Raw genomic sequence first — 1,153,433 nt, 5'->3', positions numbered from 1 at the left:
TTCCGGTGGAATATCAATAGAAAATTCTGGAAGAAACTTCAGAGAAATCCATGGTGACATCTCAATTAAGGTAAAATTCCACGATAAATCCTAGGAGGAATCCATAAACATTCTTCAGAGGAAAAATCAGTGAATGAATACCAGTATAAATGCTAGCGGGGATTTTCGGCTTCCAGTCTCTATGTAATCATAAACGGATATCCGTTTATGATTACATAGAGACTGGAAGCTGAAAATCCCCGCTAGCATAATACCAATCACAGTCGATCCCCTTATACCTGTAGAAATTCTTGATGCAATCCCAACAAGAATTCCTGGAGCATTTTTTTGTTAAAACTCCTCAGGAAAAATCTGAAGAAGAAATTTCTGAAGATATCCCAGGAGAACTAAAGGAGTCCCAGACAAAATTCTAGGAGAAATACCCAGCAATATCAAAAGGAATTCATCGGTTCTGGGTCATTTGGCCGAACATCATTGAGCCGAAAGGGTCGATTGGCCGAATGCCGTTTGGCCGAAAAATGAATTATGAACTTAAGTGGCCATGCCAATGTCCGCCGCCTCAATATAACTCTAAAGAACAGCCATTGATTTAAATAAGGAAAAATATTGGCAGTTTAAACGCCATATAATTCCTGAATATCAAAACTATAAAGAATTGCCTATGCTTAAAACAAGGAAATACTTCTGATGATCATATTGGCAGTTGGAGTGTCAAAAACATCCTCTGAATTATTTTGATCATGATTTGGCCAAATGGCATTCGGCCAATCGACCTTTTCGGCCAAATGGCGTTCGGCCAAACGACATTCGGCCAAATGGCCGGACACCGAGTTCATCAAACTTGGAAGCTTTCGACTACTCTGAGTTTGTACCGGTAATCCATCATCCCGAGCAGAGAAGAATTGCAAATTGATAACAAAAGAATCACATAAACTGTTTTTATATCATAATTTTTTATGGTTAACTTATTAAAATTTATTTTTTTAATAACATGTTTTGTTGGGCAATCTTATTTTGTTATGTTCAATTTATTGGGAGATATCCACAAGATAAAATTTAAATAATATATTTTATTGTAGAACATGTTTAGTTATTATCACAGACAAACAGACGTAACACTTCGAACATTTTCCGATTCAAATTATAGTCACGGAAACACATTCGCCCAATGCTAAAAGGACTGAGTTTGGCCGACTATCAACTAGGTGGCGGTAGTGGGCAAACGTCAAACTCGAACAAAAACGATGCGAGCGCTACGGGTGATCAGTTGGCCAACTATCAAATTTTCAAATTGACCGTTAAATCGGTGTACGATGGGAATTATCAGAGTGTTACGTCTGTTTGTCTGTGTTATTATTCTACTTTGCCTAACTTTCCTCCGTACATCACAAGATGGGCACTTTTGAGGAAAAAAATTTTTCTAAAAAAAACTTTTTCATTTTATTTTTTTTGCGACAATCCATTAAAACTTTTTTTAATGACAATCCATTAAAACTTAATGGGTTCAACTACTTTTTTAATATCTTAACGTGCTTGACATTGAAAACGTGCTTGATATTGGAAAGGGCTCAAGACAAATTTGCTTTTAGGGTTTTATATCAATGAAAACGCTTGTGTATCAATACAACCCTAAAAGCAAATTTGTCTTGAGCCCTTTCCAATATCAAGCACGTTTTCAATGTCAAGCACGTTAAGATACTAAAAAAGTAGTTGAGCCCATTAAGTTTTAATGGATTGTCGCAAAAAAAAATAAAATGAAAAAGTTTTTCTTAGAAAAAATTTTTTTCCTTAAAAGTGCCCATCTTGTGATGTATGGAGGAAAGTTAGGCAACTATCTTGTCTTTCTTGGGAAAAAAAAATCAAAACATAAAAAAGTGGGCTTTTTCTGTAAATTGACTTTTAATTTTGAAAAGATATTTTTTAGCGTGTAAAACATTTTTTTTCATATTTTTTAAATATGTTTTCTTGAAAGCTTGGACAATTCCCTAAAAGTCCCCCATACATCACTTTTTTGTACAACTTGTCATATTCGAGTTATATTTTTTGTGAAAAAAAAACGGCTAATGCGCAACACGCTAAAAAAACTAACATGAAAAAGTTTTTGTTAGAAAAACTTTTTTTCCTATCTTATGTATGGATGTATGGAGGAAAGTTAGGCAACTATATTGTCTTTCTTGGGAAAAAAAATTCAAAACATAAAAAAGTGGGCTTTTTCTGTAAATTGACTTTTAATTTTGAAAAGATATTTTTTAGCGTGTAAAACATTTTTTTATATTTTTTAAATATGTTTTCTTGAAAGCTTGGATAATTCCCCAAAAGTCCCCCATACATCACTTTTTTGTACAACTTATCATATTCGAGTTATATTTTTTGTGAAAAAAACGGCTAATGCGCAACACGCTAAAAAAACTAACATGAAAAAGTTTTTGTTAGAAAAACATTTTTTCCTTAAAAGTGCCCATCTTGTGATGTATGGAGGAAAGTTAGGCAACAATATTGACTTTCTTGGAAAAAAAATTTCAAAACATAAAAAAGTGGGCATTTTCTGTAAATTGACTTTTAATTTTAAAAATATATTTTTTGCGTGTAAAAATGTATTTAGAATTTTTTAAAAATTTTTTCATGAAAGCTTGGACAATTCTCTATAAGTCCCCCATACAACACTTTTCTATAAGTCTTGGCATTTTTGAGTTACATCGGTTTTAAAAAATTCTTCGAAAAAAAGTTAGGCCCTCTTCAAATGTTACTCTTGAAAATTTTCGAAAATTTAAGTATGCAAAGTTGCTTATAAAAACCTAGTCTTTATGCCCACCAAGTTTCATTCGATTCTGAGAGGGTGTTGCCAACTGCTGGTCGAGTTGGCGCGAAATTCGTCAAGCCGTTTTCGTTCATCTGCCGTTAGGCGCTGAACTTTCAAATCGTTCAATTCCTCCTCCTGGCCTACCTGAGCGTTAAAATCTCCTATGATGATCTTGACGTCGTGGCTTGGGCAGCGGTTGTGCTCGTGTGTGGCCGCAGCTCTGGTAGATGGTATGTTTACCTCAAAACGTTTGCACCATGGATCCTGTCCAACACATCTCCTGCAGCGCTACGACGCCGAACCCGCGGTCCTTCAGTAGATCGCCGCGATTTTTCTCAACGACGACAACGATAAATGCATCGCATTACCCTACTACACCAACGCGAACTACTACTCACAAACAAAATCTAATCGACCCGCGACATCGACAAAAACTGTGCATGTAGCGACCAGCGCCGCGACATACCGGCGACAAATACAAAAACCACTACACTGTCACTTGTCGTCAGCGATGACGTCGTCAGCGCAGCGATTGAGCGACAAAAAATCGTGTCGCTGCTTGCTGGAAAAGAGTCGCGTCTGTTTGGAGGTCGTTCCTACTAAATACGAACTCCAGAGTTAGTTGTGATCAAAGTTGTACCATTTACAAAACGCTAACAAGACCTGTCACAGTGGTCCTCTGTGCACACGAGATATGAACCATGCTCGAGTAGGATCTGCAACACTCGAAATTTTTCCTACGAGGTGTTCTGTTTCTTACTTGGAATTTGATCTACGTTATACTTATGATACTATTAATAATTAAGAAAAAATAGGATGACGTTTACATGTGAAACATGTAACAGATGTCGGGCGTCAAAAATATCCCAAAAATGCATATATCAAAACTGGTGTTTCACAACACCTATGGTTGATAAATCATGTAAATAAGCCCCGATTGCATTTGTTGACATATAATCATCGTTAATTGAGAAACCAACTAGAATGCATAAATTAGGCTTTACATGGAGCAGGCAGGCTGCAGAATCCGTACCGTGCCGGCAAACTCGTGAAAGGCAAACGTATGGGTGGAACCGTTTGCAAAGTGCGATAAATAAACACATCTACGGATGAGCTGCGCCGAGATTTTAACCAGAAGCAATTCTCGCCCAGAAAGGACTTTCCTATGCTGCTGCAGTGAGGAGAGACCGGGGAGAAAGCCGGAAAGGACGGTATATTGCCCTCGGATTTTGATTTCAGTTAATGCACCAGAGCTTGGCTGCACGTTGTCTATGATACAGATGATACACTACTAGGTGGACAAAGGTGGATGATTCCGCCGCAGCTCGAATCAATAGTGGCTCGTTAGTAGATCGTGCCATTTGCCAGAACGGTAGGGTGACTTAAATAAAAGTTGAATGGAATTTATCTTCGAACAGTGCCTGATGACTGTTCTTGCTTCAGAAGGATTCGACGTTTGGCGTTCTCAATAAATAATGTCTTTGGATCAGATGATCGGGCGCAGTTTGTATTACGGTGTCAATGCGTATTAGATAGATAAACTTAGATCGATAACTGCTATAACAAGAAACATTTATGCAATAAATATTAACCACCTGTGAATTGACAATAGTACATAATTCTCACCAAAAACATGCAGATAAAATGATGTCAAGTCTTGTAATTTTAAATCATGGAAACGAATGAATCTATGTAATTTGTCACGTTTTTTTTTTTTTGAGAGATTTTACCGCTCTGCGGCATTTGTCTCTGATTTATCATGTTTCGCTACTTGTTTATGCGATGTTAGAAAGCATGCAGATAAATATTATATCATAGAGTCATATTCTCTAAACCGTACCCATATTTGAGTTTTAAAAATGCAGTTCACTATTCATATTTAAAGCCTATTTATGGAACACCCTACCAGGTGTGCATATATCAGAACCTTATCTCATGTATGATGAATGTGTCTGGGCATTAGAGGAAGTCCTGGGCCAGTCGTTGCATTTACTTGATGACGCCTCGGATGTATTGAGCGTGTAAATGCGTGTTCCTAATCAAGCCGTTGTTGTGTACGGCCCCTATGTTTATTTGCAAAGGATTGCAACTATCAATCCTCATTCTGCAGTTTGCAGTTCAGCTTTTAGCCGAGAGCAGATGAGAACCATCGCTAGTGCTTTCAAGGCTGCTTGAAACATTTATGAGCTCTAGTGGCTAGTTACGGGTGTGCATCCGTTGTTGGTTTCTGAGTGTGCTTTCTCAAATATAACCCCAATTCCTTATCACTGATTGAACCGCATATCGTCCTTCAGACGGAAGCAGGCACATGTGGTCTAATCTATTCAAGTAGTTATGCAAATATTTATAACCTGCTGTAACTCATCACAAATGTGTGTTGCTTTGATTTAGTATGGATTATGTTAGGTAAACAAATTTACTTCACATAGGTGGAACCCATCTAAGAGCAAATATATAACAAAATATACTCACAAAAAGTTAGTGAGCATTAGTCATTAAAATTATCGTCAGCATCAGACATTAAAAATCAGATTTTTTGGTGATGACATGGTACAAATACAAATGGATACTTAAACGAAAAAGAGTTACTCTATGAATATTACACCAAGTTTTGCATGTACAGTGAGAAAGCACGATAAACCCCGTTAAATAATTTAGTAATTTGAGAACACAACGTGTTCGATTAACGATGGCATGCCATTTTATTATAGAAAGAAGAGTTTGGGAAGTCGAATTGAAGTCGAATGGATCGTATGGATTGCAAAAGTCGCATGGATGTTTTACGCACTTATCCCAGATTGGTGAGGTACATTTCGGCTTAAGTGGACTATCATTAGAGAATACTACTGATTTCAGTAAAATCAGTAAGATTCCGCGATGATTAATCCCGATCAGTACAATTTCATAGCAGTTCGGGTTTTAGAAGTTCATGAAAAATGCTGTGTTTAATAGTATCTGTAATATACATTTATTAGTCATATGACATGTAATATGTCTGGTTTGCATCAGAATTACAGGATGCAATATCTTTGACCATAAAAACGTGACGAAAAGTATTATAAGTTTTCATGTTTCACGTCACTACGACTCTACTGGAACGACTACCCATGTGACAAGTTGACACTCCCGTACAACCAGCTGTTATGAAAAATAAATCACAGTCATACGCTGTGCAAAGTCCCGAGAAGTGAACATTCATCATACCTCCACAATAAATTTTATCAAATACTTCCCAGTGCATAACAAGAGCATCCATCCATCCGGCACGATAGTAAATAGGTTTCCGGTTGTGCGGCCAAGGGAGCAGTCAGTAGTGGATGGGAGGTGAAAAACCAAAGCAAGCGGATTGTGGGTGGCGCGGTGCTGATCGTCGCCCAGCTCTTTAGCTGCTGCTAGATTGTGCTCCGCGTGCCTGCAGGACAAAATCCATACATCGAATCATGTGTCAGCGCAAGATGAGATTGCAACATTAAAATTTCAGAAAAAAATGAAAAATGTAGCAAACACTCATGGAAACTTTTTGATGGGGCTTTGAGAAAAAAAAAGCTTTAGTTGCACGGTGTGGAAGAATTTTGTGATATAAGCTTCAAATTAAAACAGATATAAAGTTGAGTACCACTACCTAAATAAATAATCGAGATAAAACAATCACTCATTTGGAATCAACAATGGCTTTTTTATTATATTCTTTGTTAGTACCTCATTCAATTACTCGTCAAATTACTTCACCACGTTCAGATTGTTAACTTTCTATTTGATGCGATGCAATAGAAGGCTGCGCAACGATTTTAACGCAAATGAATAAACAGTACTATACCCGAAAGGCAAAAGGCTTCTGAAGCCCTATCTAGAGTCTTGGTTTAAACCATAAAATTTGGTCCAAGAGCATTTACTCATTATTTGATGTTTTTACTATCCGTGGTTGAAAATATACCATTTTTTAAACCCCTAGCTAATAACTCATACTTTGAGTGATTTTTTTTTTCACCGTTTACGTCAGATAGGAACATTTTTAAATGCCCTGTATGAAAAATGACGAATTCGATCACGTCAAGGTTCACACACTCTTCATACCTTTTCGTTTCTCTTCTGATCTGGCTATCCTGTATCGCTCTCTATTGAGCCGAGTACGGTCACTAACATTCACTTTCTGGTGGCGTTCTGTTCGTTCGTCACTTTTTGACTCTTGTACTTGTACTTGTCAAACTCGGTAGGTACATTGCCGCTCCTACCATCACTATTTTTGGCACCATGCGATTTGGAACCCACTTTCTGAACAGTTTACCCAAATTTGCGCCTGCTTTTCGGGTGAGTAGTAGCTCGTGTATTGTTAGTGCTTACTTCGGAAATTACACATTTCAAGCGATATTTATTTAATTTAATGCTCGTTTGTCTTTGTTTATCAGTATGTACGACATTTTACGTAGTAAGCAGCGAAGCAGTGCCGATGTTCAAATCTCCTTTTTGTCGCAAATTAAGAAATAGCATAGCATATCATAACATAGCATAGCATAGCATAGCCGACCGTACACATCCTCAGGTGGGAAACGATAAATGCGCAACAAAAGCTGCCTGGAACTTGACAAACCTTTCATTAAACGTTCTCTTTGCTCGACACCTGGACAGGTCCTTACAATCATAGGGGATGAGGAGGAAATGTTGATTAGATATCTACTCAGAATATGTCAAAGAACTTAGGCCATTTCATAGATATCTGGAGTTGAAAATTGGATGGGAAGTAATGAAATGCTTCCCTTGGCGAAAAAGCATATGTTTAGAATATGGCTGATTTATATGTATGTATGTTCAAATGAAATCATATTGATTGCCTGGTTTTATACTGGAAGGATCTCACCCATTTATACTGAAATAATTGCAGTCAATTGATGCGGTGTCGGATCAGTTGCTTGATGATTTTCACTTCGCTTCACACACTTAAACATTCTTTATACTTTCATTCACGATTCAAATAAACAAAAAAACTCAAGTTTTCAAACTCCTGGGTCAATAACAAGGGGAAAAACGCCTTTACACTCACGAAATCACTATCTGGGAGGCATAGTACCAGCCGGACAATTAGCAAAATCCAATGTGGGATCGATAAAATTGGACTCGCGAATTAAGAAATAAAAACAAAAAAACATGGGACGCCTTGTAGAATCGAATGCTGGGATGCTGATTCTTACTCTTTGTCATGCCCCTTGTTGGAAATTGAAGCCTGTGTAATTTCCTTCAGTGTAAAGTCTGGTGAGTTCCGATTTCTCCTTCATGCATTGCTGCATGATCAGATGTAGCTAGTGATTATAATTACCGGTTTCGACCGTTGGGGGAGTCGCGTCTTGAGAAACCTAGTTATGAGACTATGATGTAAGTTTTCATGAATAATCCTAATGAACCAGTGAAATAAATTGAAATTCATTGCAGTCTCGAAGCTGCTGTAATCGTAAGCTGCTATCGAGAGGTTTCTTCGTTTTCGAGAAAGTTGCGCACCTTAACACCTCTGCAGCAACGAACATCAACGATTCGCTTTGCCAGCTTCCTGGGTTGTCCTCACAATTCCCTTTATCCTCGGAAGGCATGCAGGGTAAACCACAATGCTCGCGTTCAACTGATCTGCAAGCATCAAGAATTGAAACTGCGAGCAACGCAAACTTGCTGAAGGCTCAGGCCTTATCAGCTAGTACCAGCAGCAGTTGCTTTACAGTGGGGCCTCTACGTGCCCCGGCTCTTACTGGGGACCCATTTTCAACTACGGGCTCGGATCCAATCCAGTAGATTGACCATGTACACGAACAAAACGTGTTCCGCCGTTTCCTCTAAACGCGCACAAACCGGACAATCAGGAGAACCAGCAAGACCGAAACGAAGTAGATATTGTCGGAATCAACCATGGCCGGTCAGTACAGTGGACTGCAACTTCCCCATGGCGCCTGTTAACCCAGCTATCTTCCCTCGTGCTATCTTAACCTGTGCATCCAGCTTCCTTTAGTGGAACTGTCCTACGTGCGGTGCTATTTGACCATGGAAGCAAAAAAATAATAATATCAAGAATGCCCACTCCGCTGATGCTCAGGGAACACTACCGCAGCGCTGTCTGCGGATGAAATTTCAATCTTCATGCGTTAGTGTGTGTTTATACGGAAACCAAAACATACGCACACCACCTTCTCTTATGACAAATCACGCACTCTGTTATAGAAAGCTTCCACCTTGATACGCTTAGAGAGCGTCACTTGTCTTGTCGCTTGACGTTTACATAGAAAAAGACAAGGGATGGTATTCTTTCTACAAACATTTATTCTTTGATGGAAGCCAACCAGACAGTCCTGCGTATGCCTCTTATTTCGCGCAGCTCAGACCACTCTATGTCCTTCCCGATAAAGATACCGATATGCAGCATGTCAGTGATCATGCACAGTGCATCGTGTGACACGGTACGGGACGCGCTTGCAACCCTTAGACACATTAGCCTATAAGAATTTCTAAGCTTACCACGGTAGCTGTCGCTACTTAGCGCCGTCCCCTAAGCCGGGCTGTCATACCTCAGTATGGAGGAGGCGACCTAGCCAGAAGCTTGCGCTTACTAGCGTACACCGCAGAGCTATTGGATATCCTCCAGGACGATGCCACTATAGCTGTGGAGGCTCTCTTGCAGGTATAGTTAACGTGTCTACCGAACGTAAGCTTAAAATCTCAACAGGTTATGGAAAGCTCTTCCGACCCACATCTGTGTCGTAAACTAGTACTGGCTTTTTGCTTGCTCTTATCTCGGTCTTCAGTGCGGCTTTTGCAGCATCGAACATCGCCCGCCGTTTCTTTTCGCTCTTCCTCAGATCATGCTTGTTGCATGCGCCGCCTAGCGGCGCAGGTTCACAATCACTTGAGTCCACCAGTGAGCCGGTAGTCTCTCATTTCTAGGGTGGACTCGCCTAGGCATGGTCGCATCGCACGCACGCGAGAGCACCGCTACCAGCTCGTCGCCGTCTAAACCAAGTGGGTGTCACTTACGGTGAAGCGCCTCCCTAAACACTCCTCCATTGAAGTATGATGTCTTCCATCTGCGAGGGCTTGGCCTTGTCCTAGCAGTTTCTTCCTGTACCCTCTGCCTGCTGTTGTTGTAGTCGATACTGTAGTGTACCACCAGGTGATCGCTGTGAATGTAGCTAACATCTACTCTCCAATTCGAAGTACTTGTTAGGTCAGGAAAAGCCACGTCAATAATCAACTTTCCACCGTTCCGACTAAAGGTACTCTTGGTACCGACATTAGCTAGTTCGACATCTAGTATGGCCAGTGTCTCTAGCAGGATTTGACCCCGCTATTACAACCAGCCTTCGCCCTGTTAGTCGACCACGAAGTCCTCATAGGTAGTAGATACCAGCTCCTGGACGGGGTAATTACCTGTCGTCCTTATCGTCGCCATTTTTCTGGACCCATCTACAACCCAATTGCCGTTACCGGCGGGTAGTCGGTATGGGTCCGCTATGATGGCGATATCCGTCCTCCATTCAGAAACCGCTTGACAAAGCAGTTGCTGAACTGCGTCACAGTGGTTCAGGTTCAGCTGCGTTACCTGCACCGTGATTTGTTCACTGCGGCTGAACCATACCTACATGTGTCCCTGCCGGCCCCATCCGTAGTCAAACGTCTGCGGTGGCCACCTGAACGTCGCACTGTTGCCGCATTGACGTGACGAGCTCTTCTACTTCGGTGACCTCTTCTAGGGTTTTCTCCTTCAGAGTCGCCTCTTGTGTGGAGCCCTTACATCTACCGTTTCGCCAAGGGCTTCTTCCGCCAATGTTTTGTAGGCGGCGCCCTTGCGTTTCTTATCGCGCTTCAGCTCCAGGATCATCTCGCCCGTACGAGTTTGGCGTCCCTGTACTCCACGACCTGCGGTTTTTTCTTCCTCTCTCGACTTTGGCCAAGGGGGGTTCCTTCCCTTGGTTCACCCTACTCGGTGGTTGCTGAGTGCCTAACAACGTTCACAACCCCCTGTTCTCTTCCATCCGGAACGGGTCAGCCATTTCAGGCACACCCTTCCCAGCTTTCTGGGTCTGACTTGCCGACATTACTGCCGGCCTTGCTGCTGACCTTCGGGGCTAGTATCTTCCTAGCCTTGCGGGTACCACCAGATAGCTCCTCAACTGACGGCTGCCACAACCGCTTCTGCGAGTGCCTTTGTCATCGCTTGATCCGTAGAAGCATGCGGTATAAACTTATGAGGACCAGAGCTATGTTGGACGCTCTCCTCATCGACTCACCGTTTTGCAGCCGCGATTGTTGGCGTATAGAAACCAATTAGGCTGTAGTTGAAGAATTCGCCCCTGATTCTCAACGCACAACAGGTTTGGTGGCTTATTGGCTCCCATCGAATAATATAACTGATAACCGATCTGTATGAAGCCACCTCTACGTTCTGCATTATTGCCGCTGCTTCAGGAAATGTGGTACTTCAATCAATCGTTGGCGATGGGATATCCACCGCTTGGAATTCGCGTTCTAGCGTTTACTTTCTATGATCACTTCCACAGTTATTAACTGAGAGCTTTAACTGCCAATGACCAACTTGCATGTGCATATCGTTTGTCAGGTACGAAGATACTCTATCTCCAAGGAAGTCAAGCGATTTTTTTTTTACGAAAAGTTCCTGGACCGACCGGGTTTCGAAACCGTCACCTTTAGCATGGTCATGCTGGATACCCACGTCTTCGTAGCTATGGCCTTCATATGTAATTTATCGTTCATTTCAAAAAAAAAAAATCGAATTGCTTTAAAATATTCTATGCATTTCTTTCAGTGTTACTATAGTAGCTTTGACGTGACGAGAAAACTCTTGAAGGGCGCACCATGCTAATGATAAATTCAAGAAAAATTACGACGCTCTCACTTCGATCTAGACGCGACAAACATAGATGCCTCTGTGCAGTGCACTGTATGGTTTGGTTGACAAACTGTCCTTCAAGCGGTTGCATCCAACAACGTGGTTTTGACATGCCTGACGCAGATTGCACCAAATGTGCATGCAATCGGTCTACTCTAGAAGCTATATTTTTACAACAAGAGCAATGGTTGTACAGTGCAATTCTCAGTCGGTGCATGCATGCAAAACACGTTCAAAAAACGCCAAATGTCTACGGTAGTGGTTCCCAAGAAAACAAACGCAGTTAAATTTGAGCTTGACGAGCGCTCAATATTCTATACGTCTGTTGGAAATAATAATTACCAACAGAATGAGAAGTCGATGTAGTAAAAAGAAATAAATATTAACCCGGGAGTGGTCGCGTCGTGTACTGAGTACACGCACCATGAAAAATGCCGTTGCAGGTAGTCGAAGACGCGACTGCTCGAGGGTTAATCATGTACTTACCAATTCAGTAACAAATTTTGAAAACGACGTATAATCAATGGTGTAGCATTGATTATACGTCGTTTTCAAAATTTGTTACTGAATTCACTTATTTTGATATTCTTCATTCAAATTTTGTTTCTCAAAAAAAAAAAAAAAATCTACGCTTCAACTAGATTTTTCGTATGCAAATGAGGGAGTAATTGCCAGGCTTCCTCTCCTCTTCTTCTTGGCGTGACGTCCTCACTGGGACAAAGCCTGCTTCTCAGCTTAGTGTTCTATGAGCACTTCCACAGTTATTAACTGAGAGCTTCCTCTGCCAATGACCATTTTGCATGTGTATATCGTGTGGCAGGCACGAAGATACTTTATGTCCAAGGAAGTCAAGGAAATTTCCTTTACGAAAAGATCCTGGACCGACCGGGAATCGAACCCGTCACCCTCAGCATGGTCATGTTGAATACCCGTGCGTTTACCGCCTCGGCTATATGGGCCTATAATTGCCAGGCTTATCGTTATTGAAGACCCTGACTTGGAAACGTCTGTTGGCTGGACAAAATCTGTCGATGACGAGGGTATGGCTTTTCGTTGAATGGCGCCGTAAGTGCACGCCGCATAAATCTCTCTCATTCAAGCGTACTCACGCCAGCTTTTGCTGTCAAAATGCTGTTGGGGAGGCTATTTTTCAAAGTGTGTACCGCAACTAACGTCGTAACAATACCGTCTGACGCAAACTTTGCACAAGCGAGCATCTTCAAGCTCATTTGAATTGTATCTCTTTCACGGAAGGCGACACTTTTTGGGGGCAGGCGAATCTAAATAAGAATGATTAAGGGGAGATTTTAATCACTTCAGTTGAGTTGAGATTGATTGATTACCCGATTTATCTCGTTTAGAAAGGTCAACCAAAGTTTTCTGGGACGATCGTACCACGTTTTGTTGAAAATAGTTACAAACCCACATGCCATGTATGGCAATACCGTGGCAGTAAAATATGGAACGAATATTGGTGAAACCGGTCGATGAAGGCCAACCGAAAACGGACACTTTATCACGAAAATGGTCCTCTCATGCTGTGCCATAACTCAAGTTGAACAATCTCGAAAATTGAAGCCAACTGTTTCAATTGAATCCGATTTATGTTTAATGTGTGTGTGTATGCGTGGCTATCCATTTTATGTCCCTTTTCAAGGGTCGATTCTCCAACTGAGTGCGGTTCTTTTTCCGCATCCCGAGAGACACTGATGTCGACTTTACATCATTTTGATAACGAGCTGCCTATCAACGACCCCTTTCTTGCTGCGGGTAATCCTGCCATCGTTTATATTTTTGTTTGCCTTTTCCCTATCACGTCAATAGGAAAAATGTCCCGCGGATCGTAAAATATGCGTACGCCTTTTATTCAGTTCGACTGAATTATCGAGGAACATAAATTCCTCTCAATGCGATGAGTTGCTCGCTTTTGGGGTTTTAAGATGAAATGTAAATATCTCGCGCAAGTGTGAAAAAACAGGAAAGTTATTTTTGTTTTATTTGTATTTCATTATAAAAAGGTATGTAATGCACCTTGCCGTCCAGTATTGATTTTTATATGTGTGATTTTCTTGGCTTCCCAGTAGAGCAGAGCGATTTCCACATTTTTTTTTAATTTTGGATTTTTGCTTTGTGTTTGAATGGTACATAATAATTGTTCATTTAATACTTTTATACCTCGATCCATACGACAAACATTACAATAGCACATATAAAAAAAAGCATGAATACAAATCTTGGGTAGAGTTGCAAAGTTGAATACATATATCCATGACTGTGCTCATTTCGCTACTATTTACACCTGGTCAAGACATTGCAAGCATTTTTATGAAATCCAGTCGTCAACTTAGAGAGATTCCACAACTGAAGCAGCTTCCAACAGATGAGAGGATGTTGAAAATATATATACCGTCAAGTCACCAGTCACCGTGGATCTAAGAGGATTGGGGGCGAATAAGGGCTATCATTTGACACCAGGGCATTTTTTTTTTACCGTACGGGATTGGGCCGAAGGGTCCCAGATTTTCATGAAACTTTTTCCACATGCAGGGCTCATGGATATATGAACAAAAAAAAAAAATGAGAAAAATTCAAAATCGCCTATTTTCCTGGAAAACTCAGGTGCAAATTCTTTGTTTTCATAACTCAAGAACGAAGCAATATAGAAACAAAGTTTTGGGAGAAAATGAAAGCAAATTTTCTTAGAAATCCAAAAACAAATATGAACTGGAAAAATGTTTCCACAAAATTTTCCACAGTTGAGAAAATTTGTAAAGAAAATCCGGAAAAGCAATGCCCGAACTCGTAAAAAATATCAAAAAATATTTTTTTTTGAGAAGGTTATTCCATAAACTTTAATAGCTGAAATTTTTGAAATGCAATTTTTTTCGTTTTTGAGTTATGGCCAATTTTGTTGAAAAATGTCCAAATGTGTCATATGTGCCTTTTCTTTGAAAAATCAAAACTCAAGTACAAAGCATCGTAGAAAAAAAGTTTTTTTTGAAAATAAAAGCAAATTTTCTCAGGAATCAAAAAAAAAAAAATATGAAAATAAAAGTTTTCCAAAAATTTTCCACCTTTGAGGAAATTTATAAAGAAAAGTCGGAAAAACTATGCCCGAATTCGCGGGAAACTTAAAAAAAAAAAAATTTTTTTTTGAGAAGCTAGTTTTATAAGAAATTTTTGGAATGCATTTGCTTTTCGTTCTTGAGTTATGGCCAATTATGTATGTGAAAAATGACCATATAATATATAAACTTCTTCAACTTCATATTTTTTCTAATCCTGAGAAAATTTGCCTTGTGTAGTGTCAGGGAAAAAAAAAGGAATTTCCACCTGAGTTTTCCGGGAAAATTGGCTCTGAATTTTTCTCAATTTTTTTTTGTTGATATATTCATGAGCCCAGCCTGTGGAAAAAAAATCATGAAAATCTTAGACCCTTCAGCCTAATTTGTACGATAATAAAAATAAAATGCCCACCAATCTTATAAACATTGTTAATGCCGCTGTTAATTACCTTCATTCTAGGTTAAAATGAAAGTAATATCCACAAAAGTAGAAAATTTTTCACAAAATTTGGTGATATAAATAGTACAATTAGTAGAAAGTAGAAAGGTCGCCTGATTCCGTGGTAGTAGGGATCCATTCACCGTGTATCAGAAATTTGATTCAATTTTATTTACAAATGATCAAAACAACCCAGCCAATTAAATTTTCTTCGTTTATATTCATTTAAAGTAATACCTTGCAAGATTTAATTGAATGAATGTTCAAATTTTCAAATGTTTCTACTTTTATGGTGAATGGAGACTATTGATTTTTTGGGTATCTATTTACCGTTTTGTTCTAATTAAAAAACGCTTAAGAAGAAAATTCACTATGAATACCATTAAATCATATTATGATTTACCGTAAAAAAATATTTTTACAAAGCTAATGATTTTTGATAGCTAAACTCACTTATGTAGAGCTTTGTGAAAAAATCGTTATTTTGCTACAAAGAATCAATCTTATATATTTAACAAAGCTTCTTTCATCATGATCAGTGAATCAAAATTCAACCATCGCGCAACAATAACGACAATGTCGCAACCTGAATTTGTTGCGACATTCTACCCAATGCGACATAGGTTTGTCCCAACTTGAATAGAATAGGACAAAGATCGTGCACCACGAGTTTAGAGACTATGTTTTAGGTAACTTCGAGTCGATAAACACTGCAACGCTGCTGAAGATGTATCATCATAAAGTTTCTATTTTGGGTTAGTAATAATTGATTATTCACGAGTTGAAAAGTACGCGACAAATTCACCTTCCGTTTTGTCTGCAACAAAAAATTTCGAGATCATGTCATTATCTGTTACCAGTTGGGATAAAGAGTAATCGCCGCGTCTTCTTTGTTGCTTGTTTTGTGCCTCTTTTGTCTGACAATTCTCTTCACTGATCATGATCATGCTCTTAAAAATAAATGAGCAAGGATACTACAGACAAACCGACCTGTGTTTAAGTTGTTTTTAGCGAGAAGATGTAATGTAGGCCAGGTTTCAATGTACTCGGTGTCGTATTTTAGTTTTTGTTAGGGTATCGCGCCACTTGGGCGGTGGCTTCTATATTCGTCTGTTTTCCACTATAACTCAGTCAATTTTGAACCAATTGACTTGAAATGTTATACACGGGTAGATACTATACCTATCTCACCACATTCCAAAAGTTGTGTCAATGGTTCAAATTTGACTGAGTTATAGTGGAAAACAGACGAATATAGAAGCCACCGCACAAGTGGCACGATTCCCTACTTTATTGTATTTTACTGGGGAGGTTGGCTCCGAATCCAACCAAGGACTTCTCCCTAATCTTCCACGAAACAGTTCGGGGTTTATGCGTACAGCCAAACAGTAATGAGAACAGGCGTAAAGGTGATCTAGGCTATTGGCTAGGTTTCCATTACTCAGTTTGGCAGTCTGGAGTCCAAGGGAGGGTCTTCTTAATGCAACAACGTAGCAAGACACGCAAGACAGGTGGATGGTATCCTTACGGAGTGGCACATAAGCCATCTGCTTACTTTACCGGAAAGCATGGAACCCGACAAAACGCGTAACGATATCAACAGAAGCGGAAAAACCAGACCCTGCGCTTTCGAGAGAAAAATACGCCGTCTGGAAGAAGCGGAGTACGAGGAAGTTCTACCGGTGCACTGATGTGCATGAAACACGGAAGTTCTACCGGAAGCTCAGCATATCCCGCAAAGGCAGCATGTCACGAGCCTAAATCTATCCATCAATAATCATTCGATTTTTTTATGTTTCCCTCAATCGATCATAAATTGGTGCAAGCGACTTAAAAAAAAATCGGATGAAAATTGACGAAATGCCAGTATTTTGAAAATGAAGGTTATTCTGCTCAAGGCTTACAAGAATGTTCTCCGGTCTTCTAAACAATCTGTCTGGGAAAACTTGAACAGATGTTTCCAGATTGAGCCGTACAAAATATCTTCGGATAGACCAGTCTAGCTTCCTCCAAATCTCTAGGGGAAAATAGTGATTTTTGAATATTTCATACATCTTCTTCTTCGTCTTCTAGAAGTAACGCGTAACGTTTCTTTTTGAAAGAAGCCAGCTTATCAGCTTAGTGCTCCATGAGCACTTCCGCATTTATTAACTCTGCCAATGGTGGATAGAGAACCATAGGCCAACAACCTATTGAACCTAAAAACCGCAACAGAAACTGAAAATTAAAGATTACGAACTGATTCAACGGCAGCGACTTTTAGCACGAAACAACGGACAAGAATTGGAACTTGGAATGTATTAACCCTAGCCCAGCAGGATAAACTGGCACAATTAACCAATGAGGCATACCGTATGAAGCTTGAGTTTGTCGGGCTGCGTGAAGTCCGTTGGCCAAGCACAGATTGGAGTCGGGTCAAATTCTGCTATACTTTGGCCATCGAGTGAACACGTTCCTCGCCACCGCGGAGTTGGTTTCCTGCTCAGCGCTCACGCCCACGCTGCGCTCATGAAGTGAGAACCTATTAATGAGAGGACTATCAGCATGTCATTGGACGCCATGGTCTCGGAAAAATGAGCGAGAACGGTGAGCTGTTTGCTGAGTTTTGTGGCAACAATGACATGGTGATTAGGGGATCGCTCTTTCCTCATCGACCAGTGCACGAAGTGACATGGGTTTCCCGCGATGTCGTCACGGAAAACCAAATCGACCACATCTGCATCAGCCGACAATGGAGACGAAGCCTTCTTGATGTGCGAAACAAACGTAGGACCGACATTGCGCTCGACCATCATCTCCTAATCGGCGAGATCCGGCTGCGCATTGCTAGGATCCATCGACAGGAGGGGAAAATCGGACGTTGGTTTAACACACGCCGACTGGAAGATGCTGCGGTGAAAAAGTTCTTCGTCGAGGAGCTAGAGAACCGTGCTGCGGACATTCCGGAAGGTGGAAGCGTGGAAGAGCAATGGTGCGCCATCAAGATCGCCTTCATCGCCACCGGCGAGAATAATTAGGGTGATATACGCACCCGGAGAAAGCAGTGGATTACAGATAATATCTAGAGGAAAATAGAGGAGCGAAGGAACGCCAAAGTTGAGCCGCAGTTGAGCAAGCGAAAACACGAGGAGCCAAAGCCGTAGCCCGTCAGCGTTATTCGGATCTCGAGAAGGAAGTGAAACGCTCATGTAGACGGGACAAAAGAGCGTGGGTGGACTCCCTAGCCGACAAAGGCGAGAAAGCCACAATTGGCAAACCCGACTGACCAGCAGCCCTTGAAAACCTTTTTTAAGTGTTGGCCATCAACACCTCATCATGATTCGCCAAGGTTTTGACACATTACCCGTGTCAACACCTAAGCTCCATAAGTGCAGGAGACAGGAACAGCCATCCGTAGCATGAAATCGTACAGAGCCCCAGAAGTCGATCGCATATCGCATAAAGCTGACCCCGTAGTATCCGCACAACTGCTGAATCAATTATTCCGTTACATATAGGAAACCGCGACATTTCCGGCCGGCTGGATGCAAGGCGTCTTAGTAAAGGTACCTAAAAAGAGTGACCTGACCGTATGCGATAATTGACGGGGTATCATGTTGCTGTGCATCGTTCTCAAAGTCCTCTTCAAAGTGATCCTCAACCGGATACAGGAGATGATTGGCGCGACTCTCCGGCAGCAGCAAGTAGGATTGCGTGCCGGACGATCCTGTGTGGACCATATTGTCACGCTCCGTATCATCCTGGAGCAAATCAATGAATTACAAGAATCTCTCTAACTGGTGTTCATTAATTCCGGAAAAGCTTTCGACCGTCTTAACCACGAAAACATTTGGAAAGCCCTAAGGCGCAAGGGTGTCCATGCGAAAATTATCGGCCTTATTCAAGCACAGTACAGGGCATTTTCGTGCAGAGTACTGCACAACGGTGTCTTATTCGATCCCATTTAAATCGTTGCTAGAATGAGGAAAGGATGTATCTTATACCAAGATCGACATAAGTGCAAGCATCAAAAAGGCGAGGGCTCTACGAGTTCAAAAAATGTATGGAAAACAACCAGATTAGTCGACGCACCAAAATCCGTATTTTCAACTCGAACGTTAAATCTGTGTAGCTGTACGTCAGTGAAACTTGGTGTGTATCATTGGAGAACACTCAGCTGCAGGTCTTCATCCTTCTTCTTCTTCTTCTTCTTCTTCTTCTTCTTCTTCTTCTTCTTCTTCTTCTTCTTCTTCTTCTTCTTCTTCTTTGTGGCTCTACGTCGCCACTGGGACTTGGCATGCCTTGCTTCAAATTAGTGTTCTTTTGAGCACTTCCACAGTTATTAATTGAAGGGCTGTCTTAGCCTGCCATGGCATGAATTTGTATACACTAAAACCTCCATTTAGGTAATAAGTCGGGACTGCCTAAATAGAATTTTTACCTAAATGGATTCATTACCTAAATGGATTCAGTTTATTACCTAAATGGATTACAAGGTTGCAAAGAAGTTCAACAAGGGAGAGTTAGTAGGAGATTTAAAGGAGATCATGCGGAGTTTCAGATGGCTTTCAATGAGTTTTAGGAGGGGGTGGATTTCAGGAGGGGAGGGGCTTCAGGGGCGTTTTCGGGGGTTTTGGGGGGTCTTAGATCAGAATTCTCATTCAAATGACTAGCTGGGCACGAAACACGAAAAACCTTGCGAAAAAACCTGCAAAATTCCGCCAGACTGAAAAAATATTGAATGTCGGGTCAAAGTCGGGTCAATTTTTATCGTATGTTGGGCCATCGGTTGGGAACATCGAACAACTGTTGAGTCTATATTGGGTTTGGTGGCCAAAATAAAAACAGGTGAATGATAGGTTGATGTCGGGTTTGACGTCATCAATGCTGGAGCTGATATCAATGGAATGATGGAAGGATGGTTGATTATCTCAATTTCAGCTGGAAATGACGCTGGATACTGGCACTTTTCAACACTACATGGGGGGGGGGTGTTTAAGGGGGCAACATTGCACCCCTTCCCCCTATACCCACCCCCTACCATCACTCACTACTTCTTTCCCGTAAACCAGTCTTATACATAATCTTAAGTACTCCAACTGATTTGAACACAATCAAATTCCATTTAGGTAACGTTACCTAAATGGAGGGACCTAAATAGATTTTACCTAAATGGATCCTACCTAAATGGAGATTTGAGTGTATTGTAAGGCAAGTACAATGCCCAGGGAGTCAAGAAAATTTTCCCGACCTACGGGAATCAAACTCGCCGTCTCCAGATTGGCGATCCAAAGCCTTAACCACTAGGCTAACTGGAGACCCCCAGTTAGGTCTTCATCCTGCGGTATATGATTCGTACATGGTGGCCTGACGTTATCAAAAGCCGTTAGCGACAGAAATTCAGGAGCGGGGGTGGATCGGCCACACTCTACACAGGGGCGGAAACGAAATTTGCAAGCAAGCGTTAGAGTGGAACCCTGCAGGACATTTCAGCAGAGGTGGATCCTGAGGCTCATGGAGGCGAATCCTCAACAACGAAATAAAGCAAATCGACAGAATTTAACCTGGCCACAGGTCAACGGCTTGTAATCGCTCAAGATGGAGATCTTTCAACTCGGTCCTCTGCTCCACCGTGGGTGCTCAGGACTGAAAGTATGTTATTCTGCCACCCAAGTAACACAAGATGTTATATAATAGTTTAAACTTCACTATTAATACAAAGCGAGGTGTATTTTTCTTGAATTATTTACTTCATTTTCATTACTTATATAATCAAAACAGCGCAAAAAATGGCGGCTTATAAAACATCTTGTATGTAATATAAGATGTACCGCAAAACACTTATAGTACTCAAAATTTTGATCAAGGAACACGGCATCCAACTCAAATAAATATATCAAGGTATTTATTAGTAATATAACTTGCAAATAACATTTACAAAACAATCACATTTATTTGTATTATACAAACATTTTGTGAGCTATATAACTTGCAAAAAACATTTGCTCAACATATCATTTGCACATGTTCGAACTAAGTTATTTGGTAGTTATATAACTGATAGATAGCATTTATATTTCACAAATGGGATACCCTAACTACCATAGTAAAAAAAATATATGACAAAACAAAAACAAACAAAAGTTTACATTATAAATACATTTGGCATTTCTAGCCACATAAATATGGAACTTGGTTATTGTACAAAAATGGATAACCACCCAAGTTAAGAATTTGGGTAACCAATTAGGAAATGGACTATTCTCACTAGTGGTAGCACTGATTTACATGCGCTTCAAAATTTATGGTGAAACATATGATTTTGCTCGGCCTTATTTTAAGCGCTGCTGCGTTTCCTCGTAAATCAGAGCAAAAGTCAATCAAATTGTTCTGTTTTGCCTGCTTACTGAGTTCACACGATGAAACAATATGGCCGGTTTTCTATATGAAGCTAACAGTAACGTTAAAAAAATGCGAACAATTATCCAAGTATCAAAATACCAACTATTTTTCAGCTTGAAATGTATGAATCTTCGTGACACACATGAGATTGGAATGTTCTTAAATGACAAACTAGTTTTCCGCAGAGTCAATCATAAATCGAGAGAAACAAAAATAATAATTTTTATTTGTGTATGTATATTTTTGCCAGGTACTGTAAACTGGATATTTTTTTAAACAAAACGAAACGTCAGAAGGCAGCAATCCACACGACGATATTTTTTGGTAGAACTGGTTTGTACACTTATAAAACATTCAGATAACTGGCTGTCAACAAACATTCGACATAAGTTGTATTTATGTTTTTTATAATATAATTTAAACGTTGAAATAACTAACCAACAATTTAGTTATAGCAGAGTTGAACCTGTCAAATTTCAAAGGTAAACAATGCCAAACATAATCGAACATTTTTCTCCGCACTGGGTTCGCAGTCTCGTTTGAGTTTGTTTTTACTAACTAGACAGTTGTTTTTAGACATTGCATTAATTTGGCAAAATATCAGATTCTTCGCTGTTCGGTTCGGGATAATGCATGTGTCGGTATGTGTCGAGAGGAGGAGTTCCAATGAGAGCTTGATGACGTCCAGGATAGTTTGTGAGCAGAAATTATTCGGCCGCACAAGTAATTCTGGAACAATTGGCTTTAGATCAACTCTTTCTATTTAAATTTTCAATCTGACGAGTTGCAGCAACAAATCCATTACCAAGTTTACTGGACTGATCTTTTCTCTGGCCACCGACTTCTGCAACCTGCACAAAGGTAACATCAAGCAGGATTTCATCTCGACATCTTTATCAGTGATCTTTACAGCTTCGCAATCTGAGTAGAATTTATCCACTTCATTTGGGAATATTCTGCAAAATGTGTTATTGTATGTTGTGCTTAATTAAAAGTGATTCAATTTAATTTGTGATTTTAAACTTTTATTGATTCAAAAATATAATTTTGAAAGATGTTTTCTGTGTTACTTGGGCAATTACCATTTTGCATGCATACTTACTCTATTCCCAAAAATGTGACGTTCGCCAGCTTGTTCTTGCGATTCGGCTGACGGATCGACCGGTGCTACGCCATCCGGATGGTTTACCGCGTATCAAAAAGTGTTAGTTCTGCTAGGTTCTGTGTGAATTTAATTAACGAGAAAGTGATTTATTGATTTCGGGTAGAAGTCAAATTTAGTGCAAATTTAGTTTCGCGGCCGCTACGCCATCCGGAAGTTTTCGTGTCTTGTGTATGATTGGGTTGCTAGCAGTTCGGTTAGCTTTCGTTGTGCGGATTTTCTTCGTGATTCCACCAGTGAAACGGCCGACGCAATTCCACACCGTGAAAAGATGTACTAGTGTTCATTCGAAAAAATATGGATTGGGTATTCCTCGGAAGATTTGAATTTCAAAAAGTGAATATGTTATCTAAAGTGGATGAAAATGCACGCATTCGGAATGTGGTCTAGCGATGACCGATTGTTCGCGTGACAGGGGTAAAACGGGTGGAAATCAAAATGAGTGGTGTTTACCTGGGTGGATGTTTTCATAGTGATGCAGTGCTGCCTTGGATGGCCTTTGGTGTATATTTTGTGCTACATGAAAAACTAAACACATGGGTTTGATTTTGCCGACTGAAGTGGAGATACGCCATCCGGTGAAAAGTTTACTGGAAAATTTTCCAAAGAAGAGTTTGCGATTGTGTTTATCCGACGGTTTCGCCAGAGTATGACAGACTACGAGTAACTTGGTGAGATCTTTCCTATCAAAATGCTTAATTTTATTTATGTATACGTGTGAAAATTGCTACACTAAATACGCGCCAGAACCAAAAATATAATTTTTTGATTCAGGAAGTGTTAATGCATTTCAGATATCCATTTGATATCTGGATGCATTAATGCGGGGCTTACTGTTGCAGAAGACGACCTCAGGATGCACGTGCGAGTCAAGGCATACCTCGAAATGGGTCGTTAGATGTACAGTAGAGCTATCACCTTCCATCTCCAGGACTAAAAATGTTTACGTCTATGCATAAAAGTAAATGGCCAAAACAGACGCAGACATTTTTCTTTCATAAAAGCACTGCCGGTCAGTGGGCGATGGATTGTACATACATACATACATACATACTCTATTCCCAAAGATGTCAAGGAAATTTCTCTCATTGGCAGTTGCTGGACCAACGAGGAATCAAACCCGTCAACTCCAGTATGGTCTGGTGATGCTAAATACACACTCCTTTATAGCTGCGGCTATATGGGTCCTTATTATTATCATAATTATACATTGTTGACAACTTGTAGAACAATGACAAATCAAGTGCGTAAATAATTTCCATTGTTATTCGATATAAAACATTTAGTCGAACATCATCACTCCATGATGCAGTATACTATTCTACAATCGTCGTAATCAATCATGCAGTCTGACAAACACCTGAGGGCTTGAAAAGTGCATTTGACTGTAGAAACTTCCGCACTCTCTTCCGTGGACCCGTTACGTCGTCTACCTGCCACAGTATACATCACGAGCCGCAATGTTGAGTGTTAACATTAAACCATAGACAAACAGACATATCACATGGAACAAATAGCGATGCAAAACATCGTCATGTAAACATTGTCCGCAATGCTAACCATTTTAACCGCTATGTATGTGGCGTTCATTGGCGTATCTAGGATTTTTTCCTAGGGGGTGCCTGGGGGGTGAAAGTTTCAGTGGCTTTCAGGTTGTTTTGCTTTTTTTTTGTAAAAAGAAATTCCGATCCACCCTCAATTTCTCAGTACAATGATATACTGCGTCGCGGGAAAATTAGCCCGAAAATCTAAACGCGCTATATTAAATAAAAGAACAGTTTTTTTTAATCCGAACCATTGTACTGACTTAACACTCTTTTTTTTGGAAATATCTTCGGCAAGTCATTCCACCTTTTTTTGGATTTTCTTCCATTATCTATGTTATTGGTATTTCTTCACCAATTCCTTCGAAAGCGCCTTCGTAAGTTCTTTTATAAATCGCTTCTACAATTTAAATAAAAATTCTTTAGACAATTTCTTCTAGATTTCTTCAGTAATTTTGTAAGAAATTCCTGCAGCAGATGATTTCGGAACACCTTCGGCATTTTCGATGTTACTTGCATAGAACATTTACTTGGGAATTTTATTCGCATATCCTTTGGAAATCTTGGAAACTTCTATTATTACTTTAGGAACTTCTTCCTTTGGAAATTGATTCGGCAATTTTCTTAGAGATTTCTTTCGGGAATTTCGTTAAAAAAAATCTCCGGCTGTTCTTTAAAAATCACTGCAATCACTTTTAGAATTCTTTATTGGAAATTTTTATATTTTCATCAGGAATTCCTCTGGTAGTTTTTACATGAATTCTTTTGGCAACTACTTTGAAAACTCTATGGTATTTTTAATAGGTTTTTTTTTCTGGAAATTTCTTTGGTAATTTGTCAGAAAATATTTCGTGAATTTCATAGGATTTCCTTTAGGCAAGTCCAGTTGAGAATTTCTGAATTTACAGTTCAGCAGTTTTCGGAAGCAATAAATTTAAATACATTTAAATCATAAAGAATTACAAAAGTAATCACGATAAAATTGCCTGAGAAATTTGCAAAATAACTGAAATGAAATTGATACAATAATTACGGAGGAATAGCCATTGAAATAAAGAAAAAAAAAATTCAAAGCAATTGTTGATTGCATTCCCAAGAAACGTAACTAGCTGAATATCAGTTTCTTAAACTAAAGTTTGCTTAAGAAAACCACTCTTAAACAAATTATAGTTTAAGAAATTGAGATTCAGCTAGTGACGTTTCTTGGGAATGCAATCAACAATTTCTTTGCATTCTCTCCTATAAAGCCAAAATGTTTGTTGGGTTCCAATGTAGAAATTTTTCCCGTATATCCCTCCCAAGCAACACACATGTTATATAAAAGTTACGACAGCGCAAGTTTTGGTTGTATTGAAGTTTATTTTACGTAATTTCAACACAATGTTAGAATTACGTCAAATAAACTTCTATACAACCAAAACTTGCGCTGTCGAAACTTTATAATAACATGTGTGTTGCTTGGGCTATAGGATTTCACTAGAGATTTCTCTAGTAATACCTACTAGAATTTCTCCGGAAATTCCAACTATTCCCGAAATTCGTTTAGGGATTTCTATTGGGATTCCTACAGCTAGAAATCCCTGGAAGAATCAAAGGCATTTCTGGAAGTATCCTAGGAAAACTGGCTAGAAGAATCTCGGCAAGAATTCCAGAAGAAATCTCTAGAGGGATTTCTGCAGGTATCACAGTAAGAATTTCTGGAGGAGACCTTGGAGGCATTCCTGAAACATTAGAAGCAGCAGGAATCGCTTATGGAATCCTAGGAGGAGTTCCTGGAGAAGTCAATCAAGAAATATTTAGAGAAATCCTAGCATGTTTTTGAAGGAATTTCTGGAGAAATTCTTAGAAGAATCCGTAGAAGAATTCTGAGAGGTATTGCGGTAAGAATGACTGGAGGAGTCCTAGGAGGAATTGCTGGAAGAACCACAGCAGGAACAGCTTGAGAAATCCAGCTGAAATTCCTGGATGAAGGCCAAGAGGAGTTCCTGTAGGAATCCCATGGGAAATTTATGAGAGAATCCATGGACAAAATATCTTGGATAAAAAATCCTGGAGGAATCTCCGGAGAGTTTCTGAAGAAATCACAGGAGATATTCTTAGAAGGATTCTGGGATGTATCTCTGTAGGAACCTCAGCTGAATTCCTAGAAGGAATTGCTGGAGAAAACTGTACCCGAATTTCAAGAGAAACCCCATCAGGTATGCCGGAAGGAATCCAAAGAAGAAATCCTTGGAATACCTAGAGAAGGCCCTGCAAGAACCGGTGGAGGCATTCTGGAAGAATCTATAGAGAAAGACCGGAAAGAATCGCAGGAGGACTTTCTGAAAGAATCTCAGGAAGAATTCCAGCTATAATGCTAGCATAAATTCGTATAGGAATTACTAGGAAGAATTTCTAAAGGAATTGATGGCAGAATCACAGGAGGAGTTGTTTGAGGTATTCTTGGAGGAAGGCCAAAAAGAGTTTCTGCAGGAATCCCATGAGCATTTTCTGGAGAAATCTTTTGATAAAATCCCTGGAGGAATTCCTGGATGAGTCGATGGAGAAATCCCTGGTGGAGCAGCCAAAGAATCATAGAAAGAATTTCCAAAGAAATCCTAGTAGAATTTGATGGATCAATCTCTACAGAAATTTCTAGCATGTACAATAGCGTGGGACACAAAAAGACATTTTTCTCCTGTATACTTTTTGAGTTCCATTTTGGCCCCATATCAACTGTGCGAAATTTCAGCTCGATCGGAGAAACTATATTTTAGCGCCAGCCGTTTTAAGTTTTCATACGATTTACTATGGGGAAAATCACTCTTTCAAAGAAAAATGCCACAGGTTGTCCCTTAACCCCTAAAAATATATCGATGAATGATTTCTGTTGGAAATTTTACGAAAAACACACCCTCTGAAGACCGCAAAGCGATCTAAGGCATGTGGAAAAAGTTATTGACTGAAATCCGAATGACATGCCAACGCAGTTTAACATGTAAGGAAAAACAATAAATAATAAAATCTCGTCATTTTATCGATCGGGTAGGGCTTAATAACTTTTTCAACGAATGTCGCATCGCTTTGCGGTCTTCGGAGGTCTGATTCCTCGTGAAGTTATCTACAGAGATCATTCAACGACTTATTTTTAGGGATCAATGGGTGACCTCAAGCGATTTTTCTTTGAACGAGTAAATTTTCCCCATAGTAAATCGTATGAAAAAATAAGAATGGCGGGCGCTAAAATATAGTTTCTTCGATCGATTTGAAATTTTGCACAGTTGATATGGGATCAAAATGAAACTCAAAAAGTATACAAGAATTGAAGTTTTTCCATTTTTTTATATTTTCCCCATATAAACTGTGTACCAGGCTAATGTACAACCCCATCAGGACTGCCTGGAGTATCACAAGGGAAAATTATTGAAGAAATATCGGGATCAATCCATAAAGGAAGCCTAGATAAATCAATGTATGAATAGATACAAGTATTTCTGGAGGAATCTATGGAGAAGTTTGTTGATTGTTCTTACTAATATCCAAAACGCCAAAACGTACAATAGTTGTATAAGTAATTGCCGGTGTGCTTAAGTTTTGTTCAAATGTGCCAATAATAAGTATTGGAATTATTTTGTGAAGTTTTAAATTTTAGGTGACTGTTAAGGAAACAATCTAGGGGATGCCAAGTTTGTTCTAGGGGGTGCCAGGCACCCCTGGAACCCCGCCTAGCTACGCCAATGGTGGCGTTAGTGAACAAACGTCAAACAGGAGCAAAAACAATGCCAGCAGCGCCGTAAACGAGTAATTTGCGATCAACATAATATTTGAACTAACCGTTAAAAAGCGGATGAATGGGAAGTGAGAAGAGTAAGACATCTGATTGTCTGTGATTAAACTAAGAGGTGATGTGAATAGAATATTTATTATATATTGTTCATATCGTCATGAGTATAATGCTGTGCAACTGACCTAATATACATACATAGTCCTCAAGTGCAGAATGCATTTTTCTAATTACTCGACTGCGATGAACTCCGATAACTGGATTTGGATGCGAGGTTAGCGATGTAAATTAACAATTCAAACTTTCTCTAGTGTTAAACAGGTTATGGAATGTCGATTATAAATTGCAATCGAAAGATCGGTCAAATTTTGATTTGTCAATCTAACATATATATTTTTTTATAGCAAGCAAGGACATTTTTGTTATTGGGTTATTGATCATTTCTAACACTACGCGTTATCATGCACTGCTTCTAATAAGACGATTATTCAGAAAAATATTCAAACAAATATATAAATATTCAAACAATTAAGTTTACTACTACGGCCGAATCATTCCATTCGTATAATTGTCTATTGCTGCTGCTGAAAATCCAGCCAGCATTTATATTTCATCGATTGCCAGCAATACTCATCCGGTGCAAATCGTTCCCGCACCGACTGTGAGAAGCCTTTGCCCACCAACCCATCTGTATCTGCCGGCTGGTTGGCCACGGGATTGAACCAGAATAAAAATTATTACTTTTTCCGCGATGATTGCTTTTCCTTCTTCGGCATTTTACCTTCCGCCGGTGCGGTGGTGTGCGGTAGCTGGCTGGTCGGTATGACTGGTTGCCTGGTTCAATCTATCTGTTGAGGAAGCAGAAAATCCTCCAAAATCCCGTTCAACAGTAAAACCCCGCCCGCGATTGCGATTTATTGTAGCTAATAATCCGCCGGAAAGCAGTTCAATAAATACTCACGATCCTATAAATAATCGAAATTCCTTGGAATTGTGAATTTTATTTATGGATGACAATAGCCGATAGACAATCGATTCGCTTGTGCTGCGCGGTTAACTTGTTTTGTGGGTGAATTTGAATATTCGAATACTGTTGCTAGTTCCGTTCATAAAGATAGTTGTTAGAAAAAAAAAATAAGAGCAATAATAAAAATATGAAACGAACCATGAATGTCAACTTGTAATACTGACAGACAACTTACATCCGAAAAGCTTAATTTTCCTGACTACCCTTGCGTTTTCTTGTATAACCGGTTCAGACACGTGCCAAGTGCATATCAGAACTTTTTTTTTTTTTATTAAATAACACATCTTCATTTCCGCCAGGAATGCAATGAAAGGTATTGCAATTATTAACAGTACTGATATGATGATCAAAAGAACGGATGACACATCTCAAACCATTCCAATCGTTTTCAATAAACCGTCATCATCATGCTTATATATTAGACCCTTGTGTCAACCTTCCGATTTTACGATTGTCACTTTTAATAAAGTGTACCCTTTTTATCTTGTTAATCAAATGCGGGTCAGTGCCATAGTGATGATTCCTGGACTTGATAAGAGTCCTGCTCTCTTTCCATCCTGAATATAAGGATAAACATGTTCCAAGAAAAGAGAAGCATCAGCACGTGATACCTGATGAATTGTAAGCTATGCAACATTGTAAGTAAGGTAACTTTTCCGTATCGATGCGGATTGAAACGATATACAGAGTTTTTACCAATGTGTATGAAGGAACGAAGGAATATATGAAAAACTTTTGGTATAGTGGATACGAAGAGCCATTTTATATTTTTAATGAAACAGCAACTTATAATGTTATCTTCGATATTTGTTCAACATTTATGTACCTACTTATTAATTTAAATACTTTGTGGAGTCCATACTCAACATAGAGATTTAAAAATATCCATATAAAAATAATATTTTATGAGTCGTTAAGTTCTTAAGCGATCTACCGTTTAAGGTTTTCTTGGGGATGGTTTTGATGTCATCAGTTGAAATGAAAAGGCAAACAAATGAAATGGTCATTCAACTTCCCATTGGATTGTATTCACATAGTTTTCTTATCCTTACATGTATTCGACACCCCGGATAACCAGTAATCGTATAAGTTGTTGCATAATATGATGAAGTGGAGTCAATATGCGTACATTTTACATGCGCCTAAATGAAAGCATGCATGCATATGGCCTCCACTTTATCATCTTATGCAGCATCTTATACGATTACTGGTTTTCTGGGACTTCAACATTTACAGATTCAAAGTAAAAAAAAACATATATTTCGCAATTTCACGGAATTTATTTCATCAACAGGACTAGATTAGACTAGGACGAGGACTAGGATCAGCACTAGAATAAGGACAAGGACAAGTACAAGGTCAAGGAAAATGATTATGACTAGGAGCACTACGACAACTACTGGAAAAGCAAGGGATAGGACTAGGAGAACAAGGACTAGGAAGACTAGGACCAGGGCCAGGGACTACACTAGACCTAGACTAGGAACTAGACTAGACCAGGATTAGCATTATGTCTTGAACTAGGACTATGACTAGAACTACATAGGAACTGTTGCTGCTCCTGTTGTGCACCTTCGCTTCGCTGTAGGACTAGGTCTACGACTTGACTAGACCAAGACACGATGATAGTACTATGAACACACAATTGGCTTTAAATGTATTTTTTTAGAAATGTTTTAAAAAAATGAGAAATCTTGGAATGGTATTGCCATTTTCTTGAAACAACATTCAAATCATAAGTATTCTACATAGCTTCCAGTCACTCACATAAGGACCCAAACATCAGAGTGAATTCATACAATGATTACGAAGGTTCAATTAGGAAAATGACGTGATTATCCGATGCTTCCCAAGCGTGACTTTGCGCCCTTTTATTGTTCGGAAATTGATTTGAATAGAAAATATACAACATAGACGAAAACTTGCTGATTGGATCCGGCAGAAGAATAGAAAAGCTGAAATTCAATGCCGTTTAAATGGCAACACACAATTAAGCTTCAGCTTGGAATCACCGATGTGAACGTTTCTCGTTTCCCCAAAGCAATGCACTTCCTGAGTGCACTTTTGGGATTCTTTCCACTCGCCGATGAGTGACACAGGAGCCAAGAGAAAAGACCATCCGAGACTGCAGCGGAAGTGAAGAAATTAAGAAACATAATAAATTTAATTAAACTATGCTATGCAGTCTCATTTTGTTGGGATGTTTCGTTTGGTCGGTTTCTGCCGAAGGATACCGTCGCATCTACTACTACTACTACTACTACTACTCCAAGTATACTGTTTCCAAAACAGCTAGGAAGAATGAATCCAGTCTCCATCGGACGGTGCTACCTTGGGACATAATTGAGTAAAGGAAATCTGTGCTGCAGTACGGGAGCAAGAAGAAACCTTATATTGAATCCATTGTGGACAACAGGGTACTGCTTGAAACCTTTGAATCGTATTTCAACAATACGTAAGAATTTCGTATTGCATAAAGAATGTTTTTTTTTTCGTTTGGATAGATTTTGAATAGCATTTAGAAAACAAAACCTACAATTAAAACACATATTTGCCAATTTCCCAGAAAAATGAGGATATGAAAACTATTTTTCACATCATAATTGAATTGATTACACCATGTACTAGTGTGCCGTAATGGCCTACTTTTTCATGCGTAAAAGTGTTGCATTATGTTGAACATTTCGCAACAGAAAGTGTTGCATAGTGATGTAATAATTTAGTAACACTTTTTAGTACTTAAAAATGAGAGTTAATTGCTCAAGTATGACGTATGGGGTGTCTCCATCGATTCTGATTACTACCAGCTCAGCACACCCGGACCCACCGAAACACAGTCACTCAACAATCCAATTGCGCCAACGGACTCCAGCGAACTGAGACACTCAGCTTCAGCATATTTGATTGACGTATATAAAAGTTATGATCATTTGCATGAAAAAATATGTTGACCAAAAAATTGCTGTACGGACAATTGTTTGATACACTGTAAGAACAACCCACAACGACTTCGTGCCACGAGCCAAAATATAAAGGGATACAAGGACGGAAGCCTCTTGACAAGTGGACGTGAAGTGATCAAAAGGTGAAAGCAGAAATTTATTTATCACCTGAATAGCGTGAAGAATGTAGGCACGGGAGACCACGACAACAGATGAAACAAATACGCCAGTACAGCAGAGAACGGAAATGATGAACTCCCACGCTGAGGGATGTTAAGGTGGGCCCAGAAAAGGTGGCCGCGTGGCTGCACCGGTTGATATTCAGGATCTGGGAAATAAAACAGCTACCGGAGTAGTAGAAGGGGTAATTTGTCCCATTCACAAGAAAGTCGATCATTTGGAATGTAAGAACTTCAAAAAAAAAAAATAGACAATTACACCGTCTTCGACCTTGCGGCCTCTACAGACTGAACATTACTAACATTTGACAACGGACAACACATATAACACCCAGTGGCCCAGGGGAGAATTTTCCGTTTGATCACGAAAAGTTTTCCCCGACTGGAGCAGGAATCGAACCCACACCCCGAGGCTTACGAGACACCTAAACGACTGACGCCGCTAACCGCTCGGCCACGAAGCCCTCAGAGCGATCATCATTTTGAATGTCTGCTATACCAGATCTTCTTCTGTCGTCTGTCTACCTACAGAAACGAATAAGTTCGTAGGAAGTTATCAAGCCGGCTTCATACACGGTCGGCTGACAACGGACCAGATCTTTACTGTATGACAAGTCCTCTAGAAATGCCGTGAATACCAGGTCCTAACCCATCACCTATTGATCGAGTTCATAGCGGCATACGACAGTATCCATCACCCAGAGCTATGGAAAATCAATACATTCCTGAGAAGCACTGATCAAATCAACGGCAGCCGCAAACCGAGTTTTGTGGCGATATAATCAACAATTTATGTATTATCTTAAATGTGATGATGAGCAAATAAATGTTTGTTTCTTGATTATTGCAGTCGTATTCACAATGCAAATTTCTACACACTACGAAAACACGTGTAAAATTGTGTCATTTTACGCCGACATATTACAGCGAGCAAAATGACACGAAATTAGGTGCGAACTTATTTTTACAAGAGGAGCAGATGCCGGTAATTTTACAATAAGATGACCACGTATCGACATAACCTCAAAAAATTTCCAGTCAATTTTATCACCCCAGTTACTTTCGGTAAATAATTGATAATGAAAAACGAAAGATATAGTTTTTTAGCTATTTATTCATTAGTTTTTCCTCATAGCTATCAGAACGCTTCCAGATCACACTAACTTTCAGTCTTCAACATTCAAACAAATACCATCCATCGAGAAGTTCTTCTTTTCGGCACCGGTTCGTTGAATCGTGAAACAGTTTTCTGCTGCTGACGCTTGCTCCGCCGGGTCCAACAAACGCTGCCATTTGTTTTTCACACAAAATAAACTACATTAACACTGATAATAGATCAAATTTGTTTAATATTTCCAAAAAAAGTTGGTTTATTTCGCGTACACGACTGGATCTGAAAGTTGACGTTTCAAACTGAGCCGTTAGTAAACAAAGAGTGATTGTGTCATCGATCGTGTAAATTTACAACGCGATGAACTAAATTATAAGCCATGAGGTTTAATATCGTTGGCGTTTGCTATGAAGTTTACCAAATAAGTCCAGCATGACATAATATTAGTTTGATACTTTTCCTTTATATGATTACATCATCTAAGTCACAAAAATGAGTTCGTTTTACGATTGTGTCTTGCTTAATTGTGTCAGTTTGTTCAATTACGTTCATGGTAAATTTAAGATTTTCTTAGTGTGTACAGTTAGGGACTTCAGCTCTGCTTCATGGTTTCAACTTCTATTTCAAAATCAAAATCCTACCGTGGCGTTTGGGCAAAGGGGTGGATGTTTCAAAAAATTAATGAACTTCTTGACTTAAATTTCAGCACCACCCTGTGAGCTATTAGTGCAATACAATGGAAGATATTGTGTCGACAATGATTTGAGCTGAAAGGGCACCACTATGCTGCCTCCGGTAGCAAGACGGAACGATAAAATGAGCTGAGTTGATTTGCTTCTAGCAGCAAATTTTCTCCTTTGAGCAAAGGCTTGGACCTTTTGGGAGCGCTGTCAGTTGATGTATGTAACCATGTATCAAACTATTCAAATAATCCTTCCGGGTGAAATTAACAACGTTATCAGATTTAACTCGAAAGATCTGCAAATGGTTGGCGTTTTGGCCTGTTGGTCGCTAAAATATAGAGATTTAATACCGTTTCAATGATTACACACATAAAGAAAAAAAAAAATCGTTTCGAATCAGAATAATTTATGCGGAACAACCAATATCAGTTTATAACTTTACTAAACGACAAAGCGGGCCCCTCGGCTTGGGGTTCTATGAACACATCCACGATTATCAACTGAGAGCTTTCTGTGTCAATGACCAATTTACATGTGTATATCATGTTACTGCCGCTGGCTGCACTGCCTGAACTCCATATTTGAACTATATTTGTCGTGCAATTGCTGTCAATTGTGAATACGGTGAGGGTCTTGACAAAAATTTATTAAAGAATCGAATTAGTTTTTAATATTTACAGATTAAATGCTTTATTATTTTTATCCCCCCTCGACCAGCAAAAGAGTGTAAGGACTAAAAATGAAATAATTATTTGTTACGGCCTTACTTGAGCTTTATAACGAAGCAAATTAGATGGTGAAATGAATAGTAAATGTTAAGCTCTTTATACAACAATTATACATATTTTTACAATAGTTTGTTCATGGGCAATGGGTTCCTTCTCACGTGTAAACTTTCATCGAAGGAGTAAGTTGTAACAGGATGCATGTTGTCTTTCAGGTATGCGGCTCCACAGTCAGTGACTTTGCCATAGCTTTAGTGCATCTACACACTCCGACTTAGGCGTACCACGTTAACTATAGCTGTTGCTGTACATTTTTGCAATATGGGGGAAGCATTATCTCCAGTATGGCGTTTGAATGTTTGTACGACTGTATGCGATGAAAATAAAGTTTTAATTGCAACTCCCCCAGGTAGTTTTAATTAAATTGATCATTACGAAACTGGCTTGCACATACGAAGATAAGTTGCTTAAGTACATTTGCATGAGGTTGAATACATCGTTAGGCCGATCGCTTTCGATGAATTGTTACATTTTTTATGGTGAGATGCCCAGATACGTGTTTTCTAAACGAAAATTAGGCCAATTCATCTTGCTTTACTCCTACTATCAGTGAAATAACCTGTTTTTTTCTGTATGTTCATCCACCTGCTCTACGATGTGTATAAGCCAAAACACGCGTCCCAACTGCATTGTTCACATCGTTCAAGGAAAAGTTTTTGTGTAACATATGTGTACGGAAGTTTGTTCTGACTCGCGATTAGCTTGGTTTTGCTCAGTGAGTTGTTTGACAAGCTAAATGCAATGGTCAATACAAGGGTGGAAAAAAACGCTTGAGCGTTCGATATTTGGCTATTTTCACTACGTTTGAAAAGTTTTCTTTATCACTGCTTTCAATCTCATTCGCCTAAACTTTAGCCTTTCAAGATGTACAGGGGATAGACAAAATGATCGGGACAGGCAAAATTGTCACTTTTCAAAAAATGTCCAATTAGCTGTAACTTTTCGAAAAGTGCGTCAAATATTCTCAAATTTTGACTGTAAGTTAATCAACTAGTTGTGTATCAGTGGACAGAATTTGGAAATGGTCGGGAATTTTTGCACGAAGTTATAATCATTTTAGAAAAAGGTAGAATTATCCGATAGCCAACTTTGAGCTGTTATTTCTCCGGATTCAATGAACCGAATGCAATGAAATTTTGTTCATTTATGACTTATATAATTAGCTCTGAAAAACGTTTGACTGAACTTGAAATTATTAACAAGAGAAAAAGTTATAGCGATTTCATTGATTTTATGATTTTTAAGTGAATTGATCTATTTTTAATATGCATCCCATTACTTTTTCAATAAATTGCCGCCTATGTTGTTATTTTCTTTCAAAACATATCTGTATTCAAGACAATCAGAGGGAATTTAAATGAACTATTATGAGCATCTTTAATTTTAAAACGATGTTGAAATTTTGGATAAATTAGTGTTTTATTAGAAAAATAATCTAATCGTTATAACTTTCTTCCGTATTAAGAATTGTAAGTTATGCCAAAAGTTTTTCAAAGCTCATTATATAAGTCATAAATGGTCAAAACTTCATTGCATTCGGTTCATTGAATCCGGAGATATAACAGCTCAAAGTTGGCTATCGTATAATTATACCTTTTTTAGAATCTTTATAACTTCGTGCAGAATAGTTCGATCTTTTCCAAATTTTGTCCACTGATACACAAATAGTTGATCTACTTACAGTCAAAATTTGAGAATATTTGATGCACTTTTCGAAAAGTTACAGCTATTTGAATTTTTTTTGAGATGGGAAAATTTTGCCTGTCCCGATCATTTTGTCTATCCCCTGTACGTTTGGAAGAAATATAGAGTCTTGAGTTGTTCCTCGAGTACAGTTCCATATAGAAATGAAGGATACTAATCTGAAAATCCTCAACCGACCAAGGTAAAGGCTATCACTAACTATGCTGTTAAAATTTCAGCTCAATTTGTCATAGTAGAATACACCTAAGTTGTTATTTTTGTATTGAGATAGGTTTTACTGATGATTTTATTACCATAGCTGTATGGCTCATTTATTTACTGCGTGTACCGTATTTACGCAGATGGCTGTTAGTTATCTTATTTTATGTCCAAATAACTCAATATAATACAAATTATCCCTTACAGTAGCTAGGGATTGATAAATGCACTTTCATCACGCAATGGTTCCAGTTTACAATTACCACTATTTTAAACCCGTTTCCCATGATCCCGCGCTAGAAAGTGCAAATCAATAAAAGTCCATTCCGTTTAGCAGCTAATAAATTGTGTTATACGAGGTAGTGAACGATGCGCTTCCTGTGGCAAGTACAAGTATAGAGGGAGTTTTTTTTTCTCTGCCTCTTCCGTTCGCGCTCCTTTCTGCATGCCATTTTTATTTATTGCACTTTTTTATCGGAATGTGTTTGAGATTGCAGTTCGTCACCTCTCTCCCCTAGGGAGAAGCACATTTTGCATACTAATTCCATCGCCACTTGGTCCGAATTCCGGTAATGTTCCGTCTCCGTGCCGTGTTTTTTTTTTCTATGTGGGTTATAGATGACGAAGAAGGAAACTTTTCCTACTCAGCTGACAAGGCTTTTATCGGAACATTGTTAGTAAAGGGAGGGACTAGACGACGATGAAAACACTGTGGAACCGCATCTACCGTCGTGGCTAGGAAAAATTGCGACGAGAACTTTAAAGTAAGTAAATGATATGCAATTTGTGTAAACTATTTCGTTCAACTTAATGTGTTGATTGTTGAGCCTTTTTGTCGTGACAGCCATTGTCAATACTCATCGAACTTTATTCATTGCGAGTGCTAAAACATATGCTCAATTATGCATAATAAACACCATTGAAAACTCATGTTTTGTTACATTCGTTTACAGCTCTTCCTATATTTTGTAGTTTTATTAGGTGTACAGATCTTACTATCGATGGATAATTTTCAAATTAGCATATTTCAAAAGTCTAAATGAAACAATGGGTCTGCAACCGATCGCGTATAGCAAAGCATAGAAGTTATATAGCGTATAGCGAAGCGTTGAAGTCATTCTATCGCGGACCATTTGCTGTAGATTTTGTGGAACTAAAAATGAAGGAACTGAGGCGCCCCCGGGGCAAAACGCCTTCAGGCGATTTCATCACATTGAAGATGGTTTCGTGAGATACAAGCAAACTAGATTGTAAATTGAGCAGCTTAAGCCCGAGAATAGCTAATATACTCGAAAAAAAAAGCGTGTAAAACTACGATTTTCCACATTTGGAAATATTCCCTAATTTACAACGCACAGAAATTAAGACATTGTGTGCTGGTTTGTGGAATCAGTACATTAAACACTACCACGCGCCTCCTACTCCTTTATTTGCTGCTGGGAAGAGTTCGATGGAGCCTCTTGGTATTTCAGCGGGACATGCCAGCGGGCGTTTTGCCTCACTCAAAAAGGCATTTTTCCTTATACAGTTTTCCGGAACCCCTACTTTTCTCATTTTTTTAAAATTAATTTACACTATCATCCGCAGAGGGCTAATCGATCCTTACTTTTGTAAAACTGACCATATCCACCAGCAAGTGGACAAGTTCACATAATTCAAAGTATATGAAACATGGGGTAGTACTCACTCCCGCCCGGGACAAAACGCCTTCACGCTATTTCTTTATATACACTACCCGTCATAAGTACGGACTCACAAAAAGTATTGCAACAATATTGCATCACCCTGACTCACCTCGATATCTCTAAAACCAGATCAGCTACGAAAATGCCGCCTTCAGAAAAGTTGTTGCTTTTGGGCTCCTGAATAACTTTGTAAGTCCTCAGGTTTTGGAGATACCGAGGTGAGTCAAGGTGATGCAATATTGTTGCAATACTTTTTGTGAGTCCGTACTTATGACGGGTAGTGTAAATCAAGCTTCCTTCAGATTCAAGCAGACCAGACATAAAATTGAGCCGGTTGAGCCCGAGAATGACTAACATAGTCAAAATAAAAGATGATTTTCCACAGTTCGAAATGTTGTCTAATTTGAATCGCACGGAATTTAAACGATTGAGCGTTGATTATGTAAAATTAATCCATTTACTACCCAAGCAACACACTTGGACATTAATAAGTTCCTGTAATTTGTATGCAACTATACTGCCCATAACTGCATATTTGTAACATTTGCATATTTTGCTGGTATTGAGTTAATATCGGGGATCATCATCAAATCACAAGTGCTTTCGATCACCTGAATAAAAAAATCAAGTTTGTTCTAGGATTTATGAAAAAAATACCAAGTCATTTTGTCTCATTGAGCAATGTGACCGCATAACAGTCACACTGGGAAAATAGATTGGCTTTAAAGCGTGACATCAATCATACTTAGGTTCGATTTATTTTTTGACAATTCCCCCAGCATACAGGAACTACTGTAGAAAATTTGATGGCTATACGACTGATGACAAATTTATGAGAAATTTTTAAAATTTCGATTCATTCCTATACTATTCAAAGTTGCAACTTTGGGTTCCATTTTCTCCAATGCCTACTTTTGTCGAATGTTACTGTTATGCGGTTATGGGCAGTATATTGAATGTTATGCCATTTGAACCAATCGTCTTATTAGCGACTAAATTGCAACCAAAAAAGCGCAAGAGGTGGAGCCAATATAAAACATCCATTCGTGATATAAACAGTTTTAATACGCAATCGAATTATAACCAAGATACAACTTATAGTAGACTTAAAAAAGGGTACCGGTTCGACAACTAGTCAGCTAGTCACCACATTCGTCACTGCCAGTTATTATGCATCAACAGTTTCGTTCATGTGATCAATAATTGTGTGCACAAATATACCCGAAATAAGGCTGACCTAGAACGTCAATTTGTGTGCCGTTCCAGATTTATTGGTAAGTTACGCATTTTAGCTCCGTATTCTCAACGCGCCTCAGTGTACCTATCATTTTGCGAATGAAGATTTAGGCATTTGTGGTAAAAAATAACTCGCCATATTGCTTTGGCGGAGTGCATTTCAGCAGCTTATTTAATGCACTCATAAAATGCTAAAAATTCATTTTAGAATTTCGAAGGATACCATTTGCTGAATCATGTCTATGGGAATCCGTATTGACAAAGTACTGCACGTGGTACACGGAACCGGAATTCTTTTAACGGAATCCAATAGTTAGGTTTATAAGTCAACATTTGAGTAAAACGATTAAACTCACACATGGTAAATTGCCTTTACCTCCAACTAAAATATACTCAAGAGTAGGTAACTTCAACCCAAGACCCCCTTCATCCAACTCAAATTTTGGTAAATCTACATTTACCCAAAATTGGCTTATTGGCCTCAAGGACCCCCGTTGGATAGACGCATCTCTGTTTATTTACGAAAACATCTGTGGGGGAGAAAGGAAAAACAACCTAATTTTGGGTAACTAATCAATTTGATATACTTGTTTTATGGTAAAATTGACCCAAAATAAAGTAGTTTGAATTTTCCGTGTAGGACATAAAAAACCAAAAACTTGGACGTGTGCTTCCCATTTACGTCGACAAGAGGCTGTCCATTTATTACGTAACGAAAATTTCACGTTTTTTGTAAAAAATGTAAACCCATTGTAAAACTTTTCGTGGGAAACTCCTAATACCGTGGTCACCAAAGTGTGGCCCGCGGGCCGCACGTGATTACCAGTTTTCTGTGTTGCCGTAGAATTCCTTGCAATGTTTCTTATGGAAGTTGTTCAGCTCCCGAAATCATCAAGAACAAAGTGTTGAATGATTCGAAAATCGACCCAGATGTTGAAATACGAACAGTTGAAAAAATGGGCCTGAGGATCACTGTCCTAATATTTTGTACGTTAAGTAAGATTTCTCAAAACCCCATATATTCAAATCTTCCCAGTGGTAGGTACTGCAAAAATGAGGCATAATTTTTTTATTGGGTCAATATTAGACTTCCAATCAGATTTTTTTTTTCTATTTATCGCTTTAATTTTATAAAATTTGGAATATGTCGATAAATTTATGAAGAAAATGTTACATTTTATTTGTACATGATTTCGTTATTTTTATAACATTTTAGTTTTTTATAGTGCATTTTATATTTTTCGTGATCACAAAAACATTTTGCCGCACATTTTGGAACTTCTATCTCTCCTGTCAAAATGGTTCGTTATGTTCTAAATAAGTTCCAGGTGGAGCATGTTTATAACAATCAGGATCAATGTTTTGGTTTGTAAACGGTTGTAAGTAAGATTCGTTGAAACATTCAGATTATACTTCAGTTACAAATTGGTTTCGCAAGTTTCGACTAATGATGACGTTTGTTTTCATTTTGCTATTTGTTATAAAACTGTTACACCTCAGTTTGGCATTAACAACAGGATTTTAACAGGTTTTAATTTTGTTTGTTTCATGAAAACTCAGTTGCAACATGTTTGCAACGATGATCGTTTCCATTTTAGTTGCAGGTGCTACTTGGGTACCATCCACCTCGTGCACCTTCCATTGCAGCCGTAAATAGCTGGATGAAGCCCTATGGTATTTCATTTGAATTCAAAGCGGGAAATGTCAGAGGTCATTTTGCCCCATCTCAAGGTGCGTTTTGTCCCAAATAGTTTTTTGGCACCTAAAACGAAACAGTCTTTTGAAGTCAAAGTAGTAAAGTATCTTTCAAAACCGCAAGATTCCCATACCCATCTTCTTTATCTTGGTTATATGACCAGATTTGCTAAAGGGGTGCATTATATTACCCCAGCTTTCCTTGAAGTTAATAGTAAACGAACATAAGGGACGAAGGAATTTATGAGACATAGTCAATTTTTTAGAAAATTTTAAATTACCAAATTTTCTTAGGTAGTGTTATCCCTCTCAAGAAAAGAGATATAGTATCCGACCTAGTCAATATTGGAAGTTTGTAACGTATAGTGTTTAAACGTGATGTTTGTGTATGTAGGCAGGTTAAAGTGATCGTACCAATTTGATGGTATTTGTTCCGGGCAGGTTCGCCCAGTGGCGGGGCTCCATACAAATGCTGGACAAAACCTAAAACTTTTTTCAAAAGCGTTTTAATTTACGTGTCTAGATAATTTAGGTATGCTGAATCTATTTTTGGGATAAAAACTTACACAACTTGCATTATTTTTTGTGTAAAAGTAAGTTTAAAGTATTAAAATGTATGAAACCTTATTTCTAATTAAAATAATAAATATTTAGCTTATATGTATTCAATAACTCGGCATCAAGTTTTTATGTTTTGGAACATAGTTTTAGTGCTCTATGTTCTGCAATAAGGTCACCATTTCAGTGACTGTCTGAGTAAATCATTGTTGACATAAAAATCGCCAAATTGCCGAAAAGATCCTTTAGCAAATGAAACCTTGAATGATTAGAGAATAAAATGATATTATACAAGGTACATCCGCTTATGAATTAACAAGAAATAATCCGTTATTTCATTAACTTAATACAAAAGATAAACTACAGATTTTATAGCTATTCACTTAAATACATCCGATAAAAATGCAGTTCATCAAATTAATCTTTTAATGCCTGCTCTGTTGTATTTGCTCAAAAATGCATTTGTTGAACACAGCATCATCGTGATGCTGCCTCAAAAGATCGAATGCGCGACATTCAACACGTAAAATCCCCTCCCCTATCCATTCTACCTAAGTGATAACGCAACATATAAATATACCACAATAGCTTTTACATTCTGGTCGTGAATTTCAAGATTTTTGTACAGTCATTGCACAATTATGGGTCACTCAGTCACAATCATTAGTCAGTCAGCTCACCATGTAATTCAAATGTGATTGACCCATAATTGTGGGTGACCCATGATTGTGCTATGACTGTACGTCCAAAACTAAAATTAATAAATTTTCGACTTCTTCCGCAACCATGCGTCTCCATTGCATCTTTTATTCAGGCTGTATCTTTTACAAGGCGGACCTGGTGTGGTGGTTAGAACACTTGACTACCACGCCGAGGGCCTGGGATCGAATTCCACTCCCGACAAACTCACAGAATGTGGGTTCTTCTTTCGGAAGGGAAGTAAAGCGTGGGTCCCGAGATGAAGTAGTCTAGGGCTAAAAATCTCGTTAATATAGATAAAAAAGGCGCTTACAGCCTTGTAAATTTACCTTCTAGCTAGACCATTGATCAATTGTGGATTGTGGAAGAAAAGTAGTCCAGTTTAGGTTCAGTTTCGTTTCGGTTAGCTGTTGAGATTCGCTTCTTTTCTGTTATAGAACCCGATGACCAGGACTCTCACAGGCATACCCGAGGTAGTGGTATAGTATCGTTTCTTTCAGTTTCGCAGTCGAACCGCGAACCACTAACGTAGTCATTTCTCGCACTGCAGTGGGCTGTCTGTGATTTGCTGCTTCAACCTTTGATCTACTCACGTCCGTCCGTCAAAATGCTTACGTTATTATCTCTGCATGTTTGGCCTTGCAACACGAAGCCTTTGCAGGATGCGTTGAGCTACTGATGGAATTTCTGTAGGGTGCGGGCACCGGCTTTGGCAAGTCTAACGGATATCATTTTTATAAAAATAGCCAATAATCCTATGAAAACTAACAATATGTCTCAAATAAAAGTTTGCAATTTATATTTTGTAGAAAAAATTCGGAAATCAAGCAAATACCGTAAACCGGGGTCAAATTGATCAGCGGGGTGAAATTGATCATTCGGGTACTACATTGTAATTCCATACTAGGAACTCTTAAGCGTCGTAATGATCTTAAACTTTTTACGTCATTTGATTCGTAGATGTCTAGAGATGAGTGTAGACTTTTAATTTTTTAGAAAAGTTAGTTTTGCCTTATTTTTTCAAGGTATTTGCAATGTATTTCTCATTTAGCTTAAATCTTTGCTGCTAAACAACCAATTGCTAATAGTACTTCCCGTGAATTCTCTGTTTTAACATTTTTGTGGAGTCTTGGTTGGGATGTTAAGCAGCTAATCAGAACATGAAATTGTTATAAAAAGTTTATTTTATGAAGAAATAGTCATTTATTGTAATAGAAATAACTTATTTCAAATGAAATTGCCTATCTTTAGGCGTTTAAGGGGAAATTTCGAAATTTAATTTTACATTTAAAGTATTAAATTCACTAGTTGTAAGATTTTAGACGCGTTATTCGGTTTAACAAGAGCAAAATTAAGCGGTGAAGGAAATTTTCCTTTCCAACCGATGCTTAATTGTATACTGATCAATTTCGCCCCAAAGTGGCATTTCCAATATTTTGATATTTGAAGTTATTTAACTTAAAGTTTAAATTTGTTGAACAAAATTCTGCCACATGGTTCCATGGAGATCCACTGGGTACAGGTTTTACAGAAATTCTTTTGGCAATATTTGAACAGGCACTGATTTTATCCGCAAAAGTTGTTTCAAAGTGATCAATTTGACCCCGGATTACGGTACTTGATTTTTGCATTGAAAGTGGCACTGACCAAAATAGAAGCATTGCCGCAGTTTTCGCCATATTCTCAACTTTGGTTTCTATTATGGCCAATCACGTGTATTTCTTATAAAAGTGGCCAAATTAGAAGCACCCTGGCTAAAATCGATATACATACATACGTACATACATACATACATACATACATACATACATACATACATACATACATACATACATACATACATACATACATACATACATACATACATACATACATACATACAATTTCTGGTATCACTGCTCCGTAGTGTGATTCACTTGTTGTCATTGTGCTCCGTTTATCTGGTGATTTCATTCGTAAACATCATCCCTAAATTGCTGTTTGCTGCGTAATTCCGCCCGTTACCGTCCAAGCTATCCATCACACAAGTCTTGCACCACCCAGGCAGGTAGGATCAGTGAATTTTAGTAAAAATTCCGAGTAGGCTCGAGAGTGGTCAGAGCTTCCCGCTTACCGCCACTGCCCACAAAGACTCCCACCTCGCCACTCTCCTCCTGCGCTGCTCATGCAACTGTGTTGCGTGTCGATACGTAAACAAAACATTGCCCGCCCAGCCTGATCAGAATTGCCGTTTAATTGCCGTTTTTATATTATGCTTTTGGTCGAAATACGAAGTGACCGAACGCGCGAAAATTGATTTTTAACCTACTTAGAAATGTCGCAACTTAATTTGGATTAGTGCATATTGTTGCTCTTAATTAGCTTAATGATGCGCAACAGAAAAAATATATTCAAATTTACTTCGCAGCTGCTACTTCGCATGTGCTTCTAGCGACGACTTCGATTTGGTGGTGCGACGATAATATCACCCTTCGCTTCTGTGTAACCAGCTGTGTTCAAATCGGAACAATACACATTACCTGCTGCTGCCCATCTTCTCATTGACAAATCCGAAAAACCCTACAGTGAGCTTCGGACGTAGCCAGCGAGCCTCGTCAACATTCGTTTCCCAAATCATTGCCATCCGCCATCAACATCATCCACACGGGTAAATCGACTCTATATCAGCCTGCATCAACGTCATTGTGTGAGTAGTCCACAGTTTCGATCTTTCTCTGTAATCGCCGTTGCGTCAGTGTGCGGCTGTACACACATCGATATTTCGCCTTCTGTCATCTCTGCCGTGCTGCCAGTTTTCCTGGATTTTCGTCGATTTTTCTACGCTAAGAGTATCCCTACCGGTGTTGTAAATTTTGGGCGACATGGATATCTGCAACAGCTGTGCAATTCACATGTCTGCGCCAGAAGTCGTTTGTGGCGGCTTTTGCAAAGCAAGTTTTCACTACAAATGTGCTCCGGTAGCGGAAGCTTTCTACAGAGAGGTGTACAGAGATTCCGCCACTTACTGGATGTGCAAAGAATGCCGGGAGATCATGGCCAACCCTCGTTTCAAAAACACCGTAAAGTCGATGAATGCTGCGACCAAAGAAATTAACGATGTCTATGCCAAGCTGGTTGACGATCTGAAGTCGGACATTAAGGGGAGTCTAATCACCGAGCTGAGACAAGAGATCCAAGGCGGTTTCAATAAACTGTCTCCCGCGGCGCTATCTCTTGCTCCAAATCGGTTTCAATTCAACCGACCAGCTTTGAAGAGAACTCGTGAGCGTGATGAAGTGACTGCTGCGTTGTCCGAACGTCCTCCAAAAATCCTCCGAGGAACCAACCCCTCCACTACCGCAACTATGGGAGCGGCCGACATCCCGGCGAACAAGTTTTGGCTTTACTTGACCAAAATTTCTCCCGAGGTGACCGAAGAAGATATCCACAATCTTGCAAGGAGCAACTTACAGTGCGAAGATGTTGTTGCCAAAGCGCTAGTGCCTAGAGGGCGCCCACCATCAACGTTGACGTTTGTTTCATTCAAACTGGGAATCCCTCAGGATCTGAAGTCCAAAGCCATGGATCCGTCCACATGGCCACCGCAGATTCAATTCAGGGAGTTCATTGAAACCAGCTCCAGCGTTCAACATTTTTGGAAGCCACATCAGAGGACCGATCTTGGTCCAACGAGCGTACCCGAACTCAATCCCGCTTTAGCACCAACGGTGAGTTTGAACCACGTAACACACACGTAACAAGTACAGCTGTTGAACAATTTCCGCCCTCATCACCGAGAACAATTTCATCACATCCTCATGCACTTAGGCGCTGTCCATAAACTACGTAGACTTTTTTTCGGCCATCTCAGACCCCCCCTCCCCCCTCGTAGACTATTGTTCATACAAAATTTTCGAAATTTGTATGGAGCGTAGACTTTAGCCAGACCCCCCCGTCCCCCTCTAAGAGTCTACGTAGTTTATGGACAGGCCCTTACTCCGCCTAGCCGGCGCTCTCCGCTAACGGTTTACTACCAAAACGTCCGTGGGTTGAGAACAAAGACGAATGATTTGCTCCTTTCTCTGCTGGCCTGTGACTTCGATGTTGTTGTTCTTACAGAAACATGGCTTCACGCCAATATTGCTTCTTCCGAAATATCTTGCAACTACACAATTTACCGTTGCGACCGCAATTCCTCTACCAGCCGTTTACTGCGAGGTGGTGGTGTGCTGATTGCAGTCAAATCGGAGCTAAACTGCGCAGCTGTTAATCTTGTTGATTGCGACGACCTGGAACAAATTGCCGTTCGCATCTCTCTGCCAAATGTCACCGTATTTGTCTGCTGCATCTACCTTCGCCCTAACAGCTGCCCCGAGAAATATATGAAGCATGTTGACTCCGTTAACCAGATTCAAAGTCAAGCGAATCCCCGTGACATCGTTGTCTGCGTTGGAGACTATAACTTGACTAATTTAGTCTGGACTTTTGATGAGGAGTGCTCGTCATATCTGCCGATTAACGCATCAACGGAACAGGAGCTTGCTCTGGTTGATTCCATGTTGTCATCTGGTTACTATCAAGTGAACGACCTTCTAAACGTGAACGGTAGACTTCTTGACTTGATATTCGTTAATGACCCATGTATCACGAGTCTCTTCGAGTCTCCATATAGCTTATTGAAAGTCGACGCCCACCATAAGCCGTTTATCTTAACCGTTGACGCCCGTTCCCGCGAAGATGAATCTCGAGGAGGTTCCTCAACGATCATTGACTATGACTTCAACCACTGTGACTATCAAGTCATCAACTTAAGAATCGCCACCGTTGACTGGAATCAGGTTCTCGAAGAAGCGACTATCGACGATGCAGTAACCGCCTTTTACAGCAATCTTCGTGACATCATCCAAGCTACCGTTCCTGTCAAGCGTCATCGAATTTCCAAGCAGTTCAGTCAACCTTGGTGGACACCACAACTTCGCAACCTTCGGAATCGCCTGCGTAAGATAAGAAAAAGATTCTTCCGCAATCGGAATCATCTGAACTTAATGAAGCTAAAGCACGCTGAAGAGGAGTACAGTCGGTTACAGCATGATCGTTTCCGTGAGTACATCGATAGCCTGCAAGAAAGTTTCGTACAAAATCCTTCTTCCTTCTGGGCGTACATCAATAAGCGCAAGAGTTCAGCTCGTATTCCGGTTGATGTTACCTACTGCTCTCGTAGTTCCTGCTCACCTGTTACGACGGCGAATCTGTTTGCTGAATTCTTCCGCTCTGTTCACGACGATATTCCGCCTCCGTTGTCTAATGAGTACCTGAACAGCCTCCCGTCGTACAACATCCGGCTTCCGCAGGTAACATTCAACAACAATGAAATTCTCAACGCTCTTAGTGCCGTGGATGCGTCAAAAGGTCCCGGTCCTGACATGATCCCCCCTGTATTTATCAAACAATGTGCTCAATCGTTGGCATTACCGATTACTTCGATCTTTAATCGTTCATTGGCTGAAGGAGTATTCCCGGATGCTTGGAAGCTAGCCTCTATTATTCCAATCCATAAAGCTGGAAATATGCACAGCGTGGAGAATTATCGCCCGATATCGATACTAAACTGTCTTGCAAAAGTTTTCGAAAGCTTGCTATACGACGTACTGTACCCAGCTGTGCAGTCTACGATATCCGATTACCAGCACGGTTTTGTAAGAAAGCGATCAACAACAACGAACCTCATGGCGTATACTTACACCATAATTAACGAGCTGGAGAAGCGAAATCAAGTCGATGCCATTTATGTCGATTTCTCCAAAGCATTCGACAAAGTGCCTCATGATTTAGCCATCGAAAAGCTGAACCGCCTTGGACTGCCGTCATGGATTATTCGTTGGCTGAAGTCCTATCTTTCGTCTCGCAAAGCTTTTGTCAAAGTGCATGATGGAAGGTCAAACGTTTTTGACATTCCTTCTGGAGTTCCACAAGGCAGTCATCTTGGCCCGCTTATTTTCATTTTATTTATAAACGATCTGTGTGCTAAAATCAACTCTAACAAATTGCTCTATGCTGACGACCTGAAGATTTTTCGCGTTATTAAGTCATTTGTTGACTGTTGTGCATTGCAAGCTGACATCGAATATGTGTCATGTTGGTGTGACTTGAATGGAATGAAGATGAATGTTTCCAAATGTAACACGATCACGTTCACTCGCCGCCAGTCTCCTACTATGTTTGATTATGTCCTTGTCAATACGCCACTAAATCGGGTTACATCGATCAAAGACCTTGGTGTGATTCTAGACAACAAGCTTCGATTCACGGATCATATCGCGGTGACAACAGCCAAGGCCTACGCGATGCTTGGCTTCCTGCGCCGCAATACAGCTAACTTCGATAATGTTCATGCATTGAAATCTTTGTACTGTGCCTTAGTGCGTAGCGTACTTGAGTACGGCATTCAAGTCTGGGCACCGCACCATAACGTTCATATCAACCGGATTGAGAAACGCTTCATACGATATGCACTTCGGAATCTTCCATGGAACGACCCGGTTCAACTGCCTCCATATGAGCAACGATGTGCCCTGATAAAACTTCAACCATTAGCAAGTCGTCGTGTTATGCTGCAAAGACTCTTCGTGTTTGACATCATTCAAAGCAATATCGACTGCAGCAGCCTTCTTGAGCATGTGAGACTCCACGCACCTGTTCGCCAAGTCCGAAATCGCCAGCTGCTGTGGATTCCTGGCCACCGCACCGACTATGGACTGTTTAATCCATTAGATTTCTGTTGTAGGCTATTCAATGATGTGTGTGACGTTTTTGATTTTAATGTTAGTAAATTAGTTTTTAAGAATAGGATTAAGAATTTTTAATCAGTCTGTGTGGCACTTGTGTCAAAGATTTAGTATCAATAAATAAATAAATAAATACATACATACATACATACATACATACATACATACATACATACATACATACATACATACATACATACAGACATACACACATACATTTATTCAACATCATTAAGTCAAGACATAATCAACAATAGTACGCCACAATACTCGGTTTGTGACTGCCGCTCTCCATCCTCTGTCGCGCCCAATGCTCGCTAAGTCACGCTCCACCTGGTCCGCCCATCGTGCTCTCTGCGCTCCACGCCTTCTTGTGCCAACCGGATCAGTTGCAAACACCAGCTTTGCAGGGTTGTTGTCCAGCATTCTTGCAACATGCCCTGCCCACCGTATCCTTCCGGCTTTGGCCACCTTCTGCATGCTTGGTTCCCTTAAAGTGCAGCGAGCTCGTGGTTCATCCTTCTCCGCCACACACCGTTCTCCTGCACATCGCCGAACATCGTCCTTAGCACACGTCGCTCAAAAATTCCGAGTGCTTGCAGGTTCTCCTCGAGCATGGTCCATGTCTCGAGCCCTTGCTCGTGCCCGTAGAGGACCACCGGTCTTATTAGCGTTTTGTACGTGGTGCATTTGGTGCGTGGGTGAATCTTTTTCGACCGCAGTTTCTTCTGCAGCCCGTAGTAGGGGTGGTGGGGGTAAAGTGGACAACCTAAGCATTTTGGTCGTTTCCCGCGGAAATGCGGCAAAATCCATCTGCTTTTCCGAGTAACATATGGAAGGTAATGATATACACTAGAAATCTCGTAAGGGATTACATTTAAAAAAATATTGTTTTCTTATTTTCTTCACCAAATCGTGCATCAAAATAGCGTGAAAAAAAATTGGTGGGGGTAAAATGAACAATCGATGGGGTAAAATGAACAAGTCGTTAAAAGTTATATAACAGCATATTGTTTCTATGTTTTTAAATACAAACTATCAAATTTCATACGATTTTTGTTGTTTTCAAAGTTTTAATACAAACTTTAAAACACGCTTAAATAATTATTGTAAAAATAGAGTAAAAAACCAGCACTATTTTGGATGGAAATTATATTTTGTTGATATAAAATATTTTTTTATAACTTTTTACTTCAACTATCTCACGATAGGTATGACGGCTGATGATTCTGAGGTTTGCAAAAAAAAAAATGAAATTTTGGTGAAATTTGAAGCGATTGTCCATTTTACCCCCACGGTCTGATTTTGTTAAAATTATTTCCAAAAACTTTTTTTTTACAAAACTTAAATTTTTTTCTGTCACATATATTCTTCTACGGGACTTTATTGGTTTAGGGTTAAAAACTTGTAATAATTTGAAAATAACTTACGACAAACCCTTAGCAATTATAAGCAGATTTTACATCATTTCACGTGATTTTTCAAGTTTTTGTCATCTTGAAGAGGTTTGTTTGATTTTAATGTTCAAGATCAGCAAAAGTATAATGATTCATCCTTAGGCATAAGCTCTAATCGTTGAAACATTTTGAAAATCAATAAAAACCATGAAACTGTACCTTGTCCATTTTACCCCACCTGTCCACTTCAACCCCCCCCCCCCCCCCCTAGGCCCGACTTCCGCTAATGATGCGCCTCCGAATTTCACGGCTCACGTTGTTGTCAGCCATCAGTAAGGATCCGAGGTAGACGAATTCCTTCACCACCTCGAAAGTATCCCCGTCTATCGTAACATTACTACCCAGACGGATCCGGTCTTATTCGGTTCTGCCTACCAGCATGTACTTTGTTTTTGAGGCATCCACCACAAGTCCGACCTTTGCTGCTTCGCGTTTCAGGTGGGTGTACAGCTCTGCTACCGTTGCAAATGTTTTGGCGATAATGTCCATGTCGTCCGCAAAGCACACAAATAGTCCGGATTTTGTGAAAATCGTTCCCCGGCTGTTGAGCCCGGCTCGTCACACATTCCAGAGCGATATTGAAGATTAGGCATGAGAGTCCATCACCTAGTCACAGGCTCCGGCGAGATTCGAATGAACTGGATAGTTCACCTGAAACCCTTACGCAGTTTTACACACCGTCCATCGTTGCTTTAATCAGTCTAGTCAGCTTCCCAGGAAAGCCGTTTTCGTCCATGATTCTCCATAGCTCTGCGCGGTCAATACTGTCGTATGCCGCTTTGAAGTCGATGAACAGGTGATGCGTTGGGACCTGGTATTCACGGCATTTCTGGAGGATTTGCCGTACGGTGAAGATCTGGTCCGTTGTCGACCGGCCGTCGATGAAGCCGGCTTGATAACTTCCCACGAACTCATTTGGTTTAGGTGACAGACGATGGAAGATGATCTGGGATAGCACTTTGTAGGTAAGATTCAAAATAATGATCGCCCTGAAGTTCTCACATTCCAAATGGTCGCTTTTCTTGTGAATGGGGCAGATTACTCCTTCCTTCCACCTTGCCTTCAACTCCACCGTTTCGGTCTCCCAGATCCTGACTATCAGCCGATGCAGGCAGGTCAACTTTTCTGGGCCCATCTTGATGAGTTCAACTGCGATACCATCCTTACAAGCTGCTTTGTTGGTTTTGAGCTGGTGAATGTCATCCTTAACTCCGTTGCCGTGGGCTCGCGTGCCTACGTTCTCCACGCCGTTCAGGCGCTGATCAAAGTGCAGTCAATGCTCACCTAAATGTTTTAAGGACAAACGTCTTGAAATCCCGGTTCAACAGTGCATCAAAACTTCAGACGCACAAATTTCAAGAAGCAAGCTTCAAACAACAATGAATTTTATTATTCTGTTCTTGCTCACTTATAATAAGCTTAAAATAAGAAGCTCAGGTGCGCTGGTTTTGTTTACGAAGAGATTTGTGCCCTCAAAATCGAGAGTAGGTGCCAAAGTCGGCCATTGTGGCGGCCATATTGGGATTCTAACAAGTCTGTCCTTAATGTTTTGAAAAGCTTAGACTCTCTGCTTTCCAATGATGTGTTAAGATTTAAAATCGGTGATTGCAAACACGGCGAAAATTACAATTAATTGATAAATTTCAAAATGGCTTCCAAATCCAAAATAGCTGTAAAAAAAATTTCAACTTCAAATGAAAAGTTTATGCTTTTCCTTCATAAATATGCGAAGTTTTGTAAATGTTACAGCATGTGCATCACTTCAACGATTCAAGGTGGTTTTCATCCTTTTTTATAATTGTCTAGCGAATAAGCAAGAAAATATCAAAATCCCAGACTTTTTGTAAATGGCGGCCTGATTTTATTGAGTATTATCCATATAATATGCATTATATCCTAATCATGTGTATAACTGCGATGAACGGCTCAGTTCATGATACTGTAGTGTAAGCACCATTATTATTCCTTTCAAAAGCTTGCAAAATGAATTAAAAATATTTATAAAGACCTGAGTTCATCCGATCTTTTGTGCTTTGTGTATCTTCGAAAATTCATTCCCACAGTTATGCTTTTCCTTTTCCTCTCTCTTGGCCTGAACTCGGTGCTGTGAATGGTGTGAACAAGTAAATTAACGCATAAGCAAAAGCTTGCACTGCGGTATGTATGCCTGCCCGCTTTCTATGCGCAAATTCTTTCGTTCATTCACTTATTTCGATAGTATGGCAGATCAAAGCAAGTGATGATAACCGTGCTTATGCATTAGGGCCTGTGTAGCTGCAGGCTTAGAATAGCACTACGGATCAACTGTTCCGGGGGTATAATTTCACCAAACAGGTAACCCCAATTCAAGGTGTCAGGCGACCCGTGCTGAGGGACGAATGGTTGAAAAGGATTAAAAGATGATCGATCTTTAACGAAGCCCGTAGCTTGGGTAAATTACCTTTTTGGGTTCCATAACGATGAAGATCTACCAAACCGAACCTTAGTCCTAACTGCTACTTAACTGGAACAGCACATTTTAGTAATTAAAGGATAAACTTTGGACCTTATTACATTTCATGGCTTGGTAAAAGTGATAGGTCTCGGTATGGTTGTGGCCGAGATAGATCTTGAACCAAGGAAAAATGGCTTAGTATTCCTAATCTTTAATTCCGTGTTCACTGGTTTGAGGCAGTAAGGAATAGGGTTCCGAGTTCAACCCAATAATGGTATAACTAAAAGCTTACAGTGCCATCTAGCGGCAACTATCTTAAACTTGTCTTTTCTGCATACATTTGGTCGTTTTTTATACAAACTTCAACCTCTTTGAGCATCCCTTAGACTTCATAAAATTGAACTATTACTGGAGGTTATGGGTGACAAAAGTAACAAGTTCAGAAGGAATCACCCGAGCATTTCAAATTTGGATTTTTTCATATGAAGTTGAAGCCTGCTAATGAGTACGGATTCTAAGGGGACAATTATTTAGTCTTAAACCTTCATCTTGCAATAAGCATGCGGAACTTACAAATTAGTTGTGTTCATTGATCTCACGGTGTGTTTATAGAGCAACTTTAAAACAAAAAAATATGTAAGTCTGACATTTTGCCTAATGATATTTTGGGCTATTCCCTTCAATTTGCTGGGTCAGTGGAAAACATCCATCGGGGGGTCTAGAACAATTTTTGCCTTTCTCGTACGCTAAGTGTACTGGAAAGGCTATATGTTCACTCCAAAAATGACTTTTTGATAGAAGGCCCGGAGGGTCGAGTCACATATACCAATCAACTCAGCTCGACGAATTGAGGTTATGTCTGTGTGTATTTTTTTTTCCTTCTAAACCATAGGGGGATAAATCTGCTCATCAGACACCCTAACAGGAAGGTTAGGGTAGTGTGGGGATGAGGCCGTCTTCTACAATGCCGGTAGAAGCCAGGACTACTCTCTCCTCGACCCACTAAAACACATTCCTATGGTCGCCAAACCCTACGTCTCTCCGGAACCACCAAGAAGGTATTGCTTCAGAGAGGGGCTAGTGCATATCGCACCCTCAAGGTTAGCTGCCGTAGCCTAGCAGCAACGAACATCGATGACTCGCACTGGAGAGTCCATCACGATAGCATGCTGGCGCTTAGCCAGTTTCCCGAGTGGTCCTCGCCACTCCCTTTGTCCTCGGAAGGCGGGCAGGGTCAACCCCGCCCGTGCCCTACTGCTGAGCGGACATCAAGAACTGATGCCCACATGCAACCCGATCTGACCTGCTGAAGGCAAGGGTATCACTACCCTTCAGGCCTTATCAGCTGCATCCGTAGGTTGCAGACAGCAGGGTCTCACCTACCCCGACCCTTGCCGGGGACCCCTTTCCAACCGCGGGCTCAGATCCAACCCAGTAGACTGACGCCACGACAGCACCGCTACCGGGACTTCCTCTCCGCGGCCACTTAATCGCTGTAAGGGTCGATCTCGACCGCAGGGCACCGGTATGACCTACGAAGCCGACTTCGAACCCCTGGACCACCTCTTGTACTGCATCTGGACTAGCCATTCTCCGAGTCCACGCGCCACCTCCTTTGTAGCTCCCAGACGATATGGGTGATAGCCGTTGAAACGGCATTCCAGCTAATCTCATCCCTACACATTCTCTGGACCAAGTTGTCCGGAGTTGTGTCCTCCCCGCATGTGGCAAGCATGCGGTCACGCATTGTGCGAAAACGCGGGCACACGAACAAAACGTGTTCCGCCGTTTCCTCTAAACCATTGCACACTGGGCATTCGGGAGAATCCGCATGCCCGAAACGGTGTAGATACTGTCGGAAGCAACCATGACCTGTAAGGACCTGTGTCAGGTGGAATGAAACTTCCCCATGGCGCCTATTAATCCAACTATCTACCCTCGGTATCAACCTATGGGTCCACCTTCCTTTGGTGGAACTGTCCCACGCGCGCTGCCATTTGACCATAGAGGCCATCCTGACAGTCTTGCGTATGCCTCTTGTGCCGCGCATTTCGAAGCACTCCATATCCTCACTGATAAGAATGCTGATGGGCACCATACCAGTAATGACACAGAGAGCGTCGTGTGACACGGTACGGTACGCGCTTGCAACCCTCAGACACATAAGCCTGTAAGTACTTTCCAGCTTCCGTCGGTAGCATTCAGTACTTAGCGCGGTACCCCACGCCGGGCCGCCATACCTAAGTATGGACGTAGCAACACTAGCCAGAAGCTTGCGCTTACTGGCGTACACCGCTGAGCTATTGGACATCATCCGGGACAGTGCCGCAATAGCTGTGGAGGCTCTTTTACAGGCATAATCGACGTGGCTACCGAAGGTAAGCTTATCGTCGATCATCACGCCCAAGTGCTTGACAGAGCGCTTCGACAGGATAGTGCACTCTCCTACACTGATCTCCGTCTGCTGCGCCGACTGCATGTTGTTAACAACCGTCACCTCTGTCTTGTGGTGAGCCAGCTCCAGTTTTCTGGACCGCATCCACGCCTCCACAACCTTGATCGAGTGGTCGGTAGTCAACTTCACCTCCTCGATCGTTTCACCGTAGACTTCGAGCGTAATATCGTCGGCAAATCCGACAATCACCACTCCCACTGGGTACTCTAACCTCAACACCTCGTCGTACATGACATTCCATAACACCGGACCCAGGATGGAACCTTGCGGGACTCCTGAGGTTATGTGAAAGCACTTCCGACCCACCTCCGTGTCGTATACTAGTACGCGATTCTGGAAGTAGCTTCCGAAAATCTTGTACAAGTACTCCGGTATCCCCAGACGCAAGAGCGCATCAGAAATAGCAGCCCAACTGGCGCTATTAAATGCATTCCTTACATCCAGAGTCACTACCCCGCAAAAGCGAATTCCCCTCCTCTTAGGCTCGAGTGCTTTCTCGGCGGTTTTTGTAACCGACAAGATAGCGTCTACGGTGGACCTCCCCTTCCGGAAGCCATACTGGTTGCTCGAGAGACCATTTACGCCCTCAGTGAACTTCAACATTCTATTGAGGATGATCTTTTCGAGCACCTTCCCCGCCGTGTCAATCAAGCATATTGGTCTATATGCCGACGGGTCTCCGGGTGGTTTCCCCGCCTTTGGCAATAGTACCAGGCTCTGCCTCTTCCAAGCTTCTGGGAAAACTCCCTCGTCCAGGCATTTCTGCATAGCAGACCTGAACATCTCGGGAGCTTCTGCAATAGCTACTTTTAAGGCCAGGTTCGGAACTCCGTCCGGACCTGGGGCCTTACCTACGCTAAGGGACTTAGCTATCCCCGCAAGTTCCACATCGGTGACCATTTCCTCATCGCCAGCCCCAGTCCCCGGCTGTCCTACGAAAGGAGGCCAAGGACTAGGATCATGACGCGGAAAAAGTCCTCCAATGATCCCCTCCAACATCTCTGGAGATTGCTCTGTAGGAGCCATCACACCTCTCGTCTTGGCCATAACGATCCTGTAGGCATCACCCCACGGGTTCGTATTGGCACTCTGACAGAGACCCTCAAAGCAGGCCTTTTTGCTTGCTCTTATCTCGGTCTTGAGCGCGGCTTTTGCAGCGGCGAACACCACCCGCCGTTCGTTTCGCTCTTCCTCTGATCGTGCTCGCTGCATCCGCCGCCTAGCCCGTAGGCAGGCGCGGCGCAGGTCCGCAATCGCGTCGGTCCACCAGTAAGCCGGTGGCCTCCCATTTCTAGGGTGGACTCTCCTAGGCATGGTCGCATCACACGCACGTGAGAGCACCGCTACCAGCTCGTCGCCGTCTAAACCGAGTAAGTTTCGCTCACGGCGGAGCGCTTCCCTAAATACCTCTTCGTCGAAGTATGATGTCTTCCACCTACGAGGGCTTGGCCTTGGCCTAGCCGCCTCTTCTTCTATCCGCTGTCTGCTGTTGTTGTAGTCGATACTGTAGCGAACCGCCAGGTGGTCGCTGTGAGTGTAGCCATCATCTACTCTCCAGTTCGAACTACTTGTTAGGCCAGGACTACAAAAGGTCACGTCAATAATTGACTCCGCTCCATTTCGACTATAGGTACTCTTGGTACCGACGTTAGCCAAGTCGACATCTAAGATGGCCAGTGTTTCTAGCAGGATCTGACCCCGCTAGTTCGTGAAACGGCTTCCCCATTCCACAGCCCAGGCATTAAAGTCACCCGCTATTACCACCGGCCTTCGCCCTGTTAGCACGGTCGTTAAGCGGTCCAGCATTTGCGTGAACCGCTCGATCGGCCACCGCGGAGGCGCATAACAGCTACAGAAGAAGACCCCGTTTACTTTGGCGACCACGAAGCCCTCATAGGTAGTAGACACCAACTCCTGCACGGGGTATTTACCCGTCGTCCATATCGCCGCCATTTTCCTGGTCCCATCCGAGGCCCAGTTGCCGTTGCCGGCGGGTACTCGGTATGGGTCCGAAATGATGGCGATATCCGTCTCCCACTCAGAAACCGCCTGACAAAGCAGTTGCTGAGCCGCATCACAGTGGTTCAGGTTCAGCTGCGTTACCTGCACTGTGATTTGTTGCTCACTGCGGCTTTCTTAAAGGCCGGGCACCCTGGACCACCCATCGCATGTCTGTTTTTCGAGGTTTTCCCGGTACAGATCATGCAGATGGGCGGACTCGTGCAGCTTTGGGCCTTATGACCTTCAGCGCCGCATCGCCTACACAGTTTGCGCCTGTCGGGGCCTTTGCAGTCCCACGACTTGTGTCCTGGTTCCAGACACCTGAAGCAAACCTCAGGTGGCTCGTGGAATGTCAGGTGACAAACACACCAGCCCACCTTAATACTCCCTACTTTAACGGACTTTTTAACATCCGCCACAGGTAGCTGAACCAGAGCTATCTGTGTCCCTGCTGGCCCCTTCCGCAGCCTGACGGCTGTGGCGGCCACCTGAACATCGCACTGTTGCCGCAGTGCCGTGACGAGCTCTTCCGCTTCGGTGATCTCGTCTAGGTCTTTGACCTTCAGAGTCGCCTCATGCGTAAGAGCCTCACCTCCACTCCATCTCTAAGGACCTCTTCTGCCAGCCTCTTGTAGGCGGCGCCCTTGTGATCCTTCTGGCGCTTAAGCTCCAGGATCATTTCGCCCGTACGAGTACGTCTGATACTGCGTACGTCGGCTCCAAGACCCTCGAGCTTGGCGTCGCACCTCATCGCCTTCAAGACGTCCGAGTATTTCGACTGTTCGGTCTTGATGACGATAGCGTCACCTTTTTCGCGCCTGGCACCTGCCTTCCTACGCCTTGGCTTGGCGACCTGCACTTCTACCTGCGGATTCCCCTTCTTCTTCCTCTTCCGCTCTACCTTTGTCCAAGGAGGGTCCTCTCCTTGGATCGCCCTGCTCTGCGGCTGCTGAGGGCCCACCATTGGTCGCAACCCCTTGTTCCCATCATTCCGGGACGGGCTGGCCTTTTCAGGCCCACCCTTCCCAGCTTTCCGGGAACCCTGGCTGGGGTCCGACTTTCCAGCGTTACCACCGGCTTTCGGGGTTATTATACGCCTGGCCTTGCGGGCGCCGCCAGACAGCTCCTCACCTGACGGCTGCCTCGCCCGCTTCTGCGAATGCTTGTCGCTTTTGTCGCGAGCATTCGCTTCCACTCTCTTCGGACTACCCGCGAAGGAGAAGGCCTCCGTTTGTGTAAACTTAGACGCTTTCTCCTTTGCGGGTTCCGCCGCTGCTGCAGCCAGCAACGCAACCGCGTGCTCCTGCTTGGCATTATCGACAGACGCCCTAAGCCGAAGCAAGGCCGTTTTCAGGTCCTTGCTTATATTCGACTTAGTTGTCGCAAAGTCGATAATTTTGCCGAGCTGCTGCTCAGCTACCTCAAATGCGGGCCGTCCTTTTTCTGCAACTTGGCTGATGGCCCTCAGCAACCATGCTCCGTCCATGACCTCCGCCGGCTGGCTTGCCGTGGAGTGGACAGGAGCTCCCACGCTTGAGCTGCGTAAGCAGCTTCCAGCACCTGACTCCTCGCTTCTCCTTGTCGGAGACCTCATCAACCCGCTTCTTGCGAAGGGGTTGATCGCACCGCTACTTCCACCTAAGTTATTTGATTTAGAATTCTTGCTCATTGTTCCCACGAGTTGCACGAGAAATAATGTCCACCACGCCAGAGCTCTGCATTAACGCGGTAAGGGACAGCATACTGTGGGGGGTGCCCAGGTACCCCACAGGCTCCGTTAAAGATCGAGCATCTTTTTCAACCCCTCGATCACTCATTCCTCGGCACGGGTCGCTTGACACCTTGAATTGGGGTTAGTAGTCCTATTCTTAGCCGGCAACTACGCGGCTGACTCGCAAGCGGGGGGGTGCGTCAGGCCCCAGGACATCCGTCCCTGCTGCCCTGCTGTCTGTGTGTATGTATGTGTGTGTATGTATGTGTGTATGTGTGTATGTGTGTATGTGTGTATGTGTGTGTACAAAAAACTCACATCACTTTTTGGCAGTAAACCTCAACCGATTTTAATGACCGACGGTTCATTCGACGCGGAATCTGGTCCCATTGTTTTCTATTGAAAATGGTTCGGATCGGTCCAGCCGTTCCGGAGTTATGGACCTTTAAGGTGTTCCGGACCGGTACCCCAGGAAGGGGGCAGATATGAAAATGCTACAGCCCTATGCATGCGACACATAAAACCGCGGTATTTTTCGTAACCTGATGAACAGGATGCAGGAAAATACTCGCAGACCATATCTGAACCGGTAGTATTCCAGAACCGGTTCCGGGTGCCCCGCCGGAAGATGCCAAATAAAAAAGTGAACCAAATCCATGCATGCGACACATCAAATAGCGGCTTTTTCGATAACCTGATTAACGGTATGCAGGAAAATAGTCTCAGACTATATCTGAACCAGTAGTATTCCAGAACCGGTTCCGGGTGTCCCGCCGGAAGTGGCCAAATATTAAAGTGGAGCAAACCTATGCACGTGACACATCAAATCGCGGCTTTCTCGATAACCTGATAAACGGTTAGCAAGAAAATAGGCTCATACCAGATTAGAAACTACAGGTAGTGTTCCGGAACCGGTTTCGAGTGTCGCGCCGGAATTGGCCAAATACAAAAGTGAACCAAACCATGCATGCGACACACCAAACTGCGGCTTTTCAGATAACCTGATGAACGGTAAGCAGGAAAAGAGTATTAGACCATATATGCACCGGTAGTGTTCCGGAACCGATTCCGAGTATCCCGCCGGAAGTGGCCAATTACATAAGTGAACCAAAGTAATGCATGCAACACATCAAATTGCGGCTTTTTTGAAAACCCGATGAACGATTAGCAAGAAAATAGAACCAGACTACATTAGAAACTACCGGTAGTGTTCCGGAATCGGTTCCAGTTGTTTCGCCGGAAGTGGTCAAATGTAAAAGAGAACCAAACCCATGCATATGACACATCAAATCGCAGCTTTTTAGGTAATCTGATGAACGGTTAACAAAAAAAAACTCAGACCACATTAGGGAAAACCAGTAGTGTTGCAGAACCGATTCCGGGTGTCCCGCCGGAAGTGGACGAATGTGGAAGGAAACCAAACACATGCGTGCGGCTCATTAAATACCGGCTTTTTCGATAACCTGAAGAACGATCAGCAAGAAAATAGTCTCAGATCACATTAAAGACTACCGGTAGTGTTCCAGAACCGGTTCCGGGTGTCCTGCTGGAATTGGTAAAATGTAAAAATGATCCAAACCCCTGCATGTGACACATCATTTCGTGGCTTTCTAGGAAATCGGGTGAACAGTTAGAGGAAACTAGTTTCATGCCATATTTGGGACAATTGGTACTGTCCTGGTTCAAGATGTCCCTCCGTAAGTGGTAAAATGTAAAATTGAACCAAACCCATGCATTCGGTGCATTAAATCACGGCCTTTTCGATTACCTGATGAACGGTTAGTAAGAAAATTGGCACAGACTCCATAAGTTACTACCGGTAGTGTTTGTGGTTCCGGGTGTCCCGCCGGAAGTGGCCATATACAAAAGTTAACCAAACTAATGCATGCCACACGTCAAATCGCGGCTTTTAGGATAGCCTGATTACCGGTTAGTAAGAAAATAGGCTCAATCCATATTAGAGACTACCAGCAGTATTACAGAACCAACTTTGGGTGCTTTGCCGGAACTACGAAAGTGAGCAAAATCATAGCAAGCGATAGATATGTGTAGTTGTTCTCTTCATCATGACAAAACTAAAGTGGTCTCAGAACTCGTCAAATCACACCATTTCAGATTTCTACTCATCCTTACAGTCAACGTTGTATGGGAAAATTAAAATTTAATCGCAACAACCTTGAACATTTTTTTTCTATCCCCTTTTGCGTCTAAAGTTACTACACAAAATTCTGATGTAACTGGTTGCGCCCTCGCGCTCTGTAATGTGGTTGAAATTTTATTGGGATTTAATTTGGGAAATTTCACTTGCTTGCATTTTTTTTTGTTCAATTCTACATGGATCTTGTAATCAGCGATAATTAACTATAGCCTGAAGTGTACAAAAAAACTTTGTCGACGACCCCAAAGTGATCTGTGGTTGTGAAAAAGGTTGTAATCATCGTCTTCATCATCGTCTTCATATTGATTGGCCTCCAATGACAGTGAAGATGGTCAAGCAGTCAACTGAGAGCTCTGATGTTTATAAGCTCTGCCTATACGTTGAACATAACGTCGAAATATGCATCATCAATAAGTTTTTCTATTCGATAATGGCTTTGATAAAATTCTTGCTTTTCTCAATAAAGTATTCTCAGGATTCAGGAACACTTCGGCTTACGTCGACATCATGAGTACATATTCGACGAGAAAGGCGCTATCACCACTAGGTGGATTAATCAGGTTTTTTTTTAAGGTTTTTCATGCAAAAACTGTTAAAAGCGCAAATTGCAAATTATTGCATCTCCTACAAATAGTAACAACTTTTTTGTCTTTGAAGATAGAACCATGAAATTTTCAGGCGTTTCGAAGCAGTATGCGTAAATTACTGTGTGAAAATTTCAATGAAATATGTCGGATGGTTTTCAAATAATAGCAAAACTATCAAACGCATTCCAAAATACTAAGTTTAGCAGCCAATGTCCAACAAAACATCTATATTTTTTTAATATAATAATACATGAAAAATATTTAATTCTAAGCACCTTGAGTCATTATGATGGCGGTACTGTGAAAACTTGTTTTTCAAATGATGAACAGTTACATAGTCAAATACATAAAAAGAAAACACACACACTGCCATTATGTAGCATTTCACTCAAGTATTAATTATTTATTTCAAGAACGTGTTTTTGCGTATACATGTTCACTAGTATTATTATTATTGATTTTTTTTATTATGGGGAAATTCAGCCCGAGGCTGGTTCATCCCCGTTTATAAAGTAGGGGGTGGAGTGGTGGGAAGGGGGAGAGGGGGGTTTAGTTACATTGTATCTTAACAGAGTTTACGTTGCGGTGTTGGTCGCTAGGCTGTCAAATGGTGTGCAAGTACAAGTATGCCTTTATTACGAATCCTATAATAAACACAATTATCATGATTGCTGAGCATGTCGGCCAAAACAAATATTTGAATGTTATTTGGTAAGCCAAGAAAAGCACTCGAGGATTTTCAACATAAAACTTTATCTTTCGAAAAAAATAACAAACAGTTTTTATTGTAATCCAAATTATTGCGCCACGCTCCCCTAAAGCCTTTCGCTTGCAATTTGATACTTTGAAACGGGGTTCCAACCGTTTCAAAGACATCCCTATATTATTATTTAAACGTTCGCCTACGAATTAGGCAACACGACTTACAGTGCTCGAATCAATAAGTTTTTTGGTGGGTGTTAGAGTTGGGCGGATTTTGATAGAGTCAGTAAGATGGATTAATGATAGATCAAGAAAACGGAATTAAAAAGGAATTGAACAAGAACGAAGGTTTCGGGAAACTGATGGAGCATCGACTCGATCTTTCCCGTTCAGACCGCCGAAGAGATAAGATCAAAAAAGTGATAATTAAACAGTGAAATTTGGAGCTAATTAAAATTGAAGAAAAGTATAGATACCTAAAATCAAACTGTAGTGAATAAATAATTAACTAATCTATTTTTCAAAGCTTTTACAGTGTTTTCAAAAATCAATCTCTATATACAAAAATCGTGAGTCAAGTTAGTCTGGAAATTGTGAAAAGTAAGCATGTGATTATAAGCTCATACAAAAAGTGTTTCTAATGAAAATTTCTAATTAGGCCAGTAAACGTGAGTCGAGTGTAGCAAAAGCTACTGAAAATTATTGAAGCTATAAGCAAAACAAGAAAACGCGAGGTAATTTTTGAGATCTGTGGAGATTGTGTGATGGGGTGCTAACCTGTTCTTTCTATAGTCACCAGCAGTGACCGCGTGGATTGTTGGGCCTCCTGTTGGTGGGAAAAGTGGTGGCTTTACGAAGAGCGTGGAGTGGAATCATCAAGTGAATCCCGTTGTTGCACCGTGAACCAACTATTGGTGCTAGTGATCGGACTTTTGGGCAATCCCCCGGGGATATCCTTCGTCTCGTGGCCTCGTGCTGCAAAGGATATTTCTGGAGAGCGTGGACATCGATAGAGACCTTCGGCCTCGCGAGCATCCCCCACCGTCAACACGTGGATGCAGAAGTCGCGAGTGGTCTGTCTGGGGAAAGACTACCACCGCCAGAGAGATTAGCCCCGACTCACGTCCCGGGTTATCATCAGTAGCGAAACAGTCACGATCACGCACCACCCTCCACCCGCCCATCATCGTTGGATCAACCAAGAGTAAAGTGTTGTGGTTTCGATCCGGCGAGAGCGCCCAGAAACAACGAAGACGACGTCGAAATCTCACCATCATCACCACGTGCGTGGCGTCGGCTCTAACCGATCCCCTGAGCGATAGGGTCAACGAATGCCCAACATTCTCGGTAGCTGAAGCTAATTCGAGTTCATCCGAGTAGTGATCAGCGGGACAGGCGGCTAAAGAAGCCTCCGTCGCTTCCCGCGCGTCGCTTGTGAGCGCCCGGCCGATTACGCGAACCTCCCGAGTGGATCGATGAATACATCACCGTCGAGACCGGCACCGATCATCCAGGTAACCCACATCGCGAAGCTGTAAGTACCCAAACCTGCTATGAGCACTCCATGATCTCACACTGACACGAACATACAGTAGGGTACCTACGCTTGTCTTAGTAGGGCAAATGCAAGGGCAAATGGGAATAGGTATTGAATTAGGTCGACTCACGAAGAAACATTAGAAAAATGGGCCAGTGACGTCACAAGTAGGTTTTTTTTTTTAAATTGATTAGCATGCTAACCGCTAATGAAATAAAGCCCAAGGAATGATTTTAGTAGATGCGACAAAGGCTTTGAAATATTGCTTGTTTGAAAAACTAAATACACTATGTAAGCATGCACTTTCTAATTTTTTTATTGGTTTCAAATAAACTGGGAACATTTTAATTTTCAAATGAAACGAGAATTTTAGAGTTTTAACGATTGAAAATTGGGAATCGAAATACCTGCTTTTGGGAGAGCTCTTTGGGAATGGTTGGGAAATCAGTAGGTGGGTTCTGCTGAAGGGCTAGAACATGTACTAGCTGGGCAAATCTATCGGAAATTCTGACAGACAACTTTTGTGGTCTGGCGCGTAAGTCGGAATTTTTCAAACTTGTTTTTTCAAATGATGAACAGATACATAGTCAAATACATGAGAGGAAAACACACACTGCCATTATGTAGTTTTTCACTAAAGTATGAATTATTTGTTTCAAGAACGTGGTTTTGTGTATACAAGTTCATTTTTTCCATTTTTTTTCAATGATTAAGGTCTTGTCTAAGTTGTAAGCAAGGATGTTTTCGATCATCTGGCAATCATTTAACTCATTTGTCTATAACTCAGTTCAGAAGCTTAATATTAAAATGTGATGTTTGACAAACTAGTAGATTATTGTTTTTCCTACAATTATCACCAAGGACGCCATATTCTAACTCTCATATTTACTGCGTAAAAGTGTTAGTACCACCTATTCATACTAAACGATCGGATTTTTCGATCGTTTAGTATGAGTAGGTGATACTAGCGCTCTCACGCCGTATATATGAGAGTTAGGATATGGCACCCTTGGTGATAATTGTAGGAAAAACACTTTTCTACAAGTTTACCGAACACCTTATTTCAATATAATGCTTCTGAACTGAGCTGTGGATAAATGAGTCAATTGATTGCCCGGTGATCGAAAACATCCTTGCTTACAACTTAGACAAGACCTTAATCATTGAAAAAAAATGGAAAAAATGAACTTGTATACACAAAACCACGTTCTTGAAACAAATAATTCATACTTTAGTGAAAAACTACATAATGGCAGTGTGTGTTTTCCTCTCATGTATTTGACTATGTATCTGTTCATCATTTGAAAAAACAAGTTTCCACAGTACCGCCAAGGTGCTCAAGGTACTTAGAATTAAATATTTTCCATACATTATTATATAAAAAATATAGATATTTTGTTGGACTTTTGCTACTGAGCTTAGTATTTTAGAATGCGTTTGATAGTTTTGCTATTATTTGAAAACCATTCAACATATTTCAATGAAATTTTCACACAGCCATCCACTTCGAAACGCCTGAAAGTTTTATGGTTCTATCTTCAACGACAAAAAAGTTGTGACTATTTGTAGGAGATGTAATAATTTACAATATAACAATATGCATGAAACACCTTCAAAAAAAATTGTTCTTAACCCCCCGATGGATGTTTTTCACCGACCCAGCAAATTGAAGAGAATTTCCCAAAATATCATTGGGAAAAATTTCAAACTTACTTATTTTTTTATTATAAAGTTGTTCTACACAACACACCGTGATCTACCCTGCGTGTACTTTGTAATCAGTACATACAGCATTAGGAAATAAGCATCAACCGTGCACGACGAACTTAATCGGTCGAGTGTGCTGTGCTAATTGCCAACTTTGTGAGCTGTATTGTCCTGAAAAATCAAGATCAGAACACACCTGAACCCCCGAAACTTTATCATTTTCCATCACATTATCCTTAAAAGACAGCGGTATAACTCACAACTCGTACTTCTCTGGCAGCAAACGTTTCGCAAAGTTTTGTCTTTCATGCCAAGTCCTCTCTGATGTTTCTGAGAACCACCAGCACCAAAAGCATTTGCCGAATAGAAGCGCTCTGGGTGCATTGGAATGGAAATCTAAAAATATTCATTATTGCAGAGTGCAGAAGTTATAACGAATTTCGTAAAGTTTAATGAGGTGTGTGCGAAGGTTTTTTCTTGTGGGTACTAGGTGCTGGTATCATCCTGCGCGTCCGGGGTCTATTGTCGTTTCCATTTGTGGGTTCGGTTGACTCTATTGTGCGATTGTTGGAAAGGATGTGAAAATTTCCCTGCTATTCAGTGTGAAGCATCGTCGACGTCGTCGTCTTGCTCGTTATCTCGATCGAAATAATGCCTTTCTTCCTGCAAATACATTTGTGGAAAATGTGAAATCGAATAATGTATGTGCATGCGTGTGCAGGCAGGAGTAAAAGTTTCCATCAGGGTGCGGATGCGGCTTTGAAGGGAGAGCAGGTTAAAGATTCCGCAAAACGGGAAGAAATCCGTGCATAGTTTATCGCTTCGTCGGCGACGACGAGCGTCTTTGGGTGAGTTATAAGATTTGTAACCCGACAAGGGCATTCCATGCTAAATGGTAAAATGATGAGCAATTCATCCTCAAAAAAAAGGCACAAGTTTGATTATTCATAATGTTCTTCCTCGATCTCCTAGGTTTCACTTTTCGAATATCTCCGAATATGTTGTGTCGGCGTCACGCTACAGAACTCCATTGAACCGTGGTTTAATTCGTGCGAGACCCCTAAAATTTACAAGAAGTTTAGAAAAATAAATCGTTCGAGCACATGCTTGCATAATGCTGTTGGATAGGCATGAGAGCATTTTCAGCCAAAAACACGGAGAAATTGCCTTCTCTATCTCGATATTTTTGAATTAGAATTTGATTTTTGCATGTACTGGATTTTGTGATTCATTTACTTTTGCATAACCCATTTTCCCCACCTTACATTTGCAAAAAGTCTATGAAAAAAAATCCTTATAACTTATAACTTATAACTTATAACTTATAACTTATAACTTATAACTTATAACTTATAACTTATAACTTATAACTTATAACTTATAACTTATAACTTATAACTTATAACTTATAACTTATAACTTATAACTTATAACTTATAACTTATAACTTATAACTTATAACTTATAACTTATAACTTATAACTTATAACTTATAACTTATAACTTATAACTTATAACTTATAACTTATAACTTATAACTTATAACTTATAACTTATAACTTATAACTTATAACTTATAACTTATAACTTATAACTTATAACTTATAACTTATAACTTATAACTTATAACTTATAACTTATAACTTATAACTTATAACTTATAACTTATAACTTATAACTTATAACTTATAACTTATAACTTATAACTTATAACTTATAACTTATAACTTATAACTTATAACTTATAACTTATAACTTATAACTTATAACTTATAACTTATAACTTATAACTTATAACTTATAACTTATAACTTATAACTTATAACTTATAACTTATAACTTATAACTTATAACTTATAACTTATAACTTATAACTTATAACTTATAACTTATAACTTATAACTTATAACTTATAACTTATAACTTATAACTTATAACTTATAACTTATAACTTATAACTTATAACTTATAACTTATAACTTATAACTTATAACTTATAACTTATAACTTATAACTTATAACTTATAACTTATAACTTATAACTTATAACTTATAACTTATAACTTATAACTTATAACTTATAACTTATAACTTATAACTTATAACTTATAACTTATAACTTATAACTTATAACTCATAACTTATAACTTATAATATAAAGTTACAGCGAATTATAGAGATATTAATGGGATGATGTAAAATGGAGGTGAAAATTAAGTTTCTTTTACACGCCCTTTGCAAAAGTGTTAAGTGAAGAATATTGTGAAGAACATTTTCATCATCCTTAAGAAGTTATCCTCCTGATACCTTCTTTCATCCCCTTTGATCACTCAGAGAACTCTCTTATCTGCCGTATTTCCCACTGAAACCCCTGTTGGCCTGTAAGGTACCGCAGCAAGACACGACAGCACGAACAGAGTGTGATTGCTAAAGCACAGAATGGCATGGATAGGAACGATATGCGGAGGTTTTATGCAACAGTCAATGGCGCCCTGCACAAGACTGTTGCAGTGGCCATCATGTGCAATGATCGGAAAGTTATCTTGCTGGCAGACAAAACTATGGTGACAGCTGGATGGAAACAGCACTTCCAAGATTTGTTGAATGATAGCAATGAAGGAGCGCCCTTACTAGCACTTGATCGACCCACTTAGCTCGCTGCGCACCACATTTTCTTGTACCGGTCTGATGGCTCTCGAGAACTATTTTAATCGGGTTGCTATCCGGCATCCTGATGACGTGATGCACGCACCGTGTCCTCCCTTTTTTGCGGTGTGAACGATGGTGGGTTCTCTCAGCAGCTGATGCAGCTCGTGGTTTGTTCGCCTTCTCCAAGTTCCGTCTTCCATCTGTACTCTGCCGTCGATGGTACGCAACACCTTCCGTTCGAAAACTCCAAGGGTGCATTATTCCTCTGCACGTAGAGTCCATGTTTCTGGTCCATTGTAGCGCGGTCACCCATGAATCCAGCCTGATATTTCCCTACGAACATAAAATTTGAGGGAGCACCTTGTATGCTGCGGTCGGTAGTCCATTCTTCCGGTAATAAATCTTCCTCGCAAATCATGGTAATGACCCAGTGTAATGCTCTCACCAGTGTTTCTCCACCGTATTTTAGATATTCGCTTGGTAGTTGATCTACTCCAGCAGCTTTGTTGTTTTTCAATCGGTCAATCTTCTTGTCTATCTCTTCGATGTCATGGGCCGGAAGTCTTTCGTCCAGTGCTCGTATTCTTAGATCTTTTAACACGCCACCTTCGGTGCTTGCAACGTCGCCATTAAGGCAAAACTGGAAGCAATTTCTCATATTTTTTTTTGGTTTTTGATTTTTTATTAAATAACGAAGCAATATTTTCAAAATCAGTTTTCGTACACATGTAGAGTATGGATCAAGGTATCTTCTGATTTTTTTGTGGTGGAATTTTATTTCCATTTTTGCAGAAACCATTTTTTTTTGTGAAATTTTGTTCAAAAATGGTTTCTGCAAAAACGAAAAATATTTTCCACCACAAAAAAATCAGAAGATACCTTGATCCATACTCTACATGTGTACAAAAACCGATTTTGAAAATATTGCTTCATTATTTAATAAAACCCCAGATTAATTCACCTAGTGGTGATTGTGCCTTTCTCGTCGAATATGAACTCAAGATTTTTCCGTCGCCTTAAGCCAAAATGTTCCTGAATCCTGAGAATTCTCTAGAAAAGAATAAATCTAATTTTCTTCTTTTGTCACAGTGCTCGTTGACTCGTCAATAGGGGGGGTTTGGAGTTGATAAATTATATATGTATTTGATGAAAAAAATCTCAAAACAAAAACAATTAAGCAAAACCGCTTAACTCATCGGATTTGATAAGATTTTTTCTGGAAGACTATAATTCATCCCTAAATTAAAAAAATATTGGTTTATTTAATTGTGCCCTTCCTCAAAATGTTTAATTCTAACCAAAATTTCCAAAGCAGGACCCCTCTTGACCCAAGAGAAAATCGAAATTTGTATCAACCTTATTCATAAAAGCAAGAGTTTTATCAAAGCCATAATCGAATTTGGAAACTTATTGATGGCTCATATTCCGACGCTATGTTAAACGTATAGGCAGAGCTGAAAAATATCAAACCACTTAGTTGACTGCTTGACCACCTTCACAAGCACTGGATGCCGATCATTATCAAGATATTTCGGCGAACGTTTTTCTGCACACTTTAGCCTACATGGAGAAAAATATTAAGTGATGTCAATCATATTACGGTCCCGAGCAAGCATATTTGTGCACTGACTTTTATATAATCCTCTTCTGAGATTGTATCACGCATAATACAATAGGTCGAAGAATAATGGAAGGTTGAATTAACCAGAATTGAAGATTTGATTAGAGCAAGAAATATGATTCATACAACCATATTATGCTTACATCAACAATATTTATGGTTGATGGTTTGACAGCTCACTTATTCTCATGGTGATTCAAGCATGTTTATGCTTAACTTGACCCTCAACTTGAGGGTTGAACTAACTATATCGGATGGTCGGTTTAAGCATTATCTTTTATATAATACTAGCTGGCCCGGCAATCTTTGTCTTGCCGTCTTGTGGAGGTTTGACAACTGCTGTGCTCAAAATAGCAACGCACTCTAGATTGGTTTCATTTTAGATCCTGTTGATTTTCTTCCCAGTTCATGAAAAACCAGTAATATATCAATTTTCTTACTTTTCTTGATGATTTTCGTAACTTTTTATACATATAAACACATCCACCATGAATACGAATCGAGCCATGCAAGAGTCATGTTCATCGGTTTATCCATTCGTGAGTTTTGTTGCCTCAAAGGAACTTCAAACCAAGCTTCAAACTCATTTATATATATATAGATAGATTACTGATATTGGAGCTTTATTGACCTGTAACACTCATCAAAGTGCGAAGCAATTCGTAAACCATTGCATGCCTTTGCTAGACGTGGTGGAGACAGGAGAAATTCTATTTCTTCGCTCAATTTGCAGGCATAAAAAATCATTCCCGTTAGCTGAAACCGAACTTAATTAAAATCATGATTTAAATATGCTTGTAGAAGTAAAACTTTAGTTTTATACATACCCAAAGATTTCACAACAATTCGGCAGAATTGAAGTCGTTTCTTAAAAATTCCGCCGCCATGATGATCAAATTTATCAAATTCTTTGTGACTGAGTAGACAGCAGCCAAGCGGGTTCAAGTAATGACATATATTGTTGGTTTAAGCATTGAATGGTTGATCTTCAATGACGTTGATCCAAATGAAATATATGCCTGGTGCAAACATCAAATCATTGTGGAACAACCATATGAAGCTATTACACCAAGAATCTCGTTGAAGCTTGGTAGAACTATGGGAAAGTAATATCGACCAGACAACATTTCTGTCCGTGTATATTTTATTATCATTGGTTATAACACAGAGAACAGACATCCAAGTCAAGTTCCGGAACTGTGTAAGGAATTTAACGACCATTTGAAATCGGCAACACAAGTGGCAATAGCGTGGCGCTGCAATCGGTTAATTTCCCATACTAATTTAATTCACCACTTGAAATGTTTCAATTCACCACTGACTGTGGCAATATGGTGTTCGGTGGCGTTAGTATTGTCATCGTGTATTGGTTTGCAACCTTACTCAAGTAAAGATTCAAATCCTTACACAACTTTCCGAATGAAATTTGTTCTACTGATCGGGATTGATCACCGTGGAATAATTTATGTGGGTTAGCTCTTTTCGGTGACATAAGAAAAGTAGCATAATTCGCGTTAGGAATCTAAAATGGTGTGCGTTAGGAATCTAAAATGGTGTAATTTGACATGATCGCTAAAATTTTTATCAAGATTTTGTTCTTTTACGTATATTAAAAGCTTGCATCGATTTTGTTCACCTTCGTAATTTCAGCGATGCATCAAACCCTGATTCTGCAACACTGCTGGTAAACTGGTGTGGTCAGAGACTATTTTCATGCTGCCCGTTTATCTGGCTATCCAACATTTTTGATGATTTGATGTTTCGCATGCATGGGTTTGGTTCAATTTTTTAATTGGTCACTTCCGGTGGGACACCTTGAACCGGTTCCGGAGCACAACCGGTTCAAATACGGTATGAAACTATTTTCCTGCTTACCGTTCATCTGGTTATCGAAAAAGCCGCTCTTTGATTAGTCACATGCCTGGGTTTGGATCATTTTTTTAATTGGCCACTTCCGGCGGGACACCCGAAACCGGTTCCGGAACACAAACCGTTCAGATACGGTCTGAAACTATTTTGCTGTTTACCGTTCATCTAGTTATTGAAAAAGCCGCTCTTCGATGTGTCACATGCCTGGTTTTGGATCAATTTTTTAATTGGCCACTTCCGGCGGGACACCCGGAACCGGTTCCGGAACACTACTGGTTCAGATATAGTCTGCGACTATTTTCCTACTTCTCGTTCATCAGATAATCGAAAATGCCGTGGTTTGATGGGTCGCATGCATGGGTTTGTTACATTTTCATATCTGGTCCCTTCCTGGAGTACCGGTCCGGAACACCTAAATGGCCAGATTTCCGGAACGGCTGGACCGATCTGAACCATTTTCAATAGAAAACAATGGGACAATGTACCCCGTCGAATGAGCCATCGGTCGTTGAAATCGCTTCATTTTTACTATCAAAAAATTAGGTGACCTTTTTGTACACATACACACACACATACACACATACATACACACATACACACACACATACATACACACAGACATCATCCCAACTCGTCGAGCTGAGTCAATTGGTATATAACACTAGACCCCTCCGAGGGTTCTATAAAATTTTCGTTTTTGGAGTGAACATATAGCCTTTCGGTACACCTTGGTGTACGAGAAAGGCAAAAATCAAAAACCTAAAAATGCTTCCAGTTTCGCCTTAAGGTGCTCATCGCAGTGGCTATGTGAGCGCTGCTTAATACTTCAATAAAATAAAAATTTCGCGTATCAGCAGCCATGATGAATCATTGATCGTGAATCACACGCACACTATAATCAGAACTTGACTTGTGATATATCACAACCAGGCATCAAATTTTTCCCTCACTCACGCGAGTAACGATCTATCGCACAGCGATATTATCCGGATAAAGCAGCCTGTGATGTTTTCCTTGCACCCATAGACGATTGAAAAGGCTCTCACTCCGGTCCCTTGGCGTGATAAAAGTATGCTCCCTCCAACTAGCGCTCACTCACAAATCGTTTGTTCTCGCAGGAGAAAATGGTTGCTAAGTCTGCATCAACCCATGTTTTCACCCGGTTGACGTCTAAGCAGTTCCATGTTATCTAGATAGTCATGAAAACAAAAACATTTAATGTAAACACGGCAGTACTAAACGTCAAAATAATTGATCTCGTGCATCGGTGGAGACGTTATGTGACTTGGAGACGGAGTGAAAATTTTGTTGCTCTGTTGTTTATCCGTGAGTTGTGCATGGAGAGAAAGAGAATTATCGCGAGCGCTGGAGGGAGAGACTTTTATTTTTCATCCCATGCAGTGAAAAATCATGATCGCGGAGGTGGATAAATCCGAAGAATCCAATCACGTGAGTGAGAAATTTGATGCCTGATCACAACTAATGACAAAACTTTCGATTTTCTTCAATTGACATGGAATATCTCCACTACGACCGGCTGCGTAAGAACGGAAGTTGAGACAGTGAGAATAAGGGAGGTGAATTGCATTGTAAATTGGAAAATTTATATATTCTGTTCAATGAATTCCATTATAACGTTTGCCATTGTGGTGGATCGCTGCTAAGGTTGGATGTGAGCCTTCTCACAGCCGCCGACGGTATCTTAGCACAACTGGAAAATTCAAATCCATGGTTCAACTTAGCGTGCGAAACTTGGAAATTATGATAATGCGATGTTCTGCTCACTCGGGTACATTCTGCGGTAACGATGACATTTGTAATGGAAAATCTGCAAATTAGATTATGGGAAGGCAATCACGCAAATTCGTTCACTGCATTGCATTTGGTGCGAAATGTACTGAATCCGGTAGCGGTTTCTAATTGCGCAAGCATCTTGGATTAATAGTAACGCATCAGGACATCGCCTGGGAACAACTACGGTTGTGTTGAATCTGGAGGGAAATACTAGACCATGCTGCATGGTTCTCAAGGCTCAATGCTGTAACTATTCATAAGTACACGGTGGTTTAGCTCTGACCCGCTTGTTATCTTAAGTTGTTGTTAAAGACAGACGTAAAGTCCTTCCCCAAGCTCCAAAAGCTGTCAACATTAAGAACTCGATCGATGAGTTTTTAATTGGTCTCGTCTACAGCACGGTAGGTTGGACACGTCAAGCCAAGGGCTTCTCGTGCTGTCATAACTAATTAGCGGTGTCTTTGCAAGAAAATAAGCTCCTTTTCGCAAGAAACTTGGCACTGCCGGGATATCTATTCCACGCCAACCGCAAGCACTTGTCTATTTATGCACCGTTGAGCTAATTAATATAGATTATGACTTCTGCTGCAAGTTGAATTGATTTTTGCTGAACCGTGTCTGTCTTCTAGTTTAAAGAGCACACTCCAATCAAATTAAGTTGTTTGAACTGCGAAAAACTTTTTAGATTTTCTCGGTCATTGGGATGATTGAAAATTAGGACTGGCTAAAGTTTTCTCTCAGTTAGATGCAGAAATAAGTTAAGATAATTGGATGGCTATGCTAAGGATGCTTGGATTCGATATCTTATTTTAAAAAATCTTGATTTCTTTAGACATATGGTACTTATATTCGTGAGCTCGATTGGTTAATCTTTCGCGAAGCTAGAACCGTTTTCGTAAAACACTATTTTTTATACAACTAATTTTTGAGCAGTAATATCTCGGAGACCAGTGAACCGAATTGAATGAAATTTTGAGAGATTATCAACAATATATTAATGTTTGAAAATTCTACAAAACATAGGTACTTTTTAAACGTTGGAAAATGTTATGATGATTTGACATTTTCACCCATATAGAGGAAAATGAGTCAAATTTACAATATCGCGCAAAAAATACAAAATGTTTTTTTCCTTTAATCTAAATGGGCTCTTATATATCTTATTATAGATATCTAAAGAGCAGAAGAAGAAGCCTCACAATATATAAATTCGTGCAATGGTAGGCAAAGAAAGCCCTTTAATTAATAACTGTGGAAGTGCTCAAAGAACACTAAGTTGAAGCAAGGCAGGCCAAGTCCCAGTTATTTGGGATGCGCCCTTCGTTTTGGTCATGACTACTCTATGGATCACCCTAAGGGGTTGTGATGGCTGCCTGGCAGAGATTTTCAAAGCACGCCCGCTTACGCGCCTTAATTTCTTTGTTCACTGCCAGTTAAGCCGCCCTGCATGTCTCCTTCGCTCCATTCTACCTTCATCGGTGCGAGCTCTTTGCATCCTCCTTCCTTCTCTTAGGAGTTCTGCAATTTCTGGAAACCACCAGTATATCGGTTTGCGTCCATTTCTGGGTTGGGATTGGCATTGCGGCGTCACATGCACGGCCTGGGGTTCCGACTACATAACCGCTGGATGGATCGTCAGTGGCCCTCCATAAGAAATTGCTCCACAAATGCCGGCTTATCGAAGCGCGAGGTCAGGCATCCCTGATGACGGTCGACGTCTGTGGGCGTCTTCCTCCGTGTATCGCCGTACGGTCAGTCTACGTACATCCTCCAGTCTGAGCTAGGGTTTAGACCCGGACTCTAGAAGGTCACATCAATGATGGACTCTGCATCGTTCCTACGTCCACGTTCAATCTAGCCATAACTCCGATAAGAACACAACTTCTCGAATTAGTCGAGCGGCTACCCCACTTAATCGCCCATGCGTTGATGTCTATCTACTAGTATGATGTCAGCAAGACAGAATAAATCCATTATTAGAAACTGTCACCGGTAACAAGGGCTTTGTACCATGAATCCTTATCACCAAAACACATTTCCCCAGCTTGACAAATCAGATGACGTTAGGATTCGGTTTATTTGGTAGATTTTTAACCATAGCGCAACATGAAAAGGTGATCCACCCACGCTACGGGCTCCGTGAAAGATCAAGCATCTTTTAAAACCCCCTCAACTATTTATCCAACAGATTGAATCTGACATCTTGGATTGGAGTTCCCTGTTTGGTAGACTGTTACCCGCGTAACAGGGGGCACCGGTCAATGCTACATTGTCTAAACATTGTTTGGTAGGTCGTAAACAGTAAAAACTGTTTAAAAAAATACAATTACACCGTTTTCGGCTGTGCGCCGCACAGACTGAACATTACTAACACTAGAGAACGGACAGCACATAAAACACCCAGCGACTCAGTGGAGAATTATCCGTTTGCCGAAAAGTTTTCCCCGACTGGAGCGCGAATCGAACCCACACTTCGAGGCTTACGAGCCACCTGCTCGACTGGCGCAGCTAACAGCATGGCCACGCAGCCCACAAATCTAGAAAAATTGAATTTTTCAAGGGGAAATGAGGCAAAATGGACACTTACACGCAATTCCTTGATTTTATTATCAATCGAAAATGGTGGGCCTCAAAAATCAATTGGCATGAATTAGGTGCCGTGTTGGGTTGGTTCATTCCCGCTGTGTCTTGTCTGGTTACAATCATTGCCACGAAATACCGAAATCTGTTTAGTTGATCTGAACTATTGGGATATACATCAGAAATAATTCAACTATGCAACCCAACATTTGAGCTCGATAGAGTCTTGAATTCAAAAACACAAGGAAACCCCACTCAAGAAGGTGCATTCTGATGCCAGTTATGTATATTTTGAACTTTGATTGTTCCCTTCATGTTGTACATTTGACAACGGAAAGTTTTTTCGCTTGACGAACAATCTTTGCTAGCTACGATTCTCTGAGCTCAAGCATTCATCCTTGGTTTGTCTCGTTAGCATGTAAATTCAATTTCTATGGCGCCTTGAAGAGATCATCTATTGTTGTTTCTTGCTTGGGTAAATTGAGTTAGTTTGGTGAATTTCTTTTCGTTTATATTTTATTTTAAAAGTTGAACCAAACAGATGCTGTGCGCCGGGCATTCTACTATGAATGGGGAATCAAAACTTTTCACCGATTAAAGGGGACTGGTTTTCATTTTTTCAATAACAAACTGTATTACCCAATGAGAAATCAATCATAAAGCATTTGTCACACAAAACAATTATCATTGGCACAACATTAATATGTGAAATATATCCCAGACAAGTAATCTTCGTTGCGACTGAACAGACACCGTTGGCGTTAGTTCTATTTTCTGTAGCACGTTGGACCTCCACCTAAGAAAGAAAATGGAAAATCCCAAGTGCACCGATCTTTTCCCTTCGCACCAATCAGTTCCACTGCCAGAGCGATAGCTTTGGAAGTTTTTGTTCCTTCGTAAGCACCTCCGTAGACTGAAAAGTGCGAGCTGAAATTGTTATCGCTGCGATTTATTTATATCTTATCGTTGGGAATAAATTTATATTTTCATGTTTATTTCCACTCGTTTTATTTTTATTGCACAGCGTGGTTCATTGAATAGTGAGAAAGCTTCGGTAGTGTGTCTTTCCGTTGGTTTAATATGCATAAAAAGTAAAATAAGATAGCACATAAAAAACGGAAACAGCTGTTGTGACAAGGTAAGAAAATTGGATTTTCCACGGTACACTAAAACCGTGAATGGATGGCTGGCTGTAATGTCGTCAATACATCAATCGTTGATATTGGTCTTTATTGGCGACTTTTTTATTGATGCCGGCAGTTCAAAGTTAATGTGATGAAATTATTTTGCGACGTTTACGAGGTTTTCCTTTTCAAGATCATTAAATGCACATGTGCAAACATGTTCCAGGAGAAATATTATTTCGATAAACTCTTCTTCATAATTGCTTTGACTTTTATCTATAACTACAAAAGGAGCGATTCACGAATGTAGCGTAATACAAATTTTAACTGAAGATTTATTCTTTACTTTGCGGACAGTGAAAATCCAAATTGATATCTATTTTGCAACGAGAAACCACAATCCAACTACTCAGAGTTCGTTTCGAGATGGAAATCCTGTTGAATGGGACGGACGGATTTGATCAGATAAAAATCTCATTTAATCTTATCTGCTAGCCTCTCTGATCATTTCAATCAAACTACTATTCCAATAGGGACCTGCATCTTGGCACATGTGAGCATGAGTAGCAGCTTTGTGCATGCTTCTGTTTTCAACTGTATGCAAATAGAAACACCCATCCACATGTAGCCTGGCAATGGGGAACTGGTTTCGTTTTTAAAATTAATGAAAGAAAATGATAGATAAGCTGGAAGCCACAAAAAGCTGCACTTTGCGTATCGTTTCGATTATCCTTCTGCCACCCAACCACGTGCATTCGACAGCAGAGGAATAAAAACAAGTGCTTCCGTTTGAGCCAGGGCGTTAGTTCGCCATGCGTAGCCTGAATGGAAATCTTTTTCAATCTCTGTTCCCTGGAAATGGGTACTACTGGAGTAAAATTTCGAGTCGTATTCATTAAGTCCGTTTGATTTCAGTGATTGTAGTTTAAAGATAAAACGTCCTTTATGTGTGTTTTTAAGTGGCGTATTTCTTTACAGTGAATCATCACACAAAGCGTAGTGCCTTTTAGAGGAAAAGCCAAAAGACGGAAAAAGATTGGCTATTTATGTGCAGTTTTCGTGTATTCAATTTAATTATATTATAACGTTGCTGAATAAATTTCCAGTTGGATTTTTTTTTTTTTTTGGAAAACAGGGAGCAGCTGAAATAATCATTCGTTGTGACAAGTTGGAAAAGGAAAAGCTTGACCTCTTGATCCTTTCGGGTAACCGTCGATTACATGAAACGCGGTTGACGATGTGACTGGAAGATTTTTAGACGTTTTAGGTGAGAAAGAGGATTCATAACGGACAAAATGTGATCGAAATATTATAGCTTCGCTTTGTTAACCCGCTTGACTCCAACTGATAAACATAAATTCAAAAACTCGCCAAAAGCCCATTTCTCAACAGATTTTTACCAAATTTTGAACACTTGCACAACACTGTAGTTTTGAATATACTAGATCAACATTTTCTGGGACTTCTGGACAGAGTAAGGTCGGTGAGTCACTGGGTCAACTCGAACAAAACAAAAGTCTGTTCGCACCCTTCGGATGCATTAAAAACGATTTTGAAGTATGTTTGCAGCAAACTCAACTAAAATATATTAATCATGTTACAAATACAAATATACAAAAAGGGTAAATCGTTAATTATTGCAAACTCGCTTTCAAGGTATGCAAGAATTGACGATTTTTTTTACTTATTCGTTTATTTGGAAGGTTGAGGAGCCCGCATGGGCATAACTGAGCCGAAATCATTTGTTGTTTTTTACAATATTTTTTACATTTTACAATATTTACTGCCTTAATGCTATGCTAGTTTGGGAAGCCGAAGTACTCGCGGCTGTTTCGAGGTTAGGGATAAAAAAATGGGAAGGAGAGATTTAGGGGTCTTAAACTAAATTATTTGCTAAAAACATTGATGGGACAAAATGTCCTTATCCGAAATGGAACAAAAAAGATAGGGCTGTATCGGTAGACAACGACAAGAAGAAGACAAACGGTAAAGGGGGGGGGGGGGGCGACAGACAGGGGCGAACAGCAAAACCAAACGGCGGACAACGTGAACAAGGAACGTACATCAAACTCTGACATCAAAACGTTTCAAAAACTGATATATGAGATTCATGTATTCCAAATCAAGGTCTGCCAACACTTCTCTAACGGGTTTCTGTTGTTTTCCTCGGACCCGGAGAATTTCATGCAGCTCAGATCTGACCTCACGATACTCATTGCATCCCCACACGACATGATCGATATCCTGGTAAGCCACGCCACAGACACAGAGATTGCTTTCTGAGAGCCCAACACGGAAGGTATGTGCGTTCAACAAATAGTGGTTGGACATCAACCGACACATTACACGAATGAAATCGCGGCTCATATCCAACCCTTTGAACCATGGCTTCTTCGACACCTGTGCAATGATGGAGTGCAACCATCTACCCATCTCTCCATCTCTCCATTTGTGTTGCCAGCTGATCAAGGTCTCCTGACGGGCCTATGCAAAAAATTCGTCGAAGGCGATTTGACGCTCGTAAATATCGCCTTCGCTAGCGCCCACCTTAGCCAGCGAGTCCGCCTTCTCATTGCCCGGAATCGAGCAATGTGAAGGGACCCAAGCTATGGTGATGGTGTGTGAGCGTATGGTCAAAGCACTCAATACTTGGCGGAATTGACGATTTACCCTTAATAATTTTCATATAAGCATCAAACACTCAAGTACAATCATATTAAACTTACGATAAGCTATAGCCATCAATCACCGGTTCAACCGTCTTCACGAAAGAATAATGCACAAGGAATCTACAAATACCACCAAACTCCAAGAACCTCTCTACCTTGCGTTCATTGATTACGAAAAAGCTTTCGACCATCTCAATCATGAAAACACGTGGGGAGCTCTTAGGCGCAAGGGTCTCTCTCTCTTCTTGGCGTAACGTCCTCACTGGGACAAAGCCTGCTTCTCAGCTTAGTGTTCTATGAGCACTTCCACAGTTATTAACTGAGAGCTTCCTCTGCCAATGACCATTTTGCATGTGTATATCGTGTGGCAGGCACGAAGATACTCTATGCCCAAGGAAGTCAAGGAAATTTCCTTTAAGAAAAGATCCTGGACCGACCGGGAATCGAACCCGTCACCCTCAGCATGGTCTTGCTGAATACCCGTGCGTTTACCGCCTCGGTTATATGGGCCAAGGGTGTCCCTGAGAAAATCATCGGCCTCATTGAAGCACAGTACAGCGCAATTTCGTGTAAAGTACAGCACAACGGTGTTTTTTTTTATTCTTCAACCACTTAACCAAATTTACAGCTCTTTTGTCCATTAGGGCACTGCGTGAGCGATTCCAATTGGCGACTGCACTTGCACTTTGTACAGCGCCTAAATGTATTCTATTCTAATTCCACAAATTCTAATTCGAACTGGTAGCCTTTGCGCTGCTGTCACTTTTCTACCCTGTCCATGGTAGAATGATGAGCACGATGTTGCTGTATGGCTTTTGTTCCATTTCAAGTCCGATTGGGGGTCCATTACGAGTTGCCGTTAGCCGATATCCAAGTTTCCGGGTCCTTTAGGGCATATGCTTAGAAGAGGGTCAGGTGTCAGCCGCTCTCGGGGGGGAAGAGCAATTGACGAATTGCAAGTGCCAAGGCTGGGATCGAACCCATGACCATCCACTTATGAAGTGAACATGTAGCCACCACGCTATGGCCCCAGGCTTAACAACGGTGTCTTGTCCGATCCTATTAATCGCTACTGTTCCTCTTCGAAATCGACGAGATCCTGATCTATCCTGATAGGTGCGATTGATCGTGAACAAAACTCGTGGGTTGCTGTGGCATGGAGCACCTAAATGACTTCGAACTGGCTGATGACGTTGCTCTCTTAGCTCTACGGCGCTCTGATATGCAGAGTGAGCTCGATGATCTCTCTGATCGCTCTTCGGCAGCAGTTCTCATCATCAACGTCAACAAGACCAAATCGTTGGATGCAAATACGGTCAACTCTTCCAGCTTCACGGTAGTTGGGCAAGCAGTGCAGAATGTTGAAAGCTTCCAATATCTTGGTAACCAAGTGGCGACCAGTGGTGCCACCAAGATCGCCAGTTTAAGGTGAAACATCAAGAAATCAAGAATTATTAAGATTGGTGTTCTTGAAATCGTAAGTAGGTGTCCAAGTCGGCCATTGTGGCAGTCATATTTGTATCCTCTGATGTTTCTCCTTAAGAAATGCATAAAGAAAAAAACAATCAGATTAATCAGATACGAATTTTCAACTCGAACGTGACACGCCAATTTTGCTCTTTAAGGTCCATGCATCACATAAAATGTGCGGCATGTAAAGAGGGTCGATTTGAGAACGGTCAACACAGCCGCTGTGTCGGTGTGATTTAACGTGGAGCTCCATCGTCGATGTCATCAAAAACCGATAGCGACAGAAATTAGGACTGAAAGTAGGTAAATAAGTAGTAATCTACAAATTCACAATATACGGCTACATTACAAAACTATCTTTTATATTTTGTATGAACTTACTATAATCATACTTACTACAAAAAACAACAATCAAAAGCCTTAAATATATATAAATTTAACGCGATGGAAAAGCAACCATCTTCCAGGCAATATCACAATGAACAATCAAAAGCAGTATTCTCGATAGATCCGATCTTTTTACTTGCGCACACACAACAACCAGGCTTGGAAAGCGTCAATGTAAACACGAGTCGTCACGTGATTTTTACAGAAGTTGCTGTTCATTAACGATGCGTTGATATTACCGCCAGGAGTAAGGCTCTTCTATGCGGATGATGCTAAGCTGTACATCGTCGTTACGTGCATCAACGACTGCATTGAGCTTCAATTGATTTTATCCCGATTTGAGAAATGGTGCACGGATAACAGACTCACCCTCAGTGTAGAAACATGCCAGGTTATCACATTCAGTCGGAAGCAGAAGCCAATAACGTTTGATTATTCGCTTGCAGGTATATCTCTTGACCGAGTACAGCAAGTTCGTGACTTAGGTGTTATCCTCGATCATGGTCTAACGTTCCGTTCTCATACCGACGAGATTATCTCTAGAGCGAACCGACAACTCGGATTTATAATGAAGATTGCCAACGAATTCGAAGATCCTCACTGCTTGAAATCACTCTACTGCTCATTAGTGCGCTCAGTTTTCCGTGGTTGTTTGGTGTCCCTTCCAGAACACCTGGACAGCGCGCATTGAAAATGTACAAAAGAAGTTCGTGCGTTTTGCCCTGCGGAATCTACCTTGGCGCGAGGATCAACGTTGGACTCCCTATGTCGACCGCTGCCAGCTTCTTGGGATTGAAACTTTAGAAACGAGACGTCATACCGCACAGGCTATGTATATTGCAAAGATCCTGAAGGGTATCATCGATTCATCGGCACTCCTATCACAGATTAATTTGTACGCTCCTGCAAGATCGCTTCGAAGACGGGACATTTTGCGGCTGGATCGGCGAAACAGTCGATACGAACAACACGATTCTATACGGTTCATGTCGTCTACTTTCAGCGAAGTTGCTTATCTGTTTGATTTCAATGTTTCCTTGGCTTCCATGCAGCAACGCTTCACAATGCACTTTCGAAACCTAAACCAAGTAAACTATCAGCTTTACGTTACATGTTTAGTTTTAATTTTGAAGATTTTTGTTTTTCCTCTTTTGTTTTGTAATTTGGTTTTATCTATGTGTTTTTTTTACTTCATTAAGACATAGTCAGATGAAGATTGGTATTAAATAAATAAATAAATAGAAGTGCCTCTCTCAATGTCATTGAATCAGGAGACGACGACCAAGAGAGTCTAACAATATTCGTTCATTTTTCGGTCATGATGAAGCGTGACATGGTTGTAAACAAGGCAATTACTAGCACATCGATGGATTTTGTTATTGTTTGAATCCTTTAAATCATTAATATATCTCCTCTCTAACTATTAAATACAGCGACAAGCCTAAATGTGATTGGACCAGGTGAAAATTTTAATTTAAAACAATACCCAAGTAACATTTTCAATTCCTTTTAGATTTGATTATTTTTATGGAAGCTTTATCACAGCATGACCAATTCATGGAACATTTGTAGTTGTTTTTATCAAGAGAGAACAATCTTCGTTCGTTTGCGGTTTTCAAGTTGTCTTCAAGTTAATTTTGAAATTCGCGCATAAAACAACTGAATTTACAAGAGCATTAAATCTTATAATAAGTTTTAAGGCGTATTTGAAGTTATTTTCAACACATGACATCAACATATTTTATAGAAAGTTTATTCAAGTGCATTTCATCTGACTAATCCTCCTTTAAAAACTTCTTGAAGCCTTCTATTCTTGAGGTAGAGCCATTACTCTGGAACAAGAGCAATGCGAAATAATAATAAGACAACGAATTAAAATGAAAAAAGCAAAATATCGCTATCATAAGGGCCTGTCGAAAAATTGCAGCACTGGTTGCTAACCCTTTCGCAACCGGGTGTGTTAACAGCTGCTTATGGTAACATTCACCGGCCCGTCAACCTTGTGGTTGCTTCACGTCACATACGGATTACTTCTCAAATGGTTCATATCGCTTCATATGACCAGTGAGCATTGCTGTTGACTTCCCTTTCGAAAATCTTCTAATACATTCCCTTAAATCTAGTCTTCGGCTCTGTAGTATGAATACTTTTATACCACAATGGTCCACTGCACGAATTTATTCTGGCCTGCTTACTCTCACACGAAATTTGACGTTTGAGAGGTGCCGACACCGCTCAAACGTCAAATTTCGTGTGAGAGTAAGCAGGCCAGAATAAATTCGTGCAATGGACCATGTTATTTGTGCAACATTGTAATTTATTAAAAGCCACTGCTTGCTTTGATTGAGTCGCATGAATTATCATTCGTTGCGAACGCAAGCATATGCAAATGCAAGTAAGCATAATTTGATCATCCTAAGTCGACAACCGACCAACAGCGTTCTCCATGGGTCTCGATTCAATCAGATAATAAACAATACAACATTCGTATTTTAACCACAGAACCAGTGGCAGTCATTCTTTCTATCACATGGCGACCGCGACAGGACTCGAACCTGCAATCTTCAGTCATTTTTTCATATCACAGCTCTTTAGATTTGCAACCATTGGTTCAAGTATCTCTTTTAAAGTCTCCTGCTGGAACAGCTACTAGCCCTACACAATCTGAAACCTCTGACCTCTGACATTAAGGTGGCCCACACTTATGAGCATGAGCATGATTGACCGCCCGCGGTTGCTTCTCTGTTATTGCAATGACAACTGCATTTACACAAAGAACCAACAATGATGCTTGGGATTAGCTTTCTCTTCATTGTGTAAATATTGGAATCCCAATACTTTTCAATAAGCAATACCAGCGCTGGCCGCGTCCGAATGCAGGTCAATTGAGGATAGGGAAGGAAGTGCTGACGTGATTCTCGCTTAGGCCAATAACCGAGGAATTCTCTGCGTTACTACGAGAAATCACTAGGAGTTTGGACAGGGTAAATGGAGATGTGTTAAGGAATTCGTCGTAGTAAACGAATGTAATGTTTTGATTTTTTGATGTTAAACACCGACGCACCCGTAGTTTGCGTTTCCGCCCGAGACAATGCTGAACGCGATCGATTCACAAGTATTTACAAAATTACACGTGATAAATAAATCAGAAAGACCTTACCGTATGGTTCGCCATCCATCTTTTACCATTTATTCATTTGGACTAAAATATTACAAATGTCGACACCGAAGATGACGAACCATTCAAACTTTTGTGTACATGCAAAAAATGAAAGAAACATATTTATCATCAATTAAATGTGCATTTGGAACTAGCGCCGACACATGACGGGACGAACTTTTCAATATTTGTTAGATAAATACACAAAAACCAGAGCAGAATTTTATACATCCTTTAGCATTAATTATTGTGATAAAATGGAACGAGCTCACCAATGAACATCCTTCGAAGTCTCCAGTGCGTATGTGCTGCAGCATCATCCACTAACTGGCCACGAAATCACACTGAACCGCTACAACACACGGGTACGACGATGTGCACATTCAAATTGTCGACGACGACGCGGCCGATCCGAATGAAAAAAGCGGCACTTCCAGTTTGCCTCCAAAAACACACTCAACCGCCCCGTACGAAGATGAGCACACACACAGAACGACGACGCGATGCAACGACCAATCAAGACGGACTGAAATGTCATCCGCTGCTGGCATCACACGACCGACTCGCACGAAAACTAGTTTTTTTTTTCTTTAAATGCACGCACACAGGACGACGACGCGATGCAACGACAAATCAAGACGGACTTCTAATGTGGCCCACACTTATATGAAAAAAAAAACAAAAATTTCAAAAAATGCCAAGTCTTACCTCCTAAATCAGTTGTTTTGGACTCCCAGATGCTACGTTCAAATTTTTAGCAAAATCAATTAAGCCTAAGGGGGCGCTCAAAATGCTTGAAGTTTGTATGGGAAAACAAATGTATGCAGAAATTTTAGGGTATCGAACTTTGCCGCTAGGTGGCGCTGTGTGCGTTAAATAATCGAACCCATTGGTATTATTGTAGGTGACTACATTCCAAACAACTTTGTCGAAGACCGCAAAGTGATCCAACGTCTGTGAAAAAAGTTATACCCTAGGTAAAGTGAGGATAAACTTAATTGTTGTTTTTCCAATACATGCAAAGGAATAATATCAATAATGAAATCTCAACACTATGCATCCTTCTGCCGTGACTTCAACGCAAATTTCATCACCCCAATCGATTACACATGCTGTTTCAGAGCTAAAAAGGCAATTACACCGTCTTCAACCTTGCGGCTTCTACAGACTGAACATTCCACTAAGAATTTGCATCCTTCGACAGATACGTATTTCGACCTCAACTGTAAGGTCGTCTTCAGTGTCTTGTACTTGGCTCGACTTGACTTGTCATCGAGTCAAGTCGAGCCAAGTATAAGACACTGAAGACGATCTTACAGTTGAGGTCGAAATACGTATCTGACAAAGAATGCAAATTCATAGTGGAATTCAGTTGCGTAGCCAGAAACTGTCTCTGGGAGGGGTTTTCAACGGTCAATGATTCCTTTTTTTGATTTGACACTAACATTTTGTAAAATGTAATGAGCAATTGAATTCGTAGTTTGTAAATAGCGGCGCAGCCGAAAATTTTTTTTCGTCGCAAAGCGCTTTATACTGTTAACCCTAAACACCCCCCCCCCCCCCCCGAGGCTACGCCAGTGGTAAAATTTGAAAGGAACAGTGATTAACACGATTTTCTTTTTATTTGCAGGTATTCCTTTAACAAGCCCAGGTTAATTATCATTACCTTGATTTATCTACTAGTAGAAATTTTATTTGTCTGTTTTCAAGACTTATGTGTTATCATTATATTCCCAATAGTCATTCTATCGTATCAATATTGTAGATTCAAATTGATGTACAGGGGATGGCCAAAATGTTTGGGATAGGCAACTTTTTTTTTCTCTCACAAAAACGTTCAACATGCTAACTTTTCATAGAGTGCATCAAAAAATCTCAAATTTTGACTGTTTTTCAACCTATTATATGTGCATCATTGGTACAAATTTGATTAATATTTCGCAAAGTTAGAACCGTTCGGGTAAAACAATATTTTTCAGACAACTCATTTTTGAGCTGTCATATCTCGGAAACCAGTGAACCGAATTGAATGAAATTTTGAACGTACACTAACAAATGCTTCACAAACTATTAAAACATAGGCACTTTTTAAACGTTGAAAAAACTTATCATAAATTGATACTTTTTGGATTTTTCTTGAAAAAATGTAATTTTTCTACATCAATGTCAATAAGTTTTAGTGTTGATATTTAAAGATTTTTCACTTCTGTTCTCGAATTATCTCTAATCAGATATATTAGAGCCTCTTTAAATTGAAGGAAGAACACATTTAATAATGTTTGTGCTGTATTGTAAATTTGACTTATTTTCCTCTATATGGGTAAATATTTCAACCCGGTATAACTTTATACGTCGTGAGAAAATATTACATTTTATAACGTCGTATTAAGTATCAATATATTGTTGATAATCGTTAAAAAATTCATTCAATTCGCTTCACTGGTTTTCGAGATATGACAGTTCAATAATTAGTTGTCTAAAAAATAGTGTTTCACCCGAACGGTTCTAACTTTGCGAAAAATTGATCAATCGAGCCCAAATTTGTACCAATGATGCACATATAATAGGTTGACAAACAGTCAAAATTTGAGATTTTTTGATGCATTCTATGAAAAGTTACAGTATGTTGAATTTTTTTGTGGGAGAAAAAAAAGTTGCCTATCCCAAACATTTTGGCCATCCCTTGTATTTGTGGTACATATATCATATCAAGATATTGATCATATAATTTTTCATTGTATTCATTATACATTACCCAAAAAAAACCTTATCGATAGATTTAAAAATTTAGGATTTCCTTTACCTGTATCTGTTCTATTGGAATTGCTTATGCTGTTTGATACTCTTAAAATTTTATTTTTTCTAGTTTTCAAGAAACTGCGTCCGATTCCTGTCCTTGATGTTCAAAATTCATTCGTCGTAGACAGATTGCCTTGGTTCATCCCTTGGCAAATCCGCATCAAGATCACAGCTCCATTAAGGATTCTTCTCCGGAGGAGCCTTTAGTTTTAAGTTATTTTATAAGATTTTTCGAAAAGATAAAGAGGTTTTATGTCTTTTTGAGAAAGATTTCGTAGATGAATAAATCACTCAAAGGGGCTTTTCCCTCTTTTAAAATTTTTAGTTAAAAATAAATAACTGTTCGGATTTGTACCAAATTTTTGCAGCAGCTCTTTTTGTGGCAGCTCAAACTAAAATATATATTTAGTATTAATGATTGTTGTATAAATGATCAAATTTCTACTCACAAGAATTGGTCTTGCTTCCTTCTACAACCGTAACCGATTCTGTTTCCGCGCCTTCTGTCACTTTTCTACCACTTTTCCCGTTTCCGTTCTATAATCCATGAGTTATTATGTTTCTTATACAATTCTTATGCAATTTTTACTTACAGGTTTACTAATTCTTTCTTTTCTTTACAGGTTACCGTCACGGACCAGAATGGCATTCACCGAAACGAGCTAGTGTACTGCAAAGGAAGTTCATATGTTAATAAACGCTTAATTTCTTCACCTGACTTTCGTTTTGTTACATTCTGTTCGAAATTGGATTTTCACAATTCGCACTCCACTCTAACTTCAATAATTAAACAATTTTAGCTTAATAACTTAATTCGTCTTCAACTTCACACTTCTAGAATATTTCTGCAATCACTTCGCAATGGCCGTTTGTCCCACTTTTATTTACTTCTAACTTCTACTTATTTTGTTTTTATTTTGATTCTCCTACCCTATTGCTATCCCTTTAACAGCATTCTCCCTATCGCACATCTTCAATAAACGATACAAAGCGGCAATAACAATGAGGTACGCCCAGTACCGTTCCGTCGTTGTAGTGGATACTACACTGAGCGGTGTTAACATACCCCAGCCCGTAGCATCTCGTAATTCCTCGGAAAGCCGGGATCTACCCTCAAACCTCCAACACTGCTAGATTAACTACTGCACGCCGGTACAGTCCTTGAGCCGTACGCACCATCGCTTGTCGTACTCGTTCATCAGGTCCTGGCAACACTTCTTCTACAATACCTCTAATCCAATTCTTTCGATTCTTGCCGTCCACAAGAAATACCAGGTCGTTCACTTGTATCGGCTTCTTCTCCTCGAACCACTTAGTCCTCCTGTTGACCAGCGGCAGATACTCCTTCGACCATCTTTCCCACATTTCGTTCGCTAGCCATTGGGATCGCTTGTAGGTGTCGCGTAGCGCTCCCGCCATATCCACAGTCTCATCTACCAACATGTCTGCTCTTGTGATTGACCCCCTTCAACAGCATTCTCCCTATCGCACATCTTCAATAAACGATACAAAGCGGCAATAACATTGAGGTATGCCCAGTACCACCGTGCGTTCCGTCGTTGTAGTGGATACTACACTGAGCGGTGTTAACAATAACAATTACAATATTAACAATCTACCCGATTTGCGTAATGTTACAATTTACAAGAACTTAAGCACAATTATACATGCTATGTCAAATATAAGTCTGTGTGTATATACAAAATTAAACCTGAAAGAGTTTGAGTCCGTTAAAAACAGTGAATTTGCAAAAAGAAAAACCATATTCTTCGGTACATATTAATTTCTCCAGATGGAATAAAATCATAGCGTTCCCATGCTGGTTTGCTGGATATACATTGGGATTGAGCAAAAGTTCCGCAATTAGTGAAATTTTATTTGTAATCGATCCCGCTGCTCACGAATGGAATCGCTTTCTTGTGGGAAGGGATTTACTACGATCGGAAGGAAATAAAGCTTCATTTATGGCTGAATTATTCGCCAATCAATTTAAGCTGATTATAATGAGTTAGCTCCCTGGATGTCTAAGAGAAATGCATGGGGAAGGAAACATTGTGACCATAAGAACGATTATTGTGGCATTTATTATTCGCATGCTGGGTGGAAAGGGTGCGCTGTCGTTGATGTAAGTAAGCGGCAAATCGATCGGCGACGGCAGAAAGGAGAGAAAACTTTTTAATTCCCAATTATCGTTGAGGATTGTGTTGCTCAACTTCTTTTCTTATTGAAGAAGTTTTTTCCCTAGGCTATCCAATTCAAATAATGGCGTGCTATGGTGAAGTATTGCGTAACGGTCAACGATGCTTCTAATATCGTTGACACTTTAGACGACGTGGAATAACGAGAAGAAAGCAAGTGGTAAGGGTCACTTTGCTGAACAAATTTCCTCTGCCATTGTGCTCGTCATCCATTCAAACGAGATCGGAATTTACTTTTGTCAGATGTACAACGATAGACGCAGCAGAAGGAGAAAAGGATTTGGAACTTGTGATTCTCGTTCAGATGATAACTGCATTTGATAACAATGCCGCATGCCAACAAGCAGTTGATCCGTTTACTGTAAACAGGAAGACGATGGTAGGAGTATGAATTGGGTAACTTGAGAATTGACTGGCATGCAACCAAGAATAACTTCTATGAGGTTATTTAAATCTGCCATTTCTTTCATAATCTTACTCTATCTTAGAACTCATCGTGAATTGTGGATTTTTTTTTTGTAGTTTCGTCTAGATATTCCGAAATTTTGGTGTATACTGATATTGCTGATGTTCAGGTGCATATCAGCATTAGTAGGAAAATGTACAATCCCCATTTCCTTTTCAGATTAAATGATAGCAAACTTTCTGCATATGCCCAAATGCATAGACATCAAACACTTTATAACATCGCAGTCACCCGCCACCTACTAACATATTCTAATTGGTTTCCTATTTCCCTGCGATCAATTTGTCCCACATTGACTATTACACACCGTGTTAATTTCTGACGTTCACTTGGAGCGTCACTTTGGAAGTCACGCTTCCAATGTCATAAATCGTGCCAGAAACCAATGGCGCGATGAGAACGCATACATGTGTACTAATTAGCGTTTAATTAACAGATGTCGTTTTGTGTTTTAATTAGATTCCAAAAAATCTAATATTCCGATCCCATATTGGTTTTCATCCATTCGCACTCTCCACATAGGCATTGTCACCATTCGCTGTCTCGTTGCGCCGTCAGGGAGCGCGTTTTTTATTGGTAAGTAGGCACGGGGTCTGGCAGGGGTTTCCATTGGAGTGTGTGGCTTTCTGGGGTATGCATTCACTTTCTCTCGGCTTTCATAACAATTCATTTTTTTTCTGAGTGCCCATAGTTATAAAATTTAAATTATTTCGTAAAAAAATACTAGGGGGATTCACTAAACAGCGTAAACTGATTAAACTGATTAAACGTCGCGATCACCAAGGCAATCTTTGATTATTTCATTCGCAAAATCGTGAAACATTTCAAATAAGCAGAAAATCATGGCTTACGCAGCAATTTAATCTGTTTCGTGAGTACCCCTACTCTCAATTTTTTTTTCTGGAGTTTTTCAATGCGTGAGAAGTCTTATTTCGTGGTTTTGAATACATACTAAAATTAATTCGATTAATTTTTTTCGACATTTGATTTGAAGATTTTCGATGCAAACTTAATAAATAGGGGGATTCACTTAACAGCGTAAACTGATTAAACGTCGCGATCACCAAGGCAATCTTTGATCATTTCATTCGCAAAATCATGAAACATTTCAAATAAGCAGAAAATCATGGCTTACGCAGCAATTTAATCCATTTAGTGAGTACCCCTAATCTTTCACTTCATATACATCGGAACTGACAACTCGATTTACATACATAACTTGAAAGTAAACAATATTTTGAGATCGCAAGACAATGTTTCCATATGTTATCAGTGCATTCAAAGCAATCGTAGTTGAACTTTGCATATCAATTTGAGAACCCCTAGATCAGTGGTAGTTTGGAAAGTATGCTGCATCATACTGCTACCGACTGCCGTCGCCGCCGAGCCGACGACGAGACAGCTGTTGTGAACATGGAACCGCCAGATGGAAGGAAGCGCACAGATGAAACCCATATCCATCCGTGCACCCACACCCTGCGGTGATAAAATAGTTCTAGTTATCTCGGCAAGCGACAGTTGACAAGAGGAGAGGGCGCATGACATGCACACTTTTGGGGAGGAATTTTTAAACCGGGAATGTTGCTGCGCAACTTTACGACTGTCAGTTTTGTAGTTGGGAAATGACTGTCGATCAAAAAAACATTACAGGGAACACATTTACAGATGATTTATCCTTTTCCAATCTACTGTTTTCTGTAGTCTGTTAGTGTTTCAACTTTCTAATTAGCAGAGATGATGCGCCGGGCCGGATCACTCCAAATTTTAGCCCAACCCTTTGCTAAACCTATTAGTGTATGGCAGTACTTTTGCATTCGCAGTAAGCAAGGGATTTTGCATGGAAAATCATCCTTCTACATTTATAAGAAACGTAGAGCGCTATCGACTGAAAACTCTATATAACCAGGGAAGTTTTTCGGCTTCGCAGTCATCAAATGAAAAATAGACATCTATTCAGTTTGAGGGGTGTTTATTCAATGTCATTGGTTTACAAAATATCTCTTGTCTACCCTAAATCATTGTCTACTATGATTGCACTACTTTATTACTACATTTCGGCCATCCTGATCAACCGATGTCCTCATCGGTATTTTCGCAATTTAAATTTTGATCTATTAAGTTATTGGAAGATAACCACAGTTTCATATTACCAGGCGAACACACTGAGTGAAAGGGAATGCTTGATGCTTGAAAACCTTCAATATCAGATACTACATAACGATCATTTGGTAAAACTTTTTGGATAACATACGGACCCTTGAATTTCTCTGACAATTTTGATGCCGAAATTAATTTAATAACTACAAAATCTCCTTCTTTATAATCAGTTACACTTTTACGCTTCTTATCAGTTGTCGATTTATTGTAGTTTTGGGTTTTCTGTATCATTTCCTTGGCTTTGTTACGCTCGGATGGCAAATCAATTCGCTTATTATTCAGTTGGTAATTATTTAAAAATACTTCCATATTATGATCTACTACATTCAAATTTCGTTGCATTGTTCCAAACAATAACACGCTCGGATAATTTTTAATGGTTCTATTATATGTATTATTGAATATGTATTCCAATTTGTTCAATAACTGATTCCATTTTAAACCAGTATCGTTAATTAACTTTGAAAGCATTGGAGTTAATGTTCTATTCACACGTTCTGCTTGTCCATTTGCTTCTGGAGTGTATGCTGCAGTTTTTACATGTTCAATATAATTGTTTTTCATATAATTTTCAAATTTAACTGAAAAACAAGACCCTCTATCAGAAATAATTCTTAGTGGTTTACTGTAACAACTCATATAATTCGACAGATGCCTTACAACTTCATCTGTATTTGTAGTCTTCGTTGGGTAAAACTTTACAAACTTTGTAAAAGCATCTATCACTACTAAAATGTGCTTAAAACCTCCACGAGAAGGTAGTTGTATCGGACCATAGTGGTCTATATGAATTGTGTTAAAAGGTTCATTTCCTTTATCTATATTTTTCAGAAATCCTTCTCTTTTTCCTTCCTTTGGACTGTAAAAGATGCAACTTAAGCAATTCAATACATATTTTTTGACAATTTTCTTAATGTTCGAGAACCAATAATGCTTTTTGATTTCTACAATAGTTTTATCTATGCCAATATGTCCATTATTATCATGACAAATCCTAATTATATTGTCGATCATTAATTTTGGTATGACCAATAATAATTTATCATCACATTTCCTAAAAAGAATTCCATTTCTTAACTCAAAATTCGGAAACGTGTAGTTTTCAAGATGTTCCTTTATATTTTTCAACTTATCATCTTGCTCTTGAGCCAATATCACATTTCTTTCAATATCTTCCGTATTTAACAAATTAATATCTTTTATTTCAACATCAAGTGGTGCCACATTTGTACTGGACATATTTTGTCTACTCAAAGCATCAACATGCCTCATTCTAGCTTCATCCCTATATTCCAAAGTGTAGTCGTAGTTTTCTAAAAATAAAGACCATCTGCTAATTTTAGGGTTGATTTCTTTCTTAACCAAGGTTTGTGCTAGAGCATTACAATCTGTAAAAATTTTGAAATTCATTCCTGACAAATACACATGAAAACGTTTAATTGCATATACAACAGCAAGCATTTCTAGTTCAAAACTATGTAATTTTGACTCAAACCTGTCTGTATTTTTGCTAAAGTAACTGACTGGATGGAATTTATTGTCTGCTTGTTTTTGCAACAATATTGCTCCAAATCCATACGAACTTGCATCACAATGAAGCTGAGTTTCGGCATTTGGATTGTAAATACGCAGAACTGGTGCTGACATTAACTTTTCTTTTAGTGTTTGGAAAGCGTCATGTTGTTCATTACCAAAATGAAATACTGAGTCTTTTTTCAATAAAGTATACAACGGTCTTGCAATAGTAGCAAAATTTTTTATGAATTTTCGAAAATAACTTGTTAATCCTATGAATCTTTGAACTTTTTTGACATTTTTTGGAATAGGAAAATTCGAAATTGCCTCAATGTGAGATTTATTCGGACGCCTACCATATTCATTAATTGTGTATCCTAAATAATCGATTTCATCAAACAAAAATTTACATTTCTCCAAATTCAACTCCAAAAAATTATCGTTTAAAATTTTGAAAACAGATTGCAAAATTTCCAAATGTTCCTCAAAAGTATCTGAAAATATAATAATATCATCTATATAGACACAAATCTTACCTTCATCGATCAATTTTTTGAAAATTTTGTTTATGAATCTTTGAAAAACTGCAGGAGCATTACAAAGTCCGAATGGAACACGTAAATATTCGTATTGTCCGGATGGGGTAACAAAAGATGTAAATTTAGTGCATTCAGGAGCAATTTTTAGAGCAAGGAGCAACCCAGATTTTAGATCCAAAACTGAAAATATTTTTTTGTTTCTTAGTTTGTCCAAAATATCCTCAATCAAAGGCAAAGGATAATTGTCCCTATGAGTATCTTTATTTAATTTTCGATAATCCACGCACATTCTTATATTACCATCTTTCTTTGGAATTAGAACGATAGGACTGGCAAACGGAGAATCGCTTTCCTTAATTATATTATCTTGCAAAAGTTCTTTAATTTTCTCATCTACTTTAGATTTTTCGGCAAATGATAACCTTCTTGGCTTAAAGTGAAACTGATTACCAGATTTTAAATTGATTTTCATTTCAAATTTTGTTTCAGGTTCTAAAGGTTTGTCAGAATACAAGTAGCACCGTCTTAAAATATCCAAAAATTTTACAAATTGATCATTACTTACTTTTCCAACGTTCTTCAAAATTGTAGATTCATCAAAAATAGAATGAATAGGTTTCATTTCATCAAGATATTCAGCATTCAATTTCTCAATCACAGGTGTTCTGGAAATATAAATGTGGCTTCTCTCAATAACCGTTCGAACTCCAAGCTTCATTATAATATCCCGACCGATAATGGCATCATACGACGACATGGTTGCATCAGGGACGACCAAAAAATTAACCTTGAAAAGAACATTTTGAACATAAACGTTAGTAGTGAAATTACCTAAAATTGTCAATCGTGTTCCTCCAATACCCTTATAAATTTTTCTATTATCGTGTTTACCAATTGTTTCAGGTTTGAGGTTGAGAGGTATTAGAGAAACAGTACTGCCTGTATCAAACAAAGCTTTCAAAGGTTGCTTAACATAATCAATTTCCAAATCTACTAGTCCGTCAATTTCTACGTCCAACTCAGTCATATTGTCTTGTTTAGTATTCATTGCTCCAATACGGTTCGCTCCAGGGTTCGCTCGTGTACGGTTGATTTCTCCGGGAATATTGTTGGTCATCTCGTTGGCATCTTGCAGCAATATGTCCTGATTGATGGCAATTATGGCAAACTTTCGAAACTGGCACGACGTTTTGTTGAAGCTGGATCAACGCAAAGGCTTTCTTCAAATCCGTGACTCTTGAAAAACGCTTTATCCTGGCTTGATTTCTTAATTGTAGATCCGGAATTCCTTCAATAATATACTCAATTAGCTCAGACTCCGGGAGAAGAAGTAGCGTTGCAAGTAGTTGTTTTTCAAGGCAATACTGATTAAAAGGTTCTCCAAAGTTCCATTTCCTTGACTCCAATTTCTTGTATAATTCCATCGGACTCGTTTTCACCAAAAATACTTCTTTCATGCTTCTGAAAAACTCCTGGAAATCCATTGCCAGCAAATTGGGATGTGACATGGACCAGATTTGTGCGTTTCCGGTGAGGCGTTTCAAAACGACAAACTTCATTATTTCATCCTTGATCTTGAAACAATTTTTCATTTGTTGCGCTACATCTTCGAAATATTCAAAACTTTCATTACTGGCACCCGAATAACTAGGCAGGAGCAATAGCAGTTCATCCAATTTGATCGACCGAAATTCTTCACTAAAAGTTTGTATTCTATCATGGTAGAGTTCTCCTGGACAATTGTTGTCTTCCCGATAAACGTTTCCTGTACTTGAAGATCTTCCCAATGACGTTTGTGCTCCAGAAAAATTTTGTTCTTCGGTAGGGTTCTGATGACTCGGAAAAGGAAAGCCAGTTCCGAAATTTCCCGAATCATGCTTATCCGAAGACCTCTGGTTGCTCGAACTCATCTTTGGGTGTATTGATATCCCACTTCTGAATTGAAGAATAGACATCTATTCAGTTTGAGGGGTGTTTATTCAATGTCATTGGTTTACAAAATATCTCTTGTCTACCCTAAGTCATTGTCTACTATGATTGCACTACTTTATTACTACATCAAATGAAATCAAACGACTAAATATCGTTCTTCATCCGACGTTTCGGTGTTTATTATACCTTCTTTAGTCGTTTGATTGCGTTTGATGACTGCGAAGCCGAAAAACTTCCCTGTTTATAAGAAACTTCTTTTTCGGCAGTCAATGCACGGTGGCCCACGAACCAGATTTACGAGGAAAGATGCATTCAACGCCTTCAAATGAGTTTTTAGGCAAATATGGTCTTCTACAAAGTTGTCCCTAATAATAAGGCCCTCTTTAAAATGTGCATGAAATTTAGGGTGGTCCATATTTTCAAAGAAATTGGTAACCAAACTTTTTTATTTTCAAGAATAACTGTATACATTCTTCGGGAAAGTTGTAGATCTATCAATTTTGAGCAAGTTTGCTGAATACACTTTTTATGTAGCTTTGAAATTGGCCGATCTAGAGGTATTTTTCAGAATAAGCTTAGGGTGGTTCAAGAAAATCCGGTTTTCTGGCATTAACTTTTTCAGTTTTGATTTTTCATCAATGTCGCCCAATAAACCCTTGTAGAGCATTTGAAGACGCGCCGTTTCGTGCGCTGAGATGGTCGTTATCTCTTTTGGTTCAAAAGTTACCAACGTTTTTTTTTAAATCATAGTTTTCTTAAAATGTGTTTATGATGGGTTGGGGCAAACATAAAAAATATATTTTGCCCGCATTCAAAAGAAGAAATGCTGTTATAAAACATATCAAAAAATTAGAGGGCTGTTATTTTTGTAACTCAAGTGAAAAATACTTGAAAAGCGCCTATTTTTCTAGAAAATCATCAATATCTTTTGAACGGAATGACGTAGCAACATTCTCAGCGCACGAAAATGCGCGTTTTTGGAAGCTCTAAAGGTGGTTTTTAGGCGACTTTGACGAGAAATTTGAAACAAAAAAGATAAAGCAATAAAACGATTTGTTCTAGCGTCACCCTATGAAAACTATGGGAAAATGCTCCAAATTTGGTCAAAACAGTTTAAACGCTTTATCTGTTTTGTTTCAAGTTTCTCATCAAAGTTGTCTAAGAACCATTTTTAGAGCTTTAAAAAACGCAATGAATGTTGCTACGCCATTCCGTTCATAAGATATTGATGATTTTCTAGAAAAAATAGGCACTTTTCAAGTATTTTTCACTTGAGTTACAAAAATAACACCCCTCTATTTTTTTGATATGTTTTATAACAACATTTCTTTTTTTGAATGCGGGCAAAAGATATATTTTATGTTTGCCCCAACCCGTCATAGCACCTTTTTAAAAAACTATGGTTTTTTTAGAAAAATGCCTGTAACTTTTGAACCAAAAGATATAGCGACCATCTCAGCGCACGAAACGACGCGTCTTTAAATGCTCTACAAGTGTTTCTTGGGCGACTTTGAGCGCCAGAAAACCGGTTTTTCTTGAACCACCCTAAGTTTATTCAGAAAAATACCTCTAGATTGGTCAATTTTGAAGCTACATAAAAAAAGTCTTCAGCAAAGTTGCTCAAAATGGATGGATCTACAACTATCCCGAAGAATGTGTATAGTTATTCTTGCAAATAAAAAAGTTTGGTTACCAATTTCTTTGAAAATATGGACCACCCTAATTTTTATGTATATTTAAAAGAGGGCATTATTTTTAGAAACAACTTTGTAGAAGACCATATTAATCTAGAAAATCATTTGAAAACGCTGAATGCATCTTCCCTCGTAAATCGGGTTCGTGGACTTTAATCTTTAAAAATCACGTGAAAAATCGGAAATAATGTAAAATCTGCTTATAATTGCTAAGGTTTTCTCGTAAGTTTTTTTTTTTTCAAATTATTACAAGTTTTAAACCCTAAACCAATAAAGTCCACGTAGAAGAATATATTTAACCGGAAAAAAAATTAGGTTTTGTAAAAAAAAAGTTTCGGATATAATTTTAACAAAATCAGACCGTGGGGGTAAAATGGACAATTGGTTCAAATTTCACCAAAATTTCATATTTTTTTTGCAAACTTCAGAATCATCAGCCGTCATACCTATCGTGAGATAGTTAAAATAAAAAGTTATAAAAATATTTTATATCAACAAAATATAATTTTCATCCAAAACAATGCTTGTTTTTTACACTATTTTTACAATAATTATTTAAGTGTGTTTTAAAGTTTGTATTAAAAGTTTGAAAACAAGGTATCGTATGAAATTTGATAGTTTGTATTTAAAAACATAGAAACAATATGCTGTTATATAACTTTTAACGACTTGTTCATTTTACCCCATCGATTGTCCATTTTATCCCCACCAATTTTTTTCACGTTATTTTGATGCACGATTTGGTGAAGAAAATAATCAAAGAAAACCATATTTTTTAAATGCAACCCCTTACAAGATTTCTAGAGTATATCATTACCTTCCATGTTACTCGGAAAAGCAGATGGATTTTGCCACATTTCCGCGGGAAACGACCAAAATGCTTAGGTTATCCACTTTACCCCCACCACCCCTATAAACTAACTTGGAGTTTAGAACCAAAGATTTATATACGCTTAAATAGTCATATCACGGGAAACCCATATCAGTGCACAAAGTGACATAGGTTTCCCGTGATGGCATCATGGAAAATCAATTTGACCATATCTGCATCAGCCGGACGTAGCCTTCTTCATGTGCGGAACAAACGAAGTACCGAAATTGCGTCTGACCTTCATCTCCTTATCGGAGAGATCCGGCATCGCATTGAGATAATTGGGCACCGGTTCAACACACGCCGAACCTGCTGCGGATATTCCGGAAGGTGGAAGCGTAGAAGATCAATGGAGCGCCATCAAGAACGCCTTCATCGCCATGGCGAGAATAATTTGGGTGAGCTACGCACTCAGAGAAAGCAGTGGATCACACATGACACCTGGAGGAAGATGGAGGAGCGAAGGAGCCATAGCCATAGCCCGTCAGTGCTATTCGACTCTCGAGAAGGAAGTGAAGTGCTCATGTAGGCATGACAAAAGAGCGTGGGCGGACTCTCTAGCCGACGAAGGCGAGAAAGCCGCAAATACCAGCGACATTCGTGTCATCTACGATGTCTTACGCCGCCTTAGTGGGACTAAGATGAATGGTATCGTAGCCCGTAAAAGACACATCTGGACAGCTATTGACCCGGCTGAGTAGCTGTAACGCTGGCTCGAGCAGTTTGGAAACCTCTTTCAAGTGTCGGCCACGCCACTAACACCTCAACACATTACCCGCATTACCCGTGTCAAGACCGAAGCTCCATCAGTGCAGGAGATAGAAAAAGCCATCTGCAGCATGAAATCGAACAGGGCTCCGAGGCTCGTTAGCATATCAGCCGAGATGCTCAAAGCTGACCCCGTAGTATCCACACAACTACTGCATCAACGGCGGCAGCAAGCAGGATTCCTTGCCGGACGATCTTGTGTGGACCACATTGTTACACTCCGTATCGTCTTGGAGCAAATTAATGAATTCCAACACGCAAAACAAGAAAGGCTACCAAAAATTGAGATATGCCTTTTCTACCAATTAATGTATTGAAAACATACAGAAAATGTGTTAAATCATAATCTATTCGTTGTATTAAGATGCGCTACACGGTTCCACAGGTTCCATACCACTACACACAAACACCGCTATTCAAACCCGAGAAGTTGAACCGGGTTGTTTCTAAAAATAACTTTCGCTTCGCTGCTGAGCTTCGCGTCCGATTGTCTACTAGGAATTTTCCACTAGTAAACAGCACACCGCTGGATGCGGCTTGGTATGCGGGCTTTTCAGTGCACAATGGGTTTAGAGTCGTATTTACGAAGACAAAAATGTTTCTGCCAAGTTCTGTCATTTTTTTTTGTATTATTGTGACATGAGTACGGTCACTCGAGTGTGCCTTATCCAAAAATCTGCTTATTAATTATTCTCAAAATGTTCTAGGGTATTGGTTCCCTTCGTAAGCATGTGGCTCCCATATTCATCCTACGAAAAACAAAGGATTGATTTTTTGTTAGAAGTGAGCACCCATGAAAACTAAAAGAACGGAATCAATCGGTGCCGTAATCGCTTGTTTTCGAATAGGATGAATATGGGAGCGTAAGATTACTGATGGCACACATACCCTACAAAGTTGTAGCAAATTTGCCTAGCGGTGGAATTTTGAATCATAAGTCTTATTATCGGTTAGCCCTTGATCAGCCAAACAACTTAGCCGAAGACACCAACTCTCTAAGTAATCAGGATCATAAGATAGATGAGATTGAAATTTCGTTAGTATCACATCTATTTGTCTGTGATTTATGTGATATCTTAGACAAGCAGATGCAACACTGACAAAATTTCCATCCCATATATCTCAGGATCCTGATTACTTAGAGAGTTGGTTTTTTCGGCAAAGTTGTTCAGCTGGTCAAGGGCTTCCAGAATATGGGCCGTATGATTCGTGGTTTCACTGCTAGGCGGCGCTAGAGAGCGTACAAATTTTACATTTCACATATCTCAGCATTGATTCTGATTTTTTAGAAAGATGGTGTCTTTGGCAAAATTGTTTGGTTGATCAAGGGCTTTCAGAATAATTATCGTTTGGTTCGAGTTTCTGCAGCTAGGCGGCGCTAGTTGCATTTTTTTGCAAATTTACCTGATATATATGAAAAACTAAATTTGTTAGCTAACTAGCGGTGGAATTTGGAAACATAAGTCTTAGTATCGGTTAGTCCTTGACCAGCCATACAACTTTGCCGAAGACACCAACTCTCTAAGTAATCAGGATCATGAGATATATGAGATTGAAATTTCGTTAGTGTCACATCTATTGGTCTGTGATTTATGTGATATCTTAGACAAGCAGATGAAAAGGGCAAAAGGATCAACAATTAAATAGTTATTTATGTAACGAGTTGCAAAAAGTTGTTTTTTTCAGCACGAGTCGTACATTTATCCAACGAGGTTTGCCGAGTTGGATAAATACGAAGAGTGCTGAAAAAATCGAGTTTTGCAACGAGTTCCATACAAAATTTTATGCAATGATTTTTTCATAATGCAACCCATTTGAGTTGCATAATGTTCATAATGCAACTCAAATGAGTTGCATTATGAACATTATACAACTATTTTTCATTATGCAACGCCCTTCAGTTGCATAATGAACCAGTTCGGAAAAATCGGCCATTATAATACCAAAATGAGTTATATAAAATAGAAATTACGATACTGAATTGCATAATAGTTATTTATGTAACGAGTTGCAAAAAGTTGATTTTTTCTGCACGAGTCGTACATTTATCCAACGAGGCTTGCCGAGTTGGATAAATACGAAGAGTGCTGAAAAAATCGAATTTTGCAACGAGTTCCATACAAAATTTTATGCAATGATTTTTTTTTTCATAATGCAACCCATTTGAGTTGCATAATGTTCATAATGCAACTCAAATGAGTTGCATTATGAACATTATACAACTATTTTTCATTATGCAACTCATTTCAGTAGCATAATGAACCAGTTCGGAAAAGTTGGCCATTATGATATCAAAATGAGTTATATTAAATATAAATTATGATACTAAATTGCATAAAAGAAATTTTCTAAAACACAATATGTGTCTAAAAACTTAAACAGTTTTGTCTTCGTAAATACGGCTCTGGGTCCACTGTGCAGTGTGGTGGCAGTATCACTTCCATCAGCAAGCCACGTTTGTGTTGTTAATGATGGCTTTCAGCCTCTCGTCAACCCATGTGCAGTTGTAGCCGTTCTGGTTAGAGCGCAGGGTACTGTATAACATCATTGTAGTGTCCCGGTTCGATTCCCAGTGCCGTCCGTATATCTTTTCAAACATGTTTTGGTAATTGATGCCGCTGCTGCTGCCATGACCAGTCTAAAAATAGAACAAATAAAGAAAAACCAATGCGACAGAGCACATGTGCAGAGCACGTGTGTGTGGCACACATGCGAAATTTTCCTTTTCTGGATTCTAGGAAGCCAATACAATTTTTGGTATACTGCCACCTACCAATTTTTGTATTTGCAAAGCCTTAATACAATATTTGTATATGTTTCAAACCGCATGGTCCACTGCACGAATATATTCTGGCCTGCTCACTCTCACGGAAAATTTGACGTTTGAGAGGTGCCGGCACCGCTCAAACGTCAAATTTTCGGTGAGAGTAAGCAGGCCAGAATATATTCGGTCAGTGGACCATTGTATTAGAATCTGCCAATCTCCGGTTGCGTGAAGAATCTCTCTATCTGGTGTTCTTTGATTACGAAAAAACTTTCGACTGTTCCAATTGTGAAAACGTGTGCGGGCCCTCAGGCGCAAGTGTGTACCTGAGAAAATCATCGGCCTCATTGAAGCACAGAATAGGGCATTTTCATGCAGAGTACTGCACAACGGTGTCTTGTCCGTTCCCATCCGCGTCGTTGCTGGAGTGAGGCAATAGTGTATACTATCACCGTAACTTTTCCTCATCGTAATCAACAAGATCCTGGTAGGTGCAATTGATCATGAACCAAATCGTGGGTTGCTATGACGGCCCATTACCATGGAGCACCTTAATGACGTCGAACTGGCTGATGACGTTGCAACGGCGCTCTGATATGCAGAGTGGGCTCAATGATCTTGTTGATCGCTCCACGGCGGCAGACCTCACAATCCCCGTAAACAAGTCCAAAGCGTTGGATGTAAACACGGTCAATCCTTCACGGTAGCTGGGCAAGCAGTGGAGAATGCTAAAACCTTCCAATAAAGGCGAGGGCTGCCTTTGCGAGTTCAACAAATTTATGGAAAAACAATTAGAAAAGTCAACGCACCAAAATCCGAATTTTCTGGAACCTGGGGTCTATCAGTGGAGAACACTCAACGGCCGCAGGTCGTCATTAATAGAAGCCTGCGGTATATAATTCGTGCATAGTGGCCTCACAATTGGATCCCCAACGTAGAGCGACAGAAATTCGGGAGCGAAAGAGGAGATTGGTCGTGCACAATCTACGCAGGGGCACGAACGAAATCTGTTCACAAGCATTACATTGGAAACCAGCAAGGCACATCGCAGCAGAGGCAGACCCAGAGGCTCATGGCGGCGCATTGTTGAGGATGCGCAAATAAAGCAAATCGACAGAATTTTGATCTGACCACAGGTCAAGGCTAGCAAACGCCAAGGATGGAGATCTTTCAATTCGGCCCTCTGCACCACCATGGGTGCCCAGGACTAAAAGTAAGTTTCAATTGAGTTTCTGAGTGGATTTCAAAGGGAATTCAAGGTGATTTAAATGGTTAAAGAGGCTACTGAGCGCCCCAGGAATGCCCTGAAATCCTATAAAATCCGCTGAAACTCCGTTAAACATTCTTGAAACGCCCTCTTAAAACCTCCTGGAAACCTTCGGAGACCTCTTAGAATTTCCTGAAACTTCATAAACCCTCTGGGACGACCCTTGAATTCCCTGAAATCTTTTGAAACTCTCTGAAGCCCCTAATTATTGGATCATCCTTAACCCTAGCCGTGCATTGGGTTCATTATGACCCAAACAGGCATGCTGATCATGCACTACGGTAGCGTGTTGAGCGTCAGCTAGTGCACGAATAAGGTTAACACCCGCTTTGAAACCCTCTGGAATATCCTTCGAATGCTCCTGTAATCCTGAAAAAAAAATTGAAAACACCCGAAACCCCAAGAACCTGACCACCCTGGAACGCTGGAACGCTCTGAAAATCCGTGAAACCACCTAAAATCTCTCTGAAAACCCTTGAATTTCTCTGGATTGTCCATTACACCTCGTGAGACCCGCTGGAACGCCCCTGAAAACCCCGACATCTCATAGAACACTCCAGGAACGTCCTCTAGAACCACATGTAAAATCCTGAAGTCGCTGAAACGCCTCTGAATTCTTTAATTTTTCCTCCGTTCTTTATATAAGTTCTCCAACCACTCTCCAACCAGTAGTCACTTTAACGCAGTTGCGATTACTTAATAATTGAAATCTGTATGCTAAACTGGTCCAAAATCCAAATTTTGGTAATAATTGTGGTGCACGGAAACCTATTCAAAAATAAATTAATGTTCGTATGGGAGAAGTTTTTTGAATCACCACTCGTCGGATTTTGTACTGGGCGGAACTGTCAAGCAGTTGCCCTGCTGTTTAAAAGTAAATCTATCTAAATAAATAAAAATGGAATGGTGTTTTTTTTATTACATTTATTAACAAGTAACTTGTAGGGTATCGCGCCACTTGGGCGGTGGCTTCTATATTCGTCTGTTTTCCACTATAACTCAGTCAATTTTTAACCAATTGACTTGAAATGTTGTACACGGGTAAATACTATACCTATCTCACTGCATTCCAAAAAATGTGTCAATTGGTCCAAAATTGGCTGAGTTATAGTGGAAAACAGACGAATATAGAAGCCACCGCCCAAGTGGCGCGATTCCCTATGTCACGAATAGGCTCGCAAAATTTCGTTTATAGATTAAAAATCAATATTGTTTTGCTAAATTTAGAAACTTAATTCAGCATTTCGATTTTAATTTGCAACGAATGAGTAGAATTTCGAGGCGTTTCAAGCCGTTCCAGGGCATTTTGGGGGATTTTAGAGGGGTTCTCAGAGATTTAGGGACTTTACAGCTTAGGCTTTCATGAAGGTGGTATCAGTGGGTTCCAGGGGCGTTTCAGCGGCGTTCCAGGGGGTTACATAAGGGCTTCAAGAAATTTCAGACTGAGTACCGTTGTGGATACGAAGACCCTTAAGGGTCCCTTAAGTATTTACCTAAGAGAGTTCTTGGAAATCATATTCTTTGAATTCACCACATGTTAGTATAAGCTACCTGAACTTTAATCTCAAAGCTTATAGGGACAACTAACTGCGTTTGTAAATCCAATAACCTATACTGAAGCGAGTTTTCGGAGACCCTTGACCATTCAGGACGCGCGCCGGTTAGATACGAAAACTGCACCGCACTCGCGCTGTATACGACGAGCGAGGTTTTCCGGTGGTGTTATACTTTTTACTAGGGAGGGTTGTACTTAGCTCTTAGCATTCCTAACAAAAAGTACAAAAAAAAAAAGAATTGACTCAATCCTCTTTCTTGAGTAGCATGACAATAAGAGCGTCATGCTTAAAATGGGTACCAATGCCCTAACTCCGCGCTTCCCAAACTCTGTTTTCGCGACGCACCAGCTTCTTGTAGGCTCGCTTAACCCTTTGGAGCCGGAGGGATCATATATGACCCCGGTGATGAAACCGACCCTAACAAACATGTTCGAGGCCAGCGAGGTTGCGGCAGCAGTGGCGAAACAGTCCGGCTCCAAAGGGTTAAACGAGTAGGAAAAGCGAGCCTGCCACACGTTGGGGCGCTGCGAAAACCGACATTGGGAAGCGCTGCCCTAACTAGTAAAAATACAACTATTATTTGGTTTAACCTTACTGCACCATCAACTTTATTTCCATCAATTTATCTTTCCTCGAGATGAGCTGATCGACCCACCGTTGCGAAAATATTAGTCCAGTACCGGACTTGTAGACACTTTGGAGATCTTGGTTTGCTGACAGTGGATAAACTAACCCATGATGCCGCAGCCAGGAACCAATCTCGAGGGAGTACTGGATCTGTAGGTTTTCCGATACAATTCCCGTAAACCAGAATATGTAGTGAAATTGTGACGATTGTGCTGGCCGCTTCAACTGTTGACCAGGGTCGGTATCTAGTTCCAAATCAACGAACTGAAATTTTGAGGACATCAGAAGGACAGGAACGATGTTTTGGAACTCACTTTGGCCAAATCCACTATGGAAAAGTTGTAATTAGTTGGAATTCCTTTTTGAAATTTGTAAAACTTACCGTAGCTTGTCAATTAAATAGTAAGCAATATTGCAGTGATTTTTCCGCTGGATGTTGAGCTTAGGGTTGACTAAAATAGTGCGAACTTGTCCAGGATGGAGCCATTCCAAAATCAAACCGCAATGTTCAACTTTCAAATGTGACGAGTAAAAAGCAGCGCTGACAAAATCTCCACACGCGGAAATGGGACACTGAAAAGGAGTTCGGTCGACTTTGAGCTCCTTGGCTGAGCTCACGGCAGAGGATGTGCCAGTGTTTGATTCCTTTTGGCGTTTAGCATCCTCAATGCAAGATTGATGGATTGTTTTGCTAGCTGGAGTAAAAGAAAAATCACCGCAAAGGTCCTTCCTTTGGAGTACGTGCTCCTGTTGGTATGGCCTAAAGTAATTGGCAATCTGATTACGGAAAGTCGTGTCAAGGCAATCAAAACCTTCCGTTGGATACCTATCCAACTGTTTGTTGGAATTTGTAGTAATGTGTTTTTCGGGGCATTCAGCGATAATTTTGAATGGGAGCACGCAATTCTTTCCATTAATTGTTTTGGTAACCAACAAACTAGTGCTCCTCCCCGCCTTTTCCTCCATGACGTCAATTTGGTTGGATTCTTTATTATCAAGTAATTGGCTCGATGTGTAAAGATCACAGTTCACTTTTCTCTCTTCAACGTTGGTAGATTGATGAATTGTAGTCGCACATTGTGCGTGATGAGCAAATTCTAGTAAAAAATAAATTATAATCAGCCTATATTTACATTCATTTTGAGTGCATTTCAGCAACTTACTCCCATACCATCCATCATCCATTTCCGAGAGTACTAAACTGGTTTGTGAGCATTGCCGCTCGGGCCCATCGCGGCTTGTACTTGAATCCATCGAACGGCCTTCTGAAGTCAGATTCTTCAAAACTATCGCTAACAATTTGGTCTTTCAAACAGTAGGTAGCAGAGGTCAATTGTGGCAAATTTTGACTGTTGACGAAATAATTCGTGGTCTTTGGAACACCTAACGATCGTTGATGACAGTTTTCTGACAAGTCGTGATCATCCAGCGTCGCGGCTAAGTTGATGAGTTGGATCCAATTTGGGTCACCACTAGGTTGTATCAAACAAAAAACCCAGATTTATCCACCTAGTGGTGATATTTAGTGCCTTTCTCGTCGAATATGTACTCATGATCTTTCCGTCGACGCAATCAATCTTGCATTAGGGTCAGTGATCAGCCCTAAATCTGGTTACTCTCACACGAAATTTGACGATGTGCCTACTCTAGAGTACTGGTGGAGTATAGACAAAGCATCTACGATGCAGCCAAGAGCATTGCCAGATTATGGAATGACGTCGAATTCGAATGTGGGCGGTAACGCTAGCGCGTAGGACCAGATAGAACGTGGAACGATACATATTATTAAAATTGGAAACAGCAGGCCCACCGCATAGGGATATACAATGGGGGAAGTGCGTGGAGAAGCGGCAGAGTGCGAGGATATGAAATTGTTATCCCGTTCCCAAGAAACATGAAAGTTCTACCAAAACCTCAACGCATCCCCCAAAAGTTAATGTCTAAATATGCAGGAATAAGGATGGAACCTTTTGTCTGACGAATGTGGGAAGAAAGCAGCCAAGGAAACAATTGCAATATAGGACGAGAATAAACCAACTACCACATTGAGCGAAGTTAAGGATGCCATAAACCGCCTCAAGCATTAAGACAAAAAAGCTGTCAAAGTTGAACTCATCCTGGCAGTCACTGTCCGCTATCTTCTACGTTGTTTTGTATCACCTGATTTCTTCCATCCACAATCTTTGCAGAATTGCCATTCGGAATTCTTGCAACATGCCCTTCTCACCGTATCCTTCCAACTTTCTGAATGTTGGGTTCTCCGTTGAGCTCGTGGCTCATTCATCGCCGCCACATACCATGCTCTTGCACGCCGCCAGAGGTCATCAATAAGCACCAGTTGCTATCATTAACGCCAGAACAAATCAGTTCGCATCGTACTCTTGTGCTGTGCGGACGTAAGCTCTCTCTGCTGCAGGAAGTTTTACTACCTAAAGCAATTCAACAGTACTTATCAGTACTACCTACAATAGCACTTTTCAGCGCTAAATTTATGCCTACTGATTCCTTTTCGATCCTTGCCTGGACCCGTGCCTTCGATTATTCGTTGGACCCGTTTACGGAAGTAAAATTCCGTGAAACGGTGATAATCCTACTTGGACACAGATTAGGGAAAAAACCTCCTGGAAGGTCGCTACTAATTAAACCATGGTTGCATCATCGAACAAAAGGAAGGGTGAATCCTTGAATTCACCGCTTCCTTCCAAAAAAGTCGGTTTCAAAACTGTCGCTAAACGCGGCAAAGTTAGAAGGAAAAGAGAACTTTCAGCTTCTCCGCTTCCTTCTACTAAAACAATTGTTTCGGATGAAAATTTCGTTGAAATGAGTAATCCTTATGAAACGCTGAACCATTTTTCGGAACAGCAAATTGAGGATGCCTCTAGCCCAGGTACTTCAATTTCTGATAAAAAAAAACTACGGGTGCCGCCAATCGTGGTCAGCGTCTGTGAATTTGCTGGTTTTAGGCAGGAGATCTTGAACTCCATAAGGGGAATTAAGGTTTCCTTCCAAATTGCCAGGAAAGGAGACTGCCGCGTATTGCCGGAAACCTTGAAGATCGGGATCTTCTTCTCAAGTAGCTTACTGAGAAGAAGCATAATTTTTTCACATACGACGACAGGTGTGCACGCTTGTTCAAAGTCGTATTAAAAGGTCTCTATAGTGATGACAAATCACCTGATGAGATCAAAACTGAACTAAACTTATTACTTGGATTCACTCCAGTCCAAGTAATAAAAATGAAAAAGAGAACCCGCTCTGAGAATCCTCGGCAGGGTATCTCCCAAGAATTTTATTTAGTTCACTTCAACAAAAGTGATCTAAATAACTTGAAATATTTGGAAAAGGCGATGAAAATGTTTCTTGTTCAAGTGACATGGGAACATTTTCGTAAGCCTGGGGGGAATTTCCAGAACCCAACTCGGTGCCAAGGTTGGGGGCACGGATCGAAACATTGCGACATGGATGCTAAATGCATGATTTGTGGAGGTTCTTCTCACGCCAAGGACGACTGTCCGGTAAGGGAAGATACCAGAAAGTTTAAATGTACGAATTGCGGTGGCAACCATAAGTCAAACTTTTGGGATTGCCCTATCCGCAAAAAAAGTTGTTGAATCACGTGCCCGGCAGATGAATGGGAACGCTAGTCGTACCCGAAACTCTGCAGGTAGAATTTCTAACAACACAAATTCTCCCATCAACGATCATAATCCTCTAATAAGCTCGAATCTGAATCAGGACTATCCAGATTCACATTAAGACTGCAGATCAGGCGTAGAAGTAGCAGCTGAAGCTACTTTTGCTCTTGCCCATGGTGCGGTTGCGGTACGACGACGACGACGGGAGTTTGCAAATTTCTGACACCTACCCTATCATAGCCTACCTGATCAAACAAAAGCACCACGCTGACGCGCATGAATGCTGCCACGTGGTTCGTATTGATACATGTACGTGTAGCAAGATTATACCAAGGATTATACTGGATGGGTATTTTTTTGCAATTACAAAAAACTTTGTATGCAACTCGTTGCAAAACTCGATTTTTTCAGCACTCGTCGTATTTATCCAACTCAGCAAGCCTCGTTGGATAAATGTACGACTCGTGCTGAAAAAATCATCATTTTGCAACTTGTAGCATAAATAACTATTTTGTAATTACGTTGCAAAAAGTTTCACTTTTCAATTGCCTTAAGTGTGCAAAAAAGGCCTACTTTTCACTACTGATGCAAGTGTGCCGAAAAGTACTACTTTTCGGCACTCTTAAGAGTGCTGAAAAGTAGCACTTTTCGGCACCTTTGCCTGCTCACACTTTTAACAAACTTCCGTGTCTTTCGTAGATTCAGCTACTTGCCTACACATCAATGGACCAGCTGGAAACCCAATTTAGTCGATTTTTATTCCTAACCGAACTGCAAATCGGGTGAAAAGGAAGCTGCTGAAGCTACTTTTCCGACTTTTGCCAAACCTCACACACTATTGTTTGACAATGGGGTCTCGTTCACAGGCTACACCATACCATAGCCTACCTGATCGAAAAAAAACTGCACTGTCGAGGGATGGTCGCACGTGGTTCCTCCTGATGCATGTTTGTGTACCGAGAAAGGATCATACTGAATGTGTATTTTTCGTAATTACAAAAAAAGTTGTATGCAACTCGTTGCAAAACTCGATTACGACTCGTGCTGAAAAAATCATCATTTTGCAACTTGTTGCATAAATAACTATTATGCAATTTAAGGGTAAATTGGAAAATTACCATCTAAATTAACGACCTATGCAAAATGTTTCGTTTTAAAAATTCAAATTTGATAGTTTTAAGCGATTAATGTTAGGTACGATATTTCCCATACAAGTAACACTCCAAAAGTTGCATGCAAGTTTGTTTACTTATCAACATAAAATGCTTAAATCTATCAAATTTTATTAAGTAAACCGATTAAAAAAACAAAATCGCATATTTTGCCCTATAAATTGAGGTATAGCTCAAATTGTGACGTGCTGGAGCAAATCTGAGCTCGGATTTGGATTCAGCGGTCCAAAATCTGTCAGAGACACATCAGTTTGCTCTTGGGAAAAAACATGTTTCGCTGTGTTATGCCTGCTTCAGCTTAGCGTTCTATGAAACCTTCCATAGTAATTAACTGAAAGATTCCTCTGCCAATGTCCATTTTGCTTGTGTACGTCGTGTGGCAGGGCCAAGGAAGTCAAGGCCATTTTCTGAATACCGGTGCGCTTACCGCATCATCTGTATTGACCCTGCGCTCCATGAAATCTTATTTCCTTAAAAGACAAATAAAAACATCGACTATCGCATCGATAGAAGACTACCTTACTCAATTTAATTCAGTTTGGTCACATCAGCGCCATCAATTATCGATTATTGCGCCTTACCATGAAAAATAATCCCATCATCGAATCAAATAAATCATACGTTGCAGAGCAGACACCAAAGCATGCTCACACTCTATGATTCCATATATCTTCCTGGAATAGTCACCAAATTAATAGCTTTTTGACTGGCGGCGCTTTCTTCGAGCTTTTTTTTTATTGGCTTTTTCTCCTCGCATGCCAGCGCACGCTCGTTATTCCAAGATAATGTGGTCAGTTGGCCCTTCGTCGTCGGTTCGGAAGAAGAAGAACAGAGAAGTTAACTCAAAATTTACTACCAAATGAATCGTGCAACATTGTCCGGATGACTTGACAGGGGAAATACTAGGGGAGTCGGCTCCTCTCAATGCGGGTCAAGTGTCGAAAGATATAAAATCACAACCCTGCAGGGTGTGGAGCAGTAAATTTTGCTGCGTGCTGTCATTTGTTCACACTTTGTCAGCCGGCAAACGGCAGGCTCAGAATTTTAATGTGTCAACGGTATTGTTTTTCAGTTTCGATACATATATTTAAATTTCTTGTTCGATATTTCGAAACGATTTTCATCGTCTATATATTCTTCTTTTTTTTGCTCTTAAGCGCAACGCCGAGCTGGATCAGAGCCTGTTCTTTAGCTTAATGCACTTCCACAGTGATTGACAGCGGACTTAGGATTTTTTTTTATAGGCGGTGCGAAACGGAACCATATGCGTAAAATTTTATACTGTGTGGTTCGATACCATACGTTTACCATTGTTTCGTGAGATCGATACGAAATCAAGATTCACTCGGTAATTTGCGAACCGAAAATTTCGTCAATGTTTTGCGGAATTTTTAGATAAAGTTCTTTTTTCAAATAAGTGCTATGATTTTGTTTTATTGAACCATGCACATGATTGTTGTTGATCATCGTCGGTCCGGCCGTCGTAGTGGTGGGTGACGGAGTGAAGCTAGGTGGTGAGAATTTCGATGTTGTGGACGAATTCGTTTACCTTTATACTCTGGTGACGTGCGATAATGATGTTAGCCGCGCGGTGAGAAGACGGGTTGCGGCTGCGAATCGGACCGTTTTCGATCTGCTAAACTGGCTGAAGTCCCATAGGCTGCGAACGAAGACAGAACTACAATACATTAATTCTTCCGGTCGCTATATACGGCCATGAATCGTGGACGTTGGAAAGAAGTGGATCGGAGAGCCTTTGGAGTCTTCGAACGTACAGTGTTGCGAACAATACTTGAAGGTAAACTGGAGGACGGCATCTGGAAGCGTCGCAAGAACTACGAATTGTATGGTGTCAGGCCGAAGCTCATTCGGTCGAAGATCATTAGGCCGAATGGTCATAAGTCCGAATGGTCACTAGGCCGGATGGTCATTGGGTCTTATTTTTGCCGTTACATCCCCACTACACTGGGACAAACTGGGACTAAACCTGCTTCTCAGCTAAGTGTTCTATAAGCACTTCCACCGTTACTAACTGAGAGCTTTCACTGCCAAAAAACCATGTTGCATTGGGGTCTCCAGTTAGTCTAGTGGTTAAGGGTATGGATCGCCAATACGGAGACGGCGGGTTCGATTCCCGTTCCGGTCGGGAAAATTTTCTCGATTCCCTGGGCATAGTGCATCATTGTACTTGCCATACAATATATAAACACATGCAAAGGCAGGCAAAGAAAGCTCTTCAATTAATAACTGTGGAAGTGCTCAAAGAACACTTAACTGAAGCGAGGCAGATCAAGTCCCAGTGAGGACGTAGAGTCATGAAAAAGAAGAAGAAGAATAAGAATTTTATTTATATAGATAGATATCGCATACCCTTCTAAATAATTCTGGGCATACCAGAAATTGAATCCGTGGCAATCATGAAAATCTTGCTGAAAACTCGAGCGTTTTACAATTAGCTCTATGAGAAGCGCTACTGGAGCTGCGATGTTCTGCAGGGTTCCAGTCTAATGCTCATTTGCAGATTTTAATTCAACAAGTGCATCATTCCAAGCATCATTCAGTTCTAGCAACTGCTTAATTTTGCACTTCAAACTGTGATATCCTAATGCGAAAAATCATGGTTGAATTCCACATTGAAATTCAAATGAAATCAATGCATTACTACCATATATTTTGCATTTCACCTGTTCCGATTCAAGTGGACATGTACCACAACCTCTGATTAATTATACCTATTAGGCAAACGTATTGATCTGAAAGCATTCGGCGAAGTTAATCAGCCTATCAGGACGAGCCGAACTTACTGATATGGTTGCAGGCGACCCGTGCAGCGCTATGTTCAACCAGATGGCTAACACGTGGCACCGCTTAATATAAACATAACCACACAGCATTGTCTTGGCACGATGCATAGTCTAATGTGGCCACGAAACCACATGCACTCGGTTCGAATCGGCACCATGGGCACCTCAGCAAGAAAACCAGCACAGATCATGCATGATATGCAAACGCAGCTCCGAGCCCGACCCATCATGGGTTAAATGCTCCCAGTGGTTTAGACTTGCCTCAGTGGCTGTGAAGCCAAAACCGCAGTTTCCAAATATCATGTTGTGTGTCCCGTCGCTCAGCTATGCACCGAAAGCATCCAAATTGATGTTGTAAAAGATGAAATTAACATTTTCACCTCTTCAATATATAGATCAGAGGACCTTCTTTCACTGGCAGAGCGAGTGGCTTCTGCGTCCACGTACCGATCTGTCGGAAAATGTTGACGAAGACGATGACGGCGGCAGCGGTGGTGGTCAGGCCAAACAAATTAATGCGTTTTTAGAAGTCAATTCATTTTCCCTACGCACTGCTGCTAACTTTGTCTTCCAGTCTGTGAAACAAACGACATATGGTTCGAGTCCCTCGTACAACATACCTCCAGCTAGATGCTGGTGCATAGTTGTTTTCATGCCGTGCGTGATTTAATTTATTCAGTGTATAGTGGAGATCTCGTTAATAAAAACGAGAGCACTGTTGGAGCTAGGAGAGAGCTGAAATGTGTTTGCGGGCGGTTTTTGGTTATGCGGTTCTACTCATAACTTATCGTCATATGGTACTCTCATTAGCTCTCGTAAAATGCAAGAAAACAGCTACGATGAAGACGAACAAAATTTGTTTATTTGCATTGTGGGGTTATGGTCGTCGGTGTTTTCGCAGCAAGAATACTGAGTTTTACTAACCTGTTTTCATAGAAAATAAATGAGTCTCTGTTGGGCAAGTTTAATGGATAGACTAGTTTAATGGATGACTTTGGTTTAAAAATCAATTTAATGCAACTTGGGTGGTCGTTGGTCGGGAATGAAATGTACGCATAATTTCATTTCTGTTAGATTGTTTACGCGAATTGCCTAATTCTTACAAAAATTTGAAAAACGTTTAGGCAATTCAGTGATTTTGGATGTAACGTATATGATTGATGCATTAATATGGATGTGAATACCAGTCGTCCTTACGCAAAGCACTAATCTGGACCTATCAATACCCAGAGTGCTTGTAGCAGATGGATTATCACGCAACCTAAGGTTGCAAGATCACTAAAGGTCATCATCGAGGTTGGCGTCACCGCTGTCATTTAGCAGGATAACGTGGTACTAACAAACTAACCACCGCGAAAAATAGTCAAGCATCACCCTGGACAGGACGGTTTCACCCACGTGGTGACCCTCATTAAGGTATACCGGGGCAAGAAACGCGAAGTTTTGAAATAGATTTCTATAAAATTTGGAAATTTATTCTTCGTTAAAAAATTGTTTGAATCAAAAACTATGTGTTATGACAATCAAATTGTTTATCATTATTAAAAATTATCATGTAACCCGCTGTTTCATCTGTTTATTTATTTATTTATTCAGTTTCGTCAAACAACGTAGACTAGTACATATACATACAGTTTTGTTTTATTTCTTAAAGCTATAGTACATATTGTTAATAATATAAAAATGAGTTTGAATTGTCTTTGAGGCAACAAAACTCAGAAACGGCTGAACCGATTAGGATGGCTCTTGCACGGTTCGATTCGTATTCGTGGTGGCTGTGTTTATATGTACAAAAAGTCGCGAAAATCAACTAGAAAAGTAAGAAATTTTACAAAATGCTGATATTTCATGACCTGGGTAGAAAATCAACACGATCGAAATGAAACCAATCTAGAGTGCCATGCTGCAATGGCCTTAACAATTGTCAAACCACCATAAGATTGGCAAGACGAAGTTTGCCGGGTCAGCTAGTTGTTAATAAAATACATATAAGAAAATATATAAATAGTGTATGCTGGTGGATGTGTGTAAAATTTGTGCTTTTTAAATATTTTAAGTACTACTACTGATGTTATTTCTTATAGTGTTAAAATATTTCTTTAAATTATGCCGCGACATAGTTAAGTCAATAGTTTCACAGTGTTGATTATAAATGTTCATGATTTGATTCAAAGGTTCATTTTTAGCATAGTTTGTGCGACTATGGGTAGTTTTAAACAAGCGTCGATTTCGCAATTGTCGTGAGGGTATGTAAAAGTTTAATTTTGATAAGATTTCAGTTGAATCAATTCGCTGCGAAACGATGTCGTTAACAAATAAAACCATTGCAGTTTCACGACGCTGTTTCAGTGTTTGAATATTGATAAGCCTACAGCGCGCTTCATAAGATGGAAGAGGAAATGTAGTCCAACCTAATTTTCGAAGAGCATATAATAGAAATTGCTTTTGTACTGATTCTATTCGATCGATATGCTTACTTTGAAATGGGGACCAGACAATGTTACAATATTCCAGAATTGACCTAACATAGGCAACATATAATGTTTTTATTGTGTGGGGGTCGTCAAAATTAAAGCTAAAGCGTTTTATGAAGCCAAGCATGTTATTTGCCCTATGTAACTATAATGGTATTGTAGTGGTCATTGAAATGAAGTTTAGAATCTAAGATTACTCCTAAATCCCTAACTCTACTACATTTTTCCACATACTGATCTCCTAAGGAAATTGATATGATTGGTGTGTTTCGTTTTCTGCTGAATGATATTAAATTACACTTTTTGATGTTTAATTGTAGTAGGTTTTTCGAACAATGTGTGGAATATGCGAATTTCATTCTGAAATATGTTGATGTCTTCTTGATTCCTTATTTCCATATATAGTTTCATATCGTCGGCATAAATAAGCACTTTTGTTTTCTTCAGGATGAAGGAAATGTCGTTAATGTAAAGAATAAATAAAAGAGGGCCCAGATGGGAACCTTGAGGCACTCCTGAAGTGACTTGAATGGGATGTGATGTTTTTCCTTTGACTTTTATTATTTGTTGGCGGTTTGTAAGGTACGATTCAAGCCATTTAAGAAGTCGGGGTTCTATACCCATTTTTTGCAATTTGAAGAGTAGCATTGGAATATCAATGCGGTCGAATGCCTTGCTAAAGTCAGTGTAAAGAGCTTCTACGTGATTGCCATTATCCATTCCAGTCAATGAAAAGTTAATGAATTCCAATAAATTTGTAGCGGTTGTGCGCCCTTTATAGAATCCATGTTGCATGTGCGTTATTCTATTCTTAATTTGAGCAAATATATTTATATTGATTATTGCTTCGAATAATTTAGGAATGCACGTGATAATGGCAATTCCACGATAATTACGTATGTCAGATTTTTTGCCAGATTTGAAAATAGGTACCAAAAAAGAGCTTTTCCATGATTTGGGGAAGATACCTGTTTCGAGAGATTTTTTAAATAGCCAAAATAGTGGCGTGGTGAGCTCCATAGCTAGATTCTTCAAAAATACTGGAGGAAGACCGTCGGGTCCAGCACCTTTAGAAGCATCTAAATTTTTAAGTGCGTTCAAGATTTCGTGTACCGTCACTTCATTGTGAGTTATATCCCCAGGAAATTCAGGGATATATTCAAAAAAATCTCGGTCACGGTCATCATCTGAAAAGGTGGTGTAAATTTCTTGGAAAAATGATGCAAATAGGTTGCATATTCCGTCTGGATTGTTGCCTACGTGTTTATCAAGATTCAAAGAAGATGGAAAATTGTCAGATTTAAGATTAGTTTTTACGTAATTGAAGAAATTCTTAGGGCAAGACTTTATTTCATTTTCAGTTCTGGCATTGTACTCTTCAAATGCGGTGTCAATGGCAAAATTTAGTTGATTAGCAATGTCTAAATATTTTTCCAAATTTTCATCGCAATTATTTTTTTTGTAAATTTTGTGCGCTTTCTGTTTGCGATTTTTCAAATTTTTTATTTGTTTATTATACCAGACGGGATATTTAAAATTGACATTACGTCTTTTTTTCTTTTTAGGGACTTCGTCATGAATAATTTTGAAAATAATGTTGTTAAAAAGATTTACAGCATTTTCGACATTTCCTTCATTCCGTAGTGTTGATTGCCAGTTTATATTGTCTAGTCTACGCTTTATATTGACATAGTTAGCTTTTTGATATTCAAAGACTTCTTCGTACTTCGAAAAAGTCGTTGGGATTTTGGTGTCCATGAATAAATATTGATAATTCGATTGCTGTGTGAAAAGCTTCATTTTTCCACAAGGGATTCAATGATTCGCTCACGCAAAATCTTCGTAAATATTAGTGAACAAGAAATCCAAACAACAATTTTGTTGGTTTTTGACATGATTTATTTGATTGAGGCCTAAGTTAGCAGTTTTGTCAAAAATAAACTGCAGTGTTTCATTGTCTCCAACGACTGGGAGTAAGATACATTCATTTTCAGAGTCCTGAATGAAGTCTGCTTGGCGTTGGTTATTGTCACCATAGATGTGAACTTTAACCTCGGGAGGAAATTGCGATAAAATTTGTTCAGCTGATTGAAAAAAAAATATCGTAAGTAGTTTTATGAGCGTGATCTGGGGGAAAGTATACGGAGGCAAACACGTGAGTTTCGCCAGAAATGCAAGATTTCACCCAAACATGCTCAAAGTCTTTGCATTTAGGTGCTGAAATAATTTCTGAATTGAAATTATTCGAAATTGCTATTAATACTCCTCCACCAGACTTCTTTTGGGACTCCAGAAAATTTCTGTCTTCTCTGAAAACGTTAAATGCACTTCCAAAAACTTCTTCACTTCGTACGCTTTCATCCCAGCTAGTTTCAGTTGCTAGAATAGCCGAAAAGGAAGAGCTTAAAATGTTTTTATAAATTTCCTTCATTTTGGCTGGGCAATAGATCAGAATTTCAGTCGCATTCTGTTGTGAAGACGGAGAAGTATTTGGAAGATTAGTCATACTTACAATACTATTCTGCTTAGAAATATTTTCGTCGTCAATTGCAGCTACTTCATCGAAGTCTGTCAGCGGCGTTGAAAATTTATTGGTTGAGAAAATTTATGAGCCGCGTCCCTTGCGTTTTGAAGACGTTGAATGCGTTCACTAGAAAGGAACGCTCGATGAGACTAAAGGTCTGCCATGGCGTCGTCCCGTGGGATGCCGAGCTCTTCGTGAACGCTCAGGAAAACCTCGCGCAGGTGAAAAATGTCCGCTGGTAAGCCTTCGGCAGCTAGCATTACAGCTGCACTGGTTTTGGTGATTCCGCGAATACATACTGAAGGTGGTTGGTCGTGTAAATATGATAGATATGTGCGCACAAGATCCATAATTTTGGGATCCCGGAGTCGTGCTTTCAAGAAGCGCTGGTCACCGGCTGCAGATTGTTCAGTAAGTCGAACTGTTGGCGGACGCATTGGGTCCAATTGTTGCTGTTGTTGTTGTTGTTGTTGTTGTTGTTGTTGTTGTTGTGGTGGTGGCGTCGCAGCTCGAGCTTGTTGCCATTGCTGTTGCTGTTCGTGCAGTGATGATGATGCACTTTGGTGTATTTCTGTTGACGCGGTGTCGGTAGGCTGCCTAAGCGTTTCGGCTCGGTATGGATTAATGGTTTCTCCCTTCTTAAAATCGATGAATTTGGGAACGGAGAGGGCTGCGATGGGGTGGTCTGTGTTGGAAGGTGGCTTAGAAAATTGAACCTTGGCATTGGCTAGAAGCTGTTTGTCAGATCCAATACGTTTGCTGTTGCATTCATTGTGAAGTGTTCTGCGTCGCTTACGCCTTCGTCTCGCCTTTTCTTCATTTTTTTCCTGGTGGCGGCGAGAGCGCATTTTAGCGTCGTACTCTGACCAATCGCGTTTCCATATTCGTTTGCTGCCAAGCATACGCCCAGTGCCGGATTTAGAGGGGGGCCAGGGGGGCCAGGGCCCCGGGCCCCCACATTTCAGGGGCCCCCACAAAATTTCAATTAATTAAAAAAATGTGAAGCAAGAAAAAAGTATTGCTATAAACTTCTCTTGATTTGATTTTTGTCAATATAACTTTAAATTACTGCCTACTGGCAAGATGTATGTGTTATGTTGTGATTCTTTTGAGAAAGACTACAACTATTTGTCCAGCTATTAATGAAATTTGAATTTTACCTTAAAAACATATTACTATTATATTTTTTGTGCAATTGCTTATGAAAAATTACCGAAAAACCTGAAGGAAATCTTCGATTGAATTCTAAAGGAGCTCCAGAACAGCAGAGTCAAAAAGTTCGTGTTAAATTTTAAGTATTTGAAAATATGTTTAAGAATTTTGTATAGTGTTCTTAGAAGAAATAAAGGATTTTCTTTATTTTTTAGAAATTTAGAGGTGTTTTTGGAGCTCTCGATTTTGATTTTACTTAGACAGCTAACGACTCACTCAAATCGAAGAACACCTAAGGCGTTGCAACATTTTTCAAAGGATTTTTTTTTTTTTTGAGTAAAGAGATTTGCTTGCTGAAATATGGATGAATTCATGGCGAACTGACAAAATCCACAGATTTCCAGAGAAAATATCAGAATAAATTTGTGTAGAAATTGGCTAAAATTTATCCAGGTTTTCCGCTAATTATTATCAAGAAATTTAACAGGGAATTCCAAAGGGGAATTCTATTAGAAATCAGGTCAGAAAATCCATCAGGAACTTATCATGGATTCCTTCTAAAATTTCATCAGCATTTTCTATTAAAAATTCCTCTTTGGTTACATAGTTTTGCCAAAACTATCCCTAGCAGTCACGTTAGAACAAGTTATTGTTAAGTGTTCTTTCTTCATGATGATCGACCTGCAACTTCTCCAGAGATTGCAGCAGTGATCCACTAGAAATTCTCCTTGGATTTCGCAAAAACAACAAAACCGATTGTGCTACAAATTTTGCAAGAAATATCTTGAACATTTTAGCTTCTTACAGTTTCTCTATGGAATCTTGCTTGAATTTTTACTAAACCGGGAATCTAATGGCGCGAATACATTTGTGAAAAGCAATTTTTACTTCATATAAATTTCTACGCTAGAATGTCAAATCTGTTATGAATAAATTTAGTGGATATCATCATCATTCCTAGCTCTGTCTTTTGTTCTAGATTTAAATTTCTCCCCAAGACATTACCCGGGTAGACGAGAATATCTAAATCATATCTTAAATCGAACATGTTTTGCTGTCATACACACCAAAATTTTTGAAATGCTTCCAGCACGCCAAAAATCAGCAAAAGAAATTGCTGAATTTCAGCAACATTTTTGCTGAAATTCAGCACAACTTTGCTGATCAACTGTCAAAATTGCTGGATGGATCAGCAAGTTGAAAAATAATTGCTGATACTCAGTAATTTGTATTGCTGAATGTAATCAGCACGCCAAAAATCAGCAAAGTTTGCTGATTACCAGCAAAAATATTTTGCAGTGTAGCTCGATGTGATTTTGATGTGATATTCAAAAATCTACTGAATATCGCACGAATAGCTCAAAGTGATATGATACCAGTTTTTGTTCTTGTCGAAATAGCTGAAAATTTCTACATGAGAACAAGTTTAGCTCTTCTGCACGAAATGGAACACATACACCCATAGAGAAGGCTCAATGTTAGTGAAATGTCATGTGCCCCTATCTGAGCTGTGGAAACGAAGAACCGCATGCTCTTATTCCCATGTTATTTAGAACAGCGAGCCGCAGTTAAGTGGTAAGCATCGCCGCCTGTGAATCCTAAGGTCGTAGGTTCGATGCTGCATGCTGACATTTTTTTATTTTTTTTTCTAAAAAAATGACAAATCTTGTCTGTTATTGTTTTGATCTTGTTATATCTAAAAGTAGTTCACCATATAAGATTTTGCTATTATTTATGTTCTTTTACCTCTTATATCAATCAAACCAATATCAGTTTTTGCTTTTCAGTAATTCAATCAATAACAACTGAATGAGCTATTCACAGATTTTTCCACCTACTCGGGTAATATTTTCCTTCATGACCATATTTGAAAAAAGGATTTTTTTAAAATTGTTCCATGTTAAATGGACAAAAAAATATGCTCTAAATAAAGGGCCCCCACAACACTGTGGCCCCGGGCCCCCACATTTGTAAATCCGGCTCTGCATACGCCAGCTGGGAACTGGTTCGCAGTTAAGCAGTTCAGTTTCTAAGTTGTTCATAGCAATCGGATCTGAGCTGCATGGTTTTGGCGCAGACAGTGCCTTCGCCATTTCTTCCATTTGCACCTTTACGGTGAATGCTAGAGTGGAATTCGCATCCACTAGGTCGTCCCTTAACTCATTAATTAGTTTAGGCAGCGAACAGTCAATTGATTCTGCTATTGATGCTACTGCTGTTGTTGCGGTTGTTGCTGTTGTTGTTATTATTGTTTCTACTGCTGCTGTTGCTGCCAGTTTAGCGGCCTTTTCTATCGCCATACTGCTGTCTGCGGATGATGTGTCGAAGAGCGCACCCATTGTAGTTTTTAAGTCGGTGGCACACTTTTTGTTGCTGCTGCTGACGCTGGAAATATTTTGTTTTATTTCCTTGAACATAGTTTCAATTTGCTCGAGTATATTGTCATGCGTGGAGCTGAGACTTTTGAAGTTGGCCTGCAGTTGATGATTAGCAGCCAATGTGTGTCCTATACTTTCTGTCATGCCCCGGAGGGAGACAGAAAGATGTTTTAAGTCAAGTTCCGTGAGGAACTGCTCCTGGCAGTCATGACATAGAGGCAGCATAAATGTGCTAAGTACCTCTTCATGGTTCCGTTGGAAACCAATGCAAGCAGCATGATATGCCCGCTTGCAGGTACCGTGGCAACGCCACAGAAAGCGATTGTCATTTTGCGTACAATTCACAATTCCACACTTCATGGCACACGCGGTGGGTTAAATAAAAAAAGTCACACGGCGGCGACGTCGATGGGTAAGACAATTCGCGTGAGGCGAAAAGTAGAGAGGAAAAAAAAACACTAACACAGGTTCGCGCGCGAACGGACCCGGGGTCAAAAAATTAAATAATAAGAGTTATGTTTTAAAAATATTTACAAGCGCGCTGTTACGCACGTCCGAACTCAAAGGTGGTTCGGCTAAGAATCTTGCTCCACCCGTTTTAACTTGCCCCGGTGTACCTTATTCAAGTGTTGTTCACTATCTTCGCCATGGACGCACAGATTTTTTGATTAAACTAAGTTCCTAATTCTATTCTTAAACTCTAATTTAGACATAGGTATGTATTAAAATCGAAGTCTGCACTAACTACATTAAAAGCTTTCAAACACCCATAAAAAGAACTATTTTGACCATAGTTGGTTCTATGAAGCAGGATTGCAAAAAGCATTGAGCTACGGCATCGACGTGGTGGAACATTTAAGGGAATTTCACCAAGAGGAGAGTAGGACAATCGATGTTACCATTGAGGAGATCAAAGACGAACAATCGCTGAAGTTTAACTCTTCTCGCCGCCAAGGATTGATGAGTTGGCAACGGTATGGATAACGAGGAAGGTTGGTTGGATCCGACCATGGAAGGTGCCGCAATGCAAACCGCAAGAATCTACCTTGTAGACCAGGGGCGCTCAACGTACGGCCCGTGGGCCGGATGCGGCCCGCGACGACATTTTGTGTGGCCCGCGACACGTATGAAGAAAATAATAGAATTTGTCCCAAGGAATAACATTTTTATTTTTTTTCCTTTTACCAGTGAAAAAATATTTCAACAAGAACTTTTGAATTAAATTAAAAAAAAAACAATTATAATTCTACGATTATTCAGAAATTTGATTTTTATCGTAAAATTTCAGCAGATGTCGTAAAATACCAGAGCGGTACAACATAGAAACATTTCTAGGATTTATTATGCAGCAAAATCGAAAAAAACATAGTTTTTCCAATCGGTAATATGTAAATAAATAAATTGTTAGGTGAACCAGCGTCTGGCTGAAAGCCTCTTTAATAAAGAAAAAAAAATAAATTGTCTTAGTCCTAGGGAGGATGCTTACGAAACATCTTATTTTACAAATCAGATAATCAGAGAATCAAAGAATCAAAAAATAAAAAAAACGAAAAAAATATTGTAAAAAATCAAAAAGTTTGAGAATTAGAGAATCAGGTACAAAGAATCAGAGAATCAGAGATACAGAGAATCAGATAATCAGAGACTCAGAAAATCAAAGAATCAGATAATCAGAGAATCAGAGAATCAAAGAATCAAAGAATTAGAGAATCAGATAATCAGAGTATCAGAGTATCAGAGAATCAGAGAATCAGAGAATCTGAAAATCAAAAGAATAAAAATCATTGTTAAAAATAAAAAAGTCAGAAGATCAGAGAATCAGATAATCAGTGTTGAAACAAAAGTTTCATTCTCATTTTTAGAATTCTATTTTTTTCGGGCCATCATTGCTAGCCATCATCTTGACTAGCACATTTCAGAAAAATGAAATGAGTTTATTATCGTCGAATTTTAATTTTTGGCCCGTGGACTGATATGGAGTGTCACATGTGGCCCGCTGCCGTAAAAGGTTGGGCAGGCCTGTTGTAGACGCTCAATCCTTAACGTTCGCATTAAATTGAACGGTGTCCAAACAGGAGCAGCATATTCCAAAATGCTCCGAACTAGTGCGCAGAGCAGTGTTTTCAGTGCGTAGACGTCAGTGAAATCCGAAGCATACCGGTGAATAAAACCAAACGCTGTCCACGCTTTGCTAATAACTGTAGAAATGTGCTCGTTGAACTGAACTTTTGAGTCGATTAACACTCCAAGGTCGCTAATAGACTGTCCAAGTAACCAAAAGTTCAGATAAAAGGGTACTTTATAAGCTAATCAGCTTGTTCGAGGTTGCTCATTAGCCTTCTAAGCAGCTTCATTTTTAAGTAATTTTGGAACTTGAAAGTTCACATAAGCACGCTGGATAGCCTTCTAAGCAGCTTCTGACAGAACTTTGACAAAATTCATGCAGAAACAACCATGTGTTTTTCAGAATCACAACCCTGTTGGTGGTTTGTTGTGATTCACGTGTAGATTTGAACTGGATCCTCCTGCGTGATAACCTGCCGACTTACCGCTGCGCTGCTGAAGACACTTGACAAAGTCAAGCTAACTTCACTACTGTACAAATGTGCAAAACTAGCTGCCGACAGAAAATCGATTCAAGTCAGACTTTACCTGCTGTCCACTCAATCACAACTGTAGTACTGTGGTAGAGCATAGGATTCTCACGCAGCTACTACTGGTTCGAATCCGATGGGCGGCAATTTTTTTTTTGCTTAAGCCTAGTATTCATCGATTTGATACATTCATATTTGTCTTTTATTCATTGAAACACAATGCTACTGAACTGAACTTCTATGAACTTGAAAGTTCCGACAGAGTTCCGCGTAGTATCTTAAGCAGCTTTAAAGTTCCACGAACTTCAGATAAAGCTCCGAATGGAACTTTTTGGCTGCTTAAGAGGCTAACAATGAGCCTTGCCGGAACTTGTGACCGAAGTTCCAGCAAGGCTCATCGCTAGCCTCTTAAGCAGCCAGAAAGTTCCATTTGGAACTTTATCTGAACTTCGCGGAACTTGAAAGTGCATTTTGTCATGGGAAGCGGAACTTTTGGTTACTTGGGTGTACACGCGCTACCGGAGTCGATCCGATGAAGTACTGATTAATGACCGAAGTGTTGCGGAGAATGAAAGATATAACCTTACATTTGCTTTCATTCATCCCGACATCATCCCGATGACGCGGTACAATTTTAAATCGTTAGCGGTAGATAGCTTACAGCATGCAAGCATCTGCTACAGGTCGTTCACAAAAATGATGAATAGCAAGGGACCTAACACGCTGCCTTGAGGTACTCCAGAGGGGATGCCGAAGTTGCAGGACCGCGCCGAGTTAACTGAAACGCATGCTGAACGGTCCGAGAGATACGAATACAGCCATTTTGTCACCCAGTGTGGAAATCCATGGTGGTTGATCTTTTCTACGATTGTAAAATGAGGCACTGAGTCGAAAGCCTTCGCAAAATCAATGTAGATTGAGTCGACCTGGCGATGTGATTCTCCCTCGCGTGATAGTTCAGTGACGTAACACATCAAGTTTGTTGTGGTCGAGCGATTCCGCACGAATCCATGCTGGCATTCGGATTTGACCGGCAAGGCGGCAGTGTATAGTGCATTGTGGACCAGTTTCTCAACAACTTAGCTCAAGCAGCATAACAGTGTGACACCGCAATAATTTTTAGATTTGTGAATTGGCACTATATCACCACTATTCCACGTGTTTAACGGATCGCTTCGAAGTGATAGCAAGCACCTACACGGATCACCGCTGCTGCTCCAACTTCCGGTTCTTAACAACCACCACCTCAGTTTTGTGGTGAGCCAATTCCAGTTTCCTGGAGCTCATCCACTCCTCCACAACTGCGATCGAGTGGGCGCAATCCTTTTGGTGCAATCAATTCCACTATGTCAATGGGTTGACCGTAGACCTCCAGCGTAGTGTCGTCAGCGAAGCAAACCATTGCCACTCTCTCTGGGAACTTCAACACTGCAGCTAAATTGGAACCTTACGGAACTCCTAAATTTACATGAAAGCACTTCCAACGCACCTCTGTGTCGTAAACTAGTAGCAGATTCTAGAAGTACACACTAAAACCTGAGATTCCACCTCGGTAATATTTTTTGCTGAGTGGAAACTGTAAAAATAAATTTATTCTGAGGAATCAGTAAAGTTTTCTGCAATTATCCGACTTCAGTAATTAGTTTTACTGATTTCCGTGCATGATGAAATATTTTACAAATATCAGTTATAAAAAATACTGATTAACTCTGCACATTGCATTTCTCGGTACTTCTTGTGAAATTAGCACGGAGCTCAGTAATTGAAGTTACCGTACAATCAGTAAAAAAGTGCTGAATACTCTTCAAAACAGGACATGTGTGACGCCATTTGTTTTTTATCAGAGTGGGTTGGTCGGAGCTGATGTGTGATACAGAATGTTGTCCAGAAAACACTTTTTTGTTCCGCGAGGTTCATGAAATTGTACAGAAATGATTGGTAAGTTTGCATTATCATCAAAATAAATTGAAATACTTACAGCAAATTATTCATTTTCCTTCTTCAGGATTAGCTGATGGTATCAGGTAGGTATCAGAAGGCCGGCTCCAGAGACACGTTATCCTCCATTTGGGACATTTGTGCCATCGCCATACATATAAGCCTATTTCATCATTTACCTGAGGGAATGGGACAAGGGATGGAATGGGATTAGGAAAGGGAAAGGTGATGAAATAGGAAGGGGTGCCCTAGAAGAGGGAATGAACGCATAAGCGCAACGAGAGCTCATAGCCCATACCACAACGGGTTTAATCAGTGCCCTGAAAAGGACATTGTAAAACGCATAAGCGTAAAGAGAGCCTATAGCTCATTGGAGGTAGCTTGTGACGTCATGCCACTTTCAATATTACATTGAAAGGCACGTCATCGAAAGCATCCTCAATATTCAAGAAATCACCCAAGCAAACACTACGTTTGAGCGAGTACTATCTTGGAAACGTATACAACTTTGTGTAAAAGAGTCACTGTGGACATCCCAAATTGGGAAGCATGTGAGTTCACATGAAAAGGCATGTCAGCCAGACGAACATCACAGATGTGATAATCGACAATGCGTCTCAAGCATTTCAAAAAAAACGAGGTAACCAGATGAATCTGGAACTCATTCCTTCTTTATACAACGCAGGCAACCTTTCGGGATAAAACTATAAAGTAATTTCACGCCATGAAAATACCGAATAGCAACCTACAAGAGTTCAAAACGTGTTTAAAATACTCAAATCCCTTTGGAGAAAAATAGGACAAACCCCCATTTGCAGCTGGAGATTTGAAGTAAGCAGAGCTTTTTAGGGCCCACCAAGTCGATTATATAGCTATAATTCTCAAGCAAAAGCCTGATCGTAACTATACAAAAGAATGGTTTATCCGAAAATATTTTGAACTTGAACAGATCAGAGTTCCATTCAGGAATACCTCTTACGGTCCGCACAGACCGCAGAGGACAAGCTTCTTTCAAAGCAATAGTTATGGTATACCACAATGGAGGGCGTTGTAGGTACAAAACCACAATGAAACTCTCTTGGAGTAGCAATGGAAGCAAGTTATCCATAAAATGTGGTCGCAACCAATTAGTACAGGTTCCCTAGCTTGTTGAGCATGAGAAGGATCGCCTGAATACGCAAATTTTGCCAAAGAACACTCAAAAGTTCAAAGAAAGTTAAATGGAGACTCCTCATCTGACACATGCCAATCAGTCAACTCATGAGTTGGGTTAGGTGCAATTCTATGTTAAGTTATCCATGAACTGTACTACTTAAGTAATCCATCCAACTGAAGCCTCTCAAATAAATGTTTGAGCTACTTCAGAAGATGTTAGCATCTTAGCAGTACTGCCAAATACCAGCGAATAGATGCTGAATACAAGAGCTTGCTTGAAGGCACCATAAGGAAATGTTGAAACATACTGTTAACGTTATTCTAAGATATAGCATGCTCGACGCACGACACTTCATTTATAATGAAACAAGCAAACTGGGTTCACAAGGTAACCTATACAGAAGTTACCCTACGAAAATGAACTTTTCGAAGTAGAGCCACTTGGGCTACGCACGCTTCTTACGCTGAATATTGATCTGAGGTTTCCTAGCCACTACAAACTAGACAGGATTACACTCTTCACAATCACAGCACAAAAAGGAATCATCAACGACAAACCAAATCGGTGTCAATTGAAAAACGCCAATGGCGAAAACGCATTAAGCGAAACCATAATGGTAGAAATGTAAGCTAATTTACAACATTTGAATAATCCCGCCCTTATTTAGCCTCAAATTTGAGACTTAAGAAGGGCAACTGATTATCTCGGAGAAACGCAAGGTCCGGTTAGTGCAGTAAGGGCGTAATACTGTGGAGGACACCCTAATTCTCCGTTTGTGGTTAGGTTTTTATTAGACCCCCCCCCTCCTAACTATTCATTCCTTGGCACGGTAAGCATAAAGCCGCATAACACCATGAATTAGGGATCACCTGTTAAGTGGACTTTTACCATTGGATCAGGCAGTCCGTACTCCGTAGTGCTATTCTTAGCCAGTTGAGCCAACCGCTACCGACATTACACAGCTATCTAGGCCAAAGATGGAAATCTAGTGATTATGATAAGATTTTGAATGTGTCGCGATGTTAAGGCATCGCGCGATCATAGCAACAACGATGGAATTTTGTCGTCAAGCATTCATAACAAACCATGCTCCGCGAATAATGAATCGCTCGGCATGTGCGGTCACGATGCGATCGTTATCATGAAGTCGAAATGATAAATTTCGATTTTCGGTCACTTTTTGTGCATTCTTATTGCTGAAGCTTCATGATATGCATAAGAATGTATTATTCTTAATGATGAATTCGGGTTCCGGGAGCATAAGTGGCATAAATCGGGATGAATAAAATTTATCTCGACTTGTAACATGATCCGATAACGGGTCATCACGCGATAAAGCGTGCATCAGATGCTTTGATTGTCTTTGTGATACGAGCACGGTGTGAGGCGTCGGCATCATGCTACTGCAAGAACAAGGCTATCTTGGATTATTCGTATCCTGTATCATTTATCGTTAGAATCGATTTTCTTCCATCCTTGATCTAGGCTGATCGGGAAAAGAATTTAACATTGATGGTTAACTTCCAAACGAGCCCGAACAGCCTTCAAAACCTTACGGAACTCCTAAATTTACATGAAAGCCCAAGTAACAATCAGCATGCCTTGAAGGTTTATTCATGTTCATCGTTCCGACTAGAGGTACTTTTGGTGCCGACATTAGGCATCTAGCACGGTCTCTAGCAGGAACTGACCCCGCTGGTTCGTAAAATGGCTGCCCCATTCATCGGCTCATGAGGCCCTCGTAAGTAGTAGACAACATCTATTGGACGGGGTATTTACTCGTCGTCCATTTTCCGGACTCACTAATTTTCCGGACCCAGCCGTTACACAATTGCCGTTACCGGTGGGTACTCGGTATGGGTTCGCTATGATGGCGATATCCGTCCCCCACTCAGAAACCGCTCGACAAAGCAGTAGCTTGGCTGCGTCACAGTGGATCAGGTTAATCTGCGTCACCTGTACTGTGATTTGTCAGCAGTTACTCTTCTGGGCCTCCCATTGTGTGTTTGCTGTTCGCGGGTTTCCCGGAACAAATCAAACATTGGGGTGGACTCGTGCAGTAGTGTGTCTTGTGGCCTTCATCCAGGTACCCCATAGGCTCCTTTAATGATCGAACATTAGTAATCCTATTCTAAGCCGGCAACTACACGGCTGACTCGCACAAGCGGAGGGTACGTCTGCTGTATCTGCTGTAACCCGACAGCCTTACGAGTTTCCCGAATGAAAGTTAAATGGCTTAAGCGTCACTCCTTACGGAGACCATTTACCGTTCTTAAGGTTGCCCGACCTAGCGAGACCCTTTTAGGCGAGGGTTAAAGTTTTCCCAAAATGATTGGGCGGGACACGAGTTGGCTGTTCAACGGAACAAGGTGCTTTACGACTGGGAAGTCGTGAAAAACTCGAAATTAATGTGCGACAAGGTGATATTCGCCAAGGACAAAAATGGGTTTTGCGATGGTTATCATCTTTGGAAGACTTTACTCCAAAATATTCAAATCGACCACAAAAGAAAGGAAAATATCCTTGGTTGGTTAACAGGACCAACCTCCCCAGAAAAGTTGCTGAAAAAGAATAAAAAACGACCGAAAGTGCGAAAATATGTGCCTCTAAATCTACCGCTTCAGACTTCTCCCAGTATCGTGTACAAAAACACTTGCGTTGCTGTGCAATTCAAACCCGTTTAGTGCAACCAATTCAACAACGCAGCTATATTAAACTTCTACTCTATCGACATCGAATTTAGATACTTATTCTAGGGTTATTCTTCATTACGCCAACAAAGCTAGCCATGAAACTGTTTGACACTTCTCAGGTCATTTTGGCAGGCCACACACATGCACAAAAAAGACGAATCATTTATTCTACTTTATCGATCTTGTTGCCGTACTTTTCATGCTCATTAGGGTGGCCCACACTTATATGAAAAACAAAAATTTCGAAAAATACCAAGTCTTACCTCCTAAATCAGTTGTTTTGGACTCCCAGAAGCTACGTTCAAAATTTGAGCAAAATCGGTTGAGCCTAAGGGGGCGCTCAAAACGCTTGAAGTTTGTATGGGAAAACTTGGCCAAATATAGGCAGAAATTTTAGGTTTTCGAATTTTGCCGCTAGGTGGCGCTGTAAGCGTTCAATAAACAAACCCTTTGGTATTATTGTAGGTGACTATATGCCAGAGAGCTTTGTCGAAGACCGCGAAGTGATCCGACGGCTGTGAAAAAAGTTATACACTGCATTTGGTGGGAATCTCCTACTCGATTTCGCTGGTGTGGCCGTTGTGAAACGGCTTGTCAAACGGCGCCTCCCACAAGGATCTGTGGTCTTTTTGACGGGGTACAGCCGTCGTACCGACGATCATCACCACCGGTGGTGCAGTGGGCACGCTGGTCGTCGCCGGATCGAATCCGAACAAAAAACTTTTTGAAAGCTGGTGTCCACTTTCACGTAGTGGGCGATGACCGGCTCAAAGCAGGAACCGTTGCTACTGCCCTGCCTAGGGCACGGGAATAACGTGCGCTGCCCTCTCCGCCGGGTACACGTCATATCAGGAAGGCGGGACGAAGACGGTTGTTCTCAAAACGAGGAGTAATGGTGTGCCGGGCTTCCGCAACTTGCCAAAAATCGCTTTATCCGCACCAAGAAACCGTCAAAACCGCACTAAGAACAATCTTTCCTAGCTAAACTATCAACTTATCCAATTCACCACGGCGCGAATTACTGCTCGGAGCGTTCTCGATTCTTCCGCGGACCTGAACGAAGTCATCGAGCAAAGTCTCAAGGTCCTCAGATAAAGCGCGAGTTCTAGAAATATTCGTCTCCGGATATAACGTGGAATTCACGAAATCAATTTCGCGAGGAACTAAACGTCGCCTTCACGCCCATCAAAATCCTGAATTGTCGGGAGAAAGCATCCCCTTTCTAATTTGGTGCCAGAGATCTCTCAGGAACTCATTTAGTTTGTGGTCTGCGGTGTGTGGCAAGGGAACTCAGTGAGTTCCCCGCTACTCAGTACTGTGACAGCTGCCTCGTGTATATCGTGTGGCTTACGCGAAGATACCCTATGCCCAAGGAAGTCATGAAAATTTCCATTTTGAAAAGCTCCTGTACCGTCCGGGAATCGAACCCATCTGCTTCAGCATGGTAATGCTAAATACCCAGGCATATACAGCTGTGAACAAATGGGGTACTGATCCGGAGCAATAAAAATTCCAAAACTCCAGAACAAGCAACGTGTGCTAAGGGCGATTTTCGATGGTGTGTGGCGGAGATGGATGGATTTGGATAAAAAGGCCGTGTATGTTGCGAGAATTCCGGAAAACCATCCTTGTAAAGTTGGTTGGCGTCACCGATCTGGTTCGCACAAGAATGCATGTAGCCCGGAGTGCACGATGGGCAGGCCATGTGGAGCGTTGGAGAGCACCTGCAAAAAAAATGCAACATTTTTTTAAAAAGGATGCTATTTTGAATAAAATATCAAAAGACAAAATCAAAACCAGTTGTCAGTAACGTTATATGGTGTTTTGAATTGTTCGACTTGGAATGCATAAGTGATGAAGTAAGTTTAAATAACTATTTTCTATGTTCACAAAGCCTTCTAAATTATTATCAATCGAACAAATTGGGTCCATGAACAGCATCAGCCTATAGAACGAAAGAGCATCCGAAATTGTGTATCACAAACCACGTGTCTTGTTTACAGGATTTTCTATAAATAAACAACAATGAGTTATGAGTTTCTCCACTTTTCTCGTACTAGGGCCATCGTGCCATGTTTGTGAAGGAGTATTTTGATTAATTTATGAGGAATAAATGCATCATAGAGGGCAACCTAGAAGGGTAAACAACGGAGAAATATTTTCAGAGGCCGAACCGAGAGATGAAGACACTAGACGAAATACAAATCCCGATCGATGGTTGTCAGCCGGAGGAGGCAAACATCAAATATAATAAATCATTCAGGCAAATGATTGCAGCCGGTGAGACTGATGCCTAGCTGACCAGAAATCCGGATAGGAAGGGTCTTCATCGGATTAAATTATTCAAGTAAATAAATAATATGCCACAGAAACATAAGATCGGATATAGGTTACCAAACAAGGAGAAAATCTGTTTGATTCGAAGCATATCTCATCGCCCGTCCACGTCTGAAGATGCGGTGTGCGGTCGCGTGGGATAACGCGGCTTGTTCACCCACAATCGGACACGCGGACACGCATCAGCGTATCAGACAGGCGATGACTGACTTGTATCTGGCAGATGCGTTTCAAATATATCGGGCAAAATGTATACCACCGCAAGCGTAGCGTTTCCAGTTGATTGAGAACCACACATCGTGGGAGGCTGCATCGGTGCATTTAATCCAACAAATTTGCGTTTGATGAACACCGCATCAGAAAACACGCGTATATTACAGAGCGGTTAAAGATATGACGCTTACAGTATATTATCGAATTTCTAGAAATTTGTAATCGGCTAACAAACCATTCAAAACAACAGTTGATTCTTCACTTTGTGAGCTTTGGAAGAGAATGCGGCACATTTCGTGGGTTACCAATTTGTAGGCGTTATGTTTGATGTATTGATTGTACTGTAATGTTTGTACATGTACAAATGTTGCAAATGGAAGGTAACGCGCCTCTGGAGACGGCCTTCTGATACCATATTACGTCTAGCGTACAATAATGAGCATAGATTTCAAGAGGTATACTGATGGCATCGTATTTATGGAAGGCTTCGCAATAACCGTCTATCTTTTATCGAGTTTTCTTGAGAGTTCATTAATCAAAGCATCACCCAGCCCTAAAATGTGAATGATGAAACTAGAAAACAAGCATATCCCATTATGTTGACTTTTTTTCGTCACCAGGCCAATTAAGTTAATTCATTACTTTGTGGTTAAGATTTACGACCGGTTCATCAATAGCACCCATAACAATACAAATTAGTTTAAAGTCGGACACTTTACCCGGACCGCCACCGTTGCACCATGGGCTTGGCGTTGAACATTGGTCAAGCATTCAAAAGTGGTTTGTATCTAAAGTAGCACATAACCATTATCCATTCCCTTTCGATTGGTGGAATGATGCGTGTCATCGTATCGCTGCTATTAAGGGGCGCGTAAATGGCCAGGGCACCGAGTAAGATGATCTCTTTGCCTTCCCTTTCATCAACGTAGCGGCACTCCACCAATTCTCCTCAATCGACGCACGTTATCTTCGATCCTGGTGTTGCGCTGGTTGGTAGGTACTACTTGCCGGCCGGGTAACTGAGCACCACGGTAATAAATATACACAGTGCTTCTGAAAATAGCACTTTGGGCTGGTGCAGGACGCCCGGCTTAGTGGTAAGCGATTGGTGCAATTGAAGACGGTTCCGTAAACGTGCCAATTCCTCCATTAGGGCATTCCATCTAAATGGGTATTATTTTCGATTTGAAATCGATACCTAAAGACATGAGTACAGAATTGTATAATGTTACATGGCACCAACGCAGAAAGCCGTATTTAAGAAAAAAGGCTCTGAAATATAACTAAGTTCGAGCAAATTCAATTATATTGGAATGCCCTTAATTGCACTTCTAATATTGATATGAGAGTCCTTAGCGGGTCATTGTTCATATACCTTTTTTTGTCAGGCATGACACACAGTCTAGAATTCAACTTCAGAGTACCACGACAGGCTTTAAGCGTCACGAACCCCCTTTTTTGTTGCTTCCATAAATTTTAAACGACTTGACACTAGAACCGTGTAGTACCTACTTTGACGCTAACATCGACTTTGAGTACAACCTGATGATTCGACTGCACACAAAGCTCTCCATCATGTACAGTACCGGCGGAGCCTCATTCTGACCTACAGTTAGTGAAGCAACCGGCAGCGTTTCCGGATGAGAGAAACTTCGATGTGGCTCTTCTAGAGGATTACTGGATTGGGCAGCAGGGGCGGTAGTTCAGAGGCCTGACGACCACCCCCCCCCCCTCTCTGCGAGTCAGCCATGCAGTTGCCGGCAGAATCCCAAGCGGCACACATGTCACAAACAAGTGTCGACAGCGCAGGTTTTTGATTGCGCAGGATTCATGTAATTCTAACCCAAAGGTAAAATAACTCCTGTACAACCAAAAACCTGCGCTGTCGACACTCTTTTGTGACATGTGTGCTGCTTGGGATAGAGTTACTAATTCCAATTTAACCTTTCAGGCGACCCGTGCCGAGGAATGAGTGAACGAAGTGGTGAAAAAGATGCTTGGTCGTTAACGGAGCCTGTGAAATACCTAGCCACCATGATGAGGGCCTAGCCATGGCTGATGAGGGCTATAAATAAAAATCGATATGGGCTTTGCGATGAAGGTGGCTGAGCAACAGCTTGCTTGTATCATTGACTTTGCGTCATTGAAGTCTAACATAAGCAAGGACCTTAAGCAGGCCCTGATGCGACTTTGAAAGATTTTCTGAAAGCCATCGCTAAAAAGGTAAGAAAAATGCATTTGGTTACTCAAATTGATAGATCCCCCGTTAGTTTAAGCCACATCAATTTTTGCAGACCCCTCGATTTTGGTCAAATGGTGGCTCACTTAAACCGTTATAACTCGAAAGTTTCTCCAAATACCACCTCAAAACGAATTGTTGTTGAAAAGAGGAAAGATAGAGCTACTATTTACAATAATGAAAAGCTGGGTCGGCCATATTGGTTAGAGCTGCATCCGACTAAGGAATGAAGTGACCAATCCACTCATGATGGCAAAGATCTCTAGAGAGGATTTAACGTGCCCGATATCTCGAATCTCTATCAGTGGTGATGAAATCGAGGTGGTTGATATTTTCTTTGGACTTCGCAGAACTCCACTATCAAACAAGGCTCACCGTCCAACGAAGTTAACCATTTAAAAATGCTGATTAGACCGTTAGTCCTGTTTGGGCATGAAGCATGTACTATACGTGCAGAACGGAAGGTGTCGCGTACCATTTACGACATAGTACAGTGGAAGGTGGACCGTGGAGAAGGCGAATGAATCACGAGGTGCATCATCTGTTAAGAGAATCAACCAGTGTGTGGATTTTTATCGCGAACCACTGAATGGTCCATGCTCAGCAAGTGATACATTCGCGAATGTAACATTTCATGAACCAACATGCTCGGGAACGCTCCCCGAAATGCTGTTCATTCTCTTGCCCGGTTCGATACGAGAGCGCAATCAAGAGAGAAGATGCTCGAGGACGCTAATAAGACGCTAATGAAAGAATGTAACACGTTCATTTCATTTATTTAGTTCACATCAAATTCATGATAATACTGAATCAACAATTTGCCGCCATAATACTCGATTTGCAGCTGCAGCTCTCCATCCTCGGTCACGCCCAACACTCGCCAGATCACGCTCCACCTGGTCCGCCCATCGTGCTCTCTGCGCTCCACGCCTTCTTGTACCAACCGGATGGTTAGCAAACACCAACTTTGCAGGGTTGTTGTCCGGCATTCTTGCAACATGCCCTGCCCACCGTATCCTTCAAGCTTTGGCCACTTTCTGGATACTGTGTTCGCCGTAAAGTGCAGCGAGCTCGTGGTTCATCCTTCTCCGCCACACACCGTTCTCCTGCACACCGCCGAAGATCGTTCTTAGCACCCGTCGCTCGAAAACTCCGAGTGCTTGCAGGTCCTCCTCGAGCATCGTCCATGTCTCGTGTCCGTAGAGAACCACCGGTCTTATTAACGTCTTGTACATGGTACATGTGGTGCGGGGGTGAATCTTTTTTGACCGCAGTTTCTTCTGGAGCCCATAGCAGGCACGACTTCCACTGATGATGCGCCTTCGTATTTCACGGCTCACGTTATTGTCAGCCGTTAGCAAGGAACCGAGGTAGACGAATTCTTCTACCACCTCGAAAGTATCCCCGTCTATCGTAACATTGATGCCAAGGCTTGTCCTGTCTCGCTCAGTCCCACCTACCAGCATGTACTTTGTCTTAGCCGCATTCACCACCAGTCCGACCTTTGCTGCTTCACGTTTCAGGCGGGTGTACTGTTCTGCCACCGTTCCAAATGTTCTGGCTATAATATCCATGTCATCCGCAAAACAGACAAATTGGCTGGATTTCGTGAAGATCGTACCTCGGCTGTTGAGCCCGGCTCGTCGCATAACACCTTCCAGGGCGATGTTGAATAGTAGGCAGGAAAGTCCATCACCTTGTCGTAGTCCCCGTCGAGATTCAAATGAACTGGATAGCTCACCCGAAATCCTTACGCTGTTCTGCACACCATCCATCGTTGCTCTTATCAGTTTAGTCAGCTTCCCGGGAAAGCTGTTCTCGTCCATAATTTTCCATAGCTCTGTGCGGTCGATACTGTCGTATGCCGCTTTGAAGTCGATGAACAGGTGATGCGTTGGGACCTGGTATTCACGGCATTTCTGGAGGATTTGCCGTACGGTGAAGATCTGGTCCGTTGTCGACCGGCCGTCGATGAAACCGGCTTGGTAACTTCCCACGAACTCATTTACTTTAGGTGAAAGACGACGGAAGATGATCTGGGATAGCACTTTGTAGGCGGCATTCAAAACGGTGATCGCTCGAAAGTTCTCACACATTAACTTGTCGCCTTTCTTGTGGATGGGACAGATTATTCCTTCCTTCCACTCCTCCGGTAGCTGTTCGGTTTCCCAGATCTTGACTTCTAACTGGTGCAGACAGGTGGCCAACTTTTCCGGGCCCATCTTGATGAGTTCTGCTGCGATACCGTCCTTACCAGCCGCTTTGTTGTTTTTGAGCTGGTGGATGGCATCCTTAACTTCCCTCAGCGTGGGAGTTGGTTCGTTCCCGTCCTCTGCTGCACCAACATAGTCATTTCCTCCGCTGCCTTGGTCCGCCGTGCCTACATTCTCTTCGCCATTCAGGTGCTCGTCGAAGTGCTGCTTCCACCTTTCGATTACCTCACGTTTGTCCGTCAGGAGGCTCTCTTCCTTATCCCTGCATATTTCGGCTTGCGGCACGTAGCCTTTGCGGGATGCGTTGAGCTTCTGGTAGAACTTGCGTGTTTCCTGTGAACGGCACAGCAGTTCCATTTCCTCGCACTCCGCTTCTTCCAGGCGGCGCTTTTTCTCCCGGAAGAGACGGGTCTGCTGCTTTCGCTTCTGTCTGTATCGCTCCACATTCTGTCGGGTTCCATGCTGCAGCATTATCGCCCGCGCTGCATCCTTCTCCTCCAGAACCGCTCTGCACTCCTCGTCGAACCAATCGTTTCGTCGACTCCGTTCTACGTACCCGATAGTGCTCTCGGCTGCGTTGTTGATGGCTGCTTTCACTGTACTCCAGCAGTCCTCTAGAGGGGCCACGTCGAGCACACCCTCGTCCGGCAACGCTGCCTCGAGATTCTGCGCGTATGCGGTGGCGACATCCGGTTGCTTCAGTCGCTCTAGATCGTACCGGGGCGGCCGCCGGTAATGTACGTTGTTTATAACGGAGAGTTTTGGGCGCAGTTTAACCATCACCAGGTAGTGATCGGAGTCGATATTAGCGCCACGATAGGTCCTGACGTCGATAATGTCGGAGAAGTGCCGTCCATCAATCAGAACGTGGTCGATTTGCGATTCCGTTTGTTGTGGTGATCTCCAGGTGTAACGATACGGGAGGCTGTGCTGGAAGAAGGTGCTACGAATGGCCATGTTCTTGGAGGCGGCGAAATCGATGAGGCGTAGGCCATTTTCGTTCGTCAGCTGGTGGGCGCTGAACTTTCCAATCGTCGGTCTGAATTCCTCCTCCTGGCCTACCTGAGCGTTTAGATCCCCTATGATGATCTTGACGTCGTGGTTTGGGCAGCGGTCGTACTCGCGTTCGAGCTGCGCGTAAAATGCGTCTTTGTCATCATCAGTGCTTCCGGAGTGAGGGCTGTGCACGTTTATTATGCTAATGTTGAAGAATCGGCCCTTGATCCTCAACCTGCACATTCTTTCGTCGATCGGCCACCAACCGATCACGCGCCTCTGCATGTCGCCCATCACTATAAAAGCTGTTCCCAGCTCACGTGTGTTGCCGCAACTCTGGTAGATGGTATGATTACCTCTAAACGTTCGCACCATAGATCCTGTCCAACACACCTCCTGCAGCGCTACGATTCCGAACCCGCGGTCCTTCAGTATATCGGCGAGTATGCGGGTGCTCCCGATGAAGTTGAGAGATCTGCAGTTCCACGTACCGAGCTTCCAATCGCAAGTCCCTTTTCGTCGCTGTGGTCGTCGCCATTGGTATCGGTTCGCATTCTTCTCTTGTTGATTTTCCGGTGCTAGTCTTTTTTACGGCTGGCTCGCAGGGCCTGACACCAACCCACTAACCCAGAGAGCTGGGCTTACCTTCCCGGAAGCTACGGGTTCTGCATTGGCATTTCCTCCAACTACAGTGCTAAATAGCTAGGCTCGAGCGCCAGTCTTCGCCGGGGGTGGTGTTTTTAATGGGCGCCCAGGAGATAATATTTTACCTGAGCTTCCACCCCCAATGTAACACGTTATAAAGATGAAAAAAAAAAAAAAAAAAAAAAAAAAAAAAAGAAAAAAAAAAAAAAAAAAAACTAATGAAAGCGATGCATTCGGTAAGAATATTTTATTGCCATAATTATTTTTTTATTGTGACTACACAACCTGCAACGTCATGAATACAGTTAAATTAAATAGTATTTTACGTTTTTAAAGCGAAAACGCATTAAATACTTATGAAAATAACGATTATTCACAGTTGCCCCAAGCCAACGATGAGCGATCATCGGTAAGTGTTACACTTAGCGATGCCCGCTCATCGCCGCAGCTTGTTTATATCGGAGTATCCTCTTTGTGTTCCTTCGTGAACCATGCGACTCGACGAGAGAACATACACCGCTTGGTAATTGAAACAGAACCAACAGAAGGGAAGAAAAACTGCCGAGTGGTTCACTGATCACTTTTTCGTCCAAACACTGGAATCAACCATCGTCCACACCGCGAAAACCCGCAGACCACGGTGGGTGGGACACGTCACCAGGATTGCGGATAACAACCCGATGATGGTACTCGAGAGTAATCCAACCGGTGCAAGACAACGTGCTGCGCAGCAATTGATAGGGGTCGATCAAGTGCAGAACGAGCTGTGGTCCCTTCGCAAAGTCTGGAGATTAACAACCATGGACCGAGTCGAATGAAGACGACTTCTACGTGCAGCGGAGGACACTCAGGCCTTAGTCTTACACTGATAAGTAAGGAAAATACCTCTATGTTGAACCAACAAGCAAATTCGTCAATTCAATAATCAAAAATATGATGCAAGACAAATGATAGCCTGGCTCATAGCTAAAATGAGCTAAAACATTATATGTAATTGTGTTTCTAGTGAGGCTGGAAATTGAAAATGAAACCAGGCACGCATACCAGGAACCTACATATTATCGAACTTGCATGAACCTAAAATCTTTTTCCATAGGGTTTCAGCTTATGATCTTACCTTTCAGAAAAGCCTTTGTTCAAAATATTCTATCGGTAAAAATTGAAATAAATCAAGTTTGAAGATTTTCTATCAAATGAGGTATATTCAGAGCAATTTTGTTGATCATTCCGAACTGCAAACAACAAGGCATCGTGCGTGACCTGTCACATACCCGATAGTCTCTTCTTAGTTTTATAAGCATTATATTCACTTGTCATTTCTCCGGCATCTGTGTATATGATCAGCCCAAGGGGGTCTGCCGTGGTTAATTAGCTCATTTTTTTATTTTGTGGGCTTCGTGGTCATGCGGTTAGTGGAGTTAGGTGTATATGTAGTCATGGGGTAATACTCTGAAGAAACTTTTCGTGAAACGAAAAATTCCTAACTAGCTTCTGTTATATGGTGGTATTCAGTCTGTTCAGCGTCTGGCTGAAGACGGTGTAAAATGCCAAAAAAAGAGTTTAGGTTCATGCCAGTTTAATAATACTTAGGTTCCTGGTATGCGTTTCTTTACGTTTCAAGAAACATTTGTCATCTTCAAAGGAAAAATCTTTGTTCGTTCTGTGTCTGTTAAACTAATTAAATGATTTGTTGAAAGAGTTTGTTGACTGCTTAGCCGAAAAATTCAACATTCAGTGCATCCAAAGAGTCGAACTACCAGTTATACGATACGTTTATCAAAGCCTCCTCCAGAATCCCAATGTTAAGTACCGTAAACCGCGGTCAAATTGATCTTCGGGTCGAAATTGATCAGACGTTTTTCGGATAGAAAAAGCATATTTTAAATAATTTTCTTTCAAGCATTGTGTTGTTGAAATCTGATACTTATTGCTATTTGTGAGGAAAATATTCAAAAAATGTTTTATCTACTCGAAAAAGGACTGATCAATTTCAACCCGGAGATCAATTTGACCCCGGTTTACGGTACTTGGCGATCTACAATTTCGGATTTCGGCTTAGGCAGTCTTTGGTTTTTAGCGTTGATTGTTTCTTATCTTCGCCGAAGTTTCGGTCCTCGGATCGGACCTTCTTCAGGGCTCGATAATAATCAACTGGTCAATTTAGAAAGGCTTTTTAATAAAAATGGCCACAGCATGTTGAAACCCCATATTGGGAATTCATATTGTGTGTGACACCTTGATTCTATTTCGCACCATGATCATATATTACACCATCATTGTAGTGACCTAACCCCCCTCCACCCCCCTCCTAGGCAAGATCCCTGCACACGCTAGTGCAAGAACTTCCTCCGCCAAAAATGTGTAGATGAAGCACTTTCGCTCGGCGTCCTTCACTAGTACGAGTACGTCTGATGCAGCCCGCGCCAGCTCTCAGATACATGAGCTTAGCATATCGCCTGCAAGATCTTCAAGTACTCAGTAGCAAAAAAAAACCGAGCCGAATTTTCCCCCCAAAATCCGACAAGTTCAATCTTTTGTAACTTTGGCAATTATCAATTTTTTTGACTGAAAATTGCACCACTTCATCATCAGTTTATATTGACAATCTATGGTCAAAATTTCAAATTAATAGAAATTTTATATTTTGAATTGTGATAAGTTATGTGAAAAAAAATAACTTTTGAAGAAATCCGTATTTTGATGAAAAATTCAAATTTCGACCACATCATTTCCTTTATTTTCTGACGTTGCAGTAAAATTTTTTGAAGTTTTTGAAAATCATATGTTCAAAAATGACTTTTTGAACGATCGATTGATCCTCATCAATTTCATCCAAGTAAAAGGACGATAAAGATGACTTCACAAGTTGACGTCCAAAATTAAAGTTTACATTGTTAAATAGCGTGCCTCGTCTTCTGGCATACTGTGTGCCTCACCACACACACACACACACACACACATTGCTGCCCTCGTTTATGCTTCTTAGTTGTTTTCCTCCCAATTGTTAGCAGGACGATGGCATAACTTAAGCTAACCACGTAAATAAAGTCTGATGGAAAGCTGCAATATTGCGGTAGGGGTAAAGAAGATGGCTGGTGTGGAAATCGCACCGGCGAATGTTCATGTTACTTAAGATATTAAACAAATATGGCAATTCACACCGTCTTCAGCCAGACGCTGAACAGACTGAATATTACTATCATCATATAACCGACAACACACAGAAGCAAGTTAGGAATTTTTCGTTTCACGAAAAGTTTTTTCCGAGTCTCAAAAAAAAAAATGAGTTTGAAGTCCCTTTGAGGCAACAAAACTTACAAACGGGTGAACCAATCAGAACGACTCTTGCAGGGTTTGATTCGTATTCATGGTGGCTGTGTTTATATGCATAAAAAGTTGCGAAAATTATTTAAAAAAGTATGAAAAATGAGAAAATATTGACTTTTATGAGCCGGGAAGAATTTCAGCCTGATTGAAATGAAATCATTCTAGAGTGCGTTGCTGCGATGACCTTAGCAGTTGCCAAACCACCGTAAATTGGCAAGACAAAGTTTGCCGGGACAGCTAGTACAGTATATTATACACCTAAACGTTTACCACCACTAACCGCATGACCACGAAGCCCACAAAATAGAAAAAAAAATGAACTAATTAACCACGGCAGACCCCCTTGGGCTGATCATATAACACAGATGCCGGAGAAATGACAAGTGAACATAATGTTTATAAAACTAAGAAGAGACCATCGTGTATGTGACAGGTTACGCACGATGCCTTGTTGTTTGCAGTTCGGAATGATCAACAAAATTATGCTCTGAATATACCTCATTTGATAGAAAATCTTCAAACTTGATTTATTTCATTTTTTACCGATAGAATATTTTGAACAAAGGCTTTTCTGAAAGGTAAGACCATAAGCTGGAACCCTATGGAAAAAGATTTTAGGTTCATGCAAGTTCGATAATATGTAGGTTCCTGGTATGCGTGCCAGGGTCTATCTCTACATAAGGTTTCCGCATGAATCCATCTGTGTTATGGTGCCATATATGATTTCTGCGGGGTAGAAAGCGAGTGTCAATAAAGCTAATGAATTTATAAACAAAACAGCACATAAATAGTTTAGTTGAAAACAGATCCCCCCGCAATGGATGGTTTCGTATCTGAAAGCGTAACCAGAAGGGAAGTTACTTCTGCAGAGGCGTTTGTTTCAAAGTTCGACACCGATGTGCAGTGGCCCTTAAAGGGTATGATTATTCGTTTTCTTTATGGATGTACATAGCTGCATTGAGATCATTTTATCGTTATTCAGTTCAAGTCGTGGCCGGTTTACCAAACGCTTATGCGGATTATTTTTTTTATCATCCGCTAGGAAATGACAAGGTGTAAGTTTATCAGGAGAGAAAATCTTCGGAAATTTTAGTATCAAGTAATCAAAAACCACGTAGAAAACATAAACAGTAACAATTAAATAAGTTTTTATATTCTGCAACGTCTGAACCACTGCTTACTTGTTGGCAGCTGATTCGAGGAAGGGTCACTCGGGACTCAGCTGCCGCAGGTTTCAAGCAGTGGGCAGCATGAAAAATGAAGCTGGAAATTATTCCCTATTAAATTTCATGCTCGTAGAGTGCGATGTATTTTCATTTATTCGTGCCGTATATATCAACACATTAGACTTGCGCTTCGCGATGCGATACAAATATCCGAGAGTAACTATCAACCTTGAGTCGAGATAATAGCCCACGGATTCGGACGCGAGCAGACCAACTTTTTTGGTATGCTATTTGGCATATAAATTATGATCAAAGTTTTTGGAGTGCCAACGAATAATACAAATATTTTCCAAATTCCCTCCTGTGTGCTGGGTCACAATTCAAAAGCAGAGCATTTTCGCGCTCATAGCTCAACCGATCACATGGGACGTGGGAGAAATATCACTCCTCTCATCTGTTTGATGCACTTCGATGTATGGTCAGATGCATTTGCACAATGCAATTTTTATTTTAACCGAGAATAACGCGCTGATTGCGAGGCGCCTGAAGTGCAATAAATTAATATAAAATTCCTCTTAATCAATTTATTGCCAGCAACTATTTCATCGATTTCACGATTTGTGTTCTCAATTTAGTCTACATTGATAGTTTACGATGACCTTCTGTTGGTATGTTCGATTTTTGTGATATTTTAAGCTTTCAGACTCACAATATAAACACATAGTATTCTTAAAAGAAATATTGGTAACCGTTAGTCACGTAAACATCCATCTTGCACCTCTGAAAAAGAACATGCAAACTTTTCAATCAACTTTATTGCATAAAGAACCATTCCACCGTGACATGCCCCACATTTCTCAATCGATACTCGATGCACATTTCCCCCCACAAACGCAGCCTGTAGCGATGGATGCTGCTCAATCAGTAATTCATAATTATGGCCGATCCTCAATTATCTGTCTTTTGCCATGTTCGCAACTTTCAAGTGGATTGAATACCCCCTAACCAGGCGATGTCGCAGTTATTTTTCCGTTTTGTTCATTTAATGCCCACAGCATTTTACACTTGGGCCACCACCACCACCACCGGGCTTTAATGTCGTTAACGCGCAATTTGTAGTGATTAATTAGCATTAGTGAGACAGGATGACATGACTGACGATCTTGTTAGGTGTTGGAAGAAATTGCCATCTACGCTTTGCGTGCATGTAATTATGTAAAAATGCGCATCATGAGATGACACTGGTTCCATGCGGAAGGCTCATTCTTCAGAATAAAGATGTGCAATGTGGCTTAGGTAACTTTACACGTCAGAATATCTTCACTAATGCTATGTGACAAGCCATATCTAAGCTGCTTCAATTTCTTACTGAAGCGCTTTATATTTGAGAGCAGTCCAGCTGGGATCATCCACCTCGAAACGCTAATGATTTCCTAGCAGATCCAATCACTGTTCATGTTAATCATACAACAATATTCCCAGACATGCCTGAGATGGAATCACGTCCCCAAGTACATGCCAGATTCTCCCCTTTCCGAACCAGGAGCGACAAATGGCACCTCGTGTAGGAAACAAAACGCGCGTAGTAAATCGATTTTAAACTTCAATAAAGATGTTAATGCATTCCTCCAGCCGAAAATGTTGTTCGATGAAAACTAAAACCAACACCGTTCCTCCGTCGACTTGTATTTGATTTGAGTAAGCCGAACGGTTTATCCGTTGAAACATAAAATTTTGTTCAGATACAGCTTTGACTTGGAGAAATGCGATACTTGAAATATTTTTTGTATTTCAGATTTACTGGTAAAATACATACAAGTACGTACAAACACTTAATTTGGTATAATCATTTCAACTTTTTGACAAATCTTATTGTTATATATTACAATAAACATGTGCATGATTATAGCTCATGGTATAATAGGGATGTTTAACGAACCGAATATGTGAAGCATAATCGAAAGAGCATATTTTTTGACATGATTTTATTGTGTTTTAATATATTTGTTTTGACAGTCAGATTTGGATTTTGAAATAATATGGATATCCCTAATGATCCCAATTTTTAGCTGCTACTCCGTGATTAATCAGAACGATTGAAAATGCACAAGGAGCCAACAAACGGAACATGACCACTTCTATGTAATATTTGTGAAACGTTTTGTCTTTTGTATCCGACTTTGCAGTTAGAAAACTGAAAACACAGATAAATAGGTGACATACTCCAACCGAAAATTGCAGAAATTATAAACAATGATCTTATACCGACTTTTCGAACCCTCTAAGGAGAATATCCTCTTCGATTGAGTGTAGTAAGTTATGACCTTTCAATTCCGCCCTATTTTGCTTTTCCTTGGATAGATACGCGTATTTCGACTACCACTTGTACTCAGTGACAATTATCCACTTAGTGGATAAGGTTATAACTGATTACCCTTATTCGTACAAACAATTACTCTGAGCATGAGCATAGATGACCGCACAATTCGTAGTTGTTACTCCGTGATTGACCAGAGCAATCGAAATTACACAAGGAACCAATTAATAGGGCTTAGGACTACACAGATCGAAAAAAGAGTGTAAAATTCTGTGACATATAATGCACATAATTGGAGCGTGGGATATCACAGAAGTTTACATGACATTTCATGTAAAATTCATGAAACATCATGTAAACTTCCATTATATGTCATGTAATTCAGCAAGACTCTGAGTTTTTACATGACATATAACGTAAATTTACATGATATATCATGTAAACCATCATAACACTAAGTTTACATTACTAAAATTAAGTTTACATGACGTGTAAATGCCATTATTTTTATCTGTGTAGCTCACTATTCTCAATGTGCACAGTTCAAGAACTCACAAGTAATGTCAATAACGGAGCTGGCCACGTCCTTACGGTCATCGAGGAGGGAAGGGAATGTTAGTAAGACAACCGTTGTTATATAGACCGGGAATCCCACTGTCTCCACGATTGTCTTGGGAAGGAATTTTTGTTAGCAGGGTAGGGTACATTGTCAGGTCTAGGAGTCACCTATGGTTGATGATGGACAATGGTTGACAATGGATCAATAAACGCTAACTTTCGCGCACAACCGACCACTTTTCTATATGAAAACATGTCTAATAAAAGAAATCCTGTCGCGCGTCTCCACCCCATAAAGGAGCAGAAGCTTTAAGCCCATTCCACACAGGAATGAACTGAACGCGACAAAAGACAAACCAATGATCCAAACCAAACCTATGCATTCACAACAAGAAACAACACAAAACTAAGCACCGCGCATCTATTGTTTTCGTTTTCGCGCGAGACAATGACGAACGCGATCGATTATGCTGCAATATTTGCTCACCCCATTTGGAGCGATGCATGCATGAATCAAAACAAAACTCTATTCGTGCAAACAATGACTTTGAAGTTCAAACTAAAGCATTCCTTAGGCAGCATGCATTCATTACGTAATGCTAGGATCACGAATCATTTTTTGGTGGACCAAGTGAAGTCGCTATAGCGTTTCGTAGCACTTACTGCAATGGGTTGTAGTCGAGCCCAGAAAGCGATTCCCCATGTATCAAAGCAGGCCACATCCACATCCGTGTAGCTGCCGCTGGCTTAGAATAACACTACGGACCACCTGTCCCGGGGGTAAAAGTCCACTGAACAGGTAACCCCAATCCAAGGTGTTAGGGAACCGGTGCTGATGGGAATAGTTGAGAGGGTTTAAAACATGCTCGATCTTTAATGGAGCCCGTAGCGTGGGAAGACTATATATTTGGGTTGCGTTGCGGCGAAAGATCTACCAAACCGAACCCTAATCCTAACTGCATCCAACTATGGAACAGCCTATTGTAGTAAGGCCGGCACAAATATAATTTTCTTCTTTTGTCACTATGCTCATTGACTCGTCAAGGGAGGGGGGGATGAAAATTAATATATGTATTTGATGAAAAAATACCCAAACAATTAGGCAAAATCGTAAAACTCATCGGATTTGTTATGAAATTTTCTGAAATGTAATGTAAAAAATAAAAAAAATGACTCTAATTTCACCGTAAAATTTAAAAACTTCTTGAAAATTTATTTGTGCCCCCTCAAAATATTCAATTCCGACCAAAATTTTCCGAGGGGGAGGTGACATAAGAGAAAATCGAAATTTGCGTCAGCCTAATTAAAGGAAAAACTTTAATCCTTATTACATTTCATATTGTGGATTTACCGGCTACTTGTATTCTACCGGTCGCTTCAGTATGGCCTCCAAAGTAGCCGTTTTATAAAAAGAGTAACTTTAAAATGAGATTAAACATTTTTATTGAATGCGCTATTCCTCGTTGCCACTAGCAACTCAATGACATTCATTTTTTGACAATGTTGTTGACAATATTAAGTTGATTTTAATATGAAAACGGCTACTTATGTAACCGGGGGAATACAAGTAGCCGGTAAATCCACAATACCTTGGTAAAAGAGATAGGTATCGGTTTGGTTCTGGCCGAGATGGATCTTGAACCAAGGAAAAAATGGATTGAATCCTACTATTTTATTCGGTATTCACTGGTTTGAAGCAGTAGGGACTAGGGTTCCGATGCATGGTTAATATCGGTATCAATTCTTGACTTTTTCGTTAAGGGATCCGATTTTGACTGAAAAGTAGCATGTTAAAAGTGGAACCTATCAATTTAAATCCCTCCTTGCGATTAAGTTAAAAATGACTACTGCAACAAAACCGAATATTTTATATTAACTACTCAATGGTGATAAAGTAATACGACATGCACTAAACAAAGGACACGGGGTATACCACAATAGATCAAATATTGGTCGCAGTGGTTATGTCCCGAACAGAGAAACAGAGAGAAGCCACATCCAATGCCGACTCAGAGCATGAAACCGGTTCCAAGAGCCTACGACGTCGACCCGTCGGAAGCCAATGACCAAAAGTCTGTGGACACGCCACAAGGAACTGCTACACGCCCGCGCGTTATGGCAAGTACCCAAGAAACCACCCGATCGAATTCAAAACGATGGACAACGGTGCCGAACCAAAGTGCGCAGCTCGTGCTATTTTCCGGTAGTGGCCGAAGTTGGATCCCCGGAGGAACTACCACTGACTGTGTCGATTGCTACCGCTTCCAGTCAGTTGTATGTTGATGACAGCGTCAACAACGAGGCAGTTCTCAATACCTATGAGGGCATCGACTAGCACTTCCCAAGGACCTGACTGCACTAAAGGGATTCAGGTGGCCAAAAATCGAAAATCGACTTTATTCAATTTGATATTTAGGTTCGGTAGTTGAAAGTAGACCACTTGGACCAGTAAACCCTAGAGTATTAGTTGGCTAACCCCTATACTTATCGAGATATTGTCAGCAGCAAGCTTGCTATTTGGTGAAAACATTCGCGAAATAATGCGATTCGCTTTCGACAACGAATACCTACGTTTTCACCCTTCCTCGCTTTATCAAACCAACCTCCCGTACGAATAGCACACGAATCGACATCGACATCGCATTGTTGGCTGTTCCGTTTCGCCGTTGAGCTGTTGCGTTCCAGCCAAGCCTGTCTTTTCATCTCTTTCGATGCTTTTCGATCAGCTTATCACGATGCATCGTAGGCTGGAAACGTTATTGCGTCCTGCTACCGAGAATTCGGCGAAAAGGCCTCTTTGCTACCGTAACACAGATAAATAGGAGACAAAATCCAACCGAGAATTGCAAAAATTACAAACAATGGCTATGAAGTTCGAACTAAAGCATTCCTTATGCAAAATTCATTTATTACGTGACGAGGACTAAGATCACGAATTATTTTTTGGCGGACCAAGTGAGGTCGCTACAGCGGCCTTTAGCACTCGCTGCAATGGGTTGTAGTCGAGCCCAGAAATCGCCCCATGCATGATCAAAGCAAGCCACATCCAGTGTCGCCTCTGAGTATACTACCGGCTCCAAGAGTCAACCAATGGCTGAAAGCCTTTTGACACGGCACAAGGAACTGCTACACGCCCCCGGGTTGTGGCAAGTACGCAGGAAACAATCCGACCGGATGCACCATGATAGACAACGGCGCTGAACCAAAGTGCGCAAATTGCACCGATTATCATCCGAGGCTACCCGAGGGTAGAATTTATCGGAATCCGGAAGAAGACCTCAACGAAGAACCAGCGTGGATGTGAACGTTGCCTCCTCCACCCGCAACAACCAAATCGCCAATCGGTTCAACAGGCGGCACGTGCCGATCTAACAGCGTAGGCGTTGCCCAACAACTTCTATGAGCAGTTGAAGATCTCAGCCTTGATCTCAGCTGACGAATTGGCGACTTCAAGGCATTTCAGGTGTCAATCTTCTGCTTCTTCTTCTTTCTCTTTGCTCACTTGCAGATTGGCACAGTGAGCGGGGATGGATGGCACTAGGATGGCACTGCAGAAAAGCTATATTGTCAGGTTGTTTTTGTTTATAGTCACGTTGAATTTTGTAAAGTCTCAATCAACAATTTCGATCCGCATGGAAGCCCCGCCGGTATACCGCAGGGGAGCATACTGGCTCCACTTCTAGTCTAGTATGGCCTTCTAGTTTGGGAGAGCTGCGCCAAAATCCACCACATTGAATTCCAACGAATGCAAAACAAGTTGCTTCGAATGATAATCAATACCCTTCCGAGGACAAGAACATCTGAGGTCCACCGTCTGGCTGAAATTCAAACACTTGACGAGAGATTTGGAAAGTCTACGACGGAACGCCGATGACGACGGCTCTCGTCATTTAAATAGTTGCTCGAAAAACTTCAACGAAGCTGTTGCGTGGCAGCACGGACTTCAACGTAGAGGAAATTAGTGATCTGAATTGCTTGGTTGATAGAGATGGTACCATGAATCTCCTGCGTTTGGTTTGGTTGCACCCACTGACTGTGCGAATTCTTCGCTAGTGAACATCAATGGAGTTGGTTGGACACTAGCTGGAACGCCTCGGAAATTGCTTCTTGCTACAGTGAAAGACGGATATTTGGAAGATCACTAAGGTTCAGCTGGTTCAGTAACAACGGGGCTCTGGATAAGGAATTACCTGTCTCAAACTCCAAAATATCACTGCTAACGGATGTCAGCGGACGAGAGTTCAAGATTGCTTCTACCTGCACGATTGTAGTTTAAATTACGTCGTGGGATTAAGCATTACACCAGTCAGTGTGACCAGCATAACTCGATAATTCGATTTCGTCTTCTTCAGTACTATCTACAATTGACTGTGCATTGCAATTAATTGACTGCTCCAATGTCAACAAAATTAAGAACATCTGTAGCACATTAACTGGACTGGTTTTCATCGACCTGCGAAGTTGCGGGTGATTTTTGTAACGAGCGAAAGTGCTGAAGAAACAAGAACAGCAGCAAGTCGGTCTCATGAATCAGTCTTCGTTCAGAGCATTCATAAGAAAGTGCACAAAATCCAAGTAGAAGTCCGTCTGGAGATCCAGGAAGAAGCCTTGAAAAAGTTCTACAGCGTTCGGTGGATAATCAAGCTGTTTCTCGACGATGAAGACAGTAGTGAAGTGTAGATGGCCAAAAACACCCAAGCAGAACGTGAAAATCTAAAACAAGGCTTCGAGAATTCGCTACAGAACACCCAGGACAACAGGCCGCATTGATTTAGCTGCGTCCAAAGAAGGAAGAACTAACAACATCCACAATGTTGTGGAAGAGGCGTTAGTGTACCGGTTTAAAACTACCGAGCTTCGATGGGAGGATCCAAGATTGGACTAGCTTTCGATATACCTTTCGTAGCCTTATCCACAATAATCAGCAACTGGCTGATATCCATAAAATCTCCTAGCTGCAAGAGATGGCCTGGAAGCTTGCCTGGAAGTTGCTGAAGAAGAAATACGAAAAAACAACTCATCGTACGGGCTCATCTAGATGAGATTTTTGCTGTAGAACCGCTTCGTAGAGAAAACTGCGAAGCGTTGAATCACCTCTGAAGTTTGACAAGAACCTGCTGAACCTCTCTGTGGAGTTCCAGATTGTGCTCTTCGGATGAAACTAAAAACTAGGGAAATGTCCACGCTAGAATCTTATTGGAATGCTACGGATACATCCAAGCAAGCGAAAAGGTTCATAAAACCCAGTGCAGATAAAGCCAGGTCCATATTGAATCTGAACAAAAGAGATCTCAGGGTAATTACTGGTCTGATGACTGGCCACTGCCCGAGTAAATATCATTTAAGTTAGATTGGAAAAATCCAATCCTCCGTGTGTCGTTTCTGCCCAACGGAAAACGAAACTGCCGAGCATTTACTCTGCAACTGAGGAAGGAGTGCTGTGTCATCACAGATTGGCGGTACATATATGGTAAATAGTTTCTAGAGCCCTTGGAAATTTGGAGAAGTAATCCCAACAGGGTAATAAACTTTATAATATGAGTTGTGCCTAGATGGGATCATGTGTTACATCAACCATTGTCCATCACTGCTCAATTGTGACAGGATATTTGACTAGCACCAAATTAAAAATGGGTCATACCACAATATTCCTAAATAATTGACGCAGTGGTTAAGGCTCTACAGATGAGGGATGAAAACTTCAATAAAGAACTTAATCAATATTAGAGAATTTCACACCTCCTTGCCCATTCTTGCATGCTTTTGTTTTGTATTTTTACATTAATTGTCATACTTTTATTTCCCTCACATCTCCTTTTATGATAAACGTCATTGTCAATTGAACCCCTTAAAATGTAAGATCGGTTTTTGAAACATTCATGTTTTTATTTGACTAATTATTCTTTTATGGTTGATGATCGGGTAACAGTTATTTATGTAACGAGTTGCAAAAAGTTGAATTTTGTTTTCAACACGACTCGTATGAAGTCGTGAATACGAAGAGCGCTAAAAAATCTTGTTTTACAACAAATTCCATAAATACAACATTTTATGCAATGATTTTTTTCACTATACAACTCATTTGAGTTGCACAATTTTCATAATACAGCTCAAACGAGTTGCATTATGAGCATTATGCAACTATTTTTCATTATGCAACTCATTTCCTTTGCATAATGAACCAGTTCGGAAAAAATAGTGATTATGATACCAAAATGAGTTTTATAAATTAGAAATTATGATACTGAATTGCATAAAAGCTATTGAAGTACAGAAATTGATGCACGATTTCTATTTTTGCCCCACTGCAAAGACAGTAAGCCCATTTGCATCTCGCTGGTATATGTTGGTACATGTTTATTCCGATCCAAGCCGTTACTCCCGGATTGAAGATCACACTGCGGTGGAGGTTCACGTCAAAACCTTCGGCTCATCATTTGTCTATTTCGTTTGATGTGTTGTTGTTGATGCTTCCCTGCGTTTCATTCTTATTCGTTTGCCCTGAAGGAAAATGACTTTTTCTCCCTTGGCTTGGTGACCTTTGTACAACTCTTTTCCATTGTGTCTGGGTTATGTCTGAGCAAGATTTTGGGATTACTACGGTTCAAACGACGACCGAAGCAACAATGTTTGGCCCTGAAGGAAACGAGAAGGGGACCCGAAAGATAAACAAAAAGACGGAGAGAAATATATAAACATAAATATCGAAAAGTAAATCGACTACCAATCTACCCGATACCTTCTTGTACCTACAGCAGCAACCAGCAGCAGCAGCAGCATGGTACATCGCTGCAGAGCGCTGAGACTGAAACGACAACAGCATCATCGCTATTGAAAAGGGACCGGATCGTGTCATCGGGTCTCTGACGATATGTTGTGTGGGATGGATTTGGGACGTTTTAAACGCTAAAAGGTACACTACATGAAACGGTGATTAAACAACGGATGGCGTCATGTTCAAGTAAGATATATGTAAATCATTTGAACAGCAGTTTATCACATTTATGGGTTCTAGTAGCAAGCTGGCTAACGGAAAGGTAAACTAGGAATATCGATATCAATGTGAAATTAGGGCACATCTGATTCATAACGTGTTCGAAAAAGGGTGTAAAGTAACAAAAAATGCATAGAAATTTGATGAAATACTTGTATACAGTGCAGCGTTTGAAATTAGCTTGAAGCAACTCACAAGCAATCGATTTAATTTTTGTTACTTTGATTGTCACAAATATTCTTCGATGATGACGAAATTCAATAAAAAAAAAACTCATCAAGCAATTCATCAGTCACGTTGCTCATCGTTTTTCGTTCATCTGCTTTGATATGTTATTGTATGACCATTAGGGTCGTTAATCTCTCTAATTCATTAACACTTCTTTGAAGAAGCTGTAAACCAATTTGTTACGAATGCCCATACTGCCAAAGATACTGATCTCATCCTACCGACCCGACGCGACGGCAGGGAACGATCTCGAGTGACGAGAGTTAATTTTCGTCGCTTTTTTTTTAAACATATGAAAAGCAGGAACCCCAAGATAGCCCAAGTCACAGAAGGGGAGCAGCGTCAAGCTGGTGTTTATATGATTGTTTAGCGTCACTCAACACCAGCCAACAGCAATCTAGGGAACCACGAAGAGTATCTATCTGAGAAAGATGCAACTGGTTAATATTCGTCAAAGTAGAAACCAGTGCCTGCGTATCATGTCAGCATTTCGTGGACCTGAATCTGAACCAGACATTGGTCATCCTTCAATTGAGTTCGGCATTGTCTAGACAGATGACTGACACAGGAAGTGGTGCTGTTTTATGGAATATCCTGTTTGTCACGTATTCAAAATATTAGTGCTTATTAACTTGGACCGGGAACCGACTTCCGAAATGAACGTATAATTGTTTCGCGACTACATTTTCGGATTTATTGAGACGGGTTATGAAAACGCGACCGAAAGCTTCAACTTTAATGTTTGTTCAAATAAAAATGTATACAAAGGCTTATGTGCACCACGAAGGGTCGACGTTTCCTCAACATCCTCAAGACGGGTCTCAATCAGGAAGAGGATGAAACTTGTTAACTTTGTTGATCCATGTGAACTGCTATGATAAGGTTCAGCAACCAAATTGACGCCGGCTAGTACCATCCTGGAATTGGTGCAGGGCTGTGATGTTGGATTTGACTGGAACAACGAAGAAACGAACGAGTGCAATGGCTTGGAATTCGTAAGAGTCCTGCTGTTCCGTTTTGATTCTTGAACTGCCCTGATTTCACAACCAAAAGAAGAACATCTGCTCCAAAAATGTGTCAATTATTGCTCCTGGCTTGTTGAACTGCGTGTCGGCCAACTTCAGCTCCTGCAGGTAACCCAAGCAACCAAAAGTTCGGATTCCACTTGAAGAACGAACTCAGAAGTTCAAGTTCGGTTCAATTCCAGGTTTCGTTGAACTTAATTCTCCAAAAAGTTACTCTTGTATTGTTTATGAACTTGGAAGTACATGTACAAACTTTTGACTTCTCTTCAAAACGACATTAAAGTCGAAAAAAGGTTCAAAAATAACTTATGTTGAACTTTAAAACAGAGTTCAATCAAATATTAACCGAACTCATGTTGAACTTTTGCGTGCCTTTAAAATTCAAATATAGTTCATTTGAACATATTCCAACAACTTGAAATCATCCGTTCCGAACTTGTTTCGAACTTTTTTTAAACTTTACTACTGAAAGTTCGGATAAATATTAACCGTACCAAAAGTGAACTTCACTTGAACTTCGGCGACAGCGGGGCCGGGGAGAAGTTCTCATTCAATTAAATCACTCGGAAATTGAGCCCAGCAGCCACAGCTTGTGTTAATTTCACAAGTACACTTTGTTCCACTATAATATTTGAACGTACTTACTTGTAATCCACGCAAAGGATCCGTATTGTGTGGCTCAAAGGCTGCCCCCGCAGCGGAAAACTGTTCCCCCCAGGATGTCGCCGGGGGTTTTTCGGCTGCGCACAAAAATTTTCCAGCTTTGCTGGATGTTTTCACACCCGCCTCACTTGTCACTACAGCGCACCGGTAATCGACGCAATCGTACTGAAAACCAAGCTGAAAACTTATAATCTTTTCTTGAAGTCGATACACTGGCCTTAATTTATTGCTTTGCACTGCGAACCACAACAAACTGATAATGTCAAACTGCGTAAGTTCACAAGAAGTTCCACGTGAACTTCTTTCGAACTTTCGACTTCAAAAACTATCCCAAGTTCAGGGAAAGTTCACACGCGAACCTGATTGAGCTCTACTATATGATATCAGCACATTGAGTAAAATCCCACAGTGCATAACAACACATACATGGAGTAGTGGTTAGGCATCGACTTTCAACGAGGAGATCCCGAGTTCAAATCTCAGTAAGTAAAAAACATAAAACCTTATTTCAAGGTATTAGTCAATTTGGATTCCACATGAACTAATGGTTCTTAATAATAAATTACTTTTGAGTACTAAACATTTTTTTTTTCATTTTTTCGAAGTTTATTTTTAAGCTGAATAGCATTCCTTTCAGCGACACAAGTGTACTTTTTGTGAACTGAAGTTCGGTTAATTACTTAAAAAGTGAGCTGAATAGAATGCTATTCATATACCTTCGAATAGCTGATTAAGCCCAAACATGCTATTTTATCCGAACTTTTGGTTGCTTGGGAACATAGGGCATGCTGAACAGCTGGCACAGCAAGATTGCCGTTAGTTTTTCCTAAAACGTATTCTTTAGCGATAGATAAGCTTGATTTTTCTCGCATTTCTTGCGTGATGGCAAAACTAGAATGACCTTGACGGCTGTGCGGCTGACGACCTCTGCGTTAACGCCAGTGTAGCGTTGCAACAACGGCTCAACCCAATGCGTTTTACCCACGGTTCCGTAATTAGCGACGATTTTTTTTGGCTGCGTCGTAAAACTGGGTTGACTGAACTCCAGTAACCTTCAAGAGAGGCTCAACGAACTCGGCCTCGTTCTATCATACATCATCAAATACGGAGATTTATGGAAGCAGTTCTCAAATGACAATGTTGCATTTCCCAAGTAACACAACTAGTTATAATACTGTTTATAATTCACTTTTAATACATAACCTACTGTATTTTCCTTGAATTATATACTTAATTTTGGACACTTGTATAATCAAAACAGCGCAAAAAATGGCGGCTTATAAAACATCTTTCAAGTTGTATAACATGTTCTCTAATACTCTTATGGTACTATTTTTTTCAATTTATTCAAATGTTTAAGACTAATGCAGTTATTTATCTATTCAAAAACAGTTCAAAATACTCTTTTATACTTATGCATTCATGTGGTTGGAAATCAGCATTTTTCAACCGACATAGCTTGCAGAAATCCTTTATGTAACATGTAATCGGCAGAAATTGAAATCAAGCTATATGAAAGAAATATAACTTGGAGAAAACAATAATATAACAAGTTTAAAGGAACATATCCCAACTGTCATGGCAAATGAGAGTAAACACGAATTTAATAAAAACATAATTATATATTCAAAGAGCTACTTCAATTCAAATATGTTGAACTAAATGATGTTTTCGATAATTGAAAATTTTTCTACCTTGAATGACAAATTAAGAAATGGTCATGCTCAGTAACGGAACAACTGTTTCACCTGCGGTTCAAGATTTATGGTGAAACTATTGATTTTAATTTTCTATAACAAACGCGCTTCAGAGATGAGTTGAAAAATGAAGTGCAAGTAAGCCAAATTCCGCAAATTAGTTTGGACATTTTTGAATCCACACAAAAAAACAATATGGCAAACATTTTATGAAGCTTACAGCGCTGTTGAAAAGTTTCATGAACAACTTAAAAATAATTCGTTATTGACTATACATGACTCAAAAGGAATTCGATTTTATTTTAAACTGAAAAGCATCAAAAAGCTTTTTCAAGAATAAACTAAATTATCTTAGCAAAAACATTTTTCTCCATAATACTTATTATCTAATACATTTATTCATATTTTGAGTCGGTACTGTACTCTGAACCGCTTTGCAAACAATTCCGCAAGAAAAAATACCAAAACAATTATAATACGTATTGGAAACATATTTTCAACATATTCACAAAAAGGTTATAATTCTGTTTTGTGATGAACATTCAAACGTCAATATAACTAAATTAGAGCTTGTGCGTTAGCGAAAAAGAACTATCAAAACGTCAAAACTTGTTGTGATTCGTCTCATCTTCACCGAAAGCAGTAAAGTTTGAGCAAAAAATGTATTTATTTAGTATATTATGCATGATAAAAGTGCAAAAAAGTGTCTTCCGAGTGAAAATTGTAAGTTGCTTGACATCAGATAAGGTAAGCTGCCATCAACTGAAGAGGATGCAAGTTAACTTCGAGTAACGAGCGAACTTTGTTTTCCCTTGTATGTGTCGTGATGAACATTCTGCCTCATAATATCGGCTTGAAAACCTGGAAAATCTAGTTTCATTTAGATCTTAATGATTTCCCATTATGTGTTTTTCTAGAACTAGACGTCGTTTTTTACATAATGCAGACCCAGACACGTTGAAAACTGAAATTAAATTTCGCGAAGTGGAATGGTGTTACGTAGTAAACAGTGATTGTTTTTGTTTTTGGATAGATTGGATGTGTTCATAGTTTTAATTATGCTGTATAACTGTGCGATCAAAGTATTGCGGGCATGATGGAATCGCAGATATTTTTTTGGATGCTTGTCGTCGACTAACTTTATAAAGACTTGGTTATAACACTAGATGTTTTCCAGTTCGTTTATAATACAGTTATATGACATCTCTTTGGATTATTATTTTTCAAGATGTTTTCTGTGTTACTTGGGTTGTGTAACGTGTGGCAGGCACGGAAATATTCTATGCCCAAGGATGTGAAGGAAATTTTCATTACCAATAATTCCTGAATCGATGCAACTTATGATAATTCTTTGACATATGTATAAAATGTATGTATAACATGTGCATCAATGTTCAGTATGTCTACTTAGCATGACCAGATGCATTCAAAGCTCCAATCAAATCTGCAGCTGCACATCGTCAAGTAATCATTTACATTCTCTTTTCCGGCTGTTTTTGAGTCGCAGGAAAAATGCTAATTAGATCCACAGGAATTTCAAGCTCCCGTCTCGATACCGGCCATACCTAATCCATTTTTCATTCAGAACAGCTAAAACTTTGCATTACTGATCCGAACAGCCATAAATCTGCTGGAATCTTCATCAAGCCCTGGCCTCATCATTATCCATGTGGTTGCGCCTTTTCCATTTTTTTTTCAACTTTCTCGACATACCTACCCACGCCCTTTCGTGCGAGCATCATCCTTCAATGCGATCCGTCTTCGGAAGTGTGCTTAGAGGTTTGGCCTCATTTAGCGAGAATTATAATTAGGCGATGATTTATGCTCGGATAAGATCGTACTATTAATCAATCGAATTAGCTGCGGTTTCAGGAAAATCCCTTACCATTATTACGGTTTGTTTGCTTTTCACATTTTGCAGCTGTCAAATGGCCCAGTCGGTAGGCGAAACGATGTGGTACATAATCTCCATTGCACCGTGGAGGCATCCAATCTCGTGGTAATCGTAATAAAAGTGCAGCGTATTTGCATAGACGAAGGAAATTATAGTGACGCTCGCCATTTATTGAGGATTAAATCATGAATCGACAAATTCATTGCTGATATAAATTTGAAGCCAAGATGTATTATAACATCAACTGTTCTTATGTGTTTGCACACTATCACTTTCTAGCTCAGAGCTGCCATATCCAACTGTTTTCGTTATAACGTGGAATCCATTTAAAAACGAAATGATGTATTGTTAAATGTATCTACGTGCACAAGGGAGGAGTTGAACCCATAGTCGATGTGCCTGATACTAGGCGCCCCTCTGCCGTTTAACAAACTTAGGGAAACCCCTCCCTTGTCGTCTGTTCTGTGCCCGGGCCTGAGCTACATTAACTCAAATAACAATTTTATCGCTGGTTGGCGTTGTTATTTGTTTTAAGTTTTATTACAGAAACAGCCAAAACCTGTAGTTCCATGATAGTTATTGTTTGTTTTTTTTTGTTTATTATAGAGGAGTTTAACCGTTTATCTTTTATTTTTTTCACTTATTAGCACAACATTACAATAAGGATAACACATCATCAACAATAGTTCACCACAATACGTGGTTTGTGGCTGCCACTCTTTGTCCTTGGTCACGCCCACCAGATCGCGTTTCATCTCGTCCACACATTGTACTCTCTACTCTCCACGCCCAATGAGAGTATATTACAGGTGAGGAAGAAGAAGAGATGGCTATGTATTAGTAAGGAAAGAAAAATGTAAACACAAATAGAGACGTCACTATTTGACACGCATTCTTATGGGAGCTCGCTGTGCCTGTAGTAGTGACATGTTTTGCACCAGACACGGATCTCACGCACACGAAGTATCTTCTTCCCCACCTGTAATATACTCTCATTGCTCCACGCCTCCTTTTGTCAACAGGATCAGTAGTAAGCACCAACTTTACAGAATTATTGTCCTTCTTGATGCAAGTTCGCAGCAGAGCACAACGAGCTCGCGGTTTAACCTTCACCGCCTCGCACCGTTCTCTTGCACACCGCCGAAGATCGTCTTTAGCCCGCATCGCTCGAAAATTCTGAGTGCTTGCAGGTTCAGCTCGAGCGTAGTCCATATCTCGTGTGCGTGTAGGGCCACCATTATGCTAAGGTGCTTTCCATAAACTACGTGGACTAATTTTTGGTCATCTCAGATCCTCTCCCTCATAGAGTTTTGACCATATTTCACGCGGATTAACAGCCTATCCTAGTTTCGACGTTATGCCAAAAAAGATGAAGAAGACAAGGACAAAGCCAAATTTTCGGGTAAAGGGAGGGGGCGCCGAACAGCCTTAGCAGATTTATACCTACTACTTTTTATAACTAAACGTAACACGATTAAATTAAAAATAATTAGGGGATTCACTAAACAGCGTAGTGACTTAAATACCTAACAAGGAATAAAAAAACAGCGTAAAGTGATAAAACTGATAAAACTTCACCAAGGCAATCAAAAATAATTGGAAATTCCGAACTCGTTTTAGGACTAACCCAGAATAAGTGTAGAACTCAGAATTTTCTTAATGATTTCTTCTAAAATTTTCTCCAGAACAAAATTGAAAACCCTCTTATTTTTTAGTTAAATAATGTAGGAACGTCTTCCATAACTAATTGGAGTTCTTTTAGTAATTAGTCATCCATTATTTCTATGCTTATTAGCAATCTTGGAATATCCTGGGCCTCTATTCTCCATAGAATAATCCTTTAGTCCTTGCCGGAATTTCCCAAAAGAAAGTTTTATATACTCCTATACTGCAAATACTCGTATCCCAGAACGTAATCTTATAGAAATTTGAATTGACGTATTCCTGGAAGGATCATTCGAAGAATTTTTGAAGGAATTCTCGAGAAAGCCTTGAAACTATCACTGGTGAAAACCCTCGAGGTGCCCCTGTAAGAATTTCTGAAAGGAATTCCTGGAGAAATTCTTGAAGAATTTCCTAAAGGTATTGCCGAAGAACTCTCAAACGATGGAATTCTTGGAAAAATCCTGGAATCCACCTGAAATAAGTCCTGGACGAGCATCTGTAATGTATTAAAAAAGAAATGCCTGGAGAAATTCAAGAAGGAATTCGTGGTGCATTTTCTAGAAAAACTTCAGGAGGAAACCCCAAGTGAACTCCTGAAGGATTTCGTCGTGAAATGTCTGAAATCGCTTTTAGCAAATAAGTACTTACATGTTCAAAGTAAGTCACATCGACTGTGAAAGAATCACAGAACAACATTCTTAAGAAACTCCTTTACAGGAGCTGCAGGGGGTGTACTTGAAGGAATTCAAGGACGGATTCCTGAATAAGTCTGTGGATGAACTCCATAAAGATTTCTCGGAGATAATCATGGAAATAATTGTGAAATAATTCATGGATGACTTCTTGGGGAATTTTGTGGCTCCTGTATCCCTCTTAAATTATCTTAAATAATTCCAAAACAAATAACTGGAGGAATTCCTCTCGGAATCCTTCAAGTAATTCAAACAATCTTCTGGTAATCCTGGAAAAAAATCTTGGGTTAATTCCTGGAAAAGATGATAGACGGATTTCTGAAATTCCTGCCCGAACCTCTGAATAAATTTTTGAATAGATCCCGAGAGTAACTTGTGAAGGCATTACTACAGGAATTCCTGGAGCAATCCCTAAAAGAACTCACGGATTTATCCCTGGAGGAATTCCTGGAGAAAAATATCCTAAGAAATCTCTTGAGGAACTCCTGGACGAGTTTGTGGACAAATTTCTAGAAAAATCTTTGTGGAAATTTATGGAAGAATTCCTGGAGGAATCCCTAGATATATGCTTGAAGAAATTCGTGGTGGAATTCCTGGAGAAATCCCTGAAGCTATTTCTGAAGGAACCTCTGCAGGAAATCCTGGAGGAACCTCTGGACAAATTTCTGGCGGAGTCCCTGGATAAATTGTTGGAGGAATTTCTGAAAGTATGTCTGAAGGAATTCCAGGAGAAATCGATAGAGGAATTTTTAGAGGAATCCCTGAAAGAATTTCTGAAAAAATAGCTGGAGAATTTACTTGAGGCACCCCTGCAGGAATTCCGGGACGAATGCTTGGAGCATTCCCTGGATGAATTTCAGATGGAATCTCTAGAGGAATTCTGGGAGGGACCTGTAGAAAAATTCCCGAAGAAATCTCTAGATGTATTTCTAGAGCAATCCCTGGAAGAATTCCTGGATGAATCCGTGGAGGAGTTTCTTAAGGAATTCTGGAGGAATTCTTGCAGAAATACCTGGAAGAAACAATGAAAAAATCCCTGGAGGAATTCCATGGGAAATTCCTGGCGGACTCCCTGGAAGAATTCCTGGAGCAAACTGTGGTACAAAACCTGAAGGAATCCCTGGATGATTTCCTGGAGAATTCCCTAGAGGAATTCTGGGAGAAATTCCGTGGCGATATCCCTGGAAGAGTTCTTGGAGGAATCCTTAGAGAACATCCTGGAAAAAAATCTTGGCAAAATCCCTGGAGGATTCCCTGGAGCAATTTCTGGAGGAACCTTAAGAGGAATGCCTGGAGGAACTTTTGGAGAAATTCCTGGTGGAATACTTGGAGCAATTTCGTCGAGCTATCCATAGAAGAATTCCTGGAAGAATCCCTAAATAAACCCGTGGAGGTATCTCTTGAGGAATTCAAGGAGGAGTCCCAGGAGAAATTTCAGATGAATTTCCTACAGAAATTCCTAGAGGAAGTTCCAGAGGAATTCCAGGAGAGATTTCTTGTGGAATCATTTGAGAAATTCCTAGAGGAATCTCTGGAAGAATCCTTAGAGGAATCTCTGAAGCAGTTCCTAGTAACTACCAGGAGGAATTTCTGGAAGAATCTATGGAGGAATCCCTGAAGGAATCCCTGGAGGAGAACTTCCTGGAGGTATTGCCGGAGGAATCCCTGGAAAATTCCTGGTTAAATTCCTGAAGAAATTCCTGAAATAATTTCTGAAGAAATTGCTGGAGAAATATCTGAAGAAATACCTGGGGTGATTGCTGAAAGAATTCTTGGTGGAATTCCTGGTGGAGTCCCAGGAGATGCAATGCTGGAATAATGTCAGGAGAATGCCAGGAGGAGATCCTGGAGACATGCCTGTAGGAATTCCTAGAGAAATGCCTTGAGACATCTCTAAAGAACACCCCTGGAGGGAATCCTGGAGGATTTCCATGAAGAATCACTGGAACACTTTCAGGAGGAATCCCTGGAGGAATTTCTGGATGAATTCCGGGGGAGTCCAGGGAGGAATTCCTTGAGGTATCTTCAGAGGAACAACTCCAGGGAAATCTTGGAAGAATCCTGGAGCAATCCCTTGAGCAATTTCCGGAGGGATCCCAGGAAGAATTCTTGAAGAAATCCTAGGAGCAACTTCTAAGAGAATTCCAGGAAGAGTTTCTGAAGGAGGTACCCAAGTAGCACTTGTAACTTACGGAATATTTTAGAAAAATAATAAAGATTACATAGCGGTTTCACTTCAGACTACTCGTAACTGTTCTATATTTGCAGTTTACATCTTGGTTGCTCAGACATCGTAATGCAACCTTAATTTTGCAGAAGCTGCATTATTTTTTTCCCCACTTTTTACTGGCTCAGACCTTTTGATCCATAAAGCCAAGGGTTGCGAAATTTAACACACTTTTTAGAAGCTACATTAATATCACATAATAGCTTTCGGTTGGAAAAATCAAGTTAATTGGTTCAACATTGGCGAGTAATAGCAAAAAAAAAACAATCCGTGCAAAAAAAAGAACTATTTTTTACGTTAATCCAGTCACACCCCGTAGTAAATACTATACCTCACTATAAAAAAATGTTCAAACGTTACATAACGGTTATCAGCGTGAAGTTACACATTGGCCTTGTTATAAAACATTTGCCTTAAATTACTAATAATTTAAATCATCACAAAGAACAAGTTTGGTAGAATAATAACAGCCAATAACATTGTGTACGACACACCACATCAAGATATTTTTGTTGTTATTGACGAAAACTACCACAACAACTCAATGGACTGCATCGCCGATGAAGGCTGCTCGCTCATTTACCGATACAATCTAGCTAATATTTTTCCTGCGAAAGTACTCATTTTGTAGCACTTTGGCAGCCACTCTTTCTCCCCACTTATGACACTCCAGTCCAGATCAATCTTGCAAACTGGGGAAGTTCGACTTTCGAGGTCCATTGACGACGACGACGAGTTGCTGTTGTTCACACTTGTGGCAATAAATTTTATAATGCATAAAGATTAAGCAAAACTGATAGCGGCACGTTGCAACTGATGCGACGGGTCCAAAGCGACAGGCCGATGTCCGATGGCGCTAAAATGCTGGCGGTAATTACAGAGTTCGCTAAATAAGGAAAATTCCAGTTTGGTTGCAATTTACTGACGGGTAACAGCCATGCCGTCACTTTGGCCCAGAGTTTCCTCTACTTACTGTACGTTAAAGTGCGATAACAGCCCCTCGTTGGCGGCTAAGTGGCCTGTTGGGGCTAGGTGATAAATGTGGGCTGAGATTAATTATGTCTTGCGCAAGGAAATAAGAAATATTGCAAACACATGAAAGGGTTACCCTGTTTAATGAGACGCAGTCATTATGTCTTGTGTTATTAGCCTAAATATGTGACAGACTACGGCGTTCCAATACTGGTTAGGGCAGGATTTATCATGATTTTATGAAGATTGGAAATTTGTTCAAACGGAATTAAGAAATACACATGATCGTTTAATTTTCCGCTGTATCCGTTCTCGAATGAAACTTATTCAAGTAATTAACCAGCTTTTTGGTACCCTAAATGATTTTAATAGCTTCCAATTTAACAACTATTTATTCAATTCTTCAGGTTGTTTTAAAAATATTGTAGGATTAATAATTGCCAAGCAGTTGAAGCTTGATGATTACAGAGGGACTATTATTAATCTAATTCAGCATACTACTACTGTTGTTGTCCTTCGTAGACGGCTGGTTTTCGTGAGGACCAATCATAAAAGATCATATATTGCAGATGCATTGCAAATGCAGATAATTCTAGACAAGTTCCGAGAGTATAACATGCATACAAACCATCTGTTTACTTGAAAACGTATTTAAGAGATCTAGTGTTTAGAAAATATTTAGCACTATCATCACACGTTCACACACAAGTTTGTATGATTTGCGGACGATATTGATTTTATCGACATCAAACAAAGTCCTTTAAAGGAAGTTTTTGCTCTTCTGGGGAAGGGGAAAGCGAGGTTATGCTTGACGATAAACTGGACAAAGACAGTAACATTTAAGCATTTGGGAACTAATTATTTGATGTCTACTCTTGCATCAGCGCATATAAAGCAAAGCGACTGCAGTAGACTGAGTAGAGTAAAAGTTCGAGTGGGGCAAGAGTTTCTTTTGAAGTTTTTGAGCTCAATTCAAATTATTTCTTTCGGGTGTCAAAGTTGTTCGAAGCCTTTTTGAAAAAGAGTCTTTCACTCCAAAAATTATGAAAATTGATCAATATTTGGAAAAGTTATGACAAAATGTTGGTTTTTGATCAAAAAATTGTAACATGCGATGGTCCTTCCAACGCATGAATTGGAATTGTAATGAAATCGAATTCGGTCTTTTATTTTGGGGCATAACTTGGTATGTTTTGAAGATGCTTTAGCATGTATAACTTTTTGCAAAAAAGATTTGGAAATCATATTTCACACATAGTGGGGCAAAAGTTCGAGTCATGTGGCAACTTTAAGTAAAAACCTAAAATTTTGCAAAATGTACATATTTCCTCTAAAAATGATGAAATTAGTGAGAAAATTCGATCAAAGGTGAAAAAAATGTTGTTTCATCTGAATTTGGCTGAAAACTACTCATTTTTGGAGTAGTAAACTTAATCCAGATTTGGGTAAAATCTAGATCGAACTTTAAAGTGTATTCCAGTTCCAACATCAAATATCAATTGATTTCAGGTATTTCTACTACTGCTAAAGTGTTCAAATATTGTGCTACGGTTAGCATAATTCCACAAACACTAGATGGGTCATTCCACGCCAAGTGACCGACCGCTTGCAACCGACCATCACGGATTTGAACCAAATTTGGCTGAAACATTTGTTTAGATGGAAAAAGAAAAAATCCAAATTTTGGTGCCGATCGGATCACCCCTCGGCCCGTGGCAGCACCCCTCGTTTTGGCCGATATGAAAATTATCCTCTCTTTCCTTTATTTTTATCATTGAAACGATTGCCCCTACACATTTTCGACCTTCGGCTTTTTTAAAGGAAATCGTTCAGGGAATCCAGAAAAAATATTATTTTTTTGATACAGTGTTGCCAAATATCATATTTTTCAATTTTAAATCTAAAAATCGATTTTTCTCAAAATACGTATATTTTGATTTTAAAAATTTTGATTCCATCGTGTTTATCAGACGTTTTTCTATCGAAAAAGCTTAACTCCCCAAGGTAATTTGCGTCGTTCCTGAGATATAGCGTTTTTAAGAAAAAATATACATTTTTTTCATATAAAGTATCATATAAAATCAGGTGCAGTTTATAAATTTCGTAAAAAAAACATTGTTCGATGCCATATAATCACGTTTTGTGATGATTTAAACAATATCGAGTATAAAAAGGATTAAAAAAATTGTGACAGTGTTGCCGGTTTACCTTTTTGCCTTTCTCGTACACCAAGGTGTACCGAAAGGCTATATGTTCACTCCAAAAATGAAATCTTGATAGAGCCCCCGGAGGGGCAAGTTTCATATACCAATCGACTCAGCTCGACGAGTTGAGATGATGTCTGTGTGTGTGTATGTGTGTGTGTATGTATGTGTGTGTGTATGTGTACAAAAAAAGGTCACCTCACTTTTAGATAGCAAATATCAACCGATTTTAACGACCAATGGCTCATTCGACGCGGAATCTGGTCCCATTGTTTCCTATTGAAAATGGTTCGGATCGGTCCAGCCGTTCTGGAGTTATGGCCATTTAGGTGTTCCGGATCGGTACCCCTGGAAGGGGCCAGACATGAAAATGCACCAAACCCATGCATGCGACCCATCACACCACGGCATTTACGATTATCTGATGAACGGTAGGCAGGAAAATACTCTCAGCCTATATCTGAACCGGTAGTGTTCCGGAACCGGTTCTGGGTGTCCCGCCGGAAGTGGCCAAATATCAAATTTAACATAACTCATGCATGCGACACATCAAACAGCGGGTTTTTTGATAATCTGATGAACAGTTAGCTCAGCCTATATCTGAACCGGTAGTGTTCCGGAACCGGTTCCGGATGTCCCACCGGAAGTGGCCTAATATAAAAGAGTACCAAACCCAAGCGACATATAAAACAGCGGCATTTTCGATAACCTGATGAACGGTTAGCAGGAAAACAATATCAGACTATATCTGAACCAGTAGTGTTCCGGAACCGGTTCCGGATGTTCCGACGGAAGTGGCCAAATATAAAAGTGAACCAAACCCATGCATGCGACACATTAAACAGCGGCATTTTCGATAATCTTCTGAGCGGTAAGCAGCTAAACAGTAACAGACCACATCTGAACCGGTAGTGTTCCAGAACCGGTTCCGGATGTCCCACCGGAAGTGACCAAATATAAAAGTGAACCAAACCCATGCATGCGACACATCAAACAGCGGCATTTTCGATAACCTGGTGAACGGTAAGCAGGAAAACAGTATCAGACCATATCTGAACCGGTAGTTTTCCGGAACCGGTTCCGGGGGTCCTGACGGATGTGGCCAAATATAAAAGAGTACCAAACCCATGCATGCGATACAACAAATAACGAATTTTCTGATAACCTGATGACTGGTTATCAAAGAAATAGGTTAGGATCACATTATGGACAGTCGGTAGTGCCGTAACCAGTTTCGGGTGTTCCTCCGAAAGCGGCTAAATATAAAATTGAACTGAACCTATGTATGCGACACAGCAAACCTAGGATTTTTTGTTAACCAAACAAACAGGCTCCGACCGGTGAAAAAATGTTTTACGCATATGGTCAAATCTCAACCGTTACGTAGTAATTGAACTTTACATGTTTTTGACTTTGCTTGACTCAAACTGGCTATAACTTGGAAATGGTCAAACTTATCCCATTTGAAAGATTATTAAATTTGCTACCAAAAAGATCTTGGAATCTATTGGTTTAGTTAGATAACTAAAGCAAAAAAGCTCAAAAGCAGTGTTTTGCCTTTCTCGTATATATATGTATGTATGAATGTGCGCAAAAAAAGATCACTCACTTTTAAGGCACTTCCCATTGGCCGATTTTTCGGATTCACAGCGCAACATTTTTTTGTCTCAAGAGCAAACTTATGTGTCTCTGACAGATTTTGGGCTGCTGAATCCGAATTCGAGCTCAGATTTGCTCCAACACGTCACAATTTTGCACTATACCTCAATTTATAGGACAACATATGCGATTTTGGGCTTTTTTGACTGCAATCCAATAAGCTTGGAAAATTTTTCTTAAACAAACAAAAGGTAAAGTGGTCAATTAACATCAAAATCAACGACTAATGCAAAATATTTCGTTTACTTAATCAAATTTGATAGATTTAAGCATTTTATGTCAGTATGTAAACTTTCATGCAACTTTTGGAGGGTGACTTGTATGGGAAATATCTTACCTAACATAAATCGCTTAAAACTATAAAATTTGACTAGGTAAAATAAAATATTTTGCATGGGTCGTTAATTTAGATGCTAATTGACCAATTTATCCTTTGATTGGTTAAAAAAAATATTTTCACGCTTATTGGCTTGCAGTCAAAAAAGCCCAAAATCGCATATTTTGCCCTATAAATTGAGGTATAGCTCAAAATTGTGACGTGCTGGAGCAAATCTGAGCCCGGATTCGGAATCAGCGGCCCAAAATCTGTCAGAGACACATAAGTTTGCTCTTGAGACAAACCAAAAGTTAATTTTTGTTACGCTGTATTATAGCTTGAATCGAACCGGAATGGTTTGCTATAAAAAATGGTCCAAATCGGCCAAGGCGTTCCGGAGTTATGGCCATTTCAGTGATCCGGACCAGCACCGGTAGAACTGGCCGTGTATAAAACTGAACTAGCCCCATCAAACTGCGGCGATTTTTGTAACCTTTAGCATGGTTGACAATTTTTGTGCGGAAATCAACACTGGAGACCAGAAGCTCCACGATGTCGGCTGATTAATAGAGATTTAGGCTCTTGAAGCACGCTATATGGTAATATTTGATATGGGGAATATGTCTGGAATCCTAAAATGGCGACTAGAATATCCAAGATGGTGGTCTGAAATCCAAAATGGTGGCTTCAAATTCAAGATGGCGTCTGTTTAATGAAGTTTTAGGCTCTAAAACCAAGCAATATTGGTATATTTGGTATGGAGAAGACTTCCAGATTCCAAAATGGCGATGAGAATATCCAAGATTGCGATCTAAAATTTAAGATGGTGGCCCGAATTCAATATCGCGGCTGTTTAATGGAGTTTTAGGGCCTGAAACAATGCATTATTGGTACATTTGGTATGGGGAAGTTGTCTGGATTCCAAAAATGGCAACTGAAATATCCAAGATAGTGGTCCAAAATCCAAGATGGCGGCTTTAAATTGAAGATGGCGGCTGTTTAATGAAGTATATTTTTCGTAGGAAAGATGCCTGGACGCCAAAAATGGCGACCAGAACATCCAAGATGGCAAACTTAAATCCTAAATGGCGGCTTCAAATTCAAGATAGTCTTTTTCTTAAGAGTTTGAGGCTCAAACATTAAAAGCCAGATAAACGATATGATTTCTGATATCATGAAATGGATTTCTGTTAATTGTATGAAAGTGCGATGTACATCAACATTTCGCTTGAGTTTTATTGAAATGGGGTTTCGAAGGTACGAGAAAGGCGCCATCACCGCTAGGTAGATTAATTCGGGTTTTTATTATACTATGAAACCTAACCTTCAAGTGTTTGACAATGTACAGGTTATTCTGAAAAATCGCATCATGTGTGTTGCAAGATGTGTGAGCAAGATAAAAACAATACACATCTTCTATAACGACCCTGTTGTTGACCTTTTCTTCACAGACAAACAGACGTAACACCTAGAAAAATTTTCGCGAAAATCCATCGCCTAGTTCACACTAGGTGAAACGTCTAACGCTTAGAAAAATGATGTGCGCACCTCTAGTTGTGAATGCTACAACTATAAAGGTTTAAAAGGATCGTTAAACTGTGGTCGTTGGTTTTTTTTCCAATGTTATGTCTGTTTGTCTGTGTTTTCTTGTTTATGGTCCTATCTGACAAAATGACCCGATAATTGACAGTTATTGTTAGTTTGATAGTTAGCAATAAAAAATTGGTTGATCGCGCAACGGGCTTTATGGACCCTTGACGTTGTGATTTAATTGAAATAAAACACGATCGTTCACACCGCCATCCTGCCATGGCGGAGGCACAAGATGTACTGTAATCTTCTTTATTATCTATTTATATATACTACAACTAATGCATGCGTCATTATACAGGGGAGTGTAGATGAACATGTGAATGTAGTTTTGACCGAACATTGGTTTATTGGAAGAGATGAGGATAAATTGTTAAAATATAAAATGTATCATTTCAACGATGTTGTAGATGGAAGTGTTGCCACACATGTCATTTTTATTGTAAACATCTAATTTACACGAAAGCTTTCGTAAATAGATAACACCAAATAAAAACAAATGATTTCTGTTTTTTATACATAACGAGCACATTTGGCAACACTGCATGAGTATGAGCATAGATGGCAACACAATTCATAATTGCTACTCCATGATTAATCGCAGCGAACGATTGTCGCTTTAGTTTGTGTGTTTGCTTATCAGCGACGACAGCAGCCACTTCGATCACTCACCAGCATTCTTCACCATTCGCCATTCATTCATTCGTTTGCGATCAAAACTGCGACGAACGGCAACGAATATCCATGTCAAGCAACTTGCGCATGGCTTTCCACTGGTGATGGGGTTGCGTGCTTGACCATGACAATCCGTTTGCTGCATCTTTCTTCGATTCAGCAAAGAGGAGTGAATATGAATGGAGTGAGGCGAATATACCGATCCTTAATATGATACTATACATTGTCGATCTGGGAGTCACCTATAATTGATCGAACAATCGATTTGATTTATCGGAATTAACCTTCGCGTACAACCGATCTTTTTTCCATGCAAGAAAAGCATGAGAAAAGTAGGCTCTAGGGAGCAAACGCCACTAATCCATTTCACTCAGAAATTTTTGTTCATTCTTCGCCACGAAGAACAAACAAAAACTCATACCATATGCAATTACATCAATAGACAACACAATACTCAACACTGTTCTTCACTTCTCTGCCCGGGACAATAAAGAACATGATCTATTATTCTGCAATCCAGTAAGAGTAAACGCAATACTAAGCATCCCCGCACCTGCTGTTTGCGTTTCCGCTAAATACTAGCATACTTGGCAACACTGCCTTAACAATCAATCAAAAGATATTTTTACAGGGATTTTTATAAGGAGTTGGACCTTTGAATATAAAATAAAAATACTGAAGTCTGAGCTACCAGTTGCGCGACGATGCGTAGTATCTAATGTTATCTAATTCCAAAGGATATAATACTTCATATTTGGAATATGATACCATATTTTCAAATTCAGCTTCTGAAATTAGCTGTGGGTCATTGAATGTAGTTATATCGAAATGACATTTTCAGCACTGTTGCTTATAAATACACTCATCAAATGTTTTCCTGAATATATTTTACGTCGATGTTGCCAAATGTACTAAACCTAAATAAAAAAAATACTTTTGGCTTGTAAATTAGATTTCATACTAATGTTCTAGTAAAATTAAGATTTCTACAATAAATATTACACATTTGGCAGCACTTCTGTTCAGATAATGTTAAAATATATGAAATTTCTTTAGAATTGATGATCTCAATAGATACATTTTTTTAGTTCAACAAGTTATGCTAGTCCATTACGATAGACTCATAATTGATGAACTGGCAACACTGTAACATTTTTTCAATCCTTTTTATACTTGATGTTGTTCAAATCAACACAAAACGAACATCGAACATTTTTTTTTTGCGAAATTTATAAAGTGCACCTGATTTTATATGATATGTACTTTATATGAAAAAAATGAATATTTTTTCTTAAAAACGCTATATCTCAGGAACGACGCAAATTACTTTGGGGAGTTAAGCTTTTTCGATAGAAAAACGTCTGATAAACACGATGGAATCAAAATTTTTAAAATCAAAATATACGTATTTTGAGAAAAATCGATTTTTAGTTTTAATACATATTGAAAAATATGATACCTGGCAACACTGTATCAAAAAAAATATATTTTTTCTGGATTCCCTGAACGATTTCCTTTAAAAAAGCCGAAGGTCAAAAATGTGTAGGTGCAATCGTTTCAATGATAAAAATTAATGAAAGAGAGGATAATTTTTATATCGGCCAAAACACGGGCCGAGGGGTGATTCGATCGGCACCAAAATTTTGATTTTTTCTTTTTCCATCTAAACAAATGTTTCAACCAAATTTGGTTCAAATCCGTGATGGTCGGTTGCAAGTTTTCACATTTTCTCGGTCACTTCATATGGAATGACCCAGATTCGAACTTTTGCCCCAGTGGTGGGGTAAGAGTTCGAATAAGACGCACACATACAAAATGTGTTACTCAAAATTAAAAAGACATTTGGCGTAACTTTGTTCAGCAAAATTTTACCTCATGGATGGTAGAATAACCATACGGTATTCATTTATTTTTATCTGCTGTTATTTTTTTAAAACAATTGTATTTTCAACTAGGTTCGAACTTTTGCCCCACCTTACTCTACATAGTTAGATGGAGCCCCATGGTGTTCCAATAATAGCTTTAGGAGAAAACTTGAGATTTTGCCCCATCCCAAAGAGCGTTTGGTTTTGCCGCATTTTTTCAGCACGCAGAAAGTAACACTACATACATTTATTTGCTCAACATCACATTTAAGGACAAGGTATTTGGAGTACATTGCTAAAAATTTCTAGAGCACCGTTTTTTAGAACCGTTGAACGGATTTGGATGAAAATGCATCACGCTACTTGTTCAGTGGTTGTCAACAGCGTGATGCATTTTAATCCAAATCCGTTCAACGGCTCTTAAAAACGGTGCTCTAGAAATTTTTAGCAATGTACTCCAAATACCTTGTCCTTAAGACAAGACCAACAATAGTACGCCACAATACTCGGTTTGTGGCTGCCGCTCTCCATCCTCGGTCGCGCCTAATGCTCGCTAGGTTACGCTCCACCTTGTCCGACCATCGTGCTCTCTGCGCTTCCCGTCGTTTTGTGCCAACCGGATCGAACACCAGCTTTGCCGGGTTGTTGCCCAGCATTCTTGCATCATGCCCTGCCCACCGTATCCTTCCGTATCCTTCAATGCCAACACCGTTCTCCTGTACGACGCCGAAGATCGTCCTTAGCACGCGTCGCTCGAAAATTGCCTGTAGGCCCTCTTCAAGCATGGTCCATGTTCGTGTCCGTAGAGGACCATCGCTCTTATTAGCGTTTTGTACATGGTGCATTTGGTGTGTGGGTGAATATTTTTAGACCGCGGCTTCTTCTGGAGCCCGTAGTAGGCCCGACTTCCGCTGATGTTGCACGACTCGCGTTGTTGTCAGTCGTTAGTAAGGATCCAGAGATAGGAGGTAGACCATAGACGAATTCCTCCACCACATCGAAGGTCCGGTCGTGTTCGGTTCCGCCTACCAGCATGTACTTTGTTTTTGAAGCATTTACCACCAGTCCTATCTTTGCTGCATCGCGTTTCAGGCGGGTGTACAGTTCTGCCACCGTTCCAAATGTTCTGGCGATGTCATCCGCAAAGCACACATATTGACCGGATTTTGTGAAAATCGTTCCCCGGCAGTTGAGCCCGGCTCGTCCATCACACCTTTCAGAGCTATGTTGAAAAGTACGCATGAGAGTCCATCACCTTGTCGCAGTCCCCGGTGAAATTCAAATGAACTGGATAGTTTACCCGAAACCCCTACGCAGTTTTACACTGTAGATCGTCGATTTAATCAGTCTAGTCAGCTTTTCTGGAAAGACCAAGGAAAGTCGTTTTTATCCAAGGTAACATTCTTTTAAATAACTTACACTACCCGTCATAAGTACGGACTCAGAAAAAGTATTGCAACAATATTGCATCACCCTGATTCACCTCGATATTTCTAAAACCAGAATACCTACAAAAATGCCACCTTCAGAAAAGTTGTTGCTCTTGGGCTTCTGAGTAACTTTGCTGAAGACAGAATCTTTGTAAGTCTTCAGGTTTTAAAGATATCGAGGTGAGACAGGGTGATGCAATATTGTTGCAATACTTTTTGTGAGTCCGTACTTTTGACGGGTAGTGTATGTATTTGACTCGACAAATTTGGTATCAAACCAGTAAAATGTTAACGTTTCTAAGTCAGATAAGTATTTTCTTTTAAATAATAGATACGTATACCACCCATAAAATCTGTCTGATTTAAGCTATATAAACACGTTTGACTAGAAATTGCGTTGTGGCCACTTTTCCCCTAAGAGCTAATGTTTAATACTCCGCCAAGAATTATAATTATTTATCTGCAGTACAAATACAGTTCTTATTGCAGCGTTGTCAATAACAAGGAAAGAAAGTCGTGCATCTTCTAATGAAACGGATGGTATCTTTCAAGCACATTTTTATTCACCAGTATACAGTTTCCAAACAGCGTCTTTCACGTTGTCTTTTATCGCCCCTTTGTTATGACATGACCAAGTTTGTATATAAATTACTGGGTGTAAAATACGAGTCACTTGTATAAACTTCACTCCCCAAACCATGGCGCGAACCGTTGTCCAGTAATGTACCGTTGACAGATGATGCATTATGCCCTCATTATCTTGTCGATCACCACTTGATCTTTATCGATCGGAATTCTTCGCGCATTCTTAGTGGCATTGAAAAAAAAAAACAAAAGCAGTATGAATCGACAAAGTGCACATCCGAAGCGCGAAAACCATTGAAGCCGATGGGTAATGATGAGTACTGTTAATGCTCATCATTTTCGCACCCCTCCAGGGCGGATGCGGCGACGGCACGACGACGGCCAATGACTGTTTAATGAACGGGACTCCTCGGTCCTCATAGGGCATAGCGTTGAAAGAAGACCAAGAAGCGATGCACTTTTCATCGGAGCCGCTTAATACATCATCCATCGCCCATCGACTTGGGTTCCTTCGTTGAGCCAGCAGTGCAGGGTGCCGCGTGATGGCGATGATCGACAAGAAACTGCTGGGAGGAACCTTTACCAAGCTCCCTGCTTGCGCCCGGTGAAATTATAGCGTCAATAGGTCACACGTCGTTTTGCCAAGACGTGTGAAAATGAAGCATGAGATGGATGTCTGACATTTGCATCTTTACCGTTTCGAGACTCGTCTACTTAATGACAAATTATGTAGGATAATTTAATTACCTATAAATCATCTATTATTTATAGGAATATTATGACAATTTGTAAAGTATATTAAGCTACCATTTATATGGAAAGGCTTTGAAATTTTGTATGTTAATATGTTCATGCAAAAAATGCACAACTTGGCATGGAATACACTGTAGTTCAATGCAGAGATTTTCAGTTCCTCCGAGTTCCAAACTGTTATCAGACTTGATTACCCGCTGTTTGAGCCGGACAATTGCGCCGTTTGTTTTTTTTTTCGTTTTGCAGCTTTTCTCTGTAAAGAAAGTTCACTGGTGTTCATCTTGGGGTTCGTCCAGCGATTCCGTCTGGAAATTCCTTCTAATACTTTCTTCTAATAATTCCCAAAGAAATTTAATCTGAGGGTTCCATCCTGGAATCCAATCTGTCGATTACTGCAGAAAGACCACCGTGGATTCCTTCAGGAATATTTGCTAAGCCATAGGTTCCCAAACTTTCAGGTGCACGACCCCCTTTGGCCATCAGACGTACTTTTCGCGACCCACCATAGAAATTCTCTCATTTGTTTTCTGTTACAATAAAATGTTCGACTGTCCCTCGCGACCCCCTGGATGAAGGCCGGCGACCCCCCTGGGGGGTCGCGACCCACAGTTTGGGAAACCATGTGCTAAGCAGTCTTTCAAGAAGATTCTTCTAAGGAATTTCACCTTCGATGCTTTCTGTTGAGTCCTCCAGATTCCTCTACGGATTTTATCCAGAAAATCTTTCAGAAGCTCGTTTAGGGATTTCTAAAAGAGTTAAGTGTGTGATTAAGGAAAACGATCTAAGGATTTCTCTAACCCCCTTCCGAAGCATTTCTTACAAGGAATCCTAGAAGATTTCCACAAGGATTTCCTGAAGCATTTCTAGACCAAAACTCTAGCAAAATTACTGGAAAGAAGTTCTGAAGGATTCCCACAAGAAACACCTAGATGATTTTCAAAGGGAACTTCTGAAAGATTCTCAGAAATAATCCCTGGAAGATGTCCACAAGAAACTTGCAGAAGATACTTCTGGAGTATTTTCAGAGGTAACTTCAGAAAGATTTACCGAAGAAACTTCTAGAGGATTCCCAAACAAGGCTCCTGGAGAATTCACAATATCTTTGAGTATTCCCATTGTTACGCGCCAAGCGATGCTGCCGAAATAAAATATAACGAGAACTTTTATAGCCGACTGGATACTGTCATGGACAAGATTCCGAATGGTGATATCAAGATCCGCATGGACGACTTCAACGCGAAGGTTGGTTCCGACAACTTGGACTATGAGCACGTCGTGGAACGCCATGGTCTCGTAGAAATGAGCGAGAATGGAGAACCATTTGCATAGTTTTGTGGCAACAATGACATGGTGATTGAGGGATCACTCTTTTCCCATCGATCAGTGCACAAAGTGACATGGGTTTCCTGTGATGGCGTCATCTGCATCAGTAGGAAATGGAGACGGAGCCTTCTTGATGTGCAGAACAAACGCAGCGCCGACATTGCGTCCGACCATCGTCTTCTAATCGGCGAGATCAGACTGCGCATTGCTAGGAGTCATCGACAAGAGGAGAAAATCGAGCGCCAGTGCGTCGACTGGAAGACGCTGCGGTGTAAAGGTCCTTCGTCGCGGAGCTAGAGAACTGTGCTGCGGATATTCCGGAAGGAAGAAGCATGGAAGAACGATGAAGCGCCATCAAGAACGCCTTCATCGCCACGACGAGAATAATTAGGGTAAGCTACGCGCCAGGAAAAAGCAGTGGATCACAGATGACACCTGGAAGAAGATAGAGCGAGCAGAAACACGAGGAGCCAAAGCCGTAGCCCGTTAGTGCTGTTCGGCTTTCGGGAAGGATTTGAAACGCTCATGTAAATGGGACAAAAAAGCATGAGCGGACTCCCTAACAGACGAAGGCGAGGAAGCCGCAAACACCGGTGGCATTTGTTTTCTCTGCGATGTTTCACGTCGCCTTAGTAGGGATTAAGATGAATGCTACGATGCCCGTGAAAGTCACATCTGGACAGCAATAGCCGACTTGGCTGGCCAGCTGAAACTCTGATTCAAGCACTTTGGAAACATTTTTCAAGTGTAGATCACGCCATCAACACCTCAGCATGATGCACCAAGGGTTCAACGCATTACCCGTATCAACACCGAAGCTTTATGCAGGAGATGAAAACAGCCATCCGTAGCGTGAAATCAAACAGAGCCCCGGGAGCCAATCGCATATCAGCTGAGATGGGCAAAGCTCCATAGTATCCACACAACTGCTGTATAAATTATTCTGCAACATATGAGAAACCAAGACATTTCCGGCCGACTGGATGCAAGGGGTCTTAATAAAGGTACCCAAAAAGTGTGACCTAATTGTATTGGATAATTGTAGTGGTATTATGTTACTGTGTAAAAAAAACATCATTGACCGCCCGCAGTTGCTACTCCAGTATCGCGCGATCAGCTTTACTCACAAAAATAATCAATGAAGTAGCTGCTTGGGCTAGCAGGTATCTTCAATGTGTGGGCGTTGGTGGTCTTCTATTTTTAGGCGACAATGGCGGCTGCTGGGTCAGGTTGTTGGTCAATTTGGGGAAGGGGAGGGAAGTGATGATTGTAATCGGTTGTTGCCAACAGGCCGTTGAGTCCTCTGCACCTGCACAAGGTTATGGGGATGATGATGTGTTGGTGGGAAATGTTTTATTTTTGGCACAGGGGTCATATACTGGTCCATGGATGCCAACCGTTAAGTGATAGATTGTATGAAGATTACTGTGAAACGTCACAGTTCGCTTGGTTACATAACTTGTAGGCGTTATATGATAAATTGACACTAGAAGGAAGGGAAACAGTTTTTTTTTTAATCCGTTTCGGGTTCTAGCGATTGCTACGAACATATGAATATACGAGTTGTATATGTCAGGAGATGGAGAAATTAGATAGAAAGATACAAAGTACCCGAGCAGAAGAAAATAACAGGTGAATAACATATCAAGGTATTTATCTTAAATACTACCATACCTTGATATGCCCTTCGTAAGGTGGTAATAAGAGGCAAAATAACAAAAACGAATACCAAAGTTTAGTATAAATAACACCTAGAAAATAATAAGCCTTGTTATTTCAATAATGAATGCATACCAAAAATTACAAGTGCTGTACTTGTTATCTGAAAGTTATTGAATAACAAACTATGTAATAACATTTCTTGTTATTAAATGTTTCGTTTGTTCGATGACTTCATGATGTAATAGCTCATCTTGTTTTCGATTATTTTCACTGCTAAACCAACAAATACTACAACAATACCAAACTCTGGTAAAATACCTCCAACTGTTATTGTAATGTTCTCATAACATTTCGTAAAATAACGCAGCAATAACAATTTTAGGTATTAGAACACATGTTGCTCTTCGCATGGTATTTGTAAGGTATGCCCCTCTGCTCGGGTAGGAAGAAAGTGATGAGCCTGGGACCTTCTTCTTCTTCTTTTCTTTATGGCTCGACGTCCCCACTGGGACTTGGTCTGCCTCGCTTCAACTTAGTGTTCTTTGAGCACTTCCACAGTTATTAATTGAAAGGCTTTCTTTACCTGCCATTGCATGAATTTGTATATTGTAAGGCAAGTACAATGATACACTATACCCAGGGAGTCGAGAAAATTGTCTCGACCGGAACGGGAATCGAAGTCGCCGTCTGCGGATTGGTGATCCAAAGCCTTAACCACTAGGCTAACTGGAGACCCTACCCAGGGCCTTCTGCAAATGAATCAGAAGCGGTCGTCATTAGACCACCACGCTCGTCTCATGTTACTGTGTAGCGATCTCTGTTAACGCAGTAGCAATCACTCCGGGTCAACAGCATAGTGACCACCTTTGTTATTTTTTTTTTCATAACAGTTCATTCCACAGTAACACTCCAACGTTCAAATAAAACTTAGTCGTTATTTCTCAAGTGTTAGGCCGTTCGCAATGCTGTTTTGTTTTGTATGGCGAGTTTTAAAAATTTTAAAATTCGCCATACAAAATAAAACAGCATTGCGAACGGTCTTAGTGTCCTTACTCGAAGCCAAATCCCTTATTAGGTTATGGTCACCACGCAGAAGGATCTTGCCTGTGCAATTCCGCAGTTTCGTGGAGACAGTGGAGGGTACGAGAGCTAGAGCTACCGTGTCAGGCTATTTTTGGAAGCGACGAGAGTCTCGGAGGTGCTGGCGGAAGATATTCTGGAACAAGTAGGCGAGAGGACAAAATTCCTGGAAAAGAACCGCAAGGGAAAAGCGCTGTTGGTAAGCTGCCTGGCGGCAGTGTTTGAAATACTCATTTGCGAAAAGATTCTTAATCGGATACAGGAGAAAATTTACGCAACTTTCCGACGGCAGCAAGCAGAATTCCGTGCTGGAAGATCCTGTGTGGATCATATTGTCAGGCTCCGTATCATGCTGGAGCAAATCAATGAGTTCCAAGAGCCTCTCTGGTGTTTATTGATTACGAGAAAGCTTTCGACCGCCTCAATCACAAAAATATGTGGCGAACCTTTAGGCGCAAGGGTGTCCCTGAGAAAAGCATCGGCCTCATTGAAGTACAGCGTACGGCATTTTCGTGCAGAGTACCGCATATCGGTGTCTTATCCGTGCCCATCCGGGTCGTTGCTGGAGTGAGGCAAGGATGTGTCCAATCACCGCTATTGTTCCTCATCGTAATCGATGAAATCATGGTAGGTGCGATTGATCGTGAATCAAATCGTGGGTTGCCGTTACCATGCAGCACCTGAATGACTTCGAACTGGCTGATGGAGTTGCTCTCTTAGCTCAACGGCGCACTGATATGCAGAGTGAGCTCGATGATCTTGCCGATTGCTTCTCAACAGCAGGTCTTACCATCAACGTCAACATGACCAAATCTTTGGATGTAAACACGGTCAACCCTTTCAGTTTTAAGGTGGCTGGGCATGCAGGGGAGAATGTTGAAAGCTTCCAATAGTTTGGTAGCCAAATGTCGGCACCAAGAACGACATAGGTGCAGGGATCATGAAGGCACGCACCAAAATCCGAAATTTCACCTTGAATGTGAAATTTGTGAGAATGTACGCCAGTGAAACTTGGTCTGTATCAGTGGAGAACATTTAGCGGCTGGAGGTCTTCATCAGAGATGCCTGCGGTATATAATTCGTAAGTGGTGGCATCACAACTGAATCTCCATCGTGGAGCTCCATCGCCGATGTCATCAAAAGCCGATAGCGACAATTTGGGAGCGAAAGTGGAGGTGGGTCGGCCACACTCTACGCAAAGGCGGAAACGAAATCTGCTAGCAAGCGTTAGATTGGAACCTTGCTGGCCATTGCAGTAGAGGCAGGTCCAGAGGCTCATGGGCTGATCAAAAACGAAATAAAGCAAGTCAACAGAAATTTGAAATGGCCAGAGATCAAGGCAATCGCCCAGGATGGAGATCTTTTAATTCAGCCCTCTGTACCACCGTGGGTGCTCAGGACTGAAAACATCAAATCCAACATAGACCCAACAGTTATCCAACAGTGGGTCCAACAGTGGTCCAACATTCGACAAAATTTTACTCGACTTTGACCCGTCATCTGACGATGTTTCAGTCTGGCGGAATTTCTCAGAGTTTTTCAATCAATTTCTTTTTAACGAAAACTATATATAATTGTGTAACATAATTGGTGCAATATCGTGGCACAGATGTATACGTAATACGTATCCACATCATCTGTTTACATTGAGCGAGAATTAGGGGCTGTCCATAAACCACGTGGTGATGAGGGGGGGGGGGGGGGGGTTCGGCCAATGAACATTTTGTATGGACAAATAAAAATTTTTGTATGGACTAATGACCACGTGGTTTATGGACAGCCCCTTACTTCAAGAAATAATGAATGATTGAAAACGAATTGGCGAATCATTCTTGTCCTTTAGATTGTAATGGTAATATTGCGTAAAGTGACTCGCGTAATGGAACACGTTTGCCTGTGCGTGATAGTAGTTTTACAGATTTCCCAAGGAAAAACTGTAAAAAATACGTAAACCTCGACGGAAAATTGACTGAGTAATAGTGGGAAACAGACGAATATAGAAGCCACCGCCCAAGTGGCGCGATACCCTACGTCTAGTTTATCGTGCTCTATAGCTTCTTACTATAGCCACTGTCGATACTGAATTCCTTAATTTAATAATAGTTTGTATAATCTATAACATTCCATTTGATCTTATAAGTGAATATCGATAAATTGTATCTCAATGATAAAATTTTTTTGGAATTACGGTACCAATTAATTTGTTCTAATTGAATTGGGGCGAAGTCCAGAAAGCATGCCTTGAATTTCTTAACGGAAAACAGTTTTTATTGCTCAACAATCATAGCGTTGAGGTATCTTTCGTTCATTACACCACAAACTCGCGCAACGCCATCAAGAGAGCAGAGAAATTCAATTCATTTGCTAGATCACAAAATGAATCTTTCTTTGTTCGAAAATTCATTATATGAAGATAGATGAAGATATCGATAAAACATTCATTCTTTGAAAAGCAGATCGAAAAATTCATCTCTGCTTCAATCATGTGCTTTTACCTTGGCCACCATTATCGCTTGGTGCTGGAGGATTTTCTGCTCTTATGCTCTTCAGTGGCCCTCAACTTCATCGCATTGCTGGTATAGTGGTTCATGCTCTCCGACTCAGACCCCTCATAAAGCGCACGTTCTCCCACAGTTGTGAGTAAAAGCGGTCTGCCTTCGAGAACGGAGAGAACGACGGCGCACTACCCATTATCAAACCAAAGCATGCTCTACAGCAGCAGCGTGATGTTGGTTGAGCTGAGTTGAGAATTTTAGGATGGAGCAGCCGATCCGAATGATGCGCGATGCTTCGCGAGGATGAAGGCGAATGCCGCGCGAAGTTGAATGCAAGCTGGAAGAAACGGGAGCCCAGCTCAGTACGTTCGTGATCTTTGAAACGCCGAGACGCGACCCGTCGTGTGTTTGTCGGTCGGTGCTTTCGAAACGGTTCTAGACCAGACCATAGGAGTGGATTCCTTTGCTCGGATTCGCGCGGGTGGCAAACCTCTAGTTCGCACTATAAAGGACATCCGAAATTTCGGTCAGCGAACGGCGACGACGGTTATTATCGGGTCGTGTTCCCATGCCGTGTGCGGCAGAAGAAACCAGCTGAACAAGGATTAGCTGAGAAAACGGCTTCCGTGAGAAGTAACAAGAAGCGAAAATAGCAATAATTTATAGCTGTTCGGGCGATTAAGGACACCGCGTCGAACCAAGTAGGACCAAAAGTTTTTGTGTCCTACCCCTTTCCCATATGAATGGGCTACATGCGGTGCTGGGTGACTAGAATGATGATTATACCACAGTGCTGCGGCTGAAGGCAAAGCTGATGATGACAATGATAATGATTATGACGGCTGTCTAGAGTGTGTCAGTGAGTGTACGTTGGGGGAGGTATTGATATCGCCTCCCAGGACGACCAGGACAACGTCGCATCGTGACTGCCGGAAGCAAGAGCCGGAAGTGACAGAGAAAAGTGAGGTGATATTAGGAATGAAAATTGCTACGTTCAATCGGGCTTTATGTAATCGGATGGTGGAAAGAGAGCGTGTGTGATCAGAGTGTAAAGTGCTTACCGATTACTCAATAATGATTATCGAAAGCATTGTGGAAGAAAAGTGGAAATGCTGATGAATGGTAAAATACCTTTTGGGAAACCGTTCGCGATGCTGAGTGATATTAATTGAAGGGCGCCCGTTGGTGCCAACGGAAAGTGATTTTAAGTGATCCTCGGAGCAACCACGGAGAATCGTGTGCAAGCAGCGTAGTCCAGCGACGCGACAAGAGCGTGATAAAAGTGTTTATTTTAATCCAGTGGGTTGGCTGAAGTTTGGCGGGTGCTATCCTTTAATTGAGTACTCAAGTGAGTTCATTTAAAATTCATGGAATAAATTATGCGATATTTCGCTTTTATATGAAAAACCGCGGTTTATCGTCATTTGTGCTCGTGTTGCCTCTTCGTTGGTGGCCGTGGTGTCGTGCTTGTTCTGTTTGATATCAGCGGTTATCATAGATGAAAATTGATGCTCTGATCCATCTGCTGCCGTTGCCGTCGCTGTTGTTGCTGTTATTTCCAGTGAGGCTGTTGCATCGTGAAATTACACAAAGTACGTATACACATCATAGTAAACAAATCACCATCGATGGTTAGACAACCCGCAAGCCGTAAATTTGGGTACATTGTATGGGACATCATAACAGAATCACTACAGGCGGCAGCTTTATCGTACATCAAAAGGTTGTGATGTGGCTGTGTGTGTAACAAATTCAAATGAATGTGATTTTGTGGTGCAGAATATTTGGCTAATTAGAGTGGTATTGAGCTTAATTACATTGATGTGGCTTTCATGCAAACAATTGAACACTTTCACCGGTAATCAATAGAACATTTGCCTTAAATGGTGTTTTGAAGCATTTAGCGAGGATCAAAGGCAATGACTTATGTTGTCCTAATGACTGCCCAAAATAATAGCGTGGAAAAAGTAATTCAAGGATTTAATACAACTGGAAAGTTCCAACCAGAGATTCAATCTTACATTTAGTTTAGGCCTTTGACTTCAAACGAGCGTTCCAATAATAAGTGTTGTTAGTCACAAATTTTGGTGATGTTTTATTGTTGTAATTTCACATATTTATTGGATTTTCGAAAGAAAACAGTTTTAAAGAATATTGAAATTCCAGTTTAAAAAAATAATAATGCAAACAATACTTTCGTGTTTAGAATGAACAAGTAATAAATGAAGCATCATATAGTTTAATACATTAGTGTGTACTACCATCATAAGTGTATCCATAAAGAGCACGAAGAACATTGACTTTGGAAAATCGTGAATAGCTAACTCTACGTACAAGTGTGCAGACTCAAATCAAGATCAAGGATCCACATAGCTGATATTCAACAAGACTATGCTGAGGAGACCTCGGTGCCTTCGTTTTAAGAACTGTCCAATATTCTTTATCATTTTTTTTCTGTTTTCCTCCGACATAGTGCCACGGACATTTGTGCTTGCCATATAACATACTAATGCCTAAATGGTTAATACAACACCAAGCTGAAAATCAGGTTCGGTACTGCAAGAAAAAATAAAAAAAGTGTCAACAAGTGAAAATTATGAACTAGCATACTATTTTATGTTTTAGTACATTTTACATAATATTTGATCTATTTTTCAATTTTGGTTGCTTGAGGAAGAGCAATATGTTATTTTGCTTCAGAATGTGCTGAATGCAATGAGTGATTTAACTTATTGTGTGTTAACCGTTATGTGTCCGATAAACTTTTTGCTTTTTTGTACACCGTGCTTTTTAAATGGGTGCTGGGTACCCGGGTACCCTGTCGGCCACATAAGGGTTAATTATATAATGCTTAATAGCGTTTCTGAGACTGAATTTCACTTAATTGAAAGTTCACCCACAATCAAAAATACACCATATAACAGACGTCGCTTCAACTTGCAAAATTGATCGAAGTGTGATTTGTATTTTGTATTTGTATTTGTATTTGTACCTAACATTCATCGGACTCCATTGAGTCTACATGAACCACCCAGACGACTGGCATTTTAACTCTGTCTGAACTTCGGACTGTTTCATTGTTCAAAGAGAAAGCCGTCGGCTAGATTGACATCAAGATTCAAATACAGAAGTTACAACGCAACTGTTGTGCATCCAAAAAAGATGTTTGGTGTATTGAGATCTAGTTTTTCTTGGTCAAAACCCCTCCTTCTTGGAACATTCATATTCGATCTTTGAATTTTCTCATTTGAAGTTTTCAATCTTCTGTATTTTGTCTTATCGACATCATCGCTTATTTTTTTTCGTTATTCTTATGTTTACTGTCATTTTTATTGTTACCCAACTATTCTAGTCCTTTTATACATATATAACGCTTTTTGAGCTCGGTGAGCTGACGATTATTTTTAGTGTGGAACCCCGAAAACCAGATGGAAAATACATTATGGTGGAGCAGATTTATTTTCGACTACCATTACAACGCTGGCGGTTCAAAATCGATTTTTGATCTATTTCTAAGCAAAGTTGCTCACTTCATACCGCATACACAGCGCAATTTTTTTTGTCTCAAGAGCAAACTTATGTGTCTCTGACAGATTTTGGGCCGCTGAATCCAAATCCGGGCTCAGATTTACTCCAGCACGTCACAATTTTGAGCTATACATTAATTTATAGGGCAAAATGTGCGATTTTGAGCTTTTTTGACTGCAAGTCATAAAGCATGGAAATGTTTTGTTTAAGCAATCAAAAGGTGAGTTGGCCAATTAACATCTGAATTATTGACACATGCAAAATATTTCGTTTTGCCAAATCAAATTTGATAGATTTAAGCATTTTATGTCAATATGTAAACTTGCATGCAACTTTTGAAGGGTGACTTGTATGGGAAATATCGTACCTAACATAAATCATAACTAACTAGTTGTGCAACTGGCAGGTAAAATTTGAGAATATTTGGTGTACTTTAGAAAAAGTTACAGCTTGCTGAATATATTCAAAATAAATAATAAAAGTTGCATGCTTCAATTAATTTGCAACTAGCGCCGACTACTGGCAGAACCTAGAACCAATCAGCTAATCAACTGAGAGGCCTTAACCAACCTAACAACATCACCGAAGACATCAACTTTCTAATTAATCAGAGTCCTGAGATATATGGAATATACGGTTTGTTTGCTCACTAGCGCCGCCGTGGTGGAATTTTGAATCAAACGGTCCATCATTTGTTAGTTCTTGACCAGCCAAATAATATTGCCGAAGACACCAACTCACTAAGCAATTAGGATCATGAGATATTTGGTATAAACAATTCATCAGCGTTACGTCTGTTTGTCTCTGGCATGACAGATATCACAGACAGCAAGACGTAGCACTTGCGAAATTTCAATACCGTATATCCTAGCACCATGATCACTTAAATATTCGGTGTATTTGGCAAAGTTGTTAGGTCAGCCAAGGTCTTACTGGTGATGAGCCGTTTGATTCAAAATTCCACCACTAGGTAGCGCTGATGATAAATCAATTATTATATTCCATGTATCTCAGTACTCTGATCATTTAGAAAGTTGGTTTCTTCGGCAATGTTGTTTGGTTTATAAGGCCTTTCGGTTGATTAGATGATTGGTTCAAGATTCTGTCAGTAGATGGCGCTAGTTGCAAATTAAGAAGAAGCATGCAACTTTCACTTATTATCTCGAAAATATTCAGCAAGCTGTAACTTTTTATAAGGTGTAGGGAAAATTTTCAAATTTTATCTGCTAGTTGCACAACTAATCAGCTATAAATGATACAAATTTGAGCTCGATTGGATAGTTTTACATGAAGTCAGAGCGACTCCAGTAAAATGTTTCATATTTGTGTATTCTTCGTTAAACTGCTGTATCTCATGATTAAGTGAACCGAATGAAATGGAATGTCGCACATTTATGACTAATACATAGCTCTTTGAGAAACCTTTGGCTTGACTCAAATACGTTCAAAGAAAACAAAATCACAGCTTTTTGATTACTTTACGAAAATAAAATCACTCATTTGTATAATTTTGCAAATGTGTAACTAGTGCTTCCTAGTGGCGAAATTTCGAAACAAGTGGACCATTAACTGTAAGCCCTTGACCTACCAAACAATATTGTCGAAGACACCAACTTTGTAAGTGACCAGAGTTCTGAGATACATGAAATTTAAAATTTGCTTGACCTCTAGCGCCACCTAGTTTTATAAATTGCATAAAACATTTTTAGCAAGTTGTAACCTTTTATAATGTCCACCAAAACTATTTAAATTTTGATAACTTGTTCCTCAACGAGGTGAATATATTGGTACAAATTTGAGCTTGATTGATTAACTCTACACGAAATTAGAGCCCTTCTAGTAGAATACCTATTATTTGACTTCCGTTTATCAAATTATTGTACCTTAGGATTAAGCAAACCGAATTAAATTAAATTTTGAAAGTTTATGACTAATGTATTGGTCTTCACGAAAGTTTATGACTAATGTATTGGTCTTCCGTTGGACTCGACTAAAATATGTCCAAAGGGTAAAGAAGTTGCAATTTATTGAACACTTTTCGAAAAGTTCTAATCATTTGTTTTTTTTTGCAAAATTGCTACAACTTTGTAGGTCATTTTGAAATTGTATAGGGTGCGGGCACCGGTTTTGGCCAGTCTAAGGGAAATCATTTTTATAAAAATAACCAATAATCCTATGAAAACAACCAAGGCGTCAAAAGAAAGGTTTCAATCTATATTTTGAAGGAAAAATGCAGAAATCATGCCAATACTTGATTTTTGTATTAAAAGTGGCCCTGGCCAAAATAGAAGCTCTGCCGCAGTTTTGGCCATATTCTTAAGTTTGGTTTCTATTTTGGCCAATCACGTGTATTTCTTATGGGAGTGGCCAAATTAGAAGCACCCTGGCCAAAATAGATATATGGGAGCAGATTTTTTAAGGAAATATATTTTTTTCTTTCAGTTTTTAATCAAAATGTGTGGTTTTCATAGCTGTAATCATCATATTGTATTAGGATCTTCTAGTAAAAAATAAATTTACGCCGATTTAGATCGCAACAGGCTCAAAACCGCACTATGGCCAAAACTCCGGGCTGGCCAAAACTGAAGCTTCTACCCTAGACAAAAATTAATCAGCAGATTTTTGGATAAGCCACACTAGAGTGACCGTACTCATTTCACAATAACGCAAAAAAAAAAAAATGACGGAACTTGGCAGAAACATTTTTGTCTTCGTAAATACGACTCTAGACCCATTTTGCAAGTGGAAAATTCCTAGTAGACAATAGGACGCGAAGCTCAGCAGCAAAGCGAAAGTTATTTATAGACGCAACCTGGTTCAACTTCTCGGGTTTGAATAGAGTTGTTTGTGTGTAGTGGTATGGAACCTGTGGAACCATGTAGGGCATCTGGATTATGAATTATCACATTTACTGTAAACACACAGGCAAATAAGCCTAAGATTATCATAAGGTCTAACTTATGAAATGGCCTTTAACCCTAAAAGGGATACCTTCATGGCCTCAGTTTCGTCACCTCACTGAGTGTGTTCCATCAAAGACGAGCTCTGAAAGGCGCCTGGGGTCCAATGGACCCCAGGTATCCCTTTTAGGGTTAAACAATTCATAGCGGCAACCAGTGTTGAAAATTTCATTTCGTCATATCTAAATTCAATCGCCTACAGCTAATTTTAGAAGCTGAACCTGAGAATATGATATATGAAAAACTTGTGCGGCTAGACCAGTTCTGCTAGAAAGTCACGGAAAAACCGATATTTTTTGAATATTTAACGTAAATGTCACGGACCACCTTTGAAAAATGCTAAATGATATTCACCGTGAATATCATTTGGCATTTTTCAAAGGAAGCCCGTGAAATTTACGTTAAATATTCGAAAAATAGCGGTTTTTTCGTGACTTTCTGGCAGAACTGGTCTAGCTGCACAAGTCTTTCATATACCATATTCTCAGGTTCAGCCTCCAAAATGAGCTGTAGGTGATTGAATTTAGATATGACGAAATGAATTTTTCAGCACAGGCGGCAACAACGATTTTCATAAGGTCGGTCTATGACGCAGAAACGACTCACAGTTTGGCTTTTATACACATCTAGCAGCACAATATTCTCAAGCGTCGATAGCCGCGTGGTTTGGGCACGAGCTCAGTGATCTCAATGTTCATGGATCGATTCCAGTCTGCATCGTTTTGTGATTTTTCGCCTCTTTTCATATGTTTATCTTATGTAATTAGGTCATAATAAGCATGTTCAATTTTCATAAGGTATTCTCATGGCATCCATACTTTACAGTTATGGCTAAATTTCATAAGGTATTTTGATGAAATTCGGTAGTTTACTTTGCTGAGTGTACGTTTTTAATACATAAATTGGTAGAAAAGGCATATCTCAATTTTTGGTAGATTTTCTTGTTTTGCGTGTAGGCAACTCAAATGAGTTGCATTATGAAAAAATCATTAAATTTTGTATGGAACTATTTGCAAAATTCGATTTTTTCGCACTCTTCGTATTTATCCACGAAACTTACGACTCGTTAGCATTAGCATTAGCATTAAGCTAGTCGCACAAATTCATAGGTGGTACAGCCCTGGTCGCAGTTATGAGGGTTCAACCTTTCTGTCCGTTACCAAAGTACAAAGATTTGGGAATAATCTCTTACTCTTAGACAAGATTGACGCAATCTTCCAACGGTCGAGTGCTGTCCTGGCCACGTCCATGAGACAGCTGAGGGATGGGAAAGGAAGATTAGTTGGACACCCATGAAAGTACATAGAGACCTCTACATTCTTTCAGGCCTAGGCGTCACGAGAATTCGGGTGTCAGTGGAAGGGTAAAGTTCAAAGAAAACGTTTGGTCCACGTTCAGGTGCGCAAAATATTTTTGGTTGAGGCCTGGTTCCTTTCCCAATTTGGCACGTGCTGAAAAAATCATTTTTTTTGCAACTCGTTACATAAATAACTATTCTAACTGCAAAAATGCATATAGGGTACGTTACCATGAGTTGAACCAACTTGCAGCTTTCTGTAGCAGCAGAAACTTCGATCGCTTTTTTCTCCCATATGGAAACAGTTTACTGTGGTAAAATCTTATGTACATGATAGACACAACTTTTGGACATTTGGTCAAATGAAGTTTGGTCGTAAGTTCGTTTGGCCGAAAGGACATTTGGTCGACTAGAAATTTAACCGTGCTTAACCCGTTTGCGCCCAAGGTGTCTCACAATTTAAATCTTTAATTCAATATTATCAAGTGTCAAGCATGATTTGACAAAAAATCCAAAAAAATCTTCAATGTAGGTAGGTCCTCAATATCGGTCATTTTTTCAAGTTTTATTCAAGCACCTTCTCATTTTTTCAAGTTTTATTTCAGCAACAAAATGATCGGAACAGGCAAAATGTTCACTTTTCAGAAAAAAAAAACTAAAATTTGTACTGTAAGTTGATCAACTAGCTGTGTATCAGTGGTCCAAATTTCGGGCTGTTCTATACGAAAGTAGAAAGATTCTTTAAAACCCGGATTGATCCACCTAGTGGTGATAGTGCCTTTCTCGTCGAGTATGTACTCATGACGTTTCCGTTGACGTGAGCTGAAATGTTCCTGAATCATGAGAATACTTTATTTAGAATTTTATCAGAGCCATCATTGAATTGACTTTAAACTTATTGATGGCACATATTCCGACGTTATGTTCAACGTATAGGCAGAGCTGAAAAATATCAGACCTCTCAGTTGACAGCTTGACCTCCTTCACTATCACTGGAGGCCGATCAACACCAAGACGATACAACTTTTTCACAAACACAGATACCTTAAGGATTTTCGACAACGTATTTTCTACACACTTCTCCACACGCTATATTTTATTATCATTGGCTACAAGATGCATGTAAAATTTTACAAAAACATGCAAGTAACTGAAATTTTTCATACTGAACCCCATTCAACTTTCAACCACATTACAGTGCGTGAGGGAGCAACCAGTCGCACAAAAATTTTACGCAGTCATTTTAGACGCAAAAGAGAATTACGATTAAGTTTTGATTTTCCCATACAACGTTGACGTTGCATTATTACACCTCAGGAATCAGAAATGGTGTGATTGGATGAGATCGTCTTAGTTTTGTCAAGATATCTATCGCTTGCTTTAATTTTTCTCACTTTTGAATTCCGACGAAGCACCCAATGCTAGTTTTGGAATACTACCGGTAGTTTCTTATGTGGTCTGAGACTATTTTCTTGCTTACCGTGCATCAGGTTATCGGAAAATCCGCGAATTCTTACTAACTGTTCATCAGGTTACCTAAGGAGCCGCGATTTGATGTGTCGCATGTATGTGTTTGGTTCACTTAAATATTTGGCGGTGGAGCGGGCCTGGTTTGATGGTTATAACACAAGACTATCATGCCAAGGGCCTGGGATCGAATCCCACTCCCGACATATTCACAAAACGTAGGTTCTTACTTCGGAAGGGAAGGGTCCCGAGATGAACTAGCTTCGAGTTAAAAATCTCGTTAATAAAAACAAAAATAATAATATTTGGCCACTTCCGGAGGGCATCCGGAACCGGTTCCGGAACACCACCGGTTATCTCAAATATGGTATAAAACTATTTTTTACTAACCATTCATCAGGTCGCCTAAGGAGCCGCGATTTGAAGTGTCGCATGCATGGGTTCGGTTCACTTTTATATTTGGCCACATCTGCCGGGACATACGGAACCGATTCCAGAACACTACCGGTAGAATCTTATGTTGTCTGAGACTATTTTCTTGCTTATCATTCATCAAGTTATTGAAAAAGCCGCGACTTGATGTGTCGCATGCCTGGGTTTGCTTCACTGTTATATTAGGCCACTTCCGGCGGGACCTCGGGAACCGGTTTTGGAACACCGGTAGTTTCTTATGTGATCTGAGACCATTTTCTTGCTAACCGTTCATCAGGTTATCGCAAAAGGCGCGATTTGGCGTGTCGCTTGCATGGGTTTGTTTCATTTTTATATTTGTCCACTTCCGGCGGGACGCCCGGAACCGGTTCAGGAACACTACCGGTTCAGATATGATCTGAGACTATTTTCATGTTAACCGTTCATCAGGTTATTGAAAAAGCTGCGATTTGATGAGTCGCATGTATGGGTTTGGTTCACTTTTATATTTGGCCACTTCTGGTGGGACCTTCGGAACCGGTTCCGGAACATTTCCGGTTCAGATATGGTCTGAGACTATTTTCTTGCTTACCGTTCACCATATTATCGAAAATGCCGTGGTTTGATGTGTCGCATGCGTGGGTTTGTTGCATTTTCATATCTAGCCCCTTCCTGGGGTACCGATCCGGAACGCCTAAATGGCCATAATTCCGGAACGGCTGGACCGATCCGAACCATTTTCAATACCAAACAATTGGACCAGATTCCGCGTCGAATGAACCGTCGGTCATTAAAATCGGTTAAGATTGACTGCCGAAAAGTGACGTGAGTTCGTTTGTACACATACACACACACATACACACACACAGACATCACCTCAATTCGTCGAGCTGAGTTGATTGGTATATGTGACTCGAATCTCCGGGCTTCCTATCAAAAAGTCATTTTTGGAGTGAACATATAGCCTTTCCAGTACACTTAGTGTACGAGAAAGGCAAAAAAGGTCCCAAGTAACACAGAAAACATCTTTAGATATAAAAACTTCAAAAGATGCTCTATAAACGTATTATAAGAGCATTAGAAAACATCAAGTGTTATTTTTAAGTTCATTTTTTGTTGCGTGCTGACTAATAGCAAAAGAATATCTTTAGTTGTATAACATGAAAAAATACGTATAAAATTCTAATATTCAACGGTGATAGGTGTTCAATGTTGACAGCAATAATTGTTTACGTTTTAATTCGAAGTTTGTTTATGAACCATACTGCGGCCATCCTGCGGCTACTCAGTTTCATCCGCCAAGGCTATCCCAAGTGATGCGGGGAAAACCTGCCTGCGGCAAAAATCAACAGTAAACCAACCTAATCGGCTAGATATTAAATAAAAAAAGATCTTCAGCTGGACCGGGACCAGTTTAGTTTCAATAAGGTCGACAGCTCGATACAGCGCTGAGTTCCCATAAGGAAACTAACATTCCGATACCAGTTTTTTTCTACTTTCCACGCCGGACAGGGCCGGATTTACAAATGTGGGGGCCCGGGGCCACAGTGTTGTGGGGGCCCTCTTTTTAGAGGATATTTTTTTTTTTCATTGTAGAAAATATGAAAAACTCTTCCATAAAATAAAATAAAATAAAAAATAAGTCGATTGTAAAAGAAATTCTATCAAGTAAATAACGTTTTAGCCGAGAGTGTTTACAGTATTAGATTCCATTGATCAAGTCGAAATTCACGAGAAAGTCCTTTAAGAAATTTAAAAATAGGTTTTTAAGGAGACATTTTCGATTAATTTCGAATAAAATTTATAGCGCTATCTTTGGGGCCGTTATTGCGAAAGCTCCAAATAGAATTTCTTGCGGAATCATTGATGAAATCTATTGAGTTGCTAACCGATTACCAAGTTTCTTTTTTTGTGGAACTTGAGCATAAACATTTCTAACGCGACTTCGAGAAACACCTCTCTTTGTGAAACTTCAAGAGGCAAAAAATCCATAGCGGTATTTTTAGGGTAAATTCTACTAAAAGCTGCTGAAGAAATTTCATCGGAAATCCATAATAAGTTCCTGATGGAATTTCTGTTTTATTTTGAATAGAATTATAAGTAAAATTTCGCAATAATCTTTGACGGACGAATTTTTAGCCAATTTAAACGAAAATTGTTTGCAAAATTTTAAATATTTCTGGATCTTTCAAGAATTTCTCCACAAATATCTACTGCAATTTTTATAAGGAACCTATGGTTTTGTTAAGAGTTCGCCTTAAGTTACACATTCAAGCCAGGAAGAAAAATTCGTCATGAATTTAATCATATTAAAGAAAATCGGATTAGATCTTTGCAAAAAAAAAAAAATCCACTCAAAACTCTTGCTAATGTCTTCAAAGAAATGTTTCAACAATTCTGGGATTCGATTTGAATAAGTTCGGTTAGTGGAATCAAACTCTACAACTCCAAAAACTTTTCCTTATTCTGATAGAAACACTTGCAAATCTTCAAAGAACTATATAAAAAAAAGTTCAGAAATAATACCAATAATTTTCGACAGAAATAAACACGAATTTTCAGCAGAAACTTTTTGACTCTCTATTCCATAGAGTTTAAGATTTCATCCAGAATTCAGGTGAAGATGATCATTCCGAACCATAAAAATCTTAACAACTTTCGGAAGAAGTTTGAAATTTTATGAAAAGGCAGATATCTGCTTCTTTCTAATTTGAAGCACAATATTTCACACACATCTTGATAGTAGAAGTACTTGTGATAAAAATTAAAGCAGGATGTTTCTAGCACTACTTTTTTTCGATTCCCATTTAAAGTTAGATTTTGTGGGGGCCCCTAAAATGTGGGGGCCCGGGGCCATGGCCCCCCTGGCCCCCCCTTAAATCCGGCCCTGACGCCGGAGCAGTCAAGCTTCTCGACAGCTACAAAAACGTTATTGCAAATCAATGCTGTTGCTAACGAGAACAACCGCCACATTGACCTATGTTTTGTCAGCGATTTGAATTCAATTGCTCCTGTAATGTTAGCTCCTTCACCGCTCGTAAAAATGGTAGCCCATCATCCTCCGTTACTTCTTTCGATTATGTGCGTCACCGATCACGACTTCACCAGGTCGGAATGAACCTTATCGTACGATTTCCGTAGAGCTAACCAACGCAGTATTGCCAACTTGTTATCCTCGCTCGAATGGGATAATATTTTGGATCTCAAGTATACCGATACTGCAGCTCAAACGTTTTCTAACGTCTTGTCGTACGTGATCGATAGACACATTCCGAAGAAAACTATCGATCGACAATCTGGACCGTCTTGGCACACGGCTTCACTGCGTCGATTGAAGACATTTAAAAGTGCTGCCCTGCGACGGTTCGTTAAGTATTGCACACTTTCGCTTAGAAACTTTTATTACAGACTCAATCATGAGTATAAACGAGCCAACCAGCAATGCTTTACTATATACCAGCAGAATGTCCAGCGTGATTTAAAGTCTAATCCTAAACGTTTCAAGAAGTATGTAAATGAGCAGCGCAAAGAATCTGGACTGCCATCTTCTATGACGTTCATCGCCGGTACGACGCCTCGTGAAATCTGCTCACTGTTTTCCGAAAAAATTGCAAACCTGTTTGCAAACGAAGAGTTAAGCAAGGTTGCAACCATTCATTTGCAAAACATTACATTCATTTGCTATTATCTCAGTTCAGAAGCATGCTATCGAAAAACAATGTATGTATGAATTTAACCTTGTAGTTTTATCTGAAAGTTTGCCGAATAACATTGGGGTCGCACACGCATTCCAAAGTCGTGAGCGAGCTGTGAAGGCAACTTTCCACAGCGTGAATGAAATTTACATTCACGGCGTGGAGAGTTGCCTTCACAGCTCGCTCACGACTTTGGTATACGTTTTCGACCCCAATGTTATTCGGCAAACTTTCAGATAAAATTACAAGGTTAAATTCATACATACATTGTTTTTCGATAGCATGCTTCTGAACTGAGATAATAGCAAATGAATGTAAACCTTTGCAAATGAATGGTCGCAACCTTGGAGTTAAGGCTGGAGCACATAGGGTCCGTCGAGGTTTTCGTTTTTTGATCCGTTTGATCATCCGTTGTACTAAAATCAGAAAACGCAAACCTTGACGGATTGTAAATCACATTGCATCCGTTTCGTATCAAAACAAAGTGAAAATACAGAGGACATGTATGGGATAATTCTATGTAGTTCTGGCCTCAATATTCTGCCTCGGTGATTTGGAGCTGGTTAATCCAAGTGGAGATTTAACCTTTAGGGGCCGGAAAAGGCATATATGACTGGCAGCAGCAACGAAACAATCCGGTCCCAAAGGGTTAGCAGGAGATTTCTGGAAGAATGGCTGGAGAATTCAGGAAATGCTAGCGATTCTTTAAACATTGCTGGGGAAAGTTGAGGATTACATGTAGATTCGGGGAAATCCCAGACACAAGGAATTTGGGAAAGCATGAGAATCTGGTAGGTAAACAAATAAGCTGCGGAGTTTGTGACGGTGCAGTAGAAATATTCCAAGAAGCTAGGTGCTGGTTATTGGAGAAGACTTTTTATAAAGGTGGTGGACCTTTTAGGGGGGGGGGGGGGCGGATTGGTTTATTAAAATTTATGGATACATTACTCTTCATAAGTATGGACTACTCGAGCAGGAGAAAATAGAATACCAAGCTCAGGTATGAAAAACCCAATACCTACAACCTGAATGAGGTATTAGGAAGCCCTGCCGGTAGAGGATAGCATTCGGGGTTCTGAGCAACTTAGCTGAAGGTGTCATCTTCGTTGGTTCTCAGGTTTTTGAGATATGATGGGTAGTTTTTAGGGTGATTCTCTATTGCTGCAAACTATAAAAAAAACTGCTTATTAGTGAGTTTATCCATAAAGTATAGAAGAGCACATGTATAGTTATTTGGATATTACGAAAACTATCGGGGGAATTATAAGATACTTCGGAATCGCAGCTTTTTCCAAAGAAATCATCATAGAATTAGTTATGTAGGTAGAATTTTGCTCTTTTCAATCAAATTTGTACTCATTGCTGGAGTGACGTGACTCAGCTCGACTCGTATATCGAGGTGAGACATCTCGACTCGAACGAAGTGACTCACCGTGTAAATCGAATGGACAGTCACCTCATTCTTGTCGAGATAGGTATCTCACCTCGATATACGAGTCGAGCTACGTCACGTCACTCCACTCGTTGAACGAGCACATCAGCTTTAAGAAACAACATATGCCTACTAGCTAGTTGTAGTTGGTTGAAAGTATAATAGGTACCTAATTCGATTTAAAAAAGTCTTCTAGAGAAACATGTATTTTCTGAGACATTGTTTTCAAACTATCCTATCTGTTGAATATTTTCTTAAAAGAAAGTTTTGGTTTCTTTTTTACATTAGTAAACTTTTATTTGTGTAGTTACTATTCGTTAGCCTTACATGAATGATTATAATAATTATTATAATATATAATAAATTATCTATAATACGGCCTAGCGCGTTCGAACCACATTACGTTGCGGATCCCTCCGACGACTTCTTTCTACTCTGCTCTTGATTCCGAGGGACACTCCAGAAAGAGAAAAAAAGTTAAAAATTTCCGTAAAGAACAGAAATCGTCAACAAAGTAGAAGCATCAATCATACAGAAGAATAGAGCTTAGGGTGCAACCGCGCCAAAAAGGAATCGAACAAAATCCGCGGGGTCCTACTTGAATCTGCTGAATACATTTACGAACCGGAAGCGATGAGCGCCCACACAATCACCACGATGTCGTTCTAGCGACCGAACGTCGACGCACGCACGTCGACGGTCATCGGATCATGTGCCTCTGGAAGCTCTCCAGCACGCTTTGGATGTATTTTTTCAGCTTGAACGTCCGGCTTTTATTGATCTTCCCGGACACGATCTCGCCAAAGTTGCCCTCTTCTTTGGTGGCGGTGGTGTTAAGCATCCGTTCCAGGTCGGATTCGGCGCCGCCTCCGCCGTTGTTGTTTTGGTGACCTTGATCGCTTCCATTAGTGAGGCGGTCCTCGAAATTGTGGAAATTTTTGCCGGCGATGAGGTTTGTGTTGGCTTTGAGCTTGGTCAGGAAGCCGAACTGCGCCAGGATGGCTTCTTCGTCCGTCTGGATACCGAAAACTCGGGACACAAAGCAGACGCAACCGTCCAGGGTGGAAGTCTCCGTGTGATTTGTACGGCAAGTCACCTAATTTAAGTAGAGATTTCTCACCTCTGTTTACGAATCGATCTACGTCAGGAGATTGCCAACTATGAGGCAAGGATGGGAACACTCACTTGCAAAGAGTTACATTAGTCCTGTTCAATGATGTAGGTTGAACATTGTTGAAGAACAGGACTATTTACTTGCTGTTTTCTCATCTCGGAAGTGTGCTGTCAAGGAACGATGCAAGGACGACTTTTGCCTTGTGGTTTTATATAAAAGTTTGCCGAATTGAGCAAGAGTCGCACACGTGCACGTATACCGAAGTCGTGAGGGAGCTGGAAAGGAAACTCTTCACGAGGTGAAAGTAAATTACACTCACCTCGTGGAGAGTCGCTTTCGCAGCTCTGTCACGACTTTGGTATGCGTGTACGACTCCTACGCTATTCGACAAACTTTAAGATAAAACCACAAGGCAAAAGTCGTCCATACATCGTTCCTTGATAGCACGCTTCTGAGCTGAGAAAACAACAAGTGCATGTAACTCTTTGCAAGTGAGTGTTCCCATCGCTGCCATGAGGGCAAACATCTCGGGGTATTCTCAGCCGCCGATCTACTATCAGACGAACCCTTTTCTTGTTAATGGAGTTATTGGGCCTAAAAGAGAAACGGAACGTTAATACTATTTTAGTAGTTGTAGAAAAATGAATGAATATGCACCATAAAGCAGAAGGTTATACTAGTGCACTTGCACGTCATCATTAGAAGGCATCGGGTCATCATAGGCTCTCGGTCGAATGTACCATCGCGCGGTAGTTCGCGTGCTAGGTAGTCACATCGTGCGAAATCAAGATTCATTATTATAGCCCCGTCTTTCAGAGTAGTGCAGAAGCCGTCCGTCCAATAGAGCAGAGAGCGAAAACTCTCTTCCTCAACATGTGTACCATGAGTGTCCAATCTGTGAATTAAAGATTAATGACATCATCAATTAAAAAGCTGCGCAGCGAGAGAACTAGGAAATTAAATTGTACCGACTTTTGGAACCATCTAAGCAGAATACTCTCTTCGAATGAGTGTATTCAGTTTTGTCCACTGGATAACTGACACTGAGGAAGATTACAAGTGGTAGTCAAAATACCCGTGTCTGTCAAAGGATAAGCAAAATAGGGTGAATAGGTACACAACTGATTACACTCATTTGAATAGGAAATTAAAGCTAAAATTTAAGGCCGAATACACAAAAAAGTGATAATTGATGAGGGAAAATTATAGGATAATAGAGTAGATATTAGGTATTTATAGATTAGACATGAGATTGAGATAGGAAGATAAGAAAAAAATGGATATAAGAAGCTATTGTGTCGTTGAACTGGTTGAGCTATTGAAAAACTTACCCGTTAAATGTTTTAGGATTTCACAAATCGATTAAAAATGTTCTTTTACAGGTTCGTTTCGCAGAGAAACCGTTGATAGGATGCTTTCAGCTTGACCAACAAAACAGGGCCTACTTATTTAATGTAGATCATGTCTGTTACGACCAGGAAGGCCACCTGCCTTCTGATTGGCGCGTCGAAGGACCGCCAGTGCACGCCTCGATCTGGGCTTCTGTGAGGATCCCAAATTTAACCACCAAGGTCTACCATTGTTCCTGTGGTTTTCTTCTTTATTTCTTTTTGTCAGGCTCTCGGGCAAAGGCCCTCATTTCCAGGAAGACTGCCTTTTCGGCCCGATAAAGGGCGGCCTTGTCGTCGTCGACCGTCTACTTTTGCAGGAAGCGCCTGTAGTCCAGAACCATCTCAGTGAACCGCAATTCCAGTCCCTGTGACTGTGCCTGAGTCTTGCGCTGCTGAGTTGTTGTCGGGCATAGCATCAATTCCAAATGGATACCAACCAGAAAAAGACTGCGATCTATGTATAGCTCGCAAAGCGCAAATAAAGGGCTATAACAGAGTAATCAGCAATATTTCGTTGATAGGATGCTTTCAAGAGTTTTATTTTATAGAAAGATACCATTATTAATGAAAAACATTTTTTTTTATTTATTTCCTGTTTGATATGTTACCTTCTTTGAACAACGAATGATTGTGGGATAAACGAATGGAAATTTGAACTATATGTACATTCAAGTCGTGAGATGTTCCTCGGTTTATTAACGCTTAGGGCCGATATAACCTATGAAGCTTTTCGTATTTAATTTAATTACATTTCATTAGCAAGGATTTCTATATTGTGTAATAGTTATTCAAAAAAAAAAAAAAAGCTCGGGCGAATTAGGGTACTTATACATTCTGGTTATTGATAAGCGAAACCGTAAATTTATTGATAAACAATCAGAAACTATAAATTTTTAATATTATTTTATTACGATTTCGATTAATGAAGGTGTCCATTCATATTCAGATTCCCGATTTCCGGATTTTTCCCGGATATGAATAAACTCATACAAAGTTTAACACATACTGAAGAATTGTATTTTTTTTTTCTTTCCTAAATGTTGCAGACCAATTTTGACGAGATCGGATTGTTAACAAGTAAACTAATTTTGACACGTCAAATCTACTTAATTACCGTTCCGAATTTTGAATATTTCCTATAATCAACCAGAAATTTTTGCAATCACCGACGCTGTTATCACAGACAAACAGACCTATCACTTCGAACATTTTTCGATTCAAATCATAGTCACGGAAACATGTTCGCCCAATGCCAAAAGGACTGAGTAATCCTGAAATTACTCCGGGGATGCCTCCAGGAATTTCTTCGGGGATTCCATTAGGCATTCCTCTACATATTCTTTCGAGGATTCCTCCAAACGTTGCTTCAGGGATTTCCCAAGGAAATGCTCCGTATTTTTTTTCCAGGGAATCTTACGAAGATCCCTCCAGGAATTGCTACTATTCCTTTAGAAATTCCCCCGGGGATTCCTGCAAGAATTTCGGCGATTTTCGCGGGAATACTCCTGGAATTACTCCGGGGATGCCTACAAGGATTCCTCCGTGAATTCCTATAGCATGTCATACGAAATATCCTTCATGAATTCTTTCGGGGAATCCTTCAGCAATACCTCCGCGGATTTATCTGGGAATTCTTCTGACATGCCTTAACGAATTTCCTCTGTGATTCCGCCTGGAATTCTTCCGGGGACTCCTCTGGAGGAATACTAGAGGAATCTCCGGAGTAATTCCAGGAGTATTCTCGGTAAAATCCTCGAAATTCCTGCAGAACTCCCCGGGGGAATTTCTACAGCAATCCTTGGAATTTCTAAGGGTATCCACGTTAGAATACCTGGAAAAATTGCTGGAGGAATCCCCGGAAGATTTACTGCAAGAATCCCCGGAAGAATTACTGAAGGAATCCCCGGAGGAATCCCAGAAAAAAATATTTGAAGATTCCCCGTAGAAATTCATGGAGTAATTTCTGGAAGATTCCCCGAAAGAATTCCTAGAGGAATTCCAGGAAGAGTTCTTGGAGGAGTCCCCAGAAGAATTCCTGGAGGAATTTCCGGAGGCATCCGGGAGGACTTCCCGGAGAAATTCCTGGAGGAAAACCAGAAAAAAAATCAATGAAGAATTTATGGAGAATTCTCTGAAGCAAATCCCTGAGGAAATTCAGAAGAAATCCCCGAAGAAATTTCTTGGGGAAATTCCTGCAGGAATCCTCGAAGGAATTACTGCAGAAATCTTCGGAAATTCCACGAGCAATCTCCATAGAAATTCCACAAAAATCCAAAAGAAAATTCCTGAAGGAATCCCAAAAAAAAATCCTGGAGGAATTCTTGGAGGAATTCCACAAGAAATTCTTTGAGGACTCCCCATAGAAATTCCTGGAGAAACCTCTGTTGCAATCCTAGAAGGAATTCCTGAAGAAATTCTCGGACTTATTTCTGGAGCAATCCCCATAGAAATTCCTGGAAGGATCCCTAAAGCAATCCCAGGGAGAAGTCCTGGAGAAATTCCTGAAGGAAATCCCGAAGTAACTTATGCAGACATGCCGGAGGAAATTCCAGGAATAATCGCGGAGGAAATTTCTGTAGGAATACCTAAAAGAATCCCGGAAGAAATCCCAGAGGAAATCCCGAAGAGAATCCCTAAAGATATCCCGGAGGGGATCCATAAAGGAATTCTGGAGGGAATCCCTGAAGGAATCCTGGAGGAATCCCGGAGGAATTCCTGGAGAAATCCCGGAGGAATTCCTGAAGGAATCTCCGTAAGAATTCCTATCGGAATCCCAGAAGAGTTTTTTTTTCAATCCCTGGAGGAATCCCTGAGGAAATTCCTGGATGAATCCCGGAGGAAGTTCCTGGGGGAACGCCGGAGGGAATTCCTGGAGGAATGCCGGATGAAATTCCTGGAGGAATGCCGGTGGAAGTTTCTGGAGAAATGCCGGAGGAAATTCCTGAAAAAATGCTGGAGGAAGTTCCTATAAGAAACCTGGAGGAAATGTCTGGAGGAATGCCGGAGGAAATTCCTGGAGGAATCTTGGAGGAAATTCCTGGAGGAATGCCGGAGGATACTCCTGGAGAAATCCCGGAGGAAATTCCTGGAGGAATCCCGGAGGAAATTCCTGGAGGAATCCTGGAGGAAATTCCTGGAGGAATCCCGGAGGAAATTCGTGGAGTAATCTTGGAGGAAATTCTTGGAGAAATCCCGCATTTAATTGCTAAAGAAATCCCGAAAATCTCTAAAGAAATCCTGGAGGGGATCCCTGAAGGGATCCTGGAGAAATCCTGGAAGAATGCCGGAGGAAATTCCTGGAGGAATGCCGGTGGAAACTCCTGGAGAAATGCCGGAGGAAATTCCTGAAAAAATGCCGGAGGAAGTTCCTGGAAGAATCCTGGAGGAAATTTCTGGAGGAATGCCGGAGGAAACTCCTGGAGAAATCCCGGAGGAAATTCCTGGAGGAATCCCGGAGGAAATTCCTGGAGGAATCTTGGAGGAAATTCTTGGAGAAATCCCGCATTTAATTGCTAAAGAAATCCCGAAAATCTCTAAAGGAATCCTGGAGGGAATCCCTGAAGGGATCCTGGAGAAATCCTGGAGGAATCCCGGAGAAATTCCTGGAGGAATCCCGGAGGAAATTCCTGGAGGGATCCCGGAGGAAATTCCTGGAGGAATCCCGGAGGAAATTTTTGGAGAAATCCCGCATTTAATTGCCAAAGAAATCCCGAAAATATCTAAAGGAATCCTAGAGGGAATCCCTGAAGGGATCCTGGAGATATCCTGGAGGAATTCCTGGAGTAATCCCGGAGGAATTTCTGGAGAAATCTCCGTAGAAATTCGTGTCGGAATCCCAGAAGAGTTTTTTTAATCCCTGGAGGAAATTCCTGGAGAAATCCCTGAGGAAATTCCTGAAAGAATCCTGGAAGAAGTTCCTGGAGGAACGCCGGAGGGAATTCCTGGAGGAATGCCGGAGGAAATTCCTGGAGGAATGCCGGAGGAAATTCCTGGAGGAATGCCGGAGGAAATTCCTGGAGGAATCACGGAGGAAATTTCTGGAGGAATCCCGGAGGAATTTCCGTAGGAATTCCTGTTGGAATACCACTAATTCTTTTTTCAACTCCCGGAGGAATTCCTGGAGAAATCCCAGGAGCAACTTTTGGAGGAATCCCTGAGGAAATTCCTGAAGGAATTCCAGAAGAAATTCCTGCAGGAATCCCGGAGGAATTTCTTCTGGAATTCCTTCAGAAATTTCCTCAGGGATTCCTCCAAAAGTTGCTCCAGGAGGAACTCGGAGGAAACTCCTGGAGTAATCCCAGAGGGAATCCCTGACGAAATTCCGCAGGGATTCCCTCAAGGAACTTCGAAGGAAATCCTTGAAGAAATCCCGGAGGGAGTCCCTGAAGGAGTCCTGGAAGGAGTCCCGGAGGGAATACCTGAAGGGATCCTGGAGGGATCCTGGAGGGATCCTGTCGGAATTCCACAAGATTTTTTTTTTCAATTCCTGGAGGAATTCCTGGAGAAATGCCTGGAGCAACTTTTGGAGGAATCCCTGAGAAAATTCCTGAAAGAATTCCAGAAGAAATTCCTGCAGGAATCCCGGAGGAATTTCTTGGAGGAATCCCAGAGGCAATTCCTGCAGGAATCCCGGAGGAAATTCCTGGAGGAATCACGGAGGAAATTCTGGAGGAATCACGGAGGAAATTCCTGGAGGAATTATGGAGGAAATTCCTGGCGGAATTATGGAGGAAATTCCTGGCGGAATTCTGGAGGAAATTCCTGGAGGAATCCCGGAGGAAATTCCTGGAGGAATCACGGAGGAAATTCCTGAAGGAATCCCGGAGGAAATTCCTGGAGGAATCACGGAGGAAATTCCTGGAGGAATCGCGGAGGAAATTCCTGGAGGAATGTCGGAGGAAATTTCTGGAGGAATTTCGGAGGAAATTTCTGGAGGAATCCTGGAGGAAATTCCAGGAGGAATCCTGGATAAAATTTTTGGAGGAATCCCGAAGGAAATTCCTGGAGGAATCTCGGAGAAAATTCCTGGAGAAATCCCGGAGGAAATCCCTGAAGAAATCCCGGAGGGAGTCCCTGAAGAAATCCTGGAGGGAATCCCGGAGGATATACCTTAAGGGATCCTGGAGGGAATACCGGAGGAATCTGTTAATTCATTTCGTCAACCGACGTAAATTCCCTGAGGAAATCTTGAAGGAATCCCCGGAGGAATTCCTGGTGAAATCCCCGGAGGAATTTCTGGAGTAATCCCTGGAGAAATCTCCGTAGGAATTCCTGTCGGAATCCCACAAGAATTTTTTTTCAATGCCCGGAGGAATTCCTGGAGAAATCCCTGGAGCTACTTTTGGAGGAATCCCTGAGGAAATTCCTGAAGGAATCCCAGAAGAAATTCCTGCAAGAATCCCGGAGGAATTTCTTGGAGGAATCCTGGAGGCAATTTCTGGAGAAATCGTGGAGAAAATTCCTGGAGGAATCCCGGAGGAATTTCTTCTGGAATTCCTTCAGAAATTTCCTCAGGGATTCCTATAAAAGTTGCTCCAGGAGGAACTCGGAGGAAATTCCTGGAGGAATCCCAGAGGGAAACCCTTACGAAATTCCGCAGGGATTCCCTCGAGGAACTTCGGAGGGAATCCTTGAAGAAATCCCGGAGGGAGTCCCTGAAGGAATCCTGGAAGGAGTCCCGGAGGGAATACCTGAAGGGATCCTGGAGGGATCCTGTCGGAATTCCACAAGATTTTTTTTTCAATTCCTGGAGAAATGCCTGGAGCAACTTTTGGAGGAATCCCTGAGAAAATTCCTGAAAGAATTCCAGAAGAAATTCCTGCAGGAATCCCGGAGGAATTTCTTGGAGGAATCCCAGAGGCAATTCCTGCAGGAATCCCGGAGGAAATTCCTGGAGAAATCACGGAAGAAATTCCTGGAGGAATCCCGCAGGAAATTCGTGGAGCAATCCCGGAGGAAATTTCTGGAGGAATCTCGGAGGAAATTCCTGGAAGAATCACGGAGGAAATTCCTGGAAGAATCACGGAGGAAATTCCTGGAGGAATCACGGAGGAAATTTCTGGAGGAATCCCAGAGGGAATCCCTGACGAAATTCCGCAGGGATTCCCTCAAGGAACTTCGAAGGAAATCCTTGAAGAAATCCCGGAGGGAGTCCCTGAAGGAGTCCTGGAAGGAGTCTCGGATGGAATACCTGAAGGGATCCTGGAGGGATCCTGGAGGGATCCTGGAGGGATCCTGGAGGGATCCTGGAGGAATCCTGTCGGAATTCCACAAGATTTTTTTTTTCAATTCCTGGAGGAATTCCTGGAGAAATGCCTGGAGCAACTTTTGGAGGAATCCCTGAGAAAATTCCTGAAAGAATTCCAGAAGAAATTCCTGCAGGAATCCCGGAGGAATTTCTTGGAGGAATCCCAGAGGCAATTCCTGCAGGAATCCCGGAGGAAATTCCTGGAGGAATCACGGAGGAAATTCTGGAGGAATCACGGAGGAAATTCCTGGAGAAATTATGGAGGAAATTCCTGGCGGAATTATCGAGGAAATTCCTGGCGGAATTCTGGAGGAAATTCCTGGAGGAATCCCGGAGGAAGTTCCTGGAGGAATCACGGAGGAAATTCCTGAAGGAATCCCGGAGGAAATTCCTGGAGGAATCACGGAGGAAATTCCTGGAGGAATCACGGAGGAAATTCCTGGAGGAATCACGGAAGAAATTTCTGGAGGAATCCCAGAGGGAATCCCTGACGAAATTCCGCAGGGATTCCCTCAAGGAACTTCGAAGGTAATCCTTGAAGAAATCCCGGAGGGAGTCCCTGAAGGAGTCCTGGAAGGAGTCCCGGAGGGAATACCTGAAGGGATCCTGGAGGGATCCTGGAGGGATCCTGTCGGAATTCCACAAGATTTTTTTTTTCAATTCCTGGAGGAATTCCTGGAGAAATGCCTGGAGCAACTTTTGGAGAAATCCCTGAGAAAATTCCTGAAAGAATTCCAGAAGAAATTCCTGCAGGAATCCCGGAGGAATTTCTTGGAGGAATCCCAGAGGCAATTCCTGCAGGAATCCCGGAGGAAATTCCTGGAGGAATCACGGAGGAAATTCTGGAAGAATCACGGAGGAAATTCCTGGAGGAATTATGGAGGAAATTCCTGGCGGAATTATGGAGGAAATTCCTGGCGGAATTCTGGAGGAAATTCCTGGAGGAATCCCGGAGGAAATTCCTGGAGGAATCACGGAGGAAATTCCTGAAGGAATCCCGGAGGAAATTCCTGGAGGAATCACGGAGGAAATTCCTGGAGGAATCGCGGAGGAAATTCCTGGAGGAATGTCGGAGGAAATTTCTGGAGGATCCCGGAGGAAATTTCTGGAGGAATTTCGGAGGAAATTTCTGGAGGAATCCTGGAGGAAATTCCAGGAGGAATCCTGGATAAAATTTTTGGAGGAATCCCGAAGGAAATTCCTGGAGGAATCTCGGAGAAAATTCCTGGAGAAATTTCGGAGGAAATCCCTGAAGAAATCCCGGAGGGAGTCCCTAAAGAAATCCTGGAGGGAATCCCGGAGGATATACCTGAAGGGATCCTGGAGGGAATACCGGAGGAATCTGTTAATTCATTTCGTCAACCGACGTAAATTCCCTGAGGAAATCTTGAAGGAATCCCCGGAGGAATTCCTGGTGAAATCCCCGGAGGAATTTCTGGAGTAATCCCTGGAGAAATCTCCGTAGGAATTCCTGTCGGAATCCCACAAGAATTTTTTTTCAATGCCCGGAGGAATTCCTGGAGAAATCCCTGGAGCTACTTTTGGAGGAATCCCTGAGGAAATTCCTGAAGGAATCCCAGAAGAAATTCCTGCAAGAATCCCGGAGGAATTTCTTGGAGGAATCCTGGAGGCAATTTCTGGAGAAATCGTGGAGAAAATTCCTGGAGGAATCCCGGAGGAATTTCTTCTGGAATTCCTTCAGAAATTTCCTCAGGGATTCCTATAAAAGTTGCTCCAGGAACGGAGGAAATTTCTGGAGGAATTATGGAGGAAATTCCTGGCGGAATTATGGAGGAAATTCCTGGAGGAATTATGGAGGAAATTCCTGGCGGAATTATGGAGGAAATTCCTGGCGGAATTCTGGAGGAAATTCCTTTAGGAATCCCGGAGGAAATTCCTGGAGGAATCACGGAGGAAATTCCTGAAGGAATCCCGGAGGAAATTCCTGAAGGAATCCCGGAGGAAATTCCTGGAGGAATCACGGAGGAAATTCCTGGAGGAATCGCGGAGGAAATTCCTGGAGGAATGTCGGAGGAAATTCCTGGAGGAATCCTGGAGGGAATTCCAGGAGGAATCCTGGATAAAATTTTTGGAGGAATCCCGAAGGAAATTCCTGGAGGAATCTCGGAGAAAATTCCTGGAGAAATCCCGGAGGAAATCCCTGAAGAAATCCCGGAGGGAGTCCCTGAAGAAATCCTGGAGGGAATCCCGGAGGATATACCTGAAGGGATCCTGGAGGGAATACCGGAGGAATCTGTTAATTCATTTCGTCAACCGACGTAAATTCCCTGAGGAAATCTTGAAGGAATCCCCGGAGGAATTTCTGGAGTAATCCCTGGAGAAATCTCCGTAGGAATTCCTGTCGGAATCCCACAAGATTTTTTTTTCAATGCCCGGAGGAATTCCTGGAGAAATCCCTGGAGCTACTTTTGGAGGAATCCCTGAGGAAATTCCTGAAGGAATCCCAGAAGAAATTCCTGCAAGAATCCCGGAGGAATTTCTTGGAGGAACCCTGGAGGCAATTCCTGGAGAAATCGTGGAGAAAATTCCTGGAGGAATCCCAGAGGGAATTCCTGCAGGAATCCCGGAGTAAATTTCTGGAGGAATCCTGGAGAAAATTCCTGGAGGAATCCCAGAGGAAATTCCTGAAGAAATCCCGGAGGGAATCCCTGCATGAATTCTGGAGGGAATCCTTGAAGGAAATTCGGAGGGAATCCCTGAAGGGATCCCGGAGGAAGTCCCTGAAGGAATCCTGGATGGAATACCGGATGAATCTATTAATTCATTTCGTCAACCGACGTAGACTTCTTGAAGAAATCTTGAAGGAATCCCCGGAGAAATTCCTGGAGAAATCCTCGGAAGAATTTCTGGAGGAGTTCTCGTAGGAATTCCCGTAGGAATTCCTGTCGGAATCCCACATGATTTTTTTTTTCAATGCCCGGAGGAATTCTTGGAGAAATCCCTGGAGCAAGTTTTGGAGGAATCCCTGAGGAAATTCCTGAAGGAATCCGGGAAGAAATTCCTGCAAAAATCCCGGAGGATATTTCTGTAGGAATCCCGGTGGGAATTCTTAAAGGAATCCCGGAGAAAATTCATGAAGGCAGTGATGGCATGCTCCTCAGTGTGAGTGCAAGTGTGCGCGGTTTCAATATGAAAATTAGCTGCACAGCGCACAATTTCAGTCCGGAATGCCATCCCTGAATGGAGGAATCCCGGAGGAAATTCCTGGAATCACATTTTTTTGTAATGCAAATATTCTTGACTTGGATAGAGCGTAAAAATAGTAAACTTTAGAAAGATAGTTCTCAGTCAATAAATGTGGAAGTGGTCATAGCACACTAACTTGAGAAACTGGATCTGGTACTAATGGGGACAGAATTGCAAAAAGAGAACCTAAACCTTAAAGCTCCTGTTCCAGTTGCGTACAATTCGTAGTTGCTACTCCGTGATTGACCAGAACAATCGAAGTAGCACAAGGAACCAACAAATGGTGCTTGGGAATAACATACCGCTCTCAATTTGTAAAATCGAGAATTCCATAATTTTAGGTAAATAACGGCACCGACCACGTCCTTACGGTCATCGAGGAAAAAAAATGAATGTTAGTATGACGTGCGTTGCCACTAGCGACCGAGATCACCTCATCTTCTCTACGGGGAAGGGAGAACAGTCACATGATCTGGATTCACTTTGATAAGTGATGTGATTCATGTAACCCGAGATGTAACCTCTATTGGAATCAAAACACATATTTTTATTTTGACTAAAATATTACACATGTCGACATCGAAGACGACGAACTATTCAAATTATTGGGTAAATGCAAAAATTAGAGATAAAAATATTTATTATTCTTAGAAAATAGCTCAGGCGCTTGGGCCGACACTTGACGTGACGAACCATTCAATAGTGGACGTATTTTGGCCCGGGGCAAGTAGCACCGTATTGGATCAATACAAAAAAATATATAGTTTAGTATTGTATTAAAATTAGGTATATGTATTATATATTTTTTTAAATAATTATGTAAGTAATATGGAACGAACTCACCGATAAAAATCCATCCTAGTGTCCAGTGTATTGAGGCGGAGAATCGGTATTTTGCCACTGATTGGCATCACCACCGCGAATCGCACCATATCGCACTGTACTGCTCCGACGGGGGACGATGACGCACGCAAACCGACGACGATAGCGCGGTTAAACCGCAGCAGGAAAACGGAACTTTGTCACTAACCGGCACCACCACCGCGAATCGTACTGAGCTGTTCCGGCTGGGGAATGACGACGGACACAAACAAACAAACCGACGACGACGACGATGGTGCGGCCAATCCGCAGCAGAAAAACGGAATTTTATCACTAACCGACACCACCACTGCGAATCGTACGTGCTGTTCCGGCTGGGGAACGACGACGCAAACGAACAAACCGACGACGACGACGACGATGGTGCGCCCAATGCGCAGCAGGAAAACGGAATTTAATTACTAACCGGCACCAACACCGCGAATCGTACTGAACTGTTCCGGCTGGGGAACGACGACAGCGATTTAGTTCGCCAGATGTTGATTGATTATAGATTTTGATTTGCGTAAAGCCTTGGTTTATTTATGCCAGGATGTATTTATGTAAATTGGTAATCACTTGATGATCAGGATGTAGGTAAGTTGAGGTTCTAGAGATTCGCCAAGTTCATTTTTTTTTTTCACCACACGAACAGTTCAACTTGGCCGTCGAAAATTTGTTTTTCGCATATGTGCCTGGTTTTTTCGTCTACGTCCATGCAGGACTTTTTCCGAACCGAGAACCGCTGTTTCGTGAAAAGACCATACGCATACGTACCTGGTTTTTCCGTCCACGCTACCGACACTTTTTTTTAGAAACGAGAACCACTTTCGCGAACAGAAAAACGCAGAACACAATCCGACCGTTCGAACGAGCAAACTGGAAGAAAATTTCTTTTAATGACAAATCAAAACAAAAGACGCTCACGGACCAGCGCGCGCAAAGTTTGGATTGAATCAAACTTTGCGTTTGAGTTTGCGTTTTAGTACACGTTTAGTACTGCAACGCTAACTTAAACGTATCCAATGTGGGTTGCCCCGTTTGATTCCAGGTGTTGGAAATCACCTGTCAAACGAACGAAAACCTCGACGGACCCTATGTGCTCCAGCCTTTAACGGCGGATCAAATCGAACTCGTAGCTAGCAACGTCTCTCAGTCGACTCAATCATTAGGAGTAATAGATATCGATGTAGCTATGATTATCAGGGCCTCATCTCAGATGAAAACATCTTATAACCCTGGACTTAACGGATTTCCATCAGTGCTTTTGAAGAGGCATATAGACTTGTTGGTTACTCCACTTTTTAATTTTTCGATCGATCTCGATCTCGATTGCGCAGTGAGAATGGCGTTTTCCCATCATGCTGGAAGTGTGCGCATATGTTCCCGGTGTACAAGAAGGGCGACCGAAGAGATATCGACAATTATTGCGGCATCACATCTTTAAGTGCGGTCTCAAAATTGTTTGAGCTGGTGATCATGGAACCCCTTAGGGCCCACTGCAAGCAGCTACTCAGCGGAGATCAACATGGTTTTACACCGAGATGGTTTACTACGTCTAATCTACTATGTCTTACATCCTACAGTATGGTTCGCCACACTCAAACTGATGTGATTTACACCGATTTAACCCTCTAATACCCAATACCGCCTTTAGACGGGGTATAGTTTGAGCATTTTTGTAATTTTTGTTTCGTGGAAAATCAAAATTTTTATATTTTTGGCTGATATCTAGGACTGTTTTGTATATCTCAAAATGGTTTTTGGTGTATTTTAAAGCGTATTTACATTTTTGAAAAATCATTGAAAAATTGATGTTCTAGTCACCTTCTAGAAGTCATTGTTTATTTTGCATTTAATCACTGCCATTAACATATTTTGAATTTTTCCCAAATCATTCATTTTATAGTTTAAGGGAATCGAATGCACTCTAAAATTATTTTCCTTAAAATTACACGGAAAATAAAATTTTCTATGAAAAAAATTTAAAATAAAAATATTTTAACAACAATCATAATATCTCAAAATGTTTTCATCTCAAAAAATCCGTACCCCAAATAGGCTTCCAGGAAAAATATAAAACTTTGGGGATGTTCAAAAATAAAAATTAGAAAAATCAAAAACTAAAATTCACGAAATTGAGAATTAAAAAGAATCATCTTCCAAAACATGTTTAAATCGATTTTGGATGACGAAAAATGATATTTAGATCAAAATCAAAAATTTGGGTATTAGAGGGTTAACAGAAGCTTTTGATTTGATAAACCACCGAATAGCGATCGCAAAACTGGACAGATTAGGAATCGGCGGAAATTCATTGCAATGGTTTAAGTCTTATTTGACAAATCGAAAATTGAAAGTAGTCATCGGATATTGTGTATCACCTTCGTTTTTGTCTACGTCAGGGATTCCACAGGGCAGTCAATTGGGTTTTTAAATTAAGAAAAATGTATCGATTTTTTTTATTTTATTCGAAAGAGCACCTTTTTTTGAGCCACTAGGATCTTTTTCAGATTTTTAGAACTTTGTTTTGGTACCTAAAATCAATTTCAAAGTTATTTTTTGAAATCACCTTTTGACAGCTGGGTAACTGTTTGACAGTTCCACCCAGTACAAAACGCGACGAGGGGTGATCCAACAAATCGCTCCCATTCAAACTTCAAATTGATTTTTAAATAGGTTCCCGGGCACCAAAATTCATGAAAATTTGGATTTCGGCCCAGTTTTGCATGCCGATTCAGAATATTGAATTATCTCAACACCGCTAAAGAAGCCAATTGGGACCTCTAATTTTTCTGCTTTATTTCAACGATGTGCATCAGGCAATCAAGGTTCCTCGTTTGTCGTATGCAGATGACCTCAAGCTCTTCCTAGAAATTCGATCTTTTGATGATTGCAATCTTCTCCAGCAACAGGTTCAATGTTTTACGGATTGGTGCTCTGTCAACCGAATGATTGTTAACCCTGCAAAGTGCTCGGTAATAACTTTCTCGAGGAAGAAAAAACCGATACGTTTCAAGTATTATCTTTCTGGTTCCGAAATAGGACGAGTGGATCACGTGAAGGATCTAGGAGTGATATTAGATCCAAGCCTAACATTCAAACACCATGTCTCATATGTTGTAAGCAAGGCTTCACGAATTCTCGGATTCATCCTTAGGACAGCTAAAAATTTCACTGACGTATACTGTCTCAAAGCATTATACTGTCCCCTGTCGCGTTCTATTTTGGAATACTGCTCCGAAGTTTGGAGTCCATCCTACAATAACGGTGTCGAGAGGATTGAGTCCGTGCAAAGGCGATTTTTACGTTTTGCGCTCCGAAGGCTACCGTGGAGAAATCCCATCCGTCTCCCTAGCTATGAAAATCGCTGCCAACTTATTGACCTAGAACCCTTACGTGTAAGACGCAATACAGCAAGAGCCCTATTCATAGCGGAAGCTCTGTAAGGTCGTATTGACTGCCCAACTATTTTGGAACAAATTAATTTGTACGCTGCTCCTAGAGCACTACGCAACAACCTTCTGCTTCACTTGCCTCTTAGACGGTCAAACTATAGCATGTATGGAGCCGTAGTTGGCATCCAAAGGGTCTTCAACCGGGTAGCCTCCTATTTTGACTTTAATACCCCTCGCCGCATTCTCCGCCGAACTTTTTCCAGATATTTTAGCTGATCCCGTTAGTTGTGTTTAATTGCTGTGTATTTTTTTGTATTGAATTTTATGTACTCTTGACTTGTGTAATTCTACCTTTAAGTATGACAAAGCTATTGTTAAAAATAGGCATTAGAAATAAGTCTAGGATTAAGTTAAACATCATTGGGACTGTGGAGCGGACCTGGTGTGGTGTTTAGAAAACTTGACTATCACGCCGAGGACCTGGGATCGAATCCCACTCCCGACAAACTCACAAAATTTGGGTTCTTCCTTCGGAAGTGAAGTAAAGCGTGGGTCCCGAGATGAACTAGCCTAGGGCTAAAAATCTCGTTAATACAGATAATTAACACAGCGTAACAAAAAATAACTTTTGGTCTGTCTCAAGAGCAAACTTATGTGTCTCTGACAGATTTTGGGGAGCTGAATCCGAATCCGGGCTCAGATTTGCTCCAGCACGTCACAATTTTGAGCTATACCCCAATTTATAGGGCAAAATATGCGATTTTGGGCTTTTTTGACCGCTAGCCATTAAGCATGGAAATATTTTTTTTAAACAACCAAAACGCAAATAGGTCAATTAACATCTAATTTAACGACTCATGCAAAATATTTTGTTTTACTAAATCTAATTTGATAGATTTAAGCATTTTATGTTAGTAAACAAACTTGCATGCAACTTTTGGAGGGTGACTTGTATGGGAAATATCGTACCTAACATAAATCGCTTGAAACTATCAAATTTGATTTGGTAAAACGAAATATTTAACATGAGTCGTGAATTTCGATGTTAATTGACCAATTTACCTTTTGGTAGTTAAAAAAAATATTTCCATGCTTAATGGCTGACAGTCAAAAAAGCCCAAAATCGCATATTTTGCCCTATAAATTGGGGTATAGCACTAAATTATGACGTGCTGGAGCAAATCTGAGCCCGGATTCGGATTCAGCGGCCCAAAATCTGTCAGAGACACATAAGTTTGCTCTTGAGACAAAAAAATGTTGGGGCTATTGTTTGCCTGTTGATGTGTCCATAAAAAAATAAATAAATTTCAAACCGATTGATTTGAAATTTTGTAAATAGTTAGGCACGTACAGTATCTAACTCTGTCCAAAAATTCAAATCAATCGGCTTGCAATTGACTTAGATATAGCGGAAAGTGCCCAAAATAGGTACACCTGACCAAATGGTACAAGACCCTACTTACTGTTTCCACCCTTTTTACTGAATTAACAATTTTGCAATCATTCATGGAAAGTTTCTGATTCAGATTACAAATTAGATGGAATGTCAAAATTTAATTTCTGCAGCTAACGCCGTTGCATGATTGAAGTGGAATCATGCAGCATTTTTTGATATTTTTTCAATTTTAGCATCCTATAAAGATTCAATTTGCATAAAATATCCGACTAGTATAGTAGGTAGTTGGATTCCCCAATTGACCATTCCTCATTGTTATTTCAGGACTAATGTGAACCGAGCAGCAAAAAAAGTCCACGTTCGTGTTACTATCGCTTGACGTAATCTACGTTCGAATCAATCAAACCGATTTTTAAAACGCTTATTGCAGGCTCGATGTGAGCACACCTGTGTCGTCAACGTATGCTCTCGGGAGTGTTATTTGAAAAAAAAAAGTTTCGTTCAGACTGGCGGCAGCTTCCGATAGCCGTCGACAATTTCAAGTGATTAAACATTCATGTTGTGCTTGTTTTAAAATCAATCTTCCGGGCAGGCCTTTCGATAACATTCCCGGACTGCCCTGGCTAGCTGTGGGGTAATGCAAGCCTCGGCGTCGGCACATTCACACAATAAGCTGGCTGCCCTGAATCCGGCTGCACCGCATGCCCACATTTATGGCACTTGCCGTCCGAGAGCCATCATGTACCTAAAGAGCACCGAACCCGACAGAACACGTGAAGAGGTGATTTTCCAGCTAAAAGCACAAGCTTGCGCTGCATGTACACATATTTTTTATATCAAGCTCACACTTTGCAGGGGCCAGCAGTACGCTACTAGAAGTTGACTCCCAGCGGTAAAAAAAAATCGTAGCGCCAATCGATTAAACCTCAGAGAGTCCGAGGTTGTACAAGGATAAATAAAAAACGGTCTCGTAACTAAACATCCTTGCTTTCCGTGGGGCGTTGAGCTCGATCTTTCTCTCTCTACTGACAGAAACAAGTGCCATACAAATTGCACTTAATGCACGGTGGGATAAATTTAATGACAAAATATCGTTCATTTAATGTCGTGGTGCTTCAATAAATTGTTGCTTTTAGTTGAGGGAGAGCAAGACTGTTTTCGATGCCGTTACAGCTGCACGCGACTATGAAGTAATGCACATTTTGAAGTTGAATACTAGTAAGATTGTGATTAGGGAGCATCCACTTAGTACTTCACGCAAAAAACGGGAATTTTAAATCAACCCCCCTCGAAAGGGATAAAAAAATCTCGTACGAGGGGTGCGTACGAGATTTTTTTATCCCTTTCGATACGGAGCGCAAAAAAAGCGAAATTTCTATACAAATTGCCCAACTTTGGCTCTCCAGAACTATTAGACTTCCCAACAAAACAGCAATTATTTTCCCTTATTTGAAAGATTTTTTTCTTTATCTTCCGATTTCTAGCTTTACTACCTAGATAAATCGGAAATAAAATATATGCGACAAATAAAACTTTTTCACGTTTTACGGTTTTCGCCCACTTTTTGTTGTGGAGCCTCGTAGCCGTGCGGTTAGGGTCACCAAGCTTATAATCGCACCATGCTTAAGGGGTGAGAGTTCAATTCTCGCTTCGGGCGTTGGAACTTTTCGTGAGAATAGTTTCTTCCCCGTTTGCACTGGTGCATGCTCCGTTGTCTGTTTTCTAATGTTAAGTTTAAAACAGTCTGTACAGCCGAAAGCTGAAGACGTTGTCCATGTCTTTTTTACCTTGTAATTGTAAATCCCACAGGCAACGTAAGCAAGGGTTGTTTGCGCACATACAAGTATAAGTAATGGCTGAATTATTGAAACAGTTTACATCATATAAAACAAAGTCTAAAAATATGAAAAAATATGCAAAATTGTTACCGCTCAACAGCACAATTGTGCTGGTTCGTCACGAGAGAGTTATACTTTATACACTGCTTGGCTCACATTCAAGAAGACCCCCCCCCCCTTAAAGCGCCCCCCCCCCCCTTAAATCAACCCCCCTCGAAAGGGATAAAAAAATCTCGTACGAGGGGTGCGTACGAGATTTTTTTATCCCTTTCGATACGGAGCGCAAAAAAAGCGAAATTTCTATACAAATTGCCCAACTTTGGCTCTCCAGAACTATTAGACTTCCCAACAAAACAGCAATTATTTTCCCTTATTTGAAAGATTTTTTTCTTTATCTTCCGATTTCTAGCTTTACTACCTAGATAAATCGGAAATAAAATATATGCGACAAATAAAACTTTTTCACGTTTTACGGTTTTCGCCCACTTTTTGTTGTGGAGCCTCGTAGCCGTGCGGTTAGGGTCACCAAGCTTATAATCGCACCATGCTTAAGGGGTGAGAGTTCAATTCTCGCTTCGGGCGTTGGAACTTTTCGTGAGAATAGTTTCTTCCCCGTTTGCACTGGTGCATGCTCCGTTGTCTGTTTTCTAATGTTAAGTTTAAAACAGTCTGTACAGCCGAAAGCTGAAGACGTTGTCCATGTCTTTTTTACCTTGTAATTGTAAATCCCACAGGCAACGTAAGCAAGGGTTGTTTGCGCACATACAAGTATAAGTAATGGCTGAATTATTGAAACAGTTTACATCATATAAAACAAAGTCTAAAAATATGAAAAAATATGCAAAATTGTTACCGCTCAACAGCACAATTGTGCTGGTTCGTCACGAGAGAGTTATACTTTATACACTGCTTGGCTCACATTCAAGAAGACCCCCCCCCCCTTAAAGCGTGACGTACTTTATGGATGCCCCTTTATAATCAATTTTTAGGGTTTTTTACGGCATCATCAGCAAAGGCAGCCATGTTGGATATCTGACTCGAAATTTCAATGTGATAATTCTCTGCCACCAAAGCGAACATGCGCATGAAAAAGTGTAATTCGATATGCTAACTCGCAGTGATTACGATGATACTTTTTCTGCTACGTTGACAGTTTTTTATCACTTCAAAAACGCGAGGCAAACAGTCATTGGAAAGCAAAAAAACAATGGTTCGTTTGAAAACTCAGTGATGCATCATGACACCTTAAACAGTGAGACAATAAAGAAAATATACTACACTGTTTTCAGCCAGAGGCTGCACAGACTGAACGAGCCGATCCGTTTCGTTTCAGTTCAGGTCGTACGGTAGAAGTTTCACGCATTCGATGGATTCGTTCAATACATGGCCTTCATGCCTAATTTCGTCTTCTATAAAGTTTCACACTTCTTCGCAACCTAGTGAATACTATTAAATTTATCATTTCATTATCCTTTTCGATCTCTACTCCCTATACTCTGTGTAGAAAATGACCGATAAAGTCATAAAATGATTAAGTTATAAATAAGGCTGATTTAAGGAGCCCTGCCTTTTAGTCCTGGGCACCCATGGTGGTATAGAGGGCCGAATCGAAAGATCTCTGTCCTGGATGATTGCCGAAATTGCCCTGATCAAATTTCTGTCGACTTCCTTTATTTCTTTGTGGAGGCTGCACTTCCATGAACCTCTGGGTCTGCATCTGCTGTGATGTCCTGCTGAGTTCTAATCTAACACCTGCTTGCAGATTTTGTTCCCACCCATGCGTAGAGTGTGATCGGCCCACCTCCACTTCCGCTCCCAATTTTCCACCGCTATGGGCCTTTGATGACATCGACGATGGATCTTCTCCACGTTGGAGGTCCAATTGTGAGGCCACCATGCACAAATTATATACAGCAGGCATCTATTGATGAAGACCTGCAGCTGTTGAGTGTTCTCCACTGATACACACCAAGTTTCACTGGCGTACAGCAGCACAGATTCACGTTCGAATTGAAAATTCGGATTTTGGTGCGCCGACCAATATGCTTGTTATTCCATACATTTCCTAAACTCGCAAATACAGCCTTCGCTTTCTTGATCCGTGCAGTTATGTCGATCTTAGTGCCACCATCGGCCGCCATCATTTGGTTACCAAGATATTGGACGCTTTCAACATTCTCTACTGCTTGCCCAGCTATTGGGAAGCTGAAAGGGTTGACCGTTTAATCCAACGATTTGGTCTTGTTGACGTTGATGATAAGACCGGCAAGATCATCGACCTTACTCTACATATCAGAGCGCAATTGGGCTAAGAGAGCAACGTCATCAGCTAGTTCACAGTCATTTAGGTGCTCCATGGTAATGGGCTGCCCCAACAACCCACGATTTGGTTTACGATCAATCGCACCTACCAAGATCTCGTCGATTACGATGAGGAACAGTAACGGCGATAGGATACATCCGTACTTCACTCCAGCAACGACCCGGATGAGATCGTACAAGACACCGTTGGCGTTGTGCAGTACTCTGCTCAAAAATACCATGTACTGTGCTATAACGAGACCGATGATTTCCTCAGGGATACCCTTGTACCTGAGGGCTTCCCACATGTTTTCGTGAATGAGACGATCGAAAGCTTTTTCGTAATCAATGAACACCAGGTAGAGAGACTCTAGGAATTTATTGATTTGCTCCAGGATGATACGGAGCATGAAAATATGGTTCACACAGAATCGTCCGGCATCGAATCATGCTGTGCCAGAGAGTTGCGTCAATCTTCTGCTGAGGACTTTGGAGAACAAAACACAGTAGCATGATACACCACCAATTATCGCATACAGTCAGGTCCCCCTTTTTGGACACCTTTATTAAGACGTCTTGCATCCTGCCGACCGGAAATGTTGCTGATTCTCATATATTGCAGAATAATTTATGCAGCAGTTGTGCAGATATTACGGGGTCAACTTTGAGCATCTCGGCGGATATGCGATTGATTTCATGCTACGGATGGCTGTTTCTATCTCCTGCAATAATGAAACATCGGTTGGTAACGTGGCCGACACTTGAAAAAGGTTACCAATGTGCTCGAACCAGCGTTTCAGCTTTTCAGCCGGATCGGTCAATAGCTGTCCAGATGGGTCTTTCACGGGCATCGTAGCAATAATTATAGTCCCACTGAGGCGAATTCTTCTTCTTTTCTATGGCTTGACGTTCGCATTGGAACTTGGTCTGTCTCACTTCAACTTAGTGTTCTTAGTGCACTTCCACTGTCTATAGAGTTTAGAATTTGGCCTGACGCCAATCTGTTTTATCCAAAGTTCGGCCAACGGACTTCGCTCAGTCCTAGGATCTCATACGGCATGCCTCATTGGCTAGTTGTGCCAGTTCACTTTGCTGAGCTAGGGTTAATACATTCCAAGTTCAAAGTCGTTGCCGTTGAATCAGTTCGTAATCTTTCATTTTCGGTTTCTGTAACGGTTTGTGGGTTCCGAGAGCAGTAGGTTGTTGGCCATCAGTTAGTAGTCGAGCATTTCATACTCAACCGCTGAATGCCAGAACAGACGCTGTTTGAGCCGCTCGGTGCGTACAGGGGTGGCCAAAATGTTTGGGATAGGCAACTTTTTTTCTCTCACAAAAAGTTCAACATGCTGTAACTTTTCACAGAATTTTCTCAAATTTGGACTGGTTGTCAGCTTATTATATGTGCATTATTTTATACAAATTTGAGCCCGATTGGTTAATCTTTCGCTAACCTCTACTTCCAGAATCGCGTACTAGTTTACGACACGGAGGTGGGTCGGAAGTGCTTTCACATAACCTCAGGAGTCCCGCAAGGTTCCATCCTGGGTTCGGTGTTATGGAATGTCATGTACGACGAGGTGTTGAGGTTAGAGTACCCAGTGGGAGTGGTGATTGTCGGATTTGCCGACGATAATACGCTCGAAGTCTACGGTCGAGGAGGTGAAGTTGACTACCGACCACCCGATCAAGGTTGTGGAGGCGTGGATGCGGTCCAGGAAACTGGAGCTGGCTCACCACAAGACAGAGGTGACGGTTGTTAACAACATGCAGTCGGCGCAGCAGACGGAGATCAGTGTAGGAGAGTGCACTATCCTGTCGAAGCGCTCTGTCAAGCACTTGGGCGTGATGATCGACGATAAGCTTACCTTCGGAAGCCACGTCGATTATGCCTGTAAAAGAGCCTCCACAGCTAGTGCGGCACTGTCCCGGATGATGTCCAATAGCTCTGCGGTGTACGCCAGTAAGCGCAAGCTTCTGGCTAGTGTTGCTACGTCCATACTTAGGTATGGCGACCCGGCGTGGGGCACTGCGCTAAGTACGGAATGCTACCGACGGAAGCTGGAGAGTACTTACAGGCTTATGTGCCTGAGGGCTGCGAGCGCGTACCGTACCGTGTCACACGACGCTCTCTGCGCCATTTCTGGTATGGTGCCTATCGGTATCCTTATCAGTGAGGACATGGAGTGCTTCGAAATGGGCGGCACAAGAGCCATACGCAGGGCTGCCAGCATTGGCGTAGCTAGCTTTTTCTTTTCTCTCACTCACTCTCCTAAACAAACACGAGAAAGAGAAGGATGAAAGAGGGGGCATAGGCCTCCTCTTGCATCCCGCTCTTTCTCGTGCTTGGTTAGGAGAGTGAGTGAGAGAAAAGAAAAAGCTAGCTACGCCAATGACTGCCAGGATGGCCTCTATGGTCAAATGGCAGCGCGCGCGGGACAATTCCACCAAAGGAAGGTGGACCCATAGGTTGATACCGAGGGTAGATAGTTGGATTAATAGGCGCCATGGGGAAGTTACATTCCACCTGACACAGGTCCTTTCAGGTCATGATTGCTTCCGATAGTATCTACACCGTTTCGGGCATGCGGATTCTCCCGAATGCCCAGTGTGCAATGGTTTAGAAGAAACGGCGGAACACGTTTTGTTCGTGTGCCCGCATTTTCGCACAATGTGTGACCGCATGCTTGCCACATGCGGGGAGGACACAACTCCGGACAACTTCGTCCAGAGAATGTGTAGGGATGAGTTTGGCTAGAACGCCGTTTCAACGGCTATCATCCATGCCGTCTGGGAGCCACAGAGGAGGTGGCGCGTGGACTCGGAGAATGGCTAGTTCAGATGCGGTACATGAGGTGGTCCAGGGGTTCGGAGTCGGCTTCGCAGGTCATACCGGTGCCCTGCGGTCGAGATCGACCCTTACAGCGATTAAGTGGCCGCGGAGAGGAAGTCCCGATGCTGTCGTGGCGTCGGTCTACTGGGTTGGATCCAAGCCCGTTGTTGGAAAAAGGTCCCCGGCAAGGGTCGGGGTAGGTGAGACCCTGCTGTCTGCAACCTTCGAGTGCGTCTGATAGGGCCTGAAGGGTAGTGATACCCTTCCTTACGGGCAGATCGAATCGGGTTGCACGTGGGCATCAGTTCTTGATGTCTGCCAAGCAGCTGGGCGTGGGCGAGGTTGATCCTGCCCGCCTTCCGAGGACTAAGGAAGTGTTGAGGACCACTCGGGTAACTGGCTAAGCGCCATCATGTTACCGTGATGGACTCTTCAGAGCGAGTCTTCGATGTTCGTTGCTGCAGGCCACGCAGCTAACCTTGAGGGTGCGATGTGCACTAGCCCCTCTCTGAAGCAATACCTTCTTGGTGGTTCCGGAGAGACGTAGGGTTTGGCGACCATAGGAATGTATTTAGTGGGTACGAGGAGAGAGTAGTCCTGGCTTTTACTATTGTTGTAGAAGACGGCCTCAGCCCCACACTACCCTATCCTTGATGTTAGGGTGTCTGTTTGCAGATTATCCACCTAAGGTTTAGAAGAAAAAAAAAAGATACCTAGACACTGTACTACATTTATCATCTACCTATTAAATCGGTGAAATAGCCGAGAGGTAAGAGATATGCTTCACAATCAACGGCTCAGTGTACGAATCCTTTTTACTTTCTTATGATTTGTCAGTCGGTTCAGTTCGATTGTTAGACCCACGTTGAAACTGCGGCGGCTTATTTGCTGCATGGAAAAGATGTAATTTGCACATCATTTCTACGACGTGGCTGATGTGCAGAGAATATGATGTGATATCACAAGAATTTTTTGCTGTGTACGTCGTCCCAAAACACCCTTGCATGCAAATTTTCACGCCAATCGGTCCGATAGTTTCCGAATCCATAAGGGTCAGACAGACAGGTAGACAGATATTCATTTTTATATATACCTACAGGGTTTTAGGTTCCTGAGTGCAAACTTTTTAAAGGATGATAGTGGGCCATAAATGGTGAAAAAAAATTGTTCTACATGACCATATGCTCAAATCTCAACCGTTACGTAGTTATTGAGCTTCCTATGTTTTTGTCTATTATTGCCTTAACTGGCAATAACATGAAGATGGTCACATTTATCGCAGTTTTTTTACCCTTATTCGATGGATTACTGAATTTTCTATCAAATGGCATCTTTGAATTGATTGGTTTTGCTTTGAAAACGATAACACCAAGCAGTTTGGTATCAAAAAATGAATTGTAAAGTGGAATAGGAGCCACAACTTTGCATAAGAAAGAATTTTAATTTAATATGCATTTTTCAAAAAAAAATTGACAAAAACAAGTTAAAACACTATTTTTGAGCTATTTGCTCTAGAAAACTTAGTTATTTTACAAAACCAATCCTTTCAAAGGTGCCATTTGATAGAAAATTCAATAATCTTTCGAATAAGGGTAATAAAACAGCGATAAGTTTGACCATTTTAAAGTTATAGCCAGTTAAGGCAATAATAATCAAAAACATGAAAAGTTCAATAGCTACATAACGGTTGAGATTTGACCATATGCGTATAACAATTTTTTTCACCATTTATGGTCCTCTATCACTCTTAAAAAACCGAACCTAACTCCCTGTATAGATTGAAAGCAAAACTAAACAATTAATTTGCAACTTCTAAAACGCCATCTTTTTAAATCATCTCTCAAGAACATCTAAAACGAATTAATACAAAAACATGATTTATAGCTTGACATGGCCGTAGGGGTCATATTGACATTTGCAAAGCAAACAAAAAGTTCACTTTGTGCAGTCGTTTATTCATTTTGCTTTCCCTGATATCGTGACTGGCTTGTTTGGTTTTCATTGCCACATGCCGATGGTGAGCTGGGCACACAAATCTCGTCATACTACAAATATGTATATATTGATTTTTCTACCACAACACCAGCTTCCACATTTCAACGCAACCAAATATAAATACGAACCCAACCCTTCATCATTCCCTTTTTAGTTTTACTTCCCAACCGGAAAAGATTCCGCATTTCAGCTGTGTGCTTCATAAGCTTATTCACAGTTTACAACTGGATGCTTCCCTACGCTACTGTTTTACACGCGCATGGTGTGATGAAACTCCACCTACCAGGCTGTGCCACAAAGAGTCCTCACTTCACTCGAACATGGATTCTGTAACATAATCCGGCGCATATTTTTAGCCCCAGTAGCTAATCCGGCCGGTCTTGAACGAGATAAAATTCAACCCCATCTATGCGTAGGAATGCTCCAGCGAATGACTTTCAATTAATTTCCCTCAGTTTAGTTTTACTAATCCCACCGTGCGGAGAGAATAACTTCCACTTGGGTACCCTCCGTCACCCTGCCTGTCCTTCACCGACCCACGGGGTTGGGAAAGGATTAACCGGCAGCACCCAGTCCCGGCGACTGCAACTTGCTCAAAAGCATCATATGACTATAGGCTGCTGCTGGCTGCTAGTTGGAGTGTATTTAAGCACTCGATGTCAGCCTGCAAACGTATGCTGAATTGCGCTCCGTAGACGTTAGTGTGGGTGTGTTGAAACCAATGCTTTTTTAACAGTAGCAGTTTCCAAAAAAATACTTCAGGCACAATAATTGAAAAATTATTCGACTTTTCGAGGGTTTTATTAAGACTGTAAAACTCAGTTTTTAGTCGATCATGACTCACATCTGTTTCAGTGATCGCTTGGCGGTGATCGTCTACCTGGCGACCGCCATCCGTTGCTTGAACTAGCAGTTATTCACCGCTTCTACTTACGTTTTGTGTTTGCAAAGTTCAATCTGTTTCGACCGCATCCACTCCTCAGCAATATTGGATGCACCGCGGGATACTCAACCATACCACGACAGTAACCTTGACAGGATAACTCACTCCAATATCTATCCAGCAGACTGAGTGGTCTGTACGCAGAAGGATCACCAGGTGGCATCCCATGTTTCGGCAACAAAGCCAACGTATGCCTTTTGCACCTTTTCGGAAATTCGCCTCGATTACTTTGAACATATCAGGATGCGCCTCAACAGCCACCTTAATGGTTATGGGTAGTAAGAGGCCCTTTTGAGCCCGACGCCTTGTTCACCTTAAGGTTACCCCAATGGTTATCCAACTATCAGAACGCTGGCTCTAGAGGCACGGTCGTCGGTGTTGTCCTCCATGAGCAATCGCTTCAAAACAGCTGGCTCATCGGAGCGCGAGTCAGCCATTTGAGACGGTACTATAAGTCTACCCACAGATAACAGACGTTTATGCTTATATTGGCAATGTGTGTAAAAATGCTCAACAGCCATTTTGCATGTAACGAGCAGCTGAAACTCATGTGGCAATCATTTAGAGATGGCGCAGTGATCGATAGTCAGTGATCGCTTTCAAGATTGCATGCACTACGCAATTTTACATTCAAGATTGTATTCGATCTTGAATGAAAGTGGAACTTTGAACTATTCTTGCATTCAAGTTAGATGTCGCAATCAGTTGAGTAGATGGCGGTAGTGAGCCAACGTATATCGCTTTGAACATTTACACAGGATTCTGCGAAAAATTTGTACTAGCATAAACATCTGTTATCTGTGGTCTACCCATCATCGGCCCTGAATGACAGACTTCAAATTTGGATCGAATGAAGAACAATTTGTTTAATACTAATTACTCGGCGTTACACATACAGCATGCCTAATTAATATAGATGTAAGACATAGAACAAAAATGCATGCAGTTGTAGCTTCGTGTTTCATAGTGTGTTTAAAGAAGAGGAGACGATCGCTTCTGTTAAATGTTATAATACAGAGATAGACATTCGTTTAGCCGAGGCTAAAAAAATTAAAAAAAAAGTGCCAGGAAACTCATACAAAAGATTTTATGATAAAACTTTTTTATCGTAGTGATAGTATATCTAGTATTGTTTTATAAAAATGTGTATACACTGAAACAAAAAAACGAGAGTAAAAACCCTTCAAATGTAATTATTTGCCTAGACATTCGTTTAGCCGAATTGTACATTTTTTAGAATTCCATAACAAAAACTATCAAAATTCGAAAAATATCCAACCAAGTCATTTTTTATGGTGATGTGCATTATAGATCGACTTGTAAATCATGAATTAGATCGTTTTTGGAAGTGTTGCCATATTAATTTTGCATGCATCTCATATAAATATGTCATAATATTTCAAATGTTTCTCAATTGAGATTTGATATAGTTATTTTTATCGGAAGTGTTTCAAAAGAATCTAAAGAAAGTTTCATGACCAAAGCAGGTTGAAATTTTGCGAAAAACAACGTTTTTAACAGAAAAACCCCAGATTGATCCACCTAGTGGTGATAGTGCCTTTCTCGTCGATTATTTACTCATGATCTTTACGTCGACATTAGCCGATCCTGAGAACACTTATACGCTTAATACGATTCATGTAAAATTTGACCTTCTTTTAACCGAAATTGTGCACAGTATTTTTTGACGCAAAATGAGATTGGGAAAAACTTTATTTAGTGTTGATGCGATAAAATTTTAATTTTTCCATAATATGTTGATCCATCCTACTTTATATTAACACCGCAGGAATTTAAAATGGTGTGATTTGATTAGATTGCTTTGGTCATGATTTTGTTCTCTTGCATATATGAAGATTTTGACCAGTTGCAAATTTATGATCTGAAATACGATGTTGAATTCGGAATTACAAGAACACGAAAGGAGCAAGACCTTTGATGTCAAAGAACGAATTGTAGAACGGAATAGGGGCCACAAATTTGCCTAGAAGAAAATTCAAATTTATTACGCTTGGTTCAAAGATAATTTACAAAAACTAATAAAAAACAATACTTTCGCGAGTTTTTGCTTTAAAAAACTAAGTTTTTTTAACTAAACCAATAGATTCAAAGATCTTTTATGGGTAGAAAATTTAAAAATCTTTCGAATGAGGATTATAAAGCTGTGACCATTTTCATGTTATAGCCAGTTTAAGCATGAGCATAGATGACCGCACAATTTGATTTACCAAAGCAATTAAAGTTGCACAAGGAACAAATGAATAGGTTTTCAAGTTATAGCCAGTTTGAGGCATGCTAGTCAAAAACATGTAAAGTTCAATTACTACGTAACGGTTGAGATTTGACCATATGCGTAGATTTTTTTTCACCATTTATGATCCTCTATCTTTCCTTAAAAAGTTTGCATTCACGAGCCTACCACCCTGTATGGTCTGAACCTATTTGCTTGCTAACGTTCATAAGGTTATCAAGGTTGCGACCATTCATTTGCAAAGATTTACATTCATTTGCTATTATCTCAGTTCAGAAGCATGCTATCGAAAAACAATGTATGGATGAATTTAACCTTGTAGTTTTATCTGAAAGTTTGCCGAATAACATTGGGGTCGCAAACGTATACCAAAGTCGTGAGCGAGCTGTGAAGGCAACTCTCCACACGGTGAATATAAATTTCATTCACGCTGTGGAAAGTTGCCTTCACTGCTCGCTCACGACTTTGGTATACGTTTGCGACCCCAATGTTATTCGGCAAACTTTCAGATAAAACTACAAGGTTAAATTCATCCATACATTGTTTTTCGATAGCATGCTTCTGAACTGAAATAATAGCAAATGAATGTAAATTTTTGCAAATGAATGGTTGCAACCTTGAAGGTTATCAAAAAAGCCGCGCTTTGCTGTGTCGCATGCATAGGTTTGGTTCAATTTTATATTTGGCAGCTTTCGGAGGGACACCCGGAACTAGTTCCGGCACTAGCGGCAGTCCCTAATGTGGTCTTAGCCTACTTCCTTGATAACCAGTCATCAAGCCGTTATTTGTTGTATCGCATACATGGAATTGGTTCTCTTTCATATAAGGCCATTTCCGGTGGGATACCCGGTAACGGTTCCGGAGCAAGACCGGATCAGATATAGTCCGAGACTATTTTCTTGCTAACCATTCATCAGGTTATCGGAAAAGCCGCTTTTTGATGTGTCGCATGCATGGGCTTGGTTCACTATTATATTTGGACACTTTCGACGGGACATCCGGAACCGGTTCAGATATGGTCGGAGACTAGTTTTTTGCTAGACTTTCATTAGGTTATAAAAAAAGCCGCGATTTAATGTGTCGTATGCATGGGTTTGGTTCACTTTTATATTTGACCATCTCCGTCGAGACACCCAGAACTGGTTCCGGAATACAACTGGCAGTCCCCAATGTGGTCTGAGCCAACTTCCTTAATAACCGGCCATCAGGTTATTGAAAAGCCGTGATTTGATGTGTCGCATGCTTGGGTTTGGTTTACTTTTATATTTGGCCACTTCCGTCGGGACCCCCGCTGGAACCGGATCTGGAACACTACCGGTTCAGATACGGTCTGACACTATTTTCCTGCTAACTGTTCATCAGGTTACCGAAAATGCCGCTGCTTGATGTGTCGCATGAATGGGTTATGTTAAATTTTATATTTGGCCACTTCCGGCGGGACACCCAGAACCGGTTCCCGAACACTACCGGTTCAGATATGGTCTGAGACTATTTTCCTGCTAACCGTTCATCAGATAAACGAAAATGTCGTGGTTTGATGGGTCGCATGCATGGGATTCTTGCATTTTTATGTCTAACCCCTTCCAGGGGTACCGGTCCGGAACACCTAAATGGCCAGAACTCCGGAACGGCTGGACCGATCCGAACCATTTTCAATAGGAAACAATGGGGCCAGATTCCGCGTCGAATGAACCATCGGTCATTAAAATCGGTTGAGGTTTACTGCCAAAAAGTGATGTGAGTTTATTTGTACACACACATACACACACATACATACATACACACACACAGACATCACCTCAATTCGTCGAGCTGAGTCGATTGGTATATGCGACTCGACTCTCCGGGCCTTCTATCAAAAAGTCATTTTTGGAGTGAACATATAGCCTTTCCAGTACACTTAGTGTACGAGAAAGGCAAAAATTATACAAACCATCAAAAAATCACGTATTTAAGAAATGTTTTGATGAAATATGATGGTTTCACTTGCATAAATCACAGCGTTTACTACTATTACGTCTTCTAATAGCTCCCCACTGAAAAATATTTAAACCCAAAGAATAAGTTCTAAAAACTCAAATTTGGCTAAACAGCTTATAGTTTTTACTCAGCATTGGGTTGTTTTCTCCCTCACCCCACAGGAATGTTGTCAAAAACGAAGAGAGAAGCACCGACATATCCGTGCGGCTCCGTGGAAGAAGCCAAATTTGGGTTATCTTGACTAAACCCAAATTTGCGTCAAATAAGGCCTCCGCTGGGTGAAAATAACTTACCACTGGGTGAAAATTTTTGCAGCGATCAAATGAGATTTACCCAGTGACCACTATCGCTGTTTGACGCAAATTTGAGTAATTCCACGGAGGTGCGGGATTGCGTCAGAAGAACTTAAGTTTGGGTTGATTTGTAGTTCCGTGCCAATATCTTCTAGACTGTGCTCTGGCTGAAATAAAATACATTGGACGGCTCATATTTTGAGAAATGGCACCGAAAGTATTCAAATTTCTAGCATGAACTACTTGTTTCATAATTTAGACATTCTTTTCAAATAAATCATGTTAAAAATAAATGTGGTTCACAACTAAGACTCATTTATAATATATTTCTTCAGATTGAATGAAATAAGCCAATTATTTAACCAAATCTTGCATTTTTGTATGAGCATCTGCTTTTGAATAAACAGGGTACACAAAATCTGACACTTCTTGCAGTTCTTTCACTTTGCAGTCTTCTAACTCATTTAGTAATGGTAGTATCAAGCAGGTATACTCCACAGGCATTAGGGCACGTATTTATTTCAATGCAGAATTATTTATTTTAGCTTTTATCAATCCCATTTTAAAGTTTAACCAACCAAAACCCAATATACATATTTTTTTTCATCACATTTTATGCAATAATTTGAACATTTCTGACAATAATTCTGTGCCATATTTTTAAAACTGCTAATTTAGCTTACGTTTGAGTGTTTACAGAAATCAGTTTTCTTAAATAAATTTGTTTATCGTCGCCTCTCCTTATCGGGACATTTTTTTATAATATTTCTCTGAATTTCACAAATAAATAAACTTTTAAGGTCAAATATCTTGCTAACACGTCATAAACTAAATGCCTTGGAGTATGGAGTATATTCTCGAAATATACTCACGAAATTGCAAAAAATCTATTGAAACCCAATTTTTCATTTACCTCGGCTAAACGAATGTCTAGGCAAAACATGAAATTTGAAGGGTTTTTACCCTCGGTTTTGTTTTGTTATTACTACGATTAAGAAGTTTTATCATAAAATCTTTTGTATGAGTTTCCTGACACTTTTTTTGTTCTCGGCTAAACGAATGTCTATCACTGTAGCTACTGTCTGGAACGCAGGTCAATATTAGTTGATGGTGTTCCATCAAAAACACGCCAAATCATCGGTGACCAAACCATCGGAGGGTCATCGTGGACGTCGTTAGGCATTAACACTCCTGAAATTGCACAACTCTTGTTTATAAGGCGACTTATTCGCATGATTATTGATCTGGGGTAATCACGACATTTACATTTTCATTTGAATTTGATCGAAAGCTCCAGACTTTTATTAGTTTAGTAACTGATTGTACTTGATTGTTATCGTTGTCTTGAAGTCCTGTCATGAGTTTTCTAAATTCACTTGGAACATCCTCACTATGCAAAAGAGCTTGAAAGCTTCTTGACTTTCCCACAATATGTGAGTGAATAACAGAGGGTAGTCTTATGAAGAGCAGCACAAAGCAGCCGAACGATGCCGGATAATGACGTCAATAAAAAATTGAGGTGATTAAAGCTCAAAAGGGGGAAAACTCCCTGGAGTGTAGGCACGACGAGGCGGACGATGCAAGCTACCGGGAAGAAAACACAAAAAATAATCACAGGCGCAATAAAAAGTAAATAAGTCATGAAAACTGTCGTGCCGTAATAGCGCACATAACGGAAGGGAGAAAATACAAATCCTTCCTGAGTAAATTGCGATTGAAAGTGGAAAGCGCGCGTGGGAAAACAGAGAAAAAGGATTCGTCGGGGACTATAGGCAGGCAGTGCTTTTCGCTGGAAGGGTCGTGCGGCGCGGTGTCGAATTGATGTTGAACACGTGGTTTGCCGTGTTGTTGATTTTCTCGGTGGGGCAATCATGGTCGTATTAAGAAATTCGTTTCGTAAGGGGAGTTTTGAGTTGGAGGTTTACCTGAATGACTATTGAAGGTAGTATATCCTTGTGATACATTCAATATAAAAACTTAATAATGTCGATAAATCACAAGATACAAATTGAATGCAGAATAATCAATGCTTTTCTCAAATAATTATTCGAAAAAAACATTTCTTCAGTAGTCTTGTACTTTCCATCATACCGAATCAAACGAAAAGGGTTCAACCTTAGCTACGCCAATGCTAAGAAAACATGGGTGAGTGAACTTACCAAATGGAGTAAAAGGAGAGCGGATTAGAATGTTGGAACTCGACCGTTGTAATGCGTAAATTAAATTGGATTCAAGAACCGAAAATAACATTTCTTTCCGGCGTAAAGCTCAATTAGTGTAGGTCGTGTGGGCTGATGTAGCTAATAATGTTGATTTAGCGATACCAAAATGACTAGGCTGTATCTATTTTTAGCTCATATACATTGTCAATCAACACTTGCCAGGTACGATGTTCAATTTTTATAATCCATAAACATTCTCTAGTAAGGTAATGGGTCGGGGCTACATATGAAGATTACACAAGTTTACAAAATAAAACGAAAGTCGTGAACTTCTGTCAACGATCAACATTTTTGAAGCACAATTTAGTGCTGATTTCGAAACCGACCTTTAAAAAATTTTAAGTAGAACAGTTTTTGAGTTTTGGCTTAATATCGAGTTTTGCAACTTTTCAAAATATGTAATTTACTAAAATTCAAATATATTACGTTTTGTTCAACCAATTTTAAATCTTTTTCCATAAATTAAAAGCTGAATACAATACCATTCGATCATCTGAATACAGGTTTTGCCTCAGATTGATGAAATTCAAGATATTGGCGAGTTTTAGGGACGATCTTCTTAAATTTTAGCAAAAATCCCAAATTTTTTTGAAAAAGTGTGTTTTTTTCAATAAGAAAAAAACAACTTAAAAATTCTTTCTCGACGTTTATTTGACATATCATATGTAGGCGAGTTACAGTAAAAATTTCAGCTCAATCGGAGCATTTATCACGGAGAATGAGATGTTTGAAGTGAGCGACTTTGCTTAAAAATAGAACAAAAATCGATTTCAAATCATCAACCTTGTATGGAAAGTCGAAAAAATTTCCGCTCTACTGTAATTTTTTTCTTTCGCGTTTTCGAACTCAGGGCATGATTCTACACCAAAAATGATCATCAGCTTACCGAGTTCAAAAATGCTGTAAACTAGTGTTATGTTTCATTAATGGAATCAGTTTAATACTTAAATGAATTTCAATGTTTCACGGAAGTTGAAAAAATCTTACTTATTGAACTCAGAACGAGCGTGGTGCTGGTGGTGGTGACTATCCGTGTGAGTACCGGAAGGTTAAAGGGAATAAATAGAGATTTGAACCCTCGTTGTGCATTTGGTTCATTTTTGATCCAAACCATAAACTACGTTAAATTGATACCATTCGGGGTTTCAGAGCTCAAGGGGGTTTCAAGGCGTTTTATTACTTTTATTAGACTAATTTGGGTTTCAGGAGGCTTCCAGAACTATCAGGAAAGTTTCAGAAGAGTTTCGGGAAAGTATCAAGGCTTTTCAGTGAATGGTTACTAGGAGTTTTAGGAGACTTCAGGTGCCCTGAAAGCTTTGCAGAGGAGCTTGAGAGGAGTTCAAAAATGCTTAAATGCGTTTCAGGAGTTTTAGGGGGTTTCAGGTTGTTTTCTGTGCTCTCATGAGAAATGCTTGGGGTCCATAGGGGTTTTAGAATGGTTTCGAGACATTTCAGTGAACTTCATGATATTTTAAGAGTTGTAAGGACCGTAGACTTTGGCCAGACCGCCCCCTCCCCCCATTAGAGTCTACGTAGTTTATGGACAGGCCCTAATGCAATAGGTGGCCTTCAAGTGGATGGAAAGGAAGAAATCAAACGAACAAGTTATTTTTCTAAATAACCCTGTTTATTTCTCTTATTTACATTCACAAGATATCGAACGTTTGTTGGTTCAAAAAAAAAAAAACAGGTTAATCCACCTAGTGTTGATAGTGCCTTTCTAGTCGAATATGTACTCAACATTTTTTGCGGCCATAAGCCGAAGTGTTCCTGAATCCTGAGAATACTCTAGAACGGAATAAATCTCATTTTCTTCTTTTGTCATAGTGCTCGTTGACTCGTCAATGAGGGGTGGAGTTGATAAATAATAAATGTAGGGGGATTAGGGGCATAATGGACACCCGGGGCGAAATGGACACCCCTGTTTTTGCCGAAACCGTTGACTTTTATGTAAAAATTTTAATGCATAAGTGTAAAGAAACAATTCACTGTTATATTTTTCAAAAGTGCTATTTATATTCCTTCAAAATAACCAAAATATCATTGAAATTGAAGTATGTTTTTCATATGGTGGATTTCTTATAATTTCGAAGCAGCAGCAAATAAGGTATTACGAGTGTTTGAGTGTGTCCTCCATAAAAACAAGTGTATTGTTAGCTTATCTACATGTATACGCAGATTTGGCAATGGATAAAGTATTATATTTTTGATCAGAACTTACTCAAAATAGCAATTTCAATGTTCTAATCGTTTCGGGGCGAAATGAACACTGGCAATTATGAATGGATGTACGCGCGTTGCATACTGTTAGGCGTTTTAGAGAGTTTGAAAAAAATCAATCCAATATTTTAAGCCTACAACTTATTTAATTAACTTTGATGTTATGTAAACTCGTCTAAGATGGAGTATTATATATATGGTATTGATCTCCGTAGGCAAATTACTTAACTAGTCGATATTATCAAAGATACAGCATAAAATATGCAGGGGTGTCTATTATGCCCCGATGGGTGTCCATTTCGCCCCGTACCATTCTTGCCAGCCCTAGAAAACACACATTATTTCTTTACAATGATAACATTCTACCTGCAGTAAATGATTGAAATACGTAGGAAACAAGTTAAAGTTGTAAGCCAACTGATAATATGTTAAGTTTTTGTCTGTTATACAGGCCTTACAAACTCATTTGCTTAGGGTGTCCATTATGATGAAAAAATTCTTTAAAAATTAAGCAAAACCGCTTAAGGCGAAACTGGAAGCATTTCCTAATTTTTTTGGTTTTTGATTTTTTATAAAATAACGAAGCAATATTTTCAAAATCAGTTGTCGTGCACATGTTGAGTATGGATCAGGGTATATTCTGATTTTGTTACGCGGCATAAAATGTTTTTCGTTTTTGCAGAAACCATTTTTTGTGAAATTTTGTTCAAACATGGTTTCTGCAAAAACGAAAAACATTTTATACCGCGTAAAAAAACCAGAAGATACCCTGATTCACACTTTACATGTGCACGAAAACCGATTTTGAAAATATTGCTTCGTTATTTAATAGTACATCAAAAACCAAAAAATGAGGAAAGGCTTCCAGTTTCGCCTTAACTCATCGGTTTTGATAAAAAAAAAAAAACTTCGGGAAGCCTCTAATTTCACTTTAAAATTGATAAATCTATTGGTTTATTTATTTGTGCACTTCTTCAAGATGTTGAATTCCGACCAAAATTTCCAAGGGGGACCCTTCTGGACTTAAGAGAAAATCAAAATTTGTGTCAGCCTTATTCAGAAAAGCAAGAATTTTATCAAAACCATAATTGAATTTGGAAACATATTGATGGCTCATATTCCGACGCTATGTTAAACGTATAGGCCGAGCTGAAAAATATCAAATCTCTCAGTTGACTGCTTGACCACCTTCACTAGCACTAGATGCCGATCATTATCAAGACATTTCGGCAATTTTTTTTTCTGCGCACTTTAGCCTACATTTTATTATCATTAGTTATAAGATTCGTGTAAAATTTGACAAAAAAAAGTGCAAGCAATCGAAATTTCCCCTATTAAAGCCCATTCAAATTTCTACCGTGTTACAGAGCGCGAGGACTCAACCAGTTGCATCAAAATTATTCGCAGTAATTTTAGACGCAGAAGGGGATTGGTGCTATAAAATTTAAATTTTTCCATACAACGTTGATCCATCCTACTGTAAAATGACGCCTCAGGAATCTAAAATGATGTAATTTGACAAGATCGCTTAAATTTTTATCAAGATTTTATTCTTTTACACATATTAATCGCTTGCATCGATTTTGTTCACCTGCGTAATTTCAGCAATGGATCCAACCCTGATTCTGCTACACTGCCGGTAATCTTAAGTGTGGTCAGAGACTATTTTCCTGCTGCCCGTGTAACTGGTTAACGAACATTTTTGATGATTTGATGTTTCGCATGCATGGGTTTGGTTTCGTTCCGGAATACAACTGGTTCAAACATGGTCTGAAACTATTTTCCTGCTTACCGTTCATCTGGTTATCGAAAAAGCCGCTGTTTGATGGGTCGCATGCCTGGGTTTGGTTCACTTTTTTAATTTGCCACTTCCGGCAGGACATCTGGAACCAGTTCCGGAATACTACCGGTTCAAATATGGTCTGAAACTATTTTCCTGCTTACCGTTCATTTGGTAATCGAAAAAGCCGCTGTTTGATGTGTCACATGCCTGGGTTTGGTTCACTTTTTTAATTGCCCAATTCCGGTAGGACATCCGGAACCGATTCCGGTATACTACCGGTTCAAACGAGGTTTGAAACTATTTTCCTGCTTACCGTTCATCTGGTTGTCGAAAAAGCCGCTCTTTGATGTGTCGCATGCCTGGGTTTGGATCACTTTTTTAATTGGCCACTTCCGACAGGACATCCGGAACCGGTTCCGGAAGACAATCGGATCAAACATGGTTTGAAACTATTTTCCTGCTTACCGTTCATCTGGTTATCGAAAAAGCCGCTGTTTGATGTATCACATGCCTGGGTTTGGTTCCCTTTTTTAATTGCCCAATTCCGGCAGGACATCCGAAACCGGTTCCGGAATACTACCGGTTCAAACGAGGTTTGAAACTATTTTCCTGCTTACCGTTCATCTGGTTATCGAAAAAGCCGCTCTTTGATGTGTCGCATGCCTGGGTACACATTTTTAATTGGCCACTTCCGGCAGGACATCCGGAACCGGTTCCGGAATACTACCGGTTCAAACATGGTCTGAAACTATTTTCCTGCTTACCATTCAACTGGTTATCGAAAAATCCGCTATTTGACGTGTCGCATGCATGGGTTATGTTCACTTTCTTACTTGGCCACTTCCGGCGGGACACCCGGAACCGGTTCCGGAACACTACCGGTTCAGATATAGTCAGAGACTATTTTCCTTTATCCCGTTCATCAGATAATCGAAAATGCCGTGGTTTGATGGGTCGCATGAATAGGTTTGTTGCATTTTCATATCTGGCCCCTTCCTGGGGTACCGGTCCGGAACACCTAAAAGGCCATAACTCCGGAACGGCTGGACCGATCTGAACCATTTTCAATAGGAAACAATGGGACAATGTACTCCGTCGAATGAACCATCGGTCGTTGAAATTGGTTCATATTTACTATCTAAAAATGAGGTGACCTTTTTGTACACATACACACATACACACGCACACACATACATACACACACACATACATACACACAGACATCATCACAGACCCTCCGGGGGCTCTATCAAATTTTCGTTTTTGGAGTGAACATATAGCCTTTCGGTACACCTTGGTGTACGAGAAAGGCAAAAAGAAACTGTTCCCTATTTTACGATTCACGTGCATATTCATAGCAGGTATCAGGTATTAGAAGGCCGGCACATCAGCCTGTGTGTACTCTCGAGCCGCTTTACGTTTCGATTGACCACTTGTGCATTCGACCATGCAGCGGCGCCATACCGTAGTATGGAGACCGCTACTGTCGCGAGCAGCTTAATTCTGACTATTACCGAGCTATTTGACATTATCTTTGACAATGACATTATCGCCATGCTTGCCTTTTACAGATATTTTCTCGTGGCTTTCGAATTTCAGTTTATTGGCTATCATGACCTCCAATTGCTTCAGTGAGCGCTTGGAGCTGATCGTACATCTGCCTGTGGTGACCACTGTCTGTTGTTCCGACTTGCGGTTGTTTACCATCCCCACCTCTATTTTGTGGTGCGCGAGTGCCAACTGTGTCAACCTCATCCAGTCCTCCACTATTCCAATTGCGTGCGTTGCTGTCAGTTCTATTTCCTCTATCGACTCGCCGTATACCACGAGGGTGATACCACCGGCAAAGTCGACCAGCTTTACGCCCGGTGGAAGTTTAAGCCTCAATACGCCATCATACTCCGCGTTCTATATTACCGCCCTGAGTTACCCCCGCGCTCCTCTCGCCTTCCTCGGTGTCATAGATTAGATCCCTATTCTGGAAGTAGCTCTCCAGTATCCGGCATTAGCTAACCGGGACTCCTAGGTGGTGTATTGTGCACTTAATGGCGGCCCAGCTGACGCTGTTGAACGCATTCTTTATGTCCAGCGTGACGGACGCGCAATAGAGGATTCCTGTTTGTTTCTTTTGAAACGCTATCTCGGCCGTTTTGGTTACAACCCTAATGGCGTCCTCCGTCGATCGACCCTTCCGGAAGCCGAACTGGTTATCCGAGAGGCCGGAGTCATCGGGTTTCTCGGGATAGACCATCATTCTCGACATAATGATTCCAACAGTTTCCTGGCGGTGTCCAGATAGGAAGAAGGTTTGTATGCTGACCTCAGGTGGCCACCTGTCACGTGGCTTCCCGGGTTTGGACAGAAGATCCAGTCTTTGCCCTTTCCACCTCTCCGTAAATTTGCCGTGATGGGGAAGTGATGGTACGATGGGCCAACTGGAAAACTGGTATGGGCGGCCCATTGGGCGCCTTGTGGACTGAATAAGAAGATTTCTGGAACTTTTGGAGGGTCTCAAAGTGGTTTCAAGGAGAAGGAAGGTGTTCCAAGGCTTTTTATATACAGGTTTCAGGGGGTTTCTGGGGTTTGGAGGGTTTCATGGGTTTTAAAAACGCTTCAGGTTTCATGGAAGCTCTGGAAGTGTTCCAGAGAGACTGTAAGGTGTTTCGGGATTTCAAGGGACTTCATAGGATTTCACGAGAAGCTCATTGGAGGAAAGGGGGGTTTCCCGCGCCGTCAACTCGTGAATGTAGTTGTTCTCCAGGTACTCATCGATTTGCCGTCGCACGCTCGCCTGCAGTTCGCTGTCCCGTCTCAATCTTCGCTCGGAACATTCTAAACGACGCATGGCCATTGGAAAGCTATCGGGGAATATTACACGATCATGTCGCCACAGCAGCCCGTCTCGAATCTATTCGAAATACGCTTAGTTGTTTCTTCGAGAATCCGGCGGGCACGACTGTCTTCTTCTGGTTCCGGTCCCTTGTCCGCTGAAACGTCCACACTTTCGATCGCAAAATGCCGCTTGACGAGGTCGTGTAGTTCTTGGTCCCCTGGGCATTCTTGTTGACATTCGCATACGTGCAGCATGAAGTTGTGCGCTTTACATTCCTTCGCTGTGTACCCATAGATCGACCAACCGAGCCTAGTTTTGCTGGCCAACGGATCGCCTAACTTCCCTTCGCGGAGCTTTAGTGTCGCAATCAAGCTGGCATTATTTGATCCGATCAGGAAACCTGGTGTAGCAGATTTATAGCTGCAAACAGGTAAACCTCGAAGATATGGGTATTGCCTGGCCAAATCACCATAATTCAGCATTTGCTTCGGAAGGTTGAGGCTCACTACCGTTCTTGTATCATCGAGAGTGCATCGTTCGTGTTTCCCCTTTCCGGATATCTCCAGGCGGATTCTTTGTGACTTTGGCTTGACGAGGTACATTGCTGGTCCATGACAGGCAGAGGGGGAGTGGTTCACCATCGTCAATCTCCAAGCGCTCAGCAATCGACTGCTCGACCAATGTCATATCCGAACCATCATCCAGAATAGGGAACGTTTCTACGGACTTTCCATTCCAAAACAAATTTACTGGGAGAATTCGGAAAAGTGTCGATTTTTCAGTAATATGGTGCGCGTTCAGCCCTTTTCCAGAACCCTCACCCAGCTCTGTAGACTCTTGGGGCTCCTTATTTGTTGATTGCTTCGGTGCTCCAGCGTGTAGCACAGGGGTTCTCAACCTTTTTCTGGTGGCGACCCCTTTAAGAATTTCCAAAACATTTGGGCCCAATAAAAAATATGTATTAAGTGAACGAAACCGATTTTTTTTAATACAGTGAGTAGCCAGAAATCCACTGTAGGAAGAATTTTCGATGATCAATGATACGTTTTTTTTATTCGACACTTACAATTTGTAAACATTGATGTTATAAACATTAAATTTATGTCGTAGCGGAAAAATAGCGGCGCAGCCGAAAAGATTTGTTCCTCAAATTGTGTCTTTTGGGGCTGTATACAAAATTAAAAAATCGTGTTATTTACACAAAATAGAATAAAAATAATTTTTTTTTTTTGTGGGACCACCGGTTGGGAACCCATGGTGTAGCAACTGATTGTGTCGTTGCTGACACTCTCCCACTCCACAACGAGTTTGCAGCTTGCAAGGACGCCGCCAGTGTTTCCCTAGACATGTTCGGCAGAGGTGATGTTCCAGTACTGTCTTCCAGCGGTTATCAGGGTTCCAATCCTTAAACGAAGCACAGTCTTTCAAAATATGGCCGCTTCGGTTGCACGCCAAGCACAGAATCTCCCTGTTTTCCTTTTTGTACGCTGCATCTTCTTGTTCGTAGTCTTTGCAGAGTGGTTCGCAGGTGGAATGAGCATTGAGAAAATTCTTCTCTCTGGCACGATCCCCACGACCTCCACGTGACTGCTTGCTGTATGTGGTAATCGTAACGTCGGAGGCAGCTGCTAACCAGCATCGACATGTAGCCTGCGAATGTTCGCAAATTGACAGCGGCGAACTGTTGTTTGTATATCGCCCAATTCAAACGTTGTTGTGCCGGAATTTTGTCGACTAATTCCCGCAATAAAACTGGGTTGTAGAGGTGTGCTATTTGCCCTGTGGCTTCGATGTGGTCACACAAACTCTGGACCGCCATTCCAAATGAAATCAGTGTTTCCAGCCTGTCTGTTCTCGGTGCTGGAGTCTCTTGAACCTTGTCCAGCAGCGTCTGGATAATCAGTTCTGACCTTCCGTATAACATGTACATTGTGGACAGAACCTGAGGTACGTACGACGGAAGGAGCAGGCGGCTCTTCACCGCGTCGAACGCTTTTCCTTGTAGTGCTCTTTGTAGTCGGGCCATATTCTCTACATCAGAAAAGCTGCTGCTGCGTTGGGCCTATCTGATACTGTGACGGAGAGGGTGGGCTTGGATTAACTCCAGCATAGGTTCTCAACGAAGGTTGAGAAAATGGTTTAGCTTCGAATCTGGGAGCGATTGGGTTCGGTGGCGATCCCACGAAAGGTTGTGTATGGGGAATCGCTGCAGTCGGCACAGTGGGACAAGCCGATACTCCGCTCGTTAAAGCGGAATTCCCTACGCTCGACATCGCTGACACACGAGTACATAGCGGAAAAGTGCTAGGTGGAATAAGAGTCGGGTGACGGGAGTGGACCATTTCGAACTGCGGATAACTGGACAAGGGGTGAGGTGTCCGCGTAGTAGATTGGATTGGTGGAATCGCTCCGGGAGGAACCGCTGAACTGCTCAACTCTCCGAGAAGTATCGACGACGATGATGGATCAAACATGTTTCGGTTGGCGAAGCTCGCTGATGTTGGAGTGGAGCTATTATTGGAGACCGATGTGGCCGATGTAGTTGCGTTCACCTTCGCGCCCGCTGGGCCGATCGAGAGACTCTCCATCTCGCTGATCATCCTTCCCAGCCAATCCCCTCCTCCACAGTTCCCAACAGACTGCATATTGAAACTGTTTGGCATCGAGCTATTATAGAGCACTTCCCGCATGGCGTTGTTCGTGATCTGGCCCAGCATCGCTTTCCTTCTTTCCATTGCACACTTTTTATTTTCCTCCATTTGTTACTCGAGCATCCTCCGATGATCCTGAATCCACTGCAGGCTTGCTCGTGCCTGCTCTGTTAGTACATCCTGACCAGAACTAATTACACCCATTGCAGCAGCCGACGTTGCTGATGGCCAACCACAAAAGCCGCTCGTAACAGCCGGTATCATCCCAGGAGGGGTAGCCAGTGTCGCGAAGGAAAACGTCGTTGTTGCTGGTAGGCCAGTCGCTAAAGGTGCCATAGGAAATGATACGCTTACCAAAGGTGATAGTGTAGCCGCTGTTGTGACTATAGAAACACCTACCACATTGTCGCCGGATGCAGACGCTCCGGCTTCGTTTATTCCCGGATCGCCGATCCGAGTTGATGATGGTAGAGCTGAACATTCTGCCCACATCCAGCTTTCGTTGGCCACGGTTGACTTCACGCCCACACACCGGTAGTGAAACTTATGTTCACATACAGCGCAGAACACCATATCATCAACGTTGTTTGACCTTCGGCAGATCTTACAATCGAAACGGTCTGTCTCTGGCATGCCGTCAGTCAATGATCGAGATGAATTCTTTAAGCTTTTCTGGTGCGCCGGTTTTCTGGTGCGATATCTTAAAGCTGAATAAATTTTTATTAATGCTCGCTTCATCTTGGCTAATTATGTGGGTACTTACAATTCAGTCGCCTAATTCAAGGAATAAATCCAACAAAAATAACGATTTTGACCCTTCCTGGGTTTATAGCTGTAGATAGGGTAACCTATAATTCCAATTTCACTATTAGGATTAGTTATTCAGAGGATAAACATCATAACTTACGATTCTAGGTAATAGCTCTCTACTCAACAAATTCTACCTCTCACCTACGCAATGAATTCCACTGAGGGTACAATAAATAGCAATAATTCATACAATTTTAATTTTGACCACGTTTGCTTCGCAAATAGTTTTGCTCTACCGATCCTTGTTCCATTGAAAACACCTGCAATGACTGCTTCTTTCCCCCACTATCCTGTTAGTGCTCATCAGTTGACATTGACACTGCCATTCGCTGTGATAGGACGAGGGACTTCGAGATGACCTTCATCGCCAGTGCTGTCAGTGTTGGCAACACTATAAGAATCTGGGACAATACAGAAAAAAAAATAAATCAGATGATCCCTACTTTAGTGTAGTGCAGAACCTGCCCATGAATGGACGTCTAATAAATCATCGGAAAATAAAAAAAGCTCCATCATCCAAAACTTTACGTCACAGTTTCAAATATATCTCTATTAAAATTTCAAATTCTCCTAGTTTGAAGCCATTTCCAAAAGTTCCATTATCTACAAACGAATCAGCTATCAGTCCTACTCCAATTAACTTCAGCTCTCCGCTTGTTATCCGACGCAGCATGACATTTCGATAACGAGAACAAAGCCAGACTAACTTTTGATCAGCCAACAAATCCACTCTACCCGTAGCCAGCCAACCTGCCAAAAACAAATTGGAACTTACATGTGAGGCTAATTTTGATTGCCATTTCGAACGTGTAGGTGCAACAACGTAAGATTATAATGGAGAGCGGTGCCGATAGAAGACCAAACCGCCATCCAAATTTTCACCTTCATCAGGTCTACCTAGGTATCGCCCGAAGTCACAAGTGTGAACAGCACCGTATAGTCAGTCAGGTCAGCATGCGTCTCGATGATCGTCAGGTTCCCCGCCGATTATTCCCTTTATCGTTTTCGCTAAAGTCACCTAGGTACCAACAATGTGTTTCAATTGGCTGAGCGAGCAGCGACACGCCTGGCCCATTGGGAAGTAGGCGCACCGTCGTCGTCATCCGTCCTCATGCTGCCTCTCACAGTTAGCTTTTCCGTGGTCTTGTGTCTGACCGGCCAAAAACGGAGGTATACGGTGGGTTAGCCAAACTGGTCGACCGGTTGCGTGCAAATTGCTGCGGTAGAACATGCCGGGCACCAGGCCACCACTCTGGTTCAATTATGGCATTTGCCCTGGGGAGTGATTAAACTATTTCTAATTAGTACACAAGTGTGGAAACTACCAGTCTGATGCTGACTGGGTTTTGTGTGTGTTTTTAGACTTGTCGAGGATTGTTTTCATTTGTGAATAGATCACATTTTATGAACTTTTTTAAAACAAAGAAACATTTATCAATTTCAACCTTATCTCTGCGTACACCTAACTTCAACCTCTTATTGGTCGGTTATTATGGCATTTGGTCAGATAAATAGTCTTATTTTTTTTAATCTGAAGAATTTATTTACATTTTTGAAATATGTGTGCCCCTTGCTAGATTTTTATCTAGTTGCGTATTTTCACCTTTATAATGATTAATCTATCATGGAATAGCTTATAATAAAATATTCAAAGAAAAGGATCCAGCTGAATTAACACTAGATCGTAGCTCGCTAATTAGGAATCATATGCAAAGTCTATAACCAGTTGTACCAGTCTATCATACACATGGCTGCTTGAGTGGAATATCACGAGAATCCTTCCAACTGTGAAGGTGGTGTGTTTGGCAACACGTTCCCGAATTGGCCCTGACTGCCACAACCCATGTTCACGTCTTTGCACACTTCAAAACTCAAGGCACAGAAGTCGGGGCAGGGGATGCATAATTAAATTTGAGAAAAAGGTCAGACAGAGCTTGCTTTCGATTATTTTAAACTGCCAACAACTTTATTCTTAATTAAGCCATCAACATCGACAACGATCCAACGAAGAAGGCAGTGCGCCGCCGGTTCAAAGTACCGACCACACAGAAATGTAAAATCGATCCCTTTGATGGAATTATTATTTATTATGTCGGTCGAATGATTTTAATAAGCTGACATTGGACTGGTTTGAGCAAACAGCCGACGGCATGCGTCAAAACAACTAATTCATAATCAATGCGCCCTCGAGCATAGGCGTGATGAGGGTATTTTTAAACGTTTGGATAAACTTTGCGTTTTTAGTTTAATAAATGCATGTTTAGAATTCAGGAATGCAAACACGGTTGGACCGTAAGCAAGCAACCAGCCAAGCATTATTATCAGGTGGTGCGACCTTGGGGCTAGGCTACTCCGTTGCCGAACTGAACCATATACCACTTCCACCTGATTTGAAATGCTAATTAGGAGTGAATTTTGACTGGTTTCATTTCGTATTCTTTTTCCACGAAATTCCCCATTGGATGAAACCAGCCTTACAGCTCAGCTTTGCAGGTTTAGTGCGGTACCTACATGGATCCCCAGACCTGCGTTTCTTCCTCTAATAATTTCGCACGCGCTAATCCTTGTCAAGATCCGCTGCCAACGATAAGCTCCAAACCAGAAATCGTGCACACATACATCGCGCTGCTGAGCACACGGATCAGTGCCAAAGTCGACGACGACAGGCAGCAATCAGAACCAAATGGGGAAAAACAGCACCGGAGGAAGTGAAACTTTCGCCTCACTAAGCCTCATGTCACAGCAGACTCAATGTGGTGGTATGCTTCTTTACATAAATCACATATCTCTACTTTTCATTTCCACGTCATGGCATCTAGCCATTCATCAATCTTGCTACTACTGTGTGCGGCGGTGATACCTTGCTCGACAGTGGTTCCTAATCATTTGGATTTGCTCTTTGGTTTATGTTGGGTTTGATAACCTAGTATTTACTTTCATAATTACCGTGTTTCGGTAACATAAGTGCAGCTGGTATCACCGAGCATTTAGGTGCAGCGTGCAAAGGAGCGCGAGTTCTATTCCCGCAGCAGTCGACAGGAAAAGTTTTCGATTATGTCACTGGGCGTTGCATACTAGTCCGATGTCTGGTATCGTGATTCCTTAAAAGAGCGAACAGCTCACTGGGAGCATTAAACGTGTCCATTTTTTAGAATTAGAACAAAAAAAAAACGAATAGCGCATTGGCAAAGATCGCAATGGCGAAGAAAGCCATTCAATTAATAACTGTCGAAGTGCTCAAAGAACACTCAGTTGAAAATAAGACAGGCCAAGTTCCAGTAGAAACGTAAAGCTACAAAGAAGAAGAAGAATATCCCAGAACTCACGGTACTTCAGAGGACTAATTGATGTTGTCATTATGTTGGCAGCCTTACGATCGATTCAACAGTCCCTACTTTAGCAAGAATCGCTCACGGGCGACTAAGTGCATGGAGCGTTTGTTTATAATCTTCGCTCGTTTCAATGCTGAACAGGTTTGGTGGTTACTGAAGTCTTGAAGTAACTGTGGCAACCACAGCACTTCTTGATACTTTTCGCTAAGCGTAAAGTGTTCGACATGACGTAAGGGTAACGGATGATTGGCGACGATCTTCCCATGTAAGAAGGATACCGCTTTCAATCTGAAATACCACAGACAAACAGACGTAACTCTTAGAGGAAATTCATCAGAAATTTTTGCCCGGTGTCTTTTTCATGAGCACACTGCCACCTGTTGGTATAACCGCGCGAGACACTGTCGGCCATGATGAATTTCAATTAGACGTTTGTCTGACACGCACACAAATCGCCTGTTATTCTCGTTTGCATCATTCAGCAACGTGCACACTGGTAAACGTTAACGCGATCGAACTCTAGCACCTCTGGTGGAAGGATCGCGCAAATCAAATGAAATTTGAACTGATCGTTAAATGCATATGTCAAGCCGTTTTGAAGAGTGTTAAGTCTGTTTGTCTGTGAAAATACCATTCAGTAAAAAGATCTACTTTCAGTTTCACCAGCCCAATTCGCATCGCAGAACCCAATCATCCAGTCGCTGGTCAGCGACTTCTCCTAATTGATCGACGATAAGTCAGATCGGATCATGAGTTTTATTTAATAATTTTGTAAAAATGTCGAGTACAGTCGACTCTCCATGGCTCGATGTTCTATATCTCGATATCTCTCCCTATCTCGATGGTTTGATCGGTCCCTTCAGTATGCATACAATTTTCCTCTCTACATGTCGATATCTCTCTATCTCAATACGATTTCGTTCGTATTTGTTCTAGATTTTCTCTCTATATGTCGATATAGCCATTTTAATAATTAATTTGTTTATTTATTTATTTATTTAGTTAATTCATTTGACTTAAGTCTACACGAATGTTAAAACTAAAAACTATAGCAAACTGGAGTTCGACACTTTTCTCTTACAACATCTAGAACATTCACCAAAAACAAATATCTCATCGAGTAACGAAAAGGTTCGAACGTACGCAGTCAATGGTTCGTAGAAGCCATATGCTGTTCTGTGAAATTCAGTTAACAACAAAGCCGCAGACCTTAGTTGTCTCTCCATAGCTCGGAAGTTGATTCGTGACAGAAGAGAGGGTGCGTCAATTTCGCCATCTCACGCCGAGGACCTGGGATCGAATCCCACTCCCAACAAACTCACAAATGTGGGTTCTTCCTTCGGAAGGGAAGTAAAGCGTGTGGGTCCCGAGATGAACTAGCCAAGGGCTAAAAATCTCGTTAATACAGATAATAAAAAAAAAAACAAATTTCGCCATTAAGCAACTTCACAACGAACGTAGATTGCTGGATGTTTCGCCGTCGCTGCAACGAATCGAGTCGGAGAAGGTCTCAATATATGGCGGCAGGTTTTGTTGATCACGCCAAGGCAAATTCTGCAGTGCAAACCTTATGAATCTGCGCTGGAGACGTTCTATCCTGATGTTCCAAGAAAGCTGATAAGGTGTCCATATAATAGAAACGTTTTCATGTATGGGACGTACCAGAGCACAATAGAGAGCTTTAAGGCAGTGAGGATCCGTAAAATCGCGAGAAACTTTCGTGATGAATCCCAGTTGCCGGGTTGCTTTCGAAATTATGTTGATTATATGATGGTTGAAAGTTAGTTGATTGTCCAGGACATCACCCAAATCGTTGACTCGGTCGACACGCTCGAGAGCATTCCCATCAATATTGTAGTCAAAGATGATGGAGCGCTTAGATCGGTGACCACTCTTCAAAGATATTTATACGTTCTTGAAGTCGCAGTCTGCACCAGATTTTATTGCCAGAAATATTTTGAGGTCGTCAGCATATACGAGAACGTATTCCGATCCCAACAGTAACACGACATCGTTGAACAATAGCGCAAAAAGTAGAGGTCCAAAATTACTGCCTGTCATTCGATTGAAGAAAAATGAGAAGCACATCTCAAATCCCATGTCTGCGCTAAATGAGGTTGATTCAAGTTTATTCGTGAAGCTGGTAAAGCTCCAGCGAGGGAACATAAGATGGAAGCGCGTGACTGCACTGCTCCTGCCTGTTGTCCCAAATGTGCCGACTGCCATGATTTTGTTGAGTGTGAGTCAGATTTACAGAAATGCGTGAACTGTTCAAATCACAATAGAGAACTGCATCTTGACGATGAAAACCAACTGGACATCGCTCATTCTTCTTGGAGCTCCAACTGTCCGATTCTTCAGCGTCGCCGGAATCGTGTCAGGTAAAGAATCGGTTATTCATCGTAGCAAACAGAAGTTCGAAGCACTGTGACGTCAAGACGTATCCCCATAGTGCTTCCCAGTTCGTACCTCCCAAGCACCAATTCACCATCGTGTCGAACAGCGTTGTCATCAGGCGACGCAACACCTGCGTTTTTCTAGGTAATGATTACATTAGTATATGTCCTGCCGAAGCAGGCGAAGATGCTACACACAATCTTATGAGGTACCCATTAGGGGCTGTCCATAAACCACGTGGTCATTTTTTGGGACTTTTCAACCCCCCCCCCCCCCCCGCGTGGTCATTAGTCCATACAAAAATTTTTATTTGTCCATACAAAATGGTCATTGGCCGAACCCCCCCCCCCCCCTAATGACCACGTGGTTTATGGACAGCCCCTTAGTATGGGACAAACATCAAATCCTCGCTCCAGTCGACTTTTTTGAATCCATTTAGGTCCCATATGAGCTGTACAAAATTTCAGCGCAATCGGTTCAAAGTTTTCATAGGATTTACTATGGGAAAAGTTACACTTTCAGATAAAAAATCCCAGAGGTCGCCCCTTGTCCCCTTAATTCAAATCGATCAATGCTTCTTGTAGAAAAATCATTTATGAAACTTTCCTTCAAAGACCGCAAAACGATGGGATGCTTGTGGAAAAAGTTATAGATTTATTACCGACTAGCTGTCCCGGCAAACTCTGTCTTGCCAATCTTGTGGTGGTTTGACAGCTTTTGAGCTAATTTAAGCACCGCACTCTAGATTGGTTTGATTTCGATCATGTTGATTTTATTCCCAGTTAATAAAAATCAGTACTTTATCAATTTTCTAACTTTTAGAGTTGATTTTCGTAACTTTTTGTACATATAAACACAGCCACCACGAATACGAATCGAACCATGCAAGAATCATGCTGATCGGTCCACCCGTTCTTGAGTTTTGTTGCCTCAAAGGAACTTCAAACTCATTTTTATATATATAGATTAGTGATCGAACGAACGGCTTTTTGTTTTGTTTTATTAGCAGCACTGTAGCTGCTGCCTTGGCTGCTGCTGTTTCTGGGAGTGGTGATGCCTCCCGCCACCCCATGCAACAACCGCAGCAGCAGTGCTGCTGATAAAACGAAACCAAAAGCTGCTCGGTGGATTACTAATCGGTAATAAATCAATAACTTTTTCCACAAGCATCCAATCGTTTTGCGGTCTTCGAAGGAAAGTTTCGTAAATGTTATTTCTACAAGAAGCATTGTTTGATTTGAATTAAGGAGACAAAGGGCGACCTCTGGGATTTTTTGTTTGAAAGTGTAACTTTTCCCATAGTAAATCCTATGCAAATTTTGAACCGCTTGCGCTAAATTATAGTTTCAGCGATTGCGCTGAAATTTTGTACAGTTCATATGGAGCCTAAATGGGATCTAAAAAGTCAGCTGGAGCGAGGATGTATTTTTTTCATACAAGCGTGTCTCATACTAGTACCCATTGCAGCCGAACTGCTCAAACTCCGACCCATCGTCAGGCCCTACAGCGCTGTCATCTGGCGACACCTATTTGATCCCCATCTGCGATGACATCGAGGACATCTCTGGCGAAAGCTATGGTTTCTCAGATAATCATAGAACAAGTATATGTCCAGCCGAAGCCGACGAAGATGCTTCACACAATTTGACCCATCGCACATTGCAGATGCACCAATTGACCATCCGCTCAACAGCTGAGGGATGAAAGGTTGAGGGGGTTTAAAATATGCTCGATCTTTAACGGAGCCCGTAGCGTGGGTAGATCACCTTTTTGGGTTGCGTTGCGGCGAAAGATCTACCAAATCGAACCCTAGTCCTAACTGCTTCCAACTGGTGGAACAGCATATTTTAGTAAACAAAGGAAAACACTTTGGTCCTTATTACATTTTACACCTTGTTGAAAGTGAAAGGTCTCAGTTTTAGGTGTGGCCGAGATGGATCTTGAAACAAGAAAACATGGGTTAGTATTCCTAATCTTTTATTCGGTGTACACTGGTTTGAAACAGAAAGGACTAGGGTTCCGATACATGGTCAATATCGGTATCATTTCTTGACGTCATTAAGGGATTCGATTTTGACTGAAAAAGGAGCGTATTAAAAGCGGAACCTATCATTCAGAATCCTTCCTTGCGATTATGTTGAAAATGACTACTGTAACAAAACCGAATATTTTATAACTTCTCAATGGTGATAAAGTATTACGACATGCACTATACAAAGGACACGGAAAAGTTCTTTTTGTCCGTATCGGAAATGGATTACGACGTCATTGTGCTGACAGGAACGTGGCTGAATGATCAGCATTTGTCTACGCAGTTATTTGGTAACAGTTACATGCTATGCTGTATACTATGCTGTATACAGGGACGATCGCAATTCAGTCGTCACTGGAATATCTAGGAGGAGGCGGAGTACTGATAGCTGTTGCTAACTACCTGTCTTCGAGTCTAGTCCAGATTCGGACCGTCGCTGAGTTGGATCAAATCTGGGTCAAGACCGAGTTGAACGAGCGCAATGTGTACATCGGCGTTGTGTACTTTAGCCCGGATCAGGCCACTACCACAACTACAATCGAGGATCATCTTGATTCAGTAAGGGCTATCTATGAAGCCACGTGCGCCTCAAATATCAATTATTCGGAGATTATAATCAGTGCTGAAAATTTCATTTCGTCATATCTAAATTCAACCACCTACAGCTCATTGTAGAAGCTGAACCTGAGAATATGGTATATGACAAACTTGTGCGGCTGCGGCTAGATCAGCTCTACAAGAAAGTCACGAAAAAACCGCTATTTTTCGAATATGTAGGGTAAATGTCACGGACTACCTTTGAAAAATGCCAATGAATGTCATGTTCAAGTCGTTGAACAGGACTAATGTATCTCTCGTCGAAAGTCTCACAACCGCTCTCATAAAAGTTCACTCGGATTTTTTTCTGCGTCAATTTCACAACACTGTCCTCACCTATGTTGATTTTGATGCCGTCATCCGCCGACATTTGGCTACCAAGATATTGGAAGCTTTTAACACTCTCCCATCCTCCCATGTTCCAGCTACCGTATAAAGCCTGTATCCGCAATAATCGGGACACAGAAATATGGCTGTAACTCTGCAATAGATACATTAAAATTGCTCAAATTTTGCCTGATAATATCTTAAGATGTGTTCACCTGCAAAATTTCATGTGAATCGGTGAAGTACCTTTTGTTGTAGCAATGAAACAGTAGAACGCGAGCAATTGAATTTTGTACAGCCCCTGGTTTAGCTTGTCAGCGCTGTAACTTTTGAACTTGATAAAGAAAATGACTGAAATTTTGAACACAAACCTCTCAATCTACTTTACTTACATAGGCAAAATTTCAAAAAAATCGATGCACTAGCAACAATTTTATAGTCGAAACATATATTGGGGCTGACCGTGATTTTAGCCCTTCAGACAACAATTAGTAAGCACCTCTTATTGTTTCGATTGTATTGTGGAAAGTACTACACCAATAATCATTAAATTTTGCAGGCATAATATACCCATAATCAACTACCTTCTGTGAAAATTTCATGAAAATTGACAGAGATGTTCAACAGTTATGAATGGGCAAACATCGCACACAAAAAAATGAAACATTTTCACTAACTTTACCCCCTATCAACACCAGTAACTTTCAATCCAATTGATAAAAGTTGATGAAATTTTGCAAGAAAGCTCTATCGCAAACTGCTCACGAAGTTTGATAGTTATCCTCACAGAACTTTGAATTGTGGCGGAAAAGAACCATCTAGTATGCGAATGAAAATTGGTGATGATTGTACAAAATCTTAAAAACGTTGTCTGTTTGTTTCTCATCCACAGTTAAAAGTAATGCATCGATTTTTATGAAATTTTGCACAAATAATAAACATTCACCAAAGAGTTCTTAGTTTATTTTTGGCCATTTTTTATTGATTCAGTACAGAGTTAGAGTAAGGTGGGGCAAAAGTTCGACCTTAGTTGATAATTCAACTTATTTCAAAAAAACGAAGCAGATAAAAATAAATAAATACCGTGTGGTGATTCTACCATCTATGAGCTAAAGTTTTGCTGAACAAAGTTACGCCAAATGTCTTTTCAATTTTGAGTTACAACACTTTTTGTACGTGTGTGTTTTATTCGAACTCTTGCCCCACCACTGGGGCAAAAGTTCGAATCAAGTGTTTGTGGAATTTCGCTAACCGTAGCACACTATTTTGACACTTTGGCAATAGGAATACCTGAAACCACTTAATATTTGATGTTAGAACTGGAATACACTTTAAAATTCGATTTGGATTTTACCCAAATCAGGGTTAAATTTACTACACCAAAAATTAGTAGTATTCCGCGAAATTCAGATAAAACAACATTTTTTTTCAACTTTAATCGAATTTTCTCACTAATTCTATCACTCTTAGAGATAATATGTAAATTTGGCAGAATTTTAGGTTTATACCTAAAGTTGCCACATGACTCGAACTTTTGCCCCACAATTCGAACTTTTGCCCCACTATGTGTAAAATACGATTTCCAAATCTTTTTTGCAAAAAGTTATACATGCTAGAGCATCTTCAAAATATACCTAGTTATGCCCCAAAATAAAATATCGAACTCGATTTCATTAAAATTGCATTCCATGCGTTGGAAGGGCCATCGCATGTTACAATTTTTTGATCAAAAACCAACATTTTGTCATAACTTCTCGAAATATTGATCAATTTTCATAATTTTTGGAGTGAAAGACTCTTTTTCAAAAAGGGTTCGAACAACCTTGACACCCGAAAGAAATAATTTGAATTGAGCTCAAAAACTTCAAAAGAAACTCTTGCCCCACTCGAACTTTTGCCCCACTTTACTCTACTGCCATACTTTTGTCTCCCGATTGCGAATACAGGCTTTAGCAGCTGAAAGAGTTGATTATGTTTTACAACCAACGTGTTCATTGCTCACATTAGCTGGACACGCGGCTTGAACTGTTGAACGGAAAACGTGGAAGCTCAGGACACTTGGACGGGTCTATCACAAATGCACGCAATTATCGAAACGACCGTATTGTATTTTGCTTTCACAACAAAATGGGCTGCCAACTTCCAGTGGGCATCTATAAGTGGAAGCGGAGAAACGTCAGTTTCCCGCTTGCTGATTGGTTGGCGACGGTTTAATATCGTCACGTTCGATAAGGTGCAAAACCGACAATAACGTGGCAGTTTATTTGATCTCCAACGTTTCCTGTTTATCGGTGGCTGTTTTCCTTCTCCAATGATCACCAATCGTCCAGGCTTTACAGAGAACAGTTTGTGTCATTTGAAGGGCCCATATAGCCGATGCGGTAAACGCACGGGTGTTCAGCATGACCATGCTGAGGGTGACGGGTTCGATTCCCGGTCGGTCCAGGGTCTTTTCGTAAAGGAAATTTCCTTGACTTCCTTGGGCATAGAGTATCTTCGTGCCTGCCACACGATATACACATGCAAAATGGTCATTGGCAGAGGATGCTCTCAGTTAATAACTGTGGAAGTGCTCATAGAACACTAAGCTGAGAAGCAGGCTTTGTCCTAGTGAGGACGTTACGCCAAGAAGAGAGAGAGAGAGAGAGTTTGTGTCATTTGTTGTGGTTCTGCAGTGTCGTGATCTAATAAAATAACTGAATAAGTCGTGTCTGAGTGCTTTTTAGATATAGGGGTAATCAGTTGTGAATTCATAAGTGAACAAAAGCAGTAGTGTAGTAGGCGTCTGCAGATGTATATTAGTATGGGACACGCTTGTATGGAAAAAATAAATCCTCGCTCCAGTCGACTTTTTAGATCCCATTTAGGTCCCATATGAACTGTACAAAATTTCAGCGCAATCGGTGAAACTATAATTTAGCGCAAGCGATTCAAAGTTTGCATAGGATTTACTATGGGAAAAGTTACACTTTCAGATAAAAAATCACAGAGGTCGCCCCTTGTCTCCTTAATTCAAATCGATCAACGTTTCTTGTAGAAAAATCATTTATGAAACTTTCCTTCGAAGACCACACAACAATTGGATGCTTGTGAAGAAAGTTATTGATTTATTACCGATTAGTGATCCAACGAACGGCTTTTTGTTTTGTTTTATCAGCAGCACTGCTGCTGCCGTTGTTGCATGGGGTGGCGGGAGGCATCACCACCCCCAGAAACAGCAGCAGCCAAGGCAGCAGCTGCAGTGCTGCTAAGAAAACAAAATAAAAAGTCGTTTGTTGGATCACTAATCGGTAATAAATCAATAATTTTTTCCACAAGCATCCAATTGTTTTGCGGTCTTCGAAGGAAAGTTTCATAAATGATTTTTCTACAAGAAACGTTGATCGATTTGAATTAAGGAGACAAGAGGCGACCTCTGGGATTTTTTATCTGAAAGTGTAACTTTTCCCATAGTAAATCCTAAGCAAACTTTGAATCGCTTGCGCTAAATTATAGTTTCACCGATTGCGCTGAAATTTTGTACAGTTCATATGGGACCTAAATGGAATCAAAAAAGTCGACTGGAGCGAGAATTTGATGTGTGTCCCATACTAATGTATATGGAACGAGTAGGGGAGCATACAAACTCGGCTACAAATGCTTCGTGTTCGCTTGTTATGTTCACGGATTGGCTCACAAAAGTCGACTCCGCTGTCAAAGAAAAGGTACACTCCCTCCAAATAAAATTTGGGTAGGTCGAGCATTTGTTGTTGCATGGAGATTTATTTCTATAAGAAACTCGTAATGCACTTTCGAATGACTTGTTGGACAGTTGTGCCAACATGAAGATCTTCTAATTGTCGTTGCAGCGTTGTTAGCAACAATGTCTGAGGATGGTAGACGTGATACACTGTTATCAAGGTCACTGGGAACGAATGACCAGGACCGCTGATCTTAAGGCATGCCGTATTCTTCCAACAATTCGTAGAAAGCGGTATCGAGACTTCAGAATAGGTGGTTAACTTGCATTTATTGTGAATTACCTTTCCAGAGCGCAGACGATGGATGTAATCGACACAATGCTGGTCAAAGTCACTGTTGCTTGTCGAAGTTTAGGAGCGCTATCCGTATCGATGGTCCTTCTGGTGTCCCTTACAAACGAAGATCTGTAACTGTTAGGCTAATTGTGGTATTTTTCGTTTCTGTTAGACTCTCCGCAGGTGTGTTTTGTCTTTGGTTTGGCCAAAACGTGTCAGTTTCACGCATGATGGTATAGTTCACCATTGTTCGCAGCATTTGGTCTCGCTCGTTAAAATAGCTCGGGATAGAACATCAGCAAGTTTGTTGAGGGTTGACAAGCCTCTATCCCACGTCTCTCGTCCCAGTATATTTCGAGGTGCCACATTTTCTGCAGTTTCACTTTTGCAACAAAGATCAGCGGGTAAAGACCACGGTCCATACATATTTTTTTTGTATGAACGAAAGACCAAGGGGGGGGGGGGGGGGGGGGGGGGTTGAATGGGGGTTCGGAATCTCCCAAAAATGATCACGTGGTTTTTGGATAGCCCCTAAAAGAAATCCTGCTTCTCAGCTTAGTGTTCTACGAGCACTTTTACGGCTATTAACTTCTTCTTGTTTTGTTTAGTGATCGCTCTTTATGTATCGTATCTTTGATATATGGCATACTGTTACAGCAACACGGGTACACAACACAACGTGTGGCGGTTTGGAGGCAGGATACCATACTGAGATAAACTCTATTTCAATAACTGCAAATTTATTGAACGATTATTACTAACTGAATAATTATAATACAAAACCATTTTACATTGTAGTATCAGTTCGCCGGCCAATCTCCTAACAACGGTGCACGACTTGTCGTAGTTCTTCTAATCACGAACAGAAACGCACTGCCTTATCGTTCTAAATCATCAATAGGCAGCCACTGTAGCACACGTCGTTATTGCTTCAGTGTTGCCAGTTCCACTAAGAGCACAACGCATAGGAACTATTCGCAACATTCCCCCCGTGGAACAGATAATTAACTGAAATTCACCTGCTGCACAGTTTTCATCCGAAACTCCATTGAATTTGAAAATGTTTCGCGCACGCAGTGAATCTTCTGAAGATGGCAGCACCATACCGTCGTAGATTTGAATTGTGGTACGCACGCGCAAGTCGAGCTGTACAATACCCACCTGGATCGAACAGCAACGTTTTCAGCTGATGACGATTGCCTTGCTTTCTGCGGCGGCGGCGGTGGCGGTGTTGTTCTTTCATCGTTGGATGTGGCTTTGGACAAGCTACCCGTATCTCTCTAGTTGCAATGGGCATTGTGTTTTGTTTCCCCTGCATGTACGCTGATGACGAATCAGCTGGTGTTGTTTTGGTGATTTCTCCTTTCCTTTGGGGAGACCGATCACCGATGACGATGTTTTGTGAAACAGCTGATAGTTTGAGCAAGAGCATTGTTTGCGAGGTTTGTTCGAGAGAGCTTACTGTGTTTGGAATTGATACACTAGTGCAGTCTTTTTGCGGCTGGGTGTCATCAATATGTGGAGTCGGTTTAACCCTTCCGTTACCAACCCCCCCTAACGAGAGTGCGAAAAAATACTCTTTTCGTTATAACTTTTTTGTTTTTCAATATTTTTCGACCAAATTTTGACACAATAAGCGGATATCCTTCTATTTTAAGGATTTGCTACGGATTGTTGGAATGGCCACCTGGTTCCGGAGTTATTCCGGAATCAAAATGGGTCATTCGATTTGGCCATTTTGGAAAAAGTAAATTTTCGATATGAGAGCTGTTCAGTTTTCAGACCTAAGTGCACTGATAGAAAAAATTGTCTAGAAGTCCATCCCGGTCACTACGTGCCTTGGAACCCGTTTTACGGATGTTCCGGGGAACCGGTTTCGGGGTCAATTTTTGAATATGATTCAATCCCATCATGCGACACCTCAAACTTCATGATTTTTCAAGATGCATCATTCTGTGCTGTTTAGGCGTTGTCTGAAATACTGTTGGCCAGTTTGGAACCGGTATTCGGAGTTCCCGGGAATCGCTTCCGATGGTTCCGGGGTCCAATTTTCGAAAATAAACAAACACCATCATGCGACATATCAAACATCATGATTTTTCAAGATGCATCATTCTGTGCTGTATTGGCGTTGTCTGAAATACTGTTGGACATTTTGGAACCGGTATTCGGATTTCCCGGGAATCGGTTCCGATGGTTCCGGGGTCCAATTTTCGAAAATAAACAAACACCATCATGCGACATATCAAACATCATGATTTTTCAAGATGCATCATTCTGTGCTGTTTAGCGTTGTCTGAAATACTGTTGGCCATTTTGGAACCGGTATTCGGATTTCCCGGGAATCGCTTCCGGTGGGTCCGCGGTCCAATTTTCGAAAATAAACAAACACCATCATGCGACATATCAAACTTCATGATTTTGAAAATTATGGCACTTTATCATAATGGTTGGCCACTTAGGATACATTTGGCCATTATGGAATCGGTATACGGATTTTCCGGAATCCAGTTCCAGGGCCAAGTTTTGAAAATGGTTCAATACCGTCATGCGGCATCTCAAACATCGTGATTTTCAAAATAAATCATTCTGGGCTAATATTGCGTTATCTGAAATACTGTTGGCCATTGTAGAACCGGTATTCAGATTTCCCGGGAATCGGTTCCGGTGGTTTCGGGGTCCATTTTTCGAAGATAAACACCAGGAATTCCTACGGAAGTTCCTACAGAAATTCCTCTGAAAATTCTTCAAGGAATTCCTCCAGAAATTCCTCCGGAATTCCACCAGGAATTCCTACGAAAATTCTTCCAGCAATTCCTACGGAAGTTCTTCCAGGAATTCCTACGGAAGTTCTTCCAGGAATTCCTACGGAAGTTCTTCCAGGAATTCCTACGGAAGTTCTTCCAGGAATTCCTCTGGAAATTTCTCTAGGAATTCCTCTGGAAATTTCTCTAGGGATTCCTCCGGAAATTCCTCCAGGAATTCCTCCGGAAATTCCTCCAGGAATTCCTCCGGAAATTCCTCCAGGAATTCCTCCGGAAATTCCTTCAGGAGTTCCTCCGGAAATTCCTTCAGGAATTCCTCCGGAAATTCCTTCAGGAATTCCTCCGGAAATTCCTTCTGGAATTCCTCCGGAAATTCCTTCTGGAATTCCTCCGGAAATTCCTCCAGGAATTCCTCCGGAAATTCCTCCAGGAATTCCTCCGGAAATTCCTCCAGGAATTCCTCCGGAAATTCCTCCAGGAATTCCTCCGGAAATTCCTCCAGGAATTCCTCCGGAAATTCCTCCAGGAATTCCTCCGGAAATTCCTCCAGGAATTCCTCCGGAAATTCCTCCAGGAATTCCTCCGGAAATTCCTCCAGGAATTCCTCCGGAAATTCCTCCAGGAATTCCTCCGGAAATTCCTCCAGGAATTCCTCCGGAAATTCCTCCAGGAATTCCTCCGGAAATTCCTCCAGGAATTCCTCCGGAAATTCCTCCAGGAATTCCTCCGGAAATTCCTCCAGGAATTCCTCCGGAAATTCCTCCAGGAATTCCTCCGGAAATTCCTCCAGGAATTCCTCCGGAAATTCCTCCAGGAATTCCTCCGGAAATTCCTCCAGGAATTCCTCCGGAAATTCCTCCAGGAATTCCTCCGGAAATTCCTCCAGGAATTCCTCCGGAAATTCCTCCAGGAATTCCTCCGGAAATTCCTCCAGGAATTCCTCCGGAAATTCCTCCAGGAATTCCTCCGGAAATTCCTCCAGGAATTCCTCCGGAAATTCCTCCAGGAATTCCTCCGGAAATTCCTCCAGGAATTCCTCCGGAAATTCCTCCAGGAATTCCTCCGGAAATTCCTCCAGGAATTCCTCCGGAAATTCCTCCAGGAATTCCTCCGGAAATTCCTCCAGGAATTCCTCCGGAAATTCCTCCAGGAATTCCTCCGGAAATTCCTCCAGGAATTCCTCCGGAAATTCCTCCAGGAATTCCTCCGGAAATTCCTCCAGGAATTCCTCCGGAAATTCCTCCAGGAATTCCTCCGGAAATTCCTCCAGGAATTCCTCCGGAAATTCCTCCAGGAATTCCTCCGGAAATTCCTCCAGGAATTCCTCCGGAAATTCCTCCAGGAATTCCTCCGGAAATTCCTCCAGGAATTCCTCCGGAAATTCCTCCAGGAATTCCTCCGGAAATTCCTCCAGGAATTCCTCCGGAAATTCCTCCAGGAATTCCTCCGGAAATTCCTCCAGGAATTCCTCCGGAAATTCCTCCAGGAATTCCTCCGGAATTTCCTCCAGGAATTCCTCCGGAAATTCCTCCAGGAATTCCTCCGGAAATTCCTCCAGGAATTCCTCCGGAAATTCCTCCAGGAATTCCTCCGGAAATTCCTCCAGGAATTCCTCCGGAAATTCCTCCAGGAATTCCTCCGGAAATTCCTCCAGGAATTCCTCCGGAAATTCCTCCAGGAATTCCTCCGGAAATTCCTCCAGGAATTCCTCCGGAAATTCCTCCAGGAATTCCTCCGGAAATTCCTCCAGGAATTCCTCCGGAAATTCCTCCAGGAATTCCTCCGGAAATTCCTCCAGGAATTCCTCCGGAAATTCCTCCAGGAATTCCTCCGGAAATTCCTCCAGGAATTCCTCCGGAAATTCCTCCAGGAATTCCTCCGGAAATTCCTCCAGGAATTCCTCCGGAAATTCCTCCAGGAATTCCTCCGGAAATTCCTCCAGGAATTCCTCCGGAAATTCCTCCAGGAATTCCTCCGGAAATTCCTCCAGGAATTCCTCCGGAAATTCCTCCAGGAATTCCTCCGGAAATTCCTCCAGGAATTCCTCCGGAAATTCCTCCGGAAATTCCTCCAGGAATTCCTCCGGAAATTCCTCCAGGAATTCCTCCGGAAATTCCTCCAGGAATTCCTCCGGAAATTCCTCCAAGAATTCCTCCGGAAATTCCTCCAGGAATTCCTCCGGAAATTCCTCCAGGAATTTCCGGAGGAAATCCTGGAGGAATTTCCGGAGGAAACCCTGGAGGAATTTCCGGAGGAAATCCTGGAGGAGTTTCCGGAGGAATTCCTGGAGGAATTTCCGGAGGAATTCCTGGAGGAATTTCCGGAGGAATTCCTGGAGGAATTTCCGGAGGAATTCCTGGAGGAATTTCCGGAGGAATTCCTGGAGGAATTTCCGGAGGAATTCCTGGAGGAATTTCCGGAGGAATTCCTGGAGGAATTTCCGGAGGAATTCCTGGAGGAATTTCCGGAGGAATTCCTGGAGGAATTTCCGGAGGAATTCCTGGAGGAATTTCCGGAGGAATTCCTGGAGGAATTTCCGGAGGAATTCCTGGAGGAATTTCCGGAGGAATTCCTGGAGGAATTTCCGGAGGAATTCCTGGAGGAATTTCCGGAGGAATTCCTGGAGGAATTTCCGGAGGAATTCCTGGAGGAATTTCCGGAGGAATTCCTGGAGGAATTTCCGGAGGAATTCCTGGAGGAATTTCCGGAGGAATTCCTGGAGGAATTTCCGGAGGAATTCCTGGAGGAATTTCCGGAGGAATTCCTGGAGGAATTTCCGGAGGAATTCCTGGAAGAATTTCCGGAGGAATTCTTGGAGGAATTTCCGGAGGAATTCCTGGAGGAATTTCCGGAGGAATTCCTGGAGGAATTTCCGGAGGAATTCCTGGAGGAATTTCCGGAGGAATTCCTGGAGGAATTTCCGGAGGAATTCCTGGAGGAATTTCCGGAGGAATTCCTGGAGGAATTTCCGGAGGAATTCCTGGAGGAATTTCCGGAGGAATTCCTGGAGGAATTTCCGGAGGAAATCCTGGAGGAATTTCCGGAGGAAATCCTGGAGGAATTTCCGGAGGAAATCCTGGAGGAATTTCCGGAGGAAATCCTGGAGGAATTTCCGGAGGAAATCCTGGAGGAATTTCCGGAGGAAATCCTGGAGGAATTTCCGGAGGAAATCCTGGAGGAATTTCCGGAGGAAATCCTGGAGGAATTTCCGGAGGAATTCCTGGAGGAATTTCCGGAGGAATTCCTGGAGGAATTTCCGGAGGAAATCCTGGAGGAATTTCCGGAGGAAACCCTGGAGGAATTTCCGGAGGAAATCCTGGAGGAGTTTCCGGAGGAATTCCTGGAGGAATTTCCGGAGGAATTCCTGGAGGAATTTCCGGAGGAATTCCTGGAGGAATTTCCGGAGGAATTCCTGGAGGAATTTCCGGAGGAATTCCTGGAGGAATTTCCGGAGGAATTCCTGGAGGAATTTCCGGAGGAATTCCTGGAGGAATTTCCGGAGGAATTCCTGGAGGAATTTCCGGAGGAATTCCTGGAGGAATTTCCGGAGGAATTCCTGGAGGAATTTCCGGAGGAATTCCTGGAGGAATTTCCGGAGGAATTCCTGGAGGAATTTCCGGAGGAATTCCTGGAGGAATTTCCGGAGGAATTCCTGGAGGAATTTCCGGAGGAATTCCTGGAGGAATTTCCGGAGGAATTCCTGGAGGAATTTCCGGAGGAATTCCTGGAGGAATTTCCGGAGGAATTCCTGGAGGAATTTCCGGAGGAATTCCTGGAGGAATTTCCGGAGGAATTCCTGGAGGAATTTCCGGAGGAATTCCTGGAGGAATGTCCGGAGGAATTCCTGGAGGAATTTCCGGAGGAATTCCTAGAGAAATTTCCAGAGGAATTCCTAGAGAAATTTCCAGATGAATTCCTAGAGAAATTTCTAGAGGAATTCCTGGAAGAACTTCCGTAGGAATTCCTGGAAGAACTTCAGGAGGAATTGCTGGAAGAATTTTCGTAGGAATTCCTGGTGGAATTCCGGAGGAATTTCTGGAGGAATTCCTTGAAGAATTTTCAGAGGAATTTCTGTAGGAACTTCCGTAGGAATTGCTGGTGTTTATCTTCTAAAAGTTGACCCCGAAACCACCGGAACCGATTCCCGGGAAATCTGAATACCGGTTCTACAATGGCCAACAGTATTTCAGATAACGCAATATTAGCCCAGAATGATTTATTTTGAAAATCACGATGTTTGAGATGCCGCATGACGGTATTGAACCATTTTCAAAACTTGGCCCCGGAACTGGATTCTGGAAAATCCGTATACCGATTCCATAATGGCCAAATGTATCCTAAGTGGCCAACCATTATGATAAAGTGCCATAATTTTCAAAATCATGAAGTTTGATATGTCGCATGATGGTGTTTGTTTATTTTCGAAAATTGGACCGCGGAACCACCGGAAGCGATTCCCGGGAAATCCGAATACCGGTTCCAAAATGGCCAACAGTATTTCAGACAACGCCAAAACAGCACAGAATGATGCATCTTGAAAAATCATGAAGTTTGATATGTCGCATGATGGTGTTTGTTTATTTTCGAAAATTGGACCCCGGAACCATCGGAACCGATTCCCGGGAAATCCGAATACCGGTTCCAAAATGGCCAACAGTATTTCAGACAACGCCAAAACAGCACAGAATGATGCATCTTGAAAAATCATGAAGTTTGATATGTCGCATGATGGTGTTTGTTTATTTTCGAAAATTGGACCCCGGAACCATCGGAACCGATTCCCGGGAAATCCGAATACCGGTTCCAAAATGTCCAACAGTATTTCAGACAACGCCAATACAGCACAGAATGATGCATCTTGAAAAATCATGATGTTTGATATGTCGCATGATGGTGTTTGTTTATTTTCGAAAATTGGACCCCGGAACCATCGGAACCGATTCCCGGGAACTCCGAATACCGGTTCCAAAATGGCTAACAGTATTTCAGACAACGCCTAAACAGCACAGAATGATGCATCTTGAAAAATCATGAAGTTTGAGGTGTCGCATGATGGGATTGAATCATATTCAAAAATTGACCCCGAAACCGGTTCCCCGGAACATCCGTAAAACGGGTTCCAAGGCACGTAGTGACCGGGATGGACTTCTAGACAATTTTTTCTATCATTCTAGTGCACTTAGGTCTGAAAACTGAACAGCTCTCATATCGAAAATTTACTTTTTCCAAAATGGTCAAATCGAATGACCCATTTTGATTCCGGAATAACTCCGGAACCAGGTGGCCATTCCAACAATCCGTAGCAAATCCTTAAAATAGAAGAATATCCGCTTATTGTGTCAAAATTTGGTCGAAAAATATTGAAAAACAAAAAAGTTATAACGAAAAGAGTATTTTTTCGCACTCTCGTTAGGGGGGGTTGGTAACGGAAGGGTTAATTACCTTTCCTTTGCTGACCGTATTCCCACTACATTGCCGTATCACTGCTTCTTTCCTGGCGCTGAATTCCATTTCCATATTTTGTACAGCTTTTCTGAACTCCTCGTCGATTTTCGCTAGGTCTTGCTCGTAGCGTAGTTCCATAAGTTTCACTCTTTCATCATATTGCTTCCGCCACAACTCTTTCTTCTTTTCTAGAAGGAAAAGCTCTTCTTCTACACTTTTCATGGCGGAATGCATTTTGTGGAATTACTCTTTATTGAAGTTTGTTAGGACTTGTGGCGGTTCGGTGGCAGGATACCATACTGAGAGCAACTCTATTTCAAGCAGCTTCAATAACTGCAAATTTATTGAACGATTATTAGTAACTGAATAATTATAATACAAAACCACCAACATTTTAGGAGGAATTCCTGGAGGAATTTCCGGAGGAATTCCTGGAGGAATTTCCGGAGGAATTCCTGGAGGAATTTCCGGAGGAAATCCTGGAGGAATTTCCGGAGGAAATCCTGGAGGAATTTCCGGAGGAAATCCTGGAGGAATTTCCGGAGGAAATCCTGGAGGAATTTCCGGAGGAAATCCTGGAGGAATTTCCGGAGGAAATCCTGGAGGAATTTCCGGAGGAATTCCTGGAGGAATTTCCGGAGGAAATCCTGGAGGAATTTCCGGAGGAAACCCTGGAGGAATTTCCGGAGGAAATCCTGGAGGAGTTTCCGGAGGAATTCCTGGAGGAATTTCCGGAGGAATTCCTGGAGGAATTTCCGGAGGAATTCCTGGAGGAATTTCCGGAGGAATTCCTGGAGGAATTTCCGGAGGAATTCCTGGAGGAATTTCCGGAGGAATTCCTGGAGGAATTTCCGGAGGAATTCCTGGAGGAATTTCCGGAGGAATTCCTGGAGGAATTTCCGGAGGAATTCCTGGAGGAATTTCCGGAGGAATTCCTGGAGGAATTTCCGGAGGAATTCCTGGAGGAATTTCCGGAGGAATTCCTGGAGGAATTTCCGGAGGAATTCCTGGAGGAATTTCCGGAGGAATTCCTGGAGGAATGTCCGGAGGAATTCCTGGAGGAATTTCCGGAGGAATTCCTAGAGAAATTTCCAGAGGAATTCCTAGAGAAATTTCCAGATGAATTCCTAGAGAAATTTCTAGAGGAATTCCTGGAAGAACTTCCGTAGGAATTCCTGGAAGAACTTCAGGAGGAATTGCTGGAAGAATTTTCGTAGGAATTCCTGGTGGAATTCCGGAGGAATTTCTGGAGGAATTCCTTGAAGAATTTTCAGAGGAATTTCTGTAGGAACTTCCGTAGGAATTGCTGGTGTTTATCTTCTAAAAGTTGACCCCGAAACCACCGGAACCGATTCCCGGGAAATCTGAATACCGGTTCTACAATGGCCAACAGTATTTCAGATAACGCAATATTAGCCCAGAATGATTTATTTTGAAAATCACGATGTTTGAGATGCCGCATGACGGTATTGAACCATTTTCAAAACTTGGCCCCGGAACTGGATTCTGGAAAATCCGTATACCGATTCCATAATGGCCAAATGTATCCTAAGTGGCCAACCATTATGATAAAGTGCCATAATTTTCAAAATCATGAAGTTTGATATGTCGCATGATGGTGTTTGTTTATTTTCGAAAATTGGACCGCGGAACCACCGGAAGCGATTCCCGGGAAATCCGAATACCGGTTCCAAAATGGCCAACAGTATTTCAGACAACGCCAAAACAGCACAGAATGATGCATCTTGAAAAATCATGAAGTTTGATATGTCGCATGATGGTGTTTGTTTATTTTCGAAAATTGGACCCCGGAACCATCGGAACCGATTCCCGGGAAATCCGAATACCGGTTCCAAAATGGCCAACAGTATTTCAGACAACGCCAAAACAGCACAGAATGATGCATCTTGAAAAATCATGAAGTTTGATATGTCGCATGATGGTGTTTGTTTATTTTCGAAAATTGGACCCCGGAACCATCGGAACCGATTCCCGGGAAATCCGAATACCGGTTCCAAAATGTCCAACAGTATTTCAGACAACGCCAATACAGCACAGAATGATGCATCTTGAAAAATCATGATGTTTGATATGTCGCATGATGGTGTTTGTTTATTTTCGAAAATTGGACCCCGGAACCATCGGAACCGATTCCCGGGAACTCCGAATACCGGTTCCAAAATGGCTAACAGTATTTCAGACAACGCCTAAACAGCACAGAATGATGCATCTTGAAAAATCATGAAGTTTGAGGTGTCGCATGATGGGATTGAATCATATTCAAAAATTGACCCCGAAACCGGTTCCCCGGAACATCCGTAAAACGGGTTCCAAGGCACGTAGTGACCGGGATGGACTTCTAGACAATTTTTTCTATCATTCTAGTGCACTTAGGTCTGAAAACTGAACAGCTCTCATATCGAAAATTTACTTTTTCCAAAATGGTCAAATCGAATGACCCATTTTGATTCCGGAATAACTCCGGAACCAGGTGGCCATTCCAACAATCCGTAGCAAATCCTTAAAATAGAAGAATATCCGCTTATTGTGTCAAAATTTGGTCGAAAAATATTGAAAAACAAAAAAGTTATAACGAAAAGAGTATTTTTTCGCACTCTCGTTAGGGGGGGTTGGTAACGGAAGGGTTAATTACCTTTCCTTTGCTGACCGTATTCCCACTACATTGCCGTATCACTGCTTCTTTCCTGGCGCTGAATTCCATTTCCATATTTTGTACAGCTTTTCTGAACTCCTCGTCGATTTTCGCTAGGTCTTGCTCGTAGCGTAGTTCCATAAGTTTCACTCTTTCATCATATTGCTTCCGCCACAACTCTTTCTTCTTTTCTAGAAGGAAAAGCTCTTCTTCTACACTTTTCATGGCGGAATGCTTTTTGTGGAATTACACTTTATTGAAGTTTGTTAGGACGTGTGGCGGTTCGGTGGCAGGATACCATACTGAGAGCAACTCTATTTCAAGCAGCTTCAATAACTGCAAATTTATTGAACGATTATTAGTAACTGAATAATTATAATACAAAACCACCAACATTTTAGTATCAGTTCTCCGGCCAATCTCCCAACAACGGTGCACGACTTGTAGTTCTTCTAATCACGAACATAAACGCACTGCCCTATCGTTCTAAATCATCAATAGGCAGCCACTGTAGCACACGTCGTTATTGTTTCAGTGTTGCCAGTTCCACTAAGAGCACAACGCATAGGAACTATTCGCAACAGTTACAAAATTTTAAACTTTTCTTTATTTCCACCACAAAATTCATAATCCTTTAATAAAAAAGCATGAAGAAGTAAATTGGCCAACAACAATTATTTTTTCAAAATAACGCCGTTACAAATATTTATTTCACTTTTTGTCCCATCACTCTTTGGCTGATCGAGGGGGGGATAAAAATAATAAAGCATTTAATCTGAAATATATTTAAAACTCATCGGATTTGTTAAAGAATTTTTACCAAACCCCGAAATTTTGACTAATATTTTTTCATCTGCCCCCTCAAAATGCAAAATCCAGCCATAATTTTTTGAAGGGAGGGGGGAGACAAAAAGTCAAAATTTAATTTGTATCAGCCTAATTAAAATATAAAAAACTCATTCCATTTTCCGAACGAGTAAGCTTTTGCTGCACAACCAAAAAGTTGGAAACTGCTGCACTCTCACATGTATGCTTACGTCGAAGCAAATGCTACGCCCCCTTGCTTCAACGAGCATAGTCTTCAGACAGAAGCGCTCTCACAATAGCTGGAAGGGCTAGAGCTGCAGGATTTACGCTGTTGATGCAACCGATTCGGGTGGGCCCGCACTTGCCGCAACGACCGGCTTATATCGGAGCGGAGGGTCGTGTCATTCAATGTTTCAGCATGAGATTTTCATTGATAAACTGGGGAAGCTCCACCGGAGTATTGTCTGCATAATTGAGAAGAGTAGGATTATTAGTCCATCAATCAAGTCGAACTACGTCTCTCGCCCAAAGCTCTAAAAAGCGAAGGAATGTCGGCCGATGTATTAGCCATTCCTCCTAGCGTCAAATGGCAATGATTGCCTCCGGGGTGGAAGGTTCCTTTCAATGATTTTTGAAGCATCATTACTCAAGTATTAGTGTGGCAACTGCCTATCGAATAAAGCTATTCAACCGATGAGAAATGGAGCTTGCCACGGATCGTTGAATTAGACATACTCAATTTTCAATTACTGTCGGAACTTATCTACGTCAACAATTAGGTTTGAAAGATTTTCTTCGTTAAAATAAATGTCATAGTAACGATAATGATATTATGTAAGAAGTGCCAGTAAAACACGTGAGGTTTATGCTTTCTTCTGTACAGTATGCACATCAGGTAATTAAAATTGTCTGGAATTGTAAATAACAAATTTGGAATGTTCAGCAGCATATGCAAATTTTGCAGTTTAATCTTTTATTGGTTTCAATAATTGAATACGGATTAAAACTTCAAAGGCTATTTAAATAATGCACAAATTTGTTGATATTTTAGACATGTGATTGACTATAAACCACGTTGTATTGATTGTTCCTCCAAATCGATTGAAATTATCAACAAATATCAATAATTATATAAAAAGAAGAAGCATAATGAATTTAGGATTATAATCACAATTCTAATCAAAGTTTTTATGTTAAAACATAAATTATTTGCGATACAAGTTTCATTTCCATGCATATACACATGCTCGTTAAGTATTAATAAACCAAAATAAATAAGCACCGAACAGTTCTGCCTCAATCATGTGGGTCTGCTAAATGACTAAATTAGCATCATCCAAACGCAACAAAAAAAACTTTGTGCAGAAATTTGATAAATATTCACAACTTGATTGTAACTAGTGGGTCCACACTGTTGCGGTTATTTTCGGGCCAGAGCCGAAAAATGTTCACAATTAGTCGTTCCTGGAAATTTGCTTAGCACGCAAACTAACATCGAGACGGGCAGCCAGCTTCGACAGCGAGGGCTTCGAGGAAGTCGCTTGGCAGTTGGAAATCAGTCTGCGTTTATGAAGTCGGTAATGAATGCTTTGCGTGCCAACATCCATGAGGGCAAGGAGACTTTGTTAGCATCGATCCAGCAGACGATGTCGAAATTCTCTTAGACTTTTTTCCGGAGCTAGGAACCTTGGGCAGAGTAGCCTAAATTGATTTATAAATTTTTGATTGACTTTGCCTTAGGATTTTAGATTGACGTTGAACATCCGAGGCAGAAGTTTCAGCTTGCATAAAACGCGTCAGGGGCCTTCATTTTGCCTAGTGAGTAAGGTTTTGTATCTCCAATCCGGAGACAGCGGGTTCGATTCCCAGTTCTAGTTGGGAGGTTTTCTCGACTTCCTTGGCATATGTAAGGTATGCACTTCAAACGGAATCGCTCAAGTAATTCTCGTTTAGTGCATTATTTTTCCGTGACCGGAATGGTCAGGAAATTTAACTGCCCCATTTGATTTGATGTTTCGTTTCGGCTCTGTATTAGGATCCGAAATAAAGTGACGTTTGCTCATTTCTTGATCTATTCCTTGACTAAATTTTGCACGCATCGAGATAGTCCAAAAAAAAAATGGTTGCGATTTGCGTACTACCCATATTGGGATGTATAATTGTACCCAAGAACGAATAAAAAGAAGGGCCCATATAGCCGAGGCGGTAAACGCACGGGTATTCAGCATGACCATGCTGAGGGTGACGGGTTCGATTCCCGGTCGGTCCAGGATCTTTTCGTAAAGGAAATTTCCTTGACTTCCTTGGGCATAGAGTATCTTCGTGCCTGCCACACGATATACACATGCAAAATGGTCATTGGCAGAGGAAGCTCTCAGTTAATAACTGTGGAAGTGCTCATAGAACACTAAGCTGAGAAGCAGGCTTTGTCCTAGCGAGGATGTTACGCCAAGAAGAGGAGAGAGGAACGTATAAAAAGACAAAAAAAGAGTAAGCAGAGTACGGTGTTGGCAGGACAGCACTGCCGTGAGTGGCATATTTGTCCCATGTTCTATGGGAATCCCCATTCACATGGGACAACTATGCTGCACACGGCAGAGATTCAAATATTATTAATAACGTCAAAATAATGAGCAGTAAACATTTCAATTTTGTTGGCTGATGAAATCCATCTTCGTTCTTTTCCGAACCATAATTGAGTTTGATATTATCGGTAACTATTCAAAAATTATTCATCAAAAATGGTGAATAATAATAAATTTCATCTGAAATTACAGTACCCCGTCAATATGCTCAGGACAGCCCCAAACGCATGAACGCAGTCTTCACGGTGCACTCTCTACAACTTGCCACGGAATGTAAAAAAAATAACAAAACGATCTATCTCTCTGGATCAATCTCTTGCTGTAAATCTACACAAAAACGATCCTAATGTATCACTCCCATAATTCACTCGCTCAAAGAACAAAATTGTGTCATCATCTCATGCATGGTAGTGTAGCTACTCCCAGACGCGTAAAACGCGAGCCACTTTAGGATAAAGTACCGTCTGTAACTGGTTGTTCTGTCGCTCAACACCTAATGTTCTCCCCATTCTAGTTCCCATCCCATGGTGCCGCTTGTTGCCAGGTTGTTTTCTTTCCACACGCGTGTCGTATCCGCCCGGAATGTGGGGAAACGCGATTGTTGGGTATACCACTGCGGAAAACTTCTTTCGCCACTGTATCCGCTGTTGGCACGGAACGTGTTTTTAAACGTCTACAAAATTGTATTTTTATTTCCCGCCTTCCAACGGGTTTCCTCCGGTTGCACTTTAGGCTACCTACATAGCTACCTACCTTCAAAGCCGCAGAAGGAAATTTTCACTAGTCGGATCCGTTCGGAAAATATTTTCCATTGCCCCGTCCGTCCGCACGACCATTTGTCCCAAGGAATAAGAAGCAAAGCAAACAACGTGTGCGATCGAACCCGGGCTAAAAAACTGGATGTATTCACCTACAGCACATACATTAATTTGCTCAACATCAAATTTAAGATAAGACATAATCAACAATAGTACTATATAGCTCCACGTCATCTTATGTAAATCGGATCAACAGCAAACACCAACTTTGCAGGATTGCTGTCCAGCTTAATTGCACACGCTCTGCCCACAGTATCTAGCTTCAAACTCCGAGCAACTTCTGGATGCTGGGTTCGCTGTAGAATGCAGAGTTCATGGTTCATCATTCGCCGTAGAAGATCGTCCTTATTATGTGTTGCTCGCAAACTCCTCGAGCATGATCCATGTCTCGTATCAAAAAAAAAGTCAAGAAAGTTGAAACACCAAAATGACAAAATATCAAAATGGGAAATTTGGATGTCTTAAGCGAAATTGCAGGGAAGTGATAATAGCTAGGGCTCTGATGGTGTCAAAGAATGAATTGTAAAGTAACTCAGGAAACAGTGTAGTTTTGCACACATAACCAGTTTGATCAGCTTCCCAGATCGATAGTATCGATCAGATACTTACCGAAGTGCAGCTTTCACCTTTCAATCGCCTCAAGTCCGTTAAGAGGCTCCCGTTCTTATCCCTGCCTATTTCGGATCTTGAGCACGGCACAGCATGTTCATTTCCTCACACTCCACTTCTTCCAGGCTATTTGTAATGTTCCATATTCTGCCGGGTTCCATTCTGCGGCCTTACCATCCGCCCTGTATTCTTCTCTTCCAAAATCGTTTAGCACTTCTTGTCCTGCATCTTCGTGGGTCTCCAGTTGGGCTAGTGGTTAAGGCTATGGATCGCTAATCCGGAGACGGCGGGTTCGATTCTTGTTTCGGTCGGGAAAATTTTCTCGACTCCTTGGGCATAGTGTATCATTGTACTTGCCTCACAATATACAAATTCATGCAATGGCAGGCAAAGAAAGCCCTTCAATTAATAACTGTGGAAGTGCTCAAAGAACACTTAGTTGAAGCGAGGCAGGCCAAGTCCCAGTGGGGACGTAGAGTCATAAAGAAGAAGAAGAAGACTTCTTGTCGAACCATTCGTTCCATCAACTCCATTTCACGTACACGATGGTGCACTCGGCTGCGTCGTTCGTGGCTGCTTTCACTACAGTCCAGCAGCCCTCTAGGCTCATATCCAGCTCACCTTCGTCTGACAACGAATGAACAACGAAAGCAGGAACGAATTACTGAAACATAGCTGCAACATATCAAAATCAGGTATCATACCAAGACGAAGTATCGGTCGGCCACCCAGGTTTTGAAAATAACTTATTTTGGTATTTTCTAGATATTTATAAAATACCTCAACGAGTCATTAGTTTGGTGTTGAGGACTGCTTGAGGTATTATTTTTTTATGGAAAAATCACTATTTTTATGGAAAAAACTACCGATTATTATTAAGGTATTGCCATACCTGATGCCATTATTCACGTGTTATGCACAGATTACACACCAGTTATTATTTTAGGTTTTACCTCATATGCAAGGCTTCTTAATACCTCATTCAGGTTGTAGGTATTTGGTTTGCCATACCTGAGTTTGATATTCTTCAGCTATTTTCTCCTGCTCGGTAATGTTGCCTCGACATTGTGAGAGTATGCTGAGGCGACACTCGGCTAAAGCAATCGAGGTTTTACCGGTGGCATTCGTTTGTGAGCTGGTAGTTTTTTTTTTCATGAAAAGAGAAAATCTGCTGATCAGATACCCTAGAGGTGGTTTCTCAGGTTATGCAGACTTCGACCCTCTAAAATTCATTCTCTCTCTTCCTTACCTTCGCGTACGCCCGTTAGGGATAACTTCAAGAAGGGAAGGGGGACCGTACATGAGTACTCTCTATTGGTAAGCGTTCCACCAGCTATCGCCTGAAGTTGTCCCCTTTCCCCTGGAAGTTTGGGTCCTGCATAGTACTATAGACTACCCATTAGACTCAAACTCCCGAATTGTTGTAGTTCAAACACGATTTGGGAGATCGTGGGAGACCTTCAGTAATGTTGTCCGGATTGATATCTATACCGCATATCTCCTGCATACTCGACCTTTTCTTCACGAAGCACATGCTCTGTGGTCTCGTCACAGTCTACGCATTCTGGACATGCGTAGGTGTTCGAATCTTTGCAGATACCACCAAAAGCACCCACCCATGGCCTGACAGAAATTGTGTCAAGTGAAAGTTCACCTCGTCATGAGGCCTGCTCGTCCATTTAGAAACGCTCAGTATGGGGCTGTGTGTCCATCTACCCTTGCTGGAGGAATCCCATTTCTTCTGCCACTTCAATATAGACGATGTTCTGGCGATCCGTCTTACATCTCTTGTATCGTGTCGCTCGAAGCACTCTTTGTCCTCCATCACCACTAGTGCTATTGGTATCATGCCTGTTAGCACGCATACCGAATCCTTTGAGATCGTGCGGTATGCGCTGACCACCCTAAGGCACATCAGCCTGTGGATACTCTCGAGTCGATTCACGTTTCGATCCACCACTGGCACATTCAACCATGCAGCGGCGCCAAACCGCATTCCAGAGAACACTGCTGTCGTGAGTAGCTTACGCTTACTCGAGACTATTGCCGAGCTATGTGACATTATCTTTGACAGTTCCAATCACCATTTTTGCCCTTTTGCAGGCATATTCGACGTGGCTTCCGAATTTGAGCTTATCGTAGATCATGACCCCCAATTGCTTCAGTGAGCGCTTAGAGTTGATCGTGTATCCACTTGTGGTGACCACTGCCTGTTGTTCAGACTTGCGATTGTTTACTACCACCACCTCCGATTTATGGTGCACGAGTGCCAACTATCTCGACCTCATCCAGTCCTCCGTTATACCACTTGCGTACGTTGCTGTCAGTTCCTCTTTCTCTATCGAATCGCGGTATACCGTGAGGATAATATCATCGGCAATGCCGATCAGCTTCACGTCCGGTGGAAGTTTGAGCCTCAATACGTCATCATACGCCGCGTTCCATAGTACCGAGCCCAGGATGGACACCTGAGGTACCCCCGCGATGATGTTGCAGCTCCTCTCTCCTTCCTCGGTGTCATAGGTTAGCATCCCATTCTGGAAGTAGCTTTCCAGTATCCGGAATTAGCTAACCAGAAGCGGATTCATGTTCGCTTCTTTTGGAGCGCTATCTCGGCCGTTTTGCTTTCAGCCGTAATAGCGTCCACCGTCGATCAACCCTTCCGGAAGATGAACTGATTATCCGAGAGACCAGATTCATCGAGTTTCTCGGTTTAGAACATCAGCCTCGACAGAATGATCCGTTCCAACAGTTTCCCGGCGGTGTCCAGAAGGCAGATAGGTCTGTATATCGAAGGGTCGCCCGGTGGCTTCCCAGAATCCATCTTTGCATTTTACACCTCTCCGAAAATTCGTCTCAGTCTAGGCACATCCGCATAGCCATTCTGAACATGTCAGGGCTAGCCTCGATGGCCGTCCGGACCCGGAGCCTTGTTCAACTTAAGCGACTTCGCTATTGTGATAAGCTCATCGTTCTTTACCGGGGAGACCTCACTTTGGCCAATTTTTGCCCATATGGGACGGGGGCCCATGGTCTTGTGCAGTAGGACACCCCGTTGATCTTTGCCATTGCGAAGCCCTCGTGTAACGTGGATACCATTTCCCCGACCGGAAAACGAACGGTTGTACAGATCGCCGCTAGCTTGGCCTTATCCATTACTCAGTTCCTGTTAGCGGGAGGGATGCGGTATTGGTCCGATAGCAGGACAATAAATGTACTTGACTCCGAGACTGACTGCCACAGCAACAGTATTGTGGCGTCACAGTGGCTCGGGTTCAGCTGTGTAACCTGCATTTTCATCGGTTGGTTCGACCTCCTCGCGTGTCTGGACATTCTGGCCCGCCCGTTATGTAACCCTTGTTCGCCGTACCAATCAGGCATTTCGGTGCGAAGTTACACTTCCTGGCAATACGGCCGCATTCTGCAAAACGTATTACTACGCCCACGGCTTATGTCCTTACCCAAAGATATCTAGTACCCTAATCTTGCCTACTGCAGTTGCTTTGTTCACCTCCCTTACGGAGAGCTTGATCGTTGCGATCTGCGTGCCTGTCGGGCTCTTTCGCAGGCGGGTCAATGCGCTAGGGGCATCCATCTCGCACTGCTGTTTAAGTGCGGCTGCGAGTCGCCTTCACCGTTCGGGCTCTTACCTGCACTTTTCGCCTAATACTTTTTGAGCTAGTACCTTGTAGGAGGTGCCTTTTTTGACTGCCTCCATCTTCAGCACTTGCATCATCTCTCCAGTCCTGTCGAACTTCACAATCGTCGGTTTGAAGTTTTCGTATTGGTCTATCTGTGCGTTTGGGCCTTATGATGATCTTGATGTCGTATATAAGGCAGTGGTCGTAATCGCGATTGAGCTGCGCGTCGAATGTCTCCTTGTCATCGTCAATGCTTCCGCAGTCTGTCATGTGCAGTTGCAGGGTTACAGTTGCTGGAGATGAAAAATCGCCCCTTGATCATCAACTTGGACAATCGTTCGTCGTTTGGCCTTCAACCGTTTACGTGCCTCTGTACATCTCTTAATAAGTTCCCAGTTGTAGCTCTAGTGGATAGAACGATTACTTTTAAACGTTCGCACCATTGGTCCTATTTAACACACCTTTTACAGCGCTGCGTTGACTAACTCGCGGTTATTCCGTGGACCAGCAACTTTGCGTGTGCTCCTGGCAAATTTGAAAGATTGACAGTTCTACGTACTTAGCTCATATTGATTGGCAGAGGTCGTTGCCATTTCTGATTTCGGTTCTTTTCGTTGCTATTCGGTTTTATGGCTGTTTACAACCAATATCATAACTTCCCAAAGGACCATGGAAGACTATTTCGAGCCCTTCTCTGGCACTCGGACGATGTTCCGTCAATCCTTAAATGGGGAATAGACTAGATATCAAACGCTGTTGTGAGCCGCTCCTAATCTGAAATCATCAGGGCTGGTTAACTGATCCTCCACGAGGAGGCAGAAACATGAGTTGTTAGTGGAAGCGTTGATTACCACAAATGTGTTCCGTATAACGTTTTACCCAGCCTTTACCGTGCCCTAGGTCAAAGACACCGATCCCTACTTATATCGCTTTGTAGCAATCGATATATCGTTGGTTATGGTATTTATCAGTAAGAAGTTGTGTGATAGTTGATATCATAGCTGAGAACTGCCTTTTGATAGAGAGGCCTAGTTTTTGACGAGGAGATCGCCAACTTCTTGCTCCGGGCGTAAACGTCGTAGCAACTGAAGGGAGGCTTTCGTTGGCTACAGTTTTCAAGAGTCGATCATATAACCGTAATGTTGCAACCGAAATGTTGTAACCGAACAGTCCATACCTATCACTGCCGATGGACAAAGGGCTCAGTGGATACCACTCACCTGCTTATCCAATGGACGTGAGGGCGTAAACAAAGACTACGGAATTGAACAAATGAAGCACCCAGAATGGCGTCGAAACCACCGCCACTGTTGACGGCGTTGGAAAGTTTGCAGATTTGGACGTTATATTGAACAGCTTTCCGCGAGGACGAGAAGCCTGGTAGTAACTGCTAGAACGACGAAGTCTACAGAGCAGTGTGAATAAAGATGAGTAACCAAAATGGTGAAGAAAACATTACTGTTGCCGGCTGCGTTACAACAGCGGATAACGGAGTGTTCGAAAATCTTAATAAAATTTGGCAATACACTTTCTGTAAGCTGTAAGTGGCATTAAAGGCGTGTAGTAGCGCTGTTTTCGGCAAGATGTATACCATGTCTTTACCTGATAAAATCAGTTTTGACGCAGGGCCGAAAAGCCTGATAGTGGCTCCAAGATCAGCGAAGTAATTGATGGCGGCGTTGCAGAGGTGGTATTTTCCCGGATGGATGATAATTTTTACGAGATGTTCTGGAAGCAGTTAGCGACTTCTTAGCCGTGTAGTATCGTACTGGCTTCTGCTAGACAAGTCCCGGGCATTTGCTGGACAAAATCCACTCTTTCCTCGAGGCCGCCGAATTTTAAAGTGATGATAAGTCTAAGGAGTAGTGCGGTTGAAGAGGAACGGCAAGGATGACAAAGAAACCATAACTGATAACGGCGGTGTTGCAGTAGCGGAATTTGCAGATTTAGGTAATGGTTGGCAATAAGCAATTCGCGATTTCTATGGCGCATAGTATAGCTGGCTAACCGTGTCTCCACCTAGTAAAACTAATTTTTACGTAGGGACGTGAAACCTGACAGTGGCTCAAGGTGCTCGGAAAGATTTTCAATAAACTTTCAAGTCAATTATAACACATATCACTAGGTACCAAATCTAAGCAATCTTAACTTATCCTTTGCAAAGTTGCTGACTTTCTTGCATTTACAGATTATTACAAGTACATATAAGCTATACTTCTGGCTGAAACAGTTTTTTTTCCGCAAAGGGAATTTCTTGACTTATCTGAGTATAGAGTATCTTCTTACCCGACACATAATGCACGAATGTAAAATAATTATTTGTCAATAAAGACATTCAGTTGTTAACTGTATACGTGGTCATAGAACGTTATGCTGAGAAACAACTTCTGTTCCACTAGGGTTGATATCAAATTTCCAACATATCAAAATAGTGCCAATACTCTGACGCCAGGGAAAAATAAAACAGTGCCAACTAATGGAAATTTAAACCATACAACACGTCCTAGAGCGAGAGAAAGAGTTTCACTGCCTGATGGTAGTCGAATAAACTTTATTGAAAAGAGCAAACGATACTCAAGCTTCAACCCGTTTTCCACGGGGGCACTCCTTTCCTTCGCTGATCCAACCAACCAACCTACTTACCCACAGCCGCCCACCACCACGGCGAGCAGAACAACAAACGACCGAGTGGTGATATGTGTGTATGTTTCGGGAAGCAGCAATAAATTTAGTTTTTGTCTTATCAGATTCAAACAGTCACACTTTAAAATGTCGTTTGTTGATAGAGAGAAAGCGGCCCACAGGAAGAAGGGGGGAGGGGAGATGGATGATGGGTGATGGTGCCTGAGGAGCAAATCTACATCGTTCAGCAGCGCAGTTCTAAAAGCAAATCCGGCTGACAGAACTAGTTTCCGACTTTGCTATCATGGTTTGTGTTGTATCTCCCGAGTTGGAGTCGGCGGCGGTGACACAAAAAGACAGTTTTGTGGGGAGTTTGGATCGGTCGTCGGTTGGTTTCTGGATTTGTTTGAGGAGCGATGAATGGGACGACCGAATGGGAGAAGCGACGTGGCAAGGTCTTCCTCCCGTGGGAGTTGGGCAAAGTGGAAGAGAAACTTTTCCCTTTGTGCCATAATATAATGCTTTGGTGAGAGATTTATTTTATTTGGAAATGAGTTACATGTTTGAATGCTGGATGACACTTTTGCCCGGGAATGTCAGAGATGACGGAAAGGCAAACAGCTTCACGCCATCAGAAACGTATTTCTCTTCTTGGCACCGACAAGTGGCAAACATGCGCTTCCTAAACAGAGAATTGTGTCCCTAATGTCAAGATGTCTTTTCGCATTTCAAATCGGTGTTGATGACAGGTATAATAAGACATGTGACAAATGTATTACCCGTTCATTAATTAGTGTGATCGTTTGATTCTGTTGAATGCTTGCGAAATAAATGGACAGTAAGTTACTGAGAATTTAGCTCATACATTAATATCGGTTGACATTATTTTTTTAGGAAGGAGACTCTGTAGGTTAAGATGGAGGTATCCACTACTGCTGAAAACAACGGGCTTTGCGGACTATTTGGAGGACGTTATCGCCACAACATTTGGAACGGTAGCGTTCACCCGCCTGAAACGCGAAGCAGCAAAAGTCGGGCTTGTGGAGCATGCGTCGAAAACAAAGTACATGCTTGTAGGCGATACCGAAGACGATCGGATTCGTCTAGATAGAAATATCATGATAGATCCAGGACGAATTCTTCTACATCGGATCCTTACTGACGGCTGACAACAACCGTGAAATTGAATGACGCATCTTCATTGGAAGTCGTGCTTGCTACGGGCTTCAGAAGAAGCTACAGCCGTGAAAGATTCATCACGCAAAAAAATGCACCATGTATGCACCAAGCACTCGGAGTTTATGAACGGCATGTGCTAAGAACGCTAAGCTGCGTGGAGCACAGAGAGCATGATGGGCGAACCAGGTGGTGCGTGATCTGGCGAGCATTCGGTGTGGCCGAGGATGAAGATTAAAGAGCTTCAACCAAGAAAAGATTATTGTGGCGTATTTTCTATTGTTGATTATGCCAAATCTTAAATGTGATGTTATGTATGTAATGGCCACTTCTGGATGTTCCAAAGGGTTTCAGAAGAGTTTTTAAGAAGCGTTTAAAGTTTCCAGAGTTTCTCATGAAAGTTCCCAGAAACCACTGAGGATCTCCAGTGTGAGGTATTACAGGAAGCAGGGATGGGAACACTCACTTCGAAATAGTTACACTCACTTGTTGTTTTCTCAGCTCAGAAGCGTGCAATCAAAAAACGATGTATGGACGACTTTTGTGATTTTGTCTAAAAGTTTGACGAATACAATAGGGATCGCACACGCATATCGATATCGTGAGAAAGCTGCGAAGGCAACTCTCCACGAGGTGAATGTAAATCACACTCACCTCGTGGAGCGTCATTTTCACACCTCTGTCACGACTTTGGGATTCGTGTGCGACCCCTACTCCATTCGGCAACATTTTAGACAAAACCATAAGACAAACGTTTCTTGATTGCATGCTTCTGAGCCGAGAAAATAGCAAGCGGCAGCTCTTTCGAAGTGAGTGTTCCCATCCCTGACAGGGAGTCTTAAGCAGCTTCAGAATTTTCATATGCGTTTTAGGGAGTCTTCGAGGGTATCAGGGTCGTTCTAGGTGATTTCAAAAGCTTTCATGATAGTTTTTGAAGTTTCCGAAGTTTAACCCTTCAGTGCGCGCCGTTGTAAAAAGTACAACACTACCAAAAAACCTCGCTCGTCATATACAGCGCGAGCGCGGTGCAGTTTCAGCTGCTTGATGGCGCACGTCCTGGAAGGTTAAGAAGGGATTTCAAAAGCGTTTCAGGGTTTCAGAAATTTTCAGGGAGCTTCAGTGGCATTCCAAAGAAACTCTATGGATTTCCGAAAATTTCCAAGGCGTTTCAGCAGATCTCAGCAAGTTTTCAGAAGGCTCTCAGGGGGGCTTGAAGGGATTTCACAAGCGTTGAAGAGGGTATTTGATCAGGGACCATGGGGCTGCAAGGGGTTTAGGAGGGATACAGGGGCATTTGATAGTGGGGTTTCATGGGCAGCCCTGTTGCTTTTAATCCTTATGAAATGCCTGGTGTCAATATGACCCAGACAGGCTCGCTGAAAGTACACAACGCTGTCGTGGTGCGCCTAGCCTAACATCTTAGAAGAACATTATGAAACGCTGCTTAAAATGCTCTCCACCTCTTAAAAATAAACAGAAATTCTTCTAAACTCCCCTGTAAGTCCTTGAAACATTCCTGTAACTTTTTGAAATTTCCCTTATTCTCCCTTGGAATGCCCCAGTAGCGCACGAATAACTTGCTGAAACCACCCAAGTCACTCTTGAATCTCCCTGGAGCTCCCCTTAAACACCCCTTGACCTTTGGAACCCCCTTGAATCTCTACCATTTTGAAGTTCCTCCCCGGTGCAAAACTTGATGTCAAGAAGAAGGAGGAAGAAGGATACCAAATAATTTCATGAAATATCTGTATCAGACACATTCCACGCGTTACGTTTTGCGCCTGAATCAAACTTTTGCTTCCAAAAATCGTTATGTTGTTTAAATACATGCTACCCATCATGTCAAACGATCACATTTGAATAGAAGATTAATTTTATGCTTTCTAATTGGGAATTGGACCTTTGTACTTCGAAAGAAACCAAGAAATACAGCGTAACGGGACACCATCGCAAAAAGACGAATTTTGACAAAACGTCAAGAAATTTGCTACTTTTTAGAAGGAGTTTCCAAAGTTTCAGATACTATCAAAAGAATACATTTTGGTGCATAATGAATCAAAATCGATTGCAGGAGCCCGAAAATATCGTTCAATGAAGTTCAAAAACAGCGGTGTAGAAGTGCGGTGTGCAATTACACTATCCGAATCTATTTCTGCGTCATAATCTATCGTTGATGTGGCGGATCATCATCAGAAACTTTTAGTCATTTGATCAGCTGTCATATGAACACAATTACTTCACACTGTACACCGAACAACACGTGCAAGAAGTAATAGACTAATAGATATAATTTTACTGACTATAAAAAACACCTAATCATCCCTATCAAAACCAACTTTCTATGTTACGTAGAGAACTTTATTTATTTCAGTTTTAATGTAGAGCGATGGACATTCTGGAATCCTACCTATTCCACAAACATGGGACTCCCGATCTGTCTGATTTATCGCATAGCTGCTTGGTGACAAAGTAGGGAACGCTTCTGTTCTGGCTATAATTAGTCAAACCCTTGCCTCAGGGAAAGACTGACTCGGAAAATCAACACCACCGTAGAAAAACGTTTTCACTCACCGTTAGCCAGAAGACCGATTTTATACCTAATTGGGGCAGACAGCGGATCCAACTGACTAATTGATTACACCATCCTCCTCAAGTTCCACTCTAATGCTCTATCCCGTCTTCTAGATAATCCATCAATTGAAAAGAAGAAACTCTGGTCTTGTTTTCCGAAGATCGAACGAAGGCATTTATTTGGTGCTGATTGTTCTTCTTGAGTCGTTCGGATTCTAGCTCTCATTTCTTAATTCAGCACAGTGGGAACTAAGACAGACTTCTGAGGTGAAAATTAGTATTTTTTCGACGCGCTTCAAGGATACTCTGTTTCAGAGGTGGTCCTGTCAGTTTGAACGGGGTTAGCGGTAATGTGTCTTGTGTCGTTCTCTGATTAAGATACTAGTCATGCTTTAAAATGAGTTGTTGACCTCCAGTCGTAAACAGCCGATCAGAAGCGTTGTGCCCCGTTGGCTGCGTAGCAAAATCTTGGAGCTGCCCATCCTAATCAGATTCGTTTGCGCCCAGCATTAACCTAATAGCACAGAATCATACAGCTGCTGGCTCTTAATGAAAATCCTCTCTCCCCCGAAGGCACACAAAGCAATACGTCTATCCGAAAAGAACTTAATTTGATTCAGTTTATCAATGGAAGCGGGCCACCCACCGTGCGTTCGATGCTCGTTTTCGACCAAACCAGCAGCATGAATAATTCACTGAGTGGGAGGAATCCTTTTGAGTTTGAGACAGTTTTCTCTGATGACAGTTTTTTTTTCTCGTCGTTTTCATTCATGTGCGTTGGCTGGATCGTCTGAGCCGGAGCTTTTCTTTCACGGTGCTTCTCGTGGTTTAGGTTGGAACTTCGGAGATGATCCTGGCAAAATTTCGTAGATGTGCTCCGCCGGAACGCGCACAGGGCCAACAGAGCAGCTCATTATCCATTTTACGGTCATCACCCACAATTAGACAATTTTCCAGCTCGGTGAAGTTGGACTGTTATACAATGGAATGGAAAGTTGTGGCTCAATTCGAGCTAGCCCGTTCTACGTTCGCTGCTCTCGGTGCAGGTTTGTATGTGTATGGGAAATTCGTGGCATTGCGAAATGGTTATCCATGGAGGAGAATTCAACATCAACTAATTTAGATAAGAATAAGTACACTTCATCTTCTATGTATTTTCTTGATTTTAACCTTTCAGTTGTACACTTGACAACGGCGCGCGTCCTGAAGGGTTAATATGCTAAACCTAGATGAAACAGACAAAAAAATTACACAGGAAGAAAAAACCATTGGTCTGTCTCAAAAGCAAACCTGTGTGTCTCTCACACATATTGGCCTTTGAATTCGAATCCGGGCACCGGATTGCTCCAGCACGATACAATTTTCAAATATTCCTCAATTTATATGGCAAAATGGGGTTTTCAATTAGCCTAGTGGTTGAGGCTATGGTTCTCCAATTTATCGACTCTGCGCAAAGTGTATCATTGGGCTTGCATCACAATAAACAAAATCATGCAATGTTTGGCAAAGAAAGTCCTTCAAATAATAGCTGTGACAATGCTCAAAGAACACTAAGTTGAAGAGAGGCAAGCTAAAGCAACACACATGTTATAATAGAGTTACGACAGCGCAAGTTTTGGTTGTATAGAAGTTTATTATACGTAATTCTAACATTGTGTTGTAATAACGTAAAATAAACTTCTATACAACCAAAACTTGCGCTGTCGTAGCTTCTATATAACATGTGTGTTGCTTGGGGGGTAAGTTAGAACTGGGAACTTAGAGCCATGAAGAAGATGAAGAAACGGAAAAATATGCGATTTTTTAGAAAAAAATGCGTTTCACCAAAACAATTTAATAGTTTATAGAATTATGTATCCACTGGAGCAGGACCTGCTACTGAGCATCATATTTAGAACTATTTACGCTCAGGCGACGGTGCTTAAAATTAGCGTTAGAAGTTGCCGGGGTAATTTGAGCACCAATCTCTGAATAAAAATCTGCCACTTCTCCTCTGGCAAATTCCACTTGATATATGAAGAAATTCTAGAAAGATTGGATGACTTCCCAAAGGAGATCTCTGAGGGTATTCCCCTACGAATCACTAAAAAATAAATAAGTTATTTCTGTAAAATTTCTACAAAGAATACTTGAAAAAATATTGGTAGAATACTGTTAGAAATTCGCAAAAAAAATCGCGGATGAATCCTAAAACTCGTGGATGAATTCTAAAAATAATTCAAATGAAATTCCCAGATTGAATTCTTTACATGAATTCCCCTGTAAGGAATTCCGCAACAAATCATTAAAGGAATTTCCCAAAGATGATTTCTCAACGAATGCCTGGAGAAATTCTCGTCTAAAGAATCTTTGAAAGAATTCTTAAACGATTCCCTTGAGAAGATTTTCATGAAATCTCTGTCAAAGATTCGCCAAAGTAATGGAAATCTTTGATGGAATATCGCTGAGATGTTTTTTTTTGGAAATATTCTCCAAAATAACTGTTGAGAAACTTTCAAAGAAATGAATCATCGATTCCTTGCAAAAATTCACCAGTAATTCCTAAATAAAGTCTTTGGAGATACTTCGGTGAATACTTTGTGAAACCTAGATTAACTCTGGCAATAATGTTTGCAAGAATTCTCCAATAAATTGCTGCAGAAGTTTCCCAATTATTCCTTGAAGAATTCTTCAAAGAAACTCCTGAAGGAATTTGTTATAAAAGTCCCTGAAGGAATTCTCAATAAAATAGTTGATGGATATTCCCTGGATGAAATCCTAAAAAAAAGAGATCGAATTCTTGGAGGAATGCCTCAAAGAATTCCCTGGAGATATCCGCCAAAAACTTATTGAATAAAACATCATTAAAAGTCTCTAAAAATTTCCGATGAAAGCCTTCGTTAAAGTCCCCTAGCAACTCCGAAAAAAAAAAACAACGAATCTTTTGAAAGTAAGAATACTAGTAGTAACTTTCAAACAAGTTGGAGAAATTCCTTAAAGAATACATTAAAAAGTCGTCATGAAGAAAATTTCTATAATTTTCAGGACGAATTCCCGGAATACCGATTAGAATTCCGTTGGAATGCATGGAGGATTTTCCTAAGGAAACCTTGATGGAAGGGGTCGTTTGAGGATTTCTCTCTGGATTGCTTACAATAATTTGGCCGACCGGGAATCGAACCTGACGCTCCCAGCATGGTCATTAGGCTGTCCCAAAAAATCGATGTTCGAAAAGTCAAGGTGCTAAACTCTTTAATGAAGAATATGCATATTTGAAGCATTTTTGTAGAACATTTCGATTTTCTAAAAAAAACATTTAGAGCTTCCGCTTGGGCGATTCTTGAAAAATGACACTTTTTCATGAAAATTCAAAATCATTTTTTCATATTATTTTTTTAATTTCTGATTTTTTTTTAATATTTTTGTATTTTTATATGGGCCTCTAGGCATTCTTGAAGGGTTATCATGTTTGAAATATTGTGTTTATATTGACGACAGAACCGTTTTTGTGCTAATAAAAAGACTATTTTTTGGGAAATTTTCTTCAAAATTTGATAAAAAAAATACACGCACATTTTTTTTATTTTCAACCATGAAAGATTTATTTGATATTACTATTTGTATGCGTCAATGTAATTTACATACACCGCATGGAGAGTTGCCTTCACAGCTCGCTCACGACTTTGGTATACGTTTGTGACTCCAATGTTATTCGGAAAGCTTTCAGATAAAACTACAAGGTTAAATTCATCCATACATTGTTTTTCGATAGCATGCTTCTGGCCTGAGATAATAGCAGGTGAATGTAAATCTTTGCAAATGAATGGTTGCACCCTTGGTCATTTCTCTAAAAAAAATAAAATATCTTGCCTAGAAGCTGAGATATTACGTTTATAGTGAATGAACGATATTTCAAATATTTGCAAAACTTTTTATATTTGGAATATTATAAGGCCTTTGTGACACTCTAATGTACGTATATTTAAAAGAGTTAGAGGCTTAAAATAACAGGTTTACTTGTTGAATGGTCAAATTAATTCAAACATGGATTTTTTTTTCTATTTTGGGGTGGTTGGCAATAGATTCATGAAGAGCTTTTATATGAATAGCTTTTACATGAATAGAATAATGAGGTGTAGCAAAGCATTAAGCTCGATATTATGTCGTTGAATTTTCGACTATTGCACATCTTTTTCTGATGTAGGAATAACCATTCCATTCAGAGATTACATAATAGTAATAAAATCAATAAAAAATTGTGCGTTTATTTTTTCATCAAATTTTGAAGAAAAAATCCCAAAAAAAAAGTCCTTTTTGCCTTTCTCGTACACTAAGTGTACTGGAATTACTATATGTTCACTCCAAAAATGACTTTTTGATAGGAGGCCCGAAGGGTCAAATCACATATACCAATCAACTCAGCTCGACGAATCGAGGTGATGTCTGTGTGTGTGTGTGTATGTGTGTGTGTATGTTTGTGTGTATGTGTACAAAAAACTCACATCACTTTTGGCAGTAAACCTCAACCGATTTCAATGACCAACGTTTCATTCGACGCGGAATCTGGTCCCATTGTTTCCTATTGAAAATGGTTCAGATCAGTCCAGTGGTTCCGGAGTTATGGTGTTCCGGACCGGTGTCCCAGGAAGGGGCCAGACATGAAAACGCTCCAAACCCATGCATGCGACACATCAAACTACGGCATTTTCGATAACTTGATGAATGGTAAGCAGAAAAATGGTCCCAGACCATATCTGAACCGGTAGTGTCCCGGAACCGGTTCCGAACGTCCCGCTGGAAGTGGCCAAACATAAAAGCGAACTAAACCCATGCATGCAACATATCAAACCGCGGCTTTTTCTTTAATCTGGTGAACAATATGCAGGGAAACATTCTCAGACCATATCGGAACCGGTAGTGTTCCGGAACCGGTTCCGAATGTCCCGCCGGAGGTGGCCAAGTATGAAAGTTATTCAAACCTATGCATGCGACATATCAAATAGTGGCTTTTTAGATATATTGATGAACAGTAAGCAGGAAAATATTTTCAGAATATATCTGAACCGGTAGTGATTTGGAACCGGTTCCGGGTGTCACGCCGGAAGTGGCCAAATATACAAATAAACTAGAACCATGCATGCGACATATCATACCGCGTCTTTTTCGATAACCTGATGAACAGTAAGCAGGAAAACATTCTCAGACCATATCGGAACCGGTAGTGTTCCGGAACCGGCTCTAGGTGTCCCGCTGGAAGTGGCCAAGTATAAAAGTCACCCTAACCTATGCATGCGACATATCAAATAGTGGCTTTCTGATATACTGATGAACAGTAAGCAGAAGTATATTTTCAGAATATATCCGGATCCGTTACCGGTTACGGGTGCCCCGCCGGAAATGGCCAAACATAAAAGTGAACTGAACCCATGCATGCGACACTTCAAATCGCGGATTTTAGGAATCTTGATTTGGCAAACAAGTTTCCGGCCGAAACTGGCCGTCTTGCCGGAACTGGCGAAATGCACAAATGAACCACACTCATGCATGAGGTACATCAATACGCGACTTTTCAGGAAAACTGATTAACAATTTGCATGATACTTGTCTAATACCACATCAGGGACAATCGGTAAGTAGTCAAATGTGAACCGAAAGTGGTAAAATGTGAAATTGAACCAAACCCATATGTGTGGTACCATAAAACCACGCTAATTCGACAATGATTGCAGTCAAATCCTACAGTTCATTTTACGATTGTTGGCTTCCGAAGTTCACTGTGGTTGATTACCAAAACGGATCAAATGTCGGAAAGCAACCAATTTGAACTTCAGGAAATAACAGCTGCACGAGGAGCAGCTGCGGGTGTGAGTAACAGCATAATATCGGATCATTCGTGTTTCCAGAGTATTACACTGTGACATTTGATCATTACAAATTTACAAATTTAAAATTTGTAAGGTACAAATTTAAAAGTGTCGTATTGTGGAGTGAGGATTACGCGGTGTTTGACAGTACATCAAATAGCAGCTTTTTTGTTAACACGATGATCGATTCGTAAGAACATAGCCTCAGACCATATTTTAGAGAACCGGTAGTGACTCAAAACCAGTTCTGGGTGTCTCATTGGAAGTGGTTAAATGTAAAAATGATCTATACCCAGATAATTCAAATCCTGTTTTTAGGTAACCATATAAACGTTAGCATTAAAATAATCTGAGACTATATTTAGGAGACCCGATAGTGCTCCGGAACCTGTTCCGGTACCGCATCGATAGTAACCAAATATACCCTGCGATACACCAAATTTCGGCTTTTTCAATAACCTGAGGAACGGTTAACAATAAAATAGGCTCATACCACATTAGAGACTACCGGTAGGGTTGCACAACCAGCGTTTAGTGCTTCGCCAGAACTACGAAAGTGAATAAAATCAATGCAAGTGATAAAAATGTTTAAGCCAACAAAATTTTGACAAATTAAAACCACATACAAACAGACGTCTCACTGTACTAACTACCTATCGTTCTTGTTTTCAACTGTCATTAAAATAGAGCCTAAAATGTGCAAATAAAACTTTGTGATCTGTGATTGTGTAAAAAGTTATATCTTAGCTTGTTGGTATCGTCTTGATATCGATCAGTCTCCAGTGCGAGTGAAGGTGCTCAAGCAGTCGACTGAGAAGTTTGATATTATTCAGCTCTGCTTATACATTGAACATAAGATCGGACTATGTGCCATCATAAGTTTTCAATTCAACGATGGCTTTGATAAAATGCTTGCTTATCTTTAAAAAAAATATCAGGATTCAGGAACACTTTGATTTACGTCGACGGAAAGATCATGAGAACATATTCGACGAGAAAGGCACTATCACCACTAGGTGGATTAATTTGGGTTTTTAAGCACAAAAACGGTTCGGTCGTCAATATAAACACAATATTTCAAAAATAATAACCCTTCAAGATTGCCTAGAAGTCCATAGAAAATTACAAAAATATTGAAAAAATCAAAAAATAAAAAAATATTTAAAAAATGATCTTTTTAGAATTTTTTTGAAGAAGTGTCATTTTTTCAAAAATCGCCCTGGCGGAACCTCTAAATGACGGATAGACGAAGATGGACTTAAAAGGTTATGCTGGTCAAACAGTTTCTTAAGATTTTTAAGAATCCATCGTGCCAAACGTTGTCAAAGGCATTTTCTACATCATGGAGCATCATTGCAGTGTGATTGAAGAGCGTTTAATTTCTTTGAATAATTTTCTCCACTCCGAACAGCTAGCGAACGGCGATTTTTCTTGGCCGTTTATAAATCACTCATAATAAGATTCACGACTTCTTACTACTACCTTTAGAGCATAAAGTGAAGTTGAAAGGCAAATGTTAAGTTGCCCAATTGTTTTGCTGGTCTAAAGTGCACATGCTCATGAAGACATTTATGCCCCTATCCCGGGCAGACGAGAATAACTTAATCAAATCTCAAATCGAACAATTTTTGCTGTCATAGCTCGATGTAATTTTGATGTGGTATTAAACAATTTAAAGAATTTCGCAACAATACTTCAAAGGGATATGCTATCAGTTTTTGTTCTTTTCGAACTATCTGTAAATTTCTACATAAGAACAAATTTAGCTCTTTGCACGCAATGGAACACATACAATGTATCAAACAATTGTCCGTACAGGTAATTTTTTGTCACAATAATTTTTCATTCAAATGTTAATAACTTTTTCATGCGTCAATCAGAAACACTGAAATTTTGACCAATCATGAATCAGCTTTAATATCTCCATTGGTAAAATTTTGAACGAGATCGAATAAGTTTTCTGAAAGTTATGGAACTTTCAGTAAAATTTATTAGATTTTTGAACACATTTTTAAAACATTATATCTCAATATATACTCGATGAAACTTTTTCATTTTTTTTTTCTGTTACATTTTATACCTATGCAGCTATGTTTGGGGTTTCATATTCACTACAAAAAATAGAAAAATGTGCTTATGTAGTTGACGATGAATAAAAATTTACCATATTTTGCACTTATAAGCTGCCAAACGTTTTCCACCAATAAAAGAACATTAACTGAACGAAAAATCCATAGGACCTACTCTTCATATGTAGTTTAGTAGGTCCTGTATAAAAATATATCATTAAGAGAGTTTAAAAAAGTTGAAAACACTTGGCACTTTTATTGATCAAAATATGACAAATTTCCAAATGACACTCTGAACATATACAGATTTTTCATATCTTTTGTAGTAAATACAAAACCTTAAACGAAGCTGCATATGAAAGCCTTAGGTATAAGCTGTAACACGAAAAATATTGGAAAAGTTTCATCAAGTACATATTGAGATATAATGTTTTAAAAATGTGTTCAAAAATCTCTTAAGTTTTACTAAAAGTTCTATTATTTTCAGAAAACTTATTCGATCCCGCTCAAAATTTTACCAATGGAGCTTTGATATATGTGTTATGTTAAATTTCAGCGTTTTTGATTGACGTATAAAAAAGTTATAAACATTTGAATGAAAAAATATTTTGACCAAAAAATTGCTGTACGGACAATTGTTTGATACACTGCCCAAGTAACATTTTAAGTTTTGTTCGACTCTACAAGAGATCTTCATGACCAATTTTATAAAACTCGCAATAATACTGATTTATACATCAAAACCTCTTGATAACCTCTTTAAGAGCATCTTCCGGCTAAGTGGACCACTCTCGGAGAGGTTTTGCAAACCGCATTAAGAGTAGCATTAAAACCGTTTTAAAACCTAGTAGGAAAATTTCCCATTCTCGATTGTTGTTGTTTTTTTTTTCAACAAAAACTATGATAGCTAAAAATGCAGAGAAGCTTCTTCGATGGCACGTAAAGTTCAGGACGATACATCAATCGTAAGTAGAAGCGATCATTTAAATGGGATATTTTAGTTGTTATTGTTTTGGTAGGCTTATGCGCGTCCAATTTTACCGTGAATATTGGGGGTGGCAGAATCATAAAATTAATGCGCTTCAAAAATAGTGAATATTATCATCTTGGAATGAAATAAATCAATTCGTTCATTTAGTAAAACTATCTCGAATCACAAGAAAACTCAGCAGAGAGAGTTTATTTATGTGAGCATGTTATGGAAATGGTGGCAAACTACCAATTAATTGCTAATTTGAGCAAAATTAACTATTTTCCATTCACGTTAGCTAATTCTTCAATGTGGCGACAACCATAATCAGCGAAAATAAAACGAAAGCAAGTTTACTTTTATGATGACCGCAATAAACCTAGAAATGTCGTAGTTCTGCATTTCCACCAACAGATGTCGTTACTAATCGAACGGATCGCCATCTGTTGAGAGTTTTAGCAGTTTTATTGTGGTAATAATGATTACCAGAAGGTTTACAAATCGGAAAGTTTTGTTTACTCTTAAAATCTTTCTTTATGGATATCTTCAAGTATACTATAAAACATTTTATCAATGGTTTTCATAAAAGCAGTCATAAAACTGTGAGTTTTAATTATTGCTGTAATAAAACCCTAATAAAAATCAAACAAACCTAATCAGCAATGAAATTGTTACTTGGGTGTGTACACCCATAGAAATGGCTCAATGTTAGTGAAATGCCATGTGTCCCTTTCTGAGCTGGGGAAACGAAGAATCTCATGCTCTTGTTGCCATGTTATTCACAACAGTGAGCCGCAGTTGAGCGGTACGCATCGCCGCTTGTGAATCCTAAGGTGGTAGGTTCGATGCTGGGTGGTGGTATTTTTTTTTCAAGACAAAAGTCGGCAAATCTTGACTGCTACTGTTTTGATCTTGTAATATCTTAACGAGCTGCTATTGAGCATTTCTCCATACTACATTTTGATATTATTTCTGATGTTTTACCTCTTGTCTCAATCAAACTAATATCAGTTTTTGTTCTTCAGTAATTCAATTTGTAATAACTGAATGTGTTATTCATTAGATTTTCTCACCTACTCGGGCTAGGGAGGCCCTTGGAATTTTCCAAAGCTGGTGTTCTAATTTTCTAAGTTTTTTATCCAGCCCAATTGTTTATTAGGCATTCTATGTGAAAATTAATAAAAAATATGAAAATTCATGTCAGGTGACGAGATGAGTTTCTAATAAATTGTAATTTTCATTGAGCCCTCGCCCAGTAGAACAAGAACTGTCATTAGTTTATACTTTGTTGAAGCTCCGATGAGCTCATGCCCAATTCCCAATCCACTTGATACCCGTTCTGTCAGTTTCGACAAAAAGAGCAATCAACAAACAACTGCCAACAACAATCGTCACAAAAAAGTAAGCACACCACCAGACAGTGAACTTACCCAGAAGAGAAGCTCATCATCTCCCATCATGGCAAAGATGATCACATTTACACAATGTTCAACACGATTGACAGTCACGATACATCCGAGCGGCGGAGGAGGTGTGGGATACATCAAAATGATTAATGACACAATTCCTAACCTTTCCCCTTGTTTGCTTTAGTGAGCACTGAGCAGTCAGTAATATCAGAGTTTCGCCTGTAGGCAACAAGGCTCCATCCAGCAGCCTTGATGATGCGTTCCCCGACACCCGGAATGGAGTTCTATAGGCACACTAATGGTGTGAATGGCGTGTAAGTGTTGACACGCCCCACCTTATAGGCCTATCCTGCCCCGCGCACAATGGCAGTGAAAACGAGCGGCCGTTTATTCAATTAATTTGTTCTCGCTATCACAGGACATCATCTGTAACCTACACTGTCTGACTGGCGTTGTCGGTGGGGAAAGTAACGTGAAAGCAAATATTTTCGTCGTGATGTCTCTACGCTCGAAAGTGAGCTGAGAGTTGTAAGGTGTGTAAAAAGACAAATTGAAAAATCGAATCGACCATCAAAATCTCAAGAAGTGAAATATAAACGACCAATTTCCGTTTTCCGCTCGACCAAACGGGCAAGTGGCGATTGGCTTCTGAACAGTGGTTGGTGAGCTTTTCTCGTTCAAGGCGCACGCAATGAAGCCGAGCAAATCGGAGAAACATTTGAATGGAACTAGAAGTGGTTGAATAGTTCTCTTTTTGAACGTTTGACTAAATCTTCAGCTAAAAGATGATGCCATATAGTACCTCAGATTTACCATGAGTATCAAAGTGCCTACCACCGCCACTTGAGAATCTCTGAGCCTCACTGTAGTTATATTCCTGATTTATTCACACCCGGCCAAAAGTCACTTTCTTCAGCCGACGATGGTTAGGCACGTGCTCCCACTTGGGGACAAACAGAAGACGGCAGGCACACAGAAGCCTCACAATTGATTGCGTAGAGGCAAATGTCAGCTCAGCCACTCTGACTGGTGCATTTGAGTGAGTCCTCATGAACGCACGCGGTGGCTGTATTAGTCTATGCAAATGATGTAGATCGCTGTAGTGCAGGTTTAGTTGTTTTAACACGCGCTGCACCACCAACAAGATGTGAAGAATAATGTTGTGATTTATTTCTTCTGTGAAGAGAAGCGGTATTTAATTATTTGCTTAAGAGTGTTGATCAATACTCGGTTTGTTTACGTTAAATTACAAAAGATGTACGTAAGTACACGACAAGCAGTCGTGAGCAGTCTCCGCTGCTGAGAAATCCTTGTACTGCGAAATTAATTAATTCCTTTCTTCGCATCAGCTTCGTGTTTGAAATGTTTTGAATCAAAGGAATGTGGTTTTGTTGAGTAAACAGTGGGAAAGCAGTCATGTAACTAGCAAAATATGGAAAATGTTCTGGGCGCATTAGGCCGAAACAAACATTGTTTTAACCTTTCGTGTCCCCTCCTTCGAATTGTATGATATTTTTTTTGCGTTTATTATAGAGGTTTTAAACCAGAAGGGTTCATTCGCCTCTTAGTAAATAAATATTACAGCTATTACAATAGTTCAAATAAACTACTTTTCCTCAAGAACTTTAACAGTTTAGTTTCCTCAGATTTTAAACTGCTACCGAAACATGTTGTCGCTGATAATATTTAGATCTGAGTAGCGTGATATGAGCAATATTTAATTTTCAAAGTGACGTGAAATTCATGCAAGTTAGATGTTCCGCAGTTGGGCAATTTGCAAGTTGCAAAAGTTATTTTATCCTAAATCTGCACATATGCCACAGGAACTTTTTTGTGCACTCTCTTTTGATGTTTTAACAGTTAAAACGACAACAACCTGAGTTATCAAATTTTGCAATATTACAACACCACCATTAGTTTTTGTCGGGGCCCGTGGCGTAGTGGTTCACACGTTCGCTTCATAAGCGGATGATCATGGGTTCGAACCCAGCCCCGGCACTTGCAATTTTTCGTCAGTTGCTCTTCCCCCCGAGAGCAGCTGACACCTGACCCTCTTCGGAGCATATGCTCTAACGGACCCGGAAACTTGGATATCGGCGAACCGCAACTCATAATGGACGACCCCCAATTGGACTGGAAAAGGAACAACAGCTACACATCAGCATCATCGTGCTCATCATTCTACTGTGGACAGGGTAGAAAAGTGAAAGCAGCACAAGGCCCCAGTTCGAAATAGTTGAATTAGAATAGTATACATTTAGGCGCTGTACAATGGTAAGTGCAGCGTCCAATTGGAATCGCTCACGTAGTGCCCTAGTGGACAAAGGAGCTGTAAATTAGGTTAAGTGATTAAGAATAAAAAAAAACCATTAGTTTTTAATTTTCTGTCATACTTTGCTCGGGTATCTATGACTTATGTTTGTTGAAGAAGTTTTATGAAAATCTAAGTACCTCATCCGGTCCGGGCTCGCAATTTCGCTTCACCCAATTAAAATCCAAAGCATATTTATGGGCATTAACATACTTTTTCAAATATTGGTCAACCTATTTGACTCATTCTTCTTATGCTGACTTATAATAAACCATACTCTAAGTTCAAATTTCCATCGTATACTTCAACGAGCCCAGTAATCAAAACTACCAACATTTCAGGGCTAGTCGATAGCTTACGGCAATCATTATAAATACTGCTATGTTTCTTCAGATTAAAATATTTTGTGCAAACTACACGAAAATGGTTTTGATTTCCGAGCCCCATAGATTTTCCGATTACAAATCAATTAAAAACGCTCAGCTCTTTGAAGCGTTATTTGTGTGTGCGGAACTCGATAAACAAATCACACGTAATGAATTAACAGTTTTGTTATTATTTGTTTTCCGCATTCACACGGCTGTGCACTGCCTCTGCTGGCAATAGCAATCAATAAAGGCCCGCGAGCCAGCTAGCCACATGTATGTGCTAAAAATCCCACCAAAAACCGCTTGCAGCGGAAAGCGCTTTTTATGGGATTTTTGTGTGTTTAATTTACAAAATGAAACGTTTCCCGGTGTGATTTACGGTTTGTTATAAATTCCAAAACACTCCGAGTGTGCAGCTGTAATAAAAGAACAGTCTCCATATTTCACCGTCATCAGTGTTTTTCCCGTTGTCCCCTGGCTGCTTGCTGTCTGGTTTCGTCCCAAATTGTGAACCTCCGAGAAGCTTCGGTTGTTATATCACGTGCCACTGATCCGCGGAATTTGAGTGGAAGGCAAATTCATATTATTTCCCAAATATGCATGCAAAGAATGATTCAACATTTTTGCCGCAGACAAAAGCTACTAGGTGCTTCCAGGCAAAGCCGCGGCTAAAATGAAATCCGAAGGCGGCGACGTTGACGCAAACTTCTGCTCGTCTCTTGGTTATAATTTAAAACAACCGCAGCTCCATATGTTTGCCAAATCCTAAAGCTGGTCGGAAAAATCCAATGGGAGGCAACAAGGAGGATCACATAAAAAATTTTAATGAAAAATTCATCTGTTGTTGGCTAAGCTTTCCACGGATCCTTCTAAATCTCACCGCAGCGTGGTGGCTACAGGAAAATTTTTACTTCTTTGTTTTATTTGTGGGTTTTATTTATTACCTCGCATTTTTCTAGCTCACGCCGACTTTCAACCTAGATCCTCGTCCCAAAAAAAGGAACGGAAAAAATACACACCTAAATACATAGCAACTGCCCTGTGCAATTCTCGCAATAAGCTTTTTCAGCCCGTTCTCGAGACGATTATGTACTTTATTTTTTTTGCCGCCGCCCATTCACCATTCAAAGGACTTCCAGCTTGAGGTTGTTGTAGTGCCTAGCTCAAGTAGCGGTTTATTGCGTAAAATGAAATATGGAGTTTGAATGCCGTGTTCTACGTCCTACCCAAAAACTGAATCTTGGTCGAAATTTCCGTTGGGTACCAGACGTGGGCCTATGCTCCTAATACATCTAATAAGAGAGGACTCTAACAAAAAAGCCTCTTGGAAAGGTTTTGTAATAACGGCTCATTACATGATAATTAAAATGTGAATTCTTATTTTTGTTATCTTTGTTTAAGTATAGTTAAAGCAGACTTTCACATATCGATAGAATTTCATAGAATGATTTTTTGTAATAGTCGAGCCAAGAATTTATTAAAACTGACACTGAAAATCTCTGCTCACTAGTTGGACGACCAAGAACAGACAACGATTGATTTGCATAGTTACGTGGAAATGGTTTATATCTCATTCTCGTCTTCTTAAGCACCGACCAATAATGAACGCCAGTTTATTCTTGCACCTCGCCTAATGCCTCACAGGGTTTCAGCAAAAATGAAATGGCAGACTCGCGTGCCATGTATCGAGCATGTGTGATTGTCAACAACGCAATTGTTGCTATAGTCAACTCTGGACTAAACATCAGAGATGTATGTGTTATTTGAATTGATGTATCTGTTTAAAACCTTAACAGGAAATACATTTGTTGTTCGGTTTGTTTACCGCATGATGAACCATCCCCTACGGATGCTGTCAAGCAAGCATTGGCGTAGCTAGAGCGGGGGCCTGGGGGGGCAGGCCCCCCCAGAATCCACCAGCCCCCCCCCCCCCCCCGAAATTTATATGTGGAAATTACAAAAAAAAATACGAGAGCCACTGTGTTGATGATAAACATAGATCTATAATAGACATTGATTTGGCATAATATGCGTTTAAATTGATAGTTATTGGGGACTGTTCTCAACTTGTCACACTTAACAAGATCATTGTCCAATATGGACAATGTGATTGATTCTATTAGTTTTGTTTGGAAATATAATACCAGAAATATGAATTAGAATTACATTTATAAATAGCAATGCTTTGTACGACTTTTTCTTTAATCGCCGAATAATGAACTCATAAGTTTTCGAAGGAATTCTTTTTTGGGTATCCCAAAGAAATTCTAAAATTTCTAGCAGCATTACAGAATAATATTGATAAATGCTTGGATAAATGCTTCCTTGTGGAATTCAATACAGTAAAAGTTTTCGGAGCCTCAGAGTAAATAGATATCACATTATAAAGGGCCCATATAGCTGAAGCGTAAACGCGAGTGTATTCATTAAAACCATGCTGAAGGTGATTTCTAGTCAGTAACTATAAATTTCATTGACTTTTTTGGGCAATTGGGCATCGAGTATTTGCGTGTCTATCAAACAATGCACAAATTCAAATGTTCATTGAAGAAGTTATAATATTTTTCAAAGTTCTCATTAAACTCTAAGCGATTCAGGCGTTATACTAGTTTAGACGTAACGCCAAAAAGAAGAGGTAGACAACTATATGGTCAAAAGGGGGGGGGGGGGGGGGGTTGGTTTGAACAGCCTCAGCAAATTGATACCAACTACCTTTTATAACTAAACGTAACACGATGAAATTGAAAATAATAACATGATATTCTTGAAAAGCATTACTGCACTTTTCAGCATTCACGCTATTGTATTTTGTACATTACGTTAAAAAAAACCTCACATATTTTATACAAATCAGTGTGGTGCTGGTGGCGGTGATAAATTTGTGGTTTTTCCAGAGGAACCTCCATACAAACTTCAGACGAGTTTAGCACCGCCCAATTGTAAATGAATTAAGCTGAAAATCAGAACGAACTGAAAAGGGTGCCCATCAAACTTTTTGAGATGTGTTTTCCCCATATAAGCTTGATGTGTCCTAGTAAGAATCTCTGCAGGGAATCCATGGAGATATTCTTGAAGAATTTATTGGAAGTATTTCCGAAGAAAAATCCTGGAAATCCCCTGGAGGAATTCCTGGACAGTTCCTGGGAGAATTCCGAAATTATCTTCTTTAGATGAATTCATGAAAGCGCTTCTAGCATGTAAGTACTTATATATTTAAAGTTAGTTACAGTGACTGTGTAAGAATCACAGGATATATTTCCGAAAGAATCGCAGGACGACTACTACTGTGCAGGAACTGCAGGGAGTATTCTTGAAGAAGTTCATGAATGGATTCTTGAATAAATCTGTGGATGAACTCCTTAAAGATTTCTCGGAGATGAATTTGAAAGAATACCTGGATGACTTCTTGGAGAATTTCTTTGCTACTTTATCCCTCTAAAATTATATTAAAAAATTCCAATACAAATCACTGGAGCAATTCCTCTAGAAATCCTTCAAGTAATTCAAAAACTCTTCAGGAAATCCTGGAAAAAAATCTTGGGTGATTCCCTGGAAAAGATGATTGACGGGTTACTGAAATTTTTCAACGAGCCCCTGAATAAATTTTAGAAAAGATCCGGATTCTGAAGATTCTGAAGGAACCACTACAGGAATTCTCGGAGTAATCCCTGAGGGAATTCTTGGAAAAATCCCTAGAGGAGTTCCTGTAGGTATGTCTGGAGTACATACTGTAGGAATCCCTGGAGGAATTTCTGAAAGTATGCCTTGAGGAATCCCTGGATGAATTCCTGGAGGAATCCTTACAAACCGCATCAGAAATCCCTATAAGAATTACTAGAAAAATTCATGGATGGATCCTTTGAGGAATTTCTGGACGAATTCCTGGAGGAATCCGAAGAGAAATTTTTTGAGAAATTACAGAAGGAATTCCTGGAGAAATCCCTGAAGCCTAGATGAAATCCCCTTCCTAGATGAATCTTTGGAGAAAATCCTGGATAATCTTCTGGACAAATCCCTGGTGGAACCCCTGGAGAAATTCCTGAATGAATTTCTGAAGGAATAATTGAAGGATTTCTTGGATTCATCCTTGGAGAAATTACTGGATAATCCCTGGATGCATTCCTAGATGAATTCCTGATGAAACCTTTAGAGGAATTCTGGGTGGGGCCTCTAGAAAAATTCCCGGAGCAATCTCTAGATGAATTCCTATAGCAATCCCTGGAGGAATTCCCGGATGAATTTCTATGAAAATCCCTGAAAGAATTCCTAGATTAATCCGTGGAGGAATTCCCAAAGAAATTCCTGGATAAATTCATGCAGGAATATCTGGAAGAATCCCTGGAAGAATTCCAGGAGAAATTCCTTGAGGACTCCCTGGAGAAATTCCTGTATGAATTCCTGGAGCAAACCCTGGAAAAATCCCTGGAGGAATCTCTGGAGCAGTTTCTAGTGAATCCTCAGGAGAAATGCCTGGAGGAACTTCTGGACAAATTTCTGTCGGTAACCTAGGAAGAATTCCTGGAGAAGTCCCTAGAGGAATCATTGGAGAAACATCTATGTAATAATTTCCAGAGGAATCCCTTTGGGAGAAATTCTTGGATTAATTCCTGGAGGAAACCATGGAAGAATTTCTGGAGGAATCCCTGGAAAAAATCATTAAAGAATTACTGCAGAAATTCCTGAAACAATTTCTGAAGGAATCCTTGGCAGATTTCCTGCAGAAATTCCTGGATGAATTGCTGTAGGAATTTCTGAAACAAAATCGCAGAGGAATTCCTGGACCAATGACTGATAAAATGCCTGTGGTAATTCCTGAAGGAATTCTTGGTAGAATTTCTGGAGAAGTTCCTCGAGAAATGCCTGGAGGAATATCTGAAATAATTCCAGGAGAAATTTCTGGGGTAATTCCTAAAGGAATCCCTGGAGGATTTTCTGGAGGATTCCCGAAGAAATCCTTGAAAGAATTCCTAGAGGAATCTCTGGAGGAGTTCATGCAGGAATCCCTGGAGAAATTCTTGGAGTAATTCCTGGAATCCGGGAGGAATTTTTGGGGGAATTTGTGAAGGAAATTGCGGTAGTAATTTCTGTAGAAATTGCAGGAGGAACTCTAGGATCAATGTCTGGAGGAATTTTTAAAGGTATTCCTGGGGCAATGCTGAAGAAACCTCTTGATGAGCTCCTGGAGGAATCTTTAGAGATATTTCTAGAGAAATTCTTGAAGAATACCTGTGGGAATTCTTGAAAAAAACCCTGGAGGAATCCCTTAAGCAATTTTTAGAGAAACCCCAGGAGGAATGCCTGGAGCAACTCCTGGACAGATTTCTGTCGGAAACCCAGGAGCAATTCCTGCAGGAACTTCTGGACAAAATCATGGCGGAATCTTAGGAGGAATTCCTGGAGAAATCCCTAGAGGAATTCTTGGGGCAATTTCGTGGAACTATCCCTGGGAGAATTCCTGGAGGAATCTCTAAAGGAGTTTTGGAAGCAATTCCTGGAGAAATTTCTGAAGAATTTCCTTAAGGAATTTCAACATGAATATCTGGAGGGATTCCTGGAGTAAATACTAGAGGAATCATCGGAAGAATTTCTGGAGGAATCTTTGGAAGAATCCTCAGAGGAATCCCTGAAGAATTCCTGGTGTATTCCTGGGGCAATTTTTGGAGGATCCATGAAAAATTCCTGGCGGAATCTCTAGAGGAATCCCTGTAGGATAAATTCCTGGTAAAATTTCCTGATGAATCCCTGGAAAACTTCTTGAAGAAATTTCTGAATTTACCTGGGGTAATTCCTGGAGAAATTCTTGGTGTAATTTCTGGAGGAGTTCACGGAGAAATACTTGGATGAAATCCTAAAGGAATGCCTGGAGGAATACCTGGAATAATTCCTGAAGAAATCCCTGAAGAAATTTCTAGAGGAGTTTCAGGATGAATTTATACAGGAATCCCTGGAGGAATTCTTAGAGTAATTCCTGGACTAACTCTGTGAGCAATTCCTGGGGGAGTTTCTTAAGGAATCCCTGGAGGAATTCCTGGAGAAACTGCAATAATTATTTCTGAAGGAATTCCGGTAGGGATTCCTGGGATAATTCTGGAGGAATCCCCATAGAAATCCTTGAAGGAACTCCTGGGGGAATGCCTGGAGACATGCCTGTAGGAATATCTGGAGGAGTCTCTAGAGAAATTCCTAGAGGGGTTCTTGAAAGACTCCTTGCATAAATTTCATTAGCAATCCCTGGAGGAATTCATTGAATTATTGAAGGAATACTTGTATGGATCCCTAAGAATTTTTTGTACAAATGTTTTAAGCAACTCCTGGATTATTTTTAAATAACCGCTGGTATAATTTTTTGAAAGATTTTTTTAAATAAATTCCTGCAAAAATACTTCGAATCATTCTAGATGTAATTATTGGAACAATCTCTTGCGGAATTCTGGAAGGAATATATGGAGAAATCCCTGTTGATATCTCTGAAGAAATACCTTGAAGGATCTCTGGAGAAATTTCTGAAGGAAACCTCAAAGAGGAGGATCCACTAAAGATATCCCAGGACAAATCCCCGAAGCAACAAGCTATGAAAAAAAAATCCTAGAGGAATTATAGTTTATTGCATTGCTAACTGGACTACGGCAGAGTGCGGAATCTTAAATAAAAGTGCGATATTGCATCAAATCGTTCTGGTGTCTTCCACCGGTGAAGACACCGAAATGATCTGACACCAAATCGCACTTTTATTTGAGATTCCGCACTTTCTCGTCGCACTTTCAACTACGCAATGCGCAATATTGACACTCATATAGTTTACGAAACTATGAACAAATCTAAAACAATCCTTTTGATTCCTCAAAACTGCAATGCCATCTGGCAAGATGCCCAGATAAGGTTTCCGATACGTGAGGTTATTTTCTTTTTCAAGGGGCAAGCTGGCGAGGAACGGTTGACAGCTTACCCCTTTAAAAGGCTTAATAAAAAGCCGAAACGTCGGGAAAAGCAAAACTTACCGCCCAAGACTGATTTCACACCAACATGTCTACATGATCTACTCAAATACACTTACACAATCTGAATCTTTTCGCATCGCTCACTTATAGTAAATCACAAATCAACCCATTCCAAGTATCGAACTCCTTGACACCTATGGGGGCGACGGTGAGTCGCTGACCTCTTGTGAAGTAGGTGTCATATCATCACATCCTTTTCTATGCTCGTAACGGAGAAGATGGGCGTGGCCGACAATGGAAGTTCTCATGTCTTTTCTACTTCAACATCTGATTAGATAGCTGTTCCTTTCCAAATAGCATTCCATAAGCAATTAGAATAGGAGTATTAAAGTTTTAACATGACAACTTTTAGTATTCAATCTACGAATTACACCGTTACCACGCAACGCAACGCAAGCTTTCCTGGACACCTCACATTGAGTTCAAAATCATTAAAGCTTGTATGGCCTTCGGGAAATGGCGACGAGCCTTTGGTACAATTTGGGGTCTAATACCCAAGTTTATCAATTCTTGTTCATCCAAAATTGGCCTATAGATGTCTTGTGTGGTGACAAAGGGCGAAGTGAGAACGATCCGATCAAAATTAGGCCATCTCCAAAGGATGTGCTTAATGGCGATGTCTGGAGCGTTCTCTTCAACTCCCACGGCAGCACTCGAAGTTTTCTTTGACGTTGCGCCACTACACATTCATCTTAAAGAAGATGCACTTTCTTGCAATTATCGTCTACGGGTACTCGGTTTACTAGAGCAAACTCCTGGGAACCGCAGATCAACACACACCTCCTTGGCCAAAGCATTGGCTGGCCACTGCTGACTCAGGTACCACATGGGAGGAGAACTTGCTTCTGGAGCCAAGCTACTGATACCGGGTATCACATGACGAGTATTCAGCCGACTGATTCATTTACGAATCCGATTAAAAATCTTCATATGTGTTGATATGTAACTGTCCAGTTTTTACTCAACTGCGTTTCCGAGCACTAGTAAAATTATATTAAGTAAAATTACCTTAAGAAATCTTAACCTTCAGGGTGTTCTGTTGTTATAAACTCCATGTGGTAAAGAGTTATAGGCCCTCTTGACTCTTTATGTGTTTTTACATTTCTATTTTCAGAGCGCTGTTTGATCGGGAGTGTACCTCAATATAAATTGCAACTTTTCAATGATAATGCTTTTTAAATCTTATATTGATTTACCCGATTTTATTTTTTTGGCATTACATCAGATCTATTATCTCCTCGCAACAATGTTTACTCCTCCTATAAAGCTACAATCAGTTAATATCAACTGAACTTAAACCACTGAATTCCGCTCTCTGATTTTGGTAAACAGGTGTGTTCCGTTCATCCCTCAGGGTTTGACCTACTTCCATCGCACCATGGCAACGACGTTGGATCATCCCTTAATCTGTTTCCAGGCAATGGCAGCGAAAGCACCAGTACCACTAATCAGTTTGCGGTACGTGATGTACATACACTTCGAGTTTCATTTTCATCATACATACATAGGGGACATAGACGAAACTTCCTGGCGAGCGATTCCAGCCGGAACCGAATAACATGCTCCAGGTATTTTATAATCACTTTCTTCAGGCACCAGCAGAGCTTTCAGCGCGGTGCTCTCCGCCACCACCGCCAGAAACTGTTCTGCACTCCAAGTTTTTCATCAACCGCAGGAAGCTTTTATGAATAATAGCGGCAAAAGTTCTGCTAACCATAATTCACCAAACAGATTAAAACTTCCGTTCGCCTGTGTTCGTATATGAGGGAGAAGATATAAATCATTTCACATTACACCGCACACCAGGCATACAAATTGCGCCGCGCCACCACCGCACCGTGTGTATCTCTGTCGTTTCGGCCCCACACTGCGCTCCCTTCCCGCTTCCCGGTTGGCTAAATCCGTGAGGCCGGATTCAAGTCTTTCGCGTTGAGAGTTACCTACCAATCCCGCCGTAATATCTTTCCCACCGTGAACCATGGAGGAGATCATCATTCCACCACAAACCTGGAAGCCGAAACGATACCTTCCACGGTGAATGAACAAAAAAGTGAGGACATTTTTTGCTTATGTGGGTGGCTTCCTAATTGACAGTTACAAGACCTGAAATTCCCTGATGAATTTCTTCAAGGATTGCTTCAGGGTTTGTTCCAGGAATTTCTTAAATATCCTCCTCTTTCAGAAATACATTTAGAATTATCTTTAGGTATCCCTTCACGGATTCACTGAGATAGGCCTGCAAACATTGCATGAGCGTGAACATGACCATGAGCATGAACATGAGCATGAGCATGAGCATGAGCATGAGCATGAGCATGAGCATGAGCATGAGCATGAGCATGAGCATGAGCATGAGCATGTTCATGAACATGAGCATAGATGACCACACAATTCGTAGTTGCTACTCCGTGATTGACCAAAGCAATCGACATTGCACAATGAACCAATGAGTTGGGCTTGGGACTAGCTAACTATTCTCAATGTGCACAGTTCGAGAACTCTCAATTATAGTAACGTCAATAACGGCGCTGACCACGTCCTTGCGGTCACCGAGGATGGGAGGGAATGTTAGTGAGACAAACGTTATTATAGGCCTGCAAAAATTTCCTACAAATTGCCTTTAGGGATTTCCTATTAAATGTCTTCAGGGATTCTCAGTATTGCCTTCAGGGATGCGTTTAGAGACCTCGGGGATGAATTATCTTTTTTTCTCTTCTAAACCATGGGGAGACAATCTGCACTCGAAAAAAAAGTTCAGGTAGTGTGGGGTTAAGACCCTCTGAAATGCCCTTGAGACCCCTGAAGCGCCCCTGAGATCTCCTGGTACTCTCTGAAAATCCTTTAAAACGCCCTTCAACCCTCTGAAGCGTCCCTGAGACCTCTAGCCACTTCTTCCAAACCTCTTTGTATCCCCTGAAACCCACTAAAACGTCCCTGTAACCCCAGGAACACTCATGAAACCCCTTAAAGCGCCCCTGAAACTCCGTTGAACCGCCCCTGAGATCTCCTGGTACGCACTGAAACTACTTTACTTGGGACTCTCTGAAACGCCACTGCAACCTTCCTTTAAACGCCCCCTGGCCATTGTTTCCATAGTTGCAGAGAATAGGGTTTGGAAGGACGGATGTCACCGGAAAAATATACTTGAGTTAACAGTAAACGTTTATTTACTACGTCCAAATAGCTTCAACACTTCAGAAAAACTGAATAAGAAATTTTCCTAACAAACTGTGTAACCAACATTGGCGTTACCAAGGTATACAACCGTTACAAATAATATTTTCAGCATTATTGCAGACCTCATCGTCGGAGGAAAATACTTGAATTCATAATAAACGTTTGATTACTACTTCCAAACAGCTTCTGCACTGACGAAGTCACAGCTCAAATTTTCAAGAGCACAAATCTGAAGAACCCGATTGTATTGGTGGTGACCAATCGATCAACTTTTTATCGCAATACGACATTCGGTTCTTCAGATTTGTGCTCTCGAAAATTCGAGGCACGGCTTTGTCATATACTCACCTTAAGGAGACATACATACATTTATTTGTTTAACATCATTAAGGCAAGACATAATCAACAATAGTACGCCACAATACTCGGTTTGTGGCTGCCGCTCTCCATCCTCGGTCGCGCCCAATGCTCGCCAAGTCACGCTCCACCTGGTCCGTTCATCGTGCTCTCTGTGCTCCACGCCTTCTTGTGCCAACCAGATCAGTTGCAAACACCAGCTTTGCAGGGTTGTTGTCCGGCATTCTTGCAACATGCCCTGCCCACCGTATCCTTCCGGCTTTGACCACCTTCTGGATGCTGGGTTCGCCGTAAAGTGTAGCGAGCTCGTGGTTCATCCTTCTCCGCCACACACCGTTCTCCTGCACACCACCGAAGATCGTTCTTAGCACGCGTCGCTCGAAAACTCCGAGTGCTTGTAGGTCCTCCTCGAGCATGACCCATGTCTCGTGCCCGTAGAGTAGTGAAACGGTCTTATTTGCGTTTTGTACCCCGAGCAGAGGAGAATAGCAAATTAATAACTACGAAATCACATAACCTGTTTTAATATCTTGTTTTGTTATTATAAAATTATCAAGGCAAAGCATTTCAATAACAAATTTTGTTGGACTATCTCATTTTGTTATAATCAAGCTATTGATATACATTAACTAAATTATATTTAAATAACATGTTTTATTGATCTACAAGTTTAGTTATTGTTGTACTATTGATCAACTTATCAGCAATAGCACAACAGTAACAAGTTTTGAAATCACAGCAACAATTCGACAATTATGACGTGTCCCTTTGTGTTGTTCCATTTTTGTATTCAGTTAAGAAGGAAATTTCTGAACGACTCTTTTTAAGAATTCCTTAAATAATTTTCGGATAAGTACTTGGAAGTTCTGGAGGAACCTTTCGGTAAATCCCTGGAGAAGTCTTCAAGAGAACTCCTGGTGCAATTTTCTTAGAAATTCCGAAGGTTATTCTTCTGTGCAATTATTAGAATTCTTGGCAGAATCTTTTGAAAAACTCCTGGAGAATCCTTCGGAAAAACTCCTGGTGAAATCCTCTAAGAAATTTTCAGAGAATTCTTAAGATGAACTTCAGGACTAATGATCACAGGAAATTCTGAAGAAATCCTTCAAGGGATTCTAAGCAGGATTCTGGAGGAATTTCTAGAAGAGTCTTCGAAAATCCATGGAAGATTCCGTCGAAGAGCTCTCGGAGAAATTTCTGAAAGATTTTTGGAGTCTGTCGACAAATTTCAGGAAGAATATTATGACAAAGTTACTTGATAAACATAAAAGGAGTTAAAAACGGAATTCTTAGAGAAATAAATAGAGGAATTTTAGAAAAAAATATTGCAAAATAAATCTGGTGAAAGTCCTGGAGGAATCCAGGAAAAAATCAGAGGAATTATAACAAATTTTCCAGAAAAAATGTAATAAGGTAAAAATAGATTATAATCTGTACAATATTTCCAATATCCCGAAAAATTCTGCAAAACTGTTGAGAATTCTTAAAATTATTCAGTTTTTATGCTGAAAAAAAGGTCACAAAATGCTATCGACGATCAAGCTTTTTCGAGTACACGTGTTGATTTCAAAACCGTGCTCCGAAAACAATTAAAGTAGAACAGTTTATAAATTACAGGTGGAAATCGAAGCTCGTCGTATTTGATAATATAGAAATTACCAAGGAAATTACTAAAGTTCGATTATCTTGCGACTTCAAATCTCTTAGAATGAATTTAAAGCTGAATATGATTTTTCGATCATTTGAAAATATTTCTTCAGAGTGATGAACCTCATGTTTGGGTTTGTGAGACAAAGCGAATAATTTTATATAATGAGTATTATAACTTTTTTAGTAACGAGTTCGATATCATAGAAAATTCTGCTCTCCGATTATTATCAATAACATATTAATATCAAAATTTGTTATTGAAATATTTTCCGATTTCGCTGTTATTAAGTTGTTATTGAAACTAACAAAACAAGTTATTGAAATGGTTTTCCAGGAACATTTTTTTGTTATGGAATTTGTTATTTTGCTGCTTATGACAGACAAGTTTATAACACAATATGTTATGGTAATAACTTAGAAATAATCGATTTTATTATTCAGTTATTTTGCCCAAATAACACAGCTTCTTATGCTATTGTTATTCGCTTCTGCTCGGGACATGGTGCATTTGGTACGTGGGTGAATCTTTTTCGACCGCAGTTTCTTCTGGAGTCCGTAGTAGGCCCGACTTCCGCTGATGATGCGCCTCCGAATTTCACGGCTCACGTTGTTGTCAGCCGTCAGTAAGGATCTGAGGTAGACGAATTCCTCCACCACATCGAAAGCATTCCCGTCTATCGGAACATTACTACCCAGACGGATCCGGTCGTGTTCGGTTCCGCCTACCAGCATGTACTTTGTTTTTGAGGCATTCACCACCAGTCCGACCTTTGCTGCTTCGCGTTTCAGGTGGGTGTACAGCTCTGCCACCGTTCCAAATGTTCTAGCGGTAATGTCCATGTCGTCCGCAAAGCACACAAATTGACCGGATTTTGTTAAAATCGTTCCCTGGCTGTTGAGCCCGGCTCGTCGCACCACGCCTTCCAGAGCGATGTTGAAGAGTAGGCATGAGAGTCCGTCACCTTGTCGCAGTCCCCGGCGAGATTCGAATGAACTGGATAGTTCACCCGAAACCCTTACGCAGTTTTGCACACCGTCCATTGTTGCTTTAATCAGTCTAGTCAGCTTCCCAGGAAAGCCGTTTTCGTCCATGATTCTCTGCGCGGTCGATGAACAGGTGATGCGTTGAGACCTGGTATTCACGGCATTTCTGGAGGATTTGCCGTACGGTAAAGATCTGGTCCGTTGTCGACCGGCCGTCGATGAAGCCGGCTTGATAACTTCCCACGAACTCATTCGTTTTAGGTGACAGACGACGAAAGATGATCTGGGGTAGCACTTTGTAAGCAGCATTCAAAATAGTGATCGCCCTGAAGTTCTCACATTCCAAATGGTCGCCTTTCTTGTGAATGGGACAGATTTCCCCTTCCTTCCACTCCTCCGGTAGCTGTTCGGTTTCCCAGATCCTGACTATCAGCCGATGCAGACAAGTGGCCAACTTTTCTGGGCCCATCTTGATGAGTTCAGCTGCGATACCATCCTTACCAGCTGCTTTGTTGGTTTCGAGCTGGTGAATGGCATCCTTAACTTCCCTCAGCGTGGGAGTTGCTTCATTTCCGTCCTCCGCTGCACTGGCGTCGTCGTTTCTTCCGTTGCCGTGGGCTCCCGTGCCTACGTTCTCCACGCCGTTCAGGTGCTGATCGAAGTGCTGCTTCCACCTTTCGATCACCTCATGTCCGTCCGTCAGGAGGGGTCCGTCTTTATCCCTGCATATTTCGGCTCGTAGCATGAAGCCGTTGCGGGATGCGCTGAGCTTCTGATAGAACTTCCGTGTGTTTTGGGAACGGCACAGCAGTTCCATTTCTTCACAATCCGCTTCTTCCAGGCGGCGCTTTTTTCTCCCGAAAGAGGCGGGTCTGCTGTTTCCGCTTCTGTTTATAATGTTCCACGTTCTGTCGAGTCCTTTGCTGCAGCATTACCGCCCTCGCTGCATTCTTCTCCTTCAAAACCGTTCTGCACTCTTCGTCGAACCATTCGTTCCGTCGATTCCGTCCCACGTACCCGATGGTGCTCTCTGCTGCGTCGTTGATGGTTACTTTCACGTCAAGCTCGCCCTCGTCTGGCAACGCGGCTTCAAGATTCTGCGCGTTTGCTGAGGCGACATCCGTTTGTTTCAGTCGCTCTAGGTTGTACCGTGGCGGTCGCCGGTACCGTACATTGTTGATGACGGAGAGTTTTGGGCGCAGTTTGACCATCACCAGATAGTGGTCGGAGTCGATGTTGGCGCCACGATAGGTTCTGACGTCGATAATGTCGGAGAAGTGCCGTCCGTCAATCAGAACGTGGTCGATTTGAGATTCCGTCTGCTGTGGTGATCTCCAGGGAGGCTGTGTTGGAAAAAGGTGCTACGAATGGCCATATTTTTGGAGGCGGCAAAATCAAAGAGTCGTAGGCCGTTTATGTTCGTCTGGTTGTAACAAGTACGCTTTTCTATTTATACATGTTCACTGTAAAATGTATTAAATCTTTTTCAAATTAATTATGTTGCATGTTTATTCGTTTTTTCCATTTAAATTCAAAATTGATTCACCGCACAAAGATCGCTATCTTCCAGATATGCAATTGGCATACGCTTGCTCAAATGAGTTCCCTACATCCAGTTACACGCGCCCAAATGCAATGGACCCAAGCCAGCTAAATTGAATGCGCGCAATTTGTGATGCCATCGGCGGGCATCGACCTGTCCTAAAATCCTTTCAGGATTTATTGACCTTTCCCGTTCGGCTTGCGCACTCCCACCGAACTTGGGGAGAGAATCTGACTGAAGGTTTTAAGGCGGCCGTTGGAAAGAGAGATCACAATGCCTTTGAAGTTTCGGGTGCAAATTCTGAGAATGTTGCACTCGCGGAATTGGACTTCGTCCAAATTCGCGACCTCGAAGCCGAAGGTCACAAATTAGCGGCCTATCAGAGGACTAATCCCAGACTTGATCGTCCACTTCGAATCGAATTGTGGAAGAGGCAAGAGTGGTTCGTTTTCTTGTCCCGCGTCGTGGTGTGATTTAATAGGTGAATCTACATGAGAATCCTAAGTAGGAATAACTAATTAGCTTTCCCTAATAGTGTTTCCCACTAAGCTTGTTAGTTCCGTTAGGAAAGATTAGGAGCAAGTGTCAAGTGTGTGTAGAAACCTGAACCAAAGGGTAAGAGTTCGGATTATGATTTCGGTGTTCATGTGGCATAATTTGTGTATTGTGATTTGGGTACAGGATTCGTGGCAGCTAGGCCATTGCCGTTAGAAACCGCTCTTGAATCCACCTTTCGAGTTTGAAGGATTCCCGGGGCACACGTGGCCGGAAGAGGGTTGCGTCACGCCAAGAAACGCGCCCTAGACAGGCAGGCCTCCATCATTTGCCGCGTCGGAGAACAACGCCAACTGCCAACAAGTCATTGTTCCGTAGGACGCTCGAACGCATGTGCCGCGTTCACGCGTAAGCCCACGTTTCCAGTGGAGGTAGGATTAAGCGCGAACCCTCGGATCGCGCGTTCAACCCGGGCCGGAGTAGGCCAGAGAACACTCCGTGTGCCCACCGACGTCGCGTGTCACCGCGCAATCCACCCACAATCCACCCCCACATCTCGTAAATCCATGGTAGAGTCAACGTAAGTACCAAGCTTACATGTTTCCGTTGTGTCGTCCATGCGCATGAGACAGTACGGCACAATCGACAGCCCGTAGCCGTCTCGATCAGTGACAGGGTTCAGAAATTTCGTAGCCCCAATTTCACACACCGATACCGATACCCGAACCGTACGACACCGAACGAACAGAACACACACTTGCAGCTGTAGGGGAGAATCTAGCCGGCGCCGCTGTGCGTTAGTAGTACGACAGCGAGGTAGGGGAATGACGTAGACCGAAACACACACTAGGGAATGATAGTTATCAAATGAGTAGGAAAGGGAAAGACAGAAGACCTAGGCAAACATGAAGAGAAGATCGATCGAGGAATAAATATGTGTATGTACTGATCCGTTCGTTTCAAAAAAACTTGCGTTGTGCTTTTATAGCAGGTAGGGACATTTGTAGTGTCGTCAATAAAGTAATACAGTGGTTCCCAAACGTTTCTTGATGTAGTTTTTGTATTCGATAGATTAGTGTCTTGTGAGGGATTTTCATGTGGTTCGCGTTCGTTTCTCTGTAGTTTGAATTTGTTGTACTGGGTAAGTCGGCCCGAGAACGACCTTTGGCAACTCTCAATTCGGAGATAATCCGTTTTGGAGGGACTTTCTAGCTGGCCGGTGATGATAAACCCCGCTCAGTTGACTCTAGGTTTTGAAGCATTTGAAGTTTTGCACTTTGAACTTCTAGGGCATTGTGATCGTTCGTATCTTCTGTAGTACTGCGAATAGTTTAACGCAGCCAGTCAGCTACTTTCCCCTGTTCCAAAAATTAACCCATTACCCGGAAGGGTCTCAGGCCGGGCAAACCTGCAAACTGTTGGGTGGTCTCCTTTAGGAGTGGCGCTTAAGCCATTCACTTACGAACGGGAAAGCGCGACAGGCTGGCGGGTTACATGGTCTGGTGGGCGCTGAACTTACCAATCGTTGGTCTGAATTCCTCCTCCTGGCCTACCTGAGCGTTCAAATCTCCTATGATGATCTTGACGTCGTGACTTGGGCAGCGATTGTACTCGCGTTCGAGTTGCGCGTAAAACGCGTCCTTGTCATCATCAGTGCTTCCGGAGTGTGGGCTGTGCACGTTTATTATGCTGAAGTTGAAATATCGGCCCTTGATCCTCAACCTGCACATTCTTTCGTCGATCGGCCACCAACCGATCACGCGCCTCTGCATATCACCCATCACGATGAAAGCTGTTCCCAGCTCGCGTGTGTTGCCGCAGCTCTGGTAGATGGTATGATTACCTCTAAACGTTCGCACCATGGATCCTGTCCATCACACCTCCTGCAGCGCTACGATGCCGAACCCGCGGTCCTTCAGTAGATCGGCGAGTATGCGGGTGTTCCCAATGAAGTTGAGAGATCGGCAGTTCCACGTACCGAGTTTCCAATCGCAAGTCCTTTTTGTTCGCTGGGGTCGTTGCTGTTGGTCTTGGTTCGTATTATTCTGTTGCTGATTTTCCGCTACAATGGTTTTTTTTTTACGGCTGGCTCGTAGGGCCTGACACCAACCCCCTACTTTCCGGAGGACCATAGTGCACAGTTGAGCTTAGAGTCCTTCCCTGGCACTCGGACGTAGATCAGCCGCCCCTAACATGGGGATCAGACGCTGTTGTGAGCCGCTCCTCCTGGAGAACAGGCACTCAGATTTGCCGAAGCAAACCCCCCCTTCCCTGTCAGCCTACGACCAAAGTTTCCACCGGGGTTGGTTACCCGATCTTCCCTAAGGTTGCTCATAGTTTCCGGCCGGTACCGCGTGGAGGTAGGGATAGGAGTTGCTGGGCAGAGGCTAGTGGATCACAATGGGATCTGAATTGCGCAGCATACCCAGCCTTTACCATGCCCACCTTAAGGAGACCTGAACAGAAAATTTTCCCAACAAACTGTGTAACCGTTACCGATTGCCAACTTCAACAAAAGTGCAAAAAGAGGTTTTAGTGTAATACCTTTGAAAATATCGTAGGAATGCCTTTCAGAGATTTCCTCAGGAATATCTTCATGGATTTCTGCTGGAATACTTTTAGGGATTTTCTCGGAAATATCTTCAGGGACTCATTCAGATATGTATTCTGGGATTCCCTCAGCAATATCTTTGGAGATTCCATCAGTCATACCTTTGAGGATTTCCATCAGGAATGACGGCAGGAATATCCCTTAGAAATACCTTAAGGGATATTGTCAGGGATTTTTTTCAGGAATGTTTTCAACAATTCCCTCAGGAATATGATTTTAGGGATTCCCTCAAAATTATATAATTCATAATAACAGATTCTGTTAGGCATATTTCTAGAGATTTACTCAAGAATATTTTAGAGATATCTTCTGAAATGCCTTCTGGGATTTCCTCAGAAAAGCCTTCAGGGATTCTTTCAGGAAAGCATTAAAGGATTCCCTTAGGTGTGCCTTCAAGTATACCTTCAGGAATACTTTAAGAGATTATCTTAGCAATATCACAAGGGATTTACTCAGGAATGTCTTAATTGATTCTCTTAGGAATTTATTCATAAGGTTTCCTTCTGAAATGTCTTCACAAGTTTCCTCAAGTTTGTATACAGATTTCCTTAGGTATGCCTTCAAGGACTTTCTCAGAAATGCCTTTTGAGGATTTTCTCAAAAATGTCTTCACAGATTTCCTCAAAAATGTATTCAGATATTTTTGCGGGAATGTCTTCACGGATATCCTTCATATCTTGATGTCTTCAGAGATTCTCCCAGAAATTCATAAGGGATTTCCTCAGGAATGTCTTCAAACGTTTCTTCAGGTATGCCTCTAGATTTTCCCACAGGAATGTTTTTAGGGACTTCTTCAAAAAAGCCTTCAAAAATATCCTAAGGAATCCGAAATCCCCCCTGGAAAGTCTTCAGAGAACCTCTAAGGTTTTCCTTAATATTTTTGTTCTGGGATTTCCTAAGGATTCAGGTAAAAGGTTTCAAGAAATTTCACAGTATTGGCTTGCAGGTTCTCATCAGAAACGCCTTAGGAAACCCTTTAGTATTTTCCTCAGAATTTGCTTTTGGAGTTTGTTTAAAAAAGCACTCCAGGGTTTCTCTTATCAGGAATAGAGGCCTTCAATTTGAAAAGAGAATCAGACAAGTTCGTTGTTTTCACTGATAGTATTCAGTTCCATTATTGTTTCTTACTGTTTGTTATGCTAATGCCATGTTTTTCACAACTCGAAACAAATTTCGCATTATTATGTTGATTGTTGATAAGGTTTCAAAACAATATTAAATGTGGTACCGAATTTGCCTGGAATAGACCTAACCGAGGAGCAACCAAGGATGCCAGACGAGAAGAACACCAACAGATCTTCCGCTTATTCCTTTTTTTCACCTTACCACCTGCACACTACTGGATTTGCCGCAAATCTGGGTCCTGCTGGCATTTGTCGGTAGGAAGTTGAGCTAAAATTTTAAATCCTTTTATAATTTAACATGATGTTTGTTATAATTTGTTCGGTGGGAATTAAATTAGAGTTTCTCATTCTTTGCGTAACCACAAGCACATGGAGAGAAGCGGTTGCTACTGGCTTGCAGTTGCTGGACGAACGTTGCCGCTCTCGTATCTCAGTTATGGATGCACGCATTTTGCTTTTTCGAGGGGGCTTGAGTTAAGCTGTGGAATCTTGGCTTCTTGATTTACATTTCCATTGAAATGGTTTATCTGGGCCAATCTGAATTCATGAAGAAACGTATACTTTCAAAGGAAGTGCACTTTTTTGGTCATCGGAATGTTTTATGAATGGACTTTTACCTTCGCAAGGCAAACTTCTATGAAATTTAATATTGTGTGTTTTTACCTTTCTCTTACATCAAATTTTACTGAAAGTGTATATGTTCACAAAAACACGGATTTTCGATAGAAGGCTCGGAGGGTCGAGTCACGTATACCAATCAACTCAGTTCCACGAACTGAGATGATGACTGTGTTTATATATGTGTGTGTGTTGGTATGGCTGAGCACAAAATTCACATTACTTACTTTAAAGGTACTTCCCATTGGTTTATTTTCGAATTTCAGCACGAATGGAACCAGAATCTTACAGGATTATTTGGTGTTAAAAATGGTCCCTTTCGGTCCAGGCATTCCGAAGCTATGGCCATTTTGTGATCCGGACGAACTCCGGTGGAATTGGTTATATAAAAAACTGAACCAAATCCCATCATGACATATCAAATTGCGCCGAATTTCTAACCTGTAGCATGATTGACGAGTTTTTTACGATGTTCACCAATGGAAACCTGAAAATCCACGATTTCGGTGCGAAGTTCAATATGGCGGACTTAAATCCGAGATGACGGCCCAAAACTTAAGATGTGTTTAAAGGAGCTTAAGTCTCTAAAACCTTGCAACATGAGTATTTGGCATAAAACGATGTCTGGAATCCAAAAACCACACACATATTCAAGATGGCGGCACAAAATCCAAGATGGTGGCTGCTTTCAGTATCTAAAACCATGTTATATGCAGTATACCCACTTGCTATGGAAAAGATGTCTGGAATCCAAAAATGGCGACCAAAATATCCTCGATTGAAAGTCCAAGTGATCAAAAATTCAAGATGACGGCACAAAATTCAAAATAGCGGCTATTTTAAGTAGTTTTCGACTCCAAAATCATGCATTATGGGTATGTTTAGTGTGAGGAAGATGGCCTGTGTCCAATGTATACAGGCGGAACAATGACCATAATAGCGACGACAAAAATCAATATGGTGCCTGTTTCAAGGAGATTGAACATCTAAAACCATGCAATATGGGTATTAGACTGGGTCAACAAAGTCGATTTTTCGGAACAAAGCTGTTTCGATTTCTTTTAGCGTCCAAAACAACTATGCAAGATTTGGACGCTACTATAGATTGAAAAAGCTATGTTCCGGGTTGATGCGATCAAATTTAAAGTTTCTCCATACAACGTTGACCCACTCTAATATTTTGATCATAATTCGGCCAAACGGCATTCGACCAAATTTCCAGAAACCGATAAATGTTCACTGCATGGTACTTTTGTTATTCTAGGCTTGCACCTTATTGAATATTATTCCATAAAATTCAGATTTCCACTTCCACTACTACAAGTACAATGATTTGAGTAGCCTTTAATTCGAAAACCACGGAAATCGCTCATCATCTTGAAATGCATGGACACGTTCATGCTGCATCGTAAAACTCAAATCGGACACCGTGTTCATGAATTATGTATTAGTTCCCAACCGTTGTTGCACGCGTTATTTCATCTTCACCAATTTTTACGCTATTTGCACTTTTCGTCCGAATAAAGTTATTCATTCCATGGAGTGAAACATCTGGCTCGCCGGGTCTGTGTTTTTCTTTTCTCCTGTTGGCCACTTACCAATACCAACAAAACGAGGCGAGGATCCTTCGCTGCACCACTGAAAAAGAAAATCCGATTTCCACGAAAACCCACTTCCTTTTCCTGATACACAAGCTGTCCGGAAACACAACCATGGAACTGTAATAAAGAACATTACAGTGATTGCCAACCATATATGAGTTTAATTCTGTTATGGTACTGAATTTATACAATCTTGTTTCTCTGGTTTTTCTCTTTTGCAGGGTACGCCGGGCTGTTTTTCCTTCTGGTAAAGGCAATAGACGAGGAACCAAATATTGTCACATGATATCTTCCCAACTTAGCTTGGAGCTAGACTGGCGGGCATGAGGACGGTCGCTGACGATGGGGATGATGGTGGTGTTGATACTGTTGATGGTCGATACATTCAGACTGCGCTTACTCTTTCCCCAGTTCTTGGCGACACATAATTCGGTTACACGTTTGGCAGAGGAAAAACTTTTGGCATTGATGCACAGTGGATCGAAAGTCTAGAATTATTCATGTGTCAGTGAGACTTTCACTTGTTCAGAAATCATACAACCAAATTTCACAAACATCCTAAACATTGTATGCAAAGTTTATCGCTGTACCATATGTAGTTAGCATTTATGTCATCATTTTTTTTAAATTTGATTCGTGCAAACTGAAGTTCTTGCAATGCAAATGTATTCGGTTTGTCATAGTTGAAATGTGAAATATCATGAATACAGTTTCATGATAGTTGCTTGCATAAAAAAAACTAGTTTAAAGTTTTGAACATTGGCGAATCTAGCTTTTATTCCTCCTTGATAAACACGAGAAAGAGCGGAATGCATAGGGGTGCCGCGGAACCCCTTTCGATCCTTCTCTTTCTCTTGTTTGTTTAGGAAAGTGAGCAAGAAAAAAGCTTGATTCGCCAATGGTGATGTAACGTATCACTATCATCCTAACTTCATATTAGACCATTACGTATCGGATTACTGCTAACAAGAAGTGAGAAAATCTCGTATGATTTACATTCACGTTCAACTTTTTGGTAAGTATGTTTTTAATATTTATTTGTTTTCAACACAATTCAGGCCAAACATTTCAATAGGTCCTATCTGCATTTGAGAGGCTCTCTTTGTTCACTTTCTCTTTCAATTATTGCAATGTAATGGTACACTTTTCAACTACTTTTGCAGTACATATCAAAAGATTACTGTTTTGACCATCGTTCAATACAAGGAGACAATACAAATAAACAGCTGAGATATTAACGAAAGAGAGTGAAACCTAAGAGAGCCACTCTTCTGCAGATAGGACCTTTAGACATGTTTGGCCTGAATTTCTCAAAACTGTAAAGATGTTGTTCGTTCATATATTTAAAAACCTCATTTTTCCACGACTTCATAACCACTGTGTAAAGCATCTCCTGCGCTCGAGTACGAAAGTTGAGATTGCCTCCCTCGACAAAGATAAAACAGCGAGTAGGTATAAGTAGTCACATAAGAGTCTATGACGACCACGAGGGGGAGGAACATCTTTTCCACATTATCCACTTTATGGATCTGTCATAATCGTATAATTGCTGTCGTAATAATAATAATGCTCATCAATACATGGCTGATAGAATCTCGGTCAGATTGTGCCGTTCGATTGCAGGATACGGAGCTCGAAGCTGCCGTGCACATATTCCCTTGATGCTGTTGTTTCGAGTAGTATAGGAAATACACATATATCTACGTTGAATCACGAGTTGGCAATGTCCATTCGACAATACCACTGTTTGGTAAAACAGCACGCAGAGCCTGACCACCACTGACTGCCGCAGATGACAGCACAGGAGGAAATGTACAAGGAAGGACCATCAGAAGACAGTTTGTATGCTTCGGTTGATGAACATCGTAAAATTAACATTATTAGCTCCACACAACCAGCAGTTCAAACTAGATGTAACAAATGGGACTTTTATTGCTGTATCGAGTTGTTGCTTCTTTTTTGTTATGGCTGTCGACAGTAGACACACTGCAGATGTGTGGTGATTCGAAACTTTTTTTCTACTAGACTTGGCAGACAAGTGGCTGGTCAGACGTATAGACGTTGTAAAGAGTTGTAAAGAGAAGGTTTATTCGAGCAGAACTGCAGACCAAGCGGTATTTACACATCGGTTCGTAAGGTTATAGCTTCTTTTAATATGATTATAACTTTGTAGCAATCTGTCGGCTTTTTGATGCGCTACCACTGTGGAAGAAAGTGATTTTATTTATTTTATTTTTATTTCTGAGAGCCAACAGTACAGCGTTTTCCATCAAATACAAAAATAATATCTTGTTTACCTTAAGAAGTTTGAAAAGATGACTTTGTTTAATTTTATCATACTTATTTTCAAAGTCATGCTTATTGACCACCAGGGTTGTGTTGAGTTCGCCCAAGCATCCTGTAGCCTAATTAAGCTGACCAAAACCCCTATTTACACTTCAACGCTCAATCCTCATCAGCATGGTTACAATTAGTCTACATCAAACCACGTGCATCACCGGTACCTACTGCTGACTGCAAAGCAAAAACTAAATCTTCTTTCACAGGATTTTCCGCACAGATAAAACAAAACGTGTAAAATTGTGCGTAATATAATGCACATAAAGGGAATGCAAACAATCACACATTATTACACGAGAGTTATATTTTACACGTATAGTTGTCCCTATCCATGTAAATTTCAGGCATCGCGGAAACCATAGCGAAGGCGTCTATTGGTATAGTCTTTTTCAGGCCACAAAACGAACAAAGAAGAACGATGATAACAAACAACGAAGAGTGAATGTTGACGAAGGCCATAACTGTAGGAAAACCGAGGATTGTGAATTCAAATACCAATAATAAACCAATACGAATTTCATTCAATTTATTTGTTGTAAATACCAAGAATGCAAAACTGCCTAATCACTGCAACACTACAACATCACTGACACACTGTTATTATTACATACATTTCATTGATTGTATTCAAATTCTCGCAGCATCCAATCGACAGTCGTCCTGTTTTCCGCTCACTCCAAGTCGGCATCCGCCGCTTCCTAACTACTGTCCTGGCTCCGCTTTTAGTGGGAATGCGTCATTTTGTTGTTCGTCGGATATTGCCCTTTCGAAAGCACAAACTGTGATTCACCAGTGGTTATTTTGCTTGACGGACTGCTTCTTTTGCGTTACGTTGTTGAAAAAGACGACACGACTGCACTATTTTCACATAATTAAAAGCATCCAGGAACTGTCACTGTTCAAACTAACTTATAATCTATAATATATATATATATTTCTAGCAATGTTACCGATAATATTATTACATTCCACCGGAACAGAAAACAAACAACCAACCAACATGGCTGACTAACAACAACTTGAGCGCTGCCCGTCCAGCCGTCGAACATCTAGTTTTACATGAACATCGTGTAAAAACTTGATAAAGTTAGCTGAATTTCAAGGTGAACGTCCAAAGCAGCAGGATTCAACTCGTAATATTAAATTTGAACGCATGATTTTGAGCTCAGTTCATGACCAATTCCATGTGCATGATATTTATCGGAAATTTACGTTAAAAATTAGATTACAATACCTGAAATTCCGCTTATTTACAATTTCTGCTCCAGTTAATATTCAATATTTTTTTCTGTGCGCACAATGGGATAAGCTAGTGCCAAAAGCTTTGTTTTCAAGTTTACCACTAATGCGGCAGCATTTTATCGTAGAGAAGTTTGACCCGTTGACGCTCGATAAAATAAACATAGTTTTACGATGTGGTTCACAAAAATAATATACCTGCAAATATGGGTTCTCAACATCTGAGAGCTCATTCAAACCATTCAAGCCATCGTTTGCTATTACAATATTCTACAAATAATATTCACAAGAGAACGCACAATTATGAAATGGTATCATAGCTTACTAGGAGTGAGTCATCTTGCAGGTGTATTAACTAAAATCTCTATTTAACCATTTTCGTTTGTTTTTTACTGTCATTGTCCAGTCATATTCAGCTTAAAGTATAAGAGTCAAAAAAAAATTGGGAAGAATACCTGTTGGAACCCTGCGAAAAGTTCCGGAGGAAATCGTTGGAGGAATCCTGGGTTGAATCCCAAGAAGATTTGTTCTAAAAATGCCTGGGGAAATTTCGGAGTATTCACGGCGGGGAATCCTTGGAGGTATCTTCAAAAATAGAGAATCCCGGGAGAAATTCTGGAATAAACTGTTGGAACCATCCTGGGAAACCTGGAAGGTATCCCTGGATCCCAGGAATAATTCCTGGAGGAATCTCTTGATGAGTTTTGGAGTAATCACGAGGGAACCCCTGGAGGAATTCCGGAAGGTGTCCCTGGAATTCCTGGTAAATTTCCTGCAGGCAGCTTGTGGGAAATTGCTAGAGTAATCCCGAAAGGACTCCCAGGAAGAATTTTTGGAGTAATCAGGGGAGTGAGGGGAGGCGGAATCCTTTGAAAAATCCTGAAAAAAACTGTAAGCATACCGGGAGGAATCTCTGGAGTAACCCTGGAGGAATTTCAGAATGAATCCTTGGATGAATTACAAGACGATTGCCTAGTAAAATCATAGAGACAATCCTTGGAGCAATCGCGGGTGAAATTTCTGAAGGAATTTCCCTGGAGAAAATCCGGATGGAAATTCTGCAGGAATTCCGTGAGAGATCTCTGGACGAGTTTTGGAATACATTATTGAATGGATTTCAAAACAAATTACATTGAATCCTTTGAAGAAATCCTGTGAAGAAATCCTGAAGTAATCCGGGAATAAATACCTGAACGAATTCCGGAGTAAATCCCATGAGATGTCTCAGGAGAAATCTCGGAAAGAATTACGGGATGAATCGTCGAAGGTCTTCTGGGAGTTATCTCTGGAGAAGCTCCAGGAAGAATCCTCGGCGGAATCCTAGAAGAAAAAAAAAAACCTGGAGCGATTCTTGAAGGAATCCCTTGAAAATTCCTGGCCCAATTCCTGAAGGAGTATGAGCATGAATCTCTGATGGATTCACGGGTTAAATTTTTGGATGAATTCCGAAATTAATCGCTGTAACAAATCCGGGAGAAATACCGGAAGAAATTTCTGGGGGAATCTTAGTTATTGAAGGACCTAGGATAAATCTCTCGATGACTCCTAGGATGAATCCTGGGATAAACTCCTGAGAGGATTCCGGGATAAATCCCTGGAGAAATAAAATCTAAAAAAAATCCCGAGAGGAATCCCAAAATGAATTTTTCCTAGTAGCAGATATGACACAAAAGAGTAACGACAGCGCAGGTTTTTGATTGAAGAGAACTCAACGAGGTTATGGGTTAGAATTATGTAACTGTAGCTCCTGTGTAACCAAAAACCTGCGCTTTCGTGACTCTTCTGCGACATGCGTGCTACTTGGGCCCTGGAGAATTCTCTGAAGAAATCTCAGGAGCTACTCCCAGGAATCCCAGTATAAAAATCGGGATGATTTCTCAAAAGAACATTGGAAAGACTCTGGAAAAACATCCATGAAGGAATTCTGGAGGAAATGTTAGGAGAAATATATGGATTAATTCTTGGAAATCACGGGAGGTGTCCCTGAATTCGGGATTTTGGGATTTTGGATGGAATCCCAAAAAATAATCCTTGAATGAGTTCTGGAGAAGTGAATCGCGCGAGCAATTCCAATAGTTCAAGTAATGCTCCAGTTCTAGCAAGAAGTATTGGGGAAATTTCAAAAGGACTCTCTGGAGGAACCCCTGGCAAGGTTTGGTGGTGCAGAACTTACATTTTAGCTAAATGGATTTATTATACCTAAATGGAATCTGTTATTCACCTAAATTAATTTCGGCATTCCTTACCGATCGCTTTCAGCAGCCGGTTGTGTTTACCGTGTCTCATCGCAGGCAAACAATTTCGTAGCCGGTGGAGTTTTTTCTCCACAAAGTGGTTTTTATATCGTGCGCTATTCCCACCGAGGACGAAAGTGATTTGCCTAAGGCGATTAACGCGATCGTCGTGAAGGAAGTCGACACTATACGTGTACGATTCCACCGGTAATTAAAAAACCCACGCCACCGTTTGTGGGCAACAGTTTTCATCGAGGGCGGCGCGGCGGCGAGTACGACGAGAGGGACAATCATCAGCAACGCCAGCTTGTGTGTATCCGAGTCGTCATCACCGTGCTACCTACAGTACTGTATCAATAGATAAGTATTTTCGATATACGCTCTCGCCTCATTGTTCCCATTCCACAGTCTATCACGTGAACACGAGATAGTTGTCTGACTGCTATTCTATAGCAGTGATTCCCAACCCGCGTTCTGTGGAACAGTATAAAAACTTGTAAAAAGTTTTCAAAGTTATTTTTTTTTTGGTTTATTTATTTTTCATTTTGTTCTCTCGTTTTTTAATTACTTTTGACACTGCATAGCGTGTGCGTCAAAGTAAACATAAATTGAATTTTATTTGAACTATCACATGGACGATCCGAATGGAGGCGGATCGCCTCCTAAAGATATTATTGCTCGGACGCGGTTTTACCAGCCATCTTCGCCTGGGCCTTGGGTTGTCTATTTCCGGCGCAAATGCAAACCTTTGAATGTGCTCTCAATCTCTCGAGAGCTGACGCGTAAGTATCCCGGGACTGTTATTCACCAAGTGAAACAGTCCAAGCTGCGTGTAACCGCACCTAGTTACAAAGCAGCAAATGAAATTGTCCAGCACGAGTTGTTCTCATATGAATATGCCCTATACATAAATGCACGAGAAGTGGAGGTGGAGGGGAAGATCCTCGACGAAACGCTGACCTGCGATGACATCAAGACCGGTGTAGGCCGGTTCAATAATAGGTCGATCGCTGATGTGAGTATTCTTGATTGCAAACCTCTTCAAAAGGCATCCATGGAAGGTGACAAGAAAGTTTACTCACCGTCAGGGTTATTTCGAGTGACATTCCCAGGCTCCGTCCTCCCGGAATTTGTGGTAGGGTATGTGTTCCATCATTAATCTCACGCTCCCATATTCATCCTATTCGAAAACAAGCGATTACGGCACCGATTGATTCCGTTCTTTTTATTTTCATGGGTGCTCACTTCTAGCAAAAAATAAAAAAATAAGAAACAAAACAAACAGCGCTTCAAGCCTTTGTTTTCCGTAGGATGAAAATGAGAGCCACATGCTTAAGAAAGGAACCAATACCCTAATTGATAATGCTTTTTACACAGTACGTCTTTTTAGGCCGAAGGTATTTAATTGTACCAAATGCAAGCAGTTTGGTCACAGTGCTAGCTTTTGCGACAACAAGCCCCGTTGTGGCAAATGCAACCAAGCTCATCTCGACGAGTCTTGCACACAGGAAGCTGAAAAATGTAGCTACTGTGGTAAAGAACTTCACGACTTGCAAAAATGCCCGGCCTATAAATAGCGTGTTCAAAATGAGAGTCGCTCCATAATTAAGCGCTCCAAGAAGACATACGCGGAAATGGTGAAATCATCGAATCCGCCCGCTATAATGTCTGAGTCAGCTGTCCCAGTTGAAAATCCCTATCAGGAGTTGTCTTCCGATGATCAGGACGATGGCGAAACTGATGAGGGTGGATCCTTTTCGGAGGTACACGCATCCGGAAAAAGGAAGTCACCATCTTCCCCGGGATTGCGCCGAAAGGTTTTCTTAAAGTCTTCCCTCAAAAGTTTGACAACTACCAAAGGAGGCGGAGGGAATTTAAAAACTCCGAAGAAGCAGGTCTCTGATGGTGCAGTTCCTTGCTGCAGCAAGGACCTAGAACCTCCGCCTCCAACTGTTAAGTATACTTCAAAAAGAAATACTCGACAAGGTGGCAAGAAAAAAGCCACAAAAGCTCCTCGAATTTCAGCAAAATCTATCAAGCCCAAACGAGGACTGTTCACTTTTAGGGCCCTTGTGGATCGCTTATATGATGCTCTCGGACTTTCCGACTCCTTCAGAGGCATACTAGACATTTTTCTCCAAGCAGTAGAAGAGTATCTTCGGAATTTGACACAATCATGGCCCCTCCTTGCTTCGATCATATCTTTTGATGGATAATTCATCAACCGAGGTTCAAGATATGATCACTGTGCTACAGTGGAACTGTCATAGTTTAAAACCTAAATTGGACCTGTTTAAATTTTTGGTTCACAACTCTGATTGTGATATATTTGCACTTTGTGAAACCTGGCTTTCTTCTGAAGACGATCTCAACTTCCACGACTTCAACATTATTCGCCAGGACCGAGATGACCATTACGGACGAGTACTTTTGGGGATCAAAAAAAGTTACTCATTTTATAAAATTCCAATCTCAACTCATCCTGGCGTAGAAATCGTCGCTTGCCAAATAAACGTAAAGGGTAAAGATCTTTGCGTAGCTTCCGTTTACATTCCTCCAAGAATTTCAATTAACCGCCGTCATCTTTGGAATGCGGTTTCTGCACTATCACATCCAGTTTTAATTCTGGGTGATATGAACGCACATGGTACAGGGTGGGGCGAACCATATGACGATTATAGAGCGGTCATTTTCTATGATTTGTGCGACGATTTCAATTTGAACATTTTAAATACAGGTGAAGTGACACGTATTGCATCTGACGGCAAAGAAAGCCGTCTCGACCTATCACTGGGATCAAGTTCACTATCATTCGATTGCTTGTGGAAGGCAATCGAGGATCCTCATGGTAGTGATCACTTGCCCATAATAACCACCATAAAGCATAATAGTGAAAGGTCAGACCAACCAATTCAGGTTCCTTTTGACCTCACAAGGAATATCGATTGGCAAAAATATGCAGAAGCGGTATCTTTTGGCATCGAATCATTCAATCCCCTCCCACCTTTGGATGAATATCGATTCCTGTCAGAACTGATATACAAGAGTGCATTAGAATCACAAAAACGACGTGTTCCAAGTGCAACCTTCAAAAGAAGACCAGACACACTAGGCTGGGATGATGATTGCACCCAGTTGTATCTTAAAAAATCTGATGCTTTCAAAGCTTTTCGTAGGCATGGTACTTCAGATCTTTATCAAGAGTATGCTAAGCTCGAAAAACAGCTGAAGAACCTGCTGAAAGCGAAAAAGCGTAGTTATTGGCGACACTTCATTGAGGGCCTCTCAAGAGAAACTTCAATGACAACGCTTTGGAGAGTGGCTCGCAACATGCAAAACCGCTCTTTTTCTAATGAGAGTGACGAATACTCCAACCGTTGGATATTCAGCTTCGCGAAAAAGGTCTGCCCAGACTCAGTCCCAGCTCAACCGATTTCTTGGGAAACATCCCCAAGAGACGGTTCTCTGGACAGACCCTTCACTATGCTGGAATTTTCTATGGCTCTTCTTTCATCAAACAATTCCGCTCCGGGACGCGATATGATCAAGTTCAATCTTCTTAAAAATCTCCCAGATATCGCGAAAAGACGATTACTGGACCTGTTCAACTCATTCATGGAGAACAACATCGTTCCGCCAGAATGGAGACAGGTCAAAGTAATAGCTATTCAAAAGCCTGGTAAACCAGCGTCTGATCATAATTCATACCGCCCAATTGCTATGTTATCATGTTTAAGGAAATTGTTAGAAAAAATGATCCTATCGCGACTCGACCATTGGGTTGAATCGAATAATTTGCTTTCAAATACACAGTTCGGGTTTCGCAAGGGCAAAGGAACAAACGATTGTCTAGCGTTGCTTTCAACAGATATTCAACTGGCCTTTGCGGAAAAGGAGCAACTGGCTTCAGTTTTCTTGGATATTAAGGGCGCCTTTGATTCAGTTTCCATAGGAATATTGTCAGAAAAACTGCACAATAGTGGACTTCCAGGAATTTTAAATAATTTCTTGTATAGTTTGTTGTCAGAAAAACATATGAGCTTCAATCTCGGACAACTGACAACTTCCAGAATTAGCTACATGGGCCTACCCCAAGGCTCATGTTTAAGTCCCTTGCTTTATAATTTTTATGTGAAAGACATTGATAGCTGTCTGGAAGGACAATGCACGCTAAGACAACTTGCAGATGATGCTGTGGTTTCTCTAAAAGGCCCACATGCAGAAATGTTGCAAAGACCATTGCAAAGTTCCTTAAACAATCTGTCCATTTGGGCAAGAGATTTGGGGATCGAGTTTGCTCCGCAAAAAACTCAATTGGTTGTGTTTTCCAGAAAGCGGAACCCAGCCCAACTGAAACTCAATCTTTTGGGAATAGAAATCGACCAATCTTTGACTTCGAAATACCTTGGGGTCTGGTTTGATTCAAAAGGCACTTGGGGTACCCAAACTAAGTATTTGGTGCAAAAATGTCAACAAAGGATCAATTTTCTACGCACAATTACCGGAACATGGTGGGGTGCTCACCCGGAAGACCTCATAAGACTTTACAAAACGACCATTCTTTCTGTTATTGAGTATGGCTCTTTCTGCTTCCACTCAGCAGCAAACTGTCACCTAATAAAACTGGAACGAATTCAATACCGTTGTTTGCGTATTGCCCTCGGCTGTATGCACTCAACGCATAATGCGAGCCTAGAGGTCCTGGCAGGGGTGAAACCTCTCCAGAATCGCTTCTGGGAGCTCTCGCTAAGGTTACTTATCAAGTGTGGAGTGAGCAACACACTTGTTATTGGAAACTTCGAAGAAATGCTCAGTCTGAACACTCAGTCAAAATTCATGAGAATCTATCTTTTCTACATGTCATCTGATATAAGCCTCCCAGGTTATAATCCTCCTCGTGTACACTTCACCAATGACAGTTCCTCTGTTAAATACGATCTGTCCATGAAACAAGCTGTTCAGGGAATACCAGATCAACTTCGATGTATATCTATTCCTCGCATTTTTAACGAAAAGTACCAAAATGTCAATTCCTGGAAGAGATTTTTCACTGATGGGTCTCGCATAAATGGATCCACTGGTTTCGGTGTCTTCAATGAAAACTCCACCGCCTTCCGCAAACTTCAGGAACCTTGTTCGGTTTATGTTGCTGAGCTGGCAGCAATCGACTTCGCCTTGGGGATGATCTCAAACATGCCCGCAGACCATTTCTTCATCTTCTCGGATAGTCTTAGTTCTATTGAGGCACTCCGGTCGATGAAACCTTTAAAGCATTCATCTTACTTTCTTACAAAAATAAGGGAGCAGATGGGTGCACTGGTCGAAAGATCATACAAGATTACCTTTGTATGGGTCCCCTCACATTGCTCAATTTATGGCAATGAGAAGGCGGATTCTCTCGCAAAGGTGGGCGCACAGGAAGGTGAGATCTATGAAAGAAGAATTTCACACGATGAATTTTTCCATTTAGTTCGTCAGAGTTCTCTTCAAAGTTGGCAACGTGATTGGCGAGATGGCCAACTGGGACGGTGGTTACATTCTATTATTCCTAATGTTTCTTTGCGAGCGTGGCATTACGGTTTGGACGTAGGTCGAGACTTCATACGCGTGATGTCAAGACTCATGTCCAACCATTACTCGCTAGGCGCGCATTTGCATAGAATAAACCTCGCGCTCGACAAGCTTTGTACTAAATGCGGTTCCGGTTATGATGACATCGACCACGTAGTTTGGCAATGCCCGGATAATGACGCCTCCAGAGCGCTACTATTGGATACCCTTGAGGCCCGAGGTAGACAACCCTTTGTTCCAGTAAGAGATGTGTTGGGAACCCGCGATCTAATCTATATGCGGTCCATTTATGAGTTTCTTCGCATGTGTTGTATAAAGGTATAATCTTCTGTTTTTTTTTTTCGCTTCAGTTTTTTTTTCTTTGTGTGTGTCTTTTTTGTGTTATATGTTCCTGGCCATCCGGCAGACGAAAACCCGTGACAAGCCCATGCCAACACCAGAGGCGACGCCAAAAGCCAAGATACCTCCCGGATGTGCTACAGAGAACCCTGAAACCTTATCCTCACCATGCCTTTCCTTGAAATTTTGTGACCCGCTAACCTCGAGCAGCCACGAGTACCCTGGCCTCCTCCCAGTACTAACCTTGAGTACCTAAGAAAGTCAGAAAATTGTATGTAACTGAACACAAAGAATGAATTTCGGCTCCGTAAAGCGTTACACGCGATTGAGCCATAAATAAATGAACTAGACAAAAAAAAAAATAATTTCGAGGCTGCTAGGCGAGTTTAAGGAGGTCAAATGGCTACGAGATTTTTAGGTGATGCCATGCGGAGTTTTCTAAGATTATAAGAAGCTTAATGAAGCTTTTCGTGGAGGTTCAGTGGCACGTCAGGAACCTTTATAAATTTCAGGGTCTTTCAGCTCCAGGTGAGTTCCGTGGGAGTCAGAGAGGGTTTTCAGGAACTTTTCAAGGTACTTTAATGGGTTTCAGGGGCATTTGATGCTGAGGTGATCTCGAGGGTTTTCGGGAGGTTATTTCCGGGGGCTTACGAGAATTTTCTGTAAGTCTGAGGTGAGTATCGTTTCCCAAACTTTACTTTCGTTTGTCGCAACCCCGCTTTCCGTAGAGTAATCAAAGCGTGCCTGAAGACGGCTGCGTTGTCGCGATACTAAAATTTGATAGCTATGTTTCAGAGTGTCCCACTGGGATTCAGGGGGCTTCAGAAGAGCTTACTAAAAGTTAACAAGGACTTTGGAGGGTTTTGAAAGGGTTTCAGAGTGGTTTCGGAGGCTTCAGGAGAGTTTGATAGAGGTTTATGGTTGCCTTGGGGGACTCTACAGAAACATGAGAGATTTTTTGAATCGTTTCGCAGAGTTTCACATTGTTTCAATTGGTTTCAGAAGGCTTTAAAAATTCATGAAGATTCCTGGTTGAGATTAGAAGGGTTCCAAATGGTTTCAGAGGGTTTTAGAGGGTCTTTAAAAGATTAACCCTCCTTAGGTGCATTAGGTTCATTTTTGACTCAAGCCGTGAACTGCGTTAGCGAGCTGTTGCCAACGTGATTCAGTAGTTTTAGGTCATTTCAGTTTGTTTCAGGGTTTTTTTTTCTGATTCCTGGGGGGGTTTAAAAAGTCTCTGGTGCGGTGGTCTGAAGGGGTTATAAGGGGTCTCCGAAACGATTTAAGGTGATTCTGGGGGTTTCATAATATTTCTGATGTATAAATCACGAACCTACACCTTGAGAGGGTTGTATTGTTCTTTGCTGTGCATGCATCGCTCCTGTAAGGGGTGAGTATGGCAGCATAATCGATCGCGTTCGCTATTGTCTCGCGTGAAATTCAAATCAATAGATGTTTAGTGTTCAGTATTGTGTTGTTCTTGGCTGTGCATGCGAGTGTCGAAATAAAGTGTCGTACGATCGTATCGTTTTTAGCGATAGGTCGACGGGTGCTCGAGTGAATGATTGATGTTCGGTGAGCTTGTTCCTTGTTTTTCCTTGAAAAACGCAGTTAATGTATTCTCCTGTATTTTTATACAGTTCGCCACCTTACGGGGCTGGCCACACTGATTTGATCAATAATTATGCGTCAGTATTATGCCTAAGTTGGTGCGGTTCGCCACTATTAATGTTGGCACAATGTTTTGTTTCAATATAAAAAGGTTTCAGAGGTTTTCAGAGCCTTTCTGATGAGTTTCAGGGGATTCAGAGCGTTACATGGAAGTTCCACAATGTTCGGATGTCTTCAATAACTGTGGAAGCGCTAGCAGGCTTTGTTCCAGTCAGCGAGGGTATTACGCCAAGAAGAAGAAGAATAGTAAGATATTTTCGTGTAAAGAATTGGTCATCCGCGTAGATATCGATGACTACACCTTACTGCTCGGATTGGACCGATTTTTTTGTATCTTTATTAACTAGATTTTTAGCCCAGGGCTAGTTAATCTCGGGACCCATGGATTGACTTCCCTACCGAAGGAAGAACTCACGTTTTGTGAGTATGTCGAGAGTTGGCTTCAAGTTTAGATCCTCGGCGTGATTGCCACGGGGTTTAACTATTACAACAGATCCGCCCCTTAAGACTGAACTGGAATTGCAGTTCGATAAAAAAAAAATAAGTTCAAATTGTTTGAGAAACTTAAGTAACAAAAATACAATACATTTTGACCTTTTAAAAGTCTCAACGCTAGTTTTCCTTAGCACTGACCCACTGTTTCCTGGTAGAAAACAATCTCGGTTCTAATTAAGTGAAATGATTTTTCTTCTTTGCGCTGCGCTTTTCCGCGCTCAAAGCGCCTCTTCACATGCCGCCTTTACAAATCAATCTCTAGCTTTTCCATCAGTCCATCAGTACCAGGTACTGACTGGTGATGCTGCTGCTACCTACCGCTCCAGTAGTGGATGCTGAACTTGCACCTCCAGTGGCGATCGGATTTTAATTAGTGTAAGACCGCACGGTAAATAGGAGAATTTCCAGACAAGACATAGACGGGCAAACGAGAGAACCTGAAGGTTGAAAATTTTAATTGCTCTAATTAATCGCTGCTAATGATTAATAAGGGCGAAGTGTGTGCTCGTTAAACATCGAGTAATTCAATAGAATCCTGCAGCAATTTATTTTGCGCGTATGATGTTGTTTAAGACTTGAAATCAAGATACTAAAAGAGAACTGCGCTGCGGTCTGGTTTCGGTAAATCAACACTTGAACTGAATTGACAGCGATTCATGTGAATTTCGAAAATTTTCCAGATGCTTAATATTTCTTGAATAAATCAGTCTTTGTTCATGATTAAAATTAACAGGAAAGAGTTATCTTTGGGCTGATGAATTGAAATAGCATTCAAATGTTTGAACAAGTCATCACACTTTTTTTTTATTTTCATAACATCATAAACATAATGGAGACGCATGGTAGCTTGCAATGTAATGTTGTAGGATGATGCGATTTACAACTAAAGTTTATTATTAAGACTTCTATAAAAGATTCGTGAAGATAATGTTTATGGCATACCATTTAAAACAGAAAACGAGAGAAGTGTCAGCTTAGCTGCTGTTTAGCGTCACTTTCCTCTTCTTATAATTTATTGACTGCCTTGCAGTTGTTTGTCGCACTCAACAGTCACGAACACTAACCGCAAACTTAGCATTCCACACAATTTATGATCACGCACAAAATTACAGCGTAGTATTTGCACGTTCCCTCGGTGGGAGTCAATATAACTCCTTGAGCTCTTCGGTCGTAAAATAAATTGCAGGTGGTAGAAACATGACACCAGGTTCATACAAAGCGGCATCAGCGAGTACCTTGCCGAAAGTTGAAATCAAATGACTTTATTTAATCCACGTCTAATCTCTTCTTCTTCGGAGCCGAGGGGCGAAAGCGTGCCCAAAAGCTATAAATTCATCCGGGAATCACGTTTCGCTAAAACGCACAAATCTCGTCACATCCGCCCACCACCGCACTACCGCGCCGGACCGACAACGCTTCGTGCCCATATCTCATTTGGGACCGCCGCCAGAAAGGTGAACGAAGGTGCGGCAACTACATCGGGTGTTGTTGATGGTTGCCCAAAAGGAAAGGCGCATCCAAACCAAGCATCAGGGTCGGCCTTGCCAGCAGTGGAAAATATATTGTCGGTAACTTGTCGCTTTGAAGCAGACTATTAATAGTACTTAAGGTACTTTAATGTTGGTACCTATTCACAAATGCACATGTCTAACGTCTCGTCATTAGGGAACGTGGACCATCAAAGACGATGTGCACTGGACTTCCTTAATATGCAAGGCCGAGCAATAGTCCTTTATAACTGTGAAGATTACAGGAACCCCTTGGTGGAAATCTGATCTGGCGAAAATCAGGAAGCAATGTAGAATGAGTTGGAACAGATGACGTTCGGCTAGTTCGGAGGTTTTCAGGTCGACTCACAAGGCCTACAGGAAAGCTCTCCGGTCTGCGGCTAGATAAAACCATTGTACCTGCCCGTGTAGCTACCGGCTTAGAATAGCACTACGGACCACCTGCTCCGGGGGTAGAAGTCCACCAAACAGGTAAGCCCAATCCAAGGTGTCAGACGATCCGTGCTGAGGGATGAATGGTTAAGGGGGTTTAAAATATGCTCGATCTTTAACGGAGCCCGTAGCGTGGGTAGATCGCCTTTTTGGGTTGCGTTTGCGGTGGAAGATCTACAAAACCGAAATATAGTGTCGTCCTTTTTTATATTTTGGAATATGTGTTCTGGTAACTAAAGGCATTATAGTATTTAGTCCTTGCTACTAGTATTGTGATGTCTTCCAGTCTTTGAATAAAACTAAGTTTACCAACTCTACTTTGCATATAATTAAAAACCTCATCATCTGAGGCTTTGATTGCAAAGGAAATCAAATTGGGTTAGGGATCCATGTATGTACTAACTCTTCAAAGACTGGAAAGTGCTAGTACGCATGGAATATTCTAGAATCCTTATTACCGAACACATGCTCCATTATTGGAATGGTATTGCTGCTAATGTTAAAACTGGGGTCTTCTTACTGGGGAGAATTTAGCGGTAAACAAGGGTGATGCTAGGTTTCCGATGCATGGCCAATTATCAGTGCTATTGTTTTGTTTTCTTTAAGAAAGAAATTTCTAAGAAAGCAAAACAAAAACTGTATCAAAATCGATACTTTATTTCTCTTCAATGACAATTGAGTAATGCGACATGCGCTACACTAAGGATACGAGTAATGTCACAATAAACTGGTCGCAGAGACAAACCCGAACATGAAAAAAAAACTTTGTACCAACTTTCCAGCTTACCACGGTAGATTTTGGTACTTAGTGCCGTGCCTCACTAAGGCACGTGCCTCAGTGAAGCTTACGCTTACTGGCATACACCGCAGAGGTATTGGACATCATCCGGGACAGTACCACAATAGCTGTGGAGGCTCTTTTGCACGCGTAGTCAACGTGGCTACCGAAGATAAACTAATCGTCGATCATCATTCTCAATTGTTTGACAGAGCGCTTCGAAGTTGTTATAGTGCAATTGCCTACACTGATCACCGCTTGCAGCTCCAACTTCCGGTTGTTCACTACCACCATCTCAGTTTTGTGGTGAGCCAATTCCAGGATCTCATCCACTTCTCCACAATTGTGATCAAGTGGGCAGCAGTCACTTTCACTTCTTCGATCGCTTCACTGTAGACCTCCAGCGTAATGTCGTACGCCATGGAACCTTGCGTGACTCCTGAGGGTTTGTGAAAGCACTTCCGACCCACCTCTGTTTCGTAAACTAGTACTCGATTCTGGAAGTAACTCCTACCACTTCCAAACCTCTGGGAAATCTAACCGGTTCAGGCATTTCTGCATAGCAGACCTGAACATCTCGGGAGCCTCGACAATAGCTACTTTCACGACCAAGTTCGGAACTCCATTCGGACCTGGGGCAATACATCCGCTAGGGGACTTTGCTATCCCCGCAAGTTTCTCTTCAAAACTCTCCTCATGACCAGCCCCAACCCCCAGCTGTTCTACGAAAGGAGGCCAAAAACTAGGAAATGCCCCTCGGTGATCTCCTCCTCTTTGGCGACTGCTCTGTAGGAGTTATTCACCTTTTGTATCCTGTAGGCATCCACCCACGGATCCACATTAGTACTCTGACAGAGGCCGCCGCAAGCATGGCGTATGCTGGCGCGGCGTAGGTCCGCAATTGCTACAGACCACCAATAAGCCGGTGGTCTTCCGTTTCGAGAGTGGACTTGCTTCGCATCACACGCACGCAAGAACACCGTCTAAACCGAGTAGATTTCGTCCACGGTGGAGCGCCTCCCTAATTACCTCATCGCTGAAGTATGATGTCTTCCACCTACGAGGGCTTGGTCTTGGCCTTGCCGCCTTTTCCTCTACCAGTTGCCCTGGTGTTTTGGAAGGGTACGGTCACCTGTGTTCTGAATTTGGTTACAATTACCCTCTCATTAATTGACTCCTACTTTATGATCACAGCGAGGACATGAAAGCTGAGCAGGAAACCAATTCACGGTGATGAGGAGCGTGTTTGCTTCGCAGGCCAGAATACCACAGCATTTGACCAAACGCCAATCATTGATCGTCCGTTGTTTCGTGCTAAAAGCCGTTGAAATTAGATCAATTCGTAATCTTTCGATTTCGGTTTCTTGACTGGTTTTACAGGTTTCGAAACAGTAAGTTGTTGGCCTACGGTTTACTATTCACCATAGTGGGGCTGCCACATTAGGTACACGCAGAAAAAAAAAATGTAAACTCAATTAAATTCTAGTTAAAATCAACCGATTTTTCAGTTTACTATAGCGAAAAACTGATTTCTAGTTTAAACTGATCTGTTCTATTGTTTGATAATACAAATAATTTCATTTGTCGAAATTTTTGACAGTTTGTTAAAACAAACAGAGATATGGTATTTTCAACATGAAATTATGGATTGATTCAAACGATTGCACTTTTGCCACAAACAAACTCGGAATGTGATTGTGTTGGTGACGGCAGCAACTGCGGCAGCTCGGAAATCTATTTTTAGACCGTCGGTAAGCGGATGGAGAGGAGAACGTCTAAAAAAAAGACAAAAAAGGCGAAACCGATCAACTTTTTGTGGATGCTGTCGTGAGCATCTGCGCGTTATCCATCACGGCCAAAGCTGCACTTGGAAGTTGGCGTGATGGATTTGCTACATCTTCTTCGTTGTGGCGATGTTGGGGTAAGCATTTTATAGCTGTGTGAGTGCTTTCGGACCATGTTTATGGTTTTTATTTTGTTGAAACAAATGAAATTTTTGCCATTATATGAAATGATAGTAATCGGTTGTTTTTATCGATAAACTCTAAATGAAAACAATTAAATGTTACTTTGGAATAAGTAAATTCTCAGTTTGAAAATCAACCATGCGTTTTATTGTTTTAAACAAGCGCCATTTTTCTGCGTGCATAGCTTCCAGTGGAAGGTTATTTCATATTTAGGCTCTGGATGCCTGAATACGCGCAGTATGTGCCGCGCCACCTTAGTAAACATACGTTACGTCACGACAACAGTGCCCGCAGGTTTTTGTAATTGAGAGTTGTTCTCTTGGGAAATTTATCTGTACAACAATATTCCCTGAGTTTGAAACAAATAGATTCAAACCAATAATTTACTTTCTACATAAATCACTTCAGTTGATGCCCTCAAGCCAGCCCTGCTCTGTTCCGAACGAGCCTTATGCGGCGATATGCTTCGATGTCATCGTCGTGCTTCTGCCGCGCGCGCTGCTGCTGATGATGATGAGCATTTAGAGATAACGTCTTTCATGCTACACCTCCACCAGCTCAGTCAAGCGCAAGCGGTGTCGTAAATTTAATTCTTACAAACGCACACGCCACGTGGTGGTTGTCCCATCCCCTAGGGGGAAGGTCGCCTATGGCCGGCCGTTGCTGCGATGGAGATGATCTACTACAAGCACCGAAGAGAGGGGACATCCTGGGGAGACCGGGCGTCTTTCACCTGGCTGTTGAAAGATAATATTTTCTACCGCAAATCGGGCGTGAGACGGAACGCGATCTTCTCTAGTTTTGTTTGGACACCGCATCCGCCGCCGAGGCAAGAGGTGGTTTGCCACCTGTCAGTTTGATGTCTTGGCTTTATTTTTTCTTTCTTTTTTTCGCCTCCCGACTTGGGTATTTGTTTGGCGTAGGCTGGTGGGTGTGCTCGTAAATAATTAATGTGGAAAATGATAAGCAACGCAAATTTCAGATAATCTTTAACGAAGGTGCGTAATTTTATCAGTCGTTGCGATGTGTAGGATTGCGAGAATCGTTGTCATACTAATTTACGAGGGGACCAGTCCTTTTTTTCACTCACACACATGAAGCACATTTGTAACAGTGACTGATTCATGAGACTCTCGATGTTATGTTGGATCACAGATAAATAAACCATTTGGTGTACATTTGATAAACATAAAGTCGTCGTTACAATTGAAAACGATTGACCCAAATATTACCCCGTTGAAATGGAAAGTAAAAACGATATAGGTATTTATTGTTTCTACTACTCTGTTGCTGGCAAATGGATGCTGCACTAATGCAGAGACCACAGAGCACGGCAAACACAGTGCATCTTTTGATGTCCAGCGTGCATTACGGTTCTAATAAGCTTCCTATCTGCGTCAATAGCCCATCCCAAGAGTTTTTAATGAGACTCCCAATAGGCTCAAAATGCATTATTTAGGCCTCTTGATGGTTGACTGTAGAGAATGGAAAACTGGTACTAAAAATATGTTGTTCGATCGTAAAAGTACTAAAATAGGCACAATATAATGACTTAAAGACGCGTATTTCGTTAGTTACGTAAGCAAGAAAAAGTGAACATTCAATAGGCAGGGTACGTGATTATTTGGGCAGGAGTTCCTATTATGGACACTTTCCCGCCAAAACACACAAACCAATTGAATTGATTATTTAACACGACTAAATACTTACACTCAGCAAAAAAAACTAACGAATTTCATCGATATACCTGATATATGATATATGAGTTTTTGCTATAACTAAAATAAATTATAGATGCCATAAGAATACCTTATGGAAATTGATCATGCTTGTTATGACCAATTTCATAAGATAGACTTATGAAAAGAACGAAAAATCTTAAAATGGTGCAGACCGGAATTCGATCCATGAACGTCCGGGATCACTGAGTTCGTGTTTTATCCACACGGCTACCGACGCTTGTAAAATCCAAACTGTGAGACGATTCTACGTCATAGAGCGACCTTATGGATCCCATTCGAATCATTATGAATTGTTTAAAGGTTGTTTCATAAGTTACGCCTTATGGAAATCTTAAGTTTATTTGGCTGATTGTAGGGAAGTGGAACCATCTCGGCAGGGCTTCTATTTTAGGCACTTTTTACTATGACTCAGACTATTTTGAATCAATTGATACAATTTTTTGAATGTGGTGAGATACGTATAGTATCTAGCCGTGTACCAAATTTTCATGTCAATTGGTTTGGAATTGACTGAGTTATAGCGAAGAAGTGCCCACAATACCAGCCACTGTCCAAGTTACTCACTACCCTACGTATCTAACCATGTACAAAAAAAATTGAGCCAATTGGTTCAAAATTAACGGAGCTATTCCAGAAAAGGCCAAGGTGGCCTTAACCTATCCAAAAGGCCCCACACTCTAATGCTCTTCCACAATTAGCACCTAACTATTTGCAATTACTCCCACAACCCATCTTGTATAAAGATAAACAAATTACGGTACGTTTCACTTTTCACGCTTCGTAGTTTTGACAATATGAATATGCCTATAGGATCGAACAATCAACAACGCTCTGCCTTTGATCAAGTATCTATGTGTAAATAGCTTTGGAAAACTCGATTTGCTGTATGAAAACGAAACGGCGTTGTGAAAGGCTTTCATCAATCGCGTTTCTGAACCCGATTTTGTGCGACCAATATATCATCTAAAACATACAAACTCACACCCACCACCCGTCGTGCTAAATACGTTGCCCTTGTGCGCTAACAAAGTATCCTAAAAACCGCACGCAAATCTTCCTTTGTTTCGAAACGTACACTCACGTGCTCATCCGGTGTTCATCTCATTTATAATCAAACGATGCAAACGCACGTTGACATCATTTAATTAATTAATTTATCAGCTAACCAATTACTCTGCTACGTGCCATGGGTGTTAGCGGTAACGTCAGCTGTATGTGTGCGTGTGCGGGAGGCGAGGTGCGTGTGACGAACCGAACGGCTTGTTGTCGGATTTATACATGCATGGCCGACGGAGGATGTATCCAGTGTTATCGCACTTCAAATATGTTTGATCAACAACACAGTAGCAGCCGAGCAGACAAGCCACACTTCAAAGGCAGCACGTTTCAATCCTTGTCCATGTTTGCGACACTCACTCAAACCTACAACGCACACTAAATAGGCTCGTTTCTATTGTTCAAAGGATTCCACAGATGCAGCTTTGGCTAGACACTTTGGTGTATGGTTGGATGCATCTTCTGCAGCAGTGTGTTGAGAGCTCATCAAAGGAGGGATGTGATGTTCTGTTCGAGTTCATATCAGTTGTTTGAAGTAGGTATTTAATGTTAATTTAGTCACTGTAATATCCAAGGAACAGAACTAGCTGAATAGTAGTTTCTTACGCTAAAGTTTGCTTAAGAAACGTTTCTTATACAGCAAAAATGTTTGTTGAGTACATTGTAGTTTCCAGGATTCTTAAAAATGTCATTCAATTAGTTTGAGATTTACAGTTTAGTGTTTCCAAAATTCTAAGCAATAATGACTACTTTTCACATAGTTAAGCCTGTTTAGCTCATGATCGTGCTCTTTGCTGCAAACACTAAAATTGCAGGGTTATTCACTGGGATTCTCGCAACAAATGCTGCTCACCATATAAGGCTGATACAAATTTAATTTTGACTTCTTGTCTCCCTCTTGTCCCCCCCTTCAAAAATTTTTGGCTGGATTTAGCATTTTGAGGGGGCAGACAAAAAATTGTTTATTTTCTTTAATAAATCCGATGAGATTTTAATATTTTTCAGATTAAATGCTTTATTATTTTTCTACCACCCCCCCCCCCCCCTCGACCAGCTGAAGACTGGCGGGACAAAGAGATGGAAAAGAAATCATCATGGAGCACTCGACAACTCCTGATCGTCCAATCTTTTCCGTTGAAAAGTCGTACATAGCAACCAGAAGGATCACGGACGTCTTTGACGTGATTTTTTCTTTGTCTCGATAAACTACGGAACTTTAGCTGGTTCCAGAGCTTACTGATTGTTAGGTATAAGATGCATATTAGACTGGGTCAACAAAGTCGATTTTTTGGAACAAAACTTTTTCGATTCCTTCTAGTGTCCAAAACAACTGTGCAAAATTTGGTTGCGTCTCCGTATTCCGCATTGCGATTGAAGTTTGTATGGAATGTAGTATGAAAAAACGTACTTTTTTGCATTTTTCTCATAAATTGATTTTTTTGTCTAAAACAATCTAGCTAATGCCGTTGAAGTATAGCCTTAGGCCGAAAAACTTAGCTGAAGACCGCAAAGTGAGCCAACACTTGTGACAAAAGTTATTACGTTCAGAGTGGCTGATGGTAAGGGTATGCGATATGGGATTTTTTCAAGGCGAAACGAAACGAAACGAAATATGAAATTTCTGCTACGATGCGGTACGAAACGAAACGGAATTCAAAACTGTTTCGTGAGATCGATATGAAATCCGAATTCACTCGGTATTTTTCGGAACAAAACGAAATTTTCGTAAAAGTTCCGCAAAATTTTGAAATTATTTAAATTTTGTGCAAATTGATGATGCGTATTTGTATTTTTTTTTTCAGCGATGGCGTGTATTGTATTTCCGTTTAGACTTTCATCACCTAGACTTCAATTGCAACAGTTCCTTTTATTGGGTATTAAACCATTTGGACAATGTGCCAGTATTGTGCACTTTGAGTTTTAAATTGGCCAATATTGAACCGTAATTCGGGGTCAAATTGATCTCATTAAAACAAGTTTTACCTAATTTGATGCTGTTTGAGCAAAACTTTAGGCAACAATGTTGTTGTTTTCTCAATTTCTTGCAACATAAACAACATAGTTAAGTACCGTCGATGGGGGTGACAATGGGTCTGGGGGGTGAGATTGGGTCAAAACGGAGAAACATAAAATTTGAAACAGCTCATCAACTATCGCTAATTTATATTGAAAACTTTATATTATTTCAAAGAGGAGATGTTTTCACACGTCATGATGCAGAATAAGATGTTTTGCAATAACCATTTTTTGTTAAATTTGTGGCTAAACTTATATGATGAAACTACTAGTAAATCACTCTGAAAAAATTTCTCCTTCGGAATGTTTAACACAAGTACCTAACCATAAATTTTCTTATAAGTGGTTAGCTGTAGGTATTACCTGGTTGATGTAATGAAAAAAGCGGGGTGTCATTGCTCTCTTTATTTAAAAAATCAGTATTTTCGACCATATGTCAAAATATTAAGAATTGGGGTGAGATTGGGTCAAGTAAGTTATCGAGTGCACATAACCCTTACTAAAAATACAACTTGTTATCCAGTCCCCATTTGACGTTAGAGTGGTGCCATGTTCACCGTATCTTCATAAAAGCACGCTTTCTTTCAAAAATATGTCGAAAAGTGTCAAACGAGTGTGTTAATACGTGTAGTGCCTAAAATCATTTATAACAATACACCCATGCGTTTGGACAGCTCCTCTAATCATCAGCTAATCTTTAGTGTACTGCAATATCGTAAGCTCACAAAATAGACTTAACATAATATTTGAACGACCCTCTATCTTGAGATGGAGTGATTTGCTTTAGCAATATAGAGGCCAATGATCATGTACATAAGAGTTTATAACGGAGGGTTTGGTTAAACATTTCTTATGCAGTATACTAAAACTATCATGTTTTTTTTACAATCAATCTTTCAATGCGCCCCTCCCTCATTGTAATCTCCCCTCCTCTCATGGAGGTTGAAACTCTTAATGAGGATGATTATGATGGCTAAAAATGGTGATACAGTATACAAACGTTATTTTATCAAATTTCAACCATTGTTTAGGTTGTATTAGCCCTTTTAGGTGGATTAATCATCTTTTAAAATTACCAAAGTTTTTATTCGTTATGATAACATTATGTATTAAGTAGGTTTACTAGATATGATCAATAAAATTAACTTATATTCTTTAGGTGATTTCGAATACTTTGACCCATTCTCACCCCCTCTAAGGGGTGAGATTGGGTCAATTTTCAATCATTTGTAGTTTAGTAAGCAATTCATATAACGTGATACTTTCTTGCTAAACTATCATTACCACATAGGAGAGTATACATACCAAATAAAAAGTTATTCCGACTTAAATTGCATTTGTTATTTAACAAACAATCTTTGAGTATCCTTTTTTGACCCATTCTCACCCCCAACGACGGTATCCAAAGTTTTGCTCAAACAGCATGAAATTAGGCAAGGAATCATAATACCCACGCTTTTTGCACCATTTCATTGCAGAAACGGAGAATTGACCTTCTCACCATACTAGAATTCTAGACGAACATTTGAAAAGGGCCTATCTGATTTTTTGTAAACAAACATGTTTCTGGCTCTGTAGGGCTCATCTGCATCCACCCACGCACATCAACACCCTTAACACATAGCTTAAAGAACACTCTTTCTGATAAAAGTGTTGATGTGCGTGGGTGGATGCAGATAGGCCCTGCAGAGGCAAAAACATGTTTGTTTACGCAATGCAGATAGGCCATTTTCAAATGTTCGTCTAGAATTCAGCTCATTACTACAAATCTTGTTCTACACCGAATGTGCCCCATTGCTAGTGTTCATTTCGCCCCGAATCGACTACAACATTAAAATTGCTATTTTGATTAAATTCTGATTAAAAATAAAATACTTCATCCACTGCCAAACCTGAGTACGATGCAGATAAGGTGCTGAGTTGCTATTTTCTATGGTGAAAACTGAAGACACTCAACGCTCGCAACACTTTATTTGCCGCTGTTTCAAAATTATAAGAAATCCGCCATATGAAACAAAAAATAACTTTAAAGATATTTTGGTTATTTTGAAGGGATATAAACGGCACCAGTGAAAAATAAAACAATCTTTTTACATAAAATTCAACGGTTTCGATAAAAACAGGGATGTCCATTTTGCCCCGAACCTCCTTATGCATACTTGTAAATAAGAAATGTTTCACCAGTGCAGAGTTTGTTGACGAATAACCAGATGTAACCCAACTAAAAAACGTTGTCTGGGCACATAGCGGAGTTGGTATATGTCGTGCTCATCTAATCTTTTGTCATTTTCAAATCACACCTTAAGGTCTTAAAAGAAATTCGCCTAAAACATCGGTATGAACCCCTGCAATTTTATTACATACTTTGAAAGCATACCTATTGAGAAACATCTTTATGGTAGGTCAAAGATAAGAGCTATTGGGGATTCTTTTGTCTTTAATAAAGAGCCTGGGAATGATTTGTTTCTCAATATTCTAAATGTTTTTAACAATTTTCAGTTTAAATTGAGTTTACCAAGATCTCATAAATTTCGCCTAGTTGAATTCCGTGGAATTCCGCGGAATTTCGTTTCGAGGTGTATTTGGCGAAATAATTCGGTATACCGCATACCCTTAGCTGATGGTGCTAATATTTGTTCCAGGTTGATGCGATCGAAATTTAAATTTCCCCATACAACACCCACTCTAATGCATATTCACCTAGCAGAGATTATTACTACTAAACTCACCACTATATTGAACCCACGCGTGCCCACGTTCTACTTGCGGTCGTGTTACTGGTATAGGCCTTTTCATTTAACTTCAACAGGTTCATGTATGCATTTGTTTACAACTGTCGAATGAAGGCACAAACAGAAGTCTGGCTTTTGCATAGGAGAAAATCACTCGGTTTGCTGCTACAACTCTCCCACGTTGATCTAGCCCTAGATCACGCACATCGCTCGCTAGAACACGCTCCACCTGGTCCGCCCATTGCAATGTGCATTGTGCTCTCTGCGTTCTCCGCCTTCTTGTGCCATTTGTAATAGTGAACATTAAATTTGTAGGGCAAGTAGATAAAAGGAGCACATATCTGTGTATCTCAGTTCTGTTGCGGGAACTGGTGGACTGTTTAGATTCCCACTCAGCTACGCTTCAACTGGGCGCTGTACAAACAACAGTTTGCTGTGGCCGATCTTCGCACCTTTGCTGGATTTATGTCATTGCTAGTGCTAGTGACACCATCTTTCTTTGGAAGCCACAAACACTACAGGATTCCAAGCAGTTGCGGACGGAACGATTAGAACATTGTAGGGATAAAAGCTACCGCAACACTCACGCTGCCAGTGAGCCAACCGCGAAGTAAAGTAAACCAGAAGATGTGCCGCCAGGGTTTTGACGGGCAAGGAACTTCCATACTTCTTAAAAGACCGGATCTGCTGATTTCTCTTGCTCCGGTACTGTACTGTCGGTAAATGTCCAATCAGTCTAGAATTCGACAGGAAAACGCTTACCGGGTTTTATACAAGGAGCAACACGCCTTCTTGTTACCAGCGGAGGCAACATACCCGACCCGTAACGCATCCATAAACGCATCTTCCTGTCATCCGTTATCTCTGCGATACCATTCCATTGCACCCGAAGTACTGCCAGCTTTGTAACTAAACTTATAAACAACCCGATCGTGATTCGAACCATGACCTAACGATGTTCTAGGTACATCTCGATATCTCTCTCTATTTCTACATATTTATTGCCTGGTATCATTGCGGGCTTTGTCAGTGGTGCAATTTTTCGTTCATCCTATGAATTACAATTTATCAGTGAGATCACTGTAATAAATTGAGAAATCTGTGTTTTTATGCTTTGTTATTGCGTTGTTTCTTCTTCTCTTCTTCTTTATGGCTTTATGTCCCTGCTGGGGTTAGGCCTGCCTCACTTCAACTTTTTGGGGCTGTTCGGGTTCGTTTGGAAGTTGACCATCAATGTTAACTTCTTTTCCCGATCAGCCTAGATAGCTGTGTAGTGTCGGTAGCGGTTGTCTCAATTGGCTAAGAATAACACTACGGACCGCCTGATCCAGTGGTAAGAGTCCACTAAACAGGTGACCCCTAATTCATGGTGTTTAGCCGGCTTTATGCTTACCGTGCCAAAGAATGAATGGTTAGGGGGGTCTAATAAAAACCTAACCACAAACGGAGCCTGTGGAGAATTAGGGCGTCCTCCACAGTATTACGCCCTTACTGCGCTAACCGGAGCAATGGTGCAGTGGACCTTGCGTTTCTCCGAGATAATCAGTTGCCCTTCTTAAGTCTCAAATTTGAGGCTAAATAAGGGCGGGGTTATTCAAATGTTGTTAATTAGCTTACATTACTGCCTATATGGGTTCGCTCAATGCGTTTTCGCCATTGGCGTTTTTCAATTGACCACAATTTGGTTCGTCGTTGATGTTTCCTTTTTGTGCTGTGATTGTGAAGTGCGTTATCCTGTCTAGTTTGGGTAGTGGCTACGGCAAGGAAACCTCAGATCAATTTTCAGCGTAAAAAGCGTATGTAGCCCAAGTGGATCTACTTCAAAAAGTTTATTTTCGTAGGGTAACTTCTGTTTAGGTTACCTTGTGAACCAAGCTTTGCTTTTTTCATTATAGATGAACTGTCGTGCCTCGAGCATGCTCTATTTTAGAATAACGTTAACAGTATGTTTCAACCTTTCCTTATGGATGCCTTCAAGCAAGCTCTTGTTTTCAGCATCTTTTCGCTGATATTTGGCATCTGAAGTAGCTCAAACATTGATTTTAGATGCTTCAGTTTGATGGAATACTTAGGTAGTACAGTTCATGGTTAACTTAACATAGAATTGCACCTAACCCAACTCTGCATGAGCAGAATTTGTCATGAGTTGACTAATTGCCATGTGTCAGATGAGGACTCTCCATTTGACCTTTTTGCACTTTGGAGTGTTCCTTCGCAAACTTAGCGTATTCAGGCGTCCCTGCTCAACAAGCTAGGGAACCTGTAATAATTGATTGCGATCACATTTTATGGATAAATCGCTTCCATTGCTACTCCAAGAGAGTTTCATTATGGTTTTGTTATTACAACGCCCTTCATTGTGGTATACCATAGTTACTGCTTTGAAAGAAGCTTGTCCTCTGCGGTCTGTGCGGACCGCAAAAGGTATTCCTGAATGGAACTCGGACTGTTCAAGTTCTAAATATCTTCGGATAAACCAGTCTTTTGTATAGCTACGAATCTTTAGCTTCTACCCCGAGGATTGTAGCTATATATAGCTCTATAGAATCGATTTAGTGAGCACTAAAAAGCTCTGCTTACTTCAAATCTCCTGGAGCAAATGGGGCTTTATCCTATTTTTGTCCAGAGGGATTTGAGTTCTTCAAACATGTTTTGAACTCTTGTAGTTTTCTATTTGGTATTTTCATGGCATGAAATTACTCTGTAGTTTTATCCCGAAAGGGTGCGTGCGTTGTAAAAAGAAGGAATTGGTTCCAGATTTATCTGGTTACGTCGTGCTTTCTGAAATGCTCGAAACGCAATGTCGATTATCACATCTGTGATGTTCGTCTGGCTAATATGCCTGTTCATGTGAACTCACATGTCTCCCAATTTGGGATGTCCACAGTGACTCTTTTACATAAAGTTGTATACGTTTTCAAGAAAGCACTCGCTCAAACGTAGTTTTTGCTTGGGTGATTTCTTGAATATTGAGGATGCTTTTGATGACGTGCCTTTCTATGTCATATTGAAAGTCGCATGACGTCGCAAGCTACCTCCAATGAGCTATAGGCTCTTTGTACGCTTATGCGTTTTACAGTGTCCTTTTCAGGGCACTGATTAACCCCGTTGTGGTACATATGAGCTATGAGCTCTCGTTGCGCTTTTGCGTTCATTCCCTCTTCTAGGGCACCCCTTCCTATTTCATCACCTTTCCCTTTCCCAATTCCCATCCCTTGTCCCATTCTCCCTCAGGTAAATGATGAAATAGGCTCATATGTATGGCGATGGCACAAATGTCCCAAATGGAGGATAACGTGCCTCTGGAGCCGGCCTTCTGATACCTGATACCTGATTTGTCAGTGGTGCAATTTTTCGTTCATCCTATGAATTACAATTTATCAGTGAGATCCAGGCATGGAAATAATCGTTCATAATTCATTCATTTCGAGCTCTCTCGCAAACATTCTCGCGGAACGAAACACAATCCCAGCAAGCCTGTACATAGTGTGTTACGCACTCAGGCGAATGAAGGGGATAAAGCAAATACACGAAAATTATGGCAGCGTTCGTCGTTGTTCACGTTCACCCGTTGAATCATTCGGTACGGGACTGCAATCGCAAGGCGAATGTCTCGAAAGCATCACACGTGAATGCATTCCTTCAATCGCGGCGATTCTTTCGTTTCGTTCGTCGTACCTACTTCTGCTGATGCTGATGGTGCTAGTTTTTTCTATACCATTTGTTGGGGGCGTTGGGGGTATTAATCAATTGCGTGTTTTAAGGGGCTGTCCATAAACCACGTGGTCATTTTTTTGGGACTTTTCAACCCCCCCCCCGCGTGGTCATTTGTCCATACAAATTTTTTTTTTGTCCATACAAAATGGTCCTTGGCCGAACCCCCCCCCCCCTCATGACCACGTGGTTTATGGACAGCCCCTAACTTCAGTTTCGAGGCTAATTAGGAAATCATCTAGTATCGGGGACAACATCGCCAAACGTACATTAATATATTTATTTGGGCTTGTAGGAAAGATGGGCTAATTATCTGATTCATTTACATTACGTTCGCCTGTTTTATTACAGTTAAATTGTCATTTGGAACATGTGTAAAATTTGGAGTCTGATTTAGGCAACCAATATTATAATATAACCGGAAAATAAATTATGAAGCTTACATACTTTACAAAGGAAAGGAAAAACAACCGCTATGTTACCGTGTCTGAATAGATCAGGAGAATTATTATTCTGGTTTATTTATGTTTTTAATGTTAATCAAGGATTTCACTAATTGAACAATTTTGACAGTTAAATTTTGTCCAAGGTGTACAGGGCAAACAAACATATTTGTCACTCTCAAAAAACAAATAGGGGCAGACTGAATCAATCAATAAGCCGAAATATATTTGTCAAAAGTGGTCAAATTTTTGTCGTTCAGGCAAATCAGGCACAGATATGTGAGTCTGATCCTTATCAAGGGCCCGTCGGCGCGATAGACATGCATGCATTCAAGTACGGTAGAAATATTTCCTGATAGAAAGCTATCATCATGATACATGATACAATAGTAGGTATATTTAACCGAATCAACCGTTTTCGCACCGCACCATCTGCCAATGTCACTGCCAAGGTCAATGCATTTTCCCCCTTTGCCCTCACATAACCAAGGAAATATAACACGAATGGACATGCTTTACCTCCCCATCAAGCAATAAATTGTGAAAACCGTGAAAACGCACCAAACCCGCAAAATAATATTGTCATACCAATCACGCGAATGCAATCTTTCATTCGCACTGAATCTAAAATTTGATTCGTGTGTGAACGTTCGCGTACAGATTCATTGAATCACGGCCCACCCGAAGAACCACGATCGGCATGATTGAATTTCTTTGGTGCCATTCTCTTTATGCAATCTTTCTTTCTGCCGTTCATTTGTATTGAGACTCGGTGGGGTTCATTGGAACGGTTTGATCCAACCGTGAGCGAACGATACAAAGCAATCAAAACAAAGAACGCAATTGGCAAGATGAATCTGAGTGAATGAATTTTCCCGTGCCTGGTGAGATCACTGTAATAAATTGAGAAATCTGTGTTTTTATGCTTTGTTATTGCGTTGTTTCTTCTTCTCTTCTTCTTTATGGCTTTATGTCCCTGCTGGGGTTTGGCCTGCCTCACTTCAACTTAGTGTTTTTTGAGCATTTCCACAGTTATTAATTGAAGGGCTTTCTTTGCCTGACATTGCATGAATTTGTATATTGTGAGGCAAGTACAATGAAACACTACGCCCAGGGAGTCGAGAAAATTATCCCGACCGGAACGGGAATCGAACCCGCTGTCTCCGGATTGGCGATCCATAGCCTTAACCACTACACTAAGCCAAATAACCTTAAGATTTCCAAAAGGCCCAACTTATGAAACGGCTTTTAAATAATTCATAATGATTCGGATGAATTCCATAAGGTTGCTCTATGACGTAGAGTCGTTTCACAGCTTGGCTTTTATTTATGTTTAGCAACATGGTATTTCCCAGCGTCGGTAGCCGTGTGGATAAAACATGGGCTCGGTGATACCGACGTTCATGGATCGAGTCCAGTCTAATTTTAGATTTTTTTGTTCTTTTCATAAGTCTATTTTATGAAATTTGTCATAGCAAGCACGATCAATTTTCATAAGGTATCTTATGGCATCCATAAGTTTTACTTATAGCGAAAAAAAAAGAATATGAGGTATTTTGATGAATTTCAGAGCCCAGGGCCACTACATTTTAGGGGCCCCACAAAAACCGTTTATGCTTGCTAAACATTAACTTTATTTTTCATTTTGCTCAAGTACTGTTTAAAACAAAGAAAAACTGTTTTTGCTTATTGCATTTGTATCTCCGAGGAGCCTCCACAGTCGCTCCGGTCGGGGCCCCCACAATCCTTAATCCGGGCCTGCCGACGGACCCATCTCGCAGCCAACGCTGGCCTAGTGTAAAATGGCTTTGAGAACCCGCTACCAGAGACACACCGAAATATCGGCCTGATTCAAAGCTTGTAGGTTAATGGAAAAAAATGAAAAGACCGTGGAGACCGTTGCAAAACGGAGCGGACCTGGTGTGATGGTTAGATCACTTGACTATCACGCCGAGGACCTGGGATCGAATCCTACTCCCGACAAACTCACAAAATGTGGGTTCTTCCTTCGGAAGGGAAGTAAAATGTGGGTTCCGAGATGAACTAGCCTAGGGCTAAAAATATCGTTAATACAGATAAAAAAAAAAACCGTTGCAAAACCAGCTGAAAATTTCTGGTTGTGCCTTTCCCGGATCGCTCGCACCGTGAATGAAGATGTTATTTCTGAACTAGTTAAACATTGCCTTCAGATTAATGAGGACGTAGAAGTCAGAAAGCTTGTGCGGAAAGAAGCTGATCTGAATCAGCTCGCTTCAATATCCATTCAAAGTCAATATCAATAAAAACCTGAGAGAAGTTGCTTTGGACCCTTCGGTGTGACCGAAGGACATCTTCTTCAGAGAGTTCGAGCATCTGTCGTCGGTATGACATTTTTGTGGGCTAACCAACCCAAACCCCCACCCCCTCCCCCTGAGCACGGGCTTGCCGAGAACACCTGTCGCTTAGTGTAAGTTTCAGTTGAGTCTGCAAGGATAACATTGGTCTCGTAACAAATAAAAACTCATCCGAGCTCGGACTTCAGGTAAGCCCAAGGGTCTTGATCACTTCGTTGTCCTCAGTGGATTCCAGGCGTACCATTTTTTCTCGATTTTACTCAGGGATTCGCTCCAGCAACTCCGGACAGTTCGAGCTCCACTTGTGAATAGGTATACCGTCAAGGCGCCATTCACCGTGGGGGCTCCATTCACCGTGTGCCTTCGAATATTTTTTTCATTATTTCCATATTATGATTGAATGGTATGACAATTTCCCTTCAATTTCACCAATACAACACTAATGTATTGTTACCATGTCAAAACGCTCATTAGAAACATTTAAAAGTATCATTTTGACACTAAAGTGTGTTTACATGAAGCGGGTTTCTGCTCGTTCACTGCATTCATAGTGAAAAAACGGAAACTGCGCTTAGGTGATTTAAGCGATAAACTAAATGTAGTAACGTTTTTATTCCACCAAGAAGCAACTAAATTCACATATCAAGTTTGTATTTTGCATTACCGAAGTAAGTTTAACAAGAAAGTACGATTACTCGTACTTTTTAATTGAAACAAAAAGGCACGGTAAATGGGTACCCTGAAAATCAATGGTCTCCATTCACCGTGCCCCATATTGTCCCATATATATAGAAAAAATCGAAAATTTGAACATTCGTTTTTCTAATAAAATCTTGCAAGTTATTACTTGAAATGAATTTAAACGAAGAAAATTCCCTTGGCTGGGTTGTTTTGATCATTTTTAAACAAAGTAAAATAAAATTTCTCATACACGGTGAATGGGTCCCTACTACCACGGTGAATGGTGACCTACCACGGAATTAGGCGACCCTACTACCCTTTACTAATTGTACTATATCACCAAATTTTGAGAAAAATTTTCTACTTCTGTGGATATTGCTTTAATTTTAACCTATAATGAAGGCAATTAAAAGCGGCACCAACAATGTTTATAAGACTGGTGTCAAATGACAGCCCTTATTTGCCCCGAATCCTTTTAGATCCACGGTGAATGGTGCCTTGACGGTAGTTGGAGTAGACCTTCCATTTGTTTCTGTGCTGCAGTGGCGTCTTCTGCACTATCCGCACCAGAACAAACGTCATCCACATAACAATCTTCCGTGATAATTTCAGCAGTAATCTAAAATCGGCTTTCTTTATCGTTGCACAGTTGAACCAAACATCTCGTCCCCAGAAATGGAGCGGATGCTGTCACATTCGTGACGGTTAACAGCACAAGAACTCGGGGTCGTTGATTTGGTTTTGTTAGCCAAAAAAATCGTTGGAACCGTGTGTGTTTTGCGGCTACCAGTATTTGCCCATACATTTTTGCTATATCATCGGTGAACACTACATGATGAAGATCAGCTTTGACAGTATCCAACCAGCTGTCCAAGTTTGACAAAACATGTTTTAGGGTCTTCTACCATTTTGGCAGGTGTTCCTATTTTAGGCACTTGCCGCTATAACTAAGTAAATTTCGAACTGATAGGTTTGAAATTTTGTCTAGAGTTAGGCACCCTGTACAAAAATTCAAATCAATCGGTTTGAAACTGACTTAGTTATAGCGGCAAGTGACCAAAATAGGTACACCTGCCCAAATGGTACAATACCCTATATTTAGCTGATTATCAAAATACTGCTTTAACTTTTCAAATAATCTCTCATCCAATTTTATCCATTCTTCTCTGCATATTTTGCTTTGATGCTTGAAGCCTTTGCTTCAAGTGTTTTGTTTCTGAAGTTTCAGTTCCTGTTAACGCCTATGTCATCTGGTTAGCTTCCACATGGCATCGGTAGAGCCAGGCAACCCCTCTGTGCGGAACCGCCGGTTCAGTAGTGTTTGCGTGTATGTATAAAGGTTATCAATTAATGTCTTCATCAAAGACAACTTACCAAAGGACGAGCCATAGGCTACTGGCTTGTAGCTACGTAAACTCGCAGGGGCAACTACGTAAACAACAAGGACAGGCAGATGTGGGGGACTTTTATTGACTTAAACGCAAGCATCCAGTCATGTGATCCAATTTAGTATGCTGGCTTCTACTGCCGGAGCTAATATGGCTCTGTTTACCAATATTCGTGCAAGGCGGTTTTACAGCAAAGCGTGTAAGGAGATCACGTCACGTCTAGAGTAAGTGAAATTTAAATTCGATTTGATGTACTACCACAGAGAAACAGACGTAAGACTTAGAACAAACTTCATTAAAAAACATCGTCACGAAAACATAACACAAGTTTACAAAATAAAACGAAAGTCGTGAACTTCTGTCAACGACCAAAATTTTTAAGTACAATTTGGCACTGATTTCGAAACCGTGCTTCAAAAAGTTTAAAGAAGAGCAGTTTTTGAGTTTTAGCTTAATATTGAGTCTTACAACTTTTAAAAATATGGAATTTATTAAAATTCAAATATCTTGCGTTTTGTTCGACCGATTTTAAATCTTTTTCCATAAATTAAAAGTTGAATACAATACCATTCGATCATCTGAATGCAGGTTTTGCGTCAGATTGATGAAATTCAAGATATTGGCGAGTTTTAGGGACGATCTCCTTAAATTTTAGCAAAATTTCCAAAAACATATGCAGAAATGTATTTTTTTCAATAAGAAAAAAATCTATCTTAAAATTCTTTCTCAACGTTTATTTGACGTATCATATGTAGGCGAGTTACAGTAAAAAATTCAGCTCAATCAAAGCATTGATTACGGAGTATGAGATGTGTGAAGTGAGCGACGTTGCTTAAAAATAGAACAAAAATCGATTTCAAATCATCAACCCTGTATGGAAAGTCGAAAAAATTTCTACTCTACTGTAATTTTTTTCCTTCACGTTTTCGAACTCAGGGCACGATTCTACACCAAAAATGATCATCAGCTTACCGAGTTCAAAATAGCTGTAAACTAGTGTAATCGCCCAATGCTAAACGTACTGTGCTTGGCCGGGCCGCCACTAGATGGCGGTACTGAACAAACGTCAAACAGGAGCAAAAACGATACCAGCGCAGCAAGTGGCCAATCGACCTACTACTGAATATTTTAATTATCCGTTAAAAAGGTGATCGATGTGAAGCGATGAGAGTGTGACGTCTGTTTCTCTGTGGTACTACTCTATGGAAGTCAATGCCATGTTCCCATTATAATTATTCTAGGAATGCATGATTTGGAATTTTAAATAATGAATATCTTGCTTTTTGGGTAAAGTTGTTTATGTTTTAATGTCGATGTTATATCTCTTATATCAACTGCATAAGCATCAAGTATATGACTAATATGTATAGCCTCATCGTTTCAGGTAGCGTACGCAACAGTATAGCTAAAATGTAAGCCAACATTAACCTAATAGACTATTATGATATTTTTAGATGATTTTGTTAGCCAAACAAGCTTCAGCAGAATACTCACTATTCCTTTCACGCAAGTAAACGAATGTCTTTCACAACAGTTTTATGTCAATACTTACTGGGAATCGTAACGATTCTGAAATGTATACATACGAGTGATCGACTCACGCTTTTTACAACTTTGGCTTCACTTTCAGTTTTACGCGACTCAATTTATACCTCTTTACGAAGGGCACGAGAGCGAGTAGAGTACAAAATAAAATATAAGTAAAAAACAGCACTTCACCTTTCTTGACGAGATCGTGCCGTACATAAAAAGAAGTCAATTATATGTGTGTCAACAGTTCTTGAGCTTCGCATCCTCCAGTATCACTTGGGCCCCAGACAAGATGTCGCTCACCGAAAGCCCTTATCTCTCGACAGCTTTGCCTGCAGCAGCAGCCCCGCCGCATTCAAAACAGCCCAAGTCGATGATGGTGAGGAAGAAGCAATATTTATTTTTGTCATTATTATCGCCCTCTTGACGAGGCAAGATGCGGTGCAAAGTGGATTCCGGCAACCAGTAGTGTACCTTGTCTGCAGGCAGGTGCCCTTAGTTACGCCTTTGCCTTTTCTCCCACGTTTTCAGCGCAAAATAACATGTTATCTTTAGATTTCACCAGTGCAAATAACGCGTGTGGGCAGTTTCTGTTCGTGGCAGTTTCTCGTAAGTTGGTTGGAACTGAATTCAATTCAGAGAGCATTTTCTATTGCTGCGTGGTTCCATAAATCATCGCTAACGGGGTGTTCCTGATGGAATGAGGGAAAATCTTTGCAAATTAGCGGTGCTGGTTCGAACAATCCCAGTGGAAGAAAAAATATATACAGGAAGTATAAATAAGCAAGGCCCATAAAAACTGCCAGATGCATACTAATTAATTTCGAATATTCGTACATCCCATGATTTGCATATCGCGTTTGTATGAATGAACGATCTCAATTCATCACCTGGTCTGGTGGTGGCGCTTGGAATACAAAAAAAATGGAAACCGCACCGGTATCCGACACAGAATAAACATTAATTTACGATTCACAATTCCACGCGGAAGGATAGCACAGAAATCGCGCCGGGACGGCTTCCGCCAGAATGGGTCTGGAAAAAGGTATACGGGAAAACAAATAGATATTAAACCGAATGCATGACGAAGGGATGTCGGCTGTACCGCGAATGCCTTCAACAATGCAAGCAAGCATGCAGGGCGTGATTCATCAGTATGTATGTAATAAAGGAGAACAATGTGGTTCTGCAGCGTTTCATTGTAAAATACACAAGTACTTGCTGAGCCGGTATAGTTACATGTAGTGAAGAACCCAAACTAACTATGTTGTTGCTAACTAGGTATGAGGTTGAATAATTTTCATCACACGTAGCATTTTTGAAGGCTGCTCAGAAGATCAATAATGCGAATCCTACAGAGCCAATCAATAGGCCATTTTTTGAGATAGTTAAAACTGATGTTGAACAGTGACTTAAACTAACAGAAGACTTCGACCGTTTGTTTCGATAAAATGTGGTAAACAAACCGCATGGTTAAAAAAAATCGTTGAATAAGATCCCAAACGTAATCGACAAAACGACGCAAAATTCCATTATTATGCAGGTGTTTTTTTTTGTAGCGATTGATTGCCGTTTCAATCGTTGAGAGTATCTTATGTGATGATAAGAATATTGTTTATTATTGCTTATTCATGTTATTGCAGAAGTCCCGCGCTCTCTGCTCTGCCAAGCAACAAAAATGTTATATAAGAGTAACGGCAGCGCAAGTTTTGATTGTATGGAAGTTAATTTGATGTTATTCTAGCATTGTGTTAGAATTACGAATTACGTCAAATTAACTTTTAAGTATACAAGCAAAACTTTCACTGCCGTAACTCTTATATGACATGCGTGTTACTGGGGTTGCCATTTCAACATTGAATACGTTCTGGCGATCCGTCTAGCACTTCTTTGTCTCTTTCTTTGTCTCCTGCTGCAACTAGCGTCATGGGCATCGTGCCCGCTAACATACGGTACCGCGTCTTTTGAGACTGTGCGATATGCGCTGGCCACTCATAGGCACATTAATCTCTGGGTACTCTCGAGTAGCTCCACGTTTCGGTTGACCGCAAGCGCGACCGCAACCGCACAATTGTGGCAAGCAGCCCACGCTTACTTGAGCCTATTGTCGAACTGTTTCACAACATCTTCGACAACACCATGATTGCCTTATTTGCCCTTTTGCAGCCCCAAAGTTTACTTTGACATCGATCATGATCCCCAGCTGCTTGAATGACCGCTTGGAGCTAATCCTGCACCCATCCGTGGAGACCGCCGCTTGGGCTAGAGATTGTTTACTACCCTTGGTTTTGCGGTTTGTGAGTTCGTGCTCATTCAATCATCCTCCATGCCGATAGAATGCGCCGCTGTCTTCTCCACCTCCTCTGTCAACTCACCGTATACCACAAGCACAACGTCGTCGGCAAAGCCAACCACAGTTCCGTACTACCGGATCCAAGACTGACCCAGAAGGTATCTCAGGGTGATGTTGTAGCTCGTCTATCCCTCCGCAATGTCGTAGAGGAGCACCCTTTTCTGGAAGTAGCTCTCTGTGTCCGGAATAGGCTCTTAGGTGAAAAACGCGCACTAGCGTGCAGTACTATCCCAGCCAGTTTGGTCAGTGAAACCATAGCGCCACCGTCGATCGTCCTTTCCGGCAACCAAATTGGTTATCTGACCTCTCGGTTCAGACCGTCAGCCTCGACAGAATAACCCGCTTCAACAGCTTCCCGGTGGTATGCAGCAGACTTATTGGTCTGTATGTCAACTTATTACAAGGTGGCTTCTCGTGCTTGAATTATAAAACCATAGGCACATTTTCCTAGCCATTCTGAACATGTCAGGATGGGCCTAAATGGCCGCTGTTATAGCCAATAGATTGGAATACCGTTTGGAACCGGGGTCTTTTTCATCTGGAGCGGCTTCAAGATCTTTGGTAGGATACGCCGAATCCCGAGCCCTTCCAGCACATTGGTGAGCGCCTTGGCATTTTTGCGTCGCACGTACCCATCGTCTACCTTCCCGTCTAAATAAGGGTTTAGACCCGGACTCCTAAAGGTCACATTGATGATGGAAACTGCTCCACTCATGCTTTAGATATTGTTGTCACCTACGTTTGGACATCCATGATCACTTATCAGCCTGGCCAAAGATTCGAGTAGAACTCAGCATCTACCGTAAGTTAAGCGGCTACACAGATGACCACGGGGCTCAATCATACCAGTGCGCTGGGTAACGAATCTGGCACGGACAAGGCTTGTTTTGTCGGCCACTGGGAGGGGGGGGGGATGTTTAGGTGTATTACATAACAACTGCACCCCGTTAATCTCGCTATAGCGAAGCCCTTGCTCGACGTGGACAATGTCGCTTGAGTTGGAAGCCGACCAGTTGTACAGATCGCCGCTAGCTAAGGCTTGTCCACCACACAACTCCTGGTGTGGATGGAAAAGCGGTACGGATCCGCCAGCATGGTGATATCAGTTCCTAAAACAGACACGGATACGTTCAATGCTTCCAGTGAGCTTTTTCGCTCTTTGAAGGAAGCATTACACTAGACAACGGACTAACATGCAACGCCCAGTTGCACAGCCGAAAACTATTCCTGACAGATCCTCAGCATGATGAGATTCGCCTTAATCGCATGATGCTTTTGTCCGCCGTCACCGATCGCCTGTGCAACGCTCGTCAACCGTCAGCCGAGTAAATAAAAGCATTGCCGTTCGGGTGGGTAGTGCGTGTTCGATTAGTAGGTTGGGACTTGGGATGTGAATGATTTGGGTGAAGATTAATTATGATAAAATTAAACACAAACACATATCTACACATTATATACGCTTCGTGCGTGGACAACCTGTACTATTGTTGGCTGTTCAGTCTTCCACGTAAACCTGAGCATTTAAGCCCACCTGTCGCACTGCCACTTCATGCAGAGTTACTTCTATCGGGGCCTCTGCACTTCCACGACTTGTCACCTTTCCCGATGCACTTGAAGCATACCTCTAGCGGCTCGTACATACTGAGCTGGCGCACTGACCAGACAACTTTGATCGTCACAACTGCGGCCGTCTTGTTGGCCTTCTCTATTAAAAGCATAACCGTGGTGATCTAAATACCTGCTGACCCTTTTCGCAGGAGAATTGACGCACTTGGTACCTTGATGTCACACTGCTATCCCAGGGAGGCCGCGGTCGGTTAGGTTCCAGATTTTTACACAAGAATGTGGTTTCTATCGTCAAGGCTGTTACCTCTACCTCTTCGTTCAGGGCCTCTTGGGCTAATGCTTTATAGCGTGTGACTTTCTGCACCGCCACTTTTAGAACCATAATCATTTCTCCCGCCCTAGTTCAGCGAATGCATTTTACATCCGCGCACAATAACGATAGCCTAGATGGCTGGAACCGATTTGTGGAGTTTCATTGGGTCTTGCTGATGTTGCTTCGCCCGTTGGTGTACCTGATCAGCTCATTTAATTATTCTGTGACTATTATCGTTTTGCTGCGGTTCAGCACCCGTATGTGGTCTGTACCAGATATTTGCGCTTCCTGCACCGGTATTGCTCCGCTACTTGTACCACCTGGTATATCGCTTGGTGGTACTCTACCCTTACAAGTCGTGGTGGCGGATTCGCCAGGCTACATCATCGCACGGATTCAACTTCGCGCCCTCTCTTTCTCCGCTAACTTTTTGTTTTGGATTCATATGACTGTATGGGTTCCCCTTAAAGCAACTATTCATCCTGGCCAATCAAGTAGTCACCAGTGATCCTTGTGGTTATAGTGTAAGCAGGAAGGCCACCAAATGGTTGGTACAGGCTCTTATGCGGTCTGGGCTCAGAGCCGGATCAGCGCTAATCAGGAGTGTTAATTTGAACCTATTTCCTCAAATTAGTTGTCTAAGCTAGATAAAGGTCGACTTCACCACGGTTCAACGGGACGGAAGGCGGCGCCTACATAAGTCCACCCGCCGTTTCAGGTCAGTGTCACCTGATCCTACTAAGAGAAAGAATAACATCGTTACCAGCTCACCTAAAGCTCGGTATTTATATGTATAGCATCTCAGTTTCCAGCCCCGCACAGGCTACCAGTATATCATGATCTGGAACTTACTGGAGTTGTTCCTGGCGTGCCCAAAGCACCTCTAGCTAGGCTAAGGCACTTTTGGAAGAAATTCCAGGTCGCTTGTCCTAGGCTTTCACTTGGTTCCAACTGTAGCAACTGTACGTCATGTACTTTGCGAGCTGCAACTAGGATCATTCGTCTTAGAGACGGACCTGCCCAAAGAAAGCGGAATACATTCATTTCTGGAAGCCGGTTCACCCGCATACCCATCGTCCGAAGAAATAAAAAGTCAACGTTGACGTAGGTCCGACTTCTTCTCCAAGTAGCCCTCACCCAAAGGGTCAGACAGCCCCCGTAAGGATCCTTTGACGCAAGGCATAAGCCAGCCAACGTCTTCTGTCACGGACCCAGTCAACCAGTGATCATATAAGATGTTGAATAAGATCACAAAATGTTAAAGTGGAGGCGATGGGGAGATGCATAAATGCTCGTACAAGTTATGCAAAATTTCATGCGTTGTAACATTCGCTGTAAAGCTCCGTAACTAAAACGCCCGCTTGGTAGCGAAAAAAAACACCTGGAACAAGCATGAAAGTTATCGACTTTCTGCAAACTGCTGACATATCGATGTTGCATTCCTGACAGAAACGCAACTCGACAAGAATTTACATTTCACGACCATTTGCGTCCATTGCGTTGTAAGGGAGGTCTGGAGTAAAGCATCTTCCGGACTTCCACCTTTCAACGATTAGATTCAACGCCCATCATCTGCATCGCTTTAATGCTGTAAATTTGGAAGTAAATTTCCTTGATTTGAACCATCCAAGGCCACAAACGAGGTCGTCACTTCTTCTTCATTCCTGATATAGATTATTTGGCCTTGCACGTTATTATTATTATTATTATTATTATTATTATTATTATTATTATTATTATTATTATTATTATTATTATTATTATTATTATTAATGGAATTATGAAGTTATTATTATTGTTAATGGAATTATCGGCTGGTTTAACCCCTTCGGGACGACTTTTTTCACCAGTCTCGCCGCTGTAGAACGCCTCAGCGAGGTGCAAATGACCCAATCGTCCTGAAAGGGTTAAAAGCAACGAACATAGAGTAACCGTGCATACAAAGTTTTCGGCAAATCATAGTTTCAGAGAAAGAATAATGAAGCATTCTCCTAACGTGGCAATGATATCTTCTATCATTTCATTGACACTTTTATTACAAATCCTGAACACTGCACACTGCAGTTATACGTGCCGAAAAATGATTGAATTTTTCGCTATAAATTACAATTCCCCTCCGTCAAAAGCCACTCGTCCTGCGCTGCTGCAGCTATGACTGCGAATCCAAATGAGAAAATGTGAAGCGAAAGCCACCATAGGACTGGGTTTGAATAGCCTGAAAGTGATGTATTATAACCGAAAAAGGAGACAGACCGGTAGATAAAAAAAACGCATCCTCCTCTGCCGACCGCGCGCAGGGCTCAAAGCATCATTTTTCAACAAACCAGGATTTTCAGGAATTAATTCCGCTGCAGACGAAATGAACCAAATCGAAATGAATGCACACAGGAAACAAAAAAAAAGCTTGAATACGATGCACGCCCACCACGCCACGAGCCGCCAGATATCGGTCGCGTTTGGGGTGGTATTTTGTATTGTAGGATTTGTATGTATGGTTTTTTCCATTTTTGCCTTTCTCGTACACCAAGGTGTACCGAAAGGCTATATGTTCACTCCAAAATTTGATAGAGCCTCCGGAGGGGTCGAGTGTTATATACCAATCGACTCAGCTTGACGAGTTGAGATGATGTCTGTGTGTGTGAATGTGTGTGTGTGTGTGTGTATGTATGTGTGTGCGTATGTGTGTGTGTGTGTGTGTGTGTGTACAAAAAAGGTCACCTAACTTTTAGATAGTAAACATCAACCGATTTTAACGAACGACGGTTCATTCGACGCGGAATCTGGTCCCATTGTTTCCTATTGAAAATGGTTCGGATCGGTCCAGCCGTTCCGGAGTTATGGCCATTTAGGTGTTCCGGATCGGTAACCCAGGGAGGGGCCAAATATGATAATGCAACAAACCCATGCATGCGACCCATCAAACCACGGCATTTTCGATTATCTGATGAACGGGAAGTAGGAAAATTGTCTCAGATTATATCTGAACCGGTAGTGTTCCGGAACCGGTTTCGGATGTCCTGCAGGAAGTGGCCAAACATAAAACTGAAGATAACCCATTCATGCAACACATCAAAAAGCGGCTTTTTCGATAACCAGCTGAATGGTAAGCTGGAAAGTAGTTTTAGACCATATTTGAACCGGTAGTGTTCCGGAACCGGTTCCGGGTGTCCTGCCGGAAGTGGCCAAATATAAAACTGAACTAGACCCATGCATGCGACACATCAAAGAGCGGCTTTTTCGATAATCAGATGAACGGTTAGCAGGAAAATAGTTGCATACCGTATCTGAACCGGTTGTGTTCCGAAACCGGTTCCAGGTGTCCCGCCGGAAGTGGTCAATTAAAAAGATGAACCAAACCCATGCTTGCGATATATCAAAGAGCGTCTTTTTCGATAACCAGATGAATGGTTAGCAGGAAAGTAGTTTCAGACAATATTTGAACCGGTTGTGTTCCGGAACCGGTTCCGGCTGTCCTGCCGGAAGTGGCCAAATATAAAACTGAACATAATCCATGCATGCGACACATCAGAGAGCGGCTTTTTCGATAACCAGAGGAACGGCAAGCAGGAAAATAGTTTTATACCGCATCTGAACCGGTTGTGTTCCGAAACCGGTTCCTGGTATCCCGCCGGAAGTGGCCAATAAAAAAAAATGAACCAAACCCATGCATGCGACGCATCAAAGAACGGCTTTTTTGATAACCAGATGAACGATAGGCAGGAAAATAGTTTCATACCGTATCTGAACCGGTTGTGTTCCGAAACCGGTTCCAGGTGTCCCGCCGGAAGTGACCAATAAAAAAATGAACCAAACCCATGCATGCGACGCATCAAAGAGCGGCTTTTTCGATAACCAGATGAACGGTAAGCAGGAAAATAGTTGCATACCGTATCTGAACCGGTTGTGTTCCGAAACCGGTTCGAGGTGTCCCGCCGGAAGTCAATTAAAGGAGTGAATCACACCAAATAGCAGCTTTATCGATAACCATATGAACGGTAAGCAGGAAATTAGTTTCAGATCATATCTGAACCGCTTATACATTAAACTGACGAAGTTGAAGAGGTGAATACAACTGAATGCGTCTGACGATGACCGAAGAATAGTTGGTCGAAACGCGTAGCGCTTAACAAGCTTTTTCTGATATTTGTCACCGATAATTACCAATCAATCAAACATATCTGAACCGGTTGTGTTCCGGAACCGGTTCCAGGTGTCCCGCCGGAAGTGGCCAGTTAAAAAAGTGAACCAAACCCATGCATATGAAACATCAAATCATCAAAAATGTTTGATAACCAGAAAAACGGGCAGCATGAAAATAGTCTCTGACCACACCTAAGATTACCAGCAGTGTTGCAGAATCAGGATTGGATGCATCGCTGAAATTACGAAAGTGAACAAAATCAATGCAAGCGATAAATATGCGTAAAAGAACAAAATCTTAATAAAAATTGAATCGATCTTGTCAAATCATACCATTTTAGATTCCTGACACGTAATTATACAGTAGGATGAATCAACGCTGTATGGGGAAATTTTAGATTTATAGCATCAATACCCTTTGCGGTTGAAATTACTACGCACAATTTTGATGCAACTGGTTGAGCCCTCGCGCTCTGTAGCACGGTTGAAATTTGAATGGGTTTTATTATAAGAAATTTCACTAGCTTGTATTTTTTTGTCAAATCTTCTATATATATAAAAATGCAGTGGCATACGTGGGACCGCGCATAACTTGCGAACAGGTGGTCCGATTTGGGTCGTCTAAGTTATGTTCTGTTAGTTTTCACCCAAGGAAGGTTTATGAGGCCTTAAACATGGGAAAATTGAAAGTTTTTGAAAATCGGGTTTTCATACATTTTGAACGGGGACTTGGTCTTGGATGGAAACTTGAAACGTCAAAAAACGCAGTAGGCAAGACAAAGTTTGCCGGGTACAGCTAGTTTTATATAAATCTTATACCCAATGATAATAAAATAACGGCTAAAGTGTGTAGAAAAAAAATTTGCCGAAATGTCTTGATAATGATCGGCATCCAGTGCTAGTGAAGGTGGTCAAACAGTCAACTGAGAGGTTTGATATTTTTCAGCTCTGCTTATACGTTTAACATAATACATAAATTCAGAATATGAGCCAGGCTTTGACATAATTGTTGCTTTTCTGAATAAGGCTGACACAAATTTCGATTTTCTCTTAAGTCAAGAGGGCCCCCTTTGATTTTTTTTTTCGGAATTCATCATTTTGAGGAAAGGTACAAATAAATAGGGGAAATCGGGACATAATGGACACCCCTATTTTTGCCGAAACTGTTGACTTTTATGCTAAACTTTTAATGCATAAGTATAAAGGAAAAAGTCATCGTTCTATTTTTCAAAAGTACCATTCATATGCCTCCAAAATAACCTAAATATCATTGAAATTGAAATATGTTTTTTAATGTTTTGGTGAAATTCTTATAATTTCAACGCAGCAGCAAATAAGGTATTACGAGTGTTTGAATGTGTCCACCATTAAAACAAGTGAAATGCTTCCTTTTCTGCATGTATACGTAGATTTAGCAATGGATAAAGTATTTTATTTGTGATTAGAATTTACTCAAAATAGAAATTTAAATGTTGTAGTCGATTTGGGGCGAAATTAACTCTGGCAATTCCGAATGGATGTACGCGCATTGCATACTGTTAGGCGTTTGGAAAAAATCAATTGGATTATTTTAGCCTAAAGTTTATTTAATTAACTTTGATGTTATGTAAACTCGTCTATAATGGAGTATTATATCTGTGGTATCGATCTCCGTGAGCAAATTACTTAACTGATCGATGTAATCAAAGAATTAGCATAAAATATGCAGGGGTGTCCATTATGCCCGATGGGTGTCCATTTCGCCCGTACCTTTTCTGCCAGCCCTAAAAAAACACACGATTTACAATGAATTATTTCTCCACAATAAAGACATTCTATACTTGCTGTAAATGATTGAAATACGTAGGAAACAAACTAAACTTGTAAGCCAACTGATAATATGTTAAGGTTTTCTCTGTTATGCAGGCCCAACGTACACATTTGCTTAGGGTGTCCATTATGCTCCTAATCCCCCTTAACCAATAAATTTTTAAATTTTAAAGTGAAATTAGGCGCCATCCACAAATTACGTAACGCTCTAGGGGGAGGGGGGGAGTATGGCCGAGCGTTACGGTCCATACAAAAAATTCCGGGTTTTCATACAAAAAAAAACGTTACGGAGGGGGGAGGGGGGTCGAATATTGTCGATTTTAGCGTTACGTAATAAATGGATGCTGCCTTAGAGTCCTCCAGAAAATTTATTAACAAATCCGATGAGTTAAGCGGATTTGCTCAATTGTTTGGGTATTTTTTCATCAAATACATTAATTATTTATCAACTCTACTCCCCCATTGATATGTCAACGAGCACTGCGACAAAAGAAGAAAATGAGATTTGATCCGTTCTAGAGTATTCTCAGAAATCAGGAACACTTCGGCTTATGGCTCTTGAGTGCATATTCGACGAGAAAGGCACTATCACCACTAGGTGGATTAATCTGGGTTTTTTTGTGTCAATTTGCCAGCGACCAAAAAACACTGTGTCAGTGCCACATACACAAGCTCCGATTGGGGTCTTTTGGGAATCAGTTTTTCAACCCAGTGAAAGCACAGCAATAAATATGACGGCGTATGAAACTATTATTCCTAAAAGCGTTCCTGCAGGATGTAAATTCATTTCACATGCATTCCGTGGGATGTTTGGTTGGGTTAAGCGGAAAAGCTATGGTTTGAAAAAAAAAGTGAATTTGATATCGTGATTGTTTTTATTATTGTTTATTTTTTTATCTTTTATTTCCAGTTAACTTAGACGTACAGCTATAAATTCATGATATTGAAAATATATTTTCGGAAAACGGGCATATCCTACTTACAGTATAGAAACAATCTAATCGTTTTCTTAAAGGAAGTTTTTTTCATTCCTCACATAACGCCAAATGTTTTCGACGTCGAATATACAAATTTCTAAATGTGTTGATATTAGAGCTCATGCCCAAGCAGTTCCCAGTTTTTTTTTTTGTTCCGGAAGCCACAATATTCTGCATAGCAAACAGGATCGTTTCATGTTGTTAAGTGGTAGCAATTGCGATCAAATTACTCCACCGACGTGAACCAGTCAGTGAATGTGCTTTGGACCTGTTCCAATGGTCAATACTCTACACCCTCACTTTTCTGTAGTGGGTTGTATGTCAAGTGGTAGTTTGAAGTTCGTAAGCTTCGGAGTGAATGGATGAAACAAGGTTGCACATTTTTATTGGAGCAATCATTCCTCATTTGCATATAATAATATGCAAGTTTGATATCAAAGCGGAGCGGAAATGACCGAAATAACTTCATTTTTCCCCGTGAAACTGAAACTAGATTGGGCGTACTTAACAAGGATTAGCTAGGTACTAAAGCTGCTTTGATGTGAGCTTCAAAACTGAGAGTTATGCAATAATTGGTGAACGAGCATTTCCATACTGGAGCGATTAATGGCGCTTATTAGAAATGTGCCTACATTTCATTCTGTGTGCCCAACGTAATAAGTTACTCCTCTATTTATGTGGGTATACAAAATTTGAAAAGGATCCACCGACCATCTTTTTTTTAATCATCGAATCTACATGTATAACTGTGTTTCAATGAAATTTATTTTTGCACAGGCTCATGCAACTATTTGCTATCAATCAAGTTGAAACTTCAATGTTTGTTTGACAATCTCTGTGTGAAAGTAAGGAGCAAAAGCCTATCGTCGTGACAACTGCTATTGGGTGGGTAGTTTGTGGCAGCTTGCGTGGAGCGAAGAGTCAAAGACAATTTCGACAGATACACTTTTGTGCAGAAACTACTGACATGGATCTTAACAACTACGTCGAAGAGTTCTTCTCGGTGGAGTGCTTGGGTGTGGCTGTTGCTTTCAATTTGGAAGTACTAGAGCATCAAGGAGCGTGACGAATTCTGCTGGAAACCACGGTGCAGAAAGCAAATGGAAGATTTGAGACAGGTCTGCTGTAGAAACAGGACGCTGTCGATTTCGCAAATAGCCGCCCGATGGCCGAACGTCGGCTGATCTGCCTCGAGCGTTGGGTGGCGCTGTATCCTCTGCTGTTTTGATCCACGCCGGACCTGGTGCTTGCCGCTCGGGGTTGTATTAAATCCTAACAAACCTGGAAAAGTTCCAGTGATATGGGATGCGACAGCTAAAGTCAACGGAGTGTCGCTAAATAAGATACTAATGAAAGGACCGGACCTACTGGCCCCACAGTTGTCCATCACGTTCAAATTCAGTGCTCGAGTGGGGGCAATCTCCAGTGATATCCAGGAAATGTTTTAGTGAGTCGGGATCAGAAGCCAAGATCGGAGTGCTCTACTATTCATTTTCCGGGATTCCCCATCGGAGCCCATGGTTACGATGGCATCAGACATGGCGATCTTCGGAGCAACTTGTTCTCCATGCTCAGTCGCAATACGTCAAGAATCTGAACGTGTCGAACCAAGAGGAAGCCCAAGCAACACACATGTTATATAAAAGTTACGTCAGCGCAAGTTTTGGTTGTATAGAAGTTTATTTTACGTTATTTAAACACAATGTTCAAATTACGTCAAATATACTTCTATACAACCAAAACTTGCGCTGCCGTAACTCTATTATAACATGTGTGTTGCTTGGGAGAATACCCAAGTGCAACAGCGGCGATCAAAAACAGGTATTATGTCGACGACTACCTGGACCGCGTCGACACCGAGGAAGAAGGAGCTCAGTTGACGTTAGAAGTCGCGAAAGTTCGTCAAAAAGCAGGGTTTCACATTCGAAATTGGGTATCCAACAAGCCCAAGATATTGGAAGCGATTGGAGAAGTCGAACAGGCCACTGTGTAACACTTAACGAAGAACATTCAAAGCGAATTGGTGCGATTGCTGGGAATATCTTGGATACCCGATGAAGATTCTAATGCTTCAATCTCAGCCTGCAAGGAGACATTGTAAAACTGTCGAAAGGTGAAAGAGCTCCAATCAAGAGCATGATGCTCAGTCTGCGTATGAGAATCTTCAATCCTTTGGCATTAGTGGGGTCGCTGGTCACCAAAGCAAGACTACATGACGTCTAGAGTGAAAAAGTTAAGTGGGATGAGCAGACTCCTGAAGATATCTTCGAGCGGTGGAAATTGTGGCTGCAAGCAATGGATCACTAAAACAAGATTAAAATTCAGCGGAGCTACTTCTCTGGATAGGATCCGGACTGCTACGCATCATTGGAGCTGCACATTTTTGTTGACGGCATCCTGCGGTTGCATACTTTCGCGTCCATGGCAAAGGGCAGATACGGTGCCCTCTGGTTCCCTCCAAAACAAAGGTTGCTCCTCTACAGCGTTTATCAATCCCCCGTATCGAGCTGCAGGCGGTGGTCATCGGAGCACGATCGCGCAGAATAATAGTAGAAGGGCAGTCTGTTAAATTCAAAGGAGCGTGTTTTTGGGGCGATTTGAGCAACCTTATCTCGTGGATTAGATCGGACACTAGACGCTACCGACAATACGTAGCTTTCCGCGTCAATGAGATCCTGAGTCAGTTGACGGTTGAAGAGTGGCGATACATAGTTGGAAACATACAAAAACGTTGCGGACGAGGTAAAAAATTGGACAAAGGTCAAGCCGCACAGCAGATGAATGCGTGATCCAGCGTTTTTGTATGAAAAGGAGAATAGCTGGTCAAAGGATGAGTCGGATATAGTGAACAAAACGGAGGAAGAGTTGCGACCAGTGTTCATATTCAGTAGTTGATGTCGACCGTTTCTCAAAGTATGAACGACTGCTGCGAAGCATCGCATACGTACACAAATTTTGTGACATCGCACTGCAGCCAACAAGAGATGAACACCGAAGTTCTGCAGGTGTGCTGACAAGCGAGGCTCTCCAGAAAGCTAAAACGAAGTTTGTGGCGTATGGCGCAAACAGACCAGTATTCAGGCGAGGTGACAACATTGATGAGAAATGCCGAAGTGGAAGCAGATTAGCGGAAACCGTTGGACAAAAACAGTTCGGTCGCAAAGTTGCCTCCTTGAACTTGGCGTCTACGACCCTGCGGGGATGAACCAGCCTAAGGCTGAAAATCCCCATAATAAAGAGCCAGTAATAATAACTCTACGACCCTACTTACCTTACCGGTCAGGCTAAGGCCGGGGTGGCCTCTGCTGTACATAGTAGCCGCCTCCATTCCACTCGGTCCATGGCTGTTTGTCTCCAGTTCCGCACTCTGCGTAGGGTCCGCAGATCGTCCTCCACTTGGTCGACCCACCTAGCTCGCTGCGCTCCACGTCTTCTTGTACCGGTCGAATGACTCTCGAGAACCATTTTAGTCGGGTTGCTATCCGACATCCTGATGACGTGACCCGCCCACCGTAGCCTCCCGATTTTCGCGGTATGGACGATGGTTGGTTCTCCCAGCAGCTGATGCAGCTCGTGGTTCATTCGCCTTCTCCAAGTCCCGTCTTCCATCTGAACTCCGCCGTAGATGGTACGCAACACCTTCCGTTCGAAAACTCCAAGGGCGCGTTGGTCCTCTGCACGTAGGGTCCATGTTTCGTGCCCATAGAGGACGACCGGTCTAATCAACGTTTTGTAGATGGTTAACTTCGTGTTACGGCGAACTTTCCTCGATTTCATCACCGTCGATATGAATTCGGGGTAACGGGCGCGGTGATTCCTCCCTGGAGCCCTTTGCCATCATGTACTTTGTGTGGAGCGGACCTGGTGTGATGGTTAGAACACTTGACTATCACGCCGAGGACCTGGGATCGAATCCCACTCCTGACAAACTCACAAAATGTGAGTTCTTCCTTCGGAAGGGAAGTAAAGTGTGGGTCACGAGATGAACTAGCCTAGGGCTAAAAATCTCGTTAATACAGATAAAAAAAAATCATGTACTTTGTCTTCGACACATTAATGACTAATCCGATTCGCCTGGCTTCCCTCTTTAGTCGGATGTACGTTTCCGCCATCGTCTCAAATTTACGAGCAATAATATCAATATCATCGGCGAAACCAAGCAGCTGAACGGACTTCGTGAAAATCGTCCCACTCGTGTTTATCCCCGCTCTTCTTATTACACCCTCCAAAGCAATGTTGAACAGCAAGCACGAAAGACCATCACCTTGCCGTAACCCTCTGCGAGATTCGAAGGGACTCGAGAGTGTCCCTGATACTCGAACTACGCACATCACTCGATCCATCGTCGCCTTGATCAACCGTATCAGTTTATCCGGGAATCCGTATTCGTGCATAATCTGCCATAGCTGTTCTCGATCGATTGTATCATACGCCGATTTGAAATCGATGAACAAGTGATGTGTGGGCACGTTGTATTCGCGGCATTTCTACAACACCTGGCGGATGGCGAACATCTGGTCCGTTGTAGCGCGTTCACCCATGAATCCAGCCTGATATTGCCCCACGAACTCTCTTGCAATCGGTGATAGACGGCGGCATAAAATTTGGGAGAGTATCTTGTAGACAGCGCTCAGTAGTGTGATCGCGCGGTAGTTTCCGCAATCCAACTTGTCGCCCTTTTTGTAGATGGGACACACGATACCTTCCATCCATTCCTCCGGTAATACTTCCTCCTCCCAAATCTTGGTAATGACCCAGTGTAGTGCTCTCACCAGTGCTTCTCCACCGTATTTTAGAAGCTCGCTTGGTAGTTGATCTGCTCCAGCGGCTTTGTTGTTTTTCAACCGGCCAACCTCCTCCTCAATCTCTTGAAGGTCAGGGGCCGGAAGTCTTTCGTCCTGTGCACATACTCCTAGATCTGTTACCACGCCACCTTCGGTACTTGCTACGTCGCCATTGAGGTGCTCATCGTAATGCTGCCGCCACCTCTCGACCACCTCGCGCTCGCTCGTGAGAATATTCCCGTGATTATCTCGGCACATGTCGGCTTGTGGCACAAAGCCTCTGCGCGAGCGGTTCAGCTTCTCGTAGAACTTTCGTGTGTCCTTAGCGCGGTACAGCTCTTCCATCGCTTCGCGATCTCGTTCTTCCTGCTGGCGCTTCTTCATCCGGAAGACTGAGTTCTGCCTGTTCCGCGCCTGTTTGTAACGTGCCTCATTCGCTCTCGTACGGTGTTGCAGCATTCTCGCCCATGCTGCATTCTTCTCGTTTTTCAACTGTTCACATTCGCCGTCGTACCAGTCGTTTCTGTGATTCGGAGTCGCGAAGCCTAGTGCTGTAGCCGAGGTACTACCTATGGCGGATTGGATGTCCCTCCAGCTATCTTCAAGTGTAGCTGCGCCAAGCTGCTCTTCCGTTGGTAGGGCCACTGCTAACTGCTGCGCGTAGTCTTGAGCCACTTCTACGTTACGAAGTTGCTCGATGTTGAGCCGCGGCGTTCGACTTCGACGCGTGGTGATAACTGTCGAAAGTTTTGAGCGCATGCATACAGTGACTAAGTAGTGATCCGAATCTATATTCGCACTGCGGTATGTGCGGACGTTGGTTATATCCGAGAAGAATTTACCGTCGATTAGAACGTGGTCGATTTGGTTTTCTGTTTGGTGGTCGGGTGATCTCCAGGTGGCTTTGTGGATATCTTTGCGGGGAAAGAAGGTGCTTCGGACTACCATACCACGGGAGGCTGCAAAGTTTACGCATCGCTGGCCGTTATCATTCGATACGGCGTGCAGGCTGTTTCGCCCGATTACCGGTCTGTACATTTCCTCCCTTCCTACCTGCGCGTTCATGTCGCCGACAACGATTTTCACGTCACGCGGCGAGCAACCATCGTATGTTTGCTCTAACTGCGCGTAGAACGCTTCTTTCTCGTCATCGGGTCTCCCTTCGTGTGGGCAGTGGACGTTGATGATGCTGTAGTTGAAGAAACGGCCCTTAACTCTCAACATGCACATCCTTGCGTTGATCGGCTGCCACCCGATCACACGTTGTCGCATCTTGCCCAACACTATAAATCCTGTTCCCAATTCATTGGTGGTGCCACAGCTTTGGTAGAAGGTAGCCGCTCGATGCCCGCTTTTCCACACTTTCTTTCCAGTCCAACAAAGTTCCTGCAACGCCACGATGTCGAAGTTTCGGGGATGTAGTTCGTCGTAGATTATCCTGTCACATCTTGCGAAACCTGGTGACTTGCAATTCCATGTTCCAAGTTTCCAATCGTAGTCCTTATTTCATCGCGTGGGTCTTTGCCGATTGTATCGAGTCGTATTTTCTCCTATGTTATTCGCAATGGGGATTTTTACGGGTGGCTTATTGGGCCTACGCCAACACTCCTGTCTCGCCGGAGGGCCATCGTGCCAGTTCTGTTTAACGTCCCAACCAACACTGGACGACCACGCTGATGGGGCTACCACCTTGGATCTAGCTGGGCGTGGTGCAGCGTTTCTTACTCAGCCGATGGATGCCAGAACAGACGCTGTTTGAGCCGCACCTCCTTGGTGAACAGACACTCGGATCGTACCTCCTCAATCTAGCTGAAGTCAGAAGGACAATAGTGCCCAGGCTGCGCTACCAGCTAAGCACACAACTCTTAGCTGGCGGTCTTTGTCATCGTTTGACCCGTGGAAGCATGAGGTAGGAACTTGTGAGGACCAGAGCTATATTGCACGCTCTCCTTATCGACTCACCGTTTTGCAGCCCAAACTCTACGACCCTAGATACCCCATAATTCTGCCAAGACAACACCAAATCACTCAGCTGTTTTTGGATTGGTACCATCGTTATTTTCGGCATGCGGCAAACAATCGTGAATGAAAATCGTATGAAATTCTACATTAGAGGCTAAGCGTTAAAGCACGTTATGCAGCTAATCGCTGCCAATGGTGCCATATCTACAAGGCTGTACCAGTTCCAGCGAAGATAACACAACTTCCAAAGTTCCGGATCATTTCTGCGAGCATTCACATTTGTGGGGATTGATTATTTTGGACCCTTCTGCGTAAAAGTAGGGTAAATGATGATGGTTGGACCAATGGGACGTGTTCATGCATGTAGTCAACATTTGTGCCTAAAAATCACTATGATTTTGACATCATGGTATGCTATACTTTGTGTTAATGAAAAGCACTACTCTTCTAGTTTTCAGAAAGCCCCACAAATAACCAAAAAAGTGTAAACATAATTAATTAAAGCCTTTTTATAGAGCAAAGGAATTTGATTTTGGTTGGACCAATGGTAATAATGGTTGGACCAAAGAAATGATCATGGTTGGACCAATCAGCAGACAACACCTCTCAAACGAGTATATGTTTGGTAAACCACGATCAATTTTGGGAGTGCATTTTTTTAGTAGATTCAGTTACAGTCAGTGAGTTCAGCGTGGTAATATAATGGAAACGTAGAGGTAATGGATCTTTATTCGTTTATAAATTGCTCAGACCGGAGGTTACAACCAAGCTATTATAACTTACGATAGTTTTCAGAATCTGTAAACAGGTGTTCCATTAGAGTCCCACGGCGTAAAATTTAAATCATGACGGGGTAAAATACATAAAAAAGTAAGTAATACATATGAATTTATTTCGGCAAGCAATTGAATGTATGTAGCACAATGTCAAGTAATTTCAGTCAGCTCGCCTGCGGTAAAATTGTAATCCAGGGACCCATCGGAAAATGATCGCTGCCAGAGGGCAGAGTGATGAGGCTGGTCCATAAGTTGGCGTATAAGCCAGCTTATGAAACACACAGCGGCCAATTTACAATATCAGGCTGCGTTTTTGAAGATGTCGGCTTATCAGCAATATTCAGCCAGCGGCAAACGTCTGTCCTTCGGGGTTGAGCACCGAATATGTAGAACCACTCAAACGCACGAGCTTCGGTAACATTCAAGAGTGTATCAAGTCCGTAGTAGCATTATGTTGCGCGCCATACTCCTACAATGGTTCAAGAGAGTCTTAAATATTCCAATAGTTATAAGATTTAGTTACCAACCTGTTGATTCAGTGTTTTTCTGTGCGGTTGAAGTAGTTAGGTTCGAAAGACTTCATCGCGACGGTTCGGTACCTACTGTCAGCGCCCGCAAAGAAAACTGTAAACAAGTTCAACTGAACCTAGCAACCCACATGGTAACGGTTAGGTCCAACTAAAATCATACGTAGGACCAACCATGATCAGATTCAGTTGACATTATTTCGCTAATTAATTGCATTTTTTGAAGAATATGATAAACTTCCAAAGTACCGAAATGAAGTTTACAAATTTTCGCACCAGTATAACCCAAAAAGTTTCTAGGATTTTCCACGGAATGTCTTTATTGTAGAAGCTGTAAATCGCTTAATTTCGGTACCCAAATGTGCTAATTGCAAGTCTTCCCGAAAAGCTCAGTTATTTTATGAATTTGAAGATATTTCGATCAAAATCAATGTGAATTCAAGGAAGAAGGCATACTACTTCGATACTAATGACATTTAGATCAAGTTGGTGAGAAAGTGTTGGCTAAATTGGTATTTTTAAAAAATGGTCCAACCATGATCAGTTTTTGACTCGGTCCAACCATCATCATTTACCCTAGGCTGCAGCTCAGTCAAGCGCTTGTCCGATTTACGTGGTTAACCGTTAAGGCAATCCACATGGAGCTAGCGTACAGTTTGACGACTAAATCGTGCAAAAACGCCATTCATTGTTCGAAGAGGAGCGCCACAAGAGGTTTATACAGACAATAGCCAAAATTTTGTCCGCGTAAGCAGGGAGATCCAGAAGGAACTCCAGGTGATCAATACTACGAAGAGCAGTACGTTTACGGACACGAACACCAAGTGGCGGTTCAATCCCCTTGTGGCGTTTTATATGAGCGTCCGTTACCTACGGCACGGACTCTGGACGAATCATAACACTGTTAACCGAAGCTGAACATATGGTCAATACGCGACCGTTAACTTTGGGGCTGTCCATAAACCACGTGGTCATTTTTTTGGGACTTTTCAACCCCTCCCCCCCCCGCGTGGTCATTAGTCCATACATTTTTTTTTAATTGTCCATACAAAATGGTCATTGGCCGAACCCCCCCCCCCCTCCTCATGACCACGTGGTTTATGGACAGCCCCTTTCGTGCTACTGAATAACGAGCAGCAGGAGTCTTTAACTCCGAACCATTTTTTGATGCAGAGTTGCAGCGGAGTTCGTCAACAAGTAGACGCGAAAAGGGCTCTGTCAGATGGATGGGCTTTGATTTAGCACCTGCCGGACGCATTTGGGCGGCGATGGATCCTCGAGTATTTAGCGGTGGTTTCTCGGCGCAGTAAGTGGTTTGAGGATGTAGCTCAAGTTATGGAAGCAATGTTAGTGTTGATAGCTGAAGAGATTCGCAATGGATGGATACGCGGCCGAGTAATCCATACGTACTCAGGCAAGGATGGAGTTGCGCTAAAACCAGGCGTAGAGACGTCAAGCGGAATACTAAACAGAGCTGTCAGAAAACTGGCGGTCCTTGATGTGACTCAAAATAGTGAAGCCGAGAAGGCTCTCGGGCGCCACATGGGGGAAGATGTTATCGGCAAACCTTCCACTTAACAGTCTCTCGGCAAATATGAGTAGTGTGCGTGTGGCCAATTGATCGTGCGATAAAGGGATCAATGGAATGGCGTGCACGCGCGTGGCGATTGCAACAAATTATATGGGAGAATCGGAGACTGGGTCACATTTTCATCCATATCTCGTTGTTGCGGCCAATGCTCAACCCCAAAGATTTGTATGAGACTTGGGATGCGGCGGCAACCGTCGGAGTGTCTCCCTGAAATCAACTTGCTGAAAGACCCAGACATCCTCACTACTAAGCTGTCGGTGATCGCGAACAATCAGTGGCCATTGATGACTACATACCGGAAATATACCGGAAATATACCGGAAGGGATGCCAATGAGCAACGTTGACAGCGCATCAATTCCATGGCTATTTTTGGAGCTACACGCTTTTTCTGTTCGGCTCAACTTTGAAGATACCGAAACGCTTTTCAGCATTCGATACAGTTTCCTGCTTCCACAATTGTAAATCGTACATACGTGGATGACTATTTTGATTGGCTGGACTCTGAGGAGGAAGTTCTACGGAGATCCAAAGAAGTAATGTTCATTAACGCTAACGCGGGGTTTGAAGTTAGAAACTGGCCTTCTTATTTGCCGCTGGTTCTAAGCGATTTGGACGAGGAAGGGTCAAACGAATTGGAACAGTTTTATTAGGACAAAGCAATTGAAAACGAAAGAGTGCTGGGCATAGTGTGGAAATTGCAATTATGAACTCTTATTAGCTGTTCCATCCGGAAGTTGGAAGATGATGTGCTGGTTCAACTGGGACCAAACAATTAACGACAACTTGTACAACAAGTGTAGATCGAGGATAAGCCTTCCTTTACTAAACCCAAGAACTTGACCGCTTCAACAACTTCCTCCTGCCTACACTAAAACGAAATTGAGGGCTATACATTTGTTCCAAAACGTCACGTTTCCAGATAACCTTATCGATGCTACCTAGTATTCAAAATGAAGCCTGAAATCTTCCTGAGCATCGATACTTCAAAATGTATTGTCAAAAGCTACAAACCCCCAGAATACCCTGTGACACCCCAGAGACATGCCAAAATCCCCCAAAAACGCCTCCTGAAACCCACTGAAAATCATCTGCAATTTCCTGAAAAACCTCCGCAAACCCCTTGAAACCGCCACGATTTCCCTGTCCTAATAACGACTCCGAAATCCGCTGTAAATTCACTAAAACCTCCTGCAAAGCCTTGAAAACCCCCTGAAACGCCATCGGACCTCTGTAATGCAGTTGACGATCCGAAACCCCCGAAAAAGCACCTGCAACGCCTCTGAAACTCGCTGAAAATCCTATGAAACCTTCTGTAACTTCCTGAAACTTATTGAAACGCCTCTGCCTCTGAAACCCCCGGTAAACTCAACCGAGTGCGGTGAAACCCCGCAAAACCCCACTGGAGCAACGTGAAGCCTTCAAACGCCCTAAAGTACCCCTGAAACTTACGTGAAACTCTTCCGAGGGCCTGTAAAGCCCGCTGAAGACCCTCTGAAATCTCCAGAAATGCGCTTAAACTCCCTTGAAAAACCTCCAAAACCCGTATGATTCTCCTAGCCAATCGACCTTCTTTTTATCTAAATGGATTTGAAAAAAAAAAAATTGCATTCGAAAGTCTTAAACATTGGATATACCCATTCGCGAAAAAAAAACTAGAACAACTCATTATTATGAAAGTTTATAATTTTATAAAACTTCTCATCTTTGGTAGAGTCAAATGAAGTGTATCTAACAGTTCATTTAAAATAACATAAAAAGTCGAAAGTTCATCAGAATTCATAATTGCATATATGCTTATCCGACGTGTCCATCTTGCTGTGAAATTTCTGAACTGACTTGAACCGACTTCTTTCCTAATGGATAACGGTATAACTGAGCACATCCTCGTCATATGTACGTAAGAAAAGCCAACTTTATATCCTCTGCTGCATCATGAAGATTTACGTCAAGGATTTTCATTTTTGTTAACGAAGCTGTAGAAACTTTTCTTACTCATTTAGCCGTTTTCCACGACCGGGCTTCCTGGAAGGAGCAGGAATGCGAAAGCCAACTTACTTTCTCTGCCTGGCTGGTTGCTGCTATCTTGTCGCGTTGCTGCTGCTGTCTGTGGTGTCTGATGTAGCTGCACAAATTCAGTCCGGGAGTCCTGCGAAGGGAGGAAGTTGCGGCGCGGTAGTGCCAGTCAAAGGGTTGGCAACAGTTATGAAATTGTTCTTGCAGCAATAAGGAAATTTGTTGAGATTGCAACTGTAATTAAAATTGAATATGAAGTGGAAACGAAACTATAATTGCGGAAAATTGAAAGCGTTTCCTGGCAACGTTTCTACTGCGGCTGGTGTCTACCACAGCTATCAAGAAATTACTTGTCTATCTTGATGAGATGGGCTTAGTGCTGGTGGAGTAATTTCATCGTGTGCAGTTGAGCAAGATTTGAAAAATAAGTAAAAATATGTTTCCAAACTAATTTTGTGATGAATTCCATGGTTTATTTCTTTTCAAACTTGATGCTGACTGAATTTACCTGACTTACTGATGGTTTCTTTCAATTGGAAGCAATTCATTGTTTGGTTTACCAGCAACTAGGGTTGAAATTTACCATACAATCATACATATTTATCTTTGAATAGCAGACTTGATTGGGTCTATTAGGATCTGATTCTATAAATCTTAACCCCTTTCTAATCAAAAGTTGTTCCAATCTCATTTGCAAAACAAAACACCTTCCAACTTTGAGGCGGAGGCAAATCAATGGACGTTTTTGTGTGTCCCTAAGACAATCGTGCTGATCCGTGACCATTCCGGCCGTTCACGTCTATCTGGGAGATTCGATCGACCGATAACGAGCCCAAAAGTTTTGTCCGGGACCGTTGTTGGTTTCTTCTTCCCAGAAGGAATTCCCAATTCTTTTGCCAATCTTTGTTTATTGCCCCCACGCATGTTCGACTTGGATTTCCTTCCTCTGAATAGAGCGGCGGTGGCCGTAGAAGGAACGTATGCTCTTCTGCTGAGAGATCAGGAAAACTTTTCCTTTCCGGTAATCTCATTTTCAATTTAGCGTATCATTCAGGGCGGACAACTTGTGAAGCATCGTCGCTCGGTTTCCGATGTCATCGGGGTACGTTGTCTTTCCCACCGCTTGGAAAGTGGAAAAATGAGTTCCTTCTGTGGCTTTGCTTCTGTTTCTTTTCCTAGACCAAGAGGCAGAAGACGAAGGAAAGGGTTTTTAAATTAAAGATACACGTCATGGCTCAACGAATGAAATGCTTTAAACAGGTCTGTAAGACGAAGTTTGGTTAATGCTAAAAAAGAAATAGTTCGATCCACACAAGCAAATTGAATGCACAAGCATTGAAATACATTTGAAAAGCTTCGCAGAAATATACTTGAACTTTAAATGGTATTAAGTTAAGGTTTTTGTAATTCATTATTGGTGAACAGTTAGCCAAAAATGTTGAAAACACTACTTTTATACATTATATGCCTATCATGCTCTCGAAGTGGAAGCAAAAAATCGATTTCATGTTTTCGCTCATTTTTTCTCTCTGCTAAAAGTTCCGTTTAAAACGAATACCTACATTCGTGTTATTTACTTTCCTTACTGGATAGAGTGGAATGTTTTGCGCCCAACGCGGATTACCGCAACGCTGTTAAGGTATTAAGCTTGGCATTGATTTCCACTCCACTCCATGTTTATGGAGTGGTTTTCGGGCAAAGGTGAACGTAGGATTCGGTGAATTTGAATTCATTATATTTTAGCTGTATGCATTTTATTGGTAATCACTGTTACTTAATCGCACAAAGCCAATGCAGTTTTCCGTAACGAAGGACATGGAATTGAACTACGAAATTAATACACACGACGCCAATGAACAGGTCGGAAAAGAGGACTTTTTCCGTCCATTCATCGGTACGGAGAGCCTTCACTTCGTCACAAACGACAACGACCTGAGATTATTCCAGACCTGTTGCCTGAGGGATGGCTATTTAGTAACACCTGCTTTACGCTCAATAATATCTGCACGCACATCTGGAGACACCAAAGGGTAAGTTTGCAATTAAATCGACCATATGCCGGTAGATGGCCGATATTTCTCGAAAGTCATTGAAATAAGTACCTACTTTTAGGGGTTCCAATATCGACTCAAATCACTATCTCGTAGTTCTTAAAATTCGAGCTCGGTTATCAACCGTGTCGGATTTTAGGAACCGGTGATCGCTGCATTTCAACACCCAGCGTTGTTCAGCAGACGGTATGGTAGATAACAATGCTCAAAACTTTTATAAGACCGGTGGTCCTCTACAGACATAAAACATGAACCATGTTCGAGAAGGACCTGCATGTACTTGATTTTTTTCGAATGACACGTGCTAGGGACGATCTTTAGTGGGATGTTGGAGAACGATGTGTGGCGGCGTAGGATGGACCACGAGCTCACTGCACTCTACAGCGAATCCAGCATCCAGAAGGTGGCCAAAGGCACGGTAAAGGCTGGGTATGCTGCGCAATTCAGATCCCATTGTGATCCACTAGCCTCTACCCAGCAACTCCTATCCCTACCTCCACGCGGTACCGGCCGGAAACTATGAGCAACCTTAGGGAAGATCGGGTAACCAACCCCGGTGGGAACTTTGGTCGTAGGCTGACAGGGAAGGGGGGTTTGCTTCGGCAAACCTGAGCGTCTGTTCTCCAGGAGGAGCGGCTCACAACAGCGTCTGATTCCCATGTTACGGGCGGCTGATCTACGTCCGAGTGCCCGGGAAGGACTCTAAGCTCAACTGTGCACTATGGTCCTCTGGAAAATAGGGGGTTGGTGTCAGGCCCTACGAGCCAGCCGTAAAAAAAACATTGTAACGGAAAATCAGCAACAGAATAATACGAACCGAGACCAACGGCAACAAAAAGGACTTGCGATTGGAAACTCGGTATGTAGAACTGCCGATCTCTCAACTTCATTGGGAGCACCCGCATACTCGCCGATCTACTGAAGGACCGCGGGTTCGGCATCGTAGCGCTGCAGGAGGTGTGTTGGACAGGATCCATGGTGCGAACGTTTAGCCCTCTCTTTCCCATGGTAGCACAGGTGATCCACTACTTTGCACTGTTCATTTAACTCTAAAACAAAAACGAGCAGAGAATTTTTGACCAAATCTGGCATAATAGTTCATTAAACATATACAAACATCTGACGAAAAAATGGGAATGATCTAACTTATCCTGTATTTGTATGAGCAGTGCAAAGTAGTGGATTACCTGTGCTACCATGGGAAAGAGAGGGTTAGAGGTAATCATACCATCTACCAGAGCTGCGGCAACACACGCGAGCTGGGAACAGCTTTCATCGTGATGGGTGATATGCAGAAGCACGTGATCTGTTGGTGGCCGATCGACGAAAGAATGTGCAGATTGAGGATCAAGGGCCGATTCTTCAACTTCAGCATAATAAACTCCACAGCTCACACTCCGGAAGCACTGATGATGACGATCGCTGCCCAAGCCACGACGTCAAGATCATCATAGGAGATTTAAACGCACAGGTAGGCCAGGAGGAGGAATTCAGACCGACGATTGGTAAGTTTCGCGCCCACCAGCAAACGAACGAAAACGGCCTACGACTCATTGATTTCGCCACCTCCAAAAATATGGCCCTACGTAGCACCTTTTTCCAACACAGCCTCCCGTATCGTTACACCTGGAGATCACCAACGCAGACGGAATCTCAAATCGACCACGTTCTGATTGACGGACGGCAATTCTCCGTCATTATTGACGTCAGGACCTATCGTGGCGCCAACATCGACTCCGACCACTATCTGGTGATGGTCAAATTGCGCCCAAAACTCTCCGTCATCAACAATGTACGGTACCGGCGACCGCCACGGTAGAACCTAGACCGACTGAAGCATCCGGATGTGGCCTCAGCATACGCGCAGAATCTCGAGGCCGCGTTGCCAGACGAGGGCGAGCTCGATGAGGCCCCTCTAGAGGACTGCTGGAGTACAGTGAAAGCAGTCATCAACGACGCAGCCGAGAGCACCATCGGGTACGTGGAACGGAATCGACGGAACGAATGGTTCGACGAATAGTGCAGAACAATTTGGAGGAGAAGAACGCAGCGAGGGCGGTAATGCTGCAGCAAGGGACTCGACAGAACGTGGAACGTTATAAACAGAAGCGGTAACAGCAGACCCACCTCTTTCGGGAGAAAAAGCGCCGCCTGGAAGAAGCGGAGTGTGAAGAAATGGAACTGCTGTGCCGTTCCCAAGAAACACGGAAGTTCTATCAGAAGCTCAACGCATCCCGCAACGGCTTCGTGCCGCGAGCCATAATATGCAGGGATAAAGACGGAGGCCTCTTGACGGACGGACGTAAGGTGATCGAAAGGTGGAAGCAGCACTTTGATCAGCACCTGAACGGCGTGGAGAACGTAGGCACGGGAGCCCACGGAAACGGAGGAAACGACGACGCCAGTGCAGCGGAGGACGGAAATGAACCAACTCCCACGCTGAGGGAAGTTAAGGATGCCATTCACCAGCTCAAAACCAACAAAGCAGCTGGTAAGGTTGGTATCGAAGCTGAACTCATCAAGATGGGCCCAGAAAAGTTGGCCACCTGTCTGCATCGGCTGACAACTACCGGAGGAGTGGAAGGGAGGGGTAATCTGCCCCATTCTCAAAAAAGGCGACCATTTGGAATGTGAGAACTTCAGGGCGATCACTATTTAGAATGCTGCCTACAAAGTGCTATCCCAGATCATCTTCCGTCATCTGTCACCTAAAACGAATGAGTTCGTGGGAAGTTATCAAGCCGGTTTCATCGACGGCCGGTCGACATCGGACCAGATCTTCACCGTACGGCAAATCCTCCAGAAATGCCGTGAATACCAGGTCCCTACGTATCACCTGTTCATCGACTTCAAAGCGGCATACGACAGTATCGACCGCGCAGAGCTATGGAGAATCATGGACGAAAACGGCTTTCCTGGGAAGATGACTAGACTGATTAAAGCAACGATGGACGGTGTGCAAAACTGCGTAAGGGTTTCGGGTGAACTATCCAGTTCATTCGAATCTCGCCGGGGATCGAGATAAGGTGATGGACTCTCATGTCTCCTCTTCAACATCGCTCTGAAAGGTGTGGTGCGACGAGCCCGGCTCAACAGCTGTGGAACGATTTTCACAAAATCCGGTCAATTTGTGTGTTTTGCGGAAAACATGGACATTATTGCCAAAACATTTGGAACGGTGGCAGAGCTGTACACCCGCCTGAAACGCGAAGCAGCAAAGGTCGGACTGGTGGTGAATGCCTCAAAAACAAAGTACATGCTGGTAGGCGGAACCGAACACAACCGGATCCGTCTGGGTAGTAATGTTACGATAGACGGGGATACTTTCGAGGTGGTGGAGGAATTCGTCTACCTCGGATCCTTACTGACGGCTGACAACAACGTGAGCCGTGAAATTCGGAGGCGCATCATCAGCGTAAGTCGGGCCTACTATGGGCTCCAGAAGAAACTCCGGTCGAAAAAGATTCACCCACGCACCAAATGCACCATGTACAAAACGCTAATACGACCGGTGGTTCTCTACGGACGCGAGACATGGACCATGCTCGAGGAGGACCTGCAAGCACTCGGAGTTTTCGAGCGACGCGTGCTAAGGACGATCTTCGGCGGTGTGCAGGCGAACGGTGTGTGGTGAAGGATGAACCACGAGCTCGCTGCACTTTACGGCGAACCCAGCATCCAGAAGGTGGCCAAAGCCGGAAGGATACGGTGGGCAGGGCATGTTGCAAGAATGCCGGACAACAACCCTGCAAAGCTGGTGTTTGCAACTGATCCGGTTGGCACAAGAAGGCGTGGAGCGCAGAGAGCACGATGGGCGGACCAGGTGGAGCGTGACCTGGCGAGCATTTTGCGCGACCGAGAATGGAGAGCGGCAGCCACAAACCGAGTATTGTGGTGTACTATTGTTGATTATGTCTTGTTTTAAATGAGATGTTGAACAAATAAATGTATGTAAGGTGGCCAAAGCCGGAAGGATACGGTGGACAGGGCATGTTGCACGAAAGTCAGACAACAACCTTGCAAAATTGGTGTTCGGTACCGATCCGGTTGGCACAAGAAGCGTGGAGCGCAGAGAGCACGATAGGCGGACTAAGTGATGCGTGATCTGGTAAGCATTGGGCGTGATCCAGTATGGAGAGTGACAGCCACGAACCGGGTATTGTGGCGTATTATTGTTGAAAAGTACTGTGATAATTTTGTTTAAAAATGGGTAAAACTGAAAAATACCGTAACATTAATTTCATTGCAATTCCGTGACATTTTCCAACCCTGACGGCAAGTCATTTTACACTATGCCCAGGATTCTAAATAAAATTTTAACCCAAATAGAGCATCGATCGGTAATCGAATTTGCCGCATCCCAAAAATTGATTCCAATTTGTATTTACAAAGTGGACTGAAAGCACTTGATTTTTTGCTGAAACTCAACTCAATTCACTAACGACTCCTCGATGTTTTCTCGCACAATTCCATTATTTGATTCAATATTTGAATTTAACTCTGTCCCGTGTACAAGGCACACACAGTCCGAAGAAGCAAAAAAAAACGCCTCGTCAGCGAAATATCTTCTCACCCAAAATGTTCTCGCCATTGGCCAGCGCCAAGTTCGCAAACCGAAATAAAACGTAATGAACGAACTTTTCACCGAACATCACGTACACAGCTCGCTACAACCGAAAAAAAAACTGAACATTTTTGCTCGCTATACAAACGGTTGAAAAATTATTTCCCAAATCAAATAAAAAATAATTCTTCCTATTTTATTCTTTTGCACTAATTTTCCTCCTGTTTTTCTCCTGCACTTTCGTTTATTTCAGACTTCCTGACCCATCGGTATGGCATGGCGCAACGCTGCTAGACGCCCATTCTCGAAAACTTGACTGAATGGTTCTGAGAGACAGAGAGTGTGGAAATTCGACAAATACCTACCCTATCCATCTGAAAAATTTGGTAGACAGGTTCAATGCCAATGGAAAGGTTTGATGCAACTTCGTGTTAAAAAGTATACCTCAGCGACCTCATTTAACTTAAGACGAAAGCTAGTGGGTATGCTGTAAATGTCGTCATTTTGCCAAGCACGGTTTGCTTTTACCCACGATATGTTGTGCATATCATGCATTTGTGCACATTTTAAACTCGAATTTTTAGAAAAATCGAAATGCTCGTTTCTCCAAAGCAATTTTGGATGAGTACTCCGTACTCGCTGGACCTTTGATCAGTATGTCTACATATCTGCCGCCAAAACCATTCCGCAAGCATCCCAGAAAAAATTATGGTAGTTATCCAGGCAGTAGTTTTTGAAGAAATCAGAGTATGTATCCTAAGATCAATTCCTGTAAGATTCTCGGGAGAAATTTCTGGTGAAATCTCAGAAAGAATCTTGGAATGAATTCTGAAAGAATTCCACTGAAATCCAAGGAGGAATGTCCGAGGAATTTCGGGGGAATCCCTGGATAAATACTGGGATAAACCACCGGAAGAATTCAGCAAAGAAAGAAGCTCCGTACGGAATTCCGAAGAAATTCCCGGCGGAATGCCGGCTGGGTCCCTCAGACGAATTTCGGGAGAAATCCTCAAAAGAATTCCGGAAATAGTCCTTGAAGGAATTCTGGGAAAAAATCTGGAGGAACATTGACACTTGTTGCCCTTTTACTGGCATTTTTACCAGATTTGGTGGTATGTCTGAAACATACTGTAAAAATGTGAATTAGAAGGTACGAAATGTTGTTAATTGAAAAATGGAGAGATGAAATTTGTGAAAAAATCACGTTCTGATGAGATTTGATCCCACGACTCCGTATTCGCTAGACCCTGGAGCAACTCCGGCGGAAATTCTAAGAGGAATTCTAGGAGAGACACTGTGCAAATGAAAAATTCAACACTGCAATAAGGACCAGCCTAACGGTCCATTCCAGAGGCCAACAATGCAACAGCGAATGGAACAAACATGGTTCCCTTTCGGAGCGTTGAAAAAATTAACGAGATAAATGATGCCCCGTGAGCGTGTATAATGACGGCACATGTTCGCGAAATTTTTCATTCGCAGTGCTGTGAGGCCCTCTGACCTAGCAAGTGAACCGTCCACTATGTCACCAACGGGTACTTTTTGGAGGGATGACAATATAGCAGCACAAGCAACAAATGTACCCTGTACCCACTACCCGAGCAGGAGAAAATAGCTGAAGAATAACTAACTCAGGTATGGAAAACCAAATACCTACAACCTGAATGAGGTATTAAGTAGCCCTGCATAAGAGGTAAAATACCTAAAATAATAACTGGTGTGTATTCTGTGCATAACACGTGAATAATGACATCAGGTATGGTAATACCTGAATAATATTCGGCGATTTTTCCATACAAATAGCGATTTTTCCATAATTGAATAATACCTCAAGCAGTCCTCAACACCAAACCAATAACTCATTGAGGTATTGTATCAATACCTACAAAATACCAAAATAAGTTATTTTCAATACCTGGATAACCGACCAATACCTTCTCTTGGTATGATACCTGACTTTGGTATTCTCCAGTTATGTGTCAGTTATTCATTCCTGTTCGGGTACTAGGTACTATAGGTACTGGGAGAGGCATCAGCAGCAACACGATGATGGTTTGATGGCGGACAACTTTTCGCTTCATATGAATGATATGCCCGTTGGCCACTGAAGGTTGCTCAAAGTACACAATATTTTTCTTGCACATGTGTTCTGAATTTCAAGTACGTGGGTAATGGAACACGTCAACCTGGAAGCAGTGATGATGATTCAGGGTGTGGTGGAGCAAGATGTTTTCTGGTGGAATCTGCTCAGATCATGGTCTAGTCTAAAAGTTGTTTTTATTTTGTTCAATACAATCAAAACTTTTAAATTTATCATACATTTTGTGTTTGTATAACATCACTGTTGCTCCCAATTAAGAATTATCCCCGAAAATCTCTTCCATATACCTTTATTTTAGGATTTTTTCAGTAAATAATTAATTCAGGGAATTCATGCAATTCTTGGGAAGGGATATTTTTGCTGGAATTTCTTTTACGAGTTTTGCAAGAGTTCTTCTTAAAATTTCTAGAAAGTTCTCCAGGCTTACTTTCAGGCATACTGTCAGTAATTCCTCTGGGGATTCTTTGGGGACATAATAAACATTTATGGAATGTTTACCGAAAAAAAGGAATTTCTTAGAATGATTTTCAGCAAGAATCTAAAGTTTTTTTTTTTTAAATTCATCCATTTTCATGGATTTCTTTGAAAATTTGTCGAGGGATTCCTCCAAAAATTCTTTCAGGAATTCTCCCAGGAATTTTTCTTCATGACTTTACTAATAATTTTTTCAAAGGTTTCATCTTTAAACTGATCCACGGGAAATTGTCTCTAATGCTCATAATTTCCATGCATTTCTTCAACTTTTTTGTAAAAAATCCTCCAGAGATAATGTCAGATTTTTCTTCCAGGAATTTTTGGGGATTTTAGAAATTTTCTAAGAATTTGATCTAGCATTCCTCGAAACGCTTCACAAAGATTCGGAAATTCTTTCAGAAATTCATCTAGGGTTTTCCTTAGGAAATTCAGAAATTTTTCCCTAAACTTTTTTAAAAACTATTACATAAATTTCTCCAGGGGTTCCTTCAGGTATCACTCAGGGATTTTCTGGGGCATTTATTTGGAAATTCCTCTAGAAAATTCTCAAAAGATTTTTCTAAAAGTTCATTCAGGGGTTTTAGGGATTTGTACACAAACGTGACTTTAGGGACCACTATAGTCACAGCTGTAAAGGTGTAGGTATTCAGAGTGACCATGCTGAGGGTGACTGGTTAGATCTCAGGTCGGTCCAGGAACTTTTTTCAAAAGAAATTTGCCTAAGTAGCTTCGTGCTCGCCACAAAATGGTCATTTGCAGACAAAGCTATCAGTTAAAAACTATGGAAGTGTTCATAGAATACTGTACTGAAAGCACGCTTTGTCTCAGTGAGGACGTCACACCAAGAATTTGAACAAGAAAAAAAGAACGCGAAGAAGTATTTTTTTTTTAATTCCTTCAAAGGTTTTCCCAGGAGTTTTCCCAGAGTTTCCTAGAGTTTTCCCAAAAAATCCTTCAGAAATCCCTTAGAATTTATTGAAGGTTTATTTTTCAAGAATTACACCAGTCTGTATTTTTTTTAAGAAACTCCTTCACAATTTCCTCTATAGTTTTTTTTTTTCAGGAAGCCTTCTAGAGGTTTCTGAACAACTCTTTCCATGGAATTACTTCAGTATTCTTCCATATGTTTTTAATGATTTGTTTTCTGTGAATAAAGAGGGTATTTCTATAGGATTTTCTGGACAAATTCTTGTGGAAATATTCAATGGAATGTCTAAAGCCATCCATTAGTAAATCTCTTGCAGAATTCCTGAAAAAAATATCTGAACGAATTTCTAAAGTAATATCTGTAAAATTTTCTGAACCACTGTAAGATTTTTTCTAAGATAAGTTTTAAATCTACCGAAAGAAGTTCTGAAGAAGAAATATCTGAAGAGAGTCCAGAAAATATGAGCATGAGCATGAACATGAGCATAGATGATCGCACAATTCGTAGTTGCTACTCCGTGATTGACCAGTATCTGAAGAGAGCCCTGAAAATATGTCTCAATTCTTTGGAAAAGTCTCTGACAAACAATAGCCAGAGAAGTTTCTGTAACAAATCTAGGTGGATTCTAAGACCGAATTCATGTACTACTTTCCGAAGGAATCCATTGATTATTTTGAAAGAAATTTCTAGAAGATTTTCTTGGACTTCGAATGCTTGGACAAATTTATGGAAGAATTGAATAAGGAACTTCTAAAGAAAGCTTCAAGGAAATTCATGTTGAAATTCATGGAAGAATTTTTGTATGAATCCACGGAAGAATTTCTGGTGCAATATGTGAACGAATTTCTGAAGTAGTCTATGGAAGGTTTTCTAAATAAATTCTTGTAGAAATTTAAAGAGAATTTTTATTTTTTTAAAGAACTGCTGAGTGCATGTCTAAAAATAAAAATCCGCGAATGAGTACCTGAAAGAATTCTCGTATGAATTCTTGAGAAAATCTATTTAGGATTTTTTCAAGAAACCCCATGAAAGCTTTACTAAGTAAAGGATTTATTGGTGAAGTTTTAGAGGATCGTCGAACAAAAATTAAGAAGGAAGAGAAAATTCTAAAGCGATGCATGGAAGATATTCATAAGAACTTTCGAAAGAAATTCGTGAAAGGCTTTCTGGAAGAATCTTGGAGAAATTTTCGAAGAAATCCGTGGAGTATTATCTTAAGGAATCCAGTTAGGTTTTATAACAAATTTTCCAATTAATTTCTGGGGCAATCACTAGAAAACTTAAGGGACAAATTCTAAAAGAAGCTGTGAATTATCTATAGGAAACTGTAGGCCCGGAGTCTTTGACGGTTTTCGGAATAACGAACAGTTCACAACGCAGCAGAATTAGAGGCAAGAACGAACAGTTTTATTTCGGTGTACTTTCGTTTAATTCGACACTCTTTCTACTATTACGATCTTCTACGATCAACGTGTATGTTTGAACGATTTATTACAACTGATTTGTTTTGTTTGGAATTCTTGCATAGTAATATATGCGAATTCAGTAGATACAAAATTGGCAAGAGTAGAAAAAGGCACATTTAGGGATAATTCTCTTCTCTCACTAGCTTAAGACTAGTGATAAGGAAAGAGCACTTAAATATTACTGATCATGGGCAATCGAGTGAGATCACTATTGGTCTTATACACTACACAGCTTATCGCGTTCGGTATTTTTTACCGAAATCTCAACCGCTGAGCGTTCGGTAATGGATTTTTAACGAAATTCTATAAAAAAGTAACAAATTTCGGTAAAATGTTATCGTTTATCTGTCAAACTCTAACGAACCTCGGTAAAAGTTGCTACCTCAACCGAATTTTTCCTGTAAAACAAACTTAACGGTTGAGATTTCGGTAAAACATTACCGAAGTCGGTGATTTTTTCTAACTGTGTAGTGAGGGCTATGAATAGGGATTGCGTTAACATACGCCGGCCCCATTCAATGGTTAAGCCTTTCAACCAACACTCATACATTTACTCACGAGAGGTTCTCATCTATATCGATCGTTCGTTGCTCTCCGTGGACAGACTACACCCGATTTTATTTGCACGGGTCTGGTTTGTGCTATAACTCAGTCAATTTTCAACCGATTCTCATGAAATTTTGTACACGTGTAGGCACGCTTAGTACTATCAGTATCCGAAATTTCGTGAGAATCGGTTGAAAATTGACTGAGTTATAGCAAGAACCAGACCCGTGCAAAAAAAAAAAAGAATCGAGTGTACTCTCCTCGCAGTTTGTTTTGGGTCTTCTTCTACATATAAAGGTCATCGCAACTCGTCATCGATGACTGCTCTCGTCGCTGATCCGGTCGTTGAACTTGGTCGTTCGCCTGGTTGATGCTGGTGACGTCATCGCTCTTCATTGGCTCAAACCGATCAAACACCAGTTAGACATCGAGGTTGGGCGCACTCGCGGCGACGGATCCAAGGTACATGCCGGAGCCGGAGGACGAGAAATTCTTAAGCTTTTTGCAATTTCAATAAAAAACTATACTTACAGGGCTCGGAGGCCCGCAGGCCTCCGATCGTTGCGCAGTATCGAAATACTACGATCGTGGAGTTCAGTGGTCATCGAGATCTTGAGCGACCCCACCGGTCGTTCCTGTGCGTACAGGGAGTACACACACTTTGGAGATGGCTCGTCGATGCACTCCGTCGGAAGTCTCCAAATTGATGTTGTTCCGGAGCTGAATCCACTTTGTGCGCGGGTGCAGTCCGAACAAGTAGTCCGTAGACCAGCGCTTCCTTACTTGCCGTCGATTCTCCTGCCAACGATCGAGACGATTCCGAGGGACTTCCGATAGCTCAGGTTCAGGGAAGGACGTCAGGGAACGGTGGACTAAGAAATGACCCGGAGTCTGCACTTCCAGGTCGTTCGGGTCTACTGAGATTGGGGTGACGGGTCTGGAGTTCAAGCAGGCTTCGATGCGGGCCAACACAGAAAAAAATAATTAAATTTAAACGACATGTAAATCGTAGTAACTGTGAATTTACACGAATTTAAACAAATAAACGATTGAAAATTGAGTTGAAATAGATGCACATATTTTGAGCATTAAAAAACACTCATTTTTACATTTTTATTATCTTAATATTCCACTGCATTGCATTTTCATGTTTGCGTTTATAATTAAATTAAAAAGCATCCGATTTTCCATCGACGAAGTTATAAATTTCAACTATCGTGTAAATTTACACGATCACTCGTTTGAAACTCAAAATACAAATGGCGTCCCTGGGTTCAGTTTTGTTTTGCTGGCGATCGCAGCAGTTGTTCTTACGGAAAGCACCGGAGGATGCGCTGTTTATTAGTTTTGTGCCGTGTTTTAGAGTGATTGAGAACGTAAATACAATAAAACCATAAGCCAAACGAGTGCGTAACGTCAAGTGTGGATCACGGTATAGGCAAAAAACAGCGAAAACCTTCGGTAATGACGCCTCCAACAGCAGCCCCAGCGTATCTTCCGGTGCTCCGTTTTGCGATGCGCTTCGTATCGAGAACAACGTTCATGGTGCAGATTATGGCAAAACAGAGCAAAACAAAGCAGCTAATGTTTTATCCTTTTGTGAACGGACCGAATTCTAGACAAAAAGGCATCATCAGGAAATCATGGGTACTGGTGGCCGGTGGGATGAAATCCAAAGCTGTAAAAATACAGCTGCGTGGTTTATGAACCCATCGTTTAAATTTAAACGAATTTAATTTTAACACGATTTAATTTACAGGTCGTGTATTTTTAAAATATGACTTAATTTTGCGTTTATTTCGATGCTCCAAATATGTGCATCGAAATAAACGCAAAATTACACGAAAATTTTAACTGTGAACCCATCCTGCGACAAAACGGAATTGCCAACGGTCGCGCGGAAATGCTGCTTGAAAGATATCATCGCTACCTCCCACAAACCACCGAAGTTTGGACTGCAGGGAGGGATGGATTTGAAGAGGATTCCATCGCGCAGTGATTCACAACCGACGTCTGATGCTGCTGCGTATGCTGCTGCTTGGGCAGTTCAGCCAATTCTCGCGCAGCTCCCTTGAAGTTTTGGTCGTTGTCGCAATGGATGATGTTGGGCTTACCCCTGCGAACGATAAAGCGATGTAGTCGCGCAATGAAGGCAGCTGTTGAGATATCTTAGACCATTTCTACGTGGATGGCCTTGGTTGCGAGACAGACAAAGATTGCTATGTAGCACTTCGTAGGTAGGAATTTGCGGACTTTCCGGTATTGAAACGGTCTACAAAGATCAACGCCAGTGTTGAGAAAAGGCAAGGTTGGTGTGACTCTTTCTGGAGGCAAGTCTCCCATGAGTTGCTCCAGGACTGTAGGCCTGCAGCGGAAACAGTTGACGCAAGAATGGACCACGCCCCGTGCTAAGTTACGGATGTGCAGTGGCCAGAATTTCTCCCAGACGCATGCTACCAGCAATTGTGGCCCGGCGTGTAGGTGTTTGAGGTGGTAGTGCAGCAAAATGCTGTCAGTGAGCGGATACTGCGCGGGAAGGATTATCGGGTGCTTTCTGTCCTCTAGGATCGGAGAGTTAGTAAGACGTCCACCGACGCGCAGAATGCCATCTTTCAAAATAGGGAGCAGATTTTTTAATGGGAATGTGGTTTCCTGACCTTCGTATATTAGCGCAGTGATGTCATTCGGGAACACTTTGGATTGAGCTAATCGAACCAAAGTCGAAATAGACTGATTCAGTTCGGTAGTCTGTAGAAATCCGGATTTACTATTCGCACGGTTTGCTAAGTTCGCCAGAGAGATTGCACGAAGATTTTCGCCAGGACCATCACAGGACCAACCAACCCTAGAGGGTCGAAGAGTTTTGCCGTGTTCGATAACACGGTACGCCTTGTAATACCGTCCGTTTGCGACCATTTTGGAACGGAATAGTGGAGCAGATCCGTTGATGGTACCCAAATCAATCCTATAGTTTTAATGGTTAACGGTGTCTCCAAGCACAGCATCGAACGTTCATCGCGTAATTCCGGCGAAATGACCGACAAAATGGTTTCGGAGTTGGATGCCCATTTTCGCAAACTGAAGCCTCCAGAGTGTAACAGCTGCCGAAGTTCGATGCAGAGTTCTGCTCCATCGCTTCCGTCGTCGACACTTGTGAGCATGTCGTCGATATAGAAGTCTTCGGCCAAAACCTCCGCAGATCGAGGGAAATCGTTGCTCCTTGCTTGGACAACTCGAAAAGGTACCTGGTGCCGAAGCCGTACCATAGGTAACGGTGATGAGCTCGAACGTTTTGAGAGGCTCCAAGGAGGACTGCCGTCAAATAATACGGTGCAACGGGTAATCGGATGGATGCAGATGAATCTGCCGATATGTACGTGCTTAAGCATTTGGAAGCGAAGCGATTTTGCGTACAAATCGTTTTGTACGGCAGGTCCCACCATTAGCGCTTGGTTCAACGACACGCCAGAGTCCGTCCGGCAGGAGGCATCGAAGGCTACCCTTAATTTGGTAGTTGTACTATCTAACTTTTCCACGCCATGATGCGGAAGGTAGTAGGATAGGGAACAGTCATCGGTGTCTTCAATTTCTCGCATGTGGTTGAGTTGTAGAAACTCCCTGAGGAAGGTCCTAAATGAAACCGAAACGTCGGACAAGATTAAATAGCTGTATTTGAATTTTGTCAAGACTTGAAGAGCCATTTTCAAGCTAAACTCCGAAATAATGGCAGAATAGGCCTCCTTGAGGTTTGGGTTGGAATCGAGGCGACGTTTGAGGGCGTGGAATCTGCGGACAGCTATTTTCTTCGAGCGGCCGAGCTGAGCCAGAATATCAGGGCGCTTTGGAGGAGTAACTAAGAATCAGCCTGATTCGTCACGAAAGTGTTCTTCCCAGGTAGTTTCTTCCGGCGATTTAGTGCTGGGTGAGCAGCAAGATTCCAGTTCCCAGAAACGAGAGATCGAGTCTTCGGCATCCCCCATGCTGCAAACATGTACAACCTTCCGCTGGTTTCAATGAGGTTGGATTCCTACACGCAACCTGAGATTGGCAGATTCTAATACAATTGGGTATGAAACATATACAAATATTGTATTAGGGCCTTGCAAATACAAAAATTGGTAGGTGGCAGTATACCAAAAATTGTATTGGCTTCCTAGAATCTGGAAAAGGAAAATTTCGCATGTGTGCGTGTGCTCTGTCGCACTGGTTTCTCATTATTTGTTCTATTTTTAGACTGATCATGGCAGCAGCGGCGGCATCAAATACCAATACATATTTAAAAAGAGATACGGGCGGCGACGGGAATCGAACCGAGACACAATCATGATAATACACAGTATCCTGCGCTCTAACCAGCACGGCTATAACTGCACATGAATAGACAAGAGGCTGAAACCCATCATGATCAACACGAACGTGGGTTGGTGATGGAAGTGATACAGCCGCCACACTGCACAATGGGTCCAGAGCCGTATTTGCGAAGACAAAACTGTTTATGCTTCAGCCTTAAGTTTTTAGACACATATTGTGTTTTAGAAAGTTTATTTTCAATTGTTGACCCTATTCCCTATTATTGTTATGTTAGGGTGGTTCGTCTGGTTAAACTGATTCAAAAATCTGCTTTCTAATAATTTTATTTGCTATGCCATGATGGATGGTGATGGATCGTTTAATTAGAAATTCCACCAATAAACGGCAAATTCTAAATTTCATATTTCTCAGGACTCTCACCACTTAGAAAGTTGGTGTCTTCGACAACGTTGTTAAGTGAGTCAAGGGCTTACAGTTAATGGCCCACTAGGCGGCACATTTGCAAATGATTGATATTTTTTCGTGAAGTAATCAACAAGCTGTAAGTTTGTTTTCTTTGAACGTGTCTAAGTCAAGTCAAAGGTTTTTCAAAGAGCTATTTATTCTTCATTACACCAACGAACCTAACCTCAAAATGACTGACAAATCTCAGGTCATTTTGACAGATGTATAATGAGCATGAAAAGGACGGCAACATGATCGATATAGTAGAATATGTTATCCGTCTTTTTCGTGCATGTGTGTGGTCTGTCAAAATGACCTGTGAATTGTCAAACATTTTCATGGCTAGCTTTGTTGGTGCAATGAAGAATTAGTCATAATTGTGCAATGTCGCATTTCATTCGGTTCACTTGATCCAGAGATATAGCAATTAAACGAAGAACTAGTTTTTGACTTCCGTTTATCAAATTACTGTACCTTAGGACTAAGCGTACCAAATTAAATTAAATTTTGAAAGTTTGTGACTAATGTATTGGTCTTCATGTATCGTTGGACTCGACTAAAATATGACCAAAGACAAAAAAGTTGCAATTTTCGAATGTTTTATCCAAGGGCTGAAAGTCTCTTGAATAAAGACAAATCAATCAAATCAATCGAATGTTTTATTTTTGTAAATTTGCTATCACTTTGTAAAACATTCTGATATTGTATAGAGAATAATTAATCAGCAGATTTGATTGACCGTAATCATTTCACAATAATGAAAAAAAAAAGAAATGACAGAACTTGGCAGAAACATTTTTGTCTTCGTAAATACGACTCTAGACCCATTGTGCACTGAAAAGCCCGCATCCAGCAGGTTGCTGTTTGCAAGTGGAAAATTCCATGTAGACAATAGGACGCGAAGCTCAGCAGCGAAGCGAAAGTTATTTTTAGACGCAACCCGGTTCAACTTCTCGGGTTTCAATGGAGGTGTTTGTGTGTAGTGGTATGTAAGCTATGGAACCGTGTAGCGCATCTTAATACAACGAATGGATCAGGGTTCCTGATTTCCACTTTTTATCTTCTTCCACATTCGAAGACAGTCAGCAGCGAACGGTTGTCGCTTTAGTTCGTGTGTATGCTTGTCAGCGACGACAGCAAACTCCGGCGAACGGTGGGAAGCCACACTCGGAAATTACTCATTCGTCCACATTCGCATCGCAAGCGAATGCGATTCGTGAGTGATGCGATTGATATTGTGCATACGAATTTTTGATGTTTACGAATTATTTTCTTTGCTAATCTAACATTTCAACAACAATACAGTAAAAATGTATGCATTACATGCAGAAATTCTCTTCTACTTATGATAATAGCCGCTTCGATCGCTCACCAGCATTCTTCACCATTCGCCATTCATTCATTCGCTTGCGATCCAAACTGCGACGAATGGCAACGAATATTCATGTCAAGCAGCTGGCTCATCGCTTCCCACTGGTGATGGGGTTGCGTGTTTGATCACGACGATCCGTTTGCTGCATCTTTCTCGATTCGCTTCAGCAAAGAGGAGTGAATATGAATGGAGTGAGGCGAATAAACCGATCCTTGGAATGGATTATGATTTATCACATTTTCTGTACGTTTTTAATACATAAATTGGTAGAAAAGGCATATCTCAATTTTTGGTAGCTTTTCTTGTTTTGCGTGTACCCTTCCTGCAGCTACCCAGTCCAAAACGGTGTTTTGAAAAACCGGTTTTTCGGGACCAAGCTTTATGAATCCCTCCAGAAGCAATTAGTAGTATAGTTCTATCTCCAGCAGCAAATTTATCGCACCTGGTTCATGGAACTTCGCCCAAAATGCCAAGATGGGGTAAAATGGCCCAACTCATACAATCATTCCTCGATGTGATTTGACCATTACTATAGGGGAATGGTATCAAAATATGTTTACAAAAAATTCTTCAATAAGCTAGGCCGCCATACTCAAGGAAAACCTTTCGATTTCCCAATGAAAACTGGCAATTAAGGTTTTCTGGTGATTTTACTATCAGCCAAGTGTTTCCAAGCAGATTGAGACACACATTGAGGCGCATGGTTGTTGATGTCTACGCTTTTCATCTTAGGGGTCATTCAAATATGACAACCATCGTTTAGCGGGGAGAGGTGTTACACTCCATGTATTGAGCTTACGAAAAAAGGGGACCAGAGAAGAAAAGAGAGTCAGAAATACCCGAAAATTTATGGACGTAATTTTTGAACGTTTTCATGAAGTGGCATCTCACCCCATGGCAGATGGCCTTTTTGCACCACTTTGCACTTTGCATCAGTTTTTGAAATCGCTATGAAAACGCATTAGTCTAGTGCATATTTTTGGTGAAGTATCGAGCACCCGAGATAACTCTTCAGCGTAAGGGGATGAGAATACGATATTGTGCAGTTTTTTTTTAACAATTAAGCATTTTGTTTACTTAAAATTCAATGGATTGGCCTAAAACAGGGATGACCATTCAATCCCGAGCGTCCATTATATCCCGAACCTCCTTACACATGCAAAATAAATGTTTCTAGAGTGAAGATAAGGCCGTGTGCTTCACAGGCCATGTTTAATTATTTCAGCAAATTGTTAACAATCATCGCACCCTAACAATATAACTTTTTAAATCACAAAAAATGCCAGATTATGACTTTCTTTTAAAGTTTAGTTTGAATATCAGTACGATGCAATGCAGCAAAATCGAAAACCAGTGATTTAGCTTTCATGAGCATAAAATTCAAGTAAAAGCTTCCATCAAATTTTGGAGCCCTCCATCCAGGTTATCCCATACAAAGCGGAAGGAATTCCAAAAATATCCTGCTGTTACGTTCCCTATAAGTATCTCACCCCAGCAGCAGTCGGGAGCAACTATTCTAGAGAAAGAACTATGGCAGGGCAAAATGATAATGACGCGCTCCAGAGTCGGTTATTCCACATGGTGCTGGCAACAATAAGGACGGGATGGACGGCAACGATGCGGTGCTGGAGGAATCTCTGCGCGCTGTAGGTATATCTCTCATCCTGTCGCATGTATTATACCTCCAAGCGCCTCTCCAACCGTGCATCAACGCTTAGGTGCTGGTGCGTTTACGACCGATATGCCGAGTTTCCTGCTACTAGGGCGCTATTTCATACCTCACCGGCCATATGACATCGCTCGGCAATAAACTGACGCGCTGATGACGACAACCTGCGGGGGCACACACAGAGCAGAAGGATGTCAATGATGACGACGACGACGACGACGACGATGACAACGACGACGGTTAGAGCTACTGGTGGTGGTCTGTCTAGAGGGCCAGCGATGACGACGATGATGACGACGACGATGACGCATTTGACAAGGATTCAAGAGTGGTCCTGTGGATGACGTTGTTGACAAAAGAGCCATTATCGCGCAGGTTGCAGTTTTATTTTTCGCTTGACAAACCCCGAGAGAGAGAGGAAGATGCATAAGGACAGTAATTATAGTGAAAAAATGTATTCCAGTGGATGAATTGTTTTGGCATTTTCTGTCGTTTTGGGCAACAGAAGTGTGACATGCTTTCAGGAAGTCACGAAAGAGATGGAATTGAAGTAAGTTGATGGGTGTAGTAATTACTGGGAGTGAAATAGCGCATTCACGGCCGGAAGTTAAGCTTTTATGCAATATTTTAGTGATTGAATAGATAGGAAGCCATTGTGAGTGGGAGATATGTACACAGATAAAGTAAATGGGAAGCTTGAAACAGCAGTAACGTATTCTGACAAAGCTTCTGTTGCCGTGAGGTTCGGTTAATGTTGGCGAGCTACTCAAACGAGCATTTTCCAAGAACATTGAGTTCGTTTAATAAAGGTATAGGCTCAGTGTACCAGTTATGGCTATAGTACCTCAAATTCGCCATAGTTGATTTTCATCCTTTAAAAATGCAAACTAACAATACAAATTTCGTGAACAACAGATCACGTTCACATAAGATGATTGCAATTATCAAACTTCACAACTTGCTCAACTTATGATAGAAATAAATCTTTTTCCTTAACTTTCCGGCTTCCTTGCACCCTATTTCGCCATAATGTACCGTCAAGGCGCCATTCACCGTGGGGGCTCCATTCACCGTGTGCCTTCGAATATTTTTTCATTATTTCCATATTATGATTGAATGATATGACAATTTTCCTTCAATTTCACCAATACAACACTAATGTATTGCTATCATGTCAAAACGCTCATTAGCAATATTTTAAAGTATCATTTTGACACTAAAGTGTGTTTACATGAAGTGGTTTTCTGCTCGTTCACTGCATTCATAGTGAAAAAACGAAAACTGCGCTAAGGTGATTTAAGCGATAAACTAAATGTAGTAACGTTTTTATTCCACCAAGAAGCAATTAAATTCACATATTAGGTAAGTATTTTGCATTACCGAAGTAAGTTTAACAAGAAAGTACGATTACTCGTACTTTTTAATTGAAACAAAAAGGCACGGTGAATGGGTACCCTAAAAATCAATGGTCTCCATTCACCGTGCCCCATATTGTCTCATATATCTAGAAAAAAATCGAAAATTTGAACAATCGTTTTTCTAATAGAATCTTGCAAGTTATTACTTGAAATGAATTTAAACGAAGAAAATTCCCTTGGCTGGGTTGTTTTGATCATGTTTAAACAAAGTAGAATAAAATTTCTCATACACGGTGAATGGGTCCCTACTACCACGGTGAATGGTGACCTACCACGGAATTAGGCGACCCTACTACCTTTTACTAATTGTACTGTATCACCAAATTTTGTGAAAAATTTTTTACTTCTGTGGATATTGCTTTAATTTTAACCTATAATGAAGGCAATTAAAAGCGGCACCAACAATGTTTATAAGACTAGTGTCAAATGACAGCCCCTATTTGCCCCGAATCGTCTTAGATCCACGGTGAATGGTGCCTTGACGGTACTTGTTATGACAAACCCCGTAAGGAATGCAAGTGCGAAGTGGAACCCAAATTAACAAATGTGTCCTTAACTGGTACAGGGTTCATATCATTGGCACACTGTAATAAATAATAAAAGTGGTTTTGGCTCCGTTTTTATATTTTTCCTGTAAAGTATGAAAACTAATCAATCATTTGACATATCGATGACATTCGTCGGTCTTCTTCTTATTTGTGTAGAAATAGTTTGTATTAGGTAGTGCGATAATTGGTACAGGCACCCTAACACATTTTAAACTGAGTTATCAAATTGTTATGATAGTGAACTCCATAGAATACGAGAAAATCATCCGTAGAACACCAGTTAAATCTGTTAAGAAGCTTTCTTATATGCTCATCGATACCATACCGTGCAAAATGTCCTCGAAAAATGATTCAACAAGCTTTACACAACCCCTGTCAACAAACTCAATCTCAGAGCTGTACGACATCCTTCAGCAAACAATAAAGTTCAACAAGCCATAACCTTTACTGCTGATCACTCTGCACTTCCCCCACTCTCCGGCAGTTTTTAAGCTAGGAACCTATCACACACCACCGGAGAGAAAAAAAACTCCCAAACATCGATTTCCGCAAAATTGAACTTTATTTTTCGATCTCTGTAGGTTTCTGTTATTTTTTTCCGCTCCTCTCAAACGTGGGGTTAGCACTCAGCTCAGCATCTCCTGAAGCGATTACATCATCCGATATGGCTTGTCGCTATGGTTATTGTTGCTTGTCGCGAGAACGTTAAGGATTGCCCCGTAATTAGGTTTGCCATGGCAGCGCGACAAGCGACGTAAAACAATTTCGGTAATGGATTATTCATGACGGCGTCTCCGAGCGGTCCATCGTCGTCGTCGTCGGCTCGGCTGGTTTTGGGTCTGGAAGAGCTGAGCCGCGTTTGACGCCGCCACCGCCACCGTGATGGTCCACGGTTGGTGCGGTGGGTTCTGGAAACGATCGCCGCTCATCGTATTGGATTTCGCGCTTCTTGTTCCCTGGCGAAAGACGACCTTTTTTTCGGTCAAATTACGTTCCCTGGTGGAAGGCAAGTTGCCGGGAAATGGAATGATAGGAAACAGTTTCAAATGGAATTGCTGCCATCACATTTTCGTTTTTTCGCGCGTGAACTCCGTGCGACTGGAAATGGTAATGTTTCTTCAATGCTACGATATAACTTCCCACGTCGAAGTTTAGTCGAAATCTTATTTCTGTTTTTGCTGGTCTTTGTTTTGGCGAGGGCGCAGCAAGCACGTTTTTCTTGCTTCACTTCAAGGACACGTTAGGAGAGAAAATGTAATTTGGATAAGGAAATCCGCTAATGTTATCTAGGAAACAAGCTCATCAAAAGGAAAGTTTGAGATTTTAGGGAATTAAATTATATCAACATATTTTAAGTTCATTAATGTGGAATTCGGTCGAAGTGACAAGGATTCGTTTGCTTTTTTTTTTTTCAAGAGCATGAAGATAAACTCCCTATCAAAAGTTTGAGGTCACCTCTTAGGAAGCATCGTATTCTTTCAAGTCCATGCCTCGTAAATTAGTGTTCGTTTTCAAAAGTCAAGATTTCATTCAAGAGATTATGAGCCAAAGAAACTTTAAGCATGGTTTTGCGAAAAATATCCAAGAAGTATTTTAGGTAATGATTTATAGATTTCATTGATCTAAAGTTTGAGATCAACCGCCAATATTGGTACATAATTTTGAGCGGTTAATTCTAAACTTTTGTTCGGAAGTGTAAATATCTGCTTTCACTCATTGAGGGATCGCAAAGAAATTGGTTATGTTTTGCTTCACTATCACTGAGGGTTTTTTATTGAAAAAATATAAAAAATAAAAATAAAACGTTACAACACTTATTACAAATTTAACCTGTTACAATACATTTATCCATTTTTGAAAACATTGTCTATACCATAACTTAATGTTCCATCTTTTTTCTCGAATGCTATCAACGAAACTATCTAAATTATCCTTTCCAAAATTATTTCAATTGTAGTTAATTCCTATTGTTGTTAACCAGAATGCCGTCTTACTTTGGTATTGTTTTTCGTGTATCTCCCTATTTAGCATTTCTTCGGGATTGTGTAATGATATTTTTTACTTTTCACTTATGCAACGCTCTATCCATTCCCATATATTTTTACTATATGCACGGACTATATGTACATAATTCTATTCTGTCTTCGAGAGTATCAATCCCACCACAAAACTGACACAAGTTATTTACAGTTCCAGCAATTTTCTTTTCGAATAATTTACATGTTTTAGCGATGTTTTCATTGAAATACAGGAATAAGACATGTTTTTCCTCGGAGCTAATGAAATTCGAGTTTAGATTTTTTCCAGCAGACATCCCAGGGTCTGTTAGAGTATTTTTAACAATATTAGCTACAATATTTTGTTTATCTAACAGAAAAGTCTACATTCTTTTACATGACAAATCCATACCTAGGATCGCAATGTCTAATCCCGTTCGAATCCACTCTCGAGTGTTGCGAGCAAATAACTACGTTACTATGTTCTTGCATTATCATAAAACCATCCCTCTTACCAGATTGGTCTCGTTGCTGGATGTTTTTGATGAACAAGGATTTCATCTTACTTTCGGCGTCAATAAAAGCTAAGCCTCCCTTTTCCACGTTCAGATAAAGTTGATTCAGACAAACTTTAAATATTCCTACTCCTTTGAAAATAAAGTTTCTAGAAAGAGTTTTAATCTGTGCTATATGGCAATTGCTTGGAGGGTACACCTGCGATTGGTACCAAAGTTTCGATAGAATAAGGTAGTTCAGAATCCAAGTTTTCTGTAAAATGTTAAGGTGTCGCTTTTGGTGTGAAACAATGAGGTATTTAATAGATTTTATCACATTTGAATAATAAGAATTGACGGTATCGCCATACGTCCGGCATATCTCTACGCCAAGAATTTTTAGAGTATCAGTTTCCTTCAAAAGATGTGGGCCTGTCCTACAATTATTTAATCTGATATAGGAAGATTTCTTGATATTCAATTTAGTTTTAGCGTAGAGGCTAAATTTATTAATAATTTCAAATTTTTTTTCAAACTCCTCATCGTCGCGGATGAAGATGTTAACATCGTCTGCATAGGCAATAACTCTACAAAAGCTATTATCTACCTTTAATGCTGGTGCTGGTTTTTTTTTTAAATTAGGAGCTCTATGTATAGAATAAAAAAAGTCATGCTCAGGGGGCAACCTTGGCGCACTGATGATTTTATTCGAATGTTTTTCGTCAAAAGGCCGTTATACAATACTTTGGATGAAGCTTTGCTATATAGGTTCCTTATGCAGTTAACGAATTGTATGGGGAATCCAAATTTTTCCACGGTTAACCAGAGAAATCCATGATCTACTCGGTCAAAAGCCTTTTCGAGGTCTATACTCACGATTGTTCCTTTAAAACGGTTTGACTTGGTTGACTTCAATGTTATATATCTGAGAATTTTCCAATTAGTTGTGCACGATTTTTTCAGACAAGCAAGCTGCTTGACATGAGCCTATTAAAGGTTCGATTAAAGGTTGTAGACGATTATACAATATTTTCACAAAAAGCTTATAATCGCAGTTAGGCATACTTATAGGTCTTTAGTCATTTAAATTATGAGAATTTTCGTTTTTCGGTATGAGAGTTATTACTCCTTCTGTAAATGCTGAATGTGGCACAGTGCCTGATAAAAGTTCATTGAACAATTGCAGCAAATCGTCTTTTAAATCATGGAAAAAAGTTGAGTAAAATTCATATGTTAGCTCGTCGGGGCCAGGGCTTTTTTTTTCTTTGTAGATTGATGTAATGCTTGTTCTTATTCGGAAAGTCTCACAGGGGCTGTTAAACTATGGCAATCTTCGTGTGATAATCCTCTATCAATAGTATCTAGGAAGGTTGATGCACCCGGGTAAAATGCAGTATCATTTTCGTACAACGATTCAAAATGATCTTCAATGGCAGTTTTATTATTTTTTTAGATCACAGGTAAGGTCCCTGGACAAATCTCATTTCATTGAGCTATTTGAATTTACAACACGTTTTGAAATTTGGAAAAGACTAATTTTTTCATCCTCCAGGATATTACATTTTTAGATTCTCTATTCGCGATTGTTCAATGTTCATTAATTTCGTTTTAACAAATCCAATTTCCCGTGTGACATTTTTTCCTTCATTTTGCTGGATTCTAATTTCCTTAAGGCAGCCATATAAAAAGTGCTTCGAATCAGAAATGCACTTATTTAAATCAAACGATTTCGTTTAAAAAAAAAAGATTTAGCCTTAGGTTAGAGGTGGTTAACCCATCAATCGAAAAACATCTCAGTGTACGCTTGCCTGCTTTTGGTATCTCGTATCACCTTGACAAAATCGTTTTTAATGTCATCGTCGGACAAAAGCGTTGGATTGATTTTCCAGTAGCCCTTCCCACATATCGTAACGTTGTAATTGGAGTCTGTTTCAAATTTGATGATCAAAGAGTGGTGATCTGAAAAAGGAGTTGCTAAAGTTCCAAAGCTTCTCACAGCTTCCAGAAATGTCTGTGGTCCATACACTCGGTCTAATCTTGACATAGAATCACCTCTAAAAACGTATAAAAAGTTTTAGAATTCAACGAGTTCCCAATATCGCGAAGCATAAGGCTGTCAACAAGCTGTTGAAGTCCCTGGCTGATATTTTTGACTACACCATTTAACCTTTTTTTTAATAAAATGCAATTAAAGTCACCTAATAGGGGAACTTACGTATTTTCGACAGTTTTGTTCTCTTCGTCATGGTTTTTTTTTTGAAACCTGTTGGACTGAGAGTTGGCCTCAAATCCTTCCCTACCAAGCTGAGTTATATGCCCAAATTTCAGGCAATTTGGCCCACAAAACATCACATGACGAAGAGAACAAAACTGCCGATAATACCTATTGTCACCCAATAACGTTTGACTAATTTTGAGACAGATTCGCTCTGTAGGTTTTCATCGAAGTCCGAGCCTTCCGACGAGGTAATCATCGCACGTTTGAAACTTTAGAGATTTTTGCAGTTTTTGTCAAAAATTCAATCAAATCCATCCACTCCGAGCAAAGATATTGAATTTATTCGCATTTTATACCTATTTTTCCCACTGTGCATAGTAATAAATACGTGCACGAAAATGACCAACGTACAGATGGGCCGCGATCTCTTAGGAAACCTCCATATGGACTCCTCTCACGCCGGTGTAGATGTTCACGTTGACTTCGGATGGACAACGTTCCCTCATGTGCTGTCGTATGGTGCCATATTGTCCCAAGGCATATTGGATTTCACAGTCTTCTATCTCTGGTGGTAAGTTGAAGATTCGTACATACCGGAAGATGCGACAAGCTTTGTCGACTTGTACATTGGCCTCGGTTCCGTCATCATATTTAAAGATATACTGCTCCTCGGAATCCGCAATGAATGCGGAGAAGGTCGGCTCGTCCATGAGCTTGACGTAGAATTACCCTCCATTTTCGTCCTTTTAGATTGAATGTACACTCCCGTTCAAAAGTTTGGGGTCACCCCCTCAAAAACATGTTATTTTTTTAGGCCCATATCTCCGCCAATTTGCGTCCGATTTCAAAACCCTAGGTTTCATTCAAAAGATAATAAGTCAAAAAAACTTTTAACATGATTTAGAAGAAACTTTTTCAAAAAAAAAATGTATGTAAACTTAACCAAAAGTTGCCAAATTTTCTAAAAAATGAATATAAACTTACGGCAGTGTCGCTGGAAATTGGGTCGACCAAATTTTAAGATGAGAGCGGTAATATGACCCATTTTCTATTAGCTTTCAACTGCTTTTTACAGAACTTAGCTAAAAAATCTAGAAAAGAAGTAATTAAGTAAATTAATCCTTGATGTCATCGACCAAAAGTTTGGGGTCACCCCTCAATATGATGTATCGGCTAAAAGTTTGGGGTCACTTTCGTAAAACATGGTAAAGTGATTTGGTGATATCTTCGTCATCTATAGTTCAATTTTAATTATTTTTGGCTCATTTCAAAGATAATTAACTAAATTTACGTTTGATGTCTTCAACTTAACGTATTTAACGATTTTTGTATATAAAAATGTTATGTAAAGTTAGCACATTTTACCACGCTTCAAAAAATGAGACAACTTTACGTTAAGTTTTAGTATGTAAATTTCAACAAATATGTGTGGTTCAATGTCTATGCAGTAAGTATTATTCATTTTGTTTCAAATAAGCCAAGAAGAATTAAAATTGAATGAAAGATGACAAAGATATCAACAAATCACTTTTCCATGTTTTACGATAGTGACCCCAAACTTTTGGCCGATACATCATATTGAGGGGTGACCCCAAACTTTTGGTCGACGACATCAAGGATTAATTTACTTAATAACTTTTTTTTCTAGATTTTTTAGCTAAGTTCTGTAAAAAGCAGTTGAAAGCTAATAGAAAATGGGTCATATTACCGCTCTCATCTTAAAATTTGGTCGACCCAACTTCCAGCGACACTGCCGTAAGTTTATATTCATTTTTTAGAAAATTTGGCAACTTTTGGTTAAGTTTACAAACAAAATTTTTTGAAAAAGTTTCTTTTAAATCATGTTCAAAGTTTCTTTGACTTATTATCTTTTGAATGAAACCTAGGGTTTTGAAATCGGACGCAAATTGGCGGAGATATGGGCCTAAAAAAATGACATGTTTTTGAGGGGGTGACCCCAAACTTTTGAACGGGAGTGTATGTCCGCTGCAGAAAGTTTGAGGTTTGCGATTGTGAACTTAATAACTTTCAAATGCGACGGTACTTTGCTGTCCGGTTCGAACACTAGTTTCATCGAATTTTCCCGTACGCTGTTAGCCATTTTGCTATTTAATTTTTTCTCGAGAGAAAGATTCCGCTATTGAAAATGTTCAACAAAAAAAAAGAACAATAGCCACAGAGGACTATTGTTCGCATTATTCTACGGAAGCAAACGAATCACACGTCTTTATCGATCGAACACTTGTCCGAGAATGGGGTTGAATATTGCAGAGTTCAAATATGACTGAATCAATAATTTTCGTTAATATTCGATTTATAGCTGCAGCTCTTCAATTTTGGTCAAACACAACGTCATTTCACTCACCATCTGGTCAACCCATCGTGTCTTTCAACTTCAAAACTTTTTTCGTACAGATTAGAAGTAATTAATATTTTTATTTAGGTTTGAAATTATTTACAACAAATACATCAGCTTAATCCAGCGAAACACTGACCATAATGCAAATTTGGGCATGATGGAAATCCAGACAGGCTTGGAAACCCGACGTTCAAGGACAGATCCTATGCATAACTGTGTCAAAGACTACTCAACAATCATGCCAATTTGAATGAATTCCCTCGATTTAGCTTGAAGATTATTTTATTAAAAGTACTCTTTTTATAAATTTCTGTACTACCGAAGCAACCGAAGCCTATATCGTCGAGAGAATTTGAGCATTTTGAATATTTAGATTAAGATTAATCTATGCTCGATTAGGACCTGCAAGCACTCGGAGTTTTCGAGCGACGCGTGCTAAGGTCGATCTTCAGCGGTGTGCAGGAGAACGGTGTGTGGCGGAGAAGGATGAACCACGAGCTCGCTGCACTTTACGGCGAACTCAGCATCCAAAAGGTGACCAAAGCCGAAGGATACGGTGGGCAGGGCATCTTACAAGAATTCCGAAAAGCAAACCTGCAAAGTTTGTGTTCGCTACTGATCCGGTAGGCACAAAAAGGCAAGGAGCGCAGAGAGCACGATGGGCGGAACAGGTGGAGCTGAGTGTTGTGGCGTACTTTTTGGTAAATTGGCGTACGTTGATTATGTCTAATCTTAAATGTTATGTTGAGCAAATTAATGTAAATATATTAAGATTTCTCATGAACAAATGCAGCTGTTGGTGTGAGAACGAAACAGCTTTTTGCTATGCGACCGATTTTTGAGCGTTTTGTGGGTCCAACTGTATTGAAGTGGAGCAATGGTTCGATACGTTGATCAACATGGTCAAATTTATTAATGACTACGATGAAGCGTGGGATTAATGTCAAATCGCGGGTTGGATGGTCGCTTGAAGAGAATTTTCTAGAACTTTTTGAATAAATTGATTTGCTTCAAAATGATCATTCGCCAAACTCAGAATAAGATGAAAACTTAGTCGTGCTTCACGTGATCGGATCGAAACAATCTACGAATCCCATAAATCGTGATGCTACAGACGGCACTCGTGTAGGTCATCGATTCTTCTAAAACATCCTTTAGATTAGAGCGTTGCTCGATCCTGCCTCGCAGCTGAACAATATTTCCGAAAGCTTGGCCCAATGATTGCAAGTGCAACGGATCAAGGAACACCAGAACACTTTGCTGGGATGGGTTGTTTAAATTACTAATTTACAAATTATAGATCGACACCATTCGAAGGTTGCCATGCTCGCTTAATGTTAAAGTAAATATTCGGCTTGTTTGACATACACATTTTTATATGTAATTGATCCTTTAGATTAATATACATGATGGGCGATCCATTTCAATTTTATTGATGAGCGTTCGGTTTTGAACAATCAAGTACCAAAAGTAAAACCGTAGACACTCAATTTGGTTGTATTCAGAATTGTATCTGTGACATGCAGCACACATTACTCAAGACACCCCATGGCAGCCTCTCGGAACAGGTTGTCAAAACTCCGCGTGATACCAAAGCACTGAGCATTACGCTTCATACGTGCAACAAACATACAAAAAAACGAGCATATCTACATGTAAGCATCCTGGGCGGGTTGGGCGCTTCTTTGCATTATTGAGAAACACTTCCAGCAACGGTATGGTGCAGCCTTAAACCTGCTACCTACTAGTCGCGTATTTCTTGTGGCAGTTGCCGCTGGAACGTGATGTGATTCCTTCCACCTACGTGTTCTTGTTGTTTTTGTTGTCTGATTCTTTCATTGTTAGTTAAGAAGAATAGGTTTGAAATCAGCAGTTCCTATTTTATCGCAACTGTTACAAATCGAATACATTAAGAAAATAATGGCAAGAGTATGGTACTTTATGCTAAATTGATTTATCTTTGACCCCGATGCATTAGTAAAGTACGCAGATTGTGAAAATTACGTACGCCAAACTAAGAAATACAATGTTCCACCCTAACTGAAAAAGGTTTCAGATTCACACAAGTTTCAATGAATTCTCATGGGGATAAAATCATGGAGTTTCAGCAATCTCAAGCATCGAATGTAACATGTATCATTCCTGCAAGAGCTCTTATTACCTAGCATAAAGTGACCAGACGTCCCGGATTGTGCGGGACAGTCCCGGATTCAAGCTAGTCGTCCCGTATTGTGAAGTGTCCCGGAAATGTCCCGGATTTTAACAACCGTTAAAATATTGTTTTTTCTTGAAAAATATATGACAAGTGTATATGTTGAACTGCTTCTGGTCTTCTCAAAAGCAAATTATAGTCAAATCTTAATAGCAAAAATAGAAAAATAGTTATTTATGTAACGAGTTGCAAAAAGTTGATTTTTTCAGCACGAGTCGTACATTTATCCAACGAGGCTTGCCGAGTTGAATAAATACGAAAATTGCTGAAAAATCGAATTTTGCAACGAGTTCCATACAAAGTTTTATGCAATGTTTTTGTTTTTTCATAATACAACTCATTTGAGTTGCATAATATTCATAATGCAACTCAAATGAGTTGCATTATGAAAATTATACAACTATTTTTCATTATGCAACTCATTTCAGTTGCATAATGAACCAGTTCAGAAAAATTGATCATTATGATATAAAAATGAGTTAGATAAAATAAAAATTAGGTTACTGAATTGCATAAAAAAAACTTTTGATTCTTAAATCAACGTGACTCGTTTTGCTTGATTCTTTTTTATTTATTTTTGTTCGTGAATTTCAACTTGATTCTAATTCTTCACTAACCAGCCAAGGGCTGAAAGTCTCTGAAATAAAGACAAATCAATCAATCAATAATTCTTCACTCATTTTGCTTAATTCTTGTATGCTCTCTGCAAGTGAATTTGAAGACGTTTTACCAGAACTTTGGTTCGCGTTTTATTTTCAAAACAAATATTCATTAAATTATTCCCAGAGATATCGATGCAAACATTCTATAGCAAACCCACAGGGCGATCTTTGAGTAATACAAAACCCGTCAGATAAAATCCGAAGAGCAGCAAGCTTTTCGTGGCAAAAATAGAAGAACTTTTGAAGTTAATTTGAGTTGGAGAGAATTCTTTAAAGATTATTTCGAGAAACTTTTTGAGTAATGCCTTAGAAGTTCCAATGAACAAACTGCAATTGCTTAAGATACGAATCTTCCAGCGAAACTCTGAACAATCCCTCCATGATTTTCTCAAGCAAGTTAGCTTGATATTTCCACAGGATTTTTCCTGTTTTTTTATTTTTCAAAGGGTACCCCCGAGAACCCCTCCAGCAATTCATCTAGGAATGCTTGAAAAAAAAAACCCTGATTTTGTTTTCAAAGTTTTCACTACCTATTCTTTTGCAGGGATTTTAATGCATATTTTAAAGTTTTCTCAAAGATTTTTGTGAAAAGATTTTCCCGTGGATTTTCAGAAATGATCAAGGGATTTCTATAAAAAGTCTCAGCTTTGTCAAAAACGCTTTCCACGGCAATTTCTTTAAATGTTTAACATAAATTTTTAATAAAAAAAATCAGACCCTTGGAAAAAAAAATTCTTGAAAATTTTTGGAGATAAACTTCAGGAAATCCCAAAAAGATGAAAATCTATTCACAAGTAGCTCTAAAATAATAATACCAGAAGATATCCTCAGCGGAATTTGATTGTACATTAATATTTTAAAACACCCCTTATTAAAATAATTCAATTTAATAATTTTACACAGTTTTTCCTATAAATAACTTACATGATAGTTTCTTAATCACTAACGATCTCTTCAACTCAACGCACAACTTAACACTAAATCTTATAACAATCCTAGTATGAACATTGAATTGATTCTTATTAGATAATAGCGTTGCCAGTTTCACCAAACAACAAAATTGCCGTCGCAACACCCCTATAAACTATAAAAGGGCATCATCTTGAAATATTTTTATGTAAATTTTTCGGAAATTTTGAGTTTAAAACTTATTGTTTCAAATAGTTATTCGTTGATTTGCATTATTGTTATTTGTTTCAATTTGGGGCTTTGTTTGGCATTATCTATATTCGATAAACATGTCGAGCTCATAAAAAAATCATCATTTTTCAAAAATTTAACATTTTTTTCACTTCTCTGTTTGTTACATCTACAACCTGTATTTTGATATTAGATTGATTAAATTTTAATAGGGTCACTGAATCACTGAAAAGCTTACTATTTCAGTTATGTAAACTGTGTCCCGCATCAGAGCAAAATAAATCTGGTCACTTTAACCTAGCACCTAGATTACCACTAGTTGGATCGATCATGATTTTTCCTCAGTACTTCCATCTCGGTAGTCACAAGAGCACAGCAAGTGTCGTTGACGCGGAAATCGCTGGCAAAGAGGAAATAAAGGCACAGAATATATGTATGCTACATCAGCTTCTTTCTCCGACGACTTTATGCGAGCAACAAAAGGCAGCGTTTTTTCCATATATTTATATTTGAAAATTCATGATGGGGTGAAAATGTTCATATTTTTCTTCGTCTCTCTCTCTACTTTACAGAAACACAACCTCGTGGAGCGGAAAACAGCGACATAGGATGATAAAACAATGTGTCTGATGTTGACACTCTATCTGCAGAAGCACCAACCGAAGTGAAGATCCTATATGTTTGGTTCCGGAGAATCCCAACAAAATGTGTCCGTTGTGCGATGAATAAAACCCCAAAAAGCGACCGACAGTCGGTGGATTGAATGGAAATTCGTCGTCGTATTTCTAGGCGCAAGCAAGTGGATTAAAGAAAATGAAGCTATAAATTTGATATTCCAGCATTGATAGCGAAATGCGAAGGCAAACACAAACATTGCTAGTGGAAAGCGAGAAAATGTGAAAAGATGTGTTTATGTTTATGATTGATCCAATTTTTCCTTCTGCTTGACGGCGAATCTGACACGTGATGACATTTTGTCAGCAACCTGAATGTTGCCGGGGAAAACTACCGTTGCGGGAAACATCCCCGAGCGCGCACGGTAGGCTATGTGCCATGCCACTGTTCGACGGAGCACGTCGAAGGAACCGTACTGGTGCGAAAAGAACAGTGAGTGATTCAAGTAGTAATGGTGGCGATAAAGTGCTAAATAAACCAAAGCTCACCTCGTCTGGCGGTGGAAAAACGGAAATGGCAAAACGAACAGCAGTGTTGTTGACAGTGGTTACCCTGGTGACGGCATTTCCAGCCAGCAACGGAAGCTATGCCGACACGGAAGATTTGATCAACGAGCTCGACAGACCAAGTAAGTACACTTGAAGCTAAGAAATAATGGATGTGCTCACTGTTTGTATCAAGAATATGATTGGTACTCTTGTTTTGCTGACATTCCCATGTTCACTGATAAGTTACATAATCATGATGGATATTTTTTGTTTTGTTCTTATGACGAGAATTTAAACATAGAGAATTTTGGTCAACATGAAGCAGGTCTAAAAAACATGAGAAAGTTTTTTATGAAAAACTTGCGAAACCTTCTAAGAGATTCAGTTAAAGAGTACAGGTAGGCAACTAATTGATTGTGCTTTTCCGGCTATGCCAGTAGACGTAAAACTTGTTGTATTGAAAGTACGATGCATAATAGGTCCAGAGCCGTATTCACGAAAACAAAAATTATAGTGCCTTTTAACCATTAGTTTTAGATACATTTTATTTTTGGGAAAGTTACTTCTTATTTCAAACCTTGTCTTCATCATTGTGCAATTAGTTTAGCTTTTAGGTAAGCTGATTCAAACATTTGATGTTTAATATGTTTATATAGGTTTACAAAATGTTCTACAAAGATGTATAAAATCTGATTTGGAGCAACTTTGCTGAAGAAACCATTATTCTATCTCTTGGTTCCTTTTTTTTTTCAAAAAGTTATGTCTTAAATAATAGAAAATCGATTTTCAATCTGTTGGTTGCATTGAAAAAAAAAGTACTCTGTTCTATTCATGGTGTGGTAGTTTAGTTTCAATCAAGTAGGCTAAGAAGGAAGCACAATTAATTACACGACCAGCTGTCAAGAAGTCAGCACGCAACCCACCACACATTGCAATCATCACTTCCTTCTTCTTCCCCACATTGATCTGCAACCTCACGTGGCAGGCGCTTTTGTCATCTAAAATAGAAGATCACCAACACTCACAAACTAAAGATGCCTGCTAGTCTCCGGCAGATATCTCATTGATTTCTTGCGTAAGTGTAGCTGATCTGGCGATACAGGGGTAGCATCTACGGGCGGTCAATCAAGCTCAAGCTCAAGCTAAATTGAGAGAAACAAATGTGAAAAAAATACGATTTGTTTTGATTCACATCAAGCATCTTTTACACAAGAATTTCTTCAATGTCGTCTTCAGTTTCTTGTAGTTGCTATTGCTGTATTCAATAAAATTACAATTACAATTACAATTACAACAGCAAAAAAATACGTACACGTACACAGCTACGATCCGTCTAGACTGTTTTAACCCGTACATGGCTTTCTTGCTTGGGCTGTTCCATGTAAATATTTTCTTCATTCAGTGTGCATTGTAGGAAGGCGTTTACCGAAGTAACCACGGTGCTGAAGCCTTAGGCGCTGTCCATAAACTACGTAGACTTTATTTGGGCCATCTCAGACCCCCTCCCCCCTTAGAGTCTACGTAGTTTAGGAACAGGCCCTTATTGCATGCAGATATACGGTGCGATTATGCGACTGTACTAATATTATACCAGTATAATCTTAATTTGTATGAATAATTGCCCATTTTTACTTTAAATCAACCGTAGAATCAACCTTAATTTTGCATGTATCGTAATGATTGCTTTAAACACACAATTCAGGGTGTTAGGTTCCTGAGTGCAAACTTTTTAAAGGGTGATAGAGGACCATAAATGATGAAAAAAATGTTCTACGCATATGGTAAAATCTCAACCGTTACGTAGTTATTGAACTCCCCATGTTTTTGACTCTTATTGCCTCAACTGGCTATAACTTTAAAATGGTCAAACTTATCGCAGTTTTTTACCCTTATTCGAAAGATTATTGAATTGTCTATCAAATGGCATCTTAGAATCGATTGGTTTAGTTAAATAACTAAGTATAGTGTGTTTTAATTTGTTTATGTCAATTATCTTTGAAACATGCGTAATGAATTAAAATTCTTTCTTTAGCAAAGTTGTGTCCTCTGTTTCACTCTACAATTCGTTCTTAGACGCCAAACTTCTAACTCTTATCGTTTTCTTGCAATTTCGATTTAAACGTCGCATTTCAGATCATAAATTTGCAATCGTCATGGTAAGCACTTTTTTGCGCACTGTACTGCACATTTAAATCAAAATTGCAAGAAAACGATAAAAGTTAGAAGTTTGGCGTCAAAGAACGAATTGTAGAGTGGAACAGGGGCCACAACTTTGCCAAAGAAAGAATTTTAATTCATTACGCATGTTTCAAAGATAATTGCCCAAAACAAATTAAAACACACTATTTTTAGCTATTTTTACTCTAGAAAACTTAGTTATTTAACTAAACCAATCGATTCAAAGATGCCATTTGATAGAATATTCAATAATCTTTCGAATAAGGGTAAAAACTGCGATAAGTTTGACAATTTTAAAGTTATAGCCAGTTGAGGCAATAAGAGTCAAAAACATGGGGAGTTCAATAACTACGTAACGGTTGAGATTTGACCATATGCGTAGAACAATTTTTTTCACCATTTATGGTCCTCTATCACCCTTTAAAAAGTTTGCACTCAGGAACCTAACACCCTGTATATGGGTATGCAATAAGGCTTCAGCACCGTGGTTACTTGAGTACAGCGTACGATTTGGAGTACTTGGCCGTCATTACCGAATGGTTGAGTACTTCACCACTGAAGCGTATACGTCCTCGAAATCATTGCCCGGCGTCTGCGAATATCCCTTGACAACCAAGCGGTCCTTGTACCACTTGATCTGTCTATCAACGCCTCATTTCATGGATCTGGTCGGGTTAGTCTTTTTTTTTTTTTTTTTTTTTTTTTTTTTTTTTTTTTTTTTTTTTTCTTCTAAACCATAGGGGGATAAATCTGCTCATCAGACACCCTAACAGGAAGGTTAGAGTAGTGTGGGGATGAGGCCGTCTTCTACAATGCCGGTAGAAGCCAGGACTACTCTCTCCTCGACCCACTAAAACACCTTCCTATGGTCGCCAAACCCTACGTCTCTCCGGAACCACCAAGAAGGTATTGCTTCAGAAAGGGGCTAGTGCATATCGCACCCTCAAGGTTAGCTGCCGTAGCCTAGCAGCAACGAACATCGATGACTCGCTCTGGAGAGTCCATCACGATAGCATGCTGGCGCTTAGCCAGTTTCCCGAGTGGTCCTCGCCACTCCCTTTGTCCTCGGAATGCGGGCAGGTTCAACCCCGCCCGCGCCCTACTGCTGAGCGGACATCAAGAACTGATGCCCACGTGCAACCCGATCTGACCTGCCCGCAAAGGAAGGGTATCACTACCCTTCAGGCCCTATCAGATGCACCCGTAGGTTGCAGACAGCAGGATCTCACCTACCCCGACCCTTGCCGGGGACCCCTTTCCAACCGCGGGCTCAGATCCAACCCAGTAGACTGACGCCACGACAGCACCGCTACCGGGACTTCCTCTCCGCGGCCACATAATCGCTGTAAGGGTCGATCTCGACCGCAGGGCACCGGTATGACCTACGAAGCCGACTTCGAACCCCTGGACCACCTCTTGTATTGCATCTGGACTAGCCATTCTCCGAGTCCACGCGCCACCTCCTTTGTAGCTCCCAGACGATATGGGTGATAGCCGTTGAAACGGCATTCCAGCTAATCTCATCCCTACACATTCTCTGGACCAAGTTGTCCGGAGTTGTGTCCTCCCCGCATGTGGCAAGCATGCGGTCACGCATTGTGCGAAAACGCGGGCACACGAACAAAACGTGTTCCGCCGTTTCCTCTAAACCATTGCACACTGGGCATTCGGGAGAATCCGCATGCCCGAAACGGTGTAGATACTGTCGGAAGCAACCATGACCTGTAAGGACCTGTGTCAGGTGGAATGAAACTTCCCCATGGCGCCTATTAATCCAACTATCTACCCTCGGTATCAACCTATGGGTCCACCTTCCTTTGGTGGAACTGTCCCACGCGCGCTGCCATTTGACCATAGAGGCCACCCTGACAGTCTTGCGTATGCCTCTTGTGCCGCGCATTTCGAAGCACTCCATATCCTCACTGATAAGAATGCTGATGGGCACCATACCAGTAATGACACAGAGAGCGTCGTGTGACACGGTACGGTACGCGCTTGCAACCCTCAGACACATAAGCCTGTAAGTACTTTCCAGCTTCCGTCGGTAGCATTCAGTACTTAGCGCGGTACCCCACGCCGGGCCGCCATACCTAAGTATGGACGTAGCAACACTAGCCAGAAGCTTGCGCTTACTGGCGTACACCGCTGAGCTATTGGACATCATCCGGGACAGTGCCGCAATAGCTGTGGAGGCTCTTTTACAGGCATAATCGACGTGGCTACCGAAGGTAAGCTTATCGTCGATCATCACGCCCAAGTGCTTGACAGAGCGCTTCGACAGGATAGTGCACTCTCCTACACTGATCTCCGTCTGCTGCGCCGACTGCATGTTGTTAACAACCGTCACCTCTGTCTTGTGGTGAGCCAGCTCCAGTTTTCTGGACCGCATCCACGCCTCCACAACCTTGATCGAGTGGTCGGTAGTCAACTTCACCTCCTCGATCGTTTCACCGTAGACTTCGAGCGTAATATCGTCGGCAAATCCGACAATCACCACTCCCACTGGGTACTCTAACCTCAACACCTCGTCGTACATGACATTCCATAACACCGGACCCAGGATGGAACCTTGCGGGACTCCTGAGGTTATGTGAAAGCACTTCCGACCCACCTCCGTGTCGTATACTAGTACGCGATTCTGGAAGTAGCTTCCGAGAATCTTGTACAAGTACTCCGGTATCCCCAGACGCAAGAGCGCATCAGCAATAGCAGCCCAACTGGCGCTATTAAATGCATTCCTTACATCCAGAGTCACTACCCCGCAAAAGCGAATTCCCCTCCTCTTAGGCTCGAGTGCTTTCTCGGCGGTTTTTGTAACCGACAAGATAGCGTCTACGGTGGACCTCCCCTTCCGGAAGCCATACTGGTTGCTCGAGAGACCATTTACGCCCTCAGTGAACTTCAACATTCTATTGAGGATGATCTTTTCGAGCACCTTCCCCGCCGTGTCAATCAAGCATATTGGTCTATATGCCGACGAGTCTCCGGGTGGTTTCCCCGCCTTTGGCAATAGTACCAGGCTCTGCCTCTTCCAAGCTTCTGGGAAAACTCCCTCGTCCAGGCATTTCTGCATAGCAGACCTGAACATCTCGGGAGCTTCTGCAATAGCTACTTTTAAGGCCAGGTTCGGAACTCCGTCCGGACCTGGGGCCTTACCTACGCTAAGGGACTTAGCTATCCCCGCAAGTTCCACATCGGTGACCATTTCCTCATCGCCAGCCCCAGTCCCCGGCTGTTCTACGAAAGGAGGCCAAGGACTAGGATCATGACGCGGAAAAAGTCCTCCAATGATCCCCTCCAACATCTCTGGAGATTGCTCTGTAGGAGCCATCACACCTCTCGTCTTGGCCATAACGATCCTGTAGGCATCACCCCACGGGTTCGTATTGGCACTCTGACAGAGACCCTCAAAGCAGGCCTTTTTGCTTGCTCTTATCTCGGTCTTGAGCGCGGCTTTTGCAGCGGCGAACACCACCCGCCGTTCGTTTCGCTCTTCCTCTGATCGTGCTCGCTGCATCCGCCGCCTAGCCCGTAGGCAGGCGCGGCGCAGGTCCGCAATCGCGTCGGTCCACCAGTAAGCCGGTGGCCTCGGGTTAGTCGGTGGTCGGGTTAGTCTGTTGGCGAATATGTGTACTACATATATGAAACGTAGTCATTATACTTGCCTGGATATCGGCGCTTCCGGCCGATGCGCCTAAACTCGTGCTGTGGGTGAGCTGGTCTACAGACGGCAGTGGGAGCTCATTTACATCACTGTTCGCGCTAACAAACTCGTCGGCTGAGTTGCTTACAGATCCACCTGCCTCTTCCCAAAATCGGTTCCTCGGGCTTCATCTCCGGCTCGGCCGGATTAGCTCATCACTCTTCGATCAGCACTGGGAATTCCATTTAAAAAATCTACTGTATCCGCCTGGGCTCAAATCGCTGTGTTTCTCGTTCACAAGGATGACGTTAAGGCTAATGATGAGCTCTCTTTTTGGGTCGTACGCACTTGATTCCGTCGTCTCTGCTTCGGTTGATGTACTATTGCCATTGTTTCGAATACATTCAAGTGATTCAAGTACGGTTTGTTGCCTGTCCCTGCTTTCTCAGGGATGATTTTCGAAGAATTTTCAGCTCCTTGTCCGTCTAACGTCTCCAACGTGTAGATCACCATTCTTCTTGTCGCATCGTCGATGAAACTAATGCAGTGTCGGCTGCCTCCGTAGAAATGTTGGCTCCTAGGTATACGCGATGTGAAGATGTTCTACGAAGTAAATTAATTAACTAAAATGCTTGTAAAACACTGTAGCTGAGAAGCAGGCTTTGTCTCAATGTTATTGTAGAATATTTATATTTTTTGTTCTAATTATTATCTGATCGTCATATTTGTGAACGTCTTACTTTATTTTTGTTTTGCACTGCGAAACTAGAAAGTCTCTTGTTTCATACAATGCACAACTAATTCATGTCCCAAAGCATATGCTTAATCATGTTCTTCACTACAGTCGAAGAAGTTTCTGAGCTCATGAACATTACCATAAATTACAAAGAATTTGACACCATCGTCGCTGTATGTTAATTCCCCGACACCGTTTTAGCGCGAAAACGGAAAACCTTATTTATATGCTAAGTAGTCCCTAAATGACATCCTCGAAAATCGTGGTGGCACTTGCCGCAACTTGTCCTTGATGGTGGTATGCAGTGCATTTACAGCCAAAGAGATACTTTCATCGCCCATTTGCATATGGGAGAAAGAAAAATTGCATAGCCAAACAACAGAGAGACCGGACGACGCTGCTGGCGACAATGACGATGACAGCGTCGTTCTCTGGCCCTTTCCGAGCTTTAGACCGACCCGGTATCTTATGGTTTTGGTATAAAACTCTATCTTCTACGTATTACTAAGATTACATTAGATTTAACTAAAGATTTCAAAACTTATGCACCTGATCTAAACTAAATAATCGAGAATATATTAATATAATTAGGACTCAATCACTGAACAAGTCTAAGACGGCAAACGAACTGCATGTGTGAAACTGTGATCCTGACTTCGTGATAGAATGTATCCGTAAAGGCAGACATGTTAATTTACATAATTACACAAAAAGGCACTGCCGTCCGTCCGAAGTGGCTTTTCCTTCATCTGTCGTCCCGAGCGTGTGCCCTACTGTATGAACTTCTACTAAACTCTTTCATCCAGCAGCGTTGAAAAGAAATAGTGCAAATGAGGAACACTTGTGTCCTGTGCATAGCTGTTGGAAACTAAAATTACGCAGTCGAGTTCTCAAAACTGTTGGCAACCAACCACCTTGCTCCATCTCGGTACATGCATGCATACATACAACGCAACGGTTCATGCAGGTTCCCATGCTGTGCAAGTGCTAAAACATGCAGAATGTCCTTCGGTGAAGAGTGGTTTACTCTACACTCTACACTTGCCAGGACGATGCCCGAATAAAAAATACAGTAGAAAAACCGAACGTTATATTGTAACAGTACTATTTAGAACCATATTTTTACAATAGACACCACTGTAAAAATAAAAATACAAAAACAATAAGATGTAATGTTGGATACCATACCGTGAATTGTAAATAAGATTTTTACAATATATTATACAGGTTGTTAAGTATCGTAACAGTATAAAAAAATATTTTTCCCCATATATTTTTTTTTGCAAAACCATACATTTTATTGTTAATGAATTGTTCAAAATACTGATACGAGGGTTTAAATATACCGTACATTGTATGGTACATGAACGGTTTCAAACAATAAAATGTACCGTAAATAAATTGTTTTTAATTGTAATTTCACTACTGGTTATACATTTAATCAAATGGTTTTGGAATGGTTCTCTTTCGTTATGTTGAATTGTTTTACATTACATAAACCATATATTGTTATATTATCTTGCCATTTTCCTCCTGTTAATGACATCTTAGGCTTATTAGATTTATTAGAATGCGCTTTGGGAATTCTCAGAGCGTTTTGGATAACCCTTCATATATAGGATCGCCCACGTCTAAGTCTGAGTAGTCTCTGATTGCATTAACAGTTGAAGCTTAGGCTCCCGTTCCCCACCAGCTAGATAACCGGGTTTCGCAAACTAAGCATTATTTGTGGCAACACTTTGAGCGGCATGATGGAACTATGCCGAGCGCGCTAAGTGTTATTAGACCACTAATGTAGTTGCATGAAGTGGGTGACGAGGTACATAAGTATCATTACAGCGTGCTTAACCGTTATTGCAATATTGAGGCACCAGTTTGACTAAAGTTTGAAATACAAAACAACTCATGAGATAACTGTCAAGTTCGATTCAAATATAAGTTAGGTTAAAAAGCGAACCCGCAGACGAACCTATATTAAAAGTCATTTCAGTGTTCAGTCCAGTCCAGATGTTAAAGATGGCTCTACGTCAAAGATAAAGTTTGTCAACCGCATTTGATTCGATTGTGGTCGAAGGCAAGTTCACATGAGAGAAGAGGAGAAAACTCCCCTAAATGCAAATGCAGAAAGAATAGTGTTGAAGTGTTGAACTCATCTACTGATTTACGGTAATCTGACCTGCATCTTTCCGGGTTGGCCTACATTGCATTCGTATTTCTCTCATCGCACTCTACACACCTAGCCCGCCCTCGAGCCCGCCATATCTCTTGGACCCCTGCTTGGACCTGCAGTTCTTAGGACATCTGGTTTACCACTGATTTAAACATGTTATTGGCATTAACCCTTTGGAGCCGGAGGGGTCATATATGACCCCGGCGATGAAACCGAGCATAACAAACGTGTTTGACACCAGCGAGGTTGCGTCAACAGCAGCGAAAAAAATCGATTCCAAAAGGTTAAATTGATGTTTCAACTTATTCACTTTTTTTTCTTTCCTTTCCTTTGCATCAAAAAAGTCACAAACATCAACAAAACAAAGCACGGAAAAAATCTTAAACTGAATAAATCTGGTGTTCGATTTGAATAGGTCGAATCTGCATAGGAATCACAGCAAACATACGATCTATTCAAATCGAACACCAGAAATATTTAAAAATTCACGGAAAAATAATGTTTCGGAAAAGATAATGGTTCAAACGTAAGAAAAACAATATAATATATTGTTACATAAAAATCCAGTGTAAATGTATAGTATAGCGAACCATTTCATTACAATACACTTTATTGTAGCTGGTACACTGTATGGTGCAGGAATGGTTTTCACCATACACCCTATGGTTAGTTTTTATCCGGGTGGCCTTCGCTTAACAAATAATTTTCAACGGGGTGACAATTTAATTTTGAAGTTGGATCCGGCCGTCGGAGCATATTGACAAGCATCATAAGTTTTATGGGACCTTTTGCGTTGATGTAATGAGCGTCACAAATATATGGGGCCGTTCCGATTCAAGCAGCACAACACGACATTCATGTATCTTAAACGGGACACTCACAGATCTTTCTTGAGGTGAATTCATATGATTGCTACTGTTATCCTTAGATCATTATTTGGAATCCTTGAGAGATTAATGGTTAGATTTCCTGATGTTTTTTTTTTTAAATAGATTGCAATTTGTATAATCTACCTGTAACAAATCCCAGGAATGCTGTGATCCACTTATCGGTTTTCATGGTATGGTTGAGGGAGCTTCTTTTAGATTGAAATGTTTACACTAAATTTAGGCCAACATAACAATATTGCATAATTCAAATTATCTCCACTTCGACTTGAGAGATTCATTTTTTTCGCGTTTTATATCTTGTTTTTTTTTTCACATTGTCCTACATTCCAAATTGTGTTAGTTTTTTGAAGACTTTTTTTAACTGAATAAAAACACACCATTCACTCGCTATTTAGGTATCACAAAAAAACGTTTGTCCCATTAAGAATATAAAAATAAAAAGGTAATCTTTAATTCCGTCCTAGAAATAAACGGTTTCTTTCATTTCCTTTTTTTCCAACGTTTTCCAATTTATGTTGATTGGAGTCCAGTATAATCTTCCAAACTAAGAAAGGGAAACCAAAGCTAAGCTACCTCCATAAGTTATGTTAAGTAGCTCGTGATACTTTCACGATAGCGCTGAATTCACTACCATTTCTCAACGTTCCGTTTGTGTTCTTTATGTGAAGATTCCGAGTCGACCCCAAAAAAGCAAATGCACACGCTAAACCCTTGTAATCATCCTTGTTTTCCTATTTCAGCGAAACGCTCAAACTCGAATGGTGAACCCATTTCACCTTCAAATATGCGGCGTAAAATGCTAGAGCTTCAGTGGCTGGATCAACCCCAAACATTGTTAACCTTCTACTCGTTACGCCATGCATGAAAGGTTCAAACAAAACTGGGGAGAGACGGGCGGCGGTAACTACAAATATAACTTTTCCTTTTCTTGGAAGGTCAGTAACAAGTTGGCTGCCGGATCAAACTCTACCCCCATGCACAATACCATTCGCAGTATTGCTAACGGGTAATAGCTTTCTGTCTATGAGTTGTCACTCTTCAATTTGTGCCACTTTGTTGCGATTGGTCCAAATTATTGTATTTGCTTTGGGCGCAATGAAGCAAAGATCGAAAATGTTGGCGTCTGTGTCAGCTGAGAGCATATTTATTTGCTCAACAGGAGAAAAATATCTGTACTGCAAATAACTTATACGTCCGATTCGCAGGACCTTTGAACGCAGCCAGTAATAAATCAGACAGCACACGGAACGTGAAATTATGTTACCCATTCAGACACCTGCAGTACCGACTCAGGGGTCAACCTCAACGGGGAAAGTGGCCTGAGTGCGGGAAAAAAGGTAGCCCATCTAGTGATTTATTCAATCACATTGATCCAGCTGGTGCTTCTTTCTCTGTTTCACCAGTTCGTTGTGAGTGTAAGACATACTTTTTCCTCCTGTGAGCTTGGAAGAAGCTTTTTCAATCAGTCATTTTCCAATGATTGGATATTGAATATTCCTTAGCACCGCAGGATTCCAATTTTCCACACTCTTTCGGTGGTTTAACTTTAGCTTCGCCAGCTCCCACAGGGGTGTAGCAAAATGGGTGGCAAATAAAGCCGATGTTTTGATTACCCATATAAAGATCACATACATATAGCCCACGCAATCTAAATTTACTTACAGTTAAATTATTTTTAATGCAATGTCAAATAAAAAAAATGTGAAATGGCTCCCTTGACCTCTAAAGGCGGGGGGTTGAAAGGGTTGACTCTATTCCTGCCTAAAGGAACTCTGCAAATACCAGTGTACACCGCGATTTGACCTTCTACTAAGGCCTGACCGGCTAGCACACAGACGTACCGACATGGGGCTTCAGCTGTCCCGGATCTTGCGGAGAACCCTTCTTCATCCACGGGCTCGGACCCAACACAGTAGACCGAGGCTACGACAGCAACACTACCAGGATGTTATTCGCGTGGCCACTTTTTTAATGGAAGGGTCAAGCCAAGAGTCAAACCATGAAGAAGGCAATGCTTTGTATAGGGACTAGTGCACATCGCGCCATCAAGGTTAGTTGCGTCGCCATGCAGCAACGAACATTGATTATTCGCTGTGGGTAGTCCACCAAGGTAGCATGCTGACGCTTTTAGAGCTTCTCGGGTGGTCCTTACCATTCTCTTTGTCCTCGAAAGGCGGACAGGGTCAGCCACCACGCACGCGCCTAACTGTTCTGCAAGTATCAAGAACTGATACTACGTGCACCGCGATTTGACCTGCTGAAGGTTCAGGCCCTATCAGCTAGCACCAATAGGAGTTGCTAAAATGGACCCTTCACCTTCCCCAGCCCTTATCTGGAACCCTTTTACAACCGCGGGCTCGGATCCAACCCAGTGGAATCGGCCAACAGCAACACAACCAGAATGTTCTCCCCACGGCCACTTAATCGCTGAAAGTGTCGAAGAGCACCCGCTAGCTAAAGGGAACAATTTCGCGACGAGCTGCGGTAACCCTCGTCAAGCCGCTGCCACCGGTAATCCCGGTCTCGCTCAGGGTCAGCATCAGGCAGCCGCATCGTCGACCCGTTCGTCCCGTCAGAATTCATCGACCGCCGGACCGTGTCAGGCACCCCCGTGTAGGACGACACGCGGAGCAGACGTTAGCCTCTATTCTGCCAACTCGCTACGTCTTGCTGGCGACGCCGCGCCTTGACCCTCCGTTAGCCGTTTCGCCAAAGTGTCGGATCAACTCCACACCTCCGCCTGGTACCTCGCGCCTGCACCACGTGGCCCGCGAGGTCGCTGTTCCGCCGAACTGCTACAGCTGGCCGGCCATGCCACTCTTTGGCCTTTCGTGGGCCGTCTTGTCATAGTACCAGACCGATTTCGGACCACTACCGATCACTCGTCACCTCCGACTGCTGCCTCACTCTTGTTTCATCGGCCACTTTTCGACCACCTTCGCGAAACCGACTCGTGTCGGCTCGCTAGACCGACTTCGACAGCAATACATTTTGTTAAAGGTAATTTATTTCTTAGTTGGGACAAACCCCACCGAGAACTCTCCCATCCAGAATACTCCCTGGGACCCGGGAGTCAAAAGAGGCCTTGTGAGCCCAGAAGCTGCCGTTGGCTGAACCGAACGCAATCGACTCGGGGGGTCAAAAGTTGTTTCAACTCTCATGCTCCCAAATTTATCCCATTAGGAAACAAGCGATTACGGCATCCAGTGATTCCATTCTTTTTGTTTTCATGCGTGCTCACTTCTAACAATAAATACAAAAATAAGAAACAAATCAAAGAGCGCTTCAATTCTTTTCTTAAGATTAAAATGGGAGCCACAAGCTTAGTAAGGAACCCAATACCCTATAGCGTAGTTCCTCGGATACATTCAGGACATCCTAGTCTGCATTCCCAGGCTGACATCGGATCTGACGACGGTACGGTTGTCGCAGTCTAAATGTTCTGTTCCACACTGGACCGGTCAGAAAATTTATCCTACTCCTTGATTTCATGGTTGTCACTGGGTTCTTCGTAGCTGTCACTGCCACGAGCTCGGTGCTAGTCTCAACATGACATAGCTGCTCAAAACTTTAGGGCTTGGAATGGATCCTTTGAGAGTAATCCAGATGACCAATAGATGTCGTAGAATAACAGTGAACCTTTAGGGCCTCGGGCTGTCAATTCAACAGACTCTGTGGTGTGCCTTTGTAGACCCGGGAGTTTCATCCAATCGCGCTGAAACTGGCGAAAGTTCCAGATACTCATCCGGGTTGCATTGTACCATCTGACCATTCTTCGTTTGGTTGTCCGATCTCTAAATTGGCGGCTGTACTTTGAGCTCGTTGGAGAACTCCTTACGAACACGCTAGGATTGCTAATGAACCTGAGTTCCTCCTTGAGTTTGGCAATGTTTGTTATCTGGTTGGATGCCAGCATGCTTCTACTAGACCCTTTCCTTGATGGAAGTTACAAATCTTGCAGTGTTTACCGGCCTAAACAAGTTGAAGAGTCCTTTCTAAAATAGACTAATTATGCTGGCGATTACGAAGGCTTCTAGGTGGAGGCTGGGCAGGTGTTACATCGTGTTTTAGTGGTTTCACATAAGACGTACTAAATAGAGTGCTTCTACTAAGCGCTCTCTGCGAGGTTGATGGCTGTTTCAAAGTAATGTGACGGCATCATATTAAACTTGTTTCCTTTAATAACTACCTGTTTCAGAAGCTTTAAAAAAAAAACGTACACTCACATCGGGTTGGAACTTGCCAGTCATGATTGTGATTGGTGGCTCTATGCTTAGCAGTGCTTCAAAGTGAAGCCAGTCGAAGTCCATCTGCAGGTCATCCTGCTCCTCAAACTACGATGTCGGAATGCAGTCTATTGGTGTAATCCTGATAGAATAGGTATAACTTCTTTTTACATGGGCGTACATGAGTTTCGGATAATGTGCCGGATCTTCCGGGTTGCTTATTTACGGAGGAGGTGGTTCTCATTCGTTACTGGTTCTTTTAATTTTTTTGTGAGGGACCCTTGGCGGGAACTCATTACTGTTTGCAATCGGGTACTTACCTTTACTTACCGATCAGGCTAAGGCCGGGGTGGCCTCTGCTGTACATAGTAGCCGCCTCCATTCCACTCGGTCCATGGCTGTTTGTCTCCAGTTCCGCACTCTGCGTAGGGTCCGCAGATCGTCCTCCACTTGGTCGACCCACCTAGCTCGCTGCGCTCCACGTCTTCTTGTACTTGTCGGATGACTCTCGAGAACCATTTTAGTCGGGTTGATATCCGACATCCTGATGACATCCGTCTTCCATCTGCACTCCGCCAGATATGGTACGCAACACCTTCCGTTCGAAAACTTCAAGGGCGCGTTGGTCCTCTGCACGTAGGGTCCATGTTTCGTGCCCATAGAGGACGACCGGTCTAATCAGTGTTTTGTAGATGGTTAACTTCGTGTTACGGCGAACTTTATTCGATCGTAGAATTCTGCGGAGTCCAAAGTAAGAACGATTTCCTGCCACAATGCGCCTCTGAATTTCTCTGCTGGTGTCGTTGTCGTCGGTCACCAGTGAGCCCAAGTACACGAATTCTTCAACCGCCTCGATTTCATCACCGTCGATATAAATTCGGGGTGGCGGGCGCGGTGATTCCTCCCTGGAGCCCTTTGCCATCATGTACTTTGTCTTCGACACATTAATGACTAATCCGATTTGCCTGGCTTCACTCTTTAGTCGGATGTACGTTTCCGCCATCGTCTCAAATTTACGAGCAATAATATCAATATCATCGGCGAAACCAAGCAGCTGAACGGACTTTGTGAAAATCGTCCCACTCGTGTTTATCCCCGCTCTCCTTATTACACCCTCTAAAGCAATGTTGAACAGCAAGCACGAAAGACCATCACCTTGCCGTAACCCTCTGCGAGATTCGAAGGGACTCGAGAGTGTCCCTGATACTCGAACTACGCACATCACTCGATCCATCGTCGCCTTGATCAACCGTATCAGTTTATCCGGGAATCCGTACTCGTGCATAATCTGCCATGGCTGTTCTCGATCGATTGTATCATACGCCGATTTGAAATCGATGAACAAGTGATGTGTGGGCATAAAATTTGAGAGAGTATCTTGTAGGCAGCGCTCAGTAATGTGATCGCGCGGTAGTTCCCGCAATCCAACTTGTCGCACTTTTTGTAGATGGGACACACGATACCTTCCATCCATTCCTCCGGTAATACTTCCTCCTCCCAAATCTTGGTAATGACCCAGTGTACTGCTCTCACCAGTGTTTCTACACCGTATTTTAGAAGCTCGCTTGGCAGTTGATCTGCTCCAGCGGCTTTGTTGTTTTTCAACCAACCAACCTCCTGCTCAATCTCTTGGAGGTCAGGGGCCGGAAGTCTTTCGTCCTGTGCACATACTCCAAGATCTGTTACCACGCCACCTTCGGTACTTGCAACATCGCCATTGAGGTGCTCATCGTAATGCTGCCGCCACCTCTCAACCACCTCACGCTCGCTCGTGAGAATATTCCCGTGATTATCTCGGCACATGTCGGCTTGTGGTACAAAGTCTCTGCGCGAGCGGTTCAGCTTCTCGTAGAACTTTCGTGTGTCCTTAGCACGGTACAACTCTTCCAACGCTTCGCGATCTCGTTCTTCCTGCTGGCGCATCTTCATCCGGAAGACCGCCTGCCTGTTCCGCGCCTGTTTGTAACGTGCCTCATTCGCTCTCGTACGGTGTTGCAGCATTCTCGCCCATGCTGCATTCTTCTCGTTTTTCAACTGTTCACATTCGCCGTCGTACCAGTCGTTTCTGTGATTCGGAGTCGCGAAGCCTAATGCTGTAGCCGAGGTACTATTTATGGCGGATGGATGTCCCTCCAGTCATCTTCAAGTGTAGCTGCGCCAAGCTGCTCTTCCGTTGGTAGGGCCACTGCTAACTGCTGCGCGTAGTTTTGAGCCACTTCTACGTTACGAAGTTGCTCGATGTTGAACCGCGGCGTTCGACTTCGACGCGTGGTGATAACTGTCGAAAGTTTTGAGCGCATGCATACAGCGATTAAGTAGTGATCCGAATCTATATTCGCACTGCGGTATGTGTGGACGTTGGTTATATCCGAGAAGAATTTACCGTAGATTAGAACGTGGTCGATTTGGTTTTCTGTTTGCTGGTCGGGTGATCTCCAGGTGGCTTTGTGGATATCTTTGCGGGGGAAGAAGGTGCTTCGGACTACCATACTACGGGAGGCTGCAAAGTTTACGCATCGCTGGCCGTTATCATTCGATACGGCCTGCAGGCTGTTTCGCCCGATTAACGGTCTGTACATTTCCTCCCTTCCTACCTGCGCGTTCATGTCGCCGACAACGATTTTCACATCACGCTTCGAGCAACCATCGTATGTTTGCTCCAACTGCGCGTAGAACGCTTCTTTCTCGTCACTGTAGTTGAAGAAACGGCCCTTAACTCTCAACATGCACATCCTTGCGTTGATCGGCTGCCATCCGATCACACGTTGTCGCATCTCGCCCAACACTATAAATCCTGTTCCCAGTTCATTGGTGGTGCCACAGCTTTGGTAGAAAGTAGCCGCTCGATGCCCGCTTTTCCACACGATCTGTCCAGTCCTACAAAGTTCCTGCAACGCCACGATGTCGAAGTTGTGGGGATGTAGTTCGTCGTAGATTATCCTGTCACATCCTGCGAAACCTAGTGACTTGCAATTCCATGTTCCAAGTTTCCAATCGTAGTCCTTATTTCGTCGCGATTGTATCAAGTCGTATTTTCTCCTATGTTATTCGCAATGGGGATTTTTACGAGTGGCTTATTGGGCCTGCGCTAAAGTGATCAGACGTCCCGCGTTTCGCGGGACAGTCCCGCATTTTGACCAAATGTCCCGCTACAAATTATGTCCCGCGAAATGTCCCGCGTTCGTCTCAAATCGTAAAAATGTCCCGCGTTTGAAAAAAAATCAAGAAGCATTCAAAAAATTGTACTTACTTCAAAGCCAAAATAGTCAAACTGGTTTTGTACAAAGCACAAATCACATCAAACATATTAACCCTCTTCGTGTGTTAGGGTCATTATGACCCCTAAGCGTGCAATAGGTCGTTCTTTTTTTTTTTTTTTTTTTTTTTGTAGGGTTACTCATCACTGCGACCATTTCTCTGATCTATTGTGATACACCACCCACTTTAATGTTTAACCGTATCTCAAGGCGATAGGTCACTATGAGTAGAGACTCTCTGCACATGATTATCGGTATTTTCTCAGCTGGGAATAATATATCGTATAAAATGAATTACCTTACAAGGGGATAACGACCATATATCAGAGGGCTGTAAAAATCCCTTGTCAAAATACTTTAGCCTTGTGCTATAAAGCACAATACAGTCACATAGCAAATGTTCAGAGGTCTCAGTTTCCTCATTGCAAAAACGACAAACATCCTCTTCGACTATTTTGATAAGCCTTAGGTGATATTTAACTAAACAGTGGCCTGTTATTAGTCCTGTGTATGTACACAGGTCTTTCTTTGACAGAGCAAGAAGTTTTTGTGTAACAGAAATATTTGGAGTAATAAACTTTTTGGATTGTCGTGCACCTTGGGTGTTATTCCAGTTGGTTATCATCATGACCTTTTCCCAGTTCCTGAGCTCCATTTTTATGGAACATGGAGAGGTCCCACAAAAAGGCTCTGGCCCTAGTGGAGGTTTAGATGATCCCATTCTTGCAAGTTCATCTGCTTTTTCATTCCCATCTATTCCATGGTGACCAGGCACCCAGTAAATGTTAATGGAATTGTTAGCAGACAATTGTTGCAGCAAGAGGACACATTCCCATACCAACTTCGAAGTACATGTGTATGATTTCAAAGCTGCTAAAGCTGCCTGACTATCCGAGAAAATGCATATGTTTGAATGTTTGTATTTTCTTTTTAAGCAAATAGTAGCGCATTCTAGTATTGCTTGTATTTCAGCTTGGAAGACGGTTGGCCATCTACCCATAGATACTGACAAACTAACACCAGGGCCAGTAACTCCAGCTCCAACTTGATCGTTTTGTTTCGATCCATCAGTATAAAATACGATTGATCCTGGACGAATTAGTGGTCCTCCTTCGTCCTACAGTTTGGGACGATCCGGTTCTATAACATGCAATAGGTCGTTGCCCGCAGTTAAAATCTTTCCAAACCCGGTATAGTAAACTTTTATTGGAAATTTATTTTGACTGTGTTATTTTTTTTCCAAATGGGTGAATATCAAAACCTTCATTGACTGACAGGCAGCAATTGAGAGTTGAAATATTAAAACCATTTTTGACAGCTAGATTTAATTATCAGGTTGCTTTTGAAGACTGTACAATAAATGTTTATGAGTTTGTCCCACTTCTGCGAAGCTCACAACGCAGAAAGATATGCTTGGTAGAAGAAATGAGTGCTTCGTATTCTAAGAACAAAAAAAAAATCGTTACGTATTCGTCAACAAAAAAAAAAAATCATGATTTCACGTTACTATGCATCTTTCCAAATTAATGTCTCGCGTTCGAGCTCTGATCATCTGGTCACTTTATACTACACCTTAGAGTACATTCACACTCTTCCACCTGAGCACTACTTCATTTTTACCGACAGTCTAAGTTCTCTGGAGGCTGTTCGGTCAATGAAACGGATGAAGCACTCAGCGTACTTCCTGAATGGAATACGTCAAGTATTGAGTGCTTTGACGAAACGCTCATACACCACCACTTTGGGTCCCTTCACATTGATCGATTCCGATCAATGAGAAAGCGGACTCACTGGCTAAGGTGGGCGCTAGCGAAGGCGATATTTACGAGCGTCAAATCGCCTCCGACGAATTTTTTGCATTGGCCCGTCAGGAGACCTTGATCAGCTGGCAACACAAATGGAGAGATGGGTAGATGGTTGCACTCCATCATTCCACAGGTGTCGAAGAAGCCATGGTTCAAAGGGTTGGATTTAGGCCGCGATTTCATTCGTGTAATGTGTCGGCTGATGTCCAACCTCTATTTGTTGAACGCATTCCGTATTGGGCTCTCAGAAAGCAATCTCTGTGTCTGTGGCGTGGCTTACCAGGATATCGAACATGACGTGTGGGGATGCAATGAGTATCGTGAGGTCAGATCCGAGCTGCATGATATTCTCCGGGTCCGAGGAAAACAACAGGAACCCGTTAGAGAAGTGTTGGCAGCACTTGATTTGGAATACATGAACCTGATTTACCAGTTATTGAAACGTGTTGATGTCAGAGTTTGATGTAGTACGTTCCTTGTTTTCGTTGTCCGCGTTTTGGTTTTGTTGTTCGTCCCTGTCTGTCGTCGCCTCCCTTCCGTTTGTCTACCGATAAAATCCTTTCGTTTTGGTTTCGTTACAGATATGGACAATTTGTCCCATCAATGTGTTTAGTATAAGTTAGCAATTAATTTAGTTTTAAACCCATAAATCCTTCCTTTCCAATTTTATTTTATTTTTTTTCTTCAATCCATAACCTTTAAACAGCCGCGAGTACTTCGGCTTCCCAAACTAACATAGTATTAAGGCAGTTATCAATTGTAAAATGTAAAATCAATGAAAAACAAAATATTTCGGCTCAGTTATGCCCATGTGGAGCCCGAGCCTTCCAAATAAACGAATAAGAAAAAAAATCTATAATGTTACGTGAATTATTCTACGATGGAGTATTACATTTGTAGTAATGATCAGCGCAGGCAAATGATCGAGTTTTCTTTTCTACAGGATATCCGATTTGGCTGCGATTGTGCGTAAAAACTCGATACATGCGACAGTTACAGGTTCTGCCGAACCACACTGCCACCACAGAGAACACGGTAACTATTGAGTTCCTGAAGAAGGTCCAAAATGGACTGAAACGTCGGACAAAATAAAATAACAGCGTTATTGATTTTGTCATGATTGAGAAGCCACAAACATCTGTTTCCAAAAACAGTCGAGCACACCGAACGAGACGCAGAATTATCGCTCTCGATTTGGAATTCCGTCTGCTGTCGTGATGTCCTGGTAAATCGATGAGGAAGGATGTGTTGGGCTGAAATATGGCATTGTGAGTGACGATTTAACCCTGAAATAGATATCTGCTGTATGCTCCGCGAAGTTACTATAACCATTGTCTCATTAGTCATCAACTAAAGCTAGAAAAAATCTTAGTCATGATGATCCGGAATTGTTTATGGGATGTTTTCATGGAAAGGGCAAACAAAACTTTAGTTGCACAGCATCCAGCTCCACCCAGGTACCAACAGAAAACAAACATGCTATGCCCACTATGGAAGCATATATGTAATAAAATACATATTCATTACTGCGGTTAGGTACTTAGTGCGTGCCTATATAGCGAACATCATTAGAATTCAATCAGCCTTTTGTTTTTTTTTGTTGACTCTTCCGCTACAGCCCTGGCACTCCAACCCATTTATTTTCCCGAAACAACAACGTCCAACTTTTCAACCTGTTGTTCTGTGTTGTTCTTTGTATTCGAACAAGGAAAAACGTTAACTGAAATATCGTTCTAATAAGCGACGGCTGCCACATGGTAAAAGAAATCGATATTAAATTTTCTGGTCCTTTTTCGGCTCAATTCCTGAAAACCACCAGCCACCAGTTTCGATAGAGCCAACGAAGGCAAACCGAACACATGCATTGTGGGTCGATGTGGGAGGATGGAAGTAGGCGGGTTTGGGTGGTACAACTCAGTGCCAGGAGATCAGAGAGAATTGATTAAAGCGTGAAATTCATTCCAGCGTGAAAAGGAATCCCAAAGCACTCATCTGTCGAATAGCTTAATCCGACCGGAGCACTAGACTGAAGTGTACTGCTGCCGCTATCGAAGACGTGCTTTAATATAGTTATTATTACAACAATCTGATCACTGTCACGTTTCGCATAAAAGGGAAAAGGCCCGTCCGTTTGCTCGCTTTGCCAAAGAGCGTACCACGCAACACCGTCGCGTCGGTTTGTTTAAATCATGGGTTTGTAGCCTAATGATGTGGGTTGGGTTTTCCTATGCTTTGATTCGTGGATTTCAGGGGGTGGTAAACTGTTTTTGGATCCGATTCAGCGAAAAATCGTGTACATTATTGATTCACCTAAGCGGACACTATTGATACGGTATTCAACTTCTATCTGGCTTTGTGAGGGAAGCTGATTTTGCTGTAACAATAAAAGAAATCTCCGGGTTTTATGAGCCATTCACAGTCGGAAAACATAAACATACAATCCTCAGGTTTGGGAAAGCCTGAATAAAGATGGATTAAGAGTGCGCGCATTTTCATGCCATATCACGTTTGTCTTAACGACGTCGGTGCGGTGTACTCCTTGTAGCTGTTTGCTATTGTTTGCCGTCAGGTGGAGAGTGTAGGTTAGGTATCCACAAATGTCGGCTGGTGTTTATCTGGGAACGAAAGCTGCCACCCATCCAGGAGCACTAGAGCAAGCAGATAATTACTGCCATTTATAAATAATTTATTTCCCATTAGATTGTTGACTTCCCTTTTCCATTTCGCTGGCGTGGAGAATGAATTTTTAAACGTTTCTATCATGCTGGCAGACGCAGAGGAAACATCAGCAGATTGTTGTGTTGCGAGAAAATGGAAGGAAAGTGGGAGTGTTTTGATGTTTCCCGGAGACGGTTTTGGTACCCCACTGCCCTGTCGTCGGCGAGGCTGTGTCGTGACGAGCAATCTGGTCTGGTGGCGGAGACGGCACGCCAGAATGTGAAATAAAGCTGTCTCCTGGGCATTATATTACAATCAATTAGTGTATATTATGTGTGCTTCTGAAACTGAGTGCTGATGGAAGGTTTACCTGTGTTGTTTTGATTGAACGATTTTTTTAGTTACCAGAAAAAAATGAATGTTACAGAATTTTGTTTCCATTCTCAACCCATTTATGCTCCACGATCTATTTTGAAATCAGATGATTTGAACGCCCAGTGATCTATTTAAAAATCAGTATTTTTTGATCTTATCGTGGAGCAATGAGGCATGCTGAAACACTAGTCTTTACAGTAAAGTTATTGAGGAGATCAAGAGCTCTCCGAAAGAACATAATTTAGTGTAGTATGTACATAGTTGCTCCAGAAGGTGACACTAAAGAAGGTTTACCAAGTGCTCTAACCAGCGCTTCAACTGGTCAGACGAGTCGGTCAATAATTGTTAAGACATGTCTTTCACGGGCATCGTAGCATTCATGTTAGTCCCATTAAGGCGACGTGAAACATCGTAGAGGAGACAGATGTCACCGGTGGTTGCAGCCAGGGAGTCCGCCCACGCTCGAGAGCCGAATAGCGCTGACGGGCTACATCTCTGGCTCCTCGTGATATCGACCGCTCTAACGCGGCTTTGGCATTCCTTCGCTCGTCTATCTTCCTCCAGGTATCGCCTGTGACCCACTGCTTTCGCCGTGCGCGTAGCTCACCCAAATTATTCTCACCATGATTCTCACCGGTGGCGATGAAGGCGTTCTTGATGGCACTCTATTGATCTTCTACGTTTCCACTTTCCGGAATATCCGCAGCTCCTTGACGAAGGACCTTTTCACCGCAGCGTCTTCCATTCGGCGTATGTTGAACCGTCGCCCGATTTTCTCCTCCTATTGATGGATCCTCGCAATGCACAGCCGAATCTTGCCGATTAGGAGATGATGATCGGACACAATGTCAGCATTGCGATTGTTCCGCACATCATGCTGATGTGGTCGATTTGATTTTCCGTGACGCCTACACGGGAAACTCATGTTACTTTGTGCACTGTTCGATGAGGAAAGAGCGATCCTTCAATCACCATGTCGTTGATTGGGGACTCTGCAAACAGCTCTCCGTTCTTGCCCATTTTTCCGAGACCATGGCGTCCCATGATGTGTTTATAGTCCGAGTTGTCGGAACCATACTTACCTTACCGGTCAGACTGAGGCCTCTGCTGTTAATATTAGCCATCTTCATTCTACTCGGTCCATGGCTGTGTGTATCCAGTTTCGCACTCTGTGAAGGGTCTGCAGATCATCCTCTACTTGATCGATCCAACTAGCTCGCTGCGCACCACGTCTTCTTGTACCGGTCGGATGACTCTCGAGAACCATTTTAATCGGGTTTCTATCCGACATCCTGATGGTACGCAGCACCTTCTGTTCGAAAACTCCAAAGGCGCTTTGGTCCTTTGCACGTAGAGTCCATGCTCCGTGCCTATAGAGGACTGCAGGTCTAATCAGCGTTTTAACTCTCTAGCGATCGCGCTGTTGTATTTTGTACAACACATTGAAAAAATCTGGCTTTTTGTGTTCAGCATTAGTGTGGTGCTGACGGTGGTGGCCAACCGCGCGAGTTACGGAAGGTTTAAGATAGTTAACTTCGAGTGACGGTGAACTTTGTTCGATCGTAGACTTCTGCGGAGTCCAAAAGTAAGCTAGATTTCCTACAATAATGTGTCTCTGAATTTCTCTGCTGGTGTCGTAGTCGGCGGTCACCAGTGAGCTCTAGTATACAAATTTTTCAACCGCCTCGATTTCATCACCTTCGATAGAAATTTGGGATGGCGGGCGCGGTTGTTAGAACAAACATTCACGCTGAAGTCACCCATGAGGATATTGATATAACAACATGGCGTGGAGCATGTTCACCTCGTAGACCAGAGTATAGCAGAATTTTACCCGACGCCAATCTGTATTCTGTGTGTGGGACTTGATTTTTGCGATTTGATATTTTTTTTTAAACCTACGTTGATGAATGCAATTCTGATGAAATTTGAGACAAATTTGAGACACGATTTCAATCATGCTGTATAAGGTATATATATACCTATATACCTTCTTATATACCTTTTGATACACCATTCCATTATATTCGCGCGTCATCAATAAAACAGTAGCAAGTTTCACAAAACCAACCAACATTTTTGTCACTCATTCTTATCTGCCAATTGACACAAAAGCCAAAAATCAACTAATGCACCCGCATTAGCGTCTAGTTCACGATAAGGCCGATTCAAATATGCAGAATCTCTGTCAAGGACTACAAATCACGAAAATGTATTGCTGCAACAATCTAGTGCACAGTTTCTGTAGGTACTGCCAACAGCCTGCATCGATTGGCATATCAATAACCGCCGCGTTCAAGCTGTCTTTCGTCGGAAGTCAGAGAACGTGTGCCGCAGAATCTGAAATGACACTGACTGCTGCTGCCACAAGCTTCGGAATCTTTCAATCCCACGCAACAGTCAGTAGGGCAAAGCTTCAAAGTGAACTGAAATGAAGAAGAAATCTAATCAAATATTCATCAGTGGAATAGTTTTGAATTTCAACTGACTTTCGAACCAACCAGATTCAGAATCTTTCCCTCGCTCTCCCCCGATGGTGACGGTTGTGGCATCGCAAATGCTAACTGCAGTGCACAGACAAAAGGATAAGTATTTTTAATTATTAATTAAGGGCTGGGTGGCAAGGGTTACTATAGTTTGCAAACTTTTCTAAAAAATACATTTTAGTTGACTAAAACCGTCAAATAAACGAAATAAAACGAGACTATTTTATTAGATAATCGTTATCAATTTCTTTAACAATATTGAATAAATGTGCAGTGCAATATATTCATTGCAGTGTTTTGACATAAATACTACCACCATGTGAAATTTATTTGTCTGTGACTGTTCAGTGGGACAAAAAAGTATTGCACTGAAGGGAGAGTGATAAATATTTGGATTATAAAGAAAAAGTGAATTCAGAATGGAACATTATTTTTCACCGAACCTGATACAGAAGGTTGGGGTTTCTGGAGTGGCATACTAAAAAAAATACTGCATTGCACTTTCCACTTTTTGCATTCCAGTCAGTGGCAGTAGCGGTCGACGTCTCTCAATTGAGCAGTTTGTGTCGCATCGTTGCCTATTCGAGGAGCCAGCACTCGGTTCAACTGACCGGGTTCTGAACGAAGGGACTGAGTAAATGGCTGTCTAGCTGGCTGGCTCATTGGCAATGCAAAACCGAAAGGATAGCAGTTAAAGTAAGCAGAGAGAGGGCAACAGTAGCAGCTGTGAAAACATTCCAAGTGAATTAGAAATGGAAGGGCAGACTTTAGATAAGTGTGTTCTTGTTGAAGCACCAACCAAAACTGGAAATTTATTATATTAATATTATCTACATTTTTGACCTTAGTAGTTGTGACAACCGGATAACATAAATAATAACCTGATTTAAAATGTATGTCCAAGCGGATAGAAATAAAGGCTTAATTTCAATAGTCCGAAACAAAGTTTTAAGTTTTGAACAAAATGTGAAAAATGCATTGTATTGATGAGAAATTAAGTTTTATAGCTCGATCCTCACTCAAATAAGCATGGGCGAAACTGCCATCTAGAATTTGAATGCTTTGCTGTGAGCTATGATGAACGATGAACCTATAAACTAATCAATATTTGATTGAAGTTCACTCCCTGGTAAAAAAAATGTTGTTTCGCCAATACAGTTGAACCTTGAAAAGATCACATTGAGTCTTTTTTTTTCTCAGAATGTTGCTGGGTATTCCATTTGATATGGAAAAGTACCAATAACTAACTTGTGAAACTTTATCGATTCCAAAGTTCGAGTTCCAATTCCTCGAAATTAAACAGTCCGTATCATTTGAAAATCCATGTTTTCCTAACTTAATATGTTTACCCATTAATTTTGTATCCACCAAACGCTCATAATTAAAAGCAAACATTTTGACTGACTCTCACATGAGCACGGTTAAAGCCAACTACCGGTACTTGTTAGCACATGATACAACACAAAAATGAATGGAATCCGTGTCATGTTTCCGTTAATCAACTTCGAGCTTCACGGCAAATAGAACCCACACTTGCCTGGAATGTAAATACCGATGGGTACATTCTTTTCAAAGGCTCCCCCGGTTCCGTTCTCATGTCTAATTATTTCCAAACCTAATCTGTTGCCACAGAGGCGGCGCCCTAATCGGGAACCATAGAAATGGGCTCTTTGAGAATCCAGTCATACGGAAATGGGACACCAACATTACCCAAACGATGCCGAGTGGTTTCAGTGGAATTCCACTTTTGCACGGTTTAGATCACATCAATAGGAAGTAGACCAAATTTCCAATTCAACCGTTTCTCCATTACATGTTTTGTGCCGCAATTCCACGTAGATAAAGCTGGATTTCAACAAACGAATACAGTGCACATTTACACGGACAGGACACCAAACGACATGCCTTCAGTGAAGGCATAAACTGACTTAGACTACGGACCAACATCTTCTTGTTATTAGCATAATTTTCCTCCACTCATTTGTGTCCCTGCCTGCCCGGATTCGGTTGCACAGACAGTCAACGTATGCTCTTGTCTGATGAGCGGCGGAATGTTCAAACATAACTTTGTCGTTACGGGAAGTGAAAGGGATGCAAAAGGAAGTTTAACAAGCTGTTTGATGTTGTCGCTCCAACGGTAGCCGTTCCGGAAGGTGCAGACAATATTGGGATGTTTAGCCGACGAACTGTTGTGCGGTTTCGCCATCCTCATGAATGCTGCACGATTTATCTGCTCTTGATGCTATCAAAATGATGACGAAAAATTTGATATTAAAGAGTGTTTGTAATTGAAGCGCGCTCTTTAAATGTTGCCGTCATCAGAACTTCTTTTTTTATTGCTTCAACTTTTTCTCTCAAAAAATTGTCTTAAAAATAGCTTGATGAAAGCCTAAAATCAATTTGTTCAAATATCCATGTCAGCTGAACGTAAGCCATGTCGAAAGGTACATTCCTTTATGAACAGTATGCTGACGTCCAAAGATATTGTAGAATTATGCAGATTTTTGACTGCTCTTCATTAGTCACTCGTCGGAGGAATCTCACCACCACACGACCTCCCAATGGTAATATTTATTCAGATTACGTAAAACGCCTGCCATGCCACCCCCCTTAGTGTCGAGCGAGCCACAAGGATTGACTCTGCTCAAACTGCTGATTCACCTGGAGCGACATAATTTGTAGAAGACATTCATCTCGGAGGGGTATCTCTGCCTGGCAATCGCATTACTCAAGACCAAGACGGGATACGAAAGCGAAACGATAACAATGTTTTCCTACCAGTGCTTTTTGACTGACATTCAACCATCTGGTTGTTCCGGGTGCACTCAGAGAAAAGTGTTTGAAATAAAAACTTCCCTTCATAAAATATAAAACCTTCCATCTTATAACATCAATTGAATTATCACATTTTTATATTTTCAAGAAACATATTAGATGGAATTCCGTAACGTTTCGATATTTGTTCAAATTAACTCAACAGCTGTATGCTTTTGTAGGGCTTTTGTCAGATATTCTCGCAACATTCTTCATCCACTGTACTCTTCCAACTTTGGAAACCTTCATGATGCTTTGTTTGATCAGAACGAACTAATACAGTAAGGCAGGCCATCATCGGGATAGGTGCGTCTTTGAGAGAGTATTCTGCACCAAAAAGCACCTTGTGACGATCTGATTCGTATCTGGAAACTCCTCCTCGATACGATCAGCATCAATGTATTTCACGGAAGGGTAGGAATCAGCTCATCTGACGTCTTGGCGGGATGCTCAGATAGTGTGGGAGGGTCTACCCCCAACAGTCAACGAAGCAGGCTGGACTACATCCCGACCCATTAAACCGTTCCCATTGTCGTCAAGCCCTGTGTCCCTTCGGAACCACCTAGAAGGTATTGCTTTGGGCAGGGACTAGTGAACATCGCCCTTTCGAGGTTAGATGCGAAGCCTTGTAGTCCGTTCTTTTAGAAAGACACCTAGGTAAGGTACTGGCTCATTGCTGGCTTCCCGGGCAGCCTTACTGCTCCCGTTGTCTTCGGAACTCGGAAGACTGGCACAGCTAACCGTACTCCTGCTTCCCTCTGCGCCGATAGTGTCAAGAACTGGGACCTCGGCAAGAAGAACTTACCGAAATGGGACATCCACCTGCCCCGGATCTTAGCAGGAACACCTTTCCATCCTTTCCATCCGTGCGGCCGTTTGTTCATTAGCTTGGCCCAGCTCGACCGCAGGGCACCGATATGCCCTACATAACCAATACTATTTCCTAGACTAAACTAGTCATTCATCGAGTCCACTTGCCACCTCTTCAGTAACTTCGAGACGATTAGGGCGATAGCCGATGTCCGATGAAACGGCATTCCAGTCAAGCTCGTCTTTACACATACTCTAGACAAGATTGTCCGGAATCATGGCTCCACCCCATGTAGCAAACATGTGGTTGAGCATTGTGCGAAAACGCGTACAAACGAACAAAATGTATTTCGTCGTTTCACCTGAACCTGCATACATCGGACATTCGAAGAGCTCACATGACCAAAATGGTGTAGATACTTTCAAACGTATCCATGGCCCGAAAGATATTTAGTTACGTGGAATGTAACGTCCTCATAGCGTCTACTGACCTAACTTATTTATTTATTTATTTCGTCAACCGACGTAGACTAGTACATTTACATATACATATTTTTTGTTTCTTAATGCTATAGTTTAGTCTAAAAAATACATAAAAAATATTAAAAAATTAAATTAGGATAGGTAGTGTATTTATAATGTTTTTAGGTGTTGGGACTTCGAAGACTGTAAAAGTATTTTCTAAGGTTATGCCGAGACATTGTAAAGTCAATGGTTTCGCAGTGTTGATTATAAATGTCCATCATTCGATTAAGAGGCCCAAATTTGGCGTAGTTTGTTCTACGATGGTTTGTTATGAATATGTTTCGATTTCGTAGTTGCCGAGAAGGTATGTAAAAATTTAATGAGGATATGATTTTTGTTGAATCAATACGTTGTGAAACGATATCGTTAACAAAAGAAACCATTGCAATTTCACGCCGCTCTTTCAATGTTTGTATGTCGATAAGCTTGCAGCGTGCTTCATATGATGGAAGTGGAAATGAAGTCCAACCTAATTTACGAAGAGCATATAATAGAAATTGCTTTTGTACTGATTCTAATCTTTCTTCGTGCGTGATTGAAAAAGGAGACCATACAATGCTGCAATATTCCAGTATTGATCTTACATATGCAATATACAGAGTTTTGATTGTGTATGGGTCATTAAAGTTGTAGCAGAAACGCTTAATAAACCCTAGCATGTTATTAGCCCTGTGAATTATTGTGTTGTAGTGGTCTACGAAAGTAAGCTTAGAGTCTAAGATTACTCCTAAGTGTCTTACTCTTTCACATTTTTCCACATTTTGATTTCCTAATGCAACTGAAATGTTTGGTGTTGTTCTTTTTCTGCTAAATGATATTAAGTTGCATTTTTTTTTACATTTAATTCTAAAAGGCTTTTTTGCACCATACGTAGAATATGTGAATTTCATTGTGGAATACATTGATGTCTTCTTCATTTCGTATTTCCAGAAAGAGCTTCATGTCATCGGCATAAATTAGAACTTTTAGTTTGTTTATAATGAAGGAAATGTCGTTTACATACATAATAAAGAGAAGAGGTCCTAAATGAGAGCCTTGGGGGACACCTGAAGTGACTTGAATTGGGTTTGACTTGTTTCCATTGAATTTAATTATTTGTTGACGGTCAGTTAGGTATGATTCAAGCCATTTCAGGAGAATTGGCTCAATTCCGATTTTTTGTAGTTTGAAAAGTAGCATTGGTATGTCAATGCGATCAAATGCCTTACTAAAGTCCGTGTAGAGAGCTTCCACGTGGTTTCCATTATCCATTGCGTTTAATGAATAGTCTATGAATTGCAGTAAATTTGTTGAGGTCGACCGACCTTTGAAGAAGCCGTGTTGCATATCAGTAATTCTGTTTTTGGTTTGGAGAAATAGCTTTTCGTTGACAATTGTCTCGAGAAGTTTCGGAATGCAAGAGATAATGGCTATACCACGATAATTACGTACGTCTGATTTTCGGCCAGATTTGAAAATAGGTACCGTCAAATGGGGTAACTTGCAACACTTTTCGACTTTGAAGCAATATCATTGAAAATCTAAACATTTGAACCATCCTGTAAAGCATCGTGTACGCTAATTACCCAGAGTAGAATACTATGCAGCAATTGATTTATCAAAATATGTTGTCACCTAATCAGGAGGTGCGAAATACATGCTTGTTGCAAGTTTCCCCATCTGTGGGGTAACTTGCAACACAGGACATGAAGTAAAGTTAGCTATCATTAAACAGCACGAACATTCTAGTGCTTAGTCGTATTGTAGATTTTTGATGAAATGCATGAAAAATGCATTGTTAAGATGTACACTAACCAATTGACATATAATTTTTCATGAAAGGGTTGATAGTTATTGCAAGTGAGAGTATATCGTTTAACAACAGGTCTCACGTCCCTCAAATATAAAATATATATGGATTTCATGATATAGTACTAGTAACAAAATGTCAACAATGATAATTGTCATTTCTTGAAAAGGTAGAGTGAGTCATCTTTAAGTAGTTTTTAGTTGAAGTGGTGTTTGACAATTTCAGCTAAAGTAACCTTGATTGAAACACATCTATTGAACTTTGTAAATATCGAAGTCGTTAATTTGATGCTCAGCTGAAATAATTTAGTCCATCTAGGTTCAGAATAGATGTTGGTGATTGTTTTGAAGCGCCCATAAATTAAATTAAACTTTTAACAAGATGCAACATGAATAAAAGACCATAATATGGTATTTCCTAACAATGTTTGAAAATCACGTTCAAAAAATGTAAAAAATGAGTTGTCATTTGAAAATGAACTCGTTACGTAATCAAGAAATGATCCGTTTCGGTTATTTCTGTCAAAAATATCGTGAAATGAAGATAAATAATAGAAGATTTTGTCAAATTTAACTGTTGCAAGTTACCCCATAGTGGTTGACGAATATAATAATGATTTTTTACATTACTTAGTCGATAAGTTTATTAAACTTTTATCGTTTAGCTAAGCTTACTATTAGGTACCCTAACTGCAACCAAGGTCATCAGACTTATCGCACTTACCATAGGGGAGAGGTGAAACACGATTTTCATACTTGTTTTTATGGCATAAAATGAGCAAACCGTTTTAACAGTGTAGCTAAACAATAAACAAAGAAACAAAAATATTTTTTCCACTAAATCGATCCTTGGTATACATAATCTCTATAACCAAAATAGAAGGGCATACTAGTTTTCATTATTATTAGAAAATACTTCACATTTAGTGTATGCCATCGTGTTGCAAGTTACACCGCTGTTGCAAGTAACCCCGTTTGACGGTACTAGAAAAGAGCTTTTCCATAGTTTTGGGAAATTACCAGATTCCAGCGACATATTAAAAAGCCAAAACAAAGGAGCAGTCAGTTCCTGTGCTAAAGTTTTCATGAATACTGGGGGGATCCCGTCAGGACCAGGACCTTTTGAGGCGTCTAGATTCTTAAGAGCATGTAAAATATCCTGCACTTGGAGTTGGTTTACGCCAATGTCCCTAGGGAATTCTGGGTAAAATGCAAAATAATCGCGGTCACGATCTTCTTCAGAAAATGTTGTATAGATGTTTTGGAAGAAATATGCAAAAAGATTGCAAATTTTTTTCGAGTTATCACCAACAGATTCATCAAGATGCATAACGGATGGAAAATTGTCAGATTTTAATTTGGATTTTACGTAGTTGAAGAAGTTCTTTGGACAGGACTTTATTTCGCTTTCAGTTTTTGAATTATATTCTTCAAATGCATTACTGATGGCTAAGTTCAGTTGCTCGCATATATCCAAATAATTTGCTAGATATTCATTGGTATTGTGTGTCTTGTAATTTTTATGGGCTTTTTGTTTGCGGTTCTTCAAATTTTTTATCTGTCTATTATACCAGATTGGGTTTTTTAAATTTCTGCTACGACGTTTTTTCCTTGAAGGAATTTCTTGGGGTTCTTCGGGTCAATCCTTCCACACAGACTGTTGCAGGCTGATCCTTCATATAAGCTAGGAACAGCCGATATGTCCTCTTTTTTTTCTTCCCTTAACAGTTGGGGATAACCTGCTCAACAGACATCTTGACGAGAGGGTCAGGTAGTGTGGGGTTGGGAACTGTCGCATACAGGATATTAGAAGGTGGAACTACACCCTTGACACATTTGTATTGCCGCCAAATCCTACATCTCACCAGAACTGCAAAAAAGGCATTGCTTCAAAGATACTACGTGATTATACCTCCTGAATGGCCTTAGCACTATCAGCTAGCACATAGCATAACTTGCCGACATGAAGCAAGCAGGTGGACGCCTGGTGGAGGGCCTTACAGGAGACCCCTTCCTCATATTTGCTAAATATTAGGGTCGGATTCGACTGCAGTGTACCGGTATGACCTAGGTGTCTGACTCCGAACCCCTGGACATTGTTTACACTAACCACCACTCGCCACCGTCTCTGTAGCTCCAAGATGATGCTGGCGATAGCCGATGAAACGGCATTCCAGCCAAGCTTGCCTTTACACATCTTCTGGACAAGATTGTTCGGAATCGGATCCTTCCCGCTTGTGGCAAGAAATGCGGTCGTGTGAAAATGCTGACACCCGAACAAACCATATCCCGCCGTTCCCTCAAAACCTGCACAAAGCGGACACGATCGAAACAGTGTATATTTTATCTAATCAGGAGGAATGTTGTCTCCCCATTGCGCCTGTTGACCGAGGAATCAACCTCTGGTTCCATCTTCCTTTGGAGGAACTGTACCTTGTCAGGCCAATGTAGCAGTCTTGCGTATGCCTCTTGTGCGGCACATTTCGATGCACTGTATATCCTCCTCGATTAAGATACTGATAGGCACCACACCAGTGATAACTCAGAGCGTATTGTATGGTACGATACGGTACGCGCTCGGAACCCTGAAAATCATTAGCCAACAAGTACTCTCCAGCTTACCACGGTAGCTGTCGGCTTAACGCCATGCCGCAATCTGAGCTGTCATACCTTAGTATGGATTAGGCAACACTAGCCAGAAGCTTGCGCTTACTGGCATAAACCGCAGAGCTTTGGACATCATCCGGGACAGTGTCACTATAGCTACGAAGGTACTCTTGTAGGCATACTACCGAAAGTAAATGATCATCATCCCAAGTGTTTGATGGAGTACTTCGATGAGATATAGCAATCGCCTACACTGATCACCACTTGCTGCTCCGACTGTCGGTTGTTCACAACCGCCACCTCAGTTTTGTGGTGAGGAAATTCCAGTTTCCTGAAGGTCATCTACTCCTCCACAACTGTGATCGAGTGGGTTGCAGTCAATTCACATCTTCGATCGATTCACCGCTTAATGTTGTCAGCGAAACCGACTTCCACCTGAAACATCAACCTTAGCACATCGTCGTACATGACATTCCATAACACCGGACCCAGGATGGAACCATGCGGGATTCCTTAGGTTATGTGAAAGCATTTTCGTCCCGCGTCTGCCGTAGAATAGTACTCGACTCTAAAAATAACTTTCGAGAATCTATACAGATACCCGGGTATCTCCAGGAGGGTATCGGCAATAGCCGCCCAACTTGCGCTATTGATCGCGTTTCTTACATCCACAGTCACTTCTATACAGTAGCGAAACTACCTCCTCTTACGCTAAAGCGCAGTCTTTGTAACCGACAAGATATCGTCTACGGTCGACCTCCTCTTCCGGAAGCCGAACTGATTGCACGAGAGACCATCTTTTCGAGCACCTTTCCCGGCGTGTTGATGAAGCATATTGGTCTATATGCAGACGGGTCTCCAGGTGGTTTCCATGCATATGTCAATAGAACCAGACTATGCCGCTTCCAGACCTTCTGGGAAGTCTCCCTCATCCAGGCATTTCTGCATAGCAGACCTGGACATCCCGGGAGCCTCTGTAAAAACTACTTTTAAGACCAGGTTTAGAGCTCCGTCCGAACCTGGGGCCTTGCCTTTGCTAAGAGACTTTGCTATCACCGCAAGTTCCTGATCGGAGACCCTCTCCTCATTGCCAGTATTAGTCCTCTGCTGTGCTACGAAATGACCTCCTAGGACTAGGACTAGGATCATGACGCGAAAAAAGCCCCTCGAAGATCCCCTCCAACACCTCCGGCGGCTGCTATGTAGGAGCCACGAGCCACTACACCTCTTGTCTAGGCCATCACGATCCTGTAGGCATCAACCCAGCGATTCGCATTGGCATTCGCATTCGCAGGTCTGACAGAGACCTTTGGGCTACTTTCAAATGCGCAGACCTCAGTATGGGTTGACTTCGGTACCATCAGCCACACGGGCTCTGCCGCTGCCATTGTTGTCATTAGTTTACCATGGTCTTGCTTAGTCGCTAACATCGACTTTCGGAGTTTCAGCAAGTCCTGCTTGAGTTCCTTGCATGCATTGCTCTCCGAGGGAGCGACGCCGATTATCACGTCAAGCTGCTGATTGATAGCCATCGCCAACCACGTTTCGTCTATTACCTCGCCCGGCGTGCCTGCCAAGGTCGTTATGGGGTTTCCTATGTTTGCGCTGTGCGCACTGCTGCCTCCTCCAGTACCCGCTCTACTCAGCGAAGACATACCCAACCTACTACTTGTGAAAGGGTTTACCTAACTACCTGCATTATTACTATTTGAATGGAGGTCCATACAGTATCTCACAATAAACGAATTCTTGCAATGACAGGCAGAGAAAGCCCTCCAATTAATAACTGTGGAAATGCTTGAAGAACGCTAAATTGAAGCGAGGCAGGCCAATTATCAGTGAGAACGTAGAGCCATAAAGACGAAGAAGACAGCAACAACCAAGCGTCTCCATTTGTTTCGCAACATTCCTAAAAATGTATGATGCATTATAGAACAATCAGAATGCATTAGAAGAAAGCAAGAAAAGAATATAATTATGATTTTAAAAACAAATTAAATAGTATTTAGTGGTTTCATCTGTCAGGTTCTGCAGTAAATCGTTCATGAAACGGTAGGCTGGCAGAAATTACATGGAATCCCCATGTCAATTGCAAAGACCAAGCAGCACCAGAATTTTGTTTTTCAAACCGTTTGTATCAGAGTCATTTTGAGTTTCATGCGTTTCAGTAACATACCTTTTTAAAATTGCTCCAAATATCGCTTTCGAAGGATTTATGTCTCCAAAGTGCAAACGTATATAAATGCAATTACATATATTATAATTGTGAACTTTTAGTGGCTACGCAGTCTTTATTCTTAAAACGGGTATATCATTTACCCGTTTCAAGAATAAAGACTACGTTGCCACTAAAAGTTCACAGTTAAGATTTTCAGTCGATCCACACAAGTAATATATTATAATCAAATTTATTGCATTCTACTTAATACCTGATAAGCTTGAAAACCCCGAAAACTTTAATCTTGGTGCACTACAATTCCCAGTTCTATTCCTCCGGAGACCAAAGAAGTTCAACACGAAGGATGTTTTTTCGGTTTCTTGTGTTCTTATTTCCCCACTTGTCTGACTGAATCCAGGACGAATAAATGCTCAAGAGTCCTCCACTGCACTGGCTTTTCAAGGAGGCAAACGTCGACGGGAAAGGCAAATTCAGACGGTCAAAGAAAAACAACGTCAGCCACGTTGTTCCACTGTTCTCTCGGGGAGTGTGCTCACAGGATATGCTCCGCTCCAACGGATGCCAAGTGGCATCCAAGAGACAAAACTAGAGAGGAGGATAAAGTGAGTCAAGGAAAAGAATTGTTTGGAAACATACTTTGCATATTAAATTAAGATAAATATTTCAACGTCACACTGCGAGAAAGATAGCACTAACCCCAGCTCACTTTGCGAAAAGCTTCGAAAAATAAGCTCACTGCTGCTTCGTGTTTTACTGTCATACCGAGATTCTGATTCAGTCGGTTGAGCTGTTTGTCTGGTTGCCGCTCCTAGACGTGCCACTCGTTTGCAAAGAGAGAAGGTAAATGGAGGATTGTTTAAAAATTGCTTTGTTTTTGCCCGTATTTTCAAGAACTCGATAGCGAAAGTCTCAGTTGTTTATGTCGTTTGGGTATGTTTTCGGAAAGAAAAAGGAAAACCACTTGAGGCTTATTGTGACGGATGCTGCAATGAATCCTTGAAGTTCGATAACCAGTTGACCGTTGGACGAATATAAATGTTAGTCACGCAGAATACATTTTCTAATTCAAGTGTTTTTCGAAAGTTATCTGAACTTACAGGTTTAGGAAAATGATGCTAGATTTAAGGGAAAGGTAATCGCTCATTATAGTATATTGCAGCTTCGTTAAGCCTCTAATGCATACGTTAATCCAAATTTGTGTCAGCAGCAGAGATTACCACGTCTTGTGGGGGTATTACTTCAGATCTCAGCCCCAGTATACAGGTAGTTCAGCTCTCGTCCCCAGTATACATTAATTGGTTTTTTAATTTGCTTCTTCATATCGTTCTATCTCACTATTGACCAGAGGATGACAGTTTGTATGTTTATCTTCATGCTCCCATTCAAACATGTCTCGTTGACCATTCAGAATAGCCCTTGGATAGCTTCAATGCACCCAACGAGTAGTCGGTCCCATACGCTAAGACGATAAAACCCAACCGAGCTAATAAAAACTAAATTAAAACTCGAGCAGCTAACGAGTTATACTCCGGCCACACAGTCCCAGTTCACCCACTCATGAAAGAGCTCATAATTGTAAACAGAGATTCTTATCATTTCACAAAAATCCTCACAAATTGCTATAATAGATTCCATTAATCATCTTCATCATCTATTTATGCCAGTGAGCGTCTAAAGGCTCCGCCTAGAAGAAGCATTTCCTGAGCCAAACCGGCAATATCACACAGCGGGAGGTTAAGGAAGAGCTCATTTCAGAATAAACTTCCTGGAATACCCTTTCACCGCAGATCCTCATCCGCTCCCAACCATCATCGTGGTAAAAACTACCGTACGCAAAGCTCATCCGTCTCCGCCCCCGGTTACCCCTTGTCCGATATTTTATCCATTCAGTGCATACCGTTTCTCACGGCTCTTGGCTTATCCTCCACCGCCCCCACCACGCACCGACAGAAGCGAAGCGACTTGTGATAGGGAAATTTAGACGACTTTTATTCATAGCCTGTTTTTCACGAAAATTAAATGCGGTGAAAGAACCGAAAAGTGGGACGCAGTACTGGAACACAAACCCACACACAAAAATGCTCAACATTTTTCGAGGGAAATAAAAACATTCAACCATCCAGAACTCTAGGTCCGCTGGAACCGGTTCGATTCACTGGGTTGTTGTACTCTGGAGGTTCCCACAGCATACTCGGTGGAGCACGCGGAATTTTATCTAAGTCATTCTAAGATTCTGTTCTTCCTTCCTCTCCTTCTTATTCGTCTTCTTCCTTTTATTTTCCTTTTTCTCAGAATAACGTTCCAACTGAAGCAAAGCTTGTTTCTCAGCTTCTATGAGTATTTCCACAGATATTAACTGACATCTTTCTCTGACAAGAAAGTTTTTTTTTAAGATAAGTGCCTGGACCGGGAATCGCAACCGTCATCCTTAGCATGGTCAAATCTTGAATACTCGTACACTTGGCTTACCGCATCGCCTATGCAGGCCCTAAGTGTTATTATTATTTGTCTAATTCTCTGTGGTCTTGAACAACTTCCTTCTTGAGTTTCAATCGCTTCAATATCAAACCAGTTTCAGAGTTGTACACGGTGTTTGCGTCAAATATCGTTATTTTACAATAAAAATCACTGGTAATTCCTCTTAATGTCTGCTGATAATTACTCTAGAAATTATACTTGTAATTGCTCTAGGAATTTCTCCAGGAGTTTTTTCCTGAAGTTTCTGCAGGACTCCGAGAATTCCTCCATGAAGGTTCATCCAGCAGGTTCTTCTGTAATTTTACCGAAAAAAAAACCCTGGAAGTTCTTTCAGGATTCCTTAGAGTTTCCGCTGGGAATTCCTTTACAAGTTTGACAGCGATATCTTTGAAGGATTTTTCCAAGAATTGCTCCCGAAATAACCCAGAAGTTCTCCCGCGGACACTACCGAAGTTCCTCTTTCATTTCTTCCAAATTTTCCTTCAGAGATTCTTTCAGAAGTTCCCCTGGAGATTCTTCCGGAAAGTTTCACGGGGAATCTTCCCAAAGTTTCTCGGCACATTCTCACGAAAGATTATCTAAATCTTCAAACGCTTCCGTACGAATTTTGTCAAAGAATTATCCGGGAACTTCCGGAATTCTTCCGAAATTTTTCCATGCAACAGTTTCGATGATTCTTTGGAAAGTATCTCCGGGAACTTTTGCACAAGATTCATGTAGCATCATCAGCTTCAACTGTGTCACATCATCAATCGGTGCGACATCCACAGCATCCGATCAGGCTGTTGCCCCATACAAATTGATTGTACGCTAAATTCACTTAATATTCTTCTAGAAGTTTCCAGAACAATTTTCTCAGAAGTTCCTCAGAGATTTTTCCCGTAGGTTCTTTGAGGCAAGTACTCTCTATTGGTTAGCGTTCCACCAACTACAGACTACAGCCTACAGTTGTCTTCTCTTCCCTGGATGCTTGGGTTCGAGCTAGTTCTATAGACTACCCGTTGAACTCAGGATCCTGGATGGGAAGTTGGGCCAACTCAGCTTGCGGTTTGTCGGCACGCCATTTTCTATGTAGTTCATGAACGATTTGAGAGACCGTGGGAGAAAAGAAACCCTACTTGTCCACTCCCATACACATCCTTTCAACAATGTTGTCCGGAGTGATATCCCTACCGCATATCTCCTGCATACTCGTACTCGGCCTTCACTCCACGAAACGTGGGCATTCAAAGAGCACATGTTCAGCGGTCTTGTCACAGTCTGCGCATTCCGGACGTGCGGCGGAGTCTTCATGACCGAATCTGTGCAGATACCACAAAGCATCCATGGCCTGACAGAAATTGTGTCCATCTACCATTGCTTGAGACCGTGCGGTATGCGCAGACCGCCCTAAGGCATATTAGCCTGTGGGTACTCTTGAGTCATTTCACGTTACGATTGACCACTAGCGCATTTGATCATGCAGCGGTGCCATACCGCAGTATGGAGAGACCGCTACTGTAGCGAGCAGCTTGCACTTACTCGAAAATATTGTCAAGCTATTTGACATTTCCTTTGACAATATCATTATCGCCATGCTATCCCTTTTGCAGGCATATTCTACGTGACTTCCGAATTTAAGCTTATCATCGATTATGACCCCTAATTGCTTCAGTGAGTGCTTGGAGCTGATCGAGCATCTGCCTCTGGTGACCACTGCCTGTTGCTCAGATTTGCCGTTGTTTACCACCACCACCTCCGTTTTGTGGTGCACTATCTCGACCTCATCCAGTCCAGGTTGTCAGTGCCACTTCCTCTATCGACTCTTCGTATACCACGAGGGTAATATCATCGGCAAGGCCGACCAGCTTTACGCTCGGTGGAAACTTGAGACTCCACCATACGCCGCGTTACTCAACCTTTTTTTTTTTTGCATCACCTTGGCAGCAGATCGCTGACGTAGTGTACGGTTTGGGTCAAAAGTGACCCTAATGCAAAAGGAGGGTTAATACCGGGCCCGGGATGGAACCAGTGCGGCAATTTTTCGACAGGCCTTTATGATAGCGATATTTTGCTTTTTTCATTTTCTCCGTTTCGGTTTTCCTGTCAGAGTTGCTTTCCGATCAGCAACACGGGAGCGGAATGAAATAGGTACTCACACTCGCACGCAGCGTGCTGAAAGCGAGAGCTGACAGGGCTAAATTTCCATTCAATTTTCTGTAGTTGAGTGTTTTCACCCGTGCTAACGTATAGGGCACTCACTCTCACAAGCCACCGCTTGAGACGAATGGCCTTTCAGCATGAATAGTGTGTGGATGATTGGGAATTGATCTTGTTGGGTCGCTCAGGAATGGAGCTCTCGGACTCTGTCAGTTCTCACATCGAGGAACTGAAAACGACCGCCTCAGTCATTCATTTTCGGCTGAAAAACAGGCACTGAGACTGATATTTTGCAGGACTGGATGGAACTCTAAGGTACCCCCGCGGCGATGTTGTAGCTCCTCTTGCCTTCCTCGGTGTCATAGATTAGCACCCTATTCTGGAAATAGCTCTTCAGTCTCCGGCATAGGCTAACCGGGATTGTTAGGTGGTGTATGGTGCACTCGATGGAGGCCCAGCTAACGCTGTTGAACGCATTCTTAACGACCAGCGGGAAAACTGCACAGCAGTGGACAACCGTTCGCTTCTTTTCAAGCGTTATCTCGGCCGTTTGGTTGGATGTCGATGCAACTCTCTGTCGGTTGGATCGGAACGGTCTCTCTGTTAGGTCGTGGTTGTTCTCGAGGTCGCTCTGTAACTGCTGCGAGTCGGTCTCTGAGCGGTCACTCCTCCTCTCGTCGTTTCGGACCGGTTTCAGGTTGACGCTTGGAAAAACTGCAGGACATTGCTCGGTAGGGTCGGAAAGAGCTTTCAATTCTTTCTTGATCGGTGGAGTCGATGCTTGGCGTTGTCTTGGCTGGTTGGCTACGATTACAAAGGCGTCGATCGGCTGAGTAGTTGCGTTGCCGTTGATCGGTTGTCCTAGCTCTTTATCGGTGGCGGCGGGTTGCCGAATCTCGGTTTCGGAAGAATCAACTGAGTTGCAGGACATCAAACTAAGAGCGGCTTGAGACTTTAAACTGCACTTCAAACTCTGGGATTGTTCGGTGTGAGAAACAATCCTCGGATCGGGCATGTTGTTCTTCGGTTCCTGGCGAAGTTCTCGAGTATCCTTCTTAAGCGAGTGTTGATCGGCTCTTGTGCTACGTTGAATGTACTTTTCTCGTGGTTGGAAGCTCTTCGGATGTTGATCCAATGAGAACTGCGAACGTTGCGGGGTGAACTCATAGTTCTCCTGTACTAGGAAATTCGGATTTTCGTTGCTCCATTGAAAATGCTGGGAAATAAAGTTTTCGCCAGTCGGATCTGTAGTCATCAATAACGACGAGGATTGGAGCACTCAGACGTTTCAAAAGCTGGTCTGTAGCGAGATGCGTATCATGAGCGTTCAACAAGTCACCAATTGTCGAGCCGAGATAATTGTATCGCTCTTCAAAGTCGATGTATACTTTCTCTTGCTCTTGCTGCATCCTCTGGAACGATCGTGATCAGCTGGTTGGGGGCTGTCCATAAACCACGTGGTCATTTTTTTGGGACTTTTCAACCCCCCCCCCCCCCCCCACGCGTGGTCATTGGTCCATACAATTTTTTTTATTTGTCCATACAAAATGGTCATTGGACGAACCCCCCCCCCCATGACCACGTGGTTTATGGACAGCCCCTTGTGTACGGCATTCAACTCGGCATAGGCGTCGTTTACTTTCTTCAGTTAAGTTCTCAGTCGTGGTTGGCTAACTTGGTTTTGAGCAGCGTTCTCCATTCGCACCAGCTTCAAGTTCACGTGTTCTCGTTGACGTGAGAGTGACGTAAACTCTTTCAGTACTTGAGGGTCCACGGATGATCTCCAATCGGTATTTTGGCCGTGAAGGACAGCGTCATGTCGGCCCATCTAGACGCCCTAAGCAAACTTATTCCTCGATGCAAACTGTTTTGGAACTAATCGGGTTGAAATATGCTACGCTGCTTAGCCTCCAACAGATGGCGTGGGGAATGTGCTCACTCGAATCCGGATGATCCGTCTGTCGGATGCAACGGCAGCTTTTGGGTCGGAATATTCTCTGATCGGAGATTTTTCGATTGGTACTTACTCTCGATTCCAGAACGGTGCACGCTCACGCTGGGAGTTCGCAAACGTGCCGGGTCGGAAAGTTGTCGCTGTAGAGCACCCTCTTCAGCTATCAGTGAAAACGAGGAATATTTCAAATCGTTGTCGATAGATGGCTTCCTCAGTGGTACACCTTTTGATAGTGTCGAATAGTTGAGCAACGATATTTCCTAGATTGATGTTTGGACTTGGAGCCAGCAACAGTGTAGGTGATTGCTATCAGGCGGCGATACAACTGGCCTTCGCTGATACACGTCTCGATAAAGGAACCACGCAGACGTGTCGGGTATTCGGGCGGATATTGCGATCGATAAAATTCTTCTCCTCAGGGTGCTACACGTTCAGGTACGAGCACCTCAGGTATCAGGTATCAGAAGGCCGGCTCCAGAGACACGTTATCCTCCATTTGGGACATTTGTGCCATCGCCATACATATGAGCCTATTTCATCATTTACCTGAGGGATAATAGGACAAGGGATGGGAATTGGGAAAGAGAAAGGTGATGAAATAGGAAGGGGTGCCCTAGAAGAGGGAATGAACGCATAAGCGCAACGAGAGCTCATAGCCCATACCACAACGGGGTTAATCAGTGCCCTGAAAAGGACACTGTAAAGCGCATAAGCGTAAAGCGCATAAGCGTAAGTCATCAAAAGCATCCTCAATTTTCAAGAAATCACCCATGCAAAAACTACGTTTGAGCGAGTGCTTTCCTGAAAACGTATACAACATTGTGTAAAGTGTCACTGTGGACATCCCAAATTGGGAGACATGTGAGTTCATATGAACAGACATGTTAGCCAGACGAACATCACAGATGTGATAATCGACAATGCGTTTCAAGCATTTCAGAAAGAACGAGGTAACCAGATAAATCTGGAACTTATTCCTTCTTTTTACAACGCACGCACCCTTTCGGAATAAATCCACAGAGTAATTTCACGCCATGAAAATACCCAATAGTAAACTACAAGAGTTCAAAACATGTTTGAAAAACTCAAATCCCTCTGGAGAGAAATATGACAAAGCCCCATTCGCTCCAGGAGATTTGAAGTAAGCAAAGCTTTTTAGTGCCCACTAAATCGATTCTATAGCAACAATCCTCGGGGTAGAAGCTAAAGAATCGTAGCTTAACAAAAGGCTGGTTTATCCGAAGATATTTAGAACTTGAACAGGTCCGAGTTCCATTCCGGAATACCTCTTGCGGTCCGCACAGACCTCAAAGGACAAGCTTCTTTCAAAGCAATAGCTATGGTATACCACAATGAAGGACGTTGTAATAACAAAACCACAATTAAACTCTCATGGAGTAGCAATGGAAGCGAGTTATCCATAAAATGTGATCGCAACCAATTATTACAGGTTCCCTAGTTTGTTGAGCAGGGAAGCCTGAATACGCAAAGTTTGCGAAGGAACACTCATAAGTGCAAAGAAGGTCAAATGGAGATCTGACACATGCCAATCAGTCAACTCATGACAAATTCTGCTCATGCAGAGTTAGGTTGGTGCAATTTTATGTTAAGTTAACCATGAACTGTACTGCCTAAGTATTCAATCAAACTGAAGCATCTCAAATCAATGTTTGAGCTACTTTAGATGATATAATGATCGTAGCAATACTGCCAAATATCAGCAAAAAGATGCTGAAAACAAGAGCTTGCTTGAAGGCATCCATAAGGAAAGGTTGAAACATACTGTAACGTTATTTTAAAATATAGCATGCTCGAGGCACGACACTTCATCTATAATGAAAAAAACAAAGCTGAACTTTTTGAAATAGATCCACTTGGGCTACACACGCTATTTACGCTGAAAATTGATCTGAGGTTTCCTTGCCATAGCCACTACCCAAACTAGACAGGATTACACTCTTCACAATCACAGTACAAAAAGGAAACATCAACGACGAACCAAATCGGTGTCAATTGAAAAAAACGCCAATGGCGAAAACGCATTAAGCGAACCCATATAGGTAGTAATGTAAGCTAATTAACAACATTTGAATAACCCCGCCCTTATTTAGCCTCAAATTTGAGACTTAAGAAGGGCAACTGATTATCTCGGAGAAACGCAAGGTCCACTGCACCATTGCTCCGGTTAGCGCAGTAAAGGCGTAATACTGTGGAGGACGCTCTAATTCTCCACAGGCTCCGTTTGTGGTTAGGTTTTTATTAGACCACCCTAACCATTCATTCTTTGGCACGGTAAGCATAAAGCCGCATAACACCATGAATTAGGGGTCACCTGTTTAGTGGACTCTTACCACTGGATCAGGCAATCCGTAGTGTTATTCTTAGCCAATTGAGACAACCGCTACCGACACTACACAGCTATCTAGTCTGATCGGGAAAAGAAGTAAACATTGATGGTCTTCCAAACTTACAAACGAACCCGAACAGCAGGACACGATCCTTTTGCGATCGACAAAATTCTTCTCCTCAGGGTGCTACACGTTCAGGTACGAGCACCTCGGAACGTATTGGTTGATTGGCGGTGGTGGAGCACGGCATTACACGTTGTGGTTTAGAGACCACGGCGACGTGTCCGAAGATCGGACGGCGATAGTGATCAACGAGAATCCTATTGGCAATACACGTTCTGGTTTGCAACCAACCAAGTAGACGTGCCGGAAACACTCGGGATGAATCAAACAAATGCATTAATTACAAGCAATCTTTTGATACACTTGTTTCCAAATGCCAAAACTTGCTTATAGTGTAAAACCTAAACAAAACGGCTCCGTCGCTCGAACCACTTGAAAACTACCGATTGTAGCAGTTTCCGTTATCCTGCCGAGTCGTTTTGGCCCGACCCGACCCCGGTACGCTGGTATAAAAAGAGAAAGTAGTTGATTATTAATTATTCAAGAGCTTAAATTCAAAGACCTTTATAGTCCCAGATCGTTTTTATACCGAGCCTGCCTGGTACCCACTAGCAAAGCTCGCCCAGCTCACCAAGCAGGAAAGGGTTGTTGAGAGCTTTGCATTCAGTCCGCCCCGTGCCAACTGTTGTTTAGTTGGCACTGACTGCTACTGCTGCTGGTGCTGGTGCTGCTGACGGAATAACCCCCCAAAGTTGCCCCCGAGGTAGGACTGCTTCTCGGCTCGAAACTGAATGGCCAAAATGAAAACGAGAAATTCACGAAATTATTCGGCTTTACATAAGTGATTTTTCGTTTAGTAGACCAAACGGTAAAGGATGTTACGACTCTCTGGTGGGGAATGGAGCAAACAATTTATTCATTGGGCTCTTCCCGTTCGCCTGATGATGGCGACAGTCAGTGTGGTGTCTTTACAAAACATTCGGTATGAACATCAGCTGGATTTCGTCAACTGGTCTCCCATTGCAAAGTGGAAATTCTTGCACAAAGGTGGCAAGTGTTTGATGGGATTGCATTTTAGGATACCAACATGATGTGCACCATGATTTGGTTTCAGTTTGTCGGCATTCAACTCATGATTTATTTTCGTAGTCCTCATTGCTTTACGTTTGCAGTCGATTTTGCTCAGTCTTTTGAACGTAATGAATGTAGTTATGAGAATTTTATCAGTATTCAATTGAACTGTTTATTCCACATTGATCCGGGATAGATCTAACTGTCTTTACATTTGACAAACAACTCTTCTTCCAGTTACCAGAGATTTAAAACTGATTGTTCAAGTTCACAGGTTAATCCGCATATAGGAAAGCGTAAGGCTAAGATGCCTGAACAAAGGGCTTTATGAACGGGCCCTTTGTATAGGAAGTTCCCACACAAGAATCTTTAAGCAAATATCTTTGCAAAATTGTGTTCGGATTTTAAAATTTTGGATTTTGAAAGTTATACTTCGAAAAAGCTTCATACGTTATACAGTCAAACATTGTTTACACATTTTTGCATAACTTGAACCGTGAGACACTTTCACTGGAAACTAAAAAAATCGAAAGATGATGAAAGATATTAACAACTTACATTTCCATGTCGAACAAAACAAATCCTAAGCTTTTGGTCGATGATAAAAAATAAACATTAGATGCCTCAATGTTATCTTACAGCGAGGTTTTTTAGTAGTGTTGTATTTTTTTTTACAACGGCGCGCGTCCTGAAGTGTTAAGCAACACTTCCTTGAACTTTATCCCATATTAAAAAAAATATTGCATTTATAGTAATTTTCCAGAAACATTATCTACTTAATCAAACATAAAGTTTATTTGACTATTGCAAGTGATTTTTCTACTTTTGTTATTCAAAACTGGCATTGAATTACAAAAGTAGAAAAATCACTGTCAAGATAGTAAGTCAAATAAACTTCAGGTTTGATTAAGACGATTTTGTTTCTAAACCATTATGTTTCTGCCTTCATGGCAGATAAATAATCCAGGTATTTTTTTTTTCAGAGGGTGACTCTGAAATATTGATAAGAAGTGAATGTAACCGGGAAATCACAAAGCACCAAGCTTATTAGCAGTACAATTAACAGTAATAATCGTTAAGATCAACTCCAAAGCATAAATTAGCACTATGATGTCTAGGCGGTCTAACCTGTCCACTTGAAACATTCCTACCGTCTTCAACGCAGTATCGTTCACCATTATCAAATGTACGCATTGAATTTGTTCAAATTTTATTGATTGGCTTATAAGCTAATACAATTTATCGGGTTGTTGTCAAACATACGCACAACTTTATATGCTGTATGCCCGAGAGACACTTCAACATCCGGATTTATGCGGTCAGGCCGACCTCGTCCAACCAATCCGGCATATTTGCCGTGCCTACGGTAATACGGCTCTTGGAGCGACTGCTGACTGGTAGAAGCACAGCACACGTGATGATGCCAGACCGCAATGAGTACCAACCTACCTACCTACCTACCTAGGTATGTACATACATGACTGCTCTTGCAACAGGACGAAGCAATGTGCATGGCCCCACCAATAGCATTGCCTGCTCGATAAATGCACGAAAATCTGTGTGACCTGCCTTTGTTTGCTCAGCTGTTGTGAAAATGTATTCTGCTGCAATGTGTTATCGATTTTTGGTCTAATTTAATCAAGCAACACGCTTGGTGAAAATCAACTGCCTGTAGTAAAGGCAATTACAACTCGATGAGTATTTCCAGATAGATTTCATCAGCCGATAACGTCAGCTCGGTAACAATACTTGCAAATGATTAATTTAATGGGTGATATCGTTGGATGGTTATCAGATTTCTGATGCCGGGGAGAATCTAATGGGTTCTTGAGGTATGAGTTGGATACCACATAGGTTGCCTGAAGATTTTGTAAGGTGGTATAGATACAGAGAGATTCCAATATTAAAATGTGTATTAGGTTTATTGATTTAATCAAGTCCCTGTTCACGTCTATACCGAGAAGACTTGTGATAAACAACATTATCATGAGGTGGGACACGATCAGATCCAATACAAATATCTGTCTCGATCTGTTCCTGGAGATAGTAGATTTCTGTATGAGCTCTAGCTACTGCAAGTTCAATGGACAACACTATCTCCAAGTGTCTGGCACAGCCATGGGAAATCCTGTTTCACCAGCCCTTGCAGATCTTGTCATGGAAAGCCTGTTAGATACCGTTCTTCAAAAGCTAGACTTTCCACTCCCATTCATCAGAAAATACGTGGACGATCTGATAATGGCGATACCACTAAACAAACTACAACACATAATGGACATATTCAACAGCTATGACATCCACATCCAGTTCACATACGAACTGGAAGTGGAGAACTGTCTACCCTTCTTAGATATGCTCCTAACAAGGCATGACAACCAGAAGGTCACAACACGGTGGTACCAAAAACCGATAGCTAGCGGAAGGTTTCTAAATTTCCACTCTTTCCACCCCATGAATCAAAAGCTGAATACAGCCAAAAACTTTATAAAAAGGGTCAACAAGCTATCAACAGACCTAGATGAGCATGATAAAATTAAAATAATAGATGACCAACTAAAACAAAACGGCTTTCCGAAATCGCTACGCAACAGGCTCACGAACAGAATGAATGAGCATAGCATGAATGAGCAGCACCGATCGTCGCCAAGCTCTGATGAATCGGACCTGGAATATACCTACCGCTCCATCGCATACATGCCTCGCCTGTTAGAATCCATCGACAGGGAAATCAAACGCAGCTACAAAAACATACGACTCGCCACCTACAATTGGAGAACAGTGGGCGATTTGTTTACGAAGCTGAAGGATCCGATATCTGGGGAGAACCAAACAGATGTCATCTACAACATCCCATGTAGCAACTGTTCTGCATGCTACATCGGAATGACCATCAATAGATTAAAAACACGTATGAGTGGCCACAAAACGCACTACAATACACTGGATCGGCTACTGGACAACGGCGTCAATCCCAATGATCCACAAATTGCTTCCCTGAAGGAAAAAAACAGCTCTTCTGGACCACAGCATCACTAAAAATCATCGTTTCGACCTGGAAAAAACAAAAATATTAGACAGAACCAACAAAACACACACATTACCATTTTTAGAAATGTGTCATATCACTAGTAACACGAATTGTATTAATCACAGAACAGACACAGCGAACCTTAGCTCAGTATATGCAGGCATATTCCATGTATTAAACAGAATGCAAAACAAAAACACAAACATTGTAAACATACACAATAACACATCAAATACGGATAACACCACCACATGAAGAAAACGCAATAGCAATAATTCCCCCCCCACACACAATCACACTCTTACCAGTATAAGTTCCCGATCCAAGATCGAGGGTGTCGATAAAACACAGGTAGCGCGATTAGCTTCAAAAGCAACTAAAACGAGCTTTGAAAAAAGTGCTGCTATAAAAGCACCAGCAAACTACAGTGCCGCTCAAGCTATTTGACACCTATGCAGTAAGATTTTTTGCACAATACTTTATAATTCATAAATGTTAATCCCTTGTTCTTACCCTCATAGCCATAGCAAAAGTGGCCGCCATGATATTTACAGGACAAACAAATGTAGAGCTTCACACAACTTAACAAAAAAGCTAACTCCTGTAAGTAGCACTATGGGAAAAATGTTCGAAAATAGGATTGTAAATTAGGAAATTGTTTTTGCAAATATTTTAGATTCCCTGAAGAAGGTTAAATAAATATAACCGAAACGTCGGATGTAGGAGCAAAACAGCCTTTTGCTACCCACTCAGACTGCCAGAGCCGAGAAATCCCTATAATCTTTAATCACTTGTTTAATCAAGTAATTTTTCAACAATAATTTTGATAAAAGTCTTACCATTGCGTTGCGTTGCGTTGCGTTGTAACGGAGTTATTCGTAGATTGCATACTGAAAGTTGTCATGTTAAAACTTTAATACTCCTATTCTAATTGCTTATGGATTGCTGCTTGGGAATGAACAGCTATCCAATCAGAGGTTGAAGTATAAAAGACATGAGAACTTCCATTGCCGGCCACGCCCATCTTCTCCGTTACGAGGATAGGAAAGGATGTGATGATATGACACCTACTTTACAAGAGGTCGGCGACTCACCGACTCCTCCATAGGTATCAAGGAGTTGGATATTTGGAAAAGGTTGATTGGGGATTCACTATAAGCGAGTGATGCGGCAAGATTTAAATTGTGTAAGTGTATTTGAGTTGATCATGTAGATGTGTTGATGTGAGTGTAAGTGATTTTTTAACACCATCGTTGGGAGTGACATAGCTAAGAAATTTGTCACTCCATGGGCCTTTTTGCTTCCGGGATGGGGCACAGGCATTTGGACCATGTGTCCTGGGTAACAAGTCGAGGCTTAAGCGCCATTGATCGCTCTCTGAAACGATAAGAAACACGTTATGTGGATGGGAAGGGATTATGGGGAAAGGATGATATCTATTTATCGAGATGCCTGCGACTCACCGACGCTCTCGTAAATAGAAAGGAAATAGGATTTTGAAACTGGAATTTAGTATGATTAAGTAATGCTGGAATTTGGATGAGATGTAAAGGGCGAAAAACACGACAAATACTTCAATAAAATAATTTATCTTTATCGCTGAAACAGAAAGTAATAGAAATATTTTTTTCAAAACTTAAATAAATAATGCCCTTTTTATGACGTAAATGTTCATTTGTGATAAAATGCCATTCAAATCCCTACTTCCGATATTTGCTCTACAGCACCATTGAGTTTCTTCGAACTCGAAACAAACAGAATCAGATGAATATGATGCCATAGTTTTAAAAACAAGATTGTTAACTAATTTGGCAAACTTTATTGTTCACTACTTGCTTCAATAGCAGAACTATTGATAAGCAATCAATTATATTTATACTCAACTTGATTAAAAAAAACCCATATTAATCCACCTAGTGGTGATAGTGCCTTTCTCGTCGAATAAGTAATCAGTATTTTTCCGTCGACGTTAGCCAAAGTGTTCCTGAATCCTGAGGATACTCTAGAACAGAGCAAATCCCTTTCTCTTTCTTTTGTCACAGTGCTCGTTGACTCGCCAATGGGGAGATGATAAATAATACATGTATTTGATGAAAAAATACCCAATCAATTAAGCAAAATCTAGTTAAGCGATTTGTTGAGAAATTTTATGGAGGACTCTTTTTCACCTTAAAATTTAAAAATTTCTTGATTCATTTCTTTGTGCCCATCCTCAAAATGTTGAATTCCGACTAAAATTTTCCAAGAGGGGGAGGGGTTAGTATAGGAGAAAATCGAAATTTGTGTCAGCCGTATTCAGAAAAGCAAGAGTTTCATCAAAGCCATAATCAAATTTGGAAACTTATTATACTCTCAGTTGACTGCTTGATCGCCTTCACTAGCACTGGATGCCGATCATTATCAAGACAATTCGATATTTTTTTTCTGTACACTTCAGTATTTTATTATCGTTGAATATAAGATTCTTATAAAATTTGTCGAAAAAAAGGCAAACACGTGAATGAAACCCATTCCATTTAACCAACCAGTTGCATCAAAATTGGGGGCAGCAATTTTAAACGCAAAAGAGGATTGATGCGATAAAATTAAAATTTTCACTTTCATAATTTCAGCGAAGCAATCAGGATTGCCGATAATCTTAGGTGTGGTCAGAGACTATTTTCTTGCTGACCGTTTATCTCCGGGACACCTGGAGCCGGTTCCGAAACACAACCGGTGTTACACAAAGATGCGTAGCCTTAAATTTGAACCCAACATTATTGAAAATATGAACACCCCTTTAAACCATATCAGTGACATTATTGTGCAGTAGTTCAGTAAAGACATTTAGTAGCTAGCGAGAAGGTACCTTCAGTAAATGAGCAAATCGTGCTCCCTAATTTTATCAACGAATTTGTAAGTTAATTATTGTATATTTGTACAGGCATTCTTCGATATAACGTACCCTCGATATAGCGTACCCACGATATAGCGAATTCGATATAACGTACATTTTGCTTCGATATAAAGTACACCATTGAAAATTTTTATTTTTCTCAATAATAACCCTCAGATAAACTACGAAATCACTCAATTCAATGCAGTGTTGCAGCATTAGCCTTGTTACCCAAAATTAGTGCAATTTGGGGAAAAATTTAAGTGTACGTTATATCGAAGCAAAATGTACGTTATATCGAAGCACAAAAAACGAAAATTGTTTTTCGTGAAAACTCATGTTTTTCATTATTCGTTTTGTGAATTTGACCGAAATCATTATTTTGGGTTTATATCTCGTCGAATACATCAATACTCGCACAAAAAATATTAAATTTTTCTCTGCTTCGATATAACGTACACTTCGATATAACGTACAAAGAGAAAACTTTTTTGTACGTTATATCGAAGAGTACCTGTACTTATAATTTAATAAATATGAGTTTGCAGCTATGTAGCTGATCATGATAAATACCTGTCTATTTTCTGCTGAAAGAGTCGGTGGTATCGAGCACCTCCCGCAAAAACCGGTTCAGATATCTTATTATTCTTATTATGGATTTATTGGCAATTATCGTTGACAAATAGCGGAAGCAGCTTGTTTGGCGTGACGCTTTTCGACCTGCTATTCTTCGGTCTGCATCAGATGCCTTCAGATGGATTCACCACTTCGATTTTGTCAGTATAAGCGGTTCAGATATGATCTGAAACTATTTTCCTGGTAATAGCCCAGTTTCATGTTCGAAAGGAATCACTCAAGAAATTTCTTGACCGATTCCTGGCAGAAACTTTCTATAATGACTGCCATTGGAACTGTCATTTCTTCTCAACTGCGTACTGCAATCGAAGAAAAACGATTTCTTGAGTGATTCAGGCAAGGAATTTCCCATGCATTAAGATAGGGTTAAAAATTCCTTCCGAACTGCAAACAGCTCTTTACCGTTCATCTGGTTATCGAAAAAGCCGCTATTTGATGTGTCATATGCATGAGTTTGGTTTAGTTATGTAATTGATCACTTCCGGCGGGACACCTGGAACCGGTTCTGGAACACTAACGTTTCAGATATTATCCGAAACTATTTTCCTGCTTTCCGTTCATCTGGTTATTGAAAAAACCGCTATTTGATGTGTCACATGCATGGGTTTGGTTCACTTTCTTAATGTGCCACTTCCGGCGGGACCCCTGGAACCGGTTCTGGAACACAATCGGTTCAGATATGGTCTGAAACTATTTTCATGCTAAACATTCACCTGATAATCTAAAAACTCGCTATTTGATGTGCCGCATGCCTGGGTTTGGTTCAGTTTTTTAATTGGCCACTTCCGGTGGAACACATGGGCCCGATTCCGGAACACAACCGGTTCAGATATAGTCTGGAACTATTTTCCCACTTATCGTTCATCTGGTTATCGAAAAAGCAGCTCTTAGATGTGCCACATGCCTGGGTTTGGTTCACTTTTTTAATTGGCCACTTCCAGCGGGACACGCGGAACCGGTTCCGGAACACTACCGGTTCAGATATGGTCTGAAACTATTTTGCTGCCTACCGTTTATCTGTTTATCGAAAAAGCCGCTATTTGATGTGTCGCATGTATGTGTTTAGTATACTTTTATATTTGGCCACTTCCGGTGGGGCACCAGGAACCGGTTCCGGAACATTACCGGTTCAGATATAGTCTGAAACTATTTTGCTGCTTATCGTTCATCAGGTTATCCAAAATGCCGCGGTTTGATGGGTCGCATGCATGGGTTTGTAACATTTTCATATCTGGCCCCTTCCTGGGGTACCGGTCCGGAACACCTAAATGGCCATAACTCCGGAACGGCTGGACCGATCCGAACCATTTTCAATAGGAAACAATGGGACCAGATTCCGCGTCGAATGAACCGTCGGTCATTAAAATCGGTTGAGGTTTACTGCCAAAAAGTGATGTGAGTTTTTTTTGTACACATACACACATGCACACATACACACACACACATACACACACAGACATCACCTCAATTCGTCGAGCTGAGTCGATTGGTATATAAGACTTGACCCCTCCGGAGGCTCTATCAAATTTTCATTTTTGGAGTGAACATATAGCCTTTCGGTACACCTTGGTGTACGAGAAAGGCAAAACAAGATCATAAAATTATAGCCACCGCATTGGAGGATGCCCCCATGAATGTGAAGAAGAAGAGTACGCTATTTTCTACTTAATGGTTTGAAAGAGAAGTTGGCATCTCCACTCTTCCAACCAGAATGGGCAAAAACGGACTTAAAATAAGCATTCAACTTGATAAATATTTAACCAAACAAGTTGTGCATTTGCTCATCAACATGAAGCAAATCATGACAAACCTTAGATTTATATCGACCTGTTGTGCCAAATATTTGTCTAGGTCCCATTTATATTTGTTTTTTTTTTTTTGTGAATTGACGTAATTGACATAATTGGTGTAAAACCTGGTCTAGGATCGAGGGTTGTAAATTGTGCGATACCGACGCCTGCCAAAGTTGCCATTGCGCAGTATCTTGCTAGCTTAGGTTGTGGTTCATGAAGTTTCTTTCAAAGATCGCTGGAGCGCTTTTCAATGAAGCGTACATGGTGTGGAGTTAAGGAAACGATTAGTTTGATGGTCTGAAATGCCGCAGCACGAGACGTGATAGAACGTGGAACAATTCAAAAGGAAACAGAAAATTTATTAAAAACTCGGCGTTTACAATGACAGGCACGAAAACGGAGAAGTGATAAGATCTGAAGACATGTTTTGTGACCTTTCATTAATCATATCTGGAGTATTCACCGACGTTATCTTTAAAGTCGTGCTTTAAACCGTTTTTGCCCACCGCTGTTCCTCCCGTTAAACACTAAAATTTAGCCGATAAATAGGCAGAAGTATCTAATGCGTTCTCGCCATGAACCATGAATCGATTCGTGCTCCCCATCTCATCAAAAAACGATGATAACGGGTGGCCACTAAATAACGGGAATGCTTTTAGCAGCTGATTAAAAACATTAGAAGCGTCCATAGAGTAAACATTTTTTAGACAAAACCATCGTCTATCTATCCACAAAGTCAGCGTATTTTTTATTTTGTGTCAACTTATTCTGTTCTGCAGAAAACGACATTGAAACAGGAAGCACTACCAAAACGCCTTGGACGGCTCTACTGATTGCTCAAAACAACCGTAAAAAAAATTAATAGTAAACCATTATAAAACTAGAACCCGCCCGGTTTTGAATGAATTCCACATTTCGGCATCCCAAGAAACAGATCCTGAAGGAAATAGAGGAAAACTAGCAAAACCAATAAGCATGATATCATTTCACATAATAAAATCTTCTTTTGTGACATGGGCTGGATAAATCAATAGAATGCCTTGTTAAATAACAAATATTTACATCAAATCACATTTACACATTGAACAACATGTAAATGGTTCGTTATAAAAAAAAATAGCACAAAAAAAGTTCAACAATGAACCGCAGTGCACAAATTACATCGACACGTTTTGGTGATACAGAAAAATAACATTTTTTGGAAATTTCTATAAATGTCATTTACGGGAAAAGGCTACAACCAAAGCAAAAAAAACAAGTCAGTATCCCCATTTTTTCTTATTACTGTTTGAGTGTGTAGATGCTAAAGGTAGCTGAGAAACCATTTATTTTGACCAACGATTTCACAGACGCAGAAAATGCGTGAAAATAACACCTTGCAATGCGATCCACCTACCAACCTATAATTATAATGCTCCGCAGGTCCTGGAAGTAGCTGTCGACGTCCTTCTTGATTACGTCCAGATTGCGCGGGTTGCCGATGATCGGATAGAAGATTCCATCCACTATCGCGGCAAGGTCATCGATCGGGTTCGCCGACAGATCCACCATACTTACATGATTTGCTCCCGAGAACAATCCACATCCAGAACGATTTCCCGGATTTTAATGAAAAAGCACCGCTCGCCTTTCCCATTCGCCGGAAAGAAGTGCGTCGGGATCAACTCCCCGGTATTGTTCAGCGTAACGATCAGCCACCGGAAATTTGCCCGCTTGACCCACTCCATGACGATCAGTTGGAGCTCTTCTGCCATTTTTCGTCCTTTAGCCGCATCTTCTTCAGGACGTAGCATCAATCATTTCAGCTCTAAAATAGTCAAAGAGGTTTTGTACAAAGCTCAAATCAAATCAAAAATATAACCGAATATTTTTATTCTGTCATCATCGAGGTACCCTGATAAAAACGATCATAAAAATACAATTAAATGGGTTGTTACAATACGTTAAAATTAATGGTCGTTACCATTAATTCAAATGTTTCAAAGGATAGAGCAACTACAGAACCTATGAGTTTCCACCATAGCACTTATTGTAAAAGCCACTTTTACAATAGAAAATGGGGGTTAATGTGCATCTTAACCATTGAAAAATCCAAATTTTCTGGAACAAATTCACGTCGACCACCATTCATTTTATGGTGTTTTTGTTATTGATATCTCTAGTGCCATTTTTTGTGCACGTGTTATAGTGTCAATACAGCTTTTCATCAGGAAAATACGTAAACAATATAGGGTAGGTTATCAAAATTTGAACCAAATTGCGGCTTTCTGAAGCAGTGCAAATTTTAACTGATTTTTTCTCCCACATGGAAATAATTTACTACGGCAAAATCGTATGTACATGAAAGCCACGGGTATAAGCTTTCTGTTAAATGGTAAAAAGTTTGTATTTGCACCGAATTTCATTGAAATATTTGATGTTTCATCAACAATGATTTTAATCTTAATTTGAACCATCGTAATCATAATTTGAACCAATTTTAATCTTAATTTGAACTATTGACGGCAGCAGCTCGAGCAACTCACAAAACAGCCAATTCCATGCTAAACAATGAAAAATCACATGAATCTGCTAATTCTCATACCTATTTTTCATTAGGCAGTGGCATCTCAACTCAGAATGTTCGAAATTCTTTACGAATTTGGAAACTAAATTTGGAATTTTTCATCCCCCAAGAGTAAACAAAGCAACCACTAGCGCAATCTACAGGCCAACACTAGAAGCTCACCCCCGTTTACTAGTTCAAATTTAGATTACAAATGGTTCAACTTAATATAACATTCTCCAAGTAAGAATCACTAAAATTTGATAATTTTATGACAAATAATGCGGAATATTATTCGGTTGGTTGATTCTACGATAAATAAGCTTTCATTTGACATGTTCACATATTGCGTGTGATACAATGCATGAGCTGTACGAGTGCACCGAAAATGTGCTTTCTGTTGGGGGAAATGGGTGAAATCACAATGATTTTTCAATTGCCTGTTTTCCACGACAAAAACGCTTTTTTCAATGCTTTTAAAGTCCATGTTAACAGGTTATAATACGGAAAGCTGTTTAACACCTTTTTCGGGACAATATTTGCCTGAAAAGTACTTCGTTTTAATGAATTTTGAAATGGTTCAAATTAAGATTACAATTTGACTAGTTCAAAGTTTGATTTCTTACCCTAATTTGTTGTTCAGTAATAAAATTTATCATTATTCTATGGTAAATATGGTGATTTTATTGAAAATTTTTATCAAGCTAGTCCTGATGCCTATAGAACGACTATTGAAATGTTTGAACTGTTGAAAGCTTTTTTTATCGCTCGATAGCAGTCCCATATTTTTTTTAAAGAATATTTGAAAATGTGGTTGATTTTTATGCACAATCAGGCAGCATTATTCATAGTTCGGTGAAGAACAAAGAGAATAGTAGGACTACTATTACAAAATTAGTAAACGAGAATATATCAAATTCAAACTTCATGAAAGGGTACAAAATCATGTTTATTACTAAGTGAATCCTGACAGATGAAACATTTGGAGGGATATCGTTGTCCGAAGTTCAAATCTTTCCAAGCTCAGTATGGTAAACTTTTATCGGAAATGTATTTGGCTATGTCAATTGTTCCAAATGGGTGAATCTCAAAGCTTCCATTAATTGGCAGGCGGTTCAAACGAATACGTTAAAATACATTAAATACATCGGAACTTGGACACGTTTTGATTCATGTCAGTTTAGTACAGGTATATACCAGCAAATGCCCAAGCAACACGCATGTCATGTAAGAGTTAGCACAGCGCAAGTTTTGGTTCTATAGAAATTAATTTAACGTAATTCCAACACAATGCTAGAATTACGTTAGATTAACTTCCATACAGTCAAAATCTGCGTTGCTGCAATTCTTTTATGACTTGTGTGTTGCTTGGGTGACTATTGTCGCTGAGGGTGGGATATTTGCAATATTCAAATGTCAAAATTACGTGAAATCCATGATATTTAACAACACTGATTCCAGAGGGTCTCATGGGGCTTTAAGAGCATTCTATAGAGTAACAGGGGGTCCCAGGAGCATTTCACGGGTGTTACAGAGGGTCTCAAGGGTTCTCATGGGCGCTCTTTCGAGTTTCAGGGTGCTTCTCAGGGGCGTTTTAGGTGTATTACAGGGGGTGTTAAGGTGTTTCCGGAGCATTCCATGGGATTTCATGGGGTTTAATGGGGTTTCATGGGGTATCAGGGGTTTCAGGGGAGTTCCAGGGATGTTACTAGAGATTTTAGAGGCATTTGATGAAACTTCTGAGGGTCACAGGCGCGTTCTAGGAGTTCCAGGGGTGTTCCATGTGATTTAGGGGTGTTATATGATGTTTTACGGTTCTCAAGAGCGTTTCAGAGGTGTTCCAAGGGGTCTTATGATGTTTTAAAGGCGATCCATGTGGTTTCAGGGGGTCCCAAAGGTTCCAAGGGTTTTCCAATGGGTTTTAAAAGCGTCCCACTGGGCTTAAGGAAGTTTCAAGGGGATTCCATGGGGCTTGAAGGGGTTTGAGAGGTGTTCCAGGGTATTCAGGAGTCATCCAGGGTGTTCCAAGGATTTCAAGGGGTTTCAAGAGCCTGCCAGGGGATTTCCATGTATTTCATGAGGTTTAATGGGTGATTTATAGCGTTTTATAGCGTCCCATTGGGCTTAAGGACGTTTCAAGGGCATTCCGTGGGGCTTCAAGGGGTTTGAGAAGTGTTCCAGGGTATTCAGGAGTAACCCAGAGTGTTCCAAGGGTTTCAGGGGGTTTCAGGAGCCTTCCAAGGGTTTTCCATATATTTCATGAGGTTTCATGGGTGTTTTATAGGGCTTCGGGGTGTTTCGGAGGTGTCCCAGGGGCGTTCCTGGAGTGTCACAGGGGGTCTCAGGAGGTTTCAGGGGGCGCTTCAGAAGGGTTTCAGAGAGTTCAGAACCGTTCCATGGTGTTTCAGGTCCAGGGATATCCAGGGAGTCTCAGGGGTTTAATGGGGGTTCCATTGGATTTCAGGGAATTTATTAAGTGCTCCAGAGGTGTACCAAAAGACTTCAGGGGTGTCCCAGGGAGTTTCAATGGGGTCTTAGCAGCGTTCATTCCATGGTGTTTCAAAAGCGTTCCATAGGTAGTTTCAAGGGGTTCACAAGAGGTTTCAGAAAGTCTCAGGGGATATATTCCTGATGCCTACTGAATCTTTGGAATATCTTGAACCGCTTCGAAATCCCTCTAATCGATCAACATTAGGATGAGCTAGCTTAAGGATGCGTTCAACATTTGGGTTCCAGATTTCCAATACAGATGTCATAGTTCAGTACCGTTAACCTGGGCGAAATTTATCATTCCCGGACTACATTGTAATTAAATTTTGGCAGTTTCTACACGTCGTTCTGATCATAAAATGTTTCCTCATCTAGTTCATAGATGTCTAGAGATGTGCAATGACGATTTCGACTGCGGTGATTGTGATGTGGTGTAGCTATTCTGAACATTAATGATTTAATGTGATTGAACTCGTTTATTTTACAGGAAATTGTTTACTTTCAGGCGTTAATGGTCAGTTTTAAATTTAAAATTTTCCATTTAACAGCCGAATTTATTAGTTGTAAGAGTTTTGATGCATTATTTGTATTCAAAAGATCAATAATTAGTGGACAAGGCAATTTTCTATTCTTACCGATGTTCAATTGTATGCTGATCAATTTGAAGAATTTATCAACGTAGTTGGACGGAGACCCATCTGGTACTGGTTTTGCAGAAATTGTTTTGCCATTAGTTGAATTGATAGATACGAATGTTATCTGCAGAAGTTGTTTTAAAGTGATCAATTTGACCCCGCATTACGGTACTAACCATTGAACAACTGACTTATTACCCTAATATATATTGATATTGATAACTTGAGCAACCGCGGTTTAAACGATTTACGACGATTTCTGATAGTTATTTTCTGAAAACTGTAAATCTGTGATATATGGTTAAAGAAGATTTCTTGTGTATCCGGTCATGTTGAAGAACATCCAAAAATATTTTGCATAAGTTTTTATATTGTGTTTATGCACTCAACAAATCCTCAAAAGCACATATTAGCTCAAATGATATTAATTTTAAATTTAAAAATCTATTGTACAAACTTGTTTATCAAACAAAATGATAAAGTGCAACATTATCAACAAACATTACAAGTGAACAGAGGCTTATTCACGATACTAGTATCCAGGTTGTCTCCAAATTCCAACTCAATGTTTCCACTGGTTCTCCTACTGATAATCGAAAAAGGATCTTCTTAGCAACTGATGAAAATATTGAATATATCTAGAGCGCAACCTACCACAATCGTTAATGTTAATTTGATAACCCCAAAGAATAATGGATTATTTTTTTATTATTTCCCATAACTACATGTGGTGACGCAAACACTTTAATGGTACGGAATAATCGAATTAATAGCATAATTGAGTGTCAACAGCCCATCCCCGAACGAAATAAACTGCTCTATCCCCCTTCAATTGGGTGCAATTATTGTTGCAACATGGCACTCTCATTATCGGGTTCGGGTTTGGGCGGAGATTCCATGAAATCAATATTGATGTCATCGGAAAATAATGGACTGAAAGATCTTGATAATTCGATTCAAACAATTCGAAATATTGTTCAGCCCTTTGGCAGCGTATATTGTGTGGGGGCGGTTGATATGGCATGAAATTTACCGTAATTAACTGATAATTCAAATAATCAAGTATCACCATTGGTTTATTGAATAACTATGAAAAGATGAGGTTTTGGCAAGGCATGTGTGCCGTGGGCTATAAAATTGTTTTTTTCTTCGTTTGGAAAATGATTATTCTTTGACTTTCCTTTACTTTTAATAATTAAATAACAAAGGAGTTTGAAAGATAGTTATTATTTTATTCCAATAATTTAGTAAACAATCTAAATAATTTTAATAGTGTATCATCTAAACTTTGGGAATTCGCCGGGTCAATCATCTCGTTAGCTGTGTTCCACGTAGAACTGTACAGTTCAGAATATATTTTGCGTAATAAATAGACGGTCCTATATTTAAAGAAACAATGCAAAAAAGAGTGTAGTCCAGAGATACCGATTCAATTTAAATGATAACATTCCGCATATCTGCCAAAGCATCTCGCATAATGGCACACGATTTATGCATAACAGGTGACCACATTACGCACACAACAAATGTTATCGCGCCTAAGAACCTGGATTCTACCGGCACGTAATGCCCAAATTGAAATGAAGGCAATGTTGTAGCGCCATCGTGTCTGGCCCGTTATTTCGGGGATCATTATTTTAAATTACCAATAACCCCTCCCAAACGAGCCACGAAACCATTGAAAATCAGTAATGGCGTTTATTACACAAAGAGCATCCGAATCCCTGCCACCCTCGCGGCATTACGGTAAAACAACTGTCAAAACCGCACCACACGGGGCTTGTACATGTACACCGAAATCCTGGAATGAACACACAGTTGTGGGCCCTCTAGCGCGGATTATTTACTTCAAATTGCCTCAGTAGAAGCCACTTCAGAACAAATTTCGTGTAATATTTTTTATACTTCTTTGTGCTACTGCTTCTCAAGCAGTATCCCTACTTACTACTATATATAGGATTGAAAATTATCACCATAAAAACTGAACCAAGCAACAAGAAGTGGCACTGTTTAACATACATAAAGCGTAAGCATAATGAAAACGGAACATCAGCACTCCAGAACAACTTTAATGAGCCGGTAAGCACTGCCGCTGGCTGGCTGGCCGTGGCGAAGCTTTTGGTGGAAAATGGAAGGCAAACCTTTGGCGTTTTTACACGGTGCTAAATTCCACTCCAACATAAATTGGAAACTTTCACTCGGAATAAAACATTTAGGCCACAACTGAAGCTGAGTTTTGTGAACAGCACAAAGCATCACTTTGCGTTTTGGTTCTCGGTTTCCGGCGCAGCAGTCACCGTCTGTTCTACTAAGTTCACCCACTCCGGGGACCGTGCCCCATACAATTGTGTTTGTCGTGACATGGTTTTTCGGTGTGAAAGCTTTGCGGGAGCTTGGGGTGTGATGGGCTACGCAATCGTTTTGTGCCGCGTCAATTGTATGTATTGTGCGTGAACTGCTCGTTCGACTATCGAGGAGCCGCAGAAAACTTAACAAAAAGACCTCATTCACCTTGGCGACCACGAAGCCCTCGTAAGATGTAGATACAAACTCCTGGACTAGGTGTTTGTTTACCCGTTGTCCATACTGCCGCCATTTTGGATTCATCTGTGACCCAATTGTCGTCACCAGCGGATACTTGGTGTGGGTCTACATTGATGACAATACCCGCACCCCGCTCAACGACTGCCTGGCAGAGCAGTTAACGGGCTGCATCATAGTGGTTCAGGTTTTGCTGCATTACTGCGCTGTTGGAGTTGAAGGCACTAATGGAGGCCAGGAACCTTGGGTGTTTCGTCATGAGCTTGTTGTTCGCGGAATTCCTGAAATAAATCTAGCACTTGGAAGGGTTTGCGGAGCATTGCGCCTTTTGGCCTTCAGCTTCACATCATCTACAAAGCTTGCTTCTATCGAGACCGTTATAGCTCTACGACTTGTGTTCAGGTCCAAGACCTGGAGTAAAACTTCGGTGGCTCGTGTGCCGACCAGACCGTGAGCTCTCCTACTTACATGGACTAATTAGCGATCGCCACAGATAACCACCTACACCTGTTTGGTTTCCCCAATCTCGTGAAAAGCTCTTTCACGTCGAGGTTTTTTACCTTTAGAGTTGCATCCGTGGCTTTTAGAGTCGGCACTCTCACCAAGAACTTCTCTGCGGGTTTTGTCGCGTTTCAGCTCGAGGATGACTTCGCTTGTACGATTGAATTGAATATTTCAGAGGTCCGTGAGCTTGGCATCTTATGCCTGTTTACTAGGATCCAGGGGAAGTCCTTTCCTGGCCCGCCCTGTGGTGATCACAACCCCATACTCTCTTAGATCATGGGCCAGCCTTTTCAGGTCCACCTTCCGCAGTTTTCCGGGACGCCTGACTGGGGACCAACTTGCCGGCATTGGTGTCGTCTAGCAGCTCCTCACTTTGAGGCCTTAAGGCCGCCTCGCACACTTCTTTCGTAAGCAATCGCAACTAAGGTACCCTTTATTTTAGGATACTTGCGAATGCGAAGGCTTCCATATTTCGACACCTTCAGCATCATTGGCTGAATTGGTTCTACTTGGTTGCCATTGTTGACTTACGAAGTCCCAACAAGGCCTGCTTGAAACCTTGTAGATGTCCTCAATAATGGAGTCAAGCAGCTGCGCAAACCTATTTTTGTTATTGATGGCCCTCATCAATCCCGCTGCGTCCAGGACCGCTTGCTGCGACACCGTTGCTGAGGAGGGAATAGGACTCCCTTTGCAGCTACCTGTATGTCTCTGCTCTCTCAATGGAGAACTAGTTTACGCACTCTTTGAAAGAGATTAACCTCACCACTATTGCTACTAACTGTTTTAAGATTTGTATGTAAGCTCAATATGAAATCCCTCTAGAAGCACGGGAAAAAGGACCACCACGCCAGAGCACTGCATTAAGAGCGGACGGGACGGTCGAGAAAATATCCGCCATTGCTCTGTTGCTACTAAGATGGTAATCTCAGATTCTACTTCATATTTTGCAACAAAAACCTATCATTGTGTATGCTCACTTGCAGTGCATATGCTGATTGGTTTTCAGCATCTTCAGTGCGATAGGTCTCGAGATTACCATCTTCAAAATCGCGAGGCAAATTGTTAGAAAGAGAGGCAAGATAGGAAAAATAACACGGCGTCCCGTTTCACCTTAACGCTGTAGAATACGAATGAAGCTCGCCTAGGTGATCGCGCATACACTCCCTCTATCATTCATTCCTCGGTACGGGTCGTTTAACATCTTGAATTGCCGAATTTCGATGGTGCGCAGAAAACTGCTCAACAGACACCAGAACAGAGAGGCACCTGTCCTGGGCACCTTGTCACTTACCGCGGTAATGCAGGGCTCTGGTGTGATGGATTTCTTTTCCCGTGCTACTCGTGGGCTCCAAAATGAGTCAACTTAACAAAAATAAGAATTCGAGTGGTACCGGTAACGGGAGGCTAATATTTTCGCAAGAAGTGGGTTGGCTAGGTCTCCGTTAAAGAGAAGTGAGAAGTCAAGAGCAGGAAGCTGCGCACGCAGCTCCAGCGTGAAAGCTCCGATTCAATCCCCGGCTAGCCTGCCGGAGGAGATAGTGGACGGAGCGTGGTTGATGAGGGTCATCAACCAAAAAAGAGATGGGCTGTCTGTAATGGAGGTGACTGAGTAGCAGCTTTTCAAGATCGTCGACTTTGCGTCCACGAAGTCCAACATAAACAAGGACCTTAAAACGGACCTGTTGCGACTTCGTAAGTCGATGGTCGTCAGTCGATGGTGTCAAGCAAGATCACGAGAGACTCGTGGCTGACCCATTCTGAATGAAAGGGAACAGGCGGTTGCGACCGTTATTAGGCCCTCAGCAATCACAGAGTAGGGCAAACCAGGATGCCAAAAACTATGGCGGATGCGTTTTTTTTAAGCACTCGCAGAAGCGGGTGAGGCAGCCGTATGGTGAGGAGCTGTTTGGCGGTTCCTGCAAGGCTAGGCGAATACTACCCCGAGGATCGGCAGTGATGCCGGCAAGTCTGACCCCAGTCAGGCGTCCCAGAAAGCTGGGAAGGGTGTGTCTAAAAAGGCTAACCCATTTTGGATGAAAGGGAACAGGGGGTTGCGACCGTTATTAGGACATCAGCAACCATAGAGTAGGGAAAACCAAGGGGAGGACTCTTCTTGGACGAAAGTCGAGCGGAAGTGGAAGAAGAGAACGCCGCAAGTCGAGGAGGTTAGGGACGCCAAACCAAGAAGGCGTAGGAAAGTATGTGCCAAGCGCGAGAAAGGCGACACGCTTATCATCAAGACTGAACAGTCTAAGTACTCGGACGATGCGAAACGACACCAAGCTCGTGGATCTGGAAGCCGACGTGCGCGGTATTGGACGTACCCGTATGGGTGAAATGATCCTTGAGCACAAGCGCGACAAGGAACGCATGGGCGCTACCTAGAAAAGTCTGGTGGAAAAGGTCCTTGGCGAAGGGGTTGAAGAGAGGGCTCGTACAGCGTACAGGTGACTCTGATGGTAAAGAACCTAAATGAGGTCACTGTAGCGGAAGAGCTCGTTATGGCAATGTGCAACAGTGCGAGTTGCCGGTGGCCACCGCAGCCATTTGGCTACGGAAGGGGCGGCAGGGACAAGGGTAGCCTTGGCACACCTGTAGTGTACGTAAATAAGTCCGTTTAAGTAGGGAAGATCAAGCTGGGCTGGTCGGTCAGTATGCCATCTTAACCTTTCATGATCCACCGGAGGTTTGACAATTCCACTTCTTCGGTCGATTAGCCGTAGACCTCCAGCGTAGCACCCAGAATGGAGCCTTATAGGACTCCTGAGGTTACGTGAAAGCACTTTCGGCTGACCTCTGTGCCGTAAACTGGTACTTGATTCTGGAAGTAACTTCCGAGAATCTTGTACGGGTAACCGGGTATCCCCAGACGCAGGAGCGCGTCGACCATATTAGCCCAACTAGCGCTATTGAACGCGTTCCTTACATCCAGCGTCACTACTGCACAGTAGCGAATTTCCCTCCTCTTACGCTGGAGCACTACTTCGGCTGTCATAGTAACCGACAGGATAGCGTCTACGGTCGACTCTATATGCCGTCGGGTCTTCGGGTGGTTTCTCCGCCTTTGGCAATAGTACCAAGCTATGCCACTTCTAAACCTGTGGAAAACCTCCCTCGTCCAGGTATTTATGCATTGCAAACCAGAACATCTCGGGAACCTCTGCTATAACCTCGGAATTCCGTCCGAACCTGGGGCCTTACCTACGCTAAGGGACTTTGCTATTCCCGTAAGTTGCATATTGGTGACCATCTCCTCATCGCCAGCCCCAGTCTCCGGTGATCGTACAAAAGGATGCCAAGGGCTAGGATCATGAAAAAGCTGGAAGAACCCCTCGAGGATCTCCTCCAACATCTCTGTAGGCTGCTCTGTAAAAAGTCATTACATCTCTTGTCTTGTCCATCACGATCCTGTATGCATCACCCCACGGATTCGCATTGGCACTGTGACTGAGACACTCAAAGCTTGCCCTTAACTCGGTCTTCAGCGCGACTTTAGCAGTGTCGAACATCACCCGCCTTTCGTTTTGCTCTTCCTCAGATCTTGCTGCTGCATCCACCGCCTAGTCCGTAGGCAGGCGCGGCGCAGGTTTACAATCGCTTGAGTCCACCAGTAAGCCGGTGGTCTCCCATTTCAAGGGTGGGCTTGCTTAGGCATGATCGCATCGCACGCATGCGAGAGCTCCGCTACCAGATCGGCACCGCTTAAACCGAGTAGGTTTCGCTCACGGCGGAGCGCTTCCCTAAAGAACGATATGTGGAGGAGAAGGATGAACCCTTAGCTCGCTGCACACTAAAGTGAACCCAGCGTCCAGAAAGTGGCCAAAGGTGGAAGGATACGCTTGGCAGGGCATGTTGCATGAACGCAGGACAACAACCCTCCCAAGTTCTTGTTCGTTTCTGATCCGGTTGGTACAAGAAGGGCACGAGACGGCGAACATTGGATGCGAGCAAGAATTGAGAGCGACAACCATAAACCGAGTATGTATGTATTGCCAACTTATACATATTAAGCAGAGCGTGTAGCAAGAGTTCACAGCTATCTAGCTTCAAGTCAGTAATTCAATGCCACGAAAGCATTTCACCCCACATTCCCCTTTAGCCGCAGGAATTGAATCAAATTAAAAACTTTTCTGCGCCATGCGGCATGTACCTAGATGTAGCTCGCTAAAGCCCCGCGCCGGTATCCATGTATGTACTACATTGCATGAACTGGATGTGGTTTCAAGCTCGCAAAAACGAGAGAGTGAGAACCATCCCGTCCGCAATCAGAAACAGCGACAAAATTCTTTGAGCGGAAAAATTCTCCGACGGACAACTTTCAGCGAACAAATATTGTATCGGGTTGAATTTTTTTTTCGGAAAACAAGCCACAATTTGCGTCATGCCGCCAATGTTGAAAAATGTGACCAGATTGCGAAAACCGTTTAAGGAGTAATTTATTCCAATACAAATTTTGGTTATGAATTGAAATGTTTTTGAATTTATGCTTGACGGATTAAGAATAACGGCACTTGATTGGAGTCAACAAATTTTGCTTTCAATGGGAAATGACGGCCTATTCTGTTGTTACCGTTTCAGTCGATTGAGTTGTACACTAGAAAGCATTCTTTTTGTTACTGAAAATGTGTTGTTTTCCTTCGAAAAGGAAAAAAGGATTTTCTAAGTCGTTCACAACAATAGGAGTGGAGGATGGCCGGGAAGCAAAATAAAAGTACGATAGAAAGCGTCAATAATGCACAAAGGACGTGAAAAGTGATTTATGATGTAGGTCTTCAGTCCAGCGTATCATTTTAATTTTGAACATTCTTGCTTTGGATTGTATCATTACCTCCAGGGAAATATTCAATTCTTCCGAACAGGATTATGGATTTCCAATCACATTTCCAAGCATAATTGAAGCGGAAGATGTCCTTTGAGTATGGTTGGGACAACATGTTTCTCCTGCTTTGCTTCACAGGAAAACTTCACTTGTCGATTAATGCTTTCTCCTAAGGGACGAATGATCGACGCATAAACACGCCCAGGAAAAGTTTCCGTAAAAACACTCTCCCAGTTTCGGCGTTTTTTTTTTTTTGAGAAACTGCTGACAAAGATACAATAACATCCATCTATCGTCGCAGGGGAGGATAGAAGCTTGCCGTTCTTGTTGAAGGTTGACATTTCTAGATGTTTTTCGTGTGGGATTTTCTGAAAAGTCGCTGCATCTGAAAAACAAAATCCTTATAGTATGCAACAATTGTTGCTGGTTTTATGCCATAGCTTCAGTGTTTTAAAGTTGGGGCATTTGGGGCACTCCTGAGGCAAAACACAACACTCTTGATAGCAAAACCGGTAAAGTCTAAGGAGGCGCTCAACGTGCTTCAATGGTGTAGGAAAAACTCGTGCAAAAGTATGTAGAAATGAGATATTCTCGTGTGGTTGGGAGGTGGGGTAACTTACAAAAATATGTAAGTGCTGAGGCCGGTAATCAAACCCATGACCATCCGATGATGCAGCAAACGTGCGTGACCACTGCTCCACGGGCCCAGCAGTCAAGAACTTGTTCTGCGCATTTAAGGAGGACTTCTTGCAACTCATTCTTTACAAATATCATTAAAACTTTCCTATGAAATTCCTTTAGATTTTGTTTAGAGAAGTTCATTGTCAAGTTTCTATGGTATTCTGAAATAACTCGTTTCAGAAATCATGAGCAAATTAGAAATGCTATTGATAAGTAAAACATTGAAAAAAAAAACTTTTGATGTATTTTTTGCATTGACTGAGCTTCTTTCTATTATGACACTGATTTTTCATTTGGGCCTAACTGACATTTTCGAGTTCTCTTCATCGATCCTCTCTTTGTGTTATCACAGAATATTTATTGAGTTTTCCAAAGATTTTTTGGTTGAAATGCGAAGAAACCGACTACATGTTGCTATAGAAACAAGAAGAATAATGATTTTGTTTATTTTGATCAAGTTATTAGCGAAAGAGAAAGTCGACGAAGAGAAATCGATCAAGTCAGTTAGGCCCTTATGAAAAATCATTGTCGATTTCATTTTTAGTAAGATTTGTGAAATGAAGAAATATATTCTTCTAGTTTATATTTTAAAGTTCATCAAGAACTGAAAAAAATACGTGAACAACGAAATTTGATGAAATTACAAAAGGAACAACATGCGACATTCCATGGGAAATACCTACATAATTCTTTAAAGTCATCTACAGCAGATTCCCATCTCACTGCTAGGTGAATCAAAAACTGTGGCGTTCTCGTTGAAGCTCAGGCACGATGCGGGCCATGCGTTCCAGTTCACTACAACCTTTTATTCTCCGAAGGTGGGTGTGAAGCCTAAAAGAGTAGGAACTTGCACAAACGACGACGGCGGCGATGCTGACGAAGCTTCTTTCTTCTTTTCCATTGGATAACTTTTCACCATCCATGTCCCATCATCAGGCGGCTTCAATTGCCTAGAAGAGTGGGTTTCACTTTTTTTTGCTGTGATCTCTTTGCCCAGCATTGGAATTGTTATTGTGCATCCGTACATTCTAGGTAACAATGGCCGGTGCTTTTAAAACAGATGTGTCTCCTAGAGTTGTGTTGACTTGAGTGGGTAATTGCGTGAATTAACTTAAGGTAAAGTGATGAAAGAAGGCTAAAAATTCCAAATATTCAAAAATCGCCAATTAAACTTGTTTGATCTCATAGTTATTTACGATGTGAAATAGATCTATGTAATGAAATATATGCCATAAAGTCGAAGTGTTTGTGCCAGTTATTGGATTAGTGATCGTACACAAATTAAGTAGCGCTTTAGGGGGACGAAATTACGCTGGAAGTCTACGTTGAATCGATCGAAGAGGTGGAGTTGACTACTGCCCACTCGATCAAGTTTGTGGAGGCGTGGATGAAATCCAGGATACTGGTTCACCACAAAACTGGGTGTTGGTTATGAACAACCGAAAGTCAGATCAGCAGGTGGTGATCAGTATAATAGGCGATTTACACTATCACTTCAAAGCGCTCCGAAAACACTTGGGTGTGATGGTCAGAGATGCCAGATGATTTTTTTTTAATCTGTTTCACTCTTTTAAACATCCGTATCCCATGATCCGTATTTCTTATAAAACGAAATATGTACAGATGCTCAAAAATCTGTATAATAGAGATAAATCTGTATATATGGCATCCCTGATGATGGTCGACGTTAAGCTTACCTGCGGTAGCCACGTTGATTACGCCAGCAAAAGAGCCTCCACAGCTGTAGTGGCACTGTCCCGAATGATCTCCAATAGTTCTACGGTGCATGCCCGTAAGCGCAAGCATCTGGTTAGGTCGTTATGTCCATACTGAGGTATGGCGGCGCAGCGTGAGGCACCACCATGCGTACCATGTGCTCTGCGTCATTACTGGTATGGTGCCTATCGGTATCCTTATCAGGGAGAACGTAGAGTGCCTCGAAATGCGTGAAACAAAATGCATACGCAGGACTAACAGGATGGCCTCCATGGTCAAATGACAGCGTGCGTGCGTGCCAGTTCTACCAAAGGAAGGTGGACCCATAGGTTGATCCCGATGGTAGATACATAGTTAAGTTAACACGTATGTTCGTGTGTCCGCGTTTTCGCACAATGCATGACTCCGGGCACATGCGGGAGGACTAGAGATGGGAAACCTGATTCAATTTTGAGAGTGAATCGCCTCCGATTCATTCTCAAAAAAGAGTCGACTCTTTTGATCGATTCAGTAGCTCGTTTTGGAGATTTGAAGAAAAATGTCGATTTTCGATGTGAGCTGACTCCTTTTCGCCGGCTGTTCGGGTTCGTTTGGAAGTTGACCATCAATGTTAACTTCTTTTCCCGATCAGCCTAGATAGCTGTGTAGTGTCGGTAGCGGTTGTCTCAATTGGCTAAGAATAACACTACGGACCGCCTGATCCAGTGGTAAGAGTCCACTAAACAGGTGACCCCTAATTCATGGTGTTATGCGGCTTTATGCTTACCGTGCCAAAGAATGAATGGTTAGGGGGGTCTAATAAAAACCTAACCACAAACGGAGCCTGTGGAGAATTAGGGCATCCTCCACAGTATTACGCCCTTACTGCGCTAACCGGAGCAATGGTGCAGTGGACCTTGCGTTTCTCCGAGATAATCAGTTGCCCTTCTTAAGTCTCAAATTTGAGGCTAAATAAGGGCGGGGTTATTCAAACGTTCTTAATTAGCTTACATTACTGCCTATATGGGTTCGCTTAATGCGTTTTCGCCATTGGCGTTTTTCAATTGACCACGATTTGGTTCGTCGTTGATGTTTCCTTTTTGTGCTGTGATTGTGAAGAGTGTAATCCTGTCTAGTTTGGGTAGTGGCTACGGCAAGGAAACCTCAGATCAATTTTCAGCGTAAAAAGCGTATGTAGCCCAAGTGGATCTACATAAAAAAGTTCATTTTCGTAGGGTAACTTCTGTTTAGGTTACCTTGTGAACCCAGCTTTTTTTTTCATTATAGATGAACTGTCGTGCCTCGAGCATGCTCTATTTTAGAATAACGTTAACAGTATGTTTCAACCTTTCCTTATGGATGCCTTCAAGCAAGCTCTTGTTTTCAGCATCTTTTCGCTGATATTTGGCATCTGAAGTAGCTCAGACATTGATTTGAGATGCTTCAGTTTGATGGAATACTTAGGTAGTACAGTTCATGGTTAACTTAACATAGAATTGCACCTAACCCAACTCTGCATGAGCAGAATTTGTCATGAGTTGACTGATTGGCATGCGCCAGATGAGGATTCTCCATTTGACCTTTTTGCACTTTGGAGTGTTCCTTCGCAAACTTAGCGTATTCAGGCGTCCCTGCTCAACAAGCTAGGGAACCTGTAATAATTGGTTGCGATCACATTTTATGGATAACTCGCTTCCATTGCTACTCCAAGAGAGTTTCATTATGGTTTTGTTATTACAACGCCCTTCATTGTGGTATACCATAGCTACTGCTTTGAAAGAAGCTTGTCCTCTGCGGTCTGTGCGGACCGCAAGAGGTATTCCTGAATGGAACTCGGACCTGTTCAAGTTCTAACTATCTTCGGATAAACCAGTCTTTTGTATAGCTACGAATCTTTAGCTTCTACCCCGAGGATTGTAGCTATAGAATCGATTTAGTGAGCACTAAAAAGCTCTGCTTACTTCAAATCTCCTGGAGCAAATGGGGCTTTATCCTATTTTTCTCCAGAGGGATTTGAGTTTTTCAAACATGTTTTGAACTCTTGTAGTTTGAATGGCATGGCATGAAATTACTCTGTAGTTTTATCCCGAAAGGGTGCGTGCGTTGTATAAAGAAGGAATAAGTTCCAGATTTATCTGGTTACGTCGTTCTTTCTGAAATGCTCGAAACGCTCTGTCGATTATCACATCTGTGATGTTCGTCTTGCTAACATGCCTGTTCATGTGAACTCACATGTCTCCCAATTTGGGATGTCCACAGTGACTCTTTTACATAAAGTTGTATACGTTTTCAAGAAAGCACTCGCTTAAACGTAGTTTTTGCTTGGGTGATTTATTGAATATTGAGGATGCTTTTGATGACGTGCCTTTCTATGTCATATTGAAAGTCGCATGACGTCGCAAGCTACCTCCAATGAGCTATAGGCTCTTTTTACGCTCATGCGTTTTACAGTGTCCTTTTCAGGGCACTGATTAACCCCGTTGTGGTATGAGCTATGAGCTCTCGTTGCGCTCATGCGTTCATTCCCTCTTCTAGGGCACCCCTTCCTATTTCATCACCTTTCCCTTTCCCAATTCCCATCCCTTGTCCCATTCTCCCTCAGGTAAATGATGAAATAGGCTCATATGTATGGCGATGGCACAAATGTCCCAAATGGAGGATAACGTGCCTCTGGAGCCGGCCTTCTGATACCTTTTCGTATATTTCTGCCTAGTTTTCAAGGAAATCTGATTTCATGGCACGTGAGTTAAAGGCATACACAAACGCCTGAGCATAACGTTAGTAAAATGCAGGATACACAGATTTTTCTTCATACCATTAAAGATGTTGTCAAGCTAATTCTTTTCGGTACTCGTTGGAATCGTAATGAACATAAGTAAATCGTAACTCTTTTGAAAAGAATCACGATTCACTCACTCGGTTTCGCGAATCGATTCTTTGAGTCGGTTCGCGAGTGAGTTACCCATGTCTAGGGAGGACACAACTCCGGACAGTCTTGTCCAGAGGATGTGTAGTGATGAGTTCGGCTGGAATCGTCTTGAATCTACAGAGGAGATGGCGCGTGGACTCGAAGAATGACTAGTTCAAATGCCATACAAACGGTGTTCCAGGGGTTTGGAGTTGGCTTCGTATGTCATACCGGTGCCCAGCGGTCAAAATAGACCATTACAGCGATTAGGTGGCCACGGAGAGAACATCCTGATAGCGTTGCTGTTGTGGCTTCGTTCTACTGGGTTGGATCCGAGCCCGTGGTTGGTCCCCGGTAAGGGCCGCAGCATGTTGAGGCCCGACTGTCAACAACCTTCTGGTGCAGCTGATAGGGACTGAAGGGCCTTCAGCAGGTCATATCGTGTTGCACGAAGCACCAGTTATTGATGGGTGCAAAACTGTTGGACGCGGGTGTGTTGATTGACCTTGCTCGCCTTCCGAGGACAAAGAGAGTGGTGAGGACCACTCGTGAAACTGGCTAAGCGCCAGAATGCTATCTTGGTGGACTCTCCAAAGCGAGTTATCGATGTCCGTTGCTGCAGGCTACGCAGCTAAACTTGAGGGTGCGATGTGCACTAGCCCCTCTCTCAAGCAATGTTTTCTTGGTGGTTCCGGAGAGACGCAGGGTTTGGCGACCATGTTTAGTAGATTGAGGAGAGAGTAGTCCTTTTGTTGTAGAAAAGGGCCTTAACCCCCACTACCCGGAGCTTCCTGTTCGCTTCCCCCATAAAAGGAAGGAAAAAACTTCGATTCGGTTTTATGCATAATTTTAACTTAATAATCACTTCGAGCAGTACTGGAATGTTTTACGTTGTCAATAACAAATCCAATTAATAACTTCTGGTTAAACATAATTTACCCGTCATTATTGGCAGATTAGTGATTTAAATCAAATACTAGCTCTCCAAGGCAGTCGACACTGTAATACTGTACCACGAAGAGCTATCCGCATCTAATCGATTCGGGGAACAATAAACGCTCTCAACACTCGCCACCCGACCACTCGCTGGAGCTGAAGGTCCACACAGAAAGGAAAAAGGCCCAAATTTATAGGAAAACAATTTTCGATGCGAGCTAATTTGTTTGTTAATTCAGATACAGCTAACCGCCATAAATCAAACACATGTGTGCGTGGACCATCCTCATGGCCGAAACAGGCGTGGTACGGCGGCGTAGTGGCGATCTAGGTGGTACAAAAGTGTAAATTGCCTCCTCCGAGCGCCGTAAACGACAACCCCGAAATAACCAATCAATTGAATTATTATGTTAGGTATGTGCAGCGCGCCGCTTGTTTCTGCGGTTCTGGCTTTTTGTTTGGATCGAAAGGTAAACGGTTCCTCAGAAAAAAAAAAAAACATAATTTCTTGAAGTTTGATTTGAAAAAAGAGTTTAATTCTGAATTACAATTACTTGTAACAATTTAGAATTGGTTTGATTCAAGATCTGAGAAGCAGTCTATGTTACAATTGAAACGATAAGTCAAAAAGAAGAAGTACAATTTCTTCTTGCACGATCATTTTTCTATAGTATGATATCCGCTACATAAAAAATTGAAAAATCGTTTCGTTTTTCAAATAACACAATTTTATCACCATTTCCCCCAACTTCATTGAGATTATGTTCAGCTGTCGGCATTATTTGTGTTGCATTCGTAAGCGCGCTCGAATATTTTTTCCGCTACCCCAATTAACAAGGCGGGCGGCAGCGGATCCCAACCGGAGGCCATTTGTGTGTATGTATGTGCATCGATGCGTGTGGTCAAAAATTAATTTTTGGGACGGAATTAGATGTTTTGATTTCCAGTTTTAATCGCTTTTATTGAGCCCGATGATCTCGCGTTGTTTGCGCGCGGGTTGGGGAAATTGCGCCCCATAAATTATGTGCGCGTACACACCCGAGAATGTTATCATTTAGTTTTGACCTTATCGGACTGTTTTTTGGTGTGCATATCAAGAGCAGTAATTGGCAGCTTTATTGCCAGGTTAGACTAATTGGACAATGGTTAAATATTGGTTTTCGTCGATTTGCACCGCTCATTAGTATTTTTCAGGAAAACTATGGAAAATCAATTGTTTGGCGTCAATTGAACTAGCTGTGTTGAATCTTCGTTTCTCCACTAATAATATTATTGATTACATGTGTGAGAGTCAGCTGTAAAAACCCAAACAACGGAAAGGTAAGAAGAGAATACAAATTAGAACTAATGGAATAACCATCGACCAGAAGATTCGAGCAGTCTTGAGAAAAAATGGGTAACCAACCCTGTAGGGAACATCGGTCGCAGGCTTACAGGGAAGGAGGGTTTGTTTCTGTATACCTGAGCATTTGTTTTCCTGGAAAGTCGATGTCCATAAACCACATTGAATTATTTTTGGGTATCTCAGAACCTCCCTCCCCCTCGTAGACTTTTGTCCATACAAAATTTCCGTAATATAAATGGAGCGTAGACTTTGACCAGAACCCCCCTCCTCCCAAAGAGTCTACGCAGTTTATGGACAGCCCCAAAAATGGCTTACAACAGCATGTTTCCCAGACTAAGGACAGCTGATCAACATCCGACTGCCAGGGAAAGACTCTAAGCGCAATTGTGCACCTTGATCTTTATGGAGGGAAGGGGTTTGGAGTAAGGCTGGTGCCAGACGCTGCGTGCCATCCGTAAAACCCACAAGCTGCTAAAAAGAATCAAGACAAGAATGTGATCTAAGTCATATGACAACTTCTATGCGACGGAAAAGAACTTGCGATTGGAAACTCGGTAGGTCAACTTCATTGAGAGCACCAGCATATTCGCCATCGATGTACATCTAATGCTGCCTCCGTAAGATTCTAGATCCACGAGCTTGGCGTTGATCTTTTCAGAACCACCTTTACCAGCTTTCTGGGACACCTGGCTGGGGTTCAACTTACCGTCATTACTGCCGATTTTACAACCTCATTGCTGGGTTTACAACCTCATAGCTTGAATGTCGCCTGGTAGTTCCTCACCTGATGGATGCCTCACATGCTTCTGCGATTGCTTATCATAAGCAATCTCGCCCGCCGCAATCTTAGAGCTACCCCTGAACGAAAGCAAACGCCTTCGTCTAGGCATACTTCAACACCTTTAACTTTATGGGTTCTGCCCCTCAGGGATGGCATGCTCCTCAGTGTGAGTGCAAGTGTGCGCGATTTTAATATGAAAATGAGCTGCACTGTGCACATTTTCAGTGCGTAATGCCATCCCTGCTGCCACTGACACAGCTGCTTTAGTATAACTTGACCGCCATCGTTAACATACGAAGTCTCATCAAGGCATGTATGAGGTCCCTACTGTTGTTAGACTTCGAGGATGCAAAGTCAATGATGAAATGCCAAAGTCAATGCTGTGCAGCCACCTCCATTGCTGAGGCTTATCCTTATTTTTTTAATGGGCCTTTGTCAACCACACTCCGTCCATGAGGTCCCCTGATAAGCTAGCGGAGAGGAAATGGGATTTCCTACACTGGCAGTGCGTGTGCAGGTACTTTCTCCAGTTTCCGCTCTCCTTAAAAGAAACCTAGACAACCTTTCTTCGCGGTTAGGGGCAAATTACTGTGAGGGGTATCCAAGGGGTGAACAATTGGAACGGTAGCAAGGCTGCACCGTTGTAAAGCCGCTTATAATGCAAGATCGAACTTATAATGAATTAGTATAGGAACCAGACTCATGGTAGTGGAGGGGCTGTTCATAAACCAGGTAGATCAAAATTTTGCTATCTCAGACTCCCCCCTTTCCACTCGTAGACTTTTGATCATAGAAAAATTTTAAAATTTGTGTGGAGCGTAGACTTTGGCCAGACCCCTTTCCCCCCAAAAAGTCTACGTAGTTTATGAACGACCCCTAACAATGATGTGAGCCGTGAAATACAAAGGCACATCATCCCATCAGTGGAAATCGTGCTTTTCACGTGCTTCAGAAAAAAAAACAGGTCAAAAATTTCAATAGGTCCTATCTGCATTTGAGAAACTCTCTTTGTTCACTTTCTCTTTCAATGATTGCAATGTAATGGTACACTTTCCAACTAGGGTATTGGTTCCCTTATTAAGCATGTGGCTCCCATTTTCATCCCACGAAAAACAAAGGATTGAAGCGCTGTTTGTTTTGTTTCTTATTTTTGTATTTTTTGTTAGAAGTGAGCACCCATGAAAACAAAAAGAACGGAGTCAATCGGTGCCGTAATCGCTTGTTTTCGAATAGGATGAAAATGGGAGCATGAGATTACTGATGGCACACATACCCTACTTTTGCAGTACAAATCAAAAGACGATTGTTTTGACCATAGTTCTATGCAATCATAATTCAAATAAACAGCTGAGACTTTAACGAAAGAGAGGGAAACCAAAGAGAGCCTCTCTTCTGCAGATAGGACCCTTAGATATGTTTGGCCTGGAATGGTCCACACCAATTGCACCTATGGACACGAGATGTGGACCATGCTCAAGGAGTCCTGCAAGCACTCGGAGTTTTTCTGATGTTCGCTACAGATCTGGTTGGCACAACAAGCCGTGGAGCGGACCAGGTGGAGCGTGATCTGGCGACCATTGGGCGTAACCGAAGATAGAGAGTGGTAGCCGCTAACCGAGTATTTTGGCTAATATTGATTAGAGTAGGAGCGGCAAATTGGACCAGTCAATCGCTTAGCTCCCATATATGATTGGCCAAAACAGAAATAAACGTTTCGAGAGCATGACTTATCATCATCTTTTTCGTTTTGCCCTAACTGGGGCAGAGTCTGTTTGTTAACTGAGAACTGTCTCTACTTATCAACGGTTTTTGCCTTTCTCGTACACCAAGGTGTACCGAAAGGCTATATGTTCACTCCAAAAATGAAATTTTGATAGAGCCCCCGGAGGGGCAAGTTTCATATACCAATCGACTCAGCTCGACGAGTTGAGATGATGTCTTTTTTTTTTTTTTTTTTTCCTCCCAACCTCCCCAGCAGAGAAAACCGATTGGAAAAACTCTGCTACACCTAGATGCCTCAATCCCCCTGGTACCACTGATGCGACTGCTTCAGGGGGGGCAATGCGCTCATGCGCTTTTCTGTTATAGTGCTCATGCACTTTTTGTCGCTTCTAATCTGTGCTCATCGTCTATGCACTTACTCTTTAAGCGATCCCAGCTTGCTGGTCGCTCCTCCACTTCCTCTGCAACTCCGTCAGCATTTTTGTGACTGCCCTGCTGATCGCATTCCACGTCTCTTCAGTGCGGCACATCTCGTCGACGACGTTGTCCACGCTTAATGCCGGCATCGATCTTCTTACTTCCTCAAATCTGGGGCAGATGAACACTACGTGCTCCGGTGTCTCCTCCACGTTCTCGCACTCCGGGCAAAAGGGCGAAGCGGCATGGCCAAACCGATGTAGGTACTGCCTGAAGCAGCCGTGACCAGACAAAAACTGGGTTAGGTGAAAGTTCACTTCTCCGTGCTTCCTGTTCACCCAAGTCGACACATCAGGGATGAGCCGATGGGTCCATCTCCCTTTCTCCGTGGAATCCCATTCCTGTTGCCACTTTGTCATTGAGGCCGTTCGCACCAACGTTCTCACTTGGCTGGTCCTCCTCCGCTCATAGCACTCGATGTCCTCCTCCAAGGTGATGCAGATCGGGATCATCCCTGCAATCACACAAACTGCCTCCGACGATATTGTTCTATACGCGCTCGTTACTCGCATGGCCATGAGCCGGAACGCGCTGTTTAGCTTCATCCGATTTCGCTTTGTTTTCAGCGCCGCACCCCAGGCTGGGACTCCGTACCGCAGTATCGAAGATGACACACTAGCTAGCAACCGCCTCTTGCTGCTTCTCGGACCACCGGTGTTTGGCATAATCCTCGACAGTGCGTTGATCGCCTTCGCCGCCTTTTCACAGGCATAGTCGACGTGGCTATTAAAGTTTAGCCGATCGTCAATCATCACACCCAGGTGCTTCAGCTCTCGCTTCGACGCTACTACGTGTTCTCCGACGGAGATTTCCGCTCGCTGCACTGCCTTGCAGTTGCTCACCAAAAGTACCTCCGTTTTGTGGTGGGCTATCTTTAGCTTGACTCCATCCATCCAGTTTTCGATGATGCCGATCGATTCTGCCGCCAACATCTCCACCTCTTCCAGTGTCTCGCCTATTACTGATAGGACGATATCGTCCGCGAAACCCACGAGCACGACGCCTGTGGGTAGCTGCAACGTAAGCACTCCGTTGTACATAGCGTTCCACAACGTTGGCCCGAGGATGGAGCCCTGTGGAACTCCCGCCGTCACTTTCATCCTCCTCTGCCCAGCTTCAGTGTCGTACACCAAGACTCTGTTCTGGAAGTAACTTTTCAAGATCCGACACAAGTAGTCTGGAACTCGCATTCTATGCAGCGCTACGGCGATGGCCTCCCAGCTGGCGCTATTGAACGCGTTCTTGACGTCGATTGTGATTACGGCGCAGTACCGGTTTCCTCTCCTCTTCTGTTTTGACGCCTTCTCGGCCTTCTCCAGAACCGTCCGGATAGCATCCACCGTCGACTTTTCCTTCCGGAATCCAAACTGCAGCTGTGACAGTCCACGTTCTCCTTCTGTGAACGGCACCACCCTGTTAAGGATGACCTTCTCCAGCAGCTTCCCAAGTGTGTCCAACAGGCATATCGGTCTAAACGATGCTGGATCCCCCGGCGGTTTTCCAGGCTTTGGCAGTAAAACCAGTTTCTGCACCTTCCATATGTCTGGGAAGTGGCCTTCTTCCAAACATTTCTGCATCACCGTCCTGAACATGTCGGGGTAAGCTAGGACCGCCGATTTTAACGCCACATTGGGGATCCCGTCCGGACCCGGGGCTTTGTTCCCTTTCAGTTTTTTCGCTACTGCCTTCAGCTCGACATTGGAGACCTGCCGAGCTTCCGCACTTGCTTCGTCCTCCTCACCATACGGTGTTGGTGGCCACGTCGTTGGTTCGTGCTTCGGAAAGAGACCCTCCACGATTACCTTCAGCTTGTCTGGACACATTTCTGCTGGCGTCGCTGGACCTTTAATCTTTGCCATCACGACTCGGTACGCGTCACCCCAGGGGTTTGCGTCGGCCTCTCGGCATAGCTCCTTGTGACAGTTCGACTTGCTCACGATTATCTCCTTTTTAAATGCGGCTCTGGCCTCCTGGAACGCTAACTTCCGCCCTATCTGGGAGGTTTCTTGCCCTCTGGTAGCGTCTTCTAGCTCTTAGACAGGCAGCACGGAGAGTGCCGAGTGTCTCGTTCCACCAATGCGCAGGACGTCGTCTGTACCTTGGCTCCCGTTTCCGTGGCATTGTAGTGTCGCATGCCCTTGTAATCGCTCTTGTTAGCTCTACCGCATCTAGGTCTGGAGTGTCACTGTCCAAACGGAGTGCCTCAACGAAGAGGTCCTTGTCGAAGGCCTTCGTCTTCCACTTTCGCTCGCATGTTCTGTTTCTCTGCATGGCCGTAGGGTTCCGTTGGCCAACGCTGTAGCAGATCGCCTGGTGATCACTGTGGGTGTACTCTTCGCTTACTTTCCAGTTCATGTTGCTTGCTAGCGATGGACTGCAGAAGGTAATGTCGATGATCGACTCCCGCCCGTCTTTCCTGAATGTGCTTACGGTGCTAACGTTGCACAGTTGTACCTCCAACCTCGCTAGTGCTTCCAGCAGGCTGTAACCTCTTGCGTTGGTTAGCTTGCTACCCCACTCCACGGCCCACGCATTGAAGTCTCCGCCGATCAGTACTGACCTACGTCCAACCAGCTTGTCGGCTAACTCCTCCAGCATCCGGTCGAATTTCTCCGCTGTCCACCTTGGGGGTGCATAGCAGCTGCATATGAAGATACCGTTGATTTTGGCGATGACGAAACCTTCGTACGTGCTTGCAATCACTTCCTGAATAGGAAATCTTCCCATCACTTGTATAGCAGCCGTTCCCGTGCTATCTGACACCCAGTTGTTGTTACCGAGAGGAACTCGGTACGGCTCTGCAATAATCGCAACATCGCACTTTGCTTCCGTTGTTGACTGCCTCAACAGTTGCTGTGCGGTATCACAATGATTCAGGTTGATCTGCATTATCTCCATTACTGTTGGCCTGCGATCGCCTTCTTATATGCAGGGCACTTGTATCCACCCGTCGAATGGACGTTTCCTTCTTCCGCTGTGCAGAGCATGCACTTTGGCGCTTGCGAGCAGTCCTTCGCAAAGTGTCCCTTCTCTCCGCATTTTCTGCATTGTTCAGATCTGTCTGGGCCTTTGCAGTTGGCCGACATGTGTCCAAAGCCCATGCACTTGAAGCATCTCAACACCCGTTTGCGGTCACTCCTTGCTATTCGGGCGGCGACCCTCAGCGGGCACACTGAACAACCAACTCGTACCTTGCCTACCTTCAACAATTTGCTAGCCGCAGGCACCGACAGTCGAATCATCGCTGTTTGTGTGCCTTGGTACCCCTTCGTCAGACGGATCGTTAGAACCTCTTCTCCCAATTCGCATTGCGTCTTCAGTTCACGCCCAAGCTCCTCCACTGTTGTGATCTCGTCCAGGTATCGGCATTCGATCGTTGCTTCCTGGCACAAAGCTTTCACGTTCCCACCATCCCCGACGAGGTCGCCCAATGACTTGGCGAACTGCTCTCGGTAGGCAGAACTTTTAATCGCCGGATCCTTCTTCAGCTCAAAGAGCATATCTCCTTGCTGAGTGCGCCTGGTTCTCACCACGTTCTCACCCAGTTCCTTCAACTCCGGATCCTCTCGGACTTTCTTGAGGATTGCTGCGTACGACTGTTGGTCGTTTGCCTTGACCAGCAGGGCGTCTCCCATGTGTCTCTCTCGATGGGGCAGACGGCGTTCTTGCCTGTTCTCTTTGGATCTCCTTTCGTCTCGAGCCGGCTTTCTACCTTTTTCGATCCGATTATTCCCTTTCGTTTCCTCCTTTTTGGGCTGATTTTTCTTCTTCTCCTTGCGATTTTTGACGACGTTCCAATCGCCGTTGGCTCTCTCGTCGCTCAACTCCTCGCTACCTTGAACATTCTTTGTCTTCTTCGGGCGTTCCTCCTCGCCTGGTGTTTCTCTATCCCGCTTGTTCGAGTTCTTATTTCTGCGCCCTTTCGGCGTCTCCTGTAACTCTGTTGATGCTTCCACCGCCGCAATCTGCTCCAAAGCCAGCTTCAAAGCCTTTTCAGCAGTCTCAGCTCTCTTACGCAACGCTGTGTGCTCGCGGTCAGCTTCCAACACGGCATACCTGAGGCTCGACACCCTTTGCTTAATCTCAGTGTGCACGTTGTTACGGCCTTTTACGTATTCGTGCAGCTCGATGACCTTCCTGTTCAATTCCACCATTGACACCTTGGGCCTCGCAAGTTGTAGGCCTTCTTGAGTGGTGCTGCTGCTCGGTGTAGACACCGGGGGCCCTCCTTTAGTGCTACCGCTTGGTGTGGACATTTGACTCGTTACCCCTTTTGCTCCGAAGAGTCCATGTTGCCCACCTCGTGGCGTGCTGCTGTTAGGCTGCGGCCAGAGTGGACGCGTCACGCGACGCGACGCGGTGCGGCGCGTTTTTGACGCGGCTTCCAACGCGGCTTGATAGCCACAGTGAACGCGGTGCAACGCGTCTGTTCGTAAAGCAAACTGAAAAGTTTTCATAATTTCCCTCACCTTTGCACATGAATACTGACCATAACTATTTTATTAATTAGTTATTATATTAAACTGACCATAATTATTTTATCTTTCGAATTACAACAAACGGTTTTGATAAGATTTTTTGGATATGTATTGGATCACTTCACACCATCAATGTATAATTCCCAACTCGGGTTGCAGAGACAGTTTGTGATAGGTTCGTCTTGACAACAAGTAGCACACAATCAAAGCGAGCTGTCTCCTCTCTATCGGTTTAAAAGCCATAACATTTCAACAGTTTTTAAGAGTTATCTGATGAAAAATGTCCAAGAGATATGTGATTATTGTGCTCAACCTAAAATTAAAAATGAACCATTTATCAAAATGCATCTTCAACTGCTATTTATTTATTTCGGATGATTCAGAAGAGGCATACATTTGGGATAATGGTGGTTCCCTAACCTCAAATCTACCCGTCCTACAGGTACAAATTTTGAAATTTTATGAACAAATGAGCTTGTAGTCAGAGCTGCCACAGGGTTGTATACGTAAAAAAATGGCACCCCTTAGTTTATTTTTAATCAGCAAGGCAATGCAACAAGTTTGTTCTCAAAACTAATATATTTTTATTTTGAAACAATTTTTTTAAGCTTACAGTCCTAGTAGAATACTTCGAGATAGTAAAATAAACGAGAGGATGCCAACCCTTTTTGTGCATGAAACATAGGTAGGGGTAATGTGAAAGCAAGCAGAGCAGGGTGTAGAATGACGTAAAAGAGATTTTGATTATTTCTGTTAAGTCTTAAGTCATAAATTTGAAAGAATTACTGAATTTGATTCGCAATATAGGTGAAAAGTGAGGTTACGAGACGTTACCGGATAATAAACATGTGGTATTACCTATTCATGTTAATATTTTTTACATTCACATTTGAATGCATTTGAAAAACATTTTCGTAAAATTAGCGCCATGATTTGGTAAAAACGGTCGAAATCCACACAAAAATACAAAATTCTCCGCGCGAACCGCGTGACTTCCGCATCAAAAACAGTGCATGCACTGTTTTGTCGTGCGTCACGCGGCTAAACGCTTTCCGCTTCGCATCGTTCCGCGCGCACTCTGGCATGTTGTGATTGTTTTACCTGTATTCTAATGAACGGAGTTCTGCCGCGCGTCGACGCGCGACCTGTCAAATGCCGCATCGCACCGCGCCGCGCCGCGTGACGCGTCCACTCTGGCCGGCACCTTATCCGTTGCCGCGATACTAAAAGCTTCTACCGGTGAACGTGTCAACCTACTGCTCTTTAGGAATGCGCTCGCATCCTTATCATCTGCTACCTCCGTTGTTGTGTGATTGTTGTTCTTCTCCATCTGGTTGGGTCCCCCCTCCAAGCCGCTATCTTCGCCCGTCGTAAGTAGTTGCCGTCGTGATCCCATGGTGATCTTTGCAAGCAGTGAGGCCATGCTAGGGTTGACACGGTCCTTTATGGGGAACCGTGTTCAGAGCCAGATCGGCATTAGTCAGGAATGTTCAACTGAGCCTACTTCCACCGGCTAAGGTGCCGAGTTCGGAACGTACTTGGAGGCCTGCCAAGGTTTTAACGGGACGGGGGCAACCATACCATTAGCCCACTCGCCGTTTCGGAAAGGTGTCACCCATTCTTACTAGGGTAGTGGAATAGTACGGTTGTCAGCTCTGTAGCGTTTGGTAGTATATACGTATTCCTTGCTCGTGTCCATGTCCATGTGCTGCCAGTTTGCCATAATTAGGGTCTTACTGGCGTCGATCCTAATGTGCCGGTTGGCACGCCGGGTGTTTGGGCTAAGGCACTTTGGAAGCGGTACCAGGTCGCTTGTACGGAGTTGCTTGCAGATGTGTGGCTTTTTATGGGAATCCAACAGAGCCCACTGTTGAACCCCCGCCACATCCTAGGCATCCTCCTCTTGAGCTGTCTGGAGACCAGAAGCCCGGTCACTCCCCGAAGGAAGCGCCAAAGGTGGTAATTCACACGGGTGTGTGAACGGTTTTCGCTTCGGGAAGATTCCCAAGCTTCCACCCGACTCGCAGAAGGGGGGGTTCGTCAGGCCCCTGGACTCCTGTCCCTGCTGCCCCTTGAGATGATGTCTGTGTGTGTGTATGTGTGTGTGTGTATGTATGTGTGTGTGTATGTGTACAAAAAAAGGTCACCTCACTTTTAGATAGTAAATATCAACCGATTTTAACGATCAACGGCTCATTCGACGCAGAATCTGGTCCCATTGTTTCCTATTGAAAATGGTTCGGATCGGTCCAGCCGTTCCGGAGTTATGGCCATTTAGGTGTTCCGGATCGGTACCCCTGGAAGGGGCCAGACATGAACATGCACCAAACCCATGCATGCGACCCATCAAACCACGGCATTTACGATAATCTGATGAACGGTCAGCAGGAAAACAGTATCAGACCACATCTGAACCGGTAATGTTCCGGAACCGCTTCCGGATGTCCCACCGGAGATGGCCAAATATAAAAGAGTACCAAACCCATGCATGCGACACATCAAACAGCGGCATTTTCGATAACCTGATGAACGGTTAGCAGGAAAACAACATTAGACCATATCTGAACCAGTAGTGTTCCGGAACCGGTTCCGGGGGTCCCGACGGATGTGGCCAAATAAAAAAGAGTACTTAACCCATGCATGCGATACAACAAATAACGGATTTTCTGATAACCTGATGACTGGCTATCAAAGAAATAGGTTAGGACCACATTAGAGACAGCCGGTTGTATTCCGGAACCAGTTCCGGGTGTCGCGCCGGAAATGGCCAAATATAAAAGTGAATCAAACCCATGCATGCGACACATCGAACAGCGGCATTTTCGATAACCTGAGAAACGGTAAGCAGAAAAACAGTATCAGACCATATTTGAACCGGTAGTGTTCCGGAACCGGTTTCGGATGTCCCACCGGAAGTGGCCAAATTTAAAAGAGTACCAAACCCATGCATGCGACACATCAAACAGCGGCATTTTCGATAACCTGATGAACGGTTAGCAGGAAAACAGTATCAGACCATGTCTGAACCGGTAGTTGTCCGGAACCGGCAGAGATGCATTTGAACGTGTTCTGTTCATGTTCTGTTCAAGAGCTGTGCTCACGTGAGCCGTGTTCATGTTCAAACTTTTCAGGTGCCTGATCACAATGCACTTCGTAGCTAGTAGCAACAGGTAGCAACACATTTCTGCCGTAGCCATTCGTTGGTGTCATTCTGAGTCTTTTAGTTATTTTCCCTGCCAAACCGTGAAAAAAGCAATTTAGAAATAAAAATGAAATGGTTAGTCCCTGCAGGTCCCTGCCTGTCTCATGTATTCAAAAGTTGTCACTACTTTACAGATTACCGTTTGTGAATGTCTTCATGTGCCCAACTCTCTACAAAACGTTTTTCTATATGAAAAGTATTCATTGCATAGACTGCAACTATTTTAGTAGCTGCTGCTTACGTTTTGCTCGACGATATTTTCCTCAATGGAACCGAATCACGATGGATTTGAGTCCCTAACTATTCGAGCATTTGCGGCCTATAATGCGTGGGCTCTGTGGGAGCAACCTACCTGTAAATGAATGAAAGACTCTCCTCACTAACCCAGCCGAATCCCGGTTAGGCCTGGACATCAGAGCGTTCATGATTAACAAAAATTTCAATCATGATTAATCATTGATGATTAAAATTCCAATTTTGGTGATAATTGATTATGATTAATGATTAATTCGATTTTTAGGATGATTAAAGATTATGATTAATGATTAAAATTGGTTTTATCTGTGATTATTGATTATGATTAATGTTTAAAAATGGCTCATTGATTAAAAATCATGATTAATCAAGATTAATCAATCACAAAAAACTGGAAATGATTAAAATATATTTATTGTTTAATATGTTTTTGAAGTTTCGAAAGTTAAAGGTAGCTTTGTCCGGGAGATTTTTGATAAAGAATCATAAATTGTATTATTTAGAAGAGCATTTGAACCAATTTAAATTAGATCATATATTTTATATGATGAATCATTTTTGGTGATGAATGATTAATGATTGATTAATATTTTTTCTTATGATTATGATTACTGATGAATGATTAGATTGCAAAAACAGTGTGATTAAGATTAATGATTAATGATTAAATGAGATTTTTTTGTGATTATGATTAATGATTTTGATTAATCTTAATCATTAATCATTAATCATGATTAAATTTATGATTAATCATTAACGCTCTGCTGGACATCTATTTGTTGTCAACGATATTATGGCGTGGATATTTAGCCAAGCTCTTTTATGAATTACTCACGCTAATCTATGATCCAAAAGCATTGCAATCTTCCTTTCTCATCAATAACCCTGACTTCCAAATTCCCAGTCCAGTCAAAACGCATTTGACCTGTCAAAATTTAAACACCGCTCCGTGTTCAATCTAGTAATCAAGAATGTGTTCAAAATTTTGAACATGATCTCGAGAGCTCGAAGGGAACAATTCTGGCACGCTCATTGAACATGAGCGTTCAAAATGCATCTCTGGGAACCGGTTCCGGGGGTCTCGACGGATGTGGCCAAATATAAAAGAGTACCAAACCCATGCATGCGATACAACAAATAACGGCTTTTCTGATAACCTGATCACTGGTTATCAAAGAAATAGGTTAGGACCACATTAGGGACAGCCGGTAGTACCGTAACCAGTTCCGGGTGTCCCTCCGAAAGCGGCTAAATATATGCGACAGAGCAAAGCTAGGATTTTTTGATAACCTCATGAACGTTAGCAAGCAAACAGGTTCAGACCGGTGAAATAAATGTTTTACGCATATGGTCAAATCTCAACCGTTACGTAGTAATTGAACTTTACATTTTTTTGACTTTGCTTGTCTCAAACTTACTATAACTTGAAAATGGTCAAACTTATCGCATTTGAAAGATTATTAAATTTTCTACCAAAAAAGATCTTGGAATCTATTTGTTTAGTTAGATAACTGAAGCTAAAAAGCTTGAAAGTAGTGTTTTGCCTTTCTCGTACACTTAGTGTACTAAAAAACTATATGTTCACTCAAAAATCGATTTTTCGAAAAAAGGTTCGGAGGATCAAGTCGCATATACCAATCAACTCAGTTCAACGAATTAAGATTATGTCTGTATGTGTGTATGTATGTATGTATGTAATGTATGAATGTTTGTATGTATGGATGTATGTATGTGCGTAAAATAAGTTCACTCATTTTTAAGGCACTTCCCATAGGCCGATTTTTCGGAATATATCTTGAATCTTGAATCTAAATGGAATTGTTTGCTATTAAAAATGATCCAGATCAGCCAAGGCGTTCCGAAGTTATGGCCATTTCAGTGATACGGACCAGCACCGGTAGAACTGGCCGTATATAAAACTGAACTAGCCCCATCATGCGATACATCGAACTGCGGCGATTTTTGTAACCTTTAGCATGGTTGGCGAGTTTTGTGCGGAAATCAACACTGGAGACCAAAAGCTCTACGATGTCGGCCCAAAATTCAAGATGGCAGAAAAATGTTCAATGTGGCTGCTCAAAATTTAATATGGCGGCTGTTTAATAGAGATTTAGGCTCTTAAAGCATGCTATATGGGAATATTTGATATGTGGTAGATGTCTGGACTCCTAAAATGGCGATCAGGATATCCAAGATGGCGATCTAAAACTTAATATGGCGGCTCCGAGTTCAAAATCGCGGCTCTTTAATGGAGTTTTAGGGCCTGAAATAATGCATTTTTGGTATATTTGGTATGGGGATGATTTCTGGATTCCAAAAATGGCGACTTGAATATCCAAGATGTTGGTCCAAATTCAAGATAGCGTCTTTTTCTTAAGAGTTTGAGGCTCAAACATTAAAATCCAGATAAACGATATGATTTCTGGTATCATGAAATGGATTTCTGTTAATTGTATAAAAGTGCATAAACATTTCGCTTGAGTTTTATTGAAATGGGGTTTCGAATGCACGAGAAAGGCGCCATCACCGCTAGGTGGATTAATTAGGGTTTTTAATTATGAAACGACTGGGAATCGATCCCGTCCCCCCAGAGCGTGGACTTGCTGAAGATATGTGCGATTATCACACCGCTGATTTGGGCCATCATCACTTATCATATGGGTTTTTGAATTATTCTTCCAACCATCGTAATTGATGATGTTAACACGCACTAATGCAATTTTTAAATCATTTATGATAGCGTGACCAAACCAGAAAAAAAATCACTCACTTGACAACAACCGCAGATCGTTTCACTCAATTTGCAGCAGTCGGTGATTTCCCATTATAGCACGCCCGCGCTCAGTGCTCTAATTTAATCATTAGCATGTTATACACCCAGTTAATTGCATTCCTGCAATCAATTAATATTTCAAACAATCTCCCCTCTCTCGCTCTCGGCTTACAACAAATTAATTCCATAAACTACTTGTGGGACAAGTTCCATTTAGCGCCCGTCGTCCTGTGTGTCGCATCGGAAAGTGTCTGAGGGGACTGCAGAACAATAAACGGCATCAATCATTCATGTCCAGCAGTGATTACCTCTATATTAGCATAAAGCGTCGGCTGTCGCCAGTAGCCTCATCACACGAACACAATCATCTATTTTGGAGAAGGTGGTGCAGGGAATGGTTGCTTGGAGCAAAATTCACTCACCGGGAGCCGGATCCGGCAGCCGTGTGAAATGCTTCAGTGGAATCCGAAAAGAGCAAAGAGCAAGTTGTTCACATAATTAAATATGAATTAGCTCAAGCATGGCGGCCGTCGTCCTTGGTCGAACGGAACAGGGATCTGCCTCGCTGAACTTTGCTTCCAATTTCGTAGATTTACGATATCGAATTAAAGTAGATATGCGCTATATACATAGAGGATCATCTTCTTCTGACAGTGACTCGCTTCTGGAGGAGTCTGGACAGATGCGAGTACGTGGCACCGGTTGGTGTGTAGAAGGTAATTTCCTTGTTAGATATTTATGAGCAATAATGGATTTGTGGGGAGTTGTGAAAGCTCCCTGAATAAGTTATGCATTGGTCCCAATAGACAAACACATCTTCTCTATTCAGGGGGGTCTAATTTTTCGATACCGTATTTTTCACATTGGGTCTCCTGTTAGTCTAGTGGATGAGGTTTTGGATCATCGATAGCGGATTCGATGTTCATGATGGTAGAGAACAGTTACATTATACTAATTCATTCAATGGTGACTCCTATATTTATATTGTTTTAATTATTCATTTCAATTTAACTGCAATTAAAAATTGCAGTTGTCAAATGCAATTACAATTCATACACCACATTTAAGTAAATTCTATTCATTGCTGCAACAAAAATAAACAAACACTTGTAAGCTGATAGCTGCCTCCTTTTGTTTCTCCTTCCGCAGTTCCCATTACCATGGTGAGTGGTGTGCTCGGCAAGCAGGCCAGCCTTCCGTGCGACATCCGACCGTTGGAGCGAGACGATGCCGTGTACATGGTGCTGTGGTTCAAGGAAGAGGACAACGAACCGCTTTACAACTTCGACATCCGAGGCCGCCAGATTGCCCAAGCACGGTTGTTCTCGTCCGAGAAGTATTTCGGCAAGCGGGCATTCTTCCGGGCGACGAGCCATCCGGCACAGCTGCTAGTGGACGACCTGAAACTCACCGACGAAGGAGTTTACCGGTGCCGGGTGGATTTTCGCAACTCGCCCACCCGGAATGTTAAAATTAACTTCACAGTAGTAGGTAAGGAAACCCCAACAGGAGCAACATTCTCTAAACTCTGAACAAGTTAATCGAAGTGAGCTTAAAACAGGACATATAATATTAAAAGGTGTTCGATACACATGAGAGAAACAACATGATCACGGGCGTGTTCAGGCAGATGTTACCAGTTTTATTTTCTTTCTGTCAATTAATTTTATGTGCCGTTTGAGTGTTATTTTCAATTGATATATTTGAACCTATTAGTTACGCTTACATGATATTTAACCATGAAAGTTTGGAGAACAGGTCGAGTACTATTGGTTAACATGTTTGATTATTTTTTTACAAAAAGAATCAAATTATTACAATATTTTCTGATTTTAAAATGTATACAAATTTTATGATATGAATTTATTTAACAGAGTTAGAGTATTTTCAAATAAGTTTGAAGTTGTACCCGTGTGCGTCCAAGCTACGAAAATGCACTTTATTTATTTTAACCACTTGTATTTTTACTTGAAGCTAGGTATGTCCACACTTGCACTTTTGTGCGGTTCAGGAGATACTTCAGTATCGACTCGATGAAGAGTTCGGCGCCAAGTTACAAAAATAAAAGAAAATAAATTATTATAGAAGGATTAACATACAGGGTGTTAGGTTCATGAGTGCAAACTTTTTAAAGGGTGATAGAGGACCATGAATGGTGACAAAAATTGTTTTACGCATATGGTCAAATCTCAACCGTTACGTAGTTGTTGAACTTCCCATGTTTTTGACTCTTATTCCCTCAACTGGCTATAGCTTGAAAATGGTCAAACTTATCGCAGTTTTTTTTTATCCTTATTTGAAAGATTATTGAGTTTTCTATCAAATGACATCTTTGAATCGATTAGTTTAGTTGAATAACTAAGTTTGCTAGAGCAAAATAGCTAAAAATACAGGGTGCGTGCGATATTTTTGCACTAAATCATATCGTAATCATAAAACACGCTTTAAAAATAATCCGACAATAGATCCATACTAAATGTTTTTTTTTTTTGCGAACAATTGCGATTATTTCAATGATTTAGGAAGAAAAAAGTGGTCCTAATATCGATAACCTTCTTTGAACGATCCTGAGAACCGCTGCAAGTCCGTTTTAGTGTTGTTCTCTATATTTTGGTCAACAATTGTGTTATTTTAGGTAAAACTAGAATATTTTTTTGTACGAGGAGCTCCAAGGGTATCATCGTTATGTGTGCCGTTCAAAAAATATCCCATAAATTTGAAAAAGAGGTTTCTAGAAGACGAAAATGCGAATAACTTGAGTATAAATATATGGAGCAGCTGCATACTATCTGCAATTTTCTCAGCTGTCAAGAACGCTATGAAGCTGATTTTTTCAGTGTAGTTGGGAGATTCCATAGGCTTGTTACCTACAAAAAACTACATCGCTGGAATGGAAGATAGCGGAGAAATAACTGGAAGAAGTCGGAAATTCAATTTTGAGCAATGGGATTCTGCTAGGGCTGCTCAAACATTTATGAGAAAATTTAAAACTAAAATATCCTAAGTCTGACCACCTCAGTTTGCTGTTTTAGACTCCCATAAGCTACAGCACAAATTTGAGCTGTATTGATAAGGTCTTAGGTATCGCTCGACTAGTCTGAAGTTTATATGGTAAAACTGGTACAAATATGTGCAGGAATGGCATAGTTTTAGTTTTATGCCACTAGATGGCACTGGAAGCGTTCAATAACCCTTATTTTTAGTATTATTATAGGGAATTCTATGCGGAACATCTTTGTTGAAGACCGCCAAGTGATCCGATGCTTGCTAAAAAAAAAGTTGTACCCTAGACTTAGTGTATCGAAAAAACAACCAGTTTTTATTGATGCTGTTCGATAATGTGTTAAAATCACCACGTCAAAATTAATTAAATTATAATTTTTGAAGCATATCTGTATCATTACGTCTCGTGTATCATTATCGGGCTTTTACACATTACATTTTACTGATTTCGTCTTATTTACACAACAAATAGTAGAACCCGAAATGTTATTGGGCGCGCTAGTGTAAAACATAGGATCTGAAAATATTTTCTCATACAACCACGTTTTTGATTATTAATGGTTTTATATTTTTCACAGTTCACTAGAAATATGGTGCATTTGATGATGTGGGATTTATATTTTTATTGCAACCCTTTGATGAAATATTCCTGTTTGAAGGTTAGTGCAAAATTACCGCACTCACCCTGTAGTGTGTTTTAAATTGTTTTTGTCAATTATCTTTGAAACATGCGTAATAAGTTAAAATCCTTTCTTTGACAAAGTTGTGGACGCTGTTACACTCTACAATTTGTTCTTTGACACCAAACTTCTAGGTCTTATCGTTTTCTTGCAATTTTGATTAAAATGTGCGACACAGTGCGCAAAAAAGTGCTTACCATGCCCGTTGCCATGACAGTTGCAAATTTATGATCTGAAATGCGATGTTTAAATCGAAATTGCAAGAAAACGATTACAGATAGAAGTTTGGTGTCAAAGAACGAGTTGTAGAGTGGAACAGGAACCACAACTTTGCTTAAGAAAGAATTTTAAATTATTACGCATTTTTCAAAGATAATCGACAAAAACAAATTAAAACACACTACTTTTTAGCTATTTGCTCTAGAAAACTTAGTTATTTGACTAAACCAATCGATTCAAAGATGCCATCTGATAGAAATTTTTAATAATCTTTGTAAAAAAACTGCGATAAGTTTGACCATTTTCAAGTTATAGCCAGTTAAGGTAATAAGAGTCAAAAACATAGGAAGTTCAATAACTACGTAACGGTTGAGATTTGACCATATGAGTAGAACAATTTTTTACACTATTTATTGTCCTCTATCACCCTTTAAAAAGTTTGCACTCAGGAACCTAACACCCTGTATATCACGACACATAGAACCTTACAAATACACAAATAAGAGACATCACAAGTTGACGCAACACAACACATAACATAAATGTTTGGTTTGGATCCATCAGTCATCCTGAAAATGTATTTTAGGTGGCAGTTTGCCTTTTAGTTCCCAGCTTTTGTTGCTGTGTTCGTAGCTTGGTTTTGTCTAGGAAAACCAATCCTAATCGGGCATCCCGTTTCGGGGTTCGATACTTGAGCTCAATAACTTGAAGTCCGTGACAGGGAAAGATTTATAACTCTAGTACTTGATCGCTGCCCGAAATGGCCTAAAAGTTAGCAATCAAAGTGGGATTGCATTTAATGGGCCTCTATTTTTACAGAGCCCTAAAAATGTGCATAAAATTTATGGGACTAATGAGCATATGCTCCAACGGACTCGGAGACTTGGATATCGACTAAACGGCAACTCATAATGGACCCCCCAATCGGACTGGAAAAGGAACAAGAGCCACGCATCAACATCCTTGTGCTCATCTTTCTACCATGGACAGGGTAGAAAAGTGACAGCAGCACAAAAGGGGCAGTCCATTAATTACGTAAGGGTTAATGGTGGGAGGGGGTGTTTGAGAAGGCAACCAGTTCGATATAGCAGAATTAGAATAGAATACATTTAGGCGCTGTACAAAGTGTGAATGCAGTCACCAATTAGAATCGCTCACGCAGTGCCCTAGTGGACAAAAAGAGTTGTAAATTAGGTTAAGTGATTGAAGATTAAAAAATAAACTGACAACACATCAAACAATTATTCTGTCTTATAATTGTAACAAATATTTAAACCCATAAGAGAATGAGGACCTACTTTACTTTGATGCGTTTCCCTCGTGGTCACAACATGACGAGAGTTCAAAAGAATTCCAGCAGGCACCACTTCGAAACAGGCGAGCGTGTGTATTGGATGAAGTGGATAACTAGAATACCCCTATAACTTTTGATAAAAATACTTATCTAGATAAGTTTGCAATGAAATTTTTACATTATTTCCTGCAAAAAGTTTTTCGATAAGCATCCATGAAAAAATATCCAAGGATAAGCAAGCCTCGTTGGATAAGTGTACGACTCGTGCTGTAAACTACTATTTCGGCACAAACATTGATGGCTCAGGGCCAACTCAATCACAAAGCAAATTGTTCATTTTAAATACATGTCATCATGGTTTCTCGTTGTTCGTGAAACTAAAAGCCAACCTGAGTCGCTGTGAAGTTTTTATGCAGCTCCTGAGATGCTTTCTTGTGATCACTGGACTGCAAATTGGAATCCAGTTAGTTGGCCATTTTGTTCGCACTGATGTCACAATAGTCACCGAAGACAACGGTGTTTGCAGTGCGCTCATTGTTGATCGTTTTGTCACCATCCTGATGCTAGAAATTTATCACGTGATCGGCGGAACTTGTCGGCTTCGAGAGCGCGCAACATTTAGCTTCCAGTTCATCGATTTTCTATAGTGTAGCTCTTCATACGAAAAATCCGAATCTGCGCCCACTGCTATTTCCGGGAAGATATCGTAAACATTTGCGTCACTATCTGGCCACGTGCCGTTGACAAACTGCAGTGATTTAGGTTGTGGTTTAGAATTTTTGCTTGGCGCTTGAGAGGGTATTGCTCGCCTTTTAAAGGCTTCCGGATGTTTTCTTGGCTAATAGTGCGCGCCGCTACGCGATCGATCGTTACCAGCTTGCAAAACGATTGTTCCTTTTTTTTTTCTATTTCGTTTATTTATCGCCTACAAGACTTTACGGAGCCGCTTAATCAATTGTTTCACAATGGGGGTCAATTAAACCTTTTATCCTTTTACTGGCATTAAAGCAACTAATCTTTCGTCGAAGTACACTCGATCGCTGTGCCAACGGGCCCAACTGACCGCACTCTGGGGTCAGACGAAAGTTATTTATCGGGCAAACAGTCATGTAAGAAGTATCTTGATATGCAATGCAAGATCAAGTAGGCCACATAAATAAACTAGTGCATGGATAAATCCACCTACGATGGACAACGGTATTTTGTAACTTTGTTACAGAACGAAAAGAAAACGAATTGGAATTAGGGTTGATGATGAGAATTAGCCCTCTGAAGATGATGAAGAAAAGGTGGTAGTCCGTCCCGAGCCTAAGGAAGAAGAAGTAAACCAAGTCGAGATATCTGAGGAGAAGTTTACTGATGCTGAGGAGGAGGACACCGAACAGTATACTGTGCTATAGCAACCAGAACTTAGACCAGCAACCGAATTCAGCAAAGATGGCTTTTGCACCGTTCAACGAAGATGTTTCACAAACAGTAGCCGAATTGAAGGAATGGAAGGACTGACGCAGACTCGTTTTCAGGCATCTTATACACCCCTCTCCCCTCGTTGACTTTTTCAATACAAAATTTAAACTGTAGATTGAACTGTGAACCGTAGACTTTCAACAGATACTACGAATGAATTGTCAATATTTACGCCGGCGTGCTCGTATGTCCGTCGTCCTCAGCGCTGAGTGACGAAATCACCACTTTCTGAACAACTTTGTTTGCTCGCGTCTCGATCGCCGAAATATTTGTGTAATCTGTGACTTCCTTCGCGCCTAAAATCGTTAAAACTGCTGCGTATTCAAAATTAACGCTGGGATCCGTCGAATTATTGTGGAATACACGTGAAATTCGCTTAATTAAGCTGAAATGATGAACTCAAATTCTACGAATAGCGATACGGTATATTGCAAAAGTTGCGCGATTTGTATATACAATTTGGAATGCGGTGTTGTGTGTGGTGGTCCGTGTGGCAACTCATTTCATCTCTCTTGCATTGGAATGAGTAGGGAACAACAACGTGCGATTTCACAAGGCTTTGTGTGGATTTGCGAAGAGTGTCGACCTAGCTTCAACGATTGGCGGCAAAATGCTAAGCACAACACATCCACGTCTCTCGAAACGAATGCAATTGAACAAAACTTGACCGAGCTGAAATGCCAAGTTCTGTTAATAATGGAAAAACTACAACAACTCACCGTGCATGTTTCGTCTCCTGCTATTCTATATTCTACGCCGATTGTATCTGAAGCGCCGACGGATAGAACATACGACAGCAGCAAGAATGAGTCAGAACGTGATCACGCCGCACAGTGTATGACGAAGAAAACAAGTAGTGATGAGCTTGGTGATGAGGATCGTTCGTTCCCATTACTACTTACAAACATCGATTGCAACACTTCGGAGAATGATGTGCGGATATTGGTATATCGATGCCTTGGAGTCCCTTTTGAACAGAACGTTAACGTTGTAAAGCTTGTTTCGAGTCGCATGGACTGTAGTTTATTAGATTATATTTCATTTAAAGTCATGTTGAAAACGAAATACAAGAACATGGCCATGCTTTCGTCGACTTGGCCGCCTGGAATAAGGTTTAGAGAATTTCGTTGTTGCTCTTCCAAAGCATGGAAACCATTGAAGTGATAATTTTATTGAATAAGCCTGATGTTTGTGGAATGCTAATAATTTCCTTAATGTTTAAGTAAGTGCAATTGAGTTATGTTGTTATGTTTCTGTAATTGAATTAAAGGTTTTGATGATCTTAATGTTTTACACGTATTATGTAACTGTGAATAGTTTATGTTAAATGGCATTAAGTTTAAGTTATTCAGTCTGTACAACATTGTATGTTGAAGACGTGGGAAATAAATAAATAAATAAGCATTTCGGGATAGACAACTTCGCTGATTGGGTGACGAAAGCAAAAAGCTCTTTCATGTTTTTAGGATTAAAGGTTTGTAACGAAGTATTTACGATACTGTTGCACTCTGCTTTTTTTCAGATCTCCAGAACTTAGATCTATAAAGGGCATCTTGGCGTCGTCAGCACACTACATACCATACCCGCCTAACTGTCACCATTGCGTCGATAAGTCTCCAAGTATAGAATATTTTGTCGATCGCGTTAAGAGGAAAACCCCTATCCATCAATTGCGTAGAGCACACCAACAAGCAGTACCTACTTGTTTATGTTACAAACGGCAAAGGACCCCAATAGAAAAAAAGTTTACGCTCGTTTATTTTTTTCATGAAACATATTTGGGAAGGAGAAATCCAACCGCCAGTTGTACAGTACGCAGTCTCGCGGGGTTCCTTAATTTGTTTTCATGCCTATTTTTGAATGACTGGCTTGTTGTGAAACATTTTAACAACTTCCCAGAAGAATTGTCGATACTGGATGCAAATGGTACTGAATCCTTGGATTTTTTTCCTCCACCTGTGGGACGACGCGACGGCGATGGTGGTCTCGTGGAAGTAACAATTTTCGTTCCGTCAGTCACACAGACAGACGTGCCTTGCCTTAGGAATCAATGCTCTTAAGCACAAGCATGGCAAATAAATTCAAAGAAAAGCGAATTTGTTCGAAACTGTAGAGCGAAGATAAACAAAGACAGGAGGGAGGACGGTAAATATCTTCATTTGGAGATAAATGCAATTGTATGTAATAGCTCGCTTCGGTGAACACGAGTTGCGGAACTTGAGTTTGTTACCGACCCACCTTTCGAACTGAACGTGCTTGGCTTGTGTTATCGAGACAACTAAAAGATTGATGAAGATAGTACAAGCAGAATAGCCACAATACAGTGAGTGTATTCTACCTGTGCAAACCGAACCAGAGTCGGTTCAGGTGGATAGCCATGGTTGGCACAGCACTCTCAACCCACTGCGTTCCAGTTACGCCAATCAACCGACTCTGTTTGCTGGAAAAGCAAACGAGATGAAAATGGCATGGAGTTGATTTCTGCTGGAATGGATTTAGCATCATCGTCGTAAAATTGTCTTATCTGGATCTTTGCTGCCATTACTAGTTTAGTAGTGAACGTCGTCGTCGTCCTCGTCGTCTCCTGCACAGACGACTGGTATTGATTCTATTTGGTTCAGCTCAATGAGCTTTCCGTTTCCGTAGCTACCCACCCATATATGTATGTTGCTCCAAACGTGATTTTTGCTGTGTTGCCTTCCGAGCGTATATTCCAGCTTCGTTCGGTCGATGAGTGTCATTAAAGTTTATCAGGAAAATATGGTTTATCCTATTTTTGTTCACATGGATACGCTTACCATGTTATCAATTTTGTATGATTGATGGTGGTACGTGAACCGATTTTAAGGATTATTAGTTTTTCTTCGCTTTCCAAATAGTGTTCGTTCAATCATTTATTTTGACGACAGTGTTAGTCGAGCCAGTGAAGTCAACTTTAGTTTGACTATGGAGTTAAAGTTGTTGATATTGGTAATCTTGAAGATACCGTAAGTGATCAATACGTTTGATCAATACGGAGCTGAGGCATCTGGCTTGAAATTTGTATGCGTATATGTAATCAAATAGGGTCTGGGACCATTTCGGCATTAGCACCTATTTTGGGCACTTGCTGCTATAACTCAGTCAATTTTGAACCGAGTGACTTGATTTTTGAAACACGATCAGATACGCACAGTATCTATCCATGTACATAAATTCAAGTCAATCGGTTTGAAATTGACTGAGTAATAACAGCAAGTGCCCAAAATAGGTGCTCCTGCCCAAATAGTCCCAGACCCTATTCACTTGCTTGTTTGGCAAACGGTGTGGCGATTACTACATATCATCATTTTTCTCTGCATCCCTCATTATTGAGCTGCAATCTGACGTAGCAGGCGCCATTGCCGCTTAAACATAGAAGATGATCAATACCTCACACACTGCAGATGCTTATTGGTCCTGAGCAGCTATCATTGGTTCCTTGGGTGAGCGTAGCTGGTCTGGCGATACTGGAGTAGCCACTACGGGTGATCAATCAATTTTCATTTTTTTTTTTTCAATGCTCACCGTATAACTGACGCAACCTAGCGTCAATTACAACCAGCGAGGATGTGTCCTCACAATCAAAAACAGCCAATGCCAGTGCTTTGGGTCGTTATAAAATTGCAAAAATAGAGTTGAAGAGTTTTGGTACAGAAAACATGAGTATGAAATAAAAATCTCTTGTACAACATTCCCATCTCTCTTCAACGAATTTGATCCGAATTCTGATACATCGTACAATGTTCGCCGTAAATCAGGAATAGAGTACCCATTTACACCCTGCAGAAAGAGCTCGCTATAGTTGATTTAATGACATGACGCCAGAGCTAAATCGGATGTGACAGGTTAGACAAGGGGCAGACATAATGAGTATGGATGAAACAGCGTGTGTCGTTCCTCCTACAATTAACTGCAATTTTTCATGTAGAGTTCCTCCTCCAGCTTGTAATTGCTGTTGGCTTCAAGAGCTTTCATACGGTTGCCAGGTCCGGGTATGAATAGCAAACATATGAATGTGGTTGGGACGAAATGCTGCCATTCACATAAAACGCTCAATGTTTAACAAGCGGGAGGATTTCCATCGTTGCCTTAATTATCATCACGAGGGACACTCACTCGAAAGTGCACGTAGGTTACAATTATAACCTATGTGGCGCTTATGGAATTCCCACTAGCTCAATAAACGCAACCCTTACATTCCATGTTATAAAGGCCAAGTTATTCGAGCGTTTCAACCCGTTCTATTTTCAGTTCCGCCGGATCGGCCCGTTATCTACGACGCCAGGCGACGGGAGAAGACCAACACTGTTGAACCGTACAGCGAAGGCAGCGATATACAGCTGGTCTGTGAGGTGAAAGGAGGTAAGTGATCCTTGGGCACAGTGGTTTGAATAGTCAAAATTGTGAACTTTTCCCATTGGCTTTCATAAACGCAGACAAAGTTTTCCATTTTGGTTGTTTGATTATCTACAAACCTGCGCCGACCAGGAAATTCATGTAACTATTTGCTAAAATATATTCACTCTCTTACTTGCGGTTCATCAGGGCGACCCCGACCGAATGTGACATGGTACCTGGACAACATGGTGATAGACGAGTCGTTCGAAACGCGACCGGACGGTACGACCGTCAACCATCTCTCATATCCGAACATTGGGCGGCAACATCTGGACGCTCGATTGATGTGCGTGGCAAGCAACACCAATCTGACGCCTCCGAATAACAAGGTTGTGGTGCTGGACGTTAATCGTAAGTGTTGCACTCTCCAATCCCACGCTGACCGGTTTTGAATGGCGATGAAATAATTTCTGTATCCTGTCCGGATCTCTATGATCTACTCTTCTATTTCGTTCATACAGTGAAACCGGTGGCCGTGCACATCATGGTGAAGGAGAAATTTGTGTCTGCTGACAAGCATTACGACATCGAATGCAAAAGCTCAGGCTCCCGACCGGCGGCAACCATCACCTGGCACAAAGGAGGAGATAAAATTGTTAAATCCAGCAAAAATGTGAGTTGTGTTTTGATAAAAGTTTGATTTGCATATGCTGCCGTTCTACGCCCGTTTGTCCCATGTTATATAGGAAGCCCATATAACATGGGACAATTATGCGTAGAACGGCAGTATGTATGTTATGGTTTTCAAAGTGGTTATGGCGCTGGATGAAACAAAATGGGTTCAGCTATCCTTCCATGTAGGACATACATCATCTAACAAGCTTAATAATATATTATTTCCGAAACTTTACATGTAGCTTAACAAACTTTGGAGATCACCGGAAAGAGGTTTAATTCATTAACACCCAAATTTTTTTTATTTTTTTTTTACTTATTCGTTTATTTGGAAGGCTCGGGCGCCACATGAGCATAACTGAGCCGAAATCTTTTGTTTTTTTGTTTTTTTACAATGATTTTACATTTTACAATTTATTACTGCCTTAAGCTATGTTAGTTTGGGAAGCCGAAGTACTCGCGGCTGTTTCGAGGTTAAGGATTGAGAAAAAAAAATAAAATTGGGAAGGAGGGATTTATGGGTTTAAAACTAAATTATTTGCTAACTTATACTAAAACATTGATGGGACAAATTGTCCATATCTGTAACGGAACCAAAAAAAAGGACTTTATCGGTAGAAAACGACAAGAAGAGGACAAACGGAAGGGGGGTGACGACAGACAGGGGCGAACAACAAAACCAAAAGGCGGACGACGAAAACAAGGAACGTACTACATCAAACTCTGACATCAACACGTTTCAAAAACTGGTAAATCAGGTTCATGTATTCCAAATCAAGTCCTGCCAACCCTTCTCTAACGGGTTTCTGTTGTTTTCCTCGGACCCGGAGAATTTCATGCAGCTCAGATCTGACCTCACGATACTCATTGCATTGCCACACGACATGTTCGATATCCTGGTAAGCTACGCTACAGACACAGAGATTGCTTTCTGAGAGCCCAATACGGAAGGTATGTGCATTCAACAAATAGTGGTTGGACATCAGCCGACACATTACACGAATGAAATCGCGGCCTAAATCCAACCCTTTGAACCATGGCTTCTTCGACACCTGTGGAATGATGGAGTGCAACCATCTACCCATCTCTCCATCTCTCCATTTGTGTTGCCAGCTGATCAAGGTCTCCTGACGGGCCAATGCAAAAAATTCGTCGAAGGCGATTTGACGCTCGTAAATATCGCCTCCGCTAGCGCCCACCTTAGCCAGAGAGTCCGCTTTCTCATTGCCCGGAATTGAGCAATGTGAAGGGACCCAAGCTATGGTGATGATGTATGAGCGTTTGGACAAAGCACTCAAGACTTGGCGTATTCCATTCAGGAAGTACGCTGAGTGCTTCATCGGTTTCATTGACCGAACAGCCTCCAGAGAGCTTAGACTGTCGGTAAAAATGAAGTAGTGCTCAGGTGGAAGAGTGCGAATGTACTCTAAGGTGTAGTATATAGCCGCTAGCTCAGCAATGTATACCGAACATGGCTTTTGAAGCATGTAGGTGGCGCTATGAAATTCGTTGTAGACACCGAAACCACTTTGGTCATCGATTTTCGAACCGTCTGTGAAGAACTGTCTGTCCCCGCTAACATGCCCGAACTTACTTGCAAAGATCTGTGGAATACCTACGGAACGAAAAGATTCCGGAATACCGGTGATCTCATCCTTCATAGAGAGATCAAAATCCACTGAGGAGCTGTCGAAGTTTGAGAAGTTGTCACGATTGGTGTTAACCGGAGATGGGCTTACCTCCAGCGTCATGTACCAGTAGTACACACTCATAAAACGAGTTTGAGGGTTCTGTTCGAGCAGCTTTTCGAAATTTTCTATGACCAATGGATTCACAACCTCGCATCGGATGAGGAACCGGAACGATAACTCCGCAAAGCGGTCTGTCAGAGGCTGTACACCAGCGAGTACCTCTAAACTCATAGTGTGAGTTGAGTTCATGCAACCTAACGCGATCCGAAGACAACGGTACTGAACCCGTTGAAGCTTCAGCAAGTGTGTTTTCGCCGCGGATTGAAAACAGAAGCTACCGTATTCTAAAACCGACAGAATGGTTGTTTGGTACAGCCTGATCAGATCTTCCGGATGTGCTCCCCACCATGTTCCGGTAATAGTTCGCATAAAGTTGATTCGCTTTTGGCATTTCTGTATCAGATACACAATGTGCTTTCCCCAGGTGCATTTGGAGTCGAACCAGACGCCGAGATATTGAGAAGACATGCTATGAGTGATTGTCTTACCCATCAGATGGAGCGGAAACTTTGCCGGTTTGTGTTTTGTAGAAAAGACAACCATCTCAGTTTTCTCCGGAGAGAATTCGATACCCAGCTTGAGAGCCCAAGTAGACAAATTGTCCAAAGTATCCTGTAGTGGTCCTTGCAGATCGACTGCTATTGATCCCGTTATAGAAACAACACAGTCATCCGCAAGCTGTCTTAACGTGCAATTTTCCATGAGACAATCATCTATGTCTCTAACATATAAATTGTAAAGAAGGGGGCTTAGACATGAACCCTGGGGGAGACCCATGTAGCTAATTCGTGAAACTGTCAAGTCGCCATGAGTAAAACTCATCTGCTTCTCAAACAGCAAATTATACAAAAAGTTGTTCAAAATTGGTGAAAGGCCACTTCCGTGTAGTTTGTCGGAGAGAACATCGACACAAACTGAATCAAAAGCTCCCTTAATATCCAAAAACACTGAGCCCATTTGCTGCTTTTGAGCAAAGGCAAGCTGAATTTCTGAAGTAAGCAACGCAAGACAGTCGTTCGTTCCTTTGCCTCTGCGGAAACCAAATTGTGTATCAGACAACATGCCATTCGATTCAACCCATTTGTCCAGTCGAAAGAGAATCATCTTCTCTAACAACTTCCGTAGACAAGACAACATCGCGATTGGACGGTACGAATTATGATCCGACGCGGGTTTCCCGGGTTTTTGAATAGCTATCACTTTCACTTGCCTCCAATCATCCGGAATGATGTTGTTATCCAGGAACTGATTGAACAAGTTCAACAAGCGCCTCTTAGCGACGTCGGGGAGGTTTTTAAGCAAGTTGAACTTAATTCGATCCATTCCTGGAGCGGAATTGTTACATGAAAGAAGAGCAAGTGAGAATTCAACCATCGAAAACGGCCTATCCATGTCGTCCCTATCCTCGGAAACATCACGAATTATTCGCTCCACGGGTACGGAATCTGGACAAACTTTTTTTGCGAACTTGAGAATCCACCGAGGAGAGCTTTCTCGATCCTCGTTTACCGACGACGCGTTACGCATTCTTCTCCCGACGTTCCAAAGAGTTCTCATTGATGTCTCGCGCGATAAACCCTCGACGAACCGACGCCAGTAACCGCTTTTCTTCGCCTTGATCAAGTTCTTGAACTTGCTTTCAAGGGAAACGTACCGCTTAAAGTTTTCAACCGAACCGCGTTTCCGAAACTCTTTGAACGCAGCGGATTTCTCGCGATAGATTTCTGTACACTCGCTATCCCACCACGGATTGGGGGGTTTCCTACGAGCCGAAGGACCTGGAACTGGCCGACGTTGTGCCTGCAGCGCGCTACTGATGATCAGTTCTGATAGAAACTGATACTCTTCCCGCGGTGGAAGAATTTCTACCGATTGCTCACCGTCGATAATTGCTTCCGCGTACTTTCCCCAGTCAATGTGTTTCGTGAGGTCGTTGGAAATGTCAATAGATGGAGGTTGACGTGAACCATTGGAAATAGAAACAACGATCGGAAGGTGATCACTACCATGGGGATCCTGGATAACCTTCCATGTACACTCCAGCGATAGTGAGCTCGAACAGATTGAGAGGTCTAATCGGCTGTCTCTAGGACTGCCATCTTTAGCTGGAGGTGCCACTCGCGTAACTTCTCCGGTGTTCAAAATTGTCATGTTGAAGTCGTCGCAGAGGTCATATATCAAAGTTGAACGGCTGTCATCGTACAGTTCCCCCCAGCCTGTACCATGGGAGTTGAAATCTCCCATGAGCAGCCGTGGCTCAGGCATAACCGAGCAGACGTGGGCGAGATCCCTGCGAGATATCGCAGTTCTCGGTGGAAGATATATGGAGGCAACACTGAGGGTTTTACCTCGGATAGTCACCTCACATGCGACGGCTTCGATGCCTGTCATCGGTTGAAAATCGACTCTGTAAAATGAGTGCTGCTTTTTGATCCCTAAAAGCACCCCTCCGTACGAGTCGGACCGATCAAGACGGATAATGTTGAAATCGGAAAAAGGTAAGGTTACATCGGGTGTCAGCCATGTTTCGGATAGCGCAAAAACATCGCATTGTAAATTGTTAATTAAAAATTTGAAAGAGTCTAATTTTGGTACGATACTACGACAGTTCCAGTGTAGCACAGAAATCATATCTTCGACCTCGGTGGTTAAATTAGCCATCGAAAGATACGAATGTCGCAAGGAGGGGCATTTTAGAAGCCAACTGCTTCAAAAGAGGAGACACACAAGGAAGAAGTGCTTTGACAATGCTCTTCACTGAGTCAGAAGCATTAAAGAAGTTAAGGACGATGTCTACGATGCCAGAAAGCGTAAACATCGGAGCACCAAGAGGTTGTTCCTGGTTCTCCGAATGCTGTCCCTCTGGCTGAGAAGTCGAAAAAATTGGGACATCTGGGATTTTTGATGTTCCCGGGAGCGAAGGAAAGTCTCGTTCATCTTGGGTTTTGAATCCAGGAGGTGAACGTTTGTTACCTTTTTTAACACTCTTAGAATTTGTCACGGTGGGTTGGGGGTCACTGCTAGGCAGATTCCGAGGTTTTTTGGTGGGTCTCTGGAGCCTCACCCGTTTCCTCGTTTCACCCTTAAAAACAAAGGGAACCCCGTCCCCGACCTCAGAGTCAGAGCCCTGATCATCGAGAGACAAAGACGAGTAGATGTTGCGTGATTCAACGACCGGAGCAGCTTTTCTCAGCATTTTGGCGTAGCTTCGCCTTGAACGCTGCTGCAACGATCGTTTTTGATGTTGTTTTCGCTGTATGTACTTCGGGCAAACATTGAGATCGTGTGGACGGTCGCTACCACAATAAACACACTTGGGCGGCGTTTTACACGCACCGTCCACATGTCTCTCCCCGCATGTTGCACAGCGAGGTTTATTGCTGCAGTACTGGGCGGTGTGGCCCAGCTGCTTGCAATTGATGCAATTCATTACCTTCGGTACATACAGCCTCACAGGTAGCCGAAGTTTGCCAATCACCAGCAGATCTGGTAATGCAGATCCGGAGAAGGTCACAGAAAATTCTTCAGATGGTGTGTAAACCTTCTTCTCACCCTCCTGGGATACCGAATGCAGTTGCCGGCAATCCAGTATCTGGACAGGAGGTAGAGAAGGGTTATGGAAACGACCACAGCCTTGCATGATCGTTTCGCAGGTCAAAGATGCGTCGGCGACCTTCCCCGAAATCTCAATTGACGCGCTCGGAAGGTAGACAAAATACTCAAGAGTAAACAACTCGCAGGCCACAATCTCATTAGCGTGTTTTCGGTCGCCTACTGTCACCCGAAGCTTAGCTGTACCGACCATGTCAATGGAGACAACGGAAGAATACCGCTTAGTCAGATCCTTGCTGATTTGAACGGTGTTCAAACGTTTGCCTTTGGGTCGAAGAAAACAACATATGGCCCGCCAAAGTCGGGAGGGTAGGCCTTGAGGCGGGGGGACGTCGAAACAGATTTACTGTTGGTGTCCATTGGAGAAGCACCAGGGTGAAGGGGGGCGAAGGGGTTAGCATTTAAATCGCTTTGTTGGCTCGAGCAATCCGATGCCAATAACAAAGCTTCGTTGATGCGGTACGATGTACCCCCGCCATCATCATCATCGCCCATTGTGGCAGCTAACTACCACCACGGGGCACTCAAAAATCGTAAACTAACACTTATCACGGGGACGAAATAATCAAAAAAAAAAAAAAGAAAAAAAAAAAAAAAAAAACAAGGGACAAAATTAACTGTACAGGGAAAGTGAGGAAAAAACCCGGATTGATCCACCTAGTGGTGATAGTGCCTTTCTCGTCGAATATGTACTCATGACGTTTCCGTTGACGTGAGCTAAAATGTTCCTGAATCATGAGAATACTTTACTTAGAATTTTATCAGAGCCGTCATTGCATCATTGAATTGACTTTAAACTTATTGATGGCACATATTCCGACGTTATGTTCAACGTATAGGCAGAGCTGGAAAATATCAGATCTCTCAGTTGACAGCTTGACCTCCTTCACTATCACTTGTAACCGTTGGTTCCAAAGTAGTCTTGTGGCTCCTCCACAATTATTAGATTTTTCCAATTTCCCTTCCTAGATTTCCCCTCAATACGCCTCTGGTAAATATTTCCCATCAAACTTCGGGTCTGTGACACTCATATTAGAAGTGGTGAGTGTATGAGTATGTCATACCTCTCATAAGCAGCTGTCATATTGCGAGTGTCACTGAGGTCGAGTAGTTTGAAGACCGGGGCAAAACATTACCTCGCCCTTTTTATACTCGCCGATAGATGGTGCACACCTCATTAATGAAATAGGGTGTGACACAAAATCTTAAAACATAAATGTTGAACACAAAATAAATGTTAAATGTTTGTACCGTCGCCTATAAAACGCCAAGCATCGAAGCAATCGTTCTCTTTCTGTGGCAAATGCTGGAACGTAATAGTAGTGCGCGCGTGTGTAGTTTTTTAGTTGTAATTGAGGTTAGTGTTAATTGTTGAAAAACCTCATGTTAGTGGATTAATAATTGATTAGTTTTTTTCTCTTTTTGTTAGTTGTTAGTACGTCATACACAATACCGAAATAGGTGTAGTGGCCGTTAGTACGTTAAAATGAAGTGTTAGTACGACAAATATGTTGGGTTAGTGTGTTAAAATGTTAATTTTGTTCTTAAGCTAATATTGTTAAAATTGTTATAGTTTCCATGCAAGACAAACCACACAAACAGATAATGTACGAATAACAACAAATTTAAGAAAAATATCTCCAAGAAAAGGTAATTGAGGTGTAACTATTGTGAACCATGAAGATTTGCGGTGGTTAATTTGTGTATGTGATCAAATTCTAAAATCTGGTGATTAGGTCCAGACATTGGGCCTTTTCTTTTTATTTATGGCCTTTCTTTGCCAGAAATTTGGAACCGCAAGCAATCCGGTTCGAAAGTGCGTGCACAGTGAGGAATCCAGCCAGCAAAAACCGCCATTGCGACGACCAGTACCCGCTATAGTTCGTCTACAGTTGCAAGACGCCATCTTGCCAAACGAATCCTGTCGGAACATGGTTTCGACTCCGGTTGGCCAAATCTCCGACCATCACCATCCAAACGATGAGCGGACTGATCACCCGCTCGTCCATTGCCGTCAAGCCAGACAACCGCCATCCAACAGCAGCAGTTCCCACACCGTTCAACAACAACCCTGAAACCGCAAGTAGAACCACCAAAGAAATGTGACGTCACAATAAATTGTATATATTTGTTAGGAAATTACCTTGAGCGCAATTATTTGAAGAGTGAATTCCTTTTTAATTGTTTTTCCACTATTTTTGTCTTTTTCCGTATTTCCGGGTTAAAAAGTAACCATCAAGCCCCGACGTCCCAGTATCTCCCCATTAAGTGAAAGTTTGTTAAGATCTTGTTCGGTACCATTTTTGTGTCATTTGCTTTATCCATTTTTGTGTGTGTGTTCCCTTTATCAGCCATCGTAAATTTCAATGCTCCTGCTCACATCACTGCTTCTAACAGTCAGCCCTCCCGAGAAAATGCTCAAACCACAGTTACGACCCTGAAGATCCTTTACTACCCCAATCCCTGAGCTTGCAGGTTACACACTAGAGGCCGATCAACACCAAGACGATACAACTTTTTCACAAACACAGATACCTTAACGATTTTCGACAAAGAATTTTCTACACACTTCTACACACGCTATATTTTATTATCATGCATCTAAAATTTGACAAAAACGTGCAAGTAACTGAAATTTTCATACTGAATCCCATTCAACTTTCAACCACATTACAGTGCGTGAGGGAGCAACCAGTCGCACAAAAATTTTATGCAGTCATTTTAGAAGCGAAAGAGAATTAAAAAAGTTTGTTCGGAGTTATTACGATTGAATTTAAATTTTCCCATAAAACGTTGACCCATCCTTCTGCATTATTACATCTCAGGAATCTGAAATGGTGTGATTGGATGAGATCGTCTTAGTTTTGTCAAGATATCTATCGCTTGCTTTAATTTTTCTCACTTTTGAATTCCGACGAAGCACCCAACGCTAGTTTTGGAATACTACCGGTAGTTTCTTATGTGGTCTGAGACTATTTTCTTGCTAACCGTTCATCAGGTTACCTAAGGAGCCGCGATTTGATGTGTCGCATGCATGTGTTTGGTTCACTTAAATATTTGGCGGTGGAGCGGGCCTGGTTTGATGGTTAGAACACAAAGACTATCATGCCAAGGGCCTGGGATCGAATCCCACTCCCGACATATTCACAAAATGTAGGTTCTTCCTTCGGAAGGGAAGGGTCCCGAGATGAACTAGCTTCGAGTTAAAAATCTCGTTAATAAAGACAAAAAAAAATAATATTTGGTCTCTTCCGGAGGGAACCCGGAACCGGTTCCGGAACACCACCGGTTGTCTCAAATATGGTCTAAAACTATTTTTTACTAACCATTCATCAAGTCGCCTAAGGAGCCGCGATTTAAAGTGTCGCATGCATGGGTTCGGTTCACTTTTATATTTGGCCACATCTGGCGGGACATACGGAACCGATTCCTGAACACTACCGGTAGAATCTTAGGTTGTCTGAGACTATTTTCTTGCTTATTCATCAAGTTATTGAAAAAGCCGCGACTTGATGTGTCGCATGCCTGGGTTTGCTTCACTGTTATATTTGGCCACTTCCGGCGGGACCTCCGGAACCGGTTTTGGAACACCGGTAGTTTCTTATGTGATCTGAGACCATTTTCTTGCTAACCGTTCATCAGGTTATCGCAAAAGGCGCGATTTGACGTGTCGCTTGCATGGGTTTGTTTCATTTCTATATTTGTCCACTTCCGGCGGGACGCCCGGAACCGGTTCAGGAACACTACCGGTTCAGATGTGATCTGAGACTATTTTCATGTTAACCGTTCATCAGGTTATTGAAAAAGCTGCGATTTGATGAGTCGCATGTATGAGTTTGGTTCACTTTTATATATGGCCACTTCTGGTGGGACCTTCGGAACCGGTTCCGGAACATTACCGGTTCAGGTATGGTCTGAGACTATTTTCTTGCTTACCGTTCACCATATTATCGAAAATGCCGTGGATTGATGTGTCGCATGCGTGGGTTTGTTGCATTTTCATATCTAGCCCCTTCCTGGGGTACCGATCCGGAACGCCTAAATGGCCATAATTCCGGAACGGCTGGACCGATTCGATCCATTTTCAATACCAAACAATGGGACCAGATTCCGCGTCGAATGAACCGTCGGTCATTAAAATCGGTTGAGATTTACTGCCGAAAAGTGACGTGAGTTCGTTTGTACACATACACACACACATACACACACACATACACACACACAGACATCACCTCAATTCGTCGAGCTGAGTTGATTGGTATATGTGACTCGAATCTCCGGGCCTCCTATCAAAAAGTCATTTTTGGAGTGAGCATATAGCCTTTCCAGTACACTTAGTGTACGAGAAAGGCAAAAAGAGAAAAAAAAACTGCTTATATACCAAATTAAATCTAATCAAAGAGTCAGTGGAGAGGGGGAAACAACGAGGGGTAACTTTGAATACTTAGCTTTGTGCTCTGTTTTGCCACAGGCTCGACGACGACAGGTCCAAGCGATGGGATCGCCCGCACTGGGAGGAGGCGAGCGGTGTGCGGGGGTTTGAACGCTCTCTGCTCTTCTCTCGGTGGGCTGCTGCTATCGACGACGATGAGCTTGGGTACTCACTGGAAGAAGCCGATCACGGCCGCGCGAACGGCGCGGTATGCGGGGGGTGCTGCACTGCTGTGCTCGATAATCGGTCAATGCGCCACGTGATATAATGAAAACGTGAACTTTACTCAAACTAAACGAACTTTTGCGGCAAAAATTGTGGCCTCGCCAACCGCACGCGTCCCACTAGGGATAATTACTTAATAAACTTAATCACTCGGAAACACTAGCACGAAAATAGCCACCGAACTGGAGACAAACCGGACGAACGAAAAGTTGCGACTGTCTCGAACGAACGCTCGCCAAAGAGTGACACACCCAAATTATACCACAATAATGACGGGTGTCTGTTTTTTTTTTTCAATCGTTGAAGAATTACTGAAGAGTTACTGAAACGAAAATCAACTGTGGAATTTTCTTTCCATTACACAGTGGGACATATGTACCTGAGGCATAAGAAAACGCAATTGATTGCGTTTGGGGGGTGGGGCGTAATGAGCACCCTAGGTGGGGCAGGATGATCAATATCAGTTTTGTGCACAATCAAATGCTAATTGACTATTTTTGTCAATGATAAAGCATACCGGCAACAATCAATGAGAATTTGAAAGGATTACAGGGTTTAAATTGTGGAGTTCCAATGAATCTTCTGTTGAGGAATTTTTAACCGGTGATAATATACAGATACTGAAATTTTAAAGCTAATAAATTGAAAGTTACAGGCAAAACCTTACTATATGCATTAAAACAGAGAAAACTAAAATTAAAATTTGTTTGTTGAAGATGTTTACCATTTTCATTATTTTTTCACTAGTTGCTCATTCTGCCCCACCCTACTACCAACTCTTTGAAGCATATTTTTTCAACAAAATAATATTACAAATAGTTGAAAAGTGTTACACATACATTTCATTGGCCTAGGGAATATCTAGAAAATGGATAGATGCCCACTAAATTGTGATTTCGATACCCAAAACCTTATTTTAGATCACCTGATTCTTATAATATTTTCCCAGTACATGACCACTTTACGCATTTTGATTAATGTTTCAAGGTTAACGGTTTTTTGACTAATGTTTTGTCATCAAATCATTGGATTTTAGATAATAAGGCTACAATCAAGCAATTTGTTTTGTTAATTTGAAGATTTACAGTGAAAATAAAAGGTGCTCATTATGCCCCACCTGCTCATTATGCCCCGCCTACCCCTACGTAGCATATAAATGATACAATGACACATATTGCCTATATTACTGGCACTTTACCAGATTTGCTGGTATGTCTGAAACATACTGGAAAAACTTGTAATTAGAAGGCACGAAATGTTGCTAATTGACAAATTGAGAGATGTAATTTGTGAAAAAAATCGCGTTCTGGTGGGATTCGAACCCACGACTCCGTATTCGCTAGACCGGCGCTTCAACCAACTAAGCCTCAGAACAGGTAATCGTTCTGCGGAATAGAAAGCCAAACTGACTCCGAAGCCGCACTGTGAACGCTCCTATTTCACAAACTCATCTCTCTTTTCGGCTTAGATGCCAATCCACAACACACTCCTATTTGTGCCCACTAACTACAAGTGAGAGCGAATTATTTTTATGAAGCCGAGACTTACTCTCGTACTCCACATACTCCACCAGGCAGTTTGTTTTGCTGATGTCTAATTAGTATGCGTCGAGAGCTCGGCGCGGTCGGACGCTCAGACGACCGAACTGCGCCATGTGACGCAAGCAAGGGTACAATGACACATATTGCCCATTTTACTGGCACTTTACCAGATTTGCTGGTATTGTCTAAAACATACAGGTGCCTTCTAATTACAAGCCTTGCTCACTCTTGGTAAACATCGAGTAGCATTTTGGTTTTCGGGAAATTTGTGGATGACGAGATCGGTGCTCTTGAAAATGCGAGTCAAAAATGCACCTGGACGCGCTCCCATTTCACCCTAATCGCGAAACTCTTTTGAAGAAACTGGAAATGTATGGTATACGAGGGTTTGCAAACAATCTTCTTTCTTCTTTCTTCTTGGCGTAACGTCCTCATTGGGACAAAGCCTGCTTCTCAGCTTAGTGTTCTATGAGCACTTCCACAGTTATTAACTGAGAGCTTCCTCTGCCAATGACCATTTTGCATGCGTATATCGTGTGGCAGGCACGAAGATACTCTATGCCCAAGGAAGTCAAGGAAATTTCCTTTACGAAAAGATCCTGGACCGACCGGGAATCGAACCCGTCACCCTCAGCATGGTCATGCTGAATACCCGTGCGTTTACCGCCTCGGCTATATGGGTTTGCAAACAATATCATTCGTAGTTATCTGGAGAACCGCAAACAGTTTGTTTCCATAAATGGCGTTCAAAGTTCACAAAACCCTATGTTAATAGGTGTCCCGCAGGGGAGTAGTATTGGCCCGATATTATATCTTGCTTATATAAATGACCTAGGAACATTGCAGCTTCACGAAATCCCTAGAATATTTGGAGATGATTCTGCATTGTTTTGCCCGGGAAGTAATAGCGAAGCAATCATGCGTTAGATGGAAGAAGATTTACAAATCCTGTAAGCTTACTTCAATACCGTAATCCGGGGTCAAATTGATCACTTTAAAACAACTTTTGCGCATAACAACAGTGGTAATTCAAATATTGCCAAAAGAATTTCTGTAAAACCAGTACCCAGTGGATATCCATGGAACCATGTGTTAGAATTTTGCTCAACAAATTTAAACTTTGAGTTAAATAACTTCAAAAATCAAAAAAATAGAAATGCCACTTTGGGGCGAAATTGATCAGTATACCATTAAGCATAAGTTGAAAAAGAAAATTTCCTTCTCCGCTTAATTTTGCTCTTCTAAAACCGAATAAAGCATTTCAAATCTTACAACTAGTGAATTTAATACTTAAAATTCAAAATTAAATTTAAAAATTTCCCCTTAAACGCCTAAAGGTAGGCAATTTCATTTGAAATAAGTGATTTCTATCACAATAAATGACTATTTCATCATAAAATTAACTTTTTTAAACTATTTCATGTTCAGAATAGCTGCATAACTTCCCTACCAAGGCTCCACAAAAATATTAAAACAGAGAATTTACGGGAAGTCCTATTAGCAATTGATTGTTTAGTAGCAATGATTTCAGCCTAATGAAAAATACATTGCAAATTCCTAAAAAAATAAGGTAAAACTAACTTTTTCCTAAAAAAAATAAAAGTCTGCACTCATCTCTGGACATCTACGAACCAGATGACGTAAAAAGTTCAAGATCATTACAACGCTTAAAAGTTCCTTGTATGGAATTACAATGTAGTACCCGAATGATCAATTTCACCCCGCTGATCAATTTGACCCCGGTTTACGGTACTAATCTTCTCTCGCTAAATCTATCTAAAACCAAACTTCTGTTCTTTCATTCACCTAGGAAGAAAATAGTTTACAATAGTAATGTGAGGATAGGAACAAATATTATCGAACGAGTGGATTATTTCAAATATCTTGGAATTTTCTTAGACACAACATTATCGTGGAAGAACCATATTAACCATGTAGAAAAAAAGTAGCATCTTTGTGTGGCATTATGCGTCGTATTTCTACTTTCGTAACTATAAGAGCTCTTTTGTCGTTCTACTATGCTTATATTCATTCGCAGTTGAACTATTTGGTTTCCATTTGGGGAAGAGCATGTATTTCAAACTTGAAAAACTGCAGGTTCTGAAAAATAGATGTCTAAAAATAAAGTTCAAACGTCCCTTCCTCTATCCTACTCTCATGCTGTATTCAGATCGTTCTCACAATATTTTACCTTTGGTAGCCTTATGCGATTTACAAACCCATCAACTAGTTTTCGATGTTCTGCATAGAACTGGTATGCAAATATATATGGAACAAGGCAACCCAACAATTTGCAAAGAGTAAGAGCTACTACTAGTTTTGCACTAAAACGAATAAGATTTATCGGTCCAATGAATTTTAATCAGCTTCCTGTTGACTTGAAACAGTTAACAAACCGTAATACATTTAGGCTTAAATTGAAAGTTTATATGAAAACTCAACTAACCGCAAACCAACTATGATCATGATATCATCTGTTAAACCAACTTAAGTTAATTTATTATTAATATCATTTGTAAACCCCTTGAAGGAATATTTATATATGTATTCCACTGTATAACCGCACAGCCACGAAGCCCACCACGGAAGCCAGATCTTTTAAAGCAGGACATTGAAATTCATCAGTACCTTTATTCGCGACTAGCGAATCTTAGTTCCACGTGAAAATCCTTAGAACTTTCCGCTTTGTTCTCTCGATTAGTTCTCTAGATAACAGTTCCTAATGGCACCTCTGATCGCCTATTTTTACATATGAAGGGTCTTCTCAGTCGCCAAGTCACAAACGTTCAAACCCTAATGTAGCTGGTGCCAGATGGTGCCACACCCAACTAACAATTGCAAGCCACAAACAAGCAAGCTTGCTGAATTGTTGCTTAATAATGGTAATGATAGCTAAACTAAAATTATGCTCTACACATTACTGTTTAAATGATTTTTCAATTGAGAAAGAAGTCAATGTTCGACTTTTCTCATCGGTATCAACAATGATAAATTAAAACAATTTTCAAAAGGTTAACAAGAAATTTATTCTACAAGCATTGATTCCTTAACAAAAGAGTTTAAAAAAACATTTGTCTGCATCTTATTAAGCTGATATATCGATAAGCATGTGCTCCTCCTAAACAATGTGCTTTTCACTTGTCAAATAAACGCCATCAGCTCGTCATATTTTGACTTGGAACTTTGTTCGGATAATGGGACAAATCATGGCTTAAACTGTTTAGATAACCAAGTTATTAAAGAACCAATATTTTAAACGAATCATATAACATAAAACAGAATAGAATTATGTAGCTTAACATTGAGTGCCAAGAGACGTAATCAACATAAAAATGAGGCATTTATTTATTATTATTAGTCTGTACAATATATATTGTACCTTGATTATTATATTTTTTTTTTATCTTCCGCGGCAGTTCGATTGTACGAGACGCTTGGATCGATGCATTTGACATTTCAGTGCTGTCGTGTTTACTGAATATTGTTCCCACAGTCACCTAGATAACCAAACAGTATTCAGAAATCGACACATTTCAAGTATCCCTGAACATCCTTAATCTTTATGCATTATTTATTGAACATAATATGTACCAAGATTTCATGACAAAAGCATAAATCAAAAAATTGCCTAACGGACTTCAACTGAGCATGAGTAGATTAGCTGAACAGATTTTGTGAATGCACCATGTCCAAGACCATACCGCAACACATATTGCCATACATTTATAAATTTATAATCACAGCAGGAAATTTCTAAGACTGCCTACGCTAGTGGCTTAATTGCAAGGAGAATTCCTTCAATTATTTCAGGAGGAGTCCTATTATCACTCCAGGAATTTCAATAATATTCCTTCCATGATTCCACCAAGCATTTCTCCAAGGACTCATCCAGAAAATCTATTAACGATTTTCAGTTGAGATGTAGGCTCTGTTTCACTAGGAGCGTTATTCCAATGATAAAAAAAGCGGAAGGAACTGTATTTCATCACAAAGAACAACTTTGTAGAACAAACGAAAATTCCCAAAAATCCACAGAAAAAGTTATAACGAAAAATCTATTTTGAGGGGTCGTTCACAAAAGATGACACATAACTCATACAATTAAACAAATAAGGTAATAGGTTGTTCGGTAAACTTTCCAATAATACATTTTTCTACAACTTAGTATGACACGAATGCCTCCTAAAGGTAAAGTGTCACTAATAAATAATAATAATAATAATAATGCAACTTAGCAGAAGACTCCAATACCCTATCTTCATTTATGAAAAAAGTGAATTTCTGTCGCACTTTTAGGTGGATTAATCACAAAAGTAAAATCCCAAAATAAAGAGTTCGGTGTATAGAACAAATTCTTCTAAGACACTATACCGCTAAAGTCAATACTTAGAGCTGCAAAAAATGGGTTATGGTTGTGTACCCCGGTATGCAGTATGTGACAGGTTCCTCCGGAGGTTATGTCCGGTAGTTCCTAAATGATCCAAAACTATGTATAAACAATTTTTGGTGGTAGAGGTGTAAGTTTTAATGAAAATAGAGCGAGTTTAATAGTGAATCATAATGGAAAACACTTTGTGTACCGAAAAACAGCCCTTTTTATACGAATCTGACCCAGTGACCCACCGGAATAACTTTGGCCATAGGGACCATTCCGACGTTCTCTGTCCACTTTTACATACTAGACATATGTACGAGTGTACTGTAAAAAAATATTCAAATCCGTTCAGTATTCGCTGAACGGCGAGATTTTTAGTTCATTTGCGCTGACTCAGACACGAGTTGAGTGAGAAAATTCCTCCTTTGGCGGCAGCATCTCCGGCAACTGGAAGACTCCACGAACGTCCAAAAAGGGTGACCATCTTGTGCCGATGATTTGCGAATGCATTATTTGCTTCGCTGCCCATGCACGCATAGTCAATCCAATCCGCCGTCTCCAAATCCATACCACTAGGCTATCAGGTATCAGAAAGCCGGCTCAAGAGGCGCGTTATCCTTAAACCACTAGGCTTACTGGAGACCCAAACATCGTTCTTGGTTTGGTTCCGCTAGTTTTCTGACCGAAGCTGTCAACTTCCAGTAGTAGTCGAGCTGAATGGAGCACCCCTTTCGCAAGTATTTTCCAACGTTTATCATTATGCTACTCCGATAGAGTAGCACAAACCAATGTTTTACCAGACATTTTGTTCTGCATTGACCGTGCGTCTCGCAGCATCTTGAGAAATGTTAACTTTCTGCAATAAGGTGCAACAAGTTAATGCAAACCAGCGGGAGCTTTTCCGAATGTCTGCCACCATTGGATGACCGATACTCCAGCTTCGAATGTATATCTCCTTTTTCATAATATACAGACACCCTAACTTATTTTTTATTTGGGCTGTATATTTTTCTTACTGAAATCAACTCATAATATTTGCCGTCTGTGCCTTTTGTTTAGCTTTATGTTGCAGAATATATCCTTGAAGAAAGAAGTAATAATTCATTTGTTTCGATTGATTTTAAAACAATATTCTAAAAAATATCATTGTTGCAATAAGCCGCGACATAGATTCACAGTCATCCCGACTAGATGAACATAACAAGAATATATCAGAATTATATCTTAATGTGATATAACTAACAAATTGTGTTATAATTTTGTTATGACATGAACTGTTTATTACTTTTTCAAACTAAATTATAACAAAATATATTATAATCTTTTGTAACTAGTTTTGTTACAAATAAATCAGAACAAACTCTGTTATAACTTTGTTATTTTTGCAACTGAACAAAATGATCAGTTGAAAAAATAACATAATTATATCAGAATATGAAATTATTTTAATTTTTAGCTATATTACAAAAAATTAGAAATTTGATTATGTTTTCGTTTTTTTCATTGCTTGTGGAGCAAAAGGTCGATGGATGCAGGTAAAATATCAAAAAATGCTTATAAGGAAACAGCTTTATTCTATGTAATTGAAAAATTTATGAAAAAACATTCAATTGCTGTTGAGGGGCTGCAGTTTTGCTTGTTTTTTATTGCGTAGAATTCCGGAAGCGTATCCGGCTACCCTCAAAACTGAAAATTACTCATATTTTTTCAACTTTGAACCGATTTAAGTGAACTACGACTCGTTTGAATAAGAAATCTTTTTTTTTTATTGCTTGGTTATGCGAATACAACGATTGGGTTACGCGGTATTCCCAAAAGTCCAAATTTTCTGGAACATATTTTTATGCTATTGAGGGGCCCTGATGCAAAGAGGTGTAAGTGACCATTTTGTCGAGTTTGAGCTGAGCATTTCAAAAAGTCTTCAGATTTCAAGCTTTCAGGAACATTTTAAAGATTATTTTTATGATGATTAGAAAATGTACAGTAATCAGAGAAAATTAGGTTGATATTGAAACTCCATACATTTTGAATGGGATGAAAAACTGGTGAAAAACTTCAAAGCTCATTTACTCGAAAGTGGGTTTTTGTAACTCACACCCCTTTGCTTCTAAGCTCCACTATTCTAATATCGTCATTGTTGGAGTTAGCGTATAGGAGGCAATCAGTGAAGTACTAGATTGAAAGTAGCGAGCTGGATTTGTGTATGGTGAGATGATCAATTCTCCATTTCTGGAATGAAATGGTGCAAACAGCGTAGGTTATATGATTTATTGGCTAATTTGATGCTATTTGAGCAAAAGTTTGAATAACTGTGTTGTTGTATTATTTTTTCCTGCAACTTCAACAACACAGTTATCCAAGCTTTTGCTCAAACAGCATCAAATTAGTCAATGGATCATATAACCCACGCTGTTTGCACCATTTCATTGCAGAAATGGAGAATTGATCATCTCGCCATACAAAAATCCAGCTCACTACTTTCAATCTAGTACTTCACTGATTGCCTCCTATTGAAAAGACATGGTCTCTCGTGAAACATGCTTCGTAATGATTACTTTGAAGTCAAAACTTTGGGCCTAGGCTGGGCAGATATGCTATTACAGCTGGTCTATGGAAAATTCCACGCGTATGGCAATTCGGGGTTTCCTTAAGGTGAAACATCAAGAAATCCCTTTACAATTTTGCATACAAACTTTAGAGGCACAAATCTGACGAAAGAAGCATCAAACTAAGCCGCAATTGTTAATCCTGGCTTTGCTCACTTGCAAAAAGAGGCAGCTTTTCCAAATCGAGCGCATTTGTTTACGTATTTTCAAGATTGGTGCTCTTGAAAACGCGAGTAGGGGACCAAGTCGGCCATTGTGGCAGCCATGTTTGTGTTCTTTGAAGTCTCTCCTTAACCCATGATGACCAGATCGGTTCAGTCGGATTTGTTTTAGATGGAAAAAATAAATCTGGATTATGAGATCAATATTGTCAAAATCGGAGAAAATTTATCGCAGATATAACCATCACACAGTATACCTTCTTTAGTTTATTGACTGCTGTTTCATATTATGAAGTAAAAAACCCGGATTGATCCACCTAGTGGTGATAGTGCCTTTCTCGTCGAATATGTACTCATGACGTTTCCGTTGACGTGAGCTAAAATGTTCCTGAATCATGAGAATACTTTACTTAGAATTTTATCAGAGCCGTCATTGCATCATTGAATTGACTTTAAACTTATTGATGGCACATATTCCGACGTTATGTTCAACGTATAGGCAGAGCTGGAAAATATCAGATCTCTCAGTTGACAGCTTGACCTCCTTCACTATCACTTGTAACCGTTGGTTCCAAAGTAGTCTTGTGGCTCCTCCACAATTATTAGATTTTTCCAATTTCCCTTCCTAGATTTCCCCTCAATACGCCTCTGGTAAATATTTCCCATCAAACTTCGGGTCTGTGACACTCATATTAGAAGTGGTGAGTGTATGAGTATGTCATACCTCTCATAAGCAGCTGTCATATTGCGAGTGTCACTGAGGTCGAGTAGTTTGAAGACCGGGGCAAAACATTACCTCGCCCTTTTTATACTCGCCGATAGATGGTGCACACCTCATTAATGAAATAGGGTGTGACACAAAATCTTAAAACATAAATGTTGAACACAAAATAAATGTTAAATGTTTGTACCGTCGCCTATAAAACGCCAAGCATCGAAGCAATCGTTCTCTTTCTGTGGCAAATGCTGGAACGTAATAGTAGTGCGCGCGTGTGTAGTTTTTTAGTTGTAATTGAGGTTAGTGTTAATTGTTGAAAAACCTCATGTTAGTGGATTAATAATTGATTAGTTTTTTTCTCTTTTTGTTAGTTGTTAGTACGTCATACACAATACCGAAATAGGTGTAGTGGCCGTTAGTACGTTAAAATGAAGTGTTAGTACGACAAATATGTTGGGTTAGTGTGTTAAAATGTTAATTTTGTTCTTAAGCTAATATTGTTAAAATTGTTATAGTTTCCATGCAAGACAAACCACACAAACAGATAATGTACGAATAACAACAAATTTAAGAAAAATATCTCCAAGAAAAGGTAATTGAGGTGTAACTATTGTGAACCATGAAGATTTGCGGTGGTTAATTTGTGTATGTGATCAAATTCTAAAATCTGGTGATTAGGTCCAGACATTGGGCCTTTTCTTTTTATTTATGGCCTTTCTTTGCCAGAAATTTGGAACCGCAAGCAATCCGGTTCGAAAGTGCGTGCACAGTGAGGAATCCAGCCAGCAAAAACCGCCATTGCGACGACCAGTACCCGCTATAGTTCGTCTACAGTTGCAAGACGCCATCTTGCCAAACGAATCCTGTCGGAACATGGTTTCGACTCCGGTTGGCCAAATCTCCGACCATCACCATCCAAACGATGAGCGGACTGATCACCCGCTCGTCCATTGCCGTCAAGCCAGACAACCGCCATCCAACAGCAGCAGTTCCCACACCGTTCAACAACAACCCTGAAACCGCAAGTAGAACCACCAAAGAAATGTGACGTCACAATAAATTGTATATATTTGTTAGGAAATTACCTTGAGCGCAATTATTTGAAGAGTGAATTCCTTTTTAATTGTTTTTCCACTATTTTTGTCTTTTTCCGTATTTCCGGGTTAAAAAGTAACCATCAAGCCCCGACGTCCCAGTATCTCCCCATTAAGTGAAAGTTTGTTAAGATCTTGTTCGGTACCATTTTTGTGTCATTTGCTTTATCCATTTTTGTGTGTGTGTTCCCTTTATCAGCCATCGTAAATTTCAATGCTCCTGCTCACATCACTGCTTCTAACAGTCAGCCCTCCCGAGAAAATGCTCAAACCACAGTTACGACCCTGAAGATCCTTTACTACCCCAATCCCTGAGCTTGCAGGTTACACACTAGAGGCCGATCAACACCAAGACGATACAACTTTTTCACAAACACAGATACCTTAACGATTTTCGACAAAGAATTTTCTACACACTTCTACACACGCTATATTTTATTATCATGCATCTAAAATTTGACAAAAACGTGCAAGTAACTGAAATTTTCATACTGAATCCCATTCAACTTTCAACCACATTACAGTGCGTGAGGGAGCAACCAGTCGCACAAAAATTTTATGCAGTCATTTTAGAAGCGAAAGAGAATTAAAAAAGTTTGTTCGGAGTTATTACGATTGAATTTAAATTTTCCCATAAAACGTTGACCCATCCTTCTGCATTATTACATCTCAGGAATCTGAAATGGTGTGATTGGATGAGATCGTCTTAGTTTTGTCAAGATATCTATCGCTTGCTTTAATTTTTCTCACTTTTGAATTCCGACGAAGCACCCAACGCTAGTTTTGGAATACTACCGGTAGTTTCTTATGTGGTCTGAGACTATTTTCTTGCTAACCGTTCATCAGGTTACCTAAGGAGCCGCGATTTGATGTGTCGCATGCATGTGTTTGGTTCACTTAAATATTTGGCGGTGGAGCGGGCCTGGTTTGATGGTTAGAACACAAAGACTATCATGCCAAGGGCCTGGGATCGAATCCCACTCCCGACATATTCACAAAATGTAGGTTCTTCCTTCGGAAGGGAAGGGTCCCGAGATGAACTAGCTTCGAGTTAAAAATCTCGTTAATAAAGACAAAAAAAAATAATATTTGGTCTCTTCCGGAGGGAACCCGGAACCGGTTCCGGAACACCACCGGTTGTCTCAAATATGGTCTAAAACTATTTTTTACTAACCATTCATCAAGTCGCCTAAGGAGCCGCGATTTAAAGTGTCGCATGCATGGGTTCGGTTCACTTTTATATTTGGCCACATCTGGCGGGACATACGGAACCGATTCCTGAACACTACCGGTAGAATCTTAGGTTGTCTGAGACTATTTTCTTGCTTATTCATCAAGTTATTGAAAAAGCCGCGACTTGATGTGTCGCATGCCTGGGTTTGCTTCACTGTTATATTTGGCCACTTCCGGCGGGACCTCCGGAACCGGTTTTGGAACACCGGTAGTTTCTTATGTGATCTGAGACCATTTTCTTGCTAACCGTTCATCAGGTTATCGCAAAAGGCGCGATTTGACGTGTCGCTTGCATGGGTTTGTTTCATTTCTATATTTGTCCACTTCCGGCGGGACGCCCGGAACCGGTTCAGGAACACTACCGGTTCAGATGTGATCTGAGACTATTTTCATGTTAACCGTTCATCAGGTTATTGAAAAAGCTGCGATTTGATGAGTCGCATGTATGAGTTTGGTTCACTTTTATATATGGCCACTTCTGGTGGGACCTTCGGAACCGGTTCCGGAACATTACCGGTTCAGGTATGGTCTGAGACTATTTTCTTGCTTACCGTTCACCATATTATCGAAAATGCCGTGGATTGATGTGTCGCATGCGTGGGTTTGTTGCATTTTCATATCTAGCCCCTTCCTGGGGTACCGATCCGGAACGCCTAAATGGCCATAATTCCGGAACGGCTGGACCGATTCGATCCATTTTCAATACCAAACAATGGGACCAGATTCCGCGTCGAATGAACCGTCGGTCATTAAAATCGGTTGAGATTTACTGCCGAAAAGTGACGTGAGTTCGTTTGTACACATACACACACACATACACACACACATACACACACACAGACATCACCTCAATTCGTCGAGCTGAGTTGATTGGTATATGTGACTCGAATCTCCGGGCCTCCTATCAAAAAGTCATTTTTGGAGTGAGCATATAGCCTTTCCAGTACACTTAGTGTACGAGAAAGGCAAAAAAGGCATTGCCACTTCTAGAAATTTCATCAGACTCTTCCGTATTTTTTATTTTATTCATTGCTTTATTTTGAGTTTTTGGGTAAATATACCCGATCAGAAAGGCATAACAAAAATGTAACAAAATTATATCAACGGTTGATAGATATATCACCGTTTGTTATATTTAGATATATTTGACAAAAATGATTTGAAAACCTGATATAATTATATCAGAATTATAACAAGGTTAGTTATAATAGAAATAAATTTATTTGGATCATCTTTATATGAACATTATAACAAACTCAGTTATAGTTTTGAAAATGCAGTTTATGTCAAATGAACATTTTACAGGTGGTGTTTGGTACGCAGTTACGCCGCTGTGCGGTGCTACTGTGCTTGTAAAATACAGTAGTTTTATCAAGTTTGAATCATGATCCAGACCTTTAAGGGTCTGTTCCAATTCGCGAATTAAGATTAATTTTTACTTTAATTTGACAGTTCGACACTAAAACTTGAAAGTTCTCCAAAGGAAATAATTATCGAACTGTCAAATTTAAGTGAAAATTAATTTTACGCCAATTGGGACAGACCCTAAGAAAGCTCAGATAGATATTGTCGCGCTTATCTTGGATTTTCAGCCGGCTGCGTTCGAAACGCGCAGCATCAGATCGCGTCAGACCGCGCACGTATAGTTTGTACACGGTGTGCACCTTGGCTAAAATTCTTTTTGCAGCCGCCGGGTGGGAGCTGTCACGTAGGGGTGGTGGGGGTAAAGTGGACAGGTGGGGTAAAATGGACAGGGTACAGTTTCATGGCTTCTATTGTTTTTCAACATGTTTTAACGATTGATGCTTATGCCTGAGCATGAATCGTTATACTTTTGCTGATCTTGAACATTGAAATCAAATAAACCTCTTTAAAATGACAAAATCTTTAAAAATAACGTGAATAATCGGAAATGATGTAAAATCTGCTTAACATGGCTAAGGTTTTCTCGTAAGTTATTTTCAAATTATTACAAGTTTTACACCCTAAACCAATGAAGACCAAGTAGAAGACTATATTTGACCGAAAAAAAAATGAGTTTTGTGAAAAAAAAATGTTTTGGGAATAATTTTAACATAATCAGACCTTGGGGGTAAAATGGACAATCGGTTCAAATTTCACCAAAATTTCATATTTTTTTATGCAAACTCCAGAATCATCAGCCATCATACATATCGTGAGATAGTTAAAGTAAAACGTTATAAAAATATATTTTATATCAACAAAATATAATTGTCATCCAAAACAGTGCTTGTTTTTTACACCATTTTTACGATAATTATTTGAGTGTGTTTTAAAGTTTGTATTAAACATTTTAAAGCAACAAAATAAAGGTTTCGTATGAAATTTGATAGTTTGTAATTAAAAACATAGAACAAATATGCTGTTATATAACTTTTAACGACTTGTTCATTTTACCCCATCGATTGTCCACTTTACCCCCACCGATTTTTTTCACGCTATTTTGATGCATGTTTTGGTGAAGAAAATAATCAAAGAAAACAATATTTTTTTAAATGCAATCCTTTACGAGAATTCTAGAGTACATCATTACCTTCCATGTTACTCGGAAAAGCAGATGGATTTTGCCGTATTTCCACTGGAAACGACCAAATTGCTTAGGTTGTCCACTTTACCCCCACCACCCCTATACTTACCGGCAGCAGGGACGGATGTCCTGGGGCCTGACGCACCCCCCCGCTTGCGAGTCAGCCGCGTAGTTGCCGGCTAAGAATAGGACTACTAACCCCAATTCAAGGTGTCAAGCGACCCGTGCCGAGGAATGAGTGATCGAGGGGGTGAAAAAGATGCTCGATCTTTAACGGAGCCTGTGGGGTACCTGGGCACCCCCCACAGTATGCTGTCCCTTACCGCGTTAATGCAGAGCTCTGGCGTGGTGGACATTATTTCTCGTGCAACTCGTGGGAACAATGAGCAAGAATTCAAAATCAAATAATCTAGGTGGAAGTAGCGGTGCGATCAACCCCTTCGCAAGAAGCGGGTTGATGAGGTCTCCTACAAGGAGAAGCGAGGAGTCAGGTGCGGGAAGCTGCTTACGCAGCTCAAGCGTGGGAGCTCCTGTCCACTCCACGGCAAGCCAGCCGGCGGAGGTCATGGACGGAGCGTGGTTGCTGAGGGCCATCAGCCAAGTTGCAGAAAAAGGACGGCCCGCATTTGAGGTGGCTGAGCAGCAGCTCGGCAAAATTATCGACTTTGCGACAACCAAGTCGAATATAAGCAAGGACCTGAAAACGGCCTTGCTTCGGCTTAGGGCGTCTGTCGATAATGCCAAGCAGGAGCACGCGGTTGCGTTGCTGGCTGCAGCAGCGGCGGAACCCGCAAAGGAGAAAGCGTCTAAGTTTACGCAAACGGAGGCCTTCTCCTTCGCGGGTAGTCCGAAGAGAGTGGAAGTGAATGCTCGCGACAAAAGCGACAAGCATTCGCAGAAGCGGGCGAGGCAGCCGTCAGGTGAGGAGCTGTCTGGCGGCGCCCGCAAGGCCAGGCGTATAATAACCCCGAAAGCCGGTGGTTATGCCGGAAAGTCGGACCCCAGCCAGGGTTCCCGGAAAACTGGGAAGGGTGGGCCTGAAAAGGCCGGCCCGTCCCGGATTGATGGGAACAAGGGGTTGCGACCAATGGTGGGCCCTCAGCAGCCACAGAGCAGGGCGGTCCAAGGAGAAGACCCTCCTTGGACAAAGGTAGAGCGGAAGAAGAAGAAGAAGGTGAATCCGCAGGTAGAAGTGAAGGACGCCAAGCCAAGGCGTAGGAAGGCAGGTGCCAGGCGCGAAAAAGGTGACGCTATCGTCATCAAGACCGAACAGTCGAAATACTCGGACGTCTTGAAGGCGATGAGGTGCGACGCCAAGCTCGAGGGTCTTGGAGCCGACGTACGTAGTATCAGACGTACTCGTACGGGTGAAATGATCCTGGAGCTTAAGCGCCAGAAGGATCACAAGGGCGCCGCCTACAAGAGGCTGGCAGAAGAGGTCCTTGGAGATGGAGTGGAGGTGAGGGCTCTTACGCATGAGGCGACTCTGAAGGTCAAAGACCTAGACGAGATCACCGAAGCGGAAGAGCTCGTCACGGCACTGCGGCAACAGTGCGATGTTCAGGTGGCCGCCACAGCCGTCAGGCTGCGGAAGGGGCCAGCAGGGACACAGATAGCTCTGGTTCAGCTACCTGTGGCGGATGTGAAAAAATCCGTTAAAGTAGGGAGTATTAAGGTGGGCTGGTGTGTTTGTCACCTGACATTCCACGAGCCACCTGAGGTTTGCTTCAGGTGTCTGGAACCAGGACACAAGTCGTGGGACTGCAAAGGCCCCGACAGGCGCAAACTGTGTAGGCGATGCGGCGCTGAAGGTCATAAGGCCCAAAGCTGCACGAGTCCGCCCATCTGCATGATCTGTACCGGGAAAACCTCGAAAAACAGACATGCGATGGGTGGTCCAGGGTGCCCGGCCTTTAAGAAAGCCGCAGTGAGCAACAAATCACAGTGCAGGTAACGCAGCTGAACCTGAACCACTGTGATGCGGCTCAGCAACTGCTTTGTCAGGCGGTTTCTGAGTGGGAGACGGATATCGCCATCATTTCGGACCCATACCGAGTACCCGCCGGCAACGGCAACTGGGCCTCGGATGGGACCAGGAAAATGGCGGCGATATGGACGACGGGTAAATACCCCGTGCAGGAGTTGGTGTCTACTACCTATGAGGGCTTCGTGGTCGCCAAAGTAAACGGGGTCTTCTTCTGTAGCTGTTATGCGCCTCCGCGGTGGCCGATCGAGCGGTTCACGCAGATGCTGGACCGCTTAACGACCGTGCTAACAGGGCGAAGGCCGGTGGTAATAGCGGGTGACTTTAATGCCTGGGCTGTGGAATGGGGAAGCCGTTTCACGAACCAGCGGGGTCAGATCCTGCTAGAAACACTGGCCATCTTAGATGTCGACTTGGCTAACGTCGGTACCAAGAGTACCTATAGTCGAAACGGAGCGGAGTCAATTATTGACGTGACCTTTTGTAGTCCTGGCCTAACAAGTAGTTCGAACTGGAGAGTAGATGATGGCTACACTCACAGCGACCACCTGGCGGTTCGCTACAGTATCGACTACAACAACAGCAGACAGCGGATAGAAGAAGAGGCGGCTAGGCCAAGGCCAAGCCCTCGTAGGTGGAAGACATCATACTTCGACGAAGAGGTATTTAGGGAAGCGCTCCGCCGTGAGCGAAACTTACTCGGTTTAGACGGCGACGAGCTGGTAGCGGTGCTCTCACGTGCGTGTGATGCGACCATGCCTAGGAGAGTCCACCCTAGAAATGGGAGGCCACCGGCTTACTGGTGGACCGACGCGATTGCGGACCTGCGCCGCGCCTGCCTACGGGCTAGGCGGCGGATGCAGCGAGCACGATCAGAGGAAGAGCGAAACGAACGGCGGGTGGTGTTCGCCGCTGCAAAAGCCGCGCTCAAGACCGAGATAAGAGCAAGCAAGAAGGCCTGCTTCGAGGGTCTCTGTCAGAGTGCCAATACGACCCCGTGGGGTGATGCCTACAGGATCGTTATGGCCAAGACGAGAGGTGTGATGGCTCCTACAGAGCAATCTCCAGAGATGTTGGAGGGGATCATTGGAGGACTTTTTCCGCGTCATGATCCTAGTCCTTGGCCTCCTTTCGTAGGACAGCCGGGGACTGGGGCTGGCGATGAGGAAAGGGTCACCGATGTGGAACTTGCGGGGATAGCTAAGTCCCTTAGCGTAGGTAAGGCCCCAGGTCCGGACGGAGTTCCGAACCTGGCCTTAAAAGTAGCTATTGCAGAAGCTCCCGAGATGTTCAGGTCTGCTATGCAGAAATGCCTGGACGAGGGAGTTTTCCCAGAAGCTTGGAAGAGGCAGAGCCTGGTACTATTGCCAAAGGCGGGGAAACCACCCGGAGACCCGTCGGCATATAGACCAATATGCTTGATTGACACGGCGGGGAAGGTGCTCGAAAAGATCATCCTCAATCGAATGTTGAAGTTCACTGAGGGCGTAAATGGTCTCTCGAGCAACCAGTATGGCTTCCGGAAGGGGAGGTCCACCGTAGACGCTATCTTGTCGGTTACAAAAACCGCCGAGAAAGCACTCGAGCCTAAGAGGAGGGGAATTCGCTTTTGCGGGGTAGTGACTCTGGATGTAAGGAATGCATTTAATAGCGCCAGTTGGGCTGCTATTGCTGATGCGCTCTTGCGTCTGGGGATACCGGAGTACTTGTACAAGATTCTCGGAAGTTACTTCCAGAATCGCGTACTAGTATACGACACGGAGGTGGGTCGGAAGTGCTTTCACATAACCTCAGGAGTCCCGCAAGGTTCCATCCTGGGTCCGGTGTTATGGAATGTCATGTACGACGAGGTGTTGAGGTTAGAGTACCCAGTGGGAGTGGTGATTGTCGGATTTGCTGACGATATTACGCTCGAAGTCTACGGTGAAACGATCGAGGAGGTGAAGTTGACTACCGACCACTCGATCAAGGTTGTGGAGGCGTGGATGCGGTCCAGAAAACTGGAGCTGGCTCACCACAAGACAGAGGTGACGGTTGTGAACAACATGCAGTCGGCGCAGCAGACGGAGATCAGTGTAGGAGAGTGCACTATCCTGTCGAAGCGCTCTGTCAAGCACTTGGGCGTGATGATCGACGACAAGCTTACCTTCGGTAGCCACGTCGATTATGCCTGTAAAAGAGCCTCCACAGCTATTGCGGCACTGTCCCGGATGATGTCCAATAGCTCAGCGGTGTACGCCAGTAAGCGCAAGCTTCTGGCTAGTGTTGCTACGTCCATACTTAGGTATGGCGGCCCGGCGTGGGGTACCGCGCTAAGTACTGAATGCTACCGACGGAAGCTGGAAAGTACTTACAGGCTTATGTGTCTGAGGGTTGCAAGCGCGTACCGTACCGTGTCACACGACGCTCTCTGTGTCATTACTGGTATGGTGCCCATCAGCATTCTTATCAGTGAGGATATGGAGTGCTTCGAAATGCGCGGCACAAGAGGCATACGCAAGACTGTCAGGATGGCCTCTATGGTCAAATGGCAGCGCGCGTGGGACAGTTCCACCAAAGGAAGGTGGACCCATAGGTTGATACCGAGGGTAGATAGTTGGATTAATAGGCGCCATGGGGAAGTTTCATTCCACCTGACACAGGTCCTTACAGGCCATGGTTGCTTCCGACAGTATCTACACCGTTTCGGGCATGCGGATTCTCCCGAATGCCCAGTGTGCAATGGTTTAGAGGAAACGGCGGAACACGTTTTGTTCGTGTGCCCGCGTTTTCGCACAATGCGTGACCGCATGCTTGCCACATGCGGGGAGGACACAACTCCGGACAACTTGGTCCAGAGAATGTGTAGGGATGAGATTAGCTGGAATGCCGTTTCAACGGCTATCACCCATATCGTCTGGGAGCTACAAAGGAGGTGGCGCGTGGACTCGGAGAATGGCTAGTCCAGATGCAGTACAAGAGGTGGTCCAGGGGTTCGAAGTCGGCTTCGTAGGTCATACCGGTGCCCTGCGGTCGAGATCGACCCTTACAGCGATTAAGTGGCCGCGGAGAGGAAGTCCCGGTAGCGGTGCTGTCGTGGCGTCGGTCTACTGGGTTGGATCTGAGCCCGCGGTTGGAAAGGGGTCCCCGGCAAGGGTCGGGGTAGGTGAGACCCTGCTGTCTGCAACCTACGGATGCAGCTGATAAGGCCTGAAGGGTAGTGATACCCTTGCCTTCAGCAGGTCAGATCGGGTTGCATGTGGGCATCAGTTCTTGATGTCCGCTCAGCAGTAGGGCGCGGGCGGGGTTGACCCTGCCCGCCTTCCGTGGACAAAGGGAGTGGCGAGGACCACTCGGGAAACTGGCTAAGCGCCAGCATGCTATCGTGATGGACTCTCCAGTGCGAGTCATCGATGTTCGTTGCTGCTAGGCTACGGCAGCTAACCTTGAGGGTGCGATATGCACTAGCCCCTCTCTGAAGCAATACCTTCTTGGTGGTTCCGGAGAGACGTAGGGTTTGGCGACCATAGGAATGTGTTTTAGTGGGTCGAGGAGAGAGTAGTCCTGGCTTCTACCGGCATTGTAGAAGACGGCCTCATCCCCACACTACCCTAACCTTCCTGTTAGGGTGTCTGATGAGCAGATTTATCCCCCTATGGTTTAGAAGGAAAAAAAAAAAAAACCCCTATACTTAGCCACCTTGTACAAATCAAACGGGCGCAATCTTTCCGTTATAAACTACGGCTGGTTAACGTTGAACAATTCGTCATTGCAGTCATCGCCGTCATCAAACATTTGAAAGCAGTTTTTTCGATCAAAACAAAAATCTTTGCTATGAAAATATATTCGCTGTACTCCACATGAGGAATAGAATGCAGTGAATATATTTTCATGGTTGATGTTTTGATTTACAGCGACGTAACTGCTTTTTTTTCGAAAAATGATTACGGGTGCTTAAGCCTTAAGATCATCAGTAGCTTAGTGATGAGGCCACAATATTTAGGTCCTTGGTGAATGATTCTATATAGCATCGCACAACAACGTAGTTAAAAAAAATAAGAAATGAGTATCCCAACAGTTGTCATTGTAGGTGAGCCTGAACCACACTAGAGTATCTAGTCAAATTGAATGCCCAACGTATGCCGTGATTTAACCCACTTAAGATGTTAGATTTTTCGAACCACGATGGCGCAGTGAACGTTCAGCGGGCCTGCCTGGGTCATATTGACCCCAAAATCCTACTAGGGTTGATGCAACTCTCAAACGGTCATATGAAGCTATGATAAGTGAGGCAACAAAATTGATATGAAAAGGATTACTTTCATTGAAACTGAAGTAAGTTTTAAGTTTCACAATCCTCCATAGGTTTTGCAGTTTGTAGTCCCATTCAAGATTATTTTAATAAATTATTCTGAAATTAGAAGTTTTATCATTGTTATTGAATTAACATGATACAACTGGATCAATTAGCAAATTGAAAACACCTTAGTTTTTGGAGAATTGATTGATAACAAATTATTTGTGGAGCTTTGAAATTTATATCTAATTTCGTCACATCATGTCGCTAGTCACGTTTCATTACCATGCAATTCGTTCATAATAATTCCGTAGAAATACAACTTCTTATCATCTGCAAACATGTGGATACACCCGATTCTTTTTTTTTTACACGGGTCTGATTTTTGGTATAACTTAGTCATTTTTTAACCGATACTCATGCAATTTTGTACACATGTAGACACCAATATTACTATCCGTGTACAAAATTTCATGGAAATCGGTCAAAATTGACTGAGTTATAGCAAAAACCAGACCCGTGCAAAAAAAAAAAGAATCAGGTGTATGTATTACATACTTTCAAAGATGATGGAAGGCCGTTGAAAAATAAGGCTTACATCAATGGTCCTGAAACCAATCCTTGTGGCACTCGCGATAGAATACCAATCGGACTTCAATGATTTCCACAATTTGAAAGCGGTTATTCAAATAGGATTTACTCAATGAAACAGAATCTCAACTGAAATCAAATAAGTGTGATAATCTGTGCAGTAGTTCAAAATGAGAAACTCTGTTAAAGCTTTTCAAAAACCAATCAATAGCAGAAGGCTATTTTTTTACCAAAATGTTGATGGACATCGTCATGCATTTTGAGCAAATTTCGAAGCAGATACCGAATAGGTGCTTTCGACTAGTGGGGGAATTGCTTGTTTAACTGCTGAAAATAAAAACATTATTTGAGATCACGAGGTAAAGCGAACGAAGAATTACTTTAGTATGTTAATTGTTGTGTTGTATCATGTGCTTTAAACACTTATTTTTTATTTCACAAATCTGACAATCTCCAGAAATGCACACTAACGCAACGAAGCGGTGACATTTCCACACACTACGAAAAACACGTGTAAAATTGTGTCATTTTACGCCGACATATTACAGCGAGCAAAATGACACGAAATTAGGTGCGAACTTATTTTTACAAGAGGAGCAGATGCCGGTAATTTTACAGTAAGATGACCACGTATCGAAACATAACCTCAAAAATTTCCGGTCAATTTTATTACCCCAGTTACTTTCGGTAAACAATTGATAATGAAAAACAAAGGATATAGTTTTTAAGCTATTTATTCATTAGTTTTGCCTCATAGCTATCAGAACGCTTCTAGATCACACTAACATTCAGTTTTCAACATTCAGACAAATACCATCCACCGAGAAGTTCTTCTTTTTTTGGCACCGGTTCGTAGAACCGTGAAACAGTTTTCTGCTACTGACGCTTGCTCCGCTGGGTCCAACAAACGCTGCCATTGGTTTTTCACACAAAATAAACTACATTAACACTTACAATAGATCAAATTTGTTTAATATTTTCAAAAAAATGGTTTACTTCGCGTACACGACTGGATCTGAAAGTTTCAAACTGAGCCGTTAGTAAACAAAGAGTGATTGTGTCATCGATCGTGTAAATTTACAACGCGATGAACTAAATTATAAGCCATGTGGTTTAAAATCGTGGGCGTTTGCTATAAAGTTTACCAAATAAGTCTAGCATGACATAATATTAGTTTGATACTATTCCTTTACATGATTACATCATCTAAGCCACAAAAATGAGTTCGTTTTACGTTTGTGTCCTTCTTAATTGCGTCAGTTTGTTCAATTACGTTCATGGTAAATTTAAGATTTTCTTAGTGTGCAATCACAAGACTACTGCATAACTTTGCCATAGGCAGGAACTTCCTTGATGGTGAGGAACATTAGACAATTATTTAATAACACATGTCAAAATGATCTAATTTAATTACTCGCTTGCACCAACAGAAATTGAAATACCACTATTTTCACTGTTTAAGAGCCATTAACTATCTCTACAACTTTGATTAAGATTCGACACCTATTTCTTGTCTGAATCATGAGATAAAGCCAAAATGCTGAGCAAATTCTTGAGTTACAATTATAACTTAATTATATCCACTTTTGTTATTATATACTAACATGACGTCATTGCGATCAATTGTATCAAGAACACTTTTATGTGACGTCATATTTTCTCTCCCATGTACGTTGGACAAATAAGTCTATTTATAGACCAGCTGCCAAAACGAAGAACCACTTGATCATATACCACCCTGCACTTCAAGTGATGAAATAGCCTCATTGATAAAGGCGCCGGATTTCAGATGGAGGCTGGCGTCCTTGGTTCAATTCCCGTCTGGGTGAGGGTTTTTTATATACTACGTAGGGCAAGTTTTTTATACAAAAAACTTTTCGCTAAAAATAAATAACACTCTAAATAAAAATACCCAAAAAATGAGTTAAAATTTACCCAACTCAGTTTTTACCCAATATATTTATATCTGATTTATAACAAAATGTGTTATAATTTTTTGATCATTCCAATATTTATTATATCTCACGATGTTATAAATTTGTTAAAATTGTATCAACACCTGTTATAATTATGTTATGGCTAGAGCAAATTTAGTTATATTTTTTGTTATTTTAACACCTAACCGGCGAATTTTATAACTCATTTTGTTATGGAAAATCTTTGAAATAAATAACTCAATCGGTTATAATTTTGTTATGCCTTTCTGATCGGGTAGCATCATAGCTATTGATATGTTTATCTAAGTATTTATTTCTTTCTTTCAATATCCCAGTCCCGTTACGGTGCCAAAATCCTATCACTTTTCTACGATTTCCAATTCTTATAGGTTAAGTAAAATTTTAGCTTCAAAAAGTGATACATCTGCATATGAGTTTTTATTAATCTCAAAATTGAGTAAACTTACACACTTAATTTTGAATACCGTGTTCGGTATTTTTTTGACAAAACTAGAATAGCTGAATACATCAATAACGGATTGTTTACCTTTTGCACCCGTTTTTGACAGTTGGTGTAGTGAGCCTCAGTAAAATCGATTACCGTAGCTATCGAAAAAGTTCTGCTGTTCTATTTTCGTCAAAAAAAGTACCGCACAGGCAATTCAGGATTAAGTGTGTAATTGGATTTAAATGTCATTTTAACAGTAAGTACTGCTATTCTAACTTCTAATTATAACGTCAAAAAGTACCGAACAGACTATCTATTATGAAGTAATGAATGTTAGTGAGCGTGGAGATAGCAAATGTGGTACCTACTAAATAATTCTAATCAATAAAAATGTCAACTATGTATACAGACAATTCTGCTCAATTGGTGATTGCATTTGTCTATTATAACTTTTTTCTTTCGATCTATTATAATTCGACCATATATTGTTTGATATTATATCATAAATATCTTTTTTTATTACTAAAAATAATCTAAAACAGAATAAAACTAAACAGCATCTGCAGAAGTAATCATATCGGCATATGATATAATTGTGATCAATTAAAACAAAGCCACATTTTACCTTCGCTCATGTAGGTACGTGTATGATCGCCGTTCTCGCAGCGCGAACAAAACAAAAAATAAAATAAAAATCATCTCCGTCCGGAAAGAATCTTTGTCGCCGCCAAAATGCACCCCATGACGAAGCTCAATCATAAATAGTCGACTAGCAACTTTTTCGTCGTTCTCTTTGTTCCTTGATGGAAATAGCCGACGACGGGCCATGCGAACGCCACCACTGTTTTTAGTGTTTCAGTGCGCATGTCTGCGCACCGCGATAGCGCTGTTGGTAAGAGAGAGAGGTTCATTGTTTGATCTTGCATTCAAATCTCTGTCTATTTTTGTCCTGCGACTGACAAACAAGAGATGGGGGAATAGGGAAACTGGCAATACGTAGAACCAGTAGAGCTTCTTTCGTCCCTCACTTCAAGTGCTGTGATAGCCTCATTGGTAAAGGCGACTGAAAATTTACGATGGCAGGATTGGTGGTTCAAATCTCGTCCATGTTTGTAAGTTTTATAATGAACTCGAAAGTTTTTTTTTATGTGACCTATCATTTTCTAAAAATAGAATAACACACTAAAAGTAATTACCCAAAAATGAGTAAAAAAAACTAGTTTTTACCCTATTTGATTTTTACCCTAATTGAAAATATCTAACTGTATTATAATTTTGATATATTTTATCAAAAACTTAGAACGGGGCTTGATATATTTTTGATGTATTTGTAACAAACTCTGATACACTTTTGTTAGAACCCTTATGATTTTTAGTTAGAATTTTTGTTATTTTAACAACATCCTGCATCTAAATTATAACTGCCTATGTTAGAAAAAATCTGTGTAACATAATAACATATTATGATATAATTTTGTTATGATCGCCTAGTCGGGATACCACCAAATATTTTTCCCTGGTGACAATGACCACCTGCACCGACCGTTATTCAAAGCTTTTAGCGGTGGCATTAAACACCACACAAATATCAATATTTTATCTACATATTTATTTTACGAACTGAATCGCGACGCCCGTCGCTGACAACAACTCTCGGGAAGCGGATGCGGATGTATCCTACCAACCAAACTCTCGGTTCATCAATAACCAAACTCTATAAAAAAACGCCGAAGCCATAAAAAATTGGTCCCGTCCTCTTTGATCTATGCGATCTGGATCCGACCAACAAGGCTTGGCAGCCGCCGATGGCGCACAAAAAAAACCCAACTCGTTCCTATCAATGAGCCAGGTCCACCGGGAATCGCTATTTAGGGCAGCGGGCGCTTCGATCCTACACTCCCAATTGTGATACTCTTTAATCAACAGAGCAATAAAAATCGATTACCGCCCTCTCTCGCAAAAAGCCAAAGGATGGATCTGCATAGCATTATTGTCGGCGAACGAGGATGAAGTGTGAAATTAAAATTTGCCAGTTTAGTGCGCTTCCAAACTGGAATTCATTTAAAGCTGATAGAGTGCTGTAAAGATGTTTGATCAGAGCAAACGAGCTCATTCGGATGCCCGAGGGTTCCCAGATCCGCACTGGCAAGGCTTTGATGATGGCAAGCATAAACTTTTAACGATATGTTAATCAGTCATTATTTTAAATGAGGGGCTACCTATCGCCAACGTCGTATAACTCAACGTCGATTTTTACATTTTGAATGTTACTGGTCCTTTTTTAATATTCAACTTTTGTGTTTTTTTTTTCATCTCTTATAGTCAGAAGGAAACTTAGGCTACTATATTAGAATTACAATGCCTTTTAAAATCATTTCGATTGATTAAAATGTCTCAATCAATCAACCTCCTCGCACAGGGCAGTGGTGGGCACATCTCATACGAGTACAGTAAGCAGGGGTAACATAGATGAACATTTTCGATATTTCTTGTTTGATTCTATTTTTTGAGCAATGTTACATATTTTATATTGAAAAACAACTACTGGCTCTCTGAATATGTCTTTAGCTACCTGAAAAATAATTCAAAACATAAAAAAAATATAAATTTTGTGATGTTGCCTAACCTGTGTAGATATTATTTAATAAAATCAGATGCGAATAACCGAAAGTCGTTCGAGCGTTAACAAATAAAAACATAAGAATAATTACCTTGGTGAATATTACAATGTTTTGTGCCTCCACATATCATAAACAATTCGTTCATGGTATTGGAAACTCCTCCTTTTGTGCTTCGTGCCATCAAACCTAAAAAAACTTATGAGTTGGACTTCTTCTAGATAATCCATTAGAAATTCCACCAAAGGTTGTTTCAGAAATTCCTCTAGATATTATTTCAAAAACTTCTCCAGGGATTTCTTCTGAAATATCTCCAAAGCTTCCTTCAGAAATGCTTACGCTAATTTTTCCAACTTATTTACCAAGAATTCATTTGGAAATTTCCTTCAGAAATTTCCTCGGGAAGATTCCTCGGAAAATTTCACAATGAAATCCTTTAAAAACGAATTGCTTCAAAAATTACTTAAGAAAAATTACTTTAGAATTCCTTCCGAAATTCCCTCAACGATTCAAACCCTTCTAAAGATTCCTTGGAAAAATCCTTTAGATAGAGGCAACCTTAAGCCGTTTAAGTTTCATAAACACTGGTAGATAACAGCAACCAAAAAGTATTTTACAAGAGTTCCTGCAGAAGTTATTCTGAATATTTCTCCAGAAAATTTCTGCAAGTATTCCAGCACAAAATCTTTAAGGGATGCTTTCAGAAATTGGTCCAGGGATTTGCAACAATTTATTGTGCAAAATATTCCTTGGTTTACTCAAGATTAAACTCAAGAAATGTCTTCAGAAATCCCTCCAAGAATTGCTTTAGTTTTTTTTAAAGAAATTTCTTCAAAGATTCGTTGAGAAAACGTTTCATTAATTTCCTCAGAAACACCACAACTAGTTCATTTGCAAAAATCTTTAACGGATTTCCTCATAAATGTCTCCACCGATTCCTAAAAACTCTCTAGGTAGTCTTCAAGAAACTATTGTTAAAACTCCTTCTATAATTTGTAACTGTAGATCGCCTCGGCTTTGACCGATACGATACGATACAAAACAAAATGCGAAACGGAACTTGCCTCGACCGAGGGTTCCTGTCACAGCCTGGAACAACCTTTGTAGTGTGCTAGCGTTTTATCGCATAGGGAACGAGAAAGAACTAGGCTTAGCACGACTACCCTTCAGTTGCGACCGGATTCCAAAACCCGATGAAAACACTAATTCCACTTATGCGCCAACACACCTCAAAAGTGTGATGTGGAACCGCGTTTTGTGTGAAGTTGCCCGATTAGCTCACTCAGGGCGGGTTTGGCAACGATCCACTCAACAAAAAAGGAACTCAAAGAGAAAAAAAAGGATAGAGAACAACCGTACTAAGAAGTTTGGATTTCGTTTGCAAACAGACTAGTGATGTTGATTCGTTTTACATATGTATTCAAAGAATTCTGGAGGATAAGTCGTGTATCCCTAACTTGGCCTATAGTGCAGGAGGTCTCGGGTTGTCCACCGGCTGGTTCGGCGGGCGACCGACGGATGTCAGTGGCGGTGAGCTTGGAATGATCGCCGAAGGATTCGGCGGGGCGACCGGCGATTGCCAGCGACGGCGAGTCCGGAACGATCGCCGACTGGTTCGGCGTGGCGACCGACGGATGTCAGTGGCGGTGAGCTTGGAATGATCGCCGAAGGATTCGGCGGGGCGACCGACGATTGCCAGCGATGGCGAGCCCGGAACGATCGCCGACTGGTTCGGCGTGGCAACCGACGGATGTCAGTGGCAGCGGTAGAGCGGTGGAAAGGCTCATTCACAACGTGGTTTTCTGTCGGTGGATAGCTAACCGCGAGGAAGCGGATTAAAGCGGTACGACGTCACTCAATGAAGGGTAATAGTTGGATGATACTCCAAACGCGTATTAGTGGTAGCTTATGCCACAGGTCGTCCTTGCACCGAAACACAACTCACTCAAAACGGTGAACTGGCCAACTCCACACTATCACCTCTGCTTGTCCGCACGGCAAACGACAGATGCACCTAGGCACGTGAAACTGGCCTTCGGGACCTTCGCCACCTCGTGGTGGTTCTCACCGAGCACAAAACCTAGGTTTTGAAGGCGCAGCCTTCATTCGATATTAAAACATTAATTCTTGTCTCCACATCAATTACCTCTTCACTGCCTACCTGATTTGCTTCAACACTTTGTTCTAGCTATTTCTTTTCTCCTCCACTACACGGTTTATAACTTTTTGGACTTTACTTGCGTCTTAACTCCACGATGACCAAAGTTCAAAGAGGTCCGGTTGTCCTCTTTAATCTATTAAGAAACCTCGTAAGAGGTTTGACAACTGATCAAATTACCTGATGAGCCTCATCAGTTGAAAAAAAGTGATGACACTTTCAAAATAATAATTTTATAACTGTTATACGGGATGATTGTCAGTCGATCGCTCTGGATGGCCGAGAGGAGAGTGACGAGTTCTTCGTTCACCCTTAAATGAAACAACACAGCGCACGAGTAACTTTCACGCAGCGAGCAAAAAGACAAACGAATTTTCACGCAGATTTGTGTAACACCGGATCAGCACATTTTTTGTGTTGATCCGGTGTTACACAAATCTGCGTGAAAATTATTTTGTCTTTTCGGTCGCTGCGTGAAAGTTACTCGTTGCGCTGTGTACATCGAGTTCTGCGTGTTGAAGCCGAGCGAGCACATGGTTTGGAAGAGAAACGAGTGCCTGACCCGATCGAATGCGTTCTCCAAATCGAAGCTAATGAGTTTCCCGGCGCGACGTTGATGACGGAGACTGGCTATTCGATCTTTTATTGCGAGAGTTGCCTGGAAGATATTACGGTCGGTGTTGGAGTATTTCTGTCCATCGCTCAGCACATGGTGGGCTCTCCCAACCGAGTTTTAAGAATACGTGAGAGCAGTTTGTAGTCACTGTTGAGCAGCGAGATGGGTCGGTACGACCGGGCTGTGTTGTCGCCTCCCTTCTTCTTCACCAGCACGATGATGCCCTCCACAAAGGAGGGGGGGAGATTGCCGCCAAGTGCTTCATTGAGTAGGAGATTCAACACACGATGGATGACATCGAACATTCGGAGGTAAAACTCTCGTGGGATACCATCGCTACTAGGGGATTTCCTAGGGGCACTTGCTCTTATTGCAGACAATATCTCTTCCGTGGTGATCTCGTTCGTACAGGCTTCGTTGGCTGGATCGTCGGGGGGGATTACTCGCTCGCACGCAAAATCGTCGCCGTTGTCGTTGTTGTCCACTGCCTCGTCCGTGTCGAGGTTCGAGAAAAAATCAAACAGATTTGCCTCGATTGCTTGTGGTTGGTCGACGATTTGATTTTCTCCCGTCCGTAGCTGCGTGATGTTTGCCCTTTTGCGTCGCGTTTCTCCCAGCTGGAAGATCGAAATCGGTTCTCCAGCTACATATGTTTCGTTGATGCGCATAAACATGTGCGAGAAGTTCCTTTGCAACGCCAGCATTTCGCCTTTCAGCCGGTTGATCGTGGGAAGCATTTCGGGATGCTGATAGTAGCCGTCGTACGCTAGCCGTAACTCAGCATAAAGGCGCTGATGTTGGTCGTGGAATTCCTCGAAAACGGCTCGAGATTTCCACTTAAAGAAGCTCTTTATTTTCGGCTTAACGTACGTGAGCCACCACTCCATCCACGATGTGTAGTTCCTGCGCTGGCGGGTCCAGTATTGCCATTTGTACTGGAACTCCGCAACATTCTCTTCGGTCAACAGGTGTGGCCGCAATGACCAGAAGCCGCGCCTAGGCTCATGGCCGAGCTGGGGGAGGCAGAGTCGTACCGTCAACGCTTTATGGTCTGTGAAACAGCAGACGTGCGTGTGGGCCGATCGGAGATTCTGTCGCAAGCCAGTGCTGACATAAATTCGATCAAGGCGGGACTGTGCGTTGCGGCAGACATACGTAAAGCCAGCATCTCGTGGGCACAACTTCTCCCACACATCATGCAGCTGTAGCTGTTGAACAGCTGTTTGAGAGAAGGGCTTGTGTTTGGGCTGGACGAGTCGCATTCGCGCAGAACGCAATTGAAATCGCCAGCGAGGATGACGTGCGCGGTGCGGTGACGTAGGTAGTACGCGAGAGTTCCATTAAAGAAATTCTCTCGTGCTGCTCGTAGCGCTGAGCCGGAGGGAGCGTATACGTTACAGATGGTCGTGTCTTGCACTCTCAGCGCAAGCAGTCGGCTATCCAGACTCTTCTCGACGTGAGAGACTTGGATGTGTTCTTTGACCGCAACCGCCGTTCCTCTTCTCGTGTGGTCTACATTAGTGTATACGACAAAGCCTGGCAAGGAGAGCTGGTCGTTTTCCACTTCTTGTAGGCACACAATATCGAGCGATTGGCTGCTGATGAAGCTTCGTAGGGCGTTCAATTTCGTGGGGTTGGTTATCGTGCCGATGTTGATGGATGCGATGTTGTACGACGTGAGAGCCATTTATGACAGATTATCCTCGCCCTGTTCGTCGTCAGCATCTTCTCGGCGCGGCTTTTTGCCGGGAGGACGGCCTCGCGTGCTTCGCCTGCTGCTCGTTGAAGCAGAGGAGTCATCGGTTTCATTGCCGTTACCGTTGTCGGTTTTTCTCTGCGATCGGATCGTATGTGTCGGCTTTTTGAAGCAGTCAACCAGTGCCACAATGGCTTTTTGGGACTCTTCGGACCGTGTTGTTCTCTCCGATGACGAGGAATGCGCGCGTTGAGATGACGGACGGGGAAAAGTCGTTAGATCAACGCTTGTTGGCAGACTTTCCGATCGTGCAGCCGAGGTAGTCGGTTCGGTCTGACTCGCGGGATTCGGTAACGCAGGGAAATTGTCCAAGGACGATGGTGGTGGAGCGGGTGGTTTCAAGCCGATCGGTTTTGAGATCGGCGGCTTCGCACCAGCTGATTTTGTCGGTGGTGGTCGTGATCCAGCTTGCTTCGCTACGTTAGCGTAGCTCTTCTGTACCAGCAATTTCTTGTTTTGCACACAAGAAATGCCAGTGTGCGCCTACTCTTTGAAGTATTTGCAAGACTGCAACTGCCCCTTGTACAGGATAAACGCCTGCTGCCCATCGATGTTGACCCACGAGTCAATATTTCGGCGTACCAGCATACGGGCCGACCATATGGCGAATGGTATACCGGCAAACTCGTAGCCATCCCCCCACGTTAATTCGCGAATCGATATCACTTCGCCGAAACGGGACAAAAACTCGACGATCTTCTCTTCAGACACGTTTTCGGGCAAGTCGTGAACCTTCACTTCCACACTACCATCTTCCATGGTTATACGAAGCTTGTGCTTCTTCCCATTGAGTTCCACTTCATGGCGGCCGTCATGTTCGTCCACAATTTTTTGTGCGAGCATCAGGTCGTTGACCTTGACGAACGCACATTGTTCACCCTTGTGGCACTGTAGTCTTGCGACTTCTTCTTTCTTCAGCCCGAGCACTGAACGGCAAAAACCGTGCACCTTTTCGAAAGAATGCTTCACAGGGAAACAGGGAATAGTCTATTCGAAGGTGTTTTCTCGCCTCATCGCGAAACACTCCAGCGCGTGTCGCGGCACGGCGAAAGAAAAAGGAAAAAAGCACCGAAACTAGACGCTTGACTTTTGATAAGCGCAATCGATAGAAAACGTCCGCGCGTCTCAGAAGCTGAGCGATAACTAAATTACAAATTTTCATATCATAATATTTACTTTTAACAGCTTTTAACATCAAATTCCTCTGTCGCTCCAATACACACATTATCAGAATCAAAAGCTTACAAAAAATAAAGCATCAGATCATCTTGCTGTCGCCTGCAACATTTTTCGTTGGAATGCAAGGAATATATGTGCCGAAGACACCAACATAATTTGACGTTAGTTTCTCTAGCAATCACTCATTTCATGTGTGCGCATAATTTAACACCAGTGTGATTTTATCTTGAAAGCTACCATTATAAGTGAGCACCATGTGTACCACTTGTAATACATTGAAAATTTCTAATTATCAATGTGTATTATGATAGAGTATACCTCCAGCAAGCTTTAGCACAAGCGAATGCAATTTTTATGAGTTGTGGTCTTGGTTTTGGTCGACTAATGCAAAGAAATGCACATGTAGTGAAGATTTTTAAGGAATATTTGATAACTCAAACCACTCTCACGTTTGTGTATCACAATGATCCCACACAAACGTGAGAGTGGTTTGAGTTATCAAATATTCCTTAAAAATCTTCACTACATGTGCATTTCTTTGCATTAGTCGACCAAAACCAAGACCACAACTCATAAAAATTGTCCAAAAAAGTACATCCCTGTATGTCTGCAAGCTGAATTATTGTTATATTGTAGATTAATAGCAATCATTCTTGCTTACAAAAAGTTTCTGTAGTTTAGCGAAAATTTCACCATGAAAATATTGACCATGAAAAGTAAACTCGCTCCATATCACCCTAAAATTGATAAAACTCATGTCAAAATAAATTTAATATGTCGAAAATATCATAATAGTATACACCAAGAATCAAAACGTGCAAAAATTTGGCGAAATTTCCAAATGCAAATTGTTAGGTGGATCTTTTTTTTCTGTCATACCCAATTTTTAAGCAATTTTCCCAATCTTATCAGAATTCGATTTATTCCTCAAAAACAACATTATTTTCCAACACAGATAACTAAAACAATGTAAAATGGATATAGTGCATGCATTGAAAGGTATATTTTATGATTTTTTCATGTAGTTTCCATTAGAAACTGTAACCACTATATGGTGGATCTTTTTTTGTGCCGGTCATTGTACTTGTTGTACACTACACTTACGAGAGAATGATCATTAAGGGTATGCGGTATATCGAATGATTTCGCTATTCATTTTAAATTTCGTTTCGCTCCATAGAATTTTAAATGTTTCGCTTTGAAAAAAAAAATATTTTGATGAAACAAAATAGATTTCTGCAAAATTTGCAAATTGATTTTGAAAACAAAATAACTGAAAAGTATAAAAACCATCTCTAATATACTTTATATCTTGGACCCACCACCCAAAAACAAGTCTAGCTTTATCCCAAAACAAGAACAATTATTGTTAATTTTTTTTACTATTCTCGTAAACTATTCGTAAAAAGCTATTTGTAAGAATTAGACAGATTTGGCTAAATCCATGTTGAAAAATGCTCCGTATGCTGAATACCTACAAACCCATGCGCCGGTGTTTATTCTAAAAGAAAAAAAAATGCACCTTCCATGCAATGTCCTAACCGACATGATCCCAGGGTCTATTTGAGGATGGAAATTTGGAACCGACCAGCCAAAAAGTTGTTCTAATATTGATCGATATCCTTTGGTGAAGTTGGTGTTGTTTTGACAGATTTCGCGAGCAAAGTTTTGACAATCAATATTCACCGAAAGGCTGATGCGCCTGGACAGTGTGAATGATTTCACGAATCTGGCTATGCTATTAGATTGAGCCATACTAGGCAGAACGGTCTCTGCGTGGTGTAGCCCAAACGACGACCGAACGAGATTCACTCTGAATGAGTTTATCCTCCGCAGCATCCAATTTTGTTTGAATTGCCCCGGATGGTGAAGCGAGCAGTTTATGGCAACAGAAGAGCTCGCCAAGCTAAAAAAAAAGATGAAATTGCCTTTTACCCGTCGTGCATTCCGCCGCCGCTAACGGTGGTGGCGAAACTCTACATCGAAATGCAATAAAAATGGCTGCCGTATATGCGACGTGCTTGAAATACCCAACACCGCTAGCCAGTTGGCAGATGGCTGCTGGAATGGAGCAAACTGAGCTGAAAATACACCGCCCGATGCAACTTCCACACATATTTTTGTTCTACCCTGGTGATTCCTTTGGAGATCCATTTGTTCCAAGATAAAGGTCTGCTCTGGGCCACTGGAAAACATAAATTTGGCGACCTTTTCTGCTACAACCATACCTCAGATCAGACGTGTTGAGAGGGCTGTTCTGCTGCTGGTGAGCGCACGGTATGCATCATATGTGTTTAGTCTCATGATCTTATGTTTTTGCCTTTCTCGTACACTAAGTGTACTGGAAAGGCTATATGTTCACTCCAAAAATGACTTTTTGATAGAAGGCCCGGAGGGTCAAATCACATATACCAATCGACTCAGCTCGACGAATTGAGGTGATGTCTGTGTGTGTGTATGTGTGTGTATGTGTGTGCGTGTGTGTGTGTGTCTGTATGTGTGTGTACAAAAAAACTCACATCACTTTTTGGCAGTAAACCTCATTCGATTTCAATGACCGACGGTTCATTCGACGCGGAATCTGGTCCCATTGTTTCCTATTGAAAATGGTTCGGATCGGTTCAGCCGTTCCGGAGATATGGCCATTTAGGTGTTCCGGAACGGTACCCCAGGAAGGGACCAGATATGAAAATGCATCAAACCTATGCATGCGACACATCAAACCACGGAATTTTCGATAACCTGATGAGCGGTAAGCAGAAAAATAGTCTAAGACCATATCTGAACCGGTAGTGTTCCGGAACCGGTTTCGGGTGTCCCGCCGGAAGTGTCAAATATTCAAGTGAACCAAACCCATGCATGAGACACATCAAACCACGGCATTTTCGATAACCTGATGAGCGGTAAGCAGGAAAATAGTCTCAGACCATATCTGAATCGGTAGTGTTCCCGAACCGGTTCTGGGCGTCCCGCTGGAAGTGGCCAAATATACAATTGTACCAAACCCATGCAAGCGACACATCAAACCACGGCATTTTCGATGGCCTGATGGATAATGAGCAGGAAAACCATCTCAGACCATATCTGAACCGGTTCTAGTCGTCCCGCTGGAAGTGGCCAAATATGCAATTGAACCAAACCCATGCATGCGGCACATCAAACCACGGCATTTTCGATGACCTGATGGATAATGAGCAGGAAAATCATCTTAGACCATATCTGAACCGGTAGTGTTCCGGAACCGGTTCTAGGCGTCCCGCTGGAAGTGGCCAAATATACAATTGAACCAAACCCATACATGCGACACATCAAACCACGACATTTTCGATGACGTGATGGACAATGAGCAGGGAAACCATCTCAGACCATATCTGAACCAGTAGTGTTCCCGGTTTCCCGGTTCCGGGGTTCCCGCCGCAATGGTTAAATCTGAAAGAGAAACAAACCCGTACATGCGTCACATCAAATAGCGGCTTTTTAGATTAACTAATGAACGGCCAGCAAGTGTTTCGGAATCGGTTTTGAGTGGCCGGAAGAGGCCAAATGTAAAAGTAAACCAAATCGAGGCATGTGACACATCAAATCATGGCTTTTGCGATAACCTGATGAACAGTTAGCTAGAAAATAGCCTTACGTCACACTAAAGCAGAGATGCCAGATGTTTTTCTGTATCACTCGTTCAAAAATCTGTAACCCATATAAAATTTGAGTGATAAATCTGTATCCCATTCAAATAGAAAATCTGTATTTCATATAAACGCTATCTGTATTGATGCTGAAAAATCTGTATAATACAGAAAAATCTGTATATATGGCATCCTTGCACTAAAGACAACTGGTAGTGTTCCGGAATTGGTTCCGAGAGTCCCGTCGAGATTGCCAAACTAGAGATGGGTAACTCACTCGCGAATCGACTCAAAGAATCGATTCGCGAAACCGAGTGAGTGAGCCATGACTCTTTTCAAAAGAGTTACGATTCGCCGATGTTCATTACGATCGCTAAAAGAGTTGGTATGACTGCGCACCTAATGACGATTCGACGCAGAACCAGTGGTGTCATCGTGGTTACTCCAAATTACTCACTGAGTAACCAGCTCTTCAGTTCAAAAAAAAAAAAATTTTTTTTTTCAGGATGCAAAATATAATAAAATACCAATTTTGATTATTATGGGTGCACACTGTTAACGCCCTGACCACATCAGTTTTAGTGAATATGGATTTTTAAACAATTCGACATTCTGGACCGCCCCCTCAGGAAGCGAAATATTATAAAATGCCAATTTTGGTTATTTTGGGTGCACACTGTTAACGCCCTGACCACATCAGTTTTAGTGAATATGGATTTTTAAACAATTCGACATTCTGAACCGCCCCCTCAGGAAGCGAAATATTATAAAATGCCAATTTTGGTTATTTTGGGTGCACACTGTTATGGATTTTTAAACAATTCGGCATTCTGGACCGCCCCCTCGGGCAGTGGTGTCATCGTGGTTACTCCAAATTACTCACTGAGTAACCAGCTCTTCAGTTCAAAAAAAAAAAAAAAAAATTTTCAGGATGCAAAATATTATAAAATACCAATTTTGATTATTATGGGTGCACACTGTTAACGCCCTGACCACATCAGTTTTAGTGAATATGGATTTTTAAACAATTCGGCATTCTGGACCGCCCCCTCGGGAAGCGAAATATTATAAAATGCCAATTTTGGTTATTTTGGGTGCACACTGTTAACGCCCTGACCACATCAGTTTTAGTGAATATGGATTTTTAAACAATTCGGCATTCTGGACCGCCCCCTCGGGCAGTGGTGTCATCGTGGTTACTCCAAATTACTCACTGAGTAACCAGCTCTTCAGTTCAAAAAAAAAAAAATTTTTTTTTTCAGGATGCAAAATATAATAAAATACCAATTTTGATTATTATGGGTGCACACTGTTAACGCCCTGACCACATCAGTTTTAGTGAATATGGATTTTTAAACAATTCGGCATTCTGGACCGCCCCCTCGGGCAGTGGTGTCATCGTGGTTACTCCAAATTACTCACTGAGTAACCAGCTCTTCAGTTCAAAAAAAAAAAAAATTTTTTTTCAGGATGCAAAATATAATAAAACTAGCTGTACCCGGCAAACTTTGTCTTGCCTACTGCGTTTTTTGACGTTTCATGTTTCTAGCCAAGCCCAAGTAGCCGGTGGAAGAGGTATAGAAAATCGTTTTTCTACAATTTTTCTAAAACTCTCAATTTGTCCATGTTTTAGACTTCATAAACCTTCCTTGGGTGAAAACTAACAGAACAAAACTAAGACGATCAAAATCGGACCTTCCGTTCGCAAGTTATGCGCGGTCCCACGTATGCCACTGCATTTTTATATATATAGATACCAATTTTGATTATTATGGGTGCACACTGTTAACGCCCTGACCACATCAGTTTTAGTGAATATGGATTTTTAAACAATTCGACATTCTGGACCGCCCCCTCAGGAAGCGAAATATTATAAAATGCCAATTTTGGTTATTTTGGGTGCACACTGTTAACACCCTGACCACATCAGTTTTAGTGAATATGGATTTTTAAACAATTCGACATTCTGGACCGCCCCCTCAGGAAGCGAAATATTATAAAATGCCAATTTTGGTTATTTTGGGTGCACACTGTTAACGCCCTGACCACATCAGTTTTAGTGAATATGGATTTTTAAACAATTCGACATTCTGGACCGCCCCCTCAGGAAGCGAAATATTATAAAATGCCAATTTTGGTTATTTTGGGTGCACACTGTTAACGCCCTGACCACATCAGTTTTAGTGAATATGGATTTTTAAACAATTCGACATTCTGAACCGCCCCCTCAGGAAGCGAAATATTATAAAATGCCAATTTTGGTTATTTTGGGTGCACACTGTTATGGATTTTTAAACAATTCGGCATTCTGGACCGCCCCCTCGGGCAGTGGTGTCATCGTGGTTACTCCAAATTACTCACTGAGTAACCAGCTCTTCAGTTCAAAAAAAAAAAAAAAAAAATTTTTTCAGGATGCAAAATATAATAAAATACCAATTTTGATTATTATGGGTGCACACTGTTAACGCCCTGACCACATCAGTTTTAGTGAATATGGATTTTTAAACAATTCGATATTCTGGACCGCCCCCTCAGGAAGCGAAATATTATAAAATGCCAATTTTGGTTATTTTGGGTGCACACTGTTAACGCCCTGACCACATCAGTTTTAGTGAATATGGATTTTTAAACAATTCGGCATTCTGGACCGCCCCCTCGGGCAGTGGTGTCATCGTGGTTACTCCAAATTACTCACTGAGTAACCAGCTCTTCAGTTCAAAAAAAAAAAAAAAATTTTTTTCAGGATGCAAAATATAATAAAATACCAATTTTGATTATTATGGGTGCACACTGTTAACGCCCTGACCACATCAGTTTAAGTGAATATGGATTTTTAAACAATTCGGCATTCTGGACCGCCCCCTCGGGCAGTGGTGTCATCGTGGTTACTCCAAATTACTCACTGAGTAACCAGCTCTTCAGTTCAAAAAAAAAAAATTTTTTTTCAGGATGCAAAATATAATAAAATACCAATTTTGATTATTATGGGTGCACACTGTTAACGCCCTGACCACATCAGTTTTAGTGAATATGGATTTTTAAACAATTCGATATTCTGGACCGCCCCCTCGGGAAGCGAAATATTATAAAATGCCAATTTTGGTTATTTTGGGTGCACACTGTTAACGCCCTGACCACATCAGTTTTAGTGAATATGGATTTTTAAACAATTCGACATTCTGGACCGCCCCCTCAGGAAGCGAAATATTATAAAATGCCAATTTTGGTTATTTTGGGTGCACACTGTTAACGCCCTGACCACATCAGTTTTAGTGAATATGGATTTTTAAACAATTCGGCATTCTGGACCGCCCCCTCGGGCAGTGGTGTCATCGTGGTTACTCCAAATTACTCACTGAGTAACCAGCTCTTCAGTTCAAAAAAAAAAAAAAAAAAAAATTTTCAGGATGCAAAATATAATAAAATACCAATTTTGATTATTATGGGTGCACACTGTTAACGCCCTGACCACATCAGTTTAAGTGAATATGGATTTTTAAACAATTCGACATTCTGGACCGCCCCCTCAGGAAGCGAAATATTATAAAATGCCAATTTTGGTTATTTTGGGTGCACACTGTTAACGCCCTGACCACATCAGTTTTAGTGAATATGGATTTTTAAACAATTCGACATTCTGAACCGCCCCCTCAGGAAGCGAAATATTATAAAATGCCAATTTTGGTTATTTTGGGTGCACACTGTTATGGATTTTTAAACAATTCGGCATTCTGGACCGCCCCCTCGGGCAGTGGTGTCATCGTGGTTACTCCAAATTACTCACTGAGTAACCAGCTCTTCAGTTCAAAAAAAAAAAATTTTTTTTCAGGATGCAAAATATAATAAAATACCAATTTTGATTATTATGGGTGCACACTGTTAACGCCCTGACCACATCAGTTTTAGTGAATATGGATTTTTAAACAATTCGACATTCTGGACCGCCCCCTCAGGAAGCGAAATATTATAAAATGCCAATTTTGGTTATTTTGGGTGCACACTGTTAACGCCCTGACCACATCAGTTTTAGTGAATATGGATTTTTAAACAATTCGACATTCTGAACCGCCCCCTCAGGAAGCGAAATATTATAAAATGCCAATTTTGGTTATTTTGGGTGCACACTGTTATGGATTTTTAAACAATTCGGCATTCTGGACCGCCCCCTCGGGCAGTGGTGTCATCGTGGTTACTCCAAATTACTCACTGAGTAACCAGCTCTTCAGTTCAAAAAAAAAAAAAAAATTTTTTCAGGATGCAAAATATAATAAAATACCAATTTTGATTATTATGGGTGCACACTGTTAACGCCCTGACCACATCAGTTTAAGTGAATATGGATTTTTAAACAATTCGGCATTCTGGACCGCCCCCTCGGGCAGTGGTGTCATCGTGGTTACTCCAAATTACTCACTGAGTAACCAGCTCTTCAGTTCAAAAAAAAAAAATTTTTTTTCAGGATGCAAAATATAATAAAATACCAATTTTGATTATTATGGGTGCACACTGTTAACGCCCTGACCACATCGATTTTAGTGAATATGGATTTTTAAACAATTCGATATTCTGGACCGCCCCCTCGGGAAGCGAAATATTATAAAATGCCAATTTTGGTTATTTTGGGTGCACACTGTTAACGCCCTGACCACATCAGTTTTAGTGAATATGGATTTTTAAACAATTCGACATTCTGGACCGCCCCCTCAGGAAGCGAAATATTATAAAATGCCAATTTTGGTTATTTTGGGTGCACACTGTTAACGCCCTGACCACATCAGTTTTAGTGAATATGGATTTTTAAACAATTCGGCATTCTGGACCGCCCCCTCGGGCAGTGGTGTCATCGTGGTTACTCCAAATTACTCACTGAGTAACCAGCTCTTCAGTTCAAAAAAAAAAAAAAAATTTTTCAGGATGCAAAATATAATAAAATACCAATTTTGATTATTATGGGTGCACACTGTTAACGCCCTGACCACATCAGTTTAAGTGAATATGGATTTTTAAACAATTCGACATTCTGGACCGCCCCCTCAGGAAGCGAAATATTATAAAATGCCAATTTTGGTTATTTTGGGTGCACACTGTTAACGCCCTGACCACATCAGTTTTAGTGAATATGGATTTTTAAACAATTCGACATTCTGAACCGCCCCCTCAGGAAGTGAAATATTATAAAATGCCAATTTTGGTTATTTTGGGTGCACACTGTTATGGATTTTTAAACAATTCGGCATTCTGGACCGCCCCCTCGGGCAGTGGTGTCATCGTGGTTACTCCAAATTACTCACTGAGTAACCAGCTCTTCAGTTCAAAAAAAAAAAAAAATTTTTTTTCAGGATGCAAAATATAATAAAATACCAATTTTGATTATTATGGGTGCACACTGTTAACGCCCTGACCACATCAGTTTAAGTGAATATGGATTTTTAAACAATTCGGCATTCTGGACCGCCCCCTCGGGCAGTGGTGTCATCGTGGTTACTCCAAATTACTCACTGAGTAACCAGCTCTTCAGTTCAAAAAAAAAAAAATTTTTTTTCAGGATGCAAAATATAATAAAATACCAATTTTGATTATTATGGGTGCACACTGTTAACGCCCTGACCACATCAGTTTTAGTGAATATGGATTTTTAAACAATTCGATATTCTGGACCGCCCCCTCGGGAAGCGAAATATTATAAAATGCCAATTTTGGTTATTTTGGGTGCACACTGTTAACGCCCTGACCACATCAGTTTTAGTGAATATGGATTTTTAAACAATTCGACATTCTGAACCGCCCCCTCAGGAAGTGAAATATTATAAAATGCCAATTTTGGTTATTTTGGGTGCACACTGTTATGGATTTTTAAACAATTCGGCATTCTGGACCGCCCCCTCGGGCAGTGGTGTCATCGTGGTTACTCCAAATTACTCACTGAGTAACCAGCTCTTCAGTTAAAAAAAAAAAAAATTTTTTCAGGATGCAAAATATAATAAAATACCAATTTTGATTATTATGGGTGCACACTGTTAACGCCCTGACCACATCAGTTTAAGTGAATATGGATTTTTAAACAATTCGGCATTCTGGACCGCCCCCTCGGGCAGTGGTGTCATCGTGGTTACTCCAAATTACTCACTGAGTAACCAGCTCTTCAGTTCAAAAAAAAAAAAAATTTTTTTCAGGATGCAAAATATAATAAAATACCAATTTTGATTATTATGGGTGCACACTGTTAACGCCCTGACCACATCAGTTTTAGTGAATATGGATTTTTAAACAATTCGATATTCTGGACCGCCCCCTCGGGAAGCGAAATATTATAAAATGCCAATTTTGGTTATTTTGGGTGCACACTGTTAACACCCTGACCACATCAGTTTTAGTGAATATGGATTTTTAAACAATTCGACATTCTGGACCGCCCCCTCAGGAAGCGAAATATTATAAAATGCCAATTTTGGTTATTTTGGGTGCACACTGTTAACGCCCTGACCACATCAGTTTTAGTGAATATGGATTTTTAAACAATTCGACATTCTGGACCGCCCCCTCAGGAAGCGAAATATTATAAAATGCCAATTTTGGTTATTTTGGGTGCACACTGTTATGGATTTTTAAACAATTCGGCATTCTGGACCGCCCCCTCGGGCAGTGGTGTCATCGTGGTTACTCCAAATTACTCACTGAGTAACCAGCTCTTCAGTTAAAAAAAAAAAAAATTTTTTTTCAGGATGCAAAATATAATAAAATACCAATTTTGATTATTATGGGTGCACACTGTTAACGCCCTGACCACATCAGTTTAAGTGAATATGGATTTTTAAACAATTCGGCATTCTGGACCGCCCCCTCGGGCAGTGGTGTCATCGTGGTTACTCCAAATTACTCACTGAGTAACCAGCTCTTCAGTTCAAAAAAAAAAAAATTTTTTTTCAGGATGCAAAATATAATAAAATACCAATTTTGATTATTATGGGTGCACACTGTTAACGCCCTGACCACATCAGTTTTAGTGAATATGGATTTTTAAACAATTCGATATTCTGGACCGCCCCCTCGGGAAGCGAAATATTATAAAATGCCAATTTTGGTTATTTTGGGTGCACACTGTTAACGCCCTGACCACATCAGTTTTAGTGAATATGGATTTTTAAACAATTCGACATTCTGAACCGCCCCCTCAGGAAGTGAAATATTATAAAATGCCAATTTTGGTTATTTTGGGTGCACACTGTTATGGATTTTTAAACAATTCGGCATTCTGGACCGCCCCCTCGGGCAGTGGTGTCATCGTGGTTACTCCAAATTACTCACTGAGTAACCAGCTCTTCAGTTAAAAAAAAAAAAAATTTTTTCAGGATGCAAAATATAATAAAATACCAATTTTGATTATTATGGGTGCACACTGTTAACGCCCTGACCACATCAGTTTAAGTGAATATGGATTTTTAAACAATTCGGCATTCTGGACCGCCCCCTCGGGCAGTGGTGTCATCGTGGTTACTCCAAATTACTCACTGAGTAACCAGCTCTTCAGTTCAAAAAAAAAAAAAATTTTTTTCAGGATGCAAAATATAATAAAATACCAATTTTGATTATTATGGGTGCACACTGTTAACGCCCTGACCACATCAGTTTTAGTGAATATGGATTTTTAAACAATTCGATATTCTGGACCGCCCCCTCGGGAAGCGAAATATTATAAAATGCCAATTTTGGTTATTTTGGGTGCACACTGTTAACACCCTGACCACATCAGTTTTAGTGAATATGGATTTTTAAACAATTCGACATTCTGGACCGCCCCCTCAGGAAGCGAAATATTATAAAATGCCAATTTTGGTTATTTTGGGTGCACACTGTTAACGCCCTGACCACATCAGTTTTAGTGAATATGGATTTTTAAACAATTCGACATTCTGGACCGCCCCCTCAGGAAGCGAAATATTATAAAATGCCAATTTTGGTTATTTTGGGTGCACACTGTTAACGCCCTGACCACATCAGTTTTAGTGAATATGGATTTTTAAACAATTCGGCATTCTGGACCGCCCCCTCGAGCAGTGGTGTCATCGTGGTTACTCCAAATTACTCACTGAGTAACCAGCTCTTCAGTTCAAAAAAAAAAAAAGTTTTTTTTTCAGGATGCAAAATATAATAAAATACCAATTTTGATTATTATGGGTGCACACTGTTAACGCCCTGACCACATCAGTTTTAGTGAATATGGATTTTTAAACAATTCGACATTCTGAACCGCCCCCTCAGGAAGCGAAATATTATAAAATGCCAATTTTGGTTATTTTGGGTGCACACTGTTAACGCCCTGACCACATCAGTTTTAGTGAATATGGATTTTTAAACAATTCGACATTCTGGACCGCCCCCTCAGGAAGCGAAATATTATAAAATGCCAATTTTGGTTATTTTGGGTGCACACTGTTAACGCCCTGACCACATCAGTTTTAGTGAATATGGATTTTTAAACAATTCGACATTCTGGACCGCCCCCTCGGGCAGAACATTGCAATCCTTGACAATTAATTCTGTTTTCATACTTATATTATGTGGGCGGCTCGCACCAGCGATTCGATTCTTCGGAGAAATTAACGAAAACCTACGAATCTTGCATGTCACTACGTTATGCTCAGATGTTTGTGCAGATCGTCAATATTCATACCATGCAATTAAATTTTCTCGAAAACTGGGTAGATCCGTACAAAAATGAGAGCTCACACCGAAAATCAACATTTTCTTCAAATCCCGGAAATAAGTTGCTGAAGCGATCAAAAGAGTCGACTCTTTTTTGAGAGTGAATCGAGAGCGATTCACACTCAAAATTGAATCATTTTCCCATCTCTATGCCAAACCCTGCATGTGACACCTTCAATTTGCAGCGTTTTTGTTTAACCGATGAGCAGTTAACAAGACAATAATGTTAGACCATATTTGGTTCAGCCGGTAGTAAAATGTAAAATTTAACCAAATCCATGGATGCGGTACATCAAATCACGACCAGTCTTGTAAACATCCGACACTTTTTACTACCTTCATTTCGTTGCCGCAGTCGGGTGTCAGTCGGCTTTGTTACATTCGTGCGCTATCGTTACCTCTTACCTACACACAACACGAGCAGTAGAACGAAGATCAATAAACATACACAGCTAGTTTTGATTACCGACTTCGGTAAATTTTTACTGGGTTTTTGAACTGCTGAACACCCAGTATGTTTTGCCGTTACCGAAAAGCAAGTAAATGAAAAAAATGCTGATCTGTCAAAAATTACCGAATAAGTCAGTATTTTTTCAGTAACATTTTTTACTGGGTTCTTCGGTTAAATAATTGTTTACTCTAGTTTACCGAGATTCCCAGTTCCAAAGAAAAGCACCAGCAGCCCGTTCCCACATTTTACATTTGATTCCTTCGGCGTTCTCGATCATTATTGTGGATCGTTTAGCCTTTCTTGTGAATCTTTGACCTCGTAAATTTAAAAAATCTGCGACTGCGGTGAAAATGGTTAATTTTAACATTTGCTTAGTTTGCAAAATTATGAGGGTTCTTCGAGCGGTGCTGCGTTTTTCAAGATTCCTCCCGCTCGTTATGATGTTTCGGACTTCCATTGGCGGAAGCCTCGAAGTTCGCATTGCGAGGTGAGCACACATTTGTCGCAGATTTTTTGCTACTTACTTGGCAAAGACGCATCCATCAGACCGGAGTCTATGCTGAAGCTGCAGGCAAAATAAATCCATATTGAAATAAGTTGCAATTCCAATGCTTTTATGGCCGCCGCCGCTGCTGCTGCTTGAATGTGGTTCAATTGTTGAAATTTGACAGCTCCTTGCTGGAGCTGTTTTGTTTTTATTTGATTTTGACAAAAAAGTCAGTAAAATGATCAACATTACTGAAACTCGGTACTCGTGTTTACTGACTTTTTCTAAGTTCAGTAAAACATTCAAATTACTGGAAATCCAGTTGTTGAATTTACAGTAATCAGTAAAAAAGTAAAATATTTTACCGGAGGACAGCAATTTTCGGCAAAAACTACTGAATTGGCGCTAATTTGGAGATTTACAAATCAAGCCCAGTTAAAAGAAGTACCGAACTGCTAATTCTAAAATAAGTGTGTAAGAAAGGGTCAAATCAATGTCATCTGACACGATGACATGTGTCTAATTTTAGCTTTACGCATAGATTCCCAGCCAGTTCCGATTATGAATGTTAATATTAGTTTATTATTGCATGTTGCATTGAATACGACACACAGATGGGCAACATAACTTTTATTATGGAAGAAGACAGGAATAACAAAAGCCGAACCGTCTCCCGAAGCCGCTATCGTGGTGAAGTGCATTCGTTTGACATTTTTGTTTCGAACAGTAGTTTGATTGCTTGTGTTGCTAATGTCGGAGACAAAGGAGGCCGAATATCGACGAAAAGGTTCAAATGACTGTGATCTCTAACAAGACTGATCACGACTTATCGACAACCTGATGCAAAAATAGGGTAAGACCACATTAGATTCCCGGTAGTGTTGCGGGTTCAGCTGTGGCTTCGAAAGCGGTTAAAAAAAAGACACTACACCGTCTTCAACCATAGAATGTACAGACTGAACAAGCACTAACATATGACAACGGACAACACACATAACACCCAGTGGCCCAGTGCAGAATTTTCCGTTTGACGAAAAGTTTTCCCCGACTGAAGCGGGAATCGAACCCACACTCCGAGGCTTACGAAACGTCTAGATGACTGATGCCACGAAGCCCCCAATTTAGAAGTAAAAGTGAAGCAAACCCATTCATGCGATATATCAAATTGCGGTGATTAGGTAAAGGTGAATAAATAGCAATAAAATATTTTCAGACCATAATTGGGACAACCGGTAGTGTCATGGTCCATGACTCATGGAATCAGATCCGGCTATCCCACCGGAAATTACCAAATATAAAAATGAACCAAACCCATACATACGACACATCAGATCGCAGATTTTTTGATAATCTAATGAACGGTTAGCAAGAAAATAGCCTTAGATCACATTAGAGACTTGCTGTTGTGTAGCAGAACCAACGTTCATGTGAAAAATTAAATCATGGCTTTGTTTAACGGCCTGATAAACATTAGGTATGAACAACAGTGACGAATAGGTCTAAGTTCTCATATATGAGAACAAAATATAGACAAAACTAAAGCGATCTCATCAAATCGTACCATTTCAGATTCCTTAAGGTGTAAATTTATAGCAGGATGGGTCAACGTTGAATGGAAAAATAAGAATTTGATCGCGTCAACAGAAGATGGTGGCTGTTTTAAGGAATTTTGAGCTCTAAAACTATGTAAAATAAGTGTATTTGGTATGGGAAATATGTTCGGAGTCCACCAGAGTATCCAAGATAGCGGTCCCAAAGTCCAAGATAATGGCCCAGTATTCAAGTTAGTGCCTATTTTATAGGATTTTTGATTCTTGCATTATGGGCATATTTTGTATGAAAATATGTCCAGAATTCAAAATTTCTAATCAGAAAATCCAAGCTGTGCGCTGTTTCACAAGGTCTGCAATATGACTATAGTTTGAATGGGGAAGAATGCCGGTCTTCGTCCAAAACTGGTAACCAGAAAATCATAAACGACATGCCAAAATTCAATGGTGACTATTTTATTTAATTTTAGGTGCATAGTCCAAAAATGAATACCAGAACATCCAAGATGGTGTCTCAATGTTCAAGATGGCGGTTAGTTTCCTCTCCTCTTCTTGGCGTAACGTCCTCACTGGGACAAAGCCTGCTTCTCAGCTTAGTGTTCTATGAGCACTTCCACAGTTTTTAACTGAGAGCTTCCTCTGCCAATGACCATTTTGCATGCGTATATCGTGTGGCAGGCACGAAGATACTCTATGCCTAAGGAAGTCAAGGAAATTTCCTTTACGAAAAGATCCTGGACCGACCGGGAATCGAACCCGTCACCCTCAGCATGGTCATGCTGAATACCCGTGCGTTTACCGCCTCGGCTATATGGGCCCTTCAGTTTAGTTGGGGTAGATATCCGGAGTCATAAAATGATGACCGGAAAATCTAAAATGACGTTTCAAAATTTCTCGGCTTCATGACACTTGTTTGGTTTGAGTTTTGGATCGTTGTCTTATATGTTCTGAATATTGGATGTTATGCAAATATAAAATGTATCCATATTGAGTAGATTTAGCAAGCAGTTTTCATTTTGTATTTATGTCAATTTCATCAACATGTCGCTCGAGTTTTGTTGTAAGGCTATATTAAAGCACGAGAAAGGCACCATCACCGCTAGGTGGATTAATTAGGGTTTTTTTCTTACGGTACATGGGCTACACCAAGTTCAACGACAGATATTAGCAGGAGCTGAGTAAGCTCAACGAGATAAACTTGAATTTGAATGGTCTCAAATTTGGACATTTAACAACAAAGCTTGTTGTTATTACTCTTCGTTATTGGATCATCTTACCTGAGTAAATGGAATACAAATTACTGAAATATAATTGAAAATGAATAATACATATAGCAACGGCTGGTAAATTCCATCTGTTCATTAAAATGTACAACTGATTACTGGCAAGTAATATGGCACCCATCAGAAAACGGCTCCATGAACTAAACAATATGTAGACGCATGGTTGCTGATAGTTTGCTATTTAAACTCACCATCATAGCTGCGCAACATTCACCTTGTCACTCTCTGGCCTACACTACCGAGGTTTGTATACTCCGGAGAAGCAGGCGACTTAAGACGTTGGTGAATAGGTTCCGTCTTAAGATTGAACTGCAAACAGCCTCACTTGTGTTAGGCAAACGAACGATCACGGACGAGATAAACCTGATTCAAATGTTTTCCAACTTCATACGAATCTCGCGCTCTTTCGAGATAAACCTTTAAAAAGTATCTTCTGAAGAATCAAGTATGATGTCATCTAATCAATCATAAGGTTTTTTGTACCTCCGTGCTATAATATCTATTTTTATGCTTGCCTTTTTGATATCGTAACGGCCTACTTTTCTTCACTCGGCAAGCCTCGTTGGATAAATGCACGACTCCTGCTGAAAAAATCAACTTTTTGCAACTCGTTGCATAAATAACTATAATCGTCTTATTTTGGATCGTTTGCATTATGTCCACTTGCGTATGGAATCATTCACGTAGTTGAGACCCTTTGAGATAATCATGAATGGGATCGAAGCTGAAATACTAAATTTTATTCCAGCGGAATAATTGCTTTCCTTTTTTGCGTTTGATTCAAAATATGAATAAATTGCCAATTACATCAACTTCTATCATTATTTTACTCTCCAACTCTCTCCACAGTTCGCAGAAACCGGTAATCAATCGCTGAGCGTCCTATCTTTCACACCAAAGGTGGATGACGACGGGAAATACCTGACCTGCCGGGCGGAAAATACCCTCATTCCCAACAGTGGCATCGAAGACAAATGGAGGCTCGTGGTGCATTGTAAGTGTTATTATGTTCCTCTTTGCTCATATAGACTAGAGAGAAGGCCAAAACATCAGGAAAACGTGCAATCCAGCGAAAGTGCGAGAAAAGGAAGAAAATCATTGCTTTTTCTATAGAAGCGCTCCTTTGTGCCAATTTCCTGTTCATCATCGACGAATCATCATAATCAACTGCATGGCATCGTCTTCGATTGAGGTGGCCAAGGTGAAAAAAAAATATTCATTACGTGCGCCAGACAACTGATTTTCCTTTCACGGGGAGGGAACGCGAAAAATTCAGAGATTGAATAAGCGCAGGAAGAAGGAGCCATTTGCCTTCGAATCATTTTCAATTCAGCGTTTTCCTGTGATTTTTTTATTGGTCTGTTCATTAAATGTAATTTTCATTCATTGATACTTTTTTGTTGTCGTTGTTGGTAATAACTTTTCGTCCATTCTTTGTCTCCGCTGGCAACCGGGAGGTTAAGTTTACGCACAACAGAATGAGAATAGCTGATTTAAATAATTTATTGGCTTTGAATTTAATTTTTAGTCAATACACCAATGTTATGTTTGTTGATAGTTTGGCTAAAGGTCTTTTTTATGAAGCAATCATTCGAGTTTTCGATTGCTTCACTCTATCTTCTAGACAAGATGAGAAAGCCAAAGCTAATTTGGATTATAACACACTCACCTAGAATCGAACCAATATATTGAGTCCAGGTAAAATGGTACTTACCAAAAAGAATTGCTAGCATGATGAGGTAAAATTGCATAAAAAAGCTTGAATACTGCTCATCAAACAGCGTCGACACGGTTTATTTGACTAGCTGTACTTCTCTTGCTCAAATGAAGTGCTCATGAAATAAAGTAAAAATAGAAGATAAAATTCACAATGAGGTAATACATTTCGATCGATTTTTTCGTTTAGCATTTGAATACTGTTTAAATGACATTGTTAAAATGAATTATGCCGATCCTTTTTCTTAGATCATGGCACATTAATTAATTGCTATCAATGTCTTGATATTGTTTGTACCTAATTTACTCAACGGGAAAATACTATTGCACTGTATCACCAATAAACCAATGCGGCTGAAATTAGGACATTACATGTTATAAGTTTTTGCAGGCCGGGATTAAGTATTGTGGGGCCCGGGGCCGGAGCAGTTGTGGGGACCCCTCGGAACAAAAGCGATGAGCAAAAAAAAGGTTCTTTGTTTTCAAACAGTATTTGAGCAATCTGAAACATAAAGTTATTTGGAGTAATAAACAAGGTAATAAAAAGGCCCAAAATATGTGAGACTGGCACAAGTAGGCAATATTGGTTCCATTCTATCTCTTCTTTATATAAATAATCTAGCGAACTTGAAATTGAGTAGAATTCCTTGATTGTCTACTGACGACACATCTCTTCCCCTCAAGATTTGTAATCTAAATGTAATAATTCTACAAATGAAGGAGGAACTGGCAATTTATCGAAAAAAATTACTTGAAAACATGTTGTCACTAAATCTCTCGAAACTAATAAACATTTTGCCCTTGTCTAAATACGTGCAGACGCGTTTCGACTGATCTGCGCAAGAAATCAGAACAGACGGAAGACGCGAGGCTCGAGTTTAGGTAATGATGCTCTTAGGACTCCCACAAGAGATATCTTTGGGAAAATATCTTTGCAAATCCAAGAAGAAATCGGCGAGGACATATTTTACAAACCCGTTTGATCAACCCGAACAATAAGTGTGTGTAGCAGACAAGTGAAGATCAATAGATCGAAAAGTTTGTGTTGTCCAGTTCTCTCAGTGAGTGACCATCCCGCGCATGTAGCACGTGATTATAGCTACGAAAAGAGAGAACACAACAAACTGTGTAAAACTTCATCCTTTCTGCTACCACTGCCGTTTATCGGCGTACTTTGCGAATGGGTGACCAAAACAAATGTGAATAGGTGGAAATTGCGTCTACGATGATTTCCCCCAACGGGGGCGACCTGAGAGGGTCCTTGGGCCCAAGACTTCCACTTTTCATGGACCCGCAGAACGAGTTTGGCAGAGTAACAATTTTGCATGACAGGAATTGCTGGTGCAGATCTACCTGTACACCCGTACCTTATCGGAAAAAGCGTTGAACTTGCAGTTGGGGCAGTTGGGCAGTCCGCTGTTGAATCAGCATCGAGTGATCAAACGAAACGGTACACTCTCCGAGTCCGTAACCCGGTGCATGTGGAAAAACTCCTCAAAATGTCCAAGCTCATAGACGGTACACCAATCACCATCACGACACACCCAATACTTAATGTGAGTAAATGTGTGATTTTTTCGAAGGACGGCATACGGTACACAGAAGACGAATCCATGGCAAAACTGAGCTCGCAAAATGTAATCAAAGTGCAAAGGATGACGCGAATGGAGGATGGCCAGCGTGTTAACACGCCAATGGTAATATTAACTTTCAATCAAACGACCTGCCCAGAATATGTGAAAGTAGTGCTCCGAGTCGACACCCGTCCCTTCTACCCAAATCCGCTTTTGTGCTACAGTTGCTTTAATTACGGCCATTCGAAGATGCGATGTTCTAGCCCGAGACGCTGCTACAACTGCCCCACCGAGTTCCACGACGATGATTGCCAAGAATCCGCCTTCTGCTGCAATTGTCAAGGCGAACACCGTCCTGCAAGCCGGAAGTGTCCCATCTATAAGAAGGAAGCTGCCATTGTGAAACTCAAGGTCGACAGCATTATAACGTACCCTGAAGCGAGACGACGAATCGAAGAGAGTAATGTTACGTACGCACAGGCTGCCGCCCAACCCCGACTGGATACTTCGAAGATAGAAGCGCTAATGGAAGAAAACAAATAGAAAGATGAAATTATCAACAAGCTGATTGCAGACAACAACAAGAAGGACGAAACAATCCTCAAACTCCTCGAGGACGTGAAACAGAAAAATCAGCAATTGGAAGATTTGGTACACAAAGTTGACTCTCTGCAATCCAGCTTAATCGCACTGTCCAGTAGCATTCAAGGCACGCCTGGAACATCCACTGCACCAGCGAGAACTCCTAACCGTCAATTCAAAGTTATTGCAAGAATCGAGAGATTCATAGAAATAACGAAACGTAAACTTAGAGCAGAAGACAAACATCCACGGCGATCCAAGCGTCTCCAGAATACCTCGCCAGGAATCAGAAGCCCACCCGCAAAAACCACCGAATCACCGACATCCGACATCGACTTAGATGCGATAATAGAATTCGAAGAAGAAGTAGAGGATAGCTCCGACATCGAGACCGTAGCAGAACAACAAAATCAGCAAACCCAACATGCCCACCTCTAAAAAGTCCAAGCCACCTACCAATCTAACTCAAACTATCCACCACATGCAACACCCCACAACACAGATTGAAACAAACGCCGATAGGTTTGGAAGCGGGGAAAGTGTAGTACCCCTCCCACTCCCCCAAGAGGGAGCGCAACTAAGTGGAGGACCTGTCCGGGAAGTCATACCCCAACCCGCAGACGGGAAATCTCTCAGTGCGGCCTATGAGGTCCTACGAAAAGTGAACAAAAACAATCATTCATGTCCATCGATCTCGCCAGCAATCAGCAACATTTCTGCGAACCCGGATTTCAACATCATCGATGTTTCCATGGGTTTGGGAAACTCTAGGCCTTTCCCTGCACCAACCCTGACCGTGGATGTACCGCAACCCTGTGATAATCCCACGGCGGCAGTTGGTGTGGGGGGCCTGTTATCTCCGGCAAGTACACGTGTTGATTCCCCAACCCCTCCGTATATGTATCCACCCAACGTTTCAGACGCTGCTCACTTGCGAAGGCACTGCCAGAATGCAACAAGATCATCTAGAAAACAACCACTTCCAGCATCGGTTTAATCTAACGCGCAGGCCTACGATCGGTTATATCGGCGTCAACAAATTCCTTTAAGTAGTCGTCCAACATCAACGGTAATTGCCACTCCACCAGACACCGAATCTGCCCTACCGGACCGTCAAATCTTCGTCAACACCCAATATAGCCCATGCTCTTCAGATTCGGTATCCCTTGTTGAGCAGCTCAAAACAACTCGTATTGCACTCCAATGGAACATACATGGTCTGTTCAACAACCTAAACTATCTTCAACTGCTAACTCGAGGTAACCCACCGCAAACTCTTGCACTCCAAGAAGTCCACTGCCGTGATTCAGAAAGTCAGAAATGTCGCAATCGCGGTTCTCCAAACGATTCCTCACACTCCAGTGCCACTAGCTACTCCACTCATAGCACTCGCTGCCAAAATCGATCTACCATTCCAGCACACAATTGTCTCCATTTACCTACCGCAGAATGGAACCAATAGCCTTGAAAATGACCTCCAAAATCTAATTGAACAACTAGAAAAGCCGTACATAATTCTAGGAGACCTAAACAGTCATCATTACGCATGGGGTTCAGTAAAAACCGACAAAAGAGGTATCGCAATCCTTAACTTCGCTGAGAAGAATGATCTGACAGTGCTGAATGATGGTCGTACGAGGCTCCCAGACATCTCACATAGATGTCTCACTCATTTCAAGTAAGATAATCAGCCGTCTTAAATGGACCATCCACGCTGACCTAATGGGTAGTGACCACTACCCAATCGAAATCGAAAGCAGCCATTCCCCACCGAAAACGACAAGACGCCCCAGATGGCGCCTTGAGGAAAGTAACTGGGAAGGGTTTGAAAACGATATTCTTTCCTCGGTAAACCTCGAGCATGTATATGAACCAGACGAGCTGTGTAAACTTATTTACGACGCTGCCAAAACCAACATACCCAGAACAAGCAGCAAGCCAGGCTCAAAAGCCTTCCATTGGTGGAACGAGGCCACAAAAGCGGCTGTCAAAGCTCGCAGGGAGGCCTTGAGAAAGTTGAAGCGCACTCCACTAAACCACCCGGACTGTAATGAATCCCACGTATGCTATCAACGGCTAAGAAACCAGTGTACCAGATGACATAGTACGAAGTGAAAAAATAAGTCTTGGGAAAAATTTCTCGACGGCTTTGACAGCAGCCAATCTTCTACCGAAATGTGGCGACGTGTAAGCGCACTGCGTGGTAAAAGGAGAGCACAAGGAATAGGAATTCAGAAAAATGGAGTTGTATCACGCGATCCCATTTTCGTGTCGGATGCCCTAGGGCAATACTTCTCGGAACTATCATCCCACGCAGCGTATGATCAGAAATTTCTACTAGCACAAGCAAAATCGCAATGTACGACTACTAGATTTGCTATAACTGACGACGTAGACGACATGGACTTCAACAAACCCTTCACATTACCCGAACTCTTGTACGCTATGGATTCCGCCAAAGGAAAGTCTGCAGGAGCGGATGACATCAGCTATCCCCTTCTCAAACACCTTCCGCCAAGTGTCAAAATCTGCTTTCTGGACAGTATCAACGAAACATGGACCAACGGCACATTCCCGAAAACCTGGAGACATAGTCTAGTGGTTCCGGTACCACAAAAGAAAATCGGATCGACTGACCCCCGTGATTATCGCCCTATAGCCCTCACAAGCTGTGCATTTAAAATCATGGAACGCATGGTAAACAGACGCCTCGTTACAGTTCTCAGTGAACATAATCTTCTGGATCAACGCCAACATTCGTTCCTTAAAGGTAGAGGAACCGGATCTTATCTCGCAGCTCTAGGTCAAACAATCGATGATGCCTTAACAAACGACTTGCACGTGGACATTGCGGCTTTAGATCTTTCCAAGGCCTATAATAGAGTCTGGCGGCCTGCAGTTCTGCGGAAGCTCATCGACTGGGGCTTTATCGGAAATATGGGAAAATTCGTCCAGAATTTCTTGCAAGATCGAACATTCCAGGTATTGATAGGTAACTCACGCTCCAATATATTTGCAGAGGAATCTGGAGTACCACAAGGCTCGTTAGCCGTAACATTATTTTTAGTAGCAATGAATTCTGTTTTCGACAACTTGCCTAAGGGTATATTCATATATGTCTACGCGGATGATATTATAATAGTGGTGGTTGAAGAAGCCTAAACTAATTCGACGGAAACTACAAGCGGCCGTGAGAGCAGTCGCTAAATGGGAAGATAAAGTCGGCTTCACTATGGCAGCAGAAAAATGTTCGATATCACACTGTTGCACAGCAAAACATCATCCATGGAACAACCCCGTGACAGTCGCAGGGAAACAAATACCGTTTAAAAAAGAACTGCGAATCCTCGGAGTGACTTTTGAATGCAGATGTAACTTCCGGAGTCACTTCAGCCTCACAAAAAAGGAGACGGAATGTAGACTACGACTACTAAAGGCAATCAGCGGAAGACACAAAACCAATAACGGAAGACCACTGCATACAGTGGGCTCCAATATCGTCGTCATTAAGCTGCTCTATGGACTGGAAATCACCATTCGAGCATACAGTGATATGATCCTCGCCCTCAGTCCCGTTTATAACAAGGTAATACGAATCACTTCAGGGCTACTTCAGGACTACACCCAGCTCGCCGATGGAACCAAACAGGGCTCAAGATTGACTGGACAATGAAGCGTGCAGTCCGGGGACATGCCCGCAAAAGTCTCCGCTGAACTCAACAACTTGCTGAACAATAAGTATAGTGCACACGTAAAAATCTTCACGGATGGTTCTCGAGCGAATGAGACTGTTGGTATCGGAGTCTATAGTACCACTCTTCATTTCGCACGCGCAGTACCAAATGAGTTCTCCGTATTCTCTGCAGAGGCCGCCGCTATATATCTTGCCCTCAGACAAATCAACGACCCCGATAGGCATACAATAATACTATCAGACTCTGCTAGTGTTTTATCGTCCTTAGAAAATCCCAGACAAACGCATCCACTGATACAGTTAATTGAAGACATCACTCCCGCGAATACAACGCTCTATTGGATACCAGCACATTGTGACATAAAGGGCAACGAAGCAGCTGACAACTTGGCATGCCTTGGAAGAGACTCAGCAATGTGGAACCTCCATGTACCTGGTCTTGATGTACGTAGCGCTATCATACGTGGAATTCATCGTACTTGGCTTCAACAATGGCTCTCAAACCGAGATATATTTCTTAGGAAGATTAAAACTGATATTGGACAGTGGAATGACCGTAAGGACCGTAAAGAACAGAAAACACTGTCCCGCCTGAGAGTGGGTCATACCAGAACTACTCATCCGCACTATATTTCAGCTAATCCCAGGCCAACCTGTCCGATTTGTGTTGTACCTCTAACGGTAGAACATATATTAGTTAATTGTCCCCAATATGAAGAAGTGCGGATAAGCATAAATCTACACACCAGCATCTTTAGTATTCTACAAAATGACCAGTTGAAGAAACAAAACTCATACATTTCCTAAAAACACTAACCTATATTCTAGAATTTAAGTAAGTTGTAATACTGCAGTTTTTTTCCCTCCCGTAAAAGAGGTGAACCAGCCGTAGGCCCTGAAAACCTCTATAATAAAGAAACAAAAAAAAAGCTCGTCTGTACGCCTCGAAGCGTGATCGTGTACTGTCAAAATCTTAAATGTTTTTGTATTCTATAGACAACGGCGGGGTTGAACTTTTTTTTTTGCCTGTATTAACGAGATTTTTAACCTTAGGCTAGTTCATCTCGGGACCCACGTTTTACTTCCCTTCCGAAAGAAGAACCCACATATTGTGAGTATGTCGGGAGTGGGATTTGATCCCAGGTCCTCGGCGTGAAAATCTAGTTTCTAACCACCACACCAGGTCCGATCCAGGGGTTGAACTTCGTTGTAGAGTTCTTGGAAGAATTGTAATTGCGATTAGAATAGAAAATGGATTCTTACAGAAATTTCACGGCGAATATATTTTTGATAGTCAGCTCGAATTAAAATAAAAAAAACCCAAATTAATCCACCTAGTGGTGATAGTGCCTTTCTCGTCGTATATGTTCACACGATCTTCCCGTTGACGTAAGTAAAAGTGTTTCTGATTTTTTTTAAGAAAAGCAAGCATTTTATCAGAGCCATCATTAAATTGACTTAAAACTTATTGATGACACATAGTCCGACGTTGTGTTCAGCGTATAAGTAGAGCTGAATGATATCAGATTTCTCAGTTGACTGCTTGAGTACTTTCGCTAACATTGGGAGCTGATCAATATCAAGACGATACTAACAAGCTAAGATATAATTTTTACACAATCACAGATCACTTTGCGGTCTTCGATAAAGTTTTTTTCTGCACATTCTAGGTTATATTTTATTGACCGTTGAAAACAAGAACGTAGTGAGTATAGTGAGACGTCTGTTTGTATGTGGGGTTTGGGTTTTGGTTGGCGGGAGTGTAATGAAACGGAAGAAGAAAGAAAATCATTCCAGACGAGAGCACGTTTGAACGGCACGAAACACACACATACACGAAGGGAAATGAAAAATATTTGAATGAGTGATGATGGTGGAGGGAAAAGAACAAGTGAATCAAATGGTGCATTTTTCTTTTCGGTCATCGCTACTGGTGATGCTCATTTGGCGGAAGGTAAGGTGATGTTGCCAGTGTGAAAAGTACGAAGAACGTTGTGAAGAGTTTCTCACTTAGAAGTTTGAGAGCAGTCGGTTGGTGTGGTGTTGGGAGGGATAATATTTGAAAACGTAAGGAGAGAGGGGGCCTTTTTCTAGTTGTGCGACGGCAGTGTGAATTAGGAAGCAAACAGATTGGCCGAGGTGCGGATGAGAAAAAGTGAGAGATGGTCGAATTAGAAGTTTTATTTCCACAATTCGAACAATTTGTCAATGAAAGTGAGTGTCGAGCATTGTGAGAGTGGGTTCTAACGAGGTGGGTTTGAAGAAAAAATACAAGAGAGAAGCATTATAATATTGTGTTTAAGTAGTGGTTTAAGAAGGGGCTTATTTCTGTATTAGTGAATGGGTCACGAGGGGTAATATTCATTTTCAGCTGAGGGTGGATGGTAGAAAGATGTATCGTCTACACTCTTAAACGAAACAACACAGGCTTACGTACAATTCACACATATCTGTGTATTACTGGATCGGCCTCTACCTCTGTGTCAGGAGTGCACAGTTGCTTCTCTTGCAAAAGAATTAAATCGAAACTGACAAAAAAGGAAATCAACGAGAACTGGTAAGATCGTTTCATATGCAGTAACCTTTTAAACCAACTAAATACGCGCCAGAATCAGAAACTGTTTTTTGATTCAGGAAGTATGATCTCATCTCATATATCAATTTGATATGTGGATGATATTATGCGGGGCTTATTGTATATGAAAATGACCTCAGAATGCACGTGTAGGAACAGGCATTCTCGAAATGGGTTGTTGGATTTGCAGTAGAGCTACCACCTTCCATCTCCCGGATTAAAATTGTTTACAATGTTTATTACAGAAAATTAAAAAAAAACAAATGTAGACAAATTTCTTCCATAAAAGCACTGCCGGTCAGTGGGAGATGGATTGTACACACACACACACACACACGTCTGTTTGTATGTGGGTTTAATATGTCAAGATTTTGTTCTCTTACACATATTTATCGCTTGCATTGATTTTATTTACTTTCGTAGTTCCGGCGAAGCATCAAGCGCTGGTTGTGTAACCCTACCGGTAGTCTCTAATGTGGTATGAGTCTATTTTCTAGTTAAGTTCTAGTTAACCAGTCAGAGTCATTAACAGTCGTCGAACAGGTTGGACGCGTTTTTAATTTGCTCCGTTTAAAGTAAGCCGCGCGCGATTTAATTTAATTTGTTTTTTTTTTTTGTGTCCGTTATTGCTGCGTAAGTGAATCATGCCGTGCGCGATAATTAATTGCACCGTAAGTGACGACAAGCACGTTTGGTATTGCAGTGGCTCGTGCGGGAAAAAATTCCATGCTGCATGCGTCGGCGCCCAGAGGAATCACGAGAAGAGCATTCTTACATATATGCTTCCTTTATGCTACGAATGCCAGAAACGTTTTGTATTAGAGGTCAATTTTGACAAGCTCTACAGTCAGCAGCAGGAGAGCATCAAACTTAACAAGCTAGTACTGGAATCTAATCACAAGCTAGCAACAAAATTTAACAATTTAAACATCGGTGATGGTTTTGAAAGCATGGAAATGCTTCTCAGTGAACTTAAAACTGCCGTCATTGATAACAACAACGCTATTAAGCAAAATGACCTGAATTCGGGTGCCAAGAATGATGAGGTTGCAATAAAAAACCACCTCACATCGCTGTTCGATATTTCGATGCAGGCTACGAAAAATAACATAATGCAATACGTAGAGGCATTGACCATTGACCTAACAAGAGAACTTCAGAATATTTGTTCTGAATTTGAAAAGGTCAGTGGTCTAATCATTGACATGGCCAATCACTGCTCAGAACACAATTCAAGTCAAACGAATCTAACTGCAACAGCAGATATCGTTGATGAATTGAAAACACTTAGCAGCGCATTGGGAAATAAGACTGCTGCCTCACAAAAGGTACAATCACCTCCCAGCCTGGAGGTAGAATTATCCACACAAACAACTAACTCTGGATGGCGTAAACTTGGTAATCGCAATGTGTGGAAGGCGGACTGGTCGGAATACGATGCGCGCGAACTACGTCGCCTTCATCAACAAAAAGCTGCAGATAAGGCAAAATTGAGGAAGAAGCGTAATCGTAGGAAGCAGCAATACGTTGAAAGTAACAATAGCAGAGCCTACCCCAACCGTAATCAAACACATAAACGCAGCAATGATAAACGAAACACCAATGACCTACCATTGGATAAAGAACTGTTGGCCGCCGCAAAGGAGCGATTTTCAGGACCTCCACCCGCACCATATAGACCAACTATAAGATTTCAAAGAGGAGAAGTGCTGAACCCGTACCCTGCTGACGAACGGAACCCTTACCTCTCGGATGGACAAACCTCTAGCAATGGAACAAATTCGATGACCCATAGAAACAGTCCAAAGACCTCTTATAGAAATGCTGCAGCCACACCAGTGCATGTTAACGGTATCCGCACCACCGACGATCATCCAGAACCACGAGTGAACAGACCCTGTTGCTGTCAGTGTTTTCACTAGATTTGACGCATTCCCTAGATGAAGGTAACAATAGTATATTTACATGTAGCAGATGTATTGTTACTAATTTACATAATGACGATAGTGAAATGAATATTGATGGTATTTTAACTGTTAATGAACAATTACCAATAATTAATAATAATAATCATGTAATCTCTGAAATTGACAAGCTATCATCGTTTACTAAGAACTCACCTGCTACTGAAATAGTTATCTATTGCCAAAACTTTAATCGTATGAGTAGCGCATCAAAGTTGAATGCAATTCATAAAAATATATTGAGTTCAAATTATTCAGTTATACTGGCCACTGAAACTAGCTGGAGTGACAGTGTCAAAAACGAAGAAGCTTTTGGTAGCGATTATAATGTGTTTAGAGACGACCGTGACCTAGTATTAAGCCAAAGACCATCTGGAGGAGGAGTACTCATTGCAATCTTAATTAAGTATAATTCGGAACATATAATTTCACCAAAATTTAAAGAGTTCGAACACGTGTGGGTCAAAACTAACATTGATGGTGAAACTCACATTTTTGCCTCAGTTTATTTCCCACCTGATCAAGCATGCAAATCAACTTATGAAAAGTTCTTTCAAACAGCCGATGAAATTGTGTCTCGGCTTCCTCCTGAATATAAAATACACATATATGGTGACTTTAATCAGCGTGATGCAGACTTTATTCCTGATGCAGAAAATGAGAGTATTTTATTGCCAGTTATTGGTGACAATGATACATTACAATTTATTTTTGAGAAAATTGCCTTTCTAGTTCTTAATCAAATAAATCACGTGAAAAACGAACAAAACAATTTCTTAGATTTTTTACTGACGAACACACACGAAGATTTCTGTGTAATTGAATCTCTTGCACCTCTATGGAAAAACGAAGTATTTCATACGGCAATTGAGTACTCTGTATTTGTACATAATAATAGCATTCCCATCGAATGTGAATATGAAAATGTATTGGATTTCAACAAAGCAAACTTTGACAATATCAAGGCTAAATTAAATAGGACAAATTGGCAATCTATTTTAAGGAGTCAACAAAGTATTGATTGCGCTGTGGGAGTTTTTTACGAAATATTATCTGGTATTATTCAAGAAGAAGTTCCGCTTACGAAAAAGCGACGAAATTACAATTCCAAAAATCCAATTTGGTTCAACAAACAAATTCTGAATTTGAAAAATCGAAAGCAGAAGGCTCATAAAACATATAGAAAATACGAAAATCAAGAAAATTTGATGAAGTATTTGAACATTTGTAATCAACTTAATACAGCAATGTCTTCTGCTCTTTCTGATTATAATGTAAAAACTGAAAGTGAAATTAAGTCATGTCCAAAGAACTTTTTCAATTATGTTAAATCCAAGTTAAAGTCAGCCAGTTTTCCGGCCAAAATGACATTAGACGAAAAAGAAGGACGTAATTCAGAAGACATTTGCAATCTTTTTGCATCATTCTTCCAAGAAACTTACACAAATTTTTCAGATAACGATCGTGATTTTGAATACTTTTCTTATTTTCCTGATTTTCCAAACGATGTTAGTGTCAGTCACATTAATGTTAAAGACATTTTTGCTAGATTAAATGACCTAGATATCACAAAAGGTTCTGGACCAGATGGAATTCCTCCATCTTTCTTAACCTTCCTCAGTCCCTAAAAAAAAGTTACAAATAAGACCCTGGGGTCATTTTTGACCCCAAACTTTGAACGGCTCTCAAAAATCAGTGGCTGGGCCGATTTTGATTTTCTTTGGCCCAAATGAAAGCCACACATGTCTAGTTTTCAAAACCCCCGGAGAGTTCCAGGTTTGGTCACTGTGGCCACCGGGAACCTGCTTCAACTGAAAAATGCCGCTTTAGAGACCCTAACTTTGGCAAGCTATAACTTTGCAACCAAACAAGTAATCAGGACCGTTCAAGAATCGTTGGAAAGGTATTCACGTGGACTTTGATTAAAGACATTAATATTGACTAATTCTTAAGAACCGGTTCCGGAAATCCGGAACATCCGGAAAGTAATGTTTTTCACGATAATGTGCTAGAAAGCACATTCATAGTATTTACAGGATAGAAGTTTTTGCATCAAACTTCTTTAGACCATAATACAATCTGTCGAGAACTATTTCTGTACGTTTCTGGTTATGTCCCGTCCTTCTGGAACCGGTTCCAGGGATCCCACAAGATGGCCAACGAGTTGACTGTAACGAAATTGAACGGTTTTCCGCGCTAAACACATCTGCGTTGGTTAACTCATGATGAAATCTCAATAATTTTACATACTCCATATTGTTGTGATATGTAAAAATATTGTTGGACATTGTGGTCTTATGTGGCCACCGGAGTGACCACCGGAGAAACCCGTATTGAGGGACTTCCATGTTTTTGCAACAAAGATAGGCATTCGACGGCTCTAACTTCATGATTTTTCATGGCCATGTGGCTTCTGGCATTAAATAGAAGAATTGACCATTCTGGTCTGTTTTGGCCACCGGAGTGACCACCGGAGTAATCCGTATTGAGGGAGTTTCATGTTTTTGCAACAAAGATAGGCATTCGACGGCTCTAACTTCATGTTTTTTCATGGCCATGTGGCTTCTGGCATTAAATAGAAGAATTGACCATTCTGGTCTGTTTTGGCTACCGGAATGACCACCGGAGATATCCGTATTGAGGGAGTTTCATGTTTTTGCAATAAAGATAGGCATTCGACGGCTCCAACTTTATGATTTTTCATGGCCATGTGGCTTCTGGCATTGAAAAGAAGAATTGACCACAATGGTCTGTTTTGGCCACCGGAGTGACCACCGGAGAAACTCGTATTGAGGGAGTTTCATGTTTTTGCATCAAAGATAGGCATTCGACGGTTCTAACTTCATGATTTTTCATGGCCATGTGGGGTCTGGCATTGAAAAGAAGAATTAACCATTCTGGTCTGTTTTGGCCACCGGAGTGACCACCGGAGAAACCCGTATTGAGGGAGTTTCATGTTTTTGCAACAAAGGTAGGCATTCGACGGCTCTAACTTCATGATTTTTCATGGCCATGTGGCTTCTGGCATTGAAAAGAAGAATTGACCACAATAGTCTGTTTTGGCCACCAGAGTGACCACCGGAGAAACCCATATTGAGGGACTTCCATGTTTTTGCAACAAAGGTAGGCATTCGACGGCTCTAACTTCATGATTTTTCATGGCCATGTGGCTTCTGGCATTGAAAAGAAGAATTGACCACAATAGTCTGTTTTGGCCACCAGAGTGACCACCGGAGAAACCCGTATTGAGGGACTTCCATGTTTTTGCAACAAAGATAGGCATTCGACGGCTCCAACTTCATGATTTTTCATGGCCATGTGGCTTCTGGCATTGAGAAGAAGAATTGACCACAATAGTCTGTTTTGGCCACCGGAGTGACCACCGGAGAAACCCGTATTGAGGGAGTTTCATGTTTTTGCAACAAAGATAGGCATTCAAAGGCTCATGATTTTTCATGGACATGTTGCTTCTGGTATTAAATAGAACAATTGAATATTCTGGTTCGCTTTGGCCACCGGAGTGACCACCGGTGAAATTCGTATTGAGGGAGTTTCATGTTTTTGCAACAAATAGAGGCATTCGACGGCTCTAACTTCATGATTTTTTATGGCCATGTGGCTTCTGGCATTAAAAAGAAGAATTGACCATTCTGGTCCGTTTTGGCACTGTCTCGGTCCACGGCGACGGCGACGACGACGACGACGAAGTGATGATGAAGAATAAATTAACGACAGTTTGGTTTTTGGGAGACCACGCAAAGTAGTTGGAACGAAACGAGGATAATGATCGAGCATATGATGATGAGGATCAACAACGGGGCGCAAGAATTTTTTTAGGGGTTACCAATCGTGATGTTGTCAGAGGCGTAGCTGGATGTTCATCATACGTTATTTATTTATCAGCGCAAATATTGTGTATACGACAGTTGTGGAAATTTTACTATATGTACTGTTGTTGAAAGCTTTATTGAATTAAGGCTCTGATTCATTTGACGGACTTTGTGGTTTGATGTTTAATGTTCCTGATTACTCCTGGGCACTGGGTTTTACCCCTGGTCCTGGCCAGTCTCTTTCAACCTATTTTATAACTTTGTATATACAGTCGAGACTCTTATAAGATCACTGGTCGCGGGGCGCAATAGGAATCCGCTTAATAGGAGACTAAGAGCTTATAGGTTTTCGGCCTTTTGGGGGTATGGCCTATTATCCCGGGTGTGTTAAGAGTTAGCGCAATACTTTCTTCGGCAAAGTTTTAGGGCTTGATAAGATCTACCATTTAGAACTTTGGTTCATAGGATTAGTTGGCAACTTGGCCGCTAGAGGGACCATCAACAGTTTGATGCTAAATTGCACTACAGAAACCATATCAGGTTGTCAAGCAAACGTTACGATATGCGACAGCTCAAGACCCTGATAATTTGGAAGGATAGTGTCTTCGGAAAAGTTGTTGGGTACGCCAATAACTTACTGACGATGAGTTGCGAAGTTCAAAATTCCTCCACTGGGCGGCGCTAGTGAATATGCAAATTTTAGAAATTTCATAGCTCAGAATCCTGATAACTTACGAAGTTGGTGTCTTCGGCAAAGTTGTTCAGTATGACAAAAACTAACATAAAAATTGACACTTGTTTCGCAATTCTGCCACTAGGCGGCGCTAGTGAACATGCAAGTTTTATAAAACTTATAGCTCAGAATCCTAATAACTTGGAAAGTTGATGTCTTCGGCAAAGTTGAGCAGTATGACATAAACTTACATTAAAAAAAACACATGTTTCAAAATTCTGCCACTAGGTGGTGTTTACCGTTTTTTCGTCTTTTTTCGACTTTTTTTGTAATTTTTTGGCTTGGCAAAACTAGTGTCGCTCCCCCCGATAACTTATTTAGTTGGTATCTTTGGAAAAGTTAATCAGAATGACATAAACTTTCATAACAATAAACACTTGTTTCGCAATTCTGCCACTAGGTGGAGCTAGTGACCATGCAAATTTTAGAAATCTCATAGCTCACAATCCTGATAACTTAGAAAGTTGGTGTCTTCGGCAAAGTTGATCAGTATGACATCAACTTACATAAAAATAAACACTTGTTTCGCAATTCTGCCACTAGGCGGCGCTAGTGAACATGCAAATTTTAGAAAACTCATAGCTCAGAATCCTGATAACTTAGAAAGATGGTGTCTTCGGCAAAGTTGATCAGTATGACATAAACTTACATAAAAATAAACACTTGTTTCAAAATTCTGCCACTTGGCGGCGTTTACCGTTTTTTTTTCGACTTTTTTTTGAAGTTTTTCGGCTCAGCAAAACTAGTGTCGCTCCCCCCGATAACTAAGAAAGTTGGTGTCTTCAGCAAAATTGACCAGTATGACATAGACTTACATAAAACGGAAACCTTGTTTCGCAATTCTGCCATTAGGTGGCGCTAGTGAACTTGCAAATTTTAGAAATTGTATAGCTCAGAATCCTAATAACTTAGGAAGATGGTGTCTTCGGCAAAGTTGATCAGTATGACATAGAATTGCACAAAATGGGACACTTGTGACAGAATTCTGCCTCTAAGTGGCACCAGTAAACACGCAAATTTCAAAAATCTCATAGCTCAGAATTCTGCAATCTTGAAGAGACTGTATTCTTCATTGATGAGATACTTGGTTTGAAATTCTGCCCCTGGGCAGCATGCACATTTTATTAATTGTATACCTTGATGTCAGTCGGACTCGAAAGGATTCCTCCGTAGAACTTTAAGAGTATGCCAGTTGAAACTACTAGACGAATTATTTTTATTAAAAAAATTAAAGAATTGCGAAGTGTTCATAAAACTCACTAAATGGATAATATTTGTGACTGAATTCCTCGATTGCAGAACTTGATAATTCCCTAATTCAAGTGAAACATTGTGTGTCTTGCCCTTCTCCTACCAACTAAGACAACTTTTCATTCTGAAAAAGCTGACTTCACGTAAGTATAAGAAAATAGAGCCAGCAAGAAAGGAGAAAGCATATCAAGTACTAACAAATAATGTGGACATATCTAAAAAATAATGAAAAGAAACGATGTGATTTTCAAGAACAGTGAACATAGACGACCAAAACGTTAAGTGGTGTTAACCCTCTAATACCCAATCCCGCCTTTAGACGGGGTATAGTTTGAGCATTTTTGTAATTTTTGTTTCGTGGAAAATTAAACTTTTTATATTTTTGGCTGATATTTAGGACTGTTCTGTATATCTCAAAATGGTTTTTGGTGTATTTTGAAGCGTATTTACATTTTTTTAAAATCATTGAAAAATTGATGTTTTAGTCACCTTTTAGAAGTCATGGTTTATTTTGTATTAAATCGCTACAATTGACATATTTTAAATTTTTCCCAAATCATTCTATCCTTGTTTAATAGTTTAAGGGAATCGAATACACTCTAAAATTATTTTCCTTAAAATTACACGGAAAATAAAATTTTCTGTGAAAAAAATTTAAAATAATAATATTTCAACAATAATCGTAAAATCTCAAAATGTTTTCATCTCAAAAAATCCGTTCCCCAAATAGGCTTCCAGGAAAAATATAAAAGTGTAGGGATGTTCAAAAATAAAAATTAGAAAAATCAAAAACCGAAATTCACGAAATCGAGAATTTAAAAAAAATCATCTTCCAAAACATGTTTAAATCGATTTTAGATGACGAAAAATGATATTTTGTTCAAAACCAAAAATTTGGGTATTAGAGGGTTAACCAAAATATACGATGAAAGGTTTGTTTGTGAACCGAAGTAAAACTATCCTCAATTCTCGAACTAACCATATTACCATTGACAGTGCAGTATCAGACTACAAGAATCGCAGTATATTTTAACATGAATTGCCACTACTACAGAATAACCTTGTTGAACAATAAGAATTACAACTGAGCATAAAGATAATATGTCGCGTGTCGAAGCATGAAAATTGAGCCGTCGAAAGACTGCTTCTGGTGATAAATCTAGATAATATGAGCGTTTAAAAATAAACATAGGAGTTCCCTAGTATGTGTTTCTCCAGGGGGTCACTCCGATGGCCAAAGCAGACCAGAATAGTCAAAATAGTACACAATCATGAAGTTATAGCCGTCGAATGCCCATCTTTGTTGCAAAAACATGGAAGTCCCTCAATGCGATTTTTTCCGGTGGTCACTCCGGTGGCCAAAACAGACCAGAATGGTCAATTCTTCTATTTAATGCCAGAAGCCACATGGCCATGAAAAATCATGAAGTTAGAGCCGTCGAATGCCTATATTTGTTGCAAAAACATGAAACTCCCTCAATACGGATTTCACCAGTGGTCACTCCGGTGGCCAAAGCGAACCAGAATATTCAATTGTTCTTTTTAATACCAGAAGCAACATGTCCATGAAAAATCATGAAGTTAGAGCCTTCGAATGCCTATCTTTGTTGCAAAAACATGAAACTCCCTCAATACGGATTTCACCAGTGGTCACTCCGGTGGCCAAAGCGAACCAGAATATTCAATTGATCTTTTTAATACCAGAAGCAACATGTCCATGAAAAATCATGAAGTTAGAGCCTTCGAATGCCTATCTTTGTTGCAAAAACATGGAACTCCCTCAATACGAGTTTCTCCGGTGGGCACTCCGGTGGCCAAAACAGACCAGAATGGTCAATTCTTCTATTTAATGCCAGAAGCCACATGGCCATGAAAAATCATGAAGTTAGAGCCGTCGAATGCCTATCTTTGTTGCAAAAACATGGAAGTCCCTCAATACGGGTTTCTCCGGTGGTCACTCCGGTGGCCAAAACAGACCAGAACGGTTAATTCTTCTTTTCATTGCCAGGATCCACATGGCCATGAAAAAACATGAAGTTAGAACCGTCAATTGCCTATCTTTGTTGCAAAAACATGGAAGTCCCTCAATATGGGTTTCTCCGGTGGTCACTCCGGTGGCCACATAAGACCACAATGTCCAACAATATTTTTACATATCACAACAATATGGAGCATGTAAAATTATTGAGATTTCATCATGAGTTAACCAACGCAGATGTGTTTAGCGCGGAAAACCGTTCAATTTCGTTACAGTCAACTCGTTGGCCATCTTGTGGGATCCCTGGAACCGGTTCCAGAAGGACGGGACATAACCAGAAACATACAGAAATAGTTCTCGACAGATTGTATTATGGCCTAAAGAAGTTTGATGCAAAAACTTCTATCCTGTAAATAATATGAATGTGCTTTCTAGCACATTATCGTGAAAAACATTACTTTCCGGATGTTCCGGATTTCCGGAACCGGTTCTTAAGAATTAGTCAATATTAATGTCTTTAATCAAAGTCCACGTGAATACCTTTCCAACGATTCTTGAACGGTCCTGATTACTTGTTTGGTTGCAAAGTTATAGCTTGCCAAAGTTAGGGTCTCTAAAGCGGCATTTTTCAGTTGAAGCAGGTTCCCGGTGGCCACAGTGACCAAATCCGGAACTCTCCGGGGGTTTTGAAAACTAGACATGTGTGGCTTTCATTTGGGCCAAAGAAAATCAAAATCGGCCCAGCCACTGATTTTTGAGAGCCGTTCAAAGTTTGGGGTCAAAAATGACCCCAGGGTCTTATTTGTAACTTTTTTTATGGGAGCTCCCCTAGGGGTCGTCCAATGTTTTGGAAGGTTGGAAATGATAGTTTTCCACAAAAAAATAATTGTCTGAAAATTTCACATTTCTAGGCCTTTCGAAACAAAAGCTATAGCGAATTGAAATTCGGAAAAGGTCAAAAAAGACCCCAAGACCTTACTAAGGTTAAAACCATTAGCAGTTGAACTTACAACTCCATTATTTTGGTTATTTAACATGTCGCTTGAATCTGGTAAATTTCCGATGGAATGGAAAAAATCTTTCCTAATACCTATTTACAAGTCTGGTAAAAAATGTGATGTTCGAAATTATCGTGGAATTGCTATTATTTCATGCATACCAAAACTATTTGAATCGATCATCAACAGAAATGTTTTCGTTCAGATTAAAAATAGAATAACTAATTCTCAACATGGCTTCTTCAAAGGCCGTTCAACAGCCACAAACCTGCTTGAGTTTGTCAATTACTCTTTGAATGCAATGGAGAACGGTAATCATGTGGAAGCTCTCTACACTGACTTCAGTAAAGCATTCGATAGACTGGACATTCCTATGTTGATTTACAAGCTTGAAAAGATGGGGATTGCAACGGGGCTCCTCAGCTGGATCAAGTCTTATCTAACTGATCGTCAACAAATAGTGCGATTCAATGAGAAAAAATCAAAACCAATTAATGTCACATCTGGGGGTCCCCAAGGTTCACACTTGGGGCCTCTTCTTTTTATTCTATACGTTAACGATATCTCCTTTATACTAAAAAAACTAAATGTTCTTATATATGCTGATGACATGAAGCTGTTCCTAGAAATTAGAAATAAAGATGACGCCGATGTATTTAAGAATGAAATTCAAATATTCCATGTATGGTGTTCTAAAAGTTTATTGGAATTAAATGTTAAAAAGTGCAATCATATAACGTACAGTAGAAAACGATGTCCATCAGATGTCTCAATAAAGCTAGGCAATCAAATTGTTGAAAAATGTGAAAAAATAAGAGATTTGGGTATAATTTTAGACACAAAATTAACGTTTGTAGAACATTATAATACAATTATCCATAGAGCATATAATATGTTATCGTTTATAAAACGTTTTGGTTATAACTTTCAGGATCCATACACTATAAAAACATTATACATTGCGTATGTGAGATCAATATTAGAGTATTGTAGCGTTGTTTGGTCTCCTTACATGAAAAACCAAATTAATCCACCTAGTGGTGATAGTGCCTTTCTCGTCGAACATGTTCTCACAATCTTTCCGACAACGTAAGTCAAAGTGTTTCTGAATCCGAATATTTTTATAGAAAAGCAAGCATTTTATCAAAGACATCTTTGAATTGACTTAAAACTTATTGATTGCACATAGTCCGACGTTATGTTCAACGTATAAGCAGGGCTGAAAAATATCAGACTTCTCAGTTGACTGCTTGAGCACTTTGTTGAGCACCTTCACTAACACTGGAGGCTGATCAATATCAAGACGATACTAACAAGCTAAGCTATAACTCTTTATACAATCACAGATCACAATTTTTTTTTCTGGACATGTGGGCTATATCTTATTGACCGTTGAAAACAAGAGCGATAGGTAGTGAGTATAGTGCGACGTCTGTTTGTATGTGGGTTTAATTTGTTAGATTTTGTTCTCTTACACATATTTATCGCTTGCATTGATTTTATTTACTTTCGTAGCTCCGGCGAAGCACGAAACGCTGGTTGTGCAACCCTACCGGTAGTCTGTAATATGGTGTGAGTCTATTTTCTAGTTAACCGTTCCTCGGGTTATTCAAAAAGCCGTGATGTAATATGTTGCATGGTACATTTTGTTACTTTCGACGCGGTACCGGAACAGGTTCCGGAGCACACCGGGTCTCCCGAATATAGTCCGAGACTATTTCATTGCTAACGTTCATTAGGTTACCCTGATAAAAAAGGTCATAGAGATACAACAAAATCTATTGTTACAACACGCTGAAATGAATGGTATTTACTATTAATTCAATTGTTTAAAACGATAGAGTAACAACACACCCTATGGTTTTCCACCATAGCATATATTGTAAATGTCATTTTTACAATAGAAAATGGGGGTTGTTATGTATCTTTACCATAAAAAAATCCTAAAATTCTGGAGTTATTTCAAGTCAACTACCATTCAATGTATGGTGTTTTTATAAGTGAAGTCTCTAGTACCATTGATTTTATTGTGCACGTATTGTAGTTCCAATACAGCATTTTCAGCAGGAAAATACGTACACAATATAATTTATTGTTGAACAGACAAATTTATCATTATTCAATGGTCGTTTATGGTGATTTTATTGGAATTTTTTATCAGGGTACCCAAAAAACACGATTTGATTTATCTCATGCATGGGTGGGTATAGATCACTTTTACATTTGACCACTTCCAGTGGGACACCCAGAACTGGTTTCGGGACACTACCGGTTGTCTAAAATATGGTCTGAGGCTATGTTCTTACGAATCGATCATCGTGTATTCAAAAAAGCTGCTATTTAATGTACTGTCAAACACTTATTTGGTGCATTTCGCCAGTTCCGGCGAGACACTCGAAAGTGTTTCCGGTACACTACCGGTAGTCTTAAAGTGGCCTGAGACTTTTCTTGCTGACCGTTCTGCGCGTCATCGAAAAAGCCGATATTAAATGCGCGGTGTGCATGCGTTTGGTTCCGTTCTACATTTGACCACTTTCGGAAGAGCACCTGGAACCGGTTTTGGCACAGTATTGGTTTTCCAAAGTATGGTCTATGATTGTTTCTCTTGTTAACCGTTCATCAGGTTACCAAAACAGCTATTTATGGGGTTGGTTCTCCTTTACATTTGATCACTTCCGATGGGGCATACTACCGGTTGTTCCAAATATGGCCGGAAACTTTTTTTTGCCAATCGAGATACCTAAAAATCCGCGATTTGATTTGTCGCGTGGGTTTGGTTCACTTTTTTGTGCCTTTTCCTGCGGGACACCCGGAACCGGTTCCGGATCACTACCGGTTCAGATACATATGGTCTGAGCATATTTTCCTGCTGACTGTTCATCAGGATATCAAAAAAGCCACTATTTGATATGTCGCATGTATGGGTTTGGTTAACTTTTAAACTTGGCCACCTCTGGCGGGACATCTGGAACCGGTTCCGGAACACTACTGGTACCGATATGTTCGGAGAATGCTTTCCTGCATCCTGTTTATCAGGTTATCGAAAAATCCGCGGTTTAATATGTCGCATGCATGGTTTTAGTTCAATTTCATATTTGGCCACTTCCGGCGGGACACCCGGAACCGGTTCCGGAACACAACCGGTTCAAATATGGTCTGAGAATATTTTCCTGCTTACCTTTCATCAGGATGCCAAAAAAGCCACTATTTGATATGTCGCATGCATGGGTTTGGTTAACTTTTATACTTGTCCACCTCGAGCAGGACATCTGGAACCGGTTTCGGAATACTACCGGTTCAAATATGGTCTGAGAATGTTTTCCTTCTTACTGTTCATCAGGGTATCGGAAAAGCTGCAGTTTGATATGCCGCATGCATGGGTTGAGTGCACTTATATGTTTGGCCACTTCCGGCGTGACACCCGGAACCGGTTCCGGGACACTACCGGTTCAGATATGGTCTGAGACCATTTTTCTGCTTACCGTTCATCAAGTTATCGAAAATGCCGTAGTTTGATGTGTCGTATGGATGGGCTTGTAGCGTTTTCATATCTGGCCCCTTCCTGGGGTACCGATCCGGAACACCTAAATGGCCATAACTCCGGAACGGCTGGACCGATTCAAACCATTTTCAATAGGAAACAATGGGACCAGATTCCCCGTCGAATGAACCGTCGGTCATTAAAATCGGTTCAGGTTTACTGCCAAAAAGTGATGTGAGTTTTTTTTTGTACACACACATACACACATACACACACACATACATACACACACACATACATACACACAGACATCACCTCAATTCGTCGAGCTGAGTTGATTGGTATATGTGACTCGACCCTCCGGGCCTTCTATCGAAAAGTCATTTTTGGAGTGAACATATAGCCTTTCCAGTACACTTAGTGTACGAGAAAGGCAAAAACATGAAGAACGCATAGAGTCAATTCAGAAGCAGTTTCTATTGTACGCACTACGTAAGTTAGGATGGACAGTATTTCCTCTGCCTTCATACGAAGCACGTTGTTTGCTGATCAACATTCAGACATTGAAAGAACGACGTGACTACGCTATGGTATCGTTTGTTACTGATATTGTCTCACAGCGTACTGATTCACCTGAATTATTGTCCAAATTAAATTTTATGCTCCCAGAAGGCATCTACGTGAGAGAAATTTGTTTGCAGCGGAACGTCATCATGCTGATTATGCAAAATATGGGCCGTTAAATCAAATGATGTACACTTATAATCGACATTGTGAAATGATTGACCTAAATATGACTAGAACGCAGTTGAAGAAACATTTTCAAAACATTCGAAATCTTATAAGCTAAATAAAATAGCAGATAGATGTAGCCTTTATATGAAGAATGATAAAAAAAATTGAACTAATAACAATTATAACTATAAAATATGTATAAATAGATATTAAGCATGAAATGTATTGAAACTGGTCTACGTTTGATTGACGACAATAAATAAATAAATAAATAACCGTTCCTCAGGTTCCCGGGCAGAGTTCAAGTACTGACGATCAAAATGTGATATTGGTTTGTTTGAGATAAGAGGTAAAAGTACTGAAAATAATAGCAAAAATTTGTTCTTGAATCATCTGTCCAATAGCAAAATATGATATTTGAAGATCAATCAAATAGCTCACTGCTATTGGCCAGATCTTACCGCTAAATGTGCTATGATGAAGATGTTCCAGGAGTAAAATTGAGATATTATTTTTAGTACTTTTACCTCTTATTTCAAACAAACAAATATCACTTTTTGTTGTCCATATCAAAATATGCTATTATTGAGCTTTTTTACTCTGCTCGGGTTATTAAAAAAGCCGTGATGTGGTTTGTCGTATGGTACATTTGGTTACTTTCTGAAACAGGTTCCGGAGCACCACCGGGTCTCCCAAATATAGTCTGAGGCAATATCATTGCTAACGTACATCAGGTTACCTAAAAAACACGATTTGAGTTATCTTATACATGGGTGGTACAGATCACTTTTACATTTGACCACTTCCAAGTTCCAGTGGGACACCCAGAACTAGTTTCGGGACACTACCGGTTGTCGCGCAAGTGTCTCTGCTTGCGGGTCCGCACAACCCTTTTTGGCCCTTCATACAGGAGAATGAATGACCACTAACAACAGCACAATCTTGATCAAATCGCTTTTCAGATTATTCCAGTGCTATAGGCAGCTGCCTTGCTACAATAGATGGTAGAACAATATCATCATCATCATATCATCACTACCGGTTGTCTAAAATATGGTCTGAGTCTATGTTCTTATGAATCATAGAGTTATCAAAAAAGGGTCCCCAGTTGGCCTAGTGTTTAGAGCTATGAATCGACAATCCGGAAACGGCGGGTTTCATTCCTGTTCCGGTCGGGAACATTTTCTCGACTTCCTGGGCATAGTGTATCATTGAACATGCCTCACAATATACAAATTCATGCAATGGCAGGCAAAAAAGCCCTTCAATTAATAACTGTGGACGTGCTCTAAAGAACGCTAAGTAGAAGAGGGGCAGGCCAAGTTCTATTGTGAACGTCGAGCCATAAAGAAGAAGAAGTTATAAAAAAAGCTTCTATTTGATGTACTGTCAAACCCCGTAACTGTCAAAATGATCAAATGTCACAGTGTAATACACTGTAAATACGAATGATACGATATTGTGATCTTACTCACAGCCGCAGTGGCTCCTCGTGCAGTTCTAATTTGGTGCTTTCCGCCACCTGATCCGTTTGGTGATCAACCGCAGTGAACCTCGAAAGCCAACAATCGTAAAATGAACAAGCTATCAATTCGTACCACCACAATATCTGTAAGATTTGTGTTCAAAAACAAATCATACAATCAAATAAACAAAACTAAAAAAAATGTTAGTTTATCGAATTAAAAGTTTACCCAGGTAATTTGACAGCAATCATTGTCGAATTAAAGTGGTTTTATGGTACGACACGCATAGGTTTGGTCCAATTTCACATTTATCACTTTCGGTTCACGTTTTACCACTTACCGATTGTCCCTGATGTTGTCTTAGACTAGTTTCATGCAAATTATTAGTCAGTTTTCCTAAAAATTCGCAAATTGATGTAATGCATGTATGGGTTTGGTTGATTTGTGCATTTCGCCAGTTCCGACGAGGCCCTTCAATCAGGTTCCGGAACACTACTGGCCTGAGACTATTTTCTTGCTGACCGTTCTTCGCGTTATCGAAGAAGCCGTTATTATACGCAGCGTTTGGATCTTTTCTACATTTGGTCACTTAAAACTTCCGTCGGGGCACCTGGAACCGGTTTCGGCACACTTTTGGTTTTCCAAAGTATGGTCTATGATTTTTTTATTGTTAACCGTTCATCAGCTTGCCTAAAAAGTCATTTAATGTGTTGAATTTATGGGTTTGGTTCTCCTTTACATTTGACCACTTCCGATGGGGCAACCGTAATCGGTTGCGGAACACTATCGCTTGTCCCCAATATGGCCAGAAACTTGTTTTGCCAAATCAAGATGCCTAAAAATCCGCTATTTGATGTGTCGCTTGCATGGGTTTGATTCCCTTTTATATTTGACCATTTCCGGCGGGACACCCCGAACCGGTTCCGGATCACAACCGATTCAGATATGTTCTGAAAATATTTTCCTGCTTACTGTTCATCAGGATATAAAAAAAAACACTATTTGATATGTCGCTTGCATGGGTTTAATTAACTTTTATACTTTGCCACCTCCGGCGGAACATCTGGAACCGGTTGCGATATGGTTTGAGAATGCTTTCCTGCTTACTGTTCATCAGGTTATCGAAAAAGCTGCGGTTTGATATGTCGCATGCATGGTTTTAGTTCAATTTTATATTTGGCCACTTCCGGCGGGACACCCGGAACCGGTTCCGGGACACAACCGGTTCAGATATGCTCTGAGAATATTATCCTGCTCACTGTTCATCAGGAATATAAAAAAAAGCCACTATTTAATATGTCGCATGCATGGGTTTGGTTAACTTTTATACTTGGCCACTTCGGGCAGGACATTTGCAGCCGGTTCCGGAACACTACCGGTTCCGATAAGGTTTGAGAATGTTTTCCTGCTTACTGTTCATCACGTTTTCGAAAAAGCCGTGGTTTGATGTGTCGAATGCATGGGTTTAGTTCACTTTTATGTCTTTGTCACTTTGGTCACTTCCGGCGGGACACCCGGAACCGGTTCCGGGACACTACCGGTTCAGATATGGTCTGAGACTATTTTTCTGCATACCATTCATCAAGTTATCGAAAATGCCGCTGTTTGATATGCCGCATGGATGGGTTTGTAGCGTTTTCATATCTGGCCCCTTTCTGAGGTACCGGTCCGGAACACCTAAATGGCCATAACTCCGGAACGGCTGGACCGATCTGAACCATTTTCAATAGGAAACAATGGGACCAGATTCCGCGTCGAATGAACCGTCGGTCATTAAAATCGGTTGAGGTTTACTGCCAAAAAGTGATGTGAGTTTTTTTTGTACACATACACACATACACTAGTATGGGACATGCTGGTATGGAAAAAAATAAATCCTCGCTCCAGTCGACTTTTTAGATCCCATTTAGGGCCCATATAACCTGTACAAAATTTCAGCGCAATCGGTGAAACTATAATTTAGCGCAAGTGGTTAAAAGTTTGCATAGGATTTACTATGGGAAAAGTTACATTTTCAAACAAAAAATCAAAGAGGTCGTTCTTTGTCTCCTTAATTCAAATCGATTAACGCTTCTTGTAGAAAAATAATTTATGAAACTTTCCTTCGAAGACCGCAAAACGATTGGATGCTTGTGGAAAAAGTTATTGATTTATTACCGATTAGTGATCCAACGAACGGCTTTTCGTTTTGTTTTATCAGCAGCACTGCTGCTGCCGTTGCTGCATGGGGTGGCGGCATCACCACCCCCCGAAACAGCAGCAGCCAAGGCAGCAGCTACAGTGCTGCTAATAAAACAAAACGAAAAGCCGTTCGTTGGATCACTAATCGGTAATAAATCAATAACTTTTTCCACAAGCATCCAATCGTTTTGCGGTCTTCGAAGGAAAATTTCATAAATGATTTTTCTACAAGAAGCGTTAATCGATTTGAATTAACAAGATAAGGGGCGACCTCTGAGATTTTTTAACTGAAAGTGTAACTTTTCCCATAGTAAATCCTATGAAAACTTTGAACCGCTTGCGCTAAATTATAGTCTCACCGATTGCGCTGAAATTTTGTACAGGTTATATGGGACCTAAATGGAATCAAAAAAGTCAACTGGAGCGAGAATTTGATGTTTGTCCCATACTAACATACACACATACACACACACACATACACACACACAGACATCACCTCAATTCGTCGAGCTGAGTCGATTGGTATATAAGACTTGACCCCTCCGGAGGCTCTATCAAATTTTCGTTTTTGGAGTGAACATATAGCCTTTCGGTACACCTTGGTGCACGAGAAAGTCAAAAATGTCCGAAGAGTGTTCATGAATATTTTAGGAAACGAAATCTATGTGAAAATGTCAAACAAAGTGAAATGAAAAGACAAATTCTACTGCTCAGTAAATTTCCATGCTAAATTTCGGTAAAAATAATGTACGATAGCTGCATTTAATCCGCTTATTTCCCAACATTCCCCTAATGTCAGGTGAAAGAGGTGGACATTATTTTTTCAAGAATTAATAACATACTTTCAAACCATTTCAAACACTACTCTTTGGCCGGTTGAGGGAGGGGGGGGGGGGCTGGGTTAAAAATAAAAAATCTAAAAAATATTAAATCTCATCGGATTTGTTAAAGAAACAACACCCGATATTGAGAAATATTTTTTTTGCCCCTCCAAATGCGAAATTCAGCCAAAACCTTTTGAAGGGGGGGGAGGTGTTGGTTCTTTTTTTAAGATAGAAATTAAAAAAAATATCAGCCAGAAAATCTGTTTTAAAGAAAATAGTTAACCCAAGGACTTATGGTAGAAGAATACACATTGTGTGAGTTTGTCAGGAAAGGGACTCGATCCCAATTTCTTGGCGTGAAAGGCATGCACTTTAAGGTTGAAGGATTCGTCATTGACATAATCGTCCTCATTGAAAATTTGAAAGCAGTTTTCTCGTTCAAAGCTAAAATGTACGCAGTGAAAATGTATTCACTGTATTGCAGGTGCAGAATGGAGTACAGCGAATACTTTTTCAATGTAAACATTCATGTTTTGAGCGAGAACTGCTTTTGAATTTTCAATGATGACGATTATGTCAATGACGAATCCTTCAACCTTAAGCATCACGCCAGGTCCGCTCCACAATAAACAATGGACTCCAGACTTATACGATAGAACTTGCAGCTGAATCGCTACAGATGTTTGTGTCTTGTCAATTCTAAATTGTAAAAAATGCAATACTGTAGCAAATAAAACCTAGAAAGCAAATGTTTTATAGAAATACAATTCACTCCGTCGTTAGACAGAGATTGTACAGACTATGCCTAGGCAACGGACAGCACACATAACATCTAGTGGACCAGCAGAGAAACTCATACGATTTTTTTACATTTCGAAAAATTTCGAGTTATTTCGGATTTCGTATCGACCTCACGAAACATGCTTGAAATGCGTTTCATTTTGTATCGCATCGTAGAAAAAAAAAATGCATATCGTTTCGTTTCGTATCGCTTTGAAAAAAAAAAACCATACCACATACGCTTGATTTTAATGAAGGTATGGAAGCATGGATTTTAACACATATGCACAGCCCTAAATGCTTGTTATTGCATTTAATATAATTAATCAGGTAATGTTCTTTGTCGTTTTTTGTAACATTTTAAAGTTTCCAGAAGTGTATGCCAAAAAATATTTTTGGATAATGTGCGCAGAAAAACTCGTTTGTTTGAAGTGAATTAGTTCGGAGCTGAAATAATTGTTTTTGTGAGCAGGCCAATAGCAATACATATACACGACTCATAAAACTACAGAACAATTCATTCATGTCATGTAGTGTAACAGTTATAAAACAGACTAGCAATCACGACAAAGTAACTACACCGGGCTGCATCATCCAGGAACAATTTAGATTTCAACAAAATTGTACATACCGCAATAATTAAGAATAAAAAAAACTTTGAGGACTTGTGCCAAAGCAGATCTTCTACAAAAAAATCCTTAATTGAAAAGAAGTACTCACAGAGCTGCTCGACCTTTGCAAAAATATGACAAAACATTCAAGTGCAATAGCTTTTTGACGATGATTACGCTATGCTAAATGACACTATCCTCGCCTTTTTTGCATTTTCCCATGCATATGTTTAACTGAAAAAAAAAGAAAGTCACCCTTGCTGCCAGTAAGCAAGGGCCAAAAAAATGGAAATTGTCATTCCAATGGCTACACACTATTGTTCAAGAACGGATAAACCCGGCAACCAACCGCATTCTTTTGCACATAAAAAAATATATCTGAAATAGAGCGACCCACATAAATATTACGGTGCACCCTTCATTGCCTTTCCCTCTATTTCAGACCGACACCCATATTTTTCTCACAATTTGAGCTAACGTTTTTACGGTGCGAGGGCGGTGGTAATGGAAAGCAGTTTTTTGTTCTATGATATCCCGAAATGTCTGTTGAACACTATTGCTAGACTTGCGCCATAGTATGCGAATAGTTGTTTGTGAGCTTTCGTTATATAGCGCAGAAAATTTATTTCACTTACTTCAACTGCGTGTTTTCATTAAAAGTGAACAACATTTATCTTATCAAACACCTTATTGAAATATATAGAATTTAATAAATAATTCTTGAGTTAAAGCCACTTACAACTTTGGTTATCATCTTGAAGTTATCGGTAATGGAGTATGGTTTGCTGATTTTTTTTTTGTGTTATGCTACTTTCAAAACGGTTACACCGCAATTGGTTGAATTGGTCTACTTCTGCTCAATGTTAGATACAAAAAGCAACCGTAGAATCTTTTTCTTCAGATCTATTTGTATCCATCACTGCCTCTATCGCAACATACTCCACCCACAGCACCCATCAAGATACGGAATTACCAACCATCAACGAAACCTGGAGAGCAGTTTCCCTGATGTCGCATCGTTTTTCGAAATGCTAATCCGAGCTGTTATCACGTCGCACTTGACTACACACAGACACTGTCTAAGAGCTTGTTTTATTTCTTCTCCCGCAGACACGCCAATTGTTACGCTAAAAATGGGATCATCGTTAAACCCAGACGACATCAAGGAGGGCGATGATATATACTTCGACTGCCACATACAGTCGAATCCGAAACCGTACAAACTGGCGTGGTATCATAACGTAAGTATATAATGCATGTAAAATAATATAAAATTACCCTGCACCAGTAACCGCATAAATCAAGCATGGGAGCAAGACAATGGGAATAAGGACACACTGTGGCAAGGAAAACAGGGAAAGGTAGTCATTAGTGCGACAAGTAATTTTAATAATGTTAAATCCTATTTCATTATATGCTCTTTTGAATCTCCAAATGCATCAATGCCTGAATAGATTACTAGCAAGATTGATTTAAAAAATCATTTAATTGATAAAATCAAATTCAACAGATGATACAGTTACAGTTTAAACAGTTTCAGGCAATCAGAGAGGAATGCATATGAGTGGAAGAAGGCACACACTATTGTCGAAAGAAAAGAAGTGTCTTAATACTGACTGTCTTCCCCTTTTATGAGAGGAAAATAAGACATGAAAGTAGTGCAACCGTTGATACAGTGACGTGCAAAATCGACGATAAAATGGAGTGACCGTGTAACTGAAGCGATGAGCACGTGGGTTCCAATAAGACCAAGCTGAGGTTGACGGGTTTGATTCCCGATCGGATCAGGAACTTTTCGTAATCGAAATTTCCTTTACTTCCTTGGGCATCTTTGTGTCTGTCACACGATATACACATGTGAAAAAAAAACTATCAATTAATTACTGTTGAAGTGCTACTGAGGCATTAAGCTGAGAAGACTTTGTCACAGTAAAACCGTCACAACGAGAAGAAGAAAAAGTATTCGGCGAAATTTAACCGTGAATCCTGCGCACGCTTATGTATTGTACTTTCATGTTATTCCTAAGGAAGAAAAAAAGCACTTCCACGGTAGGGCATCGAAACATTCTCTCATATATCGTCGCGAGTCGAGTAGGTGAGACTTTAATGCCCCTCCTCTTGGTAAAGTTGAAGTGGCTTACAGCGTGTGAAGAGCAGCTTTTCTCCTTCGGTGCTTTTGTTTTTTCCCCGCAGCTCGGCATGATTTGGGGATATCAACCGGAGAATAGCAACCAGCCAGGGATGGATGAAGGAATCACACGACTGTTCCCCAACTTTTCCGGTTTTAAAGCCGTTGATAGATTGACTCTGGCTTTTGTTCTTTTCTCCAGTAAGTCACAAAGTACCATCCCAGCTCTTAGAGTTTTCCCCCAAGAAGAGCTTTTGGCAGTTATTGCTTTTTATTCACGGCACCCAGCTGGATTCCTTTACTGCCGAGGCTACGAAGAGAAAAGAAGGCGTAAAAAGAAAGCTCACGGTTGTTTGATTTCCCATCACCGGAGGATTGATGTAATTGGATCAGTCGTTTGAGAGATATGGTGCTGAAGCAGGCACTTCGAAAATTAGTAGGGAGCATTTTTCGTCTTGCGATGAGGAAGGAGTCACGAGCAAGGCCAATTTCATGGTCTATGTTACGTGGTCCGCAAACTGCTCCATAATGAGCTGATAAGCCACAAACGACGGTTCGAGAGGGATTTAAGGTTGAGGTCTACTGCTTACATTTCCCTCGATAGCATTACAGCAATGAGTATTTCAGAAACAGTAGTAGAATTTCTTTCTGGTTAACCTACGGATTTTAATGCATCCTCGTCAATTTTGAAATCGCAGTATTTTTTCTACTACACTACACTATCGTACTAAATATACCATGTTAAGACCTACACAGATCGAAAAAGGAGTGTAAAGTTCTGTGACATATGATGCACATAATTGGAGCGAGGGATATCATGTAAAAGTCATAAAATATCATGTAAACTTCCATTATATGTCATGTAAATCAGCATGACTCTGAGTGTTTACATGACATACAACACAAATTTACATGATATATCATGTAAACCATCATAACATTAAGTTTAAATGACTGAAATGAAGTTTACATGACGTGTAAATCTCACTATTTTTATCTGTGTATAAATCAAATGATGAGTATGTATAAAGAACACTATGTGTCTTTTTTTATATAGAATGAAAAAATCTGCAACAGATACCCAAGAGGTGGTTCCTCGGGTGATGCGGGGATCGACCCACTAAAAACTCATTCTCTCTCTTCCTTACCTTCGCGGTACGCCCGTTAGGGATGATTTCGAGAAGGGGGGGACCGTACATGAGTACACTCTAATAGTAAGCGTTCCACCAGCTACCGCCTTAAGTTGTTCACTCTCCCCTGGAGGCTTCGGGTGTGGCATGTGCATCCCACATGTTAGCAAATCCCATTTCCAAATTTTAAGGGACCACTCTAGCGGCACCCCACAAAGAAAATAGCAAACGTTTTACAATGCCATTGAACTGATTTATGCAGCGTATGAATATGAGCCCATAAAGCAGTTCGATGACTTAAAGCCTGACCCGGCAAGAAATAGGCTGGGATCATATTACATTCTGAACACGCAAACAGCGTGTGGTCGCCAAGCGCAATTCGGTTTGGCGCAATTAGCCTTCTCCGTATCTCTCTCTCTGAATATTCTCTTTTTCGGTATCGACCACTGATTGGTGATCAAATACATAACTTGTTTCTTGGATGACTGATTTTGGTGGGACTTCTAATGGTTTCGGCTTGCAGTCACAGAAATAAGCGTTTATTCTGTTATTTCATCGCCGACGTTTCGATCCTCGGGTTTGGCCGAGCCCTGAAGAAGATCCAAACCCAAGGATCGAAACGTCGGCGATGAAATAACAGAACCAACGCTTATTTCTGTGACTGCAAGCCGAAACCATTAGAAGTCCCACAAATACATAACAATACATAAGTGCATTCAAGTGTCTCCGAACTAAATAAGTGTCAGAATAATTTTGGAGAACTGAATAAATCAATTCTGTCTTGACCCTCCAACCGAGAGGTTAGTTTGCCATTTAATTATCGAAGATGATGACTACCAAAAAGTTTACACGGGTCCTGGCTAGTACTTAGACTACCCGTTGAACTCAAGCTCCTAGATGGGGAAGGGGGGCCAACTCAACTAGCTGTTGTTCGGCTCGCCATTTACTCTGTAGTTCAAGTACGATTCGAAAAACCGTGGAAGTAACGGAGTCCCACTTGTCCGCCCCCATACACATCCTTTCAACAATGTTCTCTACCGCATACGTGGACATTCAAAGAGCACATGCTCCGCGGTCTCGTCGCAGTCTGCACATTCCGGAGATGCGGAGGAGTCTTTTTTTTTTCCTTCTAAACCATAGGGGGATAATCTGCTCAACAGACACACTAACAGAAGGTTAGGGTAGTGTAGGTCTGACAGGCCGTCTTCTACAACAAAAGTAAAATCCAGGACTACTCTCTCCTCGTACGCACTAAACCATTCCTATGGTCGCCAAACCCTACGTCTCTCCGGAACCACCAAGAAGGTATTGCTTCAGAGAGGGGCTAGTGCACATCGCACCCACAAGGTTAGCTGCGTAGCCTGCAGCAACGAACATCGATGACTCGCTTTGTAGAGTCCATCACGGTAGCATGCTGGCGCTTAGCCAGTTTCCCGAGTGGTCCTCGCCACTCCCTTTGTCCTCGGAAGGCGGGCAGAGTCAACCCCGCCCGCGCCCTACTGCTGAGCGGACATCAAGAACTGATGCCCACATGCAAACCGATCTGACCTGCTGAAGGCAAGGGTATCATTACCCTTCAGGCCCTATCAGCTGCACCAGAAGGTTGCTGACGGCAGGGTCTCCACCTGCCCCGACCCTTGCCGGGGACCCCTTTCCAACCGCGGGCTTGGATTCAACCCAGTAGACCGACGCCACGACAGCACCGCTACCGGGACTTCCTCTCCGCGGCCACTTAATCGCTGTAAGGGTCGATCTCGACCGCAGGGCACCGGTATGACCTACGAAGCCGACTCCGAACCCCTGGACCACCTCTTGTACTGCATCTGGACTAGCCATTCTCCGAGTCTACGCGCCACCTCCTCTGTAGTTCCCAGACGATGTGGGTAATAGCCGTTGAAACGGCGTTCCAGCCAAACTCATCCCTACACATCCTCTGGACCAAGTTGTCCGGAGTTGTGTCCTCTCTGCATGTGGCAAGCATGCGGTCACGCATTGTGCGAAAACGCGGGCACACGAACAAAACGTGTTTCGCCGTTTCCTCTAAACCATTGCACACTGGGCATTCGGGAGAATCCGCATGCCCGAAACGGTGTAGATACTGTCGGAAGCAACCATGACCTGTAAGGACCTGTGTCAGGTGGAATTTAACTTCCCCATGGCGCCTATTAATCCCTATCTACCCTCGGTATCAACCTATGGGTCCACCTTCCTTTGATGGAACTGTCCCACGCGCGCTGCCATTTGACCATAGAGGCCATCCTGCGTATGCCTCTTGTGCCGCGCATTTCGAAGCACTCCATGTCCTCACTGATAAGAATGCTGATAGGCACCATACCAGTAATGACGCAGAGAGCGTCGTGTGACACGGTACGGTACGCGCTCGCAACCCTCAGGCACATAAGCCTGTAAGTACTTTCCAGCTTCCGTCGGTAGCATTTAGTACTTAGCGCGGTGCCCCACACCGGGCCGCCATACCTAAGTATGGACGTAGCAACACTAGCCAGAAGCTTGCGCTTACTGGCGTACACCGCAGAGCTATTGGACATCATCCGGGACAGTGCCGCGATAGCTGTGGAGGCTCTTTTACAGGCATAATCGACGTGGCTACCGAAGGTAAGCTTATCGTCGATCATCACGCCCAAGTGTTTGACGGAGCGCTTTGACAGGATAGTACACTCTCCTGCACTGATCTCCGTCTGCTGCTCCGACTTCAGGTTGTTAACAACCGTCACCTCTGTCTTGTGGTGAGCCAGCTCCAGTTTCCTGGACAGCATCCACGCCTCCACAACCTTGATCGAGGGGTTGGTAGTCAACTTTACCTCCTCGATCGTTTCACCGTAGACTTCGAGCGTAATGTCGTCGGCAAATCCGACAATCACCACTCCCACTGGCAGTGTTGCATTTGAACGCGATCAATTTGCGTTCATGTTCAAATTCGGCACGCGGCGATCAGAACGATTTGAACATTGTTCAGTTCAAAATTTGGAACGCGTGCGAGCTCGAAATTGAACGCACCTTGAACAATGAGCAAGAACTACACCAGTATAATGCCAACATGCTAACATGGTACCCTGGTACCCGCTAAACTGAAATGGTTATATTTCTGCCATTTTTTCGCCAACTCTTGCAATCTTGGGCTCATTGGATTCAGAATCTGACCTTCTATTGTGAGGGGGAACCGGTCCGGTCACCGTGGATTGCGGATAATCCTTTCGGTGCAGAATCTTGATGCCCGATGCCACAATGTCCTAAGTCGTATGGCGCATTTTTCCGTGCAACAACGAGTGTATATAAATGCGTCACAAAGTCCTAGGAGCGAAGGCGTATAGGAGGATATGATGACGCATCCAAGCATCCAAGGACCGAGGCGTTGTCACCCCGGACGTTTCGATCCGCTCCCTTCCCAACCCCACAATCACGCCCACAATGCAATGCATTTACGTATTACTAATATGGTATTATGTGGTACAGTAAAGGGCCATGTTCCATGAAGTCTGATTTCTACGGAGCTCTGGACGACTGGACCGATTCATTAGCTTTACATATCGATAGAATAGTGCATTAGAACATTGAGCCGAATGGGGATCTGAACGGGCGTTCTTGAGCAGTGAAAAGCTCTGACACGCAAGTTCAATGTTTACTGCGTTCACGTTCAAAAAATTGAACGCGTTCAGATCATTTTTGGCTCGCGTTCAGTTCAAATGCAACACTGCCCACTGGATACTCTAACCTCAACACCTCATCGTACATGACATTCCATAACACCGGACCCAGGATGGAACCTTGCGGGACTCCTGAGGTTATGTGAAAGCACTTCCGACCCACCTCCGTGTCGTAGACTAGTACGCGATTCTGAAAGTAACTTCCGAGAATCTTGTACAGGTACTCCGGTATCCCCAGACGCAAGAGCGCATCGGCAATAGCAGACCAGCTGGCGCTTTTAAACGCATTCCTTACATCCAGAGTCATTACCGCGCAAAATCGAATTCCCCTCCTCTTAGGCTCGAGTGCTTTCTCGGCGGTTTTTGTAACCGACAAGATAGCGTCTACGGTGGACCTCCCCTTCCGGAAGCCGTACTGGTTACTCGAAAGACCATTTTCGCCCTCGGTGAACCGCAACATTCTATTGAGGATGATCTTTTCGAGCACCTTCCCCGCCGTGTCAATCAAGCATATTGGTCTATATGCCGAGGGGTCTCCGGGTGGTTTCCCCGCCTTTGGCAATAGTACCAGGCTCTGCCTCTTCCAAGCTTCTGGGAAAACTCCCTCGTCCAGGCATTTCTGCATAGCAGACCTGAACATCTCGGGAGCCTCTGCAATAGCTACTTTTAAGGCCAGGTTCGGAACTCCGTCCGGACCTGGGGCCTTACCTACGCTAAGGGACTTAGCTATCCCCGCAAGTTCCGCATCGGTGACCCTCTCCTCATCGCCAACCCCAGTCCCCGGCTGTCCTACGAAAGGAGGCCAAGGACTTGGATCATGACGCGGAAAAAGCCCTCCAATGATCCCCTCCAACATCTCTGAAGATTGCTCTGTAGGAGCCATCACACCTCTCGTCTTGGCCATAACGATCCTGTAGGCGTCACCCCACGGGTTCGTATTGGCACACTGACAGAGACCCTCGAAGCAGGCCTTTTTGCTTGCTCTTATCTCGGTCTTGAGCGCGGCTTTTGCAGCGGCGAACACCACCCGCCGTTCGTTTCGCTCTTCCTCTGATCGTGCTCGCTGCATCCGCCGCCTAGCCCGTAGGCAGGCGCGGCGCAGGTCCGCAATCGCGTCGGTCCACCAGTAAGCCGGTGGCCTCCCATTTATAGGGTGGACTCGCCTAGGCATGGTCGCATCACACGCACGTGAGAGCACCGCTACCAGCTCGTCGCCGTCTAAACCGATAAAGTTTCGCTCACGGCGGAGCACTTCCCCTATGCGGGGGAGTCTGCGTGTCCGAATCTGTGCAGATACCACCTAAAGCACCCATGGCCTGACAGAAATTGAGCCAAGTGAAAATTCACCTCGCCATGGGGCCTGCTCATCCACTTGGACACGCTCGGTATGAGCCTGTGTGCGGCGCCATACCGTAGTATGGAGACCGCTACTGCCGCGAGCAGCTTACGCTTACTCGAGACTATTGCCGAGCTGTTTGACATTATCTTTGACAATGCCATTATCGCCATGCTTGCCCTTTTGCGGGCATATTCTACGTGGCTTCCGAATTTCAGCTTATCGTCGATCATGACCTCCAATTGCTTCAGTGAGCGCTTAGAGTTGATCGTGCATCCACCTGTGGTGACCACTGCCTGCTGTTCAGACTTGCGGTTGTTTACCACCACCACCTCCGTTTTGTGGTGCGCGAGTGCCAAATGTCTCGATCTTATCCAATCCTCCACTATGCCAATTGCGTGAGTTGCTGTCAGTTCCACTTCCTCTATCGACTCGCCGTATACCACGAGGGTAATATCATCGGCGAAGCCGACCAGCTTTACGCCCGGTGGAAGTTTGAGCCTCAATACACCATCATACGCCGCGTTCCATAGTACCGGGCCCAAGATGGACTCCTGCGGTACCCCTGCGATGATTTTGTAGCTCCTCTCGCCTTCCTCGGTGTCATAGATTAGCACTCTATTCTGGAAGTAGCTCTCCGATATCCGGCATAGGCTAACCGGGACTCCTAGGTGGTGTATTGCGCACTCAATGGCGGTCCAGCTGACGCTGTTGAACGCATTCTTAACGTCCAGCGTGACGACCGCGCAATGGCGGATTTCCTGTTCGCTTCTTTTGGAGCGCTATCTCGGCCGTTTTGGTTACAGCCCTAATAGCGTCCACCGTCGATCGACCCTTCCGGAAGCCGAACTGGTTATCCGAGAGACCAGAGTCATCGGGTTTCTCGGTATAGACCATCAGCCTCGACAGAATGATCCGTTCCAACAGTTTTCCGGTGGTGTCCAGCAGGCAGATAGGTCTGTATGCCGACGGGTCGCCAGGTGGCTTCCCGGGTTTGGGCAGTAGAACCAATCTTTGCCTTTTCCACCTCTCCGGAAATTCGCCTCTGTCTAGGCACATCTGTATAGCCATTCTGAACATGTCAGGCTTAGCCTCGATGGCCGATGGCTAATGTCGAGATACCGTCCGGACCCGGAGCCTTGTTCAACTTAAGCGACTTCACTATTGCAATGAGTTCGTCGTTCGTCACCGGGGCTACCTCGCTATGGCCGGTTTGGCTATAGGGAACGGGGGCCCATGGTCTTGTATCGTGGCGCGGGAACAGCGTTTCCACGATCTTTTGCAGCATCTCTGGGAGCGTTCTGGGGGTACTGACGCGCCCTTCGTTTTGGCCATGACTACTCTGTAGGCATTACCCCATGGGGTCGTGTTGGCTGCTTGGCAGAGATTTTCGAAGCACGCCCGCTTACGAGTCTTAATCTCTTTATTCAGTGCCAGTTTAGCCGCCCTGTAGGCCTCGCTTCGTTCAATTCTATCCTCATCGGTACGAGTCCTTTGCATCCTCCTTCTAGCTCTTAAACAGGATGCGCGCAGTTCTGCGATTTCTGGACACCACCAGTACACCGGTTTGCGTCCATTTCTGGGTAGGGATCGCCTTGGCATAGCGGCGTCACATGCACAGCTTAGGGCTCCGACAAGATCATCGCTGGATAGATCGTCGGTGTTACTCTCCATAAACAATCGCTCCACAAATACCGGCTTATCGAATCGCGAGGTCAGCACTCCCCGATGATGGTCGATGACCTGCGGCTGTGGCCGTCTTCCTCCGTGTTCCACTCTGCATCGAATCGCCAGATGGTCGCTATGCGTGTATCCATCGTCGACCCTCCAGTCCGAGCTAGGGTTTAGACCCGGGCTCCAGAAGGTTACATCAATGATGGACTCTGCACCATTCCTACTGAAGGTTTTTTTGTCGCCTACGTTCGCGACATCCACGTTTAGTCTAGCCATAGCTTCGAGTAAGGCCCAACCTCTCGCGTTAGTCAAGCGGCTACCCCACTCAATCGCCCAGGCGTTGAAGTCTCCACCGATGCTCGGGTCTTTTGACTTCGGAATGTCGAAAACTAAGCTGAGGAGACAACTGAAACAAAAATATTCTTAGAATAGCCTCATTAAGTACCAAGCCGCCGGTACAGCATAGACTCATACTGTATGCGTTCATTCTACGCGGTCTCGTAATAAACGGATTCCTGTTTCACGGCAGTCTTTGTGGGCAGAGCTTATGAGGATGCTCCTAATTGGGAGTATGGCCGAATATCTCAGGCGCATTCCATGATAGCACCATACTTTCTTTCGCAAAGTTATAGGACTTAAACAGAACTACATTAACTATACATTAAATATACAATAACTACATTAACTTATATGGCCAACTAATGTCCAGCTGAACATTTTGCCAACCCAAGTAACAATCAGCATGCCTTGAAGGTTTATTCATGTTTTATCCTGGTTTTATTCGAGCATGTCCAAAAGCTAGTTGTTCTAAATTAGTTTATGTGGTAGTTTTTTACTTTGAACCTTTGGCGTTTCATAAAACTATCATATAACTTCTGCTTTAAACATCTTCAATTAAAGACTTGCAAGTAGACATGAATTGGTTTTATCACTTATTATATACCATTTCAATAAAACTTGCATTTGCGGTTGTTGTCGGAGAGATTTTTTTTGTAAACAAATTCACAAAACTTTAAGGCAATGCATAAAACCAACAAAAGATTTCGTGGCCGTAACATAAACCAAACAAATGCTGTGATAAAACCGCTAGTTCTATCATGAGCTAAGTTATGACTACCTCAGGAGGGTCAGCCCTATTGGAGGAATCATCAGGAAGACAGAGTTTTATCAGAAAAATATGTCGCCTAGCCGGGATAATTCATGTAAATACAGAAAAAATATTACTCAATTTTATGATTTCACGTACAGTTAAGATCTAATTAAACCATACAACACGTTTCCGTCATTTTATTTTGTCAGAAAAATTACATAATGTCTTTTAAACTCCGCTGTGTTGAAAAAATCTTTTTTGCACCCAATTCCAACGAGTAAATTAAATGCATTTAACTTCCAAATTACGCATAGTTTGTGTGGCGCACTTAGTTTTTGTCATTATCACAGTCACATTCACCATAAATTTTCCGTGGCATGTCTCCCCGAGCAGGAGGAGGATCCTGACATGTATTAAATATAGGAAAACAAATCTGAATTCCATATCTGCATCTTTCCAATTGATGGCTGGATAAACACCAAGCATAATTAATTCTGACGATCGAACATTGAGAGTGAAAAATAATCAAAACAATTATTTGACAAGTCAGAAGATGGTTTTATTTAGAAGATTGATAAAACTATGATACAACCCAAAATCCTAAGCCGGTTTGCATACGAAGTCCTGTAGACCCTAATAAGACTGGGCCAACTAGCCAGAACGTGGGCTTATTGAGGCATACAAGAACTCGAGAGCATTTTCAAGTCGGCATCAATGGTTTTATGTTTAGGATTTTTGAATCGCTAAAAAACTTTGATAAAATTTAAGTTGTTACTTGGGAATAAAAGTGCTATGCAAAAGTAGTTGGTATGTACACTCACCAGTAGCACGCATAACCTTACCAACAGAAGTAGCTGTATAACAGCTTATGAAGCAAATGCTTTTGGAAGGAAATTTACTTAAACTCTTATACAGCAAAAAAAAAATGTTAATTGGAAATTTATCACATGCAATGTATCAAGACTTAATTTATTTGGAACATTGCTTAACCCTTATGTGGCCGGCAGAGTACCCGGGTACCCAGCACCCATTTAAAATACACGGTGTAGAAAAAAGCAAAAAGTTTGCCGGCCACATAACGGTTAATTTGCTTAATACATTGCTTGATACACTTTCACAAACCCACCTCCTCCCTCTGAGAGTGACGTACTTCATGAATGGCCCCCTATGATACGCGATCTCCAATACCCCTACCCGTAATGATTAACTCTTGCAGAACTGCAGGTTATCGAGCAAGGTTACTTTGATTTCTAGTCTGTGGAACACTCCTGACGAAGTCTGGACATGGACTTTCATCACTTGACCGCGAAGGTCAGGAGAGATTTTTACACCAGGGCATCGTAATCATCAATTCCGGACAGTTTCGTCTATGATGACTACCATCTCTTGAAGCGGATGGATATTGCTGAAGCATTTTTACCGACGAGCTATTGTCAGAAGATATTATTGGATCAAACGCTTTCAAAATGGATTTAAAAGCTGTATTGAATCAACAATATCAACATCCACTTTACCCCTAGAGGAATCTCTGTATCGACTCTCGATGACGCGCTGTCACCACTCAGTCATTAGCAGGAAATTGTTCGGGGAACCTGCTTCTTCTGCTGAATCCTCTATCAGTACAGATGTTAGAGGAAGGAAGTGGAGTATCATTCAGCTTCGACTGAGAAGGTCATAAGCTCTTCTTCGTTCAGATGTTTACTATGGTGCAATAATTTGAATGCCTCTTTAATTGATCGGAACTTTCGCTCGCACGTACCACCCATGTGAGGAGCGAAGGGAGGTGTAACCCATGCTCGTACTGGAGGGTCGACGATGGGTACACGCACAGTGACTATTTGGAGATTCGATACAGGGTGGAACATGGAGGTAGACGGCCGCAGCCGATGGTCATCAACCGTCATCGGGGATGGCTGACCTCGCACATTGGTAAGTCGGCATTTGTATCGCGATTGCCTAAGGAGCGTAACACCGACGATTTATCCAGCGATGGTCTTGTCGGAACCGTAAGCCGTGCATGCGACGCCGCTATGCCAAGACAATTCCCTACCCAGACATGGACGCGAACCGGTATACTGGTGGTGTCCAAAAATCGCAGAACTTCGCGCATCCTGCCTAAGAGCTAGCAGGAGGTTGCAAAGAGCTCGCACTTAAGAGGGTAGAATGGAGCGTACATGGTACTTAGATCACATTGCGTACAAGATGGCCAAACTGGCACTGAACAAAGAGGTTAACTCGCGTAAGCGGTCGTGATTCGAATATCTCTGCCAGGCAGCCAGCACGACTTCTTGGGTGTGTTTCCTGAGTAATGGCCAAAAAGGAAGGCGCGTCAGCACACGCAGACCGCTCCCCCGAGATGCTGCAGAAGATCGTGGAAACGTTGTTCCCGCACCACGGTAGAAGATTATACCGTGGCCAAACCGGCCAAAGCGAGGTCGCCCCGGTAACGAACGACGAGCTCATCGCAATAGCGAAGTCGCTTAAGTTGAACAAGGCTCCGGGTCCGGACGGTATCCCGACAGTAGCCATCAAGACGGTTATCAAGGCTTGCACTGACATGTTCAAAAAGGCTATGCAGATGTGCCTAGACAGAGGCGAATTTCCAGAGAGGTGGAAAATGCGAAGATTGTGTTAGCTAGCCGCCATCGAATGTGCCATACACCACGTAGGAGTCCCGGTTAGCTTATGCCGGATACTGGAGAATAGCTACCAGAATAGGATGCTCATCTATGACACCGGGGGTACTTCAGGGGTCCATCCTGGGTCCGGTACTAAAACAACGCGGGGTATAATGGCGTTTTGAGGCTTAAACTTCCACCGGGCGTAAAGCTGGTCGGCTTTGCCGATAATGGTGAATAACCGCAAGTCTGAACAACAGGCAGGTACCCGATAAGCTCTAATCGCTCACTGAAGCTATTGGGGATTATGATCGATGATAAGCTGGAGTTTGGAAGCCACCACGTGGGATATGCCTGCAAAAGGGCAAGCATGGCAATAATGGCACTGTCTAAGATAATGTCAAATAGCTTGGCAATAATCTCCAGTAAGCGTAAGCTGCTCGCGACATTAGCGGTCTCCATTCCACGGTATGTCGCCGCTGCAAGGCCGCTATTGGTGAACTGAAACGTGAAGCGACTCTTGAGTACCCACAGACTAATATACATTAGGGTGGTCAGCGCATACAACATGGTCTCAAAGGACTCGGTATGCTTGCTAGCGGGCATCATGCCCATAGCAATAGTGGTGGTAGAGGACGAAGAGTGCTTCGAGCGACGCAATACAAGAAGCGTGAGACGGATTGTCAGAACATCGTCGAAGTTGAAAGGAAAGATAGACTGGGATTCCTCCAGCAAGAGTAGGTGGTCACACAAACTCATTCCGAGCGTGTCTTAGTGGACGAGCAGCCCCCATCAAGAGGTGAACTTTCACTTGACACAATCTCTGTCAGGCCATGGGTGCTTAAGGTAGTATCTGCACAGATTCGGACACGCAGGCTCCTCCGCATGTCCGGAATGGTCAGACTACGACGAGACTGCGGAGCATGTGCTCTTTGAATGTCCACGTTTTGTGAAGCAAAGGTCGAGTATGCAGGAGGTATGTGGTTGAGTTATTACGCCTGACAACCTTGTTTAAAGGATGTGTATGGGGGCTGACAAGTGGGATTCCGTTACTTCCGTGGTTTCTGTAATTATACTTGAACTACAGAGAAAATGGCGAGCCAAAAAATAGCTAGTTGAGTTGGCTCCTCCTCTCTATCGAGGAGCTTGAGTTCAAAGGGTAGTCTAAGTACTAGTCAGGACTCGAGCCTCCAGGAGAGAGTGATCAACTTCAAGCGGTAGCTGGTGGGACGCATACCATTAGAATGTTCACATGTACGATCCCCCCCTTCTCGAAGTCATCCCTAAAAGGGCGTACCGTGAAGGTAAGGAAGAAAGAAAATGGATTTTTAGTAGGTCGAAACCCACATAACCCGAGAATCACTCATGGGTATCTGATCAGCAGATCATCTCAGTGAATAATAATAATCTACCATCTTTAATAATCTATATGAAAAGGGACTGTTTTTAAAGGTTACATTTTTTGTTAATTTAATTGACTTCAATTAAGTTTGGCGCTTTCGTAGTATGCAACCTCTTAAGTTTAGATCAATCTCAATTATACCGGAATCGTTGAACAATCTTCTATCACAAATTACCTATATGACAATGAATAAATAACACCAATAGCTGATGGATAAGTATGCATTTCTTTTTATTCACAGGGTAATGAACTACACCACAATGTCACAGCCGGAATCATTCTATCAGACCACTCGCTAGCTTTGCAAGGTGTTTCACGAAATCTGGCAGGAGAATACACCTGTAAGGCAGCCAACACAGAAGGTCGGGGGACCAGCAACCAAGTCGAACTGCGTGTCCGGTGTAAGTATTTAAGTTTATTTGTGCCTAGTATACTAGAGTTTTGCAAGACTAGATAGTTCGACAGGTCATGCAAATTTTCTACAGTTATATATCATTTATTAACATTAGAACATTTATGTAATTCTTATAATTTATTTATTTATTTTTTTAATTCATCTGACTTAAGTCTACATGAATATTTAAACTAAAAACTATAGCGAACTGGAATTTGACACTTTTCTCTTAAAACATCTAGAACTTTCACTAAAAACAAATATCTCATCGAGTAACGAAAAGGTTCGAACGCACGCAGTTAATGGTTCGTAGAAGCCGTAGGCTGTTCTGTGAAATTCAGTTAACAACTAAGCCGAAGACCTTAGTTGCCTCTCCATAGCTCGGAAGTTGATTCGTGACAGAAGAGAGGGTGCATCAATTTTGCCGTGAAGCAACTTCACAATGAACGTAGATTGCTGGATGTTTCGCCGTCGCTGCAACGAATTGAGTCCAAGAAGCCGACTTGAACTGTATTTCACATGGACTATTGCGAATTATTGCTAACACAATACCAAGCATATAGAAGTTTCCAAATATTTTTTTCTCTCATATTCACCTTGAATATTTAAAAACTAAAAAAACAACACATTCTTTGTGCGGCACCAATTGATACGACTCTTGGCAATAATTAAAGTGTCAAAACATATCGCCCACTCGCGTAGAAACAATCCAAGCGTTTATCCAATTTAAATATCGGCTTCATCAGTGGCAATCGAAAAATGGTTGATGAACGGTTGCAGTTTCCGCCAAACATACCGGGAACGGATATGTGCCGAACGGAAAATTTAGTCTTTCCATCACGCCCGTAGCTCTGTTGAGGTTGATTATTAGACTGGTCTAGAATTCTCTAGTTGAGAAACAATTATTTTTATACAGAAGAAATTATAACTTCGGTAGTTTATCGTCAGGGAGGGGAGACGAGTTTTTGGCATAACAGTGCCCTGGAACAGGATTCATCTCTTAGTCTCTGACCAGTCTAATGATTGCGCACATTCGTACACGCTATCCGCACAGAAACGTGAATTGTGTTTAATCGAATAATCCATCTGAACGTTTTGGGTTGTCTCTCAATTGACTGTTAATTTGTTTGGACGATTGTTGCGAATCAGATTGAAAAATTATGTAATTTCACGCTGAGCTGCGTTCCCTGGATTGATTGACGATTTTTTTTTACAAAGTTAATCCAGTGACGATTGCGGCTGCTGTTTTCAAACAAGACAACTCTGCTGTAAAATCGATGCTTCCAGGTAACCAATGCAATGGTATCTATACTGTTGGCAACTTTATAATTATGAAATTTTTCAATTGTATGAATACGAATAAAGAGGAAATTATGTGCATTACATTCATGATGAAAAACAAACCTGCATAATGGGGATTTTTCTATTGGAAAGATAATGCCATCACTATACATCATATACAGTAAATAATGATGTGTATAAAAAAGTTCCAGTAAAACAAGTTGCCCCATTATACATTCCAATCACCAAGCCGAAGTATGGAATTTAAATCCACAACGTTAGCAAAACCTATAACTTATATTGCGAGGAGCAAAAATCTCTGCAAGTTGTCGCGTATTGTTTGGTTGCTGTTTGACCCTTTGGGGCTGCCATTTTTGCGGATTTGACGTATCCCGGGTGATTTGACTCTCAACCGTATGAAAAAGAACAAAAGATGCTTGAAGAATCGTTTTGGGATTTGATATGTAATCCGAATTGTTTATGAGTTCAGATAATGTAACTGTATAGTCTTCATCATTCACACAAAATTGCGAAACAATGACTAAAGCTTTTTCAAGATATAGGGGAAATTACCTGTTCTCGGTCGTTTTGTTCTCTTCGTCTTTGGGGTTTTTTTTTTTGAAACCTATTGAACTCAGAGTTGGTCTCAAATCCTTCCCAACTAAGCTGAATTATATGGCCAAGTTTCAGGCAATTTGGCTGACAAAAACCCCCCATGACGAAGAGAACAAACTTGCCGATAATACCCATTGTCACCCTATAATACGGTGAATTGGAACATTCTTGGTTATCCAAAAATCCTATCCACAAAAAACTTTGTGTCACGAGCTGAATGTTCGAAAATAAGGATACGGGACTTTGGACGGATCAACATGACATTACCGGAAGGCGGAAGCAGCACTTCAAACATGCACTCAAGTGACGCACGGAATTACGGTGCCTAGAATGAATACAGAGAAAGCTAGAGAGAAAGAAATGGTCGCATCGTCATGACAGATGATGCAAATCAACCAATTCTTCGCAGAGTAAAAAGTTAAGAATGTAATTCAACAGCTACAAAATAAAAAAAAAATAAGGTACAGTGACAAGTACCATATGCGACTCATCTTCGTTGACTGTATCTCTACAGAAATGATGCATTGTGCATATTCTTTTTTACCGTGTGCAGCTATGTGATCCATGAAATTTCTCTAAAGGACCCACTTCCTCCCTGGAGCCACCATTGCATTCGCCAAACTGCTATGGGGAAACTATCCGCAATCCTTTGACTTTTCTTGTGGTCTCGTATAATCTTCAGATTGTGGAGGCCGGTTGTGAGTTGCTTTTCAATAACTACAAACTGTAAGGACAGGTCGAACATGGCGGAGTCGTTTTCTGCTGATTGCACATGAATGTTTACGCTTTTCACAAATCTGAACCAACAGTGTGTGTTTCATAGATGCACCATTCGCTATCAGTTTTGGATGCCTTTAGTTCGCCTGTACTACCTTTGTGACGTTTGAGAGACCTGATTATTACCGTCTTGACAGAAGGTTGTCTACTTCTGCCTCAATCAGAGATGATGAAGAACCATCGTCTAGAAATGCATACCACTACCGTCGCAAGCAACTTTCGCTTTCTGGAGACTATTGCCGAGCTGTTCCGGCATAGGTTATCCCGGGTGGTGTGTGGCGCTCTTGATGGTGGCTCAGCGGACTCTATTGAACGTGTTCTTCACGTCACGTGTGACAGTTTTGATGGCCGCCTTAATGGCGACTTTGCTATCACGATTAGTTCCTCATTTGTCACCAGGAAACCTGGCTTTCTTTCCATAGCGGGCGATATCCTACGAATTTGTGTCATAATGAGAGAACATTTCAAAGATCTTCTGCTGCACCACAGTAGGGCGTTCCTGTCCGCATCAGTGCTAACCAGGAGTGTTAATCTGAACCTAATTCTACTGAGTCAGTAGGCTATACTGGATACAGGGCGAGAACGTATTGTAAGGCCTTGATCTAGTCCTCGATAGTTGATAGGGTTTTATGGGACGGTCCACGACATTAGCCCATATCGTTTAAAGTCAGGATAATAATCAGGAAATTATTGGCATCCTTCCTGATGTTCCGGAGATACTCCTATCTGAGCTGAGGTACTTCTGAAGGCGGTGCCTTGCTACAGTGTACGATGCTTGCTTCCGAATGTGTACAATTTCTAAAGAGTATCAGCAGGACTCACTGCTGAACTCCCACCACGTCTAGGATTATTGTGCTTGAGCAACCTGTTCTGGTGCACTAACAGGGGGAGCTTCCAAGGGTTGTAAGTCCACATTGATGTGTGGAAAGTTCACTTATGAATAAATACTAGGGACCTCTCTTCCCCTGCCTTGTAACACCTGCAATAATTCACCTAAGACTTCTATAAACTTTTCTTGAACCTCCAGAGATTCCCTGAAACTCACCAAAAAGCAACTGAATCATTTTGCAACACCTCTAAAAGTCCCTTGAAGCTCAGTAAAAGAATCATAAAGCCGCCATCAATTGACCTCTCCAACAACCTTGGAATCCATTTAGGTAATAAACTGGGCAAAAGGTTATTGTGACTATGTATAACAAATTACAAATGTTCCATAGAAATTCAAAAAGCGCTTCCTAAAGATTGAACATTCATTCATTTATTTAGTTAACATCAAATTCATGATAATACTGAATCAACAATTTGCCGCCATAATACTCGATTTGCAGCTGCAGCTCTCCAACGTCGGTCACGCCCAACACTCGCCAGATCACGCTCCACCTGGTCCACCCATCGTGCTCTCTACGCTCCACGCCTTCTTGTACCAACCGGATGGTTAGCAAACACCATCTTTGCAGGGTTGTTTTCCGGCATTCTTGCAACATGCCCTGCCCACCGTATCCTTCCAGCTTTGGCCACTTTCTGGATACTGTGTTCGCCGTAAAGTGCAGCGAGCTCGTGGTTCATCCTTCTCCGCCACACACCATTCTCCTGCACGCCGCCAAAGATCGTCCTTAGCACCCGTCGCTCGAAAACTCCGAGTGCTAGCAGGTCCTCCTCGAGCATGGTCCATGTCTCGTGTCCGTAGAGAACCACCGGTCTTATTAACGTCTTGTACATGGTACATTTGGTGCGGGGGTGAATCTTTTTTGACCGCAGTTTCTTCTGGAGCCCATAGTAGGCACGACTTCCACTGATGATGCGCCTTCGTATTTCACGGCTCACGTTATTGTCAGCCGTTAGCAAGGAACCGAGGTAGACGAATTCTTCTACCACCTCGAAAGTATCCCCGTCTATCGTAACATTGTTACCAAGGCTTGTCCTGTTTCGCTCAGTCCCACTTACCAGCATGTACTTTGTCTTAGTCGCATTCACCACCAGTTCGACCTTTTCTGCTTCGCGTTTCAGGCGGGTGTACAGTTCTGCCACCGTTCCAAATGTTCTGGCAATAATATCCATGTCATCCGCAAAACAGACAAATTGGCTGAATTTCGTGAAGATCGTACCCCGGCTGTTGAGCCCGGCTCGTCGCATAACACCTTCCAGGGCGATGCCCAAGTAACACACTTTTCACCGAAGAGTCACGGCGGCGCAGGTTTTTGTTGCGCAGAAGTCACTGTGTGGTCGATACTGTCGTATGCCGCTTTGAAGTCGATGAACAGGTGATGCGTTGGGACCTGGTATTCACGGCATTTCTGGAGGATAATGCTCCATAAGTGTTGGTTTTCGAATTCGGACCTCTTTATAGAAAACGCACTTGGTTTGGATGTGCCGTATATCTTAAAGCTAAATGGAGCTTTATTAATAAAGGTTTAGATACAAACTCATTGTACTTACAATTTGGTCGCCCTTCTTTTCACCCTGAACTAAATTGAACAACCTAGATCTGTACCGTTGGCGTTATTGGCGAGTGTTAGCCTAGTAATCATAGAAGGGAATACAGTCATTTGCTATTTAGTAATATAATTGCGTCAACTTACAAACTTCTGAAAGTGCCAACTCAGCCTTCGCCCGACTTGGAGGTTACAATTCAGATGCGGATATATACCTATACCAATTTGATGTTGTTTACAATCTTAATCAAATTTAATTCATTTCAAACTTACTGCCAGGAACTCAAATCGGTGTGAAAAGCAAAACCGACTTCTGCTTCAAACGTGGAATAATACTTCAAGAAATAATTTTTGCCTAATTTAGAAATTCACTTTTTCAGAGATTCTTACGACAATGACTTTCAGATTTCTCTATAGTTTTGCCATTCTATCATTTTGACATCCTATGCTGCCCCCTGACAATCGTTACGCACGTAGACTACGCAAGGTCGATGTCATTCGCTGCGCGTAGGATAAGATCGGGGGGTATCGCAGAACGGTTCACCGTTCAAATTCCCAGTGCTGCCAGCGTTGGCAACATCCCCCGACCCGTAACGCACCAGTGGCTCCGCTACATCTGTGTTACTATCGTCCTGCACCTGGAGCACTGCCAGCTTGCTCACCGGACGCCGGAATATCCCTTTAGCTGTCTGAACTGTAGCCTGGCGAATGCGACCATCACTCCCTGGATTGACCGCGACAACCCGGCCTCTCAACCATCCGTTGCGCTGGCCTTCGTTCACAAGCAGCACAAGGTCGTTCACTCTTAACTTCTCGGCTTCGTCGAATCACTCACTTCTGATGGCAATCGTCGGAAGGTACTCGTTGATCCATCGACGCCAGAATTGATCGACGAGCTGTCTGGCCATGTTTCAATTCGTACGAGTGGCTTTTGTCGGTTCCGCCAGTTCTGTAAGAGGTTGAGTGATTCCACTGGAGCTTAACAATATAAAATGGTTTGGCGTCAAGGCCTCCTGGTCGACGCTCTCTAACGGAATATTGGTTAACGGTCTGGAGTTCACTATAGACTCGGCTTCAGTAATGACCGTCAACAATGTCTCTTCATCCGGGTTCCTTTCGCTGCACAATGAGCCGAGTGCCACCTTGACGGACCTTACGAGTCGCTCCCATGAACCGCCAAAGTGTGGTGCGGATGGAGGATTAAAGATCCATTTCGTGTTCGAGTTGGTAAAGGTTTCCGCCAACTGTTGATCGATCGCTGTAATCTGATCCCTTAACTCGCGGCTGGCTCCCTGAAAATTTGTGCCGTTGTCTGAGCGAATCTCAAGGGGTGACCCACGACGCGCTACAAATCGACGGACTGCCATCTTGCACGATTCTGTAGAGAGGGAATGAACTACCTCCAGGTGTACGGCTCTCACGGTGAGGCACGTAAACAAGGCCATCCAACGTTTAACGCAGCTGCGCCCGATCCGGACCTGGATAGGTCCAAAGTAATCCAGCCCGACGTAGGAGAACGGTCGTGCCATGGCCGCTAGGCGTGCCGCTGGAAGGGGAGCCATCCTTGGTGGTAGTGGAGCTGCTTTGGCTATCTTGCAAGTCTGGCACTCCTTGATTACTTGTCGTATTACCGTGCGAAGACTGGAGACGTGGAACCGCTGACGAACTTCGTTAAGTACTGTGGCGTGATTGGCGTGCAGATACCGGTGGTGATACCAGTCGATGATCAGCTTAGTCAGGTGGTGGTCGCGCGGCAGGATGATGGGAAATTTGAAATCGTACATGACGTACGGAACGGCACCAATACGGCTATCCACCCGCATAACGCCGTGTTCATCCAGGAACGGAGACAGCTTATAGGTTAGTCTTTCCAATCTGCTTCTTCTGATCCCCTTCTACTAATTTCAGCACAGCTACTTCGTCCGGGTAAACGGATGCCTGCACTGACCGCCACAGGCTGTTCTCCGCATTCTGCAGCTCTTCCTGGAGTAAGAATCCCGTGACCAGTTCCTGCTTCTTGCTTCTGTGGTAACAGTTCGCGATGTATCGATGGACGTAAGCTGCTGCTCTTAACAAACGTTCCCACTTAGAAAAGTTGTCGATCTGGTAGACATCCTCAACTGGCTTCTCTCGATGCACCATGCAGGGCCGCAATTCTTCATCCGTTTCTAAAGACTGCGTAGACCTTTGCTCCGGCCATTCTGATTCCGGACTGTACAGAAAGTCGGGCCCGCGAAACCAACGTGACGTTATATCTGTGCTGGGTCCCTTACCCCACTTGGTTGCATCGTCGGCTGGGTTATGCTGCGTAGGAACGTATCTCCATTCGGTAGCTTCGGTTTTATCTAGGATTTCTCCCACACGGAACGCCACGAATTGCCGGTAGCGGCGATGTTGTGATTGGATCCAAGCTAATGTTGTCTTCGAGTCTGTCCACATCACACGGCGGTCAATTGAAAAAGTATGATATTCTTTCACCGCTTCAGCTAGTCTAGCTCCGAGAAGGGCTGCCATCAATTCAAGACGTGGTATTGACAGTGATTTCAATGGCGCTACTTTCGCCTTGGCCATCACCAACGTAATGCGCACCTTTCCCATTATCGTGGCCCGAAAATAGGCCGCGCAGGCGTATGCTTCCTCACTTGCGTCAGTGAAAACATGCAGCTCTATCGAGCCGACCTCAGCAGTGGAATAACCAGGAAAGTATGGTCTGTGAAGCCTCATCCGGCCGACATCATCGAACAGTTTTGTCCATCGGAGCCAGCGCCTACGAATAGCCTCTGCGACCTCTTCGTCCCATTGGATCTGATTGCACCAGGTGTCCTGGATGATCATCCGTCCCTGGATCGTTATATGTGACAGGATACCCTGCGAGTCAAACAGGCTCATGACACATCGCAGGATATTTCGTTTCGTCGGTATAACTCCATCCAGCTGTTGATCGTTAGCAAAGGCAATGACGTCTTCTTCTGGTAGCCATAAGAGACCCAAAACTCTTTCTGCTTCGCCCTCCGAATCGATGCTGATGGCCTTTGGTTGGGTTCCTTTGGGTTCCCCGACCCGTTTTAGAAGTGCATTCGAGTTAGAATGCCAATTCCGGATGCAGAAACCTCCACGTGCATGAACTTCTTTCACTTCGAGCGCGACCTTGATCGCCCTTTCTTCCGTGTCGAAGCTGTCGAGATAATCGTCGACATAGTGCTTCTTTTGGATCGCCTGCGCTGCTTCCGGGAAGTCCGCTTCGTGTTCCTTCGCGTTAAGATTCTTTATGTATTGGGCCTGGCAGGGGGAACATGTGGCTCCAAAGGTACCGACATCCATCACAAACGTCTTGACCGAACGCGATGGATGCTCTCTGTAGAGGAAGCGTTGACTGTGTGTGTCTTCCTGGCGAATTCTGAACTGATGGAACATCTGTTTAAGATCCCCGCACACAGCGACTGGTCGTTCGCGAAACTTGCACAGCACAGAAGCGAGAGGGGTCAGCAGGTCCGGTCCTTTGAGGAGCATGGAATTGAACGAAACATCACCTACTTTCGCCGCAGCGTCCCATACGAGTCGAATTTTCCTGGCTTCTTAGGATTTCTCACGGCACCTAGCGGCAAGTGCCATACCCTTCGAGGGTCCGTGGATTCCATTTCCTCCTGTGTCACCTCGTGGATATAGTTGTTCTCCAAGTATTCGTTGATCTGCTGCTGCACGCTTGCTTGAAGTTCAGGATCCTTCTTCATTCTTCGCTCGAAACATTCTAATCGCCGCATTGCCATGGGAAAACTGTTTGGAAATTCAACATGGTCGTGGCGCCACAACAGGCCAGTCTCAAACCTATTTGAAACGCGTTTCGTCGTCTCCTCAAGAATGCGATGGGCACGTTTGTCCTCCTCTGATTCTGGTCCCTTGTCAGCCGAAACACCAGCGCTTTCCACCGTGAAATGTCGCTTGACAATATCATGAAGATCCCGGTCCCCCTGGTATTCTTGCTGGCACTCGCAAACATGCAGCGTGAAGTTGGAAACCTTTTCTCCTTCAGTTGTATGACCATAGACCGACCAACCGAGTCGAGTCTTGCTGGCTAGAGGCTCGCCTAGTTGACCCTAGCGCAGGCTCAGCGTTGCGGTCAGGCTGGCATTGTTGGAACCAAACTGTTGTTTGTACAGCACCCAGTTAAGGCGTTGCTGAGCGGGAATCTTGCCCACCAGTTCCCGCAGTAGAACTGGGTTACACAGATGTGCCATTTGCCCAGTCGCCTCAATATGGTCACACAGGTTTTGAACCGCCATGCCGAAGGTGATCAGCGTTTCCAATCTGTCCGCCTTTGGCGCAGGAGTCTCGTGAACTTTGTCCAATAATGTTTGGATGATCAGTTCCGGTCTTCCGTACAACATGTATAGGGTGGACATGACTTGAAGGACGCACGCTGGAAGAAGCAAACGGCTTTTCACTGCATCGAATGCTTTACCTTGCAGCGCTCGTTGAAGCCGAGCTAAATTTTCCACGTTGGTGTATCCGCATGCGGCCGTCGAATTGGTGTATGCACTGAAGAACAGCGGCCAATCCTCAGGATCCCCTCGGAACGGCGGGAGATCTCTCGGCATAACTTGTCTCGCCAACAACTGCTGCTGCGTTGGACCTACTGGGTACTGTAACGGGAGTGCTTGAGGCGAATTCACTGGATAATACCCGCCCATGGGGATTGCGATACGATAGGATTCGGATGTGTTCTGGATGCACTTGCATTCACTGGTAGCCCGCCGTAAATCTGTGCCTGCGGAATTGATGCTGTTGGAACCGTCGGGCAGGCCGTTACAACGTTAGTCAGATTGGCATTCCCCGAACTCATTAAAGACACCTGACTGCGGATTGGATAGCCACTGATTTGCCGAGAATAATCCGCCCCAGGTGGCGAGTACCCATACAGAGGAATAGATGGCATCGTACTATACTGACCTTCAGACACCGAACCTGTGGAAACCTTCGACATACTACTGGGTACTCCCAGCAGCAGTGATGAAAGAGATGGTTCGAATACATACTGACTACCATGACCCGTAGTCGTCGGTGTGGAACTGTTGAGTACGGGTGTAACGGATGCTGTCATCTGTGGCCCCGCACTCGCTGGTGTGACTGACAGATTTTCCATCTCGCCGATCATCCTTCCCAGCCAGCCTCCGACATTGTCGACCCCGCCGATCGCGGCGGGCTGCTCGTTGAAGCTGTTTGATGCAGCCCCGCTGATAACACTTTGCAAGGCGTTGTTCGTGAGCTGTCCCAGCAGTGTCTTCTTCCTCTCCAGATCCTTCCTATGACTCTCCTCCAACTGCTGCTCCAGGAATGCGCGATGGTCTTGAACCCATTGCAGGCTTGCTCGCGCCTGTTCCGTCAGCAGAGATTGGCCATAGTTAGTCGTAGTTGTCGTTGCAGGTACCCATCCGGAGGGCCCAGCGACGGCAGGCGGCACCACTCCAGGAGGTACAGCCGACGGTACAATTAACGATGCCGCCGATGTGGCCAGCGGTAGTCCAGCGTTTGTTACGAGCGGAAGCTCGGACGAAGTCACAGGTGCGCTCGACGATGATCCAGCGATGCTTGCTGGTGGGACGTTGACGATGGTAGCCGGAAATGCAGGATCGCTTCCAAATAGATCACCGATCCTTGTAGACGACGGCAAAGCTGCACATCGTGCGCACATCCAGCTCTCGTTAGCCACCGCTGATGTTACTCCCACGCATTGGTAGTGATACCATTCCTGGCACACCGCACAGAAGACCATATCGTCCACATTATTTGACCTCCGGCAGAGTTTGCAGTCGAACCGATCTGTTTCTGGCATCTTCTCCTCCGGTTGTAAAGCAAATTCTTTAAGCTTGTTGGTTTTCGAATTCGGACCTCTTTATAGAAAACGCACTTGGTTTGGATGTGCCGTATATCTTAAAGCTAAATGGAGCTTTATTAATAAAGGTTTAGATACAAACTCATTGTACTTACAATTTGGTCGCCCTTCTTTTCACCCTGAACTAAATTGAACAACCTAGATCTGTACCGTTGGCGTTATTGGCGAGTGTTAGCCTAGTAATCATAGAAGGGAATACAGTCATTTGCTATTTAGTAGTATAATTGCATCAACTTACAAACTTCTGAAAGTGCCAACTCAGCCTTCGCCCGACTTGGAGGTTACAATTCAGATGCGGATATATACCTATACCAATTTGATGTTGTTTACAATCTTAATCAAATCTAATTCATTTCAAACTTACTGCCAGGAACTCAAATCGGTGTGAAAAGCAAAACCGACTTCTGCTTCAAACGTGGAATAATACTTCAAGAAATAATTTTTGCCTAATTTAGAAATTCACTTTTTCAGAGATTCTTACGACAATGACTTTCAGATTTCTCCATAGTTTTGCCATTCTATCATTTTGACATCCTATGCTGCCCCCTGACAATCGTTACGCACGTAGACTACGCAAGGTCGATGTCATTCGCTGCGCGTAGGATAAGATCGGGGGGTATCGCAGAACGGTTCACCGTTCAAATTCCCAGTGCTGCCAGCGTTGGCAACAATAAGTATTATCAAACGCACCATATAAAATATGATTTGCTCCATAAAAAAAATTGAAATTCTCCATAACTTTAAACATCTGCACCACTAAAATGGTGCAACGTAAAGCAATTCCCCACTGCCGAATTTAAATTACGACAATATGCTATCTATGGCGAATTTTAAATTTTTCACGGAGCAATTCATATTTTGTATGGTGCAATTCGATAATACTTATGGAGCATTTATCTATTTTCTATGGTGCAATTTCAATTTTTTATGGTGCAATTTAAATTTTCTATGGAGCAATATTCAATTTACTATGGGTACAATTTTAATTTTCTATGGAGCATTTGCATTTTATTATGGAGCATTTGCGTTTTAGAATGAAGAATTTCAGTATTATTTGTTCGTATAAAATTGCACTTTTAATATGAAAATTTTATGTTTTATCGGTACATTTTCTATAAAGTATGGAACGTTTTCAATTATATATGGGTAACATTGTACATTTTCATGGAACATATGTTCATTATTTATGGACCGCTTTTTGATTTTCTATGGAGCGTTTCTGTTTGTTTATGGGTGCAATAAATAGGCTGCCAATAAACTGGTTTCATCTACTACCGTCGATGGGGGTGACAATGGGTCTGGGGGTGAGATTGGGTCAAAACGGAGAAACATAAAATTTGAAATAACTCATCAACTATCGCTAATTTATATTGAAAACTTTATATTATTTCAAAGAGGAGATGTTTTTACACGTCATGATGCTGAATAAGATGTTTTGAAATAATCGTTTTTTGTTAAATTTGTGGCTAAACTTATATGATGAAACTACTAGTAAATTACTCTGAAAAAATTTCTCCTTCGTAATGTTTAACACAAGTACCTAACCATAAATTTTCTTATAAGTGGTTAGCTGTAGGTATTACCTGGTTGATGTAATGAAAAAAAGCGGGCTGTCATTGCTCTTTTTATTTAAAAACTCAATATTTTCGACCCTATGTCTAAATATTAAGAATGGGGGTGAGACTGGGTCAAGCAAGTTATCGAGTGCATATAACCTTAACTAAAAATTCAACTTGTTATCCAGTCCCCATTTGACGTTAGAGTGATGCCATGTTCACCGTATCTTCATAAAAGCACGCTTTCTTTCAAAAATATGTCGAGAAGTGTCAAACGAGTGTGTTAATACGTTTAATGCCTAAAATCTTTTATAACAATACACCCATGCGTTTGGACAGCTCCTCTAATCATCAGCTAATCTTTAGTGTACTGCAATATCGTAAGCTCACAAAATAGACTTAATATAATATTTGAACGGCCCTCTATCTTGAGATGGAATGATTTGCTTTAGCAATATTGAGGCCAATGATCATGTACATAAGAGTTTATAACGGAGGGTTTGGTTAAACATTCCTTATGCAGAATACTAAAACTATCATGTTTTTTTTTAAATCAATCTTTCAATGCGCCCCTCTCTCATTGTAATCTCCCCTCCTCTCTTAATGAAGTTGATTATGATGGCTAAAAATGGTGATACAGTATACAAACGTTATTTTTTTCAAATTTCAACCATTTTTTCGGTTGTATTAGCCTTTTTAGGTGGATTAATCATCTTTTAAAATTACCTAAGTTTTAATTCGTCATGATAACATTATGTTTTAAGAAGGTTTACTAGATATGATCAATAAAATCAACTTATATTCTTAAATAGGTGATTTCGAATACTTTGACCCATTCTCACCCCCTCTAAGGGGTGAGATTGGGTCAATTTTCAATCATTTGTAGTTTAGTAAGCAATTCATATAACGTGATACTTTCTTGCTAAACTATCATTACCACATAGGAGAGTATACATACTAAATAAAAAGTTATTCCGACTTCAATTGCATTTGTTATTTAACAAACAATCTTTGAGTATCCTTTTTTGACCCATTCTCACCCCCAACGACGGTAGTCAAAATAAATCAATTTGTGCACCCCTGATTCATTATCTATACAGACGTGATGATGTATCAGCAAGTATACCAATCACAGTTCTGAAAGTTTCAAGAAATATTCAAACATACGTTGTTCCAATTTCCTCAGTTTTAAACTTTGTTTCGTCTGTTTTATTTTCCACAAGATGTCATAGAAACTCATTACCAGATTGGCTTACATTCAGCACGCGTCTGCGGTCACTGTTGATATAGGTCATACACGACGAAAACACATGTGTTTTGCAATTTCCTCGCTGTTTGTGTTTCCCAAAGTAAATACAAGTACACGCATTTAAACACTTTATCAAGTCGTGTGTGTGCTCTATCTTTACAAAGAAAACAATTTTCGCCTACAGACAGTTATGCCGCCGCTCTATTCACCAAATGTTCTCCCACGATTTACCCTACATTGTGTCGGTGTGTTCTATCAATTGCAGATGCACCCGTTTGCGCAACGGACCGTGAAGAACTGCTCGGTGCACTCAAGCACGAAACACTGCAGCTCAAGTGCGAGGTGGATGCATCTCCCCCGGCAGAGTCCTTTCATTGGACGTTCAACTCATCCGGCGAGCAAACAGAGCTACCGGCCCGGCTTCATTCCAGCGAGGTAAGTTTTTCCATCCGTCGACGATTTTTCCAGCGCTCTTCCTCGATCGAAGCGAGGCGGAACTCACGAGACCTGAGTGATAGTTAATTATCTCACTGACAGACGCTTTATACGGCGCAGCTTCTGAACTGTTATTAGAAGGTGTCGAATAAATTGTCATTTTTCTAATTGAAAAAGGAGAGCTCCTGACAACCGGCTCGCTTCTGCTGCTGACACTTTGGTATTGGAAAATTAAATTGCCCAAAAAAGCCCATTCATCCAACTTGCTAATCGAACCCAGCAAAAAGCGTATTCTTTTGTATTCTCTGCTCAATGTCGTGGCTGGGCTTTAGTAAGAATGAATTTAAAATTAAGTTTCATGAAGCGCCGGTCAGAAAAGTGGCAAAAAAGTATGTAGAATGGAATGCGAGTGGAAAGAATAAAAAAATCGTCCGCCTTCTTATGGGCACGCCAACAAAAGTCCTTGGACAATTTTCACACTCTTTTGAAGTTTGCCTTTCCATCGTCGTCTTATTCTTGCATATTTTTTCCGCTGGTGTTTGCAGCTACCCTTTTGTCGGTTCTTATTATTATCCTTCCGGGGCTTTCCTTCTTATTATGCGATGAGATTTTTCCTCACCCCGTTCATTGTTTCTCCTGCCCAGTGGAATCACAATGATGGTTGCGCCAGGGCGTGTAAAGTTTTCCTTTATTATGCACCGTCCACAGCGAGATAGGTTTCCACTCGTTCGTGCTGGGAGCGATGAAGTTCGCTTTAAATTTTTTCCTCATACTATAACAACGCATCCATACGATGGTTTATTACTGAATCCAAGTATTTTCAGGGGTGAAAGAGAGTGGGATCATAGGCTAATTGGAACCATTGTGGCTGATGTTTGATGTAGTATTTTTCATTGTTCCATCGACAAGATCAACATTGTTGGATCACGGAATGTAGCAATATTTTTTTAGCTCTTTAAATAGTTATATTTATTAATTATTATTGGACATGCAAACAATTAAAGAACATAAAACCTGAAAGATATTTTTATGACAAAGAAATTGCCTACTTCCCACACAACCAGTCATCGTATAAGATGTTGCATAAGATGATAAAGTGGAGGCCTTATGCGTACATGCCTCCATTTAGGCGCATGTAAAATGTACGCATATCGCCTCCGCTTTATCATCTTATACATCATCTTATACGATGACTGGTTGACTGGGTTTTTATTTACATAAACTTTAAGGCTACGACAGCCTATCTTAGCGGAGTCACAATGCCTACATCGCGTTGGTGGGACTGTCACCTTAGGTGTAGCTGACGCGTTACAGCGTTTTCTATTCATCCAGTTGTGGTATCATGCTTTGAGCGTGAGCCGCTCCTCCTAGATGAAATCAGAAGGACAGCAGTACTAAGCACACAACTCTTAGCTGGCGGTCTTTGTCATTGATTGACCCGTGGAAGCATGAGGGACTCGTTGTTCATATTACCGCCATTTTGAACCCATCCGCGATACATTCTAATATTCAACAGACTCTTTAAAACTTCCTTTATACAGTTATTCCTTCAAGAAGTCCACCAGAGATTTGTTCATGAATTTCTCAAGAGATTCTTTGATTATTTCTTCCAATTATTCAGACAGGAGTTCCTCCAGATATTCCCTTATGAGAGTATACAGAAATGTATTTCCCCAGAAACTTCTCTGACATTTCCTGTAAGAATATCCCTGTGGATTTATCAAGGAAATTGTTCAGAAATATTTTTTATTAATGTCTAAAGAAATTTAAAAAAAGGTGCACTTTTGAAAGATCTTTTCAGAAGCTGATCCAGACGTTTTTTTTTCGGTATTGCAGCAGGAACCTCCTTTACAAATAGCAACAGAAATTTTCCTAAAAGATTCCCTATAAACTTTTCTAAGTGTTGCCAACGCTGGCAGCACCGAAAATTTAAACGGAGAATCGATCTACGATACCCCCCAATCCGACTCTACGCGCACCAACTGACACAATCCAAGCGCAAGATCCGATGTGTATCGAATGTCAGAATAAATGTCAATACGGCGAGAGAGTAAAGTATTTAGCAAGTCATGTGAACTAGTAATCGTTCGAGAAGAATCTACTCCGTGAAATAATATTGAATTATCAACCCTTCTTTGTACCATTCGAAACTAAATTAGATAGAATTCAATTCCTACCATTGTAAGTTTGCTAAACAATCACTACATGCGTTAAAACTCCTAAACCATAAATGAATTCTTATAATATAGATTAACACAACTCGTACCTCTCGGATAATCTGTGAATCTATGGTCGCAAATCACCACTGTTTGTTGGTAGTAAGTAGGTTCATCAATGTGTGCTCTAAATCAAGTTAACTAAGTTCTGCTACTTAACCCTCTAATGCCCAAATTTTTGAATTTGGTCTAAATATCATTTTTCGTCATCTAAAATCGATTTAAACATGTTTGGAAGATGATTTTTTTAATTCTCGATTTCATGAATTTCGGTTTTTGATTTTTCTAATTTTTATTTTTGAACATCCCTACACTTTTTTATTTTTCCTGGAAGCCTATTTAGGGTACGGATTTTTTGAGATGAAAACATTTTTGAATTTTATGATTATTTTTTTTTATCTGTATTAACGAGATTTTTAGCCCAAGGCTAGTTCATCTCGGGACCAACACTTTACTTCCCTTCCGAAGGAAGAACTCGCATTTTGCGAGTTTGTCGGGAGTGAGATTCGATCCCAGGTCCTCGGCGTGATAGTCAAGTGTTCTAACCATCACACGAGGTCCGCTCCGCATTTTATGATTATTGTTGAAATATTTTTATTTTGATTTTTTTTTCATGGAAAAATATATTTTCCGTGTAATTTTAGGGATAATAATTTTGGAGTGTATTCTACACCCTTAAACTATTAAACAAGAATAGAATGATTTGGGAAAAGTTTAAAATATGTTAATTGTGCCGATTCAATACAAAATAAACAATGACTTCTAAAAGGTGACAAAACATCAATTTTTCAATGATTTTTGAAAAAATGTAAATACACTTTAAAATACACCAAAAATTATTTTGAGATATACAGAACAGTCCCAAATATCAGCCAAAAATATAAAAATTTTAATTTTCCACGAAGCAAAAATTACAAAAATGCTCAAACTATACCCCGTCTAAAGGCGGGGTTGGGTATTAGAGGGTTAATAGAGATCCCGTATCCCTGGGAAGAATTCTAGGAATCCCACCCACGAAGTCAAGGAAAGTCTACCCAAATTCCACCTGAGATTCCTTCAGATGCTCTTGAAATTCATCCAAAAGTATTTCCTGAACTTTCTTCAAAAATTCCAACTGGACTTTTTTTTTCAGAAATCTGCTTTGATGCCTAGAGGCTTCTTCAGAATTTCAGGAATTTAAAAATCAAAAATTTTTCCATTAAGTTCCCATTCCGTGAGAAATTCGTTCAGAGATTCCTGCAGAAATTGTCACATGGATTTTTTTAATTGCTGCTGGGGTTCTGTCAAAAACATTTCCTGAGATTCCTTCGAAAACTCCTGCGCGAATTGCTCCAGATATTCCTACAGGATTTTCTTCAAAAGTTTTTATTAAATTGCATTAAAAATTGCTGGAAGAATGCTAGATAGAATCACTGAAAGATTCCCTTAAACACACTTTTGATTATTCATAGAAGCAAATCTTATTTTCTTCCTGGTGGGATTTCCGGACAAAAATTGGTGAAACAATTTCTGACGATGTCTCTCTAGGAATGAATAGCTTTCTGTAAATATCACTTTGAAAATAACGACAAAATTTGCAGACAGAGGTACTGATGGTTCAAACTTAAAAATTCAGAAAATTACACGAAACGGAATCATTAAAGAACGTTAACATTTTCAAGACTGAATCACGAATTGGACACAATTTTACGCGCATCATGTAAATAGTTTAGATGTCAACAAATCCATTTCATCAGAAACGTAGAATCAGTATCATAATCATCAGCGGCCTTCTAACTCGGTGAAATAGCCGAAGGGTAAGTGATATGCTTCACAATCAGCGGATCTGAGTTCGAATCCATACGTGCCAAATATTTTACTTTTATTTGTTTTATCGGTCGAATCGGTTCAAGCGATTGCTAGACGCTAAGAACAATTAAGTTTTATTTTGTGGTGTCCTCAAAGATGTAAATTTACAAGTTCTGACCTTTAAATTTGTGTCTTTGAAGATGTTCGTATATGTCCGGTTCAGGACACCTAAAATTACATGATTTTTTCTAGGTATGTACTCTTGAAAAAAATCTTCAATACATTTCTGAGGCTTTTCTTATTTTGAAAAGATGTATCTGGAGGATTTTTTGTTAGAACTTTTATTACAATTTCTAATATAAACATTTTTGTTAGAACTTTTATTACAATTTGTACATAAACATCTCCAAAGTACTATAGACTGTTTCAGAAATTATGAACCGTCGTGCGGGGCTACTTTTGAAATGCGGGGCTACTTTGGACACTTTTGAATATGGATTTTTTGAATTCAAAATATGGTTCAAATCTGTTTGATGTCTTAGGAACTATTATAAAGCAAGAGTTTTCCCTTCATTTGGTTGAAATTATTTTTCAAACAGACCGTTTATTGCTTGTCAGGACGCGAAAAAACATCGAATAAACCAATATAATATACATAACGTATCAGAACATTTGGTCTGTAGGCATTGTTTCTACAGTTCATAAATTTCAAAGGGTTGATCAATTCTTTCAAAATGTATCAACGTAGCATATACAATCGAATATTTGTTATACGTTATCGTTATACGTTATAAATGACCGTTTCGCCAAAATAAAGGATTGATGGTCCCTTTTTTCAGGCTATCTATATAGCAATATCACGCTGCTCATAATACCAAAGGTAGCACAGAACCATCTTAAAACGCATATTTTTATTGAAATTATGTATGATACAGTATACTACAGTATTGGTACAATGTAGTTTTCCAAATAACCCTGGAATTTGAAATGCAGTTTTGTTATAGATAAAAATGTCCAAAGTAGCCCCCATCCGGTTCTATTTGAGATGCGTCCGATTGGTGTATGAACAACTTTTTTGTTTATTGATGGATTTAGCTCAAATTTTGCATACATCCTACATACATACTCACAATTATTGTGTATAAAAATTGCGGAAATTCATTCACTAGTCTGGGAGTTATAATGTCATAAAGTTGAAAAACCATGAAAAAGTGTATAAAGAAGCCCCGCACGACGGAATACACTTTGTTTATTTAATTAAATGAACTGTTCCAATGATTTTTACCAACTTCTTTCAGAGTATAGCAAATTATACTCCGTATTTTTATATTTCCTTTCAATTGTCTCGATATTTTAAAGAACAGTCGAGTTCTCTAACAAATAACTTAATTTTTTTAAATTTACATTTGCACAAAGGTGTTTTTTAATAATTTCAACATTATTTATCACTAAAAACCAAAAATTATCTAAATGTTTATCACATCAAAATTTGAGAAAAATCGATAAAGACATTTCCACAACATTTTTTCGGAAATCAAGTTTCTTATGTTTTAATGTTTTCTACGGAACATTAGAACTACCACACAGTTTCTTAGCTTTCCTGAACGCATTTGATCTAAACAAACTTATTTTTTCAGCTCATTCGATCCTTCAGATGGCATAGCTTGTCATACCATAAAAACGAATGCAGTAAGCAGTAATTGAGACATTCGTTTGTTTAACGTTTGTTGCTACTGGTGTTTTTGAGAAATTTGAAACAAAAATATTTGTATTAAGAAGGCCCGTAACGGTGGTTCTTGATCAAATATTTCAGTAAAAATTACTCTTACAAATCGAGAAATATCTTTTATTTTTGATACATCAATTTTTATTGTATTTGGCAATTAAATATCTGTGACATTTTTTTTCTTATCTACTATGCTACATTTTTTGACCACTTTGTGCTACTTCAAATTTTAATCATCTAGTTTACAGAGCCCTATTTTTTAACTTTTACCAGAAACATCAACAAACTTGGTATTACAGTAATGTTCCCATTTTATCACACCCTCCGCACGTCAGTCCTTTATTTTTCATTAATTTACTGTTACATTCAAGAACAAATGTTTCCCCTCTTCTTCAATATGAATGTTGAAGGCGTGTTTTGCAACGTTTTTGTAGAATATTTAAAAGTGTTTTTGAAAAGGGGCGTGATAAAATCGGAACAATACTGCATTTGCTTCGTTAGCAGGTTTACTATAAGAGCTAGTAGCAACTTGTTTGGATATTGTGCTCAAATTGAAGTGGCAGTTAATCGTTAGTGTATTTATAATTTCTGAAACAGTCTACACCTGAAGAAATATCCGAAGTGCTGTAGAAACGAAACAGAAATCTTGGAATTCTTTTGAGAATAACTGAGAGAAATTCGAAACAAAAAAGAAATTTTGAAGGGATCCTTGAAACAATGCTTGGAGAACTGGAGAACCATCTGCAAGTATTCATAGAAGAATTTTTTGAAAAAAATCTTGAAGATACCAAGACATACAATCTGCAATAATGTCTGCAAGAATTGCAGCGGAATTTTCGAAGCAAATTGCTAAACCATCGAAAAAAAAACCTGAAAAAATCCCAGAAGTAAAGTCTGAATAAATTCCAAGCAATCTATACTGCAAGAGTACCTAGAATAACTTCTGGAGAAACCCGTGAGAGTCTTCTGGAAGAACCTATTGCGATTTTCTTGTGAAGCGTTATTAAATAAGTGCCTAAGAGAGTCCCTGAATATATAAAGGAACCTTTAAATATCTGAACGAACCTCTGAAGATGAATTTCTACAATAATTGCTGAAAAAGATCTGAATTTGAGCAGTAAAACCCTAGAGAAACTGCATCTTTTTCGGAAAATTTTATAAGAATTGCTGCAGAAACCCTTGATAAAATTTCAAAAAGGATTTCTTTCGAGATTTATAGAAAGATTTCTGAAGAAATCTCAAAGAAAAGCTCTTGGAAAAAATTCTGAGAATATTTCTGGAGGAATGTCCCCAGAAATGTTTGAAGAATACATGCACGAGCTTCTGTAGCAATCTCTGAAGGAAATTCCGAAAGAATGGCTGAAGGAATCTCAGGAGAAATTTCTTGAGAAAAACGTGGTCTAGTTTCAAGACGAGTCTTTGGAGAAATTTCTTGAGAAACTCCTGAAATTTCTGGAGGAATTCCAAAAAAACCGGTGAAAGCCATGGAGAATTTTCATGGGTGGAATGCATTCTAAAGAGGTGCCTGGAGGAATTTATGGAATAACACTCGCTGAAATCTTCCAAGAATCTCATAATTCCGAAAAAAATTGAATTCCTGAAGGAATTTCTAGCCGTGTTTCTGGAGGTCATCGGGCATAAAATTTAAAAAAAGTGTATGAAAAGTCGCCTCCACTGTAAGAGCCCTCACTTCGACACCCTCGTCAAGGACCTCTTCCACCAGACATTTGTAGGCCACGCCCTTGCGCTCCTTGCGCTTGAACTCGAGGATCATTTTACCCGTAGGAGTACATCTAATACTGCGTATGCTGGCTCCCAAATCCACGAGCTTGGCGTCGCTCATCATCGCCTTCAAGACATCTAGAGAGCCAACTTTGTAGAAGAATATATTTGTCGAAAAATCATTTGAAATCGTAATCGTAATCATTTCCTCGTAAATCCGGTTCGTGGACCATTGCACTGTGTACTAAATGCATCTAGCGAAGGCAAACTATCGATTCAGCTTACTTTATTGAAATACCCTAAGTCTTACGCCCTACTTTGGACTTCGATTAACAATCAACAATATCATATGGCAGCCATATGTAATACTGAAACAAGCCGTCGGCATTCAGCAGGAATCCCTTTTGCAATAATACCGAGAGCAATTCCGGAAACCCATGATCAACCATATAACTTCTGTAGCTTATTGCTCAGCATAACTTATTTACCCATGTCAACTTATGTCAACTGTATTGTATTAATTTGGAAATAACATAATTTTGTTTCTCATTTTCCTTCTCGGTTTCGTTTAAATCCCTGGATTTTTCACCGCTTAAATCATCGTCAACAAAACACTCACACGGCGGACGCGAACAAAAAATCAACAACCGACAAACCCATAAGACCGGCTTATCACGGCTTAATTACACACCGACGTCGGACCTTGACTACGGAACGATATCCTGCTGGGGCCGAAATGCCATCGGAGTACAAAAAACGCCCTGTGTATTTCAAGTGGTAGCAGCAGGTAAGTGACGAAATACGAAAATTCTATTCAGAAGCAAAGAACCGGAATCATGCTAACCAAGTTCGCTGCTAAATGAAGGGTCTTTGCGTGGATGAGAAAAAAAAAAAACAGTCTAACTACCTTGCCATCATCGGTGCCTCACAGGAAGGAAGTCGATTCGTGGTCGGTGGTCTTCCTAAAATGATCTTTTGCTTTAAGGTAAAACTGTATAATATAGTTAGAAGTATTTTTCACTGATACTTTGTTTCAAAAACTCTCCACAAAAAAAGTAAAGTTTCCAACCATGTTTTCTTAAAAAAAATCCCAAATTTCTGACTCCGAACGTGTAGCTTGTGTTTCCTTCCACCGAAGTTTGGGACACCACCGCACAGTGATGCGGCTCCATACAAAAGGTGGCGAAAAGTCTTAACATGAATTATATACCTTCACAGCTTATGAAACTTTGTTATTTATTAGAATTAGTTACCAAGAAGACATTTTGACATCCCATGAGTCACATTGGCCACTTTTAGGACTATTCCGGAATCCTGGTTCCCCCGGGGAAGAGGACAATATTTTGATGTTTTTAAAACCCATCTTGCGACACACCATTTTTCATGATTTTGCAAACACGTTCCAGTAGAAGTCATTTCCGGACTGTTGGGCGAGGTTAACCACTTTCAGGACCGTTCCGGAATCCTGGTTCCCTCGGGGAAGAGGACATTTTTTTGATGTTTTCAAACCCCATCTTGCGACACACCATCCTTCATGAACTTTAAAAATATGTACATTAGTAGTTATTTCAGCACCTTTGCTAGATGGCCATCTAGAAAACAAGATTCTACTCAAAAGTCAAACGAATGAACATGTGCAAGTATACGGAACCGTCTAAGATTATTTTCTTAAATCGCGGCTTTATAAAACAATTGCTAATATTTGTGTTATATTGAGCAAAAATTAAGCTTGATTATTAAATATTATTGAAATATATACCAGTTGGTGTGTTATTTAGTTCTTCAAATTGCTCAAATTGCTCAATATGTCATTACATTAAAAAAAATTAAATTAATTATACATTTCGTTTGATCAGTAATTATTTTAAAACTTTTAATTTTTCTTTTTGACTTATCCTAATAAAAAAAACCAGCAAAAATAAGAATAATATTCATTTGATATCCATGGGTGAATCGATTGCTAACGACATTGATAATTATGAAGAAGCTTGTTGAATATATGACAAAAATTTTAATGACAAAAGGTTGAAGGACAATAGGTCAAATGGATAAAAGGTTAAATGAACAAAGGGTAGAAAAGGCAAAAGGTACTACATTGCAATTCGAAACAGCAACCATATGACTTGAAAGGTAGCCTATAGATAAAAGAAATAAAATTTGATTGAAATATTTCCATTTTAAATTCCAACCAAAGAATGTCGTAGAACAGGCTATGAATTAAAGAAGGATAAATTTCTGGCTGATATATCAACAAACAAAACGAAATCAGATATAGTAATAAAGTATAATGTGGAGGAATTGCTCATCTCTCCAACCCTTCAGGACGCGTGGCGTTGTAAAAAAGTACAGCACTACCGAAAAGTCCCGCCCATCGTATATAGCGTGAGCGCGGTGCACTTTAAGAAGCACACACGCGCGCGTTCTGAAGGGTTGAGAAGATCTGTCAAAGAGATTTCTTTGGAAATATTGACAGACCAATTAAATTAATCTCTGGGACAACATAGCTTGACAGAATGACAAATTTAAATAAATCTCCGTACATGAATAATTAAGATATGTCTGTTTCATATTCGAATTTGGGTCATATTGACCTTAGTATACTAATAGAGTTAACGGCTGAACGCTGCCTTCATCCGAACTGCATGTACGGCTCCGTTAAACTCTGGGACGTTTGAGCTTGAACGGCTCAAGTGAATAACACAAAAATGCAATGGAATCATTTTAGCATCGCCAATCTCAGTTACAAATAAAAAAAACATTTTAACAGATGCTTTTACCCTGACTACAATGATATGCATACCAACTCCAGGCACGGACGGTATTATTTTGTACTAATATTGTATCATACTCTATGTTCAAGGAACTTAAAACATATGTTGCGCAAGTTTGCGCAAGATGACCCATTGATTTTCTGAAAGACGACATGGAATTCTTCAAAATAAGCATAGCGTGAAATGTGTCCAACTGCGTCCTCATATGTGAAAGCTCAGTTGAAATTTTTTTCGTTTCCCCATACATTTTACAAAGAAACTAAAAATGCATCACTTTTCAACACATACTTTGTAATGCTGTAAAAAAATCAATTTCGGTCCAATCTTTTTGAAACTTTGGTAATAAGCTCTCGAAATATATAGAAATAGTACAAAAATAATACAGGACCCATATCTGAAAGTTGATTTTTTGACTTTTCGCCGCCCTCGCATCACTGTGCACCGGACGGAAACACACCAAAACACGACTCAAGGAGATAAATCAAAATTTAATTAGATCGCTTTTTAGTCTACACTCGACTGCTCCTTAAATGGCACCACTCCGGATGACTGATGGTTGGCCTCAAATGCGCGGCTAGCTCTTCTTGCAAAAACACTCGCTGGTCGGTCGGTATGGTGGTTGTGGTCTTCCAGACGCTTCCTCGGTTGCCTTTTTCCTGTTGCAACTTCAAAGACTTTACTCTCGTGGGCAATAAGTGTTTGTGCAAAGGGTTAACCGTGCAAGTAGAGGTCGAGAAAAAAAAACACAGAAATTTCAAACGTTATGGACCTGGCGTGTATAATCCCTGTTTTTTTACCTCTAGCTTCTAACACGTTGCGTTCTACTTTCTGTTCCATCTTTCACCAGGGCGACCTTTTGCACTTCAAAACTGCACGATATCCAACCAATCTTCCGACTCGCTACACATCGAATGTATCGAAGGATTCGATGGGGGCCTGCCGCAAATGTTTCTTCTGGAACTGGTAGAAGTGCCCGCCCTCAAACTAGTCAGGAATCTTAGTTTACAGGTAAGTTGACATTTTTTGGAATAAAATACTTTTCATAAAACATTCAACTGCTTCCGCTGGAATCAGTTTTGTGATTTGAATGGATTAACAGGTTGCTGGGGAGTTTGAAAAGGTTGAATATCTGTGAGATTACAAGGTGACAATCTGCGGGATTTTAGAAGGATTCGTTAGAGTTATTAGAGAGTTTAGAGAGGAGTTTAGAAGGGTTTCCAAGGGTTTCCCGGGAGTTTCAGGACTTTCAAGGAATTTTGAAAGCTTTTAACGAATTTGAGTAGATCTCAAGGTGTTTCAGGTGTATTTAGTGGGATTTTTGGGGGTTAACGGTAATTGTCCGGATGTGTCAGGGGCTTTTATACGAATTGCAAAGCATTTCAAACCATTCCAAAAGGCTTCAGCTGGAGTCACTGGGAGTTTCATGGAACTTCAGGAAATTTCCAGAAGATTTTCAGTGGGATGTAAAAGCGTTTCGGGCACGGTAAAGTCTGCCCAGCAAATCCTATCCCTACCTGCTAGGGTTGCTTCAGCAAATCTGAGCGCCTGTTCTCCAAGAGGGCGGCTCATAAAAGCGGGCGGGAAGCATTGATGATGACAAAGACGCAATTAACGCGCAGTGCGAACGCGAGTACAATCGCTGCCTAAGCCACAAAGCCTTCAAAAACATGACCATACATGGCCTCCTTTTTCATACACTTTCCCCCTAACGTTTCACCTGGAGATCACCACAAAATGTTCCGTCTTCTACATTGTGCGGTACCAGCGACCGCTTCGATACAACCTAGAGCTACTAAAGCAACTGGATGCCACCGCAACATACGCGCAGAATCTCCAGTTAACGATGCAAGAATAGACAGCTTGTGATCTTGATGTGGCCCATCTAGATGACAGCAGTAGAAACAGCCGTCAACGACGCAGCCGAGAGCACCGAGTATATGGAAAGGAATCGATGGAGCAATGGTTGACGAGGAGCGCTAAGAGATTTTGGATATGAAAACACATCTGCAGCAATGAACCCGGCAGAACGTGAAATACAAACAGAAGCACATCTTTTGGAAGAAAACAAAACCGCCTGGAGGAAGCAACTTACGAAGTTATCAAGCCGGCTTCATCGATGGTCGGTCGATAGCGGACCAGATCTTCACCGTACGGCAAATCCTCCAGAAATATTGTGAAATTCAGATAATAACGCATCACCTGTTCATTGACTTCAAAGCGGTATACAACCGTATCGACAGCACAGAGCTATGGAAAATCTTGGACGAAAATAGCTGCAATACTGCGTAAAGATTTTGGGTAAACTATACAGCTCATTTGAATCTCGCCGGTGACACTCTCATGTCTACTGGAAGGTGGAATGCGACGAGCCAAGCTCAACAGCCGGGTTTCGATTTTCACAAACTCCGGTCAGTATATGTGCTTCGCGGACGACATGGACATTATCGTCAGAATATTTGGAACGGTGGCAGAGCTATACACTCGCCTAAATCGCGAAGCAGCAAAGATCAGGATGGAAGTGAATGCGTCAACAACATAGTACATGCTAGTAAGCGAAACCGAACTTGACCGGATTTGTCTAGGTAGTAACATCAAGATAGATGGAGACACCTTCAAGGTGGTGGAAAACTTCGTCTACCTCGGATACTAACTGAAGGCTGACAACAATGTGCGTCGAGAATCCCAGCATCCGGCAGGTGGCCAATGCCGGGATGCACGAGGCTGCAAGGATGTTCCCGGGGTATCGGGAAGTTCCAGGAACGTTTCCGGGGATTCCATACAGATGTAAAGACGTTTCAATGTATTCCAGTACATTTCTGAGAGCTCCAAGTCTAGGGAGTTTTAAAGTGAATAACACAGCGCAACATTTTTTTTTGTCTCAAGAGCAAAATATGCGAATTTGTGCTTTTTTGACTGCAAGCCATTAAGCTTGGAAATATTTTTTTCAGCAATCAAAGGGTAAATTGTTCTATTAACATCTAAATTAACGATTCATGCAAATTTTTTTGTTTACAAATTGGAATTTTATAGTTTTAAGCGATTTGTGTAAGGTACGATATTTCCCATACAAGTCACCCTCCAAAAGTTGCATGCAAGCTTACTTACTAACGTAAAATACTTAAATGTATCAAATTTGATTTGGTAAAACGAAATATTTTGCATGAGTCGTTAATTTAGATGGTAATTAACCAATTGATCCTTTGATTGCTTAAATAAATATATCCAACTATGCAAGCCATTAATGCAGTCAAAAATGCCCAAAATCGCATATTTTGCGCATATTTTTTAATTGAGTTATAGCTCAAAACTATGACGTGCTGGAGCAAATATGAGCCCGGATTCGGATTCAGCGGCCAAAAATCCGTCGGAGACACAAAGGCTTGCTCTTGAGACAGAACAATAGTTAATTTTTGTTTCGCTGTGTAAGAGGCGTTCCAAGGCGATTCCGTGATTTTAGGAGATCTCGGAGGTTTTGAGAGGATTCGGCGAACTTCCCGGAGTTTCCAGGGTGTTTTGAGGAGTTAGAAGGAAATTCTTACCGGTATCAGGGAGTTTTGATGAGTTGAAAGAAAGTTCTTGGGGGTCTCAATTAGGTTTCAAGGCGTTCCAGGGGGTTTTATGGGGTTTCAAAGGTTTTCAGCGGTCTTCTGGAGAGTTTAGGTGAAGGTTACGGCGTTTTAAGGGAGGTTTTAGAGGCGTTTTAAGTTGTTTCGAGAGATTTTAGAGGGTTTTAGGGCAATTGGTTGTAGATCCAATGCTCTATACCACAGTAAATCCTTGGATTCTCAGGTATTCCAATAAGGTCACCTTACCATCGCCTCACCTTCCAATTTAAGATCGCCTAAAGCATCCTAAGTGTGTATTGATTGAACAGAACTGTCAGGTTTTTATACGCGGGAGATACGTACCGCGTAAGAAAACTCAGTTCAAAATTTATAAAACCGCGTAAAAAGTCTCACCATTTCTCGACGAATCATGCAAAAATAAGACGATGAAAAAAATTGTATGGAGTTTTCATTTACGAGGCCGTGTAAAAAGAAATCGCGTAACAAAGACGTTATTGTTTAATCAAAACACGTATCGGGCGCGTTGTCTCACACAATTAACGGTGTGCACTATTTCGATACACCGATATACCTTGTACGACTTATAATATTTGAAACAAAAAATCATGAATTTAAACTAGCTTCAATGTACTTTGTAATGCGCATAGTTTATTATTCCGTTTGAAGAAACCGTTTTAAACCAGTTTGACTTTTTGAGCTTAATTCAATTCCTCATTTCTATCAAACCAAACGTCTTTCAACAGATCCCCATCACAGACGCCAATGTCACTTAGAGCTTAAATTTTATTTCTTCCAACAATTATTTTTTGTAGCCCGTCGCATCTCGTCAACGATCAGCGGGGTCTAATTGTGATGCTTTCGCTTCCATTAGTTACCACTCGGGTCCTCTTCAACAGTGTACTGCAATTCAACGTTGGCTCGAAGAAAGCGCTGAAAAAAAAGAAACACTAGATGAAATTTCCCACAATGTAGCAGCACCATTTCACTACTCCCGCCACCCACGGTCACGAAGCCTGTTGGTTGGACCAACTAGTATCACAACCCACTCCGGTGTATTTTTCCACAATAAAGTTCATACTCTCTGTTATTGACGCTGTTGCTTTCATTCGAGATGCAGCAACTCTTCCTGGTGTGCTTCATGCTCGGAATAACGAGTTTCCTTGTTGTTTTCAATTGTTCCAACTGCATTACCCATTCCCGGAAACTGTTATTATTATCATGCTCATCTGCCTCTTCACACCCAACCCGTGGCTGCCGCCACAGTTCATCCCGTTTCGGTCGGTTTTCCCGGTTCACGAACCATCGGCGTCAGGAAGGAGGGTGCATCTGCAATCGATAATAATGCTGTCGGTTATACATTTGACGTTACAGTAAATGGAGTATTTTATTACTTCGTCAGTTTGGACAAACATAAAGATTGAACGAATAAATGATGGGTCTTTACGAAGGACCGAGACAGTTCGGCTCCAATGCTGACTGTCATTATTTCTCGCTAGGCTTCACATGGTCCAGCACTGTAGAATCTATTTACAATATTTTTAGGCAATTTGTCCAGTGGTTTTTACAATATGCAATGTCTACTGAATTCTTCCAGTTTTAATCACTTCTTGGAAGTGCTATTAGTATCACTTTTCTTTTGACGTAACCATCGAACGAGTATAAAACGCAAAAGGCAATAGTATAAAGGGTTACGAGATAGAAGCTCTCAAACTCTCTGACCTTGCTGAGGAAAACGGGTTTGATTCCCGGTCGATCCAGGATCTTTTCATAATTAATTTGTAGTCCTTACCTGACAAGTAGGTGACTGGAGGGTTCTCTGGCGGCTCGGTACAATATCGGCTACATCAACATCAACCAGCGGATAAGAAAAGAGGCCAAGCCCAAGACCTCGTAGATGGTAGACATCCTACTTCAACGACGAGGTATTTAAGGAGACGCTCTACCGTGAGCGAAACCTACTTGGTTTAAGCGGTAACGAGTTGGTCGCGTGCGTTCGATACGACCACGTCTAGGCAAGCCCACCTTAGAAATAAGAGGCTTACTGGTGGACTCAAGCGATTGCGAGCCTGCACCGCGCCTGCTTACGGGGTCGGCGGCGGATACAGCGAACACGAACTGAGGAAGAGCGAAACGAAGCGTTCGTCGTTTCTAAGATGGCGCTGCAGACTGAGATACGGGCAAGGCCTGCTTTGAGAGTCTCTGTCAGATGGCCAAGACGAGAGATGTAATGATCCCTACAGCGCAGTCTCTAGCGAAGTTAGAGGGGATCATCGAGGGTTTTTTTCCGCGTCATGATCCTAGTCATTGGCCTTCTTTCGTAGGACAGGTGGGGCTGGTGATGCAGAAAGAGTCACTGATGAGTAACTTGCGGGGATTACAAAGCCCCTTAGCGTGGGTAAGTCCTCAAGTCTGGATGGAGTTCCGAAGTTGACATTAAAAGTAGCTATAGCATAGTCTCCATAGTCTGCTATTATTACATTTCATTAGACACTTTATCAGATGAGTTAGCATCCGTGCACGCAAAACAAGAAAAGCTACCAAAAATTGAGATATGCCTTTTCTACCAATTTATGTATTAAAAACGTACAGAAAATGTGATAATCCATTCGTTGTATTAAGATGCGCTACACGATTCCATAGCTTCCATACCACTACACACAAACACCTCCATTCAAACCTGAGAAGTTGAACCGGGTTGCGTCTAAAAATAACTTTCGCTTCGCTGCTGAGCTTCGCGTCCTATTGTCTACATGGAATTTTCCACTTGCAAACAGCAACCTGCTGGATGCGGGCTTTTCAGTGCACAATGGGTCTAGAGTCGTATTTACGAAGACAAAAATGTTTCTGCCAAGTTCTGCCATTTCTTTTTTTTTCATTATTGTGAAATGATTACGGTCAATCAAGTGTGGCTTATCCAAAAATCTGCTGATTAATTATTCTCTATACAATATCAGAATGTTTATAGCAAATTTACAAAAACAAAACATTCGATTGATTTGATTAATTTGTCTTTATTAAAGAGACTCTCAGCCCTTGGATAAAACATTCGAATCATTACAACTTTTCGAAAAGTTTTCAATAAATTGCAACTTTTTTTGCCTTTGGTCATATTTTAGTCGAGTCCAACGATACATGAAGACCAATACATTAGTCATAAACTTTCAAAATTTAATTTAATTCGGTTCGCTTAGTCCTAAGGTACAGTGATTTGATAAACGGAAGTCAAAAACTAGATATAGATAGAAGGGCTCTAATTTCGTGTAAAGTTGAATAATCAATCAAGCCCAAATTTGCACCAATTAAATCAAACTCGTTGAGGAACAAGTAATCAAAATAGTTTTGGTGGACTTTATAAAAGGATACAACTTGCTAAAAATGTTTTAGGCAATATTTAGCATGCTTTTGTATATACCACTAGGCGGTGCTAGAGGTCAAGCAAATTTTAAATTTAATATATCTCAGAATTCTGGTCACTTACAAAGTTGGTGTCTTTGACAATGTTGTTTGGTAGGTCAAGGGCTTACAGTTAATGGTCCACACAATTTTGGCACAAGGAAGCGCAAGTTACACATTTGCAAAATTATGGAAATGAATGTTTTTTTTTCGTAAAGCAATCAAAAAGCTGTAATTTAGTTTTCTTTGAACATATTTAAGTCAAGTCAAAGGTTTTTCAAAGAGCTATATATTAGTCATAAATGTGCAAAATTTCATTTCATTCGGTTCACTTAATCCAGAGATATAGCACTTTAACGAAGAACACTCAAATATGAAACATTTTACTAGAGTCGCTCCAACTTCATGTAAAACTATCCAATCGAGCTCAAATTTGTACCATTTATAGCTAATTAGTTGTGCAACTAGCAGATAAAATTTGAGAATATTCCCTACATATTATAGAAAGTTACAGGTTGCTGATAATAAGTAAAAGATACATGCTTCTTCTAATTTGCAACTAGCGCCGTCTACTGGCAGAATCCTGAACCAATCAGCTAATCAACTGAAACGCCTTAATAAACCAAACAACATTGCCGAAGAAACCAGTTTTCTAAGTAATCAGAGTTCTGAGATATATGGAATATAATAATTAATTTATCGTCAGCGCTACCTAGTGGTAGCCCGACTAGAAAATTATATCAAGTTTATATCATATTGTGTTATGATGTTATAATATTTTTCTCTAACTTATTATGTTATAAACTAGGTGCAGGATGATGTTAAAATAACTAAAATTGTAACAAAAAGTACACTGGTCCAATCAAGATTATATCCTATTTTGTTATAATCATATCGAAATTATAACAAAATGTGATATGAATTTTAGCCTCTGGATTACTGGTTTCTATCATAATTTGATATAATTTTGTTACATTATTTCCCAAATGTCGAAGATTCAAAACTAAATTATAATAAAATAAGTTATGAAACAACATTTATAACATAATGTGATATAATTGAGTTATAATATTTTGAAAACACCAAGGATGTTGAACATGATTATATCACATTGAGATAGAAATATCATGATTTGTTAGGATTATGTTATATTTTGTTACAATTTTCTAGTCGGGAGAATTTTGAATCAAACGGCCCATCACCAGTAAAACCTTGGCTGGCCTAACAACTTTGCCAAGTATACCGAATATTTAAGTAATCATGGTGCTAAGATGTACGGTACGGAAATTTCGCCAGTGCTACGTCTTGCTGTCTGTGATATCTGTCATACCAGAGACAAACAGACGTAACACTGATGAAATGTTTATACCACATATCTCATCATCCTGGTTACTTAGAGAGTTGGTGTCTTCGGCAATATTATTTGGCTGGTCAAGAACTAACAAATGATGAGCCGTTTGATTCAAAATTCCACCACAAGGCAGCGCTAGTGAGCAAACAAATATTATATTCCATATATCTCAGGACTCAGATCACATAGAAATTTGATGTCTTCGGCGATGTTGTTAGATTGGTTACGGCCGCTCAGTTGATTAGCTGATTGGTTCAAGGTTCTGTCAGTAGGCGGCGATAGTTACGAATTAATTGAAGCATGCAACTTTTATTTATTATTTCAAATATATTCAGCAAGCTGAAACTTTTTCAAAAATGCACCAAATATTCTCAAATTTTTCGTGCCAGTTGCACAACTAGTAAGCTATAAACGGTACAAATTTGGGCTCGATTGGATAACTTTACATAGAATTGGAGCAACTCTAATAAAGTAGTTCATATTTGAGTGTTCTTCGTTTAATTGCTATATCTCTGGATCAAGTGAACCGAATGAAATGCGACATTGCACAATTATGACTAATACATAGCTCTTTGAAAAACCTTTGACTTGACTTAGACACGTTCAAAGAAAACAAACTTACAGCTTGCTGATTACTTCACGAAAAAATATCAATCATTTGAATGATTTAGCAAATGTGTAACTAGCGCCGCCTAGTGGACCATTATAACTGTAAGCCTTAACAACGTTGTCGAAGACACCAACTTTCTAAGTGGTGAGAGTCCTGAGATATATGAAATTTAAAATTTGCCGTTTATTGGTGGAATTTCTAATTAAACGATCCATCACCATCCATCATGGCATCGCACATAAAATTATTAGAAAGCAGATTTTTGAATCAGTTTAACCAGACGAACCACCCTAACATAACAATAATAGGGAATCGGGTCAACAATTGAAAATAAACTTTCTAAAACATAATATGTGTCTTAAAACTTAAAGCTGAAGCTTAAACAGTTTTGTCTTCGCAAATACGGCTCTGGACCCATTGTGCAGTGTGGCGGCTGTATCACTTCCATCACCAAGCCACGTTTGTGTTGATGATGATGGCTTTCAGCCTCTTGTCTATCCATGTGCAGTTGTAGTCGTGCTGGTTAGAACGCAGGGTACTGTGAATCACCATTACGGTGCCTCGGTTCGATTCCCGCCGCCGCCCGTATTTCTTTTTAAACATGTATTGGTATTTGATGCCGCCGCTGCTGCCATGATCAGTCTAAAAATAGAACAAATAATAAGAAACCAGTGCGACAGAGCACACGCACACATGCGAAATTTTCCTTTTCCAGATTCTAGGAAGCCAATACAATTTTTGGTATACTGCCACCTACCAATTTTTGTATTTGCAAGGCCCTAATACAATATTTGTATATGTTTCATACCCAACTGTATTAGAATCTGCCAATCTCAGGTTGCGTGTGTCCATAGGTCTGCTATGCAGAAATGTCTGGAAAAGGGAGTTTTCCCAGAAGTTTGGAAGCATCAGAGTCTGATTCTATTGCCAAAGGCGGGGACACCACACGGAGACCCGTTGGCATATATACCAAAATGCTTGATCGACTCGGCGGGGAAGGTGCTCGACAAGATCATCCTCAAAGGAGTGTTGAGGCACTCTAAGGTTGTAAATGGTGTCTCGAGCAACCTGTTTTGCTTCCGGAAGGGGAGGTCGACGGTAGAGGCTATCCCGTTAGTTACAAGGATAGCCGAGACAGTGCTTTAGCGTTATAGGAAGGGGATTCGCTATTGTGCAGTAGTGACTTTAGATGTAAGGAACGTGTTGAATAGCGCTAGTAGGGCGGCTATTGTCGATGCGCTCCTGCGTCTGGGGATACCCGGGTACCAGTACAATCTTAAGATTCTCGGAAGTTACTCCTAGAATCGAGAACTAGTTTACGGCACAGAGGTTAGGAAGTGCTTTCACATAACCTTAGGAGACCCCAAGGTAGACCCTCAAGTTTCCATCCTGGGTCCGGCGTTATGATATATTATGTACGACGAGGTGTTGAGGTTAATGTTCCAGATAGGAGTGGCCATCATCGGCTTCACTGAACACATTACGCTAGAGGTCTGCAGTGAATCGATCGAAGAAGTGGAACTGATTTTATTTATTTATTTCTGTGGCGTTTTCAGTCTATGCGCATTGAAACGGGTAGTTTGGCATAGCCCGAAGATTCGGTCCCGTGTATTGGGCCTTTTACAAGGGATAAATAAAAACGATGTGCAACATTAGAACGTAGAATTATTTAATCTGGAATCATCTGGTCAGAGGATCTTAATGGAATGGATTATGAAGGGGAAAGCCTCCTTGAGTCAGCCACATTTTGTCGGATTCAAAAAGGCGTAACGTACAAACTTCTTCTAGATGGTGGTATGGGCACCAAATGACTGAGCCAAACTCTAAGATCGATCAGTACAAGATCTTAAGGCAAAGCGGATCTTTAAACCCGTCTGCTATCTTAAACATGAAACCGAATTGCCTATTGGCTTTCGTAATCACGTCAGAATAATGCAGTTTATACGTCAGACCTTCATCGACAGTTATTCCTAGATCACGGACATTATTGACGCGAGCTAGGCCACGGCGTGTGTATGGGAAAAGTTTATAACAAAAAATAGGCATCGTCAAATTTTCCGCTATTCAAAAATAGAGGCTTTCAGCTTTCATTTGCAGGGACCCTCAAAAAAATCCACCGAGGGATCCCGAACAACTTTTTCAGAATACTGTTTTTCCCCATACAAAATGCACGGTTCCTAATTAATCCCTATTTCTACTTAACAAACATACCCAATTTTTGTATGAAAAAGTTCCCCCGATGGAATATTTCGATGTTGGGCTTGAATGAAAGCTGGTTGCGTCAACTTTCACGTAGCGTAAAAATTAGCGATGCCCATTTTTTTGTAATAAATTTGTTCTACCAGACACACCGTGAGGCATTGATTGTTCACCGTATACTCGTTGAGGATAGGGTTTTTCTTGTAGTGGAATGTTATAACATTGCATTTGTTCACACTCAAGTCAATAATTGGTCACTGCACCATTTTACGAAGCAATCGATCATGTAGATTGTCAGCGTTGAATATTCGGCATACTGGAGGGAGAACCCTTACAGCAATTAAGTGGCCGCGGGAAGAACCTCCTGACAGCGTTGATGTCGTGGCGTCGGTCTTCTGGGTTGGATCCGAGCCCGCAGTTGAAAAGGGCCCCTGGCAAGTTCGAGGCAGGTTGAGGTCCCATGTCGGCACACCCTGCTGTGTGCTGGCTTGTAGGGCCTTACTTATGAGAAGATCGAATCGATGTGCACGCGGTATCAGTTGGAAGCAGACGTGGTATTGACTCTGTCTGCCTTCCTAGGCGAAAGGACTCTTCTAAGCGAGTCATCGATGTTTGTTGTTGTTGACTACGCAACTAACCTTGAGCGTGCGACGTGCACTAGCCCCTCTCTGAAGCAATGCTTTCTTGACGGTTCCGAAGAAACGAAGGATTTGACGACCATTGGAATATTGCTGAGTGAGTAATCTTGGCATTTACTTTTGTTGTAGAAGACGGTCCTTAACCCCACTCTATTGAGCAGATGATCCCTCCATCCTTTAGAAGAAAATAAACGTCGAGCCTAATGGTCGAATCAATGATTATGGTCAGAATTCCTTCCGGAGCCGGTTCCTTGCTCACCTTGACTGACTTTGCTATTGTGATGATTTTCTTGTTTGTCACTGGGGCAACCTGACTTTGACCGGTTTGGCCGTAGAGGCAGGAGCCAATGCTCGTGGTTGGTGGCTTGGGAACAGTGTTTCCACGATCCTGTGAAGCGTCTAGGGTCAGTAGTCCAGGGTAGGGTACCGATAAACCGTTCAAGTAGGCATTGTCCCAGAAATTCGTGTTGGCTGGCTTGCAGAGATCATCGAAGCACATCTGCTTACGCTTCTTAGTTTTCTTGTTCAGTGCTGGTAAAGCCGCCTTGTAGACCTCATTTCGCTCCGCTCTATTATCATCGGTATGAGATCTCTGCACACTTTTGCTAGCTATTAGGCAGACTATGCGAAGCTAGTGCACTGGTGGGTGCTCGTTCCAAGGTAGAGATCGTGTTGACATTGAGGCATCGAGGATTTCAAATAGCACGCAACTTCCAGCTAGTGGTTTATGTCATCTATCGACGTCAGGTAAGAGCTGGTAAAGATCAGAGATATGTATTTGGATCAACTATGGAGTAAGGAATTTCATCTACAAGTCGGTATTTTATCTAGAATCTGGGAACTCATTGTGTGATTTCATCCAGAAACTTGGATCCTATCTGATTTTTTTTTCAGACATGGCCTAGAATGTTATCTGGAATTCAAGATCATGTCTGAAATGCGATACAATATCTGAAATTTGGGAACATACCTATGTATAATCCTTTAACATATCAGGGTTCTGGGCTTCCAACTTGAATGTGGTATTCCATACGGAATGCGGCATTCCAACTGGAATTTTGCATTCCATCTGGGGTTTGTATTTCTACTTATTCAATTTTGAGCTTTTGTTAATTCAACCTTACATAATTTTTACATAATTTCCACCTTTCAGCTGTTTGAACCAGACTTGCTCTATTCGGTTGAAACAATCCCAAACTCCCCAGCTGTACCCATCTGGCTACGCCAATGGCCCATCTCACAATAGCTTTGACATGGTTGACTTCAACCACTATACTAAACATTTTTATCATTCTGTTTCTCGCCTTTTCTCTTCCAGCATCCTCCGGTGCAATTTTTCTTAGATAATCTAGAGCCGGGCACCTCGTACCGTATCATCCTGTTTGCGGCAAATGCAAAAGGTCGTTCCGAACCGGTGATAGTAGATGATATCACCTTCAAGGGAGTGGCCAAGTATACTGGTGAGTAGATTTCGGTTCCACCATACAAATCGTGCTGATGTATTTCCACACCACACACCGTTCGCCGGTCAGAGGATTTCGAAACACCTGCGCTTGCACGGGTCGTGTGGGGATACCGTCGGTGTATATGTTTAGCTATGTGTGCTTGCACGTGAGTGAGTGAGTGAAAGAAGGACACAGTGGCTGTTGTTGATGATATCTGCCGTGACATGGCCAGTATTTCATTCGTCGTTCGCCACCACGCCAGATCTCCGTCAGTGATAGATGAGTGGTTTTCCTCGCTTCATTTAAATAGTCTCGAGAGAGTGATGGTCTTGCTGGGTTTTAATTTACATTAACTGGTTGGTTGAATCGGTGGGGTTGCAAAATTTGAGCATATTTTCTTTTATTGCAATAGTAGTTCCGAGTATACCTACATATCTTGCACTTTTCCTGATTCATCGTAATGCAGACGACGTGCTTTTAAACATCACTTATCTACAATGCTTTGGATTTAATCCGTGGTTGAAAGTTGTATATGGGTCAAAAATACATACACATTGATTCTTCAATAACTTTGGTAGAAACAAATGAATAAATGATACGGGTGCTTTTAGATAATGCAGCATTGGAGTTCATAAATTTTTAATTGAGCTTTCAATGCCAATTTTCATGGCACATTGTCACCCCTTCAAAAGGTCTAGAATGGATCAATGATATATAATTTGGTTCGCATTGATAACATACCATGTAAATGCAATTCCGGTCAAGTTTGGCGCTACTTCTTCTTCTTCTTCTTCTTCTTCTATATGGCTCACCGTCCTCACGGGGACTTGGCCTGCCTCGCTTCAACTTATTGTTTTTTGAGAACTTCAACAGTTATTAATTGAGGGACTTTCTTTGCCTGCCATTGCATGATTTTGTATATTGTGAGGCAAGTACAATGATACACTATGCCCAGGGAGTTGAGAAAATTTTCCCGACCGGAACGGAAATCGAACCCTCCGGATTGGCGATCCATAGCCTCAACCACTAGGCTAACTGGAGGCCTAGGTGCTAGTTACCAGCAACATACATATTTTGGAAACGAGTTTGAGATACAAAAAATCGACCTATCTTAAAGTGAATTTCCATTAAGTTTTAAATCTGGATTTAAAAAAAAAATGATTTTTGCAATTCGTATTAAGTTATTTTTGATTCTGTTTTGACACTTTCACATCCTTGTAACCACTATCAACCCCAACGACAATAATGCTGAAAATTCGCTGAGACTGCTAAGTCTGCCTTATTGGCTATTACACCAAAATCTATGATTTCTTCTACAATTCACCATATATATTTTTCTTAATTTCTTCAATAAAACAATGTGGGTAAATATTATGTGTTTTCTCCTGCAACTGTGGATTTATAGGTATTTTTACCCAAATCATACAACTATTCAAGTGTTCAAATAATTTTTAGTTGAGAAGCATATGTTTGAGTAAGAAGATGTTTAACTATATAAACTTATGAAATTGATATGAAAGAATAATGATCATTAAACACTAATCTTAATAGATTCTATCGCATATTCATATGTTTGTAGTCAATGTTCAAATATTGTTTTTGACTAACCGTTCATATACAGACAACACTTAGAAAACCAAGGATCCCCATTGAAAGGTGCTGCATTGCATCAATCCCTTAGACGACTGTGTTGTTCTGCACGACACGTGTAGATATTTACCTCGGTTCATCTTGATTGTCTTCCCGCTTGTATATTAACCCTGCGGAGGTGAATATGAAACCTGTTTTTAGTTATGGCGTTGCTCTCGTACCATCGTCAAACAACAACAGCACAGAGCAGTGCAGTGAGAGAGAGAATACGCCATGGTGGTGCTGCTGATCCGTACATGACTTCGGCGCCCTTGTCGATCCATATCGATGCCCAGACCGGAACTTGTTCTGGTCTGAAAATTCCCGGAAGCAAACTACATCCTTTCATAAGTATAAATTTTCCGAGCAGTACTAATTTGTTCCGATTCCCATCATACATTCTGATACATTGCTTTTCCTGCACGGGAGCACCACTCGTCTGTCGTTCTTCGCCAATGCTGTATTCTATCTTGCGTTGCAAACAGAATAGACATTTTCAAAGGGAAAGCTCAACGGGGAAAATGTAAACCTCTTCTTTCTCTTCCACTGTCGATGCTATATTTCACCAGCCAACGATAAACGGAGGAAATGTACACAAAGTATAATAATACAATTTATCATACTTGCATAACAGCAACATCACGCCACAGTTGCTCGGTTGGCCCAGGAAGACTCAAGCTAGCTTTTCTGGATGTCTGCGACCGCCACCATTCACCGGTCGAGCAGCAGAGGTTTCGGGCACTCATGTTCAGCTTAGGGTAGCTTTGGGAGGCAATAAAAGGCTTTATAATGCTGGTCAGGCCAAAGATACAATGCCGGCCCGCCCGAGTTCACGTAGTGATGCACTTCACAAATGGACACTGCTATTCACACGCTTTTGCGAGTTTGTCCAAATGCACTGGTATCGAAGCATTTGGGCTGTAGTTTTTCAGCGCTACGATATGGATACCTGTAGGGCTGTGCGATAGTACATTGATTTGATTTTCTGATCTGCGAACTGCGAAATTGTGATTAACATGTTTACCACTTTTTGCAGATTTTATATTTATAAAGTGAAACTCAGAGTCTACTAGAGAGTTTAAATAAATTATTGTTGCAGCAATATGTTCACAAATATTAAATTGTATTGTTTTCAGAAAACTGTAAGAGACTATCATGCAATAAAAGCAATTTGTAAGAATAGACTCAACCTAAATGTTGATGCCGTTGCACTCGATTTACGACTTCACAATGTTCTTCGTTTTGCGTTTGACGAAGGCACCCACACCAAAGCAGCAGCTAGTGAAATTGCTCTTCATCACCGTTCAATTTTCACTTCACTGCCCTTCTAAGCATATCTGTCCCGTGTTGCCATTTGAAGTTAATTTGATAGTTTTTCGATTTTGCATCACAAATGAATATTCCATGATAACGTTAAGCATCTTTCAGACATCGATTTCAAGATAGAACTTAAGTTAGAGCAGTGGGACAGTATGCGTAGAAAAACAACATGGTACAGATATGCTTAGAACGGCCAGATTCACTTGTTGAACCAACCTTCAATTAATATCCATAAAAGCTCTGTGGCACTCAAAAGTTGGTTTTCACTGGTGCAGAATGCAGCAAAATCTGTTACATTCATGTTTTTTCTGTTGGTAAAATGTTTGTTTACAGATATCTTCGCCTAAGTAGGATCAAAGATTTTTAGGTACTAGATAACTCACTCTTGTATTTCTGAAACTGTCCAATCGGCGAACGAATTCGTTCGAAGGCAGCGCTACATGCGGCGTTTACATCAAAAATTCAATTTTTCGTTTTCAAAATTAACTCATATTTTGCCTTGGTGGTTGCTATTTTCCATTGGTAATGGCTTCTATTATCATCAATCTCGATGCCCACGGCGACAGACACCGGATTGACCAGCTAACAAAAAAACCGGAAGATTGCCCGCCGGAGGCATAGTAAGAGCTCTTCAAATTATTCACATAAGTTGTTCGAAGTACCTACCGGGTCTAAGCGCACCTGAAAGAGAATTAAATTTTCTTTCCAAAAAGTGCTCGTTTGTTTCTCTACGATGCGGAATTCGATATGAAAAAGTGAAAAAAGTGCAGTTTGCCTATGCTGCACCATGTGAAATTTTGGCGGAGCCACGTTTTTCATAGGGTTCTCATTCCTGCCACCAGATGCGGAGGTATCGTTAGCTTCCGTTGGATTTAACTATAAACAAATCCAACGGAAGCTAACGATCCCTCCGCATCTGGTGGCAGGAATGAGAACCCTATGAAAAACGTGACTCCGCCAAAATTTTTAATGGCGCAGCATAGGCAAAGTGCACTTTTTTCACTTTTTCATATCGAATTCCGCATCGTAGAGAAACAAACGAGCACTGCGCCCCCATGAGCCTCTGGGCCTACCTCTACTGCAATGTTCTGCTGGATTTCAATCTTATGCTTGCTTGCAGATTGCGTTTCCGGCCCTCCATAGAGTGTGACATATCCACCTTCACTTTCGCTCTCGAATTTCTGTCACTATAGGCTTTTGATGACATCGACGATGGAGCTCCACGTTGGAGATCTAATTGTCAGGTCACCAAGCGCGAATTATATATCGTAGACATCTATTGATGAAGATCTGTAGCCGTTGAGTGTTCTCCACTGATACACACCAGGCTTCACTGGCGTACAGCAGCACAAATTTCACGTTCGACTTTGAGTTCGAGTGTAAAATTCGGATTTTGGTGCATCGACTAATGTGGTTGTTTTTTTCCATACATATCTTTAAATCGCCAAAGCATCCGTCTCTTTCTTGCTCCGTGCTCCTATCTTGGTGCTGCCATCGGTCGCCATTTGGCTACCAAGATATTAGAAGCTTTCAGCATTTCCCACAGCTCGCCCAGCTACCATAAAGCTGGAGAAGGGTTGACCGTGTTTACATACAACGATTTGGGCTTGTTGACGTTGATGGTGAGACCTGCCAATTGAGGAGCGATCGGCAAGATCATCGAGCTTGCTCTGCATATCAGAGCGCCGTTGAGCTAAAAGAGCAATGTCATCAGTCAGCTCGAAGTCATTTAGGTGCTGCATGGTAATGGGCTGCCGCAGAAACCCACGATTTGGTGCACGATCAATCCTACCTACCAGGATCTCGTTGATTACGATGAGGAACAGTAGCGGTGATAGGATACATCCTCGCCGCACTCCAGCAACGACCCGGATGGGATCGAACAAGATACCGTTGTGCAGTACTCTGCACGAAAATGCCCTGTACTGTGCTTCAATGAGGCCGATGATTTTCTTTGCTCTTCACATTTTTTCATGATTGCGACGGTCGAAAGCTTTTTCGTAATCAATGGACATTATAGGTTGAGAGATTTTTGGAATTCATTGTTTTGCTGCGGAGCGTGTCAATTTTATCTACACAGGATTGTTCGACACGGAATCGTGCTTGCTGCCGTCGGAGAGTTGCGTCAATCTTCTCCTGTAATCGGTTCATGATCACTTTGCAGAGGACTTTGAGAACGATATACAGCAACACGATACCCCGCCAATCATCACATACAGTTAGGTCACCCTTATGTGGCACCTTTACCAAGACGCCTTACATCCAGTCGACCGGAAATGTCGCGGTTTCCCATATGTTTTGCAGAATAATTGATGCATCAGATGTGCAGATACTACGGGGTCGCTTTGAGCATCTCAGCTGGTAGACGATCGACCCCTGGGGCCCTGTTCAATTTCATGCTACGGGTGGCTGTTTCTGTGCCCTGCAATGATGGAGCTTCGGTGTGGACACGTGGAATGCGTCGAACTCTTGGCAAATCATGCTGAGGTGTTGGAGCTGTCGCCGAAACTTAAAAAAGGTTTCCAAAGTGCGTTTTACCTGGTCAGCCGGGTCGATCAATGGCTATCCGGATGTGTCTTTCACGGACATAGTAGTATTGATCTTAGTCCCACTAACGTGACATGAGACATCGTAGAGGAGACGAATGTTACCGGTATTTGCGGCTTTCTCACCTTCGTCAGCTAGAGAGTCCGCCCGCGCTCTTTTGTTCCGCCTAATTGATTGCTTCATTTCCTTCTCGAGAGCCGTACAGCGCTGACATGCTACGGCTTTGGCTCCTCGTGTTTTCGCTCGTTTTGACGCTTTCGTTTCTCTACCTTCTTCCAGGTGTTATCTGTAATCCACTGCTTTCTCTGGGTGCGTAGCTTACCCATATTTTTCTCGCCGGTGGCGATGAAAGCGTTCTTGATGGTGCTCCATTGATAGCTTCCACCTTTCGGAACATCCGCCGTGTGGTTCTGTAGCTCTTCGACGAAGGACCTTTTCACTGCAGCATCTTCCAAGCGGCGTATGTTGAACCGGCGCCCGATCTTCTCCTCCTGTCGATGGATCCTCGCAATGCGCAGCCAGATCGCGCCTATTAGAAGATGATGGTCAGACGAAATGTCGACGCTACGTTTGTTCCGTCCGTACATCAAGAATGCTCCGTCTCCTTGATGCAGATGTGGTCGATTTGGTTTTCCGTGACGCCATCACGGGAAACCCATGTTACTTCGTGCACTGGTCGATGAGGAAAGAGCGATCCCCCCCATCACCATATCATTGTTGCCACAAAACTCTGCAAACAGCTCAGCGTTTTGCTCATTTCTCTGAGACCATGGCGTCCCATGAAGTACTCATAGTCCAAGTTGTCGGAATCAACCTTCGCGTTGAAGTCGCCCATGAGGATCTTGATATCACCTTTTTGAATCTTATCCACAACAGCATTGAGTTGACTGTAAAAGTTCTCTTTGTCTTGCAATTCTGCAGCATCGGTAGGCGCGTAACTTTGAATCATGGTAAGGCCTCAAACCCGTGTTCTGAATCTAGCTACAATTATCCTCTCATTAACAGGTTCCCAGCGTGGGCGTGAGCGCTGAGCAGGAAACCAATTCCACGGTGGTGAGGAGCGTGTTCACCTCGTAGGTGAGAGTATAGCAGAGTTTGGCCCGACGTCAATCTGTGTTCTCCAAAGTTCGGCCAACAGACTTTGATCAGTCCTAGGATCTCAAGCTTTATACGGCATTCCTCATTGACCAGTTGTGCCAGTTTACCCTGCTGGGCTTGGGTTAATACATTCAAAGTTCCAATTCTTGTCCGTTGTTTCGCAGTAAAAGTCGTTGCCGTTAAATCAGTTCGTAATCTTTCATTTTCGGTTTCTGTAACGGTTGTTGGGTTTCGAGAATAGTAGGCTGTTGGTCTAAGGTCCCAAATCCATCATTGTGGGGATGCTACCTTAGATATAGCTTCCGGTGGAGGAGCATTTCATACTCAGTTGCTGGATGCCAGAACAGACGCTGTTTGAGCCACACCTACTTGGTAAATATACGCTCGGTATGTATCTCCTCTATCTAGCTGAAGGCAGAAGGACAACAGTGCACATACTGCACCACCAACTAAGCACACAACTCTTAGCTGGCGGTCTTAGTCATCGCTTGACCCGTGGAAGAATGAGGTAGGAACTTGTGAGGACCAGAGCTGTGTTGGACGCTCTCCTTATCGACTCACCGGTCTGTTCTTAGTATGACGGGAATTAGATTAAACTTTAAATAGATAGTGAAAGTGCAGCTCCGTGGTCGTGCGGTTATTGTTACCAAGCTCTTAGACGCATCGTGCTGAGGAGCGCGGGTTTTGGTCTCGCCGCAGCTTTTCGGCTGTGCAACTGGGAGTTGTATGCTAGTTCGTTGTCATGCTTTCTTCATAGAGCGAAAAAAGCTCACTAATAGCATGTTGTAGTAGAATCGTACTTGCGATACATTTTGAATGGATGTAAAAATTCTCATTTATGCATGAAGGTGCACTTCTTAGAAGTTCTCACTCAATTTTAAGGCAACAGCATACATTCGTTACATTGTCGTACTTGATTTAAAGCTTTATGTTTGATAACATCGTTAATTATTAAAAACTTGAACGTCAAAAACTACGAAAAGTGATGAATTTCCCGCGAAATTACGGTGCATACACTGAACGGCGGCTTGCGTTGAAAATTACTATTTTGAGGGTCAATTTAAATACACTGAACGGCGGCTTGCGGTGAAAATTACTATTTTGAGGGTCAATTTAAATACACAACGCCACTAATTTTGTGCAGACTGAGTTTCGTTTCAATTCAACAGAATTATGTTTTCAATTTTACCATGGCCTCGATTTCCAATTAAAAAAAGCTTATGTTGGCAACCGGATTCGAACCAAGAACCTTGACATCACCAGGCTCGCACGCTACCACTCGGCTATCGAACCGGTTGATGTGAGAAGAAACAAAATACACACAAGAAGCGTTGGTGGGTTGATGATCATGTTTTGCCATGGTAAATTTAAAAACATTGTTATGCTTGTCATTACTGCAAGCCGCCTTTCAGTGTACGTACAAAGGATGTTTTTGATAAACAAGCGTTGCCAAAGACGTAGTTTCCGATAGAGTAATGCGGGGCAAAAGTTCGCACTTAACAGACTTCACAAAATAACTATTGAACGAAAAGAAAATAATATCGTTTTTCTTCGTTGAACGGGTCCCTATCATGTTGCCTTCAAAACGTAGTACTAGATTTTTTCGCGTTCCTTTTGTAGTTTTAGTAATACAATTTTTAAAACAAGTACTTCAATGCGAACTTTTGCCGCATAGTGGGGGCAAAAGTTCGCATTATGCGGGGCAAAAATTCGCACCTTGTACAGGGTAGTTTATTGGTGTGATGTTCATTTATTTCATGTTAATTCATGTTCATCTTTTCTCTCTAGCCGTGAAATCTGTTTCTTTCTGTTCTTAGAATTACGACCCAACTGGAATACGACCTGGTGTTCAGCTTTTGTAAAGAGTGTGTTTTATGAAGACTTCCACAACTATTAACTAAAAGCTGTCCTTTACAGCGTTACTGAAGTTGTCAAAATACATTGTGGGGTAATCATAGAAATACATGTTGCTAAAAATGCATAAACAAATCAAATATGCAGCAAAACTGTTGAACGGGACTGTTATCGAATCTTATCATCGTCCATGCTGACGATGGATACTGATGGATTATAACTGTGAATTTACAAACAAAGCTAGACCCCGGTAAAGTAGAAGAACATAAGACATTCAGAAGCATGCGAAAAGGATGACGAAGCATATGACGAGGATGACGAAAAAAATGTTTTAAAATGTTTTTAGCCATTTTTCATTTATTGATTTAAATGCGTGAACATAATGTTTGCTTTACAATCATTTTTTTTACAAAACTAAGTTCAAACCCTCTGTCGCAACGATTTCAGGGTGCATACTACTCATATTATGCATATATAGTAGTTTCGATACGAAATTATCATTGCTTCGAAGATTCTGTAATTATATTGATGTACTAGACTCAGAAATCTAGTGCGAACTTTTGCCCCACAGCTACTGCGAACTTTTGCCCCACTGTCGAGGTTTAAACAATGTCTCTTTCTGCAAGAAGCACTAGTAGTTTATTGTTTATTCGAGAGCACCTCGCGAACTACTATGGAATAACGATTCTCCGACATAAAGAGGTTATGAGATTCTTCTTCTTCCTGTTACTACAAATTATTATTCCAAAAGATCCAAAAATTATATCAAAACCCCTAGAAACACATTTTTTCGCATAACTCTGCCAAACCATAACGAAATCATTCCAAATTTTATTGACGAGTAGCTGACCTGATTATGTGTCGAACCCATACAGGTTTGTTTGGGTTCTTAACTCGTGCTCAGAAAAAGACCCACTGCGAACTTTTGCCCCGTGCGAACTTTTGCCCCGCATTACTCTAACTAAAAAATTTTCTATATGTAACTCGAACTTACAAATTCATGGTTATGACAGAATTTGTTCTCTTACTTTTGTCACGTTGGAATTCGTTTTGAAATTTTACCATCGCACAGCCCTAGTTTGATGCATTTCCGTTCGGTACGGAGGAATATATGTGGAGAAGTCCTGTCTGACATGAGTGCGGCCCGGGTGAATGAGTCAAGAGAATGCGAGTAAAAAGGCCCAAAAGATAATACGTTTATATTTTCCGTGATTTATAGGTGTATCCAACGTTATGAATGTTCCTTTATCGCCAGTATTAGCCGCATTAACACTTACGGTAGCGATTCTGTTTGCCGTAGTCTGCATCGTGCTGGTCACCATCTATCGACGACATGCTAGCAAGTAAGTTCCCCGAAAAGTACCAACAGGATAACGAGCGCTTTCTCGTGGCCCGGCAAATTCCATTGTCCGCTCCATGAGCTGGCTTTACTATAGAATAGTGTGTTTATTATTACGGCGCATTATCGTTCATCTTGTTTATGTTACTTTGCTTGGTGCTGGTAATCATTTCCGATGCGCCTTTACCACTATCTCTATCGTTGTCGTTTCAGGAATTCGTCCAAGAAGCTAAAGTCTGCCAAAAACGCACATCTCACCTCGACCCCGATAGACTGCCAAATTGATTCATCTGCACACCATCATCACCATCACCATCATCAGACACATGACCCCAACGGTATTCAGACGCCGCTGGTGGACGGAAGCGGGACTCTCGGGCGAAGGAGCCCACAAATGCCGGGTGAACCACCGGATGGGGATGAAACCGATCCTGACGTTATACCCAATCAATACGGTAGGCACCATCATCCTAGGCATAACTCTGAAGATAAGGATTGAATTTTGAAATTGGTAACAACGCTCTGTAATATTAGAAAACGAGCTAGTGCTACATGTATAACATTTCATCAGTGTTGCGTAATGACGTTTTAATTATCCTTTTTTATTGGAAAGGCCTCTTGAAAAATACCTTCTACTTAACTTATGGAACTTGTTTTATTCACAATCAGCGCGGCTATAATGGTTATAGCGTGTCACCGCACTTAAAAAGGGGCAATCATTGTTCACACAACAAGCCTCAATTAGCGAACATTACTAGGAGCTTGATGATGGCATTTTCACTACAGTGGATGTCTTCATTGGAGTAGTTGGTAGGATAAATTAATTGCTATTTTCGAGCATGTCGCACTCTAATCTAGTAGTTTTATGATGTAATGATTATTCATGGGGTTTGTTTCATATATTTCATACCAATGCATTTTTTGCTGTTTGGCTTCTGATAGAACTGGTGCTGCCATGTGCCCTTGAAATATGCTTATCAGTCAGAACTATTTGAATAATTTTTAAATTTGATATAGATAAACAAATCGGTCGGCACGAATGAGTTTCCCTGTGAAATGTTTTAAGAATACACTATATCAGCACTTTTTTGGCTACATGTCAGCTTAATATTAACTAAATAAACCAATGTAGAACCGAAAATTCCATAAAATAAATCCTTAAAGTATTTGAATAATTAGAAACATTGATTTTATTCTCCCTATATTTGCATTCACTCATCAGCAATGTATCCAAATTCCTTCCATTACAGAGCGACGGCCACCCAAAACCACTCTTCCGACGCCGTTGTTCCGGAGTCCTTCAGCACGTCTTATTCACCGGAATGGCGGTGAGCACCTGCTCCACGAAGAGGAGCGCCATTGTGATGGATCCAGTCTGGCTTCGCTGACCGGATCAAACAATGAAGTACATCATTATTCGTTTAAGCCTAGCAAACAAATTGTAAGTACACTAATCAAAGCTGAATTTTAGATTAGAGATTTTCAGTTCTCGTTGTTGACTATCACTAAGCAATTTCCGCGACCATAAATAGACATGATTTAAATAGCTTCAATATAATACATTGAGATTACCGATTTTAAGTTCTCGTTGTTGACAAACATTGGGAAATTTCCGCAAGCGTTAAGTGCCCATAAATAGACATCATTGAAATAGCTTCAATGTATATCTTTGAAAAATCAATCTTTAAAAAATAGATAATCCTTCCACCAAGCTCTCAATATTTGAACAAATGGAGCATAACAACGAAATGAAGATTCATGAATATTCATGATGTTGATACAGAATCGGTAATGTCTTGACAAGTTAAAAATTATTCTACCTGTTTGGAATTTATCTAGATATGTAAATTCCCGCTGTATTTTTTTTAGTATAATTCACGATCAAGACACATTTTCGCAGATTTTCGTTTCCCCTCCTGTTGTTCTTTATCAGTTAATCAGTCAGGTGGTCCAAGTTCAAGTTTTTGACGCTTGCTATAGATGCAAGCAAACTGGATCCAAAATTTGACTCACAAATTTCAGCGATCGCTTGATGGTTTAACGGCATTAACGTTTTGACCTTTTTGTTCCTGACGTATTTTGTGCACCCAAATTTTAACGTTAATTTGATTCTATTTTCATCTACTTCTGATGAAAATTTGATACAACAATCATAAATACTTACTAGATGTTCCATAGAATGAATCGGTGTGCCAAGTTGGATAACCGGTTCCAGATCCATACAAAAACCCCGTGCACAATGGTCCATAAAGGTGCAATTTTGGTAAAAAATCAATAACATTTTTTCGTGACGAGTTATCAATGGAGTGTGTCTTCGGTAACTTTATTATGCATTTTAAGATGCATAGGGAGCGTGCATATTCTTTGCACATTTTTGCGAAATTTTGGACGTGAATGTTCTTAACGGTTCATTTTTTGAGCACAAAATATGGTTCAAAATGTGTCAAAAACTTTGTTGAACAAACTCATATCTATTTTTTACATTTCCATTTAGCTATTGAGCGTTTTTTATTGATGACCCCTGAACCAGCCCATACATTTTTTGTGTATGATTTTCGAAGCTTACTATGTTCCATCTAGACAAACGTTCAGTGGATGATTTCACAACTTCTTTCCAAAGACGACCATTATTTATTTCTTCACCACTGTGATTATGCGCTCTTTTAGCATGAAAATTTACTATTTTGTGCTGTGTGCGCAAACATGTTCTCGATAGGTAAGGATGACACTATTCTACTAGTATTCAACTACATTTTAACGGGTTGAAACCATGGGGAAAATCAAATTTATTATTATACTAATGCACTTGAAAAATGAAAATTTGGGAGATTTTTTTAGGTAAATATCTCTGTTAGCTTTAGGATACGCATCCCACATTCGTTCATAAATACTAAATATTACATCAAAATCAAGATAAAACTGAATCAACAATATTTCTCCATGATACACGGTTCGTGGCTGCCGCTCTCCATCCTCGGTCACACCAAATGCTCGCCAAGTCACGCTCCACCTGATTCGCACATCGCATCGTGTTCTCTGCGCTTCTTGTACCATCCGGATCAGTCTTACTTAACTTACCGGTCAGACTAAGACTTGAGTGGCCTCTGCTGTACATAGTAGCCGTCTCCATTCTAAGTGTGTGTCTCAAGTTTCGCACTCTTCGAAGAATCCGCAGATCGTCCTTCACTTGATCGACCCATCTAGCTCGCTGCGCACCACGTCTTTTTGTACCGGTCGGATGACTTTCGAGAACCATTTTAGTCGGGTTGCTATCCGGACATCCTGATGACGTGACCCACCCACCGTAGCCTCCCGATTTTCGCGGTGTGGACGATGGTTGGTTCTCTCAGCAGCTCATGCAGCTCATGATTCATTCGCCTTCGCCTAGTCTCGTCTCCATCTGCACTCCGCCGTAGATGGTACGTAGCAGCTTCCGTTTGAAAACTCCAAGGGCGCGTTGGTCTTCTGCACGTAGGGTCCATGCTTCGTGGCCATAGAGGTCTAATCAGCGTTTTGCAGATTGTTTACTTCGTGTGACGGCAAACTTTGCTCGATCGTAGAGTTCAAAGTAAGCTCAATTTCATGCCACAATGCGTCTCTGAATTTCTCTGCTGGTGTCATCGTCGGTGGTCACCAGTGAATCCAAGTACACGAATACCATCGTATGCCGATTAGAAGTTGACGAACGGGTTATGCGTTGGGACCTGGTATTCATGACTTTTCTGGAGGATTGCAGTACGGTGAAGATCTGGTCTGTTGTCGACTGGCCGTCGATGGAGCAGACTTGATAACTTCCCCCGAACTCATTTGTTTGAGGTGACAGACGACGGGAGATGATCTGGGATAGCACTTTATAGGCATCATTAAAAATAGTGATGGCTCAGAAGTTCTCACATTCCAAATGGTCGCATTTCTTGTGAATGGGGCAGATTACCCCTTCCTTTTACTCCTCCGGTAGCTGTTCGGTTTCCCAGATCCTGACTATCAGCCGATGCAGACAGGTGGCCAACTTTTTTGGGCCCATCTTGATGAGTTCAGCTGCGATACCATCCTTACCAGCTGCTTTGTTGGTTTTGAGCTGGCGAATGGCATACTTAACTTCCCTCAGCGTGGGAGTTGGTTCATTTACGTCCTCCGCTGCATTGGCGTCGTCGTTTCCTCCGTTGCCGTGGGCTCCCGTGCCTACGTTCTACACACCGTTCAGATGCTGATCGAAGTGCTGCTTCCACCTTTCGATCACCTCACGTCCGTCCGTCAAGAGGCCTCCGTTTTTATCCCTACATATTTCGGCTCGCGGCACGAAGCCGTTGCGGGATGCGTTGAGCTTCTGATGGAACTTCCGTGTTTCTTGGTAACGGCACAGCAGTTCCATTTCTTCACACTCCGCTTCTTCCAGGCGACGCTTTTTCTCCCGAAAGAGGCGGGTCTGCTGTTTCCGCTTCTGTTTGTAACGGTCCACGTTCTGTTGAGTCCCTTGCTGTAGCATTATCGCCCTCGTTGTGTTCTTCTCCTCCAAAATCGTTCTGCACTCTTCGTCGAACCATTCGTTCCGTCGATTCCGTTCCACTTACCCGATGGAGCTCTCGGCTGTGTCGTTGATTACTGCTTTCACTGTACTCCAGCAGTCCTCTAGAGGGGCCTCATCGAGCTCGCCCTCGTCTGGCAACGCGGCTTCGAGATTCTGCGCATATGCTGATGCGACATCCGGTTGTTTCAGTCGCTCTAGGTTGTACCGTGGCGGTCGCCGGTACCGTACATTGTTGATGCGGAGAGTTTTGGGCGCAGTTTGACCATCACCAGATAGTGGTCGGAGTCGATGTTGGTGCCACGAAAGGTCCTGACGTCGATAATGTCGGAGAAGTGCCGTCCGTCAATCAGAACGTGGTCAATTTGAGATTCCATCTGCTGTGGTGATCTCCAGGTGTAACGATAAGGAAGGCTGTGTTGGAAAAAGGTGCTGCGTATGGCCATATTTTTAGAGGCGGCGAAATCAATGAGTCGTAGGCCGTTTTCGTTCGTTTCCTGGTGGGCGCTGAACTTACCAATCATCGGTCTGAATTCCTCCTCCTGGCCTACCTGAGCGTTTAAATCTCCTATGATGATCTTGACGTCATAACTTGGGCAGCGATCGTACTCGCGTTCGAGCTGCGCGTAAAATGCGTCCTTGTCATCATCAGTACTTCCGGAATGTGGGCTGTGCACGTTTATTAGGCTGAAGTTGAAGAATCGGCCCTTGATCCTCAACCTGCACATTCTTTCGTCGATCGGCCACCAACCGATCACGCGCCTCTGCATATCACCCATCACGATGAAAGCTGTTCCCAGCTCGCGTGTGTTGCCGCAGCTCTGATAGATGGTATGATTACCCCCAAACGTTCGAACCATGGATCCTGTCCAACACACCTCCTGCAGCGCTACGATGCCGAACCCGCGGTCCTTCAGTAGATCGGCGAGTATGCGGGTGCTCCCAATGAAGTTGAGAGATCGGCAGTTTCCAATCGCAAGTCCTCTTTGTTTGCTGGGGTCGTTGCCGTTGGTCTCGGTTCGTATTATTTTGTTGCTGATTTTCCGTTACAATGGTTTTTTACGGCTGGCTCGTAGGGCCTGACACCAACCCCCTACTTTCCGGAGGACCATAGTGCACAGTTGAGCTTAGAGTCCTTCCCTGGCACTAGGACGTTGATCAGCCACCCCTAACATGGGGATCAGATGCTGTTGTGAACCACTCTTCCTGGAGAACAGACGCTCAAGTTTGCAGAAGCAAACCCCCCTTCCCTGTCAGCCTACGACCAAAGTTTCCACCGGGGTTGGTTACCCGATCTCCCCTAAGGTTGCTCGCAGCCCGGCCGGTACCACGCGGAGGTAGGCATAGCTGTTACTGGGCAGAGGCTAGTGATCTCAATAGAATCTGAATTGCGTGAATTTCCCAGCCTTTACCTTGCCATAGGTGTAGACTGTAGATGGTCGGGTTTCAGATTTTAAAGATCCGAACCCGACCCATACCCGAACAATTTTCAATTATAAAACCCGGACCCGACCCGAACCCGAGATTTTTTTGTTTCGTCAAACCCGGACCCGACCCGAACCCGAAAAATTCTCGTTGATCAAACCCGAACCCGACCTGAACCCGAGAAATTATATGTCAAAAAATCCGACCGACCGAATTTGAAAACCCGAAACCCGACCATCCCTAGTTCCTACATGTTACTTCTATCACGCAGATCAGATGATGTACCACAACTCTGAACCCTACGTATTCGTTGATGCTTCTGATGCGATCGACCTGCGTACACTGAACTACGAAATCGGTCCACAAGCATTGCAATGCATAGCATTGCATTGCAGCATGCCTGATTGCGGCTAAACTGAAATCCGCTCCGCTGAAGCCGTTTCAAGACTTTCAAGCCGTTTCAAGACAGGAATTGCAAGAGTGTGTCTTAGGCGTCCGCTGGTCCAAGTTCTTCCGCAAAAATCACTGTGTTTCTATATCAAAGATGGTGTGTTAGGGCAGATTACAGATCGGCCCTGGCCTGGGTTAAACCTGATCCCAAAAACTTCCCACAAAACTTAGCTATATCCCAGTGGGGACGTTACACCAATAAGAAGAAGAAGACCGGTTTAGAGATGACGAAATCCTTTGAAAACTGTATACTTCTAGCCAAGGTCATTTGGAACTGTTGTGGTTTTTCCGATTGCTTTGGGGTATCTGGCATTATTTCCAGAGGCATCCGTTGGAGAATCTGGTAAGCACAATGCACATCATGTGATAAACAAAACTTCGCAGCTTTTTGTATATAATGAAAAATTGAACGAATCGTGTATCTAGAACTTTCAATCGGGCAGTTAAATAGAAATACACTAGAACTCCAATGGCGCTGTAGTCACTTTTCCCATTCCATTATGTTAATAATTTAAATTTCAATAACTGACTATTTTAATGTGTCCAACTTGTAGAGGACCTTTTGTTTTGGCAAACAAAATTTATTTGACACAATATCTAGTACCGCTACTGACGCTGTAAGGGCGTGGCAAGCTAGATGTTAGTCACACGAACAGTCACGACATTGGACTTCTGTGGATAGGTATTCTAATGGCAGTTACAAGTTCATTCGGAACATCCTGAGCCCATTCCCTCCGTTAGACTGTATAAGGATGTTTTGGGTGGACTTTCAACTGCACGTTTGAAGATTCTAGATACTTTTTTCTTTATATTCTGCATTCTATACTAGAAGTTGCGAAGTTGAAATTTAATGTGTTTAGTGTTTAGCGTATTATATTAGACCGGCCCAAAAACAAAAATGTCGAAAAATTCCACGGGGCACCCTCTAGAATCGTGCCTTTGAATAAGAAGACCAATCTGTGAAAGATTCAGCTCAATCGGTTGAAAACTGAGCTGGCGCAAATGAGTTGAAGGTTTGTATGGGATGTTCAGCCCAAATATATTGGAAATTGGATGACCTCCAGTCTCTCATACAGCACGCCGGTTTGGCGAGTTCGATTTGGCTCAGAATTGAAAGAATAACAGTTGATACCCTAATGAACAACTTTGTAGAAGACCATATCATGATAAAACTTAATTTAGTTGCGGTTTTAGCCTAAAAAACCAAGATGAGGACATCTTCCCCCGTTTACTCTCGGTTGTTATATGCACGTGTTGGTCGGCCGTAGCTTGCGCGCTACATCATAGGCAGCTATGTAATTCTACATTCTCTCGATACTCACCCACATGCGTGAGCAATGAAAATGAAGGACAACATAGCCGCCTATGATGCAGTGAGCAAGTTTCGAACGGCAAACGCGTGCTGCATGTAACAACCGAGAGTAAACGGGGGAAGATGTCCTAATCCTGGTTTCGTTGGCTAAAACCGCAATTAAATTAAGTTTTATCATGATATGGTCTTCTACAAAGTTGTTCATTAGAGTATCAACTGCTATTCTTTCAATTCTGAGTCAAATCGAACTCGCCAAACCGGCGTGCTCTATGAGAGACTGGAGGTCATCCAATTTCCCATATAATTGGACTGAACATCCCATACAAACCTTCAACTCATTTGCGCCAGCTCAGTTTTCAACCGATTGAGCTGAATCTTTCACAGATTGTTCTTCTCATCCAAAGGCACGATTCTAGAGGGTGCCCCCTGAATTTTGAAAACTTTTTTTTCGCTTCATACAACTGTGGGCCGGTCTAGTATTATATCTTCAATTATTGCCTCAGGATGCAGATACCCCTGATGGAATCCAAAACAGTGTTTTTGAGCACTTTCACTTGTCATCAGCCGAGAAAATTAAAACTTTTCTGATTGATTCCGAGAAGGCAATTTAAATTCATCTGTCCATCTCGTTTTAATTTAAAATAGAGACAAACATTATATTCCATTAAATCTGAACTACAAACATTGTAGCTCGTTCATTATAATTAACCAAGCCAAACGTAGTCTCCCACCTTTTCCCAGCATGGTTTGGTTTCAATGTGCTTCCATAAATTGGCAGGCATTCGTTCGTACAATGATTGTACGTAGGTAACATAGCGCTGCCGCATTGTGTAGTACAATGGTAAACCGCACTCCGAAACTTGGCAACTTTCCACAATTTCGAGTTGATTGTTTTAAAAACCACTTTGTCTCTTTGGAGTGGTATTTCTTAGCCTTTTGCTCGGGGCCTCGGTTGGTGTGCCATACTTCGAAAGAGATGTATTATACGTAATACACTTTTCCCATCAGGGCATTTGCCTGCGGTGAATAAATTAAACCGTAAAGTATATTTATCGTGAAAATTTATTTTATGGACTGTACGAGTGACAAAGTGATACGGAAACACCACCGGTCTCTATTTGTGGAAGTTTTCTCCGTCTTCTTCATTTTCTTCGGATGGTCATCACCACTCCGCACGGACTGTGTCCTCCAGACGGTTTACTGCTTTTCCGAATACGAGGAAGTGTCCCGGGAGTTGGCCAACATCCGCACCGCATTCGATATTTCTTTCCGTCTCCTTGGTGGACTTCATGATGAGAGTACTATCTGAAGTAATTTATCTCGACGCAAATTAAAGGCGGAATGCTTTATCGTTTAATTATACGGTTAATTTAATGCAGGAAAAGGTTTATAGCCCAGCTCACACTTCTAATTTGACAAAGATGTCGCCGTACGCTTGACTGTCCGTTGGCTCACGGTGGCCTAAGTGTTTATTTATCACAATTTGCTACCAAGTCCAATTCTCTGGAACAGACTATATGAGTTAGGTGCTAGGAAACAAGACTTACAATTTGTTTTGGGGTATCATATCTAGCATTACTACTCCTGGGAAATCCCATGGATATAAAATGACCAACAATTTGGGACGATGCGTAATTATTTCTGCAGAGGCTTATTTTCTGCAGAGTGGCCATTTTTGCTCAATTTTTGATTTGTCTTAGCTATGATGATTCAATTTTGGATGCAACGTCACTCCTAACTAGCAACATATTCCACCTGTATGAAGAATGATTCCATTGATTTGGTAATTAAATCAAAATCAATGTTTCAAAACAATGGAACGTTGTAGCACTTCTGTATGCTAACAATTAATTTACCCCAGTGACACCACTCAACAAACTGTTCCAAAACATTTCGCAGATGATGACAGTCTTCTAGCGACCGGATCGCCAAATAAATATTTAGATCATCAGCATAGATGAGTCTGCAGGTTACGGCTAATTTCGAAGTGACACCATTGAAGAGAAAAACAAACAGCAGAGAGTCCAAATTACTTCCAAGAAACATAAGGACGCCCCCATTACTAGTGCACGCCCTCCAGTAGAGAATGTCATCACAGATGAACATATCCCGTGACAGGTCGTCGGTAAAAGAAAAGTGAATTCGACTGGTAAAAACAGGTCCGACAAACGGAAACTCATCAATCATCAACAGGAGAAATAAAGGCGAAGCTCTTATCGTCAAAATAAGTGACGACACGTACGTGGAGGCTCTGCGTACCATGCGAGCTAATCCGGACCTTACGGATCTAAGGAAAGACGTGTATAAAATTTGGAATGCAAAGACTTGGACAAGGTCGCATCGGAGGAGAAATTTGGGTTGGCTATGAAGCAGCAGTTCGAGTTAGGAGAAGCCAGGATGACCATCCGCGTAAGAATCTGACCATCTGGCACGATCTACCGATCGATTCAGCCAACAAGGCACTAAGAGTTGGCAAGATCAAAGTAGGCTGGTCTGTGTACCCGCTGACTTCCTCTCAGCAATCGGAAGTGTGTTTCAAATGCCTAGAGTATGGTCATCTGGAAAGAAATTGCAGAGGGCCTGACAGAAGCAAACTATACAGAAGGTGTGACGGGGAAGGCTCAGGGTTGCAGGAAGTCCCCGAAATGCCTGATCTGCCCAAACACATAGAACAGCAATCACCCGACAGGTGGCCGAAGATACCCCGCCTTCAATCAAGCGAGTGCGACCAGAGTTTCCCATTGCTCATGTGTACATAAATGTGACAGCGAGCCTCCCACCAAATTGTCTCACAGCTCTTCAAAATCGCAGTGTGCTGCGCTGCTAGGAGGCTCACGAAAATTTGGTGGGTGCGAGCTAGGCACATAGCTCCCGGGGAGCTCGTCTCATGCGCTGCGTGAGCTGTTGGTATCTAAGGTAAAAAACACCTTCTTGGTAACGAAGAACCACAACAACTTTTTTCCGTACACAACACAAGTGTCTGGTTGGTTTATGCGATACGACTAGGGACTCTCAATGCAAAGGTTAAGGTTCCAATTCCCGTTCGTTTAGGAAGTTTTTGTCGTGAAATTTTCTAATTTAATCAGCGCATGAGACGAAGCGCTTGAGACACATCTTGAGAAAAATGAGGCGCACAACTTTCAGTCTCAAAATGTACAGGGCTCCTGGGAGCTTGCTTGCAATGTGACTCCCGTACATGGGACTACAGCACGTGTACATCAACTCTGAGTGCGACTAAGTATTGTGCGTTGCAAGTAAAACACAATTATGGCGACTACTTTCCAAGGCCTTCAATGATGGACACAATTTAATCGCAGTGCAAATGCCACGTGCAGTCGCAGCAGTCATCATATCACCCGGCCATGTGACAACCTTTTTTCAAGAATTATCAAAGAGCGCTATGATGGAAAATTTGAAAACAGGTCTGTTTTCTTAGGCGACTGTCTCGCGCGTATCTCTGACTGCGGGTAAAAGTAGTCGCGAAAGTAGATTTTATTTTGATTCGTATAATAATTCAATTCAACCACAACCACTGTGGGCTTCAGGACATTTCCCCGAATTCCATTACCCCGAATTCCATTACCCCGAATTCCATTACCCCGAATTCCATTACCCCGAATGGCATTACCCCGAATTCCATTGCCCCGAATGATCCATTACCCCGAATGACCCATTACCTCGAATGATTTTTCCGCGTGCCTATCTGGAGACTGGGTCTGGGTAACAAACGGTGCTCGAAGTTAATAGCCATGTTTTCAACAAAGATTTTCCTTCTTTGCGCATATGTTGTTCTTTCAAGCAATACAGTGGCGTTTCGGTTTTATCACTAGTTGTTTTAATCACTACTTGTTCAAATTCACGGTTTTCATTTCGATTTTATCACGACTTTTGTTTCGTTTTTATCACACTTATTCTAAAACATTCCAAAATCAATATAAACCAAGTTCACTAAAACAGTTAAAAAATGCGAACTACGGTTCGTATCTTTTGAATGTGATTATCAGATATGTATTATTCTTTCAAACATAGGCTATTCTTTCTAGTTATTCTTTCAACGAACGAACGAAACGAACGAAAACTGTTATACAGTGGTTTTTCGATTTTGTCACGGTTCTATTTAATCACGCTCCATTTTATCACACTCGATTTTAGCACGCTATTTTTTTTTCGATTATATCACGCTATGATATCGATACAAATATTGCTAAGCACATATTCCAAACTATATAGGATACATCAATCGTCATAAGTAAGATATTTTGCACATTCGTATACGATTATAGTGCCATTGATGACAGGCCGGACATAGGATTCGATTATCTAGAGTCACATTCCCTGCATCGAGTCCGGTCTGTATGCGTCAATTCCACGCATTACGTTATCCATCAGAGGTCTCCAGTTTGCCTTTGAGAATAAGGTTTTGGATCGCCAATTCAGAGACGGCGTATTCGATTCCCATTCCGGCCAGGAACTTTTCTAGGCTTTCCTATGCATACACAGAAAGAAATTCTGAAAACTACACGTGACCTAAATATAGAAACATTTGAATTTTCATTTCATTTCATTCGATTTAACATAAAATAATTTCTGGAACACAAAGTTGTAAGCAAGTTTCATACTGTAGACAACCTGTAATATTAAAAACCGATGGAGAATTGTGTTGAAAGCGATGCAGGTCATTTTGTTACAGCGAACTCGATGTAACAATTGTTAACTGTGTAGTGTATGTCCCACAATATACAAATTCATACAATGGCAGGCAAAGAAAGCCTTCAATTAATAACTATAGTAGTACTCAAAGAACACTATGTTGAAGAGAGGCAGCCCAAGTTCCATTGGGAACGTAGAGTTACAAAGAAGAAGTAAAAGAAGAAAAGACGTTTTACGTTAGAATCTTACTTTGGTTCCATTTTTTGTATTTTAATTATTATTAACGAGCTTTTAAACCCGGGGCTCGTTCATGTCGGGACCCACGGTTTCACTTTACTTCCGTAGGGATAACTAACATTTTGTAAATTTATCGGTTTTATAAGTTGATATGTTGTTTAATTAATGCCAACCTGCATATCGAATGATCAGAAATTAAAGACAGAACATTCAAACTTCGTGGCAATTGTACATCAAAGCGTAACGCGACAACATCACAAAAATGTCAAATTTTGATTTTTCAACCAGAAATTCCCAACCTTCTGGAAACACTTTAGAAAATGTTAAGTACTCGACGATAAATTTAAGCAATTATCTTTATTTTGCTGTGTAAAGATTGGAAACATATGGAAACATTGTTCCATGAAGTTCAAAAACTTTGCTGTAGATGTACAAATAATACCTCCATTGTTTGATCTTATTTACTGAGACATTAAAAAATAATTACATACAAGAATATTAGACTTCCATTACCGGGTTTGATATTTTGTGCGTTTTTGTTTGATTTTTTTGTGTGCAAGTGTACTTTGATTGATAAACGCCTTCGCGAAAAAAGATGTTTCAATTATATCACGCTCCAATATATCACGCGAATTTTTTTTTTTTCATTCGTGATATAATCGAAAAAGTACTGTACCTTGTATACGTTAAATCCAGCATATTAGTAGTTCCGTGTCAAAAATCAAACTCAATCCACCAACGCAAACCAAAATTAAAGTATCCCAAACTTGGCCAATTTGTATAAAAATCGGCGTTTGTTCGATCAATTATGCACCACAGTGTAGCTGCTATGCACCACCAAGATGGACGATAGAGCAGTTTAACCATGTACTGGGCAAGATCACCGAGGAGCTAATCGGTCGAAGACCAATCGTCATTGCTGGCGATATTAACTTTTGGGCAGACGAATGGAGTCTCACAACCTCAGGATCAAGCGGTCTACTGGAGGCTCTGGCTAAGCTAAACATAAGTAGACATCACCGCGCTTAAGACCGAGATAAGAGCAACCAAAAAGGCATGCTTTGAGGGTCTCTGTCAGAGTGCCAATACGAACCCGTGGGGTGACGCCTACAGGATCGTTATGGCCAAGACGAGAGGTGTGATGGCTCCTACAGAGCAATCTTCAGAGATGTTGGAGGGGATCATTGGAGGGCTTTTTCCGCGTCATGATCCAAGTCCTTGGCCTCCTTTCGTAGGACAGCCGGGGACTGGGGTTGGCGATGAGGAGAGGGTCACCGATGCGGAACTTGCGGGGATAGCTAAGTCCCTTAGCGTAGGTAAGGCCCCAGGTCCGGACGGAGTTCCGAACCTGGCCTTAAAAGTAGCTATTGCAGAGGCTCCCGAGATGTTCAGGTCTGCTATGCAGAAATGCCTGGACGAGGGAGTTTTCCCAGAAGCTTGGAAGAGGCAGAGCCTGGTACTATTGCCAAAGGCGGGGAAACCACCCGGAGACCCGTCGGCATATAGACCAATATGCTTGATTGACACGGCGGGGAAGGTGCTCGAAAAGATCATCCTCAATAGAATGTTGAGGTTCACCGAGGGCAAAAATGGTCTTTCGAGCAACCAGTACGGCTTCCGCAAGGGGAGGTCCACCGTAGACGCTATCTTGTCGGTTACAAAAACCGCCGAGAAAGCACTCGAGCCTAAGAGGAGGGGAATTCGCTTTTGCGTGGTAGTGACTCTGGATGTAAGGAATGCGTTTAATAGCGCCAGCCGGTCTGCTATTGCCGATGCGCTCTTGTGTCTGGGGATACCGGAGTACCTGTACAAGATTCTCGGAAGTTACTTTCAGAATCGCGTACTAGTCTACGACACGGAGGTGGGTCGGAAGTGCTTCCACATAACCTCAGGAGTCCCGCAAGGTTCCATCCTGGGTCCGGTGTTATGGAATGTCATGTACGACGAGGTGTTGGGGTTAGAGTTCCCAGTAGGAGTGGTGATTGTCGGATTTGCTGACGACATTACGCTCGAAGTCTACGGTGAAACGATCGAGGAGGTAAAGTTGACTACCAACCACTCGATCAAGGTTGTGGAGGCGTGGATGCGGTCCAGGAAACTGGAGCTGGCTCACCACAAGACAGAGGTGACGGTTGTTAATATCCTGAAGTCGGAGCAGCAGACGGAGATCAGTGTAGGAGAGTGCACTATCCTGTCAAAGCGCTCCGTCAAACACTTGGGCGTGATGATCGACGATAAGCTTACTTTCGGTAGCCACGTCGATTATGCCTGTAAAAGAGCCTCCACAGCTATTGCGGCACTATCCCGGAAGATGTCCAATAGCTCTGCGGCAAGCTCTGCGGTGTACGCCAGTAAGCGCAAGCTTCTGGCTAGTGTTGCTACGTCCATACTTAGGTATGGCGGCCCGGCGTGGGGCACCGCGTCAAGTCCTAAATGCTACCGACGGAAGCTGGAAAGTACTTACAGGCTTATGTGCCTGGGGGTTGCGAGCGCGTACCGTACCGTGTCACACGACGCTCTCTGCGTTATTACTGGTATGGTGCCTATCAGCATTCTTATCAGTGAGGACATGGAGTGCTTCGAAATGCGCGGCACAAGAGGCATACGCAGGACTGCCAGGATGGCCTCTATGGTCAAATGGCAGCGCGCGTGGGACAGTTCCACCAAAGGAAGGTGGACCCATAGGTTGATACCGAGGGTAGATAGTTGGATTAATAGGCGACATGGGGAAGTTACATTCCACCTGACACAGGTCCTTACAGGTCATGGTTGCTTCCGACAGTATCTACACCGTTTCGGGCATGCGGATTCTTCCGAATGCCCAGTGTGCAATGGTTTAGAGGAAACGGCGGAACACGTTTTGTTCGTGTGCCCGCGTTTTCGCACAATGCGTGACCGCATGCTTGCCACATGCGGGGAGGACACAAACCCGGACAACTTGGTCCAGAGGATGTGTAGGGATGAGTTTGGCTGGAACTCCGTTTCAACGGCTATCACCCATATCGTCTGGGAGCTACAGAGGAGGTGGCGCGTGGACTCGGAGAATGGCTAGTTCAGATGCAGTACAAGAGGTGGTCCAGGGGTTCGGAGTCGGCTTCGTAGGTCATACCGGTGCCCTGCGGTCGAGATCGACCCTTACAGCGATTAAGTGGCCGCGGAGAGGAAGTCCCGGTAGCGGTGCTGTCGTGGCGTCGGTCTACTGGGTTGGATCCGAGCCCGCGGTTGGAAAGGGGTCCCGGCAAGGGTCGGGGAGGTGGAGACCCTGCTGTCAGCAACCTTCTGGTGCATCTGATAGGGCCTGAAGGGTAGTGATACCCTTGCCTTCAGCAGGTCAGATCGGGTTGCACGTGGGCATCAGTTCTTGATGTCTGCAAAGCAGTTGGGCGCGGGCGGGGTTGACCTTGCCCGCCTTCCGAGGACAAAGGGAGTGGCGAGGACCACTCGGGATACTGGCTAAGCGCCAGCATGTTACCGTGATGGACTCTCCAGAGCGAGGGTGCGATGTGCACTAGCCCCTCTCTGAAGCAGTACCTTCTTGGTGGTTCCGGAGAGACGTAGGGTTTGGCGACCATAGGATTGGTTTAGTGGGTACGAGGAGAGAGTAGTCCTGGCTTTTACTTTTGTTGTAGAAGACGGCCTCAGACCTACACTACCCTAACCTTCTGTTAGGATGTCTGTAGAGAAGATTATCCCCCTATGGTTTAGAAGAAAAAAAAAACATCACCAACGAAGGTAGTACCAGTCCGTATCGTTGGGAAGCTAGAGAGTCTATCATCGACGTCACCTTGTACAGTCTCATGCTGATGACCGCGATAAACTGGAGAGTAAGTGAGGAATACACCCACAGCGACCATCAAGCTATCCGGTACCATATTGCAGACAGGGCTCGGCTGGAGTCTAAGAGGTACACAAATGAATGAGCGGAGGTGGAAGACAGCGAACTTCGAGATAGACGTGTTTGTGGAGGCGCTAAGGCAGGAGAACAAATAACTGAACCGCAGTGCAGACTACCTGGTAGATGTACTATCCTGCGTGTGCGACGCAACAATGCCAAGGATGGGAAACCCAAGAAACAATCGACACGCCTAGGCCTGATTCTCTTAAATGACATATACGACGAGGTATAGAAGCTGAGCCTTCCCAGAGGAGTAAAGATTGTCGGCTTTACCGATGACGTGGCGCTGTATGTGATCGGAGAAAAACGAGGAGAAATAGTAGTATTGGCACGGAGGTGATAGATGTGGTAATGGTGGAAGACTGGATGCGGGAGAAGAAGCTATCTCTAGCTCACCACAAGACCGAGATGGTAGTCATCAGCAACCGGAAGAATATGCGGCATGCAAGAATTGTGGTTGGTGAGTGCATTATCGACTCGAAGTGTGGAGTCATGCACTTGGGAGTGATGCTAGACGACCGACTGAACTTCAACAACCACGTTGTCTACGTCTGCAAGAAAGTCCCGGTGGTGATGTCGGCACTATCCCGAATCATGCCTGATAACTCTGCGATTTTCAAAAGCAAACGGAGACTACTAGCGAGCGTATCATCATCTTTCGTTAGGTACGCATGGCTACTGTGGTCGGCGGCATTGAAGACTGGAAGAAACCGCACCTAACTAAACAGTGCGTTCAGGCTGATGGTGATACGCTTGTCGAGTGCATATCCCAAGTAACAATTTCATTGCTCATTGGTTTTGTTTGATTTTTATTAGGGTTCTGTTACAGCAATAATTAAAACTCGCAGTTTTATGACTGCTTTTATGAAAACCATTGATAAAATGATTCATAGTATACTTGAAGATATCCATAAAGACTGATTTTAAGAGTAAACAAAACTTTCCGATTTGTAAACCTTCTGGCAATAATTATTACCACAATAAAACTGTTAAAACTCTCAACAGATGGCGATCCGCTCGATTAGTAACGACATCTGTTGGTGGAAAAGCAGAACTACGTCATTTCTAGGTTTATTGCGGTCATCATAAAAGTAAACTTGCTTTCGTTTTATTTTCGCTGATTATGGTTGTCGCCATATTGAAGAATTAGCTAACATGAATGGAAAATAGTTAATTTTGCTCAAATTAGCAATGAATTGATAGTTTGCCACCATTTCCATAACATGCTCTCATAAATAAACTCTCTCTGCTGAGTTTTCTTGTGATTCGAGATAGTTTTACTAAATAAACAAATTGATTTATTTCATTCCAAGTTGATAATATTCACTATTTTTGAAGCGCATTAATTTTATGATTCTGCCACCTCAATATTCACGGTAAAATTGAATGCGCATAAGCCTACCAACACAAGAATAACTAAAATATTACTTTGAAATGACTGCTTCTACTTACGAATGATGTATCGTCCTGAACTTTGCGTTCCATCGAAGAAGCTTCTCTGCATCTTGAGCTGTCATAGTTTTTGTTGAAAAAAAAACAACAACAATCGAGAATGGGAAATTTTTCTACTAGGTTTTAAAACGGTTTTATTGCTACTCTTTATGCGGTTTGCAAAACCTCTCCGAGAGTGGTCCACTTAGCCGGAAGATGCTCTTAAAGAGGTTATCAAGTGGTTTTGATCTATAAATCAGTTCTATTGTGAGTTTTATAAAATTGGTCATGAAGATCTCTTGTAGAGCCGAACAAAACTTAAAATGTTACTTGGGATCGAATCATCTCGTCAGATGCTCTATTTGAAGAAGATGACGAATGCTACAGGGACTGAGCAACGAGCAACAAGAGGAGTTCGGAAGAGATCGTGACCCAGCACACTATTCAAGTGGCAGCTACAGCGGGATAACGCTGACGAATGGCAGGTAGGCCCGTCCTCAAATTCTCGACCTGTCAATGTGGATCACCTGAGCACACGGGGAGGTTAACTTCCACATGACGAAATTTCTGTCTGGTCATGGGTGCTTTAAGCAGTACTTGGACAGATTCGGAAACACCGGAGCACGTCATCGTCAGCTGTCCAAGGTTCGCGCATCCACGAGGAGAAATGACAGCCATTGTCGGCGCTGACGTAAACGATGAAGAAAAGTGGAACGAGGTTAACAGGACTGTAGTTCAGATCATGTCAGTACTACAGCGAAGTTGGCGAGAGGTACAAATATTGGTTTCGGGAGATATTCCTTCGCCGGGGAACTCTCTGACGGAGTAGACTAGACCCACCGCCGCCAGGAACAAGTCGAGTAGAACACGTCGCTGCACCGGTCTGGATCATCAAAGCGCCAGTGAAGCAGACTCCAGAGCACACTGGCATCGCTGGAGTGACTTTGTAAGACTCGGCATGATGAAGATTAGGACCAATTTTACGCCTCCCCTCCGAAGAAATACTGCATGGTGCTACCTGAGGGGAATTGAGGGTGGAGGTGAGCTAGAAGAATGTATGAGTAGGTATGCGCACATTCGAATCCCACGCTCAGCCAAATGAACATAACATTGTCATAAGGCTTACTTATTAATCGGCCTTTGAACAATTCATTATCTCATAACGCAGAATCGGCTCACAGCTTGGCTTTTATATATGTTTAACAACATGACATTCTTAACCTCCGGCAGCCCTGTGGATTAAACTCGAGCTCAGTGATCCCGGCGTTCATGGATCGACTTCAGTCTTCTTCTTCTTCTTCTTCTATATGGCTCTACGTCCCCACTGAGACTTGGCCTGCCTCGCGTCAACTTAGTGTTCTTTGAGCATTACCACAGATATTAATTGAAGGGCTTTCTTTGCCTGCCATTACATGAATTTGAATATTGTGAGGCAAAATGATACATTATGACCAGGGAGTCAAGAAAATTTTCCCGACCAGAACGGAAATCGAACCTGCCGTCTCCGGATTGGCGATCCATAGCCTTAACCACTAGGCTAACTGGAGGATCGACTTCAGTCTGCTTCATTTTTAATTTATTTATTTTTTTACACTTTTCCAAAAATTCATGAGGTATTTCGATGATTTGTGATAGTTTTTTTTTCCACTGAGTGCACACAGCGCCTTAAGAAGATTTTTGGACTCCTCAAACTGAGTTAATTGGCAAATGTGACTTGATTCTCAAAGCTTTCTAACTAAAAATCGTTTTGGAGTGAACATATAGCCCTCCCAGTACACTTAAGCGCAATACATTGTGAAGTGGTGCGAAAAACCAAACATCTTAGGAGGGTTAAAATTGTCAAAGTACATATCCTTTTCATTAGTGGGATGACAATGGGACTACTTTCAACGGATTTGTGATTTTGAGTGAAAAAACGACTTTTGAATAGATGATGATTGATAATGGTTGAATGATGGTGTTTTGAGCCTTAAAGGAAATATCCGAGAGCGCCAGATGCCGCCTCCATCAGCCTTGTTACATAAATATTTATTGACCAGAAAATATGCAATTTGGTGAATGCGGTCAGATTCAATAAAATTTCACTGCTCCTCCTGAACTACTCTATGAAAGCTGAGATTTTCGAAATTCCTCACCACCGTCGAGAAGATGATGGTAATATGTAGCTGCAAAATTATACAGCGGGAAAACACGCGCTTGTTTTCTCGTAAAGCATCCATCCCTCGTCGAGCAGTGCAGAGTCACGAAAACGGAACCGGTAGCCCACAACACTGAAGGAAAGCTATAGTTTCGTTCGGATGCGGTGATGGTGAACTGAAGATTTTCCCTCTGACTCATAAAAGTATTCCTATCCGAACTATTCAGGAGGCAGCAGCGCAATGTTGGTAGCCATCGTTACAAGTGGAAGAATGGTTTTTGTGTGGAGAAACTCCTTCATTATGCGATAAAAGGCGTTATGCTCAGGATCGTCGCAGTGAAAAGGGCTGTAATAATGGCAGTATCATGGTAAACTAACCATTAGGAGCTGTTAAAACATGAATAGTTTCCATTCTTCCATAAATCACCCTCGCTTGACGGTAGTGCCCCATTTCCTGGTAATGACCTTCCTACACCAGGGATCAATTGAGTCAATAAAGAGTTTAGGAAGAATGTTGCCTACCGGTTAGATCTGTACGATAAACAAATGGGATCTTGGAAAGCTTCAGTAAGGTTTATTATGGAAATGCTTGTGATAGTTTTGATTAGAATGAAATGCAATATTTTACAATCTAAACGGTTTTCGTGCAGATTCAAATGATTAATAAAACATTTGTTCTAATAATTTATTTCTCCTCTTTTATTTCCGCAGAGTTATGCGACCCTCGGTCGAGCAAACAATAGTAGCAGTTCGGTGCAATCGACGCTAAGTCCCCTCAGTCATCAGCCTTCGTCCACGAGTACAACGCTGCCACTGCCATCGATTGTGGGTGGCGTCGGCGTCGGAGTGAGCAACCTCCTTAGCAGCCCGGCGTCCCAATCGCTCGTCACGTCCACACTCAATGAGTACCGGTTTCGACCGGAAGTGGTTACGACATCCAACCGAATACAGGAAAGTTGTATATAATATTTTATAAGGTGTATAGTCGTACTTTGCTAGATGTTTGCGGCACTCGTGGATGCGTTCTTCCTCCCTTTAGGTTTGCGGATTCATTTTTCCATTTGTGTCGTGAGGATGACAGTGGGAATTGTACGCTTGAGCGGAAATAGCGGATATTGAACGAACGTGTATCTGAAGCATGCTAAAGGTGGTATAAGCAAATAATACTCGAATTTTATTTTAAGTAGACCTGTACAAGGAAATGAAGCTATTGAATTATTGTGTACAAAACGGTTTTAGAAACATGTCCTGGCGAATCTCAAGTGGGTGAACGGAGGTGCAAGTGAAACTTATGAAGTTTTATCGAGAATTTTTATTAGTAAATTTTTCCTACAGAGCGGTGACCGACCTTTGTAAACTATTAGAAACTAGTACAGTATTAGAGAGAAAGATTGATTTTGAAGTTCCAATTATCTGACTGTTTTCCCGGAATAGTAAACTTCTTCTAAATACCTGCGCTGAGAAGGAAACAATTCTAGACTTGAACAAAACACGAAACGAAAAAAATGGTTTGAGAAATTGCGTTACTGACTGGACAATAACCGCACACTACTGGAAAAGAAACACGGAGAACCCAAGACATAAAAAGTAGGTCTTGAGTATATGTGAACGAATACAATGAGCAAAGGACGTACGACTGAATCATATCGTTTTTCTCATGGGTTATCAGATTTCCCATAGTGGCTCATTGAGCACAAATGAAAAAAAAAATAAGATGGAAAAACTACCACCAAAAACTATTTTAAGCCGCAGAAGCGAGGTAGAATATCAAGCAATTCCGATAGGCATCCAGAATCTCTTATAGATAGTGTTGGTTTTACAGCAATGACTGCGTCAAAGAAGTAATGTGTGCTATCGACTATTTAGTGAACAGAAAATGCTAGGATAATTTTGTAAAACAAAGGCGAACACGACACAAACGAATATATTGGTAATGTGAATGTAACGAATGATGGTGTCAAGAAAATCGTGAACTCCATATAAAAAGTCAACAGACGGATGTCGGTTGACTAAATAAACAAATTTTACCAAATTTGTTGATCTTTTCATTTGAAATAGAATTGAAAGAATTTCTGACTTGATCTTATTGGACTTGGATTGGACTTGGATTGGATTTGGATTGGATTTGGATTGGATTTGGATTGGATTTGGATTGAATTTGGATTGGATTTGGATTGGATTTGGATTGGATTTGGATTGGATTTGGATTGGATTTGGATTGGATTTGGATTGGATTTGGATTGGATTTGGATTGGATTTGGATTGGATTTGGATTGGATTTGGATTGGATTTGGATTGGATTTGGATTGGATTTGGATTGGATTTGGATTGGATTTGGATTGGATTTGGATTGGATTTGGATTGGATTTGGATTGGATTTGGATTGGATTTGGATTGGATTTGGATTGGATTTGAATTGGATTTGGATTGGATTTGGATTGGATTTGGATTGGATTTGGATTGGATTTGGATTGAATTTGGATTGGATTTGGATTGGATTTGGATTGGATTTGGATTGGATTTGGATTGGATTTGGATTGGATTTGGATTGGATTTGGATTGGATTTGGATTGGATTTGGATTGGATTTGGATTGGATTTGGATTGGATTTGGATTGGATTTGGATTGGATTTGGATTGGATTTGGATTGGATTTGGATTGGATTTGGATTTGGATTGGATTTGGATTGGATTTGGATTGGATTTGAATTGGATTTGGATTGGATTTGGATTGGATTTGGATTGGATTTGGATTGGATTTGGATTGGATTTGGATTGGATTTGGATTGGATTTGGATTGGATTTGGATTGAATTTGGATTGAATTTGGATTGGATTTGGATTGGATTTGGATTGGATTTGGATTGGATTTGGATTGGATTTGGATTGGATTTGGATTGGATTTGGATTGGATTTGGATTGGATTTGGATTGGATTTGGATTGGATTGGATTGGATTTGGATTGGATTTGGATTGGATTTGGATTGGATTTGGATTGGATTTGGATTGGATTTGGATTGGATTTGGATTGGATTTGGATTGGATTTGGATTGGATTTGGATTGGATTTGGATTGATTTGGATTGGATTTGGATTGGATTTGGTTGGATTTGGATTGGATTTGGATTGGATTTGGATTGGATTTGGATTGGATTTGGATTGGATTTGGATTGGATTTGGATTGGATTTGGATTGGATTTGGATTGGATTAGATTGGATTTGGATTGGATTTGGATTGGATTTGGATTGGATTTGGATTGGATTTGGATTGGATTTGGATTGGATTTGGATTGATTTGGATTGGATTTGGATTGGATTTGGATTGGATTGGATTTGGATTGGATTTGGATTGGATTTGGATTGGATTTGGATTGGATTTGGATTGGATTTGGATTGGATTTGGATTGGATTTGGATTGGATTTGGATTGGATTTGGATTGGATTTGGATTGGATTTGGATTGGATTTGGATTGGATTTGGATTGGATTTGGATTGGATTTGGATTGGATTTGGATTGGATTTGGATTGGATTTGGATTGGATTTGGATTGGATTGGATTTGGATTGGATTTGGATTGGATTTGGATTGGATTTGGATTGGATTTGGATGGATTTGGATTGGATTTGGATTGGATTTGGATTGGATTTGGATTGGATTTGGATTGGATTTGGATTGGATTTGGATTGGATTTGGATTGGATTTGGATTGGATTTGGATTGGATTTGGATTGGATTTGGATTGGATTTGGATTGGATTTGGATTGGATTTGGATTGGATTTGGATTGGATTTGGATTGGATTTGGATTGGATTTGGATTGGATTTGGATTGGATTTGGATTGGATTTGGATTGGATTTGGATTGGATTTGGATTGGATTTGGATTGGATTTGGATTGGATTTGGATTGGATTTGGATTGGATTTGGATTGGATTTGGATTGGATTTGGATTGGATTTGGATTGGATTTGGATTGGATTTGGATTGGATTTGGATTGGATTGGATTTGGATTGGATTTGGATTGGATTTGGATTGGATTTGGATGGATTGGATTGATTTGGATTGGATTTGGATTGGATTTGGATTGGATTTGGATTGGATTTGGATTGGATTTGGATTGGATTTGGATTGGATTGGATTGGATTTGGATTGGATTTGGATTGGATTTGGATTGGATTGGATTGGATTTGGATTGGATTTGGATTGATTTGGATTGGATTTGGATTGGATTTGGATTGGATTTGGATTGGATTTGGATTGGATTTGGATTGGATTTGGATTGGATTTGGATTGGATTTGGATTGGATTTGGATTGGATTTGGATTGGATTTGAATTGGGATTTGGATTGGGTTTGGATTGGATTTGGATTGGATTTGGATTGGATTTGGATTGGATTTGGATTGGATTTGGATTGGATTTGGATTGGATTTGGATTGGATTTGGATTGGATTTGGATTGGATTTGGATTGGATTTGGATTGGATTTGGATTGGATTTGGATTGGATTTGGATTGGATTTGGATTGGATTTGGATTGGATTTGGATTGGATTTGGATTGGATTTGGATTGGATTTGGATTGGATTTGGATTGGATTTGGATTGGATTTGGATTGGATTTGGATTGGATTTGGATTGGATTTGGATTGGATTTGGATTGGATTTGGATTGGATTTGGATTGGATTTGGATTGGATTTGGATTGGATTTGGATTGGATTTGGATTGGATTTGGATTGGATTTGGATTGGATTTGGATTGGATTTGGATTGGATTTGGATTGGATTTGGATTGGATTTGGATTGGATTTGGATTGGATTTGGATGGATTTGGATTGGATTTGGATTGGATTTGGATTGGATTTGGATTGGATTTGGATTGGATTTGGATTTGGATTGGATTTGGATTGGATTTGGATTGGATTTGGATTGGATTTGGATTGGATTTGGATTGGATTTGGATTGGATTTGGATTGGATTTGGATTGGATTTGGATTGGATTTGGATTGGATTTGGATTGGATTTGGATTGGATTTGGATTGGATTTGGATTGGATTTGGATTGGATTTGGTTTGGATTTGGATTGGATTTGGATTGGATTTGGATTGGATTTGGATTGGATTTGGATTGGATTTGGATTGGATTTGGATTGGATTTGGATTGGATTTGGATTGGATTTGGATTGGATTTGGATTGGATTTGGATTGGATTTGGATTGGATTTGGATTGGATTTAAATTGGTTTGGATTGGATTTGGATTGGATTTGGATTGGATTTGGATTGGATTTGGATTGGATTTGGATTGGATTTGGATTGGATTTGGATTGGATTTGGATTGGATTGGGATTGGATTTGGATTGGATTTGGATGGATTTGGATTGGATTTGGATTGGATTTGGATTGGATTTGGATTGGATTTGGATTGGATTTGGATTGATTTGGATTGGATTTGGATTGGATTTGGATTGGATTTGGATTGGATTTGGATTGGATTTGGATTTGGATGGATTTGGATTGGATTTGGATTGGATTTGGATTGGATTTGGATTGGATTTGGATTGGATTTGGATTGGATTTGGATTGGATTTGGATTGGATTTGGATTGGATTTGGTTTGGATTTGGATTGGATTTGGATTGGATTTGGATTGGATTTGGATTGGATTTGGATTGGATTTGGATTGGATTTGGATTGGATTTGGATTGGATTTGAATTGGATTTGGATTGGATTTGGATTGGATTTGGATTGGATTTGGATTGGATTTGGATTGGATTTGGATTGGATTTGGATGGATTTGGATTGGATTTGGATTGGATTTGGATTGGATTTGGATTGGATTTGGATTGGATTTGGATTGGATTTGGATTGGATTTGGATTGGATTTGGATTGGATTTGGATTGGATTTGGATTGGATTTGGATTGGATTTGGATTGGATTTGGATTGGATTTGGATTGGATTTGGATTGGATTTGGATTGGATTTGGATTGGATTTGGATTGGATTTGGATTGGATTTGGATTGGATTTGGATTGGATTTGGATTGGATTTGGATTGGATTTGGATTGGATTTGGATTGGATTTGGATTGGATTTGGATTGGATTTGGATTGGATTGGATTGGATTTGGATTGGATTTGGATTGGATTTGGATGGATTTGGATTGGATTTGGATTGGATTTGGATTGGATTTGGATTGGATTTGGATTGGATTTGGATTGGATTTGGATTGGATTTGGATTGGATTTGGATTGGATTTGGATTGGATTTGGATTGGAATTGGATTGGGTTTGGATTGGATTTGGATTGGATTTGGATTGGATTTGGATTGGATTTGGATTGGATTTGGATTGGATTTGGATTGGATTTGGATTGGATTTGGATTGGATTTGGATTGGATTTGGATTGGATTTGGATTGGATTTGGATTGGATTTGGATTGGATTTGGATTGGATTTGGATTGGATTTGGATTGGATTTGGATTGGATTGGATTGGATTTGGATTGGATTTGGATTGGATTTGGATTGGATTTGGATTGGATTTGGATTTGGATTTGGATTGGATTTGGATTGGATTTGGATTGGATTTGGATTGGATTTGCATTGGATTTGAATTGGATTTGAATTGGATTTGAATTGGATTTGAATTGGATTTGGATTGGATTTGGATTGGATTTGGATTGGATTTGGATTGGATTTGGATTGGATTTGGATTGGATTTGGATTGGATTTGGATTGGATTTGGATTGGATTTGAATTGGATTTGAATTGGATTTGAATTGGATTTGGATTGGATTTGGATTGGATTTGGATTGGATTTGGATTGGATTTGGATTGGATTTGGATTGGATTTGGATTGGATTTGGATTGGATTTGGATTGGATTTGGATTGGATTTGGATTGAATTTGGATTGGATTTGGATTGGATTTGGATTGGATTTGGATTGGATTTGGATTGGATTGGATTTGGATTGGATTTGGATTGGATTTGGATTGGATTTGGATTGGATTTGGATTGGATTGGATTTGGATTGGATTTGGATTGGATTTGGATTTGGATTGGATTTGGATTGGATTTGGATTGGATTTGGATTGGATTTGGATTGGATTTATATTGGATTTGGATTGGATTTGGATTGGATTTGGATTGGATTTGGATTGGATTTGGATTGGATTTGGATTGGATTTGGATTGGATTTGGATTGGATTTGAATTGGATTTGAATTGGATTTGAATTGGATTTGGATTGGATTTGGATTGGATTTGGATTGGATTTGGATTGGATTTGGATTGGATTTGGATTGGATTTCGATTGGATTTGGATTGGATTTGGATTGGATTTGGATTGGATTTGGATTGGATTTGGATTGGATTTGGATTGGATTTGGATTGGATTTGGATTGGATTTGGATTGGATTTTGATTGGATTTGGATTGGATTTGGATTGGATTGGATTTGGATTGGATTTGGATTGGATTTGGATTGGATTTGGATTGGATTTGGATTGGATTGGATTTGGATTGGATTTGGATTGGATTTGGATTTGGATTGGATTTGGATTGGATTTGGATTGGATTTGGATTGGATTTGGATTGGATTTATATTGGATTTGGATTGGATTTGGATTGGATTTGGATTGGATTTGGATTGGATTTGGATTGGATTTGGATTGGATTTGGATTGGATTTGGATTGGATTTGGATTGGATTTGGATTGGATTTGGATTGGATTTGGATTGGATTTGGATTGGATTTGGATTGGATTTGGATTGGATTTGGATTGGATTTGGATTGGATTTGGATTGGATTTGGATTGGATTTGGATTCGGATTTGGTTTTGATTTGGATTGGATTTGAATAAGATTTTGATTGTTGGTTTGGGGACCAAGAGGGTTTCAGTCAGGTACCTGGATGTCTCAGGGATGTTTCAGGAAGTTCCATAAAGGTTCCAAGGGGGTATCAAAAGCGCTTCAGTGATTCTCAAGGCATTCCATCAGATCGAGAGAGTTTCTGAGACGCACTAAAAGGTCTCAGGGGTGTATCTGGAAGTTTCTGGAGCGTTTCAGGAAGTTTTAAAGGAAACAGGAGGTCCAAAGTGCGCTTCAGGGTTCCCAGAAATTTCCTTGAAGTCTCTGGGGTCCCAGCCGATTGCAAGAAGTTTCAAGGGTGTTCCAAAGAGTCCGAGGGGGCGTACAGAGGTCTCTTAGGCTTTAAGGGCTGTTTAGGGTGTTCCAGGAGATGTCAGGGGTCCTAAAAAGTTCTTAGGGGTCTTGGAAAAGGTGGTCTTGGGGCTCTCAGGGTCATTTTAAACGGATTAGGGGGTCTCAGGGGCCTCGACTGTGTCTTGTAAGTAAAGTGTAATACTGAAAGAAAATAAAATCATTCAGGTTTGTTATATCAAGCATCGAGCACGCGTTCGGAGAACCCAAGATATCACATCCCTAGAAGCTAACAGGGGCATTTCAGGGAATGTCGGAAGGACTGCACGAGGTCTCTGCGGCGATTCATAATACTGAAGTTCTCCTGAAATTTCCGTAATGTTTTTAAAACACTTCTTAAATCCTTTGAACCCCCTTGAAGGCTCAAATAACCATCATTCAGTCATCAGCAATCATCAATTTTTCAAAAGCAGTTTTCTTCCTCTAAGTCACAAAACCGTCATTGAAAATTATTTCACTGTTATCCAGATGGTGACCAGAGTGCAGTGATAAATTTTTATTAACATTGGTTGAGATTTCAACGAGAAAACTGCTTTTGAGTTTTTGCTAAACGATGATGGTTTGTTTCCTCTGAAACACCCCTGAAATGCCTTGAAACGCCCTTAGAACAGTCTTAAAATATTCTTGAATTCCTGAAACGAGTCATAAATTTAAGGTGCTACTGAAACCCATTGAAAAGCATTTTATAGGCAGCTCCAGAAACTCCCTGAAATGCACCTGGAAACCCCTTGAAGCGCTCCTGAAATGCTATCGAATGTCCCTAAAACCTCTCGGTACACTCTCAAAAATTTTCTGAAATCTGCTGGGCTTCTCTAAAACGCCTGGAAACGCTCCTGAAACGACTTGTGTGCACTTCAGAGGCTCCTGAGATCCCCCTTGAAACGTCCTTGTAGCGCCCATGAAATCCCTGAAATTCAATTAACACGACAACGAGACCTGTCGGGACTGCCTGAGAAGACTCCTGAAATCCGCTGAAGCGGCCCTGATTCCCCTTAGAACCACATTTTCGCGTTCTTTGGGAATTTCCTGGAACCCCCCTGGTCCCTTCCAAATTCCCAGAAGCAAATCCAACTAACGCAAACTAATAAGTTTCCACTTTCAAGACTCAGTTTATACTCTTTATGCTGGCATGCTTACTCTCACAGAAAATTTGACTTTTGAGCGGTGCCGACATCGTTTCAGGAGTCTTTCGAGAGATCTTAGCGAGGTTCAGATGCACTTAAGGTAGTGTTAGAGAGCTTAAGGGGATTTCATGATGTCGAAGTAGTAGGGTTAAGAGCGTTTCAGTGGATTTCTACGGACACCATGAGGTTTAAGAGGGTTTGGTGCATTTCAAGGGGTGTCAGGGGCGTTTCAGGGGATCTCAGGAGCATTCAGGGGCATTTCAGGAGGTTGCAAGGATTCTGAGGAGCGTATCAGGGATCTCAGAAGCGTTTGAGAGGGCGGTAGGGAATCTCAGGATGTCGCGTTGCAAGGAGTGTTGTAGAATTTCAAGCGATTCCAGGGATATTTCACCGAGTCTCAGCGGGTTTCACAGATGGCCCTTTAGATCCCTGAGTTCCTCTGAAAAGCGCCTTTGATTCACTAAAACACAACCGAAGCAACTTTGAAACTCCCTGGAGCTGCTTGCTTTGAAGCTTCCCTTAAATCCCAAAAATAAACCCTCTTGACCACATCACAAACCCCCTTGAGCACAATATTCTCCGTTTAAACACTGGATTAATTTATGCACAAAATTCCCTCTTTCTCGTTTCCTTTCCTTTCAACATTACTGAATTTAATAAAACCCAGAGACGAGAATTGTCAGATTAAAAGACACAAAACAAGCAACAAAGAAGGCGCGGCGATTACTCTTTATCCAAACTGGTAAGGGACTGTTCATAAACCACGTAGACCAAATTTTGGCCATCTCAGAACCCCCCCCCCCCCCCCCCCCCCCCTCCTTTGTAGATTTTCGTACATACAAAAATTCAAAAATTTGTATGGAGCGTAGACTTTGGCCCACACACACACACACAAAAGTCTGCGTAGTTTATGAATGATCCCTAACAGATAATAACATGATCTCGAAAATTTTTGTTGCAGATAAAACGGAAGCTGAATTTGTTGCGTACTTTCCAACTCGTGAATATTCGATTATTAGGGGGATCAGGACACCCGGGGCGAAATGGACACCCCTGTTTTTGTCGAAACCGTTGACTTTTTTTGTCAAACTTTTAATGCATAAGTGTAAAGGAACAAGTCATGGTTCTATTTTTTTCAAAAGTACCATTTTTATTGCTGCAATATAACCAAAATATCATTGAAATTGAAATATGTTTTTCATATGGTGAAATTCTTATAATTGCGAAGCAGCATCAAATAAGGTACACTAAAACCTGTTTTTATGCACGTTATTTTTATGCACATTTAATTTATGCACGAAGGTCTCCAGTAAATTTAGCTTACCCTGCTACAACAAACCATCAGGTAGATCATTCCCTTCCGGTATGACTCTGCAGCCATAGGTAATCCTTGCGCTGATGGTGGGTACACAATCATCATTTAGTTATGCACGACGGGAACTATTGCAACGGCGGTCAAGGGGTGTTTACAGAGGAGAGCAAAGGAAGGTTACAGGTTCGTTTTTGGGTATTTCCGAAGGTCTCATGTGCGTTACATGGGGTCCGAGTGAGTCTTAAGGGGGTTTCGGAATCATTTCAGGAAGTCTCAGAGCATTTTAGGCTGGTTTCAGAGGCGTTACGGAGGCGTTTTTAGGGGTTTTGGTTTAGGAGGATTTTTTGAGGCATTTCAGGATATTTCAAACCATTTTGGGCGTGATTCAGAGGCGTTACGGAAGCGTTACTGAGCAGTTTTCAGGGTGTTCGGAGCTTCTCAGGTACGTGACATGGGGTCCGAGGGGGTTTAAGGGGCATACTGGAAGCATTACAGGATGTTTCAGACTATTTTCGGCTTGATAAAGAGGTGTTACGAAAGCGTTACGGAGGAGTTTTTGGGGGGGTTTGGGGCCACTCAGGTGCGTCACATGTGGTCCGAGGGGGTATAAGGGGGATTTTGAAAGCATTTCAGAACGTTTCAGAGCATTTTCTCGGGATTAAGAAGCGTTACGAAAGCGTTACGGAAAAGTTTTCAGGGGGTTTGGAGACCCTTAGATGCGTAACATAGAGTCCCAGGGGGTCTCAGGGTGATTTTGGAGGCATTTCAGGACGTTTCAGAGCCTCTTCGGTGGGATTCAGAAGCTTTACGGAAGCGTTACGGAAGAGTTTTCAAGAAGTTCGGAGCTTCTCAGGTGCGTTACATGGGGTCCGAGGGGGTTTAAGGGAAATTTTGGAGGCATTTCAAGCAAGACGTTTTAGAGCATTTTCGGGGGATTCAGAGGCGTTACGGAGGAGTTCTCAGGGGATTTACATGGGATCCTCTCAGGTGTGTTACATGGGGTTCCCGGGGGATTTGAGGGGGATTTTTGAAGCATTTCAGGAAGTTCCAGAACAGACTCTGAAATACCTTAAAACGCCACTCTAACTTCTTGCAACGCCCTTTAAAGGCTTCTGAGATCCCTTGAATTACCCCTAAAGCCCCTTGGAACGCTCCTGAAACCCACTTAATACTATTGAAATACCCCAGAATTCCTCGTAATCCCTTGAAAACACCAAAAAAAAAAATTGACAGAACACCCTTAAAAGGCTCCTCAAATCCCCCGAATGCCCTTAAAATGCCCCTGAAGCCCCTGAAGCCCCTTGGAACCCCCTTAGTGGGCTTTCTGGGCACTTTCTGGAAACCCCCTTAGCCCCATCTCAACTAGCCAGGAGCAAGACCTGTTCTCGCGATCTAAATTCTCTAATTAAAGCCGAAACCTAATTTATGGACCGGTCTAACCAAATACTATATCGATAGATAATGAGTTTGTGAGTTGAATGAGCCAAAAAAATTAAAATCGGTGGAAATTTGACGAAGATATGATCATTTCAGTTTCGTGGGTACCCGGGTACCCTGCCGGCATTCTACGGGTGTTTTTTTTTTTTGCTGGCCACAGTAGGTTAAAATAGCAATTTTAATGCTGCAGTCGATTCGGGGCGAAATGAACACTGGCAAATACAAACAAAATATGCCCCTAATCCTCTACTAACCTAAAATCGAAACAGTTTGATGGTAGATCTATAACAGCGTTGCAGTGTTTACCGACACGAAGTTACCGCTCGAAAATCGCAATGCAAGGCATACACATCTCTGAACGCCCAGTGTACGATCTTTATCCTATTCTGTTCAAGTTGGGACAAACTTATGTCGCATTTGGTGGATTGTCCAAACAAATGCAGGTTGCGACATTGTCATTATTGTCACGCTATGGTTGAATTTTGATTCAGCGATAAAACCAGAAGAAATGTTATATCTATGTGTTTTATGATAGTTCTAAAAACTGTTGGGAGTAGGGAACGAAAATGTTACTTGATCTTTCTTTTTGTGAAGACCGTTAGGACGGATTAACATTTTGTCGAGCATTCGAATAGTTGAAAATGGTTATCTAATTCCAAGATGTTTTGGTCAACACAGAGTAGTAACCACTAGAATGAACGGTTATCTGAGCTCGAGCATGAATATAAATGACGTCATCATTCTGTTTAGAAGAACGTAAGACGCATCACGCTACAAAACAGCGCTGGCTCTTAAACAGTTTTTTTTAACTTGCAAATGCAAATTCTCAGAGGTGGGTACTAGACTAGAACGGAGAACTAACTTTTCAAATTAAAATTCAAACTTCTGCTGCGTAGGAAAAACTAGTAAATCCTTCTCTACCTGCCAAAGAGCTTAAACCAAAACAAAGTTTCCTTCTCAAGTTACGTCTGGCTGCCTCTTTTCGCACCGGCGATAACCTGTCTTATGTTGTATAGGAACCCAACTTCATCGCGAAATTGACGTTTTAATCGAGGCAGTTCACAGCTGAAAGGTAATTAACACTTTGTAATTAAAACTTTCCATCGGCTGCATTCCTCAAACGTTCGCTGCGCCGCTGCCCTTCGCGGTTCAGTTTGAACCGCTGCGTTTTTTTTTCTTTTTTTTTTGGAAAAGTTTACACCTGGGTAATAGCAGCTCGAGAGTTTTCAGTTCCGCTGTTTGCCCCAAAGTGTCGGATGTGTATGACGTGCACGATATACGTTTGGAGTTTTTCTTCACATTGCGCCTGGTGCCTTGGTGGATGCCTTTTTGATGCTTGAATGTTTTCTGACTGCAAGTGCCAGTCGAAGTTATGCGCGAGCAATTGACTTGTTCTACTGGATGGAAGCAAGTGTAAACAATATTTAAAATGATTGATTGGAAAAGTTGATTCGGCATGGCGGGGGAATTTGATTTTTGTTAGCCATGCAATGGGTGAAGAATGCGTGAAAAACTCATTTATTGTGAGAAAAAGGTGGTTTGTTTAAAAGGTTTCAAGCTTTGGAAAACTCGATTGAAATTTTGAATAACAAATGGTTTATCATGTATTTTTCCCCATTTGTATCAAATTGAGTTTAAGGTGATCTGACCAAAGTTAATGTTTCATACATTTTTTCAAAAGTTTGGGCTCTAAGATGGCCACAATTCGGTCTACGTAGATTATGAACAGCAACTTCAGTGAGTCGGGGTAGAAGACCACTGTACAGAGCAAATGGTAACTATCAATAATAATCATCAGTTTATGATTGATTAAACTCAATTAAAAGTAACCTAAACAATGCCACCAATACAAAACAGCTAATGATGAGCTAGCTCTTTTAGCACTTTATTGACTTTAAAAACGAGATAATTAATATTCCTCGACAAAACCACCAGCAGCGCTGAGCAGTTGGTTGATTTTGCTTACCGTTGTTTGTTAATCTTTCAGCCGTATCCTGTTGAGAAAACTCCTTCCGAGATATGCTTCCAGAATGAATGAGCAGCATTAATTTGATCACAACAAGTCAAGCAGAAAAGTTTCCCCAAGACCATACGTTGAATAATTCATCGATCCGGCCTCAGATGTTTTCTCCCGCCATCAAGCTCAACCACTCATTTCCCAATCATGTATCTTCTGTGTTTTTGAAAAGCCCGCTCTTCAGTAACACAGATCTATCAGTAGAATGGTTCTAGTTTTTTCCTTTCTCTCAAATGGAAATATAAGTTTCAAGACAGTACGAACGATGCTGTCAGAGGAAAGTGGTTGTTTCTTCCTTTGAAGCATTTCTTTCCGCCTTTCGAATGCAGTAATAATAAAGTTTTTCCTTCCCTTCGTTTTCTCACGCCAAGCGGCACTCATTGTCTGCGCTATAGGTAGGTATATCTTGCCTGCAGGCTGTGGGATGGCTCCGTTTGGTTGTGTGATGGTCGACCGAATGAATATCATTTTCTCCCAAGGAACACAGAAGAGTAAATAATAAGTCCAATGTTGTTTGAAGTGTGCAAAGCTCGCCAAAATTGAAGCAGCTGAGCAGACGGATGCTCTCATTCCTTAGTTATTCAGCCGGATTCGAGAAAATATTTCAATTTCCGGTAATTAATAAGTTATAACAAAAGTTTCCTCAAGCGAATAGAATGAAGAATTAGGAGGGTTTGTTTTTCCTCAATCCCGGAGCCATGTCGAAGCAAAAAGATGGGAACAACTTTCCGATAAGTTATGCAGCAGCAGATGAGTGTCTTTCTCGCCACAGATGTACCGACAACTTTTACGTAAGAGTATGTCCAGAAGGAAGTGTGAGGAAAAGTTTTGTATCTTAGATCAGTTTTCACAATTGTTAGACATTATGCTTTTATGATGATTGTTTTCTGTGCTGAATGATGACGAATGTAATTTGTTTCAAACATTATTTTTCGTTTGAACTTAATTGTTTATCAGACCTGATTTTTAGCCATCTAGCAAATATAAGCACAAACATGTCAAAGAGGCGTAACTGCTAAAACAGCAGTACCAGTAACAAAGTTGTGGAACGTACTTCATCTGTAACATGCAATTTACCAGGACAAATAGAAATTTGAAACTATCCTCTTTTCGTTAGGTAGAAGTAACAGTTCTGGTTAGTCCTCTATTTACGTTGAAGGATGGTACGTTAAACAGTCTTCATTTTATAGAATGAGGAAATCTGCTGATCAGATAGCCAAGAGATGGGTTCTTGGATAGTATGAGGATCGACCCACTAAAACCTCATTCTCTCTCGTTGTTACCTTCACGGTACGCCCGTTAGGAATGACTTCGAGAAAGAAGGGGCCTTACATGAGTACTAGATTTTGGTAAGCATTTCACCAGCTAGCCTAAAGCTGTCCTCTCTCCTTGGACTATGTAGACTCAAGCTCCCGGATTAGCAACTTAACTTGCTGTTCGTCGGCCCGCTATTGTTCTATAATTCAAGTACGATTCGAGAGACCGTGCAAGTAACGTAATCCCACATGTCCGCCCCCGTACACATCCTTTTAACGATATCCGGAGTGATACTTCTACCGCATGTATCTGCATACTCGACCTTTGCTCCACGAAGCGTGGGCATTTGGGGAGCAGTTTAAGCATCCTGGACATGCGGGGGAGCATGCATGTCCAAATATGTGCAAATACCACTCGAAGCACCCATGACCTGACAAAGATTGTGTCAAGTGATAGTTCGCCTCGCCATGGGGCCTGCTCGTCCATTAAGACACGCTTAGTATGAGCCTATATGTTCTTCTACACTTGCAAATATTCATACGTGTTTGCGTGAAAATTCAAAAAATAACAATACTTTGGCACCAACGTTGCAAAAATTAGTTTCTTTAGAAATAATCCTTGTATATTCGATTATTCATTCAGTAGTAAGAAAATTCATTAAGGCTCAATTGAGAATGGCAAATGCTTCAGAACTAAAAAAGCACTTTTTCCCAAAATGATACACAAATCGAAGAAAATAAGAATGTCCGATTGTTTGCTTAGTCAATTATGACAATCGGACACGCTGGTTTTGTTCGCTTTTGCGTCATTCTGAAGAAAAGTGCTTTTTCAGTTTTGCATAATATGCGATTCTCATTTGAGCCTTAATAAAAATTAAAAAATTAAAATTTACCTTTTTTTTATTCCTCCCCTGTTGGGGAAATTAAGCCACTGCGTCCAATAAGCCGCACTTTTGTGGCATGTCCCGTTTTGATATTCGCATCTAGCCAGCTAATTACCATGTGTCAAGTAATCAGCTTCTGCCACGACGCGTCGTCTCCCAGTCAGGTGTAATGGAATTAATAAACCCCAAGACCTTCCCAGGTTCTGCAGACAAGATCTCACTGGGTTGCAAGCAACCACTATTTAGAAATCTTTGCCTGCGCATATATAAAGCACCACAACTGCAAAGCAGATGCTCCGAGGTTTCACGTTCCGTATTACAGAAACGACAGATATCACTCTGAATCTGGCCAATATTTTTCAAGTGATACCTACTCGGGCAGTGTCCAGTTACTAGGCCAGTGTATGTACATAGAGCTCTCTCGTTGAGCTCTAAGAGCTTTTTGGTTTTATAAGCATTTGGTGTTATAAATCGTTTTGACTGATTGCAATTTTTGACATCCATCCAATTGGATATCACCCTCTGCTCAGCCCAGCATTTCAGGTCCATTTTAATTGTACAGTTTGATATACCGCAGAATGGTTCTGGACCAACAAATTGTAAATTGGAACCACTTTTAGCAAGCTCGTCTGCCATTTCATTCCCTTCAATGCCACAGTGACCTGGAACCCAGTATAAGTTTACTGAGTTCCCTTGGCACAGCCTGCGCAGTGAAAGAATGCATTCCCAGACAAGCTTTGAAGTACATTTGTAAGCGCACAAGGCTTTTAGTGCAGGATGACTATCTGAGAAAATACAAATATTTGCATATTTCAAAATAGCAGATATTTGCGCATTTCAAAATAGCAAGAATCCGCTTGAAACACCGTAGGATAGTATCCCATCGCCACTGCTTTTTGTATTCCAGGGCCGTAGATTCCTGCTCCTGTTTTCATTCCAACTTTAGAGCCATCTGTAAAGAATTTGATTGATCCTTGACGAACAGTGGGACCTCCGACTTCCCAATCTGCACGAGTTGTTTCGTGCAACTTGTAAGGAACATCATGGTTCTCCACAGGTTTCATCCAGTCTGTGGTATTGTACATTGATTAATAAAGTAATGAACTATGAACTAAACAATTATAGGATGATTATTTTGTTGGACACAGGAAAGTGACAATACGTATGGGAGCCAATGCGTGTGTCCTCCAGTGAAGTCGCTGTCAGGCTGCTTCCTTAAACTATCGGCCTACTAAGTATGATCGGAATCACCACATCTCCCTTTTTCTACCAATTGATCGTGGAAGTAATCTCCGTACTAGGAAGGTTGAATCATCTTACGAGGAAGAAGACGTGTCGGTGCCCAACCTTGGTGGTGCATCGGGTTGCTGGATCTATAACGGATGACGTCTTCTCATAAGACTTTGCTTGCCGATTGATCCTCATGATATGCCCGATATTTCTTCCAAGAATGCTTCCAAAAACAGGATCTATACATTTCACATGACCTCCTCCTCCCTTCACGACTTTGTATTCTATATTGCTAAATATCGGAGTGACTATTCTGGATGATATGAATTTTTTTTCATTTATTTCTCCCAGGCTTCCGCCAGAAATTTTATTCAGGGATTCAATTATTATTCCCGAAATTTATTTAGGCAGTCCTAAGGAGATTCCAGCTTAATTTTATAGATCGATGTGCGAGCAGACAGTGCGAACGGCGATGATTTCCTTCTTCGCTCCGAACCACTTCTCGACCATCAGCTTATCCAGTAGATTATCAGTAGATATCCAAGTGGCGGAAGCTCTTGGACAGCTTTCCGCGGGGTCCGTACACCGTCCGGCCGAGTCGCTGCTGTTCGAGAAATCCATGGCGTAGCTTTGCATACCGACAGGCGAAAGGAAAGGAGGCGGAACAGATCCGGTAGGGGTCGTGGACCTTTCCCATAGATCGAGGAGAATCCATCCCGACTGTTGCCCGATGACTGGTGATCTAAATTCGGGGATCGCCTAATCAACATCGAACTGTCATGTCGGGGAAACATCTTCTGCATCACGATTGATAACATGGCCGAACGCAGAGGGGACACATCCCCTGGCAGCTTGTTGAATGGAAGTGAGAAATTGTTACCACCAGTCGGCGACTGTGCCATTGGAGAGTGGAGTTGTAGGCGCCGAAGAAGACGAAGGATGAGATTCTTGCTTCAGCTTTTCGATATCACTTCCACCGGCATGGCCACTTCCCGATGAGCCACCACCGGAAGATCGGGCAGAGAGTTTCGGGATTTCTACTGGGATACCTTCAGGGATTCCTCTGGGATTTCCGCCAAGATTTCTTTAGAGATTCTTTTGGATTTCTGGGTTGTCTCCCGGGATGCTTGCAGGGACTTTTCCCGGGTTTCCTTCGTGGATTGCTTTCGGAATCAAAGAATTACTCTCATGATTTCGCCATTCCCGATTCCCGTTTCATCTTTATTGCGTGATGGCTGTACCGGCCAAGGTACCGGCTTCATTTTACTGCCGACAGGATTCATCTCTCTGGGTTTCATTTTTGGAAACATTTCGATCCATACTCGTGTTATGGGCAGTCCATGATCGTCTGGCTCAACGGAAAATAACCGTTCCTGATGCAGTTCACCTTTTAGATGAACTAGAACAGTTTTTCGCCTATCTCAACGGATAAAATCCGCTTATGAGGCAGTTTACTTTTGAGTAAACTTGGAAGTTTTATCGCCTAACTCAACGGATGAAATCCGTTCCTGAGGCAGTTCACCTTTCAGGTGAACTTGGGAATGTCGTCGCCTAACGCAACGGATAGAATCCGTTCCTGAGGCAGTCCACCTTTGAGATAAACTTCAATATTTGTCGCCTAACTCAACGGATAAAATCCGCTCCTGAGGCAGTTTACCTTTGAGTAAACTTGAAAGTTCTATCGCCTAACTCAGGCAGTTCACCTTTCAGGTGAACTTGGAAATGTCGTCGCCTAACACAACGAATCCGTTCCTGAGGCAGTACCTTGTGAAGGAACTTGAATAGTTTTTCGCCCAACTCAACGGATGGAATCCGTTCCTGGGGCAGTCCCTTGCGAAGGAACTTGATTTTTTTTGTCGCACTGGAAGCCGAAGTTTGTTGCCTAAGCAACAACTTGTTCAGCTAGACTTTTTTCACCAGTAATGTCCAAGGTTGTTGGATTCTACTTACTGAATATTTTCCAAAACGCTGCAGGTTCATCTCGTCGCCATTTGTGGTATTGTACATTGATTAATAAAGCAATGAACTATGAACTAAACAATTATAGGATGATTATTTTGTTGGACACAGGAAAGTGACAATACGTATGGGAGCCAATGCGTGTGTCCTCCAGTGAAGTCGCTGTCAGGCTGCTTCCTTCAACTATCGGCCTACTAAGTATGATCGGAATCACCACACAGTCTTTAATCATTTTCATTACTGGCCTATTTTGGAAGTATTGTGAAATGCTCAGGTGACCTACAAGATCACCTGGCATAAACTTTTCAACTCGTTTAAGTCGCAGCAATTCCTTTTCTGCTTCGAATTGCACGTACTCGTGCAAAGGTAGCAGATTGAGAATCGCATCTAAAGCTTTTGATGGAGTGCTGTGCATCGCTCCTGTAACACACTGATAAAATACTTTTGTAAAAGCTCAACGAATATGCTTCGTAAAAGCAGTTTTTGTAAATTGTAAGCAATTTGCGTAAAATGTACAGTCCATTCGTACCACCACGCTGAAACAGTACAAATGGAGTTGTATCATGTACGAAATCACGAATCCGACGGACGCTAATCTTGCTCATTCGTAGATTTTAGCTCCCGCTTTGTAGAATGAAACAAAACAAAAAAATGTCAAACGTTTTTTACTAACCATGCGTAAAAAGAAAATTTCGCTTCGTAGATTGCAACAAAGTTTGGCAGTCATCACTGATGTTTGAGTGGAGCGCAGAGACAACAAAGCAACCTGTTTTCATGTGCATATGACGGTGCGTGTGCGAGAAGAGGAAAGGAAGCATGCTCTCAGTTGGAAGTAAAATTTATTTATAAATTGAATCAGAGTAGAAGACGTTCTGGTTGTTTCCGAACGGTTTCAACAAGCGCCTACAGATGGATGTCTAAGGCACCCTACACACTACTCAAACCGTTTGACCAACATTGCCACCGCCCCCTGGTTGGTCGAACCAGCGAATGTTTCTGCAACCGTATGACGAACTGCCAAATCGTGTTGCACCAACATGTCACTTTGGTTGCACCAACATCATCCCCCATTTGAAATCGCACTGTGTTTGTGCAACAACACTACACACGGTACGATTGGTTCGTCAAACATTGGCTCCGCCCACCGTTGGTTTGAGTAAAATCAAACTGGTTTGACACAGCACCAACTCAACCACCAACCTGGGGGCGGAGTCAATGTTGGTCAAACCGTTTGAGTAGTGTGTAGGGTGCCTAATACTGGTAGGTATCAATCAGAAGATACGTGTTCGGAGCCTGTGAAAACCAAGCTGATATACGCGTGCTATTTTTTTTTTTTCTACATGATTTAAGTTGGTCCGACAAAAAAGAGACAGAAAAAATCTGTGTTATTGTGTCGGAGTGATCTTTTTTACGAAACAAACTCAGGCACACTACGAATCTTTTCGTTGCAGAAAACAACGAATGGCATTCGTAAACCGGACGAGCGATTTCGTACAATGCAACAAAATATTTTTTCAGTGTAAGCAAACTGAAAGTCAGACAGGGGATGCTCCTTTATGTTAGAAGAATTGATAAAATCCTTCAAAAACCTTTTCCATAGTCTTCAACAAAACTGAAGAAAGACTAATTGGTCTATATGCTTTCGGATGCGACTTGTCTCGCTTCCCCTTTTTTGGTATAAAGATAACTTTTACAAGTCTCCATTTTGATGGAATGTAATTCAATCTCAAACTAAAATTTACCTTGGATCAGTGAAGAGAATTGTCAGACAAAAGAGGCACAAAACAAGCAACAAAGAAGTCGCGGCGATTACTCTTTATCCCAACTGGTAACAGATAATGACAAGATCTCGAAAATTTTTGTTGCAGACAAAACGGAAGCTGAATTTGTTTCGTACTTTTCAACTCGTGAATAATCAATTATTACTAACCCAGAATCGAAACTTTTTGATGATATATATTCAGTAGCGTTGCAGTGTTTATCGACTTGAAGTTACCGCTCGAAAATCACAATGTAAGGCTTAAAAATCTCCTAACTCGCGGTGCACGATCTTGTCCTATTCTGTTCAAGTTGGGACAAACCTATGTCGCATTGGGTAGAATGTCGCAACATTGTTGCGCGATGGTTGAATTTTGATTCAATGCCTTGGATATATACCTCTGCCTGTTTGACTCCGTAATACCCTAAAGTTTCAGCATATTAACCCATATCCGCCCAGCGTCCTATAAATAGAACAGTCCTTTTGATGTGAATATCTTAAAAATTATGCAAAATTTTAGAATACTTTCAGAGAATATGTTCTCCACACCCAAACCTTGCTCATAGTGGGCAATATAGTTTGTGACTGGTTCACCAGGTGGCGTAAACGATGCTGCAAAGAATACATATTGTGACGATCTATGAGCTTCATTTTCAATGCGAAAAAAAATTATTTCCCTGGAAGTTGATAATCAATACATACATAAGTAGGTGTATACATACATTTATGATTGTATGTTTATATGTACGTACGTATTAATATATGTTCGCCGGAACACAGGCATAACTCTGGAATGCGTCAAGAAATGTCAATCAAATTCGGCATACACATTCCTTAGGATGTGGAGGTGGTAGTAGGGGTATTGGAATTCAAGATGGCGGCTTAAGTTCCAAGATGGCGGTCAAATCTCCAGAATTATGCTTTTAAACGGCAATGCTGCTTCGGATACTATGCAATATAAATCATGTAGTGAACGAAAATGGTCGTTCCTTAGACTTGTGCTTCGTGAGTAATAGTGACACGGCTCCATCCATCTATCCGGCACCGGCACCACTAGTTAAGGTGGTTGCTCATCATCCTCATTTAGTAGTTACCGTTCCCGAGCAGGAATGAATAACTGCCACATAACTAGAGCATACCAAAGTCAGGTATCATACCAAGACAAGGTGTTGGTCGGTTGTCCAGGTATTGAAAATAACTTATTTTGATATTTTGTAGGTATTGATACAATACCTCAACGAGTTATTGGTTTGGTGTTGAGGACTGCTTGAGGTATTATTGAATAATGGAAAAATCGCTATTTGTATGGAAATATCTTTGATTATTATTTAGGTATTTCCATACCTGATATCATTATTCTCGCGTTATGCACAAAATACACACCTGTTATTATTTTAGGTATTTTACCTCTTATGCAGGGCTACTTAATACCTCATTCAGGTTGTAGGTATTCGGTTTTCCATACCTGAGTTAGTTATTCTTCAGCTATTTTCTCCTGCTCGGGTTGAAGGCACCATTGTGGATCGTGATTGCAACTGGAATCCGGTTGCTGTATGCTATAACTTTCGAAGAGCTGACTACGGCAGTATAGTAGCATTGTTGTCCAGTATAAACTGGATCAATATTTATATTTTTGCTTCGATCGCTATCAAAGAGGAATACAGCAGCGTTTAAAATCCCACCCGAAATGCTTTTGGAACTACATCAACCAGCAACGAAAGGAAGTCGGTTTGCCATCATCCATGGTCTACAAAGGAGAGTCGGCTTCTTCTCCTCAAGAGATTTGCAGGCTTTTTTCAACTAAATTTGCAAGCGTGTTTGAAGATGAGCAACTATCCTCCAACACCATTTTCACCGCTGCCAGCAATGTTCCACTGGCAAATCAAACACTCAGTGCCGTTGATGTTAACGAAGGATCGCTCTCACGTGCGTTGTCGCTGCTTAAATCGTCGTTAAAACCCGGACCTAATGGTGTACCATCAACGTTTCTCAAAGCGAACGCTGTTTGTCTCTTGGAACCACTCCTCCTGTTATTCAGACTCTCGCTCTCTAGTGGGATTTTCCCATCTTGTTGGAAAATAGCTGAAATGTTTCCCGTGCACAAAAAGGTTAGCAAGTGTGACGTTAATAACTACCGAGGAATAACTTCATTAAGCGCTGTTTCGAAGCTTTTTGAGCTGGTGGTTATGGACTCCATAAATTCGCACTGTAAACAGTACTTGAGTGCTGATCAACACGGATTCACTTCTGGACGTTCTACAACTACGAACCTGCTGTGCCTTACATCATACATCACGAATGGCATGAATGCTCAGGCTCAAACGGACGTAATTTACACTGATTTAACTGCCGCATTCGATAAGTTGAACCACGAGATCGCATTCGCAAAACTTGATAGATTAGGGATTAGCGATAATCTCCTTGGGTGGTTCTGTACATACCTTACAGATCGTCAACTGGTGGTAACTATAAGTGACGTTCACTCAGATAGTTTTCGTGCAACTTCCGGTATACCGCAGGGCAGCCATCTTGGCCCCGTTCTTTTTCTTCTATACTTCAACGATGTTAATCACACTGTTCGAGGACGAAGATTATCTTTCGCAGACGATCTTAAGCTATTTCTGCGGGTCTGTTCAATTGCCGACTGCAGTTTCCTTCAAGCTCAGATCGATGCCTTCGCGAAATGGCGCATACTTAATCGGCTATCCGCTTGAAACACCGTAGGATAGTATCCCATCGCCACTGCTTTTTGTATTCCAGGGCCGTAGATTCCTGCTCCTGTTTTCATTCCAACTTTAGAGCCATCTGTAAAGAATTTGATTGATCCTTGACGAACAGTGGGACCTCCGACTTCCCAATCTGCACGAGTTGTTTCGTGCAACTTGTAAGGAACATCATGGTTCTCCACAGGTTTCATCCAGTCTGTGGTATTGTACATTGATTAATAAAGTAATGAACTATGAACTAAACAATTATAGGATGATTATTTTGTTGGACACAGGAAAGTGACAATACGTATGGGAGCCAATGCGTGTGTCCTCCAGTGAAGTCGCTGTCAGGCTGCTTCCTTAAACTATCGGCCTACTAAGTATGATCGGAATCACCACATCTCCCTTTTTCTACCAATTGATCGTGGAAGTAATCTCCGTACTAGGAAGGTTGAATCATCTTACGAGGAAGAAGACGTGTCGGTGCCCAACCTTGGTGGTGCATCGGGTTGCTGGATCTATAACGGATGACGTCTTCTCATAAGACTTTGCTTGCCGATTGATCCTCATGATATGCCCGATATTTCTTCCAAGAATGCTTCCAAAAACAGGATCTATACATTTCACATGACCTCCTCCTCCCTTCACGACTTTGTATTCTATATTGCTAAATATCGGAGTGACTATTCTGGATGATATGAATTTTTTTTCATTTATTTCTCCCAGGCTTCCGCCAGAAATTTTATTCAGGGATTCAATTATTATTCCCGAAATTTATTTAGGCAGTCCTAAGGAGATTCCAGCTTAATTTTATAGATCGATGTGCGAGCAGACAGTGCGAACGGCGATGATTTCCTTCTTCGCTCCGAACCACTTCTCGACCATCAGCTTATCCAGTAGATTATCAGTAGATATCCAAGTGGCGGAAGCTCTTGGACAGCTTTCCGCGGGGTCCGTACACCGTCCGGCCGAGTCGCTGCTGTTCGAGAAATCCATGGCGTAGCTTTGCATACCGACAGGCGAAAGGAAAGGAGGCGGAACAGATCCGGTAGGGGTCGTGGACCTTTCCCATAGATCGAGGAGAATCCATCCCGACTGTTGCCCGATGACTGGTGATCTAAATTCGGGGATCGCCTAATCAACATCGAACTGTCATGTCGGGGAAACATCTTCTGCATCACGATTGATAACATGGCCGAACGCAGAGGGGACACATCCCCTGGCAGCTTGTTGAATGGAAGTGAGAAATTGTTACCACCAGTCGGCGACTGTGCCATTGGAGAGTGGAGTTGTAGGCGCCGAAGAAGACGAAGGATGAGATTCTTGCTTCAGCTTTTCGATATCACTTCCACCGGCATGGCCACTTCCCGATGAGCCACCACCGGAAGATCGGGCAGAGAGTTTCGGGATTTCTACTGGGATACCTTCAGGGATTCCTCTGGGATTTCCGCCAAGATTTCTTTAGAGATTCTTTTGGATTTCTGGGTTGTCTCCCGGGATGCTTGCAGGGACTTTTCCCGGGTTTCCTTCGTGGATTGCTTTCGGAATCAAAGAATTACTCTCATGATTTCGCCATACAGATTCCCGTTTCATCTTTATTGCGTGATGGCTGTACCGGCCAAGGTACCGGCTTCATTTTACTGCCGACAGGATTCATCTCTCTGGGTTTCATTTTTGGAAACATTTCGATCCATACTCGTGTTATGGGCAGTCCATGATCGTCTGGCTCAACGGAAAATAACCGTTCCTGATGCAGTTCACCTTTTAGATGAACTAGAACAGTTTTTCGCCTATCTCAACGGATAAAATCCGCTTATGAGGCAGTTTACTTTTGAGTAAACTTGGAAGTTTTATCGCCTAACTCAACGGATGAAATCCGTTCCTGAGGCAGTTCACCTTTCAGGTGAACTTGGGAATGTCGTCGCCTAACGCAACGGATAGAATCCGTTCCTGAGGCAGTCCACCTTTGAGATAAACTTCAATATTTGTCGCCTAACTCAACGGATAAAATCCGCTCCTGAGGCAGTTTACCTTTGAGTAAACTTGAAAGTTCTATCGCCTAACTCAGGCAGTTCACCTTTCAGGTGAACTTGGAAATGTCGTCGCCTAACACAACGAATCCGTTCCTGAGGCAGTACCTTGTGAAGGAACTTGAATAGTTTTTCGCCCAACTCAACGGATGGAATCCGTTCCTGGGGCAGTCCCTTGCGAAGGAACTTGATTTTTTTTGTCGCACTGGAAGCCGAAGTTTGTTGCCTAAGCAACAACTTGTTCAGCTAGACTTTTTTCACCAGTAATGTCCAAGGTTGTTGGATTCTACTTACTGAATATTTTCCAAAACGCTGCAGGTTCATCTCGTCGCCATTTGTGGTATTGTACATTGATTAATAAAGCAATGAACTATGAACTAAACAATTATAGGATGATTATTTTGTTGGACACAGGAAAGTGACAATACGTATGGGAGCCAATGCGTGTGTCCTCCAGTGAAGTCGCTGTCAGGCTGCTTCCTTCAACTATCGGCCTACTAAGTATGATCGGAATCACCACACAGTCTTTAATCATTTTCATTACTGGCCTATTTTGGAAGTATTGTGAAATGCTCAGGTGACCTACAAGATCACCTGGCATAAACTTTTCAACTCGTTTAAGTCGCAGCAATTCCTTTTCTGCTTCGAATTGCACGTACTCGTGCAAAGGTAGCAGATTGAGAACCGCATCTAAAGCTTTTGATGGAGTGCTGTGCATCGCTCCTGTAACACACTGATAAAATACTTTTGTAAAAGCTCAACGAATATGCTTCGTAAAAGCAGTTTTTGTAAATTGTAAGCAATTTGCGTAAAATGTACAGTCCATTCGTACCACCACGCTGAAACAGTACAAATGGAGTTGTATCATGTACGAAATCACGAATCCGACGGACGCTAATCTTGCTCATTCGTAGATTTTAGCTCCCGCTTTGTAGAATGAAACAAAACAAAAAAATGTCAAACGTTTTTTACTAACCATGCGTAAAAAGAAAATTTCGCTTCGTAGATTGCAACAAAGTTTGGCAGTCATCACTGATGTTTGAGTGGAGCGCAGAGACAACAAAGCAACCTGTTTTCATGTGCATATGACGGTGCGTGTGCGAGAAGAGGAAAGGAAGCATGCTCTCAGTTGGAAGTAAAATTTATTTATAAATTGAATCAGAGTAGAAGACGTTCTGGTTGTTTCCGAACGGTTTCAACAAGCGCCTACAGATGGATGTCTAAGGCACCCTACACACTACTCAAACCGTTTGACCAACATTGCCACCGCCCCCTGGTTGGTCGAACCAGCGAATGTTTCTGCAACCGTATGACGAACTGCCAAATCGTGTTGCACCAACATGTCACTTTGGTTGCACCAACATCATCCCCCATTTGAAATCGCACTGTGTTTGTGCAACAACACTACACACGGTACGATTGGTTCGTCAAACATTGGCTCCGCCCACCGTTGGTTTGAGTAAAATCAAACTGGTTTGACACAGCACCAACTCAACCACCAACCTGGGGGCGGAGTCAATGTTGGTCAAACCGTTTGAGTAGTGTGTAGGGTGCCTAATACTGGTAGGTATCAATCAGAAGATACGTGTTCGGAGCCTGTGAAAACCAAGCTGATATACGCGTGCTATTTTTTTTTTTTCTACATGATTTAAGTTGGTCCGACAAAAAAGAGACAGAAAAAATCTGTGTTATTGTGTCGGAGTGATCTTTTTTACGAAACAAACTCAGGCACACTACGAATCTTTTCGTTGCAGAAAACAACGAATGGCATTCGTAAACCGGACGAGCGATTTCGTACAATGCAACAAAATATTTTTTCAGTGTAAGCAAACTGAAAGTCAGACAGGGGATGCTCCTTTATGTTAGAAGAATTGATAAAATCCTTCAAAAACCTTTTCCATAGTCTTCAACAAAACTGAAGAAAGACTAATTGGTCTATATGCTTTCGGATGCGACTTGTCTCGCTTCCCCTTTTTTGGTATAAAGATAACTTTTACAAGTCTCCATTTTGATGGAATGTAATTCAATCTCAAACTAAAATTTACCTTGGATCAGTGAAGAGAATTGTCAGACAAAAGAGGCACAAAACAAGCAACAAAGAAGTCGCGGCGATTACTCTTTATCCCAACTGGTAACAGATAATGACAAGATCTCGAAAATTTTTGTTGCAGACAAAACGGAAGCTGAATTTGTTTCGTACTTTTCAACTCGTGAATAATCAATTATTACTAACCCAGAATCGAAACTTTTTGATGATATATATTCAGTAGCGTTGCAGTGTTTATCGACTTGAAGTTACCGCTCGAAAATCACAATGTAAGGCTTAAAAATCTCCTAACTCGCGGTGCACGATCTTGTCCTATTCTGTTCAAGTTGGGACAAACCTATGTCGCATTGGGTAGAATGTCGCAACATTGTTGCGCGATGGTTGAATTTTGATTCAATGCCTTGGATATATACCTCTGCCTGTTTGACTCCGTAATACCCTAAAGTTTCAGCATATTAACCCATATCCGCCCAGCGTCCTATAAATAGAACAGTCCTTTTGATGTGAATATCTTAAAAATTATGCAAAATTTTAGAATACTTTCAGAGAATATGTTCTCCACACCCAAACCTTGCTCATAGTGGGCAATATAGTTTGTGACTGGTTCACCAGGTGGCGTAAACGATGCTGCAAAGAATACATATTGTGACGATCTATGAGCTTCATTTTCAATGCGAAAAAAAATTATTTCCCTGGAAGTTGATAATCAATACATACATAAGTAGGTGTATACATACATTTATGATTGTATGTTTATATGTACGTACGTATTAATATATGTTCGCCGGAACACAGGCATAACTCTGGAATGCGTCAAGAAATGTCAATCAAATTCGGCATACACATTCCTTAGGATGTGGAGGTGGTAGTAGGGGTATTGGAATTCAAGATGGCGGCTTAAGTTCCAAGATGGCGGTCAAATCTCCAGAATTATGCTTTTAAACGGCAATGCTGCTTCGGATACTATGCAATATAAATCATGTAGTGAACGAAAATGGTCGTTCCTTAGACTTGTGCTTCGTGAGTAATAGTGACACGGCTCCATCCATCTATCCGGCACCGGCACCACTAGTTAAGGTGGTTGCTCATCATCCTCATTTAGTAGTTACCGTTCCCGAGCAGGAATGAATAACTGCCACATAACTAGAGCATACCAAAGTCAGGTATCATACCAAGACAAGGTGTTGGTCGGTTGTCCAGGTATTGAAAATAACTTATTTTGATATTTTGTAGGTATTGATACAATACCTCAACGAGTTATTGGTTTGGTGTTGAGGACTGCTTGAGGTATTATTGAATAATGGAAAAATCGCTATTTGTATGGAAATATCTTTGATTATTATTTAGGTATTTCCATACCTGATATCATTATTCTCGCGTTATGCACAAAATACACACCTGTTATTATTTTAGGTATTTTACCTCTTATGCAGGGCTACTTAATACCTCATTCAGGTTGTAGGTATTCGGTTTTCCATACCTGAGTTAGTTATTCTTCAGCTATTTTCTCCTGCTCGGGTTGAAGGCACCATTGTGGATCGTGATTGCAACTGGAATCCGGTTGCTGTATGCTATAACTTTCGAAGAGCTGACTACGGCAGTATAGTAGCATTGTTGTCCAGTATAAACTGGATCAATATTTATATTTTTGCTTCGATCGCTATCAAAGAGGAATACAGCAGCGTTTAAAATCCCACCCGAAATGCTTTTGGAACTACATCAACCAGCAACGAAAGGAAGTCGGTTTGCCATCATCCATGGTCTACAAAGGAGAGTCGGCTTCTTCTCCTCAAGAGATTTGCAGGCTTTTTTCAACTAAATTTGCAAGCGTGTTTGAAGATGAGCAACTATCCTCCAACACCATTTTCACCGCTGCCAGCAATGTTCCACTGGCAAATCAAACACTCAGTGCCGTTGATGTTAACGAAGGATCGCTCTCACGTGCGTTGTCGCTGCTTAAATCGTCGTTAAAACCCGGACCTAATGGTGTACCATCAACGTTTCTCAAAGCGAACGCTGTTTGTCTCTTGGAACCACTCCTCCTGTTATTCAGACTCTCGCTCTCTAGTGGGATTTTCCCATCTTGTTGGAAAATAGCTGAAATGTTTCCCGTGCACAAAAAGGTTAGCAAGTGTGACGTTAATAACTACCGAGGAATAACTTCATTAAGCGCTGTTTCGAAGCTTTTTGAGCTGGTGGTTATGGACTCCATAAATTCGCACTGTAAACAGTACTTGAGTGCTGATCAACACGGATTCACTTCTGGACGTTCTACAACTACGAACCTGCTGTGCCTTACATCATACATCACGAATGGCATGAATGCTCAGGCTCAAACGGACGTAATTTACACTGATTTAACTGCCGCATTCGATAAGTTGAACCACGAGATCGCATTCGCAAAACTTGATAGATTAGGGATTAGCGATAATCTCCTTGGGTGGTTCTGTACATACCTTACAGATCGTCAACTGGTGGTAACTATAAGTGACGTTCACTCAGATAGTTTTCGTGCAACTTCCGGTATACCGCAGGGCAGCCATCTTGGCCCCGTTCTTTTTCTTCTATACTTCAACGATGTTAATCACACTGTTCGAGGACGAAGATTATCTTTCGCAGACGATCTTAAGCTATTTCTGCGGGTCTGTTCAATTGCCGACTGCAGTTTCCTTCAAGCTCAGATCGATGCCTTCGCGAAATGGCGCATACTTAATCGGCTATCGGTGAATCCAGCGAAGTGCTCGGTTTCTTTCTCCAGAAAGAAGCGGACAATAATCTACAGCTACAATTTGCTAGGAACGCCTATACAACGAGTACATTGTATCAAGGATTTTATTTATTTATTTATTTATTTATTTTTATTCATGAAAACTTAAGACAATGTCTTTTATGTTTTAGATGCTCAATGATAATATGAAGTGCGTTGTTGTAAAACTGAGCAATAATTATTAATTAAATAATGCACTTTTTGAACAAAATCTAACTAACTTGCTGTAAAAATGCTTTCTTGAAATGCAGAGGAGAAACAATATTTTGTAGTTCAACTGGCAATGAATTCCAATTACATATACTTCTAACAAGTAGAGAGTTTGCATAGTGTGAAGTCGTAGCTCGTGGCATAGAGAATTTAATACCCCTTGGACTTCTCAAACGAATCAGTTTACTATATATATATATTGGGGGCAGTTCTTGAATATTACTGAATGTAAAATAAACACAGATCTTACTACCGGAAAGTTGTTGAATGTACAACCAATCAATGATTTGTGCAGATGAGAAACAGGAGAATATCTATCTAAATTGTATACAAATCGTACACAGCAATTAAGAGCTACTCTGAGTTTATTCATAATGTAAGCAGATGCCTGGGTGGTTACAAAATCGCAGAATAATAAATGAGGATAGATCAAATTCTTGAATAACTTCAGTTTTGTATCTTGTTGTAAAAAATCAGCGGTAAAACGTAATGTGCGTAAAACTGAATATATCTTCCCACATTGTTTTAAAACAAATCCATCCCATTCGAAATTACTTTGAATAGTTACACCTAAGCTAATCACTGTCTCTGAGTATACAATAGGAATGCCGTTCAAGTTTAAATCAGGTTTCTCATAGTTTCGATTCGAGCGTGTGATATAACAGGCTTGTGTTTTTCGAGCATTCAACTTTAACGAATTTTCTGACGCCCATAATGAAATATTAGATAAATTATTGTTGATCAAATTTGCAGCAACATCCTTTGTCATACCAGATACATCTACATAAATTTGAACGTCGTCTGCAAATAAATGGATTTGACAACCGTTAAGCTTCAGCGGTAGATCGTTTATATAAATGGAAAACAGCAAAGGCCCTAACACAGATCCCTGTGGAACTCCGGATAATATTGGACGATATTCGGAAAAACAGTCATTCACGAAAACAGTTTGACTTCTATCAGAAAGGTATGAACGTATTAGTTGAACCGCATCATATGAAAAACCGAAGTTATTCTCAAGTTTTTTGCATAACTTAATATGCGAAATGGTGTCAAACGCTTTTGAAAAATCAAGCAGCAAAAGTATTTCAGATCCTCCCTTATCTAGGACAACACCAATATCATCGCAAACCTTTATCATAGCTGTTTTTATGCTGTATCCTTTGCGATATCCTGATTGAAACTGTGATAGAAGACAGTTTTCAGACAGATAACAGGTAATTTGGTTTTTTACCAATCTTTCAAAGACTTTAGAAATTGCGCTTAAAATACTGATTGGTCTAAGATTCTCAAGTGTGTTATCCATGGGCTTTTTCTTTATGGGTATAATTTTGGAATACTTCCACACTTTAGGATAGATACCGCTTTTGAAAATACTATTGAAAATATGTTTCAATGGCTTCAGAAGTAGGGGGAATATCATTTTTATAAATTTAATGGGTATATCATCAAGACCAACGGCATTAGACTTAACATCGTTAATTGCATTAACTATATGAAAATCTTGAACCTCACTGAATCGGAATGATGTAGAGCACGAGCCATTATTATCTGAAAAGTAAGTTTGTACAGGTGAACTGAAATTCTGAACGAAATGTTTGTTGATGTCATCAGGGCTACAGATCAAAGAAACACAATCATTCTTTTTTGAAATATTCAAAGACTTTAAGTTCTTCCATAACTCTTTAACTGTACCAGAATTAGAAATTTTAGCGTTCCAGTAACGTGTTTTGGCATTTGTGATAATTGAAGTAGTACTATTTCGCAGTCTTTTAAAAATTACAAAATCGTCATTATTTCCTGTAGTTTTCCATTTTCGAAAAGCAAGGTCACGATCGACTATTGCTCTAGATACCTGATTATCAAACCATGGATTACAGTTTTGTTTCCTTGTGTAGTTTTTCACAGGTATAGTTGAATCGTACATACTTCTCACATGTTCATTGAAAAATGGAAGCAAATAATCAGGATTATTTGTTAGGTAAAAATCATCCCAGTTGATGTTGTTGAACACAGATATAACGACGGAGGGATTAAAGTTTCTGTAGTCTCTAAAAGTTGTTGGTTGTGTAGATCGTAAAACATCCACATCTAAAGACGCAAATAGTAAATCGTGATTCGACATGAATGGAACATCAATTTGGTTAAAACGAAGCACAAGTTCAGTTTTATTAGTAATCATTAGATCAATTTGAGATGATCCTGTCCTATGGAAATGTGTCGGAGTATCGCCTAAAGAAGAAAATGAGAAATTTTCCATAAATGACGTAAACCTCCGACTTCTATCACTTTGCGAGTTGAGTATATTTGTATTAAAATCACCCATTAACAAAATGTGCTCGTATTGAAATTCAAATCTAGAGAACTTTTGTGTTAGCAATGGTGAACAATCAAATTCAGGAGGATTGTAAAAGAAACCTAAAAGAATTTTTTGTTTGTTGATTTGAAGTTCTAGAAAAATATATTCAGTTTCACCGGCGATATAACATGATTTTTCCAAAATTCTGAAGTGGAAATGTTTTTTAATATAAACGAGGATTTGGGGGTGCTGCTGGATGCAAAACTGTCATACTCGCAGCATATTTCATACGCTGTTAACAAACCGTCACGAACTCTCGGCTTTGTTTTCAAGGCGGCGAAGAAGTTTACCTATATCTATTGCCTCAAGTCGCTGTATTGTGCTTTGGTGCGATCAACACTAGAATACTGTTCTGCAGTCTGGAGCCGAACTACAACAATAACAGCGACCGCATTGAGAAAATACAACGGCGCTTTCTCCGTTTCGCGTTGCGTAGGTTGCCTTGGAGGGATCCAATTCGTCTACCGAGATACGAAGATCGGTGCAGATTGATCGACCTGGACCCTCTGCGGATTCGACGGGACGTATGTAGAGCACTGACCGTTGCTGATATCTCCCAAGGGAGAATTGAGTGTCAGGCTTTGCTGGAGCAGCTAGACATCAATGTTCAACCTCGACTGATGCGCAATAATGCTATGTTTAGGATTCCTTTCCGTCGAAACAATTATGGTTTGAACAACGCCATGACCGGACTTCAGCGTTTGTTCAATAGAGTAGCGGCTGTATTTGACTACCTAGGGAGGCGCTTCGTCGGAATTTTAAATCTTTTTTTTCAAATAATACTTGATCTGTAAGATACGTGTCGATTTTATTTTAATTGTTTGTGATAAGGTTGATAGTTTTAAATTGTACTGTTTTTGTTATAATTTAAGTTAGATATCATTGGGACTTTGTATAGTCTGTTGATGAGTAATAATAAAAAAAAAGATAAAGTGGAACGCTTACAGCGCCACCTAGCGGCAAAATTCGAACACTTAAAATTCCTACATACATTTGACCAAGTTTTCCCATACAAACTTCAAGCGTTTTGAGCGCCCCCTTAGGGTCAACCGATTTTGCTCAAATTTTGAACGTAGCTTCTGTGAGTCCAAAATAACGGAATACTTACAGGAATTAGTTCAGGGATTTCTGCCAGAGTTGTTTTAGAAAATCCTGAAAAGATTCTTTCAGAAATTTTAACCAGCATTCTTTCATGGATTTCTGCTGAAATAACTTACAGATTCATTTTAGTATACTTTCAAAGTGTTCTGTCGAAACATATTCAGAAAATCCTAATGGAATTCTTTCTAATAGCCGGGATCCTCGCTCGAGATTTATACAGCAATTCCACCCGGGATTTCTTCTGTGATTATTGCAGGGATTCCTACCAAGTCTTTAGCTGTGATTCCCTCAGAATTCTAGCAGAGATGCTTCTTAGAATTCCTTCAATTAAACCTCCCGGGATTCCTTCAGGGATTTCTACCTGGAATGTTCTTCCCCCCAGCGTTATGTTTTCAGACTTTTGTACGTAATTCTAAATTGCAATTGGTAGATCGAATTAAATTGAGTTTTTGGGTGGTATATCATTTTTCCAGTTAGCTTTCCAGTTAGGTGGTTATTCATTTCTCCAGTTAGCCTAGTGGTTAAGGCTATGGATCGCCAATCCGGAGACGGCGGGTTCAATTCTCCCATAGTGTATCATTGTACTTGCCTCACAATATACAAATTCATGCAATGGCAGGCAAAGAAAGCCCTTCAATTAATAACTGTGGAAGTGCTCAAAGAACACTAAGTTGAAGCGAGGCAGGCCAAGTCCCAGTAGTGGGGTCGTCGAATTTTCATGTAGCCGAAAGACACATTATCTTTTTGATGTAACTTTTCGATGTAAAACATGGAGTAGTACAAACATAAGTGAACAAGCCGTGTAGAGTGGTTGAAATTTTATATCAAAACATGGAATGATAATGAACGTGGTCGTGTTAGATTATTTGTAAGTACGAGACATTGAAGACGACCTTATAGTTGAGGTCGAAATACGTATCTGTTAAAAGATACAAATTAAAAGGAACAGTACTTAACACGGCTCTCCTTTTAAAACATGCAAAATTTCTGAAGTTTACGTATGGTGAGTACGTAAAGAGAATTTGTGGAGTAGGGTATCGCGCTACTTGGGCGGTGGTTTTCTTCGTCTGTTATTTTCGTCTGTTTTCCACTGTAACTCGGTCAATTTTGCACCGATTGACTTGAAATTTTGTACACGGGTAGATACTATACCTGTCTCACCGCATTCCAAGAATTGTGTCAATTGGTTCAAGATTGACTGAGTTATAGTGGAAAACAGACGAATATAGAAGCCACCACGATTCCCTACTGAAGAAAAAACTCAATTACTTTATTAGAAACCATTGTCTGTGTAAAATCTAACTTCTACAGTATTTTAACGTTTGGTTATGCTACACATAGTGAGCACTCTCTATTTGATTTGTTAAAAAAATAAATTTGAGAAATGAACACTGCAGTCGAATCTACTTGAAATTACAAGGACCATGCATTGCATACTTTTAGTTGTTTATCGGGTTATATTTCCGCCCCAATTCATAAGTCCTTTTTTTCTATTCTTTTTGAGTGGTTATCATCTCTTTCACTTGTTTAGAGCTGTATTGTATCAATACGGATCAGAATGTAACAATAGCGTAGAAGTTGTGCTGAAATAGAACTCGAGAAAATTATCAGATATTTAGGACATACAATGAAGAATCTTTTTGGAACTACACCATAGACTTCCATTTTTTTCGTCAAATCATGCTTATTTTATTGGAACTTGACCTTTGATAACAAATTTATTTAAAGATTTAAATTGTGAGACACCTTGGGCGTTAACGGGTTAATAACGTCTTGTCTGTAAAGTTACTCAATGGGTTTGGGCGATGAGATCCCAGCGATAAAATCAATAAAATCATTATAGATGCCGTAAAATAAAGGAGATACTCAAATTTTAGGGGAAACTGGGGCAAAACGGGCTCTACAACTCACTTCAGAGCAGTTGCATGAATCAGTTCCTTATCAATTATTGGGAAAATTTTCTTTCGAATGAGCCATCAATAGTCACATAGAGACCTGCACACTAAGATTAGCTCGGTATTTTCCCCATCTTTTTACTGAGTTCTCAACAGCAGATCTAACTCTTTACGCTCGGTTATCTGTTTAGCTGAATACTCTGTAAACGAGTTAACGAGTTCAGTAAATCAACTATCAAACAACCCCAAAAATCATCTATCAAAAATGATGGATCCCATTCCATCTGCCACTTTAACATAGACGATGTTCTGGTGATCCACTAGTGCTATGGGTATCGTCATACTTATGACACACATGTGATACAAGAATCACTGTACAATTGCGCTTGAAATGAATGCCATACTGAAAACTCTCTCAGTTCAAGCCAGTCTTGTTAAAATTTTCTTGACACTGCGTACCGTTGTACAGGAATCACACTCGTATCACTGTCTGTCCGGGGTATTACGGAGGGGGGCCGAAAAATGTCAATTTTAGCGTTACGTAATAAATGGATGCTGCCAAAGTATATTCAACAGAGGACCTTAGACAGAAATCTAGTATATTCATGTAAGTACGCGTTACCCGATCTTTACACACCGTCCCTGTGAAATTTCACTGCTGTCGCGAGGTTCCTATGATTTTTTTTTCTGTAACTCATTAAAGGGCGAACACGATGAAATTGGCACACAGAAAATATTGTATAACTTTTGATTGCGTTCGTCAAATAGCTAATTTTTTGACCATGAATAGTATATTATGTGTAGCTAATACCATAAAATTTTCATTAATATCGGTTGAGTATTGGGGCATATGTTGTCGATATCATAAAATGAGATTTTAGAAAATTTGTGCACCCATTTCAAAAAATTACTTAGGCTATAACTTTTTTGTTACCTCATCAAAACGTTTGAAAATTTCACTCGATATTCTTAACATAGTATCAATTAAGTGGTAAAAATTTGATCGAAATCGTTTCAGTACTTTTTCTCAAATCGCTTCAAGGTAAATTTTAGGTACTTTTTGACCATTTTTAGTTCCGCGTGCACTATTTTGACTGTAGAACTGGTAACACTGTCCCGATTTTTATAAAACTTTGACAGTGTTAAATTGTTGTGTTAAACTGTTTACAGTGAAAATTTCAGTCATTTTTGTTGAGTACTTTCAAAGTAAGAGCAGTTTGAATTTCACTATACCAAAAACCACATCTGCTTATTGTGACATAGTGCGACATATATGGCTATAACTTTTTAACGGTATGATCAAATTGAATGAAATTTTGACAAACTACTTCTACATATATACTTTACGTACATAAAAATTTTCATTGAAATCGGTTCAGCATTTTTGGCGCCAGCGTTGAAACGGCAAAAAAAATATATTTTCCAAAATGTTTGTTAGTACAAGATTCTCAAGTGGCAATTTCATTGTTTCAACGATATCTCCGCCAATACTCAACCGATTTTAATGAAAATTTTATGGTATTAGCTACACATAATATACTATTCATGGTAAAAAAATTAGCTTTTTTTTAACGCAATCAAAAGTTATACAATATTTTCTGTGTGGCAATTTCATCGTGTTCGCCCTTTATTTCCAAGAATAATTAACCATACTTGGACTGGTTCCCTGAGGGCTCTGGATAAAAATCCAAGTATGGGAAGCCTAATTTGCTTCTGAAAGTATCATTCTGGGCTAAACTGTGAAAATTCGTTGAAATATAACTGGGATTTGAGTATTCAGTCTAAGAAATTTAGCTCCAATGGGAACTCCGGATAGGCGGACAATCCAAAAATGATCAACAGGACTCCTAAAACTAGGCATCAATACGATTCAAATGGTTCTAAGATGAAAGAAATAGGTTGAAAATTGACGAAAAGGCAGCCATTTGAATATTTTGTTTTCTGTTGGGTGGATACGGTAGCAAAAGTGTAGTAAAAGCATTCTTTTAGAATATTTTTTCACGAAAAATTGATCAAACATGATTTTTTTACATTTTTTATGAAGTGGCCCACTGTGCCTTTTGTTTACATTTTACAGTTCAGGTGCCTTCGGAAGAAATGTCGAAAACAGCAGTATGAACATTGTTGGCGCGATCACTTACCGCGCACTAAATTCGCCACGATCGGCGATCTTCAAAAATAGGCAGCCGTCAAACGAAAAGGTGCACTTCGAGAGAGGGTGGGAGATTAACGAGATATTGGAACGACGCACTGATAAACGGATCGATCACCGCACGTGGATGAGTCCGTACCGACGAGAAGTAGATGTAGGGGATCTTCTTTCACCGCCGCGACAATAAAACGTGTGCACTACGCGATAGTCGATTTCATACTAAATTTATTATGTGTTCCAGCTTCGGTCAAATACAAAGTGAGTGTGAATGTCTAGTACAATATAGTTGTGTATGTAGATATTTATCTCTAAGTGTATGTTACAAAGTTTTGTGTTCTACGTTTCTAGTATTAAGATATAATTAACCCTTGACGATGCGGGTTCCATGTATGATCCCCAACACGCCGGCCGCCGTTGAAACGATTGTTTCAAAGATCTCCGACAGACGCTTTCGCTTGCGGACCGGTTGGTCTATCCTCCTCGTCCGCCTCCGGCATTTCAAAGACTGGCTCCTCGATAGGTAGCAGAAAGACTTCAGTCACTGCTCGTGTGTAGTATCCTTTCGCTGTTCGAACCTCGACGACCCGAACGTGGCCGTCCGATCCTGGTGATACCGCTACGACACGACCCAAGTTCCATTCGAGGGGTGGAAGACCTTCTTGCTTCAGCAGGACCAGGGATCCCACCTTCACTTCGTCCCGCACACGTTGCCACTTTGAGCGCTGATGGAGCTCGCTGACGTACTCTCGTGCCCAGCGTTTCCAGAAATCCTGGACACTGCGCTTCATCTCCTGGTAACGGTTGAGCCGACCAACAGGATGTGTGGTGTAGTCGGGCTCTGGAATAGAAAACAAAGGCTCTCCCACAAGGAAGTGGCCGGGAGTAAGGCTGGACAGATCTTGCGGGTGACTAGACAGTGGCGACAGGGGGCGAGAGTTCAGCATACTTTCGATTTGGGCCACTGTAGTGTTGAACTCCTCCAACGTAAACGATCGACATCCAAGGATCCTACGCAGATGGTGTTTGAACGATTTGACCCCCGCTTCCCACAGGCCACCGTGGTGGGGGGAACGTGGAGGGATAAAGTGGAACGTTATTCCACTCTCCAGGCAGTATCCATTCCACTGCTCCGTCGAATACTGCTGAAGGTACTGGCGACGTAGCTGCTTCAGTTCTCGATCAGCTCCGACGAATGCTGTCGAGTTGTCGCAATACAAATTCACTACGCGACCGCGACGTGCGACGAACCGCTTCACCGCATTGATACACGCGACGGACGTAAGGTCGGTGACTACCTCGAGGTGTACCGCCTTCACCACCATACAAACGAACACGGCGACGTACATTTTCACGTTTGCTCCCCTCCCAACTAACGGACGAATACCGAAGGGCCCACAGTAGTCCATACCACTATTCGCGAACACTCGTGCCGGCGTGATTCGCACAGACGGTAGAGGAGCCATGAACTGCTCCGTCGGCTTCGGGGCACAGCGGAAGCAGGTCACACACTGCCGAACGACTTTACGAACGAGATCGCGTCCACGTAGAGGCCAGAATCTTTGCCGAATGGTAGCCAGTAGCAGGGTTGGTCCTCCATGAAGAGTCCTTAGATGGAGGGAGCGAGCGATTAGCCAAGACAGATGATGTTTGGCCGGTAGAAGAATAGGTGCTCTGGTATCCAAAGAGGCCGACAGCTTTGCCAAGCGTCCTCCTATCCGTAGGAGGCCTGTGTTGTCCAGAAACGGGTTAAGCGACTTGAATGACGATTGGAGTTTCCGGTCCTTGCTGGTCAGTCGCCGCTGAGGATTCGTCGAGAGACAACGAAGTTCTTCTGGGAATTCTGTACCTTGGACGGAACGAATGAGCGATTTAAGCGAGTAATCCACTTCGGGCGGCTGCAGAGGACCAACCTTGCGACGATTTTGCGGACCTAGAGCGTTTCGACAGAATCGGAAGCAGTAACTAACTACCCGAAGCAACCTTCCAAGATCCGAATATCGATGGATGATCGAGTGATCAACCTGGGTCACCGCGAAAGTAACCACCTGGCGAGCTTCCACGTCACGAACTTCCTGTTCTTCGCGAGTGAGCGACCTAGAGTGTCCATTTCCCGGCCACTTTTCTTGTCCCGGGATTCGGGACAAAATACTTAGCTAATCCCGGGAAATCCCGGGATCCCGGGATTTTTCAAAATTTTAATAAAAACCCAGAAAATAGTTTTCCTTTTCTCTTGTGCAGTGCATGTATTATTTTTTTTTCGAACAGATATGATTATATTTTGTTTCCAAAACAAGAAGTATTATAACGAGAAATAAAAGTATCAGCATGATGCTCACCAAGAAATATTTGTTTTTAGCTCTTTGATAGTTGATTTTTTACAAGGTAGAAAATTACAAATTTCTAATAGTTTGACTGGAATAAGCATCATAATCCATCTAAGCTACCAAATATTTTTTCGAATAACGCGTCCCACTTCGAGAAATTTATCTTTAGATGCCATTCGCCATACGACATTTTTACCATTTGCTTTTAGCTTTTTTTTGCATACGGTGAGTAGGAAAACAGGCGATGCGTGTAATTCATTGCGGTTTTTGGATAGTTTTAAAGATGTTGTAGTACTTAATTTTGAGATTCATGAATTTCATGAGAAAAAAAATCGATTTATTAACATAATATAATACAAGTTTGGAATCGTGTTTCCAAACATTACAAAGTTATATGATATTGGGGCTATGTCCAGATTGTTCTTGCAACTACTGAATAAACCAGTAAGATAGAAAATTTAAATTAAATGCATAACATAAAATCAATATATTCATTATTATTTTTTCTTTTTCAAGTAAAACCCATAGTCCAAAGCCCGATGGTAGTGCATGTGAAAAAACCGATCAGATTTCAAAAGTGAAAATAATGTTTTGCATTGATATTTGGTAGTTATAGCTACAAATGATCTTTATCCCGGGAATCCCGGGATGGTCGGGATTTCTAAAACTATATCCCGGGATTCGGGAAATCCCGAAATCATACAAATCCCGGGAATTCTTGTCCCGGGATGTCCCGGGAAGGACACTCTAAGCGACACGATGTCTTCAGGCCAAGTTTCGACGGCCTGAACGAGAAAGTTGGGCCCGTGCCACCACAGCGAATCTTCGAGTATTTCTGACGGTAAAACTCCACGAGATATCCTGTCCGCCGGATTGGCCTTCGACGGAACATGGCGCCAGCTGTCGTTGTTTGAAAGTTTCTGGATTTCTGCTATTCTATTCGACACGAACACCTTCCAAACGGTAGGCGGCGATCAAATCCAGTGTAGAACTATACTGGAATCCGACCAGAACGTCACTACTCCGGCGAATCTAGTCGTGCTTCGGACTTGATCCAGCAGCTGACATCCTAACACAGCAGCACAGAGTTCCAGTTTCGGGGTTGTAAGTCCACGCAGTGGTGCGACTCTCGATTTAGCTATGAGAAGTTGGCTGTAGTGATTTCCAGCCCCATTCGACGAAACCACGTAGACACAGGCGCCGTAGCCGTGGTCGGAAGCATCACAGAAGCAATGTAATGCGTATCTGTTGAAGTCGTTCGTGAGAACTCGACGTGGGATTTTCAGCTCTGCTAATTGCGGAATTTCTTCACGGAAACGCAGCCACCAATCTCGTAGGTTCTCGGGAAGGTCATCATCCCAAGGAATTCCTATCGCCCACAGCTTCTGAATAAACATTTTGGCACTCATCACCACTGATCCGACTAGTCCGAGTGGGTCGAATAACTGTGCCATCTCGGAGGCCACTACTCGTTTAGAGACCTTGTTCGAGGGCGGAAGCGATGGGATTTTGAATCCAAATTCATCGGTGACGTGCGACCACAACAAACCTAGCGTTTTTATGTTTCCGGAACCGTCGATTTCAGTTTCCGGCGCGAATTCCTTCAGTTCATCCGGCAAGTGAGCCTGAATCCGAGGATCATTGGAGCTCCATTTCCTCAAGTTGAAGCCTCCAAGCTTCAGTAGTTCCGTCAGCTGTATCACTGTCTCAACAGCAGTTTCCAGGTCGTCTTCCCCTGAAAGAGCATCGTCCATGTAGAATCCTTTCCGGATGACCTTTGCACCAAGCGGATATCGGTGCCCTTCGTCCTCTGCCAATTGGTTAAGCACACGTGTGGCCAGGTAAGGTGCGCATGACGTCCCGTAGGTCACCGTGGTGAGCTGGTATCGCTGAAGAGGTTGGGTTGTACTTGTCCGCCACAGCACTTGCAGAAACCTGCGGTCCAGAGGATTAACCCAAATCTGGCGGAACATCTTCTCTATATCAGCCTTGAAAACAAAACGAGGGATCCGCCAGTTGAGGACGATAGCGAGAAGAGGAGGTTGCACGATCGGACCAACGAGTAGTACATCATTCAACGACAACTGGGAACTGCCCTTGCAGGTGGCGTCGAAGACAACGCGGGTTTTCGTGGTGGAGCTATCGAGGCGGAAGATGGCATGGTGTGGCAGTACAAACTGGGGAATTTCGACGCGAGGACTCAACTCCATATGGCCAAGTGCTGCGTACTCCTCCATGAACTTCACGTATTCGCTCTTAAACTCGTGGTTTGCCGCAAATTTCCGCTCTATTGCCCAAAATCGGCGTTGTGCTACCGCGAAAGAATCTCCCAGCAATTGAACCATTTCGTCCCGTACCGGAAGGCGAACCATGTAGCGACCATCACTTGTTCGACTAACTGTGCTTCGGAAATGCTCCTCACACGCTTCTTCCAACGGAGTCATCGCCTTATAACCGTCGAAGTTTTCGACCTCCCAAAAGCGCTGCAGCTTATTATCGAGACTAGTGGTGGCACTGACTACACGAATCGGAGAAGTACAAGATGCTGTTGATAGCCGACCAGCGACAACGTACCCGAAAACAGTCTTCTGAAGTATCGGGAAACCAGCGCGTAGATTGATAGTATGCGAGAGCATTAGGGAGTAGAACAGTTCTCCACCAACGAGAATATCGACCCCGGAGCTGATGTTGAACCTCGGGTCTGCGAGAGGGACGTTGTTGGGGAGATTCCAGTCAGAAATGTCGATGTGCTTACTTGGAAGCGTGACCGTGATTTGTGGTATAACGAGACATTCGAGAGGGTAGTCTAATCCACCGAAGCGAGACGAGATCCTAATCAATACTTTAGAGCGAATGTGGACGATTCCCTGGCCAATACCACTAACATCGATGCTGATTCTGTCGCGTTTCAACTCCAGCTTGCGCGCCAGAGCCTCCGAGATGAAATTTGCTTGGGAGCAGCTATCCAGAACCCCACGAACGTAGCGAGGGTTGCCGTTGGAGTCTTTCACCTTGACAGCTACCGTTGATAGGAAAACTTCATCGCAGGGGGCACGTACGGGAACGCTTTGTGGAGCAACACAGGAGGCCACAGGAGAAGAGTTCAATTCTAGACTTTTTCCGATCGATTGCGGAGCGAGCGAATCAACCGGCGACGGGGAGGGAGCAACGACGACCGAATACGAGAACGAGTTTACCGGGCCAGACGACATAGCCCCGACGGGTGGCTGTTGCGAACGCGATGGTGGTGAGGAAAACGAGTGCGAGGCGACTACGGACGAGTTCGACGACACTTGAGGTTGAGCTGGAGGAATCACTTCACTGGCTGCCGTAGAGCACGCCAGCGTTGTTTGAGACGACGACGGTTTCGCAGCCACGGCTAGTGGCGGCAGATGCAAAAGGGTGTGGTGTTTCTTGGAGCAATTTCTGCAGCTTCCACTGCTGCAGTTCTTGGCGAGATGTGACCCCTTCAGGCAGTTGATGCACAATCCATTTCTCTTCACCATCTCAAAGCGTTGTTTCACCTCCATTCCGACAAACTGATCGCATTTGAAAAGAGGATGGGCGTCCTTGCAAAGCAGACACTTGTTCGTAACCTCCGTAGCAACGTGGGTGGAAATCGATTTGGGTTTCGAGGGTTTGGATTCGACAGGGTGATTGGGCGTTTGAAGCAGTTTAACAGACTGTAACACTCGCGATGTTTTTCGCACAAATTCGGTTAATTGCTGGTACGTGGGACGCACATTTTCCTGACAACTGTTCTCCCACTCCTTCAGAGTAGCAGGATCCAAACGCTTACTGAGGGTTTCGACGAGCACTGTGTCCCACAAGTCAGCTGGCGTATCCAGCTTTCCCAATACTCCCACATGATGGTCAAACTCATCAACGAGCTCGTATAGCGACGATGAGGAAGCTCTCTTCACCGAAGGAATAGCGAAAAGAGCCGCGAAATGATGTTTCCGTAGTAGATTCGGATTATCATATCGCTCACAAATTGATTTCCATGCTGCAGCATAGTTGTCGGAATTAACTTCAAATTTTGCGATTATGCGCGCGGCCTCGCCTGTGAGAGCCGCTTTTAGGTAGTGCATTTTCTGCACCGACGAGAGGTGAACGCTTGAATGGATCATGGACCGAAAAATGTCCCGAAAGGCTATCCATTTGGATGGATTGCCACAAAAATCTGGAATGTGGATTTCCGGCAACCGCACAGACTGCATTGGTTGGACCGGAGGACGATTGACTGCAGAGCCGGAGGGTGGTGGATCCAGCGGCAGCTTACTAACGAGAGATGCTTTCAGCTCGTGGTACATGGATTGAAATTGTACCCGCTGCGCAGAAATGGTTGGCTCTTCTTCGTCATCGATTTCATCACCGGTGACGCCATCTTCGATTTCTTCGATCTCGTCCTGTATGTGTGCGAAATCAGCCCACAAACGATCGAGAGTGTCGATCCTCACCTTGACTTGGTGGAATTGACCTTGTTGGTATTGATCGTTGAACTTTTTGATCAACGCGGCAGAGCCCAAAATGTTCGCTCTTTGCCGCAAAAGCGTTTTCAGCTTGGCTGATTTTGCCACCACTGAACGAGAAGCACGTTTCTTCATGGTGCGTGCAGTAATAGTAGTAGTAGAAAAAGAGTCACCCACCTGGTATCGACGTTTTGAGTTACCTCAACCGTTGACTCTCACGTGCTCGTGTCGTTCCAGTCGGGTACCGGAGCCAGCAAAGCGAACGGCAAATCGCAGTGCCGTGAAAAGATGAGCGGGGTCGACGAGGGGTTGTCCGCTCCAAGGCCAAATTCACTGCGATGCGCGAGAACAATGCGCGCGCGATACCGCAACGTGGTCGAACGATCAACGACAATGGCTGCCTGCGAGACCTTTCTGCAACGTGGTCCCGGGTTTCGGCACCAAATCTGTTGGCGCGATCACTTACCGCGCACTAAATTCGCCACGATCGGCGATCTTCAAAAATAGGCAGCCGTCAAACGAAAAGGTGCACTTCGAGAGAGGGTGGGAGATTAACGAGATATTGGAACGACGCACTGATAAACGGATCGATCACCGCACGTGGATGAGTCCGTACCGACGAGAAGTAGATGTAGGGGATCTTCTTTCACCGCCGCGACAATAAAACGTGTGCACTACGCGATAGTCGATTTCATACTAAATTTATTATGTGTTCCAGCTTCGGTCAAATACAAAGTGAGTGTGAATGTCTAGTACAATATAGTTGTGTATGTAGATATTTATCTCTAAGTGTATGTTACAAAGTTTTGTGTTCTACGTTTCTAGTATTAAGATATAATTAACCCTTGACGATGCGGGTTCCATGTATGATCCCCAACAAACATCTTTGCAGAAGTAAATTTTCTTCTAGGACACTTCTATGAAAAGTTAGAACTGATCTAGATCAGTTTCAACTTATCTAGATGAAGTATTAGATAACCAAATTATAGTAAAAACAGTTACAATACATTTCTCTGAAGATACGAAACCTCTAGGATGCTTATCCAGAGCACTGGCGTTTTGCCCAGTGTGGGATGCAAACAGTTTTCAAAATGGCCGACATGTTGTTCCGCGTGGGATCACCGGATCGGTCCTCCCGGTGGCCAATGTGCGCAAAACATCTTCTAGTGACCGTTTTCTAACTGGTATTAGAAAATGTTGAAGTTTGATACCCATATTGCTAAACTTGATAATATTATAATTAAATAATATTTGACCGCTCTTGGGCCGGTTCCCTGAGGGTCCCTGGAGTAGATTCCAAGCAGGGATCCAGCCTGAAACTGGTTACTTCGCCTAATTTGCTTCTAAAAATATCACTGTGGTCTAGATTATGAAAATTTGTTAAAATGAAACTGGATTTTCAGCAGTTACTCTAAGAAATTGAGTGGCGAAAGGAAGTTGGGGTTATTTTTACCGGATGTGACCCAGTGACTCACCGGAAAAACTCCGGATAGCCGGACAATTCAAAAACGACCAATAGGTTTCCTAAAACTAGGCATCAAAACAATGCAATGGTCGAAAAATGAAAGAAATCGGTTGAAAATTGACGAAATGGCACCCATTTCAATTTTTTTCTTTCTGTTGGGCGGATACGGGTTAATAATAGATCTAAATGCTATAATGTGCAAATACATTTCATGAGAACATTATAAAACAGAGCTCAAATAATTAAGGAAAGTTTCAGCCTCAAACTCACATCGCATCTACAAATGCTTATCGTGGATCTCAGTAATTAGGTCACACCCTTGGTTTGCCGCTAATATAATGTGATTGCAAGGATCCGATGCAGGAACCGATACGGAAAATTGTCCACGAGTGCAAATCTCCAAAATGGCAGGGCAGAAGCAGCTCTTACTGGTGCAAATGTAGACAGCAGCACTGATCTGGAATCCAATTTTGGTTTATAACCAAGCTTTAGACGTTTGTGTCCTCGAACAGATACTTTTGAAAGTGGTGGTGGTGAAACGCAAATGATGGCACAGTTCTGGACGACCAAAATTTGACGCTACTGATGCTGGTGGAAGCTACGATTTGCACTCTGGTGACGACGGCCGCAGAGTGACGCAAGCCACAGTGGAAACGCTTTTAACGCAGAGTAGAAAGCGTTCATGTCATCGTGTTCTGGATTTCCCGCATCTGCGAGAGGGTGGTCACATTAAAATGTCAGCTCTGATATCCGATCAATGTTTGTTTCTTGAAAAGTAACTTCAACCGTACTTTTCAGATATATTTCGGTTTAATAGTTTTTTTCATTTTTTATGGATGGTACAAGTTAATTTTTATATGCAAGTATATGCGCAGTTAGAAAGCGCAAATTTGATACTCCTTTCTATGGATTTCTTGGCAAAACAAGCTTGATTTATGCTCTTAGGTATTTTCTGTTCAGTTATATATCGACATCAGTTCATAGTACCAATTTCCAATAACAAAAATGATTTATCTCACGACCACATTTTGCTTACCGAATTTTGCCACAACCACTCTTACCATCGATAGGAGCCTTGCGATACGGATTGAATGTACGAACGATGGTTTGCAATAATGTCATTATTTTATTGAAAAGCCCACATTCCCTAGATACTTTCGAAGATTGCAGCAGCGTATGTATGCTATGCCGTGAAGGCACACGGTTCGGCTCGGTTCGGTACGGTATGGTACGGGTGCACGTCTGTTCGCGCCAAATTTGCTGGCGTGCCAATTAACAGCTAAATCCCTGTTCAAATCACGGACAGCTGTTTAAAGGTTTCAACCGGATGAGATGTTGGGTATTCGTGAAATATGTGGATAATATTCCCTCTCAGGTTTTGTGGTATCCAATTGTGAATCCTAATTTAGTTTGTAGTTTACAATTTCGGTGTATATGAAAACAAATTAATCGTGTAGCCAAAAAATACTGTATCATTTCAATATTTAGGTCACTGATATTAGAATCTAAAGTTTCAAGAATTTTATTTATTGTACTTAAGATCGCGCTTGATCGGTCACCCGTAGCTGCTTCTCCGGTATCGCCAGATTAGCTATACTCATAAAAGGAACCAATTTGATAACTGCCTAAACTAGTGATTATAACTAACAGGCATTTTTAGTGCGTGAACGTTGGTGGTCTTCACTTTTAGGGGACAATGACATCTGTAACATATGGGAATCCGTGACATTTCCGGTCGACTGAATACACGGCATCTTAGTAAAAGTATCTAGCCAAAAAGGGTAATAATTGACAGGGCATCTTGTTACTGTGTATTGTTCACAAAGTCCTCTGCAAAGTGATCCTTAGCCAAAATACAGAAGAAGATTGACGAAATTATCTGACGGCAACAAGCTTCCGTGCTGGACGATCCTGTGTGTGGACCATGTTGTCACGCTGCGTATTATCTTGGAGCAAATCAATGAATTCCAAGAGTCTCTCTACCTGGTGTTCATTGATTGCGAAAATATGTAGGGAGCCCTCAGGCGCAAGGATGTCTCTGAGAAAATTATCGGCCTTATTAGAGCACAGTACGAGTCATTTTAATGCAGAATACTTCACAACGGTGTCTTATCCGATCCTTTTCGGGTGGTTGCTGAAGTAATAGGATGTATACTATCACCGCTACTGTTCCGCATTGCAATCAACGAGATCCTGGTAGGTGGGATTGATCGTGAACTAAATTGTGGCTTTCTGTGACAGCCCACTACCATGGAACACTTAAATGACTTCAAACTGTTTGATAATGCTGCTCTCTTTGCTTTGATGGCACAAATGTCCCAAATGGAGGATGACGTGCCTCTGGAGCCGGCCTTCTGATACCTGAAACTCGATGATTTAGGCGATCGCTCATCGGCGGCAGGATTTACTTTACCATCAACGTCAACAAGACCAAATCGTTGGGTACAAACAAGGTCAACCCTTTCTGCTTTACGGTAGCGGGGTAAGCAGTGGAGAATGTAGCAAGCTACCAATATCTTGGTAGCCAAATGGTGGCCGATGGTGGCTCCAAGATCGCCATAGGTGCACGAATCCAGAAGGCGAGGGCTGCTTTAGCGGGAAGCTGCATACGCAGATCAAGCTTTGGAGCTTCTTGTCCACACTCCGGCAAGCCAGCCGGTGGAGATAATGGATGGAGCGTGGTTGCTGAGGGCCGTCAACCAAAAGAAAAAAGGACTGCCTGCAATTGAGGTGGCTGAGCAGCAGCTTGGCAAGATCATCAACTTTGCGTCTACGAAATCGAATATTAGCAAGGACCTGAAAACGGCCTTGTTATGACTTCGTATGTCGATGGACGAGGACAAGCAGGAACACGCGAAACTCGCGATAAGGACTACAGCAGCGGTGGAGCCTGTGAAAGAAAATGTAAATGTAAAAGTTTACCCAAACTAAGGCCTCCGCTTTCGCAGATAGTTCAAGGGGTGTGGCAAGTGCGAATGCTAGTGGCACGCACTCGCAGAAGCGGGCGAGAATGCCGTCAGGTGAGGAGCTGTCTTGCGGTGCTCGTAAGCCCAGGCTTAGCTTAGCTTAGCTTAGCTTAGCTTAGACCTTGCGGTGCTCGTAAGGCCAGGCGTATAAATACTCCGAAGGACGGAAGCAATGCTGGTAAGTCGGACCCCAGCCAGGGTTCCCGGAAAGCTGGGAAGGGTGGGCCTGAAAACGCTGGCTCGTCCCGGAAGGATGGAAACAAGAGGTTGCGACCGTTGGTAGGCCCTCAGCAGCCACAGAGCAGAGCGAACCAAGGGAAGGACCCCCCCCCTTGGACTAAGGTACAGCGGAAGAGAAAGAAGTCGAAGCCGCAGGTAGAAGTAGTGAAGGACGCCAAATCAAGCCGTAAAAGAGTAAGTGCCAAGCGCGAGAAATGTGACGATAAGGAGCGCAAGGACGCCGCCTACAAGAGGTTGGCGAAAAATGGCCTTGGTGAAGCAGTAGAGGTGAGGGCTCTCACACAAGAGGTGACTCTGAAGGTCAAAGACCTGTACGAGTTCACCGAAGTGGAAGAGCTTGTCACGGCACTGCGGCAACAATGCAGGAGACTGCCGTAGCCGTTAGACTTTAGAAAAGGCCAGCAGGGATATAGATAGATTTGATTCAGCTACCTGTGGTGGACGTCAAAAAGTTCAAAAGGTTGGCTGGTGCGTATGTCGCCTGAGGTTCCAAGAGCCACCGGAGGTTTGCTTTAGGTGTCTCACAGCGATCACCTGGCCAGTCCGACTACAATAACAGCAGGCAGCGGGTAGAGGAAGAGGCGGCTAGACCAAGGCCCAGACGTCGCAGGTGGAAGACATCATACTTCGACGAAGGGGTATTTAGGGAGGCGCCCCGCCGTGAGCGAAACTTACGGCGACGAGCGACGTGCGAAGCGATCATGCCTAGGTGAGTCTACCCTAGAAATAGGAAACCGGCTTACTGGTGGACTCAAGCGTTATGGATCTGCGCCGCGCCTGCCTACGGACTAGGCGGTGAATGCAGCGAGCACAATCTGAGGAAGAGCGAAACGAACGACGGGTGGTGTTCGCCGCTGAAAAAACCGCGCCATAGACCGAGATAAGGGCAAGCAAAAAGCCATGCTTCGAGGGTCTCTGTCAGAGTGCCAATGCGAATCCGTGGGGTGACGCCTACAGGATCGTTATGGCCAAGACGAGAGGTGTAATGGCTCCTACAGAGCAATCTCCCGAGATGTTGGAGGGGATAATCGAGGGGCTTTTTTCGCGCCATGAACCTAGTTATTGGCACCCTATCGTAGGACAACCGGGGACTGGGACTGGCGATTAGGAGAGGGTTACCGATGTGGAACTTGTGGGGAAAGCAAAGTCCCTTAGCGTATGTAAGGCCCCACGTCCAGATGGAGTTGCTAACCTGGCCTTAAAAGTACCTATTTCAGAAGATCCCGAGACGTTCAGATCTGCTATGCAGAAATGCCTGCAGAAGTTCGGAAGCGACAGAGCCTGGTTCGATTACCAAAGGCGAGGAAACCACGTGTAAATGGTCTTTCAAGCAGCCAGTTTGGCTTCCGGAAGGGGAAGTCGACCATATACGCTATCCTGTCGACTACAAAACCGCCGAGATAGCGCTCCAGCGTAAGAGAAGGGGGACTCGCTGCTGTGCAGTAGTAACTCTGGATGAAAGGAGCGCGTTCAATAGGGCCAGTTGGCCGGCTATTTCCGATGTGCTGCTGCCTCTGGGGATACCCGGGTACCTGTATAAGATTCCCTGAAGTTACTTTCAGAACCGAGTACAAGTTTACGACACACAGGTGGGTCGGAAGTGCTTTCACATAACTTTAGAAGTTCCGCAAGGTTCCATCCTGGGCGAGGTGTTGATGTTTGAGTTCCCAGTGGCAGTGGATATTATCGGCTTTGCTGACGACATTACGCTCGAAGTCTGTGGTGAGACACTGTGACGATCGAAGAAGTGAAGTTGACTACCACCCATTCGATCAAGGCTATGAAGGACTGGATGAAACTGGAGTTAGCTCACTATAAAACTGAGGTGGTGGTTGTAAACAACCGAAAGTCGGCGCAGCAAGTGGTGGTCAGTGTAGACCAATGTTTCCCAAACTTTTAGAAGGTATCGCCCCCTTAGAGCTTCAAAAAAATATTTTCGCCCCCCTAGATGAGATTTTATTTTTTCTATAGTAGAATGCTGAAACTGTGCTTAGCTAAAACTTTTAGAAGCGCTACTGTGGCAAATCTAGCAGTGCCATTGAGTGTATCTAAATCCGTGGCATTCTAATTTTCAATAAATTGTTTTGTGAATGCGTTGATTTTTCGCATTTGAAAAAAATATAGTGAATTTTAATCGTGCTTACAAAAATATTGAAATCGTGTTTATGCCTACTTCTCAAACCGTTGTAAATTGAACATTTATTAATCGAAATAGAACGAGCTGTGAAGAACACTCGATATTCCCAACCAGATGTTTTATCATTGTCCTTAGAGAGCTTTTTCAACAACTGAGAGTCAATGTTTGGTCACTAGTAGTCAAATAAGACTGGTGGAGAATTTGAAAACAATTACAAACAAATATGAAAAAAGTACAACTCAGAAAAATGTCTGTGTTGAGGAAGACTGGTAATCTCGATAATAAAGAAAAATAATAATAAATATCGGTGTTTTTTCAAACTAACGTTTCTTCAAATCCAGTTTCAAATCAACGAGCTTCGTATAAATTTGAATGCTTTCTGTGTTTTAAATAAATTTTCAAATAAGTAAATATGCAGCATTCATGACTAGATGTAAATGGAATTTTACGCAGAGTTTTTGAAATGTTTTAAAATTAACTTCAGTAAAGCTTGGGATTCCTCCAAGAAGCTTCTCTGAAATATTTTCAAACACAGTTGTTTGTAAACACTGTGTTACGAATTTCATCAGAAAAGTGTTCTGAAATTCCTCTGATATACATGTTTTTGCTTGGAAATTTCATGAATAAGTCCGCCTACGAGTTGAAACACAATTTTTCTCATCAATTCGCGAAAAAAAAAAACTATGTTCATTTCATAATTTTGACAAAAACTAATCACGATTCACGAATGTTCATTATAGGAGTTCCAAATATATTGTTATTCAGATTATTAGAATCACACAAACCCTTCAGAAATACGTGTAGCAGTCTTGTCTAGCAATTTTGCCAAAAAGTCCACATAAATACCAATATTTGTTTTATTATTCTAGACAAACCTTGAACTGTAAGCTTGAATGACAGGGTGTTTTTATGATTCAGTTCACATTCTCGACTTGTAATTCAATACTTTACATGTTTACCAATCATTGAAAAAATCGCCCCCTTTTTTAATATTTTCGCCCCCCAATTTTGATTTCTCGAATTTTCGCCCCTCTGGGCCTGATTTTCGCCCCCAAGGGGGCGATTTCGCCCACTTTGGGGATCACTGGTGTAGACAATTGCACTATCACTTCGAACCGCTCCGTCAAACATTTGAGGGTGATGATCGACGATAAGCTTACATTCGATAGACACGTTAAAAGATGAATCACAAGCTCGCTGCACTCCACAGCGAACCCAAATTCAAAAAAGTGCCAAAGTTCGAAGAATACGTTGAGCTAAGTATGTTACAAGAATGCTGGACAATAACCCTGTAAAATTGGTTTTTGTCACAGATTTAATTGGTAAAAGACAGCATAGAGCGTAGTAGACACGATAGATGGACCAGGTATAACATGATGCGGGGTTGTTGAGAATGGAGGTGATAGCCGCAAACCGATTATTGTGGTGTAATATTGTTGACTATCTATTATCTTAAATTTAATGTTTTGCAAATAAATGTAAATATGTTTTAAAATCTGAAAAAAATAAAACAAGTAAAAATTCAAATCATTTGACTTGAAATCATGATAACACACTCATACTATATTGCAGTCTTGTGAGAGATCACAGTCTTTGACACCTTTTCGTCGATATTCGGCCAAAAATGTCAATCGAATGCACTTGACCACGATAGCGTCTTCGGGAGATGGTTTGGCTTTTGTTGTTCCTGTCTTCTTCTATAAAGAGAGCTGTGTTGGCCATATGTATACGACACAGTTCAACAAGCAAGAATAAACTAATATTATCATTCATAATCGGAACTGGCTGACATCTATACGAAAAGCTAGGATTAGACAAATGTCATCTTGGCAGACGACATTGATTTGACCCTTTCTAATGTTTATTGATCTTCGTTCTACGGCTCGTGTTGTGTATAAGAGGTAACGGTAGCGCACGAATGTAACAAAGCAAGCTGACACTCGTCTGTGGCAACGAAATAAAGGTAGTGAAAAGTGTCGAATGTTTACAAGACTGCTATATTTAACAGATTATAAACCGTAAACAATAAGAAATGATAATTCTCAAACAAAGCCCAAGAAAATGTCGCATTCATGTTACCATAAGTTGGCCATCAGCCAGTTCACTCCGGATGCAGCTTTTGTATTCACTTGTCTATCCAAAAAGTGCCGGTCTCAAAATAATAATCACTGAAAGGCGAGCTGGGAGTTTGACTTGCACTCAAATGTGATTATATTGTTCGTGATATGTGATTATACGGGTGATGATTATATCGTGTATCGTATCTCCCCTGACGTTTCAATCTATTCGCTTCTTTCTGACAAAGGAGAAAAAGAAAAGCGAGTGTGGACTTTTTGTTGTTGCTGGTGCAATTGGGTTGTGTCGCGTTCTTTGGCATAACGCTTCTGTATCTTGTCGCCTTTGCGCTGAACGAACACACACAGTGGAATTATCACTCACAACAATTCTGTTTTGGTATTTTTTTTTTTCTATCTAGAAGTTCAAACTATTTCTAATGTACACTGTATGGCGGGAAAGTAATATGTTTGAAAAAATGTGGTTCAATACTGAGAGTAAAAATTGACCGAAAACGGGGTGTTTTGGAAAAAATTTCAATAGAAATACACCACAGTGAGCCATGATGAACATGTAGCGCTATGAAATTTCCCGGCGAACATCGGTGATTGTGTTCCTAGTTGCCGGTGACGATGCCTCAGTTCTCCTAAATACGCATTTAATCTTTCACATTTTCCCAGCAAGTGCCGTCTTCCGGTTTTGCTATAGCACTTTTTAGTCTGAGCTCGGTACGTGCTTCCTTTGTGACGGGAATCATTCCGAACAGTTTCTTCCGCATAGATCGACGAAATGTGAACAAATGCAACAACAATTGCACCACCGCCACCATCCGCGATGGTTAAGGATGATACATAAGCGCGGTAACGATGATGGTACCTACGACGACTATCCCTGAACACATAAAACGAATGCAGGAAAAATAAGCTTTAACCCGAAAAAAATCCTGCCGCATGTAGGACCTAGTCCTTAATTCGATTCAATATTAAATTCTGGATGTATCCACAGTTTGCATGTTTTATTCTGGAATTTTAAACAAATCTGATGTTTTGAGCTACTACTTACCAAAGGTGCTTTTTTTAACAAATGAAATATAGATGTATCAGTTTTGGTCAGTCGTCTAATTTGTCCATATTGAGGTATCATAAAACAAGATAACTTCGGTTATGATTTAAATTTGGTCAGAATATAATAGAAGTTACTATTTGGATACTTTTTTGGGAACGGTAATCCTGGGGGGAGTTGATAAGCGGGGTAAAGTTGACCACTATGACATCCACGTACTTCAACCGCTGGGAATGCTCGAATTTTGCTTCAATAGAAGATCTTTTACCGTTAATAAGATATCCTTGAAGATTTTATTTTATGATGATTTGCATGACAATGATGACATTTTTTTCTGAATTTTTTTTTTGCGAATGTTTATTTGAGCTTGATGGACGTTTGTCTTTCAACATATCTGTTGACTATATTCGACTGTTGAAAATATCGCCTCCCATATTCCCATCAGCACCTTGTATATCGGATGGCTTGCAAAACTATTTTAATCAATCATGGAAGGTTCAATATAACTTAGCATTGAGTAAAACTTGCGTGTAGCAATATTTGTTTGAAAAATACATTTAAATACTTGCTACCAACCCTCTCATAATAAATCAAAACTATTTAAATTTCGCCTATGGCCAAATAGAGAACCACTCATGACCGTAACTTGTACTCTTACCAGATGTAAGAACTTTAAAAGTTAATTCAGTGGAGCGGATCTGGTGTGATGGTTAGAACACTTGACTATCACGCCGAGGAACTGGGATCGAATCCCACTCCCGACAAACTCGCAAAATGTGAGTTCTTCCTTCTGAAGGGAAGTAAAGCGTGGGTCCCGAGATGAACTAGCCTAAGGCTAAAAATCCCGTTAATACAGATAAAAAAATAAAAAAAAGGTTAATTCAGATTTAGCATCATCAAATATAGTTTGTTTAATATTTTGCAACCCTAGAACCCAGGTTGATCTACCTCACCCCGGGTCAAGGGGCCCACGCTATGTCCAAAGGGAAGTATTATGAAAATCGAATGTACCTCAAATGTTATTCCCTAGGATCATAGGTTTGGACCTCTAGTTTCAGAATCTGTGCTGCTTAAAATATTTCATCTTGGGTTTTTTGATATTTTTGATTTTTTTCCTATTTTCCCATACAAATGTCGAAAAAAATCATTTTTCGGTTAATTTCGTCCCATATAAAAATGTATGGGAAAAAACCCAAGATGGATGATTTTAAATCGCACATATTCTGAATCTAGAGAGGTCCAAAAATGCGGTTGAAGCGAAAAAAATTTGAGGTACATTCACTTTTCATAATACTTCCCTTTGGACATAGCGTGGGGCCTGCAACTTTAAACTTAATTTAGTTTCCAAAAAATACTAGAGAATACTAGCAAATACTAGGTACGACATTTTATTAGCATCAAAGCAAGACGCTTACTTCGATGTTTCTGGTGCAAATAACCCAAAGGAAGCATAAGTGTCAGCGTGAGCTTTAGGTCTTCCAGTCTCCAGTCTCCTAAAACTGGCTATATTCGTCATTTAGCTCAGCTAGTTCAGAAAAACAGTAATGTGTGTATAGTTCAGCGATGAAGACATTTAATTGGACTAGTCAAAACCCTGTTTCAAACCAATTGAATATGTAAGCAACGGAAACTCACGAAACTTATGTACGGCGGAGGCTCATGAACGACGAATCCGGTTAAATTGAGCACCAGTATGATGAAGGCTTTTAGCCGTCTACAGTACTAGCAGGAGCTTGAATTACACCTAAAAGTAGATACAAATAAAATAATTCACGACACGATTTGACGTCGAATAGCTGACTTTTCAATTCACCTTGTCTTTCTAAAGTTTGCCGGCTTTTCGGGTCCGTATGAAGCTGAACACCAGTATTAACTTCTTTTGCCGATCAGCCTACCTAGATAGCTGTGTAGTATCGGTTAGTATGTAGCGGTTAGTTCAGCTGGTAAGAAAAACACTACGGACTGCATGCTCCAGTGGTAGGAGTCCACTAGTCAGGTGACCCCTAATTCAAGGTGTTATGCGGCTTTATGATTACCGTGCCTAGGAATGAATGGTTGGGAGGTCTTAAAAACCTAATCGTAAATGAAGCTTGTGGAGTACCACGGCACCCTCCACAGTATTTTGCCCTTACGACCGTGTGTTTCTCCGAGACAATCAGCAGCCCTTCTTTAACCTCATACTTGAGGCTGAATAAGGGCGAGATTATGAATATGCTATTGATTAGTTAAAATTTTCACCCATATGGTTTTGAATTATGCGATTTACACAGTGTATTATGTGCATCCTCGCCTTTGGCGCATTCAAATCGATGCCGACCTGGTTTTATTGTTGCTGTTCTTTTTTGTGCTGTGATTGTTAAGAGTTTAATCTTGCCTAGTTTGGGTAGTGGCTACGATTAGGATAGCTCAGATCAATCTTCAGCATAAAAGAGCAACAACGATCAATCTTTGCAGACTTATGCAAAATGGTACATCCCAAGAGGCGTTGGTCAAAGAACATTACTTTCGTAAAGGCATTTTCTATCTAGAAACCGGTGCCAGATGAAGAATCTTTATCTGACCATCGCTACAATTTATCTAAAGCAGAGCGTTATTGATTAATCATAAATTTAATCATGATTTATGATTTATGAATAAGGTTAATCAAAAATCATCAACCATAATCACAAAAAATATCGATTATCATTAATCTTAATCACCTTGCTTTCGCAATTCAATCATTAATCAGTAATCATAATCATAAAAATTTGTTTATTCAATCATTAATCATTCATCATAAAAAATGATTCACCATACAATATATTTATTCCAATTTGAATTAGTTTAAATGCTTTTCTAAGTAGTACAATCTCTTTTATGCAGGTTATTTCTATGCAAATTCAGTTTATGCATCTTTCTATGCCCTGCAATATTGTGTATAAAAAAATGTAATAATAACGGTAAGTATGGTAACGGCGACTAGGGGGTGTTTATAGGGACGAGCAATGATTTTTTTTAAAGGGGTTTCAGCGGGGTACCAACAGATAGCAGGAGTGTTTCAAGGAGGTACCAGGAGATCTCAGGAGCGATTAAGGAGGTTTTAGGGTCCCCTCAGGGGGCTTCAAAGATTCTAGGAGGTCTCAGGAGTGCTTCAGGTGGCCTTAGAGGGGAGTTCTAAGGGGTCTCAGGGCCGTTTCTGGGGCATTCCATGGGGGACCAGGGCGCACCAGAAGATCTTAGGCGAATTAAATTATACCGGGTTGAAATTTTTACCCATATAGAGGAAAATAAGTCAAATTCACAATACCACACAAAAATTACTAAATGTGCTCTTCCTTTAATCTCAATAGGCTCTAATACAGATTAAAGATAACTTGAGTACAGAAGTGAAAATCTTTGAACATCAACACAAAAATTTATTGACATTGACTTAAAAAATACATTTTTCGAGAAAAATCCAAAAAGTGTCAACTTATGATAACTTTTTTCAACGTTCAAAAAGTATCTATGTTTTAATAGTTTGTGTAGCATTTGTATATTTTACACTAAGTTCAAAATTTTATTCGATTCGGTTCACTGGTTTCCGAGATATGACAGCTCAAAAATGAGTTGTCTAAAAATTTGTGTTTACCCGAACGGTTCTAACTTTGCGAAAGATTAATCAATCGCCCAAATTGGTACCAATGATGCACATATAATAGGTTGACAGACAAACAGTCAAAATTTGAGATTTTTTGATGCACTCTATGAAAAGTTATAGCATGTTGATTTTTTTGTGAGAGAAAAAAAAGTTGCCTATCGCAAACATTTTGGCCATCCCCTGTATGTGTACAAATATTGCATTGAAGCTTTGCAAATAGAAAAATTCGTAGGTGGCAGTATACCAAAAATTGTATTGGCTTCCTGGAATCTGGAACTTCCGCATGTGTTCGTGTGCTCTGTCGCACTGCTTTCTCATTATTTTTTTTTTAGACTGGTCATGGCAGCAGCAGCGGCATCAATTACCAACCAAAAATATCCTGCGCTCTAACCAGCACGGTTACAACTGCACATGGATAGACGAGATTTAGTGAGTGATCACAATTTGAAATGTGATCTACCAAATGCTATCCATCATAATCTTCCTTCAACTGTCACCTAGAACGACTGAGTTCAAGGGATGTTATCAAGCCGGCTTCATCAACGGTCGATCGACATCGGACCAGATCTTCACCGTATGGAAAATCCTCCAGAATAGCCAAATTCTTAGTGTGTAAATGTTGATGTTCCAATACTTCAAGAAGCAATACTAGCGGGCAGACATTTGAACGACTCATAATTTAAAAACAAAAATCTATAAACAATTCGAAAAATGTGAATAAATAAATGGAGGTGGAAGCAATAATAAACTATAGAAGTTCCATAAACAAATCAAAAAGTGCATAACTAAATCAAAATGTTCCATAAATGATTGATTTTCGAGCAGAAAATCCCCAAATAAATCAACAACTGCAATAAAAAGTATATTTTTCCCATCAAAAAATTTCGAACTTACTACGTCATAGAATCATGATAGAAAGACTGAATAGACGGCAAAACTATGTGTGTAATTTGACAGGCAACCGCTTGATGCCCGAACTCGCTAACGCTCGTCGGACTTTAAAAAGGGATAACATCACTGTTCGCAATATACAGGGCAAATTCTTGGATCTTTGGATTGCCTAGAACCGAATCGACGCAGTTAAAGCACGTCAGATTTCGGAAACTTCGGCGGCCTTCTGCCGCCCCTGTTCCTCAATCCTCTTTGCGGTTCTGGCGCATGACTATCCCAGTACTTTTAGCTTGAAATACATTCAAGTTAATTGCTCGTTGTTTCGTATTTATTGCTAAATTTTATTTTTTTTTATGTGCTTCAATAGCGTATATTTTAATTATTATAAAAAATCTGATATACAGGGTGTTAGGTTCCTGAGTGCAAACTTTTTAAAGGGTGTTAGAGGACCATAAATGGAGAAAAAAATTGTTCTACGCATATGGTCAAATCTTAACCGTTACGTAGTTATTGAACTACCCATGTTTTTTACTCTTATTGCCTTAACTGGCTATAACTTGAAAATGGTCAAACTTATCAAAGTTTTTTGACCCTTATTCGAAAGATTATTGAATTTTCATTCAAATGACATCTTTGAATCGATTGGTTTAGTTAAATAACTAAGTTTTCTAGAGCAAATAGCGCAAAAGCAGTGTGTTTTAATTTATTTTTGTCAATTATCTTTGAAAAATGCGTAATAATTTAAAATTCTTTCTTAGGCAAAGTTGTGGCCCCTGTTCCACTTTACAATTCGTTCTTCGACATCAAACTTCTATCTCTTATCGTTTTGTTGCAATTTCGATTTTAACATCGCATTTCAGATCATAAATTTGCAACTTTCATGGAAAGCACTTTTTTGCGCAATGTGCCGCACATTTAAATCAAAATTGCAAGAAAACGATAAAAGCTAGAAGCTTGGTGTCAAAGAACGAATTGTAGAGTGTAATAGGGGCCACAAGTTTGCCTTAGAAAGAATTTTAATTTATTAAGCATGTTTCAAAGATAATTGTCAAAAATCAATAAAAATACACTATTTTTAGCTATTTTGCTCTAGAAAACTTCGTTATTTAACTAAACCAATCGTTTGAAAGATGCCATTTGATAGAAAATTCAATAATCTTTCGAATAAGGGTCAAAAAACTTCGATAAGTTTGACCATTTTCAAGTTATAACCAGTTAAGGCAATAAGAGTCAAAAACATGGGAAGTTCAATAACTACGTAACGGTTGAGATTTGACCATATGCGTAGAACAATTTTTTTCACCATTTATGGTCCTCTATCACCCTTTAAAAAGTTTGCACTCAGGAACCTAACACCCTGTATTTATGGACAATTTTATTTTTTTTAATTATTTATTACACTTGTTGAAGTATTCGCTGGGCTGCAAAACGGTGAGTCGATAAGGAGAGCGTCCAACATAGCTCTGGTCCTCACAAGTTCCTACCTCATGCTTCCACGGGTCAAGCGATGACAAAGACCGCCAGCTAAGAGTTGTGTGTTTAGCTGGTAGTGCAGCCTGGGCACTGTTGTCCTTCTGACTTCAGCTAGATTGAGGAGGTACGTTTCGATCGTCTGTTCACCAAGGAGGTGCGACTCAAACAGCGTCTGTTCTGGCATCCAGCGGCTGAGTAAGAAACGCTGCACCACGCCCAGCTAGATCCAAGGTGGTAGCCCCATCAGTGTTGGTTGGGACGTTAAACAGAACTGGCACGATGGCCCTCCGGCGAGACAGGAGTGTTGGCGTAGGCCCAATAAGCCACCCGTAAAAATCCCCATTGCGAATAACATAGGAGAAAATACGACTCGATACAATCGGCAAAGACCCACGCGACGAAATAAGGACTACGATTGGAAGCTTGGAACATAGAATTGCAAGTCACTAGGTTTCGCAGGATGTGACAGGATAATCTACGATGAACTACATCCCCGCAACTTCGACATCGTGGCGTTTCAGGAACTTTGTTGGACTTGACAGAAAGTGTGGAAAAGTGGGCATCGAGCGGCTACCTTCTACCAAAGCTGTGGCACCACCAATGAACTGGGAACAGGATTTATAGTGTTGGGCAAGATGCGGCAACGTGTGATCGGGTGGCAGCCGATCAACGCAAGGATGTGCATGTTGAGAGTTAAGAGCCGTTTCTTCAACTACAGCATCATCAACGTCCACTGCCCACACGAAAAGAGACCCGATGACGAGAAAGAAGCGGTCTACGCGCAGTTAGAGCAAACATACGATGGTTGCTCGCCGCGTGAGGTGAAAATCGTTGTCGGCGACATGATGAACGCGCAGGTAGGAAGGGAGTAAATGTACAGACCGGTAATCGGGCGAAACAGCCTGCACGCCGTATCGAATGATAACGGACAGCGATGCGTAAACTTTGCAGCCTCCCGTAGTATGGTAGTCCGAAGCACCTTCTTCCCCCGCAAAGATATCCACAAAGCCACCTTTAGATCAACCGACCATCAAACAGAAAATCAAATCGACCACGTTCTAATAGACGGTAAATTCTTCTCGGATATAACCAATGTCCGCACATACCGCAGTGCGAATATAGATTCGGATCACTACTTAGTAGCTGTAGACATGCGCTCAAAACTTTCGACGGTTATTACCACGCGTCGAAGTCGAACGCCGCGACTCAACATCGAGCAGCTGCGTAACGTAGAAGTGGCTCAAGACTACGTGCAGCAGTTAACAGTGGCCCTACCAACGAAAGAGCAGCTTGGCACAGCTACACTTGAAGATGGATGGAGGGACATCCAATCCGTCATAGGTAGTACCTCGGCTACACCACTAGGCTTCGCGACTCCGAATCACAGAAACGACTGGTACGACGGCGAATGTGAGCAGTTGAAAACGAAAAGAATGCGGCATGGGCGAGAATGCTGCAACACCGTACGAGAGCGAATGAGGCACGTTACAAACAGGCGCGGAACAGGCAGAACTCAGTCTTCCGGATGAAGAAGCGCCAGCAGGAAGAACGAGATCGCGAAGCGATGGAAGAGCTGTACCGCGCTAAGGACACACGAAAGTTCTACGAGAAGCTGAACCACTCGCGCAAAGGCTTTGTGCCACACGGAAAGATCGATGTACACAGAGCAAGGAGTAACTTTCACGCAGCGATCAAAAAGACAAAAGATTTCATGCAAACTTGTGTGAAATTTTACGCAAATTTGTGTAACACCGAATTAGCACATTTTTTGTGCTGATCCAGTCGTACGCAAATAGGGTCTGGGACCATTTGAGCAGGAGCACCTATTTTGGGCACTTGCTGCTACAACTCAGTCAATTTCAAACTGATTGACTTGAATTTTTGTACATGGCTAGATACTGTGCCTAGCTCATCGTGTCTCAAAAATCAAGTCAATCGGTTGAAAATTGACTGAGTTATAGCAGCAAGTGCCCAAAATAGGTGCTCCTGCCCAAATGGTCCCAGACCCTATGAGTGAAAAATCCTTTGTCTTTTCGCAAGTTACTCATTCGCTGTGTACTTTCGTTTAAGGGTGCACAAGCCGACATGTGCCGAGATAATCACGGGAATATTCCCACGAGCGAGCGTGAGGTTGTCGACAGGTGGCGGCAGATTGAGGAGGAGGTTGGCCGGTTGAAAAACAACAAAGCCGCTGGAGCAGATCAACTTCCAAGCGAGCTTCTAAAATACGGTGCAGAAGCACTGGTGAGAGCACTACACTATTACCGAAGGAATGGATGGAAAGTATCGTGTGTCTCATCTACAAAAAGGGCGACAAGTTGGATTGCGGGAACTACCTCGCGATCACACTACTGAGCGCCGCCTACAAGATACTCTCTCAAATTTTATGTCGCCGTCTATTACCGATTGCAAGAGAGTTCGTGGGACAATATAAGGCTGGATTTATGGGCGAACGCGATACAACGGACCAAATGTTCGCCATCCGCCAGGTGTTGCAGCAATGCCGCGAATACAACGTGCCCACACATCACTTGTTCATCGATTTCAAATCGGCGTATGATACAATCGATCGAGAACAGCTATGGAAGATTATGCATGAATACGGATTCCCGGATAAACTGATATGGTTGATCAAGGCGACGATGGATCGAGTGATGTGCGTAGCTCGGGTATCAGGGACACTCTCGAGTCCCTTAGAATCTCGCAGAGGGTTACGGCAAGATGATGGTCTTTCGTGCTTGCTGTTCAACATTGCTTTAGAGCGTGTAATTAGGAGAGCGGGGATAAACACGAGTACGATTTTTACGAAGTCCGTTCAGCTGCTTGGCTTCGCTGATGATATTGATATTATTGCTCGTAAATTTGAGACGATGGCGGAAACGTACATCCGACTAAAGAGTAAAGCCGGGCGAATCGGACTAGTCATTAATGTGTCGAAGACAAAGTACATGATGGCAAAAAGCTCCAGGGAGGAATCAACGCGCCCGCCACCCCGAATTTATATCGACGGTGATGAAATCGAGGCGGTTGAAGAATTCGTGTACTTGGACTCACTGGTGACCGCCGACAACGACACCAGCAGAGAAATTCAGAGGCGCATTGTGGCAGGAAATCGTATTTACTTTGGACTCCGCAGAGCTCTACGATCGAATAAAGTTCGCCGTAACACGAAGTTAACTATCTACAAAACGCTGATTAGACCGGTCGTCCTCTATGGACACGAAACATGGACCCTACGTGCAGAGGACCAACGCGCCCTTAGAGTTTTCGAACGGAAGGTGTTGCGTACCATCTACGGCGGAGTGCAGATGGAAAACGGGACTTGGAGAAGGCGAATGAACCACGAGTTGCATCAGCTGCTGAGAGAACCAACCATCGTCCATAGCGCGAAAATCGGGAGGCTACGGTGGGCGGGTCACGTCATCAGGATGTCGGATAGCAACCCGACTTAAATGGTTCTCGAAAGTCATCCGACTGGTACAAGAAGACGTGGAGCGCAGCGAGCTAGATGGGTCGACCAAGTGGACGACGATCTGCGGACCCTACGCAGAGTGCGGAACTGGACACAAACCGACATGGACCGAGTAGAATGGAGACGGCTACTATGTACAGCAGAGGCCACCCCGGCCTTAAAATATATTATTTATGGGAAATTTTGATTTACTTTTCGATTTGTTCATGGAACTTTAGTAGTGTATTATTGCTTCCATCCCTACTTCTTTATTGACAATTTCTGATTTTGTTATGGAAAATGGTTACTTTTTTAAGTGTCGATTATATTTTAGCCATAGGGTAAAAGCTCCCTTAGTGGAGGTAGTACCAATAGTGGTGGTAGTGGCAATTTAGCACTATTTCGACCAAAAAGCTCGCAAATAACATTTTTAATAGATGCTTTATACTTAATGAATGACATTAATTCAGTTTGGTGTTCAGGAATTGTCGAAAAACCTATTTTAAACAATTATTTTCCTTAATTTTTTTGCTCCTTTGCACCTATAGTGGTGGTAGTGTTCCTATAGTGGTTGGTCCCATAAGAATTCAATGGGATGCACCACTATAGGAACCGATGTTAACTTTTACCACCACAATAGGAACCGTGTACCTATAGTTGGTGCAAGTGATTTTTAAGAAAAAACTGCAATAAACGATGGCTTTTACATTTTTCCTAGCAAGTTTAAATGAAAAACTACCGATTAACGTTTTCAGACTTTTTATTTTATGGTATTATCAATTTTATTCAATTATTTTACTGCAAGCAGCTACTAATAGCACCACTATTGGTACGTTTACCCTACTAGCACCGGCTGTATCAGATTGCAAGTTAATTGAGGATGGGAAGAATGTAGCCTGTGGTCGAGGAGTTCTCCACACTACAACGTGAAATCAAAATTTTCATGCGTTGAAAAGACAGAGGAAACTTAAAGTTCTAAAGATGTGTATTTACCTATATAGTATACCAAGTTACATGAAAAAAAAAACTATGTAGGTGCCTGATGCAAAAATTAGCTGCTATGAACGCCATGTCAGTGTGTTCGAAGTTCAAAAACTATAACTTTTAATAACTCAATTACGCTGTTCGCGTGACTTAGGTATTCAACATCATGAAATATTAGCGCGTTTTGATATTCATATCTAGAAGAGCGGTTGGGTTTTTTCCTACTTCTTTCGCCGATGGAACGGGTAACTTTATTTGAACACGAGCAGAGCTCCTTCTGACAGTTCGGTGTGCACTTTTGAGGCTGTGGGAGGCGCGTGCATGTGGGTGATGGCAATAGGTTGTCTTTTGTGCTGTACCGCGTGGTTCGCACTACGGTGTGGTTATTTATGGGGTGTGCAAGACTAAGGAAATATGGCAAAAGTTATACAGACGAGAAAGCAGGAAATTTATTCCTTGCAATAAAAGCGAGCGGGAGCAGAAAATAACATATTGTACTTTCTCACTTCCGTTCATTGTTTGAATTTTCGATTATAGGGAAGAGAGGAGAAACGAAATGAATCAGTTACGAGGGAATAAGTCATAAATCTCTAGCATCTGATACTACAGTTTTTTTCTTCTAGTTATTGAAGGTTAACACACATTTCTCATTTTTCCATGCAACACCTCTCTTGGAATGTATAGAAGGGTTAACACATCTATGAGACAATTAAAAAAAAAACGCATATTTGTATCCATTTATTACGTAACGCTAAAATCGACATTTTTTGACCCCCCTCTACCCTCCGTAGCTCTTTTTTGTATGAAAATCCTGAATTTTTTGTATGAGCCGTAACGCTCGGCCATCCCCCCCTGCCCTTAGAGCGTTGCGTAATTTGTGGACGGCGCCTTGTTACCTTGTATTTCAGCAGCTCTGTTCTTTTTGTCATGAGAAGTTTTTGCCTGCCAAATTGCCTGAAACTTGGCCATATACAGGGGATGGCCAAAATGTTTGGGATAGGCAAATTTTTATCAAAATTCAAACTGACGTAACTTTGCGAAAAATGCACCGATTTAAAAAATTAAAAAAGCAATGGACGCGTAAATTCATCTCGTTTTAGGATATTGCTTAAGATTGAGGAACCATGCACGGATACCGGAGATGTTCCGGATTTTCCAAAGGTATGTCAATGGGGCATTTTTTCCGCAGTCCGCCATTTTGTCTGACGTATATTTTTTGATACTTTTATATTTTTCTAAAAACTAGATTCCATTCCCCGGCCAATCACGCAAAAAGATTGAAAATCCATCAAGAATTCGCTGAGATATGGCCATTTCTGTAAAAGTGATTTTGGGTGCTTGGCGAAATCTCTGATTGATCGACACCATCTCGAAATGAGTGTTCATGGCTTTGCGAGGCGTTGGATACAGGGACATTACAATGTTCCCCTGAATCCTGTCACAATATCGGCGAAAAGATAGAGTATATTTTTTCAATCATAAACGCTTCATTATTATTCAACTGTTTTTATTTTCAATGTATATTCAAGTTAATATTTCAAACATATTTCATCAGCATGTTTGGATATGTTACCGATAATTCATTCAATAAGAAGAATCTTGTTTTATCAATACGGAGTGGGTCCACCATCTGCTGCAATGACTGCTTGAATCCTTCTTGGGATTGATTCATACAGAGATTGGATAACATCCATTGGTATTTTGTGCCACTCTTCAATTAGGATTCTTTCTAATTCTCTGAGGGATGATGGTGGAGGGAAAACGCTTCTTATTCTTGCTTCCAAGGTGGACCATACCGGTTCAATGATATTCAAATCCAGCGATTGTGCAGGCCATACCAGATGTTCAAAATCATCTCCATGGTTTTCGTACCACGTTTTTATGACCTTAGCGGTGTGAATCGGAGCGTTGTCATCTTGGAAAATGCCGTCACCGTCAGGGAAGATTGCATGCATCATGGGTAGCACCTAATCCAACATTAAAAATAAAAACAGAATTTCATAGAAATTCAATTATTTAAGTATCATTCACCCTTGCATTACCTGTTCATCCAAGATTTTTTCGTAGTCGGTGGCTTTTATCTTGCCTTTAATGGCCATAATTGGCCCAAGCTCCCGCCAGGATATCGCACCCCACACCATTACCGACCCGCCACCGTGTTTCACGGTTGGTAGTAGAGATGGTCGGGTTTCGGGTTTTCAAACCCGAAACCCGACCCGAACCCGAACCCGACGGGTACGGGTCGGGTTCGGGCTTGGCAAATTTTAAAAACCTCGGGTACGGGTCGGGTCCGGGTTTAAACAATTTCAAAATATTCGGGTACGGGTCGGGTCGGGTTTGAATAATTTCGGGTTCAAGTCGGGTTTGGTACCAGTGTAGATAAATCAGTATTTATAAAAATGCTTTATTTGTTATATCCGATACATTTATCAATTATTTTTTAACTCGGGTTTGGTTCGGGTTTTTTGACAAATATTTTCTCGGGTTCGGGTCGGGTTCGGGTTTGATCAACGAAAATTTTTCGGGTTCGGGTCGGGTCCGGGTTTGACGAAACAAACAAATCTCGGGTTCGGGTCGGGCCCGGGTTTGGAAATTGAAAATTGTTCGGGTACGGGTCGGGTTCGGGTCTGTTAAATCTTAAACCCGACCATCTCTAGTTGGTAGCAAACACTCCTTTTTATATTCTTCTCCTGGTGAGCGCCAAACATAAACACGGCCAGTAGTAGGAAAAAGGGTGAACGAGGATTCGTCGGACCACACAACTTTTTTCCATTGGTCCGACGTCCACCCGACATGTTGTTTACACCAGCGCTTCCTGATAACGGCATTTTGTGGTCTTATTAGCGGCTTAGAAATAGCCGCCCGACCATGAAGATTCATCTTATAAAGCTCCCTTCGGACTGTGCGTTTAGAAATTGGGTTTTCCAGGGAATTATTCAATGTAGCTGTAGCATTTGCTGTCGAGATCCTCCTGTCTGTTTTGACAATACGCTTAAGCGAACGCTGCTGACGACTATTCAGTATCCGTTTCCGTCCTGTACTTTTATTAGGAGAGCACTTTCCTTCTCGATATTTGGCCATAATCCTACAAACTGTTGATGGCGACACTCCTACTAACTTGCTTATTTCCGAAATTGATGCGCCGGATTTCCGGGCTCCGATGATTCGGCCACGATCGAATTTCGACAACATCGGAACGCCTCGAATGGTTCTTGATGAAACGGCAACACTTTCACAACTGGATGTGTTTGTAATGAAACAGGCAGACAAAACAACAGCTGTTTACAATCAGTTAGCCTAGTGGTTAAGGCTATGGATCGCCAATCCGGAGACGGCGGGTTCGAATCCCGTTCCGGTCGAGAAAATTTTTTCGACTCCCTGGGCATAGTTTATCATTGTGCTTGTAGTTTGATGAAAGATTGGTCACTTCTCCGGAGGCTACCAAAACCTGCTACAGTGTTTGTGAGTTGCATAAACGTATGCGTAGTTATCACGTGTTATAGGCTAATAATGTGATGTCCCATATTGGCTTGATTTTTGTTATGGTAAATTTCAAAATTGACCACTTCCCCGGGGCTCAAGCGGAATCTACTACAAGATGGCCAATGCTTCTGAGGGTAATTAAAATCTTCGTGTATCCACCGCCTTTTAAAATCATAGAGTTTGATACTCATATGGAGATGGTTTCGATCAATCAGAGATTTGGCCAAGCGTCCAGAACCGCTTTTACAGAAATGGCCATATCTCAGCGAATTCTTGATGGATTTTCAATCTTTTTGCGTGATTGGCCGAGGAATGGAATCTAGTTTTTAGAAAAAATATAAAAGTATCAAAAAATATACGTCAGACAAAATGGCGGACTGCGGAAAAAATGCCCTTTTGACATACCTTTGGAAAATCCGGAACATCTCCGGTATCCGTGCATGGTCCCTCAATCTTAAGCAATATCCTGAAACTAGATAAATTTCCGCGTCCATTGCTTTTTTAATTTTTAAAATCGGTGCATTTTTCGCAAAGTTACGTCAGTTTGAATTTTGATGAAAATTTGCCTATCCCAAACATTTTGGCCATCCCCTGTAATTTGGTTTATTGTAGAAAGTGTTGAGATTTGGACAAACAACATTACTCTAACACTAGCCGACGGACCGGATAATACACACAAGACGCAGTTGCCCAGAAAAGAATGTTCCATTTAGCGTTTTTTTTTCTCCGAATGGAGAATGAATCGAACCCACACTCCGTGGCATCGAAACGCCTAAATGTTTAACGCCGCTGATCGTATTGGCCAGGATGCCCAAGATACATATTTACATAAATTTGTATATAAATTTGTTTAATTAAATCTTTCATAGTGATTAGTAATCACCTCATTACAGCAATTAAACCCAAAACTAACAATAGGATCTACTTTGCTCATTTCAATTTGTGTTGCAATCATTAATTTCACAATTTCCATCATCGATGGCTTCGCATCTCAGCAGAGAATAGACAATCAATGTTTGTCTGAAATATCCTCACTAATCGGACAAATAAACTTCAGATTACCCTTCGCTTTCACACCAGGCTGGCACGATGGAAATGGGCCGCCACCGCGGCGTCGGTCGGTACCACAACTGCATGCAATCAGTTTTTCAGACCAAATATGCAAATGCAACGATCAAATTTTCCACCAACAACTCCAATCATAATTTTGCTTTCGCAAACGATTCCTGTGCACCACCAGTCGGAGTCATCATCATGCACTTCCCTTTGCCCATCATCATCGTGGGGAGCCAGGGAGAAATCGTTCCACCCGCCCCATAGAACGCTCGCTGTTGCTGTGCCGAGCCCTTCGAAGGGAGCTCGCTGTGTGGAAAACAGAGAACAATAGTCCCGGTAAATGGAACGTGAAGCAGCCGCAGCACAAATTTCAAATCAAATGAAACAATTGTGAAGGTTGATTGATCTGGCAACGATAATTTTAAATTATACTTCCTATTGAGTCGTACCACATAGCTTAGCTGTAGGGTTTCTGAATGAAGTATAGCAAGATGGGTGTGGAAACACGGAAAAACAAAAATTCGCGAAATCAAGCGTCGTTAAATTCTGTTTCACAAAGATTGCGGATAAAGCAAAGGCTCCACATTTTTTTGGATCGTAACACATTCCAGGGCTGTAACATGATGTAGTTATGATTTCAGCTCGGTTGCGGGTGTACGTTACCTACCTGAGTTTTGTTCACCAAGAAGGTCCGTCTCAAACAGCGTCTGCTCTGGCGTCCAGCGACTTAAAGTGTTATATTGGGTCGGCTAAGATGGCATATCCTCCACTGTGATGTAAGTAGTGCGACTTCGATAAACTGAGATGCTGAACTTGTCAATTGGATTTTCCGGATGTTTCAAGACAACAAAACATTCTGAATCGGCTTGCTGCAGCGTATTGAAAAGCACTCGATATTTGACGACAAACACCAACAGAACAAAGCACCACGGGAAAGCTGCCCATCTACTTACTAACTTCAGTCCTGAGTTACCATGTTAGTGCAGAGGGCCGAATCTCAGGCGATTTTCCGCCATCGCCTTGACCTGCGGCCTGTACAAATTTCTGTCAACTTCCTTTATTTTGGTGGCGCCAGGAGCTCTTGGGCTTGCATTTGCTGCGATGTCTTGCTGGGTTCCAATCTAACGCTTGCTTGCAGATTTCGTTCCCGTACCTACGTAGAGTGTAGCCGACCCACCTTCATTTTCACTCCCGAATTCCTGTCGCCATCGGCTTTTGATGACATCGACAAGGGAACTCCACGTTGGAGATCTAAATGAGAGGCATATAATGTTCTCAGGCATCTGAATACCTGCAGCCGTTGAGTGTTCTATACTGATACACACCAGGTTTCACTGGCAGCGGCACCAATTTCACGTTTGAGTTGCTTCAGCAACTCACCATTTGGTTCACGATCAATCGCACACACCAGTATGTCGTCGATTACGACGAGGAACAGTTGCGGTGATAGTACATATCCTTGCCTTCAGCAATGACCCGGATGGAATCGGATATGACACCGTTGTGCAGTACTATGTTCAAAAATACTTTGTACGTGAAGCACATAGGACGATGATTTTCTCAGGGAAGCCCTTGGCCTGAGAGCTCCCCACAGTTTCTCGTGATTGAGACGATTGAAAGCTTTCTCGTAATCAATGAGTACCAGGCAGAGATAGTCTTAGAGTTTATTGATGTGCTCCAAGATGATACGAAGCGTGACAATATGGTCCACACAGGATACTGGCCCGGCACTGAAGCTTGCTTGCTGCCGTCGGAGAGTTGCGTCAATCTTTTCCCGTATTCGATTACTTTGCAGAGAACTTTGAGAACGATATGCAGTAACATGATGACCCGTCAACTATAGCATTCAGCCAGATCACCCTTTTAGGCAGCATCTATTTGATACGTAACGCAAAAATCGACATTTTCTGGTCTCCTCCTTCTCCACCGTAACGTTTTTTGAAAGTCCTGTATTTTTTGTATAAGCCGTACACTGCCGTGTGCAGCATAGTTGTCCCATGTTAATAGGGTTTCCCATAGAACATGGGACATGGGACAACTATGCTGCACACGGCAGTACAGCTCTGCCATACTTCCCCTTTCTTCTAGTGTGTTACGTTATTTTTTTCCTAACCATGGTGGGATAATCTGCTCAACAGACACCTGAACAGGAAGGTCCAGGTAGTGTGGGGTTAAAAGTAAATGCCAGGAATACTCTTTCCTCGACCCACTGAACAACATGTCCTTGCTCGAACAACCCTGCTTCTCTCCGGAACCACCTAGAAGACATTGCTTCAGAGAGAGGCCAGTGCATATCGCACCTTCAAGGTTAGCTGCGTAGCCTGCACCAACAAACATCGATTACAAACCAAGATAGCACAGACAAACAGACGTAACACTCTGATAATTCACGTCGTACACCGATTTAACGGTCTTTTTCATAATTTGATAGGGAAGCGCGCCACTTGGGCGGTGGCTTCTATATTCGTCTGTTTTCCCCTATAACTCAGTCAAATTTGAACCAATTGACACAACTTTTGGAATGTGGTGAGATAGGTATAGTATCTTCCCGTGTACAACATTTCAAGTCAATTGGTTCAAAATGGACTGAGTTATAGTGGAAAACAGACGAATATAGAAGCCACCACCCAAGTGGCGCGATACCCTAGTGGCCATTTAATCAATGTAAGCAAAGTCCAGTCTGAGCCCGAGTGCTACGACTTGATTTGGACTTTGATGTAAGGGTTGATTTCGACCGTAGGGCACTGATATGACCTACGTTGTCGGTTCCGAACCCTTGGATCATTTCTTGTATAGGGTCTGCACTAGCCATTCTCCGAGTCCACGAGTCACCTCCTCTGTAGCTCCGAGACGATGTGGAAGCCGTTGAAACGTGTTCCGCCGTTTCCTCTAAACCAGCGTAAACTGGACGTACGGGAGAACCAGCATAACCGAAACGATATAGATATAGATTTAGACCTGTTCACTTTGAAACTTTTTTCTCCGATTCTCCGTGACACATCAAATTATCAACCCACATTCAAAAACAAGTCTTCAGTCCAAAATTGAGCCAAATTGATAAAGATTTAAAGGTGTATCAAATCGATTTTGTGTTTTTTTAAACCGTTTTTACAGAAATTTGCTCATAAATCCAGAAAATTGCTCCGAAAGGGTGCCGAAAATACCGTTAGGATATAGTTAGTACAATACTCTACATCTTTGCCGAAGATACTACGATGTTTAAATTGCTTATTTCGAAGCTGTTCAATAATTTTAGTTTAAAAATCACGAAAAAACACAATATTTTTACGATTTTACATATAGAAGTCATGTAATTTTACATGATTTTACGTGACTAAATTAAATAGCAATTTCTCCTTTGTGTAACGAACATTTCGTTCATACATCGTTTTTGTGTAGGAATTCGTTTTCAATGACTAATTATCAAAAGTATGTCACGTTGATACTAAAAATCGCGTAGAGTTGCCAGCACGAATTAAAACAAAGTTACCCATGATTAAGACGTCATGCCATCGTATTCTAATGTCTTTTGATTCAAGTATCTGAAATGGCGCAGATGCTAAGGCTCGAGCCTGCGGATCAGAAGGTCCCAGGTTCAAGCATAATACATAATAAACTTTTTTTCTTTCTTTGTAGCAGTTAGGATGATGAATCTGCCATGAGCCATGGCTCATGACTTACACGCAATCTCCCAAATAATGATGATCGGGACCTGCCAATTAAGCCCATTCCAGGACTAGCTAGATATTTAGTTTACTTGTTGACAAGAAATCGTGTCGACGAGATCAGCTGGACGAAATATTGGACATCTGTTTGATACCGATTAACCCACCATCAGTCGCTTGCGTGTACTGAGTACACGCATCTCAGAAAAATGCAAAAACATAATCGAAATTCGCACCAAATTGAACCGGGTGTTGGTCCTATTCCAAGATCCACTCTTCTTCTTGTTAGTAAGGCAGAAAAAAAATGAAAAAATGCACGGAAAGTACTCGAAAAATACGTAATCCTAACCTCACATTTTGAATGTGTACTCAGTACACCGGCGCGACCGCTGGTGTAACTTTTATGTGAACCAGACCGTTACACGAGCGGTCGCGTCGTGTACTTAGTACACGGCATACGGTTTCAATTATGGTTTATATGCTTTTCTAGATACAATGTTGGTGTCTTTAGCAAAAATGTCCAACTGGATAATGCGCGTCTGATAGTGGACATGTGGAACCGGTCAACACGATCTGGTCCTGTCCCGGGTGTCGGAATGGCCCTCGCGGGAACCTGTGTCATGGACATTTCAGTTATGGCACCAAAACTAGGCATGAGACGGCTCTATCTTCATGATTTTCCATATCCATTATTTTGGTAACCATGAAAATGACCAGTGACCTCCCTGGCCAACCCGTGGCCACCGGAATGTGCCCTGGAGGAACCTGTTTCGAGGATATTTTGACCAAGACACCAAAACTAGGCTTGCGACGGCTCTATCTTCATGATTTTCCATATCCATTATTTTAGTAACCATGAAAATGACCAGTGACCTCCCTGGCGAACCCGTGGCCACCGGAATGTGCCCTGGAGGAACCTGTTTCGTGGACATTTTGGTTTTCACGTCAAAACTAGGCATGCGACGGCTCTAGCTTCATGATTTTCCATATCCATCATCTAGGGTAAATCGCCAATTGTTACACATCTTAAAATCTCGCCAAAAAATAGATAGGCCAAAAAATCTTGCGAACTGCGTACTTCTTATAATGCGAGGACGCTGCACAGTGGTTCCACCATAGGTCTAAACCTTTGACCTCAATCAACTGTGATATCAATGTGGTAACATAAAGTTTATTGATTTTTTTTTTCTAATTTCAAGCAATTGCATTCATCACTCTACCATCCAACATGTATTTAGTGGATTGTGTTCAATTCTTATATGGTTGAAAACGATGTAAATGTAAAATTTAGATGTTACTTTATCATCTTATTTGAATAAGTGTGACTGGTTTATGATTTTTCAAAAAATGTTTCCCTTTACGATCTCTTCGGACGTTTTTTTATAAATCTTCCCTATAATATTAAACAATGATTTACTGACGAATTCAGTAGTAATTTTTATACATTACATTTCACTATTCTTAAGCAGCTGTGAGTACCGTGGATCGACCAAACTAATATTAGTATACAATCATAACCCGATATAACGTAACAACATTTTTATGTTCGTTACGATATATCAAAGTTACGTTATATCGAAGCCAAAAAAGATCCCCCCCCCCCCCCCAAATTATGTTATTCACTCAACAATGATTTTTAGCTATGTTTAAATGTTTTTTTTTTCATTGTTTTATTGTATATACCTATCTTCAAAAGTCAACTTTATAGTATACCTTTTATATCTAACTATTTGAACCAGTATCGCATGAAAAATAAGATTATTTTTCATTTTTACATTCCGAACTGCTCAAGCGTCAAACGTTACCTGTTCATGTGATTAAAAGTAACAAATCCCCTAGCAGGTAGCGTTGGAGTGTACATCATTTCATTTTCAGCAGTGGAAAATTCAAAGTTTCCTATACGAAAATGCCTCCTAGAATTCCTCTTGAGATTCCTCTAAAATTCACTCGGGAATTCACCCAGGAGTCTCTTAATGAAATACCTTCTGTGATTTATTCTGAAATTCTCGAAGGAGTTCCTCTAGAGTTTTTTTTTTTTCAAGGATTCAAACTCCTCCATTTATTCCCACTGGCTTTAATCTGCTAGGATTCCTCTAAAAAGGGCTTTGAAATAGGACACAATTGGTAAAGTACTAGAATTGTAGTAATGAGCTGAATTTGTGTATGGTGAGAAGGTCAATTCATCGTTTCTGCAATGAAATGGTGCAAAAAGCGTGCAGTATAATTATTCTTTGCCTAATTTGAGGCTGTTTGAGCAAAACTATGGATAACTATGTTATTTATGTTGCAAGAAATGGAGAAAACAACAACACTGTTGCCCAAATTTTTGCTCAAACAGCATCAAATTAGGCAAGGAATAATAGTACCCACGCTTTTTGCACCATTTCATTGCCGAAACGGAGAATTGAACTTCTCACCTTACAAAAATTCAGCTCATTACATACTACAAATCTAGTACTTCACCAATCTGTCCTATTATTCCAAAAGTTCTCGATATGATTCCTCCAGGAATTTCCCCTGTGGCTTCTCTAGGATTCCCCATGAGATTCTAGAGATTTTTGCAAGGATCCATCCTGCCCTTCCCTTTAAAATTTCTACTGGGATTCTCCCAGTCATACCTGCAATGCTCTAATACCTTCCTGCTCAATAAGTATTTGCTGAGATTCATCCAGTAATTCCTGCTGGTACTTATTCTGCACATTTTGAACTCTTTTCTAGTTTTTTTTTCAGGGATTTCACCGGTAATTCTTCCGAAAACTCAGGATATCGGCAAAACCACCAGGAATTTTTCCATTCAAGATTGCTGGTTCCAGGAAACCCTGTTGAATTACTCCAGGGATGCCTCATTGATTGATTTCTCTTTATTAAAGAGACTTTCAGCCCTTGGTAAGAGGGATGCTTCATTTTCTTTCAAAGCATTTCATTTAATGATTCCTTAAGGAATTTCCTCTTTTTCATAGATTTTCGCTGTGATTCCTCTAGAAGTTTGCTTTAAATCCCTTCAGAAATTCCCTCTGATACTTCACGTGGCATTTCTACAAAAATGCTTCATGTGATTATTCCATGAATTCCTTTAGGAAGAATATAATACTTTTGCAATATTTCCACCGAAATAATTCATCAATATCACAAAATTTCGCCAGAAATTTATCAAGAAATTTCTCTAGGGATTTATCAGAGAATTTCTTGAGCGATTTTCTGCAGGGTTCTTCTAAGACTAGGCGGACTTGCCCCGGCGTTATAACTCGCAGTATCGCATGCAATCGAATTTGTTTCCACTGCTGTCTACTGTCATGTCTTTTAGAGTTGGAAGGCTATGTTTCAGTAGGAATGATATGTCAAGAATAAGTACAGTAGACGTTCGGTCGGTGCAAACGGTTTAACTACAATGCTTTTTACCTGTAAGTCCGGTAAGTTCAACAAATTTGGAGTTATCGCACCGCCAAACGTCAAAATGATGTGCCATGTTTGCCCTAATAGGCTGGAGGAATTGAATGATTGTGGATGAATTAAACGAAGAGAAAAAAGCAGGATCTTTATATAACGAAATGCAGAAGTAACTGATGTTTCATTCTCATTCACGCTAGGTGAATAAGTTCCTTTGGCCTATGAACAGTCGCATGAAGTTCACGTTCATTTTACGTCAATTGATGGCTTTATGACATCTGTCAGGCGTTGCAGTTACTCAATTTCATTCGTTAAGTGAAACGTAAACATGTTGCAGTTAGCAGTTAAACAAAATTACTGGCACCGAAAACTATCATATAACTGCGAAAGTGTTCGTATAACGCTATACTGGTTAGTAGACTTGGTTCCAGGAGAAGCGTAATATCATAAAGACTATTCCGTGAATCACGTTTATTATTCAAATAGCAAAATATTGGAACCATAAAAAAGTTACGTTATATCGAGGTAAAAGTTACGTTATACTGAGTTACGTAATATCGAGGCTACGTTATACCGAGGTATGACTGTATACAAATCAGTTGGTAACCAAATTCACAAAACAAAAAATTTCGGCTCCGTGAAGCAAAAAAAACTATTTTTTATTTCTTTCTATTCGAAAATTACAAAACTAGATTGGACATATTTTTATACAATACAAAAACGCTTTTGGGAGGCAAATATGCATCAAATTAACGGATTCACCATGCTATAAACAAATTATAAGCATGACCGCCTCATTCAGAGTTATTGCACACCTTGGAAACTCGCTAATTGTTGCACACTCCATGCTTTTCTTATGAGGTGTGCAACAATTGGCGAGTTTTTAAGGTGTGTAACAATTGGCGATTTACCCTAGATGATGGATATGGAAAATCATGAAGATAGAACCGTCGCATGCCTAGTTTTGGCGTCAAAGCCAAAATGTCCACGAAACAGGTTCCTCCAGGGCACATTCCGGTGGCCACGGGTTGGCCAGGGAGGTCACTGGTCCTATTCATGATTACTAAGATAATGGATATGAAAAAACAGGAAGATGAAGACGTCGCATGCCTAGTTTTGGCGTCAAAGCCAAAATGTCCACGAAACAGGTTCCTCCAGGGCACATTCCGGTGGCCACGGGTTGGCCAGGGAGGTCACTGGTCATTTTCATGGTTACTAAGATGATGGATATGAAAAATCATGAAGATAGAGCCGTCGCATGCCTAGTTTTGGTGTCATGGTCAAAATGTCCTTGAAACAGGTTCCTCCAGGGCACATTCCGGTGGCCACGGGTTAGCCAGGGAGGTCACTGGTCATTTTCATGGTTACTAAGATGATGGATATGAAAAATCATGAAGATAGAGCCGTCGCATGCCTAGTTTTGGTGTCATGGCCAAAATGTCACCGAAACAGGTTCCTCCAGGGCACATTCCGATGGCCACGAGTTAGCCAGGGAGGTCACTGGTCATTTTCATGGTTACTAAGATGATGGTTATGAAAATCATGAAGATAGAGCCGTCGCATGCCTAGTTTTGATGTCATGGTCAAAATGTCCTTGAAACAAGTTCCTCCAGGGCACATTCCGGTGGCCACGGGTTAGCCAGGGAGGTCACTGGTTATTTTCATGGTTACTAAGATGATGGATATGAAAAATCATGAAGATAGAGCCGTCGCATGCCTAGTTTTGGTGTCATGGTCAAAATGTCCTTGAAACAGGTTCCTCCAGGGCACATTCCGGTGGCCACGGGTTAGCTAGGGAGGTCACTGGTCATTTTCATGGTTACTAAGATGATGGATATGAAAAAACATTAAGATAGAGCCGTGGCATGCCTAGTTTTGGTGTCATGGTCAAAATGTCCTCGAAACAGGTTCCTCCAGGGCACATTCCGGTGGCCACGGGTTAGCCAGGGAGGTCACTGGTCATTTTCATGGTTACTAAGATGATGGATATGAAAAAACATTAAGATAGAGCCGTGGCATGCCTAGTTTTGGTGTCATGGTCAAAATGTCCTCGAAACAGGTTCCTCCAGGGCACATTCCGGTGGCCACGGGTTGGCCAGGGAGGTCACTGGTCCTATTCATGATTACTAAGATAATGGATATGAAAAAACAGGAAGATGAAGACGTCGCATGCCTAGTTTTGGCGTCAAAGCCAAAATGTCCACGAAACAGGTTCCTCCAGGGCACATTCCGGTGGCCACGGGTTGGCCAGGGAGGTCACTGGTCATTTTCATGGTTACTAAGATGATGGATATGAAAAATCATGAAGATAGAGCCGTCGCATGCCTAGTTTTGGTGTCATGGTCAAAATGTCCTTGAAACAGGTTCCTCCAGGGCACATTCCGGTGGCCACGGGTTAGCCAGGGAGGTCACTGGTCATTTTCATGGTTACTAAGATGATGGATATGAAAAATCATGAAGATAGAGCCGTCGCATGCCTAGTTTTGGTGTCATGGCCAAAATGTCACCGAAACAGGTTCCTCCAGGGCACATTCCGATGGCCACGAGTTAGCCAGGGAGGTCACTGGTCATTTTCATGGTTACTAAGATGATGGTTATGAAAATCATGAAGATAGAGCCGTCGCATGCCTAGTTTTGATGTCATGGTCAAAATGTCCTTGAAACAGGTTCCTCCAGGGCACATTCCGGTGGCCACGGGTTAGCCAGGGAGGTCACTGGTTATTTTCATGGTTACTAAGATGATGGATATGAAAAATCATGAAGATAGAGCCGTCGCATGCCTAGTTTTGGTGTCATGGTCAAAATGTCCTTGAAACAGGTTCCTCCAGGGCACATTCCGGTGGCCACGGGTTAGCTAGGGAGGTCACTGGTCATTTTCATGGTTACTAAGATGATGGATATGAAAAAACATTAAGATAGAGCCGTGGCATGCCTAGTTTTGGTGTCATGGTCAAAATGTCCTCGAAACAGGTTCCTCCAGGGCACATTCCGGTGGCCACGGGTTGGCCAGGGAGGTCACTGGTCATTTTCATGGTTACCAAAATAATGGATATGGAAAATCATGAAGATAGAGCCGTCGCATGCCTAGTTTTGGTGCCATAACTGAAATGTCCATGACACAGGTTCCCGCGAGGGCCATTCCGACACCCGGGACAGGACCAGATCGTGTTGACCGGTTCCACATGTCCACTATCAGACGCGCATTATCCAGTTGGACATTTTTGCTGAAGACACCAACATTGTATCTAGTAAAGCATATAAACCATAATTGAAAGCGTATGCCGTGTACTGAGTACACGACGCGACCGCTCGTGTAACTTTTTTTGATGCGACTGATGGAGGGTTAATTTAGCTAAAACAATTCAATACGATGATGGAACTGCTTTTGGATGCAAAATTTATCATACAACTGTGGAGATTACTTGCATCTATCTAGCCACAAGCTACACAACTACACGATAAAGGGAAACTTCATTCTTACTATGCACTCTACGGTTTCGAAACAAGGCAATGATGCCAAATTGCAATGAGATGCAGAGTGTAGTTTCATTAACTTATAGCTGGATCGAGACGCAAAAAATCCTATTCCAGGGCTCGAACCTTGAATCTTCGAATCGGCAGTCTCATGCTCAACCATCTACACCAAATTGAAACTGATGCAGATGCGACAAAGAAATGTAATGACGTTTCAATCTTGGGTAACTTTGTTTAATTTTGTGCTGGCAACTCTATGCGATTTTTAGTATCAACGTGACATACTTTTGGTAATTAATCAATGAAAACGAATTCCTACACTAAAATGATGTATGGACAAAATGTTCATAACACATTGGAGCAATAGCTATTTAAATTAGTCACTTAAAACAATGTAAATTTACATGACTTTTACATGAAAACCCGTAAAAATATTGTATTTTTTTCGCGATTTTTTAACGAAAATTGTTGAATAACCTTGAAATAAGCAATTTAAACACCGTAGCGTCTTCGGCAAAGTTGTAGAATATTGTTCCAACTATATTTTAACGGTGTTTTCTGTACCTTTTCGGTGCAATTTTCTGGATATTGGAGTACATTTTCGTGAAAATGCTCGAAAAAACACAAAATCGATTTGATACACCTCAAAACCTTTATCAATTTGGCTCAATTTTGGACTAATGACTTGCAAAAGCATGTGGATTGATAATTTGAAGTGATACGGGTAGGTCAAAAAAGTGAACAGGTGGGCACAATGTGGGCAGATCCGGACGGGGAACGGAACCAAAGAAGGGCAGCCGAAATTTGCCACTGGCCAACACCAACAGGCCAGGAAAGTTCAGTTGAATCCGTGTGCAAGTCGGTCCGGTATCCACAACAGGTTATCGGAAAGCTCTGATCGTGGAGCGGACCGATGGGGCACTGAAAATTCCTTGTTGGTGCTCCAGCAACGACTGATCGGTTGGCACCTTCTGGAGTATTAGTCTGTCCGTGTGCAGTCAAACCGGTATCCACAATCGATTACCACTGGTGGGGTCGAGTTGTGGAGCGGTCTGAAGGAACAGCGCTAATGCTCGGAATTTGCTCGGTTGAGCGGTGGACTGTATCTCGTAGGCAACAGCAGCGAGCGGTCGCTTTGCTTCGTCAGTGGAGGCAGGACTGTTGGCTTCTCGGTGGGAAAGGAAAACTCCGGGTTGTTTCACTTTCTAAACGATGTTTATTCCTCGACGTTCAAAATAAAACTGATTCGCTTCGTGCGATGTGTGTTACTTATATACTACCAAATACAATGTTGTGAGAGTGTGTCTGTTACAAAATAGGCTCCTCCCCTTTCGGTTGGAATGCAAAGGTCTAACAAAAACAACAAAAAATGGATGGTCTGGAAATCGGGAGAAGCTTCTAGAGCTTTAGTTACTTTTCTTAATGCTAATTGGGGAAAGGTATTGGTAACAAACTATTTTACAAGACAAATTACAATGAAGGGGGAACATGGGTCAAATGGGAAGGGGAATGAAGGGAAAGATGGTACCTTGGGCATTAACATACAGAGTGGGTCATACAAAACAAAAAAATGGGCAAAACACAAACAATACAAAAAAAAATAAACGTTCGGAACCGAACAACAGGTCTAATATAGATAGATAGATAGATATCGGTAGCAATTATGGCCTGAAAGGACCTAAGTCAGGTGGAATGTTACTTCCCCATGGTACCTGTTAACCCAACTATTTACCCTCGGGATCAACCTGTAGGTCCAATTTCCTTTGGTGGAACTGTCCCATGCGCACTGCCATTTAACCATGGAAGTCAATCAGGCGGTCCTACGTAGGTATGTCTAGAGTGTCCATTTCCCGGGCATTTTTCTTGTCCCGGGATTCGGGATAAAAATTGTAGCATATCCCGGGATCCCGGGATTTTTAGGAAATAAAGATTTCAGTGGAAATTGAGATGAATTTCAAATAAAACACCATTTTGTTGAATATGGAGGGGAATTATTGTTACAGTAGACACTCATAAAAACAGCTTTTTTAGTTTCAGAAATCCTATAAATAATAGGGACCCCAAACTGAATTGCAATATGCTGCTGGAGAGCTAGTAGTACTTTTTTGATTAGTTGCAAAATATGAATGCAATTTGCCCAAAATTCTTTTAGCATATGTAGATACCGTCTACCCCCGTTGGTTTGAACGACACCTCATGCAAACCAACGGGATTCATTTTTTAATTTGAACTTCCAGTAACCCTGTGAGCATCGAAAAACATACTGATGGTAACTCTTTTTACTGTTTTGTTTTGATTCTGCGTTCCGTTTCACCCCGTTCCATGAGCAGAATGACGTTTGAACCATTTTTAGTTTGAACGATGTGCAGATTAGAGGGGGTCAAATTAAAAAGTGTTCAGATAAGATGAGGTCAAACCAACGGGGGTAGACGGTATTGTTTGATATAACTCTTGACTGAGCTTCTAAAGGGACGAACATGCTTCTGTAAACTAGGTATTGTCTCGATGATTAGGATAACCAAACAGTACATGCCCACACAAAGTATTATAATTATCGAGAGAGTAAAATTTTTGTTTACCTGATTGTTAGAGAGGATTTCGTGATTTTGTGATGCAATTAGAAGTCGTCAAGAGAATGTGTTGTTAACCAAAACTGAATCGTCCTCTTGCAGGCTCCATCAAGAATTTTTAAAATTTAACGCCAATAATGGGCATAAAATCATTCATTCCGGGATTCCCGGGAAATCAAATATTAAATCCCGGGATACGGGAAGTCCCGAAATTCCCTAAATCCCGGGAATTCTTGTCCCGGGACGTCCCGGGATGGACACTCTAACTCTATGCCTTCCCCGATAAGGATACCGATAGGCAGCATAACAGTGATGACGAAAAGTGCATCATGTGACACGGTACGGTACGCGCTCGCAATCCTAAATGCATTAGCCAATGAGTACTTTCTAGCTTACCACGGAAGATTTTGGTACTTAGCTTCTAGGTACTTGGTCGATCATTACCCAAAAAGTTTGACGGAATGCTTCGAAGTGATAGTGCAACCGCCTACACTGAACACCGCTTGCTTCTCCGACTTTCGGTTGTTCATAACCACCAACTTAGTTTAGTGAGCCTATTCCAGTTTGGATCTCATCCACGCCTCCACAACTGCATTTGAGTGAGCAGCAGTCAATTCCAATTCTTCGATCGATTCACCGTACACTTCCAGGGAACTTTCACCATAGCACTGGACCCAGAATGGAACCTTTCGGAGCTCCTGAGATATTGTGAAAGCACTTCCGACCCATTTGTGTGTCCCAACTAATACTCGATTCTGGAATTAACTTCCGAGAATCTTGTATAGGTACCCGGCGATCCCCAGACGCAGGAGTGCATCGGCAATAGGCAATAACAGCATCCAAAAGAGTGCCACTGTAGCTGTGGAGGGTCTCTTACAGACAAAACCAAAGTGACTTTCGAAGGTAAGCTTATCGTCGATCACCACTCTCAAGTGTTTGACACCGTACCTGTCGCATTGAACCATTCGACAGTTGGTATAATCCTTAACACCCCGACAAGTATTTCCCTTTTCATCTATAGGTATCACAAAATTCAGATTTCACATTGAATAACTCCATAACACCTTTTCTCCGTGTATCGCATCAACTCCAACAACGGCACTGAAAGGAAATCAGCTGTAGTGCGAAAAGCCGTTCTTTGCACGAATAGAACCAAGGCGTGAAAGTGTCGATATTGCTTTATAATAAACATTCGGAATTCGGAAAAGCGGAAAACTTCCACCGGGGCGAATGAACGAAACGAACCTACAACGATCAAGTTCCTGATGGTTTGTGAAGGTTTTTGTAATGGGAAAATTAAGTCGTCAAAGCAGTTGAAAGCTGAAAGCCTGAAATTGCTGCCAGGAGAGCAGTAAGCAATTTAACGTTGGCGCGGCCGCTGACTATTTCACATTGCCACCAGGGATCCACCCCCTACTACCAGTACCAGTGTTACCGCCAGAAATGTTTAGGTTTCATTGCAACTGTGGAGGGAAGAGCGCTTCGTATGACTAATGCTTCTCTAGTGGCATTGTTATGAGGTGGCTCCGATGGTTATGCTATGGAGGTTGGCTTCTTGTTTGGAATTTTCGACTGAACACCAGCGGCTTCCGCAAATGGCACTGTTTTGTCCAATAACTTTAAGGCAAACAAAACCAGATTATCTGACAGTCTGCTATCTGAATAGAACAGCTGACCATTTTACCATCATCAAGGCAGGAGGGGGTGAATGGTGTGGGTCTAATGGAGTAATTCATCTTCATTACTGTGCATTCTGCTCGTACATTACGGACATGGTAATGATAGCTGGCGCGCTTATGTCTAACTGTAATAGACACCTCTGTGCAGAAATAGAGCAATCAGCTTTAATGTGTCAGAATAGTAGCATCCACCTGCAAAGCTATTCAGGGCATGATGGTTCGGCCAAATCGCCATGCATTCTCTAAGCTCCGTTTGGCAGCAGCTGTTTCAAGCTAAAGACTGGTGGAACGGAACATTTTGAGCAAACCGCATTAGACTTTTGATCTAATTACACTCTCACACCAAGTAATAGGATTAGCCAGGAAGAGCTTGAGAAGGAAAAGTTTCCTGCCGAGAGCAAACAAGATGGGAAGGGTCTTCCTTTACAAGCATTTATTCTTTCGCTCATCTTACACAAAAGCCTTTGTGTTTTGGCTAAGGAGGAGTACATATAAGCACAAGACGTAAAGCTTGCTTTGAAGATGAAGATGAGCTAAAATTGAATGACGCCAGTATGATAATGAATGCTGGTAGAAGGTTCGCTCCGTCTAAACGAGATTTTAAAATAACTTCATGCCGGCAAGCATATGTACTCCTTATGTTTTGACTCATCTCAATGATTCCTCAAGGAAGTATATTCGGGAAGACTTCGTTGCTGAAGTTGGTTAAGTCTTGTAGGTGCGAGAAAACAGTAAAGTGATTAACAATATCTTAATAAGCTATGCTTCACCCCAGCAACGTCGGTGTCTCTATGGCATGACTGAAAACAGGAAGTGTTTATGGCTTGACTGAAAAGGGTGCGTTGTAAACATTATTTGATTGCGTTGAAATGAAAAGACACTCGACCTGCTTGTTGTTGCTTTGCTGGAGTGTTGACTCTAGAGGATCTGTGACACGTTGCGTAGCAGATGGAATTTGTAAAATGTGTCTAGAGCATTTAACGAATGCTATATAGCGTTATGAAACTGAATGGTGTTAATTTTCATATTCAAATATAAACGCTATTTTTGAACAAACAACAACAATGACATGAAAATGTTGATATATGTTCTCAAAATGCTATTTTTTCTTGGACAAAATTAGCTTTCCCTTTTAAAACTTTAAACTCGGACTTGGTAGTCTCATGGCTACCGCTTCTAATTTGTTTGCAGAAAGTCTTGAGTTAAATCCGTGACCCGTTCCGTTTCTACTTTTTCCTACGATGCAGTCCTTCAGTTTACCACCGAGTATTGATCACAACACTTTATTGACGCATAAAGCGACCGCAAGATTCAGAGTCTTGTAAAACGCGAGTTTTGTCCTCGTGTGCAGTTTATGGGACTTCATACCATAGCATATCATAGCATAGCATAGCACGAATACTTGCACAAATCTTGGATGGAGTTGCAAAGTTGAATATATCCATTGACATTGCTGATGTCGCTACTATCTACAATGTCATAGACCCACTCAGCTTCACACACCTGGCCAAGTCCTTGCAAGCATTGATAAATCCCTTCATCAACTTAGAAAGAGCCCAGAACTGAAGCAGCTTCCAATAGATGACAGGATGTTGAAAATAGCAAATTTTCAACTTACAAGTAGTAATATAACAATATAAAGTATATAGAGTGTAATCAGAAAGATCTCACCAAGTTCCGCGTAATCCACTGACTCTGAGCGTTGCATTGTTCTACTTGAAATCGATCTCTTCCGGACTCGTCTCCGAGATCGGAAATCCGAAACACACATCTTCAAACGAAGACGATTCTTCAGTTAAATGCACAAATTGACACACTAAAAGTGTTCACGTCCATCTCCACTAAGTCGCCGTACATTATCACAGAAAAATAGTACACCTCACTGATCCTCTTCGGTATCACACGCGGAATCTTTTTATCGACCGAATCGACGTTAACGCGTGGACGAGGAAAAACGTTGACACCACGGCAAATCGCCAAATATATAAGTAAGTTTCTATTACCGACACTATTAAGTTGCCGCACATTATCACTGTCACAGAAAACGAGTACATCACCGATCTTCTATGGTATCACACGCGGAATCTTTTCACCGGCCAAATTGAATTTTTCCTCGTGTGCAGTGGACTTCAGTGCAAAAAACATCATTATCGCACGTCACTGGAGTACCATGATAAGCAAATTCGTCCAAAATATCAAACTATTCACCAGCTAGCACCACTTCGTCAGGACTACCACGGCCTCGCCGACGTTGATCACTAGCAATCATGTGCTATGTCTTTGTGGTGTTAATCGAAAGTCAAATCCTCGCAGTCTCCCTCTTCATTGAACTCCTTTTCGACGGCCCAACGGTTGATGCCGATGATTTTGATATCGCCCGCGAAGCCCAGAGGCATATGCAGTCGCGTGCCAATGGTTCCGCTCCTTTGCTGGTGTCTTCCGTCAGTCCGTCCAAGGTTACGAACGATGTCGAAATTTCATACGAAACCCGTATATTTGATTTCGATCCGTCAAGCGTTGCACGTATCAGTCTAATGAAAGGGGCAGCATGGATTTCAGTCCCGGGACCTAACGAACCCCATGCTTGCAAGTCAACCGCGTAGTCGCCGACTAAAGCCTTCAGTACACGCTTTGCCAACTGTGCAAACTTTTCCAACAGACCAATAGTGGTCTCAACATCGACAAAACATTCTTTGTCGAGCGTTCGTGCGAGACAGTCGAAATTTCTCGGTCGTCCGGTTTGTCTTCGATACTTTCCAGTTCGGTGGCTATTTTTCGGCGTGCTAGTGTTTCAAGTGTTCACATTTCAGTGATTATCCCTAGTGGGACGAGTGCGGTTGGCTAGGCCACTATTTTTACCGCAAAAGTTTGTTTAATTCGAGTGAAATTCTCGTTTTCATCATAACACGTGGCGCATTGTCCGATTATCGTGCGCAGCACCCCCCGCACACCGCGCCGCTCGCGCGGCCGTGATCGGCTTTTTCCAGTGAGTACCCAAGCTCATCGTCGTCGACAGCAGCAGCCCACCGAGAGAAGAGCAGAGAGCGTTCCGCCGCACACCAACGTCGGCGCTCAGCAGCAGCTCGCCTCCTCCCAGTGCGGGCGATCCGATCGCTTGGACCTGTCGTCGTCGAGCCTGTGGCTAAACAGAGTGCACAAAGATAAGTACATAAAGTTACCCCTCGTTGTTCCCCCCTCTCCACTGACTCTTTGATTAGATTTAATTTGGTTTATAAGCAGTTTTTTTCCTCGATTTTCCTGTAGCGTTAATTTTGTCCCTTGATTTTTTTTTTGTGATTATTTCGCCCCCGTGATAAGTGTTAGTTTAAGATTTTTGAGTGCCCCGTGGTGGTAGTTAGCTGCCACAATGGGCGATGATGATGATGGCGGGGGTACATCGTACCGCATCAACGAAGCTTTGTTATTGGCATCGGATTGCTCGAGCCAACAAGGCGATATAAATGCTAACCCCTTTGATTCCCTTCACCCTGGTGCTTCTCCAATGGACACCAACAGTAAATCTGTTTCGACGTCCCCCCGCCTCAAGGCCTACCCTCCCGACTTTGGCGGGCCATATGTTGTTTTCTTCCGACCCAAAGGCAAACGTTTGAACACCGTTCAAATCAGCAAGGATCTGACTAAGCGGTATTCTTCCGTTGTCTCCATTGACATGGTCGGTACAGCTAAGCTTCGGGTGACAGTAGGCGACCGAAAACACGCTAATGAGATTGTGGCCTGCGAGTTGTTTACTCTTGAGTATTTTGTCTACCTTCCGAGCGCGTCGATTGAGATTTCGGGGAAGGTCGCCGACGCATCTTTGACCTGCGAAACGATCATGCAAGGCTGTGGTCGTTTCCATAACCCTTCTCTACCTCCTGTCCAGATACTGGATTGCCGGCAACTGCATTCGGTATCCCAGGAGGGCGAGAAGAAGGTTTACACACCATCTGAAGAATTTTGCGTGACCTTCTCCGGATCTGCATTACCAGATCTGCTGGTGATTGGCAAACTTCGGCTACCTGTGAGGCTGTATGTACCGAAGGTAATGAATTGCATCAATTGCAAGCAGCTGGGCCACACCGCCCAATACTGCAGCAATAAACCTCGCTGTGCAACATGCGGCGAGAGACATGTGGACGGTGCGTGTAAAACACCGCCCAAGTGTGTTTATTGTGGTAGCGACCGTCCACATGATCTGATTGCTTGCCCAAGGTACATACAGCAGAAAAAACATCAAAAACGGTCGTTGCAGCAGCGATCACGGCGAAGCTACGCCGAAATGCTGAAAAAAGCTGCCCCGGTTGTTGAATCCCGTAACATCTACTCCTCTTTATCTCTCGATGATCAGGGCTCTGACTCTGAGGTCGGGGACGGGGTTCCCTTTGTTTTCAAGGGTGAAACGAGGAAACGGATGAGGCTCCAGAGACCCACCAGAAAACCTCGGAATCTGCCTAGCAGTGACCCCCAACCCACCGTGACAAATTCTAGGAGTGTTAAGAAAGGCGCCAAACGTTCACCTCCTGGATTCAAAATCCAAGATGAACGCGACTTTCCTTCGCTCTCGGGAACATCAAAAATCCCAGATGTCCCAATTTTTTCGACTTCTCAGCCAGAGGGACAGCATTCGGAGAACCAGGAACAACCCCTTGGTGCTCCGATGTTTACGCTTTCTGGCATCGTAGACATCATCCTAAACTTCTTTAATGCTTCCGACTCCGTGAAGAGCATTGTCAAAGCACTTCTTCCTTGTGTGTCCCCTCTTTTGAAGCAGTTGGCTTCTAAAATGCCCCTCCTTGCGACATTCGTATCTTTCGATGGCTAATTTAACCACCGAGGTCGAAGATATGATTTCTGTGCTACACTGGAACTGTCGTAGTATCGTACCAAAATTAGACGCTTTCAAATGTTTAATTAACAATTTACAATGCGATGTTTTTGCGCTATCCGAAACATGGCTGACAACCGATGTAACCTTACCTTTTTCCGATTTCAACATCATCCGTCTTGATCGGGCCGACTCATACGGAGGGGTGCTTTTTGGGATCAAAAAGCAGCACTCATTTTACAGAGTCGATTTCCATCCGATGACGGGCATCGAAGCCGTCGCATGTGAGGTGACTATCCGAGGTAAAACCCTCAGTGTTGCCTCCATATATCTTCCACCGAGAACCGCGATATCTCGCAGGGATCTCGCCCACATCTGCTCGGTTATGCCTGAGCCACGGCTGCTTATGGGAGATTTCAACTCCCATGGTACAGGCTGGGGGGAACTGTACGATGACAGCCGTTCAACTTTGATATATGACCTCTGCGACGACTTCAACATGACAATTTTGAACACCGGAGAAGTTACGCGAGTGGCGCCTCCAGCTAAAGATGGCAGTCCTAGAGACAGCCGATTAGACCTCTCAATCTGTTCGAGCTCACTATCGCTGGAGTGCTCATGGAGGGTTATCCAGGATCCCCATGGTAGTGATCACCTTCCGATCGCTGTTTCTATTTCCAATGGTTCACGGCAACCTCCATCTATCGACATTTCCTACGACCTCACGAAACACATTGACTGGGGGAAGTACGCGGAAGCAATTATCGACGGTGAGCAATCGGTAGAAGTCCTTCCACCGCGGGAAGAGTATCAGTTTCTATCAGAGCTGATCATCAGTAGCGCGCTTCAGGCACAACGTCGGCCAGTGCCAGGTCCATCGGCTCGCAGGAAACCCCCCAATCCGTGGTGGGATAGCGAGTGTACAGAAATCTATCGCGAAAAATCCGCTGCGTTCAAAGAGTTTCGGAAACGCGGTTCAGTCGAAAACTTCAAGCGGTACGTTTCCCTTGAAAGCAAGTTCAAAAACTTGATCAAGGCGAAGAAAAGCGGTTACTGGCGTCGGTTCGTCGAGGGTTTATCGCGCGAGACATCAATGAGAACTCTTTGGAACGTCGGGAGAAGAATGCGTAACGCGTCGTCGGTAAACGAGGATCAAGAAAGCTCTCCTCGGTGGATTCTCAAGTTCGCAAAAAAAGTTTGTCCAGATTCCGTACCCGTGGAGCGAATAATTCGTGATGTTTCCGAGGATAGGGACGACATGGATAGGCCGTTTTCGATGGTTGAATTCTCACTTGCTCTTCTTTCATGTAACAATTCCGCTCCAGGAATGGATCGAATTAAGTTCAACTTGCTTAAAAACCTCCCCGACGTCGCAAAGAGGCGCTTGTTGAACTTGTTCAATCAGTTCCTGGATAACAACATCATTCCGGATGATTGGAGGCAAGTGAGAGTGATAGCTATTCAAAAACCCGGGAAACCCGCGTCGGATCATAATTCGTACCGTCCAATCGCGATGTTGTCTTGTCTACGGAAGTTGTTAGAGAAGATGATTCTCTTTCGACTGGACAAATGGGTTGAATCGAATGGCATGTTGTCTGATACACAATTTGGTTTCCGCAGAGGCAAAGGAACGAACGACTGTCTTGCGTTGCTTACTTCAGAAATTCAGCTTGCCTTTGCTCAAAAGCAGCAAATGGGCTCAGTGTTTTTGGATATTAAGGGAGCTTTTGATTCAGTTTGTGTCGATGTTCTCTCCGACAAACTACACGAAAGTGGCCTTTCACCAATTTTGAACAACTTTTTGTATAATTTGCTGTTTGAGAAGCAGATGAGTTTCGCTCATGGCGACTTGACAGTTTCACGAATTAGCTACATGGGTCTCCCCCAGGGTTCATGTCTAAGCCCCCTTCTTTACAATTTTTATGTTAGAGACATAGATGATTGTCTCATGGAAAATTGCACGTTAAGACAGCTTGCGGATGACTGTGTTGTTTCTATAACGGGATCAATAGCAGTCGATCTGCAAGGACCACTACAGGATACTTTGGACAATTTGTCTACTTGGGCTCTTAAGCTGGGTATCGAGTTCTCTCCAGAGAAAACTGAGATGGTTGTCTTTTCTAAAAAACACAAACCGGCAAAGTTTCCGCTCCATCTGATGGGTAAGACAATCACTCATAGCATGTCTTCTCAATATCTCGGCGTCTGGTTCGACTCCAAATGCACCTGGGGGAAGCACATTGTGTATCTGATACAGAAATGCCAAAAGCGAATCAACTTTATGCGAACTATTACCGGAACATGGTGGGGAGCACATCCGGAAGATCTGATCAGGCTGTACCAAACAACCATTCTGTCGGTTTTAGAATACGGTAGCTTCTGTTTTCAATCCGCGGCGAAAACACACTTGCTGAAGCTTCAACGGGTTCAGTACCGTTGTCTTCGGATCGCGTTAGGTTGCACGAACTCAACTCACACTATGAGTTTAGAGGTACTCGCTGGTGTACAGCCTCTGACAGACCGCTTTGCGGAGTTATCGTTCCGGTTCCTCATCCGATGCGAGGTTGTGAATCCATTGGTCATAGAAAATTTCGAAAAGCTGCTCGAACAGAACCCTCAAACTCGTTTTATGAGTGTGTACTACTGGTACATGACGCTGGAGGTAAGCCCATCTCCGGTTAACACCAATCGTGACAACTTCTCAAACTTCGACAGCTCCTCAGTGGATTTTGATCTCTCTATGAAGGATGAGATCACCGGTATTCCGGAATCTTTTCGTTCCGTAGGTATTCCACAGATCTTTGCAAGTAAGTTCGGGCATGTTAGCGGGGACAGACAGTTCTTCACAGACGGTTCGAAAACCGATGACCAAAGTGGTTTCGGTGTCTACAACGAATTTCATAGCGCCACCTACATGCTTCAAAAGCCATGTTCGGTATACATTGCTGAGCTAGCGGCTATATACTACACCTTAGAGTACATTCGCACTCTTCCACCTGAGCACTACTTCATTTTTACCGACAGTCTAAGCTCTCTGGAGGCTGTTCGGTCAATGAAACCGATGAAGCACTCAGCGTACTTCCTGAATGGAATACGCCAAGTCTTGAGTGCTTTGTCCAAACGCTCATACATCATCACCATAGCTTGGGTCCCTTCACATTGCTCAATTCCGGGCAATGAGAAAGCGGACTCTCTGGCTAAGGTGGGCGCTAGCGGAGGCGATATATACGAGCGTCAAATCGCCTTCGACGATTTTTTTGCATTGGCCCGTCAGGAGACCTTGATCAGCTGGCAACACAAATGGAGAGATGGAGAGATGGGTAGATGGTTGCACTCCATCATTGCACAGGTGTCGAAGAAGCCATGGTTCAAAGGGTTGGATTTGAGCCGCGATTTCATTCGTGTAATGTGTCGGCTGATGTCCAACCACTATTTGTTGAATGCACATACCTTCCGTATTGGGCTCTCAGAAAGCAATCTCTGTGTCTGTGGCGTAGCTTACCAGGATATCGAACATGTCGTGTGGGGATGCAATGAGTATCGTCAGGTCAGATCTGAGCTGCATGAAATTCTCCGGGTCCGAGGAAAACAACAGAAACCCGTTAGAGAAGTGTTGGCAGGACTTGATTTGGAATACATGAACCTGATTTACCAGTTTTTGAAACGTGTTGATGTCAGAGTTTGATGTAGTACGTTCCTTGTTTTCGTTGTCCGCCCTTTGGTTTTGTTGTTCGCCCCTGTCTGTCGTCACCCCCTTCCGTTTGTCCTCTTCTTGTCGTTGTCTACCGATAAAGTCCTCTCTTTTTTGTTCCATTTCAGATAAGGACATTTTGCCCCATCAATGTTTTTAGTATAAGTTAGCAAATAATTTAGTTTAAGACCCCTAAATTCCTCCTTCCCAATTTTATTTTATTTTTTTTTTATCCCTAACCTCGAAACAGCCGCGAGTACTTCGGCTCCCCAAACTAACATAGCATTAAGGCAGTTAATATTGTAAAATGTAAAATATATTGTAAAAAAAACAACAAATGATTTCGGCTCAGTTATGCCCATGAGGCGCCCGAGCCTTCCAAATAAACGAATAAGTAAAAAAAAAAAAACATCGACAAAACATCGGAAATGTCAAGCGTATGCTTTGCTGTTGGTTGATGCGTGCGGAAAAGTTTGCACACTTGGCAAAGCGTGTACTAAAGGCTTAAGAATAGGACTACCCAAATAACAATCAGCATGCTTTGAAGGTTTATTCATTTTTTATCCTGGTTTTATACGAGCATGTCAAAAAGCTAGTTGTTCTAAATTAGTTTTATGTGGTAGTTTTTTACTTTGAACCTTTGGCGTTCCATAGAACTATCATATAACTTCTGCTATAAACATCTTCAGTTAAAGACTTGCAAGTAGACATGAATTGGTTTTATCACTTATTATATACCATTTCAATAAAACTTTTTTGTAAACAAATACACAAAACTGTGAGGCAGTGCATAAAACCAACAAAAGATTTCGTAGCCGTAACATAAACCAAATAAATGCTGTGATAAAACCGCTAGTTCTATTATGAGCTGAGTTATGACTACCTCAGAAGGATTAGCCCTATTGGAGGAATCATCAGGAACACAGAGTTTTATCAGAAAAATATGTCGCCTAGCCGGGATAATTCATGTAAATACAGAAAAATTATTACTAAATTTTATGATTTCACGTACAGCTTAAGATCAAATTAAACCATACAACACGTTTCCGTCATTTTACTTGGTCAGAAAAATTACATAATGTCTTTTAAACTCCGCTGTGTTGAAAAAATCTTTTTTGCACCCAATTCCACCGAGTAAATTAAATGCATTTAATTTCCAAATTATGCATAGTTTGTGTGGCGCACTTAGTTTTTGTCATTATCACAGTCACATTCACCACAAATTTTCCGTGGCATGTCTCCTGACACGTATTAAATAGGAAAACAAATCTGAATTCCATATCTGCATCTTTCCAATTGATGGCTGGATAAACAACCAAGCATAATTTATTCTGACGATTGAACATTGAGAGTGAAAAATAATCAAAACAATTATTTGACAAGTCGGAAGATGGTTTTATTTAGAAGATTGATAAAACTATGATACAACCCGAAATCCTAAGCCGGTTTGCATACGAAGTCCTGTAGACCTTAATAAGACTGGGCCAACTAGCCAGAACGTTGGCTTATTGAGGCATACAAGAACTCGAGAGTATTTTCGAGTCGGCATCAATGGTTGTATGTTTAGGATTTTTGAATCACTAAAAAACTTTGATAAAATCAAAATTGTTACTTGGGTATTAACCCCAATTCAAGGTGTTAAGCGACCCGTGCCGAAGAATGAGAGATCGTGAAAAGGATGCTCGATCGATACCGGAGCGTGTCGGGCACCTGGGCATCTCACAGTATTTCGTCCCTTACTGCGTTATTGCACGGTGACGTGGTGGACATAGGCGCCAACTTAGGGGGGGGCAAGCATGGTTTTGCCCCCCCCCCCCCAATATTTGACGATTTTTCGATTTTCCCATACAAAAAATCAGAAAAACCAGGCTTGGCGACAACGATCCAATCGGGGCCGGGTGCGCCGGCAAAGGAGTTCGTTCCGGTGGTTTCGTGGGTGTCTCGTCCGAGAAGCTCCCGGGAACGGCGAGATTGGCAACAACGATCCAATCGGGGCCGGGTGCGCCGGCAAAGGAGTTCGTTCCGGTGGTTTCGTGGATGTTTCGTCCAGGAAGCTCCCGGGATTGGCGACAACGATCCAATCGGGGCCGGGTGCGCCGGAGAAGGAGTTCGTCCCGGTGGTTTCGTGGGTGTCTCGTCCGGGAAGCTCCCTGGAACGGGTGGTTTGAGCGAAGACCACGTGGAATTCGTTTGTGGTGTTGTGCGACTGTCGGTGTGACTATCTTTGACGACGATCAGTTACTCACTCACTCATCGCCCGAATCAGCTCGTCCCTTCTCGAGTATCTCCTTTTTCGCTCTTTTTCTTCCCTCTCCTTCTCGTTTTCGCCACGGATATGGAGTTGCCATAATAGAATTCGTCCGTGGGATCGTGGCCCAAAGGGCCCAAAATAGCGTTAGTAATTACACGGTCAACGTACTTCATGCAAAGTCCCACATTATATTTGCGATTAGTTGAGTCCATGCAAGTGCGTCGGGCTCATTGTTACCTAAGACGGTAACACATCCTTGCGCACCGATACATTTAAGTAATTTTGATTGTGGCTGACAGTTGGGGGCTTATCGTATGTATGTGATATACAAATCCACTCGTAATCATTGCCGTACTTCAGTATGCTATAAAGTCAATTGCGATCACGTAGTAGGTGACAAGCAATAATAGTTCAGTTATATTTTTTAAGCTGGTTTCAATTGATTATTTGATTAGTTTCCCGCTGAGCAGTGCACAGTTTATACAGTTATTCGTTTGTTTTAGAGGAATTTCGTAGCGTAGAAGAAAACAGAAATGTATTGATTATTTGTATAAATTTGATGAACAAATTCTATTAACGGCTAAATATATTTGCAGCTTTGAAGCTGTCCAGTTCGACTAGTCTAGTCTAGTCTAGTCTAGTCTACACATACACAGCCATTCATTGAAAGAATCCTGGAAAACGATAGAATCGACTAATTCTACCATTTTTCTTGTCATTATTAATGTTTGCAGTACATCGGGAATGCATTACAAACATTAAAGCGGCCAGGCCTACTGTGCAGCGTTGTGGTTTAACAATTAAGCTTTTGAGTGGGGACATCTCGTACCAACCGCCCAGCTTTTTAGAATGCAAAGTACGTGAAAATCGATGGGGGTGACGATGCTAAGAAGGTTAATGCCACCCCTTGGTCCTTCGCTTCCTGGGATGGAACACAGGTATTTGGTCCGTGTCCTGGCCCTAATGCCTAGGCTTAAGCGCCTTTACTCGCTCTCTGAAATGAAATAAACTACGAGGGAAACGTTGCGTAACCAAAAATTAGTTTTTGAAGTTTATAAACGCCCCCTAAAGGGGTCGTAGTTTGAAACGTTCTCACCAACATATCTGGAAACTGCTGTTCTTCAGTGTTAACGGGATCGACATTACAGCGCAGTCAGGCTTTCTCCTCGTCTCACCACCATCACACACGCAGCTGTTGTTGTTTACATGGGGTCTTGGAAGAAATTCCTTTGTTTCTCCGAGTGTGAGGGACACATTTACACTAAATTTTCACACATTTTCTTTAATTTACCGCTGATTTTCTACATTCGTCATTCGTGATATGTTCCACTATTATAAATACTTAAGTGTTCTTAGAAGCTTGACGACTTAAACCCCAACTGCCAGTGCCCGAGCAACTACTGGATCAATAGTGTGACGGTCGATGATTACAGTGGAAGTTTTGGGATCCTAACTGAAGTCACTTGCCAATGGTGGTGACTCGTCGGTGCGTTCAATTGAATCACTTTATTGAATTGAAATTTCACCAAAATGTCTTACTCAACGGCTAACCAAGTGAATTAATCCGTCTTCACCGGATGTTAATTGCAGCCCCATCTTCAACTCGAGTCAACACCGCACCGTTCTATCACAAGCCATTTGGCTTCACCATCGTCCGAATTGCAACACACGCGTGCCTCTTCCGGATGGCGTAGCACCATCCAAATTATCACCAATCCACATTGACAGGAAAAACAAAATCACCCTTTGAAGCTGTCCAGTTCGATTACTCCAAAACTGTTTCAATCCTACAAGTTACGCCAACACCGGTAATGGCGAGGCTAACCTCTTCGCAAAAAGTTGGTTGGCTAGATCTCCGTTAAGGAGAAGTAGGAGTCGGGGCAGGAATCTGTACACGTAGCTTCAGCGTGGGAGCTCTGATTCATTCCCCGGTTAGCCTTCCGGGGAAGATAGTGGACGAAACGTGGTTGATGAGGGCTATAAACCTAAAACGGACGGACTGTCTGCAATAAAGATGGCTGTGCAACAGCTTGACAAGATCATCGACTTTGCGTCCACGAAGTCCTACATAGGACCTTAAAACGGCCTTGTTTTGACTTCGTAAGTCGATGGACGATGCCAAACATGATCAGGAGATACTTGTGAAAACTGCAGCAGCGGCAGAACCTGTTACCGTATACGATAACAATGACCCCAAGCGACGCACCTGCATGAGTGGTACAATCAACAAAACTAACAAAAAAAAGAACAAAACCAAAAGAGGCAGGAAATGGTTAATGTTAACCTGCCTCTTCTGGGTTTAAAATGTACACAACTACTAACGCTACTTCTGAGTCAGGTTAATGCAAGCGAACTCGGCAGTGGCAACACCATACCCTTGGTGAAGCGAAGTAGAAAGAAGGGAAAGGGGTGAACGAAAAGAAGGATGACGATGAGAGGGGAGTCGATGGCGAGAAGTGATAGAGTGCAGACGTAGCGCCCAAGAGGACGCAGTTACCTCATTGTCAAAGTCAAGAATTTTTAAAGTCAAGGAGTTTTCATCGCCGCCAGAAGAACGCATTGTGCATTTTTTTACGGGATTCTTCGACTAGTTAGTGGCAAAGCCGGATCCCCGGAATTGTGGAAAATCATCGTCCATCCGGGAACTACTTCACCGATTCCATTTCAAGTCATATCAAGTCATCAAGTGAACATCAGCTCCAGGTCAGCCCACCTGGCAACCCGATCCTAGGCGTCGCGAAGACCCGAAGCGACGGGGCAAGCAACGGGCCACCCATCTGTGACCGGAAAGTGCCGATCCCGATCCCATTCCATGCCATCAAGTGGACACCGGTTCCAAGCGTTAAGATACGTCTCCCGGAGCTCTGCTCCGCAATGAGCCCCACCATCATCTATTGGCCGCTATGTTATCTTAAACCATTAACATTTTACCCCATCATGAATTCGAAATAAAAATCTAGTAAAATGTTCTTTTTTTAAACTTAGATTATTGTTGGCAAGGTTCCCTATGATTGTGCGTCCGACCGTTGTTTTTCTGCCTACTTCTGCTACGTTCTCCCTCGAGGATCCCTTGAGCAGGTAGAAGCCGACCCTGAGAAACCCCACGATGTGAGCTAGTTAGAGACATTCGGATATCCGCTGCCCAGACGGGCGGATGTCATTGGCAGTTTCAAACCGGCAAAAGCAAAGGTTACGAAGTCTAGCCAGACGTATGATGAATACGTTAAAGTGATGTATATGACTTAATTGCTGATGATTCGTATGCAAATCGGAAAAGATTTTTAGTTGATCTTGAAATACGTTGCAAGCCGTAGCGAACTAACTCAAATCGGATAATGAACGATCACATTTAGCAACGAAAAATACAAAAAAATAACACCATAACGAACAAATACGAGGCTCACAGATTGACTCGAATCAAACAATTCATCAAAGCGGACCCATACCGAGTACCCGCCGGCAACGGCAATTGGGTTCGCGGAAAGGTCCAGAAAAATGGCGGCGATATGGACGACGGGTAAATACCTCGTCCAGAAGTTGGTGTTCACTATCTATGAGGGCTTAGTGGTCGACAAAGTAAGCGGGGTCTTCTTCTGTAGCTGTTATGCGCCTCCGTGGTGGTCGATCGAGCAATTCATGCAGATGCTTTGCTGTATGACGATAGCGGATCAGAACCTGCTAGAGACACTGGTCATTACAGATATCGACCTGGTAAATGTCGGTACCAACTACCAAGAGTACCTTTAGTCGGAACGGTACAGATTCGATTATTGACGTAACAAGTTGTTCGAACTGGAGAGTAGACGATAGCTATACTCCCAGCGATCACCTGGCGGTTCGTTACAGTGCAGGTAGCGGGTAGAGGAGGCGGCTAGGCCAAGGCCCAACTCTCGCAGGTGGAAGACATCATATTTCGACGAAGGGATATTTAGGGAGGCGCTCCGCCATGAGCGAGACCAACTTAGTTTAGACGGCGACGAGTTGGTAGCGGTGTCCTCGCGTACGTGCGATGCGATCATGCCTAGGCGAGTCCACAAAATTGTACAATATTCTCGGAAGATACTTCCAGAATCAAATACTAGTGGATGGGAAGTGCTTTCACATAACCTCAGGGTATCCGCAAGGTTCCATCATGAGTCCGCTGGTATGAAATGTCATGTACGACGAGAAGTTGAGGTTAGAGTTCCCGGTGTAGCTGGAGATAGTCGGTTTCGCTGGCGAAATTACGCTGGAAGACTACGGTGAATCGATCTAAGAAATTTCTGCACCACTAAAGATGAAAGAGGGAGATAGATCTCGACTTGCTGCGGCTGAAGCATGATCGGGCATGGGCCGCTGCGTTTACTGTCGCATACATATACGCATTACGCACCCACAGCTGCTCGAGAAAAACGCTTTAGAAAAAAATACCACGTGGTTTATGGACACCCCCTACTTTAGTGTTTCAGATGCTTGAATAATTCTCATGCGTGATTGAAATTTGTGTTTTATTAACCTTCCTTTTGCATCACGTTGGCAGCAGCTCGCTGACGTAGTGTACGGTTTTGGTTAAAAATGACCCTAATGCCAAAGGAGGGTTAATATGAGATACGTTGACGCTACGTGTAAATCCCATTTTTAGGGTGCTGCATTTAACACAATCTCCATTTCATCATTAAATATTTCACCAAAGGAAATATTTGGAGCCACTCTTCCATACAGACTTGTTACATTGTTTGCCCCCAGCCTGTCATTTATTATTTGCTGACCAAAGATGGCATGTGTGATCCGGTTGACCGCTTCAAAAGATAGTTGACTAACGTAGGACACTTTTTTGTGTGCTCGAGTCCTGATCATCCGGAAGCTTTTCACTTTTGAACGAACCATTTCCGTCTCATGATAATCTGGTCAGCCACTTCACCATCGCTTCTGCATGGGAATATATGGCCACAGCGGCGGTAGCATGTGGTCTCCAAAGACTTGACTGTGAAAACAATAGGATTTTCTCAAGACTGTGTCGCTTGCAGGAAAGTGTGCACAGCCCTACTGCTGCCGCAAAGATGTGCAGTGCAGGAACCATCCTTGCACGTGGGAACAATGTCTCCAGTGGCTGCTAGCTGCGATAATTCCAATTTCTCTCCCCAAGAGGAACAGCGGCCTGGCCGCAAGGATGCGGACGATAAGGTAAATTCCACAAAATGGGAAAAAGGGAGTCAGAAACGGGAAAAAACGTTTGTCGTCAACTGTCTTCGACTTTGTTATCTAAATGGATTAATCCCGGATATAGACCAAGAAAAATGGATAGCACAGAAAAAGATCCAGTTTGTGGCATGATAAATGCAGCGCTTTGTTTGGTTACAAGAGAAAAGAACTACTTCATTGGATAGATATAAGTCAATCGTTTTATCTGGTTTCGAGAGAAAAACAACGCAAAATGTACTAGGATAGGTTACTTGTTTCAGAACTCGGTTTAACTGCAAATGTAAAGGATGATACTCTTTAATATTGAAACAAGGTATTGTTTTTAACTTGGGATTGTACGAACTATGGCAAAATTCATTTGGGATATTCGGGATATTACTAGACCTACATGAAATCAGATAAAGGACGAACACGAAATTATTACAACATTTACAACTGACTGTAACTTTTTTCCCAGTGGACAGAAATTAATCGAGTTTTGTACACTTATTCATTGAAGTATATTCTCAACATCCTGTAAATAGCTTAGTCGTGTGGTACGTTGCGATCAAGATGGAAGTGATTAAAATGAAAATGAGTGAAATTGGTTTTTACACTCCATGGAAGATCCAGAGCTGTTTCATTTTGCGTTAAAACCAAATATGCTGCGAGATTGTGTTCTCAAAAGTGGAAAAGAAGTCAAAAGATTGATTGACTTTGAAGCACAAGCGCGGAAAAGATAAAAAATTGAAAAATATTGAAGAGGTGCGGGATTCCATAATTGTAAATTGGGACATAAATCTCCATATATCGATAAACGCCCAAAAGTATGCACTGCCCTTGTAATTTCATGTAGTTAAATCTGTGTTGTTCAAAATTTGTTAATAAAACATTAAAAAAAAAAAACAACCCAAATTAAGAGAACTCACCATGAATAGCATGTAATCTATGTTGATGTACCGTTAAACATATATTTTTACAACGATAATGATTTTTGATAGTAACAGTAAATTCACTGTGTTTTTTACTCAGTAATTCCCAAACACATTTTGATATGTGAAATTTAGTAAAACATCAATGTTTTGATATAAAAATTTTATCTGATATATTCCACAAGGCTTCTCCCATCATGTTAATACTCCTAAGATTTCAATCTGTGATTATTTTTCAGGATTTGATGTGTTTTTCAGGGCACTATTAAAGTTATTCTTAAATGAAAATCTGATTCTCGCTCATATGGAAATCTAAGTCACCCTAAATATTAAGATAATCAGATCTTTCAATTGTAATTGATTACTGATGCCCCAGTACTTGTTTTAAAAATATAAAACTCGCTGAAATACTGTTACATGGGAAAATGTTAAGAAAATTCGCTGAAAAACTAGCAAAGTTACCCCGTTTTACGGTATACATGCAGATAAGGTAATGCTACGCTATTTTTTTATGCTGACCAAACCCAAAGGTTCACAATACCTTATTTGCGCTGTTTCAAAATTATAAGAATTCCACCATGTGAAAAATTAATTTTGACTTTGAAGATATTTTGATAATTTTGATAGGGTAGGTATAAAAGGTACCATGTAAAAATAGAACAACAACTTGTTCCTTCACACTTATTGTTACCGAAATACAAATTCGAAGTTATGCCGACAAAAATGCTGTAATAAATTCTCGTAGTGCTTCTGTTAAACAATATATGCTATAATTCCTACAACACAACATCCACAGCTCCTCTCTCGCACGCCTTGGATATACCTCAAGCATCTATAGATCCGTCCTTGTTTTGCTCACAACAACCGGCAAAAGCCATCGAGACCACAGCACAATAGCCGAGTCGGGTCATAGTGGTTGGAACAAAGCTGATAGTCGGTCGTCTTGTCTATCGGGAGTGTTAATAAGAATTTATCGTAAAAAGGTACATGTTAACTCGAGACAAAGTGGCGCGATTACCTCTGGGCTTTGGAGCGCTTTAGCGTCCCTAGAGGTAAATGATATCATGCCAAATGATGGGGACTAGCCAGAACTAACTCTCTCCCATCTTAGTACGAGGACTACGCCACGTGTAAAACACCTGCAAGTTGATCCAGCGCAAGAACTACGATACCTTGCACGGTCCTACCAGGTAACAAATGCATTCGCCTTATGGGCCGATGTTCATATGCCTCTGATAGTTTCATTGCATGAACACCGCACACGACACCTCTGACCAGACACCAGCGAGCACACCAAAACCACCCACTAGAAGTGCATCAACTCAACGTGACGCATGAGCGGGTCCAAATAGGTAATGAATAGTCATCCTCGGCAAATGACAGCCTAAGAATAGTGATCATAATGTGCTTTTCCAGCCCTGTCCATCATCTGCGATCGGATACAACTCACTGTTGTTGATCTGCAACTGAGAAAGGCCCTTCATCAGGTAAATGCATCCTCTATCAACCTGCAACTGAATGAAGGAACTGATTTCCATTCGTCTCTCACAAGAAAGAACCTATATTCGCAGCCTAAGGCCGTTTTACGAGACAGCGACGGGATCCCAAGTGATTCACCGATTCGGAGAGTCTCGTCCCGCTTACCAGGCCTCACGATGCACTCGCATAGGAGTGCATTCCAGACCAGTGTCTGCATCGCAGATCATTGCCGCACGCTTGGGCAACGACTTTCGCTCTGTGCAGCCTGCACCCTCACCGCAGATAGACGTTGCGTGGCAGGTTGTCGCGCGACATTTGGGTGCGAGAGAGTTGAGAGAGAGCAGAGCGCGTAGCACCACGTCAGGCCGTCAGGTCACGCAACACATCGATCCAACGTCACGTCGAAGATACACTGCCTATGATCGCATATCAGTCCCATCTTTGCAGGGTTACCTATTCATATGGGACAATTATGCGATCATAGGCAGTACAGCTGGCGCTACACGGGGCCCCCAACGACTTTTTTTTCTTATAAACCATAGGGGGATAAATCTGCCCATCAGACACCCTAACAGGAAGGTTAGGGTAGTGTGGGGTTAAGGCCGTCTTCTACAACACTAGTAGAAGCCAGGACTACTCTCTCCTCGACCCACTAAAACACATTCCTATGGTCGCCAAACTCTACGTCTCTCCGGAACCACCAAAAAGGTATTGCTTCAGAGAGGGGCTAGTGCATATCGCACCCTCAAGGTTAGCTGCCGTACCATAGCAGCAACGAACATCGATGACTCGCTATCGAGAGTCCATCACGGTAGCATGCTGGCGCTTAGCCAGTTTCCCGAGTGGTCCTCGCCACTCCCTTTGTCCTCGGAAGGCGGGCAGGGTCAACCCCGCCCGCGCCCTACTGATGAGCGGACATCAAGAACTGATGCCCACATGCAACCCGATCTGACCTGCCCGTAAGGAAGGGTATCACTACCCTTCAGGCTCTATCAGATGCATCCGTAGGTTGCAGACAGCAGGGTCCACCTACCCCGACCCTTGCCGGGGACCCCTTTCCAACCGCGGGCTCAGATCCAACCCAGTAGACTGACGCCACGACAGCACCGCTACCGGGACTTCCTCTCCGCGGCCACTTAATCGCTGTAAGGGTCGATCTCGATCGCAGGGCACCGGTATGACCTACGAAGCCGACTTCGAACCCCTGGACCACCTCTTGTACTGCATCTGGACTAGCCATTCTCTGAGTCCATGCGCCACCTCCTCTGTAGCTCCCAGACGATATGGGTGATAGCCGTTGAAACGGCATTCCAGCTAATCTCATCCCTACACATTCTCTGGACCAAGTTGTCCGGAGTTGTGTCCTCCCCGCATGTGGCAAGCATGCGGTCACACATTATGCGAAAACGCGGGCACACGAACAAAACGTGTTCCGCCGTTTCCTCTAAACCATTGCACACTGGGCATTCGGGAGAATCCGCATGCCCGAAACGGTGTAGATACTGTCGGAAGCAACCATGACCTGTAAGGATCTGTGTCAGGTGGAATGTAACTTCCCCATGGCGCCTATTAATCCAACTATCTACCCTCGGTATCAACCTATGGGTCCACCTTCCTTTGGTGGAACTGTCCCACGCGCGCTGCCATTTGACCATAGAGGCCATCCTGACAGTTCTGCGTATGCCTCTTGTGCCGCGCATTTCGAAGCACTCCATGTCCTCACTGATAAGAATGCTGATAGGCACCATACCAGTAATGACGCAGAGCGCGTCGTGTGACACGGTACGGTATGCGCTCGCAACCCTCAGACACATAAGCCTGTAAGTACTTTCCAGCTTCCGTCGGTAGCATTCAGTACTTAGCGCGGTACCCCACGCCGGGCCGCCATACCTAAGTATGGACGTAGCAACACTAGCCAGAAGCTTGCGCTTACTGGCGTACACCGCAGAGCTATTGCACATCATCCGGGACAGTGCCGCAATAGCTGTGGAGGCTCTTTTACAGGCATAATTCGCACTAATAGGGGGATTAGGGGCATAATGGACACCCGGGGCGAAATGGACACCCCTGTTTTTGCCGAAACCGTGGACTTTTATTTAAAACTTTTAATGCATAAGTGTAAAGGAAGAAGTCATGGTTCTATTTTTCAAAAGTACCATATATATTGCTCCAAAATAACCAAAATATCATTGAAATTGAAAAATGTTTTTCATATGGTGAAATTTTTATAATTTCGAAGCAGCGTCAAATAAGGTATTACGAGTGTTGGAGTGTGTCCACCATAAAAACAAGTGAATTGTTAGCTTATCTACATGTATACGAAGATTCAGCAATGGATGAAGTATTTTATTTTTGATCAGACTTTACAAAAAATAACAATTTTAATGTTGTAGTCGATTCGGGGCGAAATGAACACTGGCAATTACGAATAGATGTACGCGCATTGCATACTGTTAAGCGTTTTAGAAAGTTTGAAAAAAATCAATTCGATTATTTTAGCTTAAAGTTTATTTAATTGACTTCGATGTTATGTAAACTCGTCTAAGATGGAGCATTATATCTGTGGTATTGATCTCTGTAATCAAATTCCTTAACTGGTCGATGTAACCAAAGAATTAGCTTAAAATATGCAGGGGTGTCCATTATGCCCCGATGGGTGTCCATTTCGCCCCTTACCTTTCCTGCCAGCCCTGAAAAACACACGGTTTACAATTCATAATTTCTTCACAATAAAGACATTCTACCTCCTGTAAATGATTGAAAGGCGTAGGAAACAAGTTAAAGTTGTAAGCCAGCTGATAATATGTAAAGTTTTGCTCTGTTATATTGGCCAAACGTACTCATTTGCTTAGGATGTCCATTATGCCCATAATCCCCCTATAGCAAATTGAATTCGATGATGAACTGAAATATGTTATTTGAATACTAAATAGAATATATGTTTTTTGAATACTAAATTAAAATCGTTTTATATCCCTATCCGCTTATTTGATTCACGGTGAGAGTAGCATGGTGAAAGATTTCATGTCGCGCGCTTAAAATTCAAATTTTGTCGCCTGCAGAGGTGGGTTGTAGTGAGTAGGTTGAACCGGTTCCATGACGGTGTCGACATCTGGTGTATACTGGCGGTGACTTCCAGTGATGATAACCGAAAGTCTCCTCGGAAAGCTTCAGTCAGAACCGTTTTCGTTTAGGGTGATTTTGGATATTATGCTCCTTTTGAATTGAAATGCAAATCCGTAAGTCTGGTGTGGGTGAATTTGGGGACTGCTGGACCGTTTCCTATCCTTTTCAAGGAATGACTTGAACTAACAATAGGTTGGGTCTCATGCCGGGAAATCATACCTTGGCAATTGGTCCTCATTAGAGGTGGCGTTTAAGCCATTCGCTTAACAAAACGGAAACAGCCCAACAGTCCATTTGTTTATTAGGGAGATATTTAGGAGTAGACTGCCAGTCGTTCCCAAACGACATTTTGGCGTGCTACACATTACCATGACCTTGTCGGTATTTATGTTTCACGAATCTAGTTGCTGTGTTATGAAACCAGCAGAAGGCGGTGGTATTGTTTTACGTCAAATGTAAAAACATACCCGAAACAGTATTGTGTTTGAGTGAAGTGTTTTCGTCGCTTTATAGCCTTAGAATAGAACCCATCAATTTATTTACAAAGTTCTGCTGGCGTAAATAAAATCATGTAGCTTGATCTTGAGATCACATTTCAGAGGCATGCTATACATTATTCGCAATTATTTTGAGTAATCAGCTCTTCCATTAAGTTATATTGGATCAAACGAGTTGATTCGCTCCGATGCGATGCTTGGTTGTTGGTGTTTTATTGCTCACTTTTTATGACTCGCGGGTCGATTTTGGCGAACCCCTAAAATCAAACATTCTATATGTTTATTCCGAGTTTATAAATTTTATTATAGAGATACTCGTTTAAATTGGAAGCTGTGCATCAGTGGTTTTCAAATGGTCAATGTGGACCACTCAGGATAGAACCGTACTTATCGTCTATAGTCGACGATTTATTCATACAATATATTTGTTGCAACTTACAATAGATAGTAAGAATTTAGGTAAGTGAACCTCCACAATAACTTTTGCTTTCACTAACAGACCGCGTCTCCATAATGGCATTACCGTTTAACCCTTCAGGACGCGCGGTGTTGTAAAAAGTACAACATTATCAAAAAACCTCGCTCTTCGATTATAGCGGGAGCGCGGTGCAGTTTCGGTTGCTCGATGGCGCGCGTACTGAAGGGTTGAACGAACAACTTTCCATGTGACATAGTTTGTTCACGTCTGTTAGTCGTTCGAGGTGCATCACTCATCGCGGTGTAAAATAAACGGCAGAAGGTTAAAGTTAACTTGATCCGATGGTTTTTCGAAGCCCAACATAGGGATGAAAACCGATTGGATTGGGGTGCAAGATGAGCTTGGCACACCGCCCTATCTCAATGCTGTTTTTTGCACCACCGCGGTGAACAATAAATGGGGATAAATCAATTGAGTTAAGTCTAAAGTGAATTAAATATTTATTGCGATGGAGCTCGTAAAGTTTTCGTTTGACGTTTTCAGAGATTAAATTAATTGTGATTTCGACCTGGCGCTAGCTGTCGTCGTCGTTACACCCAAGTGGGCCATATTCCACGGGCTTTTATGACACTGGAGGACAATAAAACCCGTAATAACAGGTCGGATTCAATTAGCTTGAAAGGATCCACAGAATAAGGTTTATAATTCGACCCAGCGACAAGCGGATCTAAAAGCATCGAACTGAGCAAGGCACCAAAATAATGAATAATGAATGTCGGTTGCCCCGAGAGAGCAAACAATGGTGTTGGCGACTTTTGAGAATTTCGACACCCTTCCAAATTCAAATTTCAAGTTTATTATTTCAACAAGAGTGGCACTATACTGTGTAGTGTGTAATGATGTAGGTTTAACTTCCATAGTACTGGGTGCCAACATCAAGTTTTTATTTTTTAAATCTGTAACTTTGTCATACTCAACGGGGCAATATCTGTATTTCATACAACACGCTCGGATCATACGTTTGTTTTGTAAGCGGATGGTCATGGGTTCGATTATCAGCCGCGCCCGCCATTAGTAAGTTTTCGTAGTGTCCGGTCATTTAGCCGAATGCCGCTTGGCCGCATGCCATCTGGCCGAATGGGTCGTTTGGCCGAATGCTGTTTGTCCGAATCGATATTCGTTTCGTGAATCGGCGCTTATTCTCTTCTGAACCAATGCTCTAACAATATGGATAACTAGATAACCAACCACGGAAATACAAATTTCCCCCTTGAAAATGCACAGGATAATCATTATCATAAACAACAAAAACACCGCGTGCTCTTTGCTCTACTACCGATGGATGAAGAAAAAATACATCGAATAAGTATCGAAAATAGTAACATTCTTTATCGAATACGAAGCAAACAGAGATGCGTCTAGTTTTGGTTCTACAAATCGTACAATAATTTCCAAAACTTGGCAGAGAATTATTGTGGGGACTGACTGGATTTACAGCCCTTATTAAGATCCCAACCACAGGATCGAACCGTAGGCAATGATTTAGAATAATCAACGCTTTTTCTGTGACTGAAGGCTCAAAGAACCATCATTAAATAGCAATAATCAATTACACCGTTCAACACTAAATTTTGTTATGGGATGAGAAAAAAAAGAACAGGAATTTGGGACCCTAGAAGTGAAAGAATTTCTGAAAAATATTGAACAGGGCCTTCACAGTTCAAAACCGAAGTTTGTATGGAGAACTTGGGGTGTTCAATTGATATGTGCATTAGAAAGCACTGTGCATATATTTAGGCGTTGAACAATAACGAAACTAATCCAAATACCGAAAACGCCTAAAAATATGCACGGCACGTTCTAATGCACATATGAATTGAACACCCCAAGTTCTCCATACAAACTTCGGTTTTAAACTGTGAAGGCCCTGTCCAATATTTTTCAGAAATTCTTTCACTACAACACTTCCAGGGTCCCAAACCCCTCATCCCATAACACTAAATTTTGTAAAATTTTGTCGAGCAGTGTTATTTTGATCAATGTTACCCCGAATTACGGAAGTTTAGAATTAGCTATAAGTTAACCTTTCAGGAGGCGCGCGTGTTTGACCCACAAATTGCACTGTGCTCGCGCTGTGTTCGACGACCGAAGTTTATTGTCGTACTTTTTACAAATAAACTGGGATCTACATAAAAGATCTTAAAGCAAGGACCCCTACAGCTGTAAAGCCGTGGATATTCAGCATGACCATGCTGAGGGTGACGGGTTTAGTTCCCGGTCGGTCCAGAAAGTATTTTCATGACTGCCACACGGTATACACATGCGATATGGTTACTGGCAAAGGTAGCTCTCAATAATTAACTATGGAAGTGTTCATAGAACAATATGCTGAGTCGCAGTCGGGATGCTACGCTAAAAAGAAGAATACATATATCTTAAGGACAAACGTCTTAAAATCCCGCTTCAACAGTGCATCAAAGCTTCAGATGCACAAATCTCACGAAGCAAGCTCCAAACAACAGTGCATGTCATTATTCTGTTCTTGCTCACTTGTAATAAGCTTAAAATAAGAAGCTCAGGCACGCTGGTTTTGTTTACGAACAGATTTGTGCGTTCAAAATCGTGAGTAGGTGCCAAAGTCGGCCATTGTGGCGGCCATGTTGGGATTCTAACAAGTCTGTCCTTAAATCATGATTAAATTTTGACTAAATCCCTAACTCTGCTTTCGTCTACTATCTTCATCAAAGAACCACATCGCGTATGCCGAAATCAACGATAACGTACTTTTACAGGAACAAAAATCCTTAATCAGTACCCACAAAAAAATCCTGATTGCGGTCCCGTGATTAGCTGCAGCCTATAAACCTGAGTATCTTTTCTTTACTGTTATCTGCAGCATAAACACTATATCCCATGCATTCTTTCACACTATCGCCTATTTACCTAACATGACTGCTAATGAAAATCTCTACCAAGATTATCACCTCAACTAAGCGCTAAGGCGCTATCCACCCAACCCAAGGAATTCTGTGCATAAGGCACAGTTTTGATACGGCTGACACATGATACGTGTTTGGAATAACTTCGTAATACGTCAGAGTCACGGCGCGTACCTACCTAAATGTTTCTCGTGCCAAAGGAAGCGTTTAATAGCGTTATCCAAGCCAGAATGTGGCTGACATATCTCATTCGTCATCATTCCTACATTATGCTCTACTTTTTCCGCTGGAAGTTTATCAACGTCACTTTCACTGACACCATCAGTATCTATCTTATGGGGCGTTTGCGTTATGGGAGGCTTTCCGGTTCGGTATCGTAAAAAGAGATTTTCCGTGTTGCTCTCTGACAGGGGGATACTTGCGACATATGACTTATATTAGTCAACTTTTTGAGTGAAGATACCTGGCATTAATTGAAGTGTTTTGAAATACACTCTTTTGTAACATGCTAGTTTTTATTTTTTCGTTCGATAATTGATGAAGCATAGGGGGATTAGGGGCATAATGGAAACCCGGGGCGAAATGGACACCCCTGTTTTTGCCGAAACCGTTGACTTTTATGTAAAACTTTCAATGCATAAGTGTAAAGGAACATGCCATTGTTCTATTTTTCAAAAGTACCATTTATATTCCTTCAAAATAATCAAAATATCATTGAAATTGAAGTATGTTTTTCATATGGTGGATTTCTTATAATTTCGAAGCAGCTGCAAATAAGGTATTACGAGAGATTGAGTGTGTCCACCATACAAACAAGTGAATTGTTAGCTTATCTACATGTATACGTAGATTTAGCAATGGATGAAGTATTATATTTTTGATCAGAACACACTGAAAATAGCAATTTCAATGTTGTAGTCTATTCGGGGCGAAATGAACACTGGCAATTATGAATGGATGTGCGCGCGTTGCATACTGTTAGGCGTTTTAGAGAGTTTGAAAAAATTCAATCCGGTTATTTTAGCCTAAAATTTATTTAATTAACTTTGATGTTATGTAAACTCGTCTACGATGGAGTATTATATCTGTGGTATTGATCTCCGTTGGCAAATTACTTAACTGGTTGATATTCTCAAAGATACAGCATAAAATATGCAGGGGTGTCCATTATGCCCCGATGGGTGTCCATTTCGCCCCGTACCTTTGCTGCCAGCCCCAAAAAACACACGGTTTTCAATTCATTATTTCTTCAAAATAATGACATTTTAACAGCTGTAAATGATTGAAATACATAGGAAACAAGTTAAAGTTGTAAGCCAGCTGATAATATGTTAAGTTTTTGTCTGTTATACAGGCCTAACATACTCATTCGCTTAGGGTGTCCATTATGCCCCTAATACCCCTACATAGCAAGACTGTAATAATCTACAGCGTTCTGTGCAGATTCAGCTGTTATGAGCGCACTTGTCAGTGTGTGACAAGATTTCATAGGCAGTCTTGAAGGGCAAGATAGATTTAGGTACCGTAAACCGGGGTCAAATTGATCAGCGGGGTGAAATTGATCACTCGGGTACTACATTGTAATTCCATACTAGGAACTCTTAAGCGTCGTAACGATCTTAAAGTGTTTACGTCATCTGATTCGTAGATGTCTAGAGATGAGTGTAGACTCTTAATTTTTAGAAAAAAGTTAGTTTTGCCTTATTTTTTCAAGGAATTTGCAATGTATTCCTCATTTAGCTGAAATCATTGCTGCTAAACAATTAATTGCTAATAGGACTTTCCCTGAATTCTCTGTTTTAACATTTTGTGGAGGCTTGGTTGGGATGTTAGGCAGCTGATCAGAACATGAAATTATTATAAAAAGTTCATTTGATGAAGAAATAGCCATTTATTGTAATAGAAATCACTTATTTCTAATAAAATTGCCTACCTTTAGGCGTTTAGGGGAAATTTCGAATTTAATTTTGCATTTAAAGTATTAAATTCACTAGTTGTAAGATTTTAGACGCGTTATTCGGTTTCAGAAGGGCAAAATTATGCGGTGAAGGAGATTTCCCTTTCCAACCGATGCTTAATTGAATACTGATCAATTTCGCCCCAAAGTGGCATTTCCAATTTTTTGATATTTGAAGTTATTTAACTTAAAATTAAAATTTGTTGAACAAAATTCTGTTACATGGTTCCATGGAGATCCACTGGGTACTGGTTTTACAGAAATTCTTTTGGCAATATTTGAACAGGCACTGATGTTATCCGTAAAAGTTGTTTTAAAGTAATCAATTTGACCCCGGATTCCGGTACCTACCTAAATCTCAAGGCAGGTAGTATGCCGTGATATCATTTGACCAGAATTTTGATACTTATTTACAGTTGTTTCTAACAGATTGAAACAACTGTGAAAACTTGAGTACAATAAAAACACAGCTAATAAACGTCTCATTCTACACTTTCCATCGTACCTACCGTAAAACGGGGTCACTTTGATAAAGCAGCTGCGGCAGTCATTGTATATTTTATATAGTAAAACTACTAGTCCTTTAATCAGTTAAGAGAAATCTAGATTGAGTTTAAATAAGGGCGAAAGTAACATGAGAGAGTTCTCTTCATCGACTCTCTCTTCTTGAAATTAAAGTGACAAGATGCAAGTATTGTTGAACTTTTTGTTCATAAATCGCTAGGTTGCGATGCAATGTAGCGTCTAAGTGTAAGAGAGTTCGATTGAATTTGCATCTTGTCACTTTAATTTGCAGAAGAGAGAGTCGATGAAGAAAACTCTCTCATGTTACTTTCGCCCTTATTTAAACTCAATCTAGAAATGCATACGTGAATCGAAACTATGCATATGAAAGTTCATATTAGAGGTATTTTCATTACAACCAAGCTTTAATAAAACTTTTTGGGCAAAAAATAAATCAGGTATGGACCAATTACTAATTACATGGTGATACCCTTATCGACTTGCACAGTAGTCCTGTTAATACCCGTGCCTGTGTATTACCACATTTCCCATAGGAGCCATTAGTATAGGCCTATTCAGCGTGGTAGTGGCCACCCGAGGCCCGTAACCACCTGTGCGGCATCCTGTCCGCTGCCTAGGAGGCCCAAATAACGCTTTTCGTTCGATTGGTGGCCCTCCCGGACAGTCAGAAGTCCCACCTAGCGTTGAGGACCCCCCGATGCCCAGAACGTTCTGTGAGCATCCGGAGCCCTCGTTATACCCCGCTGAGACCCCTGGACATCACCCACCACACTACCCCGGTGCTAATTTCAAGCGCGAAGGTTGTGCCACGCACCCCGTCATCCCGTCCAAGTCATCGAACACCCAGGAAACCCGCAGGACATCCACCATTACCCCCCATGTAAACATGATGAATGAGCACATTAAGACAGTTCAAGAAATGTACAACTTGAGCTCCGCTAATGATTATGTTCTAGTGTGCGGCGACTACAATCAGCGTGACGTATGCTGGAGTAAATATGACGGTGAGATTCGACCCTCTTATTGCGGCACTTTATCTGCGGCCAGTTCAGTGCTCCCTGACGCAATGGATTTCTGCAATCTCCATCAAATAAACACCGAGGAATATGCCTTAAATCGGACCCTTGATTTGGTTTTCATCTCCATGGATTGGTCGCCCGAAGTTGTGCGTTCTGCTGAACGGCTTGCTGTTCATTTTTCATCTGTGTTTACTGCTCTATCGCCGACTTTATCTGACGTGAATTCCGCCGTGACAGTTAGTATTCTGGACCTGGCTATTTTCGAAAGAACGCCGACTATGGTCACGAATGCGGAAAGAAGACTGAAGTGTACCTCCTTACCAGGTCCGGATGGGATTTTTTCGGCCGTTTATTGTCGCTCTGGAGTTTTGGCTGAACTACTTTGTGTCGTATTTTCAATCAATCATTTGAGGATTCCAATTTCCCAAAGATTTGAAAGCAGTCGTTCATGGTTCTGATTCACAAGAACGGAGAAAAACGCGATGCCAAGAACTACAGAGGAATCACTAACCTTTTTGATGCATCCAGACTATTGGAGATGACCGTGAGCAATGTGGTTTTGAAGCAGGCTAAGTGCATCTGTTTCTGCAGATCAGCATGGTTATATGCCGGGACGATCTGTAGCTACTAACACTTGCTTGACTTCGGTACGACGTGTTTTGAACAGCTCTAAAACGAAACACAAGAAGATGTCACATACGCCGATCTCAAAGCAGCGTTTGATTCTATCGACCATACCATCCTGTTGGCGAAACTGACTGAGCTAGGCAAGTCGAACCGATGATTATCATGGTTTCATACTATTTACCGAAAAACGTCCAAGTCAAAGATGTTCCACGAGGAAGTCATTCAGGCCCACTTCTGTTTCTGCTGTTTTTCAACGATGTACCGTGATTTCGGGTGAAATTGATCAATGGGGTGAAATTGATCGACGCTAGATCCATTTTTATTTGCCAAAAATAATGCTTTAAACTTAAAATTAGGTGGGAAAAAACACCATCATCTGACTCAAGGGTTATTGAATGATAAGTTAACAAATTTTACAACAAATTTATTGAATATTTCTATGAAAAAAATAACATTTTCTCAAACATTGTTTTTTGCGATTGTGTAAGACACCTTCAAACTTCCATTGCCATGAATGTATCGCACATACAATAAACATTCAAATCATTGTTTCTAGCTCTAAAGTCATCGCTAAACCCGATTTTGTGATCAAAATATACATAAACATTAACATTTATGCAGAAAAATGAATGAATGAAAATGAATTCGTAACTAAAACCAAATTTTCCAAAAGCACTGCATACTTTCAGGCGTTTTCGCGAAGTAAATCAATAATTATCAAAACACTTGAATAATAGAACATTTAGTGAACTTGTAAGAGTTTTGCGATCCTTTTCGCACTCTGGGACCTCAAATTCAATTAGTAAAATTAAGTTGAGCTCTTACAAAGCCACTTCACTGACTGATCAATTTCACCCCGAAAGCAAAATTATTGATTTTTTATTTCAAATATTATTTATTGCACTAAAATGATTCTTTGTAAAAGTTTCAACCTCGTTGGCTGATGAACTCGATGGTAGTACTTGTTTTAAAGCATTGAGTTTAATATTATCGACAACTGTTTGAAAATTGAACGCTAAAAACTGTGAAAAGTGATCAATTTCACCCGAAATCACGGTATTGCTATTTCTTGAACTTGGCTGCAAATTTGCTCAAGTATGCCGATGATTAGATGCTTTATTTTAACGAGCGCACTGCTGAAGACTGTATTCGGCTAAAATAGCTGCTGGATATTTTTGTAAACTGGTGTCGTCGGAACCGTCCAACTGTGAGTGTTCCCAAATGCATGGTCGTGTCTTTCCACCATACTGCCCGACCAATTGTACGTAACTACACCGTCAATGACGTTGTTCTGAAAAGAACGGGACTTTTCAGTGACCTGGACGTCCTTCTGGATCATAAACTCACATTGATTCTGCATCGTTCAAACCGTGGTTGCCAAAGCAAACCAATAATTGGGATTAATTTCCAAAATTTCTAGAGATTTCACCGATCCGCACTGTCTCAAAGTATTCTACTGCTCACTTGTTCGACCTATCCTGGAAAGTGCAGCAGTGGTACCAAGTACCAATGAATGTTTTAAAAATATAAAACTAGGAAAAATACTGTGAAATGTAAAAATATTAAGCAAATTTGCTGAAAAACTATCAAAGTCACTCCGTTTTACAGTAGGTACATGCTGGCAGGAGGAACCGCGAACGACAAGGCAAGCCTGATCAACAGGATTATGATAGTCGTTCGAGGTGGTGGAAGATTTCGTCTACGTTGGATCCTTATTAACGGCGGACAACTACATTTCCCGTGAAATACTATGAGCTCCACAAGAACCAGTGGTCGAAAAAGGTTTACCCTCGCACCAAATGTACCATGGCACGAGTCCTAATCTATACCCAAAAAGGACATTCAAGCACTCGAAGTGTTCGAGTGTTGGGTGCTAGAACCATCTTTAGCGGTGTGCAGGCGGCGAGGTATGAACCACGAGCTCGCATCGGGAAGGTCGCAAAGTTGGAAAGATACGATAGACAGAACATGTTGTGATAATGCCGCACAACAACTCTGCAAGCTGTACGAGATCCGGATTGTACTAGAAGACCTGGAGGGCGGGACTCTATGACATTTCCCCGAATTCCATTACCCCGAATGACATTACCCCGAATTCCATTTCCCCGAATTCTATTACCCCGAATAACCCATTTCCCCGAATTCCATTACCCCGAATGACCCCTTACCCCGAATATTTTTTTTCTGAATTATAAATTTCGTATTTTCCAATACGAATGAAAATCATGACGTTCATCCCGGAACGAACTAGCTTGGTCGATAAAACTTTATTCTGCCTATTTTTTGCGGTGAGAATACCTAAGCGGCTACACCCTATTACCCCGAGCGCCACTACCCCGAATGCCATTACCCCGAATAGGCCACTACCCCGAAAGCCATTACCCCGAATGGGTCATTACCCCGAAAGCCATTTCCCCGAAAGACATAACCCCGAAAGCCACTACCCCGAATTGTTCAGGAGATCACCAAAAAAGTGGTGACCGATTAGATGATGAAGGTGGTTATAAGTTAGAAAAGGGTAATCAGTAACTAGTGTAGGTATGAATACTCTTCTCCATCCTATGCCCCTATGTTAATTCTATTCTTAAACAGAAGATTTAGGTACCGATTTTTTCCGTTTTTTTTTGTAACGAGTAAAACAAAATATAAAAATAAAACACAAATCAAATAGCTCTAATTTACTTCATTTTAGATAGCATGACAATGGGAGCACATTGTTTAAGATAGGTTCCGTTTCCCTTAGGTTTCCGTATGTTGTGCTTCATGCAAAAGTAAGGTTCGAAACGAAACGAAACGAAAGCAGCAAACGCAATGAAATTAAGGAGACAAGTAAAAACAAATTTTCCATATTTTAAACTAGCTGCTCTTTTGAACTTATAGCTATGGCTATAAAAACTACAAGTATTTCAAACTGACATTTTCCCATCTTTTAAAAGTTGGTTGGCCTCAAGCACGATTGTAACTGGTGGCAAACGATTGTGCTGGTTATCAAACTACACTTCTTCAAATATTTGCCTTCTTTTAAAGATAGGCTGTTCTTTTGAGTTTGCAATTTTCAACCGTTTACTGTCGCAGAGTTGTTTGGTAGCTAAACTGTTAATTTCTTTATAGAAATGTTTCCTTCTTTTCATCAGAAGCTGTTCTTTCGAGTTTGAGTGTTACGTAGTTTATTTGCAGATGAATAACTAACTCCATAGCGGATTTGTTCTTCTTTGAATAATAGGCTGTTCTTTCAAGTAAAATTTTTCAGAATTGACTTGCGGCGAAACTGGCAACTAGATTTCTTTTGATTTTCTTTTGATTTTGATGATCAGTTTCCAGAACATCAAGCCCTAAAATTGTTTTCTGAATATTTTTTTCAAGATTGTAGTACTGGACTGGATTTTAGATATTCAGTTCAGTTCACTTAGCAAGGTAGATCCAGCATCTTTGGACCAAATTCACTATTTTTTCTGGCGACTAAACCGTAGCTTTTCTTTTCATGAAAGGCTGTTCTTCTAGCTGCACTTATATAGTTTACTGGGAGTGAAAGCTGCGTTGATAGGCGACATATCTCTATTAATTCCATCTGGTGTTTTTCCTTTTTTTAAAGTTGGGCTGTTCTTTCGACTTATATTGTTACAGAGTTGTTTCGTAGCCATGCTGGCCTTTGCAGATTTATGTATAGGGGCCGTGCATAAACTATGTAAGTAGGAGAGGGTCTATCCAAATTCTAAGCTCTATACAAATTTACAAATTTTTGTATGAACAAATTGTGGACTTCGTGGCCGAGCGGTTAGCGGCGTTAGTTTATGAATGGTCCCATAGGAGATTTGCCCTTCTTTAATTTATATGCTGTTCTTTTTAGTTATATCCTTGCAGACCTTATTGGCGGCCAACCTATAAATCACATTTTTTCGCATTTAAGGAATGTTTTTTTTAGTTAGTTTAGTTGAGTTTTATTACCAAATCGTCTATTCCTCCTTAAAAGATATATAAAATGTTGTTTCCGCGCCTATTTTGCAATTTGTATTATTTGTTCTCGCCTAATGATCAGTAGACTTATAAGTGATACTTTGGCCAAATGTCTTTTCGGCCTAATGAGCCAATATCGATAGCCAGTATTTGAAGGACCTTTGCTGACAGCTCTATCTCATTCAAGATCATCTCTAATACGTATTATTCCATTATTTTGTTTTAAGGTTATTCTTTACAATGATACCTTCTGGTATTAAAGCTGTCAGTAATGTTATCTATATATATAAAAATGAGTTTGAAGTCCCTTTGAGGCAACAAAACTCACGAACGGCTGAACCGATCAGGATGACTCTTGCATGGTTAGATTCGTATTCATGGTGGCTGTGTTTATATGTATAAAGAGTTACAAAAATGAGCTGAAAAATGTAAGAAAATTGATAAAGTATTGATTTTTTATGAGTTGGGAAGGAAATCAACACGATCGAAATGAAACCAATCTAGAGTGCGGTGCTATTTTGAGCTCAACAGTTGTCAAACCACCACAAGACGGCAATAACCCATCTAAAAATATGCTTTCGGGGTAATGGCGTTCGGGGTAGCGGCCCATTCGGGGTAGTGGCGTTCGGGGTAATGGCCCATTTGGGGTAACGGCTTTCGGGGTAATGGCGTTCGGGGTAGTGGCATTCGGGGTAATGGGGTAGAACCACCTAAGCATATGAAGCTCCTGGGATCCTTTGAACAGATATTTGACCAGTATGATTAAAAGAACAGACAATAACCAAAAGAAGGGAAAAATCTCTACTCAACAATTGGTTTCGGATCATAGGGTAAGTGTACCAATTATAGCTATAGTACCAATTATTCGCCATAGTTGATTTTCACCCTTAAACGAAGTAAATCAACAAGAAAAAATTTGAGAACACCAGATCACGTTCACAAAAGATGGTCGCACTGATTTAAAATTCACATTTTGCTCAAATCATGGTAGAAATAAATTATTTTCCTTAAAATTTCGGCGATACCCTATAACTTGAAAGAACAGCCTATGATTAAAATAAGGAGATATCTCTGATAAAAATAATAATATTTGCCACACCAACAAATTGCTTTAATTAATTATCAGAAAGAATAGCCTATGTTTGAAAGAAGGATACATAAGTGATGACCGCATAGTAGAATGTCCTTGAATGAAAGTTCTTTGGTAGTAAGGTCGGAAAGAACAAGAAGGGAAAATTTTGTTGAAAATGTGGTGAAACACTTAGGGTACCGTTAACTACCCATGGCGGGTCTCGATGTAAGCTTGTGGATAAATAATTCGGATATTGGGCCATTCGGGGAAATGGGTCATTCGGGGTAATGTATCATTAGGAGTAATGGAATTCGGGGAAATGTCCTAAAGCCGTAAAGGGTATGGATCACCAATCTGGAGACGGCGGGTTCGATTCCCGTTCCAGTCAGGAAAATTTTCTTGACTTCCTGGGCATAGTGTATCATTATACTTGCCTCACAATATACAAATTCATGCAATGGCAGGTTAAGAAAGTCCTTCAAATAATGACTGTGGAAGTGCTCAAGAACACTAATTTGAAGCGAGGCAGGCCAAGTCCCAGTGTATTGGGACGTAAAGCCATAAAGAAAAAGAAAATGTAATAACGATGCAATACTAAATAAATGAGAACAAAAATTAATTGAATAACTTTGGCGTATTATGTATATTTCAAGCTACCTATACTCTTTGTTTTACTATACAGTATACCCACTTTGGAATTAATAATCGTGAAAGGAAAACCAAACGTACATTTTTTTTATTCTGAATGTTATCGTCATTCAATCCTGAATAGTTCCGCCAATCGGCATCATCAAGCAAAACACTTCACGAGTGGAAACCGCTTTGAATTGCACATTTGAAACAGTTGGCCAGGCCAACTGTATGGGCGTCAGGTAGTCTTGACATTTGAACCAAATCAACGATTTGATTGATATTGAAATGATCGGTTACCGAAGGCTATTGATGGTACTGCCCAGCATTGGAGTGCCATTAAAAACGCCTACGGCTCCCAAAATGCAATCCATATTGAGGGACCGCGTTGGATGCGCTTACAATAGAAATGTGATTGGAAAATTTCACTGACTTAAAATGGGTGTTTTTTTTTTCAGTAGGTACTTGTGTTGAAATAGTGTTTAACTGATATGGTTTTAGCGATGACTAAATAATAAGCTCGAATATTACATTCAGCCTTGTCTTCATAAAAGAGAATAAAAAATGTCACTATTCTCAAGAAGCAATGATTTAGATTGCAGATCAAAGATGTATCCTTAAAAAAATTGCGTGGAAAAAATAGTCCACGATAAGGAACAGTTTTATATTTAGGTCTTTCAGTTGGACCCACACATGTATACTGGTTGCTTTGTGATTTAATCAAGTTTCTCCAGAATCCCTCGGAGGGATTGGTTGAAAAATTAACGAATTAAGAGTTTTGCTGCATGCGCTGTATGTATTATGGTATGGTGTGAAAAATAAATATTTTCTCACCGCAATCTTATCCGATCAGACAAGGAACAAGAATTGAGCAACCCGTGGAAGGTTTTAGCAGCTCGAGCGTGTGTTCCTCTTTTTCCATATTATGTATATAGGCAGACACGTTAGTGACGAGAATGTCCTAAAGCGGTTAAAACGTACGCCCGTGTTGTGTTTATGCAAAACAAGACGTAAATGAAGAAACCGTATCTTAGCAGATGATTCCACAGTGGTCCTATATGCACTATTGATTTGGAAAATATATTATTTAAATTATGAGGGATGAAAAAGCTGCTTGATATTCACTGTAGAGAAGAATCCATATGTGATTTACATACTGAATCTACTTAATTTTTAAAAAGTAACATGTTTCCAATTTTCCCAAAAAATCTGCCCAACAAATCAGATCCAAAAACACTGTGACCTGTGTATGCTGCATTGAAATTCGAGAGAAAACAACCACGTGGAGGCCTTTGTGTGCAGATACGTTTAACACGTCCGTGTGAGATCCTGCAGCACCGATTGCATGCAACTGATTAACCGAGCGTTCTCTCGTTGCTTCAGCGCAACATTTTTGTTTTTTTTTTGTTTCGTGGCCGGATTATGTTTCCACCGATTTAATGTGCACTCCCTGAAAACCGGACCAGCCACTACTGCAGGCAAAGATGAGCATAACACTGCAGGTTTGGTAGGTGGTGCAGATTTTGCACTAATGGCTGGAGGTGTTAAAATGATGACTGGTGTTGGCATTATGAGTGCGCTTTCGGGATCTTAATTAGCTGTCGTATACAATTTACACGTTGCTCGTTTTTTCGCATTCTTCCGGAATCTGACTTTCGCTGTTGACGGTTGCATGTCTTGCAGAGAGTGAAACGAAATCCTGCCATACATGCGACACCAGATAAGCACGACATTGAGGTATCTGACGTCAGTACCTAGAGTTCTATTCACGATTTTAAATTAAGTATCATTTTAAAAGGCTTTATTTAGTAAGACCGGATTTCGCAGTTAATGGGTACCTACTAAACATTATAAAACCTAATGTTTGATTTCTATGTTCATTAAAAAAACACAATTCTTAGTTTAAGGCCAGGATTAAAAATTATGGTGGGAGCCTAGGCCGGAGCGAATGAGGCCTGGAGCTAAAAAGTGATGACTAAAAATTTTCCTTTTATTTTTGTACAGTATTATACAATGGCGTAATAACCAGAAATAGATTTTTGCAGGGGTCCTTAAAATGTAAGAGACTGGGGCTCGGTCCCACAAACGATGAGTTTCATGCCATGAGAGATTGATTCTATGAGAACTGAGAGTATCAACATAGTCATCGGAGATGCAAATGGACTTATCTGAGTTTATTATAATGCAAATGGACTTATAAAGTTTATTTTGTCTCGGCATTGTAATGGAATGCCTTCATTCCGTTACCAAAGATAATGGTCTAGGACTTGTGACATTCGCTGCCACTAGAGAGATCCACCAGCTGGTTATTAGGCAACATACATTACCTACATCTATTTGTTCAACATCACATTTAAGACAAGACATAATCAACAATAGTATGCCACAATACTCGGTTTTCTGGTACAGCTCTGCACACACATTGACCGGATTTTGTGAAAATCGATCTCCGGCTGTTGAGCCCGGCTCATCGCATCACGCCTTCAAGAGCGATGTTGAAGAGTACACAGTTTTGCACACCGTCCATCGTTGCTTTAATCAGACTAGTCGTGGGAAGTTGCAGGAAAGCCGTTTTCGTCCAAGATTCTCCATAGTTCTGCCTGGTCGATTCTGTCGTATGCCGCTTTGGAGTCGATGGACAGGTGATGCGTTGGGACTTGGTATTCACGGCATTTCAGAGGATTTGCCGTACGCTGAAGATCTGGTCCGTTGTCGACCGGCCGTCGATGAAGCCGGCTTCATACTTCTCACGCATTCATTCGTTTTAGGTGCAAACGACGGAAGATGATCTGGGATAGCACTTTGCAGGCAACATTCAAAAATTTTGAATAATTTAATGGTGATGGCTCTGAAGTTCTCACATTCCGAATGGTCACCTTTCTTGTGAATGGGGCAGATTACCCCTTCCTTCCACTTCTCCGGTAGCTGTTCGGTTTCCCACATCCAGACTATCAGCCGGTGCAGACAGTGGCCAACTTTTCTGAGCCCATCTTGATGCGATACCATCATTACCAGTTACTTTGTTGGTTTTGATCTGGTGTATAGCATCCTTAACTTCCCTCAGCGTGGGAGTTGGTTTATTTCCGTCCTCCGCTGCACTGGCGTCGTCGTTTCCTCTGTTGCCGTGGTCTCCCGTGCCTACGTTCTCCACTCCGCCATTCAGGTGCTGATCGAAATTTTACTTCCACCTTTCGATCGCCTCGCGTTCCTCCGTCAAGAGGCTTCCGTCTTTATCCCTGCATATTTCTGGTAGAACTTCCGTGTTTTTTTTTTTGGAAAGGCACAGCAGATCCAATTCTTCGCACTCCACTTCTTCTAGGTGACGCTTTTTCTCCCGAAATCAGCGGGTCAAGAAACATCATCAGTTTGATACTAATGAAAATTGTATCGAGTCAAACAAGATGTTTGAGCATTGGTTTCTTTTTGGACAAATATTTGTCCCTGTGTACTAACAGCTTATGTTGGATAGTCAACCATGCGAGTCCATGTTCCGAGATGCGTGGTCGTCGACGTAAACAAATTCTACAGTTGTAAATTTTACAACACAAGGTTTCAAGAAACGGCTTAACAGAATTCATGTCAAAAAGAATATTGAGTTTCTCGTTCCAAGGCAATACAAACGGTTGTAACGAATCTCTCAAATAATGAAGAGATTATTAAGACTTCCGAGCAAGCCAAGACAGAAGCTAAACAAGCTTTGATTGAGCTAGAAATAACAGAAAACAACATCTTAATGATACAAGGTATCGTTTTAAGAAATCCTAAATCCAAAGCAGACGAAACATTCCAAAATATTGAGTTTGTTTCAATGAGCTATTTTATGAAGTGACGTCAATGCTGATGATATTGATTTTCACGGGTTCCTAACCCACCTCCTGCCAATTTTTCATTTATAAAAACGGGTCGTTAAATGGACTATTCCTGATAACATCAACACAGACACAGGCTGACAGGATGCTGAACCAAAACCAAACAATGAACACGAACAAATTGCAATTCCCTATGTCAGTCCAGAAAGAGATAAAGGCGTATATGCTGCAAAAGACTTGTTCCTGTTGTAGTGTACGATCTGTGAACGTACCTACTCCGTATAGTAAAGAGTGATCATTCTAAATAAATAGTTCAGTTGTTTTATGACCAACGACCAGACAACTTTGCTGCTTTTGTTTTACTTCGTGTTCTCGACTCCCTTTTGTGTCTGCCTGACTCGTCCTCTTTTACTCGTTTATTACAGTTCCAAAATATTCAACAAGAACTAACACTGAGGAACACCAAGCACTGCTGGAATACTTTCCGAATTCGCAATCCAAACAATACAATTGTCAACGTTAGAAAAGTATCTACTTTTAAATGGATGATTACATCAGGAATGCAGAGTTGTTCAAGTGATCGCATATATCGATTTCAGGATAAAAGTCACAAACATAACTTACCAACCAGCTCTAACAGAAAGTTCGATAGGATTACCATTGCTGACTTTATAATTGTGAACATAAGAATGTTGCTGTTGCTTGCAAAACAGAAATGCCGCATACAAACTAACATTATCGCAATCACTTCTCCAGAAAATGTCCAAGCGAGAACAGTTGGAATCATCGGAAGCATTTTTTATTTGGTTCTAAGCGACTTGTTACTTACGCCTAACAGTATGCAATGCACATCCATTCGTAGTTGCCAGTGTTCATTTCGCCCCGAATTAAGTACAACATTAAAAAGGCTATTTTAAGTAAATTCTGATCAAAACTAAAATAATTCATCCATTGCTAAATCTCCGTATACATGTAGATAAGGTAACAATTCACTAGTTTTTATGGTGGACGCACACAAACACTCGTAATACCTTATTTGCTACTGCATCGAAATTATAAGAATTCTCCCATATGAAAAACATATTTCATTTTCAATGATATTTTGGTTATTTTGGATGAATATAAATGGCACCGTGATTTCGGGTGAAATTGATCAGTGGGCTGAAATTGATCGACATGAGGACCATTTTTATTTATCAAAAATAACGCTTTAAACTTAAAACAATTAGTAAAAACTGATCATCATCTGGCTCGAGGGTTATTGAATGATGAGTTTTCATGTTTTACAGACAATAAGTCACATATTTCTGTATTAAATTCAATATTTTCCGAAACTGCGTGTTGAGCGAACTTCAAAGACACTTCCAAACTTTTGTTACCGTAGCGATATCGCAAATGTAATGAATATTCGCATGACTGTTTCTAGCTGCCAAGTATTCGCTATACCTGATTTCGTCTTCAAAAATTCTATAAATATTCAAATTTATGTATAAAATCATACTTTTCGGAAGTAATCACATATTCATCATAAAAATTGCATACTTTCAGGCGTTTTATTGGAATTTACTTAACTTTAAACTTAAATAATTAAAAATTTAGCAAAGTTGTAAAAGTTTTGCACAGCTTTTCGCATTCATGGATGACTAATTCAGGTGGAAAAAATATTTTCAGGACTTACAAAGGTATTTCACTGACTGATCAATTTCACCCCGAAAGTAATTTTTTTGATTTTTTATTTCAAATGACATTTATTATAATAAAATGATTTGTAATAGGGGGATTAGGGGCATAATGGACACCCTAAGCAAATGAGTATGTTTGACCTGTATAACAGACAAAAACTTAACATATTATCAGTTGGCTTACAACTTTAACTTGTTTCCTACCTATTTCAATCATTTACAGCAGGTAGAATGTCATTATTGTGAAGAAATAATGAATTGTAAACCGTGTGTTTTTCAGGGTTGGCAGGAAAGGTACGGGGCGAAATGGACACCCATCGGGGCATAACGGACACCCCTGCATATTTTATGCTGTATTTTTGATAATATCGACCAGTTAAGTAATTTGCCTACGGAGATCAATACCACATATATAATACTCCATCTTAGACGAGTTTACATAACATCAAAGTTAATTAAATAAGTTTTAGGCTAAAATTATTGGATTGATTTTTTCCAAACTCTCTAAAACGCCTAACAGTATGCAACGCGCGTACATCCATTCATAATTGCCAGTGTTCATTTCGCCCCGAAACGATTACAACATTAAAATAGCTATTTTGAGTAAGTTCTGATCAAAAATATGATACTTTATCCATTGCTAAATCTGTGTATACATGTAGATAAGCTAACAATTCATTTGTTTTTATGGTGGACACACTTAAACACTCGTAATACCTTATTTGCTACTGCTTCGAAATTATAAGAAATTCACCATATGAAAATCAAACTTAAATTTCAATGATATTTTGGTTATTTTGAAGGTATATAAATGGTACTTTTGAAAAATAGAACAGTGACTTGTTCCTTTACACTAATGCATTAAAAGTTTTACATAAAAGTCAACGGTTTCGACAAAAACAGGGGTGTCCATTTCGCCCCGGGTGTCCATTATGCCCCTAATCCCCCTAGAAGTTTTACCGTCGTTGGCTGATGAAAACCATGGACGTACTTGTTTAATGCATTGAGTTTAACCATATCGATAATTATTCAAAAATGAGGCGCCTTAAACTGCGAAAAGTGATCAATTTCACCCGAAATCACGGTACTTTAAAAAAATATAACCATGACTTGTTCCTTTAGACCAAGCCCACTCATGGGCTCAATCAAGCGTTTTAACGGTAAGTAGAGCCCCGAACAAAGAAACGAACCGCACCGGTCGCTGCTAAGTAGGGCTCGAAAGCGAAAAGTTTACGTACGGTTCGTAGCAGGGCTTAGAATATAGAGACACGCAAAGTACGGTCTCTATCCGTAGGCTCGTGCGCTCTCTCGCGTTTAGCTCTCTGGGTAGCGTAAAGAGGAGACGAAAGAACATGAGTATGGATTTGTTGCCAGGTATATAGTTTCTAGAGAATGATTTTCTTGTTTTGTATAGATAGGAATTTATTTTAGTTTGCATCAAATATTTAAAATTTTTATTTTTACTTGCTTTGAAATTTTCAACCAAATAATATCATAGATCGTTACACGATTAACACAACAAACTGTCTGACATACAATTGTGATAGAGTGACAATACAAACGCAGAAAAATTATAGGTTTAAATTGACAAGCTTTGCTTAAGTGTGTTATGAATAAAATTTTCGCTTCTTCGCCCATTTTAGGATCATGCATATCGAAAATGTATTGATTTTCTCTTAAAAATAGTTACGATTGCTCATAATCGCACCTTTAGTTTTTGATTCGGCCGATCGTTTCGAAACTAATATTTGAAGAAATGTATAGTGATTCAGTGAGTTTTGCTGTTTTAACACGTACATGTTTATTTATTTATTTATAAGTTCTCATCAACAGACAAGTATTGTCCCAATGATGGTATTAAAAAAACAAAACTAACAAAAAGTAAAACTAAGCACTAATGTAGAAATACACAAACAAACATTAATTAAAATTAGGTTCTACGTTCTAAGAAGAAACTTGAAAAGCGTCGGCGTAAAGTCTCTCGATTAATGTGGTAGTCGAACAGAGAGGATACTTGGTTGAATAACCTATGCATGCCCACAATCCCGTCGATCGAGCTGTAGTCCGATCGACGAAATGGTATTCTGAGCGTATTGTTGTTCCGTAGCGCCCGAGGTTGAACGTAAAGATCGATCTGCTCAAGGATAGCGCTGCAGTCAATTCGGCCTTGCAACAAATCTGCCTCCAGCAGTGCTCTTGACGTATCTCTGCGAATTCGAAGCGGTTCCAGATCAATCAATCGGCAGCGGCTTTCGTAGCTTGGCAGACGCAAAGGGTTTAACCAAGGTAACCTGCGTAACGCATATCGTAGGAAGCGTCGTTGGATGGATTCGATTCTTTCAACCGAATTGTTGTAATATGGATTCCAGACAACTGAACAGTAATCCAGAATCGGACGAACCAGAGAGCAGTACAAAGGCTTAAGGCAGTAAATGTCTGTAAAGTCTTTCGTTATTCGAAAAATGAAACCTAATGCGCTAGATGCCTTATTCACAACATAGGAGGTGTGTAGTTTGTACGTCAGCTGGGAATCCAGAACAACTCCCAAATCCTTCACCTGAGTAGCGGGTTCGATAGTTGCGCCTGCAAGTTTGTAGTCGAAGCGGATTGGTTTCTTCCTCCGGGAAAACGTGATCGTTGAGCATTTAGCCGGATTAACTACCATACGATTCGTGCTGCACCAGTTTGCAAAGGTGTGCAGTTGTTCTTGCAAAGAGTGGCAGTCATGGATCGAGCGGATTCGCAGGAACATTTTGAGATCGTCAGCATATGACAAGCGAGGTCCTTCGAGCACTGAGTTCACGTCGTTGAAGTATAGCAGAAATATGAGAGGTCCTAGGTGGCTTCCCTGAGGGATGCCCGATGTCGCAGGAAATATGTTTGAGCCGGGTTTTCTACGCAGCAAGTAAAGCTTAGTTTCGCAAATGTCCAAATAAAGAACTCGCGAAGCTCGTTCCGACAAGTTCCAAAATTATCGTCATCCGTCACAGATTCCGGTGAGAAGATGTGCGTATTTTCTAACCCGAAAAGATACCATTTGACGGTAATAAGTGACCACAAGGTTTTCTTTCTTCACTTTTCGGGCTGGTATCCCCGCTTTGAAAGAGCTGTGCCTCGCGTTCCGTTTTGTCGTGTATATTTCAAAAAGGCAAAAGAGTTTTGGCTTGATTGCTGTTTTCGAAAATGGTGGTCGTCAGTGTGTGGTTTATTAAATATAAATTAAATAAACGAGACTTCACCCTTGTAGAAATAATAGGACAAAACAGAAAAAAAAAAACTGCGAAGACCCCATGTAAATAACACCGATCATACAGAATAGGAGATTCAACATTAGATCTATAAAAACAACCCAACAATTGGGGAAATCTTTCCAATAATACACATTTATTCATAGCTCTATTATACACATTTTCATATATTCAAAACATATTCATCAACATGTAATCTGGATCGTTTGGTACAATATGTCTACGCATCCTTCCTCCCCTGTAAATTCGAGAAGTACCTTGCTGAAATAAAATATTCTGTACTCCAAGTACCGTGATTTCGGGTGAAATTAATCAGTGGGGTGTAATTGATCGACGTGAAAGCAATTTTTATTTGACAAAAATAAAGCTTTAAACTTAAAACACTTTGTAGAAAATGACCACCATCTGGCTCAATGGTTATTGAATGATGAGCTTACATGTTTTACAGCTAATTAGTCACATATTTCTGTATTAAATTTAATATTTTCCGAAATTGCGTGCTCGGCAAATTTACATGAAATAAATATTCGAATGAATGTTTATAGCTGCCACGTGCTCGCTAAACCCAATTTCGTCATCAAAAGTTATATAAACATTGATATTTATACATAAAATTGTACTTTTGCTAATGTAATAACTTGTTTAGTATGAGAATTGCATACTTTTAGGCGTTTTCTTTAGATTTATTATACTTTAAACTTAAATAATTAAGAATTTACTAATCTTGTATAAGTTTTAAAAATCATTTCGCTTTCTGGGGTGGTTAATTCAGCTGGAAAATTTATTTTCAGCACTTACAATAATATATCTCTGACTGATCAATTTCACCCCGAAACTAATATTTCTGATTTTTTATTTTAAATGATATTTATTGCAATAAAATGATGTGCAGTAAAAATTTCAACCTCGTTCCCTGATGAAATCCGTGGCCGTTCTTGTTTTAAAGCATTAAGTTTGACCATATCGGTAACTATTCAAAAATTAGAAGCCAAAAACTGTGAGAAGTGATCAATTTCACCCGAAATCACGGTATTGCGAAGAATCATCTTTGCGCGTAAGTACAACGCAATAGACCAGGCCGCTTTGATGCATGTGTCATATCTCTGAGATGCTGCAAGCATCAGTATTGACAAGAAATGTAACACGATTGCTTTCCAGGGTGATTCCGCGTATGTATGAGATTAGATAAGAGTAGTTACGATTTCTCAAAGATGCATTGACTGTACCTCACTCAACTCAGATATCATAGAAACACTACAGTTATTTCTTTTTGTAAAAACTAAATCATACCGATCAAAATCTTTAAAATGTAGTCGAGTTGCCAAGTTTCACCAATTAAAATAGGCGCTGTGCAGGACTGCCATATTGTAGGTTCCTCATTATAGAAAAAGCAAGGTGTTGGATGTTAAAATACAACAATTGTTGTATGAAGTGCCAAAAAGGAGAGTGGGCTCATTATGTACTTTGACAAATTCGCAGTCTACTTCAAGCGCATAGAATCTGCTTCCAACAAAATATTCATATACCAGTATCCAAAAGATCGCAATATATATTAAGATTTCCGATTGATGCTTTGTAACTAAAAGGTTGTGACTGAGTATAGAATTAGCTGATGTTAAAATACACGTTAATGAAAAAAGGTTGCGCAAACTTATCGCAGACTATTAGAAGACAGCTTCTACTATGACCAGGATTCAAGAATCTTGACCTACGCGAAGTTGTAAAAGAGACAACTACGTTATAAATGTGTTGGAAATGCAAGGGATGTAATTATTCAATAAACTTAATTATTAAAAAAAGATGCTCATAATCTCAAATTCAGATAAATTTCTTGCGAGAAAGGCAACATGAATATTGAAGAGATGGATATTATTTTAGATAAAAATTCAACCTACAAGTCATACAGTAAGCATCAAACATATAATTTAAAAAAAGATTGCTTGAATTCCGGGATTAAATACAATCATACATTATTGAGAAAATGATATCTTTAAACGCACCAAAACTGGTACAAATCTCCAAGGGAATTATTTTTTTTGAATTCAATTTTTACTAACTGTTTTCAGTCTTATACAAAAACCCTTCTTTCAAAATATGAGCACAGATTTTTATACTGAATAAGATTTGCAATAACACCATAGAAATACACAAAATGTTGCGATGATTTACAGAAGTGCAAAAAAACCGATAGTACGGATAGAATAGAGACCACCGGTGCGCAAAGGCGACCGATCATTATTTTACTCACATGGAAACGAACGACCGCTGCGAAAATGGGTGGATAACGAAATTAAAAATCGTTAACGACGTGCTGTTGCGTGTATAGTATGAAGCCCACGGGTGGGTTTGGTCTTACACATATGCATTGAAAGTTTTACATAAAAGTCAACGGTTTCGGCAAAAAAACAGGGGTGTTCATTTCGCCCCGGGTGTCCATTATGCCCCTAATCCCCCTATATGTATCTATTAATTTAAAATCATCCTTCATATACACTCCCGTTCAAAAGTTTGGGGTCACCCCCTCAAAAACATGTCATTTTTTCAGGTCCATATCTCCGCCAATTTGCGTCCGATTTCAAAACCCTAGGTTTTATTCAAAAGATAATACGTCAAAGAAACTTTAAACATGATTTAAAAGAAACTTTTTCCAAAAATTTTGTATGTAAACTTAACCCAAAGAGAGCGGTAATATGACCCTTTTTCTATTAGCTTTCAACTGCTTTTTACAGAACTTAGCTAAAAAGTCTAGAAAAAAAAGTTATTAAGTAAATTTATCCTTGATGTCATCGACCAAAAGTTTGGGGTCACCCCTCAATATGATGTATCGGCCAAAAGTTTGGGGTCACTTTCGTAAAACATGGAAAAGTGATTTGGTGATATCTTCGTCATCTATAGTTCAATTTTAATTATTTTTGGCTCATTTCAAAGATAATTAACTAAATTTGCGTTTGATGTCTTCAACTTAACGTATTGAACAATTTTTGTATATAAAAATGTTATGTAAAGTGAGCACATTTTACCACGCTTCATAAAATGAGGCAACTTTACTTTAAGTTTTAGTATGTAAATTTCAACAAATATGTGTGGTTCAATGTCTATGCAGTAAGTATCATTCATTTTGGTTCAAATAAGACAAGAAGAATTAAAATTGAATGAAAGATGACAAAGATATCAACAAATCACTTTTCCATGTTTTACGATAGTGACCCCAAACTTTTGGCCGATACAGCATTTTGAGGGGTGACCCCAAACTTTTGGTGTATGACATCAAGGATTAATTTACTTAATAACTTTTTTTTCTAGATTTTTTAGCTAAGTTCTGTAAAAAGCAGTTGAAAGCTAATAGAAAATGGGTCATATTACCGCTCTCATCTTAAAATTTGGTCGACCCAACTTCCAGCGACACTGCCGTAAGTTTATATTCAATTTTTAGAAAATTTGGCAACTTTGGGTTAAGTTTACATACAAATTTTTTTGAAAAAGTTTCTTTTAAATCATGTTCAAAGTTTCTTTGACTTATTATCTTTTGAATGAAACCTAGGGTTTTGAAATCGGACGCAAATTGGCGGAGATATGGGCCTAAAAAAATGACATGTTTTTGAGGGGGTGACCCCAAACTTTTGAACGGGAGTGTATTTACTCAACAAGAACTTCAAAGTTCACCACTTTAAGTGTCGGCCAAATTTTCTATAAATTTTATTACCTTTTTATAAAATTTTCCTGTAGTTTTGTACAGTCCGCCACCTTACGGTGCTGGCCACTCTGATTTGATCCGTAATTATGCGTCAGTATTTTCCTAAGTTTGTGCGGTCCGTTAGTATCGGCACAAAGTTTTGTTTCAATATATCGAGTTCATGGAAAGTAGCAATTCATATTGGTTCACCAGTTTTCCCAATTGGGAGGTGACGCAAAATCTTTTTCATTCTATAAATTTCCATTAGAATTTTCATGGTCTCACTATTCTTCCAAATTGTGAGGTAACACATTCGTGTCTATACTGTATAAATGCTCACGGTTGCATGGGTCGCATCGCTTACCAAAAAGAATCCTTGATCTATGCAACTATCAATCCCTCCCTACTAACTAAACTCCTTCCTGTAACAACTGTGAAGGGTCCAGTAGTACATACAACCTCTAGTAGCAACAGTTGTCGAACTAACATTCCTTCCCTTCCCCGGTACAAGTTACTGTCGCGTGTTCAGTTCAACAGACTATAGCGTCTATGCTACCCAGAGTAACATACCCTGCATTAATGGTTTTCCAAATTCATCCCAACGACCAATTACGCTCAAAAATAAATCTGTTGATCTTTATTATTTGTTTCCTATCTCAAACTTAAACTCAAACAAAACGTTTATTCAAATCTTTTATTCATGATTTAGTAACACTTATGTAAGTATTACGGAGGTGAACAGAAATGTTGTCCACTATAATATTGCGTCATTTGGGTAGGTGTACCTATTTAGGGTACTTGCCGCTATAACTAAGTTAATTTCATAGCATTCGATTACAATTTTGTATAGGGCTAGCTACTGTATGTATCTCACTAAGTGCCATAAATTAGTTTATTTGATATAAAATTAACTTAGTCATAGCCGCAAGTACCCAAAATAGATGCCCCTGCCCAAATGGTACAATACCCTATGTTATACATTTTGGATGCAAGCTTAAACAGCTCGTTACAGGCGAGGTTCATATCGGATATAACATTTATGCTGGATGTCAAGTAAATTTCATGTTTTCCACAAAAGATGCTGTAAACCAGATGACACAAAAGAAATACGAAAACTACCCCGGCTAACTTGGCTGATTGCGACTCCGTGGATTGTGGTTGCATAAAAAAAGCACTTCCTTTTTATCTGCACAATTTATCTCGTAGCTCGACCTGCCGCTTACAGCGTGAAATTCTTGCTCGGATACCGCTGACTAGCAGCAGGAACTGTACTCTTAAGTGGAAACTGTTTTCACACTTGATTTATTTAATATTTTATTTATTACATTTTTCTCGCCCATTCCGTTTGCTAGCGCAGTCTCCGCACGTTCTGTATATCCAAACGAGCGCCTTGTACTCCCGCCAGAAGAAGCCCTCTGTTTGTAGTACTACTGCTGTTTTGCCGTGGTTATGTTGCCACTGCTTTCCAATTTGTAGGTTAAATTAAGTTATTTACAACACCTTTCAACCAGGAGTGCTCACACTAGGCTGGGTCTGGAAAATTAAATTCCGTGGTGCCAAGGTGCGCATAGAGTCCTTTGGTGAATGTACGGTGAGCTTGCGAATCAAACACTGCAGTTGAAGAGCAAATGAGAGGTTATTCTTCTTGGTCTTTTTAAAGTCAGATAGATTACACAGCGAAACATTGTATTTTTTTTTTCAAATGCAAACATATATGTCACTGATATATACTGGGCCTCATAACTTGATTCCAATTTGAGATTTGCTCCAAAACATCAATGTTTTGAGTTTAATTTATATTCAGAATCGTAGTATATCCTAAATCTGGCTTTCCCTCTCTTAAGGTGAAACATCAAGAAGTCCAATGTCAATTTTGCGTACTAATTTTAGAGGCACGAACGAAGCATGGTACTCTTGATAACGTGAGTAGGGGTCCAAGTCGGCCGTTGTGGTAGCCATATTTGTGTTCTCTGATGTTTCTCTTTATGGATTCATTCGAATATGACGTCCACTCCTTAGGGGGGAGATGTGTATTTTGTGTTAATTTGTAACAAGGGAGGGGGGTGTGATGTAAGCAAATTGTGATGTCCGACAAAGTTCTACTCAATTACAATTTAACAATTCTATCATTTGCCATTGATAAAATAAAACAGAAACGAATTGTTTCAGTGTATAAAATAGCAGGAAAAACATCTCACGCTTGGTATCTGTAGGAAATGAGACGAACCTGATTAACGATCTGAAGATTGTAATTTAATACTAGGCATATTTGAATAACGCTCATTCGAATTACATCTAAGATGAGTTAAAAAAAAACAATGTTTATATAAAAAATATTAATAACATTATTCCCAGTGTGTATAAAACGCAATATCAAATGCGAAAGAAACGCAATATTTCCGGAAACTGGAAACATCGAAAAAAGTTCATCGATCGATGACGAGACGAACCACTGGGAGTGGAAGCTTTATCCAAGGGGCTAGTCGCTTGGAACATTGTGCCAAGAGGTGCCAAGCACACCGTCTTATACGCTGTGTGGCACACCGAGGCACTCTGAGGCACAATTTTGACACTTGAGTTTGGGTGAAAAAACTAGGCAACCAACTGTTTGTTTTCATTTTGCAGGTCAAATGCACATGGTTGCCTAGTTTTTTCACCCAAACTCAAGTGTCAAAATTGTGCCTCAGAGTGCCTCGGTGTGCCACACAGCGTATAAGACGGTGTGCTTGGCACCTCTTGGCACAATGTTCCAAGCGACTAGCCCCTTGGATAAAGCTTCCACTCCCAGTGGTTCGTCTCGTCATCGATCGATGAACTTTTTTCGATGTTTCCAGTTTCCGGAAATATTGCGTTTCTTTCGCATTTGATATTGCGTTTTATACACACTGGGAATAATGTTATTAATATTTTTTTATATAAACATTGTTTTTTTTTTAACTCATCTTAGATGTAATTCGAATGAGCGTTATTCAAATATGCCTAGTATTAAATTACAATCTTCAGATCGTTAATCAGGTTCGTCTCATTTCCTACAGTATCATACGGTCGTATCCACAGTGATCGATTTCTCTTCATCGATCTTCTCTTTAGTTAATATCTTGGCCGGCAAATCATTTTCGGTTACTTATTTTTGTTTTTTTAGATGCTAGTCCTAGTCGTTCTTTACCGAAACATACCAAGAGATCATCCGAAAATCCGAATATTGATCATATTTCCCGGAATAATCCGAAGAGAAAATCGATGAAGAGAAATCGATGATTGTAGATACGGCTGTATACTAAACGCGAGACATGTCAACAGAAACACGCATCTGTCATGCGTTTTTTGAGCTGTTTGCAATTTATTGTTTATTAACTTTCAATTTCACTTTGGGTTGAGAAAAGTGTTATATTCCGTGTTGTGAGACTTTCTCGTAGGGTTTTCTGTGATTCAAAACTACAATTTTTTTTTTTTTTTTTTTTTTTTTTTTTTTTTTTTATAAAATTGTTTATTTTGTCAAGTTTTTGCTATACATAAAGTTATTCATTACAAATTATTTCTAGATGAAATTTCAGAGAATCCAATTGAATTACATTTTCTGATGAGTTTATGAAGTTAACATAACAAATAAATAATTTCATTATTTTGATTTTAATTGTTCGTCCTAACCTTTGTAATGTGGGTGTCATCATGTCTTCAAAACTGAAGTTCCGATTAGGTACAAAGCTATTCACTGTTTGTTGATATACGGCCCATGCGTTGGTCGTCCTTGCGCAGGATGAATATTTATGCTGCAGGTCTTCTTCTGCAACTCCACAGTGTTCACATGTAGATGATTGAAGCAAATTCATACGGTGCAACAGCTTAGCGTGTACAGCCTTTCTGTTAACCAGAATATAGAAGGTGCTCCTTTCTGACGAACTCAATTGACGTGAATTGACGTTGAGCCAAATCTGTCTCCAGTTGTAGTTGGGTGATTCTTGCATTACTTTCGGATGTTCTATTCGACTCACGAGCCGACGATGAAGCGTTGCAGATGTCGCAGTTTCCAGCACATTCGGAGGAATGTAAGCAAGTTCTTGGCAGATTAGTTTTAAGCACGGGCAATCGGTCGGGATCGTGGACAGGTTTGGTGGGTTTTGTATTGCATCCATAAAACTTCGATAAAATGGCAGAGAATCAATTTCGCATAGATGTCTGTTGATAAGAAGTGAGCTGCATTTGAAGATCGGCAAATGAAGGTTTAGCCCACCTTTATCCAAAGGAAGCGCTAACTGATGAATAGCAATCCTTGTCACTTGCCCTTGCCACAAGAAGCTGCCGATGAGCGACGTGACCTTCGCTATATGGAGTTTGTACATCGGCAAAATCGATGCGATATACCACATTTTTGATGATATAAAGGTATTCATCAAAAGCACTTTTTGATGGAGCGTTAGAACTCTCATTTTGTGTAACCAGATTTGTTGGGCCATCTTCGCTATTAGTGTGTTCCAATTCAACATGATCATCCGTCGGATTGAATTTGTAAACAGAACTCCTAAAATTTTCACACTATCGTATGTCTGTGCCCAGCGCACAGCCACTTTGTTATGGGGTGTAGTGTAGCCCACATCCATAGCCGCAGTTTTTCCTAGGTTTAGTAGGGCTCCTGCACATCTCTCGAAGTCCAGAAAGAGTTGTTTGACTCGCTCAATTTTCTCTCGACACGTCGATATCATCGTTACATCATCTGCATAGGCAACTACCAAATCGAATTGACCACTACAAACTTCTTGAATACGTTGGAGAAGTGGATGGAAATAAATGACAAAAAGGTGCATCGATAAGGGGTCGCCCTGACGTACAGATCGCTGTATTGGAAAAGGCGCAGATAGATGACCATTTAGTAGTAGCCGTGATGTCGAGTGCTCTGCGATCGCTGATAGTAGATGTACCAAATCGGTATTGAAGCCGAGAGAATCCATCGTATCGAAGAGAAAACGACGATTGACCCGATCGAAAGCGTGGTCTAGGTCGAACGATAAGAGCTTTCCAGCACGCCGATGTTTTCGAAGCTGAGCAATCTTATCCTTTATCGCGAGAGTCGCTCCGAAGATTGTTCGTTTCCCGTTGGAACATTTCTGCACGTTACTGATGATATTGTGTTCGGTCATAATACAATCAAGTCTTGACTTGAGTATACGTGCTAGCAGCTTATAATCGTAGTTCAGCAATGAAATCGGGCGGTACGATTTGATGGTGTTGCCTGCGTTCTTTTTGTGTACCAGTACTATTACTCCATTTACAAATTCTGGAGAGATATTCCCCCTTAGACCCTCGTTCAACATCAAATTGAGTTCCCTGTGTATTACATCGAAGGCCCACAGATAGAATTCTCTCGGAATCCCATCGGGGCCGGGCGATTTACGAGCTGCACTGCCTTTGATCGCCGAGAAGATTTCGTTGGTGGTGATAGGGTCCATCGATGTGTTATTTTTGAGGCTATCTGGAGGGATTCGTCGTTCACACAGAAAGGGTTCATGCTCTCTTACCATGTTTGTTTCAGCGTATAGGTCTTTGAAGTAGTTGACTATGTGCTCTTGGACAGCAGCTGGATCTTCGATGACATTGCCGTTGCTCTCTTCAATTTCTCGTATAATTGTGCGTTTTCGTATTCTGTCTCCTAACTGAAATACTGATAGAGGTTCCCCAGCGAGACAAGATTCATTGATTCTTTGGAACATCTGGGTATTCTTCCGTTGTAATATTAACATTTTCGCCTTGATTTTGTTGATCTCAGCTAGTGTCGCCGGGTTGCCATGGTAGTTGTTGTAAGCAGCACGAAGTTGAGAGTATAGATGTTGATGCTGGTTGTAGAATTCTGCGGACATTTCTCTAGATTTTTTCCGGAAAAACGACTGAAGCCTCGGCTTTACGAAAGATATCCACCAATCCAGCCAAGAGGTGTAATTTCTACGCTGGCGTGTCCAGTAACTCCATTTAACCTCGAACTCTTCCAGTGTGTCATTGGTCAGAACATTTGGACGCAAGCTCCAAAATCCTCTTCCATGCTCTCTACCCATAGTAGGTAAACAAAGTCTTGCCGTAACCGCTAAATGATCCGTGAATGAACACGCATGTGTAATCGCTGTTCGTATGTGGGGACGCAAATTTGAGCTAGTATAGATTCTATCTATACGGGATGCTGAATTGTGACAGATGTAGGTGTGTTCTACTCTGTTACCATGAAGTACCTCCCAAACGTCAGCTAAGCGTAGTTGTTGTATGGTATTCTTGAGAGCCATACTGTTGTTACTCACACCTGTTGAGTCTTTCGGGTGTGTTACAGCATTGAAATCCCCGCTCATGATAGTGTATTCTCCTTGATTACGTAGGTAATATGCCACAGTATTGTTGAAAAAGGCTTCTCTGCTTGCTCGATGTTGACTTCCCGATTGAGCGTAGATATTACACAGTGTTATAGTATCATTTATACGTAACGAGATTAGTCTTGAGTCTAAGCTTTTTTCAACGTGTGTGTATCTTATGTAGTTTTTCAGAAGAATAGCAGTACCCCGTCGAGTATGGTCGACATTGCAAACAGAGTTATACCCAGGGATAGAGAGAGTTTCGTTTTCAATTTCTTGAAGAAAAACTATGTCGAGGTCTTGTGATCTCACGAAGTGTCGAAGTGCGTTGAGTTTTGTGTCGTTGGTTATGTTGTTTATATTAATCGTTCCAATATTGTAGCTATGGAACTCCATTGATTAACGGTGTTTACGGTTGTTTTGGAGATCGTCGGTTGTGTTACCTTTTTTCGGTGGAAGATTGTCCAACTTACACTTTTTTGACCGTGTAATGCGGCTTGAGCTGCTCGTGGATGCCGTGGAGCTGTCGCTGGCTTCTTCGTCGAAATCGGTGCTGGTCTTCGTGGTGGCAGCGGCTGGGATTTTGAAAGGATTAACGTCGATGAGCCCTTCAACCGTTGAATGTGAATTTTGTTCAGAGCCGATTCGCAATCCTGGAGGCGGCCCTGATGCTATTTCTCCCGTGCTGCAGTCCATACCGACCGGAGCATCTTCATCTACAGTTGGATCGTCGTCCACTATATTGACCACAGGAATAACAGGCTGCAGCGGCGGAAGAGGAGGCGGTGGCGTCAATGTAGAGGTCGTAGGGGAGACAAAGGTAGGTCCAGCTTTCATTTTAACTGCATTTGCATAGGAGGTCGTTTTCGGGGCATTCCGAGCAGTGCCAATACGATCGTTGACACTCGCCTTTTGCACCAGAAGTTTTTTGTTCTGAGTACAGGGAATGCCGGTATGGGTGTATTCGTTACAGTGCTTACAAGTGTGCTTCTGACCGAAGTATGTAACGTATGTAGTCTCGCCTTCTACGGTGATGTATGACTTGATTGGGTTTTTCAGTATCATTTTCACCGAGCGTATTCCTGAAGGAATATCGTCAAAAGCATATTTTTGAGGCCATGCAAGCTCCTCAATCGACAACACTTGGCCATATGCGGACATATGCTCTACTATGGATTCATCAGAGATATCTTCCGAGAGGTCATGTAGCCGCACGTCTACGGCGCCGTCCTCCATCAGGATCCGGAGTTTGAACTTTTTACCAGAGATGTCGATCTCATGACGATTGTCGTGCTGTTGAACAATTGATTGTGCCGTAGCTAGATCAACGCACTTTACGAAAGCACACCATAGATAGTGGTTGATTTGCCACTCTCACTACTTGAGTTTTGGATAGGCCGAGAGATTCAGCGATGAAACAATGAATGTTCTCGAAGCTTGGTTTCTTCGGTAGATTGGCAAATTCTATTCGGAATGTGTTTTCGCGTCGGCGTGACGAGCTCATTGTCACACGAATTTCGCGCGGACCGAAACTACTACGAACGACTGCAGCGGTTAAACCGCCAAGCTGACTTTGAACTAACCGTGTAAAAATATTTTAATAACCGGCTTTCTATCAAAATGCGTCTGTTCACATCGAGTGACAGAAGCTAACTGCATTCGCAAGTCGATGTAAGTGAATGGAAGTAAAGTGTTGATTCAACTATATTAATATTTGTTATAGATGGATCGAAACCAAATGGTTCAGCAGCTGTTCAAAGAATATTGCCGTGCTTACCCAATACGGAGCCGACAGGCGAACCAAGAAGTAGCGCATAAGTTTGAGAGATAAAGAACCATTACAATAGCGAGGATCTATGCAAACTGAAAGTAAGGATACTGAATTCGGAAGCTGGAATTCCAAAAGGATCACTGATGGGGGTTTTCAAGCCATTCAACAAAAAAAAGATACCATCTTTCCCCAAGATGAGCATATTGAAATTGCTCCTCCAACTAAATGGATAGAGACAACTCCGGAATCTGTTCCATCGACATCACTATGTCGACAGAAGCTTCACTCAAGACACTCCTCAATTTGGGACCCTAAGCAGGCAACTATTTGCAAGGAACTGGAGATTACTGATGGCGAGATTTCGAGTCTTCTCATCAGTGAACGAAACGGTATGTTGTCGGTCAGTCAAAGGAAGACTTTGGATGTTTTTTTTGTAAACAGAAAATATTATTAGAGAAAGATCTGCAAAAAAAAGACTGATCAGCAAAAACAAAGGAACGGCAGATTTTAGAGGAAAAGAGCTCTTCAAGAAGAATTTGAATTAATTCCTGAGCTTTCGCAACGCTTGAAACTGCGGCCAGATAAAGGACGACCTCCAATTGAGACCGTTCAGTCAGAACTTCCGAAGACACTGATAGACTTTGCCCAACACGGAGCATCAGCTGATGAGGGACGAAGGTATATAGATATGCACAAGGATATGCATTAAAATATGTAGTACGAATTATGAAATAAATATACCCTTTCTTGTAGATCTGAAGCCTTACGTTGCATTCGAACGCTGGATGAGCTGACAGATGGATTGATGTCGGCTGGGTACGAAATGTCTAGTATATTGTTGGTATATTACCGGCGTCTACCACGAAACAGGAATACCATTGAGGGAAAGCGACACATACGAACCGTTTCAGTGAAGCTTGCCAAAGCAGGGAAAATCTACATAAATTCCAATCGAATACTAGGTTTTGGCTGGCATCCATGAATACTCGATGAACTGGCTTCATTTTTGGGTCCCTCGGAAGTTGCAAAGGTAAGTCAATACGATGAAGCTAGGGTTCCATTAGGTATTAAGGAAGCAACTTTACAAGCACCATTACTGATACATATATGGGTTACGGCTGTACGGTTATCTGATCATGATTGAGCTGTCGCAGATCGCCACAAGCTTATTCCTACGGTGTATACGAGGTAATGAAGATGCGGTGACATACTCGGGTCCGACTTATGCTGCAGTTCGTTCTAAATCGACAGCATACAGCCTTGCTCGAAAGTCGAAACTTCGAACACATGTACGTACACCCTGTCCAATTTGTGATTCAGTCTTGAAAATGTTTACGTTCGTACGTTTCCGTCTCGTGCAAATTATAGAATTTTTAAATGTGCGGCCATATATCAAAACAAAACATTGTGCCGACACTAACAGTGACGGCCCGCAAAAACTTAGGCAAAATACTGACACATAATTACGGATCAAATCAGTGTGGCCAGCACCGTAAGGTTGCGGACTGTACAAAAATACAGGAGAATTTTATTAATATTAAACAAAATTAATTAAAAATTTAACCGACACTTGAAGTCACGAACTTCGAAGATCTTGTGGAGTAATGAAGGATCAAAAAACAACTCCAATAAGGAGAACTCACTAAGTAGATTTAAAAAAAAAATCAATACTTTGATATGAAAATTCACACGGCTTCTTCCATCATGTTCATTCCCCCCAAGATTTCAGTCTGTGATAAAATTTTGAGATTTGATGTGTTTTCCAGGGCACTATTAATGAACTTACGTAAAATTATAGGTCACACAAAATATTTAGAACTTTCCGATCTTTCAATTGCAATCGATAACTGATGTAGATACTTTTTTAATTTAAAACTAAAAAAAATATAGTTACATAGAAAAGTATGAACAAAATTCACTGGAAACCTATCAAAGTTACCCCGCTTTACGATACTACATTGTTTCTGAATGACATGGACACTGCCCATAATCGCATAAGTGACGTAAGCGCCACTGTAGTTTCCAACAAACTTTCAAAATTTTAACAATGAATAATGGAAAGTTTAAGATTATTTTCACTTTGACGTTTTGCTAGTGATTAGATCATGTGCTCTATTGAATAAAAAGGTCAAAATTATGCACAATTGATAGATATTAGCTTGTGAATGCTGACATTGTCAATGATGGTTATTTATTTATTTATTTATTCAATAATACTTGCAGAGTAAGGGTTAACCCTTATAAATATTCTACAATCGGAAATTTGTTGTTCACACCACATTCTAACAATAACTCATGATTTCAAGATGTAAATCTCATCCATAACAATTACATATACCCTGTTCATAGATTCACCGCCATCCTCTTCAAGCTATCACCCTTCATTCAACCAACATATGCACTCTGTACGGAATCTTCGTACTGAAGAAATAGATTTAATATTAGTTGGGAGCAGATTCCAAAGGTTAATTGCACGGACAAAGAAGGTATTGCCGTAATGAGCGGTATTATGTTGCATGAGAACAAAGTGTCGAACTCTAGTGCTTCTGAAAGACTGTAGCTTATCAACAAGGTAACGAGGACCGTGACGTATTATTTTAAATAAGGTGACATAACATCGTAAGTTAAAGAATCTGTAAAATGTACAACCCAAGAGTTGCCGCTGATACTGTGACACACTGGAAAACATAGACGCATTAAATACCCATCGAGCATAATTATTCAATGTTACTCTCAGTCTGTCATAAGCAGCAGCTGAGGCATTCAAAATTAATTCCGAACCATAGGAAAAATGAGGCAACAGAAGGAATTTAAATAGTTTAAGCTTCGTGGCAACAGGTAGCATTCCCGCAGTGAGTCGTAGATGTCTTAAGCTTGCGTAGATCTTCCCACACAGTGCATTAATTTGAGAATCCCATTCAAGGTTGGATTGAGATATTACGCCGAGGTTACGTGCCTTATCAACATAGTCTATTATGTCTCCGTTAATCATTAAGCTAGGTAAAACAGTTCGATTTTGCCGTCTAGAAAAATACATGGCTTTGGTTTTGGATGAGTTAATGGGAAGCAAATTTCTTTGCGACCATTGCAAAATACTATCCAGATCAGAATTTATAAGTTGTGTTACATCTTCTAATTTTCTATCAACTGAACAAATATAAAGTTGTACATCATCTGCAAACATATGGATTTGACAATATTTCAGAACTGACGGCAAATCATTAATAAATAACGAGAATAACAGTGGACCCAATACTGACCCTTGAGGGACACCTGATAAAATATTGATAGAACTAGATAATATTCCATCCATTTCAACTACCTGAGTACGTGAACTCAAGTAGGATTTGATCAAAATAGTAGCATTACGGCTAAAATTAAATTGTTGGGACAATTTTTGCAGTAATTTTGTATGGGAAACTCTATCAAATGCTTTTGAGATATCTATCAATAGAAGAAAGGCAACGTCTTTCTTGTCAATACACTGGTGTATATCATCATGCACCTTAAGTAGCGCTGAAGTTGTACTATGACCAAACCTGAAACCAGACTGGTAAGGACTGAGAAGGTTATAACGTTGAATGTACAATTGGACTTGGTTTTTTAAAATTTTCTCAAAAACTTTAGAGAGTGCGCATAATATACTTATTGGACGAAGGTTATTCAAGCCAGATCCAGCCGGTTTTTTACGTATCGGAATTATCTTTGCAGCCTTCCAGGCCCGAGGAAATTTGGCAGATGATATAAATAAATTAAAAAGATGTGTAATAGGTGTGATAATGAACGGTAAGATAATTTTTAAAAATCTTAGGGGGATACCATCCATACCAACGGCATTAGAAGTTATCGAAAAAACATCGTTTGAGACTTCCAGCTCGTTACACTGTGAAAATGAAAAGCCATCCGCATTGGACGGCGGAATTGACAGAAGTTCAGGATCACGAGTAAAATTTTCTCCGAAAAAAGAGTTGATTTCATCGCTGGTATTTTGGAACTTTGCACTACTATTTGTACTTGCGGTAACATTGAGGCGTTTGAGTTTTGTCCAAAGTTCTTTACTTGAATTAGTCGATTCCAAATTAGAGGACGTATATTCAAATTTTGCTTTACACACTAGTTGTGTTACTTTGTTACGTAGCCTTCTGAACTGAAGATGGTCAGACGCACTTTTACTTCTAGTCCATTGACGATATGCAATATCTCTAGCTATTATAGCATTCAATACATCATTGTTGAACCACGGGGCATTGGTTCTCGGTTTGGAAGCTCGCAATGGAACAAAACTGTCATAAATTTTCATTATCTCATTGTTGAAAAAATCAAGAGCCATATCAGAATCCGTGATGCTATAAAGCAAGGACCAATCCAATACGTTCAACGTATCTTGTAACGCGGGATAATTTACACGATTATAATCTCTAAACATGTTAGAACGATTTTCACTTCTGCGTGTTATATTCAAGGACGAGAAAATCATATCATGATTGGAAAATGCTGGAGCTGAAACTTGATTAAAATTCAAGACTAAATTTATATCATTTGTAATAAGTAGGTCAAGTAATGAGCAACCACCCTGATAAAAGTGAGTAGGTTCATTATTAACGCAGAACATTCCAAAACTATCTAGAACTTCACAAAATCTATTAGTTTTTAGGCAATCTCTTTTTAAATTGGTATTAAAATCGCCTGTTGAAATAATTTTCTCATAATCAAGTGACAGCTCAGAGAGTTTCTGAGCAATGATGTCAGAGCAATCAGCATCAGGAGGTGAATAGACTACTCCGAGAAGAAATGACTCATTATTAACACGGACTTTAATGAACAAATATTCACTACTAGTAAGATCACTCTCATTCATCAGCAGATTAGAACCGTCAATGACCTTGCAGTCAATATCAAATTTATGATAGATGCAGATTCCCCCACCTCGACCAGTCTTCCGATCATTTCTTATTATGCTGTATCCGTCAACGGCAACTGTTGAATCACGTACATTTTCACTTAGCCAAGTTTCCGTTACGCACACTATGTCGACTTTACTGTTCGTAAAGCAAAGTTTAAATTCATCGAACTTACTTAATTGACGAGCACACAGACTTTGAGCATTCAAGTGACAAATATTAATGCAGTCCTCACGTAGAGTAACATTCATAACAACACGCGGAATATCAACAATACTTCTTTGCACACGTGCAATATCATTTATACGACTAACCGGCATCATAGTAAGGAAAAATCAACGATATTGAAAGCATAAGTTGGCAAAGCATGAAGGGAGCACTGAATCTATGAACAGGTTAAAAAACATTTCAATTTCATTTGTATTCATTACAACTATAAAAAAAACTACTAACTAAGAATGTGGATTTTGATCGCAAATTCAATTGGACAGCACCAATGTGCTACGGTAGCAAGAACAATGATGGCAAGATCACAGCAGCAGCAACGTCCACAACAGCAACAACAGCAGCACCGGTGGAGCACCCTCAGATGACGAACCTCTCTGAACAGCAACAGATTTTGACTTTTAGGAAGGAATATAACACGGAAAACCGTAGGAAGGGAGTCACGAAATTAACATAGGAAGGATCTTAGGATAGGGTTATTATCGGTCTCCAAAGTCAGCCAGTTGCTCCAAATCATACACAGGCTGAGCTGGAATGTTCTCGAGCGGTTTGACGAAAATGGTTCCGTCCCTAGAGTACACGTTCTGAAGCAGTCCATTACGTTTGAGCTTCAGCGCAGCACCTTTGATGCTTCGTGCCGATTCAGTGAGGTTTTCATTGATGTAGATCCTCTTATCAACATCGAAGTCCAGGTGACGCAAACTTAAATTCCGCGCCGAGAAATAACGACGAAGAAATTCATCCTTAGATGCACGGAATGCGAATTGGAACAGGATCGGCGGAGTCGCACCAGCGGCAATAGGAACCCGGGCAAGACGTTTTGTAAACACGGCCGGGACATCCGATTCGCCGTAGCCAAGAACAACAGATATTTTTTGCAGCATCTCATCCGTTCTCTCTGTGGGACTATACGGTACACCAGTAAGGATTAGATCGTTGGACTTCAGTAGCTTGGCAGCAGCATCCTTGTTGCGTTGCACTTCTGCGGCAGTTTTCGCGTGAGATTCACTCAATCCATTAAAGTCCCGAGCATAGTCGACCTTAAGTTGATTCACCTCTTCACGCAAGGTAGAGATCTCGGAGACAAGAGCCGCATTACTGGATTCAATCTTCTTCTCAATTTTCGCATTCCCTTCCTCAATCATCTGCTTAATGCGAATTAGTAGCTGATCGAAGCTCTCCACATCATCATCGGTCCGGTCCAGGTCTTCTCGCGATCGTTTTTTGTTTTGATTGTCGCTGATGGTGCTAACCGGCACAGTGAGTGTTGGTTTATCTTTGCCCATTTTTGTTGAAGCCGCACGAGTGAAAGCTCTGCTTGGGATCATCCAAAAGAGTGCGGTTACGGCAAGTACACAATAGCGGTATTCAATATGGGAATTGTCACGGTTGTGCTTGGGTTTCTGACGACATTTTTAGCATCACCGGTCCCAAAACTGATGAAGCAGCTGTATTTTATGGTAGATGCTTTCGGAGGGAATCACCGCATCGATGAGATTCGCAGTATAGTAGCACTTTACACGCATAAAACTCCAACTAAATTGCGACCACGAACAACTCACTCGCTACCGCTAAGCATCTCAATCAACACCATTATGCAAGGTTACGTCGACTATGCGATCATGGGCAGGACAATGGACATGACAATGGAGTAATAAGACATACACTAATTACTGATCTCAGTGCCAACAGAAAAACACATTGGCTCCCCTCAATTTCTGGGTTTAAGCTAAATTGTACGACAACATATTGTTGTGAACCTATACTGCAATTTGCTCGCAAAAATTCGAAACATCAAATTAAAACTGCATCATTCGTTACGCATTTGTCACACGGCGCAGAGCTTCACGTGGTGCTTTTGATTTATGAGTCACACTTTATAATCCCCTCCAGGTAATAGAGAGCAGCAGCGTTTTTTTTTTTTTTTTGCTGAATGGCAATCATACTCACTGACTGGGGGTGATTCCTCTCGCATGCGATGCTGCTGTGAGTTCTTCCGGAGGCGTTACGTTTATGTTTCCGCTTGTGTGCCTTTTTTTGCTGGAATTTTATTGTCACACTCGATTCGGCAGTGCCATTTCCATGAACGTACATCAAAGAAAAAAAAAGGAATTTCTGGTAAAGGTACTAGAAGGCTTTTTATTTGCCAGAGTCAACGGTAGATTTGTGCTTTGTATTTTCACAGTAACCCTGGATATACGCACCTTCGATCTGCCCTTGCCTCGGTAACGGTGCCCCGAGTCAAACGGTTTCCTGGAATCCATGGTAGAAGCGATCTATTCATTGGCGTATCTGGGGTTGGTATTAACTTGTATCTGGAGAGAAGGATATGAATTTTCTGAATGGAATCCAATTAGATAACTTCAGGACAAACTACGTTTTTAGAGACAAATTATAATTATTATTTATTAACTTAATAATTATTAACTTGAACTTCATAAAACAGCAAAGTTAATATCACCCTACAAATCTCTGAGTAATTTTCCGTCCGTTTTCAAATTTTAAGTTTCTGTTATAAGAAAACATTGTGAGGGTGCACCTCAGTTCCTTAGTTACATCATTGTAGGAATTGAGCAGCGTTTTCCCGAGCCTGACTACCAACCGCCGTACCAACCAACGAGATAAAAACCATAGCCATCATTTCCGAGTTGTGATAATAAAATAAAAACATGACAATCTAGCAGATAGCAGCGCGCCCTGCCCTTGTTTCAACGATGACCCAAGGCTAGGCAAGTGATTGATGAATTTGTCACCAGCTTTTATTCGTCATTTGTTTCGCCCTCGTTTTCCAAATCATCTTTGCCGATAAAATGGACCAGATAGCTGGGATTTTACGATTAGGAACTGTCCGTCCACCACCGCAAGAAATGCGTCCGATTTTTCAAATCCGTCCTTCCCACCGCTTTCAGCTAAAGTGTCATTTCAACAATGCCCGTAGTGCCTTCGTCGCACAGAAAGAGCCATCTGTGAGGCCTAACGCGATTTGGCCAAGGTGATAAAATTGAGATTGGGCCCACTTCAGCCGGAGATGACCCAATATGTCTAGACATAATTGCCATAATCATATTACGGGTACGAGCCCTCGCTTTTATCAGAATTGTACTCTGGTGCACCCAAAACGACGACGATGCCAGTGCGGAGAGATTGGATCAAGTCAACAATGTGGGCGACAACAAGTGGTATCTTGTATTGTTTGGCGCTTTATGCTGCCAACATAATGGACTTCAACGAATGCGTTGTTATTGGTTTCAATTGAGAGATACGAAGAAAATAACAGAAAGACATGTTTACCTACTCATTTCGTCAAACATTGTAGACGAAACACGAACGCGCTTAGGCGAAATAGACGCTTTGTAATGGCATTGGTTTAACAGTGTTGTAAAAGTTAATTATGCTATTGCCCTTATAGCCTAGATGGAAAATAGACGAGTTATCATCAAAACCATGCCTATGGTGACGGATTCGATCTCCAGTCGGTTCGGAAACTTTCCGCAACAGAAGTTTTTTTTTTGAATTTCTTGGACGAAATATCGTCCCTAACACTCGTCGATCGAATATTTATTCCAAGTGCTCGCAAGTCCTTCTCGAGCTGGGCATAAGTCTGATGTCTGTAGATGACTACCGGTCCTGTTAGCGTACTGTCCATTATAAATTTGGTGCTGAGGTGTATCCTTTTTTGCCGTAATATTTATTAGCAGGCACAAACGTCCACCACCCTGTCGTAGTTTCCGTCAAGATTCGAGCAAAGTGGACTGTTCGCTCGTTTATCTAGGAATCTAGACATTCCAGAAAAAGCTTTTGGAAGATTTCACGGCACATGTCTATATCAAAAACATTGAGTTAAGACATTTTGGGCCCATTTTTGTTTGATCAACTCATTCGGGGCCATTATTACAAAAAAAGATGCTTACAACAATGCCTCTTGGGTAAATAATGAATAGGCTCGTGTTCATGGCGATAGCACAAATTTCCCAAATGGATGAGAACGTGCCTCTGGAGCCGACCTACTGATACCTGTCACTGGGCTGGAGGATTCAGATCAGAAGAAGGAAGAGATATTCCTGAGAGAAGTTCTGGAGAGGATTGTTGAGGGATATATTAGGAGTGTATCGGAAATCAACTCTAAATGTTCAAAATGCTCTATCTCGAAGCACGATTGGTCTTCTCATTCCGGTTCTTCTATGAAATCTTCACAATATAGTTAAGTTTAGATCAGCTTGAAGAAATTTGGAAAATGTTTAGTTTTATTGAAAATATAATTCAATTAGTACACCACACGAAATAACAATTTGTACAAAAAAAATCATTTTTTACGTTTCAATAATTTGTAGCGAAAAAAATGTACAGGGGGAAAATAATGGGGCCTCACAAGCTCCTGCCTCATACTTCCGCGGTTCAAGCGATGAAAAAGACCGCCAGCTAAGAGTTGTGTGCTTACCTGGTTGTGCAGCCTGGGCACTGTTGTCCTTCTGACTTCAGCTAGATTGAGGAGGTACGACCCGAGCGTCTGTTCACCAAGGAGGTGCGGCTCAAACAGCGTCTGTTTTGGCATCCAGCGGCTGAGTAAGAAATCACGCCCAGCTTCCAAGGTGGTAGCCCCATCAGCGTGATCGTCCCAGTGTTGGTTGGGACGTTAAACAGAACTGACACGATGACCCTCCGGCGAGACAGGAGTGTTGGCGTAAGCCCAATAAGCCACCCGTAAAAATCCCCATTGCGAATAACGTAGGAGAAAATACGACTCGACACAATCGGCAGAGACCCACGCGACGAAATAAGGACTACGATTGGAAACTTGGAACATGGAAGGCAGGTGGCGTTGCAGGAACTTTGTTGGACTGGACAGAAAGTGTGGAAAAGCGGGCATCGAGCGGCTGCCTTCAACCAAAGCTGTGGCACCACCAATGAACTGGGAACAGGATTTATAGTGTTGGGCAAGATGCGACAACGCAACGTATGATCGGGTGGCAGCCGATCAACGCAAGGATGTGCATGTTGAGAGTTAAGGGCCGTTTCTTCAACTACAACATCATCAATGTCAACTGTCAACACGAAGGGAGACCTGATAACGAGAAAGAAGCGTTCTACGCGCAGTTGGAGCAAACATACGATGGTTGATCGTCGCGTGACGTGAAACTCGCTGTCGGCGAAATGAACGCGCAGGTAGGAAGGGAGGAAATGTACAGACCGGTAATCGGGCGAAACAGCCTGCATGCCGTATCGAATGATAACGGCAAGCGATGCGTAAACTTTGCAGCCTCCCGTGGTATGGTAATCCGAAGCACCTTCTTCTCCCGCAAAGATATCTACAAAGCCACCTGGAGATCACTCGACCATCAAACAGAAAACCAAATCGACCCCGTTCTAATCGACGGTAAATTCTTCTCGGATATAACCAACGTCCGCACATACCGCAGTGCGAATATAGAACCGGATCACTACTTAGTCGCTGTATGCATGCGCTCAAAACTTTCGACAGTTATCACCACGCGTCGAAGTCGAACGCCGCGGCTCAACATCGAGCAACTTCGTAACGTAGAAGTGGCTCAAGACTACGCGCAGCAGTTAGCAGTGGCCCTACCAACGGAAGAGCAGCTTGGCGTAGCTACACTTGAAGATGGCTGGAGGGACATCCGATCCGCCATAGGTAGTACCTCGGCTACAGCACTAGGCTTCGCGACTCCGATTCATAGAAACGACTGGTACGACGGCGAATGTGAACAGTTGAAAAACGAGAAGAATGCAGCATGGGCGAGAATGCTGCAACACCGTACGAGAGCGAATGAGGCACGTTATAGACAGGCGCGGAACAGACAGAACGAGATCGCTAAGCGATGGAAGAGCTGTACCGCGCTAAGGATACACGCTCGCGCAGAGGCTTTGTGCCACAAGCCGACATGTGCCAAGATAATCCCGGGAATATTCTCACGAGAGAGCGTGAGGTGATCGAGAGGTGTCGGCAGCATTACAATGAGCACCTCAATGGCGACGTTGCGAGTACCGAAGGTGGCGTGGTAACAGATCTACGACTATGTACACAGGACGAAAGATTTTTGGCCCTGACCTCCAAGAGATTGAGGAGGAGGTTGGCAGGTTGAAAAACAACAAAGCCGCTGGAGCAAATCCACTTCCAAGCGAGCTTCTAAAATACGGTTGAGAAGCACTGGTGAGAGCACTACACTACTTGGGAGTAGAAAGTATTACCGGAGGAATGGATGGACGGTATCGTGTGTCCCATCTACAAAAAGGGCGACAAGTTGGATTGCGGGAACTACCGCACGATCACATTACTGAGCGCTGCCTACAAGATACTCTCTCAAATTTTATGCCGCCGTCTATCACCGATTGCATGAGAGTTCGTGGGGCAATATCAGGCTGGATTTATGGGTGAACGCGCTACAACGGACCAGATGTTCGCCATCTGCCAGGTGTTGCAGAAATGCCGCGAATACAACGTGCCCACTCATCACTTGTTCATCGATTTCAAATTGGCGTATGATACAATCGATCAAGAACAGCTATGGCAGATTATGCACGAATACGGATTCCCGGATAAACTGATACGATTGATCAAGGCGACGATGGAACGAGTGATGTGCGTTGTTTGAGTATCTGGGACACTCTCGGGTCCCTTCGAATCTCGCAAAGGTGGGTGTAATTAGGAGAGCGGGGATAAACACGAGTGGAACGATTTTCACGATGTCCGTTCAGCTGCTTGGTTTCACTGATGATATTGATATTATTGCTCGTAAATTTGAGACGATGGCGGAAACGTACTTTCGACTAAAGAGTGAAGCCAGGCGAATCGGATTAGTCATTAATGTGTCAAAGACAAAGTACATGATGACAAAGGGCTCCAGGGAGGAATCATCGCGCCCGCCACCCCAAATTTAAATCGACGGTGATGAAATCGTGACAGTTGACGAATTCGTGTACTTGGGCTCACTGGTGACCGCCGACAACGACACCAGCAGAGAAGTTCATAGGCGCATTGTGGCAGGAAATCGTGCTTACTTTGGACTGCGCAGAACTCTACGATCGAATAAAGTTCGCCGTAACACGAAGTTAACTATCTACAAAACGCTGATATGACTGGTAGTCCTCTATGGGTACGAAGCATGGACCCTACGTTCAGAGGACCAACGCGCCCTTGGAGTTTTCGAACGGAAGGTGTTGCGTACCATCTACGGCGGAGTGCAGATGAAAGACGGGACTTGGAGAAGGCGAATGAACCACGAGCTGCATCTGCTGCTAAGAGAACCAACCATCGTCTACACCGCGAAAATCGGGAGGCTACGGTGGACGGGTCACGTCATCAGGATGTCGTATAGCAACCTGACTAAGATGGTTCTCGAGAGTCATCCAACCGGTACAAGACGTGGTGCACAGCGAGCTAGGTGGGTCGACCAATTGGAGGACGATCTGCGGACCCTACGCAGAGTGCGGAACTGGAGACAAACAATGGAGTGGAGTGAAGACGGCTTCTATGTACAGCAGTGGCCACCCAGGCCTTAGCCTTATCGGTAGGTAAGTATGTACACATAACATTTCATTCAATACCGACTTTTAAAGTTCTTTTTTGGATAGAAAAACCTCCAACATTAAGAAAATGGTTTATCCCAAAAAACACCTAATTTTTGGTCGAACTTTGACGCTCCGTTTTAAATATCTTCAGAGGTTATAAATTTCCGTTTTCTGGTAAAACTTCCTCTTCCGTAAATTTAAATACATGCCCAATTGAAAATAATGCAAATTTTGTGGAGCGGACCTGGTGTGATGGTTGAAGCACGTGACTATCACGCCGAGGACCTGGGATCGAATCCCACTCCCGACAAACTCACAATAAAAATGTGAGTTCTTCCTTCGGAAGGGTAGGAAAGCGTGGGTCCCGAGATGAACTAGCGAAGGGCTAACAATCTCGTTAGGTAATACAGATATAAAAAAAATGCAAATTTTTACCTTTATGTATTTTTATTGCGTAATCGTTCTTTGAAGACGCATAAAAAAGAGTTCGTCAAAAATGGCTTCTTTTTCATTTTTAAGCATTGCGCTAAACTGCGGAGCAAGGATGGGAACACTCACTTGCAGTGTTCTCAGCTCAGAAGCGTGCAATCAAAAAACGATGTATGGACGACTTTTGCCTTGTGATTTTGTCTGAAAGTTTGACAAATGGAGTGGGGGTCGCACACGCATACCGAATTCGTGAGTGAGCTGCGAAGGCAACTCTCCACGAGGTGAATGTAATTTACACTCACCTCGTGGAGAGTCGCTTTCACAGCTCTGTCACGACTTTGGGATTCGTGAGCGACCCCTACTCTCTTCGACAAAGTTTGGGACAAAACCACAAGGCAAAAGTCGTCCATACATCGTTTTTTGATTGCACACTTCTCAGCTGAGAAAATAGCAAGTGAGTGTAATTCTTTTCAAGTGAGTGTTTCCATCCCTGCTGCGGAGGAAATTTTTATTGATAAAAATAATTTCCCTATAGCATGCACCTTCTGGAAAAGAATATATTTGCGCAAGAATAATAGAAAAACATGAATATTTTCCCACAGTTATCGCAACTTTTAATTTTAAGGTGTCCGAAAATTTTAAAAACCTTTGTGTTATCTTTGAGACAAAAGTCCATGTTGAATGATTATTTTTTAAAAATCAGAACTGCCATTCTTTATTTAAAAGATTTATATAGTATCTCCAAAAATAAAGTAATGTTTATTTCGATGGGATTATTGTTTAGGCAGTTGTGATCGTTTATAGTCAATTTCCGATACAGTCCTTAGTTGTCTCATGATAATACGGATTACAGCTTCCGCTTGATAACTGGACTTTGACGACAGTTCAGTTAGCGAGCGCCGCTTGATAACTGGACCACCAGGGTGCGAGGCCGCCATTTTTAAGAATCCAACATCTAGTATGTACACATTTGTGTATCCACAATGGATTCCATTGTGGCTACACGATAGATGTTGACTCCTGTCAGATGCATTAGGTGGGATTAGGGCTGCCACATACGTGAACTGGACTAAGCTCTCGGAGCCGGAGGCTATTGTTATATTTCGTTTTGTTTACTGATTTGCAAAATGTGAGATTAAATTTCGTTTATTATTGACAGACAACTGCTTTTTAACTGGACTTTGGCCCAGTTATCGAACGCCCAGTTAAAGAGCAGTCCAGTTAAACAGCAGTCAGTTATCGAGTGGATGCTGTATACAGATACGGATTGAAGAGAAGATGAGGAAAACCGAATTCAGCATCGTCATGCTGAATAGCCTTTTTAGCTGTGACTATAGGGACCCACGATTGAAAGGTGGAAGCAGGACAATCCGAATGGTGCGGGGAACGCCGGCCCTGAGGATCAAGGTAACGGAAGGAATGACTACTTCAGCACGACGAATGATGAAAACCAACCGAGTTTCTCGTTGAGGTAGAGGCGCGGACGTCCACGGACGTATCATATAACAAGGGACAACTATGCTGCACACGGCAGTCTTTTACTTATTAGATTGGGACAATAACATGACTTATCTTCGCAAAAATGCATGACTATGGAGAAATTTGTCTAGAGTACGAAAGTATGTGGAGGGACATCGATCTGATTTCCTACAAAAATATAGTTTCCATATTTTTTGACGAATGTTTCGCGAATATTGTACAATTTTATGCAATACATTTTTAAGATAGATTTACTTGAATTTTTTTCTGAAGGAATCGTAAAACAAATATTTGAAAGAAATCTCAGAAAGAAATCTCATAGGAATCCAAACGGAACTCTTGGACGAATTCTAAAGGAATTCTGAAAAAAGCCCTGAAAAATATTCCTGAAGCATACAACACGTACTGTTCTGACAAACGATCCATGTTGTGTCCGCTTTTGTGTCGCGTCCCGTGGTTGTAGATAAAGTTCTCACGTAAGCACAAACCCAAGGGGAATGTCGGGATTAACTATTAAAGCAAACTAAGAAAGAACTTTTAAAAGTGTCGTGGAAGAAATCCCGGGTAATCCCAGGAGTAAATCTTACAGGAATGCTAGAACGAACTCGTGAAGGAACTTCTTGAAGAACCATTTTAGAGGGAGGTCTTTGAAAAATTTTGGAATGCGTTTACAGGAAAACGAAATGCCAGTTTTGATCAGCTTTTTTTCAATTTTGATGAGATTTTGATCATGCGCTGAATTTCGTGAATCATTAACTTATGCATCAACACATAGCCATTTTTCCTAATCTAACTTTTGAAAAGGGCGTTTGGGGGAAAACATTGTTTTCATTTTCAAAAAACTGTAGCTCGAAAGCGTTGTTGTGTTGAAATGATGTCTTCGAAGATGTTGGATGATATTTATATGGGATCTTCGGTAGATGTCATTTTATATTTCATTTTTAAGTTTTTTTTTTTTAATTATTTTTCTGTAGAAAGCTGACTCCAGCCTCAAATGTGGTTAGCGGCACCGTTCGTTTAGGCGTATTGTAAGTCACGGAATGTGCTTTCGATTGCCACAGCTGTAGAAAACAACATTTCGTCGAACGGAAAATTATTCACTGGGTCACTGAGTGTCGTATGTTGTCCGTTTTCTAGTATAAGCTATGTAAGTTATGTAAAGTGTAAGTTATGTAGACTGATTTGTACAGCCTATGGCTGATGATGGTGTGTAGTGTTTTTTTTTTAAATAACTTTCGAAAGAATCCTGAGAACCTCAAAAGTGGGAATCCCTGAAGGAACTCCTTGAGGAATCCCTGCAGGGCTTCTTGAAAGAATCACAGAGGAGCACCTCAAATAGTCAAGGAAGAAAATCTCGGAGGAATTCTAATAAGAACTCCTGTAGGAATCACTGAAGGAATCTCTAGAAGAATTTCGGAAGGGTTTCCTGGATGAAATGAATTAAGAATTCCTGAAAAAATCGCAGAAGAAATACCTGGAGGAATTGAGGATTAAATTCCTGGGAAAATTCCAAAGAAATTTCTGAAGGATCTCGGAATAAAATCCCGGAGGAAACCTGGGATTTCTGAAGAGAGAAATCCATTTGGGCTTTCTCAGCAAGTTTTTTTTTTGGAATTCCTTATTTAAAAAATTACCCTAGAAGTACATTCTGATATAACTTCAATAGTTATTTATTTTGAATCCTTCAGGAGTTCTTTCTGTGACTCCTCTTGAAGCTCCTTCCGAAATTCTTCGAGCAGTTCGTCCAATGATTTCTCAATTCTTCTAGGAATACTTTCTTTAATGTTTCCACCAAGAGCTCTTTCCGCGATCTCTCCAAATGTTTCTTTATGGATTCCTTCTGAAATTCCTCCAGGATATTTTCTAAGATTGACCGGAAGCTCCATTTGGGATTGCTAATTGTGTTCTTTTCCACATTCCTCTAGATTTTTTTGTGGGACTCTTCATTCTTTTGAGATTTCTTAAGGAGCTCTTTCTTGGTTATCCTCAGAAGTTCCTCTTCAAGAGTTCCCCACGGAAAATCATTCCTGGAAGTATCCCGGAGCTCGTGGAGGAGTGCCAGAACGAATTCTAGGAGAAATCTCGAAATGAATTCCTGGAAGAAATTCATTGAGGAATCCAGTAACTCCTGGAAGAATCTCTGAAGATATTCTTGGGAAAAAATCGGAAGGAATCTCTGGAGAAATCCAGGAGGAATAAAGGAGTTCCTGGAGAAAACCTGGATGGAATCTTTTGAAGACTCCTGGAAAAACTCCAGAGTTCCAGAAAAAAAAACTTCTATAGGATTCCGAAGAGGAATTTCTGGAGGAATCTCAAAGCTTGTGGAAAACCTCAAATCCCACAAAAAAAATCTTGGAAAAATCCCGGAAAAACCTGAAGAGCAATCCTGGAAGGATAACTCCTAGAGGAATCCCAGATAAAACCGCTCTTGGAAGAACCATAGAGGGAACTAAATCTTTCTAAAGAATCTCAATAAGAGCTTCCGGAAGAATCATGGAAGAATTGTTGCAGAAACCGAGGAAAGGAATGTCTGCATGAATCCCAGGTGAAATAGCGGATCCTATAGCACCGGAGTACATGGTTCCGTAGACTTCTTTGTCAGATAGGTGATTTTAAAAATGGGAGCTAAAACTTTTTCTTGGATAAAAAGTTTTGGCAGAAAACATTTGACTTAAAATAAGTGACTTGATTTGGCATAGATATCGTGAATCAGATTCATAACGGTTTGCTGAATGTAATTGGAGTGTGGATAGTTTAATACAAAAGAAGTAGTATCAATGTATTTGTAAATGATATAGCCAAATTTCTTGTAGTAACTGCTATTTACCTACCAGGCCATGGTTCGAAAGCGTTGTTGTGTTGAAATGATGTCTTCGAAGATGTTGGATGATATTTATATGGGATCTTCGGTAGATGTCATTTTATATTTCATTTTTAAGTTTTTTTTTGATTATTTTTCTGTAGAAAGCTGACTCCAGCCTCAAATGTGGTTAGCGGCACCGTTCGTTTAGGCGTATTGTAAGTCACGGAATGTGCTTTCGATTGCCACAGCTGTAGAAAACAACATTTCGTCGAACGGAAAATTATTCACTGGGTCACTGAGTGTCGTATGTTGTCCGTTTTCTAGTATAAGCTATGTAAGTTATGTAAAGTGTAAGTTATGTAGACTGATTTGTACAGCCTATGGCTGATGATGGTGTGTAGTGTTTTTTTTTTAAATAACTTTCTAAAGAATCCTGAGAACCTCAAAAGTGGGAATCCCTGAAGGAACTCCTTGAGGAATCCCTGCAGGGCTTCTTGAAAGAATCACAGAGGAGCACCTCAAATAGTCAAAGAAGAAAATCTCGGAGGAATTCTAATAAGAACTCCTGTAGGAATCACTGAAGGAATCTCTAGAAGAATTTCGGAAGGGTTTCCTGGATGAAATGAATTAAGAATTCCTGAAAAAATCGCAGAAGAAATACCTGGAGGAATTGAGGATTAAATTCCTGGGAAAATTCCAAAGAAATTTCTGAAGGATCTCGGAATAAAATTTCGGAGGAAACCTGGGATTTCTGAAGAGAGAAATCCATTTGGGCTTTCTCAGCAAGTTTTTTTTTGGGATTCCTTATTTAAAAAATTACCCTAGAAGTACATTCTGATATAACTTCAATAGTTATTTATTTTGAATCCTTCAGGAGTTCTTTCTGTGACTCCTCTTGAAGCTCCTTCCGAAATTCTTCGAGCAGTTCGTCCAATGATTTCTCAATTCTTCTAGGAATACTTTCTTTAATGTTTCCACCAAGAGCTCTTTCCGCGATCTCTCCAAATGTTTCTTTATGGATTCCTTCTGAAATTCCTCCAGGATATTTTCTAAGATTGACCGGAAGCTCCATTTGGGATTGCTAATTGTGTTCTTTTCCACATTCCTCTAGATTTTTTTGTGGGACTCTTCATTCTTTTGAGATTTCTTAAGGAGCTCTTTCTTGGTTATCCTCAGAAGTTCCTCTTCAAGAGTTCCCCACGGAAAATCATTCCTGGAAGTATCCCGGAGCTCGTGGAGGAGTGCCAGAACGAATTCTAGGAGAAATCTCGAAATGAATTCCTGGAAGAAATTCATTGAGGAATCCAGTAACTCCTGGAAGAATCTCTGAAGATATTCTTGGGAAAAAATCGGAAGGAATCTCTGGAGAAATCCAGGAGGAATAAAGGAGTTCCTGGAGAAAACCTGGATGGAATCTTTTGAAGACTCCTGGAAAAACTCCAGAGTTCCAGAAAAAAAAACTTCTATAGGATTCCGAAGAGGAATTTCTGGAGGAATCTCAAAGCTTGTGGAAAACCTCAAATCCCACAAAAAAAATCTTGGAAAAATCCCGGAAAAACCTGAAGAGCAATCCTGGAAGGATAACTCCTAGAGGAATCCCAGATAAAACCGCTCTTGGAAGAACCATAGAGGGAACTAAATCTTTCTAAAGAATCTCAATAAGAGCTTCCGGAAGAATCATGGAAGAATTGTTGCAGAAACCGAGGAAAGGAATGTCTGCATGAATCCCAGGTGAAATAGCGGATCCTATAGCACCGGAGTACATGGTTCCGTAGACTTCTTTGTCAGATAGGGGATTTTAAAAATGGGAGCTAAAACTTTTTCTTGGATAAAAAGTTTTGGCAGAAAACATTTGACTTAAAATAAGTGACTTGATTTGGCATAGATATCGTGAATCAGATTCATAACGGTTTGCTGAATGTAATTGGAGTGTGGATAGTTTAATACAAAAGAAGTAGTATCAATGTATTTGTAAATGATATAGCCAAATTTCTTGTAGTAACTGCTATTTACCTACCAGGCCATGGTTACCCTCACGCAAGAGACACTTCAGCATCATCATTACTTTCTGTCGAATGCGCAATGATCACCACAAAATACGAACCCAATTTGTCCTCCTTTATATGTGTATACAATTATGGGAGTACATTCACGCGAACGACAACAACAACGGCAGTCGGGAAAACGAGGGCAGACATCACCAAGCTGTTTTCACCGAAATTCCCACGGAAAAGGAAATTAAAATTCCTGCTTCGTCCCTCTATACATACCTATAACCATCCGAACACTCCTCGTTTCGCATCTCTTTGTTTTGGTGGACTCGTAGGTTCCTACGGTGCCATCAGCGCCATCATCGTCATGACTGTGTATGGCGTTGTGGGCTGCGTTTGGTTCATGTTGCTCACTTTTCCCAGTCAGAAGCCTACTGATAAATACCAGCTACTGTTGTTGGTAGCTACTTCTGGATAGATTCTAACGTTCAAAAATGTGATTTGTTCAAAGATAATAAACATTATTGATTGTACTCCTGGGTTAGGGACGAATCAGCAACCAAGTTTCAACCATGCTGTACCCAAATAGAAGAAGTCAAAATTATTTAATATCACCGTTAACATAACAATTTTAAATAAACCAATATTATATTCCTGGCTCATTTCAAGTTCATCTCATCCCCAAATTATTTGAAACACAGTAACATATCATGACGGTACCTCTTGAAGGGACCACATTTGGAAGGCTGATGCTGAACTGACTTGCATTTGGAGCGACAGTCAGTACGATACGAGGGTGTAGCGAGAAACGCGCCACTCTCGGTAATTGAATACACACAACCCCGAGGGCAAATACGCGGAAAATAGAATTCTCCACCTTTTGTGTGCAACGCCATATCGAGTACCAACGTTGCGTAAAGCACGTCGCTGATGGCACCCACCACCACCTACTGCTGTTGCGCCATGCAACGGTAATCAGGCTCGTTTGGCTGCTGGGAGTCATAATGTTGATGGCAGCAGAGAGAACGCAACGAGTGGTAAATAGGTATGGTCTGCCTGAGAAGAAAATTGATTTTTATGGGCACGTAATGAAACACGATCGAATCTAATTGTGCCTTGACATATAATAGACTCCATTTTGCTATCAGCACTCAGATATACCAAACGATGTGCTTGGCCCTAGAGCACACTCATTGTGCCTGTAAAGTGATTTCCAAGCCTTCATCCCATTATGAATGCTGTATGTTTAAGGTCAAACAAACGTGATTTTTGATCCCTAGAGGTATTCCTCCTTCTCGGGATAAATGTGTACAGCAGTGAATAGGTATCGTGATTTAATTCAATTAACCAGCTCTCGCTTTCAACAACAAAGCGATTACATATCAATTTGCTACCATCACATACGCATTCAATGACCATTTAGTGGCAACCATACGTTGTATGTCAACATTTAATCTTTCATCGGGTTCTTTTGTGAAGATGAAGGAACTTATGTGTTGAATAGAAATACATTCATTGGCATACTATTGTTGGGAGGTCTAATTGTTGATGAAATCCAAAACCGATTCAAAGCGTGACCTCTTGTGGCTCTATAACTGAGACAATGACACAATTCACCCTTACCTTGCATATCACAGATCATCAACTAAGATATTTCAGTAGGCAAAAGTGATGAATCAATGACTGGTATTACCTATGCCGATGCATTTTCATATAAATTCTGATGTTTACTAACTGGTTCATAGCTAGAAAAATAAAAATTCAGATAATGACATTACAATAGTAGAGCTTTGCAGGTTTGAGTTTACTTCTACAAACCTGAATTTCTGTACACAATTTGGCATAACATTAATTATTGTTTTATTTGATATTTCTTTGAAAGTTTCTTTGCATAAGGAACTTTCAAAACTTGTGAACAAATCAAATCAGTTTTTAAATGAGTGAATTTAGTTCTTCAGAAAAGGTTTTACTTTCAGGGGTTTTCTACGGTTTCAGAGGAGTCTAAAAGTATGTGGTTCCAGAAGGCATAACGGGTGTTTGAGGTGCATCGTGGGGTGAGTATGGCAGCATAATCGATCGCGTTCGCTATTGTCTCGAGTGAAAATCAAAACAATAGATGCGCGGGTGTTTAGTGTTCAGTATTGTGTTGTTCTTTGCTGAGTATTGTGTTGTTCTTTACAGAGAAGAACATTAATCAAGACAATTAGATGATCGGCATTGAACCACAAAAACCCCACAACAATTGGTGAGATCTTTCCAATATTATTTAATTATAAATATTTCTATTTCAGTATATTTACTTTATAACTGAATATAAGTTGAAAATTCGCTATTTTCAACATCCTTTCATCTTTTGGAAGATGCTTCAGTTCTGGGCTCTTTCTAAGTTGATGAAGGGATTTATAAATGCTTGCAAGTACTTGGCCAGGGGTGTGGAGCTGAGTGAATCTATGACATTGTAGATAGTAGCGACATCAGCAATTTCCATTGACAAATATTCAACTTTGCAACTCCATCCAAGATTTGTGCAAGTATTCATGCTATGCTATGCTATGCTATGCTATCGTGGGAATTAAGGAGGGCTTAATGTGGTTTCAGCAAATTCTAGGTGCGATCCAGAGACATATCCTGTAACTCCCTAAGGCCTCTCAAACCCAACTGAAACTCCTAAGAAACCCCCGGGACGCTCTGAAAACCTTTGAGAACCCCTGGAATTTCGCTGAGACCACTGCGGTTAAGCTGAAATCTCCTTTAACCCCCGAGTAGTCGCGTCTTCGGCTACCCTCAGCGGTACCACAATCACGCTGTGTAACACGAGTGTGCTTTTTTCATGGTACGTGTACTCAGTACACGACGCGACTGCTCCCGGGTAAAGTACTTCCATGATTCCCTGAAACACTCCTGCTATCCTCAGAAACCCCCGGGATCCCACAAAAAGGTACGTAAACCTTCCGAAATCCTCTTGAGACTCTCGCAGAAGCCCCTTTTAAGATTTAAAAATCCCCTTGACATCCCATGACACCTAGAATGTGTTACTACTTAATCTAAATTCATTGATAAGCTAGGTTTCCTTAAACTGATCTGTTTAAAAAGTGTACATTTATGTGGAGATTAATTGTATGTGATATTCGACTATTGTTGTACATGCAATATATTTCTGCTTCGATCTAACAACCGAGAAAAATGGAGTTTGCTTCGAAGAACCCGAAAGTTTAGGAACACTGCCCCTGAAATTCCCTAAGACCTACTAAAACGCTCCATAAACCACTCTGAATCTTTCTAAAATCCCATGAAACTGCCCTGAAATCTGTGAAACTCACTGAATTAGCCTGGTAGTCCCCTGAATCCCTTCTGAATCCACCTGAAACTCCCTTATGACATCCTGAAACCACCCGGAACTCACTGGGACACCCAGAAATAACCAAAACCCTCCCCTGAAAACCCCTCCGAAATCACATGAAACTCCCTCGGTATACAGAAACCAACCGAAAACACCCTGGGACAGCCAAAAATGACAGAAAGCCTCCTCTAAGCTCTCGCGAGACCCTTTGAAAGAACCTTAAGACCCCCTGAAACCCCTGAGACATCGCTAAACGCTCCTGAAACCCTCAAAAATTCTCGTGACCTCCTCAAAGGCCCCTGAAATCCTCTGCTAAATCCCATCTTCTCCTAAAACCCATCTGAATCCTAAAACCTCTTAAAATCCCTGAGACCCCCTGTAATCCTTCTAAATGAATGCAAAGGGCTCTAAACTATACACATTCATGGTGTATTAAGGAGGGCCTTAGCATCAACCCGTCAAAAGTCGTAATTGTCCCTTTCACTAGGAGAAGAAAGATCAACCTAAAAGCTTTTCGGCTTGGAGGGATACAAATTCATCCTAGTGATCGAGTCAAATACTTAGGTTTGATACTGGATGCTAAACTGAACTGGAATGCTCAAATTGAGTCCGTGATCGGTAAGGCAACAAGTGCGTTTTGGTTATGCTCCAAAACTATTGGCAGGAAGTGGGGCTTGAAACCAAAAATGATAATGTGGATTTATACTGCCATAATCCGCCCAAAAGTGACGTATGCTTCGTTTGTCTGGTGGCCAAAAACAAAAGAGGCTACCACGCAATCAAAGCTTGCGAAAATTCAACGTCTTGCGTCCATTGCTGTTACAGGAGCGATGCGAAGCACACCATCAAAAGCTTTAGATGCGATTCTCAATCTGCTACCTTTGCACGAGTACGTGCAATTAGAAGCAGAGAAGGAATTGCTGAGATTTGAACGAGTTGAAAAGTTTATGCCAGGTGATCTTGTAGGTGACCTGAGCATTTCACAATACTTCCAAAATAGGCCAGTAATGAAAATGATTAAAGACTGGATGAAACCTGTGGAGAACCATGATGTTCCTTACAAGTTGCACGAAAAAATTGGTGCAGATTGGGAAGTCGGAGGTCCCACTGTTCGTCAAGGGTCAATCAAATTGTATACAGATGGCTCAAAAGTTGGAATAAAAACGGGAGCAGGAATCTACGGCCCTGGAATACAAATTTCAGTGGCGATGGGACATTATCCTACGGTGTTTCAAGCAGAGATTCTTGCTATTTTGAAATGCGCAAATATCTGCCTTGAGAGAAAATACAGATATGCAAATATTTGTATTTTCTCAGATAGTCAAGCTGCACTAAAAGCATTGTGCGCTTACAAATGTACTTCAAAGCTTGTCTGGCAATGCATTCTTTCACTGCGCAGGCTGTGCCAAGGGAATTCAGTAAACTTATACTGGGTTCCAGGTCACTGTGGCATGGAAGGGAATGTAATGGCAGACGAGCTTGCTAAAAGTGGTTCCAATTTACAGTTTGCTGGCCCAGAACCATTCAGTGGTATATCAAACTGTACAATTAAAATAGATCTGAAACGCTGGGCTGAGCAGAGGGTGATATCCAATTGGATGGATGTCAAAAATTGCAATCAGTCAAAACGATTTATAACACCAAATGCTTATAAAACCAAAAAGCTCTTAGAGCTCAACAAGAGAGCTCTATGTACATACACTGGCCTAGTAACTGGACACTGCCCGAGCAGGTATCACTTGAAAAATATTGGCCATATTCAGAGTGATATCTGTCGTTTCTGTAATACGGAACGTGAAACCTCGGAACATCTGCTTTGCAGTTGTAATGCTTTATACACGCGCAGGCAAAGATTTCTAAATAGTGGTTGCTTGCAACCCAGTGAGATCTGGTCTGCAAAACCTGGGCGAATATCAAAACGGGACATGCCACAAAAGTTCAGCCTATTGGACGCAGTGGCTTAATTTCCCCAACAGGGGAGGAGAAAAAATCCTTCTAAAATCATCCGGCTCCCGTGAGACCCCCTTAAACCCCGCTGAAATCCTTTTCCGTGCTCTTCTGTAACCTCTCCTGAGTCCTTCCGAGGCCCCCTAGAAATTTGCTTTAGATTCCCTGAAATTCCCCTGAAATCTTCCTGAGACCCCCTGAAATGACCTTGAAACTCTCCTAAGTTATCCTGAGATCTCCTCAAACCCCCTGAAATGCCCTTGATCCTGATGAGCCACCCTTGAACCACCTGAAATCACCTGAAACACCCTGAGACTTCCTGAAACGCTGTGAGTCCTCCCAAGATCTCTTGATACTCCATGAAACTCCCTGAGACCTCTGAAATACCCTGAAACACCTCGGAGACCACCTGAAACCCATTGAAACGCATCTGATACTCCTTCAGACCCCCTGAAACCTTGTGTCGACTCCGTCCCAAACTCACCTTCGATAGGCTAGAAAGGCCCTCAATCCATCCTGGGTTCCAGTAGCCAGCTTCCCAGCACCCGGCAATGTCGAGTCAGGCACAGTAGTATTTGCTAAATTATATAAAGCCATGTTCATTTAGAATCCGGAGTCATGTCACATTTTCTAGTGGCGCTCTTAATGAACATAATCATCATTCTTTTGCAGCACTCTGATCATTAGCGTGGGACACAAAAAGAAATTTTACTTCTGTACACTTTTCGAGTTCCATTTTGGTCCCAAATCAACTGTGCAAAATTTCAGATCGATCGGAGAAACTATATTTTAGCGCCAGCCATTTTAAGTTTTCATACGATTTAGTATGGGGAAAATCACTGTTTCAAAGAAAAATCGCCACAGGTTGCCCCTTAACCCCTAAAAATAAATCGATGAATGATTTCTGTTGGAAATTTTACGAGGAACCAACCCTCCTAAGACCGCAAAGCGATCTGAGGCATGTGGAAAAAGTTATTGACTGAAAACCGAATGGCATGCAAACGCTGTTTAACATGTAAGGAATAACAATAAATAATAAAATCTCGTTATTTTATCGATCGGGTGAGGCCTTATAACTTTTTCCACGAACGTCGCATCGATTTGCTGTCTTCGGAGGCCTGATTCCTAGTAAAGTATTCTACAGAAATCATTCGTCGACTTATTTTTAGGGATCTAGGGGTGACTCCTAGCGATTTTTCTTTGCGGGAGTAATATTTCCCCATAGTAAATCGTATGAAAAACTAAGAATGGCGGGCGCTAAAATATAGTTTTTCCGATCGATCTGAAATTTTGCACAGTTGATATGGGATCAAAGTGGAACTCAAAAAGTATACAGGAACTTGAGTTTTTCCATTTTTTGTATTTCCCCATATAAACCGTGTACCAGGCTACTGATCATACACTAATCCTCTTTAAATGGTGAAAATTTCATCGATTTTCTTGCAACGAGTGAAAAGTTACTTCAGATTGAAGACAAGAGGAGGAAAAAAATCTTGCACAAACACGTTAAAAATTTAGCGTGGTTAGGTACGACAGTCGCGAAAAATGTTAATATCGTCAAAACCATTATGTGTTATGTGCACAGATGTTGTTAACCATGGCATAAGGAAGTGTCCTCGGAAGAAAAAAGCTTGGGTTCATTGATAAATCTGCTTTGAATTTGAAGATTTGGCAAGAAGTTCGAACTCTGGGCATGGTTTTTTCGCAACAAGATGATGAGAACCAATTCATACAAGGATGTCAGCCTCAAGAATCGCCTGCTGCTTTTCAAAAACGCACACAAGGGATATGTAGAGGTTTTACCTATTTTGATGAGCTGCCATGACAGCCGGAGACGTTCAGTGGTATCGTCACAGATGGGTAGTGTTTATCAACGAAAAAAACACTCAAATTTCGCGTTTTCTCAATTCACTGAATTTCCCCTCATTTCGTAATAAAAAAAAGTTTGGTAATTTTTCTTCGGAATCCTAGTCAGACTAGTCAAGGCACTCAGGACACTGCATAGATGACCTGATTGTTGAACAAACGTGCGGAAGGGGTTGTTGCTAAAATTTACCACCGTTGTGCAGATTTTTAGAGAGGTCAACACTGAAAAAGTGAGAAAATGTGTGAAAAATAAAAACAAATAATTTCAATGATATTTTTCCATGAAACTACAATAAATAACCTTTGTTTTGAGGGCTTCACCTTTTATGTTTGTTATTCCATCCCTAAGATATACGTGATTTTGTCATTCCGGATTCTAAATGAACATAGCTTTAATCAGCTTCCACCAGCCGGCAGCAGGTTCAACAGATGAGTGCAGCGTCGTGTGTGGGGGTGAAGGCACAAACACCCTGAGATCCCCTAAATCCTTTTAAAACCACCTCAAACGCCCTTAAAACCATCCGAAGTTCAAGAAGACTCATTCAAACGCTCCTGAAATACATACTCTACCCGTCATAAGGACGGACTCACAAAAAGTATTGCAACAATATTGCATCACCCTGACTCACCTCGATATCTCCAAAACCTGAGGACTTACAAAGATGCTGTCTTCAGAAAAGTTATTCAGAAGACCAAAAGCAACAACTTTTCTGAATGCGGCATTTTTGCAGGTGTTCTCGTTTTAGAGATATCGAGGTGAGTCAGGGTGATGCAATATTGTTGCAATACTTTTTGTGAGTCCGTACTTATGACGGGTAGTGTATGAATCCACACGAGACACACTGAGACCGTTTAAAAAGCCTTTATAAGTCCTTCTGAAACACCTAGAATCGTTTTGTGTAATATACTGATCGATATTCTTGTCAACATTCGATGAACATGCGTATCTTCCGTATTGAGTCAGTTCACAAACAACGTTTGTGATTGTAGCCAGGGTTACCAAGATGCCTCAAATCTAATTTGAATGAAGCACTCAAGGTCCTAGAACAGATAGGTACTGTTTGTTGCAGGATCATCATATATAGCCTTCATCTACATAACTTCATCGAAATCATCGTTCTCTAATGTATTTTTACACAATTTCTGCAAATAATTTGTACAAAAGAACTCCATTATATGGCAGCTTCTAAGTTGTCACTCTATTGATAAACGAGAAGTCTGACAGTAAACCAAACATCACGTTCATATCATTGCCCCCAATATGTACTAAATATGTAGCGCCCCGCACGCTCGACGTTATGTGAAGAACAAAAATACGTGAGATCCTTTTCGTATTTCCATCGCATTGCTACTTTCCGAGCCCGTGCATCCCAATCCCACCGAGTCACTTTAATATTTTCTCAGGCTCGAGCAGAACTCTGATTTCTTTTTAAAAACGAAATGCCAGTTAGCCTGTCAGGTCTGGGAAGACATTTTTTAATTTATTCTCTTCCCAGTCTGTCGGTTTGCCTTGGGGCCATGGGTTTGCGGAAGATGTAGAATGTTATCTTGTGCTGAAGTATCAACACGAGAGGATTCAATGTGATAGGTTTCCACCATGCAACGTATCATACCAGTACATATATGTGTACATGTTCCATTCAAATCGAAAGAAGCACACTTAGTGGGGCAAAGCATATGCGATTGGGTATGATGCAAGAATAAATGAAAACGTTATTGATATAATATGCTGTTTCAGTCTGATAAACTCATGGACGAACTCGTTTGATTGTAAACAGCCAAATAAAAACGTTTAATTTTGACTGAGCAGTTTTCAACAATGCACTGTTACATTCCAAATAGGAAACAAATAGACTAAAATTTCCGGAGTTTTGAATCTACCTTTCCTCAAGATGTATTTGTTTGGCCGTTGTATTATTCGCGATTGAGCTTAGAAGAGTCCCTTCTTTCATATTGCCAGGTTCAACGTTTATTTTGCTTCCACGGATCAGAAGGAAGTTGATAGACTCAACAAAATCACCGTAACGGTAGTCAATTAGCAGAATGGCAGTCATTACAATAAACCTCGGTATTGTTTTGTTATCCCAGACACGCCGTCAGTAAAAGTTCACGGGGCGCGAAAAACTTCATCACAGCTGCCCGGACCCCCTGGAGGACAATGATGGTGTGTAAGGAAAGTGCAAGAAGAAAATCCGAGAGCTCCAACCGTGCCGTTCCATCCCCAGTGCGCCATTTGGATTCGAAGAGTAGACGAGGACAAGAGATTCGCAATTATATCACTCACCAATTTTACGGCTTTAGTTTAATTGCTTTCTGATTGTGCCATCACGGTGTGTATTCATGGTATCCGATAGCAACGGAAGCCTGATTGGCCAATTCCATGCCCGACTTTTACCAGTTGTTCAAACATTTACCTCCTGGGAATGCCAAAGGATGGCACAGTGTGCGACAATAACGAGTCTGCCTGCATGACGTGACTCCCTTCAATTTGAGTCGATCGTTCTGCTGGTCTGCTGTCTGCATATACCAGACCCGCAAGCGGCACGGGCAGAACAGGTCGTTCATCGAACACTGATTTTCCTTGGGCTCTTTTTTCCATAGTTTTATTTCTGATTTTTTTCATTGGCTATAAAATGTCTGCTTGAGGGGGCGAAGGTAATCAAATCATTGAATTGATACTGGAATTGATGGTGATTGAGTTATAGTCTGTGGGTACACTTGAAAGAAAAGTTTAAACTATTACTTTCGGCCATTTAACTGGCTCTGCTTTGGTATTTGAAGCTTCAATTATGTAGGGGGATTAGGGGCATAATGGACACCCGGGGCGAAATGGACACCCCTGTTTTTGCCGAAACCGTTGACTTTTATGTAAAACTTTCAATGCATAAGTGTAAAGGAACAAGTCATTGTTCTATTTTTCAAAAGTACCATTTATATTCCTTCAAAATAATCAAAATATCATTGAAATTGAAGTATGTTTTTCATATGGTGGATTTCTTATAATTTCGAAGCAGTAGCAAATAAGGTATTACGAGTGTTGGAGTGTGTCCACCATACAAACAAGTGAATTGTTAGCTTATCTACATGTATACGTAGATTTAGCAATGGATGAAGTATTATATTTTTGATCAGAACACACTGAAAATAGCTATTTCAATGTTGTAGTCTATTCGGGGCAAAATGAACACTGGCAATTACGAATGGATGTACGCGCATTGCATACTGTTAGGCGTTTTAGAAAGTTTGAAAAAATTCAATCCGATTATTTTAGCCTAAAATTGAATTATTTACTTTGAAGTTATGTAAACTCGTCTAAGATGGTGTATTATATCTGTGGTATTGATCTCTGTAGGCAAATTACTTAACTGGTCAATATTCTCAAAGATACAGCATAAAATATGCAGGGGTGTCCATTATGCCCCGATGGGTGTCCATTTCGCCCCGTACCTTTCCTGCCAGCCCCAAAAAACACACGGTTTTCAATTCATTATTTCTTCGCCATAATGACATTCTACCAGGTGTAGGGGTATTAGGGGCATAATGGACACCCTAAGCAAATGAGCATGTTAGACCTGTATAACCGTCAAAAACTTAACATATTATCAGTTGGCTTACAACTTTAACTTGTTTCCTACGTATTTCAATTATTTACAGCTGGTAGAATGTCATTATTGTGAAGAAATAATGAATTTAAAACCGTATGTTTTTTGGGGCTGGCAGGAAAGGTACGGGGCGAAATGGACACCCATCGGGGCATAATGGACACCCCTGCATATTTTATGCTGTATCTTTGAGAATATCGACCAGTTAAGTAGTTTGCCAACGGAGATCAATACCACAGATATGATACTCCATCTTAGACGAGTTTACATAACTTCAAAGTTAAATAAATAAATTTTAGGCTAAAATAATCGGATTGATTTTTTTCAAACTCTCTAAAACGCCTAACAGTATGCATCGCGTGTACATCCATTCATAATTGCCAGTGTTCATTTCGCCCCGAATAGACTACAACATTGAAATTGCTATTTTGAGTAAGTTCTGATCAAAAATGTAATACTGCATCCATTGCTAAATCTGCGTATACATGTAGATAAGCTAAAAATTCATTTGTTTGTATGGTGGACACACTCAATCACTCGTAATACCTTATTTGCTGCTGCTTCGAAATTATAAGAAATCCACCATATGAAAAACATACTTCAATTTCAATGATATTTTGGTTATTTTGAAGGAATATAAATGGTACTTTTGATAAATAGAACAATGACTTGTTCCTTTACACTTACGCATTGAAAGTTTTACATAAAAGTCAACGGTTTCGGCAAAAACAGGGGTGTCCATTTCGCCCCGGGTGTCCATTATGCCCCTAATCCCCCTAAATGATTGAAATACGTACGAAACAAGTTAAAATTGTAATCCAACTGATAATATGTTAAGTTTTTGTCTGTTATACAGGCCTAACATACTCATTTGCTTAGGGTGTCCATTATGCCCCTAATCCCCCTAATGGCTTTAAAACCAGATACCGTAATCCGGGGTATCATTGATCAGCGGGGTAACATTGATCGGCTTGACCCACCTCATGAAATGTTCAAACAAGCATTTTACATTGAATCAGTTTCTACTATGGAATGGGATATCGTAATCTGCTATCATTTAGCTATTAAATGACATGTAATTTATGAAAATTAAATTTCATAAACATTGAATTAAATCGATTTTTCCATAACTGTGTTTCGTAACGCAATGAGATACATTGTCAAACATTCATGCTTGGCGTGAATACTAGATACAATATGAGATTCGAAATCACTGTATTTTTTCAATATGATATACTAGAGTTGGATTTATTAATCGAAACTTTTATGAAAATGCTATTTTCCAGTAAAATATACGATTTATTAAAAGTCGGCTATCAATTCCTTAATCCATTGCCTACCTTTAGGCGTTATTCGCGGTTTAGAGGATTTAAATCCTTAAATAACTTAAAAAGTACATTATTTGTAGGAATTTGGATAACATATTCGAAATCAGCGACCCCGAATTTAGTAAGTAAGGGTATTTTCAACACAAATGAACATTGATTACTGACATGATCAATGTTACCCCAAATCAACAAAATCATAAATTAGATTAAAAAACCTATTTAAACATGTTATAAGTTTTACAATACTTTTTCGAGTAACTTAACACATACTCAGAGGGCCAGTACTTCTTTTAAAAATATAAAACATGAAACGTTTGCTTTAACAAGAGAATTATTCAAGAAAGACAGATAATTCTAATCAATGTTACCCCGGATTACGGTATTCATATATGCAAATATACTTCAACAGCAGTGGCTTTATAAACAAATCAATATTAATAAATCTAGACTAACATTTGAAAAGAACGTAACAACTTTTGCTAATTTTTGCTTCAACAGATTCTCCTGATCGTTCCTAATTTCTAATCAGTGACAAATAGAGCAGACACCCCGCTATCTGATAACGGGAAAAGTTTTAATAAATAAATTGAAATTCGCCTTGAAGAGGCAGAAAAAGATGAAGCGTTTGATGGTTGTTCCACCCTTTTCGCATGTTGGTCTAGTACTATTTATGGAACAAGTATAAATATTGCGGAATTCATAAAACAAAATTGCTGTTGAATACTCGATAATTGCTAATCATCAGCAAGATTGAAAGGTTAACCATATCCCGGGCAAGGATGGGAACACTCACTTGCAAAGAGTTACACTCACTTGCTATTCTCTCAGCTCGGAAGCGTGCAATCAAGAAACTACAGTGACCCCACACCGTTGAATCACCCACAGTTTATGAATCAGCTGGCTTTAAATAACAAAATCAGAAGGTAATTTGTCACAAAACATCTAAAAAGTATTTTTGTTAGACAAACCCTTGTGTATATCGAACGTCACAACAGTTGTTACAGCGCGGAATCCGATTTTGTTTCCGAAATCAACAAAAATTGTTGGCGTGATTTTTATGCTGTCATTGTTGCCATTTTTTAGTCGCTTTTGTAAGACACGTGGCTGTTGTTGATAAGAAAAAATGACAATTTAGACGTTTCTGTACAGCTTTTTGAGGAAAAATCGAACAGTAACCTACTGTAACATGATGAATCAGCATGTTTATGAAGGCAAAGTGTTGTGGAATGACGATTTCACATAAAAATTGAACAAAACACCTGATTCATAAATTGTGGGGAAAAAACGGGTATGGCACAATTTATGAATCAGGTGAAAATCTGCTGAACTTTTGCCTTTTTGAATTATATTTCACTAGGTTTTCTATTTTTGTAAGAAATGCTCAGCATCTTATAGAACCTGGATGGCTTTCGACAGATTCGATGCCATTTTGTATGATGTTATCGCTCCTGGACACTTGATAAAGAGCGTATCAGGAACGAATATTGATCTAAAGCACAGGATTTTGTTTATTTTGGGGCTACGCTGATTAAAATATGTGTGATGAGATAGTACAAAACAAAATTTGAAAACATGTTCCAATGATGGACTTTCTTCAACAAGTCATCACAAGTAAGCATTTTAGCCTTACAATATTTGGAGAAATTTTTCCTAACCTGTAGTAGAAACTTCATGGTTTCGATGCTCAGTTGTGTCTTTTCCGCCGTCCAAATTTAATCAACAACAGAAAATATTCTCTCTGTTACAGCGTAAGTTCCTTCCATGGCAAAATCAACAATTGTCCTGATAGGGTAATTGTTCCCTTCGTTGTGGTAGTACCTAATGTTGCGGTAACGGCATTTGAGCAGTTTTTCGACTGAAATTTTACCAAAAGGCATTTTTAATAGATGTATTATGCTTATATTATTAGATTGCACTTTTTGTGCGCTTAAGATTTGCCCAAAAACCTATTTAAAAAAATATTTTCCTTAATGTGTTTGCTGCTGTGTTCCTATTGTTGCGGTAGTGTTCCTAATGTTGCGGTATCCCATATGATTTCAATGGGATACCGCAACATTAGGAACAGAAATTAAATTTTACCTCCATAATAGGAACAGTGTGCCTAATGTTGTGGTATGCAATTATTGATCGAAAACAGAGAGAAACGATAGTTTTCATATTTTTCTCAGCAAATTTGGATAGAAAACTACCGACTAACGTTTTGAAACCATTCATTAGATGGTACGATCATATTTTTTTGAATTAATTTACCTTATTACCACAACGATCGGCACACTTACCCTACTTGCAAAAGGAATGTGCTTTAAAAATCGTCAAACAGTTCTCGCTAATTTTTTTCGTATCAAATCTTTACTCTCTGAAAAATTGATAACGTTCTCAAATCTCTTCTGAACGTCGGCCTATTCGATTTTACTATTCAGGTTGACCCTATTAAAACAGTAAATTTCATTAAATAATAATACGAGCATCCAAACAAGAAAAACATATTTGATTCACATCAATCGTCACATCCCAGCTTTGTCAACTATCTCCGTACTGATAATGATAGGTACCGTCAAATGGGGTAACTTGCAACACTTTTCGACTTTGAAGCAATATCATTGAAAATCTAAACATTTGAAACATCCTGTGAAGCATCATGTACGCTAATTACCCCGAGTAGAATACTATGCAGCACTTGGTTTAGCTAAATACGTTGCCACCTAATCAGGAGATGCGAAATACATGCTTGTTGCAAGTTTCCCCATCTGTGGGGTAACTTGCAACATAGGACATGAAGCTAAGATAGCTATCATTAAACAGCAGTAACATTCTAGTATTTAGTCGTATTGTAAATTTTTGATGTTATGCATGAAACATATCATGAAAAGATGTACACTAACCGATTGACATATAATTTTTCAATGAAGGATTGATAGTTATTGCAAGCGAGAGTATATCGTTTAGCAACAGGCCTCACGTCCCTCAAAAACAAAATATATATGATTCTCGTGACTTAGCACTCATTACAAAATGTCAACAATGAATATTGTAATTTCTTGAAAAGGTAGAGTGAGTCATCTTCAAGTAGCTTTCAGTTTGAAGTGGTGTTTGGCAATTTCAGCTAAATTAACATGATTGAAACACACCTATTCTACTTTGTAAATGTCAAACTCGCTAATTTGGGTACTAAACTGAAATAATTTACTCCATCTAGATTCAGAAATGATGTTGGTGATTGCTTTACAACGTTCATAAACAAAAATTGAACTTTTAACATGATGAAACATGAATGAAACTTCAAAATGTGGTATTTCCTTATCAAACTTTTATCGTTTAGCTAAGCTTACTATTAGGTACTCTAACTGCAAGCAAGGTCATCAGACTTATCGCACTTACTATAAGGGAGAGGTCAAGCACGATTTTCATACTTGTTTGTATGGCATAAAATGAGCAATCCGTTTTAACAGTGTAGCTAAACCATAAACAATGAAACAAAGCAAATTTTATACTAAATCGATCTTTGATACACATAATCTCTATAACCAAAAGAGTAGGGCATACTAGTTTTCATTATTATTAGAAAATGCTTCACATTTAGTGTATGTCATCGTGTTGCAAGTTACACCGCTGTTGCAAGTAACCCCGTTTGACGGTACCGTTAAACGTGGTATCATTGATCAGCGTGGTAACATTGATCGGCTTGACCGACCTCATGAAATATTCAAACAAGCATTTTACATTGAATAAGTTTGTGCTATCGAATGGATTTTCGTAATTTGCTATTATTTAGCTATTAAATGATATGTAATTAATGAAAATTGAATTTCATAAACATTGAAATAAATCCATTTTTCCATAACGGTGTTTCGTAATGCAATGAGATACATTGTCAAAAATTCATGCATGGCTTGAGTTCTAGATACAATATGAAATTCGAAATCACTGTATTACTACAATATTATATCCTAGAGTTGGTATTGAATCCAAACGTTTATGAAAATGCTACTTTTCAATAAAATATATGATTTAGTAAAAGTAGGCTATCAATTCCATAATCCATTGCCTATCTCTAGGCGTTATTCGCGGTTTGGAGGATTTTAATGGCAAAAGGTTATTGCAACCATAACAAATTGCAAATGCTCCATAGAAAATCAAAAAGCGCTCCATAAAGAAGGAACATATGTTACATGAAAATGTGCATTGTTACCCATAAATAATTGAAAACTTTTCATACTTTATTAAAAATTTCAAAATATTTATTAAAATTTTCTCATTAAAAGTGAAATTTTGCACCAATAAATAATACTAAAATGCTCCATAATAAAATACAAATGTTCCATAGAAAAATGCATATACTCCATAAAAAATTAAAACTGTACCCATAGAAAATTGAATATTGCTCCATAGAAAAATAAAATTGCACCATAAAAAATTGAAATTGCACCATAGAAAATAGACAAATGCTCCATAAGTATTATCCAAGGGGTCTGCAACTCTAAACTTTTCATGATATTTACCACTAGTATTCGTTTAGTATTTCGTTGTATTTTTTGTATCGTAGCAACCTTGGCGGCAAATAAATGAAAGATGCTGTTTACAGAAGTTACGCACTTGTCACTACCCTTCGTTTTTCAGAGTGAATTGTGAATTGTAGGTAAGTTTCGAAATATTTTCAATTGGCTTCTTTAGCGGTGTTGAGATAATTTCATATTCTGAATCTGCATGCGAAACTGAGCCGAAATCCAAATTTTCATGAATTTTGGTGCCCAGGAACCTATTTAAAAATCAATTTGAAGTTTGTATGGGAGCGATTTGTCGAATCACCCCTCGTCGCATTTTGTACTGGATGGAGCTGTCAAACAGTTACCCAGCTGTCAAAAGGTGATTTCAAAAAATCTCTATGAAATTGATTTTAGGTACCAAAATAAAGTTCTAAAAATCTGAAAAAAATCATAGTGGCTCAGAAAAAGGTGCTCTTTCGTATGAAATCAAAAAATTTATATATTTTTCTTAATTTAAAAACCCAATTGAAATACTTTCTTGAAGTGTGACTTATTCTTTTCAGAACAAATCAAACATGTTAATTGTTTGCTGAAAGAGGAGGAAACATTCTGTCTGACGCTCGGAGCGAAACAAAAACGAAATAATCAGATGTTTCTTTGGAAGTTACATCCTAGGATGTTACTCGTAGTGATGGTTCTGCAGCCTCTAAAAAGGCTACCAAATGATCTCGACACCGACGCGCCAAGCCAACTATAACTAGGAAGTAAACATGCAGATATCGCCATTACCATATTCAGCCATCCAGAGTACTCCACTCCAACGCTCCAAAAGTGAAGCGAGTAATACAACCAAAGTATACCGTACTTTTGGGGTGAATTTTGTACTTTCTTGAAGAATAGTTTGCAACCGGCCCCTTGGAAGACGTGCACCGTATTTTTTGAATGAATTTTGTACTTTCTTTGACTAAAGAAATGTAACCCTGTATAACAGCTCTCAATAAAACTAAAGCGGCATGTAAATAATCAATTGATTGTTTTATTGATTCTCACCAAGAATACACCTACACTAAAAAAAAAACGCAATTGCAATGATCTCCAAATGCATAAACGTTGCAATCCTGTATCAGCAGTTATTTTTTTGTTCTAGGTACCAGTGACATTTTGTCATAATTCTACTTGCCGATCAAAGCAATCGGATTGCTTCGATGAAAATTTTTCCGTAGTATTCTGTAGTATTTTGTAGTATTTTCAATTACTAGCGAGGGTTTAGAGTTGCAGGCCCCTTGGTATTATCAAACTGCACCACATAAAATACAATTTGCTCCATAAAAAATTGGAAATTCTCCATAACTTTAAACATTAGCACCACTAAAGCAGTGCAATGTAAAGCAACCCAGCCCTGTCGAATTAAATTATGAGAATATGCTATCTATGGAGGATTTTCAATTTTTCATGGGGCAATTGTCTGTATAGTTGACATTTTTATTGATTAGAATTATTTAGTAGGTACCATATTTGCTATCTTCACTCTCACTTACATTCATTACTTCGTATTACATAGTCTGTTCGGTACTTTTTGACGTTATAATTAGAGGTTAGAATAGCAGTACTGTTAAAATGACATATAAATTCAACTAAGTTTACTCAATTTTGAGATAAAAAAACCCTAAATCATCCACCTAGCGGTGATGGTGCCTTTCTCGTGCTTTAAAATATCCTTTCAACAAAACTCGAGCGACATTTAGATGACATTGACATAAATACAAAATGAAAACTGCTTGCTAAATCTACTCAATATGGATACATTTTATATTAGCATAACATCCAATATTCAGAAAATATAAGACAACGATCCAAAACTCAAACCAAACAAGTGTCATGAAGCCGTAAAATTTTGAAACGTCATTTTAGATTTTCCGGTCATCATTTTATGACTCCGGATATCTACCCCAACTAAACTAACCGCCATCTTGAACATTGAGACACCATCTTGGATGTTCTGGTATTCATTTTTGGACTCTGCACCTAAAATTACATAAAATAGTCGCCGTATTGAATTTTGGCATGTCGTTTATGATTTTCTGGTTATCAGTTTTGGACGAAGACCGGCATTCTTCCCCATTCAAACTATAGTCATATTGCAGACCTTGTGAAACAGCGCACAGCTTGGGTTTTCTGATTACAAATTTTGAATTCTGGACATATTTTCATACAAAATATTCCCATAATGCAAGAATTAAAAATCCTATAAAATAGACACTAACTTGAATACTGGGCCATTATCTTGGACTTTGGACCGCTATTTTGGATACTCTGGTGGACTCCAAACAAATTTTCCATACCAAGTACACTTATTTTACATAGTTTTAGAGCTCAAAATTCCTTAAAACAGCCACCATCTTCTGTTTACGCGATCAAATTCTTATTTTTCCATTCAACGTTGAGCAATCCTGCTATAACTTTACACCTTAGGAATCTGAAATGGTACGATTTGATGAGATCGCTTTAGTTTTGTCTATATTTTGTTCTCATATATGAGAACTTAGACCTATTCGTCACTGTTGTTCATTCCTAATGTTTATCAGGCCATTAAACAAAGCCGCGATTTAATTTTTCACATGAACGTTGGTTCTGCTACACAACAGCTAGTCTCTAATGTGATCTAAGGCTATTTTCTTGCTAACCGTTCATTAGATTATCAAAAAATATGCGATCTGATGTGTCGTATGTATGGGTTTGGTTCATTTTTATATTTGGTAATTTCCGGTGGGATAGCCGGATCTGATTCCATGAGTCATGGACCATGACACTACCGGTTGTCCCAATTATGGTTTGAGAATATTTTATTGCTATTTATTCACCTTTACCTAATCACCGCGATTTGATATATCGCATGGATGGGTTTGCTTCACTTTTACTTCTAACCACTTTCGAAGCCACAGCTGAACCCGCAACACTACCGGGAATCTAATGTGGTCTGACCCTATTTTTCCATCAGGTTGTCGATAAGTCGTGATCAGTCTTCGTTCTACTGCTCGTGTTGTGTGTAGGTAAGAGGTAACGATAGCGCACGAATGTAACAAAGCCGACTGACACCCGACTGCGGCAACGAAATGAAGGTAGTAAAAAGTGTCGAATGTTTACAAGACTGGTCGTGATTTGATGTACCGCATCCATGGGTTTGGTTAAATTTTACATTTTACTACCCGGATCTGATTCCGGGTAACTACCGGCTGAACCAAATATGGTCTAACATTATTGTCTTGTTAACTGCTCATCGGTTAACCAAAAACGCTGCAAATTGAAGGTGTCACATGCAGGGTTTGACAATTTCGACGGGACTCTCTGAACCAATTCCGGACCACTACCAGTGACGTAAGGCTATTTTCTAGCTAACTGTTCATCAGGTTATCGAAAAAGCCACGATTTGATGTGTCACATGCCTGGATTTGGTTCACTTTTACATTTGGCCTCTTCCGGCCACTCAAAACCGATTCCGAAACACTTGCTGACCGTTCATTAGGTAATCTAAAAAGCCGCTATTTGATGTGACGCATGTACGGGTTTGTTTCTCTTTCAGATTTAACCACTTCGGCGGGAACCCCGGAACGGGTTCCGGAACACTACTGGTTCAGATATGATCTGAGATGGTTTTCCTGCTCATTGTCCATCAGGTCATCGAAAATGCCGTGGTTTGATGTGTCGCATGTATAGATTTGGTTCAATTGTATATTTGGCCACTTCCAGCGGGACGCCTAGAATCGGTTCCGGAACACTACCAGTTCAGGTATGGTTTGAGATGATTTTCCTGCTCATTATCCATCAGGTCATCGAAAATGCCGTGGTTTGATGTGCCGCATGCATGGGTTTGGTTCAATTGTATATTTGGCCACTTCCAGCGGGACGCCCAGAACCGGTTCGGGAACACTACCGGTTCAGATATGGTCGAGACTATTTTCCTGCTTACCGCTCATCAGGTTATCGAAAATGCCGTGGTTTGATGTGTCTCATGCATGGGTTTGGTTCACTTTGATATTTGCCACTTCCGGCGGGACACCCGGAACCGGTTCCGGAACACTACCGGTTCAGATATGGTCTTAGACTATTTTTCTGCTTACCGCTTATCAGGTTATCGAAAATGCCGTGGTTTGATGTGTCGCATGCATAGGTTTGATGCATTTTCATATCTGGTCCCTTCCTGGGGTACCGTTCCGGAACACCTAAATGGCCATATCTCCGGAACGGCTGAACCGATCCGAACCATTTTCAATAGGAAACAATGGGACCAGATTCCGCGTCGAATGAACCGTCGGTCATTGAAATCGGATGAGGTTTATTGCCAAAAAGTGATGTGAGTTTTTTTTGTACACACACATACACACACACACACATACACACACACACACACATACACACACACAGACATCACCTCAATTCGTCGAGCTAAGTCGATTGGTATATAAGACTTGACCCCTCCGGAGGCTCTATCAAATTTTCGTTTTTGGAGTGAACATATAGCCTTTCGGTACACCTTGGTGTACGAGAAAGGCAAAAAACTCATTTGCAGATGTATCACTTTTTGAAGCTAAAATTTTACTTAACCTATAAGAATTGGGAATCGTAGAAAAGTGATAGGAATTTGGCACCGTAACGGGACTGGGATATTGAAAGAAGGAAATTAATACAAAGATAAACATATCAATAGCTATGATGCTATATTTACCCAAAACTCAAATTATAGCAATTAATAAAATAAAAACCCTAATTAATCCACCTAGCAGTGATGGTGCCTTTCTCGTGCTTTAAAATATCCTTTCAACAAAACTCGAGCGACATGTTGATGACATTGACATAAATACAGAATGAAAACTGCTTGCTAAATCTACTCAATATGGATACATTTTATATTAGCATAACATCCAATATTCAGAAAATATAAGACAACGATCCAAAACCCAAACCAAACAAGTGTCATGAAGCCGTAAAATTTTGAAACGTCATTTTAGATTTTCCGGTCATCATCCTATGACTCCGGATATCTACCCCAACTAAACTAACCGCCATGTTGAACATTGAGACACCATCTTGGATGTTCTGGTATTCATGTTTGGACTCTGCACCTAAAATTACATAAAATAGTCGCCGTATTGAATTTTGGCATGTCGTTTATGATTTTCTGGTTATCAGTTTTGGACGAAGACCGGCATTCTTCCCCATTCAAACTATAGTCATATTGCAGACCTTGTGAAACAGCGCACAGCTTGGGTTTTCTGATTACAAATTTTGAATTCTGGACATATTTTCATACAAAATATTCCCATAATGCAAGAATTAAAAATCCTATAAAATAGACACTAACTTGAATACTGGGCCATTATCTTGGACTTTGGACCGCTATCTTGGATACTCTGGTGGACTCCGAACATATTTCCCATACCAAATACACTTATTTTTCATAGTTTTAGAGCTCAAAATTCCTTAAAACAGCCACCATCTTCTGTTGACGCGATCAAATTCTTATTTTTTTATTCAACGTTGACTCATCCTGCTATAACTTTACACCTTAGGAATCTGAAATGGTACGATTTGATGAGATCGCTTTAGTTTTGTCTATATTTTGTTCTCATATATGAGAACTTAGACCTATTCGTCACTGTTGTTCATACCTAATGTTTATCAGGCCATTAAACAAAGCCGCGATTTAATTTTTCACATGAACGTTGGTTCTGCTACACAACAGCTAGTCTCTAATGTGATCTAAGGCTATTTTCTTGCTAACCGTTCATTAGATTATCAAAAAATCTGCGATCTGATGTGTCGTATGTATGGGTTTGGTTCATTTTTATATTTGATAATTTCTGGTGGGATAGCCGGATCTGATTCCATGAGTCATGGACCATGACACAACCGGTTGTCCCAATTATGGTCTGGGAATATTTTATTGCTATTTATTCACCTTTACCTAATCACCGCGATTTGATGTATCGCATGAATGGGTTAGCTTCACTTTTACTTCTAACCACTTTCGAAGCCACAGCTGAACCCGCAACACTACCGGGAATCTAATGTGGTCTGACCCTATTTTTCCATCAGGTTGTCGATAAGTCGTGATCAGTCTTGTTAGAGATCACAGTCATTTGAACCTTTTCGTCGATATTCGGCCTCTTTGTCTCCGACATTCGCAATACAAGCAATCAAACTACTGTTCAAAACAAAAATGTCAAATGAATGCACTTCACCACGATAGCGGTTTCGGGAGACGGTTCGGCTTTTGTTATTCCTGTCTTCTTCCATAATAAGAGCTATGTTGCCCATCTGTGTGTCGTATTCAATGCAACATACAATAATAAACTAATATTAACATTCATAATCGGAATTGGCTGAAAATCTATGCGTAAAGCTAGAATTAGACTCATGTCATCGTGTCAGATGACATTGATTTGACCCTTTCTTATATTTATTGATCTTCGTTCTACTGCTCGTGTTGTGTGTAGGTAAGAGGTAACGATAGCGCACGAATGTAACAAATCCGACTGACACCCGACTGCGGCAACGAAATGAAGGTAGTAGAAAATGTCGAATGTTTACAAGACTGGTCGTGGTTTGATGTACCGCATCCATGGGTTTGGTTAAATTTTACATTTTTCTACCCGGATCTGATTCCGGGTAACTACCGGCTGAACCAAATATGGTCTAACATTATTGTCTTGTTAACTGCTCATCGGTTTACCAAAAACGCTGCAAATTGAAGGTGTCACATGCAGGGTTTGACAATTTCGACGGGACTCTCGGAACCAATTCCGGAACACTACCAGTTGTCTTTAGTGTGACGTAAGGTTATTTTCTAGCTAACTGTTCATCAGGTTATCGTAAAAGCCACGATTTGATGTGTCACATGCCTGGATTTGGTTTACTTTTACATTTGGCCTCTTCCGGCCACTCAAAACCGATTCCGAAACACTTGCTGGCCGTTCATTAGGTAATCTAAAAAGCCGCTATTTGATGTGACGCATGTACGGATTTGTTTCTCTTTCAGATTAAACCACTTCGGCGGGAACCCCGGAACGGGTTCCGGAACACTACTGGTTCAGATATGGTCTGAGATGGTTTTCCTGCTCATTGTCCACCAGGTCATCGAAAATGCCGTGGTTTGATGTGTCGCCATGTATGGGTTTGGTTCAATTGTATATTTGGCCACTTCCAGCGGGACGCCTAGAACCGGTTTCGGAACACTACCGGCTCAGATATGATCTTAGACTATTTTTCTGCTCACCGCTCATCAGGTTATCGAAAATGCCGTGGTGATTTTGATGAGATGATTTTCCTGCTCATTATCCATCAGGTCATCGAAAATGCCGTGGTTTGATGTGCCGCATGCATGGGTTTGGTACAATTGTATATTTGGCCACTTCCAGCGGAACGCCTAGAACCGGTTCCGGAACACTACCGGTTCAGATATGGTCTGAGACGGTTTTCCTGCTCATCGTCCATCAGGTCATCGAAAATGCCGTGGTTTGATGTGTCGCTTGCATGGGTTTGGTACAATTGTATATTTGGCCACTTCCAGCGGGACGTCCAGAACCGGTTCCGGAACACTACCATCGAAAATGCCGTGGTCTGATGTGTCGCCATGTATGGGTTTGGTTCAATTGTATATTTGGCCACTTCCAGCGGGACGCCTAGAACCGGTTTCGGAACACTACCGGCTCAGATATGATCTTAGACTATTTTTCTGCTCACCGCTCATCAGGTTATCGAAAATGCCGTGGTGATTTTGATGAGATGATTTTCCTGCTCATTATCCATCAGGTCATCGAAAATGCCGTGGTTTGATGTGCCGCATGCATGGGTTTGGTTCAATTGTATATTTGGCCACTTCCAGTGGAACGCCTAGAACCGGATCCGGAACACTACCGGTTCAGATATGGTCTGAGATGATTTTCCTGCTCATTATCCATCAGGTCATCGAAAATGCCGTTGTTTGATGTGCCGCATGCATGGGTTTGGTACAATTGTATATTTGGCCACTTCCAGCGGAACGCCTAGAACCGGTTCCGGAACACTACCGGTTCAGATATGGTCTGAGACGGTTTTCCTGCTCATCGTCCATCAGGTCATCGAAAATGCCGTGGTTTGATGTGTCGCATGCATAGGTTTGATGCATTTTCATATCTGGTCCCTTCCTGGGGTACCGTTCCGGAACACCTAAATGGCCATATCTCCGGAACGGCTGGACCGATCCAAACCATTTTCAATAGGAAACAATGGGACCAGATTCCGCGTCGAATGAACCGTCGGTCATTGAAATCGGATGAGGTTTACTGCCAAAAAGTGATGTGAGTTTTTTTGTACACACACATACACACATACATACACACACACACACATACACACAGACATCATCTCAATTCGTCGAGCTGAGTTGATTGGTACATGTGACTCGACCCTCCGGGCCTTCTATCGAAAAGTCATTTTTGGAGTGAACATATAGCCTTTCCAGTACACTTAGTGTACGAGAAAGGCAAAAAAAAGATTTCTTATTCAAACGAGTCGAAGTTCACTTAAATCGGTTCAAAGTTGAAAAAATATGAGTACTTTTCAGTTTTGAGGGTAGCCGGATACGCTTCCGGCATTCTACGCAATGAAAAACAAGCAAAACTGCAGCCCCTCAACAGCAATTGAATGTTTTTTTTTTTAATATTTCAATTACATAGAATAAAGCTGTTTCCTTAAAGCATTTTCTGATCTTTTACCTGCTATCCATCGACCTTTTGCTCTACAAGCAATAAAAAAAACGAATACTTAATCAAATTTCTCATTTTTTGTAATATAGCTAAAAATTAAAATTATTTCATATTCTGATATAATTATGTTATTTTTGCAACTGATTATTTTGTTCAGTTGCAAAAATAACAAAGTTTTAACAGAGTTTGTTCTGATTTATTTGTAACAAAACTAGTTACAAAAGATTATAATATATTTTGTTATAATTTAGTTTGAAAAAGTTTGAAACAGTCCAGGTCATAACAAAATTATGACATAATTTGTTAGTTATATCACATTAAGATATAATTATGATATATTCTTGTTATGTTCATCTAGTCGGGTATGGCCTCCACTTGAGCATCCTACACTCTGTTACATAACTATAGATCCATCCAAAATTGATTTTCTATTTATTCAAAGTGCAACTGATTATTCCATGCACTACACCATAATGAATACTCATGTGCCTTACACAAACTACCGTGTAATTTTATTTATGCACATGATGTATACACAAATAAATGAAAAAAAAACTAAAGTCCCTTTGTTTCATGACTATACAGGGGATAGACAAAATGATCGGGACAGGCAAAATTTTCACTTTTCGAAAAATGTTCAATTAGCTGTAACTTTTCGAAAAGTGCATCAATTATTCTCAAATTTTTACTGTAAGCTCTTCAACTAGTTGTGTATCAGTGAACAAAATTTGGAAAAGATCGGACAATTCTTCACGAAGTTATATAGATTTTTGGAAAAGGTAAAATTATCCGATAGCCAACTTTGAGCTGTCATATCTCCGGATTCAATAAACCGAATGCAATGAAATTTTGACCATTTATGACTTATATAATGAGCTATGAAAAACCATTGACTTAACTTAATATTCTTAACACGGAAGAAAATTATAACGATTAGATTATTTTTCTAATAAAACACAAAATTATCCAAAACATCAACATCGTTTCAAAATTCAAGATGCAAATTATAGTTCATTTAGTTTCCCTCTAATTGACTTATATATAAATGCGTTTTGAAGGAAAGTAACAACATAGCCGCCAATAAGTTGAAAAAGTAATGGAATGGATATTAAAAATAGACCAATTTACTGAAAAATCGTGAAAAAAATAAAATCGCTATAACTTTTTCGCTGGTTAAAAATTTCAAGTTAAGTCAAATGTTTTCCAGAGTTCATTATATAAGTCATGAATTGTCAAAATTTCATTGCAATCGGTTCATTGAATCCGAAGATATAACAGCTCAAAGTTGGCTATCGGATAATTTTATCTTTTTCAAAAATCTTTATAACTTCGTGAAGAATTGTCCGATCTTTTCCAAATTTTGTTCACTGATACACAACTAGTTGAAGAACTTGCAGTACAAAATTGATAATATTTGATGCACTTTTCGAAAAGTTACAGCTAGTTGAACATTTATTGGAAAGTGATAATTTTGCCTGTCCCGATCATTTTGTCTATCCCCTGTAGATCCAATACATCTAAGCCATTCGTTGTGCCTAAGGCCCATATAGCCGAGGCGGTAAACGCACGGGTATTCAGCATGACCATGCTGAGGGTGACTGGTTCGATTCCCGGTCGGTCCAGGATCTTTTCGTAAAGGAAATTTCCTTGACTTCCTTGGGCATAGAGTATCTTCGTGCCTGCTACACGATATACGCATGCATAATTGTCATTCTTCATTACACCAACGAACTTAACCTCAAAATGACTGACAAATCTCAGGTCATTTTGACAGATGTATCATGAGCATGAAAAGTACGGCAACAAGATCGATAAAGTAGAATATGTTATCCGTCTTTTTCGTGGATGTGTGTGGTCTGTCAAAATGACCTGTGAATTGTCAAACATTTTCATGGCTAGCTTTGTTGGTGTAATGAAGAATTGGCAGAGGAAGCTCTCAGTTAATAACTGTGGAAGTGCTCATAGAACACTGCAGAGTGCTTATAGAACAAAGCTGAGAAGCAGGCTTTGTCCCAAAGAGGACGTTACGCCAAGATGAGAGAGAGAGAAGGAACGCGTTGTTTTAGGTTCTTCGCTTAATTTTATTTCGGCGATTGACGTATTGTTGCGTGTAAACTTAAATGTACAATATGCCGGTTTAAATATATATCTAAAGTTAACATTACTGGTGGATATTACTTTATCTCGATAGCTCCCTGTCTTTATGCGATCTCGATGGTTTTTGTTCTAGATTTTCTCTCGATTTGTCGATATAACTTACACTTACTTTTTTACAAGTTACTGTACCTTGTTTCCAAGGTGCAAACTACTCTGAGAAGGTGAAGTGATATCTGTTTGGTAAAGGTTATTCCTAGTTGCGGAGGTTTAAAAATTGGTTGATTTCGATCTCTTTAAAAAGTTACATCGAGATAGGGTATGGTCTTTCAAGAAGCGGAGAATCAACTGTTATTTGTTTGAATATTTATTTGATTGGCTTCTTGTGACATATTTGACACCTTGGGAGATCTTCTTGGACGAAAAGAAGTTCAGCTGAAATCGACCAAATGGCTTTTCTTCGTACTGGAGAGATTCACGAAAAGAATCACGTTACTTCTCAAGGAATTCTTGTGGGTGGCGGTTTGATGGTATGGGGACTGGGGAGGGTTCTGTCGACTCAAATGGACGGATATTCAGGAATGCATGGTTTAAGCAACCATGACTTAGTTTCGTGAAAAGTATATTCATATTAAGGAATGGTCAGCTTCTTATCCTGATCAGAATCCAATCAAGAATATGAAAGGTTGATTATAAAAGTAGTGTATAAATAAAATAAGCCGTACGAAAGTATTTCATATTTAAATAGTTCAATTGTATGAACGTGGAATGAAATCCAAGCATCTACCCATTAAGGTAAAGGTCATCAGCGTTCACTTTCCAAACTATCGTCTTGGTGCGAAATTGCTACTCGGTGCTCAATGTAATTGAGCAAGCAACAAGTAGCATTTTCAGATCAATTTTCCTGACGGATCTCCGGATTTGTGCTCCACATTTTCCGAGTAAAATTAAAGGTAGCCATTTTCACGGCCATCTTTGTACTCTAGCAACCTCGTCTTTAAAAGTTTATTAAAAGCATCCTGGATAAGTTGTTTGAGCTTCTTGAGAACAGAAGAGAGATAACTCGTAATTGATATGTTCAATATGTTGCGTAGAATTTATTAACTAGAATGAATTCTCGCTTGGATCTATTGTTATGAAACAAGGGAATTTATATAAGGTTATTAATCAGATTCAAAGAACACATGAAATATCGGAATTATTATTTTTTCATATCTACTCTAGTTAACGAGTTTACCAAGAAAACAACATGAATCGGATTCATTCTGCATATCCGATTATTCAAAAATATTGTTTGGATCTATAGTTATGAAACATAGTGTATTCTACATCATATATGACTTCGTGATGGCTGAGAATTCTATATATTTAGACCAACATGTGAGAATGCGAACTTCAGTTTCTCTCTTCCCTAATAGGTGTATTTTCAACTAACAAGAAAACATGTGAAATACAAAATATTTCTGAAAAATCCCATTCAAAACCATCTACAATTTTGGATTCAGCTGTCTGTATTAGCTTCGTTCAAACAAGTTTACTCCATAAGTTTGACATTTTTATCATTGAAATTCACATGTCAATGGCGGAATCTGGAACGTCCCTTTGAAAACCTTAAAAACCTTCAATATTGTCTGCTATGTTCTCGTTTTGATGTATGTAGGGTGCTGCGCCACTTGGGCAGTAGCTGGTATTTTGGGTACTTTTCAGCTACAACTCAGTCAATTTCAGAAATTTAGCAAAACCGCGCGCCGCCCAGCAGGGACTTTGTTTTGTACACATTACAGCACCTCCATGTCACGTAATATACCACACCTCTTATCAAATGTGATACCGTAAGCGTACCATACTTTGCGCACCTAGGGCCTAACTTTGCGCTCTTTTCAAAAAATCGTTAAACAGTTTTTCTGGTGCATTATGCAAACTTTTTCCCACGGAATACTAGCTAGTGATATGGGGCATGCACTTTGTCTCAGTTTGGATGTAATGATAAATGGAAGAGGAAGACAAATTGATGAGTGAATATGCAGTTGCTTTCCCTCAAATGCTGTAAATAACGTTGTAGAATGACGTAGGTTTTGTTTCAAAATTTGTTTTAGTTTAGATAGCAATACCATTAAGTATGTGTGCACTCTCAATAATACAATAATAACCAAATTTGTTCCACAACAGAATGTAATATTGAAATGTTATTTATGGGCTGCATACCAATTGCTTGGTCATAACAAAATAAGATTGTCCAACAAAACATGTTATGGAAACGTAATGCCTTGACAATTCAATAATAACAAAACAAGATATAAAAACAGGTTTTGTGATTTCGTAGTTATTAATTTGATATTCCCCTCTGCTCGGGATTTGTCTATTTTCTATGGTGCAATTTAAATTTTTTATGGTGCAATTTATTTTTTCTATGGATCGATATTCAATTTTCTATGGGTACAATTTTATTTTTAATAAAGTATTAGCATTTTTCTATGGAGCATTTGTATTTTATTATGGAGCATTTCAGTGTTGTTTATTGGTGCAAAATTTAACTTTTAATGAGAAAATTTTATGTTTTACCGGTACATTTTTTATAATGTATGGAACGTTTTCAATTATTTATTGGTAACATTGCACATTTCCATGGAACATATGTTCTTTCTTTATGGAGCGCTTTTTGATTTTCTATGGAGCGTTTCTATTTGTTTATGGGTGCAATAAATAGGCTGCCGATTTTAATCCTAAAATAACTCAAAATGTACATAACTTGTAATAATTTGGACAACATATTCGAAATCAGCGACCCCGAATTTAGCAAGTAGTGTATTTTTAACACAAACGAACATTGATCACTGACATGATCACTGTTACCCCAAATCAACAAAATAAAAAATAAATTAAAAAGCCTATTTAAACATATTTTAAAGTTTTACAATACTTTTTCGAGTAGCTTAACACATACTCAGAGGGCCAGTACTTGTTTTAAAAATATAAAACATGTAACGTTTGCTTAAACAAGAGAATTATTTAAGAAAGATCGAAAATTCTGATCAACGTTACCCCATATTACTCCTACTTCAGATGCTACTTTAGTCATATTTACATTATCATTTTCGATTCTTTCCAATATATTAAAAAGTCACTTTTTGTAGGCATCGTTTTTTTTAATCCTTGAATATCCTCGGACAATGTTGTGATTCAGTTGTAGTTGCCGCCGGTCTATGGATATTTATAATACATACCTATACGAACATACATGTACTTTGATTCAACTAATAAAACGTCATTCTGTTACTGTCGGTCAAAGAGTAAACACGCTGCCTTCTTACCACTAAAGCCATATATTCAACGTTTGCTTCTTTACAAAACGTGTTTAGCAACTCAACTCTCACAGAATAAATATGAAAATGACCGTAAACTTTTATCATGATTCTCTCAATATCCACTGATAGTTGATCTTCGGCTAACTGTATAGTACATAGTGTATACTGTATAGTATGGTGCTGGGGCAGCAGGGACGGATGTCCTGGGGCCTGACGCACCTCCCCGCTTGCGAGTCAGCCGCGTAGTTGCCGGCTAAGAATAGGACTACTAACCCCAATTCAAGGTGTCAAGCGACCCGTGCCGAGGAATGAGTGATCGAGGGGGTGAAAAAGATGCTCGATCTTTAACGGAGCCTGTGGGGCACCTGGGCACCCCCCACAGTAAGCTGTCCTGTCCCTTACCGCGTTAATGCAGAGCTCTGGCGTGGTGGACATTCTTTCTCGTGCGACTCGTGGGAATCAAATATGAGTAAACAAATTTCAAAATCAAGTGTAACAGGTAGTAGTGGTGCGATCAACCCCTTCGCAAGAAGCGGGTTGATGCGGTCTCCAACAAGGAGAAGCGAGGAGTCAGGTGCTGGAAGCTGCTTACGCAGCTCAAGCGTGGGAGCTCCTGTCCACTCCACGGCAAGCCAGCCGGCGGAGGTTATGGACGGAGCATGGTTGCTGAGGGCTATCAGCCAAGTAGCAGGAAAAGGACGGCCCGCATTGGAGGTAGCTGAGCAGCAGCTTGGAAAAATTATCGACTTCGCGACAACTAAGTCGAATATAAGCAAGGACCTGAAAACGGCCTTGCTTCGGCTTAGAGCGTCAGTCGATGAGGCCAAGCAGGAGCACGCGGTCGCGTTGCTGGCTGCGGCAGCGGCGGAACCCGCAAAGGAGAAAGCGTCTAAGCTTACGCAAACGGAGCCTTCTCCTTCGCGGGTAGTCCGAAGAGTGTGGAAGCGAATGCTCGTGACAAACGTGACAAGCATTCGCAGAAGCGGGCGAGGCAGCCGTCAGGTGAGGAGCTGTCTGGCGGTGCCCGCAAGGCCAGGCGAATCATTACCCCGAAAGCCGGTGGTTATGCCGGAAAGTCGGACCCCAGCCAGGGTTCCCGGAAAGCTGGGAAGGGTGTGCCTGAAAAGGCCGGCCCGTCCCGGAATGATGGGAACAAGGGGTTGCGACCAATGGTGGGCCCTCAGCAGCCACAGAGCAGGGCGATCCAAGGAGAGGACCCTCCTTGGACAAAGGTAGAGCGGAAGAGGAAGAAGAAGGTGAATCCGCAGGCAGAAACGCAGGTCGCCAAGCCAAGGCGTAGGAAGGCAGGTGCCAGGCGCGAAAAAGGTGACGCTATCGTCATCAAGACCGAACAGTCGAAATACTCGGACGTCTTGAAGGCGATGAGGTGCGACGCCGAGCTTGAGGGTCTTGGAGCCGACGTACGCAGTATCAGACGTACTCGTACGGGCGAAATGATCCTGGAGCTTAAGCGCGAGAAGGATCACAAGGGCGCCGCCTGCAAGAGGCTGGCAGAAGAGGTCCTTGGTGATGGAGTGGACGTGAGGGCTCTTACGCATGAGGCGACTCTGAAGGTCAAAGACCTAGACGAGATCACCGAAGCGGAAGAGCTCGTCACGGCACTGCGGCAACAGTGCGATGTTCAGGTGGCCGCCACAGCCGTCAGGCTGAGGAAGGGGCCAGCAGGGACACAGATAGCTCTGGTTCAGCTACCTGTGGCGGACGTTAAAAAGTCCGTTAAAGTAGGGCGGATAAAGGTGGGCTGGTGCGTATGTCCTTTGACATTTCACGAGCCACCAGAGGTTTGCTTTAGGTGTCTGGAACCAGGACACAAGTCGTGGGACTGCAAAGGCCCCGACAGGCGCAAACTGTGTAGGCGATGCGGCGCTGAAGGTCATAAGGCCCAAAGCTGTACGAGTCCGCCCATCTGCATGATCTGTACCGGGAAAACCTCGAAAAACAGACATACGATGGGTGGTCCAGGGTGCCCGGCCTTTAAGAAAGCCGCAGTGAACAACAAATCACAGTGCAGGTAACGCAGCTGAACCTGAACCACTGTGATGCGGCTCAGCAACTGCTTTGTCAGGCGGTTTCTGAGTGGGAGACGGATATCGCCATCATTCGGACCCATACCGAGTAACCGCCGGCAACGGCAACTGGGCCTCGGATGGGACCAGGAAAATGGCGGCGATATGGACGACGGGTAAATACCCCGTGCAGGAGTTGGTGTCTACTACCTATGAGGGCCAAAGTAAACGGGGTCTTCTTCTGTAGCTGTTATGCGCCTCCGCGGTGACCGATCGAGCGGTTCACACAAATGCTGGACCGCTTAACGACCGTGCTAACAGGGCGAAGGCCGGTGGTAATAGCGGGTGACTTTAATGCCTGGGCTGTGGAATGGGGAAACCGTTTCACGAGCCAGCGGGGTCAGATCCTGCTAGAAACACTGGCCATCTTAGATGTCGACTTGGCTAACGTCGGTACCAAGAGTACCTATAGTCGAAATGGAGCGGAGTCAATTATTGACGTGACCTTTTGTAGTCCTGGCCTAACAAGTAGTCCGAACTGGAGAGTAGATGATGGCTACACTCACAGCGACCACCTGGCGGTTCGCTACAGTATCGACTACAACAACAGCAGACAGCGGATAGAAGAAGAGGCGGCTAGGCCAAGGCCAAGCCCTCGTAGGTGGAAGACATCATACTTCGACGAAGAGGTATTTAGGGAAGCGCTCCGCCGTGAGCGAAACTTAATCGGTTTAGACGGCGACGAGCTGGTAGCGGTGCTCTCACGTGCGTGTGATGCGACCATGCCTAGGCGAGTCCACCCTAGAAATGGGAGGCCACCGGCTTACTGGTGGACCGACGCGATTGCGGACCTGCGCCGCGCCTGCCTACGGGCTAGGCGGCGGATGCAGCGAGCACGATCAGAGGAAGAGCGAAACGAACGACGGGTGGTGTTCGCCGCTGCAAAAGCCGCGCTCAAGACCGAGATAAGAGCAAGCAAAAAGGCCTGCTTTGAGGGTCTCTGTCAGAGTGCCAATACGAACCCGTGGGGTGATGCCTACAGGATTGTTATGGCCAAGACGAGAGGTGTGATGGCTCCTACAGAGCAATCTCCAGAGATGTTGGAGGGGATCATTGGAGGACTTTTTCCGCGTCACGATCCTAGTCCTTGGCCTCCTTTCGTAGGACAGCCGGGGACTGGGGCTGGCGATGAGGAAAGGGTCACCGATGTGGAACTTGCGGGGATAGCTAAGTCCCTTAGCGTAGGTAAGGCCCCAGGTCCGGACGGAGTTCCGAACCTGGCCTTAAAAGTAGCTATTGCAGAAGCTCCCGAGATGTTCAGGTCTGCTATGCAGAAATGCCTGGACGAGGGAGTTTTCCCAGAAGCTTGGAAGAGGCAGAGCCTGGTACTATTGCCAAAGGCGGGGAAACCACCCGGAGACCCGTCGGCATATAGACCAATATGCTTGATTGACACGGCGGGGAAGGTGCTCGAAAAGATCATCCTCAATAGAATGTTGAAGTTCACTGAGGGCGTAAATGGTCTCTCGAGTAACCAGTATGGCTTCCGGAAGGGAGGTCCACCGTAGACGCTATCTTGTCGGTTACAAAAACCGCCGAGAAAGCACTTGAGCCTAAGAGGAGGGGAATTCGCTTCTGCGGGGTAGTGACTCTGGATGTAAGGAATGCATTTAATAGCGCCAGTTGGGCTGCTATTGCCGATGCGCTCCTGCGTCTGGGGATACCGGAGTACTTGTACAAAATTCTCGGAAGCTACTTCCAGAATCGCGTACTAGTCTACGACACGGAGGTGGGTCGGAAGTGCTTTCACATAACCTCAGGAGTCCCGCAAGGTTCCATCCTGGGTCCGGTGTTATGGAATGTCATGTACGACGAGGTGTTGAGGTTAGAGTACCCAGTGGGAGTGGTGATTGTTGGATTTGCCGACGATATTACGCTCGAAGTCTACGGTGAAACGATCGAGGAGGTGAAGTTGACTACCGACCACTCGATCAAGGTTGTGGAGGCGTGGATGCGGTCCAGAAAACTGGAGCTGGCTCACCACAAGACAGAGGTGACGGTTGTTAACAACATGCAGTCGGCGCAGCAGACGGAGATCAGTGTAGGAGAGTGCACTATCCTGGCGAAGCGCTCTGTCAAGCACTTGGGCGTGATGATCGTAAAAGAGCCTCCACAGCTATTGCGGCACTGTCCCGGATGATGTCCAATAGCTCAGCGGTGTACGCCAGTAAGCGCAAGCTTCTGGCTAGTGTTGCTACGTCCATACTTAGGTATGGCGGCCCGGCGTGGGGTACCGCGCTAAGTACTGAATGCTACCGACGGAAGCTGGAAAGTACTTACAGGCTTATGTGTCTGAGGGTTGCAAGCGCGTACCGTACCGTGTCACACGACGCTCTCTGTGTCATTACTGGTATGGTGCCCATCAGCATTCTTATCAGTGAGGACATGGAGTGCTTCGAAATGCGCGGCACAAGAGGCATACGCAAGACTGTCATGATGGCCTCTATGGTCAAATGGCAGCGCGCGTGGGACAGTTCCACCAAAGGAAGGTGGACCCATAGGTTGATACCGAGGGTAGATAATTGGATTAATAGGCGCCATGGGGAAGTTACATTCCACCTGACACAGGTCCTTACAGGTCATGGTTGCTTCCGACAGTATCTACACCGTTTCGGGCATGCGGATTCTCCCGAATGCCCAGTGTGCAATGGTTAAGAGGAAACGGCGGAACACGTTTTGTTCGTGTGCCCGCGTTTTCGCACAATGCGTGACCGCATGCTTGCCACATGCGGGGAGGACACAACTCCGGACAACTTGCTCCAGAGAATGTGTAGGGATGAGATTAGCTGGAATGCCGTTTCAACGGCTATCACCCATATCGTCTGGGAGCTACAGAGGAGGTGGCGCGTGGACTCGGAGAATGGCTAGTCCAGATGCAGTACAAGAGGTGGTCCAGGGGTTCTAAGTCGGCTTCGTAGGTCATACCGGTGCCCTGCGGTCGAGATCGACCCTTACAGCGATTAAGTGGCCGCGGAGAGGAAGTCCCGGTAGCGGTGCTGTCGTGGCGTCAGTCTACTGGGTTGGATCTGAGCCCGCGGTTGGAAAGGGGTCCCCGGCAAGGGTCGGAGTAGGTGAGACCCTGCTGTCTGCAACCTACGGGTGCATCTGATAGGGCCTGAAGGGTAGTGATACCCTTCCTTACGGGCAGGTCAGATCGGGTTGCACGTGGGCATCAGTTCTTGATGTCCGCTCAGCAGTAGGGCGCGGGCGGGGTTGACCCTGCCCGCCTTCCGAGGACAAAGGGAGTGGCGAGGACCACTCGGGAAACTGGCTAAGCGCCAGCATGCTATCGTGATGGACTCTCCAGAGCGAGTCATCGATGTTCGTTGCTGCTAGGCTACGGCAGCTAACCTTGAGGGTGCGATATGCACTAGTCCCTCTCTGAAGCAATACCTTCTTGGTGGTTCCGGAGAGACGTAGGGTTTGGCGACCATAGGAATGTGTTTTAGTGGGTCGAGGAGAGAGTAGTCCTGGCTTCTACCGGCATTGTAGAAGACGGCCTTAACCCCACACTACCCTAACCTTCCTGTTAGGGTGTCTGATGAGCAGATTTATCCCCCTATGGTTTAGAAGGAAAAAAAATAGTATGGTGCACTATGTGTACGCCGCAACATACCAGGGGGATGACGAAGGGCCCGAATCATCTACCCAGCATTCAATTCAACATGGCGTCCAATATTTTTGTTTTGATTGCTTAATTCATGGAAAAAATGCGCTGGAAACATCGACACTGCTTCGCTGCTACATATAATATCGTGCAAAGTGATAAGGAAAGAGGAACTTTCATCAAAAACAACGTTTTCGTTTGAAATGTGTAATTTCTGAAATAAGCACTAGCAACACACGAGCCACACACCCGAAAATCAGGAGCAAGTTAGGGTAAACCGACCAGAAAGTGGGTACCAAAACGCGCCGTACCAAAAATGATGTTGGGTGGAGCGGCGATGTACCGAGTTTGACAGCCATGTCACCCCACTGCAACATACTCATGCGATCGGTTTTTGCAAGAATTTCGAGGTTTGCTGAAAATGTTGTTAGTTCCTCGCCTTTGTAATCTTCCAAAATTAGTGTTTGACGAATTTCGCCCCAAATCGTATTCGGAGTTGGCAGCACCCTCTCAGATTACAATGAAACTTTCTGGGTATGTACACCAAGACTAGATAAGCCACTTTGCATACTTAGTTTCTTCAAAATTTATCTGGACTGACTTTTGAAAAGGGCTAAACTTTTTTTATGGATTTTTTAAAAATGTTTTTAATCAAAAAATGACTACTCCTACAAAAAAGTGTTGTATGGGTGATTATCACAAAATAAGTCAAATTTTAAGAAAAAATACTGAAAAAAAATCCAAAATGAGCCCTACACTGAAAAAAATCATTTCTAAAAATTCGAAGTTGATTTAAAAAAACACCATTTTTGATTTTGATGAAATTTTGTCTCAAGACAGGTAATTATGTTCCCTACCAACCGTCCATACATCACAAGATGGGCACTTTTAAGGAAAAAAAGTTCTTCTAACAAAAATGTCCAAATTATTATTTTTTCAGTGTCTTTTTTTAAAAACAAACTAAACCAGTGAAGGTTATCTAGTAATCTCAAAATGCAATGAAACTTATTGTGTCATATGCCACAATGCAATGCACCCATATTCACGCAGCAGCACTCTAGAAGTACGAAACAATATACAATTAGAACACGCATTTCATACGTGCTGCTGTAATTTCTACCCAAACGTTTCTACCCCATGTTCTTACCTAATATTAGGTAAGGCTATTTATTAGATTCGAACTACCTAATCGAAAAAAAAAAATCAAGAGTTGTACCTAAAGCAAATATGAACAAAACAAGAAAATGAATCGGTATCATTCAACGTGTTACTTCTCTTTGGTTATTAAAGGCAGTTCTGAAAAGTAATGGATCAATCGTATAAATCAAAATTCAACAAATTCAAGTGCAGTTCAAAAATAAACAATCCAAAGTGCAACCGTCATAATCTACGGGGCATGTCATTAAGATTGATAGATAAAATTCATTCCATGGGATATACACATGAAATCGACGAATCGATGAGTATTTGTGAGTCATGTCGTGGATTGATAAGTCACAACAGAAGCCCGAATACGAAAAAACGCCGATCGGATGGAAACGACGAAACTATGCAACCATCATTTAGTGGGCAGCAACATCATGATGTTCCAGAACCAGAACCGTCAACGAGTGGTCAACAAATCGAACATGAGCTAGGTAAGTAAGCCTTCAACGTGTTAGCTTCTTTTATATAACTCATTTTGCAGCTCGTTGCAAAACTACATTTTTCAGTATTCTTCGTATTTATCCAACCCGGCAAGCCTCGTTGGATAAATGTACTACTTGTGCGAAAAAAAAACATTTTTGCAACTCGTTGCATAAATAACTATCATTAACTTTCCACTGCATTCATTATTATATTGTTAACCTTAACTTTTATCTTACAGATATGGTACCATCTATTCCATCATTGGAGTCAATTCCGTCAACAGATCAACTACAGGGTCCCCATAATATTGAGAAGTTTAATACCATTGCTGAAACATTGAGTTTATCGCCAATCTCATCTAGAAACATGAGAAGTATGGAATATCGCATAAACAAATCATTACAGATTACGAAAGCAGTTCGAAAAAATATCTTCGGAATAGATTCAACGGATGTTGGCAAAGTGGAGGCGTATGACGAGATAATTATGCAGTTAAAGGATAAGTTCAATCACCCTACAACTGACAGAAGCGAACAGATTAAAATACTATCTGTACTTCCTAAGTCTTGGTCGGTAAATAAAATCACAAGAGAGTTTAACGCACCAATGTATATGGCGAGGCAGGTGAAGGATCTTGTTTATGAATAGGGTATTCTTTGTACCACCGAAAAAAGAAGGGGGCATGGTATTGATATCGATACAAAACAAATAGTAAGAGAATTTTTTGATGATAATGATATCAGCAGGCCAATGCCAGGAACAAATGATTTTGTTTCTGAGGTTCGAAATGAAAAAAAAAACAACAAGTTCAAAAACGACTTTTGATGATGTCGCTCAAAGAGGCTTATATGATTTTTGTAGATATATACAAAACTGTGAATATTGGTTTCACAGTATTTACACAGTTGCGACCAAAGCATTGTATTTTACTTGATTCTACTGGTATACATAATGTATGCATATGTACTATTCATGAATATGTAAATTTAATGTTCAACAGTATAAGAATTGTGTCAGAAGATGAAATAATACAAAAAATGCTTTGCGATATTTCCACCAGAACAGATAATTGCTTTTTCCGTGCTTGTGAAAAGTGTGCTTGTAATGAACACATTGAAGAGGAATTTACATTGATATTAGAATCAAATGACAAAGAAGAGATTATATTTCAGCAGTGGTTGAATACTGATCGCTGTAATTTAGAAACGATTATTAAACCTGTTGATGAATTTGTTCCGTATCTTGTTGATAAAATTGACAAACAATTAACGAACTTTTCTAAAATTTATTTTATGACTGATGGGGCAGCATCACAATACAAAAATAAGAAGAACTTTGCTCGTCTATGTAGATTCCAGTCAAAGCATGCATTAAGAGCAGAATGGCATTTTTTTGCAACGTCCCACGGTAAAGGCCCATGATGATGTGGTGGCACTCTCAAGCGAATGGCAAAGAGAGCAAGACTTGCTCGAGATTATGGAAATACCATAACAACTCCACGAGAGTTATATAACTGGGCAGTTGTACAGACAGATAAAAATATAACTAAATTAAATTTCTGTTACGTATCCACTGAACAGTACATTAAAATGTCAGAAGATCTCGAAGAAATATATAATAACGCCAAAACAATACCAGGCACTCAGAAATTCCATAGTTTTTTGCCTATTCCTGGCGACAAAGTAAAGGCAAACAGGTATTCTAATTCAGAAGATGAACCAAAAATATTTAGTATGATCGGAAAAAAATAGAAGAGAACATGTTTGAAATTGGCTCTAAGACACATATATATATATTTGAAAAATTCATAATTATAAATAATTGTATATTTAAAAGTGCAGAAAATACATTTGTAATATTTTGAAGTTTTTTATGTATAGGAAAACCTTTCCAAATGGTTGAATAAATAACACAAAATCTCCTAGAAAATTGAGTTTCATTGGATTCTGGGATTGTTATGGCCTTCACTGGTTTTATTGTTGATAACAAAATACACTGAAAAAAAAATCATTCGAACAAGAAAAAGTTTTTGTTAGAAAAACTTTTTTTCCTTAAAAGTGCCCATCTTGTGATGTATGGACGGTTGGTAGGGAACATAATTACCTGTCTTGAGACAAAATTTCATCAAAATCAAAAATGGTGTGTTTTTTTAAATCAACTTTGAATTTTTAGAAATGATTTTTTTCAGTGTAGGGCACATTTTGGATTTTTTCAGTATTTTTTTCTTAAAATTTGACTTATTTTGTGATAATCACCCATACAACACTTTTTTGTAGGAGTAGTCATTTTTTGATTAAAAACATTTTTAAAAAATCCATAAAAAAAAGTTTAGCCCTTTTTAAAAGTCAGTCGAGAAAAAAATTAGAAAAATGAGTATGCAAAGTGGCTTATCTGGGCAAGGTCTACACACCAAGAATGTTTCGTTGTAATCTGAGAGGGTGCTGCCAACATTTGTTCGAGTTGGCGCGAAATCCGTCGTTTGCATTATCAGTACTTAACGTAACCAGTTTAACGTGCAAATTGTACTTTGAAAGAGATTCGTGATTCGAAGATGCAATGAGTTCGGAGGTTTCCTTGAGATTTTCGAACATGAATTCTGCATCAGCAAGTTCTCTTTCTTTTGCACCACATCCCAACTTACGTGAAAAAATAGTACCTACTCACCTTGGAAGACGATGCTGCTAACATCAATGATTTTTTTAGGATTCTCGGAAGCCATGTGTCGAGCCTAGTGATGTCATTTCCCCTCCGGAAGCAATCGAGAAATCACTGTTGCAAGTGTTTCAATGAACATCATGTTGCGTTTTGGACTGCTTGATGAACGGGAATTCGATCTACAAATCATCCGAGTGCGTGCACATCCGATTTTTCGACATTGTTTGAGATGCCATCGTCAAACCAAACAAAAAAATACGCACACAGGTAAATTACACGGTAAAAATTCTGCACGCTAGATGTAAGGGAAAAATCCCTTGACTATTCAATGTCGTAATCAACATGATCAAAAGTGCTTTTCCTTTGAGATCGCAATGCTGTCAGTGTTGATTTGAGGACCAAAACAAACCCACCAGAGAAATCAACAGAAAATCCCTTCGATTTGCACTACTGTAAAAAACAATACGATCCAAAGTGAAAAGTTGTTGATTTGGTAATGACTGTTTTGGGCATGAAAGTAAATATAGATGACAGGCGGTAGAAAGTGCTTCGCTTCGATTCGCACCTCTCTAACAGATGTGAAGCAGTGTAGTGGTGAAATAGTTGATCGTGACTCTAAAGGTCCTGGTATCGAATCTGGGTGCGGCTGTACACATTTTTTTTTTTAAATTTTAGTTTTGAAATCAAAACATTGTCAACAACGAATTGATGTGAAGTTACATTAAAATTGAAGAGGCATTGGATGTTCTTTGTCAAATGATATGTAATTGATAACAAACTGATTGAACAGTAGTGCGAATTCAAGTGCCAATCAGTTTATATCACAGTGCAGATTTTTTACCGTGTATCCAAATACCTTGTTACCCGACCTGTGAATTCACTCAATATGCTTAAATCTACTTGAAATCGGCCAAATTGCCCAGAAGAAGGTCAATTTTACAGAGAATAATCGCTGCCGTTCGTCGCTGATGAAAACAAAACACGAATGCGGCTCTTTGGTTGACACAGCGCGAAAGAAGCTAACTAGATTTATCAACATTAAGGATTACTGCACGAATTTATACTGACCTTCTTACTCTCACACGAAATTTGACGTTTGAGCAGTGTCGGCACCTTTCAAACGTCAAATTTCTTGGGAGAGTAAGCATGCCAGCATAAATTGGTGCAGTGGAACATTATGTAAATTCTTCCATTTGTATGGGTGACACTTCTGTGGATGTATAGGATACTGCATGATGACGTCATCTAAAGTGATTTGACAGTTCAGCGAGCTTGTTTACAAGGTGTTAAAATTTTTCGCAGCAGTATTTGCCCCCAAACGTCATCATCCCACCGCAAAATCGCTAGCGTAGAACGATCGACGCGCCACAATTTTTCGAATGTTGGAGAGCACATGTACCCTTTTCGCGGTGTTGCTTCACCGTAAACAACACCGCGAAAAAGGTACCTACATCCACCACTATTCGAAAGATGGTGGCGCGTCGGTCGATGCAGTTTATCGTTTGACAGTCAATCGTTTGTTCGGATTTTAAGAATTTTAGTTATTTCTATGTATCCAAACGTGCCTGCACAACTTTCCTCGTATGCGAATGCCTTGCCGGCAGGAATCGTTACGTGAAGAAAATCATTCCCATCGGTTTTGTGGACCCCTACGTCGTGAACATTAGTGGTGAAGATTTCTAAACGGGGCACATCGTCGATTACACCGTTCAACACTAAATTTTGTTATGGGATGAGAAAAAAAGAACAGAGGTTTGGGACCCAAGAAGTCAAGTGTCATAGTGAAAGAATTTTTGAAAACCGGGCCTTCACACAGTTCAAAACCAAAGTTTGTATGGAGAACTTGGGGTGTTCAATTGACATGTGCATTAGAACGCGCTGTGCATATATTTAGGCGTTAGACAATAACGAAACTAACCCACATATCAAAAACGCCCAAAAATAAAGCATTGTCCAGTTAGAATCCGGACGCAAAGGATAATTTATTGTGACGCTCTAAATGATCATAATCATATTTTTTTCACTGCAGTCTGATCATAAACAAGTCCTCTATTAATGGTGAAAATTTCATCAGTTTTCTTGCTACGAGTGAAAAATTGTTTCAGATTGAAAACATCCGAAGGAAAAAAATCTTGCACAAACACACTAACAATTTAGGGTGGTCAGGTACGACAGTCGCGAAAAATGTTAATATCTCCAAAACCATTATGTGTGATGTGCTCAGATGTTGTTAACCATGCCATGAGGAAGTGTCCAAGGAAGGTTGAAGTTTATGTTCATGGATAAATCTGCTTGGAATTCCAAGATTTACCAGGAAGTTCGAGCTCTGGACATCGGTTTCTCACATCACGATTTTGACACCAAATGTGTACAAAGATGACAATCTCAAGAATCGCGTGCTGCTTTTCAAAAATGCACACAAGGGATCTGTACAGGTTTGAGCTACATTGGTGAGCTATCACGACAGCCTGAGATGTGCAGTGGTGTCATCACTGTTGGATAGTGTTTATTTTACGAAAAAACACTCAAATTTCGCTTCTTTGGAATTCACTGAATAGCCCTTAATTTCGCAAGAAGAGAGATATTTGGCAAAGTTTCTTTGGAATCCTAATCAGACTGGTAGAGGGTCTCAGGACACTACAGAGATGAACCGATTGTTAAACAAATACACCGAAGGGGTTGTAAATTTACTATCATTGTGCAGATTTTTAAGGAAGTTATCACGGAAAAAATGAGAAAACGTATTAAAAATTAAATAAAATAATTTCAATGATATTTTTCCATGAAACTACAGTAAATTATCTTTGTATTAAGGGCTTAACCTTTTCTGTTTGTTATTCCACCTCTGAGATATATGTGATTATCTGCGTCCGGATTCTAACTGGACAATGTCTTATGCACGGGACGTTCTAATGCACCTATCAATTGAACATCCCAAGTTTTCCATACAAACTTCGGTTTTAATCTGTGAAGGCCCGGTCCAATATTTTTCAAAAATTCTTTCACTATGACACTTCTAGGGTCCCAAACCCCTGTTCTTTTTTTTTTCTCATCCCATAACACCAAATTTTGTAAAATTTTGTCCAGCAGTGTTATCTGGTAATGCTTACCAATTCCGTTTCATCGGCAGGTTTCACACTCAATGAAGTTGAATCTCCCGCCGTTGCGTTGGTGGCATGGGTCATTGTGGAAAGGACCGATAAGGTACAATCAGTGCACTGCAACTGTGCCGCTGGATTAAGTGAGGCGTGCTCGCATGTGTCCACGCTTCTTTTTGCATTGGCCAATTTGCACACTTTGGTGTCAACATACAAGGTAAGCTACACATCATGTTAGATTTACCTCGAGATTTCCCTATTGGGATACCAAATTAAAAGGTTTTTCATTATATTTTTACAACTCAGCGTTACAGAACTGCCCTACTACTGGGCAAAACCCTCGAAAAAAAGTAAAATAAGATCTCAATCATCACGTACCGATGATTGATTACAGATTTGAGATAACAAGAATGGATGATCTCAACATCAACTGCAGCCGCGATCGATTTGTAAATTTTGTAAAAGATTTAAAAGAATATGCTGTCATTCGAAAGTTCTGCGACGGAAAAGACGTAGGGGGATTAGGGGCATAATGAACACCCGGGGCGAAATGGACAACCCTGTTTTTACAAAAATCGTTGACTTTTATGTAAAACTTTTAATGCATAAGTGTAAAGGAACAAGTCATTGTTCTATTTTTCAAAAGTACAATTTATATTCCTTCACAATAACAAAAATATCATTGAAATTGAAATATGTTTTTCATATGGTGGATTTCTTATAATTTCGAAGCAGCAGCAAATAAGGTATTACGAGTGTTTGAGTGTGTCCACCATAAAAACAAGTCAATTGTTAGCTCATCTACATGTATACGAAGATTTAGCAATGGATAAAGTATTATATTTTTGATCAGAACTTACTCAAAATAGCAATTTTAATGTTGTAGTCGATTCGGGGCGAAATGAACACTGGCAATTACGAATGGATGTACGCGCGTTGCATACTGTTAGGCGTTTTCGAGAATTTGGAAAAAATCAATCCGATTATTTTAACCTAAAATTTATTTAGTTAACTTTGATGTTATGTAAACTCGTCTAAGATGGAGTATTATATCTGTGGTATTGATCTCCGTAGGAAAATTACTTAACTGGTCGATATTTTCAAAGATACAGCATAAAATATGCAGGGGTGTCCATTATGCCCCGATGGGTGTCCATTTCGCCCCGTACCTTTCCTGCCAGCCCCAAAAAACACACGGTTTACAATTCATTATTTCTTCACAATAATGACAGTCTACCAGCTATAAATGATTTAAATACGTAGGAAACAAATTGAAGTTGTAAGCCAACTGATATTATGATATTTTTTTGTCTGTTATACAGGCCTAACATACTTATTTGCTTAGGGTGTCCATTATGCCCCTAATCCCCTAGGTAATTTGTGCAACCTGCGAAGAGGATTTGTTACCAGACTTCGTCTTGAAGCAGAAAAATATTCTGCACCAAAATTTATTGAGGCCAGCTTTGGTTTTCGTAATCCCTCGGATCGTTAGGACCAAATCAATCAGCCTCGATGAAACTTCAGCGATAAGAAAATGACGAGGAATCAGGCAGACTCCAATTTATGGAAGACATTTTGTTTTTGTCGAATCAGTGCCTCCATAATGAAGGAACATCCCTGGATGTTGTGCCTTCTAAAACGGCACTTTTGAATAAAATTTGTTTTCCCAATACAGTGAAGTTCAAAGACGAAGCAACAACTTACGGCCGTCGTCACGAAAAAGGTGCTAAAAAAGCTATTATTCTGAAATGGGCATGTCATGGAACTGCAGAGTTTCACGAGTGTGGTGTTTACATCTGCAAAGACCAGCCATACATTGCTGCAACGCATGACTTGATGATGACGTGTACTTGCCATGGTAAAATCTGCATAGAAATAAAATGTCCATTCCGCCTGCGGCACCCAACAGCTGTCTCTGGGTTCACTTATAGGAACATCTGATCCGTTCCTAGAAATGAAAAATGAAGATTATTGCATAGTGAAGAAGCATGCTTATTATGCACAGATCCAAGCCCAAATATCCATCACCGATTCCAATTATGGCATGCTGTACGTGTTGAGTAAAAAGGATATGTTGTGTTTACTTGTTGAAAAGGATACAGAATTCTGGGGGAAAGCATGTGAAAGATCTAAGCAGTATTTCGCGAAAATTGTTCTAATTGAGCTGGTTTCAAATAACTATTCAAATAAATTAAACAATTGTATTTTGTTACAAATTAAGTGTGTTGAAACCGGGATTTAAAAATATATTTCACATAGGCAACTTGACATGTTTTCTTCTAGAACTTTAAGAGAAGCACACTACGAGTAAAGGACGCATGTGCTACAAGATGAGCCGGTTATTATTACAAAGAATGCACGCAATTTAAACAATCAAATCCACAATATTGCTTTTTGTTGCATAAAAAGGTTGGGAAATTCAAAACCATTTTTCTCTCATGAACTAATTCTCCTATAGTGTACTCTTTGTCTGTAAGAACAACGTCGTTCTCCAGTAGGCAATTCAAAAATCCACTTTGAATAACGAATTCTCGGTCGGAACACCGTCCAGTATAACTATCAGAAACAAAACAGATGGTGCCATCGGGATGTGCAGTTATCAAAAACTTCACGGTGTCACATTTCTTACAATTACTGTAGTGACTGGCAACGGCCTTCAAGTTTCCATGAGTTTCCATCTCACCTCGAAACAGTTCACAATGAAAACTCGTTCCTCGCCATATAGCTGACGGAAAACGAGTGGCGTATGTTGCTTCAAATTACCGACATAGCCCATTGGCAGCATGGGTAAATAACATACAAAGTGCGATGAAAATACGTGGAGATAGTATTGTCGCAAACGTTGTAATCATACGCCAATGATGCTAGGGAACCTTTTTAATCGCAATTTCGTCAGCGTCATCACAGACATTTGATCTGTCGTCAAACTACATTAAGGGTACTTAAATACGGCTCCAGGTACTCGTACAGCTTCTGCATAACCACTCTGCTATAAATTCCGGTGTGGTAGTTGCATTCAGCATAATTTTGGAAATGTGTAACTAGCGCTTCCTAGTGGCGAAATTTCGAAACAAGTGGACTATTAACTGTAAGCCCTTGACCTACCGAACAACATTGTCGAAGACACCAACTTTGTAAGTGACCAGAGTTCTGAAATATATGAAATTTAAAATTTGCTTGATCTCTAGCGCCGCCTAGTGGTATATACAAAAGCATGCCAAGTTTGATTAATTGCCTAAAACATTTTTAGCAAGTTGTTACCTTTTATAAAGTACACCAAAACTATTCAAATTTTAATTCCTTGTTCATCAACGAGTTAGATATAATTGGTACAAATTTGGTGTTGATTGATTAACTCTACACGAAATTAGAGCCCTTTGAATACCTATTATTTGACTTCCGTTTATCAAATTGCTGTACCTTAGGATTAAGCGAACCGAATTAAATTTAATTTTGAAAGTTTATGATTAATGTATTCATTTATTCATTTATTCATTTATTCATTATTACTGTCAACAGGTAAAATATCCACCCCAATGACAAATACTTAATACTTAACTACTTAAAACTAACATAAAATCTTCTTAAATCTACTCTTATTAACTGCACGGGAAACATGAAAATCAAAAACCTCATAACATCTATTGAAAACACTGCACATACTTTGAAACGGTTCGTTAACAGCATAGTTGGTTCTAGAGTAATTCAAACTTAAAAATGAGTGCGACCGTAGACTACGTCTGCGAGTATTTATTTTAATTTTCCCGAGTAACTCAGGACAGTCAATGTAATTCTGCAGGAGATCACCGATGAAACATGATTTGGCAACATTTCTCCTTGCTTGAAGAAGTTCCAGGTTAATGAGCCGACAACGGTCTTCATAGCTGGGCAAGTTAAAAGGATCTCTCCATTAAAGAAATCGGAGGGCGAATCGAACGAATTTGCGCTGTATTCCTTCAATTCGTTGGATATCAGACATGTAGTACGGTTCCCAAACTACAGAAGAGTATTCTAAAATAGGACGAACCAAAGAGCAATACAATGCTTTCAAGCAATAAACATCCTTGAATTTTTTTTGCGAAGCGAAAAATGAACCCTAATTGAGAGGAAGCCTTGGACACGTGATGTTTGAAGGACAGTTTGCTCTCTAGCATAACTCCCAAATCTTTAACTGTAGTCTCACGCTTTAAGCTAGTATTATCTAAGTGGTAGTTGTGTTGGTACGGCAAATGCTTTCGACCAAAAATTGGTCTTCATGTACAGTTGGACTCGACTAAAGTATGTCCAAAGGGCAGGCTTGTCATTTGTTCCCGCAATAGAGGTAATCACGTTCAAATGTATGCGTGCCTTTTTAGTAGATGTAGTTGTGAAACTGCGAGGAAAATATTTGCACTCTTGCCCCGGACGTTAGTTTTATCATTATTTACCCGTTTTACCCAATTCGATTGGGTAATAATTGCATATACAATCTGAATAGCCTTTCAATCGGCGTGCACTTTTGTGTGAGGAAAAATTTGCGCTAGTGTTCGTGTGTTGAAATGTCACTTATCTCTATGTGCTTCAAATGCATGTTTTTGTTCTCTTTATCTTTGTCCGCTCCCACCGCTATCGTTTGTGCGGGAGCCTAGCGCCACGAGGAAGCATGCGAAAACAAAGAGAAACATCGAACCACAAAATCAGCACAAAGAGAAACATTTTTGTGCATCATTTTTGAGGCTCCCGCAAAGTTGATCGACAATTTCACCGGCGTTTTACGCGGTATGATCGTTCCGTTCGCATGGCATGACACAATTGCATACATAAATACTTGTACGCTTGTTAATTATTGATTTTTGAGCATAAGCAAATTTATGTTAACTCCCGGTGCACAAAGTGCCTCAATTTTGAGTTAACGCACTTTTTTATGCAAACAAATCCGCACATGTTTCGGTGTCACACACAAGTTGCAAGCAGGAAGGTGAAAGAAACCGAGAGAAGCCGCTCTAACATTGGATGCGGGAGCGTGGTCCAGATTTTTTGTTCTCTTGTTTTGCTCTGAGGAGGATTCCATCTCTGCCAAAGGGAATAGAAGTTACAACTTATTGAATACTTTTCAAAAAGTTCTAATCATTTGAATGTTTATTTTTTTGCAAATTTGCTACAACTTTGTAGAACATTTTGAAATTGTATAGAGAATAATTAATCTGCAGATTTTTGGATAAGCCACACTCGTTTCACAATAATACGAAAAAAAAAAAGACAAACTTGGCAGAAACATTTTTGTCTTCGTAAATACGACTCCAAACCCATTGTGCACTGAAAAGCCCGCATCCCAAGCCGCATCCGGCAGTGCGCTGTTTACTAGTCGAAAATTCCTAGTAGACAATAACACGGCATAAATATCACAAGGCAGGCTAGTAACCTATGTAAACATACATTTTGGATGTAAACATCTGACGTCTTTCTAATCGTTCTTCACATGATCAAATTGATGTGGAGTACTAGATCGCCTCTGAACGATTTGAATTACGTCATCAGAAAACTGTCAGATTTCCGGAAGGTATCACCTTCTAAATGTTGTACACCGTGGACAATAGGACGCGTAGCTCAGCAGCGAAGCGAAAGTTATTTTTAGAAACAACCCGGTTCAACTTCTCGGGTTTTAATAGCGGTGTTTGTGTGTAGTGGTATGGAACCTGTGGAACCATGTAGCGCATCTTAATACAACGAATAGATGATGATTTAACACATTTTCTGTACGTTTTTAATACATTAATTGGTAGAAAAGGCATATCTCAATTTTTGGTAGCCTTTCTTGTTTTGTGTGTATGATCTAGAAATGTAGCAAAACTCGCGAAAGTAATACATACTGTCCAGGAGCCAAACTCGCCATGTCCGGCAAATCTAGATGATGGCTGTTGATTTTAGCAATATAGTACCTACCAATGTCTATATTCATTTTGCTCGACGTTGCTTTCAAGTATGGGAAAAAATCATTCATTTATTGCGTATCCCTCGCTCACATCCACGCACAATCTGATGCGAGTGTGATTCTCCCCCAGCCAAGCAAAATCTTTCCACTTTCATTGCGCATTCTTTCTAATCGCCGAGCACCGGGCGACGCAAACAACGACGGCCGAATGAATCGCTACCGAATCTGAGTGCCGAAGGCGAACGAACCAAGATTGAACGAATGTTTGCGTTCAGAGTCGGGTGCGAGAGCATTCATGTTGTAACGTTCATTTAGCGTTCAGTGGAAGCATTCAGTACTGGGAATTGAATCAGTGAGTGCGTTTTGATTCAATCAGCTGAATGCCACTCGGTAGTTGAGAGAGCGTACGTTCTTTTCGTATACACCGATGCAAGCTGATTCATTTCGCTCTCTATTTGTTTATCTCCTGATTCGCTTCGGTGGCGTCGGTTGCGAGCCGTTCGTGTTGCGTTCGTTCTTAATGCGCCGCGCTCTCACTCAGTATTGGGTTGTTGGCGTTCCTTTTGCTATTTTGCATCATCGGCATTCGGGTGAGCGAATGAGTTTTCCCATGCTTGGTTGCTTTGTATTTTTTCGTAGTCTCCAATGGTACGCGTTTTAAAAGATATTTTTTCCAGCCTTTTATCAAATAGTTGTTTTCTATAAAAAAAACAAGCTTTAAATTTTCACATGAGTTTTATTTTTTCATTAAATACCTGAATAGGCTTGTGCGGCAATCCTTTAGGTGTCGTGGTAATATCTAATTTGGATTTCCTGCTCCACTTGGCCTGAACTGATTTGAGCTGATCAGTTCTGATTACTTCATCGGGTGCTTCGATCTTTTCAGGCTTGGTGATAGCAGTCAAATGCTGGCTTGCCTTCTCGAAGTCTAAGTCGTTTTGTGTTTTTATTTTCCTGTTGTATGCTCCAGGACGACCACTCATTCTGCTGACTGGGATTTGATTCCGGTAACGGATAATCTCAGCGCGCGTCTGTATAAAGATATTATTATGTTTCAAATTTAATTTATCTCATTTCAATCATTTAACACATATATACTATTTGTGTCTACCGGATAAGACCCATACATTCAATCCTGGACTAGTCACCATTGCCGTAGCTAGAAAGCGAACTAATTGCAAATAATTGTCAAAACTTACGAATAGCGGTATTCACGATATTCCATGGAAATACTTGAGTATCTATCAAGTTCCTAATAAATTCGATATGACTTTCCAAAGTTCCTTTATTCTTTAAACGTACCCAGTTTTTAGAAGAACAAATGTTAAGAAAAACAAAAATATCTACGCTGCAGAATTTAGAAACAAAATTTTGATTATCAGCATCCGGACCAGTCTGGATTGAATCGGTTAGCACGGTGTCTATGGTAGAGGAATGTAAGGCAATGCAAATCTTTAATTTGTTTTATTCATAATTATGTGATCAGCATTTTGTGACTTCTAATTTTTAAGTTTTTCCCAGTACGTTAAGTCGTACCAGCCTGTAACAACATAGACATGTGAATGGCAATTTTAGTTTCTATTTTATTGAATGTAACACCCATCACGCTTTGCGTTTAAGTGGTTGAAAAGGTGAATATTGTGGAATAATCAATTATTTCGACTTTTTCCTTCAAACAAATCATAATAAAATTAAATGGGAAGAAGTCCGGTCACCAGGATTGATCCAAAAGGACCTCAAGAATGATCTTGGAGCATCGACAGGACATTACATCGTCACACCGCATGACCCTTTGCGTTTAAGTGGTTGAAAAGTCGAATATTGTGGAACAATTAGCGATTTCGACATTTTCCATGCATATTTTGTCGAACAAGTCGACGGGGTATAAATCAGGACTTAGGCAGCATGATCCTGCTGGATTCCTAGAAAATATCCTCAACAACTATCCTGGAATATTGCTATGATTCTATTGGAAAATATATAAATCGCAGTACGACCGGATTCCTTCGATTCGCCTCATATGCGGAAAACGCCTAAATGTATGTAATTCCTTGAAGGGTGGTTTGGCGCCGGGTAACAAAACCCATCTGAACTTGGGGTGTTCAATTGATATGTGCATTAGCACATGCCGTGCATGTTTTTAGGCGTTTTCGATATTTGGGTTAGTTTCGATATTGTCTAACGCCTAAATATATGCACAGCGCGCTCTAATGCACATATCAATTGAACATCCCAGGTTCTCCATACAAACTTCGGTTCAAGTACAGTTCAATGAAGGCCCGGTCCAATATTTTTCAAAAAATCTTTCACTATGACACTTCCAGGTTCCCAAATCCCTGTTATTTTTTTTTCTCATCCCATAACACCAAATTTTGTGAAATTTTGTCGAGCAGTGTTATCATTTTAACAAGTTATGACGATCTTACCGAAACGAAAATTCTTTTAGATTCTTTTTTGAGGCACATTTCTCCAAAACACAAGGGTTACCATTCATTGTAGCACGGCAACTAAGCCCGACAGCAGTAGACTGCCCACCCAACCTGATTTGATCAAGCACAACATTATAATTGTACTGAACTTGTTTTTTTTTTTTAAACCAAGATCATACAGTTATACAGGGGATGGCCAAAATGTTTGGGATAGGTAACCTTTTTTCTCTCACAAAAATGTTCAACATGATGTAACTTTTCATAGAGTGCACAAAAAAATCTCAAATTTTGACTGTTTGTTCACCTATTATATGTGCATGATCGGTACAAATGTGAGCTCCATTGGTTAATCTTTTGCAAAGTTAGAACCGTTCTGGTAAAACACTATTATTTAGATAACTAATTTTAGAACTGTCATATCTTGGAAACCAGTGAACCGAATTGAATGAAATTTTTAACGTTTATCAACAATGTATTGATACTAGATACGACTCTATAAAATATAATATTTTCTCACGACGAATAAAGTTATACTGGCTTGACATTTTTACCCATATAGAGGAAAATAAGTCAAATTTACAATATCATAAAAAATTACTAAATGTGTTATTCGTTCAATCCAAATAGGCTCTAATACATCTTATCAGAGATATCTTGAGAAAAGAAGCAGAAAATCTTTGGATATCAGCACTAAAATTTAATGACAGTAATGTATAAAAAAATACATTTTTTTCGAGAAAGATCCAAAAAGTTTCAATCCCTGATAACTTTTTTCAGCGTTCAAAAAGTATCTTTGTTTTAATGACAAGAGAAGCATCAATGTATTGTTGATTAACGTTCAAAAGTTCATTAAATTTGGTTCACTGGTTTCCGAGATATGACATTTCAAAAATTAGTTGTCTAAAAAACAGTGTTTTACGAAAACGATTCTAACTTTGCAAAATATTAGCTAATAGAGGGTCTAAAATTGAGAAATTTTGCGTTACGTAATATGCGAATGAACCCACGATGGAAGACAATAGGCTGGGCCGGAATTTTCTGCCGAATGGTCTTATCGAACACCGCTTGCCCTTTTCCGTCGCCCGGAAGAAATGCGGCGGGATCAACGCCCCAACCTTAGCTCCGCTAATCATTAATCTTTATTACATGGTGCGAAAAATGTCATTTTCAGCCCTTCAGTATTGATTCATATTCCCTTCTTAGGAAATGGAATGAATCCGAACACTGACTGAAAATAAATTTATGCCATTTTTGCATTCTGGGATATTTCAGGGGCGCTCGGTGCAGGGCAGAGACGCCAAAAGGGACGCCTGGTCACTTTACTTTATTCTTTAGACCTTCGCATGGGGCCAGTATCCAAGCTCATTCAAAGCTTACTTTCAATCGTACATTCGAATAGCTCTAGTAAAAAGTGCGTAATTGTACGCAAACCAACAACGTCGGCAAGACAAAATCGTTAGATGTGAACACGGACAACCGCTCTTAATTTACAGTAGTTGGTCAAGCAGTGGAAAGGTCAAAAGCTTTTGATATTTTGGCAGCCAGATAGCGTCAGATGGTGGTACCAACAACGATATACGAGCACGGATCAAGAAGACCAGGGCTGCTTTTGAGAGTTTACAAATTATATAAGAATTCAATCAGATTAGCTAATGCACCAGAATTTGAATGCCCAATTCCAAAGTGAAATCTTTGATGTAGTACGCCAGCGAAACGTGGTGCGAGTCAGCAAAGACCACACACAAGCTGCAGGTTTCCATCAACCGATGTTTTTGGTTTATAAATTGGGCCTTGTAGCCTCACAACTGGATACTGAGGATCAGGAACCGATATCAACAGAAATTCTTAAACGTAAATGAAGGTGGGTCGACGTGAAAAGGTCGTTCGATTGAAATCTGGCAGGATATCGTAGCAGAGACGAACCCAGGACCCAGGAAGTCGATGGGAATCTGACGTGGGCCCAGATCATTGCTAATGCGAGTGGCCGCCTGGCATGGATATCGTTTGCGATGGCCCTATGTTCCCAAAGGAACGCTCAGGAAACTTTTCCTCATTTACAGATTCCCAGTATTTCCAGCACACGGTATTGTATTACCGAAAATCCAAGGAACGATATCGGAAAGAAACCCAAAAATACTCCACACGCATAAAAGGATGATCAGGGCTGATCGATAAATTAGCAACTCTCAAAATTCTTCATTTTCAAAATATTATATTCTACGCATCAGGCCTTATGACTACCCTACCTCATGCTTGACCTCATGTCCCTCGATCGGGTGCTGCTGGTATTCACCGCTCTCAACCGATGACGACCCGTTGACGGGGCCCCGTTACGATGCGCTGCATGGACGACCGTATTTCAGAACGCGCAATTTGAGCGCTTTAGCTAGCGATGATCCGCTTCCAGATCGCCGGTTGGCAATCTATCTCCTTGCTTCACTTTTACCGCTGACAGACACAAATCTCCTCACGCTCGCTCACGATTTTGGCTGTGGTCAGCCAGTAGCTCAGCACTAGCCACAGCCTTTTGTAGGTGCTTCTTTGGTCGATCGTCTGTGCGAAGTGGCGATCTCTGCGATCGTGCTTCGTTGCTGCTGCCTCCGTCGTAGTCTAATTTCTGCACTAGATGAAGTGTGGCGCAGTAGCAATGGCGACTTGCTTTAGTAGCTGTGATGACCTTTGGTTATCGGGACTGTCGGGTCTTCCGTGGATTCCACAACGACACACCGACATCCGAGATTACCAGTCCGGTCGATGAAGGTTTTAATAACTGCACTTCTTGATGATGGTGGATCATGCGGCGACTAGCTCGAGAGGACAGCAGCAAACGAATGGCGATTTTCGGCCTTCTACCGATCGCTTTGTTCGATCGCTCGATCGTGAGAGCGCTTAATTTAGAGTATTGGTGTTGCCAGGTATGTGATTTTCGAACCTGTGCTTTCGAGCGCAGGGTTGCTTCTTGTGCGTTTCAGCAAAATTAAGGTGATCTTGCATGCAGCCGAAAAGGAATCGTAATAATTGTTCGCCAATGGCTGGAGGAAGTAGTTAGTTCCTCATGAACTCGTGAATACATCACAATCCTCATTTTGGACTCCGTAACGCTTGGTGCTGAAGTCATGGTTCAATCGGAACAAGCGAAAAACGTCCGACACCCGATGACGATAACATCACAGCTTGCCCCAAAGAGGCATTTCAAGTTTTTATGGTCACAATAACCTTCTACATTATGAAATGCCATGGTTACTGACATACTACGGAAGGTGTGATAAGACCTTTGGAAAACAATGTCATTAAAAATTTAAACAAGTTTCAATCAATAAGTATCTTTTTTCACAAATCATAAAAAGAAGCTTTAAATTTCGGCATCATTCGTTAATCCTCCCTAATTGTCATTTCAACACACATTCAGCCGACTTCTCTGTGTAGCATCATTTTCGAATTTTACTGCTCACAGCATTTGCAACAATTTTGCGCACAACCCGACTAGCAGCAGATGCTTCTTTCCTCGTCCCGAACCATCCTTCATCACATCTTCCGTTCAAACTGAACCATAATCATGTGAATGGTCATCCGAATGCATGCAGAATATCGCGCGGAGCAACATTAAAGAAGTATAAAGAACCGGACCCGGGCCAAAGAGCAGCGGAGAACACAAGCTAAAAGCTATCCAATAAAAGTCGTAATTATGGCCATATTTTAAACTTTATGAACAACAAACTCATCTCTCGCAGATGCGCTCTCAAGCCACAGCCACCGAGGCCAGGGTATGTGTAGCAGCATAGTGGACATCACATAGAGCCACAAGCAGAGGCTGCTGTCCGCTCACTTCTCCACACTATCATCTCATTTGTTCATTAGGGTGAAGTGTACACAGCTGTTGAGGATGTTGGGCAGCTTTTAAAAATCAGCGATTGCAGTTTTTAGTCCTCTGATCACATTTAACAATTTGCAGTCATACTGAAAAAGAAAAAAAAAGTGATCCACCCTACGGACCACGATTCGCAGACGACCGTGGCGGATGGGTTGGTTTTAAATTTTTCATTGAGGTCGCAGTTCCTAGATTATGTGCCCTCTGAATGTTTCGATCGTTTTAAGCTGCGTGTTTGTTAGCAAGCAAGCAGCAGTCCTCCCGCAGCAGAAGGAAGTTGAGCTCTTTCGCAAGGAAGCAAGGTTGTAATCTGCTCACCATCTTTTTGTTTATTGTCGTTAATGGGACACGCAAGTGTTTAAGCCAGGAATTAATGGGAGGTTGCACAAAAGGGACGGCCGGCGGTGGCCGTGAGAGCACTAGCTCGCGGCCAGATCACCAAAGATGCCCTCTGCTCCGGTCGGGTTGTGTATTTATGCTAGAAGTGCTTTGTTGAACGGTGGGTGTTATCCCGCAAGGAAGACAATTATGTTATTAGCAGATCGTCATAAATTGCGTAATAATCGATACATAATTTATGCGGGTAGGTGGGCGGTTTTGGACCGCAAGGTATACAGAGCTACGCTGCGCTCGCTGGAGATATCTATTATTTCACCCTAAGTGGTCCCTTTAGAAGAGAATGGCAATGACGAAGCGTCCTGTAAACTGGCGTGCCAAGGCCACTTAGAGTATAATTGCGTGCTGTTCTTAATAATATTACTTTGTGGAAGTGAAAATTGTGCAGCGTAGAAACCTGCAATCGTTGTACTTATTTATAAGCTTCAGCCGAAGTTTGCCCAACGCACAATTTGAATTTAATTTATGTCGAACATAAAATTGCAAAAAAAGTTAACATCTATGAACAATAACCATTATCGGTTACGATCCTCCTTTGACGGTTGGCAACCGTTCAAAGAGAAGCCATCCATGCATCTCGCGGTAAAATTCAGCTTGGAATAAAGCCTCTTCTGTTGGGTCACATCAATGTTGCAAATTTCACAGGTTAGGCCCATCGGACAAAGTGGTGTTTGTGATATAATAATTTTAAAGTAGTAGTCGTGTCATGTCAACTTCGGCAAACCGAAATCGCACGAAGTTGCCGGAGGTGACGTTACGTTCCAGAAGCTGCGAACAAATTTTCTGACGAACGTGACGTCGCACACTGGAGTAACAGGGTCCATTTCCTGGCCAAAAAGTTTTAACACATTTTTATGGTTTATTATGTAGGTACTAGCGATAAAATTTTGAATGTTGATATTGAGGATGCATTTTGGATTATAAATAGCCATATCAATCCACTTAAAGGCCAGAAATGGTTTATTATAACTTCGGTAAGAGCAACGTATGTTTTCACCCCCAAAAATCACTTGAATCTTATTTTTTTTTCTATTTTGCGAGTTCAGAGAACTGAAAAATAATTATATTTCCATAAAATTTATTGTGCGGAAACACGGGCCACCTCGTTTCAGAGTAATTCTCCCAGAATTTTAAGCGCAATTCTTTTTTTTTTCATCAGTGAAGATAACGTGTTTATGTCTTCATCAAAGGTGTGAGGAATGTCAATTGCAAAACACTCACGGATTTTCAAACTACTAGCAAAAGAATGTCAAGTAATATTTCCACCGCCAAGCGTCCGGAAGCTTTTAACCTGTGCAGTTGAAAATAGATATGATTTTCCTAGTTACCTAGTTATTGCATGCAGTTCTTCTCTTCTACTCCGAGATACTTAGTTTTGAAAATGATGAATACTTTCGTCGTTTATAATAGTAATTCATTGATCTTCGGATGTATTATAGAGCTCAGAAAGCTCGATATAATGGTATATTCAACTAAAAAACGTCAAATTTCGAGTTACCTAGTTCTAGCATAAGGGGACGATATGGGAATTGATTCCTAATAAGTTTATTTCGATGGATAAAATTGGGAATTTTATATTCTACTTCATCAATATAAACTTGGGTCAATGTAATGGTACGATGTCAGTAACAGTAGAGTAAACCATGGACATATTTCGGTATTCACAGGATTTCAGTTGATACAGAATAAAAATAGATTCAGCTCACTCATTTTAAAGCTGTAAAAGCAAGTATTGTGGCAAACAATCTCAACACGAAAGCAAAAGTCTCGCTCTCAACGAACAATATTTTCCCTGTTGCTCGATTCCCAGGAACAGATGATAATATTCCAAACTTATTTTGTGTAAACTGATGAACGAACTGATTTGGCCCAATTTGTGTTTAAATCCAGATTGAATGCAAATTAGTTTTATCAGCTTTGAATAAATATTTCAGTTCGCTTCTTTTCCTGCAAGTTTAGCTTGATGGCAATATATCTTTAAACTTGATATTCATTCCAGTTCTTTCGGATCTATGCAATTTGATGTAAGTAGTATTAATTTGCGCTCAGAGGCTCAGTTGATGGAAACGGTTTCTATAAATGATGTACACTGGGATGTGCCAGAATAAACAAGAAACCATTGAATAATTAATTGTTTCACCTCAAAAACAATGTCTAACAATTACAGTTTTATACGTATTTGATAAATAGAATTCAAGGCTTGGAGAACGTAGTCATAGAGAATCTAGAAGAAATAAAGTAATAGAGATGAAATCTAAATCATAATAATTATTATAAGTGCAAACAGGTAGAAATTTTGGTTTTACATCAGCCAACGACATCACTATTTATTATTCTCAAATTTGTTCTCAATTTTCAATGAACTTTCGAGTTATATTATGGATTTGTTTTGCCGATGCTAATAAACTTCCCAATGTTAAAGTTAAAGGTTACTTTTCCTAATTTTGAGAAGAATAGCTTTGTAAAGAAAATTTAACATTCACTTCAATCATTACTTAGTTGATCTACCGTTTTTAGTAGGAATCGCTTTTATCGCGAATGCTTCCTTAAGCGCGTCATTGACTTCTTCGCCGATAGTCTGTTTGCCGTTATGTGCACCGTAAAAACAAAACTCAGATTAAAGCCATCATTTGAGAATTCGTTTACACATGTTCCCGTTTCTTTTCTATGGCAAACAAGCACTTAACCTGGAAAAATCTATAAAAACGAAAGTATAGGTTCCATTGAAGCAATTTATCTTCGTTCATTGAGCGATGAAAAGCATCCATTAACTAGAGAACAGCTCCTTGGCTCATGGTTTTTGTGCACTGAAACATGTAGGATACTCTTACAACAGCAACATAAAACATGAGTTCATTGCTGCTGGATGGTACAAAAACGAAACATTACTACCCGGCGCTTAATGCAAAAGCAACGACTGGGTTTCTACCAACCAACGTGTTATTCACAAACGTTGGCCATGTCGGAATAGGATAGGCGTTTCTGGACTGAAAATTGAAGCTTCCTTCAGCTGCAGCAGCTGCTGGCTTGGGGGGAAACCTAATCTTTCGTTTGTGGATAAATAAAACAAACGCATCGGTTTATGTTCTATTCATGGATGGAAATGTATAATGTGTTTTTGCACACTTCGCAGCTACCTCCAGGTGAAGACTGTACAAATTACGAAAAACAAGCCACTGCTTGTGTGGAGCTGGTACAATGATTCATGTATTTAAAGGGCTGCACGGATACCTGCGCCTAGCCTAGTAACATAAGGTAACATCTGAATTTGACCCAGTTTGGGGCATCAATACCACAACTGAATTGAGAGTTTAGGGAGAGCTGCACAAACATTCAGCTCAATGACAGTTCATCTTTTTTTGGTGTCTGTATTCATGAAATAAGAATTAAAATATGACATTATTAGTTATTATTACATTCTATGCTATGAGTGGACGTGCTTCTTGGCTTGATATTCTTTGACCACTCAAAGTTCAACAGACGGAATCACAAATCGGCCCCGTTCTAATTGACGGACGGCACTTCTCCGATATTATCGACGTCACGACCTATCGCTAACATTGACTCCCACCACTACCTGGTGATGATCAAACTGCGCCCAAATCATTCCGTCATCAACAATGTACGGTACCGGCGACTGCCACGGGACAACCTAAAGCGACCAAAGCAAACGGATGTCGCCTCAGTATATGCGCAGAATCTCGAGGCAGCGTTGCCAGACGAGAGCGAGCTCGATGTGGCCCCTCTCGAGGAACGCTGGAGAACAGTAAAAGCAGCTGTCTACGACGCAGTCGAGAGCACCATCGCACAGTGGGTATATTCGACCCCAAAAAAGCGGATCTTTTAATGCCACTGGTTTCGGTACGTGAAGTACGTGTATCGATTTTTACCACTGTGCATCGGGTACGTGAAAAGGAGTCAACGAAACGAATGGTTGTGAACCCAGCTGTACTTCATTGTTGACGTATTCGCCACTAGTCAGACCTTTGCTACTTAGCCTTTTCGGTGGATGACCAGCTCTGCCGCCGTTACAAATGCTTTGCTGTGATATTTATACATACAAATTAGCCGGAGTCGTTCTCTATCAGCCACAGCCAGTTCTTCGAATGGCACTCTCTAGCGAAATGTTATACAGTATGCATGAAATACCGCCGAGCAACTTTTAACAGATCACAACCACGATCTTTTTGCCTGTCTAGTTTTTGTAGACCCGATGCATATTCTAATACACTGCCACTGAATGCGATCTAACTAGACTGAGATCCGTTCTGGGCACTCTGCAAAAAAATGCTCCATTCTTTAGTACTATTTGACTTAAGCATGACTTATACACCTTCAACAGCACTGTGGGGTGAGAATCCCCAGGTCTGACCAGCCACACTTCGAAGGAAGTTGATGTATGGGTACACTCGACGCTTGAGGTATTGCACGTGAGTATTCCAGGAGAGAGTTGAAGTCAAATGTAACCCTAACAACTTTGCGTTGTATTCGTGTGGGATGCAATTGTTCCCGATGAGGATCTTTGGCTCATATACGGGTTTACATGAAGCAAAAAGCAGGGTATCGCATTTGGACGGCGATACTTCTAGGTCACATACTACAACTACACCATCCAACGCTTGCTGGATCACTCTTTCGCTCCTGACTTTGTCCTTCCCAGAAGTCAACAATGACATATCATGCGCAAAGCTAACTAAAATCACTCCATCTCGGGCTGATGCGTTTCTCACTACATTGTTTATGTACCTTTTGGACCTTGTGGAAGCCCTATTCGTATACTGTTCACACTATAATAGATTTGAACACTTACTTTCCGGTCCCGAAACAAGTAGTAGATAATCCTCACAAGATTGACGGGAATACGCCAACGTAAAAGTTACCAGTTATTATTGATATTGACACTATAGCTTATATAGCTTCACGTGCAATGTTGACCTATGGAAACAGGACATCCTGAGTACATTTCTCCTTGCGGATTCCACAGAGCTCTTCCGTAAACAGATCTTCAGATTCCATTATCCACTCGACCCTCTCTTTGATCATCAACTCTAACACTTTACGAAAACAGGAAGCAAGAGCAATTAGTCTGTACGACTTATACTTAACTGTACGTTTATCTAGAATCTAGAGAAACCTCATGGAGCTCGTCCTTGTTTAACAATGCCACCTCAAGATTCTGCGCATATGCTGAAGCGAGAGCCGGCTGTGTCGGTCGCCATAGGTCAAACCAAGACCATTTTGATAATTCGACACAGATTTTTCATTTGGGCCCAACTGACATTTTCGAGTTCTCTTCATCGATCCTCTCTTTGTGTTGTCACAGAAAGTGTATTGAGTTTTCCAAAGATTTTTTGGTTGAAATACGAAGAAGACGACTACGTGTTGCTATAGAAACAAAAAGAATTATGATTTTGTTTGTTTTGATCAAGTTATTAGCGAAAGAGAGAGTCGACGAAGAGAAATCGATCAAGTCAGCTAGGCCCTTATGAAAAAATCATTGTCGAATTATGTGCGAAAAACAACTTGTTTTAGGTTGACACGGCTGACAATGTTTTGAAACACCTGCATATTTATAAAATCCGTTCGGTACACTTGTTCGCAGCCTCGATCAATACACCAAATGTATTTCACCAAACGTTTACTTCCCATAAGAGAGGCTTTGCAAATAATTATTCTTGATTACACCCATTCATCGTACCCTCGCCATAATTGCGTAGTGCATAATTAAATGCATTCGATGAGAGGTGTTCATTCCCTTCAGCACATAAAGCGCAAATTGCATATCCCATCTCGTTTTTGAAAATAGAAAACAAAACTTTAGCTAAATAGAGATTGAATTGCAGTCCACTAACCAATGCATCGAGTGCAATGCAAAGTGAATCCCAACCAATTCGATATACACCTAGATTGCACATTTCTGTTCCGTCGGTGCCAGTACCGCTGCTGCTACTGCTGGCTAGCAGGCTGCAGTGCTGGTGCTATGATTGAAATGCGGTAACGAGACAAAAGAGGTTCCGGCACCCACAAGTGCAGCAAGCAATTCCACACCACTGCACTAAAAGCCTCATCACACCGAGTTGGGTGCGTGATCGGCCTCAAATCGACACCGGCAAAGAGGATCAACAATTTTCAATTCGGTTGAACATTTCGGTCGGACAATGAATGGAAATTAAATAGTCATTCTGCGGTATATTGGAACAATAATTTAAAGACCGGATAGGGTTCAATCTAGCAGAAAATTTCGATTCGATAGGATGCCTCATGCCGGCCGTCTTTGTCACACAGTGTAGGGCTGTTGGTCAGATGAGCATGCAAACACATTTTCGCTCGATGTCCGTCCAAAGTTAGTGAAGTGAATATATGCAGGCTTAGAAATTTCAAATTGACTTGAACCGATGCACAAAACAGCTCCACTGGAAAGTTGAGCTCATTTTGGGCACGTAAAGTACTGTCGCCAGAAGTTCAAAGTTTTCCAAAGCGACCGCCAAACTCATGCTTTATTATTAACAACTAAGAAAATAAACATTTTTCTTAGATCAAAAGTAGGGAAGGGGTTGCGCACAAAATATCTCTCATAGAAACCAATTTTACGATTTCAAATTACCTTAGCTATTCTTGTTTAACTGTACCAAACTTAGATTGCTTTCCCATTTTCCATGGTTAACTCTGCCTTTTAAGATCATCGCTGCCGGTCGACAGGTTTTTTTGATAACCTGCAAATTAAAGACAAATAACCGCCGTTTCCGGGAATATTTATCTTTCACAACCTCGTCATGATGAGCGTTCTTTGAAATCTACAGGCAAATAAAAAATAAATTTTACGGTTAACTCTGGCCGTATCTTTTCAGCAGATTGTGATAGCAACCTAAGTGCAGGGAGACGACTGACTTGATGGCTCCTGTCGCCTAATGGGTCTCAAGTGATGACGAAGGCTGAGCGAGCTTTTGCCAACGTGGAGTCGGTAGTGGCACCGCACACACCGGAGTTGGGGTACCTCCATCAAAAAGTTAATTAACATAAGCGAAAATAACGAGCTTGTTGATTTGTTTAGCTACCACATGAAAAATATGTTTCTCTGGGTGGATGCTACTCAAGCGGATTCATTTTTTTCTACTTTGGTTTCGAATGGCGCATCTGTGCGTAGGCTGAACTCCTGCCCACTGCTCATCGTGTATCATTTGTAATTACTGCGGGCAGTGGTTTTACATTTTTAATAATCTTCAGATGAGTTTACTTTTAATTATATGGCTATCTTGTGACAAATGGATCATACTTTCATTTAATGAACTTGAAATGAGCTTCGTTTACTGACAGCTACTGAACGTACTGATTACTCATAAGGAAACATCATTCAACGACTTGTTAAGACAGGAAATGAGTTTAATTACTTTCTTGATTGTTTGCTCTTGCTCATATATTCTACTATCCTAGATTCGTATCGATACAGAATTATTTTAGAATGTCCGTTGTAGTATTAAGAAAGTCGCATAAATTTGTAGGTCGGACACTTTAAGGCCATTGCACGAAGCTTGCCTACTTTCCGTCCGTTACGTTAATTTTGTCAAGTCAGTCAACAGTAAGGTAATTTGAAATTGCTGAATCAAAGGCTGCGACATTGCATCGCATCAGCAAGTTATCGAACAAGCTGGGTGATGGGGGGCTGGATGAAGTGAGCATCTCGCTCTTGGAAGGAGTTAACGGCTCATAAGAAGACTTAGCGTGGAGGATCGCAGTTGCTCGTTTGAAGAACGAAGTTGTCTAGTTGTGCAATGCGCCTCGTGTCTGTGATTCCAAGAATCTTGCGTGAGTGTAGTTCCAGTGCGATTCTCATGATGACTGCAAGAAAACCTCCACAGTCTTGTTTGATGTCCAATAGTTATGCAGTTATTATTATTATTATTATTATTTACCCGAGACTGGTTCTGTAAACTGTATTTCAACAGAGTTTACGTTGCGATGTTGATAGTTTGGTTGTCATACGCTGTACAAGTTCCGTATTGACTCCAAGGTCGTATCAAAAGCCTTTGGTAACTGGAGGTTATTTCATATTCCTTTACAAGTCGATGATCACTGCAGCGGTCATATTAAGGCGAAACTGGAATCATTTCCTGAAATTTTGTTCAAAAATGGTTTCCGCAAAAATGAAAAACATTTTCCACCAGGAAAAAAAATCAGGAGATACGTTGATCCATACTCTACATGTGTACGAAACCCGATTAATATTGCTTCGTTATTTAATAAAAAATCAAAAACCAAAAAGTGAGAAAAAGCTTCCAGTTTCGTCTTAATGTAAAGAGACTTCTTTCAAAAAGTTTGTCAACTGGCAATCTTTCACTTATAAAGGACCTTGACTTGCGCAAGGCTGGTAATCTCGATTACGTAGAAGAGGCGGCTACACATCGGCCACCTGAAACCGCGTGATGCGGTCGCTTCCCGTCCGTTTGGTTGCCGCAGAAAGACAGCGTTAGATCAAGTGTCACTCCCAGAACCTTAACGTTTTTCTCAAGGCAATTGTTTTTCCGTTGACCGTGATCGGTGTTTTTGTTGGACGGTGAGTCAAATTGCAGATGTGAAGTTTTAATTTATATTCAGAGGCGATGTCGAAGCCCTGTTGGCAGCTCATTTGTTGGCGGCATTCACTGCCGCTTGCATCTTCCAGCGTATCAACCGGGTGTTTCAAGTACTGAGCAGGATGTTGTCTGCGTATACTAATATGTGCACCCCTTTAACCTTCACGTACCCGACCCCCGACAACTCATTTTCAAAATGCTGGCATTTCGTCAATTTTCTTCCGATTTTTTTAAGCCGCCCTCAATCAATCATAAATTGGTGATACATAGTTTATTACACTCAAGTGGCCACGTAATATCCGCAACCATTCCCGAGATATGCCGGATTGTACTGGGGTCAGCGGGTGGGAAGGGGTTCTGTTTTGCCAAATGACTAAAACTGATTTTTTCGCGTGTTATTTTGTTTGAGAGGCCCCCGTGGAACCTGTTCCAAGTGTTCCGGAGCGGCCACATCAGTGGATACATACTACAGTCATTTTTTCTGCCCCATTCTCTCAAAATCATGAAGATTGATACGTCGCACGGCATGTTTTGGTTACAAACCAGAAAGGTCCTCGATGACACACCCGTGGAACCTGTGCTAGATGTTTCGGAGTGGCCATATTAGTTGATACAGACTTCAGGGTATCGTTTCTGACTCAGTCATTCGAAATCACGAAGTTTGATATGTCGAACGACATGTTTTGGATGAACACCAGAAAGGTCCCCAATGAGGCCCCCGCGGAACCTGTCATGGTGATCCGGATGGATTCAAATCTGGTTATCGAAGTTGTGTTGTATTGTCCCCAATAAAAATTTCGCTGAAAATCGATTATTCAAACACAATAACACAGAAAATAATCACTTTTAGCCATTTCGGCACCACCCCTGACCCCAGTACAATCCGGAATATCTCCGGAATGGTTCCGGATATTGCATGGCCACTTGGGTGTAATAAACTTGCACCCAGGCATGAGAATGAGACTTTTTTCTTTTTACCGTTCAACGATACTGGCAGTAAAATAAAAACAAAACAACGGCAGCACCAATACCATCAGACGCCGCGCTGACGGCAGTCAAGCAGACGCTTGATGGTTTTCGCTTCTCCACGAAAATATTTATGAGCAGTCATGCTGAAGCGGGTGATTGCGAAAAATGTCAAATATTTTCAACTGCTAATAACTCTTTTGTTTTAATAAATAATTTAAATCTATTTGCACAAATAGCTAGAGCACACTCCTAGCTTTGTGATGCATGTAAAGAAGTTTGTCTAGAAGCGGTTTGAAACGCAGAAAAATGCGTAAATGGGAGAGACACAAATATTTGTCGTCGTTGTGCTCGAGTACTGGCGCTCTCGCGCTTGAAAACCGTTTCGAGGAAGAAGGCTGCAGGAAAAAAAAATGTTATGACATTTATTTTTCGAACAGTTTGAGTTTGGCTGGGCTTGTGTTGTTCGTGTGGAAAAATGTCAAATGTACAGTCGGTAACCGTTTTTTCCAGTACATTTCTCATCCCTGCTTGCACCAATTTATGATCGATTGAGGGCGACTTAAAAAAAAATTGATGGAAATTGACGAAATGCCAGCATTTTGAAAATGAAATGTTGGGGGTCGGGTATGAGAAGGTTAAGTACCCCCTGCGAGACTCCGCTCATGACTATGAGAAAGAGGGTGACCGAAATGACACAGCTATGAGGCACCCCGGTCTTATCTTTCGTGATGTTTGATCGGTGGTTCCCGACCACGACCTAGAAGTTTCTGCTAGTGAGAAAACTCTGGCTTAAGAATGCCAGGGGCCCAAGCTCGGATGTAGAACATAACATGGTCGTGGGACATGACTTCTACGTGTTCTAAATCTATCATTGCGTCGTCAACGATACTACCGTGGTTTGTTAGGGGCTGTTCATAAACCACGTGGTCAGGGGAGGCGGGGGGGTGTTTCGGCCAATGACCATTTTGTATGGACAAATTAAAAATTTTGTATGGACAAATGACCAGGGGGGGGGGGGGTTGTGGGTTTGAAAAGTCCCAAAAAAATGACCACGTGGTTTATGGACAGCCCCTTAGGTAAGTCCCGATACCTTATTCTGATAGAAATGCGTGTTGGTGGAGGCCTAGTAGGCCGTTGAATTGCTTAATACCGGAATCAATGTCAGTTTGGAACTGGGCCCAATCGGCTTGGTTATAAAGCCAGCGGGACCGACGAGAGGTTTCTGGGCTAATTGATTTCAAGCCTAACTTTACCAAACACCGTATCTAATAAAATTAACGAGCATAGGAAATCGAAGGGGAAGTTCGCTGTTCCCATATCAACTCATACATTGAGCATTTCGGAAACGTGAAACATCCGGGTATTTTTACACAAATCATCCCCAAATGTGAGTGATATAAGTTGTAGTCCTCAACAAAATTCAGCGCCTCATGTAAAAATCTTTTTGTTTGTTTACATATGTTACATACGGTGTTTGGTAAAGTTAGGCTGGATTTTTCGATTTTCAACTTGGATGGTGTTTGCTTGTTAGTCTTGTATTACTTTTCAAAGGATTTTTTCATGTGTTTCTTACATAGCCGAACCCGTTGGTACTAAACAATCGATTGCTACTAGGTGTACCTGTGCGCTTACTGTGTTCACATTTTTAGGAAACCTTGATTATGATGTAATGTACATATTCTGGACATAAATCAGTTTCAAAAGTTTTAGTAATTGTTGAAAAAGTGTTTTTTTTTATTCCTGTTCGGGTTTGTCACTGCGACCAGTTTTTAGATCTATTGTGACATTACCCGTATCCTTAGTGTAGTGCATGTCGCATTGCTCAATTGCCATTGAGGGGCAATAAAATATCGATTTTGATACAGTTTTTGTTTTATTTTCTTAGAAAACAACACAAGAGTACTGATATTGGCCATGCATCGGAAACCTAGAGCATCACCCTTGTTTTACTGCTAAATTCTCCCCAGTAGAAAGTTTAGGACCCGGGTTTTCCAGAGCGTTAATGATTAATCATAAATTTAATCATGATTAATGATTAATGATTAAGATTAATCAAAATCATTAATCATAATCACAAAAATATCTCATTTAATCATTAATCATTAATCTTAATCACACTGTTTTTGCAATCTAATCATTAATCAGTAATCATAATCATAAGAAAAATATTAATCAATCATTAATCATTCATCAGCAAAAATGATTCATCATATAAAATATATGATCCAATTTGAATTGGTTCAAATGCTGTTCTAAATAATATAATTTATGATTCTTTTTTCAAAAATCTCCCGGACAGAGTTACCTTTTACTTTTGAAACTTCAAAAACATGTTAAACAATAAATAAATTTTAATCGTTTCCTTTTTTGTGATTGATTAATCATGATTTATCATGATTTTTAATCAATGAGCCATTTTTAATCATTAATCATAATCAATAATCACAGATAAAACCAATTTAAATCATTAATCATAATCTTTAATCATCCAAAAAATCAAATTAATCATTAGTCATAATCAATAATCACCAAAAATGGAATTTTAATCATCAATGATTAATCATGATTAAAATTTTTGTTAATCATGAACGCTCTGGTTTTAACATTAGCAGCAATATCATTCCAATAATGGAACATGTGTTCAGTAAAAGGATTCTAGTATGTTCTTTGCGCACTAGCACTTTCCAGTCTTCGAAGAGTTAGTACATACATGGATCCCTAACCCAATTTGATTTCCTTTGCATTGAGTTTAGCCTCAGATGGTGAGGTTTTTAACTATATGCAAAGTAAAGTTGGTAAACTCAGTTTTATTCAAAACTTGAAGTCAACAAAACACCAGTACCATACCGGTCAGGCTAAGGCCGGGGTGGCCTCTGCTGTACTAGGGTGCCAATGGAACGTATGGGAAAAATTTGACCATCGAATTTCAAGAACGGGTAGTGCTCAAAAGTTTCGTCTCCTCAAAAAAAGTCCCTATGCAAAATTTCAGCTCAATCGGACTTCGCTAAGGGGTGGCTCAAAGCGGTCAAAGTTTGGCTGTTTTGAAACACGAAAAATATCCCAAGGTAGAGATACATGAAAATTACGAAATCGAAAATTTTTTTTTGATGCCAAATGCCTTAAAAGTGCATGAAACGTCGAGATCTGGTGTTATCTCAAAATTTTTTTTTTGGAAAAAAATTGACTTTTTGGACTTAGAAAATTTTTGAGTTGGGGGAGTGAAATTAATTTGAAATGGAGGAATTGAATTTAGTTGCTGAAATATTCATAGCAATAGTACTGGAACATGTCTTATATCATCGATGGCAACTGCTAGCATATTATATATCATATATCGTTAGGGTGGTTCACTTATTTTGCATTAGGGTGACCCTTTTTGTAGAAAAATTTAAAAAATAAGATAATAGTATTAAAAAATTTCTTATAAAACTGTAAGTCATTTTCAATGTTGAATATATATAATATTTCATTAGGGTGGCTCATTTATTTTTAATTAGGGTGGTTCTTTGAGATGGAAATTAAGAACAAAAAAATATTTCCCGAAAATTTACAACTCATATTTTTGTATAGTTTAATATCATGATCCTTTATTGGCATGTAACACTTTGTTAAGATATTCCTAGAGCAACATGTTGAAAGGACGCAACAACCATTGCAAATTTCTGCTTCTCCTGTCCCTCCCGGGCGTATCCCCAATTGTTCATGAAATATTTTATTTTCTTTTTTAAATTTTGAATCTGTTTATTTTTTTGGTGCTTCACTTATTTTGCATAAGGGTGCTCCTTTTTGTAGAAAAATAAATAAAAAAAAAAACGATAATAGTATTTGTATTTGAATTGTATTTTCCGTTAGGGTTGTTTATTTTTCTTGGAAATTAAGATCAAAAAATACTTCCAGAAAATTCAACCAGGTAATATTTTTCGTATAGCTTCAAGCCATGATTTCCTACAAATCTTTCGGTGACTTATCTATAATGAGATATTCTCTAATTATTATCTCTCCTCTCGTTCTATTTCATTAATCACAAAGTGATTAAAACCTATTTCTATCTACAGAATTAAATATTGTGGTACGGACTACTAAAGAGATTAATTTACTAGAGAGGTTCATCTCATTGTAAGATTTTGAAAAGTTTTGTGAGACTAAATTCAAAAATTCGACTAAACATTTATTCAGCTGTTTCTATGAGGAAAAAGAGTTTGGTTTGAAAAGTAAACTGTTTTTTGTTTTTTCATTAATGCGGTATTTGCAGATATAATTGACTTTTGCAATGGTCATGACCAAGCATGTTCGTACTGAGCGGATGAAATTTATGCTCGCAGTTCCGCAAGGAGCGTTAAAATTCACCCGAGTGAAATTCTCTCCGTGTCCTCAGTGTGGTACTGCGGTGCGGTTCGAAAAGACATTTAAATTATTTCAACATCCATCTATCAGTTAAGATAGGAATATTTAATAAATACGATGATTTCGGTAGTGCAAATCAATAGAGCATAATTTTCATACGCTCAGTGCGAACAAGCCTGGTCGTAGTAAAAGGGACGTTACGAACGAGTGGGAACGGTTTTGTGATATTTACTAAATTCATGCTGATAGGTTTTTGGTACATTACATCGAATATATGTTCTTAAATTACATCTGATTTTTTTGAACTTTTATTTCCATTTTCTTTTTTGCTATTCCTCTGCGTAATATCAGTTTCCAACAAGCATTCCGGAAGAGAGAGAGCACATAACACAGCGAAACAAAAATTAAATTTTGGTCTGTCTCAAACACAAACTTAGGTTAAACGAAATATATGGCATAAATCGTTAGTTTAGATGTTATTCGACGAATTTACACTTGCTTTAAAACATAATTTCCATACTTAATGGATTGCAGTAAAAAAAGCCCAAAATCACATATTTTGCCGTATAAATTGAGGTATAGCTCAAAATCCTGACGTGCTAGAGCAAATCTGAGCCCGGATTCGGATTCAGCGACCCAAAAACTGTCAGAGACACATAAGTTTGCTTTTGAGACAGACCAAAATTTATTTTTTTTAATAAGTTCGCTTCTAAGAAAAAAAAAAATGTTTCGCTGTGCAATAATTCTTTTGTGTGCTGACTGCCTTGTACAAATGAGTGCAGTTCAAGTGTAGAAATGTCGTTTGATTCGATTATGGATTTACCAGACACACTTTTTGATTATATGATATCAAAATATGGCTGAAAAGATGTTGCGATTAGTATCCAAAAACTGCAGATGTTTCAAGAACCTTTTATGTACTGCTTTGGCAACTTCTTCGTTAACAGCCTTGTAGATTTTGAGCGATCCTATCAAACATGTTTGTGCCTATGAACTTCAGACATTACGTATGTCGAACATACCATTTCGGTTGGTTATCCGAAAAACATCAAAATTCGAGGAGATGAACCAGCCATAGGCTGAAAATCTCGATAATAAAGATATATAAAAAAAATCAACATTCGAGTTGATTTTATCAAATTGAGGTCATTGTTTACAGAAATTGCAGCACACGAAGACAGAAACCAGTTTTTCAATATATTTTTACAATGAATACGATAAATCGTGCTAACTTTTGTTAAGCTGGCTCAGGTAACGCAAAAGTGTGTCGGTAAAGGAACATTTTTAGTGAATAAATATTTTTTCCCATCTATCTCGTATTATGGAAAGCAGTGATCTTCCTTTCTTTTGTCATCGTGTGTTTAATTCCAACGAATGTTTTTGTATGTTTTTGTATCACGTTAGAGTTTAGGTTCACTCACCACTTCGGTATGCTATATGGTAATCTTGTAGCTAAGGTATATTTTGTTTAAGGACTGTATCGGAAATTAACTATACAGGGTGTTAGGTTCATGAGTGCAAGCTTTTTAAAGGGTGATAGAGGACCATAAATGGTGAAAAAAATGTTCTACGCATATGGTCAAATCTCAACCGTTACGTAGTTATTGAACTCCCCATGTTTTTTACTCTTATTGCCTTAACTGGCTATAACTTTAAAATGGTCAAACTTATCGCTGTTTTTTAACGCTTATTCGAAAGATTATTGAATTTTCTATCAAATGGCATCTTTGAACCGATTGGTTTAGCTGAATAACTAAGTTTTCTAGAGCAAAATAGCTAAAAATAGTGAGTTTTTATTTGTTTATGTCCATTATCTTTAAAACATGCGTAATAAATTAAGATTCTTTCTTTGGCAAAGTTGTGGCCTCTGTTCCACTCTACAATTTGTTCTTTGACACAAAACTTCTAACTCTTATCGTTTTCTTGCAATTTTAATTTGAATGTGCGGCACAGTGCGCAAAAAAGTGCTTTCCATGACGATTGCAAATTTCTGATCTTAAATGCGACGTTTAAATCAAAATTGCAAGAAAACGATAAGAGATAGAAGTTTAATGTCAAAGAACGAGTTGTCGAGTGAAACAGGGGCCACAACTTTGCCAAATAAAGAATTTCAAATTATTACGCATTTTTCAAAGATAATTGACAAAAACAAATTAAAACACACAACTTTTAGGCTATTGGCTCTAGACAACTTAGTTATTTAACTAAACCGATCGGTTCAAAGATGCCATTTGATAGAAAATTCAATAATCTTTCGAATAAGGGTTAAAAAAGTGCGATAAGTTTGACCATTTTAAAGTTATAGCCAGTTAAGGCAATAAGAGTCAAAAACATGGGGAATTCAATAACTACGTAACGGTTGAGATTTGACCATATGCGTAGAACAATTTTTTTCACCATTTGTGGTCCTCTATCACCCTTTAAAAAGTTTGCACTCAGGAACCTAACACCCTGTATATGTTCAAAACATCCTAAAAAATAAGTTATTCAAGTTATAAATAATTTTATTTTTGGAGGCACTATATAAATCCTCAGAAAAAGGAATGGCACTTTTGCTTTTGTAAAAATAATTATTTTACATGGTCATCAATCTCAAAGTTTAAACGCATGATCTTGAAATTTTGGACACCTCTTAAAAATTTGAAATTGCGGAAAAAATGGAAATTTTTTTGATTTTTTAAAATATATTAGCGTAAATATATTCTTTCCCAGATTGCTCATAATATAGGTAAACAAATTTTTTCAAGAAAAAATTCGATTCCATTTTAGCGCAATTCTTAAAAATGAAAAAAGGTCATTTTTCAGGGATTCTATTTTTTGATGCTCATTCAAAGCACGATTACGCAAATAAAAAATACATCAAATTGATGATTCAATTTTTTTTTAATTGGAAATGTTTTTAAACTTAACGACGAGGTAGCTTTAGTAGAGAACGGAATTGTATAACCTTTGAAGATATTTAAAACAGACTGTCAAAGTTCGACAAAAAATTAGTGTTTTTTTAGGATAGGTCATTTTTTAAATGTTGAGGGTTTTTCGATCATAAATATTTTTTTTAAAGTTGGTGTTCGGTGATATGTTATGTGTACATAACTGCTAACAATAATTAATATTTTTTGGATTTTTCGCCGTACAAGTTTTATTCGCTACAGGTTATTGAAACGCTGAAAAATCTTTAAAAAACAACAATTTGTCCAAAACTTTAATTTGTGAGAGGTATTCATTCTACAATATTTTCAATAATGCTAAACATTTTTAAAATTTTTTCAGGCTGTTCTAAACTTGACTGTATTGTGAAGATTTGATAGAAGAACCGAAATGATAAGACCAAACATGCTTCGAGATAGAGCATCCTGAATGTTTATAGTTAATTTCCGATACACTCCTTAGATAGATAGAAAGCAACCTACTGTTGTTCTTTCTCCAGCAACGTAACTGTATTTTCGGAAATGAAGCTGCCCAAGACCAAGAATCTTTTTAGAAAAGATAAACAGGAAACTTTTGTTGCACATCATCATCGCCTATCAAGCTGTCATAATTTGGATACGTTTAAAATCAGTTTATTATTCCTTATTTTAAACCATAATAACAATCTGGACCAACATTTGTGTTGCGGAACAACCATTGCAAACGCTTACTTTTCTCGTCCATCCTGGGCGTATCTCAATATTTTATGCAAACTTTTCCCATTAACATATAGAGGAGAGTCAGCTCTATCTGTTACTGGTAAAAGAATCCAGGGACATGAGAAGCAGAAATTGGCAATGGTAGTTACACCCTTTTCACATGTTGGTCTAGGAATATCTTAACAAAGTGTTACATGCCAATAAAGGATCATGATTTTAAACTATACAAAAATATGAGTGGTATATTTTCTGGAAATATTTTTTTGTTCTTAATTTTCATCTCAACAGAACCACCCTAATTAAAAATAAATGAGCCACTCTAATGAAATATTACATATATTCAACATTGAAAATGACTTTCAGTTTTCTAAGAGATTTTTTAATACTATTATCTTATTTTTTAAATTTTTCTACAAAAAGGGTCACCCTAATGCAAAATAAGTGAACCACCCTAACGATATATGATATATAATATGCTAGCAGTTGCCAACGATGATATAAGACATGTTCCAGTACTATTGCTATGAATATTTCAGCCACTAAATTCGATTCCTCCATTTCAAATTAATTTCACTCCCCCAACACAAAAAACTCAAAAAGTCCAAAAAGTCAATTTTTTTCCAAAAAAAATTTTTTGAGATAACACCAGATCTCGACGTTTCATGCACTTTTAAGGCATTTGGCATCAAAAAAAAATTTTCGATTTCGTAATTTTCATGTATCCCTACCTTGGGATATTTTTCGTGTTTCAAAACAGCCAAACTTTGACCGCTTTGGGCCACCCCTTAGCGAAGTCCGATTGAGCTGAAATTTTGCATGGGGACTTTTTTTGAGGAGACGAAACTTTTGAGCACTACCCGTTCTTGAAATTCGAAAATTCGATTTTCATTGGCACCCTACTGTACATAGTAGCCGCCTCCATTCCACTCGGTCCATGGCTGCTTGCCTCCAGTTCCGCACTCTGCGTAGGGTCCGCAGATCGTCCTCCACTTGGTCGACCCACCTAGCTCGCTGCGCTCCACGTCTTCTTGTACCGGTTGGATGACTCTCGAGAACCATTTTAGTCGGGTTGCTATCCGACATCCTGATGACGTGACCCGCCCACCGTAGCCTCCCGATTTTCGCGGTATGGACGATGGTTATTTCTCCCAGCAGCTGATGCAGTTCGTGGTTCATTCGCCTTCTCCAAGTCCAGTCTTCCATCTGCACTCCGCCGTAGATGGTACGCAACACCTTCCGTTCGAAAACTCCAAGGGCGCGTTGGTCCTCTGCACGTAGGGTCCATGTTTCGTGCCCATAGAGGACGACCGGTCTAATCAACGTTTTGTAGATAGCTAACTTCGTGTTACGGCGAACTTTATTCGATCGTAGAGTTCTGCGGAGTCCAAAGTAGGCACGATTTCCTGCCAAAACACCAGTAGCAAGGACTAAATAGGTACTATAATTTCTTGAATTTCCAGAACACATACTCCAAAATTGAAAAATAGGACGACACTAGATTTCGGTTAGGTAGATCTATCACCGCAACGCAACCCAAAAAGGCGATTTACCCACGCTACGGGCTCCGTTAAAGGTCGAGCATCTTTTAAACCCCTAAACCATTCATCCCTCAGCACGGGTCGCCTGACACCTTGGATTGGGGTTACCTGTTTGGTGAACTTTTACCACCGGAACAGGTGGTCCGTAGTGCTATTCTAAGCCGGCAGCTATACGAGCAAAATTTAGATCCTCGTCTCTATCAATTTTTTTTTTGACAATGTTCAGTTTTCAGGGAGGTTTTGAAGAAACTCCGGAGTTATAATAGTTTGCATGAGCCAACAATCGACAAAAAAATCGAGGGGTCCGCAAAAATGGACGTGTACAGCCAAGCGGGCTGCAAAACGGTGAGTCGATAAGGAGAGCGTCCAACATAGCTCTGGTCCTCACAAGTTCCTACCTCATGCTTCCACGGGTCAAACGATGACAAAGACCGCCAGTTAAGAGGTGTGTGCTTAACTGGTAGTGCAGCCTGGGCACTGTTGTCCTTCTGACTTCAGCTAGATTGAGGAGGTACGTCCCGAGCGTCTGTTCACCAAGGAGGTGCGGCTCAAACAGCGTCTGTTCTGGCATCCAGCGGCTGAGTATGAAATGCTGTATTGCGTCAGCTATACCTAAGAAGACAGCCCCTTCAACGCAATGTAGGCAGCGCGGCCCCGGTAAGGTAGCCTGCTGAAAACCTTCAAACACCCAAAAAAGCAATAGTAGAGTAAACGGATTGATTCAACGGCAACAGACCCGGCAACGAATAAAGGACAACGATTGGAAAGTCGGATCTTGGAACGTGAGAACTTTGAATGAACCCGCACGTGTTGGGCTCCTGGATCGTGAACTGCAGAATGTCGGCGTTGATGTGGCCACTATTCAGGAGATACGCTGGCCCAAAACTGGAGAACGCGAATTCCGAGCGGTGGATCCCATCGCCAACACTTCATTCAAGTACCGCATCTACCACAGCGGCGGCGATAAGGCAGAACGTGGAGTTGGCTTTATAGTGATCGGGAAGCAGATGAAGCGAGTTATTCGGTGGAAGCCGATAAGCGACCGAATCTGTGTGTTGAGGATGAAGGGCAAGTTCTTCAACTACAGCCTGATCAGCATCTATGCGCCAACGAACGACAAACCCGATGACATGAAGGATGAGTTCTATGAGAGCCTTGATAAGGCCTACGGAGAGTGCCCAAAACAAGATGTCAAAATAGTCATCGGAGATGCAAATGCGCAGATCGGCAGAGAAAGTTTTCTTTGGCCTGTCATTGGAACGGAAAGCCTTCATTCTGTTACCAACGATAATGGTCTGCGCCTTGTGACATTCGCTGCTGCTAGAGGGATGGCAATCAGCAGTACCTACTTCGCACGTAAGAATATCCGAAAACACACCTGGCGACACCCGAGTGGTGACACTTGCTGCCAAATAGACCACGTGCTGGTCGACGGGCGACATTTCTCGGACGTCATAGATGTGAGGTCCTACAGAGGCCCGAACATCGACTCGAATCATTATCTTGTAGCCGCTAAAATTCGGGCGCGATTATCCAGCGTCACGAGTTCAAGAAACAACAGGACGATGCGTTTCAATATCCAGCGCTTGTCAGCCGAAGGGGTTGCTGCACAGTACCATCAGAAGCTAGACGAGAGGATAGGAGAGACCAACGGATCTGGAGATGTTAACAGCTTATGGGGAATTATCCACGAAGCAGTGACAACAACAGCGCAAGAGGTGATTGGTACCGCTCAGCGACGCCAACGTAATGGTTGGTTTGACGAGGACTGCCAACGAGTGACGAACGAAAAGAATGCCGCCAGAAGTCGAATGCTAGTGGCCGGTACCCGGCAGAACAGAGAACGGTACAGGGTTGCAAGAGCAGAAGAGAAACGAATCCACCGCAGGAAAAAAACGGCAACACGAAGAGAGTGTTATTGCTGAAGCGCAGGAAAGTATGGACAGGAACGATATGCGGAGGTTTTATGCAACTGTCAATGGCGCGCGGCTCAAGACTGCGCCAGTGCCCGCCATGTGCAATGACCGGGAAGGAAATTTGCTGACAGACAAAACAATGGTGGCAGCCAGGTGGAAGGAGCACTTCGAAGATTTGTTGAATGGTAGCAGCGAAGGAGCACCCAGAAACAGGATTAACATAATGGATGACAGTCAAGTAGTGGAACCACCAACACTGGATGAGGTTAAAAAGGCCCTTAAGGAGCTGAAAAACAGCAAGGCTGCTGGGAAGGACGAAGTCCCGGTAGAACTTCTTAAGCACGGAAGCGAGCAGTTACATCAATCAATCCACCAGATTATAATAAAGATTTGGGAGGATGAAGAATTGCCCACCAGTTGGTTGGATGGCCTCATATGCCCAATCTACAATAAAGGGCACAGACTGGAGTGTGCCAATTACAGAGGGATTACCCTTTTAAATTCGGCGTATAAGATACTGTCGCGTGTCGTGTTCAACAGACTGCGACCTCTTGAGGAGTCCTTCGTCGGCGAATACCAGGCTGGTTTTCGTGAGGGCCGATCAACGACGGATCAAATGTTTACCCTGCGGATGATCTTAGATAAATTTCGGTAATGTAACTTGCAGACTCTCCATCTGTTCATTGATTTTAAAGCAGCGTACGATTCAGTGAAAAGAAATGAGCTTTGGCAGATAATGTCAGAACATGGTTTTCCGGCGAAACTTATTAGGCTGATACGCGCAACGCTGCACAGTGGGACGAAATCAAAAAAAGTGGGACATGGGTATTTACTCAGAAACTATTGGAATTAGCGTTATGTGGTCTTCTACAATGTTTCTTTATTTTACAAGTACTTTATTTTGATGTAATAAAATTTCACTTAAGTGTGGTATACACTTAGATAAAAAAATTAACTTTTTTATTTTACGTCAAAATTGAAAAATGTCCAAGAAAACATTGTAGATAATGTATTCAGAAGAAACTTTGTCGAATACCAAAAAATTCTATCTCGCAGTTTAATAAAGTTATAGTTCAAAAATGGTGTATATGTCCCTTAAAATCGATTTTTCGAAATATCTTTTTAGAATGAATTTTCCCAGTTTTCCAATGTTCGGCAAAGTTGTAGATACTGCAAAAATACACATTTTTCTGAAGACAGCAAATGGCTATCTCTTCGTTTAAAAGACTTAGGAATGTTTTTCTTACTTTTTTATACCAACTTTAGGGGGATAGATCATACAGAATAGCGGCTATTAGCAGCTAATTTCCACGTTATGTTTTGCATGAACTTACACCCTTTCGATACATATGCAAATCACAACGGGATCGAGCGGGATTCACTACTCTTTTTCAATTTATGTATCGTAAGATTTTAACACAAATACCCCACTTAACAAACAGTATGTTTAAAAGATTTTTTCATTTTTTTTTATTTTGCCTTTGATCTGCAAAGTTGTAGATGCTCAAAAATACACGGTTTTACCAAATAGACTAGATTGCAGAGCTCGATTATGTCAAAAACATCAAATCCTGAGAACTAATAAACAGTTATTTGAAGATCATATTTTTCTACTACCGCGGTTGGCACAAGAATGTGTAGATCACAGAGAGCACGATGGGCGGGCCAGGTGGAGCGTGACCTAGCGAGCAATGGGCGCGACCGAGGATGAGAGTGGCAGCCACAAACCGAGTATTGTGGCGTACTATTGTTGATTATGTCTTGTCTTAAATGTGATGTTGAACAAATAAATGTATGTATGTATGTATCACTTTTCTCCTTCAACTCAATCTTAAACTAAACAGTAAACAGCTCTGACCTTTGAATATTAAATATTAGATTGGTTTGAAATCACTTTCAAAAATTACACTCTGACACACTCTGACTGACTTCGATATATCTAAAACCAGAACAAGTACAAAAGTACCGCCTCCAGAAAAGTTGTTGCTTATTTGGGCTTGATAACTTTGCTGAAGACAGCATCTTTGTAAGTCCTCAGGATTTGGAGATATTGAGGTCAGACAATGTGATGCAATATTGCTGCAATATTTTTTGTAGGTCTATACTTATGCCGGGTAGTGTATTTCTATGCATCTACAACTTTACTAATCAAATTCAAAATAAAAAAAATGTTTTAAAATCATCTTTCAAACATACTGTTTGTTAAGTGGGGTATTTGTGTTAATATCTTAAGATACATAAATTGAAAATGTGCAGTGAATCCCGCTTGATCCCGTTATGTTTTGAATATGTATCGAAAGGGTGTAAGTTCATGCAAAACATAACGTGGAAATTAGCTGCTAATAGCCGCTATTCTGAATGATCTATCCCCCTAAAGTTGGTATAAAAAAGTAAGAAAAACATTCCTAAGTCTTTTGAACGAAAAGATAACCATTTTCTGTCTTCAGGAAAAATGTGTATTTTTGCAGTATCTACAACTTTCCTGAACATTGGAAAACTGGGAAAATTCATTCTAAAAAGATATTTCGAAAAATCGATTTTAAGGGACATATACACCATTTTTGCCCTATAACTTTGATAAACTGCGAGATAGAATTTTTTGGTATTCGACAAAGTTTCTTCTAAATACATTATCTACAATGTTTTCTTAGACATTTTTCAATTTTGACGTAAAACAAAAAAGTTAATTTTTTTTATCTAAGTGTATACCACCCTTAAGTGAAATTTTATTACATCAAAATAAAGTACTTGTAAAATGGAGAAACATTGTAGAAGACCACATAACGCTAATTCCAATAGTTTCTGAGTAAATACCCATGTCCCACTTTTTTTGATTTCGTCCCACTGTGCGCTGGATGGATCAAAATCAAGTATTCGGATCGCGGACGAAGTGTCTACGTCGTTTGTGACCTTGGATGGATTGAAGCAGGGGGATGCTCTTTCAAATGTATTGTTCAACATTGCACTCGAAGGAGCGATTAGGAGGTCAGGCGTGCAGAGGAATGGCTCTATCATCACACGGTCGCACATGCTCCTCGGTTTTGCGGACGATATTGATCTCATCGGCATCGATCGTAGGGCAGTGGAGGAAGCTTATGCTCCTCTGAAGAGAGAGACAGCGAGGATAGGCTTGACGATTAACTCTACCAAGACGAAGTACATGATAGCGGGTAGAGACAGAAGCAGGCCTAGTGGTGTTAGTGTTGAGGTAGTGATTGATGGGGAAGTGTTTGAAGTTGTTGAAGAATTTGTTTATCTTGGAACACTTGTGACATGTGACAATGACGTTTCCCGTGAAGTGAAAAGGCGTATTGCAGCTGCGAATAGGGCCTTTTACGGATTGCGTAGCCAGCTTAGGTCCCGTAACTTGCAAACGCAAACAAAATTCGCTCTGTATAAGACGCTGATTCTTCCGGTTGCCCTCTACGGTCACGAAGCGTGGACGTTAAAGGAGGTAGACCGAAAAGCTTTTGGAGTTTTTGAGCGCAAAGTGCTGCGGACAATTCTCGGTGGGAAACAAGAAAATGGAGTGTGGCGCAGACGCATGAATCACGAGTTGTACCAAGTGTACGAAGATGCGAATATTGTGAAACGTATAAAATACGGCAGACTTCAGTGGGCTGGACACGTAGTGCGAATGTCGGAAGAAAGAATAGCGAAAACAAAATTCAGCAGAGAGCCCGGTAGAGGTAGGCGACTTCGTGGGCGGCCGCGAACTCGCTGGCTGCACGCAGTTGAAGAAGATCTACGATCCCTACACGTTCGGGGAAACTAAAGGAACATCGCCCAAGACCGACGAAGATGGTGCTCTACTATACGCTCGGCATTGGAGTAAAGTTACTTTGTAGCCAACAAGGTAAGGTAGGTACAGCCAACCCCCGGGTGAAAATGACCATCAATTTGAGAAATCAAATGCATTTCCTTTACTTTTTTTGGTTAGGCTGTTCTAAACGAGAGCTGTCCACTAGCTTTATTTTCTCACTTTTTGGTTAATACCGCCCAACACTGCTCTTTATCAACCAATGTATTAATCTCAATACGTTGTCGTTCATAAGTTATGTAGAAAAAGTTTTTATCACTCAAATCTGATGATATCTTACCGTCACGTGTTGTGTGTGCCGTAAACCGCATCGATTCCCTACCGTCTAAAGCTGTCGATGAAGGCGTGAATTTGCCTACCGGTACCGGTTTCCCTTTAGGTTTTTACATTTTGTTTGTGCAACTCCACCAGTGCGGTATGCAAATGAAGTTCCGAGTACTGTTATCAAAACAAACGACCGCTTTTCGCATACATACGTGAATGTTTGTGTTGCGTTCATAATCTCTCGCACAGCTTCCGCGAAACAAAAACATTCGCGCTAATATGAGTGGGCTGGCTCCCTGTTGGGATGAAGTCTACTAGCCCGACCCCGACATACATGTGTTGCATCCAGCGCGAAGTGCACTGATTGTTGCAACGGGTTGTGCTGACAAAACACGTGAGATGCGGTTTCCCCGGTTGGCTGACGCTAGCTGGGTTAGTTGTTACATTCTGCAATCGCAATTGCATTCCTAACTTGTTTACATCGCATCCGTAAGTGCGAGATATTGTTTCGCGGATCCTCTTTCGTGAAGCCATAAAATGGATGCTCTGACGGGGAAAAAAGGGCACAGATCGAAGTATATTGGTAGTTTTGTGATTGCCTTTCAGATCGGAACGATGAATGTGGAATTGGGATTGATTTACATATGTTTATGTCATGTTTTAGAAGTGAAGAGGTTTCAAGTATAATTGACACCGTAAGCAAATGTGAATATAGCAGCAATCATTACAAATTCATAACAACCATACAAAATCACGTTATGCTTTAAATATTTTAATTTTTAAAAGTACCCAAGTAACCATCAAGCCGTAAAAATGGCATTAAATCGGCTCTATAGTCGAATGTAGAACCTGGCTAACAGAGCTAATTGGTTCTATATCCTCTTATAGAGCTGCTCAAAAGCCACTTTTGGCGAATTATTCGGCTGATATACGGCCAACTTTGAAATATCGTACCAAGTCTCTGGAGCGAAAGTTATCAAAAGTGAGACAAAGAAAAAAGAAAAAAAATATTTTGTTTATCTCCTGTTCTTTTCTAACTTCCTTCGCTTCCATTGAAGTTGCTTTTTTGCTACTTCATCCAGATTCTAGCTGTTGTCCTCCGGGTTCCTGATCAAGTCCAAGTCTGTTCCCTTTCTCATCTGCTCCACCAATGCACCATGGGAATGGTGTGATCAAACTAGTATTTAAACCATGAAAAACAAAACAGTTTGGGCATTTCGAGGGTTGAAAATGATATGGGATGAGGATGATTCAGTGGTAAGCTTGGTGGTGACGAACGCAGGAAATGAAGCAGGAGATGCAATGTTTATATAAATTTTCGGGAAACGTTTCAGAAGAATAGGGAAACGAGCTGGAGTTTGTCTTTCTTTAAAAAAACAATGGAATAATTAACATAACCAGATTCCATTATCTATTTAACAACACCATTCCGATAAACATTCCAACATGGATGTTTAAAATGTATTGATCATGACCGACTCGAGTCTGTTTTGGTCGAAATCTATTTTGATTGATATAAACGTCATGTGCTCCAAGCCCTGTGACAGCACTGACAAACTTCTTTACAGCTTGTAGGCTTTATATAGGCTTACAGGGCTTAATTTAGTTCTTACTGGTTATAGTGCCCATAAGCATTAGGAATGCTTATATAGAGCTATTTAGCACTGAAAAGCTGTTATATGGCTGTTATAATGCTCAGAACAGTGCTTAGTGGTTACCTGGGTAGTTTAACTTTTAAGCAAAACTGGCGGAATTACTTAACTTATATTTAGCATTCTCATAGAAACATATGACAGAATTTTTCGAACAAACTCGAAATTCTGGGTACTATATGAGTACACTGCGTACTCATATTGTTGATGTACTGTCGTAACGAAAGATGATATTAGAAATCACATCTTGTCTCTACTGCAATGGTAACCAGAATGACCTGTTCATTTTCGTCCGAGCTCCGCTGCTTTTTTCTTCCATCGACTCGGCTGAAATCGGAGCTTTCTTGTCCAAGCCACCGAACTACCGTCGCCGTTCTCGCATTGGGTTCAGCTCAATGTGCTGTTCCGCTCATGGTCTCGCTTCAGACAGTTGCAGCAAACCTTCGTTAAGTTTTGCTATTTTATGCCGTTTCCACGCTGATTTGCTCAGGGATGTCACAAATAGTGCGTATGTATCTTTTTCGATACACACAGAACTAAATTCAACAAAATTTAGTAATATTCTAATCCTCTCCTCTACCCTTGAACTACCATTTAATCAAATTCAATCCAAATCTCATGCAAGTCCAATCCTATGCACATCTCATTCCAATGCAAATCTAAATCCTAATAAAACCTAATATAAGTTCGATTCAAATTCAAATCCAATTCAAATCCAATCCACATCCAATCCATATCTGAACCCAATCCAAATCCAATTCAAATTCAATCCAAATCCATTCCAAATTCAATCGAAATTTAATCGAAATGGATTTCGATCCAAGTCTAATTCAAATCCAAATCCAATCCTAATCCAATCCAAACCTAATCCAAATACAATTCAAATTCAATCTAAATCCAACCCAAATCCAATCCAAATCGAATCCAAATACATTCCAAATCCAATCCAAATTCAATCGATTTCCAATCCGAATCCAATCCAAATCCAACCCAAATACAATTCAAATCCAAATCCAATTCAAATCCAATTTAAATTCAATCCATATCCAATCCGAATCCAATACAAATTCCTTCTCTAATCCAAACCCAAATCAAATCCAATTCAAAATCAATCCAAATCCAATCCACATCTAGTTCAATGCCAATTCTAATCCAAATCCAATCCAAATTCAATCCAAACCAAATTCAAATTCAAATTTAACCCAAATCTAATCCAAACATAATTCTAATCCAATCCAAATCCAATCCAAGTTCAATCGAAATCCAATCGAAATCCAATCCAAATCCAATTCAAATCCAATCCAATTCCAATCCAAACCTAATCCAAATCCAATTTAAATCCAACCCAAATCCAATCCAAATCTAATTCAAATCCAATCCAAAGCCAATTTAAATCCAATCCAAATCCAATTCAGATCTAATCCGTATATAATCCAAATACAATTCAAACCCAATCCAAATTCAATAGATATCCAATCCAAATCTAATCCAAATTTAATCCAGATCCAATTCAAATAAAATCCAATCCAAATTCAATCCAAATCTAATCGAAATCCAATCCAAATCCAATCTAAATCCAATCCAAATCCAATCCAAATCCAATCCACATCTAGTTCAAATTCAATTCTAATCCAAATCCAAACCACATTCAATCCAGACCAAATTCAAATCCAATCAAAACCAAATTCAATCCAAATCTAATCCAAACCCAATTCTAATCCAATCCAATCCAAATCCAATCCAAGTTCAATCGAAATCCAATCGAAATCCAATTCAAATCCAATCCAAATCCAATCCAATCCAAATCCAATCCAAATCTAATCCAAATCCAATTAAAATCCAATCCAAATCCAATTCAAATTCAATCCAAATCCAATCCAAATCCAATTCAAATCTAATCAATATCCAATACAAATACAATTCAAATCCAATCCAAATTCAATAGAAATCCAATCCGAATCCAATCCAAATCCTATCCAAGTCAAATCCAATCCAAATCTAATCCAAATCCATTTCAAATTCAAACCCAATCCAAATCAAATCCAAATCCAATCTGAATCCAATCCAAATCCAATCCAAATCCAATTCAAATCCAATCCAAATCCAATTGAAATCCAATCCAAATCCAATTCAAATCCAATTCATATCCAATTCAAATACAATCCAAATCCAATCCGAATCCAATCCAAATTCAATCCAAATCCAATTCAAATCCAATCCAAATTCAATCCAAATCCAATCCATATCCAACTCAAATACAACCCAAATTCAATCCGCATCTACATAGTTCAAATTCAATCCCAATCCAAATTCAATCCAAACAAAGTTCAAATCCAATCCAAATTCAATCAAAATCCAATCTAAATCCAATCTAAATCCAATCTAAATCCAATCTAAATCCAATCCATATCCAACCCAAATCTAATTCAATTTCAATTATATTCCAAAAGAAATTCAACATGTATCCCATTGAATTCCAAATCTAATCCAGATCCAATCCAAATTCAAATCCAATTCAAATCCAATCCAAGCCCAATCCAAATCCAACCCAAATCCAATTCAAACCCAATCCAAATACAATTCTATCTGAATCCAATCCAAAATCAATCCAAATCTAATCCAAATCCAATTAAAATCCAATCCAAATTCAATCGAAATCATATCCAAATCTATTCCAATCCAATCCAAATCCAATCCTAATCCAAATCCAACCCAAATCGAATCCAATTTCAATTCTATTATAATAAAATTTCAACCTGTATTCTATTGAAATTCAAATTCAAATTCAATCCAGATCCAATAATTCAATCCAAATCCAATCAACATCTAGTTCAAATCCAATTCCAATCCAAATCCGATTCATATTCGAATCCAATCTAATTTCAATGGAATGCCAATGCAAATTAAATCCGATTCCAATTGAAATCCAAATCCAATACAATCCAATAAGCTAAACTGAGACTAATCCAATTCAAATCCAATCCAGTTTTAATCCAAATCTAATCCAAATCAAGTCTATGTCCAATCCTAAACCAACGCAAATCCGATAAAAATACCCAATTAAAATCCAATCTAAATTTAATATTATTCCAATCCAAATTTAGTCCAGTTGCTATCCGAATCTTGTTTTAATCCTTTAGTTTTGATTTGTTCTTTCATGCCCAATTTATATTAATATGATTTTTCTATTGTTCAATTTTTGTTTCTATTTGACATTTTATAGGACAACTTCCTCGTGTGTTTCGCCATTCCTTTGTTTGCTCTTTTCTCAACCTTTTTTTAAAGGTAAGTCAATCTCTCTTATTTCCATTTCCTTGTTCAACTTATTTTTTTTAAAGATTTCGCATTTTTTTCCAAGTCAAACCATTTTTATCCTTTCTCTTTTTCCACCTAATTTTTTTTGCTTTTTCTCACGCTTCATTTTTTTTTTCTCTAAGCCATCTTTTTTTGCTTTTTCTCTCCCTTCATTTTTTTTCTCCAAGCCATCTTTTTTTTTTTGCTTTTTCTCTCGCTTCATTTTTTATTCTCCAAGCCATCTTTTTTTTGCTTTTTCTATCGCTTCATTTTTTTTCCAAGCCATCTTTTTTTTGCTTTTTCTCTCTCACTTTTTTTTCCTCCAAGCCATCTTTTTTTTTTTGCTTTTCCTCTCGCTTAATTTTTTTCCTCCAAGCCATCTTTTTTTTTTGCTTTTTCTCTCGCTTCATTTTTTTTTCAAGCCATTCTTTTTTTGCTTTTTCTCTCTTGTTTTATTTTTTTTTTCAAAGACATCTACTTTTTTTTCGTTTTTCTCTCGATTCATTTTTTTTTCAATCCGTTGCTTTTTATCTCGCTTCATCATTTTTTTCATTTGCCATTTTCGCTGCGTCACAATTAATTGGGTTCAGCTCAATGTGCTGTCCCGCTCATGGTCTCGCTTCAGACAGTTGCAGCAAACCTTCGTTAAGTTTTGCTATTTTATGCCGTTTCCACGCTGATTCGCTCAGGGATGTCACAAATAGTGCGTATGTATCTTTTTCGATACACACAGAACTAAATTCAACAAAATTTAGTAATATTCTAATCCTATCCACTACACTTACTTGATGGGCTACAACTCGTAGCGGTGAGTCTACGCCGAATGAAGTATCCGCCTCCACTGGTCTCGGTCCTGGGCCAATCGCTTCTAGTCGCCCTGAACGTTTAGAGTCCTTAGGTCCTCCTCAACTACAAAAATCCAACGTGTACCCTTCCTGGTTCTCTGCTGAATATAATTGTAGCTTGTCGTTCCTCCGGCATACGAGCTACGTGTCCAGCCCACCGCAGCCTGCCGTGCTGCATTCGCTTCACTATATCCATCTCTTTATATACCTGATACGACAGATACTAAGTACATGATTGTTGGTGTTCACGTCGGTCCGGCCGTGGTAGTGGTGACGAAGTGGTGCTAGGTGGGGAAAAGTTTGAAGTTGTGGGTGAATTTGTTTATCTTGGTACTCTAGTGACGTCCAATAATGATGTTAACCGCGAGGTGAAAAAACGGATTGCACCTGCAAATCGGGCCTTTTTTGGTCTGCGAAACCAGCTGAGGTCCCGCAGGCTGCAAACGAAGACAAAACTCGCGTTGATCCTCCCGGTCGCTTTATACGATCATGAAACGTGGACGTTAAAAGAAGTTGATCGGAGAGCCTTGGAGCCTTCGAACGTAAAGTGCTGCGAACAATACTCGGCGGTAAACTGGAGGATGGCATCTGGCGGCGTCGCATGAACTACGAATTGTATCCTCTGTATTCTTCGTTTACTTCAGTACGATTGCGGGTTGTAGGTCTTGAAAATAATTGGTCGACCTTGAGCCTTGATAATAGTTGGCAGAGCTAGTTCGTTCTCACACGTTATACGATATACGATGTCTGATGTACGATATACGATATGTGATTATTTTATAACCATATCGTATACTGCATGTCGTATATGCATGCAATATACGATATGGTTATAATATTAATGTTATACGATATACTTTAAACGATACATACGATTTATAATATACGGTCTGCGGTAATGATTCATATACGATATCGATATACAATACACGTTAACCCTAGCGTTAACCTTAACGTTCGCTTTAACTCTTTAAGCATATACGATACGTCATGTTGTATGTTATACATCGGATATACCTTATACGATATCGACATATGTTTTCGGGAGGCTTTTCAGTCTAACAATTAATCAAGACAAGTACTACTTGTTTAATTCTGTCGTTTCGCCCATTGGACTCGGCCTTCATCAAGTTCTTTTCTTGGACACCGCATTTGGTTTCGCAGTTTCGACATACGCTACACGGCTTCATACTGTTCATAACTCAGCGATGGAAATTAAGTATATTAGTGAGTAATAGCGAAAAAGTGCCACTGTTAGAAGCGCTGTCTATATTGTCGCTCTACCCTATTCAATGCTTCTATTTAAATTTCTCGTTGTTTCGCTACGCTTTTGTTCAACATATCATTTGCTTCCCATTTATTGAATGATGCATCCCGCTGTGCTCTCTTCAAAAATTTCAGACACATAACCAAACCCATTCAAACCCATCGAAAGCTATTGGCAATGGCACGGTCAACTCAGTAATTGAATCCGGTGCAAATCCATTGAAATCTTCACAGTCGTAAGTGGCACTGTTATCATGTACCTACCGCACTTCTGTAAAAGCTATAATCGAATTAGTACTACCTGTCGTCAACAATCCGGATGATGTGATGTTTGCACGTATCCGTTTTATTGCTATTCGGTAGCCGGGTAAAAAAATACTGGCTTTCATCGAGATACTTTGCATGAATTCCATACATTTACGAGTATCATCAATTTTCATGCATTGATCTGACGGATACGTGCATTACTGGAATCATATAGAGATTGAAGGTTTGGAATTCACACGTTTTGTGCTGGAATTTAGGATTTCTTTGGAATTGAATTTACAAATATGTTGTGCTAGTTTTGTGTAAAATCACTTTATACATTTGATTGACATGACGATGTGGACCGATGGTAACGTTTTTTTTTTCGTTTTTTCTCAAGCATACTAGAAAAAGAAACATGTAGTAATTTCAACTGCTCTTCAATATCTGAAGAGGATTGTTACAGCCAATGGATAGGCACATTATGTAACGTAAATTCATTTGAAAATAGGAACATTTGGTTTTGATTATAAAAAAAAAACAAATCCTTGTGTTTAGCGTACCATTAAGAAATCCCAAGTACCAGACAAATCTTACACGGAAAAAGATCAAAATAGTACACAAATTAGCATAAACGGTGCTTATAATTTTTGTTTTCAGTGCTATCAAGTAGGGGACACCACTATGAAGAAAAAAATCCCCCCATTTCGAAAACAGACGAATCAGGATCACCCGCTAAATGAAAGGTTTAGGCAGACATTGTACACATAAAACTTGAAAAACGTGTCCACGCATCACCTGCAACATACGATTACGGTGCAAACCATTCCGAAAACAATTCCGATGTGCAAAGTAAGCGTCTACGCTTCACGATTCATTCGGTGCCACCCATTTGTGCATCTGTCCTATAATTAACGAATTATGCGATAAATCATCACTTTCGGTGCTCTCAGCATCGCTCCCGAGGACGAGGAATGAAAGCGCACGGAGAACCACACAAGACATAATTTGTTAATAAATTCACACTTCATCAGGCTGCAGAAAAAATCATAATTCTTGGGACGCAGCGTAAAAGCACTTGCACAGAATTTTTGATTCGACCAGTGCGGACCCTCGTTAAGTGCCAACCGCAGCAGGAGTGAGCGGCGGAAGTTGAAAGGAAGCAGCATCGGCAGCAGCAGGCAAAGGCACATTTCGGCGGGAACGGCATGGACACATCACAGGAACATCATCAAACAACCAGCCAGCGAGTGTGCCAGATTCGGAGAAATGGTGTGTTTTATAGTCCATTCCACGCGAAATCGGTATATGTAAGTATTACGCGTACGGCTTTATATGATGAGTCTCAAATTTGTGAGCTATTATATCAATATCATCGGCAAAACCAAGCAGCTGAACAAATTTGGTGAAAATCGTACCACTCGTGTTTATTTCCCCTCTTCTTAGTACACCTCTAAGGTAATGTTAAATAACAAGCATGTAAGACCATCACCTTGCCGTAACCCTCTGCGAGATTCGAGCTACGCACATCACTCGATTCATCACTTGATCAATCGTGTTAGCTTATCCGGGAATCCACATTCGTGCATAATCTGCCATAGCTGATCTCAGTCGATGGAATCGTACACTGATTTAAAATCGAATAACAGGTGATGTGTGGGCACATTGTATTCACGGCATTCCTGCAACACCTTACGGATGGTGAACATCTGCTCCGTTGAAGCGCCAACGCGTTCATCCTTGTATCCAGCCTGATATTGTCCCACGAGTTCTCTTGCATTCGGTGGTAGACGATAGCATAAAATTTGGGAGAGTACCTTGTAGACAACGATATTATAGTGATATCGCGCTGTAGTTCCCGCAATACAGCTTGTCCCCTTTTTGTAAATGGGAGTCACGATACCTTCCTTCCACTACTCCGGTAATACCTCCTCCGACCATAGTGGTGTAGTGCTCTTACCAGTGCATCTCTACGTTTTTAGATCCTCGCTTGGTAGTTTACTTATCCCAGCGGTTTTGTTGTTTTTCAATCGGAGGATATCTTTCGTCCACTACTATACGTACACCTAGATTAGCAACCGCACCATGCTCAGTGCTTGCAATGTCACCATTAATACAGTATTGTTCCGATTATATCACGCCACTTTCCAAAAATAAATATTCTACAAAATCTTTACCCATTTTTAATATTTCTACTGTTGTAAAACGCGCCTTCAACATTCATCTTAAAGAAGAGGGGAAACACTTGCTCTCAAATGTAACAGCAAATGAATGATAAATTAATGACTGACGCGTGGAGGCCGTGATAAAATCGGAACATTACTGTATTCTCATCGTAATACTGTGGCCACCTCTCAATCACGTCACGCTCGCTCGTGAGAAGATTCCCGTGATTGTCTCGGCACATGTCGGCTTGTGGTATAAAGCCTTTGCGCGACCGTATCAGTTGCTTCTGCGATTCGGAGCCGTTGAGTGCTACTGCCGAAGTTCTACCTATGCATGGCGTATCGGATGTTCTTCCAGCCGTAGTAGAAGTAGTTGCGCCAAGCTGCTCTTCCGTTGGAGGGACCACAGCTAACTGTTGCGCGTAATTTTTTACTTTCTGCAGCCGGTCAATGTTCCCGAGCAGAGAAGCCATTAAATAACATTCAATATTACATTTTGTTGTGGAACAAGTTTGATTATTATTGTATTATTGAGAGTGTACAAATACTTTATGCTATCCCAAGGAACAGAAGTAACTGAACAACAGTTTCTTAAGCTAAAGTTTGCTTATGCATGGTTGATTCCATTTTTATACAGCAAAAATGTATTTAAAATGTATATTTTTAATGGCACAAATGTCCCAAATGGAGGATAACGTGCCTCTGGAGCCGGCCTTTTGATACGTCATTCAACAACGTTATTTACAGTATTTCGCGAGTTATGCGTCAGAAATATTTTATTTATTTATTTATTTATTTTTAACTATAAATTTGGGAAGAGGGAAAAACTATGCAAAAACTATGCAAAATCGTTCTCAAAAAAGGCACAGAACCTCTTTATCTTTTCAAAAAACATTATAAACAATATTTAAAACTAAATAAAGGCTCTTTCGGAAATAATCCATAGCTGAGCCGTAATCTTGAAAAGAATTCGTCAAACGATGATAATGATCCGAGGTACTCTGTATGGGGACCGAAATTCGAATGCTGAAAATATAAGAGAAATATTTTATATTTTCACATGTTTTCCTTGTCGTTCCAGAGGATGAAGTCGGATCTACCTATTTGTGGTAAAAGATTACATGAATAGTTGAAAATACGCCTATGAGGGAAGAGAGAAACTGAAGTTCGCAATGATTGTTCCGCCATTCTCACATGCTAGTCTAAATATGTGTAGCATTCTCAGCCAGCACGAAGTCATATATGATGTAGAAAAGGATGCTAATGTGGAGGCCATATGCGTACATGATTTCATTTAACCACGGGTAAAGTGTACGCATATCGCCTTCACTTTAGCATCCTATTCAACAGCATGTGCGATTGTTTGATATCCTAACTAATTTTGCTTTCGGGATGTTATCAATAACTCTTCAATGTCAAAACTTGTTTTGAAATAATTCCCAAATCACTGTTATTAAGTTGTTATTGACACTAACAAAACATGTTATTAAATCGATTTTCCAGGAACAAATTTTTGTTATGCGACTTGTTATTTTGCCGCTTATGACAGACAAGTTTATAACTCAATATGTTATGTTAATAACATAAAAATAACTAATTCCATTATGCAGTTATTTTGCCAAAATAACGCATTTTGTTATGCTGTTGTTATTCTTTTTGTGAAATTTTGTTTCAAAATGGTTTCTGCAAAAACGAAAAACTTTTTCCACCAGGGAAAAAATCAGGAGATACCTTTATCCATACTCTACATGTGCGCGAAAACCGATTTTGAAAATATTGCTTTGTTATTTTATTAAAAATCAAAAACCGAAAAATGAGGAAATGGATCCAGTTTCGCCTTAACTCTCAACTTACACATTAGCCTGGTACACGGTTTATATGGGAAAACACAAAAAATGGAAAAACTCCAACTCCTGTATACTTTTTGAGTTCCATTTTAATCCCATATCAACTGTGCAAAATTTCAGATCGGTCAAAGAAACTATATTTTAGCGCCCACCATTTTTAGTTTTTCATACGATTTACTATGGGGGAAATTTACTTCTTCAAAGAAAAATCGCTTGAGGTCCCCCATTGATCCCTAAAAATAAGTCATTGAATGATTTCTGTAGATAACTTCACCAAGAATCAGACCTCCGAAGACCGCAAAGCGATGCGACATTCGTGGAAAAAGTTATTAAGCCTTACCCGATCGATAAAATGAAGAGATTTTATTATTTATTGTTATTCCTTACATGTTAAACAGCGTTGGCATGCCATTCGGTTTTCAGCCAATAACTTTTTCCACATACCTGTGATCGCTTTGGGTTCCGGTGCATCCGAAACGGTGGTCGGCATGCTCTGGGTGACAGAAACCAACACGCTGTGTTTCTCAACGAAGTTCAGGGCGGGAATAGAGGAACTCTTCCGCTCAAAAGCTGGACGAAACGGCAAATACTGAATACTGTAATGAGCATTTTCGATCCGCTCGGGCTTCTTGCTTCGTTCTTTGTGCATGGCAAAATCATCATGCAGTACGTATGGCGAAGCGGAGTAAACTGGGACGAACTCGTAGGTGACGATATTGAACAGCGGTAGCGCAAATGGATCGAACTGTTTGATCAAATTGCGAAGATACAGATACCTCGGTGCTACTTCAAGGCTGCCAGCTCAGAGCGGTATGGCATACTACAAGCACATATTTTCGTCGACGCTAGCGAGGCGGCGTATTCTGTTGTAGTGTACTTCAAGGTCGTCGATGCGGAAGGACATTCGCAATGCTCAATTGTAACTGCAAAAACTTAGGTTGCGCAGATAATATAAGCTTCCATTCCACGATTGGAACTGATGGCAGCCGTTTTGGGTGCACGTTTCCTGACATTCGTAGGAGAGAATCACACGGTTCCTATGCACCAGCGCTTCTGCTGGTCAGATTCCAAAATCGGTTTGGCCTGGCTTCGTTCTGATCATCGCAGATACTCGCAGTTTGTAGCTTGTCGTGTTGGAGAAGTACTCTCGTTATCATCGGAAAGCGAATGGAGATCGATTCCAAGCAGACTCAACATCGCCGACAAGGCCACAAAGTGGGGCAAGGGGCTCTGTTTCGATGAAGAAAACCGTTGGATACGGAGTTTTTGGGCTTGCCGGAGCAGCATTGGCCGAAACCGAAAACGCCGATTGGCTTAAAAGACGATAAACTTCATCCAGTCACATGTATCACAAATACTGTCGCCTCTCGTCGATTTCGAGCGGTTTTCCAACTGTAATAGACTACTTCGTGCAGTGGCTTATGTTTTCCATCTTTTCACCGTACACAAGGCCCGAAAGACGAACTTTATCGTGGAGAAAGGACCAACTCACGTTGAACTGAAGGCAGTGGAAGTTCTAATCTGGAGGATGGTGCAGTAGACCGTCTATTCGGACGAAGTTTCTATTATGATGAAGAATCATAAGCTTCCGGAAAACCAGCGTTCCACGGATGAGACAAGCTCACCCCCATGCTAGACAAGTTCGGAGTCATGCGCATTGACAGCCGCACTGGAATGGCACGTGTGGATGAATACGACCTCAAGTACCCGATTATGCTTCCACAGAAGCATCATGTCACCTATTTGATCATCGACAACTATCACAGGAAGTGCCTACATGGTAACACGGAGACGATTGTCAATGAGCTCCGGCAAAAATACTACGTTCGAGTTGTTGTAAGGACCGTATCAAAGAGCTGCCAGAGATGCAAAGTCCATAAAGCACGACCGAACGTTCCCAAAATGGGACCATTGCCAGAAGCACGACTGTTGCCAGGAGCACCGTTGGAGATATACTCTGACAACGGACGCAATTTCGTCGGAGCAGATAGAGTCCTGAGAGAGCAAATGAAGTACATCGATATAGAGGAAGCAGCAACGCAGGACAGGAAACTCGACGATGAAGCACCATTAACATATCTGGAAGAAGCAGAATCAATCGTCAATTCCCGTCCGCTAACTAATTTGCCGCTAGATGCTCCGGCACAACCATTTTTTGTTAGGGAGATCTAGTGGCGTGAAACAACCCTCGCGAGAAAGAGGCCGTCCCAACCAAGTATTCTGCAAGACTTGGGATACCCTACAGGCAAACTTGGACCATTTTTGGAAACGCTCGATTCAGGAGTATCTTCCTTTTATATATTGAGTTTTACATTTTAAAAGATTCTACGGTTCAAACTAGTTATTCTTTCAAGTTGATAGGATAAGATTTGGTGTGTCTGGTTTAGCTGTTGATGTTAATAAGAGGGCGAGCCTTTGCTCGCGAAGCTATTGATTAATAGTCATGAAAGAGTCTTTGATCGAACTTCAAAATAAGTCACACAATAAAAAATACATTTGAATCTGCAAGTGCAGTTGATCGTTTTAAGGGTGATATACACCACACTTCCTACGCTAACTCGCCGTACAAAATGGTTTGAAGATGTCAAGGCCGTTGAGTCAGGAGACTTAGTGGTCATAATCGAAGATACGAGACGCAACGGATGGACTCGGGGACGAATCGTAGATGTGGTAAAAGGTCATGATGGCAGAGTTCGTATTGTGCAGACATCGAGTGGACTTTTTAGAAGGCCGATTAGTAAACTGGCAGTGCTGGACGTTGCCGATACTAGTAAAGCTGAGGTCAACACTCATCCTTACGGGAAGGGCGATGTTGGCGACGCCGCCTCGCGTTCGGCAACCCTGATAGCAGCAGACAGCTGCTTTGAAGCCGAACCAACGAACAATACGAGCGATGCTAATAGGACGACAGAGCAACAATAGATTGTAGCTATTTTAGATGAAATTGGACTAACATGCTAAATTTAATGTTCATGTTTATAAGTGGTGCAAATAATTTAGACACTAATTTTGCTAATTAAGTTCCAAAAGTGAGTCTTTGATTGCACGCGGTTTGGTGACAGCGGCAGTGGCTAAGCTAAGACGCTCATATATTGCATTAATAAGAGCAATTGGCATTGTAGGTCAGCATATTATTTATTCTATTGATCTCTTAAAACTGAAGATAAAACTATGTTCCCATAGGGACCCCAGGTTCCCATACGTGCCCTTGCCGTAAATTTACAATTTTCTGAGCTAGAGGGGCCATTTTATTTGTGTATGGGATACAGATTTTTTCCCAAATGTTGTATGGGATACAGATTGTTGATAAGAGTTATACAAATTTGTCAAAAAATCATCTGGCATCCTGTTTGCGAGCAAAGTGAACTACGTGAGCAATACACGTGAGCTGGTAACAGCTTTTATTCCTGATGGAAGAAATGCAGAGGCACGTGACCAGTTGACAACCGCTGTTCAAACCACCACAGCAAGGTCATTACAGGAGGTCTAAATGGTCAAGTAGGTCAGAAAGGCAAATTCAGACTGACGATTGGATAGTTCAGCGCCCCCAGGTGATCCGCCTCTGTCGGGAGGAAAAAAAACGTCACCTGAAACAAATCAGAGTGCCATTCAGCCCAGGGCAGTCTTGTTAGCGATCACAGTCTTTGACACCTTTTCGTCGATATTCGGCTGGCTTTGTCTCCAATATTCGCAACACAAGCGATCTGTAAGGAACAAAAATGTCGAATGAATGCGCTTGACCACGATTACGTATTCGGGAGATGGTTCAGTTTGTGTTATTCCTGTCTTTCCCATAAAGAGAGCTGTTTTGGATAAATGTATGTATGTGTCGTAATCGATTTATCACACACGAATAAACTAATATTATCAGGGGCGTACAATTTCGTTTCAATGATACACTTTCATGCAACATTTGAATGAGTCACTTCAACCGTTTCATACATTTTTCTAATCACTCGTTCGTTTAAAAAACATTTTCCGCTCATCGTAGCACTCGGTAGTCTCCCACCCGGTCGCATTGCTTGTGCTTCACCCGGCAGAGCATAAGTGTCTCACTGGTGCGCGCTAGTCTCTCAATGGTTACGGGCGCCGAATAATTGGATTTAAGTGGTCGAATTTGTTATCCTCTTTCATAAAACATAATTATCATTCTATTGGCGTGCACCACTATTGAAAAATGCGGTTTAAATAGTGTTTTTAGCATGTTGAAGTACTTCAATGACTCATAAATGAAACGAAAATCCAAGTGTATCATTCCATGTTTCATACACACTTGTTTCTGTAGCAGCAGCGAACGAGTGTGTTGCTGGGTGAGAGATGAAGCATCACAGCAGTCCGTTCGTATGGGAAACGATTTGCTACAGCTGTCGTACGTCATGTTTTCCTTTCGAAATTGCACGACCCTGAATATTATACCAATCTTAATCAAAATTGGCTGAAATCTTGCGAAAAGCTGGAATTAGACAAATGTCATTGTGTCAGACAACGTTGATTTGATCCACTTTTCTGATTATTGATCTTCGTTCTGCCGCTCGTGTTGTGTGTAAGAGGTAGCGGTCGCGCTCGAATGAAATAAAGCAAGCTGACACCCGACCGCGAAACGAAGGTAGTGAAAAGTGTCGAATGTTTACAAGCCTGGCCCAGGGTTCGTGCCGCAAGCCGAAGTGTGCAGGGATAAGGATGGGAACCTCCTGACGGACGAACGTGAAGTGAAAGCAGCACTTCGACGCGCACCGGAATGAAGAGGAGAACGTAGGCACGAGGGTTCAAGGCAGGGGAGGAAATGACTGCATAGATTCAGCATAGGACAGGAACGAGCTAACTCCCACGGCTGAGGAAAGTTAAACTTAACTGAACTTCCTAATGCATCACGTTGGGAACTGCCCGTTGATGTTACGTACGGTTTTGGTCAAAAATGACCCTAATGCACAAGGAGGGTTGTGAGGATCATCCTCTAACTCAAAAAACAACAACGCAGTTGCTAAACATAGTACGCAGTTGAACACAATAAGATGGGCCCAGGACAAATTGCCCACCAGCCTGCACCGGTTAGTCAAGATCCGGGAAACCGAACTGCTACCGCAAGAATGAAATGAAGCGATAATCTGTGGAAGGAAGAAAAGTGGTAAGTGATTCTGTAAGAACTTTAAAGCATTCACAATTTTAAATGCCGCCATGCCGGTTCGATTCCTGGTCGGTTCAGGAACTTTTGTGAGAAAAATTTACCTGACATCCTTGTGCAAAGAGTATCTTCCAGTCTGCTCTTCATTTTATAATTTTGTTTTTTTCTTCTTCTTCTTCTTCTTCTTTGTGACTCTAAGTCTCCACTGGAACTTGGCCAGCCTCTCTTCAACTTAATGTTCTTTGAACACTTTGAACAGTTATTAACCCTGGAGCGGTCGCGTCGTGTACTGAGTACACGCACCATGAAAAATGTACGCTTGTGGTACACAGCGTGACTGCGGTGTCGTTGAGGGTGGTCAAAGACACGACTGCGCGAGGGTTAATTGAAGGGTATGTTGGCCATTGCAAGAATTTATATATTGTGGTGCAAGCACAATGATACACTATGTGGAGTTTTGAAAATTTTCCCGACCGGAACGGGAATCGAACCCGCCGTCTCCGGATTGGCGATCCACTTAGTCTTAACCACTAGGCTAATTGGAGACCCCAATAATCTGTTAGAGTTTGTTAATTTCACAGTAAATGCTATGGACCACGGCAATTATGTAGAGGCTCTATATACTGATTTTAGAAAAGCCTTTGACCGCATAGATATCCCTTTATTGCTGTTCAAACTCTCGAAAATAGGAATTGATGATAAACTACTTTCTTGGATTCAATCATATTTAACAAATAGACAACAAACAGTTTCGAAGGTAGCAAATCTCAACCCGTTAATGTAACGTCTGGTGTCCCTCAGGGTTGACATTTAGGTCCTCTTCTTTTCATTTTATATGTGAACGACGCGTCTTATATATTCAAGCATTCAAGATATTAATTTATGCAGATGATATGAAGATTTTCATGGAAATCAAAAGTGAAGAAGACACTTGCATATATCTACACGAAATACGTTTGTTTTACTTATGGTGTAATAAAAGTTTGCTCCAATTAAACGTCAAAAAATGTAATTCTATCACCTTTAGTAGAAAAAAAGAACCAGCAAATAACTAGTGTGACCTTAGGAAATCAAATCGTTTAACGATGTGAAAGAGTTAGAGACTTAGGTGTGATCTTAGATACTAAACGATCATTACAATACAATAATTCATAAAGCTACCAACATACTGGGGTTCATAAAGCGATTTAGTATCAACTTTCACGATCCATACACTAACAAAACATTATACATTTCTTATGTGAGATCGATTCTTGAATATTGTAGTATTGTTTGGTCCCCATTAATGAAAACTCATGAAGAACGCATAGAATCGGTGCAGAAGAAATTCTTGATATTTGCTCTACGTAAACTGAGATGGACAACTTTTCCACTTCCTTCTTATGAATCACGCTGTATGCTAATAAACATACAAGCTTTAAAGGAACGACGTGAATATGCTATGATATCATTTGTAAATGACATTGTTTCGCAACGTCTAGATTGCAGTAATCTGCTAATCTGTTATAATTTTTATACTCTGACTCGACAATTAAGAATTCGACACATATTTGCGGTCAGTCATCATCGTACAAATTATGCGAAATTCAGCCCAATCAATAGAATCAATGTTAACTTATAATAAGCATTGCGAATCTATCGACTTGACCATGTCTCGCGTGAAGTCAAAACAATATTTCAACTCTGTACGAAACAATAGAATATAGAAATAATTATGTATGTACATATGTAGTCTACAAACGGTTGACGAAATAAATAAATATTTTCATGAAAAAAAAATAGCTTTGTTCTGCTAGTCGGTTCCTTACACCTAATAGATGCAGTTAATGTTGAAGCTTCGTACCATCTTCAAATACTATATTTGAGTTTGCCGAAAGATTCTTTGTGTTTATTTGCCCTGGAATGATTTATTTTCACTATGCGTTATTCGGAAATTATCACAGAGCAGGTCTAGAAGCGTGGTGGCGGTTTCTGCCGAAACAGTTTCCGCTGGTTCGTATCAACACCGTCCCGGCGCGTCGATCCACTCCGGTAAGGAGACGCAGGTTACGCTGAGGGGTGCGGTTGGTCGGTGCATCGGGAAAGCAAATTAATTCGACTCAATCATCTCCACTTGGTTTATTAATATTTTTTCGGTGAACGTGTACGTGAAGGGAGCGAAAAAAGCGATAAAACGTGATTTGCGGACCTTCAACATCGAGAGCGCGAGAACGGGAATGCCATTGGGAAAATTACGGTTGATGGACGCTGAGCCGAACGTGAACTGACGGTGATAATGATGATTGCCTTAGTTATCATTTTTATTCCCAACGCATGCGGCTCCTGCATCGAACTGTTTAGTGAAAAGGAAGGCGGAAAAGCGGCAAAATGTTTTAAAATGTTCATGCAGATAGATGGAACTGAAATCTCATAATTTTTGACAGATGCTTTTTTTATCGTTACCACCGCGGAAAGACGGATATCTGCTAGAATATACTTGTGGATTTGATTATGGAAGAACTTGTTTCTGCCACCATATACTAATGCTTTCTTGGGCTTATTCTATTGTACTACCTAAAGCAAAACAATCAAGTGTGCACTAATACAAAAATCATCATGAAAACATATTTCACCATTATCTGAACAATGACTAAGTGACTGATCAAGTCATGACGCTTGTTGAACGCAGTTCACAATCTCCGCAATAAATCTCAATTAGGTAATTTTAAGCATCTTCTGTTTTCCATCCACTCGACAAAAAAACAGTGCAGCGCAGCGTGCACCGAAATTTCCAAGTTTTGATAGAAAAAATAGGCATCTTGACCGAAGCGGAACAAAAAAAAAACAACTCCATTTCGTATTACTGCCTTGAGAAGTACCCTTCGCAAATCGGATTGCATGGTGGAGAGCAGACTCCTTACAGCTCTGGCTTGTGCTGTGGTTTTACTCTGCCTGCCCGTCTTACGAGCAGACACAAAAGGACCACTTAGAATGGTGCAGTGACTGACGGAAAGTAATTATCTTTTCGTTCTTCGCCGGCCGAATTCCCCCGAGGCAAATGGAATTGTGTGCGGTTCACGCGTGCGCTTTGGCGGACGAAAACAGATTAACACGTCTTTTGCATTATGCGATTGTCATAAATCATTTATATCGGACGAACGGTGCAGGATATCTCCCCCGCCGTTGTGGGGCCGTAATGCGATTGTACGTATCCTGGATATGATAACGTGTGTATAGTTTACCTTGGAAGCTTTGCATAAAACGGATGTCCATTATCCTGCTTCAGGCGAATTGCTATGGATGAATGTGTTACCTATAGCGATGGAAAACGGTGTAAGATTGAAAGAGGAACATATGTATGAAAGAGCGAAAACTTAGGCAGAACTGTATATGCAACATATGTAGTAATGCTGCTTCGCCTAAGACTAAGAAAAATTCTGTCGAAGATCGTCCTTAGCGAATGCGTCTCTCGGGTGCTTGCGGATGCTCCTCGAGCATGATCCATGTTTCGTACCCTCTATGGGGCACCTGTCTCATATGCATTCTTTACATCAAGCCCGTGCACAAGGGAGGGGTTTTGGGGGTTAAAGTCCTCCCATTGTCGATGATCCAGACACTAGGCGCCCTTTCGCCTTTTGTCAAAATTAGAAAAAAAACCCTCCCTTGTCGCCTTTCTGTGCACGGGCATGCTTATGATACATACCTATATTTGGTGCGATGTGAATCTTTTTCGACCGAAGTTTCTTCTGGAGCCCGTATTAGGTACAACTTTCACTGATGATGCGCCTTCGTGTTGTTGACTCACGTTGTAGTCAACGGCCAGTTTCAGCAAGGATCTGAGGAAGATGGATTCCTCATCTCCCTCGAAAGTATCTTCGTCTAATGTAGAACTACTTTTTACCCGAGAGTCTTTGCTGCCGCCCTGAAATGGCCACCTAAAGTCACGAAGCTTCCAAGGCGAACACGGAATGCCTCTTTTGCTCCCAGGTTCTATGGTGTTGTTAGTGAAGTGATATCGGATGTTGGGCGACCCTACCTCAACTAGAGCGTTCAATTTTAATCACATAATTTTGATTAAAACTAGGTAGTGATTAATCGAAGTTTTCATAAATATATAGTAAACTTTTATGTATATTTGCTTTAATCACATATAATGGCTATCTTGCTTTAGTATTAAACTCGTTTATTGAATACCTTTAGGTGCAACTGATTTAGTTTTAGCGAAAACTACTTTATCAAGAGGACATGCAACTCTGTTATTTTCCCATACTAACGGAAAGCGTCACCGACGGCACCGCCCCCTTTGTGTAAAAGTGTAAGAGTTTATTGATGCGAGTATGAAAATTTACACACACTATCATGAATAGCTCCACCTTTATCCGGGGTGGCGCTGCTAGCAGTGACATCCGATTTTCAGCAGTGCTGCAGGTCCTCTTGATAATGTGGTCTTCGGTTTTAGCTCATTTAATCATTCGAAAAGCGTTTAACCACTGATTAAGCATTGCAATGAATGGAGTACATAGTAAAACATGATGCCTAGTTTATAATCTGAACGTACGATTTGCATATGAAAAAAATCATAACTTTGTTATTTCTGGACCGATTTTGATCATCGGCATCCCAAAAGAACCGGTTAAATCTCTAGTATTGATAAGTGAACCAAAATTTTAAATTGACCATTTGGTTCCGGAGTTATTCCGGGACGTACTGGGGGTATGTTTTTGGCCAGCAAAAGGGACACTTTTTATGTCTCTCAAAACCTCAGCATGCGATATATCAATCTTCGTGATTTTGCAAAACAAGATCGAAGGAAGTCATTTCGCGGATTTTAAGCCACGTTGGGCACGTTCCAGGATATACCGAGATACTGGTTCTTCCGTGAAAATTACCACTTTTATGTCTCTGCTATACTCTAGCATGCGACATATCAAACTGCGTTGCGTCCTGAAATATTCCGGGATCCTGGTCCTTCCGTGTAAATTACCACTTTTATAGCGACTCAAAGACTGATGGTTGAAATACATTTGACCGAATATACCTGTAACCAAATGATAAATGGCTGAAAAACTGATGTTGGTCCTAAGATAAAACTGCAGATGTACAAAAGGAATATACATCAGTTCTAAAATGTAAGCTATGAAATGTTATAATTCTTCAATTTGAAAAGTTTCAAAGAGTTCAAAGAAATGATGGAGGAATTCCTGGGGGATGTTCCTGGAAAAATCTCTGGAAGAATCCCAGGAGGATTTTTTGAAAGAATCTCTGGAGGGTTTCCTGAAGCAATCTCTGGAGGTATTCCAAAAAAAAATCTGAAGGAATTTCTGGAGAAATTTCTGAAGGAATCCCTGAAGGAAATCCTTGAGGAACCAATGGAAAAAAATCTGGAGGAATTGATTGTATTTTGCATCCTCATTTGTTTGTTTGTTTGTTTATTAACCAGTAGTGTAAATGAAAACATTTCTTTGTTTGCTACCTACGATTCTATCGAGTTATTCAAAAACATAAAACATAATACAAATATATCATTATTATAAAAACTTATTATGTTCAAACTTCTTATACATTAATCACGGTTTCAAAACTCTATACAGCCCCTTTTAAAAACTGCTTCTGATGTCGAGCGTTTCACCACAGGAGGTAACATGTTATAATTAACCAAACCTCTAACGAACAACGAATTAAAGTACCACATAGAGTTATTAGGCGGAATTATGAGATTCTGCAAGCGACGTCCTTGGAACAGTAACAGCTTTTGATGGAGTGCTGGCGGGGAGCTCGTTTTAATCAACTTGCGCAGAAACACACATGAACGACATGCGTAAAAATTCTCCACAGGGCATCCAATCAAGTTTTGCTGCAGGTGGCTCACGTGTGCGTAGCGGTTAAATACATAAACGAATCGTACACACGAGTTCAAAGCGACACGTAGTCTGCTGAAGGCACTGACACCAGGTCTACCATGTAGAAGTTCGCCAAATTGGAGATGAGGAAGAATTAGAGATTCAAAGAGTTTCAGTTTGGTGCCAACTGATGCAGCAGAAGTGCAGCACACCTTCCACAAGCATTGCTCTGCTCTTCGCTTGATCGACAAGCAGTTGGTTTCGGCAAGACCGCTCCTTAGTTCTCTCTAGGTCTGCATTAACCATCCGGATGAGGTCCCGAGAACAAGGACCCAAGCGACTGATGTACAGTTAAACTTAAACGTCATCCGCATACATTTGAACCGAGCAATACTTTAAGAACGGTGGGCAAATCGTTAATGTGGCAGCAAAACAGTAATGGGCCTAGTACTGATCCTTGAGGAACGCCGTGGCCGGCGGTTAAAATACCACAATCGGAATGGTGGTCTAGATTCGCTCCTCCTTTAAATACGATTCAATCAGATCAACGGCTGAAGCAGCAAAGTTGGACTGGGATTCTAATTTGGAACAGAGTTTTCGATGAGGTATTGTGTCAAATGCCTTGGAAAAATCGAGCAGCAATAACATGGCAATTCTTCTTCTATCAATAGTTTTCGCCTAATCGTCGTACAGGCGAACTGCTGCTGTTTATATTCTCTGTCCTTTTCGGAACCCAGCTTGATATTCTGTAAGTAAATTGTGCTCAGCGATGAAGGATTTCATCTGTTGTTTTAGAAGCTTTTCGAATGCTTTCGATAACGCACATAACGTACTAATTTTTTCCTGAGATTCGTCAAGGAATTTACGTGAGGTTTTTTCCTCAATGGCAGAACCTTCGCATGCTTCCAGCATAGAGGAAAAACAGATGTTTCAATGATACAGTTGAACATGTCGGTAATTTGTTGCGCAACCAAAAGTAGAATAATTAAAAAAAAAAGACAATTACACCGTCTTCGACCTTGAGGCCTCTACAGACTGAACATTACAAACATTTGACAACGGACAACACATATAACACCCAGTGGCCCAGTGGAGAAATTTCCGTTTGACGAAAAGTTTTCCCCGACTGGAGCGGGAATCGAACCCACACTCCGAGGCTTACGAGACACCTAAACGACTGACGCCGCCAACCGCTCGGCCACGAAGCCTGCAGTTTGTCCGCAAGTCATCCATACTATTACATTCGAATTGATAATACAATCAGGTATCAGGTATCAGAAGGCCGGCTCCAGAGGCACGTTATCCTCCATTTGGGACATTTGTGCCATCGCCAAAATAACAGCCTATTTCATCATCTACCTGAGGGAAAAGGAAGGAAAAAGGATTTGGATGGGGATAGGGACAGGTAGGGAAATAGGAAAATACCCTGGAAGAGGGTACTAACGCACAAGCGTACCACAATGGGTTCAAACAGCGCTCTGAAAAGGGCACTGTAATAACGCATAAAGCGAAAGAGAGCCTATAGCTCTTTACCACAGCGGGTTAAGAACAACAGAATATCCTGAAGATTCAGGTTTCTGAAGTCAGTTTCACTTAATAAGTGTTTACCGAATACTCGGAAACGCAGTTGCGCGAAAACTGGACAGTTACATATCAAATGATACGAAGTTCCATAATCGGATTCACAGCTATCACAGGCAAATGAATCAGCTTGCTGAATATTCGCCATGTGATAGCTGAGTCGGCAGTGGCCAGTCAATGCTTTGACCAGCATGCTGCAATTCTGCTTAGACAGATTAGTTAGATACTTCGCCACCCGTAGAGATGGCTCAGCACTATACAATTTGGTTTGACGACATGACTCCAAACTATTCCAATATTGTCTGTGTTGAGTGACAGCCCAGGTGTGAATCTGAAGCTTAATCCATCACTTCGATATCGGAATAGCTGGCTCAGGGCCAATGAAGTCATGTGATGCTCCAGAGCGAGCTAACTCATCCGCCAATTCATTTCCAGCGATGGAAGAATGACCAGGTACCCATAGAAGGTGAACAGCGTTTGCTGAATTCAGCTCCTCGATTTGAGTTCGACAAGCGATAACTATCTTCGACCTGGAGTTGGCCGAAGCAAGTGCTTTAATAGCAGCCTGGCTATCTGAACAGAAGTATATTACTTTGCCCATTACGTGCTGCTGAAGTGCTGATTGCACTCCGCACATAAGAGCAAAGATTTCGGCCTGAAAAACGGTACAGTGTCTACCAAGTGAATAAGACTGATACAGCCTTAGCTCACGAGAATAAACACCAGCACCTGCTCGACCTTCGAGAAGGGAGCCATCAGTGTAACATACGATGCCGTCTGAAATACTTCTTTCCAGATAACCAGATGTCCACTCTTCCCGGGAAGGGAATTTCGTGGAAAATGTCCTATATGGAAAATTACAAGCAATTGTAAGATCACTTGGAGCAAGGACAATTTTGTCCCAATTCACCAAAAGTGGAAACAACGAGGTGTGTGTTGAACTGCGGTTCACAGGAGTTTCCTCTAGTAGACCGAGTACCCGTAACCGGTAAGTGCAAGAAAGGGCTTCTTGTTTGAGATGAATGTGTAGTGGGGCAACGTCAAAGAGAACTTCTAGCGCTGCCGTAGGAGTTGAAGAGAACGCTCCAGACATCGCCATTAAGCACATCCTTTGGAGATGGCCTAATTTTGATTGGACCGTTCTCACTTCACCCTTTTGCCACCACACAAGACATCCATAAGCCAATATTGGCCGAACCACAGTTGTGTAAATCCATTTGATATACTTGGGTTTTAGACCCCAAGTTGTACCAAAAGTACGCCGGCATTGCCCGAAGGCCATACAAGCTTTCTTGATTCTGAACTCAATGTGAGGTGTCCAGGAAAGCTTGGAATCAAGAATGACTCCAACGTACTTTACCTGTTCAGTCACATCGATTTCAGAATCAAAGAGACGCAAAGGTCGAACGCCATTACGGTTTCGCCTTTCCGTGAAAAGAACAATAGATGTTTTACTCGGATTAACCGAAAGGCCATATTGGCGACACCAACCCTCAACTACCTGAAGGGCGTTTTGCATCAGGTCGAAAAGGGTGCTGATGCACATACCAACTAACAATGTTAGGTAGTCGTCGGCAAAACCATAAGTAGGAAAACCGCTATTATTGAGTTGCCTCAATAGCGTATCTGCTACGAGATTCCACAAAAGCGGTGATAAGACTCCCCCTTGGGGGCATCCACAAACACTCAATTTCCTAATCCCTGCTAGACGCAATGTCGAGAAGAGATATCGGTTTTTGAGCATTTGGTGAATCCAATTGGAAATCATTGGAGATATACCATGACTCTGTGCGGCTTCCAATATGGCATCGAAAGGCACGTTGTCAAAGGCACCCTCGATATCTAAGAAAACACCCAAACAAGATTGCTTTTGAGCGAATGCTTTCTCGATATCGTAAACAACCTTGTGTAAAAGAGTCACAGTGGACTTACCAGATTGGTAGGCATGTTGGTTCACATGAAGAGGCACGTTGGCCAGATGAACATCACGGATATGATGATCCACAATGCGTTCTAAGCATTTCAGAAGAAAAGAGGTCAAACTGATAGGTCTGAAACTCTTTGCTTCTTCATACGACGCACGACCCACTTTCGGAATAAACTTTACAGTAATATCCCTCCAGGATTTGGGAATATACCCTGTAGCAAAACTGCAAACAAGTAGTTTTTTCAAAACATGTTTGAAATAATCAAATCCCTTCTGAAGCAAAATAGGATAAATCCCATCTGCCCCAGGAGATTTGAAAGGAGCAAAGCTATTAAGAGCCCACTCAATCGATTCTATAGTTACAATACTCCGAGCCGAAGCTAAAGAATCATAACTACAAGAAAAGACATCAGGATCATCCGAAGATGTAATATCCACACATCCAGGGAAGTGTGTGCTGAATAAGCATTCCAGAACTTCCTCATCAGAGGAAGTCAGATCGCCATTTGGCAGACGAAGTTCGTTCACCCGGAAATCCTTAGATTTCGCAAGGATTTTGTTTAACCGACTGACTTCACTCAAGCTGGAAACAGTTGTACAAAGGTTTTTCCAGCCGGATCGTTCAGTAGACCGGAGAGCTTTCCTGTAAGCCTTGCGAGCCGACCTGAAAGCCTCCGAACCAGCCGAACGTCGTCTGTTCCAACTCTTTCTACATTGTTTCCTGAGTTTCGCCAGATCAGAGTTCCACCAAGGGGTTCCTCTTGTGATCTTCACAGACCGTAGAGGGCATGCTTCTTCAAAAGCTTCCATGATGAAGGTCGTTGTAGTATCAACGGCATCATCTAAATCACTTGGAGTGTCAATGGATGGTGAATATCCATGAAATTTGGCTGCAACCAAATCAGTATAAAGATCCCAGTTTGTTGACCGAGGATTCCTGAAACGCAATGTTTGCGAAGTAACATTTAAATGTTCAAAAAAGATATAGCGATGGTCAGATAAAGATTCTTCATCTGACACATGCCAATTGGTCAGCTCGTGACTAATTCTGCTAGAGCAAAGCGTTATATCTAACACTTCCTCTCTAGCAGATACCATGAAGGTTGGGCGGTTGCCTATGTTAAGTAATGCAAGATCTGTACTACTTAAGTACTCCATCAAACTGGAGCCTCTCATGTTAATGTCTGAGCTGCCCCAGATGATATGGTGAGCATTAGCATCACTGCCAACAATTAGCGGAAGGCCTTTTGAAGTGCAGTATGCGATGACTTGTTTGAAAGCATCCGTAGGGGATGGTTCATCATGTGGTAAATACACAGAACAATAGACGTATTTCCTGTTGAGGTTTCCAACAGATACATCAATTGTGATAGCACATACATCTCTGGTGGTTAGTTCAGAGATGAGTGTAGCAACTATTGCGTTGTTGACAAGCACACAGGCTCGAGGCATGACACGCGAGTTTGCCATTTCATGTTTACTGAAAGTGGCAAACACCGGGTTCACAAGGTTTCCTAGATAGAAATTTCCCTTACGAAAGTAAGGTTCTTGTACCAAGGCCACTTGGGCTGTACCATTTTGCATAAGTCTGCAAAGATTGATCGTTGCTGTTCTTTTATGCTGAAGATTGATCTGAGCTATCCTAACCGTAGCCACTACCCAAACTAGGTAAGATTAAACTCTTCGCAACAGCAGCACAACAAAGAACAGCAACAATAAAACCAAATCGGTATCGATTGGAAAACGCCAAAGGCGAGGATACACAGAATACACTGTGTAAATCGCATAATGCGAAACCATATAGGTGAAAATTTAAACTAATTAACAACATCTTCATAATCCCGCCCTTATTTAGCCTCAAGTGAGACTAAAGAAGGGCAGCTGATTGTCTCGGAGAAACACAAGGTCCACTGCACCATTGCTCCGGTTAGCGCAGTAAGGGCTACATACTGTGGAGGGCGCCCTGGTACTCCACAGGCTCCGTTAGCGGTTAGGTTTTTATTAGACCCCCCTAGCCATTCATTCCTAGGCACGGTAAGCATAAAGCCGCATCACACCATGAATTAGGGGTCACCTGTTGGTGGATTCTTACCACCGGAACAGGCGGTCCGTAGTGTTATTCTTAGCCAATTGAGACAATCGCTACCGACACTACACAGCTATCTAGGCTGATCGAGAAAAGAAGTTAATATTGATGATCAACTTCATACGGACTCGAACAGCCGACTGACTGACGCCGCCAACCGCTCGGCCACGAAGCCTGCAGTTTGTCCGCAAGTCATCCATACTATTACATTCGAATTGATAATACAAACTCTGCACTGAACGGAATGAAAAGCTGTAGGACAAGCTTGAAGATGGTGTCGATCGCCGCGGTTCAGAATGGTCGAACACAGCTTGACAAAAACGTGCGATTTACATCATCAAGATGAAACTCCCAAACAGTTGACGATATATCCTCCCACACTCCGATGCCCTCAAGTCGCTTCCAAAGAGTCTATAGTGGAACCCGGCTGTCTAGGAAATGATTCAAATACCGGATTTTTGCAGCCTTTAGATGTATTCGGTGCCCTGAGCCAATCCTTGTAGGCCAAGTCGCGTTCAAGTATAGCCTTACGAATTTCGCTACTAAACCACGAATTCAACGAAGTGGAATACAATTATCGTGGATACGCTTCACGTTGGAGTTGAAAAAAAAACTACCCAACTCTATTTTTCCTTTTTAAACCATAGGGAGATAATCTGCAAACAGATACCCTAACATCAAGGATAGGGTAGTGTGGGGCTGAGGCCGTCTTCTACATCAATAGTAAAAGCCAGGACTACTCTCTCCTCGTCCCTACTAAACACATTCCTATGATCGCCAAACCCTACGTCACTCCGGAACCACCAAAAAGGAATTGCTTCAGAGAACTTTAGCCAGCTCATTTGGATCATCCATTCCGTAGTATAGACCTCATGTTACAGAGAGAATGGCGTTTTGCAGTGTTTGTATATTAAAATTGACGTAGTTCCGAAACGTAGCCTTGGAGTAGGGTTCGCTTCAAAATCCAAAGAACCAAAGATCAGATTATACTGCGAAAGTCCAGGAAACTCAACCTGGTTAAAGCATAACACTTTATCTCTGCAACTAGTGATAAACAGGTCCAGTTGTGAACATCCATCTCTATGATAAAACGTAGGTACATCGCCAATCGACGACATGGAGAAGCTCGCTAGCATTGATTCGAACTGCGCTTGTTTATTACTAGAGTGTAGAATTAGCATAAGTTAAAATACACAAAAATAAAAACAAAAAAAAAATTGTTTACTACTAAGCTTAGAGAGATCTGTGTTAAAGCCACCAATTAACAGAATGTTCTCATACCGCATAGCTAAGTCCGACAATTTATCGGCAAGAAAACTTGTATGGTCATTTTTTGGAGGATTATACCCTGCCATAATCAAAATCTTTTCCCCAGCAACATGAAGCTCCAGCGCCAGGCACTCAGTTTTAAAACCAGAGTCTAATGACAATTGCGTTTTGAAGACCGTAGAACAAGAGAGGTGCTCTTTATAATAGACCACAATTCCATCTCCTCGGCGATAAATTCGGTCGTTACGAACAACGGAAAACCCAGAGATGCTGATACTACGATTGCTGTTCCTCGAAGAAAGCCATATTCTGTGAAACAAGCAATCGATACTTTGGAATTCCGTAGAATGTCACACAACTTCGATGATTTTCGTGCACATAGACTCTGGCATTCGCATGACATATGTTCATTTTGCCTAGAGGAAGAGCTGCATTCATTACCGCGCCAGGAATGTTCATTGAGGTGTGGTTTTGTAACGGTGGCATTAAGTGAAAAAGGGGAAGCAGTTTTTGGGGGCTGTAAATAAACTACACTAAGTAACATTTAATTTTTAGTCAATCTACGTACAATCACAATATTACAAATTCGAAAACACATTTAAAAATAGCGACAAGTGGACGATGACATAATTTACTTAACTAAGAAACTGGTCCAGCATCTCATCCGAGCGTACCGGCACTGGCAGCTGATCAGCGGAGCACCGCACCATGACGGTCCCTTGCTTTGTATAAACTGATGATATCCTCCCAGCTTTCTTCAATCGCAAAGCCGATGCTTTTCATTTGCGAGCAGCGACCCCGTCAAGTTCTCATTCACATAAATCCGACGAGGTGAGTCGATGCCCAGATGCAAGCCCGTGCTAAGGGGGGGAGTGGGGGTGGGAGGGGGTTTGACCGTCAAACTCCCCCACCACCATTTCCGACGCTTCATACACTAGGCGCCCCTCCGCCTTTTGCTGAAATTGGTTAAAACCCCTCCCTTGGCGCCACTTCTGTGTACGGGCCTGCCCAGATGACACAGTTTTAAATCACGTTTACGAAGATGGCTGCCATATAAGTCATCTCGATTATTCTGGAGCGCGAACTGCACTACGATAAGGCCATCGTTCTGGTTGATCGGCCTCAACCGCCGAACGTCTACCGACGGGGTTGAATTCACATGCAATCCAACATAGTCCCACATATCATTGAAATACGCTGTCATATTTTCGTCGTTAGGGTACAGAATTTTACTCACAATAAGCTCATTCCTCTTCTCGAGACCACAGATATCATGCGACATTTCATTCACTCTCTCGTTTAAAGCACACAGTGCATCTTCGTTGCTTCTGAGTCTCGTACTGCAGTCGTGAAGGTGAAGGTGTTGATGTCGTGTAGCACTGATTGTCGTGTAGCACTGATTCGAGCTTTCCCTCTAGTTCAGCTCTGATCGTGTCTATTTTCCCGCTGATGTTTACATTTATTTCCTCGATCCGTTCCTGGGTTTGGGCGAAATGTTGATTCATGGCCCGCATAACAGCTTCCAATGTCAGAGGTTGAGGGACTTCATCAACATCTTCATCCGATCGTAGGCGCTTCAAGTTGTTGTTGTTGTTGTTGTCACTTAGAGGAGTACGATGAAGTGACATTTTGCATTCGGAGTTTGATGATCAATATAATACAGCACGTTGTCATAGATAAGAGCGAGATAGCGAACTTATCGTTTTTCGGTTAGGCTTGGGTAATGTCCTCCAGGCAACTTTTGAGCAGCTAGTATACAAATATATGACTCTCTATAACAAAAAAATATACCTCAAAAACTAAAAAAAAAACAAACATCTCTGATTTTTTATGTTACGCAAAATTTACTAAATTTTCAGATAAAAATATAAAAAAAACAGATTATCCTTCGGTCCTGAGGCCATGAAAACGCGGAAAAAAAATAAAATTATTGCATTTTTTGCACCTAAACACAATTTGGCCAATTCAACTTACTTTTTCTTAAAACTACAATTCAATAGCTTCCAAGCAAAAAAAGAAGTTTATAATCGGTCAACTGCTTCAAAAGTTATGACTTTTTGAAAAAAATTTTTTTTTTTTTAATCTTGATTTTAGGACCGGGTCAATTAATTGTTAGGACCTGAAAATTGGTCACACTAATGACGAAATAATTAAAAAAAACGGGTCCAATCAAGGGTCTAATTATTTTCTATGAACTTCAAACTCACCAAGTTTCACGACAATCGGAGTTGCGTTACATCGATTTTCTATAAAATGATTGTAGTCTACTAAGGCACGCAACCTTCTTCTATCCAAAGGCTTTGCAAGTACAAGTTTTACACATTCAACTTCAATCAACAGCATTACTTTCTATCCTTCATGGGCATCTATTAAAGACTGCAATGCGGTGATAACATGGAGCGTTAAGCTTCTACTAGGTTTTCAGATACTTTCCTGTCTTTCAATAAAGACTTTTTTTTTTATTGTTGAATAATGTTATATCACTGATTCTATTTTTTTTTTTTTTTTATTTACGTGTATTTTAACTTATGCTAATTCTACACTTCCTGATTCTATTATTTTTATCAGAATTTTGATTTCAATTTTTCAGTGAAATTTTGTCCCATTTGACCTTTTTGCGGTCAATTACGGTCGATCCGTACTCAAAGTTTTTTTTTTTCATTTTTCGATGATGCTCATATTCGCATCCGTAAGATAAAATAAATGATCTTTAGAACCACCCATATGCGCCAGGAATGCGCTCGCCAAATCAAGCAAAATAGCTCATCAATTGCAATCGTAATGATTTAAAAACAGTTTCTGGTTCACCCCACACTTTATTCATTTCCATAATTCCTTTCAATTCCGACTCAATCATCGTAGATTAACAATCAAATATTAACAGCGTTTTTCTCGATCAGTGGGAATTTTAACGAGAAGTATTCAACTGCATTATTTATCGGTGGTGACGTTGGTGATTATATGAATGGAAACAATGATTTTTGGCACCACACGTCCGGCGGCGCGCACCTACTGTTTTAATTATTATTATAATTATTGAGGTGATTTTTTTTGCTTCGGCCTTGTGTTTGAGCATGCTATGTGAAAAATAAATAAGGTGATTAATAGCGTCAGCTGGTAAAGTGTGCATAAATGAATGTTGCAGCCGTGTAGTCATTTGTACGTTTGTTCAATTTGCGTAAGTGTATACTGTAAATACAATTTCACGGCTTGGACTCGACCCAATTTCGCGCCGTGTGGTGTTATTTTTTAATTTGTCAACTTTTTGCTGATTGACTGGGCATATCGCACAACGCATTCAGTTCAAGGGGATTAAATGTATGAAACCCATGGGCCATAGCAGCTGATTCTGGGAACTCTCCAGAAAGAACATTGAACAAACCTCTGCGACGTAGGAGTTCAACGAGGTGAAGTACTTAAAAGCTGCCCATTCATTACGTAAGGCAATTTTATTGTTTACTTGGTATAAGAAAAAAATGAATTTCTTACCAAGTAGATCATTTTACAAGTAAAATCGGACGCTAAAGCTCAATCTCATATGCACTTTTATGGGGATTTTTAGCTCTGGTAGCTCTTCTATGACTAATGTTGCGACGACTTTGGTGACGAGTAGTGGCTTTCATTATGATACATTTGCAGAAGTGTAATTGAATTTGATTGAGTTGAAGATTGCTGTTAGTTGATTAGCAGCAATTCCACAAAATATGATTCCAAGAACAGCACTAAAATTCCAAATTCTTACCCACATAAGTTTCTCGAGAACTGGAAAAATAATAATTTACTGATTTTCGTAACCCCCGTTGTAACACTGTTTTAAAATAATTCTATGAATTAAATACATCCATAATTGCTGTTTATAGAAATTGCTTAAAAGAATATCGAATTTCATTTCGTTCGCGATCATGTCTTTTATTGGTAATTGTTATTTTTTCAGTGGTCAGTAACTACAGCCCAATCATGCCAAGAATCCTCCACCGCACTAGTAAGAAGTTCGTGTTGCAACGAACCGGAACCATCATTGCGTCGGGCTATGAAACTTCTCTCTACGTAGACTGAGCGATAATTGTGTTACATAGAGGCGCCCATTGTCTTAGTGTGATGGAAATTCAATTTGCACTGCAGAAATTCACTTATGTAGATTTCCTGTTGTTCGCGTTACATCCATCCGGGCATTAGTTAACCACACATAGATGTAGGAACATGAGCACCGCAGCACAACCAGGGCAGGTCTGTAGATTCCTTTGAATAGCAATCTTATAAATTATTCATTAAACCGTACTGCCTGGAATGTGTCTTTTCGAACAGCAAGGCAGATTTTGCATGAGCAATTGTTACAAAACGTTTCTCCTGAACCTGGTGGTGGTGGAATAAATTAAGACCGAGAAGAAAAGCAGTAAGAAACTTCTATGAAGCGTACTAATTTATGATTTGAAGGTAATGCCTCATTGACGAACCGCTTTCTCGTAAAGAATGGTCGAAATTTTTAAATAAATATTTTTTATGGTTCGTGACGAACCAACCCAATTGTGGTGTTGAGTAATAACAGGTTTGCATATATTTTTCATCTGCTAAGGCTTTGTTTTATGTGATGTAAACTGTTTTAGTAATCGAACTATTACTTATACTTGTATGTGTACAAACAAACATTTGTTTACGTAGCGTGTCAGATTTACCACAACAAGTTGAACAAAAAGTGGACAACAACCGTAGAACATGATAAAAGTTTTATTTGTCGCATATTTTTATTTTCGATTTAGTCGAAGCTTGAAATCGAAAGATGAAGAGTAGTTCCACCAAATGAAGGACAACAATTGTTGTTTTGTTGGAAAATCTAAGAGTTCTGAAGAGCTAAAGTTGAGCTATTTGAATGGAGATTTCACTTGTCCTGAAAGGTACACGACTCGACCGCTCCCGGGTTAATGTAAAGCCTGCGAACTTTAGAATCGGTCTTGGAATCGGTACACTTTCAACCGGTTGCAGGTAAAAAACGGAGTTGCTTGGAAAAAAGTGTTGTTAGAAGCAATTGAAGCTTATCTATTGTAGTTTGTAGGAAAATTTCTAAAATTTCTTTTTTTTCATCTTTTTAGATAAGCCTTTGAAGGGTTTTATGGTAAACCAGTAGTTTGCTCGGAGATTTCAAGCAGGTCAGACGCATTTATCTATCTGTGCAGTGTGATATTCCGAACACAAGTACCTTTTTGTTCGAAGAGGCTATTGTTCTAGAGTGACCTTGAGGCAATTGTGAGGCAGAACCGGACAAGCAGTAAAATGGAGACCAAAGTGGTCAGGGAGAACACGTTGAAGTTAAAGTTTGGGGCCCAATCTCGGAATCCGTCCAACGATGAAATTTTTGCTTTTTTCCAAAAGCAAGGTTGGGATTGTGATATGCTGTCGGCGATGTACCGTGAAGATTTTTGTCTGTTCATCAAGTTCCAGAAGGAGGAGCAGCTGAAGGATGCTTTGAGAGTTCTCGGCAACGTGGTTACGTTTGAATATGCAAACGGATTGAAAATTCAGGTAGCAGTGTCAGCTGCAAGCGGAATGTTTAAATATGTGCGCTTGTTCGGACTACCTCCGGAAGTGGAAGATAGGGCAATTGCGGCGGTTTTTGCGAAATACGGTTCCATTCAGCAAATGGTCAGGGAACGATACCCAGCCGAGTCTGGATTCCCTATCTGGAGCGGCGTGCGTGGGATCAATATGGAAGTTTTACAAGAGGTCCCTACTAATGTGTACATCCAAGGTGTAAAAGCTACGGGGCAGCAGGGACTAAAGTCCTGGGGCCTGACGCACCCCCCCGCTTGCGAGTCAGCCGCGTAGTCGCCGGCTAAGAATAGGACTACTAACCCCAATTCAAGGTGTCAAGCGACCCGTGCTGAGGAATGAGTGATCGAGGGGGTGAAAAAGATGCTCGATCTTTAACGGAGCCTGTGGGGTACCTGGGCACCCCCCACAGTAAGCTGTCCCTTACCGCGTTAATGCAGGGCTCTGGCGTGGTGGACATTCTTTCCCGTGCTACTCGTGGGATTTAATCATGAAGTCAAATAAAAATCAGAATGTAGGTGGAAATAGTGGTGGGATCAACCCCTTCGCAAGAAGCGGGTTGATGAGATCTCCGACAAGGAGAAGTGAGGAGATAGGCGCTGGGAGTTGCGTACGCAGCTCAAGCGTGGGTGCTCCAGTCCACTTCCCGGCAAGCCAGCCGGTGGAGGTTATGGACGGAGCGTGGTTGTTGAGGGCCGTCAACCGAGGATCCAAAGGACGGTCCGCAATAGAGGTGGCTGAGCAGCAGCTTGGCAAAATCATCGACTTTGCGTCCACTAAGTCGAACATAAGCAAGGACCTGAAAACGGCCTTGATTCGACTTAGGGCGTCGATCGACGATGCCAAGCAGGAGCACGCGGCACTCGCGTTGCTGACTGCTGCAGCAGCGGAGCCTGCAAATGAGAAAGTGCCGAAGTTTACCCAAACGGAGGCCTTCTCCTTCGCAGGAAGTCCGAATAAGGCGGAAACGACTGCTCGCGACAAACGGGGCAAGCAATCGCAGAAGCGGGCGAGGCAACCGTCAGGCGAGGAGCTGTCTGGCGGTGCCCACAAGGCCAGGCGAATCATTACCCCGAAAGTCGGTAATAATGCCGGAAGGTCGGACCCCAGCCAGGGTTCCCGGAAAGCTGGGAAGGGTGGGCCTGAAAAGGCTGGCCCGTCCCGGAACGATGGGAACAAGGGGTTGCGACCGCTAGTGGGCCCTCGACAGCCACAGAGTAGGGCGATCCAAGGGGACGACCCCCCTTGGACGAAGGTAGGGCGGAAGAGGAAGAAGAAGGCGTATCCGCAGGTAGTAGCGCAGGACGCCAAGCCAAGGCGTAGGAGGGCAGGTGCCAAGCGCAAGAAAGGCGACGCTATCGTCATCAAGACGGAACAGTCCAAGTACTCGGACGTCTTGAAGATGATGCGAAGCGAAGCCAAGCTTGAGGGTCTTGGAGCCGACGTACGCAGTATTAGACGTACTCGTACGGGCGAGATGATCCTGGAGCTGAAGCGCCAGAAGGAGCACAAGGGCGCCGCGTATAAGAGGCTGGCAGAAGAGGGCCTTGGTGAGGGTGTGCAGGTGAGGGCTCTGACACATGAGGCGACTCTGAAGGTCAAGGACATCGATGAGATCACCGAAGTGGAAGAGCTCGTCACGGCACTGCGGCAACAGTGCGATGTGCAGGTGGCCGCCGCAGCCGTTAAGCTACGGAAAGGGCCAGCAGGGACACAGATAGCTTTGGTTCAGCTACCTGTGGCGGACGTCAAAAAGTCCGTTAAAGTAGGGAGCATAAAGGTGGGTTGGTGTGTATGTCACCTGACATTCCACGAGCCACCAGAGGTTTGCTTCAGGTGTCTGGAACCAGGACACAAGTCGTGGGACTGCAAAGGCCCCGACAGGCGCAAACTGTGCAGGCGATGCGGCGCTGAAGGTCATAAGGCCCAAAGCTGCACGAGTCCGCCCATCTGCATGATCTGTACCGGGAAATCCTCGAACAACAGACATCCGATGGGTGGCCCAAGGTGCCCGGCCTTCAAGAAAGCCGCAGTGAACAACAAATCACAGTGCAGGTAACGCAGCTGAACCTGAACCACTGTGATGCGGCTCAGCAACTGCTTTGTCAGGCAGTTTCTGAGTGGGAGACGGATATCGCCATCATATCGGACCCATACCGAGTACCCGCCGGCAACGGCAACTGGGTCGCGGATGGGACCAGAAAAATGGCGGCGATATGGACGACGGGTAAATACCCCGTTCAGGAGTTGGTGTCTACTACCTATGAGGGCTTCGTGGTCGCCAAAGTAAACGGGGCCTTCTTTTGTAGCTGTTATGCGCCTCCGCGGTGGCCGATCGAACAGTTCACGCAAATGCTGGACCGCTTAACGACTGTGCTAACAGGGCGAAGGCCAGTGGTAATAGCAGGCGACTTTAATGCCTGGGCCGTGGAATGGGGAAGCCGTTTCACGAACCAGCGGGGTCAGATCCTGCTAGAAACACTGGCCATCTTAGATGTCGACTTGGCTAATGTCGGTACCAAGAGTACCTTTAGTCGAAACGGAGCGGAGTCAATTATTGACGTGACCTTTTGTAGTCCTGGCCTAACAAGTAGTTCGAACTGGAGAGTAGATGATGGCTACACTCACAGCGACCACCTGGCGGTTCGCTACAGTATCGACTACAATAACAGCAGACAGCGGATAGAAGAAGAGGCGGCTAGGCCAAGGCCAAGCCCTCGCAGGTGGAAGACATCATACTCCGACGAAGAGGTATTTAGGGAGGCGCTCCGCCGTGAGCGAAACTTAATCGGTTTAGACGGCGACGAGCTGGTAGCGGTGCTCTCACGTGCGTGTGATGCGACCATGCCTAGGCGAGTCCACCCTAGAAATGGGAGGCCATCGGCTTACTGGTGGACCGACGCGATTGCGGACCTGCGCCGCGCCTGCCTACGGGCTAGGCGGCGGCTGCAGCGAGCACGATCAGAGGAAGAGCGAAACGAACGGCGGGTGGTGTTCGCCGCTGCAAAAGCCGCGCTTAAGACCGAGATAAGAGCAAGCAAAAAGGCCTGCTTTGAGGGTCTCTGTCAGAGTGCCAATACGAACCCGTGGGGTGACGCCTACAGGATCGTTATGGCCAAGACAAGAGGTGTGATGGCTCCTACAGAGCAATCTCCAGAGATGTTGGAGGGGATCATTGGAGGACTTTTTCCGCGTCATGATCCTAGTCCTTGGCCTCCTTTCGTAGGACAGCCGGGGGCTGGGGCTGGCGATGAGGAGAGGGTCACCGATGTGGAACTTGCGGGGATAGCTAAGTCCCTTAGCGTAGGTAAGGCCCCAGGTCCGGACGGAGTTCCGAACCTAGCCTTAAAAGTAGCTATTGCAGAGGCTCCCGAGATGTTCAGGTCTGCTATGCAGAAATGCCTGGACGAGGGAGTTTTCCCAGAAGCTTGGAAGAGGCAGAGCCTGGTACTATTGCCAAAGGCGGGGAAACCACCCGGAGACCCGTCGGCATATAGACCAATATGCTTGATTGACACGGCGGGGAAGGTGCTCGAAAAGATCATCCTCAATAGAATGTTGCGGTTCATCGAGGGCGAAAATGGTCTTTCGAGTAACCAGTACGGCTTCCGGAAGGGGAGGTCCACCGCAGGCTTGTCCGCACTGAGCGCATGAAAATTCTGCTCTTTGAATTTACACCATCAAGCACATCATAAATTAGAAATCTTTTCATCTTATCAGATAGAAGGATGTTGAAATATTCTAAATGTCATTTCGAACTGTCAAAAAACCGCACCGCAGAGCCGCACGGAGCGCGCAAAGAGATTTTCACCCGGGTGAAAACACTCCAGTGAATTTCACTTTGAACGGCCCGGAATATTTCAACATCCTTCTATCTGATAAGATGAAAAGATTTCTAATTTATGATGTACTTGATGGTGTAAATCCAAAGAGCAGAATTTTCATGCGCTCAGTGCGGACAAGCCTGGTCCACCGTAGACGCTATCTTGTCGGTTACAAAAACCGCCGAGAAAGCACTCGAGCCTAAGAGGAGGGGAATTCGCTTTTGCGCGGTAGTGACTCTGGATGTAAGGAATGCGTTTAATAGCGCCAGCTGGTCTGCTATTGCCGATGCGCTCTTGCGTCTGGGGATACCGGAGTACCTGTACAAGATTCTCGGAAGTTACTTTCAGAATCGTGTACTAGTCTACGACACGGAGGTGGGTCGGAAGTGCTTTCACATAACCTCAGGAGTCCCGCAAGGTTCCATCCTGGGTCCGGTGTTATGGAATGTCATGTACGACGAGGTGTTGAGGTTAGAGTATCCAGTGGGAGTGGTGATTGTCGGATTTGCCGACGACATTACGCTCGAAGTCTACGGTGAAACGATCGAGGAGGTAAAGTTGACTACCAACCACTCGATCAAGGTTGTGGAGGCGTGGATGCGGTCCAGGAAACTGGAGCTGGCTCACCACAAGACAGAGGTGACGGTTGTTAACAACCTGAAGTCGGAGCAGCAGACGGAGATCAGTGTAGGAGACTGTACTATCCTGTCAAAGCGCTCCGTCAAACACTTGGGCGTGATGATCGACGATAAGCTTACCTTCGGTAGCCACGTCGATTATGCCTGTAAAAGAGCCTCCACAGCTATTGCGGCACTGTCCCGGATGATGTCCAATAGCTCTGCGGTGTACGCCAGTAAGCGCAAGCTTCTGGCTAGTGTTGCTACATCCATACTTAGGTATGGCGGCCCGGCGTGGGGCACCGCGCTAAGTACTAAATGCTACCGACGGAAGCTGGAAAGTACTTACAGGCTTATGTGCCTGAGGGTTGCGAGCGCGTACCGTACCGTGTCACACGACGCTCTCTGCGTCATTACTGGTATGGTGCCTATCAGCATTCTTATCAGTGAGGACATGGAGTGCTTCGAAATGCGCGGCACAAGAGGCATACGCAGGACTGTCAGGATGGCCTCTATGGTCAAATGGCAGCGCGCGTGGGACAGTTCCACCAAAGGAAGGTGGACCTATAGGTTGATACCGAGGGTAGATAGTTAGATTAATAGGCGCCATGGGGAAGTCACATTCCACCTGACACAGGTCCTTACAGGTCATGGTTGCTTCCGACAGTATCTACACCGTTTCGGGCATGCGGATTCTCCCGAATGCCCAGTGTGCAATGGTTTAGAGGAAACGGCGGAACACGTTTTGTTCGTGTGCCCGCGTTTTCGCACAATGCGTGACCGCATGCTTGCCACATGCGGGGAGGACACAACTCCGGACAACTTGGTCCAGAGGATGTGTAGGGATGAGTTTGGCTGGAACGCCGTTTCAACGGCTGTTACCCACATCGTCTGGAAGCTACAGAGGAGGTGGCGCGTGGACTCGGAGAATGGCTAGTCCAGATGCAGTACAAGAGGTGGTCCAGGGGTTCGGAGTCGGCTTCGTAGGTCATACCGGTGCCCTGCGGTCGAGATCGACCCTTACAACGATTAAGTGGCCGCAGAGAGGAAGTCCCGGTAGTGGTGCTGTCGTGGCGTCGGTCTACTGGGTTGGATCCGAGCCCGCGGTTGGAAAGGGGTCCCCGGCAAGGGTCGGGGTAGGTGAGATCCTGCTGTCTGCAACCTACGGGTGCATCTGATAGGGCCTGAAGGGTAGTGATACCCTTCCTTACGGGCAAGTCAGATCGGGTTGCACGTGGGCATCAGTTCTTGATGTCCGCTCAGCAGTAGGGCGCGGGCGGGGTTGACCCTGCCCGCCTTCCGAGGACAAAGGGAGTGGCGAGGACCACTCGGGAAACTGGCTAAGCGCCAGCATGCTACCGTGATGGACTCTCCAAAGCGAGTCATCGATGTTCGTTGCTGCAGGCTACGCAGCTAACCTTGTGGGTGCGATGTGCACTAGCCCCTCTCTGAAGCAATACCTTCTTGGTGGTTCCGGAGAGACGTAGGGTTTGGCGACCATAGGAATGGTTTAGTGGGTACGAGGAGAGAGTAGTCCTGGATTTTACTTTTGTTGTAGAAGACGGCCTGTCAGACCTACACTACCCTAACCTTCTGTTAGGGTGTCTGTTGAGCAGATTATCCCCCAATGGTTTAGAAGGAAAAAAAAAAAAAAAGGTGTAAAAGCTAGGGTGTTTTATGATGGCATCCAGCACAAGTGCTTCCTATGTGGTTCAACAGAACATTTCAAGGCAGAATGTCCGAAGAGAAAGTCAGTGAATGAGCGGTTGGGAACATATGCACATCCATCCGGTTAATCGTACGGGGTTGAACGACGCAGCTGCGTCGTCGTCGAGCGGTAGCGTAGTGCTACCTATTCATGGCAAAGCAAGAGGTTCAACAGCTAACCCGATTGGTGAAGGTGCACCGTCGGTGGATGCTGAGGATCAATTCTGTAGCGAGGTGGCGGTAGGGGATTCAAAGGGTGATCACGAAGTTTCTAGGATACGGGAGAATGAAAATCGGGAGGGCCTGGAGGAGGCCCAGATGGCTGATTTGGGGGATGGTGAGGATAACCAGTGGCAGAAAGTGAAACGTTTGAGGAGTAGAGAGTCAAACACTGGCCGTACTGCCTGTTAAGCGTTAAGGTAGGTGACGGTCAAAGTCCAGGTCTATTGAAATTACAAGCACGGCGATCGCGTTCATTAACGTCACGCCAGACGGCATCGAAGGGCAACGGAAGAGATGGGTTTACAGGAGATTTGAATCAGTTCCCCCCATTGCCAAAAGAATAAATTCGTTGGGTTTCCGGGTGTTACCATGCAGTACACATACAAAGTAGCGACGATTAATTTGAATAGTTCGAATAGCAGGATAAACCAGGGATTGTTACGTGATTTTATCTATGATCATGATATAGATGTTTTACTTCTCCAAGAAGTTGCATACTAAAACTTTTCTTTTTTGCCTAGTCATTATGCTTGGTGGTCTAGTGGCTACCGCTTCTGATTTATATGCAGAAGGTCCTGGGTTCAATCCCTGGCCCGTCCCTTTCTCCCTACTTTGTATCTTTCTATGTACTTTCTCTCTGCTCTCTACATATACAACTCATGTATATAAACATGTTCATAGCCGTCGCTAGAACAGAAACTGGTTGAAAAAGCCGTTTCCCTTCCTTCCAAACTTTCACAGCACAGTGTCACAATCCTATTAGAAAACGCCTACAAGTTATGCAATCAAGCGAACTGTGCCGCACATCTTCAAAATAATAAAAACACACTATTCTATCACCTTTCCCTGGTATCCACACACCAATGTGTGAACCTTCTGCCAACCAATTCCCACCAACACTCCAACATCCGCATGAATTTGTGCTGGCGCAGAGGTATATTCGGCCAGATGTGGATACAAACGATTGCAATCATCACTTCCTTACCCCTTCCCCACATTGACCTGCAACCTGACGTGGCAGGCGCCATTGTCGCCTAAAAATAGAAGATCACCAACGCTCACACACTGAAGATGCCTGCTAGTCCCCGGCAGTTATCTCATTGGTCCTTGTGTGAGTGCAGCTGGTCTGGCGATACTGGAGTAGCATCCACGGGCGGTCAATCAAGCTCAAGCAAGCTCAAGCTCAAGCTCAAGCTCATAGTTTATGGTTTGTCTAATCTATGTAAAGTGAACTAGTAAAACCTAGAAGTAAGTGTAAAACTTAAAATCTGCTATGTATAAATAACCTAATTCACATTAGATGGATAGCTACACGAATACATATACTATTCGCAAATTTATTGATTCGTTGAGGAATTCTTCAGAGGTTTTTAATTTAATTCTTCAAGTATTGTTTTTCTTAAATGGTCTTGAAATTTCTCAATTGTCTGTTTTAGCAGATCTTCCGAGAATTTATTCAAGTATTCCTACAAGTTTTACTTCAGAAATTTTCACAAATTCCTTAAAGAACATTACCATTCCTTCAAGAGTGCTGCAATTATTTATTTTGGTATGCCTAAAGAAGCTCCTCCAAGGTTTTCTTCATAGGGTTTTTCAGAAATTTATCCATTTCTCCGAGAGCTTTTCATGGAATTGTCCCATAAATTTTCAAGAAAATTTTCATGGATTCATGGACTTTCACTGCAATTGTTCCTTTATAATTGTTCCAAGCGAAACTGCTCTATCTAAGTTGCCCGTGTAGTTGCCGGCTTAGAATTTCACTACGCCCCCCCAAATAGTCAAGCGACCCGTGCTGAGGGATGAATTGTTGAGGGGGGTGCTTGATCTTTAACGGAACCCGTAATGTGGGTCTCCAATTAGCCTAGTGGTTAAAGCTTTGGATCGCTAATCCGGAGACGGCGGGTTCGATTCCCGTTCCGGTCGGGAAAATTTTCTCGACTCCCTGGGCGTAGTGTATATCATTGTACTTACCTCACAATATACAATTTCATGCAATGGCAGGCAAAGAAAGCCATTCAATTAATAACTGTAAAAGTGCTCAAAGAACACTAAGTTGAAGGAGAGGCAGGCCAAGTTTCAGTGGGAACATAGAGCCACTAAGAAGAAGAAGAAGAACGTGGGTAGATCACCTTTTCGGATTGTGTTACGGAGTAAGATCTGCAAAACCGAAACCTAGTGTCGTCCTATTTTTCAATTTTCGAATATGGGTTTTGATAATCGAAGGAATCATAGTATTGAGTCCTTCTTACTTGTGTTTTGGTGACTTACTGTGTTTGAAGATACAATGTAATCCAACTTTACTTTGCAAATAGCTAAAAACCTCCCCATCCGAGGCTGTACTTTATGCAAAAGAAAATTAAATTCGAAAACTTTATTGCCATTCAATGACAATGGAGTAATGCGACATGCACTACACTAAGGATACGGGTAATGTATAATAGATATAAAAACTCTTCGCAGTGTAAAAAAAGTTGTTAATCAAGAGCTGCTTTATAAAAAAATATTAAATATATTCGGGGATTTCTTCAAGAATTCTTCCAAGAATCCTTTGGAAAATTTTTCCGAAGGTACGTTCCAGAGTTCATCCTATAGATGTTTCAGAAATTCCTGTAAAGATTTCTTTTGGGATTCCTACACGGATTCTTTAAGGACTTTCTTTTCTTTTGTATACATGCGACAAACATGTTTACAACAGAAATGTGTGTATGATCTTCATCCATTCAAATCCAAAGGAAATTTAGATTGTGGAAAGCAGCAAATCATGTGCGATAGTGCAATCGAATTCAGCTTTACGTCATCAGGCGGCGGAGATGGTCAAGTGTCTCCATAGTTCGTAGATTGGAGGCATTATTTTAAATACTACTTCATTTCAACTCTTTACAGGGAAGCGGTTCATAAATGAGGGATTTACACTTCAAATCATAACCTTTCTTGACACTGTTTTCTGGAAACTGTTTTCAATATTTTCAAGACTATATAATGATTGCTATCGATACACTTTTAACTTGATTGCAACGCTGTTTTTGCAAACAATCCTATATTTGTTTATCATTCTTACAACATACATTCCATCTGCTTTCGTGACGTTACAGATGAGAAAGTCATTATTTAGTTATCAAATCAACAAATCTTCATCACGCCTATTTCCATTGTAATGTATATGTATCACGTTTCCCTTGTCGTTGTCTCTAGGATGGAAAATGGTTCGAGTATAACGATAGCATTTTATTGAATCTACATACATACAAGCAGTATTGCATTAGCCATGCCAGAATGCATTGAAAGTATCCTGTCATGGACAGATATAAGGCGTTATGCTTCCTCTCCATGGTTTCCAGTTCCCGTTTGCTGTTGAAGACATCCGTTCGATTGCTGGCACCGGTTGACCACAAGGAAGCACTTCATGAACAGTTTGTCAGGAGTGTATGTATAGCCGTATGTGCGAATCTGTTAAAATATATTCATATGCAGCTTTATGCAGCAGTTGGAATAGCAATTCTCTATTGTCACCAATTTTATGCTTATTGGATCTCAGATACGAGCACTGATAGTAGTCCATTTAATGTAATAATGATAGAACTGAATAAATATTCATAGTGGACAAATGATGGACGGAGATGTGTAGATATAATTCGTTGTTTCTTGTACGTACTTCAACTCAATTATGAAATACACATACCTGTCAAAAATAATAACATGTTTTTTAATTCAAATATTTTTACTCACCATAACAGTTAAAACATTTGTGCACAAAAATTAGCATTATCCCATTTAAATTCGAAACTGTTCAACATGTCCAGTGAAAGTACGATCCCAAGAAGGAGCTCGAATCACACCAACAGCATCCCAGCATCAGGCCATCAGACACGATTTTTATGGACCACATGGAATGTGATAAGTGACCGAAAATCAATATTAAATTATTGGTAGCCGCCTGCCACCTCTGGCTTACCAGAGCAACCGGAAGCCATCGTATTATCGCAGTGATACCCTTTCGTAACGAGGACAACCGAGCGCCACGGTGCCGGAAAGCGGAAAGAGCCCGGTTGGGTGTAAATTGATTATCGAAGGGAGAAGGTCGTTTTGGTCTAGCTTATTGGACGGACATAGATTCGACGACATCAGCAGGACAGGAGCATCACAACTTTAATATAGCCGTTGCGGCAATTTGAAAACCATCACGTACCGGCACAGACTGGCAGCCAACGTCTGGAACGGAACCAAATCGATAGATTTACGTCATGTTTTATTAGGAGAAGTCAAGTCAGTATCCTTTCGTGGTCGATTATATCCTCTAGTTCACGGGTTCCCAACCGGTGGTCCGCGGGCCCCTGGGGGGCCGTGAAGCCAGTCCAGGGGGGCCGCGATGATACCGAAAAAATTGTTAAATTTTTATTCTATTTTGTGCTAATTATACCAATTTTCAATTTTGTATACCGCCACCCCCAAAAGCCACAATTTGAGGAACAAATTTTCAGTATAAAACGACACGTCAACCACACGTTGAAAGGACCCCGTCTGTCTTTCGCAGATGATCTGAAAATCTACCGGATGATTCGCTCTATCGAAGACGCAATTTGCCTCCAGCAGGATCTGGATGCATTCATGAACTGGTGCATATTAAACCGAATGGTGGTAAATCCCGTGAAGTGCTCCGTGATTTCGTTCGCTAGAATTCGTAAACCTATAATTTTCCAGTACAAGCTCTTCGACACCGTGATTCAACGTGCACATGATGTGAAGGACCTGGGGGTGATTCTGGATTCACAACTAAGCTTCAGACAACATGTTTCCTTCGTCGTTGAAAAAGCGTCTAGAACGTTGAGCTTCATATTTCGGAACGCCAAGGACTTCACAAGCGTGTATTGTTTGAAATCTCTGTATTGTTCGCTAGTTCGATCGACGCTCGAGTATTGTAACGTGGTTTGGAATCCTCATCATCTAAGAGGAATAGAGAGGATAGAATCTGTTCAGCGTCGTTTTATCCGCTTTGCTCTACGCCGACTCCCATGGCGCGATCCGTTGCGACTGCCTAGTTACAGAAGTCGGTGCCAATTGATTGACCTAGAGAGCCTACAGGTGCGCAGGAACGTTGCACGAGCAATGGTCATTGCGGACTTGTTGCAGGGAAGGATGAACTGCCCCGCACTCTTGCAGTCCGTCGATTTGTATGTTCGTCCAAGAGCACTGCGGAATAACGTGATGTTGCGACCTTGGCTACGGCCTCCTTTGCGTAGGACTGTGTACGGACAGCAGAGTGCCATTACTGGTTTGAAACGGGCGTTTAACAATGTAGCCTCTGTGTTCGACTTCAACCTTTCCAGGGAAACAATCAAGCGAAAGTTTAAGGCTGTATTTAGTTTTTCTTCATGACGAATAATGATATTATTTTTTTTGTGTGCGTGTTTTTGTATGTAATTTTATTATTTTACTTTTATTGTAACAACGATAGGGAAATAAGTTAGGTTAAGTTATTTATACATCATTAGGACCTGTGTTGTCTGTTGATGTCATACAATAAATAAATAAAGTCAACTGCGCCGCTGTTTTTCAGCTACGACTCAAATTTAATGTATGTACATGACATCATTATTAACGAAATGTCGAATAAAAAAAATGTATCATTGATCATCGAAAATCCCTCCCACAATAAATTCTTGGCTACATCCTCGGCTACATCACTGTACCCAAAAAAAACTCGGTGTCGTTCATTTCATTCATATTTTTTTTTAGTTTTCATTGGGCCGCAGATGTTTTGAGAATGCTTAAAGGGGGTCGCCAACTCAAAAAGGTTGGGAACCCCTGCTCTAGTTGAACTGACATGATTGACTCCACTCTCAAATCATAAGTTAGCATTATGCTCGTATTGCGATGATAGTTTCATAAACCAATATTTTACCACAATCATTCTCATGTCATAAATAACCTGACAAAATCGAAACTCTTTAAACCACAATACGATGCAAATGTTTTGTCTTTGGCTTCTTCTCACGATCTTTGATATTTTTTCACTTATGCTTTGGCATTCCTGAACATTTCGTCCAATTACTACCAAAAGAGATACAAAATAAGCAATTATTAGGTTTTTTTTAATTAAATTTTGGTAAATTTATTCTATACGAAACAGCACCTCCTTCCTGTTCCATTATGATTTAGAGTTAGTATTTATTATCGAACTACAAATCCCTAGCCGTTCAAGACCAGGAAGTTTGGTAAGAAGGCCGTCATTGTTATTGTGTTGTTCACTACAACACATGTACTAATTTCAATTTCTATTCAATTTCTCTCATCGCACACTTGGGATTATATCTCGTTTTCTCCGTTACTCCTTCCTACTTTGAGTATTATTAGATTCATGGAATTTTCAAGATTTTTTTTTCTTCATTCGTCGATATGCCCATTTTCATAGGTTTTCTCGTTTCCTAAGTGTAAATCATTTTAGGAAGGTGAGGTAATAGGGTAAAAACTCCCTTAGTGGAGGTAGTACCAATAGTGGTGGTAGTGCCAATTTAGCACTATTTCGACCAAAAAGCTTGCAAATGACATTTTTAATAGATGCATCATACCTAAACAATAACATTAATTCAGTTTTGTGTTAAGGATTTGCCGAAAAACCTATTTTAATTAATTGTTTTCCTTAACTTTTTCACTCCTTTGCACCTATAGTGGTGGTAGTGTTCCTATAGTGGTGGGTCCCATATGAATTCAATGGAATGCGCCACTATAGGAACCAATATTAAATTTTACCTCCATAATAGGAACCGTGTACCTATAGTTGGTGCAAGTGATTTATTAGCCAAAACTTAAATAAACAATGATTTTTACATGTTTCCTAGCAAATTTAAGTGAAAAACTATCGATAAACGTTTTCAGACTTTTTATTTTGTGGTATTATCAATTTTATTCAATTATTATACTACAAGGAGCTACTAATAGCACCACTATTGGTACATTTACCCTATCAATAATCAATAGGGCAGTGCATACTGCGGTTGCTAAGGAAAAAATTTCTAAGTCTCTGACGTTTCGTGGCCTTGTTGTTTACGATTCGGACTTAGAGAAAAAATCAACGAGTTTCACCACCAGAGTGGAAGTTCAATCAGATGCTTCTTCTTGGGAGAGGAATTGAATTAAGTTGTGCTTGTTTTATTTATATGGTATTATGAGGTGAGATGTACGTATGCAACTTGGAAAATTATTATTTAACTTTGTTCTTTTTTTAGATTTCAAATAGACTATTTTACGGCAGTGTCCCGCAAACTGGACGTCGTTTGAAGGTTTCAGTGTCGGAACTAAGGAGCATAACCACTCTAGACTCTACTACTTCCTACTCCCTGGTCGGAATCATACGTAAATTGAACGTCGCCGGCCATAAACCTTCTGGAAAATGTTAATGTTATCCAAAGGCGGCGTCCAGGAATGGGTCAAGCTGAGTTTCAATATGCCACAGAACGAGCAATTAGAGGAGCAGAACCGTGGATCTCACAAGGCTGGCGAACGAGAACGTGCAAAACACAACTGAAACATTCGTCCGTGACTTGTTAAAGGTTTTTTTTTTCAGATGAGGATCCGGATGAGGATCTTTTCGGAAAAGATATGGCTAAGAAACTTTAAGTGAAGTTCATTTGGAACCGCCCAACATAGACAAATCTAATTACAATTCATCTTGGCAAGTTTAAATCAACCGCGTCTCATTTGTCGTATGTACGATAGTATTAAGTAAAATAAAAAATGTTCATGGGTCGTGGAAGAATACTTGGTGAGATTTTGTTGGAATTTAGATGAAGGTTCTGGTGGAAGATAGAATTTAGAAAGAAACTCTGAACGGATTCTGGGATAACTCTGATGGGCTACTGGGTGGACTTCAGTCTGTGAAAAAAATCCAGCGAACTTGCCTGCTGCAGAATGCCATTCCTCCAGGAGTCTCCTCCAGGAACTTCTTCCGCAAATCTTCTTCAGGATTCCTTCAAAATTTTCTTTTGGAATTCCTTCAAAGAGTTCCTTATTAGGTTCTTTCAGAAGTTTATTTAGGAAGTTCTGGAAATCTTTAAGGAGTTTCTTCTGGGATTTCTTTATTTCTTCCTTTTAGGTTGCCTCTTTTTGCAAATTCTGCTTTCTGGGGAGTCATCAAGGAGTTCTGCGTAGTATTCTTCCCTTTGTGAATTCTTGCTGGAGAAACTACAGAAGGAATTCTTGCAGGAGTTTCTCTCTGGAATTCCTCAATGACTTCCTATTAGTATTCCTCTTTTTGAAAATTCTGCCTTCTGGGATTCATCAAGGATTTTTTTCTGGAATTCCTCCCTTTGAGAATGGCTTCTTCTGTGGTTCTTCCAGAGTTCCTTATGCATTTTTTGTAGATGCTTCTGTGATTCTCTCATATGCTCCTTATGGAAATTCTCAAGAAGTTTTTTTAATAGAATTCCTCATGTAACTTCTATATGAATTCCGTTTAAAATTCGTACAGGAGTTTCTTGAGGATGTCCTTCAATAATTCCATAAGGAATTCCTTAAGCAGTTTTGCAAGGAATTCCCCCCTTAAATCCTTTTGGATTTTCTCCAATAGCTCCGTCTGGGATTATATTTCACCAGTAATTCCAGACAAAACTTCTGAAGATAATCCAAAAGGAACAGGAGAAATCTCAGAAAAAACACCTGAAAGAACTTCTAGAGAAATCTTAGAAGGAGCTCCTGAGAAATCTCACAAGGAATTCCTGAAGGAATCTTGGAAAAAAACTGAGAGATTCCTGTGGCGGAGTCGTGGAAGAAATTCCCAGAGAAATCCCAAAAGGGATCTTTGAAGGAATTCTGAAAGGAATCCAGGATGGAACCATTTTAGAAATCTCAGAAATTTCTGGAGAAATCTCGTAAGGAATTCCTATAGAAATCCCAGAAAGAATTCCTTAGAGGAATCCCGGAAGGAATTCATTGAGGAGTCCCGAAATGAATTCTTTGAGGAATATTGGAAGGATATCCTAGAGGGATCCCGCAAAGAACCCTTGGAAAAAAATCTTTCAGGATTCCCTCAGGATATTGATCTGGAATTCCTCAAGGAGTTTCTTATGAGGTTCTTCCAAGAGTTTATTTAGCGTGTTATTTAGGATTCTCTCAGAAGTTCTTTCTGATATTCTTCTTAGAGTCCCAAACAGGTTCCATCTGCGACTCCCCAGGAGTTCTTCCCGGGATTCCTTCAGAAACTCTTTCTGGGAGTCCTTCAGAGATTCCTGCCAGAATTTCTTGAAAAAATCCTCTGTGACTCTTCTAGGAGTTGCCGGATTCCTCCAGAGATTTTGCCAGAAATTCGTGCCGGTTTTTTTTTTCTGAGATTTCTAAAATGGTTCCATCCTGGATTCCGTTCAGAATTCCTTCAAAGATCCCTTTTGAGATTTCTCTGGGAATTTCTTCCACGACTCCGCCACAGGAATCTCTCAGTTTTTTTCCAAGATTCCTTCAGGAATTCCTTGTGAGATTTCTCAGGAGCTCCTTCTAAGATTTCTCTAGAAGTTCTTTCAGTTTTTTTTCTGAGATTTCTCCTGTTCCTTTTGGATTATCTTCAGAAGTTTTGTCTGGAATTACTGGTGAAATATAATCCCAGACGGAGCTATTGGAGAAAATCCAAAAGGATTTAAGGGGGGAATTCCTTGCAAAACTGCTTAAGGAATTCCTTATGGAATTATTGAAGGACATCCTCAAGAAACTCTTGTACGAATTTTAAACGGAATTCATATAGAAGTTACATGAGGAATTCTATTAAAAAAAACTTCTTGAGAATTTCCATAAGGAGCATATGAGAGAATCACAGAAGCATCTACAAAAAAGCATAAGGAACTCTGGAAGAACCACAGAAGAAGCCATTCTCAAAGGGAGGAATTCCAGAAAAAAATCCTTGATGAATCCCAGAAGGCAGAATTTTCAAAAAGAGGAATACTAATAGGAAGTCATTGAGGAATCCCAGAGAGAAACTCCTTCAAGAATTCCTTCTGTAGTTTCTCCAGCAAGAATTCACAAAGGGAAGAATACTACGCAGAACTCCTTGATGACTCCACAGAAAGCAGAATTTGCAAAAAGAGGCAACCCAAAAGGAAGAAATAAAGAAATCCCAGAAGAAACTCCTTAAAGATTTCCAGAACTTCCTAAATAAACTTCTGAAAGAACCTAATAAGGAACTCTTTGAAGGAATTCCAAAAGAAAATTTTGAAGGAATCCTGAAGAAGATTTGCGGAAGAAGTTCCTGGAGGAGACTCCTGGAGGAATGGCATTCTGCAGCAGGCAAGTTCGCTGGATTTTTTTCACAGACTGAAGTCCACCCAGTAGCCCATCAGAGTTATCCCAGAATCCGTTCAGAGTTTCTTCCTAAATTCTATCTTCCACCAGAACCTTCATCTAAATTCCAACAAAATCTCACCAAGTATTCTTCCACGACCCATGAACATTTTTTATTTAACTTAATACTATCGTACATACGACAAATGAGACGCGGTTGATTTAAACTTGCCAAGATGAATTGTAATTAGATTTGTCTATGTTGGGCGGTTCCAAATGAACTTCACTTAAAGTTTCTTAGCCATATCTTTTCCGAAAAGATCCTCATCCGGATCCTCATCTGAAAAAAAAACCTTTAACAAGTCACGGACGAATGTTTCAGTTGTGTTTTGCACGTTCTCGTTCGCCAGCCTTGTGAGATCCACGGTTCTGCTCCTCTAATTGCTCGTTCTGTGGCATATTGAAACTCAGCTTGACCCATTCCTGGACGCCGCCTTTGGATAACATTAACATTTTCCAGAAGGTTTATGGCCGGCGACGTTCAATTTACGTATGATTCCGACCAGGGAGTAGGAAGTAGTAGAGTCTAGAGTGGTTATGCTCCTTAGTTCCGACACTGAAACCTTCAAACGACGTCCAGTTTGCGGGACACTGCCGTAAAATAGTCTATTTGAAATCTAAAAAAAGAACAAAGTTAAATAATAATTTTCCAAGTTGCATACGTACGTCTCACCTCATAATACCATATAAATAAAACAAGCACAACTTAATTCAATTCCTCTCCCAAAAAGAAGCATCTGATTGAACTTCCACTCTGGTGGTGGAACTCGTTGATTTTTTCTCTAAGTCCGAATCGTAAACAACAAGGCCACGAAACGTCAGAGACTTAGAAATTTTTTCCTTAGCAACCGCAGTATGCACTGCCCTATAGGGAACTGCATGAAATTCTCTCCTTCTCTTTCACTCTAACAGAAATCTTGTAAACAACAAGGCCACGAAACTTCAAAATCCCATACAAAATCAAAACAGTGCGGTGCCCTATAGGGCAGTGCATTGTTTTGATTTTGCATGGGATTTTGACATTTCGTGGCCTTGTTGTTTACAAAATCTCAATAAGAGTAAAAGAGAGGAAGAGAATTTCGTGCAGAGCCCTATACAGGTAGTGAATTTGTTGTGACGCCAGTCATTCCCCCAGTAAATTCGCCCAATTGTATTGTTATTGACGCGACGCTTCTGATGTCAGTTTGCTCCGCCCATCATTATCGAAGCAAACTATGACCGCCAATTTAATTTTAGAAATAACCATGGCAAGGCTTATTCATCACACCAAAATAGTCTCTTGAATGCGTTTTGTCCTCTCTCACGTCAAATCTTACGATAGTCAAGTGGTCAGCATGGGAGTATGCCAACCATAGGGTTCTTGATTCAAGACCAGTTGGCGGCATGAACTTTTTTTTTTGAGTGTAACATGGTGCCACGGTAAAGTTGAGAACAAATGAAATGCTGTCTTTCAACCAATTATTCAGTTCAGTTCAGTAGAGGTAAAATACTGACGATCAAAACATGATATTGGTTTGATTGATATAAGAGATAAAAGATCTGAAAATAATATCTGAAAAATGTTCCTGGAACATCCGAATAATATCAAAATTTGATATTTCAAGATCATACGAATAGCTCGCTGCTATTGATTAGATCTTACAAAATCTAAATATGATTTGATGATGATGTTCCAGGAGTAAATTTTTGATTTTATTTTTAGATTTTTTATCTCTTATGTCAATCAAGCCCATATCACTTTTTGATCTCCATATCAAAATATGCTATTATTGAGCTCTTTTCCTCTACTCGGGAGTCGGGACATTCCGAAAAAGAGCTCAATCGGGTGTAAAGCAGCTGATAAATCGTGGGGGTTGTAATGAATCTCCACCGTGTATAACGAATTCCGTCTCAAATACTACAAATCCAGCGGGAGAACTTGAAACGCTGGCACCAAATAATTTACTTCTGGTACCATTTCTGAGGTTCCGCCGGACGAGCTGTCTATTCTCCGGCTCCAAGTGGACTAACTGGTCAGGGGATCAACTACTTTGTTCGGAAGGATTTCCGCAACCCGGACAACACAAGATGCACCGGGACAACACAGACCGGGACAACACGCATCGAGAAAGTTACAGCTGGACGAAACATCTAAAAACATTGAACATTTATTAAAAAAGGAAACCGAAGGGAAGTTGTGCTACAATTTTTTCTTCCCCTACACATCAATAAACAAGCGCGATTTGCTTGTTGTCATGGTCACTAAATTTGCTTTGATGAAAATGGGCGGAGCATACTGACATTAGAAGCGTCGCGTAAAGAAAACCAGTATTGGGCGATTTTCCTGGGGGAAACATGGGAGAAACATTGGCGTCACAAATCAAACTGAATTTGTTCCTGACATTTATGTCTTTTAAGTCTATGGTAATATGTTTGATGACGGTTTTTCCTCAATCTAAAGTGCATTCCAAATTGGACCATATCAATTCGATTTCTCCCTATATATGTATATGGTCCTTGAATATCGACATTTGGGCTGTTTGGGCTCGTTCGGAAGTTAACCATCAATGTTAACTTCTTTTTCCAATCAGCCTAGATAGCTGTGTAGTGTCGGTAGCGGTTGTCTCAACTGGCTAAAAATAACACTACGGATCGCCTGATCCAGTGGTAAGAGTCCACTAAACAGGTGACCCCTAATTCATGGTGTTATGCGGCTTTATGCTTACCGTGCCAAGGAATGAATGGTTAGGGGGGCCTAATAAAAACCTAACCACAAACGGAGCCTGTGGAGAATTAGGGCGTCCTCCACAGTATTACGCCCTTACTGCGCTAACCGAAGCAATAGAGCAGCGGACCTTGCGTTTCTCCGAGATAATCAGTTGTCCTTCTTAAGTCTCAAATTTGAGGCTAAATAAGGGCGGGATTATTCAAATGTTGTAAATTAGCTTACATTACTACCTATATGGGTTCGCTTAGTGCGTTCTCGCCATTGGAGTTTTTCAATTGACACCGGATTGGTTTGTGGTTGATGTTTCCTTTTTGTGCTGTGATTGTGAAGTGTGTAATCCTGTCTAGTTTGGGTAGTGGCTACGGCTAGAAAACCTCAGATCAATTTTCAGCGTAAAAAGCGTGCGTGGCCCAAGTGGCTCAACTTCAAAAAGCTCATTTTCGTAGGGTAACTTCTATATAGGTTACCTTGTGAGTCCAGTTTTGCTTCTTTCATTATAAATGAAGTGTCGTGCCTCGAGCATGCTATATCTTAGAATAACGTTAACGATATTTTTCAACCTTTTCTTATGGATGCCTTCAAGCAAGCTCTTGTATTCAGCATATTTTCGCTGATATTATGGCAGTATTGCTATGATGATTACATCATCTGAATTAGCTCAAACATTAATTTGAGATGCTTCAGTTTGATGGATTACTTAGGTAGTCCAGTTCATGGATATCTTGATATAGAATTGCACCTAACCAATCTCTGCATGAGCAGAATTTGTCATGAGTTGACTGATTGGCATGTGTTACATGAGGAGTCTCCACTTTTGAGTGTTCCTTCGCAAAATTTGCGTATTCAGACGTCCCTGCTCAACGAACTAGGGAACCTGTACTAATTGGTTGCGACCACATTTTGTGGACAACTCGCTTCCATTGCTACTCCAAGAGAGTTTCATTGTGGTTTTGTACCTACAACGCCCTCCATTTAGTATACCACAACTATTGCTTTGAAAGAAGCTTGTCCTCTGCGGTCTGTGCGGACTGCAAGAGGTATTCCTGAATGGAACTCTGATCTGTTCAAGTTCAATATATCTTCGGAAAATTAATCATTCTTTTGTATAGTTACAAATCTCTAGTTTCCGCTTGAGAATTATAGCTACATAATCGACTTAGTGGGTCCTAAAAAGCTTTATTCTAATCTCCAGGAGGAAATGACACATTCCAGCGTAACGGGACACCACGAGGAACTAACTTTCGTGAACAAATGACGTCTGCAATCAATTATAATGTTCATGATCATATGGTTTAACAGGTTTTATAACAAGCTTATTAAATGTACTTGCTGATGCAATACTTGTTCTATGGGGTTTTGGTTCCAATTTACTTTGTATAACATGTTACATTTCGTAACGGGACACCATCGCAGAAATCTTCTTTTTAAAATTTTCAATCTGAAATGCGTATATTAGCTCTATTATGAAGTTTTGAATAATAGAGTCTTCTAGACATTTCTTCTTTGGATTGATGTGAACAAAATTGCCGAAGTGAGTTTTACTGAGAAATGTATAGTTTTGGATATATTCTTGATTTAGTTTTGGGAGCGCAGCGTTACGCTCGCGTGAAAACAGTGTTTTGCAAATGGTGTCCCGTTACGGCTAAAGTCATCTAGTTGTAGATTGAATGCTTTGCTAGATAGAATCTTGGTGTCTTCGGCAATATTTTTCAGACAAATAGCAGCTGTCCGGCAGGACATCAATAGTCATTCAAACCCACTATGGCCCTATGGTGGCCATCGGAATGGGCCCTGGGGAACCTGTTTCGAGTTTTATTTAACCTTCACGTATCCGACCCTCTACAACTCATTTTCAAAATGCTGGCATTTCGCCAATTTTCATCCGATTTTTTTGAAGTCGCCCTCAATTGATCATAAATTGGAGCTAGTTTATTATACTCAAGTGGCCATGCAATATCCGGAACCATTCCGGAGATATTCCGGATTGTGCTAGAGTCAGGGGATTGTCAAAATGGCTAAAAGTGATTATTTCGCATGTTGTTGTGTTTGAACCATCGATTTTCAACGAAATTTTTGTTGCGAATAGTGAAACACAACTGCTATAACAAGATTTGAATCAGTTGGCCCATCCGGAATCTCGCGGGGCATCATTGGTGACACTTCTGGCTTTCAACCTAAACATGCCGTGCGACGTATCAACCTTCATGATTTCGAATAACTGAGTCAGAAACGATAGACCACACACAAACAGACGTAACACTGGTGAAATTTCTATCGACCATGCTTTTAACGATCATTTTATATCTACATACACTACCCGTCATAAGTACGGACTCACAAAAAGTATTGCAACAATATTGCATCACCCTGACTCACCTCGATATCTCTAAAACCAGATCACCTACAAAAATGCCGCCTACATAAAAGTTGTTGCTTTTGGGCTCCTGAATAACTTTGCTGAAGACAGCATCTTTGTAAGTCCTCAGGTTTTGGAGATACCGAGGTGAGTCAGGGTGATGCAATATTGTTGCAATACTTTTTGTGAGTCCGTACTTATGACGGGTAGTGTAGTTGTCGCTTTCACAACCAAAGGCGGACACATCGTTATTATTAGCTTTTGACGTTTAACTAGCGCCTTCTGTTGATGATATTGCACAACGCAGTGTTTCGTGAAACATTTCCACCAGGTGATGGTAGTGTGAACTGGGCGATGATTTTCACGAAAGTTGTTCTAGGTGTCACGTCTGTTTGTCTGTGGATAGACTTAAGTATGTGTCAACTAAATGGCCACCTCGGAACATTTAGCACAGGTTCCACGGGGGTGTCATCGGGAACATTTCTGGTAGCCAAAACATGCCGAGCGACGTATCAATCTTCATTTCGGAAGAATGGGATAGAAAAAAATGACTTAAGTATGTATCAACTGATATGGCCGCTTCTTAACATCTGGAACAGGTTCCGTGGGGGCCTCTCAAACACAACACACACGAAATAATCACTTTTAGTCATTTGGAAAAACAGATCCCTTCCCCACCCCCTGACCCCAGTACAATCCAGAGTATCTCCGAAATGGTTTCGGATATTACATGGCCATTTGGGTGCAATAAATAAGTACCAATGTATGATTGATCGAGGGCGACTTAAAAAAAAATCGAATGAAAATGGACGAAATGCCAGCATTTTGAAAACGAGTTATCGGGGGTCGGGTACGTGAAGTTTAATTGTATTTCCGAAACTATGGTGGTGCGACGTATCTATCTTCTCGGTTTTTACACATTCAACATTATAATGATCCGAAGAAGATTCAATGATATCTATAGTACATTCTTCCAACACAGTCTTTTCAAGCATATGTCGCATGTTGCTTTAATCCTTTATTGGAAGGCTCATGCGCCTTGGGAATGAAGGAGCCAATTTTCGTTGAAATAAATTTTACATTTTAAAGGGGATTTTTTTTTATTCTATGTTAGTTTTGGGGAACTGTTGATCTTGTCGTTTGGTCGAGGTTAGAGAAAACAAAGTTTTTTTTTGGAGGAGATTGGGGGCTTTCCGTTGATATTTAGCTAAGGACAACCAGTAACGATACAAACAAACGGATTTCGAGAAGAAAAAAAAGTTGTCAACCAAAACGACAAGAGGGAGGTCGCTAGACTTTCAATCAACGGTTACTAATTTATGTTATCATAAAAAGTAATGCTACGCTATTTTTGTGATACATTTTACACTTTTTTTTTAATAAGAATATAAGCTTCAAAATATGTTTGTCGTCATAAAAGTAAATTATACGGTGATGAATGGTGTAAAGAAGGAATGCCAACCATCACTTCGGGATCTTCAAGTTTTGAACGCTTTGTGATTCTATAAACCATTTTATACATCATGGTGGTAATTCATAGGACACGTTAAAAAGGTTATAGCTTTTAAAGAGTATGCTGTCATCACAAAACTTAATAAAAAATCACTTTTTATACTGATCCACCAGAATACCTGCCCTTTGTTTACGTAGTTTCCGTGGAGAGCTGAGAAGTGGGCTTTGTTTCAGTAGGGGCGTTACACCAAGAAGGATAATGAAAATATATACACCCTATAATATATATAATCCTATAATCCTCGAACAACAGACATCCGATGGGTGGCCCAAGGTGCCCGGCCTTCAAGAAAGCCGCAGTGAACAACAAATCACAGTGCAGGTAACGCAGCTGAACCTGAACCACTGTGATGCGGCTCAGCAACTGCTTTGTCAGGCAGTTTCTGAGTGGGAGACGGATATCGCCATCATATCGGACCCATACCGAGTACCCGCCGGCAACGGCAACTGGGTCGCGGATGGGACCAGAAAAATGGCGGCGATATGGACGACGGGTAAATACCCCGTTCAGGAGTTGGTGTCTACTACCTATGAGGGCTTCGTGGTCGCCAAAGTAAACGGGGTCTTCTTCTGTAGCTGTTATGCGCCTCCGCGGTGGCCGATCGAGCAGTTCACGCAAATGCTGGACCGCTTAACGACCGTGCTAACAGGGCGAAGGCCGGTGGTAATAGCAGGCGACTTTAATGCCTGGGCCGTGGAATGGGGAAGCCGTTTCACGAACCAGCGGGGTCAGATCCTGCTAGAAACACTGGCCATCTTAGATGTCGACTTGGCTAATGTCGGTACCAAGAGTACCTTTAGTCGAAACGGAGCGGAGTCAATTATTGACGTGACCTTTTGTAGTCCTGGCCTAACAAGTAGTTCGAACTGGAGAGTAGATGATGGCTACACTCACAGCGACCACCTGGCGGTTCGCTACAGTATCGACTACAATAACAGCAGACAGCGGATAGAAGAAGAGGCGGCTAGGCCAAGGCCAAGCCCTCGCAGGTGGAAGACATCATACTTCGACGAAGGGGTATTTAGGGAGGCGCTCCGCCGTGAGCGAAACTTAATCGGTTTAGACGGCGACGAGCTGGTAGCGGTGCTCTCACGTGCGTGTGATGCGACCATGCCTAGGCGAGTCCACCCTAGAAATGGGAGGCCACCGGCTTACTGGTGGACCGACGCGATTGCGGACCTGCGCCGCGCCTGCCTACGGGCTAGGCGGCGGATGCAGCGAGCACGATCAGAGGAAGAGCGAAACGAACGGCGGGTGGTGTTCGCCGCTGCAAAAGCCGCGCTTAAGACCGAGATAAGAGCAAGCAAAAAGGCCTGCTTTGAGGGTCTCTGTCAGAGTGCCAATACGAACCCGTGGGGTGACGCCTACAGGATCGTTATGGCCAAGACGAGAGGTGTGATGGCTCCTACAGAGCAATCTCCAGAGATGTTGGAGGGGATCATTGGAGGACTTTTTCCGCGTCATGATTCTAGTCCTTGGCCTCCTTTCGTAGGACAGCCGGGGGCTGGGGCTGGCGATGAGGAGAGGGTCACCGATGTGGAACTTGCGGGGATAGCTAAGTCCCTTAGCGTAGGTAAGGCCCCAGGTCCGGACGGAGTTCCGAACCTAGCCTTAAAAGTAGCTATTGCAGAGGCTCCCGAGATCTTCAGGTCTGCTATGCAGAAATGCCTGGACGAGGGAGTTTTCCCAGAAGCTTGGAAGAGGCAGAGCCTGGTACTATTGCCAAAGGCGGGGAAACCACCCGGAGACCCGTCGGCATATAGACCAATATGCTTGATTGACACGGCGGGGAAGGTGCTCGAAAAGATCATCCTCAATAGAATGTTGCGGTTCACCGAGGGCGAAAATGGTCTTTCGAGTAACCAGTACGGCTTCCGGAAGGGGAGGTCCACCGTAGACGCTATCTTGTCGGTTACAAAAACCGCCGAGAAAGCACTCGAGCCTAAGAGGAGGGGAATTCGCTTTTGCGCGGTAGTGACTCTGGATGTAAGGAATGCGTTTAATAGCGCCAGCTGGTCTGCTATTGCCGATGCGCTCTTGCGTCTGGGGATACCGGAGTACCTCTACAAGATTCTCGGAAGTTACTTTCAGAATCGTGTACTAGTCTACGACACGGAGGTGGGTCGGAAGTGCTTTCACATAACCTCAGGAGTCCCGCAAGGTTCCATCCTGGGTCCGGTGTTATGGAATGTCATGTACGACGAGGTGTTGAGGTTAGAGTATCCAGTGGGAGTGGTGATTGTCGGATTTGCCGACGACATTACGCTTGAAGTCTACGGTGAAACGATCGAGGAGGTAAAGTTGACTACCAACCACTCGATCAAGGTTGTGGAGGCGTGGATGCGGTCCAGGAAACTGGAGCTGGCTCACCACAAGACAGAGGTGACGGTTGTTAACAACCTGAAGTCGGAGCAGCAGACGGAGATCAGTGTAGGAGACTGTACTATCCTGTCAAAGCGCTCCGTCAAACACTTGGGCGTGATGATCGACGATAAGCTTACCTTCGGTAGCCACGTCGATTATGCCTGTAAAAGAGCCTCCACAGCTATTGCGGCACTGTCCCGGATGATGTCCAATAGCTCTGCGGTGTACGCCAGTAAGCGCAAGCTTCTGGCTAGTGTTGCTACATCCATACTTAGGTATGGCGGCCCGGCGTGGGGCACCGCGCTAAGTACTAAATGCTACCGACGGAAGCTGGAAAGTACTTACAGGCTTATGTGCCTGAGGGTTGCGAGCGCGTACCGTACCGTGTCACACGACGCTCTCTGCGTCATTACTGGTATGGTGCCTATCAGCATTCTTATCAGTGAGGACATGGAGTGCTTCGAAATGCGCGGCACAAGAGGCATACGCAGGACTGTCAGGATGGCCTCTATGGTCAAATGGCAGCGCGCGTGGGACAGTTCCACCAAAGGAAGGTGGACCTATAGGTTGATACCGAGGGTAGATAGTTGGATTAATAGGCGCCATGGGGAAGTCACATTCCACCTGACACAGGTCCTTACAGGTCATGGTTGCTTCCGACAGTATCTACACCGTTTCGGGCATGCGGATTCTCCCGAATGCCCAGTGTGCAATGGTTTAGAGGAAACGGCGGAACACGTTTTGTTCGTGTGCCCGCGTTTTCGCACAATGCGTGACCGCATGCTTGCCACATGCGGGGAGGACACAACTCCGGACAACTTGGTCCAGAGGATGTGTAGGGATGAGTTTGGCTGGAACGCCGTTTCAACGGCTATTACCCACATCGTCTGGGAGCTACAGAGGAGGTGGCGCGTGGACTCGGAGAATGGCTAGTCCAGATGCAGTACAAGAGGTGGTCCAGGGGTTCGGAGTCGGCTTCGTAGGTCATACCGGTGCCCTGCGGTCGAGATCGACCCTTACAACGATTAAGTGGCCGCGGAGAGGAAGTCCCGGTAGTGGTGCTGTCGTGGCGTCGGTCTACTGGGTTGGATCCGAGCCCGCGGTTGGAAAGGGGTCCCCGGCAAGGGTCGGGGTAGGTGAGATCCTGCTGTCTGCAACCTACGGGTGCATCTGATAGGGCCTGAAGGGTAGTGATACCCTTCCTTACGGGCAGGTCAGATCGGGTTGCACGTGGGCATCAGTTCTTGATGTCCGCTCAGCAGTAGGGCGCGGGCGGGGTTGACCCTGCCCGCCTTCCGAGGACAAAGGGAGTGGCGAGGACCACTCGGGAAACTGGCTAAGCGCCAGCATGCTACCGTGATGGACTCTCCAAAGCGAGTCATCGATGTTCGTTGCTGCAGGCTACGCAGCTAACCTTGTGGGTGCGATGTGCACTAGCCCCTCTCTGAAGCAATACCTTCTTGGTGGTTCCGGAGAGACGTAGGGTTTGGCGACCATAGGAATGGTTTAGTGGGTACGAGGAGAGAGTAGTCCTGGATTTTACTTTTGTTGTAGAAGACGGCCTGTCAGACCTACACTACCCTAACCTTCTGTTAGGGTGTCTGTTGAGCAGATTATCCCCCTATGGTTTAGAAGGAAAAAAAAAAAAAAAAAAAAAAACACCCTATAATATCATTTCATCACGGTTACAGATTTTTGGTTAAATATTTGATCAAACCACACTTATTTATCCACTTATGAATGTCTTTAAAATTTTCGTAACGGGACACCAAATCTACGTCCCCATTGTAACGCCTAAGATAACGCGTCGATCAAGATAACCCATATGTTGGAAGAAAGGTCTCCACGAGTACTAAGAGAATCCTGAAAATCATTTTTTTTAAAGCTAGTAATAAATTCGCTATTACAATAAATATACTATTTTCGTAACGGGACACCATTAAATCGCGGCTATTGCAAAAAGTGCTTAAAACATATCAAAACCCATTTTTATGAAAAGTGTCCTTTGGGTGTATAAAATTTACGTTATTATACTACATTAATAAAAAATAGTTATAATGTTTTCGAACTTTACCGTGCCAGTAGGCATATTTGAAAATTATCAATGAAAAATTTCATTTTTCTTACATAAAATGCTACTACTTCACCTAGCTATTTAAATACGTAACCAGTCAAATTTTAAGTAAAACAAATGGTTTTCCTAAGATTGAATCTACCCTTTTTCATATGCTGGAAAGCTTGGGGCGAAACAATCACTTTGATATTTCACACCCTTGGCGTAGAGGTGCGTGGAATGTGTCAAATGGGGTTTTGTCCTATTTTTCTCCAGAGGGATTTGAGTATTTCAAACATGTGTTGAACTCTTGTAGTTTTCTATGGGATATTTTTTTTTTTATTTTTTGTTTATAGAGACTTTACCCTGAAGGAGCATTCGTCTCTAATGGGGTATTTTCATGGCGTGAAATTACTCCACAGTTTTATCCCGAAAGGGTGCGTGCGTTGTGTAAAGATAGAATGAGTTTCAGATTTATCTGGTTACCTCGTTCTTTCTGAAATGCTTGAGTCGCATTGTCGATTATCACATCTGTGATGTTCGTCTGGCTGACATGCCTATTCATGTGAACTCACATGCCTCCCAATTTGGGATGTCCACAATGACTCTTTTACACAAAGTTGTATATGTTCTCAAGGAAGTACTCGCTTAAACGCAGGTTTTGCTTGGGTTATTTCTTGAATATTGAGGATGCTTTCGATGCCGTGCCTTTCAATGTCTCATTGAAAGTCGCGTGACGTCACAAGCAACCTCCAATGAGCTATAGGCTCTCTCTACGCTTATGCGTTTTACAGTGTCCTTTTCGGGGCACTGAATAAACCCGTTGTGGTATGGGCTATGAGCTCTCGTTGCGCTTATGCGTTCATTCCCTTTTCGAGGGTACCCCTTCCTATTTCATTACCTTTCCCTTTCCTAATCCCATTCCATCCCTTGTCCCATTCTCCCTCAGGTAAATGATAAAATAGGCTTATATGTATGGCGATGGCACAAATGTCCCAAATGGAGGATAACGTGCCTCTGGAGCCGGCCTTCTGATATCTGATTGAGTATTATTAGATTCATGGAATTTTCAAGATTTTTTTTCTTCATTCGTCGATATGCCCATTTTCATAGGTTTTCTCGTTTCCTAAGTGTAAATCATTTTAGGAAGGTGAGGTAATATGTTTGATGACGGTTTTTCCTCAATCTAGTGTGCATTACAAATTGGACCATATCAATTCGATTTCTCCCTATATATGTATATGGTCCTTGAATATCGACACATGGAGAGTCGACTGTATAAATAAAACTCAAGTCATTCTTGCTCATTATAAACGGCTGATTTAGATGCGTGTAAAATGTACATTAGTGCTACGATGTTATACTTACTTTGTTACAACTCCGCAGGCCTTGTTGGATAAATATACGATTACGACATGTGCTACAAAATCATTTTTTTGCAACTCGTTGTTCCTCCTAGGATTCTGCCAGGAAATCCTCCAGTGATTCCTCCAGGAATTCCTCCAGGGATTCCTCTGAGAGTTCGTCCAGAGAGTGCTCCAGGAATTCTTTTAAGGATTCCTCCAGGAATTTACCAAGGATTCTTCCACGAATTTTTTCAGGGATTCCTCCCTGCGATTCATCCAGGAATTTCTCCAGGAATTCCTTCGGGAATTCTTGCAGGGATTCCTACATGGTTTCCTCCAGGAACTTCTCCAAGGGTTCCTCCAGGAATTCCTCCAGAGAGTGCTCCAGGAACTCCTCTAGAAATTCCTTTATGATTTTTTCCAGGGATTCCTCTATGAATTCTGCCAGGAATTCCTTCAGGAATTCTTTCGGGGAGTCCTTTTAGGAATTTCTTCAGGGATTCCTTCGAGGAATTCCTTCAGGAATTCCTTTCAAGAATTCCTCCAGGAATTCTGAAGAACACCATAGATAAACTTTTTGAAAAACCTTAGAAAAAAACTCCTTGAGAATTCTCAGAAGGATTTTTTGGAGGAATCTAAGAAGGAACTTCGGAAGGAATTCTTGGAGGGATCTCCGAAGGAACCCCTGAAGGAATACAAGAAGGAGGAAATCTCAAATAGAATCCCAAAGCAAATTCTTGGAGAAATCCCAGAAGGAAGTGCTGGAGGAATTAAAAAGGGAAAAATTCTCAAAAAAATGGGAATCCCAAAGGAAACTCCTTGAGAAATTCCAAAATGAACCGCTGAAAGAATTTTAGAAGAAACTCCCACAGAGTCCTTCGAATGTCGTGGTGAATTTTAATCAAATAAAATCAATTTAATATCTTTAACTGATTTATTAGTGAGCAAACTATATTTCGGAAGAGCTCCTAAGGTATATGATATATAATTGTATTGAGATCATCAATTTCCTGTTCTTTGGCATCAAGCAGAACGATTTGTGGTTTATTGAGTCAGTAGCTTTGGTGATAATCTCCATTGGTTGCATCTATTCTCTTGAGGTCGGCGATCTGAACCTGGAAGTCGTCATTGTTTACTTGCTACTTTTTTCAATATTCTATAAACATACAAGTTAAAATTGAAATCAGAGCAAAGTTCGAGTTTTTTTATTGCTTTTTATCATGATTTTTTTTAGTGGTGGGGGGGGGGGATGTTGTTTAACAAGCTACGTCATTTATATAGGGGGGTATCTGAATTTGTGATGAAATGCTAAGAGTAGGGGGGTATTAAAAATCGCTTTAAAAAGCTACGTCATTCAAGAAGGCCCCCCTAATAGAATGAAAATCGGGTTTAAAATGGATGTTGGGAGTGTGTCAAATTTATTAGCCCTATTTTGACCCCTTAATGCCAAATGTGTCACTTTTAGTTGTTGTACCCTTCCTCAATGTTGCAGAGAAATCTGATTGAAGCTCGAAAATGCTAGTTTTCAGTAGTAAGGAAAAGGCAGAAAATTGCAAGTATCCAACTCATTTCGTTACGAAGTTGTAATCGACTTTTGCATCTTAAATTGGCCGAAACTGACACTTATGCAAAATGGCCAAGAAATAAAAAAAAATATGTATGTACATCACAAATCAATGGAACCTTCGTACATGGCAAATGAAAATTTTTAATAGATATTTTGTATGGGCTGCAAAATGGTGAGTCTCCACCATTCATCATTCTTCTGAACAACTTTGCCGAAAACTTGGTCTTTCTATCTTATCGGGATCGCGAGATAGAGTTGGTTAAAAATGTTCATTTTTACATGTCCACCAGCGTCACCTTGTGGTAGAATTTCAAATCAAACTTTTTTTGTCTCCAACATGGCAATGGCCTATTGAGCAACTTTGTCGAAGACTGTATCTTTGTGGATTATCAGGATTTGGAGATATAGCAATACGAATTAACTAGTTTTCAGGTGCTGCCTTTTTGAGGGAGATGCAATTTTCAACTAAGTGTTACTTTTTTATGTAATTTCGTGCTTATGACGAGTAGTTTACATTTGAATTATAAGATATTAGCAAGTTGCACTAGAAGTTCCATCTACATCGAGGCATAGGTTACGGAGAACGAGATGTTTGAATTGAGGAACTGTGCTTATAAATAGAACAAATATCGATGTAAAACCTACAACGTTTGCGAGACCAAAGATGTCTGCTATTCTAAATTATATTAAATATCTATGCGTCTGGAAAGTAAAGCTTATGATGTTTGTTAGTTAGGTTAAAATCTGAAAACAAATACAACGCCATTATAAATATATTCATAAAGGAAAGTTTTCTAACCGGGCAATAACGAATCACTAAGCTATACATCGCGTTATGGAATCTTCCATATGGCTTCCCATGGATCGAATTCAACTCTCTACCTTCGAACTTCCAAGTTGTGTTACTTCCTACAGTTTGGTTGAATAGTTTTTCTAGCTGAACCGACAACCAAGCTAAATCAAACAAAAACATAACTTCTGTGCACGTCCCTACTACAATTCAAATAACAAGTTTGAACAAGAGCTCAAAGCTAAAACGATGACGACAATGTAGGGTGTATGCCAGGCAAACAATCTTCAGCGAAGCAAGCTTAAAACTCAACCGAATTACAAATTTGGATGCTCTTTAAAACTTTTATTTTAAGGAAACTTGCGAGATGGAATTCTTGCAATATGGGAAAACTGCCACTACCACGGAGTCCTCGGTTTCGATTTGCAGAGCCGAACGCAATTCTGGACAAAATGAAACGAGTTCACTGTGCCCATGCCAAACAAGCGAAGATAGCGCAAATGCATTTTCTTCATTGCCAAATTCACTCCATGTGAGATCCGCAGAGAAAGTTTTTCGTTTGCCATTAGACATTCGTGCCACTTTGGCTTTCTCGTCGCATACGCCGCCAGCAGGTACGAAAACTCGACTCCTACATGTAGAATAAATGGTGCGCATAGATGAAAATGGATCCTGAGCTGAACCGAGAATGGAGAGCAAAGAAAGTGGCACATGCTATTAGTAGAAATTGGAAGCGGATAAAAACAACATTCAAGTTCTCAGCAACTTTTTCTCGTTGTGTTTACTTGTCTGTTTCAAGAAAAGTTGAGAAACTTGCGAGCGTTTACTCTAACAGCCAATGGTTGCTTTTTATCCAATGATCCACCGATAACACCGTTCGACAATGGATCGCGTTACGGTACAACAATACAAATCCAACAGTGGATTCGTTCTACGAGGCTCACGTGTAATTGCTAATACATAGTAGTAAACAATTACTTTTTTGGGGTTTCAAGCTAAATAATAATGAAATACTGTTAAATAACTCGACGGTGTTCTACTTAGTTGCTATTTGTATTTGACTTTTAATGTTTTTGAAGATAAATTCCCCCAAGTTTAAAATTTTCCCGTAAGTCTTGGCTGCATAAAAACAATTCGCTCTCACTTGTAGTTAGTGGGCACACACGCGAGTGTGTTGTAGATTGGCATAAATGTAAACTTATACACAAAGTACAAAACTAAATTTTGCATTTGGGCAGATACGTGAATGCATGTACAAGAGTTTATCCAACTTTTACCAGTTATCTCGCCCTCTAGTTAAAAGGAAAACATGAACTGGTTGAAATTTACCTCTATGCCTCACTTTTTGTAAAAGATCTTTAAATTTCAATGGGTCTAACTTTTTTAAATTGAGATGCAACTGCAAAAAAATCTCTTTGAAAATATTTTTTAGATTTTTAAATCTTATCTACTTTTTTCCTTTATACCTTCTGACTAGATTAGAGAAGGAATTCCATTGAACGCTTCTCATCCAGCATCCATTATAGAATCAAGCTTTTAAACTTACACAAGTAATCTTCCAAATCCATTTTGACTTCCATGCTCTCTTTGTTTGATCCCTATGTGAACGAATCATTTCCCGTACAAACAAGCGCAAATAAATCTCTTCTAAGTCATATTTTTTCCACCCACAAAACACTTACTTCTGTGGCTTATGCTTTTGCCTGGTGCGACTAATGGTGTTTCATGTCCCTTCAATCCCCAAACGATTCCTTAAGGAAAATTTTCCCTCGCCCGAAGTAATTCCAAATCGCCTCTCACATTTCTTTGTGCTTCATCGTGCTGCAAAGGGCAAGCCAAGTCCTGTAATGTTTCGACCCCCCTAGCAGATAAACAGCCAGCTTGATCCATAAGCTGCAATTACAGGCCACTGGGCATCCACCCCCTCCGTTTTCACCGCCTTTGCCAGGGGATGTTAAATTATCCGGGGAGTTCCGGCAGAAGATGAAGCTCCACCGTGACTGTCCATTGAAATTGTATTCCTCCGGAATAAGCCGACAGGCAAGAAATATTAACATGGTTTTCACATTTTGTACTCATCTTCGCTCATTTTTGCTATCATCGTTCAGTCTGGCACATCTAGGTATGTGGTGCTGTCAATGATAATTTGATGATTTGTATGAATTCGAGATGCTGAGCAATTGCATAATGGACGTCCTGAAGCACGGAGTCGACTGCCGAATAATGATTCAATTAATTATTATTTAAGTAGTTTGTGCTTGTCTTGTTTATCGAATTTTTTTTTTTTCGAGTACGTCACAGGAATCGTTGCATGCGTACGAGAAATACGTTACTACTAGGTAGAAGCAGAGTTCATAAATTGAAATTTGAAATAACTTTTTACATGATTGTCGGATCACATGAACCGCTAGTCTACGATAAAAATTTTAGGCTACACTTTTACATCATTGATTATATAGCTTAATACAAAGAAAAATACAAACAAATTTCAATTACAATCGATCAAAGAGATGAAGCTGACAGCTGCCCGTTTGATCGGAATTGTAAAGAAGTACATGAGCTCAAGGAAACTGAAATTGGCTCATAAAAAACTGAGGAAGTGGTTAACAATGAAAAGAGGTATCAGCAATTAGTTACTGTACTAAATATTACCTCGCAGTGACTTAAAAACACGACATGGAATAAAAAGAAATATTACCTACTCAGCTATAGTGGAGAAAGTGGTCTGTTAACTTTCGTTGGCGTTGGAGTTTGTCTTAACCCCCATCTACCTAAGATTTTAACAAATATTAATAATCTTTGCTTCTAATAACTGAAACGGCTTCCAAAAGATGATAGTAGGTGAAACCAGCAAATAAAGAGCTATGTTAATGCAACAATGGCACGGTAAAGGCTGGGTATGCTGCGCAATTCAGATCCCATTGTGATCCACTAGCCTCTGCCCAGCAACTCCTATCCCTACCTCCACGCGGTACCGGCCGGAAACTATGAGCAATCTTAGGGAAGATCGGGTAACCAACCCCGGTGGGAACTTTGGTCGTAGGCTGACAAGGAAGGGGGGGGGCGTTTGCTTCAGCAAACCTGAGCGTCTGTTCTCCAGGAGGAGTGGCTCACAACAGCGTCTGATCCCCATGTTAGGGGCGGCTGATCTACGTCCGAGTGCTGCTGGAGTACAATGAAAGCAGCCATCAACGACGCAGCCGAGAGCACCATCGGGTACGTGGAATGGAATCGACGGAACGAATGGTTCGACGAAGAGTGTATAACGGTTTTGGAGGAGAAGAACGCAGCGAGGGCGGTAATGCTGCAGCAAGGGACTCGACAGAACGTGGAACGTTATAAACAGAAGCGGAAACAGCAGACCCGCCTCTTTCGGGAGAAAAAGCGCCGCCTGGAAGAAGCGGAGTGTGGAGAAATGGAACTGCTGTGCCGTTCCCAAGAAACACGGAAGTTCTATCAGAAGCTCAACGCATCCCGCAACGGCTTCGTGCCGCGAGCCAAAATAAGCAGGGATGAAGACGGAGGCCTCTTGACGGACGGACGTGAGGTGATCGAAAGGTGGAAGCAGCACTTCGATCAGCACCTGAACGGCGTGGAGAACGTAGGCACGGGAGCCCACGGCAACGGAAGAAACGACGACGCCAGTGCAGCGGAGGACGGAAATGAACCAACTCCCACGCTGAGGGAAGTTAAGGATGCCATTCACCAGCTCAAAGCCAACAAAGCAGCTGGTAAGGATGGTATCGCAGCTGAACTCATCAATATGGGCCCAGAAAAGTTGGCCACCTGTCTGCATCGGCTGATAGTCAGGATCTGGGAAACCGAACAGCTACCGGAGGAGTGGAAGGAAGGGGTAATCTGCCCCATTCACAAGAAAGGCGACCATTTGGAATGTGAGAACTTCAGGGCGATCACCATTTTCAATGCTGCCTACAAAGTGCTATGCCAGATCATCTTCCGTCGTCTGTCACCTAAAACGAATGAGTTCGTGGGAAGTTATCAAGCTGGCTTCATCGACGGCCGATCGACAACGGACCAGATCTTTACCGTACGGCAAATCCTCCAGAAATGCCGTGAATACCAGGTCCCAACGCATCACCTGTTCATCGACTTCAAAGCGGCATACGACAGTATCGACCGCGCAGAGCTATGGAGAATCATGGACGAAAACGGCTTTCCTGGGAAGCTGACTAGACTGATTAAAGCAACGATGGACGGTGCCAGTTCATTCGAATCTCGCCGGGGACTGCGACAAGGTGACGGACTCTCATGCCTACTCTTCAACATCGCTCCGGAAGGTGTGATGCGACGAGCCGGGCTCAACAGCCGGGGAACGATTTTCACTAAATCCGGTCAATTTGTGTGCTTTGCGGACGACATGGACATTATCGTTAGAACATTTGGAACGGTGGCAGAGCTGTTCACCCGCCTGAAACGCGACGCAGCAAAGGTCGGACTGGTGGTGAATGTCTCAAAAACAAAGTACATGCTGGTAGGCGGAACCGAACACGACCGGATCCGTCTGGGTAGTAATGTTACGATAGACGGGGATACTTTCGAGGTGGTGGAGGAATTCGTCTACCTCGGATCCTTACTGACGGCTGAAAACAACGTGAGCCGTGAAATTCGGAGGCGCATCATCAGCGGAAGTCGGGCCTACTACGGGCTCCAGAAGAAACTGCGGTCGAAAAAAATTCACCCACGCACCAAATGCACCATGTACAGAACGCTGATAAGACCGGTGATCCTCTACGGGCACGAGACATGGACCATGCTCGAGGAGGACCTACAAGCACTCGGAGTTTTCGAGCAACGCGTGCTAAGAACGATCTTCGGCGGTGTGCAGGAGAACGGTGTGTGGCGGAGAAGGATGAACCACGAGCTCGCTGCACTTTACGGCGAACCCAGCATCCAGAAGGTGGCCAAAGCCAAGCCAAAGCGGTGGGCAGGGCATGTTGCAAGAATGCCGGACAACAACCCTGCAAAGCTGGTGTTTGCAACTAATCCGGTTGGCACAAGAAGGCGTGGAGCGCAGAGAGCACGATGGGCGGACTAGGTGGAGCGTGACTTGGCGAGCATTGGGCGCGACCGAGGATGGAGAGCGGCAGCCACAAACCGAGTATTGTGGCATACTATTGTTGATTATGTCTTGTCTTAATGATGTTGAACAAATAAATGTATGTATGTATGTTAATGCAACAATATAGTGTACAAATAATTAATCGGACAGATCTTACCACATTTCGTCGGACGATCGCACCCAATGGCGAACGCGATCGGTTAGCTACGATCACGCCATTGACACGCCTATACCGATAGCATGGAGTGACAGTAGTGACATTGGGGGCCCAATTTCGTTTGATCAGCACATTTTGGGACCGTTTTAACAAAAGAGATGTTGACAACAATGCCTGTCAGTGGGTTGGCTACGATGCTCACCTCATACAGGAGCAGTGCAAGGAGCTCCACAATACACATTTTCAATTTTCATCCATTCTTAAGTTTCTTTAATTTCGTGAATATAACTAATGTTAATTTTTCACACATTAACTTATGTAGTTTTTGATACAATCTACGCATCTTATGAACAATGTACTTTTCATAAAGCCGGAGGTTCTCAACAAATCAACCCACGAGATCGCTACCAGTACCATTAGGTACATAAACGCTGAGTGCTAGCCTATGTGAAGTCGCTGTTTAGTATAGTTCCTCTATTTTTATCGAAAATTTGTTTGTTTGTCGATCAGCAAAAACCGTCATAAACAATAGAACATAAATAGTTACGCTACATCGTGTTGCTGTATAACTTTCAGCAAGTATCAAGCGTTGTGCGATACAAATATCCGTGACAAATTTGGTGCCCAAACCGCTGTTTACAAGACTAAAACCGGCCATTACAAGCTTCTCTCACGGTACGAGAGATCATATCGCCGTAATGCAGTGCAATGAATGTCTCAACACTATCGACCGAAAATGCGACCGCTACACCGTATGTGAAGGAAGGTGTGCTAAACGCTATCACGCTGCTTGTGTGGGAATAGCGGAAGCAACGATGGATGCCTTATTTTCCAAAAACGTTCTCTGGATGTGCGACAAATGCTTGCTGGATTTCTGCACAACCCGTGACGCAAACGAGAGCAAAACAAATGATGTGTGCTGTTCTCATCCGACTACGTGTGAGGCTGAAATCGACGATTTGAAAACAAAGGTTGCCGGTATAATTGAAACACTCGCTACAATGGCATCAGAACGCAAATCGAATGGCATCGATACTACTGGGAAGCAACACTCAACTCCTGATTTATCGCCGATAGATCGCACTCATCTCCTCGATGGTACTAAAGAGAGACATACCGATGCATTTGTGAGCGGAAATTCTTCTACTGTTCCAACAGATTTAACAGACTGCAACGATACGTTTTCTCTGTTTATAACAAATATCGAATGCCACACGACTGAAAGAGATATCGAACGACTTGTTTGTGAGAGTTTGAGTTTGACTGATTCTAGAAATGTTAGGGTGAAGAAGCTTATATCAAACCAATCGGCCAATAATGTTATTGATTTCGTTTCATTCAGAGTTGTTATACCAAATGAATTCAAAAGTCTTGCTATGCAACCTTCTACTTGGCCGAAAAATGTTAAATATAGAGAATTCGAAAATCGTATAGTTACTTGGAAACCTAACCGTATATAAAACTCGCAACTATATTGAACTTTGAACCGATATTTTGCTGTGAACCGTGAACTGATTGTCATGTGATTGAGATTGATGTTATGTGGTTTTTGTATTGCCTTTATTTTCTGTTGTTGTCGAATGATGTTTGTTCAAATGCTAGTTGTGCCTTATTATCAGTTAGTTTTAAGAGTTTTTTTAGTGTATACGTTTTCAATAAGACCATATAGGTCAGTTGAAATAAATCAATAAATAAATTATTAAAATTAAATGCGAAAGCCGATTGTTGTAAAGCATGTAAAATAAATGTCGAATCTTCCACACACAAAAGAGCTGCCAACGTTGTAGCCGAACGAGAGCAACTGTCGGCAACCTTCATCATTTGCCGTGACTAAGTGGGCGTAAATAAGAGGCGTGAAAGCGCTTTTTTCGCTAAGTGAACATTTTCCGAACAACAGAAACTCAACAAGCAAATGATGTCTTAATATGTCGGGCAACATTTTATAACCTTGCAAGACATGTCGGGGACGGATGCGCCGCATTATTGTTACGGTTTGTCGTAAATTATTTCGCGAGGATCAAGAACATAAAAATCATGTCTACAATGTATGGCACAAGCTCATTTCGTGAAATGCTTCCACCCGCTCCGAAATGTGACGAGTTGCAAGAACAAACGAGAGCAGCATTTAATCTGTCAGTTTTGTTCAAGCATTCATGTAGCTAGGTCACGTACCACAGTAAAATTTGCCATTCTTTTATTGCTTTAACAGCTGGTACCTTCATTTAAAATCCAAAGAAATCTACTAGGCGAAATTTCGCCTCCAGACTTTGATAATGGGTAACCGGCACTTGTTGATGGTTTGACGTGGCAAAGACTTTGGATGCAACATGCACCTCGAGAGTCTTGGCAACTATTGGCAAGTGCAGGGCCCGCTCTTGTGTACGTTTTTGGTTCTCAGATTCATTAAGTTCTGAATGATGATATTGTAAGCACCAAAAAAATGCTGTCACTTATAATGCTATTGTATCACAGGTTGTACGAAACGAGAACAGAAAAAATGCATGTTCTTAGAGCCTCTTGTGTTTGTGCGATCCGGATTAAATAAAATATATATATATATATGGGAACTAATGGTATTTTCGGCAAGTCTGTTATCTACGTCATGGTTTTTTTTAAACCTGTTGAACTCAGATTTGGACTCAAATCTTTCCCAACCAAGCTGATTTATATGACCAAGTTTCAGGCAATTTGACCGACAAAAAAAAACATAAGAAGGAGGATGCAAAGAGCTTGCACCGATAAGGGTAAAATGGAACGAAGTGAGGCCTACATTATGGCCTAACTGGTGGCCTAACTGGCACTGAGCAAATAGATTAAGATACACAGTTAAAAATGTTACAGCATATCACCTGTAACAAAACGCTGTTCCCACGCCACGATACAAGACCATGGACCCCCTGCCGCTATGGCTAAACCGTTCATAGAGACTTCGCCCCGGTGGCGAATGAGGAACACATTGCAATAGCGAAGTCACTTAAGGTGACTCCCTGTATCACTCATATTTCAGTTCTTCTTTCTCGATTCTTATTTCTAACAATCATCGAGCGCAACAGTAGTGATGTTGCCTTTTTACATTTGTTCTATAAACAAACAAACAAAAATAGCACCTCTTTGTTTCGCTTCCGCTAATGTAAACATTTCAAGATTTTTAATCGTTTAAAAGCAATTCAAGCAGTAGACTTCTGTTTTTCTAAATAACAACGAAACATGTCTCAATATTACGAAAAACACCGAATTTTATGTGTAATAAGCTAAAAATGATCGAATACTCTTAGTATGCTCTTCCGCTGTTGATGTTTGCAAGCAGCAGCAGTGTTGGCGGACAGTGCGGAGGAGATTTCACAAATAAAAATTATTTGCTTTTATTACTATCATACGTGATTCAAAGTACAACAATAATCATTCGAAGAATAGTTTTCGATTTTACGACGTATAATCGATAAATTTGAGTTGACCATTCCAATGATTTTGATTGATTTTATTGATGAATTGGCCCGAATGATCGACATCACTGCGTTCATTGATCGATGATTGAGCACCAGACGGCACCGTCGCGTCGCGCTGCTGCCGTCTTCGTTGTACTGTGGTGGGTGGTAAACATTGCCATCGAACTCTTGGTGCAGTTGAGACAAATTTGTATAATTTTCAAGTTTAAGTGAAAATATTTCTTTGAGGCATAGATAGTTCGAAAGAGAATTTTAATTGGAATAGTGTGTTCTATATTTCTTTTCCAAATATTTTGCGTGAAGTGGAGAATTTCAGGGAAAAGGCAAGCGTCGATTTTCTTACGTAAGCGTATTAGTGCAATACTGTGTAAAGTTGAATTTGGATGATGATTCTGAAGAAGCCATTTTGTGATGACACAAGAGAAGGCCTTAAGTTGAACAAAGCTCCGGGTCCGGGCGGTGCGGTAACCCGACAAGTAGCCATCGGGACGGCCATCGCGGATAGCCCTGACACGTTCAGAATGGCTAAGTAGATATGCCTAGACAGATGTGAAATCTCGGAGAGGTGGAAAAGGTGAAGATTTGTTCTACTGTCCAAACCCGGGAAGCTACTTGGCGACGCGTCGGCATACAGACGTATTTGCCTTCTGGACATAGTCGGAAAACTGTTAGAACGGATCATTCTGCCGAGGCTGATGGTCTATACCGAGAAACCCGATGAATCCGGCTTTCTGGTTAAACAATTTGTCTTTCAAAAGGATCTATTTATTTATTGAAACTACCTTCATCTGACAAAATGTCTTAATGAAGCTTAAAAATTAAAAAAAAAAATGCCCAATATCGTACAATAAATTAAAAACATTGGTCATGAACAAAAACAACTAACTCATGGTACGGAAGTACGACGTAAATTGTTGCTGGAGTGTGGACACAGATGCGTTAAAGTCGAAAAGGTGAGCTACGGCGTTGAAAGTTTCCGACATAAAACGAACAGGGTCGTGCTGTCCTACTGTCCATAAGCGGTGTTCCGACCTTCCAACCTGAGGAGGCTTTGCCTCCGGAGGGATCGTGCTGGAGCATTAATGTTAATTCTGGCCAAAAGTTGAGAAGAATCAACGCTGCCGTTCAGTAACTTGACCACGAACATAGTCTGCGTGGTTCGACGTCTATTCTCCAAAGTGTCGATTCCCAGTAGTTGACAGCGATCATTTTGCCAAGGAAGATTCTTTAGCGCGAAACGCATGAACTTTTTCTGGATTGATTCGATGCGTGATATCCAGGTGCTTTGATAAGGGCACCATACGACGACGGCAAACTTAACAACGGACCGCACTTGTGCACAGTACAGTGATTTTAAACAAAGCGGATCGCGGAATTCATTAGCGATTTTCATTATAAAGCCAAGCTGTCTGTTCGCTCTAGATATAACGTCTTCTTAGTAGAACCAGGATGTAAGGTTTTCATCTAGGATGACGCCAAGATGGCATATACGGTGCACTCGTTCCAGAGGTATACCAGTTAGCGTATATTGGTACATGATCGGTTTCAGTTTTCTTATAAACAGGGTCACCTGTCATTTGTCAACAATCAAGGTTAGGCAGTTATTTACACACCACTGCTCAAATCGGCACAAGAGCGTCTGTAGTTCAATACAGTCACCAAGACTATTGATAACCATGTATATTTTGGCGTTATCGGCATAAACCAGTCTCACCCCAGGCGGCAGAATTAAAGAAACATCATTAGGGGCCCAAGGTTTCTACCTTGTGAAACTCCAGAGACATTTCGGAAGTGCTCGGATTGGCAGGGTCCCAATTTAACACACAACGATCTGCCAGTCAAATACGATCTGCACCAGTTCACGCATTCTTGACCTAATCCAATCTTTGCCATTTTTTCAAGTAATATTCGATGGTCAACCCGATCGAAGGCAGCCTTGAGATCGAGGTCAACCTACCTACCTGCATTCCGGCGTCCTAGGGGCGGGACAGCTCCTAATACCTCTGCTAATACTCGCTAATAAATATTAGATACCTAATCTTCAACCAAAATGGGATCGAAATTTTTGTAGTATGTCATGACTTCCAAATACAAAACCCAATTGACAGTAACGAATGTTAGCACTTGAGGCACCAGCGATACCAGTACCAGTTGCTCTTCATTTAAATTAGGTTTTTTTGGTGTAGCATTTCTATTATAGAAACGGATCAATACGGGCTAGGAGAAGTGCACTACAGTGGGCGCCTTACCAGGGTGTTTCAGGTAATTTGGGCAGACCGTTACGCGTATATATTTTGGACATTTCCATTTGATTTTACCGTAAGTGTCCAAAATATAAATATACGCGTAACGGTCTGTCCATAATACCTGAATACCCCTACCAAGTACATTACACAACCTTCACCCGATCCAGAAGCTCGAAGAATGGCTCCTGTACTAGTGCCAGATTTCTGTAGCACAGTACAGATTCCTAGAAAACAATTGAATGGGTTGGACACTAAGTCTAGATTTACATGGGAAAACTGCGGAGCAAACACTGCAAATCTCAGATCCTCCCGTCTGTCTCTTCCAGGCGCACTCCCATGCACACACGCAAACTTGTTCTAACAACACGCCCAGGAGGAACGAAAGAAACTGAAGTCCGCAACCGCCGCATCGGTCGAGCGATCCCTTGAGGGATACCTTGACGTGGTGATCTAGAAATGCCCAGTTCAATCCAGTCATCCTCGTACTACTTTGCTTTAAATTTACAATTATCGGTATCAAATTGTCAAAATTTATGACATCAGTTTGCAACTCGCTAGTTTTCTGTTGCAGTCGAGGTTTATAGTACGCGTTGTACAGTACATGTCAACACATGAGTTTTTTTTTTATCATGGCTTGCTTGTTGAAAATTCTATCCAAGGCGGTATATTTCAGGATTAGTATTTCCTAATACCGCTAATACTACTAATTTTTATCGAAGCTGTCCCGCCCCTAGCCGGCGTCCATTGCCGGCAGGCACGTTCAGATGAATTGCGAAAGATTGGTGGTAACTGACCGTTTTGGAAAAAAACTCGTGTTGGTCGATTGAGATGTAGTGTCGACAAGAAGCAAACAGTGCATCGTTTACTATAACTTGTCCTTAATGATACTGTATTGTAATAGGATCCCGTAGTTTAGAAAATAAACTATTAAACTATTAAACTAAACTATTTCGAAAACTTTAGAGCAGGCAAAGAGCGAAGTTATTCCACGGTAGTTACCCACATAACGTTTGTCTTCTTTTTTATGGAGTGGGAACAGGAACGAATGCTTCCAGCTGTTCGGGAGCTGCTTGCATTGAAATGAGAGGTTGTAAATCGTTGCTAAGGGTTCCTGTAGAACGGAAGCGTTTTAACAATACTCGAGGCATTCCATCAGGCCTCACAGAGTACGAAAATTTTAGCTTCCTTATCGCCCTAGAAACATCTTCAGCATCGATCCGAAAACAGTTGAAGTCCAGTACATCAGACGGCGTGCCAAGAACAGCATTTTCGACTTCAGAGGGAGTTGGTACAAAATCGTTAAAAGCCATGTTGAACTAAGCAGCAAACAGTTCGCACTTTTCTTCAGCGGAATTGGCTGAGTTAGTTCCGAAGAACATCGATGTTGGCAATCCGTCTTCATTCCGCTTTGATCTAACAAACGACCAGAACTGCTTAGGGTTTGAACGAAGATTACGTTGAGTGCGATCTATGTAACGTATATACAGGAGCTTATTGTATTCCCTGTACTCCCTACTCGCGATATTAAACTGCTGCTTCGACGATGGACGCTATTAGCGCTGTAACAAAAACGGCAGGTATAGTGAAAAGAAGCGAACAGGAATCCGCTATTGTGCTGTCGTCTCGTTGAACATAAAGAATGTGTTCAACAGAGTCAGCTGAGCCGCCATCGAGTGCGTCATACACCACCTAGGAGTCCTGATTAGCCTATGCCGGATACTGGAGAGCCACTTTCAGAATAGGGTTTTAATCTATGACACCGAGCGACAGGAGTTTCAAGATCATCGCAGGGTTGACCCCTGAGGTACCATGGGCCCGATACTATGGAACGCGGCGTATGATGGCGTATTGAGGCTCAAACTACCACCAGACGTAAAGCTGGCCGGCTTGGCCGATGATATTACTCTCGTGGTATACGGCGAGTCGATAGAGGAAGCTCCCATCCGTGAGCTTCAGTCCAACGGGTAGTCCACAGTACTAGCCAGGACTCAACCATCATAGATCTATTTACTGCTGCTCAAAAACTGTGGAACGGTCATTTCACGGGAAATCGAATCGGCAGGGTTGTCTACTCCAGGTACGTGATGCCACACGTTACAGCATGAATGTCTGCTATTCAACTCTACACGAAGGTTTTTCGGGGGTGGAAGCTCAGGTAAAATATTATCTCCTGGGCGCCCATTGAAAACACCACCCCCGGCGAAGACTGGCGCTCGAGCCTAGCTATTTAGCACTGTAGTTGGAGGAAATGCCAATGCAGAACCCGTAGCTTCCGGGAAGGTAAGCCCAGCTCCCTGGGTTAGTGGGTTGGTGTCAGGCCCTGCGAGCCAGCCGTAAAAAAGACTAGCACCGGAAAATCAACAAGAGAAGAATGCGAACCGATACCAATGGCGACGACCACAGCGACGAAAAGGGACTTGCGATTGGAAGCTCGGTACGTGGAACTGCAGATCTCTCAACTTCATCGGGAGCACCCGCATACTCGCCGATATACTGAAGGACCGCGGGTTCGGAATCGTAGCGCTGCAGGAGGTGTGTTGGACAGGATCTATGGTGCGAACGTTTAGAGGTAATCATACCATCTACCAGAGTTGCGGCAACACACGTGAGCTGGGAACAGCTTTTATAGTGATGGGCGACATGCAGAGGCGCGTGATCGGTTGGTGGCCGATCGACGAAAGAATGTGCAGGTTGAGGATCAAGGGCCGATTCTTCAACATTAGCATAATAAACGTGCACAGCCCTCACTCCGGAAGCACTGATGATGACAAAGACGCATTTTACGCGCAGCTCGAACGCGAGTACGACCGCTGCCCAAACCACGACGTCAAGATCATCATAGGGGATCTAAACGCTCAGGTAGGCCAGGAGGAGGAATTCAGACCGACGATTGGAAAGTTCAGCGCCCACCAGCTGACGAACGAAAATGGCCTACGCCTCATCGATTTCGCCGCCTCCAAGAACATGGCCATTCGTAGCACCTTCTTCCAGCACAGCCTCCCGTATCGTTACACCTGGAGATCACCACAACAAACGGAATCGCAAATCGACCACGTTCTGATTGATGGACGGCACTTCTCCGACATTATCGACGTCAGGACCTATCGTGGCGCTAATATCGACTCCGATCACTACCTGGTGATGGTTAAACTGCGCCCAAAACTCTCCGTTTATTAGCAACGTACATTACCGGCGGCCGCCCCGGTACGATCTAGAGCGACTGAAGCAACCGGATGTCGCCACCGCATACGCGCAGAATCTCGAGGCAGTGTTGCCGGACGAGGGTGTGCTCGATGTGGCCCCTCTAGAGGACTGCTGGAGTACAGTGAAAGCAGCCATCAACAACGCAGCCGAGAGCACAATCGGGTACGTAGAACGGAGTCGACGAAACGATTGGTTCGACGAGGAGTGCAGAGCGGTTCTGGAGGAGAAGGATGCAGCGCGGGCGGTAATGCTGCAGCATGGAACCCGACAGAATGTGGAGCGATACAGACAGAAGCGGAAGCAGCAGACCCGTCTCTTCCGGGAGAAAAAGCGCCGCCTGGAAGAAGCGGAGTGCGAGGAAATGGAACTGCTGTGCCGTTCACAGGAAACACGCAAGTTCTACCAGAAGCTCAACGCATCCCGCAAAGGCTACGTGCCGCAAGCCGAAATATGCAGGGATAAGGAAGGGAGCCTCCTGACGGACAAACGTGAGGTGATCGAAAGGTGGAAGCAGCACTTCGACGAGCACCTGAATGGCGAAGAGAATATAGGCACGGAGGACCAAGGCAGCGGAGGAAATGACTATGTTGGTGCAGCAGAGGACGGGAACGAACCAACTCCCACGCTGAGGGAAGTTAAGGATGCCATCCACCAGCTCAAAAACAACAAAGCGGCTGGTAAGGACGGTATCGCAGCAGAACTCATCAAGATGGGCCCGGAAAAGTTGGCCACCTGTCTGCACCAGTTAGTAGTCAAGATCTGGGAAACCGAACAGCTACCGGAGGAGTGGAAGGAAGGGATAATCTGTCCCATCCACAAGAAAGGCGACAAGTTAATGTGTGAGAACTTTCGAGCGATCACCGTTTTGAATGCCGCCTACAAAATGCTATCCCAGATCATCTTCCGTCGTCTTTCACCTAAAGTAAATGAGTTCGTGGGAAGTTACCAAGCCGGTTTCATCGACGGCCGGTCGACAACGGACCAGATCTTCACCGTACGGCAAATCCTCCAGAAATGCCGTGAATACCAGGTCCCAAAGCATCACCTGTTCATCGACTTCAAAGCGGCATACGACAGTATCGACCGCACAGAGCTATGGAAAATTATGGACGAGAACAGCTTTCCCGGGAAGCTGACTAGACTGATAAGAGCAACGATGGACGGTGTGCAGAACAGCGTAAGGATTTCGGGTGAGCTATCCAGTTCATTTGAATCTCGACGGGGACTACGACAAGGTGATGGACTTTCCTGCCTACTATTCAACATCGCCCTGGAAGGTGTTATGCGACGAGCCGGGCTCAACAGCCGGGGTACGATCTTCACGAAATCCAGCCAATTTGTCTGTTTTGCGGATGACATGGATATTATTGCCAGAACATATGGAACGGTGGCAGAACTGTACACCCGCCTGAAACGTGAAGCAGCAAAGGTCGGACTGGTGGTGAATGCGGCTAAGACAAAGTACATGCTGGTAGGTGGGACTGAGCGAGACAGGACAAACCTTGGCAGCAATGTTACGATAGACGGGGATACTTTCGAGGTGGTAGAAGAATTCGTCTACCTCGGTTCCTTGCTAACGGCTGATAATAACGTGAGCCGTGAAATACGAAGGCGCATCATCAGTGGAAGTCGTGCCTACTATGGGCTCCAGAAGAAACTGCGGTCAAAAAAGATTCACCCCCGCACCAAATGTACCATGTACAAGACGTTAATAAGACCGGTGGTTCTCTACGGACACGAGACATGGACGATGCTCGAGGAGGACCTGCAAGCACTCGGAGTTTTCGAGCGACGGGTGCTAAGGACGATCTTCGGCGGTGTGCAGGAGAACGGTGTGTGGCGGAGAAGAATGAACCACGAGCTCGCTGCACTTTACGGCGAACCCAGCATCCAGAAGGTGGCCAAAGCCGGAAGGATACGGTGGGCAGGGCATGTTGCAAGAATGCCGGACAACAACCCTGCAAAGCTGGTGTTTGCAACTGATCCGGTTGGCACAAGAAGGCGTGAAGCGCAGAGAGCACGATGGGCGGACCAGGTGGAGCGTGATCTGGCGAGTGTTGGGCGTGACCGAGGATGGAAAGCTGCAGCTGCAAATCGAGTATTATGGCGGCAAATTGTTGATTCAGTATTATCATGAATTTGATGTGAACTAAATAAATGAAAAAATGAAAATGAATGAACGAAGGTTTTTCAGATCTGAATACTGCCGTGAATCGCAAGTCAGTCCCATCTGCATTTTAGACAAAAATGAGTAAATGGCCGTTAGCCATTTTTTATGTTAATAAGGTACACCTAGGCAAGTTGAAACTAGTGGGGCAAGATGAAACGTGCAGTTTGTAAAGGTTTTCATGATAATTAAGAAATTTATTCTTTGCCTAAACTAAAACTATATGTTATGACGTCAATTTCTTGAGGTTTGTGCTAACGTAAGAACCTCGGCACTACACAAAACACGCAGCGCGAGACAGGACACATCACTTATAGTTCTTACAAAAAATTAAAAGGGGTTTTAATTTACCGGTAATCGACCGGTTTCGGGCTAGACGTTGCCCATCTACAGGATGATGTCCGACTGATTACGTTAGGCACTTACGATTGTATTAGTGCCCAAACCGTTTCAACTTGCCCCAGTGTACCTTATATTAGAGCAGGATATGTGTGAAAATAAAGTTTGTTCTTGCATTCATTTCTAAATGGCTGGATTGCAAAGTTATGCTTATAATTTCTGGAACAGTCTATATTTGCCTCTTGCACCCTATTTTTTGAGCATAAAAAATAAAAATGGAAATGTGATATTATGTTCTAATTTGACGCCTCAAAAAAAAATAAAACAAGACAAAAACACGTTTCATGTTAAAACTGCATTTCCCTTGGGCCGATCCCTGTTGCGTCGTTTCGTAGTTAAAAAAAACCAAAGCACTGCGGGAAATCATTAAACTACAATGTGTGTGAACTAAACGACGGCACCGAAATCATTGGTACAGGATTTTAGTCCCAGCTGTGAAAATATATTTCGAGCAAAAGTGAGGTCGCAAAGAACCCATCTATCCGCAGTCAAGACCTATGCATGGAAAGTAATTTCAGCAGCAACATCTGCAAGTAGGTTGAAGTAAAGTGCAACAATGACGACGAAAGGGTTCCCTCTTTGCTCGCTCGTTGCTGCCAGTCGTAAAAGCGAACAATTTGTCGTAGATGTGGAATTATTTATTTGGAAATTAAAATTTCCGAAATTGAAAAAGTTTTGGCTTTGTCTAGTGTCTCTTGCGTTTGGTGCTCCGTAAATGAATACCATAGTGAAGTTATACTAAAAACGTTTCTTACGATTACGATGAATCTTTGCAAACGGGAGGATTTTTTTTTTTTTTCAATGTCAGATGTGCACTATCTAGAATAGTAGTACAGTCTTACCTCGATATAGCCTAACTGTATTTTTATTTTCGTCACGTTACATTGAAGCAAAAAAAAATCCCGATTAGCAGAAAGTTTGTTATTCGTTGCAATCTAAAACTTTTATAATTCCTAATGTTTTCTACATAGAGAAGGAAAGATCTGTTAAGTCGCCGAACCGCGTTTTATCTGGTACATATTTTAAAATAAATCAATGAAAAGGATGCACATGTACTTTCAGAAAATTTCGTGATTTTGGGTTTTAATAGCTTGATTAAGTGGATTGTCATAAGATCCTAGTTTTATAAGATTAAATTAAAAAATAACCTCTTTCCGATAGAAAATCCTGTTTTTAAAATAAAAGTAATGTCAGTAAAGAATATGCTTGGGAAATTAGATTCTTAAGTACAATTTTATGTTTAGCGCATTTCATGTTTAATACATATTTAACTATAAATATCCTACATCTAGTACAAATCGCTCTTTCTTCTTTCTTGTTAACTGCAGAACCTAAGTGATGTAATAGATTATTACAGGTAGCAGGCTGTGTGTTTATGCTTGAGAATTCATAATGCTAGCCGGAGCCCGTGGCGCAATTGGTCACACGTTTGCACCATAAGCAGATGGTCATGGGTTCGATTCCAGCCCTGGCACTTTCGTCAGTGGCTTTTTCCAGAGAGCAGCTGACACAGACCCTCTTCTGAGCCCATGGCTCAAACAGACCCGGATACATGGACATCGGCAAACAGCTCCTCATAATGGACCCCCATTCGGACTGGAAAAAGAAACAACCAACAGCCGCTCATCAACATCATCGTGCTCATCCTTCTACCATGATAGGGTAGAAAGTGAAAACAGCGCAACGGCTACCAGTTCGATATAGTAGAATTAGAATAGAATATATTTAGGCGCTGTACAAAGTGTAAGTACAACTTCCAATTGGAATCGCTCACGCAGTGTCCTAATGGACAAAAGAACTGTGAATTAGGTTAAGTGATTGAAGAATAAAAAAAATCACAATCCTGCGATGTCTAACCCAAGGTAGAATAAATGTTTCCAGTGATAACTAGTGATAAAAAGGAAATCCTTTTTTTTACCAAAATGACAAATCATTTTAAATTGTATCATCATCAATAAAAAAAATCCTCGAAGCACATTCCTCAGCGTGTGCTTTTTGTTACCATTATTCAACTCCTCGAAGCAACTGGCGCTGCGACGTGTTAATGCGCCTCCCATGCTAATCGTGCTACTGACAGGCGGACGGGAACGACAAGCACGAGCCGCGCGACGCGCACATGTGTCGTGGTGGACTTGTGGAGCCTGTGGAGAAACAGCTGTGTTGCTAAAAGATCATCGCAGGCGTTCGTCATCGTTTTGCCATCGGTGTCGTCGTATACAGTTTTGCCTGCCACCAGAAGATTTTGTATCAGATAACAACCATCATCGGCTATCCATTGCTCCAGTGGGGACCCGAGAGCAACAAAAGTGAAGCGGGTACATTTCCAGCATCACGCTTCGGACGTTTGCTCAAAGCATATTTGCACTGCACATGAATGCATTTGTTCGATATTGCCAATTTTGTCGTTCTGAAAAGCTTTTTCCACAGATTTTTCGCTATTCCACATTTTGACAAGTTCATTGGCTGTGTTTATAAGACCATGTTTTGCTCTTCTATTCAATACCATTTAAGTTTTGTTCAGCATATTTTTGTTGCATTATCATCGAAGAGTATTACAAAAGTTAATCCAGTTGGTCTAGTGGATAAGAATTATGATCGCCAATAAGAAGGCGGCGAATAGGGATCGATTTTCGTTCCTGTCAGGAAATGTTCACGACTTCCCAGGACATAGTGTATCATTGCGCTTGCCACACAATACATATGCAAATCCATACAATGGCAGACAAACAAAGATTTTTTAAATAATCACTGAGGATGTGCTTTAAGAACACTCATCCACCCTTATTAGAATATAACATATAGCATCCTTTGTAGGAGTTATTAGTTACCAAGGCAATGTTAGCAAGAGCAAGAGTCCTAAAGTTGATTCATCCTGTTCTTAAACTTGCTGTCACAGTATATTCTATCACATTAGATTCTACTGATGATTCGTCTACCTGTACGGCATACGGTCTTACTTTGGTACGTGATATCATTAACATCATTAACATCATTAAATCAACTGCATCACGCGCACCGGAACTCGGGAATGCAGTAGCTTTAGTGTGAACAGAGCAGTATGTATAATGTCCTGCACTGAACTTGCACCAACAGTATTCTTTTGTCGTTTTTTTGCATTCCAACATTTGGTGAGCATGACTGAAACTCAATTTGTGTAGCACCAGCAGATAATGCTCAAAGATTGGTACGTGCCACAATTTACTGGCAATAAGGATCTGCGTATCTTCCCAGTTTTATTACTCGCTGGCACTTGCTCCAACAAGGAAGACAGTAAATTTGCAGGGGATTTGAGCTCTTTGAATGTATGTTTGTAATAATCGGTGCCAGGGCATCTAAAAGTGTTCGTGCTGGGATTGTCGGGCAGGAAACTCTCAAAACACCGGATGCCGGCTGCAAATCGCCATACATTCATCAGTGCCAGTTACTCGCCAATGGGCTAACGCTAACGGGTCTGCCGACCACCCAGACGCGTAATAAATCCAGGAATTGCATGTTTGTTTATTAATTTATTGTTGCGCTATAAATTTTGCTAACGGATAAATTATTTACTGATGTGGTGAAAGGAGCAACTGGAAATGTCCGTTCCAAGCATGCGGCCAATGCACGTGATTCTCATATGCATTTTAATGACAGTAGCTAGTATGTATGTGTTTCGCATCAAGAGGCATAAATAATTATGAACGTTCTAATTTGAATTTGCTGAATAAGTTTATGTGCATTTAGCCAAATTAGAAAATGATAAAAATTCAAATATTATATACCCTCCATTGTTCGTTTCCAAAGCAATAACACCAACACAATAAGACGAAATACCCAATAGAGTCTCAGTGCCAGATTGTGAGGGCGTTTCAAAGGGTCCCAAGGGATTTCAGCGAGGAACCAGAAGATCTCAGTGGTGTTTCAAGGTGCTCCAGGTGGTTTCAGGGGCTATCCGGGGGGTCTTGAAGCGTTTGAGGGGCCCACGCAACCCACATGTCATATAAGAGCTACGGCAGCGCAAGTTTTACTAGGAGGTCTCACGGGCACTTTGAGGACTCTCAATGGCACCTCAGGAGACCTCATGGACGTTCCAGGGGGTCTCAAGAGCGATTCGGGAGATTCAAGGGGGTTTCAGACAAGTCCACCCTATAAATACGATACCACCGGCTTACTGGTGAACTCAAGCGATTACGACTGCCTGTGGGCTAGGCGATGGTTGCAGCGAGCTCGAACTTAGGAAAAGCGAAACAAACGGTGAAGGATTTTTTTCACAACCATGGGAAGATAATCTGCTCAACAGACTACAGACACCCGGACAGAAGGTCCAGGTAGTAGTGTGGGGTTAAGGACCGTCTTCTATAAAAAAAAAGCGAAAACCAGGACTACTCTTTCCTCGACCCACTTAATAACATTCCATGGTCGCCAAACCCTTCGTCTCTTCGGAACCACCAAAAAAGAGAGAGGCTAGTGTACATCACAACCTCAAGGTTAGCTGCGTAGCCTGCAGCAACGAACATCGATGACTCGCTTTGGCGAGTCCGCCAAGGTAGCATGCTAGCGCTTAGCCAGTTTCCCGATTGGTCCTCAACACTCCCTTTGCCCTCGGAAGGCAGGCAGGGTCGACACCTGCTTTCAACTGCACAATGAGTATCAAGAACTGATATCGCGTACACAGCGATTTAATCTTAGCGCATGTAAGGTCTTATCAGCCACCACACAGAAGGACATGCCGACATGGGGCCTCCACCTGCTCCGATCTTGCCGAAGAACCCTTTCCAACCGCGGACTCGTATCCAACCCAGTAGATCGATGCCACGACAGTAACGCTACAGATCCTAAGCCCTGGTAAAGGAAGAAGGTTGCGATGGCTGTTATTCATGGCCATCATATAAAGCAAAAATGGATAAAAGCCAATGCCAAGGTGTCATGCGACCCGTGCCGAGGGCTGAATGGTTGAGGTAGTTCTTAACATGCTCAACCGCGAACAGAGCCAGGAGTGTACCAGGGCAAGCACCCCAGTAAGCAGCCCTTTCTGCACTACGGCGGGGCACTGGTGCAGCAGACATTTATTTCCCTAGCTACTCGTGGGACCAAAAATTAGTACAAATTCTACAAATAACCTTCAAGGCGACGACTGCCTCTCTCAGTCGTGTGAGAGCGAAGTGAAGAATATTCTGAGTCAGCTGGGCCTTACCGAAGACCAGCTACTCAGTATCTAGCAGGGGAAGATGGAAATATCCTGCTCTCAACGCCTATCTCCCTGAGCAGCGCATATTTCAACAAAGCTGATCCAGATCTACGACCGACTCCATCCTGCTGGACATGTAAGATAACGAAGATGATCAGGTATCAGAACCCAAGTAACAAAATTAATTTTATAATGCTTTTGAAGTATTCTTCAACACCTGTTCTTTAAAACCATGCATAAACCAAATTGCTCTGCAAAACGACATCAACTAAACCATAAACCCGCCATAAGACCAAAGAGGCCCATCCTAAGATGCACTTGGAGAGTTGTTTTTAAATTCCTCTTAAAACTTGTTGTACTTCCCAAGTTGTCCTCAAGGCGAATTGCTCTCTCCTTGTAGAATTCTTCAAGTGCACGATAAAACGATAATAAATTTGTCAGTGTTGTTGCTGATGCAGCTTTTTATCGACAGAAAAGTTTGATTAGGGTAGCGAACCAGTTGGGCAGCGGCCGGCATTTTGGGCACTCTTCGCTATAACTCAGTTAATTCCAAACCAATTGATTTGAAATTTTGTACACGATTAGCTACTATACGTATCTCATCGCGTTCCAAAAATTGTGTCAATTGGTTCAGAATTGGCTGAGTTATAAAAGAAAGTGCCCAAAATAGGACCCCTGCCGAGATGGTTCCACTTCCCTATAATTAAATTGAAATTAAAAACACAATGTAAATGACACATTATTGTAATCGGGATTAATTTATTACACAAATTGGAAATATTTCCGTGGTGTAACAAGGATGCCAAATGCCAAGCAAAATTCATCGTATATATGTTGCAAGATAATTCAAAAAATTGCAACGCGCTTCCATTATAACGCACTAATAAAATATTTAAAAATATTATTCCTGGTCATGCGAACATTGCTCATGAGTTTTCTCAACATGGCTTCCATTGAAATCTAGGCCGGTGGTCGGTCCATTATCGATGGATTTAATCAACATCACCATAAGATCGTCTTAAATTTCTTTCAACTCATGCCAGAGCTAAAAGCATAACTCAAGAATACTAGGATTTATAACGTTCTCAATGCAGCCTGGTTGGCCTCCATCAAGAACGTCTTAAATTTATTTCATCTCATGCAAGGGTAAGAACTATTACTCAAGAGTACTCAGGTTTATAACGTTCTTGATGTAGGTTTATGCTAACTTCACCGAGAACGTCATAAATCATGTACGCCAAATTATAAACAAACAATGAATTTTCGCACCGCGGTGGACTTTGTGAATCTCGTCCGATGAATTTAATTATCAGTCCGGTACCATTGCCAACCAGGCAGACCTTTTTCGATAACCGGCCTTGATGCGGTGCAGTGCATCATTCCACCGGTCAGCACTTCCAACAGGTAAGTAGTTGTTGATTTTGAAGATCGATGATTGGAATCCCGATTGCACGGGAATCGACGTTCTGGATGATCATACCCACCTCATTTCGGATGCTGTAACCGGAGGAACTTGGCACTGCACCGCGTCGCGGTTGGGTTTCCGGGTAGGTGTTCTTGATTGGCAGCAATAATGGAACGATGAGAATCAAAATCTGATGCTTGAGTTTTTTCTTGTATTTTTCATGTACCAAACTGTTCTCATGCGAGAACAGTTGCTCTTGATCAAGAACGGATGATTGAAGATAACTACAAGAACCTTATAAAACTGAAAATAAGTTCAACAGTTCTTGTTGTGTTTATGGTTTTATGAACTGAACCTCAAGTATTCTTGGAGGTGTTTTTAAAACCACATATTGACGAAGAATAGTTGTGCTCAGCTGAAACTCCGATAAGATCAACTAGAATATGCAATGTTCCGATAAAACTATCATAAAAACAAATAAAACCAAATAGAATTGAGATTGTTACTTGGGAAGGCCGGCTCCAGAGGCACGTTATCCTCCATTTGGGACATTTGTGCCATCGCCAAAATAACAGCCTATTTCATCATCTACCTGAGGGAAGAGGAAGGAAAAAGGATTTGGATGGGGATAGGGACAGGTAGGGAAATAGGAAAAATACCCTGGAAGAGGGTACTAACGCACAAGCGTACCACAATGGGTTCAAACAGCGCCCTGAAAAGGGCACTGTAATAACGCACAAAGCGAAAGAGAGCCTATAGCTCTTTACCACAGCGGGTTAAGAACAACAGAATATCCTGAAGATTCAGGTTTCTGAAGTCAGTTTCACTTAATAAGTGTTTACCGAATACTCGGAAACGCAGTTGCGCGAAAACTGGACAGTTACATATCAAATGATACGAAGTTCCAGATTCGGATTCACAGCTATCACAGGCAAATGAATCAGCTTGCTGAATATTCGCCATGTGATAGCTGAGTCGGCAGTGGCCAGTCAATGCTTTGACCAGCATGCTGCAATTCTGTTTAGACAGATTAGTTAGATACTTCGCCACCCGTAGAGATGGCTCAGCACTGTACAATTTGGTTTGACGACATGACTCCAAACTATTCCAATATTGTCTGTGTTGAGTGACAGCCCAGGTGTGAATCTGAAGCTTAATCCAACACTTCGATATCGGAATAGCTGGCTCAGGGCCAATGAAGTCATGTGATGCTCCAGAGCGAGCTAACTCATCAGCCAATTCATTTCCAGCGATGGAAGAATGACCAGGTACCCATAGAAGGTGAACAGCGTTTGCTGAATTCAGCTCCTCGATTTGAGTTCGACAAGCGATAACTATCTTCGACCTGGAGTTGGCCGAAGCAAGTGCTTTAATAGCAGCCTGGCTATCTGAACAGAAGTATATTACTTTGCCCATTACGTGCTGCTGAAGTGCTGATTGCACTCCGCACATAAGAGCAAAGATTTCGGCCTGAAAAACGGTGCAGTGTCTACCAAGTGAGTAAGACTGATACAGCCTCAGCTCACGAGAATAAATACCAGCACCTGCTCGACCTTCGAGAAGGGAGCCATCAGTGTAACATACGATGCCGTCTGAAATACTTCTTTCCAGATAACCAGATGTCCACTCTTCCCGGGAAGGGAATTTCGTGGAAAATGTCCTATATGGAAAATTACAAGCAATTGTAAGATCACTTGGAGCAAGGACAATTTTGTCCCAATTCACCAAAAGTGGAAACAACGAGGTGTGTGTTGATGTGCGGTTCACAGGAGTTTCCTCTAGTAGACCGAGTACCCGTAACCGGTAAGTGCAAGAAAGGGCTTCTTGTTTGAGATGAATGTGTAGTGGGGCAACGTCAAAGAGAACTTCTAGCGCTGCCGTAGGAGTTGAAGAGAACGCTCCAGACATCGCCATTAAGCACATCCTTTGAAGATGGCCTTTTGGACTGTTGGACCGTTCTCACTTCACCCTTTTGCACCACACAAGACATCCATAAGCCAATATTGGCCGAACCACAGTTGTGTAAATCCATTTGATATACTTGGGTTTTAGACCCCAAGTTGTACCAAAAGTACGCCGGCATTGCCCGAAGGCCATACAAGCTTTCTTGATTCTGAACTCAATGTGAGGTGTCCAGGAAAGCTTGGAATCAAGAATGACTCCAACGTACTTTACCTGTTCAGTCACATCGATTTCAGAATCAAAGAGACGCAAAGGTCGAACGCCATTACGGTTTCGTCTTTCCGTGAAAAGAGTTATTGTGCAACATCTATTGATGTTTTACTCGGATTAACCGAAAGGCCATATTGGCGACACCAACCCTCAACTACCTGAAGGGCGTTTTGCATCAGGTCGAAAAGGGTGCTGATGCACATACCAACTAACAATGTTAGGTAGTCGTCGGCAAAACCATAAGTAGGAAAACCGCTATTATTGAGTTGCCTCAATAGCGTATCTGCTACGAGATTCCACAAAAGCGGTGATAAGACTCCCCCTTGGGGGCATCCACAAACACTCAATTTCCTAATCCCTGCTAGACGCAATGTCGAGAAGAAATATCGGTTTTTGAGCATTTGATGAATCCATTTGGAAATCATTGGAGATATACCATGACTCCGTGCGGCTTCCAATATGGCATCGAAAGGCACGTTGTCAAAGGCGCCCTCGATATCTAAGAAAACACCCAAACAAGATTGCTTTTGAGCGAATGCTTTCTCGATATCGTAAACAACCTTGTGTAAAAGAGTCACAGTGGACTTACCAGATTGGTAGGCATGTTGGTTCACATGAAGAGGCACGTTGGCCAGATGAACGGATGTGATGATCCACAATGCGTTCTAAGCATTTCAGAAGAAAAGAGGTCAAACTGATAGGTCTGAAACTCTTTGCTTCTTCATACGACGCACGACTCACTTTCGGAATAAACTGTACAGTAATATCCCGCCAGGGTTTGGAAATATACCCTGTAGCAAAAACTGCAAACAAGTAGTTTTTTCAAAACATGTTTGAAATAATCAAATCCCTTCTGAAGCAAAATAGGATAAATCCCATCTGCCCCAGGAGATTTGAAAGGAGCAAAGCTATTAAGAGCCCACTCAATCGATTCTATAGTTACTATACTCCGAGCCGAAGCTAAAAAATCATAACTACAAGAAAAGACATCAGGTTCATCTGAAGATGTAATATCCACACATCCAGGGAAGTGTGTGCTGAATAAGCATTCCAGAACTTCCTCATCAGAGGAAGTCAGATCGCCATTTGACAAACGAAGTTCGTTCACCAGGAAATCCTTAGATTTCGCAAGGATTTTGTTTAACCGACTGACTTCACTCAAACTGGAAACATTTGAACAAAGGTTTTTCCAGCCGGATCTTTCAGCAGACCGAAGAGCTTTCCTGTAGGCCTTGCGAGCCGACCTGAAAGCCTCCGAACCAGCCGAACGTCGTCTGTTCCAACTCTTTCTACATTGTTTCCTGAGTTTCGCCAGATCAGAGTTGCACCAAGGGGTTCCTCTTGTGATCTTCACAGATCGTAGAGGGCATGCTTCTTCAAAAGCTTCCATGATGAAGGTCGTTGTAGTATCAACGGCATTATCTAAATCACTTGGAGTGCCAATGGATGGTGAGTTTCCATGAAATTTGGCTGCAACCAAATCAGTATAAAGATCCCAGTTTGTTGACCGAGGATTCCTGAGACGCAATGTTTGCGAAGTAACATTTAAATGTTCAAAAAAGATGTAGCGATGGTCAGATAAAGATTCTTCATCTGACACATGCCAATTGGTCAGCTCGTGACTAATTCTGCTAGAGATGATATGGTGAGCATTAGCATCACTGCCAACAATTAGCGGAAGGCCTTTTGAAGTGCAGTATGCGATGACTTGTTTGAAAGCATCCGTAGGGGATGGTTCATCATGCGGTAAATACACAGAACAATAGACGTATTTCCTGTTGAGGTTTCCAACAGATACATCAATTGTGATAGCACATACATCTCTGGTGGTTAGTTCAGAGATGAGTGTAGCAACTATTGCGTTGTTGACAAGCACACAGGCTCGAGGCATGACACGCGAGTTTGCCATTTTATGTTTACTGAAAGTGGCAAACACCGGGTTCACAAGGTTTCCTAGATAGAAATTTCCCTTACGAAAGTAAGGTTCTTGTACTAAGGCCACTTGGGCTGTACCATTTTGCATAAGTCTGCAAAGATTGATCGTTGGTGTTCTTTTATGCTGAAGATTGATCTGAGCTATCTTAACCGTAGCCACTACCCAAACTAGGTAAGATTAAACTCTTCGCAACAACAGCACAACAAAGAACAGCAACAATAAAACCAAATCGGTATCGATTGGAAAACGCCAAAGGCGAGGATACACAGAATACACTGTGTAAATCGCATAATGCGAAACCATATAGGTGAAAATTTAAACTAATTAACAACATCTTCATAATCCCGCCCTTATTTAGCCTCAAGTGAGACTAAAGAAGGGCAGCTGATTGTCTCGGAGAAACACAAGGTCCACTGCACCATTGCTCCGGTTAGCGCAGTAAGGGCTACATACTGTGGAGGGCACCCTGGTACTCCACAGGCTCCGTTAGCGATTAGGTTTTTATTAGACCCCCCTAGCCATTCATTCCTAGGCACGGTAAGCATAAAGCCGCATCACACCATGAATTAGGGGTCACCTGTTGGTGGATTTTTACCACCGGAACAGGCGGTCCGTAGTGTTATTCTTAGCCAATTGAGACAATCGCTACCGACACTACACAGCTATCTAGGCTGATCGAGAAAAGAAGTTAATATTGATGATCAACTTCATACGGACTCGAACAGCCGACTGCTGGACATGTAAGATAACGAAGATGATGGTATAAGAATCGTCATCAACCCCCAAGAATCTTTAACAAGTAGCAAAGGATCCGAAGATAACAAGGGTTCTACGGAAGCCAAGGGTGCTCCAGGCAAGAAAATCCCCACACTCCCACGCTCACAGAGGAAGTAGCTTAGAATTCTCCGGGAGAAGGAACAGACCGGAATGAGGTCTTATCCATAATCCTGAATAAGGAGAACAGAGGAAGCAACTTCGAACTCTCCGGGAGAGGGAAAAGACCGGAATGAGGCCTTATCCATAATCCTGAATAAGGAGAGCGAGCCCACATCCTCAAAACGCTCGAGAAACGACCTAGACAAATCCGCTACAGAGGACCCCAAACAAAAAAGGGTGAAGCACCATCTGGATCCGAGAGAAACCAAATACACCCTCAACTACCGATTTGGTGAAATACAACTAAGGAATATTACAGATCAACCTGCCGCTACCGCCAATCCGACTGGAAGGCCGACCCAAGAGAAATCTTAGGAAGCCTCCGGTTCGGGCGAGGTTAGTAAATCTCACCCAAAAGCACCATAAAGGCTAGCCTGTCTGCCTCTAAAGGAAAAGCTCGAAGCTTACATGCGACCCCCTGCTCTAGTGGTACCAAACCAAAGGTATCTAAACAGGGCAAAGGGGGTGCAAAAAGCGACAGCTTGACCACAGAGGTGACGCTGCCGGGCCAGGTCGCTAAAGAGAAGAGAAATAACCCAAACTGTAACACTAAACGACATCCTGATTATCCGCAACATCTAAAGCCGGACAGTCGTCGTCCGGAAAAAAGCGTTAAACCCGGAAATGGCGACTATAGTTCTGCAAGTGAACCTCCACATTCTGAGAGCGCCACGGGTGTGCTCTGTCGGAGGTTCACCAAAGAGAATTTAACCGTCATTCAAGAGCCATGGGTCAATAAATCCAGAATACAAGGTATTCCACAACACTCATGTAAGTTGGTATATGATGACAGCCAGCTTTCTCCTAGAGCGGCTATTTTATTACATAACAACTGTAAATACTTTCCAATTTCAGAATTCATAAAAAGGGACATCGTAGCTGTCAGGATGGAGGTACCTTCTGCTAGAGGGAGTAGAGAGATCTTGGTGGTCTCGGCATACTTCCCAGGTGACGTGGACAAAATCCCTCCTCCAGAAATAGCTGCGCTCGTAGCCTACAGTCACCGACACAACATCCCCTTCGTCATAGGGTGCGACGCAAATGCACATAACACCGTATGAGGAAGTACCAATATAAACACCAGAGGTGATTACCTGCTACAGTTTCTCTCTTCCAAGAACATTGACATTTGTAATGTTGGTGACAAGTCCACGTTTGAAAACTCCATTCGTCAGGAAGTTTTGGACTTGAATCTATGTAGTCGGTCTATTTCTGATAAAATAAAATAAAAACAAAATGGCATGTTTCTGAAGAAATATCAATGCCAGACCATAAAAACATCATCTTCGAATGGGAAGGGGGTCTAACGATAGAAAAAACGTTTCAAGATCCTAAGAAAACTGATTGGTAAATAATCCTACTCAGCTACCCTACAATCCGAAGAGTACATCATAGAAAGTCACATCAAGTCCATAACACAACTGGTAGATGCGTCCAAATCCATTACACTGAAGTTTTTTTTTACGACGGTAATGGTCCCGCGTAAAAAAACCGCGTAAAAAAAACCGCGTTATTTCAAGACCCGTCGTAAAAAAAAACCGCGTTATTTCAAGACCCGTCGTAAAAAAAACCGCGTTATTTCAAAAAACGTCGTAAAAAAAGTCAAGTCACGTTAGATGTGGTGCTGACTATTTTACGCGTGTTTTTGAAAAAAACGCGGATTTTTTTACGACGGTTTTTGAAATAACGCGGTTTTTTTTAACGACGGGTCTTGAAATAACGCGGTTTTTTTAGGACGGACCGCGTAAAAAAAAAACCGCGTAAAAAAAAACCGCGTAAAAAAAACCGCGTAAAAAAAAACTTCAGTGTAAAAACAAAATCCTTAACGCCTACCAAGAGAGCTGTCCAACTCAATCAACTAGTTCGAGTAGAGACGTTCCATGGTGGAATAAAACTCTTGAGAAGCTAAGGAAAACACCTGTAACTCAAAGCTAGTGTGGGAATGCATTCTGGCTTTGAAAATCTTCCTCCTCTCCTCTTCTTGGCGTAACGTCCTCACTGGGACAAAGCCTGCTTCTCAGCTTAGTGTTCAATGAGCACTTCCACAGTTTTTAGTTGAGAGCTTTCTCTGCCAATAACCATTTTGCATGTGTATATCGTGTGGCAGGCACGAAGATACTCTATGCCCAAGGAAGTCAAGGAAATTTCCTTTACGAAAAGATCCTGGACCGACCGGGAATCGAACCCGTCACCCTCATCATGGTCATGCTGAATACCCGTGCGTTTACCGCCTCGGCTATGTGGGCCCTTACATACGGATCTAGAGGGAAACGAGATTGCTGATGAGCTAGGAAAGGATCTAATAAAAGGTTCATTGACCCTGAGCCCTTCTGCGGGATCTCAGACTGCTGTGTAAAAATAGAACTGGACAAATATATGGTCAATCAAATCACATTAAACTGAAATGCACTTCCCCATACGAGCCAATCCAAAAGGCTCGTAACGATAAACCCAAAGAAAACCCAACAACTATTAGGTCTCAACAGAAGGGATCTCAACATCTACACCGGTCTAATAACTGGACACTGTCCCTGCAGATACTATCTACAAGAGATCGGAGCAATCCAAAACTCAAATTGTCGCTTCTGTGACGAGGAGAGAGAAACATCAGAACACATCCTCTGCTATTGCAGTGCACTTACCCAACGTAGGTTCAAAGTTCTCAGCAAGCCCTTCTTAGGGCCTGCTGACATATGGATCTTATCCCCCTTATCCCCTTATCTCAGTGACAAACATGTTACTGAGATAACTTGCGTACCTCACAGCAAAAAGGGCATATCACTATAGTTCTAAAATCTGGACGCAGTGATCTTCACCCGACAAACGAGAGCGATGATTGTAACACAAATCAAAATAAGAGTAGTATGAAATGACAGTTTCGCAATGTAGACCTGGAGTTTCAGTGATTCCGAAGAAAGATACGAAAGAGTCATTCGGGTAACTCGAGAACCGGAAGTGTGAGAATGTGTGGACATTGTTTTTTGGAGCAGGGGTTTCAGGGGCTTCTGAGGGGGTTTTTGGAGGCCTTGCGTAGAGTTGCAAGGGATTTTTTTACAGGTCTTAGAAGTATTACACGTGCGTTTTCGGTAGTTTCGAAGGGTATTCAAGTCCTAGTCCTAGTGGAGAACTCTATGTTGAACTGCGCACTTACGAATACCTACTCTAAAGATGCGAATTGAAATACAAATTTCTTGAAGTACAAACCTTGAGTCGATTTTAATGAAGCAAAATTTATTCGAGTGTGATACAGAAATGGAAACCGTTGTTATGAAGGTTTCCTCCTTTCCATTCGTTACCAAAGCACAGAGATTTGGGACTAAGATAAGATTGACAGCCCTCCAACAGCTATAAGCTGTCTTGGCCACGTCCTTGCATCATCTGATTAATTGAACACCTAAGTAAAGTGTAGAGACCTCTATGTTCTTTCAGGTCTAGGTGTCGCGAAAGTTTTGGTGTTGTTAGTGGAAGGGTTAAGTTTGGTCAACACCAAAGCAAATGCAGGAACAAACACCCCGAACTATACGAATTCTAGTACTCTCGAGACGAAACTGTTGACTTCCTTTCACATCTCGTGGAAATTCTGCAATGCTCATAATAACCTTCGTTTAAGTTGTGAATTAATGACTTGTAGTAATGATATTATAAAACTGTAGCGTGGACTCGTTCTGTTTCAAGAAATACGGTCAATTTGGTTACTTTACGAACATCATGAAGATTATTTCTTAAACAATTGGACTAGTGGCAGAACACTACACAATTGGACTAGTGGCAGAACAGTACACCTGTCTGAGAAGCTAATCAGCTAGTTGATGAATGTGTCATAAAACAAATTACATGCTGATATTCAGAACCAAGCACGTCAGTATTCTTCTACATAGATACTAAGCGGTTATATTTTCTAAACCGTTGTACTTGTAAATTTACTACCTACTCTATTCTGTCTATGTTTTAAACTTTTCTTCGAACACAACGAACAAACGAGACCCTCCCTTGTGCATGAACTTGATTGTCAACTTTGAATTTTCACACTTTACTCAAGCGAACTGCCCGCAGTGTTGTTGGTTCGAAATTTATCAACCCAAACCGTACTTTCGGGCCGGGATGATGCGCGTTGCCTAAGGAACAGTATCTCGCGATGGCACAAACTCACACAGTGTTTATTTAGGAGTTTCCCATCCGCAAAGTTCCCTCCTAATGCTATCCGGGACCGAAAATTTCTCGAAGCACAACAACACCACGGTCGGACATAAAGGCAGGACAAACAAGGTCAAATTAAAACTTAAAGGACAGTTTGTGAAACGGTTCCCGCTGGGTGATAATGTACAATCAGCCATTTGTTTGAGTTTTGCCTTCTTAGAAAAGGGACAATTGGCTGTGTTCCTTACTTCTTGTTTGATTAATCACCATCGTCAATTTAGTAGGCAGCATCGCAGCTGATGTTCTGTATCCTTAAGTGGGGCTTAATAAATAAGGGTAGCTAATATCGAACTTATCCATCGGAAACCGTAAGTCAGAGGCAAATTGTTTTCATCCATACAGCGTATCTGGGTCCATTTAGGAAGATTCGAATACTAACATTTTTGATGAAACAAGTTCTTCTTTGACACAGTTGCACAACAAGTTTAAGGCCCCTTAGCGTGTCATCACAAAATAACCTAAATTCAACTTTACACAACATTATACCAATACCAAAACATTGGATCTTTGAAAAAAAAAAAAATCGACGCTTATCCTATTTTATAAAATTTCCCATTTTCTAAAAATAATGATTAGTATTTCAATATTATCAAAAACATAATGAATGTGTTGCTATGAAAACAATTTTGTCCGTCCACGTGGTTCGTTCCGTTACTATGGTATTTCCTAACGTTGGTCTTAATTTACGCTAATATGGCTAGCATCGTCGTAGAAGTATAGGATAATAAACGATTGCCGACACCTAGTGATCCCAACCTTCTACAATGCTTAACTGACCTGTCTTGTACTACTTAGCTTACTTTGCAATTCCTGGGACGACGGACGAGAAGTGGTCATTTGTTACAATGATGTCGGCCAATTACGGTTTCGTTTTGCCTCTTTCATGTAGCTCGCATCGTGTCCAATCGATCGACATCTGCACCAGGGACAACGACGACAGCGACGACAACGGTGCGGAGGTGACGCAGTCCTTATCGGCGATAATAACGTGGTGTGATGAAAAATCACGACATTACACCATTTACTCTCCATGGGAACTCTTTCCAATCATTGTCGTGCTGCCGTACAGCGAGGTAATATGTCAGTTACTGGTTGCACCTTGTACCGGTTGACAGCGCACAGTGGGATATGGTTCCACATGTCCAACATGATTTCATACAATTGTAATAAAAAATAAATCTTTGGACCATGATTATGCTTTCATGAATATATTAAATCTGGAATTCTGGAAACTCTTATCCATACGCCTACAATAACGTTTGGTTCGTCTAGCAGCGTAAAAAGATTATGTATAGGGAAAAACAGTAGGTATATATAGGGAAACTCAGCCGTAGCATGAGTCCCGACAGGACTGGTAGGAGCAAATCGTTCGAATGTGTTCTGTATCGACTGGCTCTATTGACCATATGAGCACTACGTTAGTGATTACAAATAACATCTGCAGTTACTTTGAACTTTTAGTGGCTAAGCAGTCTTTATTCTTGAAACGGGATTATTATCTACCCAACGTTTCGGCACTTAGGGATGGTGCCTTCATCAGGGGGAAAATAATGTTCTCGTTTCGTCTCTCGTGTTTCGGCTAACTTTAACTGTCCTGACTCTAATTGTTTGGTACATGACTCAATAAAACTTCGGTGAACTTATGTGGACTTTTTGCTAATGGCGCCACTAAAAGTTCAAAGTTAAGAATTTCAGTCGATCCTTGCAAGTAATCTGCAGTTACATTTTCTACAGCGCCTAATTCTACTATATCGAACTGGCTGTCTATGTGCTGCTTTCGCTTTCTAGTCTGTACAAGGTAGAAGGTTGAGCACGATGATGTTGATGATGTCCCTTTCCAATTTAATTGAAGGTGCATTATGAGCTGCCGTTCGCTGATAGCCAGTTATCCGAGTCAGTTAGAGCTATTAGCTTAGTAGAGAGTCGGCTAGGGAAGTCAAAGTGTGGACACTGCGCCACGGGCTCCGGCTAAAAGACTGGATTAATTGGAGCAATTGGGGATACGCACACCAACGAACGTGTGGAGTTCGAGCAACGTTTTTTTGCAGGGCAAAGCGCTTCCTGATCACAAATCAGTCAGTGCTAAAAAAATCACTGCAAGCTCCGCAACAACATCAGTCGCATTTCTACCTCCATCTACCCTAAATCAAGAAGTGGGAGTTCAATGGCAATGGCTGTATCTTATTTCAGGACACATTTATTTCGATGGTCCACGTGAACGGAGACATCCCCGCTGTTGCTTATCTCCAGTATCTCCTTCAATCCCTCGAAAGAAGTGCGTAGAAACTCTTCGAAACAGTGGCCACCGAAGCCGATAACTTCGTGATGACATGGGACGAGCTGTAAAAATGTATGACAACCGGAAATACCTTAACATGCAGCTATTCAGAGTTATCCAAGAACTGCCAGCAGTTAAGCTGGAATGTACAAAACGCATCCGTAGCTTGGTCGACGTTTATTAACGCCATTTTTGCACCCTGTTACACTCAGTTTCCAAGCTGGGCTAACTCGTAAATCATTGAAAACCAGCTAGAAGAACGACGTGAAGTACGATGAACTGGCTTAATTTATATACCAATGGTTTCGGATTCTCCAGTCCGTTGTACTAGAAGTTTCACTCTGCCTCGTCGAAGGTGGTAGCAATCCGCAGAAACGCGTATCCCTCAAAAGTTATTTTTCTCCTCTCTTATGTTCGAACAGTCATTCTTGTGGACCTATTCAGTGCTGCATGGGAAAAGTGTCAGCCAATGTTGTAAGCTAGTTTCCCAGAAGTGATTATGTTAGACCTCCCTTAGCTCGGCCACCAAGAAGTCATTTCAAATTTAGCTGGCGTACGTGTCGTCAGAAGAACCACTCGTTTCTACATGATACTTCTCAAGTGCAAGTATCTGCTAATTCTACATCAATACAATTTCATCGCCGGGGTCCGTGGCGCAGTGGCTACACGTTCGCTTCATAAGCGGATGGTCATGGGTTCGATCCCAACCCCGGCACTTTGTCAGTTGCTCTTCCCCCCGAGGTCGACTGGCACTTGACCCTCTTCTGAGCTCCCATAGCTCAAACGGACCCGGATAATTGGATATCGGCGAACGGCAACCCATAATGGACGATCCCCAATCGGACTGGAAAAGGAACAACAGCCACACATCATTTCATCATCGTGCTCATCATTCTACCAAGGACAGGGTAGAAAAGTGAAAGCAGCACAAAGGCAAACCAGTTCCGATATAGTAGAATAAGAATATAATAGAATACATTTAGGCGCTGTACAAGTGTAAGTGCAGCCGCCAATTGGAATCGCTCACGTAGTGCCCTAGTGGACAAAAGAGCTGTAAAATTGGTTAAATGGTTAGGGATAAAAAAAATACTATTTCAGCCACAGGCCAGTGCACATAAATAGCGACGAGGGAGGAGTTTTTCCTAATTTCGGAAAAGGGTGGAGGGGCGCGTATTGTATGGAACATCGACAACGGGAGGAGTTTAGCCCCCAAACCCCCTCCCTTGTGCACGGGCTTGTTCAGTCAAACCTATCGTGTTAGCGAACTTCTTCTTCTTGGCGTAACGTCCGCACTGGGACAAAGCCTGCTTCTTAGCTTAGTTCTCTCTGAGCGTTTCCACAGTTATTAAAAGAGAGCTTCCATTTTGCATGTGTATATCGTGTAACAGGCAGGAACATATTCTATGCCCAATGAAGAATACAAAAATTTCAGAGGTCTCATACAAAAAGTGTGACATAGGGGGGAGGGGGGGTTTAAAATGGACCATTTTTGCGTGGCGTAATTATGGACGCTCCCTTATATGGGACTAACAACCGCGTCATCCACTTCCCAATCTGTGGATGCTCGTCGGTCCGCCAATGACTCTAAAGCTCTTTACCCACGGCGCATATGATCAACGAGCAATAGGTAAAACGACGAAAGCCTCCCGTAAAAAGGGACTTGTGAAATTTTATGTACTGGTTATAGCGAATGTTGTGTTAACTGAGCGCTAGTATCAACTAGCAAAATTTCTAAAATTTTAATGGACAAAAGTTTTTGAGGGACGAGATGGTTAAATTGTCTACGTAGTGGCCATACCCATGACAGTGATGTTATATTATTTCCATAGTTATTGGGTAATAACATGGGTAATAACATATATGAATTCTGCCCGTGTAGCTGCCGGCTTAGAATAACACTACGGACCACCTGTTCCGGGAGTAAAATTCCACCAAACAGGTAACCCCAATCCAAGGTGTCAGGCGACCCGTGCTGAGGGATGAATGGTTGAGGGGGTTTAAAAGATGTTCGATCTTTAACGGAGCCCGTAACGTGGGTAGATCACCTTTTTGGGTTGCGTTACGGTAAAAGATCTACCAAACCGAACTCTAGTGCCATCCGGTTTGTCAAGCTAGGGTAATGTGTTCTGGTAGGTAATAAGGATTTATGGTACAAAGTCCTTGTTACGGTTTCTGAAATTGTATTTATTCTGCCTTTCTGATAGATAAAGACTCGGATTTTGCTCACCCGAGACTACACTTGATGTAAGGAAAACAAACAAGCTTTACGTATCTTATTGCGTACTAACATATTAAGGACTGGTATATACCCGGGTAGAGGTGAATAACAAACCAATAACTAAAGAATAGCATATTTTATCATCATATCTAAATTAGCAATTCTTTAGTTCTTTATGAATAGCTCAGAATGAAACATAAATTACAAAACATGCTATCATAGTAAAACTTGTAATTGACGAGTTATTACTAAATAGTATAATAACATAATAATAACAAATGTTACTATCATACTTTCCTGCCACAATATCAAAACAATAACAAAATTTACCATCATATTAAAATATGTTATTATTTTGACATTCGTTTTGCTATTATTTTGTTATTACAATGGCAATATCAGTTATAATTTAGTTGTTATGCCATAGAAATTCAGTTATTATTTTTGTTATTTTAACTCTTATTTCAAACAAACTAATAGCAAATTTTGCCATTCAAACATTCTATTTTAATGATAAAATTTGCCCTTCATTTGCCATTTCGCTCTACCCGGGTACTGGTAATTCAAGAACTCACGTGTATTATTATTGTAGAACACATTCTCTAATTTGACAGCGTTTTGCAACTAGTATAAAACCCCGGGTTTTGCTATATTGTCCTGGGACTAAATTAGAAGCAAGACATGAATGAGGTTAGAGTTCGATGTATGGACAAATATCAGTACTGTAATCCGGGGTAACATTGATCAGAATGTTCTATCTTTCTTGAATAATTCTCTTGTTAAAGCAAACGTTACATGTTTTATATTTTTGAAACAAGTACTGGCCCTCTGAGTATGTGTTAAGCTACTCGAAAAAGTATTGTAAAACTTTAAAACATGTTTAAATAGGTTTTTGCCTTTCTCGTACACTAAGTGTACTGGAAAGGCTATATGTTCACTCCAAAAATGACTTTTTGATAGAAGGCCCGGAGGGTCGAGTCACATATACCAATCAACTCAGCTCGACGAATTGAGGTGATGTCTGTGTGTGTGTATGTATGTATGTGTGTGTGTATGTGTGTGTACAAAAAAACTCACATCACTTTTTGGCAGTAAACCTCAACCGATTTTAATGACCAATGGTTCATTCGACGCGGAATCTGGTCCCATTGTTTCCTATTGAAAATGGTTCGGATCGGTCCAGCCGTTCCGGAGTTATGGCCATTTAGGTGTTCCGGATCGGTACCCCAGGAAGGGGCCAGATATGAAAACGCTACAAACACATTCATGCGACACATCAAACCACGGCACTTTCGAAAACATGATGAACGGTAAACAGGAAAATAGTCTCGGGCCATATCTGAACCGGTAGTGTTCCGGAACCGGTTCCGGGTGACCCGCCGGAAGTGGCCAAATATGAAAGTGAACCAAACCCTTCATGCGACACATCAAACAGCGGCTTTTTCGATAGCCTGATGAACAATAGGCAGGAAAATATTCTCGGACCATATCTGAACCGGTAGTGTTCCGGAACCGGTTCTGGATGTTCCGCCGGAAGTGGCTAAATATGAAAGTGAACCAAACCCATGCATGCGATACAATTATCAGCAGCTTTTTGAACAGTGGGCAGGGAAACATTCTCAGACCATATCGGAACCGGTAGTGTTACTGAACCGGTCCCAGATGTCACGCCGGAAATAGCCAAGTATAAAAGTTAACCAACCCCCTTACATGCGACGCATCAAATCGCAAGCTCTTCAGGCAACCTGATAAACGGTTAATAAAAGAGAATAGTTTCAGATCATATTTGGATCAACCGATAGAGTTCCGGAACCGGTCTCGGGTGTCCCGCTGGAAGTGGTCAAATGTAGTAGATGTCAAAACCCATGCCTGCGGCACATTAAACAGCGGCTTTTTAAATATCGTGATAGGCTCAGACCACAACGAAGATCTTTATAAAGGCTACCGATAGTGTTTCAGGACCGATCTAGGGTGTCCAGCCGGAAGTGGCCAAATGCCAAAAAGAACCAAACCTATGCATGCGACACATCGAACCGCGGTCTTTTTTTAAACCATGAGGAACGATTAGCAAGAAAATAGGCTCAGACCACATTAGAGGCTACCGATAGTGATGCAAAACCAGCATTGGGTGCTTCCTAGGGTGCTTCGCAGGAACTTCAAAAATGAACAAAGTCAATGCAAGCGATAAATATGTGTAAGAAAACAAAATCTTGACTGAACTAAGGCCACATAGATACAGACGTCTTACTCTACTCACTCTCCATCGTCCTTGTTTTCAACGGTTGAAACAAATATTAATCGTTGTTGCTCGTTTGACGTCTACTCACTACCAACATCAAGCCGCAGTGAAACGCAACCTGATTAGCATTCGGCGATTATTTTTTCGCAACGAGAAATACGACGATCCGAACTTTTAAACTGGTTTATTGATTCCAACGATTAAAGTTTCCTGTAATATACAATAATTTAAACCTCTTGAATTCAGTGAAACAGTAGTCAACTTACGTTTTGTAATTTCTCTAGTTTCTAACCCGGAAAGTGTCTTAGAATAATCGCTTTTATGGAATATCTAGATTATCAAATTCACGCAAATTAGTTAAATACATTGGGTATAAATACTATTACAAATTACCGTATCAAATCATTACATCCAGATATTAATTCGATACGTATAGCTATTGTGAATTCGATCTAGGTGTATAGAACTGCAAAACAATTCGATTTAGTCCACATTGTATAGCACATAGGTTATCAAATTTTACCTTAGTAAGTAAATAGAATAACAAATTTAGAATTAAGCATAGTAAATAATGAATTCATTAGGTATTTCACTTCAAATAAACAGTTTTGGATATCATCACTTGCATCGTAGTCGAAGATAGCACATTTTCGATTCTCCTTTTGTCTCTGCATTCCTTTGTCACTCGCTCACGTCAGCAAGTTTGATCAGTCAACCAAAACGTCAATCTGTACTGGAACGTTGAGTGGAAGGTGTGCTCAAAAACGAGGGACGTTCGTGACAATGAATATAATAGCAATATGTTGCAAATGATATGTCTGTTTATCTGTTCTAAAGCAATCTCATCAAATCACTGAGGTGTAAAAATATACAGTAGGATAGGTCAACGTTATATGAGAAAATTATCGCATCATCCCCGGAGAAAGTTTTTTCTACTACTGGGAATTTTCTTATGGGATTTAGTATGGGCAATTTCACTTGCTTGCATTTTTTGTCAAATTTTACATGAATTTTGAAACCTATGATAATAAAATATAGCCTAAAGTGTGAAAAAAAAACTATGTCGAAGACCGTAAAGCAGGGCTGTCCAACATACGGCCCGCGGAATCGATGAATGAAACTTGGCCCAAGGATTGAAATATTTGAAGATATTTCATATTTAAATAAAATTTAATATTAAAAATAAACTCGAAATAGGTAGAGTGTTTTGTTAAAAAATTTCAAAGATTAAAAAATTTAAATACATAAATTTAAAAATTTTATTTATTTATTTATTTATTTATTTTGCCGTCTTTAGTTAGAAAAACTACACAGACCGATACTTAATCCTATTGTTAAACTCTATTCTACTAACATTAAAATCAAATTCGTCATAAACAGCATTAAATAATTCACAAGACCTGTCTAGAGGATTATTACGTCCATAATCAGTTCTATGTCCGGGAATCCACAAAAGGCTAGCAACGCGGAGTTGTCGGTTGGGTGCATGGAAACTGATTCTTTGGAGCAAGCAGCTACAGTCGATGCGGTTGGTCAGCATGTCAAAAATAAACATTCTCCGCAGGAAAGTTTGTCGTTCCGTTAGAGTCTGCAGTCCAATTAGAGCGCACCTGTGTTCATACGGTGGTAGGTTTCGGGCATCAATCCAGGGCAGTCGGCGTAATGCAAATCGGACGAACCGTTTCTGAACATTTTCGATTCGCAGTTCGTGAACACCGCGATACGGGGCCCAGATTTGAACTCCATATTCAAGGCCGCTGCGAACCAGCGAGCAATACAATGCTTTTAGGGCGTAGATGTCATCGAAATCAGCGGTATTACGGCGCAAGAAGCCAAGCATTGAATTGGCCTTCGCAATGGTCTTGGAAATGTGCTCGTTAAACTTCAGTTTGCTATCTAGAGTTATTCCAAGGTCCTTAATGGAGTAAACTCTCTGCAGCATCGCAGAGTCCATCGAGTACTCAAACCGTATCGGTTCATGCTTTCGGGTGTAGGTGATGACTTTGCATTTTGATGGATTTGCCTGCATTCCATTCATTCGACACCACGATGTCAATCTGTCAATATCAGACTGAAGAGCACAGCAATCCAGCACTGATTTGACTATACGATAAATTTTTAGGTCATCAGCATACAACAGCTTGCAGGACCACAAATGGTCACACACGTCATTTATAAATAGAATGAAAATTAGAGGCCCTAAGAGGCTTCCTTGTGGTACACCCGAAGGAATATCAAAAACGTCGGATCTGGTATTGCGGATCTTGACAAAGGCCTTTCTGGAGGACAGATACGAATCAATCCAGGTGACTATCCATGAAGGAAGCCCTAGTCGGCTCAGCTTTGCGACGGCGAGATCGTGTGGAACCTTGTCAAAAGCCTTGGAGAAGTCAACATAAATAGTATCAACTTGATGCCGCTTCTCGATGGTGTTGGTAGCGGTGCTGGTGAATGCCATTAAGTTCGATATGGTCGAGCGTTTTTTCACGAATCCATGCTGAAATTTCGATATCGCAGGTTGAACTACTGGGTACACCAAGTCGTGTAGCAGACCTTCCAAAACTTTGGCCAAGCAGTTCAGAATCGAGATTGGGCGGTAGTTATCAACCACATGAATATTTCCAGACTTGAAAATCGGTGTAATGGACGCGAGTTTCCAGGCATCTGGAAAAATACCTTCCTTAAGCGAACGGTTGAAAACAAACATGACGGGCGAGGCCAATGATGCTGCGCAGGTTTTAACGAAAGATGGCGGTATACGGTCTGGTCCAGGTCCTTTCGAAGCATCGACTGCACAGAGGGCTTTGTATACAGTATCCAGGCTGAAATCGGACTGAGGCAAACGGATGTTGTAACTAGGTAGCTGGTCGATATACTGCTGCGACGGAAGAGTTTGACTGGGCTCAAATTAAACTTGAAAGGTACAGACAAATTTGAAGCAGAATTTCAGCAAAATTTACTGAATTTCAGAAAAACGTTGCTGCTGAACAGCAGAGTTTACTGAACGAATCAGGGAAGTTTGCTGAATTTCAGCAAATTGTTTGCTGCAACCTGCAGTTCGGCAAAATTCAGAAAAAAAGTATTCAGGGTGATTTTTGCAGAAAATCAAGAATTCTTGCTCACATTTTCATGACCCAAATGATGTCAGTGTTGTGATTTGCCGTGAGAACGGGTAATCGGATGTACAAAATTTCACTGTTGCATACATGCTTTCGAAATTTGATGTCAGATTTAATGTCTGGCCCGTCGACTGGTATGGATTATCACTTGTGGCCCGCGGCCACGAAAGGTTGAGCAGGCCTGCCGTAAAGTCATCTGTGATTGTGAAAGACGTTATATCCTAGCTTGTAATTATCGTCTTGATGTTGATCGGTTGATTCGGTTTCCCAATTTTATTAAAATTATTGCTTTTCTAAATAAGGTATTCTCTGGATTCAGGAACAGTTCGCATTACGTCGACGGAAAGATCATGCTTCGGAATGATGGCCCTAGCACAGAATCTAGCTAAACAAACAATAGTAGAAGATTCCAAAAACAGGGACCGAATTCTAAACCGCCCGATAGGTAGGAGATTGTCCACATCACGACGGTTTCAAACCGAACGGACTCAATAGTACCAAAACTTTCGTATGACATTTTTAAGTTAGGCAAGGCCATCATGACTAGGAAACCTTGACCGATTGAACCCTTGAAAAGGCCCCATACAGATCGAAACGTCGGAAAAAATCATAAACTAGTGTTTTCGATTCCCCCAAAAGACTGAAGCCAACATTCTGAAGCAAAATAATCCCAGTCGTATCCCAACCAAGGAAAGATCATGGGTATATGTTTGACGAGAAAGGCACTATCACCACTAGGTGGATTAATCTGGGTTTTTAATCAAATTTTTGATTGTGTTGATTTGGGGTAACATTGATCATGCCAGTGATCAATGTTCATTTGTGTTGAAAATACCCTTACTTACTAAATTCGGGGTCGCTGATTTCGAATATGTTGTCCAAATTCTTACAAGTTTTAAGTTATTTTAGGATTAAAATCCTCTAAACCACGAATAACGCCTTAAGGTAGGCAATGGCTGAAGGAATCGATAGCCGACTTTAAATGAATCGTATATTTTACTGAAAAATAGCATTTTTATAAAAGTTTCGTTTATTAAATCCAACTCTAGGATATCATATTGAAGTAACACAGTGATTTCGAACCTCATATTGTATCTAGTATTCACGCCAAGCATGAATGTTTGACAATATATCTCATTGCGTTACGAAACACTGTTCTGGAAAAATCGATTTAATTAAATGTTTATGAAATTCAATTTTCATAAATTGCATGTCATTTAATAGCTAAATGATAGCAGATTACGATATACCATTCCATAGCAGAAACTAATTCAGTGTAAAATGCTTGTTTGAACATTTCATGAGGTGGGTCAAGCCGATCAATGTTTCCCCGCTGATCAATGATACTCCGGATTACGGTACTCAGTAGGGGGATTAGGGGCATAATGGACACCCGGGGCGAAATGGACACCCCTGTTTTTGCCGAAACCGTTGAATTTTATGTAAAACTTTCAATGCATAAGTGTAAAGGAACAAGTCATTGTTCTATTTATCAAAAGTACCATTTATATTCCTTCAAAATAAACAGAATATCATTGAAATTGAAGTAGGTTTTTCATATGGTGGATTTCTTATAATTTCGAGGCAGCAGCAAATAAGGTATTACGAGTGTTGGAGTGTGTCCACCATGAAAACAAATGAATCGTTAGCTTATCTACATGTATACGCAGATTTAGCAATGGATGAAGTGAATATTGTTGGTTAGAACTTACTCAAAATAGCAATTTTAATGTTGTAGTCGGTTCGGGGCGAAATGAACACTGGCAATTATGAATGGATGTACGCGCGTTGCATACTGTTAGGCGTTTTAGAGAGTTTAGAAAAAATCAATCCGATTATTTTAGCCTAAAATTTATTTAATTAATTTTGATGTTATGTAAACTCGTCTAAGATGGAGTATTATATCTGTGGTATTGATCTCCGTAGGCAAATTACTTAACTGGTCGATATTATAAAAGATACAGCATAAAATATGCTGGGGTGTTCATTATGCCCCGATGGGTGTCCATTTCGCCCCGTACCTTTCCTGCCAGCCCCAAAAAACACACGGTTTAAAATTCATTATTTTTTCACAATACTGACATTCTACGGACTGTAAATGATTGAAATACGTAGGAAATAAGTTAAAGTTGTAAGCCAACTGATAATATGTTAAGTTTTTGTCTGTTTTACAAGGCCTAACATACTCATTTGCTTAGGGTGTCCATTATGCCCCTAATCCCCCTACTTTTTTGTTTTCGAATGTGTTTGATTAGGGACACACTTTCATTTTGATTCAAATACCTGATAACGGGATCTTTTCATCGCATTCGATCTGGTCGCAGTGGCTCATTCGAACAGAAAAAAAAAATAACCTAAAATTACTATTTTCGTTCTCCAAGACAACCGCCATGCAGCATAAAAACATGTCATATATTGGCATTTGTTTTTGTTTGAAATTCTTGAAACATTTTATTGTGTGAACATTAAACAATAAACTTACCCACAGTGCACTTTTTTGCTCAAGGGGCCTTGTCGAACAATGTGCTCTTTAGGCGTTGATTTGGCTCAATTTTTCCACTGCTGTCGACACCGAGCCATGTCTCGGTGAACGCTTTGAAACCATGGCGTTCTAGGTTTTCGTTCGTCGCTGATCGTGCGGCTCGAGTGAAATTTATTGCTTTCTTGGCAGTGAAATTGCCTGCCAATATGAAATAATAGTGCTGCATCACGAACACCGACAGCCAGCCAACGAGGAAGACGACGACTGAAAGCAATCAATGCTCAATGCTCAGAAAGTGTGTGGCACATTGACGCTCGCCGGTAACAAGATTGCAGTTCGTCAATCGATTGAATCAAACGGAATGCTGGTGCAAATTGAGTCTCAAAAGCGATTGGTAGGAATGGCAATTTGAAGTCGAAGTTGAATAGTAGCCGGAACTCTACTTTGCAAGAAATATGTGGAGCTTTTGCATACGAATTAATGTTTAGAGTAAACCACACTGTCATTGCAGAACTGTTAAACAGTCTATTGGAATTCTTTATCTCCTTAGGACAGTCATTCTTCGAATGGAAATCAAAGTTATGTAAGCCTCCGTTGCTTATTGTCTCTGTGGTGATGTAATGTTATCAATAAGATGACGCACTTTGTACAGTTTTGTTTAACTCGTCGTCTTATTTGCAGTTTAATACTTTAACATAAGAGACAAATCATATTTGGACGAATATTTTAACCCAACTCTAACCATTGCCGTCACAAAATGTGCCAATTTGTAAACGAATAACCTAAACTATCCCAGGTGCAAATGAACACAACCAAACCATGAACAAAGGACAAAAGCACTGCGGTGGTTTTGCTGGGGTTGGCAAAACTTTAGCATTATATTGCACCCACGAGGCGCAACACGGTAAATTCCTTCATTATTCGACTCCAGCCATGGCAGTGGCGGCAGCATCTCCTCGGTACTCGTTTCAACTTTTGTCATTATTTCGCGACATGATATATAGCTCTGCAGGAAGGGCCGCTCCAAAACTCCAATGGACTCGGAGTGGAACAGCACTCAAACTCAATTTCGAAGGATTGAAACTGTCAAAGCGACCGGATTCTGCAAGTATTGGACGTCTGCAGCCAAACAAATGCGACGAGCTTTTGATTGTGGTATATAGCTAGGGGAATAGTATTGTTGAACGGTGTGGAATTTCCCAATGGGAAGGAACAGGTAATCCATATCATCTGCAGTTTGAGAAAAAATCATCGGAATACCAACTATCTCTTTTTAGTTCTCGTCTTCAAAGCAAGGTTGTATGCATAAAGTAGTCTGGTACTTATTGCTTCTTTGCCTATTTTTTTCCTGAATAAAATTCTAGCAATATGCGTGAAACAATTGCTTTAACCTCCATACGATGACCAAACCCTATTTTATGTGTTAATATGAATGCACATAACTTGTTAACTCGTTACTATTCCTTATTGTGTTTAGTTGAGCAAGATGGGAAGCTGGCTTATGATGTTCACGATGTCTACGAAATCATCCTCTTCTACGTAGCTCCTTATTGAACATTATTTTCGCAATTATTTCTTCAGACATTCGCACTAGTTGGTCAAGCCCACTGAAATTTGTTATAAACAATACGTTTTCCAACATTTTTTTTTTGTACACACAAACTTCAATTTAAGTAGAACTATCTAAGATAAACTACTTGAAACGTTATGAAACCCTAAGAGGTGCCTCCACTGGAAACCCCTGGAGACCCTCTGATACCCAGTAAAAACCCATCAAAAGGCCCCGAAACGCCTTGAAACCCCTATGAAACTAGTCTGAAACCCCTATAGATCTCCTTAAACTTTTCTTGAACTGTCCTTAAACCCCTGGGCACCCCCGGAACCCCCTGAAAAGTAATAACGGCCGTGCTAACAGGGCGAAGGCCGGTGGTAATAGCGGGTGGCTTTAATGCCTGGGCTGTGGAATGGGGAAGCCGTTTCACGAACCAGCGGGGTCAGATCCTTTTGTAGTCCTGGCCTAACAAGTAGTCCGAACTGGAGAGTAGATGATGGCTACACTCACAGCGACCACTTGGCGGTTCGCTACAGTATCGACTACAACAACAGCAGACAGCGGATAGAAGAAGAGGCGGCTAGGCCAAGGCCAAGCCCTCGTAGGTGGAAGACATCATACTTCGACGAAGAGGTATTTAGGGAAGCGCTCCGCCGTGAGCGAAACTTACTCGGTTTAGACGGCGACGAGCTGGTAGCGGTGCTCTCTCGTGCGTGTGATGCGACCATGCCTAGGCGAGTCCACCCTAGAAATGGGAGGCAACCGGCTTACTGGTGGCCCGACGCGATTGCGGACCTGCGCCGCGCCTGCCTACGGGCTAGGCGGCGGATGCAGCGAGCACGATCAGAGGAAGAGCGAAACGAACGGCGGGTGGTGTTCGCCGCTGCAAAAGCCGCGCTCAAGACCGAGATAAGAGCAAGCAAAAAGGCCTGCTTTGAGGGTCTCTGTCAGAGTGCCAATACGAACCCGTGGGGTGACGCCTACAGGATCGTTTATGCGCGGTCCCACGTATGCCACTGCATTTTTATATATCTACAAAGAAATGAACTTCAAAGAAATGATAGATGATTGAATTTATCAGAAAATACCCTGTAAAACTCACAGAGAATGCATACGAATTATATGCGGCAATCATTGAAGCACCTGCATACTCGATCCGCAATCCGCAAATTCGAAAAATATAAATACAATCATCTCTAGATATTAGGCCAACAATTCTACCAGATAAAACTGGACTCAAGATTCTGCATGTTAAGCGGACCTGATGTTATGGTTGATGTGCATGCCCTTCTCACCGAGGACCTGGGATCAAAAAACCACTCCCAAAAAAAAAAATTAAAAAGTGTTCTCTACCTTCAGGTCATTTGATTCGGGACTAGCCTAGGGTTATAGCTTTATGAATCGTACATGTATAATTTGGCCAGAAAATTCTACAGGATTTTTTTTATTAACGAAAGGAATAAGAGCTTAACTGTGAATAGCGTTTCGTCAGACACAGGCCCGGATCAAGGATTACCCGAGGCCCGAGCGGATGTGAAGGTCCCATGGTGATGAGCATACAAAAAATTCTATGTTTTCAAACAGTATTTGAGCCATATTAAACATAAAGTTGATGTGTAATAACCAAAAAAGGTCTTTGTAGGGGGGCCTAAAATGTGGGGGCCCGGAGACCAAATAACCACCCCGGCCACCCCCATCCCACCCGTACATCCAGCCCTGGTCATGCAGATGTAATGGTAAATCCCTTACAAGAGTTCCACTAAAAAAATAAACTCTTTCAAAACAGGCATTTACACAATGAACTTGTTTTCGAAATTTATTAGACATTCCGCGGAATTCCGTTTAATTTCGCCAAAATATATTTTTTGAAGGCGAAATTTTTAGAATTTGACGAAACGAAACGAAATTCAAAATCATAAATTTCGCCTGGTCGGATTCCGTGGAATTCCGCGGAATTTCGTTTTGAGGTGCATTTAGCGAAACTTTTCGGTATACCGCATACCCTTAACTATAAGCAGGGCGCAAAATTTTCGAGCAGGCGAGCTGAAGTTCACCGTGCGGCAATTTTCATTCACTTCCCAGCATATTCATATTCAGCTGCTCGATACTCGTTTGTCAACTGAATGAAAGTCAATGAATATTCGTAAACATCCTGCAAAGTGTTAAATTGCTGATAAAATATTAACGTTTCGATTACCGTAAACCGGGGTCAAATTGATCTTCGGGTCGAAATTGATCAGACGTTTTTCCGTTAGAAAAATCATATTTTTCATAGTTCCCTATTAAGTATCGTGCTGTTGGCATCTGATACTCAATGCTATTTGTAAGGAAACTATTCAAAAAATGTTTTATCTACTTGAAAAACGACTGATCAATTTCAACCCGGAGATCAATTTGACCCCGGTTTACGGTACATTTAACGGTGCTTTACGCAGATCTTTTCCCATTTGATTGTTGTGGAGTGTTTTTGGAAGGAATCGTTGCCATAAACGTAGGTAATTATGAAGATGTTTCTCGATCGGCTTCATATTCAATGACTACGAATTGACTGACTATGTGAAGATTTTTTTTTATTTTTGCGTTAACTAATGCTAATTCTACACTTAACTGTGTGAAGAGGGAGGCGAAACTGAATTTGTTTGTTTTGAATATTCAGTGCAGAATAATACCAATTCGTGATGTTTTCAGTCAATGACTATAAACATTTTGCACCCTGACCATAAGATCCTGGATTTAGTCACTACATTGACATTGTAATGTCTACACCTTTGTAGGAACTCACATATACATACCCAATAAACCCAAAATACCAATACCCACATGTAACAAAGGGGTATCGACAGCGCAGATTTTTGGTTGCACACGAGTCATTTTCAAGTTATTCTACCTTTTGGTTAGAATTACATGAATATAACACCTGTGCAACCAAAAATCTGCGCTGTCGATACTTCTTTGTGACTTTTATGCTGTTTGGGTATGATGTCCGAAAAATGTCTCTCGTAGACCAGCACGGGGAAACAAGTAGGGTATTGGTTCCCTTATTAAGCATGTGGCTCCCATTTTCATCTTACGAAAAACAAAGGATTGAAGCGCTGTTTGTTTTGTTTCTTATTTTTGTATTTTTTGTTAGAAGTGAGCACCCATGAAAACAAAAAGAACGGAATCAATCGATGCCGTAATCGTTTGTTTTCGAATAGGATGAATATGGGAGCGTGAGATTACTAATGGCACACATACCCTATCGAAAGTCATCTTTCACCAGCTGTGTATTCGAATATTCTAACGTATCGAACAGGTACTGTTGGCTGCCATCCCCTTAGCAGCAGCGAATGTCACAAAAGTGACGATTTTTCATACCAATAACAAGTCGAAAGAAATGAAATTACAGTTTTGTTCTACTGCTAAAATTCCAGGTTGATCGGCGTTCTACAGTTCTGGATACATGTGCCTCTGGAGCCGACCTACTGATATCTGGATACATGTCTCATTACTTTGTATGAAAATAACCAAGGTTTACTTCAATTTTCACAGCACTGCTGTGTTGCTGTGTATACAAGAGCAACAACTTAAACGATGAAGATTCTCCCAATTTATGCGATCATCACACAGCATTTGTTATTTTTGCATGATGTGTAAAACTTGATTTTAAACTAGCACTGTGCTACACCTCACTAGCGCTATGATTCAGTTATCGCGTAGTTCAATGTGGTGTGCTTGTTTTTATCGTATTTTTACTTTTTTCACTACAAGGAAAACTGTCCCCTCTGCTAGTTTGTATTTTCTGTTGCTCCTGTTAACCTGCTTTGAAAGCAGAATACCTACTTTGGCACAGGATAGTTTTGAGCTGATGTACTTTTACAGCTGCAAGTGCTATTTTACCTGGCGGTCCAGGAAAGGCCATCGTCGAGGCTTGGGGAAGTTTTGCTAGCTTTTTAATTTTTATCATTAGCTAGCGCTGCAAAGTGGCTACCTGGGATGGTTAACAGGGTTATTATGCAAATTAGTGTAATACCCTTGGCGATAGGGAAATTTAATTATAATAGAATTAAAAATAAGAAAATGTTTACAAATTTTCCCAGCGGTGACCTAACCAAGCAATGGCTTAATAACATGTCACGCGATCGTGATTGGGATATATACAAGTATTTATATCCAATGTTTTTTAAAGATTGAATACATTGAAAACGCAAATTTCTCCGACATAATCTTTTCCTTTTTGTAGGAACATTAAAGCGTTTAAGTCGACGCCAAACATCCACCTGAATAACCAAGAGCAAACGTTTGTACAATAGAATTCTTGCACTGTTAACACTTTTTTTCCTGCCAAAGGCTGCGCCAACGACTAGACAAAAGCACCATAGTTCCAAGGAGGGTGGATTCGTTGCTTCACGTGCTTCAAATTCATCGTCGTTGCCTGCCTTGCTTTCCATACGATGTGGTATGAGAGCAAGGCAAGCAAGCAGCCAACCAGTCAGCCGCCAAGTGCGATATGCATACGCAAAAGTTATAATGGATTTTCTGAAAGTTTAATGAGGCACGACGATGTTCTTTAACAGATGAATGAGTAACATACAGTGACGTCAAACAGGAGGGTAACGGCAGGTGAGAAAAGTGGAAAATTTAAGTTAATTGAGAAGATATTGCACCAATTGATAAAACATTAGTGCTCTGTTATTTCCTCAAATAGCAAGTGAAGTTCTCTGTTATTTACAGGGGATGGCCAAAATGTTTGGGATAGGAAACTTTTTTTCTCTCACAAAAAAGTTCAACACGCTATAACTTTTCATAAAGTGCATCAAAAAATCTCAAATTTTGACTGTTTGTCAACCTATTATATGTGCATTATTGGTACAAATTTGGGCTCGATTGATTAATCTTTCGCAAAGTTAGAACCGTTTGGGTAAAACACTATTTTTTAGGCAACTCATTTTTAAGCTGTCATATCTCGGAAACCAGTAAACCGAATTGAATGAAATTTTGAACGTACACTAACAATAAGTATATGCTTCACAAACTATTAAACATAGATACTTTTTGAACGTTGAAAAAAGTTATCATGGATTGACACTTTTTGGATTTTTCTCGAAAAAATGTAATTTTTTTACGTCAATGTCAATAAATTTTAGTGTTGATCTCCAAAGATTTTCCATTTCTGTTCTCAAGTTGTCTTTAATCAGATATATTAGAGCCTATTTAGATTAAAGGAAGAACACATTTAGTAATTTTCCTCTATATGGGTAAAAATTTCAACCCGGTATAACTTAATTCGCCGTAAGAAAATATTACATTTTATAACGTTGTACTAAGTATCAATATATTGTTGATAAATGTTAGAAAATTCATTCAATTCGGTTCACTGGTTTCCGAGATATGCCAGCTCAAAAATAAGTTGTCTAAAAAATAGTGTTTTACCCGAACGGTTCTAACTTCGCGAAAAATTATTCAATCGAGCCCAAATTTGTACCAATGATGGACATATAACAGGTTGATAAACAGTCAAAAATTGAGATTTTTTAATGCACTCTATGAAAAGTTACAACATGTTATTTTTTTTGTGAGGGAAAAAAAGTTGCCTATCCCAAACATTTTGGCCATCCCCTGTATATGTGAATAAATCGATGCCCCAAAATTAACAACAAGTAAACCGCTATTGGTGTTTTGTTTTTTTTTGCTTTTCTTATACATCAAAGTGTACTGAGAGGCTATATGTTCACTCAAAAAAAGAAATCAACTCAGTTCGACGAATTGAGATGATGTCTGTATGTGTGTATGTATGCTTGTCTGTGCGAAAAAAAGAGTTCACTCACTTTTAAGGCCATTGGCAGATTTTTTGGATTATAGCTCGAAGCGAACCGGATTTCTACCGCATTGTTTGCTATTGAAAATAGTTCGGATCGATCAAGGCGTTCCAGAGCTATGATCACTTTAGCGACCAGCACCGGTAGTACTGGCCGTACATACAACTAAACAAAGCCCCATCATGCGGCACATCAAACTGCTGCGATTTTTGTAAGCTTGAGCATTTTCGACGAATTTTGAGCGGAAATCAATACTGGAGACCAGAAATTCCACGATGTCAGCCCAAAAATCCAAGATGCATTTATTTAGTTAACATCAAATTCATGATAATACTGAATCAACAATTTGCCGCCATAATACTCGATTTGCAGCTGCAGCTCTCCAACGTCGGTCACGCCCAACACTCGCCAGATCACGATCTACCTGGTCCGCCCATCGTGCTCTCTGCGCTCCACGCCTTCTTGTACCAACCGGATGGTGAGCAAACACCAGCTTTGCAGGGTTGTTGTCCGGCATTCTTGCAACATGCCCTGCCCATCATATCCTTCCTGCTTTGGCCACTTTCTGGATACTGGGTTCGCCGTAAAGTGCAGCGAGCTCGTGGTTCATCCTTCTCCGCCACACACCGTTCTCCTGTACGCCGCCGAAGATCGTCCTTAGCACCCGTCGCTCGAAAACTCCGAGTGCTTGCAGGTCCTCCTCGAGCATCGTCCATGCCTCGTATCCGCAGAGAACCATCGGTCTTATTAACGTCTTGTACATGCCCAAGTAACAATTTTAATTTTATAAAAGTTTTTTAGCGATTCAAAAATCCTAAACATAAAACCATTGATGCCGACTTGAAAATGCTCTCGAGTTCTTGTATGCCTCAATAAGCCCACGTTCTGGCTAGTTGGCCCAGTCTTATTAGGGTCTACAGGACTTCGTATGCAAACCAGCTTAGGATTTCGGGTTGTATCATAGTTTTATCAATCTTCTAAATAATACCATCTTCTGACTTGTCAAATAATTGTTTTGATTATTTTTCACTCTCAATGTTTGATCGTTAGAATAAATTATGCTTGGTTGTTTATCCAGCCATCAATTGGAAAGATGCAGATATGGAATTCAGATTTGTTTTCCTATTTAATACGAGTCAGGAGACATGCCACGGAAAGTTTGTGGTGAATGTGACTGTGATAATGACAAAAACTAAGTGCGCCACACAAACTATGCATAATTTGGAAGTTAAATGCATTTAAATTACTCGGTGGAATTGGGTGCAAAAAACGTTTTTTTCAACACAGCGGAGTTTAAAAGACATTATGTAGTTTTTCTGACAAAATAAAATGACGAAAACGTGTTGTATGGTTTAATTTGATCTTAAGCTGTACGTGAAATCATAAAATTGAGTAATCATTTTTCTGTATTTACATAAATTATCCCGGCTAGGCGACATATTTTTCTGATAAAACTCTGTGTTCCTGATGATTCCTTCAATAGGGCTAACCTTCCTGAGGTAGTCATAACTGAGCTCATGATAGAACTAGCGGTTTTATTACAGCATTTTTTGGTTTAAGTTACGGCCACGAAATCTTTTGTTGGTTTTATGCATTGCCTCACAGTTTTGTGTATTTTTTTACAAAAACAAATCTCTCCGACAACAACCGCAAGTTTTATTGAAATGGTACATAATAAGTGATAAAACCAATTCATGTCTACTTGCAAGTCTTTAACTGAAGATGTTTATAGCAGAAGTTATATGATAGTTTTATGAAACGCAAAAGGATCAAAGTAAATAACTACCACATAAAACTAGTTTAGAACAACTAGCTTCTTGACGTGCTCGTATAAAACCAGGATAAAACATGAATAAACCTTCAAGGCATGCTGATTGTTACTTGGGTGGTACATTTGGTGCGGGGGTGAATCTTTTTTGACCGCAGTTTCTTCTGGAGCCCATAGTAGGCACGACTTCCACTGATGTTGTGCCTTCGTATTTCACGGCTCACGTTATTGTCAGCCGTTAGCAAGGAACCGAGGTAGGCGAATTCTTCTACCACCTCGAAAGTATCCCCGTCTATCGTAACATTGCTGCCAAGGCTTGTCCTGTCTCGCTCAGTCCCACCTACCAGCATGTACTTTGTCTTAGCCGCATTCGCCATCATTCCGACCTTTGCTGCTTCGAGTTCCAGGCGGGTGTACAGTTCTGCCACCGTTCCAAATGTTCTAGCAATAATATCCATGTCATCCACAGAACAGACAAATTGGCCGGATTTCGTGAAGATCGTACCCCGGCTGTTGAGCCCGGCTCGTCGCATAACACCTTCCAGGGCGATGTTGAATAGTAGGCAGGAAAGTCCATCACCTTGTCGTAGTCCCCGTCGAGATTCGAATGAACTGGATAGCTCACCCGAAATCCTTACGCTGTTCTGCACCCCGTCCATCGTTGCTCTTATCAGTCTGGTAAGCTTCCCGGGAAAGCTGTTCTCGTCCATGATTTTCCATAGCTCTGTGCGGTCGATACTGTTGTATTCCGCTTTGAAGTTGATGAACAGGTGGTGCGTTGGGACCTGGTATTCACGGCATTTCTGGAGGATTTGCCGTACGGTGAAGATCTGGTCCGTTGTCGACCGGCCGTCGATGAAACCGGCTTGGTAACTTCCCACGAACTCATTTACTTTAGGTGAAAGACGATGATCTGGGATAGCACTTTATAGGCGGCATTCAAAATGGTGATCGCTCGAAAGTTCTCACACATTAACTTGTCGCCTTTCTTGTGGATGGGACAGATTATCCCTTCCTTCCACTCCTCCGGTAGCTGTTCGGTTTCCCAGATCTTGACTACTAACTGGTGCAGACAGATCGCCAACTTTTCCGGGCCCATCTTGATGAGTTCTGCTGCGATACCGTCCTTACCAGCCGCTTTGTTGTTTTTGAGCTGGTGGATGGCATCCTTAACATCCCTCAGCGTGGGAGTTGGTTCGTTGCCGTCCTCTGCTGCACCAACATAGTCATTTCCTCCACTGCCTTGGTCCTCCGTGCCTACATTCTCTTCGCCATTCAGGTGCTCGTCGAAGTGCTGCTTCCACCTTTCGATCACCTCACGTTTGTCCGTCAGGAGGCTCCCGTCCTTATCCCTGCAGATTTCGGCCTGCGGCACGTAGCCTTTGCGGAATGCGTTGTGCTTCTGTTAGAACTTACGTGTTTCTTGTGAACGGCACAGCAGTTCCATTTCCTCGCACTCCGCTTCTTCCAGGCGGCGCTTTTTCTCCCGGAAGAGACGGGTCTGCTGCTTCCTCTTCTGTCTGTATCGCTCCACATTCTGTCGGGATCCATGCTGCAACATTACCGCCCGCGCTGCATCCTTCTCCTCCAGAGCCGCTCTGCACTCTTCGTCGAACCAAACGTTTCGTCGACTCCGTTCTACGTACCCGATAGTGCTCTCGGCTGCGTTGTTGATGGCTGCTTTGACTGTACTCCAGCAGTCCTCCAGAAGGGCCACATCGAGCACACCCTCGTCCGGCAACGCTGCCTCGAGATTTTGCGCGTATGCGGTGGTGACATCCGGTTGCTTCAGTCGCTCTAGATCGTACCGCGGCGGCCGCCGGTACTGTACATTGTTAATAACGGAGAGTTTTGGGCGCAGTTTAACCATCACCAGGTAGTAGTGATCAGAGTCGATATTAGCGCTACGATAGGTCCTGACGTCCATCCAAGATGGTGGCTCCAAATTCAAGATATTGGCTGTTTAATGAAGTTTTTAGCTCTAAAATCATTCAATATGGGTTTATTTTGTATGCGGAAGGTAACCGGAGTCTAAAAATAGCAACCAGAATAAGCAAGGTGGCTATCCAATATCCAATATGGCGGCTGTTTAATGGAGTTTTAGGCTCAAAAACCATATAATGTGGGTATATCTGGAAATGGCGACCAGATTTTCCATGATGGCGAACTAAAATCCGAAATGGTGGCTCGAAATTAAGATAGCTGCTTTTTTTTTAACGAGATTAAGGTAGAGGTGTGCGCCGATTTGAAATCTGTCGGCGGCGGCGTTTTGCACTTTTTTGGTCGGCGGCGGCGGCGTGAAACGGCGTGGTCATAATATTTAAATTTTTGTTAAATCCGTTAATCAACATCAGTGTTTTATTTTTTAATAATTCATCATGTTGAAGATGCAATGACCTGTTTATAGTTACGGTTTAGTTATTTTTTTTATTTTCACATGTTTTTTTTAATTTATTGAAGTAATTGTTATGGTGAATCATCAATCGGCTGACCAAAAAATTATCCAGAATGACATCCTAAAGGAATTCTCGGAAGAAATTTTAGAGGACTTTCCGGCGAAACTTCTAGAGGAATTTCAAAATGAACTTTTAAAAGAATTCCCGGAGAAACTCATAGAGGAATCCCCTGATGAACTCTTAGCGGAACGTTTGGGGAAACTTCCGGAAGAATTCTGGAAACAAATCTTAGAAAAAACTCTTAGAGAAATTGCCAGAAGAACTCTTAGAGGAATTGCCGGAGGAACTCTCAGTGGAATTCTTGCAGGAAACTCCGGGCATTCTTTGTGCAACTCTCAGAAAAACTTTTAGAGCAACTAGTAAAGTAATTGCCGGAGGAACTTTCAGAGGAATTTCCGGAGGAACTCCTAGAGAAATTGCTGAACAAATTCGGAAAAGATTTCAAGGAGGAACTCGTAGAGAAATTTCCAGAGGTATGTATTCCTAGATGAGTTCCCGGATGAACTCTTAATGGAATTCCCGGAAGAATTTCTAGAGCAATTCCCGAAGAAATGCGTAAATAAATTGCCTGAGGAACTCATAGAGGAACTCTTGGAGGTACTCCTAAAGAATTCCCAAGAAATTAGTGAAGAAATTCCCGGAAGAACTCGTAGAGGAATTCCCGGATGAACTCAGAGAAATTCCTGGGAGAACTCCTGGAGGAACGATCTGGAAAACTCCTGGATGTTTTCACGGAATTTAGAGGTATTTCCGGAAAAAATATTTTAGAGGAACTTCTGGGGGAATTCTTGAAGGAATTCTCGGAGAAAACTCCTGGCATACCTAGTGCAACTAGGTAGAAAAAAAAATATAGGGCAACTCGTAGTGAAATTGCCTGGATAACTTATTCCCGGTGAAACTCGTGAAGGTGTTCCCGGAAGAACTTTTAGAGAAAGTCACGGTAAAACTCTTAGTGTAATTCCGGATAAAAATCGGTAAGGAATTCCCGGAGGAATTCTTGGTTGGAGGAAAACCCAGAGAAATTCTTACATGAACTTCTAGAGGAATGATGGAGAAACTTTTGGAAGAACTTCCGGAAGAACTCTTAAAGAAACTCCTGGAAAAATTCCAGGAGGAACTGCTACAGAAATTGCCGAAGAACTCCCAGAAGAATTCCCGGAAGAACTTTTGGAGGAATTACCGGAGAAACTCCTAGAGTAATTATCGGAATATCCGATAATATCCACAGGTAGTTCCAGTGCAATTTTTATGAACTCTTGAAGGAATTCCCGTAGAAATTAGTTAAGAAATTCCCGGATGATCTTGTTGGAGAATTCGTGGAGGAATCCCGGAGATGCTCCTAGACGAATTACCGGACGAACTCCTTAAGGAATTCCCAGGAAGAACTTCTTGAGGAATTCCCGGAGGATCTCATAAAATAATACCCGGAGTAACTCTTAGAGGAATTTCTGGAAGAAGTACTACAAAAAGTCCCAGTGAAACTTCTGTAGCAATGGCCTGAGAAACTCCTAGAGGAATCCGTCCCAAGCAACACGACTTGGTTCAAAGCCAGTACCAGCAACATCAGTGCAATTTATTCACTGTTTGTATTAAGGACAACAGAACATAATTGCTTCTCCTTTGAAACGCAAAAAACGCAAATTCTTAATCGTTATGCAACTTGAGCTAATGGGATTGATAAAAAAAGAAAAAAAAATGTCCAGACTCGAACCATGGACACCAGGAGTATTAACCACTCACCTAACATATTACACCAGAAGCTCTGTGAGAGATTTGCTGATAAACGCACCATAAAAGCTACTGAAGTAACGCGTTACATCATTGTATCTTCTTTGTCACAAGTTAGAAAGCTGTCAAAATGAAAAGAACGCGCAAGTTTTCCGTAACACATTTGGAACCTAATCTGAACAAACAAACCACAGTAAGATGTTTCATGTGTGTTACATATCACATTTGATGCGAGCTGACTGTATTGTCACTTGTGAGGAATATGTTAGCTCCATAAATCGATGTCAAATACAATGTTTTTTTTGTAATTCCTATGAAACAAAGCTGCAACTTAACGATATTCGGAGTTTAAATGCAACTCAACTGACAAGATTGAAGTTGCGTGTGCTGTTGAGAATTCGGTAAATACAGTGATAGACATTCGTTTGGCCGAGACCAAAAAAAGTGTCAGGAAACTCATACAAAAGATTTTATGATAAAACTTTTTTATCGTAGTAATAGTATATCTAGTACAGTTTCATAGAAATGTGATACATTAAACTTACATATACACTGAAACAAAACCAAGGGTAAAAACCCTTCAAATTTCATTTTTTGCCTAGACATTCGTTTAGCCGAGGTAAATTAAAAATTGGTTTTCAATAGATTTTTTGCAATTTCGTGAGTATATTTCGAGAATATACTCCAATGCATTTAGTTTATGACGTGTTAGCAAGATATTTGACCTTAAAAGTTTATTTATTTGTGAAATTCAGAGAAATATTATGAAAAAATGCCACGATAAGGAGAAGCGACGATAGACAAATTTATTTAAGAAAACTGATTTCTGTAAACACTCAAACGTAAGCTAGATTAGCAGTTTTGAAAATATGGCACAGAATTATTGTCAGAAATGTTCAAATTATTGCATAAAATGTCATGAAAAAAATAAGTACATATATTTGTTTTTGGTAAGTTAAGCTTTAAAATGGGATTGATAAAAGCTAAAATAAATAGTTCTGCATTGAAATAAATACGTGCCCTTATGCCTAAGGAGTAGACCTGTTAGATACTACCATTACTAAATGAGTTAGAAGACTGCAAAGTGAAAGAACTGCAAGAAGTGTCAGATTTTGTGTACCCTGTTTATTCAAAAGCAGATGCTGATACAAAAATGCAAGATTTGGTTAAATAATTGGCTTATTTCATTCAATCTGAAGAAATATATTATAAATGAGTCTTAGTTGTGAACCACATTCATTTTTAACATGATTTATTTTAACAGAATGTCTAAATTATGAAACAAGTAGTTCATGCTAGAAATTTGAATACTTTCGGTGCCATTTCTCGAAATATGAGCCGTCCAATGTATAATATTTCAGCCAGAATACAGTCTAGAAGATATTAGGAGCTATTAGAAGACGTAATAGTAGTAAACGCTGTGATTTATGCAAGTGAAACCATCATATTTCATCAAAACAATACTTAAATACGTGATTTCTTGATGGTTTGTGTTATTTTTTTCTGTTAAAAACGTTGTTTTTCGCAAAATTTCAACCTGCCTTGGTCATGAAACATTCATTAGATACTTTTGAAACACTTCCGATAAAAATAACTACATCAAATCTCAATTGAGAAACATTTAAAATATTATGACATATTTATATGAGATGCATGCAAAATTAATATGGCAACACTTCGAAAAACGATCTAATTCATGATTAGATAATGCAGATCACCATACAAAATGACTTTGTTGGATATTTTTCGAAATTTGATAGTTTTTTATTATGGAATTCTAAAAATTGTACAATTCGGCTAAACGAATGTCTAGGCAAAAAATGACATTTGAAGGGTTTTTACACTCGTTTTTTTTCAGTGTATATGTAAGTGTGATGTATCACATTTTTATGAAACAGTACTAGATACACTATCACTACGATAAAAAAGTTTTATCATAAAATCTTTTGTATGAGTTTCCTGGCACTTTTTTGAAATTAGTTTAGCCTCGGCTAAACGAATGTCTATCACTGTATATGGGAAAAATACCGAGCTGATTTTAGTGTGTAGAGTTCCCGGAGGAACTCCTAGCGGAATTCTTGGTGAAACTGCTGGAAGGATCCTCAAAAGAGTTGCTGGAGAAATTTCATTTGAACATGACAAAACATTTTCTTTAGAATCACAAGCATTTTCTTCAATCTTCGGAATTCCTAGATTCTTTCTTCAGCCATCGGTTATCTTTAAGAACCCCCGGTATCTTTGTGAACTCGATTTAATTCAAAAGGCTTCACCATCAAATTTTTAGAACTGTATAAATATTGTAATGATTATTAAGAAATAATATAGTTTATCAACGCGTTTTTGAGATCGGCGTAGAAAATTGGAGTTCGGCGGCGTAAGCGGCGGCGCGCCGAAAAATAATCGGCGGCGGCGGCGTGAACAGAAAATCGGCGGTGGCGCCGGCGTGGCGCGGCGGCGCACACCTCTAGATTAAGGCTTAAGGACAAACTTCTTAAAATCCCGCTTTAAAAGGGCATCAAAACTTCAAACGCACAAATCTCAAGAAGTTTCTATTCTTTATTTTATTATTCTGTTCTTGCTCACTTGTAATAAGCTTAAAATAAGAAGATCAGGTGCGCTGATTTTGTTTACGAAGAGATTTGTGCCCTCGAAATCGTAAGTAGGTGCCAAAGTCGGCCGTTGTGGCGGCCATGTTGGGATTCTAACAAGCCTGTCCTTAAACTACAGTTTTATTTTAAGTTTTTACTATTTTACTAAACATCAAAAACCACAAGCCATATGATTTTTGGTGCCTTGTAATGGATTTTAGTTAAACGTATGAAAGTGCGATATTCATCAACATGTCACTTGAGTTTTGTCGAAATGGGGTTTCAAAGGCACGAAAAAGGCACCATCACCGCTAGATGTTTTTTTTGCTAAATTCTAGCACCACTCTATTTTCTGTGCAGAAAAAGTTCAAAGTTAATCACGAATATGTCAATTAGAGTAAGTGAATTCTAAAGTACCTTTATTTGACAAGGAATATAACGATACATGATGTGCAAAACTGCGTAAAGATTTCGGGCGAACAGTCTAGAGTGTGTTCGAACCTCAACGAGGACTACAACAGGGCGATGGACTTTCGTACTTGCTATTTAACAAGGCGCTAGAGGGTGCCATGCGAAGAGCCGGGTATGGCAACCGGGGTACGATTTTCAACCGATTCGGCCAATTTGTTTGCTTTGCTGACGTCATGCATATCGCCGGAAGAATATTTGGAACGGTGACAGTATACCCCGCGAAGCAGCGTAAGTCGGCCGGTGGGGAGTGCTTTTAAAACGAAGTACATGCTGGTTATTGAGGAAATGAACGAGACAAGACAAGCCTTGGCAGCAGTGTAACCGTAGACATAGACACCGAAGGTGGTGGAGGAATTCGTCTACCACGGTTCCTTGGTTGATAAATACGTGAGCCGTGAAATACAAGGGTGCATTAGTTGCGGAAGTCAGGCCTGCATAAGAAACTGCGGTCAAACAAGAATCACCCCCGCACCAAATTACCATGTACACATGTACAAAATGCTAATAAAACCGAGAAGGCCTTCGAAGTACTTGGAGTGTTCAAGCGTCGAGTGCTAAGAACGATCTTTGCCGGTGTGCAGCAGAACGGTGTGAAGAGGCAAAGAAGATACCGTGAGCTCGCTGCGCTCTACGACGAACCTAGCATCCAGATGATTGCCAAAGCTGGAAGGTTACGGTGGGCAAAGCATGCTGTAAGATTGCCGTGACGTACAGCGGACAAAGTGGACGGATCAGGTCCCTCTCGATCTTTCATTTCATTTCTTTCTTTATTTAACCTTTGGCGAGTGTAAGACGTTTCCGAGGTTGGAGAGACGTAGCAGCGGAACAAAATCTGTGGCATAATATTATAGATTCAGTTATATTAATATAAAGATGTTGCACCAAATAAATTAAAGAATAAATTAACTAACCAACGAGTATCAATTCGATGAATTTTTCTGTTCAATTCGAATTGGGCTCTTAACAGTGTGAAGTGTGACTACGTTATTTTTCCAGCAATCATATTTTTATATTTTATCAGGTCATAACAAAAAAAAAAAAGGATAGAAATGTTGACGGGTATTGAAGCTTTATTAGCAGTTTACTAGAATTAATCATTTGCTAAGCAGTGCTTAATATATTTCTTGGATACTCATCCTGAGTGTTTTGTCAGTTTTAGCACGTGTGGTATAACATCATATTCCATTTGAATGTAAAGCCCCCATAAAGCCAACGTTGGATTACATTTCGCTTATTACGATTCGGACGCAATAGGTCTTCTTACTATATAGGGGCTATTCGTAAACGAGCAAACTATTTCGAAATAATATATATGTACGTACACGTCATCAACAATGATGACGAATTGTTAATTTATTAAGCAGAACGAATTTTGTCGACCACCAGCCACAGCCAGAAATAACAACGTGGTTTAAGAACGACCCCCATTACACTCCTTCTATATGTACTAGTACGGGGATCGACAAAATAGATATGATTGGATGGGTTCCAACATAGGGCGAGACCGCAAGAGTAATCCCATACTTCATCGAGCACCGTGAGCTCCGTTCCCGGTAGGTACACGTCTTCCCACGTTGAAATTATCAGAACAAGCGTTGAGTGCAAACCCAACGCAACCCAGAGTCTAATTTAATAACGTTGAGCAAATTACACCGAACATCATTTCAATTTACGAGGCGCTTTAACCTTAGTAAGGTCTTGGGGTCTTTTTTGACCTTTTCCGAATTTCAATTCGCTATAGCTTTTGTTTCGAAAGGCCTAGAAATGTGAAATTTTCAGACAATTATTTTTTTGTGGAAAACTATCATTTCCATTCATCCAAAACATTGGACGACCCCTAGGGGAGCTCCCATAAAAAAAGTTACAAATAAGACCCTGGGGTCATTTTTGACCCCAAACTTTGAACGGCTCTCAAAAATCAGTGGCTGGGCCGATTTTGATTTTCTTTGGCCCAAATGAAAGCCACACATGTCTAGTTTTCAAAACCCCCGGAGAGTTCCGGATTTGGTCACTGTGGCCACCGGGAACCTGCTTCAACTGAAAAATGCCGCCTTAGAGACCCTAACTTTGGCAAGCTATAACTTTGCAACCAAACAAGTAATTAGGACCGTTCAAGAATCGTTGGAAAGGTATTCACGTGGACTTTGATTAAAGACATTAATATTGACTAATTCTTAAGAACCGGTTCCGGAAATCCGGAACATCCGGAAAGTAATGTTTTTCACGATAATGTGCTAGAAAGCACATTCATATTATTTAGAGGATAGAAGTTTTTGCATCAAACATCTTGAGGCCATAATACAATCTGTCGTGAACTATTTCTGTATGTTTCTGGTTATGTCCCGTCCTTCTGGAACCGGTTCCAGGGATCCAAAAGATGGCCAACGAGTTGACTTTAACGAAATTGAACGGTTTTCCGTGCTAAACACATCTGCGTTGGTTAACTCATGATGAAATCTCAATAATTTTACATGCTTGTGCTTGTGATATGTAAAAATATTGTTGGACATTGTGGTCTTATGTGGCCACCGGAGTGACCACCGGAGAAACCCGTATTGAGGGACTTCCATGTTTTTGCAACAAAGATAGGCATTCGACGGCTCTAACTTCATGATTTTTCATGGCCATGTGGCTTCTGGCATTAAATAGAAGAATTGACCATTCTGGTCTGTTTTGGCCACCGGAGTGACCACCGGAGTAATCCGTATTGAGGGACTTTCATGTTTTTGCAACAAAGATAGGCATTCGACGGCTCTAACTTCATGTTTTTTCATGGCCATGTGGGTCCTGGCATTGAAAAGAAGAATTAACTATTCTGGTCTGTTTTGGCCACCGGAGTGACCACCGGAGAAACCCCCCAAGTAACCACAAGCATTATATCATTGCACGAATTAGACTGAATATCAACCTTTGCAATGCGAAATGCAGTAATTCCACACTTGTCATGCAATAATCCTTTAGATTGGCATTATCAATGTAATGATGCATTGCATTTTTCTTTACATTAGGGTTCATTGAATGGTGATATAAGATACTTCAATAATTCAACACTGCAAAAACTGAACAAATGCAATGCACAAACTAGCAAAGTTTGCTCTAACAATACAATTATAAAAGCTTGACTCTAATGGTAAACAAATGAAATCAAGAAGATTGAACAACTTTACGGTCAACTCAAGCGGTCTTCAACGTTTCTGGTTCGACTCCCGGCCAACTTAATCTCCGTTTGAGCCACCGATCGACGACAGCAAAACCTTTTTAAAGATGACCTCTTCTCTTTTCTGTAGGCTGCTATCACATGCCAATAATGATGGAAACCACAATTAGCATATGAGCAGTATGCGAAGCGAAGGGTGTTTTAATCGTGCTTTTCATTTTCTTATATTGATTAAATATCTTCGAAAATGCATTATGTATTTATCAGTAATTTATCAGATTGTGATAAATTACTGTATTCTATTACATATGACATAGTCGTTTTGCCCTCTACTGCAATGATTGAGACAGAAGAACAGTTTCCTTTAAGTTAATGAAATATCTGTTGTTATCACTGCAGCAGAAACGGTCCAAGGCACCAGCGCGTATGGAACTCATCTAGCGGTCTTCAACACTTCTGGTTCGACTCCCGACCCGGCGACAAAAAAATAATGGTCAAAACATTCACGTGGGCATCAGTACCGTCGATAACGAAACCGGTGCTAAAAATAGATTTTTGTTTTGGTTTTTCTTTGCACGTATCAAGCATGTGCAAATGCAAATGTACAGCACATGCATTTATGTTACTTTAGCAATGGCTGTCAGCGTGCTGCAATATGTGGCACTAATTGGATTTTAGTGGGGCCCTTTTCGACTTTAATATTACTTTAATGAGGTATTTAAAGTAATGCAGCATTATATTCACAATTTTAATTATCAATATATGGCAAAATTGGTGCACTTATATACGGCTTCGTGGTTACTTGGGCCGTATTGAGGGAGTTTCATGTTTTTGCAACAAAGGTAGGCATTCGACGGCTCTAACTTCATGATTTTTCATGGCCATGTGGCTTCTGGCATTGAAAAGAAGAATTGACCACAATAGTCTGTTTTGGCCACCGGAGTGACCACCGGAGAAACCCGTATTGAGGGACTTCCATGTTTTTGCAACAAAGATAGGCATTCGACGGCTCTAACTTCATGTTTTTTCATGGCCATGTTGCTTCTGGCAGTAAATAGAAGAATTGACCATTCTGGTCTGTTTTGGCTACCGGAGTGACCACCGGAGAAATCCGTATTGAGGGAGTTTCATGTTTTTGCAACAAAGATAGGCATTCGACGGCTTTAACTTCATGATTTTTCATGGCCATGTGGCTTCTGGCATTGAAAAGAAGAATTGACCACAATGGTCTGTTTTGGCCACCGGAGTGACCACCGGAGAAACCCGTGTTGAGGGAGTTTCATGTTTTTGCAACAAAGGTAGGCATTCGACGGCTCTAACTTCATGATTTTTCATGGCCATGTGGCTTCTGGCATTAAATAGAAGAATTGACCATTCTGGTCTGTTTTGGCCACCGGAGTGACCACCGGAGAAACCCGTATTGAGGGACTTTCATGTTTTTGCAACAAAGATAGGCATTCGACGGCTCTAACTTCATGTTTTTTCATGGCCATGTGGGTCCTGGCATTGAAAAGAAGAATTAACTATTCTGGTCTGTTTTGGCCACCGGAGTGACCACCGGAGAAACCCGTATTGAGGGAGTTTCATGTTTTTGCAACAAAGGTAGGCATTCGACGGCTCTAACTTCATGATTTTTCATGGCCATGTGGCTTCTGGCATTGAAAAGAAGAATTGACCACAATAGTCTGTTTTGGCCACCGGAGTGACCACCGGAGAAACCCGTATTGAGGGACTTCCATGTTTTTGCAACAAAGATAGGCATTCGACGGCTCTAACTTCATGTTTTTTCATGGCCATGTTGCTTCTGGCAGTAAATAGAAGAATTGACCATTCTGGTCTGTTTTGGCTACCGGAGTGACCACCGGAGAAATCCGTATTGAGGGAGTTTCATGTTTTTGCAACAAAGATAGGCATTCGACGGCTTTAACTTCATGATTTTTCATGGCCATGTGGCTTCTGGCATTGAAAAGAAGAATTGACCACAATGGTCTGTTTTGGCCACCGGAGTGACCACCGGAGAATCTCGTATTGAGGGAGTTTCATGTTTTTGCAACAAAAATAGGCATTCGAAGGCTCTAACTTCATGATTTTTCATGGACATGTTGTTTCTGGTATTAAAAAGAACAATTGAATATTCTGGTTCGCTTTGGCCACCGGAGTGACCACTGGTGAAATCCGTATTGAGGGAATTTCATGTTTTTGCAACAAATATAGGCATTCGACGGCTCTAACTTCATGATTTTTCATGGCCATGTGGCTTCTGGCATTAAATAGAAGAATTGACCATTCTGGTCAGTTTTGGCCACCGGAGTGACCACCGGAGAAACCCGTATTGAGGGACTTTCATGTTTTTGCAACAAAGATAGGCATTCGACGGCTCTAACTTCATGTTTTTTCATGGCCATGTGGGTCCTGGCATTGAAAAGAAGAATTAACTATTCTGGTCTGTTTTGGCCACCGGAGTGACCACCGGAGAAACCCGTATTGAGGGAGTTTCATGTTTTTGCAACAAAGGTAGGCATTCGACGGCTCTAACTTCATGATTTTTCATGGCCATGTGGCTTCTGGCATTGAAAAGAAGAATTGACCACAATAGTCTGTTTTGGCCACCGGAGTGACCACCGGAGAAACCCGTATTGAGGGACTTCCATGTTTTTGCAACAAAGATAGGCATTCGACGGCTCTAACTTCATGTTTTTTCATGGCCATGTTGCTTCTGGCAGTAAATAGAAGAATTGACCATTCTGGTCTGTTTTGGCTACCGGAGTGACCACCGGAGAAATCCGTATTGAGGGAGTTTCATGTTTTTGCAACAAAGATAGGCATTCGACGGCTTTAACTTCATGATTTTTCATGGCCATGTGGCTTCTGGCATTGAAAAGAAGAATTGACCACAATGGTCTGTTTTGGCCACCGGAGTGACCACCGGAGAAACTCGTATTGAGGGAGTTTCATGTTTTTGCAACAAAAATAGGCATTCGAAGGCTCTAACTTCATGATTTTTCATGGACATGTTGTTTCTGGTATTAAAAAGAACAATTGAATATTCTGGTTCGCTTTGGCCACCGGAGTGACCACTGGTGAAATCCGTATTGAGGGAATTTCATGTTTTTGCAACAAATATAGGCATTCGACGGCTCTAACTTCATGATTTTTCATGGCCATGTGGCTTCTGGCATTAAAAAGAAGAATGGACCATTCTGGTCCGTTTTAGCCACCGGAGTGACCACCGGAAAAAATCGCATTGAGGGAGTTTCATGTTCTTGCAACAAAGATGGGCATTCGACGGCTATAACTTCATGATTGTGTACTATTTTGACTATTCTGGTCTGCTTTGGCCATCGGAGTGACCACCTGAAGAAAAACATACTAGGGAACTCCTATGTTTATTTTTAAACGCTCATATTATCTAGATTTATCACCAGAAGCAGTCTTTCGACGGCTCAATTTTCATGCTTCGACACGCGACATATTATCTTTATGCTCAGTTGTTATTCTTATTGTTCAACAAGGTTATTCTGTAGTAGTGGCAATTCATGTTAAAATATACTGCGATTCTTGTAGTCTGATACTGCACTGTCAATGGTAATATTGTTAGTTCGAGAATTGAGGATAGTTTTACTTCGGTTCACAAACAAACCTTTGGTTAACACCACTTAACGTTAAGAATGAAAAGTTGTCTTAGTTGGTAGGAGAAGGGCTTTCTTGAGGAAGACAAACAATGTTTCAATTGAATTAGGGAATTATCAAGTTCTGCAATCGAGGAATTCAGTCACAAATATTATCCATTTAGTGAGTTTTATGAACACTTCGCAATTCTTTAAATTTTTTTAAATAAAATTGATTCGTCTAGTTGAAACTGACATACTCTTAAAGTTCTACGGAGGATTCCTTTTGAGTCCGACTGACATCAAGGTATACAATTAATAAAATGTGCATGCTGCCCAGGGGCAGAATTTCAAACCAAGTATCTCATCAATGAAGAATACAGTCTCTCCAAGATTTCAGAATTCTGAGCTATGAGATTTTTAAAATTTGCGTGTTTACTGGTGCCACTTAGAGGCAGAATTCTGTCACAAGTGTCCCATTTTGTGCAAGTCTATGTCATACTGATCAACTTTGCCGAAGATACTATCTTCCTAAGTTATTAGGATTCTGAGCTATACAATTTCTAAAATTTGCAAGTTCACTAGCGCCACCTAATGGCAGAATTGCGAAACAAGGTTTCCGTTTTATGTAAGTCTATGTCATACTGGTCAATTTTGCTGAAGACACCAACTTTCTTAGTTATCGGGGGGAGCGACACTAGTTTTGCTGAGCCGAAAAACTTCAAAAAAAGTCCAAAAGAAAAGGTAAACGCCGCCAAGTGGCAGAATTTTGAAACAAGTGTTTATTTTTATGTTAGTTTGCCGAAGACACCATCTTTCTAAGTTATTAGGATTCTGAGCTATAAGTTTTCTAAAATTTGCATGTTCACTAGCGCCGCCTTGTGGCAGAATTGCGAAACAAGTGTTAATTTTTATGTAAGTTTATGTCATACTGATCAACTTTGCCGAAGACACCAACTTCGTAAGTTATCAGGATTCTGAGCTATGAGATTTCTAAAATTTGCATGGTCACTAGCGCCGCCCAGTGGAGGAATTTTGAACTTCGCAACTCATCGTCAGTAAGTTATTGGCGTACCCAACAACTTTTCCGAAGACACTATCCTTCCAAATTATCAGGGTCTTGAGCTGTCGCATATCGTAACGTTTGCTTGACAACCTGAAATGGTTTCTGTAGTGCAATTTAGCATCAAACTGTTGATGGTCCCTCTAGCGGCCAAGTTGCCAACTAATCCTATGAACCAAAGTTCTAAATGGTAGATCTTATCAAGCCCTAAAACTTTGCCGAAGAAAGTATTGCGCTAACTCTTAACACCCCCGAGATAATAGGCCATATCCCCAAAAGGAAGAAAACCTATAAGCTCTCAGTCTCCTATTAAGCGGATTCCTATTGCGTCCCCCGTCCAGTGATCTTATAAGAGTCTCGACTGTATATACAAAGTTATAAAATAGGTTGAAAGAGACTGGCCAGGGCCAGGGATAAAACCCAGTGCCCAGGAGTAATCAGGAACATTAAACATCAAACCACAAAGTTCGTCAAATGAATCAGAGCCTTAATTCAATAAAGCTTTCAACAACAGTAAAGTAAAATTTCCACAACTGTTGTATACACAATATTTGCGCCGATAAATAAATAACGTATGATGAACATCCAGCTACGCCTCTGACAACATCACGATTGGTAACCCCTAAAAAATTTCTTGCGCCCCGTTGTTGATCCTCATCATCATATGCTCGATCATTATCCTCGTTTCGTTCCAACTACTTTGCGTAGTCTCCCAAAAACCAAGCTGTCGTTAATTTATTCTTCATCATCACTTCGTCGTCGTCGTCGTCGCCGTCGCCGTGGACCGAGCCAGTGCCAAAACGGACCAGAATGGTCAATTCTTCTTTTTAATGCCAGAATCCACATGGCCATGAAAAATCATGAAGTTAGAGCCGTCGAATGCCTATATTTGTTGCAAAAACATGAAACTCCCTCAATACGGATTTCACCGATGGTCACTCCGGTGGCCAAAGCGAACCAGAATATTAAATTGTTCTTTTTAATACCAGAAGCAACATGGCCATGAAAAATCATGAAGTTAGAGCCGTCGAATGCCTATCTTTATTGCAAAAACATGAAACTCCCTCAATACGGATATCTCCGGTGGTCATTCCGGTAGCCAAAACAGACCAGAATGGTCAATTCTTCTATTTAATGCCAGAAGCCACATGGCCATGAAAAATCATGAAGTTAGAGCCTTCGAATGCCTATCCTTGTTGCAAAAACATGAAACTCCCTCAATACGAGTTTCTCCGGTGGTCACTCCGGTGGCCAAAACAGACCATTGTGGTCAATTCTTCTTTTCAATGCCAGAAGCCACATGGCCATGAAAAATCATAAAGTTAGAGCCGTCGAATGCCTATTTTTATTGCAAAAACATGAAACTCCCTCAATACGGATATCTCCGGTGGTCATTCCGGTAGCCAAAACAGACCAGAATGGTCAATTCTTCTATTTAATGCCAGAAGCCACATGGCCATGAAAAAACATGAAGTTAGAGCCGTCGAATGCCTATCTTTGTTGCAAAAACATGAAACTCCCTCAATACGGATTACTCCGGTGGTCACTCCGGTGGCCAAAACAGACCAGAATGGTCAACTCTTCTATTTAATGCCAGAAGCCACATGGCCATGAAAAAACATGAAGTTAGAGCCGTCGAATGCCTATCTTTGTTGCAAAAACATGAAACTCCCTCAATACGGATTACTCCGGTGGTCACTCCGGTGGCCAAAACAGACCAGAAAGGTCAATTCTTCTATTTAATGCCAGAAGCCACATGGCCATGAAAAATCATGAAGTTAGAGCCGTCGAATGCCTATCTTTGTTGCAAAAACATGGAAGTCCCTCAATACGGGTTTCTCCGGTGGTCACTCCGGTGGCCACATAAGACCACAATGTCCAACAATATTTTTACATATCACAAGCACAAGCATGTAAAATTATTGAGATTTCATCATGAGTTAACCAACGCAGATGTGTTTAGCACGGAAATCCGTTCAATTTCGTTAAAGTCAACTCGTTGGCCATCTTTTGGATCCCTGGAACCGGTTCCAGAAGGACGGGACATAACCAGAAACATACAGAAATAGTTCACGACAGATTGTATTATGGCCTAAAGATGTTTGATGCAAAAACTTCTATCCTCTAAATAATATGAATGTCCTTTCTAGCACATTATCGTGAAAAACATTACTTTCCGGATGTTCCGGATTTCCGGAACCGGTTCTTAAGAATTAGTCAATATTAATGTCTTTAATCAAAGTCCACGTGAATACCTTTCCAACGATTCTTGAACGGTCCTGATTACTTGTTTGGTTGCAAAGTTATAGCTTGCCAAAGTTAGGGTCTCTAAGGCGGCATTTTTCAGTTGAAGCAGGTTCCCGGTGGCCACAGTGATCAAATCCGGAACTCTCCGGGGGTTTTGAAAACTAGACATGTGTGGCTTTCATTTGGGCCAAAGAAAATCAAAATCGGCCCAGCCACTGATTTTTGAGAGCCGTTCAAAGTTTGGGGTCAAAAATGACCCCAGGGTCTTATTTGTAACTTTTTTTTAGGGACTAAGGAAGGTTAAATTTCCGCTGCATAGACCCAGCTACTAAGCAAATGACATTCCTCGAGCGCATGAAGCAGAAAACAGTAGAGATGGTTATGGTTTGTGGGAGTCCTTCCCACTGTGCGGTTTGTTTCAATGAAGGATTACAACCGTGTGGAATAGTAGTGTGAAAGTCTTTTTTGAATACAGTATTGAGCATGATCGTTAGCTTCGAAGTAGAACCACACGAGTATTTGCGTGTCGGACACAAGATTTCACTTTTAGACAATTTGAAGTTGATACACGGTAAGGATGCACAAATCTCTTCAAAACTTTCAATCCCGCAAGATGTGTCCTCCTGTGTAATGCAGAGGGGAGTAAACCTAAAACATCCCAGAAGGCACAACGTTATAAAATTTCCTGTATGTTTAGGAATAATTAATAATTTATCAGTGTTTAAGTTGCCGTATGGAAGTTCTACTCGATACCAAAAACTGAACTATTCAAAAATTGGTGAGAAATGGACAAGTTGAAGTGAGATTTGCAAAAAAGTTACTCGTCCTCTCGGTGAGACTAGAACTCACAATTCCTACTCACTAGACAGACGTGTTACCACTACTCCAATGGGCTTTGCTGCTCAAGTCACCTAAACAGGAGGTCCAGGTAGTGTGGGTTAGGAATCACCTCCTACAGGAAAAGTAGAAAACAAGACTTAGGGGTGTATTAAACATATTTCAAACTCTTCATCTCTCCGGAATTACCAAAAAGGCATTACTTCAGAGAGGGGCTAGTGCCCATCGCCCCTCAGGATTAGCTCAATATCCATCCAGCAACGAACATCGATGACACGCTTTTTCAGGAATTCGCCAAGGTGATCTTACCACTTCCTTTGCCCTCGGAAGGCGGCACTGTCAATCTGCCTGCACCATCTGCTTTGCAAGTACCAAAAACTGATACTGCGTGCACCCTGCAGGACTTGAACCACTTGAACCGACCAGAAGGTGCTTCCACCTGCACGGCCTTTACTGGGACCACTTTTCATCCGGCGGCTTGTATCCAATCCAGTAGACTGACACCAAGAGTTCTCCCCGCGGCCACTTAATCACTGGAAGCGTCAATTTCGACCGCAGGGCACCGGTATGACCTACGTAGCCAACATCGAACCCTTGGACCACATCTTATATAGCGTCCGAACTAACTATTCTCCAAGTCCAAACGCCTCCTCCTCTCTATTTCCAAGACGATGTGGGTGACAGCCGTAGAAACGGCATTCCAGCCAAACTAATCCCTTCACATCCTCTGGACAAAATTGTACGGAGTTGTGTCCTCCCCACATGTGGGAAGCATGCGGTCACGCATTGTGCGAAAACGTGAGCACACGAACAAATCATGTTCCGCAATTTTCTCTTAACCAGCACAGACCGGACCTTCGGGTTCTCCACATAACCGAAATGACGTAGATACGGTCGGAAGCAATCATGGACCGAAAGGACTTGGGTCAAATGGAGTGTGAATTCCCCATGTCGCATGTTAACCCAACTATCTACCCTCGAGATCAACCTGTGGGTCCATCTTTCTTCGGTGGAACTGTCACACGCGCGCTGCTATTTGACAGTGGAGGCCATCCTGGTAGTCCTGCGTATGCCTTTCATGCCGCGCATTTTGAAGCACTCTATGTCCTTCCTGATAAGGATGCCGATGGGCACCATATCAGTGATGACGCAGAGCGCGTCGTGTGACACGCTACGGTACGCGCTCTCAACCCTCAGGTACATCAGCCCATAAGTGCTTTCCAGCTTACCACGGAAGCTTTCGGTACTTAGCGTCGCGCCCCACGCTGGGCCGCCATACCTTTGTATGGACGTTGCGACACTAGCCAGAAACTTGCATTTACCCCGCGCTTACCCCGCAGAGCTATTGGGCATCATCCGGACAGTGTCTGTCCAGTAATAATCAACGTGGCAGCCGAAGGAAAGCTTACCGTCGGCCAGCACACCCAAGTGTTTGACGGAGCACTTCGACGTGATAGTGCAATCGCCTACACTGATCACCGCTTGCTGCTCCGCGCAGGTCCGCAATCGCTTGAGTCCAGCAGTAAGGGCCTGTCCATAAACTACGTAGACTCTTAGGGGGGGGACGGGGGGGTCTGGCCAAAGTCTACGCTCCATACAAATTTCGAAAATTTTGTATGAACAAAAGTCTACGAGGGGGGAGGGGGGGTCTGAGATGGCCCAAAAAAAGTCTACGTAGTTTATGGACAGCGCCTAAACCAGTAGTCTCTTATTTCTAGGGTGGACTCGCCTAGACATGGTCGTATCGCATGCACGCGAGAGCACCGCAACCAGCTCGTCGCCATTTGAACCGTATAGGTTTCGCTCACGGCGGAGTACCTCTCCAAATACCGCTTCGTCGAAGCATGATGTCTTCCACCTTGGTCTTGGCCTCGCCGCCTCTTCCTCTACTCGCTGCCTGCTGTTTTCGTATTCGATACTGAATAGCTATCGTAGCTATCGTCTACTCTCGAGTTCGAACTACTTGTTAGGCCAGGACTACAAAAAGTTACGCCAATAATCGACTCCGCACCGTTGCGAACAAAGGTATTTTCAGTACCAACATCAGCCAGATCGACATTTAATATGGCCAGAGTATCTAGCAGGATCTGACTCCGCTAGTTCGTGAAACGGCTTTCTACGCCCCAGGAATTAAAGTCACCCGCTATTACCACCGGCCTTCGCCCTGTTAGCACGGTTGTCATACAGTCCACTGTCCACGTGAGCTGCTCGATCGGCCACCGCGGAGGCGCACAACAGCTACAGAAGAAGACCCCGTATACTTTGGCGATCGCGGAGCCCGCATAGGTAATAGAAACCAACTCCTGAACATGCTATTTACTCATCGTTCATATCGCGGCCATTTTTCTGAACCCATTCGCGACCCATTTGCCGTTGCCGGCGGGTACTCGGCATGGGTTCGCCATGGAGGTGACATCCGTCTCACTCATAAACCACCTGACAAAGCAGTTACTGAGCTGCGTCACAGTGGTTCAGGTTCAGCTCCGTTACGTGCACTGTGATTTGTCAGCTATGGCTCTTCTGAAGACCAGGTTCCTTGGACAACCCGTTAGGTACTTGCTGTTCATGAAGTTCCTGGTACAAATCAAACACGTGGGTGAACTCGTGCAGCCTTGTATCTTATGGCCTTCGCCGCCGCATCGTCTGCACAGCATGCCTCTGTCAGGGCTTTTAACTCCCATGACTTGTGTCTTGGTTCCAGATACCTGAAGCAAACACCGTTGGCTCGTGCAAGGACAGTTGGCATGCCTTGAGCTTCCCTAGTTTAGCATGAAGCTCTGAACTATGCGATATGTGCATATTTGGTTGGAAGAAGGTGTGCAGAGTTCAAAAATGGAGCCCAGAATATACAATATGGCGGCCCAAAATTCAACATGGTTTATTTGGTATGGAGAAGATATTCGGCGTCCAAATATGGCGAACAAAATATTTAGGATGGCGACACAAAATCCAAGATGGTGGCTCAAAATAAACGGCTGTTTGAGTAGTTTTAGGCTTTTAATCCGTGCAATATGGATGTAATTGCTATAAGGAAGATGTCCGGAGTTCAAAATAGAAAATCAGAATAATAATGGTGGCTCAAAATTCAAGATGGATGGAAATTTTATATAAGCTTTGACCCTGAAATAAAACAATATGGGTTCATAGGATACTTTTGTATTTGGAATAGCGAAGATATCCGAAATATTAAAATAAGGATAAGAAAATCTAAGATGCCAACTCAATACTCAAGATGGTTGCTGTTTTATGAAGTTTTAGACTTTAATATTATGCGAAAGTGCAAGTGAGACTGCTACACTCCACGCAGGCGTTGGACGAATTGTGCAATCAACATTTAGACTAGAACCCAACAGGATAACGCAAAGATTGTTCCAAGGCTCAAGGCGGTTCAGTACTACAAATAAATGAACAAAATCGATAATAGTTTAACACAGCTACAAGTCAGTGTGATGACGGGTAATCGACATATCACTTTCACTTTAGCCATATGTACCACGATGGATACTCAAAACGGAAAGCATTAATAGTTCGCAATGCAGCAATGAGAGATGCAGCCTTAAGGAGAAAAACATTGAGAAAATTAACAGGATTTGATTATTATAAAATTTGTTTAGAACATACACATCAAAAAAGAGCTTTAAAAATTGCTATAAATTTCAGTCGAATGCAGATTAGCCTTAAAATCGAATCATTCATAACTGAAAAAAAAATCACAAAATTTAAGTGCTATCAAATATGTTCATCATTGCTAAAGATGCAGCACTGCAAATGATATCTTTCTAAACTAGAAAACTCTGAAAAAATGCAGCTTCAGTTGTAAAACGAGTCAGGTCATGTTCTTGCCAAAGTTCGTTCCATTTATCAACCTTCGGGGACACTTTTCTTGCTAATGAATCATGAATTATGTGGCATGCTTCACGCGTCTCGTTGCTCACATCGGGATGGTCGGGCTTAGGTTCTTCGCCAGTAGTGACAAGGGAAGCTAAAGTTTTTGGCAAGTTTTCTGATAGTGTCAAGTTTCCCATTCGGAAGCAAAAAATCCTATCTTATTTCACGCTGATTAAACCTGTCTCCCAAAACGCATAGGACGTCTATTAGATCCGACAGCACTAATACCCCGACGAAATATGCTGGCACTAAGCTCGGCCGGCTGTCCTATTGGCCTCCCTTTAACCTTTCCCGTTCATTTCTTCCGGCCGAACGTTCGCTGTTAGGCAGGGTGGTAATATTCTCTGCGTTTAAGCGTGTGCATTTAGCGTACAATTGAAATTGATTACATTTTATCTTTCATTTGTTTGACTTATTCAAGCATTGAAGGAATTTCTTATATTTATATAGATTATTTACAAGTACAAGTTTAAATAACCTCTTATTCAAATACCATTGCTCATGATTTATTTGAATGGATATTTTTTGTGAAATAAAAATTGCACAATTATTATCAAACTTTTTTCTCTGGTTCCTCGTACATCCAGCCCTGGTAACATGCAAGGCTGAAATCTAAAAGCTCATCAAGGAGTTATACTAACATTGCCATTTCCGCACAATTTAGGTTCTCTTGGTGAGAATAAATTATACCTAGCTGAATTTGTACCATGCAGAAAAGAAAGGAATTTCCGAATTGTGTTATACGTACATACCTAATATTTCCAATCCAATTCCCTGAGAACAGAAATGCGCTGAAAACCCATCATTCACACTCTAACAACTTCATTCAAAAAATGCTTGCCAAAAAAGCTGAGCGATCATCGGGGTGTACTGTTCTGACTATTTCGTTTCCTGTAGATCATCTTGGGCTAGCATTCAGTCAGCTTGTCATGTCACATTTCCACGTGCGCTTCCTTAGAGAGAATGGAATCTAGCAAAGCGGGAAAAAATATTCACCGTGAAGTCAGTTTTCATATCCCGGGGAAAATGGAAGATGCCTTTCGATGGAATGCAGTTGCAAGCTGGCTGCACCGAATTGCCACCAGACCGTACACCCCCTCTGTGCACACAAAGACGAATGGATTTATGTTGAATAAATTGAAGTGAAATCGAGCATGTCGGAGCGATAAAAACGTCTCTTGATACAAAATGCTTCCACCATGCTTTTCTGCTGCCACGACGGTCGTTACAATGCCATTCGTTTCCCGTTAGTTCGGGGGTAGCTTTAGAGAGTATGAATATCTTTTGTTCTCCTTTGTTACCAGGTGTGAAGCATTAGAAAACCAGAAGCTCATTCGTTTATTGCAATACCAAGTAGTCGTAAGTTGCTGCCGTATGTAGGTACCATTTTTCTTGAATCAATCAACAAAAAATCGAACGTAATGAAACGAAAAATAATCCGGTAATCTAGAACTCGCTGACCACACATCACATCAACCGAAATCTGATGGAATTACCTTTTCATCCTAAAGAATTCATCCTAACAAGAAAATCAATAAAATTAAGTTGAATTTTTCAACCGACGTGCACGCACATCATGTCAACTACGCCTGGTTGACAACATCGGATTTCACGGTTTCGGGTCATTTGACCGAACGCCATTTCGTCGAATGCCACTGCTCCAGCCTCAGTATAACTCGAAAGAACAGCCTATGATTCAAAGAAGGAAAAACTTCGATTAAATATTGGCAGTTTCAACACAAACTAATCTTTGAATATCACCGGATTTCACAGAATTCGAAGAATTTGGACAGGTTCTTACCGTGTCCGTCTTAATAGAAGACTGTTACGTATGAGTTTTTCTGTTTTGAGTATGCACTGCGAGAAATAAGTATAAAGACAGAGCCATTTTCCACACAAAATAATCATGTTTAGGGATCAAAATATATTCTTCTAACGATTCGGTTGTTATGGAATTTTGACTACAACCTTAAGGACAAACGTCTTGAAATCCCGCTTCAACAGTGCATCAGAACTTGAGACGCACAAATCTCAAGAAGCAAGCTTCAAACAACAGTGCATTTTATTATTCTGTTCTTGCTCACTTGTAATAAGCTTAAAATAAAAAGCTCAGGTGCGCTGGTTTTGTTTACGAAAAGATTTGTGCTTTCAAAATCGTGAGTAGGTACAAAAGTCGACCATAGTGGCGGCCATTTTGGGATTTTAACAAGTCTGTCCTTAAAATCACTAGAGTTTTGGCTAGTAATATAAATCATCGTCCATGCAAACATTTACATCGGCTTTCCAGATTCAAATAAGTATAAGTGGTGGAGCCTCGTAGCCGTGCGGTTGGGGTCACCAAGCTCCTAATCGTATCATGCTATGGGGTGAGGGTTCGATTCCCGCTCCGGGCGATGAAACTTTTCGTGAGGATAGTTTCTTCTCCGTATCCACTGGTGCATGCGCCGTGTGTCCCTGTCTAGTGTTAAGTTCATTCAGTCTGTACAGCCTCTGTTCGCGTCTTTTTTTTATGACACTATTTGTAAATATGGAAAAGTGTCTTTATACTAGTCCTAAGTAAGCTGAGCGTGCGAGAGGTCGAGCGTAAATACCGTCTGTCACATTTTTCGTCTCTGCTAGAAATTCAAATTGATCAAAAAATTGATTATGTTAGTGAATAACAAAATGGATTTGATGATGATTAACCTGGGCTTGTTAGGGGAATATCTGTAAATAAAAGAAAATCGGGTTAAGTACGGTTCCTTTGAATTCCACTAAGAATTTGCATCCTTTGACAGATACGTATTTCGACCTCAACTGTAAGGTCGTCTTCAGTGTCTTGTACTTGACTCGACTCGAGTCGAGTCAAGTACAAGACACTGAAGACGACCTTACAGTTGAGGTCGAAATACGTATCTGTCAAAGGATGCAAATTCTTAGTGGAATTCAAAGGAACCGTACTTAACCCGATTTTCTTTTATTTAAAATGGATTTATTTTTTTTTTGATTTGTGCTGGACGATGATCAGAAAAAGACCTTTGCGGAGCTAATCTACATGGAACGGTGCTGTCACATCAGCTGCAGCCATGACGGGCTTTGCTTTTGAGCTACGACGATTCAAGTCGGTGTATTTCAGAAGCAGCTTAGTACGATCGGTGATAGAGGAACAAGCCAATGGAAGTATTGATGCTGGAGAAAGGTAATATGAAAGGATGTATCGTATGAATAAATGAAAAATAGATGCGCGCGAGTGATAAGATTTATAGGTACGCTACCTGTACGTAAAAGGAAAATCAAGTTAGGCGTTGTTCCTTTTGATTATGACTGTATTGTGGATTTGGAAGAAAACCTAAGAATGAGCATCGCTCAAACTTCACTACATTACTAGCGAACTTAAGGGGAAATGAGACGAACTCACCATGGTAGTCAGAAGCATTTTTCCATGGTGAAAACAAAAACTAATTTCACACAAAATTCCGAACTTGCTAACCTATTGTACCCGTGCGCTTACTATTTTTAATAAATTAATACTTTTCAGTTTGCGTTTTCGCAAAAAAAAAAAGCCGATCGACATTACCGAAACAATTTTTCTAATTAATAGCGGTTAGCGTACCGTTTCACCTTAACCACCAACACCACATGCTCACTCACGAAAAATTTGGCGCGCTCGCACAGACAGACGCCCAGGTAGGATAAAGTCGTGATTGTCGACACGGCGTCGGACTTAAAACGAAAACATCAGGGATGCATGTCGGGTCGGATGAGGAATGACAGGAAGTTCGCAGAAAACTTCGCTTCGCTAGTGCAACTGGCGAACTCCGATTTGGTGCTGCGAGGTCAATATGTTTGCGTCCTGTAACGGATAAGTGCTTTGGCCTCGTCTATGAGGTCGTCTTCGATTTCTCTACAAGTCAGGTCAGCTGCAGGACGATGGAAGCGACCTTGCAGATGGAGCTGGGGTGCGTGTGTGTCATGGGATATGAACGCATGATTTGGGTTGGGAGGAGCAATAGTTTTCACGATTTTCTTTTTATATATAAAAAAAACAATAGTTTTTCTTTTTATATAAAAAAAACAATAGTTTTCGCGTTAGCCCTTGTACTCATGAGGGTGGCGCGCTGCAAGGGCTAAACCGTCGATCTTGTGTTCCATTTTTTATAAAATTTGTGATGTGTTTTGTCTAGCGCTTCCGGCGATTATAGCAATTTGTTTACCAATACAAAACCCCTAACACTTCTTCCCTTCCCATGTCCAAACTCCTGGTGACTTCTCGTAGCAACGCAGAGAACTGCTCGGTTATTGGCCTAAGCGAGAATCATGCCATCACTTCCTTTCCTATAGACGAGTGCATCGCCTGCTGAAAGTTCACTCGGTCAGCTAATTTTGACACCACAGCGGGGTCGAATCTCAACAACTTCTACCCAGCTGAAAATTTGTTTAATTTATTTCATCTAGTTTTCACAAAGAAGTTGTGAAAATATGGGCAAGTGCAATATCTATATGCATATGCATCACTCTAGATGAAAATGTATGTAAGAAATCAAAGAAAAAATTATCAGCGCATTTCGGTTATGCATCGCTGAGTAGAAGTTTTTGAGAGTCGACCCCGCTGTGCTGTAATTTTTTTTCAGGCTCAGTGAACTCAATGTTCATCGGCGTACTCGTCTATCCTCAATTGACTTGCATTCGAACGCGGCCAGCGCTGGTATTGCGTATTGAAAAGCATTGGAATGTCAGCATCTACACAATGAGGAGAAGACTAGTCCCAAGCGTCATCTGTTGGTTCTTTGTGTAAATGCTGATGTCCTTGCAATTAGAGGAGCAAGGAGCAGTCATGCTCATGCTCACGGAAATAGTGTCTTTATTTGAATCTGAAAAGTCGATGTAGAACTGGAATTCCGTCAAACACAACATTTTGAAAATGCTTTGCTTCGCGATGCACGTTTGGAGAACCTCTGCGCAACCTCCCACGCAATGACTGTCGATCGTCCAACAGAGACAGCACACAAGACCATAGTGTTAGACACTGGGTAAATAAACGGCAACAGCGAACGCATGCTCACATCCATCAGCCCAAATCTGCAAGCTACACAACGAGATACCTTCATTGAAGGAAGGTTATGTGCCGCTGGGACGCAGAACCGCCGACAAATGTGAAGCGTCGTCAAAACTACAGAAAATCACAAGAGAGGGAAGAGAGCAAACGTTTTAGCGGCATCGTTGTGCTGGAGAAATTTGTTTCTCTGCATAATCAAGGCCCACCCGACAGTGCGAGCGAACGATCACACCTCATTTGGTTCAATTGTCCCCTATCTGCAAATCAAGCCAAATCGTGCACGTTATCAATCTGTGGTAGTGAAAATCTTAGGCATGGAGCTCGGCAAAGCAGGCTTGGCAAAAATCCCATCGAGGATTGGCTGATCTGTTTTCACCTCTTCGCAAATGTCTCGCGAGTTTTGATCAGTGGGACGAAGGAAGGAAAATCCGGCCAACAGAAGCTGAACTGAGTAATCACTGTTTTTGCTCAATTTCCACAAATCTAATCCCCGCCATATTTAATTTGACAGCTTAATCCACGTGTGTTTCCCAAAACAGGGGAAAGCATCGAAAACAAACCATCCGGATTAGCAGAACCATTCTTGTGAGCTTCGGTAAACACCAACCAGTGACTGTCCGATCGGTTGCCTAGCAATAGACGCACATAACAATTGGGCAGCAGGGATTACAGTCCCGGGACCTGATCCCCCCGTTTTCGAGTCAGCCGCGGAGACGCTGGCTAAGAATAGGATCAATAACCCTAATTCAAGGTGTCAAGCGACCGGTGCCGAGAAGGACTGTCTACGATCGAGGTGGCTGAGCAGCAGCTTGACAAGATCATCGACTGTGCGTCCACGGAAGTCCAACATAAGTGAGGACCTGAAAACGGCCCAGTTTCGACTTCGCAAGTCAATGTACGATGCCAAGCAGGATCACGTGAGACTCGTGAAGACTGCAGCAGCGACTAAACCGGTGAAAGTAAAGATTATGAAGTCTTCCCAGATGGAGGCCTTCGCTTTCGTAGGAAGTCCAAAAGGTGTGGCGGATGCGACTGCTCGTAATAAGCACTCGAAGAAGCGAGTGAGGCAGCCGTCAGGCGAGGACTTGTTTGACCGCAAGGCTAGAAAGATACTAACCTCGTAATGCCGGCCAGTCGGACCCCAGCCAGGCGTCCCAGAAAGCTGGGAAGAATGAGCCCAAAAAGGCTGGTCCGTCCCGGATGGAAGGGAGCAGGGGTTGCGACCGTTGTTAGGCCTTTAGCAACCACAGACTAGGATGAACTAGGGGAGGACCCCCTTGAACGAAAGTCGAGCGGAAGGGGAAGAAGAAAAAGTCACAGGTAGAGGCGAACAGTCTAAGCACTTGGACGTCTTGAAGGCGATCTTGTGGATCTGGGAGCCGACGTTCGCAGTATCAGTCGTACTCGCACGGGCGAAATAATCCTGGAGCTGAAGCACGATAAGAAACGGTAGTGCGCGCCTACAAAAGATTGGCGGAAGAGGTCCTTGGCGAAGGGGCTCTTACACAAAAGGGCAACTCTGAAGGTGAGTACCCTAGACGAGGTCACCGAAGTGAAAGAGCTCGTCACGGCACTGCAGCAACAGTGTGACGTGCAGGTGGCCACCGCAGGCATTCGGCTACGGAAAGGGCTGGCATGGACACAGGTAGCCTTGGTTTAGCTACCAGTGGCGGATGTCAAACAGTCCGTTAAAGTCAAGAGAATCAAGGTAAGCTGGTGTGTATGTCATCTGAACTTCCACGAGCCACCAGAGGTTTGCTAGGTGTCTGGATACAAGTGATGGGACTGGAAAGGCCCTGTCAGAAGCAAACTGTATATGAGATGCGGCGCCGAAGGCCATAAAGCACAAGGCTGCACTAGTGCACCCATTTGTCTGATTTGTATCCGGAAATCCGAGAACAACAGGCACCCAACGGGTGGTCAAAGGTGCCCTTGAAGGCCGGGCAAGGCCAAAGCCGCAGTGAACGAATCAAGGTGCAGGTACTTAATGCAGCTGAATCTGAACCATTGTGACGCGGCTCAGCAACTGCTTTGTCAGGTGGTTTCTGAGTGGAGGACAGATATCCTATCATAGCGGACCCATACCGAGTACCCGTCGGCAACGGCAATTGGATTTAGGATTGGTCCAGAAAATGGCGGCGATATGAACGACGGGTAAATACCCCGTCCAGGAGTTGATCTCTTCGTGGTCGCCAAAGTAAACGGGGTCTTCTTCTGTAGCTGTTATCCACCTCCGTGGTGGCCGACCGAGCAGTTCACGCAGATGCTGGACTGTATGATCACCGTGCTAACAGAGCGAAGGCCGGTGATAATAGTAGGTGACTTTAATGCCTGGGCCGTGGAATGCGGAAGCCTTTTCACGAACCAGCGGGGTCAGATCCTAGTAGAAACACTGGCGATATTAGATGTCGACCTGGCTAATGTCGGTACCAAGTGTACCTTTAGTCGCTATCTTACGGTCGTCGGGGAAGGGAAGTGTTGTTCTAAAAACAGTTTGTTTAGGAGTTACAGACAGACTGAACAAACTGGTTTTAGAAAACATACCAACGCTTGTTGAACTTCGTGTTATTTTCTACATAAATATTCATTGATTTTTCACAATAAATTAATGGCATGAAACGAGCTCACCAATCATGTGCATTTTACTCCAGCGCTGGTTGAACACTGCATTTACCGCGTGACGATTTGACTTTGCACAGATTTTTGAGCACCAGTACAGATTTCGTTTTGTATGAAATACAGATATTTGAGCTAGAGCGGCCATTTTATTTTTGTATGGGATACAGATTTTTCTCCCAAATTTTGTATGGGATACAGATTTTTGAAAAGAGTGATACAGATTTTTCAAAATAAAATATTTGTCATCCCTGCTTGTGGCTGCTTCATCGTAGCATCATCATCCAGAATGCCTTTTGCGTGCAATATAAAAATCCTACTCATAAGTCTACACCCGGATATTTTATTACCAGCGAGCCCAGACTATCACTTTTCACATACGCGCCACATTACCCTCAACATGAGACAAAGTTGTGTACAAACCGATATTGGTGAAAAGTTAACGTTTCTACATTAATCTAAGGGCTGTTCAATTTATAAAACGGACAACTTTACATGGCTATAAAAAGTAGACGCGAAGTTCAAATTCAACCACCCTTGTTTCGTTGTTCAGTACAGCATCTCTCTTTATAGTAATCATTTTTGAATCGAATAAAAATAGTTTCTAGCCGAGTCCGTGATGCTATTGCAACACAGGACTCAAATGAACATTTTTTAATAATTTCTATGAAAATAAGGCAATTTACTATATCAAGCCGGAGACTGCTTGGTGCATTATTACTGACCAACTATTGAGCTTTACCTTTAGTAAAATAGTATAAGATTCCAATACATTGAAAACTTCATGAAAATATGCATGTTAAGTATGTGGAAAGTTATGTAGAATTTTGAGAAATTGGTTTTTATTGACGTTTTACGAAAACCGCTTTAGTTACACAATAAAGAACATTTTGCTTAATGTTATATTTTTCCTACATTTGAGAATAGCTACAGAAAGTTATGCAAAAAACTGATAATGATTTTATTGAAAAATAAAAAAGATATCGCACAAGCAAGTTGTCCGTTTTATAAATTGAACAGTCCTTAGTTATTCCTCATTTTATGCAGTTCTTCTAATCTTATCAACATTCACAGAGTTTTCAAAAAACAAACATTTTTAGATCAGTAACAAAAATTGTAAAATAGATGAAGCGCATGATCTTAAAGGTATACTGAACCTTCTTCATTCATTAGCTTACGCTCACCTCGTTGACCTAGAGCACGTTTAGAGGTCATAGTGACCCCAATGAACGAATATGATTAATCATATTTGAATATAATTTTGATCCAAAAGCTGTAACCACGATATGATGATTTTTTTTTCTGCTGGTCGCTGTATGGAAGTGCTTATAGAGCACTGTGTTAATTCTTCAATTTGGGTCATCATGCCCGAAAGAAGAATACATTTTTTAAATGCACCCACTCCAATAGAATGTACATGCAACAATCAAGTGAATTTAGCTTGGCTAACTTGATCCATTATTTTAATTGCATTTTCAAAGGCTACAGGCGTTCGGATAGCTTGCGTTTTTCGGTCGTAAAACTTTTTTTACATAATAATGGGTGTGAATTTGTCACAGCTTCCATCGCGCTCAATTCAACTGCTGAAATGGCTCCCCAAAAAGGATGCAGATTTGTTCTGTTTTAATTTATCTAAAAGCTTTCTTTGGTAATTATTTTTGGGTACCTAATTTTTATACATCGGATATGTTCATCGAAGCAATGCTTAACTGTAATTTGCACGTTTACTAACATTTAAAAGTGACTCCAAAGCAGATTGTTTAGATATCTTTTTGAATATTTAAAATTAATATATAATATGCAATTACTGAGATGGAAATTTAGCAGGCCACATGAAGAAAGTATAAACTTTACATACTTTCAATTGCACTATCAAGGTTTACTTATCAAACGGTACACAATCTGACTGTTCATAATCTATGTGCACTTGCCAGGAGGGGAAGAGGAAATCTGACTAAAGCCTATGTGCCTCACAAATTAGAATTATTATATGATCGCGATCGTCAAAATTATGCATACACTTGTTTTAAAAACGGCCCCAGTACATGTTGGAAAGATTAGGAATGATTCCAGTTGAAAGTTACTCTGATTAAACACTGTTTCTAGTACTAGGGTATTGTACCATTTGGGCAGGTGTACTTATATTGGGCACTTGCACTATAACTAAGTCAATTTCAAACCGATTGATTTGAATTTTTGTACAGAGTTAGATACTGTACGTGCCTAACTCTATACAAAATTTCAAATCAATCGGTTTGAAATTGACTTAGTTATAGCGGCAAGTGCCCAAAATAGGTACACCTGCCCAAATGGTACAAGACCCTATATGACCGACATATATCTACTCTTCTAATCTTATTGCTCCTCGGACTGAGTTTGGCAGGAGCAATATTTCCTGAATTAGAGTCTATTGAATAAATTCTCGTGGGTGGAATGTAGATTTAGCATACGTCAATGGAAAAAGGATTGCTTTATCCCTCTCGTAACTAGTACCCCTAAAAAGTTCTATGGCAATACATAAGTTGATAGAAGTTTCTATTTCGTTGCGTATTGGAAATGAATTTCAAAGTAGTGCTATAAATCACGCTGCTATCCAAAATTTTTGAACCAGTTCACAAAGGACCATCGGCACTAACTTTGCCGAAAAGGCCACATGCAGCAAAACCGAAGAGCAAACATAAAGCCCGCTCGAGTTTGTCTGCCTTCCCGGGGCGGGTGCAATAAAGCAAAAGTTTCTCCTTTGTCTATGCGGTGATATTTTTGTGGAGCCTCGCGATCGAAAACCTTCTCCGATGCCGTAGGCCACGGAGGCGGGACTTTTCGCTCTGGGCCTCACCAAAGAGAAGCAGTACCTACGAAACTCTGGGAAAATTTCAGAAAGCCTCCCAGGCTTTACACAAGTGCATCGGTATGGAACAAAAACAAAAAATAAAACCTAGAGGGTAAAGTTGTAATGAATTTCGGGAAAGTTTAATGGGGTGTTAAAACAGCTATGAATGCACGATACATGTAGGTGGTGCAATATACAGATACAGAGTGAATTCATTTGCAATAAAACAATATAATTCTTTAGGCATTGTGAACAATCAGCATTTCTGTGTATCATCTGTGGCATTTTTCCGATTTTCATAATATACTACCGTTTGTATTATGATCCAACGCTGAGTAAATCTTAAGTAGTAAAATAGTATACTATAGTTAGGAGTGCAAAAGGATGCAAATGGTGAGTCGACATCCTGGAAGGAGCGCCCACCATAGCTCTGGTACTCACAATTTCCCACATCATGTTTCCACGCATGAATCGAAAATAAAGACCACCAGTTAAGAGTTGAATGCTGAGCTGATTGTGTAGCTTGGGACGGTTGTCTTTCTTACTTCAGCTCGTTTATAGTGTTGTTTACTGAGGGTTTGTCTAACTGGGCTAACTCTGGCATTCAGCGGCTGAGTATGAAATGCTGAATCGCGTCAGTTACTTAAACCTGGTCAGATATAGGAAGCAGGTTCAACGTGATGAATTTGTAGCAATGAATGGAAAGTCGGATCTTGTAAAGTGAAAACCTTAAATTAATCTACACATGTTGGGCTACACTTAAATCAAGTTCCACAACTACTACACCAACAGCGAAAGGGCAAAGTGTAGACGTAGAGTTGGCTCAAATTGAATTAGAGGCAGAGGAAGTGAGTTCCTCGGTAGAAACCGATAAGTGATCGAACAACTGCAGTCTAATAAGTATCGATGCGTCGACGCACCAGCGCGCTTTGAAGATAGCTAAAACGCGGATCGGAAAACAAAGCTTCTTTCGGCATGTAATGTTTTATGGAAGGTTCCATTATTTTACCATCAATGCCACCAGAAGTCGAATGCTAATGGCTCAAAAGAGAGCGGTATAGAGTGACAATGGCAAGAGAGAAACGAACCCACCGCAGCTAAAAATGGAAGCGCGGGATCATCTGCAACGTGCGTCAACGGTTGGTTGTTGATGGTGCTCACCGCTTCACACAACGCTGTCCGTTGCACCAAGTCGGTAGGGTGTCGGACCCGTAGCATCACACCAAGTGCCGCTTTGACAAAGTGGACCAATCGAGTCCAGCATCTTCCGAAGTGCGGTAAAAACTTCCACTGCACACCACTGACGCTCAGTGACTCCTCGATCTGCGGCTGATCCTGTGACTGCGCCTTGGCTATGAGGTACATCCGGATCAGTAATGTAAAGAACGGATGTACATCTGGGAGAATCAGTAGATTGTTCATTTGGAAGACGACAGCAATCTTGGACGTGACCGCGCATCCGGATAATTCCCTCATGGAGAAATGGCAAATAACTTTAGGGCGACTGCTACTCTTCATGTAATTTGATGTTTTCAGGCTGTGCCGTTTGGATTCGAAGGCCTCTGACTTTACCTTCTCATCCCACGGCTTTCTAGCTTTGTCCATATCTCTCAAGTGATTGTTAATCGCTCTGGATTTTCGTGTTTTGATAATACTAACAGCTTCCTCAATATCAGGTATTACGCGATTGACCTAAATAATCAATAAAATCAGACAACTTGTTCGACCAATTCCTTGTAGTCGAGTTCGGAATGGAAATTTGTGGATTCTGCGGATGACATCTCCAACGGCTCATCGTTCGGCTACCTGACACTGTCTCAGTAGAGAATGTCTGGACCTCGCAGCCATTCCTGCATACTGCCAAGCTGTACAAAGTGTTCAACTTTATAACCAAATCCGCCACGTTGAGCTGCAATGGAACCCAGTGCCAGAACTCCACTCCACTTTTTTTATTTTCATCACACAAGCGCCGACGTAGGCCGTCAGCTTTTGATTTGACTTCAACCAATTCAAATAATCTTTGAATCGATCCACACGTACATCTGAGTAATATCCACCATAATCTCCGATTGAAGAACCGACCTCATTTGGCTTGCCAAAATACATCCGTTGAGCTCTAGCCATGGTACAGCCTGCGATTTCAAGGGCGCTACTCTTGATTTGGCGTACACCAGAGCAAGATTTTTTTTAAAAGACACTACACCGTCTTCAACCAGAGGTTGTACAGACTGAACAAGCACTTACATAAGACAACGGACAACACACATAACACCCAGTGGTCTAGTGGAGAATTTTTGGTCCGACGAAAAGTTTACCCCGACTGGAGCGGGAATCGAATCCACACTCCGAGGCTTACGAAAACGCCTAGATGACTGACGCCTCTAGCCGCACGGCCACGAAGCCCACCGAATTTCTTGCAGTTTCGTTCAGCCACTCCAGCCACTCGTTGCCACGGCTTTCCCGGTCTGGAACCACTGATCCAGTTTTAGAAAGTATGGCGGGAAGACAAATTCATCGGACGACAGGTCCCATCTGATTCTGAGGACACGTACCTTGTTCCCATTGTCCGCGACGATTTCCAGATCGAGAGATTCCTATACTGCTCTGGAATTTGACGAGAACTTCACCATCTCGAATATACCATGATCATGCACCATTATAACACGCTGAACCAGTTCGATGGCCGCTTTGTCAGTGTCCGCACAGTCAAAGTAGTCGTCAACATAGTGTTGCTTTACGAACGGCAGCTCGCCCAACGCCAAGGTGCTCATCGTCCAGCTCTTTTGCGTTGAAGTTCTTGATGAACTGTGTCATCGATGGTGACGACACTGCGCCGAACATCATAACCTGCATCACGTATGCATTCGCTGGATCGGTGCGGTTCAAGCCGCGCCACAAGAAGCGTTGAGAGTCATGATCTTCCTTACCAATGAGGGCTTGATGGAACATTCCCCGTATGTCCGCAAAGAAGGCAACCTTCTACATTCGGGCTCATATGAGGATCGCGATCAACGGAGGAACGAAACCCGGACCCTTCAGCAGCAGATAGTTCAAGGCCCTTCAAGGACCCGTGCGGCTTTGCCTTGGCGTCAATCACCAAGCGGAACTTCTCATCGGTCACCACGCTGAAATGCGGCAGATGCCAGGTGTTCGATGATTCATCTTCAGGCATCTACACGCCTGGCTAGGGGCCGTTCATAAACCACGTAGACTTTTTTTGGGGAAGGGGGGGCTTGGCCAAAGTCTACACTCCATACAAATTTAAAATTTTTTGTATGGACAAAAGTCTACAAGGGGTGAGGGGGGAGGTGGGGGTCTGAGATGGCCAAATTTTGCTCTACGTAGTTTATGAACAATCCTGGATAGTAGTATTCATCTAACTACTATTACCTAGCCGTCCAACACAAGGGCGCAAGACAAAAGGATCGTCGTTGTGATTGTGTTGTTCAACAATGGCCCTCTGTTAATTTCAATTTCTGTTCAATTTCTTTAATCGCTCGCTTGCGTATCTATCCACCGAGTTTTTGCATTACTTCCCTTACTTCATCCAAGGGGGTGGACAGCTTTGCTCAGAGCAAGCTTTTGTTGAACGAGCAACTGTGAGTTGCTCCCAAGGTTGCTCCCATTTGCTCAAAAATTTTCCTCTGGTCCAAGTAGCCAGACATTTGCCAAACACTGGACTTGTCAATTTCGCATGGATTATAGGTCTAGGGATTGGAGCACAAATATGAATTCTGAACCATAAATTGTTAATTCATCGGACTTGCGTGTAAGAAATGCAAGCTCTACTATGACATGACATTTTTGGTGAAGTTTACTTATGTGACAGCCGGACTTTTTAGTTCCAGCAGTAGCAGCAGCTTTCGCATAGAAGGGGTTAGTTTTTACCATTTCTCAAATCAATCTACTCCGATCAATTGCTTGGCGCAGTATCATCACGTCCGAGGACATAATACACCAGGACTTTATGGCACATTTTCCGTAGCATAACGTGCAAACACGCAGATGTACCACACAGTCTCTGGAAAGAAGCCACATAGAATATCTGACGGATCTAAGTTTTTACACATTATTTCGCAAAGAAACGCGTCTTAACGACCGGGATCTTTTGACCTCGGACGTTATGATCCGGCCCCGTCCGCATAAGGTACACCGGGGCAAGTTAAAACGGGTGGGGCAAGATCGCGTTTAATCCGCGCGTATGCGGTCCGTCAATTTTTGCGGTGCCCGGTTTTACGCAGCCTCGCAGAAACATACGCGACAATTCTAGTCAATTACAGCACTGGATTCCGCATTAGCATACTGCAGATATTCTTTTTCCCACTCCAGGTTGGGTCTTTCGCCCAACAAGGAAAAACACGAAACATTGATGGGGTAGGACTGCAGGCGATACGCACATTTTTCACTACGTAAACAAATAAATCCAATGGTTGCCATGTAAGCTAACATTGTGCTGAGCGAAGCGAGTTGCTCAGAGCTGCTCAAAATTTGCTCCCGATCAGCTCTAAGAGTAAAAGCTGTCTTCCCCCTTGACTTCATCTTACTTCGTGTAGTATTCATATCACCGAAAAAAAGCCAATTAAAGTTAATAATGATCAACAAGCTTTTGTTATCAAAATACTGATACCTGAAATACGTAACATTCAACAGCTCTGATAAATGGCACATGTCTGTTGTTTCTTCGAATCAACCACTGTTTGCAACTGTGATTTGTGTTGTCAATAGTTCTTTTGCTCAGACATTGAAGCATTTAGTTGTGCAATAAGAATCTGAAGAAAATAAAAATCTAATTTAGGCAGAGATTGACATTAAATCATGAATAATTAATTTGCCCGTAAAGCATGTTGTGCAAAAATCTAAAAGCCTAAAAGCAGCATTAGCGCATCCCAAGCGGAAGGGTAAGCGTCTACCTAAGGAAGTCAACCAACAAATCTGTCGCTCGCTTATTCATCTGTCGTGAAGCGTATTCCCTAGTGTATACATAACATTTTTAGGGTAATCTTCTCGCAGCACCATCAGGCAACGAGACATTTTATATCCTGTTTTAAAATTCAAAAGCCATTTAGCGTTTTAATCTCGTCAAAACACCACACTGCCAGCTTCAATTTCGCGGTGCCCCAGCGCCAGCGTTGGCATTCATTCGAAATGTGACGTAAAACAGAAATAAAATTCCCATTTGCCAGTTTCCGGTCCACCGTGGCTCGTTGTGTGCTTTTCGGTGGCATTTGTCGTCCTCATTTCCCGGATGTGTGGTGTACATTTCTGTAACGTTTTGTGCGCTGTTTTCTCTCGCAGTTTGCTCCGGGGATTTCGCTTCAGCAACGATGACCGGTTGAATGCGAAAGTTTTCAACTGTTTAGGTAAGCGTAAAACGATAAAAACTAGTTCCCATTCCGCGTACATATCTTTTGCTCAATAGCATCGCAACGAGCGGTGTCACAGTAGTTTTTAAAAGCGGTTGTTCCAATCAGGAGCTTACACTACTGTTTTTAGACTTTATCTACAGTGGACTGTAATGTGATACACTCGTGTTGTAGTGATGAATTTTTATGAATAGTTGCTGATATTTTTTTGTGGAATTTCTGTTTTGGGTTATATCAGACGTCTGATTAAGAAGTGCCTGAAAATCATGTTGGCACTTAATCAAACCATCCGAAATTCGAATCCTTGTTAAACTTTGAAACCACCTGAAAACCCTTGATAATCGTACACAATAACAACATTCAGGATGAACGGTACGTTCCATCACTTCCAAGAACATTTCAGATGTCTATATTTGTTCGTTTTCTCAGCCTGAAAGACAGCATTCGAAACACCAGGAGCCAGAGCGATGCTGGGTCATTAGGCCGAAGGCCATTAGGCCGAAGGCCATTAGGCCGAATGGTCATCAGGACGAATTGAAAGTTAGCCGTTGTTTTACCTTTTGTTACGAGTCATGTCGACAAATGAGTAGATACTGCTATGTTAATACCTTAAGCTAATTATGTGTGTATCCCAGATAAACATAAGTAGCACGCAGCCAGATTCGCCGACAGGAGCGAAACATACCTCGCCACTCGCCTGTCAATTCGCCACTCTCAACGTACTTCCGCTGAAAAAGTGGTAAAACCCAGCTGCAAGGAAGGTGGCCGGAGGCCTTATTCCCAGAAAAAAAAACCTTGCAAAGCAATTTGCAGAGCGGACGTACACCACAGTGCGCGTATATCAGCAGCAACCTCGCTCGTAAGTGCCGATCACAACCAGTGTGAAAAGTGATGCAATCATAATTTATCTCTCTCAAAAGGCGCACGTGAACTACGGAATCGACTATTTACCGCCGGTATCACGGTAGGAAGCATCTGACCGGCAGCAAAACAAAGGTGGGAGCCCTGGCTCCGAAAAACACTTGGAATATAACCCTAATCCGTGAAATTTTCTCCAGATTCCAACGGCGTGGCGGCAAACACATTCGCCCTAACCTCCAACACCGTAGCCCAACTCCTAAAGAAAAAGGCCTTCCCCGAGAAGTATGTGGAGCGATCCGGAAAGCACAATCAAGAGCTAACGACGCATTTTGATCATTCCAGGGCTTTTTTCATACGGGATTTTCCGTGCTTCGGCTTAAGGCCGTCAATCTTGGAGGCCACGGCTGTTCAACACATCTGGTCAACCCTAGTTCCATCTGTGCGGCGTGTAGGCACTGTCCGACTTTTCACCACCTATCAGGAGCCGACGCAGAGCCAACGACGGGTCTCGACAATACGTGTCGGTACGGTGTGCGTTCCGTCCCTGAATCACGTACAACGATTGTCCGGGGACGAGTGACGATCGCATACTCCAGTGTTCCCGAAGAGCGTCAAGTGAGGAGAAAGTGCACCAGAATCATCCCCAACGAGTCGCTGAAGTGGCAGACCAATACGGCCACGTTCACTTACGGAACCTGTTCAGTTCACGCCCGGAAGCACGAAGAGCAGCGATAAGATACAAATCCCCTACATCGCTCGGCGAAGGACGACCGAGGTGCATGTTGTGGCGTCACCTTTCCATTCTTCGGCTGAAGAACGAAAGGTTAGGTTCCGCGTATTCGGGGAACTACTTACACTGACGTCCTGTCCGTCCGATGGTCCGAGAAGTAAAGAGGCAGAGTCTACTTCGTGTGTACCCACGTGCCTCTGTAGACCAAACCGGAGAGCGAGAGAATGTGAGAGTGAGAGCCGATGATGGTTGTCTCTCAAGAGTATCGTTATACGCAGGGGTGGATAAAGGCAACGTATGATATCCAGGAGCGACTCTCACATGAACTCTCAATCATCAGGGGTGTCCATAATAATAGGGTAGTCCATATCCCACATCTTCCCCTTTCTCCATAGAAAAGAGAAAAAAAAACAAGTAAAAAAAAATCTAGCAAGGAAATTTATTCAGTCTTTAAAATAGTATTGAAACGTATTTAATGCAATCGGTAATTATTCAGTAAAATAAGAAAGACCTGAAAGCAGTTCTTATGTTTCTACGCGGTGAACGTAGCTTCCAAGATACGCCGGGGCTTTCCGTTCTCTCACGGGTCGTGCCTTAATCATTTCTCCAGCATCTTCGGGATCATTGCTTGGGGCAGGATTGTCGTCATCCCTCCATTGATTCACCTTCCTTGTTTGGGTAACATGGCGCTTCAGGAATTGTCCGTCTTGGCTGCAGAGTACTAAGTTGCCATTATTCTCCTCCGTCACGGTATACTTCCTTGGGTCGAACCTAGACATTGCCTTCCCTTTTGACTGACGCTCCACAATAACGATGTCTCCTGGCTTTACACGGCATGCTCGTGCACCTCTTCGTGCATCCTCGCGATCCTTTGCTTTGATTTTAGCCAACCTGTCTCGTTCATCAAGTAATTGGTCATCGTATTGGGATTTCTGATGCACAAGAAGTGGAAGCCTTCGCTTTATCTTGCGACCCAGCATAACCTCTTCCGGGGGAATTCCAGTGACAGCATGTGCCGCAGCATTGTGAGCATTGACTGTTGCTTGTAGTTCGTCATTAAAACCTGCATCGTTAAATAGATAGTATAGCAGATAAATCGATAGACATCTCCAGTACTGAGATATTTCCAGCCCAAGAATCACTAATCTCTCACCTGTATTGTTCATCGCCGCCGCAGTCATGGCCCTGTTAACCAACTTCATGTAGTTTTCTACTAAGCCATTCTGCTGAGGGAACAGCGGCGTTGAATAGATTAGCTCGATCCCCCTTTCGCTGCAGTACTGCTTATATTCAGTGCCATTGAATGGCGGCCCATTATCCGACCGGATGCTCTTAGGAAATCCTTCCCGTCCAAAGACTTCTTCCAATACTTGCTTAGTGCAATCAAAATTCGTAGACTTTACGGGGCGGGCAATCAGAAATCTGGATCGATAATCTACGATAAGTAGAACTGATATGCCCCCGAATCTTGTGTACGGTCCATTGAAATCGACCGCAATCGATTCCCAAACAGTTGTAGGAGCGAAAACTCTTTTCATCGGCGTGGGTTTCTCTGGACGGCCGTTGATGGCGCATGCTCGGCATGTATCGACCCATTTCACCGCATCTGATGGCATTCCAGGCCACCACACACGCTCTCGCAGGATGGTCTTCAACTTTGCTGCACTGGGATGGCCATCGTGTGCTACCTCCAGCGTTTTGTTCCGTAGTTTGGTCGGGATCACAGCACATCCGTTCTTCACAAGCGTTCCGTTCTCGAAATGCAGATCATCCGCTAACGATTTATATCGTCTCAGATCGTCAGGCCACTGACCTGATTCCAGGGCAAGAGCAACTTTCTGCAGTTCGGCGTCCTCGGCGGTTGCTTCCCGGATTTCTTGCTCTGTCAAAAAACCTACCGCATTTGCTTCTAGGGCAGCCAGTTCCCATGGGCTCTGATCTTCATTGAATGGCTCATCTGTACCACAGTATAATCGCGAAGATGGGTCCGCAATATTTGCTCGTCCCCGAACGTACTCTACGTCATAGTCGTAGGGACTCAATCTCAGAGCCCATCCATCAGCTCTATTCAACGCTCTCTTGGAGGTTTCCCGCAACCTGTTCAGGATAAAAACAACGCCTCTTGCATCCGTACGTAGCGTAAAGTGTCGCCCAAGAAGAAAATACCAGAAATGTTCCACCGCCCAGACGGCGCTAAGAGCTTCTCTCTGGTTCTGCGGGTATCTTTTCTCCGTGGAAGTTAGCGCCTTAGACGCAAAGCTGATAATCCTCGAAGCGTGGTTTTCATCTTCCTGGACGAGAACTGCACCCAGTGCGTGCGGGGATGCATCGGTATAGAGGATGGTTCTCTGTTTCTCGGAAAAATAACCCAATGTCGTGGTGCAGCTCAGTATTTGGTTTTTCAGTTCCACAAAAGCATTCGATTGCTCTGGTCCCCAAAACCATGCCTTATCCTTCGTTATGGCCCACAAAGGAGCCGCAATATCAGCAAACCTGCTTATATGAGGGCTGATGAACGATGCGAGGCCTAGGAAACTCCGCAGTTCGGATACATTTGCTGGCTGGCGGAATTTTTGAAGATCTTTGATCTTTGCCTGATCGATGTGGAAACCGTTCGCGTCAAGTTCGTGGCCAATAAACTGGATGCGTGTTTTTTCGTATTGGCACTTTTCGTCATTCAACGAAAGACGATTAGTATGAAAAATTTCGAGAACATGTGCTGTAATCAATCGCAGCTCTTCTACTGTCTCAGCGAAGAGGAGTACATCATCAATCCATACGATTACGTTATCTACACCTTCTAATAAACGGCACATTTCCCGCTGGAAAATTTCTGGCGCACAATTGACCCCAAACATTAATCTAGTAAAACGGTACATGCCATACTCAGCCAGAAATGTGGTCAAATCGCGGGATTCTTTGGAGAGTTCCAGGTGGTAATACGCATTGCTTAGGTCCAGCTTGGAGAAGAACCTAGCCCCATGCAATTTAACCCTCATCTCCTCTAATAGAGGAAGCCTGAAGTATTCTCTTTTGATTGCCTTGTTGGGTCCCCGCATGTTCACCACCAGCCGGAAATCGCTTTTTCCCTTTGCCACGGCCGACATTCCGCTTATCCACTCGGGTGCGGATGTCACTCTCTCAATAATTCCTTTTGCCTCCATCTCAGCTAAACGAAGCTTCGCAGCCTCCCGGAATGCCGCTGGAACATTATAGTAGGCATTGCGTTCTGGCGGAACGGATTTGTCAATGCTGAACTTCACTTTGACTCCTGGGATCTTTGGGAAATGTGTTTCACCTTTCGCTTCCTCGCAGTGGTTTACCGTCAGACCCGCTTTTAATAACCTCAGCTCACTGGCTGTCGACCGTCCCAGCAATGAACGACGCCCGTTTGCTACCACGAAAAATTCTGCTTCCACGGTCGGTTTGATAGCTCGGGCAACCTGCACGGTAGCGCGAAATGCGCATGTTATCTCCAAAGGTCTATCAGTACCAAAAGCCCGTAGTTCTTTCCTTGTCTGAATGCTCATTGGCTCCAATTTCGCAACCTTTTGGTGATATTCCCGCTTTAAAACCTCCCAATCGCTCCCACCAATGATGTTGACATCTGCCCCCGAATCTATGAGGAAGCAAATTGGAGTTGATGAACCCAAGCGACAATTCACCAGAACATCCCCAAAAGAAAGAATCCGAGTCCTCTGTAATGAGCAATATTTTGAAACATAACACAAATTTAGTGATATTGTCTGAATGTTTATTTCTCTAAATATAGCTACTTCTGATCATTATTCATACCTCGCTCTGATTTTCGTCGTCCGTCCAACCTGATGGGGTGTCACGCTTCTCTTCCTTTGTCTGGATCGACCGGATACCTTTACGGCGACACGCTGAAGCAAAGTGGCCTATCTTGCCACACCCAAAACACTTCTTGTCCTTGGCCAAACAAGCATCGTGAGTATGTGCCGAGCTATTGCACCTCCAACATCGGAAACGACGACCTGCATTACGATTTTCTCCGTAACGTTGCATTTTCCCTGGACGCGGCGGCAAAACTGGGTTTCCAGTGCGCTTTCGGAACGACCGGGTTCCTTGATCCGGTTTCCGAGAAACAGCCAGAACTTCTGTGCCAATCTCCGAGTTGATGTTCGGCATGGTGTTCAACGTGAACGCTTCTTTTCGCGCCGCAGCTTTGATTATTACGCTTATGTCGTACCCGTAGATTCTCGCATCTTCGGCCAGCCTTTTATCGCGCATGCCCTTCAGAAGCTGCGTATAGACGAATCGATCTTCGTCCTGATCGCTGTATTCGCACAGTCTAACCTTTGACTTCAGACGCACTAGGAAGCCATCAAGCGTCTCATCCTGTCCTTGAGACATTCTACTGAACATTTCGTGTTCAGTAATAGGGTCCGTCAATTTACGCAAATGCGCATTGATGTTGTCGACCATGGTTCGATAGCATCGTGGGTCGTTTAAGCCTGGCCGCAGCTTAGCAATGCAGACAATGTCTTGCAGCTGATCTCCCATGCACATGAAAAGATGCTTCGCAAGTTGAGCCGGATCGCTAATTTTCGAGAGTGATGCCGCGATCTCGAATTTTTGCAAAAAGCGATTCCACTCTTCCTGAAGCCTGCTCGTAGGTACGTTCTTTGGAAATTGTGGGGGATTATCCAAACGGCCACCTGCGTATGAACAATTTCCCACTTGCATGGAAGTTGGTTGAGCCTCCGTATAATGCCAACCGATCTCTGGTTCACGCGCTTTTCCCTTCATAGGAAGATCGTCCTTGTTCACCGTATCAAACTCTTGGAACTCTACTTCTTCTGTGGCTCCGACAGTGCCGGAATCAATATCGTCCAGATACTCATCCTCAAGCTCTTCGTAGGGATTCACTGAATCCACTGATGGAGCCCGCACGTATCTTCCAGCCGACATTTTACCAAATTTACTGTGAAAAATGAAAAAAAAAAATATTGCTCAACTCTAAAACGGAATTTGAAAAATCTGCATAAACTTTTTGCAAAATTGGCTATATAACGATTGCCCGAGTACATGCCTATTACTGTTTTATTGTAGTGGCTGTCTCAGCGCACTGAAGCGGTTGTCGCAACACGCAGCTCCAATAAGATAAAGTGGCTGTCACAGTGCACTTAGCGATCGTCACACAAGCTATATAAATACAATTTATATGGCTGACACAGCTCACACAAGCGGTTGACACAACACGCTGTTTTGATAAAGTGGCTGTCACAGCGCACTGAGCGGTTGTCACACACGCTGTTTTATTACAGTGGCTGTCACAGCACACTGAACGGTTGTCACAACACGCTGTTTTGATAAAGTGGCTGTCACAGCGCACTGAGCGGTTGTCACACACGCTGTTTTATTACAGTGGCTGTCACAGCACACTGAACGGTTGTCACAACACGCTGTTTTGATAAAGTGGCTGTCACAGCGCACTGAGCGGTTGTCACACACGCTGTTTTATTACAGTGGCTATCACAGCGCACTGAGCGGTTGTCACACACGCTACAAGAGCAAGGAATAAGTTATATGGCTGACACAGCCCACACGAACGGTTGACACAACACGCTAATTCATCCCGGTGGCTGTCACAGCTCACTCAGCGATTGCCGCAACACGTGTTCTGAAAAATTCTAGTGGCTGTCGCAGCACACAATCCGACGGCATAATATAATCACACGCCGAGCTGTGTCGATTGAAACTTCAATTATTATTGCACATTTTTACAAGCATTTCCAGGTTCTTCAATAGCCAAGAACATAAAAGAGAAAAAGAAAATCTCGTAATTAGCACTATTTTTCAAAATGGCCGGCCTAGCAATCGGTAGAGATTTCTTCGACGATCTAACGCACTGAATCACAAAAATGAAAGTTAACAGAAAGATTACACATCACTGGAACTTTTCGCACACAATTTATCTCGCAATTCTTGTCTTTCCATAAATTATCAGTAAATGGTTCTCGCAATTTTGATAAATCGCTGGCAGGATCTCCAAAATGTGGCGTCACCTTTCCATTCTTCGGCTGAAGAACGAAAGGTTAGGTTCCGCGTATTCGGGGAACTACTTACACTGACGTCCTGTCCGTCCGATGGTCCGAGAAGTAAAGAGGCAGAGTCTACTTCGTGTGTACCCACGTGCCTCTGTAGACCAAACCGGAGAGCGAGAGAATGTGAGAGTGAGAGCCGATGATGGTTGTCTCTCAAGAGTATCGTTATACGCAGGGGTGGATAAAGGCAACGTATGATATCCAGGAGCGACTCTCACATGAACTCTCAATCATCAGGGGTGTCCATAATAATAGGGTAGTCCATATCCCACACATGTGGGTACAGATGATGAGTGGCGTGAAGACAGTGTGTTAGTGTGTTGGTGTGAAACGCGTCCATCGGTCGAGTGATGACCTGGGCGCCGAATGATTAGTACAACGAGTCTGCGCCAAGATACGTTGTCAGATGACTGGCGCGTTCGAGTAACAACTGCAGACCGGGGGCCCCGGTACCATCGTAAGCATCAGCAGCAGTCCTTGGTAATGTCCACAGCGCTGTAGGATAAATTAGTAAGTAAGCCTAGTTGTAAGTTGCAAAATGTCATTACAAACATGTAGAATTCCACCATGCATTATTTTTCATGTCTAATTGACTGCTCGATTAGGATTAGTTTTCCTAGACAAAACCAAGCTATGAACACAGCAGCAAATGCTGTGAACTAAAAGGCAAACTGCCAAATAAAATACAATTCCAGGATGACTGATGGACCCAAGCCGATAAATGAAACCTCGTCATCCTGTGATCGGAAGAAGTTATCCATCTGGATAACAGGGCACATTTATGTTATGTGTTGTGCTGCGTCAATTTGTGATGTTCCTAATTTGTGCATTTGTATGGTTCTGTGTATCGTGATGTGTTAATACTTGGTAATAATTAATTTCTTTTATTTTTGTAACACTTTTCCAACAATTTTAGCCAAAAACTAGTTTAACAATGAAACTAGAAAGAATAGCCTATGTTTTAAAGAAGGAAAAAATTTTGAATTGAATATCAGCAGTTTCAGTGCCAAAAACTATTTTAGCAATGATACTAGAAAGAACAGCCTATATTTAAAAAAAAGGAAAAATTCATGGGTAAAATATCAGTAGATTCAGCATCAATAAAGTATCTTCGTGCCTGTCACACGATACACACATGAAAAATGGTCGTTTGCAGAAGAAGCTCTCAGTTAATAACTGTGGAAGTGCCGGGGCCCGTAGCGTAGTGGCTACACGTTCACTTCATAAGTGGATGGTCATGAGTTCCCAGCCCCGGCACTTGCAAATTTTCGTCAGCTGCTCTTCCCCAAGAGAGCGGCTGACACCTGACCCTCTTCTGAGCATATGCTCTAACGAACCCGGAAAAATGGATATCGGCTAACGGCAACTCATAATGGACCCCCAATCGGACTAGAAGTGAAACATAAACCACACCAGCAGCATCGTGCTCATCATTCTATCATGGAAAGGTAGAAAAGACAGGCAGCGCAAAGGCTATACCAGTTCGAATTAGAATTAGTGGAATTAGAATAGACTTGAGATCATCGTATCTTTTGAGGGATATTTTTATGGAATTGCTGTCACCTATGACCTCAGAAAGTACACTTGGCAATTCACTTCGGTGATCAATCGATATAGACGTTCTTTCACCACGGGAAGCTGTTTTCTCATGGTTAACAGTTCATAAATACAGTTGGTCAATGTTTGCAAGCAGTTGATTTATGTGGAAGTCAAAGATCATTCTTTTCTTTCATGACTGCACTCAATAACTCTGTCTTGTTCGAAAAGAATTGCGACAAGCATAGTGCAATTAAGTTTAACCGACATTGGTGCTTGGCTGATGTAGTTACATTTCACGGATAGAGTAACGAGTTTCCTGGTTGTTTTCAATTGCACCAACAGGATTACCGATGCCCGGAAAGTGTTATTATCATCGTTGCTCTCCACTCGGCGACCATGTCTTGCTTCCATTGCGGGGCCACGTTTCGCCCTTACTAAAAGTCTGGACGCACAACAACGAGACTCTTTCAGATCACCATCGTTATGGCTGGTTGGTTGCACTTTTTACTACCTGCAAGGTGTAATGCTTCACAATTTTATCCCGTGTTGTTCACTCCCCCTCTTGAACCGTAGCGGAATTACGTTTTATGCTAAGGATGCGGCACTTGAAAATATTATTCTATCGCGAAAAACACGAAACACTTCAAACTGAACAGATATTCATGGGACAACCTGAGATAGTTACGGTTATGAGAGGCTCATTTTCGATGACTGGCAGACATTTAACCTGATGCACAAGCAAATGGATCTAACAGTTTTGCCTTTCTCGTACATTCAAGGCTATATGTGATAACTATAAAAAATCGAAATTTTTAAAGAACCGAAGGAAGGGTCAAGTCTTATATGCCAATAGATTCAGCTCGACATGTTGAGATGATGTCTGTGTGTGGCTATTTTTTGTTCATGCATCTAGGAATTCAAAAAATCTTCGAAAAATGCTGTGCGGAATTAGAATGTGCACTACCGACTAAAACACTCTCCTAGTTCATCAATCACCTAATCACCGCCTCCGATACCACCGTTAAAAGCGATATTTTCTCAACGTGTTTTACAAGATCGGCAGAGAAAGCAACTGTCAGTAATGCGCGGCTCAAGAATGCGCCAGTGCCCACCATGTGCAATGACCGGGAAGGAAATTTGCTGACAGACAAAGCAATGGTGGCAGCCAGATGGAAGGAGCAGTTCGAAGATTTGTTGAATGGTAGTAGTAAAGGAGCACCCAGGAAAAGGATTACCAAAATGGTGGCCGTGGAACCACCAACACTGGATCAGGTTAAGAAGGACCTTAAAGAGCTGATAAACAGCAAGGCTGCTGAGTAGGTCAAGATCCCGGTCGAACTTCCTAAGCACGGAAGATTCTGGATGATGAAGAATTGCCTACCAGCTGGTTGAAAGGCCTCATATTTCCAAGCAACAAGAAAGGGCACAGACTAGAGTATGTCAGTTAGACAGGGATTACCTTTTTAAATTCTGCATATAAGATACTGTCGCGTATCTTGTTCAACAGTTTGAGATCTCTTGAGGAGTCCTTCGTCGGCGAAAACCAGGCTGGTTTTCGTGAGGAACGATCAATGACGCACGGATCAAATGTTTAACTTGTGGACGATCCTAGATAAATTTCGGGAATATAACATGCACACTTACCATCTGTTCATTGATTTCAAAGCAGCGTACAATTCAGTGGAAAGAAATGATCTTTGGCAGATAATGTCAGAACCATACTTACTAGGCCTGTCCAGCTTTTCAAAAATGTTCTCTGATTCTCAAGTCCACCCCCATATTTTGATTGGCATCCTAAAAGAAGTAACTGGTCAAAATTTCATCCAAATCCGTTGAAATTAAGAGGTGCATCAAATCAATTTTGTGTTTTTCAACTATTTTTGAACTTCAAAAAATCATAACTACTCTAAAGCATGTCAAAACTTAATTCTTTCGGCAGAAATTGAAAGCTATACTTGTTTGCTACAACTTCTCCGAACAACGTGTGCCAAAAAAATTGAAGGAAACATGTGTAATTATCATATTTGTAATCAGAAAAACCTTAAAAAGTTGATTTTTTGATAGATTTCGTTCTGGAACACCCTAATATACTTAATAAGTTGGATTTTTCAAAACGGCATCATATTCTCCAATGTTTTTTGGTTATTTGCTTCTTTGACACCAATGCTGTAGGAGTTGAGCAAAAATTACTAAAATTCGTGAAAGTCAAATGTGGCCTAAAAACTAGCTTTTTGGAGGCAATCACGTTGTGGCGCGAAATCGTACTGAACGTAGTAGCTTTGCTTCCTAGTAGTTTGCCTTGGCTACCCCCTACCACGGGTGATAACAAACAAGCGCGATGACAGGTGTTGGCTATCTAATCAGTGCTGACGCGATGCCACTTTTTGCGCGCCAAAGCGTGATTGCACCCGAAAAGCTAGTTTTTAGGCCACATTTGGCTTTCACGAATTTTAGTAATTTTTGCTCAACTCCTACAGCATTGGTGCCAAAGAAGCAAATAACCAAAAAACATTGGAGAATATGATGCCGTTTTGAAAAATCCAACTTATTACGTATATTAGGGTATTCCAGAACAAAATCTATCAAAAAATCAACTTTTTAAGGTTTTTCTGATTACAAATGTGATAATTACACATGTTTCCTTCAGTTTTATTGGCACACGTTGTTCGGAGAAGTTGTAGCAAACAAGTATAGCTTTCAATTTCTGCCGAAAGAATTAAGTTTTGACATGTTTTAGTGTAGTTATGATTTTATGAAGTTCAAAAATAGTCGAAAAACACAAAATTGATTTGATGCACCTCTTAATTTTAATGGATTTGGTTGAAATTTTGACCAGTTGCTTCTTTTAGGATGCCAATCAAAATATGGGGGTGGACTTGAGAATCAGAGAACATTTTTGAAAAGCTGGACAGGCCTAATACTTACCTTACCGATCAGGCTAAGGCCAGGGTGGCCTCTGCTGTACATAGTAGCCGTCTCCATTCCACTCGGTCCATGGCTGTTTGTCTCCAGTTCCGCACTCTGCGTAGGGTCCGCAGATCGTCCTCCACTTGGTCGACCCACCTAGCTCGCTGCGCTTCACGTCTCGAGAACCATTTTAGTCGGGTTGCTATCCGACATCCTGATGACGTGACCCGTCCACCGTAGCTCCCGATTTTCGCGGTGTGGACGTTGGTTGGTTCTCTCATGAGCTGATGCAGCTCGTGGTTCATTCCCTTCTCCAAGTTCCGTCCTCCATCTGCACTCTGCCGTAGATGGTACGCAACACCTTCCGTTCGAAAACTCAAATGGCGCGTTGGTGCTCTGCACGTAAGGTCCATGTTTCGTACCCGTAGAGAACCACCGGTCTAATCAGCGTTTGGCAGATAAGGTACTTCGGGGCAAGTTGAAACGGGTGGGGCAAGATGAAACACGAAGTTTTGAAATAGATTTCAATACAATTTAGAAATTTTTCTTTCTCCAAAAGATTGTTTGAATTAAAAACTATGTGTTATGGCATTCAAGCAGTTAACCATCATTGGATAACATAATGTTAACCCGGTGTTTCATCTTGCCCCACCCGTTTTAACTTGCCCCGGTGTACCTTAGTTAACTTCGTGTTACGGCTAGTGTTACGGCGAACTTTATTCCATCGTAGAGTTCTGCGGAGTCCAAAGTAAGCACGATTTCCTGCCGCAATGCGCCTCTGAATTCCTCTGCTGGTGTTGTTGTCGGCGGTCACCAGGGAAACCCAAGTACACGAATTCTTCAACCGCCTCGATTTCATCACCGTCGATATAAATTCAGGGTGGCGGGCGCGCTGATTCCTCCCTGGATCCCTTTTCCATCATGTACTTTGTCTTCGACACATTAATGACTAATCCGATGCGCCTGGCTTAATTTTTTAGTCGGATGTACGTTTCCGCCATCGTCCAAATTTACAAGCTATAATATCAATATCATCAGCGAAACCAAGCAGCTGAACGGACTTCGTTAAAATCGTCCCACTCGTGTTTATTCCTGCTCTCCTTATTACACCTTCTAACGCAATGTTGAACAGCAAGCACGAAAGACCATCAACTTGCCGTATCCCTCTGCGTGATTCGAAGGGACTCGAGGGTGTTCCTGATACTCGAACTACGCTCATCACTCGATCCATCGTCGCCTTGATTATTCGTATCAGATTATCCGGGAATCCGTATTCGTGTATAATCTGCCATAGCTGTTCTAGATCAATGGTATCATACGCCGATTTGAAATCGATGAACAAGTGATGTGTGGGCACGTTGTATTCGTGGCATTTCTGCAACACCTGGCGGATGGCGAACATCTGGCCCGTTGTAATGCGTTCACCCATGTGTCCAGCCTGATATTGCCCTACGAACTCTCTTGCAGTCGGAGATAGACGGCGGCATAAAATTTGGGAGAGTACCTTGTAGGCAGCGCTCAGTAGTGTGATCGCGCGATAGTTCCCGCAATCAACTTATCGTCCTTTTGGTAGGTGGGACACACGATACCTTCCATCCACCCCTCCGGTAATACTTCCTCCTCCCAAATCTTGGTAATGACCCAGTGTAGTGCTCTCATCAGTGCTTCTCCACCGTGTTTTAGTAACTCGCTTGGTAGTTGATCTGCTCCAGCGGCTTTGTGGTTTTCAACCGGCTAACCTCCTCTTCAATCTCTTGGAGGTTAGGGGCTGGAAATCTGTCGTCCTGCGCACGTACTCCTAGATCTGTTACCGCGCCACCTTCAGAGTATTCCTGTGATTATCTCGGCACGTGTCCGCTTGTAGCACAAAGCCTCTGCGCGAGCGGTTCAGCTTCTCGTAGAACTTTCGTGTGTCCTTAGCGCGGTACAGCTCTTCCACCGCTTCACGATCTTGTTCTTCCTGCTGGCGCTTCTTCATCCGGAAGACTGAGTTCTGTCTGTTCCGCGCCTGTTTGTAACGTGCCTCTTTCGCTCTCGTACGGTGTTGCAGCATTCTCGCCCATGCTGCATTCATCTCGATTTTCAACTGTTCACATCCGCCGTCGTATCAGTCGTTTCTGTGATTCGGAGTCACGAAGCCTAGTGCTGTAGCCGAGGTACTACCTATGGCGGATCGGATGTCCCTCCAGCCATCTTCAAGTGTAGCTACGCCAAGCTGCTCTTCCGTTGGTAGGGCCACTGCTAACTGCTGCGCGTAGTCTTGAGCCACTTCTACGTTACGCAGCTGCTCGATGTTGAGCCTCCGCGTTCGACTTCGACGCGTGGTGATAACTGTCGAAAGTTTTGAGCGCATGCATACAGCGACTAAGTAATGATCCGAATCTATATTCGCACTGCGGTATGTTCGGACGTTGGTTATATCTGAGAAGAATTTACCGTCGATTAGAACGTGGTCGATTTGGTTTTCTGTTTGATGGTCGGGTGATCTCCAGGTGGCTTTGTGGATATCTTTGCGGGGGAAGAAGGTGCTTCGGACTACCATACCCCGGGAGACTGCAAAGTTTACGCATCGTTATCATTCGATACGGCGTGCAGGCTGTTTCGCTCGATTCGGTCTGTACATTTCCTTCCTTCCTATCTGCGCATTCATGTCGCCGACAACGAATTTCTCGTCACGCGGCGAGCAACCATCGTATGTTTACTCTAACTGCGCGTAGAATGCTGCTTTCTCGTCATCGGGTCTTCCTTCGTGTGGGCAGTGGACGTCAGTGTCAGAACCAGCGAAACTAATAAGGCTGATACGCGCAAGGCTGGATGGATCAAAATCAAGTATTCGGATCGCAGACCAAGTATCTACCTCGTTTTCCAGTAAACATTTTGGTCTGTATAATTTGTGTTATACACTACTAAAGAACCTATTCAATCGTATAAACTGCACAAAACTGCTATTTATGTATCGTAATAGAGGTCATATACATACTCCTAACAATAATTGACGATTTCATATGATCATTATTACGATGTCCCAAATAATCGATCAAAAGAATAAAATACGACTTCGTGTGATGTGTAATACGATGTCCGAAATAAGCTATGGAAAAAAAGTTGACACCTAGCCTTGAACACGGCACCTCGAAATTGTGCGTCTACGCCCATATCATTGTACTAACTGATCTGCCTTGAACAGAGCACAAATTCTGGCCAATATAAACTTAAGCTTTATAAATTACCCATGAAACTTGCCTGTTCCTTTATACATAAATGCTGATATGAGGAATGGGTTGTATTTTTTTTTTTCAAAGTCATTGCGATTCCATTTACTACAATGCTGTAATGATGGTGTTTACGCCAATTTCTCTATTTTTGTGTTGATCTTCAACTAATCCAATTACATTAAGAATAGTTCCAAGTGTACAAGTCTAGAGCGTTACCATTATGAAATAATAGACAAAAAGCCCCTTTGTAGACAGTATAGAACAATCATAGTAAACAGTAGAACTTGTGTTCTTCCTAAAATGTATCCATTTGTATCAATCCCATTCAAACATAAGTAATGAACCCAATAAAGTCAGTTATAGTTAACCAAGAGACCAGTATAAACCGAAATACATCACTCTCGTTATCCAGTGTACCAGAACAAGTGAGAAACTATTCCCCCTGCTGCAAAGGTGTCTTCCAGAGCCATCCATATGATTCTTGCGTTAACATTTGGTCCTTCGAGCCGGATGGTGAAGGCACCGACCTCGACGCAGCGCAGTATTTGATTCGAAAGTGTGTGAGTGTGAACGATTACCCGAACGCAACGCGTAGTGATAAACGAATTCGAAACGAACTCATACATGCGAACGAAAATGAACCTATCCGACAAACGAGAGAGTGAGTGCCCTGCCTCTGGTGGGAAAAGAAATCGATGCGAGTTACACCAGTAGTGTTAGCTTTATTGCGGTGCTGTACGGATTTGTGCAAACGTCCCTCTGTACTTATCGAGTGCGCAAGTGTAAAGTGAAGCGAATTAATTGAACCATCCGCCGAAACGCAACCAAAATGAAAATTGTACCACCAGTGAGCGATTTGGAACAATCGCTGCCATCAGCTACCCGCCGTCATTTCCAGCTTGTCCGCTGAAACCAAACCTTTGATGAAAACCGAAACAAAGTGTCTAGTGTGCGCAAATTCCCATAATCTCGACCAGTGCGCTAAGTTCGAGAAAATGAAAGGCCATGAGAAGCGGCTTTTTATGAAGGATCATTGCCTGTGTTTTTTGTGCCTCCAGTCCGGGCACACCAAGAGCGAGTGCAGGAGCACTAAATCGTGTGAGTTGTGTGGTAACCGCCATGCCACCATCATCTACGACATCATCAAGGTCATCGGAAAGGCAGTTGAAGTTAAGAAACGATGTGCGTGCATTATTTCGGCTACGGGCACATGCTTTTTCAGTGTGACAAGTTCGGTGAAATGAAACAAGCAAGACGAATGGATTTAGTGGATCGTAACCAGCTGTGCGTGAACTGCCTTCATTCGGGCCTTTCCAGTGAACTATGTGGACATCCGGTCAGTTGCCGTCACTGTGGACAACGGCACCACACCCTGCTGCACCTTGCGTTTGGACCACCAGTGCAAGGCAAGTAACGAAAGAAAATTATTCGACCACTTCGTGACTTTCGTTTGACCTTTGGATTCGGCTGTATTGAATTGAGGCCATTTTGATTTGAAATAAAAGTTCTTTGATTTGCCTAACAATTGTTGACTCCTTTTGTTATGGACTACAACGTATCCCTATCAATCCACCATCTTGCATCGAAAGTCTACTTGAACGAGAATCAGCTTTTGGGTCACACACAGTGATGCCGAAATGCTTGATGTATTCGCCGTGTCATCTTCTGCTGGACCAAACCACCGAATGGATCGTTCACCATGCCAAGTGAATCGTCGTGTCCTAAATTGATATCTCCTCTAGCTGGGAGTTCCGTCCGCCATCATCGGCGGAATTTGCCTTTTCGCCGACGTCGATCAGCAAGGCTTGGCTTGCAGTAATAGCAGAAGTATTCGATCTCTCCGTCACCTCGGAGTTCCGCCACTTGTACGAGTGGATCTTGCTGTTGCATCGTTGGTCAAACAAGGCTTTCCTGTCTCGAGCGCTCGCGAGACGGGTTATTTGGGATTTGTTCGTCAATGAGCAAAGAAAGGTCAAAGTAGAAACCAGTGATTCGTCGACTATTTTGAAAACCACAGGAGCGCTTAGGACATGAACGATACCCAATAAGTCGAGATTCATACCATCGGGATGAAGAGCTCCAGTCACCAATGAGCAGCAGAAGTAGCACGTACCACATAGACAACGGATCAAGACTAGTGACCAGCAATCACCAACCAACATCAGATGTTAATTATATCCACGTGTCCAACCATTTGGCTGCCATCATCAGCAGTTCCCGAATTGAAGTCCTTCATCGACAACCGTTCCAGAATTCGTTACCACCATCGAAGACCTGTGAAGTATTCGAAGACGTCAAGGCTTCCTGATCGTCTACCAGCACCATTTGAAATTGTACTACCAGAAATTCTACACAAAACCGAGGAAACTCTGGATAGCGATGCTGCAAACCTTAGGTAAGCAGTGAACCAATGATGTAAGAATTAAAATTTGAATTTGTTATGCAATATCAAATATTTTTGTTGAAATACTACATATTTCAAGGACGGCGGTATATGTTTACGCCAATTTCTCTATTTTTGTGTTGATCTTCAACTAATCCAATTAAATTAAGAATAGTTCCAAGTGTACAAGTTTAAAGCGTTACCATTATGAAATAATAAACAAAAAGCCCCTCTGTACACAGTATAGAACAATAACCATAGTAAATAGTAGAACTTGTGTTCTTCCTAAAATGTATCCATTTGTATCAATCCCATTCAAACATAATGTATAAAACCATGTAATGAACCCAATAAAGTCAGTTATAGTTAACCAAGAGACCAGTACAAACCGAAATACATCACTCTCGTTATCCAGTGTACCAGAACAAGTAAGAAACTATTCCCCCTGCTGCAAAGGTGTCTTCCAGAGCCATCCATATGATTCTTGTTTTAACAGATGGTATACCTAATGATGAGCTGTCAATTTATATACAACTCGTAGCGATTATGAATTGCGCTTATTACGACATGTTTTGTTTACAACATTATTTATTTATTTATTTATTTATTTATTTATCTCTTCAATTCATGTAACTTAAGACATAATCTTTTTTAACGTTACAACATGATGTTTAACTCAGAAAACAGTCCCACATTGAGTGTACGTCGTTGTCACCGTTGTGGGAAAAGTTTACTGCCAATGCAGGAATAATTGTGCCACAGGGCCACTTGCTCTGAATTTAATTATTCAAATAATAATATAGCATTTCTTCTGAAAAATATAAGAAACTCATTGCATTTGTTAATGATTTTGCTAAAAATAAATTAAGGCGGTCAAAAAGTCAAAATGAAATTTGTATCAGCCTAATCATCACTTACGCAGCAATTCAAACTGTTTAGTGATTCTTCCTAATATTGTTATTGCATTTCTACGATGCAAAAATACAAACGACAAAACACAATTATTGTCCCGAAGATGAATGAAACACATTTTACTCAAAAGAAAAAAAGCTGCTTCAAGTTTGCCATCAATGATGGAAAAACATGTTCCCCTTTTACCCCTCGAGATTTATTCATCAGGGTGAATGCTTCTGTCATCATGTATGGAAATATAGTCATCAACATAAAAAAGGAAGAAAAATATGAGGAAAAATATCGGCAAATGAAATGAAAAGGCCATTCAATGGAATGATTTGTTCGCCTTTCTTCGACTTATCCTTTTGTTGATGCTCGTTTTTTCCCAGTTGTGCTCAGCATGGGCACATCCTTCACAGTCTCCGCGGCTGTCAGAGCTCCAGTGGAAAAAGCACAGATATTTGAGGAATCTGGATGTCGACGTTCGGACGTTCGACGTCCGGACAGGAAAAAAAATATATGTATTTCGATTTATGTTTATAGATTCTTCGGTTTTGAGGGAGACTGCGGGAGGTCAAAGGAATCGCATTTTGTCCTCTACAGAGCTTTGAATACCCTTCCGTATATGCGAATATTTGTTGGTTTACGATTGTCATAATCAATAAACTTTAGAGAAGCAGCTCTTTGCTATTACGTTGCGAGTGTGACGGGAGATGACTGCGTAGGAGTCGAAAAAGGTTTTTAGTCTCATGCTTGTAGCAAATCGTTTTTATGTATGTTTGACATAGACCGGTAAGTCGCATTCTCATTAAAAACGAATCAGCATCAAATGACTGGGTACCAACCAATTCACAAAATAAACTTAAAACCGAATGCCACATTTATAGACGAAATCTCTATAACTCCTAAAAATGGCGTTAATACCGAAGCCTAACTCCCCGGCCAAGACGAACACAAAACTATACATCAGACTGCATAGCACAGTTTAATTAAATTTATTTCGCTTCGCAATTTCGCTGCTTCCGTTTGCCCTGGCTCAACGCCGTCGACGATGAATATAGGAGCACAGAGAACAGACATCCAAGTCCAGTTCCAAAACTGTGTAAGGAATTTAACGACCATTTGAAATCGGCAACACAAGTGGCAATAGCGTGGCGCTGCAATCGGCTAATTTCCCATACTAATATAATTCACCACTTGAAATGTTTCAATTCACCACTGACTGTGGCAATATGGTGTTTGGTGGCGCTAGTGTTGTCATCGTATATTGGTTTGCAACCTTACTCAAGTAAAGATTCAAATCCTTACACAAATTTCCGAATGAAATTTGTTCTAGCCTGGATGTCTGTTCTCTGTGATAGGAGTGACTCACTACAATGGACCAGAAGAAGCTTTCTGAAACAGTTTCCAGGATCAGCCCGGTTTGCCTCGTGTCGCGGTCCTAAGAAGATGAGATATTTCTGCTCCGATGACTTTGCTGCATTGTTTATGGCTGCTAAATAACTTTCATTCCTTGTTTCGTTCCGAGCGACGGATTTCTGGTTCGAAGGACCAACTCTTAAATGCACTTCCAAGATTCCACCCACATGCTGATAAATGTGCCCTTTTCTAGCTGTTTTATACCAATTGTCTTGAGAAGGGACACGAAAAGGTTAGTATTTTTACAGTTTTTTGGACTACCTTAAATAGGAAAATTGCATTTATCAGAACTTTTAAAGAATGTCCATAATCTCTTCATAAACGACAGTGTCTGATTAGTGCACACTTAGTAAAGTACCGCATTTGGCTGTTTTGTTTTCGGTGAAAACAAATATTACCGAGTGTTTGGCAAAACAATACTGAAATTCAGCAAGAAAATTCCGAATGTTTGGCAAATTCTACCGAATCATCAATCCCTTGAAAATGTCTGCTTGAACAGGTAGGTTAAGGTTCATCGGCTGTTCGGGCCCGTGTAAAGCTGATAGTTAATGTTTACTTATTTTTTTGATCAGCCTGAATAACTAGGTAGTGGCGTAGCCAGAAATTGTCTCTGGGAGGGGTTTTCAACGGTCAATGATACCTTTTTTGATTTGACAGTTACATTTTGTAGACAATAATAAGCATTTGTATTCGTAGTTTGAAAATAGCAGCGCAGCCGAAAATTTTTTTCGTTTCAAAACACTTTATACTAAAAATTTGTTCCACAAATTTTGGCTCTGGGGGGAGTTTTAACCCTAACCCCCCCATCACCCGGGGCTACGCCAGTGACTAGGTCGTGTAAGTAGCGGTTGTTTTTGTGAATACACGAGTTATGGTCAGTTTCACAGCTAAATTATTATTAATGGTTAGTAGGTACAATTTGACAATTGAACTTCAATAACGGAACTTAAATGTATTCATTAGATGTGGCATACCAGTAAATAAACTATAGAATACAATGCTCCTTGCATTACAAAACCGTTCGAAAATCTATTACAAGAACTTTATTTTGGTATGTAGTTGAGAGCTTGCGGCAGTTACAGATCGTCGACACATCCCGGACCACGTTGAACCAGTTTCACCATCATTAACGTCGGTTAAACTTGGCAACCTGGATATTGTCGGAGGCATACATAGGTACATACATTTATTTGTTCAACATCATTAAGACACGACATAATCAACAATAGTACGCCACAATCTAGGCCACAATACTCGGTTTGTGGCTGCCACTCTCCATCCTCGGTCGCACCCAATGCTCGCCAAGTCACGCTCCACCTGGTTCGCCCATCGTGCTCTCTGCGCTCCACGCCTTCTTGTGCCAACCGGATCAGTTGCAAACACCAGCTTCGCAGGGTAGTTGTCCAGCATTCTTGCAACATGCCCTGCCCACCGTATCCTTCCGGCTTTGGCCACCTTCTGGATGCTGGGTTCGCCGTAAAGTGCAGCGAGCTCGTGGTTCATCCTTCTCCGCCACACACCGTTCTCCTGCACGGTTCTGTCACATTCGCCCGAAAACCATTCGCCCGAATTCCAAATGCCCGAATGACAAACGCCCGAATGTAACAAACGCCCGAAAGTCATCCGCCCGAATAGACCATTCGCCCGAAAAGACCATTCGCCCGAAATACCATTCGCCCGAAAATACCATTCATCCGAAAGACCACTCGCCCGAAAACCATAATAATCATAATAATACTTTTCTGAAATCAATTAAGGCGTCGTCCACGCGTATTGCTTTCTTTGAACATAGTCTGATATAAGACTTATACTGTTATAAACATTTTCAGCAATATAGCTGTGGAAACATTTATTGGAATTGTCCCTTCTTTTGTTAATAGGCTTTTGTTTCTAGTTCTATCTTCAAGGAAATTAAATTCAATTTGATGTCATTTTTACCAGAAATTCTCCCTTCTTTCAATCGTGGGCTGTTCTTTTAAGTTGTTATTTTATGGGGAACCTTGACGTTTTATTTTTCACAACTTCTGGATTCAAGACATGGATTCAAAAGAACAGATTATTCAAATAAGAATGCTGCATTCTCGCCATTTTGATGCTTTTTTCTGCATCCGTTAGCTCACACGTTTTAATTTTTATGAACTACTAGCTGTCCCGGCAAACTTTGTCTTGCCAAGCTGTTTTGATTTGACAACTGTTGAGGTCATTGCGACATAGCACTCTAGATTGGTTTCATCTCGATCATGCTGATTTTCTTCCCAGTTCATAAAAATCAGTACTTTATTAATTTTCTTACTTTCTTAGTTCATTTTCGGAATTTTTAATACTTATAAACACAGCCACCATGAATATGAATCGAACCGTGCAAGAGTCAACCCGATCGGTTCGGCCGTTCGTGAGTTTTGTTGCCTCAAAGGGACTTCAAACTCATTTTTATATATATAGATAGATGTTCGTTTTAACGAAACGTAGTTATTCCGAATAGATCAGTTGTGAACACTATTAACTTAAAAGTGCTGACTACTCTGCGCTGAACTTTTGCGTTATCCTCTCGAGCAACCATGATATAACAATTATTGACCTATTATGTAATATTTTCACAAGAAATTAGGCCTTCTTCAAAACATAGGCTGTTCTTCCAAACTAAGCTAATACGATTATTATTGGCACTAATCCAGCTGTTCTTGCGATTGGTCGGATACTAAGTACACCATGCGTCTGTCCTTAAACTTTCATCATGACAAACCAGAAAAAAACTTGTTCAAAGAAATTCGACATTGATTTTTCATAAGGGCCTAACTGACTTGATCGATTTCTCTTCGTCGACTCTCTCTTTCGCTAATAACTTGATCAAAACAAACAAAATCATTATTCTTTTTATTTCTATAGCAACATGTGGTCGTCTTCTTCGCATTTCAACCAAAAAATCTTTGGAAAACTCAATACACATTCTGTGATAACACAAAGAGAGGACCGATGAAGAGAACTCGAAAATGTCAGTTAGGCTCAAAAGTAAAATCAGTGTCGAATTGCATGGAATTGGCGGATGACTTTCGGGCGAATGGTCTTTCGGGCGAATGGTCATTCGGGTGAATGGTCTTTTCGGGCGAATGGTCTATTCGGGCGTTTGAGATTCGGGCGAATGGTTTTCGGGCGAATGTGACAGAATCCTCCTGCACACCGCCGACGATCGTTCTTAGCACGCGTCGCTCGAAAACTCCGAGTGCTTGTAGGTCCTCCTTGAGCATGGTTCATGTCTCGTGCCCGTAGAGGATCACCGGTCTTATTACACGCTCAGAAAACCGTTCTGAAAAACGTGAACAAACAAACGCAAATATGAGAACAAGCAAATATACACCGTGAACTAAAACTAGTTCCAGCTGTCAATATGGGCGTTCTAGAAAACGTGAAATCTAGTTCACGGTGTACATTTCTTATTGTTGTTATCGTTGCTATGCATAGTTCCCGTTTGTTCCCGTTGCCGTGACTGGGCGTGCACGTATATCGGAACGGATTTTTTTGCGTGTAGCGTTTTGTACATGGTGCATTTGGTGCGTGGGTGAATCTTTTTCAACCGCAGTTTCTTCTGGAGTCCGTAGTAGGCCCGATCCGAGGTAGACGAATTCCTTCACCACCTCGAAAGTATCCCCGTCTATCGTAACATTACTACCCAGACGGATCCGGTCGTGTTCGGTTCCGCCTACCAGCATGACTTTGTTTTTGAAGCATTCACCACCAGTCCGACCTTTGCTGCTTCGCGTTTCAGGCGGGTGTACACCCAGCCAACCACATATCGCAAATTATTGTGTGGAAAAAATCGTATATTTTCATATATTCCATCAGAATTGTATAATAATATGTATATTTGTTGACAATGATTACGTAAAATCGCATTTCATGCCAAATTAAATTTCAATTGCGATTTTGTTTCATATAGTCGTCTTCGATCAGAAAAGGTGCGAGATACTATCGGTGGGATCGCACAGAATCGGATAGAATCGTGAAAAAAAAACATACATTCTTAGTGTCAAGCTGCAAGTTCGCTAGCATCGTATATATGATTTCTTTGAATCGTGGAAATCGTCGCTTCACATCCTATATAAATCTGCTAAATCGAGCTTGCTACCTAAAGGTATGATAACAATCGGTGAAATCGTATACAACTATAACAATGTTGTATGTTTAATTCATAACAGTCCGACGATATCTTTTTAATAATCTATATTGAAATATCACAAACCATCACTTAACTTATATTACAATGATTCAATTTTTTTTCTTATATCACCTTTCTGTATTTCTTCACCGAAGTTAAAAAAACTGAACCGAACTGGACTTTTACTCTTACGTTGAAAAACTGAACTTTTACAACTACTGTCTTTTCTGAACCAAGATTGAACACTCTAGCGTTGAAACTGACCCACTGTCTCACTGACTGTCTTTGAACTCAACAACTCCGTTCTTCAACAACTCTAACGTCGAACTCTCCTCGATTACTCTGTTCTTCAACAACTGCCCCCGACTGAAGCCAAAGCCTCCGTATTTATAGCCTAAATTTCCTAGCAATACCCGAACCAGCTTGGGCGTGTCTAAAATTCCTACGATCATTCTCGTCTTGCCGAAGATGTCATGATAATTCCTAACAATGCCTGAACCAACTTGGGCGTATCCAAAACCCTACCAAATGAAAATACTAATAAGTCCAAAACCTAGACCTCTACCTATCCTACTTGTCCTCATCGTGATTAAAATCCTTCTCTTCTTGAAAACATCACGACTCTTCTATCTTGGGCGTATCCCAAGCCCTACCAAGAATATTAATACCAACGAAAAACTTAAATCTCCTAACCACGCCTGACTTGGGGCGTGTTCGCACAAAACCTACTGAGAATCTTTACACCAAGGCCTACATCTTCTAGCCCCGCCTCACTTGAGCGTATACAAGGCTTGGGTGTGTGAAAGAATTGAACCAACCATCGACGTCATTATCATTCTCCCCATCATCATCATCGTCACCATCATCATCCTCATCGTCTTTGGAATTTGGCACCAAATTCTCCAAAACAAAGCACCCGCTTTGTTATTGAAGTGTACCTTACTTGGGCACAGTGAACCCTAGCCGGCCCCCGGCCGCGGATGTTGGTTGAAATTATACCCCCACATTCTTTTCTTTCAGTTTACTCGAAGTCAAAACAAATCGAGTGCAAAACAAGTCCGGCGCCGTATGCCGCCAATACGGTGTCTCAATTTCAGAACATTCCAGCTAAGGTTCAGAACCTTACCCGGCCAATTCGGCGCCTTGATTTCGAAACAAAAATAAACAATCTTTGTTCCAGCGCGATCAATATGATGTCGCGGTTCTATATCATTCTTTCGGGTTTATTACCCATCGTTGTCCCAAGCGTAATTGAAATTGCATCACACCGACCGGACCTAACGCGGTGCAACACGATCGCACCCGGCCACCACCGGACGATGATGGGTTATAAAAACTAGGTCAGTAACGAATGGTGCGATTTTCGTTGCTTCCAATATGCCGCGCGTGAGGTAGGTAGACCCTACGATGAAAATTGAATCTAAAATCCCCCGGGCAGCTGTTGGGAATGTGGGGTGAAAATGCATTTTTGTTTCAGTTGAATTGACTTTGAATATCGGAAGGCGTGGGAATATTTAGGTCTTTGCATTGATCGTTTGCGTCACACTTGCGTCGTATACGAAGTGAAAGAAATCGTAGAAATCGTATATTCATTTTTTCAGTCGCATATGATTGTTACTGCACTTTTGATAGTCGAATCTTAATCTCGGAAATCGTAAATGGTTTGTTTACACATCTGTATAAAGGAGAAATAGAAAAAAATGGTATTCATCACAAATTTGTTTTTTTTTGTTGTTATTGACACATTCCAACCATGGTAGAAACCAACCAAATATATAGGTTTTCATACTATTTATATACAGCAGATGACTTACAACAAGTGATGTATAGATACCAAAAACGATGTCAATTCCGGGCCTCTTGCTCGGCATCACTTTTGGTGCCACTCAATGCACAACAACAACGTTCCCACCATAGATAAGTCTCGCACCGTATCATGCTATTTTTTATACGTTTCATGTCATTCACTTTGAACTCTCTTTTTCCAACTTGGCAATATAGCCAATAGAGATAACGCGCAGTTCTCAATCAAAGTAGTCGTATATCGGTACACTCAGTCGTAATAAGATCATGCATAATCGTATATATAGACGGAGAAAATCAGCGAAATCGTAGGAATTTTTGGAGAAATCGTAAATCATGTTGAATGAAATCGCAGTAATCGTATATATGCTTCGATATGGCCTCCACTTTAGTATGTATATGCTTGTTTCGTGCATTGAATACGATTTCCTATATATGTGCGACTATTTCAGTTGCAATTTCGATATAGACACCAAATTGCTGATTGAGCAGCTCTGCCACCGTTCCAAATGTTCTAGCGATAATGTCCATGTCGTCCGCAAAGCACACAAATTGACCGGATTTTGTGAAAATCGTTCCCCGGCTGTTGAGCCTGGCTCGTCGCATCACACCTTCCAGAGCGATGTTGAAGAGTAGGCATGAGAGTCCGTCACCTTGTCGCAGTCCCCGGTGAGATTCGAATGAACTGAATAGTTCACCCGAAACCCTTACGCAGTTTTGCACACCATCCATCGTTGCTTTAATCAGTCTAGTCAGCTTCCCAGGAAAGCCGTTTTCGTCCATGATTCTCCATAGCTCTGCGCGGTCGATACTGTCGTATGCTGGTTTGAAGTCGATGAATAGGTGATGCGTTGGGACCTGGTATTCACGGCATTTCTGGAGGATTTGCCATACGGTAAAGATCTGGTCCGTTGTCGACCGGCCGTCGATGAAGCCCTTGGCTTGATAACTTCCCACGAACTCATTCGTTTTAAGTGACAGACGACGGAAGATGATCTGGGATAGCACTTTGTATTCAGCATTCAAAATAGTGATCGCCTTTCTTGTGAATGGGCAGATTACCCCTTCCTTCCACTCCTCCGGTAGCTGTTCGGTTTCCCAGATCCTGACTATCATCCGATGCAGACAGGTGGCCAACTTTTCTGGGCCCATCTTGATGAGTTCAGCTGCGATACCATCCTTACCATCTGCTTTGTTGGTTTTGAGCTGGTGAATGACATCCTTAACTTCCCTCAGCGTGGGAGTTTGTTCATTTCCGTCCTCCGCTGCACTGTCGTCGTCGTTTCTTCCGTTGCCGTGGGCTCCCATGCCTACGTTCTCCACGCCGTTCAGCTGCTGATCGAAGTGCTGCTTCCACCTTTCGATCACCTCACGTCCGTCCGTTAAGAGGCCTCCGTCTTTATCCCTGCATATTTCGGCTCGCGGCACGAAGCCGTTGCGGGATGCGTTGAGCTTCTGATAGAACTTCCGTGTTTCTTGGGAACGGCACAGCAGTTCCATTTCTTCACACTCCGCTTCTTCCAGGCGGCGCTTTTTCTCCCGAAAGAGGCGGGTCTGCTGTTTCCGCTTCTGTTTATAACGTTCCACGTTCTGTCGAGTCCCTTGCTGCAGCATTACCGCCCCCCGACCAGAAGCTCCTAACAAGATTATAACAAAATTATTGCAACCGTTGTTAGAAATAACACAATTTGATATAATTTTGTTGTAAGGATTCGTATATGTGAATAACCTTAACAAAATTGAAACAAAATTTGTTATTATTTTAATCACAAAACTATAACAAAACTTGTATTATTTATTCAAACAGATACATAACAGCATTTGTTACATTATGCATATTAAAATAATTGCCTATAACAAAATTTCGTAACATATTTATTGTAGTTTTTGTTACATTTTTAGTAACAAAATAATTTCAAAATTTGTTGGGTTTTTTGCATTGACGCGATAATTTTTGTAATATTGATCACTCGAACCAAAAGCCATTAAACAAAACTTATAGCATTCAATTAGAACGAAACGCTTAAATCGTCATGTTAAAACCCCCCTCATCTTCCGTTACGCTTTTTTGTATGAAAGTCCTAGAATTTTTGTATGAACCGTAACGCTTGGTTGTACTTTACCCTCTCCCTTGAGCGACGCGTAATTTGGGAACGGCGTCATATTTGTTAAAAAAATGAAACAGAACAACTTGTTAACAATTAGTTATAATCTACCAAATTCTTCCCAAACCAGCAGTGCTTTAAAGCTACTATCGTTATGCGATGTCATTACAGCTGGAAGGTGTAATAAAAAAAACTGTTGGGATATCACCATAGCTTGTCGGATGTAAACATTATTATCAATACTAACTGAAAGTTGGAATATAACTGGAAATCAAATACTTCACAGCTATCTTTTTGCTATTTTTTTTGAGTTCTTTTATTGCACTCTAATCCAAAACCGGAATAGTTCCCGGTAATGTGCCAATCGAATAAGAATCCTCACCAACAAAACAGCTGCTTTCATAGAGTACGTTTGGTACGTTTTGATACTGTTGCAGCGCTTTGTAGCGTTTTAAAGAACATTCTTTCTGCTGGAAGCTGTGGCGAAGAACCTGTTGACGCAACAGCACAGTATTTTCTAGATCATGTTGGGTTAGTTTTGTGGCACAGTTGTAATGTCTTGTCTGGTGTGAAACACAACAAGTAAACATTGACAAACTTCCCCTTCATCAGACCATTAGCTTTTCTTTCTTCTCTTTTGACCTTAGTTTTGTTTTCTCACGCGATAGATAGGGTAAACGTACCAATAGTGGTGCTATTAGTAGGTCCGTGTGGTAAAATAATTGATTAAAATTGATAATACCCAAAAATAAAAAGTTTGAATTTAAAGAAAAATTTAAATTTGCTAGAAAAAATGTAAAAAACATCGTTTATTTCAGTTTTGTCTAATAAATCACTTGCACCAACTATAGGTACACGGTTCCTATTATGGTGTTAAAATTTAACATTGGTTCCTATAGTGGCGCATCCCATTGAATTCTTATGGGACCCACCACTATAGGAACACTACCACCACTATAGGTGCAAAGGAGCAAACAATTTAAGGAAAATTGTTTATAATAAAGTTTATAATAAGTTTTCGGGCAATTCCTGAACACAAAACTGAATTAATGTCATTAATTGAGTATAATGCATCTATTAAAAATGTAATTTGCGAGCTTTTTGATCGAAATAGTGCTAAATTGCCACTACCACCACTATTGGTACTACCTCCATTAAGGGAGCGTTTACCCAAGTCGGGTAAACAACATGAAAAAAGGTTTGCAACTTTTTATCAGACCGTTTTTAAATTTTGGTAGGAGGTCAAAGATACAGTAGACGTTCTATAACTGCAACATGTTAACGTTTCACTTAGCGAACAAAATTCCGATAACTGGAACGCCTGACAGTATAAACAAACCATCAACTGACGTTAAGTGAACGTCTGTTCATTGTGGCTAACATGGCGCACCATTTTGAAATTTGGCGGTGCGATAACTACAAATTTGTTGCACTTACCAGACTTGCATTTAAAAAGCATTGCAGCTAAACCGCTTGCACTGACCGAACGTCTACTGTAATAGCGTTTCTGAAAGTAACCGTTTCCAAGATATTCGGAATTTAACTTTATGAGTCTCTCAATATGCAAGAAAATGTGCTATTTTCATAAGTTATTCGATACTCAATCAACAACATTATGTTATTTCCAACACATTTGTATATACTAAAAACTGCAAACAGTTTGAAAGTTATAGGAAGATTGTGAACTTTATTTTGTAGAAACAAATGAAGTTTCTAACGTGAAATGATGATAATGGGTTGTTTTTATCGATAAACTCTAAATTAGAACAAAGAAATACAACTTTGGAATAAGTAAATTCTCAGTTTGTAAATCAATCATGCGTTGTATTGTTTTAAAGAAGCGTCATTTCTGCGTGACAATCCGTATCAACCAGATTCGGATTTCCTTTCTAGTGCTTTATCTGAGGATAACGATCGCCATCGATTCAATACAAATCGATATCGATTGATATCGAAAATCTCTCACTGGTTGACCGGGATGTTTCAGGCAATTTGGCCGATAAACCCTCAAGACGAAGAGAACAAACCTGTCGATAACACCCAAAGTCTTCCTCAACGACGGATATTGCATGTGCTGCAATTTGCGACCGGACGAGCAATGTTTCCGTTACATGGAACTACGTTTTGTTTGCCTTGCAATACTTTTGAGTTGAACTTTACACAAACGACGTATCTCTACACGCGATCGTTTTAGATCGATTACAATAAATACCAAAACAGTACTGCTGTTCTAATTTCGCCAAAAAGTATAGCAAGTAATGAATGTAAATGTTAACATGGAGAAAGCAAAACTGGAACTAAATAATTATAACATGGAATTTGTTTATTCTACTATTTTGCTTCAACCTTAGGAAATATCTATTAAGTACGTCACGCTAAAATTGGAAATTTTCAACCCTCCCTACCTCCTCCAAACGTGACGATAAACTCAATGGATGTGATAGATTCCATTTCATTGCTTAAAATTAAAAAAAAAAGTGGAATATAACTAAATTATATCTATAGCTGTTATCATATCTGCTTATGATATAATTGTGATAGATTAAAACAAAATCACTAACCACAAATCAAGTCTATTATACGTCAACGAGCTCAATGTGACGTCATACTACCCCGCTCGTGAGCGTCTGACAAACAAGGACTTGAATGAGGAAATTGGCAATACGTAGAACCAGTAGAGCTTCTATCATTGCCCTCTTCAAGTGTTGTGATGGCCTCATTGGCAGACGCGTCAGATTGCTACCGATGGTGGGTGTCTTGGTTCAAATCCCGTTCGGCTCTGAAAATTTTATAACGTACTGGAAGCTTTTTTTTATGTTGCCTACTTTTTTTAAAAATAGAATAACACACTTAAAAAAATTTACCCAAAAAATGAGTATAAATATTAGTTTTTACCCTAAAAGGTTGCCAAGGAATTATAACACAATTTGTTATAATTTTGTTAAATTCTACCATATTTCATGGAACAGGTTTTGTAATATTTTTGTTATGTTCATAACAAAAGTTATTATATTTTAGTTCTTTTCATATGGGAGCTTCGTTAGAATTTTTGTTATTTTAACTACTAACGGTACATGTTTTATAACAACCCTTGTTATAAAAATTTATTGTAACAAAATAACACAACTTGTTATAATTTTGTTATGTCCATCTAGTCGGGCCTCGCTGCATTCTTCTCCTCCAAAACCGTTCTGCACTCTTCGTCGAACCATTCGTTCCGTCGATTCCGTTCCACGTTCCCGATGGTGCTCTCTGCTGCGTCGTTGATGGCTGCTTTCACTGTAGTCCAGCAGTCCTCTAGAGTGGCCTCATCGAACTCGCCCTCGTCTGGCAACACGGCTTCGAGATTGTGCGCGTATGCTGAGGCGACATCCGGTTGCTTCAGTCGCTCTAGGTTGTCAGTCGCGGTCGCCGGTACCGTACATTGTTGATGACGGAGAGTTTTGGGCACAGTTTGACCATCACCGGCGAACTAATCAAATTCGATCGAAAGTGGATACATCCGTAAACAAGAATGAGGGTGAAATATTATAATCATGAGTACTTCTTATGATTCCATAAAGGCGAATCATGACTACAGCATGCATGCTTCATAGTATCATGACTCTATGTACGGCATTTTGCTAACGGGCATCATTATTGACAAATACCAGAATCATAAAAATTACTTCAATATTCAGGAACGTTGTTCATGATTTCAGAGTACGTGCTTCACGATAACATGACCTTAAATGCCACTTTGCACCAATTAATCCGATAGTATAAATTACAAATACTAGAATCATGTATACTGCTTATGTTTTTATAACATTAGGTAATAAATTTAGAACATGCTTTATGATAACATGACCAGTACTACCATTTTTCGCAAATCGATCCAGTACCATAAATGACTAATACTTGCACCATAAGTAATGCTCAAGCTTTCATAAATTTAGTTCATAGTTTGAGTACGTACTTCATGATGATAGGAACCGACTTACCAAATTTCGCTAATAAAACTGGAACCCCAAATGACAACTACTAGTTCTATGAATACCGCTTCTGGTTTTATGAATCTAGTTAATAGTTCTAGTATTCATGGGCATGATATCATGACTTAACTTACAAATTTTTGTCAAAAAATTTGAAAAACGTAACGCCAAGGTGACGTTACGGCAACATGAGTCATGAAATTATGACCTTTTTTGTGGTGTATATTTATAACATGAAAACACACATTTTACGCGAAATCATGACTCATTTAGCAGGTTTCAAGCAGCGGATTTTTTCCCGTGCAAATAGTGGTCGTAGTCGATGTTGGCGCCACGATAGGTCTTGACGTCGATAATGTCGGAGAAGTGCCGTCCGTCAATCAGAACGTGGTCGATTTGAGGGGTAACGATAAGGGAGGCTGTGTTTGAAAAAGGTGCTACGTTTGGCCATATTTTTGGAGGCGGCGAAATCAATGAGTCGTAGGCCGTTTTCGTTCGTCTGCTGATGGGCGCTGAACTTACCAATCGTCGGTCTGAATTCTTCCTCCTGGCCTACCTGAGCGTTCAAATCTCCTATGATGATCCTGACGTCGTGGCTTGGGCATCGTACTCGCGTTCGAGCTGCGCGTAAAATGCGTCCTAGTCATCATCAATACTTCCGGAGTGTGGGCTGTGCACGTTTATTATGCTGATGTTGAAAAATCAACCCTTGGTCCTCAACCTGCACATTCTTTCGTCGATTGGCCACCAACCGATCATGCGCTTCTGCATATCACCCATCACGATGCAAGCTGTTCCCAGCTCGCGTGTGTTGCCGCAGCTCTGGTAGATGGTATGATCACCTCTAAACGTTCGCACCATGGATCCTGTCCAACACACCTCCTGCAGCGCTACGATGCCGAACCCGCGATCCTTCAGTAGATCGGCGAGTATGCGGGTGCTCCCAATGAAGTTGAAAGATCGGCAGTTCCACGTACCGAGTGTCCAATCGCAAGTCCTTTTTGTTCGCTGGGGTCGTTGCCGTTGGTCTCGGTTCGTATTATTCTGTTGCTGATTTTCCGTTACAATGGTTTTTTACGGCTGGCTCGTAGGGCCTGACACCAACCCCCTATTTTCCGGAGGACCATAGTGCACAGTTGAGCTTAGAGTTCTTCCCTGGCACTCGGACGTAGATCAGCCGCCCCTAACATGGGGATCAAACGCTGTTGTGAGCCGCTCCTCCTGGAGAACAGATGCTCAGGTTTGCCGAAGCAAACCCCCCCCCCCCCCCCCTTCCCTGCCAGCCTACGACAAAGTTCCCACCGGGGTTGGTTACCCGATCTTCCCTAAGGTTGCTCATAGTTTCCGGCCGGTACCGCGTGGAGGTAGGGATAGGACAAATTCGTACTCGGACGACACGTACTTACCACCAATGGCGTGCTTCAAGTGCTTTGAGCAAGGACGTAAGTAGGGGGCGTGTAAAGCCCCCGACAGGAGCAAGCTCTCCAGAATGTGCGGAGTGGAGGGCCATATCGTCACCAAAATGCCTGATTTGCACGGTGAGCAAGGGCCACACGATGGACGGGCCTAAATGTCCAGGCACGCGAGGATTCGAACCAATCAACGATAATGCAGGACACACAGATAAACCTAAACGACTGTGAAGCCACGCAACAGTTGATCGAGGTGTAGCGAGATGACAGTTAGTTGATGATATTCACTGGAGTTGGTGACTGTGCTAGTTGAACGATCGTCTTGAGAGCTTTTTAGATGTCAGTAGGTATCAAGTAAATGGCGACACGTTGTTTGGCTCGGTATCATATATGACCCCTGCATAATATGCGTGGCTCAACTGTTTATGGATAACTATGCTCACATTCATGCTTAAAATTCTATGAAAAAGCTGCAACATTATATCATGCATGTGAAGCGCCCTGTACCGTCCAGATGTTGCATTAAACACTACACGGAATGTGATATCTTTCATTTCATTACAGTCCGACACAGTTTTAATAAACTATATTGAAGTATCACAAACCATCACTTATCTTATATTACAACGGTTCACTTTTTCTTATATCATCTTAACATTATCTGTATTTCTTCACCGAACTACTAGAGACACTTCCAGCTTCTTCTTGACTCGACTACTACGTCCTACCTACAGCTTTTATTTGGACAGTATCTAGAGGTGTCCCACATGGGAGCTCAAGACTTATCCGATGTGCTGCCTGCGTTAACGTTGTCACCGAACTCTCGACAACTGACTGTTCTCTACGAACTGTCTTCACTGACTGCCCCGACTGAAGCCAAAGCCTCCGTATTTATAGCCTAAATTTCCTAGCAATACCCGAACCAGCTTGGGCGTGTCTAAAATTCCTACGATCATTCTCGTCTTGCCGAAGATGTCATGATAATTCCTAACAATGCCCGAACCAACTTGGGCGTATCCAAAACCCTACCAAATGAAAATACTAATAAGTCCAAAACCTAGACCTCTACCTATCCTACTTGTCCTCATCGTGATTAAAATCCTTCTCTTCTTGAAAACATCACGACTCTTCTATCTTGGGCGTATCCCAAGCCCTACCAAGAATATTAATACCAACGAAAAACTTAAATTTCCTAACCACGCCTGACTTGGGCGTGTTCGCACAAAACCTACTGAGAATCTTTACACCAAGGCCTACATCTTCTAGCCCCGCCTCACTTGAGCGTATACAAGGCTTGGGTGTGTGAAAGAATTGAACCAACCATCGACGTCATTATCATTCTCCCCATCATCATCATCGTCACCATCATCATCCTCATCGTCTTTGGAATTTGGCACCAAATTCTCCAAAACAAAGCACCCGCTTTGTTATTGAAGTGTACCTTACTTGGGCACAGTGAACCCTAGCCGGCCCCTGGCCGCGGATGTTGGTTGAAATTATACCCCCACATTCTTTTCTTTCAGTTTACTCGAAGACAAAACAAATCGAGTGCAAAACAAGTCCGGCGCCGTATGCCGCCAATACGATGTCTCAATTTCAGAACATTCCAGCTAAGGTTCACCTGAGTTCAGAACCTTACCCGGCCAATTCGGCGCCTTGATTTCGAAACAAAAATAAACAATCTTTGTTCCAGCGCGATCAATATGATGTCGCGGTTCTATATCATTCTTTCGGGTTTATTACCCATCGTTGTCCCAAGCGTAATTGAAATTGCATCACACCGACCGGACCTAACGCGGTGCAACACGATCGCACCCGGCCACCACCGGACGATGATGGGTTATAAAAACTAGGTCAGTAACGAATGGTGCGATTTTCGTTGCTTCCAATATGCCGCGCGTGAGGTAGGTAGACCCTACGATGAAAATTGAATCTAAAATCCCCCGGGCAGCTGTTGGGAATGTGGGGTGAAAATGCATTTTTGTTTCAGTTGAATTGACTTTGAATATCGGAAGGCGTGGGAATATTTAGGTCTTTGCACATGCGACCATCATCAAAAGTTGCAACATTCTCTGCCATAGTGCTGAATGTACACTACTTTTTTGTTCCAAGGTGTGAGTTTAAAATGTATAAAAATGCCCTTAGATAAAAAGCATACCTAAGAAAATATCATACCCAGTATAAAAAAAAATGACGACTAACCAGAATCAGCTTATCGCTTTACCGCCAGCAGCCTGGTAAATGCATTCTTCTTGTACCGGTTCCAGAATTTTCACAGCAAGTAGTCACTTGAAGTATTCTCCGCCTGCAAGCAGCCCACTTGGCAGGTTCTCCCATAGAAGCTGCAATCGGCAAAAGCTGATTATTCGTACCGGCGGAGCAAGCCCGGTGGGCCCTGTCTTGCTCTCAGTCTTCCCGACTGTGGTTGAGAGGATTATCAGGCCAAAAGTGAATGGGTTTAAACCGAAACTGTCCGCAAAAATGTCCCGAACCTGGTCGGACTAGTGCAAACAAGAGTATAACTCAGATGAAATGACCAGCCAGCACATACGGATATCTACCTAGCGTAAAAATAGAGCTGGTGGCCAAAGTCATGCGGAGCCAGCCAGAGAATTTGCGAAGGTGGATGTCCTTCGAAGAGTAGGAGCAAGTTATATATGTGCTGTATGTGTTTAATACCATGCCTTCTCAGCAGTCTTCTTGTGGGATTTGAAATTAATCTTCCCTCGCTTGCTTTCAGCATGTTGACTGCTTTCCGCAATCAAACGTCAATTTAGCATCAAATTGAATTTAGATAAGAAAAAGCACTTTGCTGGGGAGGATATCCGATGTCTTTTGTTTTGGCTGCTGTGGGAACGCTTATGCAAGCAATTGTGACAATTGTCTGGGGAAATTTGCTGCTTCCGGAAAGTCGTTCGGCTGTTGCAGACATTTTCCGATTTGCTGAAAGACACGCTTGTGCAAATTTTTCGACTATAAGCAAAGCAGCTTTGAAGCAATCAGTTTGAGCAGTTCGGATGATACGATATGGGCATTCCTTCTAAATTCAACTAAATATTATACTAAATGCTGCATGCTGTATGTTTGTAATGACGGGGTCTTCAGTTAGCCTATTGGTTAAGGCTATATAGATCGCCAATCCGGAAACCGCGGGTTCCATTTCCGTTCCTACCGAGAAAATTTTCTCGACTCCCTGGACATAGTGTTACAATGAATGATACACTATGTCCAGGGAGTCGAGAAAATTTTCTCGGTAGGAACGGAAATGGAACCCGCGGTTTCCGGATTGGCGATCTATATAGCCTTAACCAATAGGCTAACTGAAGACCCCGTCATTACAAACATACAGCATTCAGCATTTAGTATAACATGCCACACAATATACAAATTCATGCAATGGCAGGCAAAGAAAGCCCTTCCATTAATAACTGTGAAAGTGCTCTCAAAACACTGAGTTGAACATAGGCAGGTCATGCTTCAGTTCGAACGTCGAGCTATAAAGAAGAACAAGAAGAAGAAGAAGACGAAGCAAAAATATGCCGGGGTCCGTGGCGTAGTGGCTACACGTTTATTTCATGGTATTGGATGGTCATGGGTTCGATCCCAGCCCGGCACTTGCAATTGTTCGTAAGATGCTCTTTCCCCCCAGAGCACCTGATATCTAACCCTCTTCTGAGCATATGTTCTAACGGACCCGGAAACTAGGATATCGGCTAGCGGCAACTCATAATGGACTCCCAATCGGACTGGAAAAGGAACAAGAGCCACACATCAGCATCATCGTGCTCATCATTCTACCATGGACAGGGTAGATAATAGCGTGGGACACCAAAAGACATTTTACTCCTGTATACTTTTTGAGTTCCATTTAAGTCCCACATCAACTGTGCAAAATTTCAGCTCGATCGGAGGAACTATACCTTAGCGCCAGCCATTTTAAGTTTTCATACGATTTACTATGGGGAAAATCACTTTTTCAAAGAAAAATCGCCACAGGTTGCCCCTTAACCCCTAAAAATAAATCGATGAATGATTTCGGGTGGAAATTTTACGAAGAATCAACCCTCCGAAAACCGCAAAGCGATCTGAGGTATGTGGAAATAGTTATTGACTGAATACCGAATGGCATACCAACGCTGTTTAGCATGTAAGGAATAACAATAAATAATAAAATCTCGTCATTTTATCGATCGGGTGAGTCTTAATAACTTTTTCCACGAACGTTGCATCGGTTTGCGGTTTTCGGAGGTCTGATTCCTCGTGAAGTTTTCTACAGAAATCATTCATCAACTTATTTTTAGGGATCTAGGGGAGACTCCTAGCGATTTTTCTTTGCAGAAGTAAAATTTCCCCATAGTTAATCGTATGGCGGGCGCAAAAATATAGTTTTTCCGATCGATCTGAAATTTTGCACATCTGATATGGGACCATAGTGGAACTCAAAAAGTATACAGGAGATAGAGTGTTACCATTTTTTTTGTATTTTCTCGTGTACCAGGCTAGTAGATAAGTGACAGCAGTGCAAAGGCAGCCAGTTCGATATAGTAGAATTAGAATAGAAAACATTTAGGCGATGTACAAAGTTGAATCGCTCACGCAGTGCCCTAGTGGAAAAAAAGAGCTACAAACCTAATTTACGTTAAGTGGCTGAATAAAAAGAAGAAGAAGAAGATGCTTGTTATGATATTTCAGGCCAAACATTTCAATAGGTCCTATCTGCATTTGAGAGGCTCTCTTCGTTCACTTTCTCTTTCAATTATTGCAATGTAATGGTATAACGGTTGGCCACTAAATAACGGGAATGCTTTTAGCAGCTGATTAAAAACAATAGAAGCGTCCATAGAGTAAACATTTTTTAGACAAAACCATCGTCTATCTATCCACAAAGTCAGCGTATTTTTTATTTTGTGTCAACTTATTCTGTTCTGCAGAAAACGACATTGAAACAGGAAGCACTACCAAAACGCCTTGGACGGCTCTACTGATTGCTCAAAACAACCGTGAAAAAGTTAATAGTAAACCATTATAAAACTAGAACCCGCCCGGTTTTGAATGAATTCCACATTTCAGCATCCCAAGGGGCTGTCCATAAACCACGTGGTCATGAGGGGGGGGGGGGGGGGGGGGGTTCGGCCAATGACCATTTTGTATGGACAAATAATTTTTTTTGTATGGACCGATGACCACGCGGGGGGGGGGGGGCTTTTAAAAGTCCCAAAAAAATGACCACGTGGTTTATGGACAGCCCCCAAGAAACAGATCCTGAAGGAAATAGAGGAAAACTAGCAAAACCAATAAGCATGATATCATTTCACATTATAAAATCTTCTTTTGTGACATGGGCTGGATAAATCAATAGAATGCCTTGTTAAATAACAAATATTTACATGAAATCACATTTACACATTGAACAACATGTAAATGGTTCGTTATAAAAAAATAGCACCAAAAAAGTTCAACAATGAACCGCAGTGCACAAATTACATCGACACGTTTTGGTGATACAGAAAAATAACATTTTTTGGAAATTTCTATAAATGACATTTACGGGAAAAGGCTACAACCAAAGCAAAAAAAAAAACAAGTCAGTATCCCCATTTTTTCTTATTACTGTTTGAGTGTGTAGATGCTAAAGGTAGCTGAGAAACCATTTATTTTGACCAACGATTTCACAGACGCAGAAAATGCGTGAAAGTAAACTCTGAAAAGTCGTACAAAGCAGTTGCTCCAACATCACTGCAAAAAAATACTGTACAAATTACTACGTTCAACTTCCTTAAATTTTATATTTTCCATGGACGTACATTGTTAAACCTTTATGATAGTTAAATTCAGATTGCCATTTTTAAAGATCATATATTTTAAGAGCACATTCAAAGCATTCCCGTTATTTAGTGACCACCCGTTACTTTCCAACTATTTTTGCAGTACAAATCAAAAGACGATTGTTTTGACCATCGTTCAATGCAAGGAGACAATCATAATACAAATAAACAGTTGAGATTTATTTATTTATTTTTAACTTTTAATTTTGTAAGAGGGAAAAAGCCCCTTTGAGTGATTTCCAAATTAACATGTTGAAATCGTTCTCAAAAAGGCATAAAACCTCTTAATCTTTTCAAAACACATTATAAACATTTTTAAAAACTAAATAAAGGCTCCTCCGGAAATAATCCATAGCCGAGCCGTGAAAAACAGCTGAGATATTAACGAAAGAGAGGGAAACCAAAGAGAGCCTCTCTTCTGCAGATTGGACGTTTAGATATGTTTGGTCTGATTTATTTCAAAATTGCGAAGGAAGAGAGTGAGGGCCTAGGAGATTCTAATGTCAAGTCATGCGGAGTTTCGGGAAGCTTCTGGATGTAATTCAGGGGAACTTCAGAAGTTTTCTTAGAGGTTGCCTAGAGCTTAAAAATCTCTCGGGAGGTATTTCCGAGCATTTTCAGGAGGTTTGTGAGGGTTTTCAGGGGACTTCAGGTAAGCTGCAGGGTGCCATCAGAGTGTGGTAGTTGTTCCATAAATGTTTCAATTCATTTAGGGCATTTAAAGGATTTGCATAAGGGTTTTGGGAGCTGTACTGACTCAGCTGACTTCGTGGGGGTTTCAGAGGCGTTTCAAGGCGTTTCAAGGCGTTTCAAGGCGTTTCAAGACGTTTCGTGGCGTTCTAGAGGGGTTTAAAGGACCGGAGCTTCAGAGAGGCATTTCAGGGTATTTTCAAAGGATTTTAGAGGCGTTTCAATGCATTTCAAGAGTTTCAGAGCATGGTACAGGCTTTCAGGTGAGATTCTTTCTGGTTTGGTGGCGATTGGGGTTGGTTTCAGGTGAGCCACATAGGCGTTCCAAAACCTTTTAATGCGTTCACGTGTGTTTCCTTCAGGCTCCACAGGCTCAAGTGGGCTTCAGGGGGCTTCACGGGTGTTACAGAGGCGTTGCTTGGTGCTAGATATTGTGTGGACCAAAAGGTTGCGGGGTGATCGAAATCCCAAGAAACTCAACGAATCTTAGCTGCGATGTTTCCAAGTTCTTCAACAACTACCCCAACACAAAGTTTCATGACGCTTCTTTCCAAATTACAATGCTGGTATTAAGTTTTCGGAATCTATAGCTTAGCGAGTCGACGATCTCTTGTGTCGCATACTTCCGGAAAGAAAATGTGGAAAATGGGTTCCAATGTGTGCTGGTTTTGACAAAACAAATTGTCCAATACAAATCCCTATGGATTTGTCATCGGCACATGACTCTATCCAGCAGTGCCAAACGCCGTATGTTTGCTGACGGGTTATTGGAGATAGTCTCCGTCATGTTACGGTTTCACACCCGATGATTCTGTGGTCCAGTAATCTTTTACAAAGAATAATCGCCAAAACACATACTCCCGGTAACAAATACAGCGGAAAAACAACGACCGATGCATGCCACCAACGTACACCACTCGTCATCTTCAAGAGGTCATCTTCAGTCTTCAAAAACTAGAGCTAGGTATATCCTTTGTATGTGGGAACCACATCCTGCGCATCCCTAAATAAGACGAACGTACTACCGTTTCGGTACACGTCGACCCCGAAACAGAAGAGCAGTGTGCAAGAACAGCGTGTAATTGAGGCTGATAAAGAACGGGTGTGTTTCGCGATCCAATCGATTTAAATATATGCAGTCAAATAGAATCAACATTCGCGTTGATGTGTACGATGTCCGAAGTTCTCATTTAAAACTCGTATAATTTCCACAAATTTGGAGGCTCGTCCGAACGTGGAAAGAAATTTTGAGGATAGTCGTTGTCTTACGTCGGTTCGCGAGAACTTTGTGGTGAATTACTTGAAGACAAAAATGAATTGAAAAAGGTGATTTGTGCTTCTTTGTTTTTGTAAATATGTTTTTCTTTTAGTTTATTTAGTCAAAAAATTAAATTATTAGTGATGAAATATATAACTCAATTGGTTGTGAAGTGTATTGAATGATTGTCTGGCGGCTAAATTGAAGAAAAGAATAAGAAATGCTTGGACAAACGCCGATTTTAATTCAAAATGGCCAAGTTTGTGATGCTGTAACTATGGTTTTGCGTTCATGGATTGAGCTCAATTTTTGACATGGAACTACTAATATGCTTAATTTTACGCATACGAAGTACAAAAAGTTTTCATTGGTTTGGGTTTGGGCGTGGTAGGGCGTTCAAAATGTGCAAAAGTGATCGGACAGCGGTACCCCTTTCATTTACACGCGTGCCGCTGTATGAATATCGACGTTTGTCCGATCAATTATGCACCACAGTGTAGGTTCAGTGTCAAGTGTCGTTGAGAAGAAAAAAAAATAAGAAAATAAGAGAAGACAGTATTGCAAAGCATGCTAGTTTATTGAGTTCATTTGCATACTTATTCACAATGCACTGTGGGAAAAAATATGTAGAAAACGCGAATAAATTCAATATCTCAGCTCGGAGTGGATGGATTCGAATGAATTTTTGACACAAACTGTAACAATCTCTATAGTATCAGATAAGGAGGGTGTCATTCGCCGCACGGTGCTGGAAATAAGTGTATTGAGCTCGTTTTACCCCGCTCTCTCTTTCTCACACATTTTTAAGAATATCCTCGTCTATTCCCGCCTGGCGTTCTCATTAAATGCCTAATTTAATTTGCACACCAAATTTTTTGAAACAATTCCAGCACAAAAAAAATCAGCAAAATAAATTGCTGAATTTCAGCAAAATTTTTGCTGAATTTCAGCACAACGTTGCTGATTAACTGTCAAAATTGCTGGATGGTTCAGCAAGTTTGAAAATTATTGCTGATATTCAGTAAATTCGCACTGCTGAAAGAAATCAGCACAAAAAAAATCAGCAAAGTTTGCTGAATACCAGTAAACAAAATTTGCAGTGCATATTTGTGTAAAAACTTCCACAGTATCTGCAATTTGATATAAGATTGGTCCTGCTCTTATAGTTTGCGTTCCACTTCGGACGGAGATGCATGTGAAATTTTAAAGAAAAAGGGGATGTCGGGGTAATTTTTATATATTTAAATTTTTAATTCTTTGTGATGAGCCAAACCAGCTCCATTCGATACTACGGAAGTTTTTCACAAATACCTACTAAATAAATCTATTATTTTGCACTTCCCAATTTTTCCAAAAAGGCGAAAAAAGAGAGAATGGTGTAAAACGGGCCCGATACACTGATTTCCAGCAACGTGCGGCGAATGACACCCTCCTTATCTGAAACTGTAGAGATTTTTGCAGTTTGTGTCAAAAATTCATTTGAATCCATCCACTCCGAGCGAAGATATTGAATTTATTCGCGTTTTATACATATTTTTTCCCATTCAATGTATTATCATTTAATTGGTTACATTCTGTGGAGAGTACACTTTAACATAAACTTTAAACAACGAATAAAGAATTTAGTTGCTCTGGTTATCAATCATTTGAATTGATTTTTCATCCATTGTGATCACTACGGCTTGTCTGCCGTCTGGGGGAAGAATGCGAGACATCTTCCAATACTTGGTGTTCAGATTTGGATTAAGGACAAACGTCTTGAAATCCTGCTTCAACAGTGAATCAAAACTTCAGGCGCGCAAATCTCAAGAAGCAAGCTTAAAACAATAGTGCATTTCATTATTCTGTTCTTGCTCACTTGTAATAAGCTTAAAATAAGAAGCTCTGATGCGTAGGTGCCAAAGTCGGCCATTTTGGCGCCCATTTTGGGATTCTAATAAGCCTGTCCTTAAGTCTAGACATCATGTTCAGAATTGTCTCATGCGCGTTCTTTTTCAACCGTGGAACTTAAAGCAAATCAACAATTGTTGTGTGTATTGTAGGCTATCTAGTAAAAGGAACTATTTCAAAGAATGGAAGCACTTTAGCTGATTTGGTCGTACACAATGATGTTTTTAGCCACTTCATGGAAAAATCGTCTTCTGCTGCAAACCTTGGACATGGCTCGATCCGGAAAAAAATAACTGGCTTTGGTCCTGTGGAATGTTTTGCTGAAGCGCTACCGGTTCATGGGACAATTTCTCGAAGAATAAATCGTCAATATCTCCATCAGGACGTTTCACTATCAACTTCAGCAAATCGATATCGGCATTAAGCTTGAGCCTTTTACCATTGTTAGACGCCGGAGAGATGGCTGCTCGCTTTATTGATTCTTCCAATGAGGTAGTCGACGAAGAACTTAGGCCTTTGTCCTCTTGGGACAATAGCAATAAATCTTCAATCGAGTTCTAAAAGTAAATAGAAGAAATATAACATTGACCAAATTAGTTTCAGTATAGATCACAACATATGAATTTCAGTAAAGCTGCTAGCAACTTACGTTTTGCATTATGTCGATAATCAGAATGATGAGAATCTTTCGTTTGGTGACAAAACCGTGACTCTTGAATATGGAAAACAATTCTGGAAGTGAACACAACTAGAATAGCTTATACACTGGTAACGTATGCATCAAAAGATCTGCAAGTACGCGACAACAATTTATACATATACAAACACAGCTGGGACAAATATTTGACCCTGTGTACTAACAGCTTAACATGCAAGCAAGTTTTGGAGGTCGTTATCAATTCAGGATTGTAACATAAAACTTTGCTTGGATCCGGCCCTGCAAGCGTCTGGCGTCTTCAGCCTAAATTTGAAATTATTGATGTGAAATGTTTTAAACTACTTCCATGTATGAATGTACTAGGAAAATTCGCTCTCCTTCAATCTTCCTCGGAAAGGACCCTTTCATCGTTCTGCAACACTCGAGTAAACATCTTGTGGAGTCCTCTTAAGAGCATGTCGGACGCCTCATTTTGCAACCCGTGTCCCCTCGCAGCAACGGCAGACGATGCCAAAGTAGACGACGGGGTTGCGGATGGGTTCACTCTCTTTCCGGCATCTTGAGGAAAAGGTCCAAAGTACGAAATATAACACAATAAACAAGACTATCAAGCGTAAATATTTCGAAAGAAAAACCACACCACAAGCGGAAGGATGCTGGCTGCAGAATAAAGGCTCACCAGCATTATGCTTGGGTCCGGAAGTGTTTGTTTGTTAGTGAGGTTATATTTTCCGTTTATAGTTGAGCTCCAGTCCCGAAATATGGTTCTACGCCGCTATGATGACTATCGCCGCCGTCGTCGACGTTGTCGTCGTCGTCATCGTCGCCGCTGTGTTACTTCAAGTGAAAACTGTTATTAAGATGAAAAGGTTTGTTTGCCCTTATGATGTTGAGTGTCGATAGCTAGTGCCCGTTTTACATTTCCATAATAAGAGCTGTAAAATTAAATGATGAATCATACTGACTCCGTAAATGACAACGAATGTATATGTATGTCTTCTTTTTGAGATAAGTTTAAATAATGGTAACTTATTGCTGAGCAAGTGTGAAATTGAACCAATTGATATATTTTATACATTTCCATAAAAACTTGTTTACTGATTTAATGTTACCGTTATTATAAAAGCAAATAGGGGGATTAGGGGCATAATGGACACCCGCGGCGAAATGGACACCCCTGTTTTTGCCGAAACCGTTGACTATTATGTAAAACTTTTAATGCATAAGTGTTAAGGGTCAAGTCATGGTTCTATTTTTCAAAAGTATCATTTATTTTTCTCCAAAATAACCAAAATATCATTGAAATTGAAATATGTTTTTCATATGGTGAAATTCTTATAATTTCAAAGCAGCACCAAATAAGGCATTACGAGTGTTTCAGTGGTGTCCACCATAAAAACAAGTGAATTGTTACCTTATCTACATGTATACGAAGATTTAACAATAGAAGAAGTATTTTATTTTTGATCAGAATTTACTTAAAATAGCAATTTTAATGTTGTAGTCGATTAGGGGCGAAATGAACACTGGCAATTACTAATGGATGTACGCGCATTGCATACTGTTAGGCGTTTTAGAGAATTTGGAAAAAATCAATCCTATTAGTTTAGCCTAAAGTTCGTTTAATTATTTTTGATGTTATGTAAACTCGTCTAAGATTGAGTATTATATCTGTGGTATTGATCTCCGTAGGCAAATTTACTTAACTGGCCGATGTAACCAAAGAATTAGCATAAAATATGCAGGGGTGCCCATTATGCCCCGATGGGTGTCCATTTCGCCCCGTACCTTTCCTGTCAGCCCTGAAAAACACACGGTTTACAATTCATTATTTCTTCACAATAAAGACATTCTACCTGCTGTAAATGATTGAAAGACGTAGGAAACAAGTTAAAGTTGTAAGTCAACTGATAATATGTTAAGTTTTACTCTGTTATACAGGCCTAACGTACTCATTTGCTTAGGGTGTCATTTATGCCCCTAATACACCTAACACCCTAAAAACCAACAACATCACTGGTGGCATAATCTTAACTGTCAAGGCTAAACCAAGCCAAGTTGCCCCCTTTAGGTGGGCAAATTCATCAAAACCGAACAAGCAGACAGCGCACTGCTGGTTCTACTCCATCACCGAACGCTACAAGCCAATCATGTTGGCTGCTTTCGACTAGCCCTGGGAAAGTTCAAACCTTACCGAACGCTCCAAGCCTATATCGACAAGTGGAGCATGCAGATCGATGGCAACGAGGTTCTATTTTCTTTACGTTAAGTTGAAACGATTGCAGAGCTGCGTAATTTCAGTCATGTCATTTGACTACTGATATTGTATAACCATTACAGTCGCTGTTGGCCGATCAATAACAGGACGATAATGACAGACAATAACGAGAACTGACCCACAGTCTAGATCTCTATCATTGCAAATGATGTGAAATTTTAGGTCAAATTTTTTTAACGAGTAACTTACAATACTTGATATTTTGAACTTCATATTCAATTTTCTTCATGATAAGTGTTTATTTCGAATTTTGAAGGAATTTCGAAGATGGCTTAAAAACCGTGATATCCACAAACCATCACAGTCAGTCTGGTTGTGGTGGAAAAAATGAAGTGGTGGTGACTCAACAGAGCACACGCTGACATGGATCGCAGCCGGCCAATCAAAACCGGCAAATTTGTTTAGCACCAATTGTGGCATCGCGCAACTCTGACTGACTGTAGGTGTTTATTTCATTCATACTAAACTGTGTCTTCTATCGAATTGTTTTTTTTTTCAACGTTTTCCAATTCGATTGTACTTTAAATTGTGTGAGTTACCTCCGGCAAGCTGTCATCGACCCTGAGTACACAGCCACGAGGCAAGTCAGTACTTACGCAAAACGCTTAAAAGATCGGTAATTCTCCGCGGACACGGGACACGACCAATGTTCTACGCAGGCCTGCAAGTATTTGGAGCGACGTGTGCTGAGGGCGATCTTCGGTGGAGTGCGACGGCAAAAGGTGAACCTCGAGTTCACTGCGGTTTGCTCTACGGTGAATAGCCCTGCAAAATTGGTGTTCGCCTTATATCCGATTGGTACAAGACGGCGAGCTGCCGTCAGTTGGACCTAATTAATCTTACGCGTATCGAATGTTAGGGAGTGCACTCTTCGTCCTCTGCCACCACTACAGCTATGGGCACCATTATTCTATGGGTACTCCCGAGTCGCTTCACCACTAGCCCATTCGACCATGCAGCGGCGCCATAACGTTGTATGGCGACCACTGCTATCGCGAGATACTTGACATTGTCTTTGACAATGCCATTATCGCCATGCTTGCCCTTTTTCTGGCATATTCCACGTGGCCCCCGAATTTCAACTTATTGTCGATCATGAACCCCAATTGCTTCAGTGAGCGCTTGGAGTTGATGGTGAACCCGCCTGTGGTAGACCACTGTCTGTTGTTCAGACTTACGGCTGTTTACCAGCACCTCCGGTTTGTGGTGCGTGAGTGGCAACTGTCTCGACCTCATCCGGTACTTCACTATGTCCTCCATCGACTTGCCGTATATCACGAGGGTAATATCATCCCGGTGGAAGTTTGAGCCTCAATACACCCATCATGCTTCGCGTTCCACCGCGTAGTACCGAGCCCAGGATGGAGCCTGGTGCCCATGGTGATGTTGTAGCTCCTCTCGCCTTCCTCGGAGTCATAGATTAGAACCCTATTCTGGAAGTAGCTCTTCGGTATCCGGCCTAGGCTAACCGGGACTCCCAGGTGATGTACGGCGCACTCGATGGCAGCCCAGCTTACACCCAACTGGAGCGCTATCTCGGCCGTTTTTTTACAGCCCTAATAGCCCGTCGATCGTCCCTTCTGGAAGCCGAACTGGTTATCCGAGAGGCCAGAGTCATCGTGTTTCTTGGTATAGACCATCAGAATGATGACAGAATGATCCGTTCCAATAGTTTCCCGGTGGTGTCCAGAAGGCTAAGCGTGTTAGAGTTATGTACCAACACACTATCGTTCAATTCATGTAACATTTATGTGTTGAAAATCAACACGTTTTCTTCCCATTATTGCTTCGCATTACTACCTGAAACTGCACCGTATTGCTTAGCTGCAATTCTTGGCGCATTTTATCAATATTTAAACACAACGTATCCGCCTTACAACGAACACCAATAATCATCAATCATAATTGCATGTTTATCTCACACATCCAGGCGGTAACTCAAAACCGACTACCAGTCTGCAGGGCACACACATCACATTGAAGAGCGAAACGCGTGTATTACTACGTGTTCTACCACGGTGCCGACTGAGCCTGCGGAGCTTACATGTTCCTACCTACGTGCATACATATGGCAGTTAATCGATTAAGGATCGCTACGGTGGGCCGGACTGCCAACATAAAAACCTGACCGCGTACAGCCCCAAAGGTTAATCCGACCATTCCGGACTATGCAGCGGCAATTTCACCCTCCTACGGAACCCGAACACGTTTGGTATTGATTTTATCAGCTCCTTCTTATGCGCGCACGCCATCCGCTAACAATGTGCAAAAGAACATACGGCGTTCTTTCGCGGTTTTATTTATGGATCAATTATCGTTAATGTTATTAGAAATTTATTGTATTATCTGGCAGGTTTTACCACATTTCCCGCTCGGAGTGCATCTTTTATGGCGGCGGCGGCGGCATTGGTATTATGTGGATTGCAAACTGACTGGCTGCTGGTATCGCTTCGGAGTGTGGTTATGGCTTTTGCTCTTTGGAGAAACGGTCCGTGTTGACTGGTTGGCTTTTTGATAGCTCACATAGGTTCCTGTGTACACACATGGCTTTGGTATACTAGGTTGAAAGTCATTTGGTCGAACAGATTCCTATATTAGGACACAGTGTTGAAACAAATTTGGTCAAACGTAGCTAGTCGTGCAATGTACTTTTCTATATTTTTTGGCGACCTGATAGATGCGAGACACCAAATATGTGAGATACCAGATATTATTTATATGCGTTTTTTAAATAGTCTATGCTCATCTGGAAGCGTTATCAATCGAATCATAATGAAAAAGTCTTCGCAATACACTGTATTCACACACTGAACTTCCTCTAGGTGAACAAGTGCATTAGCTCGATAACTTCAGTAACGATCGGGTTGATACTTTTATCCGATATATACCTAAAGTGATTGGCTTGATTGGAATTTTACATTTATCGTGATAGAGCAAAAAGTCAAGATTTTAGAGGAAAAACGAATTGGATGATGTGAATTCGAGCAAAAGCTGTTCGACCTTTTATCGTTGACCCTGAATATAGAGTTGAAATAAATTTTCAACGAGCTAGTGCCAGCAATAATTGCCACCAAACTGAACCCCTTGAGCGATCGCGCTGTTGTATTTTGTACAACACATTGAAAAAATCTCGCTTTTTGTACTCAGCATTAGAGTGGTGCTGACGCAGGTAGTCAACCGCGCGAGTTACGGAAGGTTAAAAGGATAAATGCGCACTAAGTGAAAACATGTTTCCACTCCATTGTAAAGGCATGGTCCACACAGCGCCGTTATACTATACTCAACGCATGTATTATCTAATAAAGCCGAAATCTGCATCCAAAAACATATTAAAAAGTAGTATATTTAGAAACTCAAATGAGGTTTCTAAACGGATGGGTTTAGATGCTGTGTGTGTGGTATGGGCCAGCCTAAACAGGAGCTGTCATTGCTGTACTGGTACCCACTCAAGCACTCAGCACAGTCCTCAGTAGGCGCATAATAATAGTTCGATAATGATATACCAAATATTCCTGTTATACATATGTCTTTAAATAGCACAACTACGCATAGTGATCAGTGATGTTCACCATTTGAGCCAAGAATGTGCAATTGAGATCTATTCATCGAATCATTACAAAAAATCTACTGATAAAAAGATTCAGAGCAAGCTATTCATTCATGTACACGTAAAGCATCAAAACCATTCTTCTCGACATAACGTCCCAACTAGACCAGTGTCTGATTCTCAGCTATGTGCACTTTTACTGATATCGATTCAGTTTTCTTAAGAACAGATGATTTTACATTCGTTCGTCGTGTTACAGGCTGTGGCTAATTGTCTCAATACCGCCTATCAAAACTCATGCGCACCAGAATTAAAAAAAAAAAATGTGCTCATCTTTCAATAACTGGTCAGAGGTGGGAAAAGATTTATTTTTGGAATAAAACAAGCTATTGTAGTACCACTTCCGGCCTGACATCGCATGATACTCTCATTTCCTTGAAATATTAAATACAAAAGCAATTTACGCTCTCTCACCCTCATCGCCCCCGAGGGCTTCTCCTGGTTCCTTTAGGAAATAAACATTTAATTACATTGTCTTTCGCAACTCGTTAGGAAAATGATGGCAAAATCTAATTCCAGTATAATATCTTGCGCTGATGACAATCATTTTTCACTCGAAGTGTGAAGAAAAGCGTCGGGAATTATTGTCTCGCTTGGGGGTGCACTTAGGAACCGGTTGATTCGAAGTTACAAAAGAAGTGCGGGACTGGTTTAATTTACGAATGATTCGTGTACAATCAGACTCTTATCTTGTGCGCCATAATGGAAGTTAGCTGACTGGAAAACGGCAAACGTGTCGAAACAATGTTGTAGCAAACAAAGTACCGTCGCTTGGAGTAACAATGGATCAAGGAAGTGAGAGTGTAATATGTACAATTTTGCGGCTTTTATTTCCAAACAAAGCGTGTATAGGAATGAGCCATGCCTACAGAACCAGCTCATGTGTCAAAGTTAATGAACATTGTATACTTACATATATACTACAAGCTCGAGCACAGGAGTTTTGAGAAGTTAAACCCCTCTTATTGACGATGTTCTAAGTATATTCTAGGAGTTAAAGTAGCTATTGGAGAGGCTCCAGAGATTTTCAGGGCTGTAATGCAGTCTAGACAAGGGAATTTACCCAGATGTTTACCCGGCGACCCGTCAGTATATAGACCAATATGCTTGATCGACACGGCGGGGAAGGTCCTCGAAAAGATCATCCTCAGCAGAATGTGTAAATAGTCTCTCAAGTAACTAGTTTGGCTTCCGGAAGGGGAGGGCAAACGTAGACGGTGATAGCGCTTCATCGTAAAAGCAGGGGGATTCGCTACTTACAGTAATGACTCTGGATGTAAGGAAAGCGTTCAATAGCGCCACTTGGCTGGCTGTTGCCGATGCGCTCCTGCGTCTGATTCTCGGAACTTACTTTCAGAAACGAGTACTAGTTTATGACACGGTGGTGGGTCGAAAGAGCTTTCGAATAACCTCAGGAGTGTCGCATGGCTCCACCCTGGGCCCGGTGCTATGGAATGTCATGTACGACAAGGTGTTGTCCCAGATGATGGCCAATAGCTCTTTGGAGTATACCAGCAATCGTAAGCTTCTGGCTAGTGTCGCCTCGTCAATACTAATGGCGACCCAACTTGGCGCATGGCGGATGCAAGCTGAAGAGTACTTATATGCTAATTTGCCTGAGCATTGCGAGCGCGCACCGTACGCGTAGGCAGTTCCACCAAAGTAAGGGTGGCCTACAGGTTGATCCCAAGGATAGATAGCTGGGTTAACAGCCCAAGCAACGTACATGGTCACAAAACAGTCACGGCAGCGCATGTGAATGTTGCACAGAAGTCACTGTGACTTACTGCGCAACCATTACCTGCGCTGCCGTGACTGTTTTGTGATCATGTGAGTTGCTTGGAGGGTGCAATGCAGAAGTAACATTTCACCAGACCCAGGTCGTTCGGGCCATTGTTGCTTCCGACAGTATCTACATCGATTCGGTTATGCGAGTTCTCCCGAATGTCCGGTTTGTGCTGGTTTAGAGGAAACGGCGGAACACGTTTTGTTCGTGTGCCCGCGTTTCCGTAGGCTCAGAGAATAGCTAGTTCAGACGCCATACAAGAGGTGGTCCAAGGGTTCAGAGTCGGCTACGTAGGCCATACCGGTGCCCTGCGGTCGAAATCGACCCTTACAGCGATAAGGGAACGTCCATAAATTACGTCACGCTTTGAGGGGGGAGGGGGGGTTCAGAAAAGTGTGACAACCCATACAAAAATTTTAGAGGTCCCATACAAAAAGTGTGACATAGGGGGGAGGGGGGATTGAAAATGGTCGATTTTTGCGTGACGTAATTTATGGACGTTCCCTAAAGTGGCCGCGGGAAGAACATCAAGGTAGCGTTGTTGTCGTTGCGTTGGTATACTGGGTTGGATCCGAGCCCACGGTTTGAAAGGGGTTCTTCGGTAAGGTCGGAGCAAGTGGAAGCCTCGTGTCGGCACGTCCTTCTGTGTACTGGCTGATAGGGCCTTACTTGCGGGAAAGTCTTATCGCTGTGCACGCGGTATCAATTATTATTGAAACTTGCTGTGCAGTTGGGAGCAGATGTGGTGTCGGCTAGAGGTGGGCAAAACGGCTTGCTTCAGTGATCGAATCAGAACCGGATCCATCGTGAACCGGATCTTTTGAGCAGATCAGCGGCTCAGTTCGGCACCAACATTTCAAAGGGGCGTAACTGCATTTGGAAGTAATACCTTCTTTCAAAGCTGTAGGTCGTACTGCCTCACTTACACTCAAACCACCGTGGTTGTCGGAAAGAGGAGAGTTTTTCCCATCTGGTACTTGTTGTGAAAAACATGGAAATCATAACACATGATCCACAGCTTTAAAAGAAGGTGATGATTCCCAAAGCAGTTACGCCCTTTTGAAATGTTGGTGTCGAGTTATACAATGAATGACCAAGCTTCATCGAAATAAATGGGATTGCTTACTTCCAGTTTATCTCTCAAACACAGCAAGCGACACTCATTCTCCTTGATCTGTTATTACATACCCGCATTATCTATCTTCCAGCGCCAGCACCACACAACACACTGGATACTGCTGAAGAACCGGATGAAAGAAATTGTAATGTGTGAGTTCGGGTCGTTCGGATCAGCTCCGTCCGGACTGCCAGTACTGCTTTCCCGCTTGAGCTGAGAGCGAGAGATCGTGTGCGGTGTTTGAGGCTGCATGGCCAGGGGGAGGGACAACCGCTGTTGGTTGCGTGTGCTTGGCGCGAAAAAAAAAATACGTTTCGTAGGGCTGTGTTTTGGAGATAAACCAGAGCAAAACAAAGAGAACCTATCGGTTCTCTTAGGCTCATTCTCACAGAGGCATATACACGGAAAGATCGATGTACACAGAGCAACGAGTAACTTTCACGCAGCGATCGAAAAGACAAAAGATTTCATGCAAACTTGTGTGAAATTTCACGCAAATTTGTGTAACACCGGATCAGCACATTTTTTGTGCTGATCCATTCATTTTTTTTCATTTATTTAGTTAACATCAAATTCATGATAATACTGAATTAACAATTTGCCGCCATAATACTCGATTTGCAGCTGCAGCTCTCCAACGTCGGTCACGCCCAACACTCGCCAGATCACGCTCCACCTGGTCCGCCCATCGTGCTCTCTGCGCTCCACGCCTTCTTGTACCAACCGGGTGGTTAGCGAACACCAACTTTGCAGGGTTGTTGTCCGGCATTCTTGCAACATGCCCTGCCCACCGTATCCTTCCGGCTTTGGCTACCTTCTGGATGCTGGGTTCGCCATAAAGTGCAGCGAGCTCGTGGTTCATCCTTCTCCGCCACACACCGTTCTCCTGCACGCCGCCGAAGATCGTCCTTAGCACCCGTCGCTCGAAAACTCCGAGTGCTTGCATGTCCTCCTCGAGCATCGTCCACGTCTCGTGCCCGTAGAGAACCACCGGTCTTATTAACGTCTTGTACATGGTACATTTGGTGCTGGGGTGAATCTTTTTTGACCGCAGTTTCTTCTGGAGCCCATAATAGGCACGACTTCCACTGATGATGCGCCTTCGTATTTCACGGCTCACGTTATTGTCAGCCGTTAGCAAGGAACCGAGGTAGACGAATTCTTCTACCACCTCGAAAGTATCCCCGTCTATCGTAACATTGCTGCCAAGGCTTGTCCTGTCTCGCTCAGTCCCACCTACCAGCATGTACTTTGTCTTAGCCGTTTTCACCACCAGTTCGACCTTTGCTGCTTCACGTTTCAGGCGGGTGTACTGTTCTGCCACCGTTCCAAATGTTCTAGCAATAATATCCATGTCATCCGCAAAACATACAAATTGGCTGGATTTCGTGAAGATCGTTCCCCGGCTGTTGAGCCCGGCTCGTCGCATAACACCTTCCAGGGCGATGTTGAATAGTAGGCAGGAAAGTCCATCACCTTGTCGTAGTCCCCGTCGAGATTCAAATGAACTGGATAGTTCACCCGAAATCCTTACGCTGTTCTGCACACCGTCCATCGTTGCTCTTATCAGTCTAGTCAGCTTCCCGGGAAAGCTGTTCTCGTCCATAATTTTCCATAGCTCTGTGCGGTCGATACTGTCGTATGCCGCTTTGAAGTCGATGAACAGGTGATGCGTTGGGACCTGGTATTCACGGCATTTCTGGAGGATTTGCCGTACGGTGAAGATCTGGTCCGTTGTCGACCGGCCGTCGATGAAACCGGCTTGGTAACTTCCCACGAACTCATTTACTTTAGGTGAAAGACGACGGAAGATGATCTGGGATAGCACTTTGTAGGCGGCATTCAAAATGGTGATCGCTCGAAAGTTCTCACACATTAACTTGTCGCCTTTCTTGTGGATGGGACAGATTATCCCTTCCTTCCACTCCTCCGGTAGCTGTTCGGTTTCCCAGATCTTGACTACTAACTGGTGCAGACAGGTGGCCAACTTTTCCGGGCCCATCTTGATGAGTTCCGCTGCGATACCGTCCTTACCAGCCGCTTTGTTGTTTTTGAGCTGGTGGATGGCATCCTTAACTTCCCTCAGCGTGGGAGTTGGTTCGTTCCCGTCCTCTGCTGCACCAACATAGTCATTTCCTCCGCTGCCTTGGTCCTCCGTGCCTACATTCTCTTCGCCATTCAGGTGCTCGTCGAAGTGCTGCTTCCACCTTTCGATCACCTCACGTTTGTCCGTCAGGAGGCTCCCGTCCTTATCCCTGCAGATTTCGGCTTGCGGCACGTAGTCTTTGCGGGATGCGTTGAGCTTCTGGTAGAACTTGCGTGTTTCCTGTGAACGGCACAGCAGTTCCATTTCCTCGCACTCCGCTTCTTCCAGGCGGCGCTTTTTCTCCCGGAAGAGACGGGTCTGCTGCTTCCGCTTCTGTCTGTATCGCTCCACATTCTGTCGGGTTCCATGCTGCAGCATTACCGCCCGCGCTGCATCCTTCTCCTCCAGAACCGCTCTGCACTCCTCGTCGAACCAATCGTTTCGTCGACTCCGTTCTACGTACCCGATAGTGCTCTCAGCTGCGTTGTTGATGGCTGCTTTGACTGTACTCCAGCAGTCCTCTAGAGGGGCCACATCGAGCACACCCTCGTCCGGCAACGCTGCCTCGAGATTCTGCGCGTATGCGGTGGCGACATTCGGTTGCTTCAGTCGCTCTAGATCGTACCGGGGCGGCCGCCGGTAATGTACGTTGTTAATAACGGAGAGTTTTGGGCGCAGTTTAACCATCACCAGGTAGTGATCGGAGTCGATATTAGCGCCACGGTAGGCCCTGACGTCGATAATGTCGGAGAAGTGCCGTCCATCAATCAGAACGTGGTCGATTTGCGATTCCGTTTGTTGTGGTGATCTCCAGGTGTAACGATACGGGAGGCTGTGCTGGAAGAAGGTGCTACGAATGGCCATGTTCTTGGAGACGGCGAAATCGATGAGTCGTAGGCCATTTTCGTTCGTCAGCTGGTGGGCGCTGAACTTTCCAATCATCGGTCTGAATTCCTCCTCCTGGCCTACCTGAGCGTTTAGATCCCCTATGATGATCTTGACGTCGTGGTTTGGGCAGCGGTCGTACTCGCGTTCGAGCTGCGCGTAAAATGCGTCTTTGTCATCATCAGTGCTTCCGGAGTGAGGGCTGTGCACGTTTATTATGCTAATGTTGAAGAATCGGCCCTTGATCCTCAACCTGCACATTCTTTCGTCGATCGGCCACCAACCGATCACGCACCTCTGCATGTCGCCCATCACTATAAAAGCTGTTCCCAGCTCACGTGTGTTGCCGCAACTCTGGTAGATGGTATGATTACCTCTAAACGTTCGCACCATAGATCCTGTCCAACACACCTCCTGCAGCGCTACGATTCCGAACCCGCGGTCCTTCAGTAGATCGGCGAGTATGCGGGTGCTCCCGATGAAGTTGAGAGATCTGCAGTTCCACGTACCGAGCTTCCAATCGCAAGTCCCTTTTCGTCGCTGTGGTCGTCGCCATTGGTATCGGTTCGCATTCTTCTCTTGTTGATTTTCCGGTGCTAGTCTTTTTTACGGCTGGCTCGCAGGGCCTGACACCAACCCACTAACCCAGGGAGCTGCACAGTGGCGGGCCTCCATACAAAAGTCGGACAAAACCTCAAATGATAACCGAAATTGCTAAAATTCACAGGTTATGATGATTTTAGTTCCCCAAATCTATTTCTGATATGGAACTTATCATATATTTTGATTTTACTTTATTAGGGTGGTTCAAAATTTTGAAATCTGCTGATTATGGAAAGCATGTAAAAATAATCTATAATAAGCTATCACTATGTGCTTTCTGAACGTAGGTTTTGATTAACCTTTTAATTTGGGGGTTCTTAAATCATGTATTGGTATTGAAATAAACTATAATTGTGTATTTTTGCTATTAGGGTGGTCCAAAATCTTCAAAAAATGTTTACCTACGTTTTCTTTCAATAGATCAATTCAGATACACACCAATGTTGGCTGACAAGACGTGGTGTATTCTCAGGGACTGCCCATAGACCACGTGACATTTTACGGTGGGTACACGGAGGTGTGTTAACTCAATCGTTATGGGGTCAGATAGTCTAATATAGTGAACTGCGTAAAATTTGAACTGCTTTTTATCAATCTCGTTTCAACAACTTCATATATGCTCTTCCGAGTTTGGGTTTTAAGGTACATCGATCCCTGCTATCACTTATCGAAGCAACTGAAACAACCATAACTATAAAGAATTGGCAATTCATATTCGCAATATTGAAGGGAGTTTTTGATAAACGATCATCAGAGATCGGTAATCATATTTATGAACAGTAGAGTTCCAGCAAATGTTTTCAAAATCTGTATCACTCTGTGTGTCGTTCGTAGAAATGTTTAACGTGTTTAATGAAACTGCATGAATAACATACAATAAAACTTCAAGTTTAAAAAAACAATAAAAGAGGTTTCACTAAAGAGCGTAAAATGCTCGTTTCATAAAATTGCTTTTAAATATTCAAAGACTGCCTTGGTGATCGCGACGTTTACGCAAAAAAATATTTAACGTAGCGTTTAACGCCGTTTAGTGAATTCCTTTTATATTTTATAGATGATTGTTGCTTTGAACTGTAGCGATGTGCGTGTAGAAAAGAAACACGTAGATGTCGACGAATTTGTGTCACTATATATTGAAAGTTCGATAGAGGTTCGTGAAGTGATTGCTTCCAAGGTTGTTGAGCAACTATAACGATTAAGATGAATCGAAGAAACAACCAGTTTAAGAAAATCAATGAGCAATGGTTTGTAGTTATTTTGACATGTTTTCACGGTTGTTTTTGTCTTTCTTTTATTTTGAAGATTAAAAGAGTTAGTTGTATCTGGTGAAGCAGCATGTGGGTAGGGGTAGGCGGGGCATTATGGACACCCGGGGCAGAATGGACACCCTCAATATTTTGAAATATGTGAACTTTTTTGAACTTTTAATGAATGGAGAATATAGTCCATTTGTCTAAAACGTAGTTTCAGGAAACAAACATTCGAAATTAAAATTATACTTGATTTTATACGAAAAAGTTGCGTCCTCCGTTTTTGGTGCATGGAAATTATAATTTTCACACCATCTAAAATAAGGTTTAGTGATTAATTTATTGCAGGCCGATTAAAAACTGATATTTCTAGAACACATGCAAGTAGTTTTGCTGTATCTACATGCTTAACATGTTTATATTTTCTTCTTTATTATATCAAAAATCAAGTTTGGAAATATCTTCTGCTGCCGGGGCAAAATGGACACTCACCTTTTTGAAAGAAGCGGCAAGGGAAAAATATAGCCTAAATAACGAACCAACCAAATTCTTCGATTTCAGTATATTTTCGGTTAAAAGTTCACTATAGTAGACATAGGGTGAAACAAATTGGTCAAAAAACGACAGCAGCGGAAAATAGTTGTTCTAGGCACAGCTGTACATGCCGACAAAAACGAAGCTTTATCCAAAACAGCCTGAATTTAAATTAACTGAACAAAAATGAACTACTTCGGCGTATTATTCATCCATAATAGTTGTTTCGTAATGAAATTACTTTATAGGTGTAAATAATGTACGAAATTCGTAAAAGTCTCATGGTGTCCATAATGCCCCATGGGGGTGTCCATTCTGCCCCGTATGCTTGAAGACGGTCATGAAAAACTAACATTTTTCATAACATTTTTTGAAGTGGATAAATCATTTTTCTTCGTGAGCATTCTTATGCAATAGATGCTAAATAGACTTTAAAAGGATACATGTATCAAAAAACTAAACGTTTTTGACATCTTGCCAGGTAAAATTGGCAAAAACCTTAGGGTGTCCATATTGCCCCACCTACCCCTAGTGTCTAAGAAAATAAATGCTTATTCATACTTAGTCATCACTCCTTTCCTCTCCAGCTTACTGTTTTAAACTGGAGCATCCACCTTCTTGTGTTTTTTTTCTGTCAAAAAATAAAATAATATTTAAAAATAAATAATAAAAAAAAATGTTAAAGCTGTGGCCATTACATTATTACATTTTCAGGGGGGGGGGGGCTCTTTTGACCATCTGACTTGGTGAAAGTCTCTTACAAGAATGAAAATTACACTTAATTGTTAGTATTCTGAAGTCAATTTGAACTATGTAAAGATAAAATTTAAACTTCAAACAATATCACTTCCTCCACAACCATGCGGCTCCATTGTGACCTAATAGAAAAAAAAAATTCGCGCTTAGCGCAAAAATGCGCAAACAGTGACCTATATAGCCAAAAACTAGACAAAATTGCACGTCAGATCCGGGATACGGCGTCGTTTTCTGATGTTTCCTAAATAAGTACTGGATCTCTTTAATGCGAAGTTTTTCTTCAAAATTTCATAAAAGTCAGTATGTTTGCATATTGTAAAAACATAATAATTTTGTGATTGAATTCCAAACAATCCCTGAATTGTAATCGTTATTCATACCCAAAAACACAAAAAATATTGTCACATTATTCAAGTCTTCCTAACTTTTACAACGAACTCATGAAGGAAGCTCATAAAATTATGACAATAAATACTAATATTGTAGCACATAAAACTTCAACTTTGAAAAAATCTACAAGACTCAATTTTCGACCAAATCTCTTGAAAATTTGGGGTTTTCTTAGTTGAAGTATCTATAATGGAAGAAAAATATTAGAAAAATAAAATATTGAAGTCGATTTTTGAGGTTTTGTCCGGCTTCCGGCCACTGTGAGCTGGGCTTACCTTCCCGGAAGCTACGGGTTCTGCATTGGCATTTCCTCCAACTACAGTGCTAAATAGCTAGGCTGTGCTGATCCAGTCGTACGCAAATATGAGTGAAAAATCCTTTGTCTTTTCGCAAGTTACTCATTCGCTGTGTACTTTGGTTTTAGGGTGTAGTGACCCGGCTCTCTCTCTCTCTGTAAAAGATCCACGGCTCACTCACTCATTTTACTGATACGCATCTTTTGAACGGCTCCGGATCTGATTGCCATCTCTAGCGTCGACCCTGCCTGCCTTCCGAGGACAAAGGAGTGGTAAGGACCACTCGGGAAATGGCTAAGCGCCAGCATGCTAATTTGGTGGACTCCCCAAAGGAGACATCGATGTTCATTGCGCCTCTGAAATGCTATCAAATGCCCGTTATACCTCTCGGAACGCCCTTAAAACGTTCCAAAAACACTCTGAAATACTTCTATGTATATACTTACCTTACCACCGGTCAGACTAAGACCTGAGTGGCCTCTGCTGTACATAGTAGCCGTCTCCATTCTACTCGGTCCATGGCTGTGTATCTCCAGTTCCGCACTCTGCGAAGGGTCCGCAGAACGTCCTCCATTTGATTGACCCATCTAGCTCACTGCGCACTACGTCTTCTTGTACCTGTCGGATAGCCTACTTCTATATCCGGTCGAGTTAACCCTGGTTCGCTGTGAAGACAGTGCTACAGTTAAGCCTGTAGTTCAGTTAAGACAGTGTTCTTGGCTGCGTCGTTGATGGCTTCTTCAACTGCACTCCAGCAGTCCTCTAGAGGGGTCACATAGAGCTCACTCACGTTCGGCAACGCTGCCTCGAGTTAGTGATCTCCAGATGCAAGGTTACGAACGGCAGGGTGTGGCGGAGTTGGTCCGTCAACATATCGCAAGCGGTGGATGCAACACCCATTCTATCCCATTTTCACTCCCAACGACGGTATAGTGTTCCTGCAAATCGGTCTTCTTTATTGCTTAGTGTTGTGATGTCTTTTACTTTGTGGGACACAATAGAAAAGCATCAACTCCAAATGACTAAACTCTTCTACACGGTAATAGCTGGTAATAAAGTTCGCAGTGTGAAACTTGATTTCGAAATTGCCCTCAGTGTGATAGCCACGCTTTTTTGGTGGTCATTGTTGTGTAGATATTTGATTGTAATTATAATAGAGCTTTGCACATCAGTCATGTCAGTCAATGTTCAAAAGATTTAAGATGTTTTCGCAGTACTCACTTCGCACCAATTAGGTAATTGAAGAGATTCACGCATTACACCGCACATGCTCTTGCTATGTAGATCCATTGCTGCCCAGGACTTCTTATGATTCATATTTAGGCTACATAAGGAAACAAACATGTTGTTCGTAGCATCTTAGCTCATGTCATTTTATCCTGCAGTGTTTAATGCAAGCTATCCAAATAAGTGAGATCTCTCGCCACATTAGCATTAGGGCAAAATAAGCAGACTGTACAAAACAAAATCACATCATCTACAAAACATCTCACGTTCGTGATTGTGGCGTTATCTGCGCTCATTCCGACCACATCCGTTGACTTTTGACTCGTGACATCTTCTGGCTTGCCAGCGCTGGTTGGCTGAACTGAGTTGAATTAGTTCCATTCCAATGGGACACATATTTACGGCCGGAAAGCCATGATCCGCTTTAATTTGCTCGTTAATTTCCACAGGGTGAACCAGAGAAAGGTGGAGATTTTGATAAGATAATCAACCGAAATGGGCGGACAATAATCCTCGATAGTTATGCTTTCCCTCGCTCCCTGCTGGGTTGGTGATTATATTTCGTGCCTTAGAAGGAGCCGCTCTGTGTAGCTTTCAGTGTACGGTACACACACATACCAGTGTGTCGAAAACTCAAACGCCTATGATGTTGATGGTGAACAAGAGCTGTATGGTGGAGGATATCACCTAAAGCACTAAGTCGACGCGCTCCGTGATGGGGTGTCTTTTCCCGGATTATTGGTGATTCCGGGTCAGGTCTAATTTTGCTTCAACCATACCTGTTCCCGAGGAAATTTTCTGTCGTCAGACTGCCATTAGTGGGTGGATAAAGTTATACATTTTTCGATTTGTGATTTTATACGGCAGATACACAAGGAAAGAAGAGGGGAATCATTTTCAAATTATAAAAGGGATTAAATATTTGATAATATAAGAGTTAACCTATCTTTTGGAGGAGAAATATGACAACAATATCACCACAGGCAATCAGACGCGCTACTCCTTGAAATTTCATACCTTCAACATTCAACGAGGGATAGTAATCATATAATTTGAAATTCGCAATTTTAATTTTAGAGGTTCTAGATCACACACCAGAACCTTCAATATTGTTCAGTGCATTTGATGCTAATTGACACAAACAACAATTCGGCACCAACATTTCAAAAGGGCGTAACTGCACTTTGAAACAAACCCCTCTTTCACATCTGTGGATCGTATTTCAATGCCGCCATGCAAACCACCGCCAGTATTGGAAAGAAGGACAATTTCTCTGTCTAGTAATGTTTGTGAATTTTGTGGGAAACTTAACCCACCATCAGTCGCTTGCGTGTACTGAGTACACGCATCTCAGAAAAATGCATAAAAATAATCGAAATTCGCACCAAATTGAACCGGGTGTTGGTCCTATTCCAAGATCCACTCTTCTTCTTGTTAGTAAGGCAGAAAAAAAATGAAAAAATGCACGGAAAGTACTCGAAAAATACGTAATTCTAACCTCACATTTTGAATGTGTACTCAGTACACCGGCGCGACCACTGGTGTAACTTTTTTGTGAACCAGACCGTTACACGAGCGGTCGCGTCGTGTACTCAGTACACGGCATACGCTTTCAATTATGGTTTATATGCTTTACTAGATACAATGTTGGTGTCTTCAGCAAAAATGTCCAACTGGATAATGCGCGTCTGATAGTGGACATGTGGAACCGGTCAACACGATCTGGTCCTGTCCCGGTGTCGGAATGGCCCTCGCGGGAACCTGTTTCGTGGACATTTCAGTTATGGCATCAAAACTAGGCATGCGACGGCTCTATCTTCATGATTTTCCATATCCATTATTTTGGTAACTATGAAAATGACCAGTGACCTCCCTGGCAAACCCGTGGCCACCGGAATGTGCCCTGGAGGAACCTGTTTCGAGGACATTTTGAGCATGACACCAAAACTTGGCATGCGACGGCTCTATCTTCATGATTTTCCATATCCATTATTTTAGTAACCATGAAAATGACCAGTGACCTCCCTGACCAACCCGTGGCCACCGGAATGTGCCCTGGAGGAACCTGTTTCGAGGACATTTTGACCATGACACCAAAACTAGGCATGTGACGGCTCTATCTTCATAATTTTTCATAACCATCATCTTAGTAACCATGAAAATGACCAGTGACCTCCCTGACCAACCCGTGGCCACCGGAATGTGCCCTGGAGGAACCTGTTTCGAGGACATTTTGACCATGACACCAAAACTAGGTTTGCGACGGCTCTATCTTCATGATTTTCCATATCTATTATTTTAGTAACCATGAAAATGACCAGTGACCTCCCTGGCCAACCCGTGGCCACCGGAATGTGCCCTGGAGGAACCTGTTTCGAGGACATTTTGACCATGACACCAAAACTAGGTTTGCGACGGCTCTATCTTCATGATTTTCCATATCTATAATTTTAGTAACCATGAAAATGACCAGTGACCTCCCTGGCCAACCCGTGGCCAATTAGCAGGGGCCCGTGGCGTAGTTGATCACACGTTCGCTTCATATGCGGATGGTCATGGGTTTGATTCCCAGCCCCGGCACTTGCAATTTTTCGTCAGTTGCTCTTCACCGAGAGTGGCTGACACTGACCCTCTTTTGAGCCCCATGGCTCAAACGGACCCGGATATCTGGACATCGGCGAACTGCTACTCATAATGGACTGGAAAGGAACAAGGGCCACCTACCATCCTTGTGCTCATCATTCTACCATGTAGAGTAGAGGAAAGAAATCAGCAGGAAGGCAACCAGTTCGATAAAGTATAATAGAATACATCTATGCTCTGTACAATACTGTAGGTACAGCTGTCAATTGAAATCGCTCACGTAGTGCCCTAGTGGACAATAGAGCTGTAAATTAGGTTAAGTGATTAAGAATAAAAAAAAAACCCGTGGCCACCGGAATGTGCCCTGGACAGTGTTGGTAAAAACTCAAATTCTCAAATCTCATGGTTGAGTTGTTTCACGCGCGATTCTTGACTCGCCAAACTCACCGCTGAAAAAATCATGCATGAGTTGACTCGCGATTTCCCTCATTGCTTTATTTCTTGGTGTTCTTATTATTTACATCAAAGTTTTTAGGATTATATGATAGAACAAAAGCAAATCTAGCGTACAATAATATGGAATGCTGATCAAATTGATTTGGATTCGTTTTACAAGCGAATGAAATTTCGGCGCTTGACTCGTGAGAGCGAGATTTTGCATGAAAATCTCGCGCATGAGAAAATGATTAGAATCGCGCGCGAGTTTGCTCACGCAGGAGCGGTTCATGAGTTTGCTTTGAGTGTGATTTTACCAACACTGGCCCTGGAGGAACCTGTTTCGAGGACATTTTGGCCATGACACCAAAACTAGGCTTGCGACGGCTCTATCTTCATGATTTTCCATATCCATCATATTTGTAACCGAAAAAACTGCGAGTGACCTCTCTGGTTAACCCGTGGCTACCAGCCATGCAAGGGCTCTATCTCCATGATCTTCATCTTCTTCTTTTTTGTGTAACGTCCATACTGGGGCAAAGCCTGATACTCAGCTTAATGTTCTATGAGCACTTCCACAGTTATCAACTGAGAGCTTTCTCTGTAGATGATCATTTTGCATGTGTATAGCGTGTGGCAGGCACAAAGATACTCTACAACGAAGGAAGCTAAGAAAAAATCCTTTACAAAAAGTTCCAGTACCGACCGCGAATCGAACCTGTCACCATCAGCATGCATATACTGAATAATCACGCCTTCACAACTGTGGATATAGTGGTTTTCTATCGTCATGATGTTTCATGTACATCATCTTTGTAACTGTGAACAGTGCCAGTCATCTCTCTGATTAACCTCTGGCCACTGGAATTTGCCCTGAAGAAACCTGTTCCGAACACATTTTGCCCATGGCTCCTCATGTTTTTTCACCTTCGTTACCAAAATAGGACCAGTGACCTATCTGTCACACTCGTTGCCACTGGGGGTAACGGATACCAAGACTATTAATATAAAAATTATGAAGATAGAGCCGTCCTCTAACATGTTTCTGTGTCCACGGGTTTATGCTAGGTTTCGCTCAATTAATTTCCGTTCAGTTCATTATTTTTTCTTTACCGGAATGGTGAAGAACTTCAACACAGAGAGCTTCATTTGATTTGACGTATCTTCTCAGTTCCGTACTGGAGTCAAGAAGAATCAAAAGCTTCCTCATTTCTCGAGCGAATCCTTACCTGAATTTTCCACGCATCGAGATAGGCCAAAAAATCTTGCGACCTGCGAACTTCTTATAATGCAAGGACGCTGCACAGTGGTTCCACCATAGGTCTAAACCTTTGACCACAATCAACTGTGATATCGTTGTGGTAACATAAAGTTTATTGGTTTTTTTTTTCTAATTTCAGTCGTTTGCATTCATCACTCTACCATCCAACATGTATTTAGTTGGTTGTGTTCAATTCTTATATGGTTGAAAACGATGTAAATGTAAAATTTAGATGCTACTTTATCATCTTATTTTAATAAGTGTGACCAGTGCTGAAAATTTCATTTCGACATATTTAGATTCAACCACCTGCAGCTCACTTTAGAAGCTGAACCTGAGAACATGGTGTATGGAAAACTTGGGTGGCTAGACCAATTCTGCAAGAAAGTCACGGAAAACCCGCTATTTTTCGAATATTTAATGAAAATGTCACGGACTACCTTTGAAAAATACCAAATGATATTCACCGTGAATATCATTTGCATTTTTCGAAGGTAGTCCGTGACATTTATCTTAAATATTCGAAACATAGTGGTTTCTCCGTGACTTTCTTGCAGAACTGGGCCAGCCGCACAAGTTTTTCATATACCATTTTCTCAGGTTCAGCTTCTAAAATGAGCTATAGGTGATTGAATTTAGATATGACGAAATGAATTTTTCAGCACTGAGTGTGACTGATTTATGATTTTTCAAAAAATGTTTCCCCTTACGATCTCTTGGACGTTTTTTTAATAAATCTTTCTTATAATATTAAACAATGATTTACTGACGAATTCAGTAGTAATTTTTATACATTACATTTCACTATTCTTAAGCAGCTGTGAGTACCGTGGATCGCCCAAACTAATATTAGTATACAATACATTCATAACTCGATATAACGTAACTACATTTTTATGTTCGTTACGATATATCAAAGTTACGTTATATCGAAGCTAAAAAAGATCCCCCCCCAAAATGATGTTATTCACTCAACAATAATTTTTAGCGTTGTTTAAATTTTCAAAACAAGATTCTTTTTCATTTTTACATTCCGAACTGCTGAAGCGTCAAACGTTACCTGTTCATGTGATTAAAGTAACAAATCCCCTAGCAGGTAGCGTTGGAGTGTACATCATTTCATTTTCAGCAGTGGAAAATTCAAAGTTTCCTATACGATAATGCCTCCTAGAATTCCTCTTGAGATTCCTCCAAAATTCACTCGGGAATTAACCCAGGAATCTCTTAATGAAATACCTTCTGTGATTTATCCTGAAATTCTCGAAGGAGTTCCTCTAGAGTTTTTTTTTTCAAGGATGCAAACTCCTCCATTTATTCCTACAGGCTTTAATCTGCTAGGATTCCTCTAAGGGGCTGTCCATAAACCACGTGGTCATGAGGGGGGGGGGGGGGGGGGGGGTTCGGCCAATGACCATTTTGTATGGACAGAAAAAAAAATTTGTATGGACAAATGACCACGCAAGGGGGGGGGGGTGGTTTTTAAAGTCCCAAAAACATGACCACGTGGTTTATGGACAGCCCCTAAAAAGGGCTTTGAAATAGGACACAGCTGGTAAAGTACTAGAATTGTAGTAATGAGCTGAATCTGTGTATGGTGAGAAGGTCAATTCTTCGTTTCTGCAATGAAATGGTGCAAAAAGCGTGCAGTATAATTATGCCTTGCCTAATTTGATGCTGTTTGAGCAAAACTATGGATAACTATGTTATTTATGTTGCAAGAAATGGAGAAAACAACAACACTGTTGTCCAAATTTTTGCTTAAACAGCATCAAATTAGGCAAGGAATAATAGTACCCACGTTTTTTTCACCATTTCATTGCAGAAACGGAGAATTGAACTTCTCACCATACAAAAATTCAGCTCATTACTACAAATCTAGTACTTCACCGATCTGTCCTATTACTCCAAAAGTTCTCGATATGATTCCTCCAGGAATTTCCCCTGTGGCTTCTCTAGGATTCCCCATGGGGTTCCAGAGATTTTTGCAAGGATTCATCCTGCCATTCCATTTAAAATTTTTACTGGGATTCTCCCAGTCATACCTGCAATGCTCTAATACCTTCGTGCTCAATAAGTATTTGCTGAGACTCACCCAGTAATTACTGCTGGTACTTATTCTGCACATTTTGAACTCTTTTCTAAATTTGTTTCAGGGATTTCACCGGTAATTCTTCCGAAAACTCAGGATATCGGCAAAAACCACCAGGATTTTTTTCAGAGACCCATTCAAAGATTGCTGGTTCCAGGAAACCCTGTTGAATTACTCCAGGGATGCCTCATTGATTGATTTGCCTTTATTAAAGAGACTTTCAGCCCTTAGTAAGAGGGATGCCTCATTTTCTTTCAAAGCATTTCTTCTAAAGATTCCTTCAGGAATTTCCCCTTTTACATAGATTTTTGCTGTGATTCCTCTAGAAGTTTGCTTTGAATCCCTCCAGAAATTCCCTCCGGTACTTCACGTGGCATTTGTACATAAATTCTTCATGTGATTATTCCATGAATTCCTTTAGGAAAAATAGAATACTTTTGCAATATTTCCACCGAAATAATTGTGGGATATATTACAAAATATCGCCAGAAATTTGTCAAGAAATTTCTCTAGGGATTTATCAGAGAATTTCTTGAGTGATTTTCTGCAGGGTTCTTCTAAGACTAGGCGGACTTGCCCCGGCGTTATAACTCGCAGTATCGCATGAAACCGAATTTGCTTCCACTGCTGTCTACTGTCATGTCTTTTGGAGTTGGAAGGCTATGTTTCAGTAGGAATGATATGTCAAGAATAAGTAGACGTTCGGTCGGTGCAAACGGTTTAACCTGTAAGTCCGGTAAGTTCAACAAATTTGGAGTTATCGCACCGCCAAACGTCAAAATGATGTGCCATGTTTGCCCTAATAGGCTGGAGGAATTGAATGAATGTGGATGAATTAAACGAAGAGAAAAAGCAGGATCTTCTTATAACGAAATGCAGAAGTACAGGGGATGGCCAAAATGTTTGGGATAGGCAACTTTTTTTCTCCCACAAAAAAAATCAACATGCTGTAACTTTTCATAGAGTGCATCAAAAAATCTCAAATTTTGACTGTTTGTCAATCTATTATGTGTACATCATTGGTACAAATTTGGGCTCGATTGATGAATTTTCGCGAAGTTAGAACCGTTCGCGTAAAACACTATTTTTCAGACAACTCATTTTTGAGCTGTCATAACTCGGAAACCAGTGAATGAATTTTTTAACGTTTATCAACAATATATTGAAACTGAATACGACGTTATAAAATGTAATATTTTCTCACTGCGAATTAAGTTATATCGGGTTGAAATTTTTACCCATATAGAGGAAAATAAGTAAAATTAACAATACCACACAAAAATTATTAAATGTGTTCTTCCTTCAATCTAAATAGGCTCTAATATATCTGATTAGAGATAATTTGATAACAGAAGTGGAAAATCTTTGAATATCAACACTAAAATTTATTCACATTAATGTAAAAAAATTACATTTTTTCGAGAAAAGTCCAAAAAGTGTCAATCCCTGATAACTTTTTTCAACGTTTAAAAAGTATCTATGTTTTAATAGTTTGTGAAGCATTTACATATTGTTAGTGTACGTTCAAAATTTCATTCAATTCGGTTTACTGGTTTCCGAGATACGACAGCTCAAAAATGCGTTGTCTAAAAAAAGGTGTTTTACCCGAACGGTTCTAACTTTGCGAAATATTAATCAATCAAGCCCAAATTTGTACCAATGATGCACATATAATAGGTTGACAAACAGTCAAAATTTGAGATTTTTTGATGCGCTCTATGAAAAGTTATAGCATGCTGAACTTTTTTGTGAGAGAAAAAAAAGTTGCCTATCCCAAACATTTTGGCCATCCCCTGTAACTGATGCTTCATCCTCATTCACGCTAGGTGAATAAGTTCCTCTGGCCTATGAACAGTCGCATGAAGTTTACGTTCATTTTACGTCAATTGATGGCTTTATGACATCTGTCAGGCGTTGCAATTACTCAATTTCATTCGTTAAGTGAAACGTAAACTTGTTGCAGTTAGCAGTTAAACAAAATTACTGACACCGAAACCTATCATATAACAGAGAAAGTGTTCGTATAACGCTAAACTGGTTAGAAGACTTGGTTCCAGGAGGAGCGTAATATCATTAAGACTATTCCGTGAATCACGCTTATTATTCAAATAGCAAAACATTAGAACCATAAAAAAGTTACGTTATATCGAGGTAAAAGTTACGTTATACTCAGTTACGTAATATCGAGGCTACGTTATACCGAGGTATGACTGTATACAAATCAGTTGGCAACCAAATTCACAAAACAAAAAAATCCGGCTCCGTGAAGCAAAAAAACTATTCTTTATTTCTTTCTATTCGAAAATTACAAAACTAGATTGGACATATTTTTATACAATACAAAAACGCTTTTTGGAGGCAAATATGTATCAAATTAACGGATTCACCATGATATAAGCGAAAATTATAAGCATGACCGCCTCATACAGAGTAGGAACCGTGAGCGCTGGTCTTTTTCACGGTTACTTAGGGCATGGGCGAAACTACGGATTTTTGCCAGGGGGTGCACTTCAAACAAATATTCATTAGTTCATCCGTTCATCATTCATCGCCCCATATCTCACAGCAACGCATTCAAATTCTAGGGGGTGCCTGGCACCCCCGGCACCCCCGGTAGTTTCGCCTATGACTTAGGGTAAATCGCCAATTATTGCACACCTTGGAAACTCGCTAATTGTTGCACACTCCATGCTTTTCTTATGAGGTGTGCAACAATTGGCGAGTTTTTAAGGTGTGTAACAATTGGCGATTTACCCTAGATGATGGATATGGAAAATCATGAGGCTAGAGCCGTCGTATGCCTAGTTTTGACGTCAAAGCCAAAATGTCCACGAAACAGGTTCCTCCAGAGCACATTCCGGTGGCCACGGGTTGGCCAGGGAGGTCACTGGTCCTTTTCATGGTTACTAAGATGATGGATATGAAAAATCAGGAAGATAAAGACGTCGCATGCCTAGTTTTGGCGTCAAAGCCAAAATGTCCTCGAAACAGGTTCCTCCAGGGCACATTCTGGTGGCCACGGGTTGGCCAGGGAGGTCACTGGTCATATTCATGGTTACTAAGATGATGGTTATGAAAAGTCATGAAGATAGAGCCGTCGCGTGCCTAGTTTTGGTGTCATGGTCAAAATGTCCTCGAAACAGGTTCCTCCAGGGCACATTCCGGTGGCCACGGGTTAGCCAGGGAGGTCACTGGTCATTTTCATGGTTTCTAAGATGATGGTTATGAAAAGTCATGAAGATAGAGCCATCGCGTGCCTAGTTTTGGTGTCATGATCAAAATGTCCTCGAAACAGGTTCCTCCAGGGCACATTCCGGTGGCCACGGGTTAGCCAGGGAGGTCACTGGTCATTTTCATGGTTACTAAGATGATGGTTATGAAAAATCATGAAGATAGAGCCGTCGCGTGCCTCGTTTTGGTGTCATGGTCAAAATGTCCTCGAAATAGGTTCCTCCAGGGCACATTCCGGTGGCCACGGGTTAGCCAGGGAGGTCACTGGTCATTTTCATAGTTACCAAAATAATGGATATGGAAAATCATGAAGATAGAGCCGTCGCATGCCTAGTTTTGATGCCATAACTGAAATGTCCACGAAACAGGTTCCTGCGAGGGCCATTCCGACACCCGGGACAGGACCAGATCGTGTTGACCGGTTCCACATGTCCACTATCAGACGCGCATTATCCAGTTGGACATTTTTGCTGAAGACACCAACATTGTATCTAGTAAAGCATATAAACCATAATTGAAAACGTATGTCGTGTACTGAGTACACGACGCGACCGCTCGTGTAACTTTTTTTGATGCGACTGATGGAGGGTTAAAATATGACCCACAGATGTGAAAGAGTGGTTTGTTTCAAAATGCAGTTACGCCCTTTTGAAATGTAGGTGCCGAATTTTGTTAGAAGTATTCTACGACGAACCCAGCCTGCTGTCAAGGCGCGAAAGATCTAGCAATTGTAACCAAGCAGGAGAAAATAGCGGGAGACTACCAATTGACTTGTTTACTGTCAGTCCTGATCATCCATGAATGTGACACGAATTTCCCGAATGGAGGAAAGCGTGCCTCTGGAGCCCATCTATCAGAAGTCCAGGCTCCAGATGCACATTAGTGATGCCATGCGACGTTCAATATAACATTGAAAGGCACGTCATGGAAAGGATCCTCCATATTCATGATCTCACCCATTCAAAAACTACGTTTGAGCGAGTGCTTTCTTGAAAACGTATATAACTTTGTGTAAAAGAGTCAGTGCGGACATCTCATATTGGGAGGCATGTGCGTTCACATGAACAAGCATGTTAGCCAGACGAACATCACAGGTGTGATAATCATAATGCATTTTACGCATTTCAGAAGCAACGAGGTTCACTTGATAAATCCGGAACTCTCTCCGTCCTAATACAACGCACGCTATGAAAATACCCAATAAGATAAGTATAAAAGAGTACTATCAAATTTTCGTGATTTGTGCAGTAACATTCACAATACGCGCGAAGTGAGACGAGACATAATACTTATAGTTCTTACAAACGTCAAGATATTAAAATGTACCTTTCGTAGACAGGTTTCGGGCGCGATGTCGCCCATCAGGTCGGACATCGTCCTGTTGATGGGCGACATCGCGCCAGAAACCAGTCATAGAATAAACCTCATTTGCTCCTGGAAATTTGAAGTAAGCAGAGCTTTTAAGTGCTGAATCGATTCTATAGCTATAACACTTGGAGCGGAAGCTAGATATTCGTAACTTTTCAAAAAGAATGGTGTATCTAAAGATATTTTCACCAGATTAGAGTGCCATTCAGGAAAACCTCTTGTGGTCCTCACATACCGCAGAAAACAATTCCATTTCTGATTGGTTTTGTTTGATTTTAATAAGGGTTTTATCACTGCAATAATCAAAACTCACATTTTTAAGACTACTTTTATGAAAACCATTGATGAAATGTTTTATAGTATACTTGAAGATATCCATAAAGCCAGATTTTAAGAGTAAACAAAACTCTCCGATATGTAAACCTTCTGGCATTCATTATTACCACAATAAAACTCTTCAAACTCTCAACAGATGGCGATCCGGTCGGTTAGTAACGACATCTGTTGGTGAAAAAGCAGAAACTTGCGGTTTATTGCGGTCATCATGAAAGTAAACTTGCTTTCGTTGATTTTCGCTAATAATGGTCGTCGCCATATTGAAGAATTAGCTGATGTGAATGGAAAATAGTTAATTTTGCTCAAATAAGCAATGAATTGATAATTTGCCGTCATTTCCATAATATGCCCACATAAATAAATACTATCAGCTGAGTTTATTGTGATTCGTGATAGTTTTACTAAGCTAACAAATTGATTTATTTCATTCCAAGATGATAATATTCACCAATATTCACGGTTAAATTGAATGCGCATAAGCCTACCAACACAATAAATACTAAAATATCACTTTGAAATGATCGCTTTCTAACTACGAATGATATATCCTCCTGAACTTTACGTGCCATCGAAGAAGCTTTTCTGCATCTTGCGCTGACAAAATTTTTGGTGAAAAAAAAAAACAATGAATCATCATAACCTCTGTTCGAGAATGGAAAATTTTTCAACTAGGCTTTAAAACAGTTTTATGGCTACTCTTAATGTGGTTTGTCCGAGAGTGGTCCACATAACCTACTAAGAGATTATCAAGAGGTTTTGATGTATAAATCAGTTTTATTGCAAGTTTTATAAAATTGGTCATGAAGAGCTCTTATAAAGCCGAACAAAACTTAAAATGTTACTTGGGCTACAAACTATTTCACCTAAGTATTCCATCAAACCGAAGTCTCTCAAACTAGTAATAAATTTTGAGCTACTTCAGATAAAGTAATTATCATAGCAACACTGTCAAATATCAGTGGGAAGATGCTAAAAACAATATGCTACGGTATTAGGCCATTCGGCCAAAGGTCATTAGGACGAATGGTCATTAGGACGAATGATCACCAAATACCAGGATAACCGCCGAATACTTCAAGAGCGTTTACCGTAATGACCACGCAAACGACATCAACTATCCAATCGGTACACACGCTGATGTAATGTTGCTGTCTGCAGCAGAAGTGCGCCAAGGTTTCGAGGCACTAGACCCTGGGAAGTCAGCAGGTCCGGACAAGTTATCAGCAAAGCTTCTGAAGAAATTCAAGGATGAACTCTGCGAACCTTTGACCGTTCTTTTCAATTCCTCACTTTCATGTGGTTATTTTCCACTTCTTTGGAAAATATCTCACACAACGCCGGTTCATAAAAAGGGCTCTCGTTCAGTCGTAGAGAACTATCGGGGAATAACTATCCAATCAGCGACGCCAAAACTGCTCGAGCGGATAGTATACTCCCATCTAAGCGAACGAATTAATGACCAAATCTCCGCGGCACAGCACGGGTTCTTTAAAGGTAAAGGTAATCGGTAGTTACGAACCTGTGTGAGTACAGTTCCATGGTCACGGACTTCATATCCAAAGGCTATCAAGTTGACTGCGTTTATACCCGAGCAGAGGAAAATATCAAATTAATAACTATAAAATCACATTACCTGTTTTCATACCTTGTTTTGTGATTACACTAAATCCTGTTTTTACGCGATGGATGCGTCCGCGCAAAAAAGATCGTGTAAAAAAAGTCCGTGAAATCGCGTAAAAAAAATCCAAGGGAAAACTTTTTTTACGCGATTTGCCCTCCGCAAATAACCAAAAGTCGCGTAACTTCGAGAAAATCGCTTAAAAAATCGTGCAAAATAAAATCGCGTAAAAAAGTCGTGTAAAAAAAGGATTTAGTGTATTTAACTTGATAATTAGCATATCTTTTCAATAACAAACTGTGTAGGACAATTTAATTTTGTTATAATCAAGCTGTTGATATACATTCACTATAGGGTGTCCCAGAAAGTATGGGCACAACTTTGCCGCTCTGCCATTTGGGAATGGATGCATAAACAAACTTTATTTTCACACATATCCTGCCTTAATATGTCAACATCAAATGCCAATCATTAAAATTTACATTTCACACTTCGTTTGAATGCGGTAGAACATTTACTGAAAGACCTTTTAAAGCTTCTGCACGAATTGCTATATTTTTCAATAACATCGCTTAATAAATTGTTTTCTACGCATGAAATTAAGCTCGATAAAAATTTCAAAAAATATATACGTGTATTTCAACATGCGTATCTATTATACAACCCTAAGTTCGAATTGAAAACATATATTTTTGAGCCTGAAAAATGAATTGAAACACCAAAATTGATATTTTTGAAAACCCGTTTTTCTAATAGTTGAAAACAAGCTTCTGAATATGTATCAAAACATGCAGAAAATTACATTTTAATTTCACTATAAGTTCAATAAATGCTCCAGCTTTATAAAGTGTAGATTGAATTGTTTTTATTCTCGACAAAACATGTTTTAAAACTCGAATGTCTGTGGGCATGTCTTATCCAGAAATAGAAAAGGCGAATTTTTCAATTTTCTCAAAATTATGATTCATCCGTACGCACAGTCAAAACATATTTTTATAAAAAAAATTCAATCAACCATCTGAG

General features: G+C 41.5%; 7 protein-coding genes and 1 long non-coding RNA gene across 14 annotated transcripts; 2 read left to right on the top strand and 6 right to left on the bottom strand.

Moving 5' to 3' along the window:
- Positions 1 to 106,490: 106,490 nt before the first annotated feature.
- On the bottom strand, positions 106,491 to 108,058 carry LOC109397272 (uncharacterized). 5 transcript variants are annotated; one of them, XM_062847874.1, is made up of 4 exons: positions 107,690 to 108,058; positions 107,353 to 107,623; positions 106,909 to 107,286; positions 106,491 to 106,854 (listed from the first exon to the last, which is right to left on the bottom strand). In XM_062847874.1, the coding sequence occupies exons 1-4, from the start codon at positions 107,778 to 107,780 to the stop codon at positions 106,491 to 106,493; spliced, it is 1,104 nt and encodes a 367-aa protein (XP_062703858.1). In that variant the 5' UTR covers positions 107,781 to 108,058. The 5 variants fall into 5 exon arrangements, with proteins under 5 accessions (XP_062703858.1, XP_062703863.1, XP_062703869.1 ...); XM_062847879.1 differs by having other exon boundaries at positions 106,909 to 107,623; positions 107,698 to 108,056; XM_062847885.1 differs by having other exon boundaries at positions 106,909 to 107,566; positions 107,698 to 108,056.
- A 74,640-nt stretch (positions 108,059 to 182,698) lies between these two features.
- Positions 182,699 to 681,711, top strand: LOC115257165 (hemicentin-1). 2 transcript variants are annotated; one of them, XM_062846043.1, is made up of 18 exons: positions 182,699 to 184,343; positions 380,517 to 380,532; positions 407,195 to 407,925; positions 497,257 to 497,598; positions 507,043 to 507,153; positions 507,337 to 507,540; positions 507,651 to 507,802; positions 566,613 to 566,757; positions 597,847 to 597,977; positions 612,018 to 612,177; positions 626,236 to 626,405; positions 634,521 to 634,644; positions 637,476 to 637,636; positions 649,704 to 649,845; positions 659,498 to 659,621; positions 659,831 to 660,072; positions 660,868 to 661,058; positions 680,391 to 681,711. In XM_062846043.1, exons 3-18 carry the CDS (start codon positions 407,589 to 407,591, stop codon positions 680,643 to 680,645), a joined length of 2,991 nt encoding a protein of 996 aa, XP_062702027.1. In that variant the 5' UTR covers positions 182,699 to 184,343; positions 380,517 to 380,532; positions 407,195 to 407,588; the 3' UTR covers positions 680,646 to 681,711. The 2 variants fall into 2 exon arrangements, with proteins under 2 accessions (XP_062702027.1, XP_062702028.1); XM_062846044.1 differs by lacking the exons at positions 182,699 to 184,343; positions 380,517 to 380,532 and adding an exon at positions 380,555 to 380,676.
- LOC134286265 (uncharacterized) lies at positions 302,910 to 307,325 on the bottom strand. The gene is made up of 2 exons (XM_062847855.1): positions 306,166 to 307,325; positions 302,910 to 304,377 (listed from the first exon to the last, which is right to left on the bottom strand). The coding sequence occupies exons 1-2, from the start codon at positions 306,941 to 306,943 to the stop codon at positions 304,184 to 304,186; spliced, it is 972 nt and encodes a 323-aa protein (XP_062703839.1). The 5' UTR covers positions 306,944 to 307,325; the 3' UTR covers positions 302,910 to 304,183.
- Positions 369,611 to 370,615, bottom strand: LOC134286260 (uncharacterized). The gene is made up of 2 exons (XR_009996879.1): positions 370,043 to 370,615; positions 369,611 to 369,984 (listed from the first exon to the last, which is right to left on the bottom strand). It is a non-coding gene; the product is annotated as an uncharacterized LOC134286260 (long non-coding RNA).
- LOC134285401 (uncharacterized) lies at positions 453,829 to 459,518 on the top strand. 2 transcript variants are annotated; one of them, XM_062846041.1, is made up of 3 exons: positions 453,829 to 456,470; positions 456,535 to 456,616; positions 456,690 to 459,518. In XM_062846041.1, exon 1 carries the CDS (start codon positions 454,894 to 454,896, stop codon positions 456,019 to 456,021), a length of 1,128 nt encoding a protein of 375 aa, XP_062702025.1. In that variant the 5' UTR covers positions 453,829 to 454,893; the 3' UTR covers positions 456,022 to 456,470; positions 456,535 to 456,616; positions 456,690 to 459,518. The 2 variants fall into 2 exon arrangements, with proteins under 2 accessions (XP_062702025.1, XP_062702026.1); XM_062846042.1 differs by having other exon boundaries at positions 453,829 to 456,616.
- Positions 618,210 to 623,835, bottom strand: LOC134285403 (uncharacterized). The gene is made up of 3 exons (XM_062846045.1): positions 623,530 to 623,835; positions 623,404 to 623,471; positions 618,210 to 623,341 (listed from the first exon to the last, which is right to left on the bottom strand). The coding sequence occupies exon 3, from the start codon at positions 620,783 to 620,785 to the stop codon at positions 619,130 to 619,132; it is 1,656 nt and encodes a 551-aa protein (XP_062702029.1). The 5' UTR covers positions 620,786 to 623,341; positions 623,404 to 623,471; positions 623,530 to 623,835; the 3' UTR covers positions 618,210 to 619,129.
- A 22,667-nt stretch (positions 681,712 to 704,378) lies between the features above and the next one.
- Positions 704,379 to 720,236, bottom strand: LOC134290422 (uncharacterized). Its single transcript, XM_062857564.1, has 3 exons — positions 720,175 to 720,236; positions 718,577 to 720,109; positions 704,379 to 704,685 (listed from the first exon to the last, which is right to left on the bottom strand). The coding sequence occupies exons 1-3, from the start codon at positions 720,234 to 720,236 to the stop codon at positions 704,379 to 704,381; spliced, it is 1,902 nt and encodes a 633-aa protein (XP_062713548.1).
- On the bottom strand, positions 718,641 to 725,769 carry LOC134285400 (uncharacterized). Its single transcript, XM_062846039.1, has 2 exons — positions 721,210 to 725,769; positions 718,641 to 720,223 (listed from the first exon to the last, which is right to left on the bottom strand). The coding sequence occupies exon 1, from the start codon at positions 725,058 to 725,060 to the stop codon at positions 721,428 to 721,430; it is 3,633 nt and encodes a 1,210-aa protein (XP_062702023.1). The 5' UTR covers positions 725,061 to 725,769; the 3' UTR covers positions 718,641 to 720,223; positions 721,210 to 721,427.
- Between the last annotated feature and the right edge of the window lie 427,664 nt (positions 725,770 to 1,153,433).

This window comes from Aedes albopictus, chromosome 1 (genome assembly GCF_035046485.1).
Source record: "Aedes albopictus strain Foshan chromosome 1, AalbF5, whole genome shotgun sequence".
NCBI classification, from domain to species: domain Eukaryota; kingdom Metazoa; phylum Arthropoda; class Insecta; order Diptera; family Culicidae; genus Aedes; species Aedes albopictus.
This window is presented reverse-complemented; position numbering and strand designations above follow the sequence as displayed.

Coding starts and splice junctions, on each gene's coding strand:
- LOC134290422 (XM_062857564.1), bottom strand. CDS start 720,236: ATGGACACTCTAGGTCGCTCACTCGCGAAGAACAGGAAGTTCGTGACG. Junction 720,110..720,174: donor GTGACGTGGAAGCTCGCCAG/GTGGTTACTTTC, acceptor GGATCTTGGAAG/GTTGCTTCGGGTAGTTAGTT. Junction 704,686..718,576: donor ACCGGTCCGCAAGCGAAAGC/GTCTGTCGGAGA, acceptor CCCCGAATTTAG/ATCACCAGTCATCGGGCAAC.
- LOC134285403 (XM_062846045.1), bottom strand. CDS start 620,785: ATGCTCCTCAAAGGACCGGACCTGCTGACCCCTCTCGCTTCTGTGCTG.
- LOC134285400 (XM_062846039.1), bottom strand. CDS start 725,060: ATGAAGAAACGTGCTTCTCGTTCAGTGGTGGCAAAATCAGCCAAGCTG.
- LOC134286265 (XM_062847855.1), bottom strand. CDS start 306,943: ATGCTGCTTACAAAGTGCTACCCCAGATCATCTTTCGTCGTCTGTCAC. Junction 304,378..306,165: donor GTCGAAAAAGATTCACCCAC/GTACCAAATGCA, acceptor GGAGTTTTCGAG/CGACGCGTGCTAAGAACGAT.
- LOC134285401 (XM_062846041.1), top strand. CDS start 454,894: ATGTGTATTAGGTTTATTGATTTAATCAAGTCCCTGTTCACGTCTATA.
- LOC109397272 (XM_029852082.2), bottom strand. CDS start 107,780: ATGGATTCAAGTACAAGCCGCGATGGGCCCGAGCGGCAATGCTCACAA. Junction 107,624..107,689: donor GGATGATGGATGGTATGGGA/GTAAGTTGCTGA, acceptor ATTTTTTACTAG/AATTTGCTCATCACGCACAA. Junction 106,855..106,908: donor TATTTAATTGACAAGCTACG/GTAAGTTTTACA, acceptor ACTTTTCCATAG/TGGATTTGGCCAAAGTGAGT.
- LOC115257165 (XM_062846043.1), top strand. CDS start 407,589: ATGACATTTTGTCAGCAACCTGAATGTTGCCGGGGAAAACTACCGTTG. Junction 649,846..659,497: donor GGGAGTGGCCAAGTATACTG/GTGAGTAGATTT, acceptor CGTGATTTATAG/GTGTATCCAACGTTATGAAT. Junction 661,059..680,390: donor TTAAGCCTAGCAAACAAATT/GTAAGTACACTA, acceptor TTATTTCCGCAG/AGTTATGCGACCCTCGGTCG.